The sequence below is a fragment of the Lissotriton vulgaris genome, chromosome 1_1 (genome assembly GCF_964263255.1).
Source record: "Lissotriton vulgaris chromosome 1_1, aLisVul1.2, whole genome shotgun sequence".
Taxonomy (NCBI): domain Eukaryota; kingdom Metazoa; phylum Chordata; class Amphibia; order Caudata; family Salamandridae; genus Lissotriton; species Lissotriton vulgaris.
The window spans coordinates 883,645,774-884,578,875 of record NC_141685.1 but is presented as its reverse complement, the minus strand read 5'-3'; the positions used below and the strand labels follow the sequence as shown (position 1 = coordinate 884,578,875).

At 47.4% G+C, this 933,102-nt stretch overlaps 1 protein-coding gene, 1 long non-coding RNA gene and 1 pseudogene across 20 annotated transcripts; all 3 read left to right on the top strand.

Annotated features, from left to right (window-relative positions):
- The first annotated feature begins 62,500 nt into the window (after positions 1 to 62,500).
- Positions 62,501 to 680,371, top strand: RBFOX2 (RNA binding fox-1 homolog 2). Of its 19 annotated transcripts, none has more exons than XM_086958605.1 (14): positions 62,550 to 62,690; positions 135,281 to 135,331; positions 442,588 to 442,770; positions 471,996 to 472,142; positions 489,314 to 489,367; positions 524,766 to 524,858; positions 549,708 to 549,768; positions 577,721 to 577,783; positions 577,985 to 578,077; positions 586,501 to 586,645; positions 602,855 to 602,897; positions 638,297 to 638,388; positions 640,268 to 640,349; positions 674,895 to 675,576. In XM_086958605.1, the coding sequence occupies exons 1-14, from the start codon at positions 62,565 to 62,567 to the stop codon at positions 674,937 to 674,939; spliced, it is 1,278 nt and encodes a 425-aa protein (XP_086814731.1). In that variant the 5' UTR covers positions 62,550 to 62,564; the 3' UTR covers positions 674,940 to 675,576. The 19 variants fall into 19 exon arrangements, with proteins under 19 accessions (XP_086814761.1, XP_086814731.1, XP_086814754.1 ...); XM_086958610.1 differs by lacking the exon at positions 602,855 to 602,897 and adding an exon at positions 602,135 to 602,174 and having other exon boundaries at positions 62,563 to 62,690; positions 674,895 to 680,371; XM_086958635.1 differs by lacking the exons at positions 577,985 to 578,077; positions 602,855 to 602,897 and adding an exon at positions 602,135 to 602,174 and having other exon boundaries at positions 62,501 to 62,690; positions 674,895 to 680,371.
- Positions 532,135 to 535,917, top strand: LOC147748101 (uncharacterized). The gene is made up of 2 exons (XR_015308624.1): positions 532,135 to 534,754; positions 535,783 to 535,917. It is a non-coding gene; the product is annotated as an uncharacterized LOC147748101 (long non-coding RNA).
- On the top strand, positions 645,470 to 646,925 carry LOC147748100 (uncharacterized; annotated as a pseudogene).
- Positions 680,372 to 933,102: the final 252,731 nt, after the last annotated feature.

Genomic DNA, 933,102 nt, shown 5'->3' with positions numbered 1-933,102 from the left:
GCTCTTACGAATGGGTGTAGGCAGTTCTCCAGGTTTTCCCCCTGATCCATCCCAATCCGTATTGTCTTGTTCAAAGTCCTCATAAATCTTGCCACATCCCCGTTAGCCTGAGGCCACTGCGGGGTCACAAGATGATGCCTAATACAATATCTGCTCAGGTACTCATTGAAGTCTTGCCCCTGAAAAGGAGGCCCATTGTCTGTGCGTATTTCTTCCAGCATTCCCAGAAGAGCAAATACCTTCTCCAGAACCCGCTGGATGCAATCAAATGATGTAGACGTGACTACCTCCACCACTGGGAATTTGGAATGACTGTCGACCATCACCACAGTGCGTGTTCCATCCGGAAAGCTTCCGAAATCTAGGCTAACCTGACCTCATGGCACTCTACTGGGCCCCTCCGTGATGACAGGGGATACGGGCGGATCTGCTCCTGTTATTAAACAGGTGTGGTACTTCCGCACTTTTTCCTCTACCATTTGGTCAACGCCTGGAAACCACACTTTGGATTGCAGCGGGGCCTTGGTCTTCTCTACTCCCTGGTGGCCTTGGCGAGCCAGGTCTACTGTTCTTCTCTGGAGTCTTGCTGGACTCACCAATCGGGCTCCTCTCAGAACGAGGCCATGGCCGGACTGGGAGAGTAAGAGCAAAAACCCAAGAAAGTTCTGGGCCCTAATAAATGACACCAACCCGAGCACCACTAGCTTCGGATCAGCAAATATCCAAGAGTCTGAATGGGCATCATTCCTCACAGACCACTTCAGATCCCCTGAACATCTAGGACCCATAGGACGTGGTCCGCTGAGAGAGACCGTGATCTGGACCAGCATCCAGTGGAATACACCCATTGAGCTGCCAAGCTCACTCAATATGGATCTTCAGCTGTCCCAAGACAGAGTAGCGACGGTTGTGACTAAAGCAAGATCAGATGGAGCACCGGGCCCAAATGGCCTGCCACAGAACCTTTTCAAATCTGATATAGCTTTTTGGTCAGGAACTCTAACAAACCTTTTCAATTACGCCCTGAGAACCGCAACTATCCCAGACTCATGGCGGGGTACAATAATACATCCAATTTATAAATCAGGATCCTGAGCTGCCCCTAACAACTATAGACTCATAGCTCTTTTGGACATTGAGGCTAAGCACTATTCAGGCCTCCTCTTGGAGGACCTGAAGCAATGGGCAATGGAACACAACCGGATTCCGATGAATCAAACGGGGTTCGTTGTCAACTCAGGGACTATGACCAATCTCCTAGCAGTGTCAACCATTGTCGACAAAGCACTCTTAACATCCAGGACAGTGCTATGCTGCTTTGTTGATTTCAAAGCAGCATTTGATAGGGTTTCTAGGGCGGCTCTATGGGAAAAGCTAAGGAAGTTGGGGATCCCTGACAAACTACTGGAGGCCATGATTCAACTTCACTCCCGCACCTGGGTACGAGTGAAGTTAGGGTCCGGCACGCATCTCTCGCGGAAAATTATGACAACGAGAGGTGTAAAGCAGGGATGCGAGCTGGCCCCCTTTCTCTTTAACCTGTTTAAAGCAGACCTGTCGCTGACCCTGGATGAAACCAATAGTCATCCTCCAAAGGTGGGCGGCACGGCACTCAGTAATCTGTTATACGCCGATGACCTTGTTCTTTTCAGCCTCACCAGGGTCGGGCTGCAAAGGCTCCTTGACACACTGCTTCGTTACACAATAGCGAATCAATTAGAAGTCAACTTAAAGAAAACTCAAGTAGTCCCCTTTGGGAAGAAACGACATGTCTGCGGTGGGTGGACCTTTAACAACATAAGCCTCGCAATAGGTCAATTGTATAAATATCTTGGTGTCCACCTGGATTCAAGGGGCAACCTTTTAAAACAGCGCCATGAGATTGCAGTTAAAGCCACGACTCTTGCAGTATCTTTAACCAAGCTTTCGAAAAACCTCTCAGGTCCAACTCTTTCGCCCCTCCTGGAAGTCCTGAGAGTGAAAATCGGCCCCAACCTATCATACGGGATAGAGTCATTCAAGGGTAAATTGAATACGGCCCTAAACCAACATACCACCAAAATCTATAAAAAGGTCCTCCAGTTGCCTACTTCTGCATCTGCTGCACAGATAAGACTGGAGATGGGGCTAACAAACTATGAGGTTTTCAATATTGGTGCATACTTAAACCTCTGTCACAAGCTGATACAGGCTAACCCAGGCTCATTAGAATCCCTAGTCTGGCTAGAAATCTCCCAGAAAAATCCAGGTGGAACGTTTGGGCGCCTTTTCAAGGACTACATTCAACAAATGTCAGCAGGTGACCTATGGGCTCTTAACCCTAGTCAGACAGCGTTTAAAATCGCCATCAAAAAATGTGTAAGAATGAGATCACTTATCACAGACAAAGCGCTCTTCTCAAAACGCAGCCATTCTTGGGCCCTTGTAAATTCTTACAGTCGGCTACTCCCCGCCGCTTACCTTTCCTGCACATATTCACTGTATCTAAAACGTAGCCTTATAGCCATTAGAATGGGTGATTGGCATTTTCTGCAAGACTTACCTCCCTGGAGACGCACGGCGGAAGATCTAACCTGCAGAGGGTGCGGTAAAACAGCCGAATCATTGTTACACATGGTTTGCCTCTGCCCAGCCTTCAACCTCCAACGCAGGTGCAAATTAAAAGCCGAATGGAACAGGTTGGGCGCCCGAACCTGCAGGCAAGCCATCATCGTGGCTCTGAACCCTGAAAACACTGACTTAAATATCAGACTAACAAAGTTCATCCAGCAAGCATATTGCAATTTTAAGCTAAAGAGGTCCTGCTAAATCCTCCCTCTTATTTTCTTTTTCCTTTTTATTAATTAATGATCCTTACGATACATCCCAAATTTCTAGGGGGATGAAATGGAAAGAATTTGAGTAGTACCCCTAGGAAAATTGGGTCGTCTTTTAGTTGTTTGATATCCAATTGAGTGAGAGTAAAGAAAATGGGGTGAAGCTCCCTATACATTAGATTTTAACTTTTGTACTACTTTTTCTTCTGGTTTTTATCCTTCTTTTAAAAAATGTTTTCTACGGACCTAGGAGACTGAGGATGCGGAAGACCCTTATTCTTATTATGGCTGGCTAATTGATTGTCTTGCTGTTTTCATTTTTAATGAGTTGTATATAATGTGAACTGTGTAATCCTCTTTTAAAGATATCTGTGCTATATCTAAATAAAGAAATTTCTATCTTTCTTTCTATCTTTTCAACTAAAATGGTTCATGGTGCTAATAATAAGCATAACCCACATTTTTAAATTACAATTTTAAACAACTTTACAGCCTTGAAGAAGTCACTTTGTGACGAAACACGTGTCGGCTGTCTTTTGCTGTTTTCAAAATACATTTTTATAGACCATGGCCAGACTGGCTGAGCTCTTCTCGGAACCTCCATATACTCTCCCATTACTCTCGTTCTTCATCTGTAAACTGACCGGGCCCTGATAGAAACCACTTCGGGTTGTGGTCACGGATAGTCCGCTTCACCACCTGTACACACCCATCTTGTCCAGTGGCTTATAGAATTTCCTCCAGCGTCAACGACTGGGGGCACGCTTCTTCCACGATCTGTCGTATGAACGATTCTGTGCCTTGGTCCACCTCCCCCTTGGTTCCGGAGTGTGGTGCCAAAGAGTGTCTTGCCAGATAGTCCGCTGGATTGTTGGCACCCGGGCGGTACTCCACTTCAAACCGGTAATGTTGGATCTGTACAGCCCAGCGTTCTATTCGGGGAGGTCCATTTTGAGCTGCGCCTGTAAACAGAGGGACCAGTGGTTTGTGATCAGTCCCCACTATGAAAGCATGCCGACACAGGTAAATTTCAAAATGCCAGCATGATCATCGTATGGCAGTGCCTCTCGCTCGATCTGTGCATACCTCATCTCCACGCCTGTGAGTGCTCAGCTGGTGTATGCTATGGGTACCCAATCACTGTGCTCGTTCTTCTGAAGCAGCACCCCTCCCAGCCCCATGGGGCTAGCGTCCACGATTAGTTCTGTTGCTGTCCCGAGCTATAAGTAAGCCACCGTAGCCCCTTTTAGCAGTGCACTTTTGATGCCATTGAAAGCTCGCGCCACTTCATCCATCCATCTTCATGGTACTTCTTTCTTTGTCAAACTCCAGAGTTGTTCGGATAGCGTTGCTAGGTGTGAGTTGAATCGGCCACAATAGTTAGCCATCCCCAAGAAGCTTCTGACCTCCGACTGTGTCTGGGGAATAGCCGCCGCTCGGATCGCCTCCACCTTCGCTGGGTCGTCCTGTAGGCCTTTAGCAGAAAATCTATACCCGAAGAATTCAACCTCGTTGGCATAAAAGTCACATTTAGCCCAGTGAAGTGTCAGACCCTGCTCAACCAGTCTCTGGAGGGTCGCTCGAAGGCGGACTTGGTGCTCCTCTAGCGACTTTGAGAAGATTAGAATGTTGTCTCTGACATTAATCACCCTCTTCAATCCAGACAGCGCTTGCCTCACAGCGTCCTGGAATAGTTTGGCCGCTGATGATAATCCAAAGCTCAGGCATTTGAAACGGCATAGCCCAAGTGCGTCAAAAACATTGTTATGTATCAACTCTTCTCCACTAACACTAGCTGATGGTAACTTGATTTCAAATCCACCTTGGAGAACCATTGCGCTCCGGTAATGTCTGCTACTATTTCATCTATCGTTGGAGTGATGGTTCTTTCTCTGCGTATTGCTTTATTGGGTAACCTCATGCCCACACACAGCCTGATGGCTCCTGGCTGTTTGGGTTTTGGAGCTATCACCAGTGGCGACACCCACGGTCTTGGTCCTGACACTTTTTCGATCACTCCCTATTTCTCCAGACGCTCCAATTCAGCCTCTACCAACAGCCGAAGATGAAATGGCACCCTCCGATGTCAGAGAGCTACTGGCTTGATGGTTTCATCGATGTGAAGCTGGACCTCTATCCATTTCAGGCATCCCAGTCCTCTGAAGAGCTCAGGAAACTCTGCCAGCACCACCTCCGCTTGCGACTGATGTATGTGTCTTGCAAGCATTACGAGCCCCAGATCCTCAGCAGTGTGGCAACTTAGCAGCAATCCTGCTCTGTGGCATGTGACATAGAATCTTGTGCATGTTGCTCGGTCCTTATGTTTGACTTCGACATCAATGACCCCTTGAAGTGGAATTGGTGTATGCCCTCCATAAGTAAGTCTTTTTGCTGTGGTTGACATCAGTCGAGGTCGGGGTCGTAATTCCTTGTACTGTGCTGCATCCAGTATGTTTACTGATGCTCCTGTGTCAATGAGTGTCTGTATGCAATTGTTTCAGATACAGATCTGACACAACAGCGGCGGTCTCCTGGTGGTGTTGGCTCCTCGTATGTTTGACACCACAAATATGTTGTCTTTGTCTTCAGCTACCCCTAGTTTCTGACACCTACTGTCCAGCTCTTCCATCACCTGGACATTCTTGGTGCTTCTTGGGAATATGGCGATACCAAAGGGGATGATGGACGGAGCGTTTGAGCAAATCAAACACTCACCCCCAGTCAACTAATCTGGGTTTAATCCATCACCATTCTTTAGCTCACTCCACCACCCCATTTCAGACATGGCCATAAGCAAATCAGTCGGACCCTGTGCCTCATGGGAACAGTCCAACCCGAACTGCCAAGCCATGTCTTCCCTGGACCGGAAACAAGCATCCTGGGACCGGTTTCGGGTTCATAATCCTCATCAGCCAGGCTAGCTTGAATCCAGTGGTAGATTGAGCAAGGGACCCACGTCTGGGCATACCCTGCCAACTTAAGGCGAACAAAGCGATACCAAAGGGGATGATGGACAGAGCGTTTAAGCAAGTCAAACACTCACCCCCAGTCAACTGATCTGGGTTTAATCCATGACCATCCTTTAGCTCACTACACCACCCCATTTCAGACATGGCCATAATCAAATCAGTCTGACCCTGTGCCTTATGGGAACAGTCCAGCCCGAACTGCCAAGCCATGTCTTCCCTGGACCAGAAACAAGCATCCTGGGACCAGCTTCGGCTTCTTGGGAATCTCAAACCTTTGGGCCGGCTTGCCCCTGCTCTTGCCGCTCCTTGGAATACTTTCGCAAAGTGCCCGTATTTATTACACTTGAGACACTGTCGCCCCTGCGCCAGGCATCCTCTCTGGGAGTGCGTCGCTAGCCCACAGTTCCGGCACCCCTGCTTGATCTGTCGTTCTTCCGTACCTGAGTTGGTACCCGCCCCTCGGGTGTACGTTTTCTGGATGGCATCCACTCTCTCCTCCTTAATGGGAGCCGCATACAAGGGTTGGGCGGCCCCAGATCTTTTGGCCAATGCCACCTCCATCTCCCCCGCACAGGCCTCCGCCAGCTCGTGTGATCTTCCCAGGACTAAAATATCATCTAACAATATTCCTGGTTGTCTTAGTATCAGCTTTTGCAACTTGCATCCTACGATGAGTTGCGCTCTTGTCTCGAACTGACGGTCAATCCCAATACAGGTACACGTCAACTTCCTCAGACGTGCAAAAAATATATCAATTGACACATCTTCCTTCTGTTTAGCCTGGCGCAGCTTGAAGTGTTCAAAGTCTGGATTGACCTGTGGGTCAAAGTGCCGGTTTAGAGCCCTTACGGCCTTTTCATAGTCGTTGCCGTCTCCTGTGTCCGGTAGGTCCTGGAACAGGTCATAGAGCTCATCTTCCCCCATCAGGAGCATGGTAGACTGCTTGATGGCGTTGTCTGTCTCTCTCGTGGCCAGGAAGTATATTTCCAGCCGACCTATCCACTTTCGCCACCGGGGTGCCGCTTTAGCCGGGTGCACCAGCTGGCTAAACTCCGGGAGGGCCTTCACTGCCATCCTTCCTGGCCTGCTCCCAACAGCCCCTGCATCCTGGGGCGCTGCCGCCACTGCTGCCGCTTGGGGTGTGGACATCTCTGCCTAGGTGCCTCTACTGCCTCTCGGCCAGTAATTTCCCCTGCACACCTCTTCTCCCGCTAACATCCCTGGCTGCCGCAGGCTGTTTTGTGGGCCTGCTCAGACTATACATCTCATGCCTAAACAGCACTGGCATCTGCCGGTGAACTCCTCACAGCTTCTGCACCTTCACTCAACAGGCTGACTCTCTGCACACGGTCCAGGGGCTCTTCTCTCACACGCTCCGCTCCTTTGCTGCCTTTCTTCCAGTCTCCCCAGGCAGGCTGGCGCTTCATGCGCTCACCGAGCGCTCCAGCCGCGTCTTCAGGGCCTCGCGCTTGCGTGCCACTCCCCAGGCCACACAAGCACCTCCACTGGGCCGTGCAGCCTCCGTTCACACTCGCGGCTCCCAGCTCCAACCACCCCAATCACCACCCCAAGCAGGGCGCTTGCCTTACTGCGCTGATGGCCTCACTCAGTCACCGGGTGGTGATCGCCGTACATCAACAGCGCTGGGCCACTCCTCATCAACCGCGCCTGCCAGTAATGCCGATTTACGAAGTGGTCGGCGGGCGCGGTTTCACACGTGTGGGGTCCGCACTATCCTCATCGCCAGTGTGATGGTGGGGGACTTTGGCGGCACCTCAGGGCTTGCGGCTGCGGGTGTTAGCCGACTGCTGGGGATAGCGGGGAGGTACAAGCAGCCTCAGATTGGTGACGCGGGCATTCGGGCAATGCCCGAGGGGCCGGTGTCTAAGTTCCTGCGGTGGGCTGCTTTTTTGAGCAGTCTGGGGCCGATTTGGGAGGTGTCTCTATTTTCGCAACACACCCAGCAGCCCAGTGGGGGGCTGAGTGGCCTTTCTGCAGGCAGATGGGCGCTCATTGCCACCCTCCCTCGCCTCCAACACCGCCGATCCCCCACCCCGGTGTAGCAACAGGCAGAGGTATCACTCACTTTGTCTCACTGGCCGGCCCATTAATGTATACACATACTGAGCGAGGCAGGGGGCCTAATTTGAAGTTGCCTCACTGGTTTTCAGGTGTGTTTCACTAGTGTAAACGAATGCGTGCATTTTTTTAAGCCCCCCCTCCTTTTTAATGCAATTACGCTGAAGCAGTGATTTGAGGAAAGGCATTCTGCAAATGGGGCCGATTTTTTGTGTGTACCCGGGCCGATTTTCAGTCCCAATCCGACCCTGGGTACAAGGCCTACATTAAGGGGACAAGAGTACACAGATGGTAGCTCCGCGGCGTCAGCCATGTCCCCTGATGTTACAGTTTATTTATACTCCCTCCTCCGAGCCCAGCCCAGGGAGTTGCTGCTGCAACAATGTACTGCAGTGGCCGGGTGGCTCACTACATCCCCTTGATATCGGCTGGTCAGAGGATCAGTTAACCTTCTCAGTTAAAACTTGGTTTTGCTCCCTACTAGAGTTGGCTTCCATTTTATTGGATTAGTCTGGCCAAGCCCTAAAAACCTGTAAATCAGGCTTTCCTGACGACCCATGTCCCCAGCATATTCTGGCAGCTATTCTTACAGTCATTAACCCAATTCTTGAGCTCCTTTTAAATAATTCCATACTCTCTGCCATGCTTCTGAGATGTTAGAAACAAGCTAATCTAATTCCCCTTTTGAAGAAGCCATTGGCTGACATATCAATATTGGCTAGCTTCAGACATATCTTCTATCTTCTCGCTGCCTGCTTCCTCTAGGCTACTGGAGAAGCTAGTCAATTGTCAACTATCTAATTACTTAGAACATGACCAGCTGCTGTATCCTTCACAGTCAGGCTTCTGTCCAGGTCACAGCACAGAATCCATACTGGTGGAAGTCACTATAACCATTAAGCTAGCGGATGATCAAGGGAAACAGGTTGCACTTTTACTTTTAGATCGATCTGCAGTGTTTGACACAGTGTCCAACCCTATTCTTCTGCAACAACTGGAAAACATAGGGTTAGGAGGATATACACTGTTTTGGATTAGTTCTTTTGTATCTGATAGAAACCACTTGGTCTGGATGCCGCACTATGCTTCGGATCCTAAGCTGCTAAAGTTTGGTGTTCCTCAGGGCTCTGACCTGAGACTGACGCTGTGTAATATCTATTTGACCCCTATGGCAGCATTGATGGAATCTTTCGGCATACAGGTTGTGTCCAAGGCTGATGATACTCAGATGCTTCTAACTTGGATCAGCAAAGTACCAAATGCCTTGAGTAGATTTAAGGCCTGCCTTTCGGCAATGTTCCAGTGGATGCGTTTTAGCAACCTACAGTGTAACACAAGCAAAATTGAGGTATTACTATTCGGCAAACCTCCCACCTCTTGGAATGGAGAATGTTGGCCCAGTCTTGTCCCACCCCACTCGTGAGTGTCTGCTTTGGATTACTAAGATCACTAAGAAGATGTCTGTATCTGCTACCAGTGCAGTTCCAGAAGTTGGTATAATGCATGCCCTTATCACTTATTGGCTTGACTACACCAACTCCCTTTATTAGAGCTTGCCAACTTAGGAGACTCAAGCTGGTTCAGAATGCTGTGGCTTCTATTAAAACTTCAGAGACGCCACCATATTGGTCATCACCTTAAAGAGATGCACTGGCTTCAGATTTATGGGAGAGGACAGTTTAAGGGCCCTATGCTGGCCACCAGAGCCTTCCATCTGACTGGTCCATGTTACTTGGCGAAAAGGTTTACTCTCTAATCCCAAGCAAGAACCTTGCATTCCTCGGATGCCATGTTGAGATGGTGGTCAAGAATCAAGAGAAAAAAGGGATGGCACTTCCTTCTCCTTTTTTGCTCCTTCTGCATGGAATGCCCTCCCCTTTCATCTATGAGCCTTGAATGCTCCTTCTAACGCAATCGTAGAACCTGGTTGTTTGATCTGAAATATCAGTAATTCACCTTTGGTACAGGTTGTCAATTAGCTTTTTTAGCGCTGGGAAACTCGTTGAGTAGCCGTGCGCTTTATAAAACTGATGATTGATTGATTGGCCAATAGGTCCTGAGTAATATGTCGTGAGTTAATGAGAAACAAATAAATTCTGCCCCCCAAAATCACCTCTGGAAGGGGAATGATTCTCAAATGTAACTCGGGCATCTTGGATGGCTCCCTGCGTTCCTCTGTGATTCCCTCTACGGAAGCAGTTTCTGCCTCTCAGGGCTTTGGGTGGAAAGAAAGTGGTTCTGGATGAGTTTTCATATCATTACCCTCGGCCTGGGGGTAGCATTCCTGCTGGGAGCTTTGAAAGGAGCAACAGCCTGACCAGCGCCCCCCGAATCGTCCGGCCTTGCCAAAAAGGGTCTGCTGAAGACGTTTTTAAGGGATGATTGTGCCTTATCCAAAGTACTGTAAGTGGATACAAATTTTGACAGGTCTTTCACGAGCGGTCCTTCGAAGAGAAGACCGTCTGCCACAGGCACTGTGTCTGAGGAAGCCAAATGATTCAGCTTTGGGCCTATGCACATCAGAATAGACCATCCACGCTTGTTAAAATGGTACAGTTGGCATTCCCCAAATGACAGATGGCTCTCTAGGCCCATCCAACTAAGATGTCTGGATCTATGGGAGTATTTTTGTCCTTCGCATAATACGCAAGCTCAAAGATTTTTGTCAAAGGACCTGCATGTCTAGTAATTTCTCCTGGCCATAACGCCACACTGTGTTCAGTCCCTTTTTAGGATCTTGGGGCCAGATGTACGACCCACCAATTTGCGACTCGCAATTTGCGACTCGCAAACTGGGATGTACAACAGTGTCTCAGACACTGTTTGCGATTCCTAATGGGGTCGCAAATTGCATGCCTCATTAATATTAATGAGGCAGGTGCAATTTGCGACCCCATTAGGAACGGCTAGCACTCACAGGGATGGTGGCCTGCTGGGGACAGAAGAACATCATGTCTGGGACTGCTTTTAACTAAGCATTTTTTTTTTTTTAATGAAGCCCGTTCTCCTTAAAGGAAAACGAGATGAGTTTAAAAACAAGCATTTGCAATGCAAAAGGTCTCGCATTTACGCGAGTCTGAGCTGTTGACATTGTAAATAACAATGCCTTTTATTTTTGTTTTTGCTTTTAAAACATAAATAAAAGGCATTGTCATTTACAATGCCAATAGCTTAAACTTGCGTAAATGCGAGACCTATTGCATTGCAAATGCTTGTTCTTGCTTACACTTACCATGGAGGGAATTCGGTCCAGGACGGAACATGCACCCATGGTGGCAGGGTGTCCTTATCAAGTGAGCACCACGACTGGAACAGCCTTTGCCATTATTTCCTCCCACGCTGACCAAATGCTTGATGTGCCAACCCTATAGCTTACCCCTCATTTTTGTTTTGTATACAAACTGGAGCTTTAAAATGGGTAAGGAAGTACACCGCATGGCATACCAGCACACAATTTTCTCAGATGCACTGTGGGAAATGCAGTGCATAATCATGCTCACTCCAGTTGAAAGTAGGATCTTTCATTTGATCATTCAAGTAAAAAGATCATCTCCCATATCTTTGCTGAGAAGGATCCTAGCGCTTCAGCTACCTCAGGCACTGAACTCAAAAGAGCCTTCGAGTTACTGAGACATAACTACTGCAGTGCTGGATGCAAGGCTTGACTCGGTTCCAACTTATCATCATCATCATCATCAATAAATCTTTATTTGGCTGCAAATCAACCATAAAAGATTATATAATAAAAAACATTTCATACAATTAAAACAATCACATGTATTTTAAAACATTGTTTTAAGCAATATAAAATCATTTACCAACCATGTTGCGAAGCAGCACCACGATGGAAATGTATTTGTGAATCATTAAACAAATAAATTCATCTTTCAAGAGGAGCAAATATTGTAACACAGCCCTGCACTTTATTATATTTAAAAATCTTGACAGTGGTTTTAAAAACGAGTCTAAGAGTAGTATAGAGTCCACAGAAAAACATAAAATGGAAAGTGATCTGTGCTGATTCTGAGTCACAAGGACCCAAATCCAATTTTGCTTCACAATGTGCATCAGGCGGATACCAAACCAATAAATGGCCAATACCCATCCTGAATCTTAAAGGATAAAACATCTTAGGGTGATTAAAATAGAAAGAGAGACAGGATTCAGTACCTAAAGAACAAACCAACAATTAGTGTTCGACAACTCTTTTCTTGCTATATTCTAAATGATCTCTGACTTCATAGCTACATGTCATAAACATTCTTTTCAATTTGACTCTTGGAATTTTTACTATATTACCGGGAGTGTCAATACAGTCTGAGAGCCCCAGCTTCCCTAGTAACTCGTGTATATACATAATCCAGGAAATTTTCTGGACACGGTCCAGTTTCAAACAGTGATTATAGCATGATTTAGGACAGTCTCTTCTTTCACCCAAATACTATGCCATAACAGAAGTGGTGATAACTGGAGACAAAAAGATAGTGAGGTTACACCTAATTCATTATGACAAATAGTAAAAGCAGTACTTTTAGGCACTGTTAACAACCGTTTCAGAAACATATTTTCAACTCTCTGTAGACTAGCAGACTACAAAGTGATGGCACATGTGCAAGCCTTTTATATATCTGTGATTCCTTTTATAGGCCGGGAGCCTAGTTTTTTGTGAACCTAAGCATAGCCTCAAAGTTACGATTAAAACCTCCAATTCTTGCCTCCACTAAGTGGGACCATGTATGTTTTGAATAAAAAGAATGCCCAAGTAGGAAAAGGTGGGCACACAAAGTAATTTTTCATCATTAATAAAACATGTTTTTGTGTTCATGAAAGGTTTGCCCACCACCATAACATGAGATATAGCAACATTTGTTTTCAGTCCAAGATCAATCATAAAACCATTAAAACTAGTTAAAAGCCTCTCCCGCCCCACCCCTGTTCTGGACATTAAAACACAATCATCAGCATATAGAATTGCAGGAAGGGGTCTACAACCTATCTGGGGTACCTCCATATTTCCATTGACCAAATTACTCTCCAGGTCATTGATGTAGAGGCAGAATAAAAAAAGGGGCGAGGACGCAACCTTGACGGATCCCGCGATCCATCTTTATTGGGGCAGTGAGCTCGCCGTTGACTCCATACCGCACTCTGCCCATTACACCCTGGTGAATTGCTGCCAAGAAGTGGACAATCAATGGTTCTATACCCATAGAGAGCATCTTCTCCCAGAGTCTCCCCCCTCTGCACCCAGTCGAAGGCAGACGTCAGGTCCATGAACCCCAAATAAAGGGTTCCTGGCCTGGCTAAGGTGTACTTGGCAGTGACCAGGTGCAGGTTCACTGTTCAACAGTGCCAAGGCCTCTTCTGAACCCATATTGAACATCTGAGAATTTCCCCGTCTCATCTGCCCAAGTCTCTAGCCTCTGTAATATTACCTGTCCCATGATTTTACATGTGCAATCAATCAATGATATGGGGTGGTAACATTTGGGGACCGACCTATTACCCTTTTTGAAAATAGGGACTATTATCACTGTTCTCCGGGATTCTGGGGGACCATGTGACACATAGCATCTCAGTAAATTGGTCCGGAGAGGCAGCCAAAGGGGAATATTGGCTAAAACAGATCTGCTGGCATGCCATCAGGTCCAGAGGCCTTATTTTTGACTATCTGGGAAAAGGCTCTACCCACCTCTTCCAATGACGGCGGTGCCAGAGAAATACCCCCAGATTGATAAGAAAGCCTCTCATCAGAATTATTACAACTCCGGTAAAGTCTAGAAAAATGGTCTAACCAATCCTCAGGCATAATTGTTACATCAATATTATCATTGGTAGAACCATTAAAATAATCTTGATTTATGGTACGCCAAAACAGTCTGGAATCTCTATTTTGACATGCCACGTGAAGCTGACCCAAGCTTCTTGCCTAAGCTCGGCCTTGCATTTCTCCAATGCATGTTTATAATTATGGCGTACGTTTTTCATCTTCACAATATCTCAGGGTTTTCCTTTTAAGGCTTTAATTTATTTACTATGATGAAAGGTGCAATTACTGTTGAACCACTGTTTATTATTCTGTGGTCTTGCACCTTGCTTCCTAGTTAATATCACATTAATGGTCTCAGTTATTGCCATAAATGATGTTGAAATATACTCAAAATGTATATCCGCCGCTAGACAGTCTAAAATTGCTCTTAAATTGACTTCTAGGATCTGCTAAAGGTCAAGTCAGGATTTATAGCTGACCATTTCCTAAGTAACCCCTTATTTCTAACAAGATTCAAATTGGGTATTCGAATAGGATCATAGTTATCATCAAGTATGTTTACCAAATCTAGTGAAAGGAGATAATGATCACTTAGTCCATTTTTGTGTATATTAAAAATAACAGAATGCAAGCTAAAATAATCAGATAAGACAATAAAATCAATCAGAGTTCCCTGGCCTCTTCCTACATATGTTGCTAAGTCAAGGCCCACGTCTTCTAGGAGATCAATAGTCATAAAGAGAGAATATTTTAACAAAAGGGAATTAAATATATTCCCACATGGGTTCTGATCAAAATGGTGACCACCATCACTGTCCCCTTTAAATAAATGGCATACAGAGCATTTAGAAAAGGGGCATATCTTAGAGTTGAAGTCACCTCCCCAAAGTAAAACAACATCCATAGTTATCACCTCAATATGCCTAGACAATGTGGATTCCCAATTCTTGGGCAATGCAGGTATCTAACATATTAAAAGTATTATGGTAAAAATATACAACAACCAGAGTCAGATGTTTTATATAAAATATTAATACTTTGAAAGTGCGGGGACTCCAGGCAAATTTTTTCCAGTTTCCTATTTAAGGTGGTTGAGACCGGGGTTAGAAGCCCTCTTTTATTGTGTCCTCCTAGGGATACCCTTGCTTGTGTATGGATGGAGTAAAACCCATTTAAATGTGTAATGTCACCCATCCAAGTCTCCTGAAAACAAATTATGTTATATTTTTCAATAAAGCTAACCCATTCCTCTAGCTCTAATTTATTCCGCAGACCGCAATATTCCAAAAGAGGCTTCCGTGAGTCATCAGAGTGTTCTGGGTGATTTGCACTCTCTCAACACCTTTGGCGCTGAGAATGGACCCTCCCAGAGCACCAGATCAGTCGGTGCTTGTGCATCCAACTCAACCAAGGTAGATGTGTCTGTGTCGCTGGACGCACCCAGAGACTGTGAGGCCATGTCAAGCTGTGTATCACTGGGCACCCAGAGACTGTAAGGCCTGGGTTTTGGAACGCAACCCAGCGGTATTCCATGAGGTGATCCTCCAAAGGTGATCTGCGGGGGTGACATGGAACTAAATGGCTGCAGAACTAGGGGGAAAAGACAATCCGTACAACATGGGACCAGGGGGCTAGAACAGCGTTCACATTAGTCTGACCGCTGGGTCATAGACAGGGTACCACCATCTCTCTCTATTAAGTCCTTTATTTTCCACAAGGCAGGTAATCTTTCCACTACCTTAGTACAATCGGGTCTGCTTGCCTGCTCTAAAGTACCCCCCTCACAGCCCACAGCCGGTTCCAACTTAAAGAAATTATCTCATATCACACCAGCCCTCAAAGAAGTGCTCTGGCTTCCGGTGGCCAAACATCTTGACACCATTTTCAAAGCCTGGAAGATGAAGCACAAAATTCAGTCCGCCTTTCCGAAATACAGCATTGAAATGCAATCTGGGGTCCAATAATGTAAATTTCTCGTTCAGTCCTGACACTGTTTACCCTGCAGGTACTAAAATATCTACCTCCAGAGCAGAGATGTTCACCTAAAAGCGATCTATCCCGCCTTAACTTCAGTCACTGTTATCAACTTGAGCGGGCGGCGCTATTAGTGATGCTGCAGGTGCAGTGGCATCAGGATCCAGAGGCCAAAGGTTGCCACTGAACCCTAATTTTTGCTATATTATACTACCGTCACAACAGCTAGAAGCCCATCTTCCTTCATGGCACTAGGGCCCATGGCACCCTTGCTACGCATGGGGAATTAATCATTAATAACTACCCTCTGCTTATCCCACCATGAGCGCAAAAAATGGCACAAGAGAGCACTTTACAAAACAAGCGCATAAATATGCGTTTCAGTGGTGAATATATAAGAAAATCAGAACAAGCGAGTACGATGGGAAGACTAGAGATGTAAAAGATTTTGCAAAAATCAGTGAGGCCTGAATTTACTGACTGGTTGACAGCAGTTACGGATGTATCTTTAGAGATGCAGCTTAGGGACAGAATAGCATTTTGTTGAACTTTACATCAATATAATACTATTAAAATGATCTGCACCATCACTTTTACTAAATGCCGCTCTAGTGACGAACACAAATTTGAAGCGAAGGGCAGATGTTGCGTCCAAATTCAGTTGGGAAAAACACCTGTAGTTTACTTCCATGCCAAAGAGCAACTAGTGCAGAATAGGTAGAAGTTTTGTCCACTGGATGCAAACATACTTCATTCTCAAAGTTCTTCGAGACATAGTCTATGTGCAATGTATATGCAACCAGGAACTACAAAGGTTGCAGGCTGACCACCGAGGAAACCATGCTAGAATATGATCAAGACATACCAGAGAGCAGGGCCCTCCCTACTCCAACAATCATTATGGGGGCAGTGGAGTTCGCACAGAGGGTAACACAAAACAAAATGGCCGCCTCCCACAGGTAGCAAGAGAGCTCACACCCTTGGGGTGACTAATGACTCCATGTCACCGGAAAGCCAGCTTCCCAGCCATGGTCTTTTCTCTAACCAGAATTCCCTTTCAGGTGTGTTAGTGCAATTTACCCAATGGAGACATTGTTGCAGCGACAAGGAGTCATTGGGTTGCCCTACACACAGCCAACAGAAGGTTCTGACAGTGACATCTTAATGATTTGGGGGGCCCTGGGGCAAACGTATTTTGGGTCCCCCTGTTCAGACCAGCTTTGGATTTATGATCCCATTCCACCTCTTTCATGCCCACCATGGCTAGGTAATTGACAATGCACAAGCACTCTGGGCAAATTCTAAATATGTTTGCATCTAATATTCAGGGATAGTGACTTGTATTTTTATTATTGTAACACAGCAGCAACTAACAAATATTACTGCAAATAATCTATGTGACACCCTCCCATTTCTCACATGTGAGGTCCTTTTTTATCTAAAATAATTTATTTTATGGGCATTGCATGAAACATAAAGACATGTTTATCTGCAAAATGTCTGTAGTAGATTGTCATACATCACCCACATTAAAAATAAATTTAAAGAAAACAGTATTTTAAACAATCTGCTCAAGAATTATTCAATGTCATCAGGGCAAGAGTCTTCAGAACAGAGCTCCCTCTATCAGGGGGCCCCCTGGGAAGCTGGGGCCTGGGCCAGAGCCCACTTTAACCATGCCCTAAAACATCTGAGTTCTGATCGGATGTAGGATAGATCGCGGACAGCAAGCACAGGCTCCTGAAAAGTAGTCAACATGAAACACCACCAGTGCCAAGTCGGGCTCCTCCAGGATAATGTGATCATGTAAATGGAAATAAACACAGAAGATTGATCTGATCATGGTCACCAGGACTTCATATCGCCTTTCAACTTAAAAAAAACAGGGAAAAGCAGACTTTTTGGAAGATATGAAAAGAACACGATACAAACAAGATGGCCTGCGTTACCCCCCAAGAGTCAAGCGAAACCAGGGTTCAGAAGTCTTGGTAGTGATTTGTAGGTATATTCTCTTGCTACATTCAACAGTTAAAAAGATAAGGGCGCGCGCGAAGACCAGCAGTTTTCGCCTCCATTCCACAGTCTTCCTACGAGGCGGGGCCTTAGGGCAAATGTTTTGTTTTGGCCAATAGATGCAATAACCTATTGTCAAAATGCCAGCAATGCAACCCGTCCCCCCACACCGTGGACGGACTACATGTTACACACACATTGCCCCAGCTGCTGGAGTGATCTTTGACCCCTCTGTAGACATACGTGGTGTGATAATGGCCCCTCAACTCCCTCTCCCCTTGAGTTCAGTTATTAATCACATCCCAGACACAAAGCATCACTCACTACTTCCTGTTTAAGTCCCAGCAGACCCCTGCGGGGAGCGGGCCTACCCTGAACCCTGCCTACACAGAGCCCTCTACCTGCCTGTGGCTGCAGAAACAGCAGCGCCGCCTTCCGAAAGGTCAATACGACAGCAATACGACCACCGTCATAGGTCCACATTGACATATAAAATAATATTCAGCGGATGGCTCCTGTTAGGGCAAGTTTTTTTCTGTCTTTATTTTGAATAAGAAAACGTTCAGCAAATACTATAAACACAGCTTGAGATAGGTCGATAGATTACTACCTCAGCTGCAAAGGTCATTGTGCAGCCTGAAGCCACTAAATAATATTCCAATGCAATCTTTATCATCACGACAAATGTCAATATTAAAGTTAAAGTGGCACACAAATACACATTTTGCTTACTGTCCTTTCCGGGCCGTTTTCTTTCAAACAGGCACAACTCAGCTGTTTATCCTTCAGAGGTCGATACAATGCGTTAAGATAGACAAGGACGATAGAGGGTGTCAGCATGTCGAGACCTGTCACTACTTGACTTAGCGTACACCACTAAAGCTCACACATAACTTCTACTAATTCACTTCATCACAAAGATATTAGAGTAAATGCATGGAATGCGCTTCAAAGTCTGGTCATGGGTTGTAAGCTCTACATAGATACAATTACTATTGCTGCACTGTAGTATTACACAAATCACTTCACAACGCAATGTTGGTTATTGTTATTATTGCAAATTGTTTCATTCTGACACACCCCTTCCGGAACCTATGCGATTGGTTAGAAAAATCCATGTAAACAAAACCATACAACAGAGACAACGTAGTAAGAAAATAACCAAGCATTTGCAATGCAATAGGTCCAATTGCATTGCAAATGGTTAAGTTTAAAACTGAGAGCGGCGCCACTTCAAGGACACCGTGCTCGTTTTTTTTTTAACTTTAACACTGAGCGTGGTGTCATTGGAGCAGGCGCTGCGTACAGTGAACAAAATATATAAATAAACCGAGTGCGGTGTCCTTTAAGCGGCACCGCGCTCAGTTTTAAAGTTCCTGAAGTGGATGTCGTGCTCAACATAAATGTAAAATATAAATATATATAGTGAGCGCGGTGACCCTAGTGGGCAACACGCTCTTTGAAGTAATTAAAATACATACAATTTAGAGTGCATAGCGATGCAGCCGTCATTGTCCCATCAATGTCCAGTTTCAAAATAGTGCGTGCTTACTAACTAATTAAAGGAGACCGTGTAAAGCCCCAAGTAAACGATGCAGTCCTGATGGGCGGTCCCAAAAGGAGACAGGGCGGTAACAAGGTGGGACTAAGAAGCCTCATTTTCAATCGGGAGCCAGCGTTTACAATGGACGATGATGCCGAACAATGAAAAATATGAGCAGGGCTTCCACTCCACTTTTAAAACACACCCTATTACAATATGCCTCACAGAGCGAGCAGCGCATGCGCGCCGCAATGCTAGGCGAGACCTAATAAGAAAAATTACACTTTTCAGTTTAATTTTTGCCCTTCAAAAATATTTTTTTACCCATTCACAAACGGTAAGGGGTACCCTGGGGACCCCTTCCTGTTTGCGAATGGTTTACCACCTACTTGTAGTAGGTGATAAATTGTGAGTGTTTTGCGATCGCAATTGCTGTCACAAAACAATCATACATACAAATGCGAGTCGCTCTTAGGAAGGGACGCACTTGGCATGCCCCTTCCTAATAGCGAGTCGCAAACCTCCTTTTACGAATCTGAAACATTTACTGATTAGCAAAATGAGGTTTGTACATGGCCATGCCCTAAACTGCGGTCGCAAACGGGCTGATTGCCCGTTTGCAACCGCAATTTAGGGTCGTACATCTGGCCCTCGGTGAACTTCTTCATGAAGGTGACCGTTGTAGGGCCTACCTCCGGGTTTCTGAGGCTTTACCTGTAAGGTCCAGTCTAGGGCATTTAGTTCAGATTTGAACCCTGACCTCCTTTTCAAAACTCTGTCTAATGTGTGCCTGCCAATAATCTACAAACAGGGGGGTGATGGGATGCACACCATGCTTGGTTAGTTAAATCCATTATTGTCTGATATTCAAGGAATGCGTGCTGACTGAGTCTGTGCCTTGACCTCGTGGCACTGGTATCAACACGGGTAATGTGGTGCGACACTGTCACACCAACCCAATCGCACAGCTATACAGTGTAATTACACCAATACTTAAATTCAACCGATTAAACTTTGTGTTCAAACAATATTTCTCCAAATTTGATCTTTTCTTCATTTTAAATCCACATGAATGATGCCATACTGTTTCTCTAGTTTCAAATGTTCAAGGTGTGCCCATTCCAGGCCTCGTACAAGAACACGATGGAAACGTATGCTGACCTCAAAGCATTGTTGTTTTTATTAAAACCCAATGCATTTCGGACGAACTCAAGCCCTTCTTCAGGGGTAACTGTAAATAAACAAAGAATCACTCTCATTACATATGCATGTGCGTTTTGCTAAATTTATAGTAAATGCTAGCTTTTCAAATTAACTATAACCACTAAAAATAAAATGCTTTCTTTTTATCGTGAATCTTTTCTCTCATATTTTTTGTGCTCAGTCCCACAAACATGTCATAGAAAATTCCCCCTTGAGTTCGCCCGAAATGCATTGGGTTTTAATAAAAACAACAATGCCGAATCGGTAAATACAGATTCGGTAATTACCAAATCATTCCGATTCGGTAATTTCAAAAGTGTAATTACCTACATCCCATTTACGTACTCATAAATACCGAATCGGTATGATTCGGTATTTAAGAGTAGGTAAATCGAGATTACCTACATCGGGCCCATAAAGCACCAGCAGACGTGCCTCTGAAAACTGGCAGTGAGTGCTAGTAGAGAGCTTCAGACGGATAAAAACGGAGACAAGAGTAGACTTCTGCAACTGAGAATGCCTCTCACCAGCACCCCTCGTGACTACAGACTGTTTCATCAATCGTCTTAGCATGTGAATGTGACAGACAGTGACTCGCAGAGACACTCCTCACACATACATATATATACACGCAGCAAAGCAAGAAGTAAGACGGTGAGGATGTCTTTGTGCACCACGTCGGGCCGGTTGAATTTTCGACTTGCCCCCGTCAGAAAGGATTCCTGAGCTGTAGCGGTTGAAGCGGTATGGGGACGGGAGGAAGCGCAGCTGCACATTTGTGCTTTTGAACAATTAAACATTGCAACAGACTTTGAAGTACATCTTTCCTTCCCTCTCCACATATGCGATACCTACCAGTAAACTGCTGTTGCATGCTGGACCTTGTAGGCGCTGACCATCAGGCGGACCACAGGAGGTGTATGCAATGAGATGTTAACGAAGGGGGAGGAGCCATAGTCTGTTTGGGAGAAGGCAGGGTATTTCTACCTTACTCACGCCCGTTCACTCAAGCACAGACACTTGGCGCTGAAGAGGCAGAGAACGCCGAAATGCATCCGCCATAAGAAGAGAGAACACGTTTCTTTGTTGTGCAGCTCAATAAAGCGCTTCCAAAGTGTTCCCCAGCTGTGGCCTTACTCTTTTTCGAATGGAAGGAGCGGAGTATGATATATATATATATATATATATATATATATATATATATATATATATATATATATATATATATATATATATATATATATATATATATATATATATATATATATATATATTTTCACCAATCCTGTTGTCTACATTCGTAAACAGGCGCCGACTCCGTGGGGTCTTATTTCAGAAACAAGTTTATTTAGCTAAGTGCAAAAGATTGACGCGTTTCGACGGATACAACCGTCTTGCTCACAACAGAGATTTTCAGTATGTGAGTGCATTTAAACATATCGTGTGCTCATTGGTCTGTGTGGCGGCTTCATGGTTGTCATAGCAACTGGTTTTCCGTGGCCATTGAAAAGTTACAACAATTCCTTGATTTATACAAACGCGCTATATACATTTTTTGTATTGCTTATATGCTAAACAATTTTAAAGTACAATTATATTAAGCTACATATTTAAGACAATTATTATTTCATTGTCACAGTGTTTTAAACTGAATTGAACCTTGTGTAGCTACCACCTTTATATTCAAGATGGCTCAGCGCGAAAAGTGCATCATCATTGCTAATAATATTCCCCTAAGTGTATTTACATTTTTACTTTTATCCAGTTCTGTACATAGATACATCTCAAAACGTTAGGTTTATATAATTGTTACTGCAATGCTCTCAGTGTTTTGTGCTGGAGTTGGGGACTGGCTTGAGGGTCTAGTGCCCGTTTAACCACATCTTCCTTATTGTGGAATATTCTTTACTATAGCCCATGTGGGCAATTGAGTAATTATCCAAATTGCAGTGTTTGACCCAACAGAACTAGTTTACCTGATGAACAGTTGCTCTACTAGATATCTCTGCATTGGAGCAATGATTACACCGGCCTTAGCATAATGAAACCACCAATAAAATCATTATGAACATGTTTTGATTCAATTATGTTTACTTGCAGCATGTGTCAAAGTAAGTGATACTAAATTTTACTATTCTCTTACGAAAGAGTGGGTTTGGGATTGCTCAGAAGTCTATTTACATTATTAGAATTTTGCTTGTTATAAGTGCACACTCAGTGCTTCGTCGGCATTCAATCCCTGTGGGGCCTTAGTGTCCAGGAGAATGATGTACCATGACTCAAGTCTCCGGAGGGCTAGTTGTCTATTCCCACCTCTGATGTTTTTCTTCACATGGTCGATGACAAAGTATTTTATATATATATATATATATATATATATATATATATATATATATATATATATATATATATATATATATATATATATATATATTAAATACTTTGTCATCGACCAAGTGAATATATATATATATATATATATATATATATATATATATATATATATATATATATATATATATATATATATATATATATATATATATATATATATATATATATATATATATGTAGCTCCAAAGGTGTCCCTCAGTTCAAGCAGCACTCAAGACATCACTGCGCTAAAAGCCTTTATTGGTATAGACAGGAACGCCAGTCGGTTCAATCAACAGCTGAATTCTAGTAGCCTGACGCGTTTCAAAATTTCTTTCTTCCTCAGAGGCTGGCGATTTCAGGTGAGTGCAGGGGCGGGCTCCGCTTCCGTAATTTATGCAAATGGCACGCCCAAGTTCCGTGGCCCCCGCCGAAGGGGTGGTGCAGGCTTAGGCGGTAGGACAACCGCCTCGGTATATGTAGCTCCAAAGGTGTCCCTCAGTTCCGCCTAAGCCTGCACCACCCCTTCGGCGGGGGCCACGGAACTTGACACACACGAGTTTCGTTTGTGGAGCATCACGAAGGATTTAGGAGGGGAGCGCCAGCTGGGGCCCATGCGGGCTTCACACAGACATTGTGAGTACAGCCATTTGGGGATTGAAATGCGGACTCTAACTCCCAGCATGCCATGCACTGTCTCAAACGAGCGTCCCAATCCATGGGCGTGCCATTTGCATAAATTACGGAAGCGGAGCCCGCCCCTGCACTCACCTGAAATCGCCAGCCTCTGAGGAAGAAAGAAATTTTGAAACGCGTCAGGCTACTAGAATTCAGCTGTTGATTGAACCGACTGGCGTTCCTGTCTATACCAATAAAGGCTTTTAGCGCAGTGATGTCTTGAGTGCTGCTTGAACTGAGGGACACCTTTGGAGCTACATATATATATATATATATATATATATATATATATATATATATATATATATATATATATATATATATATATTACCTACTGGCGATAGCCAGTAGGTATATATAGTTAGGACCTAGCTACCATAGGAAATCCGCAACATTCTATTAGGAATAACTTTGGCGCCGGTTGAGGAATTTGCGTGTAATTTTCCAAAATTTTGGCCAGCTCCGCTCCGCTCCTTCCCTGAAAGTTTCGGGGGGATTCGCGAAGTGGGGCTGAGAAAAAAGGGGGATCCCAAAACGTGTTTTCCCCATGCAATTTTCCATAGGACGTTCTAACACGGCTACAGTCCGAACCGCTGAACGGAATTACGCCAAACTTTGCAAAATTGTAGGGACTGGTACACAGATGTGCCTTTGCTATATTTGGTGAAAATTGCTCCAGTGGTTTTTACGAAAATTAGGTTCAAAAACACATATCTATCTATATGAGCTTACGGGTCCGCACACCGTACGCGTACTGTAGGCGTACCGTACGCGTATGTGTGCGTACCCTTACGTGCGCGAGCGCGATCCTGATTGGCTGGTAGTCGACTGTCAACATTCCAAACTGTCCAAACCAGGAAGAGTTGGCCACCATCTTGTTTCTCAGGAGAACTAAGGCACAAGAGAGCCCAAAACAAGAGTGGAAAACACGAAAAGGGGTCCGGGTAGAGACCCCCCGACCCCCTAGCCCTTCTCAGGGGGTCCCAGAAGGACCCCCAAGGGCAAAAAAAAAAATCAAAAAAATTGCGGGGTACGCTTACGGTACGCGTACCATGCGCGCGTACGTACGCGTACCGTGCGCGTACCCGCGATTTTCTTTAAAAAAAATAATAATTTTGCCCTTGGGGGTCCTTCTGGGACAACCTGAGAAGGGCTAGGGGGTCAGGGGGTCTCTACCCTGCCCCCTTTTCGCATTTTCCACTCTTGTTTTGTGCTCTCTTGTGCCTCAGTTCTACTGAGAAACAAGATGGCTGCTCAGGTGGTACCAGAAGGATATTACCATATAAAAACGTTATTCGCTAATAGAATTTGCATTTACAAAACCTTTGAAATTTTGTGGAAAAAAATATAGGTTTCACGCCTGATATAGTTAGGAATTAGCATTTCAAAAAACCTTGCAAATTCACTGAAAAAAACATAGGTTTCAGGCCTTATATAGTTAGGAATTAGCATGTAAAAAACCTTGCAAATTCACTGAAAAAACCATAGGTTTTAGGCCTTATATAGTTAGGAATTAGCATTTAAATAACCTTGCAAATTCACTTAAAAAAACATAGGTTTCAGGCCTTATATAGTTAGGAATTAGCATTTAAAAAACCTTTGAAATTCACTGAAAAAAACATAGGTTTCAGGCCTTATATAGTTAGGAATTAGCTTTAAAAAAAACTTTGAAATTCACTCAAAAAAAGTTTTAGGGGTGTTATTAGTAGCTGGACATTTCACTCATACAAAACCATTGAAATTGCTCCTATATAGTTAGTTGTACTAACTATATTTTGCGCACCCGCAATGTACTGCTGATGATGTCACATATTAGATCATTCATGACATTGTCAGTAACATCACTGATGACATCTCAAATGACATCACTGATGACATCACGGGGTCAAAAAAGAAGAGGAAAATTAACCAAAAGAACGTGGTAAACGTATCATCTCGCTTACTTTCCAGTATTGAACAAGATGTTTTACAATTTGGCCTTTCATTCTGTCCTACCTCTACCTTTTCCTATTCCCAAGAACGTATTGACCTGTTCAAGTTTACCAGAAAACTGAGATTACACAAATGGCATAAACTTAAAGTTAAGGGCACTGTAAGAGAAGCCAACAAAGCTCAACCGGCGTGTGAAACCATTGGGGAGGTTGAAGCTTTGATTGCCCTGAAAGAACTAGAATTCGATGGTTTGGAAGAGGGAACCATTAATGCAACCACTTTGGGATTCAATACCAATCTAAATTATCCCAACTCTTTCAAGCCGAAAACTATTTTTAATCCTATCCGACCAGCTTGCAGCATTGACACTTTTGAAACCCTTATGGTTAATGACTTAAAGAGTTTGGCCAAAAAGAAGAGCTGGGCCAATGACAATTTAAGTAAACCTGAACGTTTGGCAATACGTGCTTTGGAATGCGATCCCTCAATTGTCATTCGCCAGTCAGACAAGGGGGGGAATGTGGTTATTTTGGATACCAAAGATTATGTACAAGAGGGTATGCGTCAATTAAACTGTGTAATGTGTTATGAAGTCACTACTCTCAATACTATTGAAGAATCTAATAACAGGTATTACAAATGTTAAAAGATTGGCATACAACGGGTTTATTGGAATGGGATGAGTACTCATTCCTATTAAATCGGAACCCCAAGGTAGCTATCCTATACCTACTACCCAAGCTACATAAGGACCCCTCGAAGCCCCCGGGAAAACCAATTGTCTCCTCTATGTGCTCGTTGTTGGAAAGAACTTCCAAATACATAGACTTTTTCTTACGTCCTTTTGTAGAACAACTTCCTTGCGATCTGAAGGATTGTAGAGACTTTATGAACAAAGTCAAGGATATTCAGTGGAAAAGCAGCTACCTACTCATCACCCTAGGTGTCTGCATCCTTTATACTTCTATAAGACATGCAGATGGTATCCAGGCCTGCCGTCAATTTTTGAGTACTAGGTCTATATCATTCTTGAATCATACTGAGATGATTCTTCAGATGATGGCTTTCTGTCTGGAGAACAATTTCTTTATCTTCAATAATGTCTACTATAGACAGCGACAAGGGACTGCGATGGGAACTTGTTTTGCTCCCAGCTTCGCTAATTTGTTCATGGCGAGCTGGGAGCAGCAGGTGGAGAGGACACAAGCACTATATCGCAGCCATGTGATAATATGGCTGCGATATATTGATGATTTGTTCATCATTTGGGATGGACCGCAGGCATTGGCAGAACAATTTATCCAAATTCTGAATCAGAATGATTTAAACCTGAAACTGGAAGGCAAAATCAATGGCTGTACTACAGAATTTTTGGATTTATCCATCATGGTGTCTAAAAACAAACTTGTGACCAAATTGTTCAGGAAATCCACCGCTGGAAATACCCTGCTGCACGCAGACAGTGGTCATCCTAAGTCCCTCATACGCAGTATACCTTTTGGCAAATTCCTTCGGGCTCAAAGGAACTGCTGCCAGGAGCAAGATTTCATCAAAGAAGGTGAATGTATGAAAGAACGCTTCCTGGAAAGAGGCTATGAACCCAATATGATCAAAGAGGCATTCTTAAAAGCCAGTAAGATCTCTCAAGCTGACCTCTTAACTCCCAAAGAAGAAACAATATCTACCAAGGACACGAGTGTAGTCAGATTTGTATCTACTTATCACTGCAATTCTTGGCAGGTACAGAGATGTTTGAAAAAACATTGGAAAGTTCTCAGAACTGAGTCTACTTTTGATGATGTTTTGGGTAATAATCCGAATGTCACATTCCGCAAGGCAGACTCTTTGAGGACCAAACTCAGCAAGAATGACATCAGCACAAAAGAAACCTGATATACAAGGTTTTTATACGTGTATGACATGAAAGGCTTGCAAGTTTAGTTCCAATGTCAAGAAAGTCTTTTATCCTGTAGAAGAAACTGAAAAAATAATCAGTAAACATCTCTCCTGTCTGTCTGACCACTGTGTGTACATTCTGGTTTGCCCGTGTGCTAAGAAGTATGTGGGGAGCACCATGTTTCCGGCAAAAAACGTGTTCTGGAACACATGCGGGCAATATATGAAATGGTCGTTCTTTCTTGAAACCTGACCTGTTGGCAGAGTATCCGGATGCAGCTGTTCCTTCTCGCGCTCCCGAAACAACGTGCGCTTGGCTTTGATCGTCCACCCGGCACCTAGTCCACATCAAGACGCCTGTATTTTAAACCCGAACACGCGTTTGAGAGTGCAGCTGTTCCCGCTTGCGCTCACGAAATAACGTGCGCTTGGCTTTGAACGTCTACCCGGCACCTAGTCTACATCAAGACGCCGGTCTTCTAAACCCGAACACGCGTTTGAGAGGAAAATACGCCGTCTTTACCAAAACTGCTCCACAATAATAAGGAGACGTTCTTTGAACGGAGTTAACATATAGACGCCCACGCCATATACGTTCTATAGTTACAAGAAATCGCGAGAAAGGACCAAAATAACCGGCAAACAATGCTTCTATTTTAAGAATGTTTTAATACACTACTGTTCTATGGTGTCGCTCAACTGATTTACTAGACCCCAGACGAACTACACATCAAAGTCGTTTTTGAGGAGATGCGACTACACCTTTGATCCACATCAACCTTCTTTACCATTATAGTAGTATCAACGAACTACAAATACTAACTTAGAATTTTGATGGTAAAAGTCCTGATGAAGGCATATTTTGTATGTCGAAACGCGTCGACCGGATGCCATCTTACCTCTTTTTAATCTGCTTTATGAATACATATGTATCACTGTATTGTTATTTTATCAATTTCGACCAATGCACTGAATTTTAATATCTTCTTTTAATCAAATTAAAAAATGTATTTTTTCTAAACCGAACTAGTTTGTTTGTTAAATCTATTGTGTAATTTCTGCAGTGTACGCCTGGGAGTGTTATTTTTCATATATTGTTTACCCTGTCCCAGGATACCGATCCGTACCAGGGGGTCCTTGTTACCAACAAAACACATGCGGGCAATCCAGAATAAAGACCAACATTCACCAGTTGCCAGACATTTTCGAAGAACAGCATAACAGTAACCGGAATTTATTGAGGTTCTTTGTAATTGACAGGATTCCCCCCAGTAAGAGAGGTGGTGACAGGATACGTAAGCTAAGACAAATGGAAAGCAGATACATCCTAGATCTAGACACCAGGATCCCGTCTGGGTTGAATTCAGAAGAGGAATTGGCCTGGCACTTGGGTGACTGATTTCCTCTTGATTTGATCAGTTAGTGCAATGCTGTTAATCGCTGTGTAGAAGTTAGAGTAGGTATCTCTGAGCCTTCTGCTGTTGGAGCTCTGATGTGTTTTTAATTCACTTACTGTATATAATTTCACTGTTTGTTATGTGTTTGTATACAAACCTTGGCCGTTATGTGAGACATCCTGGTTTGCTCTGACGGGCATTATTTCTCTTTTTATGCTCAGGTAATGCAAGCTTGAAGTTATCAATGTGGAGTATTCCGAATGTATATACCCACTGGGGATGAAGAAACAAGCGGGTGATACTGACTTAATTCACATTTCAGTTTTCTGCAATTTTTCCACTGGGACTTGAGATGTGACGCAAAAAAAAAAAAAATTCTTTTTTTTGGGCTATTTATTTATTGCTTCTGCCTATATACGTTATTTCTGTATATTCGTTTTTTCTCACTGGAGATATTGATTGTACATAATATGAAAGTAGGAGCAGTTATATTTTATACAGCCGTCTTAATAGATGTATTGCAGAGCTCGTATTGACTAGGTCTGCCCATGCATTTGAATTAGTTGGTATGCATCTAGATTGCCTAACGGATCTCTTCACACAATGATGATCCTTTATGATGAAAAAATTAGGATACATTGACCTGGGATAACGAATTGCAAGCCCATAGTGTCAGTCGATCTAAAGTATGATTATGTCATAATGCTATTAGTTGCATAGATTGCACGTTTAGAAATGGCCGCGATGTTGGTTTATTACTCGTAAGTCCATTGTTTATGTTGACAAACACTGTGATGTCATGCACTTTCCTTTCACGAAACTTTTTTTAATGTACTAAGCTCCGTGTGTTAATTACCCGTGACCAAGGCGAGGTGATCGCTGAAACGCGTTGGGTTTTTCCATCTTTCAAACTTAACATGCTGGAATAAATTAATCCTTTATTGCAACAGAACGTGGAAGTGGTGATTATATCGGATTGGAGTGCATTGGCAGAACGTGTTTTTGCTGTGTGAAAACTTGAGATTGGCTACAGGATAACCTCTGACCCTGTACTTGCACCGCTGTCGTGGTGTCCCCGCATTTTCGGAGGAGGTGAAACAATTATATATATATTACTATATATATATATATTACTATATATATATATATATATATATAGAGAGAGAGAGAGAGAGAGAGAGAGAGAGAGAGATAGATAGATAGATAGATAGATAGATAAATATGTTTCTCATCTTCATTGCTTGATTTTGATCGCGAGAAAATGTCACTCATAGTTGTTGAATGTCACTCATAATTACACTGAAACTATAAAAATGTCCCACGTGATAAATCTGAAACCTTGGCAGCTATGTAGTATTGCTTCCTGCTGCAGGGATCTGAGGGTCCCTGCCCTGCTGTCAAGCCTAATCATGTAGGTGCTAAGTGAAAGGCCCCGGAGCTTGGACCAGGGCTTTATTAGAAGAGTGCTGGACGCTACAATTTAATGCATCTACCGCGCCCTTTACCAGGTTGTCCTCTGTCTCCTTTTGGTAAGCTTCTACGTCAGCCTCATAGAGTACATATTACGCCATTGCTGTCTTAACAATGAGGTAACACTGCAAGGAGGGGAGTGGATAAATCAGCCACGCAAGGGGTATTAGGCAAAATATATAATTGAGCCTGGAGGATGCCACCTGACAACACTCTAGGCCGAACCTAGTGACATTTTACGACCCTAATCAGTCTCTGCTGCGCAGCGCGTCACTGGGGAGAGTCAAGGGTTGTGTTATGTTATGTTAAGTTATTAAAATTTCTTTTTTTTTAATTATTTGATTTTTCCTTCCAACCAGCAGTTCTACAGTAAACAAGACATTACAGATATCAGATTTGTTGGCACATTTGGCATCTTGTAATTACAATACAAATAACACACATAATCGTTAATACTTTATCCGTGCCCGTTTCAGCGGACAGTGAAGTAGATCTATTTGGCATCTCAACCCTCTCCTGTGGTAGCACTGCACTCTACACCTTTCGACTAGTCTCTGTGTGATTTACTCGTCCGAGTGCTGCAGTGTCACTTTCATAGGTATTCGTCAGCTCATGTCTCTGGTTCTGTAGTTTTTTGCAAGTAATTTACAAGTGGCTCCCAGAAAACTCTGGGTCTCGAAGTTTGTGGGATGTCTTCTGCGTAAGTTTCTAGCGTTTCTTTGCAATATGTCATGTCTTTGATCCAATCTTTGAGCCTTGGCGGTCTTTTGCTTCCCCACCTGATCGATACGCGCCTTTTTGCAAGTAGTAGAGCTACCGCTAGGAATCACCTGCGCCTAGCGTATTTGAGCTTTTTGGCTCCTAATATGCATACCAAGGGGGTGTTAGGGATTTTTTCTGATAAGATATCAGTTAGTGTGGCGGTGACTTCGCCCCAGTATGCCTGCAGTTGTGGGCATGCCCATGAGGCATGTAAGAAAACCGCACCTGGCGCTTGGCACCTCTAGCAAGCATCTGTCTCCCTAATGCCCAATCTATGTAGTTTAGCCGGTGTATAATATAGTTGGTGGATAAACTTGAAATGTATAATGCGCAAGTTACAGTTGGACGTAAGAAGTGTGAGTTGTGGACAGCTGTATTGCCAGTCTTGTTCCCCGATTGATACACCCAATGTCCTTTCCCATCTACCTAGCGCTGCTTCAGGCTTCACAGCCTGCTCGTCCTGGGCCGCCGTGTATAGTCATGTTACCAAGTTCTTTCAGTTAGGAGCTGCCAATAGTGTTTCTAATACGTTCAATTGCTCGGGTTCAGCTAGGAATGTGCTGTACAGTGATCTTACTGCCGTGCGCAACCATAAATACGCAAAGTTCTTCAGGGGGAGCTGATGTGCACATAGGAAGGGATCCGTCCATTTAATTAATGTGTTATGAGGAAACAGTTGACCAATAGATGTCAGTCCCATCTCCGTAAGCAGCGCTTGCATATTCCTTTCTTGAGTTACCGTAAGGTTGAGGTGCTGTGCTGTGGGTCACCTGGCGTATAACGAAGTTGGTCAGCTAACAATACAGTCAGTGTCACGGGGGAAATGTTATCTTTTCCACTGCAATGTGAGGTATGTATGCATGTGGTTTCGTCCAGTAATGCGCATGTTGCACCTGTGCACAAAGATAATATAGCTGAAAGTCTGGTGCTCCAAAACCGCCCAAGTGGTATGGTTGTGTAAGTACTTTCCAACTGGTTCTAGCCTGTTTCCCATTCCATGTCAGTCTTTGTATGAGAGAGCGTAGTTTTATCAAAGAAGGTCTTGTTTAGCCATATTGGTATGTCCTAGAACAGATACAGGAACCTATTATTATTATTATTATTATTAATATTAAATTGAATTTATAGGGCGCGCAGCTACCCGGAGGTTTCCCAGCGCCAAGGACGAATGCAACAGAAAGACAAGATTTACTGATTAAACAACCAGGTCTTAAGGTTTTTACGAAAGCTTTTGTGGTTGGTTTCATGCCAAAGCGGGCATGATAGTGAATTCCATAGCACAGGGGCCAGATAAGAAAATGAGCGTCCTCCCGTGCATGCTAATTTGAATCTGGGGACTGAAAATTTGGCTTGGGAAGAGGATCTAAGCAGACAAGTTGGATGATATGTCTGGACCAAAGAACATAAGTAACGGGGATCAGTACCTGATTTAATGTTATGCATGTAGCATAAGGTCTTAAATTTAGTCCGGTTCTCGATTCTTAGCCAGTGTAAGTCCCGCAAAGAGCCTGAAATGGAGGATGTTTTGGGTACGTGACATAACAATCTCGCAGTTGAATTCTGCACTACTTGTAATCTGCGTATCACATCCTTGTTTCCTCCGAGATACAGGATGTTGCCGTAATCCAATCTAGACATTATTAGGGCCTGGATTACAGTTCTTTGTGTAGGACCTGGCAACATCCATAGTATCTTCCGGAGCCACCCCAGAATGGTAAAGCAGATAGAAGCTGTCTTGGTTACTTGTTGCTTCATGGACAGTTGATCATCGATCACTATCCCCAAGTTTCGAGCAGATTGGATTGGCTGGGGAAGTGTACCCATTTCTCTAGGCCAATGACGTGGGCCCCAGAGATTTTTATCCTTACCCAAGATTAAAACCTCAGTTTTTTTGCCATTTAATTTTAGCCAGTTGGTATGCATCCAACTGGTTATTTTGTTCAACCCAGCCTGTAAGGATGATGGTTTGGAGAACCTAGGCAGTATTATCATTTTCTGAAGGGCTATCCTGTCCGCCATTGAGAATGGCATTTTTATCCACCTGTCTATCTGGTCCTCTAGTCTTGTCATTGCCTTTCCATAATTCTCCCTGATGTCTATCTCTGGATCTCTGTGAACCCAGATTCCTAAGTACTTAACCGGGTCTGTAAGGGGAATTCTTGGTCGGGCGCAGTTGTGTCTGCAGTAAGAGGTATCACAACTGATTTATCCCAATTTATGTGGAGTCCAGCATAATTCTCATATTTAACATATTCTCTAATAAGCAAATTTAAATTCCTGTCCGGATGCGTGGTGTAGAGAACCATGTCATCCGCGTACAATGCTATTCCGATTGGCCTGAGGTCAAATTGTAATGCCTTTTCGGAGTGTTTCTGGCGGATTTTGCAGGCCAACGGCTCAAGGATTATGGCAAAGAGCATTGGTGACAGTGGGCAACCCTGTCTAGTACCCTGTGTGATCACTGTGGGGTTAGATGTGGAGCCATTAATCCTGACTCGTGCTTTAGGTGCTGTATATAGTAAGGAAATCCACTTTAGAAAGGTCTCAGGGAATCCCATCTTGCGTAGAGTGACAAACATATACTCCCACTCCACGGAATCAAATGCCTTAGCGGCGTCCAATAGAGCTGCAGCTTCTGGTACATCCAGGTCTAGGTGGTGGTAGAGCGAGAAGATGGTACGAAGGTTGTGGGTAGTGGACCGTGTTGGCATGAAGCCCGCTTGATCCGGTAGCACTAGATTACAAAGCAGTGGTTGTATTCTATTCGCAATTATTTTTGCCAGAATCCTAGTGTCAATATTTATCAGGGACATGGGCTGTATGATTCGCATTCTAGGGGCTCTTTACCCGGTTTCGGGGGTGCTATCAGGAGAGCCTCGCTTAGCGTGGTTGGTAATGCACCTTCTTCGTATGCCTCTTCGAGCATTTCTGAGAAGTGTGGGACAAGTATATCTCTATATTCTTTGTAGAACTCCCCCGGGACCCCATCAAGTCCGGGAGCCTTGTTATTAAGGAGAGAGTTAAACGCGTCTATTATTTCATCTTTAAAGACAGGGAGACAGAAGTACTTCCGGTGGGTGTCTGACAACCATGCCATCTCTATGTCATCTAAATATTCTCTTATGTCTGAAGTGGAGGTCGATACCTGGGCCGTATACAACTTAGTGTAATATTTGGCGAATGTTAGACCCGGCCTCGTGGCGTGGTCCTCCCTGACCCGTAGCAACACCCTTCCGAGCTTACACCACGACAGACCCCTGAGTCCCCCGACCTAGCCAACCCTTCCCTCCATGTTAGTCCTGACCATTCCTGGACTTCCCAGCCCGTGCCTCCATCTTACCGGCCCGTAGGCCCTGTGTGCCTACTTTCCGGCACCTAAGATGGCCGCCCGAGCCAGCGCGGCCTAGGCCGAGAGGTGCCACCCTGGCGGGAGGACAGAGCGCTCCCCGTGAGTGAGAGAGGGAGGAGCAGTATCCTTGACACCTCCGACCTCTCCTCGAGAAGTGGGTTTCGATCCCACCTCCGGCCGCCTGGAGGGCTGGCTCCACGCCTGTTGTGTGTCTGGGACTCCTCCCGAAACCGACCTGAATGGATCAAAGGGCCGCGCGGCAGGAAACCCCAATAAGCGGCCCCCAGGTGCCAAGACCCCTGCAGACCAGAACTCCGGAGATCAAAGAGGAGCAGTCATATAACTGGGGATGCTCCGGGAGTATCGACAGATTTGATTCTGGAACGACGAGAGAGCCCTGCTGACGTGGTTGCGGCTCGTTTGGCAGAGAAGGACTTCTTCTGGAACCACCTGAGCCCTGCTGAGTGACTCGCGGCTCCCCTGCAACCTTGGAACACCTGAGCCCTGCTGAGTGACTCACGGCTCCCCTGAAGATCCTAAGACCTCCGACATCGTGCTTGAGCCCTGCTGAGTGACTCGCGGCTCCCCTGCAACATTGGAACACCGAGCCCTGCTAAGTGACTCGCGGCTCCCCTGAAGAACGTAAGACCTCTGACATCTTGCTTGAGCCCTGCTGAGTGACTTGCAGCTCCTTGACTCTCCTGGTCCAGCTGGACCCTGAAAGATCGCCCCGTATCCCCCGGCTCGAGGATTGAGAGCTGTGCGTTGGATACGCAACAATATTGACACTGTTCCCATAAGACTGTCCCGCTATCCCTACCCTGACCGAGACTCTTTGAGCTCTTGCTCTACTTGTACTACCGGCTTTCTCTGATCATAAAGATCCCTTGAATCACGAGATAAAGATACGTTCTTAAGAAGCTACGGTGTGGTGTCTCTTTGTCGTGTGGTGCTTGTGTGGTGTGTACGATCCTAGATTCTAGACTCTCTCCCTGAGAAGTCTCCCTCCAGTGCTCGTCTTCGTACCTAGGGAGGTGGGTCCCAAGGTGGTCAGGTCCACTTCCTGCCCTCCCCTGAGGTCACCTTCTAACATTGGTGGCAAGCGACGGGATACGAGCCGCAATCTAGAGATCGTACAGTACACGACTAATGCACTACCAAGCAAAGACAACAGAAGAAACCACCATGAGTATCATTGAAGCTGACGCAAATACGGCATTCCGTGTAGAACAACTAGAGGAGGACACGCACAAAGAACTAAAGGAATTCTGCAAAGAACTAGGAATCGCTACCACTGGCCTCAACACAAAAGAAGACATGCAGAAAGCATTAAAAACTTGGGTGGAGTCCGGAGCCCCACGCACAGAAGGAGCGGCAGCGCAGCCAGACAGACCGGGACTCCCCCAGACAGAAAACGGCAGCAGCCCGGTACGAAGCACTGTACCAGACGGAGGCCTATCCCCGGAAGCACTCGCAGATCGAGAAAGAAGTCGCCACCATGTGCTCGAGATGGCAAAACTAAAGATCGAAGGCGAAATAAAATTAGCAGAAAAGAAACTTGCGGTCGAGCAAATGAAGGTACAAGGAGAACTAGAAGAGAAGAAACTCCAGCGGGAGCATGAAGGGAGGAGACTTCAGCTGGAACACGAGCGAAGCTTGAAGGAGCTCGAACTCAAGGCGAGGAACGAAGAAAACCGGCCCCTGGGGAACCGAGAGACCGTCCCCCCGGCTGAGCCGAAGGTCCACATCCCCAAGGATGTGGTCAAAGAGTACCGTATTACAAAAATGACAACATCCAGCAATGGTTCAAGGCCTACGAAGTTGCCATGACCTCCCACCGAGTCCCACAGAAGGATTGGGGGGCCGGATTGTGGGGTCGATTCCTGAGCGAGGGGAGAGATACACTGCTCGATCTACCGTCCTCCGAGCAGACTTCCTACAGCCACATGAAGGAGGCCCTCCTGACGAGGTACGGCCTGACTCCAGAAATGTACCGCCAGCGTTTCCGGGACTGCAAAAAGATTCCTGGAACCACCAGGGTAGAGTACGTAAACTTTTTTAGCAGAGCATTCGAAGGATGGGTCAAGTGACCACCATGGAAGAACTAACTGACTTCATGCTATGGGAACATTTGTCCATGAATTGTTTTGTGGAACTCTGCCAGCATCTGCTCGACAGCAAGCTCGCAGATCCGAGGAAGCTGGCCGTTGAGGCGGATCGCTGGGTGAACACCCGGGTCTCCAGGGGCCCCATAGGGGATTCTCCCGCACCAATCAAGGTCCATCCCGCCAGAGAGGAGGGGGAAACCAAGGAGGACCCAGGGATGCCCAGTCTGGTCCCCAGCGTAGCCCCCGAGAAATACACAGCCTAATTTCCCCGCACCTCCACCCGCCATTGCCGGTCCCCCGGGTAGGCCGCACAAGGTGACCATCACATGTTTTAGATGTCAGAAGCCCGGTCACTACGCCAGTGATCCCCTGTGTCCCATGGCCCCACGTATCCCTACCACCACTCCCCCGGCTAGGCAGATAGCAAATGTAGCTCTAGGGGAAGAGTTTGAGGACACCGAGGATTGGGAACCTGCTGCCATGGCCCTAGTATCCCTGGGAGATAGGGAGATGGTCCCCGGGAACGCCCTGCCCCCCAACACCAAGAAGTACCGCCAGTCCGTCATAGTGAATGGCCACCGAGTGGAGGCCATCCGTGACACCGGAGCCAGCATCACAGGTGTCCTTAGCCATTTAGTACAAGAAGACCAGATCCTCCCCAATATCCTGTGCCCTGTAATTTCAGCAGATAACACGGAGAGCTTGTGTAAGGTAGCCCTGATACCATTTGAATGGGAAGGAGTAGCAGGTAAATTAAAAGTAGCAGTACGGACCTCCCAACCTGTTGACTGCCTCCTGGGGAACGACCTGGAAAGTTCTCCATGGAAGCAGGTCGAGCGCCGCACCCACCTCGGAATGATGGGTCTTCCCGAGTGGGTGTGTGCCACCACCCGATCTATGGCAGCCCGACTGCCCCCGACAGAGAAATTGAGGACAACCCAGCCAGCCTTCCCCCTGTGGATGGCGACCGGGCTGATCCAGCCGAGGCATCCGACCTCTCCCCACGAGGGGAGGATGTCACTAAACGACGAAGCCATACCCCGCACAGATCACCGAGCTGGGTGATCTGCCCGAATTGGCGCAGTGGCGCCACGAGGGGGGCCCCTCCCGAGAGGAGTTCTGCCGAGAACAAGCTACCTGTCCTTCCCTGGTCGGGCCCCGGCAAAAGGCCGAAGCCCAGGCGGCGGGCGACCAATCGGGAACACACTGGCTGTACTGGGAGAATGACCTCCTTTACAGCGAGCAAAAGTCAGCGGAGCTAGGGTCAGCCCGGGTGCTGGTGGTACCCCTACGCTTCCGCAACTTCCTCCTGGGTTTGGCCCACGATGTACCCCTAGCAGGCCACTTGGGCCAAGAAAAAACTAATAGCCACCTGGTTACGCACTTCTATTGGCCCAAGATGAAAACGAACGTAGAGGCCCATTGCAAGTCCTGTCCCAAGTGCCAGGCTAGTGGAAAAAGCAGAGGAAAGCACAAAGCTCCCCTCCAACCATTCCCCGTCGTCAGTACCCCCTTTGAACGGGTCGGAATTGACATTGTGGGGCCACTGGACCCCAAGACATCTCAAGGTCACCGCTTCATCCTCGTCTTAGTGGACCATGCCACTCTATACCCGGAATCCATCCCCCTATGCACCGTCACGGCCCCAGTGGTGGGCTGGTCGCTGATGGGAATCTTTTCCCGTGTAGGATTTCCCAGAGAAGTCGTGAGCGACCGCGGGACGAACTTTATCTCCCGGTACATGACATCCCTTTGGCAGCAATGTGGAGTGTCCTATCGGTTCAACACTCCGTACCATCCCCAAGGAAATGGCCTAGTAGAGCGGTTCAACCGGACTCTAAAGGGGATGATTATGGGCCTAGAGGAGCCCCTCAGGCGTAAGTGGGACGTCCTGCTCCCCTGCCTCTTGTTCGCCTGCCGGGAAGTTCCCCAGAAATCCTTGGGGTTCAGCCCGTTCGAATTACTGTACGGACACCCTGTCCGGGGGCCCCTCAGCCTGGTCCGAGAGGGTTGGGAGACGGCACCCGCGACCCTCCTCAGGAGGTGTTCCGGTACATTCTGACCCTCCGAAATTAGACTAGGAAGTTCCGAGAACTGGCCGAAGCCAACCTGGAGGCGAGCCAGGAAGAAATGAAGCGCTGGTACGACCAGAATGCCACTCTGGTCGAGTTCCAGCCGGGTCAGCAGGTGTGGGTCATGGCCCCAGTAAAGCCGTGCGCCCTTCAAGATCAGTGGACAGGGCCCTTCAAGGTGATCGAGCGGAAAAGCCAAGTCACATACTTGGTGGACGTCCAGTCCCCCCAGAATCCCCTGCGGGTCCTGCACGTGAACCGCCTCAAGCCTCACTTCGTGCGGACGGAGTTGAGCCTGCTACTGGCCATAGATGACAGGGCAGAAGAGGAAACGGAGCCTCTCCCTGACCTCCTGTGCACCAAAGAAAAAGATGGCTCCGTGGAAGGAGTGAACCTCTCTCCCTCCCTCACTCCCCAGAAACGCGAAGCCTGCCGCCAGCTCTTGGGGCAGTTCTCAGACCTGTTCTCTCTCGTCCCCAAGGTCACCGACTGGTGTGTCCACGACGTGGACACCGGAGACAGCCCGCTGGTGCGACACAGAGCCTACTGAGTCCCCGATTGAGTCCGGTCCTGCATCCAGGCCGAGGTCTTGATGATGTTGTCCTTGGGGGTGGTCGAACCCTCAGATAGCCCCTGGGCCAGCCCAGTGGTGCTGGTCCCGAAAGCCGATGCCCCTGTTGTCGCCCCTGAACTGAGGTTCTGCGTGGACTACCGGGGGCTCAATGCAGTCACCCGAGCCGACGCTCACCCCATTCCCCGCGCAGATGAGCTCATTGACCGTCTCGGGTCTGCTCATTTCCTCAGCACCTTTGACTTGACCTGCGGATACTGGCAAATTGCGCTCACAGAGGGAGCCAAGGAGCGGTCCGCCTTCTCCACCCCGGACGGGCATTATCGCTTTTGCGTGATGCCCTTCGGGATGAAAAACGCCCCGGCCACTTTTCAGAGACTAGTAAACAAAGTCCTGGCCGGGCTAGAAGAGTTCAGTGCCGCATATCTGGACAATATCGCGGTTTTCAGTTCAGAATGGAGCGAGCACCTCCGGCACCTCCGGCACCTCCGGAGAGTGTTGGTGGCCCTGCGCCAGGCAGGCATCACAGTAAAAGCCACCAAATGCCAAATCGGGCAAGGATCGGTGGTCTACCTGGGGCACCAGGTCGGAAGTGGGCATGTCGCCCCTCTGCAGCCTAAAATCGTGCCATCCAAGCCTGGGAACCCCCCACCACCCAAACAGAGGTTTGGGCCTTTCTGGGCCTCACCGGTTACTACCGGAGGTTCATCCGAGGGTATGGCAGCCTCGTAGGTCCCCTCACAGAGCTGTCCAGAAGGCAGCCCCAGAAAGTGCAGTGGACCCCTACCTGCCAAGAGGCGTTCGACGCCCTCAAGAGAGCCATGGGTACTGCCCCCGTGCTACAAGCCCCTGACTATGCCAAGGAGTTTGTGGTACAGACTGATGCCTTGGAATACGGCATTGAGGCCGTACTATCCCAACTGAATGAGGAAGGTCTAGACCAGCCCGTAGCCTTCATTAGCCGGAGGCTACTCCCCAGAAAGCAGAGGTGGAGCACCATCGAACGAGAAGCGTTCGCCGTAGTCTGGGCCCTAAAGAAGTTACGGCCCTACTTGTTCGGAACCCATTTCCGAGTCCAGACGGATCATCGACCATTGCGATTTCAATTGTGTCCAAATTTTAGCATAAAAGTAGGGGTCGTTGGTGTTTGGACCATATACATTTATTATGGTTAACACCATACCCCCATAGTTTCCCTGCAATATTGCATAGAGCCCCTGATTGTCACACACTGCCTTCATAAGCGTGAATGGTAGTGTTCGCTTCACCCTATAAATGGGGATGCTCCGGGACTATCGACAGGTTCGATTCTGGAACGACGAGAGCCCTGCTGACGTGGTCGCGGCTCGTTTGGCAGAGAAGGACTTCTGCTGGAACCACCTGAGCCCTGCTGAGTGACTCGCGGCTCCCTGCAACCTTGGAACACCTGAGCCCTGCTGAGTGACTCGCGGCTCCCCTGAAGATCGTAAGACCTCCGACATCGTGCTTGAGCCCTGCTGAGTGACTCGCGACTCCCCTGCAACATTGGAACACTGAGCCCTGCTGAGTGACTCGCGGCTCCTTGACTCTCCTGGTCCGTCCGGACCCTGAAAGATCGCCCCGTATCCCCCGGCTCGAGGATTGAGAGCTGTGCCCATAAGACTGTCCCACTATCCCTACCCTGAGCATCTTGCTCTACTTGTATGGTGTGTACGATCCTAGATTCGAGACTCTCCCCCTGAGAAGTACCTAGAGAGCTGGGTCCCAGGGTGGTCAGGTCCACTTCCTGCCCTCCCCTGAGGTCACCTTCTAACAGCGAAGCATTCCAGTATAGCTGGGGTGTCGTATACTGGCTTGTGCTGTTCATCCTGAATCTGTGTGATATACGCCAGGGTGTGGGTGGGTCTGATTTTAAATGATAATGCTCTACCAGGTCTGCCCCCCTCCCCATAGTTTTGAGCTGTGTATTTGTGTGAAATGTATTTAACCTCATCATCTGCAAATTCATTATATTTATCAATGTGTTTCCTAATTTCAGCCAATATCGTGGTGCTTTGGGTTTCTGCAAATTCACGCTCTAATCCAATAATGTCAGCCTCAATTGTCTCTAGCTGTCTCTATATATCTCTCAGGATGCCTGCATGTGTACTTATACAATGTCCCCGTATGGTGACTTTAAATGCCTCCCACAGGGTTCTCGTACTCTGGACAGATCCGGTATTTAGTTCAAAGAAGGCTAGTATTGCATGGCGGAGCTCTTCCCTAAACACCTGATCTTGTAGTGCTGTCGTCGTAGTCTCCATGTGAACTTCCTCGGAGTGTGCGTCAGAATGTCTAATTGGATTCGAACCGGTGCATGGTCAGATAATGTCTTAGGTAAGTGTACCACCTCGGTGGCCCATGTGCATACATCTTGCGTTACCAACCAGTAGTCAAGTCTGGACCAAGTAAAGTGTGTTGATGTGAAGCACGTCCCTTCCCTTCTGCCTGGGTGTCTCTGTCGCCATATGTCCACGAAGTCCCAATCTGTCATCCCCTCTCGTATGACCTTGGCCGAGTTTCTCTCATATCCATCTAGTCCTGTTGATCTGTCCATTGTGGGGTCTAGACAAGTATTAAAATCACCTCCCCAAAGTATCGTGCTTGGTTGGAAACCTTTCAATTGTGTCCAAATTTTAGCATAAAAGTAGGGGTCGTTGGTGTTTGGACCATATACATTTATTATGGTTAACACCATACCCCCATAGTTTCCCTGCAATATTGCATAGCGCCCCTGATTGTCACACACTGCCTTCATAAGCGTGAATGGTAGTGTTCGCTTCACCCATATCAGGACGCCCCGAGCATATGAGGAATAGGACAATGCCAGTCTGAAGGAGGCCCCTTTCGCTCCGATTTGTTTTACTCTAGTTTCAGTGAAGTGTGTTTCTTGTAGGCAGGTCACGTCTATTTTGTGTCTATCTAGGTACGCCAACACTTTCCGTATTTTCTGTGGGCTATGTAGACCCCTCACGTTCCAGGAGAAGAGTGCCAGTGGTCCGCACTGTTTTGTGGTGTCAGCCATTGGTTGTGTCGTTGTCATCTGTCCCATATGTGTGTCTATGATGTCTGATAGTGTCAATCGTGAGTCTATCCGCCACTGCGCTGCTAGCCGGAGTTTTCTGTTTGCCCCTCACTACCCCCTCCACTACCCCCAATTTAGTGGAGACACACCCATTAATTACCACCAACATACCCCACGAAAGAAAGAAAAAAGAAGAAGAAATACAACAATCAGTGTGGACAGGCGTAGGGGGCAGAGCTGCACTCCCGTTACTTGCAGCCCAAGCCACATGGGACAACGCCCTTCATACATAACTTCACTTCAACACATATTATCATTACTGTTCAGTACATAGGAGAGCCATTTGGACAGCCGTGGGCACAAGCCCAAATTGTATAATGCACAATACATCCTCTACACATGACAATGTAACAATTCTATAAGGTAGTCAAATTAACTGTCAACTTATCTGGTGGTGCATATCGAGGGTCTTTCTATATTCAAGTTCCATTTTTTACCATCTTCCAGAGGAGAGCGCTCTCCAGTGCATGTATTCAGTTTACAACAGTGTCCAATATATGTCTGTTAAGTACAGTTATTTAACATCAGACATTGTGGTCTGTTCCCCATTTTCTCCTCTCGGAGATCTCCTCCGTGATCCCGGTTGGCCTTTTTGCAGTATGAACTTCTGTACTTCCGATGGTTCAACAAATATCCGCGTATTGCCGTCAACAGTGATTTTGAGTCTGGCTCGGTATAGCATGGCGTATGGAATATTCAGATCCCTCAGTTTCTGTTTTGCAGTGATGAATTTATTTCGCGCTTCCTGCACCAAAGAGGTAAAGTCTGGATATAGGGATATATCCATTCCTTCATGAGATAGCTTCCCCAGTTCTCTGGCTTTTCGAAGTGCAGCGTCGCGGTCCCTGTAGTTTAGGATCTTGGCAATGATCGGTCGGGGTCTGGATCCAGCAGGTCTTTTCGGCGCTAGCGATCTATGGGCTCTTTCGATAATAAATACCTCAGAGAAGGTGTTACTTCCCAACATGGATATCAACAGTCTCTAGACGTATTGTTCCATTTGACCCGTGTTTGTTGTTTCCAAAATTCCCATCAAGTGAATGTTGCTTCTCCTCGACCGGGCTTCCAAATCTTCCGTCTTTGGCATCATTGCTGCTATTTGTCTCTCCGTCTTCGTCTGTTTTGCGTCCAGCTGCACCTGGGTATCTTCTGCCTCTGATATTCTCCTCTCTGCCATATTAATCCGTTCTGTATGTTTATCAAGTCGTTCGGATATTTTGTCTACCCTGTACGTCAGGGAGTCTATCTTCCCGTCGATATTGGACAGTGCGGCTTGAATTATGGTAAACATGGATTGTATGTCATTATTTGTTATCCCTTCCGTCGCTCCCAGCGTAGTTTGCGATACAGATTGTGCATCCGCACTTTGTTCTTGCTGTTTCTTACCCTGGTCAAAATGTATTTTGGGTTGGGCACTATCCGGCTTCCCCATGTTTCAATGGTAGATTTACCTGGCTCGTAGCCTCTATCAGGGTTGTACCATGAAATATTCGGCACCGCAGGTCAGATCTCACCAGCATGGCAACCCTTCAGGAAATCAGCAGTCCGTAGCCACCAGCTCCTCCTGCGGCCCTCAAACACTCTGCCTCAGGTCACATATACAAGGGATGGTCTGTTATCGACTCCGGGGAACTGCACTGTAGTAATTAACCCCTTTTATTTCTTTTTATTTGCTTGGTCTGCCTGTAGTCACTGCCAAGGCACTAGAACAGTGGTCTTCCGATGTATAATTTAATGCCCAGGCTTCCACACAGCAGAAATGTTGCTGGACCCCTGGGTGGAGAGCCAACAATGCACATCTTGTGTGAGGTGCTAAGTCTCCTCCCCCAGGATGGGCAGAGAGAAGCTTCAAAGGCATGCCACCTCTGTGAGCTTCTCCAGACCATTTGCTGTACCCAGCAACTGGCCCCCACCAGTTCTGACCCCCACTCTGGTGGGAAGACTGGTGGCAAACCCTATGTCAGGAAGGGGCGTGTGCCAGCCTGTGCCAACCCCACCCCTAAGGTGGGGGAGGCGAGGTGAAGCACGACCCGGGCTCCGGCCATCTTGAAGATGGGGAGCCCTGCCCAATCACAGCTAGGTTCCTTACCCCCTCCCACCGGTGAGGAGCAGGCTAGTGGTCTACCCACCCCAGGACAGGGACCTATTTGTCCCTGCCCTTGCCATACCTGTAACGCCCCTAAATTCAGTATTTAGGGGCTCCCTGAATGTTCCTTCCTCAGATCCCGATAAGAAAAGAAGAAAGAAGATCAAGAAGAAGAAGACCCGCTGTGCAGCTGCTCACAACAGGATGACACCCACTGACTTAGCCCCAGCCCTACCGGCCTGTCGATCCTGGAACCTGCTCCTGCTTAATCCCGGCGACTCCTGCGGACAGCAACCTTGGGACACCCGGAGGACCTGCCTGCCTTGACCCTCTTAAAGACTGGGACTCCCATCAACAACCAACCCCTGGTGCCAGCCAGGAAGGTCACGTCCTGCCCACTCTGCACCCGCCGAGCCCGGCCCGTGCCCGAGTGATCCAAGACCACGAGGACGTCCCCCCAGAAACTGGGACCCAAAGTCCGGTGCCCAAAGACCCTCCTCGACGAACCAGACGAAGCCTGCAGCCTCAGAACCAGGGACCCCTCCAACCGCGACCAGCCGAGGGTAAGATTTCCTGACACCCAAAGACACCCATACACCCGGCGCCCTGCGGCTCCCCGTGCCTCCCTTTGGGTACCTACCTCTTCTCCAGGATCCCAACTTACCTCTCAAAGTGGTGGTCGCACCTGAAGAATCACCGTCCCCGAGTCTGCAGCCTTTGTTCCCTTTTTAGGTCTCGCCTCTCAATGCGCAAGCGCATTGAGCAGAGCGAGACTATAGCGTCTTAAACAGACTTTACCTAACTGGGCGATTTGGTGCTGTGCCCGTGGCTTTTAGGTCAATGCGCAAGCGCATTGACCTAAAATGCGCATGCACATCACCAAATCGCCGTCTGTTCCCTCAGCCGCACTCCTCCCACACCTGTGAAGTGAAGCTTAGCTTCACTTCAAAGGCCCCTGCTGCTTTCACACCCTCTCCCCGCTCCGCCCCCTCCCCTGCCCGCCGTTTCGCATTTCTCCTCCCCCCTTCTCTGCCTTCCCTCCGTCGCTCGGCCCCCTCCCCTGCCTGCCATGTCGCATTTCTTCTACTTTACTTAAACCTCTAAACACGTTTTTCTTCTACACCGCTGCCAAAGTAAGTAGTAGCAACAAGAGATCGTGTCAGTTTAAATTGTATTTACAATGAAATTGTTAGCGCTTTTATCACATACTACTAAATACACAAACTAGAGTCGTGTCTCAAAAAACTGATTACTTTGTGCCTGGCTGCCTCACGCTGTTTACCCCGAAGAGGGGCTCGGATTGAGAAAAGTAATTAGATTCCTCCGTCACTCGGCCCCCTCCCCTGCCTGCCGTGTCGCATTTCTTCTACTTTACTTAAACCTCTAAACACATTTTTCTTCTACACCGCTGCCAAAGTAAGTAGTAGCAACATGTGATTGTGTCAGTTTAAATTGTATTTCCAATGAAATTGTTAGCGCTTTTATCACATACTACTAAATACACAAACTAGAGTCGTGTCTCAGAAAACTGATTACTTTGTGCCTGGCTGCCTCACGCTGTTTACCCCGAAGAGGGGCTCGGATTGAGAAGAGTAATTAGATTTTTTCCCTTTTCCACATGTGGCAATTTTGTACCACTTTATTTTTTTTTAGGTTTGGGTAGACTGTCACTTCTCAACAAGCGTATAGTTACAACACCCTCTTTTGCCGCTGCGTCTGCTTTCAACACTGGCTTCCACCCCCCAACCCCATTTAAAAAAAAAACTTTATTATTATTCTTTTTTTTTTTTTAAAGGTAGCCTTTTTCAGCCATTGGCTTGAAACGTTGTTAATCGTGTTGTGGCTTAGCACGGACAAGTATTTCACTCTCACTTGATGCTACTGGCTGTGGGTATCTGTACACCCCCAATGAAATGACTATATTGAACTTCACGATGGACTGCTTTACAACTATAGCAGCTCCCTGTGCGTCTTGCTCCCAAGCCTGTCACACCTTATCTTCCCTTCCTCCTCCTGAGTACTCCTCCTCCCCAACCACTTGGGTCCTCCTACCCACTAACCCCTTCCCTTGTAAGTGTTTCCCTTAAAAAGCCCATCCTCTCACAGTGGCTTATAAGTAGTGCCACAAGTACCTGGTCTTTTTTTATTGTTGCTAGCAATGAAATGTCCATATTCATCTGTCCTCTTTTTGATTGCATGTCGAATGAAGGTCAGGAGGCTGGGGTCTATATTAAAGTCCTTCTTTCTAGATCGGTACTAAAGGATCATAATGAAGACTCCCAAGCCATCCAGCTTTCCTGCGCCAAAAACGAAAACAGAACGGGATTGAGGGCTTAACACCTTAGATGCGCGAAAACATCCCTCCCCAGTGCTGCGCTGTCCATTGGAACTAGTGCTGAATGGACGTCCAATGGTCATGCGCAGCACTGGGGAGGTAGTGCTGCCGTCGGCCAACGCCCCGAGGCAGCACTTAAGAGGTTAAGAACTTTCAATATAAACATCCTTTAGTTTCTTTGTCCATCTCTTTTTATTTTTGGCAACTCTGGCGCCGCACTGAGGGTGTACCACTGTGCTCGCTTTTCCACTATTTGCTCCTCGTTGTCCTGCATTGTAACTTTAAGTATTAACTACATGGGCGCCGCGCTTAATATCAAATACAGACACGAATTTAAATGTTATTGAAATAAGATCATCTTATCTCCGTCACAAACCCTTATGGAACCCACAGGACCACCACACCCACCACCACTACATCCACCACCACATCCACCACCCCATCCACTACCACCACCGCATCCACCATCATCACATCCACCGCATCCACCACCACCGCATCCACCATCACATCCACCATCACTTCCACCATTACCTCCAAATCCACCATGACATCCACCGCCACATCCACCACCACATCCACCACCACCACATCCACCACCACTACATCCACCACCACATCCACCACAATCACCACCCCATCCACCACCACCACCGCATCCACCATCACCACATCCACCGCATCCACCACCACTGCATCCACCACCACATCCACCATCAACACCACATCCACCATCACATCAACCACCACCACCACCACCACATCCACCACCACATCCACCATCACATCCACCATGACATCCACCATGACATCCACCGCCACATCCACCACATCGACCACCACCACATCCACCACCAAATCCACCACCACATCCACCATGACATCCACCGCCACATCCACCGCCACATCCACCACCACATCCACCACCACATCCACATCCACCACCGCCACATCCACCACCACCACCACATCCACCACCACCACATCCACCACCACTTCACCACCGCATCCACCACCACCACATCCACCACCACTTCACCACCGCATCCACCACCACCACATCCACCACCCCCACCACATCCACCGCATCCACCACCACATCCACCACCACATCCACCACTTCCACCGCATCCACCACCACCACATCCACCACCACCACCGCATCCACCACCACCACATCCACCACCTCATCCACCACCTCATCCACCACCTCATCCACCACCGCATCCACCACCACCACATCCACCACACCCACCACCATCACTTCCACCACCACATCCACCACCACATCCACCATCACTTTCACCACATCCACAACCACCACATCCACCACCACCACATCCACCATCACCACCACATCCACCATCACATCTACCACCACCACCACCACCACATCCACCATCACATCCACCATCACCTCCACATCCACCATGACATCCACCGCCACATCCACCGCCACATCCCCCACATCCACCACATCCACCACCACCACCGCATGCACCACCACCACCACACCCACCACCACTACATCCACCACCACATCCACTACAACCACCACCCCATCCACCACTACCACCACCACCACCTCCACCGCATCCACCACATCCACCACCACATCCACCATCGCATCCACCATCACATCCACCATCACATCCACCACCACATCCACCACCACATCCACCACCACATCCACCATCACCTCCACCACCCCACATCCACCACCACCACCACATCCACCACCACCGCATCCACCACCACCGCATCCACCACCACCGCATCCACCACATCCACCACCACATCCACCACCACCACCACCACATCCACAACCACCACATCCACCACCACCACATCCACCACATCACCACCACATCCACCATCACCACCACATCCACCATCACATCCACCACCACCACCACATCCACCATCATCTCCACCATCACCTCCACATCCACCATGACATCCACCACCACCACCACATCCACCACCACCACATCCACCACATCCACCACCACCGCATCCACCACCACCGCATGCACCACCACCACCACACCCACCACCACTACATCCACCACCACATCCACTACAACCACCACCCCATCCACCACTACCACCTCCACCGCATCCACCACCTCCACCGCATCCACCACCACATCCACCAGCACCATCCACCATCACCACCACATCAACCATCACATCCACCACCACATCCACCACCACATCCACCACCACATCCACCATCACCTCCACATCCACCATGAAATCCACCGCCACATCCACCACCACCACATCCACCACCGCCACATCCACCACCACCACCACATCCACCACCACCACCACATCCACCACCACCACCACATCCACCACCACCACATCCACCACCACATCCACCACCACTTCCACCGCATCCACCACCACCACATCCACCACCACATCCACCACCACATCTACCACCACATCCACCACCACCACATCCACCACCTCATCCACCACCGCATCCACCACCACCATCACTTCCACCACCACATCCACCACTACATCCACCACCACTTTCACCACATCCACAACCACCACCACATCCACCACATCACCACCACATCCACCACCTCCACCACATCCACCACCACCACCACATCCACCACCACCACCACATCCACCACCACATCCACCCCCACATCCACATCCACCACCATCACCACCACATCCACCATCACCACCACCACCACATCCACCACCACCATATCCCCAGATCCACCACCACCACATCTATATGTGTGTGGCTCTGTGTGTGTGTAGGTGCAAATGCAATGTTCTTGGATTTTCGTCACAATAAAATACACTAAACATAATCTTCACAAAAGTTATTTACAAACATTTAAGCTATTGCCATTATAAATTACAATAACTTTTATTTAAGTATTAATTATTTACAAAATTAAAAGCCATTGTTATTTGTAATATCAATACATCTAAGTCACGTAAATACTACACACATTGCATTACAAATGCTATAGGTGTCACATTTGCAAAAGTAAAAAACTATTGACATTGTAACTGACAAAGCTATTAATTTTGCTACTTTCAAAACCAACACATAAATAAAAAAAGTGTCATTTACAATACCAATAGCTCAAACTTTCCTAATGCGAGACCTATTGCATTTCCAATGCTTGTTACCTTTCCCATTGAATAACATTGAGCGCCCAACGTCTCAAAAGCACCCTGCACCCAGCCGCCCGAGTGCCTCTGGCAGTGCAACCTTTGCCCTATCCTACTTCCCCATTTGCCCTGAGCAAGTGACCAGGAGCCCAGCTCCCACGGCCGCGTGGCCTGCTAGCCAGCAGCCACCAACCGAAGGCCCCCTGCCCCTCATTGGCTAACATTGGGCCTAACTACCTCAGCACCCGGCTGCCCCTGTGCCATTGAGGGTGAACCAACTGTACCTACCTGACTCTGAGGGATCCCTGAGTCTATGCCCAGAACCTTAACTTCACCAGCTGAGTACTCACCTGGAAACCGGTAAATTACTTACCTGCCATTGGATAACATTGACTGGTTTGACTCGAAAAATCTTCTAAGTGTGAAGTTTTGAAAACTTAAAATATTCCTATAAAATCAGCCAAGTAACAAATTCCGAACTACTCACCTGTGATCAGGAGAGAAGCCAGTACTGTACCTTGTAGCCCAGAATTGATCCACAAAAATAATCCAAACCGGGTTTACCAATAACCTGTATTTTTTCCATAGGAATCCATTGTCTGCTTTTCTACGAAATTTCTTCTGTCTACTTTTGAAAACTTGAAATATTCTTTAAAATTCGCACATACTACTGAAACGTAATTACTCACCTGTCCTAAGTAGAGATCCCAGTACTGGACCTAGGAGCCCAGTACTGGATTACAAAAGTAACAAGAACATGCTTTACCTCTAACCTGAATTTTCTCCCATTGGATAACATTGCCAGATTTTCACTGAAAAGTTTTTATGTGTGAACTTTTTAAATACCTTTTAATTCCTTAAAAATCATTGCAATAACCAAAACGTTTTTACTAAACTGTTTCCATCTTAGACCCCAGGACTGAATCTAGGATCCAGTCTTGGACTTACAAAAGTAATCTGCAGAGTGATCAGCTGTAATAGTGTAGAAAAACCCATTCATTGAGCTCAATGCTAAATTGTGTGTAGAACTGTGTTGCCTATTGCAACCCCTGTACCTATTGTATTTACAAAGTCATTGCCTTTCTGCAAAGCAATAACCTGAGATTACTCATCACTGAGAAAAGGATATTTTGATACCTGTTGGTTCTAAAAATAAAACAACTATATCTTTTGATATAAAAACAATTGGCCTGGCGTTCAGTCCTTGAGTGTGTGAAACCTTTTGCTGACTGAGTGTGTACAACAAATGCTTTACACTGTCCTCTGGTACTGCCTTACTGCCCGACCAAGTTACCACTTTTGAGAGTAAGGCCAGCCTGACTTTAACCTCTGTTATACCTCCGGGGTTGGTAGCCTCTATACACACTGCACCTTACTTTGGTCCAGTACATATAGAGCCACTTTCTCACACCATTATTGACAAAACTATGAAGAAAAAAGGTAGTCAAGGCTTTCTTTTCAGCTCTCCTTCCCATTTCCCAATGCTTGGACAAGCTGGTAGGGCGTGCATCCCCGCCCCCTCCATCTTCTCTTTCTGCCCCTCATGGCCAAATGTGAAAGTCATTGCGAAAGTGACTAGATCATGCAGATCATCCAGATCCTGCTTACAGTGTGGGCCCTCTCCCTCCCTCCTCTTTACCCCGAACCCCTCACACAGATACTGACACGGATACTTGCGGCGGAATATATGCAGTTGAATCTAGGCAAAAGTTTCAACAAGGAAGTCCGATCCCGACAACTCTGAATGCCGGCGTCCAGTCCTCCCCCAAAAAACTGCCCTCACACTAGAGATCGACTCCTCTATGCAAACTTTCCTTAAGAAATATAATAAAGACTCCAAAAATGGTATTAATAGAATGCTGCAAGCTTGCCTAGATAAACTCCTTGATGTTTCTGGTCCCCTAGCCGAGATTTTAGAATTGTCCCTCCAAGCCCAAGAGACAGGGGCCTTTATCCACCCAGAGGTGTTAGTGAGTTGGACCCAGTGAGCTAGCTGCTTCTTCGGCAAAGCCAACTGTGCGTTACCCTCAGGACACTGCAAATCTGTTCTTCTACGCATTGCCCCACAACTGGCCGAGCTGGCCACTGCAGAACCGGCCCCCTGACAGAAGGCCAACCGTTTGGGGACCGATTTGTCAAAGACATTGCCAAATTCGTTAATACCGTCACCTCTCTGGATAAGTCTCAGACTTCACTCAAGTTAGTTTTCAACCGACTTTCTGGCAGGGTCAGTCGTGACAGAGGAAGCTCGACCAGCTGCTTCAACCAGCAAGGTCCTCAACATGGATTTAACCCCAGACATATAGGTTATGCCCAAGGCCCGGCCCAAGCAGGGTTTTTTCCTACCAGGTCCAGAGGCCGTTTCAATCAAGGAGGCAACAGGGGGTTCCGTAAAAACATCAACCAATCCACGGGTAATGACTCCCACGATCCTTCCGACGCTTCCTTTAAAGGGGAGACTGAGATTTTTTGTAAACAATTGTGCAAAGATTACTTCCGATTCGTGGGTTTTGAACACTGTTCAGGGTTACCAAATAGAACTATCTCACCCTCCCTTTCACGACTCATCCACCCCCTCTCTGTTTTTCCCAACAACAAGAGTCTTTTATAGACTCCGAACTTCAGGAACTTTTGTCACAACAGGCAATTGCTTTAACGGCTCCTCACCCGAGTGCTTTTACAGCAATGTCTTTTTAGTACAAAAGAAAGGAGGAGGCCAAAGATTGGTACTGAATCTCAGGCACGTCAACCCGTTTGTGATCTGTCGCCATTTCAAGATGGAAGGCATCAATCTATTGAGAGATCTTCTGCAAGAACGAGATTGGATGGTTCGACTAGATCTCAAACATGATGATACTTTGAGTGGAATGGTGCACCAGGAAGATATATTTATATCCTTTCCAATAAGATTCAAGAAGATATATCTTTGTAAAGACAGTTCAATGCTTTATTATCTTTCTTGGAACATACATTCACATATGGAAAAACGTCCAGCCAACGTGTTTTGTTCAGGAAAATTAATATTTCCAAACTTCCTCAGGGCTTATTAATTTTTTATTTTATTGAACTTGTATTGCGCACAGCTACCCGCAGTGGGTTTCCCGGTGCCAGGGACAGACTAGAGAAGAAAACAAGCAACTGCAAAGAGGGAAGACACAAGACCGAAAAATTTAAAACGGAAGAGTTTTCAGTTTTTTGCGGAAAGCAAGAAGGCTTGTTTCTGTTTTTAGCGCCAACGGGAGAGCATTCCACATCTTGGGTCCTAGATATGCAAATGAACGGCCTCCCATTTTTGCCAGTCGGATTCTAGGAATCACAAGATTGCCACTGTTGGATGACTTCAGAAGGCGGCCAGGCTGATATGGCTGAGCAAGATTATGCAAGTAAATAGGAGCAGAACCTTGACGAATCTTAAATAGGAGGCACAAAGTTTTGAACGCAACACGATCTGAAATTTTTAACCAATGAAGGTCGCGTAGAGCTTGCATTGCAGACGTTCTCCGTGGAACATTGCGCAGCAGGCGAGCAGCTGAGTTCTGTACAACCTGGAGTTTATTGATTGTGGCTTTATCTGCTCCTAGATAAAGCACATTGCCGTAGTCGATACGAGACATCACAAGGGCCTGTACGACAGTTCTACGAGTGGACTCAGGCAACATCCATATGATCTTCTGCAACCAACGAAGAGTGTTAAAACGGATTGCAGCGACCTTCGTTGCCTGCTGCCTCATCGAGAGTTTGTCGTCGATCAGGACACCGAGGTTACGAGCAACAGGCACGGGGGTAGGCAGTGGACCCATATCACTGGGCCAGTGTCTTGAACCCCATAGATCTTTTTGTTTGCCTAGTATGATCACCTCGGTCTTATCTCCGTTGAGCTTTAACAGATGCGTTTTTTTAAGGGCAGAAGTGTCCTGAACTCTGCTGCTAGACAAAGAGAACACAATCTGCGTGTCATCTGCATATGAGTATATAGACAGACCCGCGTCCTCTACGATAGAAGCAAGTGGTCTGATGTAAATATTGAACAACAGAGGGCTCAATATAGACCCTTGAGGGACGCCGTAGGCAGAGGAATGAATCGCAGATTCAGCTTTGTTTGAGAAAACCTGAAAGGTGCGCTCATTGAGAAATGAGGCCACCCAGGCAAGCGCTGGTCCAACAACACCAAGGGAACAGAGAGACTCTAATAGGATGGAATGGGACACGGTATCGAAAGCAGCGCTTAAATCAAGAAGAATAAGCGCAAAGGTCTCACCGCCATCGATACCGTGTCGGAGTCGCTCGGTTACCCCAAGGAGTTCGGATTCGGTGGAGTAATTAGCACGAAAGCCTGATTGGGATGGATGGAGATATCCCACGTTTTCAACAAACTCATTAAGCTGGGTGTTAACATGACGCTCTAAGATTTTAGAACAAGCTGGCAGCAGGGATATAGGCCTGAAGTTGGCAAGATTTGTGATGTCAGCACCAGATTTTTTAAGTAGGGGAACGACCATGGCATGTTTCCAATCCTGTTCCACCCGAGATTCAGTGAGAGAGATGTTTAGTAACCTCATTAGGAATCTCCGTGGTTCAAGGTCAAGTTGTTTGAGTATCTTCATAGGGACTGGGTCCCGCGGAGAAACTGACCTGATGCTTTTTAAGCAGGATAGGAAGGAAGAGTCATCAAATGGTATCCAGTTGTAAATGAACTCAGTAGGGGAGATGGAGGCATTGCAGAAAGGGCCAGGTTGAGAGGAATCAATTGGTGGTGGAAGGGAGGCCAGAGATTGATGGATGCCCTCAACCTTGGATATAAAAAAGTCTGCAATGGCATTACATTGTGTGCCATCTAAAGCCGGCAGCGCGGGAACGGTATCAGCTCCTGTGAGTTTCTTAACTGTGGCAAAAAGAGTCTGAGGACAATTTTGCACTGAAGTGATTGTGGAGGCAATGTAAGAGGCCTTAGCACGTTTGCATGATAGAGTTTTAGTTCTTCTTTATAAATCACTTTAGAGGGAGCGGAGTAAGACGTCCTCCACTTCCTCTCCAGGGCTTTACATTTGGCACGTTGGATTTTCAACTCCTCTGAGTACCAAGGTGCTGGTGGGCGCAGGGATCTACATTTGCTGCTGGACCGAGGAACAAGAGCCGACACTGCATCTGTCAACCAACCAGAGATGGGAGCATTCAGATTCTGCTCAGTGTTGATGGAGGATGGAATAGACTCAGTTAAACGCAGATTAAAAGCAGCTATATCAAGCCTGTCCCATCGATAAGATGATTTAATTTCTTCCACATGAACCTTGGCCGAGTATAGACCGGGTGGTAGCACAAAATGTATCGCATAGTGATCAGACCAGACAAGCGGGCGTGCAGAGTAGGTGCAGTCAAATGAAAGGGTAGAGATAATTGGATCCAAAAGATGACCAGCAAGATGAGTAGCTACGGAGTTACAAAGTTTGAGGTTGAAAACCTCAAGGTCAGAGAGAAAAGCTTTATTAAGGGGATTATTGACATCATCGAAATGGATGTTTAGATCACCAAGAATGGTGAAATTATTCGATTTTAGTAGTGTTGCTGATAGGCAATCAATGAGTGAGGAAATCCAAGGTGCGGCGTTTCCGGGCGGCCGATAAATTAGCAGACCGGAAAGCGTCATTGGAGGATTAATCATCAGTTTGAACAATGCTGCCTCACTACCTGGAAGATGTAATAGTTCCAGTTTGCATTGGTAAATGGATTTTAAAATGATTGCAATTCCACCACCTTTACCTGAGGGTCTATCCTGATGCAGCACGACATAGTTGGGAGGGATAGCTGCGGCAATGTCCGGACCCGAGCTGGCCTGTATCCAAGTCTCGGTCAGGAACAGAGCGTCAGGGGATTCCTCAGTGATAAAATCGAAGATGTTTAGTTTGTTTTTAGGAAGCGATCTACAATTTAGGCTCCAAAAATGGAGCGGAGAAGGGGAAGTAGTATGACCCTTGGTGGGCTTCCTTTTTCCCCTATAATGCTTAGCGCTCTGTTGTGTCTTAGAGAGCTGCATTTTGCCAGTAGAAAAGCCACAACCAGCACATAAGAAGTAATGACGAGGCAGGATGCATGAGGAGCAGGAGATGGGGGTGCAGGGTCGCAATGACAATAATGCAGTGGAAGAATAATAATGTACACGGCCATCCGGAGTTGGACTACCTGAGGACATAATTGAGAGAGGCAGCCCGTCCTCAGCGCGGACGGGCGCAGACGGGCTGGACTCTGGCGTGACTCCGGCGGGCATCCGGCGCGTCCGCTACGCGGAGAGGCCCTCCCCCTTAAGTAGGAAGCTAGAGCGCGTCAGGGCGGGCCTACCTTCAATATGGCCGCTATTGCACCCTCGCCTCCCCGGGACCAACTCTCAGCGTCAGCACTCAGCTGAGAGTGGCCCAGATGGAGAAGGGAGGTAGGAGGAGACGAAGTCGTAATTCTGCCGCTTATTAAAAAACAAGCGCGAGTAAATGCATCAATCACAGTCAACAATTTAATATCTTGGTATCAGTAAAAGAATTGTACTCCAGAGAAATTCCAAATGTATGTGTAATCCATGAGGAATGTGCTCCCATCAAGTCCCCCAGCAGTAATATGAATTCCCTTCATGGGATTCTGATATCAAAGATACTTATCTGTCTGTTCCCATCTATCCACCTCATCACCGTTATCTTCAATTGCAATGGAAAGTCAAATGGTATCAATACCAATCCCTGCCCTTCGGACTCTCATCAGCTCCCTGGGTGTTCACCAAACTCTTGAAACCTGTGGTGGTTTGGTTAAGACAAATGGGGGTTTGCAGGATCATCTACTTGGACGACATGCTACTTATGGCTCAAGATCACTCCCTTATGTTACTACACCTGGCTTGGACAGTGTCCCTCCTCCAGAACCTAGGTTTCATGATAAACTCCAAGAAATCCATGATGGCCCCTGCTCATCAGGTGGACATCCTGGGCTTTCAGATAGACTCCCTCTCAGCACAATTACTTCTCCCTCCTGCGAAATTGGAATCCATCAAGAGAGAGCTGAAAACTATGCTTTAGAAACAGATGGTATCTTTGAGATCCCTGGCCAGGATTGTGGGGTTGCTAGCGCCTTCGATTAAGGCAATTTTCCCAGGCCCATTACACTACAGGGCTCTTCAATGCTTGAAAATTCATTATTTACAACAGGGCTTCAGCTACGATCAACTGATCCTGCTGATGACCAAAGCTCCGGAAGAACTCCAATGGTGGCTTCTTCATATGGGGGCATGAAATGGCAAGGCCATTTTCAGAGTCTCACCAGACGGGGTAATCGAGTCTGAAGCCAGTCGTTGGGGCTGGGGTGCACAATGCAGAGAAGTTTCTACAGGTGGTTGATGGTCAGCCGAAGAATTAAAACTTCATATCAACTGTCTGGAACTACTAGCGGGTTCCTATGCCATACGGTCAATATCTCCCATAAAGAGCAATTGCTGCATCCTCTTGCGGATGGACAATGTGTCAGCGGTTGAGTACATCAACTGCTTGGGAGGCACTTGATCTCGTATTTTGGCCAACATAACCCAGGACTTCTGGCACTTTTGCCTCTCCCAGAAGATCATTCTCATGGTGGAATATCTTCCAGGCAAAGACAATCTAGTGGCGGACTGGAACTACAGATTCCTGAGAGATTACAGAGACTGGAAACTCCATCCCTCCGCCTTTTAGGAGACAATGTCAACTCTGGCCTGTGTCAAGTGGATCTGTTTGACTCCCGACTCAATGCACAACTTCCCCGGTACTGCAGTTGGAGACCGGACCTGATGACCTTGGGGACAGACGCCTTCCTTCACTTCTGGGGAACCCAGACAAATGATGCCTTCCCTATCATGGTTCTGGACGGGCAGGCATGCCTGGCGAGTGTGTGCGAATGCGTGCTTCCCAAGTTCTTCCATATCACTTGGTGACGTCAGGACACATTGTAATGGTTGGCGGTCTAGTCTCCTTTCACCAGAGTTACATAATAATGGGGTAACCCGATAGGCCACTGGACCTGGGTAAAATGTGGTACAAAAGATGATGTCACAGTGGAGAAGATTCACAATACATCAAAAAAACAACAAATGGTCTATGTTATCAAGACAAAGTACGACAACACCATTAACTCATACCACAAATGGTTGTGATTTTATTACATCACAAGAATTGAAATGAATCAAATTATAAGGTATAATGTATTTCACATTTGAGTATTTTAAAAGCTCCACACAAGGTAAAGTGACAAGTGCATAGGAGGGATATGTGAAAGGTGATGTGCAAAGGGAAGGTAGTGCACATATATACATCAACAATCAGTGATGACAACCTATCCTGTCAGATAACTGGCATACACATAAATGACAAATCATAACATAATGATATAGATGCAGATATATACTCTCTGTCATCTATATTTGACAATCAAACAAAGCACTGTTGACGTTTCGACCCCTATATGGAACAGCAAACTTCGCGCCTTGAAAGTGGGGTCTTCATCATGACCGAGGTAAGGGGAGATAGTGGGCACCAATTTCAGCGAGAAAACTGAGGATTTGTTAGGCGGGCCTTGTAGGCTCTCAAAGTTATCGCAGGTGATCGTGGTATGCAGGCCAAGGTTGATCAGTAACCTATGGCTGTGGGTTGCTTTGAGGCATTCGTCAAACAGCTAACCACAGTGTTTTATTTGATTGTCAAACATAGATGACAGAGAGTATATATCTGCATCTAATTGTCTGTAGCTCTTCCCATCCGCCTTCCAGTATTTCATCAACTACTCCTGGATCCAATCGGGTTGCCTCATCCTCTCGTTCGTCAAGACCAATTGACACTCAGGGTTTGGAAAATTTCTGGAGACACGATCAGATTGAAAAAATGTTGGTGGCAGCTGCCTACTTTCTATGCTAAGCTTGGGCTCCTTCCACCCGCAAGCGATATTCTACTGTATGGAAGCACTGGGTGGGTTGGTGCCTTCAATGGGAGGTGGATCCCATGAAATCCAAATTGAAAGATGTTCTGAATTTCCTTTCAGAGTGTGCTGAATCTGGATTATGTTACAAGTCAGTAAACAACATTAGGTCAGCATTATCAGCAGGGCATAACCCGATAGATGGCAAACCAGTGGGTGCCCACCCTATAGAATGTAAACTTTTGAAAATAATTTGAGTTGCCCGGCCTCCGAGACCTAGATACTTTCATTTATGGGATGTTAAGAACGTGTTATCCTTATTGGAGTCTTGGCCTAATAACACAGATTTGACATTTAATCAAGTTTCAGCTAAATTGATGATGCTTTTAAGCTTGATTTCCTACCGACGAGTGTTGGATGTAAGTGCTCTGGACCTTCCAGGTAGGTTGTTTTCTCCTGATGGTGTTTCTTTTATTATAGCTAAATGCACAAGACTATGTCACACTCCATTGATTATCCTGCTTTTCCACACAATGCTAAATTATGTGTAGTGAAATGTTTAAGGGTTTACGAGGAAAGTACCTTGACACAGAGAGCAGACCACTTGGGCCCCTTACTTCTGGCGATCCAGAAGCTTTTTCGCCCAGAGTCACAGTGTCATTGGCTTTTTGGGTCATGTCTGAAGGGGGGATTTCTGTGTATGGGGCTCATTCTGCCAGAGGAGCCATGGCTGTATCTTTCGAGCTGCAGATTGGTCATCCAATTCCATGTTTAAGATCTTTTATTACAAACCTATTGTCATGATTCCTTTATGGTTGTTGGTGAGCTTTGAACCAGTATAATCGGAGCCTCCGGTCCAGCCATTGAATAGAATATTTTCTAGTATATTGCGACAAGAATTTTAGATTCAATTAAGGACACAGAGGCGAGGATTATACCACCCGTTGGGACAGGTAAGATTAACATCTCTAGACTGTCATTGTATCATATGACTTATGCATGGCATTGTTGTCCCTCCCTTCTGTTCATGACTACGATATGTTGAGACTCAAACTTTATATTTTGATTTCAGGAGCAGGCTCAAAACAAATTTAAATCTCATGGCTTGGCAGTTTCCAACACTGGACGTTCTTTTCCATTGGATCAGTGGATGTTGCATTCCTCTTGGATTTTTCCTTCTCCTTGGATCGTAATAACTCTCTGTTGAGAGTTTGAACTGTATGTTGTTCTTGTTTGGACTTGTTTTTATAAGACTGCTTATTCGCAAAGAAAGAGGCAGAAAGATGGTGCCTCTCAATTTGGTATATGCTGGACCCTGTTGATTGGTGGGTCTGATAGAGGCGTGGTTCAAAGCCTCATGAGAAATGTAGTGTGATATTTGTTTACTGTTTTTTGATTGACTGCTGTTGGTTAAGAGCAGTAAAGTTTGGAAGCATGATTCGCGCCTCTGTGTCCTTAATAGAATCTAAATTCTTGTTGCAATATGCTAGAAAATATTCTATCCTCTATAAAACAGGCTTTACCTCCTGCCACCTGACAGCAGATCTCCCACTCCTGCAGACCTGCCTGCTCTCACTGCCTTCCAACGATAAAGGGCATTACCCAACTAGAATGAGTGATTGTAAGGAGAAAAAATAGTGACCGACGTGTTAAAGGGCAGAACTGGAGGTGTTAAGTGATCAAAATGCCTTGCTTCTTGTCAATAGTGCCCATCAACTGATCCCTCAACACCACCTCCTTTCCCGATGACTGGAAAAACGTCGAGGTCAACCCTCTCCTAAAGAAATCTTCGGTGGACCCCACCGACCTCAAGAAATACAGAGCGATCTCCCTACTTCCTTATCTGGTGAAAGTCCTTGAAAAAGCTGTCAACAGTCAACTCCCCGCCTTCAACAACAAGAACATCCTCGCTCCTCCCGATCAGGCTTCAGGAAACACCACAGCACAAAGACCGCCCTCATCGCCGCAACTGACGTCATCCGCTCCCTCCTCGACGAAGGTGAGACTGTGACCCTCATCCTCCTGGACCTCTCGCTGGCCTTTGACACAGTCTTGCACCGTACCCAGCCTGCAGCCTCAACAATGCAGGAATCCGAAACAAAGCCCTCGACTGGATCTGCTCATTCCTCTCAGCCGAGTCTTCCAAGGATTATCCATCAGCCCTACCCTGTTCAACGTCTACATGGCCCCTCTCGCTCCCATTGTCAGATCACACGGACTCAACATCGTATCGTAAGCTGACGACACGCAACTCATCCTCTCACTATCCAACGAACCCAACATCTTGCAACACAACTTTCGAGAAGGAATGAAGCAGTCGCCAGATGGATGAAGAACAGCTGCCTACAACTGAACACAGACAAAACCAAAGTCCTTATCATAGGCCCACATCCAGATGCCTGGAGTGACACCTGCTGGTCCCCAGCCCTCAGGAAACCACGCCCAACCAAAGACCATGCACTCAACCTCTGAATAATCCTGGACTCCAAACTCAAAATGGACTGCCAGATCAACGCCGTCACCTCTTCCTGCTTCCACACCCTCTGCCTCCCGCGTAAAACTCTCAACTGGATCCCCCTCGAACATAGGAAAACAGTCACCCACGCCCTCAGAAGCAGCAGACTGGACTACGGCAACACACTCTACGCCAAGATCAACAAGAACCTCACCCGCAAACTCCAGAAGATCCAGAACGCCGCCGCCAGACTAGTCCTAAATCTATTGCTCCACTGCCACATCACCTACGGGCACTATACTGGCTCCCCATCAAGAAGAGATTCATCTTCAAGCTTCTAACCCACGACCATATAGCCCTCCACAACACCGGCCCCGCCTACATGAACCATCGCCTCTGGTTCCACGCACCTCAAAGATCCCTCCGCTCAGCCCAGCTCTCTCTCGCAACAGTACCACGTATCAAGACCAGAACAGGAGGTTGTTCCTTCTCCTTCCTCGTGGCTAAAGCATGAACCACCCTCCCTCTCCACCTGTGCCAGACACCAACTCTCTCCAAGTTCCTGAAGGACCTCAAGACCTGGCTCTTCGACGAATCACCATGAGCGCCGGCCCCGCAAGTACCCGATAGGACAGGGAAATACTCCGACCCTGTCCTCGGACGCTACCCCTGTATGCCGAGGAGCTGCACGCACCCCTCTGCAAGCACCTTGAGAGCCACTTGAATGAGTGGTTGAGCGCTGATTAATTGACCGCATTCTAAATTTTATGCGCACACAAGGCCAAATACAGCCCAACTTTGTGCACCCTCCCAGGAGAGCTACTCCCCCCACACAATTGGGAAAAATATCGCCCATTTGTACAGGAAATAACCCAATCTAGCAACACTGTGCACAGCAGAAAAGAATGAGGAATCAAAATGGTGGCAACACTACTTGAAGGGCTAACTTTAAAGTGATTGGAGCATGTGATATATATTACAACTGTTACTGTTCATGGGAAATGTAGTTTTAAGTTTTCTTGGTTGCAATTGGCTACTGTAAAACATAGAGTAAAGAGAGAGAACCATGATCAGAACCTCCGGTCCTAAAAGCGAATTGGGTTGATTAAAAATTATATTTGAGATCCCGTGCAGTCGTTCGTTCTCTGTTCTTCAAATCTTTGGTTGTTTACCTCGCGCCGTTCCGGTTTTTTTGGGGTTTATTCTCACAGGGTTGCGTGGCTGCATAGTTTGTAGTTTTCGGCCTCGCGCGGCCCTGTTCCCTTTAATTTATCGGTTCTCGTGGACCCACGAGTGGATACTATCACTATTTGGTCAACGACAACTGTGTTGTGGTTGATTCTCTGGTTCTGGGACCAACGCGGTCGAGCTGATTTTGGTTGATTCGTTGGTTTACGGCTTAGTACGAATTGGTTCTTAGACCCGCGCAGTCGGGCATATTTTGGTTGATTCTCTGATGCTCAACCTTCTGCGGTCGGGCAAGTTCCGTTCGTTTCCCGTGTCTCGGGCCCGCCCGCGCACGCCGTTGTCTGGAGATGATGGCGGAGACTCTGCAGCTTTTTCTTCGAGGAACAAAACGGGAACCAGAGGAAGAGGAGGAGGAAGGACAGGGAGGCAAGAGGAGGCGGAGCGAGGGGGAAACCGTAATGGGCAGCATGCAGGTACAGTGAGACAGGAGGGGCAATAGGTGTTCTGAAGGTCGGGGGCGCCGGAATGGGTATTGAGGGCCACATTACTGGATAACGGGCACAGGGTCACAGGGGGACTTCGGTGATGGGTCATGATGGGTTGTAGTGCTGGTGACTTGGGGCCTGGGCCTCTGGAAGAGTGCACTGCTGGGCAGCATTGAAGGGGCATGGTGGGTGCGCTGTGTTTTGGAGTCTGATGTCGTGGGGGTGGGGGCTGTAGTGCTGTTGCCCGAAGCCTTCCCACTAAGTATTGCAAGTGATATTGGGTATCTCATGCAGTGTTGATGTATTGACAGGACAGTGTGACTGGAAAAGAAAGAGAGGGGCAGTGCTGAGGTTTTGGGGTCTGCAGTGTTGGAATACTGGTCAGCACAACCCTGGAGATATTGTGAAGCTTCTGGGCTGGGGAATATTGAAGGTGTTTTTATTGGAGAGCTGCAGCTCTGGGTGAGGAGTTCCGCAGTCATGTTATTGTGAGTGCCGTGCTGCAATTTAAGGGCTGCAACACTGGCAATGTGAAGGCTGCAAGGTTTATTGAAGGCTGCGGTGTTGAGTTGTATATGGGGCCTGGGAGTACTGGACTGGGTGTGGATATCGAACTGCTGAGTGTTGATGGGGGCTACGCAAGCTGGGTTGTTGTCCGCATGTGCTGAGTTGTTGCGGCCCCAGGGTCGGTTTTTGGGGGCGTTGCGGGGATGGAGTAGCAGAGGCCGCAAGAATGGTGTAATGAGGGCCAAAGTATTAAGGTGTCGTGGACGCCTGCAGCAGTGAGCTCTTCGCGGCTGGATTTATGATGTATATTAGTGGTACTGCAGTGATTAGACTCTTAAAGGTCTGCAGGGATCGGTTATCTGTGTCCTGCGGCATTGAGGTACTGAAGTTTTGTCTGTAATGGTGGGTATTGAAAGGTTGCGGCGATGAGGCGGTGTTGGCAGCAAGGGTTGACTGTAAAGCGCTGTCATAAATAGGTTTTCTGAGTCTTTAGTGAAGAGCTATGGGGTAGTGATATTTCATGGTGCGGCAGCTATAGCGTTATGATTTTTTTTGCCACATTAATAGTAAGCTACCAGTGTGCATTTTAGGGCTCTAGACGTTAATTATGCCCCCTTTTTTTGGTTGCTGATCTTAATTAAGCTAGTTTTCCTGATAATTTTTTTTGTATCCTGCTAGTCAATTATGCGTTTGTTTCTATATGCCACTGGTAGGAAACACAGCTCGTTGCTTTCTGTTGTGTGTTTATTTCCCCCGGGGCTCAAATATGTCGGTGTTGGAGAGCCTCTTTGATTAACCTAATGGTGGTGTCTCTGGGTTTCACGGACAGTCGTCTACTTGGCCACAACACTTTTTTTTTTCTCCGTGCAAGAGATGGGCATGTTGATGAAATCACCTGTGATAGATGGAGAGGGATATGGTGGATCCGGGGATGTATCTACCCTTCTCAATCGCACCACTTCCCCCACGGACGTGGTCCTTGTGGCTAGTCAAGTAGGCAACAGTCTCATTGAAAGTGTATAATTTCGATTTGTGCAAAGAGCCAATTTAAAGATCCATTTGTAAACTTCACCGCTGAGTTCTGCAACATCTTTCCACACCTCGCGACACAACAAAGCTAAGCTGGCCTTTTGGCTTTAAGACTGCATAGCTTACTGCAGGAAAGGTCTATATTTAAAATAATACACTTCTTTGATGTGCTTATCTTAGCATAGACCTAAATATATTGTTTTGTTATATGTATATATATATTTTTAAACCGTAGGACGTTTCTAAGCTAACTTTCTGTGGTTTAGCTTCAGTGATCTGCTGCCTTTGTTTCTGGGTAAGCTTCGTACTCTGAGCACATGTAAATCTTTATGTGCCGACTTACACTCTAATATCTGCAATACGAGTGCATCTTCAGTTTTGCAGTTGTGGGTAGAAACAGTTCATTGATCACCATGAGCTAGCGATTTAGTAATGACGGGTTGCACATGGCATCCACCAATAGGGGCTGTGGGGTATAGTTAGGCTTGAAGTTTTAGTGTCAAGGGTAGTAAGAGAAGAGGGACATTTCGAATAGCGAGACGCGTAATACTGGATTGGCTTCCTCCCCCATTGTCTCATGGACTCATTCCTTTGTGCAACAAAGAGTAAAACCTTCTACCCTTTAGGTAGTTCTACAGCTTCCTATTTGTTTTTTTTCTGGCTTTCCGTCCACTACATCTTGAAGCCAACTTGAGCGTATTCCTGTTGAGCGACCCTTGTGGCTCTTTGTTGTATCCAATGCAGCAATCTCACTTAAGAATACCTTGAGTTTTGGCTTTGCGCCTAGCTGGTGCTACAGTTTCTTCTAATGACTTTACCACCATACCAAATATTGTCTACCAGGTGTGTCTGGATCTCTGTTGATGAGTTGTTTGCCCCTGGGTCTGAAATCCTAGAGCTGGCAAAATCTTACTTATGCGTTTTCTGCCCTCACCTGTTCCACATCCTTCCGTTTCCACTAGTGGATGTGACCTGAGATAAAAACTTAGTCTCTGGTCTGTTTCTCTCTCTGCCTATTGATACCCCATTTCCCAAATTTGTATTAAAAAAGTAACCACTAAAATGACTTTGGGCATTACATTATTCACCGGGAAGCTATTGTGTTTTCTCCCAGAGGAGAGTCGCAAGATCACTGTCCACGCACTGTGTGACCTCGCACTTGGATTATGCCAACAGCCTTTTACCTGGGGCTTTCAGCTGATCTGATTAATAGATTGCAGATAATTCAGATCCCAACTGTGAGGACCATTTAACGAGTCCCTTTTTGCCACCACATTTCCCCTCATCTGAGGCAGCTCCATTGGCTCCCTGTGACCAGGAGGATCGCGTTCAAGGCCCGGACATTTGCCTTCATAGCCTTAAGCGTCACAGGGCTACATGATATCAGACAGAGGCTCAGCTTATAACAGTAGTGAACCCTGAGCTGTAATCATCTGCGACTCTTTCGCATTCCAAGATATGCCAAAACTTGACAGTGGCAGGTCCTTCTCTGTAAGGACGGCTAAGCTTTGGAATGCTATGCCTATCAATCTACGCTCGGCTGAAACAGAACAGTAATTCAGGAAGGACTTAAAAACTTGGTTCTTCAGTCAGGTGTAGTTTAGTAGGCCTGTCTTTTCTTCAGTCTCACTTTTAGCACCAGGACACCTCAATGGAGGTAGCCACATGCTCTACAAATGGCTTTGATTGATTGATTATTTTTCATGGACATTTTGCTGATGAACCAGGGCAAATCATGGTCTTATCTCTTGTTTCCCCCACTGCCTCCTAGTATGTTCACGATACCTCTGATCAGAGTTTCAATTCTTTTTGGTAGTGTCTTCTGTTGGTCCTTCAGGTTTTTAGAACTATTGTTAGTAAGTAAGTACATTTTATTTTAATATTGTGAGACACCCAGTATCGACAACTTTGCCTTGCCAGCTTTCCCAGTGGATGGCCTTCAGGGTTCATGTTATCTGCAAAATACTATAATCAAAGTCCATTTATGCTTCACGGCTTGACGATGCAGAGCTGGGATATGTGGCATGTAATTATGGGCAGAAGAGTCCCCTCTATCTTGGGATCAGCTTTAGTACTGTATTGTGCAAATAGGTTGGGGCGGGGGAAGGATCACCCCTTTCTGATTCTGGATTTACCAGAATAATTTTTTAGGCATTGTCCAATGACCCATGTCCGTTGTTGGACTGTCCTCGTTACCCGTCCCCATCATGCAATACTGTATACTTGGTATTGGGTACGAGGCTTTGTCTTCTTGAGGATTTTATATTTAGTCACTTGGACATTCTATTTGAATGGGGCACCTATATGCCAGGTGTTGAGAGAACGCAGCGCTCTGCCATTTTGAATCTGCTACAGAGTAGCCATTTCGTAATGGATGGGATTGATCCAGGTAAACCTTCGAATCTAACACAGAGATATGGGGAAATGGAAATAGATGCTTTGGTTGCTCTCTAAAGCGGTAGTAGCAAAAGCTGAAGGATGACATTTTGTCAAGTAATGTGGTGATCATGGGGCTAAGGCACAAGAACGCCTATGTAGAGAAGTCTCCTAATCGATGCCACAGCTGAAACTCACAAAGTTGATGATGCCACAGCTGAAATTCAGAGTTGAAGGATTGCCCCACTAAACAGGCCCCCGACAGAGTGCAGTTTGGAGACCTTCATTGATAGGGTAACCCCTGGGTCCTCTCCTAGGGTATATGTTTTTTTTTTATGTTCAAATCTTTTTTATTAAGCACTAACAAAATTGAGGGCAGCAATAAAGCATCGTTATTCATACAAACATATTGGAGTGATGCCGAAATCAGTGATAGGTCAAAACATATAAAATGATATAGGAAATAAAGAATAAAGGTGTACAAAATAAGACAATAATCTCCCCACCACCCTAGGCCAGACACTGGCTATATGCAAATCAGCCTTGACCCTGTGCCTCATGGGAACAGTCCAGCCCGAACTACTAAGTCATGTCTTTCTTAGACCGGAATCAAGCATCCAAGGACCGGTTTCTGGCTATCAGCCTTCTTCAGCCTGGATAGCTTGACTCCAGTGATGTGGAGAGCCTGGGACTCACGTCTGAGCATACCCAGCCCACTCGGGGTCAAAATTGCAAAAAACACAGTTGATGGACAGAATGCAGAACAATGTCTTACATTCAGCCCAGTACAAAGATCTGGGCCTAAATCCATCGTTTTTTTGCACTCCACACCACCCTAGGTCAGACAATGGCTATATGCAAATCAGCCTTGAGCCTGTGCCTCATGGGAACAGTCCAGCCCGAACTACCAAGCCATGTCTTTTCTAGACCGGAATCAAGCATCCAAGGACCGGATTCTGGCTATCAGCCTTCTTCAGCCTGGCTAGCTTGAGGCACAGGGTCAAGGCTGATTTGCATATAGCCAGTGTCTGACCTAGGGTGGTGTGGAGTGCAAACAAACAATGGATTTAGGCCCAGATCTTTGTACTGGGGTGAATGTAAGACATTGTTCTGCATTCTGTCCATCAACTGTGTTTTTTTCCAAAATCTAAAGACACTGATACATGTAGTGTGTCAGTACATAATGGACATCATCTTCAAACCTTTCGTAGAAGAAAATCAATACAACTAAATAACAACAAAAACTGGAATCCCTTAATCTATCCCCAGTAGTCTCCTCCTCCCTGCCTCCCTGCCTGGCGGTTCTAGAACTGCCTGCCACCCCAACTGAGCAGAGTTCTTTATACCCTGAACTGTTCTCATGGCGTGTGGGGGTGAGTCTATCAGTGATCCGACTGAGTCTCTCCCTTCAAATAAGTCTGTTATCACTGTGCTTAATATATATTTTGCTTGCTCATACCTGTAAGGGGCGCCCGCCCACCTTTCATGTTCTGCAAGGATCAGTTTCTATTATTACGTTCTGGCTTCAGGCAATGTTCCTGCTCTGCGGTCCGATATCTTGTCACTATCCGGCGTCAGTGGTAGGGCCTTTAGTGTTTGAGCACCATTTTGTTCTTTCAAAATGTTCAGTTTTAGATTCACTGTGTAGTCTTGTCTTGAATCCATGTTCTTCAGTCAGTTAGTGTGTTTGGATTTCCCAAGTGTCTTGGATCCCTTGGCCGGGTGCCATCCCTCCAGCCATTCTTGTGCTTCTGTTGGTGTTTCGAAGAACCATGTTTTTCCCTCAGCCTCCACTCGCAGTCTTGCTGGGAAAATCATTGAGTACTTTAGTTCTCTGGTGCGCATTTCTTTTTTGACTTCTGCGAAACTACGCCTTTGTTGTGTAACCGCAGCCGTGTAGTCTGGATAAAATGTAATTTCGCAGTTGTCAATCCTTATCGGTGGGGCTATGCGCGCCACCTGTAAAATGGCATAGCGGTCGTGAAAGTTGAAGACACGTGCCAAAATTGGTCTCAGCGGTGCCCCTGGGCGGGGTTTGCCCTTTCTACAGAGAAGTAATTGGACAGTCCCCTTGGTTGTAGCTGGTTCTTCATTAGGTCTTCCACGAACAGATCTAGGACTGGTCCACCTGATTTCTGTGCTACGCCAACTAGGCACACAATTGTTGCGTCGAGAGCAGACTTCCTGATCGTCCAGTTTAGCCTTGATCAGTTTATTGTCAGCTTCCAGGTGCTTCAATTGCTGCTGCAGGGCCGCCGCATCCGTGGAGAGCCCGGCTGTCATTTTTTCCACATGAACCAGCCTGTCTATCAAGAAGTCTGCCCTTATTAAGGAGATGTCTGTTTAGATTGAAGACTGTACAGTTCATAAGGTGACTATCACGTCCTTAAGGGTGACCTCTTCTGCTTTGTCTGATTTATCCCCTGTCAGGGCGGCCGCCTGCGTCTCATTCGTTGGCGGGGGGTCCGATGAGTCTTTAGTATATGCATATTTGTCCCATCTAGTAGCAGGTTGTGTCCTGGGGCCCCTTCCTCCTATTGCGCCCCTCTGGTTTGGTGTAAGGGAGTAGTGGATGCGGGCAGTAATCACCGTTGCGTGCGGTCTGTCTTCACACACAGCCTTCCGGCTTTCCTGTCCACTCTTAGCTGCTGTGGGTGGGAGGTTATGCCTGTGCATCGTTGTAGCGCGAGTCTGTCAGATAATCTGGGCTTCTATCTTGTATGCCGGGTTAAAGCCCGAGGGACCGTTCCTGTCTGTCTCGCCCTGCCCAGCACAGGTGAGCGACCAAGGGAGGGAGACCCTGTGGCGTCGCGCTGATCCGTTTAGGGTCAGCTGGGAGTCCCGTCTCTGTGCATTGTTTCCAGGCCTGAGCAGTCCTCTTTAGCCCTGTCTCGAGCGTTCTAGTGGCTTTCTCCAGGATCTCTTGTGAGTTTGCTCTGCGGCCCTCAGCATTAGCAGTTTCTCGTCCTTTGGTTCCTCCAGGCCTTCTGGAGCCCGTTCCTGCAGTCTTTACTGGGCTCGCGTTCGTTATTTCCCCCAGCGAGTGCTGTCTGATCCCCGGATAGTGTCTGGACCTGCACTCACTTGTGTGTTGTGGAGGCTTGGCGCGGCAGTCTTTCCTCTGCCACCAGGACGTAGTTCTCCAACTTCTACCGCACTCAACAGTGTGAGGCAAGGGCTCAGAGTCTGGCAGGGCTAACGTGCACACACTGGTTTTCGGCCGTTTTCAGTCCCGCTACTGCCCACACCTCCGCGGGTCTAGCTGTTACTAGAGGCCCCGGTCTCAACGTGGTGCGCAGGCCGCGTTCTCTCCTCCGTCCTAGCTCCTTGGCCGTCTCGCCCTCCAGGGCCCGAAGCGGCTCAATCTGTGTCGCAGGCACTGCGGATCACAATTTTATCGGTTAATATTGTGAAATAACAGGATAATTGCGCGGATTTATGTGGAAGTGCCCCGTCTGTCACAAAGCTCAATTCGGCTGCAGCCATCTTGCGCGGCTGCTAGCCACGCCCCTGGTAATGCTCTTTCTTGAAGATATTCTATTTAATGAGAGATTCCTTCTCATTCTGTGCAGTGGGCTTCTTTGTGTTATTAAGAATCTATGTTAAATTCTGCACACTGTCACTGTTTTCAGTGTGTCTTAGGGCGCTTCAGGGTTCAATGTTAAACTGTTGTCACCGTGCAGAGGTGGTGCTTATATACGTCTTTGTACCGTTGCTTCCAAATGTGGGGCAAGGCTGCCAGGGAGTTTGATGGCATGAACAAGAAAGGTATAAGACAAGTCCGCTGGCATAGAGTTGTTGCATGTCATGGTATGTCTTGTGGTGATGAGGTCTAACAATGAAGGCTCTAAGCCAGTAGTGGGGAGAATGCGATCTTGTTTATATCACAGAGGATGTGAAATGTATGTCAAGCTGGGCTGGACTTCATTAGAGGGTTGCACAATGATCTTCGCATTTAGAAAGGCCGATATATAGGCCATTCCATTGATGACTGAGAAGTTATTTATAGAGACTTTCTTTCTATAGTGTATTATATTGAACTCTTACATTTATTGAGTTTAAGGAGGTTGCTTCCCAGTGGGAGGGTACAAGAGTGAAGAAGACTAGCAGTTTTAAGGCGACCTTTTGTGCTAGAGTGGTATTTGATCAGTAATCAGAACTTCCAGAAACTCTCTTGATTTTATATTTCATGTTTTTCGTGGGATATCTGGAGAAGTTGAGTGGGAACGAGATTTTGAAGGATTTGGATGTAAAGTTACAGAGCTGTCTGTAAAGTGGAGAGTTAGAGTGATCTGTCATGTTGGTGTAAGCTGTGACCAGAGAGTGGATTGAACCAAGGAGATTGTTATTACACAAATACTATGGTGAAGCTGAAGTTGAGTAGTAGGAGGCTAACAATAGACTGGTCATTATTAATTCAGGACTGGTGTCAGCATAAATCAGTAGTAGGTAGAAGTTGTGAAAGAGACCCCTCAAATTGAGCTTCCCGTGTTTTTGAAGGCCTCCAGTTGCTAGATCATTTCATGGGCATGAGAACAATAAGGTGAATGACGGGAAATTAGGTCTAGTGTCTATTTAGTGTTGATAGTATCTCTTATTGCCTTCAAGGAGTGCAGGATTTAGCGTAGATCAGTTTGAAGATGGTACTTTGATAATTATGGTGTAGGGAGCAGCCGATGATGGACATTAAAATCCAGATTCTGGGTGGGTAGACCAACTACGCTGTAAGTACAGGAGGGGAATCTGGAACATGTAGTGTGAGAATGCGTGCTGTAGGCGATGGGTTGTTTTATTTAGTTGACTGATTTCAGGCCAGTTTTATAGGATATTGGCCTTGTTCTGTCAGTCCTGCAGTTGTTGGAGCATTCTTTCAAAAGGTGATGGGCCTTGTTTTAAATGCTTGGAGGGCACTTGTGAGGAGCAGTCTTTACTCTGGCGGTGACCAAGAGGCAAGGAAAGCCAGGACCAAACTGGCCTCACCATCAGGATGGGTATAGGCAAAGGTGGTCCAGGAACGCTACAGTGCTGCTTCCACTGTCTGCAGAGTTGACTCTGTAAGCCTCTGGTCTCAGGTTAGAGCTGTATTACTCCCCAGAGTTGGCACCAGAGGATGAGTGGCACACTAGTGACAAAAAGGTGTTGCCAACTATTATGTCCACAATTGAATAGTGCAATAGGGGACAGCCAATGTAAATTCAGGCCGCCGAGTGTTACAGTGGAAGACGTGCTCCCCATTCCACTGCTACACTTACAGTGGAGTCGGCACAGCTCCAGTACTCCCTTACACTTTGATTTTAATGATTTTATATGATTGGCTATTTGTATTGCTCACAGCTACTCCAAGGTGTGTCTTGATGCAGAAAGTAGCACGGTCAGCTGTGAAGGGTTTAGGCTTTCACAAAAAAACAGGTTTTCAGTTTCTTTTTGAACATTGCTGAATTACTTGTGGTCCGCACCTCCAGCTGAAGCTGATTCCATGCTGTTGAACACAGGAATGCTAACGATCTTCCTCCTGTTCTTTAAAGCTGAATCACTGGGATTCCTGCTAGAAATATGTTTCTGGATTTTAGCTATATTAAGGGTTATGGAAGCTACCTCTGGTTCTAAGTTAAGCAGGCCCTGTATGATATAGGAGTTAATCAAGTGAAAAAATGGACACTTGTAACAAATCCAGACCATTGGGATAAATACACTGATATAGCCCTTGCGTACCAATAGCAGTGCCTACATTTGACTTTCTCTCTAATGGGCAGCCAATGAAGTCCCCGCAGGTGTGAACTGATACAGGTTCGCCTCAGTCCATTTAGCAGAAGCTGAGCTGTCGCATTCTGGATCATTTGGAGTTTATCCATTAGGTATTCGGGTACGCCCAAGTATAGTGCATTCCCGTATTCCATTCTAGTTGTTACCAGTGCCTAAATAACTGTTTTCTTAGCTGAAAGGATAAAAGAGGAAGACATTTCTTAATGGTACTCATAATTCCAAAACAGATGCCTACCAACCTCTTTACTTGAGGGCTAAAGGACAGTCTGTTATCAAATGTGATCCCCAGATTTATTTCCTGAATCTTTCAGGAGTCCTGGGGGCTGGCATTGTTTGGACAGAAAGTTTGCCAGAGCTCTGGTGCAAACGTCCCAAAGAAGAGAATTTCAATTTTTTTCTCATTACATTTCAGTTGAGCATTTGCTAACCAATGAAAAAAAACAGCAGTTAAGCAAGTTTTAATGTGTGTGCTCTTTAGCTCAGTTCCTTTGTCCCAGGAAAACAGCAGCTGTGCATCATCCGCATAGATCACTTTTGCTCCCAAATAATTTGCTAGTTGAGCAAGAGGGGTGAGACATAAATTGAAAAGTTTAGAGATACAGTATTGATAGCTGTCGGTTTCTTCTTCACTGCTCAACCCTACCTGTGGAGCGCGACATATGGACTGCCCCCAACTGGGTGGAGGCAGAAGTCGCATACATGCCCTTGGCTGCATCCAATCCCCAAAGCTCTGTGGGGGTGCTAGTCCAGAATCTGCTTCTAAGGTATTTCTCAGGGGCCAACAGGCCACTCTGGACAAAGACACTGGCCACAGTCCAGCCATGAGCTGCGACACGGACAAGCCAGAACTGGGTCTCCACAAGTCGATACACACTGCAATGCTAGAGGACAACCAACCCTTTTTAACACTTATGCAAGGTGCCGTAAAACTCTCATGGTGTGAGACACAGTCACTGGTGTTTTGTGACACCTGTAAAAACTGCCTGTTTTATGCATGATATGGAGATATTGGAATGAGAATAGTCCCTGCATACCCCTGCAGTACTTGCAGCTTTTCACTGTGTTAGACAACAGTTAGTCACTGTATGCCTCTGTAGGTATTTGCCTTTTTGCCACAGTGAACAGTTCACCGCATAGAACTCTACAAATGCTAAGGGTTTACATTTCTGTCTTTATTTCTTTTTCCATTTATATGGTTCGTATTGCACCTCTTAATTGGCAATGTCTTTGCTTTTACAGAAGTTGGGATTCTTAGGTCACATTCTCTTTTCAGAAGCTCAGTCTGTGCTGCCACCATGCCCGAACTCGAATCACTACTGAACAGCAGTCAGCTGAAGCCAGGATCTCAGCCAGTGCGCTACTGTAACTAGACACTGGGTGGTGTGTGCTGATCATGTCTTATTGGCAGTGTGGTTTGTTGAATGTTTGAGTTTGTGATGTGATCTATGGTTGGGGATTTGTTGTGTGCTAAGAGTTTGTAATTGAGGGTAAGGCACAGTTTCTGCTCTACCTGCGTCGCTACCCTCTGCGGTACTTGGGTCCCTGTCTGCCTCACTCTGCAGGTGCTGCTCTTCCTGCATCACTCCTGTCTAAAGGTGTTGCTCTTCCTGCGTATCTCCCTTCTGCACATCTTGCTGTCACTGCGTCGTGTCTATTCAGTTAGTTATGCTTCCTGTACCATTCCTGTTCTCCCTGCATGGCCTGTTGCCTTCATTCTATGGGAGTCCTATCATGAGGTTCTTTATCTGATCTCGAGCGGATTAGTAGGGATAACAACTGTTTTGCTGATGGGATTTCCTTTTGCTAGACAAAGATGCAATAACGGGGTAATTAGTGTTAGAAGAGCATTCGTCTCCTAGCACCATCTCTCTTCTGCCACAGTCTAACTTTTTTTGTTGGAATAATTTACATAGTGCAACATCTCTCCACAGGCCACTCCTGTCCCCTTCCGCACCGGCAATATTTTCCATTATAAGAACAGAGCCCTAGCCTGTTTAAATATAGAAGCAATTCACATTATGTGATTTTTTTTTTGTCTGTCTCTCCCTGCATTTCGAAGTTATTCACTGTATATGTCTTTTGACGCCCAGTGTGTTCCTCCCGTTGCAACATTAAACTTGTTCCCTGTGTGATGCGAGATAGTGGTAACTCCTTGGTGCAGCCTCAGTGGCAAGTGACTCAAAGCCGACCTGAGGCAGCATACCTAGTAACAGTGTATTTATCCCAAGATGGCTTGTGATAAGGCTGTGTGAGTGGGGGTGGCTGGAGGCTTCAGGAGCCAGCTTGTTTTCTGCAGGTGGGTACAGGATTGCTGGTGGCAGAATTGGTTGCACCTGTGCAGCAGAAGGGCTTGTGGCCAGTGTTTCTGGTGGTACTTTGGGACAGCTTGTAAGTGTGGCTGAAGGGCTAGTGGGAGCGTGGGCCAGTCTTTATGGTGGATCGCTAAGCTTTGTTGTGGTGGAATGACTAGCTATAGAATGGAGCAGCTTTCTTGCAACAGCTTGGGTCTGTCTGATTGGCTGGCAGCAGTGGAGATCGGCCTGCATTTGACAAGTGGTAGAATGTACCACCCTGTGAGCGGAAGCGTGTCTGGTGACAGCATGAGCCATTTTCCAGGCTGTCATGGGTGGGGCATACCTGTCATGAAAAAGCACACAGCATCTTTGACCAGCCTAGCCTGTGTGTGACCGAAGGGCTGGTTGCAGCTTGAACAAGCCTGTGTGTACTTGATGGTTCCAGTGGCAATGTAAGACCGCCTGTGGCTGATGGAGCAGAAGTGGTGGTAGCAGGGAACATATCTTCAAACAGTGGTATGAGTGGTCCTGTGACAGGGACCTGCCTACCTGGAGAGAGGGGAGTTATCCATTATTGGGGTATATTTTATAGATTCACATGCCTGAATCATTCCCTGTCGCGGGAGTCCCACGGTAACAATAAATACAATAGCAGTGCCTTAGTAAGAAACTGTAGTAGGCTGACAAGACAATAGGCCCAAAGCTTAGTAGCCTATCTACCTCATTATGTGAAAAGAACTGAAGAATAGTTCCAACCAATCAGATGCCAGCACCCTCTAGAAGCTTCCCAGCAGAGGCAGCTCTCCTCAGATTTTCACCGCACCGTCGTGTGGAAGGGAGTCTCCCTGAGTGCCTACTCAGTTTTTCTTCTTTTTCTCTTCAGGATGTCTGAAAAGAAAGCTCTTCAAAGCTTGCAGGACCTGTGATAAAAAGAGGGTCCATGTAGATGATCAGCATAAAGACTGCATCTACTGTCCACATCCTAACCATGTTGTTAAGGATTGTAGGATTTGTAGAACATTCCCTGCCAAAACCATCAGGGACAGGGAGGCAAGGGTTCTTTTATGGCTCAAATCATCTTCTACAGATAAGGAGGACAGAGCCTCTACTTCCAGCAAAAGAGCCAGATCCAAGGATAGCTCTTCTCCTGAGGGGAGGAAACATCACAAATCCTCTCTTAGAGCTTCAGATCACACAAGGAGGTAGTCTTCTCCTCCTTCTGGATCACCTTTATCTCTGCCTTCAGAGTCTTCCAAATCTTCAGCTACAAAAACAGTGAGTAAAGCCCAGATCAAGACTATTTCTCTGGTGTCTTCTCGTACAGTTTCTCTTTCCTCTTACTTCATCTACGGTCTCTACAAGAGCTATAACCTCTCCTATTGTGTCTTCAAAAATTTCTACTACAAAGAAGTCTTCTGGGTCTAAGGAATCCTCTTCTGTCACTCCTTCATCTAAACAAAGAGCCCGTCGACGGCGGCCCCGTCGCCGAAGAGCCCCGTCGACGAAGATTGTAATAATAAATAAATAAATACGCCACCAATAGAAGATCCTACTTCTCCGAGACACCCTGTAGAAGCTATACCGCAGGGGGGTCAGGATACATCATCATCAGATGAGGATGAAAGAGTGGAATGTGAATTAGTTAATGATAATGTACCTGGGGATCCTTGGGATGAATATATAATCCCCATTCCTTCGCCTCCTATGCCGCAACCCTCTGATTCACCACCTGAGGATATTGGCGGCTTTCATAACATTATGCAACGGGGTGCAGCAAGGTTCGAACTTCCGGTAACTATTGAACAATCTGATTGTTTTCCTCACGACTTTAAAGGAGGTTATAGAAAAATCACCAGAGCAATACCAATCATAGATTTTATTTGGAAGGAAGGTCTTAAGATAATGAAGACGCCTGCCTTTATACCCGCGGTCCTTCCTCGAATTGAAAAGAAATATCTAGCACCACCAGACACTCCATCTTGCCTTGTGGGACACCCGTGTCCGGACTCTGTAATTTCGCAGGCTGCACAGCAGAGGTCAAAGAATCCATCCACCCCAATCTCAACCTCACCAGATAAAGAGGGTAGATGATTGGATTTGATAGGCAAAATTGTTTCCATCAATGCTGCTTCATCCATCAAGGCAACAAACATTCTGGCAATCTTAGCATGTTATGACCGCCAGATGTGGTCAGAGTTATCTGAATTCTTAGAACTTATACCTGAAGATCGCCAGCAGGAAGCACGGAGAATAGTGCTTGGAGGGGAACGGGCGGCATCAGAAATTGACTGCGTCTTAGACATTTCTAATACTAATTTTCTTCAGCTAGCGGGGGCTGCTGTTCTCAGACGCCAGGGATGGCTCAAAGCAACCTCTTTTAGACCTGAGGTACAGACTAAAATACTGGACATGGCTTGCGATGGTGAGTCACTATTTGGTAAACATATAGATGATGCTTTGCTGACCATCAAGACCGATACGGACACGGCTAAATCGCTGAGTACCCTACAGTATAAAAGAGGATCTTTCAGAGGATCAAGAGGTCGTGGTTTTTCCTCTAGAGGAAATTACCACAATCGACAAAACAGGCAATACCAATCTCAATATAAGCAGCCTTATTACCAGTCCTCTTACTGGCAGTCATCTTCGAGCAATTTCTCTCGTCAGGGCGGATGATGACGGGCAAATAATCAAGGGCGTGACTCAAATAAAAGACAATGAGCTTTGCCGGACGCCAGTCAAATCTTCTCCCCTCCCTGTGGGCGCAAAGATCTCAGCCTTTTTCCAACAGTGGCAGCACATCACATCAGATCAGTGGGTCCTCGACCTTGTTCAAGGAGGTCACACTCCAGGGTTCTTAAGGGAGCCACCTACGATCCTGCCCAAGGGTCCCCCTCCCCCTCGTCTTCCCTTACTGTTCAGAGAAGCTTTAAACATGTTCCGCAAGAATGCGATCGAAAAAGTTCCAATCTCGCAAAAAGGGAAAGGATTCTACTCACGTTTCTTTCTCCATAAGGAAAAATCAGGGGATTGGCGCCCGATTCTCGACTTGCGCAAACTCAACAAGTTTCTGAAGAAGCAGAGTTTTCGAATGGTGACGCTGGCAGATGTGTTGAGATGTCTCAACGAGGGGGACTTTATGGCTTCGCTAGACATGGAAGACGATTACTTCCATATCCCTATACATCCCAAACATCGCAAATACCTAAGGTTCACAGTGGCTGGCGTCCACTTTCAATTCAAGGTGCTCCTGTTCGGACTGAAATCGGCACTGAGAATATTCACAAAGGGCCTAGCTCCAGTCTCTGCCACTCTGAGGTCTCGGGGTATTCAAGTCTTCCCATACCTCGACGATTGGCTGATCAAAGGACCATAAAAGCAGGCTACGAGACAGACTGTCAAAGTTGCCTTACTCTATTCTCAAATCTGGGACTCTCGCTCAATGCAAACAAGTCACAGTTGCAACCTCTCCAAGTTCTAACTTTTCTGGGAGCAACACTAGACACCAAACCGTGCAAGGCGTTCTTGTCAGAGGATTGTCAGAACAAGTTACAAAGCCTGGCAAAGGTAATTTCAAGAAGAAAGTCAGTTTCTGTCCGAACATTTGCTTCTCTTCTGGGGATGTGCTCTTCGGCGATCAGCTTAGTCCCGCTTGCGAGGTTCAGGATGAGACCTCTGCAGGAAAAGCTGCACCGGCAATGGCAACGGGCCAGAGGGTCATTCGACGATTCCATAAAGGTGACCTCACAAATTATACATGTTCTTCACTGGTGGTCAAAAAGAAGCAACCAATCTCTGGGTCTCACATTCCTGAATACTTCCCCAGAGTTTGTCCTGACCACGGATGCATCCATGGAAGGTTGGGGAGGACATCTCCAAGACCTTCGAATTCTAGGACGATGGTCTCAACAATATCGGCAGAAGCACATCAACAGTCTCGAACTACGAGCCATCTTTCTTTCTCTACAGGCATTCCTCCAGAGAATCGTAAACTCTTCAGTGCTGGTGCGTACAGACAATACCACCAGCATGTATTAGGTCAACAAGCAGGGGGAAACAAGGTCTCTCTCCCTATCGCAGGAAGCTAAAGAGATGTGGGAGTGGGTTATGAAACATGGCATAACCCGCAGAGCATGTCAAGGGAATTCAGAATTCTTTGGCCGACCATCAGAGCAGATCTCTCGCAGGATGTCACGAGTGGGAGTTGGAGCAAGAGCAGGTGAAGAGGATCTTCCGGATGTGGGGCACGCCAGCCCTAGATCTGTTTGCAACACAACAGAACAGCAAATGCCTTTATTTCGCCAGCAGATTTTCTCAGCGGGGATCAAGAGGGAATGCCCTGTCCATGCGATGGTCAGGGATTTATGTGTACGCTTTTCCCCCCCGATAGCATTGATACTGAAGGTTCTGCAAAAAATGAAGAGGGAACATTGCAGTCTCATCCTAATTTCTCCTCGCTGGCCGAGGCAGTATTGGTTCCAAGAGTAATTCCTGTTGTCACAACAGCGTCCTGTTCGTCTAAATCCAACAGTCACAATGCTGACGAGAGAGAGAGGTCAGATTCTACACCCGGATCCACAGTCGCTTCACTTGCACTCCTGGCTCCTGACTTGATAGAATTTAAGGATCTCAAAATTTCTCAGGACTGTAGAGATATTCTATCTAAAGCCTGTGCTCAAACCACTATCAAGACATATTGCTTTAAATGGAAGCGTGTTTTGTCATTGGTGTGAAACAAATAATGTTCATCCACTCCAGGCTCCACCAGAGGATATACTTCCGTACTTACTATCCTTAGCTAAAGCAGGACTAGTATTCTCATCTATCAAAGTCCATCTCGCTGCGATTTCTAGATTCAGAAAGAGTCCTAACAGACCATCACTATGTTCTTCGTCACTTATCAAACAATTTTTTAAAGGGCTTTTTCAAGCTTTTCCTCCAATTCGACCTCCACCTCCGGGATGGGATCTCAATACAGTTTTATCTCAATTAATGAGGAGGCCATTTAAGCCAATTCACAAGGCCGAGCTCAAGTTCTTAACCTGGAAGGTAGCACTTTTATTCGCTCTCACTTCGGCCCGGAGGGTTAGTGAAATCCAGGCTTTCACAATTTCGGAAGCTTTTCTGCATTTCACTAAAGATTACGTCACGTTACGAACAAATCCAAAATTAATTCCTAAAGTACTGTCTCAATTCCATCTAAACCAACGTGTAAAGCTGAAAACCTTCTTCCCGGATCCAGTTACACCTGCGGAAAAGGCTTTGCACTCTCTTGACGTAAAACGTTGCTTAAAGTTCTACCTTCAAACGTCTAAGGATATCAGACTATCTAATCAGTTGTTGGTTGCTTATGGTCAAGCCACATTAGGACAAGCCGTGACAAAAGCAACTTTAGCCAGATGGCTGTCTTCTGTCATACAATTTTGCCGTGATAAAGCCAACAAACCTTTGCACAGAAAGGTCAAAGCACATTCCACCAGAACTGTCTGCTTCTACAGCCTTATTTGCTGGGGTCACATTGGAGAATATTTGTTGTGCTGCGATATGGAAGAATGTCCACACATTCACAGTTCGATGCAGCAGTGGGACAAGCTGTTCTTCAACATCTCCTTCATTAAGGTTCGACTTTTAAATGTCTCTCATATTGTGTTTATGATGTTTTAAGTATGATCATATTTACTGTAATGTGTCTGGTTGTAAAACCAGAATGTAAAAAACTGATGGGCTTTTACTGTAACCCACGTTCTCTCGCAAAACATGCAATTGAGATTCGGTCTCTCTTAGATATTGAAAAACCCGACCTCTTCTTTATCACAGAGACACGGCTGCACGAACAGTCACAACTCGACCTCTCGATCGCACTCCCACCTGATTATCAAATATTTAGATTGGACAGAATAAAAAAGAAAGGCGGCGGCATAGCCATTGCTTCCAGAAGCCCTACCAATATCCATATGATAGAGGCAGTACAAGCTATCTGGGGTGAAATCTGTATTTTCTCAATGGAGAACGCAATAAAGGGAACGTGGAAAGGCGCCCTTCTTTATAGGCCACCAGGAAACAAAACCCTTTTCCCTAGTAATCTTACGAAGATTATAGCACCTCACGTCCTAGCGGCAGATAATTTTCTGCTACTGGGCGACTTTAACTTTCACGCCGAGCTCAATAAAAATTCTCACACACATGACCTTATCAACAGTCTCGAAACCCTGGGTTTAAAACAGATAGTGTCTGGACCTACGCACGTCGCAGGCCACACCCTGGACCTAATATTCGCAAACTCTATAAATGTTACAGTAGAACAACCTAGTCCTATTCTATGGTCCGACCACCATGTTATAAAGTTTTATCTAAATGAATTATTAATACAATCCCACTCTATAAAAGAACTTAAACTAAGCAGATCCTGGAATAAGATAAACCCGGAGTCCTTCGAGGCCAATCACACCCCGCTGGACCTCTTTGAAACAACAAATGTTAACCAGGCTGCTAAAAACTTTGACCTGGCAATCAGCACATCTCTGGCTATTATTGCCCCAAAGAAAATAACTAAATGCCCGAAGAAACTATCACCTTGGTACACTTCTGATTTAAAAAGGGAGAAACTCATCGTAAGGAAGGCAGAACGCAAATGGAGACAGACAAAAGATAATATGGATAGACAACACTATAAAACCTTACATCACCATTACATGGACAGTATAGCAGAAACTAAAAGAACGTACTTGGGAAACCGCAATAACCAAGCAGCAAACTCCCATAAAGAACTATATAAGATCGTGAAGGATTTCACGAATCCCCCGTCTAGTTTACCATCCCAAACCGCCTCCCAGGAATGGGTTGACTCACTCTCAGATTTCTTCATCACTAAAATCAATGACATCCATAAAGCTTTTCCCTCTACAAACAACACTCTGCAACAGGATACATCGGTAGCACCCCTTCTCAGCCCTATTAGCCACTTAAAAAATGTTGAGGAAATAACAGAGGAGTACACGCGACAATAATTAGAAAGATGCAATCCGGTTCACCAGCAGATCCAGCGTCCCCACAAATCCTATCCAAAATTGAAAAAAGTCTTATCCCTAATCTCACCAAAATCCTAAATTTATCACTAATGCAGTCCTGAGTCCCTTCTCATTGGAAGGAAGCCGTAGTTGGGCCAAGCATGAAAAAAAACATCTGCTGATCCCAAACAATTATCAAACTACAGGCCTATTTCATTGCTCCCCCTGTTTGGGAAAGTAATAGTCGAGTATCAATAAGCAATTATCAAATCATTTAGAAAACATTAAAATTCTCGACCCCTCACAATCAGACTTTCGATCTCATCACAGCACGGAGACGGCCCTAGTGGAGATTGCAGATAACACCAGGCTCTCCCTGGATGCTAGACAATCCGCAATTCTAATCCTTTTAGATCTATCGGCGGCCTTCGACAACATATCTCATACTATTCTTCTGGACCGTCTTAGAGAATGTGGTGTTGAGGGCTACGCTTTATAGTGGTTTGAAAGTTATCTCTCGGACCGATCTTTTAAGGTGGAAATGGATGGATTTTCTTCCAAAAGTCAGATTATCAACCAGGGCGTCCCCCAGGGATCAATTTTGAGTCCCACCCTTTTAACCTTTATATGTCACCCTTATCAAAAATAATTAGAGCACATGGGTTCGATAGTATCGTACGTCGACGACACACAGCTACTGATTACTCTGGGTCCTGACCATTTCAATACACAGTACAACTTTATACAGTGTATGATAAACATAAATGATTAGATGTCCACAACTCATCCCCTGCTCTATGCAAACAAGACAGAAATCCTGCTCTTTGGAAATGCTCAAAACATCTGGTCCTCCAACTGGTGGCCACCCTCATTAGGGTTGTGCCCCTTACCAAAGTCAGCTGTCCGCAACCTAGGAGTCATAATGGACAACAAACTTTCAATGGCCGATCATGTAAATACTGTGACTCGTACCTGCTATGGTATAATGCGAGCCCTCAGGAATTTTTTTTTAATGGATTCCACTGCACTCTCGCTTACCCCCTGGTTCAGGGTTTAATCATAAACCGCCTGGACTATGGTAATGCATTGTTTGCATCCATAAATGAAAAACTACTATCTAAGCTCCAAGTACTGCAGAACACCGCAGCTAGGCTAGTGTTAAATCTTCCTCCACACTTCCCATCGGCTCCCAGCCTAAAGACGCTTCATTGGCTCCCTATTAAAAAGAGGATCACATTTAAGATATGCTACCTAGTACATAAAACTGTCAACAATAATGGCCCAACCTATCTGGCAAAAAAACTGAGTAAATACCAACCAGTAAGAATGCTTTGTTCGGCCAGCAAACACCTTCTGACCGTTCCCAAGGTCCGTACGGTAAAAAACGGCAGCAGGTTCTTCTCTAGAACAGCGCCGGAGATATGGAATACTCTACCTCTGCAGCTCCGTCTTGAAACAAATCACAAGACATTTCCTAAAGCCCTAAAAACATGGCTTTTCTAAAAACACTCGTTCTGATTTGGCTTTCAGCTAGCGCTATGAGACCTACGGGTGATAGGCGCTTAACCCCTTCCATGCTCATGACGAGCTGAGCTCGTCATGCAGTACACTGCTTGTGTGCTCATGACGAGCTGAGCTCGTCATGAACAATGGGATTCAGAAATCATCAGCACAGGGGGGGAATTGCTGTAGCAGCGATGGTGTTGATAAAAACCAATAAATACATATATACAAATATTGTTTTTAATATACAGTATGTTAAATGGCTATAACTATTTCATTCAGAAGGTTTTGCATGGGCATGTGTTTACATATTCTAGTGCTCTATCACCTTCCGGATGTATGGGGGATATGTAGATTTACGCTTTGTCTCCTACCTTCCGCAAACGACATTATTAGGCTTACTGCTTGCTATTCTGATTCAGGCATGTGAATGTATGCAAGATACCCCAATACTGGATAAGAAAATAAGTTACTTTACCTGTAACTACAGTTATCCAGTATTGGTATCTTTCATAGATTCACATGCACCCACCCTCCTTCCCGGCAGGACAGTTCTCTAATGGGAATACATACTTCTCACTTGTGCTAAGGAAAATCTGTGGAGAGCTGCCTCTGCTGGGAAGGTTGTAGAGGGTGCTGGCATCTGATTGGTTGGAACTATTTTCATATAATGAGGTAGATAGGCTACTAAGCGTTGGGCCTATTGTCTTGTCAGCCTACTAGTTTCTTACTAAGGCAATGCTTTTGTATTTATTGTTACAGTGGGACTCCTGCGACGGGGAATGATTCAGGCATGTGAATCTATGAAAGGTACCAATACTGGATAACTGTAGTTACAGGTAAGTAACTTATTTTCATCTTTTTTTTTTTTTAGATACAGGGATACGTTCTTCCGGAATGTGACTACAAAACAAATGAGGGTATTCCTCTGCCTAAACAAAACTAGTGTGCACCTCACAGATGCACACCACCTTTGCGAACAAGGAAAAGGAGTCTTTTTACATTTTATTTTAATGTATTACCCTCATCCACCCTAGTAGTGGCATGCATCATCATCATCCGGTTCATCCTGGCCCCTAAAAGCCAGGATGGGCTTGACAGTGTTCCATGGAGCTCTTTGAATATTATGTATGATGACCAGAGAAAGATAAGTATAATAAAAAAATACATGAAAATATCTCACCCACACCCAGGTATCCCTTTATTAGCAGGGAGGCTGGGCACAGTATAAAGTGACAATGGAGAATATAATGGTCCTATCACCCTCGTTACGTCAACATGTTTCTGCCCTACTCCATGGCTAAAAAAGGTCCAGGAAATTCGTCAGGATGGGTTCCATATGCTTTCACTACCCCGGTAACGACCTTTGAATCTCCTGCCACAGCAGCATGCGATGTGAGTATTATACTCGCCTGATCAGTGTATGGTATCTGATCAACTGATGTGGTACCTGTAAATGGAGACACATAGATGATATATTATCAAGATGCATTAGTGGAGATCATGTGGTGCACATGTGAAAAAACATCAATGCGTGTTTCACTTCATTTATTTAATTCATGCTAGAAACTGGGAGGTTTGGCAGGCGTGCATAACCTCTTACATACACTCATGTACGCCCTCTGTGGAAAAATGGCGAGATCAACAGAAGACTCTGGTTACACCTCCTCCCTCACTTCATTATTCTTTTCTGCAAGCCTCATCTGGAATAATCATTTCTAGATACTGTACAGATTGAGTTACGTTCTGGATGCCTCATCTCTTTATGGGGTTTACATTTAGCGTATTTTCATATTCCGCAGGCCTCTCTTGGAGTATTGTGTGCATTCCGGAGGTCACATCTTGTAGCATGTTGCGTCTTTGATGAGCATCATGTGAAGCTGTGTGCCGAATTGCCATAGTTTGCAGCAGTCCTGCCCAGTATCACGCATCAGGCGTGACGCTCACGCGGATCACCACACTGAAATGCATCACCGCATTGAAATGCATTGTCACGCATTTGCGTAGTGTCTGAGTGCCAGGGAAGCGTTACCTAAAACGGTAATATCATGGAGTGTGGTAGCTGGCAGAGCGCCGCCTGTGGCCTGCACGCACTGCTCCTGTCAGCTTGGTGCTCGTAGTGTAGCTGAACAAAGGCTGCTACAATGTGTAATCCTAATGATGTCTGCCGCAGAGTTCTCAGCCAGCATGACTTCAGCACTGCGCAAAGGCTACCAACGTCACAGCCATGGCCCAGTCAGATTAAGCCATACGTTGCGCCGCAGGGGTAACGTCACGTCCTGCTGCGGAAGGCAGGGAGTTTGTTTTGGAAGGGACGAAGCCGCAAGGGGCTGTTTATTGGTGAACGGACGCCAGCGCCGCACTCATCGCGCTCGCAGAACTGCCGTCAAAAATTGCCATGTGGAATATAATTATTGCCAAGCCTCAGGTCATAGAGCCAGTGACCGATCTAGTAGCATCGGCCGCCCAGGACAGACTTCTGTCACTGGCCTGCAGACTCACCGAGGACTATGGGTCGCGCTATCCTGGGACTGAGCTGCGTTGGCAGCATAATTCACACTGTTCAGTCATTACCACGCATGATACTGTTGCTGAGACGTCTTCGGGCCGGCAGCATTCACGTGGCATGGTGTCATGTAGCCGATAATCACCCACTTCTTGTGTTCAATTACTGACAGCCTGTGGGCAGGTAGTTTGGCGGCAGTTATGTTTCTATATTTTGTTGCAGCTGAGTGCCCAAACCGCTGCATGTTCCCAGTCCGCCAGTTTAATTGGTGCCACAGTGCCAGCCTCTTCTGCGAACATTCATTCACTTGGTGACCAGAGCTATCCCAGAGGCTGCAGCACATTAAGTTGACCCGAATGTCACACCCTGGTGTGTGCCAGCATGCTGCAAGACTCTGTACCGGCCAGTTTGCCTCACTCAGGTCTGTGTGATTATTGTTGTATATTTACATATTGTATATTTACATGTGATAATGGATTTACAGCGTGAGCCTCAGCCTGTAGTTGACTGCTCACCTCAGGCGGGCTGGGCTCAGCTGATACTTCACAGTATTGATTGATATCAGGCGCGCAAAACCCATTGGATTCAAAGGGCTTAACCCCCCCCCCGTCGTGACTTCACAGGTCTTTAAAAGATCATGTGCATGTTAATGAATTTTTTATTAAAAAGTTTTAGATGAAAATACAGAAATAGGTACATATGTAGATAGATAATAAAATAAGATATTGATAAATGAGTCCTAATACAGGTATGAAAATAATATAATTATACATAGGATATAATGGATGTGGAGAGGCAAAAAATAGCAAATATTCTGTAAGTTATAAAGCAAAAAAAATAGTAGAAAAGAAGAAAGCGAAAGAATGAAAGGAAAAAAGAAAAGGAACAAAGAATCCCAGAGTAACAAGGGAAAGGAGAAAAGGAGATGTGGCCGAGACACACAGAAAGGATTAAGGAGCAGAAAAAACCTCAGGAAGAGTACACAAATACGAAATAAAAAATAATTAAGGAGGGATAACAGACGTTGGAGAGGAAGGGGTGGAGACAGAGTCACTATCCACCGTGGCTTCTAGGAATGTAGACCATGTTTGAAGAAAAACAGAAGCCTGATCTTGCAAGTTATAAATTACACGTTCATAAGAGACTGTTTGTACCAAAGCCACCAGCCACTCTTCCTGAGAAGGAGATAAAGAGGACTTCCAATGACGTAATGTACAAATTTTGGCCGTAGCCAAAGCAGTATGAAGAAGACGAGTCTGTGGTTTAGATAATGTCTGGAGACCTCGAAAATCATGTAAGATAATATTTGCAGAAGTAAAGGGTAATGGTAATGACATAGTAGATGCCAAAGTCTTTCTTATAAAAAGCCAAAATGATCTAGTATGGGGACATTCACAAATAATGTGTGTAATATCACAACCAGAAGCAGAACATCTCCAGCACAAAGTGTGTGTTATCAATTTAGCATGATGTAGTTTAGATGGAGACCAGTGCCATTCATGGATAATTTTGAAAATGCAAAATTTGAGACGAGCCTCTCGGACACCTTTATGTAAACCTTCCAGAATTTGATCCCATTGAGCAATGGAATATGTAACTGATAAGCGAGATTACCATTTTATTGATGAGCTTTCGAGAGAGGTTGAGAAAAGAGGATGCAGGAAAGTTTTATAAAGACCAGAAGTCACACCTTTAAAATTTCCCCATAAATGTAAATAAGACAAAATGGGAGACGCGGCCAACAATTCAGGTGGAGAACCTAAATGTTTTGTGATGGCTTGTTGAAGTTGAGTATATTGACGGGAGTGAGTGGATGGTAATTGGAATTCGTCACTGATTTGAGAGAAAGATTTAAAGTTGTTGTCATGGAACAGTTGTTCCAAAGAGTGAACACCGGCCTCCTGCCACAGAGGCCATGATAACATGCGACCATGAAAACGAATAGCCGAGTTGGACCATAAAGGAGCTTTGACATGAAGCTGCGGATTAGATTTAAGTAAACGATGACTTCTTTGCCAAGATTTATACATAGCAGATAAGATAGGATTTTTGGGGTCGGAAGAACTGGAACCCTTACCATATAAAAGGGACAAGCCAAGACTAGAAGATAATAAGTGACGTGGGACCCATTGAGGTATGTCTTTAGACTTGGGCAAAAAGAATGAAATTTGTGAAAGATGGAGGGCGAGTGAGTAATGCTCAATAGAGGGAAGACCCAAGCCGCCGTATAATTGGTGAGATTTTAATTTGGCCACTGTAAGACGCGGTTTGGCCGTACCCCAGATAAAAAGTTTCCATTTGGAGTCAATGGACCGAAGAATAGTCGGGAATGTTTGGAGGGAGCATACCTAGAACATAAAGAAATCGCGGTAGGGTGACCATCTTAACCGCTGAACCCGCCCCCAAAGAGATAAGCCGAGGACTTTACATTTATCGAAATCTCTTTGCATTTGTGCAATCAACTGTGTTAAATTGTCCATAACTGTTATCCAGTCCTCTGTTAATCAATACTCCTAAATATTTAAGGCGGGAAGATTGACAGTGAAATGGAAAACCAGAAATTGCAGCTTTTGTAGTACCAATGGACATGGACAATGCTTCACTCTTATCCCAGTTAATCTTATAACCGGAAAAAAAAGAGAAATTATTTATGATACGAAGGAAAGCAGGGAGAGCGGGGAAGATCAGTAAGTGTGAGAAGAATATCATCCGCATATAAATACATTTTTGAATGACCAATTGGAAGAGGAACTCCAACCACTGCGGGTGATTGACGTATTGCAGCAGCCAAAGGTTCCATTGCCAAAAGAAAAAGAAGAGGGGAAAGAGGACAACCTTGACTAGTACCCCATCTGATTGGAAATGGAGTAGAAAGAAAACCGCCGCAGTTAACTTGAGCTGAAGGACTATCATATAACAGACGCACTTTAGCTACAAATTGGTCGCCTAAACCTAATCGCTGCATTATGGTAAAAAGATACTCCCACTCAATACGGTCGAATGCTTTTTCGGCATCCAAAGAAAGGAGTAGGGCATCGTTAGCGAGATTTTTAGCCGACCATAAAGCATGAGAGAGAGTACGTAAATGATTTCGAGATGAACGACCAGGAACAAAGCCTACCTGTGAATTGTGGATTAAAGAAGGTAAAACCTTACGAAGACGAGATGCGAGGAAACTTCCAAGAATCTTAACATCCGAGTTTAAAAGGGATATGGGGAGGTAACTACCACACAGCAAAGGATCTTTACCAGGTTTTGGTAAAACAGCTATGATGGCCTTGTTGGAAATAGAACCAAGAGAGATTCCTCCGTGGCTTCTGCAAATGCTGCATGTAGAGTATCAACCATACCCTACCAGTCCACTTGAAAAATTCAGGGGGGAAACCATCCTCGCCTGGTGCTTTATGGTACGGTAAGGCAGCAATAGCTGAGGAAATTTCCTCCTTCGTAATAGCTCCATCAAGTAGAGCTCTACCATCATCAGAGAGTCGTGGAAGATTTACCGTATCCCAAAAATTTGACATCTCTGAAGTGTCTATGTGAGTGCTTGGTGAATAGAGAGATCTGTCTGTAAAATGAAGCAAATTCATAAACTATTTCTTGCGGTCGAGTAAGCATATCACCAGAACTTGATTTAATAGCGGGAATTGCCATAGCAGCCTCCCTCTGGCGTAGTTGCGCAGCCAGCAGGCGGCCAGCTTTTTCACCCTGCTCATAGTGGCACCCTTTCATCTTTTGTAAGGCATATTCAGCCTTAGAAGTAAAAAGACTATTAAGAGACATGCGTGCCTGCTCTAACAATTTACGGTTTTGAAGGGTTGGTTTTGAAACATATAATTGGGAAAGTCGGCAAATGTCTTTTTCCAAATCAGCCTGTTTTTTTTTTTTTCACAACCAATTTTATTGAGCAAATGAGCATCACGAATGTGGCATCTCCATACACCAAAAACACCACCACAATATCAATATAGTAATTACATAGACAGCAAGTGATAGAGCAGACTCAGAATAGGCTCAGTATAGAAATTCCCCCGCACCCTACCCTAACCCGCAACACTACCCCCCTCCCGCTCCAAACACCCCCCCCCCCAACCCCCCCTACCACACGTGTATAGAAAGCAACATAGAGAACAAAAAAGAAGAAAATAAAAACAGGCGGGTGTAATGCCACCAGGGCTTTGCGTCTTCAGGCCAAGATTGTCTCTGCGATCAAATGTCTTCCTCCAGCTCCGCCGGGGGGTCCAAGGACAGACCACGGTAGTCGGCCCAACGCTTCCAGATTTTGTAGTGTTTGCGCGGGCATCCCCTCGCTTCAAAGATCGGCCTCTCCAGACCCATAAAATAATCCAGCCCAGCCTTCCATGCAGACAGGGGGGGAGCCCTCACTAACTTCCACGCCCGAGCCAGGTCCCGCTTAGCCACCACCAACCCCAAGAGCAACAAATGGCGCTTATAAACATTGCCTCCAATCCCTTCCATAATATGTAAAAGGCCCAGCCGGTGAGTACGGGGAAGGTCCCAGCCCAGAACCTCTGCCAGGCAACTCCACACACCCCTCCAGAACCCAGTCAGTCGGCCACACGACCACACCGTGTGTACCAGGGAGCCGGGCACCGCCCCACAGCGCAGACATTCCGAGGATGCAATCAACCCAGCCTTCCACAATCGTTCACGCGTGTAATAAGCACGATGCAAATATTTGAATTGGATTAGCCGGAGCCGGACTGCAATGGCGGCTCCACGTGGGGATTCCAGCGCCTCCCTCCAATCGTCCTCATCCAGGGGGCCCACGTCTACCTCCCATGCCTCCCGAAGGGAGTGTAGGGTGGAGGAGCAGTGAATAACAAGCGTCTGGTAGATCCTAGAGACTTTCTTGTCCCCCAGGTCCCCCATAAACACTTTGGCCTCGACTGGGCTAAATTCCGGCAGGGAGTCGAGACCCGCGACGCTCGGGGCGAGGGCATGCCGCAATTGGAGGTAGCGGAAGAACTGGGACTGAGGCATCTGGAACTCTGTACGAAGCTCCTCGAAGGATTTGAGGGTGGTGCCGGATACGACCTGGCCCAGTTGTGCAATCCCGATGGCCTCCCAACCCTCAAACCCGGTCAGGGCCGCCAGCTCCGGGAGCAGACCATTATGCCAAAGCGGCGTCTCAGCTGTCAGTTTGCCCCACCATCCCATGCGACGCAGTGACTGCCTCCACACCGCAAAGACCACTCCGGTGACCGATGGCAACCCACGGCGTAGGCGAGCGGAATAAAGAATGGTGTGGAGCGTGCGGTCACCCATGAGCAACCGTTCCAGGGCATAAGCCGGATCCCTCCTATCACCATACCACCATTCATTAAGGACAAGCAGTTGGGAAGCTTGGTAGTAGGAAAGGAGGTCCGGGGTGGCCAAGCCACCACAATATGTGGACAGAAAGCACGTCCTCAAAGCCACCCTGGCCGCACCGCCACTCCACAGGAAGCGGCCCAACACCGAATTGACCTGCCGGAACCACTCCAGGCCAATGGGGTGCGGGAAATTCTGGAGTTGGTACAGGAGCCGCGGAAGCGCCACCTTCTTGAAGATGGCCGATCTACCAAAAATAGTGAGTGGCATTCTGGACCATGTCTTAACATCAGCCTGGACCCGTTCCCACACCGGCAAGACTCCACGCGCCCAGGCCACGGCCCTCGACTCTGAAAGGAAGACGCCCAGATATTTGAGGCCATCCGATGCCACTCGCAACTCCGCAGCCCAGGGGTCGGCAACCACCCCACCACCCAGCACCCACAGGGTTGATTTATTCAGGTTGAGATGAAGACCCGAGACCCCGCCAAACTCCCGCATGATCTCCAGGACCCGATTGCCGCAGATCCGTGAGGAAGAGGAGGACGTCATCCGCGTACAGTGCAATTCTATCTACAAGATCCTCACTCCAGACGAAACCGCGCAACCGGGCATCTGCTCGTATCCGCGACGCCAGGGGCTCCATGGCGAGGGCGAACAGGTATGGGGACAGCGGGCAACCCTGCCGAGTACCGCGACCTATACGGAAGCGCCCAGAGGTAGCACCGGCCACTCGGACCGAGGCCGTCACGTTAGTGTAAAGGAGACGAATGTACGACAAGAAGACCGGCCCCAGGTTGAGGCGGGCCAACAGTGCGAACAGATATGCCCAGCTCACCGAATCAAAGGCTCGGTCCATGTCCGCCAGGAGGAGTGCCGCTTGTTCACTTCTAGCGCCCATGGCATCCACCGCTGCCTGCGCTCGTCGAATATTGTGCCGGGTGGCCCTGCGAGACATGAAACCAGCCTGGTCGGGGTGGACCAGGCCAGCAATGTGAGGTAAAAGACGGTTTGCCAACGCCTTAGCCAGGACCTTTGCCTCTATGTTAAGAAGGGAAATCGGCCTGTAAGAGTCATGCCTGTCCGGCGCCCTGCCCGGCTTCAGAAATACCACTATTTCAGCATGACGCCAATCTGGTGGCAGCTCCCCCTGGGCCCGTGCCGCCTCCAGGGCGCGGCGGTAGTGGGGCCCCAACTGGACTTGAAACTTTTTGTAGAACTCGCTTGGGTAGCCACTCGGGCCTGGCGCCTTACCGGTATTCAGTTGACCTAGGGCTTCTCCGAGCTCCTCAGCCGTAAGTGGGGCGTCCAATGCGGTCCTGGTCTCATCAGGGACGGCCTGTGGCAGCAGGTCGTCAAGATATGCTGATATCCCGCCCGCCTCCAAGTGATCCCGGGGAGCGTACAGTGCCTCGTAATAACGGGCAAAGCTAGTCGCCAGCACATCCGGGTCGGTTACAACCGAGCCGTCATCTGCCGTCAGACCCGGCAACACCAGGGGCTGGAAGGTCGCCTGGCACAGCCTATGCAACATAGTACAGGACTTGTCGCCCCATTGATAGACCCTGCTACGCGTGGCGAGCCACGCCTGTCGGGCTTCCTCGTAAAGGACGGAGGCGTACAACTGTTGGGCCTGCAAGAGCTGCCTCACTATGCCTTCATCACCCCCGAGCCGGCCCCGCTGCTCCAGCCCCTCCACACGGGCCGCGGCGGTCGCAATGGCCTCTCGATGTTTCCGCCGAGCAGCCACGCACCAAGCAATGTCAATGCCCCGTATCGTGGGTTTCAGCGCCTCCCACACCACCATTGCATCCACATCCCCAACTAAATTCTCGCGCCAGAAATGATCAATCGCCTCACGTAGGTGATGCACATACTCAGGCCGCTGCAGCTGCCAAGATGACATCCGCCACCGAAGCGGCTGTCTCGCGGCGGGGAGGGTCACGGTGGCCAGAACAGGGGAATGATCCGATAGGCCTCTGGGGAGGATCACCGCATCTCTGACTCGGCTCAGACAGGCACCCGGCACAAACAAATAGTCTAGTCTCGAAAAGGACCCATGCACCGCCGACACATACGTGAACTCACGCACAGCAGGATGAAAGTGTCGCCACACATCGACCCAGCCCAGGCCACTTGCAGTCGCACATAATTTGGTGGGAGCAGCAGCAGGGGGGGGATCCAACACAACAGGCACCCGCCTCAGACGATCCAGGCCCACATCCATAACCTCGTTCCAATCGCCTCCCACTATGGTCAGGGCCTCCGGAATCTCATCCCAAAGCGCGAACAGCCGCTCAGACAAGGCCCACTGTAAAGGGGGGGGGGCGTACACGCTGCCAAAAACCACCTGTTCGGTGCCCAACTGACCTCTAATGAAAATGTACCGGCCCTGGGGATCAATCCATTGCTTTTCATGCACATAGGCCACCCTGCGGTGAACCAAGATGGCCACCCCCCGCGAGCCCCTCGTGAAGCCCGCATGGTACACCTGCTGAAATCCGAACCTCTGGAGGCTAAGGACCTTGGAGCCCAGCATATGGGTCTCCTGAAGCAGCAGCACATCCACCATCTCTCTTTTCCCCCAACGCAGCACCGCCCCACGCTTGATTTTGTCCAGGATACCCCTCACATTCCACGTCACAACACGCAGGGTCTGTTGAGGAGGCATATTCGCAGTATCAGCCATGATCAAGACAGTGTCCATTATCCAGCCCTCCGTCCCACCCTGGCGCACCCCCTGAAGTAACAAAATCAAGATCTATAGACACGTGTGGTCCCACCCTCCCAACCCAAACACTCAGTACCCCAACACCTCCCAGGCCCCCCCTAACCCAAACCTCCCCAAACTCCAACAACCAGGCAACCCCCCCCAGCACCCCACACCCCCCACCCCAATACCTCAGAAAACAGTGAAGTATCTGTCGCGGCATGGAGAGACCCGGGTCCAGAACAGAGAACCCAGGGCCCACCATACCAATGGATCCCAACACCCCCATCAGCACACACTCACCCACCCCCCACCAACACCCACTACTCGTGAGGGTCTAAGGCCCATAGAAGCCGCCACCCAAGCCCCGCAGTGGCTCATCTCAGAGCCTCAGAGTGTCTCAGGAGCATATAAACGTGCACAAATAATGTCACATGGAACAGTCTCACCAGCCGATCCGGTCCGGCATAGGGCAACACCAACGTCCAGACCCCGCCGGGATTCAGCTGCCAGCATCCGAGTGTTCAGAGTCAGGAGCGCCGTTAGTCTGCGTCGCACTAGCGGAGGCTGAGCGTTTCTTGGATCTGGACCTCCGATGTCGTCCCCTCCGGCTAGTACGGTCCGTCCGCTCCGGCGATGATCTCTGGGACCCGCCAGGGTCCAGCCCCGGCTGGGCATGTGGCCGAAGTCGCACCGTCTCGTCGGTCCAACGAAATACCTCCTCAGGTGTATCGAAGAAGTGCGTTCGGGACTGATGTACCACCCGCAATCGGGCCGGGTACAGGAGAGAGTATTGGAGCTTCAGGCCTCGCAATTTAGCCTTAGCGGCCACAAAGGATTGTCGCTGCTGCTGAACCATTTTCGTGTAGTCTGGGAAGATCATTATGGCGTGATTTTCATAAGTAAGCGAGCCCTTGTTCCTCGCCTCCCGCAGTATGGCATCGCGGTCATGATAGTTCAGCAGCCGAGCAATGACCGGCCGCGGACGCTCCCCCTCAGGCGGCCGTTGAGTCAGGGCCCTGTGTGCCCGTTCAATCACAAAGCATGCCGACAGCGTCCCCTCAGGGACCCAGCCCTCCAGCCAGTGGGTCAGGAACCGCTCCATGCCATCTTTCTCGCACCTCTCCGGAAAGCCAATAAAGCGGAGGTTATTTCTCCGTGCACGCCCTTCGGCATCCTCCACCCGGGCCGCAAGCGTCTTCTGGACACACTCCACCTCTGCCATTCTTTTCTTAAGGGCGCCGATGTCCGTTTCAGTCACCGAGATTCGTGATTCAGTCTCGGTAATCCGCGCCACTGCATTTCGGAGGTCCTGGCGAAGCAGCGTAACGTCCGCTCCCACAGCCCCAATTTTTGCATCAAGCATGTCCCGGGATTGTGTAATGGCCGCCAGGATTGCAGCGTTGTCCGGCCCTGAACCGCCACCGCCGCCGGACGCCCCGGCGCCACCACTGGGCCCGGCAAATTTGTCCATGGGGCCCTGCTTAGGCGGGCCCCCGCCACCACCCCTGGTCATGGCCGCTCACTGACACAGCGGAGCGTCACACCGGACGGGGCAGGCAGGGTCAGGAGGTCCTGGGCAGCGTGTCCACACCAACAGGCACAGGGAGCTCCCGGTCCCACGTCCGGGCGTCGGGTTCAGTGTCCGTATAGAAAGTGCGGCAGGCCAATGTGATTCCGGTGCCACGACACTCAAGGCCCCCGGCTGCACACGCCTGGACGGGCCCCCACAGCACTGTGTCCCTCGCAGGTACCGGCGTGACAAAGCTCGAGGTCTCGGCTCCACAGGACCGGACAGGCCCCCACTACGCCGTGTCACCCACCAAAGTGCTCAGAACCAGAGGGGGCAGGGGGGGGCACCTCCGTACTCCCCCAGCAGTCCAGTGTTGCCAGGCTCGGCCAGGGTCCGTGCCGCCGATGCCACACAGCCGCGGGCCCACAGCCGCCCCTCAGTGGTCCCAAAATCAAGGTCCCCGGCCTCCAACCAGCCGCTAGGCCGCAGATCGCCGCCGGCGCCCCAGGGTCCCAGAGGGGACGGAGCCGCCAGATCCAGGCACCGGAGAAGACAGGGCCCACCTCCGGACCGACGGTGTACACCAGGCTTCACCCACGGGCCCGGGGTCCAAGTGTTTCAGGGCCGTCCGGGGTCCGCACCGCTGACGTCACCCCCGGCGGCACTCCGGCAGATGTCACTCGGCGTCCCCAAAATCGAGGTCCGCGGCTCACGGCCAGGCGCCGGGCCGCAAACTGCTGTCAGCGCCTCAGGGTCCCTGTGGAGACTAAGCTGCAGGACAACGGCACCGGAGAGAGCAGTGCACACTCCTGGAACGATGGCAAGAGCAATGAATCTCCTGCGGGCTCGGGGGCCAGGATAAATGATGAAGGTGAGTTCGGGCCGGCGGGAGCTCTGCTAAGCTGCGACCGCCATCCTCGCCCGTCAAGCCACGCCCCCCCCAAATCAGCCTGTTTGGCAGCGTTTTTCTTATTATATAGAGGAGCGTCCCGCATAAGTTGGCCTCTGATAGTTGCCTTAGCAGCTGCCCATACCGTTCTTTTAGAGGAAATTGAGTCCTCATTATTCAAAAGGTATTCCTGCATGTGTGACTGTAGAAGACGTTTACCTGTTGGTGTTTTATATTTATTGATGTTTAAACGCCAGTACTTGCGCCCTGGACTGGAGAGACCCAAATCAAGAGACAAGAAAACAGGGGAGTGATCAGAAATGGCTGCTTCTAGGATTTTCGATTCTGTAACTAGCCGGACTGTATGTTGCGAAAGAAGAAAGTAGTCAAGACTGGAGAATGTAGCGTGAGTAGAAGAAAAGAATGTATATTCTTTATCTTGAGGGTGACTGAGTCTCCAATGATCAACAAGCCCAGTATCAGAAAGAATGTGACGCAAAATGGCTCTATCGGATGCATTGACGGTATCAAGGCAACCTGCTCTGTCAAGGGCAGGATCTGGAGCCAAGTTCCAGTCACATCCAATGAGAAATTGGGTAGCATTTATTTCTGTGAGGAGGCGATTGAGTCGAAGGAAAAATTGCTTTTTGGAACCTAATGGAGCGTAGACAGAGCCAAGACAAATGAAAGAATTTCCAAGTTTCAACTTAACAAATACATACCGACCATCTGGATTAGTCCATGTCTTGATAATCGTAAGAGGAAGTGACTTTCGAAAGAGGATGGCAACCCCACATTTACAAACAGGGTTAGGATTAGTGGGGTCCAGTTTAGAAACACTGCTATGAATGACTTTACCACCCCAGTCCCTGCTGAGTTTACTAGATTCGATATCGTACAAATGGGTTTCCTGCAGCAAGGCAACGTCTACATGTTTAGAATGCAAATAAGAAAGAACCTTCTTTCGTTTAATAGAATGGGTGAGGCCATGAACATTCCAGGAAATCACAGACAACGGATGGGTAGAAGACATGACAGTAAAATTGAACAAGAGGATGAAAAAGAAAAGAGAAAATAAATAAATAGAGCTAAGAGAAGAAGTTTGTTACTGTGGGCAAGGAGGAAGAAGAGAGAATGAAAAGAGGGGAAAGTAGATTATAAAGGCAGAGTAAAGAGTGGAAGAGACACAGCAAATATGAATCGAGAGAAAAAGTATTAAAGGTGCAAAGAAGAGAATGAAAGAGAAAGAAAAAAAAAAAGAAACCTAGACTGTTTACTACAGGTCTGGGTGCACCTACAGCAGCACCAAGGGAGACCGGACCTCCTCCAAGCAAGGAAGAATGGGATTTCTGGGAGCAAGTAATAAAACTGAATCTGTAAAACGCATTTAGAGTATGATTATAACAAGAAAAATATGGAAAACCATACACCATTATCATGAAATGTAAGCAGTAAAATGGAAAAAATCATGATATAAGAATCATACAATAAGAGAATAACGGGAGGAGAAAAATAAAAACAAGGGAAATGGAATAAAAGTGAGACATAATGCATAATGAAAGAGGTGCGAAAGATAAAATGAAAGAAATATGAAAGTTAAATGAGAGGAATAGAGAAATCCAGCACCATTAGAAAGAGGGGGAGAAAAGAGAATAGAAAGTACGGATAATAATGCATGGGAATAAAAGCATAAGAAAGTATCCAAAGCGGAGTGACCACTGAAGGAAATGAATAACGCCACGTTAAGTAACGAGTACAATATCATAGGGAAGGAATGCATTGGAAAAAGGACCACCATAGTAAAGGTGACAGTTTTGAGTCAAGCCTACAAACAAAGATATACTGTGAGGAGGCCGAACGGGAAGCGGAAAACCATGAAAGAACAGGGAGGTAAAAAACACGATATAAAACAAAGAACAGAAGTTATCACACCACAGAAAGAAAGACTGCTTTAGAATAAGACCTAGGCGAGAATATTAGGATAAGGAAAAGGAGAAAAACACAAAAAGGAGACAAACCAATGATGGCACATAAAAAGAGGGAGAGAGCATGTAAAGACAAGGAGGAAAAACCCATAAAATCATGCAATGGAAGAGGAACAAAAGAAAATGATCAGAAATAATCTAAACATAGAAAACAATGAAACAAATAGACATCATTCAAAAGTGAAATAGTTAATAAATGAAATATTGAGTGATTACCCGAACAACAATAACATCACTATCACAGGGAGAATGTACAGGAAGGAAGAAAAACTACCTGCAGGAAGAGAACAGCCTTATAGTATATATAAGAAGCCGAACCTAAAAAATTATTAAATGACTGTAAAACTGAAAATCACATATTAATAGCGAATATAGAATAATAGTAAGTCATAAGGCATTATACAGAACACTAAATATAAGGAACCATATTATACCATGCATAATAGTCTCACTGGACTAAAACAACAAAAGCATTATGAACAACAAATACTGCTATAAACTTATAGAATAAGAAAAAGAAAGAAAGAAAATATTAGAGCATAAAAGTGAATTCAGTCAGCATCAGGGGGCGATCTAGACTTGTCTCTTTGCTGCATGTTAGTATGAGAGGAGTCATAGTGTAGAGCTGAATCCCTGTCCACCTGAGAACGAGACAGACGAGTAAGATCCCTGCCGCGTTGTCTAGATTCAGGAGAGGTGTATAATTGAGATGTTGGTAGATCCATATTATTGGATTTGATATCGTCCAGAAATTGTTGTAGAAGTGCGGGATCATAAAAGTCTTTGGACTCTCCATTCCTGGTAATACGAAAACTTGCAGGTTCAAATAAACCATATTTGATGTCCATTTGACGTAACTGGGGCCGCATAGAAAGAAACGCTTGCCTACGCTAATTTGTTTCTTTAGAAAAGTCTGCGGCCATATGGATGGTATGACCTTGAAACAGGAAGGAGCCATGAGTGCGAGCCAATGATAAAATCTGTCTGGTTTGCTCATGTCGGAGAAAACAAGCAATAATTGGCCTGGGCCTTGCCGAAGGACCGGAACGTGGTGGGCCCAGTCTATGAGCACGTTGGAGCTCAATAGGAGGAGTAAAAGAAATACCAGTCAAAGTGGGAAGGACATTACAAAGAAAGGACTTCATATCTTGCTTTTCTATATTTTCTGGAAAACCAAAAAAGCGGATATTGTCTCTCCGACTGCGATCTTCCAAATCGATGATCTTACTATGTAGAAAGATCAGATCTTGATCTGAACCCTGAACAGAATCCAGTCGGCTTTCTATATCCACTATTTTCGAGTTAATGACTTCAATCCTTGTATGGAAAGTAGTGAGTTATGCCCTAATAGACTTGGTCTCTGCAGTTAATGAAGTCATAGCAATATCCAGACCCTCCAGTCGTCGGTTAACTCCAGAGAGTTCTTGCAAAATGCGTTGCATGGTATCAGATAAGTATTTGTCGCTCTGAGGTGATGCAGCTTGCGGTGTAGGAGGTGACGCAGATCCATTACCTTTAGCTGTCGAAGTAGAGGAATGTTTAACCACATAAGTAAAAAGTGTTTGTTTAGGCCCACAACCACCATTTCTATTCTTAGACATTTCCGTGCACCGTTGTATTGGTGGTCTACAATAGCGAATAGAGGAAATATTGGAATATGAGGCAATGATGAAATATATCAAATAACAGGATAATAGTAAAATATAAGCAGCAAGTGAATGTCAAAAACGAACAGCATACAATTAATGCCTGAAATTTGAAAAAATCATTACAGCATTGCCACAAAATAACCAATAGTATGCCACTTAACCAAAGGAGTGCTAAAGTGTCCAGTCATGCGTGCCAAAAGTACCTCAGAAACAAAGTATGGAAATACAGTAAATGAGTACGACAGTGGATTAGCAATGCAGTAATGACAAAGTAATTGCACATAATGTGAGAGTACACACTGAATTTGAAGGTAAAGTATCATACACTCAGGACTGCCACAAAGAAAACATGAGATTATGGTGCTGGCAGATAAAGCAATTCACATGAGCTAATAACATATAGCGGTGATTGTAACTGAAAATTCAGCCCTTTTGCTTTTACCCCCCACCTGCCTCCAACTTTTAAAGCGGAATTAGCAAAGCGTCACAGTAGAGGAACAGGATGACATATTAAAAAGAAGTGATTAGACTGAGAGTCAAATAACTCTGACCCAAATGTCATATATGTCTCCTAAATCGGCTGAATAAAAGTGCCAAAGTCAGGTGGTTAGAGTCAAGGAGGAAGATGGAACAGTACTTCTGCAAGTAAATCTGCCTGTACCGTTAATAATGACTTTTCAAGAGATATTTATATCTGCTTCTGTATATAAAAGCAATCCTTAAACAATAAGTCATGCAGCTGTAGCCTTGCAGGTTTTGCCATTTCACCTGGTCACTTGTACATAGTTGACTAGAAAGAAAACACTCTTCAGTAGAGTGACAAGTGTGCCAGTCGTACAAATGTATTTTTCTTTCCCCTTTATGGTGCTTTTTCCCAATTAAGGTTGCTGGCAGCTGCTAGACAAACTATTTAGCAAAATGCTGAGGAGGGCACGGTTTGCTCTAAAATGTAGGCAAAGGCATTGAGGAAGACAGACTGTGGCCTCGGTGAAGCGCCCCCCCACCGTCTGAGGGGGCGCGGCCTACAACATGGAGGCGCAGCCCTGTAGCATGGAGAATGCCGACCGCGCTGAGGAGAGGTGCGGTTTCAAAAGCGCGTGAACACCGCAGTGCACGTCGCTGGACCAGCCGTCTCACCGTCACCCTTCTATCTCGGGAACAGAAGCCGCCATCCGGGAAAGAAAACCACTGCAGCAATCCCCATGGGCCTCCGAGTGCAGTAATCGCCCCAGAGACGACCCACACGAGCAGGTAAGACTAGGAAGCTCGTCAGTGGTCCGTCCCTCGGCGGAGCTCTCCTAGCAGGCGGCCATCTTCCTGCGTGGCCAGACCACGCCCCCGTTAATGGGGCTTTGATGTTGTCACCCCTCCCAAGAGCCCCTGCAGCTTCACTCCGCCTACTGCTTAACCACATGTCTGCTAAGGCAATTCCCCTCCTGTGCTGACAACTGATTTGACGAGCTCAGCTTGTCATGAGCACACGACCAGTGTACTGCATGCCGAGCTGAGCTCGTCATGAGCAGCAAAGGGGTTAAAGTTTCAGCCCCCTGAAATATTTTCATAGCCCCCCCCCCCGAAAATGTGGCTCTAGTTGCACCTGTGATTGATATAACCTCTGAGATCCGCGGTGGCGCATCGCAGCTGGTAGTTTGGGTGGACAGTTTTGTTGTCAGCAGAACGGACCCTTTAGGTTTTTTTAAGGTGCGACAAACTTCTGGGTCTTTCTGGTGATTAAATTATGTAACCTAGGGGCATTTTACGAGAAGGCTAATTCAGTTGCAGCAAATGTTGGAACACATGCTTGCCTTCGTTATATCTTCATGAATTTGCCATCTGGGACACGTTGAGGAGTTGCTCGTACTGCTAGGTTTTCCATTTGCATGGCCTTGGCTGGTTTCACTGGTTAACTACTGAAGCTGGGTTTTTATCTTGCATATTAATCAAAACTTCACTGACGAGCACAAAAATACTAGTTACTGCTTTAATTTACTTGCAAGGAAGAGTCACTCGTTTGGCAGTAGAAAGTCACTTGTACACACTGAAAGCACAAGAATGTCACATACGCAGTCTGAAAAATTGCCACCTATGCTGGTCATTAGAATTAAACACTCACTGTAGTGTTTGATTGGTTTATTGTCTGTCCAGTCAGGTGCTGCTCACTACAGACTAGTAAGTGCTAATAGTACCTTCTCAAATCTTATTTAATTTACTTTCACTATTAGCGCGTCATGATCTTGAGCCAAAGTAAACCTGGCACTAGGTTAGTGCACTTCTTTTTCTGGATCTTTGCGCAGTTTTAAGATATTCTTAGTATTTCTCGTTGCTCAAATGAGTCTAATTTCTGATATTTATGTTTCCCTCACCTTCGTCTTCATTGCTTGATTTTGCTTGTGAGAAAGTGTCACTCATAGTCGTTGAATGTCACTCATAATTACACTGAAATTATGAAAATGTCACACATAACCAATCTGAAACCTTTGCAGCTATGTTGCAGTTCTGGTGGCCACATTCCCAGAACGTACAAGGTCTAAGGTTCTTTCAGGGTCGGACTGGCCTATTGAGCAATCTGGCACTGCCCGAAGGGCAGGCTTCATTGATAAGTGTATGTGTTGGTCTTTTAACTCTTTGTGGTCTGCTGGGCCCGTTTTAACAGTTGATTTCTTTATTTCCACAAACATTGCCTACATCAAACACAAATGCATGCGTTCTATATTTCCTTGCAAAGCACTAGTAAACTTGTACAGACCTGCTGTAAAATTGCCGTGATTTGAAAATGTTTTCTTTTTTAACTATCGGATTCGCAAATGAGGGGGCACTTTTAATGTGGTGCCCAGGCCTATTTTCTGTTCCATTCAGACCCTGGTGTCACCTGCAGTAGGATCCAGTTCTGGAGACCCATGGGGTGATTATGCTCATTCACTTACATTGCTTTCCACTTCTGGTGACTCCACCTAGGACAAAGAGGCTTCTGGAGCATTGCCCATTTTTGAAGGTATTTTGCGGAGAATTAAAAATGTCGTGTCGGACGTAAAAGAAAATTCCAGTTTGGACAATTAGGCTCCGATTACGCTCAACTCTCTTTACTGAAATGTCAGGAAAGTTTAGCATAACTCAGAAATGTCAGTAAATGAAGATGAGCATACTCGGAGCCTCTGGCACGGACATGGAATTCGTTCACTGTTGGTGGACCTTATCCGCAGTACTTTGTATTAGGGTGTAAGAAAGATTTATTGAAATATATAGAGTATATCGATTACCTTTATTATTTTGTGAGTAACATATCCAGTTTTCGTACACATTTTTTGTTTCCTTTATGTAAAGATGTGTACGTGTGTGCTTTGTTCGACAAATGACTCGCAATGCTCGCAATTCCGCGGATAACGTTACCTTCTCGTCTGACGCACCTCACAATTCCCGCTTTTAGTGAGGGGCCCTAGTCTCTGCTCACGTCGCGGCTTATTAGACGTAAAGAGTCTCTATTGGTGGAAAGGTATATACTGCTGGTGCTGCCCGCCATCGGTCAGCTAGAGCCAACGCACGCGCTAGTCTGAGTGAGGGGTGGGGCGAGGCTCATCACGCCTCCAGCTTGTCCACGCAATTTAAGGTACGATGCGATTGGTGGATGTGAAGGCGGGTCGCATGATTAACGGGGGCTGTGATTGGGAGGTACCTCAGCGCATCTAGCCTCGTATAGGAGGAGCGCCAAGGACGTGCCCCTTCTACTCTTAAAAAAAAGTCTGTGGATCGGCGTCTAAAGGGTGAATGAGTAGATCGTTTAGAAAGGGGCGAGGCGAGGGGTTGGCACTACAGAAGACTAGAAAGGGGTCCCCCCCAACGGAAGGTACAGCTAAGAGGACAGTGAGAAACCCATTGTTCTGTTAGCTGGACTTTCAATGAAAAGATACCAAATTACGGGGGGGGGGGGGGGGGGGGGAGTTGGTGGTAGCCAGTAGAGGAAAAAAATGGAGATAATACGAGTGTGGCTGCTATTGAGGGAAAAGTCAGGAAACCAATGTCAATTGAGGGACGAGTGTGAGATGTCCAAGGTGACGAGGCAAATGAGGGACGAGTGAGAGATGCCCAAGGTGACGAGGTAAATGGATGGAGAGTCGTAGATATTTATGCGGTTTCTTATAACACAATCTCCCAAAGTTGGTGGAGCTTGTCTGAAAAGAAATAGATATATTCAGAAAGCAGAACGATGACATTACCCTAAGGTGTTGGATTATTTGTAATAGAGATAATAAAAATAAGGTGTAAATTGCAATCCAAATATTAATTAACTAAATATAAATGGGTGCCCATATGAGGAAAGTGTTAAATTAAAGCGCGATAGAAGGGTAATCCTCCAGTCCCCAATCAGTGCGAGAACTAAGACAAACGAGATCATGATAAGAGAAGCAAGATTAACTAATCTTTTTTGAAAATGAGTTATTTTGGTTAATATTTAAAGATAGCCGTGAGGTAGTGGTTGTGTGTAAATTGGGAGGTAAGGAGTTCTACCGTGCTTCTTGAAAGGATTGAGCCATATTATGCCAGGCGCCTGAGGTGGGAGAGAGAGAAACCCGCTGGGACTTCAAATAAGATTTTAAATGAGATTGGAAAGTAGCACTGGATAATGAGAGAACCCACTGGAGGTTATTGAAATGAGGTGAAATAAAATAGAGGTCTGGAGGTGTAGGGAAGAAAACTGAGTCGAATGGTAAGACGGAGGTCGAATTTACTGTTTTCAAAGTTGCTCCACAAACAGATGCTTACGATACGCAATGGTTATGTACATGATTTCAATTTAGATTGTGTTATAATGTATCCTCGGTAGATATTTGTTGCAAAACTGATAATGAAAGCAACAACTGAATGCTAATGAACTAAAGGGGTGAGGGTGATAGAACAAATTGGAGAATTACACATTTCATGTCAAGTGACCCTGTGCCACGTGTGGGACATTTGCCCTTCCTGACTGTTAAAGTAACCCTTGGACTTGTTTTGCCTTTGGCAAAATTATGCCTTGAAAATCCTAGGTTGCCAAGTCCTGTTGTCTAAAAAAGCTAGAACTAGCTGAAGTATCACTCTTGTCATGGGACTGCTTACTTCTATCTGTGGAAACAGTGGAGAAATAAGAGCTTTGGTTTCCTCCTGTACCTCTTATATTGTCACATAGGTCATATATCGGTATCTGGTGGGGGGATTAAATTGATGTGTTCGCTCTAAAGTTGGTGTGAGAAAACTGATGAAGGGATTAGACATCTAAAGGGGTAGAACTTATGAGAAAACAGTGAGTGTAAGAATTGAGGAGAAAAGTTGTCAAGTGCTAGTGGAATTTGGGTTAAAAAAAGAACGCGCTTGAGGAAGTTTAGGGTAGAGAAAAATGAGAGAACTAGGATTGACCTAAGAGTGGAGAATAAAAAATTAGCTAGCTATCGTGCAAATAATTTTCAATTCGATTAAGGACACGGAGGCAAGGATTATGCTTTCTCTTTCATTTATTGCTACACACAGCAGCCAATGAAAACTTAGTATTAGTTAACAAAAACTAAATTTCCCATGATGCACATGACACATCACATCCTGTCAAACCCCATAAGAGCCAGTCCAAACCGGATATCCTCCTCCTTTTTCTTTGCTTCGAACAGTAAAAGTCCATGAAGTAACTGAAGTCCAACAGTAACATCCTCCAACGTGGAAGAACCATCCAACTGGAAAGAATCTCTTCTTAACAGGAAGCCTATTTAGTCCATCTTCTCAGAGCCTTGCAAGAATGAGAGATAGAAACCCGTAATCTCTGCTTAAACCGATAATAAACACACAGGTGGGTAAAGCATTACAATACTTGTAATATAACCGGGTGGGATAATCCTTGCCTCGTGTCCTTAATAGAATTGAAAATTCTTGGCGCGATAGCTAGCTAATTTTTTATTCTATTACAGGACCGGAGACTTCGTATTATGCTAGTTTAACATTGATGAAACACTACAGAGGAAATATCACCCACCGGTTTATAATAAAACTGTTTAAAAGTAGATTCTGAAGACCAATCAGCAGAATGCATAATGTCCTGAACAGTAGAGCCTAACGTAAAACTTTTAGAGGCCATGGCGCCACGAACAGAATGCGCCACAAATACCTGGGTATCAATACCCGCCTCTTGCATAACATATTTCAACCATCTGTCTATTGTAGCCTCAGTAACAGGCTTGAAAGGTTTCTGCAAAGCAATTAATAATTGCACTATACCAGCAGGCCAAATGGACCTGGTAAATTCCTCGTAGGCCTTAAGACATTGCACTACACAAAGCTTAGCATTACTAGGAAAAGCATGGTAATCTACACTTCGGGACATTGTCTTAGTTTTGGAAGTAATGTTAAAGGAGACTCATTCCAGAGTAAATACTTTACCTGTAATGTCCAAAGCCTTAACATCAGATAAACGTCTTCATGCCGCAAGACATAAAAGCATGGCCAATTTGGCTGAAAGTTGTTTCCTGGTTAACATGTCATTCTGAGGCCATTGTTTAAACAGGGAATGAACTAGAGAAACATCCCATAAGGAAGTATACTTGGGTGTAGTCGGATTCGCTACTCTAATACCTTTCAAAAACTTACATATTAACAGATGCATTCCTACAGGTTTGCCCTCAATTTGGGAATGACCCGCCGAGATAGCGGAACGGAAATTATTAATGGAACGAAATGCCAAACCCTCTGAAGAGAAAGAAAGTTCACAATGCAAGGTAATCCTGCCCCCACGAGATCCATGTGCTGTTCCACGCACCAACGAACCCAGCCCTTCCAGGCTAAAGCATATCTCTTCCTGGTGGATGGAGCCCAAGCTTGGTTGATAAAGGCTGAAGCTTGCTCCGAAAATCCTGGCATTTGCCAACATTGCCGGAAAGTCTCCAGGCCATCAGAGACAACTGCCCGACACTACTATCGGGTGCATCTCTCCATGAGGGCCCTGGAACATCATCGGGTATTCCGGAATTTTCCTGGGGGAGTTGCAACTCACCTCCAGGAGACTCGGGAACCAAGGCTGCGACTTCCACAGGGGAGTCACTAAGATCCTCTGCCATCTGCCGCATTATCTGCGTGCACACCCGGGGAGTCAATATGAACGGGGAAAGGCATAATTCAGAGACTGGGACTAGGCCTGAGTGAAGCCATCCGTTGCCAGAGCTAACGGATCCGGTCTCCAGCTGAAGAACCTGCCCATTTACGGATTCAATCTTGACGTAAACAGGTCGATCTGGCATGACCCCCAGATCGCCTGTAGCCATTGTACTACCTGAGGTTGGAGTTGCCAATCGCTGTAGTGCCTGAGATGTCGGGAGTTCCAGTCTGTCACCAAGTTCAACTGGCCCGGAATATATTCCGCTATGACCGATATCTGGTGAGCTAAGCAATAGTGTCAAAAGTCCTTCGCTATCTCTACTAACATGGAGGACCTCGTGCCTCCCAGTTTGTTGATGTAGCGAACTGCCGATATGTTGTCCATCCGCAAAAGGATGCAACACAAGACTTTTTTGGGCGACAGTCCGGATCGTGAACGATCCCGCGAGCAGCGCTAATCAGTTGATATGGTGATCTAGCTCTTGAAGGGACCACCACCCTCCTGTGGAAATATTTCCGCAACGAGCTCCCCAGCCCCAGCGACTGGCGTCTGACTCTATGACGACCTCTGGAAGGGAGCCGAAAATGGCTCTGCCATTCCACGCTTCCACGTGGGCTAGCCACCACTGAATTTCTTCTCTGACCTCCGACGACAGACGACAGAGGGACCAGGTCAGTGTATGAGACCCTTCTTCAGATGTTGAATCTTTAATCTCTGAAGTTCTCGATAATGAAGGGGACCTGGGAAGATTGCTTGAATGGATGACGCAAGGAGACACACTATCCTGGCAATGATTCTCAGCGAGACTGTCTGTTTGGACAACAGAGAGCGCAGCTCCTTTTTTATTTTCTGAAGTTTGGAACGAGAGCGACTCAACTGAGCCATGTGAGAATTTATAACAAAACCTAGACAATCTATCTGTTGTGAAGGACACAGTACGGATTCGGCTTCTTTGACCACAAAACCAAGATTTTGCAACATAGCAATGGTCATGCACAAGCTTTGAACTGTCATCGCCGGCGTCTGCGCCATGATCAACATATCGTCTAAGTACACTATCATGCAAACCCCTTGCTCTCTGAGATAGGCTATCACTGGCTTCAACACCTTGGTGCATAGGAAAGTCCGAAAGGAAGGACCAAATATTCGTACCATCGGTCTCTCCACTGGAATTTCAGGAATCTCCGATGTGGAGAAAAAATCAGAATGGATAAATAGGCGTCCTTCAGGTTTAGACGGACCATCCAGTCTCTCTGTTTTAGAAGATCTGTCAACAGATGGGTACCTTCCCTCTTGAAATTTTTGTAGATCATGTAATGATTGAAATCCTTTAAATTGAGTACCAACCTGTAACTCCGCCTTTCTTCTGTACCAGAAAAATATTGCTGCAGAAGCCGTGAGGGACCGTGTTGCAATGCACTATCGCGTGTTACTGCAGCAATCCTTCGATTTCTGAATCTATAAAAGCGCATTGTGTTTGGGAAAAAGACAGCTGCCTGTCCTGACAAGGAACCTGGAAGAAATCTAGATGAAAACCCTGAACAGTCCAAGCATGCTGAGGCAATTGAACCCAATTGTGAAAGAAAAATAGAGTACACCCCCTCCCGACCCCCCCAGGGATGAGGGAAGGCGTCTGGAGCACTCACCTGAAGATTATGGGGCTTGAAAGCCTCCACGATATGCCCTTCTGTTGAAGTGTCTCTTGTTGAAATGTTGCCTGGTGGGGTAGAACGTCCCCCACGGGTGGAGTCCCAATCACCTCTGCCTCGACCAAAGTCACCTCTCTGGGGACCTTATGAGAACTGACAGCCAAACGAGCGTCCCGACCTCGCCCGGCCCTGTTAAAAACACCAGCCTGAAAGACTCTCTTGATTCCGGACTGGGCCTTGTCGAAAGCTGTGAAGGTGCCTACGTACTTAGCCACGTCTTTGACAAAACGTTCACCGAACAAGTTACCATCCGCCAGAGGACCTGGTTCCGCCGCTGCCAACTCGGTGAGATTGTAATCAATCCTCATAAGGAGGGGCTTCCCGGGTTTCGTGGATATGGCACAATTTGCATTACCCAAGAAGCATATTGCCCTCTGGGTCCAACCCGCCTATAAATGCGGGTCCAACGCAGCACCAGATTCCGGCGCCTCTAGAGCCATCTCCAAGATCTTTGCTAGGGGTCCCACTACGTCCAGGAGTTTGTCCTGACACCTCCGCCAGGCACGATCAATGCCCTTCTTAGGGTCTTAGGCGAACTTTTTTAGGAAGGTCAGAAGGCTGGAGTCTATGTCAGGGGTTTCTGCGACCTTATCAGAGCTATCCGGCCTAGGACACTCAGAGCGGAGCCTGTTCCACACCTCCTTGTCGAAACTTTTGCAAAGGTTGTCATGCAGATATGAGGCAACCTCTGGAGCTGGTAGCCAGTCGGAAGATCTCGGATGACCAATGTCAGCTGGATTAAAGTTAAAGGGGGTGGATATAGGCTGTGAAGGCTCCACATTCTTTGACTTTCTGGTCCTCTTCTTAGGAGGAGACTCGTCTGGGGTGTCAGTAGACGTAGTGTCTGTATCGGTATCAGTGTTTGGAGCCTTGGACTTGCTGTCGTCGGGTGCAGGTAATGAGGACAAGGTATAGGAGTGGGGCCAGGACTTACCTTGAGAGGCAGAGGTTACCACGTCCTTTTGAGGAACTATCGGGGCAGTGAAACCATGACGCTTAGCAAATTTTTCTAACTGCTTAGTGATAGATTTTAGCGAAGTAGCTAGCGCCTGTTGCACAGTTCCCGGAACTGTCTTTTCAGGGGCCTTGTTGACAGAGTCCTGGACCGAAGCATCCAGGGCCTCAACAATGTTATCTTTAATAGAAGGATTATTCACTTCCTCTTCATACAGGTTGTCATCCTCTTCGTAGGTAACCCAATCATCCATGGTAGTGCCAAATTTGTACATATATTTGCTCATGAGGCAAAAATACAGAGAGGAGTAAATGGGGGAGGCAATCCACAGCACAGAGAAGATTACCAGGTACCTAGCTCCTCAGCATAAGCTGTAGCAACAGTTCTTGCAGCCCTCATGGCGTAGGTAGAGCAAAAGAGCAGTCTCTGATATCCAGGAGGTGTGCCCCCTCCAGGCCCAACGTTTTTTACAGCCTGCTAGGCGTAAGGGTGCTGCTCAGGGAAGAAACAGAGTTGAAATGGGCAAAAGCGACAATAAAACGGGCAGTAGCAGTGTGCGTAGTCCAATCCTACCAAATATAGCCCAATTGGGCTACCTACACGCACACCGAAACCAATGCAGAAACGAAAGTGAAATGCTCCCTGAGCCTCCGACTGATGAGGGGAGCCTCTGTGCATTTAATTGATGCCAACTAACCTCCACCGTCGGTGGGGCGGTACCGGTAAGCCCTATTTACTTATTTAGTTTGACCGCTGCGCAGCCGTATTGTACCCCAGCCCGCCGAGCGGGAAAATTCTAACTTTAAGCTGCTCCGATGCAGCAAGATGCAGCCGCGCACTCCTTGATAGCAGCGGGAGTGGCGGGGAGGGCTAAAATCACAAGCGCGATGCACGCGCTACAACAGACATCCGCGTCCCTTGCGGAGACGTTCCCACAAGAGCACAAGTCTCCCGACAACAATGGGGGGAGCAGCTCATTAACGAAAGCGAGAGCTAGGCTCGCGGGCACAATCACAAAGCAGTAAAAGCAATAAGCATAACAAGCGCGATAGGCGCGCACATCAAAATACACCAAAACTTATCAATCAATGCATTAACAGTATCAAGTGACAGATATATAAATGCACTTAACTGGCTGCGTGAGCAGCAAAGAAAGAGGAGGATATCCGGTATTGACTGGCTCTTATGGGGTCTGACAGGATGTGATGTCATGTGCATCATGGAAAATGTAGTTTTTGTTATACAATACTAAGTTTTCATTGGCTGCTGTGTGTAGCAATAAAGGAAAGAGAAAGCATAATACGAAGCCTCCGGTCCTGTAATAGAATTGAGGTTATCAAAACTATAGAATTTCTACTGTTTCATCATTCCAGTTAAAGGGTGGAGAGAAAATGGAAGGTAGGGATGAACTGAATGGTTTATAAAACAGAAGTGAAGAGTGAGATGGATTTGAAAGTGAGGTAAGAGAATTGAGGTACAGATGGGAAAGGGAAAGCAATTGAGGGTCAAAGAGAAAGCTTAGGCTGGTAAAGAAATGGAAGGATATAGAAAACTTGGGTGTGGAGCGATCCCTTGTCTGCGAAGAGTGTAGTCCTTCGATAAACAGGGTAAGGGATGAGAAACTCATCTAGAAGATAGTGTGCGTCCTTCAGGCATATATTGTTTCTGTGTCAGTTTTTTCGTTTTTATACACCTGTATTTATAGTCTAGGTAGTAGTGGTTCAGGTGTTTTGAACCATAGCTGTGTAACAGATCTCTTGCAGTACTTAGGACAATAAACTGTTTTGGCCACTTGCATAGGTTCCAACAAGCACCGGCACAGCAGCTATATATGTCCAGCATTGTGATTTCCAGTCCTCACCCTTTGACTTTGTACCGAGGGGGGCATCAGGAATATGGCAGCAGTCTTGCAGTTGGGAAGATGAGCCACAGAGTGTGCTCAAAGTGTGAGCAGCATGCTTGTGGCACAAGTGAAAAGCTGCCAGAATCGGTCATTCTGGGCAGTAATCCTGTTGCTGAGAAGAGCCACTGGGCTTGCTGACTGTGAACTGCCTGCAGTGGCCTTGTAGAGATGCCAGTGGATAGGAATTATGAAGTAGAGCTTTTGTGTGTGTAGAAAAGAAGTAGTTGCTCAAGCAGCATCTTAGCAGTGTGGAGGAAGAGCCACCTGGTGTGCTCTGTGAGAGAGGGGGCAGAAATCCCTGAGCGTGCCGAAAGGAAGCCGCAGCCATGTATCGGGGAGAGGAACATTTTGTATCAATGAGTGAAGGGTGACTGATTTTCAGAAAAATCAAGTGTGTGATGATTGACCACTTTGCTGATTAAATTAGCCACTTGTAGTTCCCAGTCGAGGCAGAAGAATACAGCCAATAGAAAGACACTGAACCTAATATACTCTTGTGGGCTGACCAAGATGTGACTGACAGTGTTTCAAGCAGTGACTGAATGTTGCATGCCAGTGGCTGAAAGGTGAGCCAAAGAATCCAAAGGGTGAGTTTAACCCCAAGTCTGCTGTATGTGCATATTAAATATTTTATGAAAAGAGGTATTGACTTATGTCCAACCTAAAAGAAAAAAAGTCATGTTGTTGAGGTGTAGGCCATGGACGATGTTGAGAGACTAAAACAGCAGGGACAGACTAGTATTCTACATTTTTTCACTATTTACATTTCAGTTTTTATGGACTGAGCTTGTTAATGTACCTGCTTGGATACGCATTTATAGTGTAGAACTGTGTTAGATAGGTAGTTTTGTGCGGTTGTGTCAGGCTGGGAGATGGGAAAGTAAGAGAATGGTTTTGAAGAGTGTCAGGAAGATTGGCGCTCAGCGAGTTCCCAGTGTGTATGGGGTGGTAGGGTAAATCTATGTTCGGTGCGAGACAGGTCAGGGGAACAAAACCAGCAGAAAACAACCCCTGCGTAGACCGAGATACGGATCCCTGGTCAAATGAAAGGCAACAAGGTTCCTGTGCACACGAAAATCTCATGAAGTTCTCAGGTGAGAACCAAATTAAAGTGATCCTTCAAGAAATGATTCAGCAATTCAACAGTGTGGAATGAAATAAAATGTTTTAATGGTTCTGAATCAATAATCATTACAAACGAGCAAAGAGCCGACACGTGTTTCGTCACACCGTGTGCAGGTAATGACTCATCAGGGCTGCGGCTAAAAGGCGGCCTTGTGTGTAATGGCGCACCAAGCGTGGAGTAAAGGTGTAATGAAACCGATCGAAAAGTATCCTCGGTGAGGGCAATGATTAGGGTGATGGATGCACGGGTACGTCTAAGGATGGGTGTGTCCTAGTCGTAGTGGTGCCCGGATGACGAGCTTGGACTGCACATATCCGTGCTCATGTTGGATTTCAGCACACCGCCTAGGACACACCCGTCCTCCATCACTCCAATCTTACTCCAGTATTGGAACTTTCATAGATTCCCATTGCTTGTATCATTCCCCGTCGTCGGAATGGGAGCCTTGGTAATATATATATATATATATATATATATATATATATATATATATATATATATATATATACACACCCTAATAGGTGCAAAAAAGTAAAAATTAGGCCTAGGCCCCATTACATTTTGTAGCCTATAGGTGTCCTTATGTAAAAAGACCCAAACTTACACTAGCAACCAATCAGATTAGCCTCACCCTGTGGAACCTTCCTGAGAAAGCTCAGAGCCTCAGATTTTCTACCGCATCATTGGTGACAGGGAGTCTCCTTAGAGCTCTGCTCCAACTTCTACTTTGAGGTATTATTTAAACAGTTTTTCTGTAAGGATTTGTTTAAATTTCAACTATGGCTGATAAGGAAAAGAAGAGCCTGTTCAGGCCTTGTGCCAGTTGTGGTAAAAAACGACTTTATGTCGAAGACAAACACAAGGACTGCATATATTGTTTATACCCTGACCATAAGGCAGAAGAGTGTAAAATATGCAGGATGATGTCTGTTAAGACCCTCCGGGATCGTGAGGGAAGACTACTAATTTGGCTCAGGAAGTTGGAAAAGAAAGATGTTGTGGTATCAAGTGATGAGGAGGATTCCAGGTCAACGTCTTCCAAAACATCTCTAAAGAGGGGTAGATAATCTGTGGAGGTATCATTTGAACCCCCCTCTAAGGCTGTGCGTGGGACCTCTGATAGGTCTGGCAAGCCTGAGCCTGGCGAATCTCCTCACGGAAGTGTAAAGGAGAGGGAAAGGCAAGCACCTCGGGTGCAGAAGGCAAAACTTTTAGAGGGCTCGGCTGGGCCTTCACATCAGGATAAAGTTTCTAAGTCCTTCAAGATACCAACTGTAGAAGCTTCAACAGTGGTAAAGAAAGGCTCCAAGGCCTCTTCAGTGACTTTGTCTCCTCATCCGTCGACGAGCCATCCCGCGACGACAAAGACGTCGACGAAGACGTCGACGAAGACTGGGTTGACGGCGGCGACGATAACTACGTCGACGGTTACCACCTCGTCGACGAAGACAATCCCGTCGACGACGACAATTCCGTCGACGGTGGCAATCACGTCGACTAAGTCGAGCCCGTCGACGATGACGATTCCGTGGACGATCCCGTCGACGATGACGAGCCAGTCGACGACGACGATAATCTCGTCGACGAGGGCACCGGATATGGTGGACACTTATGACGCCGTCGACGGCAGGTCCAAGGGAAGGCACCAGGAAGAGAAGGATAACACCTGATATGACATCACCTAGAAAGGTGACTCCATTACCCCCAGCCCGGTTATTGGACGAACAGGACTACTCTGAGGAGGAGAATGAGATGTATGGAGATGCATATAGTCCATCACAGTTGCATCTTAAATACCATGATTCTGATGAAGAAGATGGGTATTATTACCAGCAAGAACAGCGACAGCAAGATCAAGTCGCATATCAGGAAGCCCAGGTACAGCAGGGCACGGTTACTATGCCTATGAGTCTTTTGACGGACTTAAAGGCAATGCTGGAGGAATATAGGAGCAGACAAGGGTCGCGACCAGTGGAAAGTCAGGCGCAAGTTCAGCCACAGGTGGTGGCAACTCAGTCGGTGCCTCCGGCACAGGTGGAAGAAGAGGGGGGATATCCTCGGCATTTGAACAGCTAAGCTCTCGCAACCACAAACAGAGTTCCACAATTCAGTAAATTGGTGAGTAGAAAAACACAGAATAACATAGAAGCAGATCCTTTGGTGTGATTCTTGTCCCAGCAGGGTGGAGTTTTATTGGGTCCAGACTTGAGGAATAACAGTAAGCCAACACGTGTTTCGTCGTGTGCCGTTGAGTCAACCCGACTCTTCAGGGCTGATGGTATAAAGCACAAAGTATGTACATTTACTGGTACGTCAACTCACAGGATTACACTGCATATGGTGACATAAAGTGCATCATACATGCAGTAGTGACATGTGTATCCACTCGCACAAAGAGTGGATGTGATTAGTGATGACGTTCAGAACACTGCGAGTGTCACACTCTACGGAAGTGAGTTGGTTTCCAAGAGTGATGGTGCCTATGGTGTGAAGTGGATGGTATTTCATTAGACAATTGTGGCAAGCGTTCTCGTGCACACGGTGGTCCTGCCTGTCTAGGGTTATAATGTGGTGAGAATAGGTTCGTGAAGGCAAGCAAAAGTGAAGTGAACGTTCCGTCTGTGACAAGTTCTCGCTGCCAAGTGGGAAATACATGTGTGGTTACACACTATGTGGTATTTGAACCAATGCTTAGAGTGATAAGTGAGAAGCATGCTCTCCCTATTGCGAGTAGTATATTACCTTAAACTCAACCCCTAAAATTGGGTTGAGTGAGGTCTGGGCCTTATAGCGGTGTTCCACGTAGGTGGACTAGAGAGATGCTATATAACCGGAAGGAAAAGAGCAAAAAAGGGGGGGAGAAAAAAGAAAGACAAAATCAGGAAGGCATAAAAGAGAGGAGTGTGGTACAGTCTGTCATTAGAAGGTTAGATTGGAGATAAACCAAAATAACCTGGACACTGAAAGGGAAATATCCTTACCACTGGGATTACTGGAATTCTACTATCTTTGGTTGCAAAGAGATGGAATATCCTGTAGACCTGAACATAAAGTCACGTACTGTTAGACTAGTAGCGTCTATTCCTAAGAGGTGCCAGAGACTTCCTGGTAAAGATCCTCTAGTAGAGAAATAAAATTACATAAACACCCAGGTTAGTAGACCTGAGGTAAAGAATTGTACAATTCTCATCAAGTATTACGGAGCCACAGTGTGTAAAGATTTAAAATTGATTGTATACCTGAATCAAGCTGTGTGAAATTTGTAGACCGGGAGGGGATCCATAGAGTAGAAAACCACGGAAAACGGGTATGTTTCCTGGTTGGCGGTAAGCTGAAACAAGGTAGGATTGCACCGATTAGGAAATGCCCAGCGCCGCCGTAGCGTGTTACTCCTACAACAAGGAAGTCTTTTAGGGGGTCTGATTAGTGACTGTAACGCTGGCGGCGACTTACCTATTGTTCGGTATCCCTCCTCCGTGAGTTCCCGGTGGCCGTCTGTCATGAGCGGACCCTGGGCCGGAGGAGGAAGTGACGTTTAAGAACAGGAGCTAAAAATCGACGATGCCAGTGAATTCAGGATAGAGCGGTATGAGAACGACCGCCATCTTGGAATGGGGAAATAGTTAACGCCGAGTGTTCCAAGGTCTCCTGTTCGGGAATTACAGAGCGCTAGGCGTAGTCAAGATCCTAGTATTCCGTTGTTGGCATAAAAAGTGTTTTCATAGAAACGAAGAGTTCCTAAAGAATGTGCTCATACGGGGGAGAGTAGGTATTGCCCTATTTCTAGGTAGACGCTAGAGTTCTCGCTCTACCTTAAAAAGTAATTTGGAAAAGTGTCACGTCCCACAGTGAGGGTGCAAGCATGCCATTGTGACAAAGTGACTACATTAATCTCACCCACCGATTTCTTTTAGGAGCAAAAAGTAAAACTGTTATAAGTTCATAATCCTTGATACTTCATGTAAGGTATGACATATAGCTCACTTTACAGGGTGAAAAACCGGACAAGTACAAAATGTATGGAGATTGTCAAAAAAGGGTAACAACACAGAATACATTGATGTGGATTACATAACAAACACAAATTGCACATTTCAATCTATCACCAGAAGTATTGCTTGTAAGTCCTACAATGGTGGCCTTTCTCACACCTATGTTAAGATATGGACTATTTCAAGATGGCAAACTAGGTTACAGATTAACAATCTAAAAGCATGTGTTCCGATCGTTGTCTGCCACAAAATTCTGTTCTAATTTAGTCCCAGGTGACGTGGACTCATGTACAGTAGAACACTAGTGGTTCCTCCCTTTAAATTATATGTGTCTATTCAAGGGAGAAGACATTGGTTTTCAAAGGTTAGGAGCCCCCTCAGGCAACTGCTTAGTCGCCTAGAAAGTACTGAAGCTCAGGGTCGTAGTTAAGCCCATGTTCCACGCTCTGTAGACGCATGATCCATGTGGCCTCTCTACGTCTGAGTGTCAGTTCCCTATTACCCCCTCGGATATTGAGGGGAATCACATCAATGCCAAAAACACGTACTTTGAAATCTTCCTCTAGGGGTTGGCACTCTGCTACATGTAGGGCTACTAGGTACCGTGGGTCCCTTTTCTGTATTGCTCTCATGTGTTCAGCAACTCTATCTTTGAGTGCCCTGATGGTGCTGCCAACATATATTTTGCCACATTTACATTCAATCAAGTAGACCACAAATTTCGTCAAACAGGTAATGTTATGTTTGATTTTGTACATGGATCCATCAGGACCCTTGAAAGTAGTGGTTCCATGTTTTCCCCAAATGCACATGGAACATGAACCACATTTGTAGAAGCCCAGACCCTTTGTAGAAAGCCAATCTCGCATCCCAGTGTTAGGAGGCACCGTAGGGCTCAGTTTATTTTTCAGGGTGAAGCCCTTCTTGTATGTGATGGCCGGTCTGTCAGGAAGAAACGTCTTAAGCACTGGATCCTCTTTTAGTAGTTTCCAGTGTTTGTTAAAACTCTTTTTAGTCGTGTGGTTAAGAGCATTGTATTCAGTTATTAGTCTAATTTGCTGTCCAGAGGAATTTGTCTCCGTACGTGTTTTTAGACAGTCTGGTCTAGAGATGGTTCTGGTCTTTTGTTCTGCAATTTTGAGGGATGCCTTTGGGTACCCCCGTCTAAGAAATCTGTCCTTCATGCTTGAGATACATTGTTCAAACTCGTTAGTCTCACTGCAGTTACGTCTAGCTCTTAGAAATTCTCCATAGGGGATGGAGCGTAACTGGTGTTCAGGGTGAAAACTGGACGCATGGAGTACAGCGTTGCAAGAAGTCGGTTTACGGTAAAGTTTGGAATGTACCTTATTGTCCTTAATGTAGAAGTCCAAATCTAAGAACTCCATACTAGTAAGACTGTGTGTCATGGTGAAGCTCATCTCCCATGTGTTACTGTTTAGGTGTTCAAAAAAGGAATGGAGAAGTTCCTCAGAACCTGACCATAGTAAGAGACAATCGTCGATATACCGACCCCAGAAGACTATGGAGTCGATATATTGTATACCCTTGGTTCCCCAAATTAAGTCAGTCTCCAATGCCCCCATATAGAGATTGGCGAAGGAGGGTGAAAATTTGGAGCCCATGGCTACTCCCTTCTTCTGTCGGTACCATTTACTGTCGAAAATGAAAAAGTTGTTCTCCAGAATGATCTTTGTCATGTGTTGTAGCATGTTAGTATGTGCCCAAAGGGAAGCTGGTCGGTTAGATAAGATTTTGCTGATAGCTTCCAAACCTAGAACAGGATTGATGCTAGTATAAAGAGACACCACGTCTAGTGTTACTAGCATGGTGCCTTGTTGCCACTCCATGTCTGTCATGATGCTCAGGATGTGTTTTGAGTCCTGTATGTACGATGGGAGATTTCTTACCAATGGCCCCAGAAAAAGATCCACATACTCTGCGAGTCTCTCAGTGGGGCCTCCGATCCCTGAGACAATAGGTCTCCCTGGAGGGAAAGGTAGTTTCTTGTGGATCTTAGGTAGCGTATAGAACCATGGATACGTAGGTCTGAAGACTTTGAGATACAAGTATTCATTGTCATCTAGAAGACCAGACTGTTTCCAAGTGAGTAAAAGTCTGTTAATTAAGAGTGTCAGTGGACCAATGGGGTTATGGTTCAACAACTCATAGCAGGAGTTGTCATTCAGTTGGCCCTGGATCTCATTGTTGTAGTCAATCAGATTCATGACCACCACATTCCCCCCCTTGTCCGCCTCCCTGATGATGATGTCTCTGTTTTCACTTAGCGTAGAGAGTGCCAACCGTTCCCCTCTAGTCAAGTTGTCTTTAAATTTAAACTTGGTGTTTAAGTTCCTAGTGTTGACTCTGTTTAAATCATCAAGAACAAGTCTATGGAAGTTGTCGATCACATTACCACCTGGTAATGTGGGTGTCCATTTAGATTTACTTTTTAAGCCACTAGCCATGCTATAGTCAGTTTCAATATCAAGATCTGTTAGTAGTGTTTCCATTTCAAGAGGACTGTCTTCCCTGTCCGTTAAAGAAAGAAGCAGGTGTGTTGCTTGTACATCTTTAATAGTGAGTGAAACATCATCAAAAACATTCGGAATGTGTCTAGGTTGACCCTGTGTATCCCGTGAACCTGCAAAATGTTTTTTTTTTTTTTTTTTTTGAGAGCAATACAGAAAAGGGACCCGCGGTACCCAGTAGCCCTACATGTAGCAGAGTGCCAACCCCTAGAGGAAGATTTCAAAGTACGTGTTTTTGGCATTGATGTGATTCCCCTCAATATCCGAGGGGGTAATAGGGAACTGACACTCAGACGTAGAGAGGCCACATGGATCATGCGTCTACAGAGCGTGGAACATGGGCTTAACTACGACCCTGAGCTTCAGTACTTTCTAGGCGACTAAGCAGTTGCCTGAGGGGGCTCCTAACCTTTGAAAACCAATGTCTTCTCCCTTGAATAGACACATATAATTTAAAGGGAGGAACCACTAGTGTTCTACTGTACATGAGTCCACGTCACCTGGGACTAAATTAGAACAGAATTTTGTGGCAGACAACGATCGGAACACATGCTTTTAGATTGTTAATCTGTAACCTAGTTTGCCATCTTGAAATAGTCCATATCTTAACATAGGTGTGAGAAAGGCCACCATTGTAGGACTTACAAGCAATACTTCTGGTGATAGATTGAAATGTGCAATTTGTGTTTGTTATGTAATCCACATCAATGTATTCTGTGTTGTTACCCTTTTTTGACAATCTCCATACATTTTGTACTTGTCCGGTTTTTCACCCTGTAAAGTGAGCTATATGTCATACCTTACATGAAGTATCAAGGATTATGAACTTATAACAGTTTTACTTTTTGCTCCTAAAAGAAATCGGTGGGTGAGATTAATGTAGTCACTTTGTCACAATGGCATGCTTGCACCCTCACTGTGGGACGTGACACTTTTCCAAATTACTTTTTAAGGTAGAGCGAGAACTCTAGCGTCTACCTAGAAATAGGGCAATACCTACTCTCCCCCGTATGAGCACATTCTTTAGGAACTCTTCGTTTCTATGAAAACACTTTTTATGCCAACAACGGAATACTAGGATCTTGACTACGCCTAGCGCTCTGTAATTCCCGAACAGGAGACCTTGGAACACTCGGCGTTAACTATTTCCCCATTCCAAGATGGCGGCCGTTCTCATACCGCTCTATCCTGAATTCACTGGCATCGTCGATTTTTAGCTCCTGTTCTTAAACGTCACTTCCTCCTCCGGCCCAGGGTCCGCTCATGACAGACGGCCACCGGGAACTCACGGAGGAGGGATACCGAACAATAGGTAAGTCGCCGCCAGCGTTACAGTCACTAATCAGACCCCCTAAAAGACTTCCTTGTTGTAGGAGTAACACGCTACGGCGGCGCTGGGCATTTCCTAATCGGTGCAATCCTACCTTGTTTCAGCTTACCGCCAACCAGGAAACATACCCGTTTTCCGTGGTTTTCTACTCTATGGATCCCCTCCCGGTCTACACATTTCACACAGCTTGATTCAGGTATACAATCAATTTTAAATCTTTACACACTGTGGCTCCGTAATACTTGATGAGAATTGTACAATTCTTTACCTCAGGTCTACTAACCTGGGTGTTTATGTAATTTTATTTCTCTACTAGAGGCTCTTTACCAGGAAGTCTCTGGCACCTCTTAGGAATAGACGCTACTAGTCTAACAGTACGTGACTTTATGTTCAGGTCTACAGGATATTCCATCTCTTTGCAACCAAAGATAGTAGAATTCCAGTAATCCCAGTGGTAAGGATATTTCCCTTTCAGTGTCCAGGTTATTTTGGTTTATCTCCAATCTAACCTTCTAATGACAGACTGTACCACACTCCTCTCTTTTATGCCTTCCTGATTTTGTCTTTCTTTTTTCTCCCCCCCTTTTTTGCTCTTTTCCTTCCGGTTATATAGCATCTCTCTAGTCCACCTACGTGGAACACCGCTATAAGGCCCAGACCTCACTCAACCCAATTTTAGGGGTTGAGTTTAAGGTAATATACTACTCGCAATAGGGAGAGCATGCTTCTCACTTATCACTCTAAGCATTGGTTCAAATACCACATAGTGTGTAACCACACATGTATTTCCCACTTGGCAGCGAGAACTTGTCACAGACGGAACGTTCACTTCACTTTTGCTTGCCTTCACGAACCTATTCTCACCACATTATAACCCTAGACAGGCAGGACCACCGTGTGCACGAGAACGCTTGCCACAATTGTCTACTGAAATACCATCCACTTCACACCATAGGCACCATCACTCTTGGAAACCAACTCACTTCCGTAGAGTGTGACACTCGCAGTGTTCTGAACGTCATCACTAATCACATCCACTCTTTGTGCGAGTGGATACACATGTCTTTACTGCATGTATGATGCACTTTATGTCACCATATGCAGTGTAATCCTGTGAGTTGACCTACCAGTAAATGTACATACTTTGTGCTTTATACCATCAGCCCTGAAGAGTCGTGTTGACTCAACGGCACACGACGAAACACGTGTCGGCTTACTGTTATTCCTCAAGTCTGGACCCAATAAAACTCCACCCTGCTGGGACAAGAATCACACCAAAGGATCTGCTTCTATGTTATTCTGTGTTTTTCTACTCACCAATTTACTGAATTGTGGAACTCTGTTTGTGGTTGCGAGAGCTTAGCTGTTCAATTGTGTTTGGTCTTTGACTTCTTAGACGGTTAGGGGTAATTTTCCGTCTGCTCTTTACGCACCACCCAATCACCATTTGTGTTCTTTCAAACGTGAACGTTAAACTTGAGGCAGCGCGCCCAGAATATCTGAACCCTAAAATTCCCTCTGGTAGTTTACTAGGGATATCCTCGGCAGACACCAGACCAGGATGACACCTCGGATGAGGATGGAGTAGGTGACAACTGTGATCAAAACCCGGATAGCGAATGGAACCAGTATATTATTCCGGATTCGGCTTCTCCGGTGCCTGACCCGATTTCACCTCCGGCGGATGTAGGAGGTTTCTTCAGCTTAATGGAGAGAGCCACGGCACGGTTTAAACTAGCCATGCCTACAACATCTACGGATTGTTTTTTGTATGATTTTAAAGAGGCTTACCGTAAGGCAGTGCGTTCGATTCCCATTGTAGAACATATATGGGAAGAAGGGAAGAAGGTAATGCAGGCCCCGGCGACGGTCATTTCAACCCTACCGCGCCTAGAGAAGAAGTATAAAGCTCCTGATGACAGTCCCGCCTGCTTGACTGGACAACCAAGACCAGACTCGGTCATATCGCAAGCAGCACAAAAAAAATCGCGGAATCCTTCGGCCACCCTCACAACTCCACCAGACCAGGAGGGTAGAAGGTTAGACAACGCTGGGAAGCGTTTTTCATCAATGGCGAGCTTGCTGGTCCGGGCGGCCAATGCCTTGGCTATTCTAGCGAGGTACGACCGCCAGATGTGGAGTGATGTCGCAGCCTATATAGACCTACTGGCGGATGACCCTAAGGCCGAAGCACTAAAACTTCTGGAAGAGGGATAACGTTCTTCTTCAGAAATGATGGACTGCGCGATGGACATCGCAACCACTTCGTTCCGTGCTCTGGGTAGCGCGCTGTTCTTAGACGGCAGGGTTGGCTGCGAGCGACTTACTTCCGGCCGGAAGTTCAAAATAAGATTCTTGACTTACCCTTTGATGGGGACATGTTATTTGGGAAGCATGTCGATGACACCCTGCAGGGGATAAAGAAGGACACGGAGACGGCTAGGGCTCTTGGTACCCTACAATATAGGAAAACACAATTCCGTGGGGCAAGAGGAAGAGGCTTCACTTCGCCAAGAGGTGGCTATCAACAGCAACGGTACTCGCAGCAGTCGCAGTCGTACAGACCTCAGTACGGCAATCAGTATTATCAGAGGCAGTCACAATCTCAGTCTTTTTCTCGTCAGAGCTCTCGTGGACGTCAAGGGCGTCAGGGCAAAGACGCTGGCAAGTGTCAATAGCGGCCTCCTGACTCTGACGACTGTTCCTCCGCTCCATGGGTCTCCAATGGGCGGCAGGATAACTCAACATCTGAGCAGCTGGGAAGAAATAACATCGGATCAGTGGGTATTGAACATCATCCAACATGGGCATACGCTAGAATTCCAGGAATTTCCACCTACAAGAGCTTCCCACGCCACTACTTAGAAACATCTAAACCTTCTACAATTAGAAGCTCAACAAATGCTTCAGAAAGGGGCGATCCAACATGTTCCCCTATCACAAAGAGGAGAAGGTTTCTATTCAAGATTTTTTCTGATCCGCAAAACAGAGGACAAGTGGCGTCCAATCCTGGATTTAAGGGAGCTCAACACCTATCTCGTGAAACTGTCGTTTCGGATGATTTCACTCCAGGACATATTGCGCCTCTTGAATCCAGGCGACTTCCTGGCTACGTTAGACCTGGAAGTTGCCTATTTTCATATCCCGATCCACCCAGCTCACAGACGTTTCCTTCGCTTCCAGTTCATGGTGCTCCCATTTGGGTTAAAATCCGCACCCCGGATATTCACAAAGGTGCTGGCCCCGGTAGCAGCTTTTCTGAGAAGACAGTCGCTGGAGGTATTCCCATACTTGGACGACTGGCTGCTGAAGGCACCAAGTTTCCAAGCGGCAACAGAAGCAGTGGAAACATGTTTGAATCTCTTCACTCATCTGGGTTTACAGCTCAACAGGGAAAAATCGGTTCTTCGGCCAGCGAGTTCAGTGAAGTTCCTGGGAGCAATACTCGATACTCAGGTGTGCAAAGCCTTCCCATCGGAAGAGAGACAAATGAAACTCATGTCTTCAGCCGCTCGATTGCAAAAGAAAAAGTGGATGACAGTCAGGATGTACAAATCTCTTCTAGGGTCGATTTCATCCTGTATTCAATTGATTCCGCACTGCAGGCTGCAAATGCGCCCCTTGCAAGAGGAACTAGACCTTCAGTGGAAGCAGGTGGAAGGGTCTTTCAACAACAGGGTAACTGTCACCCAGCAGATGAAACAAACAGTTTCATGGTGGATGAAAAAAAATCTCACCTATCGGTGGGTCTCAGTTTCAGAGCGGCTCCGGCTCCTCGCGTCATTACAACAGACGCCTCCCTTCAGGGTTGGGGAGCGGTCATGCAAGATCTCCAAGTCAGTGGACACTGGACGCCAAAAGAACGTCGCTTACATATCAATGTTCTGGAGCTGAGAGCTATTCGATTGGCAATGTTGGCTTTCCTTCCAAGGATTTCAAATTCTGCCATTCTAGTGTGTACGGACAACACCACCGCAATGCATTACATCAACAAGCAGGGAGGCACAAGATCGCCACTGCTTTCTCAGGAAGCCCAGCTGTTATGGGAATGGGCAATCTCACAGAACATCAGGCTCGTGGCGGAACACCTTCCAGGAGTATGCAACACGAAAGCGGATACGCTAAGCCGCCTGAGGGCAGTCTCGCAGGAGTGGGAATTGGACAACGCAGTGGTCAAGGACATCTTCTCCCGCTCGGGAACCCCAGCGATCGACCTGTTTGCCACTCCGATCGCTGGGGAACCCCAGCGATCGACCTGTTTGCCACTCCGATGAACAAGAAATGCCGGTGTTACGCAAGCAGGGAACACCATCGAGGATCGCTGGGGAATGCCCTTTTGATGTCTTGGTCCGGCGCATTTGTTTACGCCTTTCCACCATTTCCCCTGATTCCTCGAGTCCTCAAGAAGCTCAAGATGGACAGGTGCAGGATGATACTGATTGCGCCCGCCTGGGCTCGCCAGTTCTGGTTCACGGAGTTGCTTCTTCTGTCGGAGGAACAGCCCATTCAACTTCACTCCAAACAGGACTCTTCTATCAATGTACAACGGCCAAGTTCTCCACCCGAACCCGAACTCGCTTCAATTGAAAGCATGGCTCCTGAACACAGGGAGTTTAAGGATCTAGACATTCCGGAGGAATGCAGGAACATCTTAGCACAAGCACGAGCTCCTAGCACTAATAAAACATATAGAGCGAAATGGAAAAGGTTTTATTTATGGTGCCAGAGAGGAGTGCATCCATTCTCATCAGCTCCGCATCAACTCTTACCATACATTCTATCCTTGGCGCAGGCAGGTCTGGCTCATGCGTCCATCAAGGTCCACTTGGCGACTATTTCCAGATATAGACGAACAAGATCTGGTCCTTCTCTGTTATCAGCAAGAGTGATAAAGCAATTCCTAAAAGGACTGTTTAGAGTGTTTCCGCCAGTTCGGCCTCCACCTCCGATTTGGCATCTGAATGTGGTCCTGGCTCAACTGATGAGATCGCCATTTGAGCCAATTCATAAGGCAGACTTGAAGTTCCTGTCATGGAAGGTGGCGCTTCTTCTGGCACTCACCTCGGCAAGGAGAGTGGGAGAACTTCAGGCTTTAACTATCAAGGAACCTTACTTGCAGTTCAAAAATGATACCTTGATCCTCCGGATGAACCCCAAATTCATTCCGAAGGTACCGACAGACTTTCATCTTAATGAACCGGTGGTTCTGAATTCCTTTTTTCCTCGGCCCTCAACCCAGGCTGAGAGGACACTTCATTCTCTGGACGTTCAGAGATGTTTGAAATTCTATCTTCAACGCACAGCTGGATTTCGGAAGACGCCCCAGCTGTTTGTGGCTTTTGGAGCCCCAAGGAAAGGATTTCCTTTGTCAAAACAGGGGATTTCCAGATGGATATCGAGTGCGATCCGTTTCTGCCACCAGGCGGCAGGCACGCCGTTGAAAGGACAGGGGAAGGCGCACTCCACAAGATCGATCTCTTCGTCTACAGCACTGTTTGCAGGAGTATCGATAAAGGATATTTGCAGAGCAGCCACCTGGAGCAGTACTCACTCATTCACGAGACACTACTGCCTGGACGCGGCTGCAAAGGGGGATTCGGCTGTTGGTCAAGCTGTCCTGAGAAATCTCTTCCAGTAAGAGGTGAGCTTTCCTCTCTTCCCTCCTTCCTGTTTTTTCTCACATTTCGTTTATTATGCTATGGTTACTGATTTATGTTTATGATGATATGTTGTATCATTGGTTGATGATAGTTTGTAACTATGAACGAAATGTTTGAGGCAGGCTAACTGCTATCTACTCTGATACAAGCAATGGGAATCTATGAAAGTTCCAATACTGGAGTAAGAAACAAGTTACTTACCTGTAACTTTAGTTCTCCAGTATTGGTAACTTTCATAGATTCCCATGCGCCCACCCACCTCCCCTGGGAAAGCTCACTTCTGGTCTAGGTGATTCTGTGGCAAGGCAACGGCTACGAAAATCTGAGGCTCTGAGCTTTCTCAGGAAGGTTCCACAGGGTGAGGCTAATCTGATTGGTTGCTAGTGTAAGTTTGGGTCTTTTTACATAAGGACACCTATAGGCTACAAAATGTAATGAGGCCTAGGCTAATTTTTATTTTTCTGCACCTATTAGGGTGTATTCACCTAGGTGTGTGTGTGTATATATATGTATGTATGTATGTATATATATATATATATATATATATATATATATATGTATATAATTACCGAGGCTCCCATTCCGACGACGGGGAATGATACAAGCACTGGGAATCTATGAAAGTTTTTGCTTTGATCCGTTAGGCACTCGAATTTACTTTCCTAATTTTTCACAATTTTGTTTATGTGCTACTCACTCCTTTTAAGTGAGATTAATTGAGAAAGCGGGAATTCCACTTGCAGGTGGAGGTGTGCACATTATTAACATGACCTTGTGTGGTCTCATAACAATCCTTTCACCATTTTTATGATAAGAAATCTTCATGACTTTATTTTGGTTTCAAACATCATTTCTTTTTATTCTTTAAGTCTTTGAGTCAATTGAATTAATCCATTCATTTGTGACGATTCGTTAATTTAACATTCAACGTCTACCCAATGCTTTTCGGGTCGAAGTTGACCCTTCCTCGGGGGTCTGTCGGGGGAAACAAGGGATACAATGAGCTATACAGCTACTATTTCAACTTAATCAATAATACAGTCAGTTGCTGTTAGATATTCATAAGAAATAATACATCAATTGCAAAAAAACATTTCATTACGTTCAATTAATCTCAATCTATGAAAGTTACCAATACTGGAGAACTAATGTTACAGGTAAGTAACTTGTTTCATTGCCCTCACCGAGGATCCTTTTCCATCGGTTTCATTACACCTTTACTCCACGCTTGGTGCGCCATTTCACACTAGGCCGCCTTTTAGCCGCAGCCCTGATGAGTCCTTACCCGCACACGGTGTGACGAAACACGTGTCGGCTCTGTGCTCTTGTTTGTACTGATTATTGATTCAGAACCATTAAAGCATTTTCTTTCATTTCACACTGTTGGATTGCTGAATCATTTCTTGAAGGATCACTTTAATTTGGTTCTCGCCTGAGAACTTCATGAGATTTTCGTGTGCACAGGAACCTTGTTGCCGTCAGGCTGGGAGATGTCCTTTGGATCTGTTGGTCTTTGTTAGGTTAATGGTTATCAATCAATATAGCAATCAGAGTACTTGTAAAGCGCGCTACTTACCCGTGAGGGTCTCAAGGTGCTGAGGGGAGGGGGTGCCGCTACTGCTCGAAGAGCCAGGTCTTGAGGAGTCTTCTGAAGGCGAGTAGGTCTTGGGTCTGCCGTAGGTGGGTAGGGAGGGTGTTTCAGGTCTTGGTGGCGAGGTAGGAGAAGGATCTGCCGCCGGACGTTGTTCGTTGGATGCGGGGAACAGCGACGAGGGCGAGGCTGGTGGAGCGGAGCTGGCGGGTGGGGGTGTAGAAGCGGAGTCTGCTGTTCAGTTAGGCTGGTCCGGTGTTGTGGAGTGCTTTGTGTGCGTGGAGAGCTTGAAGGTGATCCCCTTGTCGACGGGGAGCCAGTGTAGGTCTCTCAGGTGGGGGGTGATGTGGCTGCGGCAGGGGACGTTGATGATCAGTCGGGCGGAGGCGTTTTGGATGCGTTGTAGTCGTCGTAGGTGTTTGGCTGGGATTCCGGCATAGAGTGCGTTGCCGTAGTCCAGTCTGCTGCTGACGAGGGCCTGTGTCACCGTTCTTCTTTTTTTGGTCGTGATCCACTTGTAGATCCTGCGGAGCATGCAGAGGGTGTTGCAGCAGGAGGAGGAGACGGCGTTGACCTGTTTAGACCTGGAAGGAGGAGTCGAGGATGAATCCTAGGTTGCGTGCATGGTCGGTGGGTGTGAGTGCTGTTCCCAGTGTGGTCGGCCACCAGGAGTCGTCCCAGGCTGAGGGGGTAGGTCAGAGGATGAGTACCTCCGTCTTGTCAGAGTTCAGCTTCAGATGGCTGTTCCTGATCCAGTCGGCGATGGCCTTCATTCCCTCGAGGAGGTTGGTTTTAGCGGTGCGCAGGTCCTTGGTGAGGGAGAGGATGAGCTGGGTGTCGTCAGCGTAGGAGATGATATTTAGGTCATGTTTGCGGGCCACTTGTGCGAGGGGGCCATGTAGACGTTAAACAGCGTCGGGCTGAGGGATGAGCCCTGGGGGATGCTGCAGATGATGGTGGTGGCCTCGGATCAGGAGGGCGGGAGGCGGACGCTCTGGGTTCTGCCAGAGAGGAAGGATGTGGTCCAGTCAAATGCCTTCTCTTGGATTCCGGCTTCTAGGAAGCGTGTCTTTAGAGTGCGACGGCAGACAGCGTCGAAGGCGCCTGATGTCGTCTGTGGGGGCGATGAGGGCTGTCTCGTTGCTGTGGTTTGTCTGAATCCGTACTGGGCCATGTCCAAGCTGTGGTCTCCCATTTGGCAGGCCAGTTGCATGTTGAAGATTTTCTCGATGACCTTCGCCGGGAGCCGGAGCAGGGAGATGGGCCGGAAGTTCTTGAGGTCTGCCTTGGACTTCTTGAGGAGGGTGTTGATTTCGGCATGTTTCCAGCTTTCCGGGAATGTCGCTGTTTCGAAGGAGATGTTGATGAACTTCCGTAGTTGGGGTGCAATGGCAGCGTCTGCTTTGTTGAATACGTGGTGTGGGCAAGGGTCTGACGGAGATCCTGAGTGGATGGAGTTCATGACCTTGCGTGTCTCGTCGACGTTGGACCAGGAGGTCAGGCGGTTGGCGCTGGTGGTGTTCACAGGGGAGGTGGGGTCTGGCGTAGTCGGGCAGTCATGGTGTTGAAGCTGTCATGGATGTCAGCGATCTTACGGTGGAAGAAGATGGCCAGTGAGTTGCACAGTTCTTGTGAGGGCGGTATCTCTTTGGCGCTGGGGTTGGAGCGTTCCTTTACTATGCTGAAAAGATCTTTGCTGTTCTGTGCGTTGTTATCCAGACGGTCTTTGAAGGAGGATCTCATGGCTAATCTGATGAGGTGGTGATGTCTGCGGGTGGCATCCTTGTGGGCTGCGTGGTTGTCCGGAGTGTGTTCGTGGAGCCATATCTTCTCCAGTTTCTGGCATGCACGTTTGGAGGTCTGCAGCTCGTCGGTGAACCAGGTGGCTCTCTTGCTGGCGTGGTTGTTGGAGGGTTTCTTGAGTGGGGCGAGGGTGTTGGTGCAGTCGTCGATCCACTGTCTGAGGTTGCGGGCTGCGGTGTCTGGGTTGGTGGGGTCGGTGGGTGGGTTTTGGGCGAGGGTGTTGATCAGCTGGTCTTCGGTGAATTTGCTCCAGCAGCGGCGAGGTAGCTGTTGGGTGCGGTGGTGCGTGGTTGGTTTATTGAAGGTGAAATGGATGCAGCGGTGGTCGGTCCAGTGGAGTTCGGTGGTGTGGTCGAAGGTGTCGTGGGTTCCTGTGGAGAAGACTGGGTCCAGCGTGTGGCCAGCGGCGTGGGTGGGTGCGGTGACGAGTTGTCTGAGGCCGAGGTTGTCGATCAGGGTGTCGGAGTTGGCGTTGTTGTTGTTCTCGAGGTGTAAATTCAGGTCCCCGAGGAGGATGTAGTCCGTGGAGGCGAGTGCGTGGGTGCTGGCGAGGTCGGCGATGGAGTCTAATTGAGCTCGGGTCCGGGGGGTCTGTAGATGAGTGTTCCTCTGAGGTTGGTGTTGGGGTCGGTGTGGATCCGGAAGTGCAGGTGTTCGGCGGTGTAGAGGGTGTCGTCTGCGTGGGTGGCGACCTTGAGGGTGGATTTGGGGACAATGGCTATTCCTCCTCCGATTCCTATGGCACGATCTCTGCGAGTGATCTTGTAGCCGTCCGGGATGGCTATGGCAATGTTGGGCGCTGAGGAGTCATTCCACCAGGTCTTGGTCAGTAAGGCCACGTCTCGGGCAGAGGTATCGAGCAGATTCCAGAGCTCGACGGCGTGTTTGCGTGCGGAGTGGGTGTTGAGGACTATGCAGCGGAGGTGGTTGGTGTGAGAAGGTGGCCTGATATGCAGTGCTCACTATTCTAGTGAACACTATGTATCAGTCCAGCAACCCTTATTGATGATTGGTTGTAAGTCAACCTTATAGACCAGCTATCCTAGTAGCGTGGATACGAGCAGTCTAAGGCTAAAGACTCGAGAGGGCGTGTTAAGCCAGCTGTTATACCACACATATACCCCTTGAATACCCAGTGAAAGGACACCACACAAGTGTTATGAAAATAAACAATGTATTTATTAAAATCACAACAGCCCTGTACTCTTTATGAGGACAGGGTACTAAGCACAAAACAAAACTCTTACGAAAATACTTAAGTTAGCACAGTATATACAAATGCCCGAGGGGCACGGAAAACCATATACTCTGAAAGTGGAATGCGAAATTACTAGCAGGTAAGTGCAGTACTAATAGGCTTAGGAATCGCTAGGACTTGACTATAGAATCTTCAGATTACTTCTAGGAGGCCTAGGGGACTCGGGTGCAGAGTGTGCACTCTCACGCGTGATGCGGGACAAAGTCTATGGTAGCTAGTAATGACAAAGTTAGTGTTCTCGGGCGAACCCGACCTGGTAGGAGGAAAACGAAAGTGGATTCTGACCCTTGGATAGTGAGGCTATGCTGGGGCACCGAAATGCCGAAGTTACCTAGCCCAGGGGCTGCAGCTGCATATGTCTCAAAAGACGTCGGGAATCCTCGTAGACGGACCAGGAGCCTGGAAGAAAGATGCTGGCAGGCGACCAGTGAAGAGAGTTCGAAGTGATCCAAGCCTGGATCTTGAAGACAGATGACACCTGAAAGCAGAGGGGACCAAGTTCGAGACTACTAGCCAGTAGCCAGTAGTCAGTGGGCACCAGGAGGGCACCGGATGGTAGCCACCTCGACTAGGTGAGTGGGTGACGCTGTGCTCGCAGATCTCACGGACCAGGAGGCGTTGTCGGCGACCAGGATGGAGGAGCGAGCTGTCCCACGATGGATGAAGCTGTCGGCGTCGCTGGACCCAGGATTGGGCAACAAAGCCTTGGGAAATTCAAGCCCATGCGATGGACTCAAAATGGCGTCTGGAGTGGACCAGGAGGGTCCGGGGTGCCTCTCTTGAAGAAGGAAGCAAGGGCCAGTCTGGAGCAACCAGACCAGCAGCAGTGATGTCGTCGGGCGTCCTGAAGAAGGCCACAAGCCAGCCGGCTAGTAGCCACACAACGCGGTGAGCAGGCAAAAGCAGAAGGGCCCCACGCAGATCGTGGAGATGCTGGAGGGCTGATCTTCGGTGCTGGAGCTGCTCAGGGTGGGGGCTTCTCGGACCCCAAAGCACTCACCAGTGGAGCACACGGTGGGCTTGTTGCAAAGAAGTCGTGCAGTCTTGGCGATCGTCGGTCCCTCGAGGTCTCGTCGCACTCACAGTTCTCAGCTTGGCTGTAGAGGTGAGTAGAGGTCAGAGGTGCCAGGGAAGCCGGGTCTCGTCGAGCTGGGCAGTCGGATTCCGGGGGAAGGACTTGCAGCAGACCGCAGTGTTCTTAGGATGGTGCCCGCTTGATGCAGGGTGACTACTCCTTAGCCACAAGGGAGAATCTTGAAGACGAAATCTTGATGTCCTTTCGCAGAAAGTCGTGTCTTGATTCCAAAGATGATCTAATTTGAACAGGGGGCCCGCTCCTATCTTTATACTAAGAAAAGGGGCTGACCCGGTGACTAGGTCCTGCCTATGGGTGGGACTAGGAGGGGGGTGGTTACACCCCTCTCCCATGCCGGACTTTCCCCAGGCCATGGGCTGGTGTGCCCCTGGAACTGGTTCTGACCAGCCTATGCGTAGTGAGCACCGGGGTGCCACTCAGCAGTCACCTTCCTGTAAAGCCCTGCCTACCCAGGATACACAAAACCCTGTCTGGGACGGTGCTAGCACCGCCCTCGACAGGAAACCCTTTGTCCAGGCTCCCCTCGCTGGAAGGACTCCCAGCCGCAGGGGGTCAGACTCGTGTCTGTGGTGGCAGCATCCATTTTGTGGAGCTGAGGCTTCGTTTAACTTTAACCGGGGTTCACAGTTACATACATGTCGTGTCCCTCTAGAAGGGTGGAATGCTAACCCCGTCGCCAGAATTGGCGAGGGGTTAGTATTCCAATTCGTATGACACCTTACTCGACATGTTTTGATAAAGCTATACCAAAGTTAGCATTTAACCGCGAGGATTATAATGCACTTAAGAGTATATGGTATGCGTTATCATGGAACAGCTATTAGGACTTGGTTCCGCAAGCTGCAGACAGGCTCAGCTCATGCCAGAGCACCATCTCACACGATTCCAAGCACTCTGCCTTCAGGATTGTCAAGGCCTGCCATAGGAGTGACTGATAGGAATCTGTGTGTCTATTTTTTTAGGGTTAGATATAGTTATACTATATCTATAGCAAAGGGTGATTACACGACTTTGCCCCAGCTGTCATGCAGCCAGTTGTCAGATTTAGGAGGCCAGCCAGGGGTGGCATAATACATGCTTCAGCCCCTGATAGGCCCTGGGTACACCTATGGCCTGAGTTACAGGGTCTGATAAGGTGGCCCAGTACCAATTGGAAATGTACCTAAGGTACATGGAATCCATTTTACAGAGAGAGCAGTAGGCCTGGGGTCCTGATTGGCAGGGTCCCAGGTCGACTATGTCAAATACCAGCTAAAACACAGGGCAAAAAGTTGGGGGCAACCATAGTCAGGAGGTACCTTCCTACAGTTGGGTCCAGTCCTTGGAGGTTTGGTGGCTCTGTCGCAGGTGAAGCTGCAGGTGTGGCAGGAGAAAGGTCCGTGAGTCCGTTTCGGGCGGCTTGGAAGCAGGTGTGGTTTCGGCCGGCGTTGAGTGCGTAGAGGGTGCTGGCGTTCTAGCGGAGTCTGGTGTTGTTGCGTTTGCGGGTTCCAGGGGTTGTGGCGCTGGGCGCAGTCCAGGCGCGGACCTTCACGCCTGCTGCTTGGCCTCCATAAGAGGGGGATATGGAGGGAGGAGCAGCTGGGAGGCGGGAGCCGGGTGGCCAATGGGGAGTAGCGGGGTGGGGCCACAGGGACGCAGCAGAGGGAAGGAGCGGGAAACGGCGGGAAAACAGGCGGGTAGCAGGTACGAGGCAGGAGGCAGCCGTGTGGTGGTGTGGGGAGCGACCTGCCTGCGAGCAGGGTCAGAGGCCGCTCCCCACGCCACCACATGGCTGCCAGCTGCCTCGTACCTGCTCCCTGCCGCCCGCCTGTTTTCCTGCCGTTTCCCGTTATGTGGCTCTTGCAAAAGTAGTTGGCGTGTGCAGTGTAGGTAGCGACTGGTGATTTCGTGTGATGGGTAGACATTTATGCAGATGTATATATTGGCCTTGTGAGCAGTTACCCATGTGACACAATTTGTGTGTGGTATTTTCCCAAAGCTGCATAGAAAGGGTGTCATCGGTTCTAATTTCAGCAAGAAAATTGGGTACCTACACCTTAGTTTTGTAGTTGGGGAAAAAAAGAAAAAAACCTCATTGGTGTGATGGGGGTGGTCTTCCCATCTCAGTCATGGTGCCATTGCACGTGCTGCGCTACTGTAGCTATATCCCTGGTAAATATATCTTTGGTAAAATGCGATGTTCTAAGGAGATGTTTAGTAATCTTAAAATGTAGAACACGTTCAGCCTTTAAAATAGTCCCCTATCGAATGAGTATATGCAAAGGTTCTCTGCACACGTAAAGGTAAAGGGTTCTTGTGTAAGAACACTAAGTTGTAGATCGTTATAGACAAGAACATGAATAGTCGAGATCCAGCGGAGTGTGAAAATTAATTTATAGTTCAGTTTTGATCAGTACAATAAGAACAAAGGAAGCCGACCTGCTAGATCTCGACTATTCATTTTCTTGTCTATAACAATCTACAACTTTGTGTTCTTACACAAGAACCCTTTACCTTTACGTGTGCATATACTCATTCGGTAGGGGATCGTTTTCCTTACCTTAACATGGGCTTTTTCTGGGTTTGTTCCTCTGACCTGTTTGCACCGTTATACCTTGGCTCATCCTAACTTAGCTTCAACAGGACACGCTGAGCGCCAATTCTTCCTGTCCTTTACTCAAACCCATTCTCCTCTTTTACTAACAACCTTTAAAATAATATCGTTTATTAAATAAATGTTTTTTAGCGAGCGTACATTTTCATTGTGATGTTTCTCAATTATAGCGATAGTCTAAAAGCTTTAAAAAAAAACAACAAAAAAAACACTTAAATACCCGAATCGTCTTTTATCCTATTTCTGTATTCACATGCAGGCAGTAAAACGATCAACGGTTTGGTGTGAAATTCACACAGTGTCAGTTTTAGTCCAATCCTTCCAGCCATTTACAGAACTAGAATTATGTTGTGGTAACACATACTGGCTCATTTAGACCCATGTGCTAGTGCTAAAGTGGACGCAGTCGGCATTTTTGCCCGTTTTACCACTAACTCTCAACATGGGTTGATCGCATATTGCTCAACCTCTTGCATTAGTGTGGGAAGTTTACCAGGTGGTAATTGCTCATGCTAACCAACGAAAAAAGTAATAAACTGCAGTACAGCCGCAGACTTAGTTATTCCTCCTGCAAATCATTTGTAAATGACACCGAATCCCGTACATATTTGATTTACACCGGGGTGTAAATCAGTGCGCGTCTGTAATCTCCGATGTCGTAATAGTTTTGGGATACGAAGCAATCTTTTTCCACGCAATGCAAACAACAAGCAACTTCATATTTTTTTACTAAATATTACTTGCACTTTGTTTAGAAAATCGACTGGTTCTTCTCAGCCGCCTCGCCTGATAAGTAGTATCTGCCCTTGTTGATGTGTGCTCTCTGATTTACTGTCACTGTGTGTTTGTTTTCTACAGGCCGATTTGTTGACGTCAGACTATTCGGGGTACCAGACCGGAATCGTTGAGGTACACATCCAGATTTCTTTATGTACTGCGTATTTAACTTTTTAGATGGATAGGTGCATGGGGAATGACGTACAGTGTTAAACTTGCTGGCAGTTTCAATTGTGTGTTCCTGGTCTGCTTGGGGGGAAGGCGCGTTTAGGCTTACATACTCTAGTGTCCATGTCTCAGTAACTATGTAGGTGTGGTCGTTTTTTTCTCTTCTAATTTACTAATTCCTTACTTTTTCCCCCGTGTAAATCTGTTTTATTGTTTTCAGATAGTATTGAACACATATGATACGTATAACTTTAGCAATGGCTGTGTGAATTGTTGATAACATCGCAAATCGTATACATATACATTAAGCTGCCTACTTTACCGTGACATAGAATGTAATAGTACTGTGCTAGTACGTATGCAATAATTGCCACTGGTGAGCAAATGCTCCACTTTTCAGCATATTTTGATTTCAGAGCTAAACAGTTTTGCTACAAAGTAAGATTTTACAACACACTTTTTATATGGCTACCCCCAAAATAATCGTCCTTTTCCAAGCGGTCAGTCGTATCTATCTATTGCAGCATACATGCACGGGAAGGATAGTCTTCCACAACAGTGGCCTCTACAAATGTGATAATCTTCTTTAGATAGCTTAGTGCAATTAGGAAAGGTGCCCGCGAGGGATGTCCCCACTGTTAAGAGGTCCTGTTTGATCCTCATCCCCTGCTACTTCGTCCCTATCTGCATTGGAGACATTAGTCGGTGGGTTAGTGGGCATTTCAGTGTATACATTTGCCATTAAAGCGTCCCAGTGCGTGGCAGTAGGGTGTTTCCTGAGACTCAAATTGTCCTCTCTATGTAGGGCCGTGCTCTCCGCCTGAGCCCAATTTGTAAATGGGTGCAACCACGCTTTAGCATGCGGGGTATCCGAGAATTTCCACCTGTGGGTAATGAGGCGTTTGGCCAGGATCAGTCTATGGTCAATGAATCGGGATGTTACTTGTATTTCTAACCCCTACGATTCCTCTCTAAGATGCACACCTCCCATGTGAATGCGAGAGCCCTTTCAGTGCAATAGAACAATCTGCCTTTTACAGCTTGCCAGTAGTGTGCTATTCGGGGACAGACCCATAGCATATGCAGTATTCGGCATTTGTCAACTGACAGCGGGGGCAGGTGGTGTCAATGCACCAAAAGTGTCAATTGATTTTCTCGGGGTAAGATCGACAATATGAGTGATATACAATTGATTCTAACAGGCTACAATTTACATATTGCTATTCCCCATTACAGAAGTAGAGCATTGCTCTTGTAATGGTGAAGTGTGGCTCAGGGGTCAGAGGCGGCAGACCCGGAAGCTGAGATCGGCCCTGGACCAGGGTTCAATTCCCCGCCTCGGCGGGTCTTGGGCTAAAAATTCCACAGACTCGATAATTCTCGCTCCGGTGCCTTCTCGACTCACGGGTTCACACTCTGCGACTCTGGGCAATAGCTTGCTTAATCTCCCCAACGGCCCCTCGCGGCGGGATGCCTGGCTTTCACCTTGTGGATACCCTGCCGGGGTTATCTCACAGGGGAATACCAGGACGGGTTCCCTAAGCAAGCGCCGGGAAACCCACTGCGGGTAGCTGTGCGCTATATAAGCTCAAATACATTTACATTTAATGCAGCCACATGTGACCACCCGGGCACATCTTTAGGTCTAGCTTTTGACAGCACAGCTATCAGCCTCCTGTTAACGATGTACATAGAGTGGGTTTTAAATCCGTTCTTTTCAGCTATTGCCTTGAGACTGGTCAATCATGGTTTGGCTCAACCTTGTGGAGTATACATCTCTTACCTAACGTTATTGGCAGCTTGGATTTATCATTCTGCCTCCACTCAAGTGTGTGCATTGAACTGCATGGGGGTCTACTTTTACAACTATAGTTCTTTTTCTGCTGCTGTCCTGTGTCTTGCTCTGTGCAAAACCTGCCGGTGTTACTACAATAAACCCAGACCTGTTGGAGTTGGCAGTGCTTGTTTAAGCAAACTATTTTAATTACATAACCTAGTGATTACAAACTGTTCTAAAACCTATTGAAAACCTTGTATCCCAGGCTTTTTGACTTTATTTAAAAACGTGTATTCTTCAAGTATGATGTTACTTGAAGTGTACTCGTAGTGCTTGCAATTGAGTGCACATTGTGTGTCCTTGGTTCATGTTATCCGTTATTCTCTGAGCCTCTGGAAAACAATTGTTCACCTGCAGCTTTTTCCCGCTTAAATATGAATTTGTTGTAGTTGCCAAATCTGCAGATGTCAACAAAGCAATGTTTCTACCCCTAATGTATTAAAAGTTCTTAACATCTCTGCACACTGCCTTCAAAATATTGCAAAAGTTAGTTAGTTACTTTTCAGACATATTCTGGTATTACCGTAAATGACAGTTCTGCTCACTCACTGTAAAATATTCTTGGTTGATGGACCAGAGAAGGTTCTCTGTCTGCAGCAAAAAAACAAACACTTCAAACACGTACATGCAAGTTTGAACAGAGTGGACAGTATGAGGCTCCTTTGTCATGAAAACGTGTTTCACTATACATACAAGTTCTTTTTCACTTCAAAGACCTTATTCTCAATGCTTCAGTTATTTCAGGAAGCACTCACACATCAGAAGAATCCTAACCGTTACGCAACTCATTTTAAGGTTCAGTGGCTTGAATCCTGTCCTCCTAGACAAACATGTACATAATAGATCTATAATACACGGAAGCGTGCAATCCCTATGTAAAAGCCTGCCTCTAATTTCTTTTTTTATTACAGACGTGTGTCGTCTCTAGTTGTCTTTAATAATGATGTGATTGAGCTGTTCGACTATAACTTACTCCAGTTGAGTTGTGGTGTTGTAATGCCTGCTTCCAGAGCCAGCAGCAAGGGTGAAACGAATCAACGCTTACGTTTAAATAATGAAAAAAGTGATGGATATACATGTAGTGGGTGAACTGCACAATACGAAACAATAACACCTGGCTTATCTTCTTTACCAAATTGTGTAATTCTATGCAATTGTTTTATTTCACTTTCCCTCCTTTTTCTTTCTTTTTTTTACATATAGGAGGTCCTCGAAATGCATGACTTAAGGATGTGCGCTGTACAAAACCTCCTCCTGTGTTTGATTTAATAAACTATAATATTGTTAATGTAGAATAAGAATTCAGGTTATCCAAAGAGTATGTATAATAACGGACTTGCCTTGTAGTTCACAATTGGCCTTGTTGTCTGGGTGGAAGGAACAATAAATGTTTCCAAATTCACGTTTGAATACTTTCACTGTTAGAAAAATACTTCTCAATGGACTGTTCTAATCTGATGTACAGCGGTGAAATGGTTCTGCATGTTAATGAGACACTTTTTTTAAAGAGACTTCATCATATTTCTATACTTTTACTGAAAGATGTCTTTAAAAAATTAAGGTGTTTCTAAACATAAGTGGTGTAGGACAACCTAGTTACTTCCTTCCTTTAACTAAAATTAACCTTTAAATAAGGCTTGCCTGTTTATTTAACATCTTTTTAATGTTAGTGCTGATTCGAGTAAACCGCACCCCAGGGCTGCTGTTGACCAGGGGGCTGCATGTACATGTCAGGAGGGCAACATGTGCCCCTGGGCTGTACTTTGAGTATCACTGCTTTGACCACATAACATGCCTTTACTTGCTGCATGATTTATTCAGCCCGCTGTTAAATTAAAGCCCCCAATGCCACATATTTCCAATGTTTCTTTTTATGCGGAACAAAACCATAAACCTTCATGTCACGGAAATGTTGACGAATGTGCCTCTGATATCACAGTGATTATTGCACCATTAATATCATCCTGTTGATCGCAGTTCAGACCCCAATGACGAAAAACTGAAATTTAATGGAAGTCATTTGTATTCAAGAGAAAAGTCTAAATATGTTAACAGTGATAGAATGGATAGTAGGAAGTTCCTGTTAACGACATGGAAGCAAAAATAATTGTTGGCGTGCATGCTTATTCAAAATAGTATAAAAAGGGGCGTTCTTATGTGGGATAAAATGCCATCTACCGAGTGTGCGTGAGTTTAAATCTAGCAAGTTAGGTGGGGCAAGAAGGTGAGGGAAAACATCCTGGATCCTCCTAACAGACCCTAGGGTCCGACACAATGTAAAGCAAAACCTATGCACATGCTCCTTTAATTTCTAATTGCAGTAAGACATTCAGTAGATTTAGTACATATTCAATGGACAAGATATATAACACAATCAGAATAATACAAGTTGTTAATGTTCTCTAATCCGAAAATGCCCAGCCAACACGTTTCGCCGTAGGGCAGCCCTTTTATAGCATAACTGAGCAATCCTAGATTGTACCATTTCAAGTCTACCCTCTGATTTAAGTAGTCCAGGACATTCAGGCTATGATCTGCTCTTTCAGCCTTGGTCCTCGGTCCTATGTCTCAGTGAAAGTGTCTTTGAGACCTCTTGTCCTTGTGCATATCGACTACGCCGGTGGCACATGCAGTCGCTGCAGTGGAATCTGAAGTCTCAGTGGCCACAGCACCAAGGGAATCTGTCAGATTCCATCCTTTGTTTCAGAGAAAGCTGCTCAAGACCTGAGGTAGTGGCTTCTCGGCCACAATTCTACTGGCAGCTGACCCTTACACTTACCCTCTGAGTACTGACTGTGGTATGGGATGCATTTCTGTTAGGTTGGTAAAGTCATCTGGGAGAGGCGGTGATCAGAGTGCTCTGGTATCCTGCTTAGACCCACCTCCTCATCAACCTGTTGGAGTTTCAGGTCATTCACTTGCCATTAAATGCCTTCCTATTGTCAACACCATTGCTACATGGTTCTGCAACAATCATGGCGGAGTGGAGCCCTGGGTCCTGTGCCAGGGAGCTCTGCACTTTTGGAACTAGCTGAGTTGGCAGGGCATCTTCCTGGCTGTTAACCACCTGGCAAGAACTTTAAACGTCAGGGTAGACGACTAGCGAATCACGAATGACCGTTACACACGGAGGTAGCACAGGTCATCTTCCAGCAATGTGGAGAACTATAGCTTGATCTCTTGTGAGAACATGCAGTATCAACAATTTTGTATGTTACTGGTCCCAAGAAGACTCTTTCTCCAAGATCCATTCTGACTAGAGTGGAGCACAGGACTCCTATATCCCTTCTCTCGCTGCCTGTCCTGCCCCGTGTTCTGTAGAAGATAAAGAATGACTGCGGCCAAGTCATCCCAGTGGCTCTGGATTAGGCCAGGAGAGCGTGGTACCTGGAAGTTCTTGGCAGGAGCATCTGGCTTCCGTTAAGGCTGCTGCTTCAGGAGGATCTTTTGTAACAGTCACAGGGCAGGGCCCTGCTCCTGGGCCTTCACAATCTACACCTCCATGCACAGAGAGTGAGGGGCGACAGGCGACTGCCGTTGAACTCCCACTATTTTGTGAGGATGTCATTAAAGCAGCCGGGTGTCAGTCTACAAAATCTGACGCTGGGCGAAGTTTGTGACCTGGTGTATTTCCTCTCTGTACAGACCCATTACCGGTCAAGTTGTGGGCTTTTCTGCTTCTTATACTGTCTTTAGCCCATCGAGAACTTGCTCTGCGCACTGTTAAATGTTATTTGTCTGCCTTTGTGTTTCTTTTTTAGTGTTTACTGAACCAGCCACCCTTATTTAAATCACCTGTTTAGATCAGTTTTGTTAATGGTCTGGTCCATATGTTTCCACCTAAACCTTTTGTAATACCACAGTGGGACTTTAATTTGGTCCTTACTTTTCTTGTAGACCCCTTTTGAACAGATTCACCGCTGACCTTTGCGTTACTGACTTGGAAAACAGTCTCTCCAATAGCGATAACGACAGCTCGCCACATGATTCTGTCCTGTCCGTTCATCCAACTTGCAACATTTTTAATGTGGGCTTACCAGTGTTGCAAATTATGGCGAGTTTCTTGTTGAAGATTGTAACACCTCTTCATGTTAGGCAATCTGTTAGCCTTCCTCCATTTTTTGCTCCACCTCACGCCTCAAAAGAGAAGCAGCTTTACTATTTGGACTCCATATGATCCTTAAGCTTTCACATAAAGTGTACCAAGGGCCAATTGGAAGTCTGTCTGCTTTGTAGGTTCCCTGGGGCAAAGAAGTGTAATGCAGTGCAGAAAAGGACCATATCTAAGTGGATAGTTCTGAGTGTATAGACCTGCTACACATTGGCCAGGAAGCGGCCTCTGGAAGGTCTGAGGGTTCATTCTGATCTTTATCCTCCAGAGTCAAGGTTGCAACTACTGTGTTGGCATAGGAAGTACCTGTCTTGGACATATGTCAGGACACAACATAGGCGTCCATTCATATGGTCAATAAGCACTACTGCCTTGATGGCCAGATCTGATGGGAGGGGCACTTCCCATTCAAGTATGCAGGTTTTTTTGGGTTTGAGCCATTCCGTTCATCCACCACTTTGGGTGGTACTGCTTTGGTATCTATACACAAGGTGAGCAATCTGTGGTGGAAAGTATCCACCAGAAGACCAAGTTACTTATCTTTAGTGATTAATGTTTTTTTCTGGTAGATTTTATTATCTAACCGCAGATTCTTTGCTGTCTCTAGCCTCCCCTTTTCTGTGGAATGGACTCTTATCCATCTATAAAAAGGTACCAATTTAGTGAGATGCACACAGTCACTCGTTGAGATTGGGTCCTGACGGCGTGGACAGAGCCAAGCGACATCAGCGTACAGGGTTGGCACTTACATGTGTCTATCAACCAGAAATAGTGTACGGTAAGCAACTTGTTCTTCAGGTGCACCAAAGAGGGCAACCATCATGCATACAGTTATAAACTTACAAATATATTGGAAAATATGATTTCCAAAACCATATACAACCCTATCAATTTGGCCTAACAAGATTCCCTATAGTGAAAATCCCCAGGGTTTGTCAGAATGTGTGGCCAGTATCACAAACCCTTTCCTAGCACTGTGTTTGTGAAATTACATGTGACAAAATAAATAAATACATGTCCATAGCCTGTAACACAGTGCGATAACAATCGACTGTAAGAGGCCTACTGGCTTAAAAAAATGCTTTTCACAATAAATAAGCAGTTTGCTGCCTTCACATAAGCAGAACAGCCCTAATAGCATAGGATATAACTTTTCCCAGATCACCATTCAGGCCTATAGCTTGTTGCCATACCCAACCCAGGCCCACTATTTTGGGTATAAGCTTTCACACTAGGCAACGGTCAGGCCATGAAATCACAGAGCTATACATTAAAAACAAGCATTTGCAATGCAATAGGTCTTGCATTAAGAAAGTTTGAGCTATTGGTATTGTAAATGACACATTTTGTATTTGTGTTGGTTTTGAAAATAGCTAAATTAATAGCTTTGTCATTTTCAATTCCATTAGTTTTAACTTTCGCAAATGTGACACCTATAGCATTTGTAATGCAATGTGTTGTATTTACGTGACTTAGATGTATTGATATTACAAATAAAAATGGCCTTTAATTTTTTTTAAATAATTGATACTTAAATAAAAGTTATTGTAATTTATAAGGGTAATAGCTTAAACATTTGTAAATAACTTTTGTGAAGATTATGTTCAGTGTATTTTGTTGTGACGAAAATCCAAGAACAGAAGTGAAATATTAACATCTTTTTGTGACATTTGTAATAAAGCTTGAAACATTGAGGGAACATATTTGAACCAGTTGTTGTTGAATGGTTGCACAGATTGATGCTGTGGTGGCGCTGAGTGATGTGGTGGCGACGAGTGATGCTGTGGCGTTCAGTGATGCTGTGGTAGCGCATAGTGATGTTGTTGTGCCCCTGAGTGATGCTGTGGTGGTGCTGAGTGATGCTGTGGTGATGCAATAGAGTGAGTGCGATAGATAGATAGATAGAGGGAGGGCGATAGATAGATTGAGGGAGGGCGATAGATAGATTGAGGGAGGGCGATAGATAGATTGAGGGAGGGCGATAGATAGATTGAGGGAGGGCGATAGATAGATTGAGGGAGGGCGATAGATAGATCGAGGGAGGGCGATAGATAGATCGAGGGAGGGCGATAGATAGATCGAGGGAGGGCGATAGATAGATCGAGGGAGGGCGGTAGTGTGAGTGAGGGCGGTAGTGTGAGTGGGGGCGGTAGTGTGAGTGGGGGCGGTGGGGCGGAGTCGGGGCGGTGGGGCGGAGTGGTGGAGCGGTAGTGTGAGTGAGGGCGGAGTGGTGGGGCGGTGGAGCGGAGTGGTGGGGCGGAGTGGTAGAGTGAGGGCGGTAGAGTGGTAGAGTGAGGGCGGTAGAGTGGTAGGAGCATTATATCTGCAGCCTAACAGATGAAGACGTGCTGAATCCATTAGGAACAGTGTCAGAAAAACACAATTTTAGACAGCTAGGGATTAGTTACGATGACTATCAGTCCTATGGTCAGGGTGGTGGTGGTGGTGGTGGGGGGGATGGTTATACGGATTATTAAACGGATTACTTGTTTTACTATATTAAGCCTGAAATTCAATCCTAGTTGTGTGCTATGGTTCCCCGAGTGAGAACAAACTGGCAGATTGCTCTGGGATGGATGTAATAGAAAATTATTATGCGTTTATGTGGAAGAGGCAGCAGTGGGAAGGGCAGGCAGAATCTTTCCACTTCAACATGAGGCGGCTGTGGAATCAGATGCTTTGTTTCTTGAGAAATAAAGCCGGTTCCTTTAAAACCAAAAGAAAGCACGCATTTTTCAAACACAGAAGTATGGTCCTCAGTGGTGTGTTCAGTCCTCCTCCCCTAAAACCTAAAGGGCAGACAGGGGTCATCTTTATGGGAAAGCAAGGGGTCATGGATACATCCTAGATGGGTTGGCTGCCCTCTGCTACTGTTAAAACTGTTAAATGTTGTAAGAAACCATGGGGAAGAAATCTAGAGTCGAAGCCTAACCACCGCCCTTCTCACAGAAATAGCATGTTTTACGTAATTTTCAACTCGCGTGGATCGCAGGAACACATATTTGAAAGGTTGCTTCTGCAATAAAAGAGAAACGATTTGTTTCCCACTCTGCCACGTCAAAACATGCAAAAAAGTCCCCTAAAAAAACAAAACCTTCAGCATAGATAACTAGGTTTTAGTAAGACTTATTTGAAACTATAGAATGGCAGAGGAAAGGCAGCGCTTGGAGGGGGGCTGGGCAACCATGCCAGCATTCAGATTCATGAACAGATGGTCCTGTGTATGATCTGCGGAGCGCGTGAAGTGGCTGGTGGCAAATGGAAACAGAGCTGCCGCGGTCGCTTTGATGTTCTTGTCTTGTTTTGTGGGAGAGGTAGGGGGAGCGGATTCCTGTGCACGCGTCTGGCTCACATGAATTGTACGCGATCCGCAGTTGGGTAGACTTTTCGGAAGCCTTACTATAAATCTTGCCCATCATCCCTACGGGATGGAATAGACAAGACCTAAAAAATTACAGTTGGCTAAGAAAAACACTTTCTCTTAATAGGGCGTAACTAGGATTCTCATAGACCAAATCTTCTATATCTATCTTTTCTTACAGGGGTAAGTAGCACCAAATTCCTTACCTACCTCAATACTTTGTGAGACCCTACATAACAAAGTTCTAACACCCTTAAATAGATTGTTGCATGTGCTTTTCACAAGAAAGTCTTACTGCCTTTACTGTACATTTCATAATAAACAGACCAGACTTATAGCCATGATTATTAGATTGCCACCATAATCAATTTCGGCCTGGTGTATTAAGTGTAAGCTTTGTCAAAAGATGTAATGCAAGCAATCTTTGAAGTTGAAGCAGGCAACTTCGACCCAATCAAACCCTGTACTCTGGGCAATCAACATGTGGATGGAAACAAAGCCCCTATGTCAGTAGTACTCTGAATGCTCCTTTTTGTGGATCACGTAAGGCCTGGTGACAGCTGTGTTGTAAAGCCAGACCTACTAAAAGTATACATGTTAATAAAGATGCCACTAGTAATTAGTTAATGAAATGGGTGTGCGCATGGGATACCTTGCACGTAGTAGCATTCTCGCCTCATGGGGTGAATCCATCATAATTTGTCACGTTTTGTTTAGTGGATAATTGCTGGGTATCTCTCCTTTCCTAAGGGCTGCTAAGGGAATTGAGCTTGAAATTCATGTCCTTAGTTTGTTGACCTTAATGGGGTGCAGACCTGGCTCACATCTGATGATACTAAATAGATGGTATTGCTCAATCCTGGCATATTGCTGGTGGGATGAAGGGGTGTACAACAAATCCGGATTTGATAAAATTATGAGATCCAGTTTCAGCCAAGATGTATTTATTTCTTTGTTAAAATTTTGTAATATTTCTTCTCAGTCCGCCCTCTTCATACATTGGTCTGTTTTTGGAACATTCACATTTTTATCCAGTATTGGGGTATCTTTCATAGATTCACATGCCTGAATCATTCCCTGTCGTCGAGGCGGGAGTCCCACGGTAAATAAAAAAGCAGTGCCAAAAGCACTTTGTAGTAGTAGGCCCTAGAAAAGGCCTGAGGCCTATATTATAGTAGCCTATCTACATCATTATGCTAAAAAGACCAAAGTCTTTGCTCCAACCAATCAGCTTACAGCACCCTCTAGAACCTTCCCTGCAGAGCCAGCTCTCCTCAGATTTTCACCGCACGTCGTGTGGAAGGGAGTCTCCCTGAGTCTTGACTCAGTTTTTTCTTCAAAGCTTCAAGATGTCTGATAAGAAGGCCTTATTTAGACCTTGCAGAACCTGCGAGAAGAAGAGGGTCCATGTGGATGACCAGCATAAGGACTGCATTTATTGCCTTTATCCCAAACATGAGGCAAAAAACTGTAAGATCTGCCGAACCTTCCCTTCTAAGACCTTAAGGGACAGGGAGGCCAGAGTCCTTTTGTGGCTTAAATCCTCTTCCACGGATGATGATGATAGAGCTTCTACCTCTAGCAAGAGGGCGAGGTCTCAAGAGGATAAGACAAGTGAGGGGAGAAAGCATGCTAAAACCTCCCACTCCACTTCAGGCTCTTCACAGAGATCCCAACATTCTGTCTCTGGAGCCTCAGCCACCAACGATCCTGCAAAGAAAACTGTGAGTAAGACTTCTACTGTCTCCTCTCCAGTGACTACTGTCTCTACTTTGACTTCTTCTATGGATATGATATCCACTGCATCTATCACTGCTCCTATTGTGTCTACAAAGATTTGTATTATGACAAAAAGAACCCTCGTAGACGACTCGTCGACGAAGACTTCATCATCAACGAAGCATTCGTCGTCCAAAAAGAGCCCGTCGACAAAGTCATCGCCGCCGCCGACTGTCTCGTCGACGAAGAAAGCATCGACGTCTACCCCGTCGACGACGAGCCCGACTTGTGTTACTCCGTCGACGACGATCCCGTCGACGACAGTCCCGTCGACGGTGGCTCCGTCGACGTCGAATCCATAGACGACGGTCCCGTCGATGTCGAGCCTATCGACGACGGTCCAGTCGACGGCAAATCCATCGACGACGATGCCTTCGTCGTCTCTCGTCGACGATAAACCCGTCAACGATGGCATCTTTTCAACAGATGCATGCACCTTTGTCACTGGTTCCATCAAGACTGATGGAATCAGCTTCGCTGAAGCCTACCGCTGGGAATCAGGCTTTTTGTACGCCGATTTCAACAAAAAACGTCCAACTCGTGTCTTACAAGAGACAACAAGGATCATATATATATATATTATAAGCAACATTTTCCGCCACAAATGCCTCCATCTACTGCTGCCGTTCCTCCTCCGCAACATCCACTGGTTTCTCCAGTCGTGGAAACCCCGCCACCGGTTTTGCCTCCGCAAACTCCGGATACGTCATCGGAAGAGGAAGTAGAAGATGGAGAGTTGCCTAACGTACCTTCATCAGACCCATGGGATGAATACGTTATCCCCATGCCATCCCCTCCAACTTCACAGCCTTCAGATTCACCGCCTGAAGATGTAGGTGGGTTTCACAACCTGATGCAGAGAGCTTCAACCAGATTCAAGCTCCCGGTGACAGTGGAACAAACGGAGTGTTTTCTCCATGATTTTAAGGAGGAAACAAGGAAGATATCTAGAGCCATTCCCATCATTGAATATATTTGGAAGGAAGGTATAAAGATAATAAAAAACCCTGCATCTGTGCCTGCTGTGTTGCCAAGAATTGAAAAGAAATATCGTGCTCCACTCTCTAGTCCAGCGTGCCTTATTGGTCATCCATGCCCAGATTCAGTAATCTCTCAGGCAGCGCAACAAAGGTCGAAGAACCCAGCTACCCCTATTTCTACTCCACCTGATAAAGAGGGTATACACTTAGACCTTATTGGAAAGAAGTTTTCCACCATGGCTGCAGCATCCATCAGAGTGGCAAATTCTTTGGCGATTATTGGGCGCAATGATCGCCAAATGTGGTCCGAAATGGCTGGCTTCATAGAGCTATTACCAGAGGACAAAAGGCAAGAAGCCAGAAAAATTATAATTGAAGGAGAGCGTTCAGCGGATAAATCCATCGACTGCGCTCTAGATATGGCGAACACTAATTTAAGACAGTTGGCTGGGGCAGCTGTCCTGAGACGTCAAGGGTGGTTGAAAGCCACTACCTTTCGTCCAGAAGTTCAATTGAAAGTACTCGATATGGCATATGACGGAGAGTCCCTCTTTGAGAAGCATGTCGATGAGGCTCTCCAAGCGATTAAAACTGACACAGATACTGCAAAGTCGCTAGGGTCGTTGCAGTATAAAAGAGGATCGTTCAGAGGAGCAAGAGGACGAGGTTATTCATCCAGAGGAAGTTATTACCAGCAAGGCAGGCAGTATCAACAACAATACCGCCAGAATTATCAGTCCTCGTATAGACAATCTGGATCGGCTGGTTTCTCTCGCCAAGGCACGCAAACAATCAAGGACGAGACAATCACAAGAAACAGTGAGAACAATTGGGCGCCACCTTTAATCCCCTACCTTCCCGTGGGCGCGAAGATGTCTGCCTTCCAACAGCAATGGCAGCATATAACAACGGATCGGTGGGTGTTAGACTTGGTCCAACATGGTCACACCCTAGAGTTCATCACTAAACCTCCAACAACTCCGCCCAGGGGTCCCCCTCCCCCTCGTCTTCACTTATTGTTCAAGGAAGTGCAAACTATGCTTCTCAAGAACGCAATAGAGAAGGTTCCAAACCATCAGAGTGGGGCAGGTTTCTATTCCCGTTTTTTCCTCATAAAAAAGAAAACGGGAGAATGGCGACCGATCCTAGACCTGCGCAATCTGAACAGATATCTCAGGAAGCAGGGATTTCGAATGGTCACCCTCTTGGACATTCTCAGTTGCCTCAACGAGGGAGATTACATGGCATCCTTGGACATGGAAGATGCATACTTCCACATCCCAATCCACCAAAAACATCGAAAGTACCTCTGTTTCATTGTCGCTGGCGCCCATTATCAGTTCAAAGTTCTCCCATTTGGCTTCAAGTCGGCCCCAAGGATTTTCACGAAGTGCCTGGCTCCTGTGGCAGCAGCTCTTCGGGCAGCAAAAGTACAGGTCTTCCCGTATTTGGACGACTGGTTAGTGAAAGGTCCATCAGAAGCCAAAGTAAGATCCGACATTTCAATATGCCGCAATCTCTTTACATCGCTAGGCCTCACGATCAACAAGAGCAAATCTCAATTGAATCCAAAACAAAACCTGTTGTTTCTAGGAGCTTGCTTGGACACAGTAGAATGCAAGGCATTCTTGTCTCGAGAGAGACAGCTCCGACTGCAGCCGTTGGCCATAAAGCTGTCAAGAAAAAGGTCACTTTCAGTTCGCCTATTTGCATCACTTCTGGGGATGTGTTCTTCGGCCATCAACCTCATTCCATTGGCGCGTCTAAAGATGCGGCCATTACAGGAGGAGCTACATTGTCAATGGCATCAAGCGACACGTTCATTCGAGGACACCATCACAGTCACCAACAGGATGGTGCATGCACTTCAATGGTGGTCTCAGCTCAACAATCTGGAACAAGGGCTGTCATTCTTGCAGACTCCTCCGGATTTTATTCTGACGACGGATGCTTCCATGGAGGGCTGGGGCGGTCATCTCCAGGACCTGCAGGTGCAAGGAAAATGGTCTCAACAGCACAAAAAATGCCACATCAACAGTCTGGAGTTGAAAGCCATTTGCCAGTCTCTTCAAGCGTTCCTCCCCAGGATAGCAGGATCCTCAGTCCTCGTCAGAACGGACAACACCACAAGCATGTTTTATATAAACAAGCAGGGGGGAACGAGATCAGCAACGTTGTCCAGGGAAGCCCAAGAGTTATGGCAATGGTTAACAGTTCACAACATAACTCTCAAGGTGGAACACGTCATAGGCCTCTACAACACCTTGGCAGACAAACTGAGCAGGTCCTTGTCAGAATGCCACGAGTGGGAAATGGACAACAACCAGTTAAACTATGTGTTTAAGAGATGGGGCAAGCCGAAGTTGGACTTATTTGCAACCCAACAGAACAAAAAATGCCGGTACTACGCCAGCAGATACCCTCAACAGGGGTCAAGGGGGAATGCCCTTTCGATGCGCTGGTCAGGGACATATGCATACGCTTTTCCTCCGATCCCTCTGATTCCACGAGTGGTGCGCAAGATGAAGTTGGGGAGTTGTCGCCTTCTCCTAATTGCTCCCAAGTGGCCTCGCCAGTATTGGTTCCAGGAACTCATGCTACTCTCTCAGGAACCACCGATCAGACTGTTGGTAACCCCAGCGCTACTGTCACGCAACGAGGGTCAGGTAATTTGCACGCATGGCTCCTAACTTCCTAGAATTCGAACATCTCCAAATTCCTCAGGACTGCCGAGACATTTTAATGAAAGCAAGAGCCCAGAGTACATTAAACACTTATCGTCTCAAATGGAAGCGTTTCTGCGCATGGTGCATCTCTAGTGCTTTACACCCTATAGAGGCGCCAGCAGAGAAGATATTACCCTATTTATTGCATTTAGCACAATCTGGTCTTTCTTTTTCGTCAGTAAAGGTCCACTTAGCGGCCATATCCAGGTACAGAAAGTTGGCTAACACTCAATCACTCTGCTCTTCATCGCTAGTCAAACAATTTATGAAGGGTCTGTTCCGGGCTTATCCTCCAGTAAAGCCCTCACCACCGGAATGGGCGCTCAACACTGTTCTATCGCAGCTGGTGAAGCATCCGTTCGAGCCCATCCATAGAGCTGACCTAAAGTTCTTGACATGGAAGGTTGCTTTATTACTGGCGCTAACCTCCGCAAGAAGGGTGGGAGAAATTCAAGCCTTCACCATAAAGGAGCCCTTTTTGCATTTCTCCCAGGACTATGTCACTTTGCGGACGAATCCAACGTTCATACCGAAAGTGCCTTCCCAATTTCATCTAAATGAGCCTGTCAAGCTGAAAGTTTTCTTTCCAAATCCTTCAACCCCGGCTGAAAGAACATTGCATTCTTTGGACATCAAACAATGCTTAAAGTTCTATCTTCAGAGAACCAAGACTTTGAAAAAGTCAGATCAACTATTTGCAGCTTATGGCCAGACTACATTGGGAAAAGCGGTCACTAAAGCTACAATCTCAAGATGGATAGCATCCGCTATTCAGTTCTGTCACATCAAGGCTAATCGACCATTGACAAGGTCTGTTCATCTCATTCCACAAGAGCTGTGGCAGCGTCTGCAGCTTTGTTTGCAGGTGTGACGCTTGAGAACATTTGCCGTGCTGCGACATGGAAGAATGTCCACACGTTTACAAGACACTACTGCCTACAATCGGCAAATCAGGATGATGCGGCAGTGGGCCAAGCTGTTTTACGTCTCCTGTTTCCATAAGGAGTACATTCAGGTACTAATGTTGGCTTATTTCATATACTGTACATGCAATTCAATAGATTGCCTTAAATATGCAAAAATATGTTAACATGTTGTGTGTTTTTTATGATGCTTACAGTTCCTTTCCAGAAGGAAAATGCACAATTTCTATTTTGAATTTGAACATGATTTGTTAATAGATCAATATCTAGGCGATTGTTGGTTGTTGACTATACATTCATGGGGGTGCACTGCAATAAGTCTCCCACCATCCGCAACCGACTTTGCCTGGCTTACTGCTTGCTATTCTGATTCAGGCATGTCCATCTATGAAAGATACTCCAATACTGGATAAGAAAACAAGTTACTTACCTGTAACTTCAGTTATCCAGTATTGGTATCTTTCATAGATTCACATGCACCCACCCTCCTCCCCGGAGAGTCAGTTCTCTAAGTTCGGGATACTTGTTCCCACTTGTGCTACGAAAATCTGAGGAGAGCTGGCTCTTCAGGGAAGGTTCTAGAGGGTGCTGTAAGCTGATTGGTTGGAGCAAAGACCTTGGTCTTTTTAGCATAATGAAGTAGATAGGCTACTAAAATATAGGCCTCAGGCCTTTTCTAGGGCCTACTACTACAAAGTGCTTTTGGCACTGCTTTTTTATTTACCGTGGGACTCCCGCCTCGACGACGGGGAATGATTCAGGCATGTGAATCTATGAAAGATACCAATACTGGATAACTGAAGTTACAGGTAAGTAACTTGTTTTCTTCTCCTCCCTCCACTACAGCATACAGATGGGGCGGTGGGTCAGCCCACTTCAGCCATTGGCTAACTTGACTGTGAGCGGCAACATTTTTCTGCTTTACGAGGAGCACTTCCAAACACAAAATATTTCCCTTCAGTGCCAGAGACTGCTCCGGCAATGTGTTTCTTGAGACCCAACAATATTTTAGCTTTTAGGCTTTTTTTTTTCTTTATTGAAGAGGGCCGTTCAGCTTCTCCAACTACAACATTTTGCAAAAATTATGAAAGCAAAGATTGACAAAGGCCAGCACCAGACCTTATTGGCTTTGCCTATGTTTGTTGACTTTGTGTTTCTTCCTTCTACTGCTTCCTTTATTACGAGTTTTAAAATGTAAAATAGAATTCTGTAGGTATAGGTTGAGGGTAGATTTGGAAATTAGGAGACAGCAATAAACCTACAAATGGTAGTATCTGTATTGACATTGACATGGCTTTCCTCAGCCCATACTACCTATAAGCCTTAGCAATATAAGTTAATTTAAATACTTGGTTCAGTGCTAGAGTGTGCTTTCTTTTTGTATGGGTGGGAGCATAGACACACGTGTCACTGAGAAAAATGGGATTCACTATTCAGCGTCTTGCAGGACAGTCTGTGATCAATTACTTGTGTCACAAATTCACACATTTACCTGCGCCTCCATAGTGTTGGCTCCTCCTACATGAACTAATGCACTGAACGCGGGTGGGAAAGATCGGAGAAAGGAAAAGCAGTTGTGAGCTCCCTACCCATTGATGTAAAAAGGAACAACCTAGAAGTTATAGCTGTTTTGATAATTTGCTGCTTTGGGTGGTAGCTTTTCTCTGTTAGCTGAACACCGCATTGTTGTGATTCGCCATTGATGTGTTTACTGGCTAGATCAAAGCTCAAATTTGGGCCCTTTATGAAGTTGCTCAAATTTGGGCCCTTTATGAAGTTATGCTATCTTGCATTGAATCAGTTTTTTCCCAAATTTATTATTGAGCTATTGAAAATGTACCATTTCTACCAGGAGCAATGCATATAGTATTGGATGCTGTGTGCATGTGTCCATGATTGGACATTTTTTAACGGTGGCACAGGCAGTGATTGATTAATCATCATATAACACAAGACTGTGCATTTCCCTTTATTTCTCCCTGTTCCTAACTGGACCTGGATTTGTAGTAGATACCCTATGGTGTTGAGCAAGTATTTATTTATAAAGTTTTATATAGCCTGAACAAGATCCCGAAGGATATCAGAGCGCTTTATAAAAGGGTGGAAGGAAAGTCAAGAACCCAATATCAACATCAGGTAAGAATACACAACATGAATAATCGCAAGATTCACAGCCAGTTGACACAAAGGAGAGTAACACAATAAACAGGTAATAGCGGGTTACGAGGGGCGTGCACAATGTGGTAAAGAAGAGCAGAATCACATGAACAGTGGTTGTTTGATCAATGATTTCGAGCCCGTGGACCTAGCCCAGATTAACCCTTTCCGTGCTTCCGACGTCATGGTGGGCGTGTGCGGAGGACGGCTGGGGGCCGTCCTGACCACGCCCAGTCATAAATCACACGCACCGCGGCGGAATTCCAGCCGCAGTCAACGGGTTAAGGATGCTTGACAATCTGAGATAGACTATGGGTCATGTGCCTTAGTGGTGCCCCAGGTGGGTGGTACAACTTTACACAGTGGTTTCGAATGCCGAAAGGGAACACTTAGCTTGCAAATCGTCGTGGAGAAATTTACAGCGTAGGGCAGTGTTTCTTAACCTGTGGTCCGAGGACCCCTGGGGACTGCAAAGCCTACTCGGGGGGGGGGGGCGGGGCACAACTTCTTAGACAAGTTAATATTACAGATTACTATTGTATATAAATAAACAAAATATATAATTGAAAACATTCTGTAAAGGTGAAGGCATTTGAACTTGAAGGCTGCAAATTAAGTTGGTGACCTCAGATTGATTTATGGAGCAGGGCAAGTGCATCAATCAGAATATGGTGTGGATGAGTGACCCCAAGTAAATTTAGATAATCTCTATCCCTCCCATTAAAATCTTGTTTTTTATATTTGCTTGCAAATACATTAAAATAGTTCTTAAATTGGGAATTTGTTTGAATGTTAGTTTCTGTATTGTTTTGTTGTTCAAATCAACGAGGGTGCTTAGACTTATTGTAATAACTCAGTAGGGGCTCCCCGAACACCAACTAATGATTCAGTGTGGGTTCCCAGGTTACAGTCATGATCAAGTGGGAGTCTACAGAAGTCAAAAGGTTAAGAAACAGTGGTGTAGGAAGTTTAGAAAACTGACAAATCAGAAGCTAGATAGGTCTGGGAGGCTTCGGCGTGGGCTGCAATTAGCCTATTTGAATTTCCTGGGAGGAGAATCTCAGAAAAACCTATAGGTGAGCTATGTGGGGAAAATATAAACTCTTAAAGTTCACTTTATGTAACTGTGTGTTGAGCAAGCAGCCACTCAATTTGATGTTTCTATTTGGAATTAGATTTGTTCAGAGATGATAATGAGTGATCATGTTTGAAAATTAGTTAACTTATCTAGGGGTGTCCATGCGTTTTGGGAGCAGGTTGCCCCAAATGCTACTACAAGAATTGACATTACTTATCATTAGGGCTTTGATCACGCACATGACCATGTACAAGTGGAGATGGGGCTCTTCTTGAATTCAGTATTTGCGATCTTGCTGCTTTGATGGGTGTATATACAGTTTCTATGTGTATGCTGGCGTCGGAGTATGTCATGGTTTGTAGCTGAAGGTGATGGTGTGAGAGGGTCCTTGGTTAGAAATTAGGCTAGGGAGGGTGCATGGTGCAGAATATGCAAGGAAAGTGGAGTACCTTGGTCTCGGGGGAATTCAGAATTGGTTAACATAGAAATTTACTTGGGGAGATTGCGTTGATAGTGGATATGATGGTGTGCCTGCTACTGTTCGCTGGTCGGCATCTAGTAATTGGACACCTGAAACCTTATCACATATATCCTGTAGAGGGGTCATGTGACGAAAATGGGCAGTGATGAGTGCAGTCAATGTGCTGCATTTGGACTGGCTGCAATGAAAGGATGGATAGCTGGCCTTGCATAGTGCTATTAAGCGGGGGGAAAAGAGGCAAGTGCTGAGAGGCATCCCAGTGTGTGCGTGCCATGGCTTCAAGAAAATGGTAATTCAGGAATAGGTTGCCAGCAGCTTGGATGCCCCTTACAGTCCATCACGTCTAAACATTTTTAGCACTGGCCATTTGTGAAAATGGGTAGTGTCTAAGGGGCTGCTCCGGAGAATATAGTATAGTGCTGCCTCGTCTCCTGTAAAGTCCTATCCAGGCGATTTGTGTGCATTTCACAGTATTTCTGATCACTGGTGGTAAGGGTAGTCGTCCTATTTGGCCCCCAGCAGGGTGGTGTGGGCCATGCTGTGTTCAATGTCCCGTTGACTCGTATAGGGTGGGGGTGTGTAACCAATAATAAGTGAAATGAGCTTGAGCACTACAGTAGTAGAGCTCCACATTCAGCATGGCAGTGGGTCCCCCATAGCCATATGGCAGTGCCCTCATCTCCCGTTTAATACAGGCTCGTTTTCCCACCCATGGCAGGATAACCATAAGAGATCTAAGTATTTTTTTAAAATACCTGGCGAGGAGGATGGGTATGTTGTAGAAAAGATAAAATAATTTGGGATGGATAATCATTTTCATGAGGATAATTCTGCCATGCAAGGAGAATGGAATCTTAATCCATTGTTTTTGCTTTTCAAATGTTCTTTTTTTTTGTTTAAATCATTTTTATTGTTTTCAAACAGACAAGAAAAAGGACATAATGCCGGTCAGATGTGCGTGTCGGGGTAGCCCCAAAACAAACTTGCTCCAATCCATCCCCACCCAAGGTAACAGTAGCTGGGAAAGTATGTGTCCATGCGGGTGGGTGTGGGCTGAAGGCGGATCGGTCATCTCCCAAACAACCCAAACAGCGGAAACCCCATCCCCCCCGTGAACCCCCCCCTCCCCTCTTTGGCCCCCCCCGGTGTGAGCAGCAGCAAGAAAGAGAAAAACAGTGCGGTAGCGCATCAATTTGAGGCGTTTGGAAAGGGATGCCCGGAGCTCTTCCGGAATTCGTCTGCTAGTCTGGGGACTCTGAGTTACTTCGGACAGGTCAGTTCGTTGAATTCATCAGCTAATAAATCTATAAGGGGTCGCCAGGTTTCGAGGAAAGTATCTTGTGTTTGAGTCAGGGAGGCCTGTATTCTCTCCATACCCATCGTATACCACCGCTTGTGAAGCCACCCAGTGTGTGCAGGTGTACGCTTGGAGCCCCAAAGTGACAGTATATGTTGTGTTGCTGCCCCCATCGCTAAGCCCATTTGTTTGCCCCTGGGTGATTTAAGTGGGAATGTGATTTTATTGGGCAGGACTAGCAGGGTATAAGCTGGGAAGCGAGGGATTTCAGTGCCAAAATACTTGTCAATGTCCCTAAGTACCTGGTCCCAAATTTCTTGCACCTCTGCACATTCCCAGAGTATGTGGGTCAAGGTGCCCGGTTGACCGCAACCCCTCCTACACAGGGGGTCGCGGCGTGGATTGCTCTGATGTAGTCGTGCTGGCGTCAGGTGCCAGTAATAGGCGATCTTAACGGCCGATTCCTTGCTAGCGACATTCTTGGCAGTGTGATGCGCCCTGTAATATACGTCTTGCCATTCTTTATTGGTAAGGGACCGGCCTAATTCCCGTTCCCACCTCTTTTGACCCGCCGAACGCGAGGAGGGTAATGGAGGGCACAGCATTGCATACAGGTCTGTGACTGCTTGTTTATCTGACTTTTTGGTGTGGAGCCATTTCTCAAAAGGGGTGAGGTGCCTACCCACCTGCGGTAACATGTCCCTGTGTATGAGCCAGTGACTGATTTGGAAATACTCGAAGCAAGAGATTTGGGGAAGCGCATAGGTGATCCGTAAAGCTTGCAATGTCATAAAGCTGTCGAGGTCGAAGAGGTGACCAGCCGACCTCCAATCCGATGATCGCCAGTGGTGGAAGGATCCGCGGGCCGAGCCCGGCGCAAAGGCTGGGTTGTTGAACAAGGGCGTCAGTGGTGAAGGGTAGGTGGTAAGTCCCCGAGACACCGCTACCCTGTCCCATACCTGTAAGGTGATGAGAGTAATACAGACCGCTCCTGAGGCAGAAGCCGGGAGTCACGCTCGACAAACCTAAGCACTGTAATTTTAAAACTGTGATTTTACCTGTGTTCTTCACTTTGCCGAGAGCACTCCCCCCTCCTCTTAAATTGCCGACTTTCTACAGCGCAGCCGATATTAACGCTGCCGCGGGTCTTCTCAAACTTTCTGCCGCCATTACCGAGGGAAGTGAGGCCACGCCCACCGCCCTGAGGCCACGCCCCCCCTGACTGCTACTTAAGACGCGCTATTGACCCAGCACGCATTAGCCACACAGACAGCTCCTGAGGCGGAAGCCGGGAGTCACGCTCGACAAACCTAAGCACTGTAATTTTAAAACTGTGATTTTACCTGTGTTCTTCACTTTGCCCAGAGCACTCCCCCTCCTCTTAAATCGCCGACTTTCTACCGCGCAGCCGATATTAACGCTGCCGCCGGTCTTATCAAACTTTCTGCAGCCATTACCGAGGGAAGTGAGGCCACGCCCATCGTCCTGAGGCCACACCCCCCTTCCCTTCTATAAAATGTGCCTGCGCCGGACGCGCAGCGGACGCGCGCTGCGCGCGCGCCTCCAGCGCGCCGAAGGCGCGGCCCAGCCGTCCCTAGGCCCAGAACCTATGCCCGATTCCACATGGGATTGCTACAGCTATACTCAAAAAGACCTCATGTCACTCAGACCCTCTAAAAACTCTGTCACTATATTCACAAAGGCGAAAAGGTCTTCCTCAACTGCGACCTATGCAGCTCACCCCCCCCCCCCCCCTGATGAAACACTACTCCCTTCAAATGGCCTTCCTGAACTGTAGATCCCTCCCGAAACACTCCCTAGAGATTAATCTACTAATCCAGGACCACAAGCTAGATATCCTGTTCCTTAAGGAAACGTGGCTGACACTCAATTCTGAAGCCGACATCGTAAGTGCCCTCCCCCAAGGATTCCTAATCCATTTCCAGAACAGGCCCCTTGGTAGAGGAGGCAGTCTTGCCATATTATATAGGGATACATTTGTATGCAGGGCGAAAGATAGCGGCATCGAAGACTGTGAGAGCTGTAATTTCTCTATACAAATATCACACACAGTCTCCCTCTCTGGCCTACTCGTATACCGCCCACCGGGATGCCCTAATCGTTTGACTAGTGCCCTGATAGAAACCGTCACTGTACTAGCAGCCTCTACCCCCAACTTCACGATTCTGGGAGATCTCAATCTCCATTTCATTGACCCCCAGGACTCGGTGGCGACTGATCTCCACCTTGACCTTACCTCCTATGAGTTGAGACTTGTTAATTCTGAGGCGACACACAACAAAGGTCATCTGCTTGACCCGATTTTCACCAACATCCACGCGCTGAAAGCCACACCTCCCCACCCTCTCCCATGGACTGACCACTTTTTGGTCCCTCTCTTCTGGCAAATTAGAGCCATGCCACCCCAACCCCCCAAGACGCGTGTCATGGACGGAGCCTGGTCCAAACTCTCTGTTGAAGACTGGACCTCCATACTAGAACAGTCCTACCCCCCCCCCCCCCACCTCCCCCCTGCTCTTGACCCTGTTATTTGCAGACACGAACCTTGAAAACTGGCTCACCAACTCACTCGACTCTATTCTTCCCAAGAGAAGCACTCAGAAAAAGGAGAAGAGAGCTGACTCTGCCCCTTGGTATACACCCGAGCTGAAATTATTAAGGAAAGGATGTAAAAAACTGGAGGGCTCCTGGAGGAAAGACTGGGCGAGATCCAGAAAAGATGAATATCGCACCGCCATGAGAACATACAAGACGGCCCTGCGCAACACTAAGAGGCATTTCTTCGACGAAAGAATTAAAAACTCCTCCAACTCCTCTAGAGAAACCTTCCTCATCGTTAAGGAATTGCTCAAGGTGCCGGACCCACCTTTGGCTCAAGACACCTCTGAGGCCAAATGCAACAAATTGGCGAACTACGTTGACGCTAAAATTCAGAATATCTTAACTACCCTGCCCCAAGTCAATCACGGAATAGTCTTAAGCTGTCAGCCAGCAAAACCAGCCATTCAGCTGGATACCTTTGGTCCAGTGTCAGTGGACTAGGTACTCAAAACTTTGGCCATCATCAAAAGCGGCTCTCCTAGCGACCCGGTACCCATGCGGATCCTAAAAATAATTGCACCCACCATCGCCACACCAGTCACTGACCTTATTAACGCCTCGCTTCTTCAGGGAGTGGTCCCTCCTGGCTGGAAGAGAGCCATTGTCAAAGCCCTTCTTAAAAAGCCACTCCTAAACCCAGCGGAACTGGCCAATTATAGGCCAATCTCCCTACTCCCCGGACTTAGCATGGTCACGGAATGGCTAGTCAATAAACAAGCATTAGAAATGCAATAGGTCTCGCAGCATTAGAGTTAGTGCTTTTAGAATTGTTAATGGGTTTTTTTGTAAATCTTTAGCATGAGGTTGAGGGTGAGTGAGGGTGAGTGAGGGTGAGGGGTTGAGGGTGAGTGAGGGTGAGGCTGAGGGGTTGACGGTGAGTGAGGGTGAGGTTGAGGGTGAGGGTGAGTGAGGGTGAGTGAGGGTGAGTGAGGGGTTGAGGGTGAGGGGTTGAGGGTGAGTGAGGGTGAGGGGTTGAGGGTGGGTGAGGGGTTGAGGGTGGGTGAGGGGGTGAGGGTGAGTGAGGGGTTGAGGGTGAGTGAGGGTGAGGGTGAGTGAGGGTGAGTGAGGGTGAGTGAGGGTGAGGGTGAGTGAGGGTGAGTGAGGGTGAGTGAGGGTGAGGGTGAGTGAGGGTGAGTGAGGGTGAGTGAGGGTGAGTGAGGGTGAGTGAGGGTGAGTGAGGGTGAGTGAGGGTGAGTGAGGGTGAGTGAGGGTGAGTGTGAGTGAGGGTGAGTGTGAGTGAGGGTGAGTGTGAGTGAGGGTGAGTGAGGGTGAGTGAGGGTGAGTGAGGGTGAGTGAGGGTGAGTGTGAATGAGGGTGAATGAGGGTGAGTGTGGGTGAGGGGTTGAGGGTGAATGAGGGTGAGGGAGGGTGAGGGAGGGTGAGGGGTTGAGGGTGAGGGGTTGAGGGGTTGAGGGTGAGTGGGGGTGAGTGAGGGTGAGGGGTTGAGGGTGAGTGAGGGTGAGTGAAGGTGAGTGAGGGTGAGGGTGAGTGAGGGTGGGTGAGTGTGAGTGAGGGTGGGTGAGTGTGAGTGAGGGTGGGTGAGTGTGAGTGAGTGTGAGTGAGTGTGGGTGAGTGTGGGTGAGTGTGGGTGAGTGTGGGTGAGTGAGGGTGAGTGAGGGTGAGTGAGGGTGAGTGAGGGTGAGTGAGGGTGAGTGAGGGTGAGTGAGGGTGAGTGAGGGTGAGTGAGGGTGAGTGAGGGTGAGTGAGGGTGAGTGAGGGTGAGTGAGGGTGAGGGATTGAGGGTGAGGGATTGAGGGTGAGGGATTGAGGGTGAGGGATTGAGGGTGAGGCGTTGAGGGTGAGGCGTTGAGGGTGAGTGAGGGTGAGGGTGACTGAGGGTGAGGTGTTGAGGGTGAGTGAGGGTGAGTGAGGGGTTGAGGGTGAGGGGTTGAGGGTGAGTGTGGGTGAGGTGTTGAGGGTGAGTGGGGTTGAGGGTGAGTGAGGGTGAGGTGTTGAGGGTGAGTGAGGGTGAGGGGTTGAGGGTGAGTGAGGGTGAGGGTAGGTGAGGGGTTGAGGGTGAGTGAGGGTGAGGGTAAGTGAGGGTGAGGGTGAGTGTGGGTGAGTGTGGGTGAGGGTGAGTGTGGGTGAGGGTGAGTGTGGGTGAGGGTGAGTGTGGGTGAGGGTGAGTGTGGGTGAGGGTGAGTGAGGGTGAGTGAGGGTGAGGGTGAGTGAGCTACATCTAATGACTTCAGAGGACTGCTTATAGACTGTTTAAATTACAACCACTGTCGATAGTAAGTACTATTGACCCTGATAACACCCTAATATATGTCCAAAGTCACAGTTTGGTAGGACTGGGCCAGACCAATGTATATGTTTCTATAAGTGTAGTCAGGACCATACAAGGGTTAGTTGAATAGCCTTGGCGGAAAACCCTGCTTCATTGTCTGGGAAGATTTTATTTAAATAGCTCGTTCCACATTTAGCTGTAACAACTTAGGAGAGAGCCTTCCCCACCCACATCAAGGAAGATAAAACCTGTAAACGGTGCTACCTGACGGTAGAGCCCCTTTGCAAAACAGACATCAGGCAAAGAGTTATGCTGTTACTCTTAAATAGAGTGTTATGATGGAATGCACATTGAGCCCCCCGGCCTGGGGGCGTGAGGCGGGAGGGGCTTGGCTGGGCTCCAGCGTGTGTAGGATTCCGGCTTCCCTGCACGGGGGTCTCCTCTCTGCCTGCAGCTGAGGTCACATCCTGCCCTGCCCCCCGCTCCAGACATCCATACAACTCTGCCTCCTTTGTTGTGGTGCGAGCAGAGCAGGCGCGAGAGAGGCACGGAGAAACCCTGGCACTGCCAGCTGCAAGGGGCACGGGAGCAAGATCACACGGAGAGACGCAGCGGCGCCCGGGACTGAAGGGAACGGGTCCTTGTTGTTGAGCGGAAACCGAAAGAAGAGGTACCTCTGTCGGCCCCGCGGGCTGCAGAGCACCAAGAAAGGGTGGAGGGGGCAGGGGAGGAGGGGTCCGGGGAGGAGGGAAGGGCCAGAGGGACTTGATGGGAGTGGTGGGGGGGAGGGGGTGTGTTTGATTTATCTTTTTATAAAATATTGTATCGAACTTTGAGAGGAAAAAAATAGACTTGAAACTTGTTTAAATCAATAACCCCCTTTGCACGATTTCTAGTTTTGCACAACATTCTAAACATCTGTAAGGGCCTGGTCGGACCCGCCTGCGCCCCCCCTCCCTGTGCTCGAGACCTCGGCCTGTGCCATGGAAGGAGCAGGCGGGGGGAGGTCGGAATAACAAAAGCTCACACGACAGCGTTTAAAGAGAAAAATTCCACCAAGACCCCAAACCCCCAAGGACGCCACGAGCTGCTTTATGTTTAAAGAGAAAAAAAGTGGAAGTATTTCGGGAATCCGAGCTGCTGCTGGCGCATCCTTGGACTGTGTGGTCCGGGGAGGAGGGAAGGGCCAGAGGGACTTGATGGGAGTGGTGGGGGGGAGGGGGAGGGTATAGAGAGGGAGAGGAGGAGAGACAGGACAGGGGCAAGCAGCAGAGACACGGCGACACGGCGGGTAAAATAAACAAACAAGCCTTTCACCGTAACACGGCGGGCAGGGGAGGGGGCGGAGAGGGGAGAGGTGCGACACGGCAGGCAGGCAGGGGAGGAGAGTAGGAGGAGGAGGGGGGAGGAGAGTAGGGGAGGCACGGCCTAGCGGCCGTGCAATCAAGTAGTGAGGGGGCGGAGCTGGGGGAGGCTGTGAGAGAGAGTAGGCAAGGCAGGCGGCTGGGGGCATGTGCACGCGCATTTAAGCTCAATGCGCATGCGCATTGAGCTTAAATTTCTCGTGCACTGCAAGGAATCGCCACGATTCCTTGCAGTGTGGATAAAGAGCGGATAAGTCCCAATACTCTCGCCTTGCTCGATGCGCATGCGCATCGACAGGCGAGACCTAAAAAGCTCTCCCATTTCCTGGAGTCCAACGCCCTTCTCCGGAAATCGCAAACTGGCTTTCGCCCGGGACAGGGTACGGACACCGCCCTTCTGGCAGTCGTTGAGGAGGCCAGATGCATTTTGGATTCAGGAGGATCAGTGGCAGTGATCCTCCTGGATCTAAGTGCGGCTTTCGATACTGTTAACCACCAGGTCCTTATTCAGCGACTGACAGACATAGAGGTGGCAGGGACAGCCTTGTCCTGGCTCACGTCATTTTTGAGAAACCGCACCTTCCAGGTTTGGGAGAATAACACACGATCAGCGGCAATTCCCCTCCAGTGCGGGGTACCACAAGGCTCCTCCTTAAGCCCCACATTATTTAATGTGTACATGGCCCCACTGGAGGAGGTGGTAGCCCCGTTTGGTATCAAAATCGTGAGCTACGCTGACGACACCCAACTGGTCGTCTCTCTATCCCAACTCGACCAGGGACCGGGCTCCCTCCACACCTGCCTATCAAAAATATTTACTTGGATGTGTGAATCCTCCCTGAAACTGAACGGGTCCAAGACCGAGATTATGCTACTAGGGCATAAAGGATCCACCCTCCCTCCGAACATCTGGCCCGCCTGTTTGGGGGTGCACCCCTCCCCAAAAAATGAGATAAAGTCTGGTGATCTGGATGGAACAGGACCTCTCATTTAAGACCCAAGCTAAAAAAATGGCGGGAGCCTGCTTCGACCTCCTCCGATCGGCTCGGAAAGTTCTACCTCTCCTTCCGCAGCCCTCTCGGAAGCTGCTTATCCAAGGACTGATCCTGTCCAGATTGGATTACAGCAACGCTATCTTCCTTGGGGCACCGGAAACCACTTTTAACAAACTCCAACAGATCCAGAACGCTGCAGCACGGCTTCTCACAGGCACCCCAGCCAGAACATCAGCTAAACCAGCACTTAAACTTCTGCACTGGCTTCCAATACGCGAAAGGGTAAAGTTTAAATCCCTATGTTTTGCACACAAATTGTTGCAGGATAAGGGCCCCCCCCCATCCTAAAGAACTTAGTTGTGCCCTACAAAGCCAACAGACCACTCCGCTCAGATCATAAACGCCTAGTCACTGTGCCCAGAGTAAAAAAGACACGTACAGGAGGACGGAGATTCTCGGTCAACACAGCCAAACTATGGAATTCCCTTCCCTTCAAACTCAGGATCGAACCCTGCCATCTGCGATTTCGGAAACTCCTAAAAACCCACCTCTTCCCTTGACCCCTTCCTCTTTTTCCCTGATACCCCCTCTGGTCTCTCTGTTTTGGTTTAGCGCTGGGATGCTTCCGGGCAACTATGCGCTCTATAAATCCGCATTCATTCATTCAATAGGTGATTTTCTCATGTATGCTGGTCTGTCCTGCCATCTGAGGAAGGGGATCCTCCATAATGGCATCTGGGCCATTGCGCGATCTTGAAAGAGCCATTTTTTTTCGGATTCGGGGCGGTTCCACTCTAGAAGATATCTGATTTGGGTCGCTTGAAAATATTGTAAGAGGTCCGGGACACCCAAGCCCCCTACCGACATGGCGTGGCTAGTGAGGTCCCTGCGCAGGCGCGGTCTTTTGCCGGCCCATACAAAGTGGCAAATGGCATCTTGGAGCTTTGCGAGTAGGCCGATGGGGGGGAGTGATTGGCAGCGTTTGGAATAAGTAGAATACCCTAGGTAGTAAAGACATTTTGATCGCCGCCACCCGACCCAGCCATGAGAGGGAGTGATGGCGCCACCTTGAGAGGTCGCCCAGTAATTGGTTAAGGAGGGTTGTATAGTTCTGCTCCACAGTCTGCGTCGTGGACGGTGTTAGAGATATGCCTAGGTAAGGTATAGACATACTGGAAGAGAGCCCCCCTAGGTCACGGGGAAGTTTGCAAGACTTCCGAGCATTAAATCCCAGAGGTAGGAGTAACGACTTCCCTACGTTCATTTTGAACCCCGACACCCTCCCGAATGTCTCCATTTCCGACAAAGGCTGGTACAGAGTTCTGCGGGTCCTCTAAGGCAGCCAGGATATCATCTGCATAGAGACTTATAGTCTGCGCTTCTTCCCCGAATTTGACGCCGGTGATCGCAGGGTTGTCCCTCACCTTTTGTGCGAAAGGTTCAATGTAGAGCGCGAAAAGTAGCGGAGTAAGGGGGCATCCCTGTCTCGTCCCCCTCTGGATGATAAATGGTGTAGAGCACACCCCATTGACCGCCTGCGGGGCAGAGTAACAGCCCGCTACCCAAGCGCGAAAGTGTTCACCTATACCGAAGAGCGCTAAGGGGGCGTCCAAGTACCCCCAGTCGACCCGGTCGAACGCCTTTTCTGCGTCGACCGAAAGCAAGGCCGCATCAGAGTCGTTGAAGTGTGTCTTGTCTATGACGTGAAGCAGCCGCTTCGTATTGTCGGCACATTGCTGGTTAGGGATAAATTCCGCTTTGTCTTGCTCGATGACGCCCGGGAGGAAAGGACCCAGTCTCGCAGCTAGGACGCCTGTGAATAGCTTAAGGTCCAGGTTGAGCATCGATGGGTCGGTAGGCCGCACAGTTGATAGGGTCCTTTCCCAGCTTCGGGAGAACGATAATATCGGCCTCAAGCATGTCATGCGGAATGGAGCCGGGGGCCTTCAAAAGAGTTGAACAACCTGGCCAGTATCGGGGCTAGTAAGGGGCAAAATGTTTTATAGAAACCCGCTGAGAAGCCATCCGGTCCCGGAGATTTGAGCGGTTTGAGGCGCGCTATTGCAGAAACTACTTCTTCTGTCTTTATCGGGGTGTCAAGGTAACTTGCATTTGCTGCGTTTAGGGCTGTAACGTTGGCCGTTTCGAGATAAGAGTCCGCCTCCTCTCTCGAGCTATTGGGTTACGCGGGATATAGGGACGCGATAGAACGCCCGGAATGAAGCGGCGATCTGCTCGTCCTCTCTGTTCCTGCCCCGTGCTGTCCCGTATGGACGTTATTCGTGACCGTGGGACCTTAGCCTTGAGTTTGCTAGCTAGCACGTAATAGGTGTGTCGCAAACGCAAGGCCGCGTATTCCGCCTGGTCCAAATCCAGGCTCGCAAGTTGGGCCCTGGCGGCCTTAAGCTTACGCCACATGCTTGGGGCTCCAGTCTAACTATGGGCGCGTTAAAGCACCTGGTCGATTAACGCCTGCCTCTTTTCCTGACGTTCCCAAGCTTCCGCCGCTGCCATCGCTATGAGCTCCCCGCGTATCACCGCCTTCAACGCCCCCCACAACACCGCCAGAGATATGTCTGCTGTGTCGTTCATATCTCACCTCTCCTGTCGCCACTGTGTCCGCCTTCCCGCAATGCTGGCCCCTCCAGGCCCGGCCTGAGCAGCGTGCTGGCCGCGGCTGCTGTGCGGCGCTCGCGTGGGTGTCGGCTCTGGTGCTCAGTCAGCTTCTCCGCCCACGTCCGGCTGCTCCCTTCCCGCGGCCTCTGGCCGGGGCCTGGGGCCGGAGCAAAGGGTGTTCCGGGGCTCACCCCCGGGCGCGTTGGCAAGACCGGAGGGGTTCCCCGGTGTGTGCTGTGTGGCAGCAGTCGTTGCCGCCGGTTTTGTGGGGCTTCACCTGCTACTTTAAGGGCAGTAGGGGTTCAGAGCCGGGGAGCCGAGGAAGGCACGTCCAGTCAGGCCGCCATCTTAGCCACCCCCCCACTTGCTTTTCAATTTTGTCTATGGTAGTGCCCTAATTCTCTGTGATGACTGAAGTCTTGTCCTGACGGTTTTGCACCAGGGGAGGGGATAGTCTAGTGGCCGGGCCCATGTAGACCATGTCAGCGGAAAGACGGTAGAAGTATTTCAGTTTATCGTAATGCCAGAGAGGGCATTGAACAATGTGATTTCACAGATTACTGGCCCCAAATTTTCAAGCGAGTCGCTCGGGTATAATGTGAGGTCATCCGCTTAACCCCATCGCTGCAGCGGCTATTCCGCCGCAGCGCTAAGAGGGCGGGGCGGCCGCGCGGCGGCCGCATGCTGGTGACAGAACCGCTCCGTCACCAGCCGCGGTTGGGCTGTGCTCGTGACGGAGCAGTTCCGTCATGGCCCCGCCCGCCTAATAGAACGTGCCGCGCAGGCGCGAAATCAGCTCCGCGCAGGCGCGGCGGCCGGGCCATGACGGAACCGCTCCGTCATCAGCACAGCCCAACCGCAGCTGATGACGGAGTGGTTCCGTCATCAGCATCGAAGTAGTTAAAGTAGGATGGCTGATAACGGGCACCCTTGACTAGTGCCATGTTCACTGTTGAAGGGGTCAGATATCAGACCATGGAGTCCGTATCTGGTGGTGGGGCTGGTGTACAATACATTTATTGGGCGGTTGAAGGTGGGGGGAAATCACATCTGGGCCATTATGGCGACCATATATTACCATTCCAAGGAGTCGATGGCTTTGGTGGCATCAAGCGATGTCACTGCCTCGTGGTGTGGTTCCTGGCGGTCTCAGTGCAAATAATGTTCCTAGATTATGCGCATTGAATCTCACCGGTATGAGACCTGCCTGGTCTGTGAGGACCACATCAGCAAGGAGCAGTAGCAGTCGGTTTGCAAGGATTTTGGTGAAGATCTTAGTGTCTGTGTTAATGAGTGACAGTGATCTGTAGAGTCAGAAAAGGTGTGTGATTTGCCCCGTTTTAATAGTGTGATAAGGATGGCTTCCTTAGAGGATGGGGAAGAGATCCTTGAAGTGCTGCTTCCTCAAACACCTGTTTGAGACTAAGGTTCCACAAAGGGTCGTAGGCCTTACAAAGGGTCATAGGCGGGGAATCCATTTTTTAACGAGGGTCTTGAAGGTTGGAAGGGCTGAGATTGGAGCTGTGTTGTGAGGGGCTCTGCCAGGAATTGTTGCCTTGGTACCTCGATCTATGTCAGTGCTACACGGTCCAACTAGGCCCTGTAGTAGGCTTGCGATTTACCTATACAGGATGTGTACAGTCAGAAATAGTAGCTGACAAACTGTAATAGTAATTTGTCGGAGTCATATATCCTATCTCTACTCTCGCCCTCTATTTGTATTATGGGAAAGGTGAGCGTGTCTGTTGCGTTAATAGGGTGAAGGTCCTGCTCGGTCCATCAGTCCCGTAGTGCCTAGTGAGGCAAATTTAAGGTTCTACCTTTTAAGATGTAGTGGGTAGGTGAGGGGGAGAGTTGTGGTAGAAGCAAAGGGCAGCACCATTGAAGTTCTATCAGGCATAATCTAAGTGTAAACACCACCCCCAAGGATACCGCACATATCATATACTTAATCGGTACCAGGCAGTCAATCATAAACCGAAAGAAGTGAGGAATCTGGACTTCGTGCATTGTATTATGATAGCTGACTGACATCAGTTTTTTGCACCAGGTGATGCATGCAAGGGATACAACACTCCAACGTTGGCATCCTCTTTAGTTTTCAAATTGCAGCGTTTTTTTATGGTGCCTCGGGTATTCTGTGCTACCGTTTTTTCAACATAAATTACCCATTTGCATTCATGGTACCCTTGCACAGAATTTGTAGTCTGCTTTCTATCTGCTTTGCCCTTGTGCTCAATGGCCTCACTTGAAACAGCCCTTCCTGTTGAGGTTTAAAGGTTGATTGTAGTTCACATCATCTTATTCCTGAGGCACATGGTGCAGCTGTTTGAAGCTGGTGGTAGCTCAGTTGGGTTTCAGGGTTATTTGAAGGAGAGACAACTTATTCTTGAGATTTTGAGCTGGGGTAGCTCACTCCTGAGGCACAAGGTCCAGGGGGTTGTTTCTAGATATGGCAGTTCATTCCTTCGGTACAAAGATTTGAGGGATGTTTGATTCTGGTAGCAGCTCATTCCTGAGGCGCAAGGTACAGAAGGTTGTTTGTAGATATGGCAGTTCATTCCTACGGTGCAGATGTCTGGGGGGCGGTGAAGGGGTTCATTGGTTGCAACTCGTTCCTGAGGATTTATTTAGTGGGTATGTCAGTTCATTGCTGAAGCGCATAGGTCTGCGGGAAGTTGGTAGTTTGCAACATCTCGCATCTGTAGCCTAGGGTGTAAAGGGTTGTGTGTAGGAATTAGGAGACATTTCGGAGGACCAAGGATTATTGCAGTTGGCGGCAGTTTTATTCCTGGGAACTATTTAGTTAGGGTTGTTCGTAGCAGACAGTGAGGTAAACTTCTTGTCCATCCCGAGTTGGCATTGCTCCCAGAATCTCAGTGATGGTTGTCCAGAACCAGCTCTAGGAGACGGGAGGTGCCGGAGGTTTACTCGCTTAAAGTAGATATGTGAGGGACGAACTTTGTATCTCACTGAGTGAATTTGCTCACTGCGTATCTTACTTTGGAAAGCCGCTCCCAAAGCCCGTTCAATTACAGTTCGAAGCAGCCATTCATTCATTCCCTCGGCATGAGTCACACTAGAAAGGGTGCGGCTCGTGGGCCCGAGTACCTCTCTAAACATAGCTTAGTGACAGAGGAGCCTGCTGCCACAATGTATGTGTGACCTGCAGGCCCACCGTCTCCAATCCTAGTGCGAAAAATTGGTGGGTTAATGTCTCGCCAAGATGCTCCCTGGAGTGTAAGCGCGCTTTAGAAAAACCCTTTCACATTCACATTTCACATTCACTGGCACAGATGCATGTCTAATCTGCTAGTCCGATTCAAATTGTAGTAAAGTAACTTGACACAAATGCTTCATTTTTGGAGAACTATGCAGCATGTAGGTCACATTGTGTCACAGAGTGTCATTCCATTGATTACAGTCCGAATAAGATAGGTAGTTCATTGTGTTTAGGTACCTCCTGCCGAGATCAGCAAGAGGAAATTTACAATCCTAGAAAATTGTTTATGGTCCCTAATACTGATTAGTGCATCCTGCTGGTCATGGAATGATATAACGCACAGATTGAGGACATTGAATAATCACTGACCGAGTAAAACAAGGCAAATATATGAATCCCAGGAAGCTCATAACTGTTAAGCATCCTCAACCTTGGATGTAAACAAGTGGAACGAGAGATTGTTTGAGCAATTGGGTCACGAGGGAGTATAGTAATCGGTAACTTTGATGAGGGGAAAGGCTGCGAAAATAATTTTATTAGGGTCACATGTAGAGGCATGTGAGAAGATATGAGTAGTGGAGAAAAGCAAAGAGGAGTGGAGCGAGTCGAAAGTGGGGAAGGCAATAATGAGTTAGGATCCAAAAATAATAAACATTAAAGAGGCGTGCATGGGTAAGAGCCCTGAAAATCGCAGATGAATGCCACTGAACATTAATTGAGGTGGCTTTATTGGGTCCCCGTGAAGGCTTCTTGTTTTTTTTCTTTCCTCTTTGTTTTTTGACTCTTGCTAAAGTTTAGCCTGTTTATTTTTCTGGTTAATCTTTTCATATTTTCTTGAGAGACATTATTTCTGTCCCTCTTTGAGGGCACAGGTAGAATATCAGGGGTGTTAATCCTTGGCCCACAAGATTTCAGGGTTTGTATAACATAAAGCTCAAGATAAATTCATCTTCAAATGGTAATCATTTACATAATCCGTAGTTATTCTAAAAAAAATTAGCTGTTTCGTCTGCCCATATAGCACAACATTGGACATCCATATTACCATCCTCTTTGTTGACATCGAAAGTCTTTGTGATCAGAGACAAGGACTTCTCTTTTTACGCTCTTTGACGTTTGAGACCACCGTCTCAGAATCGTACTTGTCTTGCATGGCGTTTAGGCATTTCAATCTGCTTTTTTTCTTGACCGTTTAGCTCATGGGGCTTTGATGAGCATGAAAATGTTTACATCATGGACCCTGAACTTGAACAGTTCATTATTTTCACAAATCTGAAAGAGACACGTTAGTGATAGATTCCTTACCTTAGAATATCCCCAGGCGTCAGACTGGATCCGGAAATTTTTGCGTAGCAGTACCCTTGCGCGTCAGTAGGCGTCTGCGGCTCCGCGTCTGTCGGCGTCGTGGGCGCCGTAATGACGTCATCGGAGTACTTAGACGCCGCCTCCGCGGGCTGACGTCAGTTCTTCTTTTTTCCGCGCCAGCAATCGCAGATCTGGAAAAAGCAGTACTTAAGTCATTTTTTTACTAGTCTTTTTTGATCTCTTTTGATCATATTTCTCAAATCTTGCGACTCCGGACGGTGCCTAGGGATGCCTGGTTTCAAGCCCTGTGAAGATTGCGCCCGACTGATGTCGGTTACGGATCCTCACCGTTGGTGTCTCCACTGTCTCGGCGTCGACCACGACGACAATGCCTGCCTCGACTGCCGGGCCCTTACTCCAAAAGCTAGGCGGGAGCGGTCCCGCAAGCAACTCGAACTCCGGCAGTCGGCCCCACGCCGTGAGAGGTCCCAGTCCCGCAGGAGGTTGAGGGACAGGTCGCAGGGCCAGAGCCATCACAGTTCCTAGAGTCGGCATCGCTCCTCCGGGTCGAAGTCGTCGTCAGGTAAGAAACACAAGAAGTCGAAGAGACGTCATCGCTCTTCCGACTCCCCCCGACGCTCACGCGACGCGGCCGGGGGTTTGGGTGACACCGCCCACGCGGCTCCGCTGGAGTCGCGGGTGTCGCGGCCTGCTCCACACCCTCCGGTCCCTGGGCCGGACGCGACCCCGGGGGAGATTGAGCGATTCCTCATGGCCATGAGGAACCTCTCTTCCCCGACTGGTTCCACGATGCCTTCGGGCCCAGCGGACCCGTCAGGGGCCCCTAGCGGGTCGGGGGCTTCGGCCCTGACGCCGTCGGGTGCTTCGGCCCCACTCGGCCAGCGCCTTCGGGCCCGGCGCCGCAGGACCTCACTGGATCCGCTTCGGGATCCGGGTCGCCGCCGGTTGATATAACGACCTCACTGGCGCCGGACCCACAGGTGTCACCTCCGGCGGCGTCCTCGGGCGCCGCCGTCCCCGATGCCTCCCTCGATCCGGTTCCGGCGTCGGAACTGCGCCGCTGGGCGCCGCTTTCGACGCCGCTTGGGGAGTTTAGCTTCTATGAACCGGCCTCATCTTTTGACAACCCGGACTATCAGGGGATGGGTGAAGAGGAGTATTGGGAGGGGTCTGAGGACCCTCTGACCCGAGAGTGTCAGTCTCAAGAGGACTGGACAGGTGGACTTGGGGATGCCAGCGGTCTGGACACATCGCCAGACACTGGCTTTGTCTCACCTCCTACCGTGGCTACGGAGGAAGGGGAAACCTACAGTGTGGTGTTGATGAGGGCAGCCAAGGCCTTGGGCCTTGAGCTCCCTGTCGCGGCCGTGAGGACTAACCTCCTCACTGAGGTCCTTAAACCGCAGTTAAGCTCGGCCGAGCCTCTGCTGCCCTTTAATGAGGCGTTGACCGACGGTCCTTTGGGCACTTGGTCCAAGCCCGCTACGGGTTCGCCCTTAGATAGGAACATGGCCAGACGCCACCGGGCGACCCATGTTTCCTGTCCACCCACCCCACCCCCGAGAGCCTGGTCATCCAGGCATCGAATTCCCAGACCGCATTCCCGTCTGCTCCGCCGGACAGGGAATCCAAGAGGTATGAGAATTATGGTAAGAAGATATTCTCCTCCCTTAGTTTGGGACTGCGGTCTTCCAACACCGTATGCCTCTTGGGCCGCTACACCCACTCTCTGTGGGATACGGTCGCGGAAGTGCTGCCAGAGTGTCCGTTGGAGGTACGGGCCAAACTCGGCCAAGCCCTTGTGGAAGGCCGGGATGCAGCGAAATATTCTATCCGGTGTGGGCTGGATACCACCGACTCACTAGGTAGAGCGATGGCAATGACTGTGGCGATTCGTCGCCACGCCTGGTTGAGGTCCGCCAACTTTTCGGCCGATGTCCAGAACACGCTGATGGACATGCCGTTTGATGGCCGTCGCCTGTTTGGCGACAAGGCAGACCATGCGCTTGAGCGCTTTAAGGACTCTAGGGCTACTGCCAAGTCCTTGGGCCTCTCGGCCTCGCGCCAGCAAACGGGTGCTTTTTGCTCCTTTCGTGGCCAAGGAATGTGAATGTAAATGTATTTGAGCTTATATAGCGCACAGCTACCCGCAGTGGGTTTCCCGGCGCTTGCTTAGGGAACCCGTCCTGGTATTCCCCTGTGAGATAACCCCAGCAGGGTATCCACAAGGTGAAAGCCAGGCATCCCGCCGCGAGGGGCCGTTGTGGAGATTAAGCAAGCTATTGCCCAGAGTCGCAGAGTGTGAACCCAAGAGTCGAGAAGGCACCGGAGCGAGAATTATCGAGTCTGTGGAATTTTTAGCCCAAGACCGGCCGAGGCGGGGAATTGAACCCTGGTCCAGGACCAATCTCGGCTTCCGGGTCTGCCGCCTCTAACCCCTGAGCCACACTTCTCCACAGGGGCGCCCCCACACGTGCTGCCAGCCACGCTCCGCAGACTAACATCCAGCGCGGTGGCGGCCGTGGAAATCGCCGTGGAGGCGGTTGGGGACAACAGCGAGGCCAGTGAACACCCTCCCCCGCTGCATCCGCCTCAAAACCCTCCTAGTCCGTGCTTTTCGGCCCATGTGACGCCAGTGGGGGGCAGGGTTCGCCATCACCACTCTCACTGGCGCACTGTCACTTCCGACAGGTGGGTGCTGCAAATCGTTCGAAGGGGCTACTCCCTCCCCTTTGAGACGACCCCACCAGCCATGCCACCGCAACACCACCGCGTATCAGGGGATCATTTGCGGCTTCTGCAGGAGGAAGTGTCGGCCCTTTTGGCCAAGAGGGCCATCGAGCGCGTTCCTGGGGCAGAAGTAGGACGTGGTTGCTAATCCCACTACTTTCTGGTACCCAAGAAGGGCAAAGGAGGCCTACGCCCTATCTTGGACCTACGGAACGTCAACGTCTCCCTCCGGAAGGAGAAGTTCAAAATGCTGACTCTGGCTCAGGTCTTAGCTGCCCTGGACCCAGGAGACTGGATGGTAGCGTTGGACTTGCAGAACGCTTATTTCCACATCCCCGTCCTGCCGGCCCACCAGCGCTACCTGCGGTTCACGGTAGGCCACAAGCACTTTCAGTCTATTGTGCTCCACTTCGGCCTTACCAGCGCCCCACGGGTGTTCACGAAAGTGATGGCGGTGGCTGCAGCTCATCTGCGCAGGTTAGGGGTTTCAGTCTTCCCCCTACCTCGACGACTGGTTGTTGAAGGCGGGTTTGCCCCAAACAGTCGTCAGCTACCTCCAGACGACGGCAGACCTCTTGCACCTGCTGGGGTTCTCCATCAATGTGCCTAAGTCACACCTGTGTCCCTCTCAGAAGCTCCTTTTCATCGGATCGTTTCTCGACTCGGCGCAGTTTCGGGTTTACCCACCGAGCAGCGGGTTCGGGATATACAGGCACTGATTCCAATATTTCAGCCTTCATCCCGAGTTTCGGTCAGGTTTACGCTGCGGCTTCTGGTGCTGATGGCTTCCTGCATCCTTCTGGTGCATCACGCCTGTTGGCGGATGCGGGCTCTGCAGTGGGACCTGAAGTTTCAGTGGGCCCAGCATCAGGGCAACCTGTCCGACCATGTCCTGATCTTGGAGGGCACTGCGAGACAGCTGCAGTGGTGGCTCACGGACCGCAATTGGGTCAGTGGCAGATCCCTCTCTCTTCCCCAACTGGACACGTGGTTGTGACGGTCGCGTCCCTCCAGGGCTGGGGAGGTCAAATGGGAGAGGCGGAGATCAGAGGACTCGGGTCTCCGGCGGAGTCCCGGCTCCATATCAACCTTTTGGAGCTGCGGGCGATTCTTCTAGCACTGAAGGCATTCCTCCCCTCTGTCCGGAGGAGTGTAGTGCAGGTGTTCACGGACAACACCACCGCCATGTGGTACTGCAACAAACATGGCTGGGTGGGGTTGTGGACCCTCTGCCAAGAGGCTCTGCGCCTTTGGCAATGGCTGAAACATCAGGGTGTGACCCTGGTGGTTCAGCACCTGGCAGGTTCTCTGAACGCCAGGGCGGACAAACTCAGCCGCCTGTGCATGATGGATCACAAATGGCGTCTGAACTCGGACTTGGTGCAAGGCCTCTTTCAGCAGTGGGGAGAGCCTTGGTTAGATCTATTCGCCACCGAAGAGAACGCGCTATGTCATCCATTCTGTGCGTTGGCATTTCAAAGGCGGCACTCGCTCGGAGACGCTTTTCGTCACGAGTGGAGAGTCGGTCTGTTGTACGCGCTTCCGCTTATTCCACTTTTGCCCAGAGTGCTGAAGAAGATCAAGCGCGACCGGGCACAAGTCATCCTTGTGGCTCCGGACTGGGCACAAAGATACTGGTATCCCGAGCTACTCAGTATGTCAGTCGATCCCCCGGTTAGTCTGCCTCTTCAGGAGGACCTTCTGTCGCAGCAGCAGGGGACGGTCCTCCACCCGAACCTGTCCAGTCTCCACCTCCATGCTTGGAGATTGAGCGGCGACAGTTGAGGCCATTTGACTTGCCTCCTGAAGTCTGTAACATCATTCTGGCAGCCAGACGTCCCTCCACAAAGTCGGTATACGCCTGCAGGTGGAACAGATTTGTGGCATGGTGCACAGCAAAGGCTGTGGATCCTCTCTCTGCCCTCTTTCTGAGGTTCTTCTCTTCCTTCTTTCTCTTGCCCAGCAGGGCTCTGCTCTGGGCACTATCAAGGGCTACCTTTCTGCCCTTTCAGCCTTCCTCAGGTTGCCTGATCAGCCATCTTTGTTCAAGTCCCCTATTGTAAATAGTTTTCTGAAAGGCATCACTCACACGTTTCCACCTGTTCCCTTCGTGATGCCTCAGTGGGACTTGAACCTGGTTCTTAATTTCCTGATGTGCGCTCCTTTTGAGCCACTTCTCAACTGTCCTGTCAGCCTTCTTACATTGAAGACTGCCTTCCTGGTTGCCATCACCTCTGCCAGGAGAGTGAGTGTGCTCCAGGCTCTATCCTCTAAACCTCCTTTTCTTTCGGTCCATCCGGACAAGGTTTTATTGCGGACAAGGCCCTCTTTTCTGCCCAAGGTAGTCACAGCCTTCCACATCGGGCAGTCCATCACCTTGCCCACCTTCTTTCCGCCTTCGCATCCCTCAAAGGAGGAAGAGCGGCTCCACCGTCTGGACCCAAAACGTGCGCTCTCTTTCTATTTAGATCGCACACGCCAGTTCCGGGTGGATGACCAACTCTTTGTTGGTTACGTGGGCGCTAAGAAGGGAAATGCGGTGCACAAGCGGACCATCTCACGGTGGATCATCTTGTGTATCCAGGCGTGTTACTCCTTGGCTAAGAAGGAACCCCCTGTTGGGCTTAGGGCTCATTCCACTCGAGCCATGGCGACGACAACTGCCTTAGGCCGAGGAGTACCCTTGCAGGACATTTGCCAGGCAGCTACGTGGGCCTCGCTGCACACGTTTGCAAGACACTATTGCCTGGACAGCCAAGTCCGGAGGGATGGCTTCTTTTTCCGTTCTGTCCTCCAGGACTTTCTGGTGTGATAATTGGTTGGCAGACCCACCACCGGGGTTGGTATTGCTGGGTTATCTATTCTAAGGTAAGGAATCTATCACTAACGTGTCTCTTTCAGATGCACATGTTACTACTTGTGTAACGATATATCTGTTAGAGACATTAGTAAGTGATAGATTCCTTACCGACCCACCCATCCTCCCCGTTCTGCGAACCGATATCTAGGGTTAAGGTCATCCCCTTTCAGGGCCCTAGTTTCAATGGCACCAGTGTTGGTTTTTAGCATAGCTCTGCGTTCCTGGCGCGGAAAAGCTGTGGCTAAGTACTGACGTCAGCACGCGGAGGCGGCGTCTAAGTACTCCGACGACGGACGCGGAGCCGCAGACGACGCCTACAGGCGAGCAAGGGTACTGCTACGCAAAAATTTCCGGATCCAGTCTGACGCCTGGGGATATTCCAAGGTAACGAATCTATCACTAACTAATGTCTCTTACAGATATATCGTTACACAAGTAGTAACTTGTGCAATTGTCAAAGTGGTAGATCTTTTGTCTTCTTTACCTCTAAGCTTTGGAACGCGTTTCCTCCCAGCCTGCGCCTTAGTTGTCATAAATTGCTTTCAGGAAGAATCTCAAAACTTTGCTTTTTAACTCTCGCCTGGAGTGCATCAGAGTTGGTTTGGGCTGTCTGTCGTACTGATAGTGGGCCCTTACTGCTAGCACCTGGACTCTCTCTTCGCTGGAGCTGTGATCTTTACAAATGTTGTTGTTTTGTATGGTAGCTGGAAATTGTGTGGTTGTGTTTCCTTTTCTGTTGTCAAACTCCAGATGACACTGCAGGTATTCTTGGATGCCCAACAAAACAATGCGGAGGACTGATAATGACTCCTTACCCAACACCACCTCGTTCTCTCAAGCCTTGGTATGATGAACCTGGTGAAGGATGCATTAGTGATGTGTGGAGGGCATCTGAGTCAGCTGTCAAAGCGTAGTTTTTGACCACCGATTTGGTGTGTCAGCAAATTAGCAATTGACCAGTCCGGGTGTTGTGGTGTTCCTTCCGTACCTGGATCAAAGTCAGATTTGACAATAATAGCTATTTACACATCACATGATACAAACAGAATTGTCTCTGGGTTTGCCTATGATGGATATTATTGGTTAACTTTTTGATCCTTACTAGCCTCAGAAGGATAAAGTTGTGGTTGGAATATTTGATCTTCATGTTTCTGGTCCATCTCTTTTTCCTCTTTGTAGTGTTTGGTCAGTTCAGACCACACAACAGTGCAGACCATTTAGAAGCAAAGGCAAGTCAAATATCGTGCTCCCCCCCCCCCCCCCCCTCCTCCCGATAAAATGGGGTGCAGAACATCTAATGAAAGATGACTGAAGTCCGAGAGTGAACAATATGTAATATTCTCATAAGGGAGTTTAAAGCCATGGGGAGAAGCAAGCTTCTGAATCTCCAAAGGTTAGAGTTGCAAAGTTTTGAGTGACTGGACTTCTCACATCCTCTCAATTCGAAAGGTTTCTTATGGACGTTAATAAAAGCTTGAATATTAATGTCAGTTGGATCCAGAAACATTTCAGTTATATGTACCAAACATTATTTAGAAGGTGCATTTGTAAATGCAAATTCTCACTTTATAGCCAATCTCGGCTAAATTATCAGATCATTCTTTATTTGATGTGGTTTCCAGTTGGGTGAATCAATATGTAAAACAACATTGTCGCATAACCCCTAACCTTGCAGACCAGGAAGAATAGTTAGAATAAACAGAGAATAGGGGGAAGAAAAGGCAGTTCGATAGCATGCGTAGACACATTGTTCTTTTAAGAAGCCAGTGGCTCCCAAATCCCATCCTGGTTTCTAATGGAAGTTACCTTTAATGCTCTGTTCCTTTGCTCCTGCTAATGTAAATCCGAACCTGAACATTCCTGGGGTTTTCTCATCCTTTGTTTAGGAGTTTGTTTCTCTTGAATTACTTCATTTTTCTTTTTTCATTCAACGTTTTAGCACTTTCAAGCTTTTTCAGACATCTGTTTTGTACTATACCATGCCTTAACACTATGTAAAGTATTTTTCCTGTGGAAGAAAAAAGCAGTGTCTCTGACCACGTTGCATATGTGTGGTTGTGGTGGTTTTTCCTCCCAGCTTCCCTTTCCATTAAACACTGAATTTTGTCAAAAACTATCACGAACGATGCCCAAAGATTGTGAGGGATATCGCCTAAGAGGACTTCAATTTGTAGGAGGCAAAGAAAAGAGCGATATGTCAGCCAAGGAAGGTGCTCCTTCGACCCGACGGTGTCTTCCTACGCAAGGAATTCTACAGAGAGAGATCCAGGGAGAAGATGCATTACAGTTACTGCGATTTGAACTACTTCAATTCGATTTGAACTACTTCTATTTGACCTGTATGTCTCAACTAGAAAAAATAACACTGTCCTGGATTATTTGCGATTTGCAAGGTGCTCATTCTCCAGGTTGATGTGGATGCAAAAACACAAACCTCAGCCAGTGCTGATGCGTGCTTTGACCTTAACACATGTGCTAAAGCCTTGTCCACTTGAAATCACAACATTCTGTGTTGTGTAGATGGATGTCAAGAAACACGTCATCCTATACTTTGCCATCAAAGTAGGACATTCCAACGTCAGAAAAGGCTGGGTTTATGTCCGATGCCAGTGGAAACTAGTGTCCCAGCAGCCCTGTCATTATTCCACTGAAACACCTGGTTCAGACACCAAACCAGCTTCCCCAGCGGCTCCAGTTTTTCTGTGAGACCCTTAATACAAATACCAATATTAATGTCTCTGTTGCAGAAAAGATTTTTCTCCTCTGCTTCATCCATCAATCCATCCTTAAATGGTTCCTATCAATCTTCTTCCACCTGGAGTTCTGCCTCCTCCTATGGTTCAACTAATTAGGCCCTTTGATTCGGCACCTCTGACTCTACCACCACATATAACGAAATCCTCAACTTCTGTAATCTTTTGAAAGCTTTGAACTGATAACCTACTTATAGAATTTTCAATGCAAGTAAGGACGGCAATAAAACTGAAGATGCGGAATCCCCGTAAGGGTGCACCTTCCCACCCTTGTTAGGTGCTTTATCTGACCGTGTTTCAGACTGAAGCGTCCGATTTTATAGTCCTGTTACTGCGGCCAGTCACCTGGAAGATTAGGACACCGCCCCCACCCCTGACCAGTAGGGGGAGGATCTCCATGGCATGCTGGTCACCAAGCCCTGCCTTGTGAGGCTCCCATCAGAACTTCTGGACACAGACAGACCCACAAACACATGAGGTGCAGAAATGCTGCTGAACTGTGGGTGAGACTGAGAGAAGGCTGACAAAGCCTTGTGTGTTTTTCTATCCGAAAGAATATGTGTCGGCTGATCTCCTGGTAACTCCCAGGCCCTCAACCGAGCCGCTGTAAGACCCCTCTTGTAAAGCAGTCCTGTTGACCAATTATAATTGGTCTGGCCCTGGACTTGGTGAAGACTTTTTGGTTTGAACTGGAAGTAAGTGCCAAAGCCCACTTGCACTCAAGGATATGTGGTATCCTGAAGGGGGAAAGTGAGGGCTTTGGTGTAACACAAGTGACTGAACTGGTAACTGAGAAGCAGCATGTACCATCTAGTGGCCTAGACTGAATTAGGACCAGAAAAGACTGCCTGGCGTGTAGACACAAACAAGAAACACCCTCACAGGAATTCTGAAATTTTACAGCTATAAACTGTGCTTGCCAGCACAAGGCACATGACTTTCATCCACCCCTTCTGGCCTGACTGGAAAGCCGAGACAACATGGAGCTGAGAGTTCTCATGCGTGAATGGACATGGAAAGAGGCTCCAGTAGCCACTATTAAGTATTGTGCATGACCTTTCGTGGACTGTCCATGGAGAAAGCAGCCATGTGGAATGGAACTGTTACTTTGAAACACCATAACTTTGCAATGACAAATATTTTTTTTGTCTTTTTAGCCTCATTGTAATCATAAAATGCTTTTAGATTATACTAAAATGTTTCATGAACTTTACAGAATGTTTTCTTAATTCAGGTGCTATGTTGGCATTTCTGACCCTTAACGCACTCTTTGAAGTAGCATTGCAGCTCGTTGCTGTATTACTAATCGGTCAACAAAGCTGTGTAAAAGAGTGTTTGCCTATCTAGGAGATAGTTTGCACACTGGGGGAATAATTTGACCCATCCGAGTTTCCTGCATAAAACTTTTAATAAGCTGCTTCATTTGTACCACAGTGGAAGAGGCTGATTCACAGCCAGAGATGCCTGAAGTCTTTCACCCCAGTTGTTCTTCCATTTTGTCTGCTTCTCTTCAAGACACTGTTGTGAAAATACCTCACATGAATTGCTGCATTTGACAAACAAAAATGTATGACTCTATTGGTCCAAGAAGGGATGACAATTGATGTGCTGCTGGATTCTGCTTATACCATAGGGTAGAACATCCATTCCCATTGTGATCAACTTTCTGATACCCTGAGGTCCAAGACCACTCTGAAGTCCTTATCCAGGCTGTTTTTCTGATACAGAAAATAGCTTGAGTAAAGCTTTAGTGATGGGATATATGGCCTGTATATTTTTAGCAGTATGGGTCATCGTTTGAACAATTAATCCACATGGAACATGGGTACAACTTAGAGCGAAATGAACATTTGATCTAGTAGTCTGAGGTAAAGCACACAACCACTGGGCACAATAGTCAGCACCCACGTGAATTGAGAGGTTTTCTGATACACCCTCCTCCCATTTCCCCGACTGGAGTGACGCCTAATGCTGGGAAAGCAAGGAAGCCACTGTCTGATATTGGCCACAGTTTCTCGGTAAAAGACGGCTACAGCTTGGACCCTCTACATGTGGAAGGTCTCCTCTGCTAAAAGATTGCTGTTGTTGCTGTGGCTACTGCAGTTGATATGACAGAATAGATAAAACAGTCCACTTATTCACTGCAAGCCGAACAGCTGTATCATTCCTCATTTGCATCATTTCAGAGTCTGCATTAAGACCAAGTAAGAGAGGGCCAGAAAATAAACGCAAAGTTTAATATATCTATATATCTCTCTATCTATCTCTAAATCTCAATAGCTCTCTCTCTCTTGCGCTCTCTCTCTTGCGCTCTCTCTCTTGCGCTCTCTCTCGCGCTCTCTCGCGCTCTCTCTCTCGCGCTCTCTCTCTCGCGCTCTCTCGCGCGCGCTCTCTCTCTCGCTCTCTCGCGCGCGCTCTCTCGCGCTCTCTCTCGCGCTCTCTCTCTCTCTCTCGCGCGCTCTCTCTCTCTCTCGCGCTCTCTCTCTCTCTCTCGCGCTCTCTCTCTCTCGCTCTCTCTCGCGCTCTCTCGCGCTCTCTCTCTCTCGCGCACTCTCTCTCGCGCTCTCTCTCGCGCTCTCTCTCGCGCTCCCTCACGCGCGCGCTCTTGCGCTCTCTCTCGTGCTCTCTCTCGCGCTCTCTTGTGCTCTCTCTCGTGCTCTCTCTCTCGCTCTCTTGCGCTCTCTCTCGCTCTCTCTCTCTCGCGCTCGCTCTCTCGCGCTCTCTCGCGCTCTCTCGCTCTCTCGCGCTCTCTCTCGCGCTCTCTCTCTCGCGCTCTCTCTCTCGCGCTCTCTCTCTCGCGCTCTCTCTCTCGCGCTCTCTCTCTCGCGCTCTCTCTCTCGCGCTCTCTCTCTCGCGCTCTCTCTCTCGCGCTCTCTCTCTCGCGCTCTCTTTCTCGCGCGCTCTCTCTTCCTTAGAAAAATGCCATTCACAATACTTTTGAAGGTCTTCTGTAAACTCTTGCTCGCCAGTGGCAGAAATTACCTCAAGCATTCTTTCCAATACTTTGATCTAGAAAATTCATAATAACCAGCTCTGGGCTTAATTTCATACAAGATATAAGCCGGGTCTTGCTCAATTAGTTAAATTTCTTAGAAGCCGCGTAAAACCTGTTTGTAGTGGCTGCTGACAGAAACATGTTTTCCATAAGCTTTGTGTGCGCAAGAACCAGAGGCAGGAATGGTCGTTGAGAGGATCGAGGTCGACAAGTTTTTTTTTGTTGTTTTTTTTATCTGTTTATTGCATATAAATACATTTACATTTACATTTACATTTTGTATTCTAGTCATGGTATACAGCTTACACAGTTGGCATCATATTTTGCGTAGTATACATTGGTATGACATTACAAGACTTGAGCATCTGGTACATTGTGCTTAATACTGAACAGTTAACTGTGTCAAAAGGGACTTACAGGTAAGAGCCCCTATGAGTGTTACCAACTGCAGTTGGCCGGTTCGGAAGATCTGTGCACTACGTACAATATACCTCGCTGATGAGGCCATTTGCAAACATTTCCATTAACAAGGAAACAGCTAAAAGGAATGATAAATCCAAACGCAAGATCAATAGGCCCTTTTTAGACTTTGACCCACCGCACGTATGTTTCCCTCCTTTGTTTGGTGACCACAGTTTGTGTTACTACCCATCTATATGCCAGCGTTTGAGTTAATGAACAGGTGCATCCACAGGGAATGGGGATTCCATTGCAAGCATAATTGGCATACAGATGACAGTCAACCAATGGTTTACAATTACTCTTATACAGTATAAGGAGCATGCTGATGCTGACTTATGTCTACATAAGGGATGGCTCATTATCACATCGATGCTGAGTGTGTATAGATTAACAGTGTACCTCCACAGCCATCATTAGTGAAGTAGATGGTGCGGCCTCTTTACATGGTTTTGGGAAGAGGGAAGAATAAGGGATGGACAAATAAAAAGGAAAACCAGGAAGAACTTAGCCCATTTCAAGTGTTAACTGGCCCCCTACTTGCAGTAGTAGCAAAAATGTCAGGCGAGCTCGCAGTTCCGGGCATTAGGGAGAAGAGATGGAGTGTTAGGGCAATGACTTTTGCCGCTCCCTGCTCGCCGACCTTAATTGTGCCAGAGAGGATTGAGACCTTACATTATCTGGGCTAGTTGGGGATGCGGGACAGAGAACTCCACATCACCTGGTTGTGCGCCTTGAAAGACATTCAGTATGGCAGCCCAGCTTGCTGCTATAGGGTTTTTGAGAAGGCCTAGGGTGTCCTCAGTGCGCAATGCCACACACTTCACTGTAGCCCACACCAGCAGCGGTTGTCTCCAGGCTAGTAATGTGAGAGGGGAGGGTGACTGATCATTTTGTGATCAGGCGCTTGGTTGCCAGTATACCTGGTCAAGAAAGTGGGAGGTGACCTTCAGCAGTTTGCCTCTCGGGTAGAGGTGCAATATATACTCTTCCCAGTTATTTGATTAGATGCGGCCAGTGCAGCTGGCTAAAGCAGACCTGATCGAGCGCCAGTAAGTGTGCAAAGATAGGCAAGCTCACAGCACTTGTAAGAGATCAGCATTGTTGACCTGACACCTAGGGAAGACTGCAACCGTGGGAAAATGTTTCTTTTGGCCGGGGTGAGGTATGCTCTTTGCAGTATATAATTTTGGATGAGGCGGAAGCGAGTGTTGCGAGGAATATTGTTGGGACTGCTCAACACTTCAGCCCATTCCTTGTCATCTAAGGTGCAACGTCTATCTGCTTCCCAGTGTTGCCTCCGTGGCATTAGCGGCCCTTCTGTGTGTTGGCACAATGAATTCGCAAACCATTTAGTGAGACGCCTACCCCTTTCCATGACGTGTAGCTACTGGATGGTCAAATGTTTGGTGTACTGTGGCCATGCCCCCCCCCCCATTTATTACCCAGAGCCTCAAGCAGGGAGTTATCCAGTAGAAACAGGCCGGCAATGCTGGTGCATGGGTCAACATCAGTCACATAATATAGACATTCCTACAAAGCTTTGGTACGTGATCCCCAAAAGTAGTGGCTCAGGTGATCTGCGTTTGGCGCAGGGGTGAAATAGCCAGATTATGGACACCATCGACCAGGGCGGAAAACAGCGGCAGTGTCGCATAACTGAAACCCGCCAACCATCTTGCTACCTATTGCAACTGCGAGGCAAGATCGTTTTTTTTTCTATATTGGGGACTGTCCGTCCCCCCTTATCTGTTGGTAGGTAAAGCTTGGTAAGGGCCACTCTGCAACAGGTTGACACATTTCCTTAATAACGGAAACTGTAGTTTCCACTAAAATGTGTGACTTTGTCACCTTTTACCAGAGCCTCATGCAAACTGTTGATGTAATCTACCATAGAAGAGCTGTATGGAGAGCCAGCAGCAGTAGTAGGAGTGTAGGATGAGTTAGGGTCCATGTACATAACCGTATCTATGTATCCACTGAGAGGCAAAGAATGTCAAAAAACTTGGCTGCCCTTGCATAGCCTGTTTACATTGCTTCCCTCCCATAGAAAACCAAGGCTGGTCTCACCCAAACTGGTTCATGAATGTCTTATCTTAGACTTCTTGGAATGACCCATCCAGAACTACATTTCTTTCCATAGCTTTTGAAGCTTCACTGTAGGAGTGGACATAGTTTTGCCCATACACATATCTCGTTTATCTCTTGATGGATTGAGGAACTTTGATATCTTGATGTGGTGCCTGGCCTTTGGTCTGAGAGAAATATCTGTCATATCAACATTCTGGTGCTCCGGGGAACCCATCTGGCTCTCAAGGCCCTCCTGCTTTCTCTGATAAACACAATCTTGGTTCAGGCAGACACGACAAAGATGGACTAGGTTAACAAAGGACACACGCCGGAAGTATAAACAATCTAAAAATACCTGTTAAGGAATCACTTCATGATTACAACCCACCAACCCAAGTGAATGTTTTCAGCAGATCCTAAGATGCAAATCCAAAGTGGGTCATCTATGAGAATGGCTGCTTGACATCTTTTCAGATTGGGTATGTCCCAAAAATATAAACGCTCAGACTTTGCATTCAATATCCAGCAATACCGGTTTTTGGGAAAGACCTTCTGATTATTTATTCTGGGAAATGTATTTACACTATTCCTTAAATTGCTCCGATTCTTAGCTTTTGCCACATCAAAATTGTCCTTCCCAAGAGGAATAACATCTGCACAGCACTCTTGGTTAGCCAATAAGGCATGGCCAGTAAAACGTAGAACGCATGCTTCCAGAAGAAAAATGGAAACTGGTTCACTTTTCTTCAGGACACATGACTGTACCCATGGTCGCTAAGAGTCTGTCTTAAATTGTTTGAATATTCCGCATTGCTCTGATGTGGGCCTTACTAAAAGTGAACTCCTATTTGAGAGCACAGCTGCAGACGTCTCTCTCTCTGGGCTCTGCTTGGCTGGGAGTGGGGGTAGCATGTACCACAACGAAACAGACCTGATGGCCCTGTTGTGGCAACATTCCCTCACTGATGGGCTTTATTATAGGAACATCTCAGTGCTTAATTTATAAAAGGATAAGGGCCGGGCCCAAAGATTTTCTCAGAAGCTCGCTGCCGGCACTATGTCATGTCGGGCTCCCGAATACCAACACTGCGAAATGCTGATTCCACGTCCTGCCTCTTTCATCCAAGCATAAAGTTGCCGTTCCCCTAGTGTTTCAGGTTTGTTTATACCTATTTTTTTCTTTATCAAAATTTTCCGTCATTCCCTTCTTACGTCCTTTTGTGTTTTCTCTTTCTTGCTCCAAGTCTGATGAGGAAAAATAAGTGCCGGATCCCAAAAATAAGTGCCGGTGGGCCACATCTGCAACCCCCCACCCTAATTAAGCACTGAAAATCCCCTTTGAGGGCCTCTGCTATAACACTATCCCATTGGAGACGTTATTACAACAACTCGAGAGATCCCTTTAAAGGAACAGTTCTTCAAAACGGCCTTAAAAGAAAACTTCCTGACATAGCCTGTTAATAGAACAGCATATATGAGAACACCCGCTGTCAGGGCCTACGTTATAAGAACACCCCCGTCAGAGCATCAGCTATAAGATCTCCTCCACAGAGCCCCATTATGATGACACCGGCGGAGCCCCGCTAAAAGCAGAACCTCCTCCCCGGGAATGCCTCTAATGGCTGCCTCTCGAATCCCTGCTATAGCGCCCCTTCGCCCTTATTGGTCCGGGGCTGGTGGTTGCCATAGTAACAGGCTCCTAGCTGCAGTACCCTGCCATAAGATGGATGCTTGGATCACCCCCTCCTCCTCCTCCTCCGCAGCTGCAGAGATGTGAAGGGGGGTGCGCTCCTGCTCAGGAGCCTTTGGGGACCCCCTCTGCGGCGTCGGGGTGGGCGGGTGAGGAGAGATGTCTTTTATTGATTTATAGCCGCGCGGATTTGGTGCAGTGTACAGGAATGGAAGCAGTGTGGAGATAGATGGGATTGAGGAGGTGTGTGCAGAAAGGAAGGCATTAGAAAAAGATGAAGCAGGCATATGAAAGGCTGGAGGGGCATGGTGAGTGGAGATGAGTGCAAGGAGCTTCATAGCAAATAGCAGTGGTGGAAGCAGAAGGCCTGGATGGATTACGGGGGCATACAGTGAAGGAAGAGTTCTAGTCAAATAAAGCTGGATCAAATGGTGTCACGGAGTTGAAGGACTTAGGTGAGCGAGGCCGGCCAGGTCAAGGAGAGTCGAAAGAACGGAGAGCTTGTCAGAGAGGGAGGAGAGTGAGGCAAGGAGGAGAGAGATGAGTGGACTGGCAGAGTGGTCAAGAGCGTGGCTGAGAAAAGTGAAGGTGGTAGGAAGCATAAGGATAAAGGGTGCAGTGAGTAACAAAAGGGTGGGGGCCGCAGAGAGGTAAAGAATGGGTGATGGATGAGACAAAGGTCAGAGGCACACTGATGTAGGATGCTGGGAGCAAGGGAGGGTGAAGGGGGCCTTGTGGGCAGGGAGAAGGTGAAGTGGGTGCCGATATGGTCAAGGAGACGTGAAAAGGGACAGGCAGCATAAGGTGAAATGGGGCGGAGGGCTCAGACAGACATAGATGGTCTAGAGCAGTGCTCCTTAACCTTTTTACTTCTGTGGATCCACCACTTAATCGCTACTTTAAACCGGGAACCCCCACTGAGTCATTACTGAAAGCCAGGAACTCCGGCCTAAGCATTTTCTATGATTTGAACTGCAAAACAACATACGTAAAATACCGAAACAACCATTTGTCAAACAAATACACAAATGATTAAATATTTAATTTAAATTCACAGACCAATATGAAAAAAATCACAATTTTAATTGGAATGGGAAGGTTGGAGTTTTTCTAAAGTCAACTGAGGCCACTCCCCTCCATACTACCTCCTGTTTGATGCACTTGCACTACTACAACAAATCAATCTGAGGGTACTAACTTAAATTTCAGCCTCCAATTTAAATTCCTTTACTTAGTTTTGTTTCTTTATTCTTATACACTTTACTAATCTGTTAATATTATTTAATTTTCTCAGCAGTCGTGGACCTCCTGGGTAGGCTTTGCGGTCCCCTTGGAGTCCCTGAACTGCAGGTTAAGAATCACTGATCTAGAGGGAGGTGGATCAGGCAGAGGTTAAGACTGAGTCGAACTGGGACAGAAAATAAGAGCACCAAAATAAAAGTGGCTGACATTTGCAAATCGGTGAAGTTTTTCAACTTCTACATGCATAAATGTGTTGCAAGGTATGGAAGACTGCATGCATTTGAGCCTGCTACAAGCAATGTTTGTGACAATAAAAATCGGCCAACCAGACCATAAAACATGCCCACAAACAGATGCACTGATCTGTCGGACCAGCCCGTTGGGCACTGCCAGATTGTCTTACAGGCCAGTCTGACTCTGGTTAAAGAGGGCCCGTTGGCAAAGGATGCATTGAGCAAACGAGAAAAAAGGAACTGAGTAGGCAGTGAGCAAAGGTGAAAGCAGCAGCCAAATGGTTCAATCACAGATGAATGGTCTTCGGAGTGAGAGAAGTAGCTGCATTGTGGAAGGGCGGGGGGAGTCCGTGAGATGGCTGATTGTTGAAGGTGCAGGGACAGACGATAGTGGTGATGGGCAAGGTAGCGGATGAGTGGTGGTGATGGCACAAGATGCAAAGAGGGATGATTTGGGAGAGGGACAGATGGTAGAGAGAGTGCATAATTGTAAGAAGTCCAAATCATTGTATGAACATATGGAGTGATCGGAGAGGCTTAAGGGTCAGAGCAAGGTCATCAGGTTAATGGCCACGAAGGGCTTTTGCCTTTATTTTCTATTTGATAACCAACAAGCTGTGCGGATACTACTTGGTGAAAACATATAGCCTGCAGGAAAAAGTACTCTACTCTAGAACGTGTGACTCACGCGAAAACCAGAAATGAAGCGGTAAATACATTACAACAGCTGTCACTTAAAGACACCCTAGCAGTGTGTGACATGGTGAAACACCCATAGCCTAAGATAAAGCTGCAGAGTACCCAAGACATTGTAATGCTCTACAGTCTGAGCTAAAGTTACACATTGGTGGGCGGTGTAAGACACCAGACAGCCTCGATTATAATTGCAGAGTACCTGGAAGCTGGTGCAGTGGTTGAAGTGCATAAAAAAGAAAAGGAAACTGTGATCCTGAGAGTAATGGTTATGTTTTGGTGAGTGGGGCATAGTCAAAGACGTGACATAAAACATTATTTTTGTTAGCCATTCACCTTCAGGTAACTACATATAAATTAGGGAAATGAACTATTTCGAGTTAGGAAATCTCAATTGGTTAATGTGATCACTGAAGTAAGTGTGTGTGTGTGTGTGGGTGTCGGTGTGTGTGTGTGTGGGTGTCGGTGTGTGTGTGGGTCGGTGTGTGTCGGTGTCGGAATTGAATAATGGTGCATTGAGAAATTGGCTTGTGTATTTAGAGTGATGTGAGATCGCCAACCTGTGATGGAAAGCACTATCAATATGGAAGTCATTATTTTAAAATGATATTCTACACGGTGTCACGCTGTCGCAGATTTAGTTTGTAAAACAAGTGCTTTTAATGTCTATATTTTGGCAGTACATAATCAAACTATCTAGTACAAACTTTTTTTGTGTATATCCTTTGAAGGATGCACTCCAGAACTCAGATGGTAACATCCTTTCATTACCTTTTGTTGGAGATGACAATCTTTAGCATAGTATTCCCTCCGAATTTCTGCCTCCTTTTGCTGAACCTGTTTTTTCTGGTCGTAGGACCCTGTGCACGTTACCCCTGCCTAACCGAGAGAAAGTGCTTGTACTCTCCCTTGTAAACATAGGTAAATTGACAAACACCTAATTGAGACATTTAATTTACTTAGAAGTCCCTATTATATGGTGCTACGCATACCAAGGGTCTGTAAATTAAATGCCACACACTACAACAGCACTGTAAAATATGCATCCAGGCCTGCACCTGCAGCCTGTGGGTGCGTTTTTAACCCCTTGCATGCTGATGACGGAGCGGTTCCGTCATCGGCTACGGGTGAGCTGTGCTGATGACGGAACCGTTCCGTCATGACTCCGCCCGCGCAAGGCGGAGTCAGCATGGGCGGGGAATTCCCGCCGCACGCAAGGGGTTAAACTGTCATTTCGACCTGACAAATCTTTTCCTAGGCCTAAACTTTCCATTTTAATACCTATAAAGTCACCCCTAAGTGACACGGGATGATTTTGTGACTTTTGTGGTTCTCTCTGACAAGGGTTCTGGTTATTATTTGAGGTGGGATCTCAGCTCCCAAGTAATACCCCATTCTTTTACACCTCTCAGAAAAATAATAAACCTCTGTCACTGTTAAGCTTTAATGACTGTCAACTAAAGCCTACACTGGCTTCCAAGCAGTCTTTACATTTGCTGATTAACCAATTGCATACATTTACATTTCTTTCAGGTAGCCTAATCTCTAGTAAGAAGTTTTGTTTCTTCTTTAGCTCTCGGTCTCTTTCGTCCACACCTTCATTGCACAGGAGATTCCCCTCCCACCGCTTTAAGCCTGAGAACTGTTTTCGTAAAATGTTAAAAAAAATACTAGCCATTACCCATAGTTGTGGCCCACATCAACCTCTGGGCTGGTGACATTGTTAAGGCACACCAAATGGAACTGTAGAGCGAATGGCAGTATGTGACCTGGTCAACTAAATCTAGACCACCTCTGTGTACTTGACTGAATTGTCTAAACTTTCAGTATATCTGTTTGGCACCCCCATTCCTTTTTTTTTTTATGCCACCCCCTTCCTAAATCCCTGTTGCCCTTCCCCCGCTTCCTCTACTTGCTTTTTCCACAATGTACATGTTCTCTGTAGCTGTTTTGTTGCCCTCTCCCTGGATCATGTGCCTGTCAATCTCTGGCTACCTGCTTCCTGTACTCCTTATCTCTGTGGTGCCCTCTTGCCCCTGCAGGTGGCCTGTTACCTGTTTTGGCACTTGCCCTTTATTCACTGGCCACTCTTGCTTGGCAGTATCAGCTGCATGTGCTGTACCTTTTTAACCGCATCGCTGCAGCGGCTTTTCTCGCTGTGTGCGGCGGTTTTGTAAATACCGCGTCGAGCACACGGCAGGTAAGCCTCATGAGGAGCTGAGCTCGTCATCAGCGCGGAAGGGGTTAAGACAGGACATGGTACATTGGTGTTTACAAAAAATAGAAAAGGGCAGAATGTTATTAAGTACATCTTAGTTTGCATCTCAGAAGCCATTCCTGGCTTCTAAGCCAAAATTATGTTGCACTGTGGGGCTTAGAGTTCTTTTATTTTTTTATTCTGTCGTTATTAGATCAAATCCCGGTTATGCAAAGTGCTGTTGGCTAAAATGCCAGATTTGGGAAAAGGTATTATCCATGTTAGAAATCATGTCTGCTGTGTTTTTTAAAATGTACAGTCTCCTCTAGTCCCTTTTCCCCTGCTGATTGTTTCACACTTAAAACCAAATGTAAAATCTCTTCAGATTCCTTTTGATTCAGATAATGCATTAAAACGGACGTTGGCAATGCAAATTGTTTTGAGTAATTGAAAGTTTTATAATGAGCTTTTACAGCAAAGATATTACATGGAAAGCAGCATTGCAACTTTTCACAAATGGAATAAGTATAGGATAGGTGGCAGTAGCAGCAGGAACATCAGATGTTTCTCTCACACATTCAAGACCGGTACAGCACAGGTATCCCATTTGTTAAAACTATCAGACCTCTACTAACATTGTATGTGAGTGAACCACATGTATTTATGATCTCTTCTTACCTGCCGCAAGATGGAAAACGGGGACTTTTAGCAACTGACCCTGCCTTCTTTTTCTGGCAAGATTTTTTGGCGCACCAGTATTGCTCTTACGTGTCAGGTGCTTTTCTCAGAACTATAGGTCTTCGGACACAAATGTGATGAGCTAATCCCCGGTTTATAGGGCATGTTATGCAAGTGCATTTAGTATGTTCTTTCTTTTTTTTAGTTTGTTGGGACAAAAGCAGCATAAACAACCCTTCTTCATAGAGTTTGTACATCTTAGGCAGAAACAGTGCAAGCTTCCCTACCTCAGAGGACAGGTACCCGTACAGGAGTATAAGCTCCCCTCCTCACATGACACGCCCAAATCAGCAGCAATGCAAGCTTCCCTATCTGGGAGAATACAGCAAGTTTATGGCCCCCATTTCTCGGAGTACAGATTCAGCAGGGCACAGTAATACAAACTATAGTCGCTCACAATACATGAAAAGTTAAGGCATGAGTAGTGGGTAGGTTACAAATCGATCTCTGGAGTGGTTGCTTAATTTGGGTAGAGGAACGTATAAGTGGATGAGTGAGTAAATATACCAGTTCTGACCTCATTCTGACTTACGTGATTGAAAGTCCTGCTGGTGGTACTCGTATACCTGCAGTTTGTGTGGACTCTTTAGTTTTCCACATATTGAGAAGTAATGTCTATCTAGTGCTATTAGGAGCAGCTAAGCTACAGCCGAAGCACCACTTCTCTAGACAGACTAGACAGGCAAAAAGATGCCATTTTGAAAAGGGTTTTAATACATGTGCACCAGGCTCTGTGCAATCCCAGCTTCGGTGCTATACCTGTTAAAATGATGAGTGCCACCATTGCTCCATTCTCTGTATCCATTCCCCGAAAACATGTTTTGCTCATGGGACTCACCAGTGCTCATTTTTGGGGACTGGCACTTACTTTTGCTAATCGGACTATGACCCAGAGCAAATGGGAATAAACGCACAAGGCGGAAAGGTGGAGTAGGTGAAAGACGAAAAATAGTGACTAAGTAGGAAAAGACTGAAATAAAGTGGTTGTACGTATGTGGCCGACTCCACGTGTGCCTTATCTTCTGGTACCTGCGCCTGTGCTGATCTCTGAACATGCCCCCCCTTGTATGTGCCTTCCCTCACTGTACCTGCGTCTCTCCCCTCCTTATAAAGGTTGTTTAAACACCCCACCCCAGTACTGGTCCTTTGCTCCCTTTGCCTGCCGTGCATGCCTTCCCTTTGTTGCATGGACCAGTCATCCTGTCCCTGTACCCACTCATGTACCGGTTCCTTCATACATCCAGGGCTTTAAGTGGGCCGGGTCTGAGCACTGGCAGTTTTTTAAAGGAGGCCTCGAAACGTGTCTCTATCAGGCTCTGTTTTGTGCCCTGGCACAGGCGTTTCGTTTTTTCCCGGACTGCAGGCACATCGAAGTGCACTGCTTAAACTGCTCCCTTCTCACTAGTGTAGAAGTTACAGCATGATGTCGTGTCAGGTGAGCGTTATAGGGGAAGTGGAAATTCTTTAGAGTAATTTTCTCTCAAGATTTCCCTTCTCTGTTTGAAAACTCAGGAACAGCAACCTGGTTGTGATGTCACTAGGGTTTTAAGTGGAAGATTTTTCAATATTATATACAAGAAGCCATTGTTGCTGCTTATTTATCTTGTGTAACTAACAACCATTGACAAAGGCAATAGTCCTGACTTGTTGTAGGTATGATGTTACTTGTGTCATATATCTGGATGCAGTGACAGAAACAACAAAATACAAGTCGGGCGACATGCTATGCTAAGAAAAGATTTTTAGCGTACGTGTTTTTAAGCCACGCCCTTAATTACACTGGCCACGCCCCTATGAGTGACCCCCACCCCAGTTTTTTCATCCCACTTAAAACCCTGCCTACATTTATATTTCTCTTTCCTCCCCAATTCCTATGCTTTTGTTATTCCTCCGCAGAGCATTTTCCATTGTTGCCCCCAGGTTGTGGAACTCACTGCCATTGGAGATTGAAGCCCTACCGTCCCTGTCCCCTTTTAAAAAGGCGCTTAAAACTTGGTTCTTTTTCAAGGCCTACCAGTAACGGAGATTATTTGCACCAGCTAGTTTCTCTTTGGTTAGGCGCCTTGACGCCCATTGGGCTTAGTTGCGCTATACAAATCTGTTTTCATTTAATTTCACTTGTATTTATGTTGCTCACATGTGCCACTACCTCCATGGAACCCTATTTCCATGTTCTCTGCTCCCTGTGCCTGTCTTTGGCGCCCATTATTGACTGTTTTTGCTTTCCGTTCTTTCCCTGTAATTGTCGTCATCTTCCTATACTTGTGTGTGTCCCTTGCCCGTTCTCTCTACATGTTGCACGCCCCCCCCCCTTCTTGTGTGGCTCCCTACCTATGTCGTGTTTGTCTCCTCTTCCACACCTGCGTTGCTTCCTTCGCCTCCTTCATGTACCTGTGTCCCTCTCGCTGTATTCGCCCTCCATTCCCCTTTCTCGTTTGCTGTACCTCTCTCCCTGTACCGGTCTTGGTTCCCCACCCCCCTGTACCTGCCTCGCCCAGGCGTCCCGCCCTGCACCCTGGCCTGCCTCGGTAATGATCTGTCAGTGCTCGGCGGTTCCCCCGGGGCGCAAGGGCGGCTGTGAGAGTGCGAGCAGTGTGCAGTGAGTTGGCAGTTAATGCAGTGTCATCTGTAAGTGTTCCGTGCAGGCGTTGCTGCTGAGGGCCCGGCAGCATTCGGTGTATTTGACCCTACAACAACATTAGGGACCGAGCTCGTGCCGGGGTCTTCCACCTCCGGTGCAAATCTGATTGCGCAGCTGCTGACGTCCTGCCCTTGCGAGCTTCGCTTCTTCAAGCTGCCGCGCGCCCGGCTCCCAGGGGCGTTATTTCGCTCCTGAACTCTTCCTCGTGGACTCCGTGTCTGGATTGTAGTGTATCCTGTGCCGAGGAGGGCGCGCTTCCCGAGAGCTACCGCGCTCTCACTGTGTGGGACTTTATTCTTTCTCCATAGTGTGCAGGGCCCTCAGCGGAGTGGGCTCCCCCGCCCCCCTCCCTCCCTCTCTCTTGCTCCTCGTGGGTCCATCCAATATTCGGTCCTGTGGCGACGGCTGCTCAGTTGTGGCACATCTTCCGCGCGGGACCCTCGTTTTGGTGGTGGTAGGTCCTGCATGAAGGAAGGGGACCCTGCTGGTACTGCTGTTCCTGAACCATCGCGCCTTGCATGCAGAATACGCTGGCCAGCCTCCAAGGGGTCCGTCCCTGCTGACCCAGGGGCTCCCGTCTGACATGATGTATCTTTGGGTGAGTACGGCCACGATTTGCTCCTACATTCCTTCCCCTGACGCTACTTGGTGTTGTATTCCTCCGAACTGTGCTTCCTCCACTCTCTGTAATCTTCTGCAGTATCTTTCCTCTGGCACCTACTACTGGCTGCCTCCTGCACTTGTCCTCCCCAGTCACTCGTCGCTGGCCTCCTTTTGCACCCTTCTTCCTTAGCCACATATGGCACCGTCGTAGCTCTGACACTGATCGCTGCCGCTTCACAGCGCTGCACTCCTGAACACCTTTGGCGCCTGCCTTCCCCTGACTGAATGCTGGTCGCCTTCTGCTTCTACCTTCCTCTGCCACCCCTCAACGCTGTAGCGCGTAGCTCCTTGTCCCCCTTACTACCGGACATCGCATGCACGTTTTCCTCGCACCCGCTTTTGCCCACGTGCTCTGCTCACTGCAGGAGACCTTCTGCAGATACCTTCCTCTGACTCACACAGCAGGCTACCTTCTGCGCGCGTCTTTGAATCTACTCGCTGCTATAATGCACAGTTTTGCCCACCCTTTACGTTGCCTGGCTTCATCTGAAACCCACTTGAAGCTATATTCTGCACGTGCGTTCCTGTGACACCTACCAGCCACCTTCTGCTCCTGCCTTCCTCTGATACTACTCGCTGCTCTGATGCCCAGCCAGAGACACTATCCTTCACTGAAGCGGTCCTCCTGTTTGTTCCTTTGTCTCACACCTGTTGCTAGCCATTTTTTGCATGCTCCTTCCTCTGATCCGAAGCTGGCCATCATTAGTGCGCTTCTTTCTCTCAAGGTAGCCAGCCGCCTTATGCATGCTGATATATCTGAAACTACTTCCCAGAAGTGCACTGCACTAGCCTTCTTGGAAAGCAGTGTAGGCCACTTTGTATGTATGTATGTATGTATGTATGTATAGGCATTTATATAGCGCACTACTTACCCGGAGGGTCCCAAGGCGCTTCGACCACTGCGAAACCCTTCCTGGTTTCCCTGAGAGATGGTCCCTTAATGGGTATCTCCAGGGTGAGACCAGGCATCCCCGGCGGTCTGGTGGGGCCGTTAGTGAAGATGAGGCAAGCTAATGCCCAGAGTTGCCGAGTGTGGACGCTGATCAGAGTGGGCACCGAGGCGAGAGAATTATCGAGTCCGCTGACCCTGGTCCAGAAACCTGCCGCGCCGGGAATCGAACCCTGGTCCCGGGCCGTCCTCTGCTCTCGGGTCTGCCGCCTCTAACCAGTGAGCCACACTACTTTGTGCATTCTTCTTCTCCGGACATCCAATGCAGCCCACCTTTTGCACATTTCCTCCTCTGACATACAAGGTATCTGCTATTCGCACACAGCTTCCTCCGAAACTACTGGCTGCTAAGATGCACAGTCAGTCCCACGCTCCCATTTCTGTAGTGAACCATCTACAGGCACCTTTCTTTGACACTTGTCGTTTCAGTGATGACAGCTCCTCACTCCCTTCAGAGCAGGACAGCCTTTTCTCATTCCTTCTGTTGCCTTCCTCCCTCCCCCCACCACTCGCTGCTGTTCTTCTCGGCGCTACACAACAGCTGTACATGCCCTTGTCTTTCTGTATGCATTTTCCTCTGATACCCATTTTTAGCTACCTGCATTTCCTTTAATACTTAACGCTGCCAGCATTCTACACGTGCCTTCTTTTGACACTGCTGTCATACTTCTAATGAACAACACCGAACTCCCTTAGCCACAGTAGGCGCATTCTCGAATACCCAGTTCTTGCCATCTTCTTCATGCTCTTTTCTGTGGCACTACTCACTACTATGATGTATAGCATGGGGTCCTGGCATTTGGGTCCTGCAAGCTTAACAAGGTCTTGGAGAAACGTTTGGCTTAACCGAAGGCACAGACACATTCAAGGTGACAAAAGGGATTAGACGGGGCTGCTTCCTTAATTCTTTTTTATTTTCGTTATATATTAAGTGTCAATGCCATGCTCCAAAGCTTGAATGCAGATGTACCAAAAACTCAGATCGCACCTCCTACCCTGATTGTAATATACGCAGAAGATGCAGTGTTGTTATCCAGGACAGCAAATGGCTTTGAGCTTTTAATTGATAATTTTGTATCTTTCGTGTAGGGTAGAAGTTTATAATTAAATTTGACAACACAGACACATGGTCTGTAGTAAGGGGAGGAAGAAGATCAAGGCTGTCTTTGTAACAGGCCAAAAGTTAGAAAAGGTAAAAACCTTTAGTTACCTGAGCATACTATTTTCACAGGGCGGGCAATGGGGACTTCACTTAAAGGCTGCATATTACAAATATTTTTCAGGCTCTTATATGGTCTTTAGATTTGCCAAGAAGATGGGCATGAAACCCATCAGAGCAATGGTGAACTAAATGTCTTCCTGTTGTACTATATGGGGCACCAATTTGGGGGTGTAAAAATAGTAAACAGGTCCAGGATAATGCTATTTTATGTAGACATCTTGCAGTCCAGCGATCAACTCCAGCCTTTTTAACTCCCAAACAAATTGATATTTCGCACATTTAGGACCACATCCATCTTAGTGGTATTCTCAAAATGGCATAGCATCTGGGGCAAACAAGGTACAACATTTACGGAAGACATCATAAAGGACTGCCTAGAACTTGACCACTCTGAAAAGATTCCATGGCTACAGTACATAAATGGTCTCCTGGAAGAATTGGTAGAAAATTGCTGTGTCCAAGTACCTGCTAGTATGTTCAATTTAGTAAGAAAGAACGGAGAACTGTTTTTCTATGCAATAGTTGAGCCCATAGAGAATTAAGTGAAAGAACAGAGATGACAGTGGGAAGTTATTGCTGGGGCCCAATACAGCAAGGGATACAGGGTTATTTGATTAGCGTGAATAATAACCAGATCAGTTTTAATCTGACTAGATTACTTTTTCAACTAATCCATCATATAGTTGCCTTCCCTAACCTTCCTTAAATCAAAGGCATGGTCATCAAATGTAGCCAAATGCCCATCTGACGGAAAAGCTAGGCTATCTACAATGCACTTTATGCTCTTTTACAAATGTTATAAAGATATAAAATTATGTGTACTACGCCCCTTGTTTTTATCTTGGGGTCTCTTTTATTATCAGGTGGCTTCTGACTTTCTTAGGAAACTGCCAGATATTTATACATGCTGCGTCATTGCAACTTATATTAAGAATGCAGTTAAGAGGTGTAAATCATTAGGTCCACTGGAAAGGTTGTGTTATTAGGCAGACTAAGAAAGGACCTGGATGTAATGCCTAATTAAAAGCACTCCCTTAGGTGAATTAATATCTGAGGCCCTATGTGCCGTTTAACATTGATGTTATACATAGTTTTTATTGGCCGGAATGGCTTTTTTTCTTCTTGATTACTTTTTTATTAATCTATCTGAAATTTCATACTGAATGACCTAACACACCTTATGCTCATAATCGTATGTGGTGCATTTTCTTAATTGTAGAAACGCACTTTGGAAATTATCTTTGTGATGATAAATTTTGCACACACATTGCTGGCTATAAATGAGATCTTATAGTAATTGTCTTATGTAAGTTTTGTACTGTTTTAGATTGATCATGCATACTTTAATATCTTATGCTGGTTATTGGAGAGAGTTCAAAACATCACAGAGAAAGGGGGTCTAGGGGAAGTTTTAAGACCTGCCCTGGTTTATATCCCCTAACATTCAACTTACAATACTATAGGAAAAACTGGAGGTCTGATATAAAGCCAAATTTGTAGGCTAAAGAAGGCTACGACCATTGCAGAATTAGTCAGGACACAAGTTCCTATAGAGCCTTTAGGCTGAGATAAAACAGTAAAAAACCAAAGATACCAGTGATTGTTGGTGAGACTCAAAAAATAATAATCCTAGGATTCCCATCAAAAGTCATGCGATGATCAATAATCTCATTTGGTCATCCAGAAAATTGGGAAGGTCCGTCTCTTGATCATTGAGACCAATTCCATACCCAATATACACATATTCAATGGGTCAAGCCCACAATCACTATGATATGAGAATGCAGAATCATATGGGAACAAGTGCAGTGCAAGAAAAGGAGAGTGGTGAATAAAATAGAGTGAAGAGACAAAAAAAGAGGAAACTTTTAATTTTGAATATTGGCTCTTCCTCTAATTAAAACCAAGAACAGTGCAATGAGGCAGTATCCAGCAAATCTATAACAGCCATAGGGGCCAACATGTTTCAGCCAGTAGGGAGAGAAATCCCACGTCTTTCTTCAGGGCCTCTGTTCTACAAATGTTGCTACTGCATAAAGTGATTATAACTATAAACAATATAGAGTACAAGGGCACACAAACGAATCAATCAAATTTTGAAAAGGATATGAATGAACAAATCACGAAGTGTTTTTTTTCCTCCGTGTCAACCGATGTCTCATCTACAAAACAAACATTTTGAAATCCAGGTTAATGCTTCACTGTGTATCACAGGCAAACCTCTGCTTATTATATAGAATATTAAAACATTTGTTTTCACTCACCCAGTATGACCGGGGACTAGACCTCACCTCTCCTGGACCAAGCTCAGGAAGTAGGAGGCCCTGCTCTGCGAAGGCAAAGTGTAGTTTACATAGAGTGAAAAACAGGCCATCAAGGCGCTGATTTCCTACAAACATGGCGTAAACATTTGAACTACCCGCCTTCCCAGACACACACTAATTCAAATCAGAGACAGTTATGGCTCACAAGAGTTATGATCCAACACATTGTCTTCAGGTAATACTATATATGCAAATACCCAAAATAATTCCTGTTTTTTGTTTAGAATAGCCCACCTCCTAAAATCGTAATTCTTGGTGGTGATAGAGAAATAAGCATTCAGCTTAATGCCAAAACCAAATAGCCATTCAACCTAGAGAATTCCAGCTTAACGAACCTGTCCGTCGTAGCCTCTGGCAAAACCTGAGTCAAGGGGAAGGCAACGGCGGGCTCGCAAACAGCATTTTTTAAACTGGGAATGCCCTTCCAGGGCGGAGCTTGGAGAATTGAAAAGTGCCGGATTTAATAACAAATTGTCGGATGTAATAAAAAATTTCGGTCTAACCGCTGTGACTAACATAAAGAGCTGTTTACACAAAAATAATTTTACCTTATCGTGTACTCAATCATTTGAAATTTAGTCATAATTCATGCATCCGCCCTCACAAGTGGTCGGGTTAGTAGTATCGCGAGAGCCTTGCCGACTACAAAATGACGTCGGAACCATGTGAATTGTATTTTTGGGGGAACACTGTCCCACAAGTCTATCGAAAATTACCAAGAAATCAATTCAAGCTTCTAACATACTTAAAAAACAGCATCTCGGGTGTGTCAATATCGCTACCTCCGCACTGAATACTGACTGAGTTGATCTGCCACTCGCATTGATAGTATCGCGAGAGCATAATCCACTATAAAATGACAAAAAAGTTGTAGTTTAGAAGAAACACTATCCCGCGATTCTGTTCAAATCACTAAAGGGGATAGCATACACACAAACAACACTCTTGAAGGATGTTTCGAAATCGTGTGAACCATAGCTAAATCATCACCTTGGGTCACACGAAATGCTACCGCAAACGTTACGTCACTCACATTGGATGTGGCTAAAAAGTTAAAAACTACAAAATTACATCACCTTTATTAGTATTGTAGTCCCGGGGATACCGCGGTCCCCTTTAGTTCAAATAGAATGACAAGTAGTGCAATATATTAGACCTGCTCAATTCTACAGCTAAACTGGTTCGTTAATGCTACAAAATAGGGAATGTAATGACTCATTATAGTTTGTTTTATGTTTTCTGTGTATTGTTGTTTATTCATGATTTTCAACAAACTTTATTGACCATGTTTAATATGTGTGTGTATTCAGCTGCATGCTGAATACACTGTATCAGATAAACAGAAACACCCAGGTGAGGTAGCGCATTCTAAATGCAGTTAACCAACAACCCATAGGACCCTATCCGCTGTTCAGATCTTAGTACAATCAACAAGTACAGCGAGAATTATCTCAAATTATAGGGTCAATGAAGGGTATTAGTATCCCATCTCAGAGGCTAGTACATGGAATCTCGTAATTTAGGCCTAGAGAGTTTGTAGACAACAAATTTCAGAACAACTATGGATCTAAAAATTATTACATGCGGGAATTTGTTATTACATCCGGCACTTTAATTCTCCAAGCCCCGCCCTGGAAGGGCATTCCCAGTTAATAAAATGCTGTTTGCGAGCCCTTGACTCGGGTTTTGCCAGAGGCAACGACGGACAGGTTCGTTAAGCTGGAATTCTCTGGGTTGAATGGCTATTTGGTTTTGGCATTAAGCTGAATACTTGTTTCTCTATCCCCACCAAGAATTACGATTTTAGGAGGTGGGCTATTCTAAACAAAAAACAGGAATTATTTTGGGTATTTGCATATATAGTATTAGCTGAAGACACTGTGTTGGATCGTGACTTGTGAGCCATAACTGTCTCTGATTTGAATTAGTGTGTGCCTGGGAAGGCGGGTAGTTTAAAAGTTTACGCCATGTTTGTAGGAAATCAGCGCCTTGATGACCTGTCTTTCACTCTATGTAAACTACACTTTGCCTTCGCAGAGCGGGGCCTCCTACTTCCTGAGCTTGGTCCAGGAGAGGTGAGGTCTAGTCCCCGGTCATACTGGGTGAGTGAAAAAAACTTTTTTAATATTCTATATAATACGCAGAGGTTTGTCTGTGATACACAGTGAAGCATTACCCTGGATTTCAAAATGTTTGTTTTGTAGATGTGAGACACATCGGTTGACACGTAGGAAAATGAACACTTAGTGAAATGTTCATTCATATCCTTTTCAAAATTTGATTGATTCGTTTGTGCACCCTTGTACTCTATATTGTTTATAGTTATATCACTTTATGCAGTAGCAACATTTGTAGAACAGAGGCCCTGAAGAAAGAAGTGGGATTTCTCTCCCTACTGGCTGAAACATGTCTGCCCCTATGGCAGTTATAAATTTGCTGGATACTGCCCCATTGCACTGTTCTTGGAGGAAGAGCCAATATTCAAAATTAAAAGTTTCCCCTTTTTTTGTCTCTTCACTCTATTTTATTCACCACTCTCCTTTTCTTGCACTGCACTTGTTCCCATATGATTCTACATTCTCATGGTCATCATAGTGATTGTGGGCTTGACCCATTTGAATATGTGTATATTGGGTATGAAAATGGTCTCAATGATCAAGAGACGGACCTTCCCAATTTTCTGGATGACCAAATGAGATTATTGATCATCGCATGACTTTTGATGGGAATCCAATGATTATTATTTTTTTGAGTCTCACAGACAATCACTTGTATCTTTGGTTTTTTACTGTTGTATCTCAGCCTAAAGGCTCTATAGGAACTTGTGTCCTGAATAATTCTTCAATGGTCGTAGCCTTCTTTAGCCTACAAATTTGGCTTTATGTCAGACCCCGGTTTTTGTATTGGAGAGATTTCTCATACCTATGCATTTGGTTTATTGTGCTTTCATGGATTTCTCGCTAAAATCCGAACAAATTTTACCCTGTTGTTATTGACTTAACCGTTCCATTTCCATCCAGTGGTCTGTAAGCAAAATAAATGTATCTAGTGCAGATGGCTCAAAACCTACTATAAGGAGTATACCCTACTTTTTTACCCCCGTCGCTGCGGGGCGTTTTCACCTGCTCTGCGGGGGTAGAGGGGCAGCGCGCTGCGCCGCTTTGCTTGTGACGAGTTCGGCTCGTCATGAGGCACAGTGGAGCTGCACTCATGACGAGCGGAGCTCGTCACGACCACACCCGTGTTGGAACGTTCAGCACAGCGGGGAAATTATCCCCGCGTGTGAACGTTCCAAGGGTCATGACGAGCTCAGCTCGCCATGAATGCAGCTCAACCGTGCCTCATGACGAGCTGAGCTCGTCATGAGCATGGAAGTGGTTAAGAACCGGCTGCACAACTTTAAATAAGAACTAACTAAAGATCAATCGGCTTTTCTTTTTTAGCAAAATTTTAGTTACTTTCAAATTACAAAATCGCAACCTAAAGCCTACCAGACAGAAGCTAGCAAGGATGCAGCATTAGATCTAACTTGTATAGGCAGAGTACATCTCACTCTTTACTGTGCTCTCTTCCCCAAGGTAGGTGGGTATACATATCTGCCCCATTTACCAAGTTTCTATTCCATGATCAAGTAAGTAGCACATCTTTCGCTAATTTAACTGGTAAAGTTCCCATGTCCAGCCCTTGTGCTAATCAACCAGTCTAAGCAATCGATTTCGAGATTTGCGACAGTCATATGGAAAGTCCTTGTCTTTCAAGTTGACCACCAAAGGATGCCACTATCTTTTGTTTTTAAGTCCCTTTTTCTTAAGTTCAAAAGGTTAACTTTTCCATGGCCATCAACATCCAAAGTTTGCCCGCCACTCTTGCATTGAGAGAGTAGCCGGTGATTTTCATTTCAGTGCAATTAATTGTTTCTCTGCCAAGATCATGTTAGTTATCAATCTCCAATCTGCCTAATGCAGCTGTCCGATTTTCATTGATCTTAGATTGAGTACAGTGGTTGATAGATCTGGTCGCAATGGACGCACCACCCACTTAATACGACTAAGTGGAGAAGTGTGGCTCACTGGTTAGAGCAGGCAGACCCTGTAGCAGAGGTCAGGCCCGGGACCAGGGTTCAATTCCCGACGCGGCAGGGTCTTGAGCTCAAATGTCCATGGACTCGATAATTCTCGCCTCAGTGCCTGACCTAATCATGGGTTCACACTCTGCAACTCTGGGCATTAAGCTTGCTTAATCTCCACAACGGCCCCCCGCGGCGGGATGCCTGGCTTTCACCTTGGGGATGCCCTTTAGGGGCTATCTCACAGGGAAAAGCTAGGACGGGTTCCCAAGGCAAGCGCGGAGATACCCCTTCGGGGGTCGATTCAGGCGCTATATAAGAAACATAATAATAATAATAATAATAAGTATTTTTTTGGTAAAAATTTTTCATCTTCAGTGCCTCCTCCATACATGTAGTACATATCCTTCCTGCCTACAACCCCTCCAACATAGGTCATCTTTTGGCCACACGTGTTTTAACTTTAAAGGTTGGTGTAACAGGCCAACCCGTCATCATTTTGTACAATAGTACTCTATTCTGTTAGCTTTTACAGAGGAGGGAGGTGCCAGCCCAATGCTTTTGCAATTTGCCCACAGGGATGTTTTTTCCCCAGAAATGTGTTGTTATTTTTTCATATATGACTACTTCAGAGTAGTACCCACACCCACGAGAGATGATTTAATATTGGTCATAAGACCATTAAGGCTAACATAAGTAGTGAAAACTTTTTCCCACAGTGTTAAATTCCTAGGTACTGCCTCTTTACTTACTTGTGGGAGGGCCCAGTTCCTTAACTGAAAATAATCCATACAATAGTTTTTTGTAGTTTATAAATAAGATTTTCTTTACATCCATATTTTGTGAGCGGCAGCAAAAGTCCACAACTCTTTATAGTGCAGAATAGGTTTTTGAACTCTGCTAGTGCTCCTAAACATCATTTAGCCTATCAATGTTTTTGTGGCAAGCGATCTAGATTTTTCATATCGAGGATATAGGCCATCTATTTTAGAATTAAAAAAAAGTTAATAGTTAACATCAGGCATTAGACTTCAAAAGTGCTAGCTGCACGTCATGTCTCAGTCTCTTGGTCACTTTTCTACCCGCATCTCCTGAGCAGGTGCTGAAATTGCTGAATACTTTAAAGTTCAGTACCCCAGTTGACGTGTCCCAAATCACGTCTAAAATCTCTTCCACACATTATTAGTAGTTGAATCTCCGAGTTACATAGCATCTTTCTGCCTTCTCAAATAGTTCGTGAACAATAGAAAGCAATGACAGTGACTCACCAGCTTGAATAATAATAAAACAAGCGTTTGCAATGCAATAGGTCTCGCAGTAATTAAGTTTGAGCTTTTGGCATTGCTAAATATTGCGCAACACTAATTGCAACAAAAGTCAATAAATTGTAGGCCAAAAAATGTATTTATTTTTGTAGCAATGGTGGCATGCTGCACTTTAGATGAATATGTTTAAAAGTAAAGTGTGCCATACTGCGATTGCTGCAATAGTTAATTGTGGATGCGTTAACAAGTGATGTGTGCAGTGATGGCTAGTGGTGTGTGTGCCTGTAGAGATTGTGCACTGATGGCTGGTGGAAGTTTGCACTGCTGGCTGGTGGTGTGTGTGCCTGGTGCAAGCATGCACTGACAGCTGGTGGTGTGTGTGAGCCTGGTGAAAGCGTGCACTGACGGCTGGTGGTGTGTGGATGACTGGTGAAAGTGTGAACTGACGTCTGGTGGTGTGTGCCTGGTGGAAGCATGCACTGATGGCTGGTGGTGTTTGTGTCTGGTGAAAGCGTGTACTGACGGCTGATGGTTTTTGTGCCCGGTGAAAGCGTACACTGACGACTGATGGTGTTTGTGTCTGGTGAAAGTGTGCACTGATGGTGTGGTGGTGTGTGGTGGTGTGGTGGTGTGTGGTTGTGTGGTTGTGTGGTTGTGTGTGTGTGTGTGGTTGTGTGTGTGTGTGTGGTTGTGTGTGTGTGTGTGTGTGTGTGTGTGTGGTTGTGTGTGTGTGTGTGTGTGTGTGTGTGTGTGGTTGTGTGTGTGTGTGGTTGTGTGTGTGGTTCTGTGTGTTTGGTTCTGTGTGTGGTTGTGTGTGTGTGGTTGTGTGTGTGTGGTTGTGTGTGTGCGCGTGTGTGTGTGATTGTGTGTTTGTGTGTGTGGCTGGTGCTGTAATGTTCTGTCTCCCAACCGTCTACATGGACCTTCAGTAGATTGTGATTTCTATCATACTTGTCATCAAGCCATTGTAACAGCCACTGAAAGCACTATGCCTGCTCACTTCACTCTCACAGAGAACAGAAGCACAGCCCTCCTAAATGAAGGAGGAGACACACCCAGACAGAAGTGGGTATGAGGCAGTAGCTACCTCGGATATATCTTACCGTTCTGGGAAATGTACGGTGAGGGAAGACCAAAGAGGGGGGTCAGTGTCGCAGGCAAATATGTATATTTTGAAATATATGTGCAAATTGGACCATACTAGGGATTGGAGTGTGACACTAGACTAAGTATCTTGCTTTCATGAATAACGAGAATGACAGAATAAGAGCTGGGAAGACGCCATACACACAAGATGAAATATATAGGGGCAATGTGCGCTACATTTCACTAAAGAATGCCAGCGACAAAATACACAGAGCCACAGGGTGTTAGAAGGGAGGTGGGACAGTGGAACAAAGAAATATAGCAAAGAGAGTGAACGGAGGAATCGATGCAGAAAGTACGAATGAAATGCTGCAATTAGTCAAGGGAAAATACAGAAAACGTGCATGGGAAGGGAAGGAAGCAAGCTGAACGGCAGGAGTGTGAAAGGAGCCAAGAAAGGAGGAGAGAGGAGAGAAGAAGGGAGGGGAGCAAAGTGGCAGGAAGAAGAGAGAGGGCATGAAGGGATCGAAGGCAAGGGAAAGAAAGGGAAGATGGACGAGATTAAGAGGAGCCACAGATGGTCTTTCGAAAAATGAAGGGAGGAAATGGTAGAGGAGAAGACTCAAAAAACACGAGCTCCCGTGCCACAGTGCTAAGAAAGCCGCAAAATGATTAAAAAAAAAAAATAAGTGAATTGTGCGCACGCACATTGGGTATTTCAGCTTACAGACAGCAGAACTCACTCACAAAAGTGAACTCCCCAATCATATAGGTTCCCTGCAGTGGTCATAATAGAGGCAGAGGCAGAGTCCCGGGATGGCCTGTTTTGCAACAGATCGCAGTTTTTCAGACTCATTGCTGAGGACTTATATACACTATGCCGGAAGTGACGCAGAGTAGGATGTTTGTGTACCGTGAGAGTGGGAGAAACAGCTATAGATTCAGATCCGTTCTGAAGTTATGCGAAAGGACAGTGGGGAGTGTAGCGCGCGTGTACCTGCCTCACCGCGATGAGGCTGTCATATGACAGGACAGTGAGGGATTCTGACCCGCATCTCCGCGATAAAGCTGCGGTGAAAGGACAGTGATGGGTGCAACGTTTCTGCACCTGCATCACCGCGATGAGGCTGTCATGTGACAGAACAGTGAGGGATTCTGACCCGCATCACAGTAAAAAGGCTGCGGTGAAAGGACAGTGAAGGGGTGCAGCTTGTCTGCACCTGCATCACCGCGATGAGGCTGTCATGTGACAGGACAGTGAGGGTTGCAGCGGTTGTACCTGCAACGCCGCGGAGTCTGCCTGGTCTAGCCTTATCCTGGCTGCAAGAGATGCGCTTGTAGCTGTTGTCTGACCTCTGCACACGGAAGATCACGTGGACTCTCCGTGGACGCTGCATATAAGTGCAGATGTTGATGCTTCTATCGAATTGTATTTTAAGTTGGGGGCATATTTCTTTATTAGCTTCTCACGCCTTCCTGTCAGTTTATAGCGCCTCCGACATCGCCCCTCTGCTTACCGCAGCAGCACAGCTCCCTTCCATGGCATGGCTAGGCGACGCACTTCCTTGTGGTGTTCTTGGCCTGCAGTGCAAGTGAATGCCCAGTAGATGGCACATGGTGCATAGATAGAATTATTATAGGCAAAGCTAATATTTCAGATGCCGAATCTGAGGCCCAGTGGTCCGGCGAGAAGGGGCGGGACTGCGAGATCAGATTCCGACTTGCGCATTTCAACAGGAGGTTAGAAGGACAAACACGTCAGGCGGCACACTATGCTAACTGCAGCCAGCACTATCAGCGCCACGTGCCTCGTGAACAGCTCCGCGCGCCCCTCTGCAGACTCCCCCCTGCATTCCAGAGAGGCGCGCAAAGCGATCCTGTCTGCATTGGCGTGCTCTGGAGAGAAGACCTGGCCGCGCGCACAACGTTATCCTATGGGGAAACGCTGCGCGCGGCCAGGTCTTGTCTCCCTTCGTCGGTCTCAGACTGCTGAGACGCCGACTATAGTTCTCGCTTCGAGAACGCGCTTTCAGCGCGTTCGTCGTAGGCGAGACCTAAAAATGCTTTCATCTCACTTTCCCAAAACTATAGTACAAATGCTTGGTTGTCTTTCCAGTAGCGCTTTGCTGAAAGTATTGTAGTAGCGCAGCTTGCAACACTCCTAGAAGAATACTGCAAAATAACCTCTACCCATGTCTTAACCGCATGCGCGCTAGCGGAATTCCGCTCGCACGCTGGGTTTTTAAAAAACGCACTTTACATGACGAGCTGGGCTCGTCATCAGCGTGCGAGGAGGCTACGCCATGACGAGCCCAGCTCGTCATCAGCATCGAAGGGGTTAAATTATTTATGTATAAAGCACATGGGCAGACAGAGAGCATGAAAGCAGCTTGATTTGAAAGGAGAGGAGGGCAAACCACTGCAGTGTTCAGTGACATCATTAGTCATGTTATTGAACGTCATTAATGATGTGAGGTTGTAAGCATTGCATGACTGGGTTGTAAGTTATAGCTGGGCCAGTAAACTGCAACTGGTGCAGATAAGTGTTTTTTCAATTTTAAATTGTATTTTTAACTACCATGTTTATCTAACTAGAACGTTACTTTAATCTGTTTTTTCAGTGAAAAAAAAAAATATATATATCTCCATTTAGAATTCCTTTGAAAAGTAATGAAAGGAAAAATTGCAATGGACAACTCCTAGCTTTGATGGTACTCTATAGATTATCCTCTAAATTGCGATCCGTATGTTCCAGATACTAGTATTACCAATGCCAATTAGTAAATGTGGCCAGATACTGTATCTGACAGGCTTGTTTAGAATAGATACCTGGTAGATCTGTTCTATTAACCCCTTTGCAGCGGCGTGAATTTCGCCGCGGCGTGGGTGGTGCTGTGCTCGTGACGGAACCATGCCGTCATGAGTCACGGGCGGCGTGTGCTCATGACTGCGTGGTTCAGTCAAGGCCCGGCCCGCTCATTAATTCGCCTGCACAGGTGGGGAATTAATGCCGCGTGGGAGGAGCGGCAGCCGCATGATGGAACCATGATGTCATGAGCACACGCCACCCGTGGCTCATGACGGCGTGGTTCTGTCATGAGCACGCAAGGGATTAAATAAATACATATAGTGATTACGTTCTTGAGGCAGCTTAGTTGGAATTAAGCAATGAAACAAGCATGACAATAATTATTAACTTTCTTAAAACTTCTAATCAAGAAAGAAAATCTATTGATAAACTAAACTCTAGTATTGTCTTTAAGTAGAGAGGATGGGTCATAACACTAAAAATGTAAGTAGTGAAGTGAATAACTCCGATTGATGCTATGCTTTAGTATTGCTTCATCTATGAAAATGATTAAACTTATTGAATAATTAGGAAGTAATCACTGTAATCTGTAAAGCCACGGGAATATTGCCAGCCATGTCATAATGAGTGGCAGCTTGTAGCAATTCTAAGTCTAAAGGCTAGTGGATGCATTATTAGCTGAAAACCGGTTGTTTTAGTCTGCAAATGGAAATCACCTATTGCCTAAGTTATATCATTTAGTGATTGAAGCCGGCAACATTAATCTGTCGCAAACATTCAGACCCCCCCGCTCCCCTCCCTCCCCAAATCATAATAATCAAAAGCCTATCTGCCTAATACTAAGTGATCTTAAGCAAGAACATTTTCATAAACATTTAGTAAGGTTGAAATCCATGAGTACTATGAAATATCTGTGCAGCTCACCACAAAATAATTAAAACATGATTGGTAAAGATGAACTTCAATAGTTAGCCCATTCTGAGTTAGTGAAACAAAATATGGAAGCACATTATCCAGTCAGTGGTTGTTTAATGGTTTCATTTTGGGCAAAACTCCGAAAGTAAAATGTTAATTTAGTTCAAGGCCATTCATATGAGTATCATGCTAGAATATCACAGTCAAGACTATTTGTACAAAAAAAAAGAAATGTCTCAGTGGTGGTGGAAACCACAATAGCATCTATATTTGAAATGTAAAAAGCTAAAAGTTTGCAGGCATTGACAACAAAAGAATAAATGCAACACACATAAGATTAATGTGTTTGCAGATTTGCTCATCAGCATCATTTGTGTGCAGTGGAGAACTAGACCAATAGCGATTTTCCAAATTTAATGTTTAGAGAATCTGAATTTCATTTAAGGCACGGAGGCTTACATTATTCATTTGTTCTTTAATGCCACTCCACACAGCACTTGAAAGAATATTACATCATAAACTAAAACAATCTAGAATTGAAAATTTGCAATGTATAAGTAGTCTATGCAGAGAATGATCTTCCTCTTTTTAAAAATGCATAACATTTTCTCTTTTTTCTTGGTTAAACAAGCATTTAAGAAACAGCCACAGCGTAACTCCTTACAGGAACTGAACTCTTTAGTATTATCTGAAAAATATAAGAATTAGTTACTCGTTACTGTAGGACTTGAAGTGTAACAGACAATCACTAACATCAGTAAATAATTACGGTTTGTATATTCTTTATTACTTTTTTTTATGGATTACTAAGAAAAAATTCCACAAGACTGGGATGGGAGGGCGAGATTATGTTCGCCTTAGTGTCTTTCTTTAATGATATTCAGATTCTCTTGTCATTAAATGTGGAGAATCACTATTTCATTACAAGACCCGGGGCTACCATTATGCGTGTTGTTAGCTCTCTAATACTCCATCAGACACATGCTCAATTGGTTTACAATAATATCATGTTTAGTAAAGATAGAAGCATTTGACCAGTCATCTGGTCACATGATATCTTCCAGTCTCCCAACTTTCGAAAAGGCTTTACTAGCCAAAGCACCTCTCAGAGAATGAGCATGAAAATTTTAGCAAATTGACACCAGCCTGTTGCATGGCACAATTCACCCATCTTGCAATAGTGGCTGTGGTAACTGCTTCAAATCAATAATTGGTTAACTCCATCAGAAATGCATTCTTTTGGCAAACATATTCTCTCATGCAATCACCTACACACAATTTCTTGCACGCAGCAAATTTTGGATAAAAGATAGTATCAGACATATCTTTGGTTTCTTTAGTAATATCAAATGTTACCCCGAAGGAGTCATAGAACCTGTTTCTTACCTCCAGTGCCTTAAAATCTCTACGACAAGAGATTGGACACAATAAGGAGGATAGTTTCATAGTTAGTCTTTTCAAATCTGAAAATCAATTACCGGACCATGTTAAAAACCAAGGTCCGAACCAAATTGACATCCCACAAGGTTTCATATATTGGTCTAGGTGGCCTCCTTAATCTGATGCTCTAAGAACTCTACAAACCAAAACATTTTTCCCTACCCTCTTACAATTGATCAAACTGTGACCCGCAGAAACTGCTGATCTTTAGCAGTTAATAGTTCTATAACTAAGGCCCCTATCGAATTGTTCCACCAAGATGTTAACTACCTCAACTATAGGAGCTTCCACAGGAACCAAGTTCCTTTCCATGCACCAACTCACCCAAAATTTCCAAATTCCTTTACACCTGAGAGCTGGGTTCCTAGAGTCCCAAGATTTCTCAAGCAGTTCTTCAGCTTCCTGAAAGGTCTGACATGCCTAAAGATCTCCTGATGCTTTCCATGAAAGAAGGTTCAAAGCCCTGTTTGTGTGAGAGGATGTTCCTCTCCAGCTACTTCTTTCATCAGACCCTCCATAGCAGAAAGATTAAATGGAATTTTGCAAAAGAGTTCCGAAGTCATTGGGAACCACGCTTGTGAGATCCCGAACGAAGTTATCTGTACCAGTGAGCACCTTTTTAGTGCTCACTTTCTGAAAGACCCTCTAAATCACTGGAAAAGGGCGCAACGTGTAAGCGTTTGTTAAGGGTTCTGCGGAGGGTTTGTTTGTTTTCAGAAGTACTATGGCGCACAACAGGTAGTGGATGAGTTGAAAGCTATGTCTGTTTGGAGTCGGTGCAAATGGGTCAGAGAAAAACACTAAACTCTGAGGAACAGGGATGTCGAGGAACCTTCCCTGTGGTTACTTGTAAACAGAAAGCCAATGCACACAAGAATTCAATGTGATATCAGTCATCACCAACCAATGTTGAAAAAGAGATACCACGGATGTGTTCTTTTTGTGTTGTTTCTTTATTTTTTGCACTATATTTTTTTTTAGAACATGAAACCAGCCGACACGTGTTTCGTCAAGCAGGGTGTTAACCCGTGACTCTTCAGGGCTGTTAAAAGGGCATGGGGAACGTGGTCGGTGGAGCGGTGATAATTCCGACCCGGTCCTAATCGGGTTTAACGAAGGGCGTGGATTGAATTTGTGGAAATACGTCTTGGTCAGTTTTGCAAACGATGAAAAACGGCGGAGTATTGCCGTAAGTGGAGTCAAAATTCTTGTGGGTCACATCTGGGGTTCGATGTCAGGCAGGTCCGGTATGGATACGGGTCTCGCCGGTTATGGTGAAGACGGTGTAGAGTTTGTTCCCTTCCAACTCTGAAGGAATGCATTCCCAGCTAGGGCGCCCGATCCTGCATCCAACTATAATACTACTTTAGTTGAACGCTCGGTCGACTTGCAAAAAGGTCCATCTCCAGTGGACCCTAAAACTAAACTAATTTTCTGAAACACTCCTTATTCAATTTCCAGTAGCTAAATTCCTCAAAATCTTGCGTTCCAGTCCACAGTTATATTAGTCTTTCTGGGCAAATACTCTACCCTCAAGCTGATTTAGTGTTCTAAGCAAAATTAGCAATGTTTATTTGCTAAATCTGATAGATACAGGGATCTTGTGCCATTTAAGCAATTTATATAGGCCACTGCAGAAACATTGTCCATTTTCAGTAATACTGCTCTGCCTTGTAAACGTGGTGTGAAACTGATGAGAGCATAAAGACCTTTTGTCAGTTCCAAATAATTTGTGATGCAGCCTTTGTGTTTGACCACAATCCACCAGTTTCCTGTCCACCCGAGCATGCACCTCAACTAGTTGTAATTGCATCAGACTCAAGATGGAGTCTGGTGAACATCCAAAGATTGCCCGGCCATTCTGGGCATCTAAATTCTCTAACCTCCAAAGCAGTTCGACCTTCACCTTCTGATCTAGCACTATCCCGTCTCCAAACCATAGTCCTGTATTAAGGGCCTTTACACTATTGTGCTTTGCAAATGATAAAGGCAAAGGACCTGAAACAATTGCTTGAATTGAAGAGTATTTTAGACCTAGTATTCTTGCTAGTTCCCTTTTTGAGAAAGTAGCATTTTTCTTATACGTATCTTTGTATTTTGTTTAAGGAAAGAAGCAAAATCAAATTGACTGTGTCTGTTGTGAAGCCTAATAACTCTAAAGAGTGTGAAGGGATAAGAATGGATTTCAACTTGTTCATCTTAAATCCTAAGCTTTCCAGTAGGGATTTGACCATGTCCAACTCGTTCATTACTTGAGATTGACTTTAGGACATAATCAGAATATCGTTCAGATAAATGATGATACAAATGCCTCTCTCTCTCGGGTAGGAAACGACTGTCCTCATCACCCTGGTGAAGCTCCCATGGTGCTGAAGAAAGGCCAAATGGAAAAGAACAAAATTTGTAAAGTCGTTAGTAAAGTCGATTCTGCCAAGTGAATTGAAGGTAAGGCCGACAGCCCTTAACCAATGGGATTGTAGAGTAAACATCCTTCAGATCCAGCTTTACCAACCAATTGTTCTTTAACAACGTGTCTCTTAAAAGATAGATCCCTTCCATCTATCTATGAATTGTCTGTACACAAGGAATCTGTGTAAATCTTTTTTTTCACAACTGCTTTTATTAAAAGTTTAGGCATAGCATATGTACAGTTCTCCACAGGCAGGAGAACACTGTCAACGGCATACATGTAGCAGGATGTAGAGACAGCCTAAACTCTAAAATCGCCCCCCTCCCGCATCCCCATGCCCCGCTAAATACCCCAACAGATAAACTCCCCCCCCTCCCCGCTACCCACTCTTAATCCCACCCTAACCCAGTGCACGTGTTCACTTTCCACCACAATATACAGGTAAGGCACAGTAGGCATCAAGTACCCTCCAATGCCCCGAGGTCTCCATCAGCCGATTGTACATCTTCTAAGTCAACTGGGGGCTCCAAGGTCAGTCCCCTGTAGTCCGCTCATCGCTTCCAGATCTTGTAGTGTTTCCGGGGGCATCCCCTGGCCTCAAACACAGGCAATTCCAGCCCCATAAGAAAGTCTAAACCCGCTTTCCAGGCACTAAGTGAGGGGGCACGGTCGCTTTTCCAGGCTCTCGCCAGATCTCGTTTGGCTACGACCAGGCCCAGCAGCAGAAGGTGGCGCTTGTAGATGTTCCCACCCACATTCTCTAGGATATGAAGAAGACCCAGCCTGGGTGTGCAGGGAAGGTCCCACCCCAATACGTCTGACAAACAATCCCACACCCCATTCCAGAATCTGGTCAGACCCACACAGGACCACACAGTATGCAAAGCGTGCCCCTCTCAGTACCACAGCGCAGGCATTCCAGGCAGCAATGAGGCCAGCTCTCCACAGTCTCTCCCTAGTGTAGGAAGCCCTATGCAGGTACTTGAACTGTATGAACCAGAGTCGCACAGCTATGGCAGCCCCACGAGGGGACTCTAGGGCCTCCCTCCAGTCATCCTCATCCAACGGGCCAATGTCTGTCTCCCAGGAGGCCCTCAACGACAGGAGAGAAGAGGAGCAATGAGTGACAAGCGTTTGGTATATTTTGGAGACTTTCTTATCCCCCAAATCTCCTGTGAAAAGCTTGGCCTCCACTGGGCTAAATTCGGGAAGTTGGTCCAGCCCTACCAGACTCGGTGCGAGTGCATGACGGAATTGCAGGTATTTAAAGAATTGGGACTTGGACATGTTAAATTCGGAACTGAGGTCCTGAAAGGATTTGAGGGTAGTCCCGGCAAGGACATGGCCAAGCGAGGAGATCCCGATGGCGTCCCAGCCACCAAACCTCGACAACGAAGCAAGTGCGGGAAGCTGTCCGTTATTCCAAAGTGGAGTCTCCGCCGTCAGCCTACCCCACCAGCCCATGCGGCGCAGCGCCTGTCTCCAGATTACAAAGACCACCTGAGTGACCCGCTGCAATTTCTTCTGCTGCCTAGCCGAATATAATAGGGTATGTATCGTGGTATCCCCCATCAAGAAGTGTTCCAGTGCGTACGCCGGGTCATTGTGGTCGCCGTACCACCACTCATTCAGGACCAGCAGATGGGAGGCCTGATAGTAGGACAGGAGGTCCGAAGTAGCCAGACCTCCACAGTACGTGGATAAAAAGCAAGTCCGCAGCGCTACCCTAGAGGCGCCCCCTACCCACAGAAAGCGGCCCAGGACTGAATTTACGCGACGGAACCATTGTGGGTCAACCCTATGGTTCTGCAATTGGTACAGGAGCCGCGGGAGGGCGACCATTTTGAAAATGGCAGACCTGCCATATATATTAAGGGGCATGCGAGACCAGGTTTTGACATCTGATTGGACTCTGTCCCACACTGACAGTACATTGCGCTCCCATGCAATTGTGGCAGACTCGGACAGGAAGACTCCCAGATATTTTAGACCACCAACCGCTACCTGCAGGGCCGAGGCCCAGTGGTACGTCTCCGGCTCTCCACCCAGCACCCACAGGGTCGATTTGCGCGGGTTGAGGAAAAGACCCGATACCTCACCAAAGACCTGCATTATCTCCAGTATTCGGGGGCCAGAGCGGTGAAGGTCAGTCATAAAGAAAAGAACATCGTCTGCGTATAGCGCGATCCTGTCCGAGAGGTCTGCCCCCCACACAAAACCACGATACTGTGCATCAGTGCGTACCCACGCTGCCAGCGGTTCCATGGCCAGTGCGAAGAGGTAAGGGGATAGGGGGCATCCCTGTCGGGTCCCTCTGGCAATGGGGAACTTCTCCGAGATCGCCCCGGATACACGCACCGAGGCGGTGATGTCTGTGTATAGCAGCCTAATATAGGAGACGAACACCGGGCCCAAGTTGAGACGTGGCAAGAGGGCAAAGAGGTAAGTCCAGCTGACCGAATCGAACGCCCTGTCGATATCTGCCAGCAACAACGCTGCCCGCTCCCCGGTCGCCCCCACAGCGTCTACCGCCGCCTGTGCACGCCTGATGTTGTGGCGCGTCGCCCGATGTGGCATGAAGCCGGCCTGATCCGGGTGGACCAGGTCCGTGATGTATGGGAGAAGACGGTTCGCCAGCGCTTTGGCCAACAATTTGGCTTCAAAGTTGAGCAGGGATATGGGGCGATATGACTCGTGCCGATCGGGGGGCCTACCTGGCTTCTGGAAGACCACAATTTCTGCCTGGCGCCAGTCGACGGCAAGCTACCCCTTTCCCGCACAACCTCCAGCGCCCGCCTATAGTGCGGCCCAAGCTGTAGGTGGAATTTCTTGTAGAATTCACTGGGGAACCCACTCGGCCCCGGTGCTTTACCTACGTTGAGTTGGCCCAGCGCATCTCCCAGTTCCTCCGCCGTCAAGGGGAGGTCCAAGGCTAACCTGGCCTCGTCCGACATCGCACGGGGGGAAATTCCGTAAGGAACTGATCAATTGCATCCGGTGGGAGACCGTCCCGAGGAGCATACTGCTCCGCATAGTAGGTAGCAAAGCTCGCCGCAAGAGTCGCAGGGTCCGTTATGGCCGTTCCCTCCCCGTCAGTGAGACCTGGTAGCGTAAGCGGTTGCAGCGTCTGTTGACACAGCCTATGGAGCATAGTGCAAGACTTGTCCCCCCACTGGTAGACCCTGCTCCAAGTAGCCAGCCACGCTTGTCTGGCCTAGTCCATTAAGACCGATGCATGGGATTTTTGCGCTTGCAGGAGCAGTCGTAGCGCCAACTCGTCCCCTACCTCCGAACACCATCTCTCCAACACTTCCACCCGCGCCGCAGCTGTGGCAACTGCCTCCCGTCGAGATTGACGGGCGGCAGCACACCATGTAATGTCGACGCTTCTCAGAGTGGGCTTCATGGCCTCCCAGACTTTCACCCCGTCAATCCCTTCCGCTAGATTCTCCTGCCAATAGTGGGCAATCGCGCTACGCATATGCTGTGTGTAGTCTGCCTGCTGGAGATGCCACGAGGACATCCGCCACCGAAACGGCCGGCGCGGCTTGTGCAGTGCAACCTGCACAGCGACAGGGGAGTGGTCAGACAACCCCCGAGGTTGAATTACAGCTCGTTTCACCCTGTCGAGGAAGGCCCCCGGTACAAACACACAGTCCAGTCGCGAGAAGGAGCCATGCGCAGCAGACACATACGTGTACTCACGCGCCCTGGCATGCAAGTGTCTCCAGGCATCCACCCAGCCCAGCCCATCGATCATTGCCCTCAGCCGTGTAGGGGAGGCCGCAGCTGCGACCCCCTGCAACCTCCGGCGGTGCAAGCACACGTCCACAACATCATTCCAGTCACCACCTATCATGGCCAAAGCGTCCGGGATTTCAGCCCACAGTTCAAACAGTCTCTCTGCCAAGGACCATTGTAAAGGGGGGGGGGGGCATACACACTGCCAAAGACCACCGGCTCCGCACCAATCGTGCCTCTCACAAATATATACCGACCCTGGGGATCAATCCAGTGACGTTCGTGGGTATACGACAGCCTACAGTGGATAAGAATGGCCACCCCTCTCGAGCCCCTGGAAAACCCCGCATGAAATACTTGGTGGAAACCAAATCGCTGCAAACTCAGTGCCTTTGTACCCAACATATGAGTTTCTTGGAGTAACATCACATCGGCTGAATCCCTCTTACCCCAGCGCAAGACCGCCCCACGCTTAATTTTGTCCAACATCCCCCTGACATTCCAACTCAATATCCGCATCGCGTCACCAGCTAGATCCCGCCCCGATACATCAGCCATTATCTCGATGAAAAAGTCTCTAAGGCCCCCAGGACCCGGCACCCAACACCTCACATAACAATGCAGCAGGAATCATGTGCACCCCCTTCAACTTACCCCCTACCCCCCTCATAACTACCCACCAACCCCACCCCCCCCAACAATGCAACTCCAAGTCCCTGCCCCCCACCCCTATACCTCATGAAACACTGAAGTACCTGTCGCGGCATGGGGAGCTTCAGGCCCAAAACGGAGCGCCCAAAGCCCACCATACTAATGGATCCCAACTACTCCCCCCCCCCCCCCCCCCCCCCCCCACTAACAAGACCTGCTTCCAGGGCCACCCGCCATCCGTGGGAGGACTGGGCCGCCCTACAGGCCAGTACCCCGAAGCCCATTGTACCACAGTTTGTAGAGCACGAGTAGATCAGGGCAGTCAGACACCACCGGCGCCAGTTCCCTTGAGCCAAGCCAATGTTCAGGTCACACTGCGGCTGACGCTATCCACTCGATCGATGAAGCAGCCACATCGGGCCCCCTGTTGATCCCAACAAAGGACGAGGGTTAAGTATCGAAGGCCAAACTCCCATGTTGCTCAGTTTTGTTTCCCTGACTGATCGGTGTCCGGCTGGGTCCCATCTGGGAGGCCACCTCGAGACTGGGAGCGTCGTCGTGATCGAGACTTCCTGTGTTTGTTTACCCCTGACGGCAGTGTCGCTCCTCTCCTGTGACGACCCCCGCGACGGCCCGGAGCCCAGGCCCGGCTGGGCATTTGGTCGGAGCCTGACCGTCTCATCCGTCCACCTGAACACAGCCTCCGGGGTATCAAAGAAGTGGTTCTTGGATTGGAAGACAACCCGAAGGCGGGCTGGATATAGCAGCGAATATTGGATCTTCAAGCCCCGCAGCTTAGCCTTCGCCGCCAGGAAGGAGTGGCGCTGCTGCTGTACCTGTTTGGTATAGTCTGGGAAGATCATTATCTTGTGATTGTCAAACAGCAGAGTCTCTTTGGCCCTCGCTTCCCGGAGTATGGTGTCTCGATCATGAAAGTTCAGGATTTTAGCAATGACCGGCCGAGGCCGTTCCCCCACTGGTGGTTTCTGCGTCAGAGCTCTATGTGCACGTTCCACCACGAAACAGCGCGACAGGACATCCGGGGGAAGCCAGCTCTCAAGCCACCGTGTCAAGAATGCATCCATGGGCCCTTTCTCGCAGTCCTCTGGAAAGCCTACGAAGCGCAGGTTATTTCTCCGCGCACGTCCTTCCGCATCCTCGACGCGCAGTACCAGCCCCTTCTGGATTTTGTCCATCTCCGCCACTTTCTGTGTCAACGCGCCAACAGCCCCCTCCACTCCCGTGATCCTGGTTTCAGTTTCCGTTATGCGGGCGACGGCGTTGCGGAGATCCTGTCGTAGCAACATGACATCAGCTCCCACTGCGCCGATCTTAGCGTCCAACCTGTCCCGTGACTGTGTAATGGCTGCCATCAGGGCCGCGTTGTCTGGGCCCGCGCTCTGGCTGCCCCCAGTAGCTCCAGAACCCCCACTGGGTCCAGTAAATTTATCAATTGGCCCTTGTTTGGCGGAGCCATTGCCACCCCCGCCTCGGGTCATGGTCAAGAAATGCAGGCGGGCCGCTATGTGCCCGTCGCCGACCCTCCACACTCCGCAGATCAAAGGCAAGGTCCACCCAGAGGGTCCAGATCTGCCGACACAAGGCCAGGGGGTCCGCAGGGCACCTCGCCACCCCGGATCACCACTACCAATCGCCTCCACTGACCAGGCGCTCAGGGTGCAGGTGTCTCCAACGTTCCTCCGGCCAGGACCACAGCAAAGCCCCCGACCCCGGGCCACGTGTTGGGCTCACCCGCCCTACCAGGAATCTCTGTAGATGTTCCGGCTCCTCACCTCCATACGTCCACGATACTGCTGGTCCCGACGCACCGGCTCCACTCCGGCCGCCGCCGCCACACCGGCTCCAGGCACCTGCCCGCTACTGAGGTCAGGACGGGCACAGCAGGGCAACCGGGCTCAGGACGATCAGGCAGCACCGCTTCACTGGGCCACCCCGGCATCCACACAGAGGAGGCGGCGTCTGCTCCTGGGCTCCTCACGCCGCCTCGCATGTAAGCCCAGCAGGTAGGCTCCCTCCAGGGCAATTCAGGCACCACTCCGCCCCCGGGGCCACAGGGCCCACCGCACCCGGGGGCCAAGTCACAGGAGCCCCCACACAACTGGGCCAGTCCCGAGGCAAGTATGGCCGCCGGCAGCCCAGGGGGACCGGACCAGGCCTCCGATCCGAGGGCTCACCTCCGACACTGCTCCCTCGCAATCCTCGGCCGCCTCCGCGTTCTACAGGTGGTAGGGGGCCCCGCTGTCCTTGCCCCTGCCCCCCGGCCGCCGTCCGTTGCAGCAACACAGTGTCCGCCGGCGCAAAAGCCGGCCGATGTCTGGAGCCTCCGGCCGGGGCCGGCATGAAATCGAGGCCCCGGCTCTCCACGCGGTCCGTAGGCCCAGGGGGCGCCGCCCCCACCAAGCTCGCAAACCAGGGACCAGGGACCCCAATCTCGGCACCGGAGGGTGCACTCCGTCTACCGCCTCCTTCGCTATCAATGCGTGGCCAAAGGCAGGTTCGGGGTCAGGATAATTGGAAGGATTATTAGCGGGCCGGCGGGAGCTCTAAGAAGCTGCGTCCGCCATTGTCGCCCTCGTGGCCACGCCCCCTGTGTGAATCTTTTACGTTTATAATGGATCTCCAAGCCCTATTTTTTTTTCTCTATCAGGAAGAGCGTGCTTTCGAAAACGGTTTTCTTTTCTCACCTCAAAAATGACCCCTTTCAACAACAGAGTTTCTCGTCGTCTTCTACTTTCTGCTGATCTGCATTCAAAATCACCTCCCTTTGAGGGGTATATGGAAAGGGGTTTTCTGTGAAGTATATTCTAAAAACACTATAGGTGATTTCTAAAACCCATGGGTCTTGAGTAATAGTTTTCCACACATGGGAAAAATGTTTGAGGTGACCACCTACACTTCCCGGGAAAGAAGGAGAAATCACTGTACTAACTTTGGTATCTGGAGGATCCTTGACCGTGGGGATTTTCTCCTTCTTGTCCGTTGATAACGGCCTCTTTGGGGGTAGGAGGAAAGGTGCCACCAGCTTGATAGACTCTGCTGTAGACTCTCTGCTTGTAGTTAGCGAAGTGGGACCTTTGAAAACCGATGCTGGCAGAAAGTCCCCTTCTGCCGGCCCGGGCAAAACAACTTGGCTTAAGCCCTGCATATACTGTTCTAGGCTTTGTCAATGGCCATGAAGGTAGCTACATATTTGCTCAGTATTTTAACCATGTCCTCTCCGAATAGTAGTCCCTTAGGGTTCTCTCTGGCTTCTTTGTCAGCAAAATCTCCTAGTTTAGGGTTTATTTTCATCAGGTCCGCCTTGCGTCTCTCAGCTTTTAGTACTGCCTTCGCTTTACCCAGAAGAATCAGGCTCCAGCCTCTCAAGAGGTTTAAGTCCAAAGGAAGACCCTTAATTGATGCCTCTTTGGACATAATGATTCTTGCCAGTGGGCCAACAACATCGAGGAGCCGGTCGGTCTCGACATTGCTTGGGGGACCTTTCAAGTCACTTCTTGGCGTCTCTGCCCATCTTAAAAAGAGATGTAATTAATTCAGGGTCAGAGTTTGGGGTGAGGCATACTTTATCATGAATGACTGGTCTAGATCACTCTGCCTTGGGGATTTTCCTCACCACTATCTCCACTGGATTACTGATCGACCTCTTGATAAAATTGCCCACATGTTCTACGGGCCACCATTCCTCACTTCTAGGGTGTTTGCTATTGAAGAGCGAGAACATTTCTTCTCCCAAAGGGTAATTAACAGTGTCTTTAGAGGTAGAAAGAACTATATCCTCACAGGTCATCCACACTATCATCTTCCTATTAGAGGTCAAGTACGTACTTGTCCTTCAGCTCCTCATCATCGGTGGAATTCATCATCTACAAACTCAGTTCCTTGAGTGTCCATCTTTGTGTGCTGCTTGAGACGCCTATTTTCAGCATGCTGCACTAGGCACCTCTCTTTTTCATACCGCATAGGTCACCGCTCCCTTTTGAGGTGCTAGGACCTTCCACTCTTTCTAAGGTTGTGCGCCCTCTCTCAATATGTTCTGTCTTCCTTTTCTTTATTCATTTATCCCCAACTTTAGAGTCACCTGAAACTGCCCAGTATTCATTATTCAAACCTCTTACTTTTTTTCTATTGTATGACCGTATCGATTGTCTTGTGCACCCAGCTCCTCATTTCATGCTGAATAAGCTTTTTAATAATCTCCTCATTAATCTTTCCTTTTGGGACCTCGGGAGATTTTCTGTCCATATCCACCATAATGTTATTAGTAGACAGATAGGATTAATAGAGATACGCTCTGTAAATAGGGCTACTGGATTCATGTATAGTCCAGCTAAGAATCCGCGAATTCCGGAGTAATTATATACAAGCATTTGCAATGCAATAGGTTTCGCATTAGGAAAGTTATAGCTATTGGTATTGTAAATGACACATTTTTTATTTATGTGTTGGTTTTGAAAATAGCGAAATTAATAGCTTTGTCATTTACAATGCCAATAGTTTTAACTTTCACAAATGTGACACCTATAGCATTTGTAATGCAATATGTGTTATATTTACGTGACTTAGATGTATTGATATTACAAATAACAATGGCTTTTACATTTTTTAATAATTAATACTTAAATAAAAGTTATTGTAATGTATGACAATAGCTTAAACATTTGTAAATAATTTTTGTGAAGATTAATTGTATTTTATTGTGACGAAAATCCAAGCACAGAAGTGAAATATTAACATCTTTTTGTGACATTTGTAATAAAGCTTGAAACATTGAGAGAACATATTTTAACCAGTTGTTGTTGAAAGGTTGCACAGATTGATGCTGTGGTGGCGCTGAGTGATGTTGTGGTGGCGACGAGTGATGTTGTATTTCCCCTGAGTGATGCTGTGGTGGTGCTGAGTGATGCTGTGGTGAATCGATAGATAGATAGTTAGTGCGATAGATAGATAGAGGGAGAACGATAGAGTGAGTGCGATGGCCAGAGGGAGAGCGATGGCCAGAGGGAGAGCGATGGCCAGAGGGAGAGCGATGGCCAGAGGGAGAGCGATGGCCAGAGGGAGAGCGATGGCCAGAGGGAGAGCGATGGCCAGAGGGAGAGCGATGGCCAGAGGGAGGGCGATAGTCAGAGGGAGGGCGATGGAGTGAGGGAGGGCGATGGAGTGAGGGAGGGCGATAGACAGAGTGTATTTATGTTGCATTGAGTAGTGCAAGTATGAGGTGTATAATTATATGGCACTGAGTGGTATTATGTGGAGTGTATTTACCTTGCATTGAGAAGAGTGTAATTATATGGCGTGTAATTATGTGGCACGGAGTGGTAATATGGGGGAGTGTATGTTGCATTGAGTGCAGTGTAATTATGTAGCATATAATTATGTGGCACTGAGTGGTATTGTGTGGAGTGTTTGTTGCATTCAGTAAAGTAATTATGTGGCGTGTAAATATGTGGCACTGAGGGGTCTTTGGAGTGTATGCTGCATTGAGTGCAGTGTAATTATGTAGCATATAATTATGTGCCACTAAATGGTCTTTGAAGTGTATGTTGCATTGAGTGCAGTGAAATTATGTGGTGTGTAATTAGATGAACAGCAAAACACACAAAATGATGGACGGAATGTTGCACAATGGCAAAACATTCACCCCCAGTCATAGATCTGGGTTTAATCCATTATGTAATTAGGTGGCACTGAGTGGTATTTGGAGTGTATGTTGCGTTAAGGACAGTGTAATTATGTAGCATATAATTATGTGGCACTGAGTGGTATTGTGTCGAGTGTATGTTGTATTCAGTAGTGTAATTGTGTGGCGTGTAATTATGTGGCACTGAGTGGTGTGTTGAGTGTATGTTGTATTCAGTAGAGTGTAATTGTGTGGCGTGTAATTATGTGGCACTGAGTGGTATTGTTTGGAGTGTGCGTTGAATTATACTGTTGGTCTTTTAACGTAATGCGTGCGAGCCAGGAAGTCTGTGGCTGAGATGCAACCACTTAGGGGCACGAAACGTGCAGACGAAAGCATCAAGTCCAAAACCACGGCACAAGACGAAAATAAAGGGGGGGGGTGTTAAAACAGTGGAAAAGGGGGTGAATCCGGAGGGTGTATGGTGCAATAAGGGTTAAAGGCGATGCAGATGGAGGGATGGGGTGAAATCCGGGAAGGGCCGCAAACGGAGGGAAACAATAAATAACTAGTAACAAGATAACAAGCGATGCGCGCTCTGTGCTTGGAGAGGGCCATTAGCCTGCGAGAACTCACTGCGGAGATCAAAGGAAGGGTGGGAGGGACATTGGCGAGTGAGGGGGTGTGCAGCCTGGTGAGCTAAAGTGGCAGCAGAGGTGGAGTGCGGCGCGCGTGCACGAGCGCGTGGTTGTGCTCACGTGCACTGTGTCCGATCCGCAGTTTGGTTAGACTTTTTAGGTCGCCTTCTATAATCTCGCCAACAAGCATTGCTAAAGCATTGCCTTAGGCTTGACCTAAAAAGGACAGAGGTTCGAAGGTGGGAGGGAGGCAAAATAGGCCACCCTTTGACAGACAGGCTATACTTTCAGAGTCAGTATGAGGAGACATGTTCGTGTACGGTGACGATCCTCCTCTGAAAAATAAGATACAGTTGATTTGTCTTCTCTTTACAGACAAAGGGACTCCATAAAAGTTGACTGTCTTTATGGATGGGGTGGGCCCATGCCTGAACCGGGAATTCCTTATATTAACGAGACACAGATTCACAGTATAGATCTATACCAAGGCAATAGGCCTCCCTATTGCAAAATGAATAACTGAATTTAATGATTACAGCCGCATAAACTCTGTTAGAAAATGTGTATACACCCGACAAAAATCTTCTCTCCACCCTGTCGGTAGAAGGTAGAAGAAATAAAAACAAGTGTATGTAGGGACAACAGGCCTCCCACGGGTAGTAAAGGATACAGGTACAATCTCAATATTGGTATATGCGTGCCTGTATAAAGACAGTAAGCCTTATTAGGATAAGGAGGTGGCACGCATTATCAATCTTGAAACACTTGTCTCAGTAACGATTACATGGTACTGGTGAAAAGCTTCAACTCGATTTAAAAAAAAATATATATATATATAAGTACAGACAGGCGTACACGTTTGATACTGGAAATCGTGAAGAGTAGCCTCCCTCCTTTCACTCCCAGGAAACAAAGATGCACTGCTGGTACAGAAATACACGAGTCTCCGTGCGTCCAAGAGACGTTCGCGGTCATAAACTGGTGTAATGTCGACATAGGAACCGAAGTCCATTTACAAAGGACCGGGCCTCATCCATAAACAGGATGCAGCAGAAATGACTGCACGAGGAACGCGTGTATCAGTGCTTGGGGCAATGTGCCACCTTCAGGCAAACACACATCTCCTGTGAAGATATAGCAACGCCCATGCCACTGTAAGGACAGAAGTCGACTTCCAATAACTATAGTTGCAATGGCGACATAGGGAAGCGTCTTGTGTCTTCCTCGGATAAATAAGGACTGTGATGGAAGAGCACGTCCGTCTGTGCATGAACAAGTCCCGCTCCTGCGCTGCAAGATAAATCATCTAAGGAGCTTTATAGACAATTTGGACATAGACTGCAGGATTCCAAGTACAGACCTCCCCTGGTGAACTGGATTTATGAACACGTGTATGCGCTCCTACAACGCCTCTTTCCCACAAAGACGGAAGACACAGGTGCGTTATTGCAATTGGGACAATCGTATCTGAGGCTTGCCACTTTTTTTTCTCCCTAATAGCTGTACCGTTGCTACAGGAGCCCGCGTGCACTAAAGTCTCTCGGCCTCTCTGCCCAGACGGCTAATTACCGGCGCGTTGATACACTAGGAGGGTTTGAAGTATTCCAGAATTAGGACAGGCGCACTCCCTAGTAACCGCACAGTATCGTGCCACAAAGTGTCAGACTCCAGGCAAAGGGGCGGGCGGTAATCCCTCGTAACCGCTCAAACGTGGATTACAAATCCACACAAATTTGTACAAAAACAACAATTGCCCCTGCTCTAGGAACATATCATAAAGGCTTTGTAAGTCATGGTAGTGATACAGTAGTAAACCGTGCACATCAAATGTGTATCAGAATCAAAAAGCAAGAAAGTTCAAAGAGGTGGAATCCTTGTTATGGAATATAAATTTATTGTTCCTCTTGTTCTGGCCAACACGTGTTTCATCGCAGGGAAACAGACTGCGAATCTTCAGGGCCTTTCGAGAGAGAAGCCGGAAGTAGTGAAAACGGACCGTTTTCGAACGACGGCACCGGGAACCACAGGAGGGAGAACGAACTTGTCCAGGTGTACCCGCCTGCAGACCTGTCTTTCTGGCGCAACAGCCTTTAACTCTTCTCCTCCCGGGAAAGGTTTTTCCATTAAAATTATTCAAGGAATCTCCTGACTACGCTTTTTAGCGCATTACCAATACTCGTGGCCTTTTCACTACTTCCGGCTTCTCTCTCGAAAGGCCCTGAAGATTCGCAGTCTGTTTCCCTGCGATGAAACACGTGTTGGCCAGAACAAGAGGAACAATAAATTTATATTCCATAACAAGGATTCCACCTCTTTGAACTTTCTTGCTTTTTGATTCTGATACACATTTGATGTGCACGGTTTACTACTGTATCACTACCATGACTTACAAAGCCTTTATGATATGTTCCTAGAGCAGGGGCAATTGTTGTTTTTGTAATTACCGGCGCGTGACATAATGAGAAGGTGCAGGTGTTATAACCGAAGACAAGACAACCCGACCTCCTAGGAATCCGTTGTGTAACCCCAAAGTGTCGGGCTAACTGTCCCCTGCTCAGGGGGTGTGGACGAGCAACCATACCCACTCACGCAGCAGAACAGGCTTTCCACCCAATGCGCCTAGACACTTCTGTAATTTGACGCCACATCAACATCCAAGATCAACTAGTATCACCTCTGCCTCAAATCGATTGGCCACAAAAAAAACAAGCATTTAATTTGTAAAAAAATTATGTGCCAAGGCCCTTCCTCAGGGGAACACTGCAGCGTGTGCCATCCATCGCTCCTGCAAACGCTGACAGTGCCAGCATAACTACTAACCATTGCAGGGGCGTGGCCACGATCCCTGCAAAAACTGGAAGTTTGGGAGCATCACGCCTCGTGGGGTGGGAGTTCCGCCTTCTGCTGCAAGCCCGTGCCCACGGGGGGGGGGGGGTGTGTGTGTGTGTGTGTGTGTGTGTCAGTGTATTGTAGGAGGCTGACTTGCCTCAGAAGCGGGACAGGAGATGTACACGCCGCATGTCTGTACGTGCACGTACACCTGCTGAAATCGCTCTGCATGTGCCCATCTCCTGTCCCACTTCCAGAGCAAGTCCCTAACAATAGAGCTCGCTGGAGACAGCAGCGCTTCGCGCTGCTTACGCCAGCTCGACCTAAAAATGATTCCCTTTTTTAAGATAAGTTAAGATGGTGGCGAAATCTCGTGTTGGGTCGGCTTTTTGCCTTTGCCCCAGGCGTTCATCTAAAGTCCTGCCTGATGTGTCAGGTTTTACTAAGATGCATCCAGTGGGCCTGGCATCAATGGGTCAGTGTGTCGCTTCTGCCCGACTGTCCCACAGAGCGGCTGCAGTGCAGACAACGAGGGAGGCGTGGTCGGAAGCTATTTGGGGCCCAGCTCAGCACAGAGACAGTGTGGCCCGGTACAACCCCAGTGTCCTGTACCGGTTATTCCAAGCAGGCATCAGCAGGCCCACGGATAGGAAAGGAAGAGCAAGCAGGCTCAAGTGTGATCTCAAAGGTATGAAAAAACAAGGACCAATAAACCATACAAAAGTAAAGGTAGTATAGAATAAAATGGTAATAAATGAGGAGCCAAGCAAACTGATAGAACACCAAAACAGTTAAATAACAGTGGTTACGGTAGAAAAGGTGATTAAAACCAAAGTGCTATTTATCTGAGCTGGGAGCAGCAGTTAAGGGAAACGTCATGCTGTATATGACTACTTATACATTGTGCATGTTCTATTCTAGATTATTTTTAATGTTCTTTCAGATGCTGCGTGTAGTGGTATTCAAGAATAAATCAATAATGGTAGCCTCCAGTCTTGTAATTAAGTTGACTTCTTAGCATAGTATACTGTAACCTATTACAAAGAAAACTCCGATTAAGAAATTCATTTTATAAGTAAATGTTCAGCTACATAAGTGATTGCAACAGGGAGTTAACCAAACAAACCACCTATTTACATAGAGTGAGTACGAATCAAGTAGTTAAACAAATAGTATTGGAATGGCACCGATGGTCTAATAGGTAAATGGAAGAGTCAAAGAATGAAAAGATACAAAATAAACATAAAATTATTTGCACTGCTTAATCATTCACTAAAATTATAAAAAGGATGTAATATTAAACTTTAGTTGAGTAACTTACGTGTACTATTTTAAATCCAGTACAACAAACAGCTGGGAAAGAGAATACATTGGGGTGGAGGATTTTGTCATATGTACTATCCGGTTTCCAGTCAAATTAACATTGTAGAAATCCATACATTAAAAGGGGACAGATTTTTTATTCTAACTCCAATCCAAATAACATTGGAAAAAGTGCTTTTGTCAAAAGATCCTTGCTCACCCAAATGGCAACCTTCCCCACCAAGGGGTTTCTACACATGTGGAGACAGCGTTGTTTTCAATACAGCCCAATTCGCTCTCAGGAATTAAGATACAACACTTACTTAATGCTTAAAATATCAGAATTTACTTTTTGTAGCACAGTATATTGCCTTTTTGTAATCATCTACCAGTGCTCGCTAATATATGTGGCCAGTTCTATCGAACCACTTGGAAGGAACGCAGTAACATTTCCAGGGCATCAGAATCAAGACAGAAATACCCTCATACTCTGCTTGTAATTTGCATATAATTTTCCAGTAATACCGTAATTTAGAATGTTGGGTGCATATTATTAGTAATTACTGCATCAGTTTTTATTATTCATATTTCACCCAGCTAAGTGTCTCAAATAATTATTAGTATCAATTCATGTTATGCGGTTATTGGAGTTGTAAAAAGATTACCCTGACTTATGGTATGTTACAAGTTGATTAAATCCACTTGTATGCTTTCTCTTCTCGGTTATGTGTCACTAGTTACAATCTGTGTAATATAACCCCATTGCTGTGTTTGTCGGCCAACGGCCGTCGCGAGGCCTAACTCCGTAGTGCTGCGCACATCCGTTGCCTGCTGCGGCCCCGCCCACTCTGCTAAACCGCCGCACCGCTGCGGAATTGCCACCGCAGTTAAGCGGTTACTTTACGGAGTGCTACATTAGTAATGTGGCACTTCATCTACAAGATGTTTTTTCATTTTTGTGCTTCTTACTCATTTCATTGGCGTTTGGCCCAGGTCTTAGAAATGTACATAAAGCATACACCTTATGTACATTGTACTCGCATACATGTATTGTAGTGCAGCATGTATTATAGTGCTTACTACCCATATGTGGGGCACTGACGCGCTTGCCTACATAAGTAGCATTGTGCAGTCTGTGGGGCGTGTGGTTGGAAGGATGTTTTTGTTTTGATCCTGTGTGAGAAGTGTTTCCATGTCATGCGTGATGACCACTGAGGTGCAGTCATCATGTTATTTGACGCAGCACGTAGCAGTGTGTTTGGATGTTGAAGTATTTTCACTATGCTTTTAACTTTGAACAGATAGGCAGATCCCTTTATGGTAATTTATATGATATAGTCTGTTTAGCTGGTTACTGCACTGGATTGTCCAATCTGAGATTTTGTATATGGTTGTGGCCCTTAGTTGGCATGGTTGGAGCGGGAGAGAAATTGACAGATCTGTAGGGATCGGCTTTTTTTATATTCATCCCATATCTGAGTGTCTATGCGAGATGTAAAGAAGTGGTCAGATTGTATAGATATTTGGGACCTGCAGTGATGAGACTGTATTAACCCCTCTCATGCTGGTGACGGAATCGCTCCGTCACCAGCCACGGACGCATTGTGCTGATGACCGAGCGGTTCCGTCACGACCCGCTCGACGCGCCTGAGAGCACCCCTACTGGGTGCCTTTGCCACCGCCATCAGTTCTGAGATGTAAGGGACCAATTGCACCCGAACCACGGGGTTCCTGTATAATAAGCCAATCATGTGTAGGAATCCTACGTCTAGCCCGTATCTCGCTAACACCGCCGATAAGTAGCCCCATTATAGGCAGTCAAACGCCTTCTCCAGATCTAGCATGAGGCATCCTGCCCAGGGCCACTCCCGCGCGGCCTCAGTTGCCACCCTAAAGTATCTCCGGAGGTTCAATGATGTAGATCTCGCTGGGACAAACCCGTTCTGATCTGTGTGGATTAAGTGCGGGACCACCTGTGCCAGTCTTTCCGCTAGCACCTTAGCCAGTATCTTATAGTCCACGTTGAGCATTGCCAGAGGCCTATAGGAACCCAGGGCCGTGGGGTCTCTATACGGTTTAGGAAAGGAAACCAGGAACGCCTCTAGCATAGAGGGTGGCAACAATCCTCCCTCCACCGCTGTGATGTATAGCTTATGCAGCAATGGCGTCAGCATTTCCCGGTACACTTTATAATATTCGGCGGGTAAGCTGTTTGCCCCAGAGTCTTCCCAGATGCCATTGACAGGACTGCTTCCCCAACTTCCTCCAACGAGAGAGGCTCATTAAGTATCTCCTTCTCTCCTCAGAGGCCATAGGCAGTCGGATAGAGTCCAGGAAACCCTCCAGTATATGCCTAGGGCCAATACCTTGGGCTCTATACAGCTGCGCTTAGTGGTACGTGAGGGCACAATGGATTTCACGCTGTGTATACACCATCTCCCCCCCCCTGCTGTGCGGAGAGCACCTATTGGGGCACCCCTCCCTTCTTGCTTTATCAAACAGGCCAACAATCTGCCCGGCCTGTCTGCATTGGCGTGCGTTCTGGCCGTTTACGCGGCATAGTTGTGGCACCTCAGCTTCTCCAAAAGCTCCGCATGCCGGAGATCTCCCAGCTTGTGTGTGCCTCCCCCCCCCTTCCTGCTCGTAGCGCAGAAGCTCAGTCTCCAGGCGCGTCAGGGAGTCAGAAAGCGTCTTGCGTATGTTCCATGTGGCTCCTATGCAGTGCCCCCGGACAGCCACTTTGTGTGCATCTCATTCTATCATGACGTTGCTCGCTGTCCCCTCATTGACATCAAAGTACGCGAGGATGGCCGTGTCCACAGACAAGCGAAACTCTGGATCCTCTAGCGCAGTAGGTTGTAACCTCCACGTAGGGACGGGTGGGTGTTGTGCCTCCCAACTGATCTGAATCCACAGGGGGTTATGATCGGAGTGTGTTCTCCCCAGGTACTCTGATTGTGTAATGAGTGGGAGCAGGGACTGGCAACCCACTATCCTATCCAACCGGATATGCAAGTCGTGGACTGTGGAATAATATGAGTAGAGTCTGTCCTCTGGGTATAGTGCGCGCCACAGGTCCTGCAACGCCCAGTGTGAAAGCCCATCCCTGAACGCTTGCGCGTTTGACGCTACCGCTGCAGAGCGGAGAGGGGAGGATGACCTGTCCAGCTGCACGTCTAGTACCATGTTGAAATCCCCGCCAAGCAGCCAAGGGAGCCCAACATAAGGATGGATGATCTGGGTCATCTGCGCTAGGAAAGCTTGCTTATCTACATTCGGGGAATAAAGTGATCCTAGTAATACCTCCTGACCATTCAGTTTCCCCCGCACTAGGGGATATCTACCCTCTCGAGCAACCTTTGCTTCTTCACATATAAAAAGGATGCCCACCCTCACCCAAATCAGGGATCCGACCGCATGCGCCGAGAAGACTGTGCCATAGATGCGGCCCCTCCAGCGCCTGCGGAGTTTGTCAAGCTCTGTCTGGGTCATGTGTGTCTCTTGCAGAAGGGCGATCCCCACAGCGTGCCTCTGCAGGTAAGAAAAGACAGAATAGCGTTTCGACGGTGTGTGCATGCCACGTATGTTCCATGTCACGACATTAGTGTGCGTCATGTGGCTGGGTAAGTCATCGAAGTTCAAAACAATGGGGTCACTACAGGTGGGCCTGAGTCGTGGTCCGAGGGGGTCGTGTCAGGGTGCTGAAACTCAAACAAAATGTCAGTCAGTCAAAAGCTTTTATTATCGGTTAAAAACCATAAAAAGACATATTACAAATTCACAGACAAGTTAAAAATGTTTGGAATGTAAAAAAAATCCTCAATGAGTTCAAAGTCATAAAATATTCAACATACAAGGAAGGCAAACATCCATGTCACAGTATACAGTAAAATAGATCTAATAGCCCCACACAATATTTTAGTAAAAGAAGATATCCCCACCACAATCAGGAAGAAGACCCTTAGGTAGTGGGCAGTGATTTAGTATTTCCTTTTAAAATTGCGCACCTAGAATACCACATGGACAGAAGAAATCTTGATGTTGCAAACACTGCCAGGGCCGTGGTATCAACTTATAAAATTCTGTACACCTCCCTGAAATCCCTAAGACCCCTGGACTTGCAATATTGGATTATCCACTTAGCCCTCGCCCTATGGTACGAGGGGCAAAAGAGCAGAACGTGCTGATCCGTCTCCTTTGCACCACTGCACCCAGGGCAGTGCTCGCTAGTTGTGTGGCCTTAGACCAGTTATGCTTAAAACCCCTAAGGGGCAGTGAACCATGCCTAAACTAGATGTAAAGTTTCTTTGCCAGGGGAGGCTGGATATTATCCAGAAATTTCTCAAATTTGAGAAGTGCCTTAAAATCGAGAAAGTTATTGGTCAACCTGCCCATGGAAGAGTTTGCTAAAACATTAACAAAGTGATATTGGTTTAGAGCCAAACTCAAGGATTTTGTAGATATCCGAGGGCAGGCCATCTCTGGGGACGACCACAATTCCCCCATCCCCAGGGCTAAGGTGAGGTGCTTAATATAGCTCAACCAGGGGATCTTTCCCACACTACCTCTAGACAAAAGATCACCCAGGTCCTCTCTGTAGCTCTCTAATTCCGGAGTGGGCCAGAGCCGTCTCCAATATAGTAGTGGATGATTCGAGACGATTTCCTGAATGGGCACTAAACCTAGATCAAACCTTAGGGGGGTTAAAGGGGTGCTCCGAGGGAGTCTCAAAATGCGTCTAATGAAGCTGTTCTCAGTGAGGGATAGCAAAAGAGCACTAGCGTGCCCCCACAGATCCGCTCCGTAGATCGCACCCCCTCGCTCCTGCGAGGGGGCGAATCCCCAAAAGGGCATGCGTTCAAACTTCAAGTGGAACATTTATGGTAAAGAGCTAGTCCAGTGGGGTGGCTCGTGGGGTGTGTTATGTCAGCGTTTAGTCTGCTCTACGCCCCTGTCTCAAGCCTCCTGTACTCACAAGAGGTGTGAGATGAGTCCTAGGTTGGTCAGTCTCGTAGGAGCGGTGTGGGACACATCGACATAAGCCAGCGACCACGACCCCTGCGCAGCGCGTACTATCCCCCGACCAGTAAGGCATCACACAGTCGTGCACATGAATTGCATGGGATGGAAAAAGCGACACTAGCACATAGCACATTTCAATAGCATGTGTGCAAACAGATAAGGGGGAAAGGGGGGGTGGTGGGAAGAGGGAAGAAATAGTGTGCGATATACATATGCTTGTGGGTCATGGAGATGTACAACTCAGCACCGTTCAATCACATTATCTGGTCCGCCGTCTTAGGCATCACCACTGGCATTCTCAGGTCTTCAGAGAACACAGTGGATGGGAATGATGATCCACTGGTTCCCGGGTCACTGCGTCCGTGAGTCTCCATGTGACCATGACTGCTAGCTGTCCCAATGGTCGCCACCGCCTCCAGAGCTTCCTGACGCTCCAGTCGTATCTTCTCCGGACTGGGTGCGACTAGGCCCGGCCCTGCATCCCGGCGGGCCCCTTTCCGTCTGCGCCTTCGCGATCTCCTCTCCTGCCAACCACCATCCTCTGGGCCTGTGGGCCTTGGTCCCTTCCACTGCCCCGTCTCCTCTAGCCAGTCCCAAGTTTCAGATGGGGCATCGAAGAAGTGGGTCCCCTCCTTCGAGACCACCCTGAGGCGAGACTGGAATAACGGGGAGTAAAGCAATTTCAGCTCCCGCAGTTGTCGCTTCACTGCCATGTCGGTGCTCCTCCGTCTCTGGACTGCTGCTGTGTAGTCTGGGAAGAACATCACCTGACCATTTCCCACAGTGAGGTCGCCTAGTTTCCTGGTTTCGTGGAATACTGCGTCTCTATCTCGATAGTTAAGGAGCTTGAAGAGGAACGGACGGGGTCGGGCTCCAGGCTTGGGCTTCTGCGCCGGCACTCTGTGTGCCCTCTCTACCACAAACTGTGGCGATAGCACCCCCCCGGGGCAGGAGGTCACGCAACCATGTCTCAATGTACTGCTCCGGATTTCTGCCCTCCTCACCTTCAGGGAGGCCCACCACGCGGACATTGTTGCGTCAAGAGCGTCCTTCCGCATCCTCTATGCTGTCTTTCAGCGCGTGGACTCTGTTGATCATATCTTGGAGCGCTATGGTGTGGTTTTGCCCCACAGGTTGTATCTCCTGGAGTGTCTGGCTATGTGAGGCGCACAACTCCGCTAACTTACGGTGATCAGCATGGAGAAGGGTGAAGTCCGACATGACTTTGTCAATTCTTGACTAAGGATCCCTTTGTTTGCTCCAGGGTGGTGCCAATCCTTTCCACCGCTGCCAGCCCGGTGTCCATTTTTGGCGCAAGAGTCGCCGTCTGGGGCTCCATGCTGCCACTCTGGTGCCCCAGCGAAGGTCCCAAACTCTCGGCCCTTGGCTGCCCATTTTGTGCTTTGTCCCACAGCCTGCCCATGACTAGTTGCTGTGCCGTTGGCATCCGCAGCCGGTCGTTGATTCATGTGAGCTTGCCCAGGCCCCTCCCCGTCCGCCGCACCGACACGGATGTCTGTTGTGGTCGTCCAGCAGCAGCACCGTCGGCAAATTGGAGCCCCCTCCGGGGTGCTTGCCGTCTCTCTGGGATCTAACCGCGCCGTAATACCCACCTGCTCTGTTTAGCCTGCAGCGCACCTTCCCTAAACAGCACCCGGATGTGCCTCTGGCTTCTACGCCAGATGCCGCACTTTCACTCTCGCCTCTCCGTCAACCAAAACTCCGCTCCACCAGGCGCCTTCAACCAGTAACCGTTGCAGCTCCGCTGTGGGTCTGCCGGATCCCACACCACTGGTGCCAGTCAAGTCAGCCTCACAGGCCTCAGGGCAGCGCCAGCTTCAGGAGCCCACCTCCTTTCACAGTCCCTCCTGGGCCTCAACTTCACAACTATCCTGTTCATAGGCCCGGACCTTACCTGGGCGCGTTGGGTCTGTGGTGTCTCCGGGGGGACCCCCCCAAGTCCTCTTCCGCTGCCTGCACATCCCTCGGCGCCCAAGTCATTCCATCGCTCCAGCAGGCGAGGGGGGTGGGGGAACAGCAGTCTGCCGTGTTAGTTTTCGCAGGCCCCAGGCCAGGCCTCCTCCCTTACTGTCCCGATACCGTCACTGCTTCTCTTCAGCCCCATTCCCTGCTCCTCACCTTGAAAGTCAGTCAGTCACTACGGCTTGTGAAGTGGGATCCCACAGGCCTTATCGGGCCTCCGCGCTCATACGGTGCATGGCTCGGTCCTTGGCCCCGGCCCCCCCCTCCCCCCCTCCGCGCTCATACGGTGCAGGGCTCGGTCCTTGGCCCCGGCCCCCACCCCCCAAGCCCCCCCCCCCCCGAGTCCTGGGGACAGCCGCCCTCCGCGCAAGCACCGAGCTCACTGTACCGGTTCAGAATCCGCTATGCCGGTCTCCGCTGTTCCGCCGCATTCCGGCCTCCGGGTCCCACAGTGCCGTCTTTAAGCTGCAGGGCAGAGCCTCTTCGCTGCCCGCGCACGACCGTATCACTTACCGGGTCGCGCCTCCCCTCACGGGTGGCCGGTTACAGGGTTCGCCAGTCCTCACTTGCACCACACCCGTTCAGTTTCTCTGGGGCGTCATGGACCTCCAAGGCCGCACAGGGGCAGATCGCGGTGTCTGTAGCGATGCCCTAGCGCCCCCGCAGGCCCGCAGCACTTTTTGTGCTTTTTGCCACTGGCGCCGCTCCTCTCCAGCCGGACCGCTTCTCATTCCTCTGCTCCCTCCACGCGACGACAACCGGGCTCCACAGGCTCCCTGCTGTTCTTCCACACCGCTCCCGCCAGCTGCAATCACGGGAGACACTGCGATAAGGTAAATGCCAGGATAATTAGGGGTCGTATGTCGGAGTGTTATCAGAACTCGTCCGCCATGTTAGCTGGCTGGCCGAGCCCCCCCGGCATTCATTGAGTTTTTAATTGTAGAGGTCTGCATGACAGTCCATTAAAAAAATTATTTGGGTGTCCTCCTCGTAACAGGCGAGGTTGTAAGATTTAATTCGATTTGGTAAGGGGGATAGGCAGATGTTAACGGGATGCGATGGACCCTTGAAGTATGCCTCAGTGTGTGTGAGGGGCTGATGTGAAAGTGGGTAGGTATACTGCACTTTGTCTGTGAGATAAGCACTAATCCATTTTGAAGCATTTTATTCTACATCTGTAAAGTGTGACTTAGCACCCCTAAGGGTATGCAGGCGTTCGGGGCCAGGATTCTGCTATTGTGAAGTCTTTGCAGTAGCTTTTTGTGGTGGACAATGCCAAATTGAGTATTAAATTTGTTCGTATTGGTTACCTTTTGACGTTTACTGAATCCTTACTCAACAATTGGTACGTTGCTTTTTTCTATTGTATGCTCATATAATGTAAGCTAACCCTAAATATAAGCGCTTTAAATAGGAAACCTGGTCAAAAGACATACTTCTCTTATCTGATCGACATCTATTTTCTAATATAATTGTGTATAGACATTCTGAAAAAATCCATAAACCAGTCACTGATTTATCCTTAGCAGCACTTCACACTTAAACTTTGTTGTAGATCACATTTTTTTTTCATTGCTATTTACTCTGCTGTAATTTGCTTCTGGCATTATGTATAATATAGTATGAAAAAGACAGCACATCGCATCTGTTTGACCTCTTACAAGGTGACTGAGGCTTGATTCTAATTGCAGCGCGAATTCCGCCGCAGTGCGGCGGGTTAATTAAGTGGGCGGGGCCGCGTCGGCCAACGGACTTGCGCAGCACTACGGAGGTAGTGCTCGCGACGGCCGTTGGCAGACGGCAGTAGCGAAGGGGCTAAACAGAATGTTTCTAGTGGTTTGGGTGTACTGGGTCAGGAACAGGTAATGTTAGTTTAACGAGCAAGTACTTTTTCACTTTAAAGGCATACACTAGGAATCGACGTTGGAAAACATGTTCTTTTTAAACATTAACTCTAGGTACAGTTGTTCTTTATGGTTAACACTATGCACCCAACACACTTATATATACTTTTTTTAATATAAGCAACGAATGACTTCCTAAAATAGGGAGCTGCGTTCTTTTATTCGTACTGACGTGGGTCTCTTGCTCACTGCGCCACTGAATTCAATCTAGCCTGGCTGATGAAGGGTGATACCCCTAAACTGGTCCCTGGATGCTTGTTTCCGGTCCAGGGAGGACCAGTCTGGCAGTTTGGGCTGGACTGTTCCCATGGGGAGTAGGGTCAATACTGATTTGCATGTGGCTGGGTCCAAACTGGGGTGATGTGGGGAGCAAAATAATAATGGATTAAACCCAGATCTGTGACTGGTTGTGAGTGTTTGAAAAGTTTCTACACTCCATCCATCATTTTATTTTGTAGGCACACAAGGTCAGTTACCAAATGTGGAAACAAATGTAACTTATAAAATTATTTTGTTGCCAATGACCACCAACTTTAAACCTTTTACGCTTTCAGTGATTTCAGCTGCCAATGTGGCTGAGTACTTTTGGCATCTTTTTCCTCTACAAATAGTCTTGACTGTGACATTCCAGACCGATACTCTTATGACCATGAGCTAAGATAAACCTTTGAGTTGATCTGTTTGCCCGAAACGTAACCATAAAAGTACAGTGTACAGGATAATGCTCCTCCCTAAACATGTGGTTTCCCTTTCTCAGAACGGATTTACTATTTAAGCTAACAACCATTCCTACTGCATCTTAATTTCTTTGTGGTTTGCAGCTCAAATATATAATTGTACTTATCATGCACTCCAATCCTGCTAAATGTTTGACAATTTCTTGGTTGCGTTCACTGGATATTAGGCAGCTATTCATTTTAATAATATTATGGGGGGATGTGTTTTGAAAGTTTGAAACTGACAACATTACAATGTCTGTTCATAAACACTAAGCCTTGACAAGATTGGGAATTGGTGATCAAACGTTGCCCATAAATGGACTGGTTTTTGGTGACTATTGCATTCCTTTGGAGTGTCTCAGATTTACTACTCAGTAAGACACATCTAACAATCTTCCTGTGCCTTTACACTGAGGTAAATTACTTCCGAATTATTCACTACATTATTACTTTTCATAGGTGTAGCGGTGTCAAAACACAGCATCAATCTGAAGTTATTTACCACAGTACTGATCTCATTGACATCCTGACTCATACACCCTACTTATTTAGAAATTACTAGAATTGAGGTCGCCACTAGGTTGTTTCTTGCTTCAAAGTTATAAGATACTAAATAACTATCTGTCAAGCTTAGTTCAAATGTTACTTTTGACACTCTCCTTCTAGATCTAACTTTACATTCACTATAGATATACGTGTAATAGAACATACATACCAGTTGTGTTTTTCTAAAATAACCTGTCGGATACTATATATGGCCACATTTGATAATTTCTCATGCTAATATTAGTATTTGGGCTTTACCAGTCTTATCCTGAATGGCAGTTTATAGAGTACTACCTTCACGTTCAACGTGCTTTGAAACATATTTGAGCAGATCTTTGGAGTTATTCGTTATTGCAAAATGTCCTTGTACTACATTTCAAAGGTATTTTATCAAGAAATATATCTATGCTTGGATTACACTTTAGCACTCTGGCTTTTTTTCTCTATATGATTTTCAACACTGTCTACCTACCTCAAGAACAGGAAGTTCACTAGTATAGAATTTATCATCTCATTGTCACATTCTACTGTCACTTCACTATTCTTTTGCATCTTTGAAGCTTGTTACCTCTAGACACTATTAGATTTTGAGTCTCTGCATCTTGGGTTATCTTTTGATCTGGTAACTTCTTTTGGGTCTCACTACTTGAGAGTTTATTCCACGTAGGAAATTTAGTCTTTCTATTGATAACTTTTGACCTAATGGATACCATAGATAGATATTTTCATATAGACCTTTTTGGATCTCGATTGGTATATTTTACTCATTACAGCCTTTAAAACGTAGCGGGTGGAATTGCAATACGGGTAATCTGGTTTCTTGCATAGTTTAGTTTCTGAACTACCATATTATAGAACTTGATGTTAAATTTGTGGAATAAATCCCATCTCCTTTGCTTTGACATGACCAGCGGAACTTGTTAGCATCATGCAACAAGTATCTTATGTGTAGAACATTAAACCTGATAGTTCAAATGAAACACAAGCTTGTTTATTTTCCATCGATTCGTTCGTGTGTGTGTATTTGTGTATGGGTGCCAAGTAGCCCATGCCATGTGTGACATTTTTTACAAGTTACACCTTTTTAAGCTTCAGAACTTTGCAGGCTCGCAAATATAATGTCTAAAAGGAAGCTACAATTAATGTCTTAAAAATCTGTTCATGCAAAATGCTTTGTCCAAAACCCCAGCAATTATAGAATGTTCCAAATGTGACATGGTGATGCATGGCAGCATTGTAGGTGACCGGGGGTGCCGGTCATTGAGCTTTGGGGGCCATTGTTGCTTATTCATCTTTGTTTGTTTGCCTAGGTGCATATGTGGGTGTGTTGGTCTGTGTATACAGAGACAAGTAACCGTCCTGCTGTGTCTTTATGTGTCAGTCTGTTATGTGCATGTGTCTCTGTGCACTAAACAAAAGCCAAACCTATTGGCTTTGTCGTTACTGGAATTGCATGCTGACATATGAGTGGCTTGCCTCCACATCCATATGTTTTTTGGGACCGGCCTACAACCTTGTGCTTTGGAGTAGGTCCTGCCCCATGTTTTGATTGTCTATCAATTATGCATACTTCTAAATCCTCTTGTAAGGTAGGTCTTGCTGCTTCTAGCTTCTTGTGTTGACAAAGATATATCCCTAAATACCCCACGTCCATAACTTCCACAGATAAGCTGAATTGCCTGGTAAAAAACCTAATCAAAGAAGCATTTCTGAACTGCTTCACAAAACCCTTTTTCCAAATAAATGTCACCTTCTGACAAAGACTTTTAGGCTCCCCTTTTTATTAGTATTCCCCATGCTTCAGACTGGATCCAGAATCTTTTAAGTAGTACCTCAGCACACCAACAGTTGGGCCGTGTGGCTCCGCACTGACTCTGTTCTGCTCCAGAAATTATGTGTAAGGCACATATAGGCATGACCCCTGCAAGCTGCCGCCCTTTCCTTTCTTTCCATGCCAGCAGTCACTGATTCGGAGCACCCTTTGTGTCTCTCGGGGACATTTCCTTAATGTTTTCCAGTGTGCAAAGGATGTCGCCCTAAAGGGTTTCAAGACCTATAGGGACTGTTTCAAACATATGTCTGACAGATCCCCACCACGTATGCCTGAGGTGTCTTGAGTTGGGCCAAGAATCCAAAGCCTGCAGTGACTGCATCGATTAACCCGAAGGCCATCAGAAACTGGGAGGTGAGGCTGTACGTAGCCAAGCAAAAAGACTCCTCGACAGAAGCGCTCCGCCTTGTACTGGCCTAATTAGGCATGGGGGTCGCACCTCCCTTCCCAATCTCGTGCCTGAAATCCGCTGACTTTTTTTGAGCCGATCCCGAAATTGGTTCCGTAACAATGTGAGTTTCCAGGGCTTGTAGCCACACCATCAGATCGAAGAGTTTTGCATGACCATGCTCAGGCTCTCAAGATCCTTACTGATTCTCTCTGTCACACCTTCAGATCCCAAGTAGGCAAGATATCTTCCATCAGGAATACTTCCAATGGATTCGCTCCTGATGCCAGATGGACCCTCCAATCCCAACTTGCCTCCGGCTCCACTTCCGACCTCGCTTCCAGCTTCACGCCGTACGCGATCCCTGGGCTCTGACGCCGAAGACTCCCATCCATTCCAGAGAAGGAAATTCCGATTGTTTTCTCCGCTGCCAAGTCAATGGCGGGCTGACCTCGATCAAAGTTGTGTCCTATTCCACCTGAGGCACCCTCACTCCTTTTGCTTTGCCACCCTTATAAGGGAAACAACACACTTTAAATTCCCTTTTTTTTGACAGACTAAGGACATTGACTATGATCGAGATGATGAGTTTGCTAAACCCTGCCAGGATGGTAATTGGTACAAAGATCTACAGAAGGCTAGTGGTCTCAATACCACCCCCAAAACTGGTCTTCTCAAGCCCTGGGCCCACCACAGAGGAATCTGCTTCCTACACCATAGTGATGCATAAGGCTTCTGAACTCCATGACTTCCAACTCCCCACCATAGACCAACATCTTTATGGAAGTCCTTCAACCGGGACAAACATCTTCTGAACCCCCTCCTCCATTTAATGACGCATCGACAGATATCTTATGCAGGGTGCTGGCAAATCCTTGCTCTGGGCTCCTCAGTCAATTGACTGATTGCCAGGCGCCATCGCTCTGCTCAAGGCTACTCCGCTTCTCCAGACAACCTGATGGTGCATCCTTTGCCAGATGGCCTGATGGTGGAAGCTTCTACAAATTGTTTAAATCCTTTACACTTTTCAGACCACTCCCTGTGATATGGAATCCAAATGGGTAGAGACGTTTGGCAAACTTGTTTTAATCCGCTAGATCTTTTAGCGCTAGCTGCTTCTTGGCTTGTTAATCCCATGCCCTTTCGGTTTTGGGGACGCCAGTCCTAAATTGTGTACCCAAAGACCTTTAGTTTGTTCTGGCTCAAGCTATTCAGGATGACAAAGTACATGATTCATTGTGGCTTAAACACTATTGGGTGAGCTATAGGCACCAATAGTGCCATTTGCTGCCATCCATAGCTGTGATCGACTGAGTTGCTAGGCGATCTCCAGTCCTTCCTGAGGGACATGCCCTTTGATAGAACTCACCTGTTGGGGGACAAGACTGATATCGCTATAGAGTGTTTTAAGGAGAGCAGGGATGCTGCACTCTCTTTGGGCCTTTTGCCCCTATTCGACACACGCAACAGTTCTGCTGCTCCTTTGGCTGTGGTGCCCCCTACCTCCAACCTATCCAGCCTCCACAGGGGACCCAGCAGTTTTGTGGTCAATGCCATGGTGCCCGCTGCAACAGCAGCCAAGGTCAACGAGACACTCGGTGTGCTGCTCCCTCTGTAGCCCCACTTGCCAAACCTCCTTGGCTTGCACTTACCAGAGCAAAGCCACCCAGTGGCAGCCAGAATCTCCCAATTCTACCCAGGCTGGCAGGCCATAACCTGAGACAGATGGGTTCTGCAAATTGTTTTTCTACTCCACCGTAAATTCTGCTGTCTCCCCACAGTGACCTTTGACGGACCCCCTCTCCATTCCGCAGCAGGAAGTGCAACACTTTTGGCCAAAGGGGCTATAGAGCGTGTGCCTGCACCAGAAGTAGTTTGTGGGTGCAATTATGCTACTTTCTGGTGCCTAGGAAATATGGAGGCCAACAGCCTATTTTAGACTTGCGCCTTCTCAATGCCTTCCTCAAAATGCTAACCTGGATGGTAGTGTTGGACCTACAGCACGCCTGTATTCCTATAACCATCCTGCTTGCCCACAGGCGTTACCTGTGGTTCATGGTGGGACAGGAGCATTTTCAGATTGCAGTTCTCCTTTTTGGTCTTACTAGTGCCCTTTTGGGTATTCACAAAAGCGATGGTGGTGGTGGCAGCACCTCTTTGGTGCTTGAGTTTGCCAGTCTTCCCCTACCTTGATGACTGCGCGTTGATGGTGGGTTCACCCTAGGCAGTCGTCAACCACCTCCAGACTATGGCGAACCTCCTGTTATCTTAAGGGTTCACTAGCAACATGCTGAAGTTGCACCTGACTCCTTATCAAACACCCCCTTTATCTGAGCTATTCTGGACACAGTTCAGTTTTGTGCCTTTTCCTGAGGAAAGAGTTCAGTACATTAAGGCTATCATCCCGGTCTGTCAGCCTCGGTCCTGGAGTCCAGTGAAGTCAACTCTGAGGCTGCTGGGACTAATAGCCTCCTGTACCATGCTGGTTTAGCGCAACAGTCATGCAGACTCTGCAATGGGATATGAAGTCTCAGTGGTCCCAACATCAAAAGAACCTCTTCAACCACATTCAGATTTCGGAGGCGACTGCAAACGATTTGCAGTGGTGGCCGCTGGCTCACGATTGGGCCTGCGGCAGACCCCTCTCCCTCCCCTACCCAGAGCGGACTGTGTGGTGACCAATTAGACTATTCATGGCTGGGGCGGCAACCTGGGAGAGGTGGAGATCAGAGATTTTTGGTCTCCGGCGAAGTCTCTGCTTCATATCGTACTGGAACTGAGGGCCATCCACATGGTGCTGAAAAACTGCCTTCTGTCTATCAAGGGGAGACTTTTCAGGTGCTCACTGACAACACCAGCACCATGTAGTATTGCAACAAACTCGTTTGGGTAGGATCACAGACCCTATGACAGGAGGCCTTGTGCCTCTTGAAATGGCTGGAAAGCCAAGGAATTTTTCTGGTGGTTAACCACTTGACAAGATCTTTGAATGCCACAAGTGGCATTTACACCCAGAGATGGCTAGAGGTCTCTTCTGCTAATGGGGAGACCCTTGTCCAGATCTGTTCACCACAGCCATTAACGTGCAATGTCTGCATTTCTGTGCATTTGAGTTTTGTATGCGTCTCTCGCTTGGAGACGCGTTCCACTTTGTGTGAAACTCTAGACTTCTGTCTACCTTTCCGCTGATACCCCTCCTGCCCGAGTTCTCTAGAAGATCAGGAACGACCGGTCCTACAAATCCTTGTGGCTCCGGATTGGGAACGGAGAGTTTGGTATCCAGAACATCTGGGCTTAAGCATATGCTCACTGATCAGGCTGCCCCTCCCTGGGGACCTTTAATCACAGCAACAAGGAAGGATTCTGCCCCAGAGCCTTAATTAATCTCCACTGCTTGGAAATTGAGCAGCAGCAGCTGAACACCTTTGTGTGAAGGTGGTTGCTGTCATCTTGGCAGCCAGTCATCCCTCGACAAAAACTGTATATGCCTCTTGTTGAGACAAATGTTTGGGTTGGTGCAGCACACACTAGAGTGATCTCCTCCAGGCCAAATTATCTGGCACTCTTGTTTGTTTTATCTCTTGCTCTTCAAGATTTTTCTTTGGGCATGGTTTAAGGTGATCTTTCTGCCCTTTTGGCCTTTTTGTGGTTGCCAGATAAGACCTCCTTGTTTAAGTCACAATTTGTGATGCAAATTCTGAAAGGGCTTTAACACGTTCGCCCATTCTCCTTTTGTGATGACCCAATGGAACGAACCTTAATCTGGTCCTTAGTTACATACATTACACTCCATTAGAACCTTTTCAAAGCTGCCCCCAACAGCTCCCTACTATCAAGACTGCGTTCCTCATCGCCATCACCTCGGCATGGCCTGTCAGTGAGCTTCAGATTTTTTTGTGGTAATCTGCCATATACGACCTTCTCCCCAGACAAACTGGTTCTACAGACTCTGGCATTTTTTCTGTTTGAAGTTGTAATGCCATTACTCGTCCGTCAAACCATCACCTTGCCTGCGTTCTATGCTTCGCTTCATCCCGCTAAGGAGACTCCTTCCTTTGGACCCCATGAGTGCTGAGCTTCTAGATAGATCATGGCAAAGAACACTAGGTGGATAATAAAGCTTTTTGTGGGGTTTGTTGGTGCGAAAAAAGGCAAAGCAGTGCACGAGAGAACCATCTCCCACTGGATCATGCTCTGAATTAAGATGTGCTACGCCCTGTCTAAAAAGCAGCTCGCGGAAGAACTGCATACTAATTCTACAAGGGCAGAAGCTGCTGCCTCTATGCTAGCATGCAGACGCTACGTTGGCGTCTCTCCATACGTTCAAAAAGCACTATTTTTTGGACAGTCTGGGCCACCCAACAGAGCATTTTGACCACTCAATCCTGCAGTACTTTCTGGTTTGAGTGTATTCAGAGACCCAGCTCCAATAGGTACTGCTTTGCTATCTATTCAAAAGGTGAGGAATCTGTGGCTAGAAGACTCTATCAGAAAAACAAGATTCTTACCTTTGATAATCCTCTTTCGGGTAGACACTCTTATGCTGCATATGCCTCAGCAACCTTTCCATCCTCCCCGTTCTGTGATTTTTTTCTGTATGTTAATAAGATTCCAGGTCTAGAAATCCTTCGCTCTTGGAGCTCTGCATCTTGGTGAACAAACAGCCTCAAAAGCAATTAACATCAGCTTGCAGGGGAGGTGCTTATATGGCCCTGCACGTCCTTTCTGGAGAGAAACGGCATCAGTGCAGAGTTGCATGATGCCACTGGACGGCACGCCAAAGTAACACTGAAAAGTGTCTGGATACAACCTTACACCTAGGGAATATTCAAAAAGTGAGGAGTCTGTGGCTAGATAGTTTCTACCAGAAGGAGCGTTAATGAAGGTAACTAGTTCATCATTCGCACCTTCTCTGGTAATGCTCCTATTGTTTGGAATTCCCTTCCCATCAGTTCGACTTACCCCCCCATAGGGAATCTTCAAAGTTCATCGAAAGGTTGGTCTCCTAAAAATCTCTCCTTGTATTCGCAGCAATAAGTTTACCCTGCTAATGATAGACTTTCCACTGTTGCACTGCGTTTGTACAGCTGCTGAACTAAAATGTATTAAACGAGTCCGTTGCACCCACTACCAGCCACTTAATGTCACATTCTTACCACCACACTGAGATTGAAGTGATAGTGCATGGGCAGATGGTTATCAGCTCCCTATCACTCTCATTCGCTTAACCACTGCTTACCACAAATTTAGATGACATGCCTGAATATGTTGTAATGCTGTTAACTAAAAATGTTCAGTCACGGTCCGAAACAAATTTGTGCATCTTTTAAATGCCCTATGTTAATACTCATGCTAACCACAAATGTATACTGTTTTACATGTTATACCATACCTCTACCACTGGTGACTGCATGAAGACAGTTGTAAAAATTGTATTGCAGGCCTCCAATACGATCATTAAAAGGTCTGACAATTTACATCATAGCTGCCAAGGTTTCAGATTGCTATGTGTGACATTTTAATAATTTTAGAGTAATTATGAGTGACATTTCAATGACTATGAGTGACACTGTCTCGTGAGCAAAATTAAGCAATGAAGAGGAGGGAAACAATAATATCAGAAATTGCACACATTTGAGGAACGAGAAACTAAGTTAACTGCTGCAAAACGTAAGAAATATAAACAACTTCCATTGATCAGACTCTAGCTAAAATTATAGAAATTAGATAAAGCAGCTTGGAAGTGGTTGAAAATGTCATTATAATCAGCTGAGTGACTCAGTCTCACTCAACAGCCACCAGTGACCTGAGCTATAACGAAACTGAAAAACAAAGCAGAGACGTACTGTGTGAGTGACAGGGGCATAGGCAAACTCAGAATAAGTCTAGAATGGAGTGCATTTGCTAGTAGGTGTCTAGGTAGGCATGTGATTGAGATGAGCCACACTTCACACATAGAACTGGGTACGCTCTCAGGTATGTTTGTACTGTCTGTTTTTATTAGTTTAAATAGTTAAGGTTCTCTGTAGTTTAAAATGCCCTAATAAATCGAAAGTAATCAATGGCATTTATTTGAACGTCGTGAATAAACACGGCACCGTTGTTCTATTTAATAAGAAGCTAGTGGGGTTTGATGTGCTGTGCTATCTGCCCTGACCCGGGCAGACTGAGTGTTTCTGAATAAGTGAAAGATCTGCCGTGGCCTTCATGTGCTGCTTCTTATCTCTTTTCCTCTACTTGTGAGGAAGAGTGACGCTCTGAACAAATAAGGAGGCCCAATTAGGGAGTGGGTGGGGGGGCTCCTTTACCAAGCAATAAAAAAACCTTTCCAGTCGCTTCAGAGCCCCGCGACCTCTCCCAAGGCTTCACCGAGGAGAGATAACTGAGGTACGGTGGAAGGGAGCTGCACGTGGGGGCTCAGCTAGCATCTCAATTTCGCACACACAGGCTCTCTCTCCCACTGACCACGACCAGTCGTACATATGGCAATAGCAAAATGTCACTAACCTCACAGAAGAAGGGCCCTCCACCTCCAGTCTGTCCAGGCGGCCCCGGTGTCACTGACTTCTCTCCACGACGATCGGCTACAGTAAGATATTTCATGATTCAAAGGGGGCGGTAATAACAAAAGCTAGCACGTGGTGCCTGAGCAGATTAAAGCCGGCGGACGGTGCCGTAGTTATAGACAGCACTACCTCTAAAGATGATGACATGGTGCGCCGCCTGCAAACTATCCAGCCGCATCGAGCGCCCAAAATAAACTGCGCGCGCTTCTGCAGTGACGTCTCACCGTGATGACATCAGCCTGCCAGTAAGAGCCGAGCCGGGGCAGTTACATTCAACCAGGATACATTGTACTAAAGCTGCGTTAGCTCAGATGAATCCCAAGCCTGCTGGAGCTGCCACAGACTCTGTTTTAATCAGGTTTGACAGTCAGGCTTGACAGTGACAACCTCAAGTACTGATAATGCACTTAGCTTTTAAATACGCTTATTTGCGTGACAATCCTTTAACATGCGGTAATGCGGAAATGTAACTAAAAATGCGTTAGTGTCACACCGGATGTGTGACACTTGGCAGGGCTGTTACATATGGGCAGCAGCTGACATGAAGGACAAAACGAAGCTGTAAATCCGTGTAGCTAATGGACTCCGGTCCAGATTAAAGATATTTTCCTGGTGCAAGTTCTTACTCCGTTACACCCTGTGTCCAGAAAGCCCTGTCATTCTTCGTGGTCTATCAGAGCTACACCAATACCTTTAAAATACTTGTTCATGCTGCTCACCCCTTTCCCCTCGTGTTGAGGTAGACCCCGCTTGCTCAAGTTCCCATAAGGTACTGAAGGCCTTGAAGTAGAGTGCTTTGTGTTTAGAGAGGACCTACCCACTTCAGCACCTTATCTTCAGATGGGTACTACCTACCTCCCGTCTTAAGTGTTGAGAAATGTGCCACCCTCCTCTAGAGACCCATTTGTTCTCTTGCCTCCTCCTGCCTCTTTTTGCACTAGGGCTAGGCCATGCCTGCCGAGTTGGATAGCCCTGCCCGCCTCCAGCTACTTGGCTTAAGCTTGGACTAGGTCCTGCTTCTTTAGTTGCGTCCTATCCACCCACAGTGCCTTGAATAAAAGGAAAAAGAGTCTGCCTCGTGGCACTTGTGTTGACAGATGCAGCACCCTCCAGACTTTTGTGTTATGATAAGTTCTGTCGTCCTTAACCCTGCTGCTAGTCCCTCCCTGCTGTGGATTGTCTGCTACGGATTCCTGGAGTCTTACGTGTAAAGAACCCTCTAACCCGACAAGACATGTGGCTGCACTACAGCTGTTGAGTCGGTAGAGAGGGCACATGGGGAATAACTGTGTGGTTCATCTGGTAGAATGGTGAGTGGGCTGCCAGGTGAGACTGTGGGTGTCACGGATGGTAAATGTTAATTGGATACCTCGCCTATCACAAACACCTTGCACCAGTACTCGTGTAATGACGCCTCACATCCCCCATGCCGGGATGTGGTAAGGGCACACGCTCCGCTGCGGTAAAAGTCCAGTATTCTTAGCTGGGCGCTCCGAGATCCATCCATCCCTGCGCTCTTCCAGCTGCCATCTTTGGGCACTTCCTTAGCCCGCCGCCAGCCGCCCTGCTTTGTATGCCTCGCTCTGCGCTAATAGTTTTGCTGGCTCAGCTATAGATACTGCGGCACATTATGGAGTGATGGTGGGGGCTGTGGGGGAGGAATGATACAAGGGGCGGTCCCTCTCAAGAGAAGGGCTCAAGAAATGCAGAATGAGCAATATCTTCTGAGCCACCCACACAAGGACCCTCTTAGTGCCTTGCAGCATTAACTGCGTCGGGTGGATCTCAAAAGGGACGGAAATTAGGGGACTGCAGACGAAGGGGAGACTTCAGAGAAGAGACAGCGCGGCCCGCTGCCTGCGGGACTGGATCTGAGACTCCTTACCATGAGACTTTAGTAGTGGAAGTTCAGCTTGGTGTCTGTGAGTGTGGGTCCTCCGAGGCTGTAGTGATGAGAACTCCGCTTCGTGTCCATGAATGTAGGGACTCTTGATCCTATGGTACAGAGAGAGTTCAGCTTGGCAGCAGTGGGCTTGGGGCCTGTGAAGCTGTATTGGTGGTGGCGCTAAGCTTGGTACTCCGTGAATAAGGGACCTCTGAGGCTGTATTGCAATGAGACCCCCAAGCTTTCATTGAGCACGGGACCCATGATGCTGTATGACAGAGTTGTCTCAGCTTCGTGTCAAGGGGGGGGATGGGGGGGGGGGGGGGGGCTCTAATGCCTTTAGTATTGGGAAACCTCAGCTTATGTCCGTGGGGCCCTTGATGCTCTAACCGTCAGAGTCTAACGGGAGAGCTCACTCCGTGCGGTCGGTGACTGTGTGGCCCCTGATGCTGTTGGGCCGAGAGCTCAGCTTCGTGTCAGTGAGGGGGAGGTCTCTGAGGCTTTAGTATTGGAAACCTCCGTGGGGCCCATGATGGTCTTAATAACGGGGGCGCGCGCTCCGTGCCGTCTGTGACTGTTAGCTTTGGAGAAGCTCAGCTTGGTGTCAGTGGGTGTAGGCCCTGGAAGCTGTAGTGGGGGAACCCCGCTTGGTGTCAGCGAGTATGAATCCCATGATGCTGTAGTACGAGGAAACCCCAGCATCACAAAGCGCCACGAAGCCCCTATATGGCCCTAGCGTCTTCTCTGCTCGCAGTCTTGCATAGTATCCGCTCGTGGCAGTTCATAGCTGCGACGTGGCAGATCGCTGGTGCCTCGGTTAATGCCTCCTCGAGGCAATATCCCAGATGTTGCTTTGTTTATCCGTGCCTGCCTGGGCAGGACTCCGAGGCTCAGCCTGTCCCCTTAAGCATGGAAGAGAAAGTATAACATCTGCAGCCATTTTTTGCCTTCCCTTAAAAGTCCCTCCCAGCACTGCGCGCTCACTCTTTCTCCCTCCCCGTCTCTGTTCCATTTCAGCGCCCCATGCCGTCTGCCCGTTAATCCTCACGGCCCCTCTTCTTTTTCCGAGTTTTCCCCTGTATTCTTCAAACGACGCCTCTTCTTTTTTCTTTTTTTTTTACTTGCACTTGTCTGTGATCTTTAATCCCCTCCCTCCCTGTGTTTGTGATGTTTTTATGTTTCAATCAAGCAGTCGCCCGGTTTTAAAGTGTAATCCACAACATGCCTCGCTCTATTCATTCTGATTGGGATAATTCCCATGGGATGTTAATCACAACAATTGTACTTTTACTTTTAGCCGATATGCCAATTCAGATGTGATATTATTGATTAGAACGGTGATGATTCTGGCGGAGTGATACGTCGCCGGTAGTAATTCTGGCGATATATTTGCTAGCTGAAACGCTGCGGTTCATAATAATGCTTGGCGCCATATACTCATATGCATTTCTGTTGTCAGTATTGGGATCTGTCTGCCGCCAGCGAACTTTGATCCAAGCATTCCGACCAAAAGGTCAAACCTATCTTTAGTTTGGACCCAGTTATACTGAAAAGGTGGTTAAAAGAGATTCTGTGCAATCCGAAGGTAACAGTTGTGTTCATTCACAGCTTTCAGAAGCTTTCGGGTGGCACAGGTAAGAAGCTTTACGATTGGCTGCAGTGTATTATCAGTGAACCAGCTCCAACGCCTGGCAGTGAGTGACAACCTCTAACTGTTCTATCTGGGTACCTCTACTCATAGAAACATATACCTTTATTATCTTCAAAATTAATCTTCCAATAAGGTAATACAATCTTGCATGTGTCTTGGAGTTAGATGGGGTAGAGGATGTGGCCTTACGGCTAGAGTGGTCGACCTCGATACCAATGCTTCGCTTGAGGTTAATCTCCTCATTCTGGAGCAGGAGTTAGACATCCTGTTTCTAACAGAAACATGGCGGACGCAGGGTTCAGAAGCAGATATGGTTAACGCCCTTCCTCCTGGCTTTCTTATTCTTTCACATGATCGACCGTTGGGTCGAGGAGGAGGCGTCGCCATTCTGTATAAAAACTCTCTTACCTGCAATATTCAGAAAGGCGAGGTGAAAGATTGCGAGAGCTGTAAGTTTTCCTTCCAAATCTCACCTACTGTCGCCATGTCAGGGCTGTTAGTTTATCGCCCTCCAGGAAATAATGGAAATTTCGCCAGTTCACTTACAGAAACGGTAATGGTTGGTGCTGCCTCTGCCACAAATTTCATTGCCTTGGGAGACCTTAATCTCCACTTTGATGACCAGGAAGAGCGGCTGGCGATTGCCCTCTTACACGACCTTAAAACCTATGGGATGGACCTTATAAACCTGGAGCCCACTCATAACAAAGGCCATTTGTTAGACCCCATCTTTGCTAATATTCCCATCATGAAAGCTTTCCACCCTATTTCTCTGCCATGGACGGATCACTTCCTGATCCCTTTTACATGGGAAATTAAGTCTGAGAGCCCCCCCCACTCTAGTGTTGGTACTCCTGACAGACCATGGGCCAGGCTATCAGTGGAAAATTTCACTTGTAGTCTGGAAGCCTCACGACCACTACTTTCACAGGACCCCGTCGTAGCCGAAGCAGACCTTTGTAGGTGGATATCGAACACCTTAGACGCCGTTCTCCCTATAAGATCGACAGGAGTAAAGGAGAAAAGACTACACATCGCCCCTTGGTATACACCTGAGCTGAGGGTTATGCGGAGGGCATGCAAAAAATTAGAGCGTGCTTGGAGAAAAAACTGGGAGGTAGCTAGTAAGAAGGAATACCGAACGGCTATGGGACTACAAGATCTCCATCCGGCTGGCTAAAACTCAGTTTTTCGAGGAAAAAATTAATAATGCCTCCAACTCCTCAAGAGAAACTTTCTTGGTGGTCAAAGAACTTTTGAAGGTTCCTGCACCTTCTGCCCCCACTGAGAACTTGGAAGCTAAATGCAACAATCTGGCAGAATACTTCCACTCTAAAATTGAAAAAATTCTCATTTCTCTACCCCAGCCCAAGATAGGACCTGAGCTATTGGAGGAGGAAGGTCGTCCTCAGACAACCTTGGAATCCTTTGGGCCAGTCACTAAGGATGAAGTCCTTAAAGTTCTATGCTCAATCAAGAGTGGCTCCCCCCGGGATGCTGCCCCCATGAGGATCCTTAAACAGGTTGCCCCTTCCATCGTGGAGCCCATCACCGAAGTTATCAACGCCTCATTAGGTGCGGGTATGGTTCCACCTAATTGGAAGAGTGCAATAGTGAAAGCCCTCTTAAAAAAACCCTCCCTAGACCCCCTAGATATGGCCTATTACAGGCCTATCTCGCTCCTCCCAGGACTGAGTAAAATCGCGGACAAATTAGTTAACTCTCAGTTATCTAATTTTGTTGAGTCCTATGGCGTGTTAAGAAGTTCTCAAACAGGTTTTCGCCCGGGTCAAGGCACTGACACCACCTTGTTGGCAGTCATGGAGGAGACACGCTGCATTTTGGATTCCTGGGGATCAGTGGCAGTGATCCTCCTGGACCTGAGTGCAGCGTTTGACACTGTTAACCACCAAGTGTTACTCCAGAGACTGTCGGATGCCGGAGTGAGGGGGACAGCGCTGAATTGGCTTAGGTCATTCCTCAGCGATAGATCTTTCCAGGTTTGGGAAGGGGGCGCACGATCGGCATACACTCACCTCCACTGTGGCGTGCCTTAGGGCTCCTCCCTGAGCCCTACACTATTTAACGTGTATATGGCTCCCTTGGAGGAAGTGGTGGCCCCATTCAATATCAAGATCGTGAGCTATGCCGACGACACCCAACTGGTGTTCGCCCTCTCCCAATCCATAGAAAACTCCCAGATACTTAACGCCTGCCTCTCAAAGGTCCATGCCTGGATGGGGGACTCAGCACTCAAACTGAATGGGTCCAAAACGGAGATTATGCTTATGGGACCAAAAAACCCCTCTCTCCCCTGCTTGGCCTGGCCCAGTTGCCTAGGCCCTCTTCCTGAACCAAAGGCTGAGATCAAGAGCCTGGGCATTTGGTTGGAACAAGATCTCTCTCTCAGAACCCAGGCTTCCAAATTAGCGGGTGTCTGTTTTGGTCTCCTCCGATAGGTACTACACCTCATTCCATTTCTATCCAGGAAGCTCTTAATCCAGGGCCTAATTATGTCTAGATTAGACTTCAGTAATGCGATCTACCTCGGTGCCCCTGAGAGCACTCTGAACAGACTCCAACAAGTTCAGAATGCGGCAGCACGAATGCTTTACAACATCCCTATGTCTCGTTCTGCAAAACCAGCACTGAGGGCGTTACACTGGCTGCCAATACGGGAAAGAGTGAAATTTAAATCCCTTTGCCTTGCACACAAAATCTTGCAAGGCAAAGGCCCCCCCCCGTCCTTTCAAAGATGGTGATCCCGTATAAAGCCAGTAGAACCTTACGCTCAGACCAGCAACACCTGACTGTTGTCCCTAGGGTAAAAAAGGCCCGATCAGGAGGAAGGAGATTCTCCGTTAACGTCGCCACCCTCTAGAATGCCCTCCCTCTAGGTCTACGCGCTGAACCTTGTCTTCTGTGCTTTCGAAAACAACTCAAAACTTTCCTCTTCTGTTAACAGGTTCTGTCTTTGCTACTTCTGATACTCTCTGTTGGCAAAGCGCTGGGATGCTCCAGGGTAACCGTGCGCTGTACAAAACAGATTTAATAATAATAATGCAGGCTGCATGAAACCTACACCAGATTATTGCCGATTATTAGCTTCTCTCGTGCAGCCTGCATATATTCTGTCGCAGAGACAAATCATTCATGAAGATACTTGGATTAAGACTCTACGTAAACATTTTACTGCTGTTACAGGTTTCAAGGTTATCACTGCAGTCAAGTTTATTTCTTTTGTGAGAAGTGAAGCTTTCCGTACGTTTTTCTTCTCTTATCCACGATTTTGCTTCCTTGTGCAAACCTGAGGAAAAGGGAGCTTTTAGCCACACCAAAGCTGTGGAGACCTCTGTCCTAGGTTTGAACACATTAATGCTGTGTGCGCAGTGTGCTGCCATCACGTCTCGTACCAGGGAAAGCTAGAGAAAGAAGCTGACTTAAAAGAATATCCAGGTTTTCAAACGTTATCTAAAGCGATGACTGCTAGGGTGAGCATCAATGTTCAACAGAAGGGCATTCTAGTGGGTGGCTGGGAGGAAGGAGAAAAAGCATCTGCCTGGACGAGAGCAATTAAACGGAGGGACCTTAGATGGGTATTATGAAACACAGATTTCCATGCTGTGCAGAACTTAAGACCCGGCTGCAAACGTAAGAAGGAACGCTGTATCTAAGGATCCAGAGATGCATACAAAGCTCTTTTTTTTTTTTAAAAAAGCATTTTGAATGAGGTCAATGTGGTGTCGAAAGTACTTGAGAAGAGCAAAATAATAGAAAGCTACCATAATAGGTGTGTTCTACATGCATACAAAACATGCAAAAAAAAATAAATAAACAGGCCTGGCCCAGGGCATTGTTCTTTTTTGCTAACATTTATGGATACGCTTGTGGGTTTGCCTTTTGATGGCAAATAATACTCGCCTTATTCAAGACAAAATAACGCAGGGTGTTCATTCTGGAAACCCCGAGGCGCGACTTAAACGATGACATAGCCTAGAGGTTGCTGGAACATTAGTTCAGTGTGTAGGTGTAACTTACACATACATGAACGCTGTAAACATACCATAATTTTTTTCGTCATATGTACTCACTATGTATGTACATCACATCATTTATTCCTTTGGGATTTTTCAGAGAAGGACGCCATTTCCATTCATGGTTCACACATTATTATAATGAGCCGCAAAAAAGAAATAGCTAAATATATATACCATGCAAATGTGTGGCAAGCACATTTCCACAGGCAGTTAAGTCTTTAAGTAGATATGATATTCTGGCACGTGTCTTGACACATTACACCCGGCAAACATTATTAGGGATGTAAACGCTGCAATGACTCTATTTAGCACGTCTGTGAGTCTTCTAATACAGTCGCAGTTTTCCTTCAATTCCCATCATTCTCACGTTTCCGGTCCCAGAGTGCAACGCTCCACGGGCGCTGGAAATTACTCTTATGGCTTCTTAGCCGTTACAACATTTCTCCTATGCCAAACGGAAAGCATAGCTAGGGAGACACCAGGTGTCCTTATTCACGATATAGAATCTTTTACGCGTATCTTGTAGACCTTCTTTAGCACATTACGGCTCGTCTAGGCGCACTGCGCCAGTACTGTAGTTACGAAAGAGCATTCTGCACTTACAGCCTGATTCATCATAGTGCCGTTTTGCGAGTTTGAAATAGCGATTCATAAGGAATCGCTATTCCAGACTCGCAAAACGGCATTCATGTAGGAATCGCAAAAACAAATGCGATTCCTACATATTCCTTATTTGCGATTTAGCAAATTGCTAATCGCAAATAGGGAATAACTTCCCCATTCATTCCTATGGGCCAAAAGGCCCATAGGAATGAATGGGGAGTATTCCTTATTTGCGATTAGCAATTTGCTAATCGCAAATAAGATAGCTATTTAAAGGGTGCCAGGGGTGTCCAAAGGACACCCTGTAGCACCCCTTAAAAGTAAATACGAACAGGAGTTGCGCACACACATGTCCAAAGGACATGTGTGTGTGCAACATAGAAAAATGCTTTTAAAAGCATTTTTCAAAGTTTTCGCTATTTACCACGCGGTTTGACCTCGCGGTAAATAGCGGGCCGAAATTGCGAATTCGCAATTTTAAAATGGATGATGAATTGCATTTAAGGAATCTCAAATAGAGATTCCTTAAATGTAATTCCTCGCAAAATAGCGAAATCGCTATTACCGATTTTTGCATTTGGGATGATGAATCCCAAATGCAAAAATAGCGCTCGCAAAGGGCCAGATTCTCAGAATCTGGCCCTGTGCGAGCCCATTTCGGCTTTAATCAGGCTGTTAGTCTCCCCGCTGCTCTGTTTACCTCTCTGCACATATCGCAGCACACTGTAATTACGTATCCTTCACGCCAATTCATATGAGTTTGGTTTACTGTTCTGTTTAACCTGATGCATACATGCCAATAGACCCGATTCAGGCGGTAGACTACCGATTTTCCAAGCCACAAATTGCTTTATTTTAGCGGTCTCCTGCCTGAAATTGCATTTTCTTCAATAGTAGTCAATGGGGAATTTTCATTCTCCCGATTTTTTATTTTAAATCTCCCACGTCCCTGTCCTAAAATGTTGGCATGTATGCTGATGCTCCAAGTTTAACCCTCTGTTGAATTACAGGAAGATCTCCCAAAACGATTTGCATTCTATATTGCTTTAGGTGCCTCACATATCATGTTATGTTATGTATAAATTACCCGACTGCTCCGGGTCATATTCTGGTTGACTTTTCCTCACTTTGTGCATTCCAGCATGGATTAATAACACGCAAATGACTACACCTGCCATATTTCACCCTGGCAACACTATTATTATCGTCCTGCCATGTTTGTAATTCTGTCACAATTGCATCGGCGGTTGGATGTTTGTGAAAACACTCAACAAGACCGCCCATTATATCCGCATTTATTTTATTGCGCAATATCATTGCCTTATAGTTACTACTAAGCCTTCTGGGTCCTTTTGGGTTATGTTTCTACATATGAACACTGATGTGTACAGTTATATATTTTTAGCATTGGCCTCCTCTAACACGCAAGTGGAGGCAGTGCTGTAACTTATGTTTCGGAGTTATTACCATCTAGGTACTCTTAGTATTTCTGTTTTTCAGTGGGCTAGCTTTTGCATGTTGTATGCTTGCGGAAACGCTATGCGCAAGTGCAGTGGCATTTATTTGAAGCGGTCGCAAATAATAATGAACATAGTCTATTTTACTGTCTCTAAACCCTATGTACATTGTCCTCAAAAGGTCCATGCAAGATATAAAACAATGTTCCACTGATGGATATTGACGCCTTTTTTTTTTTATTTTTAACAAATTTTATTTGTCAAATGGCACATCTACAGCAGGGCCCTGTAACCCAGAGGCATATGCACGATCAGAGCATGTAATACTGACTGAAATTTTTCATAATGATACCCAAGAGGAAAAAATTAAAAGTAATACAATGAAAATCTAACCCCCACCCCAAACCCCTCCCCCGATCGCACTCTACACCCACGCTAGACAGAACCATTTGAATATTACAGTAGAGCTAACCACCGGAGTTCCAAATCCCACCCCGCTCCCTGGATCCTCCCCGAAGAACCCTAATCTCTATAGATGAGGGTCCGGTGCCACTGAAACCGGCTCTAGGAGCAATCCCCGATAGTCTGCCCACCTTTTCCATATTTTAAAATGTTTTTGGGGGCAACCCCTGGCAATGAAAATGGGCTTTTCAAGGCCCATGCAAAAGTCCAGACCATTCTTCCATGCGGCTACTGCCGGGGGCCTCGATGCTTTCTTCGCCCTTGCTATGTCCCGTTTTGCTAGCGTAAGATCCAGCAGCAGAAATGGCGTTTGTAGACGTTGCCGCCTATCCCCTCCATGACATGTAACAGGGCAAGTTTCAGCGAGTGGGGAAACTCCCAACCCAGAACCTCTAAACAAGTGTGAGCCCCCCTCCAAGAACGATCAAGGGAGAGACATTGCCAAACAGTGTGCACCAGCGTACCATCCTCCCGGTTAAATCTAAGGCACACAGGAGAGGCAATCAACCCTGCCTTCCACAATTGCGCTCGTGTGCAGTAGGCCCTATACTGGTATTTAAACTGGACTAAGCGCAGACGCACCGTTATGGCCGCCCCTCGCGGTGCAGCCTGGGGCTCCGCCCAGCCCTCTTCTTCCAAGTGGCCTATACCCCCCTCCCAATCCTCCTGAAGTTTCTGTAGTGTGGAGGAGCATTGGATAACTAGGATTTGATATATCCTGGAGATATTGCGATCCTGGAGTTCTCCTGCAGGAGAGTAGGGTCTGCAATCCTATGATCTCCCGGACTTTTTGCTTTTGTTTCACTGGTTTACGACTTTTCTCGGGCTGTGGGCCTGCCAATCAGACCCACAGCCTAGCTGTTCTCTCACTAAATTGATATGTGTACCTTAGGTGCATTACCCAATTGGAACTGGGCCACCCTGTCAGACCCTGTAACTCAGGGCATCGGTGTACCCAGGGCCTACCAGGGGCTGAAGCATGTATTATGCCACCCCTGGATGGCCATCTAAAACTGACATAACTGGCTGCACGACAGCTGGGGCCACGTGGCGTACTCGCCCGTTGCTGTAGGTGTAGTATCCCTATACCTAACCTTAAAATGGACACCCGAGTTCCTATCAGTCACTCCTATGGCAGGCCTTGACAATCCTGAAGGCAGAGTGCATGGAACCGTGTGAATTGGGCTCTGGCACGAGCCAAGCCCCGTTGCAGCTTGCGGAACCAAGACCCAATCGCTGTTCCATGATAACGCGATACCGAGTTACCGATATGATACGCGTTATCAAGACATGTCGAGTAAAGGTGTCATACGAATCGGGATGCTGCCCCCTCACCAATTCTGGCGACGAGGTTAGCATTCCGCCCTTCTAGAGGGACACGACATGTACGTAACTGTGAACCCCGGTTAAAGTTAACTGAAGCCTCAGCTCCACAAAATGGACGCTGCCACCACAGACACAAGTCTGACCTCCTGCTGCTGGGAGTCCTTCCAGCGAGGAGAGCTTGGACAAAGGGTTTCCTGTCAAGGGTGGTGTTCGCACCGTCCCAGACAGGGTTTGTGTATTCTGGGTAGGTAGGGCTTTGCAAGAAGGTGACTGCGGAGTGGCACCCCGGTGCTCACTACGCATCTGCCGGCGCTCACTACGCATCTGCCGGCTAGAACCAGTTCCAGGGGCGCGCAGCCCCTGACCTGGGGAAAGTCCAGCAGGGGGAGAGGGGTGTAACTACCCCCCTTCCTGGTCCCACCCTTAGGGCAGGACCTAGTCATGTACCCACCCCTTTCTTTAGGATAAAGGCCGGAGCGGGGACCCTTCCAAATTAGATCATCTTTGAATTAAGAATACTTTCTACGAAAGGACTTCGAGACTCTTCTCAAGATTTCTCCCTTGTGGCTAAGGAGTAGTCACCCTGCACCAGCGGGCCCCATCTAAGAACTCTGCGGTTTGCTGCAAGTCCTTCCTCAAGGATCCGACGGCCCAGCCCGTCGAGAACCGGCTTCCCTGGCACCTCTGACCTCTACCCACGTCGTCAGCTCAGCTGAGATCTGTGGGTGCGACGAGACCTCGAGGGACCGGCCATCATCAAAACCTGCACGCTTTCTTAATCAGCACGACCATCAAAGCAATTCTCTGGTGAGTGCTCTGGGGTCCGAGAAGCCCCGACCCTGAGCAGCTCCAGCACCGAAGTGCAGTCTCCCAGCATCTCCACGATCTGCGTGGGGCCCTTCTGCTCGCTGCTCAGCACGTTGTCTGGTCACTAGCCGCTGGCTTGTGCCCTTCTTTGACGACATCCGACAACCAACGCTGCTGGTCTGGTTGCTCCAGACTAGCCTTTGCTTCCTTCTTTGAGAGAAGCACCCCGGACCCTCCTGGTCCACTCAAGACGCCGTTTTAGGCCCACCACGTGGCTCTGAAATCTGCCAAGGCTTGTTGCCCCAATCCTGGGCCCAGCGACGCCGACAGCATCAACCTTCGTGGGACAGCTTGCACCTCCATCCTGGTCGCCGACAACGCCTCCTGGTCCGTGAGACTGCAGAGCCTAGCGTTGCCTACTCACCTAGTCGAGGTGACGGCCATCCGGTGCCTTCCTGGTACCCTCTGACTACTGGCTAGTAGTACGAACTTGGTCCCCTCTGCTTTCAGGTATCAACGATCACTGATCCAGGCTTGGATCTCTACGAACTATTCATCACTGGTCGCCGGCCAGCAACGCCTTTTCTTCCGGCTCCTGGCTCGTCAGCGAAGACCCCCGACGCCTGTAAGACTTGTGCAGCCGCAGCCCTCGTGGCTAGGTAACTTCGGCATTTCGGTGCCTGCATAGCCTCCTTACTCTGGGGTCCCGAGTCCCTCGCTTCCGACTTGCCTTATCGGGTCCGCCGAGACCGCTAAACTTTCCGTGCCCTCGGGCACTTGTTTTAATTGTGCACTTGAAGTATTTTCCTAAGAGATTTTGTTCTGTGCTTAGTACCCTGTCCTCATAAAGAGTACAGGGCTGTTGTGATTCTAATAAATATACTGTTTATTTTCAGAACACTTGTGTGGTGTTCTTTCACTTGGTGTTCAAGGGGTATGTGATGGTATAGCAGCTGGCTTAACACGCCCTCTAGAGTTTAGCCTGAAGACGCTCGTATCCACGCTACTAGGATAGCTGGTCTAAGGTTGACTTACAACCAATCACCATAAGGGTTGTTTGGACCGATGCATAGTGGTCGCTAGAATAGCGAACGCTGCATATCGGGCCAACTTCTCACATTGGTGGGCAGCGGTTGGGATTTGAGCTTGCTGTTGTTTTACCACGCGTATCCTAAGAATATCTTGTGAAAAGATCACATAAGTACTCCAGGTACATATAACTTAGCTTAGAATACTCTGAGTTCTACTGAACCAGCTGTTGTAGCTCCTCAAGGCTTAGCACACCTTGGCTACAACTTTTAGCAAGGGATCAGTAGGTAAACCCATAGTGTAGGTAGGTGCATCACTTACACCACACTAGAAGCAGCATGTCAGACAAAGGAGGAAACTCTGAGTCTCCCCTTGTGTCAGTCGACCTTCCACAGGTCACCTCCAGATATGCTGCACTTAGCTTCCACGAGATGCGACAGATCTGTACATCTCGGAAGTTAAAACAGGGTGCAAACCTTACCATTCCGTTTCTGATTGGTCTCTTGGAGACTTATGATGCTAGGAGGGCGGGTAACACCGACCCTTCTCATCCAGAAGTGGATATGCCTCCCCTCGAGGGGACCCGAGGTGACCCTGACCTTATCCATCTCTCCGCCGAGGGCGAGGAGGAGGACGAGGAGCCAGAGACATCTGGGGACGAGGCAGACAAAGGTCCAGTCATAGTTAGTCCGCTAACTCAGGACAACTTAAGCCGGCACGAGATTGGTACTAGGGGACCCCTGGGCCCTCTCTCGGGCCAGCTTAACATTGGGAACGGACGAGTTAGGTCTCTGTCGAGAGGCTCTAACAGATCCGCTCGAACCAATGGCTCTCGAGGCTCTGCTCGAAGAGGGATGACATCACCTCAGAGGAGAGTGTACGAAGCAAAGGAGAGGGAAGTCGATCTGCGGATCGAGAGGGAAGAACTTGCCCTAGCCAAAGAGAGACTCGCCTTTGCTCGAGAGCAAGAGTTGAGTGGGACAATTCCCACTGGTGGCAGCATCCCCCCACGGGAACCCAGGAGTTTAGACACTAAGCACCTGAATAAGATAGTGCCCCCCTTTAAGCAAGGGGACGACATCCACAAATGGATTACTGCTTTGGAGCGGGCCTGCACTGTACAGTGCATCCCCCAGAGTCAGTGGGCAGCTATCTTGTGGCTCTCCTTTGAAGGTAAAGGTAGAGATAAGCTCCTCACTACTAGAGTCGAGGACGCTGTCCCAATTACCAGATCCTGAAGAACACACTGATTGATGGGTTCGGCCTAACCACTGAGCAGTACAAGTTGCTGTTCAGGGATACCCAGAAAACTCAGTCTCAGGACTGGTCTGATTTCGTTGATTGTGCCACTAAGACTTTGGAGGGCTGGTTGCTGGGCAGTAAGGTTACTGATTACACAGGATTGTATAATTTGATCATGCGAGAACAGATTTTAAACAATTGTCAGAACCAGTTGTTGCATCAGCACCTTGTTGACTCGGATCTGACCTCTCCCCAAGAATTGGGAAAGAAGGCAGACAGATGGGTCAGAACAAGGGTTAAGCAAAACCAGGGACAGAACCAGGGTGGTCAGAAGAAAGCAGACCAGAAGGGTAAAGATTTGAAAGGGGAACAAACTGACCAGAAGTCTTCGGCAGGTCCCCAACAACCCAAAGAGGGGGGGGGGGGTCAGGCTATCCAGAAAAAGAAGAATCAAGAAGGCCAATCGAAAAGGTGGTGCCAATACTGTAAAAGTAAAACTCACTGGTTTAGTGAGTGCACCAAGAAAGGAGGGCAGACTCCTGCTACTTCAGCCCCTAAGGCACCTGTGCCCCCTAGTACAGCCAGCAGTAGTAGTGTGCCCCCCAAGGGACTAGTTGGGTTAACCTTGGGTTCTGAGGGGTGTGACCGCTTAGCTGGTACGCTCACTCAGGCTGTCCTTGTATGTACAGGGGATGTGGATATATCCCCTGATGTCAGTCCCAATACTTTGGGCAAATACCGACAGACGCCTTTAATAAATGGAAGAATGGCTCAGGCCTATAGGGACACTTGTGCCAGCGTCACCATGGTGACGCCTAACTTTGTGGACCGTGGACAGATCATGCCAGGTACAGATTTCCTGGTGACCAATGCCAGCAACTTCACTACCAGTCATAGTATGGCGATTGTTGCTTTCTCCTGGGGAGGGGTAAATGGCCAGAAAAAGGTTGTTGTTAGTTCAGACCTCCCAGTGGATTGTTTGTTGGGCAATGATTTGGAGTCATCACAATGGTCAGAAGTGGAGCAACGGACTCACATGGAGATGTTAGGCTTGCCAGCACACGTGTTTGCTGTGACCAGGTCACAGGTCAGACGATGCCCCACTGAACAGGTGCTGGATCCTGGAACAACGGACCAGACACCTCCCAAGAAGAGGAGCAGTCGGGTTAAGGCCTCGCCTTCCCCCTTGCCCCAGGTCGAGGATCAGGTCTCAGAGGAGGCTGACCTCCAGGAATTGCGGGAAACTGAACCTAAAGAACTCGAGCTTGATCAAGTTGAGTTTCTGGGCTCAGGGGGACCCACACGAGAGGACCTGGGGAAGGACCAGTTAGACTGCCCTTCTCTTGAACCCCTCAGACAGCAGGCTGCTGCTGAGGCTGCTGGGAACGCCACAGGTACCCACAAGGTATACTGGGAAGATGGACTCCTGTACACTGAGGCAAGAGACCCCAAGCCTGGCATGACCAGGAGGCTGGTCGTCCCCTTGTCTCAGCGTGGTTTCCTCCTTACCTTGGCCCACGAGATTCCCTTAGCAGGACACTTAGGCCAGACGAAGACGTGGGACAGGCTTGTCTCGCACTTTCACTGGCCTCACATGAACGAAGATACCAAGGAGTTTTGCCGCCCTGTGTCACTTGCCAAGCCAGTGGTAAGTCAGGTGGCACGACAAAGGCCCCCCTTATACCAATGCCTGTGGTGGGGGTGCCCTTTGAACGGGTGGGGATTGACATCGTCGGTCCCATGGAACCACCAACAGCATCAGGGCACAAGTTTATACTGGTGGTAGTGGATCATGCCACCAGGTATCCTGAAGCTATTCCCCTTAGGACCACTACAGCACCTGTTGTGGCAAGAGCCCTAGTTGGAGTATTCTCCAGAGTGGGCTTCCCTAAGGAGGTCGTCTCCGACAAAGGTGCAAACTTCATGTCGAGCTAATTAACTGCTATGTGGAAGGAATGTGGTGTTAACTACAAGTTCACTACACCCTATCATCCACAATGCAATGGGCTTGTTGAGAGATTCAACAGGACCCTAAAAGGGATGATTCATGGACTACCTGAAAAGCTTCGGCGTAGATGGGATGTCCTGATCCCCTGCCTTTTATTCGCTTACAGAGAAGTCCCACAGAAGGGGGTTGGCTACAGCCCTTTTGAACTTTTGTACGGGCATCCTGTAAGAGGACCCCTGTGTTTGGTGAAGGAAGGATGGGAGAGACCTCTCAAAAAGCCTGCAACCAGCATAGTGGACTATGTGCTTGGTCTCCGCTCGCGGATGGCTGAGTACATGGAGAAGGCATCCGAAAACCTTAAGGCCAGCCAAGAACTCCAAAAAGCTTGGCATGACCAAAAGGCTGTCTTGACTGTTTATCAGCCCGGACAGAAGGTGTGGGTGTTGGAGCCAGTGGCCCCAGCAGCACTCAAGGACAAATGGTCCGGGCCCTACACCATCCTGGAGAAAAAGGGAGAGGTCACCTACCTGGTGGACCTGGGAACTCCCCGGAGCCCCCACAGGGTGCTCCATGTCAACAGGCTCAAGGCGTATGTCGACAGGAAGGACATGAGCTTGCTCATGGCCATAGATGAGGGACAGGAGGAGGAGAGTGACCCTCTCCCCGACCTGCTCACTCAGAATCCTGACGATGGATCGGTAGATGGTGTTGTCTTCTGTGGCAGCCTCTCCGAACATCAACAGGAGGATTGTAAACAGGTTCTTCAATCCTTCCGGCATATGTTCTCTCTAACACCCAGTCAGACCAATTGGTGCACCCATGAGGTTGACACTGGTGACAGCTTGCCCGTCAAGAGTAAAATCTACCGGCAGCCTGATCACGTTAGAGACTGCATCAAGAGTGAAGTGCAGAAAATGTTGGAGCTGGGAGTCATTGAACCCTCGGATAGCCCTTGGGCTAGTCCCGTAGTTCTAGTGCCGAAACCTCACACCCCGGGCGGTAAGAAAGAGATGAGGTTCTGCGTAGACTACAGGGGCCTCAATGCAGTCACTAAGACTGATGCCCACCCAATACCACGGGCAGACGAGCTTTTCGATAGATTGGCTTCGGCCAACTACTTAAGTACGTTTGACCTGAAAGCTGGGTATTGGCAAATCAGGTTAGCTGAGGACGCCAAGCCTAAGACCGCATTCAGTTCGTGGTGATGCCCTTCGGTTTGAAAAATGCACCTGCCACCTTCCAACGGTTGGTGAATCACGTTCTCACTGGGCTGGATGACTTCTGTGCGGCGTATCTTGACGATATTGCTGTCTTTAGCTCCACCTGGGAGGATCACCTGGTCCACCTGCGGAAAGTGTTAGAGGCTCTGCAAGCAGCAGGTCTCACTATCAAGGCTACCAAGTGCCAGATAGGGCAGACACAGGTTGTATACTTGGGCCACCTCGTCGGTGGAGGCCAAGTTCAACCACTGGAGAGCAAGATACAGTCAATCAGGGACTGGGCTCCTCCAACCACCCAGACTCAGGTTCGAGCTTTCTTGGGCCTGACTGGTTACTACCGGAAGTTCGTCAGGAATTACGGATCGATTGTGACTCCGCTCAATGAACTGACGAGTAAGAAAATGCCAAAAAAGGTTCAGTGGACAGCGAGCTGTCAAAAAGCATTCAATGACCTAAAACAGGCCATGTGCACGGCACCTATCCTCAAGAGTCCAGACTACTCCAAACCATTCATTGTCCAAACAGATGCTTCTGAGTTGGGTGTGGGAGCTGTTCTATCTCAACTGAATTTTGATGGTAATGACCAGCCCATTGCTTTTATAAGCAGACGGCTGACCCCCAGAGAGAAAAATTGGTCAGCTATAGAGAGGGAGGCCTTCGCTGTGGTGTGGGCCCTGAAGAAACTGAGGCCATACTTGTTTGGCACTCATTTCAAGATTCAGACCGACCATAAGCCCCTCCTATGGCTAAATCAGATGAAGGGTGAAAACCCCAAACTGCTAAGGTGGTCCATTTCCCTACAGGGGATGGACTTCACAGTGGAGCATAGACCTGGCACTGATCATGGCAATGCAGATGGGCTCTCCAGGTATTTCCACTTAGAACAAGAAGACTCACCTGGTCAAGGTTAGCTTATTGTCCCAACGTTTGGGGGGGGGGGGGGGGTCATGTAGGAGAGTAGGGTCTGCAATCCTATGATCACCCGGACTTTTTGCTTTTGTTTCACTGGTTTACGACTTTTCTCTGGCTGTGGGCCTGCCAATCAGACCCACAGCCTAGCTGTTCTCTCACTAAATTGATATGTGTACCTTAGGTGCATTACCCAATTGGAACTGGGCCACCCTGTCAGACCCTGTAACTCAGGGCATCGGTGTACCCAGGGCCTACCAGGGGCTGAAGCATGTATTATGCCACCCCTGGATGGCCATCTAAAACTGACATAACTGGCTGCACGACAGCTGGGGCCACGTGGCGTACTCGCCCGTTGCTGTAGGTGTAGTATCCCTATACCTAACCTTAAAATGGACACCCGAGTTCCTATCAGTCACTCCTATGGCAGGCCTTGACAATCCTGAAGGCAGAGTGCATGGAACCGTGTGAATTGGGCTCTGGCACGAGCCGAGCCCGGTTGCAGCTTGCGGAACCAAGACCCAATGGCTGTTCCATGATAACGTGTATCATATCGGTAACTCGGTATCGCGTTATCAAGACATGTCGAGTAAAGGTGTCATACGAATCGGGATGCTGCCCCCTCACCAATTCTGGCGACGAGGTTAGCATTCCGCCCTTCTAGAGGGACACGACATGTACGTAACTGTGATCCCCGGTTAAAGTTAACTGAAGCCTCAGCTCCACAAAATGGACGCTGCCACCACAGAGACGAGTCTGACCTCCTGCTGCTGGGAGTCCTTCCAGCGAGGAGAGCTTGGACAAAGGGTTTCCTGTCAAGGGCGGTGTTCGCACTGTCCCAGACAGGGTTTGTGTATTCTGGGTAGGTAGGGCTTTGCAAGAAGGTGACTGCGGAGTGGCACCCCGGTGCTCACTACGCATCTGCCGGCTAGAACCAGTTCCAGGGGCGCGCAGCCCCTGACCTGGGGAAAGTCCAGCAGGGGGAGAGGGGTGTAACTACCCCCCTTCCTGGTCCCACCCTTAGGGCAGGACCTAGTCATGTACCCACCCCTTTCTTTAGGATAAAGGCCGGAGCGGGGACCCTTCCAAATTAGATCATCTTTGAATCAAGAATACTTTCTACGAAAGGACTTCGAGACTCTTCTCAAGATTTCTCCCTTGTGGCTAAGGAGTAGTCACCCTGCACCAGCGGGCACTATCTAAGAACTCTGCGGTTTGCTGCAAGTCCTTCCTCAAGGATCCGACGGCCCAGCTCGACGAGAACCGGCTTCCCTGGCACCTCTGACCTCTACCCACGTCGTCAGCTCAGCTGAGATCTGTGGGTGCGACGAGACCTCGAGGGACCAGCCATCATCAAAACCTGCACGCTTTCTTAATCAGCACGACCATCGAAGCAATTCTCTGGTGAGTGCTCTGGGGTCCGAGAAGCCCCGACCCTGAGCAGCTCCAGCACCGAAGTGCAGTCTCCCAGCATCTCCACGGTCTGCGTGGGGCCCTTCTGCTCGCTGCTCAGCACGTTGTCTGGTCACTAGCCGCTGGCTTGTGCCCTTCTTTGACGACATCCGACAACCAACGCTGCTGGTCTGGTTGCTCAAGACTAGCCTTTGCTTCCTTCTTTGAGAGAAGCACCCCGGACCCTCCTGATCCACTCAAGACGTCATTTTAGGCCCACCACGTGGCCCTCAAATCTGCCAAGGCTTGTTGCCCAATCCTGGGCCCAGTGACGCCGACAGCATCAACCTTCGTGGGACAGCTTGCACCTCCATCCTGGTCGCCGACAACGCCTCCTGGTCCGTGAGACTGCAGAGCCTAGCGTTGCCTACTCACCTAGTCGAGGTGACGGCCATCCGGTGCCTTCCTGGTACCCTCTGACTACTGGCTAGTAGTACGAACTTGGTCCCCTCTGCTTTCAGGTATCAACGATCACTGATCCAGGCTTGGATCTCTACGAACTATTCATCACTGGTCGCCGGCCAGCAACGCCTTTTCTTCCGGCTCCTGGCTCGTCAGCGAAGACCCCCGACGCCTGTAAGACTTGTGCAGCCGCAGCCCTCGTGGCTAGGTAACTTCGGCATTTCGGTGCCTGCATAGCCTCCTTACTCTGGGGTCCCGAGTCCCTCGCTTCCGACTTGCCTTATCGGGTCCGCCGAGACCGCTAAACTTTCCGTGCCCTCGGGCACTTGTTTTAATTGTGCACTTGAAGTATTTTCCTAAGAGATTTTGTTCTGTGCTTAGTACCCTGTCCTCATAAAGAGTACAGGGCTGTTGTGATTCTAATAAATATACTGTTTATTTTCATAACACTTGTGTGGTGTCCTTTCACTTGGTGTTCAAGGGGTATGTGATGGTATAACAGCTGGCTTAACACGCCCTCTAGAGTTTAGCCCGAAGACTGCTCGTATCCACGCTACTAGGATAGCTGGTCTAAGGTTGACTTACAACCAATCACCATAAGGGTCGTTTGGACCGATGCATAATGGTCGCTAGAATAGCGAACGCTGTATATCGGGCCAACTTCTCACATCTCCCATAAAAACTTTGGCCTCCAGGGGGCTGAACTCAGCTATGGTCTCCAAGCCTTCCAGACTGGGGGACAAGGCGTGCCGGAATTGAAGATACTTGAAGAATTGGGACCTTGGCATATGAAATTCCGTCTCAAGGTCCTGGAAAGATTTCAAGACTGGACCCCTTGTAACATCCCCCAAGACCGATCTTCCTATATGATCCCAGCCCCGGAATCCCTGCAAGGCAGCTAGTTGCGGCAAACGCCCGTTATCCCAGAGGGGAGTCTCCCGCGTCAGCGTGTTCCCCCAGCCCATCCTATGCAATGCCTGCCTCCAGACCTGGAACACGACCTTTGTTGCCAAGGGCAACGATCCGCTTAACGGTTCCGAGTATAGTACCCTGTGCAACAATAGATCTCCTATAAGCCGCCGCTCGACCATGTAAGCCAGATCTTCCCTATTGCCATACCACCATTCATTCAGTACGAGCAGATGGGATCCTGGATAATATGACAATGTCCAACGATGCAAGTCTCCCACAGTAGGTAGAAAAAAAGCACGTCCACAGGGCCACATGCACTTTGCCCCTTCCCACAAGAACTGCCCAAGAGCCGCATTGACTTGCCGGAACCATCGGGTGGAGATCGGATAGGGGTGGGTCTGTAACTGATGGAGAAGACTGGGAAGCTCAACCATCTTAAATATAGCTGATCTGCCATGGATAGTCGGGGGCATACAGGACCAGGTCTTAATATCTTTACACACTTGCTCCCACACTGGAACCAGATTGCGCTCCCAGGAAACTGCGGGTACGTTCGTTATAAATACGCCCAGATATTTCAGTCCTCCATTCGCCAACTGAATCGACGATGCCCAGGCGCCCAATCCCTCCCGGTCTCCAAGCATCCACAACGTGGATTTACGGGGGTTCATATACAATCCAGGGGTCTCCCCAAAAATTTGCATAATGCGCAGGAGCCGTGGCCCCATTCTATCCACGTTCGTGGTTTCCGCTCCTTTTTAACTAACTATTTATTCCTCTAAATTGAGTGGTGTATTCAGAGATGATCGATCTTGAAGAAACCGCAGGCACCTATTTAGAGCATTCGAATGACCAGAAATATGATAATGTCACCATGAGGCTAGAATAATTCCCGTTTGTTTTAACTCTACCTACTGAAGATCCCAGTAAAATGTTAGTCTACCAGTAGGTAGTTTTAATAGTTTTCCCCTCTGCATCTCACATTAGATTTATTACCCCACCAGAAGATTCAGGCCCCACAGTTACATGGTGGCTGGTATTTCCACCTCAGAAGCCCCCCTGTCTCTCCGGGTTATAGCCCACATTAACAGAGCATTTCTACCAATGTGGGTAAGGGCCCATGATGAAGCATACCACCCCTGAGTGGTTGCGAGCATTAGTCCCAAAAAACCAAAATTTCTTTTCCCCTACATACCATTTCCTGAGACTCTTATTACTGTACCTTGAGCACCTAGCATTTACTTAAGAACATTATCATTCACAGTCTCTGATTAAGTCTTTGTAAGAAAGCAAAACGAGGGGTAGTGACTGCCTGAGCTCTTAACTCATCAAAAAGGTGCTCATCAGTCTTCACAGGCTTTCGTAGGGAAGCAATAATCTGTCTCCATTGCGTCTTATAATATGTTGATTTTGCTCCTGGTGCAAATCTGGTGCTCAGATTGACTCCTTCATGCGTACAACTGAAAAATATGCATGGTTTGCCAACATGTCACCATTGGAGCGTACCGCCATTGGAACATTCCCCTTCTTACATAAAGTGGTTTTCCATCACTCAAGACTAGTGGATGCGGTAGATCACGGGTACTCATAGTACGACCCGCGAGCCGCCAGCGGCCCGGCAAGCCTTCCTGTGCGGCCTGCAGACCTTGCAGACATCCTACCTGTGTTATTTTTTTTTTAAGTGTCTGCAAACTCTGCCGGTTGCTGCTCTATGGGGGCTGGCTATTCCAGGCATAGTCGGAGTGGAGATGCAGGGGCGCTAAGAAGAGGTCAAATACAACAAGGCCTCATTAACAATTAAATGGTCTTTTAAAGACCTGTGAAGTACTCGGGGGACTGGTGCCAAAGGGGGGCTTTGATCTGACTGCTCAGGGGTGAGAGTCAGAATTAAAGCCAGTGACAGATTTGACCCCAGGCCCAGTGGTGGGACACAAACCCCACAAGCTGGCTTTTACATTACACAGGGAGAGGGGGGAGTGGGGGGGGCTGTCTCTGGGCTGGTGACGAGGAGCTGTCTCTGGGCTGGTGACTGGGATGTGTAGAGACAGTACATGTGCACTGCCCGAGACACAGAGACAGAAGCAGACAGATCGAGACAGAAGCAGACAGATCGAGACAGAAGCAGACAGATCGAGACAGAAGCAGACAGATCGAGACAGAAGCAGACAGATCGAGACAGAGGCGGACGGACGCGGACTGGGACGGACGGACACGGACTGGGACGGACGGACGGACGGACGGACAGACGCGGACTGGGACAGACGCGGACTGGGACAGACGCGGACTGGGACAGGCGGACAGACAGACGCGTACTGGGACGGACGGACGGACAGACAGACGCGTACTGGGACGGACGGACAGACAGACGCGTACTGGGACGGACGGACGGACGGACAGACAGACGCGTACTGGGACGGACGGACGGACGGACGGACGGACAGACGCGTACTGGGACGGACGGACGGACAGACGCGGACTGGGACGGGAGGGAGGGAGACAGAGGGAGGGAGAGAGAGAGGGAGAGATAGAGAGCGAGAGATGTGCGTTTGCCAGGTCTGGTGGCTCAGTAGACGAAGGCGTCCGTTGCAGGGGCCTGTGTTCAACCTCATGGTCACAGTTTTTTTTTTGTTGCTCTAGCCATACCCCTTCCCCCACTGACCCCGCCAACAGCAGTGTGGCCCTCAGCCACAAAACACACTGTAAATTTGGCCCCCCGAGAGAGTTTTTGAGTACCCATGCTGTAGATAATAAAAGCTCTTTCCTTAAACCCCAACGGTCTTTTTTAAAATTTTCATCTAATATATAGAAATCTGTGACATAGTTGCTGTGGGAGAATTAGAATATTTGGCTTCTAGTAGTTATCAAGTTGGTTTCACAAGAGAATGACAAATGATTTTTTTTCTCCTCCATGTACTTCATTGTGTCTACCACACCAAAACACAGGGGCATCAGGTACTTTCCAAATGTGTACAATATTAAACAGTTTACCCTTGTGGACATGTTTCAGACGCTAACACAGCCACAAATTCTGAAGATATTTAGCCACATTGACTGGCTTCTATCTTTAGACCTCCAATATGCCTACCTTAACCCCTTCGAGGCTATTGACGAGCTGGGCTCGTCATCGCGCTTACCTGTCCTGCGCGGATGACAAGGCCAGCTCGTCACGTAACGCGGTAATTTCGAATTTGCCGCGCACAGCGGGAAAAGCCGCCGCATCGATGCGGTTAATATTACAGTCAAGAAAGACAGATCATTGGTACTACTTCAGGTTTGCAATAGAATGTCAGCGCTCAAAACCGGTATCTTCCATTTATCTTCCATTCCACTCCAAGGATGTTAAGAAAGGGAGTTTACATGTACCCATACCACAACAATGGGCTGAAAAGGACATGATCTCCGAAGGCTACATCCAGAAACCTGCAGTTGGTGAACAATGCTATTCACAATTTAAGTTTCTCTGAAAACTTAAAGGGGTCTCATCTAGTCCGTTTCTAAAGCCTCGGGTAGATAGCCGCCCTGCATGTTATTTCTCTAGAAAGGGCACCTCTTCAATGGAGATAGAATGTGAAGGCATTCAGACAAGTATTGGCTAACTTCATATCATGATTGCAGACTTCACCGTGTTGTTTTCAGTGTCTCGTAGGCCTCATGACTACAAGCATCCATATGATCCACATCTGAACGTGAGAGACGTGCAGCTCCATCTGGCCCTGCTCTGGAATTAAATTCAAGACCAGCAGTTCAAGAAAATTCTTATCTCTAGCAATATTGTGGACTGTGTCTAATGGTGGATTCAAAAGGAAAAAAATCAAATGTCAAACGTTTCAGCCAGTGGTCACTCTAATGATTATGACAGAGGATCTCACTGCCTGGGCTCAAACACCCGCACTCTCTGTTAAGCAGGGGCACTGGAAGTATGCGGCAGAGTAAGATCAAATTATGCGGCAGGGTTGACTGAATTATGTGGCAAGTAAAGGCAAAATATGCAGCATAATAATACTGCACATTTTGTGGTAGTTTTACTTCACCTGGTAATCGTGTCTGGGAAAAGAGTTCACCTTATTAGTAACAATTTAACACCCAATACAGCAGTAAGCAACTGAAAGTTAACCAGTTAACCTTTGTGAAAAGCGTCCTGGTGCCCAGGAACCCCAGTTGCCATATTGTTTGTAACTTTTGACCCGGTGGAGCTAGAAACAATTTTGTTGTTAAAATCTGCATATTATGCTTAAGATGATTAATAATGTGGCAAATCTATAACTATGCTAAAATCACAGCAGTCACAGAACCACATAATTCCAGAGACGAGAATGAAGCTCCTCATTTTCTCAGACAATACAACAGCCATGTTATGTTTAAATTAGCAGGGCGAAAGACTTTGAGTCAACTGGATGTTAAGTTATGGGGTTGTATAATTCAGAACAACATTTTGTTGATGGCTTTACATCTGGAGTGTGAAAAGCAGTATTCATTCTGACACTCCATCCCTGAGTGTGCCTTGCAGTTAATTTGGCGTCCGGCATGTGAAAATGCGGGTGTCTTCATATGGCATGTGTGGAGTTGATTCTACAGCACTTGGTGGGATTTGTGGTCTCTTTAAGACTGTTCTTCTGCTGCCCTCCTTCTTCAAATTACGCCCTAGTGACCACGGTTTCTTGCCACTTTCTTTCATCCACCACCTCACACTGGCGATGATGAGTGGAGCTGTTAGTAGCATGGGGGAGCGTCCGAGAGTTTTGTCAGGAGTCCGACGTCTGCCATCAGCCTGAAGGTCCGCTTCCTTGGCAGTCCAGGAAGCTAGGCTGAAGTGAACTGGTATTCTGGCAAATCATCTCTGGTGTATTGCACGTCTCCTCAAGTCCTTCCTTTCGTTGCATAATTTGTGGAGTGAAGGAAAGTAGGATCTGCTGTTTATGGTTACCCCCCACTTTTTGCTTGTTGTTACACTGTTTTTGACTAGTCTGACTGGGATCCTGCTAATCAGGACCCCAGTCTATATGTTTTCTCCTTAAAATGTTATGCATGTACTTAGGTACACTATAGATTGGATACTGGGGAACTCCTGACAGTCCCTAGTATATGGTACACATGTACCCAGGGCATAGGTACCCCAGAGGCCTCCCATGGGCTGAAGCATGTATTATGCCACCCATGAGAGGCCATGCAAAATGGAACTACAGGCCTGCAATAGCAGCCTGTGTAAGCTCGTGCTTGCACCACTTACTTTAGATATAGGTTTACTATATCTATAGGGCACTACACTTAAAACCTATGTCACCCCTATAGCAGGCCTTAACAATCCTAAAGACAAGGAGCTGGGTTTTATGTGAAAGGGTGCCCCTGCATGAGCAGAGCCCCTCTGCAGCCTTCGGAGACCATTCTCCTGGGTTGTCTGTCACAGCCAGACATATAGGTAGAGGTGCATTATAACCTTGCGGTAAATGCTATCTCAAAAACAGCTGAAACAAAACATGTCGTGTTTGGTATCAAACACCTATGAGCCATACCTCCACACCGGAACCGGTGTGGGGGGTATGATTCCACCCTTCTGAAGCAAGCTTCGTGGGTTCACTGGTCTTTCCGGTACCAGCCTTCTCGACCTGGGCATCACGAAATGGTTGCTACCGACCAGAGACACATTTCTGCCCGCCTACTGCTGAGCCAAGTTCGAGTAGGGAAAGGCAGCACAATAGTCATCCTGTCACAGGGAGGTGTGACCTCCTCCCAGACAGGATTTAGCGTATTGGGGCTGGGTGGCTGCACTTCCAAAGTGCCTGAAAGTTTGCATCTGCGGCACACTTGGTGTCCCTTTGCATAGTCCAGTTCAAACCAGTCCTGGGAGCCGTTGGCTCTTGCTTTGGTGCGAAACTGGACAAAGGACCGGGGCGTAGCCTCCCCTCTGTCCTGACCCTCCCCTGGGAGGGTCCCCTGAATCTGTCAAACCCTGGCTGTAGGACCCTAGATTCGACGTGGACAAGATTCTGAACAAGAAACCACTGAACTTCGACCGTCTGGACACTCTGGACTTCGACTGGGCCCGACTTCGTCTCTCTCTCCGTCCAACGCATCGTCTGTGCCCGTGCACGGTACAGGCTCCGTGTAGGACATGTGGAGCATCAAGGACATCTGAAGTATCTCCCTTGGGGTGAAGGAGTCACTCCCCTGCATTTGCAGGCACGTTAATGCAACTGACTGGGCTGCTGATCCTGGGCTCCAGTGGACTCCGAAGGCCCCAGCAACACAGGAGGTGGGTTTCTACATTCATTGAGGTCTAGCTTCCCTCTCACCGAGTTTGAGGCCAGTATCTCTCATGGGGACCACATAACCCGAACCCCCTTGCAGCACATACTTTTTCAATTGCATATGCTTGTTGGCGTTCCCCCAACTAAGTGCATTGGCCTATTGTTAGCCCCAAACCCTGCGCACATTTCGTACAAAGGACTTTGGCCTCCTCGCACTCTGTGCCCTGCAAGCTGGTACTTTGTGAAACTGCTAGAGGTCCCCTCGTGACTCCTGTGCCTTCGGCCTGTGGGTCCATTTGAGGGACAACACTGATTTTCTTGGGCTCCTCCGGTTGCTCCAGGCATACCCTAACTCCCTTTTCTTTGGTGAGTCTCCTGGTCCTTACTGGGCCAGACCGTGACCTTCCTCGACCTTCTTCGTGGGTTGCCGCTGCTAAGGTTTGTTGGTGCTCCCGGAAGACACCGACCCCTCGGCACTGGACATCCTTCGTGGGACAGCTTCAACGCCTCCTGGTCCCCGTGGCTGCAGAGTCAAGGTCTCTTTATTCGCACCTGAAGCACTCTACATCGGTGGGCATTTGTCTACCGAGCCCCTGGTCACTCCCTAGTGACCCAGACTCTGTCCCTTCTGCTTTCTGGTTCCTTCCTTCAAGAATCCATCTATGGGTTCCACCGGACACTTTTCTTCTTTCCAGCAGTGGCATTTCTTTGAAGACTCCCATTGAGAACGACAGCGGTTTTCGACGCCACTCCGACCCTATGCACCCAGCTACCCTGCGATAGGTAACTGGTACTTCGGTATTCACTGGTGGGGTTGCTCTCCAACCTTTTAAGTTCCAAAGGGTTTCCTTGTAATCCACTGGGAAGGGTTCTTAAACACTAAATCTGGAACCGCGATTCTCCCATTGAATTGAATGTAGTACTCAGTTGTGTTCTTACATTGCACCTGTCCTCCGTGGGGTCCCTACTTACTCACCTTGGGTGGTTCCTTGGGGTCCCAGCAATTCAACAACTTCTAGAAACTGTCTTGACTCGAGTTGTGGTTCTTATACCACTATTTGTTTGTGTCTGTGCTGCAGTTTTGTGTGCTTTGTGTTTATCTGCGTGTAGCAGATACTGTGAGATATTTAAGGTGTGTTATAACAATAAATACATATTTTTATAACTACTGTGTGGTTCTCCTTTCATTTAACCAATACATGTTTTCTGGTAAAACAAGCTGCTTAACATTCCTTCTAGACTAAGCCTGAATGCTGCTCTCCACAGCTACCACTTGGATGTCTTTCTAGGTTATCTTTGACCTCTTAAATCACCATAAGGGTTGTTTGGACTGGTCCAAGGTGCCCACTTTAATTACTGGACAGCACATACCAGGCCAACTTCTCACACGCAGTGATTCTTAGCTTGCCCTCTCCTGGGGCTTGTAGATCAACAGATATGTATGAGTTCTGCTTTGTTGGACTCTACATGTTCTTGGCATGTGAGTCCAATATATTTGCATATTCCAATTGCATAAGATCATGTTAGTTATTATGCATTCCCTCATGTGACTTTGCATGCTGCAGTGGCATAGCCATTTTGCTTTGGTCTGTTGGCTATATGAGTTATCAATGACGGGTACCCCTTGTGAAGTAATGTCTAAGCCTGTAATCTGGTCTAGAAGTATTTGATGATAGGCACACCTTTTATTATCATCCTCTTTTTAACTATTTGAAATGGATTTTGATATTTAAAAGCGTTTATTCCATTAGCGACATTAAAACAAAGAACATTTTGCCGGTAGTAGTAGTTTGCTGCAGATCTCCATTGTTATTCTTAGTTAAACTACATAGACTACTTTTATTGTTTTAGTTTGTTTTCTCCTAGCTAAATTGGTCACATATCCTGCTGGGCAGTGTGTAATTAATATTGTACACAAAAAAGAGGCAAGGAACACCATTTTTTCAAAAAAGTAGTCAACTTCAAATTATATCTCATAGGTCCTTGATGTAAGTGTAGCGTATTCTTATTGAGATTCTTCATCCATGTTACAAAAAGCGCAGCCAATGAGTTTCACCTTAACAAAGGCTTCCTCATGGCAATATCCTCAATCCACTGGTTCTCCTAGATATCGTAAGGCGGAAATCAACAAAGGTCTAATAACTTAAGATGCACTTCCTCCCAAAGGTTCAGTTTTACAATTTAGTCACTCTGTTTTGCATTCGTCGCACGAGCTTCATGGAGTCCAGCGCTGCGCAAAACTGCTCTTCTGTGGTCCATTTCCAAAACTGTGTACAGCATTAATCATCTACATGTCCTCCAGTATCCGATAATGACACTGGAGGTAATGAAGTAGGTTGATACCGTACATGAATGTGGAAATTGACCGCAGAGCTATGCTTACTACTTATGATACCTATCACTGTAATACCTTCTGTATTCTTGCATGCATCAGGCGAACGGCCCATGTATAGGGATACTTGTTATGATGTATTTTTAGCCTATGTGTAAATGTTGGAAAGTGAAAGTACACGCTTCAAAGGACATTATCTTTTACTTAAACTTTACTTAGGGGCCTATGGGTTGAAAGAATTCAAAAGACTTACAGTTTTGGTTAATTCGGTCAATATAGAGGCTTTCGCGTACACTTTTAAACAGATGGAGCTACGATATGCAACTAGCTTAAACACTGATAATGATAGATTTAAATTGTACTCTAGGAAACATGGAGAGGGAGAAAGTATAGAATAATTTGTATTTTCTCGAAGGTCTTCAGCTGTAACATGTGACTTCAAACATATAAAATGCAACCAGATTCATTTTGATTGAATTACCATGAAGTAGAATAGTAAAAAAAAGTACAGGAACAGGTCTGATTAGGCACCAAGTGCACATTAAATGCTGCTATTGATAGTACCAAGGGTGTGGAGAAACCATAACACTTTATCCAATAGATAAGAGGAGACAGTGGCGTTGGGATCCATGTCATGAACAAAAATATGTGGTTCACAAATACAAAAATAGAATAAAGTGGACAGAGAAAACACCTAGCTGTATAAAGTGCAGAAAGAAATGTCATCTTTTGAATATCAGCAAGAAGGTCAATTTAGTGTCCAAAGTGAACATGGATGAATTCCAGTTGTTTAATTCTTATATGGTCTTAAATATGATAGAGGGTCAAAATAAGTGTAGAGGGTTTCCAGAAGGTGTTAACACTGATGGCAAGGGTGTGTCCCTAATGATTGCCTTTAGTGCTTGGTACTTGATTCAAGAGAATGTCTCCTTAGTAGATGAACCGTGTATTGAATAAATAGGACTGATGGGAGCTAGTTATGGGTCAGGTTCATTTGTGTTACTTTTGGGTTGAAATGAATGTTTGTGGTAGTTGCTCCAGCGATAAAATGTACATAGCAGGTGAAGCAATTTTAGGTTAGTTTCCACTGAGAGTCATAGAGATCAAACCACAGAACGGACTTTCCTGTGAATGTGGTTACTTCTTGTGGTCTAGGAGTATAAGGTGGCTGGAGTTGACAATAGAAAGCAAAAAAAATGTATGTGATCTAATCTTGGGGCACCGAAGTGTCTTTAAATGGGAATTGGGGCGAGTGCAAAGATTTCAAAAACGTAATCATTTTGAATTAGAAAGCTGTGCCTGTTGGGTACAGGGTTATAAATCTACATTGAAATATAGGGAGAAGTCCAGAGGGTTTTGTGGTGGGTGATCTGCAAGAAAAGAATAATTGAGCCAATATAATCAATCAAAAAAATTCCCTTTCATGTTAAAAATAAATAAAAGACTTTGCATTGACTTACACAGTTGAATGATTCTATCACGATCAACTGACATCCCTTTCTTATTCTGCATGAGATGATCTCAACTGTAGATGGTGTGACATTTTTTCACCACTAGACTTGGTTGGCGCTTGCAGCCAATTAGTATTTGCTGAGGAATTCAAATAGCAGACGGCTTTTGTTACACCTGAGGGTAAGATTCAATATTGTGGAATGTCCTTGGGTCTGGCCAGTGCAGGGTCTGTATTCCAATGCCTGAGAAAGGAAACACTCAGTTGTGTCCCAGAGCAGTGACTTTTCAAAATTAAATGTCGGTTTCAGCAGAGCCAACAAGAACATGATGCTAATCTTTCAAAGGTATTGTATGAGCAAGGTTTGACTCTAAGAATTTTGATGTGCAAATTCAGACTTGAAGCATTAGTGCCACAATCAAAACAAAACTTTTCCTTGGAATTTGTCAAAGGCCATGTTGAGAAGGTTGGCTCATTGAGATATTTATTAATAAAAAATATGAAGTTTGTTTGGGCATGTTTTCAAAATGTTGCTTTTTAAAACCCGAAGCAAAGAAATAATACAAGCCTGATGTTGAGACTTTTTTTATTTTTTCCATTAAGTAGTTGTGAATTGCCTCACCGATAGTGTGCTTAAACACCGGGTTAGTTAAGGATGCCGGTTGCAGGCGCCACATGAAAGGTGGCCGTTCACATGCAGGAACCTGGAGTTCAAGGACAACTAGGGAATGGTTAGAGAGTGTTTTCATCAAGTGGCGCACATTAACCCCTTCGATGCTCATGACGGAACGGTTCCGTCATGAGCGTCGGTTGGCCTGTGCTCATGACGGAACCGTTCCGTCATGAGTCCGTTGGCTCATTAGAACGGTCAGCACAGCGCACGAATCTGCGCCGCACTGATGTGGTTAATTACCCACTTGCATATGACCTCCAAGACCAGCCAATAATCTAAGCAGGACCATGTCCCATGTACAGCGGATTTAAAGGTGCTTTTCCGTATCCCAGGGTGTGGCAGGCTCCAGACTTCCTGAATATTCCCCGCCTCAATTAGACCCAATGGAACCTCCCTAGCTGGCTTAGGTTGTACTGTCCAATTTTCCGGCCTATCCATGGCCACATCCAGGCAAGTATTAAAATCCCCTCCCCAGATGATCTCCCAGGGGGAAACTGAGATGCAACGACAAACACCCACAAAAAAGGACGGATCATCACTGTTTGGTCTGTATACATTATCTAATAACACATTCATTCCCCCAGCTTACCCTGGACCAATGCTTACAGACACTGCTCATCCGTCTCGGAGTGCGTAACAGAGAATGGAACCCCTTTCTTGACTAGTATCATAACCCTTCGTGAGTAAGTGGAGTAAGAGGAAGCTACCCTCATACCTGCCCAGCGTGCACCCACATTCTTCTTGTAGGCATTAGTGAGATGAGTCTCCTGTAAAAATGCAATTTGGATATCCAACCAGTCCAGGTATGCTATTAGACTGGATTTTCTTGGGGGTGTTTAAACCATGCACATTCCAAGTCAGGAACCTCACTTTACCACTCATTCAGATCGTACAGCCATAGACTACAACACGCAAGTGAGCCAACAGTACCATAATGCCGGAGAGAGGCTGTCATTATATTCAGGAATAGTGCCACACAGCCCAATCCCACCCCTCCCCGCCAACTCCCCACCTACTTCAGCGAGCCCAACTTGCTAAAGCCATCCCTTCCCTGTCTAAACAAACCCGACAAAAAAACAAAATATGCATGTAGGGTACTCCCATCTGGGGAGCGCCAGAGAACTACTAGCCTCCTAACTGGAGGTGGCTGATGAGGTCAATCGCTGCGCCAAATCAGAAACATCCAAAAAACGCTATACCTGTTCTGCAAAGCCAACTCCCACACCCAGGGCCAAACCATAAATGGAGCAACCCAACAGTGCCATTCTGCACTCATGCAAAGGGACAATTGCAAGAAAGAAAGACAATGATGCAGCTATTTGAGTCATTCCGACAGGAAGGTGCCAGGCCCGGAATCAGACCAATCCATGCCGCCACCCTACAGCTCATCGTCCCGCTCCGCTGTGGATGCTAGCTTCAGCTGCTTACCATGTTTCAACTCCGCTTTAGCGTTTGTAAATATTGTGGAGTCCCCCTCCTTACCTATGCGGAGGTGGGCAGGGTACAACATGGCATATTAAATACCATCGGACTACAGAAACATCTTCACAGCCCCAAACTCCGGCCTCGTCGCCTGCACAGTGACCGTGAAGTCAGGGAAAAAACGCCAAGGGGTTGCCCTGATGCTAAATAGTACCTTTGTCTCTAGCCATCCTTAAGATGGCATCCTGGTCCCTGTGGTTCAAAAGTCTCGCAATGACGGGGTAGGGAGGAGCGTCCAGGACAGGATGTGCCGCTAGGGATCTGTGGGCCATCTCAAGGATGAACATGGGGGACAAGTGCTCCACACCAAAAATATCTCTAATCAGATTTTCGATAAAGGTCTCCATCCAGCCCACATTGGTGGATTCCGCCATGCCAGTAATTCTAATGTTATTCCGCTGGGACCGGGCTTCCAGGTCCTCGTTCTTGGCCATGGCCGCAGGTCTTACCCCGTTGTTCAATGCCATGCTGGACAACGGGGAATTTCCCTTGCGATGGAAACAAGCTTCCATACTACCCCTGCTCAAAAATCCCAACCTAGAAGTGATTGATCTGAATAACTTTCGGCCAATTGCCAGGCTACCCCTTCCAGCGAAAATCATGGCGGGTATTTTAAACACACAGCTGAGTACCTTCCTGGGGGCAGGTCATCGTCTAGATCCGTCGCAGCATGGATTACGGGCGCGGCACAGCACCGAATCCGCACTGACTAAATCAGCAGAGAACATAAGAACGGTGATGGATGCAGGGGGCAGAGCCGCCCTGATCCTGCTGGATCTGTCTGCGGCCTTTGATACGGTCCACCACAAGTTACTGGTGGACCGACTGGGGGCCTGTGGGATTCAAGGAAAGGCACTTAAAATCCTGCAAGCCTTCCTTTCCGGCAGGACTCAGAAAGTGGCTTTGGGGGCCTTTGAATCTGACCCTTTTGTGCTCCCCTGCGGAGTTCCTCAGGGGTCCTCCCTGAGTCCAATTCTTTTTAACGTGTACGTTTCTACTGCTACCGGGTGAAACTGACAGCACAGCTGATAGGTTCCGAGGTTGCATGCGTGAGGTCAGCAACTGGATGGCTGAAAACTGCCTCAAGCTGAATTCAGCAAAAACTGAAGTGATGCTGTTTGGGTCCAGAGAGAACTTCTGGTCCCCACGCTGGTGGCCAGAGGAAATGGGGACCCCCCCATCACCGGTCACGAAGGTTAAAAACCTGGGTGTACTGGTGGATGACTCTCTATCCTTCAGGCCTCAAATAAATGCCCTTTCCTCAAACACCCACTATGTGCTAAAAACCATCCGGAAAGTCTTGCCGGTTCTTGCGGATGAGTGCAAGAAGACAGTGGTAACAGGTTTGGTGATGTCCCGATAGGACTACTGCAACAGCCTTCTGCTAAATGCTCAACAGGGGAATCTTAACAAGCTCCAAATTCTGCAGAACGCAGCTGCCCGTCTGATTACAGGTACACCCAAGCTCGCCTCGGCTGCACGGGATTTGGTGAAGCTACACTGGCTACCAGTTCGTAAAAGAATAATCTTTAAATCATTGTGCGTGGTCTTCAAGGCACTGAATGGCCTTGGCCCCCACTGTATGACCTTGCTCTTCCACTGGTACATACCGGTAAGATCCCTTAGGTCAGCTAAGCAGGGGCTGGTGGTTGTCCCAAGAGTCAGGAAAGCTCGCTGGGGGGTAGGAGCTTTTCCTTGGGAGCTGCGAAAGCATGGAACGCATTGCCGCTAAACCTCAGACAGATGCCTGATCTTCTATCATTCAGGAGAGCTTTAAAGACCTGGCTTTTCACACACTAAGTTCTCAGCTCTCACACACTAATGTCAGTCAGTCAGTGCCAGGACACCTCCGGGTAACAGCGGACTCTAAAAATGTAAAAATTAAATAAATAAATATCGGCACCAAAACCTTCCCCATATTTAGCGCCTTTCCCGAGACCTCGCTTAGACCATCCATGGCAGCAGAGACCCGTTGTCCCACCTCCCCCATCCTGGTGTTTTGCTTCTCCAGCTGCAATGACATATGGTCCAGCAATGGTTCACAGCTGCCATGGTTCCCTTAATGGATTGAACACTGCGCTGCATTGCCAGCAATGTGGTTTCCAGCGTGGATGGACCATCCTCCTGCGGATCTGCCTCCCGAGTCGGAAGCCACCTTCTGGTGCGCTTTACTAGCTTTACGCGCCTCAAACGTGATGCAAGGCTGTGATTTTTTGGTCTTGTCAATCATTAACTGTGAGTCCTGGGAGGCCCCCCACTGTAGTGGGACGTGTAATAAAGACTGGGTAGGGAGCAGCACCGTTCTCCCCCACCAAGGCGACGCAAAGACAAATCGTTGCACTCCAATGTCACTCACACAGACTCCGCTTCAGACCGCCCTTCACACTGGTACCAGCATGGGGGGGTCTGACTCAACACAGTGTTATGATGTTCAGGGCCCACAAAGCACCCCAGATGATATCCACAGGCTATATGACCTGGAGCCTGCACTTTAAGGTGTAATGCAAAGCCACCGCAGAATGTGGTGCAAAGGATCAGTTTAACGAGAAGGACTTCCTTCAGATGCAAGAGACCCGACCAAAGCTAGTTTCCTCTCCCATGCAGGGCCGCAGGCTTAGATAGGAAAGAGGCTACAATGGCTGCTCTCCGCCTCGCTGCTCCCCACACGTGCTCGCTGTGCATGACAATTGCACAGGCACTCCGGGCCCTGCAATCCACTTCTCGAATGGCCAGATGAAGCACGCAGGTCTCAGCACCCTATTGTGGGGCACAGCACCAGCACCAAGAGCTGGGAGGGTCTCACCACTCCAGGGCCGCTGCCCTCCTGCGCAGATCACCAGAGCTATGGCTCGCAGCCCGTGACCGCCCCCCTCAGCCCCGCCCTGGCCCACACCCGCCGCCGCAGGCCAGAGACAGGCCGTGCCCCCACTCACCGCAACTCGGTCCCAGCACAGTGTCTTCTTTTCGGGGGCAGTTAACATAGGGGTTGTACGGGGCACCTCCAGGCAGTCTCAGTACGCTGGCACATCTCTGCACTCCGCCACAGGAGTCCACCGATAATAGGGGCCGCCGAGTCTCCACCTCAGCCCTCTGCCGATGCTAGGGGTCCGATGTATTGTATTGTATTGTAATTGCATTTATATAGTGCTTACTACCCCTGACTAGGCGTCGAAGCTCTTTCTCTGCGAGTAGCACGCTACTCCGGGACCCATAGAGGATTAGTGTTGAATTAGTATGGTGAAACATGCAAGTACATTTTAAGTGGTGTATAGGTTAGTCCGTTATTTGGATTTGGAATGATAGCAGAAGGATAGAGGAGGAAAAAAGGTTTGTATTTATATAGCGTTTGTTACCCCTGATGGGGTGTTGAAGCACGCTACTCCGGAAGCCCATAAAGGATTAGTGGTGAATTAGTAAGGTGAAATATGAAAGTAATTTCAGTGGTGGATATTAGTCAGTTATTTGGAGTGAGAAGGATAGCGGAGGGATAAAAGGGAAGAAAGGTTTGCATTCATATAGCACTAGTTACCCCTGATGGATGTTGAAGTGCTTTTCTAGCGAGTAGCACGCCTTTCCGGAACCCATAAAGGATTTGTGTTGAAAATTAGTATAGTAAAATAGAAAGTAATTTGAGTAGTGGATATGTTATTCATTTATTTGGGTAGAGAAGGGTAGGTGGCAGGATAGTGAAGGGAAAGAGGTTTGTATTTATATAGCGCTTACTACCCCTGATGGGGTTTTAAAGCGCAAGTAGCACGCTACTCTGGAACCCATCAGATTAGTGTTGAATTAGTATGATGAAACATCAAAGTAATTTTAGTGGTGGATATGTTAGTCAGTTATTTGGATTGAGAAGGTTTCATGAGGGGTAGAAAAGAGGGAAGAGTTTAGAAAGGTTTGTTTTGGGGGATCGTTTCAGTAAAAGAGGTGTCAGATGATTCAATGAGTGGTAGTGTAGGGGACAGTCTAGAAAGGGTTATTTTGTGGATCATAGTAGTGGTATGGGATAAATGAGAGAGTGCATGTAGAGGATATGTTGATAGATGTATAGGATGAGAGATCGGGTAGTGCACTGGAAAGGGTACTAGAAAGAAGTTTGAGATGAGTCAGAAGGTTGGGCTAGAAGATATATTGAGCGAAGTATAGGTTGAGAAATAGAGAAGTGCATTGGAAATGCTAAATGCTAAATTAGAAGAAAGTGATAAATATATAGATCCATAAGTACGTTGACAGTATATAGATACATAAAGGAGGTATGTATATTGTGCAGTATTTCTGGCCCTAGTCCCGACCAGTCTCGAACAGGCTCAAACAGGAAACTACCCTTGTCCTCTCCTCCCTTAATAGGCTCAAACAGGAAACTGCCCTTGTCCTCTCCGCCCTTAATAGGCTCAAACACCACTCCATTACTGAATGTGTCAGCAGGCAGGGCAGGTCTCCTGCAGACACGGATGCAGTGATTTGGCGGCAGAGATTGGGCGATTAGGGTTCAACCGGGCAGAGCAGCACCTCGGCACCCCTACCTTGCTGTGCGCCCTCTAGCTCCCCCGATGTTTGAGACCTTATGTTACCAGAAAGGAGTCTTTAGTTGGTATGGATGTAAGCAGTTGTTGGTCTGGTGCAGTGCTCATGTAGCATGAAAAGGGTAAGTAATGGATTGTTGCATATGGTTCCTGAACTCTGAGATAGTCTGACCGGAATTACTCCATGATAGAAAATAAGTTGCTTGTGTGTGTTGGAACATCTGAGGGATGACACAAGATTCGTTTTATGCTCTGACAATAAACCATTGATCACTTGTTACATGGTGGTGGGTGAAACATAAACAGCACAGCTAACCAGGCTATCATCAAAGCGGGAGGCGTATCAGTACGCAATTAAATACATACTGTGGAAAACCAGTATACATGCTGACTGTATGTCCATGCTACCACTACCATAGAACACCAGTAGTACCAAGCATGTGCTTTGAGGAGTGCAAAGTTAAATAGACTATGACTGATGTTGTTTGGGGTGTGTGTGTGGGGGGTTTCAGGGAATGTCCAATAACAGAAGGGGAGTGGAAGAAAGCGAGGGAAAAAATTCCATTATGTGAGCGGTATTGGAATACACGGCGCAGTATGGCTTAAGGAAAGCCAGGTATGAGTTGAGTTGTGTACTTGTGAGTGCAGGAGAAACTGTTCTTTGATATTGGCGCATGGGTGAGGGGTAACAAAATCACTTCATCTTTCGGTTTACAGAAAAAGTTATTCATGTTAATCCATGAAGGGCATTAGGGCTGTCTGGCACCAAAAGATGATTGATTATTGAAGGCCTTCTATGTACTCCGTGTTTAACAAATTGGTTCGAGAGTGTGTAGCATGCTCTCAGTGACAACTCTATAAAGTTTTATATAGTGTAGGCCCAACCGGTCACACTTGAGTGGTCCAGCGAAGTTTAAAATCATGGTGATTGGACCCTTTGCTCTTATTCTCGGTCTGGAAGCCTTCAAGATCATTCTATTTGACTATTACTTAAAGTAGCCTGAAGTTAAGAGGCTGAGAAAGGTCACATCAGAATGCAAAATGTAGGTTTTTTAATTATATTTTCTGTATGATGGATATCTACAGAAATTGTTTGACAACAGGCTGCATGCAGTTTGTGAGTGGTTTAATGCAGAATGAAAAATTTCCCAGTAATCCTAATGGAAAGTTTAATTTCTATTCAGGACGTGGAGACTGTGATTATGCTCAACTTTATTTATTCCTTTTTCCAGCAGCTTAAACTTTAAAGCAACAAAGAACTAGCATTCCATAGTGCATACAGTAAGGGTAATCTCCGCTCCACCAATAGGCAGTCCGAATGGTTTACGAGCGCGTGTGCCTTCTGCGCCACTTCCTCTTTCTTGACTATGACCATGTTATCCTCCAGTCTTTTCAGTCTGCTTTGGAACTCTCAGAACCATGGAAAAAGCAGAGCGACAAACCAATGACTTCGATCTCCAGTAAAATCTAGGTAAGCATCACTAGATAATGGTGCAATTACATCACACTATGAACAATAATAAGCATATACCTCATCCGTTCCCAGTGGGATTACCAAACAAAGAGTAAACAGTATCAAAAGGCACATACTTGTACCAAATGACAGGGGTCCACTTTGATGGGTGTATGACTTAATGATTCAGGTCTCTCATAGCCTTTGGCAGGAATAATCCTCACCTCAGAGTCCTTAACCACATGGCTGCTGTGGGGATTTTTGTGCTGTGCTGCAAATTGCCATTTTGCTGGCACCATGACGAGCTCAGCTCGTCATCAGCACACGACACCCGTGGGTGATGACGAGCTGAGCTCGTCATCAGCATCGAAAGGGTTAATAGAATCAAAACTTTCCGTCATGATTACTAGGAAATTTGTCATTCTATGTCCGGACCAGAGGCGAGGATTATGCTTGTTCAAAGCTTATCCACCACCGACGACGCCATGTCCATGACTGGTTTAAAGTAGAATCTCTTGAACATAGTGTGATGACCAGTTTTTGATATCCTCTAGTCTTGCCCCCAATGAGAGAGCTTTTGAAGCCATTGCTCCCCTCACTGAATGGGCGTCAAATTGCGAGACATTTATACCTACCTTTTGCATCACCCATCAGATCCAACTGGCTATGTTTGGTGGTGTAATTGCTTTGGAAGGCTTCCTTAGGGAAATCAATAACTGGCGTTCACCTGGTGTACGAGTTTCCTCCGTCATACTCTCGTATTCCTTGAGGCATCTGACCATGCACAACTTTGGGGAATTATCAAATGCTTGATAGAACACCATTTTGGAATCTGATTTGGTTCTACAAATAATATGAAAGGTGACCCCCCCCTCCAGGGGTGAAAACCCTTCTGGAAATGTCCAGAGCTCTAACATCTGACACTCGCCGACATGAAACTAGGCACAAAACCATAGCCAGTTTAGCTGACCGTTCCTTGCGGGACAAATATTTATTAGGTTGCCAAGATAGGAATAGGTGTAGAACTTTATTGACGTCCCATAATGACATATATTTGGGTTCCGTAGGAAGCGTGAGGCAAATTCCTTGCATTAATTTGCAAACCATCTGATGTTCTCTAACTGGTGCCCCTTGGACAGGTATGTGGCCTGGCGAGATTGCCAACCTATAAGAATTGATAGTGCGGTATGCCAGGCCCTGGGTCGCTAATGATGCGAAGAAGTTCATAATGGCTACCACTTCGCACCCCAGGTGATCCTGGTCGTTCCGAACACACCAAACGACCCATCTGGTCCATGCTGATCTGTAGCGCTTGCTTATGCTGTCGGCCCAATCTGCTTCCAGTAACCTCTGAACATCGTTCGATAGGCCTGAGACTCTCCAGCGATGCCTGAAATCCACCAGACCACCAAGGGCACTCACTCTTGTTGGACTGGAGGTTGGGGGTTGCCCACTCTCTTGGTGGCCTGGAGGATGGGGGTTGCCCGAAGATCCCTCAGAATAAACGGATCTTGGGGTAGGATTGGCGAATCCCAGGAAAGTTTCAGAAGAATTGGAAACCACACTTGAGACCTCCAATACGGGGTAATCAACACTACCTTTGCCTGTTGCCTGCGGACTTGCGCTGTGAGTCTCATCATCATTACGAATGGGGGAAAAGTGTACCCCTCTCCCTGGACGCAACCTTGGAGGAATGCGTCTGTCGCGGTAGCTAGAGGGTCTGGCTTCCAACTGAAGATTCGTGGTTGCTGGTGGTCCAGGCGGGACGCTAAGAGGTCTATGGAGAACGGGCTTCACATGTTGTGGAGTCTCTGAAAGAACAGGTGATGTAGTTGCCACAGGCTTATGTCTGACCAGCTCCTGGAGCACCAATCTGCTATCACATTGGAAGCTCCTGGGAGGTATTCCGCTGTCACCAAAATGTTGTGAAAGAGGCAAAACGTCCAAATATCTTTAGCTAGGTCCCCTAGAGCCTTGGACTTCGTCCCGAGATGGTTGATGTCACAGACCGCCGAGACATTGTCCATCTTCAGGAGCACCCTGCAAGACGCTTTGTCCTTCGTCCAACACTGGATCGCGAAGGATCTCGCCATCAGTTCTAGGCAATTGATATGGAGTTGACCTTCCTCAGTGGATCACTTTCCTCCTGTGAAGGAATCTCTGCAATGAGCTCTCCAACCTGACTTGCTGACGTCGGACTCTATTACTAAGTCTATATCGCAGCCAAATATGGCTCTGCTATTCCAGGCCTCCATATGATCCCGCCACCACCTCATTTCCCCCGCACTTCTTCTGTAATGGGCACCTGGGGCGGAATATTGTAGGTCTCTGCGTAGATGAGTCTTTCAGACGTTGCAAAGATCTGTAGTGGAGCAGTCCTGGGAAAATCACCTGAATTGATGAGGCGAGAAGGCCTTCCAACAAAGCTATCTACCTCAACGAGGTGGAGGAACGAACAAGCATTCTCCTTAGTTCCCTGCGAGTCTTGGTCACCTCCTGGCTGAAAGACTCCAGGTGCAGGTCACTGAGTTTGACAAATCCGAGGATGGTCACCTGCTTGAATGGTTCCAGGAGTGACTTCTTGGCATTTATCACGAACCCCATGTTCTGGAGAAGGTCTACTGTTCCCTGCACCTGCTGTGAGATGCGTAGCGGACATTGCTCTAAGAGCAGAATGTTGTCCAAGTAAATGATGAATCGTGAGCTCTTCGCTCTTAGTGTCGCCACCACTGGTTTGAGAACTTTGGTGAAGCACGACAGGCCAGAAGAAAGCCCGGAAGGAAGGGAGGCAAACTTGTGCACCTGATCCTTCAACAGAAACTGTATAACTCATCAACGCGCGGGAAAGATAGGACCGCCAAGTACGCGTCTTTCAAATACAGCCGGGCCATCCAGTTGTCGGAAAGGAAGAGGTCTCACAGAAGATGGATGCCCTCAATCTTGAAGTGGCGGTAGACCAACCATTGGTTGAACTCTCTTAGGTTAATCACCGGCTGTTGACCCCCATCTGTTTTGTCTACAAGATAAATATTGCTGAGGAAGCCTTTTGGGAGTAGACGTGTTAGGACAATCGCTCCTTTTTGCAGCAGATCCACCACCTCCTGATCTATGAGGTTGACGTGATCGTGTGCAAAAACCAGCAGCCGGGGTGAACCTCCTGTACGGGAGAGCTGTAGAACTCTATCTGAAAACCTTGTGGGTCTGTAACACCAATGCGTCGGAGGTGATAGACCTCCGGTTGTATTAGAAAACCGCCAACCTGCCACCCAGCTTTAAATGAGGAAGGGGGGAAATGCTCACTTGATGTGGCAGGGGTTGGCCTCTGGCTGTTTCTTCTACAGCTGCCTCTGTATCCTCGTCTTGATTGGAAGAATTCCTGTCTGCTTGAGTCTTCTTGCCGCCTCTTTGAGGGCCTTCGGTGTAAAAGCGGGCGGCTGAACGACCTCTGCCACAGCCGGCCCGACAAAAACTCTTGGGTGGAAAACCTTCTTCATGGAAGACTGTGCCTTATCTAAGGATGTAAAAGTGGTGACAAACTTGGTGAGTTCCTTAATGAACAGTTCTCCGAAGAGTACGCCTTGTGCCACAGTACCCTCCTCAAAAGAAACCAGGTCTCCCAGTTTGGGATCCACTTTTTAGCAGAAAGGAGCGTCGCATCTCGGTAGAAAGGGCGCAATTAGCATTGCCCAGGAAGACTATTGCGCGTTGCGCCCAGTTCTGAACTCTTTCCGGGGAAAATGGGGTGCCTGGCAGTTAGGCCTCCTCCGCCAATTCAAAGACCTTTGTAATGCGGCCTGCTATATCTAACAGCTTATCCTGGCAAGATTTCCACAATCGGTCTGTCCCATTTTTTGGGTCCTGAATATATTTCTGCAGGAAAGAGGCCATTTTTGGGTCAACCTCTGGTGGTGTTGCCACCTGGCCCGGTAGGGCGGTGCGGGCCATTCTGCTCTGAGGCAAGCTCTTACCTCCTCCTCGAGAGGTTTGCGTAAGCGTCCTTCTACAAACGCTGAGACTTAAAAGGAGGGCACCCACTCCGTGGAATGGGGATGAATTAAACCCTCAGGGTCCAACATGCTAGAGAGCTCCTCTGACCCCTTGGGTATGTCTGAGAAGGGGGACCCTATAGGACGCCAAGGTCGGTAGAGGCCTGCATCATCGGCAAATTCTCCTAAGGAGTGCTCCACATATTGGTGTAAACTAGGAATCCCTGGGATCACTGGTGTGGTGTCTTGCAACCCTGCATCTGGTCTGGCTAAGATCGCCCTCTTCAACCGCTCAGAGGCCCCCATATTCATCCCTGGGGCACTCTTACACTTCGGGGTGCGCTGGTGGCTGTTCTGCCTGGCAAGCATATGCTATTTGCATTATGCGGTGCTCAAAAGGGCCCATAGCAGCTGCCACCACTTGGTGGATGGAAGCATTCACTGCATTGCAGAACTCCTTGTCAAGCGGGAGAACTCTTCCTGTATATTCGTCCTCCATGACGAGCGCGAGTCCTGTTGCAGCTAGGGCCACGTGCAGGCCATCTGTATCTCTAGGTGCTCTATGCGCTAGTAGGGAATCTACTGTATATCAGGTTGGCAGTGCCGTGAAATGAAATGACTCCTCTAAATGGCTGACTCACCCTGGGATGTAAAAGGTATCCTAGACGTCTGGGCCCGCCCCTGTGAGCCTCCTTATGCAAGAAAACACTCAGTCGCACCTTGCAGCGTTCCAATACAGAACCACGATGTGTGTCAGGAGAAGCAATGCGGAAAATACAGACCGGTGGGCGTAAGGCTTCCAGATGGGTCAGGTGGCGTGGCGTGTCGGGTCGCAGGTGCTGTGTCAGGCACTCGTTGATGCCGCCCACCAGCATGACGCGGATCAACGAGATGCGCAGACGAGGGCTCCCTGTTCTCCCAACGTGCGCACAGTACAAATTCGCTCCCGCGGCCCTGATAACGTGTTTAGCAACGTGCAAACAGATGATAGCGTACCGCTAGCTAGCAAACGTGTGTACACTCAAAAAATACACTTAATATACCTTTAATTCCCCTTGCATCGAACAAGCCAGAGGGAAAGAATACTTATCTGCTGGAAGCAGGAAAACAAAGAGCAAAGTGCACAGGAAGCACACGCCCTCGTAGACCATGCAGGCTGCCTATTGGTGGATCAGAGATGTCCCTTACTGCATGCACTATGGGAATGCTAGTTTTTGGTTGATTTAAAGTTAAGCTGCTGGAAAAAGGAACAAAGAAAGCTGAGCATAATCCTTGCCTCTGGTCCTGACATAGAATTACTAAGTGAAGTGTAAAACACACAAGGATTTATAGACCAAAACAAAAAGGTAGCAGTGGATTTCTGTTTATCATCCAGACTTCAGTTGGCAGGTTGAGCGGCTTAAGTGGGTAGTGAAAGTCAAAGTTAGCACCAAAAAGGGTTATTGAGTGGAGAAAAACTTTGCAGACCGCTTTACTCTTTCAGGACTCCTCCCAGGAATTTTTTTTTAGTGTTTCTCCTTTTGAGCTGTTATATAAACCCAGTTCTAAGTTAGTTCCTTGGTGGCTTAAGGAGAAGATTGGGGGTTAGGTCTGTTATTGGCACTAATATGATAAGAAGAGCAGTTGCGGTTTACAAAGGGAGAAAGCTTGAGTGCAGAAATAAAAGGAAAGGGATGTCTAGTGCTGCGGTTATTTGTGTTGGCGATTCTCTTTACATTAAGTTATCAGTGGATCTAGGGAAGGAAACTCAACATTGGTCTGTTCCTGTAGTTGTCACTCTGGTTTTCAGGAAAGCTGTTGGAGTGGATGACAATAAGGTTTGGAATTTATCTAGCGTGCCTTTGCACAGTGGAGTTGGCGACTACCCACTGGTGGATGGTGGCAAGTATTCAGGAGTGAAAAATTGTATAGAAGACCATGTTTTCTTTGCTATGTTTGAAAAGGCTCTAAGGGTCTACAGCCAGAATTGCTGTGTGTGGTGGATCGAGAATATTATACCAGTGGTACGTCCTGTGATCCTGTATATTTGATCAGGGATGCAGCATCGGATTAGTGGTTGCAGTATAGTAGATGTCAGTCTATTACGGTCCAAAATGACTTTTTAGAATTTAATATCTGATGGAGATATCTAGCTGTAGATTCCTTACCTTACAATTTCCCAGGCTTCAGGCTGGATCCGGAAGCCTTTTGCTCGAGCAATACCCTTGCGCGCCGGTAGGTGGCGTTGGTAGGCTCCGTGTGACGTCTGTGTCCTCTGCGCTGAAAGTGATGTAAGCGTCACCTCAGCGCACTGATGTCTGCTTTCATTTCCGCGCCAGCCAGTGCAGATCCATGAGAAGAGCTACTCTGTCACTTTGTGACGAGCATTTTTCTGTAGTTTTGTCGATGATTTTGGTGTGTAGGTTTTTTTCTCAATGCGGAGAAGACTTATGGAAACAAACCGTGCCGTGCCTGCCTACATGCCATGTCGGTGATGGATACACACTTAATATGTCTCAGGTGCCTGGAGTGCGACCACGACTCCAACTTGCGCTCCGACTGCTGGGCCATGGCTCTGATGGCCTTGAGGGAGCAGTCCCTAAAGCTGCTTGCGGCCTGGCGCTCTGCTCCATGGCGTATGCCCTGGGGGTCCCAGTCCTGGTCGTGAGGAAGGTCTGGGCATTGCTCCGGGAGTCTTGTCCTCGTCCTCCCACTTGAAGTCGTCGAGTTGGTCAGGCAAGAGGCACAAGAAACACAATAAGTCGAAGCTTCAGCTTCTCCCTGTTTGTCGGCCGATGTTACTGAGGAATCTCGATGCTGTAGACCTCGTTCTGCAAAACCTGCGCCTGGGTCAGCTCCATGCTTCCTTGCCTTTACAGGAGCTGGAGTGACTCCCGCCCAGCTTAAAGAATTCTGATGCCATGTGCCTCATAATTGGCTGACCTGACTATCTTGGCGCGCCTTCGAGGCCCAGGAGGTTCAGGGTGGCTTTGTCAGGTTCCGCAGCAGCTACTCTTGCCCCCGCGCCGATGCCCTCCCAGTGGGTCCGTGGCTATGGAGGAGGGAGATTCATATGCTATGGGGTTGAGAAGGGCACCTGAGGTCCTGGACCTCCAGCTCCCTTCGGTGGAAGTCAAGACTGACTTCTTGATCAAGGTTCTGCAGCTGGGTGTCTCCTCCTCAGAGCTCCTCCTTCCCTTTAACGAGGCCTTGAATGATGTCCCTCTGGGAACCCAGTCCAAGCCCAGCACAGGGGCTTCTGTGAATAAGACATTCGCCTTGCACCCTGAGACCCAAAATACCTCACCAACCACCCTACCCCCGAGAACTTGGTGGTCCAAGACTCTACCTCACAAGGTGTGTTCCCTTCCGCACCCTGGACATGGAATCCAAGAGGCTGGATAGATGGGGCAAGAAATATTTTTTCTTCGCCAGCCTTGCATTGCAGTCAGTGAAACTACATGCCTATTGGGCCGTTACTCCCACTCCTTGTGGGAAACTTGTGCAAGTGCTGCCCCAGGTCCCGGAGGAAGCCCAGGCCCTTCTCTCCCAAACGTTATCAGATCGCAGAGGTGCGGCAAAGTTCACCCTTCGTTGTGGGCTTGACACTACCGATTTGCTGGGCAGAGCAATGTTATCATCGGTGGCTGTTCGACGCTCAGCCTGGCTTTTCTGGGGTTGTCCATACTCCCCTTATGGACATGCCATTTGAGGGCACCTGTTTCTTAGGAGACCAGGTAGACACAGCAATGGAGTTCTTTAAAGACTTGCGGATTACGGCCAAGTCCTCAGGCCTCTCTGACTCCCTGTCTGCTTTTCGTCCCTTTTGTGGCCACGAAAGGGGCTTTCTGCAGTGCCAGCCATGTCCCAGCCACAAGATTGCGCAAGTTCAGCAACCTCTGCGTGTCTGTGGGTGAGGCCAACGGTACAGGCAGTTCACTCCTCCCTCTACAGCCTCTAAACCTTCCTAATCCAGCCCTTCAAGGTCATGAGCGGCCGGTTGGTGGCAGAATCAGCCATCACATCTACCACTGGCAAAACATCACATCGAACAAGTGGGTTCTTAAGATAGTCCGAAAGGGCTACTCCCTCCTCTTCAAGACTAGCCCTCTCTCCATGCCTCCGACTTATGACTGGCTGACGGTGTGCCTTCTGAACTTGCTTCAGGAGGAACTCAGGACTTTTTTGCCAAGGGAGCCACAAACATGGTTCCTGCGCCAGCAGTAGGCAGTGGCTGCTATTCCCGCTACTTTTGGTCCCGAAAAAAGACAAGCACCTTTGTCCTATTTTAGATCTGCAAGCCCTCAAATACTCCCTACAAAAGGGAAAGTTCAAAATGCTCACTCTGGCTCAGGTCTGGTTTGCCTTAGACCATGGAGACTGGACGTTGCAGTTGGACTTGCAGGACGCCTATTTTCACATTCCCGTCCTGCCTGCCCATTGGCGCTACCTGCGGTTCATGGTAGGCCACAAGCACTTTCAGTTCAGTGCTCCTCTTTGGCCTTACCAGCGCTCCTCAGGCGTTCACCAAGGTGATGGTGGTGGTTGCAGCTCATCTGCTCAGATCAGGTGTGCCAATCTTCCCCTATCTCGACGACTGGCTGTTGAAGGAGAGCTCGCCCCAGCTTGTCTTCTCCCACCTCCAGACAACAGCGTATCTCCTGCATTTTCTGGGGGTTCACGATCAACGTGCCAATGTCACCATCTGACTCCCTCTTAAACGCTCCCTTTAATCAGAGCTGTTCTTGACACAGTGCAGTTTCTGGCCTATCCTCCCAAGCAGCAAATCCAAGATATTCAGGCTACGATACAGACGTTTCAGCCTCTAGCCTCGATTTTGGTGAGAATCTGTAAGGTTGTTGGGCCTCATGGCCTCCTGCATTCTGCTAGTAACACATGCCAGATGGCATTTGTGGGCTCTGCGGTGGGACTTAAAGATCCAGTGGGTGCAGCATCAGGGGAATCTTTCCGACATGGTCCGCACCTGGGAGCGAATTGCACTGGACTTGCAGTGGTAGCTAACAGACCGCAATTGGGTCAGAGGCAGACCCCTCTCCTGTCCCCAACCATATCACACAGTAGTGACTGACGCGTCACTCCTGGGATGGGAAGGTCATCTGGGAGAGGTGGAGATCAGAGGACTCTGTCCTCAGCGGAATCTGACACCACATCAGCTTGCTTGAGCTCTGAGCGATTCACTTGACATTGAAAGCTTTTCTTCCTTTCATCAAGGGAATGCTGGTTCAGGTGTTCACGGACAACACAGCCGCCATGTGGTAATGCAACAAACGGCAGGGTGGGTCCTGGACCCTTTGCCAAGAGGCCCCGTGTCTTTGGACATGGCTGGAAAAGCAGGGTATAGCCCTGGTGATTCAACACCTGGCAGGTTCCCTGAATGCCAGGGCGGACAAACTCGCCCGTCTATGCCTAGCGGGTCACAAATGAGTCTACATTCGAAAGTGGCACATAGTGTCCTTTAGAAGTGGTGAGAGCCTTGGTTAGACCGGTTTGCCTCTGCCGAGAAGGTGCAATGTCAGCAGTTTTGCACACTGGAGTTTCCAAGGCAGTACTCGCTCAGACCACTCTTTCTGTCTTGAGTGGAGCTTAGGCCTCCTGTACGCCTTTCCGCCCATCCCACTCCTGTCCAGAGTTCTCAATGAGATCGGGAGCGACCGGACCCAAGTCATCTTGTGTCTCCGTACCGAGCACGGAGAGTCTTGCATCCCGAGCTTCTCTAGCTGAGCATCGATCCTCTGATCAGTCTCTCTCTTCTGGAGGCTCTTCTGTCGCAGCAGCAAGGGAGGGTCCTCCACCCGTACCTGTCAACTCTATGCCTTTTTTGCATGGAGATTGAGCGGCGGCAGTTGACGGCATTCAACCTTCCTCCCAAAGTCTGTGATGTGATTTTTGGCTGCCAGGCGTCCCTCTTCCAAGACCGTGTATGCCTGCCGGTGGCATAAATCGGTAAAATATTTTACCATAAGGTCTATTGATTCTCTTTCTGCTTCCCTCTCCCAAGTCCTTCTCTTTATTTTGACCCTTGCCCAGCATGGCTCTGCGTACTCTTAAAGGGTACCTTTCGGCCTTGTCCTCCACCTAGAGGCTGCCAGACAAACTCTTTATTTAAATCCCCTATTGTAAACCTATTTCTTAAGGGCTTGTACATATGTTCCCACCTGCCCCATTCATCATGCCTCAGTAAGACCTTAAGTTGGTTCTCACCTTCCTGATATGCGCTCTGTTTGACCTCTGCACAACTGCCCCCTCCGGCTGCTTTCCATCAAAACAGCCTTTTTAGTAGCAATAACTTCTTACAGGAAGGTGAGCGAATTTCAGGCTCTGTCATCTAAGCCTCCTTTCCTGACCATCTTCTCTGATAAGTTGGTGCTTCGCATTAGGTCCTCTTTCTCACCGAAAGTGGAACACCATTCCATATGGGGCAGTCGGTCACCTTGCCCACTTTCTATGCTCCTGCGCACTCCTCTAAAAAGGAGGAGCGACTCCACCATCTGGACCCAAAAAGAGCGCTGTCGTTCTACCTTGATCGCACTAAAGAGTTCTGGGTGGAGGACCAACACTTTGTGGCGTACGTGGATCAAAGAAAGGTGGTGCGGGATAGTAAAGGACTATCTTGCGATGGGTTGTTCTCTGCCTCAAAATTTGCTACACTCGCACAGCCTCTTGAAGGCTTAAGAGCTCATTCCACTAGAACTCAGGCTATGAACACAGCGTTGCAATGTGGAGTTCCAGTCATTGACATTTTTCAGGCAGCAATGTGGGCATCACTGCACATGTTCACTAAGCACTTCTGCCTGGACAGTCAAGTCCACAGGGACGGCCTTTATGGCTGCTCTGTGCTACCAAACTTTCTGGTATAAACTTGTCTGCAGTCCGTCCTCATGGGGTGGTAATGCTGGGGTATCTATTTTAAGGGTAGGTGTCGGCTGCTAGATGTCTCTATCAGATGAACAAGTTACTTACCTTCGGTAATGCCTTATCTGATAGAGGAATAATTTAGCCACAGATTCCTTAACGGCTCACCTATCCGCCCTTCACTGGGGAAAATTTCTCAGGGCCCTAGTTTTTCTAAACACACTACTGTCAGTGCACTTCATGGCTCCACGCCCCTGGCGTGGAAAGTCGTGAAAAGTAACTGACGTCAGCGCACAGAGGTATTACCTAATATAGGTGATCCGGACGTCACTTCCTGGTGCAGATGACCCCGCGCGGAGCCGACCGACGCCATCTACTGGCACTCAAGAGTATTGCTCGAGCAAAAGTCTTCCGGATCCAGCGTGACGTTTGGGAAATTCTAAGTTAAGGGATCTGGGCTAGTTTAGGTCTCTACCAGATTAAGTGTTACCAAAGGTAAGCAACTTGTCCATTAGATTATAAGAATCTATTTTGTAGGAGAAGTTTTTTTCCTTTACACACACGCACAACAGGTGGAAGAGAGGTACTTCCCTTCGTCCTCCGTAATGACATCACTTATCCACACAATAGAAATGAAGGGGAATTCAATCTGTATCCTTCCGTAGGAGCTGCTCAGTTCTCCCAGTGGAAGACCCTTTGGTGTTGTAAGACCTCCCTCACACTTAGTCGTGTCATGCTTCATCATAGGGTGCACATCAACACTCTGCCGCAGACCAACGTACAGAGTGGAACAAAAAATACTTTAGTTTGCTCATATGTTGGGGAGCCAAAAGTATTTCTTATCCAGAATTAGGGTATCTTTCATAGATTCACATGCCTGAATCATTCCCCGTCGTCGAGGCGGGAGTCCCACGGTAAATTATATACAATAGCAGTGCCTAAAAAATTTCTTGTAGTAGGCTGGAAAAGCCCAAAGGCCTAAAGGGCCTCAAAACTTAGCAGCCTATCTACATCATTATGTAAAAAGACCTGAAATAGTAGCCTTAGCCAATCAGCTGTCCTCACCCTCTAGAACCTTCCCAGCTCAGACAGTTCTCCTCAGATTTTCACCGCACTTCGTGTGTAAGGGAGTCTCCCTGAGTGCCTACTCAGTTTTTTGATCTTTATTCCTTAAAATGTCTGAAAATAAGGCTCTTTTCAAAGCTTGTGGGACCTGCTACAAGAAGAGAGTCCATGTGGATGACCAGCACTCTGATTGTATTTATTGCCTGCATCCTTCACATATTGTGAAGGACTGTAGAATTTGCCGTACCTTCCCTCAGAAAACTATCAGGGATAGGGAGGCAAGGGTTCTTTTGTGGTTGAAGTCTTCTTCCACTGATGAGGACAAAGCCTCTACCTCCAGCAAGAGAGCTAGATCCAAAGAAAGTGCTTCTCCTGAGAGAAAGAAAAAACTTAAAACCTCTCAGAAAGCTTCAGAACTCTCTAAGAGTGCATCGGCTTCTTCAACTGGGAGTACAACCCAGGCTAAGACTGTTTCTCTGGTGTCTGTATCTACTACTACTTTGACTTCTGCCTCCTCATCTACTTCTATGGTTACTACTTCAGCTATTACCTCACTGTTGATGTCTGTTAAACCATTGCTGACTAAATCCAAGTTGCCATCGTCGACGTCTCCGTCGACGACGGCTCCGTCGACTAAATCTTCTGCTCAGTCGACGACAACGAAGCCAACTTCATCGTCGACGAAGACATCGTCGACAAAGGACTCGTCGTCGTCGAAGTCACCATCGACGACCTCGTCGACTAAAGGCTCGTCGACAAAGACATCATCGACGACCTCTTCGACTAAAGGCTCGTCGACAAAGACATCGTCGACGAGGTCGTCGACGAAGAACTCGTCGACGAAGACACCGACGACGGACCCGTCGACGAAGGGCTCATCGACGGTCCCGACGACGAGGGACTCGTCGACGAAGACACCATCGCCGGTCCCGACGACTAGGGACTCGCCGACGAAGACACCATCGACGGTCCCGACGACGAGGGACTCGTCGACGAAGATGCTATCGACCGTCCTGACGACGAAAGGTTTGTCGACGAAGGCACCATTGACGACCTCGTCGACGGCAAGATCTTTGTCATTGACTGGACCGTCGACGGAGATCCTGGTAACAGTGGCTTCCGCACTCACATCTGCTCATCTGTTGCACGGTTCACCTCCAGCAAAGATACAATACACTCATTTTCAGATGAAAACGTATCAAAGGCAGGATTATTCACATATTTCTCCACTTTTGCCTTCGCACATTTTGGAGACATACATGGAAGAGGAGTCAGATGAAGGGGAAGAGGATGACGGTCCTTTTGGGATTGCCCGTCACCCTTCTCAATTAAATATTAAATATCAGGAGGATGATGATTAGGAAGTCCATGATCAATATACACATGACGTTTATTCCACGCCATATCAGTCACCTCATACCAGACCTTTTCGGTCTGAGGACACTGCACATTTACCATCTTCCTTAATACAGGATTTGCAGGCTATGTTTGCGGATTACCGCCAGAGCCTGTTCCAGTTGACGTGCCAAGACCTCCGTCACCAAGGGCTTCATTGTCGCCACAGCAAAATACTGCTCCAGTTCCTCAAAATGATACGGACACTTCTTCCAATGATGATGAAGAAAGCAGGGAAGAGGGAGAGTTACCGGATAAAACACCTGTGGATCCTTGGGAGGATTGTCATTCCTATGCCTTCTCCACCTGCGCCCCGTCCTTCAGATTCTCCACCTGAAGATATTGGCGGTTTCCACAATATTATGCAGAGAGCTGCTAATAGGTTTGAATTGGCCGTCACAGTTGAGCAGTCGGACTGCTTTTTACATGACTTTAAAGAGGGATATCGCAGAGTGACCAGGGCTATCCCTATTATTGATTATATATGGAAGGAAGGCCTCAACATAATGAAAACTCCAGCTTCCATTCCTGCAGTCCTTCCAAGGATAGAGAAAGTATCGAGCACCATCTGATACTCCAGCTTGTTTGATAGGTCACCCTCGACCTGATTCTGTCATATCCCAAGCTGCGCAGCAGAAATCCAAAAATTCTTCTACTCCCATTTCAACACCACCTGACAAGGAGGGCAGAAGACTTGATGCGATTGGAAAGAGGTTTTCAGCAAACGCAGCAGCCTCCATTAAAGCTGCGAATTCATTAGCTATCCTAGCTCGTTATGACAGACAAATGTGGTCCGAGCTCACGGAATATCTTGAGTTGATCCCTGAGGATCATCAGATGGAGGTGCGCAGAATTGTACAAGAGGGTGAAAGGGCGGCCTCAGAGATTATTGATTGCGCCCTGGACATTTCAAACACCAATTTTAGACAATTAGCTGGAGCAGCTGTGCTTCGGCGTCAAGGTTGGCTCAGGGCTACCACCTTCAGGCCTGAGGTCCAAACCAAAATCTTGGACATGGCATTCGATGGCGAATCATTGTTTGGGAAGCACATTGATGACGCTTTATTGGCTATTAAAACTGATACTGATACAGCTAAATCTCTGGGTACCCTGCAATAGAAGAGGGGATCCTTTAGAGGAGCAAGAGGCCGAGGTTACTCCTCCAGAGGCAATTATTCTAACCAACAAAATCGTCAGTATCAATCTACCTACAACAAGCCTTACTACCAATCTTCTTACAGGCAGCCTGCCTCTGGTTCTTTCTCTCGGCAAGGAGGGAAACGACGCTCAGGTAATCAAGGGCGAGATTCCAACAAGCGCCAGTGAGCTTTGCCGGATGTCAGCCACTCACCTTTCCCTTCCCGTGGGCGCCAAAATCTCCGCTTTTTACCACCAATGGCGGAAGATAACTTCAGATCAGTGGGTCCTGGATTTGGTCAGCAAGGGACACACTCTGGAGTTTTTGCAGAAACCACCAACAACGCCGCCCAGGGGTCCCCCTCCCCCTCGTCTTCACTTACTCTTCAAAGAAGCCTTAAAGATGCAACACAAGAATGCGATAGAACGAGTCCCTCCTTCTCAGAAAGGAAGGGGGTTTTATTCTCGCTTCTTCCTCGTGGAGAAAAATTCGGAAGAGTGGCGTCCAATATTGGATTTGTGCAAACTCAACAAGTATCTAAAGAAACAGTTTCCGCATGGTAACGTTAAAGGACATTCTGAATTGTCTCAACGAAGGGGACTTTGTCTTCTCTGGATCTACAAGACGCCTACTTCCACATTCCTATTCACCCGAACCACCGCAAATTCCTAAGGTTCCAAGTGGCTGGCGTCCATTTCCAGTTCAAAGTGCTTCCATTCGGCCTAAAATCGGCCCCCAGAATCTTTACCAAATGCCTGGCTCCAGTGGCAGCACTGTTGAGGTCCCAGGGAATGCAAGTTTTCACATACCTCGACGACTGGCTGTTGAAAGGTCCAACCAGAAACTCAACAATAGAAGCGGTCAGGAGTACGCTTTCTCTCTTCTCGAATCTAGGACTGACCCTTAATTTGAGGAAATCTCAGCTCCAACCTCGTCAAGAATTGACATTTCTGGGTGCAATCTTGAACACATGCCAGTGCAACGCATACCTGACACAAGAGCGACAAAACAAACTCGTAAAGCTTGCAAAACAGATATCCGCAAGAAGGTCACTTTCAGTTCGGATGTACGCTTCCCTACTAGGGATGTGTTCGTCTGCGATCAGCCTCATTCCTATGGCGAGACTCAGAATGAGACCGTTGCAAGAAGAGCTACTTCGTCAGTGGAAGCAAATCGAGGGATCATTCGACGACCACATCAAAGTAACTGCCAAAATAAAACACGCTCTTCTTTGGTGGTCAAAGGCACACAACTTGTCGCCGGGCCTCACCTTTCTCCAAGACATTCCGGAGTTCACCCTGACTACGGACGCATCCATGGAAGGTTGGGGAGGTCACCTTCAGGGCCTTCAGATCCAGGGAAGATGGTCTCGTCAGTACCAACAAAAGCACATCAACAGCTTGGAACTAAGGGCCATTTTTCTCTCCCTACAAGCCTTCCTGCCAAGAATTGTGAATTCGTCCGTGCTGGTGCGTACGGACATTACCACCAGCATGTTCTACATAAACAAACAGGGAGGAACGAAATCTCTCACCCTGTCGCTGGAAGCTCAGGAGATGTGGGAATGGGCCCTGCGCCACGGCATATCCCTCAGAGCGGAGCATGTACAAGGGGTTCGGAACTCTCTAGCGGACAGTCTCAGCAGAACATTCACAGGCTGTCACGAATGGGAGCTCGAACAACATCAAGTAGAGATGATCTTTCGGCTTTGGGGGACACCGACGCTGGATTTGTTTGCCACACAACAAAACAGCAAATGCCTGTTTTATGCCAGCAGGTTCCCAGAACGGGGGTTAAGAGGAAATGCCCTCCTGATGAGATGGACCGGAATGTTCGCGTACGCCTATCCTCCGGTTCCGCTCATTCCGAAGGTGCTGCAAAAGATGAAGAGGGAACACTGCACTCTCATCCTCATTGCTCCCCGTTGGCCAAGGCAATTTTGGTTTCATGAGCTCCTTCTGCTCTCTCAACAACTCCGTTTCGTCTCAAACCGACAGTGTCGATGTTGACAAGGGAGGGAGGTCAAATCCATCATCCGGATCCTCAATCGCTGCACTTGCACGCTTGGCTCCTGACTTCCTAGAGTTCAAGGACCTAAACATCTCCTCGGACTGCAGGGCGATATTGTCGCAAGCACGTGCACAGAGTACCATCAAAACATATCGTTTTAAGTGGAAGAGATTCTGCTCATGGTGTGGAGATAATGATGTTCATCCACTTCAGGCTCCTCCTGAAGCCATCCTTCCATACCTACTGTCGTTGGCTAAGGCTGGTCTAGCCTTTTCTTCCATTAAAGTGCATCTGGCAGCGATATCCAGATTCAGGAAGAGTTCAAACAAACCATCCTTATGTTCATCCTCTTTGATCAAACAATTCCTTAAGGGGCTATTCCGAGCTTTTCCACCAGTTCGCCCTCCTCCTCCTGAGTGGGATCTTAATATAGTTCTTTCTCAGCTTCTAAAAAGACCTTTTGAACCGATTCATAAAGCGGAACTGAAGTTTCTTACGTGGAAAGTGGCTATCTTGCTGGCTCTTACTTCAGCTCGCAGAGTTGGTGAAATACAGGCCTTCATTATTACTCACCCTTTCCTACAATTCTCTAAAGACTTTGTTACGCTTAGAACCAATCCAAAATTCATTCCTAAAGTACCAACTCAGTTCCACATTAATCAACCGGTCAAACTCAGAACCTTTTTCCCGGATCCGAAAACTCCTGCGGAGAAGGTCTTGCATTCTTTGGATGTGAAAAGGTGCCTGAAGTTTTACCTTCAGAAGACAAAGGACATCCGCAAGTCTAAACTACTTTTTGTTGCCTATGGCAAAGCCACCTTGGGTCAAGCTGTCACAAAAGCAACTATTGCCAGGTGGTTGTCTTCTACAATTACTTTCTGTCATGACAAGGCCAACAGACCTTTATCAAGGAAGGTCAAAGCGCATTCCACAAGAACAATGTCGGCGTCTACGGCCCTTTTCGCTGGAGTGACGCTGGAGAACATTTGCCGAGCTGCTACTTGGAAAAGTGTATACACTTTTACCGAACATCACCGTCTGCAGTCGGCGGTTCATGATGACACAGCTGTTGGTGATGCGGTGCTGCAGCATCTTCTTCACTAAGGTTGGATAGCTTATGCTATTTTTCATTCTTCTTTTAAAGTTTAAGTATTTATAATGCTGTCCTATCAGTGATGTTTATGAAGGTTTTGATGCATGTGTTATGTTAACAAGTTTGTACTCTATTACCTTCCTGGTTGAGTGGGGATAGATATATGTTTTCTTTGTCTCCCACCTTCCTCTATCGACAGACATGATGTTACTGCTTGCTATTCTGATTCAGGCATGTGAATCTATGAAAGATACCCTAATACTGGATAAGAAAACGAGTTACTTACCTGTAACTACGGTTATCCAGTATTGGTATCTTTCATAGATTCACATGCACCCACCCTCCTTCCCGGTAGGGCAGTTCTTTCTATGGATACTCATTCTCACTTGTGCTGGGAAAATCTGAGGAGAACTGCCTGAGCTGGGAAGGTTCTAGAGGGTGAGGACAGCTGATTGGCTAAGGCTACTATTTCAGGTCTTTTTACATAATGATGTAGATAGGCTGCTAAGTTTTGAGGCCTAGTTAGGCCTTTGGGCTTTTCCAGCCTACTACAAGAAATTTTTTAGGCACTGCTATTGTGTATAATTTACCGTGGGACTCCCGCCTCGACGACGGGGAATGATTCAGGCATGTGAATCTATGAAAGATACCAATACTGGATAACCGTAGTTACAGGTAAGTAACTTGTTTTCTTCTGCCCTGTCAGGATGTAGGATCCTCACAGCACAAGAAAATCTAAAACTACCTCGGGGAGTGGACACCCAATCTGTATTCTGGATCTCTCCTGGCAGGATTAAAAAAAGTCTGCTCTGGTATACCTGGATTATTAGTATCCATTACCCTTACCTATTGTATTTTTTATCAACATGTTTCGGCCACCAGATTGCCCAGTAGGGTCAGCAGCCTTCGTCAAGGCTGGGATCCCAATAGTCTGTGCACAGTTTGCACCCCCCCTACTTCAAGTTCCTTATATCCTTAGGTATGTATTCATATTGTTGCCTTACTTGCCAGTAGTGCGACTCTCCTCAGAAACAACCAGTGTTTCAACTCATTTTCTCCCAAAACAGGGTAGTGGTGGGAACGTCACCCTTTTGTCACACTTTTGACATGGATGTACTGTTGACATGTGTGTTTCACGACTGGCGAAAGACTAATGGTACACCCATGTCAAAAGCTGAAAAAGGAGGTAACTGGGAAACTAGCACCGTAAAATGTAGGGGTAATCCCTCTATATACAGCTGAATGCAGGTAAGTCTCCATGTTTAACCAAGGCTATATTAGTGAGTTTCAGAAGTTTCTTAGAATGTCATTGCTTTTATTTTTCATTAAGTTGTATTGAATCATTCATTTGCATTAACCTTTTTATGTGTCTTGCAATTTCATTATGGTCCTTCAAGCAATGATTAAGCAAATCTGTCTTATGCCCTTATGATACCCCTATCGATTTAGAGCCCCAGGAGTAGCTTATGTACCAAACTTGTGATATGTAACTGTTTTTTTCATTTTCATTCAAATTTCTCCCTTTCCTTTAAAGTTCCCCTGCAGGAGCACTCTTAACACACTCCTTTTTCCTGCCTTATGGATTCAGCCTACTGCAGCTAACCTAATCTTCGTCAACACCTCAACTATCCAAAACAAGCTCTGGAAGAACCCCTGTTTTCTGTAGCCCTTGTACTTGCTGATTATACCTGTTTCGGAATCCTGTGGATCTCTGATAAATCTTGGACCTCATCCCAGAGGAGGCGCAGAGAACCGTAGTACAGTCGCTGGTGGTCTCGCGTCTCGATTACGGAAGCTCTCTCTTCCTGGGCTCACCTAAATATGTGCTGAATAGATTACAGGTGGTACAAAATGCAGCACTCAGCTAACTTAGAAACACACCAAGACACGAGTTAGCACGAAAGGCTCTGTAATCGCTCCATTGACTGCCAGTGCAGGCCAGGATTAAGTTTAAAACGCTGTGCTTAGCTCACAGGGTCTTAAAGGGAAAAGTTCCGACATTACTAAGAGCCCTGATCACTCCCTATACACCAGAAAGAGCTCCAAGATCTTCCTCAGAACACCTGGCAAAAACCATCAGGATTAGGATATCCAGATAGGGAGGAAGATCATGCATGCATCTAGTGCCGAAACTATGGAGCTCTATGCCTGCAGATCTAAGACACACCTTCGACAAGTTGGCCTTCAGAAAGAAACTTAAAACCTGGCTGAGCCTCGGATCATGCACACTCCTGCTCCATAGCACTGGGAGGCCTGCGGGCAGCTATGTGCTCTATAAAACTCACAAACCTAAACATGCAGTGTTCATGCACTAAAACTTGAACTTAACAATTTTGGGTGACTTATTGTTCTACTCTGGGGTATAAATACAGACCAGCTGGATCTGTACTTTTTTCCAGAATCCCTCACGGACCAAGAAAGAAGTTCTTGTGCACCGCCCTAGCATGTTTTGAACATGAAGTGTTCATGTATCTGGTTAGAGGATTCTTCTAAGATTTGAAATGTGCCAGAGGTCTAATTGGCCAGCAGTGGGAAGGGATGTGGGTTTTAAATACAGATCATCTTGAAATGTACTTTGTTCCAGGATCCCCCATGAAATGAAATGAAATCCCTCCGCTAAGGCAGAGGCCGCACTGAGCTGTGGCAAATCAATTGGAGAAAGCCAGATTTTGAGCCCCTTGCAGAAGACAGTGTGGCTAGGCTATTTATGTAGCTGAAGCAGCAGAGTGTTCCAAAGTTTAGCGGCATTGTAGGAAAAGAGCCACCCGCCACTTCTGGCCCTCTTGATTCTGGAAACAGATGCCAAGTGGAGGTCATTTGAACATAACCATCTGTTAGCTTGGTTAGGCTGGACAAAGGAGGAAATGATAGCCGGTCCCAGAGCTCCTAGCATCTTATGGGTGGTACAGAGGGCTTTGAAGAGGACTCTTTCCTGAATAGGAAGCCAATGTAGAGACTTAAGGGCAGGTTTAGCTGATTGGCGGCTTGGAATCCTCTCAAGAATCCTTGTGGTACAGTTTTGCATGGTTTGAAGTTTCTTAAAGACCGCACAGGGTGCACCGCGATAAAGAGCATTTATCCAGTATTTAAGTGTCTTTCATAGATTCACATGCCTGAATCATTCCCCGTCGCCGAGACGGGAGCTTCCGGTATATAAAAAAGTAATGTCCTATAGACATACATATAAAGGAATAGGCCTAAGGATCTCACCTTAGTGTCCTATCTGCGTCCTTATGTAGGAAGGACCAAAACAGAGTAGGCCCAAGGGTCCCACCTTGGTAGCCTATCTGTGTCCTTTTGTAAAAAGGACCAAAGTAAAGAGAACCAACCAATCAGCTACCACCTCCTTCTAGAACCTTCCTGTCAGGAGCCTCAGTCTCTCAGATTTTCTACCGCACGTTGTGCTAGGGAGTCCCCATCTGAGTTCTCCTCAGGAAACTTGCTTCTTTCTTCCAAAAACGAATTTATCCAACTTCTATTGTTATGGCTGATAGCCAGAAAAAAGGTCTCTTTAGAGCCTGTTCTTCTTGCAGTAAAGAAAGGCTCCATGTAGAGGACAAACACGAAACCTGTCTATACTGCCTCTACCCTCAACATCAAGCCAAGGACTGCAAGATATGTCGAACCTTCTCAAACAAAACCCTGAAGGACCGAGAAGGACGCCTACTTCTATGGGTAAACAGACTGAAGAACAAACCAGAAAGCGACTTGGTCTCAGAAGGTGAGAGCATTTCTGCTACTTCGCAGTTTTCCTTGAAGAGGCCAAGGGTTACTTCCCCTAGCCCCTCAGACACCCCTCCTAAGAAGGCATCCAGAAAGCCTTCAGAGGGCAGAACACCAGTGTCTGACAAGGACCTTCCTGTCTCCAGGAAGCAGCCGCTGATCTCGGCGACGACGACAAAGTCAATGGTCACCTCAGCGCAAAAAACCGTCTCGACATCGACGACGGCATCTTCCTCGACGACGAGGACGACACCTTCATCGTCGGCGAGTAGACCTGTGCCGTCTACCATCCCAGTCACCTCATTGACGACTAAGATTGTGCCGTCGACGACGAGATCGACGTCGAAGACATCGACAACGACTCCGTTGACGAAAACAGTGATGTCAACAAAGCCTCTCTCGTCGACGAAGAGTATTCCATCGGCGTCGACGAAATCGTCGGCGAGGACCACGTCGACGAAGACACCGTCGACGGAAACACCGTCGACTAAGAGTAAATTACCGTCGACAAAGGAAATTTCAATGGCGGCACCGTCGTCACAATCGTCGACGACCGCAGGCACATGGAAAGAGTGAACTACTGTTGCATACCATGGATGCCCAGACATCCCATGTCACAGTCAAAATAACGAAAAAGCCAATCACGCCAGACCTGACGTCACCCAGTAAGGTGCAACAACTGACCCCATCCTGCCTATTGCAAGATGAAGAGTCGGAGGAGGAGTTATATACACAGGCCACTAGTCCTTCAGACTTGGTGCTTAAGTGCCAAAGCACAGACGAGGAACAGGAAGAGGAGGAACACGTATAACAGACTATCCATACTCGGGTGCACACACAAGTAACACCGATGGTGTGCCTACCAGCATCCATTGTCTCGGATTTGCAATTCCTCATAAAGGACTACAAAGAGCGGTTCCCAGAGAAAACCACTACTCCTGCACCTCCAGTTACACAGGTACCTGCGCCTGTACCTCGACATAAGCCTCCTCCACTAGTACTTTCTAAAGATCAGGAGCCAATACAAGACATCCTCTCGTCTGACGACGAGGAGAGGGATCTAGAAGAAGGTGAGGTCCGTGACGACGACTCAGGCCCTGATGCAGACCAGGACTACGTCGCACAATCCCCGGCCTCTCCAGAACCACAGTCTTCGGAATCACCACCTGTAGACATTGGTGGTTTCCATAACCTCATAGAGCGGGCGGCCTAACGGTTCCATATGTCTATGGAAACCCAGGAGACTGAATGCTTCCTCTACGATTTTAAGGAACCTACAAAAAAGACGACTAGGTCAATCCCGATCATTGACTTCCTCTGGAAATAAGGCAAACAACTAATGCAAACGCTAGCTTCAATTCCTGTGGTAGTGCCCAGGCTTGATAAAAAATACAAAGCAACCTCATCGGCGCCAGCTTGCCTCACGGGTCACCCCAAAGCAGACTCCGTAGTAACACAAGCGGCGCAGAAAAATTCGCGCAATCCAGCATCTCCTTTGTCGACGCCACCTGACGAGGATGGCAGGAAACTAGATACCATTGGGAAACGCTTCTCCACCATGTCGGCAATGACGGTGAAGGTGGCGAATTCAATAGCACTTCTGGGCCGCTACAACCGTCAACTCTGGGCAGACATCGCTCCCTACCTAGCTAATCTGCCAGAGGATTTAAAGGAGGAGGCACATTCGCTTCTCCTAGAGGGCCAAACATCTGCCTCTGAGCTAATTGACTGTGCAATAGACGTCGCCATGACTGGCTTCAGGCAGCTGGCAGGTGCAGCTGTTCTGAGACGACAAGGCTGGCTCAAGGCCACCTCCTTCCGTCAGGAAGTACAAACAAAAACCATCGATATGCCTTACGACGGCCAACATCTCTTTGGCGAAAAAATTGACGAGGCCCTCACCACTATCAAAAAGGACACAGATACGGCCAAAGCTCTGGGAACTCTGCAATTCAGGAACCAGTCCTTTCGTGGTAATAGAGGAAGGGGACAACCTGCATACAGAGGCTCCTGCCAGAATAGGTCCTCCTACCCGTACACCCAGAGCAAAACACAGTACCAACAACGTCAAGGCCAGACAGGACGTCAATCTTCCTACAATAAGTCAAACTACAGGGGAAAAAACTAAAAAAGACCTGCTGGCAACCGCCAATGACTCATCCCAATGGCCAGTCCATCCACCATTGCATTTTTTAAGACTTGGAGGAAAACTCACATTCTTCCTAAAAAATTGGCAAAAAATAACAGATCGGTGGGTGTTACAACTCATCCAATTCGGACATTCACTAGAATTTGTCTCAATTCCCCCAATGACACCACCAGCCAAACGGTCCCACAGACACCTACGGCTGCTTCTTCAGGAAATCGCTTTCATGCTTCAAAAGGGAGCGATAGAGAGAGTTCCTCACACCCAAAAAGGGAAAGGATTCTACTCCCATTTCTTCCTAATTCACAAGAAAGGAAAGAAATGGAGACCAATCCTCGACCTCCGAGCGCTCAATGTGTTCCTAAAGAAACAGTCGTTCCGTATGGTCACACTACAAGAAATCCTGGGCCTCCTGGAGGAAGGTGACTACATGACGTCCCTAGACCTGCAGGACGCCTACTATCACATTCCTGTCCTCAAGGGACACAGGAAGTACCTCAGGTTCGCAGTAGCAGGAGACCACTACCAATTCCGTGTCCTCCCATTTGGCCTCAAATCTGCCCCACGGATATTTACAAAATGCCTCTCTCCTGTGGCAGCTTTCCTTCGTCAACAGGGTCACCAGGTTTTCCCATACCTGGACGACTGGCTGGTAAAGGCACCGTCTGCGATAGCCACAGCCACATCCTTCAGCGCCTGTCTGAATATTTTCCGCCGCCTAGGCTTGACCCTCAACAGAGAGAAATCGGCACTGGAACCAAACAAAGTCATCACTTTTCTTGGAGCGACTCTGGACACGGAACGCGTAAGAGCCTTCCCCTCTCTGGAGAGAAAGACCAAACTCCTCTCCTTGGCCACGTCAGTGGCATCGAGAAAGACTCTACCGGTCCGCACCTTCAAGTCCCTCCTCGGCATGATGTCCTCATGCATTATGCTCATTCCACACTGCTGTCTCAAAATGCGCCCTCTCCAGGAGGAACTAACGAGGCAATGGACACAAGCTGCGGGATCTTTCGAGGACCGCATACATGTCACACGAGCTATGGTCAACCACTTAGAATGGTGGAGGTCGCCCAGTCATCTGTCACAGGGACTGCCGTTCCTGCTTCCAGCAGGTAATAACAACGGACGCATCCCTAGAAGGCTGGGGAGCGGTCGGAATCCAAACTCCACATCAATCTACTGGAACTAAGAGCAGTCTTTCTAGCTCTCCAAGCGTTCCTTCCACGCATCCGACACTCCCCAGTGCTCGTCAGGACAGACAACACCACGACGATGCACTACCTGAACAAACAGGGAGGGACGCGATCACTTTCACTCTCTCGAGAATCGCAGAGAGTCTGGAATTGGCTTCTGGAGCACGGAATAACGCTAAAAGCCGAATACGTTCCGGGCAAGGACAACGTCTTGGCGGACGCCCTGAGCAGGGAGAGGTCACCATCCCACGAATGGGAATTGGATACGGAGGCGCTGGAATATATCTTCGCGGAGTGGGGAACCCCGCAGATAGACCTCTTTGCCACCAGAGAGAACGCCAAATGCCCAAGCTTCGCAAGCAGGCTTCACCAACCAGGAACCCTCGGGAATGCATTTTCCATCGCTTGGCGGAACGTGTTTGCCTACTCCTTTCCACCATTTGCACTGATACCCAGAGTCCTCAGGAAGATGAAGTCTGAGCCCTGCACTCTGATCCTCATCGCCCCATCCTGGCCGAGGCAGCACTGGTTCACGGAACTTCATAGCCTATCTGCCCGGCCACCTCTTCGCCTACACCAACATCCAGCCCTGCTCACAATGTCCCAAGGGCAGGTTCTCCACCCGAACCTGAGCCCTCTGAAGTTGTCAGCCTGGCTCCTGAATACCGCGAATTCAGCCACCTAAACATCCCGCAGGAGTGTAGAGACGTCCTTGCAAAGGCTAGAGCCAACAGCACTAATAAGACCTACTCACTAAAATGGAAACGGTTCTGTGTTTGGTGTGTGGCTGAAGGCCTGCACCCCTTCCATATCACTCCACAGCAGCTGCTACCATATTTACTGCATCTAGCGCAATCAGGTCTTGCGCATGCATCCATCAAAGTACATCTAGCAGCGATATCCAGGTTCACAAGAACTTCCAAGGGTCCATCCCTGTGGGCGGACAGACTTATCAAACAATTCCTAAAAGGTCTATTCAGATCCTTTCCACGACCAAGACCAATCCCTCCGTCGTGGCACCTCAACGTGGTCCTTCACCAATTAATGAAGCACCCCTTCGAACCCATCCATAAAGCGGACATCAAATTCCTTTCATGGAAAACGGCCCTCCTCCTGGCCCTAACCTCTGCCAGAAGGGTCAGTGAACTGCAGGCTCTCTCTATCCAAGACCCTTTTTTGCAATTCAGAGAGGACAAGGTCATTCTACGAACTAACCCCCGCTTTATACCTAAAGTCCCCTCGGACTTCCACCTTAACGAACCAGTGGTGCTCAAGTCGTTCTTTCCAAACCCAATTACTGCAGCTGAAAGAACCCTGCACTCTTTAGATCTGAAGAGATGTCTCAAATTCTACATCGACAGGACACAACACTTCAGAAAGTCATCTCAACTCTTCGTTGCCTTTAGTAGACCAAGGAAAGGTATGCCCCTTACGAAACAAAGTATTTCATGGTGGATTTCTTCAGCGATCACTTTTTGCCACAAGGCCAGACGGCCTTTGGAGGCAAGAGTCAGAGCTCATTCCACAAGAGCTATGTCCACGTCTGCGGCACTATTTGCTGGAGTACCGGTACTGGACATTTGTAGAGCGGCGACCTGGAAGTCCCCGCACACCTTCACCAGGCACTACTGCTTGGATACTGAGCTGACGAGGGATGCAGCAGTGGGCAGAGCAGTGCTTCGCCATCTGTTCTAGTGAGGTGAGCCTTCTTACATCCCTCCATCCTTTACTGGTATGCACATTTCCTTTTCCTAGAAACTACATGACATTGCATGTTGGTGATTTGCAGTCGCGTGATATGTATTATCTACAGACTCGTATATGATGTACCATCACAGAATGTGCATAATGTATTGCTTGCTACTCTGATTCAGGCACCCAAGTACTGGATAAGAAATGCGTTACTTACCTGTAACTGCAGTATTAGTGTCTTTCATAGATTCACATGCACCCTCCCGCCTCCCCTGGAAGGACTCGCCTATCTCTCTAACAAGTTTGCGCCTAACTAGCTTGGTGCGTACGAAAATCTGAGAGACTGAGGCTCCTGACAGGAAGGTTCTAGAAGGAGGTGGTAGCTGATTGGTTGGTTCTCTTTACTTTGGTCCTTTTTACAAAAGGACACAGATAGGCTACCAAGGTGGGACCCTTGGGCCTACTCTGTTTTGGTCCTTCCTACATAAGGATGCAGATAGGACACTAAGGTGAGATCCTTAGGCCTATTCCTTTATATGTATGTCAGTAGGACATTACTTTTTTATATACCGGAGGCTCCTGTCTCGACGACGGGGAATGATGCAGGCATGTGAATCTATGAAAGACACTAATACTGGATAACTGCAGTTACAGGTAAGTAACGCATTTCTTCCATAGTTTAAGCGAGATAGAATAAGCGCCTGGACCACAAGCTTTCTTGCTTGAGGAGGTAGCAAAGACAGCACTTTGCGCAGCATTCTTAGAATGCAGAAGCAAGAAGCAACAACTTTCCTTTCTTGGGTTTTAAAGCTAAGCTCGGAGTCAAGACAAAAACCCAAACTCTTTATTTCGGATTTGGGGGCAGGCACAGGACGTATACATGCTGGCCACATGGAGGGGGCCTCGAGGGGGGAGGGATTACCGAGCAACATGAGTTTGGTCTTGTCACCGTTCAGTTTTAGATGGGAATGACGCATCCACCTCATCACCTCCTCGAGGCATGGGCCAAGGACGATAGGGGAACTGCTTTTGTGGTTGAATGCCACCACCAATTGAGTGTCGTCAGCATATGTAATAATTTGCACCCCAAAGTGTAAGACGATATCAGTAAGAGGGGCCATATTAACATTAAAAAGAGTGGTGCTTAGGGACGTGAAGGGGCCTAGGTCTTGAAATGGCCTCGCCCTCGAAGTCCTGGAAGGATCTACCTTCCAGGAAAGAACGCAGCCAGTCAAGTGCTGCTCCAGTCACACCCAGATTTTGGAGTCGATGGATTAGGATAAGGTGATTGACCGTATTGAATGCCGCGCTAAGATCGAATAGGATCACGGCCAAAGAACCACCTGCATCAATAATCCTTCTGGAGTCTTCCATGACTGCCAGTGAGGCTGTTTCAGTCCCTTGAGAAGGGCAAAACCCAGTTTGAGATGGATGCAGGAATTTTCCAACTTCTAGGTGCCTGGAGAGAGCCATATTGACCTGTTTCTCTGTGATTTTTCCGACCCAGGGCAGAAGCGAAATGGGTCTGTAATTCGCAAGGCAGTCTGAATCTAAGCCAATCTCCTTCAACAAGGCCTTTACCAGAGCCTTTTTCCATAAAGAGGGAACCATCGCATAGGACAATGAAGAGTTGATCAAACCTGTAAGGAAGGGACAGGATCTCTGGGTGATCCACTCTTGACAAGGGCAGAGATAGTTAAGAATGCCTCTTTGTCAAGGGGAGGAAATACTCCAAGCGAATGTACCCCGCTCCTGGCAGTTGATTCTTCAATTGAAAAGTTTGTCTGAGGTTCAGAAAACAATGTTCGAATAGATTTGATTTTGTTGTGAAAGTATTCCGCAAGTTCGTTGCAGCAACAGTATGTTGGCTCGGGAGTATCAGGGGCGGCGTGGCTTGCAAGTGTTTTTTAGCAATACGGAAAGTTTCACGAGGTGAATTGGCTGCACGGGAAATGTTTACGTTATAATAGCAGGCTTGGGCCCCTTTCATTTCAGTTTTCTATGTTTTAATGTTGTCCCTATATTCCTTTTTCTTAGAGGGGGAGAAATCTTTTCTCCAGGCTCTCAGCTCTTTTACAGATTTGCTTTAGTTTACGAGTATATGAGTATACCATGCTGATTTGTTAGGCCCTAGATTCATTCGGAGGGTCTTTTTTGGAAGGACTCGATCTAAGGTCCTATGCATCCCATTATTGAATTGGATGTTGGCTGCTTCAGGATCTGGATTGATAGAAGGTATACTACCTTTTGAAAAGGAGGCCCATTCATCTAACAGAAGTTTTGGCCAACAACAAGCTGTTTTTTTTGTAGGTTGGACAAAAGGAATGACAACATTAGGTGACCAGTAGAGAGAGATCAAGTGCTGATCTGACCAGGGGATGGGTGTAGGCCCCAAGCAGCGCAGCTCCTGGAGTTTAGAAAAAACAGGATCAAGAAGGTGCCCTTTCACATGAGTAGCCTGGGATACATTCTGCATGAGTTGCAGGGCTGCAAGATCAGAGGAGAGTTCTAAAGCACTTGTTGATGCAGGGTCATCAAAGTGAATGTTTAGGTCCCCTGGATAATAAAATTGGAGACAGTGCTCGCCAATTTTGTGACTGCTTCAGGTAGCGAAGAGAGGAACGGAGCCAAAGGTCCAGGAGATTGATATATAAGAATATCTGAAAGGGAGAGGAGGGGTGTGAGTCCTATGGAGAAATGAAGATTCTCACATTCACATGGATGAAGTAGCAAGAGAAAGAACTGTAAACCTATTTTGTTGAACAGTTTCTGGGCCCCAGAGGTAAAGTCTGTGGACTACTTTGCTCCTTCCAGATTACAGTGTGGGTCAAGCTTCCTGTAGCATATGCTGCTGGATTGCCTGGGGAAGAGGATCCCTGCCTGCTGGGAGATGGGTTTCCGTATTGCACCCAGTAGAAGAGAACCTGCCTAGAAGGAGTTAATAGGTGTAGCTGCACAGCAGACCTCTTGCATTTGCTAGTGTTCACTATCAATGTGCAGAAATTACACCTGACTCAGACGCTTCCTTTGATCGAGCCACTCTGGACATGGTGCCATTTCAGGCCTATCCTCTGCAGCGATGAGTCCAGGATATTTATGCTATGATTCTAATGTTTCAGTCTCGAGTCTGGATTTTTATGAGACTGACTCTGATGCTGCTGGTTTCATGGCCTTCTGCATCTTGCTGGTAACACATGCCCACTGGCATATGCAGGCTCTTCAGTGGGACCGGCGATCCCAATGGGCGCAGCAACAGGGAAATCTCTCTGACCTTCTCCAGATATCGGAGCAAACTGCAAAAGATCTGCAGTGGTAGCTGATGAATCGTGATTGAGTCAGCAGCAGACACCTCTTACTTCCCCATCCAGGGCTCACAGTAGTTACGGATGCTTCACTCCTGGGTTGGGTGGCCATCTGGGACAGGTGGAGATCAAAGTTATCTGGTCTCCGACAGAGTCTGAGCTCCACATCACCTTTTTGGAGTTGAGAACGATCCACTTGGCATTGAAAGCAATACTCCCTTTTATCAAGGGAAGGATAGGTCAGGTGTTCATGGACAACACCACCACAATGTGGGACTACAATGAACAGAGCGGGTGGGGTCATGGACCCTCTGCCAGGAGGCTCTGCGCTTCTGGACATGGCTGGTACGCTATGACATTTTCCTGGTTGTACAATACCTAGCGGGCTCTGCTAACTCCAGGGAAGACAAACTCAACTGTTGATGCCTTGCAGATTCCGAATGTCGTCTTCATCATTCGATGGTGCCAGGTCTCTTCCGTGACTGAGAACGTTTGGTGGATCTATTTACTACCTCCAAGAATGTGCAATGTCAGCACTTCTACGCGCTGGAGTTTCCAAGGCAGCTCTATTGAACTCTTATTGAAATTCAGGCCTCCTGTATGCCTTTCTACCCTACCACCCCTGCCCAGAGTTCTCATCAAGATCAGTAACAATTCGACCCAATTTTTCCTTGTAACTCCAGATTGGGCATGAAGAGTTTGTTATTGCGAACTCCTGAGCATGAGCATTCGTCCTCCGATCAGGCTGACATTTCGGGAGGATCTCCTGTCACAGCAACAGGGCATAGAGATTGAGCAGTGGCAGCTGGCAGTCTTTGACTTTTCTTCAGAAATCTGCAATGTCATTTTAGCAGCCAGGCATCCCACAACTAAGACCACATGTGCCTGCCATTAGGACCAGTTTGTGGCTTGTTGTGCTGCCAAACATGTTGATCTCCTCTTTGCACCTTTGTCCGTAGTCTTATTGTTTGTTTTGTTATCCCAGCAAGGGTTTGATACGGCACAGTTAAAGTGTAACTTTCGACCATATCTGCATTCTTATGGTCGCTGGACCAGCCCTTCCTGTTCAAGTCACCAATTGTGACCCATTTCCTAAAAGGACACCAACATATGTTTCCCCCCAAACCCTTCATTATGGCCCAATGCAACCTTAGTTTTGTTCTAATATTTTGTATGTGCTCGCCCTTTGAGCCCATGGACAGTTCAGCCACATTGGCCAGAGCATCATGCTATGGACCTTTTTTTGCTCCACTTCCCCTTTCTAACGAGCAAGCGAGACTTCAGTGACTGAACCCAAAAATATAGTGGTTGTTCTACATTGATCGCACCAAAGAACACCTGGTGGACGATTAACTGTTAGTTGGGTTCAGCTGAGTAAATAAAGGAAAAGCCTTACAGAAACAGACCGTCTACAAGTGGATTGCGCTCTGCGTTAAATTCTAATATGCATTGGCCAAGAAGCAACCCCCTGGGGGCTTTGGAGCTCATTTCACCAGATCCAAGGCTGCGACCACTGTGTTAGCTTGAGGTCCCCATCCTGGACATCGGGCAGGCCGCTACTTAGACATCTCTGCTCACGTTTACCAAGCACTGCTGCCTCAACAGACGGGTTTGTTGCAATGATCTTTTGCCGATTCGGTCCTCCAGGATTTGTTGATCTAATCTGTTTGCAGAATATCCTCTAGGGAGGTATTGCTTGGGTATCTATTCTAGGGTAAGGAATCTGGTGCTAGAAGTCTGTCAGATGAAGAAATTATTTACTTTTGGTAATGCCTTATCTGGTAGAGACTATCTAGCCGCAGATCCATTCTGGCCCTTCCATCCGCCCCACTTCTGCAAACACTTTCTTCTATCTAGAAAGTCCCTGTAGGTCCCGCGTGTCTGCACCCTGGTCCATCAGCTTTCTAATGCGGCTCTGTGCTTCTGGCACAGAAATGTCCTGAAAAGAAACTTGTCTTCGTCCTGGGATGGTGTGGTGCCCAAATAGGAGACTATATAGGCACAGCGCACATCACATCCGGTGCGGATGTGGACCCAATCTACGCCCCTCTAGCACGCAGAGATGCAGCTCAAGATTTTCCGGATCCAGTCTGACCCCTGGGGAATAGTCTATGGTATGAAATCTGCAGCTAGATAGTCTCTAACTGATAAGGCGTCACCGAAGAAAAGTAATTGTTCTTTTGGTCTATAGGTCTTCATGCAGCATCCTCACTTAAACTTGACATGAGTATCCTGGATATGCTTGTCACATTTCCTGTATTCTGGTTCGGAATAGTTTTACGCACCTTGTCTTCTCTCCAAGAAATGAGATGCAACCTCTTTTAACCAGGTTTCAGTCCTCATGTAATATGCCTTTACAGAAAAGCCTTATGCACACACAAGCAATATCTGTACGGATGGGGCACAACGTCTCTCGCCTTTGAGATACAGGGCTTTTTACAACACTACGACGCACATCTCACCAAGTGACTCTTACGTCCTGGGCTAAACACAATAATGGATGCCGTATGAATATACTGTAATTGTACACATCATGTCAGATGTTCTATTGTATATATTTTTGTATCCTTCCCAGCACTGAGGAGTCTCGCGGACACACTGTTGCTAATGCGACGAAACACGTGTCGGCTGGTTGTGGAACCATTAAACCGTTGAAACTACAGCGATACTGTGCTAAGAAATTTGCTTATTTTGTGTTGACTTTGGCTTGTAAGAACTGTGTTTTAGACATAGACACGACTGCAAAAGATATTGCTTTTGTGTGCATAAGGCATTTCTGTATATACTGTTTTGGTATGTTGGTTTGGTCTGACATACTGTCGAGCGCTTAGAGGGTCTTCTCCGCTCGCCTGGTGCACCACATACACTAATATAGCCCCAGTAATCATTGCGTCCACTTCAGGCAGAGCGCCCAAGTGCTACTCAGAGATATAAACCTTTTTTTCTGGAAATCTCATGTAATATGTCGTTCTATGAGTTGGGAGACTCTCTGCTCATTCACACTTTCTGTTCTGTTTGAACTAAGCAAAAGAACTGTCCTATTAGCCTTTTCTCCAAAGTTTATTGCGCATCAATATGGGGAGACCATTAGGAAGCCCTCTGTATAAAGCCGACCTTGCCCTGGTGAATGCTAGAATCAACTCGACCTGTCCTCCTGCCTTTTGCAATGACTACTGTCTTCTTGGGGAGCCGGTATTGGAAGTTTCTGCCTGTTTTATCTCTCGATCCTTTGATCCTCTGTTACCTCGAAAGATCCAGATGCAGACATAATTAGTTTCTGACTCATAGCTGTAATGGGACTGCGTCAGTTGTGCTTTTGTGGTTTTCTGTCCATATCTCTCAAAGCTACAACAGTGGATCTTGGGAAAAGACTCATACATCTGTTGGAATTGGGAAAATTATTTCATCTCTCTCCTCCACTAGTCCTGAGAGCCTAGTTCCTAAGGTATAAGCCTTCACTTATGGGCGACCATGAAGGACACCACCGAGTGAATGTGGAATCCAGTGGTCAAGAATCTGTAGTGAGATTTTGACAATGGAGTTTAATCTCCTCTTGTTCCTTCAACGGTATCCTGCCACTCGCTGACAACTCCAGTGAGAGGCGCATTCAGGTTACATTTAAGAGACCTCTTTTAGTTGTTGGGACCCAGAAGGATGTCAAAAACGAGGGACACACACTATCAAATAACGTAATTTATTGTTGTCAGAAATCTTGCATGACCTCGATCATTCTGCCTCCTAGTTGCATCTCGGTTTTGTTTTGACTTCATTCTATACAGAATTCCTTCGTGTCTTCCAAGCAAGACTACCTTGCAGTGGTCATCACTTCTGCGAAGAGAGTTTATTATGCCTAAACTTCTTCGAGGATCTGGTGCTGTTCAAGATCTGCTTTTTGTTTTCAAAGCCTTCTTTAACTTTCATAAGAATTGAAAAGAGAGCCTAGTGGTATTTTTATGAGACTCTCATTCCTCTGTGGCAGGGAACAATCTTTTCAAAACCAATGAGGAGAGTTAGGACTGTAAGACGGCCGTCTGTGTCCCAAACTATGTATTGATAAACAAAAGGAGACGGCCAGAAGCAAATTAATGTCTGACGTATGTACGGTGGTGTCACCTCTAAGGTTTATTAATAAAACCCTCACACACCAACCTGGTTGGTGTCCTGCTTAATCATCTGGTCCCAGCCAGGCAGCCGAATGCTACCTGGCTGTGCTGCGACACCTGGTTACAGTGGAGCGGGTTGTTTTGAGGTGATGTGATGTGTGATTATGTGCGTGAATTTACTATTAAAAATACCTCCAGAGAACTGCCAGTTACTTTTATTCTCGGAGACCTGGGGTATGATTAAAATCAATAGAGTGGACAATATGCTACAGATACTATGTGTAGCTGTGTGTATTATCAGATGGTCGACATGTTTAAGCCCTAGGAAAAAATGCGGCGGGCTTTCTTCAGGACCTCTCCAAAAAAGTGGGTATAGGTGAGAAATAGTGAGTGGTAAAAAATTACCGCGTGAATAGCATATTCACACTCGGACTAAGGAGTGTATCTCATGCACAGAGGACTGCCCATTTTGTGTCCTCATGAAAATGTAGAATACCTGTAAGGGAAAATACAAAATAAAAACGATTGCATTCAATATATACCAATAGCGGTGTTCATGCCTCTTTTTTTGCCAGTGCTGGCTAGTGATATCCAGTGAACATTCACATTCATGCCGTGGATATCGACCGTACTGGCGGTAAATAGTTGGTGCTAAGTACTTGTCAAGATGTCAGACTATCATATAATATCTTCTGAGACATGACATTCCATGCACATGGACAGACAACATAAGCTTGCAAAACTACATGAAACCAAAGGTTCGTGCTTGTGTCCGATAGTATCTAGGTAAGCGTGGAAAACAATGTGTGCCTTTACTGATATGTAATGACAACATTGTCAGTTCTTAAGTACAGGACTGCGAATGTATACAGTATGTATAAGGTTAGAAGAACCAAAAGATTACCTACGCGTGCATAACGATCCAGTAATATCACAAAGCATGCATAGTAAAATTAAATTAACACTCGTATTTACATTTGTCCAGTGTTAGGTTCTCTAATCTTGTCCCGGGGTAGGGGAAGTAAACGAAAGTTTGCTGCCTCTTTTTATTCACAATCTACCAAAGGGAGACGGGGTCATGCCCGGAGCGGGAGGAAATTAAATACGGCATTCTGTAATGAGCAATAGTCTGTGGCGTGCGTTCAGCGGTAGAGACCACTGTCCAACACGCAAAGATCTTACTTGTTAGTTGCAAAGGTTCCTTTTGTTTATCAATAAAGGGAACAACCTTTACAATGTCTTGACATGTCTTCTTACTCGAGGTTCTCCTTACACAGCATCTCTTATCCTGCCTGCTTTCCTGGTACCTTTCTCTCTCTATTCTGTTTCTGGTTCTCCTCCTCTGTTCTGGGTTCTTTTCCTCTGTTGCTTGTGTTCCTAGTTCTCCTCTACGGTTCCTGGCTCTCTTCCTTAAGGGTTCCTTTGCCTCCTCCATGTTTTCTGTGCTATTTTTTAGGTCTCGCCTAGCGATGCAGCGCCATGCGCTGCTCGCCTAGGCGAGATCTATTATTTCTGGTTTGCATTGCGAAGTGGGACAAGACAGGTGCACGCGTATGGCAAGTCCTGGACAGGTGATGTGCTCGCGTATGGTGCTGGCGGGAGTTGTAATATAGCCGCAAGCCGTACGCGTGCACATACTCTGCTGAAGCTTAACAGACAGGAGATGTGCATGTGTAGGGCTCGTGGCTTTATCACAACTCCTGCTCGCACCATACGTGTGCACATGTCCAGGCGTTGTGCCTAGCATACCTCCTGCTCAAACCCACTCATCGGCTCTTGTGGGGACTCTGCACTGCTCAAAGGCTGGTCTTCTCAATGGCAGGGGGGACTGGCCCCTTCACCCTGTCACTGGTGCAGCAACATGCGGGGTTCCGTCTTGCTCACAGGAGCCCTGCCTGAAATCCTGCTATGGCTGCACCATGCGGCATTCAGGAAGGCGACGTGGGCTCCTGCTGGACTTCCCCCTGCGGGGTGGACACCCGCCTCGCTTCTCCAACACACGGGGCTCCCTCAGCTCATAATTCCGGCAGCACGCTCCATGCCCCGCCCATGCCCCAGGCAACTGACGTTGTTGCAAGCCTTAAGCAGTTTCGCTTTCTTAATGCGCACGCACGCTCGGCTCGGGATGTCCTCAGTAGGTAAGAACTTTTACTTTTTTATTTATTCTGCTGTAACTACTCCATAGAAGTTGCTGTTTTCTTGCTTTCTCCCTGTGCCCTGCTCCCCCCTTATGCCGCCTGCGTCCCCCCAGCTCAGCCACTGCTTACCTCACCTCTCCCTGTCTTGCTTGACCTACCCTCCACTCAGCATCTTCATTGCTTTTCCTTCCATTGTGGTGCTATTGATGCTTAGTGGCTCCTACCTTTACTCCCACACTTCCCATCCATTTCACTCCTGTTCTCCTGTTCCTTTCATTCACATCATTTGTGTGTGTGTGTGTGTGTGTGTGTGTGTCTTTCTTGGAGGGCTTGGTAGCTGCAATTTGCTGTCTGGCCCTTCCGTTCTCAAACTGTGTTTTTTCCTCAAATTTTAATATTTTTCTTGGCATTTTCTTTTCCAAGATTGACGCGCCATCATGACCCAGTGCATTCATGGTGGTCATGATTGGCCGCTGCAATGACTTGATGCATTTGTGCGCAGGTGTCATGTGTCTGCGGGTGTACCTTATTTAACCTTTGTCACTGCACGAACATCATCGTCAAAAAGCATTGCAAAATGAAATGCTTCTGCATTGGCACGAGGATGCTATAAATGGATGTGATCAATACTTTTTGTACTGCTTCGGGATGTACAAGAATCTTTAATTCTAACCAGTGCTCTTTTAAAAAATTGTTTCTGTTGTAGGCCTGGTTTCTCATTTTCCGATTTCTCAAGTTTATTCCTACTTTAAATCTTGCGTACAGAGTTTGATATTTTCTTTATGAGTAGACGGCTTTCCTTTTCGAGACCTCCTTCTTCATGGTCTATGAAGATAGATTGGATAAAAATTAGTGAAATGGAATGGTTGCGATAGATGGGCAAATAGAGACGCTGTTTCACCACTTTTTGATCTTGTGCACTTCAAATCACTTGACTATACTATAAACCAGACTTTCTTTGACATTTCAGAATGTATATCAAGTGTCACAATGGCTTTACTGCAGTTGATGTCCCCTTGTGCCACCTTTATTTTGTGGTGCGTCATGGAGCATTTTCTGTCATGAGTACTGTTCAACTGTTGGTGTCAATCTTGTGACTGTTTAGAGACTCACCTCTTCACCCCCACCTCCGAAGGCTTGTTAAACATATGAACCCTTTAGCTAAGGTTTCATCTACATATTGTTTAAGATATTTTATAACCTACAAAAGAAGGTGGATTTGTTATTTGTGACCTGCACATCAAATAGTGTCCCCTTATTGTAAAGATTTCAAATACTAAATACAAAAAATCAAGTAATGAGGGCAACTTTGGTGTTTGACGCTCATCCAACTAAGGCGTCAAAACTCTGTGTCCACTAGGAGTGCAACAGATATCACATTCACAAAAAAACACCAGAGCACATCACATATAGTAACTTTTATCCTTTGTGCAATCAGCACTCTTCTCTAATCCATATTCTTGCGGGATCACTCATTTTCAATCCAAGAAAATCATGTGGCGTAGATCATTCATACTTTATTTCTTTTAAAACACAATGTTCCACAGTCGACGCGCGTTTGTCCCTATGCGAAATACTTTGTGTAAGATTCGCCATAGATTTTTCAAGTAGTTGAAGTTACATATGGACGCGCGTCTGCTGTGGAACATTGTGTTTTAAAAGAAATAAAGTCTGAATGGTCTACGCTACATGACACAGATCTTTGTACTGGGGTGAATGTAAGACATTGTTCTGCATTCTGTCCATCAACTGTGTTTTTTGCAATTTTCACCCCGAGTGGGCTGGGTATGCTCAGACGTGAGTCCCAGGCTCTCCACATCACTGGAGTCAAGCTATCCAGGCTGAAGAAGGCTGATAGCCAGAAACCGGTCCTTGGATGCTTGATTCCGGTCTAGGAAAGACATGGCTTGGTAGTTCGGGCTGGACTGTTCCCATGAGGCACAGGGTCAAGGCTGATTTGTACATAACGAAATTGAATTGCTCAGGAGAAGGCTTCTCATAGAAGTATTGAAACTAGAGGGCATCAGCGCTTAATACCAGCTTGCAGCGCGTCTATTTAAGGCATTTATTTTTTAGGTTAAATTTTAATAGGTGGGATATTACTTTTCTCACGGAACTTTTTATGTGTATGCCCGCTCACCTGCACTGTAAATTGTTCCCTCACTGCTGTTTTAGCGGGTCTCTCGCCACAGCCACAAACATTATCGCCATCTTGGGGATTGTGGGGACGTTCTTTGGGCGCCATCTTAGGGCAGCGTTCTAGCTGTCAGGCGGCTATTCTACGACATCTATTTAAACCAGCCACATGCCTACGCGCAGCGTTGACGCGCAGCAGGCGCGCCGTGGTCGCGCTGGAGATTTGCCAGTGGCGAGCCCATCTACGCCCATCCACGACCAGCCGGGACCAGGGGCCACAACCCCATGCCATTTCATTAGGTATGGTAGAACCTCCTTATTACAACTTAAGAGTGGATGTACAACCCACCCAGGAATGCATAGCCTTATTACGACAGGAAGGGCTATACAAGTCCTTACTGCCGAAGGAGAGGATAAATATTCGGACGGCTGATATTACCTTGAAGTACGGTTTGTTAAATACTCGCTCCGTACAGAGGCACAATTTAGAAATGTTCTCGCTATTACAGGACGGTAGCGTTGATATCCTTGGGGTCACAGAAACGTGGCTTGAGGAGTCCTCAACACCTGATCTGGTAGCCTCTCTCCCCCCCGGATTTTAAGGCTATTTGCCTCAATCGTATGGGAACAAAGAGAGGAGGGGGGTAGCGTTTTTATATAATAGCGGTTGGAAGATTGAAAGAATTTGCGCGGAAAATCTTGGTGGAGCAGAGGCCCTAGGAGTGAAATTTGAGATGGGCTCCACCTGTTGGGTCATCTTACTGATATATCGTCCTCCTTGGGCTGAACCAATATTTCTGGATCATTTTTTGGAGGTCGTACATGACCTCAGGTCCCGGTATGAGAATTTGATGATAATGGGAGACTTCAACTTTCATTGGGAGCTTTCCCCAAAGGTAGGGCAAGCACTTCACCTCGAAGAGGCTTTAACGGCCTTAGGAATGAGTCAAATATGACCGAGCCCTACCCATGACAAAGGTCATACATTAGACCTGGTATGGATCACAGATTCCTTGTCAGACCAGGTTACTATTGCACCATGTGCTTGGTCGGATCACTATCTAATCACAGGTCAGAGAAAGATTAGCCAGGTTGGGAACGGACAGAGAACGGTGTGGAAAATGGTAAGAAGATGGAATAACATCAATAAGGAAGAGCTGGTTGGACACCTATTAAACTCTGTCGAACTAAATATAACTAATGAGAATGTCGAGGTTGGCAGCCAAAAATTACTTGATAAATTGAAGAACGCCATTGACGCTGTTGCTCCAGCAAAAAAGGTGAAATGGGTGGATAGAGGGATGGGGGCTCCCTGGTTTGACAAAGCTCTAAGATCTAAGAAACAGGGGCTTCGAAAGGTGGAGAGAGCCTGGAGGAGGGATTATAACAATAATACCCGGAACCTATATGTGCATGAGATTGCACAATACAAAAAGGCTATATTAGCTCGTAAAGCAGAGTTTTTTGAGAACAGAATAGCGTCAGCCCGGGTCCCGCAAAAATAAATCTTTAAAGTACTCAAGGAATTGAGAAACATCAAAGAGCAGAAACCAGAGTTCTCCCAGGTAGACTGTCAGAACTTCCAGGATTTCTTCATAAGAAAAATTGAAGACATCCAGAGTGAAATAGCCCGGACACCAATTCTGGATTGTCCACTACATATCATGCTCACCATTTCATAAACACACTACCCTTGATTACTAAGGAGATATTGGTCAGTCTAGCAGAGAGAGTAAATTCTGGCTCTCAGGCAGACCCTTGCCCACCTAATGTCTTTAAACTAGCGATGTCAGGATTGGAAGAGGATGTACTTACTCTCTTCAATAGATCCTTAGAGATGGGACAGGTCCCAACCTCGTTCAAAGAAGCTAGATTGATACCGCTGCTTAAGAAACCGGGGGCCGACGTTAAAAATCTAAAAAACTATAGGCCCATCTCTCAATTACCTATCTTAACCAAAATGATGGAGCAGCATGTTTTGACACACCTTTCAAAACACCTGGAGACCAACGCTCTGTTAGAGCGAAATCAGGCAGGCTTTCGAAAACATCATAGTACGGAGCTGGTGATGGTATCTATTTTGGATGAACTAAGATATAGAGCTGACAAAAAGATCCCCGGGGCCCTGGTGCTCTTAGATCTCTCAGCCGCGTTTGACACAGTGAGTCACAACCTACTGTTGAAACGCCTGAGAGATCTGGGCATCGGGGGGACCGCACTGGGCTGGTTAACTTCATTTCTGCAGGGAAGATCGCAGAGGGTCCAGTTGTCAGATTTGGTCTCTACATCAGCGGCAATAACTTGTAGGGTACCGCAGGGATCTGCCTTCTCACCGCTCCTTTTTAATATATATTTACAGCCTCTGATCGCCGCTCTAAATCAGATGGAGTGTCAGATTTACAACTATGCCGACGACACACAGATCATACAAATTGAGGATTCCCCTGGAGCCCAAGCTAGGTTATATAACATCCTAAAGTTCACGAGTAACTGGATGTCCTCCAACTCCTTGAAGATCAACCCAGAGAAGACCGAAGTGTTGCCCATTACCATCTCGGGCAACCCCTGGAACGATCTTCTCTGGCCTCAGGAGTTGGGTAGGGCCCCGACACCAGCGAGGGTGGTGAAAAGTTTGGGCATCCACATTGATGGTAATCTATCTATGAAAGATCAAGTGTCGTCGGTGGTAGGCACATGCGTTGACCTCCTAAGGCAACTCCGGAAAATCTCTTCAATGCTGTCTTTTTCTACTCTAAGGATGGTGGTGTCTGCAATGATTTAGGGCGGTTGGACTATGGGAACGCCCTTTACGTTGGGCTCCCCCAGCAATTACTCTCGAGACTGCAAATAGTGATGAACGATGCAGCCAGACTGATCTTTGGAAAATCTAGAGGCACGCACGCCTCTCCTCTTCTATGCCAATTACATTGGCTCCCCATCAGGCAGATGATCTTATTCAAAGGTCTGTGCATCGCACACAAGGCTGTCTTTGGTAATGCTCCCAGCTACATTAAAGCCAGACTGGTGCAGTATATCCCCAGAAGAACCCTGCGCTCGTCTGAGGATACTCTTCTGGTTAACCCGCGTTATCGTTTGACCACCCTTGGTGGACGTGCCTTTTCAACTACCCTGCCGGCAGCCTGGAATAAGCTACCACTAGGTCTCCGGAAGGAACCAAATCTACTGCCTTTTAGGCGAATGTTAAAAACTGTGTTTTTTCGAGAAGCCTGGGGTTCGATATAACTTGGTTGTCTGTTTTCTGAAACGATCAGTTTCCCAAGTACAAGCGCTTAGAGACCAATCGGTGATAACTCGCTATACAAATGTAATAAATAAAATTTGCATATAGCCAGTGTCAGACCTAGGGTGGTGTGAAGAGCAAAAAAACGATGGATTTAGGCCCAAATCTTTGTACTGGGGTCAATGTAAGACATTGTTCTGCATTCTGTCCATCAACTGTGTTTTTTTGCAATGGATAAGTGTAATGGCCTATTTTGTAGGATATGTTTTATCTTTATTCAGGCCCTAACATACTTGTAAAACTGACTGATTTTTGTAGCACTTATTACTGGCTGTTTTTAGGACGTAGCAGTGTGGAAACACCAAAGTTAAGGACTATAAAACAATTCCTGGTGCTGCAGCCTCTGCATGTACAGATGTCTCTAAGAGGGAGATGGAAGCAACATGAAGGGCCGAGGTCGGGAGAAGAATCAATGGGCGACATTGAAATGTGGAGTGGGCAGGGGTGAAGCACAAGGGGCAGGGAGGACACGAATGAACACAACATGGAGAGTTTGGAGAGAAGCACATGGACTAAAGTGAGCAACACAGAGTGAGGGAAAAATGACGTATACGTGGTAGACCGTGAGACATCACATGCACTCTCATGGAACTCTTGACCAACAAGCATTTGCAACGCAATAGGTCTCGCATTTGCGAGAGTTTAAGCTTTTATTTGTGTTTTGAAAACTTGCAAACGGTGTGTAAATACGCACATTCTACTTATAGAAGCAAGGCTGGTAGTAAAAGAGGCGCAGTTACTGCCAGCCGTGCTTCTCGTAAGCAAGGACTATAAACACCGCTTGCACGTTTTCAAAACACATAAATAAAAAGCATTGTCATTTGCAATGCCTATAGCTCAAACTCTCGAAAATGCGAGACCTATTGCATTGCAAATGCTTGTGGTTTCTGTAACTTGTGTTCCATGCTCTCTTCCTCGGTTGCCTATGTCCCCTGCTTCCTAGTTCTCTCCCTTGACTACTTTTCTCTTGGTTTTTGATTCTCTTTCCCCGGTATCTAACCGTCGTCCTCCTGCTCGTGTTGTTGGTTTTTCTCCTTGGTTCGAGGCTTTATCCCTCTGTTGGTCTTCTTCACAACCTGCATCTTAGCTCTCTCCCTCGGTAACTTTTATATGAGATTCTTCTGACTCGCCACTACTCACTGTTTTCTGACCCTCTTCGTGCTGCTGGTTGTTCTCCCTGGATTCCCCCCACTGTTACTCCTGTTCCTGGTTCCCCCTCCCCTAGTATTGCTGACTCGTTGGTTACTGAACTCTGGCCTCAGCAGCTATAATAGTAATTGTCCCCAGTCTCCTGGAGGCACATGACTGATATCACCTGTCTACATCACTCAGCTTCCCCCTCCCCCCTACAGCCACACACCAGCCATAGTGTGATGGGAACAGCTGATGGAGAGGGGGTCCGAAGCCCCCCCCCCCCTACGGTCACCGCCAGCACCTCCTGGCAGCTGTCCATCCTGTAGGGAGGGGCGGGGGTGGGAGAGACAGAAGGGAGGGCCCTGGAGGATTGGGGGCGGTGTGGGGTGGTAACAGAAGGCTGCCCTGCAGCAGTGTGCGTTTTATGGCCCTGATGGTCCGGCCTGTCCTGATCGGCACCTGTCCCCACTCCCTTCAAATAGCGGGGTGGGGGGGGCAGGGGGGGGGTGGCGAAGGGCTCTATCTTTAGCTCTTGCATTCAGCTACCCACCGAAGCCTCTGCTGTTCGTGGGGATGATCCCACGAGGTCAGTAAAGAGAGAGAGCGAGCGAGAGAAGGGAATCCGACTGCTTCCCCCACCCAGTCAGCACACTGCTCAAGGCCCCCCTGCACCGGATCCTTGTAGGTCCACACCCCAGGGCTCTGCTTCGCCGACCCACTCTTCCCCAGAGGACCCCCTGCAGCAAATCCTGGTGTGCCCCCACATTGGATCCTTGCACCCTTGAGGCTTCTTGGGGTGGGCGTCCCCACCGGATCTTGCTACCCGTTCCCCCTAACCTTCACCGAATTGTAGCCCCCTCCTCTCGGCCCGCCACATTTCTTTATTCGCACGAGTTTCTGGAGGCTTTAGTGCATTTTCTTTTCAAACCGTGTTGAACCCATCTCCCTGAGTCTGTGTCTCGAACCCTCGCCCCCCTTGATCAACCAGTGCCAGTAAAGGGCCCTGGCCGAGATGTACGGCGTGTACTGCATGGATTACCGCTACCAGCTACAGGTGAGGGGCTGTGTCTGAGAAATGCAGAGATGTCCGCTGTGGCGACTGAGGGGTCAAAGAGTGCCATTGTGAGATGAGTGGTGCAGGGGCTGGCAGATTTAACTTGAGAAGAGTCTGGGGGAACTACGGTCATCGACTAATGGTTCTTGCACTGGGGAGAGAATATGAGGCACTGGCTGTTACCAAGGCAAAGGTATATCAGTGGGCAACCATATTGGCTTTGGATGGAGCAGTGAAGGATTTGTGAGAGCGGCCCTAAGCTTTGAGTGCAGGGCGGGAGCACTGTTTGTGTGCCACCAATGTCTCGAACCCTGAAGGCTAATCTCTATTGTGCCTGTAACCGCGCCTGAGAGAAGGCTTTGCTGCCTGACCAGTAATTTTGGTCTGAGGGATGGTTCTTCCTGAACTGTACATGGGAGCTAAGAGATAGCTCTGCTGCAGGACTTATATAAAATGCCTTGAGTTAGAGCTATTTTACCTGACCTGCAACACGGGATCTGAAGGGCACAACTTCAACTGTATCTTCAATATTCGCATGAGGAAAATATGTCTTGTCTAACCTCTAACTCAGCACTTGCAGATAGTACTGCTATTTTAGGAGCTAGAGCAGTGATTCTTAATCTGTGGCCTGGGGGTCCGGGAAGCCTACTCGAGTTCAGCGACTGCTTAGAATACAAAATAATATTAACACATTAATGAAGTGTACAAATAAAGTAAAATGTACAGTTGAATATTTTAATAGGTTCTTTAAATGTGGAGATTTGAAATTTGAGTCTAAAAAATAAGTTGGTATCCTCAGATTGATATGAGCGAACAATGCAACTGTGTCAAACGTAATATAGTATAAACGATAGGCGACCTCAGTTGAACTTCGCTAAGCCCCAACTTTCCAATTAAAATGTTTTTTAAATATTTGTTTGTGATTTAAATAAAATATTTCATAATTTGAGTATTTGTTTGATGAATGCTTGCTGCTGTATTTTTCGTATTGTTTTGCTGTCAAATCACTGAAAATGCTCAGGCCGAGGTCCTCGGCTTACAGTAAAGATTAATTGAGGGTATCCGGATTCAATAATGATTCAGTGGAGGGTCCATGGATTTCAGTAAAGATTGGGTGGGGGTCCTCTAAAGTCGAAAGGTTAAGGCCCACTATGCTGTAGGGGTAGTTCTGTCGGACCTTTACATCAGACCCCAATAGATGGCTATTTTTCTTGACTTTTAGCATTGGGGATGTAGCTCTTTTATCTGCTCTGTAACATGGTGTGCTCTGCGAGGTGTCGGTAGTCTTCCTTGTTTAACGAGATTCTCATTCCTCTGTTGTCTGACGTGTAACATTCGGCCCGAGGCATTGCAGAGGAGGGCAAAGGGTGAATTCCACCCAACTTGCCACTTCTCAAAATCATAATAAAAAAGGATCTTACATGTATCTATCTGCTTTTAGCATCACCTGAGTAAGTGTTCTAGACGTCTAATGTTCAGTCTGTTGGATACTAAAAAGCATTTGTTGAACTCCAGCCATCTGTAGGCATCCTACATTGCTTCCCCTGTTTTATAAAAGACCTGTTGTTGCATCAGATCAGCATAAAAGAGTTTTAGGAAGTGAAAAGTGCTGTTCCTTGGCGCACAATGAACACTCTTCAAAGTAGCCACTCCAGAGCTCAGAAATTCTGAAAGTTTGGAGGAGTGAGAGAGGCCAAACTCCTACTCTTTCATGGCAGCCAAATCCAAAGTAGCTTGTGGAAAGAACACCTCCTTTTTGTCTGGCGTTCCCAAGACCACCTGGTTTTACTAAAATTATATGCATAATTTGCTATAGGAGCTTTCAGTCAGCCTCTTAATCCATCGTCCTCATCCATTGGCTCTGTTATTTGGTTCTTTCACATTTTTTCTGCCCACTGCAGCAGACGGCATGGGACAGTGGGTCAGCCCACTTCAACCTTTGGCCATCTTTACTGTAAGAGACTCTATTCTGCCTTTTCACAAGGAGCACATCCACTCGCAAAGTGGTTGCCTTCAGTGCCAGGGACTATTATCGCAATGTGACTTTTTGAGGCCCAAAAGGATTCATGCTTTTAGCCAAATCTTCTATATATTTTTATTTTTTTGGATTGATGAGGGCCCTGCAGCTTCCCGAATAAGAACAGTCCATGACAAAACGAGCATTGACAAAGCTAGAAGGCTGGCACCCAACCGCTGACCTATTGGCTTTGCACTGTTTGTTTTTATCTGTTTATAGCATACTGTTACCATTTCCAAGTGCGGCAAATACATTTTATTATCCAATTTAATGGTGCTCCGAACTGTTTAATTACTAAATGTACATGCACACTAGGCGCCAAGCATTGATATGTGGTAACACATAGCAAAGTGGATGGAAGTCTGCTGTGTGGATATGACCAGAAAATGCTGACTTGCCTAATGTTTGGTGTCACGGTATTAGTTTAGTGCACTGAACAGCCAGTATTTATGTTCCTGTGATGAGCCTGTGTTATCCAGGATGCCCTGTGACGTACCATCTAATCTCTCTCTCTCTCTCTCTTTACTTATTCAATCTTTCCATGTACTCTTTTTTTCTGTTTCTCCCACCCCACACACAGCCTACCAAAATTGTATAACCAAGCTAAAAAGGGGGCCACACCAAGTACCAACTATGTAACATCTTCCCTGTAAGTGTGCTTTTCAAGTACGTGTATAAAAACCGTAAAAAAAAAAAAGAGAATCAAATGGTCAGTCTGTCCGCTGGGGTTTGATCTAGTGGTGTGTGGATGGCATATAGACTGTTGCAGGATGAACCTGTATAGAGGCGCGGGATGCTGTGTCCTTGTCTTTCATACTGGGAAGTTAGCTCGTTTGAGATTTCAGTCCCTGATCTCTTGAATATCTCAGAGCAACAATATATTTATGAAGCGGGTCGTGCGTACTGCGCGACATAATTGTGGCACATGGCTCTGTCCGTGCTGCCACTTTATTCTCTGGGGTGTTTATACAGGATGCTGCTGCTAAGAAATGGTCTTTGGTGAACAGCACAAAGACTCTTAAACTCGGCCCGGTCTATAATGGCCTCCGCGCGTACACCCTGAACAGGACATATAGATGGACGCCTTTAATCTTATAGTTGACTTTGACTCGTGAGAGTGAGCACTGGTACGACATGGAAGCTGTTTTTTTGGCTGGAGTCTGTCTATGGTCGTGACCTTTTATGTAGTAGTGTACTAAACATGTTTACGTCCCCGACAGGTGTTCAGTATACTGTATGCCCACAAGATGTTAGGATTTTTTTGTTTCTTTTTATCGGCGAAGTGTAGTGATTGAATGGCTTTCAAGAAAGCTTCTTCTTTAGTAACCTAGAGAGAGAGAATTTCTCACCTATAAAAAATGGCGAGATCTAGCCCTCAAGTGATAGCCCTGTCTGACCTGTAACATGGAAGCTGAATATAGCGCTGTTGTCAGACCTATGACATGGGAGCTGAAGATAGTTATGCTGTTAGACGTTTACAGTGGGTGTTCTGGCAAAGCTGCTGTTGAAAATGTGCCATTTCTGGAGAGTCATCTCGGGATTTTTTTTGACTTGTTGACGGACCTATTTTTTCTTGCTCTAGAACGCGGTGCTCTTTACTATTGCTAGCCTCTAGTTGTGCACTTCCTTTCAACATGTTAAAATTGGTATACTCATGATTGGTTTATTTAATTTTCTTTTATGTTTCTAGTATATGGTACTCATTGGATTGCAGCACTCGGTGTGCCTACCCACTGCGCTAAAGCATGTCTCTTGGTCTACCTGTAACCTGGTCAAAGTAACCCAATATTGACAGGCTTGAACCTTACGATTAAATAATGTTTTTCCTAAGTTGGCCTTTTGTTTTGCCAGACTTCTGCCTTTGAGACTGTTGTGAGTACAGAGGCTGCCTCAAGCTGGATTTTAGTGTTAGATGTGGGAGTAGAGTAGGATCTCTCCCCCTCACCATCTCCCTCTCCCTCACCATCTCCCTCTCCCTCACCATATCCCCCTCCCATCTTGGAAATTCCAAAAGTGTGAAGGGTTGGCTCTGTGAGCCTTTACCCCATTGGTTAGGGCATCTTGTCTAATTCCAACCCACTAGCTTGTGCCGGGCACCTTCTTCAGAAAACTCCTGGACCTGAGGAAGATCAAAAGAGGACTGATCCTGCAATCTACAGGCTGAGAAGAACCCTGGAGGACTGGACATGCACTCTCTTGTTCCCAGGACAAACCAGTGGAAATCAAGTATAATACGGCTGACCTGTTAAAGCTACAGGGATATAGCAAGTTCAAAGAGGCATTTCCTACCTGCCCAGCTGATCAGTGGCAATTGGACCAGGACTGGCCTCCACTTGAAATCTTGAGTCTGAGTGGTTCCCCTGGGGGCTTTAGAAGTGTACTCTGGTGGTAGATTGGGAGTTTAAAAATCGAATCCGGAAGGTTCAATCTTTTACCCAAAATGAACCTGGTTGGTGGAACCAACCTGTGCTTCTCTGCGGTTGGTATCAAATTGCGCCTAGATCCTGCTATAATGCCGCCACTGACTGTCATTGATACATTGTGCTTCTTGGCGCAGTCTCTACTTAAAACGTATAAAAATAATTTCTCCTCATTGGATTTTTGTTTTTATTTTGTTTATTCAGTTTTGTCCTATTTTTCTAATTCGTTTTGGGAGTTTTATTGTTTTGCATTTCGACTTTTTCTGTTTTTGTACTGCATAAACACTTTACACAGTGCCTCTAAGTTAGGTCTGTCTTTTCTGCGCCATAGCTATCGGGGGGTTGGTTGTGCTCAGATTTATTTAGTGACTTGTCACCCTGAACAGGATTGTCAATATCACCTGGCGTGCTTACTTACCCCTCTTAGCTAGTAACTAATTCTTACAGCTGTTCTTTTTTTTCTGCGTGATTCATGGAACTGAGGGATGGCTTGGCTGTGTGCGCTTCGATTAACCTGATAGATGGTAATACTGCATTGAAGGCTTCTATAATTTTGCGAAGTTCCCAACCTTTAAGACCCAATCTCTACCTTTATAGCAATGATGTTGGTACAATATATGTGCAGCAAAAGTTGAGTTTGGCGGATTTTTTCTTTCACATGAAAAGGTTTTAACAGTATTTTTATCAAAGTAGGCCAGTGTTTTAAGGTGTTATTTTAATCATTGGTTATGAACCTGCATACAATTTCTCATTTCTAAATATATTCAAGAAATTAAAAAAAAAGTTAGAGTAGCTAACTGAAAATAGACCAAGCATATTTTTAAGATTAAAAATGTTGACCGTTGAAATTAATATGCTCCCTTTGGAATCCATGTTCCTTCTGGTTTCATGAAGACTTATCTCTAGTCCTTCATTCACCATGAAGTAGGTTTTCGTCATAGAAAAAATATAGCACATTTTGATCTTGGCACACTTTTTGCCCGTCGCATATAAATGCATTATTTCGTACAGGTTTTTTCCTCATCCCGCTGAGTTGTAGAAGCACAATATGGACATTTTGGCACATTAGTTTTTAGAAGCAGGCCGGCTAGTGTTGTTTAGGCTGTATCTCGTTCATCTTGCACTCACTAACACATTTAGCACAATGAGCTGTGTCTGGTATGGTGAGAGAGGCACATCTCACATTGGTTATAACATTTTGCAATGTCTGGGACTTATGGTGTGAGGCTGATCTCACAATGGTTATAATATTAATCTCCATGAGCGATGCCTCGTACAGTGTATGTGGGGCATCTCACATCTCACAGTAGTTAGAATATTTGATGATTGGAGTCTTGTCTCATGGTGTGAGTGGTTCATCTCACAATGTTTATAGCATTCGGTGAGACCAGCGTTATATGGTGTCTGAGGTTCATTTGACTTTCCTTATAGCAAATAAAGCTCTGTGTGTGATGTCTTGTATATGGTGCATTTATTTCAAATAATCTTGCCTTCCCATTATTGTTTCTTTATTGTGAATTAGCTCCGTTGAACTAAGTTCCATCCAAGAGTGCAACAGGGCTGTTCATAAAGTGTGAAAATCTGTCCAGCTGCGTCATAAAATATACAGTTTCCCATATTCGAATAAAAAAACAATTGTTCAAATATTTTAATAGTATATTCCTTTACCAATATTTTTTTATAGATTTATATTCTTTTTAAATGACGTTTAAGTTGTCTCAGGATTGGCTCTTTGCCCATGACTCACACCACAGTATGGGTGCGTGGTCGGAGGGAGGTAGAAAAGTATTTTTGGGATGAATCGTGCATGAATGGTTGTAAAGCTACCTAGTGCTTTATGTCTTTGAAAGAATGAGAGATTTAGTTATAGGATGGGGTGTGTGAGATTTGGAGAAAGTGAAAGATTTGAATATTATTGACATAAAAATTGAAAGACAATCCAAAAAAGGAGTTATCACTGAGGCAGAGATGGATATAGTGGTTAAATAGGCATGCTGTGTACACCGAACGCAGTGCAAGGCTGGTGGAAGAGAAAATCCTCATCCCGAAGACATTCAGCTTTTTGGATACCCGACCCGGTGGAGTGATAGGGAACGCACCAGTTAACTTTAAAGGTAGAGTCATTTACCACCAGCCTGATGGGTGGGGTGTTAGATCACCAGAGCGGGGCGCTAGATCACCAGGAGCGGGGCAGTGCACATGTGCAAATTGTACAAGTGCTGCCCATTGTCTTGGAGGAGGCCCAAGCCATCCTCACCCAGACTATTACAGTTGGCAGGGATATAGCCAAGTTTAACACAAGAAGCGGGTTGGACACAACTGACTTGCTCGCTAGGCAGGGCCATTGCTTCATCAGTGGTGCCTCGCCGCCTCGCCACCCCACCTGGTTGAGGTAAACTGGCTTCTCTGGGGATGTCCAGGCTCCATTATCGACATGGCCTTGTTGTAGAACAGGCGAGTGCCATCAAAGGGCAATTTGGCACTTCAGCCCTTTAAGTAGAGTTGGGTCACTGCTTAGTCCTTGGGGCTCATCATGGCACCAAGCCAGCTGCATTCTTCTTTTCGCTCCTTCAGTGCCTATAGTAGGGCCTAACAGCTTCTTCCATTCCAACCAAGCCACCATGGCCTATAGGCTTCCCAGCCTTTTCTTGGCAGTGGACGCCTCCCCCATAAATCCCATAGGGCTCAGAGCCAGAGTTATGACTAGTCTGCCACCTCCCCGGCAGCCGCTGCCTCCAAGCCTCTTTAGTATACCCTCAGACCAGCACAGCTGGTGGCAGGACCAGGCACCACCTGCCCCTATGGCATTCTTCACTTCGGACAAGTAGGTGTTTCTTAATGCCTTCCTGAGGAAGGAGAAATTCATGATGCTCATGTTCACTTAAGTACTGTAAGCGTGCAAACCTGGAGACTGGTTGGTAGTGCTGGACTTGCAGGACGACAATTTTCACATCCTCGTCCTGCAAGCCCATTGGAGTTACCTGCCGTTTACATTGGGCTATGAGCATTTGCAGTTAGCTGTGCTCCGCTTTGGTCTCCCCACTGCCCCTGGGGTGTTTACCACGAATGTGGCGGTGGTTACAGCTCCCCTGTGGTGTTCTGGGGTCCCAGTCTTCCCCTTCCTTGATTACTGGATGCCGAAAGCGGGTTCGCACCAGGGAGCTGTCACCTGCCACCAGACTATGGTGAACTTCCTACATTCTCTGGGGTTTACTTTCAACATGCTGAAGTCATCCCTGACGCCTTCACAGATGCTCTCTTTTATCTGAGCCATTCTGGACACAGTACGATTCTAAAACTACCCTCCAGAGCGGAGAGTCCAGGCCATTCGAACTATGATCCCAATGTTTTCACTTCAGTCTTGGATTTCAGTGAGACTGACTGAGACTGCTGGGTCTAAGGCATCCTAAATTCTGCTGTTGAAGTATGCTCAGTAGCATATGTGGGCTCTTTAGTAGGACCTGAAGTCCCTGTGGGTGTAGGATCAGTGGAATCTCTCTGACCTGCTCCAGATTTCTAGGGAGACTGCAAAAGATATGTAGTGGTGGTTCCAGGACTGTGATTCGGTCAGTGGCAGACCCCTCTGCCTTCTCTACACAGAGCTGACGGTGTTGACCAAAGCATTGCTTCTGGACAGGGGTGGCAATCGGTGATAGCGGGAGATCAGAGGCCTCTGGTCTCCGACGAAGACTGCTCCACATCAGTCTTCTGGAGCTAAGGGCAATTTGTTTGGCATTGAAAGCTTCCCTGCCCTCCATCAAAGGAAAGCTGGTCGAGTGTTCAGACAACACCACTGCTATGTGATACTGCAACAAGCAGGGTGGGTCATGGGACCTGTGCCAGTAGGCTCTGCACCTCTGGCCACAGCGGGAACATCAATGTTTCCTGGTCATGTAGCATGTGGTGGGACCTCTAAAAGCTAGAGCATGAGCACCTGTTCTCCTATCAGTTTGCTCCTGATGGAGAAACTCCTGTCATAGCCACAGGGCAGGATTCTGCACCTGAATCTGCATACTCCCCACCTTCATGCAAGGATGTTTAGTGGCAACGGTTGAGAGTATTCGACCTTCCTCTTGCGGTCTGTGAGGTCATCTTGCCAGCCAAGCGTCCTTTGGAAAAGACTTACATCCCTGCCATTGGTACAGGTTTGTGGCTGGGCTCGCTAACAAATTAATCCACTATCTGCAACCTTTTCTGAAGTATTGTTTGTTTTATCTGTGCTTCTGGTGTGGAAACGGTTATCAAAAACGGAGGTCAGCTAGCTGGGGTGATGCCTGAATAGGCACTGCGCACGTCACAACTGGTTTGGACACCATCGGTGTGGAGCCGGTCAGCACCATCTACCAGCAGGCAGACTTGCTGTTCAAAATTTTTCAGATCCAGACTGATTCCGGGAGAATAACATACGGTAAATAATCTACAGCTAGAGTCCCTACCAGTAAGGTTTTACAGAAGTTAACGGGCTTGTTCATTAACACTATATGGTGCTGTCAAAATTGTGATCAGCAGGAGGTTTCCTGGCACATAAACAGTGATAAGCTGTAGGTCTTTGTCCTGCTACCCATGTTTTGCAGCTATAGTGCATTAGAGGAGGAGGGTCTGCTAAATTATGACATATTCAGGAGCTTTCGAAGATGTCTTTTCTATACTTTTTGAGTAAGTTTGTACTGCAGCTACCTGCGCTGTACTTACTCAGTGAGTGTGGTAATCTTCCAATGCTGCTGCCCTGTTGTGCCTATCTGTGAGCGATGGAAGCTTGCATTGCATTTGTCCATGCTGTGTCTATTTTCTGAGTGAGTGATGCTTGCATTGATGCTGTCCTTGCTTACCTATTCTGTGAATGAGGTAAGCTTGTACTGCTGTTGCTAACATGTGAGTGAGGGAAGCTTTCACTGCTGCTGTTAAGATTGTGAATGTGTGAGGGTAGCTGGCATTACTATTGCACATGTTGTGTGTGTGTGGCGAAGATTGCAGTAATGCTGTCCTTATTATGACGATTCTGTGGTTAAGAAAAAAAACACCCTGCTACTGCTGCTTGTTTATTCTCAGAGTAAGGATTGCTTGCACTGCTGCTGAGCTCCTGCTCTGCCAATTCTGTGTAAGTGGACGAAACTTTCATTCCTGCTGTTTGTGTAATACCAGCATTGTACAAATTCATCTAGCGCTGCTGATGCATGGATTGTGTGCTGTGCTGTACCTGTTCTGTGTGTGAGGGGGGAGCCTTTTCTCCTGTTGCTCGTGCTGCCGTGTGTGTAAATTAAGTTTGCACTTCTACTGCCCGTGCTGACTTGCTGTGTGTGACTGAAGCATGCACTGCTGCTGCTTTGACTTTGCCCGTTCGGTTTGTGAGGGAAGTTTGAGGTTTTAGACCTTGTCAGTGCTGGTTTCTGAGAGTTTTGTCTTTGGTGAAGGGGCCTCCGTATCTTGGTGCCCTGTTTGTTGTATTCGTTTCGTGAGTGCCGAATGGCTTATACGTCCATACTAAGTGGTTGGCATGCCCTTTGGCCGACATATAGCTAAAGAGCACGCTTTTTGGTGATGTAATACCCAGTTAATTGCATAATTGGGCAGTGTGCATATGTTAAGTGATTTGCCTTAATGCTCAAAGCAGGTTCGTGAAATGAATCCAGGACTCGTGCAAACGAAGAAGGCCGTGTTACGTTAGAAGCGGCGGGAATAGAACACCCACAACCCCGCTGACCTCTGCAACGGAGACGTTGCTGAAGCTGGAGCTATGTCCCATGTGCCCTGGGATCATGTCACATCAGGGGTAGAATCCTGCCCAGACCAGAGCCTCGCAGAAACAGAGGGCAGCGCCTCACTGGGGGTTACAGGCTCTCATGGCTGCAGCGCAAAGCAACAGTATGTAAACTAAACCCAACTTCGAGACGCCCTCCGCAGCAGAAACCGGCACAACTTTGAAAACTATAATAGTCAACGAAGTTATTTGCTTCAGGACATGCGTAAAAAATTGTGACTTTATGGAGTATTTGTGTTCAAGATAACCTCATTTAAAGTTTGCTCCTCCGTGAGTTATGTAAGGCTCGATTGGTTTCCCCTAGCGTGGTATTTGACGTGCGAAAATATAAACCATAGGAGAAAAGGCATGGTAACATCGAAATATTCGTTAAGGTCGTACACTGTGAACCTCATAAAGCTGCATCCAATAAAATTAAAATAAAAACAATGGCACACCTTACAATCATTCATGACACAGCCTTGGCAAATCTTAGTGTGTGTACTTTGTCCAGTAGGGCAGGAGCGGTCCACTGGTCAAAGTAAAAACACTGCAGTGCTTAGGAATGCTCAACCCATGGAACCACGAGGGAGAAGCACACCATTTTCTCAGTCACATGGTTTGCTGCTGAAATGAAATAATGCTCCTTAGTGTTGTGACAGACCGTGAAGTACTGGAATAGTTTTCGTTTTTCTTCAGAAGTACCTAGGCCGATGTAACTTCCAGTGTGGTCTTGCAAAAAGCAAACCAAAGCAGAGTATTGCAGACCCTCCTTTCAAAATCATCAACCTTTCCATCTCTGCACACATGCATAATATTAGGAGAGAATGCTAAACAGTCTGGAGTGGCTGGGGGGGGGGAGGGGGGAGAGAGAGCACTGTGAATTGCCTCACTTACCTGCATGGATTTCTGGTGTCTCCTGTCTGCTCGGCTCAAAATTGCACTGTAACTGCATTTATATTCCGCTTACTACCCCAGACGAGGTGTTGAAGCGCTTCATGACGTGTAGCATGTTACTCTCTAATCCAAAATCCGTGATCAGTCCAGTGGTTAATAAGTATTGTTTTATGGTTGTTGTGTTAATCTGAAGAAACAAAAGCATTTCCTCCAGTTTCTAGTGGTGAATGAAGTTAATAGGAGTTAGGTGTAGTTATTAGAGTGAGTTCATGCAGGTGAAAAACATGGGAGGTTAGTAGTGCGGGGAAGGTTAGATATTTTGAGATTGCAAGGAGAGGGTACAAAGAAGGGGGGAACTTTGATTTATGGGAGTAGGGTGAGTAGATGAGTTGGGAGTAGGTTAGGGAATGCAGAAATGGTTACTCCGAAGGAGTTTATCATTTGTGAGGCGATGCAGTTCGTTTTAATGAAATATAGTAGAGCGTGAGGTGCCAAACGTGATAAGAGTAGGGTACACTCAGAGGTACGAAGTTGGGCAGAGGAGGGAGTGTAAGGAGAGTGTTAACATTTTGAAGCAGGTTCTGATTATCAAAGATTTGAACATGGGTGTCATTGAAATAGACACGTGGGAGAGCAAATAATCCCTAGCTATAAATCAGGTTAATTTTCATGTAGTGTTTTTGGAGTATTGTGACAGGGTGCAGTCTGGAGAAGTATAAAGAGTAGAAATGAGTAGATTACTTGTGGGCAGGTGATGTACGTGGTTACGTCTTTTGTTGTTTTGTTTGGTTGTAGGTAGCGTTGATAATGTCTGTTTTTTATTACTTAGATTGAATTGAAACATTATTGCAAATGTTTGAATTTGTACTTGTATTTTTAAACATAGGGTACTGCCCAATGCGTTATGACCAGATAGCATGTTGTTTACCTTTGTCTGGCGTGATTTTTATTTTTAAGAAGTGGACAATCCCTGGGTTTTGCATTGATCATTCCATCATGTTTGTTTGAGGCTGATGCATTGATGGAAAGTCTCTAGGGGATGTTGTTCTCTCTGATATTAGGGGTTGTTTATTAAAGGAGTTTGATGATTAGCCCTTTATTGATTTTAGAGGTCCTGGAAGATATTCCAGGTATTATAAGCATAACAATAACAACAGAGTGCATATAATCAAATACCCATTTCATTTGCGACTGTTGTACATGAAGTGAAAACCATAGTCGAGCTCCCTTATCACTGAAATCTTCATACTGTGGTATGAAATTCCTCAGTAACCAAAGTTTGAATCCTTCCATCAGTGACATACTCCAGTTCAGGGGTGCTCTCACCCCTCAAATGCTGCTGTTCATGTCCACTTAACACGACAGATTCATCCCCTTATGTATTTTTGGTTGCTTACCTTTGCTGTTCTATTCCCGTTTACAACCCTCTCAGGATTTTTTTGTTCCAACAACATCTCAGCACATGTCACCAAATCGTCTTTTCTATTTTATTATCTGTCCTGACTGTAGTATTCTTAGTTAGTGTTCTTATGGAATTGTTATTGTACCTTTGCTAGCCAGCATTCTGTATGTGGTGGTTGGGCAGAGGAAAGCTGAACTTGGATGAAGGTGGATGTATAAGCTGTATCTGGAATAAACCTCCTACTTTGAAATGGATTCTACATGTCTATTTACTACACTGATCTACTGCATGCACCTTTCTTCTGCTAGGATCCATTCTGACATATCTTTGACTGAGGCTTGTATTGTAGGTTCTGTGGAGGAGAACCAACATAAAGACATTTTTCTCTTTGCTAGTAGCAAACCTATTATTTACATTTCTGTTGTTGGATTACGGAATTATGCCCAGAAGGCCGTGTCTGCTTGTTGTGTCTACGCTAATGCTTGTCACCTTCTCCGGGCGCTGGACTATTTCCTCCAAGTTGGGCTCTATTATACAGCTCCAGGTCATATATAGGAACTCCATTTCGTCCCTCAAAGACCACGGATAGTCACCTGTCCTGGTTGGTAAATATTTTCTTTTGAAGGTGTAAGATAAGTGCGATGCAGCAATTAAAAATGCACAAGATTAAACCAGCTATTTTTTGATGTATCTTGTACCTGCGAGCAAGGCCTTCTTTCCCAGTCACTTTTAATCAATGACTCCTGCAGTTTGTCATCCCACCTACGTCTCGCTTTCAGAACTCTGATTTTTTTCTTTTTTAGTGCTTCATAGAAGAGTAAAACCAGTCGGCTAGTTAATCTCATGTTTTCCAGGACCTCTAGCATCTGCGTTATCTCCTGGGAAATTGGGAAGCACGTCCATATTTCTTTGATTGTCCTGGTTCATTTGGCCAATTGTTAAAATTGACCTGGACCCACATTAAATGTTTCCTGCATCTCTTTAAAGCTAATGGAACTGTTTTAGCAGATCGCCAGTGTGTCTCATCCTTCATTGCAGCATCCTGCTATGGACACGTCCCGTCTGATCCTCTGGAACGGTTGTAGCCACCAGATTTGAAATGGTTTTGGGTCTTTGCATAGTCACTTTGACTACTGACGCCCATACCTTGGCTACTTGCTGCACTATGTATGGACATCCCACTTCCTGCCTGTCACCCGCTGTTAAACACACAAGGAGATTTTCCTCCCAAAGAAGCGCAGCTAACAGTCTTTATCCCATTTGTTTCCTCCGTACTCCATCTGGTCACATACTGTAGTTGCGCTGCCATGTAATAGTTTCAGGCCAGGGAGCCTGAGACCTCCCCTCCTCCTGGTCTAGTATATGAGACGCATTAACGTGCGATAAGGAGAGACTAATAGAGAGGGAAGGGGAAGTGAGAAGGGAAAGGACGAGGGGGAAGATGGAATAAGAGACAGAGTTAAAGTCAGCCCAAAGACCGAGTGGGCAGGTGACGGCCAGGGCGGTAGTCCAAGGCCCGCCTCCCCTATAGCTCTCAAGGAAGCTCCAATGGGTATCGGTCAGACAGGTGGATAGAAAGGAGACAAGGCAAGAGCAGAACAACAGAAATACGATGGGGGGGGGGGCGCGAAACAGGGAGAAGGGGAGAAACTGTGCCCAAGGTCTGGCTGGGCTGGTGACGGTCAGGGGGTGAACCAAGTCCGATCTCATTAGCTGAACAGAGCAGCTCCACCGGGCATCGGACATAATGCTCGGACTCCGCTGTCAGGAAAGAGGTCATGTGTACTCGGGGATTGTCAGAGTAGTGCGGGGGGGAGCCATGGTCCGAAGGAATTCTAGAAGTCTTCTTGAGGTGAGACACAATCCTGAAAGGGTTGAGTAAGTAAAAGTTCAGCAAGGGGGAAGAAGTCATCATTGTCGGCCATGTTGGGGTCAGGCATCCTGGGACCCTTTTCCAAACCGAGAGTGTGCCGAGTACGACAGAGCTTTGTAGGGAGGTAACGGGTCAGACATTAGTTCATAAAAGGACACAAGATCACCCCTGGTGTCCCTAGGTGCTAGAGGTGTAGCGCAGACCCTGAAAGCACGCTGTGACACATCTCCCATTACAGTAGGCAGCGCGGTGGGCGCCGCCATTCTGCCTCACTGCCAGCGGAGATTGTCGCCCCCCCCCAAGGAATCACTACACTATGCGGGGTGATATCGTATCTCTGACCGTTTCTGTATTAGGGTCAGTGCAGGGAAATCTCCTATCGACTGCAGTCTGCGCCAGCCGTCCAAAAGGCAAATTCACCCACTGTCAGTGTGGGTACCCGGCCCAAGGCTCACGTAAATGTAGGGAATAGTAGGCGGTTAGTGTGATTTCGCCCTCATTCTCAGTGGGATGTAATGTGTCTTAACTGGAACTCTGTCCATCCCCTAGTTTGGCTGCCATTTTGGAGTCGGGCCAAAGTGGTCTCTCGTGATTTACTGCACCGTTGCCCCTGCTCATATGCAGAGGATCAAATTGCTGCTTGACTCTCATGTACTGGACACTATGACAAGGTTCTCCTTCAGCCCCTCTGTGCCTCCTGTGCTGTTAGATCGCCGTCATATGCCCGCCATGTTAAGGTCAGGATGCTCTCCCAGGCACTCGCGGGTGCCCAAAAGGTAAGCACTGGCGTCAGTGAGTCTATTGTTTTGGGGGTGCCGGTAACCCATCCTGGGGGAACTCTCCCCCGCCTCTGTCACTCTCACCCCAGCAGGTACATTCGGGATTTGCCGCGGGCCCTCCATAATACTCACAGGTCTCGCTGATGTACAATGTCTCCAGGCAGCGGACCCCCACCAGGCTCTCCTCCAACACAGTGGCATGCCCCCCCGGGGAATCTTCGCCGCTCCACCAGCCTCCCAGATGTTGCAGCAAGCCTTCCGAGTCTCTCCCTCCGCGGTCCTTCCCTTTACTCGCTCAGCTGCATCATCTTGTTCCTACATAGACTGCCTTTTTTGCAATTATGGCTTCACCTCTGCAGCGCTGACTGCACCGTTGTCTCCCGCACTCATTCCGGGTCAGTTGAAGCCTTTTGTTGGCCACTAGTGCTTTGGATTTGCTTTCAGTTCGTTGTGGGTCTCTGAAACCGGTGTGGATCACGTCCACCCGGCCATCCTAGACGTGGGTCCCGTGCTCTCCATGCCACTGGAGTCAAGCTGTCATGGCTAATGAGGGCTGAAAGCCCGAAACCGGTCCTAGGATGCTTGTTTCCAGTCCAGGGAGGACCTGGCCTGGCAGTTCGGGCTGGACTGTTCTCATTGGGCGCAGGGTCAAGACTGATTTGCATATGGCTGGGTCCAAACTGGAACGGCATGATGAGCAAAAATACGATGGATTTTGGCCCAGATCTCTGTACTGGGGTGAATGTATGACATTGTTCTGCATTCTGTCCATCAATTGTTCTTTTTGCATGTTTCACCCCTAGTGGACGGGTATGCCCAGACGTGGGTCCCGTGCTCTCCATGCCACTGGAGTCGAGCTATCCTGGCTGATGTACTTCACTTTTGGCTCGAAGAACCCTTCCATCTTCTCCTTCCCTTACTGACATCCTTCCTTCTGTTTTTCAGTCACTGGAGCTCTTCCAAGGTGTTCCCCTGCCACTGGAGCCCTTCCTACATCTTCTCCTGCCACTGGAGCTCTTTCTTCTTTTTGTTTGGTCACCTTAGCCCTTTCTACTTATTCTTTGGTCACTAATTACTTCCTCCACTTTCTGCGGTTACTGGAGCAGTGCTTTCTTTTCTGTTCACTCACTTCTCTGTTCTCCAGTCACTAGAGCCATTCGTTCTGGTTTTCTCATCACTGAACCCCTTCCTCTGTGTTCTCTGGGCCCTCAACCCCCTCCCTCCTTGTTTAGTTACTGTACACATTTCGTGTTAAAGGTCACTAAATTCCTTCTTCCCTGTTGTCTAGTTTCTAGCGCCCTTCCTTGTTGTTCATTGGTTACTAAAACTATGTTTTCCCCTGTCAGTGTAGCCATTTTCCCTCTTCTCTGGTTACAGGAGACCTTCCTCCTTGTATACAGGTCTCTTAGGTCTTTTGCCTCAGTTCTTCGAGTTCAGGTGACCCTGATACTCATACACACCCACCCCCTTTCTTCAAGGGAGGAACCAGAACAAGGCTCGCTCCACTTCCCTTTTTTGACTGCCAGTACCTATTTGAAAATGATCTCCGTGCACAGGCGCTGCTCTGGGGCTGCTTTCCAGTGGTAGTTTACACCTGATTGACTTTGTGATTTAGTGTGCACTGTACTCTTAATGAGAGGGAGCCAAGCGGTTCACCCTCTCATCGGGACACCCTAAATCGCTTTGTTTGGCACCCAGGATAACTCTTCGCCAATTATTTCTTTTGTTTGGAAGGCAGGGATCAGGGCTCCCAGAGGCACGTTCTCGATGGAGCAGCTTCCTCATTTTGGCTTCCTCGTGGTCCGCTTCTAAGACTGACCTCACCTGGTGTGGCTCTCAGATGAACCCCCCTTGCATGAGGTTTCACAATCTGCTCTGTCCGGAGAACGAATATATATCCGCCTCTTTTTGGGCCCATTTCAACGTCGAAATTTCTGCTGATGAGTCACAAGAGCTGTTTTCTCTGTTCAACGGGGATTTTAGTGCATTTTCAGAAATATACGTAATAATGGGAGAAAGGTTGTTTTGGGCTATAGCACGTCATTTCGAATTTTGTAATTGGTTTTTAAGGCAGACATTTCGAAAACTATAAATCAAAATAATCTGTCCACTACTAAGAAACATTATGGAGGTTACTGGCTTGTGGTTCGATTTGTAAGCAATGTTTGCATTCATATCTAACACTATGTATAAAAAAGATCACTCCTATAGATGATTCTTTCACAGAGATATACGGGCAACGTACTTTTTTTTTTGTAAATCTGTTTATTGCACTAGAAAACAATCCAATCATTACAGACATATGTAACATTGCAAATATAAAGAGGTATTGGTAGGTTTAACAAACGATAATGAAATGTAGCACAGTGGGATTGCAAACTATCCGAATGACACATTGTAATGGTACATTTTTGCTTTTTTATAAAACGAAAAAGAGAAATCATACAATAACTGAAGAAAAAGTGGTCATCAACGTACAAAGAATGATACAAGACAATAAATTTGCGAGCACGGTCGAGCAGATCAGTCAGCACAAGAATCTGATGCGTTCTCAGCATGGCACAGTAAGAATGGAACATCAAGACTAACCGGTACAGACCAGTCATCTGTCAAACTCCACAAAGGTGACATCGGAGCCCCACAGTGAGAAAGGCAACGCTTAAGGCCGTTTCAGAGGACATTCAGCAAGTCGCCAGGGCAGCTAGTTCTGTGACCTAGCAATGTTGGGCATGCATGAACCGAATGAAAAATAGCGCTGGAGGTAATCCCTATATGGTAGCGTGGCCTTTCCTATCCCACCCCCTCAGGGACAATGGAGTTAAACGATTGGGATTGCGCCTCTTGAGCGAGCTTCGCAATATATTTCCGGTATGGCCCCCAAATGCCCAGCGGTCTGGAAGCGGTTGGAACCATCTTGAAGTTTTCAGCGCTGTTAACATTACAGTAAGCCATGCTACGGAGCCAAGCGCGGACTGTTGGAGCGCGCCTAGCGCACCAGAGCAGCGCCACTTCACGTTTAGCAAAAGGAAGCCAATGGACGCGAGTTTTCGAAGCGGGCGCGAGAAGTTGGCAACATAACCAAGCAGCGCAATTTCAGGGGTGGGTTGCAGGTCCATGCCAAGTATTTTCCCCAGAACCTGGTGCACCTGCAGCCAGTAGGTATGCAACTGCGGGCAAGTTCAGGAAAGATGGGCAAAATCTGCCCGTGGGGCTTTGCATTTAGGGCAATTGTGCGGTCTGCTGGGGTCAATTCTATGGGCAAGTGCGGGAGTGTGGTACGTTCTTCTCAGGAACTTAAAATGTATAAGTTTATGTCTGGTGTTAATGGACACTTCTCTCGTGGTAGCACAACACGCAGCCCATTGATCATCCGTGATCTGGATACCCAGGTCGCCCTCCCAATCAGCGCGCACCCTAGCGTCGAGTGAAGCAACTGAGGCAAGACATAGCTTATATAACTTAGATACTACATGCGCCCCCGTCAGGTTCTGTATTATGAATGTGAGCGCTGGGGTGTCATCAGGAGGGAGCGGGAATGTGGGGAATTCAGCCCTAAGCATTGAGCGAAGTCTAGTCAGCGTGAATGAGTCCATGAACATCCTGTCCGTGAAGCGGTGATCTTCCGTAAGGGAAAAGGCATGGCCGTCCGGGAAAAGGTCCCCGACAGTGTGTATTTGATATTTAGACAGTGTGCGCTGTACCACTGATTCGCCTGTAATGGGGAGCCAGTGGGAGTTAGGCAACGGCAGTGCAGGCGAGTATAGTTTCTCAAGGAGTAAGAGGTGTCGAATTTTGTCCCAAGCCCAACAAGTAGTGGACAAGCTGTATGTCTTGCGGGTCTCTGGGGAGTCCCCTAGGAAGGATGGAAGAGAGGGCCACAGGGAGCGCCAAGTCAGCCTCCGGTCTCAGATGAGGAATCCTGGCATCTGGGTGAAACCAAGGGTATGCGTACGAGCTCTGTGCAACTAGGTAATAAAGAAAAAAATCTGGTACTCCGAAACCACCCGTTCGTAAGGAAGTGTCAATGTGCGCCAGGCCACTTGCGGGTTTTTGCCTCCCCATATCAGCCACAGAAGTGAGGAGCGAAGTTGTGAAAAAAAATCTTAGTGAGGGGGATCGGAATATTGTTAAATAAATACAAGAACCGGGGGAGGACAATCATTTTGATGATGGCAATCCGACCCGCCATAGACAGTGGGAGGCGAATCCAGCGTTCCGTGTGGTCTTCCAAAAAATCAAGGGCGCAGCCGTAGTTCAATCGGACACTGGATACCATGTCAAGGTGAATGTGTACACCCAAATATTTCACGGAGTCGGTGCTAGTTTCTAGAGGAAACGAGCAGGACCACCGCACGGTGGAGGGGGTGAGCGGGAAAATTACTGACTTGTGCCAATTTATTTTAAGGCCCGAGTAGTCTCCAAAGCAGGAAATCTCCATCAACAGTGGCTCCAGGTTGGACTGAGGAGTCCGAACATACAAAACAGTGTCATCGGCATATAGCGAGACCAGTAGTGGCCCGGTGCGAAACTGGAGCCCACGGTGGAGATGTTTCTCTTGAAAATGTCGCACCAGGGGGTCCATCGCAATGATGAACAGGAGCGGGGATAGTGGACACCCCTGGCGGGTGCCTCGTGAAAGTGTGAAGCTTTCAGTAATGGTGCCGTTTAGTCTTATTCAGGCGGTGGGAGCCGAGTACAATAACTCCACCGTCGCCACAAACATAGCAGGCATCCCCATTCTCCTCATAATTGACCAAAAAAAAGGGCCACTCCAGGGTGTCAAACGCTTTCTCAGTGTCCAGGAACACTGCTGCAGCCGGTGTGGAGGGCTCTATTCTGTGTAAAACAGAAAACCGTGTCCGAAGATTTAGAGAAGTGGATCGATGTGGGATAAATCCGGACTGTGCCGGCGAAATGATAGTTTCCACGAGAAGCGCTAAACTAACTGCAAGGACTTTGGCCAGAATTTTGTAGTCCAAGTTTGAGGAATAGGGGTTTGTAGGAGCTGTACAAAGAGGGGTCACGTCCTTGCTTGGGTAATAAAACAATAACCGCGTCCGGGAGCGTAGGTGGAAGAACGCCCGCCTCCAGAGCTTCCGCGTATACCTCGACAAGCTTAGGGACAAGTTCCTCCTTGTATTCCTTGTAAAAGTCGGCTGTGTAGCCATCAAGGCCGGGAGCAGAAGAGCTCCGCAAGGAGTCGATTGCCTCATTTATAAAATCCGGTGTAATGGGCATGGCCAAAAACTCCTGCATGTTTTTCTCTAGGTACACCATGGCTATTTCATTCAAATACGGTCCCGGGTTGCGGTGTTCCCCCGTGAGTGTGGAAGTGTAAAGGGTTTTTTAATACGACAAAAAGGTGTTGGATATATCGGGAGTGGAATGTAGTTGTGTACCCTGGGCGTCAATCACCTCGGTAATGTAAGCAGCTTGGTGTGGCGGACGAAGCATTTGTGCTAAGTTTGCTTGGCCTGTCACCCTCGCCGTACTGCCGCGCAGTGTAGTGTTTACCCATGAACCTCACCTCCCTGTCTGCTGCGTCCCGAAACTCTAAAAGCAGCCCAAGGCGTTTAGCCTCACGGTCCCCCGAGGGATCCTCAAGGATCTCCTTCTCGATCGTAGTGATATCTGTTTCAATACGAGTCAAGGTGGAGTGAATCTCGCGCAGGGACCCCAATCGCTTGGTGATGCAAACCCCACGTAATGTAGCCTTGAAGCCTTCCCATAGCGTGGCCCAGGAGGTACCTGTGTTTATGTCGAAATAGTCGTCGATGGCGGTGCGGATGTCCTCTTTAAAAGTTGGGTCAAGCAGAGCCCTACCGGGAAATCGCCACTGCCTTTCGTACCCCCTAACCTGGGGACCGCCAAAGTCAAAACAATGGGAGAGTGGTCTGACAGGGTGCGAGGTAACGTGGAAAGGCCATCCACCCAGCCCGCAATTCCCGGGGAGAGGAGCCAATAATCAATTCTAGTGCTTGTATTGTGGAAGCCAGAGTGATGCGTGTACTCAGGTGTGTGGTGGTGCAGTCTAGCCTCTATATCTACTAGGGAAAAGTGGGAGCAAATTTCCGCCAGCACTGCGCGGGACCTGGGTTTGCAGTCAGGAGAGGGTGAAGTGCTGTCCCGGTCAGGATTCATCAATATGTTAAAGTCTCCCCCCAGAACCAACAAATCCATGTCAGAGTGAAGCAGCGTCATCAGCAGGTCCTGGAAATAGGACGGGGAATCCACATTGGGGCCGTAGACTCCCACCAGTGCGATCTTATATCCAAACAGCACTCCCATAACAAGCACATATCTGCCCTCATCAGTTTTGCAGCCGGTCACTACAAAAGAGACCCGTTTGTGCACAATAATTGCTACTCCCCTAGCATATCTACTTTAACAGGAAAACACTTTATGCGATCCCCAACCTCTGGCCACTGAGACCACGTCCGGCTGCACCAAATGAGTTTCTTGCAGAAAGAGGACATCCACCCCATGTCGCGCCGCATAAGCCAGCACCTGTTTGCGTTTCCTTGTGGTGTTTAAACCACGCACGTTCCAAGACATCAGAGTCAGTCTGGAAGGACTAGACTGTAAACCTATCCTGGCCATAACTCCAAAGTAAAGATATTCTTCAACAAGTGTGCAATCGACAGTCTACTCCAATGACACCGGCAACCAATCACGAATATGCATGACCACAGAAACAAAACACAACCCATCCCCCACCCACCTCCCAGCCTCCCAGAATCCCTCGAGAGGCAATCCCCGGACCATTGCTGAACAACAGTGCAAATTACAAAAATTAGTAACCATTCAAAGAAACAGAATAGCTGCCAAAAAAAATGTTAAAGCCCCAGAAAATATACACAACAAGGCCCGCGCCATCGGGGGTAGCAACGCCACTCCGGGCGGGCATCCCAACAAGTGGTTTCCGAACCAGAGACCAGTCAATACACGTTGGAAGAACCACATCCAATTAACAGCATTTCGAGAAGGGTGCAACAGTAGTTAATGCTGAGCGGTCAGCCCTGGCCAGTTTCAGCAAAAAGGTCAGCACTGGATTGTGTGTCGTTTCGAGGTGGAGTGTTCGGTGCTGAACCAAAAGTTGCAGATGAGCCCTGCTTCTTGTAGTCATGGCAGAAGTCTTGCGCTTCCGTGGGAGAGTCAAAAATGCGGAATCTGCCGTTCACATCCACCTTCAACCTAGCTTGGGTACAGCATACCATATTTCAGACCTAAGTTCCGGAGGGTGGATTTAACCCCATTATACTTGCGACGCGCCTCCTGGACCATCAGTGTGAAATCGGGGAAAAAGGACAGTTTACTGCCCTGCCACTGTATTTCCCCAGTCTCGCGTGCCGCACGAAGTACTGCGTCGCGGTCGCGGAAGTTCATGATTCTGGCGATAATGGGTCGTGGTAGTTGGCCAGGGCGAGGTTTAGGCCCCAGAGACCTATGTGCACGCTCAACAACAAAGCCCGCAGTGAAGGTGTCTATGCCAAATAGTTTGATTAGAAGAGTTTCGACAAAGGTGTCGAACCGGCACGTGGCCGTGGTCTCCGCCACGCCAAGAATACGAATGTTATTGCGCCTGCTACGCGATTCCAAGTCTTCGTTTTTGATGGCCACGTCTTTAAGTATTTTCTCAACCCGCTCCAGTCTCTTAAGCGACTTTGAGGCGCCATCTTCTATGTCTGATATCCGTGATTCAGCCACATCAAGCCTTCTGTCATGGGCCTGCACCTTGAAGCCCATGTCCGCTAGTTTTTGCTCTAGGCTGTCGAAGCGGGTGTCAAGAGCCTTGAAGCCGGCCGCATTTCACCCATCATGGTGGCGACAAGATCCGCGGCGTCTCCCAAGTCCGTCGAGTTGGAAGCTCCGGCTGCCGAACCAGGCAGAGGGTCTGTAGCAAGAAGGGGGGTCTTATCGAAGCTAAGCTTCCTCTGGTTAGGATCTCTCTTCCCCATCCTCACGGCAGCCCCAAGGGCGTAGTTGAGTCGGAAAAGGCGGTGTGGGTAGCACGCTAATGGGGGAGAGCGGCAGAATAAAACCAAGCTCCAGACAGTTCCACCAACAGATAGGCCTCAGCGACCAAATTGTGCTCATTTTTATTTTATTTTGGAATTTTATAAAACGCATGGCATTACGCACACCAGCGTGTCCCCGCGCTAAAAAGCTAGAGTGAGCATACACAACGGGGAGGCTACACCAAACCTGAATGGAAAAGATGTGTTTTTAGAGCTCTGCGGTATTTTACTTCGGAGGGTTCAAGACGCAGCTCCGTCGGAAGCATGTTCCAGCTCCTCGCCGCCAGTAATCTAAAGGATCTGCCTCCCATTCGGGTCCTATGTATTTTGGGGACTACAAGTAGCCCGGTACCAGCAGATCTAAGCCTGCGTCCTGGGCTGTAGGGAGTGATAAGGGACCGTAAGGGATTAGGTGCCTTGCCATTTAGGATGCGGTGACATACGCATAGAGCTTTAAAAGTTATCCTCTCCCTTACCAGGAGCCAATGGAGCGTTTTTAACGCGGCTCTAGAGGCAGATCTTCTAGGAAGTCTTAGCACCAGCCGAGCTGTGGCATTTTGCAGTACCTGGAGTCGATTTAGGCTTTTTGCTGTTATTCCCAGGTAAAGAAGATTGGAGTAATCCAATCTAGATGTCACCAAGGCGTGCACAAGAGTCTGTCTTGCTCCAACCGGGAGCAAATCTAGAATCTTTCGTAGACTTTTAAGAATGCCAAAGCACATCCCGGCTACTCGATCGACCTGGGGAGCAAATGTAAGACCGGAGTCAAACATTACCCCCAGATTTTTTGCTTGTTGGCAAGGCATAGGGGTAGAGCCCAAACAGGCTGGCCACCATGCCGATGACCACACACTCGGACCATTCCCCACCACGAGCACCTCAGTTTTGGACCCATTCAGCTTCAGGCAGTTGTCAGACATCCAGGGGGCAAGCTCCTGCATGCAGGCACTGAAGCTGACCGCCGTGATAGTGAAATGGCCAGTTGTGTGTCATCGGCATATGACACCAGCTGATTTCCATAGCCCTCAACAATGGTGGCCACCGGGGAAACATACAGGTTAAACAGGGTGGGACTCGAGGATGAACCCTGAGGTACCCCCTGATCAAGATCGAATGACCGAGAGTAGTGTTCACCCTGTCTAACCTGAAAGCCCCGGTCAGTGAGGAAAGACTGAATCCATCTCAGCGCTGGCCCTGTGACGCCCCCATTGTTTAGACACTGTAGCAAGGTGTAATGTGCTACAGTGTCAAACGCTGCACTAAGGTCTAGTAGAATGAGGGCCATAGTTTGACCCTCATCTACCCCTTGCCTGATGGTCTCTGTGGCCAACAGCAGCGCCGATTCCATCGAATGGTGGGACCGAAAGCCAAATTGAGTAGGGTGGAGTAAATTGGCTTGCTCAACAAATGCCATAAGCTGAAGGTTCACTACCTTTTCTGCCACCTTGGCCAGATAGGGAAGGAGTGAGATAGGACGTAGGTTACCCATCCGCTCCCAACTAAGATTGTTTTTTTTTTGAAGGGGGAGGACTACCGCCTGCTTCCACTTCTTAGGCTCAGTCGAGGTGAATGAGGACCAGGTCAGCCTCAGAAGGGTCCTATTTCCGAGGCCTGGTTCAAAGAACAGAATGCACCCGCAGTATGCAGTGGAGCAGGGAGCGGCCCTCTCCCGTCGCTTAGAGCAGAAGGAATGGAGGGGTTCGATGACCCCTACGAGTGCGTCTGAGGCGGGGCCGCCGAAAATCACGTAGCAGCGCCTCCCGGCCACCCAGCCGCCGCGCCTCCACCCCCCCGCCGTCCCTCCGCGAGAGTCCCCGCCCGCCGCCTAGCACCCGGCCCAGGCCCGCAAATCGAGGCCCCGGCTCCGGCACCCCCCAGGCGAATGGGCCGAGATCGTACCGGGAACCGGCAGCCCCCACCCGGGAGCCCGAAGCAGACGGGCTACGCGCGAGAAACCCCGCCGGAGACGCCCGAAGGAGCGAAGGCCCGGCGACCAGGTGCCGCGCGGCACTCACCAGTGATCTGGCGCAGTTAGAGAAGATTGGCGCCGAGGTCCTAAGGCCTCGCTTCTCCTCCGCCGTGCACACTCCGCAGGCCGCTCCCGCGTTCTCTCAAGTCACCCAGATGATCGGGGCGACATCAGTGTTCGGATCCGCAAGGATGTGGGGAACAGGAATGGCAGTTTACATCTCAGTCGCCGCTGTCAAGAGCCCGCATGGAGGAGCTTCACGGAAAGGCGGCCATTCCGATCGCCGCCGCGGCCACGCCCCCACGGACAACGTACTTTGCCGGTGTGTTCCAGCGTGTGGCAAATGAATGCTTTGTCTTTAAACGCTGTTCTGCATTTTGCAGCCAGTAGTCGGTTGCTTGCAGTGCAGTCACATAAAATGCCTATTTTAGTACCCTTACAATTTCCTAAAAAATAGAGTAATTCGTACAGAATGTACGTCAATCCAAAGTCCTTTTACCAGGACTAATTGTGCCTGTGGAAACTTAAAATGAGATGCACGTTTCCAAGCAACAGAAGAGAAATGGATGTACTGGGCATCCTCCTTCCCGATGTAGGCCATTGCTTCGTAGTAATAAAAAAGGACACTATCAATTTTAGCGCCCTGTATAAAATGCTAAGCTTTGTTCAATCAACCAGAAAGCTTCGTAGGCAGGTGTTAAAGGTTGCCGTTGACTGTTCTTAGATAATTCGCAAAGTGTGAAGCAGGAGCAAGAAGGAAAGGACTGTGCTCTACATTGAAGGTCTTAAAACTTTTTGTTCGAGGCATGTGGCCTGCTGAATTCATATCTGTGCATAGATCGCCGCCTAGTGTTTGGTCCGGATGATTGCACCTTGTTGTCCTGGAAGAGTCTTCGAAGAATCACGAGATAGGTGACTCCTCCCCTGGACTACAGTGCACATGGGCATCCTCTCCATCCTCCGATTGTTTTTTTCCGTCATTGGGTTCGGATGTTATTCCTATACTCCAACTTCGGAATCGAAACAAAACTTTTATAAAGGCCTTCGACTTCGACGGCATTGTTCTTGCTCGGTACTTCTTGACTCGATCAAGCTTTCCATCTCGAACTGGTTGTCAACGCGGGCCGCTGGGCCTTTTCGATGCCACGTGGGCCTGCTGTCGATGGAAAGGAGCCCGTTCAAAAGGTGCCCACAATGTCATAAAGAAGAAACCTGCCCAGCCTGTACCCAGTTCCGGTCGAAGAAAACCATACAGATTCGACGGGTCGCTAGGCAAGAGATGCAACGACAGGCACCGGAACCAGACAACATCTTTGATGATGACCAAGAACTTCCAGAAGCTCCAGATTCGGACCTAGAGATCGTCACCGTCGAAGACTACTCCGACGACGAGATCCCACTGGGGCAAATCGTGAGTACACTGCCCTCGACACCAATTACCCCGTTACCGAAGGCTCCGGTCGAGGCATCGCCAAAAGGCCTTAGCCAAGATCCAAAAAAACATTCAACAGCCCCGCAGTCCGGCTCTGCTCCGAAACCGAAACCTAAGCCTTCGGAGACCCCAGGGCCAAGCACTGCGATCCCAAAGAAGGTTCCAGATTCCAAAAAGGTCGTTGACCCGAAGAAGACCGTACAGCATAAAACAGTCGACCCATAATAAAACCGCCGACCCGAATAAAACAGTCGACCCGAAAAAGGCCGTGCAGCCTAAAGGCGTCGACCCAAAGAAAACCGTCGACCCGAAAAAGGCAGTTGAGCCAAAGGGCGCCGACCCCAAAGAGGCCGTCGAGCCAAAGGAGGAGTCCAAGCCAAAAAGCGCCGACACGAAGAAAGACGTCGACCCGAAAAAGACGGCTGTGCCGAAAGTCGCCGAACCGAAGAAGGTCGCCGACGGAAAGGGTGCCGTATCGAAGCCTGTAATCTGGCCTGAGAAGGCTATCGAACCAAAAACAAGCGCTCCAAAAACACCAGTCGATCCCAAAAAAGCCATTGACTGGGAAAAGGACAGTCAACCAAGAGCACAAGAAACGTGTCGAACCAAAAGACCCGGTCGACCCGAAGAAAGGGCACGAGCCAAAGAAGCGCAATAAGGCACCAAAAGTCGTCGAAACAGAAGGTGTTATCGACCCAAAGCCAAAAAAGTCTAAGACCCAACCAAGGACAGTGGAGGAAGAACTCTTCCATCCTGATCCATCAGACGACCAGGCAAAATATATATAAATCCTGAGACTGGTAAAGTCACAATCCTGCATAGGAAAAAGAGGCAGCTGGACACTGACTCTCATTCCCCCATTCCACTAAAAAAGAAAGACTTTGGGACTTCTCCCTTTAGGCCCTTCAGTCCTTTCTATCCCACTATGCCTACTACCTTTTGCTCCTTACTCTCCTTCTCACTATGGGGACAATGAAGGAAACACAGGGGAGGATCCACAGCATGATTATGATTATCCAGAGGATCCTAACCCTCAAGATAAACCATGAGGGGAACCAACTGACCCATATGACACCCATCCCATCCCTGACGTCTCTTCATACCCAACTAAGCAGTCATCTACTGACAACACCATCGTCTTCAACCAACTAATAGACAGGGCAGCGCAGTACCACAACGTAGACATGCATAATGACCCTGTAGAAGAAGACTTCTTATTTGACACCTTCCCTACTTCAGAAAAAAAGCGTCAAAACACTACCTATGCTAAAGGGAGTGTTAAAACACGCGCCTGATATATTTAAAGATACAGCCAGGGCACGTGTAATCAATCCTAGGATTGAGAAGAAGTATAGAGCAGTCCCTACACACCCTACCTACATCAGAGGTCAGTTACCATTAGACTCACTGGTAGTGGCTAATGCACGCAAAAGGGCCAACTCACAGACAACAGGGGAGGCTCCTCCTCCTGGTAAGGAGTCAAAAATACTAGAGGCCTCAGGTAAAAGGGTAGCATCACAGGCCTCCAATTCATGGAGGATTGCCAATACACAAGCTCTGCTAGCTCGTTACGACAGGGCGCACTATGACCAGCTTGAAAGGTTAATGCTACACCTGCCTGAGCCTTTTAAAGCCCAAGCCAATGACCTCCTACAGGAGGGAAAATTTATTACAAACGCCTCCATCAAAGGTGCGCTTGACGCAGCCGACACTGTAGCCAGGTCTATTAACACAAGCGTTTTACTAAGACGACATGCATGGCTGCGTATTTCCGGCTTTAAGAATGAGGTGCAGTCCACCATTCTTAACTCTTTCGACGCTATTGACTGAACCGTTCCGTCACGCCCCTCGGGTGGGCTGTGCTCATGACGAAACGGTTCCGTCACGGCCCGCTCCCGCGCCTGCGCGACGCTGATTTCGCGCCTGCACAGCGCGTTTCCTTAAGCGGGCGGGGCCGTGACTGAACCGTTCCGTCACAAGCACAGCTCACCCGCGAGCTGTGACGGAACGGTTCTGTCACCCGCGCAGGTGAGCCGCGCGCCCCCCGCGACCGTTAGCGCTGCGGCGGAATAGCCGCCGCAGCAAAGGTGTTAACCAGCCAGTCAATCAAGACTTCCTTTTTGGCCCCGCAGTCGACACCATTTTAGATAAAATTAAGAAAGACACAAACTGTGAAATCAATGGGTGCATTGCAGTTTCAGCAACACAGAGGTTCCATTCGACGCTCCTCATATAGAGCAGCTACACGAGGCAATACTTCACAGACCTCAACTTCATACAAAGGCAACACCCAAGGTTCCTTTAGGAAAAACTCCAACAGAGGAGGTTATAGGGGCAACAATAATAAGGGAAGAGGACGTGGAGGCAACAACACCAGAGCCTCCACTGCCACAAAACAGTGACTTAATCACGCTACCTCCAGACCACCTAACACCGGTCGGAGGCAGACTTCAACAATTCCTACCTGTCTGAAACCCAATTACCACGGACAGGTGGGTGAGAAAAATTATCCAGTATGGTTATTGCCTAGAACTCACTTCTACCCCACCGAACATACCACCCAGACACCGTCCTATGTCCAAAGAACACATCACCCTGCTACAACAAGAGGTGAAATGCATGCTGGAAAAGGGGGCCATAGAACCAGTCCCTTTCCAACATCAAGGGACAGGGGTATACTCCCTATACTTCCTTATTCCCAAAAAGGACGGTTCCCTCAGAACAATATTGGACCTCAGACCCCTAAATCAATACATACTGTCGGAGCACTTCCATATGATCACACTACAGCAAGTGCTCCAGTTGCTACAGCAAGTTGACTTCTTGGCAACATTGGACCTCAAGGACGTGTATTTTCATATACCCATCCATTCATCTCACAGGAAATATCTCCGGTTCACAATAGAAGGTCAACACTACCAATTCAAGGTTCTCCCCTTCGGGGTGACCACTGCTCCAAGAGTGTTTACAAAATGCTTAGCCACAGTAGCTGCACATCTCAGGAGGCAACACATCCATGTGTTCCCGTACCTAGACGATTGGCTTATACAAGCAAAATCGTACCAACAGTGTGCTAAAGACACATCTCAAACACTCCAGCTGCTACACAAACTAGAGTTTTCAATAAACTACCCAAAAGTGCATCTACAAACATCCCACATACAACAATATCTGGGAGCGACGATAGATACCTCAGTGGCAAAGGCTTACCCAAACTCAGCGAGGATAGCCTGCATGCAGATCCTCATTTGCAAATTTCTGCCACAACACTCTCTTCCAGCTCGAGTCTTCATGCAGCTCATAGGCATGATGGCCTCCTGCATATTCATTGTCCCCCTATGCCAGACTTCAAATGCGTCCATTGCAAGAATGCCTAGCACAGCAGTGGAACCAGGCTCAAGGACAACTAAAAAACCAAGTGTTTGTAGACAGTCGCGCTCACAACTCTCTGCCGTGGTGGAACCCACAAAACCTTTCCAAAGGGCGACTGTTCCAAGAGCCGGTTCCACAACTAGTCCCAACAGCGGATGCATCACTGACAGGCTGGGGAGCCCACCTCCTTCACTACACAGAACAAGGGCTCTGGACAAACAAACAAAAGAAACTGCATATCAACCAACTAGATTTGCTAGCAATATTCCTAGCCCTGAAAGCATTCCAAAAATACTTGTACAGCAAGACTGTCTTGATCCGGACGGACAACATGACAGCAATGTACTATATCCAGAAACAGGGAGGAACACACTCTCCACAACTGTCCCACTTAGCGCAGAGCACATGGAAGTGGGCAATTCCAAAGCATATCTTTCTCCTGGCAGAACACTGTGAGAAGGTGGCCTGATATGCAGTGCTCACTATTCTAGTGAACACTATGTATCAGTCCAACAACCCTTATTGATGATTGGTTGTAAGTCAACCTTATAGACCAGCTATCCTAGTAGCGTGGATACGAGCAGTCTAAGGCTAAAGACTCGAGAGGGCGTGTTAAGCCAGCCGTTTACCACACATATACCCCTTGAACACCAAGTGAAAGGACACCACACAAGTGTTCTGAAAATAAACAGTTATTTATTAAAGATCACAACAGCCCTGTACTCTTTATGAGGACAGGGTACTAAGCACAAACCAAAACTCTTACAAAAATACTTAAGTTAGCACAGTATATACAAATGCCCGAGGGGCACGGAAAACCATATACTCTGAAAGTGGAATGCGAAATTACTAGCAGGTAAGTACAGTACTAATAGCTTTTGGAATCGCTAGGACTTGACTAGGGAATCGTTAGATTACTTCTAGGAGGCCTAGGGGACTCGGGTGCAGTGTGTGCACTCTCACGCGAGATGCGGACAAAAGTCTATGGTAGCTAGAAATTGAAAAGTTAGTGTTCTCGGGCGAACCCGACCTGGTAGGGAGAAAACGACAGTGGATCCTGACCCTTAGATAGTGAGGCTATGCTGGGGCACCGAAATGCCGAAGTTACCTAGCCCAGGGGCTGCAGCTGCATAGGTCTGAAAAGACGTCGGGATTCCTTGTAGACGGACCAGGAGCCGGAAGAAAAGATGCTGGCCGGTGACCAGTGAAGAAAGTTCAGTTGGATCCAAGCCTGGATCTCGAAGATAAATGACACCTGAAAGCAGAGGGGACCAAGTTCGAGACTACTAGCCAGTAGTCAGTGGGCACCAGGAGGGCACCGGATGGTAGCCACCTCGACAAGGTGAGTGGGTGACGCTGTGCTCGGAGATCTCACGGACCAGGAGGCGTTGTCGGCGACCAGGATGGAGGATCGAGCTGTCCCACGAAGATAGAAGCTGTCGGCGTCGCTGGACCCAGGATTGGGCAACAAAGCCTTGGCAAATTCAAGCCCACGCGGTGGACCTAAAATGGCGTCTGGAGTGGACCAGGAGGGTCCGGGGTGCCTCTCTTGAAGAAGGAAGCAAGGGCCAGTCGGGAGCAACCAGACCAGCAGCAGTGATGTCGTCGGGCGTCGTTCAGAAGGCCACAGCCAGCCGGCTAGTAGCCAAACAACGCGGTGCACAGCAAACAGCAGAAGGGCCCCCCGCAGATCGTGGAGATGCAGGGAGGCTGACCTTGGGTGCTGGAGCTGCGCAGGGTTGGGGCTTCTCGGACCCCAAAGCACTCACCCGTGGAGGACACGGTGGGCTTGTTGTAAAGATGTCGTGCAGTCTTGGCGATCGTCGGTCCCTCGAGGTCTCGTCGCACTCACGGTTCTCAGCTTTGCTGTAGAGGTGAATAGAGGTCAGAGGTGCCAGGGAAGCCGGGTCTCGTCGAGCTGGGTCGTCGGATTCGTGATGAAGGACTTGCAGCAGACCGCAGTGGTTCTTTAGGATGGTGCCCGCTTGATGCAGGGTGACTACTCCTTAGCCACAAGGGAGAATCTTGAGGAAGAAATCTTGATGTCCTTTCGTAGAAAGTCGTGTCTTGATTCCAAAGATGATCTAATTTTAACAGGGGGCCCGCTCCTATCTTTATACTAAAAAAGGGGGCTGACCCGGTGACTAGGTCCTGCCTATGGGTGGGACCAGGAGGGGGGTGGTTACACCCCTCTCCCATGCCGGACTTCCCCCAGGCCAGGGGCTGGTGTGCCCCTGGAACTGGTTCTGACCGGCCTATGCGTAGTGAGCACCGGGGTGCCACTCAGCAGTCACCTTCCTGAAAAGCCCTGCCTACCCAGGATACACAAAACCATGTCTGGGACGGTGCTAGCACCGCCCCTGACAGGAAACCCTTTGTCCAGGCTCCCCTCGCTGGAAGGACTCCCAGCTGCAGGGGGTCAGACTCGTGTCTGTGGTGGCAGCATCCATTTTGTGGAGCTGAGGCTGCAGTTAACTTTAACCGGGGTTCACAGTTACATACATGTCGTGTCCCTCTAGAAGGGTGGAATGCTAACCCCGTCGCCAGAATTGGCGAGGGGTTAGTATTCCAATTCGTATGACACCTTACTCGACATGTTTTGATAAAGCAATACCAAAGTTAGCATTTAACCGCGAGGATTATAATGCACTTAAGAGTATATGGTATGCGATATCATGGAACAGCTATTAGGACTTGGTTCCGCAAGCTGCAGACAGGCTCAGCTCATGCCAGAGCACCATCTCACACGATTCCAAGCACTCTGCCTTCAGGATTGTCAAGGCCTGCCATAGGAGTGACTGATAGGAATCTGTGTGTCCATTTTAGGATTAGGTATAGGTATACTACACCTACAGCAAAGGGTGATTACACGACTTTGCCCCAGCTGTCATGCAGCCAGTTGTGTCAAATTTAGGAGGCCAGCCAGGGGTGGCATAATACATGCTGCAGGCCCTGGCAGCCCTGGGTACACCCATGCCCTGAGTTACAGGGTCTGATAGGGTGGCCCAGTACCAATTGGAAATGCACCTAGGGTACATGGAATCCATTTTAAAGAGAGAGCAGTAGGCCTGGGGTCCTGATTGGCAGGGTCCCAGGTCGACTATGTCCAAAACCAGCTAAAACACAGGGCAAAAAGTTGGGGGCAACCATAGTCAGGATGTACCTTCCTACAAACACCTTCCAGGGAAAGACAATCAGATTGCAGACCTGCTCAGCAGGCACAGCCAGCAACTACACGACTGGTAGATTCACCCCCAATTCTCCAACCATTCTTCAGGCAGTGGGGGCACACAGAGATAGACCTATTTGCCACAAACGAAAACTCAAAATGCCAGTACTTTACCGCCAGGTTCCCTCCTCCTTTGTCACAAGGCAATGCGATATCGATGAACTGGTCAGGCAGATTTGCGTACGCTTTTCCCCCAGCACCACTGATTCCGCTGGTGGCACGCAAACTGCGGCAACAGTCACTCACACTGATCCTAGTTGCTCCCACAGGGCGAGACAGCCAAGGTACACAACATTCCTGGAACTTTCAGTAGTTCCTCATCAAAGGCTGCGCCTCGCACCCCATCTTCTAACTCAGAACCATGGAGAAATCAGACACCCAGATCCCAATCAGATTAACCTAGCATTCTGGCTCCTGAAGTCTTAGAATGTGGATACCTTAACTTGCCTCCAGACTGTATGAACATCATTAAAGAGGCAAGGCGACCAACCACAAGAGCATGAAATGCAGCTAAATGGAAGAGATTTGGTATTTACTGCAACAATAACCAAATCAACCCTTTAGACGCTTCCATACAGAACATTATATGTTACCTGCTGCATCTTCAAAGATGCAACTTGGCGTACTCTTCCATAAGGCTACACCTAGCCGCTATAGCAGAATACCTTCAAAACAGGCAACACCTTTCACTGTTAAGAGTACCAGCAATAAAAGCTTTTATGGAGCGTCTTAAGAGTGATCCCTCCAAGACACCCACCTTCCCTGTCTGGAATCTAAATATAGTACTTACCAGACTTATGGGACCTCCTTTAGAGCCTCTACACTCATGCGAACTGCAATTCCTAATGTGGAAGGTGGCATTCTTCTTTTTTTTTTTTTTTTTTTTTTTTGGAAAACCTTTATTAGACAGTATGTGCATACAGATACGGGCCTACAACCCACAGGCCGGCCTCGACAATAAAAGGCACATCAGCATGCAGTTAGGCAACTCAGCAGCATATCAGAGCAGGCACGATTAATCCAAATTACACTATACATAATTGCGCCGCCGAGAGGTAGGATAATGAAGGTTTAATTTTAAAGTTTTGAAATGAGTCCATAGCAATAAAGGTCAAGAAGGATCCGAGTCAAAACAATACGATTAGGACACAAGTGGGCAACGATCATCAGAAGTATCAGCAGCTTTATCCACAAAACAAACGGCTGTAAGCAAATAAGTCAGGATAGAGGATGAACACACTAGATAAGGACCCCTAGTCGCTACCCGCAAATTCCCAATCTCCCCCCTGACCCAAGGAAAGAAGAGAAGAAAAGATGAAAGAATAAAGAGTAAGAAGAAGAAAAAAAGGAAAAATAGAGGCCCATAGAAACTGAAACAATCGAAGAATTAACCCCCCACCCTACACGCATGCAGAGGCTACGGCCTACCCCCCCTAGCAGTGTGTCTGTCGCCCCAAAAGAGTACCCGAAATTCAGAAGAAAGGAAAAAAAAAAAAAGAGAAAAGAAGAATCACATAAGACCGGAGGAGGGCCAAGGATATAACCAAAGCAATCAATACTGTTACCCGCGGCCACCCAACCTCGGACCCCGACCTAGCACCTAACCAACATGTACCTCCAACAATTGTCATTTACAGTCCCAGCCATGCACGCAGCAGGTTGCAGCAAAAGAAGAAACATCCTCAGCCTTGTCCCCTCCGAACCGGCACGACAACGGAGTCCAGTTCTAAAACAGCCAACATGGACGAGAAGGGCCACCGTGGAATCCATTGCAGAAGTCGAGGCACTTGGGACGAGTCAAACTGGCTTGGAGTTCGATAACAAAAGTCAAAAGAAGTCACCACTGCCTGTCCGAGGAGAGTACAATAGGGAGCAAGACGAGGCGAAAATTCCAGCGTAGCAGCCGACCGATGCGCGAACAGCAAGTCCAGAAGGACGCGAAGAAGCATGCCACCAGAGGACAAAGGAGATGAACAACATGGCGTCCGAAGTAGAAGCACCGGCCATCGCAAAGGATCAGTATCGCCATACTCCTTCGAGGCTAATCCGGAGAGCGCCGCAGCGGATACTGAGGCGCGCCCAACCGTCGCCTCCACATATTCCAGGGCAGGTGATTCACCCGTAACAGAGTGAGGATGTGGCGTAGTGTGCAGCACTGAAGGACCATCATGGCCGGCTGGAGAAATCTCAGCAAGCTGTGCCCCCAAACCATTGGCAGAGTCGCGAAAGGCCATCCGCAGGTCTTCCAGAGCCTCCAGGATATCCCGAAGCCCCAGCGGTGTATCCCGAATGGAGGATGCAGCATTGACCCCCGTCCAGGGCGATCGGCTGCAGAGCGCCTCTGAAAGCAAGTCTCCCTCGTCAGCCATTAACACTCGACAATTCCGCAGAAAATCTGCAGGGCTCAGCTGGGGCAGAAGCATGAAGGCAGCCGGTCGTGGGGGAGCTCCAATTGGGAGGAAGCCGGCAGACAACGAGCCCCCGAGAAGAGCAGGGAACCCCACTGACAGGCGCAGGGTTCCCGATTCGGAAAATGGCGTCCGCTACGGAGGAGAGGCAACAAAGAAGCAATCCCGGCCCTCTCCCAGCCAGGCCGGGATACAGTGTAGAGAAGCCGGTACAATGTTGCAAGGCGCGTTGGGCTGCCGAGCGGAGGGAAGAGCTGCGGCGAAAAGCCCAGCGCCACACTGCAGGATCAGCCAACCGGCTCCTCCTCCTCCGCGGCAGCCGTTGTTGTTGTTGTCGCCGCCGGCCGTCCCCCACAGGCAATGACCCGGCTGCGGCCACTTGGAAGGCCGGGAAATACACTGGGGCTCCTCACCGCCGGAACAGCTCCGTTTTCGCCGAAAGTTGCAGCAACGTGGTCAGGAGCGTCTCACAGGTAAGCGTGGCGCATGGAGGTACAGGATGTACGGCAGGATAATGTAGAAGGGCACAAGGGTCGGCGGAGCCGAGGAACTAGGCGGCCATCTCGGCTGCAGGCTAGGCTCCTCCCCCTCGAAGGTGGCATTCTTAATTGCCAATACCTCACTCAGGCGAGTTACAAGCACTAACCATTCAGGAACCCTTCATGCAAGTACACGCTAACAGGGTAGTTCTTAGAACAAACTCTACGTTTATGCCTAAGGTCATATCCAACTTCCATATTAATCAATCCATAGAACTGCCAGTGTTCTTCCAAAATACAGTCAGTAGCTGAAAGAGCCCTACACACACTGGATGTAAAGAGAGCTCTGCTTTATTATGTGGACAGAGCGAAATCATTTAGGAAAACAAAGCAATTATTTGTTGCTTTTTCACCACATCATAAAGGAAATCCAATATCAAAGTCAGGAATAGCCAGATGGATCGTTAAATGCATTCAAATATGCTATCAACAGGCTAAACGCACTTTAACTGTCCCCCCGAGAGCACACTCTACCCGAAAAATGGGGGCATCCATGGCTTTCCTGGGGAATATTCCTCTTGAAGACATATGTAGAGTCGCCACATGGACTACTATACACACCTTCACAAAACACTACTGTGTAGACGTGCAAGCAAAGCAGCAAGCTGCTGTAGGCCAGGCTGTCCTCAAAACTCTTTTATATACTGCTGCAGCTGGCACAGGTAACCACTGCTAGAGGAGATACTGCTATTCAGTCTATGCACAGATATGAATTCAGCAGCCCACATGCCTGGAACGGAATTAGCTACTTACCAGTATGCATCTGTTCTTGGCATGTAGCGATGCTGACATTCATATCGCCTGCCCTCCTCCCCGGTGCCTGTAGCAGCTGCAGCATTATCTTTTGCATGGCCATCTCTTACTTTACTATCTCCATCTCTGCCACAGTGGCGAAAAACAATCTGAGGATGGAGAGGATGCCCATGCGCATTGTAGTCCAGGGGAGGAGTCCCCTATCTCGTGATACTTCGAAGACTCTTCCAGGACAACAAGGTGCAATCATCCGGACACAACACTAGGCAGCGATCTATGCACAGATATGAATGTCAGCAGCCCTACATGCCAAGAACAAATGCATACTCGTATGTAGCATATTCCTTCTCTCAGCGCCCAAATCCAAATGTTTGGAAGAAAGGGTCTCCCTCCAAAACTTTAAAGCGAGTAGCAGGAGAGGCAGGGCTAAGCTAAGGGCCGGACCTTTTGAGGTCATTTCATGGGTACTTTTTCTGTAGTTGATAATCAACAATAAATGTGAGACATCTAACAGGGCAAAGTCATCGAACAAAAAATATTGATGAAAAAATTGCTTTCCATAATTTGGGTGTTTTTAGCCCGTCTCACTCCTGGGCCCCAATGAAAGTGCAACTACTGCACTAATGATAGATGTGCCCCTAAGTAGTCTATCTCCTCTACCACTTTCACCTCTTTCCCACCATCACTGTGATCTTGAAACAGACTCTCTATCCCCCCTCTCCCCTTTTCATTTGTATGTAGCACAGACTCGACCAGGGGCACTGGATGTCTTTACGTGAGCACCAGTTAAATATAACCAGATCAAATTCATTTTAGGCACCAGCTGATTAAGTGATTTGCCTAGAATCACAGAAAGTTGAGCTGATGCCAGGATTTGAACCAGGTGGGCCACATCTCCCCCTTTTAGAACGAAAAATGAGCCTCAATGTGTTACCCCCACATTTTTGTAGCAATAGTGCTCTTAGCTCTATGCTACCAAGGGAAATTAACCCTATACTTTTTTTAGAAAGACAGTCATAATTATGATCAAGGGGAACCCTCAGACCCCTGACTCAAGTGGGTTCCTCAGACCTGCATCACTGATAGCTACTGCCTTGCGAAGTGAGTTGCTTCGTCTGCTATTTGTTTGAAACATGAACTCCCATCTTGCCCAAGTCCACTCGCTGCCTTCTCTCTGGTGCTCAAATTAAGTAATCTCCTCTTCAATTTTCTCCTCCTATGGGTTCTTGTTTTGAGATCCAGTGCAACCCTGGAACAGCAAGGAAAGGTAGCAAAGCATCCACGATTGGGATTTAGTCAGCTGCACTGTAACTATATAGTTTGGCAGCCCCTGTGTTTTCTACATAATTGTGGATTTGCCTTATTTGCCACATAATTCATCATCTACTGCATATCCTTTTAGCAAAAAAATGTTTCTAGCTCGAATAGTTCAAAATCAAAAGTTACAAAGACGCAGCAACTTGTGTTGCTGCACAGTAAAATACACTTCTCAGAGGTGACTGGTCCCCTTCCTGGTGCTTGTAAGCATTGGCATGACCAATAGGTCTCACATTTGGGACCTTCTAAGTATTTAGTTATGCAACACAATATCCTTGGTGCAACAACATCATCTGTTGCTTGGCTAAACACTTATAAGGTCCCAAAGGCGAGACCTATTGGCTATGCCAATGCTTGTTATTTTTTGTTCTTGGGGGAAACCGGGCTAGTGCCAGGAGGGTCAAGGGTGAGTGGCAGCGAGGTGAGGAGTGAATGCCAGGAGGGACAAGGGTGACTGTTAGACCATGGGGGTGAAGGGTGAGTGCCAGAGAGGTGAGGAGTGAGTGCCAGGGAGATGAGACTTAAGAGTCAGGAGGGTGAAGGGTGAGTGCCAGGGAGTGCCAGGGGTGAAGGGTAGCTGCCAGGCCGGGGGGGGGTGAAGGGCTAGTGCCACGGAGGTGAAGGTTGAGTTCAAAGTCAGGAGGGTCAAAGGTGAGTGCCAGGGAGGGGAAGGGTGAGGTCAAGGGGTGAAGGGTAGCTGCAAGGGGTGAAGGGTAGCTGCTAGGCCAGGGGGATGAAGGGCTAGTACCATGGAGGTGAAGGGTAAGTGCCAAGGGGGTGAGTAGTGAATGCCCAGAGGGACATAGGTGAGTGTCAGCAAGGTGAAGGATATGTGCCAGAGAGGGGAAGTATGAGTACCAAGAGGGTCAAGGGTGAGTGTCGGGAGGTGACCGTTAAGTGTCACAGAGAGTCAATGCTGAGTGCCAGAGAGGGAGAAGGGTGAGTGCCAGGTGCAAGGAGTGACTGCCAGGCCTGAGGGGTGAAGGGTGAGTGCCAGGGAGGTGAGGGGTGCGTAACAGACTGCAAACAGTAGTGAGCTGGGGTCTAGAAGGCGGTGCGGAGATAATCACCCGGTGTGTGCCAGGCTGGGACGCACCAGTGCCAGGCCAGACTTGGGTGGATGTGAGAACCTCTGAAAGGCGGGTGCCAAGTCACTCGTAACCTAAGTACAGGAGTGGGGTGCGTAAGAGAGAGTAACATCTTCAAACAAGAATCTATACAAAATCCTGAAAACTCCCCTTTATGGTCTTGCAACCTTATGTGGAAAATAATTAGCAAATGAATGGGCTTACGTAGCAGACTTGCAGCTTGTTACAGCAACTTATTGAGATAAAGTTTGCATGGCAAATAAGCCAAAGGTAACCCAATTTGAATTAGTAATGGTAAGATTCGCAATGAACTAGCAACAAGTTGAAAAAGCACCCCAGAAATGAACCGAGGATACAGAATAATAAAAATGGGGGCAATATTAGTCTCCTTTTTACAGCTGACAGCCAAAATAAACACGGTGTTGTGAAGGACTCGGATTCTGGTGGAATCAGAATTTTTAGGAGTCCATTTTTCATAAAACCTTTTTTTTTTTTTAAAACAACTCTTTTGAACACACTAGTGTATAGTGCCATGCAACTGCCACTGCCCTTCTCCTAAGACCCAACCTATGTGAAACAAACCAATTAGAATAACTGTTTGCTGTTTAAAATTAAGTGGGGCACAAATGCAGTTTAGTATTCTGGTTATTGCTTGAAGGACGGATAACAAACCTGGTTACCTTTGTCTATACCACTGATATCTATGTGGATCGGAGAAAATGCATGTAGTTGTATGGTTGACAGGAGACTTGCGGACTACTTTAATTTTGTAGACATTGGATTGTCAAGCACTAGGAACAGAGTGAATACTGAATAAAACTAGAAACGCGAACACTTTCAAGGCAAACGCGGCAGTGAAAGTGAAACAGATCGCGATCGCGTGAAAGTGAAACTGATTGCGAACACGCTACCTGGCTGAGAGGAGGCTGATAGCCAGTGAGTGGCCGGGGGGGGGGCGGGGTATGTGTGTGGTTGGTTGTGTGTGGTTGGTTGTGGTTGTGTGTGGTTGGTTGTGGTTGTGTGTGGTTGGTTGTGGTTGTGTGTGGTTGGTTGTGGTTGTGTTTGTGTGGGTGTGGTTGTGTTTGTGTGTGATTGTTTGTGGCTGGTTGGGTGTGTGGGGTTGTGTGTGTGTGGTGGGGTGTGTGTGTGGTGGGTTATGTGTGTGTGTGGGGTTATGTGTGTGTGTGGGGTTATGTGTGTGTGTGGGGTTATGTGTGTGTGTGGGGTTATGTGTGTGGGGTTATGTGTGTGGGGTTATGTGTGTGGGGTTATGTATGTGTGTGGGGTTATGTATGTGTGTGGGGTTGTGTGTGTGGGGTTATGTGTGTGTGGGGTTATGTGTGTGTGGGGTTATGTATGTGTGCGGGGTTATGTATGTGTGTGGGGTTATGTATGTGTGTGGGGTTATGTGTGTGTGTGGGGTTATGTGTGTGTGTGGGGTTGTGTGTGTGTGTGGGGTTGTGTGTGTGTGTGGGGTTGTGTGTGGGGTTATGTGTGTGTGTGTGTGGGGGGGTTGTGTGTGTGTGGGGGGTGGTTATGTGTGTGTGTGGGGGTTGTGGGGGTTGTGTGTGTGTGGGGGGGGTTGTGTGTGTGTGTGGGGGGGGTGTGTGTGTGGGGGGGGGTTGTGTGTGTGTGTGGGGGGGGGTTGTGTGTGTGTGTGGGGGGGTTGTGTGGGGGGGGGTTGTGTGTGTGTGGGGGGGTTGTGTGTGTGTGGGGGGGGTTGTGTGTGTGGGGGGGGGTTGTGTGTGTGTGGGGGGGGGGTTGTGTGTGTGTGGGGGGTTGTGTGTGTGTGGGGGGGGTTGTGTGTGTGTGTGGGGGGTTGTGTGTGTGTGTGGGGGGTTGTGTGTGTGGGGGGGGGTTGTGTGTGTGGGGGGGGGTTGTGTGTGTGGGGGGGGGGTTGTGTGTGTGGGGGGGTTGTGTGTGTGGGGGGGTTGTGTGTGTGGGGGGGTTGTGTGTGTGGGGGGGTTGTGTGTGTGTGGGGGGGGTTGTGTGTGTGGGGGGGTTGTGTGTGTGTGGGGGGTTGTGTGTGTGTGGGGGGGTTGTGTGTGTGTGGGGGACGTTGTGTGTGTGTGGGGGGGGGTTGTGTGTGTGTGGGGGGGGTTGTGTGTGTGTGGGGGGGGGGTTGTGTGTGTGTGGTTGTTTATGTGGGGTTGTGGGGTGTATGTTGGGGGTTGTGTGTGTTGGGGGTTGTGTGTGTGGGGTTGTGTGTGGAATTGTGTGTTGTGGTTGTGTGTGTGTGGGGTTGTGTGTGTGTGGTTGTTTGGGGTTGTGTGTGTTTGTTTGGGGTTGTGTGTGGTTGTTTGGGGTTGTGTGCGTGGGGGGAGGTTGTTTGTGTGTGGGTGTGGTTGTAGTTGTGGTTGGGTGCGTGGTTGGGTGTATGTGTGTGGTTGGGTGTTTGTGGGGTTGTGGTTGGGTGTTTGTGGGGTTGTGGTTGGGTGTTTGTGGGTGTGGGGTTGTGTTTGTGGGGTTGTGGTTGTGTTTGTGGGGTTGTGGTTGGGTGTTTGTGGGGTTGTGGTTGGTTCTCTAGTTGGTTGTGTGGTTGGGTGGGTGTTTGGTGTGGTTGCATGTGTGGTTATGTGTGTGGTTGTGGGTGTGACAGTAATACTAAAAGCATCTCAAAATAAAGGAACGCAAACATAGTTTGGAGAAAGAGAAAGCACATTGTAAGTCAAACTGGCGCAGCAAAGCATTGACACAACAACAAAACAGGATCACTTAGCGAAGACTAAGCGCTGATAATGGTTACACCCAGCCCATCATCTTAAGAGTTCGATTGCAACCAATGTGCACTCAAACCTCCCCATGTTTCATGAGTTATAACTGCTTACCCACCATAGCGCTTTGAGATCTAAAGCGCAACATAGGTCTAATTGACTAACCAGTCGCCAACATGCTGTGCTTTTAAAGCGAATGTGCCAAAAGTTTCCAGCTTCCTCCTCCTGTCCTCATGAAAGCTCCAATGAAAGGACTCCATGAATGGTGCAACGGACATGAAGGAGCCGCTGCGATCAGAAATAAACACTGTGAACGTTGTCCAGTTTCATGGTAAAGGTTCCTTAATGTTGCTGAAGTCACAAAACAATAATACTAAAAGCATTTCAAAATAAAGGAACACAAACATTGAGTTTGTGGAAAGAGAGCACGTTGAGGCAGCGATGGAAGAGAAATGTAAGGTGGGCGTGATATTGCCTGACTGAGATGCACCCACTGGGAGAATCCCAAACGCTTGTAAGCGCGAAGGCAGGGAAGGGGCGGAGGCAGGAAGCAAGCAAGAGGAAAGACATATGGCGCTGAAGGCTGGTGGTTCGCTCGTGCACGCTCGCGTGAATGTTAGCTTGTCGCCAGCCAGCAGCACTTTGAAAACTCACCTACTAAAATCTCTCCGAGCAACGCTTGAGCGCTGATTCAGGGAGACCTAAAAATTGCAAAATAGCAAGGTAACACATTCACAAAATGTGCTGCATTACGCTGCATAATTTTCTTTTTCTTGACACGTAATTTAGTCTATTCTGCCCCATAATTTGGTCCTCCCCTACCCCATCATTCTAGTGCCCCTGAGTTTAATAGGCCATTGTACCGCTCTACCCTGTACAACCGGTTGAGCACCAAACATAAAAGTTGCTTGGGGGGCTAGTATTTGCTTTAATTGATGGATGCAAAAAGAACAATTGTTGGACAGAATGCTGAATAATGTCACACATTGCTCCCCATGTCATTCCAGTTTAGACCCAGCCATATGCAAATCCGTCTTGACCTTGTTCCCCATGGGAACAATCCAGCCCGAACTGCCAGGCCAGGCCCTCCCTTGACTGGAAAAAAGCATCCTAGGACAGGTTTCGAGGTTTGTGACTGGCGTGAATGTTTGCAGTGTTCAGCATTCCGTCCATTATTTGTTCCTTTTGCTTTTGTCGCCCACTAAGTGGGAAGGGTATTCCCAGACGTGGGTCCTGTGCTCACTGCGCCATTGGATTCAAGCTAGCCTGGCTGATGAGGGGTGATGCCCCGAAACTTGTCCCAGGATGCTTGTTTCTGGTCCTTGGAGGGTCTGACTTGACAGTTCGGGCTGGACTGATTTGCATATGTCTGGGTCCAAATTAGGGTGGCATGGTGAGCAAAAGAACGATGGATTAAACACAGATCTTTGTGACTGGGGGGGGGGGGGGGTGAATGTTTGCATTGTTCAGCATTCCGTCCATTATTTGTTCCTTTTTGTTTTGTCGCCCTAAGTGGGAAGGGTATACCCAGACGTGGATCCCGTGCTCTCTGTGCTACTGAATTCAAGCTAGTCTGACTGATATGGAGGGATGCCCCGAAACCGGACCTAGGATGCTTGATTCTGGTCCTGGGAAAGTCTGGCTTGGCTGTTCAGGCTGGAGGGTTCCCATGAGAACAGGCTGAAAACTGATGATATGGCTGGGTCCAAATTCTGGTGGTGTGGTGAGCAAAAAAAATGGTTTAAACTCCGATCTTTGTGACTGGGAGTGAATGTTTGCATTGTTCAGCATTCCATCCATTATTTGTTCCTTTTGCTTTGAACTGATGAAGTCACAGTGCTTTTTATCACAGGATGGGATCTTGAAACACTATAAATGCACAACTTACTATTCTCACTGTGAAAATCAGGAATCTGATTGAGACAGCTAGCTACAGATTCCTTACCTTTGAATTTCCCAGGTTGACAATTTTGACAATTTATTAATAAACTGCATGATTACTTAAAATCTTTACAGTATAAGGTAAAAAAAAAGTTTAAAAAAAAACTTGATGAGCTTCCCGTCCCCGCCCCCACATGTCCCATCCACTCATAGAAGTAAATATCACTCTAAGTTAAAATGCTAACATATTAGTACTGTTTAGTTGACCAAAACAGAGTTCTTTTAAAAGGAGTAGAGTGTAGGTTGCACCAATGTTTCCCAACTGATTAGGGGAGGAACATGAAAGTTCGGTAAAATCAATTTGTGCACCATGGGCGGTTGACGATAGATGAATTCCTCGTGGAGCTTAAAACCAGCCCAGGTTAAATGACTGGGGCTGAAGGATTCCAGTTACTTTGCAGACACTACCGTTAATTGGGAGTCGAGTGCCATTTTTACCGGGTGTATGAATTTCCCAACTCTGGCTATCAAGCAGGTCGTGGAGACTGAGAGGCACCAGTCCGAAGCCTCTCTACAATTTCTATAGTCCGTGTTCCGTAAAATCGGAAGCAACAAACGATGGCGGTCATTGGCCAACTTTGTGCAACAACACAACCAGTGTAGCCAGGATTCTCTGCGGTAGTTGCATAGACGACAGGCTATGGTGCCATCCGTACGGGCCCATTTGGGGTTGAAGTCCACGATCCTGAGGACCAAAAGGCGAAAGTACAGAATTTTCTTTCTCGCATAAGTGGATACTGGGTCTTGCAGGTAAGGTTGGGGTTTACCTGGAATATATGATTTGTCCAGGGCCTGAGTTAGTGGATTTTGCCGCAGAGATGCAAGGTCCAGCCCAAAAGAAATGATCTTGACTTGGCGCTTAACAGCTTGAGCCCAGGCTAAAAATGGAATTTCGTGCAGGGGCAAACTCCTTCTCTCGATTTTCAATGCTTCAATAGCTTGTTCTAGCTTTGAGTGCCATTGAGAGCCCACCTCATCAAAGATTGATTTTAGGGAGTGCTTTAGAATATGGTCTGGCGCTTTCAATACTCTAATGTAGAATTTTAACAGGTCCCCCAGTAATGCCAGCTCTGGGCGCCTAAGGCCTATTTCTAGCCTTAATCTGTTGTTCCTTGCATATCTGGGGACCTGTAACACCATCTTATAGGCTTTCGCCTGGGCCGCGATTACCACTTTGTCAAATGCACCCGGGTGGGCTATTCCCAGGTGGCAAACTGGATCTGGAAGATTATTCTTCGAGCAGTACCCCTGCTAACTTGTAGGTGGCTTTGGTCGGCTCCTCATGACGTCCCCGTCAGTTAAGCGCCTATCCCTGAAGAGAGCTTTTTTGATAGGATTTTCCAACTTTTTGTTGAAGTCATGTGGGAAAAAAACTCAGGATCTGATAGACTTCTAGCTGCATAGTCCTTATGTTTGAATTTCCCAGGCATCATGCAGGATTCGGAAACTGTGGCTGAGCCATACCCTTGCCCGCGATGTCGGGTGGCTCCATTCGGCTTTGCGTGATGGCGTCAGAGTCTGTTATGATGTTGCAGTGCCTATACAGGCACGACTCTGATGCGCTGACATCAGTTCTTTTCTGTCCGTGCCAGTTAAGCGCCGATCCGAGAAGGGCCACCCGTCTGCTGCTTTTTGGCAGGCTTTTTCTCAACTTTCGTCAAACTTTTTGATTCGACTTTGTGTGCGAGGGATGTCTTTGAGGAAGACCGGTTTCAAGCCATGCGGGACTTGTTCCTGCATGATGTTGGTTACAGATTCCCACTGCGTCGGTTATGTCTGGGGTCTCTCGAGCGCGACCACAATACAAAATCGTGTGCGGACTGTGGTCGATAGTTTAGAAGACCTTGAGCGAGTGAGTGATTGTTACTCGTGGCCAGCTAGTCGACGCCGTCAAGCGAGACTCCGAGGAGGTCACAGATCCGATCGAAGAAGAGGTCGTCGCGGTACCGCTTACTGAGACCTAAGTCCTCTTCCTCCCATTCGAGGTTCTCTTGGCACTCGGGAAGAGGTATAAGAAGAAGAAGTCAAACTGGACTTCCACTTCACCTCAGCTGTCGTCAAGAGAGGTAAGGAGAACAGACGCTCTAGGCATGGTTCCGCAGAGCCAGAGTCTACTTCGCGTCTCCCACCTTTTCAGGAGTCAGAGCGACTACCGCTCAAATAAAAGAATGTTCGAGGCATGTGGGCTGCTGAATTCATATCTGTGCATAGATCGCTGCCTAGTGTTGGGTCCGGATGATTGCACTTTGTTGTCCTGGAAGAGTCTTTGAAGTATCACGAGATAGGTGACTCCTCCCCTGGACTACAGTGCGTATGGGCATCTTCTCCATCCTCAGATTGTTTTTTTCCGCCATTGGGTTTGGATGTTATTCCTACACTCCAACTTCGGAATCAAAACAAAACTTTTATAAAGGCCAAAATTCATTCGACTTCGACGGTATTGTTCTCGCTTGGTACCTCTTGACTCGATAAATCTTTCCATTTCGAAAAGATGCTCACAATGCCAAGTTCCCGCCTACTGACAAGCATTCAGTATGCAACAAGTGCCTCTCTCCAGACCATAAGGAAGAAACATGCCCAGCTTGCGCCCAGTTTCGGTTGAAGAAAACCATACGGAATCGACGGGCCGCTAGGCAAGAGATGCAGCGACAAGCACCGGAACCAGACAACATCTTCGATGATGACCAAGAACTTCCAGAAGCTCCAGATTCAGACCTAGAGATCGTCACCGTTGAGGACTACTCGGACTCCGATGACGAGATCCCACCGGGGCAAATCGTACACTGCCCCCGACACCGATTACCCCGTTACCGAAGGCTCCGGTCGAGGCATCGCCAAAAGGCCTTAGCCAAGATCCAAAGAAACATTTGCCAGCCCCGCCATCCGGCTCGGCTCCGAAACCAAAACCTTCAGAGACCCCAGGGCCAAGTACCGCAATCCCAAAGAAGGTTCCAGAGCCTAAAAAGGTCGTCGACCCGAAGGCCGTCGCCCCCGAAGAAAACCGTACAGCCTAAAGGCATCGACCCAAATAAAACAGTCGACCCGAAGAAGGCCATGCAGCCTTAAAGCTTCGACCCGAAGAAAACCGTCGACCCGAAAATAGGCCGTCTAGTCGAAGGGCGCTGACCCTAAACAGGCCGTCGAGCCCAAAAAGGACGCCAAGCCGAAGGGCGCCGACACAAATAAGGACGTCGACCCGAAAAAGCCGGCTGTGCCAAAAGTCGCCGAACCAAACAAAAGTCACCGAACCAAAGAAGGTCGCTGACGGGAAGGGTGCCGTATCGAAGCCTATAATCCGGCCGGAGAAGGCTATCGACCCGAAGGCAAGTGCTCCGAAAACACCAGTCGATCCTAAAAAGACCATTGACTCTGCAAAGGACAGTCAACCAAAAAAGCCTGTCGAGCACAAGCAACGTGTCTAACCAAAAGACCCTGTCGACCCAAAAACACTCGCCGACCCGAAAAAAGGGCCCGAGCCGAAGAAAAGCACTAAGGCACCAAAAGTAGTCTAAGCAGAAGGTGTTATCGACCCAAAAAATCACAACCAAGAACAGTGGAGGAAGAACTCTTCCATCCTGATCCAGCAGACGACCAGGCAAAAATATATATTAATCCTGAGACTGGTAAAGTGACAATCCTGCACAGGAAGAAGAGGCCACTGACACTGACTCTTATTCCCCTATTCCACTAAAAAAGAAGGTCTTTGGGACTTCTCCATCTAGACCCTTCATTCCCTTCTATCCCATTATGCCTACTACTCCTTTTGCTCCTTACTCTCCTTCTCACTATGGGGACAACGAGGGGAAATCTACTGGTTGCAGGACTATTTCCCCATAATCCTCCCACCCAGGGCATCAGGAATTGGCTGATTCTTCAGCAAATAAAATTCAAACGAGGTTATTCCTTGCTTTCACAAATAGTTCAATCAAATTTATTCATCATATTTGTTTCTCTTCAAATATATTCATGTTGTATTCACATATATATTCGTTTCTCTTTCAAATCATGGTTTATATTATCCCCAATTTTATCACTTCCAATGCATTTCGGTGCCCCTCGCACCTTCATCAGGGAAACCTGTGAAATTACAAATATAACTTGCTTCAACCTGTCCTGTTTATACAAACAAACAATACTAACGTAAATCAGCGTTTTAAAACAAATAGCGGTAGTTAACGGTCACAAGCTGTTTTTTTTCACTGTGAAAATTATCTTTACGCGCTGCATAAAAAACGTTCAAGACGTGATTACTGGTTTGTTATATGGTGATAGTTATACTTCTGTTACGCGCTAACAAGTGAAAATCCTGATATTCATGGGCCGCCCACCCGCTTGCTTAATTCAGAAATGCTTTGAAAAAGCGTGCGCTCTACACGATCTCATCAGCTTGCCGGTTTTCTCACCTAATAATCGTTGTTGTCAGTTTCAAGCGCTTACGCGAATGCTGCTGCTCTCCTCTTGAAAACGGGTCTCAGGTGCTAGTATTTCTCCCTAAAGTTCGCGCGTGCGCTATGCTGCTCGTGAAGGTTTTTTTTTTAACTAACTTTACGCAAATACACCGCAGCGGTCCTAAGTCCTGCCGCTATTAGTTATCTATGATGGCTACTCGCCGGCGCCATGTCTAAATGCCGTATGAGCTTATGCCAAATGTGTGTATGAATGTTTCCCATATCTTATGTTAAGTCCTAATTCTGGGATACATAATAAGGCATATCATAGAGTGTCCAAAAGATCACATTATTTTATAAATAGCGCAAAAATTCAGTTCGGTCATTAAGCCCGTCGGGCTTCAAGCTATTTAGATGGTAAATCCAGTAGTTCTCTCTTTTGAGCAAATTCTTCTTGTTTAGGGGACCATCCGTCTTTGAGACTATTTCCAGTATACAAGCTCGTAATTGGCTTATATGATGATGTTTTTCTTTATAATGAACAGCAACAGTTGATTTCATGGATTCAGTTCTTATGCTGCTCTTGTGCTCTGTTAAGCGTGTTTTTCGTTTTCTTTCAGTATGCCCGACGTACACCGAGCCACAGGGGCCCTTCAACATGTAAATTATGTTCATTGTGTCACATGTGCCACTCACTCTCAACGGTATTTTGAAACCTTTCATCGGATGGGAAATCCTATTCCCTTTCATGATGTTGTGGCAACTACTGCAGTTCAAACATGGGATTATTCCACAAAATGTGCTGATTGGTGCACGTTCATTTGGGTATTTCAACATTTCTCCCAAGTTTTTCCCCCTGGTAAACGCGAAGAGCGGTTCTTCCTGAAAATCCCTTTGAAATCCTCCTCTACTTTTAAGATTTGCCAATGTCGTTTAATGATGGTTTTAAATTGTGTGCTAACATTGGAGAATTTACTTACACACGTTATTCTTTGTGTTGTTTGTATCTTTTGGTGCTTGAATAGTTCCTCTCTGGGCATTTTTTGTGCTCTAGTTCATGCAGTTTCTAGGATTTGTTGTGGGTATCCTCCATCTAGGAACCTTTGTGACATAGTTGTTAGTTGATCATGGCATTCTTGCGTTTCCGAGACCACTCTCCTGACCCTGAGGAATAGCGAATATAGCATGTGTGTCTTCAATGATTGAGGGTGATTGCTTTCATAGTTTAGTAAATTGTTCCTATCAGTTGGCTTCCGATAAAGGTTAGTTTGGAATTGATGGTTGGTCCTGGTGATTTCAACATCAAAAAATTGGATTCTTGTAGTGCTGGTTTGCCACGTGAAACTAATGCGTTCATTCCTGGTGTTAAGTAGTTCCAATTCTCTACATAATGTTTCTCCGTCGCCTCTCCATATTAAAAAGATATCATCGATGAACCTTACGTACATCAATAATTGAGTTGCCCATTCTTGACGTTGTTAAATATGTTGGTTCTCAAAGGCTGTCATGAAGAGATTAGCGTACTCTAGTGCGGCGCAATTGCCCATTGATGTTCCACTGCGTTGTATGAACCATCGTTGTTGGTATACAAACTAGCTGTTTACAAGAGTAAATTCCATTAGTTCCATTAGGAATACTTGAAGATTTAGTTCATATGCACTGTTGAGCAGTGCGTTTTCAATGGCTTCCAAGCCTTCCTTGTGTGGTATAGACGTATACAACGTCTTCACATCGATGGTTACCATGATAATATTGTCTGATGTTTTAAGGCTCTGTAGTTTCAATAAAAAGTCTGTTGTATCCTTAATGTACGACAAAGATTTTACCACCAGTGGCTGTAGATATTTATCAATAAATTTACCCACGGGTTCGTGGAGGCTTCCTTTTGTGGAGACTATTGGACGACAGGGTGGTTTGTTCAAATCCTTATGGACCTTTGGTACCATGTATATGATAGGACTTTTGGGATTATCCTGGGTAAGGTATTTCCTGGTTTTCTCTGTGATGGTTCCTTTCTCTTCTGCTTTCATCAAGATGTTCGCTAAAGTTTTCCGTATTTCCTCTGTTGGGTTGAAATCAATTTCCAAGTATAGTAATTGGTCTGCAATAGGTTCCTTAATGGCTGTTTCATAGTAGGATCTATTCAAGATCACCATTGCCCCTCCTTTGTCCGCTTTTTGACATACTATTTTGTCGTCTTTTGCAAGAGCTCCTATGATGCCATATTCTTTGTTGGACATGTTCTGCAGCTTACTCCCCTTGTTAGTGTTCACCTTCTCTAAGTCTTCTTTGCACAATGTTTCAAAAAGATCTATCGTTTTATGGCTAACAGGGGGCATGTAGGTACTAGTACTTTTTAGTCCTTTGAGTTCATCTACTTTTGGTTGTGTGGGTTCAGTGAGAACGTTGTCAAAAAAGTGACGTAGCCTGATTTTTCGTGTTAATTTAAACAAACTTACTTCTAGTTCTAATCTGTTATTACGCGCTGTGGGCACGAATGACATCCCCTTTTGAAGTGTATTAATCTGAACTTTTTTGAACGTTTCATCAGAAATGTTGATGACCAGGTTTTTTAATTCTGTTGTGTTTTCTTGGTTTTGTCCTTCTTGGATGTTACTGTTCTAGTCTGCGGTGGTGATTTGTCTCTGCCTTTTGTTTTTTCTGAGCCCCCTCCGGGTTCTACCGTTCCTGTGACAACGATTATTAGGTGAGAAAACCGGCAAGCTGATGAGATTTGCGTAGAGCGCACGCTTTTTCAAAGCATTACTGAATTAAGCAAGCGGGTGAGCGGCCCATGAATATCAGGATTTTCACTTGTTAGCGCGTAACAGAAGAATAACTATCACCATATAACAAACCAGTAATCACGTCTTGAACGGTTTTTATGCAGCGCGTAAAGATACATTTCACAGTGGAAAAAAACAGCTTGTGACCGTTAACTACCGCTATTTGTTTTAAAACACTGGTTTACGTTAGTATTGTTTGTTTGTATAAACAGGACAGGTTGAAGCAAGTTCTATTTGTAATTTCACAGGTTTCCCTGATGAAGGTGCGAGGGGCACCGAAATGCATTGGAAGTGATAAAATTGGGGATAATATAAACCATGATTTGAAAGAGAAACGAATATATATATGTGAATACAACATGAATATATTTGAAGAGAAACAAATATGATAAATAAATTTGATTGAACTATTTTTGAAAGCAAGGAATAACCTTGTTTGAATATTATTTGCTGAAGAATCAGCCAATTCCTGATGCCCTGGGTGAGAGGATTATGGGGAAATAGTCCTGCAACCAGTAGATTATTCAAGTACACTCCAGGAGGAGAGTGATACCCAGGAGGCACGGTTAAACATTGAACAGAAACCAGGTTGTGTGCATCCCACACCTTGAAGTTCTTATAGACAATGAGGGGAACACAGGGGAGGATCCTCAGCCTTATTATGATTATCCACAGGATTCTGAGCCACAAAATGAACCAATATAGAATGTGCCAACTGACTCTTATACTACCCATCCCATCCCTGATGTCTCCTCCTATCCAAATAAGCCTTCACCTACTGATGACACGATTGTCTTCAACCAATTAATAGACAGGGCAGCGCAGTACCACAATGTAGATATGCATAATGACCCTGTAGAGGAAGACTTTTCATTTGACACCTTCCCTACTTCAGAAAAAAGTGTCAGAACACTTCCTATGCTAAAGGGAGTGTTAAAACACGCACCTGACATATTTAAAGATACGGCCAGGGCACGGGTAATCAATCCCAGGATTGAGAAAAAGTATAGAGCAGCCCCTACAGACCCTACCAACATCAGAGGGCAGTTGCCATTAGACTCACTAGTGGTAGCTAATGCACGCAAAAGGGCTAACTCACAGACAACGTGGGAAGCCCCTCCCCCCGATAAGGAATCAAAGATACTAGAAGTGTCAGGTAAAAGGTTAGCAGCACAACCCTCCAATTCATGGAGGATTGCCAATACACGAGCTCTGCTAGCTCGTTACGACAGGGCACACTATGACCAGCTTGAAAGCTTAATGCAACACCTACCTGAGCCTTTTAAAGCCCAAGCTGATGACCTCGTATAAGAGAGAAAGTTCATTACAAATGCCTCCATCAAATGTGCGCTTGATGCAGAAGACACCGCAGCCAGGTCTATTAACACTAGTGTTTTACTAAGGCGACATGCATGGCTGCGTATTTCGGGCTTTAAGAACGAGGTGCAGTCCACCATTCTTAATCAGCCAGTCAATCAAGACTTCCTTTTTGGCCCTGCTGTCGACACCATTTTAGATAAAATGAAGGACACAGAAACCGCAAAGTCAATGGGAGCATTGCAGTTTCAGCAACACAGAAATTCCTTTCGACGCTCCTCATACAGGGCAGCTAGAAGAGGCAATACTTCCCAAACGTCATCATCATACAAGGGCAACACACAAAGTTCCTTTACCAAAAACTCCAACAGAGGAGGTTATAGAGGAAACAATAATCAGGGAAGAGGACGTGGAGGAAATAACACCAGAGCCTCCACTGCCACAAAACAGTGACTTACTTCATCACGCTACCTCCAGACCACCTAACACCGGTCGGAGGCAGACTCCAACAATTCCTACCTGTCTGGAACGCAATTACCACGGACAGGTTGGTGAGACAAATTATCCAGTATGGTTATTGCCTGGAACTCACTTCTACCCCCCCAAACATACCACCCAGACACCGTCCTATGTCCAAAGAACACATCACCCTGCTACACCAAGAGGTGAAATGCATGCTGGAAAAGGGGGCCATAGAGCCAGTCCCTTTCCAACATCAAGGGACAGGAGTATACTCCCTATACTTCCTTATTCCCAAGAAGGACGGTTCCCTCAGACCAATATTGGACCCCAGACCCCTAAATCAATACATACTGTCGGAGCACTTCCATATGATCACACTACAGCAAGTGCTCCCATTACTACAGCAAGGAGACTTCCTAGCAACATTGGACCTCAAGGACGCGTATTTTCACATACCCATCCATCCAGCTCACAGGAAATATCTCAGGTTCACAATAGAAGGTCAACACTACTAATTCAAGGTCTTGCCCTTCGGGGTAACCACAGCTCCAAGAGTGTTTACAAAATGCTTCGCGACAGTAGCGGCACATCTCAGGAGGCAACACATTCATGTGTTCCCGTATCTGGACGATTGGCTAATACAAGCAAAATCGTACCAACAATGTGCAGAAGACACGTCCCAAACACTTCAGCTGCTACACAGCCCAGGCTTCTCGATAAACTACCCAAAATCTCATCTACAACCGTCTCAAATACAACAATATCTGTGAGCCACTATAGATACCTCAGTGGTAAAGGCATACTCAAACTCAGCGAGGATAGCCAGCATGCAGATGCTCATTGGCAAATTTCTGCCTCAACACTCTCTGCCAGCTCGAGTCTTCATGCAGCTCATAGGCATGATGGCCTCCTGCATATTCATTGTCCCCCATGCCAGACTTCAAATGCGTCCATGGCAGGAATGCCTAGCACGGCAATGGAACCAGGCTCAAGGACAACTAAAAGACCAAGTGTTGGTAGACAGTCGCGTTCACAACTCTCTGCAGTGGTGGAACCCACAAAACCTTTCCAAGGGGCGACTGTTCCAAGAGCCGGTTCCGCAACTAGTACTAACAGCGGACGCATCACTGACAGGCTGGGGAGTCCACCTCCTTCACTACACAGTACAAGGGCTCTGGACAACCAAACAAAAGAAACTGCATATCAACCAATTAGAGTTGCTAGCGATATTCCTAGCCCTGAAAGCATTCCAGAAATACTTGTACAGCAAGACTGTGTTGATCCGGACGGACAACATGACCGCAATGTACTATATCCAGAAACAGGGAGGAACACTCTCTCCACAGCTGTCTCACTTGGCACAGAGCATATGGAAGTGGGCAATTCCAAAAGACCTCTTTCTCCTAGCAGAAGACCTTCCAGGGAAAGACAATCAGATAGTAGATCTGCTCAGCAGGCACAGCCAACAACGACACTAATGGGAAATACACCCCCAAGTTCTCCAGCCATTCTTCAAAGAGTGGGGTCACCCAGAAATAGACATGTTTGCCACAAAAGAAAACTCGAAATGCCAGTACTTTGCCGCCAGGTTCCCACATTCATTGTCACAGGGCAATGCGATATGGATGAACTGATCAGGCAGATTTGCATACGCTTTTCCACCAGCACCACTGATTCCGCTGGTGGCACGCAAACTGCGGCAACAGTCACTCACACTGATCCTAGTTGCTCCCACAGGGCGAGACAACCATGGTACAAAACGTTCCTGGAGCTTTCAGTAGTTCCTCATCAAAGGCTGTGCCTCGCACCCCTTCTTCTAACCCAGAACCATGGAGAAATCAGGCACCCAGATCCCAATCAGATGATCTGGCTCCTGAAGTCTTAGAGTTCGGATACCTTAACTTGCCTCCTGATTGCATGAACATTATCAAGGAGGCAAGACGGCCAACTACTAGAGCATGCTATGCAGCTAAATGGAAAAGATTTGTTATTTACTGCAACAATAACCAAATCAACCCATTAGATGCTTCCATACAAAACATTGTTACCTGCTGCATCTTCAAAGATGCAACCTAGCATACTCTTCAATAAGACTACACGTAGCTGCTATAGCAGCATACCTTCAAAACAGGCAACATCTTTCACTGTTTAGAGTACCAGCAATCAAGGCTTTTATGGAGGGTCTGAAAAGGGTGATCCCTCCAAGACACCCTCCTTCCCCAGTCTGGAATCTAAAAATAGTACTTACCAGACTTATGGGACCTCCTTTGGAACCTCTACACTCATGCGAACTTCAATTCTTAATGTGGAAGGTGGCTTTCTTGATTGCCATTACCTCACTCAGGCGAGTTAGCGAATTACAAGCACTAACAATTCAAGAACCTTTCATGCAAGTACATGCTAACAGGGTAGTTCTTAGAACAAACCCTAAGTTTATGCCAAAAGTCGTATCAAATTTCCATATTAATCAATCGATAGAACTGCCAGTGTTCTTTCAAAATCCAGTCAGTAGCCAAAAGAGACCTACACACACTAGATGTAAAGAGAGCTCTGCTTTACTATGTGGACAGAACGGAATCATTTAGAAAGACAAAGCAATTATTTGTTGCTTTTTCACCACAGCATAAAGGGAATCCAATATCAAAGTCAGGAATAGGCAGATTGATAGTTTAAGGCAGAGGTCTTCAAATTTTTGAAGGTTGAGCCCTCCAGCTGAATTTTTTTAAATGTCGGGCCCCCCCACCACCTGACAGACATTTCTGGAATCTGGTACACCACATAATCGACCGCTACCCACATATCCCGGGCCATATCTGGCAAATAATGTTTAAAACAATGAGTGTTTCCTCATCCATGAATACCCTCACTACCACTCACCAACAGTGCACCTCATCTCTCTATAGCACCTTTCTGGCAAACATATATATTTTTTTATAGTGGTACTCATAGTTTCATCATACTCAGGGGCATATGTACAAGCCCCTATAGACACCACACCGTCACCTTTTACGATGTTGTGGTGGCGATAGGGGCATTGCGGTATTCACAAGGCAGAGTTAAGCCACTTAACTTGGCTTAACGCTGCCTTGTAAATAAGGCCCCCTCTCATGCTATGCTTAGCGTGAAAGGGTGGGCAGTGGGTGTTGCAGTTAGCGTTCCACTGCAACAGGCACTGATTTTGATGTTGCGCCCTATTTACAAGGGCAGCGTAGAAGTGAGGCAGCGTTAAAATTAAGAACAGGGAAACCCCGGTCTTAAGCTGGCAAAACTAGGAGAAATGCATTATTTCTCCGCATTTTTGCTTCATCCATGAGTGCTGCCTTCTGCAGTCACATGGAAAAAGCAAAATGCCTTGTATTTGTAATGTTTAAAAAAAATCCATTTTGTGATTTCTGTGTGTGCTGCATTAAGCAGCACACATGGAAGTGGGACAAATGGCATTTAAAGATTGTTTATGTACAGGAAGGTCCTCCTGTACATAAACCATCTTTTCCCTGCACCCAGACACCCTTGCACTATTGTGCAATGGTGTCTACGTTGGCGCTACACTGCTAAGTGTAGCGCCAGCGCAGGGGAAACGGAAGGCTGCACCATATTGGTTGTAAATATGGTGCAGCCTTCTTTTTCTGAAGTGGCTGAGAGAGGCATTAACCAATGACTGCTAACGCCTCACTCCGCAGCTTCCTTGAACATTTGCCCCTCAGTTCTTTGATCTGCATGGTACACCTTCTTTGTAGCAGGCACATCAACCCTCTTTGCTGTGAGGGTAGCAGGAGTGCTCATGTGAGTGCACAGTGAGGTATGCGACCGTTAGAGTAGGGTAAGTGGAGTGACTGCAGGGTGAGGTGACCATATGAATTTGGGTGTGCATGTTAGTGCAGAGTGGGACTAATGAATGCATGGTTAGTGATGGGATTGTTTAAGTGAGATTGCAGAGGGGGACAGGTGAGTGAAGTGTCACATGAGTTCAGGGTTGGTAGTGTGCTTGTGTGGCTGCAGGTTGAGGTTCAGGGAAAACCAGGCAAGTGCATTGGGAGAGCAGAGTGATCACTGAGTGCAGGGTGAATGGTGTGAGTGCGTGGGGGTTAGTGTGAGGGAATTGTGATCGCTGTGTGTGCAGAGTGAGCATGAAAGTGAAGGGCGAGAATGAGGAGCGAGTTGTATGAATGCCGGGTGCATTCCCAGACACTTGCAGTAACTCAGCACGCTATTGAAGGCAGCACAGGGTTTCAGATATGTTAAACTATTGCTATTGCAATTATGGCATTAACCAGTGATCAAGGGTGGAGGAAATAAATACTGGGCTGATCTTGCAACAAAATTCCAGTTTTATGATTAGAGTTGCCAGCTAATTAATTTGATGTCCCACATGGTACAAAAAAAGCAGTCACCTAAAGCTCTATTTTCAGCCTTTATCTGTGCATACTCTGAACAGCAAAGATAACTAGAAAGCACTTTAAAATGTGTTTTAGGGCTGCTTGAATGATATGACTGATGATAAAAGGGAATAAAGACAGAAAAGTAACATAAATGAATACATACTTCTTTATAACTAATATTTAGTGTCAAGAGAAGCCATTTGCAGGCTGTTTAAACACCTGACTGGGATTTGTCTTTGGGCAACGTAAAACCCTTTTAGCCCTGTGATCATTGCGCCTGCTGGTGTAATTTAAAAAGCAACATTGTCACCTTTCTGGGAAGAGCTGTCCCTCCCTGGACGGGGTTAAATTCCTAGAGCTGAAATGCTTCAGCTGCAGTGGGAGGCAGGAAGCCTTCCCTGCTAAAACTGAAAGCAAGTAAGACATTCATTTCATATGCAGTGTGAGGCAAGGAGTCTCATCTGCTATGAAATCGTCGCTTTCAGTTTTAGCAAAGGGGGCTCCTTGCCTCCTACTGGGGCTAAAGCATTTCAGCTGTAGGAATTAACCAGGATAGCCCCCCCCCCCTTAACCCCGTGTGTGGCAGCCTGATGAGACCGCTTCCTGGTGCACACAGCCCACCCGAGTATTTCACAGGTCTTTAAAAGACCTTTTACTTGTTAATGAGGCTTTGATGGCTTAGGGCCCCTGCAGCTCCACTCTGCCGTTTGTTCGTTTGTTCGAATCAGTAGAGGACAAAGGTGAGATATTAGTGTGGAGTGCGCGCCCCCCCCCCCGAGACTCTGTCACGCCTCCCCAGGGGGGCGCGCCCCACAAATTGAAGCACTCTGGTTTAATGCATTCAAATATGCTATCAAAAAGCCAAACGCACTTTAACCGTCCCCCCAAGAGCACACTACAAGAAAAATGGGGGCATCCATGGGTTTACTAGGGAATGTTCCTCTTGAAGACATATGTAAGGCAGCCACATGGACTACCATACACACTTTCACAAAACACTACTGTGTAGACGTGCAAGCAAAGCAGCAAGCTGCTGTAGGCCAAGCTGTCCTAAAAACTCTTTTTCAAACTGCTGCAGCTGGCACAGGTAACCACCGCTAGAGGAGATACTGCTATACAGTCTATGCACAGATATGAATTCAGCAGCCCACATGCCTAGAACGGAATATGCTACTTACCAGTATGCCTCTGTTCTTGGCATGTAGGGCTGCTGACATTCATATCGCCCACCCTCCTCCTTGGTGCCTGTCGCAGCTGCAGCATTATCTTTTGCATGGCCATCTCTTACTTTACTATCTCCATCTCTGCCACAATGGCAAAAAACAATCTGAGGATGGAGAAGATGCCCGTGCGCACTGTAGTCCAGGGGAGGAGTCACCTATCTTGTGATACTTCGAAGACTCTTCCAGGACAACAAAGTGCAATCATCCGGACCCAACACTAGGCGGCGATCTATGCACAGATATGAATTCAGCAGCCCTACATGCCAAGAACAGATGCATACTGGTAAGTAGCATATTCCTTTACGAGGCCATGCGCTGCATATTTGTGCTGAACTACCCTGCTGGTGAGCCTTTGGGCCCCATGGGGTCGGAATGGGCCCCATTATGTTGGACACCATTTGCTCTGGCCACAACGCTGATGGGGCCTCGGGGGTCCGATCCCAGACCCGGTGCAACGCTGGTCGTGCCAACTCTACCTTCCTTTGCATCGAATCCAAAGTCTGTGCCTGCTACGTCACTGAGGCCCGTTGTTGGCGCAAGCTCCATCCTCTTCCCTGACAATACGGAGCCAGAACTGCATTGATCGGTGTCTATTCAGACGTTGGCAGAACCCAGGGGTTCTATGTTGCCGCCTGAGCACTTTAAGGATGTGCTAGGCTCGAGAGAGGAATGGGAGGGGTCTGTGGACCCTCTTGAAATCTAGGAAGTTTCTAAGGAAAATTTGGACTGATATTGGGAACTTGGGAAGGCCAGTTGACTGGTTATTTCTTCAGATACTGGCATGCTCTCTCCGCCAACAGTGACTACGGAGGAGGGGCATCTTATACCATGGTGGTTAAGAGGGTGGCAGAGGTCCGTAGACTGGAGCTTCCTTTGGTGCAGGTCAGGACTAATCTCCTGACTGAGGTGCTTCAACCTGGGGCTTTTACTTACAAACCTTTGTTGCCCTTTAATGAAGCACTTATGGACGTCCTTCTGGGTACATGGTTCAGACCTGGCACATGGGGCTCCTGTGAATAGGTGATTGTATGCCGCCACTGCCCAGCACCGGGCGAACCTACGTTTCTCAGCCAACATCCCACCCCAGAGAGTCTGGTGGTGCAGACCTGTATGTCCCAAAGCACATTTCCTTCCACACCTCCGGACAGGGAATCCAAGATGGATGTATTTGAAAAGAAGTTGTTTTCTTCCTCCAGCCTGGCATTGCGGTCGGTGAATACTGCATGCTTATTGGGCTGTTTCTCCCATTCCCTTTGGGAGACGGTTGCGGAAGTGCTGCCACAAGTCACGGAGGCGCCCCTGGCTGTGCTCTCCCAAGCTGTCACGGTTGGGAGAGATGCTGCCAAATTCACCATACTGTGTGGCCTAGATACGACGATTCCCTGGTTAGGTCGATTTCAACAATGGTGGCCTTCAGGCGCCATGCCTGGCTTCGTACAGCTGGCTTCTTGGGTGATGTCCAAACCAGTTTGATGGACATGCCCTTTGATGGAACCCACATTTTTAGGGAAAAGGCAGACTCAGCCCTGGTCAGGTTCAAGGACTCAAGCTAAGGCCAGATGGTTGGGCCTCTCCTCCACTACCCGTGGCCAGTCTTCTTTTTGCTCCTTTCTTGGCAACGGAAGGGGTTTCCAGCCACGTCAACTGTATCCTAGCCACTGTCCCACACAGATTGCCCAAGCCGTGCAAGGACATTGGACGCTGTGCATTCTAAGCTTGGAATGGAGGCCAGAAGTCATCAGCCACACTGCCCCCAGCAGGACCACACTACTTCAGTTGGTGGGAGAATTCATCCTCATATTCCCCACTGGAGACCAATAACATCGGACAAGTGGGTCTTGCAGATCGTCCGGGAGGGCTATTCTCTGCCTTTCCTTTCCTCCTCTAATTCTGCCAAATCAGGAACGGCTGTTGGAGGATCATTTAAAGTTGCTTCAAGAGGAGGTTACGGCACTCTTGGCCAAAGGAGCTATAGAAAGGGTCCCGGTTTCAGAAGCAGGCAGTGGCTTTTATTCCCGCTACTTTCTGATTCTGAAGAACAACAAGGGGCTATAGCCCATTTTAGGTCTTAGGACCGTCAATCTTTTTCTCAAAATGGAGAAGTTCAAAGTGCTTACTCTGGCTCAGGTATTGTCTACCCTAGACCAGGAAGACTGGATGGTAGCGTTGGACCGGAAGGACGCATATTTACACATTCCCATCCTGCCGGGCCATTGGCGTCACCTGCGGTTCAAGGTAGGCCGTGAGCACTTTCAGTTTACTGTGCTCTCCTTCAGCCTTACCAGTGCCCCTTGGGTGTTTACCAAGGTGATGGCAGTGGTCCTAGCTCATCTGTGCAGTTTTTCGGGGGGGGGGGGTTATATAGCACAAATTGGACCAGAAACATCTGGTATCAGAGTGCTTTACATGAGCACCAGTTTAGTTACAGAATGACACATTCCTTTTTGTTAGGCACAGGGAGATTAAGTGATTTGTCCAGAATCACAGGATGTTGAGCATTGTTGCCAGGACTCTAACCCGGTTCCCCAGCTTTGAGGTCGACTGCCCTAACTGTTAAGCTACATCCTCTCCCCTACCTCGACGACTTGCGGTTGAGGCGTCCTCGCCCCCAGGCAGTTGTCTCCCACCTTCAGGCTATGGCGCACCTTCTGCGCTCTCTGGGATTCTCAATAAACATGCCAAAGTCACACCTGACTCCTTCTCAGATGCTCCCTTTCAGCTGAGCTGTTCTGGACACAGTGTTGTTTCGGGCTTATCCTCCTGAGCAGCGAGTCCAGGATATTCAGGCTATGATTCCGATGTTTCAGCCTCTATCCTAGATTTCGGTGAGACTGTTGGGCCTCGTGGCCTCCTGCATCCTGTTGGTGAGATACGCCAGATGGCATATGCAGGCTCTGCAGTGGGACTTGAAGTTCCAATGGGCACAGCATCGGGGAACTCTCTCCAACGTGGTTCAGATCTCGGAAGGAACTGCAAAAGATCTGCAGTGGTAGTTAACGAACCGCAATTCGGTCAACAGCAGACCTCTCTCCCTTCCCCAACCAGATCTCACAGTTTTGACAGATGCCTCACTACTGGGATGGGGCGGCCATCTGGGAGAGGTGAAGATCAGGGGACACTGGTCTCCGGCCAAGTCGGGGTTCCACATACGTTTATTGGAGCTCCGAGTGACTCAGTTGGCATTGAAAGCATTTCTTCACTCTGTCAAGGGGAAGTTAGTTCAGGTGTTCATAGACCACACCACCGCCATGTGGTACTGCAACAAACACAGCAAGGTTTGGGACGTGACGTGGACCCTTTGTCGAGAGGCCCTTTGTCTCTGGACATGGCTGGAACAGCAGGGCATAACCCTATTGGTTAAATACCTGGCAGGTTCTCTGAACGTCAGGGCGGAGAGTCAGCCGTTAATGCCAAGCGGATCACAAGTGGCGTCTCCAATCAGAAGTGGCACAAGGTTTCTTTTACCAGTAGGGAGAACCTTGGTTAGATTTTTCGCCTCCGAAGAGAATGCGTAGTGTCAGCGGTACTGCATGCTGGAGTTTCCGAGGTAGCTATGGCTTGGTGACTCCTTTCGTCGCGAGTGGAGCTCAGGCCTGTGTACACCTTTCTACCCATACCACTCCTGCCCAGGGTTCTGAAAAAATTCAGGAACAACCAGGCCCAAGTCATTCTTGTGTCTCCGGGCTGGGTGAGGAGAGTCTGGTATCCAGAGCTTCTGAAAATTAGCATCGATCCTCCAATCAGGCTACCCCTTCAGGAGGATATTCTGTCGCAGCAAGATGGGAGGGCTTTCCACCCGAACTTGTCAACTCTGCACCTCCACGCATGGAGATTGAGCAATGACAGTTGATAGCTTTTGACCTTCCTCCCGAAGTCTGCAATGTTATTTTGACGGCCAGACGTCCCTCCACTAAGACGGTATACAGTTGGCGGACTTTTGTGTTATACTGTACAGAAAGGTCTATTGAGCCTCTTTCTGCTTCATTCTCCACTAGCCTTTTATTCATGTTGCCTTAGGAACTCTCAAGGTTTACCTTTCTGCTCTGCTTTTTTGCAGCTGTCAGACCAGCCCGCTCTCTTCAAATCTCCTATTGTAAATAGGTTTCTAAAAGGGCTGGTTCACTTATTTCCCGCCACGCCCATTATTTTGCCGCAGTGAGACCTTAATTTGGTCCTTACCTATCTCATGTGTGCTCCCTTTGAGCCTTTGCACGATTATCCCCTCAGGCTGTTGACCATCAAAACAACCTTCTAAGTGGCAATTACATCTGCCCAGAGTGTGAGTGAGTTGCAGGTGTTATCTTGTTCGTCTCCTTACCTTATGTCCTTTCCGGACAAGTTGGTGTTTTGCACAAGGGCTGCCTTTTGCCAAAGGTTGTGACCCCACTCCATCTGGGTCAGTCCATCCCTTTGCCCACCTTGTTTGCTCCTCCAAATTCCTCTAAGTAAGAGGACAGTCTCCACTGGCTGGACCCAAAAAGAGCGTTGTTGTTCTACTTTGACCGCACAAAAGAGTTACGGGTGGATGACCAACTCTTTGTGGGATATGTGGGAGCAAAGAAGGGAAGGGCAGTGCAGAAAAGGACCATCTCTCGCTGGGTCATTGTCTGCATCAAAATCTGTCATGAATTGGCAAAGAAGCAGCCCCCAGAGGGATTAAGAGCCCATTCCACCAGGGAAAAGCTACAACTACGGCCTTGGCTCAGGGTGTCCCAGTCCTAGACATTTGACAGGCAGCAACGTGGGCTTCTTTGCACACGTTCACAAAACATTGCTGCCTTGCTGGGCAAGATTGCAGGGACAGATATTTTGCCCGTTCTGTCCTGCCAGACTTCTTAGTCTAGGATGCGAGTCTGCAACCCCCCCACCGGGATAGTATGGCTTGGATATCTAATTCAAAGGTAAGGAATCTGCAGCTAGAAGACTCTATCTAATGAAGGAGTTACTTACCTTCGGTAACGCATTATCTGGAAGAGACTCTATCTAGCTGCAGATTCCTGACAGCTCAAACCCATGCGTCCCCGCTTTGCAGACTTAAATTGTAGGACCAGGGTGGTCTCCCCTTATCAGGGGCCTAGTTTTTCACATGTCTACGTCAGTTACTTTGTGGCTCTGCGCTTCTGGCGTGGAAAAAATTAAAAGAACTGATGTCCGCATGTCATAACTGAAGCGGGCTATGCTGACGACGTCACACGAAGCCAAATGGAGCCACCTGATGAAGCGCAAGGGGTATTGCTCAGCAAAAGTTTCTATATCCAGCCTGATGCCTGGGAAATAAAATGTAATGGTAAGGAATCTGCAGCTAGATAGTCTCTACCAGATAATGTGTTACCAGATAATGTGTTACCAAAGGTAAATAACTTGTTCTTCAGTGACAGACCCACATTTGGTTTGTTTGTGGTGTCTGGAGCGCATCTACGACTCAGAGTGGTGCTCCAGCTTGTGGGCCATGGCTCCTAAGACTTTAAGGGAGGGGTACCTAAAGCTGCTTCCGGCCTGGCTTTAGATAATGTGTTGCACGTCTCCTCAGAGGTCATGGTCCCCGTCGATTGTAAGGTCCCTGCACTGCTACATGAGTCAAGTCCACTTCACATTCGTAATCGTCGGGACATTCAGATTAGAGGCATAAAAAACACAAGAAGCCCCATCGTGCTTTGACATCTCCCTGTCCGTCAGCAGGTGCGACAAAGGAGCCTCAGTGTTCAACGCCTCATTTTCCGGAAGCAGCACCTGGGTCAGCTCCACGCCTCCACACTTTTCCAGGAGCTGGAGTGACCCATGCTAAATTAGAGAACTTTGAGGCCATGCATCCCATTGTTGAGCGACCTAACCCCTCCAGCGCGCCTTCGGGCCCGTGAGGCTCGAGGGGAGACCCATCCGGATCCACGCCGGCAGCTTTTGCCCGGTGTCGATGGCTTCTCACAGATTTAGGCCAGCATCGGTCATGCCATTGCTATTTACTCTGCAAACACACAAGATGATCGACAGAATGTTGCACACTGGCAAAACATTCACCTCCAGTCACAGATCTGGGTTTTATTGCTACTTACCCTGGATTGATATGCACCCAATGTCGCCAGCGCACGCAAGTGGAGTCAGCCCCATTCTGATTCAAGACGACCTGAGCTGGTACTGCGTTTCCCGATGCTGAATCAGACGCCAACAGAGCCTGCAGGTCCTTAGGTCCCTTCCTGAGCTTTATTTTGAAGGGCTAGGCGTGGGGGAAGATTAAGAGGGGTTGCTGGACCCTCAAGAAGATCAGCCTTCTGAGGAATTGGACTTGGGTGAGGGCAGCGGATTGGAATCTTCTCCAGATATTGGCATGCTTTCCCCCTACCATGGCTAGAGATGAGGGAGCGTCTTATGCTGTTGTCGTGTGAATGGTGGCAGAGATCCTTGGCCTTCAGCTTCCTTCTATGGCGGTCAAGACTAACATCTTGACGGAGGTGCCACAAGCAGGAGTTTCCTGCTTGGAATCCTTACTTGCGTTTAATGATGCCCTCACAGACGTCTTCTTTGGAACATGGTGCACGCCCAGCACAGGGGCACCTGGGAATAAGACTATTGTTTGCCACCACCGCCCAGCTCCGGGTGACCCACATTTTCTCACTACCCATCCCATCCTGAAAAGCTTGGTAGTCCAAGCCTCTACGTCCCATGGAGCATTCCCTTCTGCTCCCCTGGACAGGAAATCCAAGAGGCTGGACAGTTGGGGTGAGAAAATGTTTTCTTCCACTAGCCTTGCATTGTTGTCAGTGACCACTGCATGCTTATTGGGCTGTTATTCCCACACTCAGTGGGAAAATGGTTGTGCAAGTGCTGCCACAGATTCTGGAGGAGGCCCAGGCCATGTTTTCCAAAGCAGTATCAGATTGGAGAGAGGCAGCAAAGTTCCCCATTGCGTATTGTTCAGATACAACTGACTCGCAGGGCAAATCGATTTCATCAACGGTGGCTGTTAAACATCATGACTTACTGAGAATGTCTGTTTTTATGGGGGATGTCCAGGCCTCGCTCAGGGAGATGCCCTTTGATGGTACCAGTCTCTTCGGAGACACGGCAGACAAGGCGCTGGCGTGTAGGGCTACAGCTAAGTCCTTTGGCCTCTCAGTGGCTGTACTTCCCCAGTGTTCCTTTCGTGGCTACAGAAGTGGTTTTCAGCCACGCCAGCCATATCCTAGTCACCGAGCCGCACAAGTTTTACTACCCTTGGTGGCCGAAGGCGCTGTTTGTTCTGACTATGTGGGTTGAGCGACCAGTGCTCCGATCAAGCAAACCCCACCCCCACTGACAGCCTTGGCCTCCAAAGCCGTCTAGTCTCATCCTTCCAGACCATGGGTGGCCACTTGATGGCAAGTCAAGCTATCACCTTCACCACTGGCAAACCGTCAGGTCGGACAGGTGGGTTCTCGAGATAGTCCAAAGGCCTACTCCCTCCCCTTTGAGACCATGCCTCCTTTCATGCCTCCAGCTTACGACTGGCTGACGAAGGATCATTTGATTTTGCTCCAGGAGGAAGTTGTGACTTTCTTGGCCAAAGGAGCCATAGAGAGGGTTCCAGCACCAGAAGTAGACTGTGGTTATTATTCCCGCCTGCTACTTCCTGGTTCCTAAAAAATGACAAGGGCCTTCGTCCTATCCAAGACTTACGAGCCCTCAACTACTTCCTCAAAAATGAAAAATTCAAGCTGCTCACATTTGCTAAGATCCTGGAGACTGTCCTGCCGGTGTACCTGAAGTTTATAGTAGGCCACAAGGAATTTCAGTTTACCTTGCTCCCTTTGGCCTTACCAGCTCCCCTCTGGTGTTCCCAAAGCTGGTGGCAGTAGTTGCAGCATATCTGCTCATATCAGGGGTGCCAGTCTTCCCCACTCTTGACGACTAGCTGCTGAAGGCTTGTTAGCCCTAGGCTGTCATCTCCCACATCAGACTACAGTGAACCTCCTGCATTCGCTGGGGTTCACTATTAACCTGCCAAAGTCACACCTGACTCCCTCTCACATGCTCCCTTTCATCAGAGCTTTTTTGGACACATTGCAGTTTTTTGGGCTTATTGTCCCAAGCGTCCCGATATTCAGGCTACGATACAGATGTTTCAGTCTCTAGCCTGGATTTCGGTGAGAATCTGTAAGGCTGCTGGGCCTCATGGCCTCCTGCATCCTGCTAGTGACACGTGCCAGATGGCATATGTGGGCTCTGCAGTGGTACCCGAAGGTCCTATGGGCGCAGCATCAGGGGAACCTCTCCGGCATGGTCCAGATAATGGCAGGATCTACATGAGACCTGCCGTGGTTGCCGACTAGCTGCGATTTGGTCAGTGACAGAACTTTCCCAACTAGATCTCATAGTAGTGACAGATGCATCACTTCTGGGATTGGGTGGCCATCTGAGAGAGGTGAGTGTAGATCAGAGAACTTTGATCTCCAGCGGAATCTGGACTCCACATCAGCATGCTGGAGCTCAGGTCAAACAGGTTGGCATTCCAGGCCTTTCTACCCTTGATCAAAGGAAGGCTAGTTTGTTTTCACAGACCACACCACTGCTATTTGCAGCAAACCAGGTGGTGTGAGGTTGTGGACTTGTCAAGAGGCCCTGCATCTCTGTACATGGCTGGAACTTCAGGGCATATTTATGGTGGTTCAACTTCTGGCAGGTTCCCTGAACACCAGGGTGGACTAACTCGGCTGTCGATGCGTAGCCGATCATGAGTTCCATCTCCATCCAGAGGTGGTGCGTGGTCTCTTTTAATAGTGGGGAGACCCTTGGTTAGATCTGTTCCCCTCTGCAGAGAATGAGCAATGTCAGCAGTGTTGCGCTCTGATGTTTCGAAGGCGGCTTTCGCCTGGAGACGCTTTTCATCTCGAGTGGTACTCAGACCTCTTGTATGCCTTTCCGCCCATACCACTCTTGCCCAGAGTTCTCAAGACGATCATGAACGACTAGGCCCAAGTCATCCTTGTGGCTCTGGACTGGGCACAGAGAGTGTGTTATCCCGACCTTCTGCAAATGAGCATCGATCCTCTGTTCAGGCTGCCCCTTCAGGAGGATCTTCTGTCGCAGTATCAGGGCTGGCCCTCCACTTGAAGCTGTCAACTCGAGGCCTTCTTGCGTGGAGATTGAGAAGTGGCAGTTGACAGCATGTGACCTTCCTCCCAAAGTCTGCAGTGTTACTCTGGCAGCTAGGTGTCTCTCCACTAAGACTGTATACGCCTGCTGATGGAAGAAATTTGTAGTATGTTGTACTTAACTTACTGACCCTCTTTCTGCTTCCCTTAATGATATTTTGCTTTTTATTTTGACCCTTGCCTAGCAGGGCTCTACTCTAGGCACCTTGAATGGGTATCTTTCAGCTTTGGCTGTATTCTTGAAGCTCCTAGACCAGCCCTCCTTATTCATATCGCCCATTGTACATAGATTCCCGAAAGGCATTTTACATATGTTCCTACTTGCCCCTTTCATTATGCCTCAGTGGGTCCTTAATTTGGTTCTCACTTTCCTAAAGTGTGCTCCTTTCGAGCCCCCTGCAAATTACCCCCTCCATCTGCTCACCATCAAAACAGCCTTCTTAGTGGCAATTACATCTGGCAGGAGGGTGAGCGAGCTGCAGGCTTTATTGTCCAAGCTCCCCTTTCTGATGATATTCCCTGACAAGTTGGTACTTTGTACTAGGGCTTCTATCCTTCCGAAAATGGTAACTCTGTTCCATGTGGGATAATCTGTCACTTTGTCCACTTTCTCAATCTCCTGCTCATCCCTCTAAAGGAGAGGAGCCACTTTACCATCTGGACCCAAAAAGAGCTTTGTCGTTCTACCTTGACTGCAGAACAGAGTTCCATTCGGTCGACCATCTCTTCGTTGGGGATGTTGGATCAAAGAAGTCTCAGGCGATGCAGAAGAGGACCATCTCACAATGGGTTGTCCTCTGCATCAAGATTTGCTATGCTCTGGCAAAGATGCAACTATTTGTTTTTTCGTCCTCATCTCACCACATAGCGTCTGCAAATATAAGCAAGAAACCATCCTTCGATCTTAAGCGCCCCGGGTTTCTGCTATTGCATTGACTGTAGGCCTAACCTGGCCAGCTTCTTCGTATGAAACTTGGTGTAATCATTGGACTTGGGGGCTTTAGATCAGCCTCATTTCTTTGCCTCATGCTAAGAGCTGTGACCAGATGTTACACCCATTATCGTTCAAATGTTCCAAGTCCAGGCGAGCCATACCCAGTGAGGCCCTCAGCCAGTTCTCATAAAGCTGAGGCGGTGGATCCTTCGATAACTTGCAAATATCCCTCCGGGCAATAAGGGTCAAGTTCAGAAGCAAGCCTTTTTGTGTTACTGACAACAAAGTCATCAGGTTATTATCATCTCCAAATATTACTATGAATAAATTCAAATTGAACTGAAAAATAGCACCAAGAGCACATTCTGCCAAAACCCCTTTAAGATGCAACTTTTAAAGGCTTAAGGGCTCATTCCACCAGAGCTATGTCTGCTACTACTGCGTTGCAACAGGGAGTCCCAGTTCTTGACATCTGTCAGGCGGCAACGTGGGCATCCCTACACATGTTTACCAATCATTACTGCCTAGACAGTCAAGTCCACAGGGATGTCCTTTTTGGCTGCTCAGTCCTACAGGACTTCTTAATCTGAAAATTGTCAGCAGTCCCTCTTCCAGGGCTGGTATTGGTTGAGTATCTATTCCGAGGTAAGGAATCTGTGGCTAGATGTCTCTATCAGATGGACAAGTAACTTACCTTCGGTAACACCTTATCTGGTAGAGACATGATCTAGCCACAGATTCCTTACCAATCCTTCCCGCGCTGCTGACACGTTTTTAGGGTCAGGACTATTCCCTTTCAGGGCCCTAGTTTCTCAAAACGCACCACCATTAGTTCTCTCAATGGCTCTGTGTTTCTGGCATGGAAAGATTTGAAAAGTAACTGACGTCAGCATGCTGATGTGGAGCCTATATAGGTGATCCAGATGTCATTTCTGACAATGTCAATCGGAGCCGGATGACACCCCCTACCGGCGCGCAGGGGTATTGCTCGAAGAAAAATCTTCCCGGTCCAGTCTGAAGACTGGGAAATTCAAAGGTAAAGAATCTGCGGCTAAATCCTGTCTCCAACAGATAAGGTGTTACAAAAGGTGAGTAATTTGTCTTTCAATTCGATGGCTCTCTGGTTACACACAGACATCTGCAGTGGTTGCATTAGCTATCTGGGGTTTATAATGTAAACAGATTAGTTTAACTTTCATTGATTTGTTCATTTAATGTGTGCGTGTTTGAAAACCCCCCACATTTTAATTAATTACTTGAAGGAGAAAAACAAGTCTCTCAATATTTTCTTCCTTTAAGCCACAATCTTTGACCTAGTCCCCCTATTCATGGATTGTGCTCCAGGCACCCAGGATTACAGTTGCATACTTTGTGTGCACTTTTTGGAGGCACTCCAGAAAAGCAAGTCACAGCTTCCTGACCATCTTCATTCACAAGTACTTGCAGATGAATTTGTGCCCCCTTGAGAATGCGTTCATGGACTCTCAGGGGCCGCTCCCCACAGTTTGAGGACTTGTGCATTAGAGTGACAGATACTAAATATCAGTGCCACCTACGTTCTGCTGCTCCGTTGCTATGTGCCTCCGGGAGGATGGACTATTAAAATTGGATAACTACTACAGTAGAGGGCAATGAAAATAAACTAAAACATGTTTGATAGGAATAGTATCAGAAAGTCTAGTGTTGCGGATATACCCTAATCTGGCTTGGAGTGGTATATTTTATATGCATTCATAATTTTTATAATATGTGTAAATTGTATTATTATGGTTTTTGAAAGCTTGACTAGTGTCTTAGGCTGAAATGTTAAATTGTCTTCCGGCTATGGTATTTATGTACCCTGAATTGGTGTTTCATATGGCTTATGAACACTCTGATTCACATTGGGTTCCTGGCTGGCTTCCTGGCTTGCTTTCCGGGAGCATGTTTGCAAAAGGTATGGGATGCAGCTTGGCATGTAAAGAGGCGTTCTATTATATTCACAGCTCTGCGTCAGACAGGTAACTACGCATAATATATTGTTGCAATGAAGTACGAGAATAGATGTGGTTGTACATGCGGGTACCATTTTTTTTTTTGCAGTGGTCTGTGTCTTGGAATTATGTGGATGAGCTAGGTGCCTGGTGCTCAACGAAGTTCATGGTGATTGTCATTTCCTATTTTAGCAGGTGTTAAGTGTTTAACTATCTGATTTGTGCAGACAAGGATCCTCCACCAGATCGAGCTTCTGAAGAGAAAGATGGCCAGATGTGGGTGGATCCAACCTTTGGTATAGCGGGCTTGTTGGATGTTGGGAGTTTATATAGAAGAAAGAGTGGTCCACTGCCATGAATAGCTCTTTGTGCAGTGCACATTACACTAAAGTAGATGTCAAGCCATTGCCAGCCAGTATAAGGTTGCAAAACTAGTGAGGTGAGTCCTGATTGGTAGGCGGAGAAACTATATTGCATTTACGTTCTGTATTTTTTTCTTCCTTCTACAATTTGCCAAGTAGATGTATTGGGGCTGAGAGGTCTGGTCCATTGGAATAATCCAGGTGAGATAGTGTTAACGTGATGGTGTCTTGAACAGTTGGTTTGAAGGTTGGGTAGGAAGAACTTACTCACGGTTCTGATGGAATAGAAACTTCCTTTGGCTACTTGATTTTCTTGTGAGGAGAGAAAGAAAGATTAGAGACCACGATCACCGTAGGTTTTCCTACTTTGGTAGGTTGGTGATGGGCCTAGTCTTTGTGGCTCTATTGATAGTTGATAGTCTGTTTGCTACATGCGAGTATCTCCCTTTTGCATATGTTTACAGTGATGTGGTTAGGTAGCATACAGTAGTCAACTTCTTGTACTCAATAGGTCATAGTTCACCATTGAGAACAGTCACATCTTCAAGCTTCATTACTATTTGCTTGTCACTGGTGTAGTTGTAGCAGTTCAGTTTGAGGGCGGAAATAAGACTAGGTAGTAAACTAAGACCTACAATGAAGAAGGGTGATGGTTGCCCCTTGAGGCGCACCAGTAGTAGAGGTTATTTGTGCTGATGGGAAGCAGCATATCATTTAGGGTCTTCTGTGAGAAGGAAGCATTCTATTTAAGGACAGTTACTTAAATTACTAAGTTGTCTTCGAATCGCTAAAAGAGGATAGAGGTCAAGTAACAGGAGTGCTGCTAATGCATTTCAGTTGACAGTAGTTATTTCATCATCCCATGTGGCCTACAGTGCTCCTTTGGTGCTCCAGGCTGGGTACAATCCTGTTGCTTATTCGAGAGGATGCGCATTTCTTTTATTAATGCTTTTGTTTGTCCACATGTAGATTATTAAAAAAATGTGCCTATGTATGAACCCTTGGATAATGGCATATTGTTACTGAACACGATCAAGGCAGTTTTTTAAGAACAGGTTAGATGTAGGATAGTTTGAGATCATTTGAGAACATTTCCTTTGCCAAGGGATCGTTCATGATGCCTCTGTCTGAGGTGACTACAGAGTTATTAAAGGAGTGTGTCCTTGAATCTGTGTGCCAGTCGTGCATTTGGTGGTAAGCCTGCTGAGTGAGCTTCAGACTTTTGTGGATTTGCCAACTTTGGCAGAGGTGGTATATGAGAAGCTACATAAAACCATGGCTGACGTAGTTCCCTGCCAAAAGAGGGATGTGGGCTTTAATTAAAGAAATCTTTACCAGGGAAGTGGAGGACTCTGGCTTTAAGCAGGATCTGGAAAAGGGCAGACCTGGGCAATACATAAAATAAGTTGTACCTGGGCAGATGTAGGCCCTTGCTATAAGAGGGGTCTAGAGCAAGGGTGTACTACTGGCCATTTGTGGTATTAATCCTTAACGGGCATTGTAAAAAGAACCCTTGTCTATGTAGTGAAATGCATTTATTTTCTTAGTGTATTAGAGTTGTACACAGCACTTGTCAAATGTTGGCTCACGTGTTAACAGGAAACAGGCGTGGATCTGAGTTCAAGAATTGTCCAACATTTACCAAGTAGCCTCTCCTATTCGGGGAGAAGATTATTTGGAAAATAATTTGACAAATTACAATATTCGTAAGAAATCTATGTAGAAAGTTTGGAAATTGAAATGTTTTATATTCTTAACAAAACAGTATGTTCTCAAAACATTTTATAGCTCTTGGGTAATCCACTTAGTGAAAGCTTCTGAGCTTCCTGACATCGTGTTATAGCTAGAGTGCAGGGTCTTCAGACTAGAGTCTGGAGCCATTCAGGTTGAGTTCAGTTCCTTGTTTCATTTTAGGCCTTTCGGCAACAGCAGGTAGGTCTTGTCAAGGCTCTATCTTCTCCAAATGTCCCTCTTTTTCTACCTTACACTGCAAACGACAAGCCAACATTCTATTAAATCATTCATGCTTCCCTCCTCTCTGACATAAAGCTTTTCACTCAAAATATTTTTATTCTAGTGGTCATTGCATCCACTGGGTATATAAACGAAAATTAAGCCATGTCCAACTAGCTCTTTCACCCCGAATAACAAAAGTGGTAACAGAATGTTCGAGGCATATGGGCTGCAGATGGTACATTATGAATAGATCGCCATCTGGTGTTGGGCTCGGATGATTGCACTTTGTTTTTCTCTTGGAGAGTCTTTTGTATCTTGGTGACTCCTCCCTTGGTTGGTAGTGCGCATGGGCATCGGCTCCATCCTTAGATTGTTTTTTTCCGCCATCGGGTTCGGATGAGGATCGAGACGCTCCAGATCAACTTCGGAAGAAAGTGATTTATCGGCGCGTATTCCCTTTCCAATTCGACGGTATTGTTATCGAACGCGTTCATTTCCATTCCGACGCGTTGCAAATTAAAAATCAAAGAGAAAAACTTGGATCTACGTCGAAGAACAGGAGGCCTTTCTCGACGCAGTCAAGCCCGGAGTCCATGGAAAGGACTCCATTCAAAAAATGTCCAAAGTGTGGTGCTAAGTTCCCACACAAGGACCTACACGAGGTGTGCAACCTCTGTCTGTCGCCGGAACACGAATCCAGGGACTGCGAAGCCTGCGCAGCATTCTCCTCCAAGCTAACGATTAGAAATCGTCGAGCTCGAAGACACGAGGTTTCCAGAATGCAGGCGGAAGCGATCCCGGAGTTGTTCGGAGACGACCAAATCGAGGAAGAAGAAGAAGAACAGTCGGGGTCGGAAGGGGACCAGTCGGAGACTGAGGAACTCATCGATCAACAAACCGTGAGGGACGACGTCCCCTTACCGAAAAACCGACCCCGTGCGGTAACGACCCCGCCCTCGGGCCCGGTCAAACCGCTGAAAAAAGTTTCCGACGCCCCGCCTTCGGGCCCGGCAACGAAACTGAAAGTGAAACCGAAACACTCGGACTCCCACCATGTCGGATCCGACAAAAGGGCGACATCGACTTCGACACCGAGGCTACATGCAAAGGAGAGCTTGGTACCGAAACATTCCATGTCGAAACATAAATATTCCTTATCGCCCAAGAGACACTCGATACCAAGAAAGTCGGAATCGAGCAAACATTCGGTGCCGAAAACAACAAGATCTGACGATCGAAAACAAAAGCACCTCTCGGAACTAGCACCTTCGGTACCGATTCAGGAGCAACAGACAGATCCAAAACAAAAGATCTTGTTTATTGATCCACAAACTGGGAAAGTGGTCACAAAGAAGAGAAAGAGTGAACAATCAGAAGATAAACCTCTTCCTCCAAAAAAGAGAACAATGGGGACGAATATAACTCCTCCTGCTTCTCCTCGTCCTAGGATCACACCCTCTTCTCCTATTCCTCACAATAGGCCAAATATTCATACACCTTCCACACCAAGACCAGCTACACCTCAGTCAGATGTAGACAGTGAGCTAGGGGAGGGAGAACCTCAGGGGGATGATGAAACCATCCCAGATGAGGAGGACCCATGGGAAAATTATGATGTAGGGTCAGATGAGGACAATGACCCAGAACTATATCCCTCAAAGCCTTCACCACCTGATGATAACACAGGCTTTGTGCAGCTCATTAATAGGGCAGCAAAATATCACAAGTTAGACATGCATACAGAACCTCAAATAGAAGATTTCTTGTTAGAGACTCTACCTAATGCACAGAGAACATCAGGTACTCTTCCTATGTTAAAGGGTCTTCTTACTCACACAGAGGAAATATTCGAAAACCCAGTGAGAGCCAGGGTGTTAAACCCAAGAATTGATAAAAAATACAAAGCGGCTCCAAAGGACCCAATTTTTATTAAAGGACACGTACCTCTAGACTCACTGGTGGTCTCAAACGCTCGTAAAAGAGCAAACTCATTATCTACAGGAGAGGCACCTCCACCAGATAAAGAATCAAAGCTAATAGATGCATCAGGCAAAAGAGTAGCATCACAGGCAGCGAATAGCTGGCGTATAGCAAATACACAAGCACTACTCGCACGGTATGACAGGGCACATTACGATGAGTTAGAGAAACTTCTCATACATCTCCCAAAAGAACACCAGAAAAAGGCAGATCAATTAATACAGGAAGGTAAAATAATAACCAATACTTCCATTAAGTGTGCATTAGACGCAGCAGACACTGCAGCAAGGTCTATTAACACAAGTGTCATGCTAAGAAGGCATGCATGGCTTAGAATCTCAGGATTCAAACAAGAAGTACAAACAGCCATATTGAACAAACCATTTGATCAAAAAACATTGTTTGGTTCAAGCACAGACGAGGCATTAGAAAAAATGAAGAAAGATACGGAAACGGCTAAGTCAATGGGAGCATTGCAACAGCCAACACACAGAGGTTCCTTTCGTAGATCCACCTATAGAGGGGGCCCAAAGAACACAGGAACGAATCAGCAATCCACATCTTTCACACCAACATCACCCAGAGGTAATTCAAGAGGCAGTTACAGAGGTAACAACAATAAGGGTAGAGGTCGCGGAAATAATAACAACCGCAACGCCTCAACACCAAAACAGTGACTTCATAGAACTCCCCCCAGACCACATAACACCGGTCGGGGGACGTCTATCACAGTTCCTACCTGTCTGGGAAAACATCACGTCAGACAAGTGGGTGAGACAAATTATCCAACATGGTTATTGCCTAGAACTCACAGCTACCCCACCAAACATCCCCCCCAAACAGCGTCCAATGAGTCAAGATCATATGACACTGTTAAAAGAAGAAGTTCTAGCACTTCTACAAAAGCATGCAATAGAGAAGGTCCCAAAGGATCAACCAGGAACAGGAGTATACTCTCTATACTTCCTGATCCCCAAAAAGGACGGGTCCCTAAGACCAATATTAGACCTCAGACCTCTCAATGCTTACATAAATTCAGAGCATTTCCACATGGTCACGCTCCAACAAGTACTCCCTTTACTGAAGAAAGGGGACTTTCTTTCTACACTGGATCTAAAAGACGCTTACTTTCACATCCCAATTCACAAAGCCCACAGAAAATACCTAAGGTTTGTGTTAGAAGGACAACACTATCAGTTCAAAGTCCTTCCGTTCGGTGTCACAACAGCACCAAGAGTTTTCACAAAATGTCTAGCTGTGGTAGCAGCACATCTAAGAAGACAACAAATACATGTCTTCCCATACTTGGACGATTGGCTAATAAAGGCCAAGTCAAAGGAGGAATGTCTTCACAACACACAGAAGACAATCCAACTGCTGCACCAACTAGGGTTTACCGTGAACTACAAAAAGTCACACCTGCAACCAAACCAGATTCAGCAATACCTGGGGGCTACAGTAGACACAGAGAAGGCAATAGCATACCCCAACCCAGTCAGAGTACAGACAATGGTCGGGTTAATACAAAGATTTCAACCACAACACTTACTACCAGCACGAGTGTTTATGCAACTATTAGGCATGATGTCCTCCTGCATACTGCTAATACCACATGCCAGACTTCAAATGCGCCCACTACAAGAGTGTCTAGCGACACAGTGGAATCAGGCTCAAGGTCAGATTACAGATCTGGTGTTGGTAAACGACCGGACGGATCGCTCTCTGAAGTGGTGGAACACAGAAAACATTTCCAAGGGACGGTCGTTCCTAGAGCCAATTCCACAAGTGATAATAACAGCGGACGCATCGCTCTCCGGATGGGGAGCGCATATGGACAGATACACAGTACAGGGGAAGTGGAGTGTGCAACAAAAGAAACTGCACATCAACTACCTAGAACTATTAGCAATATTTCTAGCACTAAAAGCTTTCCAAATACAAATAGCAGGGAAAGCAGTCCTGATCAGAACAGACAACATGACTGCAATGTATTATATTCAAAAACAGGGGGGGACACACTCTCTCCAACTATCCAAACTAGCACAGGACATATGGAGATGGGCCATTCCTCAAAAGATCTACCTGTTAGCGGAACACCTACCAGGAGTTCAAAATCAAATAGCAGACATCCTAAGCAGACAGTCAGAACAGGTACACGAATGGGAGCTGCACGACCAAATACTGCAGCCATTCTTCCAAAAATGGGGGCAACCAGAGATAGATCTGTTTGCCAACCATCAGAACGCAAAATGCAAAGAATTCGCATCCAGGTACCCACACCAAAGGTCCCAAGGCAATGCACTGTGGATAAATTGGTCCAACAAATTTGCTTACGCGTTCCCTCCTCTACCACTAATTCCATTGTTGGTTCGGAAACTACAGCAACACTCAATGACCATGATACTAGTAGCACCTACATGGGCAAGACAGCCGTGGTTCACCACGCTGCTACAACTCTCACAAGTACCACATCAAAAGCTAAGGTTACTAGCCATGCATCTTACACAGAACCATGGAGAAATAATGCACCCAGATCCCAAACAACTGAACCTAGCGATCTGGCTCCTGAGGTCATAGAGTTTGGGTATTTAGATTTACCACCAGAATGCATGGAAATCATTAAACAAGCAAGACGTCCTACCACAAGAGCATGCTATGCAGCAAAATGGAAGAGGTTTGCTATACACTGTAACAGTAAGCACATCAACCCTCTGGACGCATCCACTAAACAAATCATTTGCTATTTATTACACTTACAGCAATGTAATCTGGCATATACCTCTATCAGAGTTCATCTCGCAGCTATAGCAGCGTACCTACAAAACAGGCAACATCTGTCACTGTTTAAAGTACCAGCAATTAAAGCTTTCATGGAAGGACTCAAAAGAGTCATTCCACCAAGAAGACCACCTTCCCCAGTCTGGAATCTCAACATAGTGCTTACCAGGCTAATGGGGCCACCCTTTGAACCTATGCATAGGTGTGAAATACAATTCCTCACATGGAAGGTGGCTTTCCTCATAGCTATTACGTCACTTAGAAGAGTAAGTGAACTGCAGGCTTTTACGATTCAGGAACCATTTATGTAGCTACACCAAAATAAAGTGGTCCTTAGAACAAACCCAAAATTCTTACCGAAGGTCATTTCAGCATTCCAGATCAATCAGTCAGTGGAATTACCGGTTTTCTTCCCAAAACCACAAACAGTAGCTAAAAGAGCCCTACATACACAGGACGTTAGAAGGGCCATATTGTACTATATAGAGAGAACACAAGCTTTCAGAAAGACAAAACAGCTATTTGTTGCGTTTTCTCCTACACATAAAGGCAATCCCATCTCCAAAGCGGGCATTGCCAGATGGATTGTAAAATGCATTCAAATATGCTACTTAAAGGCAAAGAGAACATTAACTGTTCCTCCTAGAGCTCACTCTACACGTAAACTAGGAGCATCTATGGCATTTTTGGGAAACATTCCACTAGATGACATATGCAGAGCAGCTACCTGGGTTACACCGCACACCTTCACAAAACACTATTGTGTAGATGTGCACACAACACAACAAGCTAGAGTGGGTCAAGCAGTATTAAAAACACTGTTTCAGACAGTTGCAACAGACACGGGCGACCACCGCTAGGGAGAGAACTGCTGTATAGTCTATTCATAATGTACCATCTGCAGCCCATATGCCTCGAACGGAATATGCTACTTACCAGTATGCATCTGTTCTTGGCATAGAGGGCTGCAGAGTGGTACATGCCCTCCCAGCCTCCCCGGAAACCTGTGTCTGTTCCAACATTATCTTATTTAGATACACTTACATGGGCATTCTTATCTGTATTCTACTATACTACTCCATCTAACCCTACTATGGCAAAACAATCTAAGGATGGAGCCGATGCCCATGCGCACTACCAACCAAGGGAGGAGTCACCAAGATACAAAAGACTCTCCAAGAGAAAAACAAAGTGCAATCATCCGAGCCCAACACCAGATGGCGATCTATTCATAATGTACCACTCTGCAGCCCTCTATGCCAAGAACAGATGCATACTGGTAAGTAGCATATTCCTTCTTCTCAACTAGCGATATTACTTCTCTGTTGATAAGGAGATTGTACATATATTTGAATGAGGCAAGTATGAATATTATTTCTTAATATTGCATTCATAGGGTGTAATGTGAACAAAGCGCCTTTTACATTGCTTCTTGTCAGGTTTCTAATTTTTATTTCATATAGACTACTTTGGACAAACGTCATATTCACATGTCTCTAGCTTTCAGTGGCATATTACGGTTAAAAATTTTCAGTTCAGCAAATGGTAGAATCTAAAAAATCTTTTCTGCTCCTAATGCCATGACTGCATTAGTCATACGTTCTGGCTGGTTTGGCCAGAATGCTCTTAACAACGTGCTTGCTTGAAGCTTTTAAGGTGCCCTGTTTTGGAAATTTATGAGGTCTGGGAATTGCTGCTTTTCATGCAGAGTAAACTAAAAAGAATGCAGTGTCTTTGATTTCTTACAAAATTCTTTCCAGTGAGTTATCTTCCAGATTGCTGGCAGTTGGAGGAGTCACCATTGTGGGCAGAGAATTTTAATATGCCGATGTCCTTTCCAGCCGGCACCTCGAGAATCTAACCTGAGCCCCAACCACCTCGAGGATTGGGCAACCGGCTTCGGCGGCGTATGGCGCACCTGGAACACTCATACGCAAGCTTTTACGCACTTTTCTGTGGTCCACAAGACTTGCTCCCACATTGACTTGAATTTTGTGCCAGCCACTTACTTCTTACTCGCCATGGGTGCCAGAGATCCTACAGCGGAGTATTTCAAACCATGCACCAGTGTACCTGGTCCTCGAGCTCCAAGGGGAGCGCCCGATTTGGCGCTTTAGCACACGCTGCCTTATGGCCAGAGCAGCGGACAAGTCCTTGGCCTAGGAATTAGTTGACTTGCTAAAGTGCAATGTGGGCTCCGTGGCCTCGCCGGGGAAGCCCAGTCAGATGTGAAGGCTCTTGAGCTGCGTCAGCGCTCTCTGGATAGGCTCTCGTCGTTGCAGCTTTGTCTGAACGAGGCCAGACAGTGGTGGTAGGCCTCTCTGAGCAGGGTCCACAGATTGGGAGATTGGGAGATAAGTCGGGTAAGCTCCAGGACTGGCTAGCCTCACGTGGTCTGACAAAGGAGTATCTGCAATCCTTACGAGAGGGTAGTATCCGAGACCCAAGAGATCGCAACCGCATTCACTGAACATTACGGCACACTTAACACACATCACTCATGGGCCCCACTTGAGTCCTATTTAACATTAATAGCTGATTTACCACTACCTTTCCTTGACTAGTCGATCCTGACAGAATTGGACGAGCCCCTGACCCATCGTGGAGGTGGCCCTGTTGGCCTTGAACTCGGGCAAGACTCTGGGCTTGATGGCTTCCAGGTAGAATATTATGAGAAATACCTCACTTCCCTAACTCCTCACCTGCTGGTTCTTTACAATGATGATATAACCAATGGCTTCTTCCTGTTAGAACTTAACAAGACCACCTTTGAGGTCCTGCACAAAACCAGTAATTCCCCCATAGACTGCGCCTCCTAATGGCTGATTTCCCATATAAACTCGGATTTCAAGAAAAATGCGAAGGTGTTGGCTAATCGCCAACATCCGGCGCTCCCTTGATCAATGCGGGTTTATGCTCTGGCACAGCACCTGCCACCATATTCGCAGAGTGCAGACAGCAGTGGCACACCATCATATACTACACTGCTCCAATGCTCTCCTTCTCCTAGATTATGAGAAAGCCTTCGAATCCCTTCACTGGGACTTCCTTTTGGATGTTCTGGCCAATATAGGTTTGGACCCGTTTTATTTCATACGTTCAGACCACCTACGCGGGGCCCACAGCCCAGATTTGCGTGAACAGCTCCCTTTCCAGAGCGTTACCGCTTCAAAGGGCGACTAGACCGAGCTGTCCCCCCTCCCTTCTTTTTGCCCTAGCAATTGAGCCCCTGGTGACCTGAGTCTGCTGTGAGACACATCTCCGGGAGTGCCAATGGGCAGGAATCGAGGAGGATCGTATTGCACTTTATACAAAAGACGTTTTGTTCTTCTAGAATGACCCAGAGACAAGGGGCCCCAGAATACTGCACATACTCCTGCTTTATGGTCAAGCCTTCTGCCTTACGGGTAACCATTTCAAGTCCCTCCATTGCCCGCTAGCGGGCCCTCACAAGACCATAGCTGGTAGGCCTCATTATCCAGTATTTGGGTGTCTTTCATAGATTCACATGCCTGAATCATTCCCCGTCGTCGAGACTGGAGCCTCCGGTATATAAAAAAGTAATGTCCTATAGACCTACATATAAAGGAATAGGCCTAAGGATCTCACCTTAGTGTCCTATCTGCGTCCTTATGTAGGAAGGACCAAAACAGAGTAGGCCCAAGATGTCATTTGAGATGTCATCAGTGATGTCATTGACCATGTCATGAATGATGTAATATGTGACATCATTAGCAGTGGATTGCGGGTGCGCGAAATATAGTTAGTACAACTAACTATATAGGAGCCATTTCAATGGTTTTTTAAAATGCTAATTCCTAACTATACAATGCCTGAAACCTACGGTTTTTTCAGTGAATTTCAAAGGTTTTTTTATATGCTAATTCCTAACTATATAAGGCCTGAAACCTATGTTTTTTTCAGTGAATTTGCAAGTTTTTTTAAATGCTAATTCGTAACTATATAAGGCCTGAAACCTATGTTTTTTTCAGTGAATTTGCAAGGTTTTTTAAATTCTAATTCTATTAGCGGATAACGTTTAAATGTGTTAAAATCCTTGTGGGACCACCTGAGCAGCTCTAGGGATCCGATTTTTGGACCGGAGCAAGATGCTCTCTGATTGTGCCGTATTTCTTGCCTTCTGACCCCCTGATTGGGCTGTATTTCTTGCTTCTGCCCCCCTGATTGTGCCGTATTTCTTGCTTCTGCCCCCCTGATTGTGCCGTATTTCTTGCCTTCTGCACCCTGATTGTGCCATATTTCTTGCCTTCTGCACCCTGATTGTACCGTATTTCTTGCCTTCTGCACCCTGATTGTGCCGTATTTCTTGCCTTCTGCCCACTAATTGTGCTGTTTTTTCTTGCCTTCTGCCCACTAATTGTGCCGTCAGTCGGGCCTTCTGTCACCTGATTGTGCAGTTTTTTCGTGCCCCTGCCCCCCTGATTATATTATCTTTTCCAGTTTTTGTTCACTGCTGGTATTGCCTTTGCCTGTGTTTCTTTGCCCGCGTTATTGTCTTTGACAGTGTTTGTTTGCTGCTGTTATTGTCTTTGCCAGTGCTTTTTCGCTGCTGGTATTATCTTTGCCAGAGCTGTGTGGGCTGTGTGGGCTGTGTTGGCTGTGAGAGCTGTGTGGGCTGTGAGAGCTGTGTGGGCTGTGAGCTGTGTGGGCTGTGAGCTGTGTGGGCTGTGCGAGCTGTGCGAGCTGTGTGGGCTGTGCGGGCTGTGCGGGCTGTGCGGGCTGTGCGGGCTGTGCGGGCTGTGCGGGCTGTGCGGGCTGTGCGGGCTGTGCGGGCTGTGCGGGCTGTGCGGGCTGTGTGGGCTGTGAGAGCTGTGAGAGCTGTGAGAGCTGTGTGGGCTGTGAGAGCTGTGTGGGCTGTGAGAGCTGTGTGGGCTGTGTGGGCTGTGAGCTCTGATTCTTTTGTGTCTCGGTCTACCTAGCACAAGATGAATGCCAACACTTCCTGGTTAGAAGTGTTGACAGCCAATGAGCATGCTGCTTTCCGGTGAAAAGCAGTACAAAAGGGGGTGGTGATGGAAGGAGCATCTGAATCAATCAAACACTCGCACCCAGTCAAAAGATCTGGGTTTAATCCATCACTGTTCTTTAGCCCACTCTGCCACCCCAGTTCAGACATGGCTATATGCAAATCAGTCTGACCCTGTGCCTCATGGGAACAGTCCAGCCCGAACTGCCAAGCTTTGTCTTCCCTTGACCGGAAACAAGCTTCCGAGGACCGGTTTCTGGCATTCCAGCCGTCTTCAGCCCGGCTTGCTTGAATCCAGTGGCAAAGTGAGCAAGGGACTCACGTCTGAGCATACCCTGCCACACTTATGGCGGCCTAAAGTAGCACAAAAGGGGGTGGTGATAGACGGAGCATCTGAATCAATCAAACACTCACACCCAGTCAAAAGATCTGAGTTTAATCCATCACCGTTCTTTAGCCCACTCTGCCACCCCAGTTCAGACATGGCTATATGCAAATCAGTCTGACCCTGTGCCTCATGGGAACAGTCCAGCATATGGCCATGTCTGAACTGGGGTGGTGTGGAGTGCAAAAAACGATGGATTTAGGCCCAGATCTCTGTACTGGGGTGAATGTATGACATCGTTCTGCATTCTGTCCATCAACTGTGGTTTTTGCTTTCCTGTGAAAGGCATGCTGATTGGCTGCCACTGTCTATCAACACTCCAAACCAGAAAGTGTTGGCAGCCATCTTGTGCCTCAGTAGAACCAAGGCACAAGAAAGCAGTGAAACAAAGGTACAAAACACGCAAATGGGGCAGGGTAGAAGCACCCTGACCCCCTAGGCCTGCTCAGGGGGTCCCACAAGGACCCCCAAGGCTTTTTTTGAAAAATCGCGGGGTGCACGCACAGTGCGTGCACGGTACTTGTACGGTACTCGTACTGTGCTCGCACCCCCGTGATTTTTTGGGAAAAAAATTGGGGGGCCTTGTGGGACCCCCTGAGCAGGCCTAGGGGGTCAGGGTGCTTCTACCCTGCCCCCTTTTTGAGTTCTACACGTTTGTTTTTCTGCTTTCCTGTGCCTCAGTCTACCGAGGCACAAGATGGCTGCCAACAATTTCTGTTTTGGAATGTTCACAGACAGTAGCAGCCAATCAGCATGCAGCTTGTACTCTGGAAGGTACAGAGTACAGTAAGCTTACGTGCACTCATGGTGTCCCACATATAGATATATAATTTGGGAAAACTGAATTTTCTCAACAACTACTGGAGGGATTTTCACCAAATATAAAAAAGGCACTTCTGCATACCAGTCCCTACCATTTTGCCAAGTTTGGTGTAATTCCATTCAGCCGTTCGGGCTGTAGCCGTGTCTAAAGGTCCTATGGAAAATTGCATTGGGCTACATTTCAAATTCAGTTTTTTCAAAAACTACTGGAGGGATTTACACCAAATATACAAAAGGCACTGCTGCATACCAGTCCCTACCATTTTTCCAAAGCTGGTGTATTTCCGTTCAGCCGTTCGAGCTGTAGCCTTGTCAGAATGTCCCTATGGAAATTAACATGGGGAAACACGTTTTGGGCCCCCCTTTTTTCTCGCCCCCGCTTGACGAATCCCCCCGAAACTTTCAGGGAAGGAGCGGAGTGCAGCAAGGCAAGTTTAAGGAAAAGTACAGGCAGATCCCTCAATCGGCGCCAAAGTTATTCCCAATAGAATGTTAGGAATTTCCTATGGTAACTAGGTCCTAACTATATATACCTACTGGCTATCGCCAGTAGGTAATATATATATATATATGTGATCAAGGCCCAGGTGGGACCGAAACGCGTCATGGCGGCTTTGATGCAGGGTGTTTGAAAAATAAAACCGGCACAAAGAACTTTTGGGTCCGCGTGTTCATCTGCTTGCTGAAAGGCTCTTTTGGTGAAGTACGAGTATGTATGTGTATGTGTGTATGTATGTGTATGTATATATGTGTATGTATGTATATGTATGTATGTGTATGTATATATGTGTATGTATGTATGTGTATGTATGTGTATGTATGTATGTGTATGTATATATATGTGTATGTATATATGTGTATGTATGTATGTGTGTGTATATATGTGTGTGTATGTATGTGTGTGTATGTATGTATATGTATATATGTATATATATATATCTATCCAAGTCCTTTGAGAAGTTCAATATATATATAAATGGTGCAGCAGGTGCAATGGCACTGGGCCAAAAAGTTGTCAGAAACTCCTCTAAACTCCTAATATTGCTATAATTTTCTCCTAAACTGGGAGTCAAATTGTAGTTACCTTGCAGTTGAAAGAGGATTTATTTACATGTGCAGCAGGTGTAGTGACACAGGGGCCCAAAACTGTAGGAGCCCCTCTAACCACCAACTATTGCAATATTTTTCTTCGAAAAAGGCAGTCACAAGTGCTCTACAACATAGCTTAAACACATTAACAAAGCCAATAGCTCTGCCAAAACACTTATAAGGTCCCAAAGGCGAGACCTATTGGCTATGCCAATGCTTGTTTTTCTTTTTGCTGATGCTAAACAGCATCGTCAAAAGGTATTGGCAAAGCCAAGCCGTACGTACGCATTAACAAGGTCAAAGGGTAAAATCTTTTGACTGCTACTACCTTTTTCCAGTCAAGTTCTTTTTTTGGCAACTCTGCTCCATATTCCATATGTATGCTCCCAGTGTCTCTGAACCCCTTTCCCCCCCTCTGTTCCTTAGTTTCTACTGCTCAGTAGTGCTCCATCCTTTGGCACCCTCCTGTTTGGCACCCCTTTTGCTCCCTGCTCTCAAGCCTCCTTTTGTGCCATTTGACATAGCTGTCTGTACCCCTTCTCCGTTTAAGCTGTCTGTCATTCATATTTGCACCCCTTGCATCTGTTCCCATTTTGTCCCTCTTTATCTAGCCCAGTGATTGCCAATTTGTGTGTTTTTCACTCATTGCCCTCTGTTGCCTTTTTCTCCCTTCTCTTGTTTCTTTTGCTACAGTTGCATTTCCCTCTTTTTGACCCTTCTCTATTAAACTTTTGCCCCTGCCCGTTTTACGTCATTGTCCCTTTTCCTCCTGTAATGTCCTGTTTACTTGCCCCCCATTATGCCACGGCCCTTCCAACAGACTATGCTCCCCCGCCGTTCCCCCAGACTATGCCCCCCTGCCGTTCCCCCAGACTGGCCACCCGACTATGCCCCCCACCCGACTATGCCACCCCACCCAACTATGCCCCCTCCCCGCCCTTCCACTCGACTATGCCCCCACCCCCCCCCACTATGCCCCACCCCCCCTGACTAGGCCCCCACCCCCCCCCCCGACTATGACCCCCGCCCCCCTTCCATCCGACTATGCCTCCCGCCCCCTTCCATCCGACCATGCCCGCCCACCCCCTTCCATCCGACTATGCCCGCCCACCCACCCTTCCACCCGACTGCTCCCAACCCCCCTTCCACCCGACTATGCCTCCCCACCCGACTATGCCCCCCCCCGCCCGACTATGCCCCCCCCCGCCCGACTATTTCCCCCCCCGCCCGACTATGCCCCCCTGCCTGACTATGCCCCCCCTGCCTTTCCACCCGACTATTCCCCCCCTCCGCCCTTCCACCCGATTATGCCCCCCCCCCCGCCCTTCCACCCCCCCTATCATTCCGCACCCTTCCCCACTATGATGCCCCCTCCATCTGCCCCCCTTTTCTTTCTGGAGTGTGACTCGAAATGTGTCAGAAGCCTGGAGCCAGTCTGGAGGGTGGAACGGGGAAAGAGGGGAGGGTGAAGGAGAGAGAGGAGGGGCCCGTCTGTGATTAATTAGCCCAGGGCCTGGGGGGTGGGGCTACTGCAGCCATCTGGCCCTGAGCCGGGGGGGGGGGGAGAGAAGGAGGTTGGAGCAGGGACGTCGGAAGGGGGAGGGAGAGGAAGAGGAGGGCTCTTTGGAGAGAGAAAGAAAGGGAGGAAGACGAGCCTTGAGGTGAGGAACGAGAGGAGGAGGGAGATCCGCGCCGCTGCAGAGACCAGACAGGAACCCCCCCCCTCCTCGGGAGACAAGGAGACTCCCTCCCCTGGAGCAGGGACACCCCACCGCAGCTGCAGACCCCGCAGGAGCGGGAAAACCCTTATCTGGACCCAGGAGAAGCGCCCCGTGGACCTGCAAACCTTCGGTGGAGCCAGGGCACCCCCTTTAAACCCATTATTGAAGCACGCGCCTCGGTGGAGCCAGGCGCCCCTCTGCTGGAGTCTAGCGAAGACCGTGTCGGGGGCACCTTGGTATAGACCCCCTCACCCTCCAGTGCCGCCCTCGGTTTATGGAGAAGGGCAGTATGGTGATTCAGGTGAGAGTAAAGGGGGATTCCGGGGTATATGGGGCTCGGGGAGATCACGTAGGATGTACAGATTGGCAGGGTGGTTTCCCTCCTTTGGGGTGTGGGCTGGTTCCATGCATGGCGGCGGGGCTTCTACGTTCTGGTGGGCGGAAGAGGGAGTCTATCGTACTATGGCCTCCGTTCTTCCTGTGCACCCTTTAGTCAGGCGGTATGCAGTAGCTGGGCTTAACGGGAACCCCGTGTGGGGTACGTATATTGGGTGGGGTTCTTCAACGCCACAGTGGGCATGCAAGGGTGAAAGGCTCAGCCTGGCTCTTTGGGATTTTCCCTACGTGAGGCGTTTCACTGTTGACCTCGGCACGGGGGAGGCACCGCGGCCTCCTTACGTGGGCACTACCGGAGGTTCAGCACACCAAGAGGCTCTGGCGGCCTTGTGGTTAACAAAGCGGTGTCTCCATTCGGGGCGTCTTCAGCACATGGGTAGTGCACCTGAGTGCCCCCTCGTTGCTATTTACTCTTGGTATCCTCGGTGTTTTTTTTCTCTCTTGGAATCCTCGGTGTTTTTTTTTCTCTCTTGGACTCTTCTCTGTTAGTTACTGTCCTGGTTATTCCCCTTGCGGGGGGCGGCGGAGATATGACTCCCGAGAGGAGTTTGAGCCCCTCTGTTTTGTTTTTTATTCTTACTCGTCCCCCGAGTTCAATGATTACCCGAATTTCTTTGTTCCCCGAGCCCTCTGAAAGAAGCAGGAGTGCTCGGACTATTTTTGTACCGGGAGTGGTGGAAAGGATCCTCATGGTTGTGGGGGGTGGGGTAACATAGATGGAATATCTCTGGTCGAAAACAAGAGACGCTGGATCTGAGCAGCTCCCCAGGGGCTCCTGTTCTCTGGGCAGCAGCGCTGTATCCAAGAGGTGGGAGGGGCCACGGCTGTCCAATCCATGCAGGTAATTGTAACCCGATGGATATCGCAGTGCACGAAACAGATCTGTGTAATCTGTCTCTCAGGCCCGCGAGATCTATGTAACCTAGCGAGGCAGCTCTGCTTTCAATGGCATGCATAGTGTGGCACTAGGGACAGCCCACCCCTGGTATACCTGTACGTTAATTGTGCCTACCTGGGTCTGTTGTCTAATGTAGCACCCGGAGGCAGTGTTACTTCTCCATAGGTAAGATATTTGTAATCATCTAAATGTTTGCTGTAGAAGACTGTCAGCTATACCCGGATAGGGCTCATTTGCTCTCGTATTCCTCGTAATTCTGGGTAACCTGCTACCTAATTAGGCCATTGTAGGCTTTATGGTGCCTGTTTAGCACATGGCATAGCCCTGCTGTCTTATGCTTCTACGATCACGTTTCCTCGGTCATGACCCTGGTTAATGGAGGGATATATACAATCTCCGTAAAGTGAGACGCAGCCCTACTTCTATAGGCCTGAAAGAGGAGTGTCGCTGGGGTTGTGCATGGGCGTCACCCCCATAATTTTCGGATGCGGGAGGCGCAATGTTCTCCCTGCAGACGTCCCTCCAGCTAGTGAAGACCAGTGTGTATAGTGGTATGCATGTATTGAGTATTTGTATAGTGCAACCCTGGCCAGAAAGCCCGTGGGGCGCTGTGCCGTTCAACTGGCAGGCAAACGACCAGGTAATGATAGGCGAGGTAGGTGTTTTTTTTAATGTTACAGCATTTTGGAGTAGTGTTCGTTAAAGAGGTGTCTCTTGAACTCTTTCCTTTATTGGAACAGCCTGGATAGAGCGATTCTTTTCCAGATCCTGGGTCCATTGACAGAAAAAGGTTTGCTGTCTTTTTTTTTCTTTTTGAACATCTTAGTCTTAGACGGACCCCTCCCCCCAGCGCCTTGAGACCCTCCCGGGTGAGTAGAGCGCTATACAAATGCCATGATTGATTGATTGAGTCTCTTATTTGAAGGTGAACTTGTTCCCAAAATAAACGGGGCGCTGGTCATGCTAGCTTTGGTAATGTTTTGAAGATGGCGAGGGCTTGGCTTTGAGAGCCAATGGCGTTCTTTCAGGATGTGAGGTGGTTTCATTTCACCTTGCCCCAGTGAGACAGTCTACAATTTAAAGAGGTGCCACTGTGGAGTCCAGGATGGGTGGATAACGGTGTTACTGCATGCAAATGCGCGAGTACAAGGGGATACATTCCGAAGTCTCTTTCTGGAAGTAGCCACTTTATTCTTTAGTAGAGGGAGCTAGTAGCAGGCTGTCATTAGCAGTTGGTTTCCAGTGTGACTCCAGCTGCTTTGGCATGAAGTGAAATCTGCTGGGGTTCAAGGCAGCCCAGAGACATGTCAAGCTTTGTGTATTATTTCCTGCTTGCAGTTTTTGGCGAATAACAGAAATTTGGTTTTGGTTGGTCTGAGCTTTAGACTGCTCCTTCACATTCACTTCTGGGTGATTTGCAGACAGTAATTTTGATTCTGTGTGCCTGGAGCAGAGAAAACTGAAGTATAAGTGATATCGTCAGCCTATTGGTAAATCATAATGCTTTTATCGGTCAGTAGAACCCAGTAAGCCTGGAGTAAGTGTCTGGCCTTCTAGAGGTCCTTAAAGCATTGTCACACATGAATGTACCATAGCCTGGTCTTCTAGAAAGGCAACACATCCGTGCCTGCCTTGAATAAGCAACGACCGAGCAGGCAATGGCAGCTAAGCCGGGTGACTCTTCACTAATGTGTCTGGGTCTTGACCCTTCCTTTATTCGTGTTGTATGTAGCAGCTGAGAGTTTTGGTCTCTTTCCCTGGTGAGTTGGTCCCTTTCTTCTTTGTCTCGTTGTCTCTGTTCTGGATCTTAGGGTGTCCTGTATGCAGATAGGCCATCTAGCATGTATATGCGTCTTGCAACTAGTGGGCCCCGCACCACAGCCTGTTCTGAGTCCCTCTGGACTTCTGTGCCAGGGCTAGCCCATTCCTTTGTTTAGCAAATGTTTGCAAAAAATAGATATTGCAGTGGCTTTCACCACTGTATAGTTCATAGGAAGGGTTTTGTTTTGCAAATAACTTTGGTGTCGTTTGACGGATCTTAACAAAACTTTCCCCAAAAGTTCATCCACCTTAGCTCCTCTTGGAAGGTTTGGGTAATCCACCATGTTGAGGGGGGGGGGGGGGGTGGAGGAGGAGAAGATTTTTTTTGGGGGGGGGGGCAGTTTTAAACCTCGTTACAGAGAAAATGACTGAATCGAGCTGCACCAAATTTGACAGATAGGTCAAACTTTACTCAGAGAGCGTGCTTTGTGATTTGTTGTAAATCTGTTAAGCGATTTTAGAGAAATTGAGGTTTAAAGTAGCAGTAATTAACGCAGTGAGACTCGTAGCCCAGTAATCCATGGAAATAAAGCAGTCTGATTGGCAGGACCAAGACCTTTGATTGGCTGGCCGCAACAGGGACAGAATTGTTGGGATTGTCATTACAGGATTCTGTCTCAGTCCTGAAATCGAATATATAAAAAAAAAAGATATAGGGGAGCTTGGAATTTAAAAGAACAAAGCTAATGGGGGGGAGTTGGGCGTAGAGCCAGCTACTGCAGACCTATCGTAATAAGATCTTACTTTGTTAAAAACCATAGGAATTCTTACAAAAAAGTAAACGGTTATGGTGGAGGTAAGATTTTCCTATGTTAGAAAAATAACCTTCGAAAATCATTTAAAAGGTTAAAGTGGAGAAGGTGTTATAATAAGAAAAAAACTACTGTTTTAAAACCTAAAAACAATACTGAAATTCACCAGTTATACGTAACGGACCTAAGTATAACTTACACCACTATGACGCACTGTCAATGACCCTGCATATTACATCACTGATGAAATTAACTGTATGGCAGTGCAAGTAATACTGAGGTCCGTTACATACTGCTGTTTAAGTTTTTGTGAAATCATTTTTCTTTTTACTAATGCTGTAGAGAAACAACAAAAACGCATTTGCAAAATGCTGTAGGTCACAAAGGTGAGGCCTACTGTTTTTGCCAATTGCCTCATTTTTGTACGGTCGTTTTCATGCAAGTGGGCGTCCCCAGCTATCATGCACTTTACTCTGCCTTGGATGTTGCCACCTTTTTCATTTTAACGAGAGCGTATCTATTTTTCGCTCATAAATATTATTGTTTTTGCTTTATTTCTGTCCCGGTAAAGTTTTGGGTTTGTTTTTAGTAGCCTGATTTTAAATTATTCCTATAGCGCTAATTCGTGATAGCTAGCTCCTACTTTGCAGCATTAGAAAGTTGTTTGGGGAAGGAAGTCGCCTTCCGTCCGCGCAATGGAAGATGAAGGTTGTTGGGAGAGGGGTTCTGTGGTAAACTTTAAACTGTGTCTTGAATCGGTTCTCGAGCAAGCTCGTTGGTGGGTCTTAATCTCTTTTCCAGGAGGATGGTCCCCCCAAGTAGTGTCGTATATTCAAAGGTCTCTTTTAATATCCTTGGCTCCATTGACTTTTAATAAGCTTGCATTGTGTCCTTCGTTGTGAATCTTCCCCCCCCCCCCCCGCAATTTTAATTACCTATCTGGCTGTGGTGGCATTGTTTGGCCTCCCTTATCAACTTGACATGTATTTGGGCTGTCACTGTCGTTCAGGGTTTCATGCACCCAGTCGAATACTTTGAACCCTAGGGCAGTATTTCATTGTATATTTTGTAGCCTTTGCTACTTCTGTAGAGGCATTGGCGAGCTTTGCTGGCTGGCAGCATGCTGTCGCTGCAGACCTAAGATAGATTGTAGCAATCGTTTTAAGTGTTGCAGTTAATCATGCTACAATATTTGAGTTGCTGTGGTGATCAGTTGCATACAGCTTCTAGTCTAGTGGAAGTTACTTTTATTGCAGACGTACTAGGTACGTTTTAATTTTCACTCCTAATTGTTTCTCTGGTTAGCAGGAGTGGACGGCATACCGTATTAATGGCAGTTGTGATGTTCAACAATACCGTTAATTGTATTTTGGGTTGTGCTTGTCAGTAAGCCTGATGTGAAGTATGGCAAGATGTAGTTGCATGTTGTATACGGTGATATTTGTGATCGGTTTTTATTTTTAGTTATAGCTTTCTGGTTATGTGTCTTAAAAAATGTGTTTGTGTTAGGAGCAGGACTTGTTTCCAGGTGTACCGTGATATTCTAATTCCGATGTGTTTGGTATGTTCTGGGACATGCCTCTAGTTTCTCTGCATTACACCAGGTCCACAGATTTTGTTAAGTTCTTTTCTTACTCTTTTTTTGTATATACTCTGAGGATCAAGTTGAGAATAGCCACTTTTTCAGCATACTGTTAAACTTCAATTAATTTGTTAGCCGTTGTGTTTGATGAGTGTTTGGACGCAAAATAAAGTCCCACCTACATTTTTCTTCTTTTAAGGTGAAACAATGTATTGTGGGGCTAATCTGTCTATAGCGTAGCCTCCTTTTATGGCCTTATATCTTAGTTTTCTCACTAAAAATGTTGGGCTTGCTTTGTGCATTATGTACAAATGTTTCAGGGTGGATATCTGGCATCAGGGCTGCAAGGGCAGACCCTTCAGAACGCGTGACGTGTTTGCAAATACTCCATGCTATAGTCCTTTGGCATAGTTCAGATGAGATGAGGGCTGTACTTTTACATTTTGTTAACCGGGTCCTTGGGAATGAATGCATTTCTTATAGGGCTGGATGATTGTGTTTTTCACGTCTGAGCGCTCGAGTTTAAACTATTTCTGTGCTTCCTAATTTTGCTTTGACGTGTGTTCTATTCTAGCACAGCTGTGATAGCTGATTTGTGTGGGGTGGCCCCAGTGGAGCCACGCGCCAGCAGGCGTGGAGCGCAGGTCCCATTTCCTCTGACCACGGGAAGAGTTTTATATCCCATGTGGATATCGTTTGTCTTTCTTTGAATTGGGGATATTCTTAGTAGCTCCCGTACATTTCCCTGTATTAGGTCGACTACTGCAATATTGTAATTGCCCCATGAGAGGATGCTGCTGGCTTGTTTTGCCATTCCTTGTTGACAACATTCTGTAGTGACTATCCGGGACCGCTATTTGTATTTAATGTTGCGGTTTGCTGTGCGAATTTCACTTGAAGTAGGAGAGGCCCTGCTCTTTTGCGGATATCTCGTAAGTGTCAATGTTTCGTGTTGGATAAAGCCATGCCGTGTTCTCGCCTTCCTAGTGCCCATCCTCACTGATCAGCCGGGGTCTGTGCGTCGCCTGCTTGTTTACTCGTATGTGCCCGCAGCTGATGACCCCCAGAGAAGGGGTGCCCTGGTGGGGCGGAGCTCTCGCAAGGCAGGAACCATTAATGGAGGGGAGAGGGGGGCGTATTGTCGGAAACTGGCGGATTCGAGCTGAGGCTATATTTGGAAGGGGAAACGAAGCCAGTGATACCGTGAGGAAAGTGGGGGCGTCGCGGACCCCGCGTAGCCTCCTCAACACACTGTCCAGTGTACTACGGCGTCCTCCGGTGGGAGACGCGGCGTGCCCGCTTAGTCTACGATGAACGGGCCGTGCGTGCGTTCGGTTGTGTATGTCGGTGGCCATTTTCGTGTGCACCGTTTTTCCCTTTAACACAATAGTCCGAGACGGCCCTCTCCTCTGATGTTATCTACAATGTACTCGGGGGTTGGCTCGGTGGGGCAGCCCCAACCCCGGGCGCAGACTCGCAGCCTCCCACTTGGCTGTTACTGTGCCGAGCTGGCGAGGTCTGTTTCCTATCAGGGTCTGGGAGGGAGGGAGGATGGGGGCGGAGAGGGAGTTGGTTGAGGACGGGAGAGGGAGGGGCGCCAGCTAAAGGTGACCGATGGCTGAGAACAGTTGGGGGGGGGGGGGGGGGGTGGAGAGGTGAGTGAAATGGACGCGCAGATGTTGGTAGCGTCGGAGGTGAGGTGCAGTGGGAGATGAGGGCAGGAGGCTTGAGCGACATCACTACTATGCAAGGTTCCGTTAAGGCGTATCAGGCAAGGCGGCCGGGCGATGCATAGCTGGAGAGGGGAGAGTGACAGCTGCAGGGGAGAGCGAGAGTCGGCATCAGGCGCAATTAATGATTTAATGAGCTTCATCAGCTGTTCAGATATCGAGGGTTTGAGGGAAACAAAAGGCGCAGATGGAGGCTGCTTGTAGACTGGTCTGCGGAGGAGGGCCGTCAGTCAACAGATCTGTGGGGATAAGTGACCTGTGGCCACATCTGTAAGGCAGGACTATCTATAGACGAACCCAAAAAGGAGAGGTGTGGTTTCTGTGTATTCTTTACAGAAGGGCAGTTTGTAACTTGACCTGTAGAAGAGGACTGTAGGCAGGCGAGTCTGTGAAGCAGAAGTGTCTGCTTGTCAATAGGGGCAGGCGCCTGTAAATTGGTTTGTAGACCGGTCTGTAAGATAACATTGTCTTGTAGGAGAGGATTCTGTAAACTGGTAGGTAGGGGAGGGTGCTCTTTGGGCGTCTCTCCAGGGAATTGCTGGTCTGTGGACTAGTATGGAGGAGAGAGTGGTCTTTGCGCTGGTTTACTGCGGATGGTGCTGTGTGAATGGTTCTTTGGTGGAGCACGTCCTGCAATCTCATCTTAAGGCGGGCATTCTAAACGAACCTTCAGGCGAGGGTGGTATGTTCAGAAAAGCACGTGTCTACAACCCTGTATGGGAGGGCAATCTTGTTTGTGTGTAGGAATAGTCCCGTGGTGGTAGGGGCTGTCACTAGGCTAGCTTACAGGAGATCAGTGTCTGTGGAAACTTTCCAAAAGGAGGCGGGCGGGCGGTTGTCTGGTACAAACGGGACTGGGGCTGTTTAACCTGTGAGGCAGTTTCTAATGGCTCCTATTTAGGGGTATGGTGTCTGCAGACAGCGAGGGAACCTTCGGAGTGTGGACGGCTGTCTGTAGACATATCTGTGGGGGATACAAACATGGCCTGCAAAAGGATTTTCCAAAGCGTGCACCTACAAGAGAGGCTTTACAAATCTCTACCAGGCACACCTCTATTTGTAAATATTTTAACATGCAACTAATCCCTCCATCACACATTTACCTAAGATACGAGGTGGGGAACGAAATTAACCTAGTATCAATGTATGTTTACTCGGCAGTTTGGTTGAATTTAGGATTTCTATAGGGGATTGGGCTTCGATACCTTGAAATGTGACCTTAAGAAAAGTTAATGATTGCTCGGACGGCAATAATGTACACACTTTGCATAGGAGTGTAATACTTTCCTGGCTGTTGTGGGGGTGTAATGTAGCATCGCGTTTATTTCCACCCCTTGCCCCGGAAGCTCATTGGTTACTCCATTGCTGCCTCTTAGGCTTCTTATTAAATTTATGCATCTATTCATGTGAACAACTTAAATCTCTCATTGGTTTCGCTGGATAAAGAAATAATTTTATTTTTTTCTGTTCCAGTATTTATTTTGACACTCCTTCAATAGGCCTCCTCTGAGCCTGTAGATCATTTAAAGGTTTTTTGTTGTAGCCACAGCATTCTATCGGACCCACCTCGCTATGACGCTTCCCGTTCGGTTGAGTGGCCTATCCCCCTATACTAATTCAAGCATCTGAGATTGCCTCATGTTCTTTTCGATGTGCTCTGGTTCAGTGCTTGGTTGGGACCAGAATAGTTCCTGTGAAATCGTAATATAAGTTCCATATCACCAACTGACCCAAGCAACTGCATGCCAGTGTACCTACATAGGCTACACCCCCGTCACACGCCACCATTAAGGGGTCACAGAAGCGCTACCAACCCCTGGCTTAGGAAGAGAGAACCTCCGAAGAAAACGAGATGTGCCCTGGGCCCCGGTTTACCACTCCAAGGCAAACCCGGCTGCTGCCACCCAGTATGCTATCCTTATTTCCAGGCATAGGGCGCTCCATCTGGGACGCATATTGCCTAAACTGTCACCATGAAGCAGTTTCCTGCCAAACGGTCTTGTGAAGCCCATCCGTGCCCACTGCCCCAGCCCGGCATCGTATGTGTTGGAGTAGGCCCAGGCGTCTGCAGTAGGCGCTTAATACCCGTGTACAAAATTACTTGGAGCACAATGGTAGATGGACGTTTAGCAGTGCACGTATGTCCTTCTTTTGGGCTGCGGGGGAGGGTTTGCAGTCTATCATCGGCGCTGAACCCAGGCAGAGGGCCTTGACCCCATCCCTCTTAGTACTCGCGTGACATCATGTGTGTTTATTCCGGCCGCGACCTGACAGTCTCTGCTCACCGGCTCCTAGTGACCCCCGCCCCCAGGCCGCCATGCCCACCTCTACCCGCCCTGCTCACAGCTCTCCTCCACAGTAGGCGCCAAATCCCCAGTTCTTGGCAGTCGTGTCCCTCTCTCTTCTTTGGAGTGCGGTTTTTTGGGGAAGTGGGGGGGGGGGGTCTCTTGGATCGTATTACAGAGATTCCACATCTGGATTCTCTATTAACAGACTCCTTCTCCAAATGTACACTTTAGCATTTTTTTCTCTCGTGTTTTTTTCTCAGTGTACAGCAAGGACTCTTCTCCAGTGGGAACGTGTACCGAGTACTTTGGCAGCTATTTTTGAGTTTTACATCTTAAATACAGATAGGCTGCAGGTCCTCTCACGCCTGTGGTGCTCTACCTGTCAAGTGTACTGCTGTTGTGTCTCTCTATCGATGTCTACTACTTTACTTTTACCTGTTGCTAGATGTTCTGTAGCTTTATCTCTGAGGTATACCTCTTAGCTGTTGCACACTGGCAGTTATTCTGCAGCTTTCCTATTGCCTCCCTTTTCCTTTCTCCCTAACCGCCACCCCCGCCTTTTCTCATGTTTCCTTTACCTCTTTTCAGTTCTCCGTCTCGCCCATTTTCTTTCCTTTTCTCTCACAACCTGTTTTGAACGCGAAACCTTTCCCAAACCCAGAGGATCCCGCCAAATCAAATCACAGTTCTCTATGTGGGAGCTCCTCCTACGAAGCCCTACTTTTCTACCCCCTCGCTTCGCCCCCGCCCTGTCAGACATGCCCACCTTCGTTCAAGGAGCTCGGAGAACTCCCTAAAAGGAGATTATTGTGCTTGTGCAGGGGAAAGAGCACGCTGCCCCCCACTGCAAAGCACACTGCCTTCCTGCAGAGACTACGGGTGTCCTATACATGTCGCTTTAAAAATGTTCACCACCCACCGGCAGCCACCAAGCTCTCCAGGCCGTTGGCATATGTGTGGCACACCACTTGAACTAGAAATACACGCTGAAGAATGTACTGGTGCAGCACATGGAAACCAGAATAACCTTCATGAAGTGTTGCTGTCTGGCCACTCTGTCCACCACTGACGCGAGGCTCGTCGTCCACTGCTGATGACATCACGGAGCCCATTGACCACTTCTAATGGGGTGGACCTGGTAGTGTCAGTGTACAGATGCTTTGTACTGCGACATTTGTCCGGGGGCAGACATGTCTTGGTATTCAAATGGCCGGGGTGTGGGGCGGTTGTGGCTGAAAGGTGCACTTTAGTGTGAGGTGGGTGAAACGGACCGCAGTGGGCTGAGTGGGGAGGGAGCGCTGGGAGGCTGTTTTCTCCCCAGCTGTTCCTCCCTGGCCTATTTCGGTTGCAGATGACAGACTGCTCGATATTCTGAGCTCACACACTGGAGTCGGGCCCCTGGGGAGCGCTGCTGATCGAAGGGCCATTAATGTGTGTGGGGGAGGGTGCGTTCTGCTGACTTCACTTCGTGTAATTTGTGTTTTTTTCCTGCCGGTAGAGGAGCAGCATTTGAGACAGCCAGGGACTCGAGCAATACTCTTGTGCGGTCAGGGAGAAGTGAAAAGCAAGTGAAATACTGGTCCGCTACTGCCCGGCCGTACCCATGTACACTTAGGTGTTACATCAAACCCACAACATGCCGGCCTATCTCTCCTGCTTTGATCTTAGCACGGCCGGCTCATAGGCCCGTGTACCTAGCTGTAATGGGACGAAGCAAGCACTCCTCCTACGCCTAATGTACCTCTTTATGGCACTGAAATGCTTCGATGCTGTGTCTACCTTTTATGACACTGGCATTCTTGTTGATCCAGTATTTGTTGTGTTTACAGGTGTGATATTGAGTAGTGGCCAGCATGCTGGGAGTAAACAAATATTCAGTGATGGATTTTGTTGGATATTGGCAGGCTGGAGCCTGTGATGCATTTCTATGGGTTCCCGTGTGCATGGATGACTGAGTGTAAGACATTTGCTGTTTGCTTCTTGTGCCGACACGGTGTCTTTTGCCCCCGCACAGGTGGTTCTGTTGCGAGGCATAATTGATCATTATGTGGCTTTGCTGCCGTTCTATATATGTGAATATAGATCTCTCTGTTACTTGAATGAATGTGCCAAACATATAGCAGCTATATGTCTTCGTGCCCAAATGTCCTCTGTTGGCGTAGGGCGAGGAGTGAATATCATCTGATTTGGTCGTGTTGTTGAGTTGACAAAGGTTAAGAGCTAAATAGATGTCTTGGAGCCGTGATGTACATGCACGTTTGTACTAGGAGCTGCCTGGTCTGTACAGTTGCTAAGGCATTGTACAATTATATGCTCATGTAGATGTGCTGCTAAAGAACCAAACTCCCAACCTTGGAACTACAATCTGAAACACCTCTACACCCACACATGCAGACCAGGGCCATATTTTGCATCCTGTACTCCAATCCCAACAGGACCTCCTTAGGCTGCATTGCAACACCAGACCTTCTCCTACCATCGTTCCTTCTATGCAAACCTCCTCCATTTTCAATCGTATAAAGTCAAGAGGGCCCTGCCTGTACCAATCGCTTTCTTCCTAATTATAGGTCCCTTTACTGAGCTAGCAAACTGGTAATGGCTGAGCTTAAGCCATAGTGTGTACTAGGGAGAGGGACCTTACTTGACAAACTTAATTAGCAGAACTTTCAGTAGCAATGACTAAGCAAGGCCTGTGCTTGGAGCCTCCTATAGACCTGTTGCTTTGGGAATACAAAGGGAACTGCAACATGGACTGGTTTTGGGGATATCACCCCATATCAGCCAGGCTAGCTTGAATCCAGTGGCGCTGTGAGCCCAAAACCCACGACTGGATATACCATGCGCACTTAGGGCGAGAAAGCAAAATACACACAAAAGATGGACGGGCTGCGGAACAAATCAAACATTCATCTCAGGGTTGGCAGAAATTGGCAGCAAGACTGAGGTGGTACGGGAAGCTAACTGTGAGAAGTTGGCCTGATATTCCGCAGGCACCATCTAAGAACACTGCGGTTTGCTGCACGTCCTTACTCCGGAATCCGACTGACCAGCTCGACGAGACCCGGCTTCCCTGGCACCTCTGACCTCTACCTACCTCTACAGCTAAGCTGAGAACCGTAGGTGCGAGCTGTCCCACGATGGTTGATGCTGTCGACGTCGCTGGACCCAGGATTGGGGCAACAAGTCTTGGCAAATTCAAGCCCACGCAGTGGACCTAAAATGGCGTCTGGAGTGGACCAGGAGGGTCCGGGGTGCTCCTCTTTTGGAAGGGAGCAAGGGCCAGTCTGGAGCAACCAGACTAGCAGTGGTGATGTCGTCGGTCGTCGTCGGGAAGGCCACAAGCCAGCGGGCTAGTAGCCAGACAACGTGGTGAGCAGCAAAAAGCAGAAGGGCCCCACGCAGATCTCGTGGATGCTGGGGGGCTGGACTTCGGTGCTGGAGCTGCTCAGGGTTGGGGCTTCTCGGACCCCAAAGCACTCACCAGAGGATCCCTCGGCGGTCGTGCTGGATAGAAGCCGTGCAGTTCTGATGATGGCCGGTCCCTCGAGGTCTCGTCGCACCTACGGTTCTCAGCTTAGCTGTAGAGGTAGGTAGAGGTCAGAGGTGCCAGGGAAGCCGGGTCTCGTCGAGCTGGTCAGTCGGATTCCGGAGGAAGGACGTGCAGCAAACCGCAGTGTTCTTAGATGGTGCCTGCGGATGCAGGGTGACTACTCCTTAGCCACAAGGGAGAAATCTTGAGAAGAAGTCGAGAGTTCCTTTCGTAGTAAGTAGTTTCTTGATTCAAAGATGATCTAATCTGGAAGGGTCCCCGCTCCTGCCTTTATCCTAAAGAAAGGGGTGGGTACGCGACAAGGTCCTGCCCTAGGGGTGGGACCAGGAAGGGGGGTGGTTACACCCCTCTCCCATGCCGGAAATTCCCCAGCTCAGGGGCTGGTGTGCCCCTGGAACTGGTTCTAGCCGGCAGATGCGTAGTGAGCACCAGGGTGCCACTTGCAGTCACCTTCCTGTAAAGCCCTGCATACCCAGGATACACAAAACCCTGTCTGGGATGGTGCTAGCACCGCTCCTGACAGGAAACCCTTTGTCCAAGCTCCCCTCGCTGGAAGGACTCCCAGCTGCAGGGGGTCAGACTTGTGTCTGTGGTGGCAGCATCCATTTTGTGATGCTGAGGCTTGAGTTAACTTTAACCGGGGTTCACAGTTACATACATGTCGTGTCCCTCTAGAAGGGTGGAATGCTAACCCCGTCGCCAGAATTGGCGAGGGGTTAGTATTCCAATTCGTATGACATCTTACTCGACATGTTTTGATAAAGCAATACCAAAGATAGCATTTAACCGCGAGGATTATAATGCACTTAAGAGTATATGGTACGCGTTATCATGGAACAGCTATTAGGACTTGGTTCCGCAAGCTGCAAACGGGCTCAGCTCATGCCAGAGCACCATCTCACACGATTCCAAGCACTCTGCCTTCAGGATTGTCAAGGCCTGCCATAGGAGTGACTGATAGGAATCTGTGTGTCCATTTTAGGGTTAGATATAGGTATACTATATCTACAGCAAAGGGTGATTACACCACCTTGCCCCAGCTGTCGTGCAGCCAGTTGTGTCAGATTTAGATGGCCAGCCAGGGGTGGCATAATACATGCTTCAGACCCTGGTAGGCCCTGGGTACACCTATGCCCTGAGTTACAGGGTCTGATAAGGTGGCCCAGTACCAATTGGAAATGTACCTAAGGTACATGGAATCCATTTTAGAGAGAGAGCAGTAGGCCTGGGGTCCTGATTGGCAGGGTCGAAGGCCAACTAAGTCGGAAAACCAGCAAAATACCAGGCAAAAAGTTGGGGGCAACCATAGTCCGGTATCCACCGTCCTACACTAACCATAAACTACTCTAAGCAGCTACCTCCAGGCATTTAGCCCCACAGCATAGAAAATAAATATCCTTTTAAGGCAAAGCGGCTTGAGTACGTACTTGTGGGCGATTTGCCTGATGTATCAGCTCAGGCTGTGACTGACCAGTAAGAATGACCAGTAAGAACACCAGTTACTGTTCACCCCAATCCCGGCACTGCAGTTGCATATAAAATGTACTACCCTAAGAAAGTGCAAACCGGAAGCTACTGCTTACTGGTACCTCAACCGGACATCCTGGGGACTCTGCCAACTCCAGTCCTGGGGTTTAAGAACAAACCTGCGTACGTTCGACAAACACATTAACTGGAATGCTGAAGAGAAAACAGGAAGGGACAGGAGAGGCAGTCTCCTCATGACTGATTATCAATCTAGGTTGAAAAAAAATCCAGCTATAAGCTGTCGCAGGAAATGGGCAGAAAATAGACCCGAGCTGGCATAGTAACTCTGGATTGCCAGCTAACTGTTGCTAGCTAAATGGGAGCAGAGCTCCCTGTAGCCCTGAGTCCTGAGATTTACTGGAAGATGGACTCCGGGAATCTGCCATTACTTGCTGCAGAGTAGCTCAGAAAAAAGGAAATGGGAGCAGAACTTGTGATTCAGCTCTCAAGTCTAGGAGCAGCGTAGGTGTAAGAACACACAAACCAGCTTTTGCAATGCAATAGGACTCTTATTTACGCGAGACCTATTGCATTGGAAACAGGAGTACGGGTTTGCGAGAAGGCACGAACTGGAGTGCAGTGTGGGGTGGCGGGGTATGTGGGGGCCGAGAAGTCACAGACTGCGCAGGAGGAGGCACGAGAACAAAATAGTGTTTGAAATAAAAGGGCCAGTAGCCATGTAAGGATACTAATGACGACACTGTACATTGTATTTGTATGTGCTTTTATGGTTAAAACTAACCGCTTTAAAGTTTTTGAACTGAACTAATGACGACACAGCTGTCATGAGGAGGGACTGACCGGTCTTAAACCAATCGGAAGGCAGCATTTAGGACTTAAACCAATGAAAAAGATGGGCGAAGCTTCCACGCCATACTGCATGCCTCTCAAAACGAGCATCGTGTGCGCGCTGCCGCTATAGGCTCGACCTAAAATCTGCTCTGGTCGATGCACCCATAGTGACCGAGCTTCCCTATCCTCAGTAAAGCATGGGGTGTACTGGTGTGTTTTCAGAGATGGAGGTGTGAGTTATGTGGGGATGTCTGAGGGGGAACACGAATGATTCGTCAACTGCGGACAAGATGTTGATTTGAGAGGTACGACTGTTACTGCACACGACTGGGGGGGGGGTGCGACTGAGGGTGGAAATTGGATCTGTCACAGTCGAGCATACTTGATAGAAAAGTAGGGAGTCTCGTTCCGTGCTACTAAGACATGGGGTACTCATGGGTACTTGCTAGGGTGGACGCACGTGATAGGTGGAGGTTCGTTTGGCAAAAGGCAAACAGTTGGGCTTTACCAGCATTGTCCATGAAAGCATTACTCCAGCACATTTGGGGAATGTAGGTGAAAGCTATTCGAAGGCATCCGGTTAGCCTTTTTGGCCAGCCCTCTCCCCCTTTGAGGTAGACTGTTATAAAGCCTTATGACTACCCCGGCTACCCTATTGCCCCTCTCCCCTTGAGGTCACTTTCCATCACTTTTTCCGAGTAACGGAAACTTTCTGTTCATGCATTTTTCATTTAAAATTGGTGAGCGCCTGGTGGTGAAGCCTGGAATGGAAAGGTGGGGCGTTTTTTTTCCTGTTAGATATTTGTTGCCTATTTAGAACTAATGCATCTGCTTTTTCACTGGTGCCCCCTGAAATATGAATGAGCTCATTAAATATTGAGCAACCCCTGGATGTCTCTCCAGGGCTGGGTCAGGTGTCTGCCGGCGGAGTGGGCGGGCGGGGAGTGTGTGGCGTAATAGAAAGATATTTGGGCACCTGACACGCACAGACTGGTTACATCCTGGATTTCCTGTATCTTGTTCCTGCCTGGGAATGACCAGCCTTACCGGGGCTTGGATTCGGTTTCTGTGAGGTTCATGCCGGAGAGAGGACAGGTTGGCTGAACCATGGACTACCTGTATTTTTACAGGTCCTGTCTGTAAGGGGGTGCTGCTTGGGCCCGGGATGCCCTGTGGTTTTGGTGGTTCAGGCCAGGGATGGACAGACATGCAGGGAATTCAGGGCCCAATCAATGTGCGGTTTAGGCCTGGGTAGGGTCAGGCAGGTTGGAGCCTGTATTCAGGCTGAGGGGGAAAAGCGCGTTTTGCTGTTTGTGGTTCATGCTTAGGATAAACGGTCTGGCTGTGTCCTGTTCCCTGCAGGTCTTATTTGTTTGTACCTGGGTGGGGGTGGGGGGGTGGGAACAGGCCGATCCGCCCTGCGTTCCTTGCATCTGGTTCATGCCGTGAATGGGTAGATTGGTTGGGTTGTGCTTTTCATACCTGGGAGGGAAAGGCTGAATAGTCCTCGCATTCCTCTGTATCCGTGGTGCTCTGCAGCAGTGGAGCCTCGCGCACAGACTTATCAGAGGCCCTTACTTCTCCCTTCCGCCAGTTCTGCCTGCTCGGTGATCTCGATTTGTAAAGCATTGGATGGTGCAGTGTTTGCACAAGGTGGGAGCATGCAGGTGCGCCGCAAGTTGCTTAAAGTTGGCATGGCTAGAAAGACGGCCATTACCTAAAGCCTTCTTTGTCTTCAGAGCAAAGTTTACCACATGCAACCCCTTTCGAACACCTCCTACCTTTGCTACTGACATATATGCTTGACTTGCGCTCCTATAGTGAGCACATCTCCATTCACGATCAAATGCATTTTCTCGCTTTACTGGTCCCCCCTCGTTGATTTCGATTGGGTCTGAAAGCATTTTACCTCTGCGCCGCACCTAGTTGGATTGTTAAACTTGAGTCTGTTTGTCAAATGTATCAGCATTGACCCGTGAATGAACTGCATTTAGAAAATCATTCTTCGCTCAGTCAGTATTCTGTGAAGTTCATGCAGCTTAGTTGAAATGTGACATTTCCCAAGGATTCCTTCGTTTGCCTTCGCTGTGCAGATTTGCAGGATCCAGAGGTTCTTTTAGTTCAAGTTGGACATACCTAGGAAGAGGGTTTTGCAGTAATCCAGCTTTGTGCCCACTGTGGCTTCATCATTAGCTGCCCAGTTCTGCTACTCCACCTGTGAATCAAGTGTGTTCATTTGACAATTTTAGGCCTTTTTTATTTGACGAGTCAACGCCTTTCTCGTCAAAAGTCGCCTTAATGATCTTCATCTTGAGTTATCCCTGTCACCCATTTTGAATTTAACGTTGGTGCTTGCAAAACTATCATTAAGAACTGTGTTTTTTCTCTATTCAACTTAAATAGTTTACAGTTGGGATCCTTTTTTGTGCAGGGGTGTCTTTAGGCATCGGGAAATCATACCCTCTGTTGGTCGAGGTTGGAGGGGTCCCTGGTGGTGAGGCTGCTGGCGTCATCAGGAGCGTCGGGGTGAGTTCTTGGGTGCTGGGTCCTTGGTCACAGTCGCGGGGGGGGGTTCCTTGTAATCTTTGTCCACTTTAGCTCGGGCCGGGCGCGGAGGGTGCAGAGTGGGCAGGATCCGTGGTTTCTGGCTGGGACCTTGGGTTGTAGATGTTTGAGCGGAGCCACTGCTCGTGGGAGTCCCAGTCTTTAGTTGGGCAGGGCAGTCGGGTCCTCCGGGGTTTTTGAGGTTGCTGACCACTGGAGACGCCGAGGTTTAGCATGAGCAGGATAGAGGGTCGACAGGCCGGTAGGGCTGGGGCCAAGTCAGTTGGTGTTGTCCTCTTGTTAGCAGCTGCACGGCTGGTCTTCTTTCTTCTTGTAGTTTCAGAATCTGGATCTGGGGAAGGAAGGTTCAGGGTGCCCCTAAATACTAAATTTAGGGGCATTACAGGTAGGTAAAGGTCTGGAACCAATGGGTCCCTTACCTGCGGTTGGTACACCCCCTATTCTGTCACTCTCCTGTGGGAGGGGGGCAGGAGCCTGTCTCTGGTTGGCTGGGTCCCCCATTCTCAAGATGGCGGGGACTCGAGGTTGTGCTTTACCTTGCCTCCCCCACCCTAGGGGTGGAGTTGGCAGAGGTGGGCACACCTCTCTTCCTCACTGTTTTTCCCTTTTGGGTCTCCCGCCTAAAGTGGGGGGTAGAACCAATGGGGACCAGTTGCTGAGTACAGCAAGTGGTCTGGAGAGGCTCACAAAGGCGGTATGCCTTTGAAGCTTCTCCTTCGTGAACCCTCCCCATCCTGGGGGAGGAGGCTTGGCACCTCGTCCCAGGATGTGCATTGTTTCAGGCCCCCAAGAACAACAAGCTCTCGACCCAGGGGTCCAGAAACATGTCTGGGGGTGGCAGCCTCGGCAGCCACTCAGTCAGGTCACTGGGAGTTGGTGGCGTTTCAGGGGGCATCTCTAAGATGCTCTCTCGTGCATTTTACATTAAACCCCACACTGGCATCAGTGTAGGTTTAATGTGCTGAGAAGTTTGATACCAAACTTCTCAGTCTTTAGTGTAGCCATTATGATGCAGTGGAGTTCGTAATGACAACCTCCCAGCACCATATACTTTTAATGGCAGTACCGCAATTACAGTGCCCAGGAATGGACCTGGGTACTGTATTGGTACAGGGCTCATGCACCTGTACCTTCACCACTGGCATAGGGCACCCAGCTAGAGGGGGTGACTGTATGCCAGGGCAGTGTTTTGTGGGCATGGCACACAGGGATGTGCCATGTCGACTTTGTTTTGTACTGCACCAAGACCCGCAGCCTGCCAAGGCAGTGTGTGTGTCAGGGCTTCTAAGGGTGGCAATCAATCAAGGAATTTGTAAAGCGCCCTACTTACCCGTGAGGGTCTCTAGGCGCTAAGGGGTGGAGAAAGCTGCTACTGTTCGAAAAGGCACGTCTTGAGGAGTCTTCTGAAGGTCAGTAGGTCCTGGGTCTGCCGTAGGCGGATGGGGAGAGTGTTCCATGTCTTGGCGGCGAGGTTCGAGAATGATCTGCCGCCCGTGGTCACTCTTTGGGCGCGGGGGACAGTGACGAGGGCGTGGTCGGCAGAGCGGAGCTGGCGGGTTGGGGGTGTAGAAGCTGAGTCGGCTGTTGAGGTACACTGGTCCGATGTTGTAGAGTGCCTTGTGTGCTTGGGTGAGGAGCTTGAAGGTTATCCAATTGTTGAAGGGGAGCCAGTGCAGGTCTCTTAAGAGAGGTGTGATGTGGCTGCGGCGAGGGATGTCGAGGAGCAGGCGTGCGGAGGCGTTCTGGATGTGTTGGAGCAGTTTAGGGAGTTTGGATGAGGCTCCTGTGTAGAGGGCATTTCTGTAGTAAAGTGTGCTGCTGACGAGGGCCTGGGTGACGGTCCTTCTCGTTTCGGTGGGGATCCACTTGTAGATCCTGGGAAGCATGAAACAGGAGGGAGATATGGCCACCTGCTTCGTCATGGAGAGGGTGGAGTCGAGGATGACCCCTAGGTTACGCGCATGGTCGGTGGTTGTTGGAGCTGTTCCTAGTGCGGTCGGCCACCAGGTGTCGTCCCAGGCCGAGGGGGTGGATCCGAGGATGAGGACCTCCGTCTTGTCAGAGTTCATCTTCAGTCGGCGGTTTCTCATCCAGTCGGCGAAGGCCTTCATTCCTTCGTGAAGGTTTATTTTGGCGGTGTGGGGGTCCTTGGTGAGGGAGAGGATCAGCTGGGTGTCATCTGCGTAAGAGATGATGTTGAGGACGTGTAGTCGGGCCGTGTGGGCGACCGGTGCCATGTAGATGTTGAACAGCATTGGGCTGAGGGATGAGCCCTGGGGTATGCCGCAGATGATGTCTTTGGCTTCGGAGCTGAAGGGGGGGAGGCTGATGCTCTGTGCTCTGCCAGAGAGTAAGTAGGTGGTTCAGTCCAGGGCCTTCTCTTGGATCCTGGTGTCGTGGAGGCGTGTTTGTAGTGTGCGGTGGCAGACCTCGTCGAAGACGGCGGACAGGTGTAGGAGGATGAGGGCCGTAGTTTCTCCGTTGTCCAGTAGCGCCCTGATGTCGGTGGTGGCGATGAGGGCAGGTTCAGTGCTGCGGTTGCTGCAGAACCCGGACTGGGACGGGTCCAGGATGTTGTTCACCTCGAGGAAGCTGGTTAGTTGTTTGTTGACGGACTTCTCAATTACTTTTGCCGGGAGCAGGGAGATGGGTCGGAAGTTCTTGAGGTCCACCTTGGGTTTCTTGAGTAAGGCGTTGATCTCGGCATGCTCCCAGCTCTCCGGGAGGTTGCTGTCTCGACGGAGATGTTGATGGCTTTCCAGAGATGGGGTGCAATGCTGGTGCTGGCTTTGTTGAAGTTGTGGTGTGGGCATGGGTCTGATGGGGATCCGGAGTAGATGGTGTTCATGATCTTGATGCTGTCGTCGTTGATGTTGGTCCAGGAAAGTAGGCGGTTGGTGGTCGTGGGGGTGGAGGTCTCTGTGGTTGCCGGGGCGGTCGTGGCGTTGAAGCTGTCGTGGAAGTCTGCGGTCTTGCGGTGGAAGAGGTGGCCAGCGAGTCGCACAGGTCTTGCGAAGGTGGGATGTCGTCGGTGTTGGAGCTGGGGTTGGAGAGTTCCATCACGATGTTGAAGAGCTCTTTGCTGTTGTGTGCGTTGTTGTCTAGGCTGTCTTTAAAGGAGGCCCTTTTGGCGGATCTAATGAGGTGGTGGTGTCTGCGGGTGGCGTTCTTGTGGGTTGTGTAGCTTTTCTGTGTTCGTTCACAGATCCAGTTCTTCTCTAGCTTTTGGCAGGTTTGTTTGGAGGCCTGGAAGTCTAAAGTGAACCAGCTGGCTTTCTTTCTGGTGTGACTGTTGAAGGGTTTCTTGAGCGGGGAAAGGGTGTTAGCGCAGTCGTCCCACTGTCTGAGGTTGCTGGCGGCGGCGGTGGGGGTCGGTTGGGTCTGTGGGTGGGCTCCTGGCGAGGGTGGTGGTTAGCTGGTCTTCGTTGACTTTGCTCCAGCAGCGGCGAGGCACCTGTTGGGTGCAGTGTTGCGTGGTGGGTTTTCAGAAGGTGAAGTGGATGCAACGGTGGTCGGTCCAGTGGAGTTTGGTGGTGTGGTTGAAGAAGACGTGGGAGCTTGCGGAGAAGATGGGGTCGAGCGTGTGGCCGGCAGAGTGGGTGGGTGTTGTGAAGAGTTGCCGGAGTCTGATGTTGTCTATCAGGGTGGAAGAGTTGGTGTCATTATTGTTCTCGAGGTGGAAGTTCTAGTCCCCGAGGAGGATGTAGTCCGTGGAGGAGAGGGCGTATGAGCGGACGATATCGGCGATGGAGACTCTGAACTGTGGTCGAGGTCCGGGAGGGTCTGTAGACGAGTTTTCCTCTGAAGGTGGTGTTAGGGTCGTGTGGATCTGGAAGTGCAGGTGTCCGGCGGTGCTGAGGGTGTTGTCTGTGTTTGTCGAGACTTTGAGAGTGTTCCTGTGGATGATGGCGATTCCTACTCCGTTGTTGCTGTACTTTTGGGTGATCTTATAGCCTTCCGGATGGCTATGGGGAGGTCGGGTGCCGAGGAGGGGTTCAGCCAGGTCTCAGTCAGGAAGGCGACGTCTGGGGAGGTTGAGTCTAGCAGGTCCCAGAGTTGAACGGCGTGTTTGTGGGCGGAGCGGGTGTTGAGGCATAATAAGTGCTGCAGCCTTTAGGGGCCTTCTCTGGTCACCATGCCCTGAGTACTTAGGGTACCATTTATCAGGGGCTGACATGTGGCCAGAGATGCCAATTGGGTTTAGGCTTCAATGCAGTTTTTAGGGAAGGAACACATGCCCTGGGTACCTGATTGGCAGGAGCCCAGGGCACACTCAGTCAAAGCACATCAGCAATTTAGCAAAAAGTGGGGGCATACCATGCAAGAAAGAGGGCACTTTCTCTCATGTAGGAGTTTCCAAAGTGTCTGTCTGCGCTGTCTAATACCATCTCATAGTTGATGAAGTTAACACAAAGGAGGGAGTTCTATTTCTTCAGCTGCTCAATGATAATGTGCAGTGTTGCAATGTGGTCTGTGCATTGGCCTTTGTTTGTGGAAGCTGGCTTGCTGGGCTCGCAACTGAGCATCAGCTTGTTCCTTCATTCTTTTCAGGATGACTCTGAATACCTTGCCTGGGGTCGATAGAGCTATCCTTCTGCAGTTTTACACAGTTACTTAAGGCACCTTTCTTGAGGCTCTTGATAAGATATTCCTCCTTCCAGTCTGGCACTGTTACCTCTTCCCAGATCCTTCCACACATGGAGTAAAGCGTCTCTACTGATGTTTCGATGTATGTCTTCAGGAATGTTGTCCGGTTCTGCTGCCTTCCTATTCCTCAGATGTCTAATGGCTTGCTACATTTCTTCCTTGGTTGGTCTGCTGCAGTCGATTGGCAAGTCCTTGTCAGCTGGCTGTATGTCTGGTGGGGGCTGCGGCAAGGGTTCATTACCCTTGATTGTCTAACCAACTTATTCTTTAACAGTTCTTTCTAGCTTGCTGTATCTGATGAAGAGCTTCCTTGTTATGTTATAGAGTTCTTTCAAGTTCCCATGGCTTCCTGGGCTTCTGTTGCAAGACCCTTGTTGAATCTTCGCTTGTCTGCTCTTAAGCTTCTCTTTGGTTCTATGTTGGTTTTGGTGTATTTGCATTGAGCTTTCGCTTTTTCTATTCTTGTTCGGCTAGTATTGACGGCCGCTTTCTTTTCCTTTCTATCCTGGATTTTGCTGAAATTCTCAGTGGAGATACATTGTTTATGCCGGTGTTTTATGGGACCAAGTACCTCCAGGCAGGTTGAGGTCATGGTTTTTTTCAAACTTCTCCTACTGACTTTCTAGTGGATCTCGATCATCCTCTAGTTTTTGCAGGACTTGAAACTTGTTGCTGAGGGTAACTGAGTATTCACTTCGTGTCCGTGGCTCTTTGAGGAAGGTGGTGTTATAATGCTGGCGTTGGTTTGTTGGCTCCATCTATGCTTTGTTCTTGCTATGGATGACCCCTGATTTGATTCAGCTTACTGCGTACTCACTGTATGTGTTTGAATGGGTTTAGGCCTTAGATTGGTCAATGTGCTTAATGTTGGGTGCAGTGCATGAAATTTGGAGTTGCTGGACAAACCCATGGCACCGAGGCATTTTGATAGATTTGACAAAGATGATACATGTTCTGGAAAATGTTGTTATTTTTTCCGAATTATGGATGCTTGATTTCCTTCTGTAAGAAGGGGTATGGTTCAGTATCAGTCTTGATCTAAGGTACCTCCTTTGGGTGGAGAGTTTGAAAATGAACTGGAAAAACATCTGTCCAATGCTATGGATTGCTATACAGAGTGTTTTGAATGATAATTTTACCACATGCAATATTTTTTTTTAGGCCAAGAACTTGTTTGGAGACCTTGTTGTGGATTCCTTAAAGTCTGGTGGTTCTGCACTTTTTAAGCCTAGTGTAGTCTGTTGACTTAGTCTAGGCATGAAAGCAATATGCCTGTTGAGGATTGGGGTTGCTAGGTACGGAAAAATCCACCTTAAAGTTATTTTGAAGTGGAATGCACTTTGGTCACACATTGATCTATTGAGACCTATCGAGAGTTTGGAGTACATGATCACAGCCCTGTTCTTTACTTCTGTCGACATTTTTGGATGAGATCTTGTTTCTTTTAACAAGGCTGTAACTGTATCATAAGTTTCCCATATTCCACAAGTTGAGTTCTCAGTGTTATATGGATGTAGATTTTTGGTTATTTCATCTAGTTAATTGCTTGAAGGCATATGTTAAAATTACGTTTTTGAGGGTTTAAGGATCATCTGTCGGCTTAGGTTTTTTAAATTTTGGTTTAAGGATTATCCGGTGGCTTAGACGTAACTGGTGAGTTTGAGAGAGGTCACCTGTACTGTTGGATAAGAGAGGCGAGCAACACGCTTTGTTGACACCTATCTTTTGGGAGAATGATGCGGATAAATGCTGCGCTAGAGATTTAGTTGTAGTTTTATGTGTAATATTTCTGAATTAATTTTAGTGCTGTGATTTCCTGAGTCATTCATGTTTGAGTAGTAGTTAGGGTTTCCAGTGTTGAATTTTGGTGTAGGGCCCAACGGGTAATGTGAATCCACTGTACCAAACTCTTGTTTTCTTTAGGTGATTCCAGATGGAAGTTAATCTAGGAGTCTAGAAACTTGTTTTTTTGTTTGGAGAAACTGAGTCCCTAATTTGAGTCCTCTGGTTCTTGCTTCACCAGCAATGGGCTGTTAGACATTTGTAATTTCCTAGGTAATCTTCCAGGCCGCAGGTTTAGTTAAATAATGCTCTGGTTATGATGGCCGCAGAGGTAGCTTCAAAAATGTTCCTAAATATGTTTGGGGGCACTTGTGAGAAGGTGAGCCAGTGATTTTGATTTTTGTTATTTGTTTCTTTTATGAATAGAGGGTTACACAAGCATTGGGTATGTATAATTGTAGTTATTGTGTGACCTATTGACAGTTATGTGTGCTAACTGTCTTAGTTTGAAAGTGGATCTGAAAATCCATAGCTTTTTTTTTAGGTTGGCTGGTATGCATCGAGTTGCACATGTCTTGGGGACGGATTATTGTGGTCTGGGGTGCAGTCTGTTTTAAAGAAATGGGTGATCTTGATAATATATTGTTTGTGGCAGCCTAAATGTATTCGGCTTGATCACATGTCTTATCATTTTTAATGGTTGCATTGTAGAGTTTTCTGTGTCTTGGTACATTGTATTTTTTTTTCGTTCATGTGTTTAACTACACAATTCTAGTTTTTTAATTTTGATTTTTCTGTAGCTTTATATTGAAACCTAGCCAGTGTTTTTTTTTTATTGTGTGGTTGATTGTATGTATAGGCTGGGGGTAGATAGCATCTTTGTTCCAAACATCCGTCAGTCAGTGATTACATTGGCCCACAGCATCAATGGGTTAACGGGTTGTGTAGCCAAGAGGTGTGCCTGGAATGCATCTGTTAAAACTCTTTGTGGTCTGTTAAGGGTTAGGTGGTATTGTTTCACTCTTTTGATGTAAACTAGGGGTAAACACTCAAGGTGAAAACCTGTTTCTTTTACCGAGATTTGAGGTAAACATGAGAAACCTTAAATTGCCTGAATAATGTGTGGCCCCAGTTATGAACTAATGTTAATTAAATACTCCTGTAGTATTAAGTCTAGACCTGTTGTCAGGTGAGTTTGAGTTTGCCGGACAAGCTGTTGATTTCCACTCTGAAACATGGATTAAGGTGGTCTATTGTGGTAGGTAATATGAAGTCCAGGTGGACGTCCACAAATGTTCAGTAGACTAGTCGAAATGAGATAGTGAGGGTCCAAAGTGGTGAACGGATAAGAAAAGACTTGCACTCTGGTGTTGTATTAGAGGTTATGGAAACTACATTTAGTAATGTTGGCAATGGGGTTTGCCAATTTGGTTGTGCCTTGAGTGAGCTTTGATAGGCACGTGCCTGCATCGGTGATGGTTCAAGTGGTTGTTTAAATTATTTCTTTGCTTTTTGTTGCTTTTCAGGTGGTGAAGATTCTGTCTTCGAGCCCCAGAGGGTCGTCTTTTTTTAAACTTTTTTTTCCTTAAGGTTTTCAGAGACATTAAGGTTCTGGCTTTGTTGTCGCTGTCTAGTAGTGTTTGAATCCTGATACACGAGAAGCTGTGTTTCTTTCGCATGGTGTGACATACTGTTTTGATATGGTGTTAAGATTATAGAAAATATACCCCTTTGTAAGATTCGTGAGAAAATATAGCATTTTTTATGGCAGCTTGTCTACAGATGGGTGCTGGGGAAGTTTCAGGAAGACACTTCTATCTTTTTCCATAAAATAAAGGTTTTGATATGTTATTTCACCTGATCACGTATTGGATTCTATTATGATACAGCACCAGTGCTCTGGACATCTATACAGTTGTGAGCCTAGCGGAAATACCATGATTCACCCCGGATGCGTGCATGAGCGGGGTAGTGGTCTCTACTATTTGCTTTAAGTGAGTTAGCCTCTTTCTGTTCCTAATGTGCACTCTCTCTCCACAGGGTAATCAGGAGCAGACCTCCACCCCTGAAGCCATGGTGCAGCCGTTTGCTGCCATCCCTTTCCCTCCACCTCCACAAAATGGACTCGGCTCAGAGTATGCTGTCCAGGCCACACAGCCCACGGACTACACCACACAGACCACGGACCACAGCTTAGTGTTGTACGGCACCGACCAGAGCACTGTGAGTACTGTATGCTGCGCACACTGGTGTAAACGGGGAGATGGTGTTGGGGAGTGCTATGTTACCAGATTTGTAAAGTGCGGCAAATACATTGAAAGGTGACCTGGCGCTAAGTAAAGGCAGCGAAGCTGAATATGGCATCTGGGACCGTGCTGTACCACAGCAGGTGGACATAAGGGGTCCGAGGTTGAATGAGGCGTCTAAAATCAGGTTGGACCACCGAAAGGGTGAGATTGAGCTTTTACATGGGCTTCCGGGTCAAGATGGCTTCCCGCTAAAATTGTAATGTTTCTGGAGAGTCAAAATAATATCTAGGATGGCTTTGTGAGTAGGTGGGGTGCTGTGGCTGCTGGATAGGCATGCAATTCCTGGAGTAGACGCTAGTGTCTGGAAAGTGTAACTTGATTGTTTTGGAAGTAGTGGGATGGTGCCTGGAGACCGGAACTGAGTGAGTGTAGATGAAGGCTAGACCACCTATGGTGGGGGGGGGGGGGGGGGAGGTGGCACCGTCAACAATGAAGGGGGAACAATTGTCCAAGGTACCCCCAAATAGAGCTATGTGCCGGAAATGGACTCCTGGCTTCTCATTGTAGAACTGAGACCGCTGAGTGCGAAGTGCCTCCGATGGCTACCGAAGGTCGCTGGAAGCAGGGAGTGGGTGCAAGGTGCCTGCGTGAGGTAAATAAGGTGACTGGATGAGGGTCGAGGGTAGGAAGGCCTCTGCCAGAGAAGGCCATTTGAGGTGTACTTGTATCTGCAGGAGTGAAGGTGGTCACTAATGAGGTTGCAAAGTGTCTACAAGAGGTAAAACTCGTAATTGGAGCAAGAGGCTGTCTGAGGGGTGCAGGGCGCCTGGGGTGGTAAATGACGTCACTGAAAGGGGTGGCGATGTTTTTAAAAGGTAGGAGGTAACTTGAGGAGGAGCTGGGTATCCGTTAGAGTTAAAGGCGGTTACTGGACGCAGAGGAAGAGCTGGGAGGTGTCCACCTAAGTAAAGGAAGTCACTGGAGAAGGAAGAGAAGTGATGGAGGTTATAATATTCCAGCAGGTATCTGCTGAACGAAAAAGGGGCCAAGATGAGGCACGGCCTCTTGGAGGTGGCTGTGTCCCGAGGCAGGGCCTCGCAGTACATAAAAACATTTATCGATGTCCACTTTTTCTACGCGATGTGACTTCACCGTCCTCTAGAACAGTCCGCCTCAGCCAAAATCCCCCAGAGGGTTCTCAGACTGCGTTTCACAAGCGAGCACAGCGTGATTGAGGCTGTTTTCACTGGCACAGCCCAGCAAGTCAGGCTTGTTAGGGCGGATGCGGTTACCCCTCCCCACGACTCCATGTCACAGATTACTCTACTATCCGCTTTCCCAGCGCATAAGTCTCTCGGTAAGACTTTAAGTTGCTTATAACTGACAGAGCCCGTGAAACGCAGACTGCAATCCCAATCGGCCACTTTTAACCACATCAAGAGATTAGCCACTATTAGCATTCAGAGCGCCAATCCCTGGCTGTACCAGTGAGTGGGGCATTGGTTTGCCCCACAACCCTTCAAGAGGAGAACCGCTAACGGTGAGGCAGATGGCATGAAAAGGCTCCTTTACACATAGCCCAAACTACTCCCATTCGACCCGTTCATGAGGAATACCCTCCATCTGTGGCATAGCTTTCCTGCCGCGTCAACCTATTGGGATTTACGGTTTCGCCGCGTGTTTGGTAGAGAAGCTTTTGGCCTGCAGTGTCACATGGAAGTCCCAATAATCGCCGATGACCTGCAGATTGCTTGTGAATTACCCAAAGGGCGTGATGACCAGTTGCTGTTTGCTGTGCTTTGCGTGTCTCTGGACAGCGAATGGTTAAACCTGGAATATTCTTCAAATAGCTGTAAGAAAAAAGAAACGTGGACTGAATGGGATTGTCTAAACCAATTCACCCAGCAATAAATCCTCCGTCGTGCCATGTTCCATGGCACTCTTATTATGCTGAGCTGATGTGTTTCGAGTGCAGATTTTGTGTTTTTGTTTTCTTTACTTTTTTGCTGCGAGTCACACTTGGGTGGATCACCTAATCTGAAGAGTTTTCATAATACCTGCTTGTTCTTTCAGAATGTCTATCGTACGTTACCGTAGTTTTCTCTAGTGTTCACTCTCAGCGGTTTATCGCCTCGTGGTAGCAATGGGCAGTACTTGCTGCTGTTCATCCACAGAAGCAGAGTTCATGTCGATTGAGCTAATCCAAGATCTGCAAACAGTATTACTTCCTATTTCAAAGTAGAATGTCTGCACACTGCTTTTCTCCCATCCATTCTACACTCCACTGATAAAGCAGGTGGAGGAAATCAAACCGGATGAGCAATGGAATGCTTAATGTTCACTTACTAAATGAAGGATGTGGGCAATATCTTTGAAACTTTTGTGTGTTCATTAGTAGAACGCTGCTCGTGGCATCTTCCCAAAATCCCCTGTTCCCTTTCTGCGTGGCAGAGGTCTTTAATCCTCTTAACAGCGCTGCTTAGGAGTTTTTTTAAATTGCAAACATTTGCTAAGATTGCCAAAATCACGTCCTCCCTTAAATTGGGGATGAATTTTGCGCCATTGTCTCCAGTGTGTACATATCCACCTGCAAATCTGGCTAATGTGAAGGAGGTATTATGGTTTTATTATGGCATGGTGCGATCTTTTGATTTCTCAGTATGTCTTAGCTGACGTCTAGGCAGGTTAAGACGACCTGTTTGAGACACCAACGTGTCAAACATTACCCCTCTCACATAGCAAGTTAAGTTGACTTGGAGTACTACTTTTTGTCCTGGGGGTTGTGACTGTTCTCTGCTAATAAATTCTAACAGGAGGGGGGAGAGAGAGAGTCAGTGGATTCAGTCTCCCAAGTCATATAAATAAACAAAGTGGAATCCACTCAAGTGATAGTGATCCCTAGAGTGATGGGGAACACACAGTGTTGTTTAAATGCCCCTCACACACCAACAGGCCCCTTGGTGTCATGCTTCATCATCGGGGCCTTCGCACCCCTCTACGGGATGCGGCGTGCTACGACTCGCGAATACGCAGGAGCACTTGAAGTGAACTATGTGTGGGGGTGTGTGTTTAATACCAAGATGTGAGTGAGGTGAGGTGAAAAAAGTGAGTGGTTTAAAAAATACCTGGCACGTGGGAAGAAAAAAACTTTATTAAATCCCCGGCTGGTATTGTTAAAATTAAAGTGCAGGGCGTGGTTTTAGAAAGATACGTGTTAGGGTATCAAACCACTGTGTTAAAAGTCAACATGTTTCGGAGGTCAAAGCCCCCTTCTTCAGGACAAGGGTGAATGCACTTACCCTCCCCTTACTCACATGTAAGATGTAAAAGTGAAAAATAAAAATTACCACAATGTGTAATGTTCCTCACAATGTTATATATGTAAGTGAGTGTAGTTGCGCCCAGTTGGCGTAAGAACCTGTGAAAACAAAATCATAGATAAACATATAGATCTAAGTATCACAGTTTTAAAGGAGAAGAATAATGCTTCTCTGAAAAAACATCAGGTAGCACCCAAAAAATAATTGGAACCTGGAACAAAAATAAGGAAAAAGGACACTACAAACATACACACACGCAAACCAACACAACTCTCCGCTCAGATGGAATGAGAGCAGAACAGTGAGGACAGAAAGATCTTACTTAAAGTTCCCAAATACAGGACTTCATGAGCCTTTAACGTATATTGGGGAATCCTTCCTTTCTAATCAGAAACCTAGGAGATCAATATCAGGGATTTAGTAGAGGAACTTAATCGTCAGAGTGCCAAAACTATAATATGGAACTGCTTCTCATGGTGGTCTTATAACTCACGGTTACAGCAACAGCTAATCGCCTGCCTTCCCTCAACGCGGCTCCGATGAAGTGAGCTGCAAAGGGACTGGGGCCTTTTTATATGCTTGCCTGTGGGTAATTAGTGGAAATTGATTGAATAATGCAAGCCGGTATATGCCCAAATACGGAGAGAAATCTCCAAGCGTCCGGTAATACGCTAGCGCTATACGCTGATCACCCGCGCATGCGCACAACAATGCCCGATAGACGCATGCGCGGCAGATCCAGCAAACGCGCCTGCGCAAACGGAGACGCTTCGTGAAAAACACGAAGCTATCGATGTTGTTTTAAACGCCTGGGAATGGGTGGCGATCGGGATAAGAATGTCCCGGGACGTGAATCCGTGAGCCCAGGAAACACTAATAAGGCACAGAGGCGATTTTGGTCCATGCTCCAATAAAATAAAATAGGTACCCTTAACAGCAAGAGTGAATCAGGTTAATTATGGAGGTGTACCTATAGTATGAAGAGCTACTCTCACGGATGTGTGGAACATACAACAAATCAGAGAGAGCACTAGACCAGCTCCCAAAGGGGTACAACATATATCAGCAGATTAGATGGTACCACATTATGCTGATGTATAGAACCCTATAAGTCCAGCAACACGCATTTGATGTATGTGACCATGCGTATACAGCAAACAAAAAACCCTTTCACCTGAGAAGGTTCCATGGAATGGAATCATTCAGTCCAGTGGTGTCGGTTCCCAACCGAAACACCCACCGTTGTTCTTTTTCAAGGAGACCAATCTCTGAGGGTAATTGTTCAATTATTGTCCACTGTAGCTCATTCACACAGTGTTGACTTTCAATATAATGGGTTGACATTTTGGTAGTTTGTTTCCTGCACCTGATGTTACTCTTGTGTTCGTTCAACCTGACCCTGACAGGTCTGGTGGTCATGCCCACATATTCCTTTCCACATGGGCAGGTGATTAAATAAACTACATTTTTACTATTGCAGTTAGTAAAAGCACGCTGTTCCCATGTAGTCCCATTGGTAAAAGTGAGGTTCTGGGTCTTTTTAGTGAGGTGGCAGTTGTGGAAAGGAATATGTGGGCATGACCACCAGACCTGTCAGGGTCAGGTTGAACGAACACAAGAGTAACATCAGGTGCAGGAAACAAACTACCAAAATGTCAACCCATTATATTGAAAGTCAACACTGTGTGAATGAGCTACAGTGGACAATAATTGAACAATTACCCTCAGAGATTGGTCTCCTTGAAAAAGAACAACGGTGGGTGTTTCGGTTGGGAACCGACACCACTGGACTGAATGATTCCATTCCATGGAACCTTCTCAGGTGAAAGGGTTTTTTGTTTGCTGTATACGCATGGTCACATACATCAAATGCGTGTTGCTGGACTTATAGGGTTCTATACATCAGCATAATGTGGTACCATCTAATCTGCTGATATATGTTGTACCCCTTTGGGAGCTGGTCTAGTGCTCTCTCTGATTTGTTGTATGTTCCACACATCCGTGAGAGTAGCTCTTCATACTATAGGTACACCTCCATAATTAACCTGATTCACTCTTGCTGTTAAGGGTACCTATTTTATTTTATTGGAGCATGGACCAAAATCGCCTCTGTGCCTTATTAGTGTTTCCTGGGCTCACGGATTCACGTCCCGGGACATTCTTATCCCGATCGCCACCCATTCCCAGGCGTTTAAAACAACATCGATAGCTTCGTGTTTTTCACGAAGCGTCTCCGTTTGCGCAGGCGCGTTTGCTGGATCTGCCGCGCATGCGTCTATCGGGCATTGTTGTGCGCATGCGCGGGTGATCAGCGTATAGCGCTAGCGTATTACCGGACGCTTGGAGATTTCTCTCCGTATTTGGGCATATACCGGCTTGCATTATTCAATCAATTTCCACTAATTACCCACAGGCAAGCATATAAAAAGGCCCCAGTCCCTTTGCAGCTCACTTCATCGGAGCCGCGTTGAGGGAAGGCAGGCGATTAGCTGTTGCTGTAACCGTGAGTTATAAGACCACCATGAGAAGCAGTTCCATATTATAGTTTTGGCACTCTGACGATTAAGTTCCTCTACTAAATCCCTGATATTGATCTCCTAGGTTTCTGATTAGAAAGGAAGGATTCCCCAATATACGTTAAAGGCTCATGAAGTCCTGTATTTGGGAACTTTAAGTAAGATCTTTCTGTCCTCACTGTTCTGCTCTCATTCCATCTGAGCGGAGAGTTGTGTTGGTTTGCGTGTGTGTATGTTTGTAGTGTCCTTTTTCCTTATTTTTGTTCCAGGTTCCAATTATTTTTTGGGTGCTACCTGATGTTTTTTCAGAGAAGCATTATTCTTCTCCTTTAAAACTGTGATACTTAGATCTATATGTTTATCTATGATTTTGTTTTCACAGGTTCTTACGCCAACTGGGCGCAACTACACTCACTTACATATATAACATTGTGAGGAACATTACACATTGTGGTAATTTTTATTTTTCACTTTTACATCTTACATGTGAGTAAGGGGAGGGTAAGTGCATTCACCCTTGTCCTGAAGAAGGGGGCTTTGACCTCCGAAACATGTTGACTTTTAACACAGTGGTTTGATACCCTAACACGTATCTTTCTAAAACCACGCCCTGCACTTTAATTTTAACAATACCAGCCGGGGATTTAATAAAGTTTTTTTCTTCCCACGTGCCAGGTATTTTTTTAAACCACTCACTTTTTTCACCTCACCTCACTCACATCTTGGTATTAAACACACACCCCCACACATAGTTCACTTCAAGTGCTCCTGCGTATTCGCGAGTCGTAGCACGCCGCATCCCGTAGAGGGGTGCGAAGGCCCCGATGATGAAGCATGACACCAAGGGGCCTGTTGGTGTGTGAGGGGCATTTAAACAACACTGTGTGTTCCCCATCACTCTAGGGATCACTATCACTTGAGTGGATTCCACTTTGTTTATTTATGTTCTCTGCTAATATTCCTCTACTTATTGCTCATTGAGTACTTATTAGACCCTGATGTGGGCAGAGCCTCCCATACTCCAGAGAGAATTATAGTTCTCCACAATACAACATATATAATCTGGAACATGCACACACCCTTGTGTTCCTGTGTGCTCTGTGGTTTATGACTTACTTTTTTCAGATGGTCAGCCATACTTTATTTAGTTGTACCATATGCCACTGCAGCTATCAACACGCTAGAACAATAAGTTGGGCTCATACTCGCTAGTTACCTCAGGAAGTTGTTAAACCTGAAGGGAACCCTGCCTCAAATCAGACTCCAATCCTTTAATATTTTCCTGTCCTCATATAAGTCATTTTGAATAACACTGGCTGTTCCAAATATGTTTGGCATTGCGGACGATAAGCAATATTTGGTCTTTTTATGTAGTATTCATGTAACTGAGTGAGACCTACTGGCTCTGGAGCCATTTAATCTGCTGGTGCTCAGTTGAGCTTTAGGTAGATACAACTGTAGATATGTTTTACCTTTCTGCATTCACCCTACCCGTAAACCCGATGGCTACTAGCACATGTGGTTGTTTTCCACCCATATAGCTAGCTTTCAGAAGATGCAGACCTACTTGGCAAGATGGTGGGCGCACCGCAGTTGAGTGATTGACCCTTCTTTCTTTGCACAAGAATCCAGTGATAGAACTCTTCAACAATGGAGACTTTCTGCCTCCTGCATGGACAACAATGATAATTCCTGGCAGAGTCACTCCTGAGCCTAAATTACTTCAGCTTTTCTTTCAGTGCCCCTAATTTCCAAATTGGTCAATAAGTTCCAGAGGAGCCTGGGGTCTCTGGTGATTGCTTCCAGGCGGCTCAACAGATTGTGGTTCCTGGTTATCCTAAACTTTGTGTTTAGGCCTTTACACTCTGCTGTGGTGCTGCGATTTCCTGTCTGAACTGAAGAATTAGTGCACAGGGCATCTTTCGTTAAACTTGGCTTCTTGCTCTAGTGGCACAAACCTACAGCCACCATGAACACTCTCAGGATGATATAGAAATTTGCTAGTTCAGGAGTCTAAGCACTTAATGTTGTCACCAGACTCATTTGGAGAAAAGAAACTGCATATTTGCTTTTACTTTGTTATTTTTTCCGACGTCCACAAAGTGTGTATCCTCTGTCTCCCACATCCCATGTCCCTGAAGATTGTGAGATCTGTCAGTCCTTTTCCAAGAGGACCCTGAGGGACAGAGAGAGGATCCGGCTCCAAAGCCTGGAGCTGAGGAAACTTAAGGATCAAGGTGGGTCTGGGCATGGGAGGACTGGATCTGAGTCCTCTGCCAGTGCTGTGGCCTCTGGGGGGGCTCCCCAGTTAAGAGAAGGCCAGAAAACAGCACAGATCTCCGTCTGCGTCAAGAGGGTTGACAACTGTGTGCTCCCCGTCGACCCAGGGCTCTGGGTCGAAGCGGCGTCACCGTTCGACGTCGGCGGGGGCTGACGTCGAGACCTCGGACGACATCGACATCGGACGACGTCGACATCGAGAACTAAATCAACATCGAGGAGTCATCGGGGTCGTGATGGGTCCAGACGCCGGCGCTCGCCGTTCACCGTCAAGGTCTACTCTGCGTTCGATGTCGAGGAGCAGGCACTCGACGTCGAGGAAAAGGAGGTCAGCATCGAGGGATGTGCCTGCGTCAAGGCCTTCGACGTCGAGGAAGTCAAAGTCCAGAAAGAAGTCGTCAACCTCCAGGAGGCGATCCAGGACAAGGATGGCTTCCCCGGGCTCGGTGGTCAGCCTGTCCTCTGCTTCTACGAGCCCCCGATCGCGGCGGCGCCGGCTCCGGCACTAGTCTAGTAGAAGGTCTGTCTCTAGGACTTTATCGCGAAGGCCTGCAAAGAAGAAGAGTGGTTAGATCTTCCGACTCGGAGTACTCTCAAATTTACTCATCTTATCGGCCAAGGTCGCCTACGCCTCAGTTGCCACAGAAGAATCCCACTCTTCCACCTCTACCTCCACTTCCGAGGACTACTCCTTCTCCTCGTCCTCTTCCGAAGACTACTACTCCTCTGCCACCTCCTCATGGCCCTCCGGCTCTTCCGCCACTGCCTCCTCCAAGGTCTGTCTCTATACCTCGCTTCTCTTCACCACCTAAGGGGACGCCACAGCCGAAGACTCCGGCTCCGCCTCTGCAGCTTCCACTCCCGTTCAGGCCGGTAGAGTGTCCAAGGCCTCGGGGGTCCAGATCACAATCCGGGCGGGACACCGCTCTAGGAGTGGCCGTTGTTAATCTACACGGTCCCGGCGTCGTCACAGAATAGGCAGGTCGAGATCCCGTCATGCGGACTCTTCCAGGGCTCGGGAGTATTCTCCCACTCTGTCTCTCCCCACACGAGAGTGTCGCCAGTGGACGACATTGTGTTGTTTCAGGAAGTGTTATTACGAGGAGCTGCGAAGCTGGGTATTACCCTGACGGTGCCCACACCTTCTACGTCCGTGATCTTCGAGACCCTACATAGGCGGCAGCGGTCTCGACCCCTGTTGCCCTTGGTTCCGGGGCTGGAAGAACAGGCAATGGAATTGTTTCTGACGCCGGCATCAACAAGATCTGCCCTCTGCCTGCTGCAAAAGAAATACAGACCACCTGACTCCGATCCGGCTTTTCTTAGATCGGACCCGGTCCCAGATTCGGTGATTGTCAGTGGCAGCCAGGAAACACGCTACTACTCCATCATCCACGGTACCCCCGATAAAGAGAGTAGGCAGATGGATTCTGCGGGTCGTAAGGTCTGCAGTACGGCGGCTACGTCCATGAAAGCCGCTAGTGCTATGCCTCTCCTAGGACGATACGACCGGTCGTTGTGGGACTCCCTAGAGCAGTTTCTGGAGCATCTCCCTAGGGACAAGAGGGAGGATTTTCAGGAGATCATCAACAAGGGCATGCTGGTGTCCAATCAAGTTATGAGTGCGGCGGAGGATTCCTCGCTCTTGGCTGCCCATGGCTACTGCCATGGGATAAATTTGAGACGTCATGCCTGGTTGCGCCTGACGTCTCTGAAACCAGGGGCTTAGCAGAGGGTAGCCAACCTGCCGTTCTCTGGGGCGACATTGTTTGGGAAACAACGCCGATGAGGAGATGGCCCGCATGAAGGTGGAGGCTGAAACCCTGACGGCCGTCGGGTTAGAGAAGCTGAAGGAGCAGAAGAAGACTTTCCGCCCCTTCCAGAGGCGTTTTGGTGCAGGGTCGTCAAACTAGCCAGCAGCAGCAGTACCAGAGGCGGCCTTTTCAGAAGCGACAGTTGGGCAGAGGCGGCCAGCAGTCCTCCTCGACGCCCAAAGGCCCGGCTGGGTCTAGGCCCTGAGGTGCTACTTCCTCCTCATCCGTTACCCGCTCCGGTGGGGTGAAGTATCCAACATTGCCTGCCAAAGTGGAGAAAAATTACTCCGGACAAGTGGGTGCTGAATATTGTTTGCAATGGATAGTCACCAGCCCGCCTCCAGCAATTCCACTGGTTTGCTTGCAGTTCCAACTGTGCGAGCTCCAGGCGGAAGCCGATATCCTGTTAAGAAAAAGGGCGATAGAAGAAGTCCCTTTGTCTCAAAGGGAAAAGGTTCTTTACTCACGTTTCCTCCTAGTTCAGAAGGAGGACAAGAACAAGTTAAGGCCCATTCTGGATTTGCGACAAGCAAACAGATGGATTCGCAGGGAAAAGTTTGCATGCTGTCTTTGCACCCTATCTAGTTTCAGCTACAGAGGGGAGACTGGCTTTGCGCGATAGATCTGCAAGATGCGTACTTCCATGTGCCCATTGCAGAGAAACACCGGAAGTTCCTGCGCTTCCTCCTCGGTACCAATCACTATCAGTACACCTTACTACCGTTTGGACTGAAGTCTGCACCCAGAACTTTTTCGAAATGCATGGCTGTGGTGGCAGCTCACCTGCGCAAGACCAAGGTGTTTGTCTACCCGTACCTGGACGACTGGTTGATCAAGGCCTCCACCTTCCAGGAAGCACAATTGCACTTAAACAGGACGGCCGTCCTGCTGAACCAGCTGGGGTTGCACATAAACATGTCCAAGTCTGTCCCGATTCCTGTCCAGTGCCTCCATTACTTGGGAGCCTCCATCAATACGCTGTCAGCAAGCGTGTCTCCTTCGGAGGAGAGACGCTTATCGATCCTTCGGAAGGCTCAGGTATCTTCTCTACTGGGGTCGATGGCCTCTTGCATCTTCCTCACTCCACATGGGCGCCTACACATGAGGCTGCTGCAGGAATGTTTGGAGGATCAGTGGGACCAGAAGAGAGGGTGCTGGGATGACAGGGTCCGGTTGTCGCTTCACGCCCGACAGTCCCTGAGATGGTGGTGCTCAGCGGAGAATCTCCTCAGAGGGGTTCCTTTCCACAAGGACATTCCCACTCAGACTATCGTGATGGATGAGTCTCTCCAGGGAATGGGAAGTCGTTCAGACCATCTACAGATCCAGGGAACGTGGTCTCCGGCGGAGTCCACGTATCACATCAATTTCCTGGAACTCAGAGCTGTTCACTTGGCACTGAAGGCCTTTCATCCGGCCTTCCAGACCAGCTCCTTGCTTGTGCAGACGGACAATACAACCACTATGTATTACCTCAACAAGCAGTGGGGCTCAAGATCGCGCTCCCTGTCACAAGAAGCGCAGGCGATCTGGCACTGGCTGCTAGCCAGACGATTGACAATAACGGCAACTCATCTGCCAGGTGTGCAGAATGCTCAGGCGGACGCCCTCCGCAGGTTGATCCAAGAAAACCACGAGTGGGTCATAAACGACGAAGTGCTCTACGACCTCTTCGCCATGTGGGGCACTCCAGACGTAGATCTGTTTGCCACCGCCGAAAACAGAAAATGCTGCGACTTCGCCTCGAGGTATTACCAACCGGGGACTCTGGGAAACGAGTTATGGATCAGCTGCTCGAACAGCTTTCTGTGCGCTCTTTCCACCCATTCCCCTGATTCCGACGGTGCTCATCAAGCTGTCTCAGTCCAGGGCGCGAATAATCCTCATCGCTCCGGAATGGCCCAGACAGTGGTGGTTCACGGACCTCCTCCACCGGTCGCTCCTACCTCACCGGCGGCTGCCGTGTCGGCCGGACCTTCTCACGAAGTTCGGGGGCAGATGGTGCACCCCAACCTCACATCGTTTAATTTGGCGGCATGGCTCCTGAGATGGCCACTTGAATCTTCCTGAGGATTGCATGGACATATTGAAGGAGTCTAAGAGGCCTTCCACTTGGACTTCTTACGCTTACAAGTGGAAGCGATTCTGCATCTGGTGCACGTCTAAGAACTATGATCCGACGACCTGCAAGGAAGATGTCATCCTTCCATACCTTCTGCATCTTGCTCAGTCAGGCCTTAATTTCCATTCCATTAAGGTTCACCTCGCTGCATTGACTGCATACAGGAAATGCCCTTCAAAAAAATCACAGGAATCTGGTAGAAGGATGTTTGCGGAAGGATTGAAGGTGTTCCCTCCTGTTCAGCGTCCTTCGCCTTCGTGGGAGCTGAATGTGGTGCTGTCCAGGTTGATGAAGGAACCTTTCGAGCCTATTCACAAGGCTTCACTGCAGCACCTGTCGTGGAAGGCGGCGTTCCTCGTGGCCATTACATCGGCCCGCAGGGTGAGTGAAATTCAGGCATTGTGTTGCCAGGAACCTTATACTGCATTTCATGCTGCTAAGGTTGTCATGCGTACTCACTTTAAGTGCCTTCCTAAGGTGATCTCTGATTTTCATGTTAATCAGACTATAACTTTACCAACGTTTTTTCAGAACCCTTCCACTCCAGCGGAACGGTCTCTTCATTCCCTGGATATCAGAAGGGTGTTGAAATTCTACCTGGATAAGACCAAGGAGATTCATAGGTCCGACCAATTGTTTGTTAACTATGGGTCGGTCAGGACTGGTCTGGCTACAACTAAACAGTCAATCTCTAGGTGGATTGTGTCATGTATCCAGCTATGTTATCAGAAAGCGAACAAGACCTTAGTGGGTAAGCCTAAGGCTCATTCTACCAGGGGCAAAGCAGCTACAACAGCTTTGCTCTGAAATGTTCCCATTGCAGAGATCTGCAGGGCTGCCTCTTAGAAGTCGGTCCATACCTTTGCTAAGCATTAGTGTCTGGACTCTGATGCCAGAGCAGATGCTCAGGTTGGGCAGGCTTCGTTAAGAAATCTGTTTGCACAGTAGTGGTGGTGTCTTTTTCTGCACCGCCGGGTTGTTTGTGGGGATGGGCATGCCATTCTATTCACTAGATTATAACTATACACAGAGATCCCCTACTACAGAAGGAGTAGTTTCTTACCTGTAACTCCAGTTCTGTAGTAGGGGTATCTCTGTTATAGTCATAAGCGCCCGCCCTCCTCCCCGGTGGAGAAAATGGTACTGTAATGTATGCTACAGGCCTTGCTTTATACACCTTCAAAAAGAACTGAAAGTAAAAGGACTATTGCTGTGCATCCTGGGATACCGAGGGTCTCTGGAGAGATCCTTAAAGGCACAGTATCCCTTTTCCAGACACATAATGGCAGCCTATGGGGCTTGTCTGTCCATCCCTTCCTCTCTATCATTCCAAGGATTTTGTGAAGGGGAAGTTTCTCTATTGGTGAAACTTAGCAGACTGTGTTAAATGTGTTGTTGGTGGAATATCCTTTGCATTTCTTTTTTTTCAAAGCACATTTTATTAGTCTGCACAAATATGTAAATGCAAAGCCCCGATCACCGGGTTCTGTTGCACACAGCAATCAAACGAGCACAGCAGTGGCAGACATTTTCATACGATACAAACACCCACCTCCCCAGGTTGCGCTGCTACCATATACCAGTTTACTGAGAACAATAAAAGAAACCATGATCACATGCCAGAACCATCAGAGCATTACTATCATGCTCCAGCACTCCCGAATGATTAAAATGTCAGAGTGAAGTTGTTTTCCGGGGGGGGGGGTTCAAGTTCCAGCCCCCTGTAGTCTGCCCACCTTACGGGGGCATCCCCTAGCTAGGAAGATGGGCTGCTCCAGCCCCATACAGAAGTCCATGCCGTTCCTCCAGGCGGCACGGGGCGGGGCCAGAGGCCCCTTCCAAGCTCTAGCTATGTCACGTTTGGCCAAGGTCAAACCAAGCAACAATGGGTGACGTTTGTATCGATTGCCTCCAACCCCCTCCTTAACATGCGACAAAGCCAGTTTTGTTTCTCTAGACAGTTCCCACGCCAGTACTTCTGATAGACATCGAAAGACCCCGGTCCAGAACCTATGTAGCGCCGGGCAATCCCATGTTGTGTGCAGAAGTGTGCCTACCTCAGAGCCACATCGCAGGCATTCAGGGGATCCTATCATACCCGCCTTCCACAAGCGCTCCCTGGTGAAGTATGTGCGGTAGAGGTATTTGAATTGTACAAGTCTCAGACGTGTGGAAATCGCCGCCCCCCTGGGACTCGCCAGGGCCTCCATCCAGTCTTCCTCCTCTAATTCCCCAACATCCCCCACCTAGCCTCCTGCAACCTCTGTAGGTCCGGGGAACAGTGCCGCACCAGGGACTGGTATATACGGGACAGTTTTTTGTCTGGCAGTTCCCCCATAAACAGCTGGGCTTCAAGTGGGCTAAAGTGTGGAAGGGTGTCTATGTCTGTCAGGTATGGTGTCAGTGCATGTCGAAGTTGGAGAAAGCGAAAGAATTGAGAGCGGGGCATCCCAAAATCATTCTGCAGATCTTGGAACGACTTCAAGGTATCACCCAACATCACGTCCCACAAAGAGGAGATTCCTATGGCATCCCACCCACCGAAGCCCCTGAGGGTCAGCAATTGGGGCTAGCGACCATTATGCCAAAGGGGGGTCTCCCCAGTCAGGACGTTCCACCATACCATCCGCGCAGCGCCTGCCGCCAGACGAAGAAGACCACCTGCGTGGTGGATGGAAGGTTCCGCCGAAGCGGTGCAGAGTACAGAAGGGCATGGATGAACGATGAACCCATCAGGTGGCGCTCAACAGCATATGCTGGATCCCCCCCCCTCTCCCCGTACCACCAATCATTGAGGACCAAAAGATGCGCGGCTTGATAATACTCGAGTATATCAGATGTAGCGAGGCCCCCCACGTACGTGGACCGAAAGCATGTCCGTAGTGCAACCCTGACAGTCCCACCCTCCCACAGGAATCCGCTCAGTGCCGAATTAACTTGTTGAAACCAGCTAGGCGGAACAGGGTAGGGATGATTCTGTAATTGATACACAAGTCGTGGGAGCGCCACCATTTTAAATATGGCCAACCTCCCAAATATGGACAGTGGCATGCGACCCTATGCCTTCATATCCCCTCGCGTGCGATCCCACAGTGGGGCACGGTTAGGAACGCGGGAGACATGCATCCTCGGACAGAAAGACTCCCAGGAACTTCATTCCTCCAGGAGCCAACTGTAAGCCCGCTGCCCAGTCACCCGCCGGTCGCCCGCCGCCCAGCACCCACAAGGTGGATTTACCTGGGTTCACATAGAGGCCGGAGGTCTCCCCGAAGTTCTGCAAGATACGCAGCAGCCGTGGCCCCAACCGATCAAGATCTGTAAGGAAGAATAACAGTGGTGGCTCTAGGCTCATGGCGGCCATGGGCAGGGAGCATAGGTAGGGGGCCCATAAGAGGAGGTCCGGGCGGGGCGGAGCCCCCCCGGAGCTCAGGAGGGCAGGGGGGGGGGTCAGGGTGTTGGGAAGTGGAACAGAGCTGGAGGCTGCCAAATCCCTGCCAGGGGCCGCCACGTAAATATGTATCCACCCTCAGAGGATTATTACATTAAGGATATATATTGGCGTGGAGGCCCCTGTGGTGTGGTGGCCCTGCAGGTGCACAGCTTGCACATGCCTAAGGCCGCCCCTGAGAACAATACGTCGTCAGCGTATAGTGCCATCTTGTCCGTAAGGCCCGGGTACCAGCGAAAGCCCTTGAGCTGGGCATCTTATGCACACCCACGCGCCTAAAGGCTCCATGGCTAGCGCGAACAGGTATGGGGAGAGGGGACACCCCTGTCGCGTACCCCTCTGAACCGGAAAGGGCCGGGACACAGCCCCCCCAATTCGCACGGAGGTCGTGAGGCCGGTGTACAACAGCTGCACGTAGGCCAGAAAGCAAGGACCTATATTAAGACGGCGTAGCAGGGCAAACAGGTAGGTCCAACTTAGGGAATCAAAAGCACGGCCCATGTCTGCCAGGAACAAGGCAGCCCGCTCATCCAGGTTTCTCCAGGCCGAGACCGCCACCTGGGCACGCCTGATATTGTGTCGGGTGGCCCTCCGGGGCATAAAGCCCGCCTGGTCAGTGTGGACCAGGTCCGTGATATGGGGCTTATGCCTATTGGCTAGGGCCTTGGCCATGACCTTGGCTTCTGTATTGATCAGCGATATCGGGTGGTAGGACGTGTGGCTCTCCGGAGGCCGTCCCGGCTTCAGGAAGACCACCACCTCGGCGTGCCGCCATTCCGGCAGGAGCACCCCACTGTCCAACCCGGGTTGAGCTCGCCTAAGGCGGAGCCCAGCTCCTCATCCGTGAAGGGACTTTCCAACAGATCCCGAACCTCATCCGAAACCGACTGCGGGGGGAGGTCATCAATGAACCGCTGAACAGTCTCAGCCGGTAGGCACTCCGGGGGCGCGTACAGTCCCTCAAAATGTTGCGAAGCTCTCTGCGCTATCCGGCTCTGCGATCGGTGAACCCGCCGGGTCCAACAGCTGGGGCAGCGGCTGGGCATGGAGAGTGCCCTGACACAGGCGGTGTAGCATCTTACAGGACTTGTCCCCCCATTGGTACACCCGACTAAGAGTGGCAAGCCAGGCCTGCATCGCCTCCTCGAGTAAGACCGCCGTGTATTGCTGCTGGGCTAGGACCAATCGCCCCCCATCAATCTGCAACTCGCCTCCCTACACCTGCGCTCCAGCGTTTCCAGCTCCGCCTCTAGCCGCACCAGACCCCGCCGCCTCTCCGCCCGAGCCGCCACGCACCAGGATATGTCTACCCCGCGTAGGGTAGGGTCGTCTGGGAATCCACGGAGTTATGATTGGTAGTCAGGTAACTCTCAATTTCCCGAGACGCATGTTCTCTATAGGGACCCTGTAATAGCTGCCATGCAGACATGCGCCAACGAAACGGAAGCCCACACGGGCCTACTCTGAAGGTAAGGGCCACCGGCGAGTGATCCGACAGAGCCCATGGTAGGATATCAGAGGCCACGATTCTTTGTGCCAGACCCCTAGGGACAAACCAGTAATCCAGTCTGGAGAACGAACCATGTACTGAGGAGAAATATGTGTTCTCTCGGCTCGCGCCGTGCATAAACTTCCAGACATCTATCCAGTCCAATCCCGTGGCGAGGGCCCGAAGCTTGGTGGGGGGGTCCCTCTACATCTACATCTGCGTCAGTCGTGCCCCTCCGATCCAGGCGCAGATCCATCACGTTGTTCCAGTCACCCCCAACCACGGCCAGGGTGTCTGGCATGCCACTCCAGAGGGACATAACCTTCTCCACCAGAGGCCACTGTAGCGGCGGCGGGGCGTAGACACTGCCAAAGGTCACCCAATCTCCCCCGACCCTCCCCTGGGTCAGACCAACTCTGCTCATGTGTAAAGGAGATTCTGCGATGTATGAGGACTGGAACCCCTTGTAAAGCCTGCGTGGAAAACGTGAGCTCCCAAAGCGTTGGAGGCAAAGCGCTTTTGTCCCCAGTAGGTGGGTCTCCTGGAGAATTAAGACATCTGCCCCGGCTCTCTTGACATAGCGGAGCACCGGCCCCCGCTTCACCTGGTCTAGAACCCTCCTCACATTCCAACTCACAATGCGCAAAGTGCCCGGAGCTACCCGCCCCCCACTCTGAAAAGGCGACATTTGACAATGGCACTATATGAGCCACGAAGGCCCCAACGGTCTAGCATGCATACAACCCAAGATACAGACGGCAGCAGGTTAAGCGCAACCACCAACCCCCCCCCCCACCCTGCACCTCCCAACTTGGAAGCACCTGTCTCAGTCGGATCGCGGCCTGGTCCCCAACGGGGAACCGAGAGCCACCCCCTCCAATGGATCCCCTGAACACACCCCATAACTAGGGGGAAACCCCGTCTGCCCCTTACACAACTCTTAATCCCCCCCTCCCTACCACCTTCCCCATCAATCAAGTTCACCATAAGTCAGCAGTCTCAATAAATCAGTTCAGCATGTCCCAGGACTTCGGCCCCAAATGTCTCCATCCTATCCAACATCCCAGCTGGTCAACTGTACCTTACGTCAGCCATGTAATAGGTCCGGAATCAAGGGTCCGTCTGAGGTAGGTCAGGGGCGTCCTTATTGTTCGCCGACGCACCCCCGGATTTGGAGCGCTTCCGCGACCTGGACCTCCAATTGCTCCGGCTGCGGGATCGACGGGGGGTTCGCTCCTGTGCCCCGCTCGACGAAGAATCAGAGTCCCGGCTCGGCGGTGTATGCACCCTAATTTTCACTGTTCCGTCAGTCCAGTGGAACACCTCCTCCGGGGTATCAAAGAACAGAGTACGGGACTGATAAGCCACTCTCAGGCGGGCTGGGTACAGTAGAGCATATGGAAGTTTAAGATCCCGCAGGCGTGCCTTTGCCGCCGTAAATGCCGGAAAGATGAGGATCTTGTGATTGTCATACAGGAGTGGCTCCTTCTCCCGTGCCTGACGTAGGATAGTGTCCCTATCATGGTAGTTTAACAATTTGGCGATCACCGCCCGGGGACGGGATCCCACCGGCGGCTTTTGTGTAAGGGCCCTGTGCGCCCGCTCCACCACGAAGCATTTGGAAAGAGTCAGGCGGGAGCCAGCCCTCTAGCCACTGAGTCAGGAACTTATCCATGTTCTCCATGTTGCCCTTCTCGCAGCCCTCCGGGAACCCCACGAACCTCCGGTTGTTCCGCCGGGCCAGTCCTTCCGCGTCCTCCACCCTGAGTGCCAAGCCCCTCTGGAGTCCCTCCATGCTGGCCACCTTTTTCTTTAGGATCGCTACGTCATCTTCTACTCCAGTTATCCTCGTTTCGGCCTCCGTGATGCGGGCCACAGCGTTCCGTAGATCTTGGCGAAGCAGTGTGATATCTGCCCCCACCACCCCGATCTTCGCATCCAGCATATCTCGCGACTGGGTGATCGCCGCCATAAGCGCCGCATTGTCCGGCCCTGATGCTTGCTGGCTTCCGGCGGCCCCAGCGCCGCCATTCGGTCCCGTGAATTTATCAATCGGACCCTGCTTCGAGGCTCCACCACCACTTCCGTCTCTGGTCATGGCGGACCCCGTCAGGAATATCTACCCAAGTTCTGCTGGGGTCAGGCACCTAAGTCGCCTGGAATCTTCGTCGACGTCCACTCTCCCTTCCAGCACTCTGCGGCTCCCGGAATGGCCTAGCTCAATCCTGCATACCGGATCCCACACCCGCCCCTACCCCACCGTGGATTTAATGGCGGTTGCCTCGTCTTCACCTGGGCAGAAATACCAGAGGGTCCAGTCTTGGAGGCCGGTTGCCCCTCGATGTCCCTTCTCCGGAGTCGTGCCACGGGGGATGTCCGTGCCAATGGCTCCTCTCTGGCCCTCCCAGAGCGCGCGAGCCTTCAGCCTGCAAAGCGAGCTGTGTCCGGTCTACAGGTCCCTCCGGTCTTGCTGCAGGTCATCCGTTGTAAATATACCCAGGGGTCTCCGTCAGGCGCCTCTCATCCTGCCCGACAATTTCGGGCTACAGGCTATGTAGGAGAGTAGGGTCTGCAATCCTATGATCACCCAGATTTTTTGCTTTTGTTTCACTGGTTTACGACTTTCTCTGGCTGTGGGCCTGCTAATCAGACCCACAGCCTAGCTGTTCTCTCACTAAATTGACATGTGTACCTTAGGTGCATTATCCAATTGGTACTGGGCCACCTTATCAGACCCTGTAACTCAGGGCATAGGTGTACCCAAGGCCTACCAGGGGCTGAAGCATGTATTATGCCACCCCTGGGTGGCCATCTAAATCTGACACAACTGGCTGCACGACAGCTGGGGCAAGGTGGTGTAATCACCCTTTGCTTTAGATATAGTATACCTTTATCTAACCCTAAAAATGGACACACAGATTCCTATCAGTCACTCCTATGGCAGGCCTTGACAATCCTGAAGGCATAGTGCTTGGAGTCGTGTGAGATGGTGCTCTGGCATGAGCTGAGCCCGTTTGCAGCTTGCGGAACCAAGTCCTAATAGCTGTTCCATGATAACGCATACCATATACTCTTAAGTGCATTATAATCCTCGCGGTTAAATGCTATCTCTGGTATCGCTTTATCAAAACATGTCGAGTAAGGTGTCATAGGAATTGGAATACTAACCCCTCGCCAATTCTGGCGACGGGGTTAGCAATCCACCCTTCTCGAGGGACACGACATGTATGTAACTGTGAACCCCGGTTACAGTTAACTCAAGCCTCAGCATCACAAAATGGATGCTGCCACCACAGACACGAGTCTGACCCCCTGCAGCTGGGAGTCCTTCCAGCGAGGGGAGCTTGGACAAAGGGTTTCCTGTCAGGGGCGGTGCTAGCACCATCCCAGACAGGGTTTTGTGTATCCTGGGTAGGCAGGGCTTTACAGGAAGGTGACTGCAAGTGGCACCCCGGTGCTCACTACGCATCTGCCGGCTAGAACCAGTTCCAGGGGCACACCAGCCCCTGGCCTGGGGAAAGTCCGGCATGGGAGAGGGGTGTAACCACCCCCCTTCCTAGTCCCACCCCTAGGGCAGGACCTAGTCGCGTACCCACCCCTTTCTTTAGGATAAAGGCAGGAGCGGGGACCCTTCCAAATTAGATCTCTGCGGTTTGCTGCACGTCCTTCCTCCGGAATCCGACTGACCAGCTCGACGAGACCCGGCTTCCCTGGCACCTCTGACCTCTACCTACCTCTACAGCTAAGCTGAGAACCGTAGGTGCGACGAGACCTCGAGGGACCGGCCATCATCAGAACTGCACGACTTCTATCCAGCACGACCGCCGAGGAATCCTCTGGTGAGTGCTTTGGGGTCCGAGAAGCCCCAACCCTGAGCAGCTCCAGCACCGAAGTCCAGCCCCCCAGCATCCACGAATCTGCGTGGGGCCCTTCTGCTTTTTGCTGCTCACCGCGTTGTCTGGCTACTAGCCCGCTGGCTTGTGGCCTTCCCGACGACGACAACACTGCTGGTCTGGTTGCTCCAGACTGGCCCTTGCTCCCTTCCAAAAGAGGAGCACCCGGACCCTCCTCGTCCACTCCAGACGCCATTTTAGGTCCACCGCGTGGGCTTGAATTTGCCAAGACTTGTTGCCCCAATCCTGGGTCCAGCGACGTCGACAGCATCAACCATCGTGGGACAGCTCACATCTCCATCCTGGTCGCCGACAACGCCTCCTGGTCCGTGAGACTGCAGAGCCCAGCGTCGCCCACTCACCTGGTCGAGGTGACTACCATCCGGTGCCCTCCTGGTGCCATCTGACCACTGGCTAGTGGTCAAGAACTTGGTCCCCTCTGCTTTCAGGTATCATCCATCTTCGATCCAGGCTTGGATCACTTCGAACAATCTTCACTGGTCGCCTGCCAGCAACTCTTTCTTCAGGCTCCTGGTTCGTCAACGAGGATTCCCGACGTCTTTTCAGACCTATGCAGCCGCAGCCCCCGGGCTAGGTAACTTCGGCATTTCGGTGCCCCAGCATAGCCTCACTATCCAAGGGTCCAGATCCACTGTCGTTTTCGACCTACCTAATCGGGTTCGCCCGAGAACACTAACTTTGCCTTTACTAGCTCCCATAGACTTTGTCCCGCATCGCGCGTGAGAGTGCACACTCTGCACCCGAGTCCCCTAGGCCGCCTACTTGTAATCTGAAGGTTCAGTAACGTAGTCCTAGCGATTCCAAAGCCTATTAGTCCAGTACTTACCTGCTAGTAATTTCGCATTCCACTTTCATAGTATATGGTTTTTCGTGCCCCTCGGGCATTTGTGTAAATTGTGCAACTTAAAGTATTTTCGTAAGAATTTTGTTGTGTGCTTAGTACCCTGTCCTCATAAAGAGTACAGGGCTGTTGTGATCTAAATAAATACACTGTTTATTTTCATAACACTTGTGTGGTGTCCTTTCACTTGGTGTTCAAGGGGTATATGTGATGGTATAACAGCTGGCTTAACACGCCCTCTAGAGTTTAGCCTGAAGACTGCTCTTGTCCATGCTACTAGGATAGCTGGTCTATCGGTTGACTTAAAACCAATCACCCTAAGGGTTGTTTGGACTGATACATAGTGATCACTAGAATAGTGAACACTGAATATCAGGCCAACTTCTCAAAGGCTACACCTCTGCCACGGCACGCCTGTGGGGTCAGCACCCCAATGTCTCAGCAAAAGACCCACAGGTGCAGCCCAAGCAGAATGGGATCCGCCGCTCCTGGTACACAAGCCAGGCGCGCCCAGGCCGCAGCTCCGGTGTCGCCAAACTCTATCCCCCGGCTGAGGGTCAGCAACTAGGCCCCACGCCTCTGGGGCCCCCCGCGGGCTTACCCCCAAATGGAGCGTCTCTGGCTCCATTTAGGGCCACCACCAAGGGTCAGGAGCAGAGCCGGACCTCCAAGCACCTCCGGGTCCCGTCTCTGATGATGCGGCCGCCGACAATGTCTCGGACCCGGGAAGCGCCAAACTCGAGGCCCTGGCTGCGCGGCGCCAAACTGGGCCGCAAAGCGTTTCAACTCTCCACCCGGCGTCCGGGACCCCGGATTTCTGAAAGTGTCCTCAGAGGGTGGCCCGCAGGTTCCGCAAGCCGGACCGCACTTTTGGCAGCGGTAGGCGTCGGAACAGGATATATTGGCAGATAATTATCGGGCCAAGACGGAGCTCCTCTAGGCAGCGTCCGCCATGTAAGCCCGCGAAGCCACGCCCCCCATCCTTTGCATTTCTAGTTGAATTACTGGACAGTGTAGCCTTGTGAATATAGGCTGCATTATTGTCTTTAATTTTCTCCTAAGTGTCTATGCAGGACTGCACTGAAGACACCTAAAGAGATTATTTTTGATTGCTCCGGGTTCCATGCACATGGGCGGGACTAGTCACTAGATTATGACTATAACAGAGATACCCCTACTACAGAACTGGAGTTACAGGTAAGAAACTACTCCTTCCTCACCTTTGAATTTCCCTGGCATCCGACTGGATCCGGATGATTTTTCATTGAGCAATAACCTTGCATGTGGTAGGTTGCTTCAGTCTGCTTCACGTGACGTCTTCATAGTCTCAGCCGTTGTGACGTCCACATCATCAATATAGGTGCCACTTTAGCACACTGATATCAGTTCAATTCTTTCCATGCCAACCAGCGGAGATCTGAGAAGGGAGCTTCCCTCTGCTCTTTTTGATAGGCTTCTTTCGATGTTTTGTTACGCATTTTTTGGTGCGTAGGTTTTTTTCAATGTCAAAGAAGACTTCTGGATACAAACCTTGTGGCGCCTGCCATCACATTATGTCCATAACGGATCCACACTTTTTTTGGTGCCTGGAGCGCAATCACAATTCTAAGTCATGTTCCGACTTCCAGGCCATGGCTCCGAAAGCTTTTAAGGAGTCGTCGGTCCCTAAAGCTCCTTGTGGCCCAGTGCTTGGCACTCCATCGTTCGCCCTGGAGGTCTCGTCCTCCCACCCAAATTTGTTGGGTAAGAGGCCTAAGAAACACAAGAAGTCGAATCAGGTTTCTACTTCTCCCCATCCGTCGGCTAACATGACTGGGTCTCTGCGCTCTAGACCTTGTTCTGCTGAACTAGCACCTGGGTCGGCTCTGCGCTTCCTGTCCTTCCTGGGAGCCTGAGCGACCGCCTGCCCAGCTCAAGGAATTTTATGACGCCATGTGCAGCATATTTGGCCAGCCTGACCCTTCTGGCACACCTTCGGGCCCCGGAGGCTCAGAGGGTTTATAGTGTTCGGCACAGGTGGCTCTGGCCCCTGTGCCAATACCCCCTAACTCTGTGGTAGATCCAGACTGACGCCGGTCACCTCACTGCAACCTTCCACTGATCCTGTCGCTGTGACTCCAGGCGCCCACCAGTGCCACCTGCCCCATTCTTATCCCTGAAGACGTAGGGCCAGATCGGAGCCTACTGACGCTGATCCCGGCACCAATAACATGCTTGGGTCTTAGGTCTGCCCCTTAAACTTATTTTGAAGGGCTAGGATTGGAGGAAGATTGGGAGAGGTCGCTGGACCCTTTACAGGACCGGCCGAAGCAAAAAATGGACTGGTTTGAGGAATTGGGTGAGGCCAATGTCCTGGATAACTCCAGATTCTGGCCCTCTTTCACCCCCTACCATGGCTGCAGATAAAGGAACTGCATTTGTGATGGTGGTGAGGACAGCTGAGGTCCTGGACCTTCAGCTTTCATCGGTGGAAGTCGAGGTGAACATTTTGACAGAGGTCCTGCAGCTAGATGTCTCCTCCTCAAAACTCCTTCTACCCTTTAACAAGGCCTTGACTAATGTACTTCTGGGAACCCGTTCCAAGCCCAGCACAGGACAACAGCCCGCCGCCATTGCCCTGCACCAGGCGATCCAAATTTCTCCACTACCCATCCTACCCCGAGAGCTTGGGTGCATTACCTTCCGCACCACCGGACAGAGAATGCAAGAGGCTGATTAGTTGGAGTAAGTCCTTTTTTCTTCCGCCATCCTTGCATTGCAGTTGTTGAACACCAAATACCTATTGGGCCATTACTTCCCCTACCCGTGGGAAACTGTTGTTCAAGTGCAGCCACAGGTCCTGGTAGAGGCCCTGGCCATCCTCTCATAGGCAGTATCAGACTGGAGAGATACAGCTAAATTTGCCACTTGATGTGGTCTTGACACAACCAAATTGCTGGGCAGATCGATGTCATAGATGGTGGCTGTTTGCCCCGCCTGGCTGGAACTATTGGCTTTTCTGAGAATGTCCAGGCTTCTCTCATAGACCTGCCATTTGACGCTACCCGTCTCTTTTGTGACAAAGCAGACCTGGCCCTAGAATGCTTTATGGACTTGTGGGCTACAGCCAAGTCCTCTGGCCACACATCCCCTGTCTGCTTTTTGCTCTTTTGTGACTACGGAAGGGGCTTTCAGTCATGCCAGCCGTACCCCAGCCACAAGGCTTGCAAGTTCACAACCTCTATGTGGCTTATACCGACCCCATGGGCCACTGCCAGAGGTCTGCTTAGTCTACCCCCCCCCCCCCCCCCCCCCCCACCCCTTCTCCCCAAAAGCCCTTGGCCTCCAAACCTTCCTAGTCTGTCCCTTCAAGATCATGGGCAGCCACTTGGTGGTAGCCTCAGCCATCACCTTCACCACTGGCAAAACATTTTATCGGACAGGTGGATTCTTGAGATAGTCCGAAGGGGCTACTCCCTTCCCCATTGCGACTACCCCTCCCTCCAAGCCTCTAAATTACAACTGGCTGACGGAGGATCACCTGACTTTGGCTCAGGAGGAAGTTTTGACTCTCTTGGCCAAGGGAGCCATAGAGAGGGTTCTGGCGCCAGGAGTAGGCTGTGGTTATTCTCGCTACTTTCTGGTTCTGAAGAAGGGAGAGGGCCTGTGCCCTATCCTAGATCTGCGAGTCCTCGACTCCTTCCTTTAAAAGTAAAGATGTTCTCTCTGGCTCAAGTCTGGTCTGCCCTAGACTCTGGAGACTGGATGGTAGCATTTGACTTGCAGGACACCTATTTTTACGTTCCCTCCCTGCTTGCTCATCAGTGCTATCAGCGGTTTACAGTAGGCCATGGGCACTTTCAGTCAAGGTGCTCCCTTTTGGCCATACCAGCACCCCTCAGGAGTTCACCAAGGTGCAGGCTGTGGATGCAGGTCAGCGGTACTAGTGTTCCCCCTATCTCGACTGGCTGTTAAAGGTGAGCTTGCCCCAGGCTATTGCCTCCCACCTCCAGACTACGACAAACCTCTTGCATTCACTGGGATTCTGTTTAACAAAAGCACGGGCGCACCACTTCACAAAGTTCAATACAACAATTAAGATTGATGGACGTCCAACTTCAAATGATAATGAAAGCGAGGCTCCTCAATTTTGGTCTCTTTTATTCCATTGAATGGTTGAAAAAAACACAGAACAGCTGACGCGTTTCGTCCCAGGTTGGGACAACTTCAGGGCAGTCTATAAACCAATCCTTATGTCTCCATGTGTGTCAAAGAGAAATACAGGATGTACAACACAAATGTCGGTCATTCATCAAGATATAAGGACGTAGGGAAGAATTCCCTTGGTATGAAGTTCCGTGTGGCCAGATGTGGGGTTAGTAATAAAGTTCAAGTCGACACTATATAAATATCAGTCTCAATAATATAGGGCGAAGGCACGCCTGTCCAATTTAGGTGACCGGGAGATTCTTTAAGGTATATTTCACTATGCCCCACGACCATATTCCAAGAGGAAAGCAGACTGTGATGTAACACATCAGTCACATTACTTAAGAAGGACAGGCCTCATCAGGCCAGAAAGACTGGATCGCAATCTAATAATCGCGGTCACGATGTAGTCCTCCAGAGCGTATCTGCCACGAACTGTCTTCCAGCGCTGGAAGATGGTTCGTGGCAGATACGCGGTCTTTCTGGCCTGCTATCACAGCTTTGCAACGTGGAGTCCCAGTGCTTGACATTTGTCAGGCAGTAACGTGGGTGTCTCTGCACACGTTCACCAAGCACTACTGCCTGGACAGTTAAGTCCGCAGGGATGACCTTTTTAGCCGCACTGTCCTGCAGGACTTCCTGGTCTAAAGCTGTCCGCAGTCCCTCCGGGGGATGATATTGCTTGGATATCTATTTAAAGGTAAGGCATCTGCGACTAGATGTATCGGATGGACAAGTTACTTTGGTAAAGCCTTATCTGGCAGACACCTGATCTAGCTGCAGATTCCTTACCGACCCATCCTCTCTGCTCTGCGGACTGGTTATTATGATCAGGGCTGTTGTCTTTAAGGACCCTAGTTGTTCAAAAACACACCACTGGCTGTGCGCTTCATGGCTCTGTGCTCCTGGTGTGGCTAGTCGGGGAAACGTAACTGACAGCACACCAAGGTGGTACCTATATAGGTTACACTCACATAACACTGCCAGAGACCATGCAGATGTCCTCACACAGAGCCAACAGACGCCACCTACCGGAATGCAAGGGTATTGCTTGAAGAAAAATCTTCCGGATCCAGTGACGCCTGGGAGATTCCAAAGTAAGAAATCTGCGACTAGTTCATGTCTCTACCAGATACAGTGTTGCCGAAGGTAAGTACCTTGTCCAAAGGCAAAGCCACCTTGTCCTATTTAGGAATGAAACATCGATTTACCTATTCTAACTCGTAAGCCATTTCAAACCATCTCTTCCAGTGTCAAATAAATTGGTGACCAGCCTGTTATGTTTGCAATAAGGTCGAGTTTTATACAAGCTGTCCTCAAACAAGCCCGATCTACTTTTTCATAACAGTAAAAGACTTCTTGTTTTGTTACTTGTAGTTCCTTCAGATTTTCACATTAACTGGAAAGTCTGCTTTGAAGGTCCTATGCTCGAGCAAAAATTCAGTTGAAGCTTCAATCAATTTCTTAATTTATGTTGCTCACTCAGCTGGCCAGCAAGGCTTGCGTTACTTAGCCAAATGTCACCCTTGCTCTGAAATGTGACCACACTGGTGCTTTTGGGGCAATGGCAAGATATGTACAGCACTAATCTTGCCATAACCATCTTAAGAAGCCTCCAGATCACCCTACTGCTCAATCGGATCTCTGAAGATGAGACTAATATATCAAAATATGTTTCTTATGGCTTGTACGGTTGTCATACGAGTGACACTGTCTTCTGGTTCCATAAGGGAGGTGAGATTGGGTGTACTGTGAGCTCATTTTTGGCAGGGCATGCACTGCTTGCTGTAACCTAGACTGTTGCTTGAAGCACCTCATCTTTTCCATTAATTCCTGTTTGTGCCCGTCATAAATGCATTCCTTTGGTTGGTCAGCATGCTTAATTAGTCCCGCCTTTTTGTGTTTCAAACCCTTTCAGGAGACTGTCCCTGTTACACTTGTTCTTACCCATTTTTTTACATAGGGTTAGTTTTGCGCACTTTTTTGTGTGCCTCACTGCTTCACGGACACTGTGCATTCATGTTTAGGTCTGCATTTGCGCCGCTGGTTTAATTGTTTTACTCTGGAAGCAGTGCGCTCTTTAGCGACTTGCCCACTTTCATATTCACCATCTCGCCGGAGTCCTTTATAAGCTCAAATGCTGTTCAGGTCACATTGCGTGCTGTCTCCCCACTCGACCACCTCTGTTATTTTCATCATTGCATCTTGTTTGCTGCGCGCTCTGTGCCATATCTCACTACCCTTTCACCCCCCCACCCTTCTGAGATCTCTGCTTACCCATTTACAAAAACCCCCACCACCCCTCCGAGATAGACTCTGCTTGCTTTACACACACTACGGCTTGGCACCATGAACTATCTGGGGCTGCACAAAATTCTGCATTGCTAAACACTTATAAGTTTGTTTTAATGTGCTCCTTGTGTGCATGGTAGGTGGTCACTTGAAAACCTACATCTGTTGACCACAGCACATTCGGGCAGTTATTCCTGATCACTGGCTGGGTAAGAGGTGAGCTCTCCCTACAAGATTCATGTGTCCGATAGCAGAGTTAACAAGCATAGCCTCCCAGAAGGCAGTCTCTTTTACATAATCTAACATGGGTTGTGTGCCTGATGCAGCTTGTCAGTGTTTCAGGGGTAGGCGAGGTTTGTGAATCTCTGAAGCAGGAGATGTTGTGACAACTGGACCAGTGTGTGAAAATCTCTAGAGCATGATTAGTGAAATGCCTCATTCTGGGATGGGATGTGACTGTATCTGGGTAAGGCAGATGTTATCTGGAGGCATGGCAGTGGGCGTCCGACCGTCTTGAGGCAGATACTGCACAATCCACTGCTTCCTTACTACAGTTCTTCTCTCCCCCATTTACTGTATAAGGGGGCGAGGCTGAAAGAGGAATTTGATTTCCACTCAACCTATGGCCCTGACAAGAAAAGCTATTCCTTGGTGTCCGCTGCCTGGGGGAGGAGTTATGAAGGGGGGGCATGCCTCCCTGCTCCTGTCTAATTCAGTAAAGTTGTTCTGTTTGGGAGTCTTGCTCTGACATGCTCCTTTATTGTCCCTCCATGTAGGTAATGAGCAAACTCTCAGCTCTAATAAATGACTCACAATTAACCCAGTTTGTGCTCCGAATCCCCTAGAATGCAGGTGGATATCTACAGCATCTCTTGGTACTTTGCTTTCTGTGATTGTCTTTAACCTCCTTCATTAGAGTCCTGTTGAGTTCCTGTTTGCACCATATAGATCTCAACCTTGTTTCTCCCTTTACAGCATACAGATGGAGGCGCACAGACAGATGGACAGCCCCCACAGACCCAGAGCAATGAGAGCAGTGACAGCAAGTCCACTCCCAAGCGACTGCACGTGTCCAATATCCCTTTCCGCTTCAGAGATCCTGACCTGCGGCAAATGTTTGGGGTATGTAGAGGCACTTTGCCATCTCATTTTAAATCTGTGTTGGTCTACTGTATAGTGACTTAAAAAACTTGCTTCAGATTTTTAAAAAAAATGAGACTATCATTTCCCCATGATGGGATAGACAGGCAAATGATATATGCCCCTTTGCTCAATTGCCATAAGCTGACTTTAGAGGTGTCCATTTTGTTATATTTTTTGACGGAATCAAAGTTATGCACGTAGGAAGCCGGCTTTTTATGTAGTGATGCCAATGTAGGGGCACACCATGCCAAAAATCCAGGCGACCCTCATGCGCTTCACACGGCTTACTTTAATGATACCAAGTGCTCTATTTGTGGTAATGTGGTCAAGCACTTTAGGCTTATCAGAGTGGAGTGTAAAGCATTTGTTGTTACACACACAGTCAGTGAATGGTTCACACACTGAAGAAGAAATCCGAGTCCAATTGATAAAAAAAGCCGATTTTTATTTCAATTTAGGCACCAAGATCTTTAGAATAAGATTAGTACATTTAGAGATTGCTATTTTTGAAGAAAATAAGGGTTTTGAGGAATGCGCCTCAAACTCTGCAATGTTAATCTATGGAAGGAAAAACGCATGTAGCAAAACGGTACTTGCGGTCAGAGTTCAGAGGTGCCCTTTGGGACTTAAGGGGCTAGGGGGTCATGGCCCAAAGCACTGCCAACAGTTTCACTTTACCTGCCCTGGTGTGTCTGGGTGCAGAGGTGCTGGTCGGGATGGTAGCCTCGAGCGCTGCACCGGTAAAGTCAATGGACACCTGAAAACAAAGGTTGCAAGGAGGGACCGGAGTACACGTCTGGCTGAACCCACAGGAGTGGGGGGCTCAGGTGATTGGAACCCTAAGCCAAGAGTACTGGCAGAATTTGTGAACCCAGCCTGTGGGGCTCTGGTTCAGAGGTGGTTGCCTGGCTGGCTGCCGGCCACTTGCATTTGAGGTTCTCATGGTTGTAGATGCATTTATAGAGGGGATAAAAACAAGACAGCAGGGCCACTCTGGTCGTGGATCTCGTCGGTCCTGAAGCCCCTTGTCGTCCAGGAAGGCTTCCAAGATGGTGGTGTCCTGGCAGGACAAAGAACAAGCTTTGGCTGGTGCAAGTGCTCCAGTTCTGTAGTAGGGGATCTCTGTGTATAGTCATAATCTAGTGAATAGTCCCGCCCATGTGCGTGGACCCCGGCCATCAGAAATAATCTCTTAAGTTGTCAAGAAATACAGAACTGCAAGACACTTAAGAGAAAATTAAAGACAAATAATGCAGCCTATACACACAGGCTACACTGTCCAGTACTTCAACTAGAAATTCCACCAAAAAAAACACATACACAACACTGCCTGCCCAGTTTCTTCCATAGAGAAACTTGCCTCCACCAGTAAAAAGCCTCTGGAATGATAGAGATAAAGGCATGGATAGACAAGCCCCATAGGCTGCCATTATGTGGCTTACAATAGGATACTGTGCCTTTAAGAAACTTTCAAGAACTTTCTCTCAGTATCCCAGAATGCACAGCAGGTCCCTTTTACTTTCAGTTCTTTTTTCCGGCTCCTGCTAACAGGACCCTGGCATTGAGCTCTCCCCTTTTTCAAGGGTTTATTGGATTTTGTTCACTTTTTGCTAAAAAGTGTTTGAGATTTGTATTCCTTGGTGCTTTTCTTCTCTCCTGTGTGTTTGTTCAGGCTTTTAGGGCTCTAAATTGCCTGCTCTTTTCGACAAATGCCCAGTCTGTGGGAGGAAGAAGGCCAAGAGTGATCCACATGAAGTCTGCATTATCTGTCTCCCTGAGGCACATGTCCCTGAAGACTGCGACATCTGCCAGCACCTTCAGCAAGGACCCTGAGGGAAAGACTGAAGATTAGGCTTCAAGGCCTTGAAGAGAGACGACTGCAGGCTGCAGGTGGGTCTGGGCAGGCTGGGAAGGTTCCCTCTGCCTCTGCTGAGGCCTCTGGGGGGCTCCCCAGAGGCAGGAAGACCAGCAAGCGGTCCCAGTCTCCGCCGGCGTCGATTGCCTCGACGACGGTGATGTGTGTTCCCCTTCTCCCCGGGGCTCCGGGTCGAGAAGGCGTGAGAGGTCGACGTCGAGGGGCCTGGTTCGGCCGCCGTCGAACCCACCGTCGACGGTGTCTTCATCGTGATCGTCGACGTCCGCGTCGAGCCATCGACGTCGAGGGAGAACAGACAGGCGTCGGCGCTCGTCGTCGAGCGACCCCGCCGTTCGCCGTCAAGAAGGTCGCCGTCGAGAAGACGATCGCCGTCGAGAAGACGATCGCCGTCGAAGACGATCGCCGTCGAGAAGACGATCGCCGTCGAGAAGATGATCGCCGTCGAGGGGATCTTCGGCGTCGAAGGCCTCGAGGAAGAGGATGGCGTCGAGGAAGAGTCGACGCTCGTCGTCGAGAAGAGATCGGTAGACGTCGCGGATGCGGTGTTCGACGTCGAGGAAGGATAGTTCGACGTCGCGGAGGAGACGTTCGACACCTGAGTCGCAGAAACGACATCCGACACGGAACACCGTTGTTCGGAGTCGAGGAGAAAGAGGTCAGCGTCGAGGAGTCGTTCGCACTCCCCGAAGCCGCGCAAAAGAGATTCTGGCACCAGAAGTCATGCTGGGTCTGATGGAGGACGCCGGAGGCGGCGATCACGTACTGGAGAGGCTGATTCGCAGTCCCCTCCGAAGAGGTCACCGGGCACGGTGTACTCAGTGGTATATACACCACCCCAGCCAAAGTCTCCGTCTCCGCCTCCTCCTATACGAAAGAGAATCCTCCCGTCAACCCTCCTCTACCATCATGACAGCCACCTCCACTGCTTTCACCGCATGGGCCCGCCCCTCGGTCGGTGATACCCCCGGTCCCTCCACCGAGATCGGCGTCGCTACCGCCTCTTCCTACTCAGCCTAAGGGGACTCCAAAACCCCGTCCCCCGGGTAAGCCATGGAAGACACCCCCAAAGAAACCTGCGGAGCGCCCACGGACCGGGAGATCACGCTCTCGTTCCCGGAGGAGGGATCGATCGCGTAACAAGTCGTCCACGCGGTCGAGACATCACCATAGGAGGCACAGGTCTCGCTCACGCACGAGGTCCTCAGGAACCAGGGACTTCTCCCCGACGTTGTCAGGATCACCGGATACAAGGGTGTCTCCGGTTGATGACTTGGTGGCGTTCCATGATGTCCTTGTGCGAAGCGCTGCCAAGTTGGGCATATCCTTGACAGTGCCCACGCCTAAGACGTCAGTCATCTTCGAGACACTGCACCAGAAACACCTGTCTCGTCCACTTCTACCTTTGGTACCGGGCCTGGAGGAACCGGCCAAGGACCTTTTCCTCACCCCTGCGGTGACTAAGGCGGCACCATCGAGATTGCAGAAAAAGTACTGGGCTCCCGATTCGGATCCGGCTTTTCTACCGGTGGATCCTCCTCCGGATTCGGTGATTGTGAGGACGGCCCGCAAACAGCATGCCACCACCCCGTCGTCCACAGTCCCCCCGGACAAAGAATCTAAGCGGATAGATTCAGCGGGAAGGAAGATGTGTGGAACATCAGCGACCTCTATGAAGACTGCAAGTGCCACAGCTCTGTTGGGTCGCTACGACCGCTCCCTCTGGGAGTCTCTTCAGCAGTTTGCAGAACACTTACCTCGCGAAAAGAGGGAGGATTTCCAGGAAGTGCTGAATGAGGGGATGCTGGTAGCTAATCAAATTATCAGTGCTGCGGCAGATTCATCCCTATTAGCGGCACATGGCTTTTGCCATGGAATTAACCAGAGACGACACGCCTGGCTCCGCCTTACGTCGCTAAAACCAGACGCGTAACAGAGGGTGGCCAACCTTCCATTCTCTGGCGAAACCCTCTTTGGGAAACATGCGGATGACAAAATGGCCTGCATGAAGGCGGAGGCTGAGACACTCACGGCTGTGGGTCTGGAGAAGCCTAAAGAAACGAAGAAATCGTACCGCTCATTCCAACGGAGGTTCGGTGGACAGGGCAGAGGACGTGGCCAAGCTTCGGGACAGTCGCAACAACAACAACAGTTCCGTAAGCCCTTCCAGAAGCGCCAGAAGGGCAGAGGAGGCCAGCAGTCCGCTCCAGCGGCCAAGGGCCAGGCCGGCTCTAGGCCCCAGGAACCTACTACCCCCGGATCTGTTACCCACTCCGGTAGGGGGAAGCATTCAATTTTTTCTGGCAGAGTGGAGAAAAATTACTCAGGACAAGTGGGTGCTGAATATTGTTTGCAATGGATACAGTCTTCGGTTCACCAGCCCGCCTCCATCAATCCCTCCGGTCAGTTCGCAGTACCAAATGCAGGAGCTCCAGGCGGAGGCAGATCTCCTGCTAAGGAAAAGAGCGATTGAAGACATACCTCTGTCTCAGAGAGGAAGAGGTCTGTACTCCCGGTTCTTCCTGGTTCGCAAGAAGGACAGGAACGAGTTCAGGCCCATTCTGGACTTGCGACAGGCAAACAGATGGCTTCGCAGGGAAAAGTTTTGCATGCTGTCGTTGCATCAGATTTATCCTCAGTTGCAACAAGGAGACTGGCTGTGTGCTATAGACTTACAGGATGCGTACTTCCATGTGCCCATTGCACACAAACACAGGATGTTCCTGCGGTTCCAAGTCGGCGCCAATCATTATCAATACACAGTACTCCCATTCGGACTAAAGTCGGCACCGAGAACATTCTCAAAGTGCATGGCGGTGGTAGCGGCACACCTGAGGAAGAACAATGTTTGTCTACCCGTACCTGGACGATTGGTTGATCAAGGCATCCTCCTTCTCGGAAGCGCGAGCACACTTCCAGAAGACATGCGTTCTCTTGAACAAGCTGGGGTTGCACATCAACATGTCCAAGTCTGTCCCGACTCCGGTCCAATGCATACAGTATTTGGGAGCCTCCATCAATACGCTGTCAGCAAGCGTGTCTCCTTCCGAGGAGCGACGGTTATCACTCCTTCGGAAGGCTCAGGCTCTTATGACCAATCCATCTACAACAGTGAGGATGGTGTCTTCTCTACTGGGATCGATGGCCTCTTGTATCTTCCTGACGCCTCACGCGCGGCTGCACATGAGACCGCTGCAGGAGTGCTTGGAGGACCAGTGGGATCAGAGGAAAGGATCGTGGGACGACAAGATGCGGCTGTCCCTGCATGCTCTTCAGTCTCTGAAATGGTGGTGTTCGGCGGAGAATCTCCTCAGAGGGGTTCCCTTCCACAAGGATATTCCCACGCAGACGGTTGTAACGGATGCTTCTCTCCAGGGGTGGGGAGCACACTCTGGGACCCTCCAGATTCAAGGACCGTGGTCCCCGATGGAGGCCACGTATCACATCTATTTCCTGGAACTCAGAGCTGTTCACTTGGCACTGAAGGCCTTTCTTCCGTCCTTCCAGACCAACTCTCTGCTTGGTCAGACGGACAATACCACCTCGATGTATTACCTCAACAAGCAGGGGGGCTCGAGATCACGCACTCTGTCGCAGGAGGCGCAGGCGATCTGGCACTGGCTTCTGGCCTGATGACTGACGATGACGGCTACCCATCTACCAGGTGTGCAGAATGTTCAGGCAGACGCGCTGAGCAGACTGATTCAGGAAAATCACGAATGGGTCATAAACGACGAAGTACTAGGAGAAGTCTTCGCAAGGTGGGGAACCCCAGACGTAGATCTGTTCGCCACCGCCGAAAACAGCAAATGACGAGACTTTGCCTCCAGGTACTACCAGCAGGGGACGCTGGGGAATGCGTTATGGATCAACTGGTCGAACAGCTTTCTGTACGCTTTTCCACCCATTCCCCTGATTCCGGCGGTACTCATCAAGCTGGCCCGGTCCCAGGCTCGGATGATACTCATCGCCCCGGAATGGCCCAGACAGTGGTAGTTCACGGACCTGCTTCACCGGTCACTCCTTCCTCACATTCGGTTGCCGTGCAGGCTGGACCTTCTCACGAAGTTCGGGGGGCAGATGTTGCACCCCAACCTCTCGTCTTTGAGTTTGGCGGCATGACTCCTGAGATAGTGCAATATGGTCATCTCAATCTGCCCGAAGATTGCATGAACATACTGAAGGAGTCTAAAAGGCCTTCCACTCTTGACTTCCTATGCTTACAAGTGGAAGAGGTTTTGTATCTGGTGTCAGTCCAAGAACTACGACCCGACGACGTGCAAGGAAGTTGTCATCCTTCCTTACCTTCTACATTTGGCGCAATCTGGCCTTAATGTTCATTCCATTAAGGTTCATCTTGCTGCATTGACTGCCTACAGGAAATGCCCTTCACAGACTTCCTTCTTCCAGATCCCTGTGATCTAAGACTTTTTGGAAGGCTTGAAGAAAGTGTTCCCTCCTGTCAGGCTTCCTTCGCCTTCATGGGAATTGAATGTGGTGCTGTCCAGATTGATGAAGGAGCCTTTTGAACCTATTCATAAGGCTTCGTTGCAGCACCTGTCCTCGAAGGCGGCGTTCCTCGTGGCCATTACATCGGCCCGCAGGGTGAGTGAAATTCAGGCGTTGTGTTGGCAAGAACCTTATACTGTATTTCATGCTGCTAAGGTTGTTATGCGTACTCACCCTAAATTTCTTCCCAAGGTTATTTCTGATTTTCATGTCAACTAGACTATAACTTTGCCTACGTTTTTTCAGACTCCTTCATCTCCAGCGGAAAGGTCTTTACATTCCTTGGATGTTAGGAGGGTGTTGAGATTTTATCTGGATAAAACCAAAGATATTCGTAGGTCTGACCAATTATTTGTCAATTATGGATCGGTCAGGACGGGTCTAGCGACCTCCAAGCAGTCCATCTCCAGGTGGATTGTGTCCTGCATACAGTTGTGTTACCAAAAAGCTAATAAGACCTTAGGAGGTAAACCTAAGGCGCATTCCACCAGGTGAAAAGCTGCCACGACAGCTTTACTCCGTAATGTTCCGATTGCAGAGATCTGGAAGGCGGCCACTTGGAAGTCGGTTCATACCTTTGCTAAGCATTACTGCCTGGACACTGATGCCAGGGCGGATGCTCAGGTTGGGCAGGCTTCGCTGCGAAATTTGTTCGCACAATAGTGGTGTTATTTTTTCCTTTCTCCACCGCCGCTTTGGTGTGGGGATGGGCTTGCCATTCTATTCACTAGATAATGACTATACACAGAGATCCCCTACTACAGAAGGAGGAGTTTCTGTCCTGTAACTCCAGTTCTGTAGTAGGGGTATCTGTTAGTCATAAGCGCCCGCCCTCCTCCCCGGTGGAGATGGATGTTTATGTAAGGAATGCTACAGGTCTGGCGTGCTACGCCTTCAAAAAGAACTGAAAGTAAAAGGGACCTGCTGTGCATTCTGGGATACTGGGAGAAAGTTCTGGAAAGTTTCTTAAAGGCACAGTATCCTATTGTAAGCCACATAATGGCAGCCTATGGGGCTTGTCTGTCCATGCCTTCATCTCTATCATTCCAGAGGCTTTTTACTGGTGGAGGCAAGTTTCTGTATGGAAGAAACTGGGCAGGCAGTGTTGTGTGTGGTTTTTTTGGTGGAATTTCTAGTTGAAGTACTGGACAAATGTAGCCTGTGTGTATAGGCTGCATTATTTGTCTTTAATTTTATCTTAAGTGTCTTGCAGTTCTGCATTTCTTGACAACTTAAGAGATTATTTTTGATTGCCGTGGTCCACGCACATGGGTGGGACTATTCACTAGATTATGACTATAACAGAGATACCCCTACTACAGAACTGGAGTTACAGGACAGAAACTACTCCTACTCAGGGTATTGGTGCAGGGGGGCTCCTTGAGGGCCTAGCGTCTGGAAAGAGACGTAGCTGACGTAGAGCCGCAAAAACCTTCTCAAGTGTTGCTCCCTCAGTGGGCTTGATGGCCAACAGCATGGTGAACCGGGCAGATGCTGTCTGTGCCTGCAGATGTATGGCTTCTCCACCCTAAGGGAGATGATAGTTGGTTGTCGAAGTGATGGGCAGTCCTCCAAGTGTTGGGAGCATGCACAGAAGCAGGACAAGTCTTGTCTTTGCAGTTTTTAATTGTCAAGCAGCAAGAAGGTTTGTCCCAGTTTCTCTGCAGTTTCCCGGTTCCTAAGGTGTCTCTTTTGTCCTTCTGTTCTCAGGTTGCCGAATCGGTCAGTCTGATTTCAGGGGGTGTCCCCTAAATAATTAATTATGGGGAGTGTATGGTGGTAGCCAATGGGTTACCTACTACTAGGGTGACTACACCCCCCTATATGAACACTTCTTGTGGGGAGTGGGTTAACCCTGACTCAGAAGTCTCTATTTTGACCAAAAACAAGATGGTGAAACCCTTCTCTGGCTGTTTATTTCAGGTAGCCCATCTTAGTTGTGTGACCAGCCATTTAATACAACACGCTTCCTGAATATTTAATTCCCCACCTGCTCTGGTGCCAAATGGGCCCCAGGGGGTGGAGTGCTCCAAGTCTGGGGGAAGCTGGGGTCTCGTATCAAAAGTGTTAGGGACTTTGAAGCCTCTGACCTTGATATGCTAAAACGCTAGCTATCCTGCTAGAGGTTTTTTTGCCAAGCAGAAATTTGTTCTGACCTCTTAAGAGTACTGGCTCTCTCTTGCAGGGAGCCGGAAACCCATCTGGTGGCAGGCTGAAAGATACAAGTCAGCCAACACACCAAATGACTGGTAGAGTTACAGGGGGCACCTCTAACTGACATCAGTACGGGTTTATTCAGGCATGGTATTCAATACCAAAACACGATTATTTTCAGTGAAGCCATTATTTAGCTGGGTAACGTGTAATATCCAGTGCTCAGTGCATACCTTTAAAATGGATTCCTGATCACTTACAATGACTAGCAATTGAACTAGACATATCGGGGGTCTCTGCTCATGCCTGCTTTAGGGGTGACTTACCTATAGTATATGTAGTGTACTTTGGTATTGCACACTGGGAGTGGGCTATGTCTAGTTTTCAGAATGGCTTGAACCATTTCACGCATCCTGCAATGGCAGTCTGCATGCAGTCTGTGTGTTAGTCCCTTTGGGTGACTTAATACATGCTGCAGCCCTAATGGGACCCTATTTAGTACCCATGCCCTGGGTACCCGGGATACCATTTACCAGGGTCTTACAAAGGGGTTAAAATCCTTGCCAGTTGGGGTACTATTAACATTTGTACCATTTTAGAGAAATGCGCCGGCACTGGGGCCGAGTTAGCAGGAACGCAGTGCACTTCCAATCAAAAGGCTCCTTACCAGTGAGCAAGAAGTGCGGGTAACCATGTCAAAAAGAGGCACTTTTCTATACTGCCCCTTTTCTTTCACCTTCCATATTGTTTGATGTTTTAATAATGCTCATGCTATACAAATTTAAATTTAACACAACAAATGTGTACATTGGTTACCCTTGAAGTCCTGCTTCCTCCTCGAAGGTGGTAGGTGTTGGACGTTCCCATCTTCTCTGTGAAGATAGAACAGTGAGGTTAGTGAAGTATCATTTCTAGATGATGAGGCCAATTATATTGGTGCATAAGAGAATGAATCTCATTCTGAAACGCTTACAACCATAGTAATGTAAGTTTGACATGGTTCTGGGTGTTCTACCATAGTCCACAGGGTCTTCTGGCATTTAATGCACTACTGCAGGCTAGCCAATACAGACGACTTTACTTTTTCAGGAGGAAAAGCCCATGACCGTTCCCTCCCTATTTATAATCAAATGTTTATCTTTTACAAAAAAAAAATCATTGGGTTTTTATGGTCCCCTGTACATCCACTTTAAGAAATGTTAACAAATAGTCCGTGATCTGATTAGAGAAAACCTTCATGCTGTCTACTCTAGGGCAGGTTGCTTCAGAGGCATAACTTTGCTTCCGCTTGACCCCCAGAACCCTGAACGTCGTGTCTGAGACTTTCAATTGATATCCTCCAATCACAGTCGCACTATAACCAGTTGTGTGAAGCCTTGTTTGCGTCAAAGGATTCTGAACACTGACTAGGTTCTGCACGTTTTTTGTGCAGTTCCTTTAATGACCATGGGCTTCTTTTAAAGATAAACCAGGAATTGATGCCTGAATTTGACAATTTGTCACCCAATACTGTCATCGTCAGATGACTTGACATATCTTTAAAGTTTATGTATGCAACAAACTACTAATTTTATTTATTCTGCCTGGAATTCACCTACGGTTCCTATGCTTTACACTTCTTTCTCCACAGTTTGACGGTTGAAGATTGCCTTTTCTTAAATAAAAAAATCTTGTTTTCGCCTCTATCTTTCAACTGCGAATGCACTCTGTGCCTTAAGATCAGGGCTTCATCACTTTAAACGCTTACTTAAGAAATTAAAATGAAAGGTGTAGCAGGAACACTATTGTGGAAATGGAAACTAAGTGCTCTAGTACCCAAACCATTTGGGCTTTTGACGTTTCTGGATATTGAACTGAAATGTGCCTTTTTCTGGCTATTAGGTCAACTCCAAAATAAGCATACTACAGGCTTATTCTGATTTATATAGTGCTCACTATTCTTGATGAGGCACAGTAATTTACAGCAAGTAGCAAGCTATCTGGGAGCCCAAAGTGAATGGTTAGCAAACAGGCATGAGATTTAGAGTAGTTTGTATCCAGATGAGGCATATAGAAAGGAAGCAGAGTTGCTTTCAGAATATAGGAAGGAAATAATTCATGGTCATTTATTCATGCATAAATTTGATGAATTTAGCAGTAAAGAAGTGTCGGACACTTATCTCTTTAAAAAATATCCAGCCCATTGCTTAAGGATGCCCCTTAACCACTGACTATGAAGCAATCCGACATTTAAGCAAATCTCAGTACCCATGATTACAATTTGACAACACCACCATAGCTCAACTATATGCAATGCAAGCAATACTTTCTATCACAGATGGACCCCTATGCATACCTAATAAAGCAGTACATCCAATACCATAGTTTTAGTTTATGCAGATCATTTTACAGCCACATGAACTACACATATAACCATGTACCATACCCACCAACTTAAAATATGACAAGGCAGCTGATAAACACATTGCAGCAATCACACTTCAATGCATGTTTGTGCCTACTCACTATCTGATTCAGAATGTGCTGTCTCTGCTTACACCTGAAAAGCTCCAGGCCCCACAGAAAAGACATCTCCTGCAAAATGGATGTGTCTGAGGTCTCCTTGATCCTCCAGCACCCGACTGCCTCATAGTGCCACCTTGCCTCTTGTGCTGCAGACTTAATCGCTCCATTCCTCACCCTCATATTTGATTCTTTACTGTGGAAGTTAATCCTGAGAGATCTTTTCAGTTGTGTTTGCTCTCAACATTCTTTCAAGAATCATTGCTTTTTACTCTGAATTGTCAGGATAATTTGTATGAATCATTTCTCTAGTAGGACCTGAAAATGATAGGTGACTAGAAGAAAACATGGTTCTCAGACTTGCTGGTAGTCTGAGCAGAGACAAAACAGTGATGTATAAGCATAATGTCTACGGACACCTTCTAAACCGGACCTAACATCTGTTTGAGCAGGATCTCAGACAGTTGTAAGAAAACCAAAACTGTTGGAAGAGAAAAAATTTGAGCTCAAAGAGCATATTTCCGAGCAGTTAGATTCACGCACACACTGCTTTAATCATTATTTTTAATTCCCCTTTAGCTTCGATATGCAAATAACTTTATGCATCTGCCCTGACACAACTGTGTTGAAAGAAGTCTCATGTGGCTATTTCTGCCGTCTACTTCAGTTCCCCTCCATCAATGCACAAAGCACCTTTGATTATAAAACCACTCTACTACTGACAAGGAAGGTGACAAACTCGAGTCATGACCTACCGAAACCCAGTCTCGTAGAATGCAACTACGGCATTCAGGATATACAGGAGATAAAGGAGAGCGGGAAAAAAAATTCTTTTAAGCTCAGTTTTTGCCGCTGCTGCTTCCAGATGTTTTAACTCCATATGTATGAAATATAGGGTAATTCCTGGAGGCAAAAAGGCCAATTCTCGTTAACTGCCAAAGGCGACAGAAAGCTTGTCATTTGGTCAAGAAAATTAATTTTGGGATAAACATATTCCATGCTCTTTAGGAGAAGGCAAGTACTGCGAGGGCACAAGGTTTTTGATTCTACCATAAACCAGTATTCTTCAGGGTACAACTTACCAAGAGTAATCATCCTTGGGGTGGCTATGCAGTTTTTAATCTGCATTTCTGTAACACCAAGTCCTTCCCATTCAATACCTGATGCAATGCATAACTGCAGAGTTTGGAGTCCAAAAGCAAAGAAGAGCAAAATAAACAGGTTTTACTGTTACTCTCTTTGCTTCAGTGATCGCTTCCGTAAGACTGAAGACACTTGGACTGTCAAATGGGCCCACAAGGGGGCCATTCCAATGATTGCGGTCTTGCGTTCTCTGCAGTACCGATTCTTGGTTCACAATAGAAGTTAATTTTGGTTTGGTATCGTCTGCATACAAGCTGTTCTTTTTGAATGACTGTTCTTTGTGGCAGTCATAGTTGGAGAATTTCACTCTGCAACATGGGAGCTTAATACTTTGGTTGTTGAAGTAGTCCTATCAAACTTCTGTGCCTGTAATAAAAGGAGCCCTGTAATTTGTTCCCTTTACTTTGCTCTTAGTTTGTAATGCAAGTTAGGTATTTTATAAGTCAAATTGCCTTTGTAGTTCTCCCTCCATAGAAATCTCTCCAAAGATATTCATTTTCAATGTTCTGACTGATAATTTTAAGAGCAGATTCCTCGCCTGTGGTATTTTCATCCAGGCGCCTGACGGGTCCTGAAAACATTTCGCATTGATCCACGTCGACGATAGGGCACAGCAGGTTCATTCTGGCACACAATGAGGTGTCCTATGGCACCACAGGGATGACCGTGCCCCCAATGTCAAGACGACATCAGTTCACTTTTTTCTGATGGATACTTCTAAACACAGCCTCCTCACATTATGAAAATTCCCAAGGTGTTTAACTTGATCAGGAAACTTAAGGCCAGGTAGGTGGCATTGTGTGGCTCTGCACTGACAGTGTTTCTTTCCAGAAGTGACATGGGGCTCTGAATGGAAGTGACACCTATGCGTGCTGATATCAGTTCCTTACTTTTGTGCTTTCAGATGCCAATCCATAGCTACTCCGCTATCCTTTGAAATTTTTGAAAACATTGAGGAAAAAAGCTTTTCAGAGTGTGCAAGTTATGTCACTTTTCAAAACCGGGTTTAAGCATTGTAGGTGCTGTCCCAAACAGATGCCTGTGATAGATCCGTACCAGGTATGCCTGTGATGCCTCGGAGCAGAGCATGAATCCAGGACCTGCAACAAATGCACCCAGATGAATCCCATGGCCATACAAGGCAGCAATGAAAAACTTTACGTCACCAAACACCGAAAGATTCCACACCATGGTCAGTCAAAAGGAAGGTCTCAGCACCCCCCCACCCCCAATGCATTCCAATGGCTGGTCTTTATCGCAGTCAGTCATCGGGTAAGTAAAAAGAAACCTAAGAAGTCCAAGCGTGGCTCTGCTCTTTCTGCCACTTAGGAAATCAAGTGAAGCCGTAAGGGTGTCAGTGAGCCTTTCGGTCGTGATTCCGAACGTGGCCCAGATGCACCCTGGCGTTCCTGATCCATCAGTGATGTCGCAACTGTTTGTGTTCTTTTGCGAAGCCATGCTGTGGATCTTCTGCAATTTTATCTGCCCCGTACCTTTGGGCCTCAAGGATCTTAAGGGCTTCCATTCGGACTTCTGCTGGTTGGTCTGCTCTCAGCGCCCTCATGTGCCTGCCAAATCTACTTTGGGTTCTGGAAACCGGCCTTGGTGCGGACTTCAGTCCCAGCGCCACTCCCTGCACTGGTTCTTTTTGCATTGCCACCACCAGAGGAGGAACATCCCATTGTGCTCTTCGACTCTGAGCCTTCAATCGAGAACCCTCACCCCACTGTTCTAGTGAAACTGCTTTGTGGCAGCATTGGGTTTAAAAGACGGATTTTTCTGTATCCCAAGCTGTCCTGCCCACTGATGCTACTTTTGTTTTGTGGTAAGTAGCCGTCATTATTTCTGAGTGCTGTCTTTCAGGATCACAACAACTCCAAGGGTCTTGGCTAAATGCCAAAAGCAGTAGTTGCCTCACCCCATAGAAGACTCATTCATGTTCTCTCCTATGGTTGGATGATCGAGAGCTCAAGCAAGCCTCAATACCTGGGCCATGCCCAGACCACTATCTCTCTTTCACAGCCCTGGATTTACCATCAACATGACCAAATCAACTCTAAACTCTGCTAACCCAGCCATCAAAAAGTCAAGGCCTTCCAACAGCTTGTCCCTTGCCCTCCCTTTTTTTTAAAAGCCAAATTATCCTATCCACGTCAGAACAGTAATGCGCCTCCTGTGCTTGATGGCAAAGCACTGCTGAAGCAGGCCATAGTGCCCTGTAACAGACATCAAATTTGCCTGTTTCAGCAGTGCTTTCCAGCACAGTGGTACCAAGCGATGGGTCATGGAGGATCTAGTGTTGGTATAGGCCAGTGTTCACTGCTCTCTGCAGTCTTGAAACAGCAACAACCGGTTGCTGGTATAGGCTTTTGAAGGCCCTATACCGCATATGACTATTATTATGGACATATCACAAAATCAGATATGCGGGTGTTTGGGGACGGTCTGGTACATCGATGCCATGGAAAAATTGACTATCATCTGAGATAGGGTGGCCAAATTCGAGGTTACTTGGCACCCCTTCACTACCCATATCAAGTGAGTACAAAGAGTGTGAGATCTCCATATGACTATGTCTAAAACATTGCACGCCTCTGACATTCACATTGTCTTCTTCTGAACCAGATGATAGTTAAGGTCAAATGTGATCATTATATGAGGGATCGTGGTGGATGTTTGGATACTGTTTTCTCCCCTCTGTATACGTTGTGTGAGTAAGAAATATCATCCCTGGAGACTAAGTATGATGTGTCATATTTACTTGCTTTCACTTTCACTTATAAATGCAAAATAAAATGAATTAAAAAAAGTCTGATTGGGGGCACATCTCAATCACACAGCAGGACAGGCATTGCAGACCCTACAACAGTAGTAACATTACATTAGCTACCTCGAGCTCTCAGCAGTCTAGCTTGCCCTGAAATACTTTAGATTTAGAGGAATGGAATGAGGATTTGTAAAGCGCGATGGCTACCCAGGGGCGTCCCAGCGCTGTAGAAAAAGAATGAGTTGTGCCGGAGGGTTGGGGGGAGAGGCTGAGTGAAGAGTTAATTTGAAGTTTTACTGAAAAGCCAGGTTTTTAACAGTTTGCGGAAAGTGAGAAGGTTGGGTTCAGATCTGATGTGGAGGGGAAGGGAGTTCCACATCTTGGCTAGGTTATAAGAGAGCATGCGGCCTCCACATCTGGCCTTCCTGATGCGTGGTACTGAGGCGAGGTGGGAGGTCGCGGATCTGAGTAGGCGAGAGGGTAGGTAGGCTTCCACCAGGGGGGAGTTGATAGAGGGGCCTGTTCCCCAGTAGGAGCGGTGTGCGATGCACATGCTCTTGAACTCGATCCTGGATCTTAGAGGGAGCCAGTGGAGGTCTCTCAGTCGGGCTCTAACTGAAGTTCGGCGGGGAATGTCCAGGAGAATTCTTGCTGCACAATTGTGGATGACCTGGAGTCTGTTAGGTGTAGATTGTGGGGCCCCAAGATATAGGGCGTTTCCACAATCTAGACGGGAAAGGATCAGTCCGTGAACCATAATCTGTCTTGAGTGGAACGGAAGGAGAGGGAGAATTTTACGAAGTAGCCTCATCAGCCCAAAGCAGGTGGCGGCAAGCTTGGTGGCTTGATAATTGAAGGTTAGGGTGTGGTCGAGCCAGATGCCTAGGCTCTTGATTTGCTCCTTGGGATGCGGGGGAGCAAAGTAGTCCTAATGGGAACAGACAGCATGACTGCCATGTACTACCTGCAAAAGCGAGGCAGAACCCATTCACTCCGCTACTCCTTATATACTGAGACAATTTAGCTTTGGACACATCACCACCACATCCCCCTGATGGCACCGTATCTACCAGGAATGGACAAAGACTTAGCATATCTACTCAGCAGGTCTCGCCAACAAATCCACAAACAGGAACTCAATCTTGTAGTTCTCCACACCTACTTTGTCATTGTGGGAAATCCACTGATAGATATGTTCGCCACTCCCTAAATCGCAAAATGCTCAAGCTTTGTATCCAGGCACCCACACTCAGTTCATGGGCAATGCAGTATGGATGAACTGGTCAGGGATGTTTGCCTAAGCTTTTCTGCATCTCCCACCCCTTCCAATGCTGTGCTCGATGCGTCAAACATCCCAAACACTCCTGTTTATAGCCTCGATCTGGGCTAGACAACCCTGGCACTTAGTTCTACTCGCAATGGCGATCAACGCCCGTGAGAAGCTTTTCAAGAGACCAGGCCTTGGTGCTGGTAGAGATCCCAGCACAACCGCTGACTCCAATGACCAGCACCCAGCCATACCCTGAAGTCCCTGAGCCCAGTTTGTTCAAGCAGGCGATGGTGTTTTGTGGACATGAGCAGGTGTTTTCCCACAGCCAAGAACAGGAAAAACCTCCCTTTTCAAGAGTTTTCCCACTGCGCCATTTGGGCACTTCATTTCACTGTTGCCAGCGATGAAGGCTCTCTTGGTGGCTTTGACTCAGACTACAGTTAAAGAGACACACACACACACACACACACACACACACACACACACACACACACACACACACACACACACACACACACACACACACACACACACACACACTCACTCACTCACTCACTCACTCACTCACTCACTCACTCACTCACTCACTCACTCACTCTCACACTCTCACACTCTCCAGTTTTTTTTCTCTGTATTGCTCAAGTTCCTGGTCCTTTCCATTTCCTGCTCCATCCCTCGCTGTTGCTCTTTATCTGGTTCTTCACTCGGTTTCCTTTTGTTTCCCTCCTTGTGTTCCTTGTTCTCTTTACACTTTCCTAGTTTTATTTTCCATTTCTGTTGCCCATGATCCCGCTCTTACACATCCTACATTGATTTAACCTTAAACTTTATTATTCTTGATTCTCTTCATTGGTTTTTCTTTACCCCGCCTTTTCTGGTTTTGCTGGTATTGCTTCCAATTTTTCACTTGATTTTGTGTTTTGTCTTTGCAGCCCTTTGGTAAGATCCTAGATGTGGAGATCATCTTTAATGAGCGAGGCTCTAAGGTACGTTTCTTGTTTTATTATTGTTGGGGGTGATTTATTGAAGTAGAGGGTTGGTCAGAGTTAAGTGTGAATAAGTCACTTGGGTAGGGTGATGTCCGCTTTAGCAGAGGAAGTTGTTTCCTCCTGCTGCTGGAAGCCTTGCCCTCTGTGTGTTGGAGAATTTGTATGTACACAATTATTGCTTTGTTTCCAAGTGTTCTAATCTTATGAACGTGTTTCACTGCTTGAAAAGCAACTTGTGCCACTGCCTGCTCTGCTTTTGAGAATTGCAGTAATTGGGTCTTAACTTGTTTGTGAAGCCCCCTGAAAGGTGTAGAATGGAGTGCCCTGTAGGGTTTGGTGCAAGGCCAGCTCTTTCCACACACGGGCTAAACTGTGTATCCTAAATACAAGGGCTTGCTTTTGTGTTGGAGTAGGGCAGTGGCGGTCTCTCACCTCTGGCTCAATACTGTTGCCTCAGTTATTAGAATTACAGTTGATTTAGGAATTCACATATGTGGTATTTCAAAAACAGTTCAAATGAAGTCTACAGGAAGATTATTGCGGGAGCAAGTGCAAGCCACCTAACAGCCCTTCCTACATGCTCAATCGTCTTTATATTTTGAACTCCAGTTCCATTAACATACAACATCCCCACCATTACCATCCCAAGCAAGGATACCTTAAATGAGATGACCATAACATATTTTCATATATAAATATATATATATGTATATATATGTATATATATGTATGTATATATATATATATATATATAATATTCCAACAACCGCTCCCGGCTATTCCTCGTCTCGTAGCACGGCGAGCTTGTGTGGGTGCCGGACACCCTTATTTACATAAACAAAATTCCCCCTCTCAGAAGAACGGCACAGGCTGCCTTTGGATGCTTCAGTATAAACACATCATGACAATATATGTTTAATTGAAAGCACCACTCAAGTATGGCGGCCAAAATTGGCCGAGTGGATCTACTGTAGTCCTTCTTCTATGCACTTTGTTTTCACTATGTAAATAGCACCATGAAATGTACACAGTAACCGTGACCAAGCCTTAGTGGCGAAACGCGTCGGTAGGGAGCTGCCGATTCTGTGCCTTAAATAAATACATTTTGAAGCATCAAAAGGCAGCCTGTGCCGTTCTTCTGAGAGGGGGAATTTTGTGTATATATATATATATATATGTCTTATTTATGATAAATTCAAAACATACTAGCAAAAGTGCAGAATGGTGTAAAGACACCCCAGAAGAATGAAGAAATAGTACCTGAACGTCACTTTTGCGGATATCTGCTCCTGTGTAATGTAGGCTGGTTACTGTTCTTTTCCTCATTCTGTTCAGCCAGACTCATCATTGAAGTTCCCTGACCACTCTTCACATCTTCCACCAATGGCACCCCTTAACAAGTACCGCATTGCCATGCTCTATCAGCGCAGGTTCACCAAACTTTAAATCTCACTTCCTGACATGTTAATTTTTTTTAATCCGACCCACATCCCCCACTTTTATTAGTTGATTAGATTGTTTGACTTGCCTGGAATCAAACTTATTATTTGGCTTCGCTTAGACTTCTTTAATCTAATTGCTGATTATTCTGTTTTAACTGTGCAAGTGAACTGTCTTGCTTCACCCATCTTAACATCGAGCCAAGGAATAACTTGGGTGCTGGGCTTCTTCCCCACAAAAGCTGAATTATTTGGTTACAGAATGTCATTTTGTGTTACAACAGCACACCAGGCACCCATTAACTTCAGAAATGGTGCAAGCATTCAACTTAGCCCACTGGATAGATTCAGATAAAACTCTGTTCATTTGAATAGTTCCTTGTATCATCCCAAGGTTGAGGATAGTATAAGGAACTCATCAGATATTTGCCTTCTGTGGTCTCAAGGCATGAAACCATGTAATCACACAACTTGAATTACAGGAATGACACCACGTTATCACACACAAATTGAATTCCATTTTCTGATTCAGAAATTCTGGGACCCCTTCTCTAGAGAAAAATTCTTTAAAAAACTGCCACTGTAGAGGATGCACGTTCATTCACAATCTTGACCTCAGGCCACTTACTGTAATAGTCAAACAGTGTTGCCACCAAAACCACAGGATTTAAGCTGTGCTACGACTGCAGGAAGCAGATGTCTGTGACAGGCCAGCACAAAGTGTTTTTGGTGGCTGGGCTCCAGACACATCAAAATCATGTAATAAGCATGTTCTTAGGCATGCAATGGTGATTCAAGATTCGACGACAAAGCTGTACACCACCAAGCACAAGAAGTAGTCTCTACCTTCGTGGGCTCCACCTTCAAGTCGCAGGCCCAGACTTTGTCCTGATCTCGGGACTTCTCCAGTGACCCTCCACTTCCTGCTCCGTATTCCAGTAAGTCTAAACGCAATCCTAAAGAAAAAAAGTGACTTGTTTCATCTCGCCACTCCCAAGGAGAAGATGTGATGGCGTCAATATGTAAGCTACAGTCTACTAAGGTCTAATATAGATTCCTCTACTGGACCCAATGTGTACAGATTTACCTGGGCCATTGTCGACCCTGCAGCAGATCGAGGCCTTAAAAGAAGCCAGGGTGCAATTATAAAATGTGCTTTCTGCTCCCTCTGGCATGCTTTCAGGGCCCAATGAAGAGCAGGGACTTCCCGTCAAGATTTGGAATGGATGTCCTACTGCAAAATTATGAAAGTACAGACTGTTGTTGTGCTGCCTGGCTTTAATCTTGTGCCTGCTGCAGGGTCCGTTGCCTTTTTATTTCTGACTCTGTCAGATCATAGTGCCTTCATGATGCTGCTGATTATGATAGTGAGAGGAATGGCATGCTTCCCCCTAATTACCCAGATGCCTTATAGTTATACCTTCATTTTCAAAATGCCAATGGGCTTGACACTTTTCCCGATGTTCTAAAGCTACAGCTGACCTCCATTGAGACGAAGACAAATGTTATAATGGAAATCTTTCAGCCTGAGCAAGCAACATCTGAGCCCTTACATTCAATGATACTCTTGAGATACTTTGGCTATCTGATCAACATTATGTACACAGACAGCAGGCTAGATGTCCTAGACCAGGGCCTAGTACCCAGAGTTTATCACCAGGCACCACCCTCCAGCCTTATTGTGAAGGCCTTGACGAGTCAAGTGAATCACAATTCATTCCCCAGCACTCATTCAGATAGGGAGTGTAAGTAAGAGGATGGATTTCTTTGGTAAGCAAATTTTTTTCTTCAGCCAGTCCAGCACTGCAGTTTGTTAATGCAGTTAGGAACGGGGACATCCATGCTCTTAGGCTTGCCCACTATGCCACTGGATTCAAGCTAGCCTGGCTAAAGAAGGGTGACATACCCTGAAAATGGTCCCAGGATGCTTGTCTCCGGTCCAGAGAGGACCGGGCCTGGCAGTTCGGTCTGCACTGTTCCCATGGGGCACAGGGTCAAGACTGATTTGCATATGGCTGGGTTCAAACTGGGGTGGCGTAGTAGGCAAAAGATCAATGGATTTAACCCAGATCTTTTGACTGGGGGAGAATGTTTGCATTGTCAGCATACTGTCCATCATTTGTTTGCTGTAGCACTTTTCGACCTATGTGGAATGGGTATGCCCAGACGTGGGTTCCTTGCTCACTGTGCCACTGGATTCAAGCTAGCCTGGTTGAAGAAGGGTGACATACCCTCAAACCGGTCCCTGGATGCTTGTTTCCGGTCCAGGGAGGACCTGTGGACTGTTCCCACAAGGAACAGGGTCAAGACTGATTTGCATATGGCTGGGTCCAAACTGGGTTGTGTAGTGAGCGAAAGAATGATGGATTAAACCCAGATCCTTGTGACTGGGGGTGAATGTTTGCATTGTCCAGCATTCCGTCCAACTGTTTCTTTAGCAATATATTGCTAGCAGTTCTGGAAGATGTGAGGGCAGCTTTGGCCCAGAGGAAACGGGATGGACAAGAGACTGACAAACAGGTTATCCATAGGTTTGTATGCAACAGATCACCTTGACAGGGCAGTTGGTTCAAGTATGGTCCTTCAACAGGATGTGGTCTACAGTGTTGCCCAGCGATGTGCATGCTTACCTAATAGATGCGCCCATTAATGGGTACCACCTCTTCGGTAAATAAGGAGGCTATGATTTGGAACTCTTTAAAGATAATAAAACAACAGCACGTTCCTTGGGACTTTTGACTCGTACGTTTCCGATCCACTCAAGAATTTAGAGGCTTCTCCAATGGAAGTCATCCTTCACAACCAGTGATGCAGCAGGCAAACCAGTCAATTCACGAACCTTAACTGGCACATGATGTGCGGGCTAGTAGGAGAACCAGTCTTCCAGCTCTTTCTCTCCGACACTGGCAAACTGCTTTAGTTTGTCCTCAGTGGCTCATACCTGCTGATTGGGTGGCAGAATCCAATATTTTGCAGAATTAATCTATTCTGAATTGACATGCTGTGCATTATTCCACTATCTAGTATTTGGGTCCACACTTCTCGTTTTACTTTCTCTTTTTTCTTTTCTTGCAGGGTGTCATAAAGTACCATTTGGTTACACTTCCTTCCCCTTGTGCTGTCAGATGTACCCCCCAGAAGCCCCTGTGCATGTGATTGCCAAGTAACCATTTTGGTTCCTCCGAAGTAGGTGATCCATCACGTCCAACAGATGGGGCTTGCAAATAATTCAGAGCATCTGTGCCCTACCTTTTCCTCCGTTCCAATATCCCTACCATACCAGAATGGATTTCAGAGGAGCACCTGTCCACCATCTTATAAGAAGCTCATCTGTTGCTTTCCAAAGATGCAGTAAAGAAGAGACCGAACTCTGGGGAAGGCTGGGTTGTTACTATCGCTATTTCCTTGTTATGATTACAGATGGTGACCTCAGGCATATCTTGGACCTCTGCTTATACCTTTACATGGAAAAACCGTTTCCTGGTGGTTATATTGGATCAGATCCTCTCCTCTTTGGACCTTGGCTACTGGATGATGTCCCTGGAGTTGCAAGACACATATTGTAATAAACCTGTTGTGCAGTACCATATCAGTTACCTGCGGTTCAAGGTTTGGCAGGAGAATTTTCAGTTCACGGTGGAGAAGTGTGGCTCACTGGTTAGAGCGGCAGACTCTGAAGCAGAGATCAGGCCCGGGACCAGGGTTCAAGTCCCGACGCGGCAGGGTCTCGGGCTCAATGTCCGCGGACTCGATAATTCTCGCCTCTGCGCCTACTCTAATCATGGGTCCCACGCTGCAACTCTGGGCAATAGATTGCTTAATCTCCACAACAGCCCCTACAACACTGGGATGCCTGGCTTCACCTTGGGGGTGCCCAGGAGGGGCATCTCACAGGGAGAGCCAGGAAGGGTTCCACAGCGTTATACAGCGCCGGGACGCCCCGTTGGGGCAGCTGTGCGCTTTACAAAATACACTACAAATACACTACTGTACTCCTTCGGCTTCACCAGCATCCGTTATGTGTTCACAAAGGTGATGGCATGGTTGCGGCCCACCTTTGGAAGTCAGAAATGGCTGTATCCCCCGTACCTCTGAGACTGGCTGCTGAAGTTAGGCTCAATACAGTCAGTCGGGGTCTAACTCCGTATGACGGCAGAGCACAACTCCATTGGGGTTCACCTTAAATGAGCCTAAGTTTCACTTGATTCCTTCGAAAACGCTTCTGTTCATTGGGATGATCCTGGATTCGGGGAGTTCAGGGCTTTAGCTCCGCAGAAAAGAGTCTGGGAGATTGATATGGTATTGATGTTTCTGAGGTTTCGTGACCTCTTAGCCTTGTGCGGTTTCCTGATCAACCACGCAAAGTGGCACATGATAGCGCCACAGTGTAACTTAGTCTCAGTGGGCACAGCATCAGGGCCTTCTTGTTGACACAATCCATATCTTGAAGGTGGTAGCTCAGGATGTTCACACTGGGGGCTGACCGACTACAGTTTGTCCTGCGACAGGTAACTCCCTTCCCTCACCAAGAGTTTGCACCAACTCACCCAGAGCTGACAGTGGTGACACACTTCTCTGCTGGGTTTGAGGGGTCACCTGGGGGTTGTGGAGATCTTAAGATTTTTCAGCGTGAATTTTTTCTGGATTCATATGCTGTGCATTATTCTGCCATCTATTGGTTGGATCTGGATTCTTCTCCAGAACTTTTTTGTCCTTCTACTATTTCTGTGTTTACCCACAACACTACTGTCATGTGGTTCTGCAATCAGCAGGGTAGAGTGGGTCCTGGCTCCTGTGCCAGGAGACTTTGCATCTCTGGAGTTGGTTGGGCTGCTAGTGCATCTACTTGGTCACAAATCACCTAGCAGGGTTCCTGAATGCCAGAGCAGATTAACTGAGCATATGTCACCTGGCAGATAGTGAAGAACTTCTTCATCCCTTGGTGGCACCGCGCATATTCCACTTGTGATAATAGGCCTGGCTGGATATTTTTGCCACGGATGAGAGCACGTAGTGTTCACCAATTTGCTTGTTGAAATTTCCAAAAGAACACTCACTTAAGATAAGCTTTCCGGCTGGAACGGAACAAGGGACGCCTGTACGCCTTTGAGCCACTCCTCCTGCCCAGAGTTCTGAACAATATTAGGAACTACTGGGCCCAAGTCATTGTGGTGGCTCCCAGTTTGTCCAGGAGAGTCATAGCCCCAACCTTTGAACATGAGAATCTGTTTTCTGATTAGGCTGCTACTCTGGGAGGCCCACATGTCTCAACAACCAAGCAGGGACCTGCATCCCAGTCTGTAAAATCTGCATCTCTGAAGATTGAGCTGAGGCAAATTGACTGCTTTTGATTTGCTACCTAAAGTGGTGCATGCCCACCTCTCCTCCAGATGGCCTCCACAAAATCCATTTATGCCAGGTGCTAGTTCAAATGTATGACCTGGTGCGATGCCCGAAATACAGACCCATTACAGGCAAAGCTGCTGTATGCCCTTGATTTTTTTTTGTCTTTAGCCCAGCAAGGCAGTTGATTTGTTTTGTGATTAGCCCAGCTGGTTCAGTGTGTTTGCCTGACCAACTGTTATTGTTGAAAATCTTCTGTTGTGATAAGGTTCATTTAAGCCTTGATACACGTTTCCTCCCACACAATTTGTGATGTCTCAATTCGAACTTAAATGGGTCGTAACATTCCTCGTGTACACCTTTTGAGCTGATTATGCAGCTTGCTTCATCTCCTCATTGTGATTACATCAGTTGTCATGTGATTGAACTGCAAGCACTTTAGTGCAACCATCCTGTACCACTTTTTTTCCAGACAAATTGGTGCTGATGCCTCAAGTGACCACCTTATCTAAAGGAATGACTCCCTTCTATGTTGGGTAATCCAATCCATCAGTCTACCAGATTTCTTTGCTCTCCATCACCATTTGGCGGTGGAGAAGATCCATCAGTTGGTCCCTGCTATCACTGGCAAGAGGTGTGCTTGTCCTTGATATTTGCCAGGCTCCGAATATAGGCTTTGGTGCATGAGTTCACAAAGCAGTACTACCTTGTCGGCTAAGTGTGGCGGGATGGTCTCTTGGTCTGCTTGGCGTTCTGCAAGACATTTAGATCAGAGGCCACTCTGGTATCTGTTCTAAGGTGAGGAATATATGCTTAGAGTATCCATCCGAAGAACAAGCTACTTGCTTTCGGTAATGCTCTTTCTGCTGGATGCTTAATCTAACCTTAGATCCTCACTGCATCTCGACCTACCAGTTCTGTTGAGTGGCCTCTGTATTATAATTAGAAAGATATTAACCCTTTCGATGCTGATGACGAGCTCAGCTCGTCCTCACCCACGGGTGTCGTGTGCTGATGACGAGCTGAGCTCGTCATGGTGCCACTAAAATGGCATTTTCCAGCACGGGGGGGGGAAACGCCCAGCAGCCATGTGGTTAAGTTAGTATTCAGCACACTGTAACCAACTATTGTTCCCAGGAGTAGAGAATAAACTTGAACCAAACGCGCAGGGGTAGTGCTTGAATGGGGTTCAGTTGTGTCACTTCCGGGGCAGTATGAAGCCAATGCGGAGCGGTACTGCAGCCCATAGCTCTGAAAACTCTGGGTCTTTTCTGATGCCTGGAGGAATACTTTAAGGTGAGGCATTTGGGGTTTGATAGATTATCCACCATAAAGAGCATTACAGAAGGTACGTAACTTGTTCCTCTTAGCCTGTGGCAAAGGTCATCACCTGTTTTAGTCTCATCCTGTTCCACAGCGTCAATCCATTCACGTTCCAAAAATACTCTCACTTGCTTGACATCTGTTTTAGCCACAAAGCATATTTTTGCTCACTGCCTTTCTCAGCACATTATTTGTGAAGGACAGGAAACCTTGACAAAAATTGTCCGACATTCCCGCTGCCAGGAATATAAACTGCATCAAACTGCGATTGGCTAAGCTTTGTGGACAACTTGACAATCATTGGTGTGGCCTTTTTTACTTTCTCCTTGTTAGGCATGTACACCAATGTCCGGATCAATTGAATTAGGCAGCAGGGGAATGCCAAATGGGGCACAGTTAAGTACACAGCATGCAAATGCAACTGCAGTGCACTGTGGTACAATTTGTGGCAGTATTACTTGATGATTTATCAGCAACTGAAAGTTTATCAGCTCTATTTCACAAAGGGTCTTTCATTAAGCGGGAAGATGCATAGCAGCATTTTTAGTAACTTTTGATCAGTTTGGGCTAGAAACTATTTTTATTCTGAAAACCAGAAGATGGATTGTGCAGCAAATCAATAATTAGGCAGGAAATGCCTCAACTGGAAAATCGCATAAATCAAGTATCCCGGACTAATATCTTGTAATCCATTTGTGGAAAAATCCTCCTTCCCCACCCCAAGGCACCCAACGTTTTGATAATCCAGCAACAAGTCAGTTCTTCCCTTTCAGTAACAGTATAATGACGTTTTGCATCTCTAAATACTATTGTGGAAAACCCAACTGTCGTTACTCGCTACCACTTGGCCGGTATAAACTATGATGCAGCATAATAAAGAGAAGTCATGGGCTTTTAAAGCTCTTATATCAGTCATTTGGATATGCCACTCAAGAACAGATTGACAGGAATCCTAAGAAAACTGAACATTTCTCTTCAACCGGTTGCTTCGCACTTTCATGCGAGTAGCACAGTCAGGTACACATAGCAAAAAAAAAATCACAAAGCCCCAGGAAGGATTTCAGTCTATCCTTAAACCCGGCATTGGCTCAGTTACCTCTCCAGAAATCAGATCTTGCAAAAATTCCACTTTGCGAATCAAACTTTACATTTATTCTTCTTCATGACTCCCAACATGCTCCTGAAAAATACGGAGCACTAAGCTCAGTACCCAGTCATGTTCTTGCATTCAGTGACTAACATCAGTACATAATTTTGATGCCTTGCTTACCTTTCTTTCCTTTGATCAAGTTAAACTTGATATACTGAGAAACAGACTACCAATGACGACACCCAAAGTTGTGCAACAGTATTCAATAGTGACCGGGAGAGACAGAAGCAGTAAACTGCCTAGACTCTAGCTCTACCTGGTGGTATGGCTTAGTCAAATCAATCTTTGATCTTGAGTGTCCCTAATAGGTGATTTATTTTAGCTAAAGGATGCAACCCAAACCATGGTTCTTGTTGTGACTATGGCTTCCAACACACACTCTCCAATACCCTACTGTGCTTGTGTGCCTCTGCAAAGACGATAGCCATAAAGATGCTTCTATAAGTTCAATAATCCCTCGTCTTACCTAAAATTCAGCTTCGCAAAATACTCCTCCTGCCAAAGGTAACACCTCAAAGTTTACATTCACCAGCATCTGCCCCCAGCCTATTTTGTCTATTATCCGATGTTTGATCTTACCCACTTAACTAGAGGAAACCTTGTTTGTAGCTTGTTTCTCTACATTGACTTGCCCTACATTTTTCGAAGTCTTTTGAATCACAAGATATATAGTGATTTCTCCATTAACTGATATTTTTCCTCCATTGGGTGCAGATGTGTACGCCTGGGGCTCCAAATTTGAAGCATTTCTTAACTTTTCTTCTTGCCCAGAAGGTATCTTATTCAACTTTGGTATCTGAAAAATATCTTTTTTTCTTTCCATTACTTATCCTGAGACCGAGGACTCCGCATGCCACGAAGCCTTGTGCCCCTCTCCTCCACTTCTTCTTAACAGAGGATATACACATTGTATTGGAATGGACACCCTTGCATGACAGTCCGCTGCCATGCAAAGCTACTTTGGACCAACCACTACCAGATGTGTAACCTCTGTCTGATTCCCGACCATAACGAGACAGAGTACGAGGCCTGCCTGTTCAATATTGAAGCTTTTTCTTCAAAAGGAAGAACAGGCTTCTGTCCCCAATGTCTTTAGGGAGCAGCCTTCCCCAGGTGTTGAGGAAGACTAACAGGTCTGGATCTCAGGCCTGTCACTTCACCAATCATCACCCAATCCAGAAACCATCTTCCCCTACTCCGAAGAGTTTCAGGTTCCTGACTAGTCAAGTGCAATGCTCTGTGGAGGGTCAGGCTTCCAATCCAGCCCTTCTGCAAACACTGGGGCCCCATTGCCTTTGAGCAGATGCCACCCACTTTCACAGGATCTGCCCCATCAAGCCCATAAGTGTTTCAGAGGTCGAAGATCCTCTCAACTCCGGCGCTGAAGCCAGCCCCTCAACTCCGGCGCTGAAGCCAGCCCCTGCTTCGAAGCAGACCTTAGGACCACATTGTTGCTTGTATGCTGGCAATGCTCATTTATCAAGGAAGGTAAACTGATATTGAGTACTGTATCTATGATCAAACAAATTGATCCTTCTGCGGGAGAAACCCACCAGTGAGGAGAAAAAACACGCTTTAAAGGATACAAGTTCGCATTTCATATGTTTTTCACGATAAATCAATAATATATACATATATCTAAAGGAACTATTTGGACAGTTGCTCAAAAAAGTGCATCTTATGGAAACCATATGCAAATTAGAGGGGACAGTGCACTTACTGCCCATGCACAAGGAGATGCAGACACGGTTATAGGAAAAGTGAAGGCCAGTGTGGTCGCGCCTAGGATTGTTTAAAAAGAAAACCACCCCCAACTACTCACCATCCATCAATGGTCAGGTCGTTCCAGATTCCCTTAGTCCATACTGCACCTAAGCGTACTAACACTCCGGGCACAGGCGATGCACCCCTGCCTGGTAAAGAGTGTAAAAAAAAAAACTTGGTACAGCAGGGAAAAGGCTGGTGGTCCGAGCTACCACCCATTGAAGAAATTGCCTAGCCTGTCAGACTGCTTTCTAGGTATGACAGAGGACGCTAGGATGAAATTAGCTAACGCGTAGTAGTGGGTAGGACCATCTCAAACATCACCATTAGATGTTCCCTATAAACAACAGATACTGGATCTGGATCCCCTTTTGACCCATGCCCAGTTAGACTCCTACACCTCATTGTGGATATTGCTAACCCAGTAATAAATGCCATTGTCAACACCTCACTGTCCACGGCCAATGTCCCCCCAGAGTGGAAACTGGCAGCGGTGAAACCACTGCAAAAAAAACAACTCCCCGACCCCACCACATTGTCGAACCTACGACCCATCTCACTACTTCCGGCCCTGTGTAAAATCACAGAGTCAATTGTAAACAAACAGCTTACACGCTTCTTGGAAGATAGTGAAGTATGGCACCCTAACCAAGCAGGTTTCAGGACCCAACATTCCACGGAATCGGCCCTCCTGTTCACTACAGAAACTATCCGCTTAGCCCTAGACCAAGGCAAGAAGGCCGTCCTGATTTTATTAGACCGATCGGCGGCCTTCGACACGGTCTCACACGCCATCCTATTAGACCGGCTAATAACATCTGGTGTTACAGGGACAGTACTCGAGTGGATAAAAAACTTTTTAAGTGACAGGAGACAAGTGGTGACCCTGGGGGAATTCTGCTCCAGTGAGAAATCGCTGTTGACGGGAGTTCCTCAGGGTTCAAGCTTGAGCCCGACCCTGTTTAATGTTTATACTGCACCTCTGATAAAGCTGATATCGTCATTTGGCATAGACGCTATAGCCTATGCCGACGATACACAACTTATTCTGGTAATGGATAAGGATAACCAGGCCTGGGAGGAAAAGCTCAAAGGTTGTCTAACGGCCACTTTTGAATGGATGTGCCTAAATCACCTGAAATGCAACACGGGTAAAACGGAGATCATGCCAATAGGCCCAAAAAACGAGTTCATCCCAAGAATATGGTGGCCAGAAAAAGCTGAAATACCACCTCATACTACCAACTCGGCCCGTAATCTGGGGGTGTATTTCGACTCTGACCTGTCTTTTAGACAACAAGCGGCTAGAGTGGCAGGCATGTGCTTTGGGGTGATAAAGGGACTGAGAAAGTTCTTTGATTTGTTGCCCTTCGAAGCAAGAAAAACAGTTACGGTTGCACTAGTAACATCGCGCATCGATTACTGTAATAGCCTCTACGCTGGCACAAATAAAGCTGTCACACACAAACTTCAAATGGTGCAACATGCAGCAGCGAGGTTGGTTCTGAAATGGCCGAAAAGATCAGCAACCAAAGCCCTCAATGCATTACATTGGTTGCCCATAACAAAAAGGGTCTTGTTTAAAGTACTGCTAATTACCTTCAGAGCTGTTCATAACCTAGGCACGTTATATCTAAGGAAAAAATTTAGCAGATACTGTCCAACTAGAGCACTACGTTCCTCAACTGCCAACCTGCTTACCGTCCCGGGTTTCAGACTCAAAACCCGAGGGGGCAAATCCCTGGCGGTATTGGGAGCAAAAGCATGGAACACTCTCCCCCCTCAGCTGAGAATATTGGACAAGGAAACAGACTTCCGCAAACACCTAAAAACCTGGATCTTTAATCTCCAAGACACAACTGCCAGAAGCCTAGTGTAATCCTGGTCTTGGTCAAGTAAGCATAGAGACTACCTAACATCTGGTGGTCCTCTCTTTGGCGCCTAGATGCTCCTTGGAGCGATTGTTGCGCGATACAAATTGGCATTTACATTACATTACATTACATTACTGCTCCTCTGGGGTCTTGATCTGGTACCATGCCTGGCTCCACATTCCAGATTTAAGCCCAACGTTCAGCAATATTTGCTCCCTTTGACAGGGAACTGTGGTGTGAAGTGTAATGAACGGTAACATGCGCCAGAGGAGCATGTCTTAAGGCCTTTTGTAGGAGAGATGCTGCTCACTGCCATGCTACTACACTAAATATTCTGAACTTTTCTTTGATTCCATAGGAGCAATACCTTAGAACTTGTGACTTATTAGCCAGTCAGGACAGTAATCCAGATGGGTCACCTTCCTGGGTGTTCCGAGGCATGACTTTGTCGTTTTTCATTGTGTTGTAAACATGGCCACTCCGTTAATGGGCTTTTTTAGAATCTTCTAACAGAAAATCTCTGACACTATGCATCCACTCATTCCTTGCTTCCAGCACCCATAAGCTGTTGCTTGAATTAGTGCAAAGCCTATGTTCTGACCACAGCAAGCTAATGTGAAACGTACCTATTACATTCTAGTCATAAAGTGCTTGTACACTTTGCGCAATACCTGTCACTACGGTCAACTGACTATCACAAAAGAACATGACAAAAGGCAGGTACTTTGGCGACCTAGTCACAAAAGATGGGACCAGAGGGTAGTGGACACAGCAGAAGTTGTAAGGCAAGGCAACGTCTGAGAACTGAAAGTCTTTCTAGATTTATAGGCTTTTCCTTTTCTAATGGAAGGGGAGAATGCAAATGCAACCAAGCAATACCATTACAGTAATCAAAGTCAACATATAAGGAACCTAGGGATGTTGAGGGGAACCATACTTAATTTGAAAGTGGCCCAAGAAATATGGATCTCCGCTACCAACAAAAGCATAGGGCTAGTGGCAGGACATTTATCAATAAAGCAAAGCACAGAGATAGACAAACTAAGCAGACCAGAAGTTGGGTCACATGAATGGTAAGTAAACCATAAGGTAATGGATATCCTCTTCAAAACATGAAGTGCACAATGCACAGACCTGGTTGAAAAAAGAGAACGAGATTTGCCCAGACTTTGTATCCAGTTATCTACATCCCGAATATATAGAGAATGCTCAGCCAATAAATAGATATAGCACGTTTGCTTCAGCTTTTTCACAGATACCACTCATACCAAGTGTGATCAACAAACGCAAACAGACACTTATGACTGTGATCCTTATTACACCTCAGTCAGCACAACAGAGTACTTGCATCTACTGGCAATTATACAGAAAAAGACCATATAAATCAGAATAGACCTATTACGAACACAGCAGGGAAGTGTTTACCCAGATTCTGCCAGTCTTTTCCTAGCTGCATGGCTTCTGAGAAGTTGGAGTTAGACCATCTGCACCTACTGTCAGGATGCATGAAGGTTTACAGAGGCAAGGACACCGCAAAGTAGCTAAAAAAATCTAACATGGAGGTTACTTTAGGGGGCACAGTGGGCTTACAGTCGACTTAATAGTCGGTGATATGGATTCGACCTATGTCCACACCCAACAGGAAATATGTTTGTAGATACAAAGTTTGGGCCTAGCCACTAAATAGTGGAATAATAAATGCACAGCTTGATAATCTAGAAGAGTTAAACTGCAAAGCCATTTTTACAGATGAGTAACTGGCTTAAGTAGTGCAGGAGAGGGTGCCTTATTAAGAGTGCACTTATATGGGATAATGACATATACTAATAGAGAAGGGAAATAACATTGGTTATCAAAATCTTTCTGGAAGGGACAAAGAAAGTAAACTCCCCTTATTGCGAGACTACCTCCAATGTGCAACAAAATGTAGTATTTACTAGATTGGTGAAAGGACCTTTTGAACGCATCGATCATGCTGCTTTAAACAGCTCTCTTAAAAAGTCTTGCTCATAGCAATAACCTCCCTTTGCAGAGTGAGCGCGATTTAAAATATTACCTATTTAGTAGCCATGCCTACAAATAAAAAAGGACAAGATTGTAATGAGAACTACTCATCACTTCATACCCAAAGGATTACCTGTTTTGATGTAAATTAATCCACCTACCCACGTGCTCTTCACATGCTGTATGTGAGGGCAGTAGTGTTTTTTTCACTTGGGGGTGGTGGGGGGGGACAGGAGTTTTTTATATAGCGCAAACTAGACCCAAAGGTATCATAGTGCTTTACATAAGCACCAGTTGCGTTACAGACTGACATAAGTGTTATTTTCGAGACCAAAGCAATGATGAAAAGAGTGCACTTCTTTACATCACATGCCACCAAAACAAGGGGGCTGTCTGTAATCAAAGGATCAGTAGCTAGATGGGTAGTCCAGTAAATTCACTTATGTAATTTATTAGCAGGAAAAGCTTTATATGGAAGGCCAATAGCACTTTCTCAAGGTTAAAGTTGCTTTCTTAGGTAATGTCTCACCACAGTGACCTCATGATCTTCAGTGAACATAATTACAAACCAGTACAATTTAGGTATACGATCAAAATGGAAGTTAGTGTTTTTTTGTAAATTTTCCAACATTTAACACCCCATCTCTTCTAATAATTGGCAGTGCTTTAGAAATCATTGCACAATGCAACTGACTGTCCTCTTGATTCACACAAAGGAAATCTGTTAATTATTACCTCTTCGAGCTCTTTACTGGATTAACCCCTCCCATGCTGGGCCGATTTTTCTCGTGTGCTGAGCTTTTAAAGAATCAATGGCTTCATGACGGCCCCCAGCCGTCATCAGCACACGAGCACTGTAATGCATGACGGATGGGGGCCGTCATCAGCATGGAAGGGGTTAATGTCCTAGACCTATAATAGGATCACATTCCAAAAGTAAGGGTGAACTTACATGTAACAATAGCTTTGCAGCTTTAAGCTCTTAGTTTAATTTGCTGTGCACTTTTCTGCTACCTAACAGATGCTTTGGGGTACTTTATATAGAATAAAACTTCAGGCGCATTTGTGACAACTAAACAATGATGCTGAGTAAGCCAGCAATTCCCCAGTAGGAACTCTCAATCTTCAGTTTCTTTCTTTCTTGAAATATTAACATTCTATATTGTTGGCGTCAGCTCCCGTTTCTCCAGGGAGGACCACGTGAATCCAGAGGAGCTTCATGCTACAGTACTACTGTTACCAGCAATTTTAGGATAATAAGTGCCAAAAAAAAGTATAAATTGGCAAATCTTAAGATGGAGTTGTATCGAGGAGAAGGCATTGTTCCTGTTCACATTCAGGCATTGTTTTAGACTATTCTAGACCCAACTACTAGATCGCAACAGTGGGCTAATATACCTCTCAAAGAAAGCTGCAAAACTAGCGTTACAGGAAAGTAACTTCCTGTTTGTTACACCACCTATTTCATGAGTTACCTTTTGTTTGTTGCGAACACCCATTGCCGATAAATCACTAGTGGGAAGGTCTACTATCCATAGGCGATTAGTACTGTGCGGACCTCATGTAGCATTTTCTATCAAAGGTTTCATTTTTTTGTGTGGGCAGGGAGAGAATATGCTTGTGATAAGGCTGCAGGCAGCAAGTTGGTGTGTAGCCCATCCCATAGAGATAGGGTGGAGGTCATTTTGTTCATACAAAACACTGCAGAGGAAAACAGATAATCCAGACTGGATTGGTTGTTAAGATTTTGTGCCCTGCCCCCACGTTCACAATGAACAAGAGTTGGCATATACTTTATAAGCAACAGCAAAAATATCTGCTGCCCCCCCCAGGCTGATTTAATGGCCATTTTCCAAAATTCAACTGTACCCTGTTCTTCACCTCAAAGCACAGCTGCAGTTGTTTTTTTAGGCTTGGCTGCTTCTTTATACCTTACCTCCTCCCCTCTTCATACCTCTTTTGTTGATTTGGCTGCAGTCGCTTCTCAGTCAGTTGCACTCCCTATTCGGTTCTACGTGTCTTGATTCCCATTTGCCCTCCGACCATCTGGCAGGTTGGTAAAAAAGTTTTTTTCTCTGTGTCTTTCTTTATGGCCATTGAAAAGTGGAAGCTGTCCACATTGCCTCACATGTTTGATTGGGTTAACTCCTGGGATTGGCCTGCATTGCAGTATTTACTTTCTTAGAGACACAGAAGAAGCATTTGTGCCATATTGAGAGTGTGGTGTAGAAATAAAACTGGTGCTTCAGAGAATAACATGCTGCCTGCAAATAGTAAAACCAGCTACCGTTGGCCGATCAGTGATGACAACTAGGATTGGAAAACATTCCCTTAGTCGAACCCTTTGGCACCTTCTGTGTAGGATGGGGCGGGTTGCAGCAGAAAAGACCATGCCACATTGAGGAGCATATCAGTACACACCATGCGGGAGCGGTCCCGCAAGCGACTCGAGCTCCGGCAGTCGGCACGCGCCGCTAGAGGTCCCGGTCCGGAAGGAGGTCGAGGGACCGGTCGCGGGGCCGGAGTCACCTCAGTTCCGGGAGTCGTCGTCAGTCTTTGGGCTCGAAGTCCTCAGGTAAGAGGCACAAGAAGAGGCGACATCGCTCTTCTGACTCTCTCCGACGATCGCGCGACGCGGCCGGGGGTTCGGGCGACACAGCCCACGAGGCTCTGCCGGAGCCGCAGGCGTCGCGGCCTGCTCCATACCAGCCGGTCCCTGGGCAGAACGCGACGCCGGAGGAGATTGAGGCCTTCCTCAGGGCCATGAAGTCGCTCACTCCTCCGTCTGGTTCTGCGGCGCCTTCTAGCCAAGCGTCCCCGACGGCGACTTCGGTCCCGGCGCCACAGGGCCCCCGTTGGATCCAGGTCGTCGCCGGTCGACCTTACGACCTCGCCGACGCCGGCCCCCAGGGTGTCGCCTCAGACGTCGTCCCTGGTCCTACCCTCGATTCGGGGCCGGAGCGGCGCCGCTTGGCGGCGTATTTGACGCCGCTAGGAGATTTTTACTTCTACGACCCGGCCCCATCCTTTGACCCGGAGTATCAGGAGATGGGTGGCGAGGAGGACTGGGAGGAGTCCGAGGACCCTCTGGGACGTGAGTGCCAGTCTTCTCAGGACTGGGCAGGTGAGCTAGGGGAGGCCAGTGGTCTGGACAATTCGCCAGACACTTGTTTTGTCTCCCCTCCTACCGTGGCTATGGAGGAGGGGGCTGCCTATAGTGTGGTGCTGACGCAGGCTGCCAAGGCCTTGGGCCTTGTGCTCTCCGTCGCGGCCGTGAGGACTAACCTCCTCACTGAGGTCCTTAAACCGCAGGCAAGCTCGGCTGAGCCTCTGCTGCTGTTTAATGAGGCCTTGTCAGACGTTCTTCCCGGCACTTGGTCCAAGCCTGCTACAAGTCTGCCTGTAGATAGGAACGTGGCCCGGCGCCGGCTCCGGGCGACCCTTGCTTCCTGTCCACCCACCCCACCCTGAGAGCCTGGTCATCCAGGCCTCTAACTTCCAGACCGCATTCCCAACGGCTCCCCCCATCGGGAATCCAAGAGGTACGAACAGTATGGTAAAAAGATGTTCTCCTCACTCAGTTTGTGGTTGCGGTCAGTCAACACAGTGTGCCTCTTGGGCCGTTACACCCACTCTCTGTTGGACACTGACGCGGACGTGCTGCCACAATGTCCAGACTAAACTCACCCAAGCCCTTGTGGAGCGGCACGGTATTCCATCCGGTGTGGGCTGGATACCACGGACTCGCTGGGCACAGCGATGGCAATGACGGTGGCGATTCGTCGCCACGCCTGGCTGAGGTCCGCCAAATTTTCGGCTGATGTCCAAAACACCCCCTTATGGACATGCAGTTTGATGGCCGTCGCCTCTTTGGCGACAAGGCAGACAGTGCTCTTGAGCGATTTAAGGACTCCAGGGCTACGGCCAAGTCCTTGGGCCTCTCGGCCCCGCGCCAGCAAACTGTTGCCTTTCGCTCCTTTCGTGGCCAAGGAAGGGGCGCCCCCTCACGTCCTGCCAGCCCCGGCCCGCAGACTAACATCCAGCGCAGTGGCGGACGTGGTAACCGCCGAAGCAGCGGTCTGGGACAACGGCGAGGTCAGTCCACACCTACCCCTGCAGCATCCGCCTCAAAACCCTCCTAGTCCGAGCTTTCAGGCTCGTGTGACGCCATTGAGGGGCAGGGTTCACCATCACCTCCTCCACTGGCGCACCGTCACATTGGACAGGTGGGTGCTGCAAATCGTTCGAAGGGGCTACTCCCTCTCCTTCGAGGCGACCCATCCAGCCATGCCACCGCAGTACCACTGCGTGTCGAGGGATCACTTGAGACTTCTGCAAGAGGAAGTTACGGCCCTCTTGGCCAAGGGGGCCATCGAGCGCGTTCCTGGGTAGGGTGTGGTTGTTACTCCCACTACTTTCTGGTTCCCAAGAAGGGCAAAGGGGGCCAACGCCCTATCTTGGACCTGTGGAACGTCAACGGCTTCCTCCGGAAGGAGAAGTTTTGCAGTGTGAATCTTTCTGGATTCACTATGCTGTGCATTATTCCGCGATCTGGTGGTTGGGTCCGGATTCGTAGTCTTTTTTTTCTCTTTTTTTATTTTTTTTTTTTTGTAGCCCCGGTGGGCGTCGACGTCCCACCATTTGGTGCACCTTCGTGACGTCGGCACGCTTCCTGCGGAAGCTCCCACCCTTGGGCGCCATCTTCAGATTCTTTTTTCCACCGTTGGGTCTGGATCGTTGCATGAAGCTCTACATGCCAAAAACATATGCTTACAGGGTAAGAAAACCTTATCCTTTCCTTCTCTTGTGCCATCCTTTTGAAAATGTCAGCGCTTGGTTGGTACCCTTTTCTGGTACACCAAACCAATTAATGAAATTTCTTGAACTGATGAGGAAAACACCATATTTGGGGCATGTGTTGACTGCAGATAGACATGCTGTGCACACTCCTGCCATCTAGTGCTGGTCCCGGAACGTACAACTTGTTTTTCTTTTTCCGCCATCAGACATGGGCGGATAGCGTCCCAACTCTGTAACTTCAGCCACAGCGTAACGGGATCCAAAACTACACTGCATCAATCATCGCCGTATCTGGCAACCTTTTTCGTAACCTCCACTAAAGTGGCTGCTTCCACCATACCTCTACCTCCATGCCGCCGAGAAGGCTCGCCTCCGGTTATTTAAAGGTAAATAAGAACTCTTTCGAAAGTGCCCAGAGTGTGGGAACGAAGTATGCATACTCTGATCTGCACATCATCTGCAAACTTTGCCTGTTGCCAGATCTTAACAAATCAGATTTCATAGCCTGCAATCTGTTCACAACATGGATATGGTGTCGGAGGCTGAATTCTCTGCTGAAGAACTCATCGCAGGCAACCCAGAAAGGAAAGATGGTAGCAAAGGCAGTGTCCTCTTATGTATTCCACATTGTCGCATCTTGAGACTCCCAAAAATGCAAGGCAGGACAGGATGAACCCTCCTGCCATCTCTCAAGCCCCATGAAGATCCCACGACTACAAGATCAAGGCCCAGGATGAAGACCACTCCAAAGGCCTCAAGTGCTCAGTTATTAGACTCCTTCACACACCTTACTATTACCCACAACACCCATTCAACACCGCCTTGGTGCGCCACAGCTTTCGGGCTCTAGTTGACACCGAGGGCACCCAATGGGGCAGACATTGGCATCCAAGCCATTGACAACAATGGCTTAGACTCTGCAACAGCACAGATCAAAAAAGGACTTGCCACATCACAAGTTTCAAGTCACACTCAACCCCAAGGATGAGGGCAATCTATTTGAAAATCTCCAAAGAGGTATGAACAAGAAAAGACTTTTGGAAGGTGAACATTTACCAGGAAAATCGAGCTATAAAAGGTTGAAACAGGAAATTGGAAAATATTACTGGCGAACACGGAGAAGCCTTAGCATTAGCATTGCAGAGCATTTGTAGTGTGTAGCGCGCTCACTAGGAGCATTGTAGCTAATTTTTAAAATCCCCATTTTGTCTCCTTTGTTAGAAATTATTTTGTTTACACTTTTACCCTGATTTTATTCCTGCAATCCCTGCCACACATACTTGCACATTAAAATCTTAAAAAGCACCGCGTTTGGAGCGGGTCCCTCCTCCCAGCTGCATTACATCACACCGCCAGAACGGCAGACATCTTGGATGAGGGTTTGACGATCGGGGCGGTCTAGTGGTCACAAGGACGCTAGACGGGTACTTAAGCAGTGTAAATCAGGCGGCCGATCACTTTGGAAAATATTGCTGGCGAACACGGAGAAGCCTTAGCATTAGCATTGCAGAGCATTTGTAGTGTAGAGCGCGCTCACTAGGAGCATTGTAGCTAATTTTAAAATCCCCGTTTGTCTCCTTTGTTAGAAATTATTTTGTCTACACTTTTACCCTGATTTTATTCCTGCAATCCCTGCCACACATACTTGCACATTAAAATCTTAAAAAGCACCACGTTTGGAGCGTGTCCCTCCTCCCAGCTGCATTACATCACACCGCCAGAACGGCGGACATCTTGGGTGAGGGTTTGACGATCGGGGCGGTCTAGTGGTTACAAGGACACTAGACGGGTCCTTAAGTAGGTCATGCTGACGCGCAGCGGGCACGCCGGAGCATCGCCGGAGTCACACCAAAGTCCAGCCCGTCTGCGCACAGACGGGCGCAGGGGCTGGGACTACTGGCCAGCGGCGCATGTACTCCATGGAGGAGCTATATACCCTGAACAGAGGTGAGCCGCTTGTAGATCAGGCAGTCCTACTGACGCTTAAAAAGGATGCTATATTGCATCCCGATAAGGTTACTCCCCCCGCCCCCCCCCCCCCCCCCCCACGCCCCCCCGGGTCAGCACCCTGTATTAAAAATATCCAGCCTTAACACTCGATCGCTCCACTGCCATCATTTGGAAGTTTACAGCATGCTTCAGGACAATGACATCGATGTCCTGACTCTTTCGGAGACCTGGATGGCGAGAACTCAATGCCTGATATCATCGCCGCCCTCCCAAGCGGATATGATGTAATGTGGCACAACCGCCCAGGGGGCTCACGGGGGGAGGGGTAGCTATTTTCTATAGGAAGACTTTGATAGTTGAAAGTTGCTATCGGAGACAATTGACCTGACTGATTTGCTTGGGGTAAAGGTCACTGTGCACAATGTGTGCTGGGTGATTTTGTCAGTCTATCGCCCACCTAATTCAACTCCACTCTTCCATGATTTATTCTGCCCTATTATATCTGACCTATGCTCCAGATACACGAAAATCCTGGTAACAGGAGATTTCAACCTACACTGGGATAAGCCCAACTGGGACCTGCCCACGCGCCAGCTTGACACCTTAATGTCTGCGGTGGGCTTTAAACAAATTGTGGATGTCCCCACACATGAAAAAGGCCACACTCTTGACCTTGTGTGGACCACAGACGCTAGTCTAACCCTTAAAGATGTAGCGCCTTGCATTTGGTCTGATCACCATTTGGTATCCTGTGAGGCCCGCCTTAAAGGCTGCATTACTAGCTGTCCGCTTGGCATCAGGAAAACCCGGAAATGGGCTGAGGTTGACCTAGCGTCCCTGACTATGGTGCTCCCGGTAACACCCCAGGTCATAGATCTGGGACGTAGCCTGGACCGTGAATACTCTGACTTAACGAGGAGCATGATCCGGGCCATTGACCGAATAGCGCCGGTGAGAACACAGCGAATAAAGGGATCCGGAAAAGGGGCCCCCTGGTTTACGCCACCCTTAAGGGAAGCTAAAAGAAAGCTTAGAGCTTTGGAAAAGAGTGTGGAGGAAAACCAAGCAGGACACTGACAGGAAACTTTATAAAGCTTCCCTTCACCAATATAAAAATCTTATGACCCAAGCTAAAGCGGAACACTTCGAGTCCCGCCTAAGTAAGGCAGCGAATATTCAGAAAGAGACCTTTAAAATACTGGCAGAGTTGAGTAAAAAACCAGATAACTCCAAGGCTCCCATTGACTGTAACACCTTTCAGGCTTACTTTTTGGAGAAGGTGAAGATCATCATCCAGGAGATAAAGAACGGGGTGGCAATGGGGACTGCTATAACATCAGCATCTGAGAACGTGATTGACTGCTCCCTTGAAGTGTTTCCAGAGATGGATGCATTGATTCTGGAACAGCTGATGGGTAAAATCAAATCTGGTTCCCCAGCTGATCCATGCCCACCTGAGATCTTCTGTGTTGTGCGCCCCTTATTGGAGGAATGTATCATCTCCCTTCTCAATAGATCATTAGACAACGGGGTACCTACCGGTTGAACTTAAGGAGGCGCGTGTAAGACCCCTATTGAAAAAACCTGGGTCGGATCCTGCGGTGTTAAAGAATTACAGACCTATTTCCCAGCTACCTTTTCTCTCAAAAATTCTCGAGCAGCACGTGTTAAAATCCCTGTCCCTCTATCTGGAATCCCATCATCTACTCCATGAGCGACAGGCAGGTTTCCGAGCTCATCACAGCACCAAGTTGGTGATGCTCTCGGTGCTGGATGAACTAAGAGGCATGGCTGACTGCAAGAAACCGAGCGCCCTGATTTTGTTGGACTTATCAGCGGCGTTCGATACTGTCAGCAATGCCTTGCTTTTGGAAAGACTGAAGGATTTTGCGATTAAGGGCTTGGCCTTTCAATGGTTGCAATCATTCCTTATAGGAAGGACCCAAAAGATACAACTGGGGGCGAAACATCTGAGATGGGGATCTTAGAGTGCGGGGTACCACAGGGGTCTGCCCTGTCCCCGCTTCTATTTAATCTCTACTTGCAACCGTTGATTGCTTCTTTGGCCACCATGGGCTGTAAAGTCTTTAACTACGCGGACGACACGCAATTGCTGTTAAGTGTCGATGACACTACGGCCGCACAACTCCAAGCTCAGAACATGTTGCGGTTCACAGGGCAATGGATGACGGATAACCTGCTAAAAATTAATCCAGACAAGACTGAGGTATTAGTGATTTCATCCACTACCTCACCTTGGTGTGACCTCTATTGGCCCACGGAGTTAGGCCCTGCTCCAAAACCAAGCCCGTTTGTAAAGAGCTTGGGGATCAAGCTGGATGGTGACCTGTCAATGGCCCCTCAGATCTCTTCGGTTGTGGGAAGCTGTACAAACATCATTCGGCAACTGCGGAAGCTAACTCCTGTCCTCTCACAAGCCATGATGCGATCAATAGTAGCAGCCACCATCATCTCCAGAATTGATTATGATAATGCCCTTTACCTTGGCTTACCTATAACTCTGACCAGTAGGCTTCAGGTCATAATGAATGACGCTGCTCGGTTGATCTTCAGACTCCCGAGGAGATCTAAAGCCACTCCCCTACTACAAAGTTTGCATTGGCTCCCCATTAAAGAAAGAGTGGAATTCAAGAACTTATGTACGGCCCATAGGGCAATCTATGGCAAGGCCCCAGCCTACATTAAAGATCGTTTGCAGCTGTATTGCCCTATGAGAACACTCCGATCCTCAGACTCCCAGCTACTGGTCTGCCCTCGCTACAGGTTAGTGACTAAGGGAGGGAGAGCCTTTTCAGTGTTAGTTCCCAGTTATGGAACAGGCTGCCTGGGGTGCTGCGTGGGGAAGGGAATCTATTACGATTCAGAAAAAGCCTATAAACACTACCGTTCAGTAAAAGCATGAGCACAGTATAATCTAGCTACAGCCTCAGCTTCCACCTTACCAAGTTATTGTTTTTTACCATCTTTCCAAGCGCTTAGAGACCTGCAGGTGATTAGGCGCGATATAAAACCACAATAACAATAACAATTGCTCAAACCCAGCCTCTTAAAAAGATCGACTAGAACACAAAGCAACTAGCCCTATGCCACTTGACAGCTCACCACAATCCAGCAACACTAGTTTCGACACTCAGGTGACATTGATACAGGCAGCCCTGCACAGTACACTCCGGTTGATGACTTTCAGGGTATGCCTCCCAGATAGTCCAGATCCATTGGATGCCTATGACATTGTCATGTACCGATACGAATTAAGGCATCATAACCAGATGACATTACTTTTTGTAGTGTGCTCCAGCACGTGACTTACTATCACAAAGTTCAGATGCACGCCATGGAGGAAGGAGACGTTTTAGTCAAAACACTTCAAGACTGAGCACTCAGTGGAGTATTTGTCCACTATAGGGTCAATGCTTAGTCTCCCCAGAAATATTTAAAGACCCAGTTAGGACAAGGGTATTAACACCTCGTATTGAGCAAAAATGCAAACCATCACCTAATGATCTACTCTATATTAGGGGACACGCTACAGCGGATACCCTAGTAGTCTCAACAGCTGGGAAAAAAAGCATCTTTCCTAAGTACAAGTGACGTAACTCCTCTGGATAAGTAAAGTAAGCATATGGACACAGCAGGTAAACTAGTGGCGGTAGGGCATGCCAATCATTGTTGCATGGTCAATTCGGTCAGCCTACTCACTGCTCATAACAGAGCAATCTGGGATGACCTAGAGGAGCTGTTACATTTCCCAGATCAGTTCAAACAAAGAGCTGAGGAATTGGTGTCGGAGGACAAACAAATCCACACACAGTGCAGATACCGCTGCACAAAAAATCCACTTTCTCAATCATTCTGCACTTACGTGCTTGGCTACAGGTATTGAACTTTAAACCTGAGGTTGAGCAGCACCTCTTAAAAGTAACTTTTGATGAGGAACATTTCTTTGGCCCTGAGGTGAGTACCCAAATAGATTTTGTTTGGTTTAAGATACAGAAACCACCAAATTGTGGCGGCCCTACAGTCCACAACCCCTAGACAGCAGTCATTTAGCATGTTTCAGGGCAAGGATGTAGCCAAACAATACAACAGCCAAAACCACCACCACCGACACACAGTTCTATCAGAAATAGCAGGTATACCACCAGCAAACTGCTAGGGAATACATTTTAGGTGGCTACAGAGGTGGTAGACGAAAAGTTTAAGTCCCCGAAAGGGAGCCTCTACCTAAAAACAATGAATCACCAAAACTTCCTTCTATCCCATCACACAACACCTGTTGCACGAAGAGTATAGCAGTACCATCACCACCGGCCTAAAATAATATCCGACCAGTGAGTGCTGTCCATTATTCAGCACGGATTCTGCCTAGAACTTACATTATAACCTCCAAACATGCCATCACGCACACAGACACTAAACCCTAAGCACTTCCACTTTCTCAAAGAGGTGAAATCTCTGCTGTTCAAAGACGCCTTAGAGCTAGTTCCAAAAAACACCTTGGAAGATGTGTGTACTCTGTACTCCTTGATACCCAAGAAGGACGGCACACTAGTCCAATAATGGATCGTCCTCTCAATCAATACAACAAAATCCCACTTACAGCCTCTCCAGATACAAATATATCTGGGAGTGACCCTAAACTCAATTACAGCCAAAGCAAATCCCACAGACCAAAGGGTTCTCAATCTTCAGAACCAACTGGCTCTTTTTTTTAGCCACATCATCACCTGCCAATCATAGTAGTGATGAGCCTCTTGGGCATGATGGCATCCTGTATAGCAATTGTCCTGCACACCAGGCTTTACATACGTCCCCTAGAAGAGTGGCTAGCATCTCAGTGGTCACAAGAGATGGGCAAATTAGATGATCTAGTGTTGAGTCCGCCCACGGTTAATCGTCACTGCAGTGGTGGAGCACAGCCAATCTTCTCTGGGGCAGACCTTTTTTTGGACCCAATACTGCAAGTGACAATTACCAAAGATGCATCACTTTTATGATGGGAAGCGCATCATATGAAGGTTGACTGTCCAGTGTACTTCAGGCGATCAGCAAGAAAGGCTACAAATCAACATACTAGAACTAGTAGTGATCCAGGTAGCATTAAAAGTCTTTGTCACCACTGTAACTCTGAAAGTTGTCCTCTGATAAACAGACGTGACTGCATTGTATTGCATACGAAAGCCAGGGACACCCATTCGATACAGTTGTCTTGCTTGGCACAGGAAATTTGACATTTGCCGTTTTGCCATCACAACCACCTTCTCTCAGAATACCTCCTGGGAATGGATAATTTGGTAGCAGACCAGCTCAGCAGGACGCAGCAACAAGTCCACAAGTGGGAACTCCACCTCGGGTCCCACAATGCTGCTCCATCCCAAATTGGTGGACATTGGATGTGGACCCATTCGCCACTGCAGAAAACTCAAAATGCTCAAGCTTCGCCTCCAGGCATTATCAGTATGTCCAAGGGCAGAGCACTGTGGATGAATTGGTAAGGGATATTTGTCTACACATTTCCCCCTCTATTTCTCATTCCTTTTCTTATAAGGAAACTCAGACCTTCATCTTTCAACATGATCTTAGTATCTCCCATTTGGGTGAGACATCCCTGGTACATGACACTGCTGGAACTGTCCCAAGTACCTCATGGGAAGCTTCCCAACACACCAGACCTTCTCACTCTGAGTAGTAACGGAATAGGGCATCCCAAACTCGCAATTTGGCTCCTGAAGTCAAACTTTCTTCCAAAAATCATATCTCCTTTTTTTCACCCCACTTAAATTATGCACTAGACCGCTCCATATTCTTTCCTAAACAGGATGACAGTTGCAGAAATAGCACTACATACGCTTGATGTTAAGAGCATTGCTATATTACATTGATAGGACTAAAGCCTTTAGGAAAACACAAGTTATTTTTTGCTTTCTCCAATCCTAGGGATGGAAACCGTTTCAATGCAGGAATTCTACAAAGGATAGTAACATGCATACAGATATGTTAGATTGAAGCCCAATGCACATTACCATCAGTCTCACCAGCATATTCTGTTAGAAAGGAAGGTGCTTCTTTAGTGTATCTAGGTAACATTCCTTAAGCTGCCATTTGTAAGGCAGCTACTTGGAACTAATCCGCATACTTTCCAAACACTGCTGCATGAGTGTCCAAACAAGACAACAAGTTTTGTTTGGTCAAACCATGTTAAAAATGTTATTCCAGACGTACACCTCCCGAAGCCACTGCTGGAAGAAAACTGCTTTACAGTGCATGCATAGTATGTGTACCTGCAGCCAACACATGCTACACATGTTACAATGTTAATTACCTTGTAAGCATCTAATCGTAGCTTGTAGTGCTGCAGATTCACATGTACCCTGCTGCCTCCTTTCAGGCATTCTTATGTTAATTACCTTGTAAGCATCTAATCGTAGCTTGTAGTGCTGCAGATTCACATGTACCCTGCTGCCTCCTTTCAGGCATTCTTTTGTCGGATATCATGTATAAATATGCTGTACCCAAATATGTACACATAAGTTTAGCCTCACACACACACACATCTTATTCTTATGTACATCTTCAGCAGCTCCATTCTCACTCGCCATAAGGGAGAGAAAAAATTATCTAACAATGGAGTGCCGGTGAGCATGCACGTTCACTCGAAGAGGAGCCTTCTTGACGTCATGTCGGCAACAGAGAATTCTTTGTGGAAAAACAGGTTGTAAAGTCAGGGCTCAACACTAGATAGCATGACTGTGCATAGCATGTGAATCTGCAGCAATACACTCTAAAAATATATGGTTAGAAGGTAAGTAAGTAAAATACTCTTTTTCAACCTACCTAGACCACCCCACCCTCTTTTTGTTTTTTTCATGGACAAATGCTCTTGCAGTTGAACAGCACTTATAAGGATATCTGTTGGGCTTATTAGTCACAGTGATGTGATGTCGCGCTTTTGGCTGTCTACGATGTAGGAAACGTTTTTGGCATTAGGATCTCAAAGTTGACTACTGTGTTCTACCATTGTGGTTTTCAGGGGCGAATAGGTTGTTCCTGTATTAACTTAGTTACGATGTTTGAGAGCTAGGATTACAAGTAAGTAACTTCTTCATTGCAAGGTCTTTAGTAATCTACATAGAATGGTGAATAGAATAACGTGTGTCTCCTTTTTTCCAAGGTGTAAAACGGAAATAATATAGTGGAAAAAGACGGGTTATTAAAAGCAAATTCCCAGCGAACCAAACAGGTTTTGCAAAGAAGTCTCCCCAATATGGATGTCTTTTTCTAGGAATAAAAAAATCTGGGTGGTAGTGCCTTTTAGATATATGTACAGATATCAAGGTACCTATTGTGCAATTGTTAGCATATGGAACATTCATAAGTAGGGCTGTGGTGCAATTTTCCCCTTGTGGATTACACCTCCACCGTGCTTGATGGATCTGAAAGAGACTATTAGTTAAACATTCTTCACCTTAAAATTTCCCCCAGGCGTCAGACTGGATCTAGAGAATTTTTCTTCAGCAGTACCCCTGCATGTTGATAGGTGGCGTCGGTTGAGTCCGCATCGTGGTCTCCAGGACGAAGTCTCGCTGCCTATTTAGACTTCCCCCCCTGCGTGCTGTCAGTTCTTTCTTTTTCCGCACCAGCCTAACGCAAAGAGAGCTTGCCCCGTAGTCACTTTTTACTAAACGTTTGTTACGTCTTTTTCTTTTTTACTCTTAGACTGCTGGTGCATAAACTGTTGTCCGTCAGGGTTCTGCACCTTGTGTGCCTCTGGTGCCTGGAGCGAAACCACGACCCGAAGTCGTGCTCCACCCGTCAGGCCATGAATCCGAAGTCTTTTCAGGAGCGGTCCCGAAAGCTTTTGGAAGCCTGGCAGTTGGCTCTGCGTTGCTCCCGTTCTCGCTCGAGGGGAAGGTCTCGAGACCGGTCACGGAGCCATCACATCTCGTCAAAGTCTTCGTACTCATCGGGTAAGTCTAAGCACAAGGAAGGCGATGAAGCACCGGAGCGTCGTCGCTCCAAGACTGTCTGCAGTGCCTGATTCTGGGAAGACTTTGCCGACTCTGCGCCTCCCCCAGTTTCTGGGAACCTGGGCATTACCTGCCCAGCTTTGTGCATTTTACAAAGTCCTCCACTCCATCTTTGGGCAGTTGGACTCCACTGGTGAATCTCTGATCCCCGCGGAGCCGTTTTAGGGCCCTGGGCCTTCAATGCTGGCAGCTTCGGCGCCGCAGGGTCCCCAAGGATCCATGCCTGGATCTGGATGAATGCCGGTCGACCTTACTCGACCTTCCCTGGTGCAGATCTCGGTGGCGACGTCGCCAGCGTTGGCTGTGCCCCAGGCCGATGCCACCCCCATCCTCAACCCTGAGATGTACCCGGAGCCAATTTGACATCGGCCAACTTCAAATCCAACACCGTAGCATACTTTTGTTCCCCTGTTCATTCCAGAAGTTCCCTGTCAGCCTGAGGGTTGAGAGGAGGAGTGGGAGGGATCGCTGGACCCTTTGGCAGACCTACTGGAAGAGCTGAACTGGAGAGAGGAGTTGGGTGACGCACGTGGTCTGGATACCTCCCCAGACTTTGGCATGCTTTCTCCCCCTGTCGTGGCTACGGAGGAAGGCTGCTCCTATGCAGTGGTGGTGCGTAGGGCAGCTGAGGCCTTGGAGCTCCCTACAGTGGCAGTCAGGACTAACCTAGTGCTTCAACTGACTTCCTCTGAACCCCTCTTGCCTTTTAATGAAGCCCTTACGGACGTACAAGCCCAGCGTAGGGGCTCCTGTGGAAAGGACAATTGCTCGCCGCCTCTGCCTGGCTCCGGGTGATCCCATTTTCGTCTCAAACACCCTTCCCTGAGAGCTTGGTGGTCCAAACCTCTTCATTCAAGGGTGCATTCCCTTCCGCACCCCTGTGCCTCAGGGTATCCAAAAAGCTGGATCACTGTGGGAAGTGTATGTTCTCTTCCTCCAGCTTAGGGCTGTGGTCCGTGGATACCGCATGCCTCTTGGGCCGTTATACCCATCCAGTTTGGGATACGGTTGCGCAGGTGCTGCCTCGGTCCCCGGAGGAGGCCCGGGCCATTCTCTCCCAGGCAGTGGCAGATGGGAGAGATGCAGCAAAATTCACAATCTGCTATGGACTGGACACCGCTGAGACTCTGGGCAGAACGATTACCACGTAGGTAGCCCTTGGGTTCTACACCTGGCTGAGGACGTCTGGTTTTTGGGGGGATTTCCAGGCTACTTTGTCAGACATGTCCTTCGATGGCCGTCGTCTTTTTGGTGACAAGGCGGACTCAGCGCTTGCGTTTTTAAGGATTCTAGGGCTACAGCCAGATCTTTAGGCCTCACTACGTCCTCCCGTCCCCCACAGTCTGCCTTTCGTCCCTTTCTTGGCTATGGGAGGGACACCCCATCACGTTCGACCCAGTCCAGCTACTGGCCCACGCAAGCTGCCCAGGCTCTGCATGGCTGCAGACATGGAACCCAGGGACACGGGTCTGGGAACCAGCATGTGTGCCAGTCCACCCTAAACCCCCTCCCCCATTTCCCTGCAGCAGCCTCCAAACCCTCCTAGTCTGATCTTTCAGGGCCAGTAGGTGGCTGGATTCCCCATCTCCTCCCCCCCAGGCACTCTATCACGTAAGACTAGTGGGTTTTGCAGCTAGCCCGAAGGGGCTACTCCCTCCCCTTTGAGACTACCCCTCCTTCCTTGCCACCGTCGTCTCTCAATAGTATGTCAGAGGATCATTTGGCGCTTCTCCACCAGGAAGTTTCAGCTCTGATGGCCAAGGTACCTGCGCCAGAAGTAGGTTGTGGTTGCTATTCCTGCTACTCTGGTGCCCAAGAAGAACAAAGGCCTGCGTCCTATCTTAGACCTTAGGGCCCTCAATCGCTTCCTCTGGAAAGAGAAGTTCAAAATGTTAACTTTGGTTCTGTCTGCCCTCGACCCTGGAGACTGAATGGTAGCATGGTCTTGCAGGACGCTTATTTTTTCATCCCCGTCCTACCAGCCCACAGCCGTTACACTCGGTTCACTGTAGGCCACAAGCATTTTCAGTTCACTGGGCTCCCTTTCGGCCCTAACAGTGCCCCTCTGGTGTTCACAAAAGTGACGGCGGTGGTCGCAGGTTATCTGCGCAGATCGTGGGTTCCTATCTTCCCCTATCTCGACGATTGGCTGTTGAAGGCAGGCTAACACCAGGCGGTAGTCTCCAACCTCAAGACTACGGCAGGCGTCCTGCACTCGCTGGGGTTCACTATAAACGTGCCGGAAGTCACACCTGACCTCCCTCTCAGTCGCTCCTTTTCATTGTAGCTGTTCTGGACACAGTTCAGTTTCGGGCTTATCCTCCAGAGCAGAGCGTCCGGGATATTCTGGCTATGATACTGATGTTTCAGCCTCTATCCTGGATTTCTGTGTGAATGACTCAGGATGCTGGGTCTCCTGCATCCTGCTGGTAGATCAAGCCAGATGGCATATGGGGGCTCAGTAGTGGGACCTGAAGTTCCAGTAGGCGCTGCATTGGGTTAATTCTTCCGACTACGTCCAGATCTCGGAGGAGACTGCGGAACAACTGCAGTGGTGGTTAACGAATCAGGATTGGGTCAGAGGCAGATCCTTCCCCCTTCCCCCAAGGGGGAGGCAGAGTCAGCAGAGTCTGGTCTCCGGCGGAGTCCAGTCTCCATATCAACCTGTTGGAGCTCCGGGCAATTTGCCTGGCACTGAAGGCATTTCTTCCCTCTCTCAAGGGGAAGGCGGGACAGGTGTTCACGGACAACGCCACTGCCATATGGTACTGCAACAAACCAGGCAGGGTGAGGTCGTGTACCCTTTGTCAAGAGTTTCTTTGCCTTTGGACATGGCTGGAACATCCGAGCATAATCCTGGTGGTTCAACACCTGGCTTGTTGTCTAAACGCCAAGGTGAACGAACTCAGCCGTCTGGTGGATCATGAGTGGCGTCTTCACTCAGAGGTGGTGCAAGGTCTCTTTCAGCAGTGGGAAGAGCCTTGGTTAGATTTGTTCGCCATTGAAGAGAACACGCAATGTCAGCAGTTCTGCATGTTGGAGTTTCCAAAGCAGCATTTGCTAGGCGACGCTTTTCGTCACGGGAGGAGTTGCGGCCTATTGTAAGACTTTCTGCCTGTACCACTTCTGCCCCGAGTGCTGAAGATCAGGCGCGACCGGGCTCCAGTAATTCTTGTGGCTCTGGACTGGGCATGAAGCATCTGGTACCCCGAGCTCCTGAGCATGGCCATAGATCCTCCGATCAGACTGCCCCTTTCGGGAGTATCTTTTGTCGCAGCAGCAGCGGACGGTCCTCCACCCTAACCTGTCCAGCCTCCTACACCTTGCGTGGAGATTGAGCAGCGGTAGTTGACAGCTTTTGACCTTCCTCCTGAAGTCTGTAATGTCATCTTGGCAGCCAGGCATCCCTCCACTAAGATGGTATACGCCTGTCGATGGAATAAGTTTGTTGCATGGTGCACAACAAAGGCTGTGGATCCCCTTTCAGACCCTCTTATTTCTTCTTTCTTTTGCCCAGCAGAGCTCTGCTCTGGGCACTCTTAATGGCTACCTGGCAGCCATTTCCGCTTTTCTTCGTCTGCCACACCAGCCTTCTTTGTTCAAGTCCCCTATTGTAAAATGCTTCTTTAAGGACATTATTCACCTCTTTCCTCCATCTCATTTCATAATGCCTCAGTGGGACTTGAACATTGTCTTAAGTTATCTTATGTGCGCTTCCTTCAAGACACTTCACAACTGTCCTCTCATGCTTCTCACTCTGAAGACTGCCTTTCTAGTGGCTATCACCTCTGCTCGCAGAGTGAGTGAACTTCAGGTCCTTTCTTCTAGGCCTCCTTTCCTTTCAGCCTAAAGTAGTCACTCCCTTTCGCATCGGGTAGACTATTACTCTGCCCACCTTTTCCCTATCTCCGCACCCTTCCAAGTAGGAGGAGTGGCTCCACCTCCTGGACCCAAAACGTGCGCGGTCCTTCCACCTTGACCGCACAAAAGATTTCCAGGTGGATGATCATTCCTTTGTTGGCTACTTGGGTGCCAAAAAAGGTCCTTTGTATCAAGATTTGTTATGCTTTGGCTGAAAAGGATCCTCCAGTGGGGCTGCGTGCTCATCAAACTAGAGCTACGGCAGCCACCACTGCTTTGTCGAGGGGAGTTCCACTCATCGATGTCTGCCAGGCGGCCACATGGGCTTCTATAGACATTACTGCTTGCATAGTCCGGTCCGTAGGGACGGCTACTTTGCTCGTTCTGTCCTCCAGGATTTCCTGGTGTGAACTTGGTTCGCAGACCCTCCACCGGGGATGGTATTACTGGGGTATGTATTCTAAGGTAAGGAATCTATAACTAATAGTCTTTCAGATGAACAAGTTGCTTATCTTCAGTAACTATGTATCTGTAAGAGCCATATATTAGTTATAGATTCCTTACCGCCCCACCCATCCTCCCACCTCTGCAAACTGACTTCTAGGGTTAGGTACACCCTTATATGGCCCTAGTGTGGCTCACCAGTGGTCAGCGTCTTTCCTGGCTTTCCGCTTCTGGTGTGGAATGTCGTGTCAGAACTGGCGCCCGCGCGCTGGGGCGGCGTGTTAAGTAGGCACTGCAACGTCATCCCGGTGACCATGATGCCGACGACTGACATTGAGTCGACCGACGCCACCTACCCACGCGCAGGGGTATGGCTGAAGAAAAAAATTTCCGGACCCAGTCTGACGCCTGGGGGGAAATCGAAGGTAAGGAGTCTATAACTGATATGTCTCGTTACTGAAGGTCAGTACCTTGTTTTTTTGTTGGCCTTTTTAAGTGCAGGATAAAGTCCAAGCGTCCATGTGCTGTTTGAAAGAGATTTTTCAGAAGGTTGCAAATGTGTCTGCTCATAGTTATTTTCCATGAGGAAAAAAGCAACTTTGCTGTCAGTGTTCTGGGATTCTGCTCTTTAGCAGAGCTATTTAGTCTTCCTGAATAGTATGAAGCATCCTGTGATGAAGAGCTAGGATTGCAAGTAAGTAACATGTCTTCTGATCTTTCTCACTCCCCTGTGACTTTTACTTTTTTTACACTCCCAACACTCTAACAGGGGTCATTGAAAGAGGTGTACTTGACTCTCTCCCTGGGGACTCTTTGAGCCACACTCCTAGCCCCAGCCAGCAACTGTCACTGTCACTGTTACTGCAGAGCTCACCTCTTTCCCCTTCATTATGCCAGGATTCTACCACTTCTTTGAGTCAGCTCTCCAATACACTGTGGTCTCAGTAACTGCTGCTACAGTGTTTCTGCCTCCTTTCATCTTTAATAACCAAATGATCTTTCTAACCCTTTTATGTTTTTAGGGAAATTCTAACACTTCCCACCATTTGATCTTTCTTTTCTTTCTCCCCATTTTCATTTTCCAGTAAGCACTTTGCATGTTTATCTTAAATTGATTGTCTTATCATGTAATTCATCACTGGGGGGAGGTGGAATGGAGGGAGGAGGGCAGGTAGGTGGGTGGGTGGGAATTCACAACCATTTCAGTCTGTTTGCTGCCTCTTGGCTGATGTTTGCTCTGTACTCTATGAAATGATTTGTCTGGCTTTAAGTTTAATTTTTTTTGGTTGGTTTGATCATCATTTTCCTCCCTCCTTGTCAGTATTACAAACATAACGATAAGCATGTCTTCCTCCTTTTTTCCCCCCTCCCCCTTTCTTCCTTGGCTGCATGCAGGGTTTCGGGTTCGTAACTTTCGAAACGTGTGCGGACGCCGACAGGGCGCGAGAAAAATTGCACAACACTGTGGTTGAGGGCCGTAAAATCGAGGTGCATGTTCTTACAATTCTCCAACAAATTTTCTTCTCTTTCAGTGTTTTGTTTCTTTTTTTATGTAAAGAGAAAACGGAACTTGATTTTTGTTTTTGTATGACCCATCACTGGTTTCACATACCCCCTCTTAGCCTATACCCTGAAACAAATACTTCCTCCCTTGCCCTCTCTTGTGAGTATGTATGCTTGTCTGTTTGTGTGATTTTTTTTTTTCCCTTGTCTTTTCCCTTTTCCTTTGGGATAACAAATTTCTAAGAAATGAAATCACATCATCTCCCTCCCCTCCCCCCCTGCCCACCAGAATCCACCCCACCCGCTCTCCTTGCCCTGCCCCACCCCAAATAAAAATACTGCTTTCTTTGGTGGGGCGGATGAGTTCTGTAGGATATTTCTTCCTCAGACTTCCTACTTTTAATTTATTGTAGTTCCTAGCCGGTCCAGATGGTGGAGATACATAAACTAGTCGTGCTTGTGAGACTATTTTTTATATATTAAAATAAAATATTAAGCACTTCCATTTCATCCGCATTTCACATTAGTTTTAAAGTTGCACTTTATTTTGATATTTGACATGCCTGATTTGTCTCTTGCAGTTTGTTTACATACACATCCTCAGACTGAACTAAGATGCAGCAAACCTAACATTTGAGATTTAGTCCCAATTTTCGTTACAAATGTTTGGGAGAAGCTTGAATATAGTTGCACTTTAGATCATATAAGACCTGTTTCGGGGCCAATCTTGCTTTTCGTATGAAGTTTGACTTGAGTTAATTTGGATATGAGATCAATTTAGCTTGAACACAAAGACTTGTATTTAATCTGAATTTTGATTTCAAGTTTACTGAAAATAGAGGCCAGGGTTTAATGATATTGGTTTCAGTTTGAGGTCAGCAAAACCTTTTGTCAAATGTAACCTTTGTAACAATATCAACTTTAGTTTTAGTTCTATTAAAACTATGCAACACTAGATTTTAGATTCAGCCTTTGTTTTAGTTCAAAAATAAAATATTTCTTCAGTTTTGGAGTTGCGTAGAGGTTTATGACAACCACCTGTTCCATTCTAATACTAAATTAAATTTAAAGTTTGCAACACCTTTTTCCACTAGATTTAATATTTGTTAAAGGTTTTTTGCATGGTCCATAACACCTATATTTTAAGATTTTTTTGCCTAGGTTAACAATGAAAATTTTAATAATACAGTTTAGTTGCATATTTGATCTTTTAGTTAGATTGCTGTATTTGAAGCTCCATTATAGACCACCAGATCTGAAATGCCACCCTTGCTTCAATTTGAGAATGTTAAAGCCCAGTTTGTTTTTGTTTCCATTGTAATTAAAAAATGTTGAAGCTTTCGGGTATAGTTTAATGTTAGCAATATCACTGGATCCTGAAATTGTATAGTCTATGGAGCACTTGACTTGCTCACCTGCCTGGTGCCCCCTCCCATTCCAATCTGGCCTAGTCAAGACTATTGACCCAGTAACCTCTTTGTTCCAAGACAATTTTCAGGTCCCTTGCATTCTGGGACATTGTTATTTTTCTCCCTTAATCTTTGCTTGGAAATTAATCTCTTTCCATGCTTTTTAGTTGCCAAAACAAAAAAGGTTCATTAGAATTTTTACAGTTACAGGTCTAGAAAACTACTTAGTTCTTACTATTTTTTATGCCAGGGTAAGGAAATAGTGACATTTGGATGTGGTATTTAGATAGGATGTCTATTTTTTTTGTTTTTGTTTTTATTCTTGCTATATATATATTTTTTTTATTTTTTTATTCGTTTTCTGTTTCTTTTTTATTTTGTTGTGTTTTTCCTTCCTCTGTGAGTCAGCGGTTTTAGTGCTTAGGGCCCGACTGTTGAATGTCGTTCTTACCGCACCGCTTTGCTCACGGCGAGCAACTCTCAGACTTGGCGGTAAGTGACAGTAGCATTAAATGGCATTGTGGGGTTGGTTGGGTTGGGGAGCCCATGGGAGAGCAGGGTAAGCTAGAGGAGAGCAGCGGTACCACCACTAAGTAGGCTTACAGCTCTGAGTGAAACCTATTCTTACGCACAAACAGCACAGCAGGCCTTCAGGTTACTTGTTGCTTAGTCTTGAAAAGTCAAGCCCACCCTCAGGATATCCAGGGTATATGGTCTTAAGCAGCAGAGCTAGAAGTCTTTCAGGTTTTATAGTTTTCAGTTACTTCTTCTTGAGTTAGTTCCTCTTATTGCGAAATATTAGTCCTTGGCTGTCTACCCTTAATAGAGTAAAAAGGCATTCTAATTTCAGAGCATCGAGCTTAGTTTGGGCCTGTATTTGAGGTAGACAACCCTTTCTACGTAGCCATTTGAGGTGCCTCAGCCCTTCTCCTGAATCAATAAAGGCTCTGCAGTCCTGCCTCAATTATCCTTTGTGCCACAATCCAGCTCAAGTAATCAGCAACTCAGATGTATTCTCACGTATTAGTTGTTACTCAAGCGCTTTGCCTCTTGAGTGTTGGCATCTCTGTAGCATTGTCACTGAACTATATGTGGCTCCCTGTGTATGCTAAGAAGCCACGGAGTACTGCACATCCCTGGTATTTAGTTTGAAGGCTCCATAGCCCACTAATCTGAACTATTTTGGCTTTAGAGCCTTAACAGAGCCTGGTAAGCCCTTCAACTGAGCCACCTGGACACTGCTCTGGTGGCTCAGAGGAGGTTAGCCCTAGGTGAGAGCCCATTGAAGTCTCTATAAAGAATGCTGGCACAAATTGATTGTACTACATAGAGCAGAGAGAGTAAGAATGTGTTTTTGCAGGGATTTGGGTTTAGGTAGTACCGCTGACTCCATACACTGCAGAGGGAAGGAAGACCCTGGTATCCTTAAGGATGTCATCCTGCCCTGTGGGATGGGACAGTTTCTCGCTTCCTGCCTGACTAGTAATGTACGTCTTCTGTGACTTGCAACTTCGGTCTGTCTTTCTTTTCCATGGCTGCCTTGACGTGATTTGCCGTCGCTGTGCACCGTTTAGTTACTGACATGATCTGGCCTGTGAAAATCCCTCCCTGATTGACACCTCTCCCCCTGAGTGACCTGGGCCCCTGCCTGGCTGCTCTCCTATTGATGTACATGTGATTCTGTAACAATGCACTCCTTGGGCCGTTTCTTTAAAAAATATTTTTTTTTGGGATGTTCACCATTCGCCTTCTTTCCTACCCCCCTGCCCCATCCCTTTCCCAGCACTTTTCTGTTGGTGTCGAGCTCTCTGATTGGTTGCTTGTCACCTCACTCTGCTGCTATTGGCTCCTTTTTGCTTGACTGGATGCCTCTGATTGGTCTTTTTGGCTTGTGTTTATTTTTTAATTTCCTACATTTGTTTGTCTTGTCTTTACTCTGTTTCTGATGATCAATGCCTGCCAGTTACCTCATTGTACGCTTGCTCACTCTGTTTGACTGGTGACTTCACTTCCCACCCCCTTTCTAACTCTTTATGGTTGGTGAGCAGCGTCCCTCGGAATCAAGAAAATCTCTTTGAAAAGAAAAGTTTTGACATTTCTTTCAGAGCCAGTCAGTTGCAGGGATGACATTTTCTTTATGAAGCAGTCAGGTGTTGGATAAGAGACTCATGATTTATAGACGGAACTCCCCCACAACTTACTGGTCTCCTTCAAGGGATATCCTCACCAAAGAGCTGAATTGTTCACACGTGCAATCCTTGAGCACTTAAATTTATTTGTGTGTGTGTGTGTGTGTACAACACTTTTCAGTAAAAAAAAAAATTGTTGCTACCTAATACAAGACTAATAAAAATTATGTACATTTAATTTACTTAAGTTTATAAAACAAAAAGCCCATTGTATTCAAGAAGTCACTAATATAATAAAAATTACCAATGACATCTTTCCCAAACATTTTTTTAAGGATATTAAAATGAAAGCTTGGCAGTTCTAGCAGATAGACTGGCATAGATATATGCTGAATAACTTTCACTGTGCCATAAAGGAATCACTCTCCAGTATACCATTATGCCCGGTTCTTTTTTTTTTTTTTACAGCTCCTGGAAACGGGCTGCTAGATTACAGGGTAAGCCTTTTTGGCCCTTTTTTACTTTCTGAAACGTTTCCAGATATTAAAATACAACCTTCTCCGCATTTTTTTAAGTTTCGGCATGTTTTTCAGCAGTTTTCTCACCAGAATGCATTTTCCTGACAAAATGCTATTTCTTTTGTCAAATGCTCTTGTTATAGCAAGAAGAACCCCCAATCAGATATTCACATTCTCTGCATCATATGACTGCCTGAAGAACATCAACTTTATGTCTATTGCCTCTATCGGAAGATGCCCAGGAGGACCTTAAAAGGTAGACAGAAGATCAAGCTTCATTGCCTCCAAGAGAGGCTTTAAGTCTCCACTCTGGAAGGTCGAAGGTACGAGCAGAAATTGAACTTTCTGCCAAGTTTCTTTTTCTTCCACATGAAAATCCTTACGAGGGGAATCTAAAGAGGCATGTTCACTAAACTGCACAGCTTCACCCAGATGTCAGGGTCAATGATGTTGAAGATGGCTGCATTAGTAAAATGCACTCTGTCAAGACGTTCAAGGTCTAAGCATTTTTTGATGACCAGGCATTCATCCACCAGCCATTTCCATTGAGACAAATGCAAACTTTGACTTTTAGGCTTTCCTCTTCCGGATGACCATCGAGGCATCAGGAAAAGCTGTTGATGTCTGAGATCAATCAGTTCAGACTTCTCCTGCATGAGTGTGGCAGTTAAAGATGAGCAAGCTTCTGAACACCACGACTTACACTCCTAAATATAAAGTAAGCCTTTTATTTCAGCTTTCAGTTACATCAAGTACACTTGGCATGTGCAATAGACCTTCAGCATACCTACTTAAACATCCCAGTTGTAAAGACACCTAGGACGTTTCTCACGTTTCTAGTGGGCATTGATTATTTCCAGTTTGAAATCCTTCCATTTGGGCTAAAGTCAGCAGCAAGAACATTCTCCAAATGTATAACTGGGATTTTTTCATATCTCCGAAAACAAAACATCTTCGCCTATCTTTATCTTGACACATGGTTGATTTAATAATGGGATGTCTAATGTCTTAAATCATTTCCACATCGTTTTGAGATTGTTAGCCAACTGGGTCTGTTTGTAAATCATAAGAAGCTAACTGCTGTTCCATTTCAGTCATTTCAATACTTGGGTGTAGTTGGGACACTGCATGAGTGTCTTTTGCAGGAGAGACTTCCTCGCAAATTCCAGGCCAGCTCCTGTACTACAACCTTCCATTATTGAATCTAGCGGACTAGCTTCTGAACTCATTCGAAATGGGCTTTTACATTTCCCACAGGACTGTGGTAATTCTGAAGGGAGCAAAGTGAACAGCCACCTGCAAATCTTAGCCTTAAAAATGGAAGAGGTTTTACCTCCAGTGCTTCCAAACAACCGTGACTCCTCTAGTTGCCAGTAAGAAGTGGTACTTTCAGAAGTCCTGATTTTAGCTAGCTCAAAATAATTGAAGAAATCAACACGTTGGGTCTTCCTGCAGAGATTCCTTGATCCACGAAGATGGTAAGGGGTACCTGGTTGCAAGGTCGACTCCAGTCTGACCTAAGTCCAGTCACCCGGTGTCGAGGCCACAGTCCAATTCTTCCTGGTTCGATAACTTGCCTTATGAGGGTCCCAGCAACTCTGACCTCACTTTCAGACTCCGTGAACTCTGGTGCAAATCTTTGCGTCAGGTCTTAGTTGTTGATGCTGCACAGCGGTGGTGGTAGTTTGAAGACTTTGTGCTACCTACTTGCCCCAGCAGGCTTCTTCAACTGTTGTGTCCCTATTCTGTGAACAGCAGCCTGACAGCTGGACCTTGGAATTCTCTTGGCTTGACTGGGCTCTGGAGACCACTTTGCCTTAAGCAGGACACGGCAGTCACTGTCCCTCAGTTTGCTAGCTACCAGGTGCAGTCTTCGACAGTGCAGCCTCTTCTTGCTGGTCCTTCGGTGCAGCAGGGCATTCCAAGTTGGTAAAGGTCTGAGGTCTATGTGCCAGACGTTTCCTCTTTTATGCTTGGAAAATGCCCTCGGGGCAGGATGTGGTTGGGAGCCAATGGGCTACCTGGTTCCTTACTTCTTGGTGAACACTTCCTGTGGAGTGTGCCATCTGGCTATCACAGGATGCATCATTCTGTTCACTCCCAAGATGGAGAGACCCCTTTGGGGGTTCAGACCTCCCCAGCTCAACACATCTGCCTTTCAAAGACTTAGTCCCCTTTGAAGCCTACCTTTTGGGGCGAACTCCTAAGTGGCTTCCAGCGGGATGGAGTTAACACCTCGCTGGCCTGCAGTCCCTGATTGTTCTCCTTCCTGAGAGCCATTGGTACCTCTCTCCCGGAGGGCAGGAAGCGGTCTCGTAAAACAGGCTCCATGTGTGCCCTGGAAGGCACCGTAGTTTGAAAGGCCACAAAATGGTAGCTTGGTAAAGCTGCACACTGCAACAAGTTACATTAATTTCGACGTGCAGTACAAGTTGGGCCTAATGTTACCAGCTGTTTGATACCTTGAAGTGCCCACTTTGGTCATGCCTTTCTATAGTCAGCACAGATGAGTCGGCGCGTGTAATACTGTACTTTTGCATCGTGAATCTTTCTGGATTCACTATGTTCAGCACTATTCCGTGGTCTAGTGGTTGGGTCCGGAATTGTCTTCAGTTTTTTTTTTTGTCGACGTCCCACCTTTTGGTGACCTTCCTGTGATGTCAGCACGCTTCCTGCGGAAGCTCCCACCTTTGGGCGCCATCTTCAGATTCTTTTTTCCACCGTTGGGTCTGGATCGTCACCATGGGGCTCCAGAGTTTTGGGAGAAAAGAAGAGGAAAAAGACACGAACCACAAAAAGGATTGGAGAATACTTCTCCAAGCAAGACCACTGAACCGGGACGACTAAGAGGAAGGAGAACATCGAAAACTTCGACGTCCAACGGAAAATGCGCACACAGGGCACCCCCTGAGCGCAGGAATGGACAAAACACCTTTCAAATTCTGCCACAATTGCCACCACAAGTACGCGCAGAAGGACCAGCATCCGGTTTGCAACCTCTGCCTGCCGGTCGACCACGAGAGCAAAGATTGCAACGCCTGCTCAGTTTTTACCCCGAAGACGCTCAGGGTAAAAGAGACAGAGGAGCGCCAACTACAACATGCAAGGCCAGGGTAAACCTCCGTCGCACCGGGACTTGGGCCTCTCCAGTGGGGAAGAGGACCACATCGCCAAGGGACCGGATGACTACACGGCCGTAGAGACCGATGCGAAAACAACAAAGGAGGTAAGAGAGACATCGACCCCTAAGACACCGACAGACTCTTGAAAAACAGAGTTGAAGTCTTCGAAAGGAGCACTGACGCCAAAACATTCGATGGACGCAGCTGCATCCAGGGACAAACAGCCCAGCGGATCCTTCGAAAAGGACTCCCAGTCGTCAATCCCAAGACAAACCTAGGTCGTCGAAGCACGTCCCTGAAAGGTGCGCTAGACGCCAATGGAAAAAGACCCGAAGGTAACTTCGACATCGAAGAGATCTTCCAAGACCCTCAACGCCGAACAGGCCGCCGAGATGGAGAGGAAGAAGAGAAGGCTCGAGGCCGAAATGGACCACATCCTGCAAAGGAAGGAGTTCGACGAACGGATGAAAAGGTTCACCATTCCGTCGAAGCCGACGATCATCGTCGAGGACGAAGAGGAGTTTGACGCCGAAGAGCCGCTGAAAACTCCAGAGCCCCAAGAACACCAAGAGGAAGAGGACCTGTACTATTACGAGGGTGAAAGCGAGGGAGACCGACAAGCAAGTTTGGGCTCGGTGGCGCAGGACCTAGATTGGCGGACATCGATGGCGAAAGCCCGGATGAGGCCGTAGATACATATCCTTAGAGGCCTGCGCCACCAGAAGACATTGGCATCTACAATATTGTTTGGGACTTTCAAGATCGCTACTTCTCATTACTGACTGTGAATTTTCTCACTAGACCTAACTTAGAGTCTGGGCCTTCTTGCACATGCTTGAAACATCATTCGGGAAGCATCGTATTACTACAAGTTCAGACAGTTTTCCTAGCCTTGAAAAAGTAGTCTCAAGACGAAACACGTGTCGGCTGTGCATGTTTCTATGTCTACGGGTGAACATTGATGAAGAATTGAGAATAAAAGATTTTGACTGTGTATAACATTAGAGTTGTGCCATTAATGTTTACACAACTGTATGACTTACTGAAGTCACTTCTATAACTTATTTTGGGTTGTGCCCTGTCAATCAAAAAATTTTAGGCATTGTTTGTATGTGGGGTTTCTTGCATACTTTGTAACACTGTGGATGGCACGGTGTCTGACATTGAGCACGCTGGAGAATATCCTTATTGTTTTCTAGAACTTAAAGACAAACATACACAGAGGTGCTGGCCGAGGTGTACCACTGCCATCTAGTGTTCATTGAAAAGGCATCTACAATATGGTCATCAGGAACGCGGCATCAGCATATGGGGTGAAACTGGAGGAAGAAAAACCAAAGCCTGCTTCCTCTGAGACACTGCTCCCAACACAAACTAGGAGTCAATTCCTCCTCATGCTTCCAAGTGTCCTGGACCAGGGAAGGGAAGTATTCAAGGAGCCCTCAATCTGCAGTTCTCTATGGAACCAGAACAAGTGAAGATCTTCCTAGGTGCACAGATCAACACCATCCAGAGCAAGGTGTTCCCCATCGACAAGAGAACACTTGCCCTGCTGAAGGAGACACGTCAATACCAGAAGGGGCGAGCTCTGACAGTGAGGACAGCAAGCAAGATCATGGGGATGATGGCGTCCGGCATACACCTAGTCCCCAATATACGACTCCACATGAGACTATTCCAGGAATGGCTCCAACAGCAATGGTCACAAGCTACAGGGAGTTGGGAAATCTAGTGGTTGTAACTCCTGCAGTGCAAGAGGAGATAGCTTGGTGGAACAAGGAGAACATAACAAAGGGGAAGACTTTAACACCACCATACCCAACAATGAACATCACCACAGACGCATCAAAGAAGGGATGTGGAGCACACATGAACCAGCTCATGGTGCGGGGTCTGTGGACTCCCAACAGATGCGATCAAGCACATCAACTACCTAGAACTAAAGACCGTGTTCCTTGCCCTAAAAGCCTTCCAGAAACAACTGTACAAGCAGAGAGTGTTGATACAAACCGACAACGATGTTCTACATCAACAAACAGGGAGGAACACAATCAGTTGCACTATCCAACCTAGCGCAGGAGATATGGATATGGACCATCCCACTAGAAATATACCTCCTGGCTATACACCTACCAGGAAAGGACAACATGGAGGCAGACAGGATCAGCAGAAAGACATCCTTATCCCACGAGTGGGAGCTCAATGCACAGGAAGCGCAAAAACTATTCAAGAAGTGGGGGACACCAAAAATAGACCTATTTGCAACACACCAGAATGCAAAATGCCAATACTTCACATCCAGGGGAACAGTCCCAGGGGAATGCCCTATGGATAAGCTGGTCGAAAACATTTGCCTACGCTTTTCCCCCCGATACCACTGATACACAGGGTACTCGGCAAATGCTGAACCAGCAACATGACATTGATTCTGGTGGCACCACAGTGGGCCAGGCAGTCCTGGTTCTCACAAATAGTGGCGATGGCGCACGGACCACCTCAAGTTCTCAAAAAGCAAAGACCTGCTCACCATGCAAAACGGGGAGGTACTTCAGCCAGAGAGCCTCTGCCTGGCGCCATAGCTCCTGAAGACTTAGAGTTTGCACACCTGAAACTCCCAGAGAGCACACCGCGGGTGCTACAGGAGGCAAGGAGACCTACCACACGAAGGTGCTATGTGGTGAAATGGATAAGATTCACACAACGGTGCATCAGAAAAAACTACACAAGAAAATGACCAAGGAATCAACCTTGCTAAAATATTTAACACACCTGCTAAAAGCGAACATAAGCTCTACCTTGCTGAGAGTACACCTAGCAGCGATAGTAGCCTCCACTAGAGGAGAGACAGGAAAGAGCTTCTTTACATCCCAAGTAGTGAAGAGATTCATGGACGGAGCTAAAAGGATCGCCCCACCAAAGAGGATGCCGCCACCGGCATGGAACCTTAATTTAGTCTTAACAGAACTTATGAAGGCGCCTTTTGAAACTATCCATAAAGCCTCACTACAAATGCTCACAATGAAGACAGCCTTTCTAGTGGCAATCACCTCGCTACGCATGGTAAGCGAGCATCAAGCGCTAACACTACAAGAACCCTACATCCAAATACACAATACAGGGTGGTAATGAGAACGGTCCCACACTTTATGCCAAAGGTGGTGTCAAGGTTTCACATGAACCAAACAATACAGATACCAAGCTCTTTCAGAACCCATCCACAGGCGCAGAGAGGGCACTGCACACTCAGGACGCTCTAAGGGCAGTAATGTATTACATTGAAATAACTAAAGAGCACTGGAAAACAAAGCGGTTCTTTTGTGTCCTTCGCGAGCAGTTTCATGGGAAGACCAGTAACAAAGGGCACCATCGCACGATGGATTGCACAAACTATGCAATTCTGCCACAAGCGGGCAATGCAAGAGCTACTAGGAGGGGCACAAGCCCACTCTACTAGGAAAAATGGAGCAACAATAGCCTTCCTGGCTAACACACCCATACAAGACATATGCCTGGCCGCAACATGGGCTTCAGTGCACACGTTCACTAAGCACTACTGCGTGGATATACAAATGAACAACCATCGCTCCTCTTCCACCCAGCCGCCACAAACATAACAAACCGCTACAAAGTCTATGCACAGCATAGTGAATCCAGAAAGATTCACGCTGCAAAACGAATAGTTTCTTACCTGTAGGGGTTTTGCAGCTTGAAGATCTTTCTGGATTCACTAGCGAACCCACCCACCTCCGCCAGAAAAATGAAACAGGAGGAGAAGGGAATACAAAGACAATATACAGTCCAACTCTTTAAAAGAGACAAATCAGGAGTTCTTGAAAAGGAAGAAAGACCCTGAAATGATTGGAAAAGGATAAATAACAATGACACAAAAACAAGAGAAAAAAAGAATCCGAAGATGGCGCCTAAAGGTGGGAGCTTCCGCAGGAAGCGTGCCAACGTCACAGGAAGGACACCAAAAGGTGGGACGTCGACGCCCACCTGGGCTCCGAAATAAAAAAATCAGAAAAAAGACTAAGATTCCGGACCCAACCACTAGACCGCGGAATAATGCACATCATAGTGAATCCAGAAAGATCTTCAAGCTGCAAAACAACACCGACGGGTAAGAAACTATTTGTTGCTAATTGGGTGACCATGTCTTTCCACAGCAAAAACCGTGTGTTCGAGGCGTATGAGCTGCAGATCTCACACTGAGCATTAGATCGCCACCTGGTATTGGGCTCGGATGATTCCATGTTGTTGTCGTCTTGGAAGAAGTCTTTGTAGTCACGAGATAGGTGACTCCTCCCTTGGACGATAGTGCGCAAGGGCATCGACTCCATCCTTGGATTGTTTTTCCGCCACGGGGTTCGGATGCAACTTTATGCTCCGGTTCGAAATCTACTTTTCAAGTAGTTTCGACGGGTAAAACTTTAACAAACAACTTTCGATATCAATAACGATCGACTCGACTTCATCAGATCGATTCCGGTCATCGACGCCGGCCGTTGGGCCTATCCACGCTGTGAGGTCTACAATTCATGGAAAGGACGCCCTTCAAGAGATACCCCCGAGTGTGGAGCAAAATTTCCACGCAGCGACCATCACGAGGTGTGTAACCTGTGCTTATCGCCAGAATACGAAGAGTCGAGCTTATTAGCTTATGCATCCTTTCGATCAAAAAAGACCATTTGAGATCGGAGGGCCCGTCAACACGATCTGCAGGGATTGGCTCCAGTACCGGTGGATATCTTCGAAGGTCCATGTGTCCCAGAGGAAGATTCCGATGATATCCAAATCGTATCTGAGGCAGACGACTCCGAACCTTCAGGTCCACGCGTGAGTACTACTGCCCCTACCCCAGCCCCAACACCTATATCGAAGGCAAAAGTCAAAATTCCGCTTTCGGGGCCCAGTCGCGACCGAAACACTGCTTTGAAAGCCCCGCCATCGAGCCCGGCTCCGAAGAAAATATTCAAGCCTTCCGGTAGCTCAGGACCGAGCAAACCGCACGTGCCGATACCACCAGCTCCCTCTGCACCGAAAGAAGTCGCGGTTCCGAAACACACTCAAACTGTCGACTCCTAAAGACAAGACGGCTCTGAAAACAATGAAGCCTGTTTCCAACGCTTCCAAGCTGACCAAAACAGCTTCCAGCCCGAAATCTTCGGTACCGAAACCTACAAAGCCTGCTTCCGATGCTTCCTAGCCCACGAAACAGGCCTAGACTCCAAACACAATATCTTCGGTGTCGAAACCTAAGCCAAAGGACTCTATAACAGCTCCTAAGGCTAAAGGCAAGATACAACCATGCCAGGAACCGAAAAAAACGGCGCCAAAAGCGGTTCCTCAAGATGAGGAGCTTTTTCAACCTGATCCTTTGCAAAAAAGGATTAACATTGATCCACAAACTGGACATGTTTCTACTATGCCACACAGAAAGAGAAAGCTAGGTACAGCACCTACACCTCCAGTGCCTGTCAAGAAGAACCCTTCTTCTCCTGTACCTTCTCCTTCACCTCCTATTCCTTATAACATTTTATCTTAAAATTATCCTCCTCATTCTTCACCGCCACATACACCACCTCAGAATGATGAGTATAACCTAGGGGAAAGGGGAGACCCAGATGAGCCTTTTCCTTACCCAAGTGATACACCAGACTGGGAGTACCCAAACCCACAGGATGTACCAGACATCCCTGGCCCACATACATATCCATCCAAACCATCTCATCCAGAAGATAATATTGGTTTCCGACATTTACTCAATAGGGCTGCCATCTATCATGGTGTCACAATGCACTCCGATGAGCCAGAAGAATATTTTTGGCTAGATACTTTTGAACATTCCCAAAGGTCAGTTCAAATACTACCTATGATTAAAGGGGTCTTTAAGCATGCCCCAGAGGTGTTTAAAGATCCGGTACGAGCTAGGATCATAAACCCAAGAATGGAAAAAAAGTACAGACCTGCTCCTGGTGATCCTGCCTACGTTAAGGGACACCTACCCTTAGATTCCCTAGTTGTTTCAGACGCCAGAAAACGAGCAAACTCCCAAACATCAGGTGAAGCACCACCTCCTGATCAGGAATCAAAAATAATAGACGCTTCAGGCAAGAGAACAGCTGCCCAAGCTAGCAATACATGGCGCATAGCTAACACAGAAGCCCTCCTCGCAAGATACGACAGGGCTCACTATGATCAGTTAGAAACACTTTTACAACATCTACCTGACCAATATAAAGCACAGACAAATGACCTTATCCAAGAGGGCAAACTAATCTCAAATGCCTCCAAGTGCGCACTGGATGTAGCAGACACTTCATCTAGAGCAATAAACACTAGTGTCCTAGTTAGACGACATGCATGGCTACGCATTTCAGGATTTAAGCAAGAAGTGCAAACAAGCATCTTAAATCAGCCATTCAACCAACAACAATTGTTTGGTCCAGAGGTAGACAGCACTTGAAAAAATGAAGAAAGACACTGATGCAGCCAAATCCATGGGAGCTCTGCAGTCCACCCAAGCACGAGGCTCCTTTTGTCGCTCCTTTTACAGAGGAGGCGCCAAACAAGCTGGAGCAGACTATTCAGCTTCCTTTAAAACTAATACACAAACATTCTCCAATAGAGGGTATTTTAGAGGAGGCTATAGGGGCAACAACAACAAGGAAAGCAATCAAGGAAATGACAATAATCGAACCTCTCCCAACACAAAACAGTGACTTCCTTCTGCTTCCCCTACAGCATTCCACTCCTGTAGGAGGCAGACTAACACAGTTCCTACCTGTCTGGAATTCCATCACAACAGACAAGTGGGTAAGACAGATTATCCAGTATGGCTACTGCCTAGAACTTACAGCTACCCCTCCACATATACCACCCAGACAGCGTCCAATGTCTACAGAACATCTAACGCTGCTCAAACAAGAGGTTCTACCATTGCTTCTAAAAAATGCAATAGAAATAGTTCCATTACAACATCAAGGAACAGGGGTTTACTCGCTGTATTTCCTAATACCCAAGAAGGACGGGACACTAAGACCAATTCTCGACCTCAGGCCCCTCAATCTATATATACACTCAGATGATTTTCATATGATCACTTTACAACAAGTGCTCCCATTGTTGCAAAAAGGCGATTTCCATACTACACTAGATCTCAAGGACGCCTACTTTCACATTCCCATACATCCTTCTCACAGGAAGTATCTAAGATTTGTACTAGAAGGACAGCACTATCAGTTCAAAGTCCTTCCATTCGGAGTCACAACTGCACCAAGAGTGTTTACAAAGTGCCTAGCAGTAGTAGCAGCACTTCTCAGAAGACAACACATCCATGTCTGCCCATACCTAGACGATTGGCTCATAAAAGCCAAGTCATTCAATCAGTGTGCCCAACACACATTACAAATGATTCATTGCACAACTTAGGGTTCACAATCAACTACACCAAGTCACATCTTGAGCCCTCTCATGTACATCAATACCTAGGGGCTACAATAAACACAACTACAGCTCTAGCTTATCCCAGTCCAGCCAGGATACAGAGCATTCAAGCCTTAGTCACAAAGTTTCAAACACAACGCTCTCCCAGCCAGAGTGTTCATGCAACTAATAGGCATGATGGCATCATGCATTTTTGTTGTTCCATATGCAAGACTGCAAATCCGCCAATTTCAAGAATGTCTAGCACATCAGTGGAACCAGGCTCAAGGACAACTTACAGACCTGGTGTTGGTAGACAGTCGCACACATCGCTCTCTGCAGGGTTGGAACACCAAAAACTTGTCCAGAGGGCGGCAGGGCAGTTCCTCGAGCCTGTTCCACAAATAGTACTTACAACAGATGCATCCCTAACAGGATGGGGAGCCCATCTCCTACATCATACAACTCAAGGGAAATGGACCACTCAACAAAGAGTGCTCCACACCAATCACCTAGAGCTGCTAGCAATATTCCTAGCACTCTAGTCCTTCCAAGTACATGTACAGAACAAAGCTGTCCTGATCCGGACGGACAACATGGCAGCCATGTACTACATTCAAAAACAGGGGGGACACACTCTGCAACTGCCACAGCTTGCACAGAACATTTGGAGATGGGCCATTCCACAAAAAATATATCTGTTAGCAGAACACCTTCCGGAAGTTCACAATCAGATAGCAGATCTGTTAAGTCGGCAGACACAACAGATTCACGAATGGGAACTACATCAGCAAGTTCTAATTACATTCTTTCACAAGTGGGGTCATCCAGACATCGATCTGTTTGCCACACACGAAAACGCAAAATGCCCAACCTTCGCCGCCAGGTTTCCACACCCGTTGTACAAAGGCAATGCCATATGGATGAACAGGTCAGGCAGATCTGCATACGCTTGTCCGCCACTCCCACTGATACCACTAGTGGTACGCAAGCTAAGACAACAGTCTCTCAAAATGATCCTAGTAGCTCCCACATGGGCACGGCAACCGTGGTTTACAACATTGCTGGAACTCTCAATAGTTCCACACCAAAAACTGTGTCTGACACCATCCATGCTAACGCAGAACCATGGAGACATCCGACATCCAGATCCAAATAAACTGAATCTAGCGATCTTGCTCCTGAATTCTTAGAGTTTGGTTACCTTAACCTACCTCCAGACTGTATGAATATCATTAAGGAAGCCAGAAGATCTACTACTAGAGCCTGCTTTGCAGCAAAATGGAAGAGATTTGGTATTTACTGCAACAATAATCAAATTGATCCACTGGATGCTTCTATCCAGAATATTATCTGCTATCTTCTACACTTACAAAGATGTAATCTAGCATATTCATCAATAAGGCTTCCTCTTGCAGCCATTGCTGCGTACCTACAAAATTCTCAACATCTGTCATTATTTAGAGTACCTACAATTAAAGCATTTATGGAAGGATTGAAAAGAATCATTCATCCTAGGTTACCACCCTCTTCAGTGTAGAACCTAAACATTGTTCTTACCAGGCTCATGGGACCCCCTTTTGAACCTTTACACAAATGTGAACTGCAATTCCTTACATGGGAAACAGCTTTCCTTATTGCTATTACCTCTATCAGAAGAGTAAGTGAAATTCAAGCTTTCACTATACAAGAACCATTTTTACAACTACACCGTAACAAGGTGGTCCTAAGAACAAATCCAAAATTCCTTCCTAAAGTCGTCACTCCTTTTCATCTAAACCAATCAGCGTTGCCAGTGTTTTTTCAAAACCCAGACTCTGTAGCAGAAAGAGCTCTACACACCCTAGACGTAAAAAGAGCCTATCTCTATTACATTGATAGGACCAAAACCTTTTGAAATACAAAACAATTGTTTGTAGCTTTCTCACCACCACATAAATGCAAGCCCATCTCTAAAGCTGGGATTGCTAGGTGGATTGTAAAAAGCAAAACGTACATTAACAATTCCTCCTAGAGCGCACTCCACACGCAAACTAGGAGTCTCTATGGCCTTAGGGAACATTCCTCTAGAAGACATGCAAAACAGCAACATGGTCTACAATACATACCTTCACTAAACACTATTGTATTGATGTGCAAGCAAAGCAGCAAGCTGTAGTAGGCCAAGCTGTCCTCAAAACGCTCTTACGACCGCTAGGAGAAACACTGCTGTATAATCAATGCTTAGTGCGAGATCTTCAGCTCGTATGCCTCGAACGTTAAATGCTACTTACCAGTATGCATCTGTTCTTGGCATGTAGCGCTGCAGTCTCTCAAACGCCCACCCGCTTCCCCGGGACCTGTGTCTGTTCCAGTTCTATCTCAATTACATATACACACACATGGACATCCCTTTTTTCTATTTCTACTAACTCCATCATTTCGCATCATGGCGAAAAACAATCTAAGGATGGAGTCGATGCCCATGCGCACTATCGTCCAAGGGAGGAGTCTCCTATCTCGTGACTACAAAGACTTCTTCCAAGACGACAACAACATGCAATCATCTAAGCCCAACACCAGGTGGCGATCCAATGCTCAGTGTGAGACTCTGCAGCTCTGAATGCCAAGAACAGATGCATACTGGTAAGTAGCATTCCCCTTTCTTTTGTTTACTGGCAAGACATGTAAACTACCTGTCTTTCCTGTGTCACTTTGCACCCTGCCTTAGGACTCTGTAGGCTTCCAGAGGGTGACCTACACAGTTGTACAGGGGAAGTAGTGGCCTTGCCAATATTTTAATGACAAATTTGGGCTAGCAAGTCTGCAACTGCTCTTTCAGTCTGCAGTGGCAGGAAGAGGGAATAGTTTTTACTTGGGGGGGGGGGGGAGGAGCCTCCAGGTTGGCACAACCAGTGGTGCAAGCCCTGGTGTACCCCTATAACTTACATGTCCTGTATGCCAGGGTACCATATACTAGGGACCTCAGTGCACTCTTGAGTCTAAAGACCAGCAGCATCCGTTGAAAGACTTGGGAATGACCATACAAAAAGAGGCATTACCTTACAGGAATCCGAATATTTATTTGTAAATTATGGTATTTTAGAACTAGCCTATCCACTCTGCAGATAGTTTCTTGCGTCACCAGTTAGCAAATAAACTAACGGCTAGCAAGCCTACAGTCCAGTGGTAAAGCTGTAACTGAGGCTTTTTTGAGGGGTTTCTTCTATCCGAAATACTTAAAGCTGCTACTTTGGAGGTCTCTGATCGTAAATTTATAAGACACTGTTGTCTTTATTATGACTCCAGGGTGAGTAGGATGGGTTTCCTTAGGAAATCTTTATCTTTCATGCCTTGTTAATGGATTGCTATTCTATTCACTGCTTACGACTTGATGAGAATCCCCTGGAGGAGAAGTTGCTTACCTATAACTCTAGTCTTCCTCTAGGGTAAGTCATAATCCACTTTCCCACCTATCTAGACGAAAGAACATAAAATGTTTCTCTTATGCCAAGGATCTTTTTTCCTGTAAAAAAAAAAAAAAGGAATTGATCGGTCACCTTCGAGCTTGATGGCACACTGGAGTAGGGTGATTCCTTAAAAGAAGAGTTATTTTTGCGTGTTCTTTATTGCAGCCTATCTGCTACCATTACCATTCTTTTCCTTAGAAAAAAAGTTTTTAAAAGCTGTTTCTAGCCACTTTTTACTTTATTTGTGACTATTTAGTTCTTGTGTGTATATTTATTTAAAAGTGCTCTAGGATCACACTGGTGGTACAGTTCTGATGGATACTTCTAACATTTTACCACAGATTCTTCACTTGTAAAATATTCCCAAGCACCAGACTGGACCATGAGATCTTGAAAGCAATAGCTCTTGGGTGTTATGAGGTAGTGCCATCTGAGTCCGTTATTGCTTCGCAAGTGTCAGAGCAGAGCTGCTTATAGGTTCCATCACTTATCACGAATGTTGGCTTATTGAATTCCACTTTGACGCAGATCTGGAGCTCTACTCCCAAGTGTGTCTGCCTCCTGCCGATTACAAACTTACAAGACTACGTGTCCTAACACCCCCCACTTCCACAAATTCAAGCTATGCTGTCACTACAGGAAGCCATTGTTGATCACATGCCACAACTATGCATGTCTGTGGTGCTTGGATTCCAGCCATGCTTCAAAGTTTTGTGAAGTGTGACTCGGTAGCAGCAATCAAAATTGTATGTAATAGAGCAAAACCAAGTGGTTGCATTCATCACTCATAGCAGCGGTCCTCCTCCAAGTTGCACTGCCACTTCCCGCCCCCGATTGGGGGCTGTTCTCGCACCTAATCCCAGTCTTAACCAAAGTCAACAGTTAATTCAAAAACTGGGGGCCCTGATGGGCATGCTTCTTGACCTTTTGTGCAGTAAGCCAACGCTGCACAAGAGGGCTTTAAAGACAACCATACTACAGCCAATTCCTTAGGGTTTCTCTCGCCAGCCATCAATTTCATTAGCTGTGGATATGTTCAGGTGCTGTTAAAGGGGCCGCGCATACTGAAAAACGGAAGCCTTGCTTCTCAGCCAGCTCAGCAACCAGCTCGGACCTTTCACAAATCTATAGGGCATGGTGACCGCTGAAGCTGTTTACATCAGCAGGCGTGGCAGCAGTGCTCGAATTGCTCCTCCTGTGACTCCACAGCTACCAAGCCACTCTTACTTAACCTTTCAGGGCCACAGCCAGCCGATAGGGGGTGTGACCCGAATTTTATTATGTCCTTCCTCACTGAAAATTCATCACATGGGATCAGTGAGTGTTGCAGATTGTTTAATGGGTCTATGCACTGCCTTTTATTTTGTCCCCTCACACACTCTTCCGTACTCAGCTTGTATTTTGACAGACCACAATAACTTCTTTATGTAAAAGTTTAGTCCACTACCTCATTGAGAGAGTACCTGAGTGAGAAATGGGGGTGGGGTGTTATTCCAACTACGCCTTCCTTCCTAGGAAGGACCTCCAGGATCCGAATCCTTCTTTACGAATGGACAAATTCAAAAAGTTCTCTGGCTCAGGTTCTTCCTCCTCTAGATCCAGGGATTTGGATGGTGTTCTTGGGCTTGCTGGACACATTTTCAAATGCCTATCCTTTTGTTCTTCAGACTTTATCTAAGGTTCACGTTGGAGATGAAGCACTTCCAGTTTGCCACTCTACCCCTTACCTCAACGGTCTTGTGTTCCCATGGTGATGCCAGCGGTCACAGCTTATCTTCGTTGGTGTTTGGATACATGTATTCCTTTAACTCAACTGCTGGCTGCTTAAGGAGGGCTTGCCCCCATTTTAGCTGCAGCCCACCTCCGGATAATTGTCTAGCTGTAATCCGTAGGATTTTTCCTTCAGCGTATTAATCTCACCGTATGCCAGTACATAGAAGTCCCTTAAATAAGAGCTATTCCGGACACACTGATGTTCAAGGCCTTGCTCCATGAAGTCAGTGACATTCAGGATGCTCAATCTTGATTCTTAGAGAGGATATTTCTGAGACTTCTTGGGCCCTTAGCCTTGTATATCCTCCTTATCTGTGCCAGATAACATATGCAAGTCCTACAGAGGAACCTTTCATTTCAATGGTTTCACAGTGGAGTCACATTCTCCAACTCTGGATTTGAGGGCTCCTCTGGGAGAAGTGGAAATCGGGGGTCTTTGGTCTCCATTGATGCACAGGTTTCACATCTCTCTGTTGGCGCTTTGTATTGAAAGCCTTTCTACCAACCATCAAGGGCAGGATGGGGCAGGTTGTCGTGGACAAAGCTACTGCCTTGTGATACTGAAACCAATTAGGACAAAGTGGGGTCTTGCTCCTTCTGCCAGGAGAACCTGTGCCTTTAGGAATGACTGGATCAGCATGTCGTTTTTCGGGTGACCAATCACTTGGCAGGTTCTCGGAATGTTAGGTCAGACAAACTGAGCAGACTTCAGTTGGCAGATCACCAGTGTAGTCTTCATCCTAGTGTGGTTAAGGGCAACTGTGACTGGTGGGATGTACCTTGGCATGATCTTTTCACCCCTGGCAAAAGCTTACTGTGTCAAGACTACCGCATGATAGATTTTCCACCAGGAAGATCCAAAGGAAACTCATTGCGCCTGCAATGGGACACAGGCATCCTGTACACATTCCCATCCCTACCTGCCTCTACTTCCTTGCACCTTTAAGGAAATCAGGACAATCTTCCCAAATCATATTGATAGCCTGAATTAATATGCCCCCTTGGGGGCAGGGGTAGCATCCTGATCTCTTGACCCTGCACATTTGCCCTCTGATCCAGCTACACTTTTGGGACGACCTCCTGTTGGAGAAAAAGGGGAGAGACTTGCGCCCAAATCTCTACTACCTCCGTCTCCGTGAGTGCTGATTGTTGGCAACTGAGCCGTTTTGGGATGCAATTGAAGAGATGGATGCAATCCTATCAGTCGGACTTCCTTTGACCAAATCTATCTATTCAGGACATTGGGTGAAGTTTGTGTTCTGTTGTAAGATCCGTCAGCTTGATCTCTTACAGGCTAAATTATTGTTTTTGTATGTTTGATTTGTCAATACCCTAACAAGGCTTTGCAAGGTGAGGTCCATGTCTGTCTTTTAAAAAAAAATGTGTTTGCTTTACCAGCCTTCACACTTTAAATCACCTATTGCGATGGATTTTCTGAAATGGTTAACAGATCTATTTCCACCAAAACGATTTATTATTCCTTAAAATTAACCAGCCTCCACTTTATAAAGATGTGGTAGGCTCTAGCCTAGAGGGATGCCCCTGAAGGCCTGTGGGCTTATTCCATCACTGCTATTGTCACTAAAGGCATTAGCAAGAGAGTTTTAGGACCTTGCTACATGGGCTTCCGTACACAGGTTCACAACCGCCACGGGCTTGACTGTTGGGTCTTTCAGGAGTTATTGCTGTGGTATTTGGCTAAAGGTGAGGAATATGTGATTTAGTACCTGTAAGGAAAACAAGTTACTTAACCTTTAGAAATGCTGTTTTCTGGTGGGTTATTTAAGTACCTTGCCTCCCTCCCACCTACCTATTCTGTGCAAACACATTCTGAAAAGTACCTACGTTTGTTTTCCGCATACTCTGTAGCCACTTAATTGACTTGATTCGCGTCTGGGTGCTCTGAAGACAAACAAATCTGGACCGGACATCGGTGTGCAGGGGAAGTGTCTATAGGCAGCTCCACTTCTTCACTCCTGGGTAGTGCAAGTCTGTTGTAGTCAGGTGGTGCTACCCAGCAGCACCCTAGAGCTATTACTTTAAAGATCTCTGGATCCAGTCTGGTGGCTGAGAATGTTCCACAAGTGAGGATTCGACAGATAGAGTATCCGCCAGTTAGTGTTACTGAAGGTAACTTGTTCTTCAGTACTTGCGATTTTGAAGATTTCCCTAGAGGAGAGAGCAGATTGCAGGTAAGGAACGTTTCCATCTGCAGACATTTTGTCGAATTGAACTTCAGACACGTCAGCTAGGACCATACTCTATCCATTTACCAGGTCTCTTTCTTCACAGAAAGAATGATCATCTAACTAGGAAATCAACACTGTTTTAGTTCCACCTCAGAGTAGTAAAGGTGTTTATTTCTGTTTCTTCTTTTGATTTAGAATTGGTCAGATTCAGGCAGTGACTTTCGTTGCCTATGATTTTTGGATTGACTCTGTGCTAATTAAAATATCCTGTAAATCCAATCTGTGGTTTCCTCTTTTCCAAGCTTTGCTTCAGAGAATGTGCATGCTGTATAGTAGACTCTCCAGACATGTCCAGTCTATGGCTGAATTCAAAGACTGGCTTTGCGGCTGACTGGACAAGACAGTGCCCCTCCTCTATGGCGGACTGCAGGCTGAAGGACTGATTGCGTACTCTGTATGGAACACATTCGATAAGTGTGGCCTGAATGTGAATACAGTCTGTCATGCTGATTTCAGCCCTTGGGTGGTCTGTCAAGTCACTGTCAATGGTTGCAGAGTAAGTCAGGCCATGACCCTTTTAAAGGAGAAGCACCATGGAGTAAAGTAACAGATGAGGGACGTAGCTCACCACCCTTTTCTTATTTCTCCTTTTGATTTCCGTTTTATACGCATGCCCACCCCTCAAACGCCCACTCCTTTAGTTGGTGGGTCTTTTCTGTCAAATGTTGAATCAATTGGAATGTGTATAATTTGATTATATATATATATATAATTTTTTTTTCCGTTTGTTTAAAGTATTTGTGCAACATTGGATGGAAACAAGAGCAGCTGCTTCTGTAAAACCCCATCTGCCGAAAACATGGCTTCCCCAAATGAACCCCAATTCCAATCTTTTCTGCCAGTGAATCCAACCTGACTTGCTGTCCTCTCCTTCCCCAAAATTAGCCCCAACTGCGTATAAGTCATGGTCCAAGAATCGCTCCATCCAAAGCCGCAGTGATAACCACACTTTCCCACTACTGAAATTGGCTTACTTAAGACCCCATCCTACATCACGCCGCAGCTGCCCTTCCAGTCTGGTTAAACCTGCCTCTCGAATCGAATCACAAATGCCCATTAAATGTAGTCTCTTCTTCCTCCACAAATCCAGGCCCTTTGTCCACCCTTAGTTCAACTCATGGTCCCAAAATGTTGTCATAAGTGAGGTTTGTACTAAAATCCTCTCTTAATTCATCACTTTCCCAGAATAATCTCTCCTCCCTTCTAAAATTATTCAGGTTCTTCCTTCTGTTTCCTCTACTTTTGATTTCTTTCACTTCCTTGTCTCTTTTATGCTCCCTATCCATTCCCTTAAGTCATTCTTTGCTTGCACCTCTCCCATCTATCCTTTCACATCAACGTTGTTCCTCCTTCCCTCAGTTCATCTTTTCATTTCTTCTTTTCTGCCCCTTCTCTTCTTGTTCCTTTCATTATTTCCTCTTCCTTTTCTCTACTGTTTTAATCAAGGAGGAGGAAAAGGGCTTAATAATGTAGGGTGATGGTCATAGACTGCCTCTGCCCGTTACCCACTGCCTTCCATCTGGGTGAGGAGGAGTCTTGAAGCCTGAATTGTTCTGAGGAGCCCGACCTCCAGTGCTGATTGCTCTTGTTTCCTGCCCAATAAATATTTGCATTAATGACTCAAAATGTGTTCAAGTACAAGCAGTCTGAGTAGTGAACGTAAGGACGGTTGCAGCCAAAGAACTATCCTTTTTTACATACATGTTGATTTTGCTGCCCACGCCCTGCTCACTGTTTCCCACCCTGCCATGCACGCTAAGTTTGAATCCCTGCCCTGCACATTTATTTGCAACTGTGCTCTAACTTATTGGCTGGCATTTGTTTGTCCGCCCCACCTGTCAACTGCTAGCCCAAGTCAGCATGCCTCAGGACATCTCTGTCCCTTATCTCAGAACCCACAATTCCAATGCCTTAGCTGAAAAAGTAAAGAAATGGGACTCTTTGCACACTTTAGAAAGAGAAGAGGATGGATAACTGTATAGAAAAATGTCTCCCCGATTTCACTACACATGGTGAAGACCTAGAAGATATCCCAGTACTAACAATACCCTGTTGACTTGGGTCTATTTTACAGTGCTAAAGGCATTTCTGCTATGAGATTTTCCTCACTGCACGGATATACCCCTTGTGAGCCGGTTTTCCCATTCAGCAGCAGTTTATGGCATAACTGTAGTAATTTATTTTAAATTAAGCCCTCTTGCATCCAACTTTAATAGCAGTAATACCCAAAAGGCCATAGTTCCACCAACATGTAGGCTTTTTTTCAGGGAGGGCTTTCCCTTCCCATCTCAAACATTTCACCCAGACCTACGCAGCCATTATCAACAAAACTAGAAATGGCCTTCTTGTGGGCTTGGACCTGTTTAACTTTGCCATTCCCCTACCATGATCTCAAAACAGGAACATCTCTCCCTTGTCCCCTTTCCCACCGTTCCCTCAGCAGCCTCCCCTGAAACTCCTGGCCACCCCTCCCAGTTTCCCCTGCACCACACCATCCCTCACAACCTCGCCCCCCAATAAAAGCAGGTGTTTTAGGAGTTCTTTGGTGCATCCGTCTTAACGATCACTGCATGTTTTCAGGAACAGCTGCAGTAGATGGACTTTGCTGACTTACGTTGGAATACTGTTCCCAAGCACGTGGTCTTGTGCCTTGCGCCGGGCTCTGTGCATGAGCGCACCTCTTCTCTAATGCTGGGTATTCTCCTCCCCTTCCCTATCCTGCAACATCACCTCCCTCCATCCCGCTTTTTCTGCTTCTAGGTGAACAATGCCACTGCCCGTGTGATGACCAACAAGAAGATGGTGACCCCGTATGCAAACGGTGAGGACCTGGTGAAGGGATATATTAGGTTGGGGTTGATGGGTGGTTGCTTATCGATAAATGTTACTGAGTTTTATTGGGAGGACGAAGAATAAGTATTTCTAGGGCTGTCAATGCTACATTGCAACTTTTAACATCTTACACTTAATCCACATATTTCCAACCCTCTTCCATGTGAGTTAGTATGCAGCAAGCCCTTCCTCCTTTTGTGCATTTTGAGTGTGAACGTGCACACTCCCATTTTGAATTGTGTGTAATCTGGAAATGCTTGTCCATTTTGAATGACTGACACAGCATTTTCCATTTTTTCCCCAATATTATTTAGAAGTTATTGGTCTTCTACCACCTTTTTGAAAAATGATCTCCTTAAAAACAGACACTAAAGAAATTCAGACTGATGTAGGAGCCTTTTTATAAAGCAATTAGACACTGGAGAGACCACCCTTAGTTATCTAAATCGCTTTTTGAAGCAAGGAATCCCTGAACCTTGGGGATTTGTTTTCATTTTTTATTATTTTTCTTTTATGTTTTTGTTTCATCATGTGTCTGGGAAAACTCAAATCAAGATGAACGTCCTCTTATAGGCTGAAGATGGAAGTGAAAAGACAGACAGGAAAAAAAGGTCCTCAAAGTTTAGGCTTGAAATTTCCTTCAGCGTAAATTGCTAACCTTTCTGGATCAGGATCTCAGGCCAGAAAAAGTACTCTGGAAGATCGTCCCCCTACTTTAGTCTTGGCTGGTGCTTACTTTTGACAACCCAAAGGGTGGCTTTGGAAAGATAGTTACAGCAGCAGTTTACATTCATTATGTACAGACTTAACCTACAGCATTCTTGTTGCTGAAGAATGAGTGAAAATGTTGTAAAGCACACAGTTTTGCATCGTGAATTTTTCTGGATTCATGTGCTGTGCTTGATTCTGCCATCAAATGGATGAGTCTGGAATGGTCCATCTGTAGTCTGTGTTCTGTTGTGAAGCAACGAGGCAACCTTGTTTAACACTGATAGCCCCTTGCTGTGTTCCAGTAGGACAAGGAGATTGTCGTGCTTAACTGTATCAAAAGCTAATGAGAGGTTCAGGAGGACTAGAAGGCAAGATTTGTTCTGACTCAGTATTTTTAGAGCATCATCAAGTAAGTGAGTAAGGGGCTTTTCCTTGTTGTGGCCCTGACGAAAACCAGATTGAAATTGATCTAGTAGCTGGAATTGATCAATGCGGTTACAAGGACACATTTCTCTAGGAGCTTCGACAGTTGGAATGTTAGTGATTTGGGTGGACGCTTGGGAGTTGATGGAAGAGTGGTAAGACCCATGCTGACTCATCAAAGAGGCCTTCACCCCAGATGACATAACTGCAAACATTGTGGTTATAAGAACTGCAAAAGCACCTATCTCGAAGAGACACGTTAGTGATAGATTCCTTACCTTAGAATATCCCCAGGCGTCAGACTGGATCCGAATTTCTTTGCGTAGCAGTACCCTTGCGCGTCAGTAGGCGTCGTCAGCGGCTCCGCGTCCGTCGTTGGTGTTGTGGGCGCCGAGATTACATCGTCGGAGTACTTAGACGCCGCCTCCGCGTGCTGACGTCAGTTCTTCTTTTTTCCGCGCCAGCAAGCGCAAATCTGGAAAAAGCAGTACTTAAGTCACGTTTTGACTAGACTTTTTTGACCCCTTTTGATCATTTTTCTTGAGTCTTGCGACTCCGGACTGTGCCGATAGGGATGCCTGGTCTCAAGCCTTGTGAGGATGCGACAGACTAATGTCGGTCACCGACCCTCACCGTCGGTGTCTCCACTGTCTCGGCGTCGACCACAACGACAAGACCTGCCCCGACTGCCGGGCCCTGACTTCGAAAGCTATGCGGGAGCGGTCCCGCAAGCGACTCGAACTCCGGCAGTCTGCCCGCGCCGCGAGATGTCCCGGTCCCACAGGAGGTCGAGGGACAGGTCGCGGGGTCCGAGCCACCACAGCTCTCAGTCGGCATCACTCCTCCGGGTCGAAGTCGTCGTCCGGTAAGCACAAGAAGTCGAAGAGACATCATCGCTCTTCTGACTCGCCACGGCGCAACGCGGCCGGGGGTTCGGGTGACACCGCCAACGCGGCTCCGTCGGAATCGCGGGCGTCGCAGCCTGCTCCACACCCTCCAATCCCTGGGCAGGACGCGACGCTGTGGTAGATCGAGCGTTTCCTCATGGCCATGAGGTCCCTCTCTTCCCTGACTGGTTCCGCGGCGCCTTCAGTCCCAGTGGACCCGTCTGGGGCCCCTAGAGGGTCGGGGGCTTCGGCCCGACGCCGCCGGCGCCTTCGGGCCCGGCGCCGCAGGGCCCCACTGGATCCGCTTCGGGAATCGGGTCGTCGCCGGTTGACCTAACGACCTCACCGGTGCCGGTCCCTCAGGTGTCACCTCGGGCGGCGCCGTCCCCGATGCCTCCCTCGCTCCGGTTCCGGCGTCGGTGCCGCTTTCGATGCCGCTTGGGGAGTTTAGCTTCTATGAACCGGCCTCATCATTTGACAACCCTGATTATCAGGGGATGGGTAAAGAGGAGTATTGGGAGGGGTCTGAGGACCCTCTGACCCGAGTGTCAGTCTCAAGAGGACTGGACAGGTGGACTTGGGGATGCCAGTGGTCTGGACACATCACCAGACACTGACTTTGTCTCGCCTCCTGGCTACGGAGGAGGGGGCAACCTACAGTGTGGTGTTGATGAGGGCGGCCAAGGCCCTGGGCCTTGAGCTCCCCGTCGCGGCCGTGAGAACTAACCTCCTCGCTGAGGTCCTTAAACCACAGTCAAGCTCAGCCGATCCTCTGCTGCCGTTTAATGAGGCCTTGACTGACGTTCTTTTGAGCACTTGGTCCAGGCCCGCTACGGGTACGCCCGTAGATAGGAACGTGGCCAGACGCCACCGCCCGGCCCCGGTTGAGGTCCGCCAACTTTTCGGCTGATGTCCAGAACACCCTTATGGACATGCCGTTTGATGGCCTTCGCCTCTTTGGCGACAAGTCAGACCATGCGCTTGAGCGCTTGAAGGACTCCAGGGCCACGGCCAAGTCCTTGGGCCTCTCGACCCGCGCCAGTAGTCGGCTGTTTTTCGCTCCTTTCGTGGCCAAGGAAGGGACGCCCCCACACGTGCTGCCAGCCACGCACCGCAGACTAACATCCAGCGCAGTGGCGGCCGTGGAAATCGCCGTGGAGGCTGTCTGGGACAACGGCAAGGCCAGTCCACACCCTCCCCCGCAGCATCCGCCTCAAAACCCTCCTAGTCCTTGCTTTTCGGCCCATGTGATGCCAGTAGGGGGCAGGGTTCGCCATCACCACTCCCACTGGCGTACTGTCACATCGGACAGGAGGGTGCTGCAAATCGTCCGAAGGGGCTACTCCCTCCCCTTCGAGACGACCCCTCAAGCCATGCCACCGCAACACCACCGCGTATCGGGGGATCATTTGAGACTTCTGCAGGAGGATGTTTCGGCCCTCTCGGCCAAGGGTGCCATTGAGTGCGTTCCTGGGCCAGAAGTAGGATGTGGTTGCTACTCCCACTACTTTCTGGTACCCAAGAAGGGCAAAGGGGGCCTACGTCCTATCTTGTACCTACGGAACGTCAACGGCTTCCTCCGAAAGGAGAAGTTCAAAATGCCACTCTGGCTCAGGTCTTAGCTGCCCTGGACCCAGGAGACTGGATGGTAGCGTTGGACTTGCAGGACGCTTATTTCCACATCCCCGTCATGCCAGCCCACCGGCGCTACCTGCGGTTCACGGTAGGCCACGAGCACTTTCAGTTTACCGTACTCCCCTTCGGCCTTACCAGCGCCCCACGGGTGTTCACGAAAGTGATGGCAGTGGTCGCAGCTCATCTGCGCAGGGTAGGGGTTTCAGTCTTCCCCTACCTCGACGACTGGTTGCTGAAGGCGGGCTCGCCCCAGACAGTCGTCAGCCACCTCCAGACTACGGCCGACCTCCTGCACCTGCTGGGGTTCACCATCAATGTGCCAAAGTCACACCTGTGTCGCTCTCAGAAGCTCCTTTTTATTGGAGCGGTTCTCGACTCGGTGCAGTTTTGGGTTTACCCACCTGAACAGCGGGTTCGGGATATACAGGCTCTAATTCCAATATTTCAGCCTTTATCCCGAGTTTCGGTCTGGTTGACGCTGCGGCTTCTGGGGCTGATGGCTTCCTGCATCCTTCTGGTGCATCACGCCCGGTGGCGGATGCGGGCTCTGCAGTGGGACCTAAAGTTTCAGTGGGCCCAGCATCAGGGCAACCTGTCCGACCATGTCCTGATCTCAGAGGGCACTGCGAGACAGCTGCAGGGGTGGCTCACGGACCGCGATTGGGTAAGCGGCAGATCCCTCTCCCTTCCCCAACCGGAGCACGTAGTTGTGACGGACACGTCCCTCCAGGGCTGGGGAGGCCACATGGGAGAGGCAGAGATCAGAGGCCTCTGGTCTCCGGCGGAGTCCCGGCTCCATATCAACCTTTTGGAGCTGCGGGTGATTCGTCTAGCACTGAAGGCATTCCTCCCCTCTGTCCGGGGGAGTGTAGTGCAGGTGTTCACGGACAACACCACTGCCATGTGGTACTGCAATAAACAGGGCGGGGTGGGGTCGTGGACCCTCTGCCAGGAGGCTCTGCGCCTTTGGCAGTGGCTGGAACATCAGGGTGTGACCCTAGTGGTTCAACACCTGGCAGGTTCTCTGAACGCCAGGGCGGACAAACTCAGCCGCCGGTGCATGATGGATCACGAATGGCGTCTGAACTCGGACGTGGCGCAAGGCCTCTTTCAGCAGTGGGGAGAGCCTTGGTTAGATCTATTCGCCACCGAAGAGAACACGCAATGTCATCAGTTCTGCACGTTGGAATTTCCAAGGCGGCACTCGCTCGGAGACGCTTTTCGTCGCGAGTGGCGTTGCGGTCTATTGTACGCCTTTCCGCCTATACCACTTCTGCCCAGAGTGCTGAAGAAGATCAAGCGCAACCGGGCACAAGTCATCCTTGTGGCTCAGGACTGGGCACGAAGGTACTGGTATCCCGAGCTACTCGGTATGTCAGTCGATCCCCCGGTTCGTCTGCCTCTTCAGGAGGACCTTCTGTCGCAGGGGACGGTCCTCCACCCGAACCTGTCCATTCTCCACCTCCATGCTTGGAGATTGAGCGGCAACAGTTGAGGCCATTTGACTTGCCTCCTGAAGTCTGTAACATCATTCTGGCAGCCAGGCGTCCCTCCACAAAGTCGGTATATGCCTGCAGGTGGAACAGATTTGTGGCATGGTGCACAGCAAAGGCTGTGGATGCTCTCTCTGCCCCTCTTTCTGAGGTTCTTCTCTTCCTCCTTTCTCTTGCCCAGCAGGGCTCTGCTCTGGCACTATCAAGGGCTACCTTTCTGCCCTTTCAGCTTTTTTAAGGCTGCCTTATCAAATTTCTTTGTTCAAGTCCCCTGTTAATCGATTACTGAACGGCATCACACATACGTGTCCACCTGTTCCCTTTGTGATGCCTCAGTGGGACTTGAACCTGGTTCTTACTTTTCTGATGTGCGCTCCCTTTGAGCCACTTCACAACTGTCCTATCCGCCTTCTTTCCTTGAAGACTGCTTTCCTGATTGCCATCACCTCTGCCAGGAGAGTGAGTGAGCTCCAGGCTCTATCCTCTAAACCTCCTTTCCTTTCTGTCCGGCCGGACAAGGTTGTGTTGCTGACAAAGCCCGCTTTCCTGCCCAAGGTAGTCACAACCTTCCACATCGGGCAGTCCATCACCTTGCCCACCTTCTTTCCGCCTTCGCATCCCTCAAAGGAGGAAGAGCGGCTCCACCGTCTGGACCCAAAACGTGCTCTTTCATTCTATTTGGATCGCACACGCCAGTTCCGGGTGGATGACCAACTCTTTGTTGGTTACGTGGGCGCTAAGAAGGGACGGGCGGTGCACAAACGGACCATCTCTCGGTGGATCGTGTTGTGCATCCAAACGTGCTACTCCTTGGCTAAAAAGGAACCTCCTGCCATGCTGAGGGCCCATTCTGGAGGGATGGCTTCTTTGGCCGTTCCGTCCTGCAGGACTTTCTGGTGTGATTATTGGTTCGCAGACCCACCACCGGAGTTATTGTTGCTGGGGTATCTATTCTAAGGTAAGGAATCTTATCACTAACGTGTCTCTTTCAGATGCACAAGTTACTACTTTTGTTACGATATATCTGTAAGAGACATTAGTTAGTGATAGATTCCTTACCGACCCACCCATCCTCCCCGTTCTGCGAACCGATATCTAGGGTTAAGGTCATCCCCTTTTAGGGCCCTAGTTTCAATGGCACCAGTGTTGGTTTTTAGCATAGCTCTGCGTTTCTGGCGCGGGAAAGCTGTGTCTAAGAACTGACGTCCGCACGCGGAGACGGCGTCTAAGTACTCCGACGTCATCACGGCGCCCGCGACGCCGACGACGGACGTGGAGCCACAGACGACGCCTACCGACGCGCAAGGGTACTGCTACGCAAACTTTTCCGGATCCAGTCTGGCGCCTGGGGATATTCTAAGGTAAGGAATCTATCACTAACTAATGTCTCTTACAGATATATTGTTACACAAGTAGTAACTTGTGCATTAGATCAATTTCGAGGAAGAGCAGACTGAGTCACGTTTTCTGTTGGAGGCACTTTTACCTGACCTAAAAAGTAACCATTTATTCGTAGCATGTTGCCTGCAGAAAAGATGCTGTGCATACTCAGGCATTCTAGTGTTGGGACCAGACTCTGCAAGTTTTTTCTTTGACGAAGTTTTATAATCCGTCATCTCCTCCCCCTCGAGGTACTGCACAAGTTCAACGGTTCCATTGTTAGAAAGACTTTTCTGCCATTGGGCTCGGATGGCCTGCGTCGGCACTCTTCAGCATTCGATGCCCACACGGCATACGGTACATAAACACGACTGGAAATACAGTGAACACCACCAACGGATCCTAGACGCCGCGGACTTGCTACCCAGCGATCAATACATAAACGCCTGTCAAGAATGCCTATCTCCGGGAAACAGAGAGGAAAAGGGAACGCTTTTCAATGGTGACCAAATATGTAAATGTAAATGTAGTTCATTTATATAGCGCTGTATCACCGACCGGTTTCTAAGCGCTTGCTAAGGGAACCCGTCCTGGTATTCCCCTGTTAGATAACACATTACTGGGCATCCCCAAGGTGAATGCCAGGCATCCCGCTGCGAGGGGCGTTGTGGAGGTTAAGCAAGCTATTGCCCAGAGTTGCAGAGTGGGACTCCATGATTGGAATAGGCACCGAGGCGAGAATTGTCAGGTCCAGGGAAATTTGAGCCCAAGACCCGCCGAGGCTGGGAATTGAACCCTGGTCCGGGCCAGACCTCTGCATCAGGGTCTGCCGCTCCAACACTATGCATACTCTGATACACCCGTAGTGTGTATAATTTGTGCTTAGCCCCATAGTGTGTATAATTTGTGCTTAGCCCCATAAAACAAAGAAGATGTGTGCGCGGCCTGCGCATTATTAAAGAAGAAAGACACTTCAGACCCATAGGGATAGGAGCCTGGCACACACCATGCTAGCAGCTGAGGTGGAGTTCTCACACGACTGACGCAGAGAGCAAGCCAAATGCTCCTGTAGGAGGCGGGTGGTCCTCGCTAGCCCCACTGTCGCTTAAAATTCATCCTCCAGGGATGAACACGCTCCAGTACAGATCGAGGGGCACACATCGCCTACGTCGATTCCCATGTCTGGCCTTAGGACCAAGATGACGCCACTTACTGTGAGTACTGCTGGCCCATGTGTAAAATATAGCTTGCATTCACCACCCCTGACACACCACGGTGCGCCACACCCTTATGGCTCACATCAAAACCGCGAGCAAGCCTTGAAGCAGAGAAAGCACAAGAGAGTTCTGGCTCATGATCAGCCAGGCAGGCCAGAGCACGTGGCCAGTTCCAGCTCTGCACCAAAACACACGTCTGCATCGACTGACTCATTGGCACCTAAGTGCAAATAGTCACTAACAGACACACCGAAGGATGCCAAGCAGGCTGTGACCCCACTAAAGTCCTTGGATCTGAGGACTGAAAAACAGTACGGGCATTCTTCTGGCCAGAAGAAAAGCCAGAAATCTGGGGTACCGAAGGCATACAGTTTCTGAGGATATTCCATCAGTTTCAAAGAAACACTAAAGACTCACTCACGTAAGCCAACTGTAGAACAAGGCATTGTATTTGAGGGACTGCAACAATGTATGCAGGAAAAGAGCAAAGAGGTTGCAAAAACACCGGTACGGGAGCAAACTGCACCCCTGCCTCCACCAAAAAGGGTGGCACAAGAGCACAGGGCCTCAAGCCCAATGACTTCCAGCCACTGAGAGTTACTGCAAACTTGCCCTTTCCACAATAAGATGAAGAGCAGGAGAACCAGGACTCAAATTTGCAGGTAAAACAGAACAATCCAAACCCTCCCACCCCCCGGTCATGGCAGGACGGACGCGGTCCTTCTAGACCCAGACATGGAGCCGCTTGTACCAACAAAAGTCACCACCGGCTAGACCACCCTCATACCATAGTGCCATTCGGAGAGCTGCAGAGTACCATAAGCTCCGAGTGCACACCACCAAGAGAAGCAAACAGACCGCCTGGTAGAAACACTTTCGTGCACAGAGTGCACTTTCCAATATCTGCCAATGATCAGATCTGGACTCAACATATCCAAAGACCTCGTTAAGGACCTACTGATCAAGAAAGTGAAAGAATTTATGCTGTTGGCAAACTGATGGCAGCAGGCCATGCCAATCACTCGAGGGTTGCCAATTCAGTTGGGCTACTCTCCAGATAGAACTGGACTACCTGGGACGAAATGCAAGAACTGATGCAACATCGCCCATACAAATATAAGAAGCGAAGGGAAGACCTGGTAAGCGAGGGAAGGCAGATATCTAATGCGACAATCAAGTGTGCACTAGATTGAGCAGCAGACACTGCTGCAAGGGGCATCAAAACAGCAGCACATTTTCAATGTCCCATTCGAAGGGGAAAACCGCTTTGTGGACAGACAACGTGGGAAAATCTAAACACTGACGCAGCAAAATCGATAGGTGCCTTACGAACAACATCTCAAAAACAGCCCTTTCGGTGATAGCAGTGTAGAGTAGCAGGTCAAGCATCTATCCCTGAAAACACATCCTATCAACGCCAACTGCAACAGAACCACCGGCAGGACAGTTGATACTATAGAGGCAACTACAAAAATAGAGGTAGAGGTTCCCGCAGCAGTCACCAAATATCCCACCAACATGTCACACCTTAAATACTCCGTATCTACAGCTGAAGAAAAAAGTAAAGGCATTACTGCAAAAAGGGGCCAAAAAACTATTCCCACAGAAACATCAAAACAGTGCCAAAGAAGGGCGGCTCACTTCTGCCCATTCTGAGCCTACGCCTACTCAGACAATACATACAGTCCAAACACTTCCATATGATGACCTTGCAAGAGGTGATACTGCTACTACAACAGGGTTACTTGTGTTAGATCTGAAAGACACATATTTCTACATTCCAATCAACCCTGCACATTGCAAATAGCTACGGTTTGTGGTAGGGGGACTTCATTTCCAATTCATGGTCCTACCATTTGGGTTAACCGCCCCAAAGGTGTTCACAAAATGCTTAGTGGCAGAAGCAGCTAAATTATGAAGAGAAAGCACACCTGGCTTTCCTAATGTAGACATTTGCTTGATCAAAAGTCCACAGAAAGCCAAATGTCTAACAGACACAGCACAATCGACCTACCACACCAATCGGGCTTCACAATAAAGACGACAGTTGCAACTCAGACCTCTCCAGGTTCAACCATACCTGGGTGCAATACTCTATTCAGTCTCTGGGAGAGCTTACCCCTTTGCACAAAGGGATCTCAACCTCCAGAACCAACTGGATTTTTTCAGCCACATCATGACCTACCAGTCAAAACCGTGATGGGCCTTTTAGGGACAATGGCATAACTCATAGCAAGAGTGCCACAAGCATGACTACACATGAGATCTCCAAGAGTGCTTTGCATTGTAATGGTCACAAGCGGGGGGGGAGGCAACATGGAAGATCTAGTGTTAGTTTCACCCAAGGTCCATTAGGCAGTACAGTGGTGGCATACTTCAAACTTCTCCAGTATTAGGGGTGTCTTTCATAGATTCACATGCTTGAATATTCCCCGTCGAAGTGGGAGTCCCACGGTACATAAAGATAGCAATAATGCGAATAAATATATGTGTAAAAATATAATACATAATAAAAATAGAGATAATACACACTGAAAAACCTCTAAAATGGTTCCTCCATAGGAATGCATTATAAAGAGAAAAACTCATTTGTAACATATCAGTGTCATTATGTTAGTCCAAACTGCGGCCAATCAGGCTCAAGCACCCTCTAGAACCTTCTCCTCAGAAGCTCCAGTCCTCGGATTTTCTACCGGACGTCGTGTGAAGGGAGTCTCCCTGAGCTCTGCTCAGTTTTCTTCATTCTACTCTTCTACTTCAGTTGTTTATCAAGATGTCAAGTAAGAAGTCTTTGTTTAGGCCTTGCTCTTCCTGTGGGAAACTGCGTTTATTTGAGAAGGACCCCCACCAAAAGTGTATATATTGTTTATATCCAGAACACAAGGTGGCTGACTGCAAGTTCTGTTGAACTTTTCCTGCTAAGACCCACAGAGACAGGGAGGGTCGTCTTCTTTTATGGTTGAAGCGCCTTCAGGACAAGGATGCAGTTTTATCAGACGCAGAAAGTTTCCAGCCAGGTCCTTCAACTGCTGCTTCTAAGCGTGGCAGTGTTCAGGAGTTACCATCTCCTTTTCTGAAGAAGAAAAAGCTGGCCTTAACTGTAGCCCAAGTAAAACCTACTGCTACTATTACTTCTGTGTCTACGCCCACGAGACCTGGCTCCCAGGCGTCTTTTCCAGTCTCTATAAGTGTTGTTACACTTATGACAGCGCGGTCGTCGACGGGCTCGTCGACGACCATTCCAATGACGAAATTGGCTGCTGTGGCTTCGTCGACTATTACTGTGACGACGTCGGCTTCCTCGTCGTCGACGATTGTCTCGTTGACGGCTCTCACGTCGACGAGAGCCTCACTTTCCTCTATCTCGTCGACGATCCCTATTACCTCTTCGACGAAGAAGCTTCCGTCGACGAGGAAATCTTCGTCGACGCTTCATGTCCCGTCGACTAGTTCGACGACGAAGGTCCCGTCGACGATGAAAGTTCCGTCGACCAGCTCGTCGACGACTTATATCCCGTCGACGAAGACTTCGTCGACGAAGAGAATATCATCGAAGGATTCGTCGACGGATGTGGCGAAACACTCGTCGTAGACGACTACATCTAAAAAGTCACCGTCTCCGACAGCTGTGACTACATCATCATCATCGTCGACGGCTGCTCCAGGTAAAACATCTACGTCGACTAAGTCATCGACGGTAACGGCTACGTCGACGGCAGCTTTGCCTTTAGACTCTGGAGCACAGCAGGAACACGCAGCATCCACTTCTGGATCACGGTCTTTCGCCACCATGCCTCTAGTGCCTTTGGACACTTCTAGTACTCCACTCATTACGGAGCCTTCCATGAGCAATTTCAAGGAATCTACACTCCAGTTGCCACCTCCTACTCTCCAGCCGCCCTCACCGATGTTGGCTAACGACCAGGACACAGAGTCCATTGCGGACGACAATGCTTTTGGTGATGCCCACAGTCCATCGGACCTGATTATTAAGTGTCAGGACACAAGTTCTGAAGAGGACGAGGAGGAGGACGATGAACAGCAGGATGAACAATATGTACAGGTTCCTATGGCAACATTTCCAGTATCCCTGTTTTCCAACCTCCAACATATGCTGGATGATTACAATAAAAGATTTCCTCCAACACCTCAATGTACTCCGAGCCATGCTACATCTGACATATCGGAGCCTATTCAACATCAGCAGCAGCCTTCAAAGCAGACTGCTCTTCCAGAAAGGCCACGTCAGGCTGTCCCTTCTAATTCTCAACAAGAGGTGGAGGATGAGGCAGAGCCAGAAAGAGAGGAAGGAGAAGTTCCTCAGGACACGGATGATGACCAAGACCCGGATATGGCAGAATTCGATGACTATCGAATGCAGACGCCCTCTCCTCAGCCGGGCGACTGCGGTGATTCACCTCCGGTTGACATCGCTAGCTTCCATATATTGATGAATAAGGCGGCAGACCGCTTCAAATTACCAAGGGCGCAGCGAGAGGAAGACTGCTTTCTCTATGACTTTAAGAACCAGCCTTACAAACAGGTCCACACCATACCTATTATCGAATTTGTGTGGAAGGAGGGAATAAAGATCATGCAGGCTCCTAACTCCTTACCTGCTCAACTCCCTCGGATAGAAAAGAAATATAAGGCCCCGACTGGTTCGCCCGCTTGTTTGATCTTGCACCCTAAGCCAGATTCAGTAGTGACCCAGGCAGCGCAACGACGAGCACGTAACCCTGCAACTCCTATCACTACTCCACCAGATAGAGAGGGTTGACGTTTGGATGCGATTGGCAAAAAGTTTTCATCCATGGCGTCCACATCAGTACGTGTCGCTAATGCGTTGGCCATTTTAGGTCAGACATTTCTGCGCTAGTCTCGTTGATTCTGGAGGCATCCAGAGCGGAAGCACACCAGATCCTTCAAGATGGCATGAGGGCATCAGAAGAGATAATTGACTGTGCCGTGGACGTTGCGGGTACTGGTTTTCGTATCCTTGCCAGTGCTGCGGCTCTCCGGCGTCGGGGTTGGCTAAAATCCACGTCTTTTCGACAGGAGGTCTTATCGAAGATACTAGACATGCCGTATGATGGTGAATCTCTCTTCGGCTCTCACATCGATGAGGCACTTGAATCAATAAAAAAGGGTACCGATACGGCAAAGTCGCTTGGATCCTTACAATTCAAAAAGCAGCCTTTTTGTGGTGCACGTGGACGAGGCACATCTTCAGGCTCCTTTCGAGGAGGGCAGTCCCAGTACCGCCAGTACAATCAAGGAAACCAGCGTTATTCCAACCAGCAGTCCACTCGTCAGCAACAGTCAAAACCCTATAGAGGAAAGTCTAACTATAGGGGTGCCAACAACAAACGTCAATGACTTTCTAGTTCCTCAGAAAGTTGGAGGGCGAATCTCGCAGTTTTATTCCCAGTGGTCTATTATAACATCGGACCAATGGGTATTAGACATTGTACACAAGGGTCATGCCTTGGAGTTCAGAGATTCCTCCAAATTCTCCACCATCAGGCCCGCCACCTCCCCATCTCGAAGAACTACAACATCAGGTTCGTCTTCTGCAGTGCAGTCGAAGTGGTTCCTGTATCTCAGCGAGGGAAAGGTTTCTACTCGCGGTTTTTCCTCGTTCTCAAAAAGACGGGAGAGTGGCGGCCCATTCTGGATTTGAGGGCTCTCAATCTGTTCCTAAAACAACAATCTTTCCGCATGCTGACGTTATCGGAAGTCTTGCGACTTCTCTGCAGCGGAGATTTTCTAACAACAATAGACCTGAAAGACGCCTATTTTCATGTGCCAATACTCCATCGGCATCGCCAGTTCTTGAGGTTCAAAGTAGGTCCAATACACTATCAGTTCAAGGTGCTACCTTTTGGCCTGCGTTCAGCACCTCGTGTCTTCACGAAGGTTTTGGCTCTGGTTATGGCTCATCTGCGTCTTCAGGGAGTTCAGATTTTTCCTTATCAGGACGATTGTCTTCTAAAATCCCAATCTCCTCAACAGCTGGTTCGCGACACACGTCTATGTCAGCAGATGTTCGAATCACTGGGGTTAACCATCAATATGGAGAAGTCAACCTTTGCACCGCTGCAAAGAAGAAACTTCCTGGGAGCAATTCTAAGACACGGACCTGTCAAAAGCCTTCATCTCCCTCGAACGTCTTCAAAAGATAGTTCATCTCTTTTTACAAAAAAAAAAGATAGTTTGTCTAGTCTCTCTCATCCGGTCAAAGCAGTCAGTTTCTGTGCCGACGTTAAAGTCGTTTCTGGGGATGGCCTCGTCCTGTATCGCCCTGATCCCGAATTGCAGGTTGCACACTCGTCCTATACAGGAAGAATTGGACCTGCAATCGCCCTGATCCCGGTGTAGGGGTCTTTCAACGACCTGGTGAGGGTAACGTCCCGCATGAAGAACAGTTTGCTTTGGTGGGAACAACCATCCAATCTGGGCGAAGGAACTTCGTTTCTGGCCCAGTCTCCGGATCTGACGTGGACTACAGATGCGTCTATGGAGGGTTGGGGCGCTCATCTCCAGAACCTTTCCATCAAAGGCAAATGGCGACACAACGAACCTGGCATATCAACCGGCTGGAGTTGATGGCTATCTTCCTAGCGCTCAGTTCATTCTTGCCCGTAGTGCAGGGGGAGTCGGTGCTAATTCAGACAGACAACACCACCAGCATGCACTACATGAACAAACAGGGCGGCACAAGATCTCAGCCACTGTCTCAACTGGCTCAAAGGATTTGGGACTGGGCTCTTCGTCATCAAATTTCTTTAACGGCGGTCCATCTGCCAGGAGTATCCAACATCCTGGCGGATTCTCTGAGCAGGTCCAAGTCATCCACTCACGAGTGGGAGATACATCAGCCGACCCTAGACCTGGTGTTCCGCCGTTTGGGTCATCCCATGATAGACCTCTTTGCAAGCCCAGTAAATCGAAAGTGCCGATCCTTCGCAAGCTGGCATCCACACCCAGAGTCCAGCGGAAATGCCCTTCTCATGGATTGGACCGGGCTGTTTGCTTATGCATTTCCACCGATTCCGTTGGTACCGAGGACGTTGTGGAAGATGTGCAGGCAACCCTGCCACTTGATACTGATTGCCCCTCGTTGGCCCAGGCAGGCATGGTTCTCAGAACTGCTTCAGTTGTCCCAATGCACACCCATTCATCTGCATCCACGTCCAGATCTCCTGACGATGGACGAAGGTCGAATTTGCCATCCAGACCCATCAACGCTTCAATTATCGGCAGGGAACCTGAATACGTTGAATTTGCAAATTTAGATATGCCCCAAGAATGCAGAGACATTCTTGCGTCTGCTAGAGCTCCATCAACCATCAAGACGTACAAGCTAAAATGGAAGCGTTTTTGTCATTGGTGCGCTGCATCCAATATCCATCCAATCAATTCCACTCCGGAACAGCTTTTGCCTTTCTTTCTGAGCCTCGCTCAGTCCGGTCTCTCTCATGCCACCTTGAGAGTTTTCCTGGCAGCTATTTCAGCTTTCGACACGATGGTTCGACATCTCTCTGTTCATCCAGAAAATCCGACAGTTCTTTAAAGGTCTCTTCAGGAAGTTTCCTCCAGTTAGGCGCCCTCCTCCAGCATGGCACCTCAACGTGGTGTTGTCACAGCTCATGAAGCCTCCTTTTGAGCCTATCCACAGAGCAGACATCAAGTATCTTACCTGGAAGGTTGCATTACTTTTGGCGTTAACATCTTCTCGTCGTGTAAGTGATCTTCACGCTTTTACGATCAAGCCTCCATATTTGCAATTAAAGCCCGATGGAGTGTCACTTCGTACCAATCCTTCTTTTTTGCCGAAAGTACCTACTGATTTCCATTTGAACTAACCTGTCTTCTTAAAGACTTTTTTCCCGGATCCAAGATCTCCGGCGGAACAACGATTACATTCTTTAGACATCAAACGTTGCCTAAAATTTTACATTTCGAGGACTACCCCTTTCCGTAAATCCGATCAACTGTTTGTAGCATATGGGCGGATGCGGAGGGGACACTCAGTGACAAAACAAACAGTTGCAAGATGGCTCTCAGCGGCCATATCCTTTTGTCCTCAGCATGCTGGCAAGCCTTTACAGAGTTCAGTGAAGGCACATTCGACGAGAGCGATGGCGTCATCCACCGCTTTGTTTGCTGGGGTGCCTCTACACCAGATTTGCCGAGCAGCGACATGGTCCAGCAGGCACACCTTTACCAGACATTACTGTTTGGAGGCCATCAACGAAGCGGATACCGCAGTGGGGCAAGCAGTGCTTCGTCATCTTTTTAAGTAAGGTGAGCCTCTGTTCCCTCCTCCTTTTCTTTCTGTGATTGCTATTTGCTTTTAAGCTGTATTTATTGTCTTCAAGTTTGGAGAATGTATTTAGCAATCCCAGCTCTAGGAGGTTACTGCTATCTATTCTATTCAAGCATGTGAATCTATGAAAGACACCCCTAATACTGGAGAAGAACAATTGTTACTTACCTGTAAACAGGTGGTTCTCCAGTATTGGTGTCTTTCATAGATTCACATGCGACCCACCCGTCCTCCCCTCAGAGGCTCTCTTCTCCTCATGCACTCTACTTCACTTTGGTGCTACGAAAATCTGAGGACTGGAGCTTCTGAGGAGAAGGTTCTAGAGGGTGCTTGAGCCTGATTGGCCGCAGTTTGGACTAGCATAATGACACTGATATGTTACAAATGAGTTTTTCTCTTTATAATGCATTCCTATGGAGGAACCATTTTAGAGGTTTTTCAGTGTGTATTATCTCTATTTTTATTATGTATTATATTATTACACATATATTTATTAGCATTATTGCTATCTTTATGTACCGTGGGACTCCCACTTCGACGGGGAATATTCAAGCATGTGAATCTATGAAAGACACCAATACTGGAGAACCACCTGTTTACAGGTAAGTAACAATTGTTCATACTGAAGGAAGAGCCTTCAAGGACACAATCTCGCAAGTAACAATCACAACCAATGCATCAATCATGGGTTGGAGTGCTCATATGAAGGACATTGTGGGTCAGGGACACTGGAGCACACAACAGACATTGCACATCAACATGTTGGAACTTGTAGCCATCTAGATGGCCCTCTAAGCGTTCCTACCAAACATAACAAGGAACATTGTCCTATGAACAAATAATATGATTGCAAATTATTACATTCAGAAATGGGAAGGGACCCTTTCCATCCAGCTGGCACAGAACATTTGGCAATGGGTAAACAGTCACAAAATGCTCCTCCTGGCACAAAATATACCAGGGCAGGACAACTTCTCAGCAGGAGGCACCAACAAGTTCACTAGTGGGAAATCCACACTCTGTTAGTGCACAATACTTCCACCAGTGGAGAACCCCCACAATAAACCGGTTTGCCACTGCCAAACTCAAAATGCGAAAGCTTCACATCCAGACAGCCACACCCGTAATCCAAGGGGAACGCATTATATTTGAACTGGTTACGTATATTTGCTTATGCTTTTCCGCCTGTCCCACTCATTCTTTATTGGTCAGGAATCCCAGACAGACTTCATTAACTTTGATACTCATAGCTCCCACAGAGGCTCAGGAACCATGGGATACATCACTACTAGAGCTATCCCTTGTACCTCACACAAAGCTACCCAACTACCTAAACCTTCTCACTCACAGCAGGGGCAGGGTGAGATATCCAAATGTTCAACAGCTCACTCTTGCAATCTGGCTCCTGAGGTCATAGTTTGGATACCTGAACCTACCTCCAGATTGCAGGACTATTCTTAAAGAGGCCAGAAGACCAACCACAAAGGTTTGCTATGCAGCAAAATGGAAACGTTTTGTACACTGTTGTGCTTCACTAAACATTAAGCCTTCTCCAACAGAACAGCAACTAGTGTTACCTGTTACATTTGCAGAAAGCACATTTAGCATCTACTTCCACACGCCTACATTTAGCAGCCATTGAGGCATATCTACAAAACAGGAAGCACCAATCCCTCTTCCACATTCCTGTCATCAAATCCTTCATGGAAGGATTAAAACGAATGACTCCACCTCGCAAACCTCCTGTACCAGCATGGAACCTAAAAAAATCACTACAAGACTCATTGGGCCACCATGTGAGCAACTACATAATTGTCAAATTCAATTCTTAACATTGAAAAACATAAGTGTTCCCAGATAACCTACGTTTACATACAAACCAAAAATTCCCACCAAAAGTGAGATCACCTTTCCATTTAAATCAAACTTTAGAGTTAGTAGTTTTCTTTCCAAAACCGGAAACTATGGCAGTACGCGCTTTACATGCACTTGATGTTAAACAAGCACTGCTGTACTATTTGGAACGTAGAAAACCGTTCAGAAAACCCCAATTGTATTTCTCACACAGAAAGGAAATGCTATTTCTAAAACGGGAATAGCAAGATGAATTGTCAAATGTATCCAGTTTTGTTATGCCAAAGTAAAACTAACACTACCAACCATGCCAAGGGCTCATTCAACATGAAAGAATGAAGTAACCATGGCTTTTCTGGAGAATATCCCTCTCAATAACATTTGCTAAGCAGCAACATGGGTGAACCCGCACACTTTAACAGAACACTACTGTGTGGATGTTCAAGCTAGACAACAGGCTCTAGTTGGATAAACAGTCCTTCAAACATTATTTCAATCAAACGCATCATCTCATGCCTAAAGCCACTGCACAGAAGGTACTGCTTTACAGCCTGTGCATAGCATGTATCTGCAGCCAACAAATGCTACAAATGGAATATGTTGCCCTGTAAGCATCTATTCCTAGCATGTAGTGCTGCAGATTCAAATGCATTATCTTGCCTCCCCGGCAGGTATTAGAAAAAACTAACTTAGCAGACTATATACTCACTGTATATATATCAAGGGGAAAAACATTATCTAACAAAGGAATGGTTGACAATGTGCAGTGTCTCGAGGGGAAGAGAGATGAGGCACAACGCCGATCATACATTTTTCACGAGTAAAAAGTCCAGGCCCAACACTAGATGACAGGAGTATGCATAGCATCTGCAGCACAATACGCTACGAATTGATGCTTGCAGGGTAAGTAACCTACTCCTTCCTGTGGTGCCCAGAGGCCTCGACCAGGGGAAAGCGACATGTCTGGAGTCACATATGCCATTGTCCATGGGTGGAGAAGAAATATAGGTTTTCTACAAAATTCCATCCGGACATCAAGGAGAACATACCAACAGACTCTTACCATGGCAATAGCTCGAAGAGAGCCAGTACTCTCACATCTACAGGCAATCCTCCAGACACGGAGAGCAAGAGTATACATGGTGGGGAGGAGGATGTAGAGGTCAGCAGTGGTGCATTGCAATTTCAAACTTCCTGCTTATCTGCCTTGCCCACCAACAGTAGGGTGGAGTTGAGGAACTCATGCAGCACCGACGAGAAGAGTTTAAAAAGAGGGCCAACAAATCTGGGATTGCTGGACAATTGCCAACACTTGTCTTAAATCTGCACTGGATGCAGCAGAGACTGCCAGGAGGCAACTATGCACTGCCATAACTCTGCATCAGCATGCCTGGCTTCCTGGACACAGAAAATTCCTTAGATTTATAGTGAACAGTATGTACTGCCAATTCAAGATATTAACCTTCAGAATAAAATCAGCAGCAAGAGTGTTCACAAAGTGTCTGGCTGTGGTCGCAGAATACCTCAAAAGAAGGGAAATACATGTGTACCTTGATATGGACAACTGGCTAGTAAAGGTAAGGACATTCAAGCATTGCAAAAACAGCGTACACACAATCATAAGGACACTCCACAGCCTGGGATTCTCCATTAACTGCAAGTAGTCGCCACTAACGACATATAATGAATCTATTTTCATCAAAAATTAAAGGAGGTTTTGCAGCCTGAATCATGTTCAGGGTTCACATGCTGTGCATTATTCCGCCATCTAGTGGTTTGGTCCGGAATAGTCTGCTTCTATGTTTTCATGCGTGTCGTCGGCCACCATTTGGTGCTAGGTCCATCCCTTGTGACATCAGACCAGACGGCTCCCCGGACGTTCCTGTGCATGGTGGGCATCTTCAGATTCTTTTTCAGTCTGGAAGCAAGGGAAGAAAACCCGAATTTTTGGACGAAACACCCATTTTGGGGAGATTTTAGCGAAAGAACCATTTTACATTGATTACCAAGGTACTGGTAAAAAAGGATACCTCCGGCCACCTTTTCCCATCGGGGGACCCATTGGGAGCAGCAACCACGCAGATGGACCAAAATGAGGCAAAGTAGGGGCCATGGTAAATACCCCTTTCAAGTTTTGCCTTGATTGACCCCACAAATTCGCACAACTCGATACACACGACGTCTGTAACCTCAGTTTGCCTGCTATGTTCGGCTGCCAGAAACAGCAGGTGTCGCTGAAGTAGTTTGGTCTCTTAAGCGATGAAAACTAATAGGGGCAGCCGCAGAATCAACACACGCAGGACCGGTTGTTGAAATCCTTGAGGGGGACGCCAAGAGAAGTGGCGTACTGCGAAAAAGATCCAAAGGACGTCAAAGAAAGCGAAGAAGGCAACTGAGACCCCTCAGTTACCAAGGGTGGCAAAGAATGCACAGAAGGCCAGCCCAGGCATCGAAGGCGATGACCAAAGGTCAGCCACGGCTGAAAGTATCCCACAGACCTCATGCCAGGGATACTGACGAGGGGAAAACGTCAAAATCAACGAAGACAAGTGCTGGACGAGAGGCCTTGATGGATAAGACCATACCTTCGGAGGCGGAATTCACTGCATCAAAGAAGAGGATCTCCACAGCTTCTGAGGCTGACTGGGCCCTCAAAGAAGATGCCTGGAGGCAGAAATGGTGACACTCCAACATAAGGAGTTCGAGGTGCTAAAGGAATACAGAATTCCTTTAAAACCTTCCACCACCTCCGAGACAGAGGAAGAAGATGTCAGCGCTCTGGCAACACCCAAACCTCACAAAGACTAAGTCGAGGAAGAACTTCCCAGAAGAAGAGGAAGCGACAGCAACTTTCGAGTAAGAATGGAACGACTTTGACATGGAGAGCCCTGAAGAAGAGGTCTATCGCAATCTCTCAAAGACTTCGCCACCAGACGACGTAGCCTTTTACAACAGCTTCATCAAGAGAGTAGCTGATACTTTAAGGTCCCCTTAGAAAAGGAGAAAGGAGTCTCATGTTTCCTCCAAGAAACATTAACAACATCCTCAAAGGGTATACAATGCCTCCCTATGCTTCCAAGCATTCTGGATCAGGGCAAGGAGGCTTTCAAGGAGCCTGTCTCAGCAAAAAGAGTAACAGCAAGGGTAGAAAAGATATACAAGCCCTCCAATAAGGACCCAAATACATTCAAGGGAACACAGTGGCTGGCTCCATCATTGTTGCCACAGCAAGAAGGAGCAATGCTCATTCCTCCATAGGCCCACGTCCAGAAAGGGAAAAGTAAGAAAATAGACATGGTGGAGAGGAAGATGGAAAAGGAGGCAGCAACACAATGGCTCATCACAAACTCTAATGCACTCCTAGTTATGGCCACCAACAATGGAATGTTATCGAGGAACTAATAAACTCCCAGAGGAGGATAAGAAAAGAGCAAAATCCATCTTACAGGAGGGGAGAACATAGCAAACACCTGCCTGAAATCCGCTATAGACCCAGCTGAATACAGCCAGCATATAAATGTGCAAAGGTACAACACCAAGAAGACATGCCTGGCTCAAAATCTCAGGCCTCAAACAGGAAGTACAAACATCCACAATCAACAAGCCCTTGACAGGCACCCTGTTTGGACGTGAAGTAGATGAGTACCTACAGCAAATAAAGGATAATGTAACGGCCAGAGCTATGGAGCCCAGCAACATAGTCAACTTCAGGAGAGGAGGATTTAACCTCAGAAGACTCACAGGTCTTGAGGGGTGGAGGGTGTTCTCAAAAGGGCAACAGCAAGCACAAGGCAATGGAAAGCAGTTTAGCCTACAGTCCGGATACCAATCCTGGCAGCAGTAACCAAAGCTGTCCTTTTGTGGCAGAGGAAGAGATAGGTGACAACCCTCAAGAGGAGGAGGAGCAAACTCCAAGTGACTTGCCCACAAAGAAGGACTGCTGCACAACCCCAGTGGGAGACATAGTAGCTCATTACCCACAACAATGGAAAAACAACTACAGACCATTGGATTTTAAATGTAGTATGCCCCGGCTATTGTATAAAACAAAAAAAACTCTACCAAAGAAGAAAACATTCCAAAGAACAAAACTTTTACATTTGGAGGAAGTAAAGGAACTCCTAGAAAAGCAAGTAATAGAGAAAGTAACAAGGAAAACTACTCGCCTTATTTTTTTACCAATCTTAGATCTCAGATTCATAAACAAATTTATTTGCACACAGCATTTCAGAACCGTTTGAACCCATGCACAAAGAACTCCTGTATATCACAATAAAGACTGCATTCTTGATAGATATAACATCTCTACGGAGAGTAAGGGAACTACAAGCAATAACTATTGAGGAACTATACATGGAAATTTTCAAAGACACGATTGTCCAAAGGACCAACCCTCAGTTCCTACCTAAGGTTGTAAGCAAATTCCATATGAATCAAAGCATTCAGCTAGCAGTTTTCCTCAAAGACCTGCAAAAATGATTAGAAAGAAGCCTTAATACCCTGGATGTAAGAAAAGCTTTAATATACTATCTACAGGAGACAACACAATTCTGTAAAGGGAATAAATTGTTTCTCTTACTCAAAGTCCAACAAAGATGCACCTGTGACAAAGGGGACAATTGCATGTTGGATTGTAGAGGCAATTCTAGTATGCCATTCCTCATTGGGGGAAACAAACTCGCGGTCAAGAGCACACTCAACAAGGAAAAAAGGGCAACCCTGGCCTCTATCGCCAATGTGCCAATAGACACTATGCAACTGCTACAGGGACATCTCCACACACCTTCCCCAAGCATTGTGTGGATATACAGATGGCAAAGGAAAATCAGGTGGGACAAAAAGTACTTCAACACCTGTTCGCAAGGTCTTCCACATCTTACCCCAACCACCTCATGGTAGGGGAAACCGCTACATAATCTAATGCACAGCATGTGAATCCAGAAAAGGATTCATGCTGCAAATCAAAATAGTCATTTACCAGTAGGAATAGATTTGCAGCTTGAAGAGTTTTCTGTATTCACATGCAACACACCCACCTCCCCACAGATGAGGAAAACAAACAGGTGGGAGAAAAGATCACATAAAAGAAAAGACAGAACTTAAAACAAGAAAAGTAAAGCCATCCCCTCAATTACAAAGAAAAGCAAACCAGAAAGAATCTGAAGGTGACTACCACGCACAGAAACTTTCGGGGCGCTGTCTGACGTCCTACAAGGGATGGACCTAGCACCAAATGGTGGTAGACGCCCACGAAAAAAATAGAACGTGAAAGACCTTTCCAGACCCATCCACTAGATGGCGGAAAATTGGCATCATGTGAATCCATAAAATTCTTCACACTGAAGAACGACTCCTACTGGTAAGTAACAATTTCGTTACTGCCTTAAGAATGTGCGGAATGAGAAATGGATAGTGAAGCTGATATTTTTGTTCGGGAAAATGTTGACAGATTGGTGTGCTTTTTTTGCCTTATGAGGTATCTCAGAAAATATGCGATGGATTGCAGTTTTCTTCTCTGCTTTCCCCGGCCATTTGCAAGGTGATTATTTTGATGATTAAGATTTTTCATCATCAACCTGAAGCAAGTCTCCAAAATAGAAGTCTGCTCGAATGCTCAAATAGCCATTAGAATTGTACATCAATCCAAAGGTCTCAGCCGAGAACGATGTGAGCAGAGTTGGAATAGGCACCCCTCGTACACAAGAAACAATGTATATCTTTGAAATGGTGCCCTTTGTGGATCATGGACTTCACTGTGGACCCATCTCATTGGTTGTAGGTTTTTTTCATTTAATTTATTAAGCTACTGAAGTGTAGGTAGCCGGCTCTTTATAGAGTGGACCGAAACAAGGTACCCTATGTAAATAATCCAGGCAACCCTTGTTGGTTTACAGAGGCAAAAATGATAACACGAAATACTCTCTTTTGTGGTAGTGTGGACGAGCAGTTTAGGCTTATCAGGGGTAAGCATTTTTTTCCAAAGTTTTATATAGTGCAAACTGGACCCAAATTGAGTGTCAGAGCGCTTTACATAGCACCAGTTGCTTTACATGAGTACTCGCTGAGGTAATAAATGAGATATACACACTCCAATAAATCTGAGACCAATTCAGAAAAATAAGTCTTATTTTATATACGTTTTGATACCAAGAACTTCGTTATCAAGTAAGTACTTTTTTTAGATATCTATTTTTCCAGGTATGTAAAATGTTCACTTGAATGTGTCTTTACGCAGCAATGCTTTCCTATGGGGAAAAAAGGCATATGTTGCATAGTTATTTACAGTCTGTTTCTAGAGGTGTGGTTGGGGGCCAAGGCTTAAAGTACCACCAGCAGTTACTCGTTACCTGCCCTGGCGCCTCCAGGTGAAGAGGGGCTGGTCTGGTTGGTAGCTTTGCATGCCATGCTGCCAATGTGAAGAAAGGAGGGGGGCACCTAGAAAACAGACTGCAGAGGGCGACTTGGGGACAGGGCCGAGAGCTCCCAACAGGGGCCTTCGGTCAAAAGGAGCCAGGGAGCACAGCTGGTTTGTTGGTACCCAGGCTGGGACGCTTGGATGCAGAGTTGATAGGTTGGCTGGGCTCTGTGCGACCAAGGTCCTCCCGGTTGTCGGTCTTGCCAGTTAAGGGAGCAGAAATCAGGACAACGGGGCCTCTCTGGAAGTGGGTCTCTGCTGTGCTGACGTCCCTCAAATCCTTCTTGGTCTCTGGACTGGTACCCCTGGGTGTTGTTGCTGTGCAGCTCTGGTTGTTTCTGGTGTCCTCCCACTCTTTGGAGGTGGGCAATTTGACTTTCAGGGGCACAGGTACCTCTTCCTGGTGGGCTGCTGTGTCAGGCTGGCCAGTGAGTAGCAACACCGTAAACTGAATTCTGCTTCTTCTGTGATTGCAGGGGAGTATCTTCTCCACGGGAGACTGCTGGCAGTTTGCGAAGTGCTGGCGTTCTACCGGGGTTCTTGGTAGTTGCTCCTTTACAGGACAAGTCACTCCGTAATTATGGCCAAAAACGGTGTCCTCTTCTTCTGGATCCGTCAAATCTGAGTTTGTCAACCTGGCGTGGCTTCTAAATATTCAATTTAGGGGCATTGAGTTGAGTGACTGGTAGTAAGCAATGGCCTACTTACCTTTAGGGCTAAATGGGGTACACGCTCTCCGACTAGCTGATCTTCCCCCCTGTCCTGCCATCAAAGTGGCCCAGAGGGGAGGTGGCATTGCCTGCTGTAGGGGTGACTTTCATTACCTGCTTGTGCCTGCTGGCATGGCACACAGAGGGCGTGCTATGTCGTGTCTTCACTTTTCTCCACACCTTGTCACAGCCTGCAATGGCAGTTTGCATAAGTGTGCTGAGGGGTCACTTGGGATAGCACAATACATGCTTCCAGCCTTGGGAACCCTCTTTAGCTTCATTGCCCTAGATACCAGGGTTCCAATTTACTAGGGACTTAAGGCAGTAATACAGGTATTGCCAATTGGGGGAACAGTTGTACAGTTTTAGGAAAAAAGATCTGGCGGGGACTTTGATAGCAGAAATCCAGTGCACTGCTGTCGAAATTGCATCAAATACCAGGCAAAATGAGTGTGACCATGTCAAAAATGGGCACTTTCCTACACAAAGTGACTGTTTGAACCTCTTTGACTTTAACAGAATACTGCAGTGTTAATTTTACTGCGGAGGCTCCCAGCTTGTAGTTGAGGATAATTCAAGGATGTGAATTTATGAAAGATTCAATGCTGGAGACCATGACATTTATCTGTGGGCTGAACAGAGGCGAAATGCTGTGTCCTACGTCTGAGGACTGCCCTAGGTACTCTTGTTACAGTACTTACTCCCTTAGTTTTTAACATTTTCCATCATGTTTGAACAAAGCTAGCAGATTTCGTTTTGAGAATTTAAAACTTGTAGGACCAAGATTTTTGTATTATAATATTTAGATTCATCCTACAGCATTTAAAGGAATGTAAGCTTTGCAGCGAGTTCCCACGTATAAAGAAGTTTTATCTGAGTGGATGGCTCTTAGTGTTCAAATGATGAGCCAACCTGAAACCCTTCCCTGGTCCGTGAAAATCAGTAATCCCCATAGGATTCTCTTTTGTCTGTGAAAGAAAGTCATAAAAAAGTGGGAGGAGATGGACGAGTTAATGAAGCATCTGCAGAACCATACCAGAAGAGGGCACGCGCCCTCGCAGAGGAGGGTAATAGCACAGTGAACATGTGCGTAAAATCAGCAGTCAATGCCACACAGTGGCAAGACAACTGATGGCAGCAGCAACCTTAGAGGCATGCTTGGCTATGTATCTTTGAGTTCAAGAATGCGGTTCAGGCCAACATTATCAACACTCCTTTCAACGGATAACACCTGTTAGGGAGTGCAGTTAATGACCCATTGCAACAATTGAGAAAGGACGACTACACAGCAAACTTGTTTGCATCCTACAGTTAAGAGGGCAGCCGAGAAGGGGATGCTGACTGAAAGAGGAGTCCCTTGTAAGAGGTACCTATGGTGCCAAGGGCCTGATTGCCTAAGAAGGGCCCCTGAGGGCTACCGCATGTATTATGCCAAACTCAGTCACCTCACCACAAACATGCACCCCTGCCATTGCAGCCTGCATGTGTTGGTGTAGCTAAAAGTGGAGAGTCAACATGGCACACATCGCTGTGTGCCATGCCTACCAGTCACTGCATGAGGCATAGGTAAATCATCCTTAAGGCAGGGTGCATTATACCTCATGTGAGGACCTATCGGCATGATACTATTGAAGTATATTCTTAGATATTGGAAGTGCAGTAAAGCCATTTAAGTGCAAAGTCCCTGCCACCTTTGCACTGCGACCGCACCCCTCCTAGCAGGAGGAGGCCCTCTTCCTGTCTTCTCCCCCAATGTCAACAGGAAGACAGATGAGAAAAGCTAGCAGGCCCGGAAGGTGTGCCCCCCATCCCCCGCCAACCCATCCCCCAGGAGGGGGAAACGAGGTGAAGCCCACTCCTCGGTGCCCACCATCTTGCTGATGGAGGGCAGCCCCCAATCCGGGTTAGGGAATGTGCTCACCCCCCCTCCCCCCCCCCCCACGTGGGGTGAGCACATCAAGGGTGTTGTCACCCTAAGGTAAGTAGCCCATTGACTACTACTTCAAGACCCCTAAATACAGTATTTAGGGGGCAGCCATGAACCCAGGACCCTAGATTCCTGCAACATATGAAGGACAGAGGAAGTTGTACAGCAGAGGAGACTGTAGAGAAAAACTGACTTGGCCCCAGCCCTTGGGCGGTTTCCAGAGATCCTTTTTCAAAAGTCGATATGTCCTGCAGCCAACTACCTCCAGAATCTCTGGGAGAACTGACTTCCTTCAAGAAAGACAGGATCTCCTGCGAACAGCACCTCTGTTCAAAAGAAACTCCAAAGAAACACTCTGAGCCTGCCGAAGACGAAGAAACTTGACGCCTGGAACCACCACTGCACCCGTCACCTACGGCCTGAGTCTAAGTGGCACACCGGTCCCAGCAAGGTCCTGCAGCCTCTGCACGGAGAACCGCCCAAACTTGACCCACCCAGTCCGGTGAAACCAGACTTCAAGAGTCATCCCTGCATCCGGCCGCTTGCGTCTTTGAGAAGACCCCCTAACCTCCGCTCTTACCTGGCTACCGTCCCCTACGCACTCGCATATCTGGGTCTCCATATTGATCCTTTAAATTAACACCCCCTCACTCCTCCCTACCCGAGACAAATACAGCTCTGTCCTTTGACCCTCATCCTTCCTCTGTCACTGACAGTATTCTCTCCCCTGTTTTCCTCAGGCTTAAACCCAGACCCCACCCTCCTCTCCGTTATATTTCCACTCCCCTCCATGCATCACTTTGTGCTCTCTAACCCATCACAAATTCTTTGTCTCATCCCTCCAGGTGCCTTTGCCCTCTCTCAAACAGTTAGTCTTTCCCCGATTTTATCTTGCTCCTTGTTTTCTTTGTCCCAGCTAATGCTCTCCCGGATCCTGACCCTCTTTCTCTTCCACAGGTTGGAAGCTGAGTCCGATGGTGGGTGCTATGGGAGCAGTGTACGGACCAGAGCTCTATGCAGGTATAAGTCCTTCCCTCGTCATACTCTCTCTGCTTTTGTTCTGTGCTTCTCCGGACGCGGGAGGTGTCTTCCCCCTCTTCCTCACTGCACTGATGTGTGTGTTCGGTTTTTTTTTGGTTTTTTTTTATTTTATTTTTTGCCGCCCTTTTTTTTTTTAACCCAATTTTTTTTGCATTTTATTCCTTTGGGAAACTAAATCAGCTTCCAGCTTTCAAGCCGACGTCTCACTAGGGAGCGATGCCACGATGTCCCTGCCAGGAAGGGGGGGGATAGGCACATACATACCCTTGCTAAGTAAGTAGAACTCCCCTAATGGCCCATTTTTTTTCTTTTTTAATTTTTATATTATTTTTGCTTGAGTACCTTCTGATCTGTCTAACCTGCTTCTTTAGGCTTGTGTAATGTATACTTGGGCTCTGGGGACTAGAGGGTGGTGGTGTCTCGCACATGTAAGATAGTCATCGCTTACCCACCCACATAGTCCGCATCCTGTATAGTATTGGTAGTAAGTGGTGTATTTGGAGTTTTTTTGTGGCTAACTGAGCTCCATGTGAGCTGACCTAATGCAGCATGACTCTGTCATAAACCAGCGTGAGATGTTCCTGAAAGAGGGGCACTCGCTTTGTGGTACATGGTCAACTTGCAAGTCAGTGGTGGTGAGCCATGGTACTTTAGATACTTGCGCTGAGGGACAGATTTGTGGAGAAGGTTAGTCAAGGAAGAAAAGTGACAGGTGCAGCGTTCTGTGTTATGGCGAGCCATGGTAGTCTGTTGTGGAGGGGATGGACTGGAAGCCTCTCAGATCTGACTGAGTCACCATCAAAATATTTGACAATTGAAATTATGTTGGTGGCTAACGGAGATTTGCTGCTATTTCTTCACCTGCTAGTTGGTGAGATGGGGTGTTGGGGGTAAGTACTGATCAGAATGGAACAGTCCCCCAGTATACATTACAGAAGCTACCTTTCTTTTTTGGATTCCTGCCCACCTCTCACCCGGGCCGCTCTGCTGTGTTGTACGTCGGATGTTGGCAAAATATTTTCTCTGCAACAAATTCTTTTTTTATTTTCCTTTTTTTATTTTTTGAAATGGCTCCTCGGCCGGTGTCTGCAGCATGTGAGTGATAGATGTCCGAGGACAACAGGTTTTTTTTCCACCAGCAAACACTTCCCGAATTTGTGGAAGCTTGGTCTCCGGGTGGGGCTTGCCTACTTGCCTGATACCAGGTTGTCTGATGCCCAGGCTTTTTCCACCAGCCCTCCTATTGTTTATGTTCTTTGATTATTTTGTGCGGCAAAAGAAAGGGAGAATAGATCCAGAAAACGTTCCCTCAGACGCAGTGTTGTGGTCACATAGATGACAGAATTATTTGAAGTACTTGTTTAGAATTGTAAGGCAGCTGTACTGAGGCTAAGAAATCAGAACTTAGTAGATTGATTTAGCATTCTGAGGGTTAGTAAAGAGCCCAAGCAATTTTCCTTTCCATACCAACCCCACAGCTCAGTGGCTCTGTTTTGATTCTAGGCCAAACTCCAAGCTTAAAGGCTAGCACTTGCTCCCAGGCCTGTTTATGCTAAGAATCAGTCAGTTATTTTCCTCGCCTTATAACCCAAAAGGGAGGCTGTAAATCAGCGTCCAGGATATTTACGACTGAATTACTTAATCGTTTACCAATCCAGGCCTTCGTCAGTCAAGATGCGGTGATAAATGTTTTCTCCCAAGCCTGCATCACAACTGAGACCCTATGGCCCAAAGAGGTTGCGAATCACTACTCACTCCAGGCCTAACACACAGACAAGGCTCAGAACCTCTTCTCTTCCAGCTTAACCTCAGAGTTGATAACAGAATGCTTACTTACCAGTAGGAGGAGTTTTGCAGTGTGAATCTTTCTGGATTCACTATGCTGTGCATTATTCCGCGATCTGGTGGTTGGGTCCGGATTCGTAGTCTTTTTTCTCTTTTTTTTTTTTGTAGCCCAGGTGGGCGTCGACGTCCCACCATTTGGTGCACCTTCGTGACGTCGGCACGCTTCCTGCGGAAGCTCCCACCCTTGGGCGCCATCTTCAGATTCTTTTTTCCGCCGTTGGGTCTGGATCGTCGCATGAAGCTCCGGAGAAGTTTCAGGAGAAAAGAAGGAAATACACAAGTTTTTGGAAGAAAAAGGACCGAGGAAGGTTGGAGAAGAAGACCCCCTAGAACCAGAACGGAGAAGGAGGAAGAAAACATCGAGGTTTTCGACAGCCAAGGAGAAGGAGCGGGCAGGGGACCCCCTGACCGAGCACATGGACAACACTCCATTCAAGTTCTGCCGTAATTGCCACCACAAGTACGCGCAGAAGGACCAGCATCCAGTCTGCAACCTCTGCCTGCCGGTCGACCACTCCAGCGAGGATTGCAACGCCTGTTCAGTCTTCACGCCGAAGACTTTGAGAGTTCGAGAGAGACAGAGGGTGGCCCACCAGACGATGCAAGGGAAAGGGACCACGCCGACGCTTTACGACCTGGGCGCCTCCTCCGAGGAAGAGGAGAACATCGCCGAGGGACCAGATGACTTCACGGTCGTAGAGACCGATGTGAGACCTTCAAAAAAGGTAGGAGAGTCTACGACCCCGAAAACCCAGACAGGGCCTAGAAAGCCTGAGGGAGAACCCCGAAAAACAGAGGCTAAGTCCTCGAAAGGAGCACCGGCGACGAAATTTTCGACGTCCGAAGTTGCATTCTCCGAAAAGCCCAGCGGATCCTTCGAAAAGGACTCCCAGATGGCGAAGACCAGCGAAAAGCATAGGTCGTCGAAGCAGGCCCTCGAGAAGGGACCCGCGAGCGAGAAGACGCTCAAAATGGCCTCCACGTCGAAGGCGCCGTCGAAGAGACCAGCCGAGAAGCTCGACGCCGAGCAGGCGGCACAGATGGAGAAAAAGAGAAAAAGGCTCAAGGCCGAAATGGAGAGTATGCTCCAGAGGAAGAGAGACTTCGACGAGAAAATGAAGAACTACTCGATTCCCTCGAAGACCGCGACTGCCGCCTTGAGCACCGCAGCGCCAGCCGAAGAGGTAGAGTTGCAGGAGGACTTCGAGGCCGAAGAGCCGCCGAAAACTCCAGACCCCACGGATGAAGGGGAAGAGGAGGACTTCTACCGCTCGGAGGGAGATTACCTCCGCGAGAGCTACTACTCAGAATGCTCGGCGTCCTTAGACGAAGAATGGCAGGATCTCGAGGCCGATAACCCCGAGGAACCTGTGGAGACGTATCCGTCGAGGCCTTCGCCGCCAGACGACATCGGGGCTTACTATGAAGTCGTCAAGAAGGCTGCAACAGTCTACAATGTAAAGTTGGAGGAGGAACAGACAAAGGCAGACTTCCTGCTGGAAACATTGCTCCCCTCACAGACAAAAAGCAGTTTCCTGCCCATGCTGAAGAGCGTCACTGCACAAGGAGCTGAAGCCTTCAAGGAACCGGCTACATGCAGGTCGGTGACCCCGAGGACGGAGAAGAAATGCAAGTTCTCCTCCGGGGACCCCCCTTATATCCAGGGCACCGTGGCAGCGGACTCTATTATCGCGGCAACCGCCAGGAGAAGGGCCAACGTGCCAACCACATCTGGTCCACCACCTGATAAGGAAAGCAGGAGGATGGACCTCACTGGAAGGAAAATAGAAAGGAATGCGGCCATGCATTGGAGGATGGCAAACTCCAACGCACTCCTGAATAGACACCAATACCAGCACTGGGATGAGATGAGCCAGTTGCTGAAACACATGCCTGAGGAGTACAGGCAGAGGGCAGCCCACCTCGTCGAGGGGGAAAGGACATAGCAAACGCATGCCTGAAGACGGCCCTAGACGGGGCAGAAACATCAAGCACACTGATGGCCATAGGTATCACTGAGAGAAGGCAGGCCTGGCTCAGAATATCAGGTTTCACGGCAGAAGTACAGAACAACATCCTGAACACCCCCTTCAATGGGGAGACGCTGTTCGGAACAGCGGTGGATGACAAACTGGCCCAGCTGAAGAAAGACAATGAGACAGCCAAATCAATGGGAGCCCTACAATTCAGGGGGATGCGGAGAGGCACCCCCACGAGGAGACCAAATGGTAGAGGTGGAAACCAGCAATCACATTCGCATCAGTCGCACCACCATGGTCAACAAGGGGACAACCAATGGCAACAGGGTCAACAGAGACAGAATTGGAGCTCCCAGAATAGGGGCCAGTCCTTTCGAGGGAGAGGAAACGGACGGGGCCAAAGACGGAGAGGTGGTGATCAACCCCCCCAAAAATGACTCCACGAAGAGGGAGGCGCTCACCCACCCAAAGCCTCCGGGGGGAGAGCACCTACAGCTAAGGAGAGGCTCACACGGACACGGCTCAAGAGAACACACAACACCAGTAGGGGGGAAGGTTGAGATTTTTCCTACACGAGTGGAGAAAAATAGCCACAGACAAGTGGATACTAAACATTATACAACACGGATACTGCATAGAGTTGGAAAGATACCCACCAAGCAGGAGGCCAAAGAGAAGGGGTCACAAGGGCAGAGAACTGCGCCTGCTCCAGGAGGAAGCTCAAGAACTGCTCCTCAAAGAGGCCATAGAGCCATTCCCGCAAAGAGAACGGAACAAGGGAGTGTACTCAAACTACTTCCTAGTACCAAAGGCGGACGAAAGCCTAAGACCCATCTTGGACCTACGCTTCCTGAACACCTACGTAAAAACTCAAAAGTTCAAGATGACTTCCCTGCAAGAGGTCATCCCACAAATAAGGCCCGGGGACTACTTGTCCACAATAGACCTAAAAGACGCATACCTGCACATCCCCATGAACAGGAAACACAAACACTTGTTAAGATTCAAGGTGAACAAAGACCACTATCAGTTCACGACCCTGGCTTTCGGGCTCAAGTCAGCACCAAGGGTCTTTACCAAATGCCTCGCGGCGGTGGCCGCACACCTGCGAAGGGAGGGTATACACGTGTACCCCTACCTGGAGGACTGGCTCGTGAAAGCAAGCTCTTACACGAGGTGCAAAGCCCACGCAGAACAGGTCACAAGAACGCTCACGAACCTGGGCTTCTCCATCCACTGGAGGAAGTGCTCCATGGACCCAGAACAAGTAAAAATCTTCCTGGGAGCCCTGATCAACACTGTCGAATGCAGAGTGACACCCAGCGAGAAGAGAACACTCAGCCTGCTGAGGGAGAAACGTCACTACCAGAAGGGGCAAGTTCTGACAGTGAGGACGGTGAGCAAGATCTTGGGGATGATGGCGTCATGCATCCACCTGGTCCCCAATGTTCGCCTAAAGATGAGACCACTACAGGAGTGGCTGCAACAACAATGGTCACAAGCAGAAGGAAGTGGTTGTTACGCACAATGTGCAGGAGGAGATGACATGGTGGACGAAGGAGAATATAACGATGGGGAAGCCTCTAACGCCACCGGACCCAACTGTGACCATCACCACAGACGCATCCCAGAAAGGATGGGGCGCACACATGAACAGGCTCAGAGTGAGGGGTCTGTGGAACCCAGGAGATGCGGTCAAGCACATCAACTACCTGGAACTGAAAACAGTGTTGCTGGCCCTCAAGGCCTTCCAAAAGCACCTTTACAGCAAAAAGGTGTTGATACAGACAGACAACACCACGACGATGTTTTACATCAACAAGCAAGGGGGGACTCAGTCATTCCCTCTGTCGAGCTTGGCTCAAGAAATATGGAGATGGGCGATCCCACTCAGGATAGACCTGCTGGCCATACACCTGCCAGGGAAGGACAATGTGGAAGCGGATTGGCTCAGCAGGCAAGCATCGGTGTCCCACGAATGGGAACTGAACAACCAAGAAACAGAGAACCTGTTCAGGAGGTGGGGCACACCAACAATAGACCTGTTTGCAACATGCCGGAATGCAAAATGCCAACACTTTGCATCGAGGGAACAGGAACCAATGTCCCATGGGAATGCCCTATGGATAAGCTGGTCAAAGAAATTTGCCTACGCTTTTCCACCGACGCCACTGATCCCCAGAGTCCTGAACAAGTGCAGGTCGAGCAACATGACTCTCATCCTGGTGGCTCCCCAATGGGCGAGGCAGACTTGGTACTCCCAGATTATGGAGATGGCGCAGGGCAGAGCACACAAGTTCCCAAAAAGAAGAGACCTTCTCTCCATGGAAGGGGGACAAGTTCTACACCCAGAACCAGAAAGCCTCTGCCTGTCAGCGTGGCTCCTGAGGACTTAAGTTTGCTCATCTAAAACTACCAGAGAGCACACTTCGGGTGCTGAGAGAAGCAAGGAGACCCAGTACACGGAAGTGCTATGGGGAGAAATGGAAGAGGTTCACGCAGTGGTGCCATAAGAAAAACCTGGAGAAAAAACTGACTAGAGTCTACAGTACTCAGATACCTCACGCACCTGATCAAAGCCAAACTAAGCTCGTCCTCGCTGAGGGTTCACCTGGCAGCGATTGTGGCATACACAAGGGGAGAAACGGGGAGAAGTTTCTTCACTTCCAGAGTAGTGAAAAGGTTCTTGGAAGGAGCAAAGAGAATAGCGCCACCCAAGAGGATGCCGCCGCCGCCAGCATGGAACTTGAACGTGGTACTGACGGAACTCATGAAGCCGCCGTTTGAACCCATCCATAAAGCGTCACTACAAATACTGACAATGAAGACAGCCTTTCTAGTAGCAATAACATCGCTACGCAGAGTGAGCGAACTACAAGCTTTAACGCTGCAAGAACCGTACATACAAATACACAGTGACAGGGTCGTGATGAGGACAGACCCGCATTTCATGCCCAAGGTAGTATCTAAATTCCACATGAACCAAAGTATCCAGATCCCTAGCTTCTTCCAGAAGCCCACATCAAATGCGGAGAGGGCGCTCCACACTCTGGATGCAAGGCGGGCAGTAATGCACTATATAGAAAGGACGAAAGAACACAGGAAGACAAAACAATTCTTTGTGTCCTTCGCAAGGAGTCTCCTAGGTAGACCAGTGACTAAGAACACCATAGCAAGATGGATTGCAAAAACAATACAGCTCTGCCACATGCAAGCGGGTGAGGAGCTCACGGAGGGGCCACGAGCCCACTCAACCAGGAAGAAAGGGGCAACAATCGCCTTCCTGGCAAACACGCCCATCCAAGACATATGCCTGGCGGCAACATGGGCTTCAGTGCACACTTTCACTAAACACTATTGCGTAGATGTGCAGATGAACAAGGAAGCACAAGTGGGCCAAAGAGTGCTTCAACATATCTTTAACAACCAGCGCTCATCTTCCACCCAGCCGCCACATGAGTGACAAAACCGCTACGAAATCAATGCACAGCATAGTGAATCCAGAAAGATTCACGCTGCAAAACGAATAGTTTCTTACCTGTCGGTGTAGTTTTGCAGCTTGAAGATCTTTCTGGATTCACTAGCGAACCCACCCACCTCCGCCAGAAAGATGAGGCTGGAGAAGGTGGAAGGACATAGAGTAAGATGGGAACGCTTAACAAGACAAATATACGTGAAGAAGTTTACGTTGAAGGAAAGTTTTAATACACATAGCCATGGATTCACCACAAAGGAGGAAAGAAAAAAGAATCGGAAGATGGCGCCCAAGGGTGGGAGCTTCCGCAGGAAGCGTGCCGACGTCACGAAGGTGCACCAAATGGTGGGACGTCGACGCCCACCTGGGCTACAAAAAAAAAAAAAAAGAGAAAAAAGACTACGAATCCGGACCCAACCACCAGATCGCGGAATAATGCACAGCATAGTGAATCCAGAAAGATCTTCAAGCTGCAAAACTACACCGACAGGTAAGAAACTATTCGTTTTGCAGCTTGAAGAGTTTTCTGGATTCACATGCTGTGCATTATTCCGCCATCTAGTGGTTGGTTCCGGAATAGTCTTTGTTGTTTTATTTGGTTTTTTTCTCCGAGGTTTTGGGCGCTCAGGGAGCCCACCTGAGGTCACACAGGGGACGTACCTGGCACCAAATGGGGGTTCGACAGCGCCCAAAACAAGAGAAAAAACAAAATTCTAGATCCAGCCACTAGATGGCGGAATAATGCACAGCATGTGAATCTAGGAAAGGATTCATGCTGCAAAACCACGGACTCTCTTGCAATAGATCCTTTTTACCTCAACAGTGAGGCACTGATTCCCTCTCCTCCTAGCATTCTTATACTGATACTAGCTGACTGGTTAGAGTAGCAGCTTTACACAATCCAACCCCGTGTAAAACTCAGCTCTGGTCCCAGTTGTCTTTTAGTTCCTAGCTGTTGTCTCACTCCCAGACACGTTCCCCGTCTCTAAATCTGTGAGGCCTGCCTGTTGACCCTGGCATCGGCGGGGGGTGTATTAGAAGTACTGGTAGGAGTTTTGTCCTTGGCTTGTTGAAGTGCATGCAAACTGGAGAGTAGGCATTGGGGTGGATCGTTCCCTCCACTCACTACTGCTTCCTCTCCCTGCCGCAGATGGAACCGGCATGAGCAGAGAATGCATCTGAGCATGGAGCCTGTGAATGCGTTAGCATGGCCGCCGAGCGGCACGACGTTCAGAGCCCGCCCCTGCTCCTCGATCTGCACGCATGCACCCTTTCACTGCTGCCCGTGGAGGCGGGCAGGGCGCTCTTTCTCCCCACAGGAAACCTTCCGCAGTGCTCACGTGCCCCTCTTTCATTGCTTTGTCCCCCCCTCCCGATTCTCTCCTTTTCTCTCACAGTACCAGGATTTCCGTACCCGACAGCTGCTACCACCGCTGCCACCGCTGCTGCTGCCTTCCGAGGGGCACATCTGAGGGGCCGAGGGCGCACAATGTATGGGGCAGTGCGGGCCATGCCCCCGACGGCCATCCAAGCCTACCCTGGGTAAGTGCATGACTTCTTCTGCCGGTAGTGTTCCTTCAGGTCTGGACATTAGCACTCATCTCCAGTCTAAAGCCATTCTGGTTGTGGGTTGGGAATAATTGTGCAGTAAAGGTCAAACTGTGTCATGAGTTCAAGCAGCAAGGAACCAAGTCTGAAGGAGTGAAACGATCTGACTGATTTTCAGTCCAACCTGCCTGGCTAAAGACCCCTGTCTAGAGCCACACTTCCGATGTAGGCATGCTTTCAGGACAGGGAACGCCTTGAGCTTTGCTGCACCGTTACTGTATGTTCACAGAATAAACCCTATTCTCGGGCCCTTAGTTTTGGAAACCGTGTTACATCACCTCTTCATTCTATGTGAAGAAGCAAGGAGGGCTGTTTCAGTAATTGGTTAAATCTTACCTGACCATCCTATGGTTTATTAAAGTACCTAATGGTGGTGGAACAAGCTTCAAGGAGAAACAAGAACGACTCCCACTCGACCTGTATTTCTTCTATATAGGCTTATAAGAGCTCCACAACGATTACTAAATTCATTAAATCATAAGCATATGCATACTGTTGTTTCTTTTTATTAGATTGGAAAAACTTGTTTATATACTTTACCAATGGTAATTTCTCTTCATTCTATCATACAAATTACATAATTAAAAACGTATTAGAAGACCACAAATAAGCCATAGATACACCCATACAATTCTTCAAATGATAACAAATAAAATATTTGTTTTGTACAGATGAAACAAATTGACAGACAAATATAATGAAACATAAATCAATTATTGCAAAAAAAACTACCCCCTATACCACACCTGACCATTTTCACCTCATGCAAACCAACACACTATCACTTTTTCCGTTATGGTGTTCTAGGTTGGGAAAAATACAACCCATTTTTCCCAACCTACAACAACATAACCTTTTCTGACCTATTTTCACCATTCACACCAGAAGTGCATGTAATTGTTTGGGTGCGTCAAGTATGAAATGTGATGTGTGTGTGTGTGTATATATATGTATATATATATATATATATATGTGTGTGTGTGTGTGTGTGTGTGTGTGTGTTCAAGGCATATGAGCTGTAGATCGCATACTTTTGCATAGATCGCTATCTGGTGTTGGGCTCGGATGTTTGCACTTTGTTATTGTAGAAGTCTTTGTAGTCCCAAGATAGGTGACTCCTCCTTTGGTTGGTAGTGTGCATGGGCATCTACTCCATCTCCAAATTGTATTTTTACACCATCGGGTTCGGATGTAATTTGTTGCGCTCCGGGTTGGTGGTGTTTAGATTCCCCTTCGAAGCCCAAAGCTCTCACCACTTGACTGTATTGTTTTGATCACGATCTCTCGACGTGCATCTACTTCGCAAACAGATTTTCGAGTCCGGTCGTCGACGTAGGCCGTTAGGCCAATCGGCGCCATCAACCAGCATATGGAAAGGACTCCTTTTAAAAAATGCAAGTGTGGGGCTAAATTCTCACACACACATCTCCATGAGGTCTGCAACCTTTGTCTCTCTCCAGAACCCGAGAGTCTACACTGCCAGTCCTGTGATTCTTTCAGGTCCAAGAAGACTATACGTGATCGCTGGGCTCGACGTCACGAAATGTACAGATCAACAGTCTCGGCGCCAGAAGACAACTTCGAGGCAGGCTCCGATGATCTGGAACCAGAGACAGGAGATGAGCCAGCGTCTCGGAAGCCAACAAATCAGACTCAGAAGACCAGTCTATTACTCCAGGTCAACGAACCGTGAGTACTGATCTAGACGCCCCGGCCCCGAAAAAACATAAGGCTCCGGTAACACCTTTGAGTCTGGGTCGAAACCTGATACTGCTTCAGAAGCCCTGCCTCCGGGCCCGGCTCTGAATCCCACTAAGCCTTCAGGCAGCTCAGGATCGAGCCAGCCACATCACAGTGCCGAAAAACCCTCTTCGGCACTGAAACATAAGCCCAAGGTACCGTCGATTCCAGACTCTTTGGCACCAAAACCCAAAATACCAGGAACTTCGGCACCGAAGCGAACTCCATCCAAAACTGCTAAAGCTAATGAAGATAGACAAAATCTAAATCCTCGGCGCAGAGAAAAAACAGTTCATCCAAGGAACTTTTCCATCCAGATCCACCGGATCCTGAGCAAAAGACACTGCATATTGACCCCATTACTGGGCAAGATACCTTTATACCACCTAAAAAGAGGAAATTGGACACCTCAGAAACACTTGAGATGCCCTCAAAGAAAACAGACTCAGCCACCTCACCTAGGAGGCCTTTTTCACCACCTCCACAGCTTACAGCCATTATACCTTCTCCAGCACACTCTCCGATACCTCCTCTATCACCCACACCACAAGTTGATGATGAGGATTTAGGAGATGAGGATGAAAACGTAGACCCACCACATAATGGTACAGATACTGATGGTGACACCCACAGTATTCCATCTCCTGATTCTTGTGAGGATTATAATGTCCCAGATGTACCTGATCCAGATTTATACCCCTCCAGATGACAACATAGAGTTTGCGCAACTAATAGAGCTGCACAATACCATGGGGTTCAACTCCATTCAGACCCCCTGGAAGATGATTTTTTTTTAGAAATTCTCACAGCCTCAAAAAACAACTAACACTCTCCCTATGCTCAAAGGGATGATCAAACATGCCCCTGAGATTTTTAAAGACCCTTTCAGAGCTAGGGTGCTCAATCCTAGAATTGAGAAAAAATACAAACCAGCTCCAAGTGATCCAGTTTACATTAAAAGTCAACTTCCTCTGGACTCATTGGTAGTGGCGAATGACCGTAACCTGGCAAATTCCCAAACCACAGGTAGTGCACCTCCGCCAGACAGAGTCTAAATTACTAGATGCATCAGGTAAAAATGTTGCATCCCAGGCAGCAAACTTCTGGTGTATCGCCAACTCACAATCCTTACTAGCAAGGTATGACAGGGCTCGCTACGATGAGCTTGAAAAGCTCATGCAGCATCTCCCAGACCAATATAAGACCAAGGCACACGATCTTATACAAGAGGGGAAATTAATGTTCGAGGCATGTGGGCTGCTGAATTCATATCTGTGCATAGATCGCCGCCTAGTGTTGGGTCAGGATGATCGCACATTGTTGTCCTGGAAGAGTCTTCGAAGTATCACGAGATAGGTGGCTCCTCCCCTGGACTACAGTGCACATGGGCATCGACTCGATCCTCAGATTGTTTTTTTCCGCCATTGGGTTCGGATGTATATTGGTTCCCTCTAGTCGGAATCGATAAAAAACTTTCTTAAGGCCAAAAGGTCTTTAGTTTTCTTCGTCGGTATAGTCTTGCGTTCGGTGCCTAATTCTTCCAGCTCGGTTCCGAGCCGGATTCCATATACCCGCGTGCTTTCGGCGCGGAGGGCCCAGTCGACGCCACAGACACTATCGACTACTCATCATGGAACGGAGCCCGTTCAAGAGATGTCCCGTCTGCAACTCAAAGTATCCCCACATCGACGTCCACCCGGTGTGCAACAAGTGTCTGTCGCCGGACCATGATGAAGCCAGTTGCATGGCTTGTTCCCGTTTCATGTCCAAGAAGACGCTTAAGCATCGACTCGCTGAGCGCCAGGAGGCCCAGCACACTGCACCGGCGCCTGTGGACATTTTCGAGGCCGGGGATGTTGAGGAGGAAGCGGACCGGGAAGTTGGTGAAAACCTGTCGAATCCCGCGTCGGAGGTAGACTACAACTACGACACGGACGCTGAAATTTTCGAAGCTGAAGAAGTCGACGAGGTAGGAGACGACTTTGGGGCCATGGAAGATAGCTCGAGCGAAAAGCTACCTCAAACTGACATTGGGGCCGTACCGCTTCATAAGGCTCAGGTCGAGGGATCGCCGCTAGGCCTTACCCAAGATCTTACAATGGGTTCTACGGCCCCGCCTTCGGGCTCGGCTACGGACATTACTATTTAGCCGCACCCTGCAAAATCGAAACCGAAAGTTAAACCAACGGTCTCGACGCAAGCAACAGCACTGGTGCCCCCCTCAAAACCGAAAGTGCGCATTCCTTTGGTCGGATCGAAGGCCTCGGAGCCCTTGGCGCCGAAGAAGCAGAAGGGAGTTGTCGATCCCAAGGCACAGGTCAAGGACGTCGAGACGAAGTCTGCCACGCCGAAGACAAACGTCAAGGTGGTCGAGCCGAGTAAATCGGCGCCGAAGACGGTCAACACCAACAAAGGACTCGGTGATCCAAAGGTTCTCGAGACTCTGCGTCAACCAGACAAGGCCAAAAGCGGCGCAACCCGCGAGTCCACGCCGAGTGCTGCCTCGAAGGATCCCGTCGGATCGACGCAACCGTCCGCCGCTTTCTCCAAGCAAGTGGCTGACTCCCTACAGCGCATCAAGGAGAAGGCCTCAGCTGTCGGCCCGAGAGATCCTCCACCTTCGAAGCCGGTAGAGAAACCTCACAAAGCGTCGACGCCCATTCACTTTACATTGCCGCCGAAGGCTTTCACCCCTAGGATGGTCGCCGGCGTGCCCGAGAAGGTGTCCTCGGTGCCGAAGTCGACGGTGGTTCCCAACTTGAAACATCGGCAATCTTCATTAGAATAACAACAAGAACACTTTATTGATGCCGAAACGGGCAGACTTTCCCTCCACAAACAGCAAATTGCCCCGGAGCAGCCAATGGAGTCCTACAAAATTCCTTTAAAGAAAAAGAAGGATTCCACCGACTCCTGTTCTTGTGGAACCACTTTCTCCACATGCCCATGATGTCTCACCCACTTACTCTGACGTGGACGCTGGGGAAGGCGATGATGAGGATGAGTACAGCTATCCTGTCTACACAGACCCTGATGATACCAATGAACCCTGGGCTGCTTGTGCTGACCCAGGTGATCCTCATTCTGCCCCAGACACAACTTTATTCTGTGAAAACATCACCTACAGAGGATTCAGCAGCGTTCAATGCCCTCATTGAACGGGCGGCTAAAACCCTTGATATCCAGCTCCATGCTGACCCCATTGACGTGAATTTTCTTTTTGATATCTTTTGAGTCTCAGAAAGAACTGTCAAAACTCTACCTATGTTAAAGGGTGTCTTAAAACATGCTGGGGAGATCTTTAAGGAGCCTACCAGAGCCAGGGTGATAAACCCTAGGATTGAGAAGAAGTATAAACCAGCGCCTACTGATCCTACTTACATCAAGGGACAGTTGCCTGTGGACTCTCTGGTCGTTTCAAATGCCCAGAAGAGGGCCAATTCTCAAACAATGGGTGATGCTCCTCCCCCAGACAAAGAATCTAAGGTGTTTGAGGCATCAGGGAAAAGGGTGGCAGCCCAAGCGGCCAATATCTGGCGCATTTCCAATACACAAGCACTTCTATCGAGGTATTACAGGGGACACTATGACACACTGGAGACCCTGTTGGAGCACCTGCCAGATGAATACAAGGAGGCAGCTGAGATGCTCATTCAAGAGAGGAAGCTAATATCCAATGCTTCAATTAAATGTGCACTGGACGCGGCTGACACCGCGGCCAGGGCTGTCAACACTAGTGTCATGTTGAGACGACATGCCTGGCTCAGAATCTCGGGGTTTAAGCCAGAGATACAGACCACCATTCTTAATCAGACAGTAAATCCAGATCATCTGTTTGGCCCAGAGGTGGACACCACCTTGGAAAAGATTAAGAAGGACACTGAAACTGCTAAGTCCATGGGGGCCTTACAGTCCCAGCAATTCAGGGGTGGGTCTTTTCGTCGCTCAAGCACTAGAGGCGTTTCCAGAGGCCAGATCTCCCAAACCACGCAGTACTACAAAGGCAACACGCAGTCCACATACACCAAACAAAGTCGAGGTGGATATTGTGGTAACAGCGCCAAGGGCAGGGGTCGTGGAAACAACAACTCCAGATCCTCTGCCACCAACAAACAGTGACGCCTTGTCACTGCCCCTGACCACGCAACACTGGTCGGGGGGAGACTTCAGCAGTTCCTGCCGGACTGGAAAACCATCACCACAGACAGGTGGGTCACACAGCTCATACAGAACGGTTATTGTCTGGAGTTAACATCTACTCCACCCAACTTGCCCCCAAGACACCGTCCTATGTCCAACGAGCACTTGCACTTATTGCAGCAGGAGGTCATCATCATGCTGCAAAAAGGGGCAATCGAGCTTGTGCCTGTGGAAGAAAAAGGCACATGAGTTTACTCACTGTACTTCTTGATACCAAAGAAGGACGGGTCCCTCAGACCCATACTGGACCTCAGACCCCTCAATCAGTACATTCTATCGGAACACTTTCATATGCTGACCCTGCAGCAAGTACTCCCGTTGCTCAGTCAGGGGGATTTCCTCGCTACTTTAGACCTAAAGGATGCGTATTTTCACATTCCGCTGCACCCGTCACACAGAAAATACCTCCGGTTCACCATCCAAAACCAACATTACCAGTTCAAGGTTTTGCCTTTCAGGGTCACCACGGCACCCAGGGTGTTTACAAAGTGCCTGGCGACGGTGGCAGCGCACCGAAGGAGACAAAACATTCACGTCTACCCTTATCTGGACGACTGGCTCATCCAGGCAAAGTCAGCCCAGCCGTGTGCCGCCCACATGTCCCACACCATTCACCTTCTTCACGATCTGGGATTCTCACTGAATTACCCAAAGTCCCACCTGCAACCCGCCCACATACGGCAGTATCTGGGTGCGACGATAAACACTCTGGCAGCCACAGCGCAGCCAAATTCAGTGAGGGTCAACAGCATTCAATTGCTGATACAAAGATTCAGACCCCAACACTCGCTTCCAGCGCGAGTGTTCATGCAGTTGATAGGCATGATGGCCTCCTGCATCTCCATAGTCCAGCATGCGAGACTACATATGCGTCCGCTTCAGGAGTGCTTAGCACGTCAGTGGACTCAGGCTCACGGACAGTTGAAAGACCTAGTGTTGGTGAGCGGTCGGGCATACAACTCTCTGCATTGGTGGAATCCACAAAACCTTTGCAAGGGATGACCGTTCCAAGAGCCTGTGCCACAGATCATCCTGACGACTGACGCTTCTCTCCAGGGATGGGGAGCTCATGTACTCCATTACACTGTGCAGGGACTATGGACGCAACAGCAAAGGAAGATGCACATCAATGTTCTGGAACTGATGGCAATCTTCATGGCACTAAAGGCCTTTAAAGTACATCTGTGCAACAAGGTCGTGTTGATCCGGACGGACAACATGACTGCCATGTACTACATTCAGAAGCAGGGAGGAACACACTCTCCACAGCTGTCTCATCTGGCTCAGAGCATATGGAAGTGGGCCATTCAGAGGAACATCTTCCTCATGGCAGAACACCTCCCAGGCAAGGACAATCAGATGGCGGATCTGCTCAGCAGGTACAGCCACCAAATGCACGAGTGGGAGATGCATCCATCAGTACTCCACCCGTACTTCCAAAGGTGGGGGTCATCCAGAGATAGACCTGTTTGCCACGAAGGAGAACGCAAAATGCCGAAGCTTCGCCGCCAGGTTTCCACATCCACAGTCGCAAGGCAATGCGATATGGATGAACTGGTCAGGCAAATTTGCGTACGCTTTCCCCCAGCACCTCTAATACCGCTGGTGGCACGCAAGCTAAAGCAGCACTCGATGACTCTCATCCTGGTTGCTCCAACGTGGGCTCGCCAAACATGGTACACCACGTTTCTGGAACTGTCCGTGGTACCGCATCAAAGGCTGCGCCTCACACCCAGGCTTTTGACGCAGAGCCATGGCGACATTCAGCATCCAGATCCGCAACACCTCAACCTGGCGATCTGGCTCCTGAGGTCTTAGAGTTTGGCTACCTCAACTTACCTCCTGACTGTATGGACATCATCCGGGAGGCAAGGAAGCCCACCACTAGAGCATGCTATGCGGCGAAGTGGAAACGGTTTGTCATTTATTGTGCAGGCCACAACATTAACCCGCTAGATGCATCTATTCAGAACATCATTTGTTATCTTTTACATTTGTACAAATGTAATCTGGCCTATGCTTCCATTCGCACACATTTATCCGCAATGGCTGCTTATCTCCAAAACAGACAGCACCTCTCACTTTTCAGGGTGCCTGCCATTAAAGCCTTTCTGGAAGGACTCAAACAAGTCATTCCTCTGCGGACTCCAACAGCTCCTTAGTGGAACCTCAATGTGGTCCTCACCAGGCTGATGAGTCCCACTTTTGAACCACTGCATTCCTGCGAGATTCAATTCTTGACATGGAAAGTGGCTTTTCTTATAGTGATTACGTCGCTGCGGCAAGTTAGTGAACTCCAGGCACTAACTATCCAAGAGCCATTTATTCAAATTCATTCTAACAGGGTGGTGCTTCGCACTAACCCTAAATTCCTTCCTAAGGTAGTGTCTCCATTCCATATTAACCAGACTATAGAACTACCTGTGTTCTTCCAAAATCCAGAGTCATTGGCGGAGAGAATGCTCCACACGCTTGACGTCAAAAGGGCCCTAATGTATTACATTGAGAGGACCAAGGATTTTAGGAAAACTAAACAACTCTTTGTTGCCTTTGCGCCACGACACAAAGTTAACCCCATTTCCAAGGCTGGTATAGCCAGGTGGATCGTTAAATGTATTCAGATCTGCTATCTGAAAGCCAAGCGTACTCTCACCATTCCACCACGGGCCCACTCCACCACAAAGTTGGGGGCCTCCATGGCTTTCCTTGGAAATATTCCTTTGGAAGACATATGTAGAGCAGCCACATGGTCTACCACACACACATTTACAAAACATTATTGTGTTGATGTGCACTCCAAACAGCAGGCAGCTGTAGGGCAGGCTGTTCTAAAAACACTTTTCCAAACTGCTGCAGCCGGCACGGGCGGCCGCTGTTAATGGAGGGACTGCTATGTATTCGCACAGATATGAATTCAGCAGCCCACATGCCTCGAACCGAATATGCTACTTACCATTATGCATCTGTTCTTGGCATGTAGGGCTGCTGACATTCATATCCTCCCGGGCGCCTGTAGCAGCTGCAGCATTCACATATACTTCTAGCATGGTCATCATTCACTTAGTTTCACTCCATCTTGGCCACAGTGGCTAAAAACAATCTGAGGATGGAGTCGATGCCCATGCGCACTGTAGTCAAGGGGAGGAGCCACCTATCTCGTGATACTTCAAAGACTCTTCCAGGACAACAATGTGCGATCATCCGGACCCAACACTAGGCGGCGATCTATGCACAGATATGAATGTCAGCAGCCCTACATGCCAAGAACAGATGCATACTGGTAAGTAGCATATTAGTTAAATGTGTCCTGGATGCAGCAGATACAGCATCTCGCACAATTAATACAAGCGTATTACTGCGCAGACATGCGTGTCTACGCATATCTGGTTTCAAGCAAGAGGTACAATCTACTATCCTCAATCAGCCTTTGGATCAGGAACACTTGTTCGGACCTACCGTGGACATCTCTTAAGAAAAGATTGAAAAGGACACAAACAGCCAAATCCATGGGGGCTCTACAAGCAACAACTAGTAGAGGTTCTTTTCATCGCTCCTCTTATAGGGGCGCCTCCAAAACAACTGGCACAGAAAACACCTCTTCCACTTATAAAAGCCCCACTCAAACTTCCCCTAGCAGGGGATATGTTAATGGGACATACAGAGGCAACAACAGGGGCAGAGGACGTGGTTCTAATACCCGGAACTCCCCCAACACAAAGCAGTGACTTCCCTCCACTACCCCCAGACCACTCCACTCCGGTCGGGGGAAGACTATCGCAGTCCCTACCTGTCTGGAAGTCCATCACCACAGACAAGTGGGTAAGACAAATTATCCAGTATGGTTACTGCCTGGAACTTACTTCTACCCCGTCCACCCCCCCCCCCCCCCCCCCCCCCCCACATACCCCCCAAACAACGTCCAATGTCCACAGAACATCTAACTCTTCTCAAGCAGGAGGTTCTCTCTCTCTTGCAAAAACATGCAATAGAACTGGTTCCCCTACACCAGCAAGGTACGGGGGTTTACTCCTTTTATTTCCTCATTCCCAAAAAGGACCGCTCTCTCAGGCCGATCTTAAACCTCAGAACGTTAAACCTGTATATACAATCCGACCACTTCCACATGGTCACACTGTTGGAGCAGTGGGAGGACACTCCCACTGCTCCAACAAGACGATTTCCTTGCCACTCTAGATCTCACATTCCTATTCGCCGGCTCACAGGAAAGACTTGGGGTTCATTTTAGAGCAATTGGTACTCACAAACATTTGCCAAGGGGTCACAAAGAACAGTTTGTGGTGTGCCCGAGGGACGCACTGATGCCAGCAGGGTGGAGGGAAGGGGTCTGGGTGGGTCATGGATTGTATAAGGAGGTTCAAAAAAATTTTAAATAGGGCAAGCAGTTATTTTCAGGTTAATAAATGCTTGCCCATTTATTTAACATCTTTTTCTAAATATTAGTCTTAGCAAATAAACAGCAGCTGGTGCTGCTGTTCACCAGGAGGACCGCATTTAAAGGTTAAGAGGGCCGCCAGCGGCCCCCGGGCCGTACTTTGAGTATCACTGTGTTAGACGGACAACATTATTAATTCAAAGTCCTTCCATTCGGGGTCACAACAGCCCCAGAATCTTCACAAAATGTCTCGCAGTGGTAACAGCCCACTTAAGAAGGGAACACATTCATCCTATATTTCCTTACCTAGACGACTGGCTCGTAAAAGCCAAGTCACGCAGCAATTGTGTACAACAAACACACAACACAATCCAGCTGCTGCACAGGTTAGGATTTACAATAAACCTCACCAAGTCACATCTACAACCGTCCCACACCCAACAGTATCTAGGTGCAACAACAGATACTTCCAAAGCCCTAGCATAACCCAATCCAGCCATGATAGCCAGTATGCAAGCCCTCATAACAAAATTCCAACCGCAACACTCGCTACCAGCTCGCGTGTTAATAGGGATGATGGCCTCTTGCAATTTAATTGTCCCTTACTTCAGACTCCAAATGCGTCAGTTATAAGAATGTCTAACACAACAGTGAAACCAAGCTCAAGGTCATCTTACAGATCTGATGTTGGACAGCCGCACATATCACTCTCTGCAATGGTGAAGCACACAAAATCTTTCCAAAGGGCGGCAGTTCTTAGAACCTGTTTCACAAATAGTACAAATAGTGGACGCATCGCTCGCCTGCTGGGGAGCTCATCTCTTGAACTACGCCATTCAAGTTATGTGGACCATTCAACAAACTCCTCCACATCAATCACCTGGAGTTACTGGCCATATTTTTCGCACGAAAGTCTTTTCAGGAACATATCCTAGGCAAAACTGTCCTCGTCCGGACGGACAATATGACAGCAATGTACTATATACAAAAACAGGGGTAGACACACACTCTGCAGCTTTCAGGCCTAGCTTAAAGCATTTGGAGATGGGCCATTCCTCAAGATATACTTACCATCAGAGCATCTACCTGGGATACTCAATCAAATTGTGGATCTGCTCAGGCTTCAACAACAACAGATTCACGAATGGGAACTTCATCCGCAAGTTCTTCTTCAGTTTTTTCAAATGTGGGGCCACCCAGACATAGATCTGTTTGCCACACATTTAAGCACAAAATGCCCAAACTTTGCCTCCAGGTATCCACACCCATTGTCCACAGGCAATGCGATATGGATGAACTGGTCAGGCAGATTTGCGTACGCTTTTACGCCTCTCCCGCTCATACCGTTACTGGTGCGCAAACTCAGTCTCTCACTATGATCCTAGTTGCTCCAACATGGGCCCGACAACCATGGTTCACCACACTGCTGGAACTCTCAGTAGTTCTGTGCTAAAAGCTACACCTTTCCCCAAAGCTTCTTACACAGAACCATGGAGAGATAAGACATCCAGAACCAGCTCAACTGAACCTAGCGATCTGGCTCCTGAAGTCTTAGAGTTTGGTTACCTCAATCTCCCATCAGACTGTATGAACGTCATTAAAGAAGCTAGACGTCCTACCACTAGGGCATGCTATGCAGCTAAATGGAAAAGATTGTTATTTACTGTAATAACAACACAATCAATCCATTAGATGCTTCAACTCAAAACATTATCTGTTATCTCCTGCATCTACAAAGATGTAATCTAGCATACTCATCCATACGATTACATCTTGCTGCTATAGCAGCTTACTTGCAAAACAGACAACACTTGTCATTGTTTAGGGTACCTCCCATCAAAGCATTTATGGACGGTCTTAAAAGGATAATTACTCCCAGAATTCCACCCTCTCCAGTATGTAATCTAAACGTTGTCCTTACTAGGCTCATGGGACCCCCGTTTGAACCTTTACATAAATGTGAGTTGCAATTCCTCACATGGAAAGGGGCTTTTCTTGTGGCCATCACATCTCTCAGAAGAGTAAGTGAACTGCAGGCATTAACCATACAAGAACCGTTTTTGCAAATACATCATAACAAAGTGGTTCTTAGGACAAACCTTACATTCTTACCCAAAGTAGTTTCAGCTTTCCACCTTCACCAGTCTGTTGAGCTGACAGTGTTTTTCCTTCAACCAGAGTCAGTAGCTGTACAAGCTCATCATACGCTGGACGTAAAAACATCTGTTCTCTACTACATTGAAAGGACAAAACGTTACAGAAAAACTCAACCTTTCGTGGCTTTCTCACCACCACATACGGGCAATCTTATATCAAAGGCTGGAATTGGCAGGTAGGTTGTTAAATGCATTCTGATATGCTACCAAAAAGCGTACGTTATCCGTTCCCCCAAAGCGGATTCAACACGCAAAATAGGGGCATCCATGGCATTCTTAGGAAACATTCCCATGGATGACATTTGCAAAGCCGCAACATGGTCTACACCGCACACTTAAGCAAAACACTACTGTGTAGATGTGCAGGTAAAACAAGCTAGTGTGGGCCTGGCTGTACTGAGAACACTTTTTCAAACTACTGCAACACATACAGGTAGCCACCGCTAACTGTGTAACTGCTGTATAGTCTATGCAAAAGTATGCGATTTACAGCTCATATGCCTTGAACGGAAAATGCTACTTACCAGTATGCATCTGTTCTTGGCATTTAGAGCTGTAGATCCACATACGCCCACTCACCTCCCCAGACACCTATATATGTTGCAGTACTATCTTACTTAAATACATTACACATGGACATCTTTTATAGTTCTAACTCCATCACCCTTTATGGCGAAAACAATCTGGAGATGGAGTTGATGCCCATGCGCACTACTAACCAAAGGAGGAGTCCCCTATATCGTGACTAACACTTCTAAATTACCAAAGTGCAAACATCCAAGCCCAACACCATATGGCGATCTATGCAAAAGTATGCAGATCTACAGCTCTACATGCCAAGAACAGATGCATACTGGTAAGTAGTATTTTCCTTTTTAATTATGTATTTTTTTTATGGTCCGCCCATGGAGGCTCTAGTAGGCCTATGTAGAAGAAATACAAGTCTTGTGGGAGTCCTTTTTCTTTCTCCTTGTTTCCCTCCCCCTTGCTCCTAGTTCTATAAAGAATTTCTAGGGGGTACCTTTTCCTGGATATTGACTAGTTTCAAGGAGTACTTTACAAGGCTTACATTATTTGTGAATGACGGTGCAGCTGTTATCTAATCAAACTTGAGCCTGAGATGCACGGAGATGAAGAGGGTTCATCCTTGGAACAGTCCCCTGCCAGCTTCCACTCGATACTGCTGCAGTGATTTGTGGCCTGTCGCAAACCAATCTGCTCTCTTAATGCCCCCTCTGCATGGTCTGTGAAAGAGACTTGTGACATCTCTCCTCTCGGATGGGTGTTTCTCACGAAGGAAGTACAGAGCGTGTGCACTAGCTATGGAGGCTTTACCCTAGTGACCAAACGAGCAGTGATGATTCATAATCCAGGGCTATAGCTTTCTAGATCAGCTTAATACCCTGCTTCCAACTAATAAACTGTGAGGGGAAACGGATTTCCTTGTATTTAATTTCTGTCAAGTCATGCAAAACATGCTCTCTCAGATGTCTTTAGTGCTGGAGCTTTCTACGGGTAATGCACCCTGACAGGTGGCCTTCTAGACATATACTGCTGAAACAGCTCAGCCTCTTCAAATTAATGAATATTCTGACCCCTTAAAAATGCTGGCCAAGGGCACTGCACTCCTCATAGCAGTACAGCAGTCCATTAAATGCTGGCCAAGGGCACTGCACTCCTCATAGCAGTACAGCAGTCCATTACTGCCCCCAAGCATTCTGTATCTTGGCAAGGGAAGGGTTAGCATGTCTAAAGCCAGACCCACCTGATGGGAAGAGTGATTGGGGTAGCTAGTGTTTCAGGGTTAAATTACCTTTGTCCTTGTAGTATATTGCAACTTTCCCAGCACATGACAAGTAGCTCACACTCAGTATTAGATCACGACCCCTAAGCTGAAGGGTAGTGCTCCTTAACTTACTACGATATGCTTCTCGAAGCTGTCTCCAGTGAGGAACGCCCTTCACAGAAATGGTACCCATACCTAAGTGCCGGTCCATGGACCAAGTTCTAAGTGGGTATTCAGTTGATGTGCATTCATCTGTGGGCCGAAGTTACCCTGGTGCTTGGCAGGGTGGAGGGGGGTTCGGGGTATTTTTTGTATGCTTAGTTTGCAGTGTTGGATTGCAGCGCATGTGCCCACTTTCCAATAAGCATGTGTGGCGCTAATTATAGGTGGTGAAGGCCGGTGAACGGAGTTATCTCCGAGAGGTGTGAAGACCTTAGGAGGGGAGGGAAAGCCGAATTAGGTAAAGGCCGAGAACAGCTGGAGAGTGTGACCTAAGAACATGAAGCAGTGTTGTGACTTCTAAAAGAGGAGGGTGAAGAAGCTGAAGGTGAGACCTTGGGATAGGGTCAGAGAAGCTGGGGAGGAGGGCTATAGAGAAAAGGCTGGCCTGGAAATGGCAACGAGAGAAGATGCAAGGAGGAGAAGCAGTGGCAAAGAAAATCGCAGAAGGAGCGAGTGACCTGATGGTGCCAAAAGGAATAAAGAATTAGCGGTAAGGGCAAAGGAAGAAAGCATTGGCGTCTGGTCTGGTTAAGGAAGCGTTTTGTAGCGTGAATCTGTTCTGGGTTCTCAGGCTGTGCATTATTTGTTTGGGGCAAAGGAGGGAAGGAATATTGGTGATGAGAAGGAATGGGCAGAGATGGGGGGGGCGTAGGGAAAAACAAGGGTGAAGGGAGGAGCATGGGGCAGCGTGCAAAAGAAGGGGCGGTGGAGAGGGAAGCAAAGAAAGGGCAAAAAGCCATTACAGGTAGTAAAGGGGACAAAGCGGTCGAAGAAGAGATGGAAGAACAGACGTCCAGGCTCTCCCTCATCACCGGCCTTCACGTGTTTCTTGCATGAAGCATGTGTATTAGTTCTCAGTAACTGGAATGTTTTGTCTTGTTTTTCCTCGTTTCTTTTTTCCCCCTCTCCTGGTTGTGCCTCTGCAGTGTGGTTTATCAGGACGGATTTTATGGGACCGAGCTCTATGTAAGTAAACCTGCTTTATCAACCTCCTAACCTTTCAGCAAGCCAGCCTTTTCATCCCTTAAAAAGACAAAAGCTTTGAAATCATAAACTCTGTGGGGTGGGGGTGGGGGGGGTGGTCGGAGGGGCTTTTGCCCCTTCCTGTGCACCGTTGTAAGTCTTTCCCCACCCGGGTCCCTGCAGGTGTTCACAGTAATGGGAGGGGGTCATGGATGTAGTTGTGTTCCCACCTCCAGAATGTAGTGCATGCATGCGCAGTCTTCAAGTGAAAGCTAGTAATGTTTATTAGGCAAACTGATTAGTAACTTTCTAAGATGACGCTCATTAATGTAAAAGGAGCAACAGTACACATGCCATACCACAGGGCACCTCTGCTAGCAATAGACTCCTTGTACTCCATGATCGCCCAGGCATACCAGCCTGCAACCCCCTGCTTCGGCGGGTCCCAGCACAGCAACAGTATGGTAGGAAAAGCATGCTCTTAGGGCAAACAGGAGCCTTGTTTGGGCTGAAGGGAATGAAAAAGGTTGGCTTGCACCCCACCCACTGACCTGCAGAATGTTGTCATTTGTTTCTCTGTCAGGGCCACTGCTTTTTTTTTCTTTTTTTCTTTGTTTTGTATAACGTTTTTCTTGCTGCAATAGCCGGTTTCTCCTTTGAACTGTCCTTCTGTTCTGTTGTAGACTAGTCTTGCAGGAGCCCATGCTTAGCACTAAAATACCGCAGGTAGGAGTGCCCGACTGACTCAAGCCGAAACATCTAGAAACATTTTTCTTTTTTTTACCTTCTTTTTTTTGTTTATTTTTTGGAATTGCTGTGGTAAAACGAAAATTACAAAACAATTGACCTACTAACATGCCCAGAGGCCTTGTTGGAGAAGGGAACAGAGCTACCTTCCTGCTAAAACAAAGTGAACAATTAATTCAGTGCCCATCCTTTCAAATCTGTAACTCTGCTGACACCCTTTAACCCCCGAAATCCCCTCACACTTACTTCCCCTTATTCTTCCTACTTTGCCATCTCCCCACGGTGGGTGGGGAAGGACAAAAGAAATAAATGTTAAGGTTACATAATTTCAGGAAGGAAATGAAGATGCTGAATGGGCATCCTGCGGTCTCCAGACTGATAACTCAAATGGGAACCAGTGAAAGGTGAACATAATTTGTTGTCCTGCTGTGACCTTTAAGGTCTCCGAAGATCCATCAATAACTTCTTGGTACATTCTACACCACGAGGCACAACAGTGGTGTAGAAAGCCATCTTAAAAGGGATCTATTGACCTGGATATTCACTCAAGGGAATTACTTACTTTTGAAGCCCTTTCCGATGGTGCCTGAGAATTTTGACCGCCATTCCAGTTTAATTTGTCATCACTTGTCATACATTTTCCTGCTTCGTCTCCCTCTGATTCATGTGTAGGCCTGGGCTGTGAACTCAGCTCTGTTTGCAGAGTTTTCTGCACTCCGTGGAGCTCGTGGAGTGCAGAATACTCTACTTCGGGTAGTGCAGTGCAGTTTTTTTCCTGCTCGCACCCGATCGCGAGCTACTGCTTGGTTCAAATTTCTGCCCTAGTGGCAGGAAGACAAACGCGAACGGCAGTTCGCACTACACTCTACTTGCGGAACTTCGTGAACTACACCCAGGCCTGTTCATGTGCTTGTTGGGGTTGTTTAGGAAAGCCTTTGTTTAGCAGAAGGCAGTGAAGTTAAGGATGTTGAGTGGTTCCACACAGTGTGACAATGGAGGACGTTATAAATTGAGCTCCAGCCACCAAGAAGTCAAGCCTCATGCCTCAGCGTTGCCTCTTACTCAGACTGTAATATCGGCAGTATCTGCTCTGACAACAGTAGTGCTATTGAGCTCTGGCTTTTAAGATTTGTTAGCGCCAACTGCCTGCATTGAAGGTATATATTTGGTGTCCTTTTCCACTGAAAGATTAAACACTGTTTCTTCCTGACCACGACATAGGATTCTGGTAACATCAATCCAGTTGTCACAGAAAATCTTGTTCCTCATGACACCATACACGTTAAGTGCAATCTACATTCAACATGCAAAAGCAATGTTTTTTTGAGGAATAAACCACATTCTCACTAGAACATTTGAAGGTATAGGGATAAATAAAGCATAGGAATATAAGTATACCATACATTCTTATGTTGTGCATAATTCTTTCATATAATGGATGGACTCAGAATGGCATTTTCTATTACTATGACTAAAATGTTTGTAGACCTTCCACTTATCCTCCGCCCTTAAATTGTTTGGTTCTACAGGGTTCTGCTCATCCACTTTCTTGTACTTTTCTCCTGGCCAGAGATTTGTCCGGTTCAGTAAATGTTGCCTCTTTAAAAATAAAGTGTGAATTTGTTTGCCCATGCAATTTCATAAGCAGATTTCTAGAACACCTAAGGATACTATAGTCGGTGTGCTTCTTCGAGCACAAAGGTTGTGTTCTCAAGCTTGTCTTCACATTAATCTATTGTAGCCTTATGCATTCTGAATACCTATGACCTTTAGATCCATCTGGCAGACACTGCTCACCTTCGGATGGACTCTAGGACCACTGTATACTATGTACAAAAATGGTGGAACCTATTCTAGACCTCAATCTGAGTAAGTGCACACATCTTACTGAGATGGTGCTGGGTTTAAATTGATAGGTTTACATCCCTAGCAGAAAAATGCTCAAATAAGAGTCCTGCAAACTTGTCACTAGTGACATTTCAGTCCAGATGTTCTCCGTTCTCCTTCAAGGACTACTTGACCATATAGGCAGGTGTAAAATGTTGTTTGATGGCATGTGTGGCTGTAGATACACATGCTTAGCATAAGTCTGCCATCTAGTGTTGGGCTCGGAAGTGTGCAAGTTGTTTTTCTTGGAACAAGTCTTTGAAGTCACAGGGTGGAGCGGCGACTCTTGCTTGCAATGCGCATGGTCCGCAACGCCATTGTTAGATTTTGTTTTTTCTTCCGCCAGGTTTCGATGTGTTCTCTGCTCCATCTTTGAATCGTCATTTCCTACTAGCTAGGCCTTAAACGTCTGTATAGTCATTGATTGTAGTTACTTAATGATCTACAATGGTCGCTCGTAAATGTGTTTCCAGTCGACTGACTCCCTTGGGTCCTTTGGCCTTCTGGGCAAATTTCCATTTGTCGACATCTCATCCACACAATGGCCCCTCTGGTGATGGAACGAATACCATTTAGATTTTGCCCACGCTGCCACGCCAAGTTCCCACACACCGACTAACATCTAGTGTGCAATTTGTGCCTTTCTCCAGATCATCAGGAATCTGCTGGTGAGGCTTGACATTCATTCTGAACAAAGAAAACATTGCTGGATCGACACACAAGGATAGAGATGCCCTGATGCACAATCGAAAACACTCCAGACATTTTTGGTTCCGAAGACTACCACCACAAGGCTCACGCTCAACTGCCAGCAGCAGACTAGGGCACCTGTTCTCATGGTGACAGTTCGAGATCCAAGCTAGAGATCCATGACCTTCCTCTAGGACAATCTGAGAACTGTGCCCCCTTAATTCCAGTCTCAGCCTCGACAAACTATCCTAAAGGGTCGACCATCCACTTCTGATCACCCAAAGTCTATGCACAGGCTACTGCCGCCCTCTGGCATGGTTGGCACCGATCAGCCATATCTGACATGCCCAGCCCCGGCGCCGAAGGAGCAGCACAAATTTCATGGCCACCAGCCGTTGGCTTCGACCTGAGTTTGAGGATTCGGCACTGGGGTCTCGACTCAAACATCTTCGGCACCGAAACTAAGTACCTCTGATCCAAGGCCTCGGCATCGAACCCCTGTGTGATAACTGCTGTCAGAACTAAAGTCTCACACTGTCTCCAGACAAAATACCAGTCCGAACCTGTGGAACCTGTGCTTCAAAGGTTGCAGGAACACTGACTCAAAACAAAAACATATGGTTCTCATCCAGGGAATACTCATCTAAGTCCTAATCTATGAATAATCCCCACCCATGTGCGGGATCCCGGAGCATATAGAAGATATATATATATATATATATATATATATATATATATATATATATATATATATATATATATATATATATATATATATATATATATATACCGTGCCTTTAAGACCTGTAGGCGACCCCCCTGCTCCCATGATGCACCACAGGTGGCAGTTAGGTCAGTTCTTTTTTCCGGCTCCTTCTGAGAGGATCCTGGAACTCTTTAGTTTTTTGACTAAAACTGATTTGGAAGAGATTTTTTCTGAAAATTCAACGTTTTCTGGTTTCTAAAGGCTTCTGCTGCTTGTTTTGTAGACTTCCATAAATTTCTTCCAGTCAGAATGCCAGCTTTATTCAGGAAATGTCCTTCCTGTAACAAGAAAATGACATTGGCAGATCCACACTCTGCGTGTATTGTGTGTCTTCCATCCTCACACAACCCTGACCAGTGCCACCTTTGTCATAAGTTCTCCAGGCGGACCCCGCGCGACAGGGAACGCATACAACTCCATGCTGTGCTGGAAAAGGACGATTCATCGGGTGGGTGGCCATGGAGGCCCCAGGACATCATCTTCCAGCAAGCAACGTCGAAAGCCCGACGTTCCACCTCTCCTCACCCTAAGAAGAGAAAGGGGACGAGAGAACCGACATCGAAGTCGCTGTCGAAGAGGCCCAGACACTCTTCAGGAACATCATCTCGACGTAGAGAGTCTCCGCCGCATCCAAGTAAGTGTGCGTCGAAGCACCACACTTTGGGCTCGAAGGCTGTGGGTGCTGAGAGACCGAAGTCTCCGTCAACGTTGAGGCTTCCGTCGTCGTCGAGACACTCTCCGCCACCCTCTAGGGGGTCAGCGACAAGAGTAACGACGGCTAACATCTCGCCGCCGGTGGGCGTGCCGTCGTAGAGTGGATCGTCTAGATCCCACCACTCTAAGTCAAGAAGATCAACGTCGACACAACGACATGGAGGGCCGCCGTCGACACGACGTCGTGAAAGATCGCCGTCGACTCGACGCCATGGTGGGTAGCCTTCGACTCGGCACTGTGAAAGATCGCCGTCGACTCGACGCCATGACGGATAGCCATCGACTCGGCGCCATAGCAGATCGACGTCTAGGTCTCCAAATCGACGTCGAGATCACCTCATCGATGTAGGCGATCGACGTCAAGACCATCGAGACCTCATTCGACGCCGATGGTGACTCAGACCTCATCACCGTCGAAGCACTCGACGTCGGGAGTAGAGGTCACAGGAATTGCGGAGTCCCTGCGGCAGTCAGATCCCGGGTCAAGATCATCTTCAGGAGACCGGTCATCGTCTCCAGGAATGCACATTGTGGAGATCTCACCAGAAGCATCCCCCAAACCTGCGGAGGGGAGGGCCCGCAGTCTGTCGCCTCGCCGTCCTCAAGGTGCTGTGTCAGGTGGCCGCAGTAATCCGGACTCTGATTACTCCCGCACGTATTCGCCATCCGGGCCCACTCCTCGGACAAGCACTCTGGCTGGACCCTCGAAGTCTCCCCCTAGGCCAAGATCCCCACCCAGACCAAGGGCGCCTTCCAGAACAAGATCGCATTCTAGACCAAGATCGCCTTCTACACGTCGGTCTAGGTCCAGGGGTCCTCACAGCCATCATTACAACAGGCCCCATAAAAGGAGGCGCACAAGATCACCTACATGGTCTTCCTCTACAAGATCTCCGACCTTCTCCTCAACGCCTCCATCATGGGTGTCGCCCGTAGATGACATCTCGACCTTCACAGATGTTCTGGGTAGGGGTGCAACGAAACATCACTTTGCATACCCCGGTGGTTCCCACGTCTGTCATCTTTGACATCTTGCATCACCGGACAGCTCCTAGACAGTTGCTACCACTGGTGCCTGGATTTTTGGAACCGGCTATGGTCACGTTCCTCACCCCTGCGACGGTGGGTTCCGTGCCATCCAGAATTGCCAAAAAATACACAAGGCTCCAGTAGAAGACACCTTGTTTCTCAGGGCTGACCCACCAGCAGACTCAGTCATTGTGGCTGCAGCCATGTAGTCCCACTCCGCTTCTACCTCATCCACTGTGCCTCCGGAAAAGGATAGCAAACAGATGGACTCATATGGGAGGAAGATGTGCAAGACTTCATCGTCATCAATGAAGGTTGCGAGTGCCTCTGCCCTTCTCGGGAGATACAACAGATCTCTTTGAGACTCCCTCACACGTTTCACCGAGAAGCTGCCCAAAGAAGACCAGCAGGATTTCACTGAAATTCTACAGGAAGGAGGGCTAGTAGCCAATCAGGTAATAAGTTCTGCAGCAGACGCTTCAGGTCTCGCCGCACATGGCTACTCCCATGGAGTCTGTTCACGAAGCTCGGCCTAGCTGCCCCTCACAGGCCTCAAGCCTGATGCCCAGAAGAAAATTCTGAACCTCCCATTTAATGGCTCATCTGTTTGGGGCTCACGCCGATGACGAGATGAACAAAATGAAGGCTGAGATGGACACTGTCAAGGCTGTTGGTCTGGAGAAGTGCAGGGAGTTCCAGAAACGTTTCAGTCAGGGTGACAAACCTTCGTTTCAACAGAGGGTTCAAACCCCTCAATGGTCCTCCCAGAACCAACAAAGATCCCAGTTCCAACAAAGACGCCCTGGGAGAGGTAGAGGCAACAACAACAAACAGTCCACCTCTAAGCAGCCTCCCAATCCTTGTTGTTGTTTCCTCCGCAACCGTTCGCCACACCGGTGGGAGGGAGTGTAGCTTGTCACCTGGAAGAGTGGAAAGCCATAACAAGAGACAAATCACTTGCGCATAGCTAATACTCGGGTATTACTTGCTAGATACGATAGGGCTAACTGACCAAATAGAGACCCTATTACAGCATTTGCCAGACCAATATAAAATCCAAGCAAATTACATCATTCAAGAGGTTAAATTAATAACAAATGCCTCAATTAAATGTGCACTTGACGCAGCAGACACTGCTTCAAGAACCTTTAACACCGGTGTACTGCTCAGACGACATGCATACTTCCAAATTCCGATGCATCCTTCTCACAGGAAGTATCTAAGTTTTATGGTAGACGGACAACACTATCAGTTCAAAGTCCTTCCATTTGGGGTAACCACCTCAACCAGAGTGTTTACCAAATGCCTGGCAGTGGTAACAGAACACCTCCGAAGACAGCATATTCATGTCTTCCCGTATCTAGACGACTTTCTAATAAAAGCCAGATCCAACCAGTGTGCTCAACACACTCGCCAAACCGTACAAACACTCCACGACTTGGGATTCACAATCGACTACACCAAGTCGCATCTCCAGCCCGCTCAGATACAGCAATATCCAGGGGGCACAATAAACACTTCTACAGCTCTAGCATATCCCAATCCAGTCAGGATAGCTAGCATACAAACCCTCATAGCCAAATTTCAGACACAACGCTCTCTCCCAGCCAGTGTGTTCATACAACTAATAGGCATGATGGCATCTTGCATCTTTATTGTACCATATGCAAGACTTCAAATGTGTCCCTTACTGAAATGTCTACCACTTCAGTGGAATCAGGCTCAAGGACAACTTGCAGATCTGGTGTTGGTGGGCAGTCGCACACACCGCTCTCTGCAGTGGTGGAACACAAACTTATCCAAGGGGCGGCCGTTCATCTAGCCAATTCCACAGATAGTTCTAACAACAGACGCATCACTCACAGGATGAGGAGCCCATCTCCTCAACCACACCACTTAAGGCAAATGGACCACTCAACAGAAGGTGCTTCATATCCATCATCTGGAACTATTCGCAAAATTCCTATCACTAAAATCATTCCAACTCCATGTACAGAACAAGACTGTCCTCATCAGGACGGACAACACCCCAGCTGTGTTGCATACAAAAACAAGGAGGCACACATTCTCTGCAGCTGTCCCAGCTCTCACATAACATTTGGAGGTGGGCCATTCCACAAAATATATACCTCCTTGCAGAACATCTTCCGGGAGTTCACAATAAGATTGCGGATCTGTTAAGTCGACAGATACAACAGATTCACGAATGGGAACTACAGCTACAATTCTTTTACCATTTTTCCAAATGTGGGGCCAACCAGACTTAGATCTGTTTGCCACACACAAACGCAAAATGACCATCCTTCGCCAGGTTTCCACACCCGCTGCCCAAGGGCAATGCTATATGGATGAACTGGTCAGGCAGATCTGCGTACGCCTTTCCGCCACTCCCATTGATTCCACTAGTGGTAAGCAGGCTACGCCAACAGTCTCTAAAGTTGATCCTAGTCGCTCCCACATGGGCAAGTCAGCCATGCTTCAGCACACTGTTGGAACTCTCACTAGTCCCACACCAAAAACTACGCCTTTCTCTATCACTACTAACACAGAACCATGGAGAAATAAGGCACCCAGATCCAACTCAGCTGAATCTAGCAATCTGGCTCCTGAAGTCCTAGCATTCGGTTACCTTAATCTTCCGCCGGACTGTATGAACATCATTGAAGAAGCCAGGCGACCCACAACCAGAGCTTGCTATGCAGCAAAATGGAAAAGATTTGCTATTTACTGCACTAACAATCATATCAATCCACTGGATGCATCCATCCAGCACATCATTTGCTATTTGCTGCACTTGCAAAGATGTAATTTAGCATACTCATCTAGAAGTCTACATCTAGCAGCACTTGCCGCTTACTTACGAAATAGAAAACACTTTGCACTTTTTAAAGTGCCTGCAATTAAGGCCTTTATGGAAGGCCTTAAAAGAATCATCCCTCCTAAATTACCACCCTCTCCGGTGTGGAATCTCAACATTGTGCTTAGTAGGCTCATGGGACCCGCATTTGAACCTTTACATAAATGTGAATCTCAGTTCCTCACATGGAAAGTAGCTTTCCTTATCGCAATCACCTCTCTTAGAAGAGTAATTGCGATCCAGGCTTTAACCATTTAAGAACCCTTCTTACAAATACATCATAACAAGGTAGTTCTCAGGACAAATTAAAAATTCCTTCCTAAAGTCATCTCTGCTTTTCATCTTAACCAATCAGTAGAATTACCAGTGTTTTTTCAAAACCAACCCAGACTCCATAGCAGAGAGAGCTCTTCACACACTAGACGTCAAGAGAGCTCTACTTTATTACATTGACAGAACTAAAAGCTTTCGGAAAACAATTGTTTGTAGCTTTCTCTTCACCGCATATAGGGAATCCCATCTCTAAAGCTGGGATTGTAAGGTGGATTGTTAAATGTATGCAGATATGCTACCAAAAAGCCAAACTCACATTAACAGTTCCCCCAAAGCGCATTCAACACGTAAACTAGGGGCTTCTACGGTATTCTTAGGTAACATTCCCCTAGAAGACATATGTAAAGCAGCAACATGGTCTACAACACACACCTTCACTAAACACTATAGTGTAGACGTGTAAGATAAGCAACAAGCTTCTGTGGGCCAAGCTGTTCTTAAAACGGCCTTTTAAACTACTGTAACAGATACAGGTGACCACCGCTAGGGGAGATACTGCTGTATAGTCTATGCAAAGTGTACTATCTGCAGCTCATATGCCTCGAACGGAAAATGCTACTTACCAGTATGCATCTGTTCTTGGCATGTAGAGCTGAAGAGTAGTACACACCAACCCGCCTCCCCGGAACCTGTTTCTGTTCCAGTACTATCTTTCTTAGATATACACACATGGACATCTTTCTTTTCTACTAACTACATAATTTCCCATCATGGTGAAAAACAATCTAAGGATGGAGTCGATGCCCATGCGCTCTATCGTCCAAGGGAGGAGTCACCTATCTCGTGACTACAAAGACTTCTTCCAAGATAACACCATTCGAGCCCAACACCAGATGGCAATCTAATGCAAAGTGTACTACTTCGCAGCTCTACATGCCAAGAACAGATGCATACTGGTAAGTAGCATTTTCCTTTCTGCACTCTCAATGCAGCTGCTACAGCTGCAAGAGGCATCAACAAGATTGTGCTTCAGACTGCATGCCTGTCTTAAAATTTCAGGGTTTAAGCCAGAAGTGCAACAAAACATCGTTGTACTTCCTTCTGAGGGTGAACATCTCTTTGGCCCTCAATTGGGTACTGTACTTGAGAAAATACAAAAGATAAGACAGCCAAAGATATGGGGGTGTTCCAAACACATGTCCAACACTACTTTTCGATGCTCACCATATCGTAGAGCACCGAACCCCACAGACACCTCATACCAGTGTCCCCAGTCAGACCACATCGCCTGAGGTATACTATAAAGGCTCCTACAGAGGCAACCGTTCCTGGAGCTGGGGCGGGTTCTTCAAACCACCCACCACTGCCACTAAACCTTGACTTGCCCACCACTCCCCCAATCACACTACACCGTTCGGGTTAACTTCACCATACTTTCCCGCATGGCATCATATCACCACATACAGGCGGGTGTTGGATATTATCCAACATCGTTGTCTGGAGCTCAGTTCCATAACTCCGAACGTTCCACCCTGCACCCACAGACTGTCAACAGACCATCAGCAGCTGCTCAAAGAAGAAGTCTAAACTAATGTACAAAAAGGAGTGATAAACATGTGCTATTATTCAAACAAGGCATGGGGGTCTATTTAATTTACTTCCTTGTCCCTAAAAAAGGACGGGTCTTTAAAGTCTATTCTGGACCTCCGACCCCTACACAGATACATTCTCTCAGAACATTGCCACAGTCTCTCTTCAAGATGTCATCCTGTTACTACAACAAGGCAACTTCATGGCTGCCTTGGACCTAAAGAACACCTACTTTCACATTCCAATTCACCCAGCACATCATCAATTCCTCAGATTTGTGTTACAGACTACACTTTCAGTTCAGAGTGCTCCCATTTGGGGTCACCACAGCCCCAAGGGCGTTTACCAATTGCCAAGCGGTAGTAGAAGCTCACTTACGAAAGCAAAATGTACATGTTTTCCCTTATCTGAACGACTGGCTTATCAAGAGCACAACCCATCAAGTGTTCAACACACTCAAACTATCCTATACTTACTTTATCAACTAGGTTTGACAATCAATGCAGTCAGACCTCACAATCGACCCCTCCAGATACAGCCTTACCTGGTAGCCATCCTCAACTCACACAGGGATAGCTTACCCATATACAGCTAGGATATAGTCCTTCCAAACACTTCTTCCACAGTTTCAGCATCACCAACGTATAACAGTGAGAACTGTTATGCATGTTCTAGGAATCAATGCATCATGCATAGCCATAGTTCCTCATGCCAGGCTTGATACGCGCCTGTTGGAAAAATGCTTACTTCATCAATGGACTCAAGTGGACAGTCAGCTGGAAGATTTAGTGTTGATCAGCCGTCAAACTTGCCACTCTGCAGTGGTGGAGCTCCAACAATCTTCCAAGGGGACAGACTTTCCTGGACCTAGTTCCACAGAGGACCGTAACAACATATGCATCACTTACTGGTTGGGGAGCTCATATACAGGAGTTGACTGTACAGGGCCTCTGGACACCCAGTCAAACTCCTCTCAATATCCATCACCTAGAGCTGCTAGCACTGAAAGCATTCCATCCTCACCTTATTGGCTAAGTTCTTCTCCTCAAAAAAGGCAATAGGACACGTGTATTATCTGCAAATACATGTGGGGCATCAGGTCACCTCCGCTATCTCACTTTAACTAGGCCATATGGAAGTTTGCTTTAAGACACGAAATTCACCTTTTAGCAGAGTACATGCTGGGGTTGGACAGCAACTTTGTAAATTTTATCAGCAGGAGATGGCAATTCCACAAGTGCGAGCTGAACCCACAGGTTCACTACTCATTCTTCCAACAATTGGGCTCTCAAACAGAGAACAGTTTGCCAAGGCAGAAAACGTCCACTATGGATAAGTTGGTCAGGGTTATTTGCTTTTAGCTTTTCAACCTCTCCCACTGCTTCCATTTGTGTTTTGCAAACTTCAGCAGATGGCTCTAGCCCTCATACTAGGGGCTCCCACATGGGCCAGACAACCAGGGTTCACCACACTATTCAAACCCTCAGTCCCACACCAGGTACACCCCAACTGGCAGGACCTTCTAACTCCAAACCAGGGAGCAGTACAGCACCCACACTCCAGTTCTCTCAATCTTAAATGTACCTCAACAGTGTATGGATATTCTTAAGGAAGCAAGAAGACCCAGTACTAGAGATTGTTCTGTGGCAAAAAGTAAATGTTACATTCACTATTGCCATTCAAAACATTGACCCTTTAACCACTTGGATGTTATTGGAATCAGGCCCATATCATGAGATTTCCATTGAAATGAATGGGCAGTGCATGACGAGTTACCCTTGTCATTAGCATTGAAGAGGTTAACAGCAAATACTCATTACATTGTTGACTACCTACTCCATATACATACCTCTGGGTCGCCGCATATCTGCAAAATAAATAACACCTCTACATTCAGAGTTCCTGTTATCAAAGCTTTTCTAGAGGGCCTCAAGAGTTATCCCGCCTAGGGACCCTTTAACCCCTGCTTGAAATCTCAGCATTGTGCTGATAAATTTAATGGATCCCCCATTTGAACCTCTTCGCACGTGTCCTTCAAATTTCTCATTGTAATTACTTCAATCAAAGGTGTCCGTGAGCTTTAGGCGTTAAATTTAGAAGAACCATTCTTCCAGCTACATAAGGCCATGGTGGTACTATGTAACAACCCTAAATTCCTACCAAAAGTGATCATCTCACAGTTCCACTTAAATCAATCTGAGTTACCAATATTCTTCCCCAACCTGACTCAGTTGCTTTAAGAGCTGTACACACACTGAATGTAAAAAGAGCTCTTGTGTATTATATTGACAGAACTCAGTAATTTAGGAAAATGCAACAACTTTTTGATGCATTTTCTAAACCACATAAAGGCAGAGCCATTCGTAAATAAAGTATTTTCGAGGCATATGGGCGGCAGACCACACACTATTGCATTAGATTCCCATCTGGTGGTGGGCCCAGATGATTACACTTTGTTGTTGTCTTGGAAGAGCCTTTGTCTGTGGGATAACTCCTCCCTTCGACTCAATCTTCAGATTGTTTTTTTCCGCCATCGGGCTCGGATGTGTTCATCGTTCGGTCCCCTTACTGATATCTCTTCGAATCTATAAATCAGTCAAAATGCCATCGGCATCGTCATTGATTCCGGTTACCAGCGTCAAATAGAGACTTCACTTCTCGATTCCAGCGTTCGTCGGAGCTGTCTGGGCCAACTGCGCCATTGGGCCTTTGGCTCATGGAAAGAACACCCTTCAAGAAGTGCCCTCGGTGTGGACACAAATTCCCTCATACCGATCTTCATGAGGTTTGCAATCTCTGCTTATCTCCAGAGCACGAGAGTCAAGACTGTGAGGCCTGCGCTTCGTTCTGGTCCAAGAAAACAATCCGGACCGTCTAGCTCGAAGAATAATGGCGCAGTTATCTTCGTCTACACCAGACCAAATTATAGGCGAGGCTCCAATTGAAGTAGACGCTGAAGAACAGCAGCACAAAGACATCGCTTCCGAAGCAGAGGATTCAGCTTCTATCAATCCGAAGATGATCTTCCAGCTGGTCAACAGGTCGTGAGTACAGACGTCGACCCTGTTCACCCCACCGTACCGGGACAGGCTTCGGTTCCACCTCTACCTTCGGGTCCAGGTGCACACAGACCAAAACCTTCCGACTGCCTGCCTTCTTGCTCGGCAGCGAAGAATACAAAATAGCCTCCAGTCGACTCGGGCTCGAGTCAGTCTGTCGGTCCTGAAAAGCAGAAGGTCCTTAAGCTAAAATTAACACCGGCACCAAAGCATCCTTCGGTACCGAAAGTGGTAGAACAGAAAGCAAGTTCGACACCGAAGAACCGAAAACCACCCCGGTTCCGAAAAAAGTGGACCCGAAGAAGGTTCCGGTACCGAAACATACTTCGGCTCCGAAGGTAGATGAGTCGAAAAGTACTTAAGGAACCAAAACTCCGGATCTAAAGAGCACGGATCCTAGGAAAAAGTCTTCGGAACTGAAACCAAAATCTGCTCAAAAGACAATAGACAATTAAACCTTAGCATTTCTGCCCCATACCATATAAATCGGCGCCGAAAAGAGATTTGCCAGTAGAATAGCTTTTTAAACCAGATCCAAAGCAAAAAACTCTTCATATTAACCCAAAGACTGGACATATCACATCTGTGCCTGAAAAGAAGAAAATAGACTATCCTAAAACACTGCCAGTTCCTCTTAAAAAAGCATGCTCAAACTTCACCAATGAGGAACCCTTCACCAGAAAGAGAAGTACCAGTAGAAATTTCTTCTATACATTCACCATCTAGTACACATAGTCTTATACCACAAGATGAGGATGATGGGGATAGTTACTCACAGGACATAGAGTGAACATCACATGGGTGACATTAATGACCAGATGATATTCCTGGGCCATCAGGTGACCCATGGGAAGATAATAATGCACCAGATCTGCCACAAGATGATGAATACCCATCTAGACCATCTCCCCCAGATGACACTATTGGGTTTACGCAGCTCATTCATAGAGCAGCCACTTTCCATGGGGTAGACCTACACACAGATACAATGAAAGAAGATTGCCTAATGGGCACTTTAATGTCATCACATAAGACCACAACCACACTTCCAATACTTATTGGACTGGTAAGACATGCACCTGAAATTTTTAAGGACCCAGTCAGAGCAAGGGTAATTAATCCCAGACTAGAAAAAATGTACAAAGGGGCTCCAACTGATCCAGTATACATTAAAGGACAGTTGCCATTGGACTTACTAGTTGTGTCAAATGTGAGAAAAATAGCTAATTCGCAGACAACAGGAGATGCTCCACCTCCTGACAAAGAGTCTAAGCTTTTAGATGCTTCGGGAAAAATCACCATTTCACAAGCTGCTAATGTCTGGAGGATTGCTAACACTCATGCTTTGTTAGCAAGATATGATAAAGCTCATTATGATGAGTTAGTCACTCATGCAACACTTGCCAGAGCAATACAAAACCAGGGCTTCTGTCCTAATACAGGAAGGCAAAGTTATTACAAATACCTCCATAAGATGTGTACTAGACACAGCAGACACAGCTTCTAGAGCAATAAACACTGGTATTGTTTCGTAGACATGCATGGTTACGCATCTCTGGGTTTAAACCAGAAGTACAAGCCAGTATCTTAAACCAGCCATTTGAACAAGAACATCTTTTCGGTCCATCAGTTGATAGTGCACTAGAAAAGATGAAAAAAGATACAGGCACAGCAAAATCCATGTGAGCATTACAAACACAAGCCCATAGACCTTCCTAACGTCGCTCTTCATATAGGGGTGCCTCTAAGGGTTTCCAAACAGACAATACCTCCTCTTCTTTTAAAGCGCCCAACCAAACCTCGCCTAATAAAGGATATTATAGAGGAAGTTATAGAGGAAACAACAATAAGGGTAGAGGTAGAGGAAACCACAATCACAACACCTCTACTCCCAAACAGTGACTTCCCTTCCATCCCCCAGACCATTCCACTCCTGTCGGGGGGAGGTTACAACAGTTCCTACCTGTCTGGTACTCCATCACTGTCAGGTGGATAATACAAATAAGTCAGTCAGGTTATTGTCTGGAGCTCATTTCCACTCCTCCAACAATACCACCCAGACAGCGTCCTGGGTCACAGGAACACCTCATACTGCTAAGACAAGAGGTGCAATTTCTACTGCAAAAGAATGTAATAGAACCAGTCCCAAAAGAACATCAAAACACAGGAATTTATTCTCTATACTTTCTCATACCCAAAAAGGATGGGACCTATTTTAGATATAAGGCCCCTAAACCTGTACATACAATCAGACCACTTTCATATGGTCACACTACAACAGGTTCTACCGTTGCTAAAGAAGGGAGACTTCCTTGCCACATTAGATCTCAAGGACGCCTACTTCCACATTCCCATACATCAATCGCACAGAAAGTACCTAAGGTTCTTTCTAGAAGGTCAACACTACCAATTCAAGGTACTCCCTTTCGAAGTAACGACAGCACCTCGAGTGTTCACAAAGTGCCTAGCAGTAGTAGCAGCACACTTAAGAAGGGACAACATTCATGTCTTCCCATTTCTGATGGATACATCGGCCAGTGTATTCTTCACCTTGTGAATATCCCCCTGCGTCAGCAACGTTCGGAAAATTCTTTTGTGGCACGCCGGCGTGGACGACGTCATAGGAGCACAGCATCGCGCGCGACTCCGTCTGACGTCACCGACTCCTTATTAGGTCTACGACGGCGTGATGACATCCGTTCCCTTTTTTCCGCGCCGTCAACGCAAACGGTTTCTTGGGATCTTCTGTGTTACGGATAGTTACTTTGTTACTATTGTGGACTTTTGTTCTGTATCTGTTTGGTTTTGCTGTCTTCCGCCGAGATGTCAACGAAGAAGACAGGATTTAAGCCTTGCGATTCTTGTGGGAGGATGATGTTCATCACCGATCCTCATCGTGACTGTATGGTGTCTGGGTTCGGATCACGACGTCAAGGGTTGTCGATCCTGTTCAAAGATTAACCCAAAGGCTCTTCGGGAACGGGAGGTGAAACTTCTAGTTGCCAAAATGAAGGGTAAGGAGTCTAAGAGGACTTCGAGGTCAAGATCGAGACGTTAAAGGTCCCGGTCGGTGTCGAAGTCTGCTTCGGGTCATGCTTCTGGTTCATTTAAAAAGAAGCATAAGAGAAAGAAGCACAGTTCGAGACACCATTCCGGCAAGGAGTCAGACTCTAAAAAGAAGTCATCTTCTTGAAGACATCATAAGGACATGATTTCTCCTTCTCCAGCTCGTACACCTGAAGGTGGGGCCACGCCTTTACAATCTCTGGAGCCTACACCGGCATTGAATCAGTCTTCGTATCCGTATCAGTCTTCGGTGCATGATGAAGGAGAAGAAGTTCCTCAGGGTTCGACGACTCCGGTATGACGTCCCGAGGAACAAGAGGTACAGGAGGAGTCAAATCCGGTGCAGTCTCCTCTGGAGCAGCTGGTAGGCTCGTATCCTCAATTTCCTGGTCAGGACTCATCACATTTTCTAAACGCTATGTATGGCGTTTATGCGAGAGCAATGTTCCCCTCTGGTGCACCTGCTGGTCCCATGGGTCCATTGGCTTATAATCTTTGTGTGCCTCAGGCATATGCTCCGGCTCCTTTCCTGCCGTTTATGCCAACTCCGACTCCACCATGGCATCTCCTGGCGCCACCGAGGTCGTCGACTCCGTACATGGCTTCACCGGCTCCGGAGCGACCTCATGATCCGATTCAAAGTTCGACGCCGGTTCCAGCTTCTCATTCGAAGGCGGCTCCGACTCCTCATTCGACTCCGGCTCCATCGGAGTAGTTACCGGATCCGACGCCGGTTCGAATAGTGGTCGAGGCATAGAGCGCAGCACCTTTTGGAGGAAAGACATTTTGGAGAAGCTGAGATTGAAGAGGGCGAGCTTCAGGATCAGGAGGATTATTTTGAGGAGTTGCGTGATGCAAGTGGACTGGAACTTTCACCAGAATGGGAGTTGCCCATGGTATCTGATGCTCCTTCTAAGGATGTGGTAAACCATGTGGTAATTAAGAAGGCAGCGGAGCTCTTGAATTTGACTTTGCCATCTGTGGAGTACAAGTCGAACATCCTTACTGAAGTTCTCCATTCTCCATCCTCTGTGGTTGAACCAACTCTTCCATTTACTGAGGCTCTTACTGAACCCATATTGGAGGTATGGAGTAGACCATTTACTGATCCTGCAGTGTCAAAGACTGTAGCAAGGCGTTATAGAGTGGCGCCTGGAGATCCTGAATTCTTGTCCACTCGTCCTTTGCCAGAGAGTTTGGTGGTTCAGGCTGCTTGCTCGAAAAGATCTGCAGGTGCTGTTCCCCAGGTTCCTGGAGATAAAGACTCGAAGAAGCAGGATCAGAATGCTAAGAAGGTGTTTTCGCCAGGCAGTATGGCCCTAAAGTCTACTAATGCTACTTGTCTGTTAGGCAGATATGTCCAAGCTTTGATGCATACAATGACACAGATATCGCCTAAGCTTCCTGAGGAGGATAGGAAGAACTTTAGTTAAGTGATATCTGACACGCAGGCGGCAGCTCGACAGGTCATACAAAGTGGTATGGACACAGCAGATTCAGTGGCTAGGATCATGGGGTCTTCGATCGCCACTAGAAGAGCTGCTTGGCTAAAGACTTCCGAGTTTTCTGCGGATGTTCAGGCTGCTCTGATGGATTTGCCTTTTGATGGCTCTGGCCTTTTCGGAAAGAAAGCTGATGCTGCTTTGGAAAGGTTTAAGGATAGCAGAGCGACGGCAAGATCTTTGGGTTTTCAGACTAGAGGCTCTGTCTCCAAAAGGTACAAGGGTTTTGGAAGGTCTACTTTTTGTTCTTTTAAGCAAACCCAGCAGCAACAGAATCCTTTGTACAGGTCCTACAGAGACCGACAAAGGGGTCGATCTCGTGGACGTCAAACCTCCTCCTCCTCCTCCTCCTCCTCCTCCACTTCCTCCTCTGCTACCCACCCCCCACCTACAACAGCAAGGCAGCCCTAGATCCGCCGTTCCGGATCATGCGGGTCCTGTGGGGGGTCGGCTTACTTATTTTCTACGGGATTGGGAATCTGTTAAATCAGATCTTCGGGTTCTCAATCTCGTAGAGAATGGGTATGCTCTTCCCTTTCGGGAATTTCCCCCAAATTACCCTCCTTGCCAAGGTTTTTGCTCAGAAGACCACCTGTTGCTCCTTCAGGAAGAAGTGAAAGCACTGTTCAAAAAGGGTGCGATAGAGGTGGTTCCGGAGCAGGAAAGGAGTCAAAGGTGTTACTCCCCGGTATTTTCTTGATTCCCAAAAAGGATGGCAGACTTCGTCCAATCCTGGATCTCAGGATCTTGAACCTTTACCTGAAGTAGGAGAAGTTCAAGATGCTCACCCTTGCGCAGGTTCTTAAAGCGCTGATGGAAGAAGACTGGATTGTGTTGATCGACTTGCAGGATGCTGATTTCCATATACCCATTCTGAAGTCGCACAGGAAGTATATCCGCTTCAATGTGGGATCGCAGCACTACCAGTTTGCGGTTCTACCGTTGGTCTTACTACTGCGCCTCGAGTCTTTACCAAGGTGATGGCTGTGGTGGCTGCACATCTCAGAAGGTCAAGGATTCCAGTATTCCCTTATCTGGACGATTAGCTGATCAAAGCACAATCTCCGGAGGTAGTACTCCATCTTCTGCAAGAGACAAATCAGTTGTTGCACAGGTTGGGTTTTTCGATAAATGTACCCAAATCTCACCTGGTGCCCTCCCAGCGCAACCTGTTCATAGGTGCGCGGTACTGGACACAACTGTGTGTCGTGCATTCCCTCCACCTCAAAGGATTCACAACATTCAGGAAATTATTCCTTTATTTCGCAATGGAGCGGTCGTTCCAGTCCTGAAGGTCCTTTGTCTGCTTGGTCTGATGGCTTCTTGCATTCTGTTGGTCAACCATGCACGCTGGCACATGAGGGCACTCCAGTGGTGCCTCCGCAGGCAGTGGTACCAGCACCAAGGGGATCTCGGGGAGTCGGTAAGGATCTCCAGAGAAGCTGCGGCGGATCTGTCTTGGTGGGGAGTGGAAGGCAATCTGTCTCAAGGAAAGCCTTTTCAAACTCCTCCATCGGTGGCCACAGTGATCACGGATGCATCCACTCTAGGGTGGGGTGCTCATCTCGGGGATCTGGAGGTCAAGGGTCTTTGGTCCCCAGAGGAAAGGTTTCTTCACATCAACCTTTTGGAATTGCGGGCAATGCGTCTGGCACTCAAGGCCTTCCTCCCCTCCCTTCGCGGTCGGTCGGTTCAAGTCCTAACGGACAACACCACCGCGATGTGGTATGTCAACAAACTGGGAGGAGTGGGGTCGCAGTGTCTCTGCAGAGAGGCTCTGCGCCTCTGGTCCTGGGTTCAGGAACATCAGATTTGTCTAGTGGCAAATAATCTGGCCGGAGTACTGAACGTTCGTGCAGACAATCTGTCGGCAGTTCTCAGCTGACCACGAGTGGAGGCTTCATCCGGAGGTAGTTCGTCATGTCTTTCGGACATGGGGAACTCCTCAGGTGGACCAGTTTGCCACTCACGAGAAAGCTCACTGCCCGTCATTCTGCAGCCTCCAGTATCCGATGCAGGGAGCCTTGGGGGACGCGTTTCAGTTTGAGTTGGGACTCGCAACTCCTCTACGCGTTTCCTCCCATACCCTTCATTCCTCTGGTTCTGAGGAAGATTCGCCAAGACCGTCCCAAGTCCTATTGGTCACCCCGGATTGGCCAGGAAGGGTGTGGTACACAGATCTTCTCCACCTCTCCTCGTGGCCTCCGCTCCGTCTCCCTCTCAGGGCAGACCTTCTCTCTCAGATGGAGGGGCAGGTTCTACACCGCCACCTCCAGACCTTACATCTTCATGTCTGGAGATTGAACGGGGCAACCTGAATTCCTTTTCTCTCCCACATGATGTAGTGGATGTCATTTTATCGGTCAGGCGTGACTCCACCAAGTCCATTTATTCTTAAAGGTGGTCTAAATTTGTATCCTGGTGTGGAGAGAATACTGTTGATCCTTTGAGAGCTCGGTTATCAGAAATACTTCAATTTGCTCTTTTATTGGCGCAGCAGGGTTTTGCTGTAGCTACGGTAAAAGGTTATTTATCAGCTTTATCAGCTTTTATCTGTTTACCGGATCAACCATCTTTGTTTAAATCTCCTGTTGTATTGAGATTTTTAAAGGGTTTAACAAATAAGTTTCCTCCTACTCCCTTTATTGTACCTCATTGGGGCTTGAACCTAGTTCTTACATATTTAATGAGTTCTCCATTTGAACCTTTACACAGGTGTACTTTGAGACTTTTGTCTTTTAAGACGGTTTTTCTTATCGCAATTACCTCGGCAAGGAAGGTAAGTGAGCTTCAAGCTCTTAGCTCAAAGCCCTCATTCTTGACCATTCATGCTGAACAAATGGTTCTTAGGACCAGGGCTGCTTTTCTGCCTAAGGTGGTTACTCCATTCCATTTAGGACAGTCCATTACCCTCCCTACCTTCTATCCTCCTCCTCACCCTTTCAAGGAGGAGGCGCGTCTTCACCGTCTGGACCCTAAGAGGGCGGGGAGCTTTTACCTTGATAGAACAAAAGACTATCGAGTGGATGACCAGCTCTTTGTGGGATTTGCTGGCTGCAAGAAAGGAAGAGCTGTGTACAGGCGCACACTCTCAAGGTGGATCATACTTTGCATCAAGATCTGCTACGCCTTGGCTGGTAAGGAACCTCCAGAGGGTATAAGGGCTCATTCTACTAGAGCAAAGTCATCAACATATGCTTTGTCTACGGGTGTTACTGTAGAGGACATTTGTAGAGCAGCGACATGGGCCTCCCTCCACACTTTTGCCAAGCATTACTGCTTGGATAGCGAGGTGAGGAGGGATGGCCATTTTGAGCGCTCTGTCCTACAAGATTTTCTTGTATAGAGGAGTGGACACCCTCCTCCGGGAGTGGGGACTGCTGTGGGACTCTATTCACAAGGTGAGGAATCCACTGGCAGATGTATCCATCAGAAGAACAAGTTACTTACCTTCGGTAACGCTTTTTCTGGTGGATACAGTATCTGCCTGTGGATTCCTCACATGCCCAGCCGCCTCCCCGTTGTCCACTCTTCTATACCTGAGTTTATGGCAATGTTAAAATGTGTGTGTATATATATATATATATATATATATATATATATATATATTTGTGTATATATTGTGTTTTTCATGCATTGTCTTCACACTGTGTTATCTTGAATATTATGTACTGTGTACACTGTATTTCTATATATCTACTGTCATTGGTCTGTCCGGGTGCCTCAAAGGCACAGAAGAAAGGGCGGAACTGATGTCATCAATCCGATGTAGGCACAATAAGGAGTCGGTGACTTCAGACGGAGTCGCGCGCGATGCCGTGCTCCTATGACGGCGTCCTCCTATGACGTCGTCCACGCCGGCGTGCTACAAAAGAATTTCCGAACGTTGCTGACGCAGGGTGATACTCACAAGGTGAGGAATCCACAGGCAGATACTGTATCCACCAAAAAAAGCGTTACCAAAGGTAAGTAACTTGTTCATCTGGACGATTGGTTAATAAAATCCAAGTCCTACAAAAACCTGTAAACCTGTAGACTTGTAGAGCGCGATTGCTGCCCGGAGGCGTCCAAGCGCTAGGGTAACCAGAACCTACAGAAGAGCAGATGAGGAGGAATCTAGGGATTAGTGGGGGGAATTAAACAGGAAAGTCTTTAATCGTTTACGAAACACAGTGAGGTTGGGATTGGCTCTGAGATGTAGTGGCAGAGTTTTCCAGGTTCTGGACGCATTGTAAGCGAACGTCCTTCCGCCTGACCTGGATCTTTTTATTCTTGGCGTCACTGCTAAAAAGGTCTGGCTGGAGCGAAGGCTTCGGTTGGGAATGTAGTGAGTAACTAGGTCACGTGAAATGCTGGGGCCTGTGTCCCAGAATGCTTGGTGGGCTATGCACATAGCTTTAAAAAGGACTCTCTGCCGAATCGGTAGCCAGTGAAGGCTGACCAGACCGGCCCTCACTGATTGTCTCCGAGGGATCTTGAGCAGTAAACGCGCTGCGCAGTTCTGCACTATCTGCAGTCTGCGCAGAGTGTAATCTGGGGCGCCTAGATAGAGCACATTGTTGAAATCGAGGCGTGAGTGTATGAGGCCTTCCATGGCCACCTGTTTGGCTTCCAGGGGGAGGAGGGGGAAGATTTTATTTAGCATCCTCATGATGCCAAAACAGGTGGCTGATAGTTTTGTGGCTTGAGCGTTGAAGGACAGAGATCTGTCTAGCCACACTCCGAGGCTCTTAATATTGTTCTTGGGGGCTGGGGGGGGGGGGGGGGGGGCCAGACAAGGAGGCCACAAGGAGGGGGGGAGGCCAAGATTTGGGGGGCCTAAGAGCATCAGCTCTGTTTTATCCCAATTCAACTTGAGGGATGATGAAGACATCCAGGTCTTCACCTCCTCTAGGCATTCTCTAAGCCCACCTGACGCAGGCCGGGTAGTCTCCTGCGCCAGTGAGACCACCAGCTGCGTGTCGTCCGCATAGGAGATGAGCTTAACTCCGAATGGGCGGACAACATCAGCCAGTGGCCTCATATACAGGTTGAAGAGTGCGGGGCTCAGAGAGGAGCCCTGAGGAACTCCGCACTTTAAGGTCTGCTAGAGGAGACGGGCTCACCCTCAAAGACCCTGAAGGATCTGTTCTCCAGAAAGGATTTAAACCATGTCCAGGCTTTGTTCTTGATCCCAGCGCAGGACAAACGGTCCAGTAGGGTGTCATGACTGACCGTGTCAAATGCCGCGCTTAGATCAAGGAGGATCACTGCCACTGATCCTCCTTGATCCAGGATTTTTCTAGCTTCCTCAGTGACCATGAGGAGAGCGGTCTCAGTCCCGTGTTTCGGTCTGAAGCCCGTCTGGGTGGGATCTAGTACGTGATGATTTTCCAGGAAGTTCACTAGCTGTTGATTAATATATTTTTCTAAGACCTTACTCACCCATGGGAGCAGGGAGATGGGGCAATAGTTGGCCAAGTCAGACGGTTCTAAATTGGGTTTTTTAAGCAGCGACCTGACCATGGCCTGTTTCCAGACGGTCGGTACAGTGCTGGAGGTGATGGATGCTTTTAGTACCTCCCTAATAATGGGCAGGGTGATCTGAGAGACAGCCATTATTATTGTTATTATTGGCAACCAATGTGTACAGCACACGCATCAAACAATATGTCTGCTACACAAACTGGGATTCACAGTAAATGAAAAGAAATCCCATCTCCAGCCGTCCCTGTCTCAGCAGTATCTGGGTGCTACAATAGATACCTCCAAAGCAATAGCGTACCCCAACCCAGCAAGAATGCAAACTATGCAGGATCTTATCAAAAGATTCCAGCCACAACACTCACTACCAGCTCGAGTGTTTATGCAACTAATAGGAATGATGGCATCTTGCATTTTCATAGTGCTGTATGCAAGACTACAAATGCGCCCCATTCAAGAGTGCTTGGCAAGTCAGTGAAATCAGGCTCAGCAACAAATAACAGATCTGGTGGTGGTAGACGGCCGGACATATCGCTCTCTGCAATGGTGGAACACCAAGAACCTTTCCAAGGGCTGGCCGTTTATGGAACCTGTTACACAGATAATACTAACCACAGACGCATCTCTCACAGGATGGGGAGCGCATTTACAAAATCACACAGTACAGGGTATATGGACAATGCAACAAAAACTACTCCACATAAACCAACTGGAGTTACTAGTGATTTTTCTGGCTCTAAAACGTTTCAGCATTACCTATCAAACAAAGCTGTACTAGTCCAGACGGACAATATGACAGCAATGTATTACATTCAAAAACTAGGAGGAACACACTCCCTACAGCTCTCCTGGCTGGCACAGAGCAATGTAGATGAGCCATTCCTCAAAACATGTTTCTATTAGCAGAACATCTACCAGGAGTTCACAATCAAGTTGCAGATCTATTAAGTCGTCAAAGACAACAGATACACGAATGGAAACTTCATCATCAAGTTCTTCAGCCATTTTTTAAAAGTGGGGTCAACCAGAGATAGATCTGTTTGCTGCAAAACACAACTCCAAATGCCCAAGCTTCACCACCAAATACCCACACCCATTATCCAAAGGCAATGTGGTATGGATGAACTGGTCAAACAAATTTGCGTACGCTTTTCCACCTCTCCCACTAATTCCATTAGTGGTACGCAAGCTACAGCAACATTCTCTCACATTGATTCTCATAGCACCAACGTTGGCAAGACAACCTTGGTTCACCAAGCTACTAGAGATGTCAGTAGTACCACATCACAAACTAAAACTCTCTCCACATCTAATAACACAGAACCATGGAGAGATTATGCATCCAGACCCAATGCAGCTCAATCTAGCGATTTGGCTCCTGAGGTCTTAGAATTTGGATATCTAAATTTACCACCTGATTGTATGAATGTCATTAAAGAAGCAAGATGCCCTACCACTAGAGCATGTTATGCAGCAAAGTGGAAAAGGTTTGTTGTATATTGTACAAATAACATCAATCCCATAGATGTTTCCATACAAAACATCATATGCTACCTGTTACATCTGCAAAGATCTAACTTGGCGTATTCCTCAATCAGGTTACATCTTGCTGCTATAGCAGCATATCTTCAAAACAGACAATATTTGTCATTGTTTAGAGTATCTGCAATCAAAGCGTTTATGGAAGGACTTCAAAGAATAATTCCTCCTAGAATACCACCCTCTCCAGTGTGGAACTTAAATGTTGTTCTCACAAGACTTATGGGTCCTCCTTTCGAATGTGTGTGAATTACAATTCCTTACATGGAAAGTTGCTTTTTTAGTAGCTGTAACTTCGCTTGGAAGAGTAAGTGAGATACAAGCATTAACAATTCAAGAACCATTTATACAACTTCATCATAATAAAGTGGTTCTTAAAACAAATCCAAAGTTTCTGCCAAAGGTCATTTCACCTTTCCACCTCAATCAATCTATTGAGTTGCCAGTATTTTTCCCCCAACCACAAACAGTGGCAGAAAGAGCTCTCCATACATTAGATGTAAAGAGAGTGCTTCTCTACTACATAGATAAAACAAAACCTTTTCGTAAAGCTAAACAACTGTTTGTGTCTTTTTCTCCTCCACATAAGGGAAAACAATTTCAAAATCAGGCATTGCAAGATGGATTGTTAAGTGCATTCAAATTTGTTATCAAAAAGCAAAACGCAGTCTATCCATTCCCCCTAGGGCTCATTCTATCCGTAAATTAGGGGCATCTATGGCATTCCTAGGGAACATACCATTAGATGACATCTGTAAAGCAGCTACATGGTCTACTCCGCACACATTTACAAAACACTACTGTGTAGATGTGCAGGCAAAACAACAAGCAAGTGTGGGCCAGGCTGTACTCAAAGCATTATTTCAAACTACTGCAACAGACACAGGCGGTCGCCGCCAAGGGAGAAACTGCTGTGCAATCTATGCAATAGTATGTGGTCTGCAGCCATATGCCTCGAACGGAAAATGCTACTTACCAGTTTGCATCTGTTCTTGGCATGTAGGGCTGCAGAACCACACACGCCTCCCCGGCTACCGGTGTCTGTTCCAGTATTATCTTATTTAGATAAACAATACATGGTCATCTCTATATGAACTCCTACAACTCCATCATTTGCCCAATGGCGACAACAATCTGAAGATGGAGTCGAAGCCCATGCACACTACGATCTAAGGGAGGAGTCATCCAACAGACAAAGACTCTTCCAAGACAACAAAGTGTAATCATCCGGACCCACCACCAGATGGTGATCTAATGCAATAGTGTGTGGTTCTGCAGCCCTTCATGCCAAGAACAGTTGCATACTGGTAAGTTGCATTTTCCTTCCTGTGGATTGTAAAATGTATCCATACTTGTTATGCTAAAGCCAAACTCACTCTACCTATCCCTCCAAAAGCTCACTCTACTTGTAATAAGGGAGCTTCCATGGCCTTCTTAGGAAATATACCCATGGCTGACCTGTAAAGCTGCTGCAAAACATTGCTCTGTAGATGTAATGGCCAGTCAGCAAGCTAATGTGGGTCAAGCAGTTCTCAAAACTTTATTAAAAACCAATTAAACTGACACAGGTTACCCACCGCTTCGAGAGGAGAACTGCTTTACAGTCTATGCTAAGCATGTGTACCTACAGCTACACATGCCATCAATCAGAACATGTTGCTTACCCACTAAGCATGTTTTTGTGGCATGTGGTGCATATGATTCACATTTTCCCATCCTCCTCCCTGAAAAACTGTGTTGGTTGCATTTATCAGCATTCAACATTATATTATGTTTACATGGTCATTTCACTAGACTACACCATCCTTTACAGACCATCCTCACCCACCAAGTGGAAAACAATCTAACAATGGAGAAGACGACCAAGCACATTGCCAGCAAATGGACTTAGAGACGCAAAAGACTTCTTCCAAGAAAAACAACTTGCACACTTCCAAACCCAACACTAGATGGCGCAGATGTGAATCTACAACACTGTATGCCACATTTCCTTACCTGTGTTTCCAGAATCTCACTGGAATAGTCTCTAAGAAGCGATATTACATTTTGATGGATCATTTACCGATACTTTTTCTCCAGCTACCATTCTAAAGAAAATCTTGAGAAAAATGTCTCCAGTGAAACTGATTTCCCAAAGCTTTGACAGCAACATTTCTGTTATGATTTTCAAAACCCTTTCCTGTCTGCCGTATCTTCTCATATGACGTCAGGCGTTGAAAAAATCCTTTTGGGAATAAAGGATCCTAAAAGGATCTTCCACCAAACATTATGGAATCCTGATCTTTACATCTCTGAATTCTTTGAATTTGTCTCCTTCACCATTCTCTAAACGAAGTAATTCATAAAGATAGGAGGCCACCTACTTGCAAATGTAGCCCTTACAAATTGAAAGCTTTTTGTGTGCATTTTGTCTGTTATAAGAGAGATGCTGTATATATGGTAATTCTTTGAGCCACAGGAGCAGTGTGGCCTTTAATACGCTTCAGCAAACATAGGTTTGCTGCTTTGGGTGCTTATCGTAGAAGGCCATGTCTCGATTGCTACCTGTTCAGCATCAATTGCATAGTCTACAGTTTCTCTATTGTAATTATTTTATTATGTCGGACACGGTTCTCTTTTTAATGTAGTTTATATTTTTGAATTAAAACAGTCTGTTTCACTTAAGTTTATCACTTGACTATAGCTAACGGGAAAGTCTTCTTTGCAAAGTAAGGTGCCAAGAGACCTTTCACCTACTACAAGTATGTTTTTAGCTTGGAGAGCACCAGACAGACTAACTTTGAAATTCATGAGCAGGAGATCTTTACCAGCAATTTTTTTGACCCTCTGTCAATTCATGGTCTTCTGTGCAGTTCCTGATAAACCTGTGTTCTAAATTAACCTTAAACGTCTATTTCTCCATTGCATGTCTTCTTACCGTTCATCTGATGTCAGCTTAACTGTTTCTAAACCATTCTGTGTTATGATCAGGGTATGATATATTCTGTTGGAGTGAACCCTTTTCACTCATTTCATTAAGTGCTGTCTGCTTCTCGATGCACAGGCTTACTTTCCAAGATATGCCTGTCATCCACAGACTCAAAGCAATTTTTTAAAATCTTCGGGAGTGCCTGACCTTCGCTTTTTGATGTTTTAAAAGTGTGATTAGAAGATCAGAAAATTAGGCCATTTTAGCAAGGCTTTTGGCTCCTCTAGATGTCAGGAAAGTGGTCTGAATACTAAGCCTTTGAGCCAAGAGATCATCCACACGTGAGCCACTTTTGGACCAAGCCTAGCCTCTGACTTCTTAGAAAGTCAATCATTCTAGATAATTAGCTGCTGGCAGGGCACTGATATAGCGATTGCCAGGGCACCACGACTTTAAGGGTCAGTCCATACAGTGGCCAATTAGATATTAAGTGCCTCCTAACCAGTCACCACGTCATTGGGCGGTCCATCTGCCAATCATAGAAACATGAGCATATGGATTAAGGGTTAACTAGGTACTCCATATACAAATATATAGTCCATGACAAATCCGTTACTATAAACAATCAGTGTTAAACTAATATAATATAATATAAGGCCTTCATGTATTCGAAGGTTCAATTGTTGAAAATAAGAAAATTGTCCACAAAACATGGGTAAATGATGCAAAGAAAGTTCTCAGTGTACTATGTCATTACACCAAAGCGAGAAAAGCCTTGTGGCCATATATGCATGTGTGTTTCTACACTATACCAATGACTGCAGTTTATATAGATGAGCTGGATATAACAAAATATCATAGTTCTCTGTTGTGTCTAACTGTGGGTGTGAGAAAGTCTTAGTCTGAGTGTCATTGTTGACGATGTTTAGACCAGCAGTCTTGCCTCACAACCCCAGTAAAGGGGCCAAGATCAAAAATATCATAGATGGGGCCAGCAGCGTGAACTGCCACTAACTAGATTCCCAAGAATATTGATGCAGCATGGTGGCAGAAGCAAATAAATGTCTGCCAGGGGAAATACCAGGCTTTGCGCACTCATCTGCACAGAGGGCAGCAGAACAAGGGGAAATAAAAATACAGAGACAAATTTGTGTTTTGAGATAATGTTGAAGGTCTTCTCACACCCAGTGTTTGGTAGAGCGCAGAATTCAGTGTTAGGTAGAGCGCAGAATTCAATATCAAACTGGCCAGTCACTGTACACCAGGGAGTTCACAGAGAAATCATTGGAACATCTGAGGATACCCACTAGGCCATTGATGACCCATAAGCAAACCGTAATCATGGGGGAGTGTGTGGGTGGGGGCAGTGAAGCCCTATCACTGCCCAATCACTCATATATCCGAAAGGGCCACAGCTCAGCCACTGGGTGCCCAGCTGCCTAGTCCCTCTGCAGTCTGGTTTTCCTAATCGTTGTTTCTTAGAAAATAATGGTGTCACAGCCCAGTCGTGTATCAGTGAGGTGTAAAGATATTGAATTCGGTTTTACAACGTGTGCGGTCAAGCCTTTCTCTGTAGACAGGTTTTGCTAACCTAGCTTAACTGATAATTTAAATGTACCGAAAAGAAATAGGCCTGGCGGACTTTCACGTTGATAACCGCTACTGTGAGCAGCTTTTCGAAAGGTCCATAGGACATGGACTGTCACTCTGAGCCATGATAATAACAGGAAATATCCTCCAACTAAGTTCCTACGTATTTGGCTAACTTTGTTCAGGGGCTGTTGCGAGTTAGCCACAAGTATAAAAGTTGCCTGAAGCTGCTCTGGGAGGGGATTAGGTTTAACTTTCAAGCTACAACCTATACAAAAAGGAGCGCACAAATTAATAATTCTTCACAAGCAAAGTGCTTCGTAATAGTTCATTTGACATTCTAATTCAAAGAAATGCAGCCAACACGTTTCATCCAATGAGGACATCATCAGGGCTTAATACTTCACGTAGATCGCATGTTCTGTGCTGCCAATTTGGGCTTTGGCCACTTAGCCCCGTGTTAAGGTGCTAATCTGTAGTCCTATGTGTTCTCTTTCAACCCGTCTCTGCGGGATTTATCTAATCGGCCCCATACAGAGATGCGTTGGAAGGGAACATGTAGGACTTTCTATACTTCTGTAGTTATATATTTATATATTTATATAGTTAAGTCCATACTTTGGACTTAACTACCAACCTTGAGGCCTTACAGCTAAGCATTCTCCCGACAGGCCCAACGCACATAGCGGGCCATACACTTGATTTTATATGCACTAACTCTCCCAAAGTTAAAATTATACAAATCGATCCAGTCCTATGGACCGATCATTATGTTATTAAATTTAACATTGTGTGCCCACAGTTCAAATTCCGACAAACCGCCCAAGTAAAACTGAGCAGACCATGGAACAAAATTACCCTAGAATCTTTTTCTGCACACTTTTCACCTCCAGTCATTTCTGACAAGACTGACCCCAATATAGCTGCCAGAGAGCTGGATCGTGCTATAGTCTCGGCTTTAGATCACAGCGCTCCAGCAAGAGTCTCAAAACTTCCTAAAAAAAACTCACCGTGGTTTACGCCAGACTTGGAACAAATTAAGCACACAGTTAGCGTAGCTGAAAGGAAATGGCGCCAAACAAAAGACTCTAATGATAGTCAAATACAAAATCATTCACAGACAATATATGAAAGGCATTGCGGAGGCGAAGAAGGCATATCTTGGTAACAGGATATCCCTGGCATCCAACTCACATAGAGAGCTATATAATAAAGTGAAAGATTTCACAAATCCCACTGCCTGCAAACAGCCACTTGAGGAATATAAAGACTGGGTTGAGTCTGTGGCAGCATACTTTCACGATAAAATTAATGAAATTCACAAACGCTTTCCACAGCTACCCCCAACTTGTCAGACAGTCCCGTCTTTTAGCAATTGTAGTGACCTTAACAAATCCACCCCCACACTCAGGAATTTCCCATATTTCACTGAAGCACAGGTGGAGGTAACTTTACTGCATATGAAATCAGGATCTCCTGTAGACCCGGCCTTTCCACAAATCCTATCTAAAGTGGCTCCTGCTCTGGTCCCAGTTTTAACAAAAACGTAAAATCAGTCCCTACTTCACTCTTCAGTTCCACAACATTGGAAGGAAGCAGTTATTAGACCAATCTTAAAAAAAGCCTCTGCAGATCCAAAATTACTTTCCAATTACCGGCCCATCTCGCTCCTTCCCGTTTGGTAAGATCATGGAATCATTAATAAATAAACACCTCAAACTACATCTGGAGACAAACAAGCTCCTGGACCCTTCACAATCAGGTTTTAGGGAATTTCACAGCACCGAGATTGCCCTCCTTGAAGTTGTGGATAACATAAGACTGACACTAGACTCCAACCAGTCAGCCATACTGGTCTTGCTTGACCTGTCTGCGGCCTTCGACACCATCTCGCACCACATTCTTTTAGAACGTCTGGTGGAGATTGGTGTCGAAGGCTCCGCACTCTGTTGGATAAAAAACTACCTGTCCAACAGACGGTCTATGGTCCAAATTGGTGTCCACTCCTCCAAACACTATGACAACGATAAGGGCGTCCCTCAGGGATCCATATTGAGCCCTACGCTCTTTAACCTGTATGTATCCCGTCTTGCTAAAGTCATCCGAGCACACGGCTTTGGAACCGTGTCCTACGCGGATGATACACAAATACTGATCACTATCAAACAGAATCCGGACGTAACCAAAATGAGTTTTAAAAACTGTATGCTAGACATCCAGGATTGGATGACCAGAAACTTCCTGATGATGAATGCAGGAAAGACGGAGGTCCTGCTGTTTGGAAAGGCAGCTAATTTCTGGTCCGATGACTGGTGGCCAACTTCCCTTGGCACTTGCCCCACGTCTAAATCCTCAGTAAGAAATTTAGGGGTTACCATAAACAATAAACTATCCATGTCTGAGCATATTAATAAAGTCGTTGGCACCAGCTACGGCATCATGCGTAGTCTGAGAAAAATCTTTAAATGGCTCCCCCTCTCCGCTCGCATGCCTCTAGTTCAGGGACTCATTATGAGTAGAATTGACTACGGGAATGCACTCCTGGCCTCAACAAATACCACCCTGCTGACCCGCTTACATGTCCTACAAAACACCGCTGCCAGACTGGTGCTTGGCCTTCCCCCTCGCACCCCCTCATCACCCTGCCTAAGAACCTTGCACTGGCTCCCAATACTAAAACGTATTAAATTCAAACTATGCTGCCTGGTCCACAAATCCATAAATGGGCATGGCCCAGCCTACCTAGAACAAAAACTTAAGGTTTACCACCCAGTGAGAACACTTGGATCATCTACCAAGTACCTCCTAAGTGTCCCCAGAGTGCGTACAGCCAGAAATGGAGATAGAGCCTTCAGTAAAACAGCTCCTGAAGCATGGAACTCTCTGCCCCTCCAGATTAGGTTGGAACCTGACTATCTGAGATTCCGCAGACAGTTAAAAACATGGCTCTTCTAGCTCGTGTCTATGGCCTGCTCTGGTTTTCTGTAGGACTTTCTCTGCAAGCGCTCTGAGACCTTCGGGTGATTTATGCGCTATACAAATGAAATTAAAGTAAAGTAGGACTACAGATGACCACCTTGGTCGAAACGTGTTGGGTGGATTGTTTATTGTGATGTTTTCTGGATGAAATAAGGGATTAATGATATAAACAACGAATTGGAGATACATAAAGACTCCCTGTGGGCTTTCTTTGAATTGGAAGGTCAAATGAACTATTATGAAGCTCTTTGCTTGTGAAAAGTTAATAATTTGTGCACTCCTTTTTGTATAGGTTGTAGCTTGACTGTAAGTGGCCCAATGGCGGTGGGACCACATCAAATAGAGCGCATTTGGAGCTTAGTGACAAATTACCCGTATTGCATACCAGTGCACACATCTTTTAGCCCTCACCACCAGAGAGTTGTATGATTGGTTTTGGTTTAACATTCCCTTTCTGGGCGATATCCTATTGAGAAGCTCTCCATAACACTTCATTTTGGGTGGTTCCCTGAAGGCACACAATTTTCCATTGTCCCTATTTCTGTATGATTAGTTTGTTCTGGTTTGCACACAGTTTCACAAGATTGTCCATGTTGGCTCACGGGTTTCACGGGGTATCACAGGTGACACGATTTAGAGGGTGTCCCAGAGACTGAGCAGCTAAACTTTTAAACGCCTGTGTCTTTTGCAGATGGTGGCAGTGATCACATGTAGGTGCCTTCATACCATGAAGCTATATAAAGGCCAGTGTAGATTCAAGCCTGCTTGTGACAGATGGCTATTGCTTTGTGGCCGTTTCAGTAGCCGATAACACACAAGTCTTGTACTCTTCTTTGACTGATACAGATAGTGGCTGCTGCTACCTTGTAACTGCTGTTAATTGCCAGTTGCTGAAAGGCCTGTCTGTATCCTCTGTCTGAATTTGAGGATTGGACCTACATCGTACAAAGGGCATACACAACCATTCATACAAGAAACGATCCCTGAACGTTTTTTTAATATGTGCGACACACTGCCCCTGGTCCTTGGATTTACAAAATCAATTTATGTATGCAAGGGAAAACCTAGAACACACTGTCATTGAGGAGCACTGACCACTGCACCTTCCCCTCAGTGAAAAGCAGGTAGCCCCAACAGCCTTCTCACCACACACGACCCCTTTTTTGCCAGCCGCTCAAACAGTGTCTTATCTGAATGACCCTACATGTGGTCTCTGGCCCTGCTGCCTGCTCACACACTATCTGCCCATATTCAAAAAGGACTCTGTTCCCCTCTCCGATCTTATCAATTTCTTATATATATATTTTTTATTTGAATTTTTCTTTTATTGCTTGTGAATATTAACATTCTTGTGGGGCTACCTGGCGGGTGGGCGCCGATGGCAGAGCCCTTTCTGTTTTGCATCGCGAGCCCTTGCGGGTCGGAATGTGTATCATTTTGAATTGTGGTGACTGGTGTTTATCTTTATTTCACTCCTTTCTTTCTGATTTTATTTTGACTGTTGCCATGTGATTGGTTGTGGCTGCACGCACTAGTGACTTGAAGGCTGTTTCTATCTCCCTTTCACCAAGCTTGTCTTAGCCTAGGGTTACGCGCTGTCCCAAGTGAATGCTGGGAGAGACTTTGTAGTTCGTCGTCTGACTGTGGTGGTTCATTTATTTACAGTCTTTCCTTTGCTCCTGCTGTTTTTAGCTCTTCAGATTAGCATGGTTCATTTTTTTTGGCTGTGATCTAAAATTATTAATGTTCCCATTTCTTTCTGTGTCCTTGCCTCCACCCTTGCCATCATCCCCTAATTACCTTCTTTTCCCAAAATATAATTTTGCACACAAGTCATGAATGGTGTCCTCCTTTCCTTGTTGTGGCAATGCCGCAAGCCTAGGGAAGGCCCTTCAGTCACTTCTGGAGCGGCAATAAAACAAGCCATGCTGTAGATTTCCAAAGTTTTCCATGCACACTTATTCCTATTGCTTTTGTGAAATAACAGGAATTAAGGACTCTCTGAATTGAATATCACTCCGTGATAAAGGCAGATACATTTACAAATTATGAATGGTAGAACTATTTATGAATGTCTCAACGTGAATTGTAGAAAACAAAATTCTAATAGTTTGTCTTACACCCCTCCTAACACAGTGAGCTTGTGTATTCAAGAATTGTTAGTTTATTGAAATTGAACGCATTTCTCCTTCAAGGCCTGCTAACCTCTGTTCAGTAGGCTGCTTAGCCAACTGTCACCAGAGAGCAGGAGCATCAGAAAAGACATTGCGGAGTGGGGCATCAAAGGATTCATTAATAATTAGAGACCCGCTGTCGGGTGAACCAAAATTCACACTTCCTGAGGCAACCATGTTACCTTGGACCAATGTCTTGATTAACTTTTTCGTGGAGGAGCGGAATCTCTTCTAAGGAAGGATCTCTCTAGCCATTTATGTAAACTTCCCTTCGTTTTCTTTTCCTGTGGTGTATATTCCGCATTACTCTTGGAAAAAACTCCCATTGGTTTGCGGACAGGAAGCCTTTGGACAAGCTAGCACTGCAGTGCAGTTAATAGGGAAGAGAATTGCAAGAAAGATGAAGCTCTGGATCTCACTCCCATTTTAAAATCCAAAGCCAAACGAAAATTTTACTAGTGAAGAATGTTCATGGGTGTCAAGCAACCCTCTAGTTTATGGTGGTATCAGGGTGACCGGGAGATTGAGAGCTAGGCAGCTTTTTTTGAATGGTGGGTTAGACAATTCTACTTGCAGTTATCCTCTTTCCTTCACAACTCGTACCACTGCCCCTCCCATTGGTGGCACTTAAATTCTCACAAACACTCGCAGGTTTTGCCTGCTGATGCATATAGTGCCTAGGTTAAGGTTTTATCTAAACCTTGAACTCTTCAAGTCTCAGAATTAAATGAATCCCTATATTTAGGCAGATTGGGTCAAGTAGACCCAAGATCCCTAATGTGAGCTGTGGGGCACAGTGTACAGCTTTTCACACCTTGACCCTCCCACACCCAGTTCCCGATCTCCACCTTTTCTTCTTCCCCGTCCACCTTTGGTCTTCCCCGTCCTCCTTTTCTTCTTCCCCGTCCTCCTTTTCTCTTCCCCGTCCTCCTTTTCTCTTCCCCGTCCTCCTTTTCTCTTCCCCGTCCTCCTTTTCTCTTCCCCGTCCTCCTTTTCTCTTCCCCGTCCTCCTTTTCTCTTCCCCGTCCTCCTTTTCTCTTCCCCGTCCGCCTTTTCTCTTCCCCGTCTGCCTTTTCTCTTCCCCGTCTGCCTTTTCTCTTCCCCGTCTGCCTTTTCTCTTCCCCGTCTGCCTTTTCTCTTCCCCGTCTGCCTTTTCTCTTCCTCTTCTTTCTTCTTCCCTGTCCTCCTATCCTCTTCATCATTCTTCACTATCACCATCCTCCATTTCCTAAGGCCTCTTGTTGAATTATGATGTTTTCTCTATAACTTTGTTTCCTGTTTACTTCCCACAGGGCGGATATGCAGCTTACAGATACACTCAGCCAGCCACTGCTGCCACCGCAGCGACTGCAGCTGCTGCAGCCGCGGCCGCATACAGCGACAGGTACATAGCAGAGAATGGTCAACCAGGTTTACAACTCTGCCTGAAACCTGGACCATCACTGAGGCTTAGTTGTGCCTCAAACCTTACTATCCTAAACGTCCCAAACGCTTTGTGAATCCTGAGCCATTACATTTGCTACAAACTCATATTGATCCTAGCCATGAAATCTGCCGCAAATCCAGCCTGGCTCTTAGCCCTAAATTGCACCTTAAATCTGCAGTGTACCTTTGCCCTAGTCTGTGAGCAATTTATTTAGGTAGCGCACTCTAGACTTTAAATTGTCTGAGTTTTCAATTTCCTTTCTGTGTCTTTATGACAGTCTGTCTGTGACTTACAGGGGAGTAAAATGAGTGGAGTCCCATGCTTCTATTTTAGCACTTGCACCGAAAACCCTTCTGCCATGCTCAAGCACCAAGTCTGAAACCCATCCACCAACCCTCGCGCCATTGAGCAATCCACTGAGCCACAGGCATAAAAGAGGTCAGCCAAGCATATGTCTAGGATCTGAACTGTATTTCTGTGCCCAGAACTTAGCTTGGAGTCTAGTGCTATGTCTCAGCACTTTACATTTCAATCTTGCTATGTTAGGAAGTGCTGGGGGCTGTCCGAGTGTCCTGTTCCATTTAATCCCACCGAACTTTCAGGGCCAGTCCATCAGAGATGGCAGAGCTTTTACACTGTATCAGTTCCATCTAGTGATGGAGGTAAAATGCTCTATCACCCTTCCAATTACCGGAGTCCATCCTGACATAGAGATGGTAGACTCTTCACCTATGTTTTTCCTCTTTGCCATACATATGGGACAGACTCCATAAAAAGTGCCACAAAGCCATCTCACCCTAAAGCTGGCGGAGCCCATGCCAAAGTGTTTTTTCTTTGCCCTGGTGTTTGACCTGGTGCTTCCATTTGGAGTTATTTGCCACAGTTTTCTGTTGGTGTCTTTCTTCACTTTGCCACAGGGTTATGTTTGTGTCTTCGCGGATATTCATAAACACCAAATAATTTTGCCTACAGGTGTGATTCAGAAATACTTCACAGGAGCAGAATCTGTGTTTTTTAATTGCATTTGTTTATCTAAAGGCAGTAGCATCCTAATATTTCTCAAAACCCTTTTAAGCTTGAAGAAGTGAGCAGATTGGTGGCACAACAGAAGAGAACATTGGGCTGTGCTTTTAAACTCTTAGTTTGACCTCCCTATTTGTAATGACCGCTTGGCAGCTCAGGTTTTCACACAGAGGTTGGGATCCCTAGTCAATATATTCTACCTTTTTTGGCCAATTTTGTTTTGATTTTTGCAAAACCGCCATTCAATAGCGTTTGATAGTGTTTTTCATTTGCAGTCCTGTTTTTGTGTGCATGACCTTGATTTTTGGCTTGCTTTTGTCCCCATAAACATGACTGCAGTGAGTGTCCAGGAGGGCATTGATCCTGTGCACTCTGGCGTAGTTGCATAGTTGGGAAAAATAAACTGCCATTCAGCTGCCAGAGTTCTGTGTCCTCTTAAATGAGCGCTTGTATCAGCCTGGTGGTTTCAAGGCACAGTGCATTGTATTATGTTGTTAGTGCTTTTTCTGCCTAAGGACTTTAAATCTTCAGTTTAAAGGCTTATTAGGATCATGCGATTCTACCTGCACTTAGCTTATTCGTTTAAATGTCCATCCATCGTGTATCATTTAAAAAAGAAGAGACTTTTCTCTTGTAAAGTGTCCAATGATTTGTCACATAGATTGATGTTCATTGTAATGAATTCAGTGAAGAATAATTTGCTGAAGATTTAGGATTACAGTGAGGCCTTTTTGCAGAATCTTAAATTGAGGCATTCAGTGCAAATTCTTCGGGGGTAATTCGCTTACTGCTAAGATATTTCATTCTTTTTTAGCTATGGCCGCGTGTACACTGCTGATCCGTACCATGCCCTGGCACCAGCAGCAAGCTATGGAGTGGGCGCAGTTGGCGCAGTGGTGAGTAAAGTTCATAATTTTATTGGAGTGTGCATTAGCATCCAAGCTTGGCTCGATATATTGAATATCCTCTACTGTAAACCCTCATTTATGGACTTCACCAATCCCATTGTTATCACTCTCGATTAAAAAAGTTAGCATATGAGCACCCATTGCCAACCAGATAAAAAGCACCTATTGTCCACTCAGGCTTCGGAAAGGGGTTAAGCCCTTTATCCCAGAAGCAGACATCAAATCAGTGCTGCAAGCCTTGGTTTTCCAGCATGCTATATCTTCTAGATTAACAAATTCTGCACAATTCCACCATCTAGTGGTCGGTCCGTAAGTGTCTCATCTTGTTAGATTTTCCTGGTTAATGACTGGGGTTGACCTAGCCTAGCCCTCATGTGACCGTTCTAGTAATCCCACAGTGCTCTTGTGCATGTTCAACATGTTAGGTTTTTTCAAAATCATAAGTTCGTTGCATATGTTCCTGTAGATAGCACAGGGCCGGACTAGGAACCGAAACTGGCCCGGGCAAACTGCTTTGCCGGCCTCCCTGTGGGGGCTGAGGGGGTGTGGACGAGCTGTTTGCAAGGGCCGGTTTCGACTGATTTTGTTACCGGCTGCCGATATTGCAGGCCCACAGTAACAAAAACGGCTCCCAGGGGCCCAAAACCGGCCCCAACCCTGGCGGCCTAGCTGGGAAACCTCCAGGTGCCCGCTATGGCCAGTCCGGCCCTGGATAGACATTATCTGCATATTCCAGCCATCTAGTGTTGGGCTTGGAAATTTGCTAGTTGTTTTAATTCAAAGACTTCTTTTGAGTCACATGCATGGGCACAATCTCCATTTTTAAATTGTTTAATCCACCATCTGGTTCAGACGTGATTTAGCATGCTCTCGGTGTCCATGAGTTTGCCAGTTCATTTCACATGATCAGTTCGTTCCCTTCTTTCCTATGCTACAAGACTTTTTGACACTTCTTACAACAATGCTGAATCTGTTCCTCAAGTCCATTTTTTGGTTCATTGCATGCTCCTGACTAACCTTCGGAAAGTGAAGACGGACCTCTGAGGTAAAAGAACGTATGCCCTGCAATAGATGTATGCACTGCCGTTCTAAATATAATTGGGCCAAACTCCACACCATCTACATTCTTTGCCTCTCGACAGAGCAAGATGAGAGCCACTGCGACTGTTGCTTGGCATTCCGCAGCAGGAAGACTCTGCGTCATTGTCGAGACCAATGAGGGGGCCACAAATCCGCTTCAAAATGCCAGATCTCTTGGGTGAGTGACCTGCTTGGTGCAGAGGAATCACTGGATAAGTTGTCTGATCTCACCGGCGCACAAGTCCAGTACTCAGTTTATCGACTTTAACGTCTCGGACTCAGGCGAGGAGGAACTCCTGGTGGAAGAGGCCCTCGAGGACACTCCATCCACCGAAGTCTGCTCTGGTCCATGCTTGAAGACCATGCCTCACATGAATACTGTTGATGCCCAAGCCCTTCTCAAAGGTCAAACGTCAGCATGTCGGAACCAATCACCGCCCCTCCTAGGGACTAGCCCTGAGCCAAAGCCACTACCGCCACCTACAGGGTCTCCACCACTTGCAAGCACTGGTTGACACAGAAGGAAGACCTTAGAGCCAAAAAAAGCCTCTTCCAAGTGCTTCGATCCTCGGCCACCCTGGAGTTCAGGGACACCTATCCATGCCAAATGCTCTAAGCCGTCATTGAATCAAAAAAAGCACCACTGGCACCGAAGCAGCCATCTTCAGCACCAAAACTACCTTTGGATTAGAGACCCTCCACTCTCACCATTGAGAAACTCCCCATCTTTAAGAAGCTGCAGCAGGAACTGGATGATAGGCAGAGAAGGATCATCATCCACCCACGCACAGGCAAAGATCTCTGGCAAAGAAAAGCATGCTTGCCTTCAAGGAAGCCCTGCCATTGGACACTCCTGTGTCCCTCTTGCCCGCCAAGAGGCCTCAAGACAAAATCTCTGCTTCTCTGCAACCACCACCACCTTTAATTTCACTTCCACCACCATCATCTCTGCCCTCAACTCCTGTGGCTTCACCTCTCGAGTCCCCGGAGTCTTATTCGGATAATTGCAGTTCTAGCCCTTTTTCTCCAGCTGTGGACTTTGACCCAGTTACCTTGTTACCTCAGGAGATCATTTTGAGGATTATGACATGTCCTAGATCAAGGTCTTTCTGATATTCTATGTCCAGTCAGAGCCTTACCACCAGATGATACCACAACATGCAGCGTGTTATCCAACCTCTAGCTGCGCTCCAGAAGATACAGATGTACGCCACCGCTGAGGAGGATTCTTTTTTGGTGGATAAACTCAATTACTGAATGCTCCGTCAAATACCTCCCAATGCTCAAGGCCATGATTAAATCCACCCCAGAGATTTTTAAAGAGCAGCTAAAATCTTGCGTGGTGACCCAAATATTAAAAGGAACTATAAACCAGTGCCCTCTAGCTTGCTGTATATCGGGCTTTGTCCCGCCATATTCCTTAGTGCTTCCCACTGCTAGGAAGAGTGCAGCAGTCCATGCTGCTGGGAATGCTTCGCCTCCTGACAAGGAGCATAAGCTGGTTGATGCTCCTGGGATGAGATTAGTGGTAGGTGCGGCCACACAATGGTACATCGCCAATACCGTAGGCCGCCTTTCTCTATATGATCGATCCCATTGGGGATCTCCTACAGCACCTGCCCAGAACATCTCAAATTGCTACAAGAGGAAATGCAGGCACTCCTTTCCAAAGGATCCATAGAGCCAGTGCCCAGCAGAACCAGGCTGCTAATCTCCATACTTGCTCATTCCCAATAACAATGGTTCTCTCGGACCAATCCTCCGGCATCAACCTTGGAACAAATAAATCCTGTCCTAAAATTTCCACATGGTCACACTACAGTATGTAATCCCCCGACTACACATCGACTTTATGGCCACCCTGGACCTGAAAGACTACTACTTTCCCATCCCTAGTTCTTCTAGCCCATCAGCAATTGGCACTACCGCTACTTCATGGTGAGTAGTCTACATTACCCGTTCAAGGTGCTGCACTTCTGCGTCACTACAGCTCCAAGGGGCTTTAATTGTTTAGTGGTAGTAGCGGTTCATCCCAGGAGGGGAGGAATTAATGTCTTTCCCTACCTAGACAACTAGCTGATCAAGTGTGAAAGCAGACAGGAATGCCTAATTCACTCCCAGGCTGTGGTTTCCTTTCTACGCAGCCTAGGGTTTGCATGCAGAATCAGTCTCACATTGATAGTCTCCAGATCCAACTTTTTATAGGAGCAATCCTCAGCTTAGTCAGAGGCAAAGTTTTTCCCATTCCACAGACTGTGCAAGTCTTCCAATAGCTTCTGCCTCTTTATCAGCCACTCAGTCCACTTCAATTGCACCCAGTTAAGCACCTTCGGGAAATTGGCTTCATGCATTGCCACAGAACCCCAAGCCAGACTTCACATGCATCTGGTTCAGGAGTGCCTTACAAGACCGTAGTCTCAAGTGGAGGGTCTGATGGAGGATTTGGTTTTGATAAAGGCCATCACTCGCTGCTGTGGTGGAAAAGCAATAGTCTGTTGCAGGGCAGGCCCTTTACAGACCCAGTTCCACAGGTGATTATCACAGCGCATCTCTAGCTGGCTGGGGAGCACATCTCAGCTCCATGACAGTCCAGGGTCTGTGGTTGCATCATCTACTGGGTCTCCACAACAACTGCTTGGAACATTTTAGCCATTTAACTTGCTCTCAAAGCTTTTATTCTACAGATTCAAAGCAAAGTAGTCCTTGTGCGTACAGACATGACTGCCATGTTTTATCTGCAGCAACACGGGGTGCATACTCACCTCACCTGTCTGCCCTAGCGTAATAGATGTGGCTTAGGTCAATCCCTCATAATTAAGTTCATCCACTAGTAGCGTATCTTCCGGGAGTGGACAATGACTCTGCATACCTGTTCAACAGGACGCAGCTACCAGTCCATTAATGTTAACTCCACCTTCAAGTTCTACTCCCTTGCTTCCGCAGGTGGGACACTCTATGCATAGACCTTTTCATCACATTTGAAAAGCCAAAATGCCCTAACTTTGCTTTTGCAGCGTGAATCTTTCTAGATTCACTATGCTGTGCATATTCCGCTATCTGTTGGTTGGGTCCGGAATCGTAGTCTTTTTTTCTCTTTTTTTTTTCGTAGCCCAGGTGGGCGTCGACGTCCCACCATTTGGTGTACCTTCGGTGACGTCGGCATGCTTCCGGCGGAAGCTCCCACCCTTGGGCGCCATCTTCAGATTCTTTTTTCCGCCATTGGGTCTGGATCATCGCGTGAAGCTCCAGAAGTTTTGGAGGAGAAAAATACGCAAATTTCTTCAGGAAAAAACTCGAGAAGACCAGAAGCTGATCATCAGAACCGGGACGACGAAGGATAGGAACCTCGAGATCTCCAACGTCCGACAGAGAATGCGCACACAGGGGGATCCTTAAGCGCAGTAATGGACAACACACCATTTAAATTCTGCAGTAATTGCCACCACAAGTACACGCAGAGAGACCAGCACCCGGTCTGCAACCTCTGTCTGCCTATCGACCACGGGAGCAAGGACTGCAACGCCTGCTCAATCTTCACGCCGAAGACGCTGAGGATTCGGGAAAAACAGGGTATATCTCACCACACGATGCAGGGCAAGGCTCTGTCGCTGTACGACCTGGGCCTCTCCACAGACGACGAGGACAACATCGCCAAAGGTCCAGATGTCTCCACGGTCGCAGAGACCGATAAGAAATCGTCAGACAAGGTAGGAGAGCCTACGACCCCAAAACCCCGACAGGGCCTCGAAAACCTGAGGGTGACTCTCGAAAATCAGAGTCTAGAACATCGAAGGGAGCACCGGCGTCAATCTTCGACGACCGAAGGTGCGGTCCCCGAAAAACAGCCCAGCGGATCCTTCGAGAAGGACTCCCAGACGGCAAAGACCAGCGAAAAGCAAAGGTCCTCGAAGCAAGCTCCCGAAAAGGGATCCTCGACTTCGAAAGAGAAGGAGCCGAAAGCTGCTTCGACGTCGGCGAGGCAGTCGAAGAGGGCGGCCAAAACGCTCGACGCCGAGCAGGCAACACAGATGGAGAGAAAGAAAAGCAGGCTCGAGGCCCTGATGGAAAACATCATCCAGAGGAAGAGGGACTTCGAAGACAAAATGAAAAGCTACAGGATCCCTTCGAAGCCCACAACGGTCCTCGAAGAGATAGAAGAACACGAGGAGTTCGACGCCGAAGAGCCGCCGAAAACTCTGCAGCCCTCGGAGCAGGGAGCAGAAGAGGACCTCTATTACACAGAGGGTGACTATAGGGACCCGCGTTCGAGCTACGACTCGGGATCCTCGACGGCTCAGGACCAGGATTAAGCAGGACATTGAGGCCAAAAACCCGGAGGAGGCTGTGGAAACATACCCCTCGAGGCCTTCGCCGCCAGACGATATTGGGACCTACTATGAAGTCGTCAAGAAGGCTGCAGCAGCTTATGGAGTCAAATTGGAGGAGGAGACGGCTAAGGCAGATTTCCTGCTGGAAACCTTGCTCCCTGCACAGACAAAAAGCCACTTCCTGCCCATGCTGAAGAGTATCATGGCACAGGGCAAAGAGGAGTTCAGAGAACCAGCTACCTGCCGGTCAGTCACACCAAGGACGGAGAAAAAGTACAAGTTCTCTTCCTAGGACCCCCCCTTACATCCAGGGGACAGTTTCAGCAGACTCAATTATAGCCGCAAGGGCCAGAAGAAGGGCCAACGTCCCAACAACATCTGGGCCACCACCTGACAAGGAAAACAGGAGGATGGACCTAACAGGCAGAAAAATTGAGAGAAACGCAGCAATGCACTGGAGGATGGCAAACTCAAACGCCCTTCTCAACAGGCACCAGTACCAACATTGGGACGAGATGAACCAATTGCTCAAGCACCTCCCAGAGGAACACCAGCAGAGAGCCGCTCACCTCGTGGAAGAGGGGAAAAGCATTGCAAACTCATGCCTGAAGTCAGCCTTGGACGGGGCAGAAACATCCAGCAGGCTGATGGCTATAGGAATCACAGAGAGCAGGCAAGCCTGGCTCAGGATCACAGGCTTCAAGACGGAGGTTCAAAACAACATCCTGAACACCCCTTTCAATGGAGAAACACTGTTCGGAGCCCCAATTGATGAGAAACTCACCCAACTGAAGAAAGACAACGAGACGGCAAGGTCCCTGGTGGCCCTGCAATTCAGGGGGATGAGAAGAGGCACTCCTACGCGGAGGCCGAACGGAAACCAGCAAGGACAACCACACCAGGCGTTCCACCAGGGTCAACAGAGTGACAACCAAAGTCACCAGGGCCAGCAGAAGCAAAACTGGAACTACCAGAACAGGGGCCAGTCCTTTCGCGGGAGAGGAAACGGACGGGGCCAAAGGAGAGGCGGTGAACAACCCCCCTCTACGTGACTTCACACAGGAGAAGGTGCTCACCCGCTCAAACCCCCCGAGGGAAGAGCACGGAAAAGCAAAGAGGAGAGGGCTACACGGACAAGTCACGAAAGAACATGTAACGCCAGTAGGAGGCAGGCTGAGATTTTTCCTCCAAGAGTGGAGGAAAATAACCACAGACAAGTGGATACTCAACATCATACAGTTCGGACACTGCATAAAGTTGGAAAAGAGACCACTAAACAGAAAGTCAAAGAAAAGAGAGCACTCGGGAAGGGAGCTGCAATTGCTCCAATACGAAGCTCAAGAACTCCTCCTCAAAGAGGCCATCGAACCGGTCCCATTCAAAGAACGGAACTGGGGAGTGTACTCAAACTACTTCCTGGTGCCAAAAGTGGACGAAAGCCTAATACCCATCCTGGATCTACGGTCCCTAAACAAATATGTAAAGACTCAAAAATTCAAGATGACGTCCCTACAAGAGGTCATCCCACAGATAAAGGCCGGGGACTTCTTGTCCACCATAGACCTCAAAGATGCGTACCTGCACATCCCCTTGAACAGGCAGCACAGCACATGCTAAGATTCACAGTGAACAAGGATCACTACCAATTCACAACCCTGGCATTCGGTCTAAAGTCCGCACCAAGGGTATTCACCAAATGCCTCGCAGCAGCGGCCGCACATCTGCGAAGAGAGGGGATACAGGTGTACCCCTACCACGACGACTGGCTCGTAAAGGCAAGCTCTTACAGGACATGCAAGGATCATGCAGAACAGGTCACAAGAACGCTAGCAAGCCTGGGATTCTCCATACACTGGGGAAAATGCTCAATGGAACCGGAGCAAGTGAAGATCTTCCTGGGAGCTCAAATCAACACCGTCCAATGCAGGGTGTTACCCAGCGAAAAGAGGACACTCTGCCTACTGAGGGAGAAACGTCACTACCAGAAGGGGCGAGCTCTGACCGTGAGGACTGTGAGCAAGATCTTGGGAATGATGGCGTCATGCATACACCTGGTCCCCAATGTACGCCTGCAGATGAGACCACTCCAAGAGTGGCTGCAACAGCAATGGTCACAAGCTACAGGAAGTTGGGAGGATCTAGTGGTTGTAACGCACAAGGTGCAGGAAGAAATTAAGTGGTGGACCAAAGAGAGGATAACAATAGGGAAGCCTCTAACGCTACCGGACCCAACTGTGACCATCACCTTAGACGCATCCCAGACGGGATGGGGCGCACACATGAACAGGCTTAGAGTGAGGGGTCTGTGGAGCCCAGTGGATGCGGTCAAACACATCAATTACCTAGAGCTGAAAACAGTGTTGCTTGCCCTCAAGGCTTTTCAGAAACAACTGTACAACCAAAGGGTGCTGATACAAACAGACAACACCACAACAATGTTTTACACCAACAAGCAGGGGGGAACACAATCATTCCCTCTGTCAAGCTTGGCACAGGAAATCTGGAGATGGGCAATACCACTCAAAATAGACCTGCTAGCCATACACCTGCCAGGGAAGGACAATGTAGAAGCGGATTGGCTCAGCAGGCAGACTTCAGCATCCCACGAGTGGGAACTCAACATATAGGAAACAGAGACTATTCAGGAGGTGGGGCACTCCGTCAATAGATCTATTTACAACACGCCAGAATGCAAAATGCCAGTACTTTGCATCCAGACAACCAGAGGCACTGTCCAGGGGAATGCCCTATGGATAAGCTGGTCAAAAACATTGGCCTACGCTTTTCCCCCCGATACAACTGATCCCCAGGGTTCTCAGCAAATGCATGACGAGCAACATGACTCTCATCCTGGTGGCATCACAATGGGCCAGGCAGACCTGGTACTCACAGATAATGGAGATGGCGCAGGGCCCACCCCACAAGTTCTCAAACAGACGAGACCTACTCTCCATGGAAAACGGAGAAGTGCTACACCCAGAGCCGGAGAGCCTCAGCCTCTCAGCTTGGCTCCTGAGGACTTAGAGTTCACACATCTAAGACTACCAGAGAGCACCCTGCGGGTGGCAAGAAGGCCCAGCACACGCAAGTGCTATGGGGAAAAATGGAAAAGATTCGCTCAATGGTGCTGCAAGAATACATTCCATAGAAGGATGACCAGGGAATCAACGGTGCTAAGATACCTCACGCGCCTAATAAAAGCTAAGCTAAGCTCATCCTCGCTGAGGGTACACCTGGCAGCGATTGTGGCATATACAAGAGGAGAAACAAGGAGAAGCTTCTGTTCGAGGCATATGGGCTGCAGATGGTACATTATGAATAGATCGCCATCTGGTGTTGGGCTCGGAAGATTGCACTTGTTTTTCTCTTGGAGAAGTCTTTTGTAGTCACAAGGCTGGTGACTCCTCCCTTGGGTTATAGTGCGCATGGGCATCTGCTCCATCCTTAGATTGTTTTTTTCCGCCATCGGGTTCGGATGAGGATCGAAGCGCTCCGGATCGACTTCGAGAAAAAGTTATATTTCGGCGCGTATTCCCTTTCCAATTCGACGGTATTGTTTATAGAGTGCGAGTTCGTTCCCATTTCGACGCGCTTCGACGTCCACACCGAAGATTTCTAACTCTACGTCGACGGGACCGGGAGGCCTATTTCGACGTAGTCCAGCCCGGAGTCCATGGAAAGAACTTCATTCAAGAAATGTCCAACGTGTGGTGCTAAATACCCCACACAAAGACCTACAGGAGGTGTGCAACCTCTGTTTGTAACCTGACCACAAATCCAGGGATTGTGAAGCCTGTGCGGCTTTCTCCCCCAAGTCGACGATTAGAAACCGTCGAGTCCGAAGACACGAGATGTCGAGGATGGAGTCGGATGCAATCCCAGAACTGTTCGAGGAAGAGGATGAGGACGGGTCGGGGTCAGAAGCGGACGAGTCTGATGTCGAAGAAGTCGACGTTCATAAAACCGTGAGTGACGATGTCCCTTTGCCAAAAAACCAACCCCAATTGGTGTCGACCCCGCCTTCGAGCCCGGTCAGACAACCGAAAAAAGTTTCCGACGCCCCGCCTTCTGGCTCGGCAACGAAACCAAAACACTCGGTCTCCCACTATGTCTGATCCGAGAAGCGGGCGACATCGGCACCAAAGCTCCATACCAAAGAGAGCTCGAAGTCTAAACATTCCATGTCGAAACCGAAACATGCTTCGACGTCGAAGACTCCCTCGACACTGAAAAAATCTGACTCGAGCAAACTCTCGGTGCCGAAAACACATAAAACAACTCTTGCATATCAGAGATCCAGCAGATGAGTGGCAGTAAATTTATGCAGACTTGTCAGACAAAGTGTTAAAATAATCCTATCCATACAAACAATCGGTACTCGATGACATCACTGCATACAAAACAGTCATCAAGAGAGCTATAGGTACCTATGGGGGTTCAGCTAGAAGAACAGTCATAGGCTTGCTTCCTCCTTAAGCACTACTACCCAACCAGAAGAGGAACCAATTCTTCCTAATGTTACCCGATGCGCTAGACCAGTAGACCGAGGCGTTCAAAGAACCACCTGAATCTAAGTCCACAACACCGAATAGTGAAAAAGTACCACTGCTTCTCTTGTAAAGACCTTTGGTGACAGCACGTAGGAGAGCAAATACCCCTACATCTATGGGGCCGCCCCCTGACCAGGAAAGCAAGAGAGTAGACTAAAAGGGAAGAAAAAAAGGAGAGGCCAGCAACAATGCAGTTGCGAAGATCCAACTTGTATGCCCGGCCTAATAGGTACACCCATCAGCCTTGGGATCAGATGAAGGAGCTCATGGAACACCTGCCAGAAGAACAAGAGCAAATGTGATGCTACATGGGGACAAGACCATCACTTATGGTTGATTAAAGTCTGCGCTGGATGCAGTGGACACAGCGAGTAGAAAACTCCTGTACGCCCACCACCTTACGTAGACATGCTTGACTGAGAATCTACAGATTTGAACAGGGGGCCTAGTCCGCTATAATTGGCATGCTCTTTACAGGGGACAGCCTGTTTGGAAAGGCAATAGACTAGGCGCTACAGCACATGAAAAAGACAATGAAACTGGCAAGGCCATAGGAGCCCTGCAGCATAAGGGAACAATCCGAGTAGTCATGACAAAGGAAGAGAACAGGCTCAAAGGAGCTAGACAGTCACACACCGCTCGTGCAACCTTCAGTCACCAATGGAGCGAGGCCACCACTCCACCACAATGGCAGTACATGATAAGTGCCAGACAGCCCTTTCCTGGCTGCATAATGAGTGGAGGGCGAACCTCAAATTGGGAAAACCACACAAGCAAGAACACCCTTCTACACAAGTCAATAGTAGGAGGAAACATCAGAGCATTCTTGAAGGAATGGCAAAAGATCACCTCTGACAAATGGATACTAAATATTCTAAGATATGGCTATTGCCTAGAGTTTCAAAGTTACCCTCGATAATACCACCAAAAAGGAATAGAGTAAAGGGAGACAAACATCCATGATTACAACAGGAAGTGGAAGACTAAATAAGTAAACACATTACAGAAATAGTTTCCTCGAAGCAAAGACTCAAACTACTTCCTAGTACCAAAACCAGAAAAGACATTAAAACTAACACACCACCGAGGAACACACGTTCATAACACAAAAATTCAAAATGACAGTGTTGCAAGAAGTCAAACCTCTTAAAGATCCCTACTTACATATACCAATGAACAGACGACAAACAATTCCTCAGATCTGTGGTGGACAAGACACTACAAATTCAAGGTTGTACCATTCGGTATAAAATCAGCCCCACAAGTGTTCACAAAATGCTTAGCTATGGGTACATCTCAGACGAAAGAGAATACACGTCTATCAATACTTTAAAGACAGGCCAGTGAAACTGAAGAAGAGCTCCCAGTGCAGGAAGAATACCAACAAGGTCATACAAACTCTACACACACACTAGGTTTCTCCATCAATAATGAAAAATGATCACAGAACCCAGACATGCAGAAAACATTCCTTGGGAGCTATACTGAACTCTTGGACTATGAAGGAGATACCAGAGTCAAGGGTCAAAGAGATAGTGTAGCAGTCTCCTCTACCACAAGAAGCAATGTCTGATGGTGAGGACAGTGGAAAAATGATGGGCATGTTCAACACATGCATTTCCCAAGTACCACACAAGACCACATATGAGACCAATACTGGAATTGTCACAAGCAGCCGGGAGTTGGGATGATCTAGTGGTTGTTACGGACAACGTTCAGAGAAAAATGGAATGATGGAATCTACAGAATCATACAGTGGGGAACCAATTTAAACCACCAACTCCTTTAGTGGCCATCACAACAGATGCATCCCACATAGAATGGGGAGCTCACATGGACCAGCTAAACATCTGTGGGAGCTAAAACAAGAAGTGCTGATGCAAATCTTGCAAATATGGTCATTACCACAAATAGACCTATTCGCAACACACAAGAACACAAAATCCCAAAGTTGAATATCCATGTTCTACCATCCAGTCACGGAGGAATGCCCTGTTGATAAGATGGTCAGGTTGATTTGCTTACCCCTTTCCACCAACTCCAATTATACTGAAGGTAATGCAGAAGTGCAGGCAGAAGGATTTTAGCCTAATCCTGATAATCCCACAGATTTGGTTCTCGCACCTCATTGAGATATCCCAATGACAGTAGATCACACACCCAGCACACCAAGACCTGCTGTCAAAGAAGGCAAAACTGGTATGGAACCCAGAGCCAAACACACTCTGTTGACTGCATGGCTCCTGAGGATGTACAGTTTGGTCAACTCAATTTGACAAGGAGAGCAATGGAGATTCTAAAAGTTGCCAGGCGACCAACAACAATGAATTGCTACAGCAATAAGTGGAATAGATTTGTACACTGGTTAAACAAAGCAGGGAAACTAAGGGTGGGCGTAGTACACCACTGTCATTAGATATGGCATACCTGATAGACAAGCACCTCTCCTGTGCCTCTATTGAGCTTCACCTAGCAGCCATTGTAACATATACAAGAGGCATACTAAGGAGAAGTTTCTTCACCACACCAGTAGTAAAATGCTTCCTTGAGGGAGCAAAGGTGGTGTCCTTCCAAAGAGCTCTCCCATGCCCCCATGGAACCTGAATGTACTATTTTCGCAACAAATGACTTCACCATTTGAACCAGTGCTAAGCGCACTGTTCATATTCTTAACTCTTATGTTTTCATTCCCCATCACCTTGCTAAGAAAGGTCCGTGAAATACAAGAACTCTTCACCAAAGAACCATGTCTTCGAATACATAAGGACAAAGTGGTGATGAGAACAAACTCAACGGTAGTACCTAAGATTGTTTCAAAATTCCACTATAACCAGGCCATCCACTTACTGGCCTTTTTTGAACAACCTAAGACCCAAGCAGAGAAGGCCCTGCACACAATGTATGTCCAAAGGGCAGTAATGTCCTACTTAGAAAGATCTAAATCCATCTGGAAAGGAGAAAAGTTAAGTTTGAGGCATATGAGCTGCAGATTGTACATTTAGCATTAGATTGCCACCTGGTGTTGGGCTCGGATGATTGCATGTTGTCTTCTTGGAACAAGTCTTTGTAGTCACGAGATAGGTGACTCCTCCCTTGGACAATAGTGCGCATGGGCATCGGCTCCATCCTTAGATTGTTTTTTTCCGCCCCTGGATTCGGATGAACTTTTTCCGCTCCGGCTAGAAATAGACTTTTCAAGCACTTCGAAGCGCAAAAAATTTCCCAAAACTCTCCAAACTAACTTTGATACCGACTAATATCGTTTCGAATCCATCAGCTCGATTCCGGTCGTCGACGCGGGCCGTTGGGCCTATCCACGCCGTGAGGCCTACACCTCATGGGAAGTTCGCCATTCAAGAGATGCCCCGGGTGTGGAGAAAAGTTTCCACGCTGTGACCAACTCGAGCTCTGCAATCTGTGCTTATTGCCAGAACACGACGAATCCAGATGTACAGCCTGCGCGTCCTTTTGATCCAAGAAAATCATCAGAGAGCGGAGGGCCCGTCAACACGACCTGCAGAGATCAGCTCCGGAAACAAGGAGGTTCCGCTCGTTCCTGAAGAAGATTCCGATGATCTCCACATCGTATCAGAGGCAGACAACTCAGATGACTCCATACCATCGGGTCAGCGCGTGAGTACTACTGCCCCTGCACAATACACAGCACCCAGATCGAAGGCAAAGGTCAACACTCCGCCTCCGGGGCCCAGTCGCGACCGAAAAACCATTTCGACAGCCCTGCCATCGAGCCCGGCCCCGAAGAAAGTAACTAAGCCTTCCGGTAGCTCGGTACCGAGCTAACTGCACATGCCGATTCCACCAGCTCCCTCGGCACCGTAACCGAAAGAAGTCTCAGCTCCGAAATGGTCGACTTCTAAAGACAAGGGTACGAAGCTAGCGGCCGACGCCTCGAAGCCGACGAGACCAGCTTCCACTCCGAAGACACCGTCTTCGGTGACGAAACCGACAAGGCCTGATTCTGACATGTCCAAGACCTCGAAACAGCCTACGATACCGAAAACAACACCTTCGGCGTCAAACTACGCCAAAGGACACTGTAACAACTCCTAAGGCTAAAGACAAGCAACAACCTCGTCCGGTACCGAAAAAATCGGCACCTTTAAAGGTTCCACAGGGAGAAGAACTTTTCCAGCCAGATCCTCTGCAAAAGATCTACATTGACCCAAAACAGGTCAGGTGTCCACTACACCTCACAAGAAAAGGAAGGCAGATGAGACATCAACACCTGTGATTCCTGCCAAGAAGGACTCTGCCACATCCCCTATGCACCCTTCTTCACCTATACTTCCTTCTCCTTCATCTCCTGCTCCTCTTAACAATTCACCTCCGATGTCTCCTTCACATTCTCCTCTCTTATCACCACACTCACCTCAAAATGATGACTAGTATAGTTTAGGAGGAGCTTTAGACACAGATGAGCCTTTCCCATATCCTACAGGTGACAGTCTGGGAGTACCCAAACCCACAGGATATACCAGATATTCCTGACCCACAGTCATACCCATCAACACCTTCTCCCCCAGAAGATGACATTGGCTTTGGGCACCTATTAAACAGAGCTGCCATTTACCATGGGGTTACAATGCATTCTGATGAGGCAGAGGAAGACTTTCTATTAGATACATTTGAAAAATCACAGAGATCTGTCCGTATTCTTCCTATGATAACAGGGGTCATCAAACATGCGCCTGAAATTTTTAAAGACCCTGTACGTACTAGAATTGAGAAAAAAATATATGCCTGCACCTGCAGATCCAACCTACATTAAGGGACAACTACCATTAGACTCACTAGTTGTGTCAAATGCTAGGAAGAGAGCAAACTCACAAACTTCAGGTGAGGCACCCCCACCTGACAAAGAATCCAAGGTCATAGATGCCTCAGGCAAAAGAATAGCTGCGCAAGCTACCAACATATGGCGCATAGCTAATACACAAGCACTCCTTTCACTATATGATAGGGCTCATTATAATCAGTTAGAAAAACTGCTAGAACATCTACCTGACCAAAATAAGGCACAAGCAACTTACCTCATACAGGAAGGCATGCTTATTTCTAATGCCTCAATCAAGTGTGCACTAGATGTAGCGGATACTGCATCGAGGGCTGTAAATACCAGTGTCTTACTTAGGAGACATGCGTGGCTACGCATTTCAGGATTTAAACAGGAAGTGCAAACTACCATTTTAAATCAGCCATTTAATCACAAACAATTATTTGGTCCAGAAGTAGACACAGCACTTGAGAAGATAAAAAAGGATACATACCCTGCCAAATCTATGGGAGCTTTACAGTCCACACAAACTAGAAGTTCCTTTCGTCGCTCCTTCTATAGAGGGGGCTCCAAACAAACTGGTGCAGATAACACAACATCCTTCAAATCGAACACACAAACCTCCTCTAGCAAGGGATATTTTTGAGGAGGATATAGAGGTAACAACAATAAAGGAAGAGGTCGAGGTAACAACGGTAATCAAACCTCTTCCACCTCAAAACAGTGACTTCCCTCTGCTCCCCCAACAGCATTCCGCTCCTGTGAGGGGCAGATTAACGCAATTCCTGCCTGTCTGGAACTCCATCACAATAGACAAGTGGGTACGACAGATTATCCAGTATGGTTATTGCCTAGAACTTACAGCAACCCCTCCACACATACCACCCAGGCAGCGTCCAATGTCTACAGAACACCTTACTCTGCTCAAACAAGAAGAGTGTCACTTCTACAAAAGGACGCAATATAAGTAGTTCCTTTACAAGAACAAGGAACATGGGTTTACTCGCTGTACTTTCTAATTCCCAAGAAGGACGGGACACTAAGACCAATTCTCGACCTCAGGCCCCTCAATCATTACATGCAATCAGATCATTTTCATATGATCACTTTACAACAAGTGCTCCCACTGCTGCAACAATGCGATTTCCTTACAACACTAGACCTAAAGGACGCCTACTTCCACATTCCTTTACATCCTGCTCACAGGAAGTATCTAAGGTTTGTACTCGAAGGACAACATTATCAGTTCAAAGTCCTTCCATTCTGAGTGACAACGGCACCACGAGTATTCACAAAGTGCCTAGCAGTAGTAGCAACACATCTCAGAAGACAAATACATGTCTTCCCTTATCTAGACGATTGGCTCATAAAAGCCAAGTCATTCAATCAGTGTGTCCAACACACATCAGACAATTCAAAGGTTGCACAACTTGGGGTTCACCATCAACTACACCAAGTCACACCTAAAACCCTCTCACATACATCAGTATCTTGGGGCTACAATAAGTAAGTCTACAGCTCTAGCATATCCCAGCCCAGCAAGGATACAGAGCATTCAAGCCTTAGTCACAGTCTTTCAACAGCAACAAGCTCTGCAAGGCAGAGTGTTCATGAGACTAATAGGCATGATGGCATCTTGCATCTTCATAGTACCACATGCAAGACTGCAGATGCGTCCGTTACAGGAATGCCTAGCACAGCAGTGGAACCAGGCTTAATGTCAACTAACAGACCTGGTGTTGGTAAACAGCCGCACACATCGCTCTCTGCAGTGGTGGAACACCAAAAACTTGACAAAAGGGCGACCGTTCCTCGAACCTGTTCCACAGCTAGTGCTCACAGCAGACTCATCCCCTCACAGGATGGGGAGCCCATCTCCTACATCATACAACTCAAGGACAATGGAACAGTCAACAAAAATTGTTCCATATCAACCATCTAGAGCTGCTAGCAATATTCTTAGCACTCAAAACATTCCAAGTACAGAACAAAGCTGTCTTGATCCGGACGGACAACATGACAGCCATGTATTCTATACAAAAAGGGGGGGGGACACTCTACAACGGTCCCAGCTCGCACGAAACATTTGGAGATGGGCCATTCCACAAAATATATATCTGTTGGCAGAGCACCTTCCAGGAGTTCACAATCAGATAGCAGATCTGTTGAGTCGGCAGACACAACAAATTCACGAATAGGAACTACATTCGCAGGTTCTTCAACCTTTCTTTCACAAGTGGGGTCATTCAGACATAGATCTGTTCGCCACACACGAAAACGCAAAATGCCCAACCTTCGCCGCCAGGTTTCCACACCCGCTGTCCAAGGGCAATGCGATATGGATGAACTGGTCAGGCAAATTTGCGTACGCTTTTCTGCCACTACCACTAATACTATTAGTAGTGCGCACTCTCAGACAACAGTCTCTCACACTAATCCTAGTAGCTCCCACATGGGCACGTCAACCATGGTTCACCACACTGCTAGAACTATCTCTAGTTCCACACCAAAACTACGGCTGACTCCATCCCTGCTCACGCAGAATCATGGAGACATCCTGACCCAAATCAACTGAATTTGGCGATCTGGCTCCTGAGGTCTTAGAGTTTGGTTGGTTATCCTAACCTACCACCAGACTGTATGAACATTATTAAGGAGGCCAGGAGACCTACTATGAGAGCTTGTTATGCTGCTAAATAGAAGAGTTGCCATTTATTGCAACGAATAACCAAATTGACCCCCTAGATGCTTCCATCCAGAATATCATTTGTTACCTTTTACCTTTTACATTTACAAAGGTGTAACTTGGCATATTCATCCATACGCCTGCACCTTGCAGCAATTGCAGCATATTTACAAAACAGACAACATCTGTCTCTTTTCAGAGTACCTGCAATTAAAGCTTCTATGGAAGGATTAAAAAGAATCATACCACCCAGGTTGCCGCCTTCTCCAGTATGGAACCTAAACGTTATTGCGAAGCTAATGGGACCCCCTTTCGAGCCCTTGCGTAAATGTGAACTGCAATTCCTCACGTGGAAAAAAACTTTCCTTATTGCTATCACTTCTCTTAGGAGAGTAAGTGAGATACAAGCGTTCACAATACAAGAACCATTTTTACAACTACGCCGTAATAAAGATCTGTAGAATTACCTGTGTTTTTCCCAAACCCAGACTCTGTGGCAGAAAGAGCTCTACACACATTAGATATTAAAAGAGCTATTCTCTACTATATAGATAGGACTAAATCTTTTCGAAAAACAAAACTGTTTGTGTCTTTCTCTCCACCTCATAAAGGCAACCCCATCTCTAAAGGTGGCATTGCAAGGTGGATTGTAAAATGTATACAAATATGCTATCAAAAAGCGAAACGTACATTAACAGTTCCTCCTAGAGCGCACTCAACACGCAAACTAGGAGCCTCTGTGGCTTTCTTAGGAAACATCCTCCTAGAGGACATATGCAAAGCAGCAACATGGTCTACAACACACACCTTCACTAAACACTACTGTGTTGATGTGCAAGCCAAGCAGCAAGCTGTAGCAGGCCAAGCTGTCTTTAAAACTCTTTCAAACTACTGCAACAGCATATGCCTCGAACAGAAAATTCTACTTACCAGTATGCATCTGTTCTTGGCATGTAGAGCTGCAGAGTGTACACGCCCTCCCGCCTCCCCGGGACCTGTATCTGTTCCAGTTTTATCTTACTTAGATGCACATGCATGGACATCTTTTTTCTTTACTTCTACTAACTCGATCATTTCCCATCATGGCGAAAAAACAATCTAAGGATGGAGCCGATGCCCATGCGCACTATTGTCCAAGGGAGGAGTCGCCTATCTCGTGACTACAAAGACTTCTTCCAAGAAGACCGCAACATGCAATCATCCGAGCCCAACACCAGGGGGCGATCTAATGCTAAGTGTACAACTCTGCAGCTCTACATGCCAAGAACAGATGCATACTGGTAAGTAGCATTTTCCTTGTGTCTTTCACACACGCAAGAAGGGACTCCCCGGTCACCAAAGGAATTTTCACAAGATCGATAGTGCAAACAATACAATACTGTTACATTGCAGGGGGAGAAACACTTATTGAAACACTGCAAGCAAACTCAATAAGGAAGAAGGGAGCAACACTCCCCTTCCTAGGTAGTGTTGCAGTAGAAGACATTTGTGCAGTTTCCACATGTTATCGGCACACCCCTTTGCAAAACACTACTGTGTGGATATTCACATCAACTAGGAGGCAGAAGTGGGCCAAAGACTGCTGAAACATTTGTTTGGAAATACACCCTCTAAAGGACCCTGCCTAGCCACAGAAAAAGATACAGCTTTATAATCAATGCACAGCATGTGAAACCAGAAAAGTTTCATGCTGAAAAACGAAATGGTTACTGGTAGGAGTAGTTTTGCACCTTGAAGAATTTTCTGGATTCACATGCTGCCCACTAGTAGAGGTATATTTACAAACTTAACACAGAGAGAACATTAACGAACATAAAGGAAGCCAGTCTTTCACATTGCAAGGAGAATAGAGAGGAAAAAAAAGAATCCGAAGATGGCGACTGCATCAAAGGATTTCAGAAGCATACATCTGTAGTCACTCAAAGGGTTTACACCAAAATAGTAGACACCCACATGTTCTTTGCCCACTACAAGAAGCTCCCCAACTGGCTGGACTTTCCCACTCAAAATTGCTGTAAAGTCACACCCTGACAGCTCAACCTGGCAATTTGGCTCCTGAGGGCCTAGATTTCGGTTACCATGGCGTACCGGGGTGCATGGATATACTGGCAAAAGCCCACTATGCACACCTGTTAGGCTCCTGAGTGGAAGCTCCTTGTCTGCTACTGTACTACAAAACCCACTCATCCCTTCGGTGCAGGACATCATTTTCTCCTACATTTACAAAAGTCAAGGTCAGCCTACACATCAATCAGGCTACACCTAGCCGCCATCTCTGCATATATGCAGACCAGGGCCTTGGTTCTTGGAACCAATCATAAGTTCTTATCTAAGGTGGTTTTCCCATTCCACCTTAACCAAACAATTGAGCTCCCATTTATTCCCCCACAAATGATGTAGCTTGAAAAAGTACTCCACACTCTTGACGTTAAACGTGCTCTCCTGTATTACATAGACCGGACAAAATCAGTAAAATGCAAAAACTACTGTAGCTTTTTCATAGCCTCATAATGGCGATGCCGTTTCTGAGGCACGGATCGCCAGGTGGATTTTCAAATGCATTCCAATTGGTAATGCTAAAGCTAAATGAACCTGATCTTCTTGTATCAGCGTTACAAAAGGGGGTGGTGATGGACGGAGCATCTGAATCAATCAAACACTCACACCCAGTCAGAAGATCTGGGTTTAATCCATCACCGTTCTTTAGCCCACTCTGCCACCCCAGTTCAGACATGGCTATATGCAAATCAGTCTGACCCTGTGCCTCATGGGAACAGTCCAGCCCGAACTGCCAAGCCATGTCTTCCCTGGACCGGAAACAAGCTTCCGAGGACCGGTTTCTGGCATTCCAGCCGTCTTCAGCCCGGCTTGCTTGAATCCAGTGGCAAAGTGAGCAAGGGACTCACATCTGAGCATACCCTGCCACACTTATTGCGGCCAAAAGCGGTACAAAAGGGCCCTTCTTGTGCACTTCTTGTATCGGGGCACATTTCTCCCACAAACGGGGACCTACCATGGTTTTTTTGGGGAACATATCTATTGCAGATATCTAAAGAGCTGCTACGTGGTCCATTCCGCACTCATTAACAAACCATTACAGTGTGGACTTAGTAGTGCTGCTGTAGAATCACATTTACACCCCCCCCAAGCTGCCAGCGTTTGTTCAGAGGCTTTCATTTTGATCTTAATAGTCTTTCAACACTCTTTGGACACTATTTATATGCTACACCTTATTCCAGCCCTACTCGCCCGTTACTTCAAAACAATGGTGTCCTGCCCATGCACACCTACAAAGGAGGAGTCACTGAGAACTCGAGACTCGAAAGACTTCTTTGAAGAAAAGTAACTCACAAACCTCCAAGCCCAACAATAGATGGCAGGAGTATGCAGAGCATGTGAAACCACAGCACTTCATGTAACGAACAGATGCTAACAGCATAAGTAAATAATCCTTACAGGTAAGTAACTGGTTTCTTTTGCAGAATGAAATCTATTTTAACTTCTCATGCTTTGCCCAGATTATGTAGCATTATTACCACTCCTGGGAAGGTGGGTTAGAGAAAGGAGTAAAAGCAAATTGATTTTTAGTAAAGCTTGAGAAACTGCTGTCTCCTTCTGTGACTCGGACTATACGGTAGTGAAGGTGTATTCTGAGGACCATTTGGTATCTATGAAAATATTGTGCTTGGGCACATCAGTCATAAATGCTATGGTAGCTTTTGATTTCTAGTTAAATGTGCCCTTAGTTTAACGACTAAGGACTTATTAGCTAGTGAATATCACAGCTCAGTAGTTTGAATAATCCATCTAGCAGTAGTGTGTCCTACAAAGAACCGATTGGTCTTTTTGAGGTCTTTGGTAACTTATGTAATATATAGCTGTCCTGATAGTCAATGTGTGCAAAGTGTTCTCAGCTATGTTTGAAGGTTTCTGGAAAAAAGCTGGTAGTATGATTTTGATTTATGTGAAAAAACCATAAGACCTTTGGTAGAAAGTTGGGGTGAGTTCTCATTACTACCTTGCCTCTGTCTATGCATGAGGGTTTAGCACGGAGTGCCTGTAACTTACTCGCTCTTCTTATTGAGATAATGGCCACTAGGGAGACTACTTTTAAAATAAAGTGTGTTAGTGAGGCTTCGTCCATGGGCTCAAAAGATGTTGTTAACCCTACTAACCTCAAATTAAGGTTGCACTGAGAGGTAAGTAATGTCCTTAAAGGAAACCTTCTCTTTTCTCCTGTGAACCTTTTAACTGAGGGAATAGTGAAGATGTGTTTAGCCTGCATTCCTCATGTAAGCAGCAGTAGCCAACAAATGTACTCTTAGTGAAGCACACAATAGTTTACATTTAGTGAGATGTGTGTGATATTAGACTGACAGTGCTGTGATTCACCATGTCTTGGAACTAATCTATGCACCATGCTAAGAATCTGTGCCACTTAAAGCCGTAACATCTAGTGGTTGGTTTCCTTGCCTCTTGAATAATGCCTTTGGGTTAAGTGCAAGTGTTGAATCTCACTTATTTCAGGAGCCACACCCTCAAATGTAGCTTCTATGGGTTTGGGTGAAAATCCCTCCCCTGTTTCCTGGATAGAATGACCTAGAGTAAAGGAATTTAGACAAACTGTTGATCTGACAGTTGTAGTACATGTGAAAACCATTGCTGACATCAGTGTTAGAGCTATCAGGATAGTAGTCATGTTGGAGACTCTGAACTTTTTTTTAGAATTATTGGAATCAGTGGTACTGGGAGGAAAAGCATACACATATGTTATGTAGCAACGGATTGACAGGCCATGCCCCAAAGACTACAGGTGGTAATGCTTAGATTCACAGGACTGGCATTTTTTGTTGTATGCGTTTGCAAAAAGGTGTACTTGAGGCATTCACCAGTGCTGAAAGTGTGTCTGCTGTACACTGCTTCAACTCCCAGTTGTCAGAGCAGCTTATGTGTTCTACTTAGCTCATCAATCAATCAGGAGTTTGTAGCGCACTACTTACCTGTGAGGGTCTCAAGGCGCTCGGGAAGAAAGAGGTGCAAGTAGATCATTAGAGTGGGAGTTTGTTCCAGGTCTTGGACCCCAGGTAGGAGAAGGATCTACCACCTTCTCTGGCCCTGTGGATGTGGGGGACCCTGGCTAGGGAAAGGAAAGAGATTTGTTTGTTGAGGTATTTGGGTTTGGTGTTATTGAGGGCTTTGTAGGCATGTGTGAGCATTTTGAAATTTATTTTTCTTTCGATGGGTAGCCATTGGAGCTTGTAGAGGTGTTGGGTGAAGTGATCATGTGGTGGTACGTCTAGTATAAGTCTGGCAGCGGCGTTCTAGACAGTCAGGAGTTTGCAGAGGAGTTTTTTGTTAATTCCGGCGTAAAGGGAGTTTCCATAGTCCAGTCTGCTGGTGATGAGTGCAGGAGTGACCGTCTTTCTGCTATTTGGGGAGGTCAGTTAATGTGGTGGGGGGGGAGATCAGTTAATGTGGCAGTTCATGGTGAGTGAAGAGTCGAGTTTGATGCCGACGTTGCATGCGTGGTCCGTTGGGGTGGGTGGGTTTCAGAGGGCGGGGAGCCACATTTTCTCTGAGTTGAGCTTTGCTTTCAGGCAGCTGCTGCTCATCAAAGTTGTGATATCTTTCATACTTTCTTGGGAACTGCGCCTGGTGATGTCTGGTTCCTTTGTGAAGGAGAGGATGAGCTGGGTGCCGTCTGCGTATGAGACTGTTAAGTCAGTGTTTTCTGACGATGGTTGCGAGAGGAGCATGGGGCTGAGGGAGTATTCCTTGGGTACTCTGCCTCAGATCTCTGTAGGCTCAGAGAGGAAGGGCTGAAAGGCTTATTCTTTGTGTTCTGCCTGAGAGCAAAGATCGGATCCAGTCTAGGTCTGTTCCCTGGATGCCGTCATGGAGTCTGATGGCTAGTGTGTGGTGGGAGACCGTGTTGAAGGCTGCTGAAAGGTCCAAGAGAATCAGCCTCTGTTGTCTACACCTAAGACACGATTTGCTACTAGTGAAATCGGTTTTTGTTATGGCCCATTTCAAGATGGTCTGAGCCAGTTGTGACAATGGGTATGACACCCTGTCCTATTTTTGCTGAGGTAGAACATCACTGCTGTGTTGTCTATTAGAATTTGAATGGTTTAGTATTGTATTTGGCTCAAACATTCCTTGGTTGCGAGGAGAGTGTTTTTTAATTCCAGGTAGTTGATGTGCTTGACAGTTTACTCTACTGACCACAACCCCATTGTTAGCAAACCTACATGTGCTTTGCACCCTGTGTGAGGCGTCTGTTATGATGGCTCCACTTCAACACATTGGTTGTTATCCCCTATTTGATTTTGTTGCTGACTTTGATAGTTACAATCATTTGATCTTCCCAATTCTGTGTTTGCAACCATGGTTGATAACCTACTCATGAAGTACCCTCATGTGTAACTTTGTGTTTTGGAATAAGGTGGATGCAAGATGCCATCATCCCTAATAGCTTTGAGTGGCCTCACTATCAAAGCTTGTGCCATTGGTAAAGATGAATGTGTGCCCAAGGATTGCTTGTTCCTTGTTCACCGTTGGGTGAGCTGTTTTTTTTCTCCTTGTGTTTATGATGAGATGACTTTTCCCAATTTTTGATTCCTAGTTATGTAACAGTGATTTCTACCTTGTGGGGTTTTGTTGGCATTGGTTGTAGGTGCTTGCTTTTACTAGCCAGTCTTCTAGGTTAGGGTTGACCTGTATGGTGTGCCTCTTCAGGTGGGATGCCACTACCACTAGTGTCTTTTTGAACACTCTTGGTGCGGTTTTAATGCGAATAGCAGTACCTTGACCTAGCAATGTTCCCCTTGCGTCATAAACTTATGGTCTTGTCTGTGTGAGGTATTTATGGGGTTGTGAATGTACTAGCCCCTTGAGAATTACTGCTGCCAGTTAGGCTCCTCTTTCCAACAATAGCATAACATCCTGCAGTGTTGTCATGTGAAACATTTGTTTTTATGTACCTATTGGCTATCTTGGGCCTAGAATAGGCTTCATGGTTGAGTCCTGTTTGAGTACTCGTAAGTATACGTAATAAATCTGTTCCTTTCTCTGTGCATGATCTTCTCTATGGCATCCTTCGGCAGCAGTTGTGCCTCTGCCTGTAGCATCTTAAATTGATCTTGTTTGTACCTCTGGTGTTTTTTGTTGGTTTGATTGTGTGCTTTCAGTAAGTCTATTCACTATCGTTGTTTTACAAAATCTACATTCCACTTGTCTGTGGTGATGAACTTGGAGGCATCTAAGAAGGCCTCTATACTTTCCCCTACTGGTGTTGTGTATGTGTATTTAGTGAGGGGGTTGGGAGCAAGTCATTTAGAGGATCTGAAAGTAGATCCCCTTTGAATCCCAGCACTGTTATCCTCTGCATCAGAAAAGGTTTTCTGGTACAGTTACTTCTGCCACTGTATGAAGTCGCCCTTTGGAGTGGTGTACCAGAAAAATGTACCCCCTTGGCCTCTTCTGTCTGGTGGAATAACTATTTTTAAAAGATTGTATATGAACATGCAAAGGGCCTACGTCCTTTGCCATTTCACTTGCCTTCATTACTCTGCCAAAGCTTTGCATCCAGTATCTGCACCATTGTTTGATAGGGAATGCCCTACCTATAGAATAAGAAAAATGTGGTTACATTCTCCCCTAATTCTGTTGATATCACTGGTGATACAGAAAAGCAAGAAGTCAAACATGGCACTAATTCGGATAGTCCCTGAGTGGGCCATAGAAACGTATTTCAAACTTAGTAGAAATGGCACAGGTCAAGGACATGAGGTTGCCAGCGCACCAGAACCTACTGACAATACAGAAGGATCTAGTAGACCACCTGGAACCAGCTACCTGGAGCCTAGCAGCATGGTTCCTGAGGACCTACAATTTGGTCACTTAAGTCTAACTTCAATGCTTAAAACAGCCTGATGGCCAAACACAAGGAAGGGTTACACTACAAAATGGAGCAGATTCATACATTGGTGTAATGGAAAATGCCTTAGTAGGGTCTCGACACAGGAAACAAAAGTAGTCCAGTACCTGAAACCTTCACTAGACAAACTCCTAAACGCCTCACTCAAGGTACTCTTGGCTGCCATAGTGGCATATATAAGGCTAGTAATAGAGAGATGTTTCTTTACTACACCAGTTATCAAATGATTCATGCAGGAAACACATTGACTAGCCACCCCCCCCCATCCCCAAGGACAATCCCAACACTTAAATGGATTTTGAACCTGGTGGTAACACAACAAATGACGTCCGCTTTGGAACCATTCAATAATGTGGAATACAAATATCTAATACTAAAGACAGATGTTCTGATTGCTCTTACATCATTAAGTTGAGTTAGTGAATTCCAGGCATTTTCAATGGAGAAACCTTATATAAAAATACACAAGGAGAGCTGTGATGAGAACAAATGCACAGTTTATCCCAAAGGGGGTGTCCCATTTTCATGTTAACCAAGCCATAGAATTACCTGTACTCTTTTAGCAGTCTAAAGCACAGTCAGAGGGCATTAAATAAACTAGATGCTAGTAGAATAATTGTTACTTGGGGAAAGTGAAGAACACTAGGAAGGCAGTAACAGTCTTTATATCCTGTGTACAAGCAAGCAATGGCTCTTATATCACCAAAGGCACTATGGCAAGATGGATAGACCAGACTATCCAGACATGTCACAAAACAGCAGACGTGACATTAGGTGGAAAGCTAAGGGCACACTTGAGAAGGAGGAAGGGAGCAACCGTTGCACTCCTTCGAATGTATCCCTAAATAACATTTGCGTGGCAGCCTGTGCTGGTTCATGCACAGTTTCGCAGCGCGTTACTGTGTGGTCATTCAAGCCAATAAGAAGGCTCGAGTGGGACATGTTCACAAATGTGCACACTGGCAATCCCAGCCACTATAGGGAAAACGATACAGGTATGAAATCAGAGCGCAGCATGTGAATCCAGAAAAGTTTCACACTGCAAAATGAAATGGTTAAAAAACTTTAGGAGTAGTTTTGAAGAGCGAAGGTTTTTGTGGATGCACTTGCAAACCTTGCCCAACGAGGTGAATTCTCAAAGAAGGAAGGTGTGCAAGGTATAAGAAGAGTAAACTGGACAAATTTGCAAACAGCAACAAACAAGCAACCTTCGGATGGCCCTATATTGAGGGGGTTGCAGGGTGTATGCCTAATGTCATTCAAAGCACAAACGACCAAATGGGCGACGACTTGACCATGCCCACAACAACTATAAAAAGACTAAGGAACCTATTCCGGACCTAACCACTAGATGATGTAATAATGCACAGCATATGAATCCAGAAAAGGATTACAGGTGCAAAACATCTCCTAGAGAGAAGTAACCATTTCATGGTTTAGAATTTTCCAGAGGGTCTTACAAAGGTAAATTCTCCATTTTCATTGTTCCCTCATCCTGGGAGCTGAATATAGTTTTGGAGTGAGGAAAATTCAGGCCTTCTATAGCAATGCGCCTTCTTAGATTTTTCATCAAAGAAAGGTGTAGCGTAGGACTTTTCAGGTTTGCTAAAAGTGATATTGGGTTTTTGTTCATTGTAAAGCAAGCACACTGTATAGAGAAATAAATCAGGCTAAGTTGTCAGACATGCAGCATGATTGCTTTTGCCAGTTTTGAAACCATTGGCTGCAGTAAAATAGAATATTGTTTGAAGAAGAAATAAGTCTGAAAATGTTCGTGTTTATATCATGACAGTTAATTAAATCGATAGTTGAGTGAAATGTTAAAAACGCATTACAATCTACTGTAAACACAAAACCGAGCTCTCATATAAAAGTACTAGCTGTCAACATAATAAAGTGCTGCATAGACTTTTTATAACCACAATAAAAAGAGGCACGGTTTAAGGAGTTTTAACCATTTTAAGAGTAGTGCAAGGGTATTTGACATTGATGACCAGTTGGGGACACATTTTTACAGCAAGATAGTGACATCAATAAGGGGCACGATGAGTTAAAAATGATTAAGAAAGGAAAAATCCCCACTATTGCAAATTCATGTGTAAAATACATAGATATTGACATAGACTACAAAAAATATACTGACAGCGTTGTAAACTGAAAGGTCGAATTATTAGCATTGCAAACATTTAAAAGTATAGTACCCACTTCTAGCTCAACTCTGAACATTTCTGAGAGTCACTGGATTCAGCAGCTGTCATGCCACTGCCATATTGAGGAAGAGTCCCAACCCTTTTAAAGGTTCAAGCTTACATTTGTGGAGGAAGCCTCTTACGTTCTGCAAAACTCATGAGCTTTGCAAACCATGCAGTCCGAGATAGGTGCGTCACCTGTAGACTTGCAATCACTGCTTGTCTACATAACTGAAGCCTCAGTAAAAAAAAAATGGTTTTTAGAAAGGTGCGCCTCTCGTGTAGTAACTCTGGACATAAAGAAACTGCGGAAAACAGTTTCCTTTTAGCTATTACAGAGTCTGCAGGTTTCAAACATAGTGGACTGTAGCCCTTTTGGCATGCATTTGGGTATTGGCAACCCACCCATCCGGGGTTGCAGCGGTTTATATTTCAGTTTTGTAGAGGAAGTAAAGCCCAGATTTGGGTGTGGGCCTATCTTCACCTAGTCAGTTAAGATCATCCAAACGTTCACTCTTTACCTACCTACAGCTTCATGTCTTCTACTCAGGAATGTCACCATATGCATGCATTTGGTTATCGTTCCTTTGAAGCTGACTAATCGCTCTGGTTAGACCATATCTTTAAACTGACGAGATATCTTTTAAGGTGGTTGCATGCTGTCTTTTCGCTTGAATTCGAAATTTTCATTAACCCCTTCGAGGCTGTTGACGAGCTGGGCTCGTCATGGCGTAGCCCGCTCGCACGCTGATGACGAGCCCAGCTCGTCACGCAAAGTGCGATTTGAAAAATCTCAGCGCAGGAGCGGAATTCCGCTAGCGCACATGAGGTTAATAAATGATGATCTAATGTACTTTCCTTGGCTGCTCATAGTTTAAAATAGGTTTTCAGAAATCTTCCTTTGCTTTCTATGGTTTTTGTTAAGCTGAATTCCAACCTAATCTGGGCTTAAGAACTATGCTTCGGGACCCAACGAAACTAGTCTGTAGATGTTGATGAGTTGATCTAGAAACGTGGCCTCTCTTCTAAATAATGCTTCTGACTCCTATGCACTGGTTGGGAATAATTTGACACGGAAGACTTATCATTTCATCTAATTTTGGTCCCCAAGGTCTCTTATGAAGCATTATAAGTGCATAGAACAAAGCAGAAAACTTTGCTTTTAGCAAATGTTTATTAGCAAGAATGTTCCTCAACTGTCAATACCACCCCCAAGTAGGTTACTTTAACTTGTAAACCATTCATATTCCAAGTATCCGACTTCTTGATTTTTCTACCCAAAATAAAGATTTTAGTTTTATCTAGATTTATAGTTAACCTACTGACTTTAATATAGTTGTGAAACATGTAGAGGTCATTGTAACCCAATCCTTGTTCATATCAACAAAGCTTTGCTTGCATAGAAAAGACACCTGATTGAGTTGCCGCCAAGCTTGGGTGCATTTGCATTTATTCTCTCCAAGTCTATGGATATATCTGTGATGTAGATGTTAAAAAGACTGGAGAGATTACCCTATGAACTATTTTCTGACATAAACCGCCTCTGGGGATGAATCAAAAGTAGCTTTAGAATCCACAAAGTGAAAATAGAGCATAGATTCGGCAGAAATGGCTATGTCCATGAGGGTGGCTAGTGTCGGGAGACTTGCTGCTCTTACAGTCCCTACTCTGAAGCCAATTTGTTGAGGAGGAAAAATCTTCCTAACTAGCTTGGATTTTACCGAAGTTTTCTGGACCCAATTCTATTCTTTCAGTACAGCACCTGAATATAGGGCAGACTATAGTTATACCACTATGATGGGGAAATATTTTTCAGTGGCAGATAATGAGCTTTATCTAGTTTTTGGTGGAGAGTGCCTGAGTCCAATTCATATTTTTCCCAAATATTTTCACCTCTTCATATAGTTTTCTATTACGTGGTTTTATCTTTATTTTTCAAACGATCAAGCGTACCAAGACCCCTTACTCAGTCAAAAGAGAGCATTCACTCCTTATGTTTCCTGGTTACCAAGAATGAATCCATTCTAAATTGTCTATCAACAGGCATTGTGAATACAATGTTTTGCCTTTCTTGGGTTACCCCAAGAATGGTCATCGAGTAGCAGTTTGAAGGGGGTGCACATCTTCAAAGGGGGAATATTGAATATTTTCATGGATTCTTATTACATGGACCTCTTTGTGAAATTGTTGTCCTTGGAGGTTTGTCCTCAAGCCATACTAAACACAGAAAGGGATTTAAATTAACTTGAAAAGAACAATTATGTGCCTTCTCAGCTGGTAACATTATCGAGACTGTAACAGACACCTGGAAGGAGATTAACTATCTGTCCTTCTAGAGAACTCTGCTACTGCAGAACCATCCTGGCTGCCTTACTATCAATAGTCTCCAGTGTATTTGTATCTTGTTGTGAAGGTTCCGACCCATCAATTGCAGGAAAGCCTGAATAACTATTAGGCCTATACACTGGCCCACCGACCAGAATGCTGGTCTCAACCAGTTCTGCTACTGCATGAGTCCCCTCAAGATTTGTCTCATTCAATAGTACTTAAGGGAGTACCTTTTAGACCTCTGACAAAAACATTGCAGCCTAGACGTCACCATACAGAGGAAGCCACACTCTCAAAAAGGGAGGCTGGCATTCTGCACTGAGGCTGGACTTCTATTTTGGATTCAGAATAATTATCATTCCTCCCCTGATTTTAGGAGAAGACCATCCCAGCTTAGGTCCACACATCTCCACTGTCTTCTAAATCTTTGAAGAGGACTTGACTGCCAGTTCACTTTTCCGAAGCTGGACAATTTAGGTTATGAGACATTGACTGGAACGTGCAATGCCTCTATTAAGCACACTGTCTCCTTTCTTTCTTTATTTTATTTATGCAATGTACATAGTAAGCAAGCTGCATAGCGGCTGGAAGAATTGTGTTCTCTATAATTGCTCTACCTCTGAAGAACATTTGGGCGATGCCTTTGCAACATGACCGTACTTTGCTTTAAACCCCTTCGTGCATAGAGATTGGCCGTACAGATGTTTAGCGTTGATAACTATTTCAGATGGCAAGGTTGATGCCCTTAAGGACCGTATGGCTCGAGATTTACATTATTTCTCCATCTTGAGATTTCAGTCTTTATTTTATTTTTTCAATTGCAAGCTGATGCAAAAAAAAGCTTTAAAACATGCAATGCAGCATGATATAATAATCATACTATTTTAAAGGAAAACAAAAAGGGAGCCTGACCGGATAATAGTACTAAACTAATGGACACTGTCACCGTAAAGCTGCCAGTAATCCACTGTAACCTAGAACGGATAGCACTGGTACTTTATACCCAATTTATTTTTACTGCTAACCTTAGGAAGAATCATGAGGTTTTGCCAACAAATCGTAGTTCCTGGTTTTGAAAAGGAGGCTTCTAAATTCAATGAGTATATGCAAGTTGGTGAATTGAGATTACAAGTAACTAACTTTTGCCCCAGTATTGGAACTTTCAAAATTCCCATGCTTTGTATCATTCCCCGTCGTCCGCCTGGGAGCCTTGGTAAATAGAAAATGCCATAGCAGTATGTACAAAAGAGAAAGTAAGGCCTGGGCCTCATCACATTTTGTAAAAACCACAGTTGATGGACAGAATGCAGAACAATGTCATACATTCACCCCAGTACAGTGATCTGGGCCCAAATCCATCGTTTTTTTTGCACTCCACACCACCCCAGTTCAGACATGGCCATATGCAAATCAGTCTGACCCTGTGCCTCAAGGGAACAGTCCAGCCCGAACTGCCAAGCCATGCCTTCCCTGGACCGGAAACAAGCTTCCGAGGACCGGTTTCTGGCATTCCAGCCGTCTTCAGCCCAGCTTGCTTGAATTCAGTGGTGTGGAGAGCATGGGACTCACGTCTGAGCATCCCCATCCCACTAGGGGTGACAAATGCAAAAACCACAGTTGATGGACAAAATGCAGAACAATGTCATACATTCACCCCAGTACAGAGATCTGGGCCCAAATCCATCGTTTTTTTGCACTCCACACCACCCCAGTTCAGACATGGCCATATTCAAATCAGTCTGACCCTGTGCCTCATGGGAACAGTCCAGCCCGAACTGCCAAGCCATGCCTTCCCTGGACCGGAAACAAGCTTCCGAGGGCCGGTTTCTGGCATTCCAGCCGTCTTCAGCCCGGCTTGCTTGAATCCAGTGGTGTGGAGAGCATGAGACTCACGTCTGAGCATACCCATCCTACTCGGGGTGACAAATGCAAAAACCACAGTTGATGGACAGAATGCAGAACAATGTCATACATTCACCCCAGTACAGGATTTAGGCCCAGATCTCTGTGACTGCTCTTTCGATGTCTTGGTTACGCGCATTTGTTTACGTATTTCCTCCAATTCCCCTAATCCCACGGCTTCTCAGGAAAATAAAGATGGAACCTTGCAGGATGATCTTAATATCTCCAGCATGGCCTCGCCAATTCTGGTTCACAGAGCTTCTCCTACTTTCTCAGGACCATCCATTTCACCTATGTCCCATTCCATCTCTATTAACAATGTCCCAGGTACAGGTGGTACATCCAGATCCGAGCTCTCCATTTAAAGGCCTGGCTCCTGAGCACAGAGAATTCCACAGCCTAGATATCCCTCAGGAATGTAGGGAGATATTAACTCCAGCGCACGCACCAAGACCAAACAAAACTTATCGTGCTAAATGGAAACGCTTCTGCCTGTGGTGTCAACGGGAACACATCCATCCATTCTCTTCAGCTCCTCATCAGATACTGCCTTACATGCTATCGCTGGCTAAATCAGGCCTTTCTCATTCTTCCACCAAAGTACATCTGGCGGCTATTTCAAGATTCAGAAGATCAGCTTCGGGTCCTTCTCTCAGGTCGGCTAGAATTATCAAACAATTCCTGAAAGGTCCTTTTCAGGGTTTTTCCTCCAGTGCGGCCGCCACCACCACCGGCTTGGAATCTCAATCTGGTTCTGGCTCATCTCATGAGACCTCCATTGAAGCCAATCCACAGGGTGGACTTACAATTTTTGTCTTGGAAATTAGCTCTCCTTTTAGCCCTCACTTCAGCTAGGAGAGTAGGAGAGTTGAAAGCTCTATCCATTCTAGAACCCTTTCTACAGTTCAAAAAGGACACTGTTTTTAAGGACCAATGGAAAATGTATTCCAAAGGTCCCTTCGGATTTCCATTTGAACGAACCAGTGGTTCTAAAGTCATTCTTCCCTCGGCCTACATCCCCTGCAGAACGGTCTCTACATTCCTTGGATGTCCAGAGATGTCTCAAACTTTACCTTGAACGCGCAAAGGATTTTAGAAAATCTCAACTTATTGTGGCTTTTAGTGCACCGCGAAAAGGACTTCCTCTCTCAAAACAAGGAATCTCACGCTGGATTTCAAGTGCAATTCATTATTGCCACAAAGCGTCAGGAAAGCCCCTGGAGAGACATGTAAGAGCTTACTCCACAAGATCAGTTTCATCTGCAGCAGCTCTCTTCGCTGGAGTCCCTATAAAAGACATTTGTAGGGCGGCCACATGAAGCAGTGCCCATACATTCACAAAGCATTACTGCCTGGACTCTTTCATGAGGAGCGAAGCGGCAGAAGCACAAGTAGTCCTGAGCAATCTCTTCCAATGAGAGGTGAGCTTTCCCTTCTATCCCTCCTTCCTATGATTGCACATTTTGTATCACATAATTTTTCTGATGTTTTGTTACAAGGTATATATATATATATATATATATATATATATATATATATATATATATATATATATATATATATATGGTCATATGAAGACAGTTATGCTGAGATGTAATAAGCTTGTAGCAAAATGTGCACTTGTGGCTTACTGCTAGCTACTCTGATAAAAAGCATGGGAATTTATGAAAGTTCCAATACTGGGGCAAGAAAACAAGTTACTTACCTGTAACTTTAGTTCCCCAGTATTGGTAACTTTCATAGATTCCCATGCTCTCACCCTCCTCCCCTGGGAAAGCTCAGCCTTCAGCAAAAGTGGTTACTGTTACACAACGGCTACGAAAATCTGAGGCTCTCAGGAGGGTTCTATGGGGTGAGGCTATTCTGAATGGTTGTTGCAAAATGTTATTTTACAAAAAGAGGTAGATAGGCTACAAAATGATGAGGCCTAGGCCTTACTTTCTCTTTTGTACATACTGCTATGGTATTTTCTGTTTACCGAGGCTTCCAGGCTGACAACGGGGAATGATACAAAGCATGGGAGTCTATGAAAGTTACTAATACTGGGGAACCAAAGTTACAGGTAAGTAACTTGTTTTCATCCTTTCTAAACAACATTACAGTACAAGATGCCCTATAGGATGCTTAATTTTTAGTAAAGCAAAACAATTAAAAAAAATTCCGAACCAGGTCATCCTTTCCTCTGTGTCTGTATCACCAAACCTCAAATCATCTAGTACAGTGGGATGGAAAATTTGGCAAATCCTTAGACCCCTGAAACCTCAAGGCCACCGACAGATGATGGAATGAGACACTCATTATATAAATCCACAAATGACCTACTCAATCTCCTGAGAGGGGACTATGGGGAACAAAAAATGTGCTATTTGTGAAGTTGTATCGTTGAATGGGGAATATTTTAGGATGTAAGTCGATTTAGAAGATTCTAATTACATACTCCCTCCCACACAAGAATGTTTTTAACATTTTGAAATTATTGCAGGCCCATTCATTGGTGGCAAAAGTATAGCAAGCAGGTTGCTATGTGGAAGACCCCAAGATGTAAAAATGTCACATGTAGGGAACCATTTTTAACAGCCATGTGCATACAAGCTTTGCGACCTTATAAGCCAGATATGTGTACTAGGTAGCAGCAGTTCATAGGTTTTGTGTTGCTGTTGGATGTGGCTTTCAGACAGTATGTGCAGTGCTGTGTGTATTCTTATGACTCACCTCTCATCTACACTTCTCTTTCAGGCCAGCTTATACCGAGGTGGATACAGTCGATTTGCTCCGTACTGAAGTGACGTGACCTTCCCCATCACCCGCCACTCCCTCTCCTTCCCTTTGCAGTGGGACAAGCCCGTCACTCCTCCCCCTATTCTGAGGCCTGGCTATTGCAATACTGAAATCTAGGAGCACCTATATAGCGAAAGGACAAGGAGGAACGGAACGTACATACAGTCAAACTGGGGACAAAAATGGACATGAAAAAAGAAAAAAAAACTCCCAAAAAAAGCGGAAAACCCGAAAAAAATAATTTTTTATACCTCACTGTGTGTTCTAAATAATGTATTTTTTGTTGTTGAAGTTTATTTTGGGGCCTTATACTTTTTTTTGCCTTTTTATTTTCCGTTCCAAAGATTGTGCCGGTTTTTAATTTTTTAACTTTGTTTCGTGTTTTTTTTTTTTTTTAACTGTGGTAAAAGATCAGCCTTAGCCAGTTTACCCTGCATGAAGAGTTGTGTGGATAGGTCCATGTATAATGTTGAACATCACACTATATGTTGGTCTCTAACCATGATGAAAGAGGGAGAATCTTTTAAAGAGAGGGTGGCATGGTGTGTGTGTGATGCCAGGAGCATGCGAAGGTGTTAAATGACTGACCAGGCGCAACTCGGAACATTTCAGATGACGGAAAGAGTAAACCGCCATTTAAACTTTCACTTTTTTTGGAAAGTATATAAATATATATATTTCTGAACCTTTTTTGCTGTGGAAAAGGAGGAAACCCGTTACATAAAGTTTTGGGGAATTATTTCATTGTTTTTTATGTAGTGGGTGTTTAAACTTTAAAAGGAAGACACCCACCGCTGGAGCCTGTCTGGAAGAGGGAGATGGGACAAAGCAGAGGTTTTTCCTTGGCTCTGCACCCTCTTCAGGGGGCCTTTGCTGCATTCTCTACGTGGTTTTTAAACCACTGTTTTTTTGTTTTTTTTACACACTATGCTGGAAATGTCAGCCATCTCCCTCCCGACTTCCACATTGTCTTTAATTTCCTTTGCTCCTTTACAACACTATCCCGTTACAGCTGCACACAGAGCGCAGATAAGTAGCTCACTAAAGGCTGGCTGCGCTTGGATTTTAAGGTTAGCAACCTGAGTTGGTCGTTAGCTTTAAACAATAGGAAACTGTCAGATGTCATGCTGACATGCTTTGAGAATTGAGGGCTCCCAGAACTCAATGAAGTTGAGCCGTCCCTGTTTACTGAAGGTTGTAGCTGGGAGTCAGTCTCTTTTTGTGTCTACAGTATAGTAGAGCCAGTCCCAGTAAACTGGTGGCAGCCAATGAAGACACCCCTATTCTTTCCTCGGGCACCTATGTAAAGTAGATAGATACACCCTTGCACTGATTTTGATGCAGCATATTTACGGTCCCTCGAAATTAGGGTAATCCGGTGTATACAGGATACCTCATTAGAAAAATATATGGCACATTTGAGAAACTGAAATACTTAATCGCCATAGTGCCCTATTTTAAGCGTCACCATCAGTCCATCTTTTCAAATTAGTGTAGCATTATTACACTGTACCTGCATAATCCCTTACCTCTCTATAGGGATATTCGGAATCTTGTCCCACATGAACTCTGATCATATTCAGCCATAGGTCCCAAATAAACATCCAACCATGCGGCAATCTTCCTATTGCTTCTCTAGGGGATAAGCCAGAATTTGCGCCCACCAATCTGAACACTACCTGTTATACAGTCAAAATACGTTAATTGTGCTGGTATATATATCGATTAGATGGTACCGCAAATGGTGGTAGTGAGGTGAGATGGCAGTGCTTCTATTCCCCTATCAGTTCCCATGTTGTGTATACATTGACATACCGGAGGCCTCAGATCTTTTCCGTTTGTCCAGGCTAGTTTAACCTTAGATGGTGTTTGCATTCTTAAGGAAATTTAAAGGGACAATGCTTATTTATAAAGCATATAACTGCCATTTCTTTTGTCACTTTACCGCATTGGAATGTTTTTGCTGTGGGGGTAGGAAGCGAGTGCACTTTTTTTCCAAGCCAAAGTTTTGATGTAAAGGACCATTTTACATTTTTGTGGCGCTCGTGTAATTTCATATTATTGAGCTTGGAGAGAAGCGTGGTAGGCAGGACTGTAGACAGGTGCTCCAAAACTTTACAAAAGTAATGTAGAAAACTGAAAATGATTCTAAAACATAAATTGAACGGAACTCATATGTGGTTGGAGGGAGTGGCAGAATGTAGGTCTGACCCACTCGCATTCAGTAATCTCTTGTTGCTTTTCTCTATGCTGTAAGAGCGTCGAAGATGGAGCGTTTGGATGGTTGAGTTTGGCACAAATGGAGCGAAACGGTTCAGAGGGGTGGGCAGTTGGGGAAATGTATCATCTTGTGTAATGTGACAGCGAGGAAGATTTAAGCATCTCCCTAATCAAGGGTGCCCGAGCTGCTGACAGCTGCGCATATATGTTGAAGTGCAATGTCCAGCCTTACATTATATGCAGGGAGACTAGATTAAAAGAGGTGTAGAACGCCAGAACACTCAAGGCATGCCATTTCAGTAGGAAGCCTGGGAGAGTCTAAGAGCACGTTTGTTTTTGCTGACTACGTTATTTCGATGTTACCGTATGCCTTCGATTTTGTTTTTGTTTTTAGTCTTTTGTAAACTTGAACATTACGTTGTGCACATTTTAAGCATCTATTTTGTTATTAAACTGAGATTAATTTTCGAATTATAGGGGGCAAAAGTAGCCAACCTGATAATGAAATGTGGGAAGGGGTTTCAGAGAGAGACTCCCAGGGATTTACACACACTCGTGGGATGCTAAATTTAAACTGGGATTTCAGCTGCTAGGGAGCATGGGTATGGGTCAAGAGTTGGAGAGGTCGGAGGCCATAGTTCTCTCTCCCTCAAATAAAACACTACAGGATTTTTTAGAATGCTGTTTAGGGATGGGAATCGCACAAGCACTCCTTGATTTTGTTTTTCTTTCAAGCTAGGAGGAACAGGGGTGGGGGTGTGGTAAGTCTTGAAATTGGTGGTTTAGATGGGCATCCTGAATTTTAACCCAATAACTTCTTGATTATTCATTTGGGGACAGGATAGTGATGATAGTCAATGTGGTATCTGCTTACCCAGCTTGTTATTGGGAGTTTATATTTAACATAAACGCATGTGAGGTCAGATTAATTTCCCTTCTTAGTGAAGCATGCTGCCTCCCAGCCCCCTGCAGCATAAGGCAGCACATACATACCAAGCAATTCCCAAGTGGTTTGTCATGGTGTTTGAGGGGTGTAATTTTAAAATTAAGTCACCGGCCAGGGCAGTGAAATACTGCCACATTGTGTGTGAATGATTGGCAGGTTTCTATGTCCTGGGAGGGCATTCCCCTAATGGTCCCTCATTCCTACCAGTAGATCTATCCTTCGCTTTTACCGCAGTCGTAGTTTGCGCATGACAGTCCATCGCAATCATGCGTGTGGTTTGTACATATATATATATATATAGAGGAAAAGGACGCCAAGTTGGTGTACAGTATGCATTTAGTGCCCTTCATTTTTTCTTGTTCATTTCTCTCAGTGCTGCCTTTCAATCTACACCCATACCCGCATTTTTTTTGCAGCATGCATTGCACTATCATAAATGAAAGCTGCCTGTGTGATGTGTGGGCTGGCTGCAGTGGTCGCTTTCTGCTTAATGTTTCTTACCCAACCTTGCCATATGGCCATGTCTGTTCTGCTAGCAGAATTAGGGCAGAATTGCTCAGTAATTTTCATTCAAGGCCAGATGTACTTGCTGCAATTTTGTGGGTCCAGTCTAGCGTTGGGGAAGATTAACAAGAGTATAATTTTTTTTTCCGGGCCTATAGTTTTTTTTGTTTTTTTTAGATAGCTTTTATATGATAGGTCAGCTAAACATAATTTCACTGTTTTTGTAAGTAGGATCTTTTCCCTCCCACCACCACATTGAAAACAAACCAGGTCTTCCTCCCATTACCCTCTCTTCCCTATTGGTCGATGCATCTATTTTTTCCTGTAGAGTGTCGTAGCACTCACTGTTAAGATACTGAAGTGAGGTGTTGCATAGAATTGAGTCATTCATCATTGGGTGTAGGGAATAACTCTCTAAACCTATGAGAGGAATGTAAATATTAATGTAAATAACAAATGTAAAAGTTACAATTCTGGAAAGGAGTGTGAAGTCACATTTCGCATAAGAGATCTCCCAAGTAGAGCAACAAATGCATTTGATAGTCCCTTCAAATTAGGAGCATTGCTCTGCCTGGGTTCCTGCAGCCCAATAACTAGTTTCGGAAGTTCAGTATGCTTGTCCAGCCTGGGTCACCCACCCCTAGACCCTACACATTCTTGCTGCATTGGTCACTGTGCATTTCCCTCTTGTACAATGAATGGGCGTTAAGCGGCGGAATCAAGCTCCAACTCTCTCCCATGTGTACCCCTTGAAAAAAATCTGTATTTTTGTCGAGGAAGGTGACCTGAAGAATAATCACAACCACTCTACATCCCCATCACCCCTCCCTTTGCAACATGAATGTGTCTCTGAGCTTGGACAATAGTACCATTTAGAAGGTTCCGAACTGGAAAGCTCCCCATCCCCTCTATACACAAGGATTTGCGCATGTAGTAAGAGACATTTGAGCATGGAAGCTACGAATGCATTGCTGTCCAGCTACCCCTCACTATGAGCTGCAGTTGCCAGACTTTACCATAGAACAGATCTGCAACACTAGCCACCGCTGCTGAAAAAGTGCCCAGTTATCTCCATTCAGACCCATCCCTCCTACCCAGTAGGTTAGTCCAAGATCCCATTGGGATTCTCCAAAACCGCCAACCCCTCCACCCATTCCTACAGCCACCCATCCTTCAGCCCAATAGCCACAAATTCCTCATCACTAGATTCATACATCCCTTTCAAACCAGGATCTTCAAAAGCCTCGATCCCCCCTTATCTTTTTCTCCCCTTATATACTAATTTTTCATTACAATGTCTACTTATCGTTATACCCTGTAGCCACAAAGCCTTTATCTCTGGAACATGTCCCGTCATCAAGGCAGACACCTATCCTTCATCTTTTAATGCCCCCAATTCTTCCCCCATGTAGCTTTGTTGCCATTCCCTGTTTAACAAGTATCATGTTGTATTGTAGCACTCGGACCGCACAGTATTCACGCTGGGAAAGGGGGTTACTACACAATACCTAGGTTGGTGGACATGTGAGTTGGTTATAAACCTTCAAGCTTTTCTCCCTCTTATGTAATTATCTTTTGTTTTGTACTTCTATTACTATCCTGTGTATAAATTATTGATCATGTTGGCTTTTGTAAACTCTAAGCGTGGGCTGGGGGTGAGGTGGGAGGAGGAAATACAAAACAGGCAGCGGTTTTGTACACCCCTTCCCTCGCAAATGGTAAAAAAGCACTGTTTTTAAAGAAAATAAAAACTGAATAAACAAAATCGTATCTCTTTCTGGGCACTCGAAATGGCTGTTAGGACTGCATGTTTTCAACTGACAAAGTGCTATTAGTGGAGATTGTGTATTATGTGCACCATCCAAACTAATTCTTTTTGGGCCTGCGCAAATTTAAAATATCTAGGATGATGGCAATTTAGGGACCAAGACCAACTTCCAGCATTGTCTGAATGCATGAAAATGTCTTTGCCTCAAATCCAGGAGTCACTGATTTGAATGCATGTGGAGCATATGCTGACATATTGAAGTAAAAAGAAACATTCTAGATGGTCATTCCCTCCAGCTCTTTTTTCCCCGCAATCTCGCTTCCAGCATCCTGGTGACTGTCGTTGGTTCTTCGTTAATAATCATTGACACTTCTCTGTCCAATGGTAAGGGAAATGTTAATTTCAAAGAGAAGCATATGTCTGTAGCATGTGTTTTGCCGCATTAATCCTTTTTGGATTCACATGCTGTGCATTCTGCCTTCTGGTGGTTGGGTCTGTCTTTTTTCCCCGTATTTTTTTCTAATTTTTTGTACTTTTTTTGTTTTTTTACTTTGCCTTGTCTATATGGCTGTAGGTCCCATCTTGATGACATTGTACGTGGTAGCCATCTTTTTTTTGTTTTGCCGTTGGGTCTGGATGCGCTGGCACGAGCTCTAGGTTGAGGAAGAAAAGTTTTTTTTTAGTTTTTTTTTTTACTACAAACTTCCAAAAAGCCCCAGAGAATAAACATTGACAAACTGCGGATGCCGATTGAATTTACACCAAAAAACACTGAAGCGTTCTTCTTCAGGAGAAAGTACGTGGGTTATGACCGTACATGTTGAAGATTGTGAAGTGGCTGTGGAACATACAGCTTTCAGCTTTTACCTAAAGTGCAACCACAAATTTGCACAGACCGCCTCAAAGTCTGCAACCTCTACCTGCTGAGAGACCATTGATCAGAGGACTGTAGAACCTGCATGGAGTTCCAGCACAAGACCTTACTATTGAGGCAGAAACAGAGGTGGGCCCACTACGCCAAGGTGCAGATGCAGGAGGGACACCCTACAGAGCAACGCTGGCAACAAGGAGACCCCAGAGGGCACTGAAATGGCACTACGGGATCTATTAAATGTTGCGGAGTCTGTCATCGAACGAGCTCAGACCCTGAAAAGGCCCACACACAAGGGGCACAAACGGCAGGTAATAAAACGCACAAGCACAGATCTGAAAGCCATGGAGATGAAACACTCCTAGTCTGCCCTGTCATTGAAAGGTGCAGCGGACGAGGGGAAAAGTCTCATAGGTTCATACAAAAGGCCACCGATGACTGCAAGCCTTCCAACACCAAAAGGCGACTGTCTCGACTCTTCAACCGCCCCACCCCCTGCAATCTGACACTTCAGTGCAGAGAGTCTGTTGACATCGAGCAGAAACTCTATATGTCCAGAGGTTCAAGACCGAGAGGCAGGCCCTACTTGGAAGAAATTGTAGTCAAAGTGGCCTTGAATCCCTACTCTCCTTGCTCCAGCAAAGAACCCCCACAGGCCTGCCGCTAACCCAAGAGCCAGAGAAGGAGCTGGAGGAGGACATTTACAGATGCAGAGGGTGACTAGCAATACAACACTAAAATATTCGGCGCCGAAAGCTCGATGGATGAGGGGTGGAAAGACCTCAAGATAAACGTCCCAGATGATGGTGATGATACTTAACTTTCAAGGATTTCGCCACCAAACCTCACCACCACATACAACCCAGTCATCAAGAGGGCAACAGACAAGTATAGTGTAAAACTGGATGATCAAACAGAGTCCTGTTTTCTTGCTGGAAACATACCCTCAAAGCAAAAATCAATACCTCCCCATGCTACCGAGCATCCTTGACCAAGGGAGAGAAACCTTTAGCAAAACGAGCCACAGCCAAAGGCCTGATCCTGCAGCCAAAAAGAATTATAATCATTCTTCCCATGACCCAGCTTATATCAAAGGTATGGCCAAGGCACACTCAATCTTGGTCACCAGAGCTAATGTCCCAGTATTCATTCATTCAACTTTATTCGGTTCACATAATAGAAAACCATAAAAGTTACATAGTACCATTAAATTACAAATCTATAAAAATATGCAAATCACAAAATACTTTCACAAACATACGATAGTTGTTCCATTAGACATTCAATAATTAAAAGGAGAAAGGCATCATATTAATTGAGTTGTTTAAAAAAGTTAATTCATAAAATGCACCATCCAGAACCCTTAAGGGTCCAAGCATTTTCTGTACCTTAATGAAAATTTCAGAAAACCAACCACAAACTGAATACATTCTGGTTTTAATAATTGTAAAAAATAGAGAGCGGGCGTACCTGTTTAAAATGTAGCTTTTTTTTTTAAAGAGATTTTAAAAAGAGCCTCCTTGGGGTTTCATAAAATTTACAAAAAAACACAAAGTGCAGCAGGTACTGTGGAGACATGTTTTTGCAGCCACAGGGTGCTAGCACTTTGCCTTTATGACTCCCCTTTGGAACAGCTAAAAAAAGATGGAAATAATCCATTCTAAACCAGATGAGTAGAAAGCGCTCGTGGGCAGACAACGGCCAAGATAAACATGGCTCCATTTCTAGAGTTGACTTAAGCATCATGTGCTTGTGGACACTATTCTTTAACAGATCCGTCTCCTCTCATTTTTTTGCGCATAAGAGTGTTTCACAAAAGCCACATCTGCCCTAGTAATACAATCAGGTGTTAAAAACAGGTCCGGACGCCCAAGCTCACTAAAGCACCCATTTAAATACTTGTAACAGTTTTTTAGTTAGGTCTAGATTTTCATTTAACTAACATTTGAGCCAGAAAAGTAATGGGCGCATATCCCGAATATCACATATATATGTAAGGCCAGTTTCTTCATGAACGATTAGGTTTACGGTCCCTTTAGGAACCCCCAACAACTGCTTTAAATAGTGATTTTCCGTCACCTGTATACCCTCTAGATCAGTATACCCCCATAGTTCGCTTCCGTAGCTGGCTATCGATACACTCTTAGCTTTTTGGAAACCGGCCGCGAACGTCACACCATGTTGGTGACCCAGTGTTTAAAATTATCCTATAACAGAAGATATCCCCAAGTGTAGAGCGTGATTGGATTCTCACAAGCGCCTTCTAATCTTGACGTAGATTTATAAGCAGATGTCACTGAATTGTGACCATAAACTTATTTTGAAGGAAGCAATTGTCCATGTATAACAACTATTGACTATGGTCCTCAAACGTGGTCTAAAACTTTGTAATAATACACTATTTTTTTGCTAAAGTCTTGCTTGAGCAGGACATTGTTTCTTAAGAAAAAAATAATGTCCCAGTAACCATGGGACTGCCACCAGAAAACAAATACAAGTTCTCGAAGATGGTAGGAAGAAAGATATAGTGCTAACAGTAATGCAATGATGCATAGGTAACTTCAACTTGCTTCTCAACAGATACGGTCACTAGTAATGGGATTAAATCACAAATCTGATGCATCTACCAGATCATTATAAGTAGAGGGCAAGGAGTTCCTGATGAGGGCAAGAATATCACCAACTCTTGTGTGAAGTCCGCTCTGGACAATGCCAGCAGGCAGCTAGACCCAAGTATCACTTTGAGAAGGCATGCAAGGTTGAGGGTGTTTGGATTTAATCACGAGGTGTATGCGGAAGTCATCAATGTCCTTCACCTGGGACAAGGTTTTTGAAACCTCAGTAGACTAGGCCCTGCAAGGCATGAAGAAAGACAACGAGACAGCAAAGCAATGGGAGCACTACAATTCAGAGAAACGTCCAGGTGAACCTCTGCACCAAGGAGACAAACCAGCAGAGGGGGAGACCAGACAGCAGCCTGACATCCCTCCTCCACCTCCCCACCTCAAGGGGCCTCACCTCAATAGCAATACAGCAGCATGCAAAGGCAGCCACTCAAGGAAGATGCAGAGGTTCAGCCCCAAGAGGTGCATGGGCCTTCAGCAAGTGATTTTTCTTTAGGGATCGCCCCACATCTAACCAAGGTGGAGAAAAGGATTGAAGGTTTACTCCAACTATGGATTCCATCATCTCTGACAAATGGATCTTCAACATTCTCTTCCAGGGATCTGCATCAAAGTCATAAGCACTAAATGGTCCCGCCCACATGCGGAGACCGTGGAGCAAACATTAAATACATTATAGATATGTGTGTGTGTGTGTGTGCGTATGTATCCAACAAAAGCAAAATGCTGAGGCTTAATCGTTGGAATCTCTGCTTTTTAATTTGCATATTAGAGGTGTCAAAATGGCATCTCCTTTCATAGTCCTTGTGCGTTTTAACTCCACATAAGAGCATTGGTCACAGGTGAAAGATCATAAGGGTAAGTGACATCATGCTTTATATCTTGGTTGAATATGCCCAGTAGTCTTGCCTTACTGCAATATCTAGCATGCTTTGTAAAATACCCCATTCATGGTGTATTTGCAGTTTGTAAATGTCACAGTTAAATACAATCAGAATCCCTTCTCGCCTAGATCCTCTCACAGACTGATCACGGATGCCTCCCTTCGGGGTGGGGTGTTCACATGGGCCTTCTGCAAACTCGGGGATTGTAGTCGGACAGAGTACAACAATATATCAACATGCTGGAGCTAAGGGCAGTACACCTTGCGCTCAAGTAATTTTACGCATCAGAAAGAAGCTCTCTTTTGGTTCAGACGGACAATACGACCATAATGTATTATCTAAACCAGCACGGAGGGACTCACTCCCTCTCTCCTGAAGTGCAGGCCATCTGGAAGTGGTTAATAGCCAGGAACTTATCAGACTCAGCCATTCACCTGCCAGGAGTCTAAAACACTTAAGCCACTCCTGCAGTCACAACTTCACCAAAATCATAACTGAATTCTACACCACGTAGTTGTGCAAGACCCATTTATAGAAGGTGGGCATCTGCACCATATTTAGAGAAGGTGGGCATCTGTAAATCAACTTGTTTGCAGACTAAAACAACAAAATGCCTAGACTATGCTTCCAGTTTTACAGCATGAATCTTCCTGGATTCACTATGCTGTGCATTATTCCACGGTATAGTGGTTGGGTCCGGAATTGTAGTCTTTTCTTTCTTTTTTTTTGTAGCCCCAGGTGGGCGATGACGTTCTACCTTCTGGTGTACTTCCTGTGACGTCCGCATGCTTCCTGGAGAGAAAGTAGAGAAGGCTTGAGGCCGAAATGGAAAACATCCTGCAAAGGAAGAGAGTTTGACGAGAAAATGAAACGGTTCACGGTTCTGTTGAAAATGCCGACGACTATCGTCGAAATAGAAGAGGAGGAGGAGTCAGATGCAGAAGAACCGCAAAAACTCCCTAGCCCCAGGAGCACCTAGAGGAAGAGGGCCTATATTACGAGGAAGAAGGCGACTATGACCAGCGAACGAGTTTCGGCTTGGCATCCTCGATGGCACAGGACCTGGAGTGGCAGGACCTCTACGCCGAAAACCCAGAAGAGCCCGTGGAGACGTACCCTTCAAGGGCTTCGCCGCCAGATGACATTGGGGCCTACAACATGGTCATCAGGAACGCGGCAACAGCTTATGGAGTCAAACTAGAGGCGGAAAAACCAAAGGCATGCTTCCTCTTGGAGACCTTGATCCCACTCAAACAAGGAGTCAATTCCTCCCCATGCTTCAGAGTGTCCTGGACCAAGACCCAGTGACCTGCAGGTTTGTCACGCCTAGGACGGAGAAGAAATACAAGCACTCCTGTAAGGACCCTCCCTACATCCAAGGATCCGTCACGGCGGACTCCATTATTGTGGCAACATCCAGGAAAAGGGCAAATGTTCCAACATCAGGCCCACCACCGGACAAAGAAAGTAGGAGGATGGACCTGACTGGGAGAAAAATAGAGAGGAATGCACCGGTACACTGGTGCATGGCAAACTCCAATGCCCTGCTAAACAGACACCAGTACCAGCATTGGGACGAGGTCGAACAGCTGCTCAAGCACCTCCCCGAGCAATACCTACAAAGAGCGTCACACCTGGTAGGGGAAGGCAAAAATATAGCAAATGCTTGCCTGAAAACAGCATTGGATGGGGCTGACACATCCAGCAGGCTGATGATGATCGCAGTCACAGAAAGAAGGCATGCCTGGCTGAGGTTCTCAGGCTTCAAGCCGGAAGTACAGAACAACATTCTGAGCACCCCTTTCAATGGAGAAACACTGTTCGGGGCACCGGTGGATGAAAAACTCACCCAGCTCAAGAAAGAAAATGAAACTGCAAGGTCCATGGGGGCCATACAATTCAGAGGGATGAGAAGGGGTACCCCGACACGGAGACTAAACGGAAGAGGGGGAAACCAGCCGGGAACGGTACACCAGACATTCCAGCAGGCCTTCTAGGGCGACAATCAATCACAGCAGGGACAACAAAAACAAACCTGTCTCTGGCCAGTCCTTTCGCGGGAGGGCGAATGGAAGAGGGCAAGCAAGAAGAGGGGGCCAGCAACCCACCTCAAAGTGACTCCGTCCCGCAAAGCGTACCCACCCACACAAACCCTCCAAGGGTGGAGCGCAACAAGGTCAGCAAAGGAGGGTTACACGGCCCAAACATCAACGAACATGTAACACCAGTAGGAGGCAGGCTAAGACACTACTTCCAGGAATGGAAGAAGATAACTACAGTCAAATGGATACTCAACATCATACAGTTCGGATACTGCATAGGACTGGAAAAGAAACCACCAAACAGACAACCAAAAAGGAAGGCACCTTCGGGAAAAGAGCTGGCATTACTCTTAGAGGAGGCACAAGAACTCTTCCCAAAGGAGGCCATCGAACCAGTTCCATTCAGAGAAAGAAACAAGGGAGTGTACTCAAACTATTTCCTAGTACCAAAGGTGGACGAAACGCCAAGACCCATTCTGGATCCAAGGTTCCTAAACAAATACATAAAAGACACAGAAATTCAAAATGACATCCCTACAAGAGGTCATTCCTCAGATAAGGGACGGAGACTTCATGTCCACCATAGATCTCAAAGATGCCTACCTGCACTTTCCTATGAACAAGCAGCACAAACACCTACTGAGATTTACAAAGAACACTACCAGTTCACAGCCCTAGCCTGTCTTGCTGCCGTGGCAGCGCACCTGCGGAGGGAAGGGATTCATGTATACCCTTACCTTGACGACTGGCTAATAAAAGCAAGTTCCCACAGGACATGCAAGGAACACGCACAGCGGGTTACAAACGCTGACAGACCTGTGATTCTTCATACATTGGGGAAAATCCTCAATGGAACCAGAGCGAGTGAAGATCTTCCTGGGTGCACAGATCAACACCATACGGAGCAAGGTGTTCCCCAGCGACAAGAGAACACTTGCCCTGCTGAAGGAGACACGCCACTACCAGAAGGGGCGAGCTCTGACCGTGAGGACAGCGAGCAAGATCATGGGGATGATGGCGTCCTGCATACACCTGGTCCCCAATATATGGCTCCACATGAGACCATTCCAGGAATGGCTGCAACAACAATGGTCACAAGCTACAGGAAGTTGGCAAGATCTAGTGGTTGTAACACACGTAGTGCAGGAGGAGAGAATGTGGTGGAACAAGGAGAACATAACAAAGGGGAAACCTTTAACACCACCAACCCCAACGTTGACCATCACCACAGACGCAACCCAGATGGGATGGGTTGCCCACACGAACAAGCTCAAGATGAGGGGTCTATGGACTCCTGCAGATGCGGCCAGACACTTCAACTACCTGGAACTGAAGACCGTGTTCCTCGCCCTGAAGGCCTTCCAGAAACCACTGTACAACCAGAGAGTGTTGATTCAAACAGACAACACAACAACGATGTTCTACATCAACAAACAGGGTGGAACACAATCAGTCGCACTATCCAACCTAGTGCAGGAAATATGGAGATGGGCCATCCCACTCAAAATAGACCTCCTGGCCATATGCCTACTGGGGAAGGACAATGTGAAAGCAGACAGGCTCAGCAGACCGACAACCGCATCCCACGAGTGGGGGCTCAATGCACAGGAAACGCAAAAGCTTTTCAGGAGGTGGGGAACACCGACGATAGACCTATTTGCAACACACCAGAATGCAAAATGCCGATACTTCGCATCCAGGCAACCAGGAGAACGATCCCTGGGGAATGTCCTATGGATAAGCTGGTCAAAAACATTTGCCTACCCTTTTCCCCTGATATCACTGATAAACTGGGTACTCAGCAAGTGCAGAACCAGCAACATGACACTGATCCTGGTGGCACCTCAGTGGGCCAGGCAGACCTGGTACTCACAGATCATGGAAATCGCACGGGGCCACCCCACAAGTTCGGGAAAAGGAAAGACTTACTCTCCATGCAAAACTGAGAGGTACTACACCCAGAGCCAGAGGGCCTCAGCCTAGAAACAGTCAACAAGCGCAGAGAGGGCACTGCATAGTGGACACTAGAAGGGCAGTAATGCATTACATAGAGAGAACACAGGAAGACAAAGTTCTTTGTGTCCTTCGCAACCAGTTTCCTGGGTAGACCAGTAACTAAGGACACCATCGCACGATGGATCGCACAAACTATACAATTCTGCCACAAGCAGGCAGGGCAAGAACTAACGGGAAGGGCAAAAGCCCACTCTACAAGAAAAAAGGGAGCAACAATAGCCATCCTGGCTAACACTCCCATTCAAGACATATGCCTGGCGGCAACATGGGCTTCAATGCACATGTTCACGAAGCACTACTGCGTGGATATACAGATGAACAAGGAAGCACAAGTAGGACAGAGTGCTTCAACATATATTCAACAACCAACGCTCATCTTCCACCCAGCCGCCACAAACATAATAAACCGCAGCAAAGTCTATGCACCGCATAGTGAATCCAGAAAGTTTCATGCTGCAAAATGAATAGTTTTTTACCTGTCGGTGTCGTTTTGCTGCTTAAAGATCTTTCTGGATTCACTAGCGAACCCACCCACCTCCGCCAGACAGATGAGGCAGGAGAAGAAGGTGGAAACACAAGCTATCAAATACAAGCAGACGCTTTAAGAGACAAAGTGATACATTATTTACTTTAAAGAAGAAATTGTAAACATTGCCAAGGATTCACGAACCGAACACAAAAACTAGAAAAAAGAATCCGAAGATGGCGCCCAAAGGTGGGAGCTTCCGCAGGAAGTGTGCCGACATCACAGGAAGTACACCAGAAGGTGGGATTAACGCCCACCTGGGCTACAAAAAAGAGAAAAGACTATGATTCCGGACCCAACCACTAGACCGCTTAATAATGCACAGCATAGTGAATCCCGAAAGATCTTCAAGCTGCAAAACTACACCGACAGGTAAACTATTCGTTTTCCAGAACCAGGTAGAAGGGGAATGCCCTTTTGGTAGACTGGTCAGGGAGATTTATATTTGCGGCATGTGTGCTGTGGCTACGCATGCTTTGCATACTCCTGCCATCTAGTGTTGGGTCCGGATGTTTGCAAGGTAAAATGACTCCTACTTTAGGTGATCGTGCACATGGGCATCGTTTCCATTGTTAGATTGTTTTCTTTCCGCCATCTGGTTTGAACGTGTATTGTTGCCCTTCGTCTCAAAACCGTTCTTCAGGCTCCCCTTTGTGCGCAATCCACTGTACTATCGGAGGTATTGTTATTGTATGCGTTTCCATATTCTCCACGTATCTATTAGATCAGGAAACTCCATCTTCTGTCGAACATTGGGAGTGGCCTTCGGGCCTAACTGCAGCGGTCCAGCCTTCTGCTGATGGAACGGACTCGGTTTCAATTCTGTCCTCTGTGCCACTTCATGTACCCTGGCACCGGCCTACATAAAGTCTGCAACTTGTGCCTCTCACCGAAGCACAAGGAAGAAGGCTGTGCGGCATGTTGGTTGTTCCGATTGAAAAACACTTCTGGATTGTCTGGCTCTGCGAGAAATGCAGCATTAAAGCATTCAACATACTCCTGATATCTTTGGAGAAGAATCAGAACAGAAAGAATCGACAGCAGAGGAAGAAGAGAGCCTTCTCTGTCCCAGATCGGGTTCAGAGCTGGAAATCGAACTGGCGTCTGAGGACGTTCCACCGGTTCAGGGTGCCAAGAGTAGTAAACCCCCTTTACCCTACAAACTCTCTCCCACCAAATCTAAGGCTTTGGCACCACCTCTGCTTTTGGGCCTTGGTCAGCACTGATACGATGTTTCACCGAAAAAAACGGTCAGGCCTACCGTCTCCGGATCGGGTTGAGACAGATCGTCTTCAGATCCGAAATTTTCCGTTCTGAAACACAAGTCCTGTTCGGAGCCAAAACCTTCCACTTCGGAGGACAAAAAGGACCGGTCCGGTTTGGCACCGAAACCTTTGGTGATGAAATCGAAATATCTTCTAAAGCCCCCAGAACCAATCCTGGATATCTGAAAGAGACACGTTTGTGATAGATTACTTACCTTAGAATATCCCCAGGTGTCGGACTAGATCCGGAAAGCTTTTGTCCGCAGTACCCCTGCTTGTCAGTAGACGTCGTCGTACGGCTCTGCGGCGGTGCTACATTCTTATTCGCGGAGATGACGTCACTATAGCTACTTAGATGCGCCCACGCGCGAGGACATCAGTTCTTTATTTTTTCGCGCCAGCAAGCGCATATCCGGAGAGAGCGGAACCCCGTCAACTTGTTGACTAAAGTGTTTGATTCAATTGTAAGTAAAACTTACTTCTGGTGCATAGGGATGCCCGGTTTCAAGCTTTGCTAGGCCTGTCCGTGCACGATGTCGCTGACTGATCCGCACCGTGAGTGTCTCTTCTGCCATGTGTGACCATGACACCGAGTCGTGTTCCCACTGCCAAGCCATGGCCCCGAAAACTTTGCGGGAGTGGTCCTGTAAGTGGCTGGATGCCTGAGAGTCTGCCTTATGTCGTTCCGGGTCCCGGTCTCGTGGGAAGTTGAGGGCCCGTTCGCGGAGCAAGCACCACCACTCGAAGCCTTCGCACTCGAGTTAGGTAAGGCGAATCACAAAAGAGTCGAAGAAGCATTGTCGCACTGCATCCCCTCGCTGGTCTCAGACCAGCTGAGGGGGCAGGTGGCACCGCCCCTCCGGCTCCGCCGGAACCTGAGCTGTTACCACTGGCTTTCCCACCTTTCCCCGGTCCATCTTCAACTCCCGCCGAATTGCAAGTGTTCGTGTCTGCAATGGCACGTATCTTCGGCCCATGCGGCCCCGTCGGATCGCCTTCGGGCCCACTGTTCTGCGTTCCTCGACGGCTCCAGCCCGACGTCGTCGATGCCCAGAGGCCTCCATGGCTCTGGCCGGGGCTCCCCGTTCTTGCCAGTGGACCCCGTACAACCCCCACTGACATAGACGCCGGCGTTGACTTCTTTTCAGATGTCTACATAGTGCCGGAGGGATGTCTTCCGGCGCCGATTCTAACGCCAATGGGGGACTTTTGCCCTTTTATTCACCCACGTCCTTGTGCAGGAAGGGGAGGATTGGGAAGGGTTTGAAAACCCCCTTGCAGCACAGTGCCCGTCCGTCCCCGACTGGGATGAGGAGGCCGGTGGCCTGGATTACACTCCGGCGCCTGGTTCACCATCTCCTTCAGCTACTATGGAGGAGAGTGGTTCCTTTTCCACAGTGCTATGTAGGGCGGCCGAGGCTCTTGACCTCAAGCTCCCTTCAGTGGCTGTCCGGACCAACCTACTGACTGAAGTGCTTCGGCCAGCTTCTTCTACAGAACCGCTGTTGCCGTTTAATGAGACACTTTCTGATGTGCTTTTGGGCACTTGGTCCCGGCACAACACAGGGGCTCCTGTGGATAAGGGTTTGGGTTGATTTCTTTGTCCGGCTCCAGGCGACCCTGCCTTCCTCACCCAGCACCCCACACCTGAAAGTTTGGTGGTTCAGGCCTCCACGTCTCCAAGTGCTTTTCCTTCTGCTCCAGCAGACAAGGAATCCAAGAAATTGGAGCAGTTTGGCAAGAAGATGTATTCTTCCACAAGTTCTGGACTGCGGTCTGTGAACACTGCCTGTCTCTTGGGCCACTATTCCCATTCTGTATGGTATGCGGTTGAGCAGGTGCCTCCTCAGTGTCCGGAGAAGGCTCGGACAGTTCTCTCCCGAGCTCTTCTGGAGGGGAGAGATGCGGACAAGTTGTGGTCTTGATACCGCTGAATTGCTGGGTAGGGCGATTTCCACAACGGTGGCGTTACGTTGTCATGTCTGGTTTAGAACGACTGGCTTTTCTGCATATGTCCAGAATACTTTGATGGATATGCCCTTTGATGGCACCGCCTCTTTGGTGATAAGGCGGATTCCATATTGGGGCGTTTTAAGGACTTTCAGGCCATGGCCAAGTCCTTAGGCCTTTCGGCCGCACGTACTCCTTCTACTTCCAATTTTCGTTCTATTCAAAGCTCCGGAAGAGGCGTGCAAACTCGTTCCTTTCATAACAAGCCTGCGCAGCAACAGTCCCAGCGCAGCCGCGGACGTGGGGCTCGCAGAGGCTGGTCACTGGGCCACCGTGCTGGTCAGTACGCCAACACCCCTGCTGCCAGTGCCTCCACACATTCCTAGTCCGGTGTTTCAGGCCCATCAGACTTCAGTGGGGGGCAGGATTCGTTATCACCTCACTCACTGGCGAACCATTACATCAATTTGATAGACTACTAGCAGCAGATTCCTTTTCGTAGAATATTCCCCAGATTTGAGACTGGACCTGGAAAACTTTCTTGCCCAGCATCCTTGCACGCCGGGGGGGCTGGTGTCATGAGACTCTGCCTGACGTCCTTCGCGGGCGTGACGTCATCGAGGTCACATAAGCCCCATCCCGACGCGCTGACATACATTTGTCTTTTGGACCGGATAGTGTTACTGGTCGATTTCGGCCTTTCCCTTTTTCGCTCTTGAGCTTTTCTTTTTCTGGGTACAGTGTGTGAATGCTTTCGGGTTTTAAAGCGTGCTTGTCTTGCGCACGCCAGATGTCTGTGACAGATCTCCATTCCATATGCATGTGGTGTTTGCGGGAGCACCAAGACTCCACGGACTGAGAGGTGTGCCAGCAGTTGAAGCTGAAGTCCCGGCGGGAGCGCCGGATGAAGCTCCTCTTGGCTCGCATGTCCAGGTCAGCGTCATCGCCGCGGCCTTCCCCTGCGGACGGCTTCAAGAACTGCCGCTTCCGTCTCCGAAATGTTCCTTCTCCCGCGCCGCAGGAGCGTTGCTCGCCTTGTTGTAAGTGTCGCAGTTTGTCCTTGCGGACCGTGTTCCCGCCTGCTTGGCGGAGTTGCCTCTTCGAGAATGATACGGTCCCACACGTCGTCAATCTATCCGCCGGCGCTGGGGAGTTTAGAGCCCAGATGAAGGCCTATGTGGCGGCGCAGCAGGCCTCGTTGGCTTCTTCTCCTGGAACGTCTGCGGATCCCTTGCCGGGTGCGGGGACCTCCGCAGCTTCGCTGGCGATTCCGGCGCCGACTAGTTCGGCGCCAGGTTCGGAGGATGTGGTGTTGTCGGGGTGTGGCCCTTCGGGGTTCCCTCCTTCGGAACACGGCGCCTCTGCTTCGCTGCAAACCTCCCCAGGGGTCCCTGTGGTGTTGCGGGAGTTTGTCCGGGCTAGGGCGTGTCCCAGAGTCCCTCTTGGCTTTCTGGACAGGCGGCAGCCTTGTCTGAGGCAGAGGCGATGCTCCTCCGGCCCGGCAGCTGCTGGCCTGGGCGGCGCCGTAGGCGCTGGCAAGGTGTTGGGGCATGTCCCCGGGCCCCCCTCGTCCCTCCACCCAGGCAGCTGCCTTGTTGGAGGTAGAGTCTGTGCCTTTTCGGTGCCGTTCCTTGGCCGCCCTGGCTCCTGCCTGTCCTCTGTCTCCTGCGCCGAGGGGTGTGGTGGAGGTTGTTCCGGCGTCTCCTTCAGCACTAGTCGACGTTGTCCGACTCCGGTTGTGGACTCTACGGCGCTGAACTGGTGCCAGGTCCTCTATTCCTCTTCGTACGCCTCCTCTTCATCGCCAGAACTTCGGCTGTTGATGGTGTCATCCTCTCCGGAGATGGGTCACCGAGTTGCAGCTTTTTTCCCGGCATCGTCTAGGGAAGGTTCATCGCCGGAGGCGCCTCAGGTTCCTCATTCTTCACCCTTCCCTCTTTCTGGTCTTGGCCTTTCCTTCCCACGGTTGGCCTGGGGGACGGCCACCTTAGTCTGCAGCTGTCTCCCACAGAGGAGCTGCCTTCCCCACTACGGGGCCCTACGGAGGCAGGTGCGGCCTTCGCTCACGCCATCTCCACTGTTGAGGGGATTTTGCGCATGGGGAATCCAGTGGCCCACTTCCCCACGGATCATGTTTTGAGGTCCTCCATCAGGGCTCTGGTGGTCGGGAGCTGCCTTTGCCCTTCGAGGCTTCGCTCCGCAATTCCCTCATGGGGGCTTGGGGTCGACCTGCCACGGGGACCCAGTGCTGCAGCGCCTTCTGCATCGCCCCGTTCTGGGAATCATGATCCTATCTGTCTTTCTCTTCACCCTTCGACCAGGGGCACTCTTTTGCAGGCAGCTTTTTCCTCCCTGTCATCTGTGTTGTCCCCTCCGTCGTGGGAGGCGCGCTGGTTGGATTCCTGGGGATGGAATATATCTGCCTCCACCAGTGCGGCCTTGCGGGCCCTTAACACTTTGTGTCCTGGCAAGGGCCACCTCTTGTTTGTGGGACACGGCTGAGTCCCTTCTGTCTGTCGCTTCTAGTGAGGGTGCCAATGTTCACCTTCGGCACCATGTGTTGGATGGCCAAGAGCTAGCAGTAAGCCTTCATTCTTAGTTCTGCTCTGGATGTGTCGGTGGTGCTTGGTCGTACCATGGCCGCCTCAGTGGCCCTTCGTCGACATGCCTGGCTCGGGGATAGTGTGATCCCGGAGAATGTTCGGGAACGGTTGGTGGACCTTCCCTTTGATGGCACTTTTTTGTTCCACGTCCCTGCGGACTCTGCCATTCAGAGGTTTCTGGTGGGGCTCCACCCTCCTCCGCCTCTTCCTCTTCCCCTTCTCCTTCTTCTCCTTCTTCTCCTTCTCCTTCTCCCTCTCCTTCTTATTCTTATTCTTCTTCTCATTCTTCTTCTTATTCTTATTATTCTCATTCTTATTCTTCTCATTCTTATTCTTCTCATTCTTATTCTTCTCATTCTTCTTCTTATTATTATTATTCTCATTTTTATTCTTATTCTTCTTATTCTTCTCATTCTTATTCTTCTCATTCTCATTATTATTATTATTATTATTATTATTATTATTCTTTGTTCTGGGGCCTTGTTGGGCTTTCCGTGTATTCTCTCTGGCTCATTGGCAAGCCGTTTGCGGTTCCACACAAGTCTTATTGGTTGTTGTTGTCGTCTGATGCAGATACTTTTGCCTAAGAAGGTTCCCATGTTCTTGGGACATAATTTTCTCTATGTGGGGCAGTGGTAGCTATTACATAGCTCTCTCCTGTGCTAGGGAGGTGTGGTTGTCATTCGAGCCTCTGCTCTCCGTGGCGTCACGGTATGTCGCAGGTGCGGCCATCTTTACTTCGTTCCTGTCTTGTCTGATGCTGGGGACCCACTACTTAGTGGATTGGTTCCATCCGGGGCGATCCCCCTTGGGGACCTTCGGGACGGTTTACTAGCCTTGCCCTTGTTCTGAGCCTGATGTGGTCGTGCGTTTAGTTTGTGACATTGTCAGCAGCTGGCTGCCCCCGCTTGCTCTTCTGTTCTGTGACCGGTGGCCTTGGCTTGGGCCCTCGAACTCCTGCTTTGGTTTTTTTGGGTTGTTTTGCCCCACGGGGCCATTGTGAGGTCTTGTTCTCACTCTCTGCTGCCCTTTTCACTGTGTTGTCTCACAGTGAAGGGTTTTGCTGTACTTCTAATTCTTCTTCTCCGCCTGCCTTCTTGCTGAGGCTCTGGTCAGTCTTGCCTTCGAGCTGTGAGGGGCTCGGCTGTCCTTCTCACTGGGTTGTTTTCCCGGTGGAGGGCTTTGTTGTTCTCTACTTCTTCCGCCTGCCCTCTTGCTGAGGGCGCTGGTTAGTCTTGACTTTGAGCTGTGAGGGGCTTGGCTGCCCTTTTCACTGGGTTGTCTCCTGGTGGAGGGCTATTGCTGTACTTCTACCCCTTCTCCATGGAGTCTGTAGGTGGCTCTTCTTCCTCTGCGTTGTCTGTACCTTGGGGCTTCCGGTAAAGTTCCCTGGTACGTGGATGGGCTTGCAGTGGTCTTGCTACCTTCGTTTGACCCTTGCTTCTCCCGTTGGTGGAGACTGGGTTGCCTTTTTGTTGTTATGGCACATCCCCTGTGGGGCTGGTGTTCCTCCTCACTGCTGAGGTCTTCTTCGGCTTAGGACCTGTGACTCATCCTCTGTTGCGCTGCACAGGGCTTCTTTCCCTGTCCCCGTGACTGGTCCCCTGTTGGGTGTCTGGTGTTTGTCTGAAGTGGGAGAGTTCCTATCGCAGACCCTCCTCCCCTTTGGGTATGGCTAGGGTATCTATTCTACGTTAACGAATCTGCGGCTAGTAGCCTTTTCTTCCGGTCGGGCATCCTTCCGGCTGGTTCTCTCCAGCGTGAGGGCCTACTTTGGCTCTTTCTCTCTGTTGCTAGATTTCTGATCCCCCTCCTGGTCTTCTTCGTTGGGGGTTCTTTTACCTGTCTTTGACCTCCTCCCCACTTCAGGAGGAATGACCATCCTTGACAGCATAGTCTGGGGTGGATTACTGTTGCTCCTTTGTTCCGGGCTTGTGGTCCTTCCCCTAGGGTTTGTAGTTGCAGACTCTTTCCTTCGTTCTGTCACTGCACTTTCTCGTGCCTGTGCCTCCAGGATGGCTCTTGCCTTCGCTTGCAGGGTGGTACCACGGAACGGTGCTTTATGCGTTTCTTGCTTGGCTTCGCTACTCTGGTCTTCTAGTGCTTCCTGCCTCTTGGTGTTTTCGCCTTGGTTGCACTGGCTGTTCCTCAGAGTGGTGCTCTGCTCTTTTCCTACTCTGGTCTGCCTTCTGGTGCCTTGGTGCCACCTGGCGGTGTTTCTCACCTTTTGTTTTTCTTCCTCTATTTTGTCTTCTGGCTTTTCGTGCACTGTTCCCATGCTCTCCTCAGTTTTGTTGTGATGGCTCCACGTCGTGGCGTGGAAAAGTTCTCCGATGCAAACTGATGTCAGCGAGCCGGGGTGGGGCTTATGTGACCTCGCTGATGTCATGCCCACGGAGGACGTCGGGTGGAGTCGCGTGGCTCCGCCCCCCTCCCCCCAAGAGCAAGGATGCTGGGCAAGAAAGTTATCCGGGTCCAGTCTCACGCCTGGGAAATATTCTATGTTAAGGAATCTGTGCTGTGGCTTTAATAGTCTCTACCAGATACATTGTTACCAAAGGTAAGTAACTCGTACGACAGGTGGGTTCTGGAGATTGTTCGAAGGGGCTACCCACTCCCCTTAGAGTCTACCCCCCCAGCCATGCCACCACAGTTCCACCGCATGTCGGGGGATCATTTAGCACTTCTCCAGTAGGAAGTTGCAGCCCTCTTGGATAAGGGCCATCAAGCACGTTCCGATGCCAGAAGGAGGTCGTGGTTGTTACCCCCACTACTTCTAGGTGCCAAAGAAGGACAAGGGTCCCATCTTAGACCTTTGGAACGTCAATTGCTTCCTCCGGAAAGAGAAGTTAAAGATGCTCACTCTGGCTCAGGTCTTGTCTGCTCTCGACCCACAAGACTCTACGGTGGCACTGGATCTGCAAGAGGCTTATTTTCATATTCCCGTCCTGCCAGCCCATCGGCGTTACCTATGATTCACGGTGGGCCAGGAGCATTTTTAGTTCACTGTGCTCCAATTTGACCTTACCAGCACCCCTCGGGTGTTCACGAAAGTGATGGCGGTGGTCGCAGCTCATCTGCGCAGATGAGGGGTTTCCGTCTTCCCCTATCTCGACGACTGGTTGTTAAAGGCAGGCTCGCCTCAGTCGTCTCCCACCTCCAGACTACGACCAACCCCCTGCATTTGCTGGGATTTTCATCAACGTGCCGAAGTCGCACCTGATTCCCTCTCAGAAGCTCCTCTTTATCGGAGCGGTTCTGGACATGGTGCAGTTTTTGGTTTATCCTCCAGAACAGGGAGTTCAGGACATTCGGGCTATGATTCTGATTTTTCAGCCCTTGTCCTGGGTTACGGTCAGGAAGACTTTGAGGCTGCTGGGACTCATGGCCTCCTGCATCCTGCTGACCACCCATGCCAGGTGGCATATGCAGGCTCTGCAGTGGGACCTGAAGTTCCAGTGGGCGCAGCATCAGGAAACCTGTCTGATTACGTCCAGATCTCGGAGGGCACTGCACAACAGTTGCAGTGGTAGCTCACGAATCCGCATTGAGTCAGCGGCAGATCCCGCTCCCTTCCTCAACCGGAGCACACAGTGGTGATGGATGCGTCCCTCCAGGGATGGAGCGGCCACATGGGAGAGGTGGAGATCAGAGACCTCTGGCCGACGGTGAAGTCCCGGCTCCATATCAACCTTCTGGAGCTTCGGTTGATTCTTCTTGCAATCAAGGCATTCCTGCCTCTGTCGGGAGGAAGGCAGTGCAGATGTTCACGGACAACACCACCGCCAAGTGGTACTGCAACAAACAGGGCGGAGTGGGGTCGTGGACCTTATGTCAGGAGGCCTTGTGCCTCTGGACATGGGTGGAGTGTCACAGCATTTCCTTGACGATTCAGCACCTGGCAGGTTCTTTGAACGCCAGGGCACACTAATTCAGCCGCCAGTGTCTGATGGATCACAAATGGCGTCTTCACTCGGAGGTGGCACAACGTCTCTTTCAGCAGTGGGGAGAACCTTGGTTAGATCTATTCGCCACTGAAGAGAACATGCAATGTCATCAGTTTTGCGCTTTGGAATTTCCTTGGCGGCACTCCCTCGGCGACGCTTTTCGTTGCGAGTGGAGTTGCGGTCTGTTGTACGCCTTTCCGCCTATACCACTTCTGCCCAGAGTTCTAAAGATCAGACGCGACCAGGCCCAAGTCATCCTTGTAGCTCCAGACTGGGCTTGAAGAGTTTGGTATCTCTAGCTACTCAGTATGAGCCTGGATCCCCCGATCCGACTGCCTCTGTGGGAGGATCTTCTGTTGCAGCAGAAGGGGACAGTTCTCTACCTGAACCTGCCCAGCCTCCACCTACATGCGTAGAGATTGAACTATGACAGTTGATTCCATTTGACTTGCCTCCCAAAGTCTGTGATGTCATTCTGGCAGCCAGGCATCCCTCCACTAAATCGGTATACGCCTGCAGGTGGAACAAATGTGTGGCATGGGGCACAGCCAAGACTGTGGATCCCCTTTCTGTTCCTCTTTCTGAGGTCCTTTTGTTCCTTCTTTCTCTGGCCCGGAAGGGCTCTGCTCTGGGCACTATCAAGGGCTACCTTTCGGCCATTTCAGCCTTTATGAGGCTTCCAGATCAGCCTTCTCTTTTCATGTCCCCTGTTGTACAGAGATTCTTAAAAGGCAATACACATGTTCCCTCCTGTTCCTTTCATGATGCTCCGTGGGACTTGAATCTTGTTTTGACCTATCTCATGTGCGCTCCCTTTGAGCCGCTTCACAATTGTCCCTTACGTCTTCTGACTTTGAAAACTGCCTTTCTGGTGGCTATCACTTCTGCCAGGAGAGTGAGTGAGCTTCGGGCTCTTTCTTGTAAGCCTCCTTTTCTGTCGGTTCATCCGGACAAGGTTGTGCTTTGCACTCGTCCTTTCTTCTTGCCTAAGGTTGTCATTGCCTTCCACATCGGGCAGACTATCACCTTGCCCACTTTCTTTCCGCCTCCGCATCCTTCCAGAGAGGGAAAGGCTCCACCGTCTGGATCCAAAACGTGTGTTTTCCTTTTATCTGAATCGCAAACAAGCATTGCGGGTGGATGACCAGCTCTTTGTTGGCTACACAGGCGACAAAGGCCAGGCTGTTTACAAGAGGACTATCTCCTGCTGGGTTGTCTTTTGTGTCAAGGCCTGTTATTCTATGGCTAAAAAGGAACCTCCGGTGGGGCTGCGTGCCCATTCTACCAGGGCAACAGCAGACACTACGGCATTGGGACGTGGTGTCCCCTTGGAAGACATCTGTCAGGCTGCCACGTTGGCTTCACTGCACACCTTTACAAAGCATTATTACCTTGACAGTCCGGTCCGGAGGGACGGCTTCTTTGGCCTTTCTATTCTCCGTGACTTTCTGGTGTAATCTTATTCGCAGACCCACCACCAGGGTTGGTATTGCTGGGGTATCTATTCTAAGGTAAGGAGTCTATCACTAGTGTCTCCTTCAGATGCACAAGTTACTACTTGTGTAACGATATATCTGTAGGAGACATTAGTTAGTGATAGATTCCTTCCCGCCCCACCCATCCTTCCTGTTCTGCGAACTGATTACTGGGGCTTTCAGGCCCTCGTTTCTATCCACCAGTGGTCAGTATCTTACATGGGTCTGCGTTCCTGTTACGAAAAGTTGTGTACAGAACTGAAGTCAGTAGATGAGGCCTTAGAAAATATAAAGAAAGACACCGACGTGGCGAAATCCATGGGGGGCTTCAGTCCCCATCAAACAGAGGCTCCTTTTGCCGCTCATTTCACAGGGTATGGTCCAAAAGTACATCCTCAGACCCTAACGCTTCCTTATATAAGTCAAACACACAACCCTCTTTCTCTAGAGGCTTCTATACAGGAGGAAACCGCTTCAACGGTAGGGGTCAGAGCACGTCAACTCATAACTCCCCTTCCCCCAGTAAACAGTGACTTGCCTACACTTTCCCCCGATCATTTAACACCTGTCGGGGGAAGACTTCAACAATGTCTTATCATTTTGCAATCCGTAACATCAGACAAATGGGTGCTAGACATTATCCAACATGGTTATGTCCTGGTGCTCACCAGCAATCCTCCCAATATTGCACCTTACACTCACAAACTCTTGTCAGAGCACCTGCAGCTCCTCAAACAAGAGGTACATGCTTTTTTAACAAAAGGAGCTCTAGAGCCAGTTCCGTTACAGTACCAAGGTTCAGGAGTTTACTCTCTAATCCCCCAAAAAGGACGTCTCCCTAACACCAATTTTAGACTTATGAACGTTAAATCTGTACATTCTGTCCGAATACTTCCACGTGGTCACAGTTCAACAAGTGCTTCCACTTATACAGCAAGACAATTTTATGTCCACACTGGACTTAAGAAACGCATACTTTCACTTTCCTGTTCACCCAGCACATCTCACAGGCTGGGGTGCCCCTCTCCACAATATGACAATTCAAGGTATAAGGGACAACAAGAGTCTTCACGTCAACTTTCTAGAGCTTCTAGCTGTGTATCTAGCACTGAAAGCTTTTCCGTCTTACCTCATAGGAAAAGTTGTCATAGTCTGCTCTGGCAATACAACAGCTATGTACAAAAACAGGGAGGGAGACACACTCTGCAACTGTCGCGCCTCTCTCACCATTTGGTGTTGGGCAACCTATCACAAAATTCATCTTCTGGCAGAACACCTCCCAGGAGCAAACAATCAAATTGCTGACCTCTTCAGCAGAAGATGCCAACAAATACACTATTGGGAACTTCATCCCCAGGTTCTTCTACCATACTTTCAAGAATGGGCATTCCCACAAATAGATCTGTTGACCAGAGTGCATAACTCAAAATGCCCACACTTCGCCTTCAGGTTCCCACACCCTCTATCCAAAGGCAATCTCCTATGGCTGAATTGGTCAGGGATATTTGCCTATTCTCTTCTGCCTCTCCTTCCATCTCTGGTTCGAAGGCCCAGGCAAACATACCTCACATTGATTCTAGTGGCTCCAACTTGGGCCCGTCTTCCGTGGTTCACCATACTCTTGGAACGATCAATAGTCTCACATCAAAAGCTACATCTCAACTCCAGCCTTCTCATTCTAAACCATGGAGAATTCAGACACCCAATCCCCAAGGAGCTCAATCTAGCGACTTGGCTCCTGAAGTCATAGAGTTTGGATACTTAAACTTGCTACCAGAGTGGGTGACTATTCTTAAAGAAGCAATAAAACCTACCACCAGAGCATGTTATGCAGCAAAATGGAATGGATTAGTTGTATATTGTAACAACAATGTTAATCCACCAATTACTTATATCGGAATATTATTTGTTACCTTTTGCATCTACAGCGTGCTGGTTTAGCCTACACTTCCATTCGATTGCATCTTGCGTCAGTAGCCGCATATTTGCAAACCAGATAACATCTATCTTTTTTCAAGGTTCCAGTAATTAAAGCATTTATGAAGTGTCAAGAGTAATACCACCCAGGGTACCTGCTGCACAAGTTTGGACTTTAAACGTTGTTACAAGACTCATGGGTCCACCCTTTGAGCTGTTACACAAATGTCCGTTAGAGTTTCTCTCATGGACATTTGCCTTCCTCCTTGCTATCTCTTTATTGAGGAGAATTGGTGAGCTACAAGCATTAACCTTAGAAGAAATTAAACTTAGAAGAACCCTTCTTTCAGCTTCATAAAGATAGAGTAGTTCTTCACACCAACCCAAAATTCTTTCCCAAGGTGGTTTCTGCTTTTCATATCGACTAACCATTTGAGTTACCTGCATTCTTCCATCAGCCTGATTTGGCAGCAGAAAGAGCTCTTGACACACGATGTCAGAAGAGCGTTATTGTAACATATTGAAAGAACAAAAGGTTTTCGTAAAACAAAACTGTTTGTTGCATTTGCTATACCTCACAGAGGCAATCCAATCTCAAAATCTCGTATTTCAAGATGGATTGTTAAATGCATTCAAACTTATACGCTAAAGTTAAGAGCTTTATCTATACCTCCTAGAGCTCATTGCACCAGTAAAATAGGAGCGTCTATGGCCTCCTTAGGTAACATCCCTATAGCTGACATTTGTAAGCCAACAACATGGTCCACGCCACACACATTAACAAAATCTATTGTGTGGATGGGTTGGCACGTTAACAAGCCAATGTAGGGCAAGCAGTGCTAAAGGTACTTTTTCAAACAAGTGCAACATCTACCGGTTAGCCACCTCTTTGGGAGAATACTGCTACATAGTCTATGCAAAGCATGTGTATCTATAGCACACATTGCTTTAACGGATTATGTTACTTACCCAGTAAGCATCTGTTCTTGGCATGTGGAGCTGTAGGTTCACATGCACACTCACCTGCCGGGTCTTGTGGCTCAGTGGACTAATGCATCCACTGCTGGGTCCTGTGTTCGACCTCATGGTCACAGATTCAAATCCCAGTGCGTCCACTCAGCCTTTCATCCATCTAAGGTTTATAAAATGAGTACCATTGACTTGGGTAACAAACATCTGTTATTCAGCGCCAAGAGACCCCGAAGGGGTAAACAAATGCTTTACAAATACACGTTATGTTATCTCCTTATGGCACCTGTAGTTGTTGCAGTTTTCAATTTTTACATTACATATGTGTGTACATCTCTTTACTACACTTACTCCATTCTCACCCTCTTGCGGGAGAACAATCTAACATTGGAGTCACTGCCCAGGTGCACTATCACTGAAAGGAGGAGTCGCCTTACCTCGTGACTGGGAAAGACTTCTTCGAAGAAAAACAACATGCAAACATCCATACCCAACACTCGATGACAGGAGTGTGCAAAGCATGTGAATCTACAGCTTAACATGCCATGAACAGATGCTTACTGGGTTAGTAACATAATCCTTACACATTTCCCCCAACTCTCTGATTCTAAGTGATCCACAAACTGTACAATTCCAGGACCAGAATGATCCTCATAGCATCCGAAGGTTCGCGCCAGTGGCGGTTTCAGGACCTGCTATACTGATCAGAAAGATCCCACGAGGTTACGATGCAGGCATGATTTCCTGTACAAGCGCAGAGGGCACATTTTTTCCATCCCAACCTGCCCTCGCTGAGCTTTACAGCATGGTGCCTGAATTCCTCCAGGATGTACATTTGGGCCTCTCACAGGATTGTATGTTCATTCTCAGTCCATTAGGCCCTCTACCAGAAAATCCCATACCTTTAAATGTTTACAATTTTACTTGTGGTGTGCTGAAAATGATCATCCAATTTTAAGTCAAAACAATGTGATTTTACCTCATCTCCTCCTTTTAGTGGTCTGGCCTGCATTTGTTCTCCATAGGGGTCTATCTCATAGCCATTACCCCTCACAGTCTCCCACACAAACGTCTTTCTTTCAAATGCCTGTGGTCAAATATTTTTTAGAAGGGCTAAAAAAGGTATTTCCTCCTGTATGATCACTTTTCCCCTGTGGGAACTTAATATTCTCTCAAAGCTCATGGGCCTTCCTTTTTAGCTGGAGGTTTTCACATGTGAGACTTGGTCACATGAGTGGTAGGCCCATTCAGGGCTGGATTGTGATAGTTGGAGGCTTGCATGTCAAACCTGTCTGCAATTAATTACCGTTGCATAGTGTGTGTCACAGATCGTTGACCCTTTGCAGCCTTCGCCTCTCTGGCAAGTCCTCTTATAAACTACGAATGTAGAATGAATTATAGTATTTCTAATCGGTCTTAACATGGACTGTGCCATTCTGATGGTAAAGTATTATATAAGTGCTGTAGAGCTAATGTGGGTGTATGGTTTCCTATGTAGTGAGGGAATTGCAAATTATGTGGCAATGTTATTTATTATTCCTCTGCAACCACCAGTTCAGAGCGTGTCATGCCATGAATTCGCATAACAATTATTTGTTGTGTTATTTTTATTTTACTGTGTTTTGCATTGCGTGTCTTTCACTTGATTACATATGTATTATGAAGATTTTGGTATGCTTTAAGATGGCTACTAAAACCCACTGTTCCCAGGGACCATGGAATGCGGCCCTTTTTCAATTTCATTTAATTTGTGCTGCCCAATCAGAAGCTGCGTGTATTTAAATTATGATGGTGCTGGCATTACTGACATTGACAAAGGCAGAGTGCTGACACACTTCTGAGTTTTTTTGTGTGGTAATTTATATTGCAAAAATCAATTCTCCATCAGTGGACCACTTGGTTTCTTGTTCACTGTATGAGACCACCCTTTACTTTGTGGCACTCGCTCTGACTGTGGAGTGGCGGCTTTGGTGGAGCCATAAACGAAAATATATGTTCAAGGCATATCATCTGCAGATTGTACACTTTTGCATAGATCGCCATCTGGTGTTGGACTTGGATGTCTGCATGTTGTTTTGATCTTCGAAGAAGTCTTGCAGTCACTAGGTCGGTGACTCCTCCTTCGGTCGACAGTTTGCATGGGCTTCAGGCTCCATCCTTAGATTGGTTTTTTCCTCCATCGGGTTCGGATGTGACTTGCTGTGCTCCCGGTCGGTGTCATTATCGAACCCACTTTTGACGCGCAATCACAGCTAATCAACAGTATTATCTTGATCGCGCAACGCACACCCTCGATGACCGATTCGCAGATGTCGAAATTTTTCAAACTTCGACGCGGGCCGTTGGGCCTGCCCACGTCGGTAAAGACGGACATCGATGGAACAGACTCCCTTTAAGTAATGTCCTTTGTGTGGTGCTAAATTCCCACACTCTGACCTCCATCCTGTTTGTAATCTGTGCCTCTCTCCAGAACATCGAGAGGACTGTGAGGCTGGTCTATCATTCAGGTCTAAGAAAACCATCCGGGGTCGTCTAGCTCGACGCCACGAGATGTCCCGAGACACACGTTCCATTCCGAACATCTTCCATACAGGCTCAAATAGCCTTCCGGAACCAGAACAGGAAGAAAAGGTCCCAGACTCCGAAGAAGACGTCTCCGATGCTGAAGATGACATCACCCCGACTCAAAGGGATGTGAGTACTGAGACCCTCGCCCTACCCAAGTCCATAACCAGGCTCCAGTGATCCCTTCGGGCTCAGGTCCACACCATACAAAAACTTCTGGCGCCCCACCTTTGGGCTCGGTTCCGAAGGACAAACAAAAGCCTTCCGGCTCGAGCCAGCCACCCGGTCCCGAAAAACCATCTTCAGCACCGAAGCAGCCTGAGAAGCTTTCAGCACCGAAGCAGCCGGAGAAGCTCTCGGCACATAAGCAACCGGAGAAGATCTCTGCGCCGAAGCAGCCGGATAAGACCTCTGCACCGAAAACATTAAAAGACAAGCTTCCCATAACTAAGCCTCCTAAACAAACACCTCCGGAGCCAAAACAACCGGCATCGAAGGGCTCGGAGTCAGGGAAACCAGTTTCCAAGGAGTAATTTTCCACACCAAGGAAAACTGTCGATGCTGAAGAACTCTTTCTTCCTGATCCAAAGCAAACCACCATTTTAATCCATCCAAAGACTGGTCACAAAGTTACTAAGCTACCTGCAAAAAGTAAACCAGAACATTTACCACATGCACCAGTTCCTCTAAAGAAGATACATATGGCTACAAATACTTCATCACCACCATCACCCTCTCCAGAGGATAGTGATGATGCACTTGGGGATGTGTAAGAGGATGAAGATATAGTACCTTTAAACACAGAGGACCCTGATGATCCACAATAGGAACCAGACCATTGGCATGATTATAGTACGGATCCTGATCTAAATAATGATCCGGACTTCTAGCCCTCAAAACCATCTCCGCCAGATGACAATGTAGGGTTTGCCCAACTAAATAATAGGGCCGCAACATACCATAAAGTCACACTGCACTCAGACCCTGTAGAAGAAGACTTTCTTTTAGAAACTTTTGACAAGCCACAAAAATCAACTTGTGTCTTGCCAATGCTTAAAGGGCTTCTTAGACACGCCCCTGAGGTGTTCAAAGACCCAGTCAGAGCTAGGGTTCTGAACCCCAGAATAGATTAAAAAAATACAAATCAGCTCCCTCTGACCCCCTATACATCAAGGGTCAACTACCTTTGGATTCCTTGGTTGTAGCAAATGCACCCAAAAGAGCAAACTCTCAGGAGTCATGTGACACACCACCTCCTGACAAAGAATCTAAATTATTAGACGCATCAGGCAAACATATGGCGTCTCAAGCTGCAAACTCATGGAAGATAACCAACACACAAGCCCTTCTGGCAAGGTATGACAGGGCTCATTATGATGAGCTAGAAACCCTCATTCAACATTTACCTCAACAATATAAGGACAAAGCCAACAACCTAATACAAGAAGGCAAACTGATAACCAATACATCCATAAAATGCGGGCTCAACGCATCAGACACCGCGTCCAGCACAATAAATACCAATGTGTTGCTACGCAGACATGCCTGGCTCAGATAATCTGGGTTTAAACAAGAAGTACAAAATACCATTCTTAATCAACCTTTTGACCAGGAACACCGCTTTGGCCCTGCAGTGGACACATCCTTAGAAAAGATTAAAAAAGGCCATAGAGACTGCCAAGTCTATGGGATCTTTAGAGTCACCTAACCGTTTCCTTTCGGCGTTCCTTTTATAGCGCAGGCTCCAAAACAAATACTTCAGAACACCCTTCCTCATCCTACAAAAGTCCCAACCAGGGCTCCTTTTCCATAGGATACAATAGAGCAGGTTATAGGGGGAACAACAACAAGGGCAGAGGCAGGGGTAATAACACCCGCAGCTCCCCTAATACCAAACAGTGACTTCCCTGTACTTCCCCCCCCCCCGATCATCCCACTCCTTTCGGGGGACGCCTATCACAGTTCCTGCCTGACTGGAATTCCATCACAACAGACAAGTGGGTAAGACAAATTATCCAGTATGGTTATTGCCAGAAACTCACTTCTCCTCCCAACATACCTACCAAACAGCGTACAATGTCATCAGAACATATTAATCTTCTCAAACAAGAAATTGTGGCACTATTACAAAAACCTTTATTTTCTAATTCCCAAAAAAGGACGGCTCACTCAGGCCAATACAAGACCTCAGACTGCTCAACTTCTACATCCAATCAGACCACTTCCACATGGTCACTTTACAAGTTCTTCCACTACTTCAGCAAGGCGACTTTCTCTCCACTCTAGATCTAAAGAACGCCTTCTTCCACATTCCCTTTCATCCTGCTCACAGGAAATATCTCAGGTTTGTGGTAGATGGGCAACACAACCAGTTCAAAGTTCTACCATTTGGGATCACCACGGCACCCAGGGTTTTCACCAAGTGCCTCACAGTGGTTGCAGCACGTTTGAGAAGACATCAAATTCATGTCTTCCCTTATTTGAACAACTGTCTAATAAAAGCAAAATCCCACAACAGCTGTGTTCAACACACACTCAGTACAATACAACTGCTTCACAGTCTTGGATTCACAGTAAATCTGGACAAATCCCATCTCCAACCGTCCACAATACAACAATATCTAGGAGCCACACTAAATACTTCAACAGCCCTAGCATATCCCAACCAAGTCGATAACAGCTATACAAACACTAGCTCAAACATTTCTGCCACAACACTCACTACCAGCGCGAGTTGTTCATGCAACAATAGGGATGATGGCCTCTTGCATCTTTCTCATTCCTCATGCAAGACTACAAATGTTTCCACTACATTAGTGCCTAGTACATTAGTGGAACCAGGCTCAAGGTCAGCTAACGGATCTGGTGTTGGTGGACGACCGCACCCATCACGCTCTGCAATGGTGGAACACCCAGAACCTTTCCAAAGGGCGGTCGTTCCTTGAGCCAGTCCCACAGGTAGTGCTAACAACAGATGCATCACTCACCAGCTGGGGAGCTCATCTTCAAACCCATATCATTCAAGGTATCTGCCCCCCCCCCCCTCCCAACAAAAAACAATTTCAAATCAACTACCTGGAATTGTTAGCAATCTTCTTAGCGTTGAAATCTTTTCAACTGTACCTTATAGGCAAAGCTGTCCTGATTCATACAGAAAACATGACAGCAATGTATTACATACAAAGGCAAGGGGGGGGACACACTCCCTACAGCTATCACACCTAGCTCAAAGCATATGGAGATGGGCCATGCCGCAAAAAATATACTTCCTGGCAGAACATCTACCAGAGGTAGACAATCAAAAAGCGGATCTGCTCAGCCGTCAAGCACAACAGATCCAGAAATGGGAACTTCATCCTCAAGTTCTTCTTCCATTCTTTCACATGTGGGGACACCCAGAAATAGATATGTTTGCCACACACCTAAATGCAAAATGGCCAAATTTCGCGTCCAGGTATCCACACCCATTGTCCAAAGGCAATGTGCCATTGATGAATTGGTCAGACAAATTTGCTTATGCTTTTCAGCCTCTCCCACTGATTCCGGTAGAAGTAAACTTTGGCTGCCTTAATCTACCGCCAGACTGTATGAACATCATCAAAGAGGCTAGACGTCCTACAACAAGGGCATGCTATGCAGCAAAGTGGAAGCGATTCGTCATTTATTGCACGCACAACAAGATCAACCCACTAGATGCTTCCATTCAGAACATCATCCGTTATCTCTTGCATCAATGTAACCTAGCATATACATCTATTGGGCTGCATCTAGCAGCCTATCTCCAAAACAGACAACACTTGTCTTTGTTTAGAGTCCCCGCTATCAAAGCCTTTATGGAAGGACTTAAAAGAATAATTCCACCAAGCGCTTCACCCTCTCCAGTGTGGAACCTTAATAAAGTCCTTACCAGACTAATGGGTCCTCCTTTTGAACCTCTCCACAAAGGTGAACTACAATTTCTCACTTGGAAAGTAGCCTTTTTGATTGCGATCACATCTCTCAGGAGAGTAAGTGAACTCCAGGCATTAACCATACAAGAACAATTTTTACAGGTCCATCATAACAAAGTGGTTCTTAGAACTAATCCAAATCTTTTACCCAAAGTAGTATCTGCCTTCCATCAAAACCTGTCTGTTGAACTCCCAATATTTTTTCCTCAACCAAACTCAGTGGCAGAAAAGGCTCTACACACCGTAGATGTTAAAAGAGCAATACTCTACTACATTGAAAGAACAAAATTCTTTAGAAAAAACAAACAACTTTTTGTGGCTTCCTCCCCACTTAATAAAAGTAATCCTATATCCAAAACAGGAATTGCTAGATGGATTGTAAAGTGCATACAAATATGCTACATCAAAACCAAACGCACGTTAACCATTTCCTCTAGAGTCATTCTACACGCAAACTAGGGGCTTCTATGGGATTCTTAGGGAGCAGTCCCAGAGAAGACATATGCAAAGCAGCAACTGGAGTTACACCACACACCTTCACAAAACACTATTGAAATGCCAGAAACCGGTCCCCGGAAGCTTGTTTCCTTCCCAGTTAAAGAATTGGCTTGGTAGTTTGGTTTGCCCTGTTCCCATGATGCACTGGGCCAGGGACAGACTAATTTGCATATAGCCAGGTTCTGAGCTGGGATGGTGCAGTGAGCTAAAAAACGGTGTTGGATTAAGCCCTGATCTCTTGACTGGGTGAGAGTATTCTGCTTAATTCAGAAACTCTGTCCATCACCACCCCCTGTTGTTTAAACATTCCCAGAGAAGACATATGCAAAGCAGCAACTGGAGTTACACCACACACCTTCACAAAACACTATTGTGTAGACATGCAGGCAAAACAAGCTAGTGTGGGCCAGGCTGTACTAAAAACACTATTTCAAACTACTGCAACAGATACAAGTAGCCACCGCTAAGGAGGTAACTGCTGTATAGTCTTTGCAAAAGTGTACAATCTGCAGCTCATATGCCTCGAACGGAAAATGCTACTTACCAATATGCATCTGTTCTTGGCATGTAGAGCTGCAGAGTTGTACACGCCCACCCGCCGCCCTGGATACCTCTATCTGTTCCAGTTTTATCTTACTTGGATACATCACGCATGGACATCTTTCTATTTCTCACTACTCCATCTAACCCTAGTGGCAAAAACAATCGAACGATGGACCCGAAGCCCATGCGCACTGTCGACCAAAGGAGAAGTCCCCAACCATGTTACTACAAGATTTCTTCGAAGACAAAAACATGCAGACATCCGAGCCAACACCAGATAGCGATCTATGCAAAGGTGTACAACTCTGCAGCTCTACATGCCAAGAAAAGATGCATACTGGTAATTAGCATTCTCCACATTTCATTTGTGCTCTGTGTTTCATGTCACCATAAAAAAGACCTGACCTTACTGTCACCTGTGAGGCATGATGGGATACAGGGGGTCCTCTTATAGGCAGTTTTTTTTAAAAACAGATTTTATTTGTCACATGTCACATATTACGCTTAGCTCCATAACCCGGAGACTACAGCACACAGCAATAGAAATACAATAATGCTGTTGACTTTTTATCCCAACAAACAACCCCCCTCCCCACCACCCCCCGATTGCGTGTACCCCGTCCCAATTGAATAGTTACATGGCCAAACGAACACACTGAGTCTGTCCTGCACCCCACAGATTGCCATCACCAATTTAAAGAGGTACAATAGATGCCTCGGTGGGCCCAGCTCCAATCTCCTATAGTCCGCCCATCGTTTCCAGTTTTGTAATGTTTACGGGGCACCCCTTAGAAAGAAATATTGGCAACTCAAGCCCCATGTAGAAGTCCATCCCAGATCACCAGGCAGCCAGCGGCGGGGCCTGAGCCGCCCTCCAAGCCCTGGATATATACCTCTTCGCCAGCGTGTGGCCCAACAGGAGTAGGTGGCGTTTATACCTATTGCCCCCAACACTCCATCACATGCAACAATGCCAACCTCGGTGTGTAGGGAAGCTCCCAAGCCAACACCTCTGACAAACAGGAGAACACACCCCTCCAGAACCTACGCAGCGCAGAGCAATCCCAAACTGTGTGCAGAAGCGTGCCCTTGTGCGTCCCACATCGGAGACACTCAGGGGAGCCTAACATGCCTGCCTTCCACAATCGCATTCTAGTAAAGTACACGCGGTGCAAATATTTAAATTATACCAACCGCAGACGTTTGGAAATAGCGGCTCCTCTTGGACTCGCCAGGGCCTCCGCCCAGTCATCCTCCAGCTCACCTACATCCCCCACCCACCCTGTGCAGAGGCGCTGTAAGTCAGTAGAGCAGTGATGAACTAGTGTCTGGTAAATACATGAAATCTTGCGGTCTGGCAATTCGCCCATAAACACCTTTGCCTCCAAGGGGCTATACTCAGGAAGGGACTCCAGCCCCACTAAATGAGGCGACAATGCGTGCCTAAGCTGTAGATACTGAAAGAATTGGGACCACGGCATTCCATACTCATTGTGTAGCTCCTGAAAGGATTAAAGTGTCAGGTCAGTCATCACGTCACCTAAGGACGAGATCCCTATCGAGTACCACCCCTGAAAACCTCGCAGCGCCACCAGCTGAGGCAGCCACCCATTATTCCACAGTGGCGTCTCCCGAGTCAGCACATTCCACCATCCCATCCTATGTAAGGTATGTCGCCAAACATGAAATACCACCTGCGTGGGAGGGGAGGCTCCGCCGCAACGGCGCCGAATAGAGCAACATGTGTAATGATCTAGTGCCCATCAAGTGGCGTTCCACCACATGCGCCAGGTCCCCCCTATCCCCTTACCATCATTCGTTGAGCACCAGCAGGTGCGCCGCCTGGTAATAGGAGAGAACATCCGACGTTGCAAGACCCCCAGTGTATGTAGAGAGAAAGCACGTACGTAGCGCTACACGCGCCACCCCTCCCTCTCATAGAAACCCACCCAAGGCCGAGTTTACCTGTTGGAACCAACGCGGCGGGATCAAATAGGGGTGATTCTGCAGCTGATCCAGCAGGCGAGGGAGCGCTACCATTTTAAAAATAGCTGATCTGCCATAAATAGTGAGGGGCATGCGAGACCACGCCCTGAGGTCTTCTCACGTACGGTCCCATACCACGGCCAAGTTCCGCTCCCTAGAGACGATCGAAGAAGCCGAGAGGTAGACCCCCAGATATTTCATCCCCCCAGATGCGGGATGGAGAACGGACGCTCAGTCCCCCACCCTGTACTGATTGTCCAAGACCCACAGAGTAGATTTGCCCAGGTTCATATAGAGCCCTGAGGTCTCACCAAAAATCTGTAAGATTCGCAATAAGCGCGGTCCCGATCTATCTATATCAGTGAGGAAAAATAGGACATCATCGGCGTAAAGCGCTATTTTATCAACAACACCAGGAGCCCATCGGAAGCCTTTGAGCTGAGCATCGATGCGCACCCACGTCGCCAGTGGTTCCATTGCGAGTGCAAATAAATATGGGGAGAGGGGGCACCCCTGGCGCGTGCCCTGTAGGATCTTCAAGGAGCGAGATATCGCCCCCAACATGCACCGACACTGTAAGATCTGTGTAAAGCAACCGCAGGTAAGCCAAGAATCGCGGGACAAGGTTAAGACGGCATAATAATGCGAACAGATACACCCAACTCATGGAATTAAACGCCCTGTCCATGTCTGCCAATAATAATGCCGCTGGCCCTCCGAGTTGCTTCCAGGCCGATATTGCGATATGTGCCCGTCTGATATTGTGCCGTGTTGCCCTCTGGGGCATGAATCCAGCCTGGTCCGGGTGTACCAAGTCAGCGATATGTGGCCGGAGCCTATTTGCCAGAGCTTTAGCCAACACCTTGGCCTCAATATTGAGGAGGGAAATAGGGCGATAGGACTCATGAAGCTCTGGAGGCCTCCCTGGTTTGTGGAAGACCACCCCTTCCGCATGTCGCCTGTTCGGGGTGAGCGAGCCACTCCAACGCCTCCTCAATCACCGGTCTGAAATACGGGCGTAGCTGCACCAAAAAAGTTTTAAAAATTCGCTCGGGAAGCCACTAAGACCCGGCGCCTTCCCCGGGCGCAGTTCCCCCAAGGCCATGCTCAATTCGTCATGGAACAGGGGTTGGTCCAACTTATCCCGCACCTCATCCGACACCACCTTGGGGGGGAAGATCATCAATGAATTTTTGAATGGTCTCCTCTGGGAGAAATTCCTGAGGCGCATAGAGATCCTCGTAGTACGCCGCGAAGCTCGCAACCATAGCCAAAGTCTCAACAGGCGCCCCCTTCCGGATCACAGATCCAGGGCAGCGGCTGGGCATGCAGGGAACCCTTACACAAGCGGTGGAGCATCTTGCTTGACTTGTCTCCCCATTGATATACTCGACTGCGCGTAGCCTGCCAGGCCTGACATGCCTCGTCCAACAGAATCGCGGAGTACTGTTGTTGGGCCAGTACGAGCTGTCTTTTGCCATACCACCATCAGCCTCCCGACCCCTACGATCTAATGCCTCGATGGCGGCCTCCCGACACACCAAATCTCGCTGCCGCTCCCTCCTCGCCGCCACGCACCAAGAAATATCGACTCCCCGCATCGTCGGTTTCAACGCCTCCCAGAGAATCACGGAAGAGTCTACCGACCCCGCATTAGCAGCAAAATAATCTGCAATGGCCCTGGTCAGGTACTCCCTATACTCCTCCCCCTGAAGGCGCACACTGAAATGCGCCACCGAAGTGGCTGCCGCCCCTGGCCCAGCTGGAGTGTGAGCTCTACTGGCGAATGATTGGACAGGGCCCTGGGCAGTATAGCGGCCGATAGTACCCTATGTAGAAGCCTCCTGGGAACAAAGATATAGTCCAATCTGGAGAAGGACTCTTGCACAGTAGAGAAAAAAGTGTACTCCCTAAGAGGTCCATGCATATGGCGCCACATATCCACCCAGTCGAGTCCCAGCGCCATGATATGGAGCTTGTTAGAGGGTCCCCCAACCAAAGGAATCCCCCCACTGCGCCACTTATCAAGCCCGGGTTTCATCACATCATTCTGGTCTTCCCCCCTACTATGGACAGAGTGTCCGGCATTGTCCCCCACAACGTCAACAGCCATTCCACCAACGCCCACAGTAGTGGCGGCGGTGCGTATACACTACTGACCATCACAGGGTCACTTCCAATCTTTCCCTGTATGACAACATACCTGCCCTGAGTGTCGGTCCATGTCTTATCGTGCGTGTAAGAGACCCTACTGTGAATCAGAATTGCAGCACCCCCTGGAGCCCCTCGTAAACCCCGAGTGATAGACCTGATCAAATCCAAATTGTTGCAAACAGAGATCCTCCGTGCCCAGGAGGTGTGTTTCTTGAAGCAACAGAATATCAGCCCCCGCCCTCTAGGTGTATCGCAGAATGGCCCCTCTCTTGACTTTATCTAACGCCCCACGCATTCCAGCCAACTACGCGCAGGGACCCTGGGACTACCCGCCCCCCTCCTTCAGTGTCAGGCATAATACAACGTACCCACTCCTCGCACCAGTGCACCCGAATTTTGATGGACAGACCGCACAGTCGCGCAATCAAACAAACCCCAGAACACCTAACCCCCACAGACCCCCCCAACCCCCCCCCATACCTCCCAAACATGAAACTACCTGTCGCGGTCGGACAAACACCATCCCCTCTAATGGATCCCCAAGAAAACACCCATAACTGTGGGGGAGAAAAGGACCACAACCCCTCCCGTCCACGAAGGTGTGAGCGGGAACCAGCCTCAATCAAATTAGCCTATCTGAGCGTCCAAGCAATAATGTCACCCATTCATTCCTCTTGATGCTGCTTCTCTGGAGACGTGACCTTTTGACTGAGGACAGAGCCAGACCTGTTGCGACGCCTGGAGCGGGACCTCCTATTGCCACCCCTCTGGCCCGGGGCCCTCCATGGGTCACATCACTGGAGGAAGATTCAGAGTCCAAGCCCGGCGGCGTATGAGGACGTATCCGCACAGTTTCATCAGTCCATTTGAAAACTTCTTCTGGGGAGTCAAAGAACACTGTACGTGACCGATAGATAACTCTCGTCTGGCGGGATACAGCAACTCATATTGGAGCTTTAGTTCATGAAGGCGCGCTTTGGCCGCCAGGAAAGACTGTCGCTGCTGTTGCACCAAGCGAATGTAGTCCGGAAAAATACGTATGGAGGCATTGACGCAAGTGAGGGTAGACTTAGCCCTGGCCTGTCGCAGTATAGCGTCCCGATCCATATAGTTAAACTAAACAATAATCGGCCTTGGGCGAGCACCCACGGGGGGCTTCTGCATGAGGGCACGATGGGCAGGTTCGATGACAAAAAAACGGGAAATCACATCGGATGGGAGCCAACCCTCCAACCACTGGGTCAGAAAACGCTCCACACTATCTCCCTCGTATCCCTCCGGAAAAACCACGAAACGTAGATTGTTCCGCCTGGCGCGCCCTTCTGCATCCTCAACGTGCATAGCCAGACCCTTTTGTATATTTTCCATAGCCGCAACTTTCTTCTTCAGAACTGTGACGTCGTCCTCCACCTCCGACACGCGAGTCTCGGTTCCAGTAATGCGCGCCACGGTGTTCCGTAGATCTTGTCGCAGCAGGTTGACATCGGACCACACTGCCCCGATCTTGGCGTCAAGCATGTCTCGGGACTGAGTGATAGCTGCCATGAGCGCCGCATTGTCGGGCAATTGACTCTGCGAGCCCACAGTCCCAGCGGCGGCCCCTGCGCCAGTATACTTGTCGAGCGTGCCCTGTTTAGCACCGTCGCCTCCTCCCTTGTTGCGGGTCATTGTGAAGGTTCGTGTCCCGACCGCTGCAAGGATTACCAACCCTAGGGGCAGTCGCAGGTCGCTACACCTGTGAAGTATTGGACACTCGCTAGAACAGCAAAGCCCTCCAAGTAGACCTCAAGCAGGCCGTAACTATCTCCAGGATTATGAGTAGGGCTCCCGGTTTTCCGTTTAAACGGATTTTTACATATAAATACAGACGGGAAACAAGTTTTCCTTGGTCTGTATTTATATATAAAAACGGGAAAATACAAGTATATTTAGTCATTAACTTCAATTGAATCAAACCCCCAACCATCTGATGTCTCCACCTCCCTAGAGGGTTAAGAGGTGTTCGCCTGGCTGAGACAGCTTCCCTGCGTGCACACAGCCGCACCCGAGTACTTCACAGGTCTTTGAAAGGCCATTTCCATGTTAATGAGGCTTTATTGTTCACCCCTCAGCCCCTGCCTCTTCACTCTGCCGATTTCTCCAAGTATAACAACCAGGGAAGAAAACTCTCCAGGCCAACTTCGGAAAGTCTTGGAGACAAAGCACAGTTCAGCGAGTGCTTTTAAAACTAAAATGAACTTGCAAACAGGACGCACCCTGAAGTCAGCACCCGATGTAGGGGCCCCGGTATCACAGCCCTTGAGCCCCCCTGGCTGTGGATCCAAAATAGTCTGCAATTTCAGGCATCAATAAAAATGACCATTCGGGTGATTAATGTTCTTCCCGGAGAGAGACCGAAGCTTCGTCTAGTGCAGGGTCTGACTCATTATAGCACAGAGGGTTAATATGCCTGCTGGAAAGAACGTGTCCCATTCACAATGATTTGGGGGCAGCCATGGTTCCTGCGCACTCATAAGTAGGGGTGGGTGGGGGAGGGGAATCAAACTTTCATGTGCAGAAGTCTGCCATCATTTTTGTCGCTTTATTTTTTGTGAATATGTAAATAATAACATCATTTTTGCATGATTCAATCTGTATCAATTGGTAGCCCTGTCATGATACAAAATAATGCCCCTTCCCCACAGAATATGTTGCGGGGCCCTGAGACACTTCTACGTCACATATAATGGTATCCTTCTGGTGGACTGGGGGCCCCAGGAAGGGTGGGTGCCTTCTTGCACCACAGTGAATGTAGGGGTCTGCATTGCGCCCCTGCTTTGTAGTGCCACTACACTTAGGTCCTGTCAGTTTGCAGACATTTGAAAACTTTTATAGTGCCACAAAGCTAAGCAAGTACCATTTAAAAGGCTTAACAAATTAGGTTCAGTGAAAGCGAAAGTGCGGTAAATTAACATAATTAACAATCATATTGAGTAATTAAAATCCTCGTCTGATTTTCACTCAAAAATTAAACGTTTGAAATGTAGGCCTAAATTGGCATTCAGTCACGTCTTTACATGCCATTACTACTAGCCTCTCAGTGTGACAGTAAGGTGTGCAGTGGGGCTAGAGGATGTAGCACCCTGCCGATGGCAGAAACTGCAAGGCTCTGAGACAATGGCTTGTGATAGCACTTTTAAGCATATTTGGGACATGCTGCAAATGGCAACTTTTTGAGATGAATGTATAGCATAGCGTTGACCAATAACAACCGAGCGCATGTGTGCATTCACAATTTAAATAAATGTGGAAAAATACTAGCTGCAGCGTCGTCTTTTGCTTGTGACAAAAATAAATGTGGATAAATACAGAAAAAATGCCCAAAAAATAGATATGGATAAATACAGATGGAAATGGCAAAAAAATAAATACCATAAAACCGGGAGCCCTAATTATGAGCCACTCAAAGGGCTACTCCACTTCTGCCCCCCGCTGCGTGGCCCGCACTGACCACCGACTCGCACCAGCAGCCCCTCCAATCGCAACAGCGGGGCCACCACCATCCACTGAGACCCACAGGGCCCGATCGCATCTACAGCGGCGTCACAGTGCCATAGCCGCCACTCCCATCATTGCCGCAGACCGGCCAGACCGCCGAACACACCAAAGCCAGGGCCACCACCGCCTCAGAGTTAAATCTGGGGGGTGGGGCGCTCTCACCACCTAAGCCCCCAAGCCCACAGTCCCATGCTGCTTCGGGATGGACTCACCACCGCAGGCACGGGCCAGGCAAGCCGGCCCCTGCGTGATGCCCACTACAGCAGCCCCTGCCAAGGCCCGTGTCTGGGGATTACTGGCTGCGTCTCTTCACGCCCCTCCGTGCCGCCAAATGTCCGTGGGAGAGGGGCCACCCCGCTGCCAAAGGAGGTGGACACTCTGTCCCGCCACAGGGCGGGACAGAGCAGTCGCCGCGTCTCTCCCGGTCCCCAGGGCCACACAGGCCGACCTTACTGGCCAGCCCCCCGCCCCCCACCGAGGGTCGTCCACCGCGGCCGCTCCACAGCCCCAGCAGCACTCTCAGCTGGCCAGAGCGGGTCTCCTCCAAGATGCAGTCTACAAAGTTCACCGCCGCCGGCCGGGCTGTATAAAATGGCCGCCGCCCTCCACAGGGCCGCCCAGTCTAGAGCGATGACTCTCCCGACCTGCGGCACCAGACCCGTCCTCCACAGGGCCTCAAGGCAGTGCCATCCAGCGCAATCCTTCGCCGGGTGCACCTCCGCAAGGCAGCCTCCGCCGGTGTTGAATGAGGGAAGCGCCGCAACACACCGCCACACCAGCTCTTCCTCGCCGGCCCCAGGAACCACGGCCCCGGGCAGGCACGGCACACAAGTCCTTGCGTGCCTTCGCACTAAAAGACCAGATTCACATTTACCAGACGGGGCATCCTCTGACATTGAGGAAGTTGCTGAGCATAATAATCCACTGTATTCGTCTCACCCCCAATACAAGAGTTGGGATGAGCTAGTGATTGAAACAGACAAGGTATACAAGGATCTACAGTGGTGGAGCATATCAAACATCACAATGGGCAGACCCTTTCAAAACCCCATTCTCTCAATCTGATAGAGACTTCTAGCCGCAGATTCTTTACCTATGAATATCCCAGGCATCAGACTGGTTCTTGGAGATTACTCCTGCATGTCAGAAGGTGGCATTTGGTTCCATGTGGGCGTTGGCCACTCCAGAATTGACTTCTGCGTTACCTATGTAGGCGCCACTTCAATGCATTGACGCCAGTTCTTTCCTTTCCAGATAGCGCTGATCTGAATTAAGATTCCCCTCTGTCACTGTTTGACTGGACGACTTCTACCTTTTGTCAACTTTTTTGGGTTTTGTCTCCTAGTGTGAGGATGTCCCCAAAGAAACCTGCTGGTTTCAAACCATGTGGATCCTGTCATCTGCAAGTGTTGGTGACAGACCCCCACCTAATGTGTTTGTGGTGCCTGGAGCCAGGACATGACGCCAAGGATTATAAGGACTGGTGCCATTCACCCAAAGGTGTGAGGGAGCGTTCCTTTGAGCTCCGTGCCACCTGATGTCCGTCAACTACAGGATAATTGAGGTCCTGTTCATGTGGAAGGTCATGGGACAGTCGCAGAGCCCTTCTCAATGTTCATCATCAGACTCTAAATAGTCTGTGAAGTCCCACAAACATAAGTAGTCGATGAAATCCTAACCCTTAGGCCTAACACTGGCCTGGTTTCCCCTCTTCTGTGGCTATGTAGGAGGGAGCCTATTTTGCTATGGTGCTTCAGCCAGGAGTTCCCCCTCAGATCCCTTTCTCCCATTTTGTGAAGCCTTTATGGATGTCCTACTTGGAGCCTGGTCCAAACCCTACACAGGGGCTCCTGTGAATAGGATGAATGCCTTTGCCCCACTCCTGGGGATCTGTTTCTTAACCTAACACCCCACCCCAGATAACTTGGTGGTCTAAGCCATCTCTTCCTGCATTTACCCTGGCAGGTTCCCTACCATTTCAGCGGATATGGAATCCAAGAAAATTGGCACCTAAAGTAAGAGAAAGTTTTCTTCCACCAGCCTAGCACTGTCGTCATGGAACACTGCATGCCTATTGGGCTGTTATTCCCATACTCGTTGCGATTCAGTTGCGCAAGTGCTGCTTATGGTCCCGGAGGGGAGACAGGCCATACTCTCCTAGGCAGTTGCTGACCGGAGAGATTCAGCAAAGTAGACGTGGACTTGACACGACTGACTCCCTTGGCAGAGCAATTTAATCATCTGTAGCCTTGCAGTGTCAGGCTTTGCTGAGAATCAGTTTTTTTCAGGGGATATCCAGGCTTTCCTTATGTACATGCCCTAAGATAGCTCTTGCCTATTTGGAGACTAGGCAGATTCAGCGCTTGCACACTTTAAGAGCAGCAGAGCTACAGCAGTTGTCTGTTGCCGCTCATCCACCTCAATCTGGCTTACATCCCTTTTGTGGCTACTGAAAGGGTCTCCAGCTGTGCCTGTACCCTACCAGCCACCACAGACAAAAGGCTTCCCAGTCTTGTTGTGGCCAAAGTCACAGGTCCCAGCGACCACATGGGTTAGGCGGCTAGGAGTCGGGTCAGTCCACCACCCCACCCCTTTGTTTTTAGTTTGCCTAAGAACATCATGGGCACCCAGTTGGATGCAAGACCTCCTTCACTGGCGGTCAGTAACATCAGAGAGATGGGTAGTACAGATTGTCCAAAGGGGCTACTCCCTACCCTTTGTTAACACCCCCTTGAAGACTAGCTGATGGAGTACCCTCTCCTTCCTCCTTCAAGTAGTGCCGGCTGTCTTGGCCAAGGGAGTCATGGAGAGGATGCTGACTTCAGTAGTGGGTCGTGGTTGCTATTCCCGCTACTTTCTGGTGCTCAAGAAGGATGGAGGACTCCATCATATCCTCTATCTGCACCTTCTCAACCTGTTCTTGAAGAGGGAGAAATGTAATATGCTTACACTTGCCCAAGTGTTGTCTGCCCTGGATCTGGGAGAATGGATGATATTGTTGGACTTGCAGGGCGCGTATTTCCCACTCCCTGTCCTGTCTGCCCACAGATGCCATTTTCAGTTCACAATTAGCCAAGAGCACATGAAGTTCCTTGTGCTCCCCTCCAGCCTTACCTGCAACCCTCAGGAGTTCACCAAGGGGATGGCCGCAGCTCATCTGTGGAGGTCAGGGATTTGTCTTCCCATACCTCAACGACTGGATTTTGATGACAGAGTTCTGAGTGGACGATAAACTCTTCATGGGTTATGTGGAAGCAAAAAAGGGGAAAACTATACCAAAAAGAACCATCTCTCTATGGATTGTCCTGTGTATTAAGATCTGCTAAGCATTAGCTAAGAAACAGCCCCCAGAGAGCTTGCGTGCCTACGGTGCTATAGCTAAGGTAGTGACCCTGCATTACCATGCAGTGTTCTTCTCCTGTATAACTGTCAGGCAGTGACATGGCCATCGCTGCACACGTTCACAAGACATTACTGCCTGCACAGTCGGGCCGCCGTAATGGACACTTCTTTTGTTCAGGCCTGCAGGACTTTCTGGCATGATTGAATTTGCAGTCCTACCTCTGGGGAAGTATTGCTTGGGTGTCTATTCAAACGTAAGGAATCTGCAGCTAGAATTCTCTATCAGATGAGCAAGTGACTTGCCTTCTGTAACTCCTTATCTGGTAGATACACTACTAGCCTCAGCTTCCTTACCGACCCTCCATCCTCCCTGCAAACCGGTTCTGGTATGAAGGACACCCCGCTTTCAGGGCCATTGTCTTTTCCTCACAGTGGTCAATTCTCATTGTGGCTCTGCTCTCCTGGCTTGGAAAGTCGTGAAAATAACTGACTGGATCCAGAAACATTTTGCCCAGCATTCCTGCGTGCCAGGGGGACGGCATCACGCGGCTCCGCTCAGGTGTCGCCCGCGTACGTGACGTCAGTGAGGTCACATAAGTCCCACCCCGGTGCACCTACGTCAGTTTTCTTCAGAGAACTTTTCTGCGCCACAACGCGGAGCCATCAGACAAAACTGTGGGAGTATAGGAACAGTGTTGCGACAGAGCAGAAAAATTGGAAAAAGGCATGGTGACAACACCAAAAGGAGCAGTGTCAACATTGCAGTACCCAAAGGCAGAGAAGAAGAAAGAACAGAGCGCAGCCCTGAGCAGCCAACCTGCCAGCATGTAGACAGCCCCCCTCCCCCTTGAGTCAAGGGACACAAGCAGAAATGTCACAACATGTAGCGGGGCCATGACCCCAAATAAAAAATATCGATGGGGCACCAGTTCCAAGACAAACCGGGAACGACAACCTGCAAGGCAACCCCGGCACAGAGTGCGACTACCCCCCATGGGGCAAAGTGCAAGGCACGAACAGGGGACCCCAGCTCAGAGGTTAGCAGAGGCCCCAGGAACCTTAGTAACCAAGAGGGAGGGAGGAAGGGAGGGAACGAGAGGAAAGGCAAGCCTCCAACCTAGAACAGTCAGAACAGAGGGGCACAGGAGTACCCCCAGATCCATCCTCCAAAGCGCCAATAGAGGAGAAAGGAACAAGAAACAGGACAAAACAGCCTGTCAAAAGAACAAGGAATACACCCACCAGAGACATAGCCACCCCCCGGGAGGCGAGTGCAGAAGACCAAACAAAAGGTACTCGCAGAACAGGAAGGAAGGGCGGGCCGTGAAGGAATCTGCGGCTAGAATCGTCTCTACCAGATACATCATTACCGAAGTTAAGTAACTCGTACATCTGATAGAGACTACTAGTCGCAAATTCCTTAACATAGAATAGATACCCTAGCCATACCCCCAGGGAAGGGGGGGGGGGGTCTGCGAAAGGACCTTGCCAGCCTGGACATAACAGAGGGTCCCACCGGGGACTAGTCCAAAAGACAGGCGAAGAGCCTCGTCCCCCCTGGCAAGGGGGAGCCTCCACAAGCAGAACACTACCAACCCCAAGGGGGGTATGGGAAGAAGAAAGAAAAAGAAGAAAGGAAGCTAGTTCACCTTCAACAGAAGAACCAAGGGCAAGCCAGGGGAGACCGAAGCACCCCACGCCTCTACAAGGCAACAGAACCTCTGACCAATGCCAGGGCAAGGAGGAGGAAAAGAATAACCTAGAGGGCCCAAGGAAACGAGGGAAAAGAAGGCGAGCCCACCACAGTCGGAAGGCAACAGAGCAGACAGAACGGCGTTGACAGCAAGAAAACAGTCAGAAGCAGGAAGAACAGCCCGGGCCCCTCTGGAGACCGGCCAGGCTACACCAGGAAGAAGGAGGAGGTACACACCGTCTCAGCCTCCAAGATAGAGAACATAAAGTTGAAGAAAGGCCCGGACAAACCGCAGCGAGGGGTCTGTGCACACGATTCAAGAAGCAGAACCAGAGCCACAATGCTAGGTCGCAGAACAGGAGGTCAGACCTAGCACACAGTGCAGCGATTCCCGAGGAAGACACCACCAAGACAGTCTAATCCAGCAAGGGGAAATTGCACCTGCAACATACATGAACGCCATGGAGAGCAGAAGCCCGAAGGAGACCACAATCCCCCAGCACACCATAAGCTATATAACAGCTACCACTACCCCACATAGGGTAAGTTAAGTCCCAAGGCATGGGAACCGTCTTGGAAGAACTTCTGCAGCAGAGAAAAACAGAAAAAAATTGTGGAGAAAAAATACCCGTTGAAGGCTTATCAAGCAGCCCAAGAGGAAAACAGAAGGCCTAATCTCAGGGCCAATCTAGGGCAGGTAAAGCAAAAACGCACACAGCAAAGAAGGGCCGTTCAGCAGTCAACAGAACCACAGCCTCAACAAGGAGGGTTCGAGTGGCCATAATACACGCAGAACTACAACAACGAGGGCGACTCGCCCAAAGAGGAAGAGCATCAGTAACAGCTACCCAACACACCGGTCCTGAGGGGGGGAAGAAGAAGGAGGAGGAGGAGGAGGAGGAGGCCGAAGCCCTGCCAAGATCCTCCGGATGAACAAAAGGGTGCCATCAAAGGGAATATCCACCAGCCGTTCCAGCACATTTTCTGGGAACACACTGTCCCGAAGCCACGCATGGCGGCAAAGGGCCACCGAAGAAGCCAGGCACGACCCAGCACCTCCGAGATGTCCAGAGCGGAGCGCAGAATGAACGCCGCCAGCTCCAGGCCATCTAACGCATGGTGCCGCAAATCAACACCAGCACCCTCCTGAGAAGCTGCAGATCCAAGGGACTCCGCCGAGCCCTACAAACAAGAGGTGGCCCTAGCCAACACACAAAGTGTTAAGGGCCCGCAGAGCTGGTCGAAGCAAACATATTGCGGCCCCAAGAGTCTAGCCAGCGGGCCTCCCAGGAAGGTGGAGCCAACAGCAAAAATAGGGAAAGAAAGGCAGTCCGCAACAGGGGCTCACTGGCAGAGGGTTGGAGGAAAAGACATGCTGGGTCATGTGGCGCCGGAAGGTGTCGATGGAGAAGGTGTTGGGGCACTGGATCCCCAATGGCGGGGCGCCCCCAAATCCCCGTCAGAGAAGATAAGAGTGAGCCTTCAAAGGGGAGCAGAAGCTCCCTTCCACCAGAGCCCTGGTGGAGAACCTCCAAAAGATGATCCACGGCGAAATGGGCAGCCGGATCTCCCATGCACAGAATTCCCGCAGCTGTGGAAACCGCTCGAGTGAAGGCCGCACCCGCCTCTGTAGGGCCCCGCGGTGGAAAAGCAGCTCCTCCGTGTGCGACGGCTGCAAACTCAGCCTGCCGGCAAGGACCAGGCCCGACAGGGAGAATGAGGCGCAGAAGAGTGGGGGACTTGTGGTTTCTCTGGCGAAGGCCCCGGCAGGGAGCAGTCCTTCGATGACGCCGGGGAGAAAGCCACATCGCGGTGGGCCGTCTCCGGTGAGGACGACACCAGCAGGCGCGTAATCTCTGGAGAATAGGGGACGTCCGAGGATGAATGCGCGATCGGACGCCTGTCCTGTGCTGTAGAATCCGCAACCTGGAGCAGTGCGTCATCATCCAACACCACAGGAGACGCCGGACAGGCCTCCACATCTTCCCACGGCGTCGGGACCGGAGCTGGGATGGAGCCGAGGTGTTCAAGGGGCGGTGCCAGAATGGCGCTGGCTCAACCGCCAACGAGGCAGCTGCATGCGTGGAGGAACGAGAAGCAGCCGGGAGCAACAAGGGGTCCACCGCCAACCTCGACCCATGGGGGAACGAGAGAGGTCGGCCGATCTTCACGGCGGTGTCAAGGCCGACTCGACCTCCGGCGAGGCATTCGCCTGCGCGTAGGGACGAGAGGGACGGAGTAAGAGTCCCCTGCTAGCCTCGACCCACAAGGGGATGTGAGGGGCCCTGTGGCGCAGTCGGCCTCGACTCGACCTCTGACGAGCCAGCCGCCTGCACGGAGCAACGAGAGGGACCCGTGGAGGAACAAGAGTGGCCCGGGGAGAGATGAGGGGTCCCCCGCCAGCCCTGGCGGGGCGAGGGGGGTTCACCAACCCCTGTGGCACCTCCAGGGCCAGCAGCTTCCGGCGCCGTAGCGGCGTCACCTTGGCCTTATCCAGGATCACCTTGTCAAAGGGCCGAGAGGGGCTCGGGATGAGATCCAAGCCCCGGCGACCACCCGTGACACCACAGGGACTCATGTAGGAGTTTGTGGCGAAGCCGGGCGCTGTGGTCCGAAGGAGGGACCCCCAAGGAGCTGCACTCCAACGGCACCACATCCTCCAAGCCTGGATCCGAACCAGTCTGGGCCGGCGCAGCCGCAGAAGACCTCGCACCGCTTAAGGGATTTGCTGACGTCCCAGGAGGGGAAGGAGGAAGAGGAGGAACCAGCAAGGCTTGCAAAGCCGCCGCATATGCCTCCATCTGGGCTCTCAATGCCTCCTCACCAGGAAACAGTGGAGAGGGGGAAGATACGCGGGCCGTATCACCCTCTGAGAGCCCACGCCCCCAACAGGCCGGAAACCAGCCCTCTGGGACAAACTGCACACGTACCCTCAGGGGAGCAATGCTCTTGCGGCACAGGAGATGGGTGAGGAGGATGACGGCCGCTCCGAAAACCTTCTGCAAGGCGAGGAAGCTGACCTGGACATGCAAGCCGAAAGAAGTTTAATTCGGCGTTACCGCCGCGACTTCGGCAGCAACCGCTAGCACACCTCACAATCAGTGGAGCCGTGATCCTCATCCAAGCACTACATGCAAATGAGGTGAGGGTCCGTCGCCGACATCAAGCCCCCACAAGATGAACAAGTCTTGAAGCCTGAAGGCATTCGCACACTGTTCCCACAACACAAGTAAGGATAGAAGGGAAAGGCCTAAACAGGCCCGGAGCATGAACCGGATCTGCGTTGCATGCGGAAAAGGAAAAAACTGAGGTAAGCGGGCCGGGGTGGGACTTATGTGACCTCGCTGATGTCACGTACCCGGGCGATGCCTGGGCGGAGCCGCATGATGCTGCCCCACGGCGCCAGGGATGCTGGGCAAAAAGTTTCCGGATCCAGTTTCCCACCTGGGGATAATTCTACGTTAAGGAATCTGCGGCTAGTAGTCTCTATCAGATACTAAAAACATTTCAGACACAGGTAATGGGGAAAACTGTACTGGTTCAGAAAAGACATGATAACCAGGTTCTACCTTCAACAAGGGAGGGGGATATAATCCCACTCTAGCACGAGAGCTACAGATATGAGTCATTCAGAGGCATATCACACCAGACACAATACACCTATATACCACTAGACGGTTATATTGTGCTAAGAGTCCAGAGATTCACCCAGAAGTATACATAGAGCACTTTGAGTTTACAATGAGCTATTTGTGGTTGTTTTATCAAGCAGCCTTAGGCTTAACATAGAAGAGTGCAAGACATTTGTTATACACACATTGACCAATAAAATACACGACCCAAAAAGGAGATCCACACTAATTTTAGAAAAAAAAGCTTCTCAAGTTTTATTTTAAGACCAAGATATACGCCAAAAGGTAAGTCGGGACACCGTTGGTCAATCTACCAAAGGCCCAGGGGTGTCCTTAGGTGTCAGAAAAGTCTTACCAGGCTGTTCGCGGTCTTGGGGAGTCTTCGAGTTAAGGCTGCAGGCGTTGAGGTGGAGTCTGGCAGGGGCTTAGCTCACGGTAGACTCTTGCTTAGAAGAACTGAGGAACATTTACAGGACCGGTGGGCCACTAGGACTCCGGCCGTGGGCATCTGGTGCAGTGGTGTGTCCAGCAGTGGTTTTGCAGTTCCTCAGGGCAGAGTTCCTTGTTCTTTGGAGTTGGTTTCTTCTCAACAGGTCTGCTGTCTATGGCAGGCAGTCCTCCCAAGGCTTTGGAGGTTGCTGGACTGCATGACGGATCCTGGTGCGATGCTGTAGTGTTCAGCTTTTCTTAGGTTGTCAAGGGATCTGATTTCGGGCTATGGGGGTGCCATCTAAATACTAGACTTTGGGGTGTTACAGAGAAGTGGCAGGTATGGACCAATGGGTCTCTTACCTGGAGTGTTTACACCCACTATTATGCCACCCTCCTGTGGGAGGATGGGCATAGCCATAGCCCTAATTGGATAAGTCCCACAGTCTTCAAAATGTTGGGCACTGAAAAATGTGCTTTACTTTTCCTCCTGCACCTGTGGGGTGGAGTTGGCAAAAGGGGTGCACACCTCCTCTTACTGAGTCTTCCCACTGGTTCTCCTGCCAAAAGTAGGAGTTTGAACTAAGGGCTGCCATCTGCTGCTAGCAGCAGACGCTGGGGTCGCATTACAAAGGTGGTAAGGCATTTGAAGCTGACCTCTCAGACACTGTGCTCATCCTGGGGGGGGGGGGGGAGAGGTGGAGGGGGAGGTGGAACACCTCTGCCCCGGAAGTGCTCTATTTCTGGCCTTGGAGAGCGAGGGCTTATTACCCAGGGGTCCAGAAACATGTCTGGTGGTGGCAGGCTGCCTAAATCCAGTCGGAGGCCACACCAGGGTGGGTTGGTAGGTTTTCAGGGGACACCTCTGAGGTGCACGTTTCAATAAAAAACACAGTGGCATTAATGTGTTTTTTTTTGTTACCAAACACCCTTGGGTTCAGTACAGCCATCCTGGTACTGGAAAACTTGTTGAGTTTCCAGCCCATGTACTCTGACTTCACCGGCACGTACAATATCAAGAATAGACTTAAATATTGTAGGGGCATATCCACTCATGCAGATATGCCCACACCTGAGAAACAGTGCACACTGCCTTAGGGCTTGTAAGGCATGCTAAAGGGGTGAGTTACTTATCTATACATTGGGCAGTGCTGGTTGGCATGGCACACAGGTAGTGTGCCATGTAGACTTGGTAGTTTTTCCTCTGCACCAAGGCATGCAGGCTGCAGTGGCAGTTTGAATGGCCTTAGTATGGGATTCCTAGGGGACCCTCTTCAGTCCCAATGCCCTAGTTACCAGGGTACCATTTACTAGGGACGGGTCTGAAGTGGTACAGTTTTATGAAAGGAGCTCTGGCACGGGACCTGTTTGACAAGGACCCTAAGCACTTTCATTCAAAACCACGTTATTTTCAAGGCAAAAAGTGGGGGGGCTAACTGTGTTACAAGAGGTGCTTTCTCGCACTTTACATGTGATCGGCCCTCCTCCCCAAAATGGGGAGAGACTTTGCAAAATGGAGAGGATAGAATTAAAAAAAAATCTGAAGATGGCTACCGCGTACAAAATATTCAGAGAGGTATGTCTAACATCATTAACTATAGCCAAATGGTCAAGGACACACACAAAGATCACCATTCCAGACCCAGCCACTAGATGGCAGAATAAGGCAAAGCATGTGAATCTATAAACTCTTCAGCTGCAAAACTACTCCTAATGATGAGTAACCATTTTTTGTTGCTGTATATAAATATGCTGCATACTCCTCATCTAGTGTTGGTCTCTGACATTTGCATATTGAGTTTCTTTATAGAAAAGTTTTCAGGATGCACGGAGATTCCAGCCTTAGTAGGCAATGCACCTGGACACAGAATCCATATTAGATTTTTTCTTTTCTTCCACCATCTGGTTTGGTGGTGTACTGACAGGCCTCTGAAACTCTACGTGTTCCATGTTTTCTTTAGGGCTTCCATGGTTAAACGTGACACCCATAACCTAGGAAAGCTGTATTCGTCCACGCTGTTCTCCACAACACACTTTGGAAACCCACGCCCAACTGAGCATCATAAGTGAAGGACCAATGGGTGGATCTGGTGTTGGTAAAAGGCAGCGTCCATTACTCTGTAGTGGTGGAACAGCAACAACCTGTTGCAGGGCAGGCCTTTCCTATTACCCTTTTCGCCGGTCCCCATCACCATGGATACCTAATTCGCGGGCTGGGGGGTGCACCTCAACTATAGCACCATACAGTGGATCTGGGCCTATCATCATCAGGGGCTGCGCTTTAACTATCTCGAGCTGCTTTCTATACATCTCACTCCGAGCTTTCCTTCACATCATTCAGGGCAAATTTGTCCTGATTAAGACCGATAACATGACTGCATGTATTCTTTCCAAAAACACAGTAGCGCACACTCCCAAAGTCATCACTAGCACAGCAGATATGATACTGGGCAATCTTCCACTACATGCACCTTGTGTCAGATTATCTTAGTGAGGTGGGCGATTACTCGGCAGACCTGCTGAGCTGGACACCAACCAGTCCACAAGTGGAAACTCCACCCGCAAGTCCTATTCCAGTCCTTCCAGTGGTGGGGCACTCCACACAAAGTATCTCTTTGCCGCCTCCAAAACCACACAATTCCCAAACTTCTCCTCCAGGTACCACCTTCCACAGTCCATGTGCATTGCACTATGGGTGAACTGATTGGATCTTTACTTACGCTGTCTGTCTCTCTCTCGTTCTGTATGTGGCACCCCAAACCCTGATCCTGGTAGCCCCCATGTGGACCAGACCGCCCAGATATTCAACGTCCTTGAGATGTCAATTTGCTCCCATGAGAAGCTCCCCAAAAGGTCCAACCCAGGTCAAATTAGACAAGCACACAGCTCAATCAAGGGATCTGGCACCTGAGGTCCTAGAGGGTGGCTAACTGCACCTTTCACATGAGTGCATGGACATTTTAAGTAAATCCTGGACACACATCACAAAAGCTTGCTACTTATCAAAATGGAATAGAGTTGTCCATTATTGCAGCTCTAAACTCCTGGACCCTCTTAAACCTACTGTCCAGGACATTATCGGTTTCCTTCTCCATCTGTAGAAATCAGGGCTTGCATTCCCATTTCAACATCTCCATTTAGTAGCTATAGCCACTTACATGTAAAACAGGAACCATTACTCACCCTCTCGCATCCTTGTAGTTAAGACCCACGGATGCCCCTGTGAGCCTCCACACTCTTGCTTTCTGCTGTTTCTCTACTGGAAAGTAGCTTTCATTAAAGCCATAACATATATCCTACTCCGCGTTGCAGGCCCTCAGCTGCAAGAACCCTTCATTCAGATCCACAAGGACAGGGTCGTTCTTAGAACCATCCAAAGTTCCTTCCTAAAGTGGTTTCTCCTTTCCACCTCAACCAAACTATAGCGCTGCCAGTCTTCTTCCCTCATCCAGACTCTGTATGAAAGAGCACCATCCACACTATTGATGTTAAATTGGCTCTCGTGCATTGACAAGACCAAACCTTTCTGCAAAGCTGACAAGTTGTTCGTATTCTTTGCCAACCTATTTCTAAGGCTGGTATTACCAGGTAGATAGTCAAATGCAAACCAACTTTGCTATCCTAAGGCCAAAAGACCCTCCCTATAACCCACAGAGTCTACGCAAAAAAGTCACAACCATGGCTTTTCAATACCATGCTAGCCAACACATGTAAAGCAGCCACTTGGTAAATCCCACACACTCACCAAGCACTACTGTGTGGATTTGCCAGTCTGCCAACAGCTGATGGTTGCCCTAACAGTACTAAGGACTTTATTTCAGGCACCTGTCATCCACGTGCTGGCACCTGTCATCCACGTGCTAGCCATCGCTTTTAGATGAGTACTGCTTTACAGTCTAAGCAAAGAATGTGCGTCTACAGCATCACATGCTACAAATGGAAAATGTTACACTGTAGCATAGCATGTTCTGCTGTAGATTCACATGTGCCCATTCTCCCGTCTGGATATGTTTGGCTCTACTTGCAGCTCTTTGTTATTATTGAACTTATTTACACAACAGACATGGTGCACCATACTATGTTTGATGACCACTTTATACTTACTCTCAATTGCTGTGTGGAAAACAGTCTAACACGGAGTTGGTGTCCATTGCCTACTAAGGGTAGAGTCACATGCATCCATGACTCAATAGCCTTTCTTGAAAGAAAAACAACTTGCAAACAATTAAGCCAAACACTAGACGGCAGAAGCAAGCATGTGAATCTAAAGAACTACACGCTACAAACAGATATCTCAAAAACACAGCACAATATTCCAAAACCCTGCATGAAAACTGACTTAAGGCTTCAGATTGTCAACTCTCCTTTGTCATTCGAATGCCTCTTCCCTTGACTTCATGTCTTCTGTGTGTCTTGTCGCTCTCTGAGCACAGTCCACTCTGTCACATGCATGTGTGCCCTTATCCCTAATATTGTATCTGCAAATTTCCCACACCACATTTCGAAGATCACAACCTCCTCTAAAAGTCATACCCCTGCAACCTAAACTCCTGTAGCTAATCTGTGAACCAGTGCATGAATCCACAAAATCCCGCTTCTACTAAAGATCACACCTAACTCCTATTCCCAAGAAAATGCATGGTATGGTTTCCTTCAGACTACAAGACTAATCACAATAGCCACAATAAGCCAATAAATGAAACAAAATGAACAGTAACCCTGGTTTCCAGAGCAGTTTGTTGCCTGGTGTAAAGCACTGCAACTCATCTTTGGTATTTAGGGCTATATAAATGCAATTACAATTCAATATTATATATAATCCACACTAATACCATAATACTTGGCGGTCAGACAGTCGACTGTAGTTTCAAGCAGGCTACATAATAATTAGGGCTCCCAGTTTTATGGCATTTATTTTTTGGCCATTTCTGTCTGTATTTATCCATATTTATTTTTGAGCCATTTTATCTGTATATACCCATATTTATTTTGTTTTAGTTTTTTTGTATAAATGTGGAGAAGTGTGGTTCAATGCTTAGAGCGGCAGACCTTGATGCAGAACGCTGGCCAGGGACCAGGGTTCGATTCCCGCCTCGGCGGGTTTCGGGCTTAAATTCCTCTGACCGGATATTCTCGCCTCAGTGCCGATTCTAAGCATGGGTCCCACGCTGCAACTCTGGGCAATAGCTTGCTTAGTCTCCACAAAGGCCCCCCGATGCACAAGGGATCCCTGGTTTCACCATGGGATGCCCAGGAGTGGACACCCCACAAGGAAAAGCCAGGAGGGGTTCCCTTGTGGTAGGAGTACAAGCGCCGGGATGCCTCCGGGTCACTGTTCGCGCTATACAAATACGCCACATTTACATTTACATAAATGAAGTTGTAAAACTACATGGAGAAGTGTGGCTCAATGGTTAGAGCAAGTAAACAAGAAAAGAGAGGTTGAAGTATCAAAAAAGCCACATAGATGGAGCGAAACAACTAGTGGAACTCACACCCTATATGGGTGGAGAAGAAAGCTCTCACACACCGACCTAGTCAGTGTCATGCTTCATCATTGGGCCCCATCGAAGAGGCCGAGTGCCTCTTCGATGTGCTGCGACGCCAGAAGACTGCGGAGCTGGTTGTGTGAGATGGGCGTGTTGTGAGGTAAATTAAAGGTAAAAAGTGTCTAAAGGGTATCTACAAAAAAGTTTAATGGATGATCCCTAGGACACAGTTAAAAGGTTTATGTGTCTGAATTTAGTGCCACAGGTAATGGATGGTTTATTCAGAACTTAATAAGTCAACAGGTTTCAGCCTTAAGGGTGGTTTCAATTTACCTAATCATTCGTCAGGACAGAAATAAACCCCGGCGGTATGGACTCTCTAATCGTCCATCCTGACCTGGGGACGTGAAAGTGAAAAATTAATAAAAAGTGATAAAGTGTATCAAAAAAGGGTGGAAGAGCGGGATGCTCATTCCAAAAATACTCCTAGTTATGGAGTGTATCAGCACCTGCGGAGCGAAAAGACAAAAACAGACACAGAAGACATACAAACAATTAGTTGCAAATATGTGCCATTACGTTTTTGTCCATGGTGCTCCATATTTGTGGCATCAATGTGTTCCCAAATAGGCGCTAGAATTAACACCATCCACAAACCCTATGAGGATGATCTCTAGCTCTGGGAAGTGAAGTGAAAAGGGTGTTTACATTAAAAAGCTCAAAGTAGCTATATAAGGGGTTAAAACACGATATATGTGCTCCAAGGGATCAATGGACCAAAGGTCTGTGACCCCACTGAAAAATTTCATGAATACAAAACATATCTCACTTTAAAATATGGCGCTAACTGCACCATGGGTCTCGGGAGGGGGGTTGGAGTGTCCCTGGCACATCCTAAAAATAGAAAGAAGATGCCAGAAATGCACAGAATCGGTTTTGACTTAGCTCGATAATGTAGTTCTTGGCCGATCGCCCTGGTAAAGTTACTCACGCCCTCAGCACTCGCAACCCGCTTATACACCTAGTATTTCCTCAAACCGGACCCCGACGATGGAGAGCGGGGCCGGTGAGTGAGTTTAAAAGCTTCTTTCTCAGCCTCAGCACTCTTCCGGGTGGGCGTGGCCTCGCGGAAACGAGGCCAAAGAGCGCGCCACCCTGGTTAGAGGGGCGCGGCGTGTTTCCACAGTGAGGCTTGGATTTGGTAACCAATTAGGAGAGCGGACTTCCGAAACATAAACAAAAACAATGCAGCAAACGAAGCCTATTTTGAAACAATTATGGAGGCGACGTTATAACTAGAAGTGTGTTTCGTTTGGTTTGAATGCAAATACTGGGATAAACAGAGTGGGGTGCACTCAGTGCAGACATGTAGTTCTATTGAAAAAAAGGGGGATAGATCTCTTAGAAAAATGGGTAAGTGTGGCCTTGTCCTTACACATAATACTAACCAACCGATGGGTCGTTGATGTTCTAGGTTGATATGCCAAATGGATGATGCCAAATGGATGGTGCCCTGTGAGCATTGTTAGGCACAATGTCTCGGCCAGTGTGCAGAGCAGGGAGATGGGAAAGAGAACTCTGTTTAGCAACCACTGCTATGATAGTCGTGTTCTAAAGTATGCAAACCAGGTTCCCAGAGGGATTATGATGACACACACTTTACAGATACTAAAGAAGTGTTGGTCACTTTGTTAGAGAGTGAACTAAAGGAGAACCGCGTTGCAGTTGGCAAATTACATGAGTGATGTGTGCAAAGAGCACGGGATGTTAACCCAGAACTGTATTCCACGGAATATCATCATTGAGCCCAATGATGTTGGTACCTAGGTGGTACACCCACCGCTGCTCCTTTTCAAAAAGTCCACTAGAGACATTGGTGGTACCAGTAATTGACTCGATTATTGTCCATTTCATATCGTTGGTGGTATGATTAGAATCCAGAAAATGCCGGCTTAATTTTGTAGTTGCTTTTTTACACCTTATATTACTCCGGTGTTCACAAATACGCTGTTTCACTTTGCGTGTAGTCATGCCAACATAGCGTAAGGAACAAGGGCATGTGATTAGATACACCACATTGGTTGAATTGCAGTTGGTATGTGCAGTCTGTGTCCAGGTTTTACCCTGTTCCAACGTGAGTGTTTTTGAGGCCTCCGTTAGATGGCACACGCTACAATCTGAGCAAGGGTAGTGCCCTATGATTGGAGGCAGACCCCATGCCGTCGTGACTGAAGGGATTTTTGGGTTTGTCTTCTCTTTTGGGCGAGTATGAACCAGAGCTTCCTTCAGACTACGGCCCTTTTTGAAGGAAAAGAGAGGTTTTTTCCAATCCTCTTTCACTGTCAATGGTTGGAGCGGCAGACCCTGATGCAGAGGTCTGGCCTGGGACCAGGGTTCAATTCCCGCCTCGGCGGGTCTTGGGCTCAATTTCCTCGGACCTGATAATTCTCGCCTCGGTGCCTATTTTAATCATCGGTCCCACTCTGCAACTCTGGGCAATAGCTTGCTTAATCTCCACAACGGCCCCAAAAGTGCTGGGATGCCTGCTTCACCTTGGGGGTGCCCAGGAGTGGACATTTCACAGGGAAAAGCCAGGAAGGGTTCCACAGAGGTATGCGTACAGTGCCAGGAAACCCCGGTTGGGGTATAAGTGCGCTTTACAAGTAAAATTCATTTAATTTTTCCATATCTGTTTAACTGATAGACGTGCACTCATACTTTGATGTCTCTCGTGTTTTAGCTTTTTAAGCTGCCAAATATTACGTAACAATGCATCCACTGGTAAGTAGTTGGCATATGCCATTATTTAAAGAAATTTCATCCTGTTTTTTAATTTCCCATGCTGTCCATCTGCTGGCCTAAAATCCATGAAAGACCAAACCGAGAGTCACTTGAAAGAAGCACAATTTTCTATATTTATCTATTTTTAAAAAATAAATGCAGACAGAAAACATTGTTTTCTGTCTGTATTTATCAGTAAAAATCTGTATAAACTGAAAACAGGGAGCCATAATAATCATTCCCCATTATTGGACATTTGATATACTCACATGCTTGAATCAGCACCGTCATTAGGTTGGGATTCCCATGGTACAAATTGAGAGCAGTACAATGTTAAGTATAGTCAGAACACCTTGACCTAGTAACAGAAGTAGCCTATTCACATAATTTTAAAGTGGCCCAAAGCTCCGCTAATCCGCATGCACCTCACCCAGGTCCCCAGACTCCAATTTCTACTTCTGAAAGGAAATTCATTTCTTTAATCTGCAAAGGTTGAATCCACTAAAACATTTATTTTTAGACTGTGTATATCTTGTGACCGGAAAATACTTTTATACAGAAGACCCTCCGCAAGCACTGCATATATTTCTTATACCCTTACAATAAGGCAAAAGACTTTAAAATATGCCAAACCTTTTCCACACAAATCATTAAAGACCAAGAGGGTAGAACCTTTACCATGGCTCCGGAAGACCAAATAGGGAGAAATCCATACCTCAGAAGAGAAGCATGAGGGTACCGCAAAATCAGGTAAAGCTCATAAAAGAAAACATCCTTCCTCCGAGTGCTCTTCTGGGCCTTTTAAATCAAAATGCTGAACTTCTGAGGATCCTGCAAGAAAGTCTCTTTGAAATATCTGGGAAACACAGTGAATGTCTCCTGATGTATACTGATGAAAAAAAAAAACATTGCGAATCTGTCCAAAAAAGTCCATCAAAATACCTACTCCAAAGAGACCCCTTGTTGGGTCTGCTTCCAAATCAAAAACAATTTCTTCTTTATCAACTAGACCAGCATCGGTATCGCAATCAACGAAAAAACCCTAATTGCTGTCATCGCCACCAGCATAGCTACAGACGTTGCGGTGTCGACAAAGACAAGAACATCAACAATTACGACTGCAACACCTTCGATATTAACTCTATTGGGGGAATGTTTAGTCTATATGTATTGCAACACCACCTAAGACAAACCATCAGCAACACTCCACACCCCAAATAAGCATGCCAATATCACCCTCGTCTTGTTAAAAAAGCATCTCTGTGGTGCCACTCATACCAGAACAGACCTCCCCAAGAAAGATCTCTTCATACTAGTCTCACAAACCTTTCAATACTAAATGTTCTCAAGAAGATGAGGAGGATGACAATGATAGTCCATTTGACCTTGCATGTAGACAAACGGATGTATGACGTTACAACGCATGCTTTTACTACGCATGCCTTTACAACGCAGTTTTTACAACGCATGCCTTTACAACGCATAATGCTTTGGGGCGCTGGATAGTGAATAGTTTAATTTACTATTCCAACTCCAGTCCCCGTGGATAGTAGGGAAGGTGTTGGATAGTACATTAAACCTATTCCCTATCCTAGAGCGCCCCCAGCGCAATGCGTTGTAATGGTTTGCGTTGTAAAAGTTGTGTCGGATTGGTAGTGCGTTGTAAAAGTTTTGTTGTAAAGGTTGTTTACCAGACAAACACAACTAAGGGTCTAATATCAAGACCCATATGAGAATGAATACGAACAAGCTGAAGAACCTTTTTCAGCAGACCATACTCATGCACAAGGTCCAGGCACCAGAAGATCTTATCAGTCTTTCCAAAATTATCAGGGTGCCTCATGGCACTATGATTACGACTCATACCCATAGGGTCAACAAACATAACAGGAAGCTATGATAAAAGTTCCTATAGCTCTGGTCCGAGATTAAGGCTTATATACTAGCATAGACGATTTCCGGAATCTTCAACCGACTCTCATGTACAACCATTAAGACAAGCTTCTCCTAGGTCAAGACTTAAAACAATGTCTGCAACTCAAAACACCCCTATGTGTTCTTCCAGACCAATGGCATAATTGCCTCTAGTAGCGCTTTCTCCTTTGGCAACCCGCTCTGATCCACCAATTCCAGTTCACATTTCTACAGATGACGAAGATGACCATCAAACGCAGCCAGTTTCCCTGGCCCAGAACAGAATGGGTATATCTCTCATTACCGGAGACTTCACTCGATCAGTTATAGATTCACCACCAGATGATATAAGAGGTTTTCACACTCAATGAGATTCTCAAAAATATTTGACTTGACAATTCCAACAAAAAAGAACTGCTTTTTAAGACTTTAAAGAGCCTTCAAGAAATCAATTAAAATGATTCCAATAATTGGTCACATTAGGTTGGAGGCTCTCAAGGCTGTTACGAACCCACCTACAGTTCCTGTGGTAGTTCCTAGGCTAGTCCAAAAATATAAAGCATCCCACAACACTTCAGGTTTTCTCCCTGGTCACCCACGTGCAGACTCAGCAGTGATGAAGACAGCTCAATGGCAATGAATGAATCCAACATCTCCATGCTCACCACCACCTGACAAAAGGAAGAAGGCTCAACAGCATTGGTAAACGTTTTCCAGCTGCAACAACCACAACAATCGGAGCAACTAACACACTGGCAATTCTTGCAAGATACGACCCCAGATGTGGTCAGACATTGGGCCAGATCTTGAGTTACTTCCCAACAATAAAAAAGTCAAAGCAAGAGCAATCCTATCAGACATAAAAAGAACTTCCTTGGCTATTATAAATACTGCAATGGGACACACTGCAGAGCCTGGTAGCTGCAGGACGTGGCTGGAAAACTGTCCTCCATTGCGAGTGCCTTGTGACAGCCCGACGGAGAGGGCAGATCGCCCCAGAACTGAGGTGGTGGGCATCTCTTGACGACGGTGAGGCGGGACATGCCGAGTCTCCCCCTGGGCGTTTGAGTGGTGGGTCACTGGGGCCCCAGCGCAACTCCGGCCTCCCCCGAGTGCCTTCCCGATCTTGCCGCTCCCCCCCTGGGAACGTGATAGCAGGTGGGTGACAGAGCAGAAGTGCAGTCCTTTCTCGAAGCGTTATTTAACTCCCTGCGAGATGACTTCCAGGCACTGAAGCAGGACATGGCCGGCGAGCACCGGGAACTCCATCGGGACGTGGACATGCAGGTTGGGGATGGGGCAGGGGGGCCGGATGGGTCGTAATGCCACACGTTCCCTCACATAATTTCACCACAGGCCAGGACTGTGCGTTAATTGGCCTGGGACTATGAGGTGCGTTGGGGACTTTGCGTTTGGGTTAGGGAGGAGGAGAGGGTGTAGGGGGTGTTGGGGTTAGGGTGGGGGATGGTGGGCAGTCGGGCGGTGGGTTCGGAGAGGGGCAGTTAGTGAGGGGGGAGGTTTGGCGGGCTGGGGTGAGGGAAGGGGGACTTGGGTGAGTTCCGGGGCTGGGGGGGGGGGTGGAAACCAGTGTGGTGCGAGGTGCAGAACAAAGGTGGTGGACGACTTGCATACACATTCCCCCGACACCCAGATGGCTGACACCACCTTGAAAATTCTAACATTGAATGTGAAGGGTCTCAATAACCCTTTCAAGCAGCGAGCGGTACTGTCCTACCTCGAGAACTCGGGTGCTGCGCTTTGCCTGCTTCAGGAAACACACCTACTTCATAAAGATTGGCACAGGATGAGGTCTCGAGCATTTCCCCAACAACTCTTCTCCTCCACCCCTGACAAAAAGGCGGGAGTCGCCATTCTGGTTGCCAGACACTTCCCCGGTCAAGTTAGAGACAAAGTGGAAGAGATCAAAGGCAGACTTCTTACTCATAGCATCACTGGGAGGCATGCAGCTGTCGGTGGGATCCCTATATGCCCCTAACACTGAGCAGGAGTTTTTCCTACGAAATGCCGTGGCGGAGGCCTTGCGCTCCTCCGATTCCTTACTACTCCTGGGGGGGAACTTAACTTAGTGATGGAAAAAGACAGGACAGGCCACCGTTATGGCCGCACAGGCGCTATCTCGGAGGCGGGTAAGGATTGGTTACAGCAAAGGGGGCTGGAGGACCTGTGACGGGCTAAACATCCTGGGGCATCGCACTACACGTTCTACTCACAAGTACATCATACCTATGCTAGATTATATCCTTTCCTGGGATCCTCTGAGTTAGCAGCTCAGGTGGTAGATGTGAGTATCACCCCGGCGGCCATCTCTGATCATGACGCCGTGGAGATCACGCTCAGAATCCCTAGAGTCCAGAGACCACCCGGTCGGTGGAGGTTGAGGGAACCCCTCTTACAGCGCGTGGAGATAACCCAGAAACTCCGCCAACGCATCACAGACTATCTTGCGGTCAACGACCACCCTGATACACCTGTGGCAGCAGTGTGGGGGGCGTTAAAGGCAGTGGTGCAAGGCAAATTAATTGCCATAGCGGCAGCGGAGACCAAAGATCGTAAAGCTAAACGAGAAATCCTCACCGCCACGGTAGTAGAGCTGGAACGAGTACATAGCCGCACAGGGGCCCCAAGAGTCTGGAAACAATTGAAAGCTGCCAGGGCACAACTAGCGAGCCTAGATACGGATCGGGCTAAGTATGCGGCCCTTCGCCTGCGCCACACCTACTACGTAGGGGGGAACAGAACGGGACGCCTCCTTGCGAGTGCATTACGGGCTAAGGTTCACCGCTCAAAAATCTTATCCTTACAGGATGAAAGGGGGGAAGAGCTCCACGATGAGGCACAAATTGCAGGGGCGTTTCGCGACTATTACGCGTCCCTTAACAAGGCGGACCCCATGCCAGAGGCTGAAGCTGACGCTTACTTGTAGGGTGCAGCCACCACCGCGCTGAACGCGGCAAATGCGAGCGCTCTAGACGCACCTATTCGAATTGAAGAGGTGATTAGTGCCATTTCCCATCTTAAGTCTCTAAAGGCGCCGGGCCCAGATGGCTTCTCCGCCGGTTTTTATAAAACTTTTAGTCCGCTGCTTGCTCCGATTCTTACGAAACTTTTTAAATCATTTCAGGGACCTGACTCGACTCCGCCTGATATGCTGGAAGCGGATGTGATTGAGTTGCCCAAGCCGGGCAAAGACGCCACTCGCTGCTCCGCATTTCGGCAAATTTCCCTCCTTAATCTTGACCTCAAGCTCTTTACTGGCGTGCTGGCGTCGAGGCTTGGACCTTGTCTCCAGGGGATTATAGATCCGGACCAATCCGGTTTTATCCCCGGCAGACAATGAAGCGACAACACCAAATGTATCCTCCACTTGATTGACAAAGCCCATTTCCAGCAATCAGACTCTGTTCTCCTATCCATTGACGCTGAGAAAGCATTTGATCGCATTGATTGGGGCTTTTTAGGGAAAGTCTTCACACACTTTGGGGTGGGTGAACATTTCCAATCTTGGGTGGCTAGCTGCTACCATCACCCGCAAGCAATAGTCTGCCTTAATGGCCTGTGCTCCAGTCCCTTTGAAATTCAGCGCGGCACTAGACAGGGGTGCCCCCTCTTGTTCGCGCTCTACGTCGAGCCAATGGCGCAGACGGTGCGAGACCACCCTGACATCCGAGGTATAACCTTTGGTGGCGAGCCGCACCCCATCGGCCTGTACGCGGACGACATTCTGGCGGCTCTCGACGTCCCTGAGTGCTCAGTGCTAGCCTTCTTGGAGGAATTTGAGGCGTTTGGCAAGGTGTTGGGCCTTAAGATGAATAGGGGGAAATCCCTGATCTTACCATTGGGCAAAAATGCTCATACCCATAGTGAATCGCCCTCATACGGAGGGGGACTTTTAATCTGGATGCAACCCCCTTATCTAGGCATAACCCTCATGCCATCCACAAACCAGACAGTAGCCTTGAATTATGCCAACCTAACCTCGCAGCTTCAAACAGATCTGGGGCGCTGGACGAAGCAGCCGCTGTCCCTCCTGGGAAAGATCGCGGCTGTGAAAATGTCAGCACTTCCCAAGATATTGTATATCTTTCAGACTATTCCCGTGATCCCACCGGCAGGGACTATTAAAACCTTGCAAGCAGTGATTCAGTATTTCGTCTGGGGTGGAAAGAGGCCGCGAATGAACAAACAACTGGCATACCGGGGGATGGTGAGGGGGGCTTGGGGATTCCCAACCTCCGTCAATACTTTCAGGCAACACAGCTGAGATACATGGTGGAGTGGTTTCGGCCCGAATGGGAGAAGAGATGGCTCTTCCAAGATAGGGCCATGGCCCAAACCTCTTTATGGAAGGTACTATTCCTTCGCCGCCTACACAGACCACACTATCTCCAGAACTCCCCCGCCACGCGCACCGTATTGAAAGTGTGGGACTCGGTTGCTACCAGACGAGGGCTCATGACCTTCCCTTCACCGCTCACTCCTTTATTAGACAATCCTGATTTCCCTCCAGGCACTGTTCCCCGTTCGTTCCCACAATGGCGTGGCTCCAGCTGCATAACAGCGGGTCACCTCTTCGACTTAGCGGGCTTTCTCCCATTCACCGAGCTGTCTCGCGGGTACGATATCCTCTCACCACAGCTTTTTCAATATTTTCAGCTCAGACACTGGCTCATGCAGCCAGATAGCCCCTTAGTTGGTAGGCATCTGACCGAGTTCGAGAAATGGCTGATCACGAAGGATTCTGATCGAGGCCTCATTACGGACCTCTACAAGATGCTCGCTCCTTCCCTGGATGCGCATCACACTGCAGGGCAGAGAAGATGGAAGGGGGAGTTAGGGAGAACATTGACACCCCGGGAATGGCGGTCGATTTACTACAGAGCCACCCGCACAGCTAGGAATACAGCAGGTAGAGAGTCTGCTGGGAAATTGGCCAAGTATTGGTACCTTACACCTGCTAGACTTCACAGGGGCAACCCAGCATGAAGCGCCTCCTGTTGGAGGGGATGTGGGGAAACGGGCTCTCTAACCCATCTCTTATGGGATTGCATAGAAGTTAAGGAGTATTGGACAGCAGTCCTTAATGATATTGATAGTTCTCTAGAAACTGAAATCCCATGATTCCATCTTACGCCATCTTAGGACTCCCGAATGCACTTACTTTTCCTTTGAAGTCCATCGGGGGAAGGCAAATGGGTAGTGCGATACAGGCTGCCTCCCAGCACATTTTATCTCTCTGAGGGACTAAGGTTAGGCCCACTCACACGGGCTGGTTGCACAAACTATGGTTTACATTAGGGATGGAACGAATCCAAGCCACACTCACCCAGACTACATCTACATTCCACACGGTTTGGCAACCGCTGCTCACACTTCTCTCTCAGGAGTTTAATGAAATTACGTGCCCGAGATACCTTAGTCTACTGCGCCTGACAGACCCAAATCACGCCACCACAGAATCTGAGAATGAATCACGGTGACCACAATGTACCGGAGGTGACACACTTTCACAAGAATCTGCACACTGGTTGGGGAGGGGTGAGGGGGGTTTGTGTCTATCACATTTAATACTTTGGCTTCATGGACAATTACTACTAGGGCCTACGGCACATTCGCATACCACACCAAATGAACAATGTCGACGCCCTGCGACATTAGCGAGGTATGTGCTGGGCCATTTGGAGCAATTTTCCGGACATGTTATTTACTTTCTAATGTGGCTACAACAGTGTATTTTAATATACATGTCTTTCAGTGAAACCAATAAAATAAATGTAAACATAGATACTGCAGTGGATATTACCTCAACAGGATTCCGACAATGTGTTGATTCTGCAGTATTATGTACACAAGGCTGGCTCCTTTCTACCTGTTTTAGACCTGAGGTACAGCGTAAAATATTGGACATGCCTTATGATGGAGAATCACTCATTGGTGGGCATTTTGACTAAGCACTTCAGTCAATTAAAACAGATAAGGACATGGCACATTCCTTGGGAATTCTTCAAGAAAGACTACCATAGTACTTTCTTGGAGCACAAGGAAGGAGACATTCTTTTAGAGGAGGAAAACATTTTTTTGACTTAAAGATATTAACCAATTCAACAGCTCAGCTGTACCTTTAAGGCTTCACATAATATAGACTGCTAGCAGGCCCCTTGAAGATCTACAAACCAATCTCGAGGAAATTAACATTCAAGACGACTGCGACATTATAGAAGTGACTATCGCAAGGAATTCTGGAATATTGTTGGCGTAGAAGTAACTTTTTACAGACGATGGGCAGATAACATTCAACCGCTGGGTATTGGATCTGATATACTCTGGTCACATGCTTAAATGTATTCGAAAGCCAAAACCACCTCCCAGATGCCCCCACTTACAACTTCATGTGTTACAAGCTGAGATTCTAAGAATTTTGGAAAAAGGGGCAACAAAGCAATTACCAGAGAAATTTTGAATTCTATTCTCCCTTTTTCCTAATAAAAAAGAGATGGAGACTGATTTTGAATTTGCGAAATCTAAAATTTCTCAAAACAATTATTTTGCATGGTCATGTTGCTAGAAATCCTCCCAACTACTTCAAGAAGGAAATTACATTGCATTCTTAGACTTGCAGGATGCTTGCTTCCACATACAAATTCATCAAAATCATCACAGGTACCTTTTATTCAAAGTGGGTATTTGCCATTATCAGTTCAAGGTGTTCCCGTTTGGACTCAAATGAGCCTGTAGAATATTGACAAAATGTATGATTGCAGTAGCAGCTTGTAGGAAGCTGGCTCTGTGCACACTATACCTCACTTAGGTATAGTATATAGAGAGTCCATTGGAACCCCAAAGGTAGGCAGAGGTCAAGTTAGATAGCACCTTACTCTATTTGTGGTAGAGTGGCCGAGCAGTAAGGCTTTATCAGAGGACAGTATTAAGCATTTGTTGTACACAGTCAGCAAATGAATTCACACACTCAGGGAAAGACTGAATTTCAGACCAATTATTTTGTATAAAATATTCTTTGTTATTTTATTTTCTAGAACCAAGCAAGCCTGGCACAGGTAAGCAATAAATACTTTACAGTAGTAAGGCAGTTTGTAAACAGTTTGAATTGTAATTGTGTATGCACATTGTTTTGACGTGCAGTATGGTTGCAGAGAAATGCAATACTTTGTAAATACAGTACATAGACTTGAATGGGCTTTTCAGTAAGATACCAGGTAAGTTACTTTTTGGATTACTTTTTTTACACAGAGTAGCATACCTAGACACTACTCTGGGACAATTCCTGTAAATAGGTAAGTAAAATCGTTTTTGTTAAACAGTGCAATTTTAAAGAATTTCTTTAGGTTTTCAAACTCCAAAGAAAAACAGTCAATGTTATCCTATGGAGGAAAATAGTGTTATCGGTTTTAAGGTTAGTATTTGGTAGTGGGAGTTGAGGTTCTGTGGGTAGACCCAGGGATTCCCCAGGGTCCAGGATGCACTCTTGTTACACCCTCAGCGGCACTGGGGCGGCCAGGTGCATAGTGCTGAGGCCCAATGTTATCGAATGGAGGATAGGGGGCCTCCGGTTGGTGGCTGCTGACGAGCAGGCCATTTGGTTGTGGGATCAAAGCTCCTGGACTTTAGCTCAGGGCAAATGGCTAAACAAAGTAGCACCAAATATGCACCCTCAGCGGCACTAGGGCAGCCGGGTGCAGGGTGCTGTTTTGACATCAGGCGTCCTCTTGTTTGCAATGGGGGGGAACCTCCGGTTTGCAAAGGTCCTGCAGGCTTGGGGACGAAGGTCTTCTGGGTGCGACCACCAATTTGAGAGGTAAGTTGGGGGGTTGGTTAGGCGCCTTGGGGTGTCGGGTGCAGGGGTGCCTTTTGGGGTCGGATCTTCTTACAAGCTCCTGGTAGCGGTTGAGGGACCTTCCGGATTTAAGCTGCAGGCATCGGCTGGAGCCTTGAGACAGGTCAGGGGTCACCGGATCTCGGGTCAGGATTGCCGGGGGGACCTCCTTGTGGTGTTTTCCCGCTCAGGCCATGCACGGCGGGTGCAGCGTGGTGCAAATTTGCGGTGTCCGGCAGGAGCCAAAGGTTGCAGATGAACAAATCCGGTGTTCACAGGAAACAAAGTCTTTGTGGTTGAAGGCAGACAGGTCCAGACTGGCTGCAGGACACACTGGGATTTCACAGGAGCAGGTTCGAGGTGGAGCCAGGCTGGTAGGGCTGGGGCCAAGTCAGTGGACGTCTTCCTCTTGTTAGCTTCGGCATGGCTGTTCGGTCCTTCTTCATCTTTTCTTGTTGCAGGATCTTGTCTGAGGAAGCAAGGTTCAGGGGTGCCCCTAAATACTAGATTTAGGGGAGTTACATGTAGGTAAAAAAGTTGGGACCAGTGGGTCCCTTCCCTGGGGAGGGTACAACCCCTATTATGCCACCCTCCAGTGGGAGGAGGACATAAGCCTTTCCCTGGTTGCTTGAGTCCCCCCCCATCTGCAAGATGTCAGGGACCAAGAGTTGAGCTTCACCTCTCCTCTCCCACCTGAGGGGTGGAGTTGGCAGAGGTGGGCACACCTCTCTTCCTCACTTGTTTTTCCGCCGGTGCTCCCGCCCAAGTGGGGGTTCGATCCAGTGGGGACTAGTTGCTGAAAGCTGCAAGTGGCCTGGGGAAGCTCACAAAGGTGGCAAGCCTTTGAAGCTTCCCCTTTGTGAACCCTGCCCATCCTGGGGGAGGAGGCTTGGTACCTTATCCCAGGATGTGCATTGTTTCAGGCCCCAGGGAGCAGCAGGCTCTAAACCCAGGTATCCAGAAACATGTCTGGTGGTGGCAGCTGAAAGCAGCCACTCAGCCTAGACACTTGTGTTAGGTTAGTTTTCAGGGGGCTTTGCTAAGATGCCCTCTGTGTGCATTTTTCATTAAATCCCACACTGGCATCAGTGTGGGTTTAATGTGCTGAGAAGTTTGATACTAAACTTCTCAGTTTTCAGTGTAGCCATTATGGTGCTGTGGCGTTCGTAATGACAAACTCCCAGCCCCATATACTCTTAATGGCTGTAGGGGTACAGGGTTTGTGCACCTGTATCCTCACAACTGGTATAGTGCACCCAGTTAGAGGGGGGAGACTGATCTATGCCAGGGCAGTGGGTTTTAGGCATGGCACACAGATGTGTGCTATGTCGACCCTTTGTTCTGCACCAAAACACGCAGCCTGCAAAGTCAGTGTGTGAGTTTAATGGTACATGACCTGTAAGGGTGGCACAATACGTGCTGCAGCCCTTAGAGGTCTTCTCTGGTCATAGTGCCCTGTGTACCTGTGGTACCATTTACCAGTGACCTGTGGCCAGAGATGCCAATTCGGTTTAGGCTTCAATGGAGTTTTAGGGAAAGAACATAGGCCCTGGGTACCTGACTAGCAGGAGCCCAGGGCATGCTCAGTCAAAGCACATCAGCAATTCAGCAAAAAGTGGGGGAAACCATGCAGAAAGAGGGCCCTTTCTCACATAGCTAACCTAAGAAAACAAGAACATCAAATATTTCCATATCTAGACGACTGACTAGCCAAAGGAAACTTGCACAAAGCCACAGAGAACTCAACAAGAAACTACTTGCTGCTCTTCAACAAATTAGGGTTTGCTTTACACTAAAAGACATCTTGCTTAACACTCTCAAGAAAAATATAATTTCTAGGAGCAATTTTAGACAGTGTAACATAAGGCCTTTCTGTCCAAAGAGAGCAGTATGTCGAATTTCAATTACAAAAGAAAACAAGCATTTGCAATGCAATAGGTCTCGCATTAGGAAAGTTTGAGCTATTGGTCTTGTAAATGACAATTTTTTTATTTATGTGTTGTTTTTGAAAATAGGTAAATTAATAGCTTTGTCATTTACAATACCAATAGTTATAACTTTCGCAAATGTGACACCTATAGCATTTGTAATGCAACATTTTTTGTATTTACGTGACTTGGATGTATTGATATTACAAATACCAAAGGCTTTTAATTTTTTTAAATAATTAATACTTAAATAAAAGTGATTGTAATTTATAATGGCAATAGCTTAAACTTTTGTAAATGACTTTTGTGAAGATTATGTTCAGTGTATTTTATTGTGATGAAAATCCAAGAACAGAAGTGAAATATTAACATATTTTTGTGACATTTGTAATAAAGCTTGAAACATTGAGAGAACATATTTGAACCAGTGATGCTGTGGTGGTGCGGAGTGATGCTGTGGTGGTGCTGAGTGATGCTGTGGTTGCGCTGAGTGATGTTGTGGTTGCGCTGAGTGATGCTGTGCTTCTGCTGAGTGATGCTGTGGTTGCGCTGAGTGATGCTGTGGTTGCGCTGAGTGATGCTGTGGTTGCGCTGAGTGATGCTGTGGTTGCGCTGAGTGATGCCGTGGTTGCGCTGAGTGGTGCCGTGGTTGCGCTGGGTGGTGCTGGGTGGTGCTGTGGTGATGCTGAGGTGGTGCTGGGGTGGTGCTGGGGTGGTGCTGGGGTGGTGCTGGGGTGCTGCTGATTGGTGCTGTGGTGGCGCTGAGTGATGCTATGGTGGTGCTGAGTGGTGCAGTGGTGGTGCTGAGTGGTGCTGTGGTGGTGCTGAGTGATAATGTGGTGGTGCTGAGTGATGCTGTGGTGGCGCTGAGTGATGCTATGGTGGTGCAGTGGTGGTGCTGTGGTTGCACTAAGTGGTACTGTGGTTGCGCTGTGTGATGCTGTGGTTGCGCTGAGTGGTGCTGTGGTGGTGATGAGTGGTGCTGGGGTGGTGCTGAGTGGTGCTGTGGTGGTGCTGTGGTAGCGCTGAGTGATGCTGAGTGGTGAAGTGGTTTTGCAGAGTGGTGCAGTGGTGGTGCTGAGTGATGCTGTGGTGGTGCTGTGGTGGTACAAAGTGGTGCTGTGGTGGTGCAGACTGGTGCTGTGGTGATGCTGAGTGATAATGTGGTGGTGCTGAGTGATAATGTGATGGTGGTGAGTGATAATGTGGTGATGCTGAGTGATAATGTGGTGGTGCTGAGTGATAATGTGGTGGTGCTGAGTGATAATGTGGTGGTGCTGAGTGGTGCTGCTGAGTGATGTTGTGGTGGTGCTGAGTGGTGCCGGCATCCCTGGGAAGGTTCCTGCATTTCTGCCTTGGGCCAATTCCAGGGTGATCAGGGGCGAGAGGTGTGAAAGAGCTAATTGGGTGCAATTAGAAGAAACACCCTAACTATCTCTCCATCTCCAGGATCTGAGCAGAGAAGGGCCTAATGCATGCATCAGAAACTACAGCTTTAGGCAGCCATAAAGCCAACATAAATCATCCCAGGACTTGGAAAAGCTGCTCGCCAGGTGACGTTTTTCTGGACCTGGATACTTTCGTTTACAGTTATGAAAAAATAAATAAAAAATAGCACGCACATTATTAGCATAGGCGAGGCTTTGCAGCCCGTTTGCATTTGTTGTATTTATTGCTCGTGCAGAATTCTTAATGCCCGCCTTTGAGCTGGGAGACGTATATTCAAATGTTATTTGTATTCTGTTGACATTTCTTTCCAGATGAAGATCAGATTTTGCCAAACTCTGTGCCGCTTAATCTTGGTAAAATGTCAGAGAGTAGAAAAGATAAAGCGCCTCATTTCAACCAAGCCAGAGATGCGCGGCTCAGATTCACGTGCAGGCAGGTCCTGCACAAGCAGTGGTGAACCTTCACTGGAGGAGCCCTGAAGAGGTGCAGCACAATGGCCGCATAGCCTAAAATGGAGATGAATACAGCCAGCGCCCGCCCGTGCTCTGTTTCCGCCGTCCTTTCACGTTCGTTGTCAGATGGCAGGAGGAGGGATGATTTATGAGCCGCAGCTGTAGCAAACAAAGGGGGGGCGGGGGGTGCCGGGGGCTGAAGCTGCCCCAAGCAAGGGGTGAAAGGCGTGCACCTGGGCACCTCTTAGCAGGTCAGATGGCTTACCGCTCGAAGCTGCCCCCTCATGCAAGTGCTCGCCCCCCCATGAGCACCTTGTAAATTCAGATCATCTTCCTGGACGCAGGACTTCAAATAGCCCTTCAAAAGATGAGCGCTCATAATTGGCGCCTTCTCGTAACCTTTTGTTTGCCGGTGACACCTCTGCTTAGAGGCAGATCGCGGTGATAATGACCTGTCAATCTTGCGCCTTCTAATCGCCTAGCGCCAACATGCTTCCGGGCTTCCAAGCCGCTGACATTTACAGTATCTATTGGCACGCACTTAAGGACCTGTGTGTATCTACATGTGTTTTGTGGGTACATAAGAGGTCATGCAGATACGTGCAAACATGATCACATTTTAAACTTACCTTAGACATATTGTCAACAAGCCACAGTAGGCAGCATCCGGGCTGTGAGAGACCTGGGAGGGCGGGGGCTGCCTGCGCATGCACGGCATTTCTAGCTTTCGCTCTGAAGAGCCCCGGTTACAAATGCCGCGCATGCGCGGGCAGCCCCCGCCCTCCCAGGTCCGGCAGCTGAAGTCCCGGGTCCCAGGAGGGGGCCCGGGTGAAGAACCTCGGAAAGCACTGCGGGCTCCCATGTCTAGGGGAGAGCCCAGCGTCCTGCTGGCAGAGAAGCCCCGCGTGTGCCAGATGATGAAATGCGCAGCGACAAGAGCCCGGTGAGGTAAGGGGGGGGGAGTGCGCGTGTGTGTGTAGCTGTGTGTGTGCGCATGTCTAGCTGTGCGTGTGTATGTATATGAGTGACTGTGTGTCTGTTAGCTGTGTGTGTGTGTATATGTGGGTCTGTGCGTGCGCCCTGATGCATTGTGCCTGCGTGGGTGTATGTGTGTATGTGCGCATGCGTGAGTGTGGATATGTGTGCGCGCGATTGAGAGCGGTGAGACACTGGCTGTCTGGTTGTGAATCTGACACAGGAGATGTGCACTGCGCCGGGCTGGGTGTGCGCGCCCACGAAGTGAAATCGCAGCGTGCACATCCCTGTCTCAGATTCCCAGGAGACGGGCAACATTAGTTGTCGAGCTGGACGCAATGCTTCGCATTGTTTTCCCCAGCTCGACCTAAAAACAAGCCACCGTCTGAGCCTTCAAGTTCTCTTTAGGTCTCATCTGTGGAAGAGCATGCACTCTCGCTCTCAAGAGATATTTGTATGACAGGGGATTGAAGCCTGCCCCTTGCTTACCATTCGTTGGCTTCATTGTCACGTGCGTGTCAGTGCGTGCTAGCTTCACTTCCTCTTCTTTCATCTGAAACATAGACCAACTGCTGAGTGCTTCATCTTCATCAGTGTCCTTCCGCTGCTGGTGCTGTGATTAAGGTATTATTTTTCTTTCTTCTTCCCCTGTCTTTTGTAGCTTCTCCCCTCTTGCCCCCTCTCCTTCCTGTGGTCCAGATTCCCTTTTCCCTGCCACCCCCACCCTCCCATTGTCTGTGCTGCCCCTCTCATTTGCCAGAACAAAAAAAAGTGGCATCAGCTGTCGTATCTCACCCTTGTTCGTGTTGCTCACCTGACATAATAAAAGTTATTACTGGGCCAGCTCTGGAGCGTACTATCGCTTTTTAAAACAAAATAACTTGCTGCTATTCTCTTCATTGTGAAATTCAAGCGCCCACCATCCTCCTTCAATAACCACCAGCTTACAGTGCTGTTATTTTGTTTTTTTGAAAGAGTGTAGATCAGGCGCGGTGCGTCCATTGGGGCGTGGGGGCGAAGCCTCCCCGCCCGCAGCTCCCTCGGCGTCTTTGAACTTAAGTAAACTGAATCAGTTTACTTAAGTTCAAAGACGCTGAAGGAGAACAGTAAGCATGACGTCGGACCGCCCACCCCCTTCAGAGTCTAAGGGGGTGGGCGGTCCGGCGTCATGTTGACTGACATGATTGTCACCCGGGGCAGGCAGCAGCAGCAACACAAGTGCGTATGAGTGGAGACGGAGGGTGAATTTTCGCACCATGCCCGCTCATGCGCACTTGTGTTTTCCCTTGTTTGCGCATGCCCATTAGGAGCCCCTCGGCCTCCTAATGGGCGTGCTGCGGGCGAAGATTAGCCAGTGCCCCTAAACCACGCCTGGCGCTGCTGGCAGCGCCAGGTTTGCTGAGAGGGGCTGCCAGGGCCGTTTGTGATCAAGCAGCAGAGCAGCAGAGGTGGCGTACACCGGCTGAGGTATGTTTTCCATTTATATTATATTTCATTCCCTGCCAGGCTGCCACCCACCCCCACATGAACCCCCCCCCCCCTTGCGACTGGCACCGAGGGTACTAGGGCGCTTTACATGAGCACCAAATTACATTACGCAAGGTCAGATGCATATTTATGTGTGTTTTTAGACACCGGCAGATCGCAAGATTTGTCCAGAATCACAGGATGTGGGAGCACAGCTATACCAGGACTTGAACCTAGTTCCCTGGGCCAGTGTTCATCAGTAAAATCCACATTCTTCTACCAGCAAGGCCCGGCAACGCAACAGAGCGGTAGAAAGCCCTGCATCATGTCACACTGAGCACTAGTGACAGCCGGGGGAACGCAGCCCTATCAGAAGGGCCCTTAATGGAGTCACGCTCTACTGCACCGGGGCAGATGATCAGAATAACCCCTTCCCTGCTCATGACGAGCTGAGCTCGTCATGAGGCACAGTGGAGCTGTGCTTATGACGAGCTGAGCTCGTCATGAACAATGGGATACGATAAGGATCAGCACAGGAGGGGAAAACCATTAGCAGCCAAGGTGTTAAGAAGCAGCCTGTGCAGGAAGCAGCGGGGAAGTGGGCTTGATTAGATTACTCTCTGTTTATTTTATTGAGACCGACAAAGAGCAAATTTGGGCTGGAGTTTGAGGGAGGGAGTGGGGCACCCAAAAACAACATGCACTAATAACAGGTCGATCGGTAACAGCCATTGGAAAGAAGTGGACTGGATTCCACTCAGGGGTCAATATTTTAGGCTCACGCTGTTTTTCATAGCGGGACAGGGCTCGAGTCGGGGTACCACGTGGGTAGACTGCGTCCCCCCACTTATTATCCAGGGGGGGATGCAGTCCCCTGGGCCTACTTGTTAAAACGCCGTCCACCCTGCACTGGCCTGCTCCTTCACCATGAGATAGCGCGCACCGACCAAAGCACACATTTCCAGGTGAAGCCTCAGACTTCACACCACGCCTATCGCAGCTCAAGCAACCCGCCCCACCCCTTCTTAACCTTGCTGGGGGACTCGGACCTACCAGTGGAACAGAGACATCTGCGACCAATCAGTAGTCATACAGATGTCACTGGATGGGTGTTTCTGCACCTCAGCAGTCCCGCCCTTGTGCGCCATGCCCTTTATTTTTCGGGCTTTTCTTGCTCTGGCTCCTTTCCTTTTTGACCGGATCCGGATATCAAAGCGGTTTCAGTCCCTGCCTGGCCTCGCCTGCTGCCTGACCTGCTGGAGACTTCCCTTCCTGTATCTACGACCTATACCGTCACCTAGGAAACCATTTTGGGCTTCTGTTTTACTAGTTTTAAGGTACGTGTAAGCAAGTTTAATGGCTCCACTCGTTTTTTTTTGTGCATTTCTGCCCTTTGTTGGACTCGTTTTCCCTTATTTTTGTGCCTTTCTGCCCTCTGTTCGACTCGTTTTCCCTTGTTTTTGTGCCTTTCTGCCTTCTGTTCGACTCGTTTTTTTCTCTTAGTTTCGTGCCTTTCTGCCCTCTGTACCCCTCGTTTTCCCTGGCTTTTTGTGCCTTTCTGCGCTCTGTTAGACTCGTTTTTTCCATGGTTTTTGTGCCTTTCTGCCCTCTGAACCCCTTGTTTTTCCTGGTTTTTGTGCCTTTCTGCCCTCTGTTAGACTCGTTTTTTCCTTGGTTTTTGTCCCTTTTTGCCCTCTGTACCCCTTGTTTTCCCTGGTTTCTGTGCCTTTCTGCCCTCTGAACCCCTTGTTTTTCCTGGTTTTTGTGCCTTTCTGCCCTCTGTTAGACTCGTTTTTTCCTTAGTTTTTGTCCCTTTTTGCCCTCTGTACCCCTCGTTTTCCCTGGTTTTTGTGCCTTTCTGTCCTCTGTACCCCCTCTTTTTCCCTAGTTTTTGTGCCTTTCTGCCCTCTGTTAGACTCGTTTTCCCTGGTTTTTGTGCCTTTCTGCCCTCTGTACCCCTCGTTCTCCCTGGTTTTTGTGCCTTTCTGCCCTCTGTACCCCTTGTTTTCCCTGGTTTTTGTGCCTTTCTGCCTTCTGTACCCCTTGTTTTCCCTGGTTTTTGTGCCTTTCTGCCCTCTGTACCCCTTGTTTTCCCTGGTTTTTGTGCCTTTCTGCCTTCTGTACCCCTCGTTTTCCCTGGTTTTTGTGCCTTTCTGCCCTCTGTACCCCTCGTTTTTTCCTTGGTTTTTGTCCCTTTTTGCCCTCTGTACCCCTCGTTTTCCCTGGTTTTTGTGCCTTTCTGCCTTCTGTACCCCCTCTTATTCCCTGGTTTTTGTGCCTTTCTGCCCTCTGTTAGACTTGTTTCCCCTGGTTTTTGTGCCTTTCTGCCCTCTGTACCCCTCGTTTTCCCTGGTTTTTGTGCCTTTCTGCCCTCTGTACCCCTCGTTTTCCCTGGTTTTTGTGCCTTTCTGCCCTCTGTACCCCTCGTTTTCCCTGGTTTTTGTGCCTTTCTGCCTTCTGTACCCCTCGTTTCCCTGGTTTTTGTGCCTTTCTGCCCTCTGTACCCCTCATTTTCCCTGGTTTTTGTGCCTTTCTGCCCTCTGTTAGACTCGTTTTTTCCTTGGTTTTGTCCCTTTCTGCCCTCTGTACCCCTCGTTTTCTCTGGTTTTTGTGCTTTTCTGCCCTCTGTACCCCTTGTTTTCCCTGTTTTTTGTGCCTTTCTGCCCTCTGTTAGACTGGTATTTTCCTTGGTTTTTGTGCCTTTCTGCCTTCTGTACCCCTCGTTTTTGTGCCTTTCTGCCCTCTGTACCCCTCGTTTTCCCTGGTTTTTGTACCCCTCGTTTTCCCTGGTTTTTGTGCCTTTCTGCCCTCTGTTAGACTCATGTTTTCCTTGGTTTTGTGCCTTTATGCTCTCTGTACACTTCGTTTTCCCTGGTTTTTGTGCCTTTCTGCCCTCTGTACCCCCTCTTTTTCCCTGGTTTTTGTGCCTTTCTGCCCTCTGTTAGACTCGTTTTTCGTGCCTTTCTGCCCTCTGTACCCCTCGTTTTCCCTGGTTTTTGTGCCTTTCTGCCCTCTGTACCCCTCATTTTCCCTGGTTTTTGTGCCTTTCTGCCCTCTGTTAGACTTGTGTTTTCCTTGGTTTTTGTGCTTTTCTGCCCTCTGTACCCCTCGTTTTCCCTGGTTTTTGTGCCTTTCTGCCTTCTGTACCCTCGTTTTCCCTGGTTTTTGTGCCTTTCTGCCCTCTGTACCCCTCGTTTTCCCGCCTTTCTGCCCTCTGTCAGACTCGTTTTTTCCTTGTTTTTGTCCCTTTCTGCCCTCTGTACCCCTCGTTTTCTCTGGTTTTTGTGCCTTTCTGCCCTCTGTACCCCTCGTTTTCCCTGGTTTTTGTGCCTTTCTGCCCTCTGTTAGAATGTTTTCCTTGTTTTTGTGCTTTTCTGCCCTCTGTACCCCTCGTTTTCCTGGTTTTTGTGCCTTTCTGCCTTCTGTACCCCTCGTTTTCCCTGGTTTTTGTGTCTTTCTGCCCTCTGTACCCCTCGTTTTCCAGCCTTTCTGCCCTCTGTAGGACTCGTTTTTTCCTTGGTTTTGTCCCTTTCTGCCCTCTGTAACCCTCGTTTTCTCTGGTTTTTGTGCCTTTCTTGCTTCTGTACCCCTCGTTTTCCCTGGTTTTTGTGCCTTTCTGCGTTCTGTACCCCTCGTTTTTGTGCCTTTCTGCCCTCTGTACCCCTCGTTTTCTCTCGTTTTTGTGCCTTTCTGCCATCTGTACCCCTGGTTTTTGTGCCTTTCTGCCCTCTGTTAGACTCGTATTTTCCCTGGTTTTTGTGCCTTTCTGCCCTCTGTACCCCTCGTTTTCCCTGGTTTTTGTGCCTTTCTGCCCTCTGTTAGACTCATTTTTTCCTTGGTTTTGTGCCTTTCTGCCCTCCGTATCCCTCGTTTTCCTTGGTTTGTGTGCCTTTCTGCCCTCTGTTAGACTCATTTTTTCCTTGGTTTTGTGCCTTTCTGCCCTCTGTACCCCTCGTTTTCCCTGGTTTGTGTGCCTTTCTGCCCTCTGTACCCCTTGTTTTCCCTGGTTTTTGTGCCTTTCTGCCCTCTGTTAGACTCGTATTTTCCTTGGGTTTTGTGCCTTTCTGCCCTCTTTTCCCCCTCGTTTTCCCTGGTTTTTGTGCCTTACTGCCCTCTGTACCCCTCGTTTTCCCTGGTTTTTGTGCCTTTCTGCCCTCTGTTACTCGTATTTTCCTTGGTTTTTGTGCCTTTCTGCCCTCTTTTCCCCCTCGTTTTCCCTGGTTTTTGTGCCTTACTGCCCTCTGTACCCCTTGTTTTGTCTGGTTTTTGTGCCTTTCTGCCCTCCGTACCCCTCGTTTTCCCTGGTTTTTGTGCCTTTCTGCCCCCTGTTAGACTCGTTTTTTCTTTAGTTTTTGTGCCTTTCTGCCTTCCGTACCCCTCGTTTTTTCCTTGGTTTTGTGCCTTTCTGCCCTCTGTACCCCTCGTTTTTCCTTGTTTTTTGTGCCTTTCTGCCCTCTGTACCCCCCGTTTTCTCTGGTTTTTGTGCCTTTCTGCCCTCTGTTAGACTCATTTTTTCCTTGGTTTTGTGCCTTTCTGCCCTCTGTTCCCCTAGTTTTCGTTGGTTTGTGTGCCTTTCTGCCCTCTGTACCCCTCGTTTTCCCTGGTTTTTGTGCCTTTCTGCCCTCTGTTAGACTTGTATTTTCCTTGGGTTTTGTGCCTTTCTGCCCTCTTTTCCCCCTCGTTTTCCCTGGTTTTTGTGCCTTTCTGCCCTCTGTACCCCTCGTTTTCCCTGGTTTTTGTGCCTTTCTGCCCTCTGTACCCCTCGTTTTCCCTGGTTTTTGTGCCTTTCTGCCTTCTGTACCCCCTCGTTTTCCCTGGTTTTTGTGCCTTTCTGCCCTCTGTACCCCTTGTTTTCTCTGGTTTTTGTGCCTTTCTGCCCTCCGTACCCCTCGTTTTCCCTGGTTTTTGTGCCTTTCTGCCCCCTGTTAGACTCGTTTTTTCTTTAGTTTTTGTGCCTTTCTGCCTTCCGTACCCCTCGTTTTTTCCTTGGTTTTGTGCCTTTCTGCCCTCTGTACCCCTCGTTTTTCCTTGTTTTTTGTGCCTTTCTGCCCTCTGTACCCCCCGTTTTCTCTGGTTTTTGTGCCTTTCTGCCCTCTGTTAGACTCGTTTTTTCCTTGGTTTTGTGCCTTTCTGCCCTCTGTTCCCCTAGTTTTCGTTGGTTTGTGTGCCTTACTGCCCTCTGTACCCCTCGTTTTCCCTGGTTTTTGTGCCTTTCTGCCCTCTGTTAGACTCGTTTTATCCTTGGTTTTTGTGCCTTTCTGCCCTCCGTACCCCTCGTTTTTTCCTTGGTTTTGTGCCTTTCTGCCCTCTGTACCCCTCGTTTTCCCTGATTTATGTGCCTTTCTGCCCTCTGTACCCCTCGTTTTCCCTGGTTTTTGTGCCTTTCTGCCCTCTGTTAGGCTCATTTTTTCCTTGGTTTTGTGCCTTTCTGCCCTCTGTTCCCCTCGTTTTCGCTGGTTTGTGTGCCTTTCTGCCCTCTGAACCCCTCATTTTCCCTGGTTTTTGTGCCTTTCTGCCCTCTGTACCCCTCGTTTTCCCTGTGTTTTGTGCCTTTCTGCCCTCTGTACCCCTAGTTTTTCTTGTTTTTTGTGCCTTTCTGCCCTCTGTTAGACTCGTTTTTTCCTTGGTTTTTGTGCCTTTCTGCCCTCTGTACCCCTTTTTTTCCCTGGTTTTTGTGCCTTTCTGCTCTCTGTACCCCTAGTTTTTCCTGGTTTTTGTGCCTTTCTGCCCTACGTTAGACTCGTTATTTCCTTGGTTTTTGTGCCTTTCTGCCCTCTGTGCCCCTCGTTTTCCTTGGTTTTTGTGCCTTTCTGCCCTCTGTACCCCTCGTTTTCCCTGGTGTTTGTGCCTTTCTGCCCTCTGTACCCCTCGTTTTCCCTGGTTTTTGTGCCTTTCTGCCCTCTGTTAGACTCGCTTTTTCCTTGGTTTGTGTGCCTTTCTGCCCTCTGTTAGACTCATTTTTTCCTTGGTTTTGTGCCTTTCTGCCCTCTGTACCCCTCGTTTTCCCTGGTTTTTGTGCCTTACTGCCCTCTGTACCCCTCGTTTTCCCTGGTTTTTGTGCCTTTCTGCCCTCTGTTACTCGTATTTTCCTTGGTTTTTGTGCCTTTCTGCCCTCTTTTCCCCCTCGTTTTCCCTGGTTTTTGTGCCTTACTGCCCTCTGTACCCCTTGTTTTCTCTGGTTTTTGTGCCTTTCTGCCCTCCGTACCCCTCGTTTTCCCTGGTTTTTGTGCCTTTCTGCCCCCTGTTAGACTCGTTTTTTCTTTAGTTTTTGTGCCTTTCTGCCTTCCGTACCCCTCGTTTTTTCCTTGGTTTTGTGCCTTTCTGCCCTCTGTACCCCTCGTTTTTCCTTGTTTTTTGTGCCTTTCTGCCCTCTGTACCCCCCGTTTTCTCTGGTTTTTGTGCCTTTCTGCCCTCTGTTAGACTCATTTTTTCCTTGGTTTTGTGCCTTTCTGCCCTCTGTTCCCCTAGTTTTCGTTGGTTTGTGTGCCTTTCTGCCCTCTGTACCCCTCGTTTTCCCTGGTTTTTGTGCCTTTCTGCCCTCTGTTAGACTTGTATTTTCCTTGGGTTTTGTGCCTTTCTGCCCTCTTTTCCCCCTCGTTTTCCCTGGTTTTTGTGCCTTTCTGCCCTCTGTACCCCTCGTTTTCCCTGGTTTTTGTGCCTTTCTGCCCTCTGTACCCCTCGTTTTCCCTGGTTTTTGTGCCTTTCTGCCTTCTGTACCCCCTCGTTTTCCCTGTTTTTGTGCCTTTCTGCCCTCTGTACCCCTTGTTTTCTCTGGTTTTTGTGCCTTTCTGCCCTCCGTACCCCTCGTTTTCCCTGGTTTTTGTGCCTTTCTGCCCCCTGTTAGACTCGTTTTTTCTTTAGTTTTTGTGCCTTTCTGCCTTCCGTACCCCTCGTTTTTTCCTTGGTTTTGTGCCTTTCTGCCCTCTGTACCCCTCGTTTTTCCTTGTTTTTTGTGCCTTTCTGCCCTCTGTACCCCCCGTTTTCTCTGGTTTTTGTGCCTTTCTGCCCTCTGTTAGACTCGTTTTTTCCTTGGTTTTGTGCCTTTCTGCCCTCTGTTCCCCTAGTTTTTGTTGGTTTGTGTGCCTTACTGCCCTCTGTACCCCTCGTTTTCCCTGGTTTTTGTGCCTTTCTGCCCTCTGTTAGACTCGTTTTATCCTTGGTTTTTGTGCCTTTCTGCCCTCCGTACCCCTCGTTTTTCCCTTGGTTTTGTGCCTTTCTGCCCTCTGTACCCCTCGTTTTCCCTGATTTTTGTGCCTTTCTGCCCTCTGTACCCCTCGTTTTCCCTGGTTTTTGTGCCTTTCTGCCCTCTGTTAGGCTCATTTTTTCCTTGGTTTTGTGCCTTTCTGCCCTCTGTTCCCCTCGTTTTCGCTGGTTTGTGTGCCTTTCTGCCCTCTGAACCCCTCATTTTCCCTGGTTTTTGTGCCTTTCTGCCCTCTGTACCCCTCGTTTTCCCTGTGTTTTGTGCCTTTCTGCCCTCTGTACCCCTAGTTTTTCTTGTTTTTTGTGCCTTTCTGCCCTCTGTTAGACTCGTTTTTTCCTTGGTTTTTGTGCCTTTCTGCCCTCTGTACCCCTTTTTTTCCCTGGTTTTTGTGCCTTTCTGCCCTCTGTACCCCTAGTTTTTCCTGGTTTTTGTGCCTTTCTGCCCTACGTTAGACTCGTTATTTCCTTGGTTTTTGTGCCGTCTCTGCCCTCTGTGCCCCTCGTTTTCCTTGGTTTTTGTGCCTTTCTGCCCTCTGTGCCCCTCGTTTTCCTTGGTTTTTGTGCCTTTCTGCCCTCTGTACCCCTCGTTTTCCCTGGTGTTTGTGCCTTTCTGCCCTCTGTACCCCTCGTTTTCCCTGGTTTTTGTGCCTTTCTGCCCTCTGTTAGACTCGCTTTTTCCTTGGTTTTGTACCTTTCTGCCCTCTGTACCCCTCGTTTTCCCTGGTTTTTGTGCCTTTCTGCCCTCTGTACCCCTGTACCTATGCCGAGCAATCTACAAGCTCTCTTCCCGCTCTCACGAATCAGTGTTAAAACATACAACTAATGTCAATCAAGAAAGAAATCAAAGTACACACTTGATGAATATTCTGTCCGCCTTACTAGAAGTGTATTATATCCTATTGCACTAGCGCTTTATGGAATCACTTCAGGCCTCCTTAAAATTTTTCAATACATCTTAGTGCTAGAGTTTAAGCTACCTGAGAAGTGAGCCAACTGAATCCTGAAGATGAGGTGGTGGGATGTAGGTGCAGAGATATCGGGTTCTCAGAATATCGGTTTCTGGTCGGTATCCATGCAGCTAAATCTAACCAACTCATAATGAAAGTTTTAGATGGCTAATTTTCCTAAAGTTTCACAAGCTGTTTTTGTCCTGGGAAAGAGAAATAACCTTAAGGATGTGGAATGACTTGATAAAGTTGTCAATATTAGTGGTAAAGGAGTGCAGATCTTGGATTGTTGGTCGGGTAAGGTGTCGTGGACAAAGAAAACCTGTAGTCTCCCTTGGTGAAGCATTGTCTAGAGGTGGGAGTTACAGGCAGTTTGAACTTGCACCATTAGCTCCTGCCCTACCTTAACCCAAGGTGTTACCAGGTGCAGAGCTGCACCTGTTAAAGCTGGGTCCGATGTTCATACATGCAGTGATCCCCTGTGCGGAGCCACTGGGCCACTCGGAATTTTCTCAATTGGCTGCACTCAACTCCACAAAATAGCTTCTATGCACCTGTTTGTTCCAATTAATTCTCAGTATCTTTGCACCTATGTGACATTGTGTGCATACATTATGCATGAGAGATGCATTGTTTTCTGGTGCCCTAGGTGAAGTGACTTTCTGATACTCCCGGGCAATGGGGCACACATTTGGTCAATTTTAGGGTAAAATAGTGTCATTTGTTTATGGCGCCCTTGAATCTGTCTGGTAGGGCTTGGCACAATACAGTCAATGTGTTATGATATGTGTAGCACATAAGGATTATCCTATTGTTGTAAGTGTTAGACCAGGTATCGTTTGGTGTGGTTTACCCTGACTTTTTGCTTTCTATCCTCCAGTTTTTGACTTAGTTTTTGCTGACTTTAGGACTCTTGAGCACTTTACCACTGCTGACCAGTTCTAAAGTGCATGTGCTCTGTATCTCAAATGTGATGACAATTGACATCCATGATTGGCATATTTGGTTTACTTCTAGGTCCCTACTAAAGTGCACTACCTGTGCCCAGGGCCTATAAATCAAATGCTACTAGTGTGCCACCCACCTAAGGAGCCTTTTAACTATGTCTCAGGCCTGCCACTGCAGAGCCTGTGTGTGCAGTTTTAAACTGCCATTTCAACCTGGTAATTTCACCTACTTGCCAGGACCTAACCTTCCCTTTTATGACAAATAGGTCACCCCTAGGCCCTGAACAGCCATGCGCAGAGTTGTTCTTAAAAAATATGAAATGTACTCTTAAGTTTTACATGTCCTGGTAGTGAAATATTATTCAATTCAAATGTTGCTACTGCAAAGCCTATTTCTCCCATAGGGTGACATTGGAGATGCTCTGTAACCTTTTACAAGTGTAACTTTAAATTGGAAAAATGTAGGAAAAGTAAGTTTGGTGTCCTTGGAGTCATAATTTAAAACCATTCATTTTAGCGAAGCTGGTTTTTAAATTGCAGCTACAAACCACAATTAACACTTACATTTCTATGCTGGCGTTTAACTACCTGAGGGTAAATATTCCAAAGGTAAATAAGATTTTAGTAGACCGGGGCTACTGGGTGTTTTCAAGGGAGCTACTTCCGTCCCTGTGCATGAAAGCTTACAATGTAACCTATACTCTTTCACTGCCTTATAAAACATGACATATCAGGTTTGATTAAAAAGCTAAATGAATACAACTATCTACCGGGGGCTTAGCTAACAGTATTGCAGCAGGTGCAGTGGCGCTCGTAGTCACTATTTTTACATGTCTTATTTCCAACGTTGCCAGCTGTCGGACTCTGTTGTACTTTTCGGAGCAGAAATATTGACTTTGTTTAAATGGTGATAAATATTAAGAGACTGCTTAAAGTATGAAAATGTAACTGCATGGGGAGATTTGCACATAAATGAGGTTGCCTAACTGTGCATTTCCATATTTATTTCACTGATTGACGCGCACTCATACTTTGCTGTCTGTCGAGTTTTAGCTATTTAAGCTGGCAATTATTACATAACAATCAATCCACTGTAATACCAGCATTATACCATACATGTATGTTGACATTTACAATTGACTTTCCTTTTAGTTCCCTAGCGGAATTGTTGTCAGGGCAAGGAAGCATGGAGGTTTCCAAGTGTAGGGTTAAAAATGTTCCCTTTTGAAAAATCGCAATGCAGTCAATAAAGGCAACCTGCTGTGCCGCCAACATCCAAAAGCGCTTTAACCTCTTCAAATATTAAAATTTGGGTGCTCAAGATTGATTGAAATCTATGGAATGCCTCAGAACCGTTTGTAAGGAATGAATAACCATGGCAGCATGATGCCACCATTCCTTCAACTATGAAAATGCTTAGAGTTGCCTAATGTGGAATATTTTATTTGCACTACAGCTTACGGTATCTTGGGAGCCATCCTATTCAACAGATCTCCCTGCCTTGCACTTGTCCTGCTCACACCTGCAATGGTCCATCCTACAACACAGCGGGCCACGTTGGGTCCCATGCTCACCCAGGACACAACACAGATCACCAGGAAGCCGCACAGGGAGCTGCTGGCAGACCGTAAACTTTACCTTCTTCCCCTAGCACGGAGGCTACAACAGTGGTAGCCAAGAGAGGTAAAAAGCGCTGGTACCCCTTGCCAGAAAACAGTTGGTTCATTTATGACCACACATCATTTAAATTTAATGTTCATACAGATTCCAGAACTTTCCACCACAGAAATGTGAGGAAAATGAGGTTTTTTTTTACAATTTTGATGGGAAACAAAATGGCAATAGCACACCAGTAAAATTGAAGATCGTCATTTGCTAATTGAGGGAATATTTCTTTTTTAAAAAGGCATTGTGTGACTTTCTCTTTTTTTTATTGTAATACCACCACAAACCGGGATGGGTGGATCATTGGACTACAAACATTTTCCTAAGTGCCAAAAGTAATATGAAAAATATTTTTGCCAAGCAATTTTGCTATTTTTTCTCCTCACCAACCATCAGTGAATATGAGCGTGACCAATGCAAAAAATATAGCTGACCCAATGCTTTCTGCTTTCTACAGAAATAAGTGAACGCAAATCCAGCATCATGGATTTCTTTGCAAATGCAAACAAGAGATCTCGGTTCGATTCGGAAAGTAGCCTAATACAGCCCACTGCGTACTTGAAAGATGTACCTGCACAACATATGGAGAGTAGGATGCCAAGCCAAGGATTGATTCAACCTTCTCCACTGGAAGACTCTTCAACAAAGATCCTGGATGCGGGTTCCAGTTTTGAAAGGGATACCAGCTTGCCAGAGTGTTGGGACCACAATCAGTGGGCTCAATTTAAAGAAAAGTACCATGGCTAACCAGTGAAAATGGCCGTCTTGGCTGCAACATATGCAGTGCGGTTAAGCTACTTGGAGAATCACAGGGTGTGGCTATGGCTAGAGAATGGGTCACTGGGAGCATTGCTGCTTCTGGCCCAACAAAAGCCAGCCAGTTAGCCTCACTGCGGAAAAAAATACATAAGCATAACATTTCAGAAGCACATTGCAACGCATGTGATATCTGAGCTGCATCCAAGAAGGAGGTACTGCGGTCAACGATCCTGGAACAGCAGAGGCAGCGGACTTGCCGGACCTGTGCCGGAGTCATGCCAGAGTCCTGCCCGTCTGCGCCCGTCCGCGGCCGGCCGGGGCAAGGGGCTGTTACCCTAAGTCCTGTAGATAAAAAGTATTGGAGATATGACAATACTACTCTACATCGTCTTAGATCTACTGAATTGACGATATGTCAACACTCTTTGGATCCTGCCACGTCTCCTCTATTATGTCCACACTGTGATAGGCACTTTAAAAAGCAAGATCATCGAGATAGAGACCATACGTCTACCACAATCTACAATCTAGCACTTCTAAATTGCAGATCTTTGCCAAAACATTGCATAGAAATAGGACTCCTAATAGAAGAACGGGAATTGGATGCTATATTCCTAACCAAAACCTGGATCCAAACAGGAAATGAACCAGATATTGTTCGCGCCCTGCCCTCAGGGTACAATATCTGTAGATTAGACCGTGGCACAGGCAGAGGTGGAGGGCCAGCGATTATTTTCAAGGACAAGTATAGCTGCCGCCTCTTGCCATCAATCTTTACAGAAGGAGAAAACCTTTTTTTTTTTCCTAGAGCTATCCTCAACAGATTGTCTGTCTGGCACTCTGATATACCGCCCCCCTGATACACTCAAGGATTTTATTCCTAAATTGATTGATTTAGCCTCTGAACAAGTGATAACCATGGCTAATTTTACCACTTTAGGAGACTTTAATATCCATCTAGATGATGTTTCACTGTCCACTACCAATAATCTCCTATCTGGCTTTCAGGCCTTAGGATTGGAGCTAAAATGCTCATTACCTACTCACGAGAAAGGCCATCTACTGGACCCCGTATTCAGTAACCTGCAAAACCTTACAGCGGGAGATCCCACCCCCTTACCCTGGACTGATCATTTTTTAATTCCTCTGTTCTGGGTCACTAAAAACATGCAAGAAATATTCCATCCCAATGTAATACGCGATCGGAAGTGGGGTAAGTTACCTCTAGATAAATGGCAAACCTCTTTAAAAGCTACTCAACCCGTAAAACGAACTAACATTGAAGAAGCGAACATCAACTTCAATATCTGGATTCAAAATACGCTAGACTCCATTCTTCCGAAAGTTACTATACAGAAACATGATAGGAAAAACATCGCACCTTGGTATAGCCCCCAATTAAGATTGCAAAAACAAACTTGTCGCAGACTTGAAAGAATTTGGAGAGCCTCTCCATCGAAAGACACAAAAGAGAAATACAGGCAAGCTATCAGGAGCTATAAAAAACAGATAAAAGAAACACAGGCCAAATTCTATGAGTAAAAAATAACCACTGCAGCAAACTCTCCAAAGGAGATTTTTCGATTAGCGAAAACTCTGATTAATCCAATTAAAATACCCCCTATTAAAGAAGGAGCCCTGGAACGCTGTAACAATCTCGCAGCATTCTTCAGAGAAAAAATAGAAATTATATATAATACCTTCCCCCCCACCCAAACTGATGCAGACACTCAACACTACATCAACTTAATTGGAGTGCCTGTCCTAGACCATCTGGACCCCCTAACACCAGAGCTACTCAACATTATCATTGGCAAAGTAGTCTCAGGATCGCCAACAGATGCTGCACCGCCCAATCAATTAAAAACAATAATTAATTCTGTCCAAACTACCATAATGGATATATTAAATCTCCTTTCAACTGGTATATTCCCTTCACTATGGAAGTGCGCAATGGTGAAAGAATTGATCAAAAAGCCTAGTTTGGATCCTTCCATTCTATCCAACTATCGGCCAATCTCTCTCCTGCCTTGGCTTAGTAAATTAGTTGAGAAACATGTAAACAACATTCTCACTAATCATTTTGAATCAAATAACCTGCTGGATGATACCCAGACAGGATTTCGAGCTAACCATGGTACGGAGACTGCACTGTTGCTAGTAACGGAAGAGGCAAGGAAATTGGTAGACGAAGGAGGAAGGGCAGCTATCATCTTGTTGGACCTTAGTGCAGCGTTCGACACTGTTAAACATTCCATCTTAATTAACCGTCTCAGAATGAGCGGGGTGTCGGGCGCTGCACTAAACTGGATCTCCTCCTTCCTCAGTGATCGCCATTTCCAAGTCTTTGAGGGAGATACAGTTTCATCAGTCCAGCGGTTGGAATGTGGAGTTCCTCAGGGCTCGGCATTAAGCCCAACATTATTTAATATTTACATGAAGCCGTTAGCAGCAGTGGTTCATCCCTTCGGCATTAAGATCGTCAGTTATGCAGACGATACCCAATTGGTGGTATCGCTGAGCCAAGATATGGACTCGTCTGGTAAACTGACACCCTGCCTTGAGGCAGTAGCCGGATGGATGGAGAACTCCTGCCTCCGTCTTAACGGAGAAAAAACTGAAATAATGTTGTTGGGAAATGTCACCCCTACCGCCATCATGTCCTTATGGCCTACATGTTTGGGACCAGCTCCACCACCCAAACCACATATAAAGAGTCTGGGAATGTGGCTCGATGAGAAATTGACCTTCAATCATCAAGCCACTATGTTATCAGCATCATGTTACACCCTGTTAAGGATGATGCGGAAAATTCTCCCTCTCCTCCCTTTTGCAGCACGAAAAATCATGATTCAGGCCTTAATTTTGTCCCGATTAGACTATGGGAACTCTCTATATCTGGGAACTCCTTTGTCCACTATTAACAAATTACAAGTGGTACAAAACAGTGCAGCTAGACTCCTCCTCCAAATTCCTAGGAGACAATCGGCCAAACAAGCTCTCCGCCAATTACATTGGCTTCCAATGAATGCCAGAATTCAATTTAAAACATTGTGCATAGTTCACAAAGCCATCTGGAAAACAGGCCCAAGAATTCTCCATTCTTTAATACCTCTCTACCTTCCATCCAGGTCGCTTCGATCTAGCAACCATTTTCTAGCCTCCATCAAAAGGATAAAGAAAGTGAGATGGGGAGGCCGCTCCTTCTCACATTTAGCAGCCAAATCATGGAACGCTCTTCCCCAATCTTTGAGAGAGATGCGCAACCTTACTGCCTTCCGTAAACACCTGAAGACACATCTTTTTAACTAATGTCTTCATTGAATTGTCACTTCTGGTCTTGAAGGCCTCCGGGTAGTTATGGCGCTATACAAGTACTCTTTCAATTCAATTCAATGCTTCAACGATAAAGGTGTTTCGCACGCTTTACTTTTGTGCAAAAAATAATCGCCCCTTTTCAGACTTTACAGGTCTAGTAGCCTTGCAGGTTGCTAATGAGTCAGATATGGGCTCGATTCTACACAGTGATTTCACTGCAGCAAAGATAACTGATTGCATTGGTAAGGAAATGCGGAGTAAGCTTTGTATCGGCATCGTTGAACAGGCTCCAAAAATATCTGTTTATATTGACGAGTCAACAACCCATTCTTCCATGACTGTTTTAATTATTTATGTGTGTGCTGCAATCAATGGAAAAGAGCCTCTCACCTTTTTCCTTGACTTGCTTGAGTTGCCTAGAGGCGATGCAGAGTGCAGAGTGCATTGAGTCCTCACTGTTAAAATGTCTTGAAAAACATGGGTTTTGCAACAAGTTCCTTGCAGAGAATTGGATAGGGGTGTGCAGTGATTGTGCCAGTGTAATGCTTGGGAGAATCTCTGGTGTTTTGGAAAGGCTATGTTGTAAATACCCTCGCCTTGTAAAATGACACTGTCTATGCCACCGGCTTGAGCTCAATGTAGCGGACACGGTTGATACAGTGCCTGGTCTTAAGCACCTTGCATAATTTTTCAAAAAACTGTATGCCGTGTACCACCAGTCTCCCAAAAATCAGCGAGACCTCTCTGCATGTGCGAAAGAGTTAGAAATTGCAATACTGAAAATTGGGCAAGTATTTTCAATCCAGTGGATTGCTTCTAGCAAAAGGGCAATACGAGCAGTGTGGGAGTCATACCCAGCCCTTCACCAGCATTTTATTCAGTCCAGCGTGAGTACTTCTCGTGATGCCAAACACCGGGCTACTTTCAGCGGGCTGAATAAAATCCTGACATCTTCTGATTTTTTGCTGAATCTCGCCGGTGTTGTGGATGCGGTTCATGAAATTGGAACACTGTCAGAAGCACTTCAAAGGGAAGAAGTAACTCTGCCACGAGCTTACCAGCTCATCAATCGTACAGTAAGTGCAATTGAAAAGCTTAAGGAGTTTCCAGGGACACACAGGAAGGAGGCTGAACAAGCTATTGAGAGTGGCTTATTTAGAGGAGTGCCAATCAGCTGGGAGGACTCGCATGGGCAGGTAAAATAAACCTTCCCCAGTTTTATCAAAATCTGGCAGATAACTTGCGTTCCAGGTTGTATGCACAGTCTTCAAGCAATAGGTCAGCCACATCATCTCGGACAGATGAATTTTTAGCTCTTACATCAGAGATAGATGTTATCTATCTCTGATGACCTTTGGGCTTATGAGCATATTTCAACCGTTACTTGGGTGATCTATCTAGCGCGTAACTCAGGGTTTTGGTTTACCGCGGCTCCCCCTCCCCCTCCCCCTGCTTCCTTGACCCCACTGCTTTTGCAGGGGTGATGAGTACATTTAACCAATACTTGGGTGGTTTCAGCTAGAGCGCCCAACACAGGTTACTGTCGCACCGTGGCCCCCCTACACGTAGCTACCTTCTGACCCACATAGCTACAGGCACCGCCTTCCCCTTATCGACCAAGTGACTGGGGCAAATTACATCAAAACCGCCTACCACGCCGTACGCTTTGGTTTGCCACATACTAAATCTACACCTACTCTATCTAGATTATTTGACTAGTACACACGCCCACTTTCCCCGGACACTGGCAACACACGGGCCGTGAATAGCAGGCTATGACTTTACATTTGTACACCATTTAGTGTAGCTTACACATGTGGTTTACATGAAGCATTTCACTATGGCCCCTCACCTTAATTTGGGCTTTACCTACCAGCAAAGCATATGCACCTAATAACGACTATTTCCCTGTAATCCTAGTTGCAACCCACATTGGGGAGAGTTCAGTAGCCACCTATACTGGACCATACCGGGTCAACTTGACAAAACATGCTTCTTAGCGGATCACATGTACAACAACCACACACCCCCCCTGTGAAATGTATGATTGATTTGCATTGGCTTCCCTCCTCAGCCCAAGCACATTGGCTTCTCGCCCGATACCAGATCCGCCGGGTACTGTTGACACCCCTTAACCCTAACCCTTAGGTGAGTAACACCAACACCTATTCCAAGGATATGCGATATAGTTCTAATGGATACTGCTGCATTGAGTTTTAACTTGTTTTTAACCACATACTAGTCACTTTCTTCACTAGTATGTCACTTATGCACAGTGTGTTCACGGTCACTACAGTGTCACATGTTGTTACTTACCTGTTGTAATGTTCTCCTTTGTCTCCCACATTTTTAGGCAAGAGCAGTGTCATACAGGTAGTACAACCAATGTGCTTTATGTAAACTGATACTTACTATTAGATCATGTTTAGTAGATTGTAGTTTCCCAATAGGTCCTGAAGAGTCGCAGTCAATGAACTAGATGCGAGAAACATGTCGACCACACCTTTTGCACTTTTAGCCCTGGATCACTCTGAGAAACCATAGTTCCCACGAGTACTGGCTATCCTTGATTTTACCTGTGTCAGAGGACCACCAGAATAAAATTGTTTCCGGTACCTTGAGCCACATTTTACCCTCACCCACACTATCTACTCTTTCCTGGCCCCTCACCCACACTTCACCATAAGGCAGTTGGATAAAAGATCTCCGATAAAGAGCCCCTCTTTGAGGTGAGCCCGTTGGGCATTGCACCGCCTACCCAACGAGGAGCATTGCCGATGATGAAGCATGACACTCGCAAGGGTGTGTGAGGCCATTATATCCAACAAATTGGATACCCAGGGGTGGTCCTCCAATTGAGCACTAGCCCCCCCTTAGTGACCGTTTCCCTCCCTTCCCTTTCCTTCCCTTCATCCAGGAACAGCCCAATCACCTTTTTGTTGTCTCCATAGATGCTATCAACCCACAGAAGTAGCCAAACGACATTGAGAGCCCATGGTATGAAGGTGAGGAGAAACTACAAAACCTGTGTAGGAGATTCGCTCTTAATTATAAAGGCATATCTGAAGGTTTCGGAGACTATATTAATAATGATGGTAATGATATTCCAGAGTAACTGCAACCTGTTTTGAGGGCTGTAAATACACTTCCTGTTACTTCAAGTGACTGCGAAAGGGGTTTCAGCACAATGAACTTGATACTGTCACCCATACGAAACTGCCTTGGTATCAGACGTCTTTCCTCATTAATGATCATAAACCTCATGGGCCCTCCTCTGCCTCTTTGGAATCCAATGCCGTATGTCAACAGGTGGTTGAGTGCTCATCGCCATGCAGATGATACTCCGTCTAAAAAGGTAGATCCTACAGCCCAGCACAATAAAAGATATGCAGACGCATGGACGTTTTTTAATTGATGGTTTTCAATGCTATAAGGGGTCTCCCAAATTTTCCATGGTCAAACATCCTGTGGCAGTATAGCTTGTCCCATAATGTCTGCAATAACAGATGTACAGAGTATCAGGTTGAAACTGTACAGAGTGCACCTTGCATTTTTTTTCTCATGTCCACAGTGTATTAAACTTGCCAGTATATTTGAATGTGGTGTTCTAGGTAGCATAATAAATGTTATAGTTTTGATAATCACTATTGTAGTTTCTAGCATGTGGTTTTCTTTGGGGTTTTTTCAACGCACAAACTCTCCTTTTTTTTTCATGGTGCCATGTTTTAGTATGCCTCACTTACAGCACTTAATGGCATGACTAATGTAGTTGTATGCCAAACTTCATCCATATTTGGGCTGTTAATTCCCCCACACAGGGACCTTAAGTCACTGTCTTAAGTACTGAGCAGCTTCAATTGTTAAATCTTGCAATATGTGCAAATGATAGATCTGCCGAACATGTGATGTCACTTCCTGCCGTGATGTCACTTCCTGCCGTGATGTCACTTCCTGCCGTAATGTCACTTCCTGTCGTAATGTCATTTCCTGTGACACCACCAAAATTGGAGAGTCCCCCCACTTCTTTTTTCAGGACTTGAGCCCTGTAGCGGGGTTGGGATTTGGGGGGCAACCCAGCATAAAGTGCATTTGATTTGGGGCATGACCATCTGTTTGCACCTGTTTAGCAGCCATGGTCTAAAAAATGGGCAACATCGTGTGGAAATTGGAATTGCACCCGTTTTGGTAAAATCTAGAAGTCTTTGCCTCTGCCAGGGTAGAAGTGGACACGATTTGCTCTCTGCTACGAAACAGCACTAGAACTAAAAAAGACAAATTGTGTTTGTACCTGTTTTACCATACATTAGTACTTCCCCTCACACACTGCCCACTAAGTCTACCCCAGGTCAAGTTTGGTGCACACAGAATGAAGTTTGCTCCTACAGACCGCTTTGCAACTCCTCCGATTTAAATACTCCCACAACTTTTCTTTTAAAAGCAATGCATGGCAGTACTAGTTTTTGTTTGCTACTTGTAGCAGCTGGTCGTTGTGCTGGTCATCATTCACTGTTTATTAGCATTCTGTAAGGTGAAGTTTTCAATAAATACTGATTGGGTTCACTATCCTACCTGATGAATTCTCACGTCCTGAAACGATTGGGAATACTTGGCGTGCGCGTATGGGCCATTGTCTGTCTTTGGGTTATGAAACACTTTAATGCCAGAGGCTGGGAGCGAGGCAGGCATTTTAGACACGCCTCTTTGTATAATGTGTTATCATGTTTTCCATGTTTCCATATTGCCTCTTGGAGTCTTGGTACAGCACTGTGGCTAATAAAAATAGCTCCCTTTGATATTACTCAGCAATGCATTGTATCTCGAACTCTGTTATGAAGCTCTGTGGTTATACTGAATAAGTAGCTACCTATGTTATATGACATCTCTTAATGTAATAACTGCACTTTCACATTTGCTATATTAACCTACTTGCTTTCTCAAATTTGCTAGAAAATGCACCATTTGTCGACTCTTTTTTCAAAATTTTCTTGGGGGAAAGCCTCCCGAACCCCTCTTAGGTTGTTCGAGCTCACTTGCTAACCCCGCTCGCTGCGGTGCAGTGTGCCAATAATTGTACGCCCCACCACTTTCAAATGTCACCAGCCACCCCTGGTGTAGACAGTCTATTATTTGGTTAATGTTAGTCGAGTCACCATGGCACATGCGAACCAATAGGGTCATTAGGATGGAGGATTTTCCGCATCCTCCGGGCCGGCGGAAGCCACCGCCGGCCCGGAGAATGCAGAAAATCCTCTGCGGACCCACCAGGACCCACCGCCAAATTAGGATGGCTGGTGGGTCCTGGTTTAGGTCCGCAGCTTTTCCGCCGCGGCTGGCTTACAACCGCGGCGGAAAAGCCCTAAAATAGTGAAGGTGTCTCTTAGACACCGTCAGCCGGATTAGGATGCGCTTGGGAACATGCTTTTCCGCTGCGGCTTTTCCGCCGTGGAAAAGCATGTGTAACTGCACTGCAGGGGCCCATTCCGGGCCCCCTAGGTGTAGTGGGGGGTGGGGGTGCACATGGGGGGTACCTATGGTACCCCCCTGCATTTGCGTGCACAATGCAGCAGGCACCGCGCGGTGCCTGCCGCTTTGTGCACGCAAATGCGGTGCTTGCATTTTTAACATTGCTGCGGGTGCAGCTTGAAGCTCCACCCGCAGCAATGTTAAAAATAGAGGATGTGACCGCCACCCTGCCGGTCACATCCTAATCTGCACAGAGGGAACGCCGCAGCACATGCGGTGGTTCCCTCATGCTCTGGGGTCGCGGACGGACTCAAGTCCGTCCGCGATCCTAATGACCCCATATGTGTGTAACAGCTGTGATGTTCATTTCCAAACACCAATGTGCACCTTTCTTCTATACCTGAAGTGCAAAATGAAGCCATGATTGACTGGATTAGTCATAAGGGAGATGCAATCTAGGGACTGCTGATAAACATGAGCTGCGGTTTCCTAACTTGTGGTGGAAAAGAGGTGCGAGAGACGATCTTTGCCACGTGTAATGCAACAAACAACCACCACATCAAAGCTTAGCTTGCATCTAACCATGTGTCATGAGGGTGGCATTCATTTCAGGCCACATTAAGCATACTGTGACTTGTAGTTCCACTTTCTCTTTCTAAAGCTTGGATCACAATTCCTAGCATAATCTGCACTCTTGAGCGAAAAAAGACATAAAATATTGAAAGTGCCCTCATCATGATGTGCAGCCTGCTGGTAGCCATGCCAAATACTGCAAGTGGGACAGTGCCTCAAGAGGTAGAGGTCGGCACTTTTAAATAAGCTGCACAACTTGGCCTAAATGCACTCTCAAAGCCAATATCTCTCACATAGGCGAGACCTACTGGCTTTGCCAATTGGTTTTAAGGATGATGTCCTCCTGCATCCCTTTGATCCCTCATTTCCACCTTCATGTGAGCCCTTTCAAGAGGAACTTTACAAACAATGGCCATTTCAACGATCATTCAAGGATACCTTAGAGATGACAATGTGAATGAAGAAGGTTTTTCAATGGTGAACTCAATATCAATGTAGGGTTGTCTTTCATGCAAGAAAACACTCCATTTACTATGACCACAGACCCTATTTAGAAGTCTGGGAAGCACACTTGCAGGAATTGGCAGTCCGCGGCAAATTGTCTCTCAAAAAAAGATTCTTCATAGTAATATACAAGAGTTGAAGGCCATAGCACTACGCCTACAAGCCTTTCTTTCAAAGATGAGCAATTCTTCTGTATTGATACGGATAGATAATATTACAAGCTTCTTTTAGATCAATAAACAAGAGAGAATACACTCGAAGTCATGAAGACACTCAACGCTGGGATGCAATGTTAGCCGAGCTACTGCGGGCTGGTGAAGGTGTGAGTGGGGTTCCTTCCATAACTGAAGTCACAGACTGAGCGTATGCATATATACAACATAATCAAACCCACAGGCATAACGTGCTGGCCATAGGCGGTGGCAAATGCAGTTACAATTAGAGTAGTATTGCGAGTTGTATTTGTGAGCGACAGTGAGCAAGAACACTTGTACATGTGTCAGGTTAGGGAGGAGGACTACCGGAGCGCTCTGAACCTGTTACACACAACCTGTTAATTTTTTGAGTTGTACCACTCTCGTCATTGCTCGCCTCCCCACAGTATACACTGTAGGATAATAGTATGTCATAGTACTAGCGCAAGTCCTGAGCCATGAAACCATGCAGGTATCCACGAGGCCTTAGACACAGGGCACGAACAGGCATCACCCTTCACTGTGCTGTAATGACTGATCTAGAAATTAATGGTATAATGCTACTGTTGTATTAATAATTCGGCACAGACATGAATACTTAATATAATGACATGTGTGGAAAACGTTTGATATAAGTGAAAAAACAAAAAGTTAAAAATATATTACCTACTGGCGGTCACCAGTAGGTATATATAGTTAGGATTTTTTTCCTATGGGATTTCTGAAAATTCTATGTCGAATAACTTTGGCGTTTGTGGACGGAATTGGCTGAAATTTTCAGGAAAATGGCACATTTTGTTTCTGAGCAGCCCCTGAAAATTTGGGGGGGTTTTGTAAAGCGGGGGCCGAGAAAAAAGGGGGGTCCCAAAACACGTTTCATTTTTCCATAGGGCGATTGTATTCACTTTTAGCTCGAACGGCTGAATGGATTTACACGAAACTTGGCAAAATTGTAGATATGGTTTGCCCGACATGCCTTTGCTATGTCTTAATATATGTGCTCCAGTGGATTTTGAGAAATTAACGTTTTTAAAAACAGATATATCTGTGACAGCGTCCCGGTTAGCGCCACGGTTCGCGTACCTGACGCGTAACGGAACTTCACGAGGAGAAGCGGATTGGCTCCCCGGTGACTGTGAACATTCTAAACAGTCCGGAGCGGCCGCTATCTTGTGTCTCGGTAGGATCGAGACACAAGAGGTGGCAAAAACAAAGGGGGAAATGAGCATAAGGGGGCAGAGTACATTCTCCCTGACCCCCTAGGTTTGATGATGGGGCTTTAAAAGGGCCCCGCGGGGCAAAAAATAATAATTTTTATTATCTTTTTTTTGCGGGGGGAGCGCTCGGTACGCGCACCGGGAAGCGGTCCGGGGAGCGCAATATAGGGAAAATAGAATGAAAGAATGTTCAAATAATGTATGTATATTGATTGTTCTTTTTTTATTTTTTTTATTTATTTTTTTATTTAAGTACCAACATGTAGGTACCAATGCAGAGTCTAAAAATAAAAATACACCGTTTCCTTTGTAGATATCTTTCATGTTGTTTCAGAAGTTATTGTGGTATATGGAATTTATAGCATAGTCCTTGGAGATAAAATAGTGGGAGAAAGGAAGTAACTATGAGCAAACTTACTATGTTACACAAAAAAGTTGCACAGTATATTTAAAGTCTGACTTTACATTATAATCAATTTGGTACTAGTTTAAAAAATACATATAAAAATGAATAATGTCTCAAACAATTTTTGAATTATTAAATATAAATTTATTTCTCAGATTTGTTTTCAAAATTTTAAAGAACTTCTAATATTTGATTGTCAGAAATGTCCTCATTTTCAATCAGGAAATCTACTGATTGGACACATTGAAGTAGTTCATAGTCCCGTGATTCATCCATGAATTCTGAGTCATTGGGTTCAATAACTTTATCTTTGTTGCTTTCCAGAACAATTTCGATGGTATTTTTTTGCTCTCCTTCCATTTTTGTGCTGTAATTTGAATTTAAAAAAAAAATATCAGTAGAGATAGAGCACTGTTGGGTTTAAGTTCAGACAGGTAGTTTGTTTTTTTAACAGTGATTTTATCTTTGGGCAGTGTATGGTATCAGAGTGGAAGTAAAAATATAAAAAAGTGTATGTGATAAAGCCTAAGTAAATTCATAATTATAAAAGACAAGCCTAACTCCATCCATAACTATAACAGAGAAGTCTATCTTATTCTATAACTATTACAGAGGGATAGTATATAACTATCAGAAAATGTTTTCCTAATTAACTTAAAGTGCACAACATACTTCAGTTTTTAAAATAACATCTTACCTTTCAAAAAGAAGTTTAAGTTGTCAGTTGAAATGCACTTGAAATGTACTTCAGGAAGAAGTAGTCAAAATGGCTGTGTTTCTCTCTCTTTCTTTATATATATTCAGGTACATAACCAATCAAATGTCATGAAATAATAGAAGATAATGAAAGTAGCATTTTAATTGGTTGTCAATTCTAACACTTCATAAGTGTTTTTGTTAGGTAATTTACCTCAGGATATTTAGTCAGGCCTACAGCATAATTCTCTCAATGGAATTCCATCAAATTTGGGTAAATGGTAGGGACTGCTATGTAGTAGGGCCTATTCTATATTTGATGAAAGTGTCTCTAGTGGTTTTTCTGTAAATTACTTTCCCACCTTTTTTTAGCGAGCGCTCACCGGTGCGCGCCCTGGTACGCGAACCAGCAGCGTTACGGGAGTCCTCCATTTTGTGTATCGGTAGAATTGAGACACAAGATGGAGGACAAACAATGTTCGGAATGGGTAGAAGGGGGCACGGTAGACACTTTGTGACCCTCTAGGTTTTCTGAGGGGGGCTTAGGATGCTCATATAGGCAAAAAAAAATTAAAAAAAAATGTGTGGGAAGCGCCCGGTACGCGCACCAGTAAGCGAACCGGGGAGAGTACTTTGGTGAAAAAAATAAAAAAAAGTTAGAAAAAGATAAACGTTTTGAATGATCAGAGGTAGGGTAGCAATGAAAAGAGCTATTGGGTTCTGTGGCTAATTAAGGTACTTACAAGTAGGTTCCAATGCACTTTTCTATTCCCCTCATCGGAGAAGTGCACACCATCTCCTCTGTAGATGTCTTGCATGTTGTAACGCAAGTTATTGTTGTATATTAAACCCATTGTAAATTCTCTCATGTAAGCAGAAACAGATTTATTCACATGTTTCCGTGCTTTCTCAAATTGTGGAAAAAATTGGTTGGACCACTTCCATTTCTGTCATTGGCATATATTGGAATATACCAAGGCAGTTTGGGGAAAAAGTGTCATCAATTGATGAAAGGTGTCCTTTAAAAGCATTTCCAGACCAACCCCAGTCATAGTCCCAAAATCAATTCCACCACAGTGCACTATTAAGAGGTTAGGGTTTGGCAGATGCATAAAAAAATTATATTACAAACATAACTAAATAAATTTTGCTTTTAAAAGAATAATACATTTAACAGCTTTTGATATTTGCTATTAAAAAAACATTGAAATTCACTGAAAAAACCATAGGTTATAGACCATATATAGTTAGGAATTAGCATTTACAAAACCTTGAAAATTCACTGAAAAAACCATAGGTTATAGACCATATATAGTTAGGGATTAGCATTTACAAAACCTTATTTTACTCACACAAAACCATTGAAATTCGCATATATAGTTAGTTGCACTAACTATATATCGCGCACCCGCAATCCACTGCTGATGATGTCACATATTACATCATTCATGACATGGTCAGTGACATCACTGATGACATCACTGATGACATCTCAAATGATATATATATATATATATATTTTTTTTTTTAAACAAACCAGGGACAATACGTTCCCTACAGCTCTCCATAGAAACACAGAAAATAGTGCCATTCAAAACTGTATCAGACTAAAAGCCGAACATCTTCCAGGAACAGGCAACTCCTGGACCAACAACATCAGCAGAACTTCTCAGGGTTGTCACAATTGGGAGTTGCAGCAGCAAAAACAAAAAGTTTTTTCATGCTGAGGCAAACCAAGTCTATACCCGTTTGCTACCAATTTGAACCACAAATACTGATACTACACCAGCAGGCAAAACCTTCCTGAATCCTGGAGAAATGTCTTCTCAATTAATTGGCCAGGAATGTATTCATACACCTTTCCATCCTTCCCATTGATTCAGAGGTTCCTAGCCAAAATGAAGAGAGAACGGTTTCACCTCATTCTAATAGTTCCTTGATGGCCCAGACAGTACTAGTTCAAAGAGCTATTTCTCATTTCAGAACAAACCAGAATACTGTTGAAATCAGCGCAGAACCTATTGGCGCGAAGCAACAGCCAAGAACTTCATCCAGACCAGAACTCTTTGAGATTCACAGTTTGGGTCCTTAATTTAATGAATTTCACCTTCTAGATATACCAGAAGATTGCAGGATAATAATTCCAAATGCTAGAGCTCCATTGATGAACAAAACTTATAGAACCAAATGTAAAGGATTTTGCTCATTGTGAGCTGGTCATAGTTTACACCAGAAATCACTTTTACCACAACGGGTATTGCTATATCTATTGTATCGGTCTGTCAGGTCTGAGCCACGCATCAGCCAAAGTCGATTTAGTGGCCATTTCTCTTTACGGAAGAACACTGAATCGACTATCACTATGATCTGAAAGACTAATCAACTATTTCTTAAATGCCTTTTTTTACTTTATCCACTAAGAAGAACCCAACCGGTCCAGTGGCATTTGAATGTAGTTTTACCCAACTGATGAAGACTCCTTTTGAACCAATTCTGAAAGCAAAATTAAAAGGATTATTTCTTAGAGGGTGGCACTCTTATTAGTGCTTACTTCTGCCAGGAGAGTTGTCGAAATCCAGGTCTTTACTATCAAACAGCCTTTGCTCCAACTTAGATATGATAAAATGATTCGAAGAATGAATCCTTGTTTTACACCCAAGGTGTCCACTGATTTCCATTTGAAAGATCCCATTGTAGGACGCTGATGTTTTATGTGGTGATGCCAATGTAAGGGCACACCATACAAAACGTACAAGACCCTTATTGGTTTACAGGGCTTATATTAATAATCCCAAATTCTCTATTTCTGTTACTGTAGTCGAGCAGTTTAGGCTTATCAGAGGGTAGTGTTAAACATGTGTTGTACACACAGAGTCAACAAATGAGACACATACTCAAGAAGAAACTAGAGACCAATTTAGAACAATAACACAGACTTTATATAATTTTAGACACCAAGATCGTCAGAATCAGGTAAGTACTTTCGGAGTTGGAGCTTTTTGTAGAATTCCAAAAATACAGTCAAATAACTGTTGTGAGGTATGAGCCTCGAACATGGTTTTGTTATCCTTTGGGAGAAACATACACTGCATAGGTAAACTTGCAAAGGATGCCTTCTAGGACATCTTTTGGATGATGCCTTCTAGGACTTGAAGTTCTTAGGAACCAAGGTACAAGAGACCACCAGCAGTTCATGTTTAACTGCCCTGGCGTGCCCGGGTGTAGAAGTACTGGTCATGTTTGTAGCCTTGAGCACTACACAATAAAGTCTATGGAGAAGTATCTGCAAAAAGAAAGATGCAAGGGGGGACTTGGGAACACGTCCGTCAGAACCCAAAGTGGGGCTCATTTCTTGGGTGTCTCTAAAGCACAGGGACACAATCTCGTTATGTGAATCCGGGCTGGGGGGGCTCCGGTGAAGAGGTGTATTGTTTGGCAGGTCGCTGCAGTTAAAGGCTCTAACTTGGCTTTGATGACCTGGAGAAAGGGAAAAACAGGACAGAAGTACCACCCTGGATAAAGACCTTGTGGATCCTGAATTCCCTCAAACGCAGGCCGGTGTAGGTGGTGTCCAGACTGGGGACACAAGCCTTGGTAGTTACAAGGGCTCCAGAACCCAGGGTATTGGTGCTGAGAGGCTCCGGAAGGGGTCAGTGACTCTGGACTTGGTGAGAGTGATGGGGCTCACCTCCTTGACTCACAACAACCTCTTTCTGGCGAGTTGCTCCCTCGGTGGGCCCGGTGGCCAACAAGACGAAGTATTGAGTCAGTGTAGTTGGTGCCTGCAGATGCAGGGGGATGGCTCTTCCACCCAAAGGGACATGCTGCTTGATTGTCGAAAGTAAGAATAGTCCTTCAAGGGTTTGGAGAGGCTGTTCAGCTTCTGGACAATTGTCGTGGTGCAAGCAGCCAGGCAGGGTTTGGCACCAATTTCTGTGAGGGACTTCTGTTCTTACGACTGCAGCTCTTCTTTGTACCTCCTTCAGTTCCCAGTAGGCGATTATGAGTTCCTTATGTTGGGGGGACTCATAATACTGAATTTAGGGGGTTTTCGGGGGGTTTAGGGTAGTAGACAGTGGGCTACTTACCTCTGGGGTGAATACACCCCCTATAGAACCACTTCCTGGGGAAGAGTGGGCATAAAGCTGACGCAGAGTTCCTAGTTTCACCAATTTCTAAATGGTGAAACCCTTCCTTGACAGTCTACTTCAAGTGGCCCACCTTTAGGGGTGTGCCTCAACAGAAAGTGTATCCTCATGAATTGGGATACCGGAAGATTATTGATTAGATTGGCTGGATGAAAACTTCCATATAGCAACGCTGTATTTTTGTCGGTTGTCTTTTTGTATAGTATTGTTTGGATAGTATTCTCTACTATTTCTACCATGACATCCAGAAATGGTATAGATGTTGTACTCTAAATATTCTTTTGAACTACTGATAAAATTGTTGAAACGTACAATTGGAGTATTTGTATTCATAGCAGTGAGCGTTAGAGTCCTGGTGACCTTTTGGGACCAGGCTATATACATGATTTACTACAGTGAGCAGGCACTAATCTAACGCTGCACGCGTATCGAGCAAACATATACATTAGTAAAACAGAGTGCAGTACCCACCTACATTCATTCTTAGACCGAAAGTGTGACATGCCTTATGACTAACTAGTTTCCCTCCTGCTCTGGTGGCAAATGAGCCCCTAGTCTGGGTTGGCTTTCCCCAGGTCTGGGGGGAAGCCATTGTCCCATATCTAAGGCGACCGAGGCTTTGAAGCCTTTGGCCTTTTCTAGTCATCCTGCTGGAGTAGGTGTGAACATCTGCATCTGGAGCAGGCATTGGGCCTTCACCTACAGAGGGTCAGAAATGTGGCTGTGGTTAGGCTGGGTGATACCAGTCAGCCAGCACACTAGAGGACTAGTAGGTTTTCAGGGGGAACCTCTAAGGTGTCCTCTGGGTACATGTCAGAATAAATCTAGAACTGGCATCAGTACAGATTTATTAAAACAAGGTGTTTGATACCAAACACCATTGGTTTCGGTGCAGTCATCATGTAGCTGGGTGACTCATAATGACAAGTCCACAGTACATTTCCTTATGATGGCTGCCTGATCACTTGCAATATTTAGTGATGGAACCAGATATTACAGTGACCCATCTACTCATGGAGAGGTGCCCTCACATATAATATAATACACCCTGCCTTAGGACTCGAAGGCCTTTTTGTAGGGGTGACTTGCATATAGTATATGCAGTGTACATAGGCATGACACACAGGGAGTGTGCCATGTTGTGTTTTCACAATGGTTTGCAAACACAAGATGATTGAGGGAGTGCCAAAACATTTCAACCTCTCACCCCCAGTCAAGAGATCTGGGTTTCATGTTCATTATTCTTGTGCTCAGTATGCCAACGCAGTATGGACCCAGCCATATGTAAATCTGTCTTGACCCTGCTCCTCGTGGGGGACAATCCAGCCCGTACTGCCGGGCCAGGTCCTCCCTGGATTGAAAACATGGCCGGTTTCGGGGTTTCACCCCTTCATCAGCCAGGCTCGCTTGAACCCAATGGCACAGCTGGCAAGGTCTACACCATTTTACACATCTTACAATGTCAGGCTGCATATCGTTTTTGTGTGGGTCCCTTTGGATGGCATAGTCCATCCTACAGCCCATAGGGACCCTATTTGGTGTCCATGCCTTGGCTACCTGAGGTGTCATTTACTAGGAAATTACATGAGTGCTAAAGTCCTTGCTAATTGGGATACAATTAGACATTTACCTTGTTTTAAGTGGAAGAGTACTGGCGGCATGGCTATCAGGGACCTAGTGCACTTCTAGTTAAAAAGCATCAGTACTTGGGCAACAAGTGGGGTGACCATGTCAAAAAGGGGCACTTTCCTAGACAAACCCCCTCCCCCAAATGAAAGGGAGTAAGACTAACCTTTCCTTAGAGAGTCTTCATTGTCTAAGTGGAAGAACCTGGAAAGGCCATCTGCAATGGCATGGTCAGTCCAAGGTCTGTGTTCCATTGTAAAGTCCATTCCCTGTAGGGAGATTGACCACCATAATAGTTTAGGATTTTCTCTAATTTGCATCAGTCATCTGAAAGGTCTGTGTTCAGTTTGTACAAGGAAGTGAGTACCAAACAGGTATGGTCTCCACATCTTCAGGGACCAAAACGCAGCAAAGGCTCCCCTCTCAATGGCATCCCAACGCTTTTCTCTAGAGTAACCTGCTAATAAAAGCAACAGGCTGGTCCTCGCCATCATCGTTGTTCGGTGATAGGACTGCTCCTATCCCATGCTTGTGATTTTGTCTGCACAATGAACTGTTTGGTATAATCTGGAGCTTTTAGAATGGGTGCTGAGCACACCGCTTCATTCAGAGTGTCAAAAGCCATTTGACAGCTCACTGTCCTGTTCACTTTTTTGCGTTGTTTCATGGAGGTCAGTTCTGTGAGGGGTGCCACAATAATACTATTTCCGTTCACAAACTTTCTGTATTACCCAGTCAAACCACGTAATGCCCTGACTTGAGTCTGGGTTGTTGGAACCTCCCAGTCCAGAATAGTCTGGATATTGGGTGATAATGGTTGAACAGGGTCTCCACCTACAAGGTTGCCCAAGCATATAACTGAGCCCTGCCCAATCGGGCACTTGCTTGCCTTGATAGTGAGTCCTGCTTTCTGCAGGGCCTTAAGGGTCTTTCCTTGGTGGATCAGGTGATCCTGCCAAGTGGAGCTATAGACAGCAATATCATCAAGATATGCTGCACTAGGTCATGGCTTGATTGATCCGGCCAGGGCCTAGGAGACGCTTGTATGCGCTGCAGAACCCTGACCCCTCTTCACCTGAGGAAATGCTGAATACCCACTAGAAATACTGGATACATAGGGGACTAGAACTCCCCGCGAGGATTGCACATGAGTAAGATGAGGGGATGGGTCTCCATGGGAACCCAGGATGGCACAGAATAATGGGAAACCACTTCCACAGTAATGTTGACGCATACATGGCCTATGGACATTAAAGCTGACTGGGACACAAACAGGGAGGGGTGGTGGTAAATTGGAGGGTGTTTGGGGTATTGAGTTATTGTACTGTTATGGAAAGATGGCAAGAGAGAGATGGGATAGGGAGCTTCATTAGCTCAAAAGAGACGAACCAGCATAACCAGGATACTGATTTCTCTTTTGCAAATTCTCCAATGATTATATCGCAATGGAATGTGCATAGATGTATGGTACTTTTGGTGTGGTTATCGACATTGATCCATGCTATGTCTAATGATGTACCTGCTGTTTGAAACTTCAATAAAAAATTTTTTTTTAAATGTATCAAGATATGTTGCACTAAAAGACTACACTCCATCCACGGATTTGATCACCAGCCTTTGGAAGGTGGCAGGGGTATACTTTAAATCAAAGGGCATTACAGTAAACTGGTGTAGAAAAGTGCCCCTTTTTAGGTCTCGCCTACCGATGCAGCACAATGCGCTGCTGGCGTAAGCAAGACTTATTATTGCCGGGTAGCTTAGCGAAGTTGGACAGGACAGGTGCACAAGCTTGTTAACACATTGGAGACAATGGCTGTGACCGCGCACTTTTGGAGACATGAGCTGTGAATGCGCGCGTCTCTTCTCGCGCTCCCCCACGCTTTAACTTTTGCTTTCGCGAGCAAGGGCGTCTGGACAGCCCATGTGCACGCTCACAGAGTTTTGTTTATTAAGTGACCGAGTTAACTTTTGCTTTCGCGAGCGAGGGTGCCTGGACAGCCCATGTGCACTGTCAGGCCTCCCCTTTCCAGCAAAGATTTTTGAAAAGGCAATGAACCTGCAATTATCTAATTTTATAGAGGACAACAACTTATTAGACGAGACCCAATTCGGCTTCAGACGGGGCCATGGAACCGAAACCGCGCTACTTAAAGCAGCAGACGAAATCAGAATAACCCTAGATAAGGGAGGAGCGGCGGTACTCATACTGCTGGATCTTTCGGCAGCGTTTGACACGGTCGATCATGTCACTCTGATCGACCGTGTCTCAGCTATAGGAGTCAAGAACAAAGCAAAAGACCTTCTGGCTTCCTTCCTAGCGGATCAGCCTCAGACTATTAAACTGGCCAACTTTACTTCCCAAACATTCACTCTCCTATGTGGTGTCCCACAGGGCTCCTCGCTAAGTCCGACACTTTTTAACATTTATGTTTCGGACTTAGCGAGAGTAATAAAATCATATGGAATTGCCCTGACAACTTATGCTGATGATACCCAACTTGTGCTTTCTGTACACAATAATGGGACATCAGTAGCTGCAAACTTCCAAATGGGAATGAAGGCCATCAGCTCCTTGATGTCATCTAACTGTCTCAAGCTAAACTCTGACAAAACAGAGGTGATGACATTCGGGAGGTTGGACCCCATCTGGTCCGCACACTGGTGGCCATCGGAGCTAGGAGACCCACCTCAACCTGTCTCCAAGGCTCGCAACCTTGGAGTCATATTTGATGACAAACTGACATTTCAGCATCACGTCAATTCAGTGGTCTCCTCATCTTTCTACGTTCTAAAAAGAATCAAAAAACTGCTCCCTTACCTTCCATCATCAGCTGGCAAAACTTTGGTTAGTACCTTGGTTTTTTCAAAAACCGACTATTGTAATGCCCTTCTGCTGAACGCTCAGAAAAAAGATATCAATCAACTTCAATTAGTCCAGAACGCTTCGGCCAGAGTCCTCCTAAATATCCCCAAATCCAAATCCATTTCCTCTCACATCCGTCAACTACACTGGCTCCCGGTCAAGAACCGAATAATGTTCAAAGCCTTATGTATCACTTACAAGGCAGTCAATAAAGTGGGCCCACAGTTCCTTAGAGCAGCTCTCTGCCCGCTTGATCACCCTAGAACTCTCCGTTCCTCGTCGGCGCATATGCTGAAAGTCCCTCGAACAAATAAGGTTAACTGGGGAGACAGGTGTTTCACTATCTCTTCATCCAAACTCTGGAACGCACTGCCCCTCCACATTAAAACCGCTCCAACTCTCCTTAGTTTCAGGAAAAAACTAAAAACCTGGCTCTTCCCAGTATAAACTTATCACCTCAGCGATGGTTCTGTAATCTAGCGCCGAGACACCCCTGGGTATTTGCGCGCTCTAAAAATGGTTCAAACATAAACAAACATAAACAGGCCGTCTTGTTTTTAAATGTCATACCCAGAAAAGAACACACCTGTTTACCTGTTGATATTGCCTGTGTACCTTTAGATCAGTTGGACCAAGTCTCTCCTTTCTGCTAAGCGTTCTTCCACAAGACTTTGTACACACTTGTAAGGGTGCAGGAGAACGGCACTTGGACGATGTAGCGTAGCAGAGCAGAGGCTAAACTCACGTGATTAAGTTCTTCTGAACAGCCTCTGCCCTACCGGGTTGCCTAGTGCCTTCCCTGCTTGCCTGTCCCAGTAGTGTTGAGAGCGCTCTAGTACTAAAAGAAAATACAAGCACAACGTCCCTTCAAAAGACTGTTGAAACAAGCGCAAGTCCTGGCAAAACAAACCTAAAACAAGCACATCCCCACATAATAGAAAATAGGTTACAAAAATACACAGGATTCATTTTAAAGAACTGTCAACACGTACTATTAAGGACCACAGACTGATTAGTCATTTTCCAATTAGGTGACAGTTTTTTTCCAAGGGGCTAGGCCCTACCTGTTCCCTCGTCACCTTTCAAAGTTCCACTTTTTTTTCCGGAATCTCGTTATTACTTCCGGGGCGATCGAGACGTCTTCGCTAGAAGGCATATTGGGACGCTGCTGTAGTTGCCCTGTCTCTGGCACTGTTTCCGAGCTTGTTATGCTCACGCGATAGAATATCCTTCACATTTTTAAAGCACATAAAAGTCCTAAGAAACTTGAAGGCTGAGGTGAGTTCTCAGAATTTTAAAACCCTCCGCCGAGAGCGAGACGTTAAGTTGTGCATGCGCGGACGTCCTGTCGTATTCAGAAGTATTTTATAATGTGTTCCACAGCGCTTGGCCACGCCAGTGATGTTTTGACTCACCCGTACCGTACTTTATGAGCTCTGCCAGGAGAAGGTGCAGTCAAGTGACCCTCTTCAGGCCCCTCTCACTGCCTAGGCACGTGGGGGTTAATTGACACGTTTCAACCTTTAAGTTAGAGTAAACGAGAGGAGATTGGGGTTCCAAGTAGGTGTATCCACGACATGGTAGTACACTTGATGGCAGTGTGACTCTAGAGATAAGTCCTCCACACCCTTCTCATGATGTAAAAAAAATTCTACAAAAGGACTTAACAGATCACAACAGTGCATGGCTTATAAGTTTACAAGTTGCTTGTCCTAACTGGAGGTCCAAATATATTTTTAGGTCCAGCCTGGGCAGCGCATGCACTGCTCTGCGAGCCATGCTGCAATTGGAGTATGTACCTGAAGCCACGCCCACTTACCACCTATAGTTGTCATTGGCTTGTATCATTGCCCTTTGTAAATGCTGGCTTCTGATTCGCTATTACATTGGCTTGTGACATTGCCCTTTGTAAATGCTGGCTTCTGATTCCCTATTAGACTTGTTAGTCCCTCCTTAGTACCTACTTGCATTCATTTGAACTCCCATGAGTTCTTGCCATTTTATTTCTGTTGTTACACGGTAGTCTTCTTTTTTCTGTAAGCACTATTTACTTTAATGAGTATCTCTTACTGCGGGAGGGTAAGCACTATTTTATTTATTTTTTTAAATATCTTTTTATTGGCATTTTCAAGACAGTAGAGGTCCAAAATAAACAAACATACAGACCATCATGCTACCGCATCCCGCCTCGAAGAACAGCAATTCTTTGCATTCATTATACCGAAAAGATACCACCCGTTACTTATAAGCAGACAAAGACAGTAAATAGAAAACAGTGCAAGTCATCTTGAATTCAGTGGGTTAGTTCATAAGTATTCGACCAAGTATGTCCAATAGTCTTGTGGGCGCGATCCTGCTGGTAGCTCCTCTTCATAGGTGGTGAGCGTTTCATGACAGTAGGTCATGTCTCTAAGCCATTGGCAAGTGGTAGGTATGTTTTTACTATCCCAACATAGTGAGACTCTACATTTAGCGAGAAGCAAAGCAATCATACAATACTTGCGCTTTAAAGCCCGGACATTACACAACAGCCCCAGAAGGCAATTGCGGCTGGAGCAAGTAATCGACACTCCTACCATATCACTTAAAATTTGAGTAACTTTTACCCAATAATCATGTACCGACAAACAGCTCCATGCAAGAATGCAGAAAGTCTGAAGACTCAATGCCACATCGTTTACACCTTGCATCCTGTCGAAGCCCATATTTGTGGAGCCCGGCCGGCGTATAATATGTTTGATGCAAATATTTATAATGTAAGATTCTTAGATTGTCGTTAGGTGTTAGCATTTCTGTCAGAGAGCAGGTTATTCTCCACTCCTCTTCCGTGAGGGGAGTGTCCAGCATCCCATTCCACCTCGCCCATGCCCTATGTGTTGTGTCAGCAATTTCCTCTTGAATGGTGGTGTATAGTCGTGATATTAATTGTTTAATACTAGTGGAAGTTATAATCAGTTGAAGGGCTCGCAACTGCAGCGGTTCCGCCGGGTATGTAGGGTAATGCTGTTTCATCGCCCGCTGGAGTCTGTGGTATGTAAAACAGAAGAGCATTGTTTGGTTGCTAATATAATCCAAATCCCCTATGTGCTGAAACATTCCTTCGGTATAAAGATCACCCATAGTGGCCATGAGAGATAGATTTGGATGGTGATGTAACGGAAGGGCAGGGGCATACAACGGTAATTTATTTGTTCATCTACCTATGTGACGCCATGCAGTGTTGGTGGTGTCTACCGTATTAATATCTTTGGCATGCAATGGGGGTCTTTGGTAGGTTATTATGGCAGTCAGCGGGACAGGTAAAGCGTTGCCCTCTTCGATGGCCACATGTGTAAGGTAGGGGGTTGGATGATACCAGTGGTGCGCATACTGCGCTTGGGCACAGAGATAATAGAGAAAAAAATCTGGGACCTTGAAGCCACCTTGTGAGTATGGTAGAGTTAGAGTTCGTAATTCAATTCTGGCTTGTTTGCCAGCCCAAATAAGTTTGGTCACTAAGGAGGATAGCTGATGAAAGACTGCCGAAGGAGGCGTAATGGGGATGTTGTTAAAGAGATACAGGAATTTTGGTAGTACCACCATTTTTACTATAGCTAATTTGTCAGCTAAGGTGAGAGGTAATTGGATCCAGCGATTAATCTTATCAGTCATAGTACATATTGCGCGACCATAATTGGTACGGATGACGATTGCTGGGTCCCGATGGTACCATACTCCTAAATACCTTACAGGGTCAGATTGCCACTCCAGAGGAAATTCTGTGGTGTAAAGGTATGTGGAATCTGTAAGGGGGATAATGATAGATTTGTCCCAATTAATTTGGAGGCCCGAATGTCTTCCGAATTTGATATATTCCCTTAACAGGGGGGCTAAATGAATTTCCGGGTCACGCACATATAATAACATATCATCCACGTACATGGAAATATGCAACGGTCGCTGTGGGAATTGCAAAGCAGAATAGTTATGACCCTGTCGTATCTTACAAGCTGAAGGCTTGAGTGCCAGCGCAAATAACAATGGGGATAAGGGACACGTGCTATGGTTATACTGTCCGAGATGTAATTATTAATGCGAATACGGGCCACAGGCTTTGTATATAAGAGCTGAACCAATTGTATAAAAACTGGGGGAAATCCCATCCTCTGAAGTGCGGTCATGAGATAAGGCCATTAGATTGAATCGAAGGCTTTGGCCGTGTCCAACATAACTGCCGCTGCTCTTGTGTTAGGTACCAGGTAGTGAGAGAGTGCAAACAGAGTACGGGTATTGTGTGCTGTAGACCTCATCGGAATGAATCCGGATTGGTCCGGTAGGACCAAGTTTGTCATAAGGGGCTGTCACTGCCAGTAGTTTGGCGAGTATTTTAGAATCCACATTGATGAGTGACAACAGCCTATATGATTCACAACGTTCGGGGTCCTTTGCAGGTTTTAGAAGGGCGATCAGGACAGCTTCACGTAAGGATGGAGGAAGAATCGCTTTGTCGAAGGCGTCACCATACATGACAACCAGATGAGGTGCCAGCAAATCTACAAAGGTCTTATAGAATTCACCAGTAAACCCATCCGGTCCTGGAGCTTTTGCGTTAGGAAGGGATTTAATATTTTCGGTGACTTCTTTTACCGTGACTGGTAGGGACAGATCCTCCCGTTGTGTATCAGAGACCCAGGCAATGGCCACGTCCTCCAGATACTGCAGAACCTCAACTGGTGGGGCAGTGTCACGTGATTCATATAATGCCCCATATGTATGCCTAAACTCTTGTAATATATCATGTGCAGTAGTCTGCACTTTCCCAGTTTCGTCGTGAATCTGTAAGACAGTTTGCGGGGCACGGCCTGCACAGATTTTAGATGCCAACATACTCCCAGGTCTACCTCCCTCACCAAAGGCCCTGGCCCTACCTCGTTTTGTTCTATAACGCAGCTCTTCAGCTAATGTTTGATATTCAGACAAAGCCGTCCTTATTTCTCCCAATCTCTGCGGATTCTGCGTTTGTTCATAATCACGCTCTAGGGATGTCAGCCTAGTTTCACATCGAGATAATTGCCTGCGAATATCTTTCAAGATACCTGCAGTGGTACTGATACATACACCAAGCAACGTGGCTTCAAATGCTTCCCACAGCAGGCATGGATAATCTGTGGTAGGTTCATTAAAAAGGAAAAAGTCCGAAATGGCAGTGGCAATTGCGTCTGTGTACACCGAGTCAGACAAGGCCTCTGCATTAAAGCGCCAGCTATAAGGGGCCGATATATAATGCGGTATTGTTACAGTCAGAAGCACAGGGCTATAATTGGACATCGTCCACGGGAGATGTTGGATAGCATTAGTCCAAAGCAGGGCATCTTGTGTACCTAACCAATAATCAAGTCTGGACCAGCTAGTATGCGCCACAGACGTGTGTGTTGCTTCCCTACATGTTGGATGTTGAGTCCGCCAAATGTCATGCAACTGCAGTTCCGACATAAGGTCGATCATTTTGGACATAGCTTTCTGGTGCGGTTCCATAGTAGAGTCCGATCTGTCTGGACTGACGTTTAATACTAAATTAAGATCCCCGCCCCATAACAGTGTTCTGTTGCCATACCTCATGATAAAACTCGGGGGTATCCACATTCGGACCATATGTGTTTATAAGCACCAGCCGCTGACCACGATGGCAGCCTACAACAATGACATACCGCCCCAACGGGTCTATCATGGTGGTGTCAACAGAGAAATTCGTACCTTTTTTGATTAAAATGGTAACCCCCCTGGAATATGAGGAATACGTTGAACTGTGGACTGTTTCAGCCCATTTGTGACCCAGTTTGTGACCAGAATGAGGGGCAATGTGTGTTTCCTGAAGCATTGCAATATCGACATGCCAACGGTCAAAATAGGCAAACAGATGCCGTATTTTTTTAGGATTATTAAGGCCCCAAATATTCCATGTGATCAAATTAAGCGATGCAGGTCTCAGTCTATCGCGAACCATGGCACTTTGCAAATAACATATCCCAGCAGCACATAATAGCCAATAATTGCACCATCCCCTGAGGAAATATGTTGTGAGTAGCATCTGTCATGCATAGTATCACACATATAGCCTGGAGTGCGGCATTGCATCTCAAATACTTTGGTCTGTAGAGCAAAAACCTACCCTCAACCTTCCCCCCCCCCACACACTTTAGCATCCCCAACATGAAAAAGGCAAGCCCCCGCATAACATCCCAAACAAACCATGAACAGTCTGGGGAACCCCCCCTTGAAGGTCCACCAGAGGCACACAACACCATCCACAGTAGTGGATGTGGTCAGGTTGGCAATATGAAAGCAGTGCAATAATATTCAAACATTAAAGGAAAAGACTTGGCTGAAGTTCAGACAAATGGAAGCAAAACAAATATAGTGTAACTACAGTCATCAATCTATGTATGCTGAGAGCCACGATTACAACAGGTAGGTCCCATATGGCCCGACATCCCCTGCCAAGCAGTTCAATGTTTACAGGCAGTCATTTTGGGACACTGGCAATGTTCCCGCAACTCATAGTACTATGAACCCCTACAGTTGTCAAACACCTATACATTGCGTAAGGAGAACACAACGGCGACCCCGTGGCAGGTCAAACTTACAAGCAACAACAAGCTCAATCCCCAATCTCCAGCCAAGCAGGAACATTACCATCACACAGTTCACCTGATATCTTGGAGTACCCTCCAGATGCATCAGGGTAAAAAGACCCGAAAAGGAGAGTCAGAGAGGTCTCCTCTTTAACCGCTGGAGCTTTACGCATTCCACCCCACCTCAGAACCACTGAGAGGGCAGTACTGCACAGAACCAACTCTCGAAGTACAGAGTTCACGTTTCAATGTCTTTGCAAAAAAAAAATGCAAATAGATCCTGCCTGGTCCTTTCTATCCATCTCCTCCATGCATTATGTTGACATCCTATTCGGAGTCCTGGGATTGCTCACCACGCCTATAGTCCCTGCGTTTCGAAGTCAGCTTCTTGATGAATTCCTGAGCAGCTTTAGGTGTCTGTAGTATCGCTGTGCGTCCATCCCACGTTACCTTCAGCCTAGTGGGGTAAAGCATCGCATATTGTACATTTAGTTCCCGCAATTTCGATTTGGCCTGGGCAAATTCTCAACGAGCTTGTTGAACCGCCATGGTAAAATCAGGATAAAATTCCAGCTTGTTACCTTGGTATGTGACTTGCTGCTTCTCCCAGGACAATCTCAAGGCAGTATCTCTGTCCCTATAGTTCAATATTCGAGCTACAACAGAACGCGGGCTGCCCCTGGAGGCGGACGTGGTGCAAGGGACCGATGCGCACGTTCCACAATGAGGACTGCTAAGAAATGTTCTGTTCCAAAAACGGACCAAAGCATCTCCTCCACATATGTCTCGAGTCGGCCAGTATTGGTGGTCTCTGGAATGCCTGCGATTCGAATGTTATTTCGGCGCGATCGAGGTCCTCAGCCTTACTCTTTATATTATCGAACACCTTTTCCATGCCAGTAAATTTGCTGGTGGTGGCATGCGCTTCATCTTCAACAGCTGCGATGCGAGTTTCCGCGTTGTCAAGTCGCTCGCCTAGTTTATCTAATTTTGCACCCATATTATCCACTCTCTGGGCAAAGCTGTCCAACTTCCCATTAATATCCTGCAAGCTGGACTGAATTGATTTAGGTGCAGCCTCCATTGCTCCACCAGCTGGCGAGTCCGCCTCCAACTCAGTGTCTGAGTGAGATGCCATGCCCCTTTGTTGCTTTTTGGATCCAAAATTGAGCTTGGGTTACTGTTTATCCAGTTTACCCATGGTTTCGCTATTTAATATAAAGCAGCCTCTGAGTCGCAATGCACCTATCAATAATAGCTTCCTGACAGTGGAACCTGATGCACCCCTCAATGCTTGACGCTATGGGGATGGATGCACATATGGTAAAAGCAAAGAGAAGGGCACAACAAGAGTTTTTGAATCAACTAATGAGGTTATGGGTTCCAAGGATCAATGCAGCAACATGTGAGAAGAACAGCAGAGTATTGTAAATGACAGCAGGTGGCAAAACCACCTTCCACTTCTATGGCCGGCGTTGTAAAAGTCCCTCGACATCCATTCACCCCAAGAGTGAATAAGTGCTTAACAGGATCACCACAGGCGACAACAGATATCAATCACTTCAGCAGGCATATCGCTATTATGACCCCTCACACGAATTGCGTCCTAGTGGCCTCCTCCATACTGTGCGCGGAAATGGTTCGAGCAGAGCGCTGTGAAATGCACGCACGCTGTTAATGATCCAATATTCCTACCCGCTTTAATTTAAGGAATGACCGGCACATTGTGGGCAAGCCGGGTCGCTGTGTGTTGCCTCACGATAGCACTGATACAGGACATCCAGACCTCTCTATAATGGCTGACGCCGCCGCCATTTTATGCATACTGCGGGGGTTATATGCTGCAGACCCACCAATCTTCCTGTCATTGCCGCTGCTTCAGAATTGTCCCCTGCCTCGGTGGTGAGAAACAACAGCCTGCTGGGGTAGCGCGCTGTACCTCGAGCCCAGCGCTCCCACCCGCCGCCTCTTACCACACCAGTGCCGCCGCTCGTCCCGGCATCAGGAGGACGATCCCCCGGCAACTCTCCACGGGAGCGGTACACAGAAGGGGTCCCTTGGCGTTCACTCGCCGGTCCGCAGGGAAAGGGGATCTCCAGCTCCGTCCCGCAGCGAATGCAATGCTTTTGATCCGGCGCTGTTAGTCGCAGTTCAGGAACGACCCGCCAGACAGTGCTGCGGGGTGCCGTTATCTGTCGGCCGCCATGTTGTGAACGACCACGATGTCAGGGCCAGCGATAACCATAAGCGATTACACCTCCTTCCTCATTGCTAACCCGCCTCCTAGCACACTCCAGCTTGGCACCACCTCGTCCAACGCTTGTAGCAGCCAAAAAACACCAGGATACTAAACTGCTAATGCTCCATGAATGCCAATTCCTACACCTGACCGATGGAACTGTCCTAGCAGGCAGCTATCTCGCAGTGCGCCCTCTAGCGGCCCCCAAGCACTATTTTCTGTGATGAGTTTCTCATACTACAGGAGGGGCTCTTGTGCTCAGTTGTGACCACCAGCTTGTTTATTTTACTCTTAGCAAACGGGAGCTCTTCAGGGGCCATTGGAGACAGAAGGGCGCAACTCATCGATGCCTTGAACATTTAGAATGCAATGGATCACGCATATCCGAGAGTTGAAGCTATTGCCTTTTTTTTTTACGGAGTTTTATATAGCGCAAACTTGACTTGTTTTATATTTAGCTGTACATTCTGTGTGTGACGTCATTAGAAAGCACTGAACTGGTATCTAGAGTGTCCGGCAGGTGATGATGGGTTTGATTTGTAGCAAGGCCAACCCAGCCTTTCATCCTTCCGAGCTTGATACTTTTTAGTGTGATTCTATTTCAGTATTTAGATGCTTTACAAACTGTGTCTGAAGCCTTATATGAAGAACACATTGTTATTGCATTTTATGCAAGGAAGAAGGGCCGACTCCTATTCTTCAATGCATTGTATCGAGCTGAGGAGATTTTAAAATAAGTAACAAAAAAAGTGGCCAGTTTTAGTCCGGTTTTCATTCCAGAAGCAGAACTTTGCATGAAGAGGGGATATATAGCTCTTACACCTAACAGATCAATAGTGCTCACACCGCCATTCACTCCCGCCTGCTTGTACATATACACAATTCCCACCCAAATGAAACTCTGGAGACATATTTATGGGAAAGAACTGCTGCAGGTTTATTTCATACAACACACGTATGACGTTTTATGGTGGGTCATCTTACGGGCGATCCAAAGCAGGCAGCCCCTCGCTGTCCCGCATGCCTAAGGAGCCATCTTGCACGGCGAGTCAATGCTCTGACTGTGCAGGACATTACCAACTTCGTTATACTCCCGCCCCCCCTGTCAGGGCGGAGCGGTGTTGCACACCCCCAGTCGGTTCAGGCCCCCCGACCGCCCAAAGGACTAAAGGGGCGCCGTCGCGGTTTTCCGGAACCTCCTTTGGCTCCTGGTCCTTGGCTCAGGCACCCCTACTGTGCCAGGCAGAGGTACCCTTACTGTACCCTTCTGCCGCAGAGGTACCCTTACTGTACCCGCCTGCTTCCAGATCGCACTGTAACTCCGCCTGCAACACAAAGAAGAACATTACAACATTCTATTACTTCGCGCCGCCGCTCAAGCTGCTGGGTCAGGGCTCAGGGTGGGAACAGCGCTTGAGCCGCGGGTGGACAGGGATCGAGAGAGGCCAAGCCTTGGCCACAGCGGGATAAATAGCGGGTTCGCCCCTCCCACAGGTAAGCCTTCCCCTGGCCGGTGAATGGTGGACGCGGGGAGGGGCGCCCCATCGGTGTTGGCTGGAGCTTGCCGGGTGGGACTAAAGCGCTGCCCCGCCCATGTTCCCCTGCGGGTCACGCGGTCAGCGGCATAGTGCCCACACCACCATTCACTCCCGCCTGCTTGTACATATACACAATTCCCACCCAAATGAAACTCTGGAGACATATTTATAGGAAAGAACTGCTGCAGGTTTATTTCATACAACACACGTATGACGTTTTATGGTGGGTCATCTTACGGGCGATCCAAAGCAGGCAGCCCCTCGCTGTCCCGCATGCCTAAGGAGCCATCTTGCACGGCGAGTCGATGCTCTGACGGTGCAGCACATTACCAACTTCGTTATACTCCCGTCCACCCCTGTCAGGGCGGAGCGGTGTGGCACACCCCCGGTCGGTTCAGGCCCCCCGACCGCCCGAAGGACTAACGGGGCGCCGTCGCGGTTTCCCGGAATCTCCTTCGGCTCCTGGTCCTTGGCTCAGGCACCCTTACTGTGCCAGGAAGAGGTACCCTTACTGTACCCTTCTGCCGCAGAGGTACCCTTACTGTACCCGTCTGCCTCCAGATCGCCCTGTACTCCGCCACAGCTCTGGAGGAGGCCCCCGTCGATGACAAAGCCCCCCACCTACTTAGCTACTTACATCCTGTCGCAGTTTAGTGCCTCTTGTACGTCCAGGAGGAATATATCCACTCTCAATCTAGACAAGTGTACCCTGTCTTTATCGTAGTACCCTTCAGTTTTCTCTTGTATTGGTACTTGCCTAATGAAACCCAGGCCTCTCTTCCCATGAACTTCTGCATGGATCAGTTGATTATCCTGCGGGAATGTTCTACTGCTATCGGTGATCTAGCCCTGCGAGGGACAACCTCAGACCACAGGAGCTCGCCCGCTCCTAACCTGTTGCCCATTGCTACCAAGTCCTTCTGCATGACCTGAATCAGTGCCCTGCTTCCTATGGTGACTAAGTTGTTCCCCCGAGATGAAAGATGAGGATATTGGGTGGGAGCCCCCCGTAAGCAAGGTGTTGGTCTAGCTTGAGCCTCAAATTGCCCCATCTCATACCTGGGTGGCCCAACCAGGCTCACAACCAGGTATTCAGGATCTTACATTTTGTTTGTCAGTTTAAACAGGATCAAAATACAGGCAAGGGGCAGAAAAACGTTAATGGAATAATTTCTAGGCACATGTCTTATCTTTTGGGAATCTCCCCCTAAATTAAAATCATTACATACTCTATGACTCTAATGGTCTTTCTTCCAGATATATTCCCATAACAATCAAGGGAGCCTTCAATACAGTCCACTTGTGCTTCTTTGTTAGGCCTCAATGAGCCTACCCTGCAAGTGTGAGCACAATAAAGCCAACCTACTGGCTTCGCCAATACTTTCTTAAATCTGTAAAGGTGTCCTAAAGTGGTTTATTACATAATGGATACAAAGATTATCGCATAGTAATGACCCCTTCTGAACAACTGCTTGCACTTGATCATGCTACAAAGAGCAGGTCTCAATTCTAGTCAAGACTAGTTACCATCAATGTTCATTAAGCTTTCAGAAAGGCGAGCTCGGTGACCGTGCATAGGAAATTAATCATATCCTTTATGGTGGAGTTTTAAATGTAAGCTCACCACCAGGTGATCAGTATCTTACATTTTGTTCTCAGTCTAAACAGGATCAAAATGCAGGAAGGGAGAGGCAAAAACGTTAATGTGATAATTTCTACGCACGTGTCTTATCTTTCGGGAATCTCCCCCTAAATTAAAATCATTCCCTACTCTATGTCTCTAATTTTTCTTCTTTCGAGATATCGTATCTAGAATTATTATGCAAATAGCCTCTTTCCAGATATATTATCTAAAGTTATTATGCAATAGCTTAAACCTGTAAGCCAGGGTTATTTCCCAGACACCTCTTTGGTCATTTTAAGACGCTGCCCGTGTCTAATCTAAAGTGGCATGGTGGTAAAAAAAAAAAGCCTATGGCTTGAAATACTACCCCGAGTGCTGCCAGTGGTTAGACAAATTGCTAGCATTCCTCCTATCACCTTTGCGTGTTTGAGTAGATTTTAACCTGTCATTCCCTTCGCCTACCCCCAAAATAATTGGGGTACTGTTAACTCCAGGGGTTGTAAGTATTTACGGTTACCCCAGTTTGAAATTTAACACTCAGAAAATCGCTTTTCTGGCTCTTTTCCAGAAGTTATTTCTTTGTTTGCCTGAAGTCTAATTACTTAACTTTTTCTCACTCTGTAAACCGAAAGGAGGTTATTTCAAAATATCATATTTGGTCACCTTTCCTAGTTTTTGCCTAATATGCAATACGTTAGCTGTTTTCATTCGGAAATAGGATACAGGGGATCGGCGAGTGACTATTTGCATTATTTTATTTGATGCTAATGGAAAACCAGTGATATTTGTCCAAGAAAGCAAAAAGTGATGGGATTATGAAAGTTACCCTGTAGTCAAAATTATTTTCTTGCTGTGTGAGCACAGTAGCTGTAATAATTATGACAGTGAATGTCATGGCAATTCAATGCAAGGTCATTACTTGGAATAGTTAGAGCACAGTCTAGCAGATATATTTTAACAGTCAAATTGTCATTCCAGTTTCATGGTGTAAATATGACATAATTGCTAGAGGCATTTCCAAGTTTTGCAGCACAATTCAGATGTTCGACGAAAAGTTCAATTTAATATGGATGGTGCCAGCAGGATTTTGGTAAACACGGATATGGGAGAAAATCGATGGGCAGAGTTTCTACAGTTGTAATAGTGCAAACATGCCTATGATTACCACACTTCATGTGGACGCCAATCGAAAGCTGATTGACACGATCACTGTCTTACATGTATTGTACTAGCACAATAGGAAATCATACAATGTTAAGAATATAGCCGGTATACGGGTTCTATGTGCTGTACCTTTTGAGAATATGTGAGGCATTTCCTCATGGAAAGGTGTAATAGAGGTCCCAAGCCACTCGGGTCCATCGTGGTGTTGCGAGAGGGGGGGGGGGGGGCACCCTGCCTTCTCCCCTGCATTCACATTGATGGGAGGACACCTCAAGCACCATTTGCTTCTGGCCCCCGCTCCCATATTCTTACGGTTTCATACAGCCAGTGGGTGTGCTGTGCTGAATGGTGAGAAGCTTGCATTTTTTAACTATTGCAATGTACTTGAACTAATAGGAAGTAAACTACTGCCAAGTATAATCATGATAATTCCCAGGGTAATTTGAAGATCTACAATATGACAAGTATGCATGGACCCAGTTTTAACCCTTCTTGAACATTGTCATACTGGCCATTTCCCTGGGGCTAGAATAAAGCCTGATGGCCTGACTTGCTGTTTCTGCTGACCTTGTCTGTGTGGAAGACCATAGCCACTTAAAGAAATCCAGAGATATGGGCACAGAGAACAGATTACCACAAAGCCCTTTTTACTCCTCAACAGAGGCTGGGGGGTGGCTGTCCAAGATCACCCATCAAGTGCATGTAGCAGATGTGTACTCTCCCTGGAAAGCACACTCTGCCCCGGTTATCGCATTTGCTTCTTTACTTTTGTGGGATCAGCCTGCGACTTTCCCTTTCCTTGTACCAACCAGCCTACACCCAGCAGAGCATTGAGCACAAGCCGTCGCCACCGCGGGTGGACTGGGTGCTAGACGAGTGATCCAGTGAAGTGACCCAGGCTACATTTGAGGGCCCTGGGACACTGTATTGCCCTAGTATCGGCTTACTTGTGCGCTAGCTGGATTTGTGGAAAGTGATGCCTCTGCTCCTCAAGTTGCCAATGTCGAGCCTTGCAATAATTGTAATAGTCACCCTCACACATCTCATTGGGATTGTGGCCAAAGGAAGAAAAGGAGTATACCTTTTCTATACACCAAAGGGGAAATTTAAGTATAACAGATTCCAGGGGGCTTGGGCTCCTGTTGATGTGGAGGGGGCAATGAAAGCTGGTCTGAAATCTAAATGTGATAGATAATGGTACGCATTACAATATCCATATCAATGAGAAGAGGCAGATGCGAAGAACGGCATTTTAAAACTCTAGTGGCCGTATTACAATAAGTGCCCCGGGGGCGCAACAGGCACTACCGTCAAGTAGAGGTATGATTGGATGCACCTGGGTCAAGGATAGGCAAGAGGTATATCCAACGCTGACCAAAACAGCTTGGGTTGAACACCGTTTCATCTACTTGCGGTATAAATTGAGTCATAGATGATTATATATGTTTATCCACAATACAGTTAACCGGATTATGTCATTTAAGGCTATGTACTGCATTATGTTTGCCCTACCCCTCATTCAAACGCTGTTGTGTGAGTGTTAGCGGCCACATGGTGGTTTTGTTGAGAGGAATATTTTTGATTCAGAGTACTTCTGTAGATTGGATTAAGCGCTGAAAGTTATAATGCAGGGGGTTTGGAGTTCATCAGAACGGGCATGTGCAAACCAAAAGTTGCTTTATCCCCTTGGGTGTCACACATTCCCAGAAATATCGCCACCAAGCTCAATAACTGCATCTGAATAGGACCTTTGGTGCCTGGCAGGGAATGTTTAAATAACAGAATCCAGCACACCAGGTAATGTTCATAATATGACCACTTCAATGTAGTAAAGCTGGTATAAAATCCATGGCTGATGTGCCTCCCCCCTTTCAACCATGTCTTTCCCACCCACCTATAGGACTGTGTTGCAAAGAATGTCTTTAAATCCTCATCTTGAAGGCACAGTGAGATTATTTTCCAGTCTAATCGAAACCAGCTAAATCAGAAACTGTGAAGATCTTTTGTCTGTGCGAGACTGTCTCGAGCAGAGATATTCCCTGCGCAGGAGAAGAGCGGGAAGTGTTCTCTGCGAAGCATAGGTAAGGCAAAGCCATTTTAGTGTTAAATTCATAATTTTTACACGGCTGAAGCAAAGCGAAAACGCTTGCATACTTAGCAATTTTTTATCATAGAGATAAATAATCCACAACCACACGCCCCGATTCCCACTACACATGCACAGGCCTGACGCCCAGAGAGGTTGTTCACTGCATAATGCTCGTTTTTTGGAGGCGCGCATCCTCACCCTTAGTGCTACGAGGGGATCTCTAATCCTTCACAGCACCGTGAGGCTGTAGGCAGTTGGGCCGACACCTCGCGCCCTTAAGATTAAAGGAACGTGACCTCATTTTAGACCGGGCAGTAAACAGTAGGTAATGCTGAGACCCATGCCAGCCCTCACATTCGAAGGGCGCCAGCTCCTGCGCTCCCTGATGTCAGATGCTGACAGTTTACCTGTAGGAACGGGTCCTGCCAGCCCCCAGGCAGCCGGGAACCCCTGCGAGGTTTGGAGCCCTATAAGCGGGCACAAAGCATTTGCCCCTTCCATGGCGAGCTGAAAGTAAGATGGAAAGCCCCTTCAACACGCCCCCTTCTTTGCGACTCCCAAGAGTTCAAAGGCTATCTATTGGGATCCTAATGACAAATACATGTCCGGGTCACTTCTGCGTACTGCGGCTCAACGTGCAGGTCACACATAGAACACTTGTATAGATAGGTCAGTGGGTTGAGTGCACGCTGCAGAAATCTGGATGTTACATGCCGGTTCAGATCCAAATCCCCGCAGGGCCGAGTCAGGCTTTCATCATCTCGGGGCCCAGGAGATAATACAAGCCCCCAGCATTGGCAGATTAGACCCCTAAGTCCAAACTAGCTTGCCGCTTTCGCATGGTCCTCATTATTCTACTGCCTCTGCTTTCCTACTACATTACATGATGGTACTTTCGCGTTCTAATGGGGGCGATATGAGCTTGTCTTCATTAAGGAGTGTTGTCGTGTGCACTTAGTTTACACATGCATTTAGACGCGGTTCCCTTAGGTGCTGGTATCCTTATACCCCATGGCAGGCATCCTGGCGAGCAACCTCGCCCTAATGTTGACCGTGCGCCGGGATACCCTCGGCAGTGCCCTGGAGAGAGTGCGCACCGATGTATCGGAGCGGGGCCCCGCCACGCACCTTGCGGGCAAATTTAACGTGTTTGCTCCTTAACATGCAACTGTAGTTTTTTTTTAAAAAAAAAGAGTTTTATATAGCGCGAACTAGCCCGGTTCGGTATCGGAGCGCTTTACACGTTAAGAATAATGAACACAAAGTAGAAGTTCAACTCCTTTATTTATGACCAACACGCATGCTCCTAAAGCGTGGAGCGTTGCTGCAGTCAGTTCGGCGATCAGCTGGTAACTGTCACTTCTGACAGTTATCAGCTGGTGACCTCACTGCTGGTACGGTGTCCTCGCAGGGACACCGCGAGCATACAAGGTAAGGTGTCCCATGAGGGACACACGTATAAAGAACACAACACATCCCCCTCCCTTGGGGAGAACCAGAACCAACAAAACAGGAAGGGAGCATAAGGCTCCGCTACCAACATATATAGTCCTCAAGTTTAGCTGACGGTCCAAACGGCCTACCAGCCCTACCTCTGTCCATAGGTTGCGCCAGATCACAGACCGGGATGACAGGTAACCTGCGCTTTGCGCCTGCAGGTCTGGATGAAAAGGCCAAACAGTTCTCTGGTGGGGTGCCTTCGTGCTCACCCTCACCACTCCCCTGCCCTAGGGTCGCAGGAAGTTCCATGTCAGATTCAGTGCCAGAAAAGTATTGTCTTGCCGTACTACCCTTCCATGTTCCGGATAGCACTGCTGTGGGTTTTAACAGTGCGTTGCCCACAGTATTGTTTCCAGGATGTTTGCGAGGTGACAATGCTGGAAAACGCCAGGCCTTACCATCATTCAGGCGTGCAGAATTGCGGTACCCTTTACGAACGGTAAGAGGTTGGGGGTCCATCTCTTGATCCTTGCCGACGTGTCTGCGTCCTCTTGCCTTCGCCACATCTCCAGCCTTCACTTCCACCTCCATGCACCCAGGTTTCTTGTCGTCGTAACTCCTGCTCTTAGATCGTGCTTGAGCTAGTCTTTCTTTCACCACCACTGTAGACCAGTGCACCCTGCGAGCAGCCTTAACCCAGCCCGCATTGTCCTTCGGAAGTGGAGTCCGTCCGCGCATGAGTTCAAATGGGCTGTTGCCAGTAGACTCGCACGGCGTTATCCTGTAAGCCCATACTGTTTTCATTATTTCTCTCTTCCAGTTTAGTTGGTCTGAAGTGGCTATCAGAATGTTGTCTTCAAGTACTTTGTTAAATTTTTCTACGACTCCGTTTCCCACAGGGCGGTGTTTTGATGTTGTTATGTGTTCAATGTGGTGCTTCTTCAAGTATCCTTTGAATATGTCTGAGGTGAATTGTACCCCGTTTCCACTTACTAACCTTTTAGGTAAACCCTCACGCATAAAGGTGTCTTCCAAGAATTGGATCACGTGCAGGGAATCGTCTTTTATATTGACCCTTACTTCTGGCCATTTCGTGTAGTAGTCCATTATAACCATTATATACTACAATTCATTCCTGACAGACACCGGACCAATTACATTGATACCAATCATTTCCCAAGGCATGGATGGTAATTCTATGTCTTTGTTCTTCATTTGTTCCTCCAACCATTCATCTCTTGTTATTTTGCTGGAACATGCCCTTACATTAGCTACGTGTGTCTCAACCATTTCATTTGTTTTAGTTTCATTGTCAAACTGGGTAGACATCCTTCTTTGAGATTCAGCCTAGTCGTATGCGTCTGTCGTGTTAAGCACTGGCTCACGGCTGTTAGGATCCAGCTTGATTCCAAGACTTCCTTGGTCCATCCATCCAAGTACAGATGGTCCTACCTTAGATACGTAGAGTTTACATTGAGCCTCTCTACTCTTGAGTATGAACCTGAGTGTCCTGTACCCTAATATTTCAATTGGTTCTTCCTCAAATGATTTTATAAATATGTCTGGTTTACTGAGTCTCTCACCAATCACCTCCTTGAATTTTGCCTTCCAAACCTTTTCATTAACTATGGTGTAAGGTGAGCCTGAATCTGCGGCTATATCTATTTCCACCCCACCAATAGTCATGGTACACATCGGTTTTCTAGTCTTGGCTCCTTTTCCTGATTCCTTTACTTGTTCTTGTTGATCGTCTATGTTGAGGATGTACATGTTGATGTCTTCATCTGTGTCGTCATCCAACTCATCTTCCTCTACCACAGCTTTTACATGTTGAGGTTTCTTTCTATTACATGCCTTGTTGAAATGACCGATAAGTCCACAAAATGTGCACCTTGCTTCACGGGCGGGACATCTAAAATCGTAAGCCATGTGTGTAGTGCTTAGGCATCAGTAACAATATCCTTTCCCCCGTTTCTCTATTCTTCTTTCAGGTTGGATATTGTCTTCCTTTCTTTCTGTTTGCCTGCTGACCTTCCAACTCTTTTGTTCGGACACGTTGCTGACTTGGCCATCTTCTTTCTTTATTTTTTAGTCTTTCAACACAGCTTTGGCACACCGTCCAGTAAGCTCCACTTTCCTCGCTATATCTATTACATTCTGTAGTGGGTACTCCCCCTTAGCCCAAAGATTATCTTGGATGTTCTCGTTTGAACCTTGCATAACTATTTGATCCCTTATTAGTTCGTCGTGTAATCCCCCAAAGCGACAGTTAATCGCTAGATCTTTAAGAGCACTTACATAGTCATCTATTGTCTCCTCCTTACCTTGTTTCCTATGGAAAAATTTGTATCTGTCTACACCAACACAAACTGTAGGTTTATAGTATGCGTTTAGATCACCAATTGCGTTGGAGAACACATCACCATCATTTCCACCTCTTGTTTTTTTGTTTATGGAATTATAAACTTTTATTCCTCCTGCACCTAAGTTGTGCATTAACATCTTGTACTTTTTTTCCGGCTTCAATTCTGCGTCTTCTTCAATTGTGGAGATGTAGTTGAGGAAATAGTCCCTCCACTCTTCCCATTTTAAAACTGGTACACTACCAGCACGCAGAAATGCCTCTCGGGGTGAGAGATTCCATATGCATCCAGTAGCTAAATCACTCATTTTCTATTATGTCTTGTTTAGATTTAGGTAACGTGCTCCTGAGTTGTTTACACTACTGTGCTGTTTTTTCCTTGTTATTTTCCTCCTGCAGCTAGTCAGGTATACACTCAGTCACAAAAACGTGTCTATGATAATGTTCTTCTATGTTACTTGGCACTACTGCGCTATGTTTCCTTTAATTTGTTTATGCTGCTGGTTCTGTGCACTCTCAGTCTTTAAAACGTGTCTCAATTCTTTATACCCTTAAAGGTGTCACTTACACAGCTGTTGTGAAGTGTGCTTATTCTTTTTTAAAACTATTTTCAATTACCGTTTTTAGGTTTCGACTGCAAAGCTGCGCAAGCAGCTTTTGCGCAGGAGAAATCTGATGATCTGATGTTGCTCGGCAATCCCGCCCTCTGTTCGATTGGCTAGCTCCATAAATGGAGGCTAGCCATTGGAACAGAGAGGCGTCCGTCATGGCCGGACCAGATTCGGGGGCGTTCCCGAGAATTTTTGGCTTTTGGCTACGTCATGCTACGTCAGCCAAAAGCCGGGAACGCCCCCGAATCTGGTCCGGCCGGGCCGCAAGCAAGCTGGAAGTCCTGCCGCCGCTTGTTTGTCCTATGCAGCATGGTTGCCTTCTATGCCTTTCTTGAGGTGCGGTTGCTTCCTGAATTGCTTAGGAGGAGCCACGCAGCAAGCATGTCCCGTGAGCTCGCCCGTAAAAAGGAAAGGGTTGGTCGGGGATCTGGCCGCCGGTGTAGCGCTGTGAGATCGTAAGGATGAAGCGCCAACCAGCGATGTGCCCCGGAGTCTATTAAGCGGCACTGTTCACTGAACGACGTCCCCTGGGCGCCTCTCAGGTGGTAGGATTGTGCAATGACCCCGGTATAGGCACGGGCAGTCCGTTGCCAATTCGAGCTCAGTTCCCTCCTCCGCGGCTTCCGAGTTCGCACCACAACACTTTAGGGAGGTGAGCACCGCTACAGTTCTGTGGGCAATTAGCGCAGTTTTGACTCGTAGGGAGGCAAGGGGGTACTGTGTCCTGAATGGCGGGTAGGTTGTGCGGCGCTTTGCGGCCCGTAGCTCACCTTGGCACCGGGCGCTTGTGTGACAGGACGCGCCCGGCGGAAGACCCCTGCTGCGATCACTCCACTACTGGATCACTTCCGTAAATGCCCCCTCTGTCTGCAGTCCGATCGGGTGCCTTCTCGTCACCTTGGGTATCCGGCGGTGTAGTTGTCTGGGCCGATCCCCATTCAAGGCAGCTGCAGTGTGTCGCCGTCCCAGCTGTTAGTCATGGGCCGCCATTACACGAACTCACGCGGCAGCTCCGTTGTCTTCAGCGATGCGGCTTTGATCACCATTTCGGTAGTGTTTCTCATCGCCATAACATCAGCAATTTTGACATGTGGTCCTGCAGGACATTTCAGGTTGAGCCAGTTCACATATCCACACAGATTCACACCTGTGGAGATACTGCTATTTTATCTAGTCACATGGTGAGGAATCTGTAGTTGGAACTATCAAGCAGAAGAACAAGGTGCTTGCCTTCAGTAACAATGTTTCTTGTGGATAATCTATCTAACAGCAGATTTTTCGCTGACCCTCCTACCTCCCTATTCTGTGAGTTGGGCTCTTTTTCTTCTGAAAAGGTTCCAATCTAGAGGTCTGCACACTGGTCATTCCCATCTGCTGATAGACTCTGAGTTTGAGGGCACGGCTAGTCTAAGAAAGCAACTAATATCAGCATGAATGGGTGACACTTATATGTGGGATTCCCTTTGTCATTCCCAGAGGAGAATGACGTTTTTGCAGAGCTGCACAACACCATCTACCAGCACTCAGGACTACTGCTTTAAAGTTTGCGCATCCAGGCTGATGCCTGGGGAATATTCACAAGCTGAGTAATCTGTAATTATGTAAGGGTATCCACCAGAAAGATCAGTTCTGAAGGTAAGTAACCTGCTCGTAGGGGAATGCTGGTAGAAGCATTCTACTAAAGCGAGAGAACAATAAACAGTGCAATTTCTAAAGCTAGAAATTGGTTCCCATATAAGTACTATAAGAGTTTCAGAATCACAAAATATGTCCACAGATTACAAACGTTTTTAACAATTGCTAGGCAAGTTGACATTTAGGTTTGCTGCTGTTTGTTGAAATCATTTGAAAAACATTAAAACCATAAGCAGTACTGACTTGCATACATGGAGCAGTCTGATCAACTTTTCAGGCTAGGGGTTTGGGTAGTAGCATTATCCAAGATCCCGTAAGCATTTTTTTAATACTATCAGACATTCTTTTCAGCTCCTATAAATCCCACTCAACATTCAGAAACCTAACCCTTCCGCTGGATGTTTTAGCCCCCCAAAGCTTCCTTTTTTATGACATACGACATCCTGTCAAACCTAAAGCCCTCAGTGACTTAGTTGTCCTTTTAAATCCAAAGTGTAATGCCAGCTTTTGTTTAAAACGGCTTAAGACTAAAGTGACGTTATAGTTGCATGAAAATACCAGTTTAAACGTAACATTTTAAACTAAAAAAAAACACTGAAATTCACCAGTTATAGAAAATGACTATAACTCTCATCCGGTGAAGCACAGTGTTGTCATTAGAAATATAATTTCAGACTTGATCAATGATGCTATCAATCATTTCATTGTACATCTCGTGGGTGATGTAATAGGTGGGGTCAGAAGCAGTGTATGGCGAGACCACAAATTAGATTTTTTTTTTTTTAAACACATTTTATTGGTTTTCTTAGTAAAACAACGTCTTCCATTATTGACTTACACTGTTTGAATCACCATCCTCATGTTACGTATTAAAGCGGGTCTGACTTATGCAACAGGTGAAACATTTTTGTGTTCGAGTGTAAAGTGTTTTTACTGATGTGCCCACTCTGATGTTGTTAGCTTTTTTTTTTTTAAAGAAATATTTTTTCACAGATCTCAGAACGTAGACCGACAATAGCGTTCGTATCCCCCTGGGGAAGCCTCGGAGTGCTGAATGAGCCCAGAGCCTGCCGCTTCTCACAGATGCGCAGGGCAGTGGCGTAACGAAAATGTAGCCTCCCGTTCCTACAAAGTACATCCCTCCCCCCCGGCTCCTGACCCAGTCCTGAGCTCTAATGCTAGGGACGTGCCAGTGGTGGTGATGTGGGGCAGGGGGCTCCGGAGCTCCGAGCTGCCCGTCCTGCGTTTCAGCTTTTGTTATGCCCCTGGCGCGTGAGCCCCCATCCCCCTCCTCTTGCAGGGCCCACAGCTGCCACTTATGCGCAGGGCAGTGGCTGGTGGTGGGGGGGTCTGGCGGTGAGGAAGGGTCCAGACACGTGTGTTATGTGCTTTAACTCCCCATCCCTCAGCAGCAGGGGCACCCCTCACTTACATGAACCCCAGCCCTGGCCGGGCGCAGCATGTTTGTGATTGTTGAACCTCGTTGAGAGACCTGTGACTGCTACAGCGCCACTGCTCCGATGAGGTCACTCACGGCGTCTTCTCCTAGAAGACCCCTCTGCGAGGGTGTGGGCGCTGAATTTTCTTTTTTCACGTGGGTTGTAAGATCATTTGAAAATACAGTCTGCACCAGGGGGGCTCTGCGGGCGTCTTTGAGGCGCGAATCCTTGATTTACAGGTTGTGCCCAGAGTACACACTATGAGGCCTTCCACCCGCCGAGCGGCTCTTCCTGCGTTTTTTGTGAACGTTGCTTGGTTTCTTTTCGGGGTCTGATGGCACATTTTAGGGGCTATCAGGTAAATATGTCATTTTAGGGACGGGTGAGGCCGGTCTTAGTTTATCTTCAGTCAGAACTGTGGGCAGGACAGTCAATGTGGTGAAGTTTCATTGATGTGGTTTGAAGGTCGCACGTGTAGGTCACTCATAGCTGCGTGGGCCGGTGCGCCTGCTGCAGAGACCTGGGACACCAACTTGCACGTGTGTTTGGAGCCGGCGAGCTGGTTGGAAAGGTGTGCGGACCAACATTTGATCCACAGATCAGTGACCTGCCTCGCCATGTGCTTCTTTGCCTCTCTTGTATTCTTTCCTTCACCTGTGTTGCTTCCTCCCTGTCTCCATGTTGCTTTGTCTCGTCGTTTTGTGTTCACTTGTGCTGCTTTGACTTCCTTCACCTGTGTTGCTTCCTCCCTGTCTCCATGTTGCTTTGTCTCGTCGTTTTGTGTTCACTTGTGCTGCTTTGACTTGCCGTGTCCTTCTCTGCCCCTCCATTGCTCGTCTTTCCTTCACCCATGTTGCTACCCCCTGTCCGCATCCTTCATTTTCCTTCTCCGCCCGTATCCCCCGTTCTCTGTTTTGCTTCTGCTCTCAACCCTTGCATTTTTTTTGTAGTTACTGAGCCAACTCGGTGTGTAACAAAAAAAAGCCTATGTAATTTGTAAGGGTGCGCTTGCAATTGTTATGGCACACATGTCTACCAAATGACACAGCTGTAGGCGTCAAAAGTTTTTTCTTTTCAACTCTTTAACATAAGACTTGGGCATTTACATTTGCACAGTCATCCTGCAGGCCATATTGTAGGAATATGACAAGGCCCTAACATTTACATAGAACTCAAGAACTCATGATCATTTCTCTTATGTTAGTGATTTTATAAAGTGCAACATATACATCAGATGCCCGGACAATAAGAAGAACTAACAAAATGTGCTGCTGCTTGAGAGAGAGAGCCCGAACCTCCTGATGACCAGGTGCCATGGGATTAAACGCATAGTTTTCATCATTGCTGGCCCCAAGGCAGACTTTGAGCATGAAGGGTATGCTTGTGTCTTCCTCTTGCTGAGACCTGTATACAGTAAGCAATTGCAAAGACACTTCTCCATAGGATGCAGACCCATTAATAGTTTGAGGAGGGCGATCACATGGAGCCTAAATTATAAAGCCCTGGTGGAGGCTAGTCATCCTTGGACTTGACTATCCAAACATCATATTGTTGTTAGCATCTCTTCTTAACGATACACACGAGGTAGACGTCATGTAAAGGGTGAGCTCCGGGTTCTTTTTAAGAAAGCATTTGATTCCTCTTTGTATTGCATTGGTCGTGGATAATACCTGCTGCATGTGCTTTCCTGTGGTTTCTCTTATTGCTGTTCTCCTGTTCAATATGTTCCAGCCTAACATCAAGTACCAAAGCCACTTTTTCCCAGGACAGTGGCACTCCCTGCAGCTTAAAAGTCCCAAATTCAACAGGCCAGATCAATGAAGAGGGAGCTTGGATGATTTATTAGGGCTGATGCTAATATATGCGAGATTAAGATATTTCTTTCTTATTTTCTACACAGTTTCCTCTTTCTTCTTTATTTCTATATCGCTTTAACTGCTGCTCTTCTCTTTGTCGTTATTCCAAAATACTTGACTGTGCCTCTTAAAAGTGTTCAAATCTTATGGATGCATCTCGTTACATATGGTACCCACAATCACTTCAAGTACGTATGTTGTGATCGGTAGTCTCTGTCACCTGCTATACATTCCACCATACAGTTTATGATTCTTTTTTGTATTTGTATTCATCCATTTACACCCTTTTACGTTAAAATAGCTATAGCTTTACTGTATAATTGCTATAAAAGCTTATAATATGGTATAGTGTGCACTTAAAAAAAAAATCACTCCACTGCAAACAAAAAAGCATGAATAAAAAACATTGCCATTTACAATGCCAGTAGCTCCAACTCCAACAAATGTGAGACCTATTGCAATGTAAATAACAATGCCATTTATCTATAAGTAAAAAAAAAAAAGAAATGTCATGAGCAATGCCAATAGCTCTAACTTTTCCAAAGGCGAAACCATTGCATTGTAAATGCTTGTTTCCTTCGTTTTCAATCGCCTCACAAGCGCGCCGCTTTACCTTCCTTTTCTGTGGAAATGCGTGCTGGGAGCGTCGCGTTTATTTTCCTTGCTGCCACTTCCCGGTTACTTTGTCAAGGCTAGACCGCTCTGTACTCTGCGCCAGATTACCTTCTCTCAAAATGGCCGCCAACGTCGATTACGTGCAGACGCAGTGACGTGTTTACTGCTCTGGAACTCCTCAGCTGCTTCCTGACAGTTCCTCTGTCAACCGTTTCTTTCTTCCGTTGGTATGGCAGTTGCAGATTTCTAAAGTACTGGACTACTGTTCTTTCCTTAGTATACACATAATGTGCACAGCTTTTTACACGTCCATACACGCTACTATTTGCCGCAATGAAGCCTTTACCTTCTTTCCCGGCCCCAATGCATCAGCTGACACGCTGGAAGACACGCATGAATTCGCGGCCGTTTCCTGTTTCTTTATTTACTTTTTTCTTCCGTTTTTCTTCCCTGCTTTTCGCTCTGCATACTCCGCTTTAAATTTTCCATTAGTCCATTTATTTTCCTTTATTTCCGCGAAGTTTTTTTTTTCCAGTGACTGCTTCTTTTTTCCGTGGGTTCTTCCGTGTTGGCCACTCGTCGCCAGTTTTGTTAAGAATAATGAACACAAAGTAGAAGTTCAGCTCCTTTATTTATGACCAACACGCATGCTCCTAAAGCGTGGAGCGTTGCTGCAGTCAGTTCGGCGATCAGCTGGTAACTGACTTCTGACAGTTATCAGCTGGTGACCTCACTGTTGGTACGGTGTCCTCGCAGGAACACTGGCGAGCATACAAGGTAAGGTGTCCCACGAGGGACACACGTATAAAGAACACAACATTACATTGCACCAGTTACGTTACATGAGGTAAAACTTTCAGTTTTAGTGGTTTGCCTAGAAACACAAGATATTTTAGCGTCATTACCCAGACTCGAACACAGTATCACAGGTCCGCGATCGAGCGCCCTAGCCGTTAGGCCAACTCCTCTCCGGTTGCGGAGACACGCGATCGACTTGAGCAGTTAGTCTATTCTGTCCACCGTGTTTAAGGAGGGTACTAAACTGAGGTGGTGTCCGTGCCTCGTAGTAGTACTAAAGTGGGTGAGGTCCGTGCCTCTTAAGCACTGAATATTACCCAATTCAATTGAAACCATTCTATCGACCAAAGCAGGTTAATTAAGAATTTACCCGCCCGATTTAAGCTCCTGGCCTTCTGGGTTTGAAACTGTAGCGTAGCATACGTCCCTGAGCTACCTTATTGGCTAATGGAGAGCGGGGGCTGGAAGGAGGGGCCGCCTACACATCCGGGCTCCGTGGGGCATCGCAGGCAGATGTTGTGCCCTATTTCCCCTTTAACACCTACGTTGGGGCTCACGCTCGTTGTACATGAAACAATCCTAACGTGTCGAGGCATACAGCTGCTGCGACAGAGATAAATCGCCCTGCCTAAAAGAATCATGTACCATCAGAGCACCATGCGGGCATTCACTTCTTGTGCCTGCGCACAATGCCCCGGGATCGGGCCTTAATGGCCGAGAGGAGCCAGCACAGGCGGGCACAGGCACACCTGGCCGCGTGACCATGCGGACTACCCAAACGAACTCTGACCGCAGGGTGTCTACCGTTGCCCAGCAACATACATTCCCACCCTGCTAAATGTCCCATTTACTGGGACAATACCCGCCTCAGCCAAAGAAAGTCTGAGTCCGCTAACGGGGGCTCGATGCAAGACCCGAGCAGTACAAGGCAATCGGGATCCCAACCCGCATCCCTGACCCTGAGCTCCAGGAGCCCGCAAGTCTCCTGCTGCTCACTGCATGGCTGGTCGCACCCGGGGCATTGAGCCGCGGGCCATTATGGTTCCCGATCGCCACTTTGGCTACGCTGCATGGGAGCAAGCCGCTGAGATCAGGACTAGGGGGGTTACTGAGCCCCACATTCCTAATAAATTACAAGCAGACAAGACTGAGATTGTCCTTCTGGAGCACGTTCACAACCCACTAATGAAATCTCTGAGCGCCCTCTAGCCTCTGAACCCGCTATTGCTGTCCTCAACTGAGGCCACCTCCCCCCCCGTGGTATCCTACCACAGGGCCCCTGTGCAACCTGGGCTTAGTCCAGGGACGGGGCCGGGGGGAGGCGAGAGAGTGGCACCTACCTAGGTATAGGGACAACGACGACGATGGGCGGACGACCGAACAGCGCTTGAGCCGCGGGTAGACAGGGATGGAGAGAGGCCGATGCTTGGCCACCGCGGGATAAATAGCGGGTTCGCCCCTCCCACAGGTAAGCCCTCCACTGGCCGGTGAATGGTGGACGCGGGGAGGGGCGCCCCATCAGTGTTGGCTGGAGCTTGCCGGGTGGGACTAAAGTGCTGCCCCGCCCATGTTCCCCTGCGGGTCACGCGGTCAGCGGCAATATTTATAGATTTCTGCCTGAAGGATGCATTTCAGGATTTCATCTCCCAATATGTGGTAGGATGTTCGTTGCATGCTGGCCTAAGAGAGAGTTGACTGAAATAGGGGGTTTAACCCCAATGGACATGACCCAGGTAGGGCCTTTTAACAATGAATTTAACTAGAAAAACCTGGAATCCTATTTCTTCGTTTTCAAGACACCACACTATATACTTTTAGTGGTTCGGGTTGTTTATTTTACCCTTTATTCAAAAAAATTATTTTGTGGAAATTCTCTTTTTTCAGAGCAACACATATTTTAAACAAAAATAATACTAAACGTTCAACATTTATGACATCACATATATATATGTACTCCACAGCACATCATCTTTCTTAGTGCATATATATGTGTGTGAACAAATATTCAATGTCCAAAATTCAATTAACCTGATTTCTACACAACAATCTATTTAATTAAATTCGAAGGCATACATTAATTATGTCTTCGAATTTAATCAAATAGATTGTTGTGTAGAAATCAGGTTAATTGAATTTTGGACATTGAATATTTGTTCATACACATATATATGCACTAAGAAAGATGATGTGCTGTGGAGTACATATATATATGTGATGTATATGGGTCAAAATTGTCTGATTTATCTACATGTTTTGTCTTTCATGAGTTTTTGTTAAAATAGTAATGTTTTGCATTGTCTAAACACAGTAATGTCAAATGTTGAACGTTTAGTATTATATTTTTGTTTAAAATATGTGTTGCTCTGAAAAAAGAGAATTTCCACAAAATAATTTTTTTAATATTTGAATAAAGGGTAAAATAAACAACCCGAACCACTAAAAGTATATAGTGTGGTGTCTTGAAAACGAAGAAATAGGATTCCAGGTTTTTCTTGTTAAATTCATGGCCTAAGACAGAGAGCATGAGCTTGCGCTTGCAAGAAGTTTTATTTACTGAAAGGAGCTTGGAGCTCGCCTTTTGCTTACCATTCATTGACTACATTGTCACTCTTATATACTGCAACTTAGTTGGCCGGCATGTCCCATTTCCACTTCCCCTTCATTTTATGTGCAGCATGGACAAAGTCTTGATTTACTTATTTTGACTAGTGCCTGTCTGCTGCTGACACAGATCGCAGTGACATTTTTCTATCTTCCACTGTCATTTGTCGTGGTCTGTGTTGCTTCTTCCCTCCGACCATTCCCATGCTGGCCTTGTCATAGAACTTTCTTCCTAATTTTTAGCCCTGCAGCATAAAAAACCTATTTGCTTTGCAAATGCTTGTTGTATGATTGCGCCCACTTTTTGCCTGATGTTGATGCTCTTTGACTAAGTGTGCCCTGGGTTCCTGCCAACCAGGTACACAGGGCATATGTTCTTTCCCTAAAACTGTACCTCTGCACCCCCAATTGGCACCACGCTGGTCACATATAAGTCCCTTGTAAAAGGTACAATGGGTACCAAGGTCAATGTGACCAGGGAAGGCCTCTAAGGACTGCAGCACATATTCTGCCACCCTTAGACCCCTTGTAACTTAACATACTCAAACTGCCCTTGCAGACTGCGTGTTTTGGTGCTTTGAAAAGTGAAGAGTCGACATGGCACACATCCCTATGTGCCATGCCTGCAACCCACTGCCTATAGTACAGGTAAGCCACCCCTCTAGCTGGGTGCACTATACCACTGGTGAGGGTACAGGTGCATGAGCCTTGTACCCCTTCAGTGTCTAAGTCTATTCTTAGACATTGTAAGTGCAGTAAAGCCATAAAGAGTATATGGTCTGGGAGTTTGTCAATACGAACTCCACAGCACCATAATGGCTTTACTGAAACCTGGGAAGTTTGGCATTTAATTCCAAATGCACTCAGAGAGCATTCTAGAGATGCCCCCTGAAAATGACCTGACTCTAGTGTCCTGGTTGACTTGCTACTTGCCAGCTGCCACTCCCAGACATGATTCTAGACTCCTGGGTCAAGAGCATCCCCCTCTCAGGGTCCTGAAAAAAGCACATCCTGGGCAGATGTGCCAAGCCTCCTCCCCCATGATGGGCAGAGTCCACTAAGGGAAAGTTTGAAAGGCTTGTCGCCTTTGTGAGCTGACCCAGCCATTTGCTGCTCCCAGCAACTGGCCTCCACCGGTTATAACCCCCACTTTGGGAGGGAGAATCAATGGGAAAACCAAGATAGGAGGAGTGGTGTTCCCACCTTTGCCAACCCCACCCCTCAGGTGGGGAGGGGAAGCACAACCCTGTCCCCGCAATCTTGAATATGGGGGGGGGGGGGGGGCAAGCAAACCAGAGTGAGGCTTATGCCCCCTCCCACCCCAAGGAAGGGACCATTGGTCACGACCTGTACCTACTTGAAACACACCTACATTTAGTATTTAGCGGCTACAACGAACCTCGCCTCCTCATACGAGCAAGAAGAAGAACAGAAGAGCCATGCTCAAGGAAGAAGAGAAGGACACCAACTGCCTTGGCCCCAGCCCTCCCAGTCTGTCCTGACCTCAACCTGCTCCAGCAGAACACCGGCGTGTCTTGCAGCCAGCAGACCCTCAGAACATGGAGGACCTACCCTGCCTTCCCTACAAAGGCTTTGTCTCCTGTGAGCACTGCACTTGTTCAAGAACTAGACTCTGGCTACAGCCAAATCTGCGACTCTTCACCGCTCTGCACCCAATGCCCATGGTCTGAGTTCGAGTGGACCAATCCCACGAGGACGTCCCCCCAGTGTTACTGATTTGGGCCCTGGTGACCCCTGACCTACCTCAAGTCTCCCGACGACACCAGCAGCCTCTGTCTGGAGGGTCCCCCCGACCATGACCGGAGCTGGTAAGGAAAACACGCCGCCTCAAGACACCCCTGCACCCGATGCCCCACAGCCTTGGGTGGTCTAATCAATGCTGTCCAGGCCACCCCCAGCATCCCAGCTTACCTCTCCAACCAGTGGTCGGCTCCAGGAAGCCTCCTTGCCCGAACCCTCAGCATTTGTTCCAACCAGAGACCTTCCATTGGAAAACAGGGCACCCAACATCGATCTAGCACCCAGCAGCCCTTGTGCCACTGTGGGTGTACTTTGTGTGCTAACTTGGTTCCCCTTTGCCCTGAGCTTAACTCTAGGACCTTGTGGCCTGCCCAAGAGCAGCCACCAACCGACGGCCCCCCTAACCCCATAGGCTAAAATTGGGCCTCAGCACTCTGCACCCGGCCACCCTAGTGCCGCTGAGGGGGCTTTTTCAGTGCACCCTTTACCCTGGGGGAACCCTTGTTCTAACCCCAAAAACTCAAACCTAAAGACCGTTCACTTATCTGCAAATCGATAACCTAATTTTTCTCCATATGATTGCATTGACTGTTTTCCTCTGAAAAACTATTTAAGTGTTGAAGGTGTTTGTATGGAAACATAATAAACTGTGGTTTAATGAGAACTGTTTTACTTACCTTTTATCTAGGAAACATCCCAGTGTGATATCTAGGCATATCACACTGAGTAGAAAAAGTAATCTAAAAAGGACTCTAAGAAGTCATTCAAAAGTAATTCAAACTGTATTTGAATATTTTACAAAACTGTAACAAAAGTCATTATCATCCAGCTTGCGTGTTGACCAATCTGTCTTGCAAGGTACAATTTTATTTACCTGTACCAAGTCCTGCTTGGTTCTAAAAATAAAATACAACTAAAGAGTATTTTTAATACAAACTATTGGTGGGAGTTCAGTCTTTGAGTGTGTGACAACATTTCTTGCCTGAGTGTGTAGAATAAATGCTTAACACTGTCCTCTGATAAAGCCTTACTGCTCACCCACACTACCGCAAATCAAGAGTAAGGTATTATCTACTTTTGCCTCTGTAAGCCTTTGGGGATCCACTAGACTCTGTGCACACTATTCCTTACTTTGGTATAGTATATACAGAGCCAGCTTCTACAACTAGTAATGTCCATCTGTGGTCAAGAATGCTGACTTTTCCTTGACTCCTGGTGTGAGACTAATATTTCTGTACCCAGATGTCAAAGCAAAAGTACTGAGAAACTTAGCTGCACCCAATCTGTCAATCAGTTCATCACTTGGAAGAGGGTGGGCATCTGTATTAGTGATAGCATTGAGGCCTTTGTAGTTCATATAAAACATCAACTATGGGTTTCCTCCCTTGAAATAAGGTTTGGGGACGAAGACTACTGGGCTGGCACAAGGACTTTCAGAGGGATCAATCAACACTAACTCCAGCAGACTGCCTGTAGATTTAGGTTTTGATAGGTAGGCTGTCTCCAGATCAGGTATACACCAGGTTATATGACCAGATGTCAAAGAAAAGAACTCAGGATAATGCCCTAGGACTTGCCTGCATCAGTTTGCTGTTGGGCAGTGAGAGTGTCTGAAAAGACAACACCCTCAACAGACCCACCTTTAGGGTTGTGGGAGAGCAGGCCAGGGAGAGGTTCACTCTATTGTCCTGATCCTCATCAGTGACCGTCAGCATGGTTGCATCAACCCTGTTGTGAAAATGGTCAGTTTACATGGATGACCCTGTGGGACGCGGTCTGCAGTCAGTCAGTTTGCCGAGCGGAGCCGGAGGAGCGAGGCGGCGTGTGGCTGTGTTTGGAATTCATGCTGGTGTTTGGAGTCTGTTTGGAGTCTGTGGCCGCACAGGAGTTGCGACCGGAGCTGGGCCGAACTGCCCCGATAGAGGTGAAAGGAGCCCCCTTGCTCCCTCCTTTCCTCGCGCTGCAGCCAAGGAGGGCTTCATCTGTGGAACGAGTGTGGTCCGGATCTTCCAGAGCGCCCACTCACCAGCCCGCCAGCCTGCAGCCAGTTGTTGAGGCTGTTGAGGGTGAAGGCGACTTTCTGCTCCTCGCTGCATCCCGCTTCCACTCCTTGCCAATCTTAACACGGCGAGGGTGCGGGGGGTTACAGGGTCGCAGAGGAGTGATAAATTGTGTTTCCAACACTGAGGGGGTGTAGGTGACTCTTCTGCCGCTTACCGCTCCCGCTTCTTGCAGATTTTCAGCGAGGCTAGAGTGTGGGGGAGTGCGGGGAATTTGGGTGCTGCAAGACCATAGAGGAGCGGCTGTAATTTGCGGCTCAAACGCGTACAGTGTATATCGGCTCCGCAACCGCCCCGGAGGGCGAACATCGAGCACGGTCGAGTGAGAGCCGATCTTTTGAGGGATGCAGGAGACTCTACGCTCTCAGTAGGGCCGCAAGGGAGAGGCGGTGTATATTTGCTCCACGACCGCCCAGGAGGGCAGACATTGAGACTGGTTGTGTGGGAGCATTGAAAAGTGAGAATTAGTGGGAGCATAAGCCCTGCTTGCTATAGTTATTAACTAGAGTGAAGGATTTCTGTTCAAAGGTTAACTCATGATGTTATAGGGGCCAGTGGCCAGAGTCCAGATTTTCAAACCCATTGGCGCATTGGAGTACATTATCCAGAGGGTTTTATAGGAGGACCCGCAAGAGGGTTGGCGAGGTTTGTGTAACCATTTAAAAAAGGAATATGAGATCTGGAAAAATTGGACAGACGTTGTTAAATAAATCAAAGAGGAGTGCTTCAAAGAAAGACTCCAGTGCAATCCCTAATAAAAGGAGGAGAGAGAAATTAAAATCACAGAAGGAGAGACTAGTGTTAGCCCCCACTCCAGAACAAGCATTCTCACGTTTGGGGAAAAAATTTACAAGCAAAAATGTAATTTTCTAAAAGATGCAATGGCCACAATTTAAGGTTTTGATGGAGGTCTAGGTTTGCCTAGTCCAATAATTCCGAACAAAACAAGTGAAATAAGTCACCAGGAGTTGGGATGTATAAAAATTGAGACAAAACCATATCAACCAGCTCAACAAGGGGAAACCCGAATTTAAAAAGAAACCAGGCCAAGATTCAAACCAAATTGATAGCATAAGTGAGATTAATAGAAAGGAGGAGCAAACAAACAAAGGGATGATAAACATTTCAGCGCTGATACATATGCCCATGGATTCGCCAGATCAAAAAAATGAAGTAAAAAGCGGAAAACATCATAGTATGAAAGGGGCCTCAGGCAAGACACGAGAACAAGACAAAGTTCAAACGAATGAATGGACTGGGTCATTTTCTATCTCAAATGAAGTTGACCTCATCCAAGCTCTGGAACTTAACACACAAAACAAAGAGGATGATCTCTCCCAAAATAAAGGGGAGGCTCTTTTTCAAGAACCAGGCGACTTTCCTATCTTCATTTTACCCCCAGGATCAGAAAGAAAAGGAGACAGGGTGGGTAGCTTACACCCCAATCAAAAGCATTGTCAGAGTGGAGCAACAAAAGGGTAACAATACCACTCAAAATGGTGATCTCTTGGGGAGCCAAAAGGTCCAGTACCCCGATTACAATTTCATCAGTTAGTGGATTGGAAACAACTGCAGGGACGTCGGCACCATCTATAGATTTAGCTACATGGAGTGAAACTTTGTTAAGAACCCTGCAGCAATTGATTGATGTCCTAAACTTTCAATCTGATAAATTAGATGTTCAGATGGATCTATTGAAATTAATCACGGTTCACATTGCAGATATTAAGTAAAAACTGGACACTATAGCAGTACACATTACAAAAAAGCACAATAGTAGTGGTCATATGACCATCACAAATTCAAACTGTGGATGTGGTCCGATAATCGATAAATTAGAACTGCTTCCAGAAATTCTAACGGATATTTCACATGCTGTAAACCCTGTTCAAAATATGAAATTATCGGCCAAAAAAGAATTAAGAGGTAAATAAAGATATTATTGGTCTGGAAAAAAACTCAAGTAATTGTCAACAAAATGGAATCAGAAAACAAAATGAATCTATGGTTAAAAATGGAACAGGAAAACAGCAAACTATCCAGCAATCAACATCAATACTTCGTTCACCAATAGGTGTCCAAACCAAAAGGCAACGAAAACGAGCATGTAAGGCAAGGAACAACGCATGCAAACGAGTAAACCAGGAAGACAGACGGATCTATCCCTTATTTTTCCAACGGCCAAATGACAAAAGTCAACAAAGTAAAAAAAGCAACAAATCAGTCCTAGGTTAAACTGGCAAGATTCTTGCGAGAGCGTTAGCAAATCCATCCAAAGTGTTTCATCTATAAGCAACCAGGAAAACAACAAAAAACACATCAAAGTGAAGACTCTAAAAATAGCAAACACTAAAAAGAGCACCCAGTAAGTTTAATGGAGATAGTCGACATTCTTGACACATCTGTTGATTGCGTTGAACCTGGTTGTGTTTTTTAGAAAAAGATAAAACCCCACAAAATGAAGGGTTGAAACCAACAGCACACGAGAAAAAGCATATAGAAAACATAATGTGTTGTAAAGAAGAATTAAATAAATCATACATCTCTTAAAACTGAAGGACAAAAAAAGAGCTTGTCGAAATTTTAAAATCGAATCATAATTCAATAGTGGGAATAAAAAAGAAAGAGGTTGAAAATAGTACTCGCATGATCTTACAAAGTACGCACTTAGTAGCTGAAGTAAATCGAAATCAACCCCAAAGAGTAATACCCAATATAAAAACACAAGAAGATGTTAAAATAACTCTGGATAATAGGCCATTAACAACTACGGATGAAGTGCTGGGAAATTATATGGGCTTCATGGAAACAGAGCCTAGAAGCCAAATAAAAATCTCCCTTGGGAAATCAGGACGGGACTGCAAATTACCATCAATAATTCCCACAACACAGGATCACACTAGGCTAGTAATAAGCCAAAAGGTAGTACATTCAGAAGGAGAGATTATCAGCAAGGGTAAATCGAATTCATTCAATCAATATAGGATTACTCCTAAAAATATAGTCCAGAGTAGAAACACAACTTGTGATCCTCTAATCGCACAAATTTGTATAACTCAATCGATTTGCAACAAAGAGACCCAGGAGAAATAACTTACAAACTTATTTTCGAGCCCAAATATGAAAAAAGCGCAGATTGGACACCCTAAACAAGGGCAATATTTTGAGACTGTTCCATGAGATACCAGAACTATGCAATATTGGAACAGCAGATCTTCTGGCCGTAGAATTCTTGGAAAAGCATTAGAGTCCAGATATAGAGTTGACCCAAACAACTTGGTCCTTAATTGAAATAACTGCCCTGATATATTCTAAAAAGGAGGTCTTTGAATCCTGTGGCATATCAATATCATATCCAAACGATTGAAATATCCTTTTCCGTTATTATTAGACACAGTTGCTGCACATTCATCGGGACAAGAGCTACGTCCTAAATCGTGTTTAAGGGGGGCAAGAAGTACAACTCCTAAAAATATTGGCTTGTTAGGTAACAAGTTGGGAAACTTAGATCAAAACATATTACAATCAACACAACAGCCAGTAGATCTTCCAAATTGGTCGTGGGTCCCTCACATCCTGTGCCAACAACGATCTTGATGTAATTGATACCACCCAAAGTAAACATCACTTTGAGGTATCAGCAAAACATCCCAAGGAAACTCAAATAACGTTTTGCTCTTGGAACATTCACAGTTTTAGGGAAATGGGCCAGGATCCAGAGATCCTAGGTTTCTTACAAGGTTTTGTTATTATATTACTGCAAGAAACATGGAATCTGACCCCAAAAACAATAATTGGTTACAAGGAAAGTCACAATCTGGCGGACAAAATTTGTAAATATGGTCACCCGAGGGGTTGGGTTGTCATTATATGTCACAGAAAAATTGGACTGGCATATGGAAGAACTCGATATGGGTGAAAATTGGCTGCAAGTAGTAGAATTGGAGAGTAAAAACTCAGTAATTGTAAAGCTGTGGCAGTTGATTTTAAATATATATATTCATCCAAATAAAAAGGAGAAGAAGGGTAAATTGTCTCGTTTGATAAACTTGATAAAGGTTTTGCAAACCACCTTCCAATGTAGCGAGCTGATAATTTCAGGCGATTTTAATACAAAAGTGATGGGGACTGCTTTGAAAAAAAAGAGTACGTCGACAGCTACATGATGTAGATAATCAAAAGTATGAATTGGAAAAACTTGGTCTACATATCTTAAATGGAAAAACAAAGGGAGACCAACCTGCCGGCATTACCTTCTTAAGTGGGGAAAAAACAATCCACAATTGATTACACAATGGTAAGCAACAAATTAATCCAGGCAGTTGAATCTTTCCACATTCGATCCTGCCCTGAAAGTGATCATTTCCCGCAAGTTCTCGTTGTACACGCGAACCTGAGTAAAAAAAAAGTCACCAAAACTCTAACAGGAATGCCAGTAATATATAATTTAAAGAAGTTAAAATGGCGTGGTAATAATATTGAATTTATCATGGAGGCAGTGCATAAATATGTTCGCAGAGAGGTTCAAACTTTGGAAGAGGCTTGGGAAATATTAGGGAAATTCCTAGTAAATAAATTTCCAGTACCCCCAGGACGCCCAGGGTCGCAAAAAAGAATAAATAAACCATGGTGCACTATCCAGCTTCGTGACCAAAAAAGGGAAATAGCAAAGGAGGTGAGAAAAAGAATTGGTGAAATAAGAGCGGGAAAAATTGTAAATAAGATATACAAGGAGAAGTGCAGTGAGGCAAAAAAGAACGCATGGATAATCTCTGGGAGAAATTACTATGGGCCAGCAAACTGCCAAACAGTAGCGAATTTTGGGGCATTCTAAACAAACTAATAAAGGGAACAAGAAAGTTTCAAATGGCAGGAATAAGTGAAGTAAATTGGAGGCGACATATTCAAAACCTGTGCAATCATATAACAAATGATGAGCAACCTAGTCTGGAAAGTGACCTGAAAAAAGTGCAGGAGGAAAAGCAGTATCCATTCACTAAGTGTCTACCTATCTTGGAAAACGGGCACTTGGAAAAAGACTCCAAGGAAATATGCCACATTGGATCAAACCCTTTAACTAACAGCATACTATTAAAAGAAGTAATGAAAAAACTGAAAACGGAGGGTGCAGCTGGGCCCAATGTCCTCCCAAATCCACTTTTCAAGCAAGAGCCAGACTTTTGGGCCCAATATCTTACACCATTATTTAATCATTTGTTTTCCCAAAATAAGACCCTAAAATCGTGGAAAGGGAGCATATTCCACCCCATTTACAAGAACGGAAGTCGTAATGAGCCTGGGAATAATAGGCTTGTCGCCCTGATGGATGTGGAGGCGAAACTCTACGCATCATGCATTCTGTCAGATCTACATGCATGGACTGAGGCAATAGCTATAATTCCCAAAATCAAACTGACTTTAGACCAGGAATGGGCACGATTACAAACTTGGCCGAGTTAGCAATTCTCACGGAGAAAGCTGCACTAAGGAAAGTAGGACTTTTCGTATGTTTTATTGACCTCAAATCTGCTTTTGAAGGAGTTCTAATGGAATGACTTTGGATGAAACTAAAAGACTTGGGCCTTCCGCAAAAATTATTGGACGCCATAGTAGCCCTTCACACCGAAACTTGGTCAAGGATATAGTTGGGAGACGGTGGCATCTTATCCTCCAAAATAAACATTCATAATGGCCTGAAACAGGGTTGCGTTTTGGCCCCAAGCCTTTTTAACTTGTATCTTGCCGACTTGCAACTTTATTTGTCTGAAACATAAACGGGCTTCCTCCAAAGTTGGCAGAAGACCATATACAGTATCTGCAATATGCAGGTGATATTGTGGTCTTAAGCTAAACCCTGATCGTCTTACAAAGAGTTATTAACCACCTGACAACATACTTTGATGAGCAAGGGCTAGAGATGAATAAGAAAAAAACTAAAGTTGTGCAATTAGCAGGCCCCAGCCCAGGAAAACTGAGGTGGTTTGCCAAAATGGAACCAATAGAGGAAGTCAGTTCATATAAGTATTTAGGGATAAATTTGGGTCGAGGGATGTCATTTAAGGAACAGAAAAGAACAATGTAAGCGAGAGCACAATCGCTAATTTTTGCTTACAAACAACTGAAACAAAAATTGAGTTGCCCATCACATAGTCATCTATTGAAAGTAATGGCCTCACAATTAATCGCCGCTCTTGCATATGGTTTGGTAATATCGCATGGCCGGGAATGTGAAGTTTTAAACCATCTTCAGACAAAGGTGTATAAAGCCGTTTTTAACCTTCCAAAAAGAGCATCACCTGCACAGATTTGTCTGGACTTTGGCCTACAAAACCAGGAAATCCAGCGTCAATCGGGTTTTATAAAATTAGGCTGGAAATTCCGTGCAGCAGATCCTGGCTCATTGAATAGCCTTTGCTGGTCCGAAGTAAAGGCTCAGTTGGTTTAGCAAAAATCGCACACATGGGGCGAGTATTTACGATCAGCGTTAATAACTTTAGACATACAAGAGGCATGGGATAGTAAGATGGAAAGGGCAGCTTTTAATAAAACGTGTAATTGTGCTGCAAAAAATCTGTCCCTTGTCGAAGATAAAAGAGCCTTGGTAAAACGCATCATTCTTGGACAGTTATAAACTCTTATGTCAAACTAAAACTGCAAGCTTATTTGGAGGCTCATTTTTGCCTATTTTTAAAAAACAGCTTTATGATGTATTGGTTTGGAGAATATGAAACAAAAGACTTGCGACAATCATGGAAAGGAAAATTCCCAAATGAAAACTTCTGTTTATGTTGATACCACACCGAATCTTTAGGTCACCTGATGTGCGTTTGCCCCTCTTTGAAGGAAGCAAGAATGAGACTTTTAAAACCAATTTTAATAGACCTTAACATCCGCACCTGTAGACAAACTGTGACTAGTTGGTTGGGGGGGGGGGGGGCGCATCAACCATTCTTATTTGCAGAGGGGTTACATTTCTTACTTTGATTAACAACCTCTTATGTAAAGAAGATAAAACAAAATGAACTAGGCTATAAATGAGTTGGCAAAATGGCTGAACTGTAAACTTTTTAATTTCCAAGGGTTTTTAATGTATCCTAGCTTTAAATTATGGAAATTGATTTTAAAACAAATAATTTATCTTTAGTACAGCGCTTTATGGTTGTGATAACTAAATAAAGTTTTTCTTGAACTGAACTGTGGATATTCCTGGAAGTGCCTAGGTCCACTTCATCGGTGACCTCGCCTTTTCTTTCTAGGATTGGGTAGGGACCACTCCATTTGTCCTGGAGTGCCCTGGGTGTCTAAGAATCCAAAACCCACACCTTCTGCCCTTGCTGAAACTCAACCAGTGCAGCCATTTGGTTGAATCATTGCTTCTGGAGCTGTTGGCTGGCCTCAAGGTTTTTGTTTGCTTTCTCCATGTACTCAGCCATCCAGGAACGAAAGCCAAGCACATAATCCAAAATGTCACGTTTTGGCTCTTTGAGATGCTACTCCCAGCCTTACTTCACTAGATTCAGTAGTCCCCTAACAGGATGGCTAAACAGAAGCTAAAAGGGACTAAATCCTACTCCTTTCTGTGGCACCTCTCTGTAAGCAAAAAACAGGCATGGCAAAAATTCATCCCATCTCCTTCTGAGTTTGACAGGGAGTCCCATGATCATACCTTTCATGATCTTGTTGAATCTCTCTACCGGACCATTGGTTTGTGGGTGAAGTGGGGAAATGAACTTGGAAGTCACACCACATTCATTCCACATTGCTTTTAGGTAAGCAGACATGAAGTTACTACCTCTGTCTGAAACTCCTCCTAAAGGAAACCCACTGTAGTAAAGATACTCAAAAGGGCTGTGTCAACTGCATGATCAGTGACAGTCCTAAAGGGAATTGCCTCAGGATACCTGGTGGCACTATCCACTACCATCAGTATTAATCTGTTTCCTGATTCTGTTTGAAGGTCAAGTGGACCAACAATGTCAATCCCTATTCTTTCAAAGGGTACCCGAACTGTCATATGGTTACACTAGGCCCGATTAAGGAACGCCATTTTATATGCTCACTTTTTTAAGATGTCTTCTCTCCCTAAACGCGCTGACATTTGACACATATTCACCTGCATGCACATGCAGGATAATATAATTCGAACTCCGGTTTGTTTACACTATCACTTCATTGGCACCCCATCAAAACACCTTGAACATTCTGTACAGGGCTAAGTTCATCATGCAAGACGATGTTATTTGTTTGGTCCCTCGGCGACAGAGATATCACAGTAGAATAAACAATAGCGGCATGGTAATATGGGTAATGATATTATATATATGCCATCAAGCCTTTGTTTAGACAGTGGAGCATTTTGCTGGCACTGAGACATCGATCCATGCTGGAATTCTAGCTCAGCTGATTCCTGTTTACCGCTTGCGAGGGATGCTGTCCAGTTCTATACCAACATGGGTGGCTTGATGACACTTACCCACAGGTAACAGGAAGTTACATCACCCTACAGGGATTTGGCTGATTCACTCACCCAAGACATGATAGGTTAGAATGCAATCGGTAGGAGTACATTTTATTACAGTTCTTGCATGCGAATATTTATATTCTGAAATAAACAAAATGGTTAAACTGTTTATCTTTTTCACCATTCTAATAATTCTAATCATGTTATTCTGTTTCCTTTAATTTATTATTGTAGCACAAGTCTTTTTACTCAAGAATCACAATGTTTCAATAAATATTGAAACGCTTCACTGTGTATTCTTTGTGTATCTCTTTGGGTATGCATAAGTAATTAAGAGAAAGGGTTCTAGATCTGTTACCACAATTTCTGTGGGGAGTCAGGGTTGTCCTGTTCTGAGGTTGCACATCCATGTGCTACCCTGACAGGGTAGGGGTACAGATGGTGCACTGTGAGTTAGCAGGACTTCAGCCAACATCTCAGACTGTGTGCAGGGAATCAGTCTTGCATAGTTCTGATTGATATGTTGTCCAACAAACGCACAATTTTACTTGGGAGAGTATAAGCAATATGTCACAACCACTGATAGTGGGATTAAGGGGGCCTTTGTTGCGCTACCTGTCTTACCACTGGCTTGACTAGTAACACAGGAGCTGCAGAACTCCTTCACTTTCTGGGATATAACTGCCCAGTAAAAGTGGGTGACCAACCTACTCCATGTTTTAGTCTGGTCAAGATGCCCAGCTGAGGATGTCATGTGCTAAGGTGAGTAAGAACACTCTGTATTGCTGGGTCATTACCACTCTTCTAGTGGCACCAGGTGTGGGGTCTCTGATCTCAGTATACAGGAGTCCCTCTTTACAATAGATCCTGTGGGAGCCAGTGACCTCTCCCCTTTCCTGATCAGCAGCTTGCTGTCTCAGACTGTCAAGAGTAGGGCAGGTCCTCTGTTTCTAGCAAAGATCTTCCCTAGAGGGTCCCCCTGGGCCTAGGAGCTCTGCTGAGTAAGACCCAAGTTCCCAGGGCTCAGTCCCTCAAGAGCTGACCGGTTTTCTCCCTGAGAAGAGGGGAGCTGAGCTTGTGTTTCAGTAGAAATTGGTTTCCCAGCTTTCTTACCTTTTCTCGTGGAAGAGTAAGCCATTTTCCGGGCTCCAAGACCTCTTTTTCACCCCGGGCTTAGCGCTCTTGTTTTTACACACACACACATTCCGGTATTCCCAGCATGGCTGCCTGGGTTCTCATCTCTACCTCAGTCCATGCTTAGGACTCCAGAACATTACCTAGCAGACATTCTACTGGAATCGCAGAAGACACAACCACTTTCTTTTGGCCAGTTACCCCTCCCCATTCCAAGGTCACAACAGCCATGGGATGAACCTTGACAATGTTATCATCATTGAGAACTTGATATGTCTGTCCAGTTAAGTATTGTTCTGAGGATATCAATTTATCAGGCACCATGGTGACACTTGCACCTGAATCCCTCGGTGTTTCTACTTCAACCCCATTCATATGTGACCTTTGTCTGTATTTCTCTAGGTTACTGGGCCAGACAGCCAGGGTAGATAGATCCACCCCTTCTTCTGAGATTCAGGTAGCTTCAGTGTGCTCCCTGACCTGGTAAGCACATGAAGGATCCCATCTAGAGACAATTAACCCCTAAAGGTGTTTGACTAGTGGAAGCCTTCTTGGGGCAGTAAGAGTCCCCAGTTCCGTGACAATTCTGCTTACAGATGTGGCATCAAGACTGTTTGGGACACCAGTTTTACCCTGGTACCCATCCTTTGATTAAGAAGTGTCTCTGGGCCCCACCTCTTGAACAGATTTTGGGGGGGCTTTAGAAGACTCATTTGTTTTTTTCCCTTTATGTCCCACATCTTTCCCTTGGAGGGGAGCAGTAACCCCTTTATTTTGGTCACCCCCACCTTGGGTCTTTCAGGACACCTTTGTTTTTTACCCAATGGTCAGCCTTCTTCCCCCAGCTCTTGGGGAGAGACTAACTCCAAGTCCACTAAGTACTAGAGCCCTTCATTGTCTTGCACCTTACTGCCTTTTAACCAGCCACATAATGTTCTGACTTAAAAGTCAACAAAATCTACCCAGGGCAGACTCGAGATTTTTTGAGTCCCTCTGAACTTAATCCTTTTCTCAACAGTAGTGGGTCCAAAGCCCTCAATCAAGGTATCCTTCATGATGTCATAGGACCCAGCATCTTCCTCATCCAGTGTCAGGAATCTATCCCTGCTCTTTCCTGAGAACAACTCACACAGTAGAGAGCCCCAATGTCACTGGTATAATTTCCCCATTTTACAAGCCCTCTCAAAAGCTGTAAACCATTTGATGATATCATCACCCTCAACATATTTGGGGGAAATCCCTGTGGGGAGTTTGGGATCAAATGTTTCCTCTCTCACCCTATTTTGTTTGTTGCTGCCACCACTCATGGGTGCTAGACCCATCTCAGCCCTCTTTTTCTATAGCCAGGATGATTTTGACTTCAAGGGATGCTCTTCTAGCTAATCTCTCAAAAATTGCTTCTTCATCCAGCTCTTCTCTGAACCTAGAGTTGCCTGCCTACCCCCAGTAGGTCAAGGCACTCGGGGTGCACTCTTAGGGTAGAAGTGAAGGGGGAAAGCGTCCTAGAGTACTGTCCTCACAGTCATGATCACTGTCCACCTCCTCATCAAAAGGGGTATCAGGATCCTCTGTTAGATGGGTTGCATAAAACCCTGCAAGGAGCTCCTGGAGCTGTGCCTTTGTAGGGTTTGAGGCAGTTTTGATGTTGGTAGCTGTACAGAGGTCCCTTAACAGCTTTATACTAAGTTGCTGATAAGGGGTGAGATTGATTTCCAGGACTATATCAACGGTGTCACACATTTTCAGCACAGTTGAGACCTTTTTAGAAAATCAAGAAAGAAAAAAAAATACTTTTTATGGCATAACTCTAGAATACATTTTTAAATCCCTAATACTGGAGGACTTAACACAAGGCCCTAACAGTTCAAAGTAGAAAATTTAGCAAGAATAGAAATATTTGAACTAATGTTTTTGACTAAAGTCAATTGTGGATTTCTTTATGGAATCACCTATTGGACAAGTGAAATCAGCAAATGCAAAGTCTTGTACCCCCATCGCTGATCCACCAATGTAGGAAGCTGGCTTTTTATGTGGGAGTGCCAATGTAAGGGCACACCATGCAAAAAGTAAAGATGACTCGAATTGGCTTACAGGGCTTAAATTAAATCCCAAGTGCTCTATTTGTGGTAGTGCGGTCAAACCTTTTTTGTACACACATAGTCAATAAATGAGACATACACCCAAGAAAAAACTAGAGACCACTTTTGAAAAATAACTTAGATTTTTTTGTAATTTTAGACCACAAGATTATCTAAATCAGGTAACTAATTTCAGATTTATAGATTTTTGTAGTTTTCTAAAATTACAGTCTATGGTTGTGAGGTATGAGCCTTGAACGTGGTAATGTTGTCCTATGGGATTATCATACACTGCATAGGTACACTTGCATACGTTTTTGGAGGATGCCCTCTAGGACTTTAGATGCTTAGGGGCCAAGGTCAAACAAACCCCCAGCAGTATGGATTTATATACCCTAATGCATGGGTACTCACAAACTTTCTCTGGAGGGCCAAATTTACAGTGTGGTTTGTGTCTGAGGGCTGCACAGGTGGGGGCGGGGCTAGAGCAACAAAAAAAACTGTGACCATGAGGTTGAACACAGGTCCCTGCAGCAGACGCCTTCGTCCACTGAGCTACCAGACCCGGCATACACACCTCTCTTACTCTCTCTCTCTCTCTCTCTCTCTCTCTCTCTCTCTCTCTCTCTCTCTCTCTCTCTCTCTCTCTCTCTCTCTCTCTCTCTCTGCCTCCCTCCCTTCATCCCTGGCTCTCCCTCTCTCCCTCCTTCCCTCCTCGGTCTCCCTCTGTCTCACTCACTCTGACTGTCTCACTCTCTCACTCCCTCTCTCTCCCTATCTCGCTCTCATTCTGACTGTCTCACTCACTCTCCCTCTCCTTCCCTCTCCCTTCCCTTCCCTCTCCTTTCCTCTCCTACCCTCCCTCACCATCACTCCCCTTCACTTCCCCCTATTCCCTCTCTCCCTCCCTCACTCCCCTTCCCTCACTCCCCTTCCCTCACTCCTCTCTCCCCTTCCCTCCCCTTCCCTCCCCTTCCCTCCCTCCCCTTCCTTCACTCCCCTTCCCTCACTTCCTCACTCCCTTACTCCCTTCCCTCACTCCCTCACTCCCTTACTCCCTTCCCTCACTTCCCTCTCTCCCTCACTCCCCTTCCCTTACTCCCTCACTCCCCTTCCCTTACTCCCTCACTCCCCTCCCCTCACTCCCTTCTCTCACTCCCCTTCCCTCACTCCCTCCCTCACCCCTCCCTCCCTCACTCCCTTCCTTCACTCCCTCCCTCATTCCCTTCCTTCCCACACTCCCCTTCCCTCACTCCCTTCCCCAACTCCCTTCCATCACTCCGTCTCCCTCCTCCCTCTGTCGCCCTCCTCCCTCTGTCTGTCTCCTTTTCTCTGTCTCCATTTCTTGGTCTCCCTTTCTCTCCCTCTTCCTCTGTCTCTGTCTTCCCTCCCTTTCCCTCCATCCCTCTGTCCCTCTACCTCCCTCTGTCACCCTCTGTCACCTGACCCCGCCTGTGTGTCACCTGGGCTGAGACAGCTTCCCCAGCCTGCTTCCCCACCACGCACAGACACACAGCCCCACCCGAGCACTTCACAGGTCTTTAAAAAGACCATTTGCATGTGAATGGGGCTTTGCTGTATTTCACCTCCTCTTAGCGCCCCGGCAGCTCCACTCTGGCCTCACTGGAATTAATCGCCCGGCGCCCACAGAGCAGCAGAGTGTTTGCAGACACTCTTTGAAAACACGGGTACGATGTCTCATGGTCCGCGGGCCGCTGCCGGCCCGCGGGTCGTACTATGAGTACCCGTGCCCTAGTGTGTCTGGGGACAGAGGTGCTGGTCTCATTGGTATCCTCGAGTGCTACACTGTAAAGTCTATAGAGAAGTACTTGTCTAAAGAAAGGCTGCAAGAGGGGACTTGGGGACAAGTCTGGAAGAACCCAAAGCAGGGCTTGGCTCTTGAGGGTCTCTGGAGCACAGTGACACAGTCAGTTTATGTTAACCTGGGCTGGGGGCTTGGGCGCAGAGGTGTTTTGTCCGGCAGGTCGCTGCAGTTTGAGGCTCTCACTTGACTTTGACGACCTGGAGAAGGAGAGAAAACAGGACAGAAGGGCCACCCTGGATGATGACCTCTTGGATGCTGAAGCCTTTCGAAGGCAGGTTGGTGTTAGTGGTGTCTGGACTGGACACGCAACAAGCCTTGGTAGTTGCAAGGGCTCTGGTGCCCAAGGTATTGGTGCTGAGGGGCCCGAGAGGAGTCAGCGGCTCAGAAGTTGGTAGGAGCAGCAGGGCTGGTCTCCTGGACTCACAACATGCTCTTCCTGGCAAGTTGCTCCCTCGGTGGGTCAGAGTGCCTGCAAGACGATGTTCCGGGTCGGTGCAGTTGGTGCCTGCAGATGCAGAGGGATGGCTCCTCCACCCCAGGGGACATGCTGCTTGGTTGTTGAAGAGAAGAACAGTCCTCCAAGGGTTTGGGGAAGCTGTTCAACTTCTGGATGAGTCGATCTTTGTGATTATTTCTGTGCAAGTAGCCAGGCAGGGTTTGGTGCCCATTTCAGTGCAGGCCTCTGTTCTGGCTCTTCTTTCTCCTTCCTTCAGTTCCAGGTAGATGAGTGTATTTAGGGACGTTTAGTGGAGTGTAGGGCAGTAGCCAATGGGCTACTTACCTCTGTTCTATATCTAAGGTGCCAGAGGCTTTGAGGCCTCTGGCCTTGACATGTTAATTCGCTAGCCATCCTGCTGGAGGAGGGGTGAACACCTTCCTCCAGAGCAGGCATTGTTTCATGCCTCTGAGAGCACAGGCTATCACCTACAGGGGCATGAAACTAATCAGTAAGTAAAGTAAGTAACATTTTATAAACTGTTCGATTAATTAAAATCATTACAGTGAAATAAGCATAAATTATCACCACCCCTCTCCCATCCCATCCCCCAAAGTCTCCAAGCACCTTAGTCCCACAGTTCTTGTATCTTCTTCACTCGTTGTTAATTTGCACTTACAGGAAAAAGTGCGCCTGGCTGTTTTATATTCGGCATCATTTCATTAAAATACCCAAATTTCTATTCTCGTAAAAACCCTGATTAATAAAATAAGGAAGACTGGAAATGAATTCATTGGTAGTGACAAATAGCGATACTGTCCCAGTGCCTGAGTCGGGGGCCTGCTTCTTAGTCGCTTAATATGCTAAAGTGCATGGTGCGGTTTTAAAGTGCGATGTGCTATTCCCTCGGGCCAGATATTCTACATGGTCTGCCTGTGTGTGCTCACCACTAAGATTATTGATTCAAAATCCAATCTGGTGTTCTTGTGCTACTAATGGGGAGCCCTTCTTGTGCGCTTCTTCTGCACATAGTGGATGTACTGCCACCAGCTAAGAATACTGAAAAGGACCTTGTAGGAGAGTAGGGTCTGCAATCCTATGACCACCCAGATTTTTTGCTTTTGTTTCACTGGTTTACGACTTTCTCTGGCTGTGGGCCTGATAATCAGACCCACAGCCTAGCTGTTCTCTCACTAAATTGACATGTGTACCTTAGGTGCATTATCCAATTGGTACTGGGCCACCTTATCAGACCCTGTAACTCAGGGCATAGGTGTGCCCAGGGCCTACCAGGGGCTGAAGCATGTATTATGCCACCCCTGGATGGCCATCTAAATCTGACACAACTGGCTGCACGACAGCTGGGGCAAGGTGGTGTAATCACCCTTTGCTTTAGATATAGTATACCTATATCTAACCCTAAAAATGGACACACAGATTCCTATCAGTCACTCCTATGGCAGGCCTTGACAATCCTGAAGGCAGAGTGCTTGGAATCGTGTGAGATGGTGCTCTGGCATGAGCTGAGCCCGTTTGCAGCTTGCGGAACCAAGTCCTAATAGCTGTTCCATGATAACGCATACCATATACTCTTAAGTGCATTATAATCCTCGCGGTTAAATGCTATCTCTGGTATCGCTTTATCAAAACATGTCGAGTAAGGTGTCATACGAATTGGAATACTAACCCCTCGCCAATTCTGGCGACGGGGTTAGCATTCCACCCTTCTAGAGGGACATGACATGTATGTAACTGTGAACCCCGGTTAAAGTTAACTCAAGCCTCAGCATCACAAAATGGATGCTGCCACCACAGACACGAGTCTGACCCGCTGCAGCTGGGAGTCCTTCCAGCAAGGGGATCTTGGACATAGGGTTTCCTGTCAGGGGCGGTGCTAGCACCATCCCAGACAGGGTTTTGTGTATCCTGGGTAGGCAGGGCTTTACAGGAAGGTGACTGCAAGTGGCACCCCGGTGCTCACTACGCATCTGCCGGCTAGAACCAGTTCCAGGGGCACACCAGCCCCTGGCCTGGGGAAAGTCCGGCATGGGAGAGGGGTGTAACCACCCCCCTTCCTGGTCCCACCCCTAGGGCAGGACCTAGTCGCGTACCCACCCCTTTCTTTAGGATAAAGGCAGGAGCGGGGACCCTTCCAAATTAGATCATCTTTGATTCAAGAAACTACTTTCTACGAAAGGAACTCTCGACTCTTCTCAAGATTTCTCCCTTGTGGCTAAGGAGTAGTCGCCCTGCATCCGCAGGCACCATCTAAGAACTCTGCGGTTTGCTGCACATCCTTCCTCCGGAATCCGACTGACCAGCTCGATGAGACCCGGCTTCCCTGGCACCTCTGACCTCTACCTACCTCTACAGCTAAGCTGAGAACCGTAGGTGCGACGAGACCTCGAGGGACCGGCCATCATCAGAACTGCACGACTTCTATCCAGCACGACCGCCGAGGGATCCTCTGGTGAGTGCTTTGGGGTCCGAGAAGCCCTGACCCTGAGCAGCTCCAGCACCGAAGCCCAGCCCCCCAGCATCCACGAGATCTGCGTGGGGCCCTTCTGCTTTTTGCTGCTCACCGCGTTGTCTGGCTACTAGCCCGCTGGCTTGTGGCCTTCCCGACGACGGTCAACGACGACAACACTGCTGGTCTGATTGCTCCAGACTGGCCCTTGCTCCCTTCCAAAAGAGGAGCACCCCGGACCCTCCTGGTCCACTCCAGACGCCATTTTAGGTCCACCGCGTGGGCTTGAATTTGCCAAGACTTGTTGCCCCAATCCTGGGTCCAGCGACGTCGACAGCATCAACCATTGTGGGACAGCTCGCACCTCCATCCTGGTCGCCGCCAACGCCTCCTGGTCCGTGAGACTGCAGAGCCCAGCGTCGCCCACTCACCTGGTCGAGGTGACTTCGCCCGGTGCCATCCTGGTGCCCACACAATCACTGGCTAGTGATTAAGAACTTGGTCCCCTCTGCTTTCAGGTGTCATCCATCTTAGATCCAGGCTTGGATCCATCGAACAATCTTCACTGGTCGCCTGCCAGCAACTTCTTTCTTCAGGCTCCTGGTTCGTCAACGAGGATTCCCGACGTCTTTTCAGACCTATGCAGCTGCAGCCCCTGGGCTAGGTAACTTTGGCATTTCGGTGCCCCAGCATAGCCTCACTATCCAAGGGTTCAGATCCACTTTCGTTTTCAACCCACCTAGTCGGGTTCGCCCGAGAACACTAACTTTGCTTTTACTAGCCTCCATAGACTTTGTCCCGCATCCCGCGTGAGAGTGCACACTCTGCACCCGAGTCCCCTAGGCCTCCTACTAGTAATCTGAAGGTTCAGTAACGTAGTCCTAGCGATTCCAAAGCCTATTAGTACAGTACTTACCTGCTAGTAATTTCGCATTCCACTTTCATAGTATATGGTTTTTCGTGCCCCTCGGGCATTTGTGTAAATTGTGCAACTTAAAGTATTTTCGTAAGAGTTTTGTTGTGTGCTTAGTACCCTGTCCTCATAAAGAGTACAGGGCTGTTGTGATTTAAATAAATACACTGTTTATTTTCATAACACTTGTGTGGTGTCCTTTCACTTGGTGTTCACGGGGTATATGTGATGGTATAACAGCTGGCTTAACACGCCCTCTAGAGTTTAGCCCGAAGACTGCTCGTATCCATGCTACTAGGATAGCTGGTCTATAAGGTTGACTTACAACCAATCATCATAAGGGTTGTTTGGACTGATGCAAAGTGCTCACTAGAATAGTGAACATTATATATCAGGCCAACTTCTCACATTGGTGAGCAGCGGTTGGGATTTGAGCTTGCTGTTGTTTTACCACACGTATCCTAAGAATATCTTTGTGAAAGATCACATAAGTTAAGGTACATATAACTTAGCTTAGAATACTCTGAGTTCTACTGAACCAGCTGTTGTAGTTTAACAAGGCTTAGCACACCTTGACTACAACTCTTAGCAAGGGATCAGTAAGCAAACAAATAGTGTAGGTAGGTGCATCACTCACACCACACTAGAAGCATGTCTAACCACGGAGAGTCTTCAGAGACCCCTCTTGTGGTTGTGGACCCTCCACAGGTCCCTTCCAGATATGCTGCTCTTAGCATTCAGGAGATGAGACAAGTGTGTACCTCCAGGAAACTAAAACAGGGTTCAAACCCTACCATTCCTTTTCTGATTGGTCTCTTAGAGACTTATGATGCTAGGAGGGCTGCTAACACAGATCCTTCTCATCCAGATGGGAATATGCCCCCCTTACAGAGTCCCTTTGATAACCATGACCATCCCCTCCAGGAGGCAGATGATGCTGAGGATGAGGATGAGGATGAGTTGTCAGGGGAGGAGGCAGACAAAGGTCAGGTAGAAGTCAGTAGTCTCACTAGGACCAACTTAAGTAGGCATGAGAATGGATTTGGGGGACCCCCAGGGCCACTCTCAGGCAGACTTAACATTGGGAATGGACGAGATAGGTCTCTATCTAGAGGTTCTAACAGATCCATTCGAACCAATGGCTCTCAGACCTCTTCTCATAGAGGGATGTCATCCCCTAAGAGAAGGGAGCATGAAGCTAAGATGAGGGAAGCCAATCTGAGGATTGAAAGGGAAGAACTTGCCCTGGCCAAAGAGAGGCTTGCCTTTGCTAGAGAGCAAAAGTTAAGTGGGTTAGATCTCACTGGTGGCAGCATTCTCCCAAGAGAAAAAGACAGGAGTTTAGATACTAGACACCTGAGTAAGATAGTGCCCCCCTTTAAACAAGGGGATGATATCCACAAATGGATGACTGCTTTGGAGAGGGCTTGCACTGTACAGTGTGTCCCCCAGAGTCAGTGGGCAGCTATCTTGTGGCTCTCCTTTGAAGGTAGAGGTAGAGACAAGTTCCTCACTACTAGAGCTGAGGATGCTAATAATTACCAAGTCCTGAAAAATACACTGATAGATGGGTTTGGCCTAACCACTGAGCAGTACAGGTTGCTGTTCAGGGATACCCAGAAAACTCAGTCTCAGGATTGGTCTGACTTTGTGGATTGTGCCACTAAGGCTTTGGAGGGCTGGTTGCTGGGCAGTAAGGTTACTGATTATACAGGATTGTACAATCTGATCATGAGGGAACAGATTTTAAACAATTGTCAGAACTAGTTGTTGCATCAGCACCTTGTTGACTCAGATCTGACCTCTCCCCAAGAATTGGGAAAGAAGGCAGACAGATGGGTCAGAACAAGGGTTAAGCAGAACCAGAGCCAGAACCAGGGTGGTCAGAAGAAAGCAGACCAGAAGGGTAAAGATACTAAAGGTGAACAAAATGTCCAGAAGTCTTCAACAGGTCCCCAACAACCCAAAGAGGGTGGGGGTCAGGCTTCCCAGAAAACGAAAAATCAAGAAGGCCAATCTAAAAGGTGGTGCCAATACTGTAAAAGTAAAACTCACTGGTTTAGTGAGTGCACCAACAAAAGGAGGGCAAACTCCTGCCACTGCAGCCCCTAAGGCAACTGCACCCCCTAGTACAGCCAGCAGTGGTAGTGCACCTCCCAAGGGATTAGTTGGGTGAACCTTGGGTTCTGAGGGGTATGCCAACTTAGTTGGCACACTCACTCAGGCTGTCCTTGTCTGTCCCCTTGCCCCAGGTTGAGGATCAAGTCTCAGAGGAGGCTGACCTACAGGAGCTGAGTGAAACTGAGCCCAAAGAATTTGAACTTGATCAAGTTGAATTTCTGGGCTCAGGGGGACCCTCCAGAGCAGACCTGGGGAAGGAACAGTTAGCCTGCCCTTCTCTTGAACCCCTCAGACAGCAGGCTGCTGCTGAGGCTGCAGGGAACGCCACAGGTGCCCACAAGGTATACTGGGAAGATGGACTCCTATACTCTGAGGCAAGAGACCCCAAGCCTGGTGCAACCAGGAGGCTGGTTATCCCCTTGTCTCTGAGAGGTTTCCTTCTCACCTTGGCCCATGAGATTCCCCTTGCAGGGCACTTAGGCCAGAACAAGACTTGGGACAGAATTGTCTCACACTTTCACTGGCCTCACATGAATGAAGATACCAAGGAGTTTTGTCGCTCCTGTGTCACTTGCCAAGCCAGTGGTAAGTCAGGTGGCACCACAAAGGCCCCCCTTATACCAATGCCTGTGGTGGGGGTGCCCTTTGAAAGGGTGGGGATTGACATTGTTGGACCAATGGAACCCCAGACAGCATCAGGGCACAAGTTTATACTGGTGGTGGTGGACCATGCCACCAGGTATCCTGAAGCTATTCCCCTTAGGACCACTACAGCACCTGTGGTGGCAAGAGCCCTAGTTGGAGTGTTCTCCAGAGTGGGCTTCCCTAAGGAGGTTGTCTCTGACAGAGGTGCAAACTTCATGTCAAGCTACTTAACTGCTATGTGGAATGAATGTGGTGTCAACTACAAGTTCACTACACCCTATCATCCACAATGCAATGGGCTTGTTGAAAGGTTCAACAGGACCCTAAAAGGGATGATTCATGGACTACCTGAAAAGCTCAGGCGAAGATGGGATGTCCTGATTCCCTGCCTTTTGTTTGCTTACAGAGAGGTCCCACAGAAGGGGGTTGGCTTCAGCCCTTTTGAACTTCTGTATGGGCATCCTGTGAGAGGACCCCTGTGTTTGGTGAAGGAAGGATGGGAGAGACCTCTCAAAAAGCCTGCAACCAGCATAGTGGACTATGTACTTGGTCTCCGCTCCAGGATGGCTGAGTACATGGAAAAGGCATCTGAAAACCTTAAGGCCAGCCAAGAACTCCAAAAAGCTTGGCATGACCAAAAGGCTGTCCTGACTGTGTATCAGCCTGGACAGAAGGTGTGGGTGCTGGAGCCAGTGGCCCCAGCAGCACTCAAAGACAAATGGTCTGGGCCCCACACAATTCTTGAGCAAAAGGGAGAGGTCACCTACCTGGTGGACCTTGGAACTCCCAGGAGCCCCCACAGGGTGCTCCATGCAAACAGGCTCAAAGCATATGTCGACAGGAAGGACATGAGCTTGCTCATGGCCATAGATGAGGGACAGGAGGAAGAGAGTGACCCTCTCCCAGACTTGCTCACTCAAAATCCTGATGATGGATCAGTAGATGGTGTTGTCTTTTGTGGCAGCCTCTCTGAACATCAACAGAAGGATTGCAAACAATCCTTCAGGCATATGTTCTCTCTACCACCCAGTCAAACCAATTGGTGTACCCATGAGGTTGACACTGGTGACAGCTTGCCAGTTAAGAGTAAAATCTACAGGCAGCCGGATCATGTTAGAGACTGCATCAAAACAGAAGTGCAGAAAATGTTGGAGTTGGGAGTCATTGAACCCTCAGATAGCCCTTGGGCTAGTCCAGTAGTTCTAGTGCCAAAACCTCACACCCAGGGTGGTAAGAAAGAGATGAGGTTTTGCGTAGACTACAGAGGTCTCAATGCAGTCACTAAGACTGATGCCCACCCAATACCAAGGGCAGATGAACTTATAGATAGATTGGCTTGTGCCAACTACTTAAGTACATTTGACCTGACAGCTGGGTATTGGCAAATCAGGTTAGCTGAGGATGCCAAGCCCAAGACAGCATTTTCAACCCCTGGTGGGCATTATCAATTTGTGGTAATGCCCTTTGGTCTGAAAAATGCACCTGCCACCTTCCAAAGGCTGGTGAATCATGTTCTCACTGGGCTGGATGACTTCAGTGCAGCATATCTTGATGATATAGCTGTCTTTAGCTCCACCTGGGAGGATCACCTGGTCCACCTGAGGAAAGTGTTAGAGGCACTGAATGCAGCAGGTCTCACTATCAAGGCCACAAAGTGCCAGATAGGGCAGACACGGGTTGTATACTTGGGCCACCTGGTAGGTGGAGGCCAAGTTCAGCCACTGGAGAGCAAAATACAGTCAATCAGGGACTGGGCTCCTCCAACCACCCAGACTCAGGTTCGAGCTTTCTTGGGCCTGACTGGTTACTACAGAAAGTTTGTCAGAAATTATGGATCAATTGTGACTCCACTTAATGAACTGACAAGTAAAAAGATGCCAAAGAAAGTTCAGTGGACAGCAGGCTGTCAAAAAGCATTCGATGACCTAAAGCAGGCCATGTGCACAGCACCTATCCTCAAGAGTCCAGACTACTCCAAACCATTCATTGTCCAAACAGATGCTTCTGAGTTGGGTGTGGGAGCTGTTCTATCTCAACTGAATTTTGATGGTAATGACCAGCCCATTGCTTTTATAAGCAGAAGGCTGACCCCCAGAGAGAAAAATTGGTCAGCTATTGAGAGGGAGGCCTTTGCTGTGGTTTGGGCCCTGAAGAAACTGAGGCCATACTTGTTTGGCACTCATTTCAAGATTCAGACCGACCATAAGCCCCTCTTGTGGCTAAATCAGATGAAGGGTGAAAACCCCAAACTGCTTAGGTGGTCCATTTCCCTACAGGGGATGGATTTTACAGTGGAGCATAGACCTGGCACTGATCATGGCAATGCAGATGGGCTCTCCAGGTATTTCCACTTAGAGCAAGAAGACTCACCTGGTCAAGGTTAGTTTATTGTCCCAAAGTTTGGGGGGGAGGGGGTCATGTAGGAGAGTAGGGTCTGCAATCCTATGACCACCCAGATTTTTTGCTTTTGTTTCACTGGTTTACGACTTTCTCTGGCTGTGGGCCTGCTAATCAGACCCACAGCCTAGCTGTTCTCTCACTAAATTGACATGTGTACCTTAGGTGCATTATCCAATTGGTACTGGGCCACCTTATCAGACCCTGTAACTCGGGGCATAGGTGTACCCAGGGCCTACCAGGGGCTGAAGCATGTATTATGCCACCCCTGGAGGGCCATCTAAATCTGACACAACTGGCTGCACGACAGCTGGGGCAAGGTGGTGTAATCACCCTTTGCTTTAGATATAGTATACCTATATCTAACCCTAAAAATGGGCACACAGATTCCTATCAGTCACTCCTATGGCAGGCCTTGACAATCCTGAAGGCAGAGTGCTTGGAATCGTGTGAGATGGTGCTCTGGCATGAGCTGAGCCCGTTTGCACCTTGCGGAACCAAGTCCTAATAGCTGTTCCATGATAACGCATACCATATACTCTTAAGTGCATTATAATCCTCGCGGTTAAATGCTATCTCTGGTATCGCTTTATCAAAACATGTCGAGTAAGGTGTCATACGAATTGGAATACTAACCCCTCGCCAATTCTGGCGACGGGGTTAGCATTCCACCCTTCTAGAGGGACACGACATGTATGTAACTGTGAACCCCGGTTAAAGTTAACTCAAGCCTCAGCATCACAAAATGGATGCTGCCACCACAGACACGAGTCTGACCCCCTGCAGCTGGGAGTCCTTCCAGCAAGGGGAGCTTGGACAAAGGGTTTCCTGTCAGGGGCGGTGCTAGCACCATCCCAGACAGGGTTTTGTGTATCCTGGGTAGGCAGGGCTTTACAGGAAGGTGACTGCAAGTGGCACCCCGGTGCTCACTACGCATCTGCCGGCTAGAACCAGTTCCAGGGGCACACCAGCCCCTGGCCTGGGGAAAGTCCGGCATGGGAGAGGGGTGTAACCACCCCCCTTCCTGGTCCCACCCCTAGGGCAGGACCTAGTCGCGTACCCACCCCTTTCTTTAGGATAAAGGCAGGAGCGGGGACCCTTCCAAATTAGATCATCTTTGATTCAAGAAACTACTTTCTACGAAAGGAACTCTCGACTCTTCTCAAGATTTCTCCCTTGTGGCTAAGGAGTAGTCACCCTGCATCCGCAGGCACCATCTAAGAACTCTGTGGTTTGCTGCACGTCCTTCCTCCGGAATCCGACTGACCAGCTCGACGAGACCCGGCTTCCCTGGCACCTCTGACCTCTACCTACCTCTACAGCTAAGCTGAGAACCGTAGGTGCGACGAGACCTCGAGGGACCGGCCATCATCAGAACTGCACGACTTCTATCCAGCACAACCGCCGAGGGATCCTCTGGTGAGTGCTTTGGGGTCCGAGAAGCCCCGACCCTGAGCAGCTCCAGCACCGAAGCCCAGCCCCCCAGCATCCACGAGATCTGTGTGGGGCCCTTCTGCTTTTTGCTGCTCACCGCGTTGTCTGGCTACTAGCCCGCTGGCTTGTGGCCTTCCTGACGACGATCAACGACGACAACACTGCTGGTCTGGTTGCTCCAGACTGGCCCTTGCTCCCTTCCAAAAGAGGAGCACCCCGGACCCTCCTGGTCCACTCCAGACGCCATTTTAGGTCCACCTCGTGGGCTTGAATTTGCCAAGACTTGTTGCCCCAATCCTGGGTCCAGCGACGTCGACAGCATCAACCATCGTGGGACAGCTCGCACCTCCATCCTGGTCGCCGACAACGCCTCCTGGTCCGTGAGACTGCAGAGCCCAGCGCCACCCACTCACCTGGTCGAGGTGACTTCGCCCGGTGCCATCCTGGTGCCCACACAATCACTGGCTAGTGATTAAGAACTTGGTCCCCTTTGCTTTCAGGTGTCATCCATCTTAGATCCAGGCTTGGATCCATCGAACAATCTTCACTGGTCGCCTGCCAGCAACTTCTTTCTTCAGGCTCCTGGTTCGTCAACAAGGATTCCCGACGTCTTTTCAGACCTATGCAGCTGCAGCCCCTGGGCTAGGTAACTTCGGCATTTCGGTGCCCCAGTATAGCCTCACTATCCAAGGGTCCAGATCCACTTTCGTTTTCAACCTACCTAGTCGGGTTCGCCCGAGAACACTAACTTTGCTTTACTAGCCTCCATAGACTTTGTCCCGCATCCCGTGTGAGAGTGCACACTCTGCACCCGAGTCCCCTAGGCCTCCTACTAGTAATCTGAAGGTTCAGTAACGTAGTCCTAGCGATTCCAAAGCCTATTAGTACAGTACTTACCTGCTAGTAATTTCGTATTCCACTTTCATAGTATATGGTTTTTCGTGCCCCTCGGGCATTTGTGTAAATTGTGCAACTTAAAGTATTTTCGTAAGAGTTTTGTTGTGTGCTTAGTACCCTGTCCTCATAAAGAGTACAGGGCTGTTGTGATTTAAATAAATACACTGTTTATTTTCATAACACTTGTGTGGTGTCCTTTCACTTGGTGTTCAAGGGGTATATGTGATGGTATAACAGCTGGCTTAACACGCCCTCTAGAGTTTAGCCCGAAGACTGCTCGTATCCATGCTACTAGGATAGCTGGTCTATAAGGTTGACTTACAACCAATCACCATAAGGGTTGTTTGGACTGAAACAAAGTGCTCACTAGAATAGTGAACATTATATATCAGGCCAACTTCTCACAGACCTCATGTTGATTGGACTTGCTTATCTTACTCCCTCACGGACTTGAATACGGCGGTTCAATGTGAAGCTCATGTTAAGAAGCGGCATGCTGGATGTGATGTTTTGTATCTTAACCTGTCGAGGGGCTCTGAGATCTTTGGTGAATCTTCAGGTGATAATCTAATTGAATATGTAAATTTCGCCACTATTGTAAGGTTGCAGGCCTTGGTTCCAGTAAAGCACAAATCTGAGGCCTCCTTACAAGTTGTCACACCCTTGGCCCTGAAGATGGAGCGAAGCAAGCTGTGGCGATCATCGGCCAATCTGTGACAGCAGCACAAGTGCAACCAGGATTCCTTGTAATATGAGCATAACCTGCAAGACGCTACTTCCCCCTTGCGGGCCCAAGCTGGGTTAAAGCCAGTGATTTTTAATGTAATGAGCCTCGTAGAGTATTTTCCTCTGGGCCTGAGCTGACAGTGCATCGCCTGGAAATTGCTGAGCTTTTCCAGGGTTGTATGACGTATACAGTGCTGCAGTGATTGAATTGTGATGGAATGTTGACAGGCACATTTCGAACGAGATGACCAATACCTGTCTCTTCTCTGCATTTTTCCAGGCGGATACCGGGATATCGGGTAAGAGCAGGCTTTCTGCTTCGATCTTCAAATTGCCAATTGCTTGCCCCAGCTTGGAATGGCATGGGGAATCCTCTTCCTTAAAGATAATACCTAGTCGATGTTTAAAAGTGTTTTCCGGGGTTATTAAGACGCTGATGTAAAACTTGATTAGGTTCCCCTGTAGCACCAGGTCTTGTGTGCCGAGACCAAGCGCCAGCCTCAACCTGGCTTTCCTGGCATTCCTCGGAGCTGGCAGCACAGATTTGTATGCTTTAGCTTGTGCTGCTACTATGAACTTGTCCAGGGCACCCAGGAAGGCCAAGGGTCCGTAATTGATAGCTAGTATTAATTTTGATTTCAGGACTGTCAACTTTGGCTCGGCGGTTGGGTTTATCAGACGTTGGCTAGGCACTTCAGTGTGTAGATTACACAGTCTACCTTTGCGCGTAGGTGTTTTAGGTGAGTAGCCAGTTTGGCCCTCTCCGAGAACCAGACACCGAGGTAGTTGTAGACAGGTGTTGTCCCTATTTGATGATCACCCAGTTGCCAATAGTCTTGCCTTTTGTGTGGATATTTGCCAAATACCACTATCTTGGTTTTGCTCTGGTTAACTTGCAGGTGGTTGTCCTTATTATACCTGCGAAGTGCATCTCTGGTGGCGCACTCTGGTATGGTCCATTATTGCTGTATCATCTGCACATTGTAAGTTGGGGAGCCTCTCCTTGACCAGATTTGGGCCGACTAAACTGGCTCCTTGCAGGGCAGCCACCAAGTCAGCAGTGTAAAGATTGAAGAGTAGGGGGCCCAAAACACAGCCCTGCCTGAGCACAATATTAGTGGCAACTCTTGATGTTACTGTGGCAGGGCTTGTTTTGACCTGAACCCATGTTCCATGATATAAGGAGATAATGGCCTTCAGAAGCGTTGGCAGGATCCCCCAGGCAGTCAGTCTTTCCCAGAACCTACCTCAATCCACCCTGTCAAATGGCGTACTATGAACTATGAAACTGCAAAACTAGTGCGGACGCTTTTCCTTAATCACCTGTTTGGAAAGGTATGCCACCGCTATGATGATATCCATAGTTGAAGTGTGTGTGGCCTGAATGTGGACTGAAAAAATGGGAGGATTCCATTATTTTTTACCCATGACTTCAATTCCTTCAATATAATTCTGGCGTATGTCTTGGCTTCTAGATCAAGCAGGGCAACAAGCCTATAATTTGCTGGATTAGAATGGTCACCTTTTTTGTGAATAGGAAATAGGATGGATCCTCTCCAAGACTGCAGTGTCATTGCTGTCATAAAAAAATTGTTAAAAAGTGGGGTCAAAATCGGAATGTGATATTCCTGAGCTACTTTAAATACTAGGGCAGGAATCCCTTTAGGTCCCTGAGCTCCATCATTTCTCATTTTGTGAATGATCTTGATTACTACATCATCAGTGAATAGGGTGCCTGAGCTGGTCAGGAATCCCTTTAGGCCCTTGAGCTCCATCATTTCTCATTTTGTGAATGATCTTGATTACTACACCATCAGTGAATAGGGTGCCTGAGCTGGTGATTCAAGCTGCTTCCAGGCCGCTCATAATGATGGGCCCATCGTCTGGTATATCTTTTGTGTACAGATCTTTGGCATAGCTTTTCTAGTAATTTCCGCCTACCCCATTCTCCTTTGTTGTTCTTTGGTTGTCAAGCTAGTTGATGTACCTCTGGAGCCTAGAATGACCCTTTTCTCCAGTATTAGGGGTGTCTTTCATAGATTCACATGCTTGAATATTCCCCGTCGTCGAAGTGGGAGTCCCACGGTAAATAAAATAGCAATAATGCTAAATATAATAATATATATAATGATATATATATATATACATATAATACATGAAAAAGAATAGAAAACATAATAGGAATCTCAAAAAAACATTCTTACATAGGAATGCATGGTAAAGAGAAAAAACTTCTGTAACACATTAGTGCCATTATGTTAGTCCAAATTACAGCCAATCAGGCGTCAGCACCCTCTAGAATCTTCTCCTCAGAAGCTCAAGCCCTCAGATTTTCTACCGCACGTCGAGTGAAGGGTGTGTCCCAGTGCTCAGTTTTTTCAACTCTACTCATCTATTTCCAGTGTTTTTTTTCACAACAGGTCAAGTAAGAAGTCTTTATTTAGACCCTGCTCTTCTTGTGGGAAGCTGCGCCTTTTTGAGAAGGACCCCCATCAGAAATGTATATATTGTTTATACCCTGATCATGAAGCCAGCAGCTGCAAGTTCTGTAGAGCTTTTTCTACTAAGACTCTGAAGGACAGGTAAGGCCGCCTTCTCCTTTGGCTTCAACGTCTCAAAGACAAGGATTCAGCCCTGTCAGACGTAGAACGTTTTCATTCTGGACTTTCTTCAGCAGCTTCAAAACGTGGTAGTTTACAGGATGTTCCATCTCCTTTCCTTAAAAAGATGAAGTTGGCTTTGCCTATAGCTTCTGTGGCGTCGTCAGCCACTCCTACCACTGTTACGCCCAAGAGACATGGCTCTTAGGCGACTTCTGCTACCTCTCGAGGTGTTTTCACGCCTCTTAAAGTTCCGTCGTCGACGGGAGCGTCTACGAGCGCTCCGACGACGAGAACAGCATTGGCTACATCCTCGACGACGACGCTGACTACCTCTTCAGCCTTTTCATCATCGACGATCTTGTCAACAGCTTCCACGTTGACGAGGGTTGCCTTGCCTTCCAAGCCAGTCCCGTCGACGATCCCCATTTCCTCGTCGACGAAGAAGAGAGAATCCTTGTCGACGAAAGTCTTCAAGAAGTCCTCGTCGTCGACAAAGACCTCGTCGACGAAGATACCGTCGACCAAAGACTCGTCGACGAAGCCAACGTCGAGCAAAGCCTCGGCGACGAAGACGCCGTCTACTAAGACTACATTGGCGTCGACGACCTTCCCGTCAACGATTGTTTCGTCGACGGCCTCGTCTACAGCTGATCGACCGTCGACAGTGGCCCCAACGACGATTCCGTCGACGGCCGTACCGTCGACGATGATTTCCCCAAGACCGTCCTCGTTGACAACCAAGCCAGTATCTTCGGCTTTATCGACGACGGCACCGTCAACGGCGGCACCCACTTCCTTTGCCTCATTGCCGTTAGTGCCCTTGAAGGCTTCAGAATCTTCTCATCGTCGCAACAAGATTCCGTGTCACCAACTCTCTGATCCTCAGACGCAACCTCCTTCTCCAATGTTTGCCACTACATCTGAGCCTGACTCTGACTCAGAGCAAGAAGAGGATACCTTTGGAGCGGCACAAAGTCCATCTGATTTAATAATTAAGTGTCAAGACACGGATTCAGATGAGGGTGACGGTGATCAACAGTCTCAGTCTGAGGAACAGCTGGTTCAAATCCCTATGGCCACCATTCCTTTAACTTTGATCTCAAATCTCCAACATATGCTGGATGATTATAACCGCCGTTTCCCAGCTACGCTGCAGACTACACCGGCGCCATTGCCGGCTACAGTGGCGCTGCCTCCACCTTCTCGGCCGACTGTGTTACCACCTGCAACTTTGTCGCAGGTCCAAACTTCTGTTAGGATCCATACCACAGTCTATCCACAGGAAGTGGATGATGAGGCGATCCCGGAACGTGAGGACGGAGAAGTCCCCGACCATTCGGATGAAGCAGGAGACCCAGATATGGTGGACTGGGATGATTATAGGGCACCGACGCCCTCCCCTCAGCCAGGAAATTCGATATCCTGTGGATATCGCCAGTTTCCATCTTCTAATGGACAAAGCAGCTCTACGCTTTAAATTACCAAGATCACAACGTGAGGAGGATTGTTTTCTTTATCATTTTAAAGGCAAACCTTATAAACAGACCCACACGATTCCCATCATCGATTTTGTCTGGAAGGAAGGAATTAAGCTCATGACTGCTCCAAACTCCTTGCCTGCACAAATACCGCGCCTTGAGAAAAAGTACAAGGCCCCGGTTGGGTCTCCAGCTTGCCTAATATCTCACCCCAAACCGGACTCGGTAGTGACTCAGGCCACACAGCGTCGGGCTCGAAACCCAGCGGCTCCTATCACAGCCCCTCCGGATAGAGAGGGTCGACGTCTGAATGCTATTGGCCGCAAGTTCTCAACGATGGCTTCCACGTCTGTCCGAGCAGCCAATGCCTTAGCCATCTTGGGACGCTATGACAGACAAATGTGGTCAGACATTTCAGATCTCATAGAACTCATACCTGATGCTTCGAAGGCTGACGCTTTACAGATCCTTCGAGATGGACAGAGGACGTCAGAAGAAATGATCGACTGTGCCGTCGATGTAGCTAATACAGGATTCCGTCTGCTTGCAAGTGCGGCTGCACTCCGACGACAAGGTTGGCTGAAATCCACATCCTTCAGGCAGGAGGTCCAATCCAGAATACTGGACATGCCCTATGATGGGGAGTCACTTTTCGGTTCTCATATTGATGAAGCCCTGGAGTCCATCAAAAAGGACACCGACACGGCAAAGTCTTTAGGCACGTTGCAATTTCAGAAGCAGTCCTTTCGTGGTGCCCGCGGACGCGGCACATCTTCCAACGTTCGGGGTGGGCAGCAATACCGCTCATACAATCACAGCGGCCAACGTTACACGCCCACTCAACAGTCTCGCCAGCAGTCCTCCAGACCTTACAGAGGAAAATCCTCTTACCGAGGATCCAACTCTAAATGACAATGACTCTTCCCATCAAAATGTTGGAGGTCGAATCTCTCTGTTTTACTCTCAGTGGTCCTCGATCACCTCGGACCGCTGGGCGTTGGACATTGTACAATGGGGTCATACACTAGAGTTCGTAGAGATTCCTCCGTGCACGCCCCCTCGTGGCCCGCCTCCTCCGCACCTCGAGGAGCTTTACCGTCAGGTCCGTCTTCTTGTGTTGAAAGGTGCAGTCGAAGTGGTTCCGAAACATAAAAGAGGAGAGGGGTTTTACTCTCGATTCTTCCTCATACTCAAGAAGACCGGGGATTGGCGACCCATTCTGGGTCTGAGGGCTCTCAACCAGTTCCTAAAGTCCCAATCATTCCGCATGCTGACGTTGCAGGAAGTCCTTCGTCTACTATCCAACGAGGATTACATGATCACCATAGACCTTCGGGACGCATATTTTCATGTCCCTATTATCCAACAACATCGCCAGTACCTGCGTTTCAAGGTGGGACCAATGCACTTTCAGTTCAAAGTACTACCCCTTGGACTGCGTTCAGCTCCTCAGGTGTTCACGAAGGTACTGGCTCCTGTGGTGGCTCACCTGCGTCTCCAAGGCGTGCAAATCTTTCCATATCTGGACGATTGCCTCCTGAAGTCTCAATCCTACCATCAGCTACATCAGGACACTCGCCTTTGCCAGCAGGTGTTTCAGTCCCTGGGGTTAACCATCAACGTCGAAAAGTCACAGTTTACACCTCTGCAGACCAGATCCTTCCTGGGAGCGATCCTAGATACGAAGTTCTCCAAAGCGTCTCAAAATCCTTCGTCTGGTCACCCTCATTCGAAGAAAACAGTCCATTTCTGATTTGACGTTAAAGTCATTCTTGGGAATGGCTTCATCGTGCATCGCACTGATCCCAAATTGCAAGTTGCGCACCCGTCCCATTCAGGAAGAACTGGACTTACAACGGCGCCAGGTCTCCGGGTCCTTCAACGACCTTGTCACAGTGACACCCCGCATGCGAAGGAGCTTGCTTTGGTGGGCGCAACTTTCAGGAAATGGGAACGTCCTTTCTCGTTCACGCACCGGATCTCACGCTGACGACAGACGCCTCCCTGGAGGGGTGGGGCACTCATCTCCAGGGCCTATCCATCAAGGGCAAGTGGACTCTGCCCCAGCGCAAGTGGCATATCAACAGGCTGGAGTTAATGGCAATCTTCCTTGCGCTCAAATCATTCCTCCCGGTAGTTCACGGGGAGTCAGTGCTAATCCAAACAGACAATACCACCAGTATGCACTACGTGAACAAACAAGGGGGAACCAAGTCTCCTCATCTGTCTCACTTGGCTCAGTCTATCTGGGATTGGGCTCTCCGCCACCAGATCACCATGGCAGCTGTCCACCTTTTGGGTGTGTCCAACATTTTGGCGGACTCTCTGAGCAGGTCCACCTCCTCAATGCATGAATGGGAACTACACCAGCCGACTCTAGATCTTGTCTTTCACCAGTGGGGTCACCCAGATCTAGACCTCTTTGCAACACCGGAGAATCGGAAATGCCCGTCTTATGCAAGTTGGCATCCCCACCCCGGGCCGTGCGGGAATGCCCTTTTGATAGACTGGTGCGATCTATTCGCATACGCTTTCCGCCGATTCGGCTAATACCGCGGGTGCTGTGGAAGATGCGGAGACAACCTTGCCACATCCTGCTGATAGCACCTCGTTGGCCGAGGCAGGCATAGTTTTCAGAACTGCTTCTGTTGTCCCAATGCAAGCCCATTCCTCTGCGCCCTCGTCCAGACCTACTGTCGATGGACAGAGGCCTAGTGTGCCATCCGGATCCCTCCACGCTGCAATTGTGGGCATGGAACCTGAGTGCCTTGAATTTGCAGATATGAACTTATCTCAGGAATGCAGAGACATTCTGGCTCAAGCTAGGGCTCCGTCTACCATCAAGACTTATAAACTCAAGTGGAAGAGTTTCTGCCATTGGTGTGTCTCAGCCAATGTCCATCCCATTCATTCCACTCCAGAGCAGCTTCTTCCATTCTTTTTAAGCCTTGCTCAGTCAGGACTCTCTCGTTCTACCCTGAGAGTCTTCTTAGCTGCTATATCTCGCTTCAGGCATGATGGCTCTTCTTCCCTCTGCTTGTCCAGAATCATACGGCAATTCTTCAAAGGACTTTTCCGCAAATTTCCACCTGTTCGGCGCCCTCCTCCATCGTGGCACCTCAATGTTGTACTATCCCAACTTATGAAGTCACCATTTGAGCCTATGCATAAATCGGATATATAATTCCTCACCTGGAAGGTGGCGCTTCTTTTGGCTTTGACCTCATCTTGCCACGTGAGCGACCTGCACGCTTTCACTATCAAGCCGCCTTACCTTCAATTCAAGCCTAACGGAGTGGTGCTCCGCACCAACCCCACTTTCCTTCCTAAAGTACAGACGGACTTTCATTTGAATGAGCCTGTGTTCCTCAAAACTTTCTTTCCGGACCCAAAGTCCCCGGCGGAACAGCGCTTGCATTCTTTGGACATCAAACGATGCCTTAAATTTTATATTACTTCTAGCTGCACACTTATTGCCTCATAAGTGTGTCACCCTAGGCACCAGTATATATTTGCTGGACCCTCCAGCGTAGTTTTACTTCAACAATTCAATCTTCAATCGTTCTATAGAAATATTACTCCATATTCTTGTTAAGTTCAAAATTATTTTATTCACTTTTCATTCTTTTCAAAATTCAAGACGATCCATGTTCCAATGCATTTCGGTGTTTGACCACACCTTCGTCAGGGAACGTCTACAATTTAAATAAACAAAACATTTTCTCAGTGCATGTATCATTACATTCAACATTTCTTACGCGCTGTGAATGAAGAATCAAGCTAATCCTATGGTTTAAGTTGGCGTCCGTATGTTAAATATAACCGTTATCAATAACTGTATCAAGTTCTAAGTAAGTTTGTTAACACTCGGGGTTTGCTACTTAGTTGCGCGCTTGTTACATTTTGCTGTGGGCGCTACTCCTACTGCTCCGTGAATAACGGCTGACTCTATGGTGGTTATGCCCGCCATTCCTCACCTTGTTCGTAAAGTGAAATCAACTCATTCTGCTCCCGCGGAGTCGTCCCGCTCCGCTCGAAGTTCGAAAAATCTTCGCTCACTACGCGCTGGTTCGCGCATGCGCTGTATGTAGGTTAAACTTTTTTTATCTGTTCTAGCTTTATTATTCGCTACGCGATCACTGCTGTTATTTACTAATAGATCAATCTCAGGCTCGTGCCAGAACTGCCTCCTTCTGCAAGTCTGACCAGCTGTTCATCACCTACGGACGTTTCCGTAAGGGACATCCTGTTTCCAAACCAACTATTGCTCGATGGCTTTCCTCAGCCATTGCCTTCTGCCATCAACGAGCTGGTAAACCACTGCAGTCTTCAGTGAGGGCTCATTCTACGAGGGCGATGTCTTCATCCACCGCCTTGTTTGCTGGTGTGCCTCTTCATCAGATTTGCCGTGCAGCGACATGGTCCAGCAGGCACACTTTCACCAAGCATTACTGTTTGGACACCATCAATGATGCAGATACCGCTGTGGGACAGGCAGTGCTTCGCCATCTGTTTCATTAAGGTGAGCCTCTGTTCCCCCTCCTTGATGTTTTTACTGTGATTGCTATGATGTTACATGACTGTATTATTCTGATACTGTCTTGGTTTTCTTCCATTTATTTGCCTTGCAATCTCAGTTCTCGGAGGTTACTGCTTTCTATTCTATTCATATTTACAACAAGGGGTGGTGAGGGACAGAGTCTCTGAATTAAGCAGAAAGCTCTCACCCAGTCAAGAGATCAGGGCTAGATCCAACACCGTTTTTTAGCTCACTGCACCATCCCAGTTTCAGAACCTGGCTGTATGCAAATTAGTCTGTTCCTGTCCCAGTGCATGATGGGAACAGGGCAAACCAAACTACAAAAGCCAATTCTTACACTGGGAAGGAAACAAGCTCCCGGGGACCGGTTTCTGGCATTACAGCCGTCTTCGGCCCGGTTTGCTTGAATCCTGATGGTGCAATGAGCAAGGGTCTCACATCTGAGAATACCCTTCCACGCTTAGGGTGGACAAAAATATTTACAACAAGGGGTGGTGAGGGACAGAGTCTCTGAATTAAGCAGAAAGCTCTCACCCAGTCAAGAGATCAGGGCTAGATCCAACACCGTTTTTTAGCTCACTGCACCATCCCAGTTTCAGAACCTGGCTGTATTCAAATTAGTCTGTTCCTGTCCCAGTGCATGATGGGAACAGGGCAAACCAAACTACAAAAGCCAATTCTTACACTGGGAAGGAAACAAGCTCCCGGGGACCGGTTTCTGGCATTACAGCCGTCTTCGGCCCGGTTTGCTTGAATCCTGATGGTGCAATGAGCAAGGGTCTCACATCTGAGAATACCCTTCCACGCTTAGGGTGGACAAAAATATTTACAATAAGGGGTGGTGAGGGACAGAGTCTCTGAATTAAGCAGAAAGCTCTCACCCAGTCAAGAGATCAGGGCTAGATCCAACACCGTTTTTTAGCTCACTGCATCATCCCAGTTTCAGAACCTGGCTGTATGCAAATTAGTCTGTTCCTGTCCCAGTGCATGATGGGAACAGGGCAAACCAAACTACAAAAGCCAATTCTTACACTGGGAAGGAAACAAGCTCCCGGGGACCGGTTTCTGGCATTACAGCCGTCTTCGGCCCGGTTTGCTTGAATCCTGATGGTGCAATGAGCAAGGGTCTCACATCTGAGAATACCCTTCCACGCTTAGGGTGGACAAAAATATTTACAACAAGGGGTGGTGAGGGACAGAGTCTCTGAATTAAGCAGAAAGCTCTCACCCAGTCAAGAGATCAGGGCTAGATCCAACACCGTTTTTTAGCTCACTGCACCATCCCAGTTTCAGAACCTGGCTGTATGCAAATTAGTCTGTTCCTGTCCCAGTGCATGATGGGAACAGGGCAAACCAAACTACAAAGGCCAATTCTTACACTGGGAAGGAAACAAGCTCCCGGGGACCGGTTTCTGGCATTACAGCCGTCTTCGGCCCGGTTTGCTTGAATCCTGATGGTGCAATGAGCAAGGGTCTCACATCTGAGATACCCTTCCACGCTTAGAGTGGACAAAAATATTTACAACAAGGGGTGGTGAGGGACAGAGTCTCTGAATTAAGCAGAAAGCTCTCACCCAGTCAAGAGATCAGGGCTAGATCCAACACCGTTTTTTAGCTCACTGCACCATCCCAGTTTCAGAACCTGGCTGTATGCAAATTAGTCTGTTCCTGTCCCAGTGCATGATGGGAACAGGGCAAACCAAACTACAAAGGCCAATTCTTACACTGGGAAGGAAACAAGCTCCCGGGGACCGGTTTCTGGCATTACAGCCGTCTTCGGCCCGGTTTGCTTGAATCCTGATGGTGCAATGAGCAAGGGTCTCACATCTGAGAATACCCTTCCACGCTTAGAGTGGACAAAAATATTTACAACAAGGGGTGGTGAGGGACAGAGTCTCTGAATTAAGCAGAAAGCTCTCACCCAGTCAAGAGATCAGGGCTAGATCCAACACCGTTTTTTAGCTCACTGCACCATCCCAGTTTCAGAACCTGGCTGTATGCAAATTAGTCTGTTCCTGTCCCAGTGCATGATGGGAACAGGGCAAACCAAACTACAAAAGCCAATTCTTACACTGGGAAGGAAAAAAGCTCCCGGGGACCGGTTTCTGGCATTACAGCCGTCTTCGGCCCGGTTTGCTTGAATCCTGATGGTGCAATGAGCAAGGGTCTCACATCTGAGAATACCCTTCCACGCTTAGGGTGGACAAAAATATTTACAACAAGGGGTGGTGAGGGACAGAGTCTCTGAATTAAGCAGAAAGCTCTCACCCAGTCAAGAGATCAGGGCTAGATCCAACACCGTTTTTTAGCTCACTGCACCATCCCAGTTTCAGAACCTGGCTGTATGCAAATTAGTCTGTTCCTGTCCCAGTGCATGATGGGAACAGGGCAAACCAAACTACCAAAGCCAATTCTTACACTGGGAAGGAAACAAGCTCCCGCGGACCGGTTTCTGGCATTACAGCCGTCTTCGGCCCGGTTTTCTTGAATCCTGATGGTGCAATGAGCAAGGGTCTCACATCTGAGAATACCCTTCCACGCTTAGGGTGGACAAAAATATTTACAACAAGGGGTGGTGAGGGACAGAGTCTCTGAATTAAGCAGAAAGCTCTCACCCAGTCAAGAGATCAGGGCTAGATCCAACACCGTTTTTTAGCTCACTGCACCATCCCAGTTTCAGAACCGGGCTGTATGCAAATTAGTCTGTTCCTGTCCCAGTGCATGATGGGAACAGGGCAAACCAAACTACAAAAGCCAATTCTTACACTGGGAAGGAAACAAGCTCCCGGGGACCGGTTTCTGGCATTACAGCCGTCTTCGGCCCGGTTTGCTTGAATCCTGATGGTGCAATGAGCAAGGGTCTCACATCTGAGAATACCCTTCCACGCTTAGGGTGGACAAAAATATTTACAACAAGGGGTGGTGAGGGACAGAGTCTCTGAATTAAGCAGAAAGCTCTCACCCAGTCAAGAGATCAGGGCTAGATCCAACACCGTTTTTTAGCTCACTGCACCATCCCAGTTTCAGGACCTGGCTGTATGCAAATTAGTCTGTTCCTGTCCCAGTGCATGATGGGAACAGGGCAAACCAAACTACAAAAGCCAATTCTTACACTGGGAAGGAAACAAGCTCCCGGGGACCGGTTTCTGGCATTACAGCCGTCTTCGGCCCGGTTTGCTTGAATCCTGATGGTGCAATGAGCAAGGGTCTCACATCTGAGAATACCCTTCCACGCTTAGGGTTGACAAAAATATTTACAACAAGGGGTGGTGAGGGACAGAGTCTCTGAATTAAGCAGAAAGCTCTCACCCAGTCAAGAGATCAGGGCTAGATCCAACACCGTTTTTTAGCTCACTGCACCATCCCAGTTTCAGAACCTGGCTGTATGCAAATTAGTCTGTTCCTGTCCCAGTGCATGATGGGAACAGGGCAAATCAAACTACAAAAGCCAATTCTTACACTGGGTAGGAAACAAGCTCCCGGGGACCGGTTTCTGGCATTACAGCCGTCTTCGGCCCGGTTTGCTTGAATCCTGATGGTGCAATGAGCAAGGGTCTCACATCTGAGAATACCCTTCCACGCTTAGGGTGGACAAAAATATTTACAACAAGGGGTGGTGAGGGACAGAGTCTCTGAATTAAGCAGAAAGCTCTCACCCAGTCAAGAGATCAGGGCTAGATCCAACACAGTTTTTTAGCTCACTGCACCATCCCAGTTTCAGAACCTGGCTGTATGCAAATTAGTCTGTTCCTGTCCCAGTGCATGATGGGAACAGGGCAAACCAAACTACAAAAGCCAATTCTTACACTGGGAAGGAAACAAGCTCCCGGGGACCGGTTTCTGGCATTACAGCCGTCTTCGGCCCGGTTTGCTTGAATCCTGATGGTGCAATGAGCAAGGGTCTCACATCTGAGAATACCCTTCCACGCTTAGGGTGGACAGAAATATTTGCAACAAGGGGTGGTGAGGGACAGAGTCTCTGAATTAAGCAGAAAGCTCTCACCCAGTCAAGAGATCAGGGCTAGATCCAACACCGTTTTTTAGCTCACTGCACCATCCCAGTTTCAGAACCTGGCTGTATGCAAATTAGTCTGTTCCTGTCCCAGTGCATGATGGGAACAGGGCAAACCAAACTACAAAAGCCAATTCTTACACTGGGAAGGAAACAAGCTCCCGGGGACCGGTTTCTGGCATTACAGCCGTCTTCGGCCCGGTTTGCTTGAATCCTGATGGTGCAATGAGCAAGGATCTCACATCTGAGAATACCCTTCCACGCTTAGGGTGGACAAAAATATTTACAACAAGGGGTGGTGAGGGACAGAGTCTCTGAATTAAGCAGAAAGCTCTCACCCAGTCAAGAGATCAGGGCTAGATCCAACACCGTTTTTTAGCTCACTGCACCATCCCAGTTTCAGAACCTGGCTGTATGCAAATTAGTCTGTTCCTGTCCCAGTGCATGATGGGAACAGGGCAAACCAAACTACAAAAGCCAATTCTTACACTGGGAAGGAAACAAGCTCCCGGGGACCGGTTTCTGGCATTACAGCCGTCTTCGGCCCGGTTTGCTTGAATCCTGATGGTGCAATGAGCAAGGGTCTCACATCTGAGAATACCCTTCCACGCTTAGGGTGGACAAAAATATTTACACAAGGGGTGGTGAGGACAGAGTCTCTGATCTTTGGACTGGGTAAGAGTGGTCTGCTCAATTCAGACACTCTGTTCATCACCACCCCCTTTTCTGAATCGTTTTTGGCCACTATAGGTGTGGCAGGGTATACTCAGACATGAGTCCCTTTCTCACTGCTCCATCAGGATTCAAGCAAGCCGGGCCGAAGACGGCTGAAATGCCAGAAACCGGTCCCCGGTAGCTTGTCTCCTTTCTGGTGAAGAATTGGCTTGGTAGTTTGGTCTGCCCTGTTCCCATGATGCACTGGGCCAGGGACAGACTGATTTGCATATAGCCAGGTTCTGAGCTGGGATGGGGCAGTGAGATAAATAACGGTGATGGATCAAGCCCTGATCTTTGGACTGGGTAAGAGTGGTCTGCTCAATTCAGACACTCTGTTCATCACAACCCCCTTTTCTGAATCGTTTTTGGCCACTATAGGTGTGGCAGGGTATACTCAGACATGAGTCCCTTTCTCACTGCTCCATCAGGATTCAAGCAAGCCGGGCCGAAGACGGCTGAAATGCCAGAAACCGGTCCCCGGTAGCTTGTCTCCTTTCTGGTGAAGAATTGGCTTGGTAGTTTGGTCTGCCCTGTTCCCATGATGCCCTGGGCCAGGGACAGACTGATTTGCATATAGCCAGGTTCTGAGCTGGGATGGGGCAGTGAGATAAATAACGGTGATGGATCAAGCCCTGATCTTTGGACTGGGTAAGAGTGGTCTGCTCAATTCAGACACTCTGTTCATCACCACCCCCTTTTCTGAATCGTTTTTGGCCACTATAGGTGTGGCAGGGTATACTCAGACATGAGTCCCTTTCTCACTGCTCCATCAGGATTCAAGCAAGCCGGGCCGAAGACGGCTGAAATGCCAGAAACCGGTCCCCGGTAGCTTGTCTCCTTTCTGGTGAAGAATTGGCTTGGTAGTTTGGTCTGCCCTGTTCCCATGATGCACTGGGCCAGGGACAGACTGATTTGCATATAGCCAGGTTCTGAGCTGGGATGGGGCAGTGAGATAAATAACGGTGATGGATCAAGCCCTGATCTTTGGACTGGGTAAGAGTGGTCTGCTCAATTCAGACACTCTGTTCATCACCACCCCCTTTTCTGAATCGTTCTATTCTATTCAAGCATGTGAATCTATGAAAGACACCCCTAATACTGGAGAAGAACAATTGTTACTTATCTGTAAACAGGTGGTTCTCCAGTATTGGTGTCTTTCATAGAATCACATGCGACCCACCCTCCTCCCCTCAGAGGCTCTCTTCTCCTCATACGCTCTTTATTACTTGTGCTACGAAAATCTGAGGGCTTGAGCTTCTGAGGAGAAGGTTCTAGAGGGTGCTGACACCTGATTGGCTGTAATATGGACTAACATAATGACACTAATGTGTTACAGTCGTTTTTTCTCTTTACCATGCATTCCTATGTAAGAATGGTTTTTTGAGATTCCTATTATGTTTTCTATTTTTTTTCATGTATTATATGTATATATATATATATCATTATATATATTAATATATTTAGCTTTATTGCTATTTTATTTACCGTGGGACTCCCACTTCGACGACGGGGAATATTCAAGCATGTGAATATATGAAAGACACCAATACTGAAGAACCACCTGTTTACAGGTAAGTAACAATTGTTCTTCTTTCAGCAGAGAAAACACTTTGAGCCATTTCCCTTCAGTGTATTTTCTTCTGCACTCCCATACTTACTTTTTAGAGCACCTTCAAAGCATTTATGGAGCGCCTGTCGGTCGATTTGCCACCTCTTTTCTTGACCTCAAGTGCTCTTCAAAGGGCACATTTACACTGAATTAAGCCTTTCAGATGACGTGGCACCTGGGGAGACTTTTCTAAGCTCATACTCTGGGTCTTGCATTGAACCTACCCTAAATTCTGTTGTAATTCTGCAATAAGGGCTTCCTAGCCTCTTAAACTGTCATTGGGGTGGCTGGCTTTGGATACTTTATTCTCCTTTTGACCGATTCCATCAAGTTATCTTCAAGGCTTACTGTTGATTTAATTCTTTGGAGAACCTGGTGCCATTCTACTCCCATCGGTCCACCTATCACTTAAAGTGGAACTGCTGTAGGCATTGCTAATTGTAAGATGGCACACAGTGGCCTGTGATCGCTTGCACCTCTGTTGTCAACTTCAAAGTCCCCCAGATAGTCAGCCAAGTTTTCAGTAAGAAAAATGTAATCACTCGTGGACGTATTCTTAAAAGTTGGTTTTGAGTACCACGAAGGAGAGCATGTTTCAGGGGTGAGGCCTGCAGGAGCAGCATGGCGGACACGTTTTAGGAGTGCTCCGTCGTCTACCTTTCTCCTGCATCACTTAAGGGCACAGCTGCCACAACTAATTCCATGATGCTGAGTAGCTGAGCACAGTGTTGGGGACTGGTTGATGTTTGGAGATATAAACACCCGGGGGAGAGGGTGTCCTCCTTTTTTTGTAGTACCTCATAATCTGCAGGTCCGTCTGGATAGATTCCTCGGGTCCCCCTCCCTCCTTCCATATATCTTGGGGTCGCAATACTGGGGGTGCACGCATTCAGACCACAACCCTCACTCTGTTGTGCTGGCCTGGAAGAGTGGGATCCCAGGGATCCCTACATGGAGGCTGCAGCCAGCGATGCTGGAGGACTCGGTCTTTCGGGAGGCGATCGTAGACGCTATTGGGGCGTACTTTGCAATCAATGTGGGTACCGCCTCCTTTTCATTGGTGGAATGGGCCGCCATGAAGGTGACCCTGAGAGGGAAGTGTCTGGGGCTGGGCTGTGGGCTGCGAAAGCAGGTGGCATCGAACTTGTTAGAAATAGAGAGACGTCTGTTGCCATTGGAGTCTAGGGCGGTATTTGATGCTGGGGAATTGGCTTCCTTGGAAGAGGCGTGCAAGAACCAATGAAAGCTGCTTTATCGGCAGCGGTGCCTCAACTTTGCAGCACACTTCGCGTCGGTGCATGCCAAGGCGGATCGCTCACGGCCTCTTCTCGCCTGGCTAATCAGACAGAGGTAGTCGGTTTGGCCGATTACGGCTCTCTGATCTTCGGATGGGAGACTTAGACATATGCAGTTGGAAATATATGATGAGCTGACTGCCTTTCCCGGTCCTGCCGCTGGAGGAACGGACAGAGCTAGATGCCCCGCTCACTTTGGACGAGGTTAGGGGTACGATGAGGGCTTCGCCTTCGGGGAAGGTTCCAGGTCCTGACGGTCTCCACATGAATTGTATAAGATGTACGCGTACCCTCTGAGCCCACACCTGCTTAAGGTATACACGGAGGCGCTGGAGGTTTCAGCACTCCCAGCCTCAATGACTGAGGCTATGTGTGATCACGCTTCCCCAACGGGTCGGGACCCCACTTCCATGGGGGCCTACCGCCCCTTGGTGCTTCTGGATGGGGAATATAAGATCTTTGCGGGCATCCTGGCAACTCGGTTGGCACAGCTGATCCCGCAACTGGTTCACAAAGACCAAAATGGGTTTGTGCCGGCCCGGAACTCGTCGCTTAATATACGACGGCTGTTTCGAGTGATGTGTTGCTCTGCGGAGGACTGGCCGATGGCCGGTTGTGTTGTGCCGGACTTGGAACGGGCTTTCGACATGGTTGAGTGGTCCTTTATGTTCGCGGTGCTTCATCGTTTTGGATTCGAGCCGTACATCTTGAGCTTTATTCACTTACTATACGGGGCTCCTGGGGTCCAGGTGAGGCTGGGGACTCTTTTCTGACCCTATATTGATAGACCGGTGAACTCGTCAGGGGTGTTCCCAAACCGGGTCAGGACCCCACTTCCATGGGGGCCTACCACCCCTTGGTGCTTCTGAATGGGGACTATAAAACTTAGCGGGCGATCTGGCAGCTCGGTTGGCACAGCTGATCCCGCAACTGGTTCACCAAGACCAAAATGGGTTTGTGCCCACCCGGAACACGCCTCTTAACCCCTTCAGCGCGGTGCGAATTTTCGCGCTGTGCTGAGGGTTCTAAGGTTCTAACGGGCTCATGACGGAACGGTTCCGTCATCAGCACAGCTCACCCGTAGCTGATGACGGAACCGTTCTGTCATCAGCATGGAAGGGGTTAATATACAACGGCTGTTTCGAGTGATGCATTGCTCTGCGGAGGACTGGCCGGTTGTGTTGCGCCGGACTTAGAACGGGCTTTCGACATGGTTGAGTGGTCCTTTATGTTCGCGGTGCTTCATCGCTTTGGATTCGAGCCGTACATCTTGAGCCTTATTCACTTTCAATACGGGGCTACTGGGGTCCAGGTGAGGCTGGGGACTCTCTTTTCTGACCCTATATTGACAGACCTAAGAACTCGTCAGGGGTGTTCCCTTTTATCCTTTTATCCTTGATCTTTGCCCCAGTAGTCAAGCCACTTGCAATGGCACTGTGGAACTCGGCACTGGACTGGGGGATACTTCTTGGGGATGGCATACATGCGATTTTGCTCTATATTTATTTATTTATTTATTTATTTATTTTCAGAGTTTTGTATATGGCAAACTAGATCCTTGCAGATATCAGAGCGCTTTACATACATTTGAGAGAAGAACGCAATACAGAGATCATAGTACAAATGAGCGGCAAAGGTAGATGGGAACTTAATAAAGCAATATGTGCATGGAGCGTACAATGTCAGGTAGTCGAGAATGATTGTGTGGTCAATTACGGCAATGAGATAGAAGAGGGAGGCAAATATGCATACAGTAAATGCGTATTTAACGTTCACATGAATTTAGCTATAAGGATAGATTTTACTTCTTTTTTGAAGGAGGCAGTGGATGAGATGAGTCTCGTTTGTGGCGGGAGGGCATTCCAGATCCTGGGGGCCATCTCTGAGAAGGAACGCTTGTAAGTTTTTTTCGTGTGGAATCTTTGTGGTTTCAAAAGGAGAGTTTCTGTGCTTCTTGTGGATCTTGAGCCTACTGAGAGTGTCAGTTTCTGGGCAATGTAGCTGGGCATGCTGTGATGTAAGGCTTTGTGCGTAATGCATGCGGTTTTCAGGTGTATTCTGGCTTTGAGCGGTCAGATGACATTCTGCTGTATGTTAAGGATATACTAGTGATCCCATGGGTCATCCCTGATATGTTGAAGACCTTCGCATCTCTGTCCGGACTAGGCGTGAACTGGGATAAATCCTGCTGATACCCCTTTCATCCTGGTGCGGAGGATCCGATCTGGGAAGTGGACGGGACGGTAGTACACTGGCAGCCAGTGGCGTTCAGATATTTTGGAATACGCATCTATCACAATGATAGGGATTTCTGGATGGTAACATTACTAGGGCGGTTACATCATTTTTTTTTTTTAATTTGTTTTTATTGTTGCATCTTAGCTCTTGGGTACAAAGTGGATCAAAGGCTGGTGTGGCGTCAACATTCAGCCACGGTCAGCCGTGCGCGCAACTTTTCTGAACACATACTCATGGTAATTGACATTTCTACTATTGAACAGTACAGACCGGTCTGGTATGTCATCAGGCCGGGGGCTCCGTGATCGTGCTCCGTGTGGGAGGAGGGAGAGCACTAGTGGGTGTGTGAAGTTCCGCCTTGGAGGCGTAGGATCGGGGTCTGTACAGTTCTTATAACGGTGTTACTAGTAACTGGGGGGACAGAACTGTGGGAGGGAGCATATAGGCTTTGGCAAGAGCACAGTAGTGGAGGGCAAGTGTATGGCGTCGGGAGATAAAGGGTTCCCTCAGTGTGCACTCACGCTAAGGTAGAGCATTCAGGAGTGGGGGTATTCCGTGTCCATGAGTATTGGGATGGTCGGTGTGGGGGCGGGGCCTTGGTCGGGGGTTACCTGCGCATTCAGGTGTGGGGGGGAGGGGGGGCGTAGGTGGGTCCTCTGTATGCAGGGTCTGCCGGAAGCTGTGCAGGAGCATGGCCCATTCCATAGAGATGGGGTGCTTACGCGCTCCTCTGGCTTCCTCCTCCCTAAGAGCGTCCTCTTCTGCCACCGCCCATTTACAGACTGCCCCTGTCCATGCAGCTATAGGGGGGCCTTCCGGGGACCGCCAGTGCATGGCTATGCATCTGTTTGCCAGTAATAGCGCCAAGGATACAAAGCGCCTGTGTACCGGGTCACGTTTCGGGACATGGAAGATGCCTAGTGCACTGGATTCCCAGGAGGCTAGAGATGTGAGACCTGTAATACCCGCCAGCGTGTCATGCACCGTTTTCCATAGGGAGTGGAGGTCGGGGCAGCTCCAAAACATATGACGGAAATCAGCATCAGGGGATCGACATCTGGGGCACAGGAATTGTGTAGAAGGGTAAAATCGCTGTAAGCGCGCTGGGGTGAGGTACGCCCTGTGTAGTATATAGTATTGAGCGTTCCTGGAGACACGTTTCGGGGCCTCGAGCGCCTTGGACCACTCTGTGTCGTGAAGTGCGCGGCCAATGTCTTCCTCCCACGTGGCACGTAGGGCCGTCAGGGGGGCGTGCAAGAGTTCCCGTATTGATTTGTACAGCCAGGTGACCAAGTGGCGTCCCACTCCCATGTGTAGGATAGTGTGTATTACTGGATGCGTGTCTGGTTCACCTGCACTCAGATTACAGTAGGGACGAAATCCCTCGAGTAGTTGTCGATGTCTGAGGAATTGACTTGGGGGGAGTTAATACTCCGCAACTAGTCGATCGATTGGTTTCAGCTGTCCCTCCTCAAAGAGCGACTCCATATCCGTGATGGCGCATTGTGTCCATTCCGTGAGCATCGGCGCCGTGAAATAGGATTCCCGTCTGGGGCAGCCTACCAACGGTAGGAGAGGGGAGTATGGGGCTCTACCGGGGGCCGACCGGTGGATCCGCATCATACATTGACGCGCAATCGCGACTTGGAGGGGGTATGTGCGCCGGGGTTTGGTGCCCGGGAGGAGAAGACGGGTGAACTCTGGAGTCGGGACTCTACCGGTCGGGGTGAAGGTCTCTTGAGTGTACCGGTCCGCCATCCAGTACGACAGACACTGGAGTTGCGCCGCCAGGAAGTAGGACTCGAAGGAGGGCGCTCCGAGCCCGCCTTGCGTTTTGGGAAGTTGGAGGGTTTTCAGGCCACTCTGTGTCGGTTAGTACCCCATATAAGGGTGCCTAGGAGAGAGTTGAGGTCCCGGAAGAAGGATTTGGGCGGTATCACTGGCAGGTTCGTGAAGTGGTAGAGTAGTCGGGGGAGCATCACCATCTTGGCCAGGGCTATTCGCCCTATCGGGGCCAGTGGGAGCTTGTTCCAAAAGGCAACCATCGGCCGCAGGTTAGCTAGCACTTTGCGGTGATTGCCGTCAAAGATGTCTGCCGGAGAGTGGTACAGGCGGACGCCGAGGTACCGGGGAGCTTCCGCGGACCAAGAGAGTCTGTGGGTTCCCAGCTCTACGTCGCGGGGGGGGGGTACGTGCGGGTGGAAAGGATAGATCATGGATTTGTCCCAGTTCACCTGGAGTCCCGAGGCGTCTGCGAACTCAGTCAGCGCCACTCCTATGGGGGTAAGATCCGCCTCGATATCCCGAACATATATGATAAGGTCGTCCGCGTACAAAGAGACTCAGTGTGTGTCGTTCGCGAGTGGGATTCCCCAATGCACTCCCTCCTGGCGCAGACGAACCGCCAGCGGCTCGACGGCCAGGGCGAATAGGAGTGGTGACAGGGGGCACCCTGTCGCGTGCCCCGGTGAACCCCAAATGCAGAGGAGATGTGTTTTCCGATCCGCACTCGCGTTGTTAGGTCTGTGTACAGGAGACGAGTGTATGCCATGAGCATCGGGCCGACATTGAGACGATGTAGGGTCGAGAAAAGGTATGGCCAGGTGAGGGTGTCAAACGCCTTCTCCAAATCCATAATCAGGCAAGCGGCGCTGGGGAATCTGTCCCGTACCTGGTCCTGTACGTGGAAGATGCGGCGGATGTTCTGTGAGGTGTTTCTGCCCGGCACGAATCCACATTGGTCGGGGTGGACCAGCGGGCACACAACCTGGGTGTACCTGTCAGCCAGGATTTTCCCGAGGATCTTACAGTCTGCTGACAGGAGCGTGATGGGACGATACGAGCCCAGCTGGAGTGGGTCCCTGTGGGGCTTGGGGAAGGTCACAATTACGGATTCCCGCAATGAACGAGGAAGCACTCGAGAGTGGAGGGCTGCCGCGAACATCCGAGCCATGCGCGGGGCAAGCAGGGCGGAGAACGTTGAGTAGTATTCTAGTGGGAAGCCGTCGAGCCCCGGGGCTTTATTCTGGGACAGGGCTCGTAGTGCTTGGGTGACATCTGAGGGAGTTATTTTGGTGTCAAGTGTGCGCTTGTCAGCGTCCGAGATCGTGGGCAGTGTCAAATGGTCGAGAGAGTGGTCCACTGATGACGGAGTGTACCGGGTTGGGGCCCCGTATACCTTTGCGTAATAGTGTTGGAATGCCAGGAGGATCTCAGCCTGAGATCGCACTAGCACACCCTCCGGATTGATAATATCCGTAATTGGTTTGGTCTCAGTGTTCTGCCTCGCCATCCAGGCCAGCATCGCCCCCGTTTTGTCCCGGTCTTTGTGGACTCTGGAGGCATAGGCCCGAAAGTTGTATTTCCGGAGATCAGCACAGGCAGCTTGGTACACCGATTTCGCTTCGGCCGTGAGCGTGACGTCTTCTGTCGAGTCATTGGTCTGTTTAGTGAGTGTAGCAAGGCGCTGTTCCGTTGTTATGAGTGTCCTTTCTAATGTGCGGCGCACCCCTGCAATTTGTTGAATACATTCCCCCGCGCTAACACTTTGAATGCGTCCCATTCTACTAATGTCGACGATGCTGAGTCCGCATTGTGTAGGAAGTAGTCTTGTATGCTGGTTTTGTGTGTGTCCCTAAAGACCTGGTCTGACAGGCAGTCCTTTGGGAGGCGCCAAGTGGGGATTGGTGGGTGTGGGGGGCGCCAGACCAAGCGCAGAATGTGGGCGTCGTGATCCGAGAGGATTCGACCTAGGTAGTCCGAAGATGTCACCTTAGGGAGTATAGGCGCAGAGCATAAGAACCTGTCCAGACGGACTCGGAGGTTGTGCGGTATTGAGTGGAATGAGTAAACACGGGCCAGTGGGTGTAAGTGCCGCCACGCGTCAGTGAGACCCCAGTGTGTGGCCCAAGCCCTAAAGTGTTCCGCTTGCCGGGGGGTTGGGGAGCCCACGGGGGGTGGGTGTGATCAGTCAAGGGCGGGGTCTAGCAAGCAGTTTTAATCTCCTCCCAAGATCCATGGAATTGCAGTAAACTGGGCCAGGACTCCCGTGAGGTGATCCCAGAATTTATCTTGCTCAGTGTTAGGGGCGTAAATGCTGCCCAGGAGGACCCCTTGCCCGTCTAAGATTCCCTCTAATAGTGCGTATCTTCCCTCCCTGTCAACCACCCGTCTGAGAGTTCGAAAAGGGGTGCCTGGCCTAACCCAAATTAAGGCGCCACGTGCGAATGCTGAGTATGTCGTAGCGCAAAAGGTCCCTCGCCATTTGGCCTGTAATCGGCCCAGTTCGGCAGCGTTGGTATGTGTCTCTTGTAACAGTGCTACGCAAGCTGACATGCGCTTAATGTAGGAGTAGACGGAGTAGCGTTTGCTAGGTGTGTGGAGGCCCCGTACATTCAGCATGAGGACGTTAACGTCCGACCGTGGAGTCGCCATTGCTATGATTTCGTGCTTGTGAGTGGGGCACCCTTGTACCTCCCAAGGACCGCGAGGTCCTGTGTTTGGTATGTGCCCTTACGTGCCATGCTTCCGTATGTGTGGGGGAGGGTCTAACGGGGGCTACAACAGGTAGAACCAAAGGTGGGGAACAGTCCCAATGCCAGGGATATATCACCGGGGGTGGCATATCCAAACTAGTGTCCCACTAGGGGAGAAATATAACAAAATTCTGTGGGGGTGGCAGCGTGTGTTACTGCCGGGCTTATTCGCGGATCGGGCTGTTGTAGGAGAGATGACATTCGCATGTGTGCATATACAGCCAACTAACTAAGCATCTTTGGCGCGCAAACTTCGCACAGCGCGATCAACAACCAAAAAAAAGAGGATACAGCAATCGTCCAATTGTTCATCCTGAAGAGGTGCCAGGTTGGCCTGCTTGGGTAGCGTCCGTTGTATGCACCGCAAGGAGGGGAGATGAGATCGGACCAAATCCTGACATTGTGCCGTCGCTGTCCCGGTCCTTCTCAGGGGTGAACAGGTGTGGTTGGCTTTCCAAGTCCGAGGTTTGGGGAGAAGTGTGCAGCTCAGTCACCGCCCGTAGGGCGTCCCGCCGCTCCTGCATAATTTGCGTGAGATCGGGCGAGCCCGAGGGTGAGGATGCTTGACTCTTGGAGGTGTCTGTCCGGGTGCGATTCATGCCTCGTCTTCTGGATCGTCGTGAGTCGTTGTTTTGTCTCCGCTGGGGACCGGGCTTAGGGATCAATGGACAGTGGAACGCCGCCCAGTCCTGTGCTTCCTCCGCTGTGGTGAAGAATATGGATTTCCTGTTATGAAGTACCTTAAGGCGGGCCGGGAACAGTAGGGAGTACTGGAGATTATTTTCGCGGAGACGCCTTTTAACCTCCAGATAGGTTGAGCGTTGCTGTTGTACCTCGTGGGCATAATCCGGGACCACCATGACCTGTTGGTCTTCCACTTGCAAGGGGCCTGCCACCCGGGCCGCGCGGAGCACCGCATCACGGTCTCGGAAATGTAGGAACTTAGCCAGCATAGGGCGTGGAGGTAGGCCCGGCTTGGGTTTCCGGGCGGGGACCCTGTGGGCCCTTTCGATTGAGAAGAACGCTGACCGCTCCGACTCGGGGGTGAACGATCTGGTCCATGATTCCATATAGGTTAGCGGGTCCGAGTTTCCAATCCCCTCCGGCAGTCCCAGGACGCGGATGTTGCATCGTCTCGAGCGTCCCTCCAAATCGATTGTGTGCTCCTCGAGGCCCGCCACTCGGAGCAGGACTTCCTTCATGTCTGCTTCTTGCGTTTTCACCGTGGGCGCTGCCACGTTTTGTTCTCCCTCCTTCACTCTATCCACCAGTTTGCGGTGATCGTCGCGGATTAGGCTGATGTCCGTCGTCAGGGCGCCTAGACGTTCCTCCATAGAGAGCCGGGACATTTCGATAGCCGCCAGTACCTGATCTAGTTTCGCCGATAGCGTGGGATCCGAGTTTGGCATGTTTGCCTGAGTCCATGTCCTTGTGTGCGGCATTTTCTCGATGACCGTTTCAGGGACGGCAGTCATCTGCGTGCCCCTTGGTTTCCCCATTGGGCCGTGGGAGAGGGCGCCGCGTCGTCGTGGAGTCCCTCCAGCGCTTCCTGACTTCTCGCGTTGTGTAGTGCCCTACCTGGTGCCCATCCAAGCTGCTGACGGGGCGCATCTGTGCCCTCTTGCTGTCCTGGTCCCGGCGGTGCCCTTCTTTTTGGTCGAGGTACGGGCATTTTGCCGATTGGAGCGGCGCAGCCCGGACATCCCCTGGGCCCGACGTGCCTCGTGGCCTACGAAGTGGAGGTCTGTACGCCGCAGTGAGGCGCATCGCATTCTGTGGGCGGCTGCCCCTGGAAACGGGGCTTGCGAGTGGAGCGGAGAGTGGAGCAACGGCTGCTGGGTCCGGTGCGGCGCCTCTCCGGGACTCGGTCCGCTAGCCAACGGACGGCGTGAGGCCCATGCAGGTGTTCCCAGCGGTGGGCCCCAGTATTGGTAGTGAGTGCGGCCCCCCCCGGTCTTGGCTGCCCCCTTGACCGCGCTGCTGTTGTTTTGCTGCCTGCCTGGTTGGGACCTGCTGCTTTGTGGCCCTGCGGCGCTTTATCCCGGCCTGCGGGTCGGCGGGCGGCGCATCAATGGGGCCCTTTCCCCCCCGCTGACTGGAGGGCGCAATAGCACGGAGCTGGTGTGGGGCCTCCTTTCGGCCCGCATTTTCGGCGGGTGGCATTCCCCTGCTTCGGCGCTTTCCTGCTGGGCCTTCCTAGAGGGTAGAGGACAGTGGTACACGGCGGGGCCCCAGTGAAAGTTTGGGCACAGCGAGGGGGAGAGAATATTGAAAGGCCCCCAGAGCTGCCCGCGAGAGGGCTTGTGAGTAGAGAGCTGGAGAGGGGCTAGCCCTGGTGACAGCCTGCCTGAGTCGGGGCTTTTTGTGGAGCTCGTGGAGCCTGGGCCCAGTCGCTACTGCCTGTGAGGACCTTTGTGGAGCCCGTGGGGGCCCTGGATAGTGGATTGCCGCAATGACCAGAGTTGCAGAGAGGTGTGCAGACGGCGGCCCTTGCGGACCCTGTGCCGGGGTGAGCCTTTGCACTTGGTGGTCCTGGGGCCTGCTTCCCCGCGGCGCTGCCTAGGCGAGGGGATTGCCGGGTAGAGGAGGGCGCGCCATCGGCCCGTGCATCGGTGGGAGGCGTTTTCCAGTTTTGGCCCGGGTCTGGACTGAGCGAGGAGGTTCAACTGCTGCTGGAGCCTGTTTTTGCCCCACGGGGCCCCGACAACACCGCTATGTCGGCTGCTAGGGGCAAGAAAGATAAACCCCTGAAAGATTTGCCGCAGAAGACAGTGGGTCAGACCGCCTTGCAGTCTGATGCCCAGTCTGCGCGGCCTGCCAATGCGGATGCGCTGGCGACTAAGACCTTCATTCTGGAGCTCTTTGCTGCCATCAAAGAGGACATCTTGGAACTCCGCTCCCAGATCTCCTCAGACGTCCGGGAGATGCTTCGAGACGTTGACGCCATAGGGGAGAGAGTGGAGTCTCTGGAGAAGCATGACTTGGGCGCTGCCGATGAGGTCCATCAGCTCCAACAAGACGTACTCCACCTGACAGAACAAAACCTGGACTTGCAGGCGCACACTGAAGACCTGGAAAACCGCTCGCAGGAGGAACAACATCAGGATTCGAGCGGTACCCTGGAAGGGGGAAGGGGATAGCCTGCGAGAATATGTGGCAGCGTTGTTCCGACAAATCCTTGATGAGGGGGATGACTTGCCGAGGGGTGCCAAGGCACCTCCACCAGACGTCTTAGTTTGCGTACATGATTTTCAGATTAAGGAGCGGATTCTTCGCAAAGCGCGAGATCTCAACCCAGTGCAGTTTCGTGGGCACTGGTTAGAGGAGGCATACCCTGAAGCAGAGGTCAGACCCGGGACATGGGTTCAATTCCCGACGCGACAGGGTCTGAGCCCAAGTGTCCACGGACTCGATAATTCTCACTTCGGTGCCTACTCGAATCACGGGTTCACACTCTGCAACTCTGGGCAATAGCTTGCTTAATCTCCACTACGGCCCCCCGTGGCGGGGTGCCTGACTTTCACCTTGGGGATGCCCAGTACTGGTTATCTCACAGGGAAAAGCCAGGACGGGTTCCCAATGCAAGCGCCGAGATGCCCAAGGGTAAGTCGAGCGCTATGTAAGAACACACATACATACATACATACATACATACATACCATCCCGCTCTCTTTCAAGATTTGGTGGCCTCTACTCTTATCAAATGTCATAGCTTCAAGCCTATTACTACCTTCTTACGAGAACAAGGCATCCCCTACTCTTGGGGACACCTGTTTCGCATCATCTTTAAGTTCAAAGGTAAACTTCTGCAGATCTGCTCACTGGAGGCAGCTCATGAGGCGCTAGGTTTGGAGAGGTCTGATGCTCAGGCTGGATCAACCTGGACACCTCCTCGGCGACGCAGGCGCTCCATGGAATTGCAGAGAGTGGGGAAATTGCCTCGTTGGGGAAGCCTGACCTTTTTACAAGCCTTTTGGAGAGGGAGACGGCTTTCTCCTCGGTGGCGTTGGTGACCGACAGTGAGAGTGCTCCTTGACAGCTGCTTGCCTGGCCCTGGCTGGGTTCCATAGCAGCGTCGGAGGGGGCCCATGGGGGAGTAAGACTGTGACTCCTGCTCTACTTTTCGTACTTGGTGGGTGGTGGTGCCCTGTATCAGGGTTGGGCAAGGTTCCAGAATGGCGCCATGTTTTCCTTACAGAGTGATTCTTCAGACGAAACATTGGTCACTTCACAAGACTTTTCCTACCTTTCTTCTTTTCTGTGGTTCAGTCCTTTTGTGGGGATGTTGGGGGTGGGTTTTGGGAAGGGGTTGTTTTTTGGGGGTCCGCATCAGTTCTCCGGGTGGCCAGGCGTAGGTTGGGTTCGCTGTTCGCTTCCGGCGCTTCCCCCAGTGCTCCGGTCCTAGATAATCGGGCTAGCGCTTCCCTCCCCCTTAGAGATTATGGGTAGAGATCTGAAAATTGTAAGCCTGAATGTTCGGGCCTAAATAACCTTGTTAAGCGCGCAGTCATCCTTTCTCTGTTGGAGAATGCAGACGGTGATGTGTGTCTCTTGCAAGACACCCATCTCCTCCCCAAAGATACTAGGAGGATGAAAGACAGGCGGTTCCCTGTGCAACTATGGTCCTTGGGCCCAGCGAAGAAACACGGGGTGGCTATTCTCTTTAGTGCCTGGGTGCAATGCAAGATCCTATCCCAAGTTGTTGATATAAGAGGGCGGTTTCTGGCTATCCCGGTTCAATGGGGGGACACACATTTGACAGTGGGTTCACTGTATGTGCCAAACGAAAGCCACGAGCCCTTCCTGAAGGCGGCTATCTCCTAAGTGCTAGCGTCCCCAGATGCGTTTGTGCTGGTGGGAGGGGACCTGAATATAGTAATGGACTCGGGGCTGGATAGGTCCGCTGCGCGCTCACACCAGGCAGGAGCCCTGTCGCAGGGGGGGAGGCAATGGTTGCAAGACGGTGGGCTGCATGATGTGTGGCGTGCTCAACATCCCCTTGATCGGGATTATACGTATTACTCTTCAGCTCATAAAACGTATACGCCTTTAGATCACTTTTTGGCTACGACCTCTCTCTTGCCCCATTTGTCCGCAGCAACTATCACCCCGCGCTCTTTGTCAGACCATGCGCTTATTTCAGTTCAGCTTACCTGTAGTGGGCAGCGACCACCTTCGTCTGGCTGGCGTCTCCGAGATTCACTCCTCCACTTGGAGTCTACAGTCACTCGCATTAGGGACGCTATCACCCAGTACTTCGCCACCAATGATCAAGATGGTATGTCCTTAGAGTCAGTATGGGAGGCCCTCAAGCTGGGTGTTCGAGGAGAGTTTATTGGGCTGTCTGCGACATATGCTCAGGTGCATAGGGAGAAGCGCACAGAGCTAGAGAAGGAGGTGGGTGACCTGGAGGCGATACACAAGAGGACAGGGGCTCCACGCGTATGGAGGGAGCTGGGAATGAAAAGACGCATGCTAAAGCACCTTGACCTGGACCGAGTGGAATATGCCCTTTTGCGCTTGCGCCACAAGTTTTATCTTAGCGGGGACAAAGGGGGCCGGATGCTGGCACACAAGTTGAGGGCGCGAGCGCAGCAGTCAGCCATCCAATCCATTAGGGATTCTCAAGCAGTGGAACATACTACCGATTCCCTCATTGTAGACTTCTTTCGGCAGTTTTATCAAACTTTATATCAGGGGGAGCCTTCGAACTCCAAGCGGGTAACTGCTTACCTGGGATCTTGCGGCGTTACGCCTTTTCTTAAGGTCTCGGCGGAGGCTCTGGATGCTGAGATACGTATTGAGGAGGTCATATCTGCGATTGCGTGTCTGAAACTGGCCAAATCCCTGGGGCCGGATGGCTTCTAGGCCATCTTTTATAAGACGTTTTGTGTGGAGCTGGCTCCTTTTTAATGCGCCTTTTTAATTCCGTTCTAGAGGTGGGGGAGGTGACCCCTCCATGCCGGAGGCTACGATCACAGTTATCCCCAAGACCGGGAAGAACCCCTGCGGAGTGTGGAACATATCGCTCGATCTCGCTCCTTAACATTGACGCCAAGCTCTTCCCCAGCATCTTGGCCGCGCGACTCAGCCCGTTGATGGACGGCACCATAGATCTGGACCAGGCGGGATTTATTCTGACGCGACAGGGGGGAGATAATACCAAAAGACTTTTGCACCTCACGGATTTAGTCCATCGTTCTCTCGCGTGGACCCTTTTCTTATCTATAGATCCGGAGAAGGCCTTCGGCTGTGTTGATGGAAATATCTGTTTGCTGTATTGAAGATCTTCGGTTAAGGAAAGATAACTTTGTGCAGTGGGTCGGCTGTCTATATGCGACCCCGAAGGCGGCGGTACGGGTGAAGAGATGCAGATCTACCCTTTTTCCTATCACTAGAGGGACGCGGCAAGGGTGCCCCTTGTCCCCGCTGCCTTTTACGCTCTATATGGAGCCCTTTGCTCAGCAGGTATGGTCCAACGGAGGTATAGCGGGGATTCGGTTTGGTGCGGATATGCACAAAATCAGTTTGTACGCGGATGATGTGATTCTCTCGCTTACGCAGCCCCATTCCTCCTTGCAGCACCTTTTGACAGAACTACACGAATTTGGTAAGGTACAAGTTAACTTCTCCAAATCGCAGATGCTTAATGTATCTGTCCCTGCAGCTGATGTATTGGAACTGCAGCAGGACTATGCCTTCCAGTGGGTTCACTCCGACATCCCGTACCTGGGAATCCGCCTTGCCCCATTTCTCGCAAAGACAGCTTCCCCTAATTACAAGCTGTTAGTGGACCAGACAGCCAAATCGCTGTCCGACTGGTCCAGTCTCAACCTGGCCTGGTTCGGTAGACTGGCGGCAGTTAAAATTACGGTGCTCCCGCGTATCTTATACCTCTTTCAAATGCTCCCATTGAGCCCTCCACTGGGTTCCATTCAGAAGCTACAAGGGCTTATTAATACGTTTTTATGTAACCACAAACGACCACGGCTTGCCTTATCACTGATTTCAGCTCCTAAGGCCAGCGGTGGGATGGGTTTCCCTTTGCTGAAGGCGTACTTTCAGGCGGCCTGCCTGCGGTTCATCCTTGAATGGAATAAGCCATGGTCCAGTAAACACTGGAATTTCATGGACCAGACGGTAGCTGGGTGCAACATTTGGTGCGAGTTGTGGCTCCCTCGAAAACATAGATCGTGGGGTCTTTACTCTTCTCCGGTGACGTCACCGACGTTGAAGGCGTGGGACCAATTGGCGCAGCGTAAAGGCTGGACTACTTTCCTGTCCCCTATGAAGCCATTGTAGATAATACAGACTTCCAGCCGTGTTGTGCGTCCCCAATCTTCCAGCGCTGGAGGGAAGAAGGTTTAAGAGAGTGGGTTCCCTCTTTGATCTTGATGGCCTAATTCCGTTCCCCCGGCTTCGTCAAGACTACTTCTCTCTCTTAGAGTCCGATGCATTTCCTTATGCGCAAATAGCACATTGGGTTACTCAACCCCCTAACATTGCAGCTATGTCCCATCCTTTGACGGCTTTCGAAAGATGGGTAATCTGCAAGAAAGATGATTGCAAACTTATATCTGACTTGTATGCTATGATCATGGCGCGTCCCAAAGCTTCAAGTACAAAAGAGCAGGTTCGCTGGGAGACAGAGTTGGGGCGCCCGCTGTCACGTAGGGAGTGGGAGCAGATGTTCTACCGCGCGCACCACACCACTGCCAACGTATCAGGTACAGAGTCAGCCTATAAGGCGGTTACTTATTGGTATTATACCCCGGCTCATATTAAAGCTTGGGATCAGAAACACTCAGGCCTATGTTGAAGGGGATGTGGTTCCCTGGGCACCTTGACACACCTTTTGTGGCACTGTCCGAAGCTAGAGCGGTATTGGAAGGTGGTCCTTGACGACCTAGACAATGCTTTTCATATCACGTTCCCTCGAGCACATGAGCATGCACTATTAGGGCTTCCACATGTGAAATCATATCCTAAGCGCTCGTTGTTGGGTAGACAAATTGCTCTGGCCTTGTTGGCAGCGTGCCTAGTCATTCTTGTGCAGTGGGGGTCCCCAGACTCACCTGACATCTTTTGGCTATGGAGCGGCTATCGCTGTGTATGGATGGAAAGGGGGCGGAATACGCAGAATTGTGGGGCCCATTCTTACATCTTCTATCCAGGGACTTACGGGAGGTCACCTGTCCAAAGTATATGCAGATTAATCAACTTAATCCTTTGGAGCCTTGGGGCCCGCCAAGGTGGTTTGAGTGGTTTGAGCGGTGGTACGGGGGGGGGGGGTGGGGCGGCAGGGAGTACAAGGGGGTAGATGAGACTGATGCGGAGGTGGGTGGTGGGGGGCAGGGGGTAGGTCTGGGGGTGGGGGGAAGGGGGCTTTCTTTTGTCTTTGTTGTTCTCGTTCCTATACTTAAAAGCAGTAGATTGGTGTTTGTACGGGCTGCTCATTCCGGCCTTACAATCTCCCTCGTGGGGTCGCCGTCCGGGGTGTAGGCCCGAAAGCTGTGTCTAATGCTATTGGATCTTGCTCTGCCGGCCAGTGGATGTAGGCAGCTGAGCTGTGTCATGAGATGTTATACTGCTCAATAAAAACGATTGATTCTAAAAAGCAAAAGGAAAAAAATGTCCTCTGTCAGCCTTTATAATAGCAGATATCATGATGGTAGGAAAATGAACATATTCTACCTCACAGTAAGATGCTAATTGTTTGGAAGAGAATCATTGGTGATTGATAGAATTACATTTTGCCTACTTACGTTGAATGTTAATGGAATGAGGTTGAAAAGAAAAAGGAGGTTAATAATAGAATATATAAAGAACAGTGGGGCGCAGTTAATAGGGCTGAGATCATGGGATTTATGTAAGAATCAAAACTGGATCCAGCAAATGGTGTCTACGGACCAAACGTGATGTAGTAAGGGTGTGGCAATTGTAGAAATAGCAGGCCATTGGTTAGAAATATTGAAGTATAAGGCAGACAGCTCAGGAAGGTGGGCAATACTCAAACTGAGAAATCACAAAAACCTTTTAACTGGCGCTGGATATTATGGACCGAACTTAGATGATCCAATGCCACTTAAGCACTTTGGTTCGGCTTTAGTGGAATATAAATTCCCAATCATCATAGAGAGAGATTTTAATGCAGTATTAGATCCAAAGATGAACAGATCAGTGCAAAGGTTTATTGGGGTTCAAAACAAAACTCACAGCTACCTCAAGTTTTTGATGGGAGAATTAAGGTAATGTGATGTATGGCTTAAGAGTGCACGCCCTGTCAGGGACTAGACGTTTTATAGTAAGAAATATAAAAGTTACTCCCGCCTGGATTATTTTTTGGGTGGAAGACAACATAGTCAAGGAAACTGTAAATGTAAAACCTTTACCAGTACATTTGTCAGACCATTCAGCTGTGTGGTTAGAATTTAAATTACTTGCTCTGAATGGTAATGTAAGATGGACAGTAGACAAAAAATATATTTTTAGAAGTAGAGGTAATCAAAGCATTTCAGACTGATACAGATTTGTACTGAGAACACAACAGAGGGTCAATCCCGATATCTGAAGCATGAACACATATTAGGCCTATATAAGAGGCAACATTGGTAACATTTTATGGTACAAATGAAAATTAGTAAGAGAAGAGCTGATGAAGATGGAATTAGAGTTAGAGCAGGTGGCTAGGGCCTTAAAAGAATAGACAGAGGACGCTGACAGAATGAGAATGGGGCAATTTATTTAGACTCTCCAGCAAACCTTTAACCTTAAGATGGAAAATAAGATTTGTACGAGATGGGAGGTTAACAGGCTGCGACTCTTTGAATCATCTGCAGAGAAGAAGATAAATTATTGGAATGGAAAGCAAGAAAACATTGAGTTAAGAGTAGCATAAAAAATTCTAGATGGAAAGACAGGTAGTGTGTAAATATGTAATGAGATGATAGAACAACTTTTTTAAATGTTATCAAGACCCCTATAGATGAGATGTGGTGGAAGAAATGGAGATAAAGAGGTGGGTATCCAACAAGGAGGTCCAAAGCTAGGAGAGGGAAAGTTAATGGCGCTAAACCAAGAGATAAGTGGGGAAGAAATAGTAAAGGCCATCAGAAAAGGAAAAAGCAGCAGGCCTGAATGGCTTACCAAATGGAATCTATATTAGACTGTGCGAAACATCATACCAATCTTGAAGAGGCTGTTTAATTCAATTCTTTTAGAGAGAGGTCCAAGATCGCCGACATGGAATGAAGCGACTACAAATTTAATTTTAACTCCAAACCCCCGACTGAGTGTGAGTCATATAGCATTATTTCATTTTTAAACTGCAATTACAAGATCGTATCTGTCATTGTAGCTAAGGGCCTAAGTACAGTGATAAACATTCTAATAGATCAAGATCAGAGAAGTTTTATCCCTGGGAGGTACCTGCCCGAGTTGGCACACTCTTTAATTGAAGCCATTGATTTGGCTACCACATATAAGATACTCCAGGCATTTATGACTCTTGATGCAGTGAAAGTGTTTGATAGGGTAAGCTGGAAATATCTGCTGAAGACCTTGGTGCACTTTGGTTTTAAAGGGGAGTTTGTCTAAGCTATTGAGCAGATCTATAGCAGACCATCAGCGAGGGTGTTGATAAATGGAAAATTGTCCTCAAAGGTTATGATAAGCCAAGGCACAAGGCAAGGGTGTCCCTTATTTCCTCTCCACTTTGATTTATATATTGAACAATTAGCTCAGCAGTTTAGAGACGATAATGGAATAGCCTCGTTTGTGTGAGACGGTCTAGAGAGTAAGGAAGAGCTATAAGCTGATGACCTGATGTTCTACACGTCTAATCTTGATAAATCGATTCCGCAAGTTAAACAAGTGATTCTTGACTTCAGAAGGATATCGAGTATGAAGTTAACTGAGCAAAAACAGAAATTATGACATGGATTAACATATAGCAGAGGCCTAGTAAAAACAATTAGATGAGTTATTTAAGGATAGTGGTTACACAAGAGCTACAAAAAGTGCCAGAGGTGAACCTTTCAAGAGTTGCAACAAAGCTAGAGATATTCATGAAACTGTGGAAAAACATTCCCCTCGCTATTTAGGGAAGGGTGAGCTTGATTAAAATGATTGCCCTACCTAAGTTCACCTTCTTATGCAAGAACATACCTTTACACTTTGATAAGAAGATCCTTAAATAGCAAGGGAAAATAAACAGTTCTATATGGACCTGAAATGAAATTTGAATCTCCTGGAGGAAACTCAGGAGACAATGGGACAAAGGTTGGCTTACCATCCATGATTTCCAGTACTACTTGGGCATTCCAATTTAAAAATAGCAGAATGCTAATTCGGGTACCAGATGCCTCAATGTTGGGTGAGGAAGAGGGAGAAAGAGCTTGTCTTTATAAGTTTGGGGCTCCAAAGTGCTTTAAGAAAGTCTGCCTGTTGATGTTACAAGCAGCAGCCAGAGTTTGGTATGAGATCAGATTAAAATGAGAGATCCTGTATTGTCACCAATGTTCTCCAATCTGGTGCTCCATAGGTACGCCGGAATGTATGAAAAGCCAATTAGTTGCCCTCTGAAAGATGCAGATGTTTGGAACTGAGAACATTTGTTGGATAGTGACGGGCTTTTCTCATGGCACAGTTTGACAGAAATTAGGTTTGGTAGACGGTCCAGATTTAAATACCATCAATTTAAAAACTGTGTTAATGCGCACCAAGATGTCTAAATGGAGTCCACATCAAGTGAAGAATAATAGCAAAAGATAGCCCAGAGAAAACCCGAAGTGATAAGATGGTATTGGAGATTAATGGAGTGCACAGACACAATGCAAGAATCGCCAGCAAAGATATGGGAAACATACTTGCTAAGGAGTGAACAAGAGGATGTATGGCAAGTATCTTTTTCTATTCTATATAAGAGAGTGAAATTTGCATCTCTAATGAGAAATCACATTTTTACTCTTTATAGGGTCTTTTGGAGCACACCAAGACGAGCAAAGTGCAGGAGGCATGTGACTGATGGCTGCCCTAAGTGTGAAAATGACATGGCAGATGACAATACATATGTTTGTAATATGTAAGGTGCTGCAACCATCTTGGTGCAAGGTGAGCAAGATAATGTTTGAAATCCTCCAAGATACTGTTGTTGTAAGCCTTGCTTTCATTTTCTTTGGGATTAAAAAAAGAGAGAAGAGATAGAGCTGCAATTCTAACTAATGCACGTAACATCCTGTTTTAAATCATGCTACTGGCAAGACGAGAAATTTGTAAATGCTGGGTTCAGATAACACTGCCACGATATACAGGTTATATGATCTATATGAAATATGTGAGTGCCCTATATCTCTGTTTGAATCAGAAATTGACCCAGTAATGGCAACCATTTACAAAGTGAATAAATACTAACTCTCATGAAAGTCAGTTGATTACACCAGGCTGAGGACTCAGCGGAAATACTTAAAAGATGGCTGGTATAGGTTCATTATACCAAAGCTTGAATGGGTAAAGTTGTAATAGATGCGTAAAAGGCAGAGGAATACACCATACCACTAATAAGACATCAAAGGTGATATGAGGACTAAAAAAAAAAGTGTTCCTGTTAGATGTGAGAGGGCACTAAGATTACCAAGGTAGGTTGACCATGCACAGCCCCAGCCCTCTGAGTCCAAGTTAAGTGTGACCGAAGATCTTTGCCATTGGGAAAATGGCCATAGTGGGTAGAGTTGACCATCGTAACTTTTACCCCATTGGTTAAGTCTTGCTCAGAAGTCCTCTTCAGGCAGCCACTTGAGAACACTGCTGACCCTGAGGAAGAACAGCAGAGGATTGAAGGGCTGGATCTTCTCCATCTTACACCCAGGTTAAAGAGATGGACTCAAAGGATCATTAGCCTGACCTCCTGTTCAGGCTACAAGGATACAACAAGCTACAAGAGGCCTTTCCTACAATTTACCAGTGGCAAATGAACCTAGACTGAACCCTCCTGTTCGCCTCTTCCAGACACTTTGTGATTCTCTAAGTGCCTATCCAGAGATCCTTGTGCGGTTTAGAAGTGTAGACCTGTGGTCGACTGAGACTTAAAATACTAAGGGTCATATTACAAGTTTGGTGGTTCAATGGACCGCTGAACCCGTGGTGATGGTCCACCCAGCTCTTTAGGACTATGACGATTGAACCACCATGGGATCACTGCTGCCACCAGGAATCCACAATCCCTGTTAGTGGCGCAGCAGTCTGAGGCCCCTAATATGCTGCTGGTGCTGCTGCGGCACTGCCAAGCATGCTAGGAGTTTCTTCACAGCCACACTTTCCATGGTGGTGCAACTGCCATGAAAGGTGTGGTGGTGAGGAAACAAAGGCCCACTTGTGACTCTGCGCCAGGGAGTGCATGCAGGGCAGCACATGGTGTTCCCACCTATCTGCATGCAACCCCATGTTCCTGCACGGAACGAAATGCACAACATTTAGCATTTCGGTCCATGCAGGAACATGCTTTGACGTTCCCATTTTGGTGCCTTTTTCAAAGGCGCTGCCATAACAATGCCAAAGAACTGCCTCCAGCGACTTAAAAGATCGTAATTTGGAGGGCAGTCTGTTTTGGCTTTGGCAGTGTGAGAGTAGGGCAGCAGGCCCGATCCCACACTGCTAAAGTCATAATATGCTCTAAGCCTGAAGGTAAACTCTTTCACAAGGATGAATCAGGTTGATGTCCCCGACCCACAATCCATTGCAATCAGCCTCAAACTGCACCTAGGTCCCGGTCTACTGCGACCATTGACTATTATTAGTGCTTTGTGCTTTTTGGCACGATTTCTGCCTAAAAGTTTTTATTTAATAATATTTCTGGCTTTTACTGGATTTTTGACTTTTTTTTATTACAATTTACTCTATTTTTCTAATTGAGTTAAAGCTGTCTGCTCTGTGCGATAGATAACAGGGGGTTGAGCTCAGGTTAATTTAGTGACTTTGAGGGTTGACAAGGCTTGTGTTTGTTCCTCGAAGTGAGTTGTCACCCACCCAAAATAATAATCCAGTTTCTTACAAAGTCCTCAAGTTGGAGAATCCTCATGTCCTCCAAAACTGGTGGAAAAGCTTCCTGTCACCAGGTTTTGTAATGATATCCCAATAGGTCTCCATCCTGTATTCATATTTCTGGTCTAGAAATAGACCAGTTAGGGAGGTACTATTCACTAGTGACAGGGACTTCTGACAGACCATATCCTATATAAAGTTTTAAGATTTTTTTTGATGGAAACGGGCTCGCTTATGGGTCCTCCCACAAATGGCCGAGCTCCATATCAATTAGTGTGCTCTTGATCTTTTACAACCATGTAATTTTTGAGGACATATCGGCTTCTCTAATATGCTTTAGCGCTTTGGCATAGGGTGATAACTCTAGGGTGGTCCACAGTCTACGCCAATAGGCAAAAGGTCTAAAACCTGCAGCCTCCTCAAAAGGAATACATCCCTGATCTAAAAGTAGGGTATTAAGAGGAGACGATTGAGGGAGACCAGTCAATGCTCTCAGAAACTTATTCTGGGCTAGGACTAATGGACCTAGATTTTCAAATCCCCAGAGTTCCGCGCCATAGATTATTGAAACCCTAACTTTCCCTTGGTAAATAGTGAGTGCCGAGCCAACTGGTTTGGTATAGGATAACCGCTGTTCTTTTAAAAGGGCCCCTGCTAGCTGATTATGCCTTAAGACTAATAACTCTATCTGTGGCTTCCAATTCATCCTTTACCCATAGTGACGCCCAGGTATGAGAAGGAATCAGTTTGTTCCAAAGACACACCGTTCATTTGTACTCTAACTTTCACTGTTTTATGTTTATGCAGCACCATGAACTTAGTCTTGTCAACATTGACAACTAAATCATGGTCGTTGCAAAATAAAGTGAATCTGTCAAGGGCTTGTTGCAGACCAGATTGTGTTTTAGACAAAATTAAAGTATCGTCCGCAAACATTAAAATCGGAACCCTAGAACCAGCCAGAGTGGGGGCGTCCATCGGATATTCAGTATACTATGAGATAACATTATTTATGTACAAAGAGAAAATGATAGGGGCCAAATCACACCCCAGCTGGACTTCCTGGTCCACAGAAAAACAATCAGTCACCTCACCCTGTTGTCCTCACCTAACCAGGGCATAAGTAGACTCATGAAGCTTAATAATAAATGATAAAATCTCAGGGGGCATCCCAGCTTCCTTCAATGTGTCCCACAACTTAAAGCGGGGCACTAAGTCGAATGCAGATTTAAGATCTATAAATGCTGCATAGGGAGTCCCCCCAGCTAAAACTACTGTATTCCAATAAATCATCATGAATCTAAAAATTTGGTCAACGTGGGAGCGAAATCCTGCTTGATAGGTTGATAGAATTTCATCAATCCAGCTGTTTACCCTACAAAGCACTAATCTAGCCACAATCTTTTCAGAGTGTCTATAAGGCTTATGGGCCTATAATTTGTTGGACTGGCACGGTCCCCTTTTTAGTACTTTTCCTTCTTCGCTCTTTAATCAATGAACAAAACACAGCAGCCAGAAAAGCACCAACATAAGCTCTAAATCCCAGAACAAGGATAAAGCTTAAAATACATCAAAGAAAAAACACTCGGATTTGCATAATAAACTACAAATCCCATCAGTCCATCAAGAATAGTGCACAGAGTAGTCCTTCAGCAGTGTCCATGACAGGTATGTAGGATGTCCCTCCTGTGACCATTTCCTCTTTCTTCGCGTAAGTCACGCCATGATCCTACTGGTCTTGTTTCGAACCATCATTTCCTAGTAGAAAAAATACAACAGCGTAAGCGGTGTACCAAATACGTCACACGCTCCAAGCAAATCTGACATTACCATTTCAAAATTATTGAAAAGATTAGTAGAAACCTAACTATTTACTGTAGTACCAGTGGGATCACTTCCAAAGGTGGCCTGGGAGGGATAATCCTCGCCACTGTGTCCTTCATAGAATTTAAACTTACCGTTACAAGGCTAGGCAAATTTCGATTCTATGTCAGGATTCAGGCTTCATATTATGCTAGTTTAAAGCTTACTCACCACCAAATGTGCAATGTCCACCACAGGCTTAAAATAAAACCTTTTGAAAGTGGAATCCGAGGACCAATCCGCAGCCCGCATCAAGTCCTCAAAACGGGCTCCCAACGAGAAAGCCTTAGAAGCCATGGCCCCCCTAGCCGAGTGGGCGCTGAACATTTTTGAATTGATACCTGCTTCTTGCATGATCCACCTCACCCACCTGGCAATGATGGGGGATGAGACAGCTTTGTGTGGCTTTCGCAAAGCAATAAGTAATTGCCGTTCACCCAGGGGGCGAAGTTCAAGAGCCAACTCCTCATATGCCTTCAGGCACTGAACCACACACAATTTGGGAGCATCCACAAAAGCTGAGTGCGAAATCGCCCTTGACGTGCATTTTGTGTGACGCCCCAATGTGAAGGTCACTCCTTCCGGAGAAAAAACTCTTGGGGAGATATCCAAAGCCCTACATCAGAAACCCGCCGACAGGACACCAGACACAAAAGCATTGCCAACTTTGCCGATAGTTCCTTCAAAGAAAGATACCTATTAGGTTGCCATGACAGGAAAAGATTCAAGACGAGATTGACATCCCAGAGAACCGAGTAACGCGGTTTCGGGGCAAGGAAAGGCGGATGGCCCTCAGTAGCCTAGAAACGAAAGGATGTTCTCCGACTGACGCTCCCTCCACTGGATGGTGAGCTGCTGAAATCGCCAAACTCATCGCGTTAATAGTGCGATAGGCTAGGCCGGTAGAAGCTGATTCTGCCAAACAATTCTGCACTGGAACGACGCCTGCGACCAGGGGATCCAAGTCCCGTCGAAGACACCAACTGGTCCATTTATTCCAGGCGGAGCGATAACGTTTTGCAGTACTGACTGCCCAGGCCTTCGACAGGAAATTCTCAGCCGATCTCGAAAGACATGGGAGCAACCAATATCGACTGAAAGCCACCATGCCATGAGGCGGATAGAACTCTGCGTTACCAGATGATGGGGACCCCCCTCCGCGTTGAGAAGAAGACGCCGAAAACGGGGGAGTAGGATTGAAGAATCCCAAGAAAGTTCCAGAAGAACCGGAAACCAAACTTGAGACCTCCAGAAGGGTGTCACCATCACCACCTCTGCCTCCTGACGTCAAAGTTGGGCCGTCACCCTTAACACCATCGAAAAAGGAGGGAACGCGTAGGCCCTTTCTTGACTCCAATCCTGGAGAAAAGTGTCCGTGGCCTCCGCGAGAGGATCCGGCTTCCAGCTGAAGAACCGCGGAAGTTGGTGGTCTCACTGCGACGCAAAGAGGTCCACAGAGAACGGACCCCAAAGACCGTCCAGCCAGCGTAAAAACGGAATGTCCAGTTTCCACTGACTGGAGTCCCGCAGGTGCCAGGAGTGCAAATCCGCCACCTGGTTGGCCTGGCCCGGCAAGTGCTCCACTCTCACGGAGACATGGTGAGCCAGGCAATAGTCCCAAAAAATCCCTTGCCAAGTCCGCTAGGGCTTTGGACCGAGGACCGCTCAGGTGGTTGACGTATCGAACCGCTGAGACATTGTCCATTCGAAGTAGAACACATGACCGAACTGAATCCTTGGTCCAGCAGCGCACTGCGAAAGACCCTGCTAGCAGCTCCAAGCAGTTTATGTGCAACTCCTGCTCCGCGGACGACCAGGCGCCGCCTGTGGAAAAATCCCCACAATGGGCGCACCAAACCGCTCTGCTGGCGTCGGACTCTATCACCAGGGCTGGGACCGGATCGAAAATCACTTGGCCGTTCCAGGCCTCCATATTGGCGAGCGACCAGGCCATATCTTCCTTCACCTCGTCCGAAAGGGGAATCAACTGATCGTACGTCAGGCCTCTCCTAAGATGATGCGCCTTGAGACGTTGGAGGGCCCGATAATGGAGGGGACCCGGAAAGATTGCCTGGATGGAAGACAAAAGCAGCCCCACCACCCGGGCAATCTAGTGGAGGGAGGTGTGGGATTTCGAGATCATCTGACGCAACATGTGGCAAATCTTTCCCACCTTCCGGGATGGTAGGCTTAAGGTGGACCGAACCGAGTCCACAGCAAACCCCAGGAACACTATGATCTGGGATGGAGCAAGGACGGACTTGTCCATGTTGATAACGAACCCCAATCCCTGAAGTAGGGAAACAGTCTGTTGAAGCTGAAGTCCCAATTTCCTGGGACATTGCGCCATCAACAGAATGTCGTCTAAGTAGATCATCCGAATACCCTGGCCTCTCAAGAACTCCACCGCTGGATGGAGTAGCTTTGTGAAGCACCAAGGCGCCGAGGAAAGTCCGAATTAAAGGGCGGTGTACTCAAACACCTGGCCCTTCCAGAGGAACTGGAGAAACCGGCGATGCGGGGGTGGATGGGCACCTCCAAGTACACATCCTTGAGGTCCAAACGAACCATCCAGTCGTTCAGGAGCAGCACGTCCCGAAGTAGATGGATACCCTTCATCTTGAAATGGCGGTAAATCAACCAACCGTTGAATTCTTTGAGGTTGATTATTGGTCGTTTGCCCCCATCGGTTTTGTCTACCAGAAAAAGTTTGCTCAAAAAAACCAGCGGGATGGCGAACTGATCAGCAAATGGCCCCCTTGCGAAGCAAGTCAGAGACCTCTTTGTCGACCAGCACCGCGTCTGGTCAGTGAGAAAACAATAGGACGTGGAGGCACCACCTGGTGGGGCCGATCGTAAAACTCTATGCGAAAACCGCAGATTGTCGGTAAGACCCATGCGTCTGCCGTAATCGCGGCCCAAGCCTCCGGAAAAAGAGCTAGTCGCCCCCCAATGCGGATAATGCGGATTTGATCCGCTGCGACAACACTCACCGTTTGAATTGTTGTTGCCAGAGGAGTTCTTGAATCCACCTCGACCTCTGAAGCGCTGGCCTCTGGTGGGGTAGAAATTGATGTCATTCGCCGAGGTGTTATATTGACCTCGCCCGAAACCTTGACCCTTATTGGCAAACTGCTGACCGCCACGGCCGGTAGTGCGGCCCCCACCGCGACTGGCCCCTCGAGAGAAACGTTGTTGGAAAACTTTCATAATGCTCAACTGGGTACTGTCAAGAGACGTAAAGGTCGAAACAAATTTCCCCAGCTCCTTTATATAGGGCTCTCCAAAGAGACCCCCTTGAGTTACTGACCCCGCCTCCGACGAGGCCAATTCCCCCAGCTTTGGGTCTAATTTGATCAGAAGTGATCGTCGATGTTCTGTGGAGAGGGCGCAATTGGTATTCCCTAGAAAGACGACCACCCTTTGCGCCCAGTTCGACAGGACGCCGGGGGAGATGGCGGCACCGGTCACCTTCGCCTCCTCCACCATGTCCAGGATCTTCGTTATGGGTCCTATCGCATCCAACAACTTATCCTGGCATGAGCGCCAGGAGCAATCAATGCCCCTGCAAGGATCTTTAATGAATTTCGCAAGGAAGGTGGCCATCTTCTGGTCCAGCTCCGTCGCAAAGGCCACTTTTCCCTCCAAGGTGGGCCTAGGCACTCCCTGTATAAACAGCTTCTTGCTTCATTCTCCTGGGGTTTGCGGAGGCGTCCAGCTACAAACTTTGCCACTTTGTCCCCCGGGGTCCAAGCTGCTGACCGCGGATGCATGATCTCATCCGGGTCCAGCATGCCAGAACTATCCTTGGGCAACTCTGCGGCAGAGCCAGACGAGCGCCAAGAACGCACCGACCCATCATCATTGTCCGAGTCTACTGGGGACATCCCACCAGGGGACGAGGGTGCCGTGCCCCCTGACCCAGAGGGACCCGGGGCCGTCGCAGGCACAGGGGTGGGCGCAGTAGCTTTAGCCAAAATAGCACCACGTAAGTGCCCAAAGGCATCCCTGTCCACACCCTGCACCCCCCCAGAAACCAATTCTCTACACACTTTCTTCGGGGCTGAGGGACCATCCCCTGCGGAGCTAGAGGGGTTCCCAGAAGTCCCTAAATGGGCCTGTGCCAATTTCTTGCATTCCTGAACAATGCGTGCAGACAAGCGTTCCTCCGTGGGGCCTACCACTTCCGTCACGCAGCGATATATATATATATATATAACTGTCAACTGCGTTGTAAAACTCATCATCATTTAGATATTGATGAGTTTCTCCCTCCTCGAAATACTCCTCCTGATCCATCGTGGGCGCTACCACCAATCACAACCCTGGCACCAGTAGGACTGGGACACTGTAAGGGGGCACTGGATCAGAGCTGTTGGGGGACCACAGCACTCTTTAGCCAGACCATGGCCTGAAAAGTTTTTGTACCGGTTGAAAAACGGAAATTATAGGGCAGCACCCACCCCTCAGCGCACTGACCCTCCTCAAGACCAGGTCGTAGCCACCTCCCTACGCGCTGTACAATGCAGAAAAACAAAAGTCAAACTTCTGCAAATTACTCCCGCTGCGAGACAACCACTCGCGGTGCTGAAAATCGCCCTCAGGCGTCAAACGCGGTCCAGAGCCGCAATACGGACCCCGCAGGACGTTATAACAAGATGTGGGGCAAAGGTACAGAACTAGGGACCCTGGGCGTTTAGGTAAGGCGGCAGGGAGGCTCCCGCGTGTCGTTTTCCTCAGCGCGGTTCTCCGTGTGAGGAGAAACAGCACTGGGTACCAACGAGACGCTCTGGCTCCCTCTAGCGGCCGAAATAGGCGCCGCAACACTGGGGAAAAAAGCGTGAGGAACGGCAAGCGTCCCCGCGATCTAGAGGGCTCTGAAAGGCAAAACCTTAAGCAACAAGGTGCAAACACAGTTACAGAGCCCCTATACAAGCAGACAACACTTGATCCATAACATTAGGAAAAAACCTTATAAATAATCTAAGAGAAGGGAAAAAAACTACTTAACTGAAAAAGTAAATGGTCACAGGAGGGACGTCCTACATACCTGTCATGGACACTGGCTAAGGACTACTCTGTGCACTATTCTTTTTTAGATAAAGTACGCTCCTCGTATTTCGCTATCAAAAGGCGAAATGCGAGGAGCTTGGGATGACCGGTGCCTTCTGAGCGAACCTCCAGACTGAGACGGAGTAGTGTGGGCCGGTATTTTAAGCCACTCGATATTTTCTGTTCATACTTGGATTCGCTGCATGACTCTACCTATCCGCCGTTACAGAGGCCTTTTACGAATTTGACTCTATGGGTACAGAACTTTGAGCCCAATTGCAGACATTTGAGCCCTGACAAAGTTCCTATGGAACGAAACGCGTTGGCTGTTTTTGAATTTTTTGAATTTATAGAATAAAGGTCATTTTTGGATACATTTGAAGCTCTTTTGACTTAGTTTCTGGTGCACTGTCCTCACCCTCAGGTATTTTTTCATTCTTGGGCAATGGCAACTTCAACTTTCTGGTGCACCGTCCTCATCCTAACAAATTTGTTTGATCCTCAGTGGAGTGAAAGTGCGCCAAGCTCCGAACGGGTGTGCACAGACTAAGGACTTTCCTTTTTACTTTGAAATAGAGGTGCTGAACCTTGGTCAGCCGCATTGATCCTTTGAAACAATGAAAAAATACCCCCCTAATATAAAAAAATACTACTGGGCAGCCCACCTGGCCGCCATTAACCAGGGTACGTACCGGACTCCGGGGGACCCGAGTTATGCCATGGACAGGTGGCTGCTGTGGGGCGGGATGTACAACAGAGCCCTTTATGCTAATCCCAAGAAACTCCATTTGACTGGACCCACCGTCCACTCGGTCCAAGTATGGCACGTAGTTAACCAGAGTTTAGGGTGGGACCGTAAACTGACGCTTGCGACCCCCCTGTGGAATTCGGATAAACAGGGTAGTCTGCACCCCTGCAAGGGCTTCGATAAGTGGGACCGTATTGGTATCACTCCGGTGGGCGACCTTTGGGTGAGGGGTAGCATGCTTAGTTTTGGCCAGTTGCAACAACAGCACGAGCTTGCAGACTCAGAATTCTTTCGTTACTTGCAGATAAGACATGCACTGACCACTGCCATTGATAAGGATTCCCCCCTCCCTGATTTCTCCCCCTTAGAAGATAGGTTATTGGATGGGCTGCTTCCGCAGAAGGCTATCTCATTGACCTACAAAAAGCTTGTCCACAATGCACCAGCTCCCTTGGTTAAATTGTGTGAGCTGTGGGAGGGAGATGGCCTCTTGCTCAATGACGAGGAGTGGAGGGAAGCGGTTGCCTCCCCTAGAGAGGCGGCGATCTCTGCGCGTCTCCGACTCGTGCAGCTGAAAATCCAACACAGGGTTTATATCACTGGACCACAGGGGCATGGGGACAACTCGGATTGTGGGTGGGGGTGTGGGCAGGTTGCCACCTTGATGCACATAATTTGGGAATGTGAACAAATTCAGATATATTGGAGGGGGATACATACGGTTATGAGTGAGGTCCTACATAAATCCGTCCATCCCGAGGCTAAGAGATGCCTCCTCAATGTATTGGAGCCCACCGATTTGATGGGGGCAGAGAGATTGTGGGTTACCCTGGGTGCCACCATTGCCAAAAGAGACATTGCTCAATTGTGGGGTGGGCCATCACCCCCTTCTTTGACATCGTGGAAGCGAAACCTTGACTGGTGCATGTTTAGAGAGAAAACTGTTTATGTGGCAAGAGGGTGCGCCCAGAAATGGTCCCGAATGTGTGGGCGAAGTGGAACACATAGAGGAGATATCTGTGTGGCTCCTACAGCTCCCCATGATGACGAAACCTTGTCTCCCTGATTTTTCTATCTTGTCCACAGATTGTTTCCATCAACTGCACTGTATCCTAAATTAATTGCCATATACCAATATTATGTATTTTCTGCTAAGTGTGATTTGCCGAGTGTTAATTTCCTTGTTAATAAATCAATAAAAAGATATAAAAAAAATGAATGAACAAATAAAGGGCTTTAAGGGACAATCACCACCTTCAACAACTCCAATGAGCAAAGAAGTAGATTATAAAGAAAAGATCTCTGTGGCGACAGAATGGTCAGTCAAGGAGCCTCTCAAAAAGGTCCATTGGGAAAAGTTCTCTACTTCAAAATAAAAGCCAGTTAAGGAGTCTGCCAAAAAGCCCCATTTCTCAGGACCAAAGAAGAAACCTTGGATGACTGTAATAATATTGACTCAACATAGAAGATCGAGGTCAAAAAGGCACTCCAAAGGCATTTGATACATCATTGAAACACACAGCCACACTCGAGACAAGTCGAGTCAAACTGTTGGCTTCATATAACTTACCATGCCCAAAAGCCATTAATAAACCCAAGGAAGATTCAGAAACCTGGAGACATACAACTAGACCCTATGTTCATACAACTAGACCCAAGGAAAACCAGGAAGTTCCAGAGGAAGACACTTAAACTGAGGATACTTGATAACCTTCAAGTTATTCAAGAGGACAGAACATCTCAGACCCTCCTCAAGAGGACAGTATACAGAGAGTCATTGCAAGAGGATGTAGATTCTTACCTAGCTAAACTGCCTCCACCACAAGACATTAAGGCTTACTTACCATTCTTTAATTAAAGGAGCATCTGAATTTAAACTACCTCATTAAGAGAAGAAGACAGTTTTTACCAATGCTGCCTATCATACAAAGGCAAGCTAGAGAAGTTCAGCAAAAACCAGCTACTGTGAAATGTGCCCTCCCCTCAAGAAATAAACAAGCATTTATAGCTGTAATGTAATGAAGTGTTTTTGAAGATGGTTACTTGTACAAGCAGATCTTAATGTTTAAAATAAAAGTAAAAAAAAATGAATTAAACAAGCATTGGCAAAGGCTGTAGATCTTACCTATACAAGAGCTATTGGCTTTGCCAATGTGTTTTAGCCATGTTGTACACCTGTATGGCTGCTGTTCAGCTTGGCTAAAAGCAAAGAGGAGAGTAGCGTGGTGTCCTACAGTGAAATGGCGAAGAGTGGAGTAGAGTGGAGTAGCAGAGAGTGTTGTGTTTTGGAGAGGCATATTGTGGAGTTGTGTAGAGTGGCATACACTGGAGTGGCAAAGATTATAGTGGTCGGGTGTAGAGTGTATTGGCGTAAAGTATGGCAAAGCATAGTGGCATAGAGTGCAGTGGCATTGAGTGCAGTGGCCTTTAATTCAGCGGCGTTCAATGCATTGGTGTAGATTAAAGTGATGCATATTTGAGCCCAGTGGAGCAGAGTGCAGTGGCATAGAGTGGTGTAGAGTTGAGTGATGCAATGGGCAGTGGCACAGAGTAGAGCCTAGTTAATAAAGTGCTGTGACGTAGAGTGCAGAGTAGATTTGAGTGGCATAGAATTCAGGGGTAAAGAATAGTGTAGAGTAGCATAGAGTGGTACAAAGTATAGTGCGGTAGAGGGCAGTGGTGTAGAGTACATTGTTTCAGAGTAGAGTGGACTGGTGCAGGGTAGAGTACAGTTGTGTAGAGTGACAAAGAGTGTAATGGTATAGAGTAAAGTAGTGTGGGGTGTAGTGTAGATTAGAGTGGCATACAGTGGCTTGGTACAGAGTGCAGGGGCATAGAGTTGAGCGTATTGGCATAAAGTGCCATGGCATAGAGTGCTGTATTGCAGAGTGTCATAGAGTACAGTGAGATAGAGTGGAGTTGTGCAGAGTAGATTGGGGTGGCCTAGACTTGAGTGGCATAGAGTGCAGTGGCGAAGAGTGCATTGGGATAGAGTAGAGTGGTACAGGGTAGAACAGAGAGGCAATTCACAAACGCAGGTAGTGAGGTATAATTAGCGCAAATTCCTGGCAGAAATTATTAATACATTAATTATCTTAGTTGCATCGAAGGGAACCAAAGACTATGACCACCCAACGTTGTCAAGAATAACAATACCCAAAAGCAATTCTTATTATATCATAGAGTTGAGTGTATTCGCATAAAGTACAATGGCATAGAGCGCAGTATTGCAGAGTGGCGCAGAGTACAGTGACATAGAGTGGAGTTCTGCAGAGTAGATTGTGGTGGCCTAGACTTGATTGGCATAAAGTGCAGTGGCGAAGAGTGCATTGGCATAGAGTAGAGTGATACAGGGTAGAATAGAGAGGCATTGAGTGCAGTGGTGAAGAGTGGAGTGATGCAGAGTGCAGTGGTATGGAGTGTTGTAGAGTAGAGTGCAGTGGTGTGGTGTGGAGTGAATGAATGAATGGAGTCTTGTAACGCGCGACTTAGCCCAAGGGCATCAAGGCGCCTAAAGATCGTACAGCTTGTAATTCTTCAAATGCAAGACTATGGATAGGCCTCTACAAAGAGCCGCGTTTTTAATGCTTTACGAAAGAGCATGATAGAGGATTGTCCTGTCAATTCAGGGGGAAGAGTGTTCCACAGCCTAGGGGTCAGGGAGGAGAAGGCCCTCCCTCCCCACCTAACTTTGAGGAACCAAGGGACCGACCGAAGATTTTTATTAGAAGAGCGGAGGGCTCTACTGGGAGAGTAAGGGTGTAAGAGGGACCTGATGCCCTCTGAACCTGAGCCATACATGGCCCCATGGGCAAGACAAAGGATCTTAAAAGAGTTCCTAGACTGGATGGGCAGCCAATGCAGGTTGCTTCCTGGCCAAGGAGGCCGAAGAGAGTCTGGAAAGGTTAAGAACCAACCTGGCCGCCGCATTTTGCACTATCTGTAAGCGCTGAATAAGATTCTTATTGATGCCTGAGTAAAGCGCATTACAGTAATCTGGTCTCGAAGAGACAAGTGCCACAGTGACCTGCTTCCGGGCTTCCGGAGAGAGGTAGTGTACGATCTTTCTCAGGATCCTGATGATACCACAGCAGGTGGAAACAGTCCTGCTGACCTGACGGTCGAAGGAGAGTGTGGTATCTATCAGCACACCCAGATGCCTGGCAGATTGAGAGGGAAGGGGACACACCCCGAGGGACGGAGGCCACCAGTCACTCGACCAGATGTCCTGGTTACCCCGAAGATCAAAACCTCAGTCTTCTCTCCGTTTAACTTCAGGGAGTTCTGAATCATCCATTGAGAAACTGCATCCATGCAGTTCCTGAAGTTAAGAGCGGAGATACTCACCGATTGAGAGAGGGAGACCATGATTTGGCTGTCGTCAGCATATCTCTAACCCAAAAGATCTTACTAACCTAACAAGTGGGGCCACATAGATGTTAAAAAGTGTGGGGCTTAGGGACGATCCCTGGGGGACCCCACACTGCACAGGTTTGGAGGGGGAGAGGAATTCGCCCATATTCACTCTCTGTTCTCTTTAATTAAGAAAAGAGGTCAAGAGGCTTAAGGCTGGGCCTCCAACTCCCATCTCCCTGAGGCGCGTGACCAAGACAGAGGGAGACAGGGTATAGAAGGCTGCCGTAAGGTCGAGCAGGACCAGAAGGGTGGTCTGGCCCAGGTCGACCTTCGAGCGGATGTTGTTGATGACCACCGTAAGGGCGGACTCGGTACTGTGAGCTCTTCGAAAGCCGTGTTGAGATGAGTCCAGCAGGCTAGAGTCATCCAAGAAGGCGCTTAAGTGATGGTTAAGATGTACCTCAAGTATTTTTGCTGGTGCAGGTAACAGAGATATTGGGCGGAAGTTCTTCAAGACCCCAGGGTCCAATGTGGCCTTTTTCAGGAGAGGTTTAACAACCGTCATTTTCCAGGAAAGAGGGAAAGTTCCTTCAGTGATGTATAGTATAGTAGAGTTGAGTGGAGTGGCGTTGAGTGGAGTATTCTTGGTGGGGTAGCACACTGCCATTACAGACAACACATATTCAATTGAAATGACCATTACATTTGCACAGACACATAGTTTTACAAATAAAACTATGCAGTGTGCAGATGAAAACATGGTGGAAATTGCATTACTTGGTGTAAGGATTTGTTTTGATCATGTTAAAGTATTTGTTTCCAACACACTTCATAAATAACAAAAATATGCTTCATTGTGTTCCTAATCCTGATATAGTCTGAAATACTTACAGTTTAAAAAAATATATTTTTATTAACTTTTTGTCAATGAAAAACTCTCATGATACATCATATTGCGGTCAAAGATGTTACAACAGTACAAACATGTCTACGGGATGTATACGATAATCCGAACATGCGTGGAATAAAGGCATGGATCCCCTAATGACTGATGCACCGTGAACTCCGGGGGCCTTTGGAAGAAAGGAACAGGGGACTGCGTGGGGGAAGAGGGAGATTGGTAACAGAAGCAGTGTCACTGCAAGGGAGTGGAGAGATAATTCCCTGAAGGAGGGAGATATAACTGGGGAGGAAGGGAGGGGTGGCTGGGGGGCGAAGACTGAGCCAGGGGAGCAGGGTTAAGCAAATTATTCAGGGTACATATGCAAAAAGGCGATGGGGGGAGATAGCAGAGAAGCGAGGGCCAGTGCCGGAGAGGAGGGCCGAGATACAGGGGTGCACGAGGTCCTGTACCCCCTAGTGAGGCGTTGAGGCTGCCAGAGGCGCGGTGGCATGTGGAGAGGTACACGGGGTGTCACGCTTGTGAGCTGACAGAAACTGGTGGGATAGTGTGGCCCATTCTAGAGATATCCAGCGTTTGCGCTGGCCTTTCGCTTCCTCCTCCCTCAGGGCGTCCTCCTCTGCTGCTGCCCTCTTCCTCACCGCCCCTACCCATGTCTCGAATGAGGGTCCGGCGATCACTCGCCATTGCATGGCTATGTTCCTCTTGGCTAAGAGCAAGGATAGAGCAGCGTATCTGACCTGCACCTTGTGTGTCTTTGGCCTGAGGAAGGTCCCCAATGCGACCGCCTCCCAGGAATGCAATTCTGTGAGGCCTGTGAGAGTGCTAATGGAGTCAAGCACAGCCGACCAGTATGTCTGAAGGGCCTGACAACACCAGAACATGTGTTGGAAGTGAGTGTCCGGGGACTGACTTACTGAATTTACTGAAATCCGCAAAATCCGCGAGCGGAACGGATTTTCCGCCCATGCTTAAAGCCGGCCCTATACCCGTCCGGCTGAGAACTGCAAAGAGGTATGGCCAGGTCACTGTATCGAAAGCTTTTTCGAGATCTAGGATAATACAGGCCGCGCGTGGGAAGGCGTCTCCCACCTGATCTTGATCACGGAAGACCCGTCTGATTTGGTCTGGGTGTACCAGGGGGCATAGTATCTGTTTGTACCTGGCGGCCAGAATTTTCCCCAGGAGCTTGCAATCAGCAGAGAGAAGCGTGATAGGGCGGCAGGAAGACTGGTGTTGCAGGTCTCTGTGCGGTTTGAAAAAGGACACAATGACTGATTCCTGGAGCGACTCTGAGAGTTCTCTCTGATCTAAGGTGCTATAGTACTCAAGAGGTAGCCCATCAAGGCTCGGAGCCTTATTCTGAGCCAGGGAGCGTGTCGCACTGGAGATGTTGGACGCTGTTATTTTCATATCCAGGGCATCCCTGGTTGCCTCGGTTATATGGGGGAGTGGCAGCGGGTCCAGGAACTGGGAGACCGCTTCCTGTTGATTGTGTGTTTGGATACTGTATACGGCAGCATAATAGTGCTGGAACGCCTCAAGTATTTCCTGTTGAGAGCGCACCAGAGTGCCCGTGGAAGTCCGTATCTCGGTAATGGGTGCTGTGTCCGTGTCTTGACGTGCCAACCATCCGACTGGGCATCTTCCTTTTTGGTGAGAGTCGCTAACGTACGTTCCGAGTCGGCAAGTGTGTGTTTGAGTGTGCCGCGGGCCCCCCTATCTGTTTAATACAAGCGCCCCGTGCAACTACTTTGAATGCATCCCATTCTACGAGCCTGGAAGTGGCGGACCCAGCACTGTGAGAGAAATAGTCTCGGATCGTCTGTGTGTGATCGTGTCTGAATACCTAGTCCATGAGGCAATCCCTTGGGAGGTGCCAGGTTGGCACCGGAGGGTGGGGCGGTCTCCAATGGATACTGAAGATCTGTGCGTCATGGTCTGAGACTACGCGGCTGAGGTAGTCAGAGTGTTGGACCTTGGGTATTAGTGACGGAGTGCACAGAAATCTGTTGAGTCTGGTCCACAGGTTATGTGGGATGGAGTGGAACGAATACAACTGGGTGTGGGGATGATGTGCTCCCCATGCTTCTACTAGTGACCAGTGATTGACCCAGTGGCGGAATCTTTCCGAGCGTGTGAGGGCTTGGGAACTTTGGTGCGGTGGGTGGGACCTGTCAAGTGTAATGTTAAGTTCACAGATATGGTCGCCCCCTAATATCCAAAGGAGAGAAGCGAATTGGGCCAGCACACCAAGAGGGAATCCCAGTATCTATCCTGCTCCTGGGTGCGTAAATACTACCTAGCAGGATTGGCTCTCCGTCCAGCATACCTTCCAGCAGGACATATCGTCCCTCCTTATCCACTACTCTGCGCCCCTCCTGAAATGGGGTACCCGGGCGAACCCAAATGAGCGCACCGCGCGCGAACGCAGAATATGATGTGGCACATAGGGTTCCTCGCCAGCGGGATCTTAATTTGTCTGTCTCGGTCACTGTGAGATGCGTTTCTTGCAGGAACGCGATTTGGGCATGTTGGCGCTTAATATATGCATAGGTCGCGTATCTCTTCCGTGGCGTGTGCAAGCCGCGCACGTTCAGGGTGAGTATATTAACGTCTGCGTGCTGCATGGGTAGGTAGGTGAGAGGTAACTCGTGCCTGGGTGCGACTGCTCGAGCGTGGGATGTACTGGTATGACTGAAAGCAGAGTGGCGCCGTGCGTGCATGAAGTCCCCGTGTGTCGCCCTCCGTGTGTATCACCTGTCGTAATGCTCATGTCTTCTGCGGGGTGTAGGGGCAATGAAAGAATAGGGTGAACAGAACGGTCAACTGGGTGGGGGAACTGTCCCAATACCTGGGACGCATCGGCAAGCTCGACACGTCCAAACTAGCGCTCCTAGAACCAGGGAGCGAACAGTCACATTGTAGGGGTGGCAGGCCAATCCTGCGAGGCAAGTTCCTGTCGGGGCGTTCGTAGGAGAAATGGTCGTCGGTTCGGGGTGTTATGTGTCCAACGTGTCCTGACATGGAAGGTGGGTGGCCCCCGAGTGGGGTGTCCGCCCGTATAAATCCACCAGCGGGGTAGGTTGTCGGGCTGGAACCGGTAATACCATTATTGGGCAGAGTCATTGATCACGGGCGTGGCCGGGGGCATAGTAATGGAGTCAGCTGTGGGACAGGCCGGATTACTGTCCTCTTTGCTGCTTGATGAAAAAAGATGGGGGTTCCCCTCAATGTCTTCCCTTGATTGCGGACCCAAGGTCCGCTACGGCCTGAAGGGCCTTGCGGCGCTCCTGCATGAGTTGTTCCAGGTCCGGGGACTAAACTTCCTGACGTTTAGTCGGATCCCTCCAGTTCTGTTGCTTTTGCTGTTGTGATTGTTGCGGAGCTCGCCTTCTGCTGCGGGGTGTCCTGTGGTTGCGTTTCTGCGACTGGGTTGCAGCCGGTTCGTGCGTGCAGTGGCGATCTGCCCAGTCGCAAGCTTCCTCAGCCGTGGAAAAAAGTGTGTGGAGCCTGCGTGGATTACTTTCAGGCGGGCAGGAAATAGCAAAGAGTACTGAATGTCATTCTCCCGTAAACGTCGTTTCACCTCTAGGAAGGACGCCCTGAGTTTTTGCACCGCCTTGGCATGGTCCGGGAAGATCATGACGTGTTGGTTTTTGACCTGCATGGGGTCAGCTCGTCTGGCCACTCGCAACATTGCGTCTCGATCCTGGAAATGGAGGAATTTCACGAGCAGGGGACGAGGGGCGTTGCCGGGTGGTCGTTTCCCGGTTGGGACTTGGTGGGCCCGTTCCAAGGAGAAGAAGGCGGTACGGTCCGCAGTTGGAGTGAAGAAGTTTACCCAGGCCTCTACATATTCGATGGGGTGTGCCCCCTCGAACCCCTCCGGCAGCCCCAGCACTCAAATGTTGCAGCGCCGAGAGCGTCCCTCCAAATAGTCCCCCGAGATGATGAGGATCAGTGGACTATTGGGCCGCCCGACTGTGGATCCTCAGCAGTCTGCAGCCGCCATTGTGGCTTGCTAAGCCAGGGCCACTGAAATACTTACACAGGTAATTTAAATGTTGTTGTGTGTAGAATAAAACTATTTCCTACACCCAGTATCCAGCAAGAGTGTCACATAAATCCTCTCACTTTGAAGCCAGAAAAAGAAAAGAAAACAAGCGCCCTCGGAGGACAGCGCATGACATTTGACCTCAGTTTTTAAATGCAAAGCAATGTGACAAGATAAGAACAAGACTTGCAGGCCTGTTTGCAGAAAGGGAGGACACGAAAGGATACTGTAAATGTTTTGGAAAGAGAAGGTACAGACTCAAACTGGACAGCCTAAATTCGAATAAAGCAGCAAATGGAATGCAAGAAAACGTGAGTTACAAACCACAAAGCCAATGGCAAGCAACGGGCAGAATGCATTCCTAGGTCAACTTTCTGAATGTCCCCAAGATGTCTTTAGGAAACCAGACAGCTGCGCTAACTGGTAGGCTGCAGCCTAAAAAGGAAAAAAGTAAAGTCACCCACCAAGGTCTACAGAGCAAAAAGCACATCCATCCTCTCAAGGACTTCAGCAGACACAGATAGCAAATGTTTGGACGCAGTTGGACAAAAAAATGAAACGAGCAGCAGCCATGCAGTGAAGTATTGCCAATTCCAATGCTTGGTTGAATAGATATGCTCTCCAACTTAGTTTGAAATAGCAAATTGGTTGAAACATCTTCACGAAAAATTACAAAAAAGAACAATATTTATAATTGAAGAAGGAACAACACTTTTAAATAAATGCCTGAAATGGTCCCTCAATTCAGTAGACCAAGCTATCTACAGGTTCTGTAATACATAGACAAACTTGGGTGCATTGCTCTGGTTTTAAGACAGAGGTCCAATCAAACATGAGACATGCTTCTCACAGGTGAACATCTTTTTGGGCCAGTAGCGAAAAAAGTTAATGCAAATTGATGCAGGCCAATGAGACGGCAAAAGCTATGTGAGCCTTGCACAACAGGGACTCCTTTTGATGGGAATCCTCAAGTGATGGAAAGGGTCATGGTTGTCCAAGTTTCACCTTGCATCAGTCAGCATGTCAAAGACTAGAATTTCTGCGAGGGGTTTTTAGTATTCAGAGGTAAATGGCGCACATCAGGTAACGTTGAAAGTGAGTAAAGGATGCTACAGTAGGAACAGTGCTGCTTGGTCAGGAGAAACCCAAAAAGGAAAGAGTAGCTCAGAGAACCACCCTATGATGCGTAAATGCAAAGTCCAGAGCACACGTGAGGAAAGTAATATTGTAAATACAAAGGCCCTTGAAATGCGAGAACAAAGGTAAAAAAACAAGATCGCCAAAACATTAGTTAAATGCTTAAAGTTTTATGAGTTGTCGTGGTCCTCCGCTGGGGATTGCGTAACTAGTTAGCATGGAGGAGTCTCGTTCGTTATCGGAATTAACCAGACAAATCGCTCCACCAACTAAGAATGGCCATGCACCACCACGCACAGAATCGAGAAAGAGCTATCAATCTGGGGCACCACCAGGAGTGGAGCCAGCGGCTTAATGTGATCCACTACGGGAAACCTCACCTGGCCCGGACACAGAAAGGATTGACAGATTGATAGCTCTTTCTCGATTCTGTGGGTGGTGGTGCATGGCCGTTCTTAGTTGGTGGAGTGATTTGTCCAATTAATTCCGATACCGAACAAGACTCCTCCATGCTAACTAGTTACGCGACCCCCAGCGGAGGACCACAACAACTCATAAAACTTTAAGCATTTAACTAATGTTTTGGCGATCTTGTCTTTTTACCTTTGTTCTCGCATTTCAAGGACCTTTGTATTTACATTATTACTTTCTTCACGTGTGCTCTGGACTTTGCATTTAAGCATGTCAAAGACTGTACATCAACTTTATATCACTCGCCACAGCAGTGACACCAAAATATATCTCAACTAATGCATAATTATCATTCTTGAAGGCAATGATGGGGCCAGAATTTAAAAGGATTTGATAGCTACTCACCGAAGCCTCCTCCATTGCACATAGTGCATGTAGAGACAGATTCAAGGAATATTTCTTACTTTCCCCTGAGGCGGAAGCCGGGGGCGCTCTTCACTTTCCCTCCATACTACTCAGTGCACTTTTGGCTGGTATTATTTTAAAGCTGTAAATATTTGAATTGTGCGATTTTAAATTCCCTGGCGATTCGATCCTTGCAGGTGAGACTTACATCGCCTCAAGGGTCTCCTACACTCCATTGCCTACCGGCACAGCCGAATTTAGGCGCTGACGCCGGCACGCAGAGGATAGCCGCCGCCATCTTAGGGGAAGGCAGGGTAGCGGTCCAGCTCTTGGACGACTCCCGCCTTCCCTCGCTACTTAAGGGATCTTTACCTGCCTGCTCGCAGACTACTGCTTACTTTCCCCTGAGGCGGAAGCGGGAAGCCGGGGGCGCTCTTCACTTTCCCTCCATACTACTCAGTGCACTTTTTGGCTGGTATTATTTTAAAGCTGTAAATATTTGAATTGTGCGATTTTAAATTCCCTGGCGATTCGATCCTTGCAGGTGAGACTTACATCGCCTCAAGGGTTTCCTACACTCCATTGCCTACCGGCGCAGCCGAATTGAGGCGCTGACGCCTGCACGCAGAGGATAGCCGCCGCCATCTTAGGGGAAGGCAGGGTAGCGGTCCAGCTCTTGGACGACTCCCGCCCTCCCTCGCTGCTTAAGGGATCTTTACCTGCCTGCTCACAGACTACTGCTTACTTTCCCCTGAGGCGGAAGCCGGGGGCGCTCTTCACTTTCCCTCCATACTACTCAGTGCACTTTTTGGCTGGTATTATTTTAAAGCTGTAAATATATGAATTGTGCGATTTTAAAATCCCTGGTGATTCGATCCTTGCAGGTGAGACTTACATCACCTCAAGGGTCTCCTACACTCCATTGCCTACCGGCGCAGCCAAATTGAGGCGCTGACGCCGGCACGCAGAGGATAGCCGCCGCCATCTTAGGGGAAGGCAGGGTAGCGGTCCAGCTCTTGGACGACTCCCACCCTCCTCTCTATGTATAAAAGTCGAGGGACTTCCCGTCCGCGCAGCGGGCGGGCACAGCGGGCGCGCCTAAGTCCGTTGCGCTGAGGTCAGCCCTATCTGTTGGACCAGAGAGGAGCTTTTACAATTGAGATCAGGCATATGCACACCGTTCTCTCGCTGCCCTCCGTGTAAGTTGGAGGGTCGCCCTTTTAAATGCCCAGACTGTGATCTGGTACTTCCTCCATGGGGTAAACGTGCCCCTCCACTTGCCACTTTGGCCAAGCGTTCAAGTCTCCCATTGACGCTGAGGGCTGCTTGGTCAATTGTCGTTTCCTCCCCCGCCATGCTAGTGAGATCTGGACAGCACGTGTTTCTCATGCCTGGGATATCCTGTTCCTTACGGAATCCTGGATAAAAGACACTTCCAAACCGGATATCCATTTAGCTACCCCCCCCTGGCTATCTTCTGATGGGTATTAATCGAGAGGGTAAAACAGGGGGTGGTCTTGCTATCATCCTGAAATCTCACCTGCGCCTGACTATCAAGAAACTTACGAATATAGGGCTGATTGAAGCCATGTACTTCACCATTTCGGATTCGGCTGCTGTTATCCTGGCTGATATTTTAGTGTATAATCCCCCCAGGGCTTCAGCCCCTTCATTAATGCTACTAGTACATCTAATAGCGGATCTCTCCCTTAAACATCCGCACCTTATAGTGCTTGGTGATTTCAATCTTCATGCTGACAACTCTTCTTGCTCTCAGGCTACTCAACTATTAGACACCTTGCAGGGCCTGAGCCTGATTCAATTAGTTCAGGGCCCGACTCATATAGCGGGCCACACTCTCGATTTAATTTTTTCTAATCTTCCCGGTATCACAGTTCACCCCTCCCTTCCCCTTACCTGGTTAGACCATCACCTTCTCCCGTTTGATATTATGCTCCCCTCTGTACCGAGTCCGGTGGCGCTTGGTAGGGAGTACGGGAGAAAATGGCATAAAGTCACCTGCACTGCCTTAGATCCCGTTTTCTCGTACCAATCAGACCCATTAACCAACGACATTGACGCAAGCGTGGCCCAGCTTAATTCGGCCTTATTGCTTGCCATTGAGGCCACTGCCCCCCTACAACCTGTCACCTCTGCAAGATCCCGTCCTTCTGCCCCGTGGTTCTCACCATCCCTGCGTGAGGAAAAAAGCTGCTGTAAAAAATTAGAACGCAGATGGCGACAAACTGATGATTCAGGGGCTAAAATTATTTACAAGTCTGCTTTAAAAAAAAATCTCAAATTAAAAAGGTCCACGATGAGAGACTTCTTCGCCCTACAAATTAAAAATGCAGATAACTCCGCAAAAACTCTTTTTAATATTGTAAAGGACTTTGTTAAGCCTCCTGCTATGATGCCCCAGAACGTCTCTAGCCAGGCCTTATGTAATGGTTTGTCGGAGTATTTTCAAGACAAAATTGACAAAATTACGTCCTCTTTTTCGTCTGTTCTGACACCTGTTCTGACCCTTCCTATCGCCGAGACCAGGGACCCTGTAACATCGTCATTGGTGGCCTTTAAAGATCTTACTACTGAGTCTGCATTTAAGTGGCTTACTCAGTGTAAATCTGGATCCCCTTTAGACCCGGTCCCTGCTATGGTCATGGGTAACCTGGCTCCCCTTTTGATCAGACGACTCCTTTCAATCTGGAACTCCTCAATGCACTCGGGCCAATTTCCGACTGCTTGGAAGGAGGCTATGTTAGTCCCCATTCTGAAGAAAGTGGATGCGGACCCGGCACAATTTTGTAATTACCGCCCCATCTCCCTTCTCCCTAAACCGGCGAAAGTCTTGGAAAAGGCGGTGCAGTTACAACTTGCGGATTATCTGGAAACCAACTCTCTGCTACACGATTCTCAGTCGGGATTCAGAACTGGTTTCAGTACTGAGACTGCTCTTTTAGAGATCTCTGAGACTATCCGGGAGTGTGTGGATAGGGGCGAGGAGGCCATGCTGGTCCTCCTCGACCTATCCGCCGCTTTTGATAAGGTGTCCCATGTGATACTATTGGATCGTCTAAGGCAGATTGGATTGGGTGGTACCGTTCTGTCTTGGATCAGTTCCTTTCTTAAAGGACGAACGCAGAGGGTTCTCCTCAAACCTTTTGAATCAGAGAGCAAACCCCTCGTCTGTGGCGTGCCTCAGGGCTCCGTGTTGAGCCCCCTGTTTTTTAATGTGTATCTTGCCCCATTGGCTAAGGTGGTGGAGTCCTGGGGGATCAGAGTGATCTCTTATGCTGATGATACACAGCTTGTGTTTTCTTTTAGAGATCACTCTGACTCCAGCTTCGCCAGCTTTCGCCATTGTCTTGGCAACATATGTTCCTGCATGACCTCCAACCATCTCAGGCTCAACACTGATAAGACGGAGGTCTTATTTTTTATCAAAAAAACACCATACCTTCTATCTTATGGTGGCCGACCGTGCCTAATCCTCCTCCCAGCCCTGTCCAAACAGTTCGTAATTTGGGCTTTCAATTCGATGATGCTCTCTCTTGTAAAACCCAAAAATAATAAGGTTACGGCAGCTTGTTTCGGGAAATTGCGTATGATGAGAAAGATCTTTCCGTACCTTCCTGTGGATGCCCGTAGAACGGTCACTCATGCCCTAATCACGTCACATTTGGATTATGCCAACAGTCTCTATGCCGGTGCCCCTTTGTACCAAATTGAACGTCTACAGATCGTTCATAATGCGGCGGCGAGGCTGATTGGCAATATCCCCTACCGACAGTCGGTTGTATCCTATCGTAAGAAGCTACACTAGCTCCCCATCTCCCGGCGCATCCAGTTTAAGATGCTGACTCTTGCTTTTCGGGCCCTTAATGGGTCGGCCCGGGATACTTGAGAAAGAGACTTGTACTCTCCCAATCGGTCAGATCTCTGCGGTCCAACAACCGACGTCTTCTTACAGCTCCTCGCTTCCGCCGCTCCAGAATGGGCGGCAGAGCTTTCACTGTAATGACTGCTAAACTCTGGAACAGCCTTCCACTAGATCTTAGGTTTATTCCCTCTGAACCCCTTTTTCATAGTCGATTGAAGACCTGGCTGTTTTCCATCTCCTAAATTCCTTTCCTTTTCTAGTCTGCAGTCTATAGCGCCGGGACACCCCCGTCGGGGGTAGCCGTGCGCTTTATAAGCTTCATAAATAATAATAATAATACTTCTCACAGTGGCAACCATAGCAACTGATTTTGAGTCTAGTAAGGCTTGAATCCTGCAGCAAAACCAGCACAGAAACCATCTTTAAAAAAAGATCATATACACTTTCTAATGCAAGACGTGCAGAACTGCTTGGAAAGGCAGCAATAGAACTAATAACCATGTAGGAAGAAAATACATGAGCCTCCTCAGTGTATGTTCTCGCATTTTCTCTTTAATTTTGTCTGAGATCTCAGAAGACCACACCAAGGATGTCATACCACTGCTGCAGGAATATTACCTTGCAATGATGGAATTAAAGGATATTTATTTTCATATTCTGGAGGAGCTTGCACAATAATATACCTCTGATTTGTTATGAAGGGTGCGCCTTACCAATTCAAAGATTTACCATTTGTAATACAGTAAATTCCAGGGGAGCTTATCAAGTGCTTAGCAGTAGCAGCATTACATTTGAGATGCAAAGGCATTCATGTCTGCATCTGGACGGCTGGCTGATGAAAGGAGATTCTGTTCAAGAAATGGCCACAGTATCCAGTTTGTAGAGAATTTGTTTATAGTAATTGAAGTTCAGTCTTTCTGAGTGCAGATTTGGATACAAAGAATGCTTTGGCAGCCCCAACTCAGACCAACAGTTTTCTTTACCAGATATTCTCAGTCTCTGACTGTGAGGACAGTAAGGCGAGTGTTAGGAATTATGGCTCCATGTTTCCATTTGATACCAAATGTGAGACCCACACATGCATCTGCTTTAGGAATGGTTAAAAATGTAACAGTTGCAAACCATTGGGGACAGGAAGTAGCTAGTGGTTGGAACAAGCAAGGTTCACCAGGAGTTAGTGTTGAATGCGAACCAATAAGGCCAGGAAATTCAAAACACCTGTCGCACCTCCTGTCATCACTACAGTTGCAACACACTTAGCATGGAGAACATATCTGGGCACAGTGGTCACATCTGGATGCAGTGAAACATTATTCTGGTACTAAAGACAATTGTCTAGCACTTTCTACTGTAACAAGGAATGTTACAAATGGCGGAGAGCCAAATACAATAGGTCTGACATTCAAATTGTACCATTTACCAAAGATTAACTGATTTATTTGCATTCTCTTGGGCATATTTGATTAAACCCAAGAGAATGCTATATGAACTCAGTGATACCGTTGAACAATATGATGGAAATGTCACACATATTGTATTGTATTGTAATTGCATTTGTATAGCGCTTACTACCCCTGACGAGGTGTCAAAGTGCTTTTTCGGCGAGTAGCACGCTACTCCGGGACCCATAGAGGATTAGTATTGAATTAGTATAGTGAAACATGCAAGTACATTTTAAGTGGTGGCCAGGTTAGTCAGTTATTTGGATTCTGAAGGATAACAGAAGCATAGAAGGGGAAAAAAGGTTTGTAATTACATAGCGCTTGTTACCCCTGATGGGGTGTTGAAGCACTCTACTCCGGAAACCCATAAAGGATTAGTGTTGAATTAGTACGGTGAAATATGAAAGTAATTTGAGTGGTGGACATTAGTCAGTTATTTGGAGTGAGGAGGAAGGCGGAGGGATAGAAGGGGAAGAAAGGTTTGCATTCATATAGCATCCGTGACCCCTGAAGAGTGTTGAAGCACTTTTCTGGCGAAGAGAAAGCTACTCCGGAACCCATATAGGATTAGTGTTGAAAATTAGTATAGTGAAATATGAAGTAATTTGAGTGGTGGATATGGTATTCAGTTATTTTGATAGAGAAGGGTAGGTGGTGGGAAAGAAGAGGGAAAAGGTTGTATTTATATAGCGCTTGCTACCCCTGATGGGGTTTTGAAGCACTTTTTTGGCAAGTAGCATGCTACTCTGGAACCCATAAGGATTAGTGTTGAATTAGTATGGTGAAACATGAAATTAATTTGAGTGGTGGATATGTTAGTCAGTGTTGTGGATTGAGAGGGGTTGGGGAGGGGTACAAAAGGGAAAAAGGTTTGCATTTATATAGCTCTTGTAAACTTGATGGGGTGTTGAAATGCTTTATTGGCGAGAAGCATGCTACTCTGGAACCTATAAAGCATTAGTGGTGAATTAGTATAGTGGAATTTGAGAAGTGAACATGTTAGTCTGTTATTTTTGATTGAAAAGGATAGTGGAGGGATAGAAGAGTGAGGGCTTTAAAAAATGTATTTCTTTTTTCAGGTCATAGCAGTAGGAGGAAGCTTGTGGATGAGTAAAAAGGGGTTTTGAAATGGAATAGTCAGAGGGAAGAGTTTAGAAAGGTTTGTTTTGGGGGATTAATATAGTAAAAGAGGTGTCAGATGATACAAGGAGGGGTAGAGTAGGAGAGAGTCTAGAAAGGGTTATTTTAGGGATCATAGTAGTGGTATTGGGTTTGGGATAAATGAGAGTGGATGTAGAGGATATATTGATAGATGTGTAGAGTGAGAGATAATGTAGTGCATTGTAAAGAGTAGTAGAAAGAAGTTTGAGATTAGTCAGAAAGTTGGGCTAGAAGATATATTGAAAGAAGTGTAGGCTGAGAAATAGGTTAGTGCATTGAAAATGCCAAAATTAGGGAAGAAAGCGATAAATATATAGATCCAGAAGTACATTGAAAGTATGTAGATACATAAAGAAGGTAAGTATATGTAGATTAATGATATTGATAGAGGTACAGGATGAGAAATAGGTTAGTGCATTGGATATGCTTTTTCAGGAGACAATTAACAGACACACAGATCCAAGTACATGGAGGTACATAGATGCACAATGGAAGCAAGTACATGTAGACCAAAGATTATTTTTTTAACAACATAATTATTCTACATGTTTATACAAAGCAATAAAGATAGGTACATATCTATAGTGAAAATAAATGCTTATATACAGAGGGGAATGCTGTAATGCTGTAAATTTCTGTATGTGTATGGTGCTTATTTGAGGAAGAGCCAATTCTTGAGTAGTTTTCTGAAGATAAGATGGTTGTCGGTGGATCTTATGTTGGGGGGCGAAGAGTTCCATAATTTGGCTGCTTGAACAGAGAAGGATGAACCACCCATGGTTTTTTTCTTGTATCTTGGGATTTTGAGGCGAGATGCCCCTTTAGAGCGGAGGTTCCTTTGTTGAATGTGTTTGCTGATTTTATTCCTGAAGAGTGGTCCCATTCCTTGTATTGCTTTGTGGGTGATACAAAGTAGCTTGAATGTGGACCTTCTGGTAACTGGTAACCAATGCAGAGCTTTCAAGGCAGGTGAGATGTGGTCTTGCGGTTTGATACGCAATAGTAGTCTGGCAACTGAGTTCTGAATCCGTTGTAGTCTTTTCGTGGTCATTAAAGGTGATCCGTCATAGAGGTTATTGGCGTAATCAAGTTTGGACAGAACAAGGGAGATGGTAGCTTGGACTTTGTGTGGAAATTCCAAATGAAGGAAGATTTGTCGCAGCGATTTTATAGTGACAAAGCTTGATATTGCTTGTTTGTCCACTTGGGCATTCATCGACAGCTTGGAGTCCATGGTCATTCCGAGGTTTCTTACTTCCTTTGATACTTGAGGCAGTGATCTCAGTTCATCAGACCAGGTGGCAAGTGTGTCATAATGCTTCCAATCACCAAACGTGAGTATTTCCGCTTTGGAAGCATTCAATTTGAGATGACTCCATGTAATCCACTGATCCACAGCTCTGAGACAACTGAAAATTGGGGATTTTCCAATGTCTTTGGGGCATTCCAGTTGAAGGAGTGTTTGCGTGTCATCTGCATAGTTATAGCACGAGAGGTGAAATTGATTGATCAGTTGCGGTAATGACTTCATGTAGATGTTGAAAAGCATGGGCGAGATGATAGAGCCTTGAGGAATCCCTGCTTTTGTGGAGTATGGTTGGGAAGAGAAAGGTGGGGTATGGATGACATTAGTTCTGTTTTGAAGGTAGGACACGATCCAGTCTACAGTAGTTCCCTCAATGCCGGCTTCATAGAGTCTTTTATTTCAGAGAGTCATGGTCAACTATGTCAAAGGCAGCCAAGAGGTCCAAAAGGAGTTGTGGTCTACTGTATTCTTCAGATTATGAAAAACAGGGTTAAACCCAATAAAGTCTAAGGGACCTGGGTAATTATCGTTACAAAGGGAAGGGGTCCCAGACAAAAGACAAAATAATACACACTTATAACATTTGATAAATTCAAAGCACAAAGCTAGTAAATGCAAAAAAGTATTTATTCAGATTTGCATGATTACCTTCTACTGGTTAGAGTTCATATCATATTCAATTAAACACATTACAAATTGGTATTAGATATACGTGCCCACATTCACAACGGGGAGGGGGGAAAGTGAAGGAAGTGTCAAGGACAGGGTAGGGTCAAAGGATAATCCGATTAATTCTGTGACAAGTTTTAATCACTATTCGGAAAGTAAGTACATGTAGTCCCTTTAGCCAAAGGGCCACAGCATAAGGCTCTGAAAGAGTCCAAACTATAACTGATGCACCGAACCAAACTCCGCTTCAGCCGATAGGGTCTTGTTGGGGTAGGAGATTGGTCGTAGTTATATAGTCAACGTTTCAACCCGAACTATGTGTAGGAAAGTAGTCCTTACGAGGCGGGTCTTCTTCAGGACAGAGGGGTTGTGGGTGGGCAACCTCCTAGGGGGTAGTTAAAAAGAAAACTATTAGTACACACCCATCCTGTTAATTATTACAAGGAGGGCGGAAATTGGGGGGGCAAAGTTGCAATTAAAAACGTGCTGTCAAGGGTCTGGTCACAAACAACATTTTTTACAAAAAGGAAGCAGAAATACAGAAGACTAAGATTCTCGATATTCTAAATCTGAAAGTAATTTATGCACTTCACAGGTTTCAGGGTGAAGTTCAAAGATTTAAATCAGTTCAGGTTACCTTACTGTGGGGATTAAATCTGTACTGAATTACCATTCATGACCTGTTTACAAACAAAACTCAAAGGGAATCACCCATAAATTCATGAAAGTCGTACCTATGGGTTATGAGGTTCCTCAAAGCTTCTGATAAATTGACCAAGATCTTTAATGGTTGTTCATCCCGACACCTTAAAAGTCATAAAGAGGCATTATTCATAGACCCACCATGAAAAACAGCGGTCTGGATTTCAGATTAAAGATGACGTGTCTAAGCTTACCACTATATTGTAATTCCCGTAGTAGATAGAGTGGATCTATTGTTCGATAACTGATGCTATTCCATGGAATTTTATAAAGGACAAATTGGATACGTAACGGCGCTAGGAACAGAGACAAAAGTTTTATTAAAAGGTGAGAGTCCAATTGTTCAAGTTTGGATGGCGCACCAAATTAGAGAAAAAGGGAGCTTACCACTAGCATACAATTCTTACGTAGACCGAAAGAGATCTGTTTCATACAAAGATTTTCGTTGATATTCAGTTATCAATTACTGGGCAATTTCATATTATGCCTATGTATAGGAAACATAAATTGAGAAGGATCTTAGTACAATAATCTCATTTACAAGAACATCGCTAGGTTTGCTGATGATTTACATTAAATTTACTCAAGAAATGGGAGACTAAGATCAGAGATGTCCATACTTAAACAAAATGCCAGTCACAATACGTTAGACGAGGCTTACCGCCATTCTTTTCAGATTTATCAGGGGAGCGCGTAAATCATGTTACTTTGACTCGAGCGCCTAAAGGAACAATAGAAAAATCGCTAAATTCGAATCGCCGGTCCTTAGTAAACTACATAAACTCACTAATCCGGGGTGCGCGGGACAAATTACCTGTGCCGAGTTCCAAGGAAAGCCGGAAGAAATCCGTAGGTAAACGCGCTGTGCCACAAACAGTGTAGCCGCGCTTACTTCCTGGTTAGTTATAAGGAGGTGGGGCTACAGTCTAAGGTGCAATGAAAGTCGAAAAAAGACTTGCTCATTTTAGTCAGGACAGAACCTCATATCGATTGTCACAAACTGAATTCTTATATGGATTGACGCGTGCAATGCGAGGTACGCCCATAATAAATGTAATCGAAAAGACATAGGACTTCATTAGTATGAAATTGCAAAATATACATACAGTCTAAGGCAGGGGTCTTCAAACTGTGGGGCGCGACCCCCAGGGGGGCCGTGGAGCTATGCAAAGGGGGTCGCGCCTTCAGTGTCACTTCTGCCCTGGCCTCCAGGGCTTCAGCCCCCCCTCCTCCCCCATCCTGCGCTTGGACGCCTCCGGGCAGCAATTTCGCGCTATATAAATCCACATCAAATCAAATCAAATCAAAATCCTGTTTCTCAGCCCGGGCTGCTGCAGTGCAGCTCGCGCTCCTGGGGCCTCGGCTGGGCAGTGTCTGGAGTCTTATCTCCGGCCCGAGTTTTTCACAGGTCTTTAAAGACCATTAACATATTTACATGCCTTTGTTAACCGATTACCAAAGCTTAGTTTTTGAGTACCCTCTGGGCCCCCACTCTGCCTATTCCTTACATTTGTATTTTTACACTTACTGCTGTAGTGTGAGAATGCAATTAATGAAAAGAAATATAAAGTTGGGTTGCCGAAAGAAACATGCCTGCTATGTGTTGTTTAAAGATCCTGCAGAGACCTGCTCTTGACACTAAATTGAGTTATAAATAAAAAAGTATGTATTAATTAGTGATGTGACTTTTCTGTCTTTATTCTCTTTAATTATTAGATATGGATCATTGAGGCATCCCTAGAACACAATTAAAAGTGCTTTCTATTTATATTTGCTGTTCTAAGTATTCACAAGTAAGTGCAAAAAATACAGCTGTAGGTGACTGCTTATTTCTGGGCCATCAAAATAATGAGCTGGTAACCCTAATCATTAGAGTGGAAGTTTGTTGCAGGATCTGCACATTATTTATTTCCTCCACCCTCGAACCCTGCTTAATGCCATTATAGCAATAGTTTAACTTATATCTGAAATCCTACGCTTCAAGTTTCTGGGAATGCACCCTGCTTTCCAGCAACTCACTTCCCATTCTTGCCTTCACTTTCATGTTCACCCTGCACTCCCAGCGATCACAATGCACTCATACTGATCACAATGCACTCACACTATTCGACCGATCACCATGCACTCACACTGATCACCATGCACTCACACTGATCACCATGCACTCACACTGATCACCATGCACTCACACTGATCACCATGCACTCACACTGATCACCATACACTCACACTGATCACCATGCACTCACAACATTCACCCGCTCCCCCTGCTCTCAGTGATCACTCTGCACTAAAAATTTGCTTGCATTGTTCACTCTGTACCTCACCCTGCAGTCACACGAGCACACTTCTCACCCTGCACTCATGTCACACTCCACTCACCCGTCCCCCCCCTTACTGCTCAATCTGTAGCTCACTCAAACAAGGCCATCACTAACCATGCACTAATTTGTCCCACTCTGCACTTACAGCAGAACCCAAATTCATATGGTCACCTCACTCACACTGCAGTCACTCCTTTTACCCTACTGTCACACTGTTGCATTGCTCACCGTGCAGTCACATGGGCACTCGTCACCTACACAGTGCAGAAGGTTAAAGTGCCTGGTACAAAGAAGATGCACCATGCACATCACAGAACTGAGTGTGAGTAAACTAAGAGTAGCGCTATAAAAAATGAAATGTTTGTCAGACAGGTGCTTTAGAGAGATGAGGTGTATTGTTGGTGAGTGGTAGTGAGGGAATTCATGGAGAAGGTGGAAAGACTGTTGCACCGTGTGCGACCAGTGCTTGGACAAGCCCTGGCTGGGAGTGTTAACCCCCCCCCCCCCGAAGTTCGGGTCTAGTGGATCCCCTGTTTCTGCCTATTATTTACATTTGTAGTGCGCTATTGTTACCAAAAGGTGTCCTGGGGCTAATAACCATCTGCCTGCAATGTCAGAGCGGGATCCGGGGTTGGGGGAGGAGAGAAGAGAGGGATGGAAGGAAGGGGGTGAGAGGAAAGGGGCATGGGTAAACTGCTTAACTCTGCACAAGACCACCACGGTTTGAATGCACCCTTGCTGCTCCCGGCCATGGCCAGGTGAGCTTCTAATGTGGCAGCGCTTATTCCTGCGGATTGGGAGGCCCTTCACAGAAGTTGACTAGACATCTTTCTGATGTTAATTGGTGTATTTTGGTTATAAACTGGTACTGATGGGGTGAAATCTTTCCTCAGTATTACAGTGTTTAAAAATATTCTAAATAATAAAGCAATGCTACTCCAAAATACGCATCACAGAACATTATTTACATTTTCTACTCACACAATGTAGTGAAGCCTGTAGCATAATTTGGTCCTCACCTTCCTCATAACCTAGAGGTTTACAAATTTTTGTCAGGAGGGGGTCCTTACACTTGAAAATGTTGACAGGGGGGGTCTCGGCATCCAAAAGTTTGAAGACCTCTGGTCTAAGGTGAAAAAAGACTTGCTCATTTTAGTCAGGACAGAACCTCATATAGAGTGTCACGAACTGAAATCTTATATGGATTGACGCGTGCAATACGAAGTACGCCCATAATAATTGTAATCGAGGAGACATAGGACTTCATTAATATGAAATTTCAAAATTATACATACAGGAGGAATACATTTCAAAACAAAGGAAACCAGATTTGGAAACATTCGACTTATTCGATGTAAAACATCTGATCATGTTAAACTTAGTAAAGTACATTTCATGTCTAAGCGATAGAGTGGAAAATACACAAAAGAGTAGACCAGGTCTAGAGATGGTGTGTGTCTGGACATGTGACTGCGAAACAATAGGATGCAGATGCAGATGAGACAACAGACTGAATAGTCACACAGGTTTGAATAAATCCCATCAGACCACCCAGTTGGTGGAGTTTCATCATGTGGGAGTTGATGATTATTCAAAACCACTCCTGACCATATTAGTGTCAGAATAACATAGATAGTATATGTCAATCGTTCCTCTACGTTGGTAGTGTTCATCAAGTGCAGTGCTCAAAATAATAGTGGTGACTAAAATAGATCACTTAGACTCCAAGAATGTTCAAATAGAGATCTAGGTGTCACTAAGTTTAAAAACACGCCGAGTAGTTGCAACAATTACTACTCTGATGGCGTTTAGTGAGGTGGTCGACATGTTTCAGCCTGTGGGGGTACTACCCCGGCTTTCTTCAGGACCTATCAAACAGAGATACTACTACAACTAACATTATTTAAATGAGAGGAACAGTAAGGAGATTGCGCTCGTAAGAGGCCACATATCTACCAGAACTTTTTTGCTCTCCATTCTTCGCTGGAGGGAGGGAGACAAGACTTCTTCCCAGCTTTGTGTGGGTGATGACCTCACCTCACCCGGCAACCGCTCGGGAGAATGAGGCCCCGCTCTGTCCGTCGGTACCTCTTGTGTTTCACGAGCGGAAGTGACCTCCACTTCCGCTCGTGAAACACAAGAGGTACCGACGGACAGAGCGGGGCCTCATTCTCCCGAGCGGTTGCCGGGTGAGGTGAGGTCATCACCCACACAAAGCTGGGAAGAAGTCTTGTCTCCCTCCCTCCAGCGAAGAATGGAGAGCAAAAATGTTCTGGTAGATATGTGGCCTCTTACGAGCGCAATCTCCTTACTGTTCCTCTCATTTAAATAATGTTAGTTGTAGTAGTATCTCTGTTTGATAGGTCCTGAAGAAAGCCGGGGTAGTACCCCCACAGGCTGAAACATGTCGACCACCTCACTAAACGCCATCAGAGTAGTAATTGTTGCAACTACTCGGCGTGTTTTTAAACTTAGTGACACCTAGATCTCTATTTGAACATTCTTGGAGTCTAAGTGATCTATTTTAGTCACCACTATTATTTTGAGCACTGCACTTGATGAACACTACCAACGTAGAGGAACGATTGACATATACTATCTATGTTATTCTGACACTAATATGGTCAGGAGTGGTTTTGAATAATCATCAACTCCCACATGATGAAACTCCACCAACTGGGTGGTCTGATGGGATTTATTCAAACCTGTGTGACTATTCAGTCTTTTGTCTCATCTGCATCTGCATCCTATTGTTTCGCAGTCACATGTCCAGACACACACCATCTCTAGACCTGGTCTACTCTTTTGTGTATTTTCTACTGTATCTGGGGAGTGAGTAGACAGGTCGTTAAACATTCCCTTCGACCCTCCACACCTGTTGTTTTTTGAGTTTTTAAGCGATAGAGTGCACTTATCTCGTAGGATAGTGTAACTCAACCGGTTTGTATTTCAAATTAAACATAGCAAAGGTACGTAGTATCAAGGGACTGGAGTGCACCTGTCTCGTAGGAAGGTGTAGACTCCATCCCGAATCATAGTTAATTATTGACAACATCACATGTCAGGTACTGGCATATCAATTTTGTAAAATTGAGGATGAACTTGGATTATCACATGGGTTATAGTGTCAGAAATAGTAGTTTATCTGCTTATCAACTCTACCCTAAAGAGGGGATAACCTTGATTATTGCATGGGTTGTGATAGAGACACAGGATCAAAGATTGGCTAGTTGTGTGAAACTGCTCTCAGATTCATTCAAACCCTCCGCTACTGAGTTGAACATATGAATCCACTTCATCTCTCTCAAATTTAGGATACTGGATAAGTCACCTCCCCTTGGACCTAGTTGTACATGCTCCAGAACCACCCATTTTAGTGTTTCAGGCAAATGGTTGTGTATTTCGCAATGTTCCACAAGGGGTGCCCCTGGTACCCTACATCTAATTCTGCTGCAGTGTGATAGAAATCTTGCTTTGACACGCTGTTGTGTCTGTCCCACATAAATGAGATCACATGGGCAGATTATGCCATAAATCACATTCTTGGTGTTACAATTCGTGTGGCTTTTGTGAATGTGATGATGGTTTTTAAAAACAAAGTCCTTAGATTGGATAGTTGATGGACAAGCTTTACACTTTCCGCATCTAAAATGTCCAACAACAGGTGGTTGTTTCCAGCATGAGGCCAAGGTTGGTTCAGGGGGGCTCTCTAAGAAGGATGAGACTACATAGTCTTTCCCATTCCTTGCTTTTTTAAAAGCATGCATAGGTACGTTTTTGATTTCCAATTCATCAGCAACAAGACCCCAGTGTTTGTTTATTGTCTTTTTTATGGCATGGCTCTTGGTTGAAAAGGTTGTCACGAAAATCATGCGTTCTTCTGATTGGCACGAACGTATTGTAGGTTCCAAAAGGGTTTCCCGGTGGCAAAACCATGCCCTCTTTCTGGAGCGTTTGATCAGCCGTTTGGGGTAGCCTCTTTCTATTAAACGTTCCATCATTGTTTGAGATTGTTGCATATAGTCTTCCTTCTTACTGCAGTTCCTTCGGACTCGAAGGAACTGACCATAAGGTAAGTTGTCTCGAAGGCTGCGGGGGTGATGGCTTGAGTATTGCAATAGTGAATTACGTTCAGATGGTTTTCTAAACAGGGTGGTAAATAATGCGCCATTCTCTACCGCAATGGTGATATCTAGGAAGTCAATCTTGTTGTTGCTGGCTTGCATCGTGAATTGGATATCTGGAGATTGCCGGTTCAACCAAGAATGAAAGCTTGCAAGTTCGATGTTATTGCCCTTCCAAATCATCAGTACATCATCAATGTAACGCACCCAGAGTTGTATGTGGTGCCGGAAAGGGTTGTGGTCACACGTTACAAAAGTATTCTCATAGAATGACATAAATAGAATCGCCAGGTCTGGGGCAAAAGCTGCCCCCATTGCCACGCCCTTCGTCTGTAGGTAGAATACATTTTGGAACATAAAGAAATTTCTCATCATAGTGATCTTTAGTAATAGGATTATGAACGAGGTAGGCACCTGTACAGGAGCTTCGCGACTGTCTAGGGCTGTAGTGGCCACCATCAAGGCCTCTTCCTGGGGGATGCTTGTATATAGCGAAACAATGTCGCAAGTTACCAATAGATCTTCATCCGGATTGAATGGTTTTTCATCTACCAACGATATAGTATGTGTAGTGTCTCTCAAGTACGTGGGAGTCGCCTCAGCTAGAGGTTTGAGAAAGAAGTCCACATAACGGCATAAAGGCTCCAGAATCGATCCACACCCAGAGACGATGGGTCGTCCAGGTGGGTTGTGCAGGTCTTTATGCACCTTTGGTAGGGTATAAATGGTAGGTATTCGGGGGTGGCTTTGGTTCAAGTTTTGATATTCTTGATCCGTTAAGAAGCCTTGTTGTACACCTTCCTGCGTTATCCTCTGGATTTCAGCTGCCAGGTCTTTAGTAGGATCGGATGTCAGCCTCTTGTAACTAACGCCATCCGTTAGTTGACGCCTGATCTCCTCCTTGTATTTTGATACATCCTGAATTACGATTGCTCCACCCTTGTCGGCAGGCTTCACCACGACATTATGATTGGACTTCAAAGTTTCCAGGGCTCTTCTTTCAGTCTTGCGAATGTTGTATTTCCCATAGGTCTTCTCACTCAAGATCTTCTTGACTTCCCCAGTGATGATGTTTTCATATGCCAGTATACGGTGGCTCATTGTGTTATTTGGAGGTACAAAAGTGGATGGTACCCTGAATCCAGTTACTGATATATTCTTGGGTGGTGGTCTGTTCTTGAAAAAGAATCGCAGTCTTATTTTTCGGAAAAATTTAGAGAGTTCCATTATGGTGTTGAAGCAATTTGGAGGGGTCGTTGGTACGAATGACAAGCCTTTACTCAGAACCTCTAGCTCATCTTCATTGAATTGTTGAGATGACAGGTTGATAACAGGTGAACCGGATGTCTTTACCACCTGTAATTCTTGCGCCTGGTTGAGCGTTCCCCGTGTTCCTCTGGCTGGAAGCGGACCTGTTTCATCCCGCGACCTCTGCCGCCATCGCTGTCCCACTGCATCGGAGGGCCTTGCTGACACCGTCCTGTCCCCCGGTTCCAGTTGTTGCCTCGTCCACGGGGCGGTCTCCATGTGCCCTGCTCTAAAAAAGAATTAGAGTTAGGTTGGTATTGGGGACGGTATGTGTCTTGATAGCCGTAGGCGTTGCTGGTGCCGGCCTGTTCAGAGTCTTCTCCAGAACTATAGGAAGAATCCGAGAATGTGGTGTATCTCCCTCTCGGTCTACCACCTCTGAATCCACGATTTGTGAAACGACCCTGTGAAACCTGTCGGAAGTATTCGTCGGATAAGTATGGATACGTTTTCTTCTTATCGTAGAATTTGAGATCTCTCGCTAGTTTGTCAAGTTTCTTCTGGATGGTAGTGGTTTCGAAATCTTGGAGGGTAGCGACAAGCTTAGCTAGCGCCTCTTTGGAATTGGTGAGAGTGCTGTCACCTGAGATGCTTGCCTTCAACTCTGATATTTGTTTGTTCAGGGCCACAACCTGTTCTGCCGCGGTCTCTATCCCCAACACCATCCAGTGTCTGGAACAATTATTCGCAACAAAGCTGAAACCTTCACGGAATTTGGGGATGTCTATAAAGGTGGCAGGTTCAACTTTGACTTGCAGACCTGTAGGTATAATATTGTTTTGGAGGCACTTTGCCAGGAAATGACCTATGTGAAATACAACATTCGCAAGACTGAAAGAAGAGCCCTGGAAACTTTGAAGTCCAATCATAATGTCGTGGTGAAGCCTGCCGACAAGGGTGGAGCAATCGTAATTCAGGATGTATCAAAATACAAGGAGGAGATCAGGCGTCAACTAACGGATGGCGTTAGTTACAAGAGGCTGACATCCGATCCTACTAAAGACCTGGCAGCTGAAATCCAGAGGATAACGCAGGAAGGTGTACAACAAGGCTTCTTAACGGATCAAGAATATCAATACTTGAACCAAAGCCACCCCCGAATACCTACCATTTATACCCTACCAAAGGTGCATAAAGACCTGCACAACCCACCTGGACGACCCATCGTCTCTGGGTGTGGATCGATTCTGAAGCCTTTATGCCGTTATGTGGACTTCTTTCTCAAACCTCTAGCTGAGGCGACTCCCACGTACTTGAGAGACACTACACATACTATATCGTTGGTAGATGAAAAACCATTCAATCCGGATGAAGATCTATTGGTAACTTGCGACATTGTTTCGCTATATACAAGCATCCCCCAGGAAGAGGCCTTGATGGTGGTCACTACAGCCCTAGACAGTCGTGAAGCTCCTGTACAGGTGCCTACCTCATTCATAATCCTATTACTAAAGATCGCTATGATGAGGAATTTCTTTATGTTCCAAAATGTATTCTACCGACAGACGAAGGGCGTGGCAATGGGGGCAGCTTTTGCCCCAGACCTGGCGATTCTATTTATGTCATTCTATGAGAATACTTTTGTAACGTGTGACCACAACCCTTTCCGGCACCACATACAACTCTGGGTGCGTTACATTGATGATGTGCTGATTATTTGGAAGGGCAATAACATTTGACTTGCAAGCTTTCATCCTTGGTTGAACCGGCAATCTCCAGATATCCAATTCACGATGCAAGCCAGCAACAACAAGATTGACTTCCTAGATATCACCATTGCGGTAGAGAATGGCACATTATTTACCACCCTGTTTAGAAAACCATCTGAACGTAATTCACTATTGCAATACTCAAGCCATCACCCCCGCAGCCTTCGAGACAACTTACCTTATGGTCAGTTCCTTCGAGTCCGAAGGAACTGCAGTAAGAAGGAAGACTATATGCAACAATCTCAAACAATGATGGAACGTTTAATAGAAAGAGGCTACCCCAAACGGCTGATCAAACGCTCCAGAAAGAGGGCATGGTTTTGCCACCGGGAAACCCTTTTGGAACCTACAATACGTACGTGCCAATCAGAAGAACACATGATTTTCGTGACAACCTTTTCAACCAAGAGCCATGCCATAAAAAAGACAATAAACAAACACTGGGGTCTTGTTGCTGATGAATTGGAAATCAAAAACGTACCTATGCATGCTTTTAAAAAAGCAAGGAATGTGAAATACTATGTAGTCTCATCCTTCTTAGAGTGCCCCCCTGAACCAACCTTGGCCTCATGCTGGAAACAACCACCTGTTGTTGGACATTTTAGATGCGGAAAGTGTAAAGCGTGTCCATCAACTATCCAATCTAAGGACTTTGTTTTTAAAAACCATCATCACATTCACAAAAGCCACACGAATTGTAACACCAAGAATGTGATTTATGGCATAATCTGCCCATGTGATCTCATTTATGTGGGACAGACACAACAGCGTGTCAAAGCAAGATTTCTATCACACTGCAGCAGAATTAGATGTAGGGTACCAGGGGCACCCCTTGTGGAACATTGCGAAATACACAACCATTTGCCTGAAACACTAAAATGGGTGGTTCTGGAGCATGTACAACTAGGTCCAAGGGGAGGTGACTTATCCAGTATCCTAAATTTGAGAGAGATGAAGTGGATTCATATGTTCAACTCAGTAGCAGAGGGTTTGAATGAATCTGAGAGCAGTTTCACACAACTAGCCAATCTTTGATCCTGTGTCTCTATCACAACCCATGCAATAATCAAGGTTATCCCCTCTTTAGGGTAGAGTTGATAAGCAGATAAACTACTATTTCTGACACTATAACCCATGTGATAATCCAAGTTCATCCTCAATTTTACAAAATTGATATGCCAGTACACGACATGTGATGTTGTCAATAATTAACTATGATTCGGGATGGAGTCTACACCTTCCTACAAGACAGGTGCACTCCAGTCCCTTGATACTACGTACCTTTGCTATTTTTAATTTGAAATATAAACCGGTTGAGTTACACTATCCTACGAGATAAGTGCACTCTATCGCTTAGACATGAAATGTACTTTACTAAGTTTAACATGATCAGATGTTTTACATAGAATAAGTCGAATGTTTCCAAATCTGGTTTCCTTTGTTTTGAAATGTATTCCTCCTGTATGTATAATTTTGAAATTTCATATTAATGAAGTCCTATGTCTCCTCGATTACAATTATTATGGGCGTACTTCGCATTGCACGCGTGAATCCATATAAGATTTCAGTTCGTGACACTCTATATGAGGTTCTGTCCTGACTAAAATGAGCAAGTCTTTTTTCACCTTAGACTGTATGTATGTATATTTTGCAATTTCATACTAATGAAGTCCTATGTCTCTTTGATTACATTTATTATGGGCATACCTCGCATTGCACGAGTCAATCCATATAAGAATTCAGTTCGTGACAATCGATATGAGGTTCTGTCCTGACTAAAATGAGCAAGTCTTTTTTCGACTTTCATTGCACCTTAGACTGTAGCCCCACCTCCTTATAATTAACCAGGAAGTAAGCGCGGCTACACTGTTTGTGGCACAGCGCGTTTACCTACGGATTTCTTCCGGCTTTCCTTGGAACTCAGCACAGGTAATTTGTCCCGCGCACCCCGGATTAGTGAGTTTATGTAGTTTACTAAGGACCGGCGATTCGAACTTAGCGATTTTTCTATTGTTCCTTTAGGCGCTCGAGTCAAAATAACATGATTGACGCGCTCCCCTGATAAATCTGAAAAGAATGGCGGTAAGCCTCGTCTAACGTATTGTGACTGGCGTTTTGTTTAAGTATGGACATCTCTGATCTAAGTCTCCCATTTCTTGAGTAAATTTAATGTAAATCATCAGCAAACCTAGCGATGTTCTTGTAAATGAGATTATTGTACTAAGATCCTTCTCAATTTATGTTTCCTATACATAGGCATAATATGAAATTGTCCAGTAATTGATAACTGAATATCAACGAAAATCTTTGTATGAAACAGATCTCTTTCGGTCTACGTAAGAATTGTATGCTAGTGGTAAACTCCCTTTTTCTCTAAATTGGTGCGCCATCCAAACTTGAACAATTGGACTCTTCCCGTTTTAATAAAACTTTTGTCTCTGTTCCTAGCGCAGTTACGTATCCAATTTGTCCTTTATAAAATTCCACGGAATAGCATCAGTTATCGAACAATAGATCCACTCTATCTACTACAGGAATTACAATATAGTGGTAAGCTTAGACACGTCATCTTTAATCTGAAATCCAGACCGCTGTTTTTCATGGTGGGTCTATGAATAATGCCTCTTTATGACTTTTAAGGTGTCGGGATGAACAACCATTAAAGATCTTGGTCAATTTATCAGAAGCTTTGAGGAACCTCATAACCCATAGGTACGACTTTCATGAATTTATGGGTGATTCCCTTTGAGTTTTATTTGTAAACAGGTCATGAATGGTAATTCAGTACAGATTTAATCCCCACAGTAAGGTAACCTGAGATGATTTAAATCTTTGAACTTCACCCTGAAACCTGTGAAGTGCATAAATTACTTTCAGATTTAGAATATCGAGAATCTTAGTCTTCTGTATTTCTGCTTCCTTTTTGGAAAAAATGTTTTGTGACCAGACCCTTGACAGCACGTTTTTAATTGCAACTTTGCCCCCCCCCAATTTCCGCCCTCCTTGTAATAATTAACAGGATGGGTGTGTACTAATAGTTTTCTTTTTAACTACCCCCTAGGAGGTTTCCCACCCACAACCCCTCTGTCCTGAAGAAGACCCGCCTCATAAGGACTACCTTCCTACACATAGTTCGGGTCGAAACGTTGACTATATAACTACGACCAATCTCCTACCCCAGCAAGACCCTATCGGCTGAAGCGGAGTTTGGTTCGGTGCATCAGCTATAGTTTGGACTCTTTCAGAGCCTTATGCTGTGGCCCTTTGGCTAAAGGGACTACATGTACTTACTTTCCGAATAGTGATTAAAACTTGTCACAGAATGAATCGGATTATCCTTTGACCCTACCCTGTCCTTGACACTGTAGCGAGGTGTGGCTCACTGGTTAGAGGCGGCAGACCCGGAGGCTGAGAACGGCCCGGGACCAGGGTTCGATTCCCGACGTGGCAGGGTCGAGGACCAGGGTCAGCGGACTGATAATTCTCGCCTCGGTGCCCACTTTGGGCAGTGATCACACTCGGTAACTCTGGGCATTAAGCTTGCCTCATCGCTACAACGGCCCCCCACAGACGCCGGGGATGCCTGGCTTCACCTTGGAGATACCCAGCATGGGACCATCTCACAGGGAAAGCCAGGACGGGTTCCCCAGCGGTCATTCGCGCCAGGATACTCCGGTAGTAATTGAGCGCGCTACAAAACACCTTACATTTACATTTACATTTACACTTCCTTCATTTTCCCCCCTCCCCGTTGTGAATGTGGGCACGTATATCTAATACCAATTTGCAATGTGTTTATTTGAATATGATATGAACTCTAACCAGTAGAAGGTAATCATGCAAATCTGAATAAATACTTTTTTGCATTTACTAGCTTTGTGCTTTGAATTTATCAAATGTTATAAGTGTGTATTATTTTGTCTTTTGTCTGGGACCCCTTCCCTTTGTACTGTATTCTTCAGGTCATCCCAGAAGGCAAGGAGGGCAGGTTCAGTGCCTCTTCCTGGATGGATTCCTGTTTGGAAGTCTGAAAGTATGTCATTCTCTTCAAAGGATTGTGACATCTGGGTGAACGCTACTCTTTCTATCAGTTTGCCCAGGAAATTTCAATTTGTGATGGGTTTGTAGATGTCAGGGTTCAGCGGGTCCAAGTTTGTTTTCTTCAGTAAAGGGCGTATGTGTGACTTTTTTAGTTCTTCTGGAAATGTTCTGTTAGTTAAGGAATCGTTGATGATTCTTCTTACTGGAGTGACAGCAGAGGTTGTTAGAAGAATTGTCTTGAAAGTTTGTGGTGGACAGGGGTCAGAAGGGCTACCTGCAGGCCAGCTGTTTTGACCAGGTCCATACATTCATTGTGTGAGATGTGTTGGAAGGTATAGATAGGCTGGATTAGAGTATTCTTGGATTGTTGTTTTATACAAGGGTTAGTGCTGGTGCTTTGTTTCTGTTTTAAGTACGAGTCCAATATGTCTGCTTTGTCCGTGTAATGATTTGCAAATTTGTCTGTGAAATCTTGAGTAACAGGATGTGTTCATTCTAGGCAATTTGGTTTGCGAAATTCATTGAGTATTTTATAGAATATTTTAATTGCACATTTAGCATTTTGAATTCTGTCTGAATAGTACCTTTTCTTAGCTTTTTTGATAGCTGACTTGTATAATCTGTTAATTTTCTGTAAGTGAAATTTGTCTTGTTTGGCATTTGTTTTGAGCCTGGTACGTTACAGCTTTCTAATTTGTTGTTTTATGTCTTTTATTTCTATGTTTCTCCAAGGCGCTTTTTTTCTTGTTGTGTGGTTTTGAGTGGTATCGGATGTCAAAAGCTTTCTATAGATTTTGAACAGAATTTATTGTTTCCATATTTGTATTGGATGTTAGTTGTGTTTCTAAGTGTTCCAAATTGAGTTTGTTCCACGGCCGATAGGTGGATGGATGTAAGGTAGTTTTAGGTGAGTCACATGGTGGTCTGACCATGTGACTGGAGTTATAGTTTGAAAGGTAACTAGTTCAGTATTAGCAAAAATGGCATCTAGGATATGTCCAGCGATGTGTGGGTGTTTGTGGACAATCTGATGCAGGTTCAGTGCATCTAGGCCAGTGATTATTGTTTTTGGATGGGTCATATTGAGTTTGTAAAACCAAATGTTGCTGTAACCCAGAACGCAAAGGTTGGAGTATATTGTTATCGGGTTTGAAACTGTATAGAAGTGCGGCTGGGAATGTCGCCTTGCTAGGTGGAAGTCTGAAAAGGAGCAGGAAGTTAAAGGAGGAAAACGGTGTAGGATTGAATCTTGTTAGAAGAGCCTCAGGAGAATGTTGTCAACTTTAGTGATATGTAATGTTTGCCTGAACACAACAGCTAGACTACCTCCTTTTTTGCCTCAACGATTTTGGGTGATCGTTTGATAAACTAGAGGAACGGCTTCATGCATGACTGGAGCCATATCATCTCCCAACCGTGATTCGGTTATTAATAGTATGTCAGGTTTTGTATCTGTCAAAAGGTCGTAGATGTGATGTTTGTTTTTAGACAGGGATTGAGCGTTTATAAGTAGACCGTTTAGAGAATGGCCTTTGGTTTTACTGAGACTTTGTTTTGTAGAAGAGTGATAAGTATTGTGTGGGTTTGTAGCAGGTGTGGTTTTGTTGCTGGTATTAGCTGTATGAGGATATCAATTGTGTAACTGTCCTGTATCATGTTCCTCATCCAGCATGCTAAGAAGGCATTTTGATGGGTCTGCATGTGTATGTAGTGGCGATGGTGTTTGAGAGTGAGTTGGTGTGCTGTGTTTTTTTCATGGTGTAACATTGTTGTGCGGTAGACACGGGGAAGCGAAATTGGGAGGTGTGGCACATTCCTTATATTGTTTGTCTGTGTTTAGGGCAGAAGGTGTATAAGTCAAGGGTGGTGGTGCAGCATGTCGGTCATGTAGTAAGGTTCTAAATTGTCTAATGGATGAGAGGCAGTTAGAAGAGAGTTGCTGTATCTGTGTTAGGTGTGGTGGAAGAGAGAAAGCTTGGCATTGGAGTTTGTTCCTTCGTGTGGTTTGAAAGGCGGGTGTATGTTTATATTATGTGATGGTAAGTATTATGAGGTATTGCGCTTTGAAGATCGTGTTGTGCTAGTGTGTGTGATATGTTTTGTTTTTTAGGAGTAGTGAAAAGGGGTGCTGGTGTATTTGTTTCATGCAATGGATTTGGTTGTATAGTATTGTTTGTGAGAGGAGGCTGTAAGTTGGAGGGGGTGGTGATGTGTTTATGGGTAGAGTGTATGTTGTGTGCAGGAGGGAATGAAGTAGAGGTAAGAGTATTTGTATTGGACTGGTTTGTTGCAAGAGTTAAAAAGTGTGGCGTCATGCAGTGTTTGTGTTGTGCGTTAGTGTTATTATGGTAGAAGGAAGAGGAGGGTGTTGGTTAGACAGATGATGGAAGGCTGATTATATTTTTGTTAATGATAAAAGGTGGTCTGTAGTTATGTATGGAGTTGAATGGCGTATTAGTGATGAGTGGATTGGTTAGTGGTAAAGGATTGAGTTGTGTACTGTTTGTAGGTGATGGTGGGAATGTGTGGTAGTTGGTATAGAAGGGTGTATAGTTGTGGTTGGTTTTGCAGTGTATGCTGGTACATTGGTTTGTGCATAGGGTTGTGTGTGGTGTACGTTTGGTGTGAGTGTGTTACTATGTTTGTGGATGGTGTGGAGTGGGTATTACTGAATTGGAACATGGGCAGCATTTCTGGCCCTGGTCCTGACCAGTCTCCAACAGGCGCAAATAGGCAACTGCCCTTGTCCTCTCTGCCCTTAACAGGATCAAACAGGCAACTGCCCTTGTCCTCTCTGCCCTTAGGCTCAATGCCCGGGCTGACACGCGCTAAGGCTTGGCCTTTTATAGCCCTAGTAATCAGGTGACGCCTTCAGCCAATGGGAACCCTAGCCCTAACACTATCCAATCACAACACTACCCCTAAAATCTAGAACCAGTAGGAGACCAGGGCCTTACAGCCAATCTTAGCCCTAGTCCAAGCAACCATTTAGTTTCAAAAACCCTGATCTCTACGGCCAATAGAGGCCCTAGCCCTACCAGTAGTCCCAACCCAAGTCCAAGCAACCAATGGCACAGGAAGCCCTAGTCCCTACTTCCAATAGAAAGCCTAACCCTCTCTTAGTCCCACGCCTAGTCCAGCAACCAATCAAACCAGAAGCCCTAATCGCTACTTCCAATTATAGGCCCAACCCTAGCCCTAGTCCCACCCTAGTCCCAACAACCAATAAAATAGGAACCCCTAGTCCCTATTTCCAATAGGATTCCTAACCCTAGCCCTACACCAACCCCCGATTGATTGAATCACAGACCCAGACACCAATCAGAACCCTCAAATACCCAACCAATGCGGACACTAACCCTAATCCAATAGAAACACCAGATATAACCAATCAGTGTACACATGTACCAAACAATAGCAAACTATATAAGATCCCAACTACCTCAGAAAAGGTTTGCTGGCAAGGAAGTTGGAAGCTGCTCCTCTATACAAAAATCTGCAGCAGTGTGAGGTGTGCAGCAGTGTGAGGCGCTGCAGTGTGAGGCGTGCAGCAGTGTGCAGCATGCAGCAGTGTGAGTAATGCAGCAGTGTGCAGCAGTGTGAGGCGGGCAGCAGTGTGAGGCGGGCAGCAGTAGGAGTAATGCAGCAGTGCAGCGTGCAGCAGTGTGAGGCGTGCAGCAGTGTGTCGCGCGCAGCAGTGTGAGGCGTGAGGTGAGGGGGTGTGAGGGTGAGTGGGTGTGAGGGTGAGAGGGTGTGAGGTTGTGAGCGTGTGTGAGGGTGTGTGAGGGTGAGAGGGTGTGTGAGGGTGAGAGGGTGTTAGGGTAGGTGTGGGGGTGTGAGGGGTGAGGGTGTCAAGTCAAGTGAAAGAATTTATATAGCGCACTACATACCCAGAGGGTCTCAAGGCGCTTAAGGAGGGGAGGAGGATTACTTGTCAAATATCCACGTTTTAAGTTGCTTTCTGAATGCTAGGTGGTTCTGGGTAAGGCGAAGGTAAGTGGGGAGTGAGTTCCATGTTTTAGCAGCCAGGTATGAGAAGGATCTGCCTCCCATGGTGGTCTTGTTGATGCGAGGTACAGTGGCGAGGGCTTGGCTGGAAGAGCGTAGTTGGCGGGGGGGTGTAGAAGGACAGTCGTGAGTTGAGGCATTCTGGTCCGATGTCGTAGAGTGATTTGTGTGCGTGGGTTAGCAGTCGGAAAGTGATCCTCTTATTGACGGGTAGCCAGTGGAGGTCTTTCAGGTGGCCAGAGATGTGTTCGTTGCGCGGGATGTCTAATATGATCCTGGCTGAGGCGTTTTGGATACGTTGGAGTTTCTTCTGGAGTTTAGCGGTAGTACCTGCGTAGAGGGTGTTTCCGTAGTCCAGTCGGCTCGTGACCAGAGCATGGGTGACTGTTTTTCTGGTTTCGGTGGGGATCCAGCGAAATGTTTTTTTGAGCATGCGGAGAATGTTGAAGCAGGATGAGGATACGGCGCTGACTTGTCTGTTCATTGAGAGTGAAGAGTCCAGGATAACGCCTAGGTTCCGTGCATGGTCTGTCGGGATGGGTGCTTTTCCAAGGGCTTCCGGCCACCAAGAGTCGTCCCATGCAGAGGGGGATGTACCTAAGATGAAGACTTCTGTTTCATCTGAGTTCAGTTTCAGACGGCTGTGTTTCATCCATTCGGCAACTTCTTTCATTCCTTCCTGTAGGTTAGTTTTGGCGGTGCTGGGGTCATTGGTGAGAGAAAGGATCAGTTGAGTGTCATCCGCGTAAGAGATGATGTTGAGGTTGTGTTGGCGGGCGATGGCCGCAAGGGGGCTCATGTATACGTTGAAAAGGGTGGGGCTGAGTGAGGATCCTTGTGGTACGCCGCAGATGACTTCAGTGGCCTCTGACTTGAATGGTGGGAGGCGGACTTTCTGGGTTCTTCCGGAGAGGAATGAGGTGATCCATTCCAGTGCTTTTCCTTGGATTCCGATGTTGCTGAGGCGTTGTAAAAGGGTGCTGTGGCAGACTGTGTCGAAGGCTGCAGAGAGGTCGAGGAGGATGAGGGCGACTGTGTCTCCATTGTCCAGTAAAGTTCGAATGTCGTCTGTTGCTGCGATGAGGGCGGTCTCAGTGCTGTGTTTTGCTCGGAAGCCAGATTGTGAGGAGTCGAGGGATTTGTTGGCTTCGAGGAAAGCGGCGAGTTGGTTGTTGACAGCTTTCTCGATTACTTTGGCCGGGAATGGAAGGAGCGAGATGGGGCGGTAATTTTTGAGTTCGGTGGGGTCCGCTGTGGGTTTTTTCAGAAGGGCGGTGAGTTCAGCGTGTTTCCAGCTTTCCGGGAACGTGGCGGAGTTGAAGGAGCAGTTGATGACATCTCGGAGGTGCGGTGCTATGACGGAGTCTGCTTTGTTGAAGATGTGGTGAGGACATGGGTCTGTGGGGGAACCTGAGTGGATGGAGTTCATCAGGCGGATGGTGTCCTCAGTGGAGATTGGGTTCCAGTCGTTAAGGGTGTTCAAGGGGGGTGGGGGTCCAGCAGAGGGTTGGGTGGGTTGGTCTTCGGGTCGGTTGTCGAAGCTGTTGTGGATGTCTGCGATTTTGTTGTGGAAGAATGAGGCTAGGGAGTCGCAGAGCGTTTGAGAGGGGGTGATTTCGTTGGAGTTGGCCGAGGGATTGGTAAATTCCTTGACGATGTTGAAAAGTTCCTTGCTGTTGTGGGCGTTGTTGTCAAGTCGATCCTTGAATGCTGTTTTCTTGGCCTTTCGGATTAATTGGTGGTGTGTGCGGGTGGCGTTTTTGAAGGCGTCCTTGGTGCTGGTGGTTGGGTCTTTTTTCCAGGCCTTTTCGAGGGAACGGCAGAGTTTCTTGGACTTCTTAAGATCATCGTTGAACCATGAGGCCTTCTTGCTGCCAGGTTTGCTTTGACGTTTTTTCAGTGGTGCTAAGGTGTCGGCGGTGTTGGATAACCAAAGGGTGAAGTTGGCGGCGGCTTGGTTTGGGTTAGAGGAGTGGGCTGGGGTGTTTAGAAGGAGCGATGAGGAGATCTGGTCGATGGTGATTGTGTTCCAGTTTCTTTGCAGAGTTGGTTGGAGGTGGTTGGTGGGTTTTGGCTTGTTGTAGGTGAAGTGAACGCAGCTGTGGTCAGTCCAGAGGAGATCCGTAGTGTGGTCGAAGGAGACATGTTTGCTGGAGGTGAAGATGGGGTCGAGTGTGTGGCCTGCGATGTGGGTGGGGGAAGTGACCAGTTGTTTAAGTCCGAGGTTGGCGAGGTTGTCCAAGAGGGTGGTGGTGTTGCGGTTGTTGATCTTTTCAAGGTGAAAGTTGAGGTCTCCCAGAAGGATGTAATCTTTGGAGGGGAGCGCGTGTGGAGTGATGAAGTCCGTGATGTCTTCACTGAATTTTGCGCGGGGTCCTGGTGGTCTGTAGAGGAGGGTGCCTCTGAGTGTGGTCTTGGGGTCGATGTGGATCTGGAAGTGAAGGTGTTCGGAGTTGGCGAAGTTGGTGTCAGAGCTGGTTGAGATGCGGATTGATTTTTTATGGACGATATAGCGATTCCTCCTCTTGTGTGGCCGGTACGGTCCTTGCGTGTGATCTTATAATCTTCAGGGATGGCAATGGCGATGTCTGGGGCGGAGGAAGCGTTCATCCATGTTTCTGTTAGGAAGGCGACGTCTGGAGAGATGGTGTCTAGTAGATTCCATAGGTCAATGGCGTGCCTGTGGACCGATCGGGTGTTGAGAAGGATGCATTGTAGGTGATTGGGGTCGGGAATCTGTGGTGTGGTCGTAGTGGAGATGTTGTCGGTGCCGCTGAATTTGCAGGAGTAGCAGGAGAAAGGTCCATGGGTGTGTCCGGGAGCGGCTTGGACGCAGGTGGGGGCGTGACCGGGGTTAAGGGCTAGGAGGGTGGCGGCATCGTAGGTAATGCGGGAGGGCTGGGCAGCGCGAGGGACAGGGGGTCTGGTGCTGGGCGCGGTCCAGGCGCGGACGGGTGTAGACGGGCTTACCTTTGGCGCACCTTCGGCGCGGATTGGGCGCGGTCGCTGGGGGTATAATGGGATCTCTTTCTAGTGTGGCACAGTGGGTGACAAAAGAAGGGTTGAAATGCAACCAAGCATGATTGCCAAAGGTTAAATAGTGTGTTCATGGTTTTTAATTAACATTATAAAACCACAGAAATTACACATTTAGTTCCTGGATAGGTGTATTTGAGATTTTCACAGTTTAAACAGGTTCTAGAGTTCAGGGACATTTTATTCTACGCCATTCGATCCTTTCTACATATATGCAGCAAGAAGCTCTGAGCGTTCTGGCAAGAAGGTGCTCCTAATTTAAGATTCTAAAAAGCTAAACTCTACGTGATCATCCGAGCAGCAGTGTCGGCTGCACATTTTCTTTCTATCTATCTTGCTTATTACCTACAGTGGAACAGTGCTGTTCTTGCATACGGACAGGCCTAGGCTTTGGAAGTAGTTGCGAGCACTCACAAGTATAACAGATGCTGGCAAGAAATGGTCCTTACATGGTATACAATTAAGAGATGAAGAAATATAGATTCAGATAAAACCGAGTTGAAAGGCAGGACATAAAACTACTTGAAGGGAGCAAAAATGTAGTATTGTAAATGTAAGGATCCCAATAATACAACAGAGTAGACACCCACACTACAAAGAGTGGACATAACCATGGTACCCTATAATTGTTGATCTCCCAGGTGTCTGCTATCAACACAGCACTCCCTATCTTGCCGCCAGAATAGCAAATAAAGCTACCAGGCCCAAGATGGTTTGTCACGGCGGCCACAATGTTCCATCTTCAGGTCAGGACAAAAACACCTTCACTGTCTCTTACTTTGACATATTGAGGGTTGAAAATAAATGTGGAATTAAGGTAAACCAGAGTGTCCAGCAGTTTTAGTAGAACCACAATGTAAACTTTCAAAAGCTTGAAATGTTTGCCTGCTTGCATCTTTGGATCTGGACACTTTAGAAATGTCAGCAAGGAGTAAGATGATCTTGGCATGTTCATGGCATTGAATAGCGATCTAAAGCATCTATGCTTATTTAGGACTGCTCAGTACGGCTACTGGGCCACGTTGCCAGCCAAGACAGTGTTTGATGAGTGCCATAAGACTTTCTGAATACAGCCATAACGACTCTGCCTGCAAAACTGGGACAAAGAAGCATGCTTACAAAAATATCCCAGCCGACAGACTAGCAGCAGGATTTGAGGTGGAAGGAGACATCAGAAGACAGATGGGATGAAATAAATAAGACAGCTTGGAAGATCTTAAGAGATATAAATAAATAAAAAATAATTTAAGGCTGGGTAAGAAATGTGTGCAAGTTTCTCCAAGGTACTGCGAATTAAGGAAAATACAGCATCCTTTTCACACAACAACGTTAGTGATGGAACACATTTATTCTACGCCATTTATTATTTACAACATAATTAAATGAAAATGTGTTGTTCAGTGCGTTCACATAAGGGAAGCCCGAAAAACAAAGCACACAAACTACAGTGCAACACCGAGAATGTGCAGCCATTAGGAAGGATGAGTGACTGTAGCTACAACACATTGCGCTTCCCTTTACTTCCATTAACGGAACACTGCAATTAATCTTACGGCTAATGAACCAGCAGTCCGAAGAAAAAAGCAGCATAAGACAGATTTATTTAATGGCTTCGGCACATAAATTACACTGAGTATCAGAGAGTTAATGTGGGCAAAGGAGATCAAAAAAACCAGCAGAGCAATGAAAAAAAACCTGAAAAAAACATGCTGAGCACAAACCGAACTGTTAATCGGATAGGTCATGTAGAAATATGACAGCGTTTATAGAAACTGTGATTAAGTACATGCATCCTTTTATGTAAACATAAAATATTACAGGTACAAACAAAAATGGAATAAGGACTGCTTTAGGAAGCTAGTTCCTGCGAGAGAAAGGGTGCTTCCAGAAAAACGACGAGCTGCCAGTGGGAGGGAGAGGTCAGATGCCGAAAGGCAGCGGGACTTGATGAAAGAAACAAGCTCTTGGCATTGCTGTGGGGGGGAGGAGCGGGAGCGCATTGCTTTGAAGGCTGATGGCGGGGCGGCGGAGCAGCTTGGGAGGCATTGCTTTGAAGGCTGATGGCGGGGGCGGGGGAGCAGCTTGGGAGGCATTCCATTGAAGTCTGGTGCTAGGCTGATGGGTTTGACATGCACGCGCATCTCACACGACTAGGTCACATGAACTGCACGTAATCCGCGCTTGGTCAAGAGTTTGTTTCGCCTACTATATACTCGCTATTAATCCCTGCAGGTTATAATAGCAAGACCTAAAATATGTGAGTTTTTCACTACCAGGATATATCTTTAAAAGTAGAAGTCCTACTTTTTATATACAATGCACCCTGCCCAATGGGCTGCTCATGGCCTACCCCAGGGGTGACTTCCTGTATAAAAAAGGGAGGTTTAGGCTTGACAAAAGATTCACTTTGTTATGTCAATTTGGGTGTTTATAACTGCACACATGCTGCCATGGCAGACCTTAGCCATGTTTTAAGGGGTAACCTAAGTGGGTGGCACAATAAGTGCAGCAAGCCCACTAGTAGCATTTAATTTATCAACCCTGGGTCTATGGTATGTCCCCTTACTACTGGCTTGTGAGGAAACAGGCTTTTTAAGAGGCACACTTTTTGCCTTCATTTAGACTGCTGTTTGAAAAATATATATCTGTATTGTATCTTTGAGGTGTAGTATGAGTATAGAAGCACTTGTGAGATACTTCTGGCCTCACTTACGAGGTTTGGCGCAGGGCAGCACCGCAAGGAAACTTGGTGTGCTGCCCTGCATCAAAAGAAAAGGGCAGGAATGTGCTGTATCTATGAAAGACAGCACATTCATGTCCTTTTCCCCTGTGCTGGTGCACAATGGGCTGCCATGCGCCATACAGGCACACCATGCGCCATACAGGCACACCATGCGCCATGTTGCAAGATTGCCTGCATTGCAGGAATTACTTTTTTGTGCAGGAAGGGACACCTTCCTGCACAAAAACAATCACAAGAGGTGTTCTCCTCTTTCTATGTGGTCTGCAGATAGGCAGCACACATAGAAAAAGGAAAAACGAGTAGAAATAAAGGCATTTCTCCTTGTTGCGCCTCACTTATGCCTACCTCTGGGAGGCGTAGGAATGTGACGCATTCCCAGGTTTACAAAACATTGTTAAACTGGGAAAGTGTCAGATTCAATGAGTGTTGTGTAAGAACACCCACCACAATGCCCAAGGAACGTCCCTATCACACCGAGTACTGCATGAAAGAGGACCCTATTTACAAACGCCATGCAGAGTGGCTTTGGGTTGCTTTGTAAATATGGGCTAGCATACTGCCACTGGAGCATCAAAAAAGGTGATGCTCCGGTGGCTCAAGGGGCCTCATAAATGAGCCCCTGTGTGTTTACTTAGAGGCTGTGTAGAAGAGCAGGGAAGAAACCTAGGTATATGTGTGGTGGTACTGTGGCAAGACAGCTTGCATGTGGGTCGGGGGGCTCTCTGAATAGATCTATGTGGTTTAATCATGGTTTTTGAAGGGGTCTAGGTCAACTTGGGACACCTGGTTTGGTAATTCAGTAAAGACTGGGCAGTTATGTTGCTGTCCTCCATATAATCATGCATATCTTAAACTACAAAGTGTTTCTGGCTTATCACAACACTTGTTACTTTTGTTATTTGACAGGAATCACAGAAGGTGCAGTGAGAGTTGAAAATTAGTCCTTCGTGGTCTGACAAAACCAAGGACCCACGTCATATGCTCGTTATTTTTCAGCACTGTGGAGGAGGCCCTGTATCAAGACTTGCTATTGGGTGATGATGCATAAAGTTCATTTAGAAATAGTGATTGGAATTTTATTCAAGTTGGTTACATTTTGAAGTCTGTTGACACTTTCTCCATAATAAAGTGAACGCAAATGTGTATTCCTCGTTTATTCTGCTGTGTGTAAATTCTTATTTCAAGAACTGCTTTATCCGGGGACATTTAGACAATTCCAGAAATTAATTAATTGATAGGCCGAATTCATGTATCCTTCAAATCCGTACCGAAAATCTACTCAATTCGGTTCCTTTTGCAGATTTCAAATCAATTATTGCAGTAATGGATTCATAGGTTCAACTCTCATAATGAATCTACAGCTTGGGAAGATTAACTCTGAATGTAGGCGATGAGCACTGATTTGCTGAATTCATTTAATCTTCCAGAATGAATTCTTTACTTTTTAAACATTGAACTTAACAGACGAATCCTGGCTTTTTCAATTTATATTACTGACGTACGGCTTTTTTTATGAGCTTGAAACCAGCAGATTCCGGATTGCAGAAGTCATGAATTAAAAGAATACTTGTAATTTCAATTGTTTTTGCAAACATTGAAATCAGCAGGTGAGTCCCGATTTCTAATCATCTTGTTGATTTTCAACTTTATTTCACAAACATTACATTCAACAGATGAGTCAGGATTTCAAGGTTAAATCATAACTGCAGAAAATGAGGCCTGAATTCAAATCATAATGCTAATTGACAATTTTGTTTGACAAACATTAAAATCCGCATCTGAGTCCTGATTGCACAAGAGGAGTCCTGAGTTCATATCCTAATAACAGCGTTAGTTTACAAACATTGAAATCAGCAGAGAAGTGCTGATTCCATAGCAACTTGTTGATTTACTACTTTATTTTGACAAAAAACATTCCGTAGAAGAGACTGTGTTTCATGGCTGAATTCCGACTGCAAGCGATGAGAACTGAATTCAAGCAATGTGGCACAGTCACAACTTTATTTTACCAACAGTGAATTCAGCAAATGACAGCTGACTATAGGAGACGAGT

What these genes read in the sequence shown, in the direction of transcription:
- RBFOX2 (XM_086958605.1), top strand. Translation starts at nt 62,565, where the DNA reads ATGATGGCGGAGACTCTGCAGCTTTTTCTTCGAGGAACAAAACGGGAA. An exon ending in GGTGACCCCGTATGCAAACG is followed by an intron (nt 549,769 to 577,720) that starts GTGAGGACCTGG and finishes TCTCTTCCACAG; the next exon opens with GTTGGAAGCTGAGTCCGATG. An exon ending in TTAGCACTAAAATACCGCAG is followed by an intron (nt 602,898 to 638,296) that starts GTAGGAGTGCCC and finishes TACTTCCCACAG; the next exon opens with GGCGGATATGCAGCTTACAG.